The following is a 1042377-nucleotide window of genomic DNA, read 5'->3' on the forward strand; positions in this document are numbered from 1 at the left end:
AAGAGAAAGGACAAGATCTTGAATCAAACTGTTGAAAATCTTTCTCTTTGCCTTCAAAGCTCTATTGAAATGCTTAAAGAATAGAAAACATAACCCTTTGGGGGCAGAAAAGCTAAAATTAACCTTTTTTAGTGCTTACCATTCCAGATTGTTTTCTGCTCCCTGATTGTGGGCATGGTACCCAACTAAGTGGAATGTGAGAACAGGCCTGGGGCTGTTCCCGGGGCAGGTGTTCCTGAGAATGCTACAGAAATCCAGGCAGAGATTCTGGGGCAGATTTTTGGGGTTCCAGGGATGGGATGCTTCTAGAGAATAGTGCAGAACTCAATGTTGTAGTGCTGGAGAGAGAGATTTAGATTTGTTTCAAGAGTTTAGAGAGAATGACAACACCAAAGATGAGAAACGGTGCTTTGCCATGCTCATTTTTAGTATATCAAGAAGAATTTCTTCTTTCCTCAATAAAGGTCACCAGGGAAATTGTATTGAGATCATTATTTAATCTGATTAATTTTGCACAGCTAGAAAGATGATTATTTTTTAATGTGTTACATTTCAGGCATCAGACCTAGACAGCGTCGCTCTCGCAGCATTCACAAAGAGCTACTTTATTCTAAGTTGTTATCTCAGAAATGAGGGTGAGAGGCTCTTTTAATGAAAAAGGAAAGTGCAGATTTTAAATATATCAAATATTGAGCTAAATCTGAGGCTTTGCTCAGATTTAGCATCATACAGAGCTAGTCCTAGGGAGAGAGGGGGAAACAAATTGCTCAATGCTGATTCATCACCACGGTTTAAATGAGGAACACAAAGGATAAACTCAAAACTTTACCCCATCACCAAGCCAAGAATAATAAATAGTTGTCTCTCCCAGCAGTTTAATTTACTGCTGTACATTTTTGCCTTGCAGGCTGGAAATGCATAAATAAATGGGGGCTGAAGATGGGAATTCTTAGGAGACATCAGGAACCTTGAAGGTGGAGGGGGGTGTGGGAGGGATTATTAAGGCCAGGAGAAGCACAGGGAGGGGAGTGGTGATTGCAGGGCTCTCATTCTTGGCTCCACCACTGCCTCCTCCTTCATTTCCTCCCAAAAGGTGAGACAGGGATGGAGACATGGGGGCCACACTGCCATTGTGCTGCCCAGCCCACCTAAGGTGCCAGATGACAATTTACAGCCCAGGCTCATGGAATAGCCCTGTCCTGGTGTATCCGAGGGGGATTTTGGTTCCTTCCTCCATTTACAGAGATACCCACCATCATCATCCTCCTGCTGGGAATGTGCAGAGAGCATTGGCTAAAACACATCTTCCTGGGAAATAAAAAATAGGAACCCTGGTGAAAAATGGGGGCAGGAGGAAAGAGCAGCCCACAGGCAGGAGCTGCAGCTCCAGAGCACCATTCCCACTCTGCTGGGAGTGGAAAGCAGCTGAAGGGTTCCCTGTGCCAAATGAGTTTGGGGTAGCAGAGGGCAAAGTGCTCCACAAACTGGGAGGTCACAGTGATTTGAGCAGCTGCTCTGGTCCTGACTCAGCTTTTCAGCCTTCCCAATTCACTGGGAGTCCTCAAACTAACACGTGATTGATGAAGGGTACACAGCTACTACAGCACAAATCCAGCCCATGATAAACATATCCAATGCCAGTTTGTGGAATTCTGGGAGATGGATGGATTTTAATTGGCCAGGATGGATTTTAATTGGCCAGTTCACACCCTTTTCCTTTGTGCTGAGGCAGGAAGCTTCCTCAGGAAGTATTTAAGGCAAATCTATCACTTCAGAGTCACCTGTAACATTCATGAGTGACTCCCCAGGTATCAAAATAGCCCAAATATCAAGACCCTGCCCTTTTAAAAACAAATTATTACAAATAATCAGCAAAAAGAAGGTCTGGAATTTGGAAAAGCTGCCCCCACCCAGTCATAGCAGCTGCACCTTTGCACTTACCTGTGCTGATATGTTTTATTAGATTTTTATTACCCCAAAACTGTTAAAATAGTTAGCATAGTTAGAAGTGTCCAAGGCTGGGTTGGGAGGGGCTTGGAGCAACCTGGGATAGTGGAAGGTGTCCCTGCCCAGGGCAGGGGGTGGTATGAGATGAGCTTTAAGGTCTCTTCCAAGCTGAACCATCCTGGGATTACAAACCTCCCCTGGCATATCTGCATGTTATTATAAATAGCAGAAATATGAATTTAACTGGTTCTTAATCCTTCTCCATCTTTTTATAAAAGGCTTGTTTTTTACAGAAATGATAAATAAGAGGCCTGATCAGGTAGGAGGTCTTGGGGAGATTTTATTTACAGCTGAGTGCAGCTCTGTGTGGGTGAACTGAAGAGGAAAATACAACCCCCAAACTGAACACAGTTCTCTTTCCTATTCTACATTGTAATAAATGCTGCAGAATTATATTTTGAAGAAGGCTTAGGAGAGAAGGGTTTGTTTCACAGTCTTGGTTAATAACATGTTTCCAGACTCTTCCTGGCTGAATCCAGGGAAAGGAATGTCAGTGTAGATCTTAGAGGATCACTAAAATCCCCAAGACCAACCAAGAAAAATTATTTCTTTATAGGTCCTGAATTGGAAGGAACCCACAAGGATCACTTAGACATGCCCAAAAATCTCAGAGTAGCGTTTCTCAATAATTTTAAATACCAAAGGCAGCCTGAAAAAAAAAAACCAAACAAACCAAAAAAAAACAAAAACAAAAAAACAAACAAAAAAAACCAAAACAAAAAAAAAAACACAAAAAAAAAAAAAAAAACAAAAACAAAAAAACAAAAAACCCCAGAAATTCAAGTTCTTTTTGCAAGTGAATGCTTTATTTACAGGTTGGACTGGGCTTGCTGCACTTGGCAGAGAGCCTTGTGATCCATAGCCATGGATCCAGTGGGAAGTGCTCTTGCCCTGCCCTGCAGCATCACAACCTCACCGTGCTTCCATCACCAGTACTTCCCAGCTGCCTGGTCAAAATTAGCCCATCAGTAATTAGTTCTACAGCAGGTGTGAGGTACTAATTAACTCTCCTAAGACTTGAGGATCTCTTTTTTTTTAATAATGTTCTTGTTGCACTCCTGCTTTCAAATTTATTTTGCATGGAAATAGCACTGAGGTAGGTGCAGTGTCCACCCACCTGTCAGGATAATTCAGAATAATTTCTGAACCAAATGACCAGTTTCATCCAGATTTAAAGGAAGATTTGCAGTCTCCAAATTAATTAATTTTCCATGAACTTCAGGTAAATTGACAGCTGGATAGAGGGAAGTGGGAAGCAAAGAGATGCTTCTGTGGCCTTTGAGGAAGAGCAGGATTCAGCTGTTGCCCCTCCAGTTGGCCATAAGTAGATGGGCATCCAGGTTATTCCATGATTCCTGGAGTGTCCTGATGCCACTGAGGAGTGGGTGGCAGAGGGATGGATGAGGGAATTCTCATTCTGGGCTGTCCCTGAGCCAGCAGAGTGTCCTGGGGATCCTGGGGACACTGAGCTGTCCCTGAGCCAGCAGAGTGTCCTGGGGATCCTGGGGACACTGAGCTGTCCCTGAGCCAGCAGAGTGTCCGGGCCCAAGGAGGCCAATGGGATCCTGGGGCAGCAGGAGGAGCACTGGCAGCAGGTCAGGGAAGGTCAGGCTGCCCTGTGCCAGCCCTGCAGGCACCTCTGCAGTGCTGTGTCCAGCTCTGGTGCAAATTCCTTATTTTTCATGCTAGGACCTCAAAAAGGATCATTAGAGGAGGTGAAAATCAATCTCTGTTGTCTGGTATGTGTATCTGCCATGTGATGTGCCTGTCACTGTTGCACTTTTCCTGGTAAAACAGTTCAACCACTGGCCTCTAGCAGAAAGAAAAAAAAAAAAAAGCAAACCAAAAACCTTTGACTTCTGGGTTTAGATAATGTTTTGAAGATATAATAGGAATTTAATGTGTCAAGTAGGAACAATTATTTGCTCACTTATAATGAGAATTATGGCAGCATTGCAATACAAATTTTCTCCCCACTGAAAGGAAGCCCTAATTAGAATGTTAATGTCTCCTTTTCGTAGAAGCCTTTAAAGGAACTTCGAGGTCACCTCCACTTTTGTGGGAATTGGCAGCTCATTCTCAGTTTCATTTTAGTCGTGACTCTCACCACAAACCCGCAGCCTCCCACTAAATGAAGCAGCACAATAGCTGAGATTCAATTAGAGGTACTCAAGGTTTCTTCTGATTTTTAGCAAAGAGAGGCACTGTACAGGGAATTCAGGGTGATACTTATTGGCTATTATGTTAACTCCCCAGAAACTGAGATTTTTTATTTTTTTATATTCACTTCCTACGAGTTAAAGGGAGCAATGCTTGTGCTTTAACTCTTGATTTTCTGGGTCACATCTGAGAACTCCAAATGTTTTCAGTGTGTGCTATGTCTGGGAGTAGAAAGTGATGTTTGTATCGAGATTCCAAGGCAGCCAGGTGTTAGTAGAAAGTACAGAAAACCAAACCAAAATAAGGCCATGTTGATAAAAGCTCAAATTGTGCTTTTGTTCTTCTTCTGGATGTTTTTAATGCATTGCTGTAAAGCAGATGTGACTCCCTGGGTGGCTGAATGTGACCAGCACTGGCCATGCACCTCTTCTCTCCCTCCCAGCACTATTCCCTGTTGTTTTCCCTTTTTCCTGCCCTGCTGCCCTAATCCCAACCTGTCTTTTTACCCTCTGCACCTTCCACCGCTGCTAACATCTGGCTCTGACCCTTGGTGTACCTTGGCCAGGTCCTGCCAGACCTGGAATCTGGTCAGAGCAGGTTATATCACATAGAATCTATGAGCTGTCAGGGATTTGCTTTGTAATTTTTATATAAACTGGATCAAGCAATTCTCTTCAATTAATTAATAAAAATTAGCAGGATATTTGCAACATACAATTTGCAGCATCACACCACAGGAGCTGAAAGGAGCCAGGGCAGCAGCTGGACATGAAAACAAATGGATACCTGTTAACGAATTTCATAGATTAAAAGATTAAAAACTTAAAGCCTAAAATGGGCTTTGCTTATTCAGCTGTAGGACTGATTTATTCCTCTTCTCCCTCTCCATTGAAATACTCTTCCCCCTATAAAGCTGTAGGAGAGTCCCCCCTGTGGCCCTGGCCAGGAAAGCATCGCTGTGATTTTTTCACCTGCTTTAATTTCCCCACCAGCTCTGCAAGTTAAATCACAGATTCTTCCACTTTTGGGATGGCAGGAACCTTAAAGCCCATCCAGTGCCACCCCTGCCATGAGCAGGGACACCTTCCACTATTCCAGGCTGCTCCTGGTCCAGCCTGGCCTTGGACAGTTCCAGGGATCCAGGGGCAGTCACAGCTGCTCTGGGCACCCTGTGCCAGGGTCTCAACTGGGGCTGCACCACAGCCCTTGTGAAATGTGGGACTGGAGAGGGGAAAAGGGGTTTTGCAGGATTTTCCTCCCGTCTGAAAAGCTGAAGTGGGGAAGAGGAAAAAGTCACTGGGTCATAGAATGATAAAATCACTGAGGTTGGAAAAGCCCTCTGAGATCACCATGTCCAAGCATTCCCCCAGCACTGCCATGTTCACCACTAACCCCTGTGCCCCAGTGCCACATCCACAGGGCTTTGAACACTGCCAGAGACGAGACCCCACTTCCCTGGGCAGCCTGGCCTGAGCCCTAATGTCCTTTCAGTGAAGAATTCTCCCTAAAATCCCAACAGTCCTCAAAGCCCCACAGCCGTGTCAGCCCTCACAGTCCAGAGAGACCCCACAGCCCCCAGACCCATCCCAGCCCTCACAGACCCCACTGCCCTCACAGCCCCCAGACCCATCCCAGCCCTCACAGACCCCACAATCCTCAGAGCCACCAGAGCCCTGAGAGACCCCAGAGCCCACACAGCCCCCATAGTCCACACAGATCCTACAGCCCCACAGGCCATACAGACCCCACAGCCTCCTGACCCTCCCTCCCTCCCTCCCTTCCTCCCTTCCTTCCTTCCTTCCTTCCCTTCCTTCCTTCCTTCCTTCCTTCCTTCCTCCTTCTTCTTCCTTCCTTACTTCCTTCTTCCTTCCTTCCTTCCTTCCTTCCTTCCTTCCTTCCTTCCTCCTCCTTCCTTCCTTCCTTCCTTCCTTCCTTCCTTCCTTCCTTCCTTCCTCTCCTTCCTTCCTTCCTTCCTTCCTTCCTTCCTTCCTTCCTTCCTTCCTTCCTTCTTCCTTCTCCTTCCTTCCTTCCTTCCTGTCCTTCCTTCCTTCCTTCCTTCCTTCCTTCCTTCCTCTTCCTTCCTTCCTTCCTTCCTTCCTTCCTTCCTTCCTTCCTTCCTTCCTTCCTTCCTTCCTTCCTTCCTTCCTCCCTCATCTTTTCCAGTGTAAATTATTCTCTGCCACCAATTTCCCCATTATTCTAGATTTTCCAAGTTCCACCAATTCTATTTCCTATGTTAAAGGTTTATTGAATTAATGGAGAAGGTGCTGAAAATTGTGTGGATTTCCTAATAAACACACAGAGCTCCTCACCTCTGTGTTTCTATTGTTCATTTTCCAGAGGCTGAAGCAAATGAGAGCTCGGTGAGTGTTAGATCCCAAAAATCTGGGGTTTTTGAGCTTTCTGTGCTTTCTGACACTAACCCCCTAAAAAACACTCCTTTTGATCTGAGACCTTAAAAAAGCTTCTAACTTTAAGTAATAAAATTAAAATCACAGGTGTATAGTTGAATAAAAGTGTGTACTTTCACATAGTAAAAAGTTTTAAGTTTAAGGTTTTTACAGTATAGTAATAAGTATAAAAGAAAACAAATTTTATGTCCCCATTCCTTCACAGGCTACATGGGAGGTGCCCTGAGCTGTGTGTGTGAACTTGATGCTCACATCTCTCCTGGTTTGATCCAAGAGTTTCCATCCTCACCTGGATGTTCCTGAAAAGCTTTTCAGGCCACAGCTTGGAGTAGTTGTCTTGTATGTCCCTATATTTAGTGGCTTTTTTTTTTTTTTTTTTGGTCAATATTTGCATTATGGAATAGATATTTAAGGTGAAAATACATAGCCAGGACGTTGCTGTTTTTCTTTTTTAAAAACCCAGATAATCCCAAACTAGGGATTTCTTGTAATTTGGGCTGTATTCCCTTTATTTGGGGATACAGCCAGTTTGGGAAGTTGGAGCAGCCTTTGGAGGAAGCACCAAGGATCCAGGTGGAGGGAATTGGGAAGCTGAGGAGTGACTTATCCCCCTCACCTTCCTTTTCCATCATAATGCACAAAATAAAACCAGGAAAACCTGAGCTTGGGAGCTGGGCAGGGATTTGTTGGGCCAGGCAAGAAAGCTCTGAGGAGAATAATCCTGGTGGGAAAAGCAAAGAGTGGGATTTTTTAGAAGCCTCTTAATGACCAGAACTGGAATTTCTCCCCCGTGTCACCAGGAGGGGTTTGTGCAGTCTGAGCAAGACCCAGCAGATGTCAGCACAGGACAGGAAAAAAAGCAGGAAAGCGCCTCAAATCCTCTTAAACATCTCTGCAATAACCACCCCAGGCAATCCCGAGGGATTTATACTTAGAAAACTGTTGCATTATTTACTTTTTTAATAATTAAACGAACATTAACATGATTATGGTAAGAAAAAAAAGCCCCAAATGTGGTGGGACTTGCAAACTTGCAACATTCTTTTTTTTTTTTTTTTTTTTTTTTTTTTTTTTCCTGGGGAGGATTTTTGGGTAAAGCTGTGCATTCGGCCACAGATATTTATAATTGACTTGCAAGGCAAAAGTGAGGCCTATTTTTGAACAGTCTCAAAAGCAGCCATGGGAAAAACCTTGGATTTCTCCATAAAAGGACTGGCCAGATGGTCAAATGAGTGGGTTCATTAAAAACAAGCAGTGTCCTGCTCTGGTTTTTGCCTTTTCCTGTTCTTTTCATTTCCTCTGAAGCACCAAAACTTTAAGGAGTTTCTCTTTTTTTACCACAAAGCTTAAAAAGGTCATTTTTTTACAAAGCAACAGGGATGAACAAATAACAAACTGACTTTTTCTTTTGCAAAGTCAGAAAAAAAAAGGTGCTGCAAAGGAGTTTATCCATGGTGTGTCAGAGGAATCCACTTGGGAATAACACTGGCATCCACAGAAGCTTTATGGGATCTGCAGCTGGATGTTCTGAGGTATTTTGGCTGCTCTTTCTTAACTCCTGAGTCTCCAGTTTCCATCTTTACACATCTTTATATTCCACAGTGAATATAAAAGTGTGAAGAGAAATTCAAAATATAAAAGAGAACAACTTTGTCCCCTTTTTCCTCTAAAAAACTCCAGTGTCTGCAGTATTGCCCAAGTATTTCTATCTCTTATTTGACAGGAATAGGAAGATTTTGGATGATGCTAAATATTTCTAAATATTTCATTTCTAAAGTTCATATGAAATTAGAAATATTTCTTTTTTTTAAAGAAAAGGGTCTCAGGGAAAAAAAAATTGAGAAGGCTTTTTCCCAAAATCCTGCTATTTTATCAAGATATTGACAGTGCTTGAATGTTTATTCCATGACAGTTTTACTCCTGACTTTAAGGAATTACTGCCCAGCTCCAAATCTTCCCATCTTGGCTCTGCTGCCACTAAATTCTGCTGTATTTTCTTACTTATGGGGCATTTCTTGCACTTAATGTGGAGATTAAGGGTTATATATATAGAGCTGGGAGCTATATAAACAGAATTATGTTTACAATAATGTAAATTCTTACCAGTGACCTATTATTGCCCCTTGGCTCTGCTCTGGCTGGGTATTTTTAGTTTTTCCTGTTTTCAGAGTATCTTCATACACCTTAAACTTACTCATTCCTTTTTTTAGATGGAATATTTTATCAATAAATAGATTCTTTTGCAAGGATAGTTTTTGCATTATTTAGAGAAAATAATGTAAAGGAGCAACAGGTTTAGGCACTATCTCCCTGGGTTGTACAGTTGCTTGCAAATTTAAAGGAAAATTAAATCATAGAATCATTAAGGTTGGGAAAATTCTCCAAGTTAAGCCAGCACTGCCAGGGCTACCATTAAATCATGTCCCCAAGGGGCACATCTACAAGTTCTTGAACATCTCCAGGGATAGGGACTCTAATTCCTTTAGCAGCCTTTTTCCCAGGGCTTGGCAACCCTTCTAGTGAAGAGATTTTCCTTCATATTCCCCTGGCACAACTCAGAGTGATTTCTGTTGAATTTTACCCCACTGAAGCAGTTTTGGAGGAATAAATTAAAATTAGTTTGAAAAGCTGAATGGGCCACTCTGGGCTGGAAACTGGGAGGATCTGGGCAGATGCAATCAGTGACAGATTGATGACAACATAATTAACACCAATCAAAGGCATCTTGTGAGAAATAATTCCTGCAAAGCAAATATCAAATTTGCTCTGACAGGGTCAGGAATTTAATCAAGACAATCAACTTGTAGGAGCTGGGCTGTGAAAAAATTCACTGCACTTAATTAAAGGCAGGGGAAAGGGCATTTCATGGGGCACTAAATGCAGAGTAGAGCACTCAGGGGACCAAGAAAAGGACTTCAAAGAGGAGGCAGCTCTGATACCATGATTTTTACCTCAATGCACACATTAATCATCATAATTGCACTGTACTGGGATTATACTGATGAATGTGTATATTTGTATAATGTGTGTTTTGGTAAAAAAAAAAAAAAAACCAAAAAAATCTGCATTATAAAAACACTGATGCTAAATTGTTTGGTGCTGTTTTCAGGACAGTATCTGGATGGAAAATCCAGGATTGAAGAGCAAGCAGAAGATCCCAACTAGGTGATATGCAAATAGGAAAATCTCTACTCTTGTAGCTTCACTGCAGGAGAGAAGTAGAGGAGGAACCCTCCAGCTGCTCAGGAATGCCAGAGCAGGTAAGGAGAGGCTTTTTTTTGGAGTCATCCTATCCCACAGGACAGATTTCACTGGGAACAAACTCCAGGATCTGACAGGGTTTGCCCAGAGGGTCAGTGACATGGCCAGGCTGTGATGGTAACAGGTCCAACCTCCACCTGCCTGGTGCTGCTGGATGTTCTCCTGCCACAACATCCACTGATTTTCCTGCTGAGAATATCGTGGGTCTGAGTCCTTTGCCTCATTTTCACAGCTCCTCCATGAAAGAGAGAATCCCTTGATCTCAGGGAAAAGGTGGCAACTGCTCCCTGATAAGGACAGCTCCTTATCAGGGGTGTGGGTGTCACCAGCCCTTGATCAGTGGGATGGCTGAAGCCTCTGGAGAGTGGTTCCACCTTCCCAGAGAGGTGCTTTCCCATTCCTGCAGTGGGAATTAAATCCTCTGCTTTGCAGTCCAGCAATTACTTAACCTTCTGCCTTTTTACCTGGCAATTACACACCCTTGATCATAAAGGTGTGGGCCCAAGTAGTTTAAAAAGTCTTTTAAAAGTTAATTCCACTTAAGACACTCCAAGAAAGTGGTGGAACACTTTGGAAATCACTCCAGATCTTCGGGATAAGGGAGAAGATAAAGGTGCTCTCCCTTTCTGTTGTGTCATTGAACCAGAGGATTCACTTTTTTCATCTTGTTCTTCTATATCTGCTGCAAAATGGGGTTGAAACCTCTTTCCTAACTAGTTTTTAGGATAATTCTCCCTGGATTTCGTCACTTGGATGGGGCTTGGAGCAACTTGGGATAGTAGAAAGTGTCTTCAATGGAATGGCATGAGCTTTAAGGTCCCTTCTAACCCGACAAACCTGGGTTTCTGTGACCTTGTTGGCAGCACCTTTGCCAGGAATGGATGTGGCAGAATTCCCTATATTCATCTGATTGGAAATAGTCCAGGTCCTAACTGTAATTCAGTTATTTCTTCTGCCTCTTCTCAGGTTTGGTGCTAAACTTTATAAGGAATTATTCATTATTTTGGAATCACAGCTATCACAAAATAAATTGACAGATTCTGTTATAATTTGCACAATTTAAAAAATGGAACAACAAGTGTGAAAGACACAAAAGAAGCACTAAATTAGAATTGAAAATAACACAATCAGGGTAGAATTGCTTTTCCTTCCCAAAAGAGGATTGCTCCATCAGTTCCTCAGTGAAATTATTGGAGTTAGAAACGAGGTAAATTTTCCATCTCTGAGATGGAATTGATAATTTACAAAGTCCAGTGATTGCAGGGACAGGGGATGAAAGGGTTTAGCAAGAGCTAAATAGATTGAGGAATGCTATGGAATAAATTTAGCCCAGTCAAAAAGGGGATTTTGTGCCAGTGAAACCAGGTCTAATTAACATTGTGCCGGATAGCCTGGAACTGAGTGCCCCAAATGCTGGAGTGAGGGATAATTTGCATCCCTGTCCTGTGTCAGAGAACTGGAATTAACCCATGACACAGGCAGAGTGAAATGGAAGAAAGCTGGAGCAGCTCTGTCACTTAAGACATCAGCACGAGCAAAAACCAGAGTGGAACCACTTGCAAGGGATAAAACCAGACCAGTGGGAATGGGGATGATAGGAAAATGTCTGGGAAAATGACCAGAGGCTTCTGTGCAGGGATTTAGAGAGTTACAGGATTTTCCAGTTAGATCTGGCTATCAGAGTAACCCATCCAAGCAGTACTTGAGCCTTTAAAAATAATTAAATTTTGCAACCCCATTGGATTAATGGAGATTTGAACCCAACAATTCATTCCCTCACTGTGGAGTCAGGAATATTCTGTGCAGGCTCCTGGTCTCAGGTATCAGTCCTTGAAAATGCACTTAGGAATACTTTAATGTGAGGAATGATGCTTTCCTAGATATTTATTGGTTTCTTTCCCCTTGTGGAAATATTATCCCATGGGAATCTTTCTTGCCCTATGCACTGGTTCCACTGTGAGGAATTTTGCCATCTGAATAAAACTGAGGTCAGTGGACCTAAATCTACCTGGTGAATTTAAACCCTGGTAAAAAAACTAAGCTTGATAATTACAACAAAATTCTCCAAACCAGTGTGATATCAACTCTGATTTGGGGTTTGGGGAAGTTATATCCAAATTCATTCATGCTGAGATTATTTCTGGACTCTGGACATACTGTTTTTATGAAGACTCCTGGGTCAAGTTTTCTGTCCTGAGGAAATCCAGGGCTGGAAGTTTTACACCTGATCCTCCTGCTCAGAAGTTTTCCCCCAGGAAGAACAGTTGGAAGGTTATCTGCAAAATCAGGGCAGGGGAAGTGTGTCACTGAGTTATGTAACCCCACAAGGTGACTGCCAAGGCCAAGGAAAAATGTGTTCAAGGGAAAAAGAAACAGGAATTCAGAACCAAACTGCTGGTGTGGAAAACTTGGGATTAGCTGCTTTTAACTGGGAGGAATGAACTTTCCAATTTGTGAACCCTTTTCTATTGAAAATAATTTAAATTACATTTGAAAAATATCCTTGGGTTTTGTACACTGCAGTCCTTTAAAAGAAGAATGACTTTCTAAGGTCTGGTTTTGTGTCCTCAGTTTTTATCTGTGGTGGGATTCCCAAAAAACGTCACTAGAGGGGGATCATGAAACGTGCAAACTTTTCTCTGCATTAAAATACCAAATTTCCTCAGTGTTCTGCTGCTGGCTGTGGAAGGAGAAGGGTGTTGCAATTCTTTTCCCACTGCTGTAGATTGAAAGCTGAGGATAATTTTGAGAGGATGCCAAGTAAGATCCACTCTGGGAAAAAGCCTCAGGGGAAGTGAACTTTGTGTTTTGTGTAGGTTTGGGGTTTAATGTATGGATATGTGGAGAATGGAGTGACCTCAGTTCCTTCACAGATCCACCACAATGAGCTTTTCTCAAGGTTTTTGGAGTGACTTTTCCCCTTTTATCCAAGGCAAAAATGTCATTCCACTTTCAAATAATCCCTAATTGTGTCTATAGAGAGATGGGCTCAAATTCTGGATTTCTCAGGATAATGACCCATCCTTGAATGTAACAGAAATGTAAAGAGTGGGAAAGGGCAATCAACAATGAGCAAGAGGCAGATGGGCAAAATAACCCAAGTAGGAGAATTGAAATGGTTTTAGGCTACAAAAAATAAAAAAAAAATTAGATGGAATATTGGGAAGGAATTGTTCCTGGGAGGGTGGGCAGGCCCTGGCACAGGGTGCCCAGAGCAGCTGTGGCTGCCCCTGGATCCCTGGCAGTGTCTAAGGCCACTGGATGGGGCTTGGAGCAGCCTGGGACAGTGGAAGGTGTCCCTGCCCATGGCAGGGGGTGGCACTGGATGGGATTTAAATCCCTTCCCACCCAAATCATTCCATGACTCTGCAGCTCTATGACCATGATGTACCATAAACCACCCACAGAAATAATTTCTTTGACTGAGAAGTTATTTCTTATTTAATTAAATATTATATTTTTCTATGTTTTGGGGCTGGTTTTTTGGGTTTTTTTTTTCATTAATGTTTGCTGCTGATAAGAAAAAATTATGCTGAATATCAGGACTAGGAAAACCCCCAAAGTTCTAAATGTTACAGGAATGGCATCATTTTGCTCTTTCCCACCTGTGTTTTAAGGCCCTAAAAGAGATCCTCCAGACCCCCACCAGTGCCTGGTGTGCCAGTGAGACCAGGACACTAAAAAATCCCAGGATTGTAAGTGGCAGGAATATCCAATTGACTCCAACAGTATTGAAACATCAGGACATGGCACAACAGGGATTAAATATGTGTTTAACTGCTCCCTCAGTGTTTGCTGGGCTTTAAAGCTGAGCAGGGCTCTTTTTAAGGCTTTTCTCTCTGGATTTGCTATTCCAGCTCCAGCCTTAGCTTCCCTGTGGATGGGAATGACCTTGGATTTGCTCCCAGGGCCATCCTATTGACCCAGGGTCGATATTCTGGGACTGGAAGTGGTGTGGGGTGTGTTAATTCCACATTTCCCTTCCATAAAGCAACAGCACAACAACCAGAGGAATCAGAGTGTTCCAGGGTTGTTTCCAGGTAATTGAATCCATCTGGATTTTGGCCTCATGTCCTGTAGGAAACCACAAGTACAAGGTGCTGAAACATCCCCTGTGAAGCTGGGGAAGGACAGTGGACCTTTCCAGAGCTGGGATGTTGTGTCCTGGGAAGTGTGTTTGCAAATGTTCATTGTTAATGCTGTTTGAACAGCACCTGAAAACAAAGCCCTCCCAGGAAATGGCCAAACAGGGGCACTTTTTTCCTTTCCAAAGCAATTCCATCCTGTTGTGCATAAGTGTGTTTGGTGCAGAGAAATATTCCCTGGGGATTGTGGAAATGCATCAAACCCCATAAGAAGCCTCATAATCCAAGTTTCCCATCCTGAACACATATTTGGTCTAAAATACTGTGTTGGTAACATGTCAGGTTAAAGATCCTCCCTTATAATTCTTCACAACCCAAATGCTGTGAAGTATAAATGTTATTCCAGAGTCCTTGACAGTGTGGGCTGAAATAAATGGACTTTTTATTGCAGAATAAATCAAAAGGGCTCAATCATGACCAAAAACTGCACCATATCAGGCAGTCCTTGTATGAACCTGAGCAATGTCAGGGATTGTCTGCTTTTGGATTTATTGATGGATATTCCCTTTCTTTTATGCCCTGGGAATGCTGGCTGTGATTGGGACTGATCTTGGGTTGGGCTTTGTGTATTCCTGGCAGAGAGATGCAATCAGAGCAGCTGAGGTGTGGCAGGAGCAGAGGTTGCCAAGAAAAGCAACTTCCAGCACCTGTCCTGCTCCCTGCCTCTCACGGTTCATGCCATTTATCAGTACATGGGGCTTTCCCCATTTCTTTCCATTATATCCAGTTTTTTCCCAGTCCAGGTCTTGTATGTCCAGTGCCCTCTAGCCACAGCCTCACCTGTAATTGCTTTCCTTCTGGGACAGCAGATTCCCAAAGATGGGATCCATCTCCTCCCACCTTTCCTTAACCTGCCAGTGCAGGAATTGACCTTAGGAACCATTTTATTCAGGCTGACTTCAGACCTGTTGGCTCCCAGGGCTGACCCTGAGCCAAAAACAGGGATTAGGGACCTTTTGATCTTCATTGCATCCTGGCTGGAGATGAGAACTCCCAAAGGGCAAACGCCCACAATTCCAAGTCTACTTTATTCCCTGAAATCTGACCTGAGTTTTGCCACCTCACAGCTCTTGCTGCCCTGTGTGGATGCACTTCCTTCATCCCTCCAGCTCCTGGTGCAGAAACCAAGGGAAGAGCAGCTCCTCATTGCTTTTTGCAGCTTTACAGCAAATTAGGCTTACCTTGAAGTTGTAAAGAAATAGTTCCATTTGTTCCTTATACTTTGATCTTGTAGGGCTGGAAAGGGAGGTAGCTGGGAGAGGAGGAGGTGTTTTACAGGCAGCAAAAATCCTCTGGGAGCTGCCTCAGCAAATTCAGGCCTAGGGCATAGCTGCCAAATCTGATGTGTGATCCTAAATGGTAGCAAACTTCAAGTCCTTCAGACCTCTGAGGTCTTAATTATCACTCAGGGTAGAACAGAAGCCACCAAAACCTTCCCTTTCTCTATTTTTTATTCATTTATTTTCTAATAAAGTGCAAATGTTCAGTCACTTCCTGTTGGAAAAGAGGATTCAGCCCAAACTCTATTGCATTTATTACTTCTGTCTTCTGGGCCAGGCATGGGAAATTACAAAATCTCTTGTTTTGGGGAACAGGGAGGCAAGAAATAAAGTAAAAAAGGGGAAGGATTTTAGGCTACAAAAAGAAATTTAGTTGGAATATTGGGAAGGAATTGTTCCTGGGAGGGTGGGCAGGCCCTGGCACAGGGTGCCCAGAGCAGCTGTGGCTGCCCCTGGATCCCTGGCAGTGTCCAAGGCCAGGCTGGATGGGGCTTGGAGCAGCCTGGGATAGTGGAAGGTGTCCCTTTTTTCCTTATTTTCCCCCTGGAAAATACAGAACTCTGCTCTGAAGTGCATCCATCACATCAGCCTTTGAAAGAACTCTGACTGACCTGCCCAGATTTTTATAACCACATCAAAATTAAGCTTTGGGCTGCACTGTTTCAGGTTCTGGCAGGTGATACAGAAAATGCCTGTCCTACACTAAGTGGATTACGTGGACTAAACAACTCCAGTTTAGTCAAGCAATAAATATCACCAGTTTAAGCATCTCCCCTAAATAAAGGCCTCAATTTCTCAATGGAAAGCCTTTCCTACCCCAAATCACTCTGATTTATGGGGAGAGATAAATAAAAGGAATTGAACTGCAAAATTGTAATGAGAATGAAAATATCTAACTGCTGGTTCCTGGAAGCAGCTGGGTGCTTGGACAAGCTGGAGCTGGACTCATGAGCAGTGTGCAAGAGGGTTTCTGGGTGCAGAGGTCCAGATCCATATGAATCAGCAGAAAAAGCTTCCTGCAGTCCTTGACATCAGCTTTTCATGTCGAGCTGCTTCCAGTTAAGTGCTCATTAATGGTGCAGCTCTTGCATCACCAGATTCCCTCGGGAGCTGCATCAAACTCCCCCTCATCCTTCTTGGCTGATGCACTCCTAAATCCTTGGATGTGTCCCCTGGATGAAAGGGGTGAGAATGAATCTCTGTCTGTCTGGACAGCTCCTTTTCCAAGAGGATTTAGGATTTTCAAGGGCTGCTTGTGCTGTTAATAAAGCACCTCTATTTATCCAACAGCTCACCAAGGATCAGGCACAGAAACTTCAGTGTGTCAAAATTCCAGCTGCCTGGTCCACAACCAGATGTTGGAATGGAAATTTTTCCTGTATTTTTTATAATCTGAGGACAGTAAATGTTACAGGTTCTCCACAGTGTAAATGCTTTTAGTTGTCATGAATCCAAATTCCTTATCAGGTGCAAGCCACACTTCAGGATGTGTTTCTGCAGAGCAGCCCTGAGCCAAATGGGAGTCAGGCCTCTCATGGATATTCTCATGGAATTCTGTTCCACTAGCACCAGTGTGGGTTCAGGCCATAGCCTGGGATCTCATCCTGGGACAGAGAGTGGGAGAGGTTTGTGCCTGAAGGAACCCACAGAAAACATGGAGAAAGACTATTTCCAAGGGCTTGGAATGACAGGACACGGGGAATGGCTTCCCACTGCCAGAGGGCAGGGATGGTTGGGATACTGGGAAGGAATTGTTCCTGGGAGGGTGGGCAGGCCCTGGCACAGGGTGCCCAGAGCAGCTGTGGCTGCCCCTGGATCCCTGGCAGTGTCCAAGGCCAGGCTGGAGCAGCCTGGGATAGTGGAAGGTGTCCCTGACCATGGCAAGGGTGGCACTGGATGGGCTTTGATATCCCTTCCCACCCAAACCATTCTGGGATCCTTTTCACAGATCCCTGAACTTTGAGGTTTCTTGCAAGACGGTGGAAACACAGGCACAAACTGCTGCCCTTATTCCCTGTTCTTTGGGAATGCCTTCCCACATACCCCACAGTGGGACTGCTGGTTGCAACCAAGCAGCCAAAGGCAGGGTTAAGAAAAGCGGTTCTGATTTAATCACAGGATTGTTACAGGGGTGTTTGTGGGATCACTGCTGTTGATTTTAGACCTTACACATATTACCTTGGGTGCACAATTCCTGGGAGACTGGGGCTGCTGCTGCTGGATCCCCTTAGACAATCCAGTTTGTCTCCATGCTCACAACTTCAGTGCTTCTTTTCCAGGCAGTGCACACACAGGGAGCCTCTCTCTGCTCCTTGGCAGGGAGCTGCTGACCACTGTCTTCTGCTTTCTTTGGGTTTTACTGATTATCTTCCTTCAGTCTCTGTGGCTTTTAATCCATCCCAAATAAATTCCTGCTTGGATGAGATCCTTCTCAGTGTTTGGCCTGTTTCTGCCAAGCCAGCCTGGGGCTGCTTTGCTTTTATCCCTTCAGGGTTATGCATGATTAAGCAAAATTTCATTGAATTTACAGTGGAATTGTGCTTAAAAGCAGTTTTCTGTTGATATTTGCTATGTGAAACCACAGAGAGACCTTACAGAAACCCAGATTGGTTTGTAAAAGAAACAGGCTGCAGATTCATGCACCTGATGCCAAGTTTGCTCCGTTTTCTCCAGGTTAAACCTGATGTAAGTTAATTTAAAAGCCTCATTTGATTCCTTTGGTTTAATTTAGCATCAGTCATTAATAAAACCAGAAGACAGGCAGCATTGGTGTTTGTAGTGCTCCAGGCCATGTTGGACAGAGCTTGGAGCACCTGGGATAGTGGAAGGTGTCCCTACCCATGGCACAGGGTGGGAATGAGAGGAGCCTTAAGGTGCCTTCCAACCCAAACCATCCCATGATTCCTTCCATGATTCTCTGCTGCTCCTGCTCTTTTATGTTATCAAATAAGGAGTTTGGCAACAGTTGTCCAATATTCCCTTGGCAGAAACTCTGTGTGGAGCAGCTGAGGGTCAGGGCTAGCTCCAGGTTTTTTGGGATGAGCTTCTGGCCATCTGGGCATTCCAGAGCCCCCAGTGCCCACCTGGGCATTCCAGAGCCCCCAGTTGCCCTCCTGGGCATTCCAGAGCCCTCACTGCCCATCTGGGCATTCCAGAGCCCCCAGTGCCCTCCTGGGCATTCCAGAGCCCCCAGTGCCCACCTGAGCATTCCAGAGCCCTCGCTGCCCATCTGGGCATTCCAGAGCCCCCAGTGCCCTCCTGGGCATTCCAGAGCCCTCACTGCCCACCTGGGCATTCCAGAGCTCCCACTGCCCACCTGGGCATTCCAGAGCCCCCAGTGCCCACCTGGGCATTCCAGAGCCCCCAGTGCCCACCTGGGCATTCCAGAGCTCCCACTGCCCATCTGGGCATTCCAGAGCTCCCACTGCCCATCTGGGCATTCCAGAGCCCCCAGTGCCCATCTGGGCATTCCAGAGCCCTCACTGCCCATCTGGGCATTCCAGAGCCTTCACTGCCCATCTGGGCATTCCAGAGCCCCCAGTGCCCATCTGGGCATTCCAGAGCCCCAGTGCCCATCTGGGCATTCCACTGCTCCCATCCCAAGCTGCTCCATCCTGAGGGTCCTGGGCTTGCTGTTTCTGTAGCAGCTGGGCAGCAGATGTTGAACAGCTGGGCAGAGGGGCAGATGATCCTCTGATCCTCTTGGTCATCCACCTGTCCCAATCCCTGGTCATGGGAATATCCTGTGGAGCCTTGGTAGGGACACAGCATGATGTGGAAAAGCTGATGCATGCCAGTGAATCTGGATGATGATGATGGTGATGATGATGGTGATGATGATGGTGATGATGATGATGATGATGATGATGATGATGATGATGATGATGATGATGATGATGATGATGCTTAGCAATGAAGAGATTTTTAAATTGTGGCTACCTCTCTGGGGCATCTCAATGTTTGGGGCTGATCTATCTTTGCTTCAAGCCAATGCTAAAATTCCCTCTTTTTTTCTACCTTTGGGATAGCGTTCTGCTTTCTCCAAAAATCCCAGTGCCAGCAAGAGGAACTGGAGAACAGGCAAGGGTAAAGTGCATTGAGTTCAGCACTTAAATCATGGCTGTTGTGTCAGCAATGTGTCTGCAGTCAAGGCTTTGGCTGTGGATTTCTTCCAGGGATGAGTTTCCATTATTCTAATGGAAGTAAAGAGGAACAAATCAAATCTTGGAATTCATTTGGAGTAGGTTCAGCCCATTTCTTTGCTGCAGAACCCTTCTTTGCCTTGGGTAGTTCCCCTGTTTTTAAAAATCACCTCTGGGTGCCTCTAACTCCCAAAGCTTGGGAACATTTCCAAGGTGCTCCCAGCTGCTGGAATGCTTTTGACTGACAGCACCACTTCCATGGAACTCCTCTGTGTTTCCTTTTGAATTGTTTCCAATTACAGCAGCTTCAACAGAGCTGTCCACATGCAGAGATGATGGAAATTGGATGCAGAAAGATGCAATGATTCAAGGAAGGGTAAGTACAGCAGTGTCAGTTTTTCTGGGGGAATAAAGATTTCTCCAGACCAGCTCTGCATCCTGAGTTGAAGTGGCAGACAGGAAATGTTTTTTTTCTTTCTTTAGGTCCCAAAGGATGTTCCTTTGTTAGAAAGCCAAGCCTCCATTTCCTCTGTTTCTTGTAGCAAACCTGGTGAACACAGAGTTGACTTGGCACTGACTGCCTGAACTTGTAGCCTATTTCTTTTACAAACCCATTTGGTTTGAGTGCTGGAAGTCTGCCTTTGTTTGCTGCTGGATAACTTGGTAGGCAACTAATTGATGTTCTTGTGGCCAGATGCTGCAGCCTGCCCTGATATTAATGAGCCTCCACTTCCAAAAAGTCCCACTGAGGATAACAGCAGCCCATGTGTGCCTGAAGTCCCCAGAGCAGCTGTTCTATGCTGAGGAGTGGCCTGGTCTCAATCCCCACTCTGACCTGTGACAAATTCCCCCTTTCTCACCCCAAATCCCCTCTCTTGAATATGGCTGAATAGAGGCATCCAAGCTGGATTTGGGAACAAAAACAAGAGCTGTGGACAGCCACAAATCTGCTTTTAGGAGGCTGGTTGTAGTTTGGGGGTGCAGCCAACATGTGGAATAGCAAGATAGAAATTCCAAGAACATTTTGAAACAAATCAGTCTTGAAGCTGTCCCAGTGCTGTGGGCACAGCTCGGGGACTGGAAAAACTGAGAGTGTGGGATGGTGCACGAGTGTGGAGTGAGAGTTTGGAACTGGGAGGGTTGGGAAAGGACTGCAAGGGTTTAGGGAAGCACCAGCTTAAACAGCACAGAAGTTTGGGGTGGTCCTGTGCAGGGGCAGGAGCTGGAATTCTTGTGGGAACCTTCCTAGGCAGGGCATTCCATGATTGTGTGAAAACTGAGGTTTGGCAGAAATAACTCTGGAATCACAGAATTATGGAATGGTTTGAGTTGGAAGGGACCTTAAAGCCCATCCAGTGCCATCCCCTGCCATGTCAGGGAATCTCCCACTGTCCCAGGCTGCTCCAAGCCCATCCAGCCTGGCCTTGGACACTGCCAGGGATCCAGGGCACAGCTTCTCTGGGCACCCTGTGCCAGGGCCTGCTGTGCTTTCCCCACATTGCAGGTGATTGTGCCTTAAGGGTGAATTAGTGACATATTCCTTGCTTTATAATTCCAGAATATTTCTATAAAATGTCTTTTGTACATGCATCACAGGTAGAATGGCAAATTTAGAAAACCCCTGACAAGAAACCTGCAAAAAAAAAATTAAGAGCTTATATAAAGGACTTAGTTACAGGCTGGAATTGTGACAATTGGATATCTTAATTTAAAAAATTATAATTGATCTGTCTGCAAACCAACTGCAGAAACCTTTTATAAGATTCAGCAGCACAGGGGAAAAAGCAAAACATAGAAGAAGAGGTCTGTTCTGTTGCCTGACTAGATTTGTGTCCTTTACTTCTCCTGAGATTAAATTTGATCTTGACAGTCAGTTCTGGGATGAAGGAATTTGCTACCCTTCCATTGAAAGAAAGCAGTGAGGAGTTCTGACTGTTGCAGTCCAGTTTTTATAAAATGGGAAGCTAAAATCACAGCTTGATCCAAGCCAGCACTAAATTTCAACAGCTTTAGCTGGCAAGAAAAATAATACCCATTTTAATGAACTTGATAAAAATAATATTATGGCAGAAGACGAGTGATCAGCCTCAAAACAGACTTGTAGGTGAGTACAAGTCAGTGAAGTCAATATTTATTATGAAAAAAACCACTTTATTATTTAATTATCAGTCTAACTTTGATAAAATACAGCCATTAGCACCTCCCTATTTATCCTAAGGTTTGTTTAGGTCCTGTTCCCAACAAGAGTTTGTTTTCTCTCCAACTTTTACTTTTTCATTGTAAAATCTTAATATAGGATGTGTTTAGAACATCAAAGAGCTCTTAACAACAAGGCTTTTCCAGGAAGGGATCATAGAATTGTTTAGGTTGGAAAAGGCCTTAAGATGATCAAGTCTGACCACTAATTACTGTCACTTATTTGCAAAGTCATTCTTCCTACATGGCTAGATTTGCCTCTGAATTACTTTTAAATGGGATCTGTTTTAAATTAAATTCTTTTTCTTAATTTCCATCTAATTCTGTAGGCATTATGCAGGCCAGTGGTCCCCCAAGATAGAAATGCCCTGTGCTGGGAGGATAAACAGGAATCAAGGTTTGCCCACAGATCTCACAAATCCCCTGGTCCTTTAGGAAAAAAAACACTCTATTTCCAAATAGAGAAATACCAGGTGAATACAATCAGCTGAGACAGCTGAGGATGAAACCAGGACTCAGGAATTATCTGGGATTCATATGCCAATTCTATGATGCAAAATCTTCTCAATGAAGAAACTTGGCAAACTTCAAAAGGATGTGGAGCTGTGTCAGGGAGGTTCAGGCTGGAGATCAGGGAAAGGTTCTTCCCCCAGAGGGTGCCCAGAGAAGCTGTGGCTGCTCCTGGATCTTTGGAAGTGTCCAAGGCCAGGTTGAACTTGGTTGGTTCACTTTCCCCAGCTGCCAGGGTAAAATCTCCAGATCCAGTTTGGTACAAATCACCACTTTAATGCTGAGTGATGTGTCACGTTGAGAAATCAGCTCTGCCAAGGGATTTTGAGGCTGTAAAAGCCTTGTTGCTCTGAATGGGGGTCATTAGGAAGGTGGGCTGACCTTCTGGAGTGTCCTGCCAATCTGGCACATCCTCTAACCACCCCTGACCTATACTCAACTGCACAAACTGAGCACAAATTCCCTGTGCTGCCTCTTCAGAGTTGTTAATCAGTGCCATGCCTTGCTCCTTGTTTCTTCCAACACAATCAGGGTGCATCCTGTATTTGCTTGATCCACTTGGGGATCTGGCTGGTGCTGAAACCCTCAGTTGCTCCTTTTGAAGTGGATTTTATCCTTTCTGCCCCATGTGTGGTTTTTCCTGTGCTGTAAGGGCTGGATTTCCAAACAGACATTGTGGAGCCTGGCTTGTCCAACAACATTTTTAACGAGGGTTTCCAAATGTTTTAGGCAGGAAGACCTAAATGTTAATGCTCTTAGGAAAACAAGGAACTTGAACCACTGCTGCTGATCAGTTCATGATTTCCAGAGGTGCTGCAGCTCCTCAGATAACTTTTGCTCAGCAGTAATTCAAGTTTATCTGTGTGCATCACCAAGACTGTGAGAAAGCCTCTTTGTTGCTGTCATGACCAAAGATGAGCGTGAAGATCCCATGGAATAATTTATTCCTGTTGTTTGGCAAAGTGTGGGAGAGAAGGAAAAGACATGAAGTCCAGGAAGAGAAAATTGGGGTGTTTCTGTAAGGCTGACAGAGGTGATTGAGCTCATGGTGTAAAATGGGAGTAGCAAAACAAGTGGACTGGCAGCTGCCAAAAGCAATTTACCTTGCTGACCAACATCCCCATAGCTGCATTTCCATGCTCATTCAACAGCCTGCACACTCCTGATCTTCCCAGTCTCCAGTTTTGCCCTGGATTTATTTCTGTTGGTGCCTAAAATCTGGCTTTGCACAACCACTTATGACTAAAGGTAATAGCAGCTCCATCCTAGCTCCCAGATCTGTGGGGAATGCACAGTCCCTACAGAGCTGGTGGGATGGCACTGAGCTGCCCTGGGATTTTCCCAAACCACTCTGGTAGGGATGGGTGTCATAAATATCAAACCCTGACAGGACACTGTAAGCCAAGGTCAGGACACACAACAGGTGAGAGCCCTCAGTCTGATCCAGAGGACACAGATGAAGGCCAGATGTGGCCACATCTGCCAGGCAGGAGGCCACCTCTGCACTATTCTGGGATTCCCACTATAGGACACTGAGGGGCTGGAGCAGATCCAGGGAAGGGAGTGGAGCTGGGGAAGGGGCTGGAGCCCCAGGAGGGGCTGAGGGAGCTGGGAAAGGGGCTCAGCCTGGAGCAAAGGAGGCTCAGGGGGGACCTTGTGGCTCTGCACAACTCCCTGCCAGGAGGGGACAGCCAGGGGGGGTCGGGCTGTGCTGCCAGGGAACAGGGACAGGACAAGGGGAAACGGCCTCAAGCTGTGCCAGGGGAGGCTCAGCTTGGACATTGGGAGGAATTTCTGCATGGAGAGGGTGCTCAGGCCTTGGCAGGGGCTGCCCAGGGAGGTTTGGAGTGCCCATCCCTGGAGGTGTCCAAGGAAGGGCTGGAGGTGGCACTCAGGGCTCTGGGCTGGGGACAAGGTGGGCACTGGGCACAGCTTGGGCTCCATGGGCTGGGAGGGATTTTCCAGTCTCAGGGATCCTGGATTCTGTGATTAAATGGAAAACCAGACAGCACAAATATTTTGCCTTGTAGACAGGGTATGACAATCACTTAAATACAATCCATGAGGTAGACTAAGGTACTGGAGGAAACAAAAGAAAAGGGAAGAGGGGGGTGTTTCAAGCTACAAAATCCAGCTGCTGTTCTGCACTGCAAAATTAAGAAAGGCTTTGCAGGTTTAAGGCAATGAGCTCCTTGCTGCAATTCAGGAAGCAGCTTTTTAATTCTGTCTAATACCAGAATTCATTGGTTGTTTCCTCTCCAGCATTTCTTGGACTACAGGGTTTTGTATGCTTAAAAGATCAGGTGTCCTAAACTCTGAGTATTCCAGAGCTGCACAGCTGTTCTCCAGCTGTGAGCAGGTGCATTTTGAGGTAATTAGTCTGCAATCCACCTGGGACGTGCCAGATGAAATGCAAAAGGGCTGTTAGCATTCCAAAAGATTTAGCTGCACTTCCCCACTATTTTAAAAGGGCACAGTTTGGACTATCTCCCCTTGCAAATACTCAAAACTAATTGTCTTGAATATATTTTTTATTTCCTGAGGCTGTTTTCTTCCCCTGGTTTTTCCTGGCTGAGGGAGCATTTCTAAACCCACCACTTTGAATTCTGGCTTTCCATTTTGCCATGACAAAAGAGTCTGCCCCAATGCCACAAAGTGTCCTTGAGGGAATGCTCAGCACCTTGATTCTGGTATCACTCTGTAAATCCCAGCCAAATTCCAGCAGAATTTCTTCCCGCAATTGGGATGGGGTAAGGTGTAAATCTGTCAGTGATTCAGCCGTTCACTGGAGCTGTGTCACTGGAAGGGCGTGAGCAGCTTGGGAAAACACCTTTGGAATCATCTTTTGGAGGCACTGTTCTCTGCAGCCTGCTTGGGGAGGAGGAAGTAATGGTTAATCCCATGGGAATGTCAGCTCCACACTCCTCTTTGCACCTGTGCTTCTCTTCCCAGCACACCTGGCTTTTGCTGCCCCTCAGAGACAACCTTTGGAGTTCTTTGCCAGAGGAAATCATCCCTAGGGATGGTGGCTTTAGCAAGGCAGGGTGGGGAGGAGAACAGAGGGTTATAAAAGGATGCAAATCCATTGGAGAGGGTCTAAAGGAGGGACACAGGGGTGGGGAAGGGTCTGGAAGGGCCATACAAGGAGTGGCTGAGGGCAGTGGGAATGTTCAGTGGAGGAGATTGAGGGCAGATCTCACCAGGGGCTGCAGCTCCAAACAGGACCCAGGGAACAGCTGGAGATCAGGGCAAGGTTCTTCACCCCTCCCAGGGATGCACAGAGTGGGATTGTTGGGGTGTCTGTGCAGGGCCAGGAGCTGATGATCCTTATGGATCCCTCCCAGCTCAGGATATTCCTCTGAGTCCCAGGGCAGGCTGAGCTGTTCTTCCTTCCCTCTTCCTTTACAGGCCTGTGCTTGAAGGAGCACTGATTCACCAGAAACATCTGCTCCCATGGCCCTGCTTTCCAAGCAGCTCCTGGGGTGTCCCACGTTCAGGAATTCAGATTAGGAAGAGGTAAAGGAAGGTTAAACAGGTGAGTCACAGTGGGCTGGAAAATCAAAGAATAATCTTCTCTGAGTCGTAGGTGGGTGAAATGCTTGCAACATCTGAGTTGCAGAGGGCTGGAGACTTTCCTGGACCTCTCCCAGTATTCACTTCTTCATTAAAAACTCCCTGTCACTCCTTATTCTGCTCCTGCAGAATGAGGGATCTGGTTCCTGGTGGTTTTTATAATTTTGAGTGTGGCTATCATATGCATCCTCTTCCAGCCCTTCTCCAAATGACCTGGAATGGATCAATGAGGTTATTCCAGGTGGAACTGCTCTCTGGACTCACTCCAGCAAGTTGTTCCTTCCAGGGAATGTGTCATGCAATACAGGATCCTGCACTCTGGATGAGACCTCATAGATACAAAAATACTTGGTAGAACACCACCTTTTCCAGCTGAAAGTTGATCTGTTCTGCTCAGAAATGATAGAAAAGGGTTGCTTTTATCACATTTTTGAAAAAGAAATTAGGAAACAACCTATTTGAGCTGAAGACAGGTTATTATAATTTTTATTTCAAACAGGTTCACATAAAATCTCTTTCTCCTTTCTGAGAAGTTTTTTTATTGTACCAATTCTGATGGTATCTGAGTAATTCCTTGGGTGTAGAATCATGGAACAGGGAATGGTTTGGGCTGGAAAGGAACTTCAAGCTCCTTCAGTTCCTACCCCCTGCCACCTTCCACTATCCCAGGATGTCCTGGTGTCTCTGCCTATGGCAGAGGTGGAACAAGATGAGCTTTAAGGTCTTTTCCAACCCAAACTATTCCATGATCTTCCAGTGCATTTATAAATATCCAAAAACAAGCCCGCTGTCATACTTCTTTCCAATAACCAAGCATCATTAATTTATTAACAGTGTTTATTGAAAAATAAAGCAATTTAGAAGCTTTTATTAAAATACCTTTCAGCAGCATGCTGGAAATTCTTCCTGCCTAGCCCTGGGCATATGCATGGGTGCAGATAATTCAGGCAAAGGCTTAAAAAAATGGACAAATAATTGGTGAACTTACTTAATATTAAGATTTATGGGACAGTGAATTAATCTCTTGGGAGGAAAAAAGCCCAGTCTGTGGTTTTGATGGCCTTCAGGCCATCATTTCTCAACTGGAAAACTGAGCCACATGCCAGAAAGCCTTGGATGAAAAACAAGGAGAAGCTTGAGCAAGGTTAGGAAAGGGAAACTGAGTTGTGAAATTGCTGTGGTTGGGAAAATGAGCCATGAGCTCCATGGAAAAGGCTGGACTGCTCCAGGGACGAGGATCTCAGCCCCACAAATGCCCTGGGGAGAGGAGGAAGATGAAACTGGGAAATGGGAATGAGGGGCTTGTTGTGTCATGTTTTGGGATTAGTGGGCTGTTCAGCCAAGAGCAATCCCATCCCTGCTGCCTTTCATCCAACAGCTGTCCTCAAGCAGGTGAGATGTCCCAACTGCAGGGAATGACTGAGGGAGGAGGAAATCTATGAATAAGAAAGGAATCTCTTGGCTCTTCCCCAGGGCTGTGGAAGCCCTAGAGAGAACGGAGTCTGTCTCCTTAGTCCTCTCCTGCACTCCTACCCCACTGCTGCCCTTTCCAAGGCAGGGAGGATGTTCCTGAGCCCTCCTCCCCAGAGCAGCACAAATCAGTTCTTATGAAAGCTCAGGACTGGGTCTGCTGAAAGAACCTCACATTTATCTGTCACTGATCAGCTGTGGTGATATTATGGGAGATTCTGGATCTCTTCAAGCTTCCTGAGCCTTCAGGAGACCAGCCTGGGAATTTGACTATAACCTTGACTTCTATCTTTAGCTCTAGGCAGTAAAAAAGAGGTAGTAGAAAGAGAGCAGATTTAGATGGGATATTGGGAAGGAATTGTTCCTGGGAGGGTGGGCAGGCCCTGGCACAGGGTGCCCAGAGCAGCTGTGGCTGCCCCTGGATCCCTGGCAGTGTCCAAGGCCAGGCTGGATGGGGCTGGAGCAGCCTGGGATAGTGGAAAGTGCCCCTGGCCTGGCACAGAGTGGAATTTTGAAGCTTTAAGGTCCCTGCAACCCAAACCAATCCATGCCTCTATGGAATGTGATGGGAATACTTTGCTGTAACAGCAGCCAGAAGATATAAAACACACAAGACCTTCCTGTAATTTTTCACATGGATTTGAGAGAGGATTGTTAAGGGATTTGACAGAGATTTTCTGATTTTTGCAGGATTTCTTTCACTCCAAATATGCTACAGTCAATGTTTCAGTCTGGTTTTAGACAAACCCGGGGTTTAGTGAGGCAGCTGCTTCATAATTGTTTGTAAATGTGACAGTGAATGGCTCCATGCCATTGGAAGAAAAGTGAACTGGTGATGTAGCAATTGTCTCCAGTTATCCAGGTTTTGCCACCAGAAAATTCCCAAAAAACTCAAGTCATCAAAAATATCCTTTGTTGCAACCTCAGGATTTTTCCTCATCTCCAACATGTTGTAACTGTGTATTAATGCAAAAGTAGATGTATTTCTACTGTTGTCCCAGTGACTCCAGGGACAAAGGGGTGGAGCTCTCCAATCTCTTATCTCTTTTTCCAAGCCAGCTTCTCCTCATTCATAGCAAGGGAAATATGTGAGCTCTCCCTGCATTTGAATTGAATTGTATCAGGAACACAAAATTTCCAGTAGCATTTCATCTGAAATAATGAAAATAACCATTTCAATGTCTTGTTGAAAGATTTGAGGAATCCAATTTAAATCCAATTCCAGGATAATGGCTGCTTTTTGTGCCCTGCTTATCTGGCACAGAAGCTGAGGAAATTCTGCTGAATTTCTGCTTGCCTTCCTCTCTCTCTCTATTTTACTTTTATTCTGACCCTGACCTAGGAGGGAATAGCACAGAAAACCACATGAAAATCCTATTGATTCTGGTGAAACCCTTGAATTATCCCACAACTGATGCTTTTATTGGTAAAGGATAAATCCTAATAAATAAAGCTGGAGCTCAGGAGTGCTCAAGACACACAATACTGTGCCCTGTAGGGCCATGTTTCATCTTTTCAGAGCAGATTGGAGCTGCTGAGTTTTGTCCTGAGATCCACATGGGACTGTTAAGTGAATTTTTTATGTCTTTGCATCACCCCTGTGGAAAACAATGTCCAAGTAAGAGGCAGAGAAGTGGGGAGGTGACTCCTTCTAAAGTTATCTCCAGCAAAAATGCAAATTGGTGAGGGTTTGGGAAAAAATGCCAATGGATATGAGTATAGGAAATGGTGGGTGGGAAAAGTGACAGTAGGACATTGTATCCTGCCCAAAGTGGGAGAACTGGGAGTGATTGGCACTGGGGAGAGAGATAAAATAACTGAAAACTTACCAAATCATTGAACTCTTTAATTATTTATTAATAATACAGTCAGCTTGATCAAGGGCTGGTGTAATCCCATTATCTCACTGGGAAGTTTGGCCAAGTGCATTTCCCTCTGGTGTTCCTGCTGAAACCAAAGGACTGAGGGAAACTTTCCTGGAACTGCTTCCCAGCTTCCAGAGCTCGCTTCCAGCATGGTGGAGCTGTTAAATTTCAGCTGGAGAGAGTGAGGAGATATTTTTTTTCTCAATATTTTTCTCAAAACTGGACTTTGTTTGCAGAACCCCAAACTCTGTGAGGAAACAGCTGCCCTAGAGTGACTGACAGGGTGTCAGGTTGTATTCTGACTCTGGCAGTGTTTTAGGATTGTTCTTTGTAATACTGTATTTCTATTTTAATTTTCCTAGAAAAGAACTGTTATTCCTAATTCCCATATCTTTTGCCTGAGAGCCCCTTAATTTCAAAACCATAATAATTTGGAGGGAGGGGTTTTACATTCTCCATTTCAAAGAGAAGCTCCTGCCTTTATTGGAAGACACCTGTTCTTGAAACCAGGACGGCCCAGCACCCTCTGGGAGAAAAACCTTTCTCTGATCTCCAACCTTTTGTTACACATGCAGAAATTCAAGTGCTGAGAGGTTTTGAGTGTTTTCAGTCTGTGGATAGAAAGCACAGCTTGCTGTTGGACAAAATCTACTTCCTCACTTAAAGCCCAGCTTAGAGGGAGTGGTTTCAGTCCAGCAGTGCAGCCTCCTCATGCCAAACAAAACAAAAACTCTGGGATAAGTTGCTTTTTTATAACTCCTGGGTAGGGAGTCACTAGTCCAAAATGAACAGCTGATACAGTTTTGAGATGTGGAATCAGAGAATGAGAAGTATTCTAGAAAATGTGTGCCTTTTTTTGGTTGGTTTTAGCTTTTGTTGGATGAGGAGGGGATGGACAGGACTGACACAGCAACACAGCTCCCCACCTCAGAAAACAAATTATTTTAGTCCTCTAAATCTGCTGAAGTACAGGATTTAGGAGGATGGAGGTGCATGTTTTGATCCTCCTTCTCACCTCCTCCTGAGCTGCTTCTGATCTTGGTCCCAAGTCTGGATGGGGAGTGTGAAGCAGCTCATCAGAGGGGGATGAAAAGCCTGGCTCAGGAGAGATGGACAAGCAGCAGGAGGGACAGATGAGAGTGAGGGGGAATCAAAGGGAAAAAGGTGTGAGAGACAGGCAAGTGGGGTGGGAAGGGCAGTTAAAATGGGCAGAACTGTCAGGGGCTCCTGAAAGACAAAGCTAAGCAGGTAGAAATCCTTGTAGGAGATGCTGTTTTGTCTTCTCACTGTTATCACTAGTAAATACCCAGAGCAGGCAGAGGATGAAGCAAATCCTCCACTGGCTGCAGATTCTCCTGCAAATCTGAGCACCTCTGGGGAGAGGGGACAGTTGGATGTGTGTGAGAAATGGGATGAGACCAATCATAGAATCCCAGACTGCTTTGGGTGGGAAGCGACCTTAAAGCCCATCCAGTGCAACGTCTGCCATGGGCAGGGAACTTTCCACTGTCTCAGGCTGCTTCAAGCTCCAAAGTCCAGCCTGGTGTTGGACACTGCCAGGAATCCAGGGGCAGCCACAGCTGCTCTGGGCACCCTGTGCCAGGGAACAATTCCTTCCCAATATCCCATCCATCCCTGCCCTCTGGCATTCCCTGTGTCCTGTTCCTCCATCCCTTGTACAGAGTGTCTCTCCATCTTTCTTGTCAGCTCCTTGTCAGCACTAGAAGGCCACAATTTCATCTCCTTGAAACTTCTCCTCTCCAGGTGAACAATCCCAGCTCTCCCAGCCTTTCCTCCCAGCAGAGCTGTTCCATCCCTCTGATCATCCTGGAGCCTCCTCTGGACTCTCTCCAGCAGCTCCAGGTCCCTCCTGTGCTGGTTCCAGGGCTGGGGCAGCTCTGCAGGTGGGGTCTCACCTGGGCACAGGGGCAGAGGGGCAGAATCCCCCCCTGCCCTGCTGTCCCAGAGGTGACAGAAAACACATCTCAGTTTGCTACTCAGACCCACTCTTGTTCTCCACATTTATGTGATAAAGCAATTGGATGCTTATGGAAGAATCAGAGGCTGTCCTGGCAAACTCTACAATCCTGGATATGCCACAGCAAAACTGAAAGAGGCTGCCCCTAAGAATCCAGTGTTCCTAGACTTAATTTTTTTATATCTCCCATCTTTTCTTACTAGGCAAACATGTCTCTCCAGGGAAGGTTCCTTGAGATGGGAAGATCAGAGAGTCAGAGGAGTCAAAATGTGAGCTTGGAGCTTGCCAGGACATTTAGATTTGTGAGACAGGAATTTGTTTGCAGCTGGGTCCCTTTTGAGTGCTCACAGGCTCCAGGATTGATGCAGCATCTTTGGAGAGCCCTGCATTAACAGAAACTCACTTTTGAACACAAACACTGACTTAATGGAATAATCCTTAATTTCAGAGCCTCTCTGAGACGGGTATCTCTCTCTCAATACCTTTTACAGCAGAAAATTGAGGGTTTCTTGGTTTTTTTCTTGTGCTTTTTGTGTTGTCGTCGTTTCTCCGCTGTGTTTTTGACTCGGCCTCCACTAATTAAGCAGTAATTTAGCTGCTTACACTTTGAAGTTTCATTCACTACCTGTCCTGTGTTGAATCAACAAAAGGCTACATCTAAGGCAATGAGGCTCTGGCCATCACTTTTTTTTTTTTTTTTTTTTTTTTTTGGCTGCCTAATTAAGTGTAATTACTTTATTTTGTGCCCAGCTTCATACTTGTACCATTGCCTTGTAATAATTGAAATTGCCTGGATGCTGCGGGGGGACTGTGTGACGCCAGAGAGGAGACATTCCCACTGTCCTTCCTTGGAATAGCATGGAAGCCCAAAGCACAGAGCCAGCATTTCCCTACCTACTCATTAGCTGCCCTAGAGGAGAAGCAGCAGAGAGGCGCTGCTTTTATAGGGCCAGGATGTGCAATGGGCTCGCTGCCCTGCCTAAAAATAGCCTGTGCTGTTGGGGACAAGCTGGGATTAGCCACAGAGGGAATCCTGCCCGTTGAAAGGAGTGACCTTCCCGTGGCACAGCAGCTTTGCATCCGCTGCTTTTCATTCCGTAATTATGACAGATCAAAAGCTGCCACTCATTATCTCTCGAGGGGGATTTGAAGAATTACTGTCCTCCTGACAGGCAAAATGCTCCTGCTGCTTCTATTTGGGAGATCAAGCAGGAACCCCCCTACCCCTCCCCAACCAAAAAAAAAAAAAAAAAAAAAAAATCACCTGCATTTCATTTTTCCCCCTGGTGCATTAGGAAAAGGTTGTTGCAGAAGTAAATAAATGAGTGCCCAGCATAGTTAATGAGCACCCTGACCAGCCTGAATTTGGAACCAGACTTTAATGATTAATAATATGGGAAATGTAGGCTCAGTAGCACTAATAATAGGGGTGGCTTTGGCTCTGTGCTGGCTGGGGACACGGGAGCATCCTCAGAGCCCTCCCTCTCCTCAGTGGTGCCAGCAGGTCTACACAGAGCAGTTAAAACTAATGGCAGATCTAAAGTCTGCACTCCAGTTTAAAGAGGGGAAAGGGAACAAAAAAAAAAAAAAAAAAAAAAAGCAAAAAGCCAAACAACTTCTGGCTTTCTACAGGCAAGATAATTTGTGGAGTGTTTGGAGGAACATCACAAAGAATACAAATGGAAAAACAATTAATCAAATGAATGGAAAAGAGGGATGAGGCTGGGTCTCTGCAGAAGCAATGTCATAGCAGTGTTTGGGTCCTAACAGGAAGCAGGAGTTCATCCAGAGCAGGTTTGATATCAAATGGCTTTGTGTGGGAGGGAAGACTGAATTTTTATGGCAGTTTTGTGAGGGGCAGTGAGATAAAAAAATCAGGTATTTACTGCAGGGTTTGGTTTGGTTGTGGTGTTGTTTGCTGGAGGATTTAAACATTTAAGAAAATCTGATTCCTGCTACATATTGTTCTGATTTAAGCACCTTTGGCTGGCTATGTCTGAATGACAAAGATAATTATTTGTCTCTGCCTGTGCTTGGCATCCAGCCCTCTAAGTTTATCCTGTCAGTGACAGAATGCACATGTCACAGTCAGAAAGAGGAAGATATTGGGAAAATGTTTGCTTTTTCCTTATGGGATAGGATTTTAGGCTGCTTAGGGAGTGACTGTATATTCAGCTGATCCACCTTGTGTTTAGGACCCCATGAGGAGAGTGCTTGGATGAGGGCTGTTCATCTCCACCATGAAAAGCATCTCAGTTTTACTCCAGCACCTAAGCTAAACCACATAAATTCCCTTTTTCCCCCCTTTTTTCCTACATTTGCACCCTCTTAGAGCCCTGTTTGCCATCTCATGATGGCACAAGCTTGGCAAATAGGGAGCCTGTGGGTCTGTGCTTGATTTCAGGCACAGGGACATCATTAATGATTAACTTCCCCCATTGAAAATCAATTTAAATCAGGTCCATTTAGAACATTGCAAGCACAGAGCCCTCAGTGTCAGGCTTACATCACCAGATTCATTTGGGAATGAGCTGAACAAGGTCATGCTGACAGAGCTTCAGGGGGATGCTCTGCATCACCCTTTGGAGAGTCAAAGGAATCCATCTAAATTCATATGCAAATATTAACATTTAGAATATTTTATATTTTAGAGAGAGAGAGGGACTCTGGACGGGGTGTAGAGCCAAGGGAGAATGGCTTTCCATGGATAGAGGGCAGGGTTAGGTCAGATATTAGGAAAAAATTCTCCCCTGTGAGGGTGCTGAGGTGGTTGGAATTTTGTTTCCCTTATACTTTGTTTTCCATGGATCGATGTTGAACTTGATCTGACACTTCACTGCCCAGGTTTTCTGTCACACAGAGACCTTTAACAATTCTCAAGGAGGTGAGAAAGTTGGCAGGCTGAGAGCTGGGCTTGGTCAAGAGAAGAAAAGGCTCTGTAGGGACCTCACAGCTCCTTCCAGGGTCTGAAGGGACTGGAGAGGCACCCTGCAACAGGAGCTGGAGTCCCAGGACACGGGGGGGTGGCTTTCACTGAAAAGGGGAAATTTAGTTTGGATTTTTTGAGGGAATTGTTCCTGGGAGGGTGGGCAGGCCCTGGCACAGGGTGCCCAGGGCAGCTGTGGCTGCCCCTGGATCCCTGGCAGTGTCCAAGGCCAGGCTGGATGGGGCTGGAGCAGCCTGGGATAGTGGAAGGTGTCCCTGCCCAAGGTGGAATGAGATGGGATTTAGAGTCCCTTCTACCCCAAACCCTTCAATGATTGTGTGATTATCAGCCCTCCTTATCTTAACTTGCTGAGTGCTGTTACCAGATGTCCTCATCTTCCTGCTCAGGGATGTCAAATAAGGTTAATTGGTTCAAATTGTCAAATATAATTGTGCCAAGTCCATTTGCACACCAGCTTTTTGTGAGATAATTCCTAGCTGGGTGTAGGGACTGTTTGCCCTTGCAGAAGTTACTTGGTTTATCACCTACCACTACATTTAAACAGTTGTCTGGCCAGCAAGAAAAAGGGCTCCATCCTATTGGAGCCCTAAATGGCTGCAGAGCATGGAATTGCTCATGCAGTCTTGAACCATTTCCAGAAAACCTGAACAATATCAAAGGGATACCAACCCCTCAGAGCAAGGGTATTTTGGGTTCTTTCAGTCTTGTACTGCAAATGTCCTCACATCTCTTGTTGTCACCTTGGCTTCCAAAGGGGAACTACATGTTCTGGAAAACGGTGGTTTAAAAATAGATTTTCTTTCTACAGCTCCAAAGCCAGGTCTAGGCAAGGTCCCCCAACAAATAAAATCTAGTCCAGGCTTAGCTGAGGCTTTGATAAACTCAGCTCTGGAAGAGCCAGTGGGGTTTCTGTGGGGGCAAGTCAAGTCTTGCATTTTTTCTTTTAGGGAAACCCCATGTGTGTCCAAATCCTGGTTAATGCAGGTTTCAAATAAGAAATTTGCAACTAAAGGTGCTGTGGGTTGAGCAGGAAGGTATTTACATGGAGAATAATTAATTAAAGACACAATAAACTGAGTAGGAGTTAGTATGCAGCCTTTGGAAAGATGTCACCAACAGGTTGTTAAAGGACTTGAGCAAGGGTTCAATACACCAAGAAATAAGTGGGAGGACCACAAGGTGGAAAAGTATGCTGATGACATCAAGTTTTATCCCCCAAGCTTTTTAGGGGGATACAGCTGAGGGGTAGCTACCTTTGGATGCAAATGGGCATTGAGAGCAAAGGACTCTTGTGGGAAGACACAAAAATCAGCAAAAGTGGAGGCAGTGGAGAGGCTAAGGGAAGGGAATTCCAGATCTTAACCTGGCAAAACACTCAGGAGGATCCAATAGAACTGTATGAAAAAAGGAATGGTTCGTAGGGTCAGATGGGATTTTGGGAAGGAATTGTTCCTGAGAGGGTGGGCAGGCCCTGGCACAGGGTGCCCAGAGCAGCTGTGGCTGCCCCTGGATCTCTGGCAGTGTCCAAGGCCAGGCTGGATGGGGCTGGAGCAGCCTGGGACAGTGAAAGGTGTTGCTGACATGGCAGGGTGTGATTTTAGGGTCCTTTCCAACCCAAACCATTCTGGGATTCTCTGACCACAGACCAACTCTTCAATACCATTAATTTTTTTTTTCCCCATTTCCCTTTTTGACCAGTTATACAAGTTCTCATCCAGGTCTCCATGTCTGCCAACATCTCTGATGGCACTGCAGAGTGGAAGGGCTCTCAAGCCAACAGCTGTAAACTCTGTATGCCTTTCAAGGTTCTGTGCACAATTAAAAAACCCATTCGCTGATTTTTTTTTTTTTTTTTTCAACAGAATATCAATTTTGGACCAGTTGCAGGAGAAAGTGCTTAATATTGAGTTTTCTTGCCTTTAAATTTGAATTAGAAGGATGTACTGCTGGGCTTTGTATTTTCAAATGCAACTCCAAAAATACCACACAGACACTTTCAGATACTTCCCTTGCAATTGTAATGTCTCTCTTGGCAACTAGGCTGCATTGCAAAGATATATTGGGTACTTGTTCCACCAAAAAAACTCCTCATTAAAGCCAGATTAGATATAATAACTCTGTTCTTGTGGAAAACTGAAATTGCTGTTATTGGAATAGCTAAAGTAACTTGCCCACTTTTTTTTTTTTTTTTTTTTTTTTTTTTGCTTGTATATTCCATCCTCCTCCTCTATAGGGGAAAGAAATAATCAAACAGGAGAGGGATTCCAGCTGTCAGGCTGCTTCTGTTTTCTGGAAGCTTTCAAATAATTAAGTGTTGCTCTCCAAGAGAAGGGTGCTCAGGCCATGGCAGGGGCTGCCCAGGGAGGTTTGGAGTGCCCATCCCTGGAGGTGTCCAAGGAAGGGCTGCAGGTGGCACTCAGTGCTCTGGGCTGGGGACAAGGTGGGCACTGGGCACAGCTTGGGCTCCATGGGCTGGGAGGGATTTTCCAGCCTCAGGGATCCTGGGATGTAAAAATATGATAGAATCCTTTCAAATCCAGGAAATGGGCAATGGGGGTTGCTGTAAAAGGGGAGCAAGAACAGGCCAGGTTTCCTCTTGGGCAGACACTTCATTTCCAGTCTGAATATTCCACATGGGAACAAACCCAATGTCTTCATGAGCTGCCATCAGTCCCTGGCTCTGTCCCTCCATGGAGCTGACCCAGTCTGGAACATGTGTGTTCTGACATGTGGATTTTCCTCATTTCATGGTCCATGCTCCTCTGGATTCATCCCTCTTTGCTGAACTGTCATCCCCAGACTGCTGATTCCTCTCTCTTGGCTTGCAGTTTCCTATGTCATCCTACAGCATTTTCTTTGCTCTCATGGTGTCCTCTGGGATCTCTAACCTCCTCTGTGCCTCAGACATGTCCATCTGTAATTTAATTGCCCAAATTCTTCTTGTACCCCTGTTTTCCAGTGCAATCTTTGAGGGTTTTGATGGTTTTGCACTTTGTCTGTGACACAAGGTCACTGATTCAAGTGAATCCCGTATTCCCAATCTCTTCTCTCCTGATGTCATGGAACTGTACAATCCCAGAATGGTTTGGATTGGAAGGGACCCTAAATCTCATCCCATTCCCACCCCCTGCCATGGGCAGGGACACCTTCCACTATGCCAGGCTGCTCCAAACCCCAAAGTCCAGCCTGGCCTTGGGCACTTCCAGGGATGGGGACAACAAAGCTGTGCTGGTGCCTGGCCTCAGTGATTTATTGCAGAACATTTATAAAATATGCTCCATTTTATAAATAATGGAGGAGGGACAGAGAAAATCTTCTATAAACTGAGTCAGAACAGAAGGAAGGTCCTTAAACTACTCCATCTTTTTGCTGTTGGCTTCTCATTCCCGCTCATCCCTGGAAAACCGAGGTGTGAGTGTGTGGATGGCCAATGTTACACAGGCATAGATAACACAGCTGATTAACCGTGGCTAATTAACCACCACAGCTCATTAAGCTCGGCCATGCCCCGGTGCCTGGGGACACTCAGCAGTGCCATCGCAGGTCTGGAGCGGGATGTCCCTGTGCAGGGAGCTCCTGCACCTCGCCAGACACACAGACTCCTCGGAGCACTTTCACAACCATCCCTGGCTCCTCAATTACCGCTTCCTCCTGCTCCTCCCCCGCCTCTCCCTCCTGTTTGACCTTCTGGTCATTCCGCCGGCGCTGGGCGCGGAGCAGGAGCTGCACCACCCCTCCAATTAAAGGTGGGAGAGTGTGGCACATCAGAGTTACCTAACGAGCCTCTGAAGCCCATTCATCTCATCTCACTTTGGGCCCATTTTGCACCCCAGTTCTCTGCAGGCTGCTGTGAGCTCCCTGACACAGCGGTTCCAGGGGCTGCTTTGCTTTTTGGCTGCTAGTCCAGCATCAGGCACAGACTGAGCCCCCAGGTTCACATCTTGCACTCGAGGGGTTATTTTTAATTCCCAAAGACCACTGGGTGGAATGATCAGCAATCAAAGAATAAGCAGTTATCACTCTTGCAAACTTTCCTGGGCCTCAGTAATTAACCCAACAAATTAGTTAAAGGCTCCAATGCGGAAGGAGCTCGCTAGACTGTGGTCAAGACACACATTTAAGGATTTTTCCCTTAAGCTGCTTTTCTGGGGGAAGCTTTGATAAAGGCCATATGATCTCAATTATCATTAACTCTGTGTGGTTTCTCTGCATTTGGAGCTCTCAGCCGTCAGCAGACAGGAGCCCTGTGTTCAGGCTTTAATGTAGGACTGGTATTTATGTAATTCCCGTTTGGATTTGTCAGCTGACAGCTGAAAGGGAAGATTTCAGACAATTTATAGGCACAGCCTGTGGCCCGTTGTGCTGAGTGACACTTCCTCCACGGAGCTGATGTGACAGAGAGCTGCTCCAACATATTTTAAATGCCAGCTTCAAAAACCAAACATTTTCATTTTTCCTCTTGTGCAGCCTGAAAAATTCAAGGGTGAGTTTCAAGGTGTCGCTGCCCAACAGCAGTCTCAGAGTGATTGAATAAACTGATTTAAATCCTCTTTTTGGAGGATTCCTACCCTCTTAAAATCCCTAAAACATCAAAGTGTCTCTTGCCTCAAGCTCTGCTCCATCAGCCTGAGCCTTCCTCCCCAGGCAGCAGCAGGAATTCGGCAAACAGGGAGCTGTGATTCACTCTTAAGATCTTCCAGTGTGCGGATGAGTCACTGATAAGGACATGGAAGTTGTGCTGGCCAGATTGAGAATCTTTGGGAATCACAGGATGTAGCTGGGAACAGATGAGGGAGAGCCTGAAAAATCCTATAATTGAGGAAGCACAGATGAGAATCCCCAGCCTGGGGAGCTCATTCCATTTTGGGGGGGGGGGGGGGGGGGAAAGTCCAGTTTAGGTTTAGGTTTAACTCATGAAAATTTGGGGTTCTCAGCAATCTGGAGGAAAAAAAAAAACCAAAAAGCAAACCCCAAATAAACCAAAAATCAAAATTTTCCCTGGAGTATCTTTATTCTGTAGTATTTTGGTTGCATGTGACTGGAAATGTATTTCCTGTGTTAACTGAGCTTTGTGTCCATGTCTGACCTGGATGCTGTGTATAACCAGGAGGTACAAACACCTTAAGGAATCTTATTTCTGTTGTATTTTGAATTTTTTTTGTATTTTTTCCCCTAGCCACAGGTAGACTTAGGTCATAAAAGCTAAGGAAAGCTTGGAAAATTTCTCCTGTTTTTTGTTTATGGGGCAGAACCCAGGGCTGACTGTTTTACTCAATTCACCATAATTTTAGGGACAAGGAGTGGGGAATTCTGTTTGAACACACCACGAGCTCTCAGACATTTTATACCCATTCAGGAAAAGAAATCAACTTTTATCTCCCAAGATTTCAGATGCCACTTCCATAGGTTCCCTTAGTGGCAGTTCCCTTAGTTCCTGACAGAACAGGAGATGTTCACTTTGGTCTCTCTGGGACATCTGGGGACAGTTTGATGCCATCTTGCCTCATGCCATGATTTTTTCCTAGTTTTCTGCTCATCTTTGTTTTTAGGGCTGGAGTAGCACAGGTGATGTTTTCCAGTGTCCCAACATCACATTCTAGATGTTTTGCTCCTAAATACTGCAGAGAACCAGGCTGAGAAGCAGCCAAATTCCTGCTTGGTGTCGCACACAAACTCCTCCTGCACAGCAGGCCTGGACTTGGCCCTGGGATTCCTCATGCTGATTCATCCAGAAGTTATTTTTCTGGGATATTGCCAGAATCATGGCACAGCTGGAAAATCTGATGCTGTTTCATCACCTTCAACCACCTACTTTTCAAAAATCTTCAAGCACAGCATGCCAGGGATAGTTTCCCTGGGGCTATCTGCAAGGTTTAAGAGAATTCCACTTTTTCTCAGGAAGTTTCAGAGCTTTTGGGTTGTCAGATGCTCCAATCAAAAATATCAACTCAACAGCTTCGAGAAACAACTTTAAGTGTCTTAGAACTTGCTTAAATATTTTCTATTTTTCAAATTTTTCAGTGTTTCTTTTCTTTAAGATGTTCTGAACAACTCAGTGTTCAGCTCAGAGGTTTGAATTTTAACTTCCCATGGCTAGCAGCTCTTGTTACATTGATCAGAAATTCTCTGATATTTCTAATTTCTGAGATTTTTCTCAACCAAGGGAGCACAGACAGGCCCATATTGTCTGTTCTTCCCAGACTTTCCACAGCAGATTACACACTGCATTCCATAGAAAATCAAGAATTCCCTATTTCTCCTGTGAAACTCCAACATTTGCAGTGTCCCCTGCCCCAGAAATGGCATAAACCCAGGACAGAGAGTAAACCACACAGACTAGAGGTTTCTGTGGTGATCCCTGATGCTGCTGAACAACCAGACCAGGTTTTTATTTGCATTATTGCTGATTTCTGCATTAAACTCCACACCTGCATGTAAAGAAGTTTAGGTTTAGGAGAGGATTTTCATCTCTCCAGAAGGATGACATTCCAGAATGATCATAGAATCATGGAACAGAATTTCCTGAGTTGGAAGGGACCCACAGGGATCACTGATCCCAACTACTGGTCCTGCACAGACACCCCAAAAATCCCCCCCTGTTCATCCCTGGGAGTGTTATCCAAATACTCTAAATTAGGGATGGGAGTGAGGTGAGGGGCTGATCCCTGGGTTTCCTCTCCCAGAAGAGGTCTCCTCAGAAGAAGCCAGAGCTGAATGTGTCACTGTCTGATGAGATGACCCAAGTTTGGGTGGAACCTCTCCCAGCTAACACCAGCAGATCAAAGAGCAGCAGAAGAAATTGAGAAATTTGGGAAAACCTTCACCAGCCACTTGGAAACTGCTCCAGGAAACCATGGAATGCTTCAGGTTGGAACCGACCTTAAAGCCCATCTTGTTTCCACCCCCTGCCATGTCAGGGACACCTTCCACCATCCCAGGCTGCTCCAAATCCCATCCAGACTGGCCTTGGATACTTCCAGGGATCCAAAGGCAACCACAGCTCCTCAGGAAGTTCTCCTACCTGCTCACTTCTCACAGCCTTCCTCCTGCAGCACATCCCTGCCTGACCATGCCCAAAAATGTCCCAGAAGACTCCCCTGTTTTCTTTCCTGGGCAATGATTCCACCACAAGAGCTCTTGAGGCTGGAAGTGCCCTTGGAAAGTGCTTGTGGAGAGCTTTACACAGGACTGGGAATGAGAAGAGGCTGAAAAATCAGAGAATCCCAGAATGGTTTGGGTTGGAAGGACCTTAAAGCCCATCCAGTGCCACCCCTGCCATGGGCACTATCCCAGGCTGCTCCAAACACTGTTCATCATGGCCTTGGACACTGCCAGGGATGGGGTCTGCACAGCCAGCCTGTGCCAGAGCTTCCCCACCCTCCCAGGGAATATTTTGTCCAAATCTCTGACCTCTATCATAAAAGATACCTCAGCAGCAAACCCAGACAGGGGAGATGTCTGGGCAATTCCCGCAGGGAATTTGAAAACATGCGGGCTTGGAATGCACAGCCTTGTCAAACAGGGGCTGGGCCCTGCCTTAAACACAGCCCTGGCTTAGCCAAACCCAGCTAAGAAAAGCCTGCAGTGCTGGGGACCTGCAATTGCTGAGCTGGGCTGAGGTTGGAGGCAGAGCCACCAAAGGAGCAGGAATTTAAACAGCCCAACAGCACAAAGCTGGGGTTGCATGGGATGGTTTGGCTGCTGACAAGGGTTTGGATTGATGGGAATAAAACCTTGCCCATCAAACCTTTTTGTGACATCCCCCAGTCTTTGTATTTTACTTGCAGGAAAAATTCCTGCATCCATTTCATCCTGCTACTCCAAATACACCAAGGGAAGTTAAGAATTCATTCTATCCATCTTTTTATTGCTGTGTTTTATTAATCCTCCTCAGCCAGGCATGCTGGAATTACATTTACTTCCCCTTTTCCAGACTTTTCTCATTTACACAGAGCCATCTCCAAACTAAATATTAGGAAAGTGCTGTAAGGCCTTCAAGGCAATGCTTGGATCTGCTGGGTTTGGGCACTGGGAATGGGATAGGTTCCTGAAATCCACAGTGATCCCATCACCTCTGCTCCTTTAGCTCTAGCCCACTGGGATAAATCCTGCAGTGCCCTCTTCTCCATTTCCAGGTGGAGGGGACAGTCTGCTTTCAAAATCTGGGCAGTAAATTGAATTAACATCCTGACAGCCCCACAGCAGCCACTGGAAAGCTAAAAACAAGGTGATGTTTAAAGGCTGATGTAGGGAAAAATAGAAAAATAGCCCCAGACTCCAGGGAATTCTCCTGGCCCATCTTTTCCTGCTGCCCTCAGTGTGTATCCAAACAGATTTTCATCACAGGGGCAGCTCTGCCCTCTGGAAACAACCAAAAAAAAAAAAAGGGGGTTAAATGCAATTATTTTTAAAATAATTTGTTAAAAACCCCACAGTGTGAAGCCTGATTAATCAGTTGTTAATGAGATCACCATCTGCATATGGCTGAAGCAAAAAACCTCCAGTAGAGGGAGTGACCAAATTAAAAATCCCACCTAAAGTGCCTCTGGAATTTTGTGTTGCTGGTAAGTTTTTATTCCTGAAACATTTGGTGCCCTGGGAAGCAGGGAATTCTCTTACCCAGAGCCTGTGTGTGGGGCTGACACATCCCACACGTGGGGCAGTGTCACTCAAAAAGTGACATTAAATATGGGAGCAGGTCCAGAAAATTCCTTCTTTCTGCAGCTGTGGCTGCTATCACTGTGCCCTCCATCAGGATATTTGGGATGTCACGGGCATGTGTGACACCAATCACCCTGGCTGGCAGTTCAAAAGGATCCCAAAAATCCCAGCTTTGATCCTCCAGACCCTCCCTGAGCTGAAGGCCAAACAGGAGCTGTATTTTCTTCCCCTGCTGGAGAAAAGTCCTGATTTATCCAAAGGATTAAAAGGTTGGGTGCCTTTTAGGGAGCTCTAAAACAACAGCTTTGAGGTACCTGGGATGAAGGGGCTCATCTGGCCCTGTCTGCTTTCCAATCCATCTTTATCAGTCTTCTACTGGCACCTAAAAAAGACTTTTTTTTCTTCAAAGCAGCTTTAGAAAACAATTCCTAACCAGGGTGATGCTGAAAGAAAAAGTCCCTTTTTTAAAGTTGACTTTAAATTCCTAATTTTTTCATCACATCTCAGTTTAATCTTCTTTTTCTGTATTTTTTCCACCCTGCATCCAAACTCTGAATTGGGATCTCTCTGTTGCCAGGCATCAGAAGTGAAGTTTTAGAAGCCTGAAATTTGACAGCTCTTCCTCAATCAAAACCTGTCCTAAGGTAAAAACCAGCATTTATTTGATTTTAACAATATGATAAGGAAAGAAGTGTTTGGGAAATGAGGAAAAGAGCAACAGAGGGGAGGAGAGACAACCCCTCCTATAAATGAACTTCCATCACTGATTTTAAATATTAAGAATTAAATTGTTCATATCCCTCATCCTTGTCCTTTCATACAGCTTTCCAATGCTTTTTTGTTTGTTTTTGGTTTTTTTTCTTTTTCTTTCTGTACCTAGGCTGACCTGGCTGCTCAGTCATATGTCAGGTGAATTTTTGAAGCTCTACAAACCTCACAACTGCAGCACACAAACACTTTTTTATTTTTATTTTTATTTTTCCCCAAGACAAACAACATAATCTCCCTTGGGGAAAACAAGAGGGCTCCAAGTTTAGCAAACAAGCTGCAGTGATCATTAGTGGAACACAATTTCATGGCAGGAAGTCGCCTTGGATCCCGTCTCTGCATCCCAGACATTTTATGGGCTGGATGCAGAAAGCTCAGATGGGGAATGTTGGGGTTTTTAACAGCCATATTTTGGGCCCATAAAATAACCAACTACAATGGTTCATTTTCACCCACACACCCAAATTGCTGGTTGGGATCACAATTTCAGGCCCCTGACACCCCTTACACAAACAGACAGCGTTCACCAGCAAAAAAAAAAAAAAAAAAAAAAAAAAAAAAAAAAAAAAAAAAAAAAAAAATGCAAGGCAGGAGGGGAGGCTTGGGGGATTGGGATGGGAGTTAAAAAAACACCCAGCAAACGAGCAGCAGATGCCTGATTATACCCTGCAGCCAGGCTCACCAGGAAGCACTTCCCAGGATGTGCTGTCTCACAGTTCTCCCATCTCTCCATCACCTTCACCTTCCTGGGCTCTCCCACCCTCCTCCCATCAGCTGCTCCAGCCCAGAGCAGCTTCCAGCAGCACCAGCAGCTTTAAATTTGCTTTAACTCTCTCCCAAGCTCCTTCCATGGGTGTTTAGGATTGGAAGAAAATGCCAGCAGGAGGCAAAGTTATCATCTCCTCACCCTAGAAAACACTTAGTCCTGTTTAAAATACAAGTACGCAGCATGGCCAAGCCAAGGTGTGAAATATTTTAAGGTTTATTGGTCTTTCAGTGCAGGAAAAATGGGGGGAAAGGGAATAAACACCTGTCAGGATGCTGATTTGGTGGAGTGAGTGACATCCCAGCCCATGGCATGGATGAGTGGATCCTTTAGGTCCTTTCCAGCCCAAACCATTCCATGACTCTGTATATATCAAATAATCCCTGCCTCCCTAAAACTTGACACCCCTAATCACCCTCATCTTCCAAATGAGAGGATCTGAATTCAATGCTTATATTGCCACAGGATGTCTGTGCTAGAAATAAATTTCCACCAAAGCTTTTCAAAACCAAAACTTCTAACAGTTTCTAGTCGGAATTGGGAACCAAATCCTTCTGAGAGCTTAAGAATAAAGTCATAAAATCCCAGAATGGTTTGGGTGGGAGGGGACATTAAAGCTCATCCAGCCATAGACAGGGACACCTTCCACTGTCCTAGGCTGCTCCAAGCCCCATCCAACCTGGCCTTGGGCACTGCCAGGGATCCACAGATGCTCTGAGTAGTGACTAATTACTGAGTTGTAACTACCAAATATCAGCTACTCAGTAATGTAAACAGGATTGGAAATAAAATAGATTTTTTTTTTGTGGTATCTTCCTGAGATGGAATGCCATGCTAAGCACCCTGAGCTGCTGCCTTGTCAGGCCCTAACACAAGGAAAAGGGGCACTGGGCACAAAAGGTGCAGATTTCTGGAGCCATCCTACATTTCCAGAGGAATTATGTGGTGGGTGATTTAGGAGAAACTTTCTCTTATCTTTTCAAGTCTCACTTTCAATGAGAAAATCACACCGAGCACAGAAAGAGTTTTTAAATTTTTAAGGTAAAAGCTGGCTGTAAAAGAGAGATTTAAAGGTGACCAAGGCTCTCTGGCCAGATTATTCTCTGCCTGGTGTGATCAAACTGGCCTAAGAAAGCAGCTCCACCCTGGAGGCAGCACATTGCATCTCTTTTTTCTGTGTATTCCCACTCCTCTAAGCTAGAGGGGAGCTCAGCTTGTAAACACAAATCCTTTGGAGTCTGCCTGGGAGAGGTGATGTTTTTCCCAAAGCCTTATCCCAGGAACTTTCCTCATTTCAGAATTGCTCATAAAAAAGCAGGCGCATCCTTCTGGCTTTCCTGGGCAGAGAGTGTGGGGAGAAGCTGAAATCCTCTGCCCTGCCCTGCCAGGAGGGGTTTTATCCTCCAGCCCCATTTTTAGGTGGAACATGTGCACACTTGCATCTTCCATCTCTCACCCAAGTTCTATCCAAGACTAATCTCCAGTTTCCAGTCCCCAAGTCTCTTGCTTTGGATCCATCTGGAACCTTCCAGCCTCAATCCTTGTCTCCAGCAAGGGTCTGGATGAAGCCCTGACAGCTTGTTCCTCTCATAGGATGCCCTGACTTATTTCTCAAAAGTTTTAGAGGCTTTCTCAACTAAAATTTTAAGTTTTAGAGATGCTGTTGCTGCTGGTGAGAGGTGAAATGGTGTTGTGTGACATGCAAAATTTTCCTTGTTTTAAATGTGAAATAGATCTATCTATCTAAAAAATACATAGATATATCTTAGATTATGGCATTAAATAACTAACAATAGCTACATTGCCCTTGAACTGTTCACACCGCTGTGCAAAGCCAGAGGATTTCTGCTCTTTCTCACTCAGCTTCAATCATCACTTTTACACTTCAGACTCTTGGTTTGGGGTGAATTTTTCTGACTTTAATTTTCCAAGATTTTATTTTATTTCTGATCAAAGCCACACACCATGAGCTGAGCCAACATAGAACCACCAGAGTTAGTTTCCAGATAGCTCATTTTCTGCAAATCACACTACAATGCCTCCACTTATTGTGTGGTTTCTGTGATTGGAAGGGAATTTAAAAGCAAACTTCAGCACTCAGCAAATCCATGGAGGTCCCAGGACAAATGCAGGGAGCTAAAAGCAGCAAGGGAATGCTGAGCATGGGCTGCTGCAGACTCAGAGAGCACAGCCTGGGTTTAGTGATTCATCCTAATGTTTGCCATGGAAAATGAAAAGATTTAATCTGCTTTCCCAGCACTGGATGGTCTCTCCTAAGTCAGAATCAATTAACACAAGGGGGTGAAATCAGCCACAGAGTTGGGAAAGGCTCTGGAGCTGCTGATATTGGGTGGACTTGGGTTTGTTTGGGTTTTTGGAAGAATTACTCCTCTGTGGAACACTAATCTAAACCTGAACTGTGAACTCCACCACCATGAACTCTCTCCAAGGTCTCTGGGGTGGTGTCAGGAAGGAGGAGAATGGAGAAAATCCCAAACTGGTTTGGGTTGGGAGGGATTTAAAGCCCTTCCAGTTCCATGGGCAGGGGCACCTTCCACTATTCTAGGTTGCTCCAGATTGGCCTGGGACACTTTCAGGGATAGGAAGCCCATAAACTTTTCCAAACCTAGGAAAAGGCTAAGCAGTCCAAAGGCTGGGAGGGCAGCCCAGGGAAAGGCTGGAGCTGGAATTGCTGGATTGATTTACTGAGGCTTTCAATTCTGGAGCAGCTGATTCCAGAGGGCTCCCTGGGCTTGGCTGTTCCTGACTTTTGTCAGCTGTGACCTTCCCATGCTTCCCTGTTTGTGTGAGTTTCCCTAGAAAATCTCCTTTTCCAGACACATTTATTCCTCTCTGGTGTTCTAGCTGCCCAGTGCCAAAATCCCAGGGCACATTTTCCACACTGATGTGCAGATCCCCGTTTTTTTGTGATATTAGTGGGAAAAGTTGTGATTCCATGAGTTGAACCAGACAGCAGCTTTTCCTTGCAGAGGGCATTGACTCCCTGCCTCTCTCCCATCCTGTTGTTCCTAAAATCCACCACCAGGAGCAACCTAGCCTGCAGCTGGATCCTTTTGTGAGTGCAAAACTCAATCCTAAAGAAGGATCTTCTTGGCAAAATTCCTGGATTAAGTAGGTTCTCCTACCTGCTTCTCCCCTCTTCCTCACAGTTTCCTCCTGAAGCACATCCCTGCCTGACTGTGCCCAGAAATGTCCCAGGAGACCCTCCCAAAAACTCACCTGTTTTCTTTCCCAGGTAATTATTCTACCACAGGAGTTCCTGAGGCTGGAAGTGCTCTTGGAAACTGCTTGTGGAGGGCTTTGCACAGGGCTGGGAATGAGAAGAAGCTGAAAAATCAGAAAAATGGTTTGGGTTGGAACAGCCTTAAAGCCCATCCAGTGCCACCCCTGCCATGGGCAGGGACACCTTCCACTACCCCAGGCTGCTCCAAGCCCTGTCCAGCCTGGCCTTGGACACTGCCAGGGATGGAAGCCACCCTCACAGGGAAGAGTTCCTTTCCAATATCTTATCTAAATCTGCCCTTCTTTAACATTTTTTGAACATTTTAGCCCAGTCTAAGTGTGACCTGGTCAACCTACAAGCGCAGGGCTGTCTGCCCAATGTGTCCCTGGGTCTCTCATGTGTGAGAGAAGATCTGTGGAGCAGCAAGCAACACATTTTTTGAACTCTCCCCAGTGTGCAGCCTGTGCCACTTCAGAACACTCAGAAGTAAAAACACTAAAGGGAAAAAAACCCTCCCTTTTTATAGCCTACTGTCTCGTTGAAAGTGATTTATGAAATGGAGCATCCTGCCCACCCAGTGCACAGAACAAATACAGACAGAGCTTTGAAATAGCTATAGCAGTGTGCTATTTTCAGCAATATTTAGCTCAGACTTAGCCAAGAAAGCCCACTAAGCTCAGCAGACAGACATAAAAAGAAACACTCTTTCTGCATTTTTGTGTGTGCGTGCATCTATTTTGGGTTTTGCTCCTCTTTTCTCTGGTTCCATGTCTGACTATCAGGGCAGTCCCAGCTCAGGGGAGCAATCTAAGCCCAATGTCCAGCTCTGGAGCACACATCTAATTTTAAGTGCCTTAATAGCCATCAGCATGTGCTTAAATTGGAATCTTTTATTTCTTGTAGTGGAACTGATCTCTGCTCCCTGTGACAGGGACAAGACCCAGGGAATATTGTGTCAGAGGAGGGTCAGGATATTTGGAGAAAGGGGTGCTGGCACTGCCCAGGCTCCCCAGGGAATGGGCACAGCCCCAGGGCTGCCAGAGCTGCAGGAGGGTTTGGACACAGGGACGCTCAGGGTGGGATTGTTGGGAATTCTGTCCAGGGCCAGGGGTTGGACAGGGTGATCCCTGTGGGTCCCTGCCAGCTCAGGAGATTCCATGGTAACTTGTTGAATTCAGCCCCATCAATAGCAGTGGGAAATGTTGTGCAAGTGGATCATATTTTTTTTGTGTGTGTGTGTTTGGGAAGCCCCATTTTTCTCTTGTGTAACTGTGAGGTTTGATTTTGTCACAGATGCCTCCTGTCACAGCTGGAATTGGGGTGGCAGTGAGGACACGGTCTGGGCCATCACCAACTGTCTTTTCTTTCACCCTTATTTGCAAAATCTGAGTTGTGACTTGTTTTCACAGTTATGCTGAGAAGAAAAGATAAAACCAAGCCTAAGCTCAGGTTCTTCAGGTCTGCCAAGTCCATCTCTCCTGCCCTCATCAGCACATAAACTCAGACTGAGCACACAGTGAGAGATACTCTTCCCTTTTCCCTGATGTTTTGGAGGTGGAATGTTATTTTTCCACGAGGTGAATTAGTATTTGGAACAGCCTGATCCTTTTGAATGCCTGCAGAGCTCCAGCATCCTCTTCCAGCCAGGAGTTTTTTGGGCTGGGATGTAGCAAAGCATCTCCTTGGCTTGATGTAACCTTGCTGCTCCTGGTTCTGTCTCATGCCTGGAATGCACAGTAGATCCCAGCCCCCATTCCTCTTCTCCATCCCATCCAAGCTGTCCCAGAGCACTCTGTCACCTCCTGCCCCCCTGGGAATTTATTTTCCTAGTCAGGAATCCTCATTCCTGCAGGAAGCTCTCACTTGAGTAGTTTGGGCATGAATGGATGCTGGCAGGATCACAGCATTGCCAAGTGCTTTGGGTGCTGTCTGCATCCTAAATGTAATCCAGTGTTTGTCCTAACTCCATGGAAGTTTGGGCTTCTCCTTAGAAATCTGGGATTCATCAGCATTTCAGTCTCCAGCTACTCCATCTCACAACCTGTGAAATATCTGCAAAGCTTCCCAGCTCATCCCAGTTCACATAAACACATCCTCTCATTTTCCTGCTTCCAGTTGCTTTTGTTATCCCCCCAAAAGCTCTGGGATCTGTCTCCCTGATGAAAGAGACGTCAGTGGGGCAAAACTATCCCAAAATCTCCTCGTGTTCCAAAGAGAGCCAGAAAGGTCCCTCTCCCCGGTGTTCCCACGCTGTTCACACGTGGTTTGCTTCTTGTGGTTGACTTTGGAGATCAAATCCATGTGCTGGGGTAGGAAATGCTGGGGAAGGTCCATTTCTCAGGATGCTTTATCAGACAGGATCCTTCAGAACACACATTAAAAATACATCAAACAAAACCCTTATTATGGTTCCCCTGCCCATTCTGCAAACACCACCAGTGACAAGGGCTTGGGATTTCTGTTGGTGTTGCCTTGAAACTAAATAAATCCCCCTACCCAAATAGGACTCAAAAAAAACCCTTATAAAATTATCTTTTAAAAGTAAAAGCATCTCATTTTATTTTAATGATGTATTATCCAGCTGCACAGACAGCTGGAGACTCCTGCCAGAGACTCCTCTAGACAGAAAAATAAGTCATAATATTTCATTTGCATCCTCCCCACAAGAGGAACAGGACAGATCACTTTTGTCACTTTATTCTTTCAGCTAAGGCAAACTTTTTGCTGTGTTTTCCCCTCATTTGGGATGTGTGCATCTTACAGCCATGAGACAGAACATGACTTTAACCAAAGAGGATTTCAAAGAAGCAGCTCCAGAGCTTGGGAATAATGGGATGAGCTTAGGAATAATGGAATGAGCCCAAGGAGGATGCTTGGTCCTCAGCTCCATGATCACAAGAAACAGCTCCTCATCCAAGACTAAAATCCTGATTCCCAGCCTGTCTCCTGCATCCATCAGTGTGACACATTGCTCCTTGCACACGGCTGTTTTCCTTTCTCCTCCTAGTTCAGGAAAAGCTTCGATCCAGCCTTTCTGTCATGCATTAGGAACTCCACAAACATGTTTACTTAAGTACCAAACCACATGAGCTCAGCATTATTCTATGGCTCCAGCACACATAAATTACAATGGATTGTGGGGGAGCAACTTTGATCCAGGAAAGCCCACACTGAATTCCCTTGGAGAAGGCTCAGAGCACTGAATGTTCCTTGTCTCCCTTTCCTCTCTTCCCTGTTTTTGGATGGCTTGCTCTGTCTGCCCTGCAGGCTACAAGGGAAGCAAGCATGAAGAGTAGCCCTAGGAAAATCAGGCTGTTCCATGGATCCAACACTCTTTCCCTGATAACTCATTAGGGACACTCACAGAAAATCCCTTGTCCCAAGTGCTGTATCTGTCACTCTATCAGTGGAGTAGAACAGCAGCTTTGGGAAGGAGAAATGTTATAAAGATCCAACCCTCCAAAGAAAACCCTCATAGCCAAGGTTCTTTCCCCATCAGAGAGCCTGTGCTGGGAAATTTGCCTTATCAATACAGCAGGAATCTTGTACAGTGACAAATATTTCACTGGGGTAGTGAGGGAGGTGCTGTTGTTGGTGGAGGAGCTGAGAGACAAACCCAGGGCGTTTCCTCCTTCCCAACTCTACATTTGACCCAGTGGGACATCTCTGGCAGGTCACCAGGTCTAGGATGTCCTGTCCCCCACACCTGGCAGCTCTTTCATCCCTTTTGGAGAATCTTTTGGCTGCTGCTCTCTGGTTGATTCCACTGCCATCAACACCAGGATCAGAAAATACACAAGAAATACAGTGGCGGTGCTGAGCTGATGGTTGGAGTTGATGATCTTGAAGATCTTTTCCAATCTTAATGATTCTATGAAATCATTCTGTGAAATCATTTTATGAAATCATTCTGTAAAATGATTCCATGAAATGATTCCATGAAATCATTCTATGAAATGATTCTATGAAATTTTTCCATGAAATCACTCTGTAACATCATTCTGTGAAATGATTCTATAAATTATTCCATTAAATCATTCCATAAAATCATTTTGTGACATCATTCCATGAAATGACTCCATGAAATCATTGCCTGAACTCTTTCTTCCTCAGTGTGATTTAAAGACTGAGGAACCATCGTGGCTTCCATGAAAGTTGGGGGAAAGAGAAACGTTGCTTCTGATGCAAATGGCAGCAGGAATCAGTCTGTGCTTGCCTTTGAAGAGTTAATTGTTCTTTGTTGATTAAGCAGCATGAAGCACTGCTCATGAGCCACTGAGGAAAAGCCCTGTGCCAAGTGTTTGATTTTTTACTCTTTGTTTGTACGTGTGGAAATCTAAAGCCACGAAGCTGGAGAAACTCTACCCTCAAAGTGAGGACTTGCTTATGTGTTTGTATAAACACGAGTTTACAGAGCCCTGCAGGACAGTTTGACTTGGATCCCATTATTCCTCCTTTGGTTTTAGCAAGCTGGGACACCCTCACAGCCCCAGGCTGAGCATGGGTAAAGCCATGTGCATTAAAAAATTGTTAAAAATGTTAAAAGAAACTCATCCCTTTTAAAAGGTTTTGGATGCTGCAAGGTGTCCAGAAGTCCATCTTTTTTACAATAATCCTGAAAAATAATCTTTCCTTCTATTTACTTGGGGGGTTATTACTAAAAAGTATGGTGTAAAAAGGTGAAAGCAGAAAGAAGAATTTGTAATTATAGTTCTTCACTAATAATTAGGGTTCATAAGCTAATTCACAGCGGTTCTAGCTGCCATTCCTTTTATATGTATATTATTATATAAAATAACCTGTATAATGGGTTTTATATGGCTGATAAGGGCCTTAAAATGTTGCTTTTTGTTAAACTGATGTCTTATGCCTGTCTTCTGTTATTGTGCATACATCATGAATAAGATACAAAGAATTAGAGGATTTAAGGAGGAAACCTCTCTCCAGACTCAGGGAATTTGAAGCACACAAGGAAACTCCCTTCTTTTTTTCAGAAGCATTATCTGGTTAGTCTTTTCTGTGATCTGAAAAAGACTAATTAATTGATTTTTGATTTAAGGATACTAAAAATCATCCCTGATTCCAAGGCTGAGGGAGCCTTTAGGAGTGATGCCCTTTGAGGCAGGAGAAAATGCTGTGTTCACACCCAGGGTGCTGCCACTGGGGATGTTCTTTATGGCCAGAACAAAAGCCTGGCTGTGAAGTCCATCCCTGGGATCCAGGGAGATCACTTGGTCCCAAATACATCTGTCCCCTGTTGGACCTGCTGGTGTGCTCTACTTGAATCCATTGCTGTTTCTCCACACTCCTCTCTGTTTCACCCCGTCACTCACCAGTGCAAACCTTCAGCCCAAATTGGTGCGAAGAGACTCTGTTTTAGGGAGATTACACCTTTTTATTCTCTGATGAGTCAGAAGTCACTCTTTGGGATCCTGGGTGAGAGGAAGTCCCTTAATCCCTGCAGGATGAAGGCATCCCATGGCACAGCCTTTACCCAGCTCCTAATGGAATATCCAGCAAATTCACCTGGCTCTTGCAAAGTCCCATCTGCTCCCCTGACCTTAGTCCCAGCCACCCTCAGGGACTGCACAGTGATCCCAGCATTCCTCACCTGAAGGAGCCATTCCCCTTCTCCTGGGTGCAGCTGGGCTCATTTCCTCTCCTCATTCCATCCCTGCCCACATTCCCAGTGGATATTTCATAAGCAGCTGCCTGAGAGCCCCAGGGACCTCCCCAACCCTAAATTCAGTCAGAGGGAGCCATGAACCACCAGAATTCACCTGATTTCCGCTGGATCCTGAGGGTTGCTCCACATGGATGCTGCCATATGGCAAGAAAACCATATCTTTACCATCATTTAATAAATGTACAGCCAAACCAGGGCCCCACCCCGGGTTTGTCACAGCAGAAGAGGTGACCATCAGTTTTAGGGTGCCTGTGCAGAGGGATGAAGGACAGATACACAGAGTTACAGCCATCCCTGCATTCCCTGACACAGATCCTCTCCCATCTCACAGCTTTCAGATCCTCTCAAAAGGAGCTACAGGAGTTGTCAGACACTTGCCTGGCTGATAATACACAATGCCCTGGGCTAATAAACACAGACACAGGTGCTCATCCCCACCTTTTCCCTGAGTTTCCTTGCCTGGGAACTGCCAGGATTTCCATATCCAGTATTAGGATGGAGCTGTAGGGTGTCAGGAGTGCAAACCTGCTGTGAAGTTAACAGCACCTGCTTGACACCTGCTCAGAGGGACAGATCAGAGCCTGAGAGCAAGAAAAACAAAAGATGTTGTGCTTAAAAGAAATAAAGATCAAATAAAAGGTACAATCAAAATTCACTCTCAGTTAAGATCCACTTGCCTCAGCCTCTTTTTTCCCATAGGGGATTTTCCCTGTTGGAATACAGCTGCTGTGGTTGTGTTTACCCATGGGACAGTTTTTGCTGCTGGAATTGCACAGGTTGGATGAACAAGGATGGCTTATCCCAAATATTAACAGCCAAGGCAGAGATTTGTGCAACTACATGTGTTGGGCAGAGTGATTGGGGTAACAGGAGCAGCTGGAAATTTTTTCCTGGCCTCACTGGTGCCTGGAGCTTCCCTGTCCCTACTCCAACCTCAAACTCAGCCCAGTAGAGCCAGCAGGGCCAGTGTGACTGGGGACAGTCCTGGGGACTCTGTGGGGACAGAGGTGTGTCACAGGCCATCAGGGGCCAGGCTGGCACTGACCCTGGTCAGTTACCAGCCACCACCCTCCTCTTCCCCCACTCCAAGGATATAGGGAGGAGAACGGAAGGGGGAAAGATCCATGGGTTTGGATAATGACACTTTAATCAGACAAGCACCTGCTGTGCATGCAGATAGAGTAAGAAGAGGAATTAATTCCCTCTTTCCAGCCACAGTTGGCTTTTCAGGCACTTGCCATCCTCAGCACGGGCAGTGGTTGCTTGGAAAGTCAAATTCCATAACCATGGATGAGTCCCACCTCCTTTCTCCTTCCTTCTATGAGCTTTTAACACTCAGAACAATGCCATGACCTCAGTGGTCAGTCTGTCCCTTGATCATGAGTCCACCTGCATTTTTCCCATCTCTCTCTGCCTGCTTTGTCAGCTTGGATTTGATTTCCACTTTCCACAGTTTCCTAAAACAAACAGGGTCTGTCAGTAAAGAGAGCACAGGGCATTTCTCCTTGTGATAACTCACAAGCCAGCTCCTCTGAGGACTCTGAGATCCCTACCTTGTGGCCAGTCCATGATCCTGGGATTCCTGGGAAGCTGGGGCTCCCAGATGGAACCCACTGTGTGATGGACACTGATCCTGTACTCCAGGGAGCTGTGTTTGCCTGAAGTGTAGAGAGCACCATGGACACCCAGTGCAGCATCCATTGGGCACAGCTTGAGCTCCAAGGGCTGGGAGGGATTTTCCAGCCTCAGGGAAATTGGGATTACATTATCATGGTGCCACATTCTGCTTTTCATCACCATGTTCTCAAGTGTCTCAAGCCCATCTCACAGAAACACTCACTGGGGTGTTGGATGATTTTCCTCTAAACCACTTGTTTGGATTCATGTAATATTCTGAGCTGGAAGAGAACCCCAAGGTGCTTCAATTTCAACTCCTGGCCCTGCCCAAACACCCCAACAATTCCACCCTGTCCCTGAGAGCATTGTCCAAACACTCCTGGAGCTCTGGAGCTGTGACCATTCCCTGGGGAGCCTGTGGCTTGATATAAAAAACAACAGATGGAGTTGAGAGGAACAACAGGTGTATTAAGTAAAATTTTGTCAAAGTTTTGTGGGTTTGCTTAGTATTTTGCAACATGCAAAGATAAGACTAATGATGGAACTAAAGCCAGCAGGGGAATCACTATCCTTGTGGAATCCCCATCTCTGGAAATGGTAGGAAAATGTGGAAATGTTGTGGACATGGGTTAGTGATTGGACTCAGTCATCTGGGAGGTCTTTCCCAAGCTTAATGATTCTGTATTTTTGGATGTATGGCCAGGAGACCACATTTAGCACAGATTCCCTTCTAGTATCATCAGCAAAAGAAACAAGTGGATTAAGGCAGCACCAAAATCTCAGCACTAGTCCTGCCTTTAAACCACCCTGTCCTGGCTCATCTGCCTCCCACCATCTGCCACAGTTCAGCCCCAGCCTTTCCATGGAGAAATTCCTCCAACCTGAGCCTCCCCTGGTGCAGCTCGAGGTTAAAATAAAGCACAGTGTTGTGGCTTTGGGGTTTGCATTTAACCCTAGCAAATCCAGGATGAAGAATCAACACAGAATAGCCATCATGGCTTAATTAATTATTGATTTTCTTCAGGGTCAGACCAGTATCTGGCAGCTTCATAGGTGTGAGGCTCAATCTCCCAGGTTTAATAAACTTTTACAAGGGACTTCCTGACAATGTCCAGGTACTGGCATGGAAAATTTCCTGAATTTTTCCATTTTGCCCTGGATGTTGTGAGAAGAATAAATGTGTGTGTTATGATGCACAGTAACCTGCAGAGATTTGGGAATTTCTGTGTTCAGTAGTCCCCTGCATCTCCGGATGTCATTTATCAAAACCAGCTGCTCTTTATATCACTAAGTCTTGTATCAATGTCTATTTAAAGTTAAACTGAGAGCCAAAGAAGCCTGCTTTGATTTAAATAAATCAAAGCACATCACAGTCACAGCAATTAATAATCCAAGGCTGGGGCAAACATGAAGAGTAGGAGAAATCCACTTAGGCAGGGTTGTTTTTGTTTCTTGCTGCTTTTCTAAAGCTTATTAGAAGCAGCAATCCTTTGATTAGACTTCCACAAAAATCCCTCAGCATCAATAGGAATTAAGGGGCTAGATCCTGGCAGTCTGTGGAAATCCAGGCTGGGGGATGGATTGTGAGGCTCCCTTATTTATGGCTGGTCATGGAAACAGAGTTTTCACCTGAATCATTCTCAGCCTGCAATGCAAAAGCTCCTGCAAAGAATGCAGGCTGAGGTCTCAGGCTGTAATTGTGCTGCTATCAGGTATTAATGAACCATGATTTAGGTAATTACAGCTCCAGGAGAGGAGACTTGGGTTATAGGAGAAACTTCAATTTCTACTGAAGCAGCAAAATCAGTGTCTGGGTTTATTCCTGTTAAAGGCAGGTCAGATTTTGTGTGCCTTGCTCTGGGGAGTTTTGTGCCTCCCTCCCATCTCCTCCAGCACCAGTTCTGTGTCACTGGAAGAGTCAAAACTTCAGGAATACTTTTGGGAAATGGCTAAAGAGTGTCCTGGTGAGAGGGGGAAGCACTGGAAGCCAGCAGTGATTCACCTTTATGTTCAGAGTAGGAGAAAAAGCCTCACCCAGCCTTCCACCTCCTCCTGCTGAGAAATTTGGAGGAATCCCAGCGTGGCTCAGGCTGAAGGGAGCTCAGTGGCACCTGGTGGCACCTCCCAGAGCCCAGGGCACAGCCCTGTGTGCACACAGCTCTGAACAGCCCCAGGGAGGAGAGCCCAGAGATGTCAAATCTCTGCCTTCAGCTGCAGGGAGGCAAGAAGGGCTTTATGGAATGCTGGAAGAAGCATTGTAAAACTTAAAAAATTATACTGTGGTGGGAACCTTTTATCCCATCAAAAATATATTTTTTAGCTCATCCAAACAATTTATAGTCATTGAATAGGACAGGAAAATGCAGAATCTCTCCCACATTTCCCCGTCCTTTTTTTTTTTAATGCTTCACTTTTTATTCTGAAATGGGTTTTCTACCAAATGCCAGCTCCAAGGACAAGTTATAACAGACATTAAGGGAGCTACAAGAAAGGGGGAGAGAGACTATTTCCAAGGGATGGGACAAGGGGGGCAGGGTTAGATGGGATATTGGGAAGGAATTGTTCCTGGGAGGGTGGGCAACCCTGGCACAGGGTACCCAGAGCAGCTGTGGCTGCCCCTGGATCCCTGGCAGTGTCCAAGACCGGGATGGATGGGGCTTGGAACAGCCTGGGATAGTGGAAGGTGTCCTGCCCCTGGCAGGGAGTAGGATGAGATGATCTGGAAGGTCTCTGCCAAGCCAAACTATTCCATGATTTTAAAGATAATGTTGAATAGCAACTCCTGGGCTAGAATTCCCATTCCCATTCCCATCAATTTGTTGTCAATCAACCCAAACCCAGCCTCTCATTCATTCCAAACCATCAAATTCAGCTCCTTCAGCCATGTGAAACTGCAGGGGAATCAGTCTGGGGTGAGCAAATTTTTCCAGTCCTTTTGGATCTTCCTGCAGGGAAATGAAGGGAGAAATAAAATCTGGATTATCTTCCACCAATGAATTCACAGAATATCAAAAAGTATTTCACTGTGCCACGGGAAAGCAAGAAGGAAAAAGTGCTGGGAGGGAGAGGAAATTGTGATTTCCACTCTCTCACATGAAGTGTGGCTGGACCCTCACCAAATATGAGAGGGAGTTGCTTCATAGTTACAACTACTTGCAGTTCCAACTAATAGTTACAACTATTATATCTTTACAGTTATAATGATTTGCAGTGTCTGCAGCTTCCTTTCAGCTTGGTTCAGTTTTAAACCCCAGTTTAGTGGGTTTTACAGGTGTCCTGCTAAGGCTGGGATTTGCCTAAGCCTGAGCTAGATGTTTATTGGTTGAAACCTAAACTCTCTTCTTAAGGGGCTTCTAGGATTTTTACACATCCAGAGCCAGCAAGCTCAGCCAAAACTCTGTCAACAGCCCAGTGCTCTACTTGACTCTTTCTGTAACTTCACAGTTAATGGAGAACACCAAAAATTCCCACTGATTCTCTCCCTCTGCTATATTCTATGAAAATTCACCTTTCTAATGCCCTCCCAGACCCTTAGGCTGCACCATCAGAGCCCCTTCAGTGGTCCTGCAGCTCAGCTCTGAGGTGTTTGAGGTTTTGTGACTTTGGCAAAGCCTGGTTTGGGTTCACAGAGTTTGCCTGCTAATTTAAGGCAGAAAAGTGCATTTCACCACCATTTCAGATCATATTGTTTTTGTCCAAGGGGTTACACAAAACAAACATATTTTGCTGCCCTGGGGAGCTCAGGACACCTCTGACAGAGCCCAAACAGAGCTCTATTTATTGACCTCTGTATATATAGTTCCCCCACACCTTCTCAAGGGCATGTTTTTCACTCCATCCTCTCTCCAGGTTTATTCCTCACGTTCCCTCCCTCCCTCTTGTTTGTCAGAATTTAAGTGAAACTCCAAGTGATCTGTGTTTTGATTTCCTTAACTAAGTAAAACTGAGCAAATAGAGTACATGTACTATTCTGCTTAGTCCCCCAGACTTTCCAGCTAAATCAGATGGAGCTCAGGTACCTGGAAGTTTCATGTTACAAAGAAAATTGGAAAAATACATATAAACCATTAGGGATCTCTTTTTTTACTTAGTGCATCCACTGATAGTGGCTGTCCCTGATCCCTGGAAGTGTGCAAGGCCAGGTTGGAGCAGCCTGGGATAGTGGAAAGTCTCCCTGCCCATGGCAGGGGTGGCACTGCATGAGCTTTAAGATCCTTTCCAACCCAAAGCCATTCTGGGATCCTGTGATTCCATGACTCCTCTGGAGATTCAAAGCACATCATGTTCCCCTGGTGCAGTCAGGGCTGCCTCAGTTACCCTCAGGGGTTTTCCTTCAGGGATTTCTCCACCTCAAGCCCTAAAGACAACTAGAGTAGCTCTAAAACCTGTCCATGGTCACAGCACTGGCACTAATCATATTCAGGATCAAGCAATTATCAAGGTAAATGTGACAGAATCCCAGAATCCCAGAATGGGGTGGAAGGGACTTTAAAGCTCATCCAGTGCCACCCCTGCCATGGGACACCCTCTCCTATCACAGGTCTTTCCAAGCCCTGTCCAGCCTGGCTTTTCTTTTTTTCATTCCTGCTCAGAAAAAGATGATCTCAGGATCTGGGAGGCAGCAGACCTGGACCATTTTTTCATTGTAATTCGACAGTGGAGATGATCCCACCCTGCCCCACTGCAAGGAGCAGCACCCGGCAGGGTGGGGACACATCCCCACCTCCATCCTGTCCCAGCACTTACCAGGACTGACACATCTCTTTGCAGCGCCTCAAATCAAAGGAACTGCCACGTTTTTCCAGAGGGGAAGGCACTCCAGTGGAAGCAGCGTGAGACAGGGGGATGATTCACAGCTTTCCCGAGGCGCCGCTGCTTTCCCAGGCAGCTCTGCAAACCATTCATCATCCCTGATCCCTGGGGATCCTCTCCAGGGAGCGTCTCCCTTCCCTCGTGTCCTGCCTGCCAAACCCCAGTGGGGATGGAGCACAAAGTCATCAACCCACAGCTCGTTTTCCTCTTGGTCCTGCCGAGCTGACCCCTGGAACTTGTGGCCTTCCTTCGGGGGAAAATCAGGAGCAGACCTTGGTCTGGGAAGAGAAGGAAAACTGCCACTCGGGATCCACTTTGGGAGCAGCTACACCACACTGTCAGGGACACACAGGGACATGTGACATCACCGTGCCTCCCAGATTAATTAATTTCATGAATTAATTGATTAAATTCTGCTTTAGCACCTCACCATCTCCTCACCTAAACTCACATTCCCCAGGATTTCAGTGCTGACTCTGCAGATGAGCCAAGAGCTGCTGGAAAGGGAAATGACAGAGGGATACTCGGCAGTCAGGATTATCATGGGATCATGGAATAGTTTGGGTTGGAAAGGACCTTAAAGCCCATTTTGTTCCACCCCTGCCATGGGCAGGGGCACCTTCCACTATCCCAGGCTGCTCCAACCTGGCCTTGGACCCTTCCAAGGATCCAGAGGCAGCCACAGCTGCTCTGTGTCAGGGCCTGCCCACCCTCCCAGGGAACAATTTCTACCCAATATCCCATCCATCCCTGCCCTCTGGCACTGGGAAGCCATTCCCTGTGTCTTGTCCCTCCATCCCTTACAGAGTCTCCTAATTTCTCACCAGAGCTTGATTGAAGATGACATAGGCAGGAGATAATTAAAAGTGAGATAATTAAAAGTAGATAAATAAAAATCTTGAAGTCATGACACTGTGCAACTTCTTCCCATGGCCTAGGACTAATTAAAGAGGGTTATTTTTAATCACAATTGTTATTTACAGGACAAATTGTGCTTATTGTACAATTGGCACCTTTACATGAAAAGCCAGAAAAAACTTTCTACTTTCAACTTTTCTTTCCTCAATAAATGAGTCTGTTCAAACTCTTTCATGATTTTGCAGCCTGGTCATTGCTTTGCTTCCTTCCCCTGTGGGGTTTTCAACAAAATATCACCGACCAGGAACAGCAGCATCTCCCACAAACCCTCAGCAGTGCTTCCATCCAGATTTTCCTCTGCCACCCATCTCCAGCATAATGAAGCTGTCGTGGTTTTAATTGCTTTGAAACTCCCTATTGGAAAATCCAGCCATGTATTTCAAGTTCCATGTAAAATCCAAGCTGGAGCCGTGTTCCCAGCCATGGGGCTGGGTTAGGTTTGATCCATGTAAATCATCTCCTGCCCTCCCAGCAGTCTGCCCTGGTGTTCCCTGAAGAGTGACATTGATCCAGCATTCCAGAAGTGGAATGTTTTCTCTCCTTGAGCTTGTTGGTGTGCTTTATAGGAGAATTCTTGCCCTGCAAATCAGTGTTGCTTTCTCTCCAATGAGCTCTTTTATGAGCCTCAAATTTCCCCAAATTTCCATTTCCCAGATTTGCTGCTTTTCCCTCTTCCAAGAGGTGATGAAGGACAGCAGGACATGGAAAGGAAGCTGTTAGATTACAACTTATCTAATGGCTGTGGGGTCCCACTCCCACAGAGAAGATTTTTTGGTGCCCAAGGTTGAAAAAGCACAGCAAAAGCCAAGAGGGTGCAGAAAGAGAAGTCACAAGGTTTTATGGACAGACTGCACACTCAGCATGGAAATTGGTGTCATTTTTGTCCATATTTTCTGAAAATAAAGAGGACAAAAGAGTAAAAGAAAAGCAGGAAGAGCAAAAAGCAGATACCAGATAGGAGAAGAAAGGAGATCACCCATCCTGGATCCATCCAGGTGTTCAGGGTCCTGGGTGCCACCCCAGCTTTGAGGGACACCTTCTTACAGGTGTTTTCCCACCCTGGGATTGGGTTTCCTGCTCTTCCTGTAAATAAATGAGCACATGCAGTCCGTTCTTCTGGATTTTCCTGGAGATGGGTTGGGGGCCTTTGAGGTGGATGCCCAGAGCAGCTGTGGCTGCCCCTGGATCCCTGGCAGTGTCCAAGGCCAGGCTGGATGGGGCTGGAGCAGCCTGGGATAGTGGAAAGTGTCCCTGCCCATGGCAAGGGTGGGAATGGATGGGTATTCAGGTCCCTTCCAACCCAAACCAATCTGGGAATTCTAAGATTAACTCCTTACTGCCCAGGCTTCTACAAATGTCTCCATGGATTCCATCACTCAGCCTGCAGCTGAGTTTTCCTGGCTGCCATGGGAATGGACATTTACACAGGATGGGTCTGGCAGGTGCCAGGCACCAACCAGAGCTACTCCAGGGTTTTCCAGTTCTTTTTGGTGGACATAAACTCCCATCCCTCCTTGCAGGGCCGTGATGATCCCCAGAGATGCCACCACATTGTGACAAGGCAGCCCAAAGCCCAAACCTGCAGCGTGCTGGAGCAGCCACAGCATTTCTCTGTGCCAGCAGCAGAGTCAAAGATGTCTCACACATCCCTTCCTCCCTGTGGAGCAAATCCATGCTGGCCACTGAAGGGAAAGGGAGAGGGATAACTGTGTTGGTGATCCCAAAGGCTCCCTGCTTGTCTGAGCAAGGCAATCCTGCCTTTAAATCAGGCTCCAAGTGAGCTCCCCACAGGGTGTTGCAAGACAGAGAGCCTTAATGAGGCTGATGAGGATTTTTAATGTGGGAATTGCTGGCCCTGGCAGTGGCACAGACACCAGGACTACAAAAGAGTCACTTCAATGCCAGGAGCTGCCACTGAGCCCCATGTCACACAGCCCCTCTGCCACAGGGATGGGGACACTGCAAATAAACACTTCTGGGGAACTCTCTCTCCTTAAATAACACATTTATAGAGCATCCAGATGTTGGTTTAGCACTTAATGAGTGTGGGTGAAAACAAAGCTTGAAGGGCTGTGTTTGGTTTGGGTTGGGGGTTATTTTCTCTCCTTGATCTCTTTTATTGAGAGTATACAAACAGAGTGGCTAAAAATGTATAGCAAATCCATGGATTTTTCTTTGTGTCATATAGGACTGGTGTGAGGGGACTGCTGTGTCCTGTGGGGTAAAGGTGGGGGTGGGAGGGTGACCCCCATCCCTGACACTTTGGGACAGTCACATCTTAATTTATTTTTATTTATTTTATTTATTTACCTATATTTATTTTACATGTAGGTTGCAAGAAGCACAAGGAGGAGGTGGGGAGAACAACTCTCCTAACCTTGATTAAGAGGTGCCAAAGAGCCTAAAAGGAGATTTGAAAACTGAGTTTTAGAACTTCAACCAGGGTTTTTTAACCAGCACTTTGTACTCACCTGGTCCTTTGGGACTGGGGTGTCCCAGAGGGTCAGGCACCATTTGTGAACTGAGAGTCTGAACCCACCCCTGCCCTCCCAGGGCTTCACCAGCAGGTCAAGCCAGGAGAGCTGCTGGGCACCCAGGCACAGCAGAGAGCAGGGATAATTCCCTGAACCCCAGCACCTCCACCCAGAAAAGCCTGGGAGCATTTTGGAGAAGCCCCTTATGATCCCAGGAAAATGCTTGGAGTGAGAGCAGTGTTGGGAACACAGAATTTATGTTTTGGGAAGAGGAAATCTGGCTGCTGGAATAACTCATTTTTGTTCTGCTCACTTCCTCTATTCCTCATCACCCCACACAGCTCTGCCATGGGAGAAGCAGGAACAGTTCCAGTTGGTGCTGCTGGAGCTCAGGTGGCCATCTCACTCCTCTCAGGAGCAGCAGCACCTTGCTGGCCATTTCCCTGCTTCCCAAATCTCCCTTCCTGCTTCCAGGATCCTCCAGTTGCCCCAAAGCATCTGCAAGGGTGAGCAGCAGTTATTCCTATGTGGGGAGAAGAGAGAAAACAAACACTGGATGAATTTGCAGAGCCATTTTTGGGCATCCCCAGCCCAAGGAATCTGCAGGAGTCTGGACATTCCCAGCCAGTCATTAAAACTCTTTTAAATCCCAGTGCTGCTGGGATGTTTTGTAGGATTCTTGAAAACACTGGCAACTACAAACTGAGATTAATACAACCCCACTGATATGGGAGCTGCTGCACACTTCCAGATTGAAACACAGTATTCAGATACTGTTACATCAGGCAGAAGGCTTGGGATTTTCCAAATCAGTGTTTGGGGTTCAGCTTTAGGCACCAAGATGGATTTTTGGGCTGGATTTAACTTTTTGCAGCTGGTGCCACATCCCTCAGCTTGCCTGGGGTGGAGGAACCATGGGACAGGTCAGCTTATCCACACAAATCTGGATGAAAAAATAATCTGAAAATTGAAGGAGGGTTTGAAAATATTTGTCTGGTTTTGCAAAGCTGCATTTGGGGGGGGGGGGGGGGAAATCACAGTTTCCTTCTCTTCCCAGGAAACCATCCTATCATACAGCCCAGGAAGTAATGGATAAACCTTCTCCATGCTTGGCCCATCCCAGCCTGACCTTCTGGATGCTGCCAGGCACCCCCAGACCCTGCAAGGCTGTGCTGGATCGATGGCTTTGGGATTGGGGTTGTTCTTCTTCACCCTCTCAACTTTCCTTCCCTCCTTGCCCCAAAAAATTAGAAGTTGTGGTGTCCAGACATTGGGGAGTGTGTAGAGACAGAGCAAAGGTTGAATTCTTAGCTTTGGGTTGGATGGGGGTGGCCATTCTCAGGGTGGAGGTGGAATCCTAGGAGGCAGAGCTGTGCCTCTCCCTCCACAGGCAGCATCCAGCACCACCCACTGAGCCACAGCTATCCCAAATCCCATCCTCTGGAGCCTCATTCCTCATCTTCCCAGCCATCCTGCCATGTCTCTGAAGGCACCACTCCCCTCTATGCTGGTCACTCCCAGCCCCTCACACTGTGCCTCTCTTTACTTCATCCTGAAGCTGTGCAGGTTTGCCAAGTATAACCTGTGCCTTTTGCCCTTTTTTGTGCACAAGATCCAGTTCCTGGCATGACTTTCCCTTTTCCCATGACTAATTCCTGAATTTTCCAGCTCTCAAATGTTAAATATGTTAAAATCACAGAATCATGGCACAGTTTGGATTTAAAGGGGACATTAAAGCTCATCCCATTCCACCCCCTTCCACTATCCCAGGTTGCTCCAGGTCCCATCCAGCCTGACCTTGGACACTTCCAGGGAAGGGGCAGCCACAGCTGCTCTGGGCAACCTATGCCAGGGATATTAATTTGCCATCTGACTGGCTGGATCTTCTCCAAATCAGGTTGTTCACTCTCTTTGAACCCTCACCCTCCAAAGAAATGCTTATTTCAGAGCCTGCCTTAAATGTCAGAGGGATTTAAGGAAATTCCTCTTGCAAAGTTTTCTGGAAAACACCCCTGCACGTGGGCTTTAAAAACTAATACAGAGTTTATTTCTGGGGACACTCCCCATGCAACATCCACAACACCAAAATCAGCAGATAGGCTCCATATCCCTCTTTTTTCCCCCCTCCTTATCTTGTAGGAAGCTATTATATCCTCACTGCAAAATCTGCCCTGGAGTCTGGCAGAGTGGGACGAGGAGCCATCGCTTCCAAATCAATTCATGGTGGTCTCAAGCTCTGTTTTTGTTCTGGCACATTAAACAGAATGAAGACATATGTCTGAATTTAAGACATCCTTTGGCTTCCCTGTACACATGAGCCAGCCGAGAAATTCGAACTATTTCAAAGCGCTACGAAAAAGAATTGTAGACACATCCTTTTGTTTAGGCATCTATTTTTAATTATCCTGCCTTTTAATATTCCTCTCCATTTGAGGATAATCAGGGAAAATAGATCCTGCTGGGCATTGTCATGCTTAATAAAAGTAAGGCTGAACATCTGCAAATTTGGCGACAGCGTGGCGCATCTGATGCACCAGTGGCCGTGCTGCATTCCCGGGTAATTATAACCCCACGTGCAGCTGGAAGGGTGTAATTCCCTGTTTACATCCATTCTAGCACTTCTCCCAAACTCTGCTTAGGGGGCTTAGGGGGGCTGAAAATTTGGGAATGGGGGTGTTGTTTCCCCCCCAGTCCGTGGAAGGTGGAAGGGCAGGAGAACGGAGTGTTGTCTGCCCGTTGGTGAGGGATTGGGATCTGGGGAAGAACTCGTGCAAGGCAGGGCTGGTGTTCCCAAAATTAGCACCATTGGAATTAAATCAGTGAAAGTGAGAGCAGGCTGCAGGCTTTCCCTCCTCCTATTTATTGTTTAATTTTTCTTGGCAGAGCAAACCCCACATCCTGCAGCGGCTGCGGCACAGGCTGAGCTGTGTGTTCTGCAAAATTTCCCCGCTGCTCCCAGGGAAAATATGGATTTTTCCCCAGGGAAAACACAGCTTTGCCCCCAGGGAAAACACAGCTTTGCTCCCAGGGAAAACACAGATTATTTCCACCTCTCCCTTGGCAGGATGCAGAGCTAGATGCAATTTTTATTCCATCACCCTGAAGCTGGGCCACCCTGTGCAGGGTTGGAAGTTGGATGTAAATTCTGGGGAATGACCAAGAAGAGTGGGCAGATGTGGGAGGAAAACAGAGAATTTCAGTCCCTGGGGCAGCTGTTCACCTCCTGCTCCACTTCCCACACCAGGTTCTGCCCTTTCAGGGCTGGGGAAGAGGGAAAGCAGGATGCAGGGAAAAGTGACCAAGAAAAGGGAAAAATGCAGACTGATGTGTTCCCAGCCTGCTAAACATGCAAAGCTGAAACCTCAGCAAATCCAAACCTCTCTCTGAAGCACACCTTGCTTTTCCACCAGAATTCCTCACTCCAGAGCTTCTCACAGAGGCAGAATTTAATTTATGCCTGGTGGGAGGAAGTGGATGGAGCATGTGACACATCTCTGGATGCTTTTGTGAGGGACAGTGGTGGCCTCCTGCCCTAAATCAGTAATGATAGGAAGAGATCATTTTAATACCACATCATAATTCCATCTCCAGAAAGATCTTAACTTTTGTTTGGGACCAAACTCTTTATGTGACAAAAAGAAAATGTCCCAAACTGTAAGGAGAAAATGCAGAGTGGGAAGAAATAAAAATATTGTGCCCACCCAGCAAATGGAGGTTCACTGGTGCAGGTCTCCCAGCTAGCAGCCAACTATCAGAAGCTGCTGAGTAATTTCCTGGGAGGCTGAGAGTGGAATATTTGCTAGGAAAGTTCAGTCCTGATATTGTGTGGACCTTCAAAGCATTTTTGCAGCCTTTCAGTACCTGAAGGAGAGCTAAAAGAGAGATGGAGAGGGATTTTTTAAAAGGGAATATAATGCCAGGACAAGGGGAAATGGGTTCAGACTGACAGAGGGGAGGGATGGATGGGATATTGGGAAGGAATTGTTCCTGGGAGGGTGGGCAGCCCTGGCACAGGGTGCCCAGAGCAGCTGTGGCTGCTGCAGGGGTGGCACTGGATGGGCACTCCCAGCCCAAACCATGCCCTGACTCCATGATTCTGTGCTCTGATGCTTGAACTCTTCACACCACAACCCCCAGATCTAAACATCCCCACGTTTCAGTGCCTTTTAAAGAGAAACCAAATTCTCCTGTGAGGCTCACCCTGGGTCTGGGAGCTGCCTCCTCTCTGAGCCTGAACTCGCAGCTCTCGGAGGCTCCAGGAAGCCGCCCCAGCCAGGAGGGAGCTGCAAGAGGCTTCATTAGAGCATCCCTGGAAGCAGGAGGCTGCTGCTTCCCTCCCCACATGTGCTCAGCAGCTGCCTGGCTGCACTCTTGAAAGGATGCCACGAGCTGCAGCTCCAGATGCTGGGGCTTCCAGAGAGCCCCAGCGGTGGACGCCGCTCCGGCTTGTCCTCGGCTGCTGCCAGAAAGGAAAAGGGTAATAAAGGAGCAGCTCCCCGTGGCTGGGGCTGCAGCCTGGGGGCTCAGATCAGCCCCCAGCGAGGCAGGGAAGGGATGCTGGGGTTGCAGCCACAGTTGTTGCATCTTCCAGCAAGATGGGAGCTCTGGCTGCTCCGAGCTCCTCGATCCGTGACGCTGGGCGAAACCCGTGGGGTCACCCCATGCATCACCCCATGGGGATCTGCATCTTCCAGGGCCTGTCTGGTGCTCCAGGCTCCCACTCCGTGTGCTGGTGACAGCAGTAAGCCCTGGTAGAGAGCTCGGACCATTCCTAGTGACAGGAGCTGCACTTTCTCCATGTGGATGTTTGGGGATAAAACAGGCTGGGGTGGGAAGAGGGAGCTCAAGGTTTTATTTAGGTCTGATTTCTGCAAACTGCAGCTGTGTCCTATGAGGGAGAAAAGAACCTCCTGTCAGTAAGCAAACTTTAGAAACCTGCCCTAAACCTGGTATCTATTTGTGTGCGAGAAAAACATTTTCACACAACATTTAGTGTTGGAAAAGGCCCTCGAGACCATCAAGTCCAGCTGCTCACTCAGCACCACTGATCTGTGTCCCCAAGTGCCACCCACACCGCTTTTGAACACTTCCAGGGATGGTGACACCACACTGCCATTAGCTGCCCATTCCAGTGGGGAAATTTTCCTTAATATCCAAGCTGAGCCTCCCCTGGCACAGCTTGAGGCCGTTTCCCCTTGTCCTGTCCCTGTTCCCTGGCAGCACAGCCCGACCCCCCCTGGCTGTCCCCTCCTGGCAGGGAGTTGTGCAGAGCCACAAGGTCCCCCCTGAGCCTCCTTTGCTCCAGGCTGAGCCCCTTTCCCAGCTCCCTCAGCCTCTGCTGGGGCTCCAGCCCCTTCCCCAGCTTCAGTGCCCTTCTCTGGATGTATTTCAGCAAATTTTATTCCAGTTCAAAGTGCTTCAGCACTTCAATTCTCACATAGCATGTTTCCCAGTGTATTTTCATGACTCTCCCTCACGGCTCTGCATCAGAGCTGTACCAGGGATACTTTGGAGGTGGCTCCCAATCAAGTGTCTCAAACTCTGCCTCCCCACTGATGTGTCCAAGGGGTTTGAGATGTTTCGAGGCAGAGAGGGCAACAAGGCTCCTGTTGCTCATCCTGCTGAAATTCCAGGTGTAGGATTCCACCCTGGGTGTATTCCCTCACTCACTGGCTGCAGAACAATCACACAGAAAGCTTCCACCACCTCCAGCAGACCCTAGAAACACTCTAGGGCAGAATCCCAGTCCTGATTAAACCAGCCCTGTAGACATCTGTGGGCAAGGGACACAACCTAACTGTGCTACACATGGAGGGAGGGAATGGTCCCTGGGACAGTTCAAAAGAAGGTTTGACTATTGCTGCTCACAGCCCAGATATCTGGAAACAGATATGGACTGAGCTCAGATATTCCCATCCTTTGCCCTTGGTTCCTTGGGCTTTGCCCTCCTCTGTAGTGACAGTGAGGGATGGGCAGGACCATTCCTGTTCACACTAATTTGGAAACAAAACACCACCAAAAAGCCATGATTTATGGTCCTTTGAGTTAAGAGCCTTGTACTGACCAGCAGGGAGCAGCTGAGATATGGAAGGAAGGTGCTCCCAGGGCAAATTTCTTTTCCTGAGGGCAGTTGACCACAAGGGCTGCTTGTGCCATGTTTATCCCATTCCTGCTTCTGACCCAGGAGCTTTGTGCAGCATCTCTCCAGGCAAAGCACCTGATCCTGCTCCAGGTGTGATCCCCTGCAAGCACAGCCACAGCCAGGGCTGTCTTCCAAGAAATCTCCTTCCCTGGCACACAGGGAACAAGCCCAAGGAGCTAGTCCCAAGCTTTCCACAGAGAGATATCCCTTGGGAAGAGCCCAGAAGGGACATTCCTTATATTCCCCGTGCATTAAAGGCTCCTGGATCATCTCCTTCACCCACCCACACCATTCCATATTTATTCATCATTAAGCAAATACAATCAGTTCCCTACATTCCAGGCTTGCAGCTAATTAAAACCACCATGGGCTTCTTTATCCCAGCTTTTCCTTGGCTCCACTTTCCACAGCCCAAAAGAAATGAAAAGGAGTCGGTTCTGGCACGGCTCTTCCTCCTCTGGCTCTGCATTCCTTGGGGTCTTATGGGAATTACTGGAATTCTCAGATGCTGTTAAACAATCAAAGGGCAAATATTCCATCCCCATCCCGATTTTCCTGGGATGGTTGTGGTGGCAGGGAACAGCTTCTGTCAAGGGGGCTGAGCCCAGCAGGCCTCCAGCAGTGGTTACTGGATGGCCACAAATTAGAGACAGCCAGAAAAATAGAAGAAGGGAGCCTGGACCACAAGTGAGAGCGAGATGATGATGAGCCAAAGGGAAGGGTGATCCAAAGGGAGCGATGTGCTGGTTGAGAGGGGCTTCCAAATCACCCCAAATCCCTTCTTGGAATTCCCCCTGATAAAGGCAACAAATCCCAAGCGCCAGTGAGGTTCAGTGCCCTGGTTTGGAGCTGCACCATCTCATTTCCACATCTTGCAGCCTCTGTGCTGCTTCAGGAGGGGTGGTTTGGATGTCCAGGGGGGTCGGAGCCCTTGTCAGTGCTGCCCCAGGAGAGGGCAGAGGTGCTCCTTGGCAGTCAGCATGGCCCTGAGGTGGCCCCGGGGGCTGCCAGCACCCCCCACCTTATCTGGCACATTTGGGAAGTGTCACATCCATGTGCTGCTCCTCCCGCTCCCAGCCTGTCGCAATCCAGGGGGTGGGATGGAGATGGAACCATTGGCACTAAAGGAAAGCAAAAATAACCAGAAATTAATCAGAAATTTAGTGCCTTGTGGGTGTGCTTGTGGTGTGCCATGGGCAACAAAATGTCGATGTCAGGTCTGTAGTGGTGACTTCTTAAAAATAGTTACTGAGGGATTTCCTCCTCAGTATTTATTATTTGGGTGTTGTTTGATGGAAAATGTGCAACCAGCAGTGATTCTGTTGGTTCTTGTGTTTGTCCTCAACAAGAGAAAGGTGAAATATAGGTTATGCTTATTTTTAAAGGATTTTCATGTCATCTTTTTTTCTTTAGTTAATGGTCTGCTGTTTAAAATCATGTCAGGGAGACAAACCATGAGGTGTTAAGCTCACAGATTCCAATATTAATCCTGCCCTCAGGGACTTTCCTTCATTGTGAAAATGGCATCCCACAACCTCTTAAACAAACAGGGCATTTATTTAAAAGTGAAATTTTTGAATGCAGTTTTTAGCAGCATTTTCAAGGTTTAGCAGTGATGGATTCAACCACAGAGGTCTTCAAGGAGTCAGGTGTGTAGGAGAGGGAACAGCATCTATTGGATAATCTGGGATTTGGATAAATAGATTTTGGGGAAATTGCCTCTTCTTCTCATATTTATTTTTATTTTCCTTCCCTTTCTCCCTCCTCATGGCTTCTCTCCTCCCATCCTCTAGAAATAAACGTATTTACCCCCCAGAAGAACCTCAGGGGCTCATCCCTGGTGTTTGCCCGAGCAGCAGGTGACATCTCCCGGCTCCAAATCCGCTTTTTTCCTCCTGTTTTTTCCAACCCCCGCGGCTTTCAGCAGCGCCGAGATGAAAGTGCCCATTAAAAGCAGCGTCCCCATTAAGGGACACCGGCTCGGGTGGCACTTTCATGTGGCAGCTGCCCTGTTTGTCCCCAGTTTAAGTAATCCCGGCCTTGATAAACCCGCGGGATGTGCTGCCCTGGCTTCCTAACAGCTAGCAGATCTCCCAAATTAACACCTGGCCCGGATCAAAGCTCTGGCGCTCCTTGCTTGGTGCCCTCACCTTAGGCACCGAGCCCGCTCCGCCTTGAGCTCGGCTTAATGTTAAACCACCGCCCTGGGAGGCTCCGGCTGCCCGCGGGCATTCCCAAAAATCACCCGGGACAGCGGATGGAGATGACATTCAACAATTTGATTTTTTTTTTATATTTCCCCCCCTCATTGCCCGCCGAGGTTTATAATAAAAGCAGGGAAATCATCCTAAAGTTTGTGAGTACAAATGCATCCATCGTTTTTAAGAATATTTAAAACTGAACTGTAATAACGAGCACAGGGTATTCCTTGGGTATGCCCAAAAATGCTGGTCAGGTCTGTGTGCAGAGCGTTTACACCATCAAATTGGGTAATTTTTAATTAAAATACTGTTTAATTTCTCCTTGGACATGCAGTGGAGCAACAGCGCTGTGGGTAAGCACTGCAGCACATAACTCCAGATGATGCAAAGTGACATCAGAAAATACAGAATGTGACATATTGTAAATCTGTTTATATATATTCCATATATTTATATTTATATTTATATTTATATTTATATTTATATTTATATTTATATTTATATTTATATTTATATTTATATTTATATTTATTTATATGGGAAATGAGATTATCAGAGAACCCCAGAATGGTTTGGGTTGGAAGGAACCTTAAATCCCATCTCATTCTACCCCTGCCATGGGCAGGGACACCTTCCACTATCCCAGGCTGCTCCAAGCCCTGTCCAACCTGGCCTGGACACTGCCAGGGATGTTTGGGGAATTGGATCTTCCTTGACCAGGCAGCCAGGTCCAAGACAGGGGATGGGGAGAGAAGTAAATGAAGATTGATGGAATTCAGAAAATTTTGCAAAGTGCAGGGAAATCAAGGTGTCTTTTCAGGCAGTTTCATCACATGGAGGACTCAGGAAACTGCTGCTGGGTTTTGCCCTAAAGAAAGCAAAATAAAAGGTCCTATCTTCCCTCTCCCTCCCTCTCCTTATGCAATATCCCAGTGATTAAAGCATCCTTTTAGGATGTGGGACATGCACATTGAAATTCCTCCTTGCCTGGAGGGGCTGGGACCTAATCTCCAACATCAGGTGATCATCTAGGGCAAGAGTAGCAACAGGAGGAGAGGAAGGAGGAGAGATCTCATCCCACCCACCCAGCCCCACATCACTTCTCCTGGAGGGCTGGGGACAATAAAATGTAAAATAAAATAAAATAAAATAAAATAAAATAAAATAAAATAAAATAAAATAAAATAAAATAAAATAAAATAAAATAAAATAATAAAAATAAAATAAAATAAAATAAAATAATCTCGCTATTTATGAATATACAGATGAAATCAAGTGTCCTTGTAAGTGATACAGAAGAGAGGCCAGCATCTTCCTTTTTGCCCACAGAGGTAAAACAAAATAATGTCCTGGTGAAATCAGGAAATATCTTAAAAAATTTAATTAATTTTAGCAAAACTTTCACTTTAATGAAGGTTTTCCCACAGAAGAGCATCTGGGGGCTCTGGACATGGAAGGAAAAATTTTACATTTGTACTTTGAAGAAATTATTTGGGAAGCAAATGTTTGGAGCACGAGGAGCAAACCCTGCCCAGGAAAAATGATGCTGGGTTTGCTTTGGCTCCAAGGTGTCTTTAACCACAAGGAATTCTTCACTCATGACCTTCTGCTGCTTCCCTCCTTGCAGTAACTCCTGTCCTGGATGTGTGGCAGCAGGAAAAAAATGCAATTAGTGAAGAATAAATTGTTTCAGCAGAGTTTTCAGTCTTCCCTCCCACAATAATAAGGGGGTTAAGCATTTCCAACATGGCAAATTGTTCATCCAGCAAGTCAGGTGGGTTTTCAAATTCTGATTTGTTCCTCCAGCCATCCTAGTGGAATTTTTGGTTCTGCTCTGTCCAAAATGGATAAGGGATGTGGAAGTGACTCCACACCAGGGTGGAGGAGGTGATGCCTTTTTGCTGCTGGACCTTCCCCTCTGAGGTCCTGCCTTGCTCCTGGCAGGTCTGCAGTGAGCTTAGGCTTCCTCTGGGCTCTGGAGCGACCAGGAGCCTGGAATTTGAAGAGAGGTTCATTGCCTTAGCTCAAAATGAGCTGGATGTATCCTTGGACTAGGGTACCAGGATGGGATTTGGTCACCTCATGCAGTCCCTTGAGGTGTGGAACATCTCCAGCTCCTGTTCCTCAGGGTTCAGGTCCCCGTTGCCTGAAGCGCAAATGAGGGGTGAAATGAATTCCTGAAGGGTTTTTGGGGATGCTGGTGAGGTCAGGCAGTGCAGGGGGATCCTAGACCAGGCTTTTATCTGGAGCCAGCCCCAGCAAGCAGCAAGTGGAAGAGCAGATGTGAGATCTTCCTCCTGCCCTTTTGAAGTGGGAGATTAATGACCAAATCAGATTGTTGACTTTACAGGGGCTGGAGCTGGGCTGATGTCAGAGTGGGACACTCCAGGAGCAGGGGGAAGCTCCTGGAGTCTGCCAAAAGCAGCTAATAAACAAAGATAAATGGAATGTACTTCCAGGTTATTAATGACTTCCCAGCACGGTAATCCCCAGAAACAATAGGGAAATGTTTACCCAGCGGGTTATAGCTTGACTTGGGTTAATGCTGCTCAATTAGCCCGTGTGTGCTCCTGCAGGGACGGATCAAATGGGATGGATTGCCTTGGGAAGGGGGCAGGAGAGCTCAGCAGTGCCCTGGGCTTCCTCCAGCATGTGGGGACACTGGGAAAAAGAGCTGGGAGCGCCCTGGGCTCGGTGCTGCTCGGAGATGAAGGGCTGTGTTTATCTGGCCCTGTTTGTCCAGGCTTCTCCTTCATCTTCAAAGCCCTTGGCAGCATTATCCCATTAACATCCCAGAGGGAGAGGCCAGCACTGGCACTGGGATGGGGCCCAGCACCTCTGGGAGCTGCCTGGGGGGCACATCCACCCCAAATGTGCCAATTCCCCATCCCCAGGACCAGGAAAAGCCCACCCCACCCAGGTGCTCCCTATGGGATGAGGATGCTGAGCAGCTGCTGCCTCAACAGGGAATATTCAGAGGCCTTGAGAAACCATTCCCAAGGGATGAAGTGGTTCCTCCCCTAGGGGTTTTGCTGGAAATGGGAGCTGAGTGTCCATGGGCATGTTCACCCACACCCACAAGTGTTTTCTGCCCACTACACAGGATTTTCCCCATTTGGAAAAAAAAAAAAATATTTTTTTTTTCACCCATAGCTGCCCAGTGGAAGCACAGCCAAAGATTAAACAAAGCCACCAAGAAACTGAGGTTTGTTTTTCTATTGCTTTTCTGAACAATTTGAACAATGTAATTTCAACCTGTGGTTCAGCTGAAAGCAATCCCGGGACAGAGAGCAGCTTTTCCATGGGGAATGGCTCTATAGGGAAGAATTTCCTTATTTATTCTCTACTTCTCCTGCCTTCCTTCCAGACCAAAATTGCTGGGAGAACTCACAAACTTGGGTTCCAGGGAGGAGGGATGTGGGCACTGCAGCAGGGGTGAAAGCAACGTGGTTTTAAAAGGGAAAAAAGTAAAATTCAAAATATTTGGAGTAGCCACACAACCCCAGTGTTGCTCCCAGCCTTGCCCATCATCGAGTGCTGCTCTCAAGGAATTCTCCATCTGCTGCCAGCTGGAGGACAAGAAAATCAGCGTGGATTCCAGCAGCCAGAAACAGTGAATGTGAAATTAAAACTTTGAGAATAATTAGAATAATACAGAGTTTCATAATCACAGAATCACAGAGGACTCTCTAATTACAGAATCACAGAATGGTTTGGGCTGGAAGGAATCTTAAAACTCATCCCATTCCAGCCCCGTGCCATGGGCAGATAATCCCAGTGCTCTCTTATCCCCTGGTAAGGACACCATGAAGGGCAGTGTATCACTTTTTTCATCTGTGACATCCTAAATGTCATTTTTGGGGTCAGATCCCAGCTGCACAGAGAGCTGCTGAGCGGGGCTGTCACTCACACCCTGCAGCTTCCTGCGTGCTGCTGGTGTCAGGTGGCCAAGGGAGGGAGAGGGGATCTGGGGACTGACTTAGGGCTGATTTAGGGACTGATTAGGGGCTGATTTAGGGACTGATTAAGGGCTGATTTAGGGGCTGATTTAGGGCTGATTTAGGGACTGACTTAGGGCTGATTTAGGGCTGATTTATGGACTGACTTAGGGGCTGATTTAGGGACTCATTTAGGGGCTGATTTAGGGTCTGATTAGGGTTGATTTAGGGGCTGATTTAGGGGCTGATTTAGGGTTGATTTAGAGGCTGATTTAGGGGTTTGTTTAGTGGTTGTTTTAGAGGCTGATTTATGGTTGATTTAAGGTTGGTTTAGGGGCTGATTTAGGGTTGGTTTAGGGCCTGATTTAGAGGCTGATTTAGGGTTGATTTAAGGGCTGATTTAGAGACTGATTTAGGGTTGATTTAGAGGCTGATTTAGGGTTGATTTAGAGCCTGATTTAGAGGTTGATTTAGGGTTATGTAGAGGTAGATTTAGAGGCTGATTTAGAGGCTGATTTAGGTTTATGTAGAGGTTGATTTAGAGGCTGATTTAGGGCCTGATTAGGAAGCTGATTTAGGGTTGATTTAGAGTTGGTTTAAGGCCAGATTTAGAAGCTGATTTAGGGTTGGTTTAGAGGTTGAATAAGAGGCTGATTTAGGGTTGATTTAGGGTCCCCATCTCTGGGCTCTCTGAAGCACACCAAGGCTCTCCAGGGAAGTTGAGTCTCTCCTGCCTTTCCTTTCCAGGATGGGGAGATGGGAAGGAGCTGCTTCTCACAGGAGTTCAGGAATGAGCTGCTGGCTCCAGGGGGGGTTAACCAAAAACAAAGAAAATAATTTTCAAACAATTTAGAAATCAATGTAGAAGCAGTAGTTTTTAAAAATCAGAATTTTAAACATTGGGTCCGTCACTTATGGCATCCATTCATTTTTATTTAAAGACTCACTGCTCTCAGTGATGCCTCTTCCAGTTGTTCAATTGTGGGAGCAATGGATTTCAAGACTAACCTTGTCCATGTTTTTATCTCAGGTTTTCCCTTGGCATTTTTGCTAATCATCTTTCCCTTGCATTTTTTCTGCCCATTTCCATTTTCCTGGATTTTTTCCTCCCCATCTTCTTGTTTTTTGGCCTCTTTTGGAATAATCACTACCTGGAATCTCATGGACTTTTGGAATTAACAAAGTGCCTGGAGTCTCATGGATTTCTAGGATTTAGCAAAAGCTAAATAAACACAATGGTCCCCAATTTTGAGCATTTTGTGCAACATTAACCCAGAAAAACCTGTTGCTTTTTCCTTTTTATTTTACTACTGGGAAAAAAAAAAAAATTTAAAAAAAAAAAAGGGTTTATAAACTGTCTGAGTAATTTTTCAAATATTTTGTCTGACTTTTTGTGCTTGTACTCATCCCTTCCACAGTGTGAGCTCAGCTACATCTCACATCAGTGTCTGCTTGTGTGGCAGTGGCTGTGCTGATTTATGGCATTAATCTTTATAAAATAAGATTAAATTCTTGTTTTGAAACCTTGTTGTTTTTTTTTAAATTCCATTCCTTCTTGATGGAAAGTGTCCATGCAGTGTATTGAAGAGAATGTGAGGCTCCCTCCTTTAGATGAACACACAGAGGGGAAGCAGTTCCATTTCTGCCTTGATACCATAATAATGGCCTTAATAATTGTAAGTTTTTCTTTAAAATGTAATTTTAGAAACCGGAGAGTGTGTTTATTTCATGGCTGGGTTAGCCCCAGCAATGGGTGTAAAAACAATGCTATATTTAGATTTTATGTTGATAAATATAGAGCACCAGCATGTGTATAAATGTTTTGTTTTATTTTTCCCTTGGGAATGGAGGAAAGGGGAGGGGGGGGGTAAAAACCCCAACAATTTCTCTGGCCCCAAAAATCAAGGAAAAATTCCACTTCAAAGTGTCTGAGTGGCTTGAGAGGGGAATCACAACACAGTAGTTTCTCTTGCACTGGCTCATCACAGCACTGGATGCAGTTGAAGGAAAACTTTGCATGAGCAAAGTCTCTCCCAGCAAATCAAACTGGCTCAGTGCAAGGGAGCAGCTTTGAAGGGACCACCTACCACAAACATTATTCCAAAAGCTGGAATTCTTACCACGAGCATCCAGGGAGTCAATGACAAACAGATGATGCAGCCAGCAGAAATTTCACAGAGTTGTAACTTTAACTTTCTGCATGTGTTGAAGAAATAAGTCCTTTAAAAGAGCAGTGGAGCTGTTTATTATTAACATCATTTTATTCCCATTTACAGCACCCAGCACTGTCCAGCTTCCTTTACACAAATATAACTTTTCTTTTTCCTGGTCATTGCCCCAGTTACAGCCAGGAGACTGCCTGCATTGTTTTGGTTTTTTTTTCTCTTTTACTCTCTACACAGAAATTTCCAGGTGCTTTTTGCTCTGGGCATTAAGTAGCCCCAGATTGGCTTCTCTCTCTCTCTCTGTCTTCCTCAAAGTTGTCCATCATTTTCTGACTCCTCCAGTTTTAGAAATTGCTGACAAATTTATAAATGAGCTCAGCAGCTCAAGCAGCAGTTGAGTGAGGCTTAAGAGCAGAGCTCAGCTCATCCCCACGATCTGTTTGGGGTCAGATTGAAGCAGGAATCTGGAGCGTGACTTTGGGGATGCCAACGAGCTTCACATCCATCACTTCATCACATCAGGAGCACAGAGGATAGTTATGGTAGGAACAAAAAATAAACCAAACCCAAACATATTTTGCTGGCTGCTGGGTCTTGGGGAAAATCCTGGAATGGTCAGAAAAAAGGCACCACCTGCAAAATTAGGGCAGTGAATGTCTCAGGTGGGCATCTTGTGGGGAATGAGGTTTTGGTGCTTCTGGTGGGACATTTATGCTCCTCTCAGTAAATATTGGGAGCTTGGGCCTGATCTAAGGGTTTAACATCTGCATTGGGAATTTAATTTGTATTTCTGGTAGTAGATAATGGAATTTCTGTACCTGAGGCAGCATCCCACCTTGACTGTTCAATATCAGGGAAACTACCTTTTAAACTGGGAATTTGAGCAATTCCCAGGAGCAGCTCCTGGGCACACACAACACCCAGAAGTCCTTCCACAATTCCCAAATAAACAGGGAAAGTTGTTCCAAACCAAAACAGGGACCAAGCAGAGCCAGCTCCCCCCTGTGCTATTTTCCTCCTGCTGTGTTTAACTCCAGCTCCAGGAAATTGGGATAGAGAATGATTGGAGCAGGCTGGAGCTTGGGTAGCTCCATTCCTGTTATCCAACTACTTTGACATTTGTCAGAGGAGTTAATGCAGCAGGATTTCAGCAGGAGACACCTTTTGGGCTGGGAATTCTGCAGGAGAAGAGGATGAGGATCCATGCTGAGCCCTGCTGCTGCTGGGAACTCCAGGAGAATGAGGTATGGGCTCCTGCTGGTGCTCAGGATTGGGATGAGAGCTTTCACTCCTTCCCTTGGGCATCCAATCCATATCAGATGGAGCAAAAGTTTTGTTTTCCGCTATTTCCTCCCCAAAATATGAATGTTCATCTACATTTCTCAACATCAATCTTGGTTCTGTTGTGTGTAACAAAATAATTTGCACTTTTTCCCAACTTCCCAATAAAAAAAAAGTGATTGAAGGCTCATGGAGATAGGTTGGGAAAGAACTCCAAGATCATCAATCCAAGCTCTGATCAATCACCCCCACAGACACTAAACCATGAAGGGCCACATCTACTCATTTCTGGAACATTTCCAAGGATAATGGATCCACCTCTTCCCTGGGCAGCCCAGTTCCATTGTTTGACCTCTTTTTCCATGGAGAAATTTTTCCTGCATGCTGGGCAGTGATGCAGGGATGGTTTGGTGAAACAAGAGGATATTTCTTGCCTAAAATTCCAAGAATTGGAGACAAACCAACAAGCCCAAACATGCAGGACTGGGCAGGAGCAGGATTTCCCATGGGAGGCTCCTGAGGTGTTGGCCCTGCTGCTTGATGATGCCACAGTCTCACCTCTTGGGATTCAAAGCATTCCTTGGCTGCTCATTAAGGTGGATTTAATGCAATCATCATTTCACTTCTATGGTTTAATTCAGTTTTCTGCTTGAAGAGCAGGAGAAACCCTATTTAAAAAAAAAAAAAAAAAAAAAAAAAAAAACAACAACAAAAAAAAAACAGCTAAGTACAACTTTTAATTTTGGGGACAGGACCTTTTTCAATTAATTGTGATGGGACACCTGACACAGTAAATGAAGAGAGATCAGGACTTGGAGTGAAAAAAAAAAACCCACTTGCCCTATGTTAATAAAAATGAGGTTTATTTGGAATAAATAAATTATATTAATAAATAAAGTTGGGGCTGTTCAGCCTGGAGAAGATTGTGAGGAGACCTCACAGCTCCTTCCAGGGTCTGGAGAGATTACAGGGAAGATGAGATTTTTTCTCCCCCTAAATAGCCATGTTTTTCTTCAGTTAAGCCACAGTCATGTACAAGACAAAACCTTGGTGATCATGGGACTACTGCAGATATTTTCTGGGAGTCTTGAGTTGGGAGGGAAAAGGTGGCTTGGAAATAAGGGCAGAATTCCCCCATTGCCATATCCTAGTCCCATCTCCTGAGAAATAAAGGAGTGGATGCAGACAGAGGAAGCTCTTCCTGCTAGACATCTCTGTACATTTTTACCACTGAATCCTTATAACCCACCTTTCTATCCCAACAAAGCCTTGGCAAAACTCTGCCTGCTGTGTGCCAGAGCAGGGTTGGATTGGAAGCTTGGAATGCTGTGTGGGCAGTGACTGGGGGTTGTTGTTCTCCCAAAAATCAAGCCCCTGTTTCCACCCCCTCCCACTCCACACCCAGTTTCAGGGAATGGGGGATCATAGCAGGGGCTGATGGATGATCTCCATGATGTTGAGAGGCCACTATGTGCAGTGAATTGCAGGGAAAAATCAAAGGAATGATGATGGGAGAGGCTTGCTGGGAACTGGAAGGAAAACAGAGTTTGGATTGAAGCAGAGCATGGAAATCAAGAAGTCCTTGGGATGCCTCTGACCACTGGCCCTGAAGTTCTGCACCAAGAGCTGGATCAGGAGCCAAACCCAACCCAAAAAAAGTTGTGGGGCCACCAAACTGGAGTTGAGACCTCAGCCCTGAGCTGGAGGTAAATGTGCACACAAACACACAAGTTCCTCGACATGCAACACCCAGGCCTCTTTTTTTGGTCAATCCCCTTTAAAAAATGCTCAGTTTGAGTGCCTGTTTTGCCAGACTGCCAATCCTTTCAGCACACCAGGGCTGGTTCCTCCTTGGGGGATAACCACAAGCCAATTAGAAGTTAAATTGTTGAGCACTCTGCATCTAATTGAAGTCTCTCCCTTCTGCCCACTATTTTTAGTGCTTGGCCCGAGCTGTAGTTCCACGTAGGGTATAATCATGTTTATTTAAGAGCCATGTGTACCTCAGTGAGAAAAATAAAATGCAGCAGGCAGAGCTGTTTTTTATACCAAATATACATGGGTGGGTGGTAGAGGTCAGGTCTAGACTGCTCTATGTCTCTTGCTGTCCCCCACTCCCATCAGGACACATCCTTTTCACCCCAAAACCATGCCTGAAATGTGTTAATTCAATTTGAAATGCATTGTCCCTGCTCTTTTATTGTCACCTCTGGTATTTTCTTCATCCTCTGCTATGTACAGAGCACTGACAAGAGTTTCTGGAGCATATAAAGAGGTAGCAGAAAATTAAAAAAAAAAAGAAAAGGAGAAGGTGCTGTGAGTCATCCTGAGCAGCCTCCCCTCTTCTCTGGGCAGTTTGGGGTGCTGGGAGCAATCCTCGGAATTTAAGAAGTGATTGCAAGGGCAACAACAAATTCATGAGGTTGGAGTTTCTGAGAGGCTTCCAGCAAGAAAAAGGAGAGAAAATGGTTATTTGTCAGGAGTTTTCAATGTCTGGGCTCTAAAGTCTAGTGGGTCTGGGATGAGATAACCTCAGAATAGTGAAAGTGATAATATTTTTTCTATGTTTGATGGGCCAAGAAGGGTGGAAGGAAAAAGAAGAGCATGGAACAAAATTCCATCAAAAATACAAGAAAAATACTTTTCCAGCTGCTTTTCAAGTGGTCACTTAGTTTGTTCAGCCTGGAGGAGACTGAGGGGAGACCTCTTTGGGGTCTTCAACATCCTCCCATGGGCAGCTCTGCTCTCTGGGACAGGGACAGCACTGAGGGAATGGCTGGAGCTGTGCCAGGAGGGTTTAGGGTGGGTGTCAGGGCAAGGCTCTTCCCCAGAGGGTGCTGGCACTGCCCAGGCTCCCCAGGGAATGGGCACAGCCTCGAGGCTGCCAGAGCTCCAGGAGGGTTTGGATCCTGCTCCCAGGGGTGCACAGGGTGGGGTTTTTGGGGGCTCTGTGGTCTGGATGACCCCAGGGGTCCCTTCCATGGGTCTGTGACCCTAAAGGGTTGGGACAGATCATCAGGGAATGTTCCAATCCATGGGTGCGTGCTGGGATCCAGGGCAGAGAGGAGCAGATTCCAAACATGGAGCTCAGCCTGAAGGATCAGGGAGGGAGAGCCCAGGAGCTCTGGCTCTGACTAAACCCCACCCCAGCCATCCTGGATAAGGAGGGAGATAAGGGGGCCAACTTGTGCCTTAAAAAGCTCTGTCTGTACCAGCACTGCTCCCAGTGACCTCATCATCTCCTGTCCCTCAAACACCCCTAGAAAAGAACAAAAACAAAAGCCCAGCAGGATCCTGTGCTCTCCTTGTTCTTGGCAAAATCTGATTTTTCTTACTCATCTCTGTTTTATCCAAACCTGGGGAACAGCTCGCATGCACACCAAGTCACGTCGGAAAGAAAATAGAATTTTTATTTTTCTTCAGGGATTTTTCTTCTCACCCCAGAAGGGATTTGAGTTTGTGTCAGTGAGAAGCCATACATTTTATTTTAAAAATGCCCACACTGATTTTTCCTGTTTCAGCAGCCATGCAAAACATAAAGCCAGTACTAAACCAAGTCCAGAGCACCTCCTAAAATACAGACCTGCAAAAATTCAACTCAGAATTTCTCCTGAATGGAGAAACACATGGTTCTTATCTTGTTTCACAGGAATAGATGTGAAGTGCCCAGTGTTGATTTGAAAGTAATTAAAACTGTATTGACAAGGAGGAAATGAAAACAGAAATATGTACAGAAGTGGTGGTCTGAGGCTCAACAGGATTTAAGGGATAAACTAAAAAATTGAGGTTGAGTTACCCACACACTCCTGGAAAATACATTTGTCTTATCAAAGCCAATGTAGGCTGCAGCCTTCCCATTTTAATGACGGTGAATGTTCTGAATTACGCTGGAAAAGGTGCTCAGGTCTAAAGGTTCTGAAAACTCCAGCTTTGAAAGGCTCTTGCTTTAGTAATTTTTTATTTAATTATATCCACAGCTCAAGAGGGTGTCAGGTCTAAGGAATGATTGAGTTCTCAGGTAAGAAGGGCCTGGTTTTCTCAGCCTTTTCTGACACCAATAGCTGAAATTCACCATCAGGAGCATGATCCCAACTCCAGGGAGTATCAAAACCCTCCTGGGAGCTGGGGGATGCTGCCCAGCCAGGCTGGCACCAGCAGCACTCTGTGCTCCATCAGGAGCTTCTCAGGATAGAACTTGGCCTTTTCCCAAGGCCAGGAAGTTCAGCAGTGCAGAGACATGATCTGTAGGCAGCAAAAATGGGGAAAAATCCAGTCAGTAGCTGGGATTTCTCAACAGCACAAAATCCAGCTCCAGGCAGCCCCAGCATTGGAATGATCACTGCTCCTTTGCTGTCCCTTGAGTCACAAGCAGTGACCTCCAGGGCAGCATGTTTCACAGGGAAGTCAGCTTTTAAGACAAGTGAAAGCTGGGAGAGCTGATATTCAGAGGGAGCTGATTCTCTTCAGTGCAGCTCAGTGCTCTTGGGGCATTTTAAACAAGGCTGTGGGACCATGAGGAGTCATTAACCCAGCAGGAGATCAATAAATCCATGAAAGTGGCAGCAGGACAATAGGAGCCCTGCTAGAATTCCTTCCCTGGATCCCTGGCAGTGTCCAAGGCCAGGCTGGATGGGGCTTGGAGCAGCCTGGGATAGTGGAAGGTGTCCCTGACATGGCAGGGGTGGCACTGGATGGGCTTTAAGGTCCCTTCCAACCCTAACCATTCTAGTTCCTTGCTCCCAGTTGTCAAAAAGCCCCAAAAACTAAACCCAGAACCATCTTGGTGGATTTTTAAAGAGATCCAAACAGGTCAGCTGGAAGCCTCTTTCCCCGGTGCAATGCTTTGGCCAACAATTAACTTTTTGTTTTTCTCTTTTAAGAACATGATCTCTAAATCAAAATTATTATGAGGGAAAATTTTAAATGCATGGAAAATGAACTGAAAAAAAGGATTTACTTCCCTGTTGATCACTCTGGCTGATTTTGGTTTCAAAACTAGGGAACTGTTGAATGGGTTTTTCCAGGAACACATCCCTCCTCTCCATGCCAGTGTCTCCTCTCATCGGACCCCTGCAGCCCCTACCAGCTTTCAGTGATGTGCAGCTGGTGCTGTCCCCAGCTCCTGAGCTTCTGGGACAGCAGAAAATCCTACAGCTGGGGGTAATATACAGCAATAATTTGGGTACAAAGGCTTCCCTTTGGCATTTCTGCTGTTTCCTGGTGACTCAGACAGGCCAGTGAGCACTGCCAGCTGAGGGAATTCATATCTGCTAGGGCAAGGGATCCAGCTCTGGAATGGCATTAGCTGGGAGGAGAAGGGATTACTGGCACAGAGACAGGTTTCATGGTCTGCAAGACTGTCACAGGATCCCAGGATCCCCGAGGCTGGAAAATGCCTCCCAGCCCATGGAGCCCAAGCTGTGCCCAGTGCCCACCTTGTCCCCAGCCCAGAGCCCTGAGTGCCACCTCCAGCCCTTCCTTGGACACCTCTAGGGATGGGCACTCCAAACCTCCCTGGGCAGCCCCTGCCAAGGCCTGAGCACCCTTTCCAGGAAGGAATTCTTCCTGAGCACCCCAAACCCCCTGACAGGTTAAAAACTGCAAAGCTGTTTTCTGCAGACAGGTGCTGTGGTGGAGCTGAAAACTCCAAGTCCATGAGCAGTGGTCCCTGTGGATGGCAGTGGAATAAAGCTCCAGGCTCTTCCCTCACCTCCTCTCTGGAGCATCCCCTGGGCTGTGGTGTGCAAGGAGCAGGGCTCCAAATAGGGGCAGGATCTGGGCTCCCTCTTCCCTGCCCAGCTGGGCTGCAGCCAGCAGGAGCTGCATTCCTGTGATGGTCATTTATGGGCAGGCAGAGCTGCTGGCATGGCCCCAAACCCACTGAGGGAGAGGGCAAAGCTGCAGAGATAGGGAAGGATCAGCTCATCCTCGGGGGGAATGGGCAGCTTGGGGCCACCCCACACCTGCAGGGACCTGTTCCCATCCATTGGGGCCACCCCAAAATACCAGGCACCTGCTCACACAGCTTGGGGCCACCCCCAAACTTTGAAACCATCCCCATTCAGTGGAGAGATGCTAAAATAAATTCAATGAAAATCATTACGGTTTGAATTTGCTGTTCTTTGTGTCAATCTAGCAGTTCAGAAATAGAGGTCTGAGACTTCCAGGATTGTCCAACTTCTTCCCAAATTGGGGAGTTGGCATTTTTAGGAGCCACCTGGACTGGTGGTGAAGCTACAAACCACCCCTCCCCACACACACACAAATTAATGGAAAATAGGGAATTAAAGTAATATCAATACTGTATAGAAATACTTTCAGTTGTGCCTCCCAGGATTAATTTAAAAAAAAAATAAAAGAGAGAAAGGAAACCCATCTTGGAATGTGTCTGCCAACATTTTGCCCTTCTGTTGATGCCATAATAATCCATATTATGGGATGGAAAATAACTTAAAAATAATCTAATTCTTTACTGATTGGTGGAGGCATTGGTGTATTTTAAATCCAGTTACAGAGGCCCCTGAAATATTAAGCCAGGCACAATAAAATCAGATATTTCAATTTTTTAATTGTATTTTAATCAAATATCTTTATCACCCAAAGACAGGAATGGCTGAAGAACCTGTCCTGCCACAGGAAGGAAGATGGACCTGGGAGATCACCTCATCCCAAACCCCTGCCATGGGCAGGGACACTTCCCACCAGAAAAATCCCTTTTCCCTCTCAAAATCAGCATCTTCAACCAATGGTGTGTTTCAGAGGAGGGTTGAGTTTAAGATTATGAATAAATAAATGAGGACCAACACTTCTCTGTGGGTCTGACAGCAGCCCTGGATCACCTTCTCAACATGGAGCCAGCATCCAAGAAAAACAAAATTAATAATTAAATAAACCTTCCCCAACTCCAGACACTTCCAGGATGATCCTCCCCAGTGCCCATAATCAGCATTTAGAGATTTTCTAGGCAGTAGTCGCCTCCAGAATTCCATGAATTCCCCTTGTCCCCAGGTGACTCCAGTCTGGAGATTTATTTGTGTCCCCCAGCTGCCCAAGCTGGGTTTGTTCTGAGCTGGACACTCCAGCTCCTCCTTGCATTGGGAGGAACAAAAATAACCCTCAGCCGTGTCCTGAGCATTGTTTACAGCCTTCCAGACTTCTCCTGCCCTCCCTTTGGCACCTGGGAGCTGCCAAATATTCCTGGGAACGTGCTCCCACCTCCTCAACCCCTGTTTTCCACAGCTCTGTGCTTCTGGAGTTGCAATATTTCCTGACTTGCCTATTGGGATTTTGATTGGATGCTCTTAGACGTTTTGCCAACCTTAGCAACTCCATGATTTTTTTTTTTTTTTCCCCCAGATTTATCTATCCTGATTATCACCTACGGATTTAATATGAAAAAAATAAAATAAAAGGTGATTAAAGCTGCAAAGCCCGAATGCCAGCGCCCATCCTTGTAGGATACATCATTCCCTCTTTCCATCACTGCAACAACCCTTTGTTCCCACGGCTTGCTCCTGGTTATGCCAAAACCAAAAAAAACCAAAAACCAAAAAAACCAAAACAAACAAACAAAAAAAAAAAAAAAAAAAAAAAAAAAAAAAAAAAAAAAAAGAGAGAGAGAGAGAGAAAAAAACTGGGATTTTCTTTGTCCACCCCGCAATTCCCTTCACAATTCCCTTATCCCGCACCTGGGATTTGGGGGAAAAGCCCGAGCGGAGTTTAAGGCGCCCTTGCAGCCCAGCCAAGCCTTTCATCAGCCCGTGCCCATTTAAATGCTGATGCTCCTCATTCTCCCCAAAATCACCTGCTAATGGGTCCCCTCCCTCCGCCCGGGCTGGATTAGGAGCTGTGCCCTCCTCAAGTATCCCGGTTATCCTCACTCCTCTTAAGGTGCTAATTAGGGACACAAGCCGGGCACCGAGGGAGGGGAAACAAAGCTACTTGAGAGAGGGGTGGAAAAGGAAGGAGGAAAAAAAAAAAGGGAATAAACATCCCTTGGGATTAGCGTTTGAAGGAGCGCGGGGCATGGGGAACCCACCTGGACCACCTGGATGCTCCGCTTCCCCTCCCGGGGGAGATCAAGGATTGCTCGGCCCAGCCCGCTGTTGAAAGGCTCAGGGGGGTGAATCCCCCCACGAATAAACCCAAAAACAAACCCCAAAAGCACCCCAAAGCCTCGCGTGTTGCGTTACAGCCGCAAAGGTTTCACCTGCTCCCTCTGTTCCATCTTCCCGAGCCCAAAGGGGCAGGATTCTGCTCCGTGTCAGGAGAGGTGAGGATAAAAAAAAAAAACCCAAACAAAAAAAACCCCAACAAAACAGAGATTTTTCCCTTTTAATGCCTGCGGGTAGATTTAAGGGGTTTTGTAACCCTTTCTTGCGCTGTGTGGGGTTTTACTCCTCACACGAGCGTTTTTAGGGGAATTTAGTTTTAAATGCGGCGTGAAGATCAATGGAAAAGAGGAGGGTGTAAGCATCGGCTTGGAACAATTATTAAAAAATAAAAGAGGTGTTTCTGTGCAACAGCTTGGAGCGGAGGTGGTTTCTGGAAGAACTCAGGAAGGAAATGAGAAGAAAATAGGATTTGCTTCCCTGAAATCTCCCCAAATGACAGCAAAAACTGCGCCGTGCCCCATCCTCCCTCCTTGGGAGTTTAATTCCTTTATGACACGATTGTTCCTGGGATATTGGGAAGGAATTGTTCCCTGGGAGGGTGGGACAGAGTACCCAGAGCAGCTGTGGCTGCCCCTGGATCCCTGGCAGTGTCCAAGGCCAGGCTGGATGGGACTTGGTGCAGCCTGGGATAGTGGCAGGTGTCCCTTTCCAACAAAAACCATTATGGGAGACTGCTTTATGGACTTCCATGGTAATAAATACTAATATTGAGCTTCACAGAGCTTTGTTGAAGCTCTTCCAGCCCCAAAAGCAGGAGCAGTGAGTACACCAGAGATGCCAAAGCTCTTCATCCACCAAAACCTGCCTCCTTTATTGACTCTCCTCTTGCTTGGGATAAAAGGGGGTTTTCCTGACTTCTTGGAGGGAAGACTTTCCTTGGATAGGGGGAGAATGGTGGGGAAGTGCATCCTGAGATGCCTTTCCCAGCAGGGATCACTGGTTTGTGACGTTCTTCCCTCTGGATCAGAGCAGGAGATCCAGACTGGACACACCAGCCAGTCCAGACTTAGAGACTCCACATATTCAATTTATTCCCCGAGTTTTATGTTTTCTACTTCCCACAAGCCTTTTTTTGTTGTTGTTGGGTTGGTTTGGGGCTTGCAAGGGATTAATTCAGGCATTTATGATAAGGAGAATTTGAGGGGAAGGATCCAGGAGGGACCATGGTGATGCCACCTGCTTATTCCTCAAGGAATCCCACCCACCTTCCAGTGCTTCTCCCCTGGGAAAGGGGGACACGAGCAGCCTTGGCTTCTGCCTCCCTGGGACCACATTTCCAGGGCTCAGGGGCTATTTATCTCCATTTCTCAGCTGCTAGAGGAGTATTTTGACTTTCCAGGATGATGCAGACCTAAAGTGGGTTCGAGTTTTGGGGACAGAACATGTATCAGGGCCAATGGAAGACTAAAAATCCCTCCCTTCAAGAACAGCTTTTGTTTAATCTTAACAGACACAGGGTCATATCCTCATGATTTTTTTTTTTTTTTTTCCTAAGGGATGTTACTAAATCTAATTTCTTGGATTTACTGACATAACAAACCCTGAAAGTCCAAAAGGGGCAGAAATGGGAAAAGTTCCTGACTGCAGATGTGGTAAAGGGGGAGAAGAGGGAATAAGACCTATAAAAAACATTGTTTTTGTGGAATCTGTTCATTAAATTAATTATTCTGGAGATGTCTGTGGTAACATCCCTCCTGCTGGGCATAGACCACAGGACACAGGTACAACCAGAGCTGACCTGAGCTCCTCTTGCCTCAGAATGGCTGCTAAAAATGCTCTTTATTCCTTCTCCAGGCTGGGAAAGTGAAGAATATCAAGGCATATGAAGCATTTTTTTGGTCAATGCAAGGACAGATGTGGAGATGGCCAACCTAAACAAAATAGAGGAGGATGAAGGACAAAGATGTACAGAGGATGGAAAATGGTATTTAATGCCCCACAAGGGTATTTTCCCTGCCTGCAGAGGTGTCAAAGCTGTGCTGGTCCCTCTCACTCTCTGGAGAAAAAGCCCTGACCCTAATGACAGTGGTTTAAATGTCTCAGGGATAAAATATTACACTTTTCATGACAGATCTGAGCCCATTTGAACAGTTCCTGATGCTTTTCTTAGCCAGGTCCCTTCATTGCCCCAGTGCCATTGACTCTTAGTGGACATAACATTATTATAATATTATTATGTATGTTGTGCAATCTTTTTATTTTTTTAAATATGGCATTTAAAAGAACTTTAGAACTTTTTGTTTTGTTTGGGTTTTTTTTTCTTTTTTCTTTTTTGTTTTGTTTTTTGCTTTTTTTTTTTTTAAATTTTCACAGCTTTGGATGGTGACTCAAGCACTAAACTCCAGCCTCTGACTCAGGGGCTGGTTCAACACCCAGCTCCCGTGAAAGTTGCTCCTGAGAGACTTAAAGGATGAGTTTGGGTGTTTAAGGACCATCAGTGTTTTACCCTCCAATTTTGGCTGTCCTCAGCCAGTTTCAGAGCTGGAAGGAAGCTGGGAATGATCCTTGGAACGTTTGCCTCTCCCTGGGGCTGTTCTCCCTCCTTTACATTTTCTGTGCCTGTGGCCTTGGTTCAGCACCTCCCGGCACTGCCAGAGCTGCAGTGGGGCTGGCATTCCACAATCCCATCTTCTCCAGGGAATTCAATGCCCTGAAGAGGCAGCATCAACCCCAAAGGCACCAAACACCCACGGGCAGGCAGCATTTAAGGGATGCTCCCCTACACGGTGCCCAAGAGCCCCCCAGGTGTATGTTCTGGATTTGGGCAGGGGTGCAAAGCACTTTTCGGGTGTTCAGGGAAGGCTCCTCCGTGGTTTTGTACCCCAGACTCCTTGCCCAGGTTGCAGGGAGGCTGAGGGCAGCCAGGCAAGAGCCAGCACTGCACCTGCAGCCCCACAATCCCCACTCACAACCACCTGAAATAGGGGGGCAGCTAAAGGGGTGGGGCAAAAACCTCTGCTCGCATCTTTTCCTCCCTCCAAGCCATCCCAAAAGGCTGAAGAGCCGCAGGAACGAGCCGCAGAGTGAAGGGGAATAAAGATCTTTATTGTGCATGGAGCAAGGAGCGAGCGGTGGAGATCGGCAGCGGCCGTGGCTGGTCCTGCACAGCCCCTCCGGTGATTCCTCACTCCCTCCTCCCTCCCAAAACCAGGGACAGCGATTCTGCCGCCAGGGGCTCTTCCCAGAGCCCCAACCACTCTCCCTCCCCTCGGTTTGGTGGCCAGAGGGCATCAGTGGCGAGCACGGAATTCCTAAAAAAGCAGCTGGATAAGCAGTGCCAACCCAGCAGCCTTTCCCACGGGAAGCTGGGGATGAACCCCCCGCCCCGTCTCTCTTCCCCCCGGGCACATCCTGCCTCCCTCGGGCAGGGACATGGAGGCAGAGCAGGGTGAATTTAAACAGTTTATTCGCTCGCCCGCAGACTGCGGCATCCCTTCGAGCCAGAATGAAAAACCCAGTGTGTACAAAGTCACAGTCGCGGCTTGAAGAGCGCCAGAGAAACGCAAAAAAAAAAAACAAAAAAAAAAAAAAAAAAAAAAACCAACAAAAAAAACCCAACAAAAAACCCAACTCGTGAAAAGTCGCTCAAAGTCCCGGCGTTATGTACAGCTAAGTGCCAGCTCGAGTATTCACAACACAGTAACGTACTGCAAGAAGTCGCTTCGGAGTAGTTCCCTTGAGAAACAACCTTCGCTCCGGCGGGGCCGGAGTCTGTCCGTGGGTCGGTCCGTCGGTCGGTCCGTCAGTGCCGCTGGCACGTGTGCAGGCGGGACGCGTCGGCGGGGCCGTGCTCCCGCTGCAGGCGGCACGCCAGCCCCTCGGCGCACGGGCAGCGCTGGAAGATCTCCAGCCCGTGCGCGCCTTTCCGCCGGTGCCGGGTGCACACCTGCCCCTCCCGCAGCACCGGCTTGCAGATCTTGGACCAGAAGTGGCGGGCGCAGCACAGCCCGGCCGCGCAGTCCGAGGAGCGCAGGCAGATGTCACCCTCCTGACCTGTGGCGACAGCGGGGGACGCTCAGCAGGGCGGGGACACCGGGCGGGCATCCCAGGTTGATCAATCCCACTGGGGCAGCAGGGCAGAGCGGGAATCCCGACCCACCCCACGGGCAGGCTGCGCATCCCGGGTGCATCTTCTGGGAGGGGCATCCCGGACCGACCCCATAGGGACAGCGGGGAAAGGGAGGCATCCCGGACCGACCCCATAGGGACAGCGGGGAAAGGGAGGCATCCCGGACCCACCCCATAGGGACAGCAGGAAAAGGGAGGCGTCCCGGACCGATCCCATGGGAGATGGTGGAGAAGAAAGGGCATCCTGGACTGATCCCGTGCGGGACATCGACACTGTGGGCATCCCGACTGATCCCAGGGGGGAAAGCAGGGAAGGATGGGCATCCCGGACAGATCCCAGGGGACAGCCTGGACTGGTGCCAGCAGGGAAGGAGGGCAGCCTCAGGCGGGACAGCGCGGGGCCAGCAGCCGGGGCTCCTCACCTTTGGCAGTGGGGAGCCAGGCGGGAGCGGGCGTCCGTCGGGGCAGCGCCTCAGTGCCCGTCTCGTCCAGCTCGGCCGCTCCGTGGGGCGGCTCCAGGGGCGTGCAGAGACCTGCGGGGCAGTGGGGCGGCTATCAGCCACGCGTGGGACCCCGACCCGCCCCAGCCCCGGCCGTGCCCTGCCCTCACCGTTGCTGCAGGCCATGCCCGGACAGCACATGGCATCGCGCAGGCAGCGCTTGCGGCGCCGCCGGCAGCCCAGGCACAGCGGGGCCCCCCCGCCGCGGGCCGCGCCCCCGCAGAACTCCTCGGGGCCGCAGTCTTCGTCCTCGGCGCACGGGAAAGGCTGGGGGGACAGAGGAGACGGGAGGATCAGCGGGGCCGACGCTGCCAACCCTGAGTGTCCCCACTCCTTCTCCGCTGTGTTCCCTCTCTAATCCCCGCTGCGTCCGCTCCATCCATCTCCCGTGTGTCCTTCCCCGCCTCCAGCCCCGGGACGTCCTCCCTTTCCCGGTGTCCCCTCCATCCCCAAGGTGTCCCCCACTGCATCACGTGTGTCTGTGCCCCCATCTCCGGGTGCGTCCCTCTCCTCCATCCCCGCAGTGTCCCTCCATCCCCTGGGCAGCCCCTCCATCCATCTGCGCTGTGTCTCCTCTCTTCTATCCCCTCCATCCCCGGTGTCCCCTCCATCCCTCGTATCCCCTTACTACTCCATCTCCCGCTGTGTGTCCTCATCCCCGACGTCCCAAATGTGCCCCTCAACTCCATCCCCGATGGGTGCCCTCCATTCCCGGTGTGTCGTCCACTCCACTCCCGGTGTGTGTCCCCTTACTTCATTCCCGACGTGACCCACTCCATTCCCTGTGTGTGTCCCCTCCATTCCCGGTGTATCCCCCGCCATTCCCAGTGTATCCCCCTCCATTCCCGGTGTGTGTCCCCCTCCATCCCCGCTGTCCCCGCGCCCATCCGTGCTCTCCCTACCTGCCGGGTGGCGGCCGGCGGGGCCTTGTTGCTGCCGTCGAAAGGGGGTGCGGGGGCGGCGCTGGCCTCTGCCGCCCCCGGGGGGGGTCCCTTGATGGCGTTGGAGCTCAGGGCAGCCCCGGGAGCCGCCGCCCGCCCCGCCGGGGCCGCGCAGCTCAGCGCCGCCAGCAGCGCCACCAGCCCCCGCATCCTGTGCCTGCCGTGCCCGCTGGGTGCCCGAGCAGCAGCACCGAGCCGCCAGCAGCGGCTCCTGCGCTCCTCCGCCGCCTTTATACCCCCGGGGCTGCTGCTGCCCGCCCCCTCGGGGCGGGGGGCGCGCCGGCTGGGATTTCAAAGCCTTCCCGGGGGATGGGGGCTGTGCCCGTGAGCCCCCAAAACCGCCCCCTGCCCGCCCCGAGGGCTCCCACGTTGGTCGGGAGGGGGTTTCGCAAGGGCGAGCGCAGATCCCCCCGCCCCGGGTCCCGGCCAGATGCTCCGCACGCCCCGACGCCGCCGCTGTCTCCAGCCGGGCGCGCCCGACGGAGGGACCGGGAACAGGGAAGGGGGGGACGCTCATCCTTGTGCAACCCCCCGTAGTGGGTGGGAGGGAGCCGCTGTGGGTGCAGAGAGCCCCCCCGCCTCCCCCGATGCCAGAGTCGGTCCTTTGGTCTTCTCTCAGTCTCCCCCCCGCCGCCTCCCCCGCGTCCTTCCTGGCGCCAGCGCAGCCTTGCAGGAAAGGAGAGGGGCTGCTCCGCATCCCCCCGCGCCGGGCGGAGTGCGGGGACACGGGGGGGACACACGGCGGGACCCTCGGTGTCCTCCCCCTACTGCCCTGACCCAGCGGGGCGGGGGGGGACAGCGTCTGTGGGGGGGAGCTCCGGGCGCTTTGATGCGGGGAGATCAAAGGCACAGCCCCCCCCCTCCCCATTCCTTTATCAATCTCTCCCCCCACTACAATTCTCTTTCTATTTCCCCCTATTTCCCCTCATTTTCCCCCATTCCCCTCCATTCTATTTCCCCCCATTCCCTCAATTCCTCTCCATCTTCCCACTCTCCCTCATTCCCTGTATTCCCCCATTCCCCTCATTCCCCTCCATTCCCCCCAATTCCCCCACATTCTACCCCGTTCCCTCCCATTCTCCTCCATTCTATTTCCCCCCATTCCCTCAATTCCTCTCCATCTTCCCACTCTCCCTCATTCCCTGTATTCCCCCATTCCCCTCCATTCCCCTCCATTCCCCCTCATGCCCTCCATCCCCTCCATTCCTCCCCATTCCTTTCTCCCATTCCCTCCATTCCCCCCATTCCCCCATACCCCTCCATTCCTCCCCATTCCCCTCCATTCCTCCATTCCCCCCATTCCCTCCAATTCTCTCTATTCCCTCTATTCCCTCCATTCCCACCATTCCTCCCCATTCCCTCCATTCACCTCTATTCCTTCGATTCCCCCATTCCTCCCCATTCCCTCCGTTCCCTCAATTCACCCTATTCCCCTCATTCCCTCCCATTTCCCCCATTCCCTCTATTCCCCCTATTCCTCCCCATTTCCCCTCCATTCCCCCCACTCCCTCCATTCCCCCATTCCCCACAATTCTCTCCATTCCCTCAATTCCCTACAATTATCTCCATTCCCTCCATTCCCCCCATTCCCTCCATTTCTTTCCATTCCCTCTATTCCCCCCATTCTCTCCATTCCCCTCCATTCCCTCTATTCCCCCCATTCCTTCCCATTCCCCCCCCCCCGCCCATTTTTCCCATTTTTCCCATTTTTCCCATTTTCCCCCCTCCCTGTCGGGGCAGCGCGGCCCCAGGGCGCCCCCTGGCGGCCCCGCCGCGCCATCGCTCCCCCCTCCTCTGTCCAGTAATTAACTCTCGTTAATTAACCCCCGCTAATTAACCCGGCTTTTCCCCCACGGCGGCACCGTGCTCCCGTTTATTTCTTCTCTCAGTTTGTTTTAAATGAGAATACGAGCAGCCAGAACAGCGCCCCACCGCCGCCCAAATCTCCGGGGACGCCGCAATCCCGTCATTAGCCCCCCGCCCCTCTCCCGGTATCGCTGTCCCGGTGTCCCCTATCAGCTGTTCCAGCCCCGAATGGCTCAAGCCGGGCTAATCATTGCCTGGGAGGGTTTCGGGAGCACGGCGGGCAGGTGCCGGTGCAGCGGCTGAGTCACGGCCGGGCGACATCCCCGGCACAGCCCGGCCACCCCTCCTGCCTTCCCTATTTTTAGCCTGGAATGATGAGTGCCACGCCTCGCCCCGAAATCCCGGTGTTCCCCTGGCAGTTTCAGGTGAGGGCCACGTCACCCTGGGGTTTTTATTGCTTTATTAACTTCGACCTGAGATTGCTGCATCCCACAAAATGATTGGTGATGATTCCCAGCTCCTCCTTGGGCTGTTGTCACATTTATTTCCCTCCTCAGAGGATGTTTTGTTGCTCCTTTCCCCCAGCTTTTGCTCACCTCTGCATCATCATCAAATCACAGAATGATTTCGAGTTGGAAGAGACCTCAGAGCCCATCAAATGCCATGGGCTGGGACACCTTCCACTATCCCAGGCTGCTCCAAGCTCCATCCAGCCTGGCCTGGACATTTCCAGGGATTCAGGGGCAGCCACAGCTTCTCAGTTCTGGGAGCAGAACCGCACATTTCACCCATATCCAGTAGATCTCTCCTAAACTCTGCTCCTGCTCTGGTAGAAACCCACTGACAGCCGTTCAAAAGTAATTATTTTTATTTCAACTCTATAAAGTATACAACAGGCACTCGGCAATTACAGCTGCAGGGGGAGTACAGAGCGAAACAAAAGCCATGGAAGTTTATGAAAAAAACCCGAAGTTCCTCAGTCAACATCCAAAGAGTGCAACAAACAAAACCTCTGCCATGGAGGGAGAGAAAATCAGAGTATAAAACAAAGGGCGGGGTAAAACCAGCGTAAATCGGGACTCGGGGGAGAGGCAACTCCACATGGGAATTCCCCCTTTTCTGAGAAAGCCCTAAAAGCGCCCAAGTCTCGGTGTCGGGGCCGGGGAGGAGCTTCCAGGGCTCATCCCCGTGGATGCAGGGAACGGGGCAGGGAAAAGCACAGATGCTGTTTGGTTGAGTGGTGCAAATGAGCCTCGTCTTTGCACCGGGGTTTTAGGTCAGGAAAACGCCGGCGGGGTGGGTTTTTCCCAGGTGGGAGATTCCCGAGGGGAGCTGTGTGGGACAGCACGGATGGGTGGGATCTGCAGAGCTCAGCAAAACAGGAATACCTGTCTACAGACTGCTAGGATGTCAGAGATTAATTTGACCCGCACATCACATTTATACATTTCACAGAAATGACTCTGTATCTCATTAACAGATACACAGCTCTGGTACATTGAACAGAAATCAGAGAACGACGTCATCATTTCTGTAATTCATCAAGATCAGATAATAAAGGCTTAGAAATCGGTAGCAGAAAGAACTGTAAAACGCAGCAAGCTAAGAAAGGACGACAGTTTGAGGTGTGTTTGTCTTTGTCATGCAGCATAACACCAAATTTGTCTTTTTTTTTTTTTTTATAAGATGCCATGGATTTAAGGCACTTGCAACAATGCCAGATAGCCAGTGACGTTCTAGAACTGTGGGACAGGTGGGTGAACAGGACAGCTGACAGAAAGATAATCATACTGACAAATATGACATTAATTCAAGTCTACCTCGACCTAAAAACATTACATTACAAATAAGGAAATGAAGGAATAATGCCATGGAACTGGAAAAGAACAGAAAGTTCTGTGTGACCCACAAGACATCGACACGAAAATATCTATTTACAGAAATATCTGCTCGTGGTCCTGCTGTTGAAGAAGAGTTTGCTGTGGGCATTGCAGCTCCAGGAGAAGCTGCAACACCAATCAAAGCCCCCTCTGGAAACATGGGAGTCAATTCCCCCTTCCCTAAAAACACTGTCGTCCCATAGATCAGGAAAGGAGACAAAGAAATAAGGACAGGAGGTGGAAACACAGAGGCAATCCCTTGTTGTGGATATATAGAGATATATATATAAAGCAACTTAAATATATTATTATAACTGAAGGCTTATCATATACATATGCAAAGTGTTAATGCTCAGGAGAGGCCATGGAAGTCGAGTGAGGTGTTTGATATCAAAATAAACTCAGATTCAGCACAGTGCACACTGCAGGTGTCAATTCCCATGCCTGGCACAAGGGAAAAAGGGACAGGAAAAAGAAACCCAACTCCTCAGCCCATTCTAGTCCCTCCTTCCTGCCACATTTTCACGTGGATCCCCAAATCCTCGTGGTGCTTTCTCCTCCTTGCCTGCCAATTGCAACAGGTGTCACCATCCTGGGAGAAACTCCTACAGAAAGCTGTTCCCATGGAGTGAGAATCCAGGGGGATGTGAGGGAAGCATTTGGCTGTTAGGCCTGTTTAAGATGCCTGGTGAATGTTTTAGCCCTCGTGCTCAGCCTTGGCTCTCAGTGCTGTCCATCCCTTGAAGAAAGGTGGAAAAGCCAGCAGGTGCTGCCTTTTCCCTGTGGTTTTGAAGGCAAATGAAATTTTAATGGTTAAAGAACAACAGAAGTGACTGTGCCAGAGGTGTGGCTTCACCCTTTGGAAAACACAGGGAATTCCAGAGCCACAGACTGGTTTCAAAGGTGTCACACGACCCAGCTCACATTAAACAGCAGCATGGCCCATGCTGTCAAAATACCCTTTTGATTACATCCTTTAATGGAAAACATGCAAAGGAGCTGGGACTTAGCATCAGGGAAGGAACTTTTTGCTGCTCAAACAGACCATTGCCACCTCATGTGTGAGTAAAGTTCTCATCAGCAAGACCTGATCCTTCCACGCTCAGCCCTTGGCAGCTGAGATCAAAGGAGGCAGCACCTGCTCACCCACAGCAGGGGCTGGAAGGAGAGGATCTTCAGGGTCCCTTCCAACCCAAACCATTCCATGATTCTGTGATTTTTTTTGGAGCAAGGTCTCTCAGTGAGACCCAAAGCTGATGCTTCCCGTTGGATAATGGGATAAACTTTTAGTCCTGGGTATATGCAACAAATGGGTACCCAGGACAGGATCCCTCTGCTGAACCCTATAAACCAGAGGAAATTTGAGCAAAGTAAAGTGAGGGAAAAGCATATCCTGATGATACTGCTTTCCCCAGTTCTTTTTTTTTCCATAGGGATTTGGCCATCCCTGTGTGTTAAACATAATCACGTTGACCTGACAAGCTGGACACCTCACAGGGATCTTCCAACATCCATTTCCCATTGAATTCCACTGACTTTCCTGTGGAGCCCCTTAGCTCCACAGAGCTAAGAGAGGCATCATGATTATTGGCAATGTTCCATCAGAGCCAGCAGACTGGCCCGGGAATTCTATTTTAATGAGATTCTTTAAATACGGAAGAGATGCAGACATGGAGACCTGGAATCATCAAAAGGGAGAACAGAGCCTCTGCTACATATTCCTGACAGGATGGTTCAGGGACAGGTTTCTTCCCAGGTGAGGGATGGATGTAGCACCTTGAAAGGACATCACATGTTTTTCACTTTGGGCCTCAAAATGTCAAAGTTATCCTTAATGTCATACCTAATCAGACTGGTGGGCTGCTGTTGCTTTGCTCAGTAACTGGAGCACTGTGAAATGGATCAATGGATGTACAATGGGTTAGTTCCATGATTTTCTCTTCCCATGCATGTGTTGGTACCAAGGGAAAGGAGAACTGAAGGTGGTGCTGCCATGTGAGGGAAGCGACCCAACTCTGCCTTGACAGCATCTGCAGCAGTTGTGCTTTTGTTTGACCAGGCTGAGCCAAAATGTTTCCAAAACAAAGAGGAAAGGGAACATTCAGTCTCGTCGGGAATCCTGCTAGGGAAGGACAAGGACACATTCCCCACTGCTCTGATGGGAGCACTTTGCTCCTCCTGGGCTGCAGAGCTCAGGGTGGGAACAGCCCAAATCCTGCACTGGAGGAGCTGCAGCACTTCATGAGTTACTACTGATCCTAGGGAGAAAGCAGCTGGAATTAAGTGCCTCTTACTCTAGGGATGTCTCCCTCTGCTAATCAGGAGTGTGCCAGGATCTCCGTAGCGACACAGGAGGAGTTCTGAGCCGGAGAAAGGCTCTGTGTCAGCACCACCCAGTGCCCAGCCAGGTCACATTCCAACAGAAAACATGGAGAGCACTACTGTCACTAAGCAAGAAGTCCTAATGCCACTGGAGTTACTGGAGCAGCATCAATCAAGGCATCGTGGTGACCCCGAGCACGGATCCTCCCCGGTTCCGGTCTTCCCGTTCCGCTGGCAGCCACGTCCCAGGAAAAGCTGTCCTCAGCAAGGCAGAAGCAGGTAAGAGAAGTAACATTAAAAATCTATGTCCCATCCTGAGTTGTCGTCAGGGGGTGGCTCATCACTATCCTCTGGGAAGCTGTCGAAGTTGCTCGTGTCTGTGGGAGACGCGACCTGTGGGGGGAAGAGCAACAGAAAGGGGATGTTCATCCCAGTGCTGCCATTCCCCCTCCATCCCACAGCCAGGCGAATCCCAGAGAGTCCCCAGCAAGCCAGGGAAGTGCTGCATCCACAGCTTTTTGCTGGGGAATTTCCCCCAGCTGCCCTACTCTCCTGAGTTTTTTGGCTGTTGCCACAAGGTTATCACAACAGACTTGGGAAAAGCCTCCTCAGAGCCCAGGATTTCCCATCTATGGCTCCAGGATCCTGAGCTGAGCTCTGCTCACTTTAAGTTTCCTGACATTGCTCAGCCTCAGGATCCTACCAGAGAAACCCATCTTCCCAGGATGAAGGCCAAGCCCATTTATTTTTTGGAAATCACAACATTTGAAATCTACCCTGGCTATAGAATTGATGGTTTTCCTGCTTTGTGGCAGTGAGGGAAACTTTCTTGTAGTGAGGACTTGATAAAGTCAAGACAATTAAAAAAAAAAACAGACAAAAAACCAAACCAAAAGAACATAAGAAGAAACCAGCAACTCTCCAGCCTAAAACAACAAGAGTCTTACTAGAAATTTAATAATTTAAGCTTTACCCAGAGCAGGAAAACACTTGTTGCAGTTTTCAGTCATTTCATTTGGGAAGAGCCTTGCCAGGGGACAAGTGACAGTCATTAAATCCCAGAATTCTGGAATGGTTTGGGTAGGAAGGGGCCTTAAAGCCCATCTCATTCCATCCCCTGCCATGTCAGGGACACCTTCCACTATCCCAGGTGCTCCAAGCCCCATCCAACCTGGCCTTGGACACTGCCAGGGATCCAGGGGCAGCCACAGCTGCTCTGGGCACCCTGTGCCAGGGCCTCCCCTCACAGGAATATTGTTTTTCCAGCCTGGATTGATCCTCAGAGATTGCCCCAGCCCACTTGCCTTTGTTAGCCCTCCTGAGATTCCCATTTGATGTTGGATACTGCTGCAAGCCATGGGAAAAGCCAGGAGTTCCAACTCCAGCTCTACATTTAATGTGCTGCCCAACTGCATCAGCATTTTCCTGCTGCTGAACACATTTTGGAGGAAATCGGGATTATGGAATACCAGACTGGAGCTGTCCTGGAAGAGGGAAGGATGCTCCCATCTATTCCAGTTGGCCTTGCTATGTGGGGTATGAGCAGTATTGAAAATGCTCCTACTAAACTAAAAATCAACCAAAACCACTTAGGAAGACATCCTGGGATTTTTTTCAGCCTACACGGACTTTCTAAAGCAGGAATTGCAACTGGATGTGAAAGAGCAAACTTGGCTTTATTGCCTGATTGAAATGTGGTTCTGCTGATGAATGAATAGGCACTAAAAATAGGCCAAGGCCAGATTGGACAGGGCTTGGAGCAACCTGGGATAGTGGAAGATGTCCCTGCCCATGGAGGGTGATGGAACTGGGTCAACTTAAACATCCATTCCAATCCAAACCATCCCAGGACCGTAGCTTGAGCTTAGCAGAAAAAAATCCTCAAGCAAGCCCAGCTTTGATCTCTAAAACATTCCTGAGTTGTTATGGGAGAAGATTTGCCAAGTCCTGCTTTCTCCCACAGACTCCAGGAGCTCCTGCATCCCACGAGGCAAAAGCAGGGATGGGAAACCCTCCTGCTCTTTCCCTAAGCAAACTCTGGGATGGCAGATTCACCCCAGGGCTGAGGCTGCCCGGGCTGCAGGAGCTGCAGGACGGAGCAATGGGGTGCAATTAAACCCCCATTAATGGCATTCTCCCGGTGATCCCCAGGGATTAAGCTGGAACAAGGAGGGGAGGCTGCAGGACAGAAGGGGCTGAGGCAATTTCTGTCAGCTAATCCTGTTTGGTTTCCCTTTGCAGCGGGGCTTTGAGGGCAGAGAGCTCACAAAGACATCAAAGGAAGGGCTTTGCTCCAAAGGAAAATGAGCGGAGCTGCCCCTGCGCCGGTTAAACATCAACAGCGCTTTTCATGTGGGACATGGATGCAGGGAAACAGGGGCACAGGCACAAAAGACAACACAGAATGAAGGTTAATGTGAAAGAAAAGGAAGATGGCATCCAAATCCCACTTGCCTTTCCAAAGGAAATGAGAATAAAGGAGAAGGGAAGAGGGCATAGCTGAGAGAAGGGGTGGAAGTGGCAGCTTTGCACAGAAAGGAGAAAAGGAGATGCAGAAACAAGTGGGGCAGGTGAGAGAGAGGAAAATGTGCTGGAGTGGGTGATCCTGCCTTGCTCCCCTGCTGCAAAGGGGATTTCTCCATGACTGTGCCCTCCTCAAACTGCCTTCCCAGGAGGAGCTCACCTGGAGAGCAAGTTTAGCTGGGAATGTGCCTAAAGTGACTTTTCCAAGCATCTCCAGAAGAAACAAAGCACATTATTCCCACTTAACCCAATGTACCATTGCCCAAAACTCGCAGCATCCCTGAGGAATGGGCCATGGAGGAGAAGGTAACGACAGGAAAACTTACACTTGGGATGATGGGAGGTGTCAGTGTCCCTTTCCGTAACCCTTCCCAGTTAAAGCCTTCAAACCATCTGAAGGGAGGGAAGAATCCAACAGTTAGACAGGTGTGGCACAAAAAGAAATGAAAATTGCAGGTTTCATCTCCCACAGACTTTGTCTGACAACCCCTTTGGAATTTTTCACCTCTTTTGGGGACCAAGAAGGAAGAGTGTGCAGCAATCCCGTGGTGACACCACACAAGTGGAAATTGCCAACACTCAGATGGGAGTCATTCCTTGCTGCAGGTGTCCTGGAAGCTGCTCCTTCCCTTCCAGAGGGTGGAGCCCTCCCACAGGACATCCAAAATGCCCTTTTTTCCCCCTATGGAATTGGGTTAACTCCCAACTTCATGCTCAAGGATGTCCCACTTGTGGTTTTCCTCAACTTTGCTGAAGGTGGGTAGATGAACCCTGAGCCTTCCCACAAAAATATCCATCAATCCATTCCTGCTGATTTGGGGATGGGATAGAAGAAGATCCAGCACAGGCAGATGAGAGAGATTGTTCCTGGAATGGATTTCTTACCTGTTCTTATCCCAATAAACTTCTAACACATCATGTAATCATTCCCATGGGACTAAAAGGGAGGATGAATTTACTTTATGGATAGCAAGTGGTTTTTAGGAGACAAGTGAGGTGTTTGAAATGCCTCTTTCTGGGGGTTGGAGCTGATGGTTGCTGGAGAAAACACTTACTTGTGCTTTTGGATATCTTTCACTCCATTTTTCAAATTCCCTAATCTTTCTGATGGATTGTCCCTGTAAAAGGAAGAACAATTCCTAAATCTCTCTGACCAGCTCATTTCTTTGCCAACAACATCGAGGTTTTCTGCTTTATTATTTCATCCACTTACCTGCATAGTTTTTTAATTAAATTAGCAGCATTTTTGGCAATCTTCTTTGGAAATTCAATCATGTCTATTCCCCTTAATATGATGTTATAGGTCTTCATGGGGTCTGGGCCTGAGAAAGGGGGACTTCAGAGGGCACAGGGAAGGAAAAAAAGATTAAAAACTTGTCTTTCATACAAATTTGTCTTGAAAGCAGCATTGAAGTCTGATAAAATATACCCAGATGAGAAAAGGTAGATGACAACCAGGAATGCTTTGCCTCCCATGACCCTAACCATTTCTCAAGAAGCTCTGGAATTCAGGGATGTTGGCTGCAGGGATGTACCAAAAAGAAGTTTTCCATGTTAAATCTCTTCTTCCCATGGCAGCCACGTCCCAAGAGCCTGAGGCAGGAGTCTTTGAGCATCCCTGGCTTATCTCTGTGTGATGGGACCTGATTCCAATGGGGATTAATTGGTATTCCATGGATGGGGGGCTGTGTGTGTCCAGCCCTGAAGGATGGGCAGGTGGAGGGGATGGATCCTTCCCCAGGTCCTGTGGGTGAGCACGGGGGGATGAGGTGAGGAAGCTCCAGGAAACCGCCACTGCCAAGAGCAGCAGTGATATCCCAAATTAAATACAGGAAGGGATGGATGGTGCCCAATCCATCTCCTCCCTTCCAGCAGGGAGGAATTTCCCCAGCTGAGTGCAAACCCTTCCCCTTTTCCCATCATTTCCAGACCATCCAGGTCAAACCCTTTCCCTTTCCCTGCCATGTTCAGCCCATTCAGGACCAAACCTTCCCAGCTGAGTGCAAACCTTTCCCATTTCCCCATAATTTCCACACCATTCAGGGCCAAACTCTTCCTCTTTTCCCATTGTGCTCAGCCCACTCAGAGCCAAAAAAAAAAAAAAAAAGATCATTTGAGTGGAAAAAGCACCGTGGAGTTCCCTGGCCCAGCCCTGCCCCTGCCCTGGCCTCACCAGGGTGACAAGGGCAGAAATGTTGGGATGAATTTCAATGCCCATACCTGCCAGTCAGGAGCTCATACATCAGGATTCCCAGGGACCAGTAGTCTGCTGAAATGTCATGACCTTTGTTCAGGATGATCTCGGGGGCTACGTACTCTGGGGTGCCACAAAAAGTCCATGTTTTCTTTCCAAATCCTATTTTCTTTGCAAAGCCAAAATCGACCTGGGGGAAGGGGCAGGAGAGCATCAGGGCAGGGCATCAGAGGGAATGTCAGCCCTGGGCTCTGCTGCTCTTGAAGTGAAGCAAGGCAGAAAGGAGGATTCCTCATGGGAATTTTCTCCTAATTAAAGCACTGAGGGTCGTTCCAGGACCAGGGAACCACAGTGACTTTTTTGCTGATTTATCCCTGGGAAAATTCCCATGAGGAAAGCAAACACCAGCACCAAGGGTTTCTTGGGGGATGGAAACTTCTATCACTCATAGCACAGGTTGCTTATTTTGCTTTTTTTCTTTAAATTTAAATTAACATGGGCAAGGAATGGTTTTAAGCTATGAGAGGAGAGGGACGGATGGGATATTGGGCAGGAATTGTTCCTGGGAGGGTGGGCAGGCCCTGGCACAGGGTGCCCAGAGCAGCTGTGGCTGCTCCTGGATCCCTGGCAGTGTCCAAGGCCAGGTTGGATGGGGCTGGAGCAGCCTGGGATAGTGGAAGGTGTCCCTGCCCATGGCAGAGGTGGAATGAGATGGGATTTAAGGTTCCTTCCAACCCAAACCATTCTGGGATTCTATGATCATCTCATTTCACATATAAATATCAATAAATATATCAAATATCTATAAATATATTTACAATATGCCCCTCTCCATGCTCCCACCAGGCCACCCCTAAAAAGCAGGCTGCCTATCCTGAGTTCTGGGGCAAATGGGTCATTTTTGCCTGCCTTTCTCCTGATGCTCTTTTCTCAGAATTCCAGGAGCATGGATCTGAATCCCAAGCCAGACCAGCATTTCTCAGCTGAGCCCTTTGGGAAGCTGGGAAAACATCCCAGTGGTGATGAGAACACCTTACCCTGATCCCCTCTCAGCATGGGGGGACTTTGCTCCTGACCCTCTCTGACAAAGACTGTGTGGGATTTGGGGGAGATTTTTTTTTTTTTTTTGCACTCACCAGCTTGGCATAACCTCTGTGATCCAGAATGAGGTTCTCTGGCTTGAGGTCCCTATAAATGATCCCTTTGGAATGCAAGTAGGCAAAGGCTTCCACCACACATGCTGTGTAAAACCTGGTCGTGGAATCCTCAAATGAACCCCTGTGGGAAGCAGGGAGAAAAAAGGGGTAAAACCATTAGATGAATCCCTAGAAGTGGTTTCCTTCTCCATGGAATTAATTCTGCTGTTCAAACTTTTATCATGGCAGTAAAATCACTTTTTAGCACCTGGAAAGTTCCTGTTGTTAAAGTCACCTTTACATCTCAATCTAATTAAATTTCCATTTTGAAGAAGCCTCTTTGCCTCCAATATCTGAAACTATCTTAAAGTTTATTCTATAATTTAGAAATAAAACTTTGAAATCCTTGTCTTGTAAGCAAAAAGGTATTTTTTGTCTAATTACAGCTTTGGTTTTTGAGTGTTATAATTCCCTTGAGGTGTGCAGATAAATTCTGTATTAATGTTTTTAATGAGACAAAAGGCAGAAAAATCACAGCTGCTGGGACTTGAAGAGTTAATGCAAATTCTAAACTGCACCTTTGGATCCTTGTTTCCAAAGTTTTCCAAAGCAAACCACAACCCCCTGCCTGCTGGGGGCTGGCTGAGACCAGGAGTGTGTCTAAGCTAGATGGCAGCAGAACCTCAGTTTAAATCCCAGATAATTAAACACTGAATTATCAGGAAAAATCCTACCCAGCAACTTCTAACTTTGCTCCAGTTCCTGTTTCAGTGAAAAAAAGGCTACTGGGAAAAGGAAGCATTACAGAAAAAATTGTTCTGAGGAATTTGAAGACAATTTAATCTTAGCTTCCTGATCAATCTTTCCAAATTTAATGGAATTCTGTTCCAGTGATGAGGCTATTCCAGAGTTACAATTCCCTGCATCTTTTCCTGCTCTGTGGGCACATCCCATGTGCACCCAGCAACCCCAAACACTCCAAGGTCAGCCCTCCCTAGGCAGAGACTGTGGGTTTTGGGCATCACATGCTTTCCTAACTAATATTTTCCCCTGTCACTGCTGCATCCTGATGGAACAGTGGTCCTGGTGGGGTGTGGATTTTGACTCCAACTTCAATCAGCAGCCTTGGTGTAATATGGGGTATCTGGGACAACAGACCCTGCACAGCTCTTCACCTCCTCCTGCTCATTGCTCTTGGAATGAGCCAGGAAATATTAATAGATATTATTTATCAGTGTCCATGTGGCAGGGCTGAAAGTTGATATACACATTCACAGAGGGAGGGCTGCAAACACAGGGGTGGGAAAAGCTCAGAGATGGGAAATTGTGATTTAAAAACTGTGACATCAAAAGGAGCTGGAGCTGCTGGAGCAAAACCAGAAGAAGCCAAGGAGATAATCCAGGAGCCAGGCTGGGAGAGCTGGGGGTGCTCACCTGGGGAAGAGATGGCTCCAGGGAGTGCTGCCAGAGCATGAAGGGGCTCCAGGAGAGCTGGAGAGGGACTGGGGACAAGGGATGGAGGGACAGGACACAGGGAATGGCTTCCCACTGCCAGAGGGCACGGATGGATGGGATACTGGGAAGGAATTGTTCCTGGGAGGGTGGGGAGCCCTGGCACAGGGTGCCCAGAGCAGCTGTGGCTGCCCCTGGATCCCTGGCTGTGTCCAAGGCCAGGCTGGATGGGGCTGGAGCAGCCTGGGGTAGTGGAAGGTGCCCCTGACATGGCAGGGGTGGCACTGGATGGGCTTTGAGATCTTTCCAACCCTTCTAGCTGGATTTCTGACATTGAAACACCCCACTCTGCAGGACAAGTCCCAGCTCACCTGTCCCTGAGAATTGTCCAGAGCTCTCCCCCCAGGCACGCCTCCATCAGCATGTACAGGTACTTGCTGTCCTTGAACGTCCTGTAGAGCCTGGGGGTGGCAACCAGGAAATCACAAATCACAAATAAATCCATTATCAAAGCACTAAACTCACTGGTCTGACAGAGAATAAAAAACCTGAGATGCTCTTCCTCTTCCTCCCAGGAAGGAATGTGCAGGAAAAACTGCCCCAAGGCATGGGCCAGGCTTTGTGAACCCATCCTTGAGTTCTGAACTGTGCTCTAAAATCCATGCTCTGTGCTCAACAGGATTTTCTAATGATATTACATTAATTTGACTTATAGATGTGTTTAATAATATTAAATAACTACAGTAAAAAGAAACCTGAGATTCTTCTATTTTTTTCATTTTAATGTTCAGCTGCTTTTGTACTTCCTATTCCAGGTGTGGCTTTATCCATCCAGGCTTCCAGCAGGATATAGGGAAGGTTTCTTTGCAGCTCTTTGGATAATAATTTTAACAATTTCTGCAGCAGAAAGGAATGCTGAGGGCCACTCCTGGTGCAATTCCTGCATTCCTGGCAGTTTCCAGGAGTTAAAAATTCAACAGCTGCCACCACACAGTGGAAATGAAACCAAGTGGGTTTTGCAGATTCCAGATCTTCCCTGCCAATCCCAGTTATTATTTTGACAGAGCTGTGGGATGGATCAGTGAGAAAACACTGCAGGATTTGGTTCCTTTGGAAGACATCCATTTCTCTTTATATAAAACCAATGGCTAGTTATAACTGACCATTAAATAATGCTAAAATAGATGGTTTTAACGAAAGTCCCCCTACTTATTTCTTTCTGCTTGGACAAAATATCATTTATCTTAATACACATTTAATCTCTATTAAAGTTTACAGAAAAATTCAAAAATCCAAAATGTAATTTCATTTTTTAAATTGCTTGGTAATTTAAATACTACTGAAATACTTTTCTTAATTAAGGCACTGAAAATTTTATGGCCACTTAATCTGGCCTAAAATGCACAGATAAAAAAAAAAAGCAAACATTATTTATCAGTTTTCATGGAAGCACAAAGTGTACACACATGAAAGGGCATTATTTCAGACTTAAGTTTAAATGACACAATATTTGAATAATTTATTTATTTCCTTATTCCTCTAAATATTTGCACTTGTTTGTCCCCTGATCCAGCCCAGAGGATTTTGTTCTGTTTGAGTTTTAGTTTATCTAAAAATCAATTTTCTTTAGTGCCACATGGTTTCTCTTGATTCTTTTGCCTGGTTTGATTTATTTTAATAACCAAACCTAATTATTCCTCTGAAACTTTTTAACAAACATAACCAAGTTCTTCTGGAATTTTGTCTTTCCCATTCTAATATCCCAGAGGTTGTGTCCTTGCTCCAAGATTATTTTAAACCTACTTTTCATCCATCAGCTCACTGAAACATTCAAATTTCTGCCCATTGCACCCCTAAAAAAATAATTATCCCAGGTGGTCCAATAAATGAAATAAACAAGTTTTTGAAAAAACAATAAATAAATTGAATAATTTTAGTATAGAAACTATAGGAAAACTTCAAATCCCTGTGGATGGGCAAGAGGAGAAGAGGGGGAAAAAGCAGAAACTAAGTTTGATAAATCAAGTATTTTCCAGCAATAGAAAAAGATTGGACCTTGTGACTTGGGAAGTCCCTTCCCAGAGCAGTGTTTCCATGGGATATTGAATATGATTCAGGGATGGAAGTTGTTGCAAAAGGTGGGAAATGCTGCAGGATATGGAAGGAGAAGCTGTACAGGTAAAATATGCTTGTTCTGCTTCCCTGCTGAAGGGTGAAGGGTGGGAATGAAGCAGGATTTCATTTAGCAGCTATGAATACCATGGCTCCATTAAGAAATGTTTGGAGGCTCAGGTTTTATTTAGGAGTGGGTATTTCTGGGAGTGGTAACTTGGCTGGCCCTGCACTTCCCCTCTCATCCCAAAACAGCTCAGCCTTCCAAAAATCCAGGGGCTGGAATAGCCCACAGGGAATATTTGGCTCTGGCCTGGGTAACAAGGAATGTTTATGGATCCAACAGCACATCCTGAAGAGAATGACAGCCAGGCAGTGTCAGGCTCCAGCTGTCACCCATGAATCACAGGAGAAGCCATGGGCTCCAGAGGAATCCCTGGGATGAGCCTGAGAAGGAAACACCCTGTGATGCCCCAGCCTGGCCACGTGCTTCCCTTTGGATCCATCCCAGGGGTTTGTTTGCATCTCCTGAGCAATTGCTGGGAGCAGGGCTGATCTCCTCAGGCAGAAAAGTTTTCCAGGCATCTCTAATAGTGGGATGAGGCAGCCTTGGCTTAGATCCCCTCCAAGGTAGCTCCAGGGATCCTCAGCAGCCATTCCTCCATCCATTAAAAGAATCCCCTTTCTATCCTCACAGTCCTTGAAAAGCCAGGGAATGTTGTTATTAGTGTAGAAACAACCAGAAATGCCTGGAACTCCTTTTATTCCCTGGAGATGAGCTTAGGTGTGGGGCAGGGAGATGATTTTAACATGCTTGCCCATGAGGAGTCCAGGGATGCTGAACTCAAGTTGTCAAATATTCCATAACGAAAAAATGCTGGACACAGCTGGTCATTGTCAAAGGATGAAGCTCTGCCTCCCAGCTTACCTTAGTGAGGAGGAAAATTCAGATACTAAGAAGGAGAAGGAAAATTAAACTGGAGCAGGGGCAAAGCCAAGTCATGATAAATATAAAAAAATAAATTTAAAAATTATATATATGTATGTATAAATTCTAGATGGTGAGATCAGTGCCTAAAGGAGTCCCAAGAGTGCTGGAGAATACTTAGGTCAGGGGACACAGGGAATGGCCAGAGGGCAGGGATGGATGGGATATTGGGAAGGAATTGTTCCTGGGAGGGTGGGCAGGCCCTGGCACAGGGTGCCCAGAGCAGCTGTGGCTGCCCCTGGATCCCTGGAAGTGTCCAAGGCCAGGCTGGATGGGGCTGGAGCAGCCTGGGACAGTGGAAGGTGTCCCTGCCATGGCAGGAGTGGGATGGGATGGGATTTAAGGTCCTTCCAACCCAAACCACGCTGGGGTTGCACACAGATGGCTGCAGCGAGCTGTGTCCAGCACATTCCCCCTACTGCCTGTCTCCATCCCTGCAGGAGCGGAGCTGGGGCTGCTGCATCTACTGATCCCTGTGTGGATCCCCGTGTGGATCCCTGTGTGGATCGCTGTGTGGATCCCCATGTGGATCGCTGTGTGGATCGCTGTGTGGATCCCCATGTGGATCGCTGTGTGGATCCCCGTGTGGATCGCTGTGTGGATCGCTGTGTGGATTGCTGTGTGGATCTCTGTGTGGATCTCTGTGTGGATCTCTGTGTGGATCCCCATGTGGATCGCTGTGTGGATTGCTGTGTGGATCTCTGTGTGGATCTCTGTGTGGATCCCCATGTGGATCTCTGTGTGGATCGCTGTGTGGATCTCTGTGTGGATCCCCATGTGGATCTCTGTGTGGATCGCTGTGTGGATCTCTGTGTGGATCCCCATGTGGATCTCTGTGTGGATCGCTGTGTGGATCGCTGTGTGGATCCCCATGTGGATCTCTGTGTGGATCGCTGTGTGGATCCCCATGTGGATCACTGTGTGGATCCCCATGTGGATCTCTGTGTGGATCACTGTGTGGATCTCTGTGTGGATCCCTGTGTGGATCTCTGTGTGGATCCCTGTGTGGATCCCTGTGTGGATCGCTGTGTGGATCGCTGTGTGCCCGAGGCAGGGCGGTACCTGACGATGAAGTCGGAGTGTGCGCTCTGCATGATCTGCTTCTCGGAGCGGATGTGCTCCTGCTGCCGCGTGTCCACGATGTGCCGCTTCTTCAGGATCTTCATGGCAAACGTCCTGGCCTCCTCGCTCTTCAGCTGCACCTGGCCAGGCAGCACAGCCGGGTCACACCTGGAGCCACCCCTCCCTGCCGGCCACCCCTCCCTCCTGCCGCCCACAATCCCACCCGCCTCTCCAGCCCTGCACGGCTTACTGATAAAATGGTGCTTCTAGGAGATGTCAGCCTCCAGCTTCCCCAAACCCCTTTGCTCCAGCTCACCCCGCCTGCTCACAGCTCTGCTCTTCACCTTCAGCCTCTGCCCCCTATTTTTAGCCTGGCTGCCTGAGCTGAGGCTGACAGGAGTTGTTTGCTTGCTCTGGGGGTAACCCTGGCAACTTTTGAACCCTGAGCCACCCAAGGGACAGGTCCCTATCCCAAAGCCAGCTGGAAGGCAGCCACCCTTCCCACCCTGGCCAGCCCTCTCAAAGGAACCCCGTTGTTGGCCTCCAAGTCTGCTAAATTCCCCCGGCAGCTGCTGCAAACAATATTTCAGGGAGGTGCTTTCCCCACGAGGTGCCATCTGGCAACTTCTGGTTTGGTGTCCTTGTAGGAATTTGGCTTCTGCCAGAGGGAAGCAGCTTGGCTGTCCCTGAGCCCTGTCAAACCCAGCCTGCCTTTATGATGAGGAGGCAACACTCACACAATCAGAGTTTATTTAATGTCAGATCTGGTTTTGTATTGCTTTGCAGTGTGGGTGGATATGAGACATGGCACCTTTGGAGAACCATGGGATGTGCTGAGTTGGAAGAGCCTCTCTAGGAGGATTCAGTCCAACTCCTGACCCTGCACAGACACCTCAATAATCCCACCAGGTTCCCAAGAGTGTTACCTAAGCTTTCCCCTGGGCATTTCCAATGCATCACACGCTGAACTTGAACAGTTTCTTGTCCACCTGCTTTGTTCTGTTGTGGTTCAGGGACCAGGGAAAGACCAGGAGGGATGGTATCCCCATGGAAAGACCAGGAGGGATGGTATCCCCAGCATCCCCAGAAACCAAACTGGGAGCCTCAAGTCCAAAAGGACATGCAGACCTTAAGGAAATCAATCCCAACAGGCTGGTCTTCAGCTGGCAGAGAGGTTTCCACCACAAATGATTTAAAACCTAACAAATGAGAGGCCACTCATCTGTGGCCAAAGTTTTCATCATAACCTCCTTTTTAATATATATATATATATATATATATAAAAATATATATATATATATATATAAAAATATATATATGCCTGATTTGTGGTTTCTCATTTCCCACAGCCCCAATAATTTCCAAGCCCACATAAAACTTCTGTTTTTCCAAAGCTCCTGCTGTCCTGTTTTTCACACTGAGATTCACCCTCCTAGTTATTATCTTGGCTGGAAATCTGTGTTTGTCATTTTATTTTCAGAGGTACACATCACAAAGACCAAAACAATGCCCAAAAAGTAAAGCAGAACATTTTCCCCCATCCTTGCTGCCCCATTATTCCTTAACCTGGTTTGACAACAGCTCAAAGCACAGAAGAATTCTGCATTTTTGGCCAACTAAAAGTGATAAAAGCACTTTGGGTTTGGGGTTAGAGTTTGGTTTATATATTTTTTTAAGTCCGATTTTGATAAATGGTTTAACTGTTTGGATATTATCCCATCTGAATCAAGCCAGGGGAACAGGGAAGTGGCACACACAGAACAAAGACCTGATTAAAATCAAGGTGAAATCTGGGCTGAGCAGAATTGACCAAAACTCAAAACCAAGAAATATTTAAAATTTGGGAGGACTAAGGATAAACTTGTGGAGAACTTATCCCTCTTCCTTTTGGTGGGAATCCAATTTCTTGGCTTGTAGTGACAGACAAGCACTGCCACTGCCCCCCGAAATTATTTCACATCAAAGTCTTTGCAAATCCCCATCAGATTCTCCAGATCAGATCTGTTCTCTTTCAGCCTGTCTTTTTTAATGTTAGGATGTCCACACACAAAAATAATCAAGAAAGCAGCTCCAGACAGCAAAATCGAGCATTTCTTGGTTGATATGGGCATCAAACAATTAAAACAAAATATTTAGCACTCTAAATTCATTTGAAATTCCCAATTTCCTAATTTCAATCTGTACCAGGCATCAGTGTGAAACAACCTAGTGGAGACTGAGGAGGATAAACTCCAATATCACAGAATAAAAGGTGCTGGGAATAAATTCCAGTGTATCCCCTTATTTAAAACCACGGATTTTGACCACCTAATTTTTGTGTCTCTCATGAAAAAGGCTATTTTTAAAAATGTTATTACTATTTTGTCAGGGGTGGAGAGCCTGGGGAAGTTGCTTTTCTACACTTTCATGTAAGTCCAGGGAAGGAAATTTCCAGGAAGAAGAAGGCAGGGAGTTTATTTGGTGTTTGAAGATGTCCTCACTGCTGCAAATATTAAATATAGAAAAAGCAGCTGCCAATTATTATTATTATGTTAAATATATTAATATATTAAAATAATTTATATTAATATATTAATACATTAAATTATTGTTTTATTAAATATAGAACAGGCAGCTGCAATTAGCTCAGGCAAGGCTTTGACCTGATGCCACCAGGGAACTCAGATCTATTTTCCATTCCTGGTCCTTTGGAAGGAATAGGATTTGTGGGAATTTGAAAGCACAAAAGGATTAATTTTAATACAAAAATATCCTCATGTCCCAATCCCAATCTCATTGCAAAAGTTGAAAAAGAAAAAATAGGAGTCACCTGGATTTTTTTTATTTTAAAAACATCAAAGAGGATTAATCCTGAGAAGATGAGAAGGAGCTGCTAAGGACACCCTGTCCTTCAATCCTGATGGGAAAACCAGCCCAGGGAGCCATAAGAACCACAAGGAATTTGGGTTTGAGCTCAGAAGGTGGAAGAAAAATTGAATTAAAATGTTTTTATTTTGCCTGGAGATATAAAATGTATATAAACTATATGTTCATATATATGTGCACAGCTAATAGAAATATGGAATATATACAGGAATAAATAAAGTGGAAGGTGTCCCTGTCCATGGCATGGGATGGGATGGGCTTTAAGGTCCCTTCCAACCCAAACCATCTGGAATTCTATGGACAAAGAAAGGCTGGGAAAAAGGAGAGACACAGCCTCTCTGGCTTTTCCATGTCCTTGTTTCATAGGATCACAGCTGGCTCCTCCTGCTGGAACCACTCCAAAATCCTTCCTTTGCTTTATGGTTTCAAACTTCTGCAGTTTCCAGGACACACAGAGCACGCCAGGCCTGATTTTTGTCTGGTTTTTAACAGTTACATAGAAATAAATATGGTTTTACACCTTGGTGCTTTCTCAGGCTGGTTGGGAAAACGGGTATTGATGAGATGAAATCCAGAGCTCAATGGAAAAGGGGAAAAAAGAGCTCTGTGTTCCTTATCCTTCCTCCTTCCCTTCCTGTATTCCCTATAAATCACAGTTATATACACAGTTTGCAACTCCAGCAATTCCCGTGCTGACCCAATCCCTGCTGACCTTGGGAAAGTAGGAACTTTTATAAATATTTACTAGGATGCAGAACAGTCCCCCAGAGAAGGATTTATTTCCCTGACTGAACACTGCAGGATATTTCCAAGGGATGGAGGGACAGTGACACAGGGAATGGCTTCCCAGTGCCAGAGGGCAGGGATGGATGGGATACTGGGAAGGAATTGTTCCTGGGAGGGTGGAGAGGCCCTGGAATAGAATTCCCAGAGAAGCTGTGGCTGCCTCTGGATCCCTGGCAGTGTCCAAGGTGTGGAAGGTGTCCCTGCCCATGGCAGGGGTGGCACTGGATGGGCTTTGAGGAGTCCACTCATCACAGTTTCCCCTATGTCCCTCTGAACCTCCACAACAACAAAGACATTTTTCCAAGGGAATTTTGCTTCCTATGGAATTGTTCAAATAGACAGGAGCCAGAAATCCATGCTCTGCTGAAACATGGCTATTTCCCTATCACATTAAATAAGAACTGATGCAACAGCAGTGCTTTGGGAACTGAATTCCAAGAGGTCCTGCTTGCTGGGCATTCCCAAGGTCCTGCATTTTCCCTGTTTCCCAACTCGATCTGGTGGAAGCAACAAAAATAGCAGCAGCTGTTGCTGAGAGCAGCGTTTGCAAGCTGAGCTCTCCTGATCCTGACAGCTGAACTGCTGCTCCCACAGAGCAGGGACTGCTCCTGTCCCAGCAAAAGGGGACTGCTTTTCCCACTGAAAGGATTCCTCTCCTCCCAGGATGGAAGAGAGTTCCCCATAATCAGCCAGGGGGAGTCAGGCTGTGCTGCCAGGGAACAGGGACAGGACAAGGGGAAACGGCCTCAAGCTGTGCCAGGGGAGGCTCAGCTTGGACATTGGGAGAAATTTCTGCATGGAAAGGGTGCTCAGGCCTTGGCAGGGGCTGCCCAGGGAGGTTTGGAGTGCCCATCCCTGGAGGTGTCCAAGGAAGGGCTGGAGGTGGCACTCAGTGCTCTGGGCTTGGGTCAAGGTGGGCACTGGGCACAGCTTTGGGCTGGGAGGGCTTTTCCACCCTAAATGATCCATAAGGGTTTTTAGGGGATTTTCCACATCTCCTTAAGTCCAGATTCAGCCTCTCTCCAGACCTAAGTTTAGAGAGAAATGATCATTCGCATATCCCAATTAGATTCCCACTCCCCATCTCAAGCCCAACATTAATTTAGGGCTGGTTACAGCGCACACTGTGCTGGGTTAGGCTGGAAAATAAGTCAAGACTAAAATAAACCCCACCTAAGACAGGGCTCAGGGTGGTTGTGGCTGCTCCCAGATCCCTGGCAGTGTCCAAGGCCAGGCTGGATGGGGCTTGGAGCAGCCTGGGGTAGTGGAAGGTGTCCCTGCCCATAGCAGGGGATGGAATTTTGGAGCTTTAAGGTCCCTTCCAACCCAAACCATCTGGGGATTCTGGGATTTTATGAGAAGATGAAAAGAAAAATAATGGAGAAAAAATAGTCTACAAGATACATTGTAGGCTGAATTTTGAAGGATGAATCCTTCAAAATTAATTCCAAGTGGGCTGCAAGGTGCAAACTGCCCATGACAGTGACATTACTATTTTATTTTTTTTTATTAATCCAGATTCCACTGGTTGGGAAAACACCAAATTTCCTATCCCAATTGGAGCACTATGGGAGTCTATAGGAAAATAATTTGCAAAACTATACTAGGAAGATACTAAAAAAGCAATTTAACAATTTTTTATCAAATACTCAACTGTGCTAAACTCCTTTAACTCCACATCCTGATCCCTGCACTGAAAACTGATTTTTGTTGCTTGACAACAAACCCAACCAAGCTTTTTATGAGCAAATATATTAAAATATGTTAAAATTTCTGTCTTTCTATAAAGCCTAGAGGTAAAAATGATTTTGCAGAAATGTCTGGAAGCAAAAGGCTAAAAGCAGTGAGGGATGTGAAAAGTTTCATGCATAAAATCATTCCAAGGAAAAGTAAATAGAGGAAGAAGGATTCTACAGCTAAGATATATGGGAAATGGAAAAAGTCACTGCTTTGGGGTCTTGGAAATATCAAATAGAATTAAACTCCAACAATCCTATACATGATCCTGCTCTGCTTCCCAGTTTGATTTGTCTGAAATATAAAACCTATTTTTGTATTTAATTCCTGCCTCCAGCTGGAGCTGAAATCTTCGGCTCAACTCATATCCTGCTCCAGCCTCTCCCCAGATTTGATGGGCTCCCAAAACATCCCATCTTTGCAACCTCTGCCAAGACCCTTTCCATGAACAGACAAGCCCTAGGATGTGTTTCCATCTACAAAGGATGCATTTAGTTTCAACAGGAATTCAAATCTCAGGGAAAATTAAAACACAGCCCTGTAGTGGTCCAGCCCCACGTGGCTGTGTGATAAAAATAAACATCCTGCACATGCTGAGAAGGGAATATGCTGCAAGTGTTGGGAAGGGATGGGAAAAAAGGGTCAGATCACCCCCAGGATTTTGCTGAGCTTAGAAAGAGTGACATTGTCAGATGGGTGTGGGTTTTCCTTGGGTATCTGATCTCAAAGCCCTCAATGAAATCCCCAAATCTTCCCCCCCTTCATAGCAACCAAATGATCCATTGTTCCAAAAGCCAAAAAATTAACAGAATCCCAGTTTCCCTCAGGCTGGAAAATCCCTCCCAGCCCATGGAGCCCAAGCTGTGCCCAGTGCCCACCTTGTCCCCAGCCCAGAGCACTGAGTGCCACCTCCAGCCCTTCCTTGGACACCTCCAGGGATGGGCACTCCAAACCTCCCTGGGCAGCCCCTGCCAAGGCCTGAGCACCCTTTCCATGCAGAAATTCCTCCCAATGTCCAACCTGAGCCTCCCCTGGCACAGCTCAAGGCATTCCTGAAACTGAACCCCAAAATCAGGAGATATCCAAGAGACAAATGATCTTTCTAACAAAAAACTTTACAATAACTAGGAAAAGCAGCTTGCTTGGGAATTGGAAATTAGACACAGTTGGAAATTTCCACCAATAAATATCTGGATTCTGCATCTGTCAGGCCATCAGAAGACAACTGCAGTGGGTTTTTCCTCATTATCTAATTAATTCACTAATGGTTTTGTTTACAACATGGGCTGGAGGCTGGAAGAGACTTAATTGCACTTCAGAAGCTGGGGCCAGATTTCTCTTAAAACACAAATAAAGCTGAAATATTTTGTTGTGTCCCCTTTGTACAGAGCCTGTAAAATATGGCTGGAACATTTTATGTGCGTGTTTTAATTTGTGTCTTTAGGAATCTCCATATTGCACAGGAATTTTGCTTTTTGGAGCCAGAAGGAGTGCAGAAGGCAAGGAGGTGATTTTTAATCTGTCTGTGCTCAGCCATCACCTACAGCAATCAATTCCATGGAAAAATGACTCCAATCCCAGATATTCAGCTACTCCAATGTATTTATTTCAGAGCTGTCAAAAATAATATTGATTTAAACCTGGAAGGACTGACCTGAGGCAGATGGTCAGGAGCACAGAACTTGAGTAAAAAGGAAATTAAAGAACAAAGCCAAGAGCAATAAAGGTCAGCAGAGATGATTTCTGAGGGCTGGGGACACCTGCCCTCCATCCCTGACACATGAGGTGACATTCCCTATCCCACTGGCACTTGAAATTCCTATTTTCCTAATGTTAATCCTGGTCCCCACTCCAGAAGATGCTCAACTGACATAAAGCAGGGAGGCTGAGCTGGAAAAAGGATTGGATACATGCCAAAAAGTCTGTTCCTGCCATTTGCTCTGGTTTCTCTAACCCTGGATGGTTTGTCCCTCAGGAAAAACCTAGAAAAAAGTTGATTACATAGTCCAGTTTGGCATGAAGAGCAGCATCCATAAGGATGTTGGAAGAGACACCAGAGAGCCACCAAAAATCACATTAAACAACACTCATTCCAATGCTTTGGAATTTTTTCCAGAGATACGGAAAACAAAATTGCTTGGAAAAGCAAGACAAAAGGGGATTTCCATGTGTGACAGCCGTGGAATTGAAAATAATTTAAATTTTAGGCTGTCTGACCTAAAAGCCATATCCTTGTGCATTGATGCATGGAAAGGGCAACCTCTCCAAGGCACCAGCACCCCCAGAGGTGTCTGGAAAATTTTATTTCTTTTTGGTCAATCCCAGCCCCAGACATTGCAGTTTTCCCCCAGCCACCACCAGTTGCCCTCTCCAGAGGTGACCTTCTGAGGCTTTGTGCCCAAAGCTATAAAATTCCTTTTCCTTGCCATGTCCTTCACTTTTTTGCTCCATTTTACTCCTGGAAAGCACAAAAACTGTGACTGTTTTCCAGGAACATTCCTACACTTCCATATTCAGGCAATAAAAGAGCCAATTCCTCCAATATATTTTACATTTTTAGCCCAAAGTAATAAACCATATTTTTAATGGAGGAGGTGGAAGAATGAGGCAGCAATTCCAGGCTCAGTTTTGACAAAAGGAATATTTTCTTGGCTTTATAACTTAATTTCCTTCTGTGGTAAAGAAAAACAATCTGAAAGAAAAAAAGAAAAAATCTGGTGTGTTGAGCTACACTTTTAAATATGTTTCATCTGTGTGCAGTTCAGTATCAGTTAAGAGCACAAAAAATGAGTTTATCCAGCATCTTCCTGCTCAGGAGAGGGACACCAGCCCTGAAGAAACCCTCTGGGAATGTTTTTCCCACCCCAGGAGGCTCCAGGGCTTCTTGTGCTCAGAATGGGATATTTCTACTCCAGCTGACACCTTGAAGGGACAGAGCACCTCCTGCTCCTCCCCTCACCTGGGCCAGGGTCACACATCACCAGGGTGGAGATTTTGTCACTTTAAAGCTGCCACAGGCTATGCCACTGGTGAGCCTCCCACTGGCAACCCCTCATGGAGACAAAGGACACCTTGAGGTTGGCAAAACCCCTTAAAAACAAACCCCAAACTTTCACAAGGCTCAAACCAACCCCAAACTGGTGGGTCTCCCTCACTGCAGGGTAGAGGAGCCAGATGTTAATTTAGGAGGCAAATCCCTGGTGTCAGGAGAGGATGGAGGGACTTCAAAAGAAAGGGTGAGCACAACCTGCTTCTCTAAAGCAGGTGACTCCTTCAGAATACTCTTCAGTTAAATATTCATTAACAAAATAATCACACATTAAACCCCAAACACCCCAGGAAAGGACCAGTGTTCCCACAGATGCTCTGTCTTCCACATCCAGGAACAGTCAGGAATAAACCACAGGGAAGAACAAGCTGAGCTTTGCTCACCAAATTCACTCTCCACATCCCAAATAACCACCCAAAACGCCTCGTTTTGCCCATTTTCCCATTCCCAGCTGCCTTCAGGGTTTCAGAATGGTTTGTGGTGGCAACAGTGACTCTGCTCCCCTTCTGCCTGGGCTTGCAGGAGTTCCTGACATACTGCAGGAGTGTCAGGTGTCCAGAGCTCCTCTGCTGTGTAACCCAACTCCCTCTTCCTACCCCAAGCTTTTCTGTTGCCTTGGTGCTACAAACAAGTTGCCTCTTGCTCAGGCTCTGCTTTAAAGGAGAGCTCAGAGCTCCAAAGACAAGCAGAGCAAAAAGCAGGCTTGGATTTTGTCTTGTCCCTACAATTCTGCACAAAAACAGGCCCTCTCTGGGATGGATTGTCATGGGTCAGGTGCTGGATGTTGTTTCAGGACAACCAAGTGCAACCACTCTAGACCTGAATAAAAAATGGGTAGGAGAGGCTTTCTACTGTTACTCTGGATCTGGTTAAATTAGATTTTAGGTTGCTTTTCCAATCCCAGCCCTCACCCAATTCTTCTGTTAAAAGGCCATAAATCAATGTCATAAACCACTTAAGAGAGAGAGGAGATGTGTGCTCCTCTCTCAGCCCAGGACATAAATCCTTCTTGGCTACTGCAAAGCATTTACAGTACATTTTTTATGTCTCAGGAAACTTTCTTCACTGTATAATCCCAGCAGATCATTTTTCTCAGGGTTATTGGGGTGCAATCACAAAGGAAATAAAGCCTTGAACACAGCAGTTGCTTTAGGACATGACACAAAGAAGAAGTCACCTACCAGCTCCACTCTGCCAAAGCCTCCGACTCCCAGGGTATCGATGATGTTGAAATCTGACAGTTTCAGGTTGGCAAAGAAGGCGGCTTCCGCTTCGTATCTGGAGGTTTTGAGGCGAAAAAATGGAAATTTCTTAGAGGTGCAAACCTGAGCTGCCCTCGAGCTGTGGGAGCCTGGGCCAGCCTTTACCTGCTGCACTTCCATCTCAGCTCTCCAAATTGGCTTTTAGCTCAGCATTCTGCTGCTCCCAGTCCCAGCTTGGCTCTGGAGGGCACGGTTTTCCAAGGGGGAATAGCAAACATCCCTACTGAGGGTGCAAAGCCAACTCCTGGTGCCTCAGTCCAGCTCCCAAGGCTACAGCTGGGCACTTTCTATCCATCTTCTCCTGGGTGGGGTTTGCTTTTAAATATTTTGGTGTCTTTAAGGATTTTTGGAAGATAAAAATATCTCTTAGGAGTTTCTCGTGTCCACAGGCTGGCAGCAGTTTCTATAAATGTTTATTGGAAGTGGCAGGATCACCAAAGGTCCCTGGAGAGAAATCTCAGCCAGGTTTTATGAAATCAGATCTGATAAGCTGCAAATGCCTGAAACGAATGACTTCAGTCACAGATCAACATTCCTATAAGGATATCTTCACTTGTTCTCCTATAAACCCACTCAGAGCAGCCATCCCAAGGCAGGAGGTCTCCCAAAATCCCGTGCTCTCTGTTTATCCCACAACATCAAGCCCCTGAGTAAGGAACAAGCAACTCCAACCCATGCAAGCCTCTCAGAATCAGCTTCCCATGCCTATCCATGACCATAATTCCTCCAAAATAGCTCCTTGATAAAGTTTGGGGTATTTTTAGAAAGGCTTGGAGGGGAAATGGATGAGCAGGATCCACCCCCTCCATAAAATGTGACATTCAGCTGCTGGAGAGTCCCTGGGGTGTCCGACCTTTGGCTTCAAGGGAAAAGAGTTGGCTGGATTGTGGAGGGAGGCCTGGAGGGTGCAGGGCTTCATTTTAGCTGGAATAGCTTGCAATTAACAGTAAGGCATAATTACTGGAGGCTTTTCTCGTGCAGGGTAACAGCAGTGGGAAGATGAGCCACCATCCCACTCCCATTCCCACCCTGATTATTTCATTAGCAGCATGAACTGATTTACTGACAGATTCCCTTCGAAGCACCTCCTCTGCTCTATCTAAAACCTCATTTCCAATAGGGGACAGAGAGCAAAATTCTATCATGTTCCAAGTGAAAAGGGAAACCTACAAACAGGAGTCCAACAGTGTGAAAGGTCACACCATGAAGCCCCAAATCTGAGGCAATAAAGGACAATTCTCTCCCAGGGGGTGCTGTCAACAAATGACTTCAGCTCTGCTTTATTTTTTATGCTGTCACCAGATCCTACTGGTGACCTTGCTCCTGATGCATCCAACTTTGGAAGCCAATCAGCACAGAGTGCACTGTGAACTTGGGATAACCTTGTGTGCCACAGCTGCTCATTGATCCCTTCGTGCTCATCACGAGGTGAATGCTGAGCCAGCACTAAAAAAGGATTTCAATGTCCCCTTTCAAAGCACAGCAGAGCTATCATTTCAGGGGTGACAGAGCAGAAGCACCTCTCTTTTCCATGATGAATTTACAGAGCAGTGAAATACCTTTAATGGTTTCTCACTGGCAGGAAGATTAAATCCCAGCATGGAAAATTTCCTTCCAAAACACAAACAGAGGTAAAATTTCAGGGCCAGGGTCACACAATGGTTTGGGTTGAAATGGACCTTCAAGACCATCTGATTTCAACCTTCCTGCCATGGGCAGGGACACCTTCCTGGATAGGGAAGCTGAAATCTTCTGGGTTGCACTGGAACATGTAAAAATCCTATTATTTTGCTTAGAAAAATACTTGCTGCATTCTTGGGATTGATTCTGGAAATCCCTTGGCTCATTCCCTCTGCCACACTCCCTGGATGCAGTGAGTACATACAAGTGCAGCAAAGCAGATGAGACAAATTGGTTGCATTTTTTTCTAAATACAGAGCAACAAGCCTCCAAATCCCAAAAGAAATACCAAAAATATGGAGTGAAACTAAAACACAGGTAAAATCAAGCAAATAAGCCCTTCTCATGTCTACTAACAACAGCCCCACTGGAATTTTGTTTTATTCCCAGCTACAAAAGTCCAAGCCCACTTAAACACCAAATCCCTATAAATTAAAGTTGTTATGCATTCCAAACCTGCTAAGCTGGAGGACAAATATCTTCAATAAAAAGATGAACATACAAATATTCCCAAGCTAAATCAGAAACCAAGGGTATGATCCTCATCATGAAGTTTAGAATTCTATCCAAATTCCTGAAGCTGAGCATGCTGCTCCCTGAACAGAAGCTCCCAAGGTTCTGCAGCATGAGCTCCTCACTCAGCAGAACAATGATAAAAAACATCTGTGATGTTTGATTTTATCACCTCCCAAAGTAAAGAGGCCCTTTCAAGGCACTGGGAGGGCAGTGCTAAGGAATTCAGATGTTGACATATTAATATTTTTCTGTAGGAAAATGTTCCATTCTGGATCAGGACAGAGAATCTGCAGCAGTCAGGAATGTCTGGGATATTCACAGGATGGCTCAGGCTGGGAAGGACAATATCTGGTGGCACCTCCCTGCTCCAGCAGGGCCATCCCAGAGCCCAGGGCACAGCACTGTGTGCACACAGCTCTGAACAGCCCCAGGGAGGAGAGCCCAGAGGCTCTGTGGGCAATCTGTTCAGGGAAGCAGTTCCATAGAACAGAGGCGGGGTGAGAGTAGGGACAGCTGGAGCCCACTTGTGCAGGATAAGGTGGGAATAACTCATCTCCTTGTGGGACAAATCCACCTGTGCTGAAAGAGGTGCTTTTCTCCACTTTGGAGATGCCACAACCTCATGCCATTCCTCTTTAATTAGAACGGCAATTTTATTTTAAATCCCAGCCTTATGTCAGTGCTTGGAGACTTTCCAAATAATCAAATGCTTTTCTGACCTCTGGAAGAGTTCAAATTCCTGAATTAATTGATGAGAGGAGGGCTGGGAAAACACCTTGGAGGCACAAGTAGAATCACAGGCTCATTCAGAGCCACTCTGGAGCAGTGCAGACATGAGACCTGAACTTCCTGCACTGGGATTTCTGGGCTTGTTGAAATAGCTGTAATTAAGAAAGAGCCTTTCCCTGGATATTTTGGTAATTGTGCTGCTCATCCCAGGTCAAAATTATTGGAAAATCTTAGCTGGAAGTGCACAAAAAGAAAAGATACAGGGAATGTGTAATCCAAAAGCAATGAACAATCTGTTCTTTAATAAAGAGCTTTTAAAATGAAGGCTGAGCTTTTCACAGGAGCTGGTGGGACACCAGGAATCAACTCCCAGAGTGCTCCTGATGGGACTTTTTGCTTATTGAAGCAGGTTTTTGTCACCTACTGACACCAGCCCAACCTTGGCAGGGCTCACAGCCCAGTCCTGAAGCTGACAACAGGGTGGGACCTCAGAGAGCAGCACAGGAGATGTTCAGGTCTGAGTTAAGCAGGAGCATCCTGCAGAGCCTCCAAGCTCTTCTCCAAGATTTCCTGTGAATCTGAGTGGCAGAAATCTCCTGAAACTTCCTCTGCAAGAGCTGGGGCTTGGGAGCTCCTTTCCCTGCCTCCAAATAAAATACCTGTTCCTGAGCAGGTATAAATACTTGTTCCCTCCTCTTGGGCAGGGACAGGCACCAGGCAAAACCAGAGTAATCAGGGGGCTCAGGAGGAAATTCCATCTTCCAATAGCCCAAACTTTTGAAATGGCAGTGCAGGAGCTGCAGCCCAAATATCTGGCCAATGCTGTGCCCAAGGGGAGAGGAAATCCTGTAACTCCTCACACTGCTGCAGATTTCCCAACATTTAAAGGAGCCACTCCCTCCTAGGATGATGATTGCTCTGAGAGGCATTTCAAGCTTTGCCTCCTGAAACTATGAACAACAACAAAAATAATGAAATAATTATGTTACTGTTGTGTCAGGCAGCTGAGAAAACAAGAACATGTGAGGAGCAAAGGTTTGCAATTACCCAACTGCTCAGCTCTCCTGAAGTAGCTCCTGATTTCCATCCTAACCATGTTGGGAAACATCAGACATCTGTTAGCAAACTGTCATCTCCAGAGAAAACTTGGCTCCTCTCCACCTGCAGGCTGCCAGCCAGCCAGGAACTGCAACCAAATGGGAACCAACCACCCTGATCTGAGCAAATGCCAAAGTTTGGGGGGATAAACCCAGAATTTGGGAGCCTTCCCCACTGACAGACACCAGCTTTCTTCAACAAGCAGCCTTCCATTGGTTTTTTGGTCAGCCTGGTCACTGAGGAAATGCATTTCTGAAGATGGAAATTATGAAATCTGAGCAAAAAACCTGGGGAAATTGGAGCTGCAGCACCTGGATGGTGATGATTAGAGCTAGCCTGCAAGGAGACACAGGTGAAATGAGCCTGAGATCCACAGTTGGGGTGAGGAGGGAAATACATCCCAAAACTAAACCTTATTTCTGTGCCCACTAAAAACCTTCTCCTCATGGTTTTAAGATACAGAGAGATTCTAAAGGGGTCAGAGAATCATGGAATAGTTTGGCTTGGAAAGGACTTTCATGATCATGTTGTTTCAACCACCTTCCACTAGACCAGGTTGCTCCCAATGCTTTCTTGAACACTTCCAAGACAGGGCAGCCCCAATTTATTTCTTATTAAATGCTGCTTCAGCTGATGGACCACTTAAAAAAAAAAAAAAAAAAAAAAAAAAAAAAACTGTGTAAAAGAAAGAAAAACTCCCCCAAATCTGTGACTGTTCTTACTCTCCATCTGATTGTCCTTATTTTTGCAGGGATGAAATGACCCACCTGGGTCTGGTCTCTCCATGGGACCCTACCTGCCTGAAATAGTGCAAAGCTCCTTAAATTGGGTTTGTGCTGTGTGAAGGTGAATAATGGGAAGTGGCAGAGACATGGCTGGCATTCCTATCACCAGCAGGCTTCACCCTTAAAAGTGTTGTAAGGAGAAGCAGATGCAGCAAATGGTGGCAGGGCTGCCACAGCTTCCCTTCCCTGCTGGCTCCAATGGCTCTGAAAAGTTCAGGATCACATCTTTCCCAGGGATTTGGGGCAATGGGAAATCTAGGAATAAGTGAAAGTGAAAACAAAAGCACCTCATGTTGTGTCCACATGAGATGCTGAGCTTCAGCTGTGCCCTGTTTGAGGGGGCTCAGGCAGGGGACAAGAGGGGAGCAGGGACAGCCACAACCAGCAGGATCCAGAGCCTGGGAACACCTGAAAGCAAATTCCTGGGAGGCACTGAGAGCAAATCCCTATTTCTTTGTGGTGTGCTGCCACTCATCCTCTCAGGAGTCCCACTCCAGGTACAAACCCTTCTTATCCAACACTGCCTGCAGATATCAATCCATTGGGTCAGGACTTCTGGGGGATGTTCTTTGACAAATGTTTGCAGCAGGAAAATATAAGCAGGGCATGAAGCCAACCCTTGCTGGGGAAGGCCAAACCTGCTCTCCAGACTTCTGCAGGATGTGAGCACTCACAGGTCTCCATGGATTAGCTGGACGGGGGTGTTAGCCCCAAAATACCCCTGGGCAGAGCAGGCAGTACTGCAGGGAATAAGCATGTCCTGAAATATGGGAAAGGCCTCTGTGCTCCTTCCTCTGTGTACCACATGTCCATCTCCCTCATGATGCACAAATGCACCTGGGAAGTTCCCAAAGATCCTTTCAGGGAAAGATGGCATTCCAAGGAAAAGCCCAGCTCTTTGCCTGTTTTCCTATCCATCACAAACATTACAGAACAGCTGAGTTCATTCCCAGCTCTGTCACATTAGTGCCATTTATGAGCTCACTCACAAAGTCAAATCCCACAATTCTTCCAGGATATCTCCATCAATAATTCCTGCCTGGGATTAGCTACCCTAACACCAGTCCAGTCCAGGGAGGGATGGATGCTACAGTGCTACTCACTGATCCTGGCTGCTCAGAAAGGATTTACATCCAGAGGAGGATTTGCTGCCCTCCCCCAAGGAACACCAAGAAGGAGAACATCAAACTCATCTTCTATTCTCTCTCTTTCTTTTTTTTTTTTTTTTTAATTGCAAACCACACCAAAAGAGTGGAAGGATGGATCTGTGGATGGATCCAGGCCACACAAATGGGAATGATAAGCCAGGTATTCCTTAGGTCAGATGTCCTTCTTCCAGCTCATCCTTTTGAGGTGGCTTTAACTCTTGATTCAGCTGCTCTTCTCATTGCCTTCCACATCTGACACCTTCAAAAATCCAAACCAAGAGCTTTTTCCTTGGGATTTTCAAAGGCTGTGTGCTGGTGGTGCTGCTAGGTTTGAAGCCACAGCTGCAGGGACCATTGCATGGGAAAAAAAGGCTGGATTTCTTTTCAAGTTCATATTTTCAGGGCTGAGAACTTCTCTGGGATGCCCCAGCACCTGAACTCACAGCCTTTCACATCAGGAGAAAATATCTCCCTTGCTGCAGGTTTTCTTAGAGAAACAGAGCTTTGAGTGGCAGCTAAACCAGATATTAAAGCCATAGCATCTCCATCTTTCCCTGGAAGGAGATCTGAAGTTAAAAATACAGGGTTAAGAAACTCACAGGTTCATTTGTCCCTTCCCCTTTTTCAAAAGCAAATCCCTTTTCAGTGAGAGCTCAGCACCACAAACACAATATTGAACTCATCCCAGGTTGGTTCAGTAGTTAAACAGAGATTTGCTGGAATTATGGGGCTTTGAAGGCTTGGATGTTGCACAAATCTCACCCAGAACTGTAAATGAACACACTGAAATGCAGCCAAAGCAGCTCAGGAAGTGCTTCTCCTCATCCAGGCTCTTTGAAAAGTCTGGATTTTCTGAAGTGAGTTTTGTTGAAGCCCTAGATGTGCCAAGAGCTTGGTGATACCTCATGAAACACCTTGTGCTGCTGGGCTCAGTGTCTCTCACCCCACAGTGGGACCTCATCTGAGTGAAAACCCCTTCAAATGCAAATTTCACTGTTTTTCCCCCCCAGATATTCATGCAGGATCCTGTCCTCTTGTAAAACAGAGAAGTGCATCACTCCCCTTAAAGCTCACGACAGGAGTCTGAGCTCCCAAAATCCCAACCCTCTGCTCCCCAATTCCAGCACCCACATTGTGGAACTGTCCATTACACACCCACAAGATGCTGATGGGCCAGAAGAAGCCCCAACTTTGGTGAAAGAGCCAAAAAAAACCAGGATAGAAAATGCCAACTGGTGGGAACTATAGAGATCAGAGCCCAAGTGCTCTCAGGAGAGCACAAGGAGGGGTTTTAGGGAACACAGTCCCTAATTTTCTCTGGAAGTCACAGGAAGGTCACCATGGAAATGTGTAATTGTCTTCCAGATGCACATGTTCCTCCTGAGCTCCTGAGGAAACAGCTCCATGCTTCCAACAGGACTCTCCCCACCTCCTTCTCTGGGAAGTGCTGGATTCAGCTCTGGGTAAAACAACATTGTACCACTCCTCATGCCAAAATGTCCTGAAATAGTTCAAACAAGACACCCTACAGAATAGGTTGATTAAACCCCCCACATTTTAATCCATTTTAATTAAAAGGGGCGGGGGGAGGATGTGGAGTATTCCTTCCTCTGGTGGAGTTTCCTGTTCTGTGCAGTATTAAAGGATATTGCTTAAGGATGGGGGTTGTTCCTTCTCTTTTCCCTCCCTTTTTCCTGGTTTCATTGTTTTAACTCTGGATGATCTTAGCTGGAGGCCTGATATCATATTCTATCCTGGTCCAGTGAACAAAATCCTAAGGAAAAGCAGAAGACCTCTCATGGCACCTCAACAACCTAATTTCATTCCAATGAACAGAATATTTGATATAAAATGGAAGAGCAGTAAAATGTTATTTATCAACAGCCAAATAAATTAATATTCAAATCATGGATTCCTAGAGCAAAGTTTGGTTTAAACCCCAGTTTCAGCAGGAAACAATTTCTGTGGGAGCACTCACCCCCCAGCTTCTAAAGGAATGACACAAAGACAGTGGGAAATAAACCTCCCACAGTGATCTTTAATGTCCTTGAATAATTTAGAAGGGGGGAAAAAAGCAGTATTTCGGTCAGAAAGGAGACAATTCTCTGAATTCCCTCTTTTTTCCTCATTAGCTTTGGATTCAACAGTTTGGATCTATAGACAATAAAATCTCTTTGGAAAAGAAGGCATCAATTGTTTTTCCTTTCACTTTTCTGACTGAATTCAGAGGCATTACCTCTGAAAAAAATCCTTGGGGATTTTTTTCCCTTTGGAAAACACCAAGAGGAACTCAGGCTGCTGTGGATACTCAGGAAAACAAGAATTTTGCATTAAAATTCCACATGAACTCTGCAAGGGCAATAAATCCCAGCTACCAAACTGGATGCTAAGGTATCATTGAATAACACCAAAAGTATTTTAGGGAAAGTTGTTGGGATTCACTGGGAAAGAGCCTCAGTTCCACCCTTGGAAAGCCAAACATGATCTCAAAGATCTCCCCAGCTAATTGCAAAGTGCTAATTAGATCTCAGCACCCCCAAAGTGGTTCAGCTGAGCATGGAAAATCCAAGGAGCCCTTCTGCCTCCAGTGTCCAGGCAGGACCTGCTGGACCAGGAAAGGTCACCATGGCAACAGAGATGCTCCTGTTAAAAGGACTTGGTTGCAACTTTCTCCTTTTAAATTTTTTAAGGAGTGTGGGGAACAGATCAATAAATTAATGATGTCAGGCACATTTATTGGTCCAACTGGCTGTGTTCACCACTTACTGTGCATTTGTTCAAGTCCCAGGGGTTTCAGACAACTCTGTCAGTGTTTTGCCCTCAGTTCTTTTTTCCAATGGTCCAAACCCTCTGGGAGAAAATCCCTTGCAAGAGGGATTCCATCTTGGCAGCTGCTAAAAGGCAGAGCTCTACCTTGAGAGAACTTGTGCTCCTGCAAGGGCTGTTGAGGGGCGTTTCATGGGATCACAGATTAATTTGGGATGGAAGTGAGGGTGTCCCCAGGATCCCAAGGACACACTTCTGTAGTAGGTGGGTGAATTATGTCTTCTTTCTCCTTGGGAAAAAAGAGGTGACATGTAAGAGGAAGGCAGGAATGAGGGGAATATCACAGAAAATCCTACTGGAAAAGTGGGAGCAGGCAGGAAGCAGATTTTCCCTCACAAAGCAAGTGTGTGTGCACACAAAGAGGGGTTTGGTGCTCCCCTTGTTCACTCTGGCAGACAGATGGAAATGTGGGAAGAGCTCACTGAACCCAGGTTCCACATAACCAACCCTATCCTGGGACCTCCCTGCTCCCAACCCACTTCCAATTTGAGCTACCTGCTGAGATTTTGCTTTTTTGTGGGAGCATTGCTTTGGAAAGCAAAATCAATGGCCTGGGCCATGCAGGTCCTTTTGGTTGCACATGGGATGGACTCTGCAGAGGTAGGGAGAGTTAAACACCTCCACACAAATAACCTTTACCTGGCAAAAGTCAGGAAAAGGCAGAAAAATGCAAGGTCCTTTAGGAGAAAATCTGGAGAAGCAGGAGAACCAAAACACCTGTGCATGAACGTCCAAGAAAGGTCTAAGGGAGAAGAACAGGAGAATTAGGAGGTCTCAGCTCTCAGGAAGGTTATTTTGGCACAGGGGAATGGCAGGACCATCTCTGGGATTACAGAATTACACCCCCAGAAGATGCTGGAGACAGGCAGGCTACACCAAAGAAAAAAGAGAGCAATTTATTGTGCTAAATCAGGTTAACAAAACAAATGACCAAGATCAACTGTAGATGGAAATTTCAGTGTTAACAAGGAAGAAGAGTATTAGGATGAGATTTCTGGCCACCCAAAGGATGAGCAAGGGTGGCTGTGATCTGTTTTGGGATGTAAGGGACCTTAAAATCATCATGCAATGGGCAGAGACAACTTCCACTTGCTCCAAGCCCTGTCCAACCTGGCCTTGGACACTTCCAGAGACTGGGCAGCCCAATCTCAGGAAAGATAAAAAAAGATAAGCCAGGCCCAATTCAAAGTCTATCCTTGGAAGAACCTCCTTGTAAGAGAAAAAACACCATGTGCTATGATCTAATACTGCTGGAGAGAGGTTTCATATAAAAGCACCACTTAAAAAGTCACAAAAGGGAATTAGAAGAGCAGCTAAAAGAGCTGATGATAATTAAATCTCAGCAGTGGCACATGGGGATCTGGACACAGCAAACACACCCAGTGTGGATCTAGGAGAGGCCAGCAGGAATTTGGAGTGGCTGAGGGGCAGCAGGAGCCAGGATATTAAAAGCAAGAGCACCCTTCAAATATGAAGTCATTTCAAACAAATCACGAAAGAGAAAAGAAAAAAGAACCAAATCATGTCCAGTTGAAAGGAAAAAACACCGTAAGACAGAATAAAAAAAGGCAAATAACAACTTCAAAAGGCTTCAAACCAAATAAAAACCCTTCCTGACCACAGCAGCAGCACGAGCCTGACCCTGGGCTGTAGAGACCCTACAGAGACCCTCTGGAAAGAGCCCACTGAGGAGAACAAAGCCATGTGAGAGAAGCTCAGTGCACTTTTTACCCCTGGGCTCGACGTGGGGAGACCCTCCCAGCACATCTTCCTTCCCAGGGAAGCTCCAGGGGAACCCCATTGAAGTGTCAGGAGAGAACCCAAGTCAGCCAAGGCACCAGATGGGCCTCCCCCAGCACTTCTGTGTGACCTCCAGGATGGAAGTGGCTTTTTGATGGGATCCAGAGCCCTTTGGTCCCCTGAAGCCAACATCTGTCCTAACAGAAGCACTTGACACGTGGATAAATGGGAGTTCTTTGGGGAAGAGCCAAGGCTCTTCCCAAGCCTACTGGAGCTCTTTGAAGGAGTCCCCAGGCACATGGGGAGGAGAGATCTGCTGGATACAGTTGGCTTGGATTTCCTAACAGCATCTGACAAGGTTTTCTTAGAGAAAGGATATAAGAAGAAGGGTCTGTGCATTGATTAAAACAAAAAAAGTTCAAAATGGGACATGCATAGCTTGTTTTCCTAATGGAGGGTGGCCAGCAGTGCTCAAATCCTTCCTGTTGAATATCTTTAGGGAAAGATTTCTCCTTGGAAAAACAAGTAGAAGTAAAATGACAGCATTGGTTAAAGATATGAAATTACCAAAATCAGCAAATAAAAGCCCAAGGTGAAAAACTGAGCAAGGAATTAAGACACTGAGGGACATGGTAATACCTACACTTGAAAACTTATAGGAATGAAGTGGAGGGAAAAAATCCTACATAAGCAGGTCATTCATCCACCTTTACTGCTCTCACCTCAAAAGCTAAGGAGAAAGGTTGGAAAAGGTACTGGAAAGGGATGGTGAGGAGCACAGATCTGGACTGGATTCTGTGCTAGGGGAAAAGACAACTCTGGCAGGAGATGATCAAAGTTGAAAAGGTCAGGATGTGCCATGGAAAGCAGCTGTGCAAATTCAGGGAAGAGAAACCCACCAAGGAATGCTCAAATCTATCAACAGCAGGAAGTGCCTGAGTCCCAAATCACTGGAGACTAGAGGCTGCCAATTAATAAATCAATAATCACCTCTTTGCCCTTCTCCCAGCTCTAGACACCTGCTGGAGGGCACAGGCAGAGACAGGACCCATCTGGATGCACTGAGGCACCTCCAACAGAACTTCACAGAACTGGGATTAACTGGGAAACTCCAGACCCCTCCTTGTAGTTTCTAAGAGCATTAAAGCCCAAAGCTGTGTTTCCCAGCCTGTCCTGGAATCTGTTTGTGTCTGACATGGTGAGACAGGAGCTGTTCAATCTTACAGCTTGTCTTGACCAGATAAAAGGAAGTTCTTATCAGGCATTTATTTATTTAACACATGGCAGCCAGGCAGAAACAGAGCTCTCGCTGCTTTGCTGCTGCTGCATCGAAATTCACTGAAGGAGAAACTCCCAAGTGCTCTGACAACACTGGAATATTACTCAGTGCTAATCATGAAGGGATTAAAAAAGCAAGGAACCAAAAAAATCCCAGGGTTTTTTACTTCAGGTAACTCCTTGGCTGGGAAAGGGATGCAACTGGCTCATTTGGGGAATCCAGGCACCAAATCCTGCCTATTCCAGCAGTCTGACATTATTTCTGCTTTTCTGATGGAGCACAGTATTTCCTAAAACACCTCCTATGCACTCAGCTTGGTTTGGAGAAGGGCTTGTGCCATCTCAGGAGTTGATCTTGCACGGATGAGTGCTCCCCCAAAACCACTCCAAGCCACATTCCTAACTCTGGAATTTTGCCCCAGCTCTGGAAAATGGGATACAGGCACAGCAGAAGGTCTGGGGTGAGAACACAGAGGGGACTAAGAGCTCTGGTACACAACACCAGGGACAGCTCAGAGGATCAAAAGCAAGGAGCTTCCTGAGGGTTTCTTAGCATCCCCTCGAAGGTTCCCATCCCTTATCCAGCACTTTCCCATACTTCCACTGGAGGGCAGGAACATCCCACGTTTCCAGGGACAACCCTTCAGCCCATTGCCACACACCCTTAAACAGCTTCAGCCCCAGGAGAGGCTGAGGGAGCTGGGAAAGGGGCTCAGCCTGGAGCAAAGGAGGCTCAGGGGGGACCTTGTGGCTCTGCACAACTCCCTGCCAGGAGGGGACAGCCAGGGGGGGTCGGGCTGTGCTGCCAGGGAACAGGGACAGGACAAGGGGAAACGGCCTCAAGCTGTGCCAGGGGAGGCTCAGCTTGGACATTGGGAGGAATTTCTGCATGGAAAGGGTGCTCAGGCCTTGGCAGGGGCTGCCCAGGGAGGTTTGGAGTGCCCATCCCTGGAGGTGTCCAAGGAAGGGCTGGAGGTGGCACTCAGTGCTCTGGGCTGGGGACAAGGTGGGCACTGGGCACAGCTTGGGCTCCATGGGCTGGGAGGGATTTTCCAGCCTCAGGGATCCTGGATTCTGTGAGTATTGCAGAGCTTCCATTGTCTGTATCTTTATAAGTGAAAACTCTCATCAAGAGTAGAATAAAATTGATTTACTGTGTCCCACAATGGGATATATGGAGGTTCCTGAAGTGGTCTCACTTAAGGTTGATCTGCTTGACAGAGTTTATGTGGTTACCAAAAGCTCTCTCAGAATTCTCCCCAACAAATGCTATTAAAGACATGAAGCTGCCAGGAGACAAAAGATGTCTTATCATGAAGAAATATCTGCTCTGGAGAGCAGGAGGCCACCACCTGAGACCCTGAGTCTGGGGCTGCTGCTGCTTGATGGATTCAAAACTCAGATGGGTAAAGGTTTCCAGGAGGTTTCTGTGAACATTCAGAGCAGCAGAAAAGACACAGAGTGAACAAGCTGAAGAAGGACCTTGGGAAGAGCCTGGCAGAAGCACCACAGTGCTTTTCCAATAAAGATGAAATCAAACAGAGATAGAAAAAAATAACCCAAACTTCCAATGCCAAAAATAGGCTCTGGGATGGCAATTCCCCTCAAGACAACCCCAGGAAAGCATCAGCTCCATGCTGATGGGCTAAAGAAGGATGGAATGTCAGGGATCACCAGGAAAGCAGCAGGAAAACAGTCTGGCTCTATACAAACTACAGCACCAACCACAGGAGTCATGGCTGAGCAAGCTGAAAATTGCCCACAATTCAGCATTTTCAAGACATATTTAGTAAAGGGAGACATCAATTCACTAAAATCCAGGGATTTTGGACTATCTGAATGTTTAATATCTGGGATAATGCTGAACACACCCTGTTTTAGGAACCCCTCTCTACATTTAAGTACCTTACTTTTACAGCCTCATTCTATGCTATAAAGACCCAGCTCCTTACAGGGGAAATAATTCTGCAGGTGAAGTTCTTCCCACTCAGGCTCCTCCTCTGCCAGCTGTTTCCAGAACATGGTGTCAGACCTGGTTTTTTTGGTTTGTTTTTTTTTTAAAATGAATTCTTGTTAATTCACTGCCTGTATTTAGATCTATTTCCACATGTGGAAAACAAAGATACACTGGAGATTTACCCTGGGACAGATCACCTGTGGGATGTCTGGGATGAGGTCAAGGGCCTGTTTTTCTCCTCAGGAGAACAGAAAGCATGTGAAGAAGCAGAGCAAGTATGTGGTGATATTCCCTGGAATACTCTGGCAGCCTCTGGAGGTTTGCAGGAGCTCCTGGAAAGGTGTTACAAGAAGGAGCAGAACATTGCACACTAAACCCACCCTCCTTGTGCTTTTCCAGCAGAAAGGGGATGATCCCTTTGTGTGAGCATTCCAGACAAAACCCAGATCACAGCCAGGATTTGAGCTCTGGGATGAGTCCAGGGGAGGCTCCAGGATGATCAGAGGGATGGAGCAGCTCTGCTGGGAGGAAAGGCTGGGAGAGCTGGGATTGTTCACCTGGAGAGGAGAAGCTCTAATTATGCCTTTCCAGGGCCTGAAGGAATTCCCCAAGAAAGATGGAGACTTTTTATAAAGGCCTTCACTTCTCCAGTGGTCAGTCTATACAAAACCTTTCCAAAAGCCCATTTCTATTTTCAGAGGGGATCATCTCTGCCTTTACAAGTAGGTTTTACTCCTCTTTTACCCAAACTCTACCTGCTGCTCACTGAGAGGATGAGAGACCCAGAAATATTATTTTTTTTATGTAATAGAACAATCCCTAACCAAGGGGTAAACAGTGATTCCTGGGGTTGAGCTAGACAGGCAAACATGTGGTTTCTGATAAAGATCATCTTCCTGCACTTCCCCTCTGCTAATGGCTCTGCTGTCACTTGAAACTCCCAGGAGAGCCTTAATGCCTTCTTCCTTTCCTGGAATTAGCAATGAAGGTTTCAAATGAGCTTCCCTTTGACTGAAAATGAATCAGGGAAGGCCTGAACTCAGCTCTGTGCCAAATAAACATAATTCTGTGAGATTTTCCTGTCAGGCACCTCAGCCTGATTAACAGCAGGCAAGGCAGGAGGGGCAGAGCTCTTTGTAAGCCATACATGGGGATTAGGAATGTCTGGATCCCTCAGGACTAAATTAAAATTGGCTTTTTAAGTAGGTGCCAATGTTTTAGCTTATTAAGGCACAAAATAAGTGGTTCACTGTTTATTTTTTAGCAGTAAGAGTTTTGAGGCTTTCTCTGTGAGGCCTTTTGACAGCAGCTGTGGTATTTCCAAAGCTGCCAGGGCTCAGGGATGGGAGGATGAGCCAATTTCAGTGCAAGGGCTGTGAGAAAAGGCTGTTCTCCTCTAACATCCTCTAACATCTGCTGGTGTTGAGCAAGTGACTCTGTTGAAATCCCAGGATCATAGAATGGTTTGGAGGACTTTAAAGCCCATCCAGTGCCACCCCTGCCATGGGCAGGACACCTTCCACTATCCCAGGCTGCTCCAGCCCCATCCAGCCTGGCCTTGGACACTGCCAGGGATCCAGGGGCAGCCACAGCTGCTCTGGGCCAACTCTTTCAAAAGCCTTTTTGTTATTTATATCCTCAGCAAACCTGCTGGATTTTAAACACAGAGCTCTTGGAAGATGTAAAATTCATCTTTGTCTTGTTGGCACTCTGTATTCAGAGCATTGCACCCACATCCTTCTCAGTCAGGTTGAAATGCAAACACAGAATCATTCACGTTGGAAATGACTTGTCAGATCATGGAGCCCAAGCCTCAGTCCAGCATCTTGTCCAGAATTCACGTCCTGGTGCTGCAAGGAATGTCCTTAAGGGGATTTTCCTAATTATTTCCTGCTCCTTATTTCAGCTCATCTGCATTAACCACTGAGAGAAGCAGCAGATCCTGAAGAATCCCCTGGAATCAGTGACCTGGAGTGTGTTTCTCATGTACAGAATTGCACATGAATCACATTTCCACCTCATCAGCTGTAATTAATTGCACCAAAAAGAGAGGAGTTTGATGAAATTTTGGTTGCACTGGAGCACTCTGCACTAAAATAGCCATAAAAGCCAAGCACCACAACCTGTTGTCTCTTCCTCAATCCCAGCTTTTCAGCATCACACCTGGATTTTCCAAGTAGAAAAGCAAAACTGAAATGTTTCAGCAAGGAGGGACTCGATGATTATCAACTCTCCTGCCTTGACTGTTCCCTTCCCAGTTTATTTGGCTCTAAGCTGAGTGTTTGTGCCTGGCAATTCAGCAGAGAAATGGAGTTGTGTTTTCCAAGACTTCTCCTCATCTCTTTATTCCCCACTGCTGTAACAGCCCAGGTTCCCATAGAAACTGAGAGTAAAGAGCAGAAGTGTAAAATACAAATGAACAGGTCCAAGCTGGTAATGTTGTGTTTTATTAGACAAATAAATATCACTAATGGGCACTGGGCTTTTCTAACAGCAGAGCCAGATAAGGCTGCAGCTTATCAAATAAAGAGATGGCACACAAATGATAATGCCCAGAGTCACTGGAAAGGGTCAATCTCTTTTCTGGAAACTGAGCTGCTTTCTGGATTATTCAGATTATTCTGGATTATTAGTTTTGGAGGCAGCAAAACCCCAGCTCCTCATTCACAAGTCTGATCCTGACTCCCCCAAATCACCCAAGTCACTCTGGATGCTCATGCTCAACACTGGAGCTCTGCAACGTGGGAATGGAGCAATGAGCACTAATTTAGGACCTTCTCAGGTGGAGTTCATAATTTTAAATGGATATTGGCAAAGATTGAGGTTCTCTGTATAAAGCACTGTAAAAATGGGTTTCTGAGGAAAGAGTGAGCTGGATGCTTTTGGGTATGTCCTGAGAGTGGCCCTGGATAATTTTATTTTTTAACAGTGAAAAGGGTTTTTTAAAGATGGAGAACTTCAGGAAAATTATCAAGTTGATTGAAAATTATCTCTTTGAAATTATCAATTTGATTCCAACATGACAGTAGGATTTTTCCCAACAAGAACACTGGAGATGGGAGAGAGATACTATCGGGACTATAAATTATTCCAAGTCCTGGAGAGTTTTTAGAAGGCCATAATAAAATATGATTGAATTTTTTTTTTTCTCTAGAGACACTTCCAATGCCATTTATAAATATTCCAGGAGTGTTTATCTTTGGGTACCCCTGTTGTGCCTTCTCTAAAGGGGTGACACAGATCAGCCTCTCCTGAGCCCCTGCAGCAGAAGGAGTGATGCCCTCTACTAGAAATGTTCTTTTCCTAAGCAATGCCATCCACTGAAACTTGGGGAAAATTAGGAAAACTGTCAAATAGCTGAGGTGTTTGCTATCATTTTCATTTCCAAACCAGGCTGTGCCATCCAACACTCACTGCCTCAAAAGGGGAATTCACTGGAGCAGCTCCTGTTGAGTTTTTGAGCAATGTAGCCCCTGGCACCCCTCAAGCTCAGCTTTCTTACGCTCAGCTCCTCTGTTAAATGGCACAGGAGATGCTGCAGGTCAAACAAATATTTGAATTTCTTCCCCCAGCCGTCTTTAAAACAAAGTTGCGAAATGCTTGAAGCCATGCAAACAGATTCACAGAAAAGGACACCTGAGTCCAGTGACTCCCACCTGAAACCATCACCAACCCACCAGGAAAGGGAAGGTACAGCACTTCTTGTTCCCAGCCTATACACCTCCCCTGTCTCTCCTGAGAAGTCTGAGTGGTTTTTCCATTTCCAAGGAGCTGTCCTGGATAAGGAGGCACTGATAAAAACCTGCCTGCCTGAAAAACAATGAAGAGGTTGAAACACAAATAGAAACAGAAGGGAGTATTCTTCATCTTGCTGCTGCATTTCCCAAGCTCAGTAAAAGGAAGTTCAAATGACCAGAGTTTTAGCAGGTTGCAAGAAAAGCAGTGGATGATATTTAATTTTCAGGGGACTTTGGGAAGTGCTGAGTGTGTGGTCTGTGACCAGTGCAAGGCTCACTCCTGCAGGACTTTACCCTTTGCAATCATAAAATATTAGAGCAAATCCTTTTTGCCTTAAATGTCAGCTTCAATACTTAGCAAGGGCACATGTGAGCAGCAGGGAGCAAAAGCCTTGGAGCAGCTTTTTCTCCTGGATCCTGTTTTTCCAAGCAGGAGGTCATGTCCTCAATAAGCACTTGCTCAACTCTTAAATATTTTCATGTCTGCATCTGACCCAGATGCAAAATATGACAACTCAGCTCCTGCATCATTATTAAAACAGCTGATTTGGTGCAGTGGGGTTGGTAAAACAGCTTTCAAAGCTGAACTCCAGGCACTCACTCCCTGAGTGTAGGAAATGTCTGGGAAGCTGGAAGTGGGGGAATTTAAGGGCACAGCTGATGTTTCAAAGCAGCCAAGTGGCAGCTTTTTAATTTGTGCCAAGCATCTGCAGGGACTCCCTGGCAATTTCTCTGCATGCTCCAAGAGTCCCAGCCCTGGGCTGGCTTGCTGCCAGCCCTGCTCCCATCTCAGGCTCCTCAAAGAGCCCTGAGCTATGGGAATTCTATGTGCCCTCCCAGAGGAATGAGATCACTCCTGCACAGGAGCAGCCTCCAAAGGGCTGCAGGAATAATGATCCATGTGTGAGGAATGCACCTTGCTGGGGAAGCATCTTGGGATGGAAATTACCCAGGTCTGAGATTAATCCAAGACTAAGATCAGCACCAGGACCTGCATTTCTGAAGGGGCTGGGGGAGGTGTGGCACAGTTAACACAGATCATCAACAGCTGAGCAGACTCCAACTGCACACTTTGGAGCTCATGGCATCACTCTAACCCTTGCTCTGTGATCAATAAATGATGTTATTTGATGTTTTGTACAGAGCAACCCAACAATTGTACAGGAAAATGACAGGAAACCAAGAGATAGCAAAAACAGGGTTGAAACACATCTCCCTGTGCTGCTTTGCTGAGCAGACAGAGCCAGAAACACCTCACTGACATCACAAAAATAATTTTAAATACAGCCATGAATGAGGGGCTTTTAAATCTCATCAGAAATTTAATAATAAAAGCTCCATTAAAAACCTCCAGGTAGTTTTACATTAATGTCCAACATAATGGGCCAGATCAGGCTTTCATCTCCTCTGTCAAGGTTTACAGGCACTGAGCTATCACATATATTCACAACATCATCTTATCTATATTTCTGATGTTTCATCTTGTTACACCTCTGCAGAAGCTGTGGCATCAGCTAAATCATAAGAACAGGGTTTTTTTTGGTTTTTTTACTTTTTTTTTCAGATTGTTTAAAGATTTAGAGCTCAGCACTTCTCGAATCATTTCACAAAGTGTTCAGTGAGGCACTGAGAAAATGGAGCAAATGCAGCTGAGGGCAAACCAAGGTAAGTGGAGCAGAGCACCAGTGTGGGGTTTGGGATGCCCTAAATCTGGTGCAAGGAGAAGCTGGATGGACTTGGAGCAACCTGGGATTAGTGGAAGGTGTCCCTGTCCATGAAACTGGATGGGCTTTAAGGTCCCTTCCAACCTCAACCACTTCAGTATTCCAAGTGCTACAAACATGGGAAAAACAATAATATCACATGGTGGCAGTTTCTCAGGATCCATAAATAATATTGGAAGCACCAGGATTTTATTTTTTTTTTTAAATAAACCTCCATTACTCATTGTAATGATATATATTACTGGAATGGGAGGCTGGCACCCTCCTGGTGATCCCAAAGAGGGAGGCATCACATCCTGTGGGTCCCACAGCTGGGAGCAGAGAAGGCAGAGACCCGTCCTAGAATCCTTCCCTAGAACCCCAGAATGGTTTGGAATAGAAAGAAATGTTAAGGATCATCCAGTGCCTCCCCTGCCATGGGCAAGGACACCTTCCACTATCCCAGGCTGCTCCAAGCCCCATCCAGCCTGGCCTTGGGCACTGCCAGGGATCCAGGGGCAGCCACAGCTGCTCTGGGCACCCTGTGCCAGGGCCTGCCCACCCTCCCAGGAACAATTCCTTCCCAATATCCCATCCATCCCTGCCCTCTGGCAGTGGGAGCCATTCCCTGTGTCCTACCCCTCCCTCCCTTGTCCCCAATCCCTCTCCAGCTCTCCTGGAGCCCTTTATGCATGGAAAGGGTTCCCCAGGTGCTTCCTTGGGATGAGATGGTAGTGATGGTAAGATAAGATGAGGATAAGGTAAGTTATGAGATGAGGATAGAAATCCTGAGTGCAATGGGGACTACATTTAGACTGGAAGCTATGTATGGAAAGCAATTTGAAGTAAAGTGATTGTTTTCTACAGGGAGGAACAAAAGGGTTTGTTTTGGTGTCTCAGCTGTGGATGAGATGGAGGCACCAGCAGCAGCTTTGGAGTTAAGGCTGCACTGGGTTTTTCACTTAAAATGGGATTAAATTCTTCCATTTCACAGTTGGGTGATTGAATTTCATCTTTCAGTGTGACACAACTTCTGTCCTGGGGTCAGCTGAATTTGCTGGGCAGTTTTGGAGTACCACACTCACTGATGTTTGCAGGGAGAACAATGAATATTCATTCATTTTGAAACAGGAACCTCCACCCTCTACTCCTTCCCATGTCCCTGCAGTTAAAACAACCAGCACTTGCAAACCTTGGAGCTACTCCCACAAATCCTAGTATGGGAAGCTTTTTGGGAAGAAACTTCTTTATCTGACAACACCTTTGCCAGCCCTGCTGAGACAATTTGCAAGCAGGGAGACAAAGCTGTCCCACCTCCTGCCCTGGTGCTTCCCTCTGAAGGAAACCTTCTCCTGCCAAACCTTCCCTGTGTGCCAGCACCAGCAACATACCTGCCCTTCATCTCTCACTGGCTCTACATCTCCTTCTTTCCTTTCCCTTACAAATTATTGGGTATAAAAGTGAGGTTTGAGCTTGTAAGAGCTGCTGAGGCACAGCCAAGCAGAACTGGACTAGCAGGGAGCTGCAGTTCTGGGACATGCCCCCACACCTGTTCCCAGCAGCTCCAAAATCAGTGGCTCCCTGTAGCAGCAGAATCACTCCATTTAATTTGTATGACATTTTGTTCAAGTTATTTAAGTCAGCCGATAACAGTGGGACAGAAACAGCCCAACTTCCAGTGGTGTAATCCTTGAAAGCTGTTTGGATAAATCCTCCAAAATGTGCTGGACAACCAATTTACACCACCAGGGGTGCATAGAAATGTTTGAACACTGCCTTAGGCTTAACTCCCCCCCAAAGTTGGCCAAGGTTTCTGGTTACAGCACCAAGCCAGTGCTGTATGGAGCTCCAAGCACTGGGATTAGCAGAGTATTCCCAGCAGCTCATGAGAGAAAGATTTCCATCCATGCCACAGGAATGGTTGACATTTCCAAGCCCCAGACCATCAGGTGCTCCCACCATGTGCAGCTGGAATGGCCACACACGTGGTGGCACTGCATTTCTGCTCTCTCTGGAATTTGTTTTCCAAGGGATGATTTCTGCTGCAGTTCTGCTTCCTCAGGACAGCTTTAATTCCATAGAACAAAGAGAAGAGCCTCAATTCCATGAACAAATGCAGCCAGCTGCTGGAATAGCAGTCCACTTCAGAGGCCCTGACTTTTCCACACCATCCATGTGACATCTACCCCAGCCCATTATCACATCCAAAGGTCAGCTGAACAAGGGAAGAGCAGTCATTATTACCTAAATAGAACAACCTGGCTTTCAAAGGTCATTTTGTGTATCCCTGGTGGGTGACAGAGCATTCCCAGTGCTCTTTCTCCAGAGGGAAGCAGCCACCAAGTCTGCCTGGTATGAACTCTGTGTGAATAATTCAAGTCTGCAAATAAACAGCAACTCCCCCTCAAACAACAAAGTCACATTTAGCATTTACCTTCACTTAAGGACATCACCCTGCGTGGTCTTGCTGGGCTCTCACATTTTCAAATTATTTCTGAGATGTTTTCTAATTCCACTCCTATTTACTACAGCAATCAGGAAAATCTGGTAGAGGTAGGTGGCTTCAGGATGGAATGACAAATTCTTTAAGGCTGAATGCTGGGAAAAGCAAAACTCTCCAGCAAGAAGAGAATAAGTTATTCCATATTAGAGCCAAATAATGCCACTTAAAATCTCAGTTTTTCTGAACAGCAAATGTTCCAGCTCAAACAAACTGACCAGGTATCAATGATCAGTCAGTGTTTCCACACAGCCCTCACCAGGGAGGAGAAGTGTTTTAATTATTTACACAGCTTAAAAGAAATTACTGCAACCTCTGCTTTTTATAGCCCTGAGGAGCTTTTTGCCAGCTTTTTGCACATCCCGTGGGATTCTTCCGAGTCTGGCACCATGGATAGCCAAGGCAAAAACTGCTTCCCAGATGGTCCCTAATTCAGGGAACAAGGCACACAGAGGGGGATGGAGCCCCTGGGCACAGCTCTCTGATGCTGCAAAGCCAGCAAATACTGTCTCTTGCAGGAAAAATGACATTCAATGCTCTGGTGGATTATTTCAGCCAAAGTTTTCCAGCCTGGCATCAAGTCAGACCCTCACTAAATCATCCTCTCTAACTGGCAGCTCCCATTTTGAAACCCTAACTCTGCCCACTTCCCTTCTGGCAGGGGTAAAATCTTTCTTGGTTTATCTCAGCTGTATTTCTAAACAGAATAAAACCATCCTTCCCTAATGTCCAGGTTGTTTTAGCCACACAACCCCAGGGCTGGCTGGATGTCCAGCCCAGCAGGTTGGACAGAGCCCTGCAGAGGCAGCATCTGCAGGTAAAGCTTTCCCAAGCTTTTCCATCACACAAAACAGGAGTTTCCATGAAGATAAACTGGTTTCTGCTCCTTTTTACAGAGATGAAGGGCTAATCCAGCCTCAATATGTTTATGGAGATGTTTCCTCATCCTCAGTGGATCAACACTGTGACCATCACTTTGACCCACAGATATCAAAGTTGCAACAACCAAGTCTCATTTCCATGGGGGGGTGGGATCTTCCCTCTCCTCTCTCTCCTCTTACCCTTTATTTATTTTCCTTTCTTTTTCTTAGGTATCTTTGTATTTTTATACTGTTTCATTTCCATAGGTATATAAAATGGAAAAATATTCATAACCACCCTCTGCAGCAAAAATAAGTTAATTAATTCCTGGGATGCTTTTTAATTAATAAATAGAGTGAGAGAGGGGGTGTAAGGTGAAAAAAGGACATCACAGGGACTGAGAAAGGGGACTAAAACAAAAAGTTTGGATAGAATAATTTAGGTTGGAAAAGAGCTCTCAGATCTTTGAGTCCAGCTGTTAATGAAGCTCTTCATTAAAACACAGCTCCAGAAAGATGAAGGGCTCTGGGACAGGAGCTGCAAGGACACAGAAAGGCATCCTACAATAAATAAAGGTCCCTGTCCCCTCGAGCCCTGGGAAAAGCAGCCAGTTTTGGCTGTGAGTATCCAGACATTCCCCCAGGGCTGCAACACAGCTGGAATGGGAAAGAACCCAAGAGGAAAGTGCAGTCAGAACAACCTCTACCTGCAGAGAGCCTGGAGCAGCAGCATGAAGGCACCAGAGTCCAGTTTCAGCTGGGTATCAATCCCAAGCCCTGCTGCCACAGGACATTGGCACTGGGAGCCAGCTGGGAATGTGATGGGAACACTGGGACAGTGCTCTGGGGGCTGTGCTTGGCTGAGCACAGCCAGGGGCTGTGGGACACCTCAGTGGTGTGGAAAGGTGGCATCACCTAGAGAAGAACCCCTCCAGCCCTGGAGAGCATGAGCATTCAATAATTGCACAGGATAAATACCAGGCTGGGAAGATCCCAGCAGGAAGGACTGGTGTGCCTGGAACAAAGGGGGTGTCTTGGGTTGCAATACAGGAAGTGGCCAGCAATGTGGATTCTGTCACCATCTGTTGAAGTGGGTGGGGCAGTGCCCCTGATCTCCTGGCACATATTATCTGCTAATGGGTCATCTTTAAACCAGCTGGGGCAATCATCTTTATCTTTCCCACAGCCCATCCTCCCTCCAGGAGATATCATCTGCTGCTGGGACATTGAGTCCCACTGCATGACTGATAAAATTACATCATCCCACTGGGAGATGCTCCAGCCAGGGGAGGAGCCAAGCCTTTCCTACCCAGATAAAATATGAGATTTTGGACAGCAAGTTATCCATCTTTCCACTGGATTCCAGAGGAAAGCCAGACCTTTCCACATCATCTCTGAACCTTCAGAGGAAAACTGCACCTTCTCCAGGAGCACTGCTCCAGCTGAACCACATCTGCCACTGCAGGAGGATGCAGCCACCATTGAATGGGACTGCTGCCAACACCCTGACTGACTGACAGGGTGCCAGCTTGGATTCTGACTCTGTCAGTGTTTTGAGATTCTTCTTTGTAATACTGTCTTTCTATTTCAATTTTCCTAGTAAAGAACTGTTATTCCTAATTCTCATATCTTTGCCTGAGAGCCCCTTAATTTCAAAATTATAATAATAATTTGGCCTGAGGGGGTTTACATTCTTCAAAGAGAAGCTCCTGCCTTTATTGGCAGACACCTGTCCTTCAAACCAGGACAGGGGGTCACTGAACCTCGCCCCACTTGGCATCACCACCTGCAGCAGAAACCACCTCCTGGATTTATGGAAGCTGCTGGAGTGGCTCCATCTGGAAGCAACCTACAACTGATTATTTGGGCATCTCCTTCATGCCCTAAATGCCAGCGTGGCTGGGTCTGGCACTGGGACACGAGTGCTGCTTTTCTGGACTCACATCTCCTCAGAGCGTGAAGCAAATCTGCCTCTCTCCTTCCCCTTTTAGGAGGCAAGTCTAGTATTCATTAGTTAATTAATTCATTAAGTCATTTGAATACATTCGAGGAGTAGAATATTGTAATTCATATTTTAGTTTGCATAATCCTATAATTAAAATTATAGCCTACAATTAAAATATTGGTCTCACAGATGACACGTCTGCAATTGCTGATTTAAGACAGGGAACACAAAGGATGGACATTAAAGGGAACTGCCAACCCCAAGCTGACAAAAAGCAGGAAAGTGCCTCTAAAATAAGAATAAACTCAATAAATAGTTCAGACCCTTCAGGCCTGGAGGACAGATGGATACATGGAAATGTATTCCAAGTCTGTAACTTCTGCCTAACATACTCCTCACCACACCCTGAGCTCTGTGACTCCAGGGATGTGCTCCAGCATTGAAAGGATTAAAAAAAAAACAAAACAGTGTCACTAATTTTGTAGGCATTTATAGTCCTGGAATGGTTTGGGTTGGAATGGACCTCAAAGCCCATCTTGTTCCAACCCTTTCCACCTCCCACTATACCAGTCCTGCCCAAGCTGGCCTTGGTCATCCTGATCCACTTATTCCATGGGATGCATCCCAAGGCCTTTTCCCAACTGGCAGTGAGCTCTGAAAAGGAGATGTGAGCTAAGAAAAGATGAGCAAAAACATTCCATGGGATTTGTGTAAAGCCTCACAAACCTGCCTCGTTTTATGTTCCCAGTTCTTCCCTACCACAAACCTCCCCTTGGAAAAATAAGCCCTTGAAGGACAATTAGCTGGAGCTAATTAACTGCTGCTTGGAAAGGAATCCAGGTTAAACTTGCTGCCAAGGAGACTTTTCTCCCAAGGAGTTTTGCCTTGTGAGGTAACTCTGGAACACCAAAACTTTCTGGAAGGGCTCACAGTTCTTTTGGGGTTTCTCTCCAAGGAACTTTACAATTTTTCCCTCCTCTCTCCATCTTTCTGCTGGTTTTCAAGGAGCTCAGCAAACAGGAATATGGAATTTGACTGGAAATACTCTTATTTTTCAATAGGGCATTTTGCTATTTGGTTTTTTTTCCAGGCAGACAGCACTGCTCCCTCCTGCTCTGTCTGAGGCAAAATGTCAAGGTGGGACAATAATGTCACTGTCACCCCTGCTCTGCAGTGACAGGGCTCCAGCACAGGCCTCTGACTTTGAAGATGAAAAAGTTGCTATCAAAATTAATTGGTTCAGCCTTTTAGAGAACAACTCCTCCATCAGCAGGGCCTTGCCCTTCCATTGGGATGAAACACTTGGCATCAGAAGGAAAGGACTGGAGAAGATAAAAGTGGAAAAATGTGAAGATCAAAACCCAGTGGCTCCCAAAAGGGAGAGTTTCTTCCAAAGAGGTCTAAAACTGAAGCTTCTCCCACATTGTACATCCTAAAATTCCCCAAACTATCCTCAAAATCTCCTCAGTCTGCAACCCAATGTTCCTGGGATAATAAATACTCAAGAACAGACCTTAAAATCATAGATGTGGGAAGGGCACATTTTTCTGGGTGCTGATGGGTTGTGGTGGCACCTTCAGAAACCCTCTGTGACCATGACATCATTTATGACCCAGCCCAAAATTCCCCATTTTTTATTCCCAGTGTTTTCTTCCCTTCTGCTCTGATGGAAATCAATATCACCCAAATAGGAACACTCAAAAAATTAATATAAAATAATAACTGGATGACCTGGGATACTTGGGACCATCTGCCTGAAGCATTCCATGCCCCTAATCCTCTCTTTTGGGGGATGGTAAAGGAAGTTGGTAGTCTCCCACCTTTTTGATTGGGTCAACAAGAATTTAGGGAATTTAACCTTTTTAATAGAACTTTCTTATAAGAAGGTAGCTTACATTTGATCTGAGGCAGGGAAATATTATTCCAATCTAAAATGCAACCCTTTTAATACCTTAAAATTAATTAAATACAGTATTTCAAATATCACTCAAAGATAAGAAAAGAGAAATCTGTGGGTATTTAGCAGGATTAACAAGTTTTGCTCATGAACTGAAGATTTTTGAGATAGATCTTAATTTCTGAAACAAATCAAGAGTTGTTTCTAATCAATACTTAATTGGGAATTCTCACTTTCCCTCCAAGAGGTGCCCAATACCTTTAGCAGACATCATTCCAACCCCTCTGCTTTAATGAGAAGTTTCTATCTATAACTTAATTGGAATCTGCAATTTAGGCAGTCACTTGAAGAATTTGACTTTGAGAAAACACTTTCCCCCTTCCTTAATGTGCTATGAAAAAAACCCTCCTCACAAAAGCAAAATAATTGAGAGGGAGGAAGAGTAAAGAAATTTTGAATAGAGGAAATTTAATCTTTTCAACAACTTGTGTCTTTGAATTGTGTTTGGTTGATACTGAGCATCTCCTGAAGCAGAACAGGATCCTTTTGAAAAGCCTGAATCATTGGGATAGAATCAGAGCTCAAAGATTACAGATTAAAATCAAATTTCAGTTTGAGAGTGAATAAAAAGTGAGGTTTTAAAAAATATTTTAATCTCATACTCTCCAGCTCCCTTCTGAAAGGAATGAGGGTTTTTTGTGGACTTCAGATGAATATATTGTTTCACATCACAACAGCTCCAGTTTTTATCTCCAGATGACAAATTCCACTGCCCGTCTTTTGTCTCAAAACATGTTTGACTTTGGAAAGCATCTGAGAAAGGTCAGAGTTCTCTAAAGAAATAAAATGTCTTCAACAACAATTACCTCAACAACAACTCCCTTAAGTGCAATTGCAAGATCTGGAGTTTCTCACCTCACAATATTTCAAGAGGATTTCTGGCAGACTCACTGGATTCAAATACAGTGATTGAGCAGGACCTTGGGACAATCTGGCTTTGGGCACTGACCAAAGACACATTTCCATATTCATGGGGAGAACCAGGGGGGCATGAGGAGGAAAATTCCTTCATCCAGTGGAGGAAAATTCCTTCATTAAGAGAAGGATTCTCTCTTTTTTAAGCTGTTGGTATTATTGCATGGAGAACAAGGATTTTTTTTTGGGAATTCCAGTGGTGCACTATCAACAAACACAAGTTTGAGCACTTACTTTGCTTTTGCTTCTGCATCCTCATAGGCTTTGTTGGAGACATCATCCAGGCCCCCAATCAGGTGCTTGAAGGAGCTGTAAAGACAAAAGGACACCTTGAGAGGAAAATCATAGAAACACCAAGGCTGGAAAGTACCCTGAAGATCATCCAGTTCCACCAGCACTGCCAGGCCCACCACTCAACCTGAAGAGATTCCACCTGGCAGCCAAGAAATCCAGTGTGGCTTTTGGCAGCATTGCTGGTGACACACCAGGCCCAGGACTCAGAAATGCTGGAGATGCAGAAACCAACACCAAGAAAATCCACAGTTATTGATCCAGCCCATGGAAACAGCTGCTGAAGGTTTTCACCTCCAGTAGAAGTTTCAGAGCAAATGTGACAACGTGACTGGTGGTGGCAGCTCAACCATCACATCCCTGTCCCCCAGCCAGGAACCCTGTACATCCCTCTGCCTCAGGGTGGAATTCTCATTTGTGGATCCCAGCTGCCTCATCTTCAGAGAAAAGGCATGGAAAAACACATCAAAGGGGGTTCAAAGTGAAAGAGAGGGAATTCAGGTTGGATATTGGGAATCAGGAATTGTTCCTGGGAGGGAACAATTAACTCCTGGCAGAAGCTGTGGCTGCCCCTGGATCTCTGGAATTGTCCAAGGCCAGGCTGGATGGGGCTTGGAACAGCCTAGGATAATGGAAAGTGTCCCTGCCCATGGCAGAGGAGGAGCTGGATGATCCTAAATATCCCTTCCATCCCAAACTATTCTGGGATTCCATGAAAAACTACAAATTAATAACTGAAATCAGTGAATGCCTTCAAACAAAAAGATTCCAGGTGAAAAGTTAAATACCAATTCCAGTATTCCCAGTGGGTCTGTCACACACAGGTTTTCTGTTTTCAAGGAAGAAAAATTTTAAAATATGAACTGCTGGAAATCAGAGCCTGTTGATTGATCTCTTCCTTAAGGTCACAGCCTCACAAATGAAAATCCTGTAATTCTTCAGTGCTCCTGACACTTCTGAGGCACAGGGATGAAAACTGGAATTGCCCTAAGCTGATGAAAAAATGAATGGAAACATTGAAAAAAAATCAAAGGAAAAAACCTAAGATCCCCACAGAGGGCCACAACTCTGACTTAAGGAATAAGAAGAGGACATTCAATATGGCCATTTCTCAAGGAGGATTTGCAGGATCAAGGAAAATGAATGGCACTGAGCAGGTGAGGAAAATCCAGGGCAGCTGGAGAAATGCCATGTCCTGCCAGGCAATTTCCCCAGTCTTCCCCTCCACTTAATTTATTGTATTTTAGATCATACAGTCAAGGAAATAATTTATGCACCATGGGGAAAGGAAAATAATTAATTCATTTATGAGGAGGAGAAGGCACAAACCCCATTGCTCTCACATAAACTCATGCTAGTTGTTTTTACCCAGCCTGGTAATTATTAATATTTTTAATATTTGGATGTGTTAATAATGGGAATAACTTTTCAACCCCATATTCCTAGCTCAGCAGTGAAAACAGGAACAACTCAGCTCCTTCAACACCTCAAGTTTTATTTTCCTGTTGTCGAGAATGTGCCACAGGATGAAGCCAAACCTTGCAAGGTAACTGTGAGAGCAAAGCAGAATTGGGGTGTTAATGCCTAATTGCACCCCAAACAGTTAATTAATTAATTTAGGCAATTAATTAACACAGTAACACCATCCTGGAAAGCCATAAGACAACACCTAGGGCCTAAATTGTGATTTAGGCTTGGTTTGCTTTTTTTTGGCAATGCAAATAAATCTTTTCTAGTGAAACAGCAAAGAAGAAAAAGTCACTGAAAGGAGTAACAACTATTTCTCTAAAACCCTTAATTTTTATTAAAAATTTTAAGCCAGACTTAGCACTGGTCAATCTATCCAAGTTCACTTGAGTCCTTCTTCTATTGCCCATCTCAACATTGTTGAGGTCTCAGCTCAGTCCAACCTCCCTCAGAATTCAATCAGAAACTGCTCAGATTTTTTTCCTCTTTGTGGCCTTTTCTCTTCTTTTTTTCCATTCTCTCCTCATAACCAATTTTCTCCATGGATAAACTTCTCTCTGACTGGGAGAAACAGTAAAGCAGCAAACCCTAAAATCTCCACTGAAAGAGCTCCGTTCAGCTTATATGGGGTCAGTCATGCCAAGATAATACTCTTTTATTTCATTTTTCTTCAATTTCCCTTGCCAGGAGGGCAGATCCAATAACCTTTGTTGACACCTCACAGCTCTCCCTGATAAAAACCAGACCCAGGCTTTGAAACACAGACAAAAATGGGAAATGCAAAGTGGAAAAGCAGAAAATAAATGAAATATTTAAAGTGTTGCCTTAAAAAAAAAAAGTGCATCCTCTTGATATGTGTAGCTGAAGAAGACAAGAAGCTGGAAAAACAGAATTCAGTGTAAATTCCAGGTAGTTCTGTAACTCTGTCAGCAGCAGCTGTGCCTTGAGTTTTCCTGGCTCTGATCCATCATCTCTCCATTTCCATGAGGCAATTTTGTCCTCCCAACACCCACAGTGTTGCTAATTCTCCAAGCTCCAGGAAAACATTGTTGGCACCATAAATAAATTATATGGAGAGGAAAAAAAATCCCATATAAATAAAAGATGAACCTGAATCAATCTCAGTGTAAATATTCCAACAATTCAGGAGCAGCCATGAACACTTTCAAACACTTTCTCAGTTTCAAGAGGTAGATGTGGAAAAAAAAAAAAAAAAGAATTAAAAAGTTGCACCAACTTGTCCCTGAGGGTGCCAGTGATGATCCAAACGTCAGGAATGAGTTTGAAGCCTTTTCCCTCCTGTTTTCTCTCCATGCAAAGGGGCTGCAAATAAAGTCAGCCTGTGCATCTTCACTCAAACTGATCCAGAGAACAGATGCTCAAGGTGTGTCTGCACCATTTTAATCAGAAAACCTTTTACAGACAACTTCCTAAAGGACCAATCCATCAAATCCACCACATATTTTTTAACTTTTCCCCAAGTGTACTGCTGGAATAAATCTAATAACCCCTCCAAGGAGCCTGGGAATTGACCAGGATGAGCTATGACAAGGCCAAGCTCAGGACAATTTGGAGGCAATACCATTGAGCAGCTCCCATAGGAACTTTTTTCCCAGAGGATGAATTCCTGCAGTGTCACCACAGGAAAAACTTCATTAACAACAGCCTTGATCTTATAGGGTCAAGGCAAGTCCTAAAGACAGAAAGTCCATGAATTGTTAAAAAAAAAAAAAAAAAAAAAAAGGTATTGTGGCTCCTCATGTATCCAAAGACTTCTCCAAATTCCCTCAGATGGTCAGATATCCAACTGGCATTTTTTTTTTCCATAATTTCCATGAACACTGTGTGGATTTTGTTGAAGTTTCCAAGCCAATTCTGTAATTCCAGGGTTGGGTCTGTGCTCCATGGCTGGCAGGAAGAACATTGGATAATTCAATCCCAGCTCACCAGAGAGGAATTCTGGTACCTGCTCTTCTGTGTTGAAATTTTGATGATCATTGGAAATTCCTTGGAATTTTTTCTTTCTGAATTTCAAATTCTTTCTTTCAAATACACCTGACCAGGTAGGAATGGTGTACAGTGTACATTATTTTTTTTGGTTTTTTCCTAGCAGTTTTCTTCCTTGGGGGACTAAAATGAATGGTGCTCCCAATGAGAACCATGGAATTCCTAGAAAAGTTTGAGTTGGAAGAGACCTTAAAGCCCATCCTGTATCCTGCTGTTGATACCTTCCCTGCAGGAACACCTTCCATTATCCCAGGCTGCTCCAAGCCCCATCCAGCCTGGTCTGGGACACTTCCAGGGATCCAGAGGCATCCACAGCTTCTCTGGGAATCTGTGCTAGGGCCTCCTCACCTTCACAGGGAGGGATTAAGAGCATTAAGGACCAAATCCCATTGAAATTCATTATTCCAGTAAAGGAAGTGACTCAAAAACACAACTGCAAGATGGAAAAAAATGCCAATGCTTTTCATAACAAATATTTTCAGGACAAGGACAAGTGGGAATGAAGTCCATGGGATGCATCAAAATGTTGTTGTCATTGTTAGATCAGGATTTTGCTCATTCCTATGTCAGAAAAGGATGCTGGAAATGCACTTTGCAAAGCACATCTCCCTGGACTGGCAAAAATAGCTGTACTACTTTTGGGGAGTCTTTAGGGTGTATTTGGAACTGGAAGAGCCCTCTTCCAGTTTCACAAGGAAATTAAAAAGCAAGGCAGCACCAACATCATCTGGTAATTAAAGACCCCTCATGAGCTCCAGTTTGGCTTCCCTTGTGGTATTTCTGACTCCCACTGCTTCAGCCCTGTAGCCATTTTACACATATTTTATAAATACCAGAGATCTTTTTGGGCAAAGCATTCCCTCTTTTTATGCTTAAGCAATTCCCTTCTCAAACCCAATTTGCTCAGAGCTCCTGGCTTATCCCTGACAGGAAAGTTTCCCATATTATTCACTCCCAAACTACAAACTCTGCAGCAGCTAAACCAGCCCTAAAATTGCTGGGAATATTGGCAAATCCAGACCAGGCTCACACCTCCCTTAGGAATAATTTCCTGTGGCACCAAGGTGGGACTCTGTTCATGAGATGGGAGTGTGGCTGCTGGAACAATTTTTGGATGCCTGGGGAAGCCTTTCACAAGGAATTTGGAAGAGTTACCCAGCTGTAGATAATTCCAGTGGGTGATGTTGGGCACTGAGACTGGAATTCTCCAGGAATTCCAAGTGTTAAGGAAAAGGTCTTTCCCCCATCACTTGTTTTTTGAAACTCCAACACCAGTTTTGCTGAGCTGCTTCAGATGGGAACACCCACAGAGCATGGAAATTGCTGCTTCAGTGGTTCCATCTGATTAGGCAAAGAGCTTGTCTGGGAAAAGGAAATATTTGGCAGCTTCAGTGACTTGTGTCACCCCTCCTGCTGCATGGAACAGATTCCAGCTGCAGGGAACACCCACCCCCTGCTCCCACTGCTGCCTTCTGAGCCACTCAATGTTCACATCCACCACCACAAACCAAAAGGTGTAAAATTCCCTCCATCTGGGAATAAAAAAATGCTGCTTTTTCCTCATCCATTTCCCAAATTGCCATAGTCCTGGTAGTTTATCTCCATGTGAAATTTTGCTCCTGCTGTTGTCATTCCTATAAAATAACAGCCTAAAGAAGAGCTGGGACATAAAATCCAGCAGTGGTCAGGACAGAGGAGAGCCAGGTCTGAGCTATAAATAGGGTTATCAATAGGGTCACTTTTCTTGCACTATAAATATGAATTTTATAAATAGTGTTACTCTGCTAATTGCAGAGTGTTAATAGAATCTCTGGAATAGATTTACCACAGCTTCATCAGTTTAAATTTAACTTGTACTTCCTTACTGTTTCAAGGGCATTGTATGCTGAGGACAAGGCACAGGAGACAAGGAAAGGAACAGTCTGGGAAATTATCAGGAATGTGTGACTTGAATTATTTGGGGTTTTTAGATCTCACAGTGCAAACCAAAAATATCTGTTGCACGAGTGTAAAAATAAAAGGCATAAATTACTTGTTGCTTTTTGTTTCTCTGAATTAATGATTGCTAAATTATCTAGTTATTAAAAGCATAAAGATTATTAAAATATTATCTTGTTAAATAATAGAATTCTTCTTCCTCTCTTTGCCCCACAGCACAAGAAGGGAGGGTGGGTATTTTACCTGCTAGGTTGAGAAAGGAGCTCTCACATGTTCCCTACCTGTGCTCAATGGACAGACCATGGGTTTTGCAATTAATAATGAATTAACATAAATCAGAACTTATCAGGATTTCTGAAGGTATTCCCCAGCACAGCCTGGATTTCCAGAAATGGAGGCCAAGACACAAACCACTTGTGTCACAGCAGGACTGAGGGGATGGAGGTCAGCCCTAAAAGAGCACAGAATCCCACCTCCCACCAGAACACAAGCAGAGCTCCAGAACACTCCTGGGAATCCACAGGGATCATGGATTCAGCTCCTGGCCCTGCCCAGACACCAACAATCCACACTGCTCTGAAAGCTTCTGGCCCTGAGGTGGGTCCCATATACATCAGAAATCCAGTGGATTTATTTTATTTTTCAACATCATTTTTTCTCATTATTCAGTAGTTTCTGGCTCCCTCCTGCAGGTTTTTTTGGAGCTCCTGCAGTGGTGGAGGCAGTGAAAAGCCAATTCACCCTCCCTGTGGGTTTCACAGACCCATACCACATTCCCATGGGCAGACTCCCATGAAGGTGTGTCCATCCCTTTGCTGGTATGTGCCAGTGCTTCACACCAGGAAAAACAGCCCAGGAGCCATGTTCAATTTTTATGTCATTTTATGTCATTTTTAAATCCCATTCCCAGTCACTGCAGAGAGAAGCTGGTGTACCCAGGCATTTTTTTTTCTGGATTAATCTCCTTAATTCTCCCAAACTTCCAATACAAATTATTATTTTACTCTTCTGCATCTCCTCTGAGCCACACAGCTCCCAGCAGGGCTGTGGCCTTCACCCCAAATTAAGAGGCCTCTCTAGAGAAGATGACCCAAGGCTCCTGTTAAACTCTGGAAAAGGTTTAAATTGGAGTTTCCCCCCAGCCCCAGGCAGAAGGAGGAACTTACTCTCTGTCTATGACCAGACAAGTGACTGCTTCAGCTGCGATGACATTGGCAGTTCTGACATCTTCCCTGCAAGAAAAAAACATATTTCTTCAGTTATTCCCATGGCAATCTTCTGATTTCCAACAAACAAGGTTCTTCAAGCACTTTGATGATGAATATCTAGCTTTCACAGCTTTTCCTTGCTGTTTTCATCATCCACATAGGCTAATGAAAGACTAGAATTCCAAGACTAATAAAAAATATCAATTTAATTAATTTTAATCAGTTTGATTTGATGTTTCAGTGCTTCAGAGTCAGCACTGCATTTTCAGGGTTCACCTAATCCCAATTTCCCCCAACTTTTCCATGCTCCAAGGGTAAGTGGATTACAGGCAAGAGAGACCTCCCCTCTTCTAAACACCCTCCATTCATTTAGGCTGGAACAGAACTCTGTGCTTCCACTGCAGCAGAAAATGAGATTTACAGGTGCTGTTAGCAATAGAAATTCCCATTTAAAGACTGGAGGTATTAAAGCAGGAATATGGTTAAAAAAGTGTGATGCACACACACTTCCCCTTCAAGGCAATCATTAATTAACTTTAATTGCTTTGGAGCTCTTCATGTTCATACCTTTAGAGCAGAGCAAGCAGAAATACAAGGGAAGAACATTAATATTCCAACCTGTGCTGGAATGCTGACTCTGAGTCTATTTGGCCTGGAATTAAGTGTGCATTAGTGCTAATTTACCCCACTGATAAATCACATTGTGCTAATTTAAAGCAGGGTGAAAGAGGCAGAGGAATAGCAGTGGATAATTATCTCTATTAACTCCTAAAACTTGGGTAAATAGAGAGTGGATAAGGATGGATAATATTGAATTCCTCATTAGGTTGCTGTAGTCAGCTTTTGCCAATATATTGATCCATTAAAATGAGAATTCAAACTTGTTGGTGTCCACTAATTCTCATTAAAACTCAACACATTTGTCCCATTATCCCAGATGCCACAAAAAGACATTTATCTCTTTAAATTTATGGATCACAGACATGATTTGTTTACTGTTTTGTACTTAGATGATTACAGACCAGGAAAATACAACAAAATTGGTGGCCTCAGTTCAAACATTTCCAATAAAATTTGAAATTATGTATTCGGATGCAGAAGGGACTGCTCTAATTTCTGGTTTCTTCTATCAGTCCATCTTTTCCCAGAAGGTGACTTTGGCCAGCAGCTGCAGCATGGGGAGGCACAGAAATCCATGGCATTAAAGGCCAGTGAAACCTTGGAAGTGCATGGCATGAAAAACTCCAAGTGCAAGGCATTAATTGGGAAAGAAATTACTAAGAGGAGATTAAAAGCACAGGAAACTACCAGCAAATGCCCAGCATTAAATGAGAGAGTAACTACTACAAGGAACTGGCATTAAACACAACAAATAATTACTACAAGTGCACAGACTTCAGCACAGAACTTAGCTACAAGTGCATGATATTAAGTGCAATGAGTAATAACTACAAATCCAAGAGTAATTCCACTGCACAAAATTCAATGGAAAATTAACCCCTAGTAAGTGCACTGCATTAAATGCAGAAGGAATTACTACAAGTGCATGGCATTAATTGCAACAAGAAATTATTACACGTGAACTGCACCAAATGCAAAAGTAATTACTATACGGGCACACTAAATGTAGTAATTGCTACAAGTGCAAAGCATTAAACCCAGAAGTTACTACTGGTAAATGCACAGCATTGAAGGGAAAAGTAACCACTACAAGTGCAAGGCATTAAATGCAGGAGTTACTGCAAGTGCACTGCATTAAATGCAACAAGCAACCATGGTATTAACTGAAACAGAAACTACAACAAGTGCAGAGCATTAAAAACAAAGGTAATTACTCCCAGTGCACAGCATTAAATGGAAAACTAATTACAAGTAAATACATGAAACAACTAATTATTACCAGTGCAAAACATTAAATGCAGGGTTTACTCCCAGTAAATGCACAGCAAAATAACTGCTAGCAGTGCAACAAGGAATTTATGACAAGTGAAAAGTAATTACTGCATTAAATGCAACAGGTAGTTAATTACTACAAGTGCATTAAATACAAGTAATTATTTTAACAGCACAGCACTAAGTGCACAAGCAGCTATTGGATGTGCAATGTGCAATATAAGTTTATACTTATATAAGTTTATACTTCAGCTTCTGTCTCATGGTTTTACTTGAGGCTGCCATAATTTGCCCTAAATGTAAAAATATTTGAGGTAATTCCCATAGTTTTGGGTTTTTTTACCTTCCTACATCCCCAAACTGCTCCAACAGGAGCTCCCACTGCTCCCAATCCCTTGGATAGGGACTCCACCCCTGCCCTGGGCAGTCAGTTCCAAGGTTTGACAACCCTTCCTGTAAAGGAATTTTTCCCACTATCCATCCTAAACCTCTTCTGGTGCAATTTGAGGCCGTTTCCCCTTGTTCTACAACCCTTGGCAAGGCTTTAAACCTTCAGGCTGGAACCCCTGGGAGTATAAATGTATTTTAAAAGCAGTCAGTAAGTGCTAACAAGATGCTCACAAGGCATAAAACAAAGTATTAGAGGGAGCTGGTGTATTTTCTACTTGGAGAGTTGTACATTTTGCTTACATTGAGTTTAAAATCAGTAAAATAGTATTTTTAAAGCTCAGTGAGCTCAATTGTTTTCTAAGAAATGTTTTGTTTTCCCAATACCCATGAAGCTTAAATCACTTGAGGTTTTTGCTACATGCCCTCAAACTGGGATACCTTGGAGTCAAATCTCTCCTGTTGCATTTCATTCCCTTTTAGGAAGTGAGATTTTAATGCCTGATGGGATTTTTACAAGATTTTTTTATGAAATGGCTTTTCAAGTGCAGCTTTTTCCAAATGGCACCTTTTATTACTTTCACATGAAAATCTATAAAAGTTTAGTGGAGCATGCTGTGTTTATTAATCCCAGTGATGTATTTTTATATCAAAGCCAATGACAAATGGGTTCTCAGGAGGATGAAAGGTTGGAAAACCCAACTATGGCCTGTGTGGGGTGGTTTTCCCCCCATGGAAATCAGGCAGATCCAGGTGATTGATGCAGACATGGATCACAGAATTCATTAAATTTGGAGAAGAACTCCAAGTCCAGTCTTTAACTGATTCCCTGGGAAGGTGGGGAGGCCCTGGAACAGAAGCTTATGGAAGTGTCCAAGGCCAGGCTGGACTTTGGGGCTTGGAACACTCTGGGATAGTGGAAGGTGTCCCTGCCCATGGCAGGAGCTGGGAATGGATGTGCTTTGAGGTCACTTTTAACCCAAACCATTCTGGGACCCCATGGACACAGCCACATCCAGTTGTTTCCTGATGTTCACCATTCCCTCCCCTAAAAATGAGGATAAAACCCCATTTATTGGCTCAAGAAACTGAAGAACCACCCAGAGCAGAACCTGCTGCTGCCTGGGAGAGTCCCTGGCAGAAACCTCCTGTCCTGTGGGGCCTCAGGAGATGAGTGATGAGATCAGCTGGTCATGGTGTTAATGACAATTTTCAGAAATAAAAAAATTAGCTCTTCTCTCGTGGGTTTTAAATTATGCCACAGAACTATCCAGAGGTTCCTAATTTGCTGCTATTTGAGTTCTTTCATGCATTTTGTCACCTTCCAGCACTGTACACTTGACCTTGTTACTATATTCTTAATAAGGCTGATTTAAAGTATTTAGGACAAGACACATCAGATAGAGGGAAAAATGGAAAAATCCATTACTAGCTTGAATTTAGCAATAAGAGCTCAAAGCTCAGCATCTCTATCCTCACTTTTACTTTATTGGGTATTTTTACACCATGACTTTAAGGTGAGGGATAAGAATCAGCTTTATTGGGTATTCTGAGGAATGGTACCCAAACTTGGTCATCTTCTATCCTTTAAAAAGAGGGATTTGCCTACCTGAAGACTTAAAAATGTCTTTTTCAAACTTTGATTACTTTTATTTGTAAAAATTTCTAATAATTCTAAGAATTACAATAATTTCTAATGATTACTTTTATTTGTAATAATTTCTATAACTTCACCTGCATCTTGGCAACAGAGGGAGATACAACAACCACCTGCCTATTCCTAATTTAGTTAAAATAAATAAATAATCATGGTTTTATGAGCCAAAACCAAACTAAATCTCACAGTTACTGGGCTTGCTGTGAGAATCCTACTCAAGGAATCCAGCTGGCATGGAAAGAAATGAATTCCTGGCCCTGGTGGGGAGATTCTGGTGCTGGGAGTACAAGAGCAGTGTTAGGAGAGCCATTTAGGGTTGTCACCCAGCAGATTCCCAGGAGGAAAGGGATGGATCCCCATTCCCAGGCTTATCTCCCACTGCTGGTGTGTTGATGGGTGTTGCTACTGCTCTGGATATCCCAAAAATGTATTTATGGCAGTGACACTTGCTGACCTTGACATCTCCACCTCTTTTGTACTGTGGAGCAGCTTCTCTCCTTCTGGTGGACATGTCCCACCCTGCCACAAAGGATTTCACTGCTCTGGGGACACCTTTTAGGTGATTTTATTGGGGTTTTATATGGCAGGTGTTGCTGAGCACCCAAATATGAAGGTGGAAGACTCAGCACTGGGAAGGCACAATAAAAACCTCAGCAATTATTGCACTCATAATTTCAAGCCATGATGACCCTTCAAGAAACCTTGTCTTCCTTTTATCATTTCTATGAGGCAAGCAGGTACCTAAAAACAAATTGGGGTGAATTCCAACATGGTGTTTGATTCTGAGGCCATTCAGCACAGGAAGGACTCAGGAGCAAAAGTGTTCCTCCTCCATGGGAGGGCCTGCACTAAACCAATTCCAGTGATAAAATGGACAAGAACTTATGGAAATTTGATTAGGGATTAAAAGGGTTTTTATAAAATAAAATGTCTGTCAAAAGAGGAAATAAAAATCAAAGCTTAAATAGAATATATATGGGAAAAAAGCCCAGACATGAGGCTGGCTGATTTATAGTCCTGGATTTTGAAAAACAGCACTGGAACAGTCTGGGAAAGTCACCTGGAAATTAAGATTATATTTTCCTAATAAATGTTCTGATATTAATATTCCTATGGGTCTTTCAGCCTTGGCAGAAAGTAGCACTGGGTGTCCTTGGGATGTCAGTGTCTCCATGGGAATCAAGTTCCTCCTCAATTAGTTTTCTAAAAAGGGAAATTTTGATGCATTCAGGACAAGGTGAAGTTTTAGATAAAAGTTTTTGTCTTCTGGGAGTATTCAGATTCCAAATGTGTGTTTCAAATCTCATTATTTAAGTGTCCAAGGCCAGGCTGGATGGGGCTTGGAGCAGCCTGGGACAGTGGAAGGTGTCCCTGCCCATGGCAGGGGTGGCACTGGATGGGCTTTAAGATCCCTTCCAGCACAAACCATTCTGGGATTGATATTTGGGGTTGATATTCCCAATAAAGAAAATAACAACTATTTATTTCCTGACAAACAGCACTTTCCGGATCCACAACTCACAGGTAGAACAATTCCCTGTGGCTCTCTCTGCTGGTGGTGAGCCAGGAGCCAAAGTCAGACTGGAACTTCCAGAAGCTGGAAGGTGGGAAGGTGGCAGATGGATTTGGGATGTCTGCCTGAACACCTGTGCAAAGTGGCATCCTCAGATCAGTTCCCACACAGGTGTTCACACTTCCAAGTGCCAAACAGCCTTTCCTGAAACATCTGCCTGCAGACAGGAGGATCCATTTCACAAATCCCATTTCAGCCAAACAAAAATTCCACCTTCTGTTAATTCCACTGAGCTTTTCTGTGTCTTTCTGGCAAACAGAGGGATTATTGGCAGTGCTGGGGTGGGAAGTCTTGGAAGTCAGAGAATCATGGAATGGTTTGTGTGAGGAGGGCCATTAAGGATCAGCTCATTCCACCTCCTGCCATGTCAGGGACACCTTCCACTGTCCCAGGCTGCTCCAAGCCCATCCATCCTGGCCTTGGACACTGCCAGGGATCCAGGGGCAGCCACAGCTGCTCTGGGCACCCTGTGCCAGGGCCTGCCCACCCTCCCAGGAACAATTCCTTCCCAATATCCCATCCATCCCTGCCCTCTGGCAGTTTAAAGCCATTCCCTCTGTCCTGCCCCTTCATCCCTTATCCCCAGTCCCTCTCCAGCTCTCCTGGAGCCCCTTTAGGCTCTGGAAGGGCTCTGAGCTCTCCTGGAGCCCTCTCCAGTAGCTGTGGCCTGCCACCTATCACAGCCCCTGCTCTGCCTTTTCTCTGGGCACAGAAGCTCTGTTTGTACCACCCCTGGGGAATCCACTGCCTGGGAAGAGAATTCCAGTTAAATCCAAGAGCTGCCACAACACAGTGAGGATATACACTGCAAGTATTCCCATATCCAGCTGAAATCCTTATTGTTGCTGACTTCTAATGCTGAAAGAGATGAGTATCTCATCCCTTATCCTTTGCTTTCAAGTCCTGCATGGAATCTGCTTGAAACCCCTGTAACTGCAGCCATCCCACCATGGCTGGATCTGCCAGCATCAGGACAAGCAAGGAATCACAGAATGGTTGGAAAAGCCCTCTGGGATCACTGAGTCCAACATCCACCCAAGAGTGCCCAGTCCTCCCCAAAACTCTGACCCCAAGTGCCACATGCAGTTTTAATCCCTGCAGGGAGCCACTGAGTCCCACCAGTGTTTCTCACTGGGGACAATGCTCTGGAATCCCTCTATGCTGATGGTAAAACCATTTCCAGTGGGCTCACCATTCCCATTGCTCCCAGGAAGCCCTCAATGGTATTGATATCACTTATTACATTGTTTCCAGCAGCTCAGAAAGACAGGGAAGAGCAAACACAGCTTTAGGAATATCCTATCGGAATTCAAACTCATATTTGTAGGTAAACTGTCTGAAGGAGCAGATAACCCCAAATCTGAGTGACACACTGGGATGGTAGAACCTCCTTGCCTGCCAAACCCATTAATGATTCAACCCAATTACTTGTGTAATTTATTCAGAATTATTTTAATGAATCAGAGTCTCACTGGTCCATAATTAATTATATTCCCCAAGTGAAACAACCCAGGGGCACAGAATGACCACTTTTTCATTAAAGTGAAATAAAACCCTACCAACCAGATGCTATACATTGCTGTTTTAATCAGCCAGTGGGCAACAGGAGCATCTTTAAGATACATTAAATGCTAATTATCCCATTCAAGGACAAATCAATTAAACCTTGAACAAATCAGAAGAGTTTCTAGAAACTGGTGCCTTGCAGACAAACCTACCCTACACAGGGAACTTATCTGCCAGCCTTGATCAAATCATTCAAAGCCAGGCAAAGCCAAAGATCCAGGAAATGCCAAAACCCCAGGGAACTGGCACAGATAAAGAGGAAACCATTTATTTGCATTATTTTCCTCTAAAATGAAGAGCAGCAACAACAGAATTCAGCAGCCAGAGTCACATGAAATGGTCCTTGACACATTTTCTTCATGAAGGACTCAGCAGCCAAAATTTAATATTATTTAATAAGAGACTAACACAAAGAGGGAATAGGAAGACCTCCAAGACCATTGATAAACTGGTATCTGCTTTATCCAGAAAATATCTGACATTGCTCAAGGACATGCTGGGGGAAAGTTAAAAATCTTAATTTTTCCTCTTTTGTTTTTTTTTTTTTTTCAGCAGGACAATAAATCAGCAGTGCAAAAGGCTCTGACTTTTCCAGCATTCCAGAGTTTCAGCTCTCCCAAGTTTCCCAGGTGGAGGGATCTCTCCCAAACTGCCAATTTATTTCTTATTTATTATTTCTCCAAGTCTCTAAGAGCCTGTCCAGAAAGGACACACGATGGAAGATTAAAAAAATACAATGCAATGCCTATGGATTAATTCTGTGCCCTTGTGGACACCCCCAAATACATGGAGATTAGATATATTCCATTTTCCTGACAATAAAGACCAGGGTCAAGAGCTTTTTGAAGAACCAGTGGAAATACTCCCTGTTAAATCCCAGATTCCTTAGTTTAAATTATTTTTCTTGGGATTTATTCCCCCAATAATTTTTTTTTAAGCAGCTCCAAATTGTCACTTAGGAGGTTTAGCTGGGACATGATGGAAAACTTCAGGAAAACCTGGAGCAATGCAATAGATGATGCTCCTTCCTTGGAGAGTTTGAAGATTAGGCTGGACAAGGGAATGATGACTTTGCCCCAGGAGATGGGACATCCCTGCTTGGAGCAGGAAGTCAGGGTAGGGACCTTTGGAACTCTTTTTTGGCCAATATTCAGCTGATTTTTTTCTATTTCCTGCCCACACTTCCCCACCCCCTCTGGCAAATCCAACTCATTTGTAAATGTCCCAGGATTTTTACCACAGCCCCAATTCCAGGTGCAATGAAAAACAAGAACCAAACACCTTTTGCTGCCACCTCTGTTTTCCTTCAGGCAGATTTATCCCAGAAAGGTTGAAGAGACCACTGGGATAATTTCAGATGCCAATTCCAAATGCAAGATAGGAGAGAAAATCCCAGCCAGAGCCATCCTTACAAGCACTGCATTAAACTGTGGAAATGAGAGATGTTGGAAATACCCAGTTTCAGAAAAGAACAATATTGGCTTTCAAATGCCATTTCCTTTGGCAAAGTTTCCAAAGTGTCCAAGGTCAGGATGTTAAAAGGTCAGGATGTTGAAATCTTCAAAGAAAGGCTTCACCAGCAGTGGGGAACTGGGATCACATTCTGGTTGTTTGATGCATAATTTACTCTGCAGCTTCTGCATAAAGGCTTGGATGTCATCTGTGCAGAGTCTCCCAGCTTCTTTACAGCCTGGCACATTCCCTCCACTCCACTGGACTCCCACATATTCCCAGCAAGTTTTACCTTAAGTTTTACCTAATCCCTGTCCTTTCAGCATGGAGAAGATGTCCCTGCAAGGGTGTAGAGGAGCTGCAGTACCATGGAAGAGCTGAGTTCTTTCAGTCTGCAGGAACTTCTTGCTCAGGAACTTCACATCCCTTTCTCTCTCTCTCTCTCTCTCTGATTTTATTTCCTCCAATTTTTTCCCCCTGGGAAAAATGTTTTCCCACCCACTCAGCTGTAGAAGGCTAAAGATGGTTTGGAAGGCTTCAATCCAGGACCAAAAGCTCATTTATTATAAAGGAATTTTCTCTGTGAGGGTAGGGAGATCCTGGCACAGAGTGCCCAAAGCAGCTGTGGCTGCCCCTGGATCCCTGGAAGGGTCCAAGGCCAGGCTGGAAGGGATTTGTGGATCCTGGGATAGTGGAAAGTGTCCCTGACCATGGCAGGGGTTGAAATTGGATGATCCTTAATGCCCCTTCCAAACCAAAATATTCCAGGACTCTGATATTCCCTATCACCATCTCAGCCCTAGAATGGTGCAAAAATCTTATTTTAACACAATTTCTTGGGGCTGAAGTTCTCAAATATTTTATATCCAAAATTATACTACAGGATGAGAAAATAAATCAGCACCTTGGACAAATGCTGAGTAACCTCCTGTAATAATAATTCTCATCTTTATAAGACCATGGTTTATATAAAACTCTAAAACCTTCCAGTTTCTTCTCACTTCTACAACTGCCAACCATTCATTTAATTACAGCCTGACTGTGGACATAATGGAATTTAGCAGGTGCCTTAAGGATGTGTCATTTAGAGCTTTAGACTTCAGGAATCACGAACTGGATTTTACAAACCCAGGGGCTGAGGGGGAAAAAAATTAAATATAAAACATTTTGATGAATTTAAATCTCTGCCAGCTCTTTCAGCAACCAGAGTGAAATTGCTTAGTTAGAGAAGTTCTGCCACATAACCCTAAAACACTTTTTCAGCCTGAACAAACCTGAGATTAAATTGAGATGAAGATTGCCCACAGCTTTTGTAGTTTTAAATGAACATTTTTCCTTTTTTTAAATTTGATATTAACACAGCTAAACCTCTGAAAAATCTGTTCCATCCAAGGCATGCAGCTCAATTATTCCCATCCCTCCTGTTGGATTTGGGACAATCTGAAATTCCTGGGAGAATCACTGACACCTTGCTTCAAACAGCAAAAGCCTGCAGAGACCTCAGTGAAAAACATCAATTTAAAGCTGATTGACCAAAAGATGAAGAAAGGAAAAAGAAATAAGAATCAAATCCATCCATTCAGATAGATGCTCTAATCCCTTTAGGGATGGAGTTGTGCCAGGTGCCCCCTGTGAGCCCCCTCCAGCTCAAATCATGACTCAATGCTGTAAAACTGTGGGAGAAGAAATCCCAACAGCTTTCCATACAATAAATAATACTGATGGTAAGGAGAGAGGAAAATGGGGCAGCAGCTCAGAACTCAGAGCTCAAAATGTGTTCATCTGGTGAGGGAAAAAGATCCAAAAGAGAGAAGTAAATGAAGGGAAATAGCAAAATAGATAATGTTGATAATGGGGACCATGAAGATCACTCCAAGAAGAGACCAGAAGAGAATTACTTTTGCATCCCAGAGCAGGACAGAGTTGTGGTGGGACATGTGCTGCTTCAAAATAGAGATCTTGAGAGCACAGGAACAAACTATCCTTGTATGCTAAAAGATCAGTTGATGAGGCAAACATCCAGCCTGGATGGGCAATCAGGTTTTGAAGGAATTTAGGAATGAAAAGAGGATGTATTAATCTTTGGAAGGAGGGTCAGGTCTCTCAGGAAGTATTTAAAGGAGTTGCTAGGGCACCTAGGAAAAAAATAGGCAGGCCAAAGCTCATTTTAAACTTAATTTGGCAACTTTTGTAAAGGAAAATTAAAAATGTTTTTACAAATATATTAATGGTAAAAGGAAGGGTAACACCAACCTTGATTTTCTAAGGAGGGAACTTAGTAACTGCAGATGAGGAGATAGTAGAAGTGCTTAATGCCTTCTTTGCCTCTGTCTTTAGTGGGAAGCCAGTTTGTCCTCATGACATTGGCAGGTGGTGTCAGGGAGCAGAATGGTCCCCCTGTTATCCAGGAGGAGGCAGACAGAGAACTGCTGAGCCTCTTGGATGTTCATAAATCCATGGGAGCAGATGGGATCCACTCCAGGGTGATGAGGAAGCTGCAAAGCCACTCTCCATTGTTTACCAACAGTCCTGGCTCACTGGTGAGGTTCCAGATGACTGGAAACTGGTCAGTGTGAGACCCACCCATAAGAAGGGCTGGAAGGAGGATTGTGGTAATTATAGGCCAGTCAGCCTGACCTCAGTACCTGGCAAGGTAATGGAACAGTTTATACTGAGTGCCATTACACAGCATTCACAGGATGGCCAGGGTATCACACCCAGCCAGCATGGGTTTAGGAGGGGCAGGTCATGCTTGACCAACCTGATCTCCTTCTATGACCAAGTGACCCACCTGGCTGATGCAGAAAAGGCTGTGGACATTGTCCATCTGGACTCCAGCAAGGCCTTTGCCACTGTCTCCCACAGAATTCTCCTGGAGAAACTGGCAGCCCACAGCTTGGACAGGAGCATTCTTTGCTGGGTTAAGAACTGGCTGGATGGCCAGGGAGTGGTGGTGAATGGTGCTGCATCCAGCTGGTGTCCAGTCACTAGTGGTGTCCCCCAGGGGTCAGTGCTGGGGCCAGTCCTCTTTAATATCTTCACTGATGACCTGGATGAGGGGATTGAGTCCTCCATCACTAAATTTGCAGATGACACTGAGCTGGGAGCATGTGTTGATCTGTTGGAAGGTAGGAGGGCTCTGCAAAGGGACCTGGACAAGCTGGATAGATGTGATGAGTCCAGTGGGATGAGCCAGCAGGATGAGCCAGCAGTGTGCCCAGGTGGCCAAGAAGGCCAATGGCCCCTGGCCTGTATCATGAATAGTGTGGCCAGCAGGAGCAGGGAGGTCACTCTTCTGTACTCAGCACTGCTGAGGCCACACCTTGAGTGCTGTGTCCAGTTTTGTCCCTCAGTTCAGGAAACACGTTGGGACACTTGAGTGTGTCCAGAGGAGGGAACAAGGCTGGTGAGGGGCTGGAACACAAACCCCTGAGGGAGCTGGGGTTGTTTAGCCTAGAGAAAAGGAGACTCAGGGGTGACCTTATCACTCTTTACAATTTCCTGAAAGGTGATTGTGGTCAGATGGGTTTGTTCTCTTCCACCAGGCAGCAACTAACAGAACAAGAGGACACAGTCTTAACCTGCACCAAGGGAAATATAGGTAGATATTAGGAAAAGTTTTCTTTTATGGAAAGACTGATGAAGTACTGGAATTGTCTGCCCAGGGAGGTGGTGGAGTCACCTCCTCTGATGTGTTCAAAAAAAGACTGGATGTGACACTCAGTGCCATGGTTTAGCTGAGGTGTTAGGGCATGGGTTGGACTTGATGATATTGAAAGTCTCTTCCAACCCAGTGATTCTGTGATTCTATGATTCTATGATGTGACAGCACCTCAGGAGAACCATGACTTCTCCATTTTCTCTCTGGAAAGAGAAAAGCAGGGACTTCTTGGGCAGAGAATGGAGACAAAATCTGACAAATGATGGTCAGGGTATGAAAAGACAGCTGGGGACTGCTGGTGAGCTGGAGAGATGGCAGAAGAGGGAAGACAATAATCATAATTAAGGAACTCAGCCTGCTGCAGGATTCCTGCCAGCACAGCTTGGCAGCACAAGAACAACTGGATCTAGGGATAAGGACCTTGTGTGTGGAGAACAAAGAAGACAGAGGAGGCTTGGTGCCTTGAATCTGCAAAGAATCAGCTGCTGCAAGGCTGGAACAGGAAGGTGAGCCATGGGAAAGGAAGGAGAGGCCCCAGAGGAGCAGGGGCTGCATGGGCTCTCCACTGGCCAGATGTCCATCAGTGTAATGGCTAGACTTTAATAAAGCAGATATTCATGGAGAAGGCAGCATGGTCCAGTTTATCCCAAAAATCCCAGGAAAGCAAAGGTTAATTCCAGTGTTGAGGGTGCTCTCTCACCCACACTCATCAGCAGTGCCTGTGACTCCCATACCCATTAAGGGTGTCTGGTTGGAAATAACCAGCATTGTCCATGGAGTGTCCCAGTGCCCAGCCCTCATCCCAGCCCTGTGGGAGGGTTGGCAGTGTCCCAGCTCTGATGCTGAGGGAGGGGCTGTCCAGCAGAGTCAGATCTGTTCACACACTCTCCCACACACAGCTGGCACTGCTGGAGATGTTTCCCCTCTTAAATTCCCTGGAATGGGAAGCTTGAGCCTCCAGTGGAGATTTGGAGTGATGAATTAAGATTTTAGCCTTTATATTTTCAAATCCTGTACTGCATTAATGCATAACCCTAAACTCCATGTAAAGTGTTAGTTAACTATCTTCACACTTTGGTCAGATAAAACAATCCTTCCAGGCCTGAGATCCAAGCACACCCAACAGTTTCAGTACCCAAAATGTATAAACAAAAGTGAACTGGGGGGAAGCAAACTGGAGGTACATGACTTCATTACCTGAAGCTGTAAGTGGAGGATTAACCCCTGATATGTAAATGAGCCAAACTTATAAAAATTTGTGACCATCATCCATCTTGGGTGTAGCCCCTCTCAGAGGCATTTGACTGCCCAAGGTGTACCTATCAAAGGCCTTCAATAAATATCTGCTCTTATTCTCTTAATCTTGTCTAGCCTCTGCTCCAGGTAGCCACTCCATTAAGCCCTAAGGGGAGCACTCCTAAACAAACAACCCCAACCCTCTGTGTTCAGCAAAAAGGGACCCTGGGTCTCCCCCACATGGACTTTACAATAAAAACAAGCTCTCTTGGTTATTTTAAGAGCAAAACCATCCCAAAATCCCAGTTCTGGGAGCCAAACCCAAAGGTAATCCCAGCTCCTCACACCAATCCTGGCCCTGTCACAGGAGTGCTGCCTCTCACAAGAGCCATGCTCAGGCTGTGCCCTCACCTAAATTAACCCCCAAATTTGGGTAGTGATAACACCATTTATTACTTTAAGTGTTACCCCTCTCAGGGTGGGCATTCCCAGCCAGCTCCCCAAGATGCCAGTGGCCAGGCTGGCTCCAGCTCTCATTTTGAAATCACAGTGACACTGCACAGAGACAGACAGGGACAACAGGAACCTTCTGGAATGCACCAAGGAATTAAAAGCTTAAGTGCATTTTTTGTATCAACAGCCAGGGTAACTCAAAGTGAGATCAGAGGCTGCCACTGAAAGTGGAGTTGTTGGAGCCTGATCTGCCATCACGAGCATAAACAGCCCCTGTGCCAAGTGTGGACATGCCTAAAAGATCTGCTCTGACACTTAAAATTGATGTTAATATCATTAAATTCAAAGCAGGGGACTGGTAGAGTGATGGCTGTAAAGAAATGGATATATATATATAGGATAGGAATAGTTCTCAGCCTATAAAACTCTGGGTGTTTATGGAGAGAGGATGGGGAGAACAGCAAGCATAAATAAATCAGGATTACTCCTACATTGTTCCCAGGTTGGTATCACTGACTGAGCCCCTTCCAGTGCCTAAGGAGCCTCCAAGAGAGGGAATGGAGGCAAGGAATGGAAGGGACAGCACACAGGGAATGGCTTCCCACTGACAAAGGGCAAATTTGGATGGAATATTGGGAATAAATCCTTCTCTGGGAGGGTGGGCAGGCCCTGGCACAGGGTGCCCAGAGCAGCTGTGGCTGCCCCTGGATCCCTGGCAGTGTCCAAGGCCAGGCTGGATGGGGCTTGGAGCAGCCTGGGACAGTGGAAGGTGTCCCTGACATGGCAGGGGTGGCACTGGATGGGCTTTAAGGCAATCACTTCCACATGTCCCCAAGTGCCACCTGCATACATCCCTTAAATCGCCCCAGGAATGCTGATCCCACCACTGCCATGGATGCCTGTCCCAGTGATTGACAACATTTTGGTGGAGAAATTTCCCTTTATATCCAACCTAAACCTCCTCTGGTGCAACCTGAGGCTGTTTCCTTTGGTCCCTTTGTGTTTAATTACAGCAGGCAAAATGCAAGCCATGATCTGATATTATTCTGCATTTTAGAGGTGGAATTATTTTGATATGACTCTAATAGAGACAACATTTGATTATTTATAAACCACAGGCCTTAACACTTAATTACAATGGTGCCTCATGATGATCACCAAATGAGTGTGCCCTGCATCTCTATTCCAGGTTACTGTGCAGAAAACTCCCACAGTTTTCTAAAATGGATAAATTACAGGAATTTTAAACAGAACTCTAAAGCCTGACATACAAACCCAAATCCATACTGGGTAAAAAAGGAGATTTGAACAGGAGCCACATCACGAGGAGCTGGAGTAAATTTAGCAATAAATTTAAGCTGTTATCCCATTTTTTGCTCTCTTTCCCCCTCTTCAATTCCATCTTGTTGTAAACCTTCTCTGAGGGTTTGCTAACATGGATTATCCTGTCTACATCCCATGAATTAATTCCTACTCCTGCATCCCCTATAGGCATCTTCACTTGTTTGGGGCTTTTTTAATAGAAAGTCAAGAGAATTCAAATTCACTGCTGCATTCCTCAGTTCTACTTAATGCTTACAAACTTGAACAGTGCTGGCAGGAGTATTTTGATGGAAGCATTTTCCCAGGAAAAATGTGTGATTTCCTCACTGGAACTCTTGTACAGGGATTTTTCTCTCCTCTCATTAAAAATACATTTATTTTACAGCATGGATTTTTTTTCCCCAACTAGAAATATTTGTCACAAACCATCATTTTGACACAAACATCCTCATTTTTAAATCCTGGGATAAAACATTTGGATCTAATCGTTGATGGTTATTATTGACAGCAAGGTATTGCTGCAGGACAAAAATTATGTGGGAATTTTTTTCCCCTCTATTGTTTCTTTTTTTTTTTTTTTTTTTTTTTTTTTTTTTTTTTTTGTGCACAACACAGGAATTGCCTGTAAAAAATCATGAAAAGAGGGAAAAGGGAAGAGTTTGGAGCCTTCAGCCCTGCCAGGCTGTTTCACACCCTCCAGATGTGAAAAATAAAGTGCAATCCCAGGGTTTGCTCTTTCCAGGAAGCAAGAACCAGATCTGACCCCTCAAATGTCTTCCATCACCACCCATTCCACTTATCTCACTTCAAACAGGAAAATAAATCCCCTAAATTGTGCTATTTAAAAGATTTTATAAATTAAAACCATATTATTTTGATATGAATGGTGCTCCAGCAGCTTTCTTAGCTAATAAATAGCAATAATATTGATTATTTCCTATGCATTCCTTATTGCAGCAATTTTTTTTTTTTCAGGCTCTGAAAAAAGACAGAGGGAAAAACCCATTGGAAAAATTCTTGGAGATGTTAATTTCAGCAAAAGCAAATATATGGGTAACTACAGACCTTCTGTAGTGCTGCTTTACCCCAAACCCCTGGAATTCTGCCTTTCTTCTTCCATCTGGCACACTCTGCTTGCCCAACATTAGACACATATTTTGATTATTTTTGATTTTTTTTTAACCTCAGCAGGAGGAATATTGTCTTTGCTCTTTAGACAACATCTTCAAAGGGAAAAAAAATCAACAATTTGAGTCCTGGGCTATGACTCAGTTGGAGAAAAGCAAGAACAATTCATAAGCTGTGATTTTCTAAACTAGCAATTGTCTTTAAGACTCCAAACCACTTGATTATTTACTAACTACATCTGAGTCATCAAGTTGGCTCTGAGTGTAACTTCCTCACACAAATTAATGCCATTTATGCCATTTTTGTGAGGAGAAGAAGAGTAGTAAAATTTTGATTTTTTTTTTTTTTAGACTCCTAGAAAGGTTTGGGTTAGAAAGGACCTTATCTCCTAATGACTTCTTTTCCCTGGGGGAGATTTGGGGTTGATAACAATATTTTAAAGACAGATATTAAAAGGCTGAGAGGATTGGGATTGTTCAGCCTAGAGAAGGGAAATCTTGGGGTGACTTCACTGTGTCCTTGCAGTGCCTGAAGAGGACAAAAGGGAAGATGGAGAGAGATTTTGGACAAAGGATGGAGGGACAGGACAAAGGGGAATGGCTTCAAACAGACAGAGGGGAAATTTAAGTGGCATATTGGGAAGGAATTGTTTCCTGGGAGGGGAACAACTCAAACCACTCCATGATTCTGAAATTTGTTTTCTTTTTTTCTTAGAAAATAAATGAAAATAAAAGAGGTGAATTTCTGTGCACCAACCTTTCATTCCTGACCCATCCCTTCAGAACCTGAGGTGTTTCCTTGAGGATCTATTTAACCAGCCTGACTAAGGTGGTACCAGTTTAAAATTTTTAAATTGCACAGAAATTAGGAAAAACCCTGAGATTATAAACTGAACTGTTTGTCAGACACAGAATTGCACTGCTGAGGTCCAGCTACAAAACTTTATATAAACAAAAGACTTTATGATATTTATCTAGAAACATATTACAATAGTTTTAAGACGTGGAATTTTCTATAATTGTGGTTCTTATAACGAAAAAGTAGTTCTGAAGATCCCAGAATGATTTGAGTTGGAAGGGATTTTACAGATCATGTACTTCCAGCTGCCTTGCCATAGGCAGGGACACCTTCCAGAAATCTTCACAAGTCACTAAATGTGCCAGAAAATTGGCTTCACCCAGCTTGTTGCCACATGTATGATCTCAGACATCAGACCCTAAAAATCAACAAGTCAACTGCACATCTGAGGCCTTGGAGGAATTACCTCAAGCAGCAGATGGCTCATCCACAAAAAAACCCAAAAAAACCAAACAACCACCATTAAAAGCCCAAACCTTCTGTGGCAATTAGTGCCACATTTCAAAGTGTGCAGGAGGAGAAGGAAGATTTTAAAACTGCCTGAGGATATTCAACCCAGCAAGGATCATAAATGATCAAAGCTGCAGCTCTGGTTCAGGATGAGGGTCAGCAATTAATTCTGGGTGCTGGAAATGCCACATGAGATGGAGCTTTGGTAGAATCTATTCTGTGTTGTGATTTTAGGCAGGAAGAGCCAATAGCATCAATTCATCCCTGCTTGAAAAGCAGAAAATGAACTGTTTTTCAGGAGTCCCAGTGCAATGCTCCCAAGCAGGATGCTGGGAGAGCCATCACATCCTGCTCTGCCCTTTGGTCCTTTCCAGCCCATTCCACCATATATTGGCAAAAAAACAAGGCAGAGAGGGAAGGCCCAGAATCATGGAAACCAGCATAGAATTCTGGAATGGCTTGGGACCAAAAAGCTCATTTTCTGACATGTGCAGGGACACCTGCCACTATCCCAGGGTGCTCCAAGCCTTGGACACTTCCAGACCATGCCAGGATTATGATTTTTGGAGATTCTACCACTTCCCTGGCACTCTGTTCCAATGCTTTACAACCCTTTTGGTGAAGAAATCCTTCCAGTCTGAACCTCCCCTGGTCATTTCCTCTTCTATTGCTTGGTACCTGGGAGAAGAGCCTGACTTGGAGAAAGGGAAGCAAATCCATCACGCTTGTAATATTGGAATTAAACAAACCACAAAGGGCCTGATGGAAATTCCACAATTTTGCAACCATAAACCCCTCCATCTGTGCTGGAGCTGAGGGCCTGGAAAGGGCAGGGCCACATTTTCCACCATTTAATTGAATTTCTGCCATGGGTGGCCTCAGGAGATCCATCTGCTCCAAGGTCCAGCTGCCACCTCTCCATCCCTGCAGGAGGAGCTCCAGGCTGAGGGGAGCAGATGGTGACACCATCCCCGTGTCACTTTGCCTCCCCACTTGCCCTCCAAAGCCTCTGGGAGGGTTTTGTTTCAGGGAATTGCCAACAGCTTTCCCAAAGCCTGGAAAAGCTTCTTATGCCTCAGAGCAATGGTTTTAAATCCATCAGGGCTCCCACCTCCCTGCCAGAGAAAGGGAAATAAAGGCTAAAAGATATTCTGAGATCACCCTGTGCTTGCAAGAAGTGTAAAAAGCATCTGAGATAATGGATGATAAAAATTCCTTGGAGACCATGTGTTGGATCTACAGTCTATGAGATACACACAGAGCACAGGTGTTGGGAAATAGGGGGAAAACACCCTGGAATTAAGGAAAAAAATCCCTATTATTTAGCAACAGGGATGGCAAAAATGCTTCTCCACTTGCCAGAGTTAGAAGGTTGGGTTAATTCATTCTTTTGGGGTTGTTTTTATTCATTCTCCTGCACATCAACACTTGAAGCACTGCTTCCATTTTATGATGGCCTCTACATATGGGGACATCTCCATCTCCATGGAGCTCCTGGCTGCAAAACTGCACTATCCTGGACTGCATTCCCGCCCCATGACTGCCTTTAATTCCCTTTTCTACTCTTCCAAACTGGGCTGCAATGGGAATAGGGAATGTCTTAGACCAAAGAATGGCATCATGTCAGGAGGGAATGGTTTCCCCCAGGAGGGAACCTTCCCTCACTGTCCTTCCACCCCACAGCTCATTTTTCCAGCCCTTTCCCATCACAAATTCCATCTTTGCTTTTCTACATCAGATTTTTGCTGCTTCTCAAACTCTTTCCCAACACTTTTTGGTTGTTGGATGCCTGTTCCCAAATGCACACAGATTGCAACAGGAGCTGTGGTTCTCTCTGAAGAAACAGGAATTACAATGGTATTTTCCTATTTTCATCTTGCAGAATAAGTATATATTTTATTCATATATATCTCTCTGGAAATGTTACCTTGAGATGAAATTCCTGCTACACTTGTGTGCCTGACTCTGTGTCCCAGAGTGACAAATATTTCCAATCCTCTCTTTTCCCAGGAAAATTCAGGACAATGAGGTTCACAGGGGCAGCAGATGGGAAAGTTTTAGTGGGAGCAGGGGATGGCAAGGAAGGTGTCCCATGAAAATAGAATATAACCCTCATTATTCCTGGGAAGTTCAGTTCAAGAAACCCCAAAAAAGCTGGAGAGAATAAGAAAGGAGAGAGCAGGGCAGCAAGGTGGGGCATCCCAGAGGCTTTCAGGTTTGATTATGAAGTTTTGAAAGAAACCCTGAGTTTTTCAGTTATTCCTTGGGAAAAGATCAGGTGAGTTCAGCAGTGGCACCACTGAAGGACACAAAAGGAAAGTGGGAATTAGGGAGCAGAGGAACAGGAGCAGGATGATCCCAGAACCTCTTAGAGAGTTAATAAAAAAAACAATTAATTTTGGAGTCTGATTCAAGAAAGAACACTCTATAAGAAAAAGAAACTAAGTCCTACTTTTATTGATGTTTCATTTTCAGCCTGTTAAAAAGCTTTTGGCATTAAGTTCAGCTCCAACATTCATTTCTGAATAAAGACAGCTCTGACATCACCAGCTACAATCCTGATGGGAATATTCCTGATTTGCTATTTCCCATGTGCATTCCAATGCTTTTCTGGTCACTGATGTCAACATCCATCACAGCAACTCCCACTATTCCAGGTGGCAAATACAGTATCAGGTTTCTGGAATGGTCAGCACAGAAATTGACCCATTGACATTCCTACCCAAACCCATGGATATTCTTTTATTGTTCCAGGAAATTATCAGGAATGTTCCAGGAAATCATGCCTCAGAGATTTGGGGCAGGTAGAGGAGAGCTGATTTCTGTAACTTAGGGAAAATAACTACCAGAGGTGGAGATGTAAAATGGGAAATAGCACAAATTTTCTTGGAAGTAGATGTGTTGTACCATGAGGAACAGCTACCACCATTGTGATTTTCAGACCATCAAGAATGTAACAAAAAAACAGATATAAATCAGTCCAAACAGCTCAGTTATCACTGCTGGGGTCACCAGGGCACAGCACCTCCTGCACAACCCAAAGACCACAATTCCTTCCTCCCCCTACACCCCACAAACACATTCTGCAAAGAATAAATTTAAAAAAAGAGTATTTTTGTCTTTCAAACAGCAGGACGAGGGAAGGGCACTCTTTGCCTGGGGGTTCTCAGTGTCAAACAGGAGCTTCTTCCAGCTAGAAATTGCAATAGCTAGAAATGCAATAAAACACCCTTAAAGCCAGCTGCTCTTTTCATGCTGTAACATGGAATATATTTGTTATAACTTTGTGCTATTCCTGGAGGTTTAAACCATCCACATTCTCATTGCTTTTCTCAGTAGGATACACCCACATGTTTATATTTAAATATAAATACTTCCAGTGGACACATTTATGTTATGGAGGCCCTGACTCAGCTTCAGTCTGTAGCTGAAGTAGTAGCTGCAGTAGCCCATATTCTTCCTCTTTTGCCATGGCCCAGAAGTGTTTAGGGATCCCTTTTTTAAAAACCAAAGCACTCACCTTAAAATCCCAGCTGGCCCTCAAGACTTGGCCGGTTTGGTCAAAGCATTATGAACCAAACTATCAATATTTCTATCAAACCTGTCCCTCTCCTACTCCGTCATCACCTCTCCAAACATCAGCCCCCTGCCCTGCTCTGGGTCCAGAACTCCTCCGGAATCCCCAAACCAGATGAACCCCACATCACTCAAACCACTAGCCCTGAGTAAATCCAATATGTGATGGAATATGCAGCAGGAAGGAGGCATTCATGGAATCCCAGACTGATCTGAGTTAGAAGGGAACTTAAAGCCCACCCCAATCCACCCCCTGCCTTGAGCAGGAACACCTTCCACTATCCCAGGGTACACAGAACCCTCATTTTCCTAAATATTTGCTCTCTGTCCTGTTTTCTTCCCCCATAATTTTCTATCTCACGACTCCCTGTCACAGGCTTAAACCAGATTTTCCATCCAATGGGACAGATGGCTGCTCCCAAAACATCCCCCTGGAAGGGGCTGTGGTGTGCTTCAGATGTTCTGGAGCAAGATCCAGCAGTGTGAGGCCAGCAAGGCAGCACCCCTAATTTATCAGCCACACTGAGTTATTCACATTGGGTTATTACTGAGTTTAGCACCTGAGATGCATTGAGTTATCTCCCCATGCTGATTTGAAGGAACTTTATTTCCCTGCTGATAGAAATAATTATTGTAACCAGACGTATAATCTATTTTCTTTCCAGTGAAGAAAACAACACCTGATTGTGGAGCACCCTAAATTATGTTGTGCTAGAGTGCAAATTATCCATCTGCTGCCTCCAATTAGCCAGGAAGGTACAAGGGGGCCTGGGAGAGGATGTGGATCATCATTTCATGACTTGTTCTGCCAGTGTGCAATGGGATACTGGGAACTAATGGGTGCCATCTGCTGTGAGCATGGAAAATGGGATAATGCACATCAGCCCCTGATGGCCCTGTCAGGGACATATTGCTGGGAGGAATTTGTTATCCCAGCTCCTGCTGGGCTGCATTGCTGCATTATTTTCTACCCTAATGAAGAAATTATTTGTAGCTGTTGTTTTATACCAGTATCCCTTGGTATGTAAGGTCCATTCCAACCCAAAACATTCTGGAATTCCAAGTATTGCTAAGGTCCTGGTAAAGTTTTTAAAAATTAATCAAAGATAAAAAAGGAAAGAAAATAGAGTAAAAATTTCATTTTATCTCAAGCTATCAGCCATAGCTGTATTTTACAGCAGTGCAATCATCCTAAAGGTTCCCCAAGGGGCTGAACAGGGATGTCTCACATAATCCTGATAGAAATTCATTAATTATCAATTTATTGAGCTACCAAATGTTTACACGACAATATTTTTACATAAGTTCATTTAAATCTCCCTGTAAGATTGCTGTGATTATCAGCAAACTGAAGTGATGGTTCTGGATAGCAAAAAATAAAAAAAAAATTAAAAAAAAAGAGATCACAGAATGGTTTGGCTTGAGATCTTAAAAGCCCATCCAGTGCCACCCCCGACATGGGCAGGGACACCTTCCACTATCCCAGGCTGCTCCAAACCCTGCCCAACCTGGCCTTAGACACTGCCAGGGATGGCAGGATTGTGTTTTCCCTGCATGCTGAGAACACTGTCTCGGTCAAGTTTTCGTTTCTATACTGGATATTCAAATACATGCAGTCAAATATTGTAAATGAGTCAATCTCAAATTACTGTATTTGAAATGCCAAGGAATTCCCACCATGGGGATGCTCCATGTCACCAGGGCTGTGCAGGGATGGAATCAAAATCAGAATATTTCTTCAATAACCACAATATTTTGTATTTAAGGCAGAGGTTCATAAGCTTGAGGTTTGTGCTTGATACATCTCTGGCTGCCAAGAAGTGCCATGAAATTCAGCCTGCAAATATTCTGCTACTTTTTATTTGGGAGAAAAGTGGTAGAGGAGAGATTGACCATGTTACCACAGCATCCTAAAAAATACCCAAGAGCTCTGGCACCCAGATAAGCCCCTAGGAAAAGATGTTTGTCATGAAGATGAATGAGTGTCCCAAATTCCTGCCTTAATGAAGCCTATTTTTATAATAAACACCTGTTGAATATGGATTTGCAGCCTGTCTCCTTTTAGCTCATCCCCAAAAGGAAAATGCTTATATAAAAGTGCTCACTCACATCCAATTTCCACCTCCAAAATCCCATATAAATACAGCACAACAATTTAAACCCCCCAAACTGCCCTGCTTCCAGCCATCCACCCCACCAGAACGACCATAAAGGAACAACACTCTAGAGTTGCAAAAATCAAACTCTTTAAGCTTTCAATGGATGTTTGGGGAAGGAAGCACCAAGATAAACAAATTTTTGGTGTCCACAAGCAATTGAAGGTCTACATTTGGCCACTTAAGTGCTGAACAAGCAAATTTCCCACTGAGGAGGGACCTCTAAGAGAAATCCAGTGACTCCAAAAGAATAAATTCACATCCCAAATGGCCAAACCACCTGAAAGCTGCAAAAATCCTGGAGTAAACATCAAAATTTAAGAACTGCTTCATAAGGAGCACTTACCCTTGGAGGGCTTTTTCTCCAAACCAATCCCCCTTCCCCAGAGTGCGGAGAAAGACGGGATCTTCACTGGGAGAGTCCTCCCGGGTAACGTTCACCTGTGGAAAAGCCAAAACCCCACGGGATTCAGGGAACTTCTCATTAACAGCTCAAACCTCCTGGTTCAGAGGGGAGTTTGTCACCTCCTGGATCTCTCAGGAAAAGCTCCTCTGGGAACCATGTAATTAGCCAGAGTCATGCACTCTTCCCTTGGTATCGGCAGCCAATCATCCAAGAAAATGAGAGGTGGTTTTTCCTACTACTCCTGCAAAAACACACAGCTTTGGATTTCTGGGACTGCTTTTAACTCTAAACGTGGAGTTGGCTGCACAAGCACAGTCACAGGAGAATGAAATTCCAAAAATTTGCTGTGCACCTATCAAACACACGGCCTAAGCTTTGTTTCACATGATCCCCAGCATTCCCAAGTTCCCTGAAGGGACAGGAATAACACAAATCACATTTTGGATACGACTTAAGTGAACCAGTTTGGGGCATTGCAGATTGAATCTTGGCTCTGTTCTCTTGTGTTGGGTTGATGTGGGCAGCAATGTCTATTCTATCCCATCTGTTGAAGTGAGTGGGGCAGTGATTTCCTTATCTCCTGGCACATATCCTCTGCTAATGGGCCATCTTTAAACCAGCTGGGGCAATCATCTTTATCTTTCCACAACCCATCCTCCCTCCAGGAGATATCATCTGCTGCTGGGACATTGAGTCCCAGTGCATGATTGATAAAATTACATCATCCCACTGGGAGATGCTCCAGCCAGGGGAGGAGCCAAGCCTTTCCCACCTAGATAAAAACTGAGATTTTGGACAGCAAGTTATCCATCTTTCCACTGGATTCCAGAGGAAAACCAGACCCTTCTACATCATCCCTGGACCTTCAGAGGAAAACTGCACCTTCTCCAGGAGCACTGCTCCAGCTGAACCACATCTGCCACTGCAGGAGGATGCAGCCACCATTGAATGGGACTGCTGCCAACACCCTGACTGACTGACAGGGTGTCAGCTTGGATTCTGACTCTGTCAGTGTTGGGATTGTTCTTTGTAATACTGTATTTCCATTTTAATTTTCCTAGTAAGGAACTGTTATTCCCAATTCCCATATCTTTGCCTGAGAGCCCCTTAATTTCAAAAATATAATAATTTGGAGGAAGGGGGTTTACATTCTCCATTTCAAAGAGAAGCTTCTGCCTTTATTTGCAGACACCTGTCCTTCAGACCAGGACATCTCTCCACAGTTCAGGTAGGGCACAACTCCAGCTGGAGCAGAAATCAAATCTTTCCATCTTGTTAACCACAGCTTTTGCACATGACAATTCCCAAAGCCAAAAGCCAAAAGGTGGGATGTCATTGTCAGGCACATCCTTCTGGAGTCAGTGATATCCCAGTGTAATTTCCTAATTAAATTTACACTTGTGGCCTGCACCTTCTCCCCGCTCTTTAAGGGGGGGACAGAACCAGTGGGTTTTGAGAGGTAAATGACCAGCACACAGTGCTGAACACCTGCACTGCCTCATGGAAGGGCAGGGAATGTGGGATGGATGAGCCAGGAACACCTCTGGACAAACAGGGAGCTTCAATGCAGATTTCAGCCCTTTTTCCATGACTTCCACTGATCTCAGGTAAAGAGTGTTCAGAGATTAGGACAGAGTGACTTCTGCAAGGTTCAAAGCTCTGAGCTAGCCTCCAGTGGGGAACCTGCATTAAACTGGTGCCCCACTGTGGATTTTAAAGGGAAAAGGGTGGAAAATGGCACAGCAAGGCCCATGCTGCCTCTGAGTAAAGGCAAGTGATGGAGCAGCAGCACTTCCCAAGCAGAAGGGAATGAGCCATTTCCATCCATTATTATTCCACAGATTCCTGCACACAGCATGTTTGGAAATCACTTTGATTTCTGCTTGGTAGGACTTGAGAGAACAAGTTAAATTAAATACACTAAAGTAGCTCAGGAGTGGGGTCAAGTGGGGTGGATGGAGCTGACAGGGACGGAGGGGAATAAAAAACTATCTCTGTTCACTTCAGCCTGGAGAAGAGAAGGCTGCAGGGAAACCTTAGAATGAAATTCCAGGCCCTAAAGGTACAAGAGAGCTGGAGAAGGACTTGGGACAAAGGATGGAGGGACAGGACAAAGGGAATGGCTTCCCAGTGCCAGAGGGCAGGGATGGATGGGATATTATGAAGGAATTGTTCCTGGGAGGGTGGGCAGGCCCTGGCACAGGGTGCCCAGAGCAGCTGTGGCTGCCCCTGGATCCCTGGCAGTGCCCAAGACCAGGCTGGATGGGGCTTGGAACAGCCTGGGATAGTGGGAGGTGTCCCTGCCATGACACAGGGTGGCACTGGATGGGCTTTCCATCCAAACAATTCCATGATTCTGTGTCACTCCAGACACTCTGACATGATGGGCAAGCAGACATTCCCTAAGGAGCTCCCTCTGCCCCTGCTCACACTGACTGCAGACACTGCAGGTGTGCTCCCAGGAACAGGAGCTGCTGCCAGCATGAGCTGCCTGGGTCAAGTTTTACTACAGGACATGGGAGCTGATGTGCTCCAGCTTTAGCAGGTGCCAGGCAGCACGCACTGACTCTAAAATCCTGTATTTTATTGTCATTTATTCCATGTTTCACTGCTGAGGCTCTATCCCAGGCTGTAGCCTTACCGTGGATTAATTATTACATCCATCCTAAACCAGGCATTAAAATTAAACTCTCTCCAGCTCCATCCATCCAGCAGCCACTGGTGTCTCTTTTCCAAAGCAATAAGCTTGGAAGAGAAAACTGGGCAGGATTTAACTATCCCTGTGGGAATTTCTGTCAAGCCATCAGGCTCCAGCTGAGAGTCTGGGAATTTTTCAGCAAGTCTCCATACCCTGTTTTATTTTAGTTTCCTTTTTCTGGCCAGCAGCTGTCACAGCAAGATAAAGGAGCACAGGCCAGGGACAAAGCCAAGAATCTGCTCCAGGAGGAGTCCAGGGCTCTGGAGCAATGGCCAAGGACATGGGAGATCTTCTCCATCCTCTGGGTGAAGGTTAAGAGCTGCCAGCCAACAACTAGGATTTGGTTTTTACATTTCTGTGTAGATTGACAACATGTTGGAATGAGTCCAGAGGAGCCAACTGGAGTTGTTTCCAGCTCTGGAGCCCCTCTGGAGCCAGGCTGGCAGAGCTGGGAGTGCTCACCTGGAGACGAGAAGGCTCCAGGGAGAGCTCAGAGCCTGAAGGGGCTCCAGGAGAGCTGGGAAGGGACTGGGACAAGGGAAGGAGGGACAGGACACAGGGAATGGCTTCTCACTGCCAGAGGGCAGGGTCAGATGGGATATTAATTTCAAAAATTTCTCCCTGGCATTCTTATGGATCTGAAAAAGAGCATTTTTCACCTTGCAATGAAGACTGGCTCCCAGAAAGTGGAAGATGATGGTGGAAAATGAGTTGGCAGCTAAAAATCACTGTGTATTCCCTCCAAAATCTCCATCCTGCTACATGGAAAAAGCCAAGTGTTTCTCAAGTGTATTAGGCAGGCTAAGAGATTATAAATAATTGTTGAATAGAAGGAAAAAACTTAGTCTATAAAATCCCATCGGCATTTTATGGGAAAAGAGGTCAAAAATATTTTCCCTGTGAGCAGTGGAAGAGAAACTTAGACCTTTTTTTCCCCCATGGAGAGCACTCAGACATCCCTGCCTTTCTATTATTTGGAGAAGCTGGGAAGAGAGAGCCATGGGAATGAAACCTGGAAGCCAGCCTTGGAAGGGGAGTGTTTAGCAAAGAAATCATGGAGTATTGTAGGATTTATTTTAAAGAAATTGAGTTTTGTGGTCATTTACCCAGAGACTCAACCACAGTTTCCACCCTGAAGTGTTCCCTGGGCCACTCCAGGCCACTCTTCCTTCCTGATCCAGCCAAGGAGTTCCATTAAATATCAAGCAGTGACACATTTGTGTCTCAGGAGGGGAGAAAGAGAGGCTGGAGAGAGATTTTGGGAGCCCCTTGCCCTGGGGAGGTGTGGACTCACCTTTCCTTTGCTGATTATAAAGAAGGTGTCTCCTCGAGCCCCTTGGCGGATGATGTACTCTCCACTCTCATAGTGAGTCTGCAAGAGGGAAAGGAACCAAATGAAGATCAACAAATCAAAGCAGAACCTGTTATCCAGCCCATATTTTGGCAGCTTTGCAAGAACATCACCCTGGACCCCTTTTATCCCAGACTGTCACTGGCTGTGACTTAAAGATTGTCCTGTGGTAAGGAACAGAATAATTAAACTGGAAGCATTTGTGGCTTGCCCATTTTTCTTCTGGCTGTGCTGGTGCCAGCCTGTGCCCAGATGAATTATCCTTACAGCCTAAATCCATTTTTAGCACGTCAGTGAGACACAGGAATTTCCAACAGGGAATATGCTACATGAACTAAACTGCAATAAAAAGTCTGGTGTAAAATTTTTCTTTTTTTTTTCTTTTTTTTGGTGGTGGTTTTGGTGGTTGTCCAGCTTTGCTAGCAAAGGCTTTATTCAGCAAATAAGTTTTGCTCTTCTCCTGTTATTACAGTATTTTAATCTGCCCATTTTTGCCTTGTTTTGTGGAACAGCCCTTGCTAAATTCATGTCACAGCTTATCAGTGCTGGCATCTAAACTCATTAGGATATTTTCATCCCTTATGTCACCCTATCAAAAGCAATGTGCATTTATATATCACCAAAACCCCAAATATTTTCTAAATCAAGACTTTCAATTGATATATAGACCCTCCCAAACCCTGGAATTTTCATCCCAGATGATCTGCCTCTGCAAATTCAACCAACACCAGGCTGGGGAATGCCAAGAGCTTCCCATCCAACCTCTCCTGCATCTCCCTTGGGATGTCTGCTGGATTTTTCACAACCAAGAGAGCTGGAGGTATTGGATATTTTATCCTAGTCCAAATCTGGGACAGAATCACCCTGCACTCACCATCAGATCAGCTGGTTTATACATACTGGAACTAAAATAGGGGAATTTATCCAAATCTTCAAATCTGGTTAAGCTTGAAATGTTTTCTTTCAAGGGTGTTGAGTTTCTTTATTCATCTTTACACCCCAACCTTTTTATCATTTACAGACTGATAACAGAACCCCCATATTTTCCCATTTTCATGCACCAGAGGGGGAAGAAAGAGGAAAAAAAACATCTGGAGGCAAACATTGTTGATCACCCAGAGTGCAATTCCTTGGATGGGCTTGATTTTAGGAGGTGTTGGGATCAGATCCCTTCAAGCAGAATCTTGAATGCACCCAAAAGTCTAATTAATGAAAATACTGGGCTAACAGCCTCCAAATTTACAACAGGTAATCCATATTCATTAGATACATTACTGGTAATGTTTATATGATTTCTGGGCAATAAACCTGCTCCTTAAAAGGTCATTCCTTGGTCTTGCTCACCAGCTACCACCAGCACCAACCACTGCAGAATTGAGTCTCAGTTCTTTGTAACCAACTATAACCAATTCTCACCCACAAATTCTTCCAATCTTCCAACCCATAAATTACACCCAACCATTCCCATCCCTAATTTTTCTCCACCATTCCCACACATGGCTCTTCCCAACACATGGGTCCTCTCAAACTTCCCACCCACAAATCCTAACCATTCCCTGCATGACTCTTCCCAAACATCCCACCCAGAACTCAGCCAAAGGAATGTAAGGAACACAAATCTGAGCTTCAAAGCACCTAAAGTTGCCTCTCATTTCATTGTATTTCCTCTCTTCTTTTTTAAACTGAGCTCTAATCTCAGCCAAGTCCTTCTTCCAACATTCCAATCACATTCCTCTAGTCCTTCCCTGAGTGCCCAGAGCTTTCATTTTGCTTGACCTGCTCCTCACCAGCACCTCTTTCCATGTCCTTCCTGCCACCCACATCCTCATGTTTGTGTATTCCAAGCCATTTCTTTCACAGCTAATTCCACCAGCAATTCTTCCTGCTTGAATGGACTCATCCTTCCCATCCTTTAGCAACACTCCTGCTCTTAAATCCTTGTTTTCTAACACCAATCCATGTGCTTTGCCCTTCTGATGGAATTCTTGCTGTCTGTGCAGTCTCAGAGCACCATCCTGTGCAGGCAAAGTGCCCAGAGCACATGGAAGTGAAAATAGAGACAAGGCTCTTGCTTTTAGCCCCACATGAAAGGCAGCAATACCTCCCCAGGTAGCTCTGGTACCATCAAATATCTCTGAAGAAGCATTTTGGCAAAAGTTCACAAAATCCCAAAATAAATGAGGTTGGAAAAGACCTCCAAGGCTATGGAGTCCACCTTGTGACTCATCCCCACCTTGTCCCCAGCCCAGAGCCCTGAGTGCCACCTCCAGCCCTTCCTTGGACACCTCCAGGGATGGGCACTCCAAACCTCCCTGGGCAGCCCCTGCCAAGGCCTGAGCACCTCATCCCATACAGAATGTCAGTGAGTGGACATGGACATTTCTTTGAGTGGAGAAACACCCAATGCAATACCCAAGCTCTCTTCAGAAGTGACTGGATTTTTATGAGACCGGCTTATATTGAAAACAGACAAAATTAGGAACAGTGGGGCCCAACAGCACCAAATTTTGTCAATAAACTTTTTTTGAGTCCCAGTGCTCCTCAGGATGAAAATCTCCCACAGATACAGGACCCAAAGCAATGTACAAACCATACTTCAGTGACCACCCCATCCATCCATCTCAGCACAGTTAATGTGTGATTCATTTCTTTGTCCACAACACACCAGGGCACAAAAAAAACATCACCTTTGCAACTTCACACCTTCACATCTGGCTGAGGACTTTGACCCACTGAGCTTGGCTCAGCCACAAACTTCAACAGGAGCTTCTGCTCCCAAATACCATGAAAAATGAGATGTCTGAGAGCCTGACCATGTCTCACGAAGAAACCTTGTCTAAAATCAATATCTCTGAGACCCCACTCATGAAGAAACCTCAACTAAAAATGAGATGTTTGAGAGCCTGCTCAGGTTTCATGAAGAAACCTTGACTAAAACTGACACATCAGAGACCTTGACCAGGTCTCATGGAGAAACCTCCACTCTGGAGAGCAACCCAACAGTTAAACTTGAGGAAAAGCTTCTTTTTCCTCCACCTGGATGCCTCTGACTGCCTGTTTATGCTGAGAATGTTTGGGAAAAGGTGGGAGAGATGCCTGGAATGCTCTGTGACCCATGGCGCCAAAGGTCCCCTCAGGGGAGCAGAGGCACAAAGGTGACTTTGAAACCAGGACTTCAAAGCTGGAGCTGGGTTTGCACCACAAAAACCAGTGACAGCAACATGGGGTTGATCACAGTTCTCCATGTCCCACCCATTGCAGCCAGGGTGTTTGTAAAATAAAATAAAAATAACCTAAAGATGTTATTTTGCTTGTGCAGAACTGTCAGCAAAACTCCAAACAGAAGCATCTTTGAGAAGATTTATTTTTCCTGGTCAGGATTTGCTGCCTTAAACATCCTAAAATGACAACATGCAAACAACAAAAATGGAAAAATATATTTATTTGCTGAAATTGCTGCAAAACCAAGTGGGTAAACATCAGTCCTCTATACATACTGAACTCCTTAAGAATCACACAGATTTGTTTCCTTGTTTTTACAGTGTGTCCTACTCCCGGAGATTTTCTAAAAATACTGCTGCATGAAATAGCCAGAGTGGAGGATGATGATTTTGTGGTCTTCTTCTCATTTATCCCTAATTTTTGAGACTTAGGTCATCTCCAGTCCTTTTGAGAAACATTTCCTCTGCACTGATTCACTGTAACAGCACTGAGGAAAACACTCCTGGGAATGAGCTGGACACTCTGGCTGTTTTCTCCAATTGAGGGCCCTCCTGCACTTCATGGATTGCTTCCAATGCCTGGAAAACCATCCCTGAGCAAGGCTTTAATACACTTCCTAAAGGGGTTGTTTGTGCATGGATGCAGCACAGCTTCTGGAATTAATTTGCATTTGTATAATAATACATATAATACAAATCCTGGAATTCTAGGGTTGGATATAGTTGAGACACATGAGGATTATAGATCCAACTGTCTGGTCCAAGAATAACTGCTTAAAACTAAACTATGATTTAAGAGATGACTCCCCACAATGAGTTCATCTGTCCTCAATGGAGGTCATATCAAGATAAAATCTGTATTATATCAAGACATGATCTGTGCTTCTGAGGGCTCAGGAACAGGCATTGCTTCAGGGAAAAGTAATCTAAAAGGATGTATGGGGACAGTAAAAAAAGGATATTCAACAATTATTTCACTGAAGCAAAAGCCAGTACAGCCTCCACATAATCCATGGGATACACACTGAAATGGATAAACCAAAGGGGATAAACAACAGGACCCTGCTATTCCTGAAGTGTAAAGATGTGAGAAATGTTCCTAATTTGAAGTTCTTTGGTTAAATGATTGCTTTAATTTCTGGCTGCTTCTTTTGGTATTTGGCATCTGTTCCCTGTGTCTGCATTTCCCTGTGGTGTGCCGAGAGGGAGCAGAAGGGAAGGAGATAGGGCTGGCATCCTCCTATTCTTCCTTTTTCTCAAAACCTCCTCCCATTTCAGTGTCCCAAAGGCAAAATAAACCTCCACAAACTGAGCTGGACCCAGCCCTCTCCCAGCTGAGCTGTTGGGACAAGATGGGAGATGGGAATCAAGTTATACAAATGGGAACTCTAGAAGAGAGAAACTCAACACATTCCAATTTAGAGCAAAAGGCCATCTCCAAACTGCAATTTTTCCTAACTCTTACCAAAGCTCTGACAACTCCTCAGGTGAAACTGCTGGTCCTGAAACCTGAATTTCCACCAGGAATTCAAGTCTTTTGCACTGAGCTGTAAACAAGACAGTACTGTTGTGATAATTCAGAGCTGTCTGAATGCTGACTTCTCTCATGGAAAGAAGCAGCAGCTCCACATCTCTGGCATTTCCATTGCACACAGCTGAGCAGTTTGGTTTCCTTTTATACCATCAAAGTCAAGATCTTTATACCAGAACACCCAACCTTCACAAAACCCTCCTCATGCTGATTAACAGTGGATGAATAGGAGCATTTGTGAGCTATCAAACAGGATTTATTAGGTTTGCCATAGAACAAACAAGAAACCCTCTAAACCCAGCAGTACTAAGGAGAAGGACATGAACTAGGGATAAACCTCAATGGTTTCATCTCCTAGGCATGGAAACCATGTCATTGTCCTTTTGGCTGTGATTTTATCCCCTTTCTTCTACATTCTACTGGACTTTAACCCAATGCTTGCTGAGTGCAATTTTCAGGGATAATTAAAAGGCAACAAGGTGGATAAGGGACCATGTTTGGGAAATGCTGACCCAGGTTCCTGGTTTTGAAAGGGAAGGTGCATGAGATGGGAGGAGCTGCTGGCCCTTTCCTTCTGCCATTCCTGGAATGCCCTTGGCACTGGCTGGAGAGCAAGGGCTGGCCTGTGGGGTTGTGCTTCAAACTTTTTAAGGACCATCTGCTAAGAAGAAACAAGAATTTGGAGAGGATGAGAAATGGGGGAAGGAGACGATGCTGAGAAAGCTTGGAAGTTCAGAGATACACAGGGAGGTGAAGAAGGCAAAAGGTCAAGACCAACCTCAAAGATGAAGAGGGAGAACTCAAAGAGTTCAAGGATTAAAAGAGCAGAGAGATGACAGAGGGTGAGAGCAACAAGGGGTCAGGAGAAATGAGAGAGGAGCTTTAGCAACAAGATTTTCCAGGAAAACGAGATGAACTGATATGGAAAAAAATAGGATTTATTCCCAGGGGAGATAACAGATAACAAACTAGTTGGGTAAAAGGCAGTAGTGGTATTAGGCCACAGATCAAGCCACAAATTGGGGTCAAAACACCAAAAAGCTTTGCTTGGGAATTTAAATAATATCAGATTCAAAGATAATGACTGTGAAATGTGGAGAATTAGCTGAGAATCAGTAATTAGGAAAAGGATCCCCAGGCAACAGAGTGGAATCAATTCATCAGTCACCCAGAATAAAAATTAGCCAACAGTAAAATTCAGAAAAACAAAACTACAATTAAAAAGTAAATTAAGACATTTGTGTGCTTTGGGCCAGTCACATACATGTAATTTTAGGCTTTTGTAGGATTGAAATCTGTATAATTCCATGACATTCCCAGCTTCCTTTGGACATTAAAACATAGGAAGTTTGAGGAAATCCAGCCAGAAACCAGAACCCCACGATGGCACTGCACCACAAAACCTCTTCCCTATCACCAGGGGTTTAATTAAATATCATTGAAATGCAAGAAAAGAGCTGCTCTTCAATCCTTTCCTAAATAGCTCTGATTTGGTTTCCCTCTTAATAATGGAAGAATGTGTGTAGAAATTCCATTGCCCTCCCTAAATCCACAGGTCTGTTGCACAGTTATTAGAATGGGAATCAATTCCTTGCCAAAATGAAACTGGAAGTAAACAACTTAAATCAACACATTTGTTTCATTTCTTTTCCCTCATTTTCTCTAAATTTTGCATGCTTATTCATCCCAGGTATTTGCATTGCCACCAGGATCCAAACTCATTTCAGAATCAATGACAAGGAATAAAAAAATGCACATTAATTCAATATATTCAGCCACTTTTCCATTTTCCTGCTATGAAATGTATTTTCTTTTTGTGGTCTAGACCAAAGAGGAGACTCTACATTTCCATATGCAAATGCACTTCAAATTATCACTGGAAACCAACTTTACTGGAAGGGAAATCATGGAAATCATTGGATTTATTCATCCTCTACAGACTTTTACCTGAACAGGTCATTTTCCCAATTTTAAACTCCTGAATTCGCCAGTTGCTCCCACTTTGATGGTTCTATGCAGGTGACAACCAGCCCTGAGCCTGGCAGATGAATTAAACACACTCTCAGTTCATATTCCCTGTTATATCTCCATGGATTTTGGCTGTTGCTGGAAAATATTCTCCTTTTCTCTTGATTTCTGTCATCAACTCCCCAAAAGTTGCAAAAAAGGCAGAGTTTTATCAATCCACACGACACAAACTCAGCTTCTATTTCCAGTCTGCACAACAAGGAATTCTGGAAGTGAATCACACTTCCATAAGATCAAATGTTTGCCCCAAATATATTTATTAAAGCAGCAAGTTAACTTTCACTCTGTATAAACTGGGAAAAGCTGAAATCTCAGTTTTTGAAACATCAATAACAACTTTTCTCAATGGAAAAAGAAGCTGCCTTGAGCCCCTCACCTGTGTTGCCACCATCTCCTTGACAACAGAATTTGGAAAATTGGGATAAAACTTGTATTTTACTATAGAAATGAAAAATATTTCCTCCATAAGTGCAGAAATCAGTATTTTTTACTGTTTAATAGACTCTCTGCTGCTAAAATTGACATGGCTGGAGCTGGATGAGCCTATTTCAGCTTTGCTTGGAGGAAAATTTTAAAGGAACTTTCCATTGCCTTCAACTTATTCCAAGATTTTGGACAACTGGTAACTAAAGAGGAAGGTGTGAGGAAAAAAAATAAACCACATCCTGAATTCAGAAGATGGTGAAAGTTGAGATTTCTGAAGGATGAAGCACATCAAGAACTGACTCTGCAGCAGTACCATCTCCATCAATCTCTCATGCAATGACCCCACTCAGAAATATTGGACTTTTCCCAGCTGTTTTGTGCTTTAGAGCAGATTTTTTTGGGAGCATCTCATATATCAGTCCTGAAAAGAAAACCAGGGCAAGGCTGGCAAATGTAATCTAGGTCAGATTTTCAGCATGAGGCACAGCTGACCCTCTCCTTACCTGGGAAGGACACAATGATCCTGAAATTCCTTCACCAGGGCTTTTTTAATCTCTGAATTCTGCCATGCAGGGCTTTCTCTGCAGGAATTTGGGAAATGGCCATTTGGCTTTACAAGCAGAGTCTGACCCCAATGGAGATGGGATCCCATCCCACACAGGGAAAGTCCTGGGACAGCAGCAGCAAAAAGCTGCAACAGCCACGTTATTCCCATTTCCCACCTCTCCCAGTGGATAGAAATCACAGGATGGGAGGAGCAGAGCTCATCTCTTCTGCTGACAGAGGAACCTCCTTTCCCATTCCAGAAGCAGCCTCAGTTTTCCCAGCAAGGAGCTGCTTCCCCCCTCACTTGTCTATAAATCACCACCAGAGTCACTGATTTCCATTTTTTGCTCATCTTTTTTTTGGCACAAAATTCGTGTTGAACACATGAAGAGCACCTGAAGCACAAAGATCCCAATTTTCCATTATTTTCAGGTGAAGAACCACAGACCAGGATCATCCCAATAGAAGCTGAGTTTCAGCCCTCCCAGAATATTAGTTTGGAAGGGTAGAGGGGGAATTTCTCCCTCTTTTTTTGGGAGGAAAATGGAGCTGTGCTGAGTGCCCAGCTGGGCACTGGGATGCACTGGGAGAACTGGGGGATGAAGGTGGGAGCCCTGTGTGCCATGGCAGGGTGACAGCAGCTCAGATTTCATTCCAGACAGGGGACATGTGGCACTGCTGGAAAACCAAAGGAGTCAGGAAAGGGCTCCAGGTGCTCCTTAGTGCCTCAGGCAGGGGCTCTGGGGAGATGCTACCCTGACTCCTCCCATCCCATCTGCTGGGAAAAAACCAGGGATATAGAGCATCCCCCAGCAAATCTGGTTTGTGTCCTTGCCCACATCACATCTCTGAGAACTGACTGCAGGTAAGTAATGGAAAAAAAGGAATTTTCACAAAAATAGTTGATTTCCTTTGCTGTCCCTTCACCAGTCCCTCAAAATTTCCCTGTTTTTTAAAATGGGAACAGTCATGGCAGGTTTGAATATTTTTAGTATTTCCACTTGAGAGGAAGTGAGGAGGGAGTGACCTGAGACCTCCAAGATGCCGTAAATCCCACCTGGGATTCTCAGTGTGCACAATCTGACTCCAGGACCAGGATTTGCCAACCCTTTTTCCAACCCCAAAGCAGCCATGGATAACACAGGATTAAACCAAGTCAGTCCCAAATCCTTATGGATTATCCATAGGATATGGATGATGTCTAAATGGTATTAGCTGCTTAAAATTGTAGCAGGGAGTGTAGAAACCTGGAATCAGTCTTGAGGTTGGGAAAATTTTGGAGAAACGAACCCTTGGTGACCCCAGTCTGCATTTTAGAGGTGGGTTTCTCTGTGATCCTATTTAATTTTCCTACATTTTGACCACAGGATTTTCCTGATGGAAGCTCATCCCTCCATTTCCATCAGATATCCATCACCAATTCCAAAGGCACTGAACTGGTTGTTCCTTCACCTCCACAACACTGATCAGGATCTGCTGGGAAACTTCACAGGATATTCCCTATTAAGGACAAGACTCACAGGGTGTTAAAAATATAAATCAATTTTCTCTGCAATGTGTTTGCTGCAACATGGAAATAAAACCATTCCCATTTTACCTCACCAGTAACTTCCATCTGAATGTTCCTCCCTGCCTTGGTCTCATGGTTATATTTTAGGATATCCTATGCCTCCTATTCCATGGATTAAGAAATGGCTTTTACTACCATGAGGTCACTTTTCAATTCCTATTATTATAACCCAGACCCCCCAAATGCCACTCCCAGAATAGGGAATTTCAAATATATCCCCAAGGTCTCTGAGGGGATGTTTAAAACCAGAGAGGCACAAACCCTCAAATGTTAGCAATCCCATTTCCCAAGGGAAATAAATTCCCTGGAAAAGGACAGAGCATATTTTGAGGAGGTGTGGGGATGGGAAGAGGATTTCCCATCTTCACATCTCACCTTTGCTTTCAAGCTGGGTTTTAACAACTGATCCCATTGATGGAGGGTCTCCAGCTGATATTCCAAGCCTGGAGGCCATTCCTTGGGTGGAACAACCAAAGGGACTGTTCACTTGATTTTTTTTTTCCCTAATTAATTCCTGGCCCAGGGCCTGCAAGCCAACCTTGTCCCAGATTCCAGCAGGTGTCACTGTGGGCAACACTATGGGAAATCCAGCAGGGAAAATGGCATCAGAGGGAAAACACTCATCAGGGTAATTAATATTTGGGTTTTCCCTAATATAATTGTGGATTTTATTTTCCCCATTTTTACAGATAAAAAGGCTTTGTCTGTGTTAACTTGGCTTGAAGGGTGGAAATCGTGGAATATTTTCAAGTAAAAAAAAAAAAAAAAAAAATCCTGGAAAAGCACATGCCTTGAGTTCCTTCCCCCAGTGTTGCTGTAGAGCCTCTGGAAACTGGGAACAGTAAACAAACAAATACTGGGAAATTAGGAACAAGGCTGGATCAGGGAAGAGACAACTCAAGAGTTCCTGAGCTGTCCCCTGTGACCTCTCTGTTGTCCCAGGTGCCATGAAAAAATCCACATCCATCCTGTGTGTCTCTAACAGAGCTGGCAAAACCACCAGGGCAAATAATAAATTATGGATTTGCTTAAATCCTTTCTTTTCATATCTGTGAAACCCTGGAAAATAGCTAAGATAACAGAAAAAAATGCTTTGTTTTTCCCTTTCTTTCATAACTGTGATGGATCAGCTTAGAGAACATAAAAATATCTCCCAGCTAGTTTTAATCCAACTGGAAAAAGGGAATATTTTAATCCCAACACCTGCACAACCTGAGAGGGGCATCTTTAGAAATTAGCATTGTATTAGTGACCTCCTGAAAAGCTGATCATCCACTCAATGCACTATTGCCAAAAATGAAAAGAATAAATTAAAGAAAGAAAATCCTGAGAGGAAGCAAATTTGGGGAAGTTTTTACTGTTTGACACTGCCTTTGCCATGTGTCCTGCTGGTGACCATGGCACTGCTGGAGTGGCTTTTTCCACCACTGGGAGCTTGGTTGAGGAGAAGGAGGTGGCCAAAAAATGGGGAAAATCTGGAAAAGTGCTGGAGACGCAGCTGGAAAACAGAACTCTCTTGGAAGAAGCATGGTTTGGATTGGAAGGGACTTCAAAGATTATCCCATTCCACCCCTGCCATGGTCAGGGACACCTCCCACTATCCCAGGCTGCTCCAAGCCCCATCCAGCCTGGCCTTGGACACTGCCAGGGATGCAGGACCTCCCCACCCTCACTGGGAAGAATTTCTTTTCTGACAGCTGAGAAGATCTTATGATTCCCAATCCCATCTTTCTGAGTGTATTTGGGATTCTGGTGGAGATTTCCATGAATCCATGTGCTTGGGACAGTCAGAGAAATGTAATTCCCTAGCTGGGGTGCTCTGGCCTCACTCCAGTGGATTTTACCACATGCACTTGAAAGAAAACCAACAGCCCAGCTCCTCCACTTGGGGTTTAGCAAAGGAGCCCAGAGACAAGGGCAGGGGGACTTCTGGCAATAAATGAGATGCTAATAAACTCCCCCTGTCTCCAGAGGAATCCAGATTCACATGGAAAGCCTCTGGAAAAGATCCTTCTGATTCCACTGGGATTTTCAGCCTGAACAAAAGCTGCTTCTTGAAAGGTTTCTAAATTCTTTTCATAAATCTCAGCTCAAAAGAGAACACATTCCCTGCCTGAAAAGCACATTTGGCAGAGACCAAAAGCAGCTCCTTGCACCTAACACAAACACCCACCAGCTCCCACCAGGAGAACACCTTAAGTTCCCACATGTGCCAAGAGCATGGAACTCCAGAAAATGCCTTTCCATGTGATTATCACAAGGATTTTATTGGGAAAAATGGAGATATTTTGTGTCAAATCAAATAGGAAGAAATGGCAACAGATTTTGCACCCCTGTGGTGAGAACCCAGCTGCAGTGGGATGTATGATCTGGGATGGAGATGCTGGAGAGAGTCCAGAGGAGCCATGGAGATGCTCCAGGGCTGGAGCCCCTCTGCACTGGAGCCAGGCTGGGAGAGCTGGGGGTGTTCACCTGGGGAATAGAAGGCTCCAGGGAGAGCTTAGAGCCCCTGCCAGAGCCTAAAGGGGCTCCAGGAGAGCTGGAGAGGGACTGGGGACAAGGAATGGAGGGACAGGACACAGGGAATGGCTTCCCACTGCCAGAGGGCAAGGATGGATGGGATATTGGAACATTAGGAAGTAATCTGAGACCCAAAGGTTTTCTCCACTGGCATCATCTTCTAGCAATAAGTTTTGCAGAACTGTGGAAGAAAAACCCCAAATCCTGCCCCATTTCCACCACTGCAGAACAGAGGATGAGCAAAAAGCAGACACAGGGACAACCACATTCCCAACAGGAATCCACAGAAACCAGGGAATACTGAACTTTACCGCGCTAATACAAGCAGGAGATTTTTTTAAAAATTCCCTTCATGTGCTCCATGCCCCCATTAAAGAAAATCAAAAGGAAAACTTAACTCCAAACAACACATTTCATCCCAATCCAAAGCTGGAGTAGCTCCTGCCCCTGACTCCATTGTATTCCCGCACTCCAGTTTTTTCAGCTGCATTTTATTTTCTAATGCTTTTTTTTTCCCCAAAAGAGCTGCACCTGCAAACCTAAAGCTGTGTTCTCATGAGCACCATTTGAAAAATTAATAGAAGTACAACTTTGCAGTTGTACTTTGTCAAAATCAGAAAAATTTTGTCCATTTGTGATGGAGTCAGATGTGAGTGAAGCTGAGTTGGCAACATTGCCCTATCCCACAGCTCCTCCAGTGAACACACCCAGAGTGTTTCCTTTGATAAAAAATATAAATAGTAACATTAATATATTTTTTCTTAACCAAACCTTCTTACTCTTCCCTGCTTACTTTGAATTCTCTCTCAAATCTGATTTCTGGCTCTGTATCACATCAATAACTGCTTTGGTGCTGGCAGAGCCTGCAGGACAGACCAGGGACTTAGTTCCCTTTATCCAAGAGCCCTCCTAAATCACCCTAAAAAAAACTGATTCTATGGAAAGCTAATTAATGTTGCACATTTTCCCTCTTCTATTCACTGTTGCCACACAATCCACAAAGCCAGGTCTGTGTTCAGCCTCTGTTAATTAACCAGGCATCCCAAGGCTTCTGATCCATACTAATTGGGCAGTGTGGAGGAGGAAGGATGCTTGGCATCTCTGCAGGAAAACTCAGGACAGCTCTTAAAGCTGAATTTAAGCCATGAAATCTCCTCCAAAACCCCACTCTACACCAGGAACCACAAAAGGAGCTCCACGAGCAACAGGCAAGAATTTTGGGTTGGTTCATTTTTTTTAACATTTGTGCCTTTAGAAATTCAGCCTTTCATTGGAATGAAAATAAAAGGAAAAGACAAAGGCTGGCAAGCAACACTCAGCAGACAAACTGAGGTGCTGAAGTGGCTGCAGACAGGAGCTGGGATCCCAAATTTCAGCACCCAGAGTGGCAGGAAGAGTTTCCATCTCTGGCAGCCTCTGCCTGTGGGGTTTAGCACATTTCTCTGCCTCTCCCCTCAGTTTGGCTCTGCTGTTTGTCCAGGGATTCACTGGGAGCCAAGGCCAGGCTGCCTGGGGCTGGAGGAAACACATCACAGGCACTTGGATCACAGTAGTGCATTCAAATAAATTAAAATTCTGAATATTAATGATTCCAGTGAAAAAATTCCCCCAAAAAAGCACACTGGGTGATGTGCAAATGGAATTCCCAGCATTCCCAAGCTGTAGCTGCTCTCCTGTTGACCCAGGATGAGTTGATGAAGTGCTCTACAGCTGGATTTAGTGCAATTAGCCATATTTATACTTAAATATTTATTTACACTATGATAGATAAATATTATATATTTCAATGTGATATAAAGTATTGTCAGAGAATCCCAGAATGATTTGGGTTGGAAGTTGGACTTTAAAGTCCATCCCTGTGCCATGGGCAGGGACACCTTCCACTATCCCAGGCTGCTCCAAGCCCTGTTTATTTATCTATAAATATATTCACACACATAAATGTCAAAGCTGTCTCAAGTACTGGACACACAGCAATGAGGCAAATCCACGTGACACAGTTTAGACCTGAAATCATCTGCACAAAAAGCTGATCTGCAGGGTTTTGTAAGCAAATCAAAGCACCTTTGTTGCTGTCTCTTGCTCCAGCTGCTCAGATCCCCACACACAACATCTTCCATGGATTAGCAGGCTAAATCCCAAACAGCCAAGGAACAGTGAGGGCACAGGATTAGGAAATGCAGATGAAAAGGCTTGGCTAGAAAATGCCAAGGAGACCTTAATTCAATCTCCTCCTGTGCCTCTGCAACCACAGAACTTTAAATCTTGGATTATTCTGTCTGGGGCACCAATAGCATGGAGCTGCTGGAGTGAGTCCAGAGGAGCCATGGAGATGCTCCAGGGCTGGAGCCCCTCTGCTCTGGAGCCAGGCTGGGAGAGCTGGGGGTGCTCACCTGGGGAATAGAAGGCTCCAGGGAGAGCTCAGAGCCCCTGCCAGAGCCTAAAGGGGCTCCAGGAGAGCTGGAGAGGGACTGGGGACAAGGGATGGAGGGACAGGACACAGGGAATGGCTTCCCAGTGCCAGAGGGCAGGGATGGATGGGATATTGGGAAGGAATTGTTCCTGGGAGGGTGGGCAGGCCCTGGCACAGGGTGCCCAGAGCAGCTGTGGCTGCCCCTGGATCCCTGGCAGTGTCCAAGGCCAGGCTGGATGGGGCTTGGATCAACCTGGGATAGAGGAAGGTGTCCCTGCCATGGGATGGTATGATCATTAATGTCCCTCCCAACCCAAACCAGGCTGGGATTAGCTATTTCAGCTGCCCCTGGCTGGATTCCTGCCTCCTTCCCCTTCTGTGAAAACCCAGCCCAATCCAGTGGAGCTGGGACAGATGTTCAGGCAGGTAACAGCTCCATCCCTGACACCCAGGCAAAGGAATCATTCTTTGAAACAGCAGTAGGAATTTGGAGTTGGGGAACAAAATGTAGAACAACCAGCTGTAGGCACAATGAAGAATTTGAGATCAAATGGAAAATTACCAAATCATGAGCACCTGGAAGTGGCTTCAGAGGAGAAGAGGTCAAGGAACCTTAATTACATCTATCAGTACCTGAACACCTGATTTGAGATGGAAATCCTCAAGTTTTATATTTGAATGGCACAGAGAATAACCTTAAAGATGAAAAATACTGCCAGAATTTGAAGCAACCTAAGGACAGGAAAGAAATCCCAATTTTGTGCCACAAAACCCCCAAAACATGAACTGGGGAAATGAGGGAAAGGAGGGAATGCCAGCCCAGATCTCAGAGTGCTGCCCATGCCCCCAAAAACTTGGCCCACTCCTCAGCCATGCCAGGAACTCCCCATCCTGCTCCCTTCAGGATTTTAATTCCATTTGCTAAATGAAATTATCCATAAAGACTGAAATTATTGGCAATGTTGGTGCCTCTCAGATAATCCCTATGTGAGTCACCAGACATTTTTCCATGTGATATTAACAATCCCAAGATGCAGAGGGGTTTTCCAATACTTCAGAGGTGTAACCTATGGAAAGGGGGCTGTAGCCAGGTGGGAGTTTATATCTAAATACACAGATCTGAGAGTGGCTTTTTATTTTTAATTTATGCAAAACACAGCCTATTCAATCCAAGACAAACCCAGAGGAAATAACACTGATTCCAAACAGGAAACTGGGAGCATCTACCCTAAAAATCCAGATTTATTTCCCACAAATGCTGCTTTCATACTTCATTTCTTCACTGATACTTATTAAGATTTTTTTTTTTTCCCTGCCACAAAGCTTTAAGTGTTTCTGGAAAAGTTTTATGGACTTTATTCCCCTCTTTAACTCTTGATAAGGAGCTTAATGCTGGTGATGTGATCCAAGCAAATACTGGTTGGCAGTGGGGATTTGAGATAGGCAGATGGAATTTATGGCAGAGGGAATTCATATTCTTTTTTTTCCCTAAATCAGAGCATTCCCTGGCAGTAAAGGGAATAAAGCTTATCTCTGACTATGCAATTATTCGGGGTGACAAACAGCTGATTTGTTGGAGCCACACAATTTATCTGGGCACTAAATAAAAAGGCAAAGAAGGAACAACACCCCAGCAAAGCTCAGGAAAAAAAAAAAAAAAAAAAAGGAAAAAAAAAGAATTTAAATCAACTCTGATGTCAGCAGCACTTTTCTTCCAAATTCAAGGGAACATCTTCCCTGATGGAGAGGGGTGGATGAAGACAAGCGAGCAGTAATGAAATAAATTACTGCCACACACACATTTCCTGGACTTAAATCACCTTTTGGAAGGGTTTGTTAATGACTTTCTGGGATATTGAATTCCTCAGGCCCAGAAGGGAGAATCATGGGAATAAAATATGGGAGAAACTGTGATGTGACCCAAATATTTTACATCCCTATGGGGCAAGGCTGGGGGGGTTTGGGGGTTTTTTGGTAGGGTGCAGGTGAGGTATTGTTGCATTTTAGGGGGTTTGTGGTTTTTTGTGGTTTGTTGTTTTTTTTTTTTCTGGTTAGTGTTTTGTGGGTGATTTCTTTGTTGCTTTAAATAGACATTATTAAAAGACTGACCCTAATGAGACTCCAGTTACAGCCAGGCAGGCAAAGCCCAACTCCATCCCAACACCTCAACACTGCTGGAACTCTTCCCAGAGCACCTTTTCCACAACAGCTCCAGCATAAATGTCCCATGAAATCTGAAATGATACCAGGTTTCACATTCCCCTCCTCCCTACAACTCACCCAAGGCTGGAGAAGCTCATCCCCTCCTGGATACCACAGAAAATGATGGGTTCACCCCCTCGTTGGACAAAAATTCAATTAAAATTTATATAAACCCTGTCCAAAACTGGATTTATTTTCCCCACAACTCCTCTCACATCCTCAGTGGCTGCCAAACTTTGGAGAAAAAGAAGAGGCTGGACATCACCAGCAGAATGTTCTGAGCTCATGAATTCCCAGTCTTCAAAGCACTTACCTCTTCCAGGACATCTGCAAGCTTGCTGAGGATCTCCTCTGGAAGGCTCTGGAATGTGGGAACACTGCAATGCAAAGGAAACCTTGATTAATGGATCCCTTTACACAGGGCACAGATCCAGCTGCTTTCCCCCCCTCTGTCTCCCAGAGATTTTTCCTTCATGCTCTGGGGCTGAACAGGAAAAATATATCATGGAAAGCTGCTCCTTTTCTAGCAGCCAAGATAGATTTGATGATGGGAGACCACTGGAATAAACCTCTGGAGAGCCACCCCTAAAGCTGGAATCAACTAGGGATCCATTGGAATTCCTGTGTGCCACAAACCCACTCTGTCATATTCCTCCCTGGCCTGCTTCAGCCCCCAGAAATAAAATGCAACATAAAAATGGGCACGAAGATCAGCTCCAAGCAGCCCCAGATAAAAGAGTGAAACCACACCTGGATGGGCAGAGCACAGAGCTCTGCAGCACTGAGACACCATCCAAACCCTCAGGGAGTTTCTGAACACTTCCCTGCTGGTTTTACAATCAAATTTATGGTTTTTCTTTGGCTAAAAAGGCATCTTTGTCACTTGTTTGGCAGCAATTCCCTCCACAAAGGCTGCCCAGGCCAGGCTGGGATGAGGAGGTGATGCAGCCATGAGGAGCCCCCTGACCCAGAGTCCACAGGACTGCACCTAAATCAGTATGGAGCAGGATGGGGGACACAAGTTTGGGTCTCCAAACCTCCAGGGAGTATCCTGTATCTCCAGTGCCTTACAGTCCACCCAGGGAGACTGTGGAATTGTCTGTCTTGGAGAGACATTTCTCTCCAAGCCATCAGGACATGGTGCAGGGCAACCTGAACCAGAGGATCCCCAGATCCCTCCCATTCTCAGCCAGCCTGGGATTTGCAGTATCCTGGTTTCTCATCCTCCCTTTTCCATAAAAACCTGAGATCCATCAATATTCACAGGTGATGCTGAAGGAAACACACAGACATGACAAAAATTTAACCCAAAATGCATCATGGCCAGAGAAGGTGTGGCTGCCCCTGGATTCCTGGCAGTGTCCAAGGCCAGGCTGGATGGGGCTGGAGCAGCCTGGGACAGTGGAAGGTGTCCCTGACATGGCAGGGGGTGGGAGTGGATGGGATTTAAGGAGAAAAGGAGGCTCAGGGGGGACCTTGTGGCTCTGCACAACTCCCTGCCAGGAGGGGACAGCCAGGGGGGGTCGGGCTGTGCTGCCAGGGAACAGGGACAGGACAAGGGGAAACGGCCTCAAGCTGTGCCAGGGGAGGCTCAGCTTGGACATTGGGAGGAATTTCTGCATGGAAAGGGTGCTCAGGCCTTGGCAGGGACTGCCCAGCTGGAATCAGCATTCCTGAAAAGGTTAAACAGCAATGAAACTTGGGGATATGGGTCAGTGTGGGGCTCAACAGTGCTGAGGGAACAGCTGGGCTTGATCTGTAATGTCTTTTCCAACCTAAATTACTCTCTTATCATTTATCCTTTTTAATTAAAAAAAAAAAAAAAAAAAAGATAAAAAAGGTCGTTTCAGTTGAATCTATTTAAGGATAACAAGATAAACCTGGTCAGATAAATGCAGAGAACTATCACCTTTCCTGCTCTCAATAACAGCTTTTTTTCCTTAGGAAGAGCCCTTTTATTACTGGGAGCACGTGGGCCCACAGAAGGAAGCAAACAACAGGTCAGGAATTCTGTGATCGCCAAGCCTAGCATAAAATAAAAGTTCATTACATCGATTCCAGCATTCCCAAATGGGGAATGAACTTATAGGAGAAGATAACATCCTTGGATAAGTGGTCAGATTTTAGTGTGGTTGCACCTTTTAACACCCAGATTGGGAGGGAGCCCACCACAGAGCATTTTTAATGGATAGTTATGCCTGTGAAATCCAAGGGAGGGTAATTAGACATCTATTATAGACCAAAAAAAATAAAAGAAATTCATAAAAAAAGGGAAATAGACCCTAAGTTCTTAACAAATTCCAACCATGAGAAAAGCCTAAAACTTCAACTCTGCAATAGAGCAAATGACAGGAAAAGCAATTTGTTGACAAAACAAACACATCATGGAATTACATCATTAATATCCCAGATTTAGGAGGGTTTATGGCAGGCCAGAATTCCCCTGAACAACCAGAAGTGACAAAACAGCCAAATATTTGAGTTTCTTTGATAAGAAGAGAGCAATACTTGATTCTCCAGGTCAATAAAAATCTACCTCTGTTCTCCACAGGACAATATTAAATGGATTCATAAAACAGAGCCCTGATTCCCTCCAAGAACTGCCTGGATTATTGAAGGACTTATGTACAAAAGGAGTGTTTCCATGATTATTTCCAGGTGGGAACTTACCCTGAAAGGCAAAGGAAGCCTCAGGTCTCCAGGGAGAGCCTTGAGCAAAACAGCTGAGCTGCAAATTGCTCCAAGTGGGAATACCCATGGGACAGAGGCAAATGGGAGCAGAAAACCTCCCAGAGAATCTTTGATCATCACAGCAAGAGGCAGGAAAATTGCACTTTCCTTTCTACAACTGTGTGAAAAAGGCTGAAACCACAGAAGGGCAAACATTCAGCCCCTGAGCTGGGATGAACTTAGGGTAGAAGAAATTGCAGCAAACACTTTTCCAGGTGCTCAAGGAACAATTGTTCTGCCCAATAAAGCAGAGTCAAACCAAACCAGCCTTTCTCCAAGTTCTCCTCCCATTGCTCCTTAAATCCCATCAATCATTTTTTTAAACATCCAGTCCAGACAGTAACAATGCTACAGCTAGCAAAACACTGACAGTCCTCAACAAAGGTGGAAAATTGTGACCTTTCCCTCTGCCTGCAGCACAAGTGAAGGATTTCACTTGTTCCTCTTTTTCCACAACCATCTTCCACTTTGCCTGGGAAAAGCTGGAGTTGATGATCTTGGAAGTGCTTTCCAGTTTAATGATTGTGAAGAAACCAAGAGCAGCCTGTCCCAGCACAATGAGGCTCCTTCTACTCTGCTTACCCAGTCCTTACAAGGGACTTCTCCAGCTACTTCTTATTCCACTTGAGTGATTTTTCCACCTGCCCTGAATCCACTCCCTGGATGAGGTTATGGAATCCAACTGGGGATGGAATACAACTATCCACAACTGACCACCTGCTCACCTGCAGACCCTCTGCTCCTCTAAGCTCTTGAAGGTGATAGGGCTGTTAAAAAGAATGGATACCAAATTATTTAATCCTATTTGCTAGGATCCCCTGCCAAAGTACAGCCCAGGATCCACAGGAGGATCCAGGCCACCCTACAGAGACACCAAGCAAGGAGGCAAAGCAGGCCCCTAGCTCCACGGATTTGAGTTTTAACAGCAAATGCAATAAACTGGATGATTTTAATCCATCCACAAACAGCATTTTATCAGGAGAGTGCCACTGCCATCACAGGGACCAGGATGAGGGGGGACATTTTCCTGGCTGCATTCCCCACTGCTCAGCCACAGAACATTGTGTAGGGATGGCAGCTCCTGGACCCAGCAGAATTTCCCGTGGGGAACTGCTCCCTGTCTGGATTCTGCCTGGCTCCAAACATGATACATTTTCCCAGAGAGCTCAACGTGCCCAGCACCAGCTGCCAAACTCTACAGGACATTTATCTTCTGACACACACACAGCTCGCAGGGCTCCTGGCTCTGCTCTGCCTCCAGCACATAAAAGCAACTCCCTCAACTCCATTCACTCCCTAAATCCCTTTCAAGAAGCATTCCCAAACTTTTGAAGGCTGTTCAGTGAGGGTGCTCACCCAGGACGCTGGCAGATGTTTCTCCTGGGTTAAGCCTGGAACAAAACCTCTCCCTTTTATTGCTGCTTGGCACCATCACAGTTGTTGAGCAGTTGTTGTCACTGCTCTGTGCCTTGGGTAAGCAGAGCTCCAGACTCCAACACTCCAGTAAAAGGAAATTTAGGCTGAGTTTCTTGGAACTTCTTTTCTGGCACCCTGAAATGAAGGCTGAAAAATGCAAATGTTCTTGCTTAGCACACTTGGGATGCTCCTGCAGCTCTGTCTCAGCTCCAAAAGAACTGAGGTTACATTTGATCAGCCCAAGCTGATCCTTGATTTGGGATAGCACCAAAAGATGGTATTTTGGACAACTCAAGCTGTATAGGCAGCCTCCCACTGGGCTCCCATTTGTGTCAGGGAGGGAATGCTGGCTCTGTTGGGACCATGGTCCTGGCATAATTTCATAGAATCAGAGTGGCTGGGGTTGGAAGGGACCTTAATGCCCATCCAGTGCCACCCCTGCCATGGGCAGGGACACCTTCCACTGTCCCAGGTTGCTCCAAGATCTTTCCAACCTGGCCTTGGACACTGCCAGGGATCCAGGGGCAGCCGCAGCTGCTCTGGGCACTCTGTGCCTCACAGGTACATTCATTTTGTGTTGCAAACTGCTGCAACAAAATCATTCATCTTTTCTGTCAGATTAATAAATATTATGTAGAGGATCAACTGCTGGTTATTTTCATTCATAATACCCACAAGAGAAGCAGCAGAAATTAAATTCAGGAAAGGTGTATCTATTTCTCCAAAAATCTCAGTCCTTCCCCAGTCACACAGGTAATTGTGAAGTCAAGGCTGGTTTTCCTGTAGCTATTTCCCATATGTTTTTCTTGGATTCATGGAATTGCTGAGATGGGAAAATCCCTCCCAGCCCATGGAGCCCAAGCTGTGCCCAGTGCCTACCTTGTCCCCAGACCAGAGCCCTGAGTGCCACCTGCAGCCCTTCCTTGGACACCTCCAGGGATGGGCACTCCAAACCTCCCTGGGCAGCCCCTGCCAAGGCCTGAGCACCCTTTCCATGCAGAAATTCCTCCCAATGTCCAACCTGAACCTTTCCCTAGCTTTGTTGCTTTCCCTGGACATGCTCCAGCCCCTCCAGCACTCTCTGGTTGTGAGGGCCCAGAAAAGTTCAAAGAATATTAGAGAACCAGTAGGAAAGGACAGGGAGGGTGGCAGCTACTCACATTCCCATTAATTTCACTTGCACCTCATGGAACAGAACTCTCAGAAGGAAGGAAGAGATTTGCTCTGCAGGTGCTGCAGATGATTTGTCTGCTGTGCTAAAGCCACACAGGCACTAAACAATCCACAATTACTCATTTTAGAGAGGGTGAAAATGGAACAGATACAGTCTGAGTGCTCTGCCACTCATTACACAGCCCTTATCAGGGAAATAAAATCCTGACAGGAGGTTGTGGGACATTTGTTTTCAGGGATCTGGTTATATCCTAAGCCCTACTACATAGGAAAATGGGAGAGAAGTAGAACTGATCCCATCCCTGATGAGCAAATATTGAAGTAAAGCAAGTACTAAGAATTGCATTTTTCTCTCTTGTGCTGAAAGGATACCAAGGATTGCAAGGGATCTTCTGATACCAAGGGACCAGGACTCCCAGTTTCCCTGAGGGGAACATGAAATGATCAGAATCACAAAGGCTGGAGAGACCTCCAAGACCAGAGCCCAACACTGCCATGTCCATCACTAACCCAGGCCCCTCTCCACCACATCTCTGCTTTTTGAACACTTCCAGGGACTCTGTTTGGGCCCAGGCTCTGTTTGTGTTCAACAGGCAGAGCAGGAACTCTGGAGGAGTATTTTGCCTTGCTGCTGTCAATCCCTGACAGGGTTCATTGTCACAGAGAGTCCTCCCACTGCATCTCCTTTGGCAGAGCTGGGGAGATGGGACTGGTTTAAAAGAAAAGTTCCATTGTTGCTGTCAGCACGAAAGGGAGGGAGAGTAATTAGCAGGTATATGAACCCCCTCCTCCCATTACACATGAATTCACTCAGGATGATTCATCTTGAAAAAGACAATTGCTCCCTAAGCTACAAAGACTCAACAGAAGCAGCAGCCACTCTGGGAACCTCAGGGAACTTTGGGCAGGCACAGTTCAGGTTGCTCATCTTCAGGCACAGGATTCACTCTGCTGCTCCTGAGCCACCTTACATAGGGAACCTGCTCCTGCTGGAACCCTTGAAGGATGTTATGGGATAATTTTGGGTCTAGCAGGTGGTATTTCTTCATATTTGCAAATCAAATTCTACCTGCAGCCCCAAAGAACAAGCTACCAGCTTCCAACTCACCCAGCTTTTCCAACAATGTTGTATCACAGAATCCAGGATCCCTGAGGCTGGAAAATCCCTCCCAGCCCATGGAGCCCAAGCTGTGCCCAGTGCCCACCTTGTCCCCAGCCCAGAGCACTGAGTGCCACCTCCAGCCCTTCCTTGGACACCTCCAGGGATGGGCACTCCAAACCTCCCTGGGCAGCCCCTGCCAAGGCCTGAGCACCCTTTCCATGCAGAAATTCCTCCCAATGTCCAAGCTGAGCCTCCCCTGGCACAGCTTGAGGCCGTTTCCCCTTGTCCTGTCCCTGTTCCCTGGCAGCACAGCCCGACCCCCCCTGGCTGTCCCCTCCTGGCAGGGAGTTGTGCAGAGCCACAAGGTCCCCCCTGAGCCTCCTTTGCTCCAGGCTGAGCCCCTTTCCCAGCTCCCTCAGCCTCTCCTGGAGCTCCAGCCCCTTCCCCAGCTCTGTTCGCTTCCCTGGACACGCTCCAGCCCCTCCAGCACTGGACACAGCCCCCGAGGTCCCTCAGCAGGGCCAGCCCAGAGGGACAATCACTGCCCTGATCCATCTGGCCACACTGTGTTTGATATAAATACACTGGTGATTAAAGATAAAAGCTGTCATGCAAAGCCTCACAGCCCTGAACACTGATTTTATGATCCTGCATTTGCAGTTCAGCCGAAATTAAATTGTCTTTGGCTTGCACTGTAATTACCTCTTCAAAACAGTTTGCTGTCAGTTTCTCTCCTGCATTTTTTCCCTTTTGTCTAGGGCATTTCATGGGAAATGAAAGCTCAGCCTTCAGCCTCTGGACAGACCCAGCCAGACTGGGCGCACCAAGCCAATTTACTGCTTCTTGACTGAACCACAGAATCCCAGGATGTTTTGGGTTGGGAGGGACCTTGCAGCTCCTCCAGTGCCACCCTGTGCCATGGGCAGGGACACCTTCCACTATCCCAGCTTGTCCCAAACCCCATCCAACCTGGCCTTGCAACCCTGGAGAACCAGAATGAAGTCCAGCAAAGACCATTACCTCACACAAGGTAGAAACAAAAAGGTTTTGGGGACTGATTTCATCGTGTGCCTCAAAAGAGACTCTTAACACTAGTCAATGTGTCAAAATCACAGGGAGTGTAAATAAGGGACAAGTGGCATTGGCATGCACAGTCTGTTGTCTCTCTTTCCTCTAAATTGGGTATTTACATCATATCCAAGATTGAATAAAGGCAGGAATCTTGTGTCTAAGAGATCTCTGCTGCACTTGACAGCTTCATAATCATCTCTTTTTCATGGAGTCATTGACACCCTTTCTAAGCACAGCCCTGTTTGCTGCTGGAACTCTGTGTCCTCCTTTAACCACCCCCATTAAATGAACATCTCACAGAGATCACCATCATTTTCTGCCTCCAGAATTACATGTATACAAAAGAAACATAAGCTGTAAATGTTTTTAACATTCCCTGAATCACTGGTTTTTCATGTTCTCCTGGGGAACTTCCCCAAAGCAAAGGGACCTGAAAGGAGCAGGGAGCAATTCCCCTGCACAGGAGGCACAACTTCTGCCCTGGGCAGTGCCAGCCCTGAGCAGATTGCCCACAGAGCCTCTGGGCTCTCCTCCCTGGGGCTGTTCAGAGCTGTGTGCACACAGGGCTGTGCCCTGGGCTCTGGGAGGTGCCACCAGGTGCCACTGAGCTCCCTTCAGGACGAGCCAGCCTGGGATCCTGTGTAATATTTAATTTTTTTTTTTTTAATTGCTCCTTGATACAGTTGTTGAGTAAGTCTTCACAATTCACAAAGCATTAAAACACCTACATATCTACCTTTCTTTGGTTTTAGTTACTATGAGAAGGAGTTAAAAACATGGATACCCTGCCCAACACATTCCTAGGTTGGGATTTAGCAGGGGTGACCCTGTGGTTGGTAGCATCACCAAATCCCAGACACTGGGTGTGGGAGAACCTTGAGCTCCTCACTCTGGCTGATACATCTGAGATGATTTATGGAGGGACAACTCCAAAGAAAATCCCTTCTGAGTGATCACCAGAGGATCATTTCTGAGATCACCAATGAGAACAGACTTCCAAGAATGACTTAGTCACCCCCAGAGAAATAAGCCAAAAAATGATACCAAAATCCAAAGAATTTTGTTTCTTTCATGGTGAGAACCCAGCATAACCACACTGTGATAAAATCCTGGGATTGGCTCCATGAAAACCCACCCCAGAGGCATTTGAGACATTCCCACAAACAAGCAGTGCTGTGCCAACCCCAGGGAACCCCAGCAACACCCCCAGGACATCCCAACCAGCCCAATTCTCTGATCCCAATCCATGACTGGGCAAAACCCCCTTCCTTGTGATTTATTACCTGCACACAACCCCAAACACCTTTAAAGTACCTCTAAAGCCTTAGCTGGGACATCCCTTTCTTCAGGATAAGCCTGAGTCCTTTATTAAATTAAAGGAAGGAGAAGGATGATTTAATCCCAGATTTTACAACACTCTTGATTCTCCCTTTACATCTTGGAGACCAAAATTTCCTATGCACAGCAAAGCCTCTGCAGCTGGAAATGAATTAAAGGTTGAGGATTTTCAAGGGGCCTGAGCTATATTGGAGAAATAATCAAATAAAGTCTGACAGATTCCACACACTGCTTGAAAATCCAATTGTTTATGAAAAGATAATATTGGGAATTTTAGAGACAGGCAAGCAGCACAATGGGCAATAAAAAAACAACAACAACAACAAAATAAACAAAAAAACATTCTGTGCTGGGAAGCCAATTGCAATAATTCCATACAATTCTGTTCTGCTGCTGTCAAACCCTCTCAGCTTCCTCTCCCAGGCTGGTGATCCCAAATCCAGCCCTCTATTCTTGATCCTACTGGCTCATCCCAGTCTTGGCTTCCTCTCCCAGCACAGCCCATCTGGGGATAGTGATCCCAAATCCTATCCCGATTCTTGATCCTACACCAAGGCTCATCCCAGTCCTGTTGGGAGCAGGATATTCAAGCTTCCAACTGTAGAATCTTGGGTTCAGATGATCCATGAGGGGAAAGTGCAACATTCCAAGTCCAAAGCAGTTTGGAAAAGGGGAGGAATCTTCTGGTCAGTGGTCACCAGCAGGACTGACCAGCCATGAGTCACTTGCCCCATGGAACAGCCCCTGTCCTGCCATTAGATGGAAATTCCTGGGGACTTTTCCTTTGGATCCAACATGCATTGCATCCATCCCTGCTGGAATCCCAACAGATGATTCATTTTGCTCTCTCCAGCATTTCCTTTTTTCCATTATTTTCTCCACTGCAACATGAAAACTTCACTAAATTTCACCAATTTGTTTAACCAATTGCTGTTTAACAGATGGCAGAAGGTCAGCACATGCTGGAGTTATGTCTGTATCCCAGAAAGGGAATTCTGCTGGCACCCTGCTCTGTCATTTCCTCAGCCCATGGTGGAACCTCCAAACCTTTTCATCTTGTCCTGTTCCAAAAGTGATGAAGACAATCCTGAAGCTGGAGTGGTTGGGAATACCTGTGGGCTCCTTGGTTAATATTTGGACAGAGCAATAATAAAAGGCAGGACAGAATTCCATTATTTCTATGGCAGACATGAAGCAAACAGAAGGGAAACCTGACCCCAAATTAGCCCATGAGGAGGTCAGAGAAGGGGAAAAGACAGGGAAGATGGATCCAAAAGGAATGAACCCAGCTTTGGTGCTGAGTTTTTGTTATCCAGGATATCCTGCCCTGCCTTTTTTCCCAGAGCATCTTCCAAGAGCCTGGCTATTCCCAGAGCCCATTCTCATCCAACAGTGGCTCCACCACCCCATCAAAAATGATTTTAAAATACAATTTATGACAGTCAGCTTTATTTCATTTTTTCATTGAAAGAAGGTCACCATGATGCAATTATGGCTGACTTGTAGATTTTATTTTCTGTACATTGATTTATGCAAGGCCACATTTCATCTTGATTACAACCACTGTTCAATGTGTTTAGAAGGAAACAGTTGAGATTAAAATCTGACTCATTGACAGATATCAAAATACTGTTAAAAGGAGCCAACAACATGTGTTGAAAGCACTTCCATAAATCCAGTCCTGGTTCCCTGTCATTCCTGATTTATTGATGATCATTCCACACATTTGCAGATGACTCAGTTTACTCCTCTGGGGTGATTAATGTATAAAATCTCCTTTAATGGTCCACAAGTGTTCAACAGCTCTGTTTTGGACCAGGCACATAGATCAGGGCAGCAGCACCAGAGTGGGCACACAAGGACTGATTTAAAACACAACAACCAGGTTGTTCCCAATAACATCCCCCAAAAAATCCCATTAAGTGTCATTGGAATAACACATTTGTCACTTAATACAGATTCAAAGTGGTTATTGCCCACATGGGAGGAAGAATCAGGTGGCAAAGATCATCTACAGGTGAAGTGAATTTAGAAATCCCATTAACTGAGTTTTTTGTCTCATTCCCCCATTTCCAGCAATAAGGAAAGGAAGGAACAGCACCAGGTGGGGCAGAGCTCTGTTTATGAGGGAGCCAAGGACACAAGGTTGGATATTTTCTTATCAAGAGATGCTTTTACCTTTTTCTAACCAAAATTCAGTGAGGGCTTTATCCATTGTCCCTTGGATCTAGAACCTCACAGAGACAGTGCTGGGAACACTTTGTGAAGGACTGGGATTTACTGAAACATCAGTTTAACCTGGAAACTGAAACAAAGGGGAACAGAAGGTCCTGGATTCCTGATGCTGTTTGGAAGGGTAAATCCCATGAGCCTGGCAGGAAAATCCAGGTCATGGATGGCAATCCTGGTTTCCTCAGAGGATCCAGGAGCATCTTCCATCCTACAGCTGCAGAGGAGTAGAGGCTGTGTTGGGCAGGGCATCTGCTCCCTTCAGATTTCTCTGGGGTGGGATCAGCTCAAGCTGTTTCAGAGGAGTGTTTGGAGCAGATGATCCCTGCAAACACAAACCATTCCTTTATTCCATGCCCTGGAAGCAAATGCTACTTCCTCCTGCATTTACCTCCTCTGCATAAGTGCTTACACTGTAATTACATGTTTCAAGTGTCATTGTTTTCTTTTCAATACCACCCTTTATCCCCCCACAAGGCATTACAAATCCCGTGCCTTGGATGTGTGTGCCTGCACTCGCCCATCCCAGTTTCCTTTGAATTTTATCTTCCCAGTTTTCCAGCGGTTTGGATTTTCTTGTAAAACCAGATTCTGATTGATTCCTGGTGTGCTCTGGCCAGCTGGTTCTGCTCCCCCTCCTTGTCAGCAGCTTAACAGAACAGTGATTCACGGCAGGTCAGCTGGAATTTGCTCAATTATTAACAACTTCAGGAGTTTTTACCATCCCTCTGAGGACACTTCAGCCTAAGCCTGATTTGTCTTCATCTCCAGCTCAATTCAACAGCACGGCTCCTGTGAGTTCTTTGAGCTCTTGTTCAGTGCATGGAATGCCCTTTTCTGACTCCCCTACCCTTTAAAACACTGATTTCTAATTGCATATCGAACTGCTGGGGCACCCAGTGAGTTTGTCTCCCTTGAGCTGCAGAAACTCTTTACATCTCCTTCCAGAAATAATTATGCTGCTTTATCAACATCTATATGAAGCTTGAATTATTCCTCCTAATGTGCATTAACTTGTATTTTTTGGAGTGACAAAAATTGGCCCAGTGAAGTCACTCCAGTGATTACTGTCCCTGTTAGTTTCCAGTAATCCACGAGACGTATTTATTGGCGAGTCACTTGTGTGGTATTTCCAGAGACAGTACATAATTGAATTTAAAATGCATTCCTGATGCCCGTAAAAGCAATAAAAATGTCACCCTCTGCCTGCACATTAAAAATTCATCCCATGCAAGGAGAGGACAAATGCATAAAATGATCATTATGATGTGCAAATGGACTCAGTGCAGGAAAACCAGACTGGTCTCTGCCTGGACATAAAAACATTAAGATATCAGAGCACAAATGGCACCATTTAGAGAACTTTTAAAGGTGCTGAAGAGACAGTGCTCCCATTAGTAGCATGACTAAGGATTGCTTCAAAAATGGGATTTGTGTATTAAAACAGCGTGGCTCCTGCGTGAAAACAGAATTAACTCCCTGAAATAAAAACAAACCAAAACCACCATTCCCTGTTGGTGATCCTACCCAGGCAGCCACATCATCCATGTGACTCCTTTTCTGATGAGCATTTATCAGTGTTTTAAGTCTCTTCCCACTCAGGACAGAACTTCCACATTTATTTATGGCCCAGAAACTCATCCCTGACTTCGTCATGCACAGGTCTGTGGAAAACCCAGCTAAGCAGCTGCTGCCCTTGTCCTTTACCTTCTAAGGGCTTCCCAGTGCCAGAGGGCAGGGATGGATGGGATATTGGGAAGGAATTGTTCCTGGGAGGGTGGGCAGCCCTGGCACAGGGTGCCCAGAGCAGCTGTGGCTGCCCCTGGATCCCTGGCAGTGTCTAAGGCCAGGCTGGATGGGACTGGAGCAGCCTGGGACAGTGGAAGATGTCCCTGACATGGCAGGAGTGGCACTGGATGGGCTTTAAGGCCCTTCCAACTAAATTCTTTCAGGGATTCTATGATTCTGTACAAATTCAGCTTTTTTTCTGGACTTGTCACTGACTCCTGTGGTACCACAGTTTTTCCCCTCCTCCTTCATTTTTCTCTTTGTAAAGAGTTTTCACTGCACTCTGCCCAACTCTTACTTTCTGTCTGCTCAGCACAAAGTAACTTTACAGGTAATTGAGCACATTGTAGTCATTAACTCCTCTCCAGATTCCCCAGAGGCTTCTCCAAATTGAGTCCAGACACAGAAATTAAAACCCATCTTTTGCTCACACAGATTAATTTTTCCTATGAGCGAATTCCTATTCCTATTCCCAACTCTTTCTTTTCTCACCTTAGAATTGACTTTGGTTACCACTTTGGAGTCCAACCTTGGTGATGGAATCAGAAATCCATGGAATGATTTGGGCTGGGAGGGACCTGGAAGCCCATCCCATACCACTCTTGCCATGGGCAGGGACACATTCCACCCTCCAGGGTGCTCCAAGCCCCATCCAACCTGGCCTGGAGCATTTCCAGGGATTCCAGCCATTCCACTCTGAGCAGCAGGTTCAGGGCAGCTCAAGATTGAGAAAAGAACTTCAACTCCCAGACGAGTCTCTAGTTTTTGGCTCAAAACAGATGGAAAAAAGGGCAGAGCTCCATTCCTCTCCACTTTGATGCAGGTTCCTGCACTTCCTCCCAGTTTGAGAACAGCTGCAATCTCCCAAAGAGGAGCCACATTCTCTGTTTTCCTCAAGTCCACACAATTTTAACTCTTCCCATTCAATAAAGGGGAAAATGCCAATGATTAAAAGCCTTTCCCTTGTCCTGCTCAGCTCCAGAACCAAACCCTGCCCCAGGCACGGTGGTTCCCATCATTGAGAATTTTCTGTGACATAGTGAGTCACTGGGAGTTAGGGGCACAAAAGAGTAAATAATCAATTTACCAAATTCATAATCTGTGGGCATTTAGTGATCAAATCAGTTCATTTTAGTCAGTGGGGATTTCATGCTCAACAACAGCTGAACAAGATCCCCTATCAACAATGCCAGGGGCTGCTTTCTGCAACATCTTCTTTTGTGCTAATTATTGCCTATCTTTAGGCCAATATTTCTCTATTTTCATGAGGGGAAAGCACTGCCTGTGTGGGGAAGGCAGCCTGTCATGTCTCCAGACATTCCACAAAATGAGATGCACATCTAAACAGCTCTCTGTAATCATATTAAAGGCTTTGTGCCTCATCTTTCCTGGGCTCTGCTGAGACAAAACACAACAATTACCAGGTAAGGGATGTGTATTTCACTCAGGAGAGATCTGCACACACAGAATCCTTTCTAATCTTCAAGCACAGAGACAGGAATTTACCCAATTTATACATCCTCCAAACAAATCCACCTGGCAAACTGTGAGAGCACCCAAGAGTAGTTTTGGAATGGCCAAAACTGCATCACTGTTGTAACAAATACCGAAACAAATATTTCTGGCTTTCCTGAGCAACTCCTGATGAGTTTTAATTAAGATATGGGTTAGTTTGGGTTTGGAAATTACAGCTTTTGGATGAAACAGATGTAAATCCCATCTTTGTGACATTCCCCATGGAGTTTCTTCTGGTAAAGGCTGCTGGTTCATGCCAGAACAAACTGCAAACTGGGGTTTTTTTGCCTTTTAAAATCCAAGTCCAATTTCATGCCCTGGGTTGTTTAAGGAGGAGAATAAACCCCATCACTTTCACTTACTGCTCACCTTGTCCCAAATTACAGAGGACAAGTGGAATGTTGTGTAAATCACAGAGGGATACAAAAGCCACCCCAGCAGCTGGTCAGGGAGGAGGAGAAGCAGGAGGAGCCACCATCATCCACTGTCCTCTAAAACCACATCCACCACATCCTCACTTCTCTCATCCAGCTGGGTGCAACTCTGACACCACATAGAGATAACCCCAGTGAAATTAAAAGAGAGCAAATAACTGAAAGCACTGATAATTAAACTCTGAGAGGGAAAAAAAGTCAATAAGGAATTATCTGACACCTTCCCTTTGCTCCACCAGTAATTACAGATGGTTGTGAGGTTTTCTCCAGGAAAAAACCAGGAAAGAACCTGCCACTCTGAGCAAAGAAAGAGGAAAGGTTCCCTAAACCAGCTTAGGAATAATCTAAAATTTTTGTTTAAGCCAAATTTCTTGCTTTACCTGCCAGATTAGCCATTGATGAACTCACCAAGCTGCAGGCATGTGAAACAAATCATTTCAAGACAGCAACACACAGGATATAAATTGTATAGAAACCAACTCACTGCATTAATCCCACATTTATACAACCTCCAGCCTGCAGATTCTGCAGAGATCCAACCTAAAAACAACCTAAATACGGGATAAATCCAATTTCCTCATGAATCATTCCTGTTATCCTGTGAATGTTAGGAAATACTGCAGCAGTATTTCCATCACACTTCTCATTGCACCCAAACAGTGAAGCAGCAGCTTTTCCTGTGCCAGGGCTTTGTCTCCAGCAGCATCATTCTGTAATGTCAAGGCCAGAATTAGCTCCAAATTCCCTGCCAAGGAGCATCCAGAGGTGTCCTCACGCACATCCCAGAGGTCAAGCCAACACAGGGCTGGAGTTAATGAGCTTTTAGTTTGGAATTGTGCCCAGATCTTTACTTAGTTTGGCCTTCAGACTCTCACACACTTCACAGGGCAGATGTGCTCCAGAGTCTTGTGCTGCTACAAGGTGGATCCAAAGGTTGTCCCTATTTTTCATCTTGATTTGGGGCTTTTTTTTTTGTTGGTATATGGGGCATGATTTGGCTGCACACAGCAACTGTTTCACCCAGATCACTGACAAACATTAAAAACCCTTTGTCAAAAGGGTCTGGATGAATTTATGCATTTAACACTCCCTCTGCAGGGGAAGCAATAATTCCCTTTATTTCAAAGCTCCTCAGAGGCAGACTGTGCTATTTTGGTTTTGCCTGAGGATTCCAGTCAGTACACCAGGATCACACCATCCTCATCCCAACACACATCTCAAGGGCTCTGTGTTTGCTAAGAGTTAACTAAAGTGACAGCTCATCAGATTCCTAATGAAATTTTTGTTCTTATTGAAATGCATTTTTCATGACGCTTTGTCATAATAAAAAAATTAAAAAATTTCAGGGCCAAGTGGTGCATCAATTTCCATTTTTCCATTAGTTTGCTGCTCACCCACAGCTGGGTTAGCTGGGCAATGGGATAACTGTCAAGCATCCTTAAGGAAAGATGGAATGAAGGCTGCAGCCTTGGATATGAATATTGGATTACAAACCACACTGCTGGGTTGGGTTATTCACTGTGCTGCTCTCCAGAATTCCCAGCCTTTTCCAGCAGGGAGAAAAGCCCACCTCTTCCTAATCTAAGTGGATTTAAGTGACAGCATCAAGTCTGCACTGGACTTTTCTGATTTCCAGACAATTACCACCAATTAGACCCTTCCCTGGCATTTGCCATGGTGTTTTTACTGAGCCTGTGACAGGAAGGTGGCCATGGCCACTGAAGGAGTTGCTGATATTCCTCTTGCCCACAGTCACTTATTTCTTTTAAAAATTGGCATCACCCAAGCACTCCATTACTCTGTGGGCACAACTCCAGTTTTCCCAAGTTTACCCCTCTTCCCTAGCCATGGCAATTGAACTTCCACTCATGTTTCAGGCCAGGGAATTAATTTCAGAGCTGTGTTTCTAAATCCCCCTTTCTGACAGAACTCAAAGGTTGTTTTTAGCCCCCTACATTACTGAACTCTCTGGGAATTGGTGAGAGGAGAAAGCACCAGTGGCAGAGGCTGTTCTCAGCAAGGCTGAAGTTCTGGATGTGCAAAATGCTGGGTCTCTGCACCAAAAATCCACTTGGGGAATCCTAAAGAGATTCACAGCAAATTGAAACTTCAATTAACCCTTCATGAAAATAGGAGGATTCCAAGTTAACTACTAAGCATTTGTGGATACTGCAATTCCTGTTGGGATCTGAGATTTTCTATCTCCAAACCCAAGGCTTGGAGACTTTGGGAATGGTGTCATCATGGGCAGGAGTTCAGGGATCAGCTAGAAGGGACATCTGCCCCACATCAACTCTGCCACCCTCTGCCTTTCCCCAGTACCAATTAAACACCAAGGACATTAATTACCCCACTCCAGGCCTGCCAGCCCTGCCAAATTTCAGCCCATTTCATCATCCATGCATCCATCCTCAGCTTCCAAGTGCTGCAGGCAAGAGTGACCCCAAACCAACACCACCCACTGCTCTGCCCTCTTCCTCAGAGCCTCTTCATCCTGTCAGGAACCCAGTACCCAGAGATTTTTCATTTTTTCACTTCTGAAACAGTCTGTCAATGATGTATTCAGCCCCAAAGCTGCATTTTCCAGCAAAATAAGGCTCCTCCAGAAGGCTTTGCTTGGCATTGTGGATTTGCAGGCAGACTCCAGAGTTTTTATTAGGCTCCAAGGGCAGTGTGGAGACAGAGCTTTCAAACACAAAGCCTGAGACATCCTCCTTGTAATTAGGCTTGGCTCAAACTTTTCCATCAGCTGTGCAGAAAAAGGCCCTTTTTCCATTATTTTCTCTACCTAACATTCAATGGATTTTAAGACATTTTAGCCCAGTTTAATTTAGGATTCTCTAAAATATTATACTGGAGACCTCAGCTGGTTTTCCATTATAAACCCAAGGCATTGAACAGTTTTGTAAGGAGAAGAAATCCCAGCAAACACCACCCAAAGTCATCTCTGACCCTGGCAGACCCAGAATTCCCACAGGAGCACTTCTCTTCCATGGACTCCCACGGCTAATAAGATGCAATCCAGGATGTTGCAGTGAAATTCAGGCATTTCTTCTTAGAAGAGATGAAAAAAAACATGAGAGAGAAGCTCAACTTTAGCCTCTAACCTGTCAAGAAATGCTCAGGTTCCTCCCTCATTTGAAAAATAATCCTAATGATAAAAACAATAATCCTCTTATCACACAGGAGCCAATGTGATTATGAGCCAGGCAAAAGAAAACAGAAATTTGGAAGCCTCCAGCTGCATTTCTGCCTCTGCATGAAGAGTTCTTTACTTGGGCTGATCAAAAAATAAAATATTTCCAAGCAGACTCCTGGCCCTGCTCAAATCCTTCTCCGCTGAGGAGACCATGAGCTGCTTTGGGAGGGATCTATTTGTTATCTGAGCATGAGGACAGACACAAGAATAGGATGATAACAGGCTGGATAGGGGAATAAATGCCTTTTTATGAGAAGTGTCAGGCACGAGGACCAGCTCTGAAATATCTATGATTATCAAATGGCTGCACAGTGTCCAAGGGCTCCCAAAACACCTCTGGAGCCCAGAGGAAGGTGAGTTTAATGGGTATGGGGAAACTTCAAAAAGAAGGATAAGGAACAAATCTGGATCTCCAAATCATGTTATCTTGCTAAAGGTCAGCATCCCTTGCTGAAGCTGAGTGAGTCTGGTGCAATAAATCCTAAATTTGTGCTTATACTCTCACCTTGATTTCCAAAGCATTGATGAATGATTTATAATCCAGTATTGATCACTGAGAAGGAGCTGAAGGCTCTTAAACTCTTCAGGCAACCTGGTGAGACCCTGAGGGATGTTGTGTGTGGGGCATGAGGGGAGCACAATTATCTGGGGACATCTGTGACCATAATGGAGAGGGACAGGGATAACATCAAACCACTTGATATTTTCCAACAGTTCCAGGATTGGTTTATAAATTAAGAGGTTAAGCCAGTTGTATTCCACCTCCAGATCTCATCCTTTACAATTCCCCACAAGTCGTAATTTTTAATACTTAAATACTAAACACAGCTGTTCCTGTCTCCTCTGCCTCAGCAAGGGGTTTGAACAACTGCCCTGAGCATTTTCTAGAGCTGATAGGTCACAGCTCCAGAGATTCTCACCAAAATCAGCAAAATAACACAAACAAGTCTTGTCCCACTGTTTTGGGCTACCTCCTTTCCCTTCTGAGGGAAACCTCAGGGAAGCCATGCAGGGTGTAGCTGCAGATCCTGACTTGGAGATGACACCACCTTTCAGAGCCCTGCATTTCAAGTCACTCTATAACGTGATTAGAATATTTAATAATTGCATCTACTTTAATACTGGCAGTAAAAAGCCCCAGTCTTTCACTCCAGTCCTTCCCATCACTCCACTTTTCTCTAGATTTCAGTAAGTAACACAAAACAATCCTCTTGCTATGCAGAGCCATCAGTACTTCAATCCCAAATGATCATTTGGGAAGGATGAGTGACTTCAAACAAACCCTAACACCTCAATAAATCTCCAGTTGTGCCTAATGCTCTGCACTGAGCTGTGAAGAGCTGCAGAAAGCACAATCTGAAGTCCTGTCACAGCCTGGAGCTCAGAATTCCACTGTCCTCCTGGGCCACCAGCCAGGATTTGGCTTGACTTGATGGAAAATTCCTGGCAAGAGGAGTTTTCTGTCCCTGAACAGGCAGGATGTGGGACAGAACCAGCCCTGAAGGCTCTGAAGTACCACTGTTGACAGGATTGGATCCTGTTTGCATCAGAAGAAAACCATGGAACTCTTGGTTTACCAGTGATTCCACCCTGTTGATCCATCTGTACCTGAGATCCCACACTGCAGGTGTTGAAAAGCAAAATGAGATTCTCATTGCAGGAAGAATGAGCAATTGATTGCAAAAAAACAACAACAAAAAAAAGAAACAAAAAAGGCAGCACTCATCCTCAAAACAAAAAAAGCAAAAAACCAGGATTTGAAAATAAATAACAAGTTAAAATAAAGATCATTATTTTTCAAGGATAAAAAACAGAAGAAAAAGTCCAGGATTTCATTCCTGGCATCATCTTTTCAAATTCTCAATAGAACCACTCCAATAGAATAATCTAAAAGTAGAAGGCAGCAACTTAAACCCAAAACCAGGCCTTGTGCCTCTGGAGATCACAAGTGTGTCTCTGAGGGTGTTTTTCCTCACTGACAGAGTAAAAAAGGGGGAAAAAGGACATTTGTGGTTTCATTCTCTTTGGAAATGCAGGGACATCATCTCACAGAGCACAGCAATCTGCCAGAAAACTAGAGCTTACTTCAGCAAGTAAACACTGAGGTGAATTAAAGAAAATTTAAAACAAAAACAAAACAAGAAAACCCCAAAAGAGCAAAACCATAAAGACTGGAAAAGCAACTAAACACTGCAAAATCCTCAGGGGTCCAGGTCTTAATCCCCAGGGCAGCCAGTGCTGCACCCTCTGGTCCCGTAATCATCTCCATGCCCACCTTGTCCCCAGCCCAGAGCACTGAGTGCCACCTCCAGCCCTTCCTTGGACACCTCCAGGGATGGGCACTCCAAACCTCCCTGGGCAGCCCCTGCCAAGGCCTGAGCACCCTTTCCATGCACAAATTCCTCCCAATGTCCAAGCTGAGCTTCCCCTGGCACAGCTTGAGGTCATTTCCCCTTGTCCTGTCCCAGCCCCGCCCCCCCCCCCCCCCCACCGGCTGTCCCCTCCTGTCAGGGAGTTGTGCCCACCTGGCCTGAGACCCCATGGATGCAGTTCGGGAGCAAAGTCACTGCCTGTGACTGCCTGTGGGGTAAATGATTTGGTGTCAAACTGCAGATCCTGCAGAATGTGACAATACAGCTCATCCCATGGAGTCACACTGGGACTGTCCCTCCACTGTGCCAAGGAACAGTTCTGTGCAAAGAGGGAGAACTTTGAATGTGAGGAAGGAATTTCTCCCTGTGAGGGTGCCCAGAGCAGCTGTGGCTGCCCCTGGATCCCTGGTAGTGTCCCAGGCCAGGCTGGATGGGGCTTGCAGTAGCCTGGGACAGTGGAAGGTGTCCCTGCCCCTGGGATGTGCTGGTGTTCCCTTCCAACCCAACCCATTCTTTAGTTCTATGAATCAGCAACATTAAAATTATATACATGGACTTATTCCAATGTGTCTTAACCAACATTCCAAACCCAGTCCACACCAGAAGCCTGGGAATTAATCCTCTCCTGCTATCATGATCTGAATCAACAGGTACCTGAACTCATCTGCCTCCTTTTCCCTTCCTCTTCCTTTTTTCCTCTGGTGCATTGCTTCAGTAAGGATTTCCCTTTAAAATGTGTGTGGTCATCATTAAACCTCTATTACTGCCCAGTACCTGCTCCAGCCCCCTCCTACCCATTACCAGCATTCACAAGGAGTTAGACTAAACTGTGGCTATAAAAAAAAATTCATCACAAAAAGCATTTCAAGAAAAACCTGAGCCTGGCCTTCTCCACAAGACAAGAAAGACAATTTTCCCTGCTAAAGGGCAGAAGGAATGGACAGTTTGATCCCATGGAGCATCCTTTCAGTTCTGCTCCAGTGCCTGCCTGTGCACCACAACACAAGGTTTCCCCCCCAACTTTTATTCCCTGGACAAATTTATTTAACAAATAGTTGTTTCCTTAATGGAAGTATTCTGATGTTAATTGAATGGAATTATTTTTAGGGCTGGCTTGAGAGAGAAATCACTGTAAGCCTGGAACAATGAATATTGCAGTGAGAGGTACAGCAGCATTTAACACAGCTGTGACCTCACTGCACTTGCTAAGGGCAAATACATTCAGTTGCACACAAAAAGCAGGAGAAAGAGAATATTCACTTGCTGCTTGCTCCAGAAGAGGATTGGCACCCAAGGGTGGCCCTAAGGAGCAGCTGCAGGATGTTCCTGCTGGAAAAAACCCTGACAAACCCACAACATCACTGGGGTGATATTCCCAGGGAGCCCTGCAAATCCAGCAGCATTTATTTTCAGCAGGATAAATGAGAATTTAAAAAACAAAACAAAAAAAAAACCACCAACACCTAAATGAACAGCCTTATTTCACCCCCAAAAGTTTAATTTCTGCTGTGCTTTGCTCACACATTTTTGGAGAGAATCATAATTCTGTTATTGGGATAATGGCACAATAACAGAGGGACTTTTTAGATCAATATCAGCAGGAGAAAATCCAACCCCACTGACTTTTCTGTGGGCAGCCACCATTCAAACCTTTATTTTTTATTCCATTTATTTCTTAACAAGAGCATTTACATTCATGTATTAATACAGGAATGGGGAAAAAAAAGCCCCAAACCCCCCAAAAGCAAAGAATAAAGTCAACAATTGACAAGCTCCTTCTTTTTGGGATTTATCCTTGTTTTCCTTAGAAACATTTTGAAGGACAGCATCTCTAAAAATGAGCTTTTAATGTAGCAAATGGGATTTTAAAATGAGCATTTAGTGTAGCAAATGGGATCTAAAAACAAGCATTTAATGTTCCATATGGGATTTAAACTGAGCTTGAGACAGCTGAAGATGCCCAGAGCCCAAGTGGAAGATCCAATGGGAAGTAACATTTTTTAAGGACCTTCCTACAGGTGGTCCAAGGGGAAGAAATTATTTTCTAAATTCAAACAGTATTTAAAAAAAAATATATTTATTTGTTTGCTTTAGGCCTTTCTAATGAACCACAAGCTGTATTCAAGCAGCACAGCCACAGAGTGAGGAAACACTCCTTGGTTTCCTCCTCACATTATTTGCTTTAAAATTTAAGTTGGGCAGGCTCTGCAGGACGTGAATCCAAATTAATCTTGACAATCTTCTGGAAAATCTCTATTAAAGCTCAGAGCTTAAAAGCTTAATGTGAGCATGGGCCCTGCTCTGGCAGCTCCCACCCAGAGCTGGTCCCACACTCATTCCTGGGTTTGTTAATGCTGGAATAGATGGACTACATGATCTTAGAGGGGTTTCAAATATAAAAGATCCTATAAATCATGTAAATGTTATATTATACATATATATATATATATTATACATGGCATATAATACACATTTTAAATAATATCTACCTGTATAAACTAATATTTTATTAATAACAGCATTATAACCAGGATTATTAATTATTGATCTTCTCCAAGGCTTAAATCTCTGAAGGAATTGAAGCAACCTTTGGGAAAATCTGTTTTTATAAAAATTTGTTTTCATGTTTATGTTACTCATCCAACCTGCATTTTGCAGCAACCTAAAGCTCTGCTTTCCTAAAAACTTCCATTTTACTTCCACAAGCACATGCCCCAGATGGACCTGAACAAGTTTAAACCCCAGATTTTTCCCTTGAAAGGGTGTTTTTTATAAAAATGTGTCTTTTCTGACACACTTTGCATGACTCACATGAAAGCTTGTCTCTCACCCCTTGGTTCTGGAACTCTTTGCCAATGAATAACTCACAACAGGAATGAAACTCCCCCACAGCAAAGCTCCCTCTCCTCTCAGGAGGATGGGCAAACAGCAAAGAAAAATCATCAGAATAATCATCATCATTAAAACCAGAAGAGATGAGAAGGAAATAAATCAAACACAGCACTCACAAAAAAAAAAAAAAAAAAAAAAAAAAAGGCAAGAGAGGACGGCAGTTTCATGGGATTTTTGGATAAATAAACAAGTGCCATACCTTTTCAAAAATTCCATATACTCAGTATGCTTGATGAGGCCAGTCCTCATCATTATTGTTTGAAAACATTGCCGATCAATAGCCCAAAGTTTCACATTTACGAGAGCTGGAAAAAAAAAACAAGACAAGGGGAAAATGTGATTAGCAAAAAAAAATGTCCAGATTCCTGTTGTGAACTGCAGAGGAAAAACGATGTCATTGGTGAGAAAGCAGGGGAATGGGGAGCACTGGAAACCAGGAAGATCAGCCACTGCACAGGGAAGCATGAAAAGGATTGGGAGCATCTGAAAGGATTGGGAAAATCCTGCTTTAGGTGCTGCCTGTGGGGTTTTGGAAAGATGACCTGAAAGCAGCTGAGAGGAGCAGAAATCAAGGAAGGCTAAAGGTGAGAGAGGGTTTGGGGTCAGTTCATCACAACCTGAGTGATTTTGGGACATTTTTCGTGTGTTATCCAGCAAAATCCATTGAGGTTTCATCCTGCTCCAAATTCCTCCTTGACCTCAAGGAAATTTCCAGACCCAAGCCCTGTTGCACCCTGATAATGAAACACCTCCCAGCTGGGGGGGTTTGAGCCATTCTTTTCCAACATTACTTTTCCTGTCTCTGCTGAATTCCAAGACTTCTGAGTTACTCACCAAACATCACATCCTATTCTTTAGAGGCAAAATTCCATTGTAAAAACATTGGAAAACCAGTGCATAAAGTAGAGAGTAGAAACCTGAAAGGTCCAGTTTTCATTTCAGCTGTGCCTTGGACATTTGCATAAATGCTTGAATATATACAGTTTATAATAGGGCTTCTCCTTAGAGAAACAGTTTGATTAAAATTATTCCCAAGATCTCTACACTCATATTAATTTCTTTTTTTTCCACAGAGTAAATGCAATAAATTCCATCCTTATACCCCCACTTGATTGCAGGAAACAGCATGAAGCAAAGAGACTTTTAGAAAAATATTTACAAATACTCTCACTGATAAGATCCATGAAATGAATGCTTTGATTTGCTGGTCCTTCAGTTCCTAAACCTCCTCCTTAATGAGTTTTTATACCTAACTGCATTTGCAAGATGGAAAACCTTCAAAGGGCAAACTCAAACTCTTGAATTGCACAGCAGAAGAGCCTTTAAAGCTTCTTCTAGTTTTCAACAGAGAAACTTCTCTTAGAGAAGCATTTTTAGCTTTGTTATCAAAGTGACACTCTGGAGCAGAGCCCGATCCCCCTGTGAGGAATTGAGAGTTACTCTTCCATTTTACAGCCATAACACACTATTATACCCTATATTTTTTAATAAATTCATATATCAGGCCCCCCAAGGTCCAACACAGCCCAGGAACTCAGTGAAGTGCAGACAATGCACTTCTGTGTTAATTAAACCACTAATCACACCTTATATTCTCATTTCTCCTGCCTTAATGACAAACAGCTGCTTTACTAAAGGCTAATCAGGGTAGAGATTTAAATGTCAGTAGGACCCTTGTAATCAGCATGAGCAGCATCTCCTGTTGTGCTGAAACCCTCTGTCAGTACTGAAAAAACAGGAGGAATTCAGTGGGATTTGATGCTCTTAAAGACTTCAAAGTTGTCAATTTAGGAGTGCCCTGAGATGAAAAATATATCTTTGAGATGTGTCCTGCAAATTCAACATCCACTGGGAATTAGAACAGATACAGACAGAGATTTCCTGGCCCATTCCTTTCCACAGAGCCTGTGCTGGATGCTGGAAGTAAAATATAAAATATCCCATTCCCTGACTGCAGGAGGCACAACCAGAAAGGAATATGAGAAACAAAATGATGGAAGCAGATGTGTCTGCAACAGGAGTTTCCTTACTCAATAATTTAAAGCATCATCCTGCAATCAGAGCTGCTCTGCTGCAGTGATGCTGCAATTAAAGTTTATTGCCTCTTTTACACTTTTTCCCAGCAAAATGCCATAGCTGGGGCTCTGTTTGATCTTTGAAACAGCACACAATAAAATCACTGCTCCTCCAAAACCACCAGGAGTTTAGACAGGGAGGCCCAAACCTGCAATGTCTATATGGCTGCAGTTGTAGGAGCTCCCCAGGTGAAGGCACTGCAGAATATTTGAATTGCATATTGAAACAACAGATTGATGGAATTATGATGATTTATGACAGATTTCTGTTGTTCAATGGGCTGAAGACAGAGAAAATGCTGCTGGAGAAACAGGGAAGAGCTGAGACAAAAGTATCCTGATTTCCTGGGTCAGATTTGGATGGGGCTGGAGATGTTATCATTAAAGTTTAAATTTGAAATGCTTTCCATGGTTAAGCCCTAATTTCTGATTGAAGCTGACTGAAATTATCTAAATTAATGATTTCAGCAAAGGAATCAAACCCCTCTCTCCATCAGCATGCCTGATTAAAGCAAATTAAAAAACTCAACAAACAATTTCAAACTTCTTTTCCAAAGAGAACTATTTCCAAACTTTTCTTTATATTTATTTCACTGGGAACCCATGAAAATATGTCCCAATTTAAAGAGGTGAACAGAGGGGTAGAGCCCAGCCCAAAGCTTGGGATATGTCAAGAGCCTTCTCCAAGCTGAACAACCCCAAATCTCTAAATAACAGGAATTATTCATTATTGAACATCTCCAGGCCTTAATTCTCTTTCTTTTCAATACTTCCATCACATCCCCAGCAGGCCAAAAGACCAAGTTTGGTCTGTTTTGCTTCATTATCGTCTTGTGCATCCAGTGGCTGAAAATCATCAGCTCCTTTATCCCTTTCTCACAAGCAAAGGCAGTGGAATAAGGGGGGAAATGCAAAGTTTATTTACAGAAGAATATTTACAGAAGAGCAACCTAAATACTGTGGATGTTATTTAATACAATATATTTTATGTTAAATAGGTGGGAGAGTCCTGAATATTAAAAAATCCTTGAAATCAGAGTAGCGACCAGAGGCATTATTTCCAAAATGAAATGCAATATTTACATGGCCCTGAATTCTTTAAGTTTTTATGTGCCCACTGAAGCCTTCCCAAGTTTCTTCAACAATCACCAGGTGAATCATCCTCAGCCCAAGTGCTGCTGGCAGCGTTACCAGACCTAAAAATTATTATTCCCTTGCACCCCCATCTGGAAATCATCAGCTCACTTTGACTTTTGGGCTATTTTATCCCAAAAATTGTTTATCTGCCTCAGGCAATGAAACAACCACAACTTTGTGTCCTCAGGGCTTTTTTGGGCAGACAAAATATCAAATTTCCACTCCTACTTAACTGTCCTCTCACTTGGGTTGGGTTTTTCAGGGAATATTGTGGAAATTAGCACAGGGGAAAACACAACCATTTCCAGGTGTTTCTGGTCTCTCCTGTTTAAGGTATGAAATGAAGATAAAAGCACATTTAACTAAACAGGAAGAGCACATGGAATTGCTTTATCCCACCAAACACTCTGGGAATCATGAGGGAGGCTCCAGCAGGCTCCAGAACATAGCATGGAGTGATGGAGAGGATGCATGCAACAGCTGGAGCAGGAACAAATTCCTTTATTCTCAGATGTTTCTGTTCCAGGTTTATAACAACAGCAAAGGATGACTCCATCCTGATATCCCACTTTCCAGTAAGTCCTTTCCCATTATTCCCCAGGGAGGTTCTGTCACTAGGGAAGGAGTCATTTTAATTTGGCCACAGAGACAGAGAAAACCTCCCACTGCCAGAGGGTGGGTGAGATGGGATATTGGGAAGGAATTCTTCCCTGGGAGGGTGTGTTGGGTTGATGTGGTCAGCAATGTGTATTCTATCCCATCTGTTGAAGTGGGTGGGGCAGTGACCCTGATCTCCTGGCACATATCCTCTGATAATGGGCCATCTTTAAACCAGCTGGGGCAATCATCTTTATCTTTTCCACAGCCCATCCTCCCTCCAGGAGATATCATCTGCTGCTGGGACATTGAGTCCCACTGCATGACTGATAAAATTACATCATCCCACTGGGAGATGCTCCACCCAGGGGAGGAGCCAAGCCTTTCCCACCTAGATAAAAACTGAGATTTTGGACAGCAAGTTATCCATCTTTCCACTGGATTCCAGAGGAAATCCAGACCTTTCCACATCATCCCTGGACCTTCAGGGGAAAACTGCACCTTCTCCAGGAGCACTGCTCCAGCTGAACCACATCTGCTACTGCAGGAGGATGCAGCCACCATTGAATGGGACTGCTGCCAACACCCTGACTGACTGACAGGGTGTCAGCTTGGATTCTGACTCTGTCAGTGTTGGGATTGTTCTTTGTAATACTGTATTTTTATTTTAATTTTCCTAGTAAAGAACTGTTATTCCTATTCCCATATCTTTGCCTGAGAGCCCCTTAATTTCAAAATTATAATAATATTTTAGAGGAGGGGGGGTTTTACATTCTCCATTTCAAAGAGAAGCTCCTGCCTTTATTGGCAGACACCTGTCCTTCAAACCAGCACAGAGGGTGGGCAGGCCCTGGCACAGGGTGCCCAGAGCAGCTGTGGGTGCCCCTGGGTCCCTGGCAGTGTCCAAGGTCCCATGTCTGGAATGTTTGGGCTGCTGTTCAATCCCTGGTCTCAGAGGTGACAAACAATAAATGCAGGTTTTGTGAGGAAGAAAGGAAGCAGGAATGATGTGAGACCTCCAGGGAGCTTTGCTTTCACTCCAATTAGCTCCAGGAACCCCAAGATTCCAAGGAAGTGTGCAAGGTTTGCTTAGGAGCTGGAGAAGATAAGACCAAAGAAAGAAGCGGAGGGAAATTGTTATTACCAAACTCTGCTCTTGAACAAAACCATCTGGAGTATTAGATACAAATATAAATTAAATAGAGTATTAAAAAGCATCTGAAACTATTGATTTTAACAGTATTAAACAGCTCTGACAACATCTGTCAGCCAGGGCTAAGCACAATCAGCTGGAGCAGGTACTGCGTAGGATCCTAGGATTTTTCTTGGACTAATCCAGCCTCCTGTCCCAACATGTCACAGAAAACTCCTGATGAATTATTCAGGAATAACCTCACCCTGGGAGATCTGATCAGCTGAAGGCCCCTGATGTTTCCCTGGCATTTGTTTTTCTCTAACATCTTTCCCAATCTGTGCTGTCTCCCCTGAATCTCTCCATCCTCTTCTGCAGCCTCAGATCTCCTCAGCCTTAATGAGAAGTGGTGGCAGGGATTAATTATGGAAGTGTTCAATTACATCAGGTATTTTCCTTGGAATTTCAAACCACTTGTACTACAACCCCTGCTAATTACCCATCCTGATTTGCTCTCTTCAAACTTATTTTACATAACCTTTCCGTGTCACCTCTTCTTCCCAGAGTTCTGCTCTTTTCACATTCCTACAACACAGAGGTTTGCCCAGGTTTTCAATTAACCCTTGTATGAGCACGAGCTCCCATGCTATTTCAGAAACCTTCCTCAGTTCTGAACACTGAAAGCTGAAATAATTCAGGAAGAACCAGCTCGAGGACACAAGAAATGCTCCCAAATTCTATTTGGAGTGTGATGGAGAGCGACACGTGTGAGGGGAGATTAATGGAAAGCCAAAAATGCTCTCAGGCAGATCAGAAGTCTCAAATTAAAGAACTCATTCAGTTCAATGAATTCAAGATGGGGTGAGGGAAAATGTCTCCAGCTATTTGGGAAGGAAAAGGGGAAAACAACAACAAATCTCTCCTGGAAGATGGAGATTCAGCCTGGGACAAGTTGGCTCACTGGCATTCCAGGAGCATGGAAACATTACCAGGAAAGGGAAATGAGGAAAGTAATAAATTCTCACTTAAAAGAGATCACAAATCAGTTCTAGCTTGTTGTCTAGAGGAGCTCCAATCCCAAGGAAAAATAATATTCCAAATTAAAGAGGGGAATCTTAACATAGCCCTGGGTTGTAGGAGAGGTGTTGACAAATGGAGAAGCTGATGTGAGAGACCATTAAAAAGGGAACAGGGAGAACAGCACTAAAAAAGACAACTAAAAATAGCTCAGAGAGAATCCCCAACATGGAAATCAGAGTGCTGGAGTGCAGGTGGGGCAGGACCTGTGCGCTGGGAAGGCAGGAATTGCTCTGCTGCTTGCAGGGAAGGAAAGGCAGGAAGAATGGCATGGGACTTTGTGGTAGTGGAGGGGGAAAAAGGGTCCTAAAAGCAAGCAGAAATTTCAGGTGGCAGCACCTGTGAGACCTGAATCTAAGCAGGAACAGTGGCAAGAGCCTCATGGAAGATTCTGGGAAATTGATACAGATATCTGCATGCTGTTTGGTTTCTCATGGATCACAGGATCATGGAATGGTTTGGGTTGGAAGGGACCTTGAAGACCATCCAGTCCCACACAAGGACACCTTCCACTCTCCCAGGCTGCTCCAAGCCCCAAGCCTGGCCTGGACACTGCCAGGGATCCAGAGACAGCCATAGCTGCTCTGGAATTCCATTCCAGGGTCTCCCCACCCTCCCAGGGAACAATTCCTCCCCAATATCCCATCCAACCCTGCCCTCTGGCAGTGGGAAGCCATTTCCTGTGTCCTGTCCCTCCCTCCCTTGTCCCTCTCCAGCTCTCCTGGAGCCCCTTTAGGCTCTGGCAGGGGCTCTGAGCTCTCCCTGGATCCTTCTCCTCTCCAGGTGAGCACCCCCAGCTCTCCCAGCCTGGCTCCAGAGCAGAGGGGCTCCAGCCCTGGAGCACTTCCCTGGCCTCCCATGGATTCATTCCAACACCTCCATGTCCTTGTTCTGAGGACCCCAAAGCAGGACTGCACCAAGTGAGGAGATCCTTTCTTTGCTCCTCACCCCAGGGGCTCTCCCAGGGCTCTGCAACAGACCCTGAAACTAAAACATCTAAAATATGCAATTCACCCTCATCCACTGGTTTTTCCCTAGGGGACAACATCATCCAGGTCCAGGAAATCTATTCCCAGCTCTGAGTCATCCAGAAGCGGGTTGGAAGGAAAACTTTTTTAAAGAGCTGCTCACATGCAGCAAAATTAATGATCATTTCTCCAAAGAAACCATTTTAATGGGTTTTTTTTCCCCTTCATCTCCAGATGCTCCTGGACTATTTTGCTACAGTGGCTCCAATGGCCAACTTGCCATAAAGCTCAGTGGAGCAGGGAGAGCAGCAGGAAGCCAGGTGGAAATCCATTTTCCCAGCCAGACACTCTTATTTATAATTCTGCACCATGAGATGCTTTAATTCATGAGTAACAACCATAAGAACAAGGAAAGTGCCATAAATAACTGCACTGGGTGCAAATGACTGACCTGGAACACCTTTCCTGCATGGTGGAATTAGTTATTGAAAAGTTTAATTGAAGTGGCACTTGGAATAGGGGAGGAGAGGGAGGAGGAGAAGGAGGAGGAGAAGGAGAAGGAGAAGGAGAAGGAGAAGGAGAAGGAGAAGGAGAAGGAGAAGGAGAAGGAGAAGGAGAAGGAGAAGGAGAAGGAGAAGGAGAAGGAGAAGGAGAAGGAGAAGGAGAAGGAGAAGGAGAAGGAGAAGGAGAAGGAGAAGGAGAAGGAGAAGGAGAAGGAGAAGGAGAAGGAGAAGGGTCAGTTTGTTTTCCCTCCATTAACCCAAACCTGAGCTGCCTCCCTGCAGGTCCCAGCACAGGGACTTTGCTGCAGGAGCTAAGGGGATCTCCCCCTCCAGTGCAGCCACCCCGGGGCTGCAACCCTGGAACAGCATCCCAGATGCTCAGCTCCAGAGTTTCCAAAGGGAAGATTCACCTCTGCTTTTAGAGCTGCTTTGTAGCTGTTCTTTTCTAGTTCAGCTGCATGGCTTGAATTTATTTTGCTGCTGGAGCTCTGAGCTGTTCCCCTGGGCTTTGGATGGGACAAAATTAAAATGTACTCTGAAGTGATGGCCCTAAAATGCTAAAATAGAAAGGGAAAGCCAAACTGCAGCTGTCTGCATGTAAAGCAACATGAAAAATATCTTTTTACAGAATGTTATGAGCAGAATTATTCTGCTGAGCAAAACGACACACAGAGAAATGAAAGAGTTTTGGACTAAATAATACAAAATAAAGCAGTGGAATTAATTATTCTGGGACTGTAAGAGTGGTGAAGTTGAACCCCACAATCCCCACCACAGAAATGACAGGAAGAAAATTGACATAATCACAACACTGAGATACATGTACATCCCAGGGACAATTTTGTCCCTTGTCTAAGGGCTGGGGCTCCCTTTCTCCAGTTTGGATTTGGTTTCACCAGGAAAGAGGAAAAGGGACACAGGGCAAAACCATACACCCTTCAGAGGCTGTGAGGAAAATAATCTCACAGAAAAGCTGTGCCATGTTTTAAACCCAACTATTCAAACTCCTAGTGCCACCTTTCTTCCTGACCTTCTATTTTCCCTCCAAGCCTGAAATGTTCTATAAATCAGACCTTTTCTCCATTTATATCCAAATTCACTCAAGTTTGTAAGATCTACTCACATAAACCAGATTTAGATATGAGATATGAGGCAGAAATCCTCCCCTGGGAGGGTGGACATGGATCCCTGGCAGTGTCCAAGGCCAGGGTGGATGGGGCTTGAACAACCTGGGATAGTGGAAGGTGCCCATGTCTGTGGCAGAATTGAGAATGGATGGAATTTGAGCTCCCAACCCAAACCAGTCTGGAACAAACTTCAGCCAGCACAGCTTGTCTGAGTAGGAGTGAAGATTTTGTCTCCTTGCCCCACACTCAGCTGCACATTTCCTGCAAAATGCTGCCCATCAACCTGCAATTTAACATCAAACAGAATTACTCCACTGCTGCCATCTGCAAACAAAGCTAAACTTCCAGCTTTGAGCTGCAATCCCAATATTTAGAGAAATACAGAGCACTTAAACCAGGGCTTGGCAGCACACTGGGAACACGAAGCAGCTCAAAACCCCAACGACACAAAAGCTTCTCTAGTGTGATTAAAAAGAGGTACTTAGCTAAATGAACTTTGCAGTAATTCCTCGTGTTTCAGTGCTTTCTTTATTTCCCAGGAGTAGCATTTCCTACACAATGATTAAATAACCCATGCTCAGATTTTTCTCTCTTGAGCATTCCCTGTTTTCCATACAGGATAGAAACCTGTCCCATCCTGTAAAATCCCTGTGCTGTTATCCCTGGGTTGGAAAGGTCTGTCCTAAAAGTTTTGCTTTGTTTAAATAGCACTGAGGAGCTGCAGAGCAGAGGCTGCATGAATCCACTGCCCAGGTTTGTGTGTGCCCTGGGGAAAAGCTGTGGCTTGGGGGGGCTTCCGCTATGAAACAAATCCCAAATCCAAGGAGATCCCATCCCCACAGGAGATCTGGGATAACAGGATCATCACAGATTAAAGATGTCACAGGAGGGAACTGTTCAGACACCCTCCTGTCACTTCAGAGCTTTTTTGAGGTGTACTCCAGGAGTCAATATGGGAAGACTTTGTAGGGTGGCAGGAGCAGGTCTGGATCCAGCAGCACCTGGATCACACGTGATGGGAGCTCTGGGGGGTGTTTCTCCACCAAAACCAAACCAGTGTGGCAAAACCTTTGCTGTGGCAAAGAAACAGAGTGGGGACAAGAGGGGCACTCCCATCAACACCAGTTTGCTGCTCCAACCCAAAATCATAGCATCAGGAATCACCGAGGCTGAAGAAAACCTCAAGGAACATCAAATCCAACCAAGAACCCAGATCCACCAAAAAACCACTAAACAGAGCCACTGGCAGTACAAAAGGCACCAAGGTTGCTGGAATCCAGCTGAACTCCATCTGTTTATGGGCAAAATGAGAAAAAAAAAAAAAAAAAAAGATAAATACCAGGAATTACTCTGCAGAGGGAAAGGGGGGTAAAAAGCAATTAAAAAACAATTAGGGCAACATTTGCTGCAGGGGGTTTCTGCCATGTACTACTCCCAGGGCTGGGAAAAATGGTGCTAGAATGCACAGAAAGAATTAGAAATTCCTCTTTTTGCCTGAGTTGTTTCCTCTGGGAGACGAATTCTTCCCCAAATGCCAGAGTGGGCTCACTCCCTGCCACAGCAGCACAGGGAGGTTTCCACCTTTATTTCCACAACACATCCAAAGGCCCCATAGAGACTTCCAGAGCTGCAGGAGCACTTGGACAATGCTCCCAGACACAGGGTGGGATTGTTGGGGGTCTGGGTAGGGCCAGGAGCTGGGCTGGATGATCCCTGTGGGTCCCTTCCCACTCAGACATGTAGATCCCACCTGCCTGCTTAGAAGAGGGCACCCCAATTCTTCCCTCAGAGATAGAAGCACATCAACTTTGGGGAAAACTCTGCCCCCAGAGCTTGCTCCTCAAAGCACCCCATCAGCAGTGCAGGTGGAGGCTGGATTTCCCTGGCTGGCAGAGTGCTTAATGGGATTCATGAGGAGCTGCTTTTCCAAACCACTAAATCCAAAACAACAACAGAAATAACACCGTGTATCCCATCAGGGAAACTTGTGGGGTTTCAATAAATGGGAGAGCTGGAATAAAAACATTCCCCACATATTTACAGAAGTTGTTCAGGGGCATAATGCTACTCTGGCTGCTGATTAATAGATTTGTCAAATAAAAATGCCTTCCTGATATGCAGAAGCATCATTGCATCATTCCAGATGGTTCTGACTCGGGTGGGAAACGCTGTTCACTGAACATTGACTGTGGTGGTTGGTGTCTCGGCTGGAATGCTCAGAAATCATGTTGAAAATGGAATATTGTGGAGTTATTTTCCTTCCTCTAATAACATTTATTAATTATTTTGAAATGTCTGCAGTCCCCAGCCAGCAGCCAGTATCCATAATCCACACAACACTTGCTGCTGCATCCCAAAGACAGCAGTGAATGTGTTTAAAACATACTGAAATCTGCCTTCCCTGGAAAACTTGCTCACGGATTTCAGAGAAAATTATATGCCCATGCTGCTGTTCAGGAGCTTTTTTTTTTTGAGAGCCAGCAGTGAACTCAGGTGTTGGTGAAAAACAGACATGAAAGACTGAGCTAACAAGTGTGGAGGTGTAAAATATGGATTAAAGCTGGATTTGGTTGATTGGAGTTGGGAAGAAGAAGGTGGGAAGGAGTAGGCAAAGGAGAGGTGGGCCTTACAGGGAAAATGGGTTTAGATAAACCTCAGCATAGCTTGATGTAAATTTAGATAAACCAAGAGGAGCTGAAGTAAACCTGGGACAGGCAGAGGTATGAGAGAGCATGGCAGATGGGATCCCAGAATCTCAGGATGCTTTGAATTGAAGGGGACCTTAAATCCCACCCAGTACCATCCCTGCCATGGGCAGGGACACCTTCCACTATCCCAGGAAAGCCCAACCTGGCCTTTCCCCCTGACTTCAGCACATGGCAGTGTTGTGTCTCCTCCAATTTCAGGATAGGAGATGGAAGAGGGAGATGACTGAAGAGAACCTATTCCCCTAGTCCTCAGGGAAGGCATTTGCAGCTCCTTTCCAGCAATCCAAACAGTTCAGCCTATCCAGCCCCACAGGCAGAGCAATCCCAGAGAATGCTTCAGGAGAGCCAGGAGACACTGGAGTGTGTCCAGGGAAGGGAACAGAGCTGGGGAAGGGGCTGGAGCCCCAGCAGAGGCTGAGGGAGCTGGGAAAGGGGCTCAGCCTGGAGCAAAGGAGGCTCAGGGGGGACCTTGTGGCTCTGCACAACTCCCTGCCAGGAGGGGACAGCCAGGGGGGGTCGGGCTGTGCTGCCAGGGAACAGGGACAGGACAAGGGGAAATGGCCTCAAGCTGTGCCAGGGCAGGCTCAGCTTGGACATTGGGAGGAATTTCTGCATGGAAAGGGTGCTCAGGCCTTGGCAGGGGCTGCCCAGGGAGGTTTGGAGTGCCCATCCCTGGAGGTGTCCAAGGAAGGGCTGGAGGTGGCACTCAGTGCTCTGGGCTGGGGACAAGGTGGGCACTGGGCACAGCTTGGGCTCCATGGGCTGGGAGGGATTTTCCAGCCTCAGGGATCCTGGGATTAATTTCTCTCCTAACACCAGGAGCTTTGAGTTCTTATTAAATAGAGAAGGGATATCACACCTCCTTCAGGTGCTTCAGCAACCAGATCCAGCAGCCTGCACCCTTATGGAAACAGGAATTTGATCCTCCCTGCACCCTTAAATCCTCCCCTGCCTGGTTTCTGCACTAACATTAAATTATGCCTCTCTTTGCACATTTAACCTCTCACAAGGGCTTCATTTCAACTCTCCTGACTCAGGGGATTGTAAGGTATTTATGCCTCAAGATTCTGATCCTGTGAGACACAGGAGATGCTGGACAGTTTCCAAAGCAGCACAAAATGAATATATAGATATAAAACTGCATAAAGAGAACAAGGGAGCACATTCCAGCTGCTTTATTTATGTGCTTGCATCTCCCTGAAATTCCACGTGTTCGTTGGCCTGTGGATCAGATCCTAAAACCAAAATAAAATAATCCACAACTGACTGAATGAGGCCTTTATTGAGGAATAATTTGTTCTCTGCAAATCTGACATAAAGGATGAAATCAGACTGAGCTAAGACACAGTCAGAGCAGCAGCAACAATCCCCAAACCAACAGGTTTTCCATAGTTATTCCTTCCCATGCTTCTGTTAAGATAAGGTGGGTGCCTGTTGGGCCTCAGTGATTTCAGGCAGGGAAAATTTCATCCTTAATTTCATCCTTTAAAACTCTGAGTTTTGTTTTTTTCAGAGAGGAGCTGTAAGGTTTATTAAACATGGATGCTCGGTAGGAATTCCAGTGGGAATTCCAGCAGAACTGGCTGATTTTAATCGAGTTTTAATAGCACAGAGTTGAAGGCAGCTCCAGTTCATTTACTGAGGTCTGGGAGTTTTGAGAAGTTGCTTTTAATTTGGAGCTTGAATTGTATTTTTTCCTCACTTTCTCCTCCATAAAGAAGTAACATTTTGTCTTACAGATTTCTACAACAATGAACAAGGACAGCTCACCAGAGTGGAAAAGTATATTCAGAACTTAATATTCCAGAGGAATGAGGGGTTTGAAAACTCCATTGCCTTAAAAAGACAGGAAAAACAGTCAATAATGAACTGGCATTTAAAGGAAGCTGCATTTAAATCAATCACACAAAGATGGGGAGTGGAACCAGAACCAGGGTTCACAAGTGCTGGAAAAACAATAAATTAAGATATTTATATGTTGCAAGGTCTTATTTTAAGCTGAAAATTCTCAGCAAAATTCACTTAGAAGGACTCTGTGGCACAGGACAAGACATGTGGGAAACTGCTGAGTCAAAATTACTGAGTGACCTCAGCTGCATCTTTTTTTACCCCAAACTGTCTCTCATCCTTAAAGCAGCCTTGATCCCAAATAACAATTCCCCAAAGAACTGCTTCAGTTCTGCTTTCTGCTGAAAATACTCCAATTTAGTCCTCATGAAAATGCAAACTCTGAACTTCCACCCCATGGTCAGCCTTAAATATAAAACAAATCAAGAGAGAGATGAGGAAAATTGAAAGGAAATGAAAAAGAGCAGAGAAAATGGAAAGTAAAAGTTAGTGGTGGCATTAAGAACATGTTGTTGCATCCCTGAGATTTTTAGAAGAAATATAAAACAGATATCCCCAAAATGAGATTAAATGGAGCAATAAAAAAGCTGGAAAAGGGTGAGGAGGGAAAAGATCATCTTTTTAAATGCTGATTGTACCTGGATGAGGGTAAAACAGGGACAAACCCATGGTGAGAGACCCAGCAGAGATCCCTGAGGAGCACCAGGCAGAAGGCTGAGAATAAAACCCTTTCCAAGAGAACCTGCAGGGTTTGGGATGCCAAATTTTGAAACAAGGCTGCAAAGGAGAGGAAATGAGAGCAGAAAGGCTGGATCAGCAACAGATCCACTGGCCCAGCCCTGAGGAGCTCCCTGACCATCCTGATTCCAGCCAGGAGGAAAAGGAACCAAAGAGGGAACAGGAGGGACTTCCAGAGAACACCTGGGATAAAGGATTGCATGGAATCCCTACATGGAATTGTGCTGGCTTTGATACACCTGAACTCAGGGCTTCTCACAGGATAATTTCAGCACATGCCCCTCACTGTGCAATAAAGATAAAAATAGAGGTGAGAAATGCTGGAAAAATTACTCCCAGAGGCTTCAAGAGAATTGTCCACTGCTTGGTCTCACACCTGGAATCACACAAATCAGTAAAAATTAAGTATTAATATATCTAAGGGGTCACTGCTACTCTTGCTGAGTGTAGGAGCAGGAAATCAGGTCCTTGGTTGCCCAAACTCAGCCTGGGGAAGGGCTGGAATCACTCCTGTGGGCATTTCAGAGGGATTTTGACATTCATAAAGGCTCTTAGGGGAACTCAGGAGGGTTAAAGACATAAAGCACCCAAGAATCCTGGGATGTGCAGGGGGATTCCTGCTGTCCAACATGCTCTGGGAAAGAAGGGCAAGGTGAGGGTGAGGGAAAGGGGATCAAATTGGCATAAAACCTGCTGCAGGTAAAAGCCAAAGAGGAGCTGCTGCACTCTGCAGAGCCCACAAATCAAAGAGGATTTGGGGCTGAAAATGATGTGGGAGGGGAGAGCTGAGCTTGCCCACAGAGACAAGGGTGTCCTGGCTGGGCAGGAGTCACCACACAACAGCCCCTCAATCACCAGCTCTTTGTTCAGCACAGTCAAAAAAAAATAAAGGGATTGGGAAAAGAAATACCAACCAAGGAGAAAACCCTGCTGAGGTCCCTCCCTCCAATCCAACAGCCTCCTCCTGATGGGCTTGGAAAAGGCAAAACAAAATCCTTAAAAATATCAGCTGGGATTTGCTTTTGCTGCCTATTCCCTGACAAAACTGCATTTGGAAACATTTCTGCAGGACAGAGCCTTACTAAATCACCAACCTCATTCCCACCTTAAATATTTAATCCCATGTTTATTCCCTACCCCTCATTGCTGGAACCAGGCTACACAAACAGGAGACATGGACCAAAGCTGGGACACCTGCATTAGGATACAGATTTTCTCTGGACCCTCTCCAAGTTTGAAATGCAAGGGAAGAGTAAGAATATAAAATATTTCTGGGTTTTGCAGCCCAGAAACATGATTTGGTGGAGATGTCCTATGGCATGGCTACAAAATTATCCAAAATAATCCAAAATCTCTGTCTGCTTCTGCCTGTAAAATATCATCACAATCTCCATTACCAGCATCATGGAATGGTTTGGATGGGAAGGGTCCTCATCCAGTGCCAACCACTGCCATGGGCAGGGACACCTTCCACTCTCCTGGGTTGATCCAGGCCCCAAAGTTCAACCTGGCCTAGAACACTTCCAGAGATCCAGGGGCAGCCACAGCTATATTCCAATGTATATTTATTAAAAAAATATTAAAATTAAAAAGCAGCTATGGATGGTGGGGTGATGAAGATGGTCCAAGTGGGACAACATCTAAAAGGAAAAACTCCATCCCCTAAAGGAAAAGCTCCATTTGTACAAATCCACCCATAGTTCTCAGCAGCTGAACTGGTTCTTCCTGAGCTCATTTGAATCCAGCCAAATGTGCAAATCTCATTTAAAATACCAAGGACATGGATTTGAGGCCACGTCTCTACTTTTTGCCAGTTCAGCATCCAATGACATAACCCAGAATCAATCAAAAATCACTCCAAGGTCTTTCTTACTCATGCCAGGAGTCTGGGTTTGGATTGACCCCAAATTCTGTCAGGTGTAACCTGAAATCCCAGATCCCTACAGCACTTAACCCAAAATACCCCAAGAGGCTCTCCCACAGGAATCCCTCAGTGGTTGGGTGGTACCTGAGCCCCTCAAGGCCTTTCCAGCCCAAACCCTTCTGAGATTCTGTGATTATTACACAAATATCACCCACTGGCATATCTGGAAAACCTCTGTAATGCACGTCAGCCCTTCCCCAGCTCTCCTCAAAAAGCTGCATCCTTCCCTATCAATTTCCCAGGAATGCAAATGATCCCAGCGAGCTCTGTGGTGTAATTAAGCCATAACGTTGATTACATACTCAGCCTCCCAATAGATTGTTTATTCCTCATTATTAGCATACAAATATCCCAGGCACTCATTCCCTGCCTCAAAACTTGAACAGGTTGTTCTGAGTTCAAGACAAAACACAGGCCCAGCTTGTTGAATCCCAGGATCCCAAAAAGGTTTGGGTTGGAAGGGATTTCAAACCCATCTTATCCCACCCCTGCCATGTCAGGGACACCTTCCCCTATCCCAGGCTGCTCCAAGCCCCATCCAGCCTGGCCTTGGGCACTGCCCAAGCAGGGGCAGCCACAGCTGCTCTGGGCACCCTGTGCCAGGGCCTGCCCACCCTCCCAGGAACAATTCCTTCCCAGTATCCCATCCATCCCTGCCCTCTGGCCCTGGGAAGCCATTCCCATGTCCTCTCCCTCCATCCCTTGTCCCCAATCCCTCTCAGCTCTCCTGGAGCCCCTGTGGCAGGGAGGCTCAGAGGTGGAGGACGCTCAGCCTCAACCCTCATGCTCCCAATCCCTCCTGGATTAAGAAGATCTACCAGCCCACCCAACACCCTGGCACTGTTTTTTCATGGTGGAAATGCTCCTACAAGTGAAAATAACCACAATTGCCAGCTAAAACAGAAGGATTTTTATCTATTGCCATGTCAGTGGTTAGTGTATTAAATATAATTTGTTGGGCATGTCCAGGGCATTGATTTTCTGATTAAAAATGCTGCTCCTCAGCTTTTTTCTAAAGGTAGAAGTTACAGGTTTCAAGAGTGAACCTGAAATTCCATGAGACCTCACAGCTTGATTTTGAATTCTATGGGATTTTAGGCAGAGCAACCCCAGAGCATAGGAGATTTAAGTTTGCCCAAAAATTAGGCAGTTACTTAATGTATTGGGATTAGGAACAACTTCAACTCAGCAAAATTCTCTTTCCTTCTGGGTGGAAGGTCCTGTCCTGGTTTTATCTACAGTGGGGGATTTAATGATGAGATTTCCTGGGGTCTGGTACAAGATATGCACCAGTTTTCATCACCACACACTTCCAACCCATCACAACCTCACCCCCAGCCAAGAAATACTGAGTTCAAGCACTTTTAAATTTGATCTGTGAAGTATTAAAGGTAATTCATGTCAGATTTGGGATCTATAAATCAAATTCTTTTCCTGCTGAGTGCATTTTACCTGAGGAGTGAGATCAGGGTTACAACAGAGGCCATCACTATGTAGCACATCTGGGAAAAACAGAACACCAGCATGAATTTTCCACCCAGTTCTAGTCCCTGCCTTGGATAGGGATTCCACCAGAACCAGGTTGTTCAGAGCCCCACCTCACCTGTTTTTGAAGCAGAAATTTATATTTTATTTATATACCCATCTAGTTGTACATTTATATAGGTACATGAGGAAAACATGGATATATTTCCATGAAATCCTGGCATTTTGAGCAGCTCCCTGTGGCAGCTCAGCTCAGGGCTCATCTCCTCCAGGAATTGTGCTTTTCCTGGTAAGGCAGATTCACCAATTCCAATAATCACCTTAATTCTGCATTTCCCTGATTTTATTAACTCAAATGGGACCCATAATCCAATTGCAGCTCAGACTCCTTTAAATCAGAGCAAGGGCTCTGCCTCTGTCCTGAAATATCCATGACAAATCTGGGCTGCATCCCTCAGGCAGCCCTCCCACACCTCAGGGCTGAAGGCTCAAACCTCAACCCAGCCTATCAACAGACAGCATTTCTTATAAAATAACAACAAAAAAATTATTAAAAACCAACAACATAGAACTCCTTGTTTTAAAGGTGATATTTGTGCTTAACAGCCAATTAAACCAGGAAATAGAATGTAATTAATTTTTTTATGCTTTATGTTCTGCAGGTGAAGGTGTGACCAAAAAGATGAATGAACTTTCACACCTTATTAAATACACTCTATTTTTAGTCTCACCCTTTCCTCTGCTCCTGTGTCTATATTTCAATTCTGTTTAAGAGGTTTTATAATAAATGAATTAAGTCTACAGATGATGCCAAAATCTTTTCCTCACTCTTTCCTGATGATCTGATTTTAATGCCAAGCCTTTCACTGGTACCAGCTTCCAAGAGAAGTCACACTGGGCTGTAAATTACTCCAAAAATTCCCTCACAGAAATTTCTCAGGACTCACATTTTCCTGCCTCCAAACTATAAAAGATTTTGTCCATCCCTGTCCTCCTTCCTGGGATTTGTGCAGATCATCATGAGATTTTTGAGCACCTCCTGTGTAACAATTCCCAGGCCTTCTATAATCACAAAAACATCTGTTTTCTCCCCACACCTCATCCAAGGAATGCCCATCCCACATCAAAAGGAGTCCAGACTGATCTGTCCTCACCCTGTTTGTGCTGCCATCAAACAGTTCCATTTTCCTCTCCCTTTGCCTTTAGGACACCTCACCAAGCTGTCATTTCCTAATCTGAGCCTGTTTTCCAGCTCAGCAGCTCCATCTCTCCAGACTCTACTGGGGTTATCCCAGATTAGAGCCTTGCCCATGGATTGTTTCCCTGGGATGGGATTTAAGGTCCCTCTAACCCAAACCACTCAGGGATTTTATGATCTAACCTGACTTATTAAAACCCTGCACTGAAAATAACAAATTTCTGAAGGTTCAGGATTAGTCAGAATCTTTCTTGCAAAACCTCCCAAATCCATTAAAGTCCTGGAAAGATTAAATGTAAATATGATTAGCACTGATTCCAAACAGTTGGTTTGTTGTCCCAATTCTTTATTTCCAGTCTTCAGGCCACGAAGCACCTCCCTGTGCAAACACAACTGAATTTACATGGAATTTCTGTGTTATTCCCAGTTGCTCCCCCCTCCTCTGGCACTGGTTTGTTACTGGGATTTACAGTCATTGCAGGCAATCATTTTTTTTAGCTGAAAGGTCTAAAGGCATGGATTTCATGTCATAAACTCTAAATAATTCAGCTCCTGCTGGAGAGAGTTCCTTTTGGAACTACAGAATTATGCACATTGCTCCTCTGCCTCTTAAACCCATCAAAAATTAGGATATAAAATGCCAGGATCACACTTGATGCTCGAGCTCTCAGGGATCTCTGCCTTGGAAAATGCTGGATTTTGCCTGCTGGATTTGAGGATGGAAAAGACATCAAAGCTTATCCCATTCCACCCCCTGCTGTGGGCAGGGACATTTCTGCTATCCCAGGCTGCTCCAAGTCCTGTCCAACCTGGCCTGGAACATTTCCAGAGATCCAGGGGCAGCCACAGTTTCTCTGGGAATTCCATCCCAAGGCCTCACCATTCCCACAGGGAAGGACAGCAGATGACATTTAGGTCCTCTCTGAGTCATTAATTTCCACTCAATTAAGCAGTATTTGTGGTTCTGGCTCAAATTAATTGAAAATAAAATGTTCCACTACTGAATCCCAGAGTCAAAAGAGGGAAAAGGGGATGGGAAAAAACATGCAGGAGAATATATGAATTATTTTCTATCCATACAATATAGGATGCATTTTTGGCAATAGAGAGGCTTCAGTAGGATTTATTTTATATCATGAAAGGAAAAAATAAAAAAGCAGAATTTTGAAATTTGCTCTGAAAATCTTTTGTCATAGTTACAAACTTTACAATTCTGCCTTGATTTTCACCTTGCATTAGTTGTGCTTCAGAACTCCTCTTACACACAGAACCAGATTTCCACATAAAATATATGCTGTAAGAAGCAGAACAGCTTGAGGCCAAATGGAACAATCTGACCCCTTCTGAGTGATTTACTGTTTTTAGTAATCAAATCTAAACACAATTAAAATCAACATGTTCCTGTGCAGAACTCTTGGCACGATAGAGAATTAAACAACCCAGAGCACCTTCTAACGAGCATTAAATGTCACTCCAAGAGTTGATAGAGAAGCACAAAAGTAGATGCTATTCAATTATTAAATATAATTTGGGTTATTTTTCAAGAGTGATGACTCCGGAGTCACCAGGGAGCTGCAAAGAACTGTAACTGGAGTTTTGACATCTGAAATGATTTTTAAATAATTCATGGGACCTAGCAAGGCTTTACTTCTGAGTTGTTTCTATCGTTGAGATGAGAATGAATCATTTGTGGGGGGAAAAATGAACATCTGCTGACAAGCTGTCAGCAGAGAGGGGGGATGTTGACAAGCATCTGTTCCCAGCAGCTTGGGAAGGGCCTGGGAGAAATTCCCAGCAAGAAATAATCCACAATTCCCAGATGGGGCAGGGATTTGTCCCTCCTGGAGTGGTGGGATAGGGAGCTGCCCTGCTCCTTACCCGTGTTTCACCTGGAAAAGTTCCACTAAAATGTCTCTAAGGCTTTGCACTCCTTTGATCTCAGATTACACCTTTTTTTTCGGGGGGGGGGAACCCTTTCTTAATTCAAGGTCCTGTGTTTTCTTTGATGACAGGGTGCAATCTTTATCCTTTGAAAAGGAAAACCTTTAGGACCATCAAGTCCAGCTGTTCCCCCAGCACTGCCAAGCCCAGCCCTAATTCCTGTCCCCAGGTGCCCCATTCCTTGGATGGGCACTCCAAACCTCCCTGGGCAGCCCCTGCCAAGGCCTGAGCACCCTTTCCATGCAGAAATTCCTCCCAATGTCCAAGCTGAGCCTCCCCTTTCCCATTTGTGTGGAATTTTTTTTTCACAGTGCAGAGAATATTGACCATTTCCACTTCCACCCTTGATGTGCTGACACACAGGAAATTCCCAGCTGGAATCTATCAGGGCTGAAGTGCAGCTCAGTGATGATAAAAACAGGTAGAGCTTGCTCAGTGATTCCCAGGGGACTTTTGAAGCTGAAGGTCATTCCCTAAATCCCACTGTGTATCCCAAAACACCCCTGCTCCATCAACAACCCACAATGGATCCAAAAGCAATTCAGTCTCATCAGGAAGGGGAGAGAAAATGAGGATTATCACTTTGGAATGTTTTGTTTACACCTGAATTATGCACTGACTGATTAATGCAAACAGAGCACAGACAGTGAATTTCTTGCTTGGGAGTCGGGTGAAAAGAATAATTCCTAAACTTCCCAATTTAAACAAACCACAGGAAAAAAAATTGTCACAAATGAACTTTTCCTCCCCTGGAAATTTACATGAAACAACCTGTGAAGTAGCCAGATTGAATTCAACAAAATCTACATATGGAGGTAAAATATTTCACTATCAAGGAAATGTAGCTGAATTTACACAGGGCAAAGTCTTTGCTTGTAAAGAGAGAATACTAAAGAAAGAAATGCCTAAAATGATTTCTGCTATGCAGTACATCTCCAAAACAGACTCTGCAGTTCAGCTAAATGTAACTTTAGGAAAGCAAAAAAATAAAAACCTCAAGCCCAGTTGCAAATAGAGAGTTCTGCTATTTTAGGGTGTAATTTATAGCAGAAAATGCTCTAAAAAACCCACACCTGAGAGGGAGAGGAGATGGATTCAGGCAGGCACTTGGAAACACTGCTTTCTGCTCCACAGTGTTAAATTTTGGGAAAAGTGGGGCTAGGACTTTGGCAGTTGAATTTCAGGAGAAATTCTGGTTTGATTTTGGGCAAGTCAGATGTGCTCCTCCTCTCTCATCTCTCTGTACTCCTCAGTGCTTCAATAAAATAAAGCAATATTCTAAATTATCTGGAAATCAGATGGGAAAAGGGAAAAAGAGGGAGAAGGTTGAGGGAATTAGTGTAGGGCAGACCAGGACTCAGTGACCCCCATGGCCTTGCTGCAGAGAGCTCCTTTCATCCCTCCCTCTTCCACACATCCCAAAAAAATCCCTTCTGTGGCTTCTGGGCTCACCACTGGAGGCTTTGGCAAAATCAAACTCCTGGCAGGGGAGCAGGGATGGGGCTCTCCAAAACTTGGGACAAATCAGGAACAGCAGCAAGGACAGTTCAGGATTGGCGTTTTTAATCCAGATGCTGCTTTGCAAATGAACACTGGAGCAGGACAAAAGGCAATTCCTGCCATTTTCACCTCTTTCTATGAATTCCTTGCCTTTATTCCAAATGCACAACCTGGCCTTGGACACTTCAGGGATCCAGGGGCAGCCACAGCTGCTCTGGGCACCCTGTGCCAGGGCAAGCACCTTCACAGGGAACAATTCCTTCCCAATATCCCATCCATCCCTGCCCTCTGGCAGTGGGAAGCCATTCCCTGCTGTGTCCTGGCACTCCAGGCCTTTATCCAAACCTTCTCTCCATTTATATGTGTTTACATTTCCATATTATTATAACATTAAAATATTGTATCTACCCATTTACATTTTTACTTTAATTTGATCTTGATTTCCTTACACCATTTTTGGGGTGAATCTCCCTCTCTCAGTAACTCATTTCTAATTCCAGTTGCTTTCCCCTCACCATGAGAAGGCTGAAATTCTGGGATGAGCAAGCCCTCTCCAGCCCCAGCATTCATCCCCAAACCTTCCCTATATTTCCCAGCTAATAGTGATGAGAAGTGACAGCCCATTAAGGGAAAAGCCTGAGCATCCTTCCCTGGCTGCCACAGCAATTCCAGAGTCCAGCATGATCCAGCAGGTGGAAAACCAGAATTGGCAGAGACAGGGGATGGGGGGATGTGATGGGGAAATCCAGCCAGGCCCAGGATGCAGCAGCAGCTCCATGGGGGGATTAAACAAAAGCAAATAGAAAAGATTATTTGCTTGGCCTTATTCATTTATTTGCTGCAGGTTTCTTGGGATTGGCTGGGAAAAGCTGTCCCACACTGGCATGAACATTCCTACAGCACTGTTATCCTAGGATCTGCTTTTCCTCTTCTCTCACTCTGAACACCTCATCCCCCCCTTGCCATGGTCAGGGACACCTTCCACTGTCCCAGGCTGCTCCAGCCCCATCCAGCCTGGCCTTGGACACTGCCAGGGATCCAGGGGCAGCCACAGCTGCTCTGGGCACCCTGTGCCAGGGCCTGCCCACCCTCCCAAGAACAATTCCTTCCCAATATCCTATCCATCCCTGGCATTTTAAAGAACATATCTAGGGATCAAAGCCTGTCTCCCAGAAGTTTTCCTGTTCCCAACAGTTATTAAAAACTAAATATAAAACACAAGGGAAAGCACAGGATCCATCCCTATATACTCCACTTCCTATTTCCTGCTTGTGTGTATTAAATATTTCACACTCCAAAAATCCAACCCAGCCTGCTGCTCCAAAAACAGGGAATGAAAGCAAAACTATCAGTCCAGGATATAATAACTGTGTTCTGTTGTCGTGGCAACTAAACTTTTTAACAACATTAAGGATCTGATGGCTCATCAAGAGCTGCCTCTCGTTGTTATAGCAACAAAAATGTTCCCAGTAATTGCTTTTAATGCTTTCTCTGTCTCCTTTGCATTTTTATAAACACCCCAATATAATAATGAGCTCTTATTAAAAGGAAGGAGCATTTTGCCTTCTGGCAAAGCAAGAAACACTGGCAAGGATTTAATGAAGCAATTACTTGTGGCACTGATCTGTGGGCTGAGTGTGGATCCCAGGGAAAGGGGTGCTCATGTCACCAACTCCAAAGCAGTGCTGGAGAACTCCTAAGGAGCCACAATGTTGGGAAAACTTTGCAGCCAGAGCCAGATTTTGGATGGAGAACAGTTAAGAGTCAGGATTTCACTTTGAGGCTGCATCATAAAGACCATAACAGTGCCCCAAAGTCTTGTGTATTCTGGTTTGAAAAGTGCTGGGAATAACCTTCCCTCCCTTAGCAGCACCATCCTGTCAAATAACAACTACTGGATAATCCAAGATGATGGGATAACCAGGAATACAAACCAACTGTGGCTGATGCAGATGGGTAAGGGAATGCATTGGCAGGAATTTATTGCTGCTGGTGACTCAGTAACACTTCCAGGATACTGCAACTTCACTCTTCCCTTCCCAAAAATTCCTCTGCATCTGTATTCAAATTTCTGTCTTAATTCAGGAGTTTCCCAGGTGTTTGGTGCCAAGGGTCCATTTAGAGATTGCTCTGGAATAAGGAAGGTTTTACACAGTCGTTCTTTCTTTTTTTCTCCACAAATTCCAATGATTTTCCCATCTTTATTTGGACTAAGCATCAGCAGATTCCCCAAAACTGCTACTGTGCCTGACTGTATGCCAGGACAAAAAAAAAAAAAAAGCCATTTAACTCCATGAACTGGTGGATATTTTGAAATACTTAAAATTAGCACAACTGCCTGGAGCTGTTTGAAATGTAAATTCTATTTTGGGTCCCTTTACTGAAGGAATCACAGTCAGGCAGGCTCAGGGCCTGCCTGCATCCCTCTCAAATTGTCAGGGATCCCAAATAGCCCTTTTCACTGGGGATAATGGGGGCATAAGGAAACAATGCTCAAAAGAAATGAATCAGCCCAGCCTTCTGCCAACAGGTGAAGAGGAGATCAGGTAGGGCCTGTGGAAATGCCAAAAAAGAGAGAGGCTTTAGTCTGGAAATATGAGTTCCTAGAAATACATTTTCCAAGTACAGAAAATCAAGGGAAACTGAGACAGTGCAGCTTCAGGCTTGTAAAAATACAGTGATTTTTAACAGAATCATGGGATGGTTTGGGGTGGAAAGGACCTGAAATTGTTCCCATCCAGTACCTTCCACTTATCCCAGGCTGCTCCAAGCCCCAGAGTCCAACCTGCCCTTGGACACTGCCAGGGATCCAGGGGCAGCCACAGCTGCTCTGGGCACCCTGTGCCAGGGCCTGCCCACCCTCCCAGGAACAATTCCTTCCAATATCCCACCTAGCCCTAAATCTCTTTCAGTTTGTTGCCATTCCACTTGTCCTGGCACTTCAGGCTTTGTAAATCACCTATTTCCATGTTTCTTCAGGTCCTGGAAGGTTACAACTGGGTCCAACCCCTGGAGATTTCCTAAGATGTGTTTGTTGGGTTGATGTGGCCAGCAATGTGTATTCTGTCACCATCTGTTGGAGCTGGGTGGGGCAGTGACCCTGATCTCCTGGCACATATCCTCTGCTAATGGGCCATCTTTAAACCAGCTGGGACAATCATCTTTATCTTTCCCACAGCCCATCCTCCCTCCAGGAGATATCATCTGCTGCTGGGACATTGAGTCCCACTGCATGACTGATAAAATTACATCATCCCACTGGGAGATGCTCCAGCCAGGGGAGGAGCCAAGCCTTTCCCACCCAGATAAAAACTGAGATTTTGGACACCAAGGTACCTTCTTTCCATTGGATTCCAAAGGAAAGCCAGATCTTTCCACATCATCCCTGGACCTTCAGGGGAAAACTGCACCTTCTCCAGGAGCACTGCTCCAGCTGAACCACATCTGCCACTGCAGGAGGATGCAGCCACCATTGAATGGGACTGCTGCCAACAACCTGACTGACTGACAGGGTGCCAGCTTGGATTCTGACTCTGTCAATGTTTTGGGTAATACTGCATTTCAGTTTTAATTTTCCTAGTAAGGAACTGTTATTCCAAATTCTCATATCTTTGCCTGAGAGCCCCTTAATTTCAAAATTATAATAATAATTTAGAGGAGAGGGGGTTTACATTCTCCATTTCAAATAGAAGCTTCTGCCTTTATTGGCAGACACCTGTCTTTCAAACCAGGACAATGTGGAAAGCAAATGAGATGAGCACAAAGCAGTGCTTGTCTTGCAGTGTTGGTGTGACTCCCTGGTGAGCCCATGGCTGCAGTGACAGGACAGCCCCACAGTCAGTCCCCATTTTGCTGCCCATCCCCTCCAGGCTGAATTGGCTGCTCCTCCAGCAAGGCTGAAGAGCTCCAGTGCCAACATCCCAATGCCTGCCCGAGTTCCTGGAGTCAAAGGCTTCTTTAATTACAGGGCAGCTCCATCATTAATATTGCTGACACCCATCTGTGTGCTCAGCAAGCTGCTGCTCTCCAAGGGAAGGGGCTGGATGTGGATAAAAGCCAGGGAGCAGCAGATTCCAGAGCTGCTGGCACCTCTGGGTGTTTTGGTTTTACAGACACAGAGCTGCTGCAAACGGGGAAATGAGCAACTGCACAAACAAACATTGCCCCAGAAAATTCAAAATCCCTCTGGGAAAGCTTGCTAAGGAAGGTGGAGGTGTTGCCCAGAGAGCAGACTGTGCTCCTCCAGTTCTCCCAGGGAACAAGGGAAAGGGCAAGAGGAACAGACTCTGCTGTCCCAGGGCAAGGTTAGGTTGGATATTAAGGAAATTTCTCCTGGAAAAGGCTGTCCTGCCCAGGGCAATGGTGGAGTCCCCATCCCTGCTAAAAACCCTGTGGATGTGGCCCTTGGTCAGTGGTGGCCTTGGCAATGCTGGGGAATGGCTGGACTCAATGATCTGAAGTTCTTTTCAATCTCTTTGATTCCCTGTATTTTTGGAATTAAAAATAAAAAGAAGTCACAAGGAGCACTCAGGTCCAAGATGTCACATCCTGAATCTAAGCCACCATTCCCTGTGTCCTGTCCCTCCATCCCTTGTCCCCAGTCCCTGTCCAGCTCTTCTGGAACATCTTTAGGCACTGGAAGGGGCTCTGAGCTCTCCCTGGAGCCTTCTCTTCTCCAGCTCTCCTCTGTTAGGGGATCATTTAACAAAACCCTTTCTATTGCATTTTCAACGAGCCAAAAAGTAAATTTTGTGTTCCAATCTCTATTTCTAAATCTACTTTCCCCTGAATTTCAGTCTCCACAAGAGGGTTTTGGCTACAAAAAGCAAAAAAGCAAAGGCTGCCCCATTATTCTCCTGAAAATATAATCAAATAAGAGAAATCTCTCTAGGGAGAAGTTAGCAGCAGAAGAGCTGTATATTCCTGCAGAAAACATCTGCTCAACTCACAGGATCCCATACATACCACTGGCTTCACTTCAGGCAGGGAAAAGGATTTTTCCTGAATTTATTACAATTCTAAATTTTCTTCTGAGAGCCCACATATGGAGTTTGTTGTACACATGAAAAGTCAGCTCTTTAACCACCACACTGCACAGAGCATCAAACCAAAAGAGGTAATGAACTGGAGTTGAGTGGGCTGCTTAATTAATTTATTTTGAGAATTATTTTGGGGCATGTGTGAATTAAAAAGGCCCAGGGACCTCCAGGTATTTTGATTCCAAACCAGCACATGTCTAGATGAACACAAAACTGTTCTGGTGGTCTCAAATCTTCCAGGACAACACAAGGCACTCCCCCAACCCCTTTGCTGCTGCCTGGATCTGTGTCCTGCAGAAGTCCCTTTGTTTATCTGCTTTTCATTACCCTGCTAAAACCATTATTGGCACATTTCAGGATTGCTGCAGGCACCATCAGAGTGGGAGCAAAGCACTTGATGAAACAGAAAAACATCATGTAAATGAAAAACCCTTCGTGCACTGCTAGAACTTGTTAGGACAAAGCAACTTGGGAGGGGAAAAAAACCCTAAATTAAATTTGTCTCATGGTCCAAATCATTGATGGCTCTAATTCAGAGTAAATGTTGTCAAAGCATTTTTTAAGCTGTTTGAAAACACAAGAAACACTGCAAGGTAGCATGTTCCCACTATTCCAGGCTGAGTTTTAGGATGGGCAGCCTCAGCCAGCTCCATTTGCTGCTTTTTATTATTGAAATTTGGAGGGTTGTAGGAATTTGGTCAACACCACATTCATAAAAACCCAGAATGCCAGGTTTGGATGGGAAGGGACCTTAAAGTCCATCCAGTGCCATCCTTGCCATGGGCAGGGACACCTTCCACTATCCCAGGTGCTCCAAGCCCCAAAGTCCAGCCTGGCCTTGGGCACTGCCAGGGATCCAGGGGCAGCCACAGCTTCTCTCAGGGCCTGCACATCCTTCATTTTACTGATTTCCTTCAGGAATCACCACCCTGGCACTTGTGGGAAACCCACAAAACCCCTAACGTTGGTGTTGGTCCCTCCAATAGGGAAAGGCACTGCATCCCAAAAACAGGGAAAAGCAGGGATAATGCCCCACCCAGAGTGAGATGCATCAATAATCACTACAGCAACAACAGCACCAACACATTTTCATGCTGAAACTCTTCCTTGAGTTTGCTTCCTAGGAGAAGCAATCCTTATTTATTGCAGTTTTTGTGGATAAACAGCATCCCTATCCCCATGAGGACACAACCCCAGAAGAGCCAAGCTCCTGAGCATTCCCAGCAGGCTGCAGCTTCCCACAGGAGCCCTGCTCCTTAATTGCTCCCCAACCCCTGGCAGCTGCAGGCAGAGCTGCTGTTTTAATGGATTCACAGCATCCCATGCCTGTCCCAGCCAGGAGTTTGCCAGAATTCAGAATGCAAACAATGTCCTGACACAAAGGACATCCAAGAAAATAAATGTTACCACCCCAGTGAGGAAAAAAAAAAGAAAAAAAAATTAGTATTTCCGTGTTTAATTTATAAACAGAAGGTGTTTTTCCTTCTCTAACTGCTCAAGCTCTGCTGTGACCCCACCTGAGACTGCACCCCCAGTCTCAAATTTCAATCTCCTGGTACAGCAAAATAACCATGGCACAATCCATGGCCACCTCTGTCCCTCTGTATGGCTCCAAGAGTCTTCCTCTAAGCATTCCAAGGGTCTTCCCATCTTCCTGCTGCTTCAATCTGCCACCTGAATATTGCACCTCAAAGTGCAGTGATTAATTAATGGATTGAGGAGTGGGAAGAACTCCAGGCATCCAGGCCTACGGAGAAAATTTTTTTGCCAAAGAAACTTGTGCTAGACCCGAGTATCAAAAATGAGGCAAGGAGGTTTCTCCAAAGCCTGCAAGGAGCAGGGTGCTGATCCAGGGCTAAGCCAAGGGCATTTTGAGCCCTGCCCCATCCACCTGTGGCAGCTCTTCCTGGGGAGTTCAACTCCTTTGGGTCTGTTACCTGGAAAGGCTGAGCTGGAACAGAGACTAGAGAGAGGAAAATGAATAAAATAGGGATTTATTGAAAGGATACACCTTGGGCAGTGCAAGAGCCTGGCCAGGGCTACACCCAAATCAAAAATCTCATTTAGAGCTGGCCAAGAGAAGCAGGATTTCCAGCAGCTCCCACTCCCAATGCCCACAGGGCACAAGAAATTGCATTGGAGTTATTATTTCCTCTGCTTTTGTCCAAGTTGGAATTAAAAGGCACTTTCCAGGACCTGTAAAGCTGTGAACAGGAGCTCAGAAGGTGCCTGTCCATGGATGCTGCATCCCAATAATGGGAGAAAGGATCCCAACCCCAGGTTCTCATGGAGAACAGGAAAAATCAGTTCATGGGTTATCCCACTCCTGCCCTAAAAGGACACATCTTCCCATGGCTAAAAGGATTCACAGGCTTCTCTTTCATCTGCTCCTTGCCTTCTTCTCTGACAAATCAAAATCCTGACCCAAATGCAGCCCAGGATGTGAGACAGGAATTAAGAGTGTGGAAAGCAGGGATGGGTCTGCCTGATAAGGCACTCAAGGAAGAGGCTTTGTACTCAAACCCTCAAGGTGCAAACCACCTGTGTTTGCCAAAAAGAGAAAGGAAAATAACAGGGAGAAACTGCCACGTGAAGAAAAGGTGGACAACCTGAAATGGAATAGCAATTTTACCATAAAGGAGTGTATTTCTAGTTTTAGCACTTATCTCATATTATTTTTGTATTTCAACCCACTCCTACTTAAGTTACAAATATTTATTTAAGTTATAAACATTAGCATTGAATCAGGTGTAGCTGTTCTTTCACAAGAATAATAAAATATTATTTTGTCAATTTTTACAATGCATATCTTTAACCTGTCATTTAACTGACAGCTACAAATCTGGGCCATTAATTGTAATTAAATCATAAAAGTCTCATGAACATTCAAATATCTTCATGTGCATCATACTCCTTTAATCAATTAAACAGGCAATTTCATGTGGTGCTCAGCTAAAAAACTGCCCCCAGTCCCTAAAAATCTTACCAAATCCCTGAAAAACCCAAAGCAGCAAATGACAGATTAAGCTGGGTGCTAGCACAGGAAATTAAAAGTTCCACTGGCCCGTCCTGCTTTCCCAATGAATGGCAAGGAATCTTCAGTATTGCATGAGGAATGTTTTTATTGCTACTGGCTCTAAAAAGAAGGATAACCCTGCAATACCATTTTCCAGGAACCAAGATGTCAAAATAGTGACAGAAAATGCACTTAAAAGCTAAAATAGTTCATCCCCTTGGTTTGCAGTGCTCCTGGTTAATCAGACCCAGAGCAATTAAGTTTGGACAACAGTTCCAAGGATGCAGAGTGGGATTGTTGGGGTGTCTGTGCAGGCCATGAGTTGGACTGGATCCCTGTGGGTCCCCCCAGCTCAGGATATTCCATTAATTACTTTGGAGACAGAAGGTCTTTGGGTGGCTGTAGGTGATATAAGAAGTTTGGCCACTCCATTTTTCCTCTGGATACAGAAATTCCTCCCTATGGTATTCCCAGAAGCAGCACTAACAACTGACCACAAAAATCTGTATTTCTAATTAAATCTAATTATTGAACTCCAAAGGTGGCACCTGTCTGAGCCATAGGCTGACTGTGCTTTGGAATTTAACCAAGTGCTGTGGCTCAAATGCCAAACTTCCCACACTCCCTATGTGGATGCAGTATGCACTTCCCAGGCTGGCTGGGTGCACTGCTCCCTCCTTTTTCCCAAATCCTTTGTTCATTTAGCATGCTCTGATGATCCCACAGTCTGTTTCATGCTAGGTTCAGCTGGGAGTTAAATAAAATAACCACTATTTTAGACAGGAATTGTTCTCAAGCCTTGAGCAACACCATCTGCCACACATCCTCCTCCAGATGTGCAGGAATTTCTGAGCATCACTGAAGCACCCCCACAAAGGTCTTGCCAGCTGTTGCAGCTTATTTGCATATTTAGTCCAGATCTGTCTTAATTTCAAGCAGCCAGCTTCATTTGAAGCTGTTGTTAATTCTGCAAACCAGTTCAGGGAATGCTGACAGGTCCTGGCAACCTCACCTGATACCTTCTCCTTTCCATCCCAGAAATTAATTAATGCATTCATTCCTTCATTTCCATACCAGATGCATTCCCTCTCTTCTCCTTCTCCTTCTCCTAAATATTAACACTCATCAAAGCCAGATGATATTTTCACCTTGGCTTGGCTGAGCAGCCCAAGGGTGCTTTGGATTTCCATCAGTAGAAAGGAAAATTCTGCAGGAGCTTGGGAAATAATCCTATTAAGGAAAACATATAATAGATATGATAATATATTTCTGAGGGGGGGTTATTAATAAAAGGTCTGACATTGATGACACTTTTAGATGAGTTCAATGAGAGGATCCCAGAATAGTTTGGGATGAGAAGACCTAACAAATCATCCTGTTCTGTCAGACATGGACATCCCAACCTGCTCCACTGGAATAAATAAAAAGCTGAGTTTTTATGTCTTTGGTGTTTTTCTGGTGCTGGATAGTTTGTCCTCACACCTCCAGCTGTGAAAGATCTGGAATTAACATCCCCACTGGGAGTGTCAAAGGCCTGGATAAGCTGCCAGACTCACCCTGGAGATGGGGTTTGGGATGCTGGCTCCTGAGGACATGTGAAGTTGTGCAGATGGAATTAGAGCAGAGCCATAATTAGATTTCTCCACTAATTTGGCATTTGACACAGACCACACCAGAGACCGAGGATGATTTTGAGGCAATTTTCTCTACTGATACAAAACTCACCTACATGCAGCAGTGAGAAAAAAGGAGTTTTTAAGATTTATGGCAATTGTGTGAGTTAGAAAGATTTACAAATAGAATTTCCTCCACAAAATCTTGCAATTTACAGATTTGGAAAACTGCTCAGAGGTTCTGCTGTTTACACATTTTTTGGTCACACGTCACTCAAAGTGTCAAGTACCTGTGGTTGAACCATCTCCTTTGTGAGAAATGGATCCCCCAAAATTCCCCACAGGTTTCAAACTCTTTTTAAAGAACCCTGTTTATAAATGGCATTAAAAAATAGACATTTATGGGAGGATGAAGCTGAGGGGTTTCTTGCTGCTTCAGAGGAGTGGCTGTGTTATTCCTGCCTTTGAAATCCAGCATGAAAACAGGGGGTTCAAGGATTAATCTTGTGTTCATTTAAAAAATAATTTTGTTAATATGCTTTCATTCCCCTTATCTTTTTCCTTTGAGCTTCCCAACTTTTTCAGCTGCTGAACCAACTGCAGCCCCAGCTGATCCTGTGGAAGTTGCAGGATAAAACTATCCACAGAACATTATTAACCCATCTATTTGAGGCTGATACACACAAAAATACAATTTTCAGCCTATAATCTGTTATTTTCTTCCTGGTTTGTTTGGTTTCCCCCTTACCCCAAGGAATAAATTGCTGCCTCCATTTAGGAGGAAGCACAAATCATGTTGTCATTACAACAGTGCTAAATTTTTATTTTTATCCTATAAATTTTTGTGCTGTGCTGAAGCATCCAGGCACTTAGTGAAGGCTCTGGGAATTGAGAACCAGGAGTTGAAAATCATCTCACTCGTCTGGATTTTTAATAAAGATTTCTTACTTACCCTATCCTCCCTTCATGGGAATTATCTGGGATCCAACTATAGAAATTCACTCCCTAAAAAATCACACTGCAGGATGGCCTGAAGGAGCCAAAACAGTCCCAGGATTTTTTTCAGCTCCTCAAAATTCATCCAGGTGGATGCTCAGATTAAAGAAATGCCCTCACCACATTGGAATCACAGAATTCTTTAGGATGGAAAAACCCTCTGAGATCAAAGTCCAACCAGCTCTGCCAAGGCCACCTCTAATCCATGTCCCCAGGTGCCACAGCCCACGTGGCTTTTGAACAGTACCAGGGATGGGAACTCCATCACCTCCCCTTCCCACCTCTGACCATGTTTTCCACAAAGAAATGTTTCCTGATATCTGACTTGACACCCCACAACCCCTTCTGGAAAGCCCAAATCCCTTAAAAATTCTCATGGAATGATGCCAAAGGGGGCAGGTAAGGATGATCTTGTGCTCCCTCTCTGCTATCCTTGGGCATGGAGATCTCCAGAGGTGGCATCAGGAGGGGCTGAGGTGGCCAGAGGAGTTCCTGTGGGGACAGGATGGTCCTGTTTAGGTGCTAAACAACAAAACAAAGTCTTTGGACAGGAATTTTGAAGGACACCATAGCCATGAAGGAACTTTTCTTGCCCAGGGAAGATGAAATGCTGTCCTTAACCCCAGACTCTGCAGCCCCACTGTTACTTTATTGTAGGGTCTGCTGACAGAAGGGTTTGAGATGAGCAATGAGATACCTGAAATAATAACAACCTCCCCAGAGCATGAGAGGAAAAGCAACAGAGTTCTGGACATGAACCTTGAATTCACGGCTGCTCAAGCGTGACAAGGCTCTGATGACAGCATAATTACCAACACAATGAGCACATTTCTGCAGATAATCCCTTTTATCACTCTCAGGAGCCTTTCATGTAGGGCCACAAGCGTTTCAAAGTAGCAGCAACTGGGAACAAAATCAAGGCAGAGACTTTAAAAATATTTCGAACCCACAATATTGGGTTCTGACTCTGAAAAACTGTTAATGGATTAAAAATTAAAACATAAAAAAGACAAACCCAAACAAACCATGAAAAAAAAAATCCACCAAAGATCTTCTTAAAGATCCTCTGTATCCCATTTGTGGAAAATCACCTTTTTCCCACTAAGTTCCTTTACCATCATCTTTTCAAGGAAGGTTTTAGCCAATGGGACTCTCATGACTAATTAAAAAATTCTTGAAAATGCACTCAAACTTTATCAGAAGCACTTGGCATCTTCAGTCCAAGGTTTCTTCCCAAGGTCTGCCCAAATGGCAGTGTGAAGCTTCAAAAAACAGGGATAGGCTCTTGTACATCTAAAAAAATTCAGCGTCATCTGTCTTGGGGGGAAGGAAGGAGGATTCCCCAGGACAGAAACAGGAAAGGTTTCTGGGCTGGAACAGGAGTGCAGAACCAGGGAAAGGTATTATGTAGGGAAGAGGAAGGATTTCTCCCAGAAACCATGAAGAAACAAACTGCCACTAAAAGGAGGAAAAGTATCATTTCCAAAGCAATTATTGCCCTGCACTGTGATGAGATAAAGCTGCAGTTGCCAGCATCATTTTTGGGAAAACAAGAGAAAGGCTGGGCTTAATGAGACAAATTTAGTTTAATACTCTGCAGATAAACCCACTTTTGATTGAAGTCACCTCAACCAGTTGCTGAAGCATGAAAATTGAAGTCCCTGAAGCACTGTACAAATACTGACAAATTATCTCGTTTTATCAAAACAGCCCAAGAAGGAGGGGTTTTGCCAAAGGCAACCACAGTGAGAGCCAGGAGAGAAGCTTAAGAGGCTGGCATCCAGTCCAAGGGATCATCCTTCATCATTTTGTAAAGAATCACTGCTTGGAAAGCTGCTCCCAGCTAAAACACAATCATGCAAAGTTGTCCTGCCAGCAGTTTTCCAAGCTTGGATACACACAGGAAGAGATCCACTAAAAGCTACCACATTCCTGGGTAAATTCCTGCCACGTGCTCCATAAAAATATCTCCTGGTCTGTGGTTTGGCACTGGAATTCACAGGGAATGAAGGAGTAAGGACACAGTCACTGTCTGATATTTGGAATTCTCTGAAGCTAAACTGAGCATGGAACCCCAGAAAGGGTTTGGATTAAAAAGGACATTAAAATTCCATCTTGGTCCAGCATTACAACATGGGACACCTTCCACTGTCCCAGGCTGCTCCAAGCCCTTCCATCCTGGCCTTGGACACTGCCAGGGATCCAGGGGCAGCCACAGCTGCTCTGGGCACCCTGTGCCAAGATATAAGGAATGAGCCCTGTGCTGGCTTCAAATCACAGCAACTCATGAGTGGCTGCAGCCCTGCCCTGCTCATCCCCAGGCACTGCCAGAGCTGTTCTTGCCACACCAGGGATGCTGGGAGCTTTGTTAGGATAACCCATCCTGGCTTATTCCATGCACAAAGAAACTCTGGAGTACCAAGAGAGCTCTTACTGAGCTCCCTGGAGCAGAGGGAGACTGAGGGGAGACTCACTGGGACCTGCAGCTCCTCCCCAGAACAGCTCTGATCTCTGCTCTCTGGCACAGGGACAGGACCCAGGGATGGCTGGAGCTGTGCCAGGAGGGTTTAGGGTGGGTGTCAGGGCAAGGCTCTTCCTTAGAGGGTGCTGGCACTGCCCAGGCTCCCCAGGGAATGGGCACAGCCCTGAGGCTGCCAGAGCTCCAGGAGGGTTTGGACACAGGGATGAACAAGGAGGGATTTTTGGGGGCTCTGTGCACAGCCAGGAGTGAATCAGCAATCCTTGTGGGTCCCTTCCAGCTCAGCACATTCCAATAACTGAAAAAAGCCAGGAATGGCACTGAAAATGCCACAAAGCTACAGAGCAGAAGCTGCTCTCTGCCTCCAGTCGTGCCTGGATGAAACAGCAGCAAGCAGAAGTGGAGAGCAGGAATGCTCCCAGTGACACTGACTGATGAGCTCCCACTCCTCCAGCATGAGGCAGAGGAGGAGAGAGGTGGGAACAGCCCCAGAGAGAGCATGGCTGTGGTTTGTGGGGCACACACAGAGCACTGCAGCTGCAGCCACAGCAGGGACCCCACAGACACAGCTCCTGGCAGCTGGGCCACTGCAAAAATGACATTTAGCACCTTGTTCCCTTGCAGGCAGAGGAGGGATATGCTGCTGAGTCCATCCTCATACCCTGGAGAAATCACAAATGGCCCTTGGAAACAGCTCCTCTGAAGATAAATTTTTAAAAAAAATACTGAAATCATCAAAACTCTCACAAGTTTTTGAGCTGTGTCAGTCTCAGGCACCCAGCAACGATGCCCTGCCTCCTCCCCTCTCCAGCATCTGCCAGCACTTCCAGAGGCAGCAGCTGGTGCAGCTCCCAGGCATCTCACCTGGCTGGCTAAAAGATGTCCAAAATAACCCATCAGCACTGGAATTTCAGGTATAAAACAGTTTCACAGAGGAAGAGGCAAGTCAGTCACTGCCACTGAGCAAAGCATGTCTATCCCAAAATACTTCCCTCCTGCTCCAAGACCTGTAGCAAGATGGGAAGGAACCACATCTTGCTGTCACTACACTCCTAAGCTGCTTGAAAATGTTCAGAGATTGGATTTCTTTTGTTTCTCCGAGTTAAAAACCAGTAAAAATTTGAGATACAGTTGGGGAATTCATGTAGGGATGAAGAAGAAAAGGTCTAAGGAAGATTTCCCTTGTCCAAGCAAAGACCTTTTCATTCCAGCCCGAGTGATGCTGGGCAGGGCCAGGGAGCCAGGCACTTCCTGAGAGTCCCTGGAAAGGACATCCCAGGAAAACTATTGGAGAAATCTTGTATTGTCATCCCAAACCTCTTTCCAAACACTTCCACCACCAGCAGTGCTATCAAAGTCCTGGCCCCTATGTAACCACGTTAGAAAGGAGAAAATATAAAATTATCTTATATGTCACAGCTTCATCCATGAAGTCACAGAGTGGAAAAAGAAGAGAAAGCCTTTTCTGCAATACTTTAAAAATGGGACTTTAATGGAAAAGAAAATATTATCTTCTTTTTAATTTTACTGGGAGGGGGTTGGTTTATTTTCAACTCCTTAAGTTGTGGATTTCCTCCCCACTGTTCTTTCTGAAAAACTTAATAACACCAGAAAAGTGTAGTGTGGCAGCAATAGAGCAGTGAGGAGCAACAACAGCAAAATTACTGGAATTAATCAAAAAAAGGCCATCTGTTGTGCAAAGCAGTGACTAAACCTCAATAATTCTTCTAAAATAGGAAAAATCTGGAAAGGCAAATTGAAGGAGCAAAGCAGTAAATACAGAGGGGGTTGGAGGAATAAAAAGGGGCTGGGGATTTGGGGGAGCTCCAGAATATTCAGTCCCTGGTTAAGTACTTTGGGGGAGAAATGCCTGGATTTGTAATTCCTTATTTCCTCCAAGAGTCCTGATCAAACCCAATCCCAGAGCTCCTGAGACCTGTCCTGCAGCAGCACAGGAGGGAATTGCAGGGCATCCACCAAAAGCAGTGTGGGCAGCAGGGCAGGGGGGGATTCTGCCCCTCTGCCCCTGTGCCCAGGTGAGACCCCACCTGCAGAGCTGCCCCAGCCCTGGAACCAGCACAGGAGGGACCTGGAGCTGCTGGAGAGAGTCCTGAGGAGGCTCCAGGATGATCAGAGGGATGGAGCAGCTCTGCTGGGAGGAAAGGCTGGGAGAGCTGGGTGGGATTGTTCACCTGGAGAAGAGAAGCTTTGGGGTGACCAAATTGCATCCTGAAGGAGCTGATGGGAAAGATGGAAAGGGACCATTCACAAAGACCTGGAGAGACAGGACACAGGGAATGGCTTCCCAGAGGGCAGGGATGGATGGGATATTGGGAAGGAATTGTTCCTGGGAGGGTGGGCAGGCCCTGGCACAGGGTGCCCAGAGCAGCTGTGGCTGCCCCTGGATCCCTGGCAGTGCCCAAGGCCGGGTTGGACAGGGCTTGAAGCACCCTGGGATAGAGGAAGGTGTCCCTGCCCATGGCAGGTGGTGGAATGGGATGGGATTTAGGGTCCCTTCCAACTCAAACAATTCTGGGATTCTGTGATCCCAAAGGTGGAAATGAGGATTCCTTCAGAGACGACACAGAGTGATCACCAGCCTTCATCCTTCCCTCTTGCTTTCCTTGTCCATCTCTCAATGGAAACAAATGGAACTCCTGTTTTCCCAGGAGTGGGACTCTGAGATGGATTCTGTCTCTGTGCCCACCTCCATAGAGAGACTGAGGCTCCCTGCCAGCAGAGCTGACTGATCTCAGCCCAGGGATAATCCCAGGCTGCACACACCCACCTCCTCTGGGTGTCTGTGCACAGTCCAGCTGCTCTCCATGCACACACAAAGAGCAGCAGCTTCCAAATACCCCAATGTTTCCTGGGGAGATACAAGCACTGTCCCACTGAGAGAAAGCAAACCCTGTTATCTCAGAGCAGGTTCACGCTTTGCTCACAGGCACTGGACAAATATTTAATTAAACACTGGGGAAATATTTAATTAACAGCCTCTGTTTCTAATTAGGAGTGGAGATGATGAGAAGGGAAAAGTCACCAAAGCTGCTACTGCTGCAGTGATGCCTCAGTGCAGGGGAGAGCCCTGAGATGGTGTCAGCAGAGAATTTGGGTTAATATCACATTATATTAAGCAAATTAAATAATAAAGCATATCACACATGTTCCACCTCAATGTGTCACAGGGCACACAAAACATCACATGCAGGACACTCTTCAAAGAGGGCAGGACTCTGAGACACAACCACTGAGGGGGGAAGGGGAAAGAAAACCCTACAATACCAAGAAAATATCACCTTAAACCACCTCAAAGTGCTGCATGTCCTGTTTGTGCTGCAGCTGACTCCTGGAGCCAAGAGCTCTGGGAAACATAAAAGCTGCCCAGAAAATCCCTCTTTCCATGACAAAAGTATCAGGTTTTGGATTAATGGTGCTGAAATTTAATAGGCAACTCCACTGTGATGTCAGTGATTTAGGCATTCAATGAAATCTTGATTTCTTTCACTCTTTCAGTGTGAGCAGCTGACAGACAAACTGTTTTCCAGTGATATTCCCTCTTCTCCTCCAAGAGAAAAGTGTAAGGCTGGGGATTACAAAAGCACCTGCTTACATGCTTGGTGCCCAAACCAATCCAGGTATTCACCAGGACAGGACACTGGATTTTTTTAAAGCCCTTCAACTCCTAATAAAATCCACAAGATTCCTGCTCCTCTGTCTCAAACAATATTTTGACATGCTGCAGATTTGGGCTGATTTCTTATAAAAATGAGTTAACACCTGGCAGAAAAGAACATGCAAAACCATGTGGGAATGTGTTAGGAGAGTGGATATCCCTCTCCAATTATCAGGTATATTAGGACTTTGCTTGGAGAGTGAGTTCATCCATTTAACCTACATGTGCCACCAGGCAGGGAAGTAATTACCCACTTAGTTTATTCCTTTCTCATGGGCTCCAGAGGGCAATGAATGCAGCCAGGAGCTGAAGGGGAGGCAAGGCCAGGTGTGGGAGGGACAGCACAGGGGATGAGGATGGGGCTGGAGCAGAGGGATGCAGAGGAGATGCTGGAGCACAGGGCAGGAAAGGAGGAACCTGATTTCAGCCAAACCTCGAATTCCACCCCTCTGATGGGGAGGGGAAATCCCAGAATCCCAGGATGGTTTGGGATGGAAGGGACCTTAAAGCCATCCAGTTTCACCCCTGCCATGGGCAGGGACACCTTCCACCATCCCAGGTGCTCCAAACCCCAAAGTCCAACCTGGCCTTGGGCACTGCCAGGGATCCAGGGGCAGCCACAGCTGCTCTGGCCACCCTCCCAGGGAACAATTCCTTCCCAATATCCAACCCAAATCCAATCCTCTGTCAGTGTAAGGATTTTTTTCCCCTTGTTCTGGCTCTCCATCCCTTGCAATTAGTTTCTCTCCATGTCTTGTGTAGCTCCTTCAGGCATTGGAAAGCCACAATTACTTCACCCCACAGCTTCTCTTCTCCAGGCTGAACAATCTCAATTCTCAGCCTTCCCACCAGTTATTTTCCCTTCCCAAAGTTTCAGTCTGGAGGAAACCATCCCAGTGGTGCTGAAGCACTGTGTATTTGGGGTGGGTTGCAGCAATGGCAGAAGAAAAGCAGCTCCCATTTTGGGCAGAATAGCACAGTTCGTGTTTGGAAATCAAATATATTTTCAACATGTTATGGAGGCTTCTTTATTTCTGTGAATTATTCTCCTGCAGGGCAGAAAACACCATAGTATTCTTCCTTTTGCCATGCTTTCTTTAAAAAATAAAATTATTTTATGGGAAAAGCAGGCTTCTAAAAACGAGATATCTCTATTAAATGTATTTTATCTGACTATGCTTCCAATAATATTTTCTAGGTTTCTGAGGTGAAAGCCTTCATTTCTTCTGGAAAAGTCCAGATATTCCCATCCTCAGGATCTGCTGCTAATCCAGTAATCTCTCATGCACACTTTGCTCATTTGCCTTTGCTGCCAGAGGAGGGCTGGGACACCTGGAACCTAAGGCTGGGTCTTGCCTAGGGGTGGGAGCATCACTTCCAGGGCTTGCAAGAATTAAGTGATGGCAATATCAAATAGGAAATGACAGCATGCAGGAACTGCTGTAGAAACTCCAAAGCCAGCTGGAAATAAATGAAGAATTCATCAGAATAAAATGTGGAGGCATTTAGAGCAGCATCTGCCCCACTCTTTTCATAAACTCCCTTCCTTCCCATCAGCTTGGGGAATGCACAATTCCTGAGTGGCATTGGCACCTCATTATCCAATTAAAATGGCTCATTCTTAACAAAGAAATAATGCTGGAATAAAAATGATTAGGTTAATGATTAATTTGAGCTGCTCATATATGAAATAGCTTTGCAATTAATTTGGGGAGGTTTGCACATTTTAAACTCCTCAGTGTAATTGTGACAAGTGGCAGCTCTGGGGCTCCTCTAATTAATTTGTTAATGTGAGTACAGGGGGGTCACCCCTGTGCCAGAAGTAACAGGGGAAATTAGATATTTTTTTAAGAAAACAAACCACTTGGGAATAGCTTCCTGACATCTCTTCTGTAGCCAACAAGAGGGTTTTTCTCTCTTTTTCTAGCAGCAGAGCTGCCTCCTGCTTCCATGGGAAAAGGAACACACTGGATCTGATCAGGTAGTAAGTGGTTTGATTTAATAGTGACATCAACATTCCAGGTCACAAGCAGCCAGCACACAATTCCCAAGGAATGCAGCTCTGGAAATGGCACTTTCAGGTCAAGGCTGGATTGTTTTAACAGGTTCAGTGCAAGATCCTCCAGGATTGCTTGGAGGGAAAGGTGTGGATCATTCCCAGCAGAGCAGCCACACAGGCACTGTGTTCCTCATGGAATCAGGAAGGCTGGAAAAGCCCCCCAAGGTCACCAAGTCCAACATCTGACCCAGCACTGCATGATGCCCACAACTAAGCCATGTCCCCAAGTGCCACATCCACATGGCTTTGGACACCTCCAGGGATGGGCACTCCAAACCTCCCTGGGCATCCCCTGCCAAGGCCTGAGCACCCTTTCCATGCAGAAATTCCTCCCAATGTCCAAGCTGAGCCTCCCCTGGCACAGCTTGAGGCCGTTTCCCCTTGTCCTGTCCCTGTTCCCTGGCAGCACAGCCCGACCCCCCCCTGGCTGTCCCCTCCTGGCAGGGAGTTGTGCAGAGCCACAAGGTCCCCCCTGAGCCTCCTTTGCTCCAGGCTGAGCCCCTTTCCCAGCTCCCTCAGCCTCTCCTGGGGCTGCTGGCATCCCTAACAACCCTCATGGATCTCACACTCCCAGAGCCTGCTCAGAGATGGAAAGCAGAACTGTTTTGCATTCCCACTGCATCCTGAGATCCCAGCTGTCAAACCCTCCATGCCTGAGCTCTGCCTCTTTCCAGAGATAACCAATTAATTTTATGATGCCACTTGAGAGGGCTGGAGATGGAGTTACAGAGCACCTAATGATCAAAGAAAATAGTGAACAGTATAAATGGAGATGTCCTCTCATTCCCCATTCCCCTATTGATATGCTCTCTAATATAGGACACTTTCTAATAAAGAGTCCCAGAACTCCCTGGGAATGATCCCATTTTCATGTGAAAGGAAAAATACTGCATTTATCATCACTGGTGACAGAAAGACACTGACAGGTACAGGAGGTGCCTCTATGCAAGCAAAAATAGAAGAGGAGATGGGCTTTTACTACTTCACATCCCACCATTTCCATCAGTTCTCTTTTATTTAATGTTAGGGGGATAGTATCACCTGGGATAACCATGAATACACCCTGGGTGTATTCCAGGTCTAACTGATACTCCCGGACTGGTTTGGGTTGGAAGGGAATTAAAAACCATCCAGTGCCACCCCTGCCATGAGCAGGGACACCTTCCACTATCCCAGGCTGCTCCAAGCCCCAAAATCCAACCTGGCCTGGACACTGCCAGGGATCCAGGGGCAGCCACAGCTGCTCTGGGCACCCTGTGCCAGGGCCTGCCCACCCTCCCCGGAACAATTCCTGACCAATATCCCATCCATCCCTGCCCTCTGGCAGTTTAAAGTCCCTCCATCCCTTGCCCAGAGCTGTGGGAGGAATGAGGTGTCCCCAGGGCTGCTGGCACTGTCCCTGCCCATGGCAGGATATGGGACAAGAGGTGGCACTTCTCCCACAGCAGCACAAATGAGCTGTGATGTGCAAACCCCATGAAAGAATTCCATTTCTTTTCCAACACCACTCGAACAAAGGCATGACTGCAGATAAAAACCCCACCTTGAACTTGGTACTTCCTGATGCAAATCCTGATTTATGAATATTGCTCTGCACAACCGTTGCTGGAATGGCCCAAGGGTATTAAACCAGGGGTGCATTTGCCTTGCTCCTCACTTTCTTAATTTGGGATTAATTTCCTACAGGGAAAAGGAACGTTCTCTTTGAGGGTGATATTTCTGTGGCAAAGCTGCCTTTTCATTTTAAAGCCCATCTCTGACTCATCCACACCTGTCCAGGGCATTTGAACGAATGGCAGCCAGGAGATATTCGCCAAAAAATACAGGTATATTGCCCAAAAATACATGTATCACCTTTCCTACTGCATTCCTTCCATTTCACAAATATTCATCTTTCAGGTTTAGGAATTGTTTTACCCATCTGCTTCCCCAGAAATAAGAAATCAAAGAAATAATCACCACTGCCTTCCAGGAGGATACAAGGAATTTTTTCCTAAAAATAAGTAACCTAAGTGGAAAAGTCCTTTCTATGACTTCTTCTTTCAGAACAGTGAGCTTAGAAAATCTAGGAAATCCCCACACTGTCATTTTCCTGTAAAAACCATCATGTACAGATGGAGCAAGCCCATCAAATTTAGGATGGCAAGTGACTCCTATTCCCTGAAATAGAAAGCCCACCCAGAAGGATATGCCTGTGAAAAGCCTGTGGAAGGGGAAAGCACATTGGGAGGGGAAACTGAAACCTGTATTAATCAACAAAAGCTTTAGGAGGTTTTCCCTGTCTCCTTCATCTCCTTTCCAACATAAAAAAGTTCAAGGCCAGGTTGGATGGGGCTTGGGGCAACCTGGGACAGTAGAAAATGTCCCTCTTCATGCAAGGGGTGGAACTGGATGAGATTGAAGGTCCCTTCCAACCCAAATCATTCCAAGATTCTGCAATTACAATTATTATTGGAGATGGGAGATAACAAAAGGAACCCAGGTCTATATTTGGACTGCTTTAGGCTCTGGATTTTGTCCTCCCCAGCAGACAGGATTTTACAACACTTCATGTTCTATTCTGTGCAACTCCACTGATTTTACAGGACAATCCACTAAATATCCTAAGTGAGATTTCTGAAGCTTCCAGGAGGGATTGGAACAGCCAGCTGCTGGGGAAGCTGACATTATTTGCAAATAGTCAGCTTGTGAGGGACTTTAATAGTTCTTAGTGAAACAACCCCACAAAATCCAAGCTGCAGGATCCTGACCTGCTCCCCTCCTGCCTTCTTCCCCAAATCATCGGGGTCACCCCTTAGGGACTAGCACAGGGTTAAAGCTGCTCATTAATTAACAGTCTATCACTCATTTATCAAGACATTTACTCATCACAAATCCCTCATCTGTTGTTAGCTGCCTGCAATGGAAATACTTGGAGCAATATAAAGTCCCCACATCAAAGGCTGTTGCATTCCCAAAGACTTTTTCTGCTGGAAGCAATGGTTTAGGGGGAAGTCTCTCCTCCCTTTAAAGATTTATCTTTACTGAAAAAGCTCTAAATACAACCCTATTTTTCAGCAATATAGGGATGGAATTTCCAAAATATTCTACAAATGCTTTCTTTTCCCAAGCTGCCTTCAAACCAAGCAAAAACCCTCATATTTCAACACTGTTCTGTTTTCTAGCACCACATTTATTTGCACTATTTGAAAAATATTTCCCTGGGATAAGCAATATTTTAGATCTCATGTCAGCAGAATAATAATCTCAGTCTAATTACAGGGAATTCTTGAAACTAACAGAAGCAAATCAAGTCATTAGCCTAGAATTTTATCCATCTAAAAGGTGGGCTGTTCTGGGAAGTTAAATTCAATTATCTTTTTTTGATAACAGATTAACTGAGGGATCAGTGCAACTAATGAACTACTTAATGAACAGGATTAAAAGAGCTGAGGTAAAAAAATGAGAACAAATCAGGTGAGCCAAAGCCACTGGAGATGTATTGAACAGAAATGGAAATTTTGCCTGTTTTCTTCATGGGAATTTAATTCCCAAACTGACATGACCATGAGAAGATGGACAGAGCACTCTCAGCTGGGGGGATCCTAGATCTGCTGCTCTGTGTCCCCAAAACCTCATTCCTGGGCTGCACACCAAGATCAGGGCTTCTAATGGCCATCCCAGCTTGGATCACCATGGATCATCATGGATCACCATGGATCACTGTCAATCACCATGGATCACCATGGAACACTGTCAATCACTACAAATCATCATGGATCACTGTCAATCACCATGGATAACTGTCAGTCACCATGGATTACCATGGAATACTGTCAGTCACCATGGATCACTGTCATTCATGATGGATCACTGTCAATCACCATGGATCAACATCATTAGTGGGTTCTACCAGGAAGTGGCTGATTCTCTGTGCAAATCAAGTGTGTGCCAGCGTAGATCTTCTGTCCTGGTTCTCAGTGCCACAGCCAGGTCACATTGTCACCAGAGCCCAGTGGGACACTCAGCCACTCACCACCAGCCTCAGCCAGGAAAAGTTATGGAATCCCTGAATGGTTTGGGTTGGAAGGGATATTTAAAGCCAGTGCCACCCCTGCCATGGGCAGGGACACCTTCCACTGTCCCAGGCTGCTCCAAGCCCCATCCAGTGGCCTTGGACACTGCCAGGGATCCAGGGGCAGCCACAGCTGCTCTGGGCACCCTGTGCCAGGGCCTGCCCACCCTCCCAGGGACAATTCCTCCCTGATATCACATCTGACCCTGCTCTCTGGCAGTGGGATACCATTTCGTGTCCTGTCTCTCCATCCCTTATCCCAAGTCTCTCTCTATGTTTCCTGCAGCTCCTTCAGGCACTGGAAAGCCACACTGAGGTCACCCTGATGCTTGTCCAGGCTGAACAATCCCAACTCTCCCAGCCTTTCCTCCCAGCAGAGCTGTTCCATCCCTCTGGAGTCCCTTGTGGCAGATGGAGCTGAATGTGCTGCACTCAAACACAAGGACAAAGCCACAGAGGAGCCCCTGGGTGGCCAGGGAGCAGAGGCTGGGACATTCTGCTGGGACACGAGGACAACATCAATTGAAGCAGGAACTCTGCTCCATCCCACCTTTTCTTCAGGCAATTTTGCTGTAACATCCCACAGGAGAGGCTGATCTGTGGCTCACTCCCATAATTTCCACCCATCCCACCAGGGACTTTCAGAGCCCACATGCAGAAATTCCCTGGAGGATGCTGATCTCCAAAGGGGATTCAGAGCCACACTCCTATTCAGGATTTGAGCCTCTTGTCCTAAATGTATGAAAAAGACCTCACATTTAGGTCTCCTTCCCAAATAACTTCTTCTTGCCCTGCTTTTTCCTGAAAGCTCTTGGGAAACTCCTTGTTCTTTCCTGTGACTCCAGGCAGGGAGGGCCCAATTTTCACTGCTTCCCTCCCATGCACACACCTCCAACAGGAAAACAGAAAAAAAACTAAATAAACTAATCATAACTAAATAACTCACTGTCTAAACAAACTGGGCTTCCCACCACGTGCCAAACCAGCTGCAGGCCTCCAGATGCTCTGGCAAATAAAGAATCTGCTAAAACCACATGCAAAAGGGAGAGATAAAAGCAGGTAAGCTCCCACACTCCAGAATATTGTTTGTCCTGGGATCAGGAGCTCGCCAGTCAGTCCTGTCTCATTGGGATCATTTTGTAATTTATCTGCTAACAGCATGAAACCATCAAAGTCACTGGGGGGGTCTGGCCCCCAGGCTGGGCTCCTCCCCTCTGTGCATCACTGGCTGCAGCCTCTTCTGCTCCCAGCAGTCATCCCAGCAGCTGGGATAAAATAGCTAAAAATATGGAATTTGTCATCCCAAAATGAATCACTGCAATAATGTGGAAAGGTGCTGAATGCAAAGCTAAAGAATTAAACCATGAAGGCAGGCAGAGAGAGGGTCTGTTACAGGGGCAGGTTTGCAACCTTGACAAGAGCACAGGGAAAATCCATCTCTCATTAACCAACTCATTCACATGGCTATCTCTGGTCCTTTTTTTCCTCTCACATCTTCCTTTTCCTGTTGCCTCACAAGACACCACTCCCATTCCTGCAAATATAGGGCACAAGCAGATCTAGAATCAGAGAATCCCAGAATGGTTTGGGTTGGAAGGGACCCTAAAGCTCAGCCAGTTCCACCCCTTGCCATGTGCAGGGACACCTTCCACTATCCCAAGTTCCTCCAAGCTGGCCTTGGACACTGGGGCAGCCACAGCTGCTCTGGGCACCCTGTGCCAGGGCCTGCCCACCCTCACAGGGAACAATTGCTTCCCAAAATCCAATTTAAACACATTCCCTTTCAGTTTGAATCCATTCTCCCTTACCAGGAAATGATGCTATGACACAGAAAGTTGGCACAGCCATAAAGCCACCTTAGGAAAATCATGGATTAATTTGTATGTGCACTCAGAGAAATAAATTCTGGTCTGTGTTCTGATGATTTATTGTATTTTAAATATATGGGCTCATGCAGTGTAATTGGTCGTGGCATATTTTGCATGATGAACACAACAAATTGGCTTTTGTGAAGCTGTTCCAAGCAGTTGTTCAAGACAAAAAAAGTAATTAGTGAAAGCAGCGATTAGTGACAAACTAAATAGGGAAAATGGTTTTAACCAAATCTACTGTGAAATCTGCACCACACAATTTCACTGAAGCCTCTTGGATTCCAGTTCCTTCCCAGGACTTGTTGAATTGCCATTGCATATAAACATTCACAGACCAGTGTGTGTAAATAACAGTTTAAAGAACAAAATTAACCATTTGCATGGGAATTGAGAGCATTGACTTTGTGACCAGACAATTTTCAGCCCATTTTAATATCTGCTTTATAAACAGAGGCTTTGCAGAGAGTTTAGGAAAAGCAATTCAGACTTCAGACTGGAAAATTGTTTTTAAAAATCAGAGCTGCATAGGCAAAATGTATGAGTTTGTATTATTTGTATTATTGGATCAGGGAAAGGCTGGAAAGGACAAGAATTTTAAAGCCCATCTCATCCCTCCAAGGGACACCTTCCACTATCCCAGCAAACTCCAAGCCCTGTCAAACCTGGCCTTGGGCACTTCCAGGGATCCAGGGGCAGCCCCAGAGCTTCTCTTCCCCAGGCTGAACAATTCCAACTCTCCCAGCACAAATCTCAATTTCTCAGCACAGAACAGAAAATAATCTCCACATAACACCAATGTACAAGGTTCAAAATGGGACCATCCTCTCCCCATGTGCCAAGATAAACCACCCAAGGATTTTATCAGCAAGGTACTCTTTCCTGTGACACATATAACCTGGAATTGCCAGGAGCTGGACTGGATGATCCTGTGGGTCCTTCCAGCTCAGGATATTCCATAATTCCATGAACCACCCGTAGCTCTCAGAGGATTACTTGCATGGACATGACAATCAGCTTTTAATGCTGATCAGAACAGCTCCCAAAGAGAGCAGAGAGAAACTGAACAAGTCTTTCCCAATGGATCTCTTCCCAAAAGCCTCACCTGGAAATCACACCTTCATCATTCAAGGCCTGGACATTTAATAAGTGGCCAGGATTAACTCTAGCAGGCTATAAATCAAGGAGGAAAGCCCAGTCTATCCCAAGCCATTCCTTCACTGGTGTCATAACAGGAGGAGTTTGCACATCCAGCTGTACTGTTTGTTCCAGCTTGTGGAATCTTTGCCATTCCAACACACATAAATCTCTTGGGACGTGGAAACAACTGCAGGATCATTGATGAGTTAAGATATCTTTAGACTCAGAAACAGTGAATTTACAGCAGTGATTCACAGAATGTTTTTCCATACAGTGAGAAAAAAACTAATTATTCCTGCTCTGAAATTCATCACTGTCATAAGAATTAATGGAGTTTGAGGAGCAGTGAAGTCACCCCGAGATGTTGCCTTAATTATCCCCTCAGTCTTTACGAGTTTCAGTCTCTGCAGTGGTTAATAAAGGTTAATGCCTCACATATTCCAGAAATATTACATGCAACTTGACAAATATTTAGGGAAAATAAGTTAGAGAAGCTGCAAAATAACAACAAAATTAATCCACAAAAGGTCTCCCAGACAGGCCACTCTCCTTGGGAGGGCTAGCAGAAGTTGACTTTTAATGTCATTAACCCTTACAGACTAGAATTCTTGATTTTAAAAATGTGGAGTTGAGTGACCGTGGCTTTCAGCCCCAGCTGGAGTCCCCAGGATTCCTGGGGTGTTTCCAGTGGATTCCAGTGGAATTTATCGCTTGCTGGAGTCTCTAAATGGCATCAGGCAGCTGAAATGAGTTTAGGGTATGACAAGACCAGCACATCCTTCAAATCAAACCCACAGCACCCTAATCTTAGGATTAGGAATATTTCCCCCTCTTTCATTGTGGAGACAGAGATCCCAATGACAAATCACTCCTGTTGGCCTTGCCAGCATGGAATGTGTGTCCTGCCTGTCCCTCACTATTGGCATCCCTGTGACACATGGCTGTCCCCAGACCAGGAGGCACCTGGAGCTGCTGGAGAGAGTCCAGAGGAGGCTCCAGCTTGGTCAGAGGGATGGAGCAGCTCTGCTGGGAGGAAAGGCTGGGAGAGCTGGGATTGTTCAGCCTGGAGAGGAGAAGCTTTAAGGTGATCAAACTGTGGCCTCCCAGTGCCTGAAGGAGCTGACAAGAAAGATGGAGAGACACAAGGGATGGTGTGACAAGGGGGAATGGCTTCCCACTGCCAGAGGGCAGGGATGGATGGGATATTGGGAAGGAATTGTTCCTGGGAGGGTGGGCAGGCCCTGGCACAGGGTGCCCAGAGCAGCTGTGGCTGCCCCTGGATCCCTGGCAGTGCCCAAGGCCAGGTTGGACAGGGCTTGAAGCAGCCTGGGATAGTGGAAAGTGTCCCTGCATATGGCAGGGGTGGAATGGATGGGCTTTAATGTCCCTTCCCACCCAAACCATTCAGGGATTCCATGATACTCCTGTGGCTGTGACATCAGCCCCAAACCTCATCAGCTGGCAGAGAATAAATAATGTTTCCCCAAGATGAACTCTCCTAGATGGAGATGCAGCTCTGAAGTGCCTCCAATGGGAGGGCCTCACCCCATTCCCAGGCTGGAACACAACACAAGCTCCCAAAGTCACCAAAGTCTGTTCCCCTCCCAGCACCAAGGCACTGGGGACTCAAATATTAGACCAACAAGGACATTTTATTTGTGGAAGATTATTTGTGCACATCTCCAACAGCCTGGAACATTTGGGTTTGGAGGAATTCACACAACTGTGCGTCAGCTCTCCGTTCCCAGCACACCCAGAGCTGTAACACCCCCCTGCAGCAGGAATTACAGCTGTGATTAAAAGACATTAATGTTGTTCCAGTCCTAATGTGAGGGCTGAGAGCAGACACACAATGAATTCAGAATGTTCATGGCCCACACAAACCCACAGCAGCTCATTAGCTGTGATAGAACATTAAAAAAAGAGAAGGAATATGGAAATGAGTGTTTCTTTCCATGAGGAATCATTTCTTTCTTATGCTGTTGGAGGATAAACTAATATTAGAGGACAAAGCAGGGAACGTTTTGCCTTTATCAGATTAAAGCAATTACAAACTGTTTATAAAGATGCTTTCATAACATTACTTTTGTTCTCAGAAAAGAAGACTTAATTTGCAAACTAAGCTGGAAGATTAAGATTGGTTCCTCCAAATTTACCATCCTCCAAAAAATACTCACTGCCTGAGAAACTGCTCAGTCTTCCTGGTTGATCTCAGCTGTAAACCTTCCTCAGAGGAATTTAGAAGTGCACATTTTCAATGCATCTCTGCCACCTCTCCATCTTCCCACCACAGAGAAGGAGAGGTCTCCAGGGGCACCTTAAGCACCTTCCAGTAGCAAAAGGGAACTTACAAAAAAGAGAGAGAGAGAAACTATTTCCATGGTTAGATAGTGATGGGGCAAAGGGAAGGGCTCTGAATTAAATGAGGTGAGATTTATGGGATATTGGGAAGGAATTGTTCCTGGGAGGGTGGGCAGGCCCTGGCACAGGGTGCCCAGAGCAGCTGTGGCTGCCCCTGGATCCCTGGCAGTGCCCAAGGCCAGGCTGGATGGGGCTGGAGCAGCCTGGGATAGTGGAAGGTGTCCCTGACCATGGCAGGGGGTGGGAATGGATGGGATTTAATGTCCCTTCCAACCCAAACTAGTCTGGAATTTTATTAACATGGAAAAAAAAAAAAAGCCACAGCCATCACAAACCCATTGAAGTCTGGGTGATAGATTGGCACCAGAGCATCTCTGTGATAGACACATCACTGTGTCAGAGATACACCAATTTATTTGGGAAGCAACCCCAGAGTGCAGGATTCAGGAGCACCCACCACTAATCCAGCAAGAATGGAACCACTATTTTCCAGACACTAATGACAAAGTCATTAAAACACACAATAAAGCTACCCCAAGGGGCACTTTGCTAATGAGCCTGCTTGATTCCATGCCTGAGTTTACATCTACTTTTTATATTTTCCCAGTGAAGAGATATGGAATATCTTCCCATTCCCACTGGAGACAGTGCAGCACATCTCTGCTTTTCTCCTGCCAAAATGCCATGCTCCAAGAGAAGCTGAAGAACAGCCAGCTGCTCCTGGGGCTCTGGATTGCCAGCATGTGGGATAAGCACCACAGCAGTGTATCATCCTCCTGTGTAGTGTATCCCATCCCAGACCTGCCTGCAAGCTCATTCCACACAAATATTTATAGCAATCCTGGAAGCAAATACGTTTGCATGGGGTTAATTAGGGAAAAATACATTATCACTGATGTCTGCTTTTGTTAATAACAAGGAGGAAATGAGGGCACAGCAAAGCCTGGGAGCCTCCCAGTTTCTTGCAGTAGTTGATGGAGTGATGAAGTGTTTTATTTGCCCATAATTGAGGGGGATTATTTTAGTAATGAACCAGGAGTCGAATATTAGCTGTTAAATACAACCATCATCATCTTCCTGGACTTGGAAGGAGGAATTCTTTAAAACTAAAAAAAAAAAAAAACAAAAACCTCTACAGTAGCAGCAGCCAAAACAAGATTATCTCCTTTCCCAGTGCTCCATAAAGCTGGGGAATTACTGAGTCTTTTTAGATATTACAATGTTTGTCAAGCAACAATTAAAAACGCACCAGCGATTAAGCAAACACCATAAAGCTTTTATAATTCATTTGAAGCTGGCAAATATTTGTGCAGCCAAATAAAAAAATCCCAACCAACACTGAAGTATATTTGGCTCTCTGAAGATTCAAAATCCTTCATTTTGAAAATGGGTTTTTAAAAACTCCCTTTAAGAATCCAAGGCTATTCAACCTGGCCTTGGGACACTTCCAGGGATGGGGCAGGCACAGATTTTTTTTTGTTCAATCACAAAGCTGTCATCAGCAATGGCACACAAATACTTATTACTTGCATTTACAGCCAAGAATCCCCATAGAGTGCTGATTGTGTTGGATAAACCAGCCCCTTCCCAAGAAGTTTCCAATCTCAGGCATGTAAATTCGATTTTTCCCAGTTTTCCAGACACCTGTGCCAAAGGGTAGGAGGGCTTATCCAAAATCAAGTTTCCAACACAAAGCAGAAATCTCAACTTAATCTGAAACTGTAAGCTTCACTCCAGGTGTATTTCTCCCTCCAACAAAAGGAAATGCCATCCCCTGGGAAAGGTGGGACAATGGGGATGAGCTCTGCAGGACCCCTGATGTCCCCACCCAAACTGGGCCATGTCCAAACAGCTCCAGGTCTGAAGGCAGGAGAGCACTTTAACTTAAATCCTCCCCAAACACCACAATGCAGAATGAAGAGGATTTTAAGCATTTTTCCCTGTTCTGTCACTAGTGCAGCAGCCCTGAACACTCCCCCCCTCTCCCACACTTCCCATTCCCATGAGCTCCCCTCCCTCCTGCCAGCAAGTGTTTATCCAGCTGTAAGGAAAAGTGCACTATGAGGCCAAAAATCACCCAAAGGGAGGGTTTTAGCATGCTTAAGCCAGACTCCTTCCCAAAGCAGCTCCTGTGTCCCTGGACACAGAGGTGTGCACAGGAATAAGAGGAGATGGACATTGCTTCATCTCCTCAGGAACAGCAGGAACCAGCACAAGCCCAGGGTCAAGGGAGGTGTGTGATTATCACAGGCAGAGCACCTGAGTTTCTCCTTCATCAGCTAAACTCACCTAAATTGCTTTGACTTCTCCAAGAGCAAAGCCAACTGTGCTGTGTTAACAGAGAGCATCTGACAACAATAAATCTGTATTTGGGATCTCTTGCACTGGAAGAATCACAGCAGTGCTTGGAAATGATGAAGGATTACAAAACCAGAGGCAGAAAAAAATTCAGAGAACAAGGAGGGCCCTGAAGAGGTTCAGAGACTCCTCAAACAGGAAATACAGGATCTAATCAAATCTAAACAGCCTCTATGTGCCTTCCCAAGGAGGAAATGGGCCAGGGAGGCAGGAGTGGTACATCCCAGCAGTGTCTCTGCTGTGGGCACTCGGGTGTATCTGGGCAATGCCCTTCAGAAAAGAGGCTGGTGACATCAGAAATGGGGCTGGTGACATGGACAGATCCATCATGTGGCATTTTCACACCCATTCAGGCAATTCATCTCACTCCAGGCAGCTCCTGTGACCCTCATCAGCTGAAGAAAATCCAGGTTTAAAAGACAGGCTCTGAGTTGGGTGCACTGTGTGAATTCAATCAGCCTCTGCTCCTGCCCTCTACTACAGATAAGTCAGGCAGAGAAACCTCAAAGCTGAAAAACAAACACAAAAAATAAATACCATTCTATTTCTTCAAAGGCAGCCAGGATTTTGCTTTGTTCAGATCTCTGCACTTAGCTCCCAGTGCTGTCAGATCACTTCAGATGTCTGGAGTCCAATGCAAATGTCTGGAGTTCACCTCAATTCCCATCAAAAAAACAATCAAGGGTGTCCAGGACATGTCAGAGGAAAAGAGAAGACAGCTCTAGGGTGGCACCTCTGCCTTCTGCTGTGTACAGAGGCCATGGACTGTCCTGAAAAAACAAAGAACTAACAAAACATAGCTGAGCCTCTTCCCACATGCCTCATTCTTGCAGTTAATTGAAACAGAAACACTATTTAAATCTCAGTTCCTCCAGCTGGGTGTCAGGCACAGGCTGCAAAGGGCAGAGCTTCACCAAAGCCATTTCAAACACTACAGACTTTGATATTCTGGAGCAAAGGGTTTTGCAAATAACTTCAGAGGAGTGAATGCAGTTGTCAACATTTCTGTTGTCTGGATGGGTTTTATTGCAGCCTAAAGATAAATAAAAGCTCTCCCATTCCGAGTCCATTCCCAGAGAAGATGCAATTCATGAAATATAATGAGTTTTTCAAATGTGCAAATACAGAGAACTTGTTTGGTGCCTTTTTTGTAATTAAAAAGCCTATCTGCAGTTTTGTCATTTTATTTGGTATCCAAATGCTTTTAACACTGACACTTAAATAATATGAAATCCATCTTTGCCAGGGAACTTAGGAGCAGATAAATGCAAGTAAACTACAGCACTCTTCAGCATCCCAAACTTCAGAAAATCCTGGCAGTCTTAGAGAGCTGGGAAATGGGCTCAGCCTGGAGCAAAGGAGGCTCAGGGGGGACCTTGTGGCTCTGCACAACTCCCTGCCAGGAGGGGACAGCCAGGGGGGGTCGGGCTGTGCTGCCAGGGAACAGGGACAGGACAAGGGGAAACGGCCTCAAGCTGTGCCAGGGGAGGCTCAGCTTGGACATTGGGAGGAATTTCTGCATGGAAAGGGTGCTCAGGCCTTGGCAGGGGCTGCCCAGGGAGGTTTGGAGTGCCCATCCCTGGAGGTGTCCAAGGAAGGGCTGCAGGTGGCATTCAGTGCTCTGGGCTGGGGACAGATCAGGATTGATGATCCTGAAGGTTTTTTTCCAGCCTCAATGATTCCATCATGGGAATTGTTATTATTATTGGAATTATTATTATTCCATTAATTTGATTATTGCCACAAGCAAATGGATTTAAGGTCACAAGGTTGATACCATGGAGGAGATGTCAGCAGCATTTGCAGCTGAAAAATCCAGGGAGTCTGATGAGACACCACACAATCCCCAAAAATACACTGGGATTTTCAGCTCCTCTCTAGAATTCTGCTGCTTTTAGGAAGTGTAACTGATGTGTGGCATTAATCAGTATTTTAAATTGACATATCAGAGCAGAAATGCAGAGCTGTGGCAGAGGAAGGCTCGAGCTGCTCTAAACAGCCTTCTCCACACTTGAAACATCTCCCCACAAGGCCTGGGCCATGTAAAAAATCCCACTTCAAACAACATCCCTGAAATGGAGACACACACCAAGGGCTATCAAAGCATGAGGCAATCAAAGCATGGCAAGAGTACAGCAATAAGGGTGGAATGCTGAATACTGCATAATGAAGAGATTTCCTTTTATCAACACAGGAGCTGTCTGCAAAACCCCTACAACTGCAGGGCTGCAGTTTCACCCCTGGCAGCAGATGAGGGTGAAATCCTCAAAGTCACCTTCCTGCCCTTAAAAACCTTCCAGGGTTTTCACTCCCCCAGAGCACATCAGCAAAGGGATCAGAGGAGCTCAGCTTGGGAAGGAAGGATCCTTTTATTTTTTTATTTTCCCCTTCTGCCCTGCTCAGGTGAGACTCTGCCTGCAGAGCTGCCTCCAGCCTGGGGATCCCCAACAAAAAAAGGACCTGGAGCTGCTGGAGCAAGTTCAGACACAAGGGGAAGCTGTTTTCCATTGATCCAGCCCAATCCCAAGGCTGCCCTGCCTTGTTCTGAGCCTTGCCATAGCTAAAAAGGGTCCTCATGATCCAAAGGGATCAGCCAGTGGAGATGGTGCTGCTATCCCCTGGTTGAAAGCAATAAAAATTGAGTAACTTTTATTGAATTGTACCATATTTGAGCATATTTTAGGGAGATTGTTCTATTATTCACTTAATGGAAGTTCATTGGAAGTGATGGAATTGAGATACAGGGAAGCACAACTCCTTCAGTACAATCAATCAGATGTTTAAATTAATCCAGTGTCTCTCAGAAAGAAACACAGAATTACAATGGGCAAAATAATCTTTACAAACTGCTTTTATGGACAGCAGGAAAGGAAGCTTGGGGTGATTTCATGTCATCCAGGAGCTTCTAAAAGTGGCTTTAGAGAACAGAAGGCAGTGGTTGCATTGGTTCTAAAACACAGATTGGTCAGTTGTGGGTCTGTCTTGATGCCAAGTGGCTTTTTGTTCCCCAATTGCTACCAAAAAATAGTCCAGAATGAGAAATTTTATATAATGTGGGGCAAATCCAGCCCCTGTGCTGTCTGTTGCATTTTAATCTGGGAAAAGACCATGGATCACTGAGCCATAAATGAATATTTAGGGCAAATATTCCATTGCATCCCCTTGTTTACCAAACTCTGCCCAAAGCAAAGCTTTACTGTTAACAGCAAAGTTCAGTCACCTCATTTCTCACAGCTGCTCTGGCCATATTTCAAACATCAGCAACATTTTCAGTGACATCTATAAAAAGGGATGAAATGGGAGCTTTTATGAACTAATTATCTGACATCTGCTGTTAATATTAACTAATTTTTCAAGGGTTGCACAGAGAAAATCATCATCTCCTTATAACCATGTTTATTAAGTGATGGGATCTCAGCTCATTCCACTCTGCAATTAAATCAATGTGAAAAATATCAACAAAATTATTTCCACACATATTCCAGAACAAATGAAGCACTTCATTTCCCTAGCATGATGATCACCCTCCTTCTGTATCAGACACAACAAACAAGGCTTTGTTTTTTATTGTTACTTTCTGTCTTTCCTATCTCTCTTGGATGAGTCTGTTCCTCAGTAAAAATTTCAGTTAGGACCATCCCATCCCTGAGACTGTATCTCCAGAGCTGCAGAGATGCTCCTGAAGAAGAAGAGGGGGGGGAAATACTCCTTCTACACCTTGTCCATTGTCTTCAACATCATTTTCTTATTATCATCCCCTTGGAGGAATAATCCAATCCCATTTTGTCACATTACTTGCAAAACTTGTAAAGGTCACAGAAAAATACAGGCAGTGGAAAGGTGAGTTTAAATTACTTTCTCCCAGGATATATCCATTTATATTCCATTTATCTCCCATCAGGCACACAAGGCTGGGCATTCTGGGTTTCTTATCTCCAGGTAATATCAGAGAGATTTTAATCAAACATTTGAGTATCTAAAGTCAACTTCCTTCCAAAGTGTGTTTTAAGGAGAGGTGAACAAACTTTACCCTGGCTCCTGTGATTGTTGAAGGGGAACATCTGAAGGTAACATCCTTCTGCAAGGCTTTTAATGAGTCTCCAGTTTTAATTGGCAACTCACTGCTGCCTTATTTTTCCTCACAAATTGTCCATGTTACCAAGCTCCTCGTAAAGTTGTGTCATTCCTGAGGCTGCAGCAAGCAGTGCACAGGACTCCATTAAAATAAAAACAGCAGTGGAAAACTCAAACCCATCCAGGCTTGGCAGGGAAACGCTGAGCTCCTGCCTTAATCCCTCTGTGCCTCGCCGGGTTTTGTACAATTAGTGCAGCTGGCAAGAACAGCAGCTTGAGGGACTCTTGTGCTGCCTTTTGAGGGCCAGCAGAAGGATTTACATAATTTAGAGTTTAATAACTTCAGCCTCTGCTTGCCTTTTTTTTTTTTTTTTTTTTTTTTTTTTTTTTTTTTTTTTTTTTTTTTGCTAATAGTTCTCCTGAAAACACGGGCTGGTGTGGAGTGTAACTCTCCCGGAATCACCAGCCTCGTACGGAAATGTTTCTAGGGGATGGTTTTATTTGGATTTTGCCCCTAAGAGAATCAATCCATTTCAGGTGTTAAGACCCTTTCTAAAATAAGCAGAACACCCTTAGAGGATGGAAAATCTGCTCCTTCCACAAAATCCACCCTAAATCACCTACAAAAATCTGCTCCACACATTACTCTTTAAGAGGAATGAGCATTTCTGCACAATATTAACAGCAGAATGATTTCACTTCCTCCCACAGCATTTCTGTTATCAAAAGGAAGAATCACAATGTTTTAAACACAACCTCAATTCAGTTGGGGGTATTTCTGTCTTTTTTGTCTTTTTCTGCTGATCTCTCACAGCTCTTTTTTTCCCAACCATGTCTCTAAAAACAGAGGATCATTAGCCATAACAAGTGATATTTTTCTCATTCTGAACCTGATTATTTGTTGGAATCAGGGAGGAAAGTCTGTGGTTCTGCTCTGAATTGCAAGCAGCATCCAGGTTTGCATGCAGGCACTTCAGAGCTCTGGATAATACAGAGAGAGGGAGAAATTAGCTGTTGATTTGGATTTCACTGAGTGTGCAGTGAAGGTGATCTGTGAACATCAAGGAGTCAGAAAGCCTTTACAATTCCATGCTTGGAGCATTGGAGTTTCTACCAGAGGAAGAAAAAGCAAATCAAAAAGACCCCAAATCTCTTACTAATATCTGAAAATGTAAAGTAAACTCTGCAGAACAACCAAACAGAAATCAAAAGTCAAAACCTGTACATATATCTTAAAAGAAGGCCACATGTCAGGAGATGTGTCCCTGCCTTCCCATGATGAGGGTGGTGCTCCTCAACACCCAAGGGTTTGGGTTCTTCCCAGGCCCTGCTTGAACTCAAACCACACTCTACTTTTATTTAAGACAGCAATAATAGGGGGAAAATATGTTTACAGTGCTTTTCAAAGCCCTGGATTGCTTTGTTAAAGAGGTCGTTACGAGGCAGGAGTCAGATCAGAATCATTAAATTTTAACATCTCCTAAATTCTGCTGCAAAGACAGAGCCCTTCCTCCAGTGATTTATATTTGAAGATTGCTCCTGCAGAGTGAGCATGAGCTGAAGATCCTGTGTAGACTAACAGTGAGTAATGACACTAAAATCTTTATTATTTACAAACCAAAGCCAGGGTACACATAAAACCCAGTTCCAGCAGGAGATGTCAACTCAGCTGACACCTCATCATGGCCCAGCTGCAATGTTGAGCTCCACACCCTCATAAATCCATCCTTCACTCAGCCTCTGCTGCAACTTCACCCTCAGAAAGCAGCACTTAATGTCCTCATAATGAAGTACAGGCAGGCACATCAAAACACACTCCTGGCACTCTGGAGATGATGGAAAGCTCTCTCCTGAAAATTGGGAAGCCCTGAGTGCTTCTCCAAATGGGAGCTGGATGATGCTCCCTGACTCTCTTCACCACCAGTGTTGACTGAGTGTCTGTTCTCACCACAGTCACCAATTTCATTTCTCCCAGAATAAAGCTTGAAATGATCCAAGTTATCCCCAGGCTTAATGGAGTATTTACCACCACTCACTTTTCTAGGGATTTACCACATTTATTGCTCATTTCCCAAAGGCACAGGCAGGTGTTTGAAGCTGTGTAGGATCAGCTAAGTCAGTGCCATGCCTTGAGAGGATGTGAACACCTCAACACCCTGCAGCAGTTCCCCAAGCTCATCAGAATCCCACCTGTACTGATTTGTGCCTAGTAAGAGAGAAAATTCCTCGAAGCCCCTTGCTGGCCCTGGGAAAGAGATTAAAACCCAGCAGAATGCTAATTACACAATGCTGCTGGGAAAGGGGCAGAGAAACCTCTGATTCTCTGAGTAGTGACCTTACACCTGCCCCCAGTTTAACCAGGACCAAGGGATTTGGGACAACTCAATGCCACGTGCCAGTCTGCACATTTGCTCAGAAGAGGAGCCTGAGGCCAAGGAAAGAGGAAAACTGTCAGGAAAACCTGCTGTGTAAAATTCCCTGTGGGAGCCCCTTGCACAACCAGGTGAGAATGGCACAGGAACAGAGTGGTTGTGTGGGACTCCACTCCAGCTCTGCATTCCTCAGGGGAACCAAACAACAATCCCACTGCCTTTTCTAGGATCTGACCTTCCTCTCTACTCTTTCCAGCCTTCCCCAGCTGTATTTATCACACAAACCTGCTGCTTCTCTGATTTTTTCACCATTACCTGAAGTACCCAGCACTTGTGAAAAGGCAAGGTTTGCACAGGTGAGAACAGAGAACCTCAGTCACACCCTTCAGCCCCACAGAGAACAGCACATCCTGCAGAAAATAAACCACTTAGCTATTCCTTTCTCATTCCTGCCCACTTGTTCTTTCCCTCTTTCTTTCTGAAGAACAATTAGGTGTTTGGAAACTATTTTCTTTGGAGCAGGGACTCACACAACTCATTATTCTGGCACAAGAATACCACTGGTTTGTATTATTCAAGTTTGTACCTCTTGTTTGGATTACTCTGTGCCATCTGTACCCTTCTGACTCCTCCACCACAACATCTTAAAACCACACAACTATTTATTATGTCTCTCTGCTTCAGACACCACAATAAACTCTTGTCTTCAAGATCAAGGAGGAATGTGATATCCTATATCCCAGATCTCAACTCTGCATCTGAATTTAAACAAAAACCTATTTAAGTTGTACATAGCAATGTGATTTATTTCCCCTGCTTAATTGTGCAAGCCAAGCCTTTGCCCAGAACATTCATAAAAGAAACAGATAATGGGAGAAGTGCTGAAGAATTTAGAGCAGGGGGTCAAGTGCCATCCAGAGGGTTTTTTTCATGATTTATTCTAGTTAGCTTTGTGGGAAAACAATGATTTGTCCTGAACAACAACTAAGCTTTGCTTACTGAGTTTCCCTTGAAGAGTTACACAGGTCAGAAAGGTTCTTCTAAGCAGTAAGAAAACAATCATCATGAGATTCAGCAGGAATTGTAAGGAAAACTGTGATATAACCTTCAAGCTCCTCTGCATGGGGTAGGACCAACCTGAGTGACTGAATGAAGCATTTCCTCTGCATCTTCTTCACACAGAGTGGCTAAATTCCATACCAAAATCCATGCCCTGAAGAGCTGGATTCACTGGGAAACTGAGACATTTAAAGAGGCTGCAACTTGCAAGTGAAGAGATGAAAAAAACATCTAAAATGCTCTTACTTTTGACAGTGGCTGTCCGGGTGCAGTTGTAGAGGATGGCTAACTCCCCAAAAACTTTGCCAGGTCCCATGGTGCACAGCTTCACTCCTTCTTTTGTCACTTCAACCTTCCCATCTGTGAGAAAAAGAAGAGAAAAAGATCATTTTGAAAGGGCAGTTAAATAATTTCAGACATTTTAAAATTAAGATTAATGTTATTTTAGATTTAACTTTTAAAATGTATTTGATTACAGGCCAGGTTGGACTGGGCTTGGATCAACCCAGGATAGAAGTTGTCCCTGGCCATGGCAGGGGGTGGAACAGGATGAGCTTTAAGGTCCCTTCCAACCCAAACCATCCTGGAATTCATACTGCAAACCAAGAAACACCAGAGCCCTACAGCTACTTCAAAAGGAATTAAAAGCATTATGAAGGAGAGCACATATACTCAGAAAAAAAGGTTAAAAACCAACTGTTGAATGCAGAAACTTTCAACACTTGAGTGTTTTTAGTGGAGTACAGTCAGGACATACAGTACACTAAACTCAGTGTGAACTTTGTTTCACCTCTTATACTTTCAAGTGAAATTTCCCCCAATTTTTGTGTTCAAAAAGGAACATATTTAGGTCTTTAACACCACACATGAAAATGGTGGTGTAATTTGGCTCATTTTCCCTAAGAAACTAATCCCAGAGAACACTCATCCTTGAATAACAGAACTATTATTGAAAAGAAAATTACTTTGACCCGTGGCTATTATTTAATTCTCATCTCTCCACCCTTAGCCTTTCTGAATATCTTGTTTTATGAAGGGAAATCTACTTTATCAGCTTAGCTTCACCAAGCTGGGAAGGGATGTGTGAGGACAGATTAAAATCCCGGGTTGGATGGAAAGAAAGAAGCTCAGGATCAACCTGGAGGTTGGAAGTGGCCAATCTTTTATATATTGGAGGGTTTGAAAAGCAAGATTTAAAACTAAGAACTACGAGAAGGGAAGGAAGAGGGGACAGATGTGAGGGTGGGGGGGAAAAAACCAAAGGTTTTGAATGGTAGTGGCCACTAAAAATCCTCCCCAAACTGGGAAATGCTTCAGGGATCATGTAATACAGTCAGAAAACTGACACACAGACTCATATAGGTTGGAAAATATGACTATTTATCGAGCTGAAAGTGTCTGTGTGGTAAATATTATGACCTGAATGTTCCCTGAGCTGTGGCAGTGTAAAATGGCAGCAGTGTTTTCTGTAATACAGAAGCAGGGTTAGGGGGATACAAGTATCTTCATTACAGGTTAATTTTATGACTATTTTATAGTCATAAAAATTTATTGCTTCATTTCTTCATATTAAGTATCAATCTAACAAGAAGCACCAAAATAGGTGTTTATCTCAAGAATGAGCAATATCACCCTGCTCCAAATGCCTCACACACTTCAGAGATTCCTAAACTATTCTGAAGAATGTAATTTTTTGTTTAATAGAATTAAGTTTCAGCAGCTTTTTTTTGCAAAAAGCTCTGGAGGATAAAGCTCTACAACAAAAACCTGCAAAGGGAATGACTTTACCTAACTTTTGGCTCATGAGTTTCTTTCCAAAGAAAGATGGACAATTCTGAGCAGTAATGCACAAATAGGACAACATTATTCCCAAGTGTTAGAGAGCACAAGAAACATATTGCTGATGAAATTAAAATACTTGCTTTAAAAGCATTGAGAAGATTTTTCAGCATGATATTGCAGGTAGATAAAACTATGTTCTGTGGTTTGGTAATTAATGTGCTCTCTAATTACAATTTATTGTCCTGGAGAAAGCCTCCCATTCTCCTGCTGTGTAACTGTGCGATCTGCAATATTAAACACCTCACCATAAGATGCCCAAACCACCAGCAAAATTCACCTCTCCTGGAATCAAAAGGTCAAAGGAATGCTGTAGGATTTTTTTCCCATTTTCTTTCCCTGCCTGGCAGCCTATACAGTGCTGTTTTCTATGGAGCAAATAAATTGTTGTGATGTAAAGGAACCAAATGGAATACAACACAATATTGATCAATTAATGGAGATGCATCTGCAGCTTGCCTTGGCATCTCCATCAGACAAAAACACTAAATAATGCAAGAGATGCTTCTGCCCAGGCAGGACAATCAGAAAATGCTGCATTTCAGTCTAAATATTGAGCATTATTGAATTCAACATTATATTTAATTTACAGCTTGAGATGATTTTGGGGAGCTCTAGCTGGCATACAAACAATGCACTTTTCTGTCAGCTATAAGAAGCTATTCCATAACAATGGGCAATGCACATGATTTTTCAAACAGAGCATAAAACAAATATCTCAGTGTGTTCAGCTCCCCAGTTCCAAGGGCTCCAGCCATTCCCTTTCTAGGATGGACATGAGAAGGTGACCAGAGTTAAGGGTCAGTAAAAGAGATCAGTGCCTCTACAAGCTACCAGCCTGCTCCCAAAAGAAGCATCTCCAAAAATCCCTTGAACCACACAGAGCTCATAAATATTTTGGGTTCTGCAGACCCCCAAGTCTCAGTTCTTTGGTTCTTTATTATTGGACACTTCCAGGGATGGGGCAGCCACAGCAAATTTGGGCAACCTCTGCCAGAGCCTCACCTCACCCTACTGCTTTCCAAGATTTCTGGAAGGTTCACTAGAACTAGAAATTAAGCTTTCCTTATTGAAAACAAGTCCTAGGAGTTGGATTTCAAGATCTTTGAAGATAATTCCATGAAATCCAAGAGGACCAGCTTCCCTTGGTGTCCTGGTCCCCAGCACACATCCCTGAGCCTTGGGCCTCTCAGCCAGAGCCTCACTTCCCCAATTTAAACTCTGCGTGCTAATTACATTGTAGTTGCAAATTTAATTGTGGAGCAATTAAAGTTTTAATTGCTAAGTGGCTGCTTGACTTCAGAGCCGGTCAGATGAAGATGTGCTAACACTGGTGTTTGTTTGGAAACACAAAGTGATAATGGTCGGCATTATTCATGGAATTATTCACGGGGTTGTGCCCCAGCCCCTGGGAATTTTCCATTCCGTGGGTGCGAGGTGTTTTACTCTTCAGAATGAGGAATAATCACAGCATTAAAACTAAAGCCAGGATTTAGGGGATTTTTTTTTTTTTTTTTTTGGTCACAGCTTTCTTAAAATAGGCTGACACTGAATTAATCCTGGTGTATCTCCGTTCCAATTTCAGGAATCAAGGAGATAGTTCCTGGAAAATCATCTATATATGGAAAATCATAGAATGGTTTGGAAGGGACCTTTAAGCTCATCCAGTGCCACCCCTGAAATGGGCAGGGACATCTTCCACTACCTCAGGGTGATCCAAAACCTGGCCTTGCACACTTCCAGGGCTGTGTTTTGTTAAATTCCTGAATAACCTCCCAGGATGCCAAGTTAAACACGGATCATTTTAACCACAGAGGAGGAAAAATACAGATGAATGAAGCATCTAAGAACAAAGCAGGATCAATTTTGTCTCCTACAACACCACCAGCAATGCACAGAGGTTGTTTTGATGGGGACATTGGGGTTTTTGTCACTCTGAGTACACCCAATTAAACATGAAATAGCATCTCTGGCTGAACAGCAGCCACGTCCCTCAAATGAATGGAAGGATAAAGTAAATTGCACTCATGTGACTCTCTCAATCAGGAGGATAATTTTTTCCCCCCAATAATTAAATAGTCGTTTTCTGTCTCTGAGCACAGAAGAAAACAGATTAAGTTGACCTGAGGAACTTGTCAGCCTGTGTGTAATTTATATAATAGACTAAATTTTTACAATTCATTATCAGCTCTCCCTTTTTCCTCCCAGCACAGGGGAAAGGACACTCGCTGCTTCAAGCCAAATTCTTCCACGACTCCCAAATCCAAACAAATCTGAATTTTAAAGTTGCAAGAATATCCAGGAGGGTATCTGAGAGCCTCAAGTGGATTTCTGTACAGTAAGAGAATTTCTTGTGTTGTCTAGTAAAGGCTTTAACAGTAGGAATGAACCAAGGACATTCCTAACTTGTGTTTCTCCTTACCCAGGAGACACCCAGAAGGTGTCTTATTCCTTATTTTTAATTTGTTTCATAATAATTCCTTGTTTTCAGTTGTCTATCCCAGCAGTGCCTTTGGAACATGAATTTTATTCACATTACTGGGCCCTCTTCAAGTCCTGGACCCTTAGGGAGGAAAAAAAAGGCTGGTTCTCCCATGAAGGCAGTAATTATTCATCACATTCCCATGCCAGGTTGAAAAATACAAATGCTTCTAGTGAAAAATGAGGAATGTAAAAAAGCAGGGCTCAGCACCAGCTCATGTATTCTTAGGCTATAAATTTCATCCCACAACTCCAAAAATGCCAGGAGGGGTGGGAGGAGGATTCCCTCAATTCAGTGCAGGATTCATGAATGACTATTCGATATTTGATTTCATCTGTGCCTGTTTCACACTTGGACTGCAGCTTGATTTGTTGGATGCTATTCAAGCTCTGCTCTGAAAACTGAGGAGTGATTGTTTGCAGAAAGTTTTCTTCAGGAAATATCACTTTGGATCTGCAGATTTTCCTGAATAAGGCTGGATGTATTTCAAAAATGACACCTGAGATGAAGCATAAGTTCACCCTTCAACACAGTGACCAGCCTTTGTGCATGTGGGAAATATAAGTCCTGATGGGTTTCTCCCTTACTCAAATTCAGGAAAGTTCTGACAGAACAACTACAATATCAGTGAGGAAAAAAATAAATAATGCATATTTTGCCAACTTTCAAGTAATTTTCCCACTGCAAATTGTTTCAAAAGTGCTTTGAATATGAAGAAAATAGCATTTTTTCCTCAGATATCTCCCTTGGAAAAGCCAAATAAATTCTGATAGCATTTCCCAGGTTTGTTTTAAGCTGGCACCTTGCAGCAGGCATTTAAAGCTCAATCTTTTAGAGTTGTGCAAATGAAAACTGAACACAGGGCAGCTGGTCAGCCTGGAGACTGATGACCCTGAGGAGCCTCATCCATATCCCATTCCCAAAAACCCTCCAGTGAGCTTTACCCTTGTTGGATAAAACCCAACAGGAGGGTAAATTAATCCAGACCTGAATTCTGACTCTCAAACCTCCAGCTGTAACTGGTGACACTCCAAGTCCCTTCAGCAAATGCATTTGGAGTTGAACAAACTGATTTTATCCCCTCTCCATCCCTCTGGAGGAGGCAGTCCCAAAGTGATGGAACTGGGGCAGTCACTGGGACAGCCTCCCCAAAACCAGACCCCGGGAATCATCTTACTAGGGAGGGATTTCCACTGCCAAAGTTTATTTAGGGGAGTCTGACACCAGTACAAACCCGTGCTCAGGTGCCTCCCAAAAAACAGAAAGTATTTACTGAGCTGGCCCCACCTGCTGCCAAGAAATGACATCCTAAAACTGCTTTTTAACACTGGCTTTTAAGAAATAGTTTTGAAACTGGGCTTGAAGCCGTGAATCAACGTGTACCGTGTCTGCAGCCTGAATCGATGACTTCAGTAACACCTCCTGGATTTAAATCAAGGCACTCTCCAGAGAAAGGATTACTGGAGATAAGAGCAGAGCTCCATCCCAGTTTCCACCCTGGATGCAGGAGCGTTTGAAAAGGGGATGGAAAGAAAAGAGGTGATTGCTGAAATCTGTAACAGCAGCCCGGGGGCAGAGAGGGGCTGGGAGAACTGAGAGCAGCTGAAAAAAGGATGAAGAAACTTCCCCTGGGCTTTAAAGGCAGGGACTAAAAGCCAGATGAGAGGAAGGCACAGAGCACTGAGAGCCCAGAGTCACTGGGGGTGGAAAAAACCCTCCAGGATCTTCCAATCCAAACTGTGCCCAACCCTCACTTCATCATCAAACAGCCCTTGAAAGGAAAGTGGAGAGTCCCTAATGAATTATCCCAGCAGAAAAGCTCTGCCTGCACAGGGATGGGCACTCCCAGCTATCTGCTGCTGTGACCAACACAAAAAAAAACTCTACAGCCAAAGCAAAATAAGTGGGTTTTTCCAGGTGTCTCCTCTCTGGGAGAACAGAAACTAGTTTGGATTTTTTTTTTCTATTAAGATGATGATGATGACGATTATTATTACTATTTTTTATTACAGGTGGACTGTACCCACTCTCAAGGAGAGATGCACATCCTCAAAAACCATAGAGAACATTGAAAAATGTATACACAGACATACATTTATCCTGGTTTTGCCTGATTTTTCCAACTGTAATACAGATCCCTGCTCAGAGCTAGGGAGAGGTGACCTCCAGAACTCCAGCACGACCTTGATTCTTGAGTGGCTTGCAGGCATTTTGTCTGATGTAAGATTTCCTGCAGTGTAAAGGCACACACAGGGCTGTGTCACCCCAGAATGAACACTGATCCCACACTCTCCCCCTCAGCTGCACTGCTCCCAGAAATGAACAGCTCTGCCTGACTCATCCATCAGGGGGCTGAAAAAAGGAGGGACAGGGAAGTCTGGGATCCTTGCAGAAAGCAACAGAAGGCAGGGTGTACTCTGATTTTTGAGGAACTCAGGGAGACTCAAAGAAGATCTGCAGAGAGTGGGAGATGATGGCAATTTATCCTCCCTTATTCCAGTCCTTCTGAAGCCCAGATGTGAACAAAAAGTCATCAGAGAGAAGAATAAAATATTGAAAAACTCAAATATCCTTCAGGGCATGCCTGTCTAAATTTGCCTCACTCTTACCTCGATAAATAACGAGTTTCAATCTCAAAAACAAACAAAACCAAATGCAAACTGCTTTTCCCCCAAGCATTCTGTGGAAGGACACAGCCTGCCCTGCCAAGCTGCAGTGTTTGTCCCAAATTTTGGTTCAGAACCTCTTAACCTGGAATTACAGCTCCAATTCCAGGAGTGCAAACTGACCCTTTTTTGATACTCAAAGCCTTTTGTGAGCAAAACTCTGATTTGTTTCATTTTCACAGCCATTCTAAGACACTTGGTTAAAATAATCCCCCTTAAAAGACTGAGATGTTCCCAGTGGAATACACTGAGAAAAGACATATTTTGCTCACCTGCCTCAAACAGTTGTTAGATTCTGCCATCCAAATTTATTTCCTAGCTGCAAATCTCCTGCCTTGCTTTTCAGAGCTCTCACTTTCATTTCCTGGCTTTTCAAAATAGTTCAGAATTTCAGCACAAGAGAAAACAGCTTTAAGTTGCCCCATGGAAGGTTTAAACTGGATTCTGGGAAATATTTCTTCACAGGAAAGGTGGTCAAGCAGTGGAAGGGGCTGCTGGAAGAGGTGGAATCACCATCCCTGGAAGTGTTGAAATGCCATGGGGATGTAGCATTTGGGGACATGGATTGGAAGTGTCTTGGCAGTGCTGGGTTAATGGCTGGACTCTATCTTGGAGAGCTTTTCCAACCTTAATGATTCTATGTCAAAATGTTAATCAAAGAAACCCCAAACAGAAACAAAACTTGAAGCTATAAACAAATAAAACAGAGGAACTGAGGAGTCCATTTTAATTTATCCTTCAATTAAACCAAAAATCACTTTTGATATGTGACTGATAAGTGATACTGGGGCATGTAGTCACTGCAGTCTCATGTCAAAGGTAACAGACCAAACCCAGAGGCTGAGATCCCTTAAAACAACACAAACTCATTCCCTTGTTTCCCTTTTTACCCAGGATAATCAAGTGCTTAAAAGGCAGTGATAAAAGAACAGATATATTTAAAAACCCTGAGACAGCCACTTCCTAGAGAAGCTGTAACTCACAGAAATAAAAGATGAATATTGATTAAAATTTACACACCCATAATATTTGACACTGTTCTGCAGGTACACACCCACACATCAATCTGCCTGGAACAGATTCCTCAGCTCAGTGCTTAACACTGACAGCTCTGCAAGGAAATCCCACAAAAACTCAGGGCAAACCCTGAATCCCTCTTCCAGCCTCTCCCTCCAGCCAGGTCCTTGAAGGAGGAGAGGTGCTGCAATAACTAGGAACGTCTCTCCCTCCTTCAAGCCACACCACAATGATTGTGGTGGGGAGATTATTTAATCCCATTTTAGCCAAATGCTCTGATGTCATGATACTTATAAAGGCTACTTCACCTTTAGTGATATTGCACGTGCTCACAACTCCTTCCTGTGGTACATAACATGAGGAGATTGGTAAATCCACCTGAGGGACACCTGGGGATTAGGATTTATTTGGTCCTTCTGGCCCACAGTGTTTGACCAAAGAGCCAAACCCTTTTCTCACACTGCTCCTAGTGCCAAGTGACTGCAAATCCCTATTTACCACTCCAGGTCTCATGTTGTCACAGCACAGCTCCTCTCTCCCCTATTTTCCACATTTTCCTGGTAAATAAATGCCTGGGATGAGGCTGAAGGGGCTGGCAGGGAAGGCTGGGCAGGCAGAGCTCTCACTGGAGTGACTCAGATGCAGCAGGAGAAGATGTTCACTAAATCAATGTTTTCACCTGACACCTGCAACGAGCTGGGCTCTGAGTTACACAGAAGCACTTTGGTGCTTTCATTCCTTGTCCAGGCACGAGGGGGCTGGTCAATAAAACTTCACAGGTTTCTGACAGAAAAGTGCTCCTGACAGAACAGGCACTTCAGGATTTCACTCTGCCTTTTCTCCCCTGAAGGCAGTAAGGGAATAATTTATTTGGAAAACAAATCCTTTCCCATTTAACACAAATAATTCTCCTCCAAGAGAAGCTCTGCTCAGATTCCCAACTACCTTCACAGCACAGTGAACAACCCTATTTAAGCTTCTCCACTGGGAAAGAAGGCAGGCTGGGTGCTCAGGAGCTGCTCCCCTTCCCATTTTATCCACAGCCTCCCAGGGAGATGGATGCCTGTGATTTCCTTATTTCACCCCAATATTTAGTCCACTTTGCACCTAACTCTGATATAGCATCCTATGGGGAAAGGAAGGACAGCTCAGAGCTGTTTTCTTCTAGGAGAAGATGGGAAAGTAACATCAGCAGCTCAACCCAAATTTTATTAAAAAAATGCCAAGTGTATCGTAAAGCATCCAGAACTATCAAGAAGAGACAGGAATATGAGAAAAGTGTCAGCAGTAAACAAAGTGGGGATTCCTTGGAGACCCTCCCATGCCTGGAGGGTTCAGGCTCCACCACAACATGGAAACAATGACGTAATAATGATTTCACTGCTTTAAAAGATTCTGCTCCTTTATTGCCCCAATTCCCTCTCTGTTTGTCTTACAAATGACTCTTTGTGGTGTCTCCCAGAGCTTTTCCTTCCACAGAACTCCAAAATCCAGAGTTCACTGGGAAACAGGGAAAGGATGGGAGATAGGTTGGATTAAACAGAATTGTTCTGCCTTGCCTTTGCTAAAATACAGAGCTGAGTTTCCCTGGAGGCCACAGAGGGAAAACCTCACTCCAGACAGCAGAGAAAGGGAGTGGTGGAAGTGGTTAGGACAGCACTGGGGAATCAGTAATTTGGAAAAACATACCTGTGCTATGAACTGTAGAGGTTATTTGATTCAAAGAATATAAAACAGGGAGGAGGAGAAACCCAAATATGTAAAATCAAGTCTTGATTCTGAGAGAGAGAGAGAAAAGGAGAATTTATCACCCAGTGACTGTTTGTTCAGATAATCAAATGCCATCAGCTGAGAATTAGGGTGGCAGCTCTGAGGCAAGAAGCCAGGGCTTAAACCACACTAAATCTCAGTCTCAGGATGGTTTGAGTGGGAAGGGACCTTAGAAACCATCTCATTCCTGCCTCAGACAGGGCAGGACCAGGCCAGCTGCAAGCACACAAAAATTCTCCTTCAAATCTTGATTTCACCAGAGCTGCTTTTCACTTTTGCTCTTCTCTAGAAGAGAAGACCCCACAGCATGTGTAAAACACACCCCAGCAAAGCCTGCCCTGTGCTGTCAGGGATGGATCAGCCCAGGAGGTGGCTGAGGATTTCAAATACACTTTGGAAAAGAAACCCTGGTGCTGGGAGAAGTGGCATTTTTGGGAATTGATATCCCCAGGGATGGAAATCAGTGTAGCAGGTGCCCTTTGATTTGTTCAAACAAAAGATAAAGGGCTGTGAGGAAGTTTAGACTCATTTATTACAATCTTGGGGAACATCCACTTGGAAAATGCATGTAGGAACAATTATTTATTCTTATGAGGCTTGCTGGGTGATCAGTGCCTGAGCAAGAAACCATTTGGAAGTACGAGCTCTCATTCCAAATCCAAGCTGACAAATGGGCAAATGACAAGATTGGAAACACCTTGAGATATAAAGGGACGTGATTTCTCTGTCAAATGTGTTTGAAGTCTCTTCTGAAAACACAACAAATTGAGTTTTAATTACTTTTGCATACATCAAGTCTGCACTGAACTTTCAAGTAGCAAAGCTTCATTTCACTTGCTGCCACTGCAATTTGCACCACTCCAGGTTAATGCAATGTCTACTCCCTACAAATGTGAAATGCATTCTCTTATGAGCTGCTACTTCATGTTTGCAAATCAGCACGTTGGCTGGGCTCAGAAAATGTGATTTATTACTGTCTGGGACATGAGAGAGCAGCAGGAATCAGCTTCTGATGATGGAGGGAATACAGAGTGACAAGTTCCATTTGCTTCTGAGCTCTGTCACCAGTCTTTGCTGTGGAAAAGGGGGGAAAAATCTGATATTGCTCTCTCTGGGTGTGCAGAAAACAGAGCACCCAGATCTGATCATCTCTCTGCAAACAATTTCTCAGCTCAGAGGCACTGTGGCTTCATGCAACAAGGTGCCCTGAAGAGACTTTTCCTCAGCAGGCCAGAAAGTTCTAGTAATCCTGAAACACCAAAAGTGCAAGGGCCAAAGATTAAAGCAAAACTTATCAAGTACCAGTGCCCTGGCCAACAATATCAGGGTAGGAGTTTGGAGTTTGGATGGGAAACAGGTTTGGCCTGTTTGGAATTATTTTCACATGGCAAACACCTCTTTTGGTGCCCTGACAGGGGCTCTGAGGTCTCCCTAGATCCTTCTCTTCCCCAGGTGAACATCCCCAGCTCTCCCTGCCTTTCCCCATAGGTGAGCTGCTCCATCATTCTGCCCAGCAGGAATTTGTCCCCAGCATGGATGCAAATATTCACACACAAACTTTTTATATTCCTTTCCTTGCCAAACTTTTTATAATCTCCACCACTCGTTCCCTACAAGGTATGAGCAGAGGAAGGATGGGATGAGCAGGGCTCAGAGAGTGCTTTGGGTGTGAAAATCAGGAGAGCTGCAAGAACCAATCCCTAATTAATCTCCACCAAACACATCAGGGCCACAGGGCCTGGGTGAATGCACACAGCTGTAAAATCAAAGTTCACAGGAGACTGAAGGCTGGAATTGCAGAAGAGAATATCACTTTAAGGACAACCATCCACAAAAGAGCTGCATGAGAACTTCTGAAAAGAAACAGTAACACCCACAAAGCTCACCTGCTTTGTTTTCTTTTCTCTGTGAGTGCAGAGGGAGATGAGAGGAAAAGGACAAAAAGCCAAAGAGGGTCCCAACATTGAACTTTCACATGGATTTCTCCTCTGAGGGAGGTGATTTACTCCTTTTCACTGTATTTTCAAGAACCAGCTCCCAACTCTTTCCCAATAGGACATATTAACTTCTCTTCCATTGTGCAGTTTACATGAAGCTTTTTTTTTACTCCTCCAAATGAACACCTTTCTTCTACAACCTGGAATTGCCCTGACATTTCTGCAGGTTTTTCATATCAAGCACATAATATTCTATTGAACACTAAAGGACAGTGAAACTGTGCCTTGCAGAGCCATAAATTCAGATGATAATCTGCCTTGTATTTGTCATCAAAGAGGTGCAAAGTCTCTCAAAGATAAACCCTGTGAGCATTCTCCAAACTCAGCCATGGGAGAAAGCTGTCCTCCCCAAAAATCAATTCATCATGCTCTGGATGAGCAAGCCCTTTTCCGGGTGATGATCTCATGATTGAATATCACCTCCCCTACATGATTTACCCCTTAGAGATGGAAAATGAAAAATAACACTATTGTAGTTGATGAGTTGTTGCCCCATCCTTATGCTTTGGCCTTGGAAAATTTGATTGTAAAAAGCCCCAATGTGTGGAACAGGCACAACAGGGACTGAGGAGGGATTTGCACCTGCTAAATAAGGTTTTTAATCCACCTGCCTGACTCCCACTTGTCAGAGGACCTGGCTGTGCCAGGAGCTACCTGAGGGTCCACCTGAGCCTGGAGCAGCTGTGCCAAGGATGCTGGCTGAAGAAGGGGGACATCACCAGGGCTGAAGGCTGGTTTATTACCCCTTGGCAGATAATCCATCCCAGAGATCAGGATTAAGGAAAGGATCACCTGGGGAACACCCTCCCAAGGCACAGATCCCATAAATCTCTGGTGTCCCACAGGAGGATATGTTCATTGTGTTGCTCAGCAGCTACTTTGCCATGGCAGAAAACACCAGGATTCTTCTCTCTCATCCCTCATGGAAAGCCTGGGAACAGCAAATGATGGCTGTGACAACAGATATAAAATGTACCAAAGGTCTGGGATTAAGCACCAAAAATTTAGCCCTGATCTATCCAGAAGGGAAGCTGCTTTCTTGCATTAATTAGCCACTTTTACTGGGAGGAGGGAAAAAATCCCATCCAACAGGCACTTCCAGGCACCTTTGGGAATTCAAAAGCACAGCCCCATATATTTGACAGCTTCACATTTAAAGAAAGGGAAGACAGTCCTTCCTGCCAGCAGTTTGTTTGCCACCCTGCCTGCTGGATTTACATTTATATTTGCAGAGGAAACTTTACTCTGGATACCTTGAGATGGCAAGATTCAAATAGGAAAGAAAAACAGCAGGAGAAAAATGAAGACACCTGTAGACATCTGTATGGATGGTCCAGCTAAACCATTCCCCAGCAGGAGGAGGAGGAGGTCATGCAAAGCACAAACACAGACAGAAATGCCAGTCTGAGCAGGCTGGTGTGAAAAATATCACAGAATCCAGGATCCCTGAGGCTGGAAAATGCCTCCCAGCCCATGGAGCCCAAGCTGTGCCCAGTGCCCACCTTGTCCCCAGCCCAGAGCCCTGAGTGCCACCTCCAGCCCTTCCTTGGACACCTCCAGGGATGGGCACTCCAAACCTCCCTGGGCAGCCCCTGCCAAGGCCTGAGCACCCTTTCCATGCAGAAATTCCTCCCAATGTCCAAGCTGAGCCTCCCCTGGCACAGTTTGAGGCCGTTTCCCCTTGTCCTGTCCCTGTTCCCTGGCAGCACAGCCCGACCCCCCCTGGCTGTCCCCTCCTGGCAGGGAGTTGTGCAGAGCCACAAGGTCCCCCCTGGCCCCTGGAATCCTCGGCTGCCCCAGAAACTCTGCCAGCAGGGAGCCAGCAATCCATCCATCCATCCATGGATGGCAGGGGCCTTCTCCCAGTGGAAAATAAAACAGCACACCCCAGACCATCCAGGGTGCATCCCAGGGTGGGGTCCATTGACTCCCAGATGGTGCTGGAAAGGTTGATTATCACAAAGGAGGAGGCAAACAGCTGCTCACAGGGGAGATGATAAATAGAGCCCTGCAGTTCACAGGAGGAAAAGAAGCAGAAATATTCCTTTGCATGTTCACAGAATCCCAAAGTGGTTTGTGTTGGAAGGGATCTTAAAAATTGTCCTATTCCCACCCCTTGCCATGGGCACAAACACCTTCCACTATCCCAGGTTGATCCAAACCCTCTCCAGCCTGGCCTTGGGCACTGCCAGGGATCCAGGGGCAGCCACAGCTGCTCTGGGCACCCTGTGCCAGGGCCTGCCCACCCTCCCAGGAACAATTCCTTCCCAGTATCCCATCCATCCCTGCCCTCTGGCACTGGGAAGCCATTCCTTGTGCTCTGTCCCTCCATCCCTTGTCCCAAGTCCCTCTCCAGCTCTCCTGGAGCCCCTTTAGGCCCTGGAAGGGGCTCTGAGATCTCCCTGGAGCCTTCTCCTCTCCAGGTGAACACCCCCAGCTCTCCCAGCCCATCTTCATTATTTGGCTCATTTTGGATCACAAACAACAGCATTTTTCTGTCTCTCTCCTCCTCTTCCCTCTCTCCAGAGGCAGAAGTGTTGGGAGAATCCCCAAGGATCCTTTCCCCCTCAGGACACCTGAGGCTCTGCCATTTACTCAGCTTTGCTTTCAAGTGTTGGATGTGCCCAAAGCACCAGATAGGAGGAGCTGGGAAAGAACAGGGATGGGCAGTGGAGCACAGCAGCCTTGAGAAGTTGGGAATTTAAAATCTGCCTCTGAACTCTGGGCATATCCTAAACACCCCTGGTTTGCAGACAAGTAACTGGGCACAACAACTTCACAATAAATTCCCCTCTTTACCTGAAAATCCTTTCCTCATTCCATATCCCCAGTTCCAGGTTCTTCTTTGAAGGCTTCAAAAGCATGAGAGGCAAAATTCTGAATTCATTGTACGCTTACCCAAATTAAACATCATTGTCTACATTTTCCTTAGTTGGATAATTGTGTTTCTGGGCAATTTGGAAAGCAGGAATGTTGTGAAATAAAGGCAAAATGTGCTTAATTTGATGCACCTGTTCCATCCCTATTTCCCAGCAAGGAGGAAAGGTCTCTCCATGCATTCCAGTGGCTCCGTTGTTCCCACAACTGCAATTGCCTTTGTGCAATTAAATCCATTAAAAGCCACACATGGATATATCCAATTCCTTTAAATTCCACTCCAGGGAAGAAGCAAGAGCTGAGGAAGCAAAAGGCTGAACAAGGAGTTGTCTGGAGGGTTTTATAACAAAAGTAAGTTTGCACTAAAATTTGAAACCTGGAAGATTTTGTTACAAATGCCAATATTTGCTCTTTTCCAGAGCTTTTTCTGTAGGAAAGGAAGTCATGGAGATTTAGTGCTCCACCTCCATGGACTCTTATCTCCCCCACACACACTGACAGGAACAGAATTCGGAAGTAATTGAAACTCCATTGCAGAACAAGAGCTGTGAACTCCTGATCAGCATCAGGAACATGGACCCCATTGAGGGGGAAAATAACAAATATTTCCACAGCAGCAGGCACTGATTGTTTCACCTCTCTTGATCGTGGAGCTGCTCAGCCAAGATTTGTTAAAATCAATGCATTCCAAGGAGCCAAATTTCATCCCAGATCACTCTGATTTTTCTGTCTTTTATTTGAGTTGAGCACCTAACTCCAAGGGCATGGATTGCTTATGGAATCAAGGTCACTGTTACACTTCTAATTCATGACTTAAAAATAGCAAAGAGGGCTGATGATTTCCTTATATTTAGGAACCAATTAAGAGCAATTTATTACAGATAACTTCTGAGGATTGCCACAAAGCTGCTGACAGGGGGGAGCACATTAACTCACTCTTTACACACATAGTTTACTCACAGTTTGTCCCTGCATTTCCTCTCTACAAGCAGCTCTTCAGAGCACCTGAATTAGTTGCAACAACACTACAGAGTTGTAGCCTACCATTGATTTTTACTTAACCCATTTCCTACTGGAATTGTTGCATTGGAAAACAAATCTGCATTTCCTCCCGAGGTTTTTGAGTTCATTTATCACCCTGGCTGATAACCCATGGATTGGACATTAAACCCCAAAATCTGTCGATCATTTAGGGGTTTGGTTCATTTCTGGCCTGGTTCATCCCAGAAATTTAACTTGTGGATTGGATATACAACCCCTAAATCTGTCTATAACTCTAGGGGCATCGCAGCTTTTTGGGCACCAAAAATGCAAAAAGGACCAATTTGATTCAGTCCATGGAAGCTGAGGAGCCACTTGAACCCAAATTCCACGTTCAGGAGGGGTAGATCCACATGGAAAGGGGGTGATGGATCTGCTCAGGGCCAAGCAGGAGCTAAGCACTGTCCAGCCCCACTGAGGATATTCTCCCTCAGGCTATGGGAAAAGGTGGAAAGCTGCAGATGGAAGCAGCAAGTCCCAGAGGGCTGGGACTGCGTGGGCAGGGCAATTTTGGAAGAGAAATTTCAGAGCTGGATGGACTTGTTGGATCTATCCCAAGTCATCTCTCCCACCCTGCTTGGTGCACTGGTGGGGGACTGTCTTGCTGGGAAGTCACAGGACCTACATCCCAACCCATAACCAACCTGAAATGGCATTTTGGGTCAAACTGGGACACAAGAATTCTGGATTTCACCTTTGGCCAGAAGCAGCACCAGAGCAGAGAAGATTTTTCCTGCAGGTGAGGCCACCCAGAGCCCAAAGCCAGGGATTTATGTTTGACTTGAGAACTTCAACAGCACTCTGCTAACAGTTTGTTGTCCCAGTTTAATTGAGCATGAACACTTAACATTTACTTTTCCCAGGCAATTGAGCAGGGAAAACTCAGTCCCACAGCCACACAAACTCAGCAGATCCAAGGACAGCCAGACAGCCAGGCTTAATGGGAACACCTACAAATGTGCCACTGCCATCCCATCATCTGGGAAGCACAAGGAGTTCCTTGCTCAGAGGAGAGGACACAGGACAGCCCCACAGCAAGTGACATAGAGAAATTTGGCAATGTTGGGAATTAATCCTTCCCTGGCAAGGTGGGGAGGTTGCCCAGAGTAGCTGTGGCTGTCCCTGGATCCCTGGAAGTGTCCAAGGCCAGGCTGGACTTTGGGGCTTGGAGCACCTGGGATGGTGGAAGGCACAGCAGTTTCCACTCAGGACAAACTTTGGGAGAAATACAGCCAGAGGAATGGATTTGAGAGTTTGGGATCCTTTCTGTGGCCTAAGGCATAGCCCCTGCTCATGGTGTGATGTGTCTACACCCAGCTCTCATTTTAAAGGCTACCAGTGCCAAATTCTTTAACTGCCAGAGCCAAGCTCTTTGGATAATCAATGAGTAACCAGCATAACCAAGTTTTTTTGACTCACAGAACCTATGTGGAGCAGAAAGGAATTATAACAACTGAAAAAGAGCACATGGCTACACAGAGAGCTGTTTTTCAGATTGCCCTTCACCACTCAGAGGTTAATGCAGCACTCTCCAAGCCCTGCTCAGAGCTGAACGTGGCTTTTCAGGCACACTCCAATTTGCCATGATTCACCTGGCACTTAGAGAGCCACTGATCCCCCAGTTAATCCTACACCACAGCACTGCAGGACAGAAAACACTGCTGATAGTGGGGGGGTGAAAATCAAAGCTGAATTCGTGCAGTTTGAGGGGGCTTCTGGTTAAAAGCTGCTCTTAAGGAAAGGATCACAATAGGCTGTGCACTTCCCTATTCAGGGAACAGCAGGAAAAAAGGAAGTTTAGGCTGTAGGTTGATCTCTGCAATTGTTCTGCTGTCTGGGAGCATTTACACACAGAGACTGCTGAGACAGCAAAGACACAAAATACGAGTGAGATTCAGGCCCTGAGGAGGGGAAAAGGGCTAGGGATAGAGTTTGGAGTAATGTTTGTGTTTGAACCCTGCCCAGTGCCAGCACTAAACCACCACTGACACAAGGCTATGGCTGCATTTGAGCCCTTCTCTCCCTGTGCCCTTTCAGTGCTGCCCACAGAATGACAGTGCCTCATTTTTCCAAGGGAATCACCATTAAGGTTGGAAAAGACCTCCAAGAACATGGAATTCTTGACTGAACACCACCACATCCAATAAACCTCAGCACAAAGTGCCCAGCCAGAGGAAGGGGTGTGAGGAGCTGCAGGTGTACTAAGCTGCACAGCTTTTCCTCTGGGTTGTCTTTCCCCGTTTTTATGGAGATATAATTCCCACCACAGTCACAAGGATGGGAACTGTGTGTCTGCAACAGACTTGAACCTCTGTGCCAGCATCAAGTGAGAAAGGATGAGAATGGGATTTGGCAACTGCTCTGCCAAATTCAGACACAGAAAACATCACCACAAGGAACATTTTTGATGACTGAGCCTGAAAGGCAGGAGTTATCCTAGAAGGAGAGCCCATGGAAGTATGAGGGGCAATAGGAGACACAAGTTTTACACAGAGCAATTCCCAATCCCCAAGAGATCTGCCTGTTCCAGCTGATGACAAATCATGATTAAAGGGGAAAAGCAAGGAGTTCCATTTCTACCAAACACTAATTCTGTGCAACAGCTCTCCCTGACAGAAAAAAACCAAAAAAGAAGTAAAAACCAAAGTGGGGTGGCTGTGAAGCAGTGCAATCAATCCACATCTAAGTGGCACATTAACAACCACAATTACCAGTTCATCTTTCCCAATTTTTGTGTGCAGTTTCCTAAAAGTCAGAGCTGGAGCTGCACACATCCTTCAGGAGAGGGATGTGAGGAAATCCTGCATAGGCAGCCCTTCACTGGGGGTTTGGTTTTGCACCAATATTAATGAAACACAAATTCCTGAGCCCTCACATTTTGTTATTTTACTGGTTTTTTCATTGCCAGAACTCCTGCTGGGTTTGCCAGTGGGAAGCACAGGAAGTACTGAAGTGAGCAAGCACTGCCTTGACAGCAGTGAGAAGCCAGGGGCAGCAGCCTCCAACAATTCCAGGTTTTACTGATGCTCCAATACTCCACTAACATTCATCTCCAGATCTTTTGGGGCAAGCCCCATGATGCTTTTTTCAGTGCAGCAAACTCAGAGAAAAAGGAGGGTTAAGGGGATCAGAAAATCAAGGAGTGATTTGGGTTGGAAGGGACCTCAAAGCCCATCAGTGCCATGGGCAGGGACACCTTCCACTATCCCAGGTCTTGACCTTGGACACTTCCAGGGATCCAGGGGCAACCACAGCAAGTTTAATATATTAATATTAATATATTAATAATATAATAATTTGCTGATATTGCTGATATAAATTTGAAGCAGTTCTGAAAGCTGAGGGAATATTTTGTCTTGTTCCTAAAGCAGCAGCACAGGTTTTACAGAACAAGCACTTTGCTGGCAGGAAGCACCAACCTTCAGAGCCTGGGCTGGTTTTCTCTGGCAAATCCTACCTCTGTTTGCCAATCAAGTGTGTTTTACTCAACACAACAGCTAAAAGATGTTTTTTGCTTTTGTTGCTTTTCCATTTGGAGAATTTTCCAAAGCCCCATTTGGAGAAGCTGCCAGCTCAGTAAATATTGTGTTTGCAGAGCATATGTTGTAATAAATACCAGGGTATACATTAAAGGAGCACACATAATGGCTGTTTGGTTATTCTGCTGCCTGAGGTGGAACTTCATCTACTGCAATGCCACAATTTAGTCCTCCATCCCCAGCTCTGAAAGGTTTTGCCACCTTAGAGCACAAAAGACCACTGCAGAGCACACCAGATTGTTTCCTAGCTAAGCTATTTGACCTAAATTTCTTCCAAAATATGATTAAAAGAGATAAATTTTAATTTTAAAAATCATATTTTTGCTTTATTTTGTTAACTACACATTAATAATAATTCACAAATCCCAACTGCCCAGTTAACAGCCCTGTATGACAAGGCTGATTGTCCTCTGTAATTCACAGATACAAGAGGAATTTTTAAAATTGGAACCAAATACAGCAGAAGACTCAAACCTTGGCCAACTTTCCAGAACCTTTCCATGGCTTCTAATCCCATTAGAGATGAAAAATCATAGACTCATGGATTATTTTGGGTTAGAAGGGACTTTAAAGCTCACCTCATCCCACCCCTGCCATGGGCAGGGACACCTTTCTCTATCCCAGGTTGCACCAAGCCCCATCCAGCCTGGCCTGGCAGAGAATTGTTTTTCAGACTCCAAACCAACACTCTGGTAACAAGAAGGAATTGAAGAACACATCTTTCATCTTCCTGAAGGACTCTGTGAGCACTGGAACTGCCTCAGGCTAGCTGAGACATTCCCTGCACCACACAAGGATCCTCTCCCAATCCTCTCCCTTTTCCAAGGTAATAAAACCACTGGGAATTCAGGCAAAGAGGCACCCACAAATCAATACCTGCTATTTCTTCCTCTGGCTGGTGACAAACAGCCCCATGAGGAAAAGGAAAAAAGCAGTGTCTGCAATAAAACCCAGCCAGCTTTTTTTTTTATAAGGTTGTTTGTCACTCTTCAGGGCATCTGAGAAATGAGCTCAAGGAATTTGATCAAAATTCCTAATTTTGGAGCCAAGCACATCCCAACACAGCACCTGGAGATGCAGACCTGAAAGTATTTTATTTCCCCTCTTAAACAGAACCAAGAGTTTTCCTCGAATCACAGAATCCCAGAATGGTTTGGGATTGAAGGGACTTTAAACCCCATCCTGTTCCAAGCTGTTTCCCTGATGTCTCATACCCAGTTTTCCAGTTTTCCCATGGATTTTAAGTGCTGAAGAACCCTGTGGAAGCACGTGGGGGAAACAAAGGTGGGCACCTGCATGGCTGTCCTTGCAGGGGAAAAATAAAGAAGTATTTTTTAACAGACAGAAGCTGTCCCCTGAAATGAGATGGATGAATGTACTCCCAGGGATTGATGAGACCAGCGAGGAGAGAGAAAACTCAGTGTGGGAGACAGGGGCCATAAATAAAGGGAGAGAGAAAAATCTCCTGGGAGGGTACAAGAGCACAGAAATCCAGGTCTGCAGCTCCACAGTCCCTGACTCCTCAGGCAATCCTTTTCCTGTAGAAACCCCAGCTCTGCCTCTGCTGGGCACAGCGTGCCAGGAACACCAGGAATTCCTGCCAAGGAACCCCCATTTGCTGGTGTCAGTGCCAGGGGAGCACAGACAGAGCCCAGCCCAGGGAGCTGCAGACTCCAGCTCTGCCCCACCTTCAAGAGCAACATCCCAACTCCAGCCATATTCAGGGCTGGGCTTCACATTTGGGCAAAACCCCCAAAATGAGACCAGTGGTGAAGGTGGCAGGAAGGAACCCATGGAACACCTCTCCTTTCATTGTGTTCTGAAGAGTGGAGCATAAATTGCTAAAATTCCAAGTGGATTCCTCATGACTGAAGCACTGATGAGTTCATCAAGCAGGACAAGGACTTCTTTAATGCAATAAATGTTGATTTAACTAAGCACATCAGCAACACATTCCTTTATTTATTTTCATCTTCATCAAACAAAAGATTTAAATTATTCCTCTTTTAGTTGCTGTGCTTAAACTCAACACACTGCCTTAGATAGTAAAAGGTAGACACAGAAAGACAAAAACAATCCCTTTTTTGGCCCTGATTAATTTTAGCCCAGCTAATTACAGGCAATTACACCCAGCTGAGGAACTCCTGGATGTTCAGGGACAGTGGCTGCTGCCACTTCACAGAGACCCTGTGTCAGTGGTACCCAGAGCTCTGGGCAGCAATGGGTTCTCCAACCTCAAAACACATAGAAAAGTGAAAAGAGAATTAAAACAGCCCTCAAATTACCTGAAAATTACTTATTTTCTGTCTTCTTTTATTACTGCAGGGCACCCAGCAGCTTTTTCAAATGTTGCCATGAACAAGTCCTTAAAACCACAAGCCTTAAACCCAACAGATTTAGCCAAAGCCAGGAGCAGCAACATCTTTCAGCTTTTTTTTTCCCCATGCAGCTGTGATAAATCAAACATTTTCACCTGACTCCATCAAACAAAATGCTTGAAGTGATGTTCAGTGTGTCTGAATGACCTTTGGATTTCAAGCTGTCCACAGGAGAAGCACCAAAATACAGATGGGCTTCACCCAGCAACAAGGGCATGGGCTGGAGAGAAGGCAGGTTCAATAGAAAGAAATAAAATTATGATTTCTGTCCTTGAGCTTAGGGAAATGGAGCCGGGAAATAAAACCTTCAATTCCAAACTGCAGTTTACTATCACTGGTATAGGGAAAATTCCAGCATGGACCAGTACCACACACAGATAACAGCCCAGGGAATCACACAGCCTTTCTCCAACCACACCACCCAGCTGACAAACAGCTGATTGAATCCCAGTGTGGTTTGGGTGGGAAGGACCTTAAAGTCCATCCCATTCTACCCCCTTCCATGTGCAGGGACACCTGCCACTATCCCAGGCTGCTCCAAGCCCCATCCAGCCTGGCCTTGGACACTGCCAGGGATGGACACAGCTGCAGGATTTTCCTTTTCAAGCTTCCCCCAAGCCCATGCCAGAAAATTTCTTGCCATTTTGGCACAGGCTCTTCAGTGCCCACATCAAAAAGCCATTTGTAACTTAGTACAATACTGCCATTCACTGTCATATCTACTCCAGGTGTTCCAACTTAGGCAAAATGGGCTCCTGGGAAGTAGGTGACATTCCTTTAGGATATAAGAAATGAGCTGTCAAAGCACAAGCAGGGATCCTATATTCACAGGGCTCGCAGTATGCACAACTCCCACTCAGTGCTTTGAACTTCAGTTGAGCTGGAACCAGCCTCCCCACCAGAAAGCTTTCATTTCTGCAGGGCTCACAAGGAAAACATTCCAATTCCAGCCCAAATCTCTCAGGAAAAGTCACCTCTCTGATTTTTGACTGGATGCAAGAACAAGATCAGAGGTTTGCCAGCCCCAGATCTGCCTACCTTGTCAGCTCCTTGACTTCAAAACAACCCCACAAAGGAACAAACAGGAGATCCTCGAGGCAGCACTGACTGAGGGTGCTACAGGCACAAACTCCTCCCTGCTCAGCCCATTTCTTTAGAGGGAAAGAGAAAACCCAAAACTTGGGACAAAACTGAAGAGATCAGGTCAGAGGAAATGTGAGGAAGGAATCCTTCTCTGGGAGGGTGGGCAGGTCCTGGCACAGGGTGCCCAGAGAAGCTGTGGCTGCCCCTGGATCCCTGGCAGTGTCCAAGAGCAGGTTGGACAGGGCTTGGAGCACCTGGGACAGTGGAATGGAATGAGCTTTAAATCCCTTCCAGCCCAAACCATTCCATGATTCCATGATCAGGCCTACATGGTGCTACCCAGCTCCTGTCCCAGTCCCTGGTGATCCCTGGCTCAGCAGCACCCAGAGCCTGTTCCAGCATCCCTGACTCACCTCTCCAAAGGAAGATGGAGCTGCTGCTCCAGAAGTCCCCTGCAGCAGGTAATGACAGCAGGTACCTGTGTGACAAATTACCCACCAAACCCACCATTTCACACACCCAGACTGGGAGGGATCCAAACCCTCCAGAGTTGCCTGGAGCTGGAAGGGCTCTCCAGGTGAGCCCTGGGAGCTGTCACACTGGCACAGAACACTCTATGGCTCCAAGTGTGGGGCTTAAAAGGCTGAGCTGTACCTCAAAGTCTATCTGGGGATGTGGAGGTGCCAAACAGCCCCTCTCCTGGCTGACAACAGCCACTGCAGAGCAGGGAACAGGGAAGGCACTGGTTTGAAAAGCAATTTAAAAATCTTCCCAATATCCAATTCTCACCCCCCTTTGCCATATCTCTCCCATATCCCATTGTCAAGTTAATTGCCTGCCAAGTGGCTGCTGGGAAGACTCAGGGAGCAGAAATAATTTACCTAGAACTGATGTTCAAGTTCTCCAGCTGGCACCAGGGTCCTGAGCATTTCTAAAAGGCCTTTTTAAAGCACAATAGCTGCCCTTCAGCTCCAGGGACACCAACCTGCCAATTCTGGCTGCTCCATCAAGCCAGCTTTCAGGGATGGGAGCAAGCCAAGATCACACACTGTGAGGGAGCCACAGGTTTTGGAGGGACACTGGTTGCAGCTTTCCAAAGGAAAACCCATCCCAGCACCTGCCAGACAGCACAGGGGAGGATGGCAAGAGCCAGCCAGGGATGTGTGAAGGAAATGCCAGTGAATCCTTAAAGCAAAATTGGAAAAGGAAAAGCTGAACTAAGCAAACAGAAACTTCAGTGACTATGTTCTCACCTTGCTTCACTTTTGCTTCCTGTATTCTTCCAATTTTTCCCCTCCATCTCTTCCTCAAATCACCCACCTGCTACTTCAATTTCTCCCAAGGCTAATTCCCCACTAGATGAGGCTGAAGGAAATGGGAAATGTCTGCAGGAGAATGTGGCCAGGCACCTTTGGATCTCCAAAAAGGCAAAAAGCACAGCAGCTGCCCAAGGCTGACAGAGCTAATCCTCCCCCTGTCCTGGCCTTTGCCAGAGGGACAAACACAGCCCTGCCAGCTCCTCCTGCATTTGGGAAAGCACAAGGAGGGATGGGAACACCTGGAGAGAGGAGGGCTGAGCCTCAGAACATCACTCCCAAAACTTAGCCCTGCCCTCTCCATGTGCAATTCCTCTGGAAACAAAGTGTTCTCCCACTCAGGAAATGAAGGAAAGCAGTTGTGGTGCCTCTCAATCCCTGGGAGGGCCAGACAGCACCTCCCAGGCAGGAATCTTCATCCTCCACCTTCCCACAGAAGGGGGAAGTGGGTTCTGGGTCAGCCCCAGAACTTGGTAAATGGCCTCACTGGAAATCTGGGGGAAATTAATGGAAAGGGAATTCAGTAACGTAGAACAGGCTAATAAATAGCAGATATGCCAATAAATATCAAAGATCATCTCAGAGTCTCCAGCCTGACCTGGCAGTGTCCAAGGCCATGATGGACAGAGCTTGGGATATCCCTGGGATAGTGGAAGGTGTCCCTGCCCATGGCAGGAGTGGCACTGAATGGGCTTTGAGGTCCCTCCCAACCCAAACCATTCTGGGATTTCAACCTAATACAGGTATCAAACAGCACCAACCAACAAATTGTAGAAAACACAAATATTCACCATTTAAGGCAAAAACCACACAAAAAATTCTCTAGAAGAGAAGCTATGAGTAAACATTTTCCAACCCACTTGTTACTTTTCTTTTTAATAACAGAAAATGATCTGACTGAGAAAAAATAATGAAGGTGCTGTCAGGGAGGCTGCTTAAGTTGATCGATCATGTGTTTAAAGGCAATCCACCCCCTGCTGCCAAGCACAAGCTCAGGCAGACAAAAAGCAGCAGTTACAGAGCCCAATGTCTCACTGATGGCCTTCATTAGTGCTCTGGGGAACCATTACCCTCAGCAGATTTTACTGGAGCTCTCCAGGAGGAATACACAGATAAAACCTCTCCTGGAATAAGTGCTTGCATGATCCATTTCCTCTGGGGTTTTTCTGGAGCATTTCTTCTCCCAGGTGGATCTGAGCAAGCTGCTTCTCCAGGGAAACAGAAAAGGTGGCAGGGGGAAAAGCCAGTGCTCCTGAGAAGTAAGTCCCCAGTGAGGTTTCAGGCTCCTTATCCCTGGAAGTTCCAAGGCCAGATAGGACAGGGCATGGAGCAGCCTGGGATAGTTGCTGCCCATGGCAGGGGTGGCACTGGATGAGCCAAACTGGGATTCTGGGATTCCAAGCTGGACATTTGCAGGTGTCCCTCAGCCCAGGCCCTGCTGATGGCAGCCTCTCCTGAGCTGTCACAGCTCTGGCACCCATGGGTTCCCCGTGCTGCCACCAGTCCAACCCGCAGGACATTTCCTGCTGTGGCCAAGCTGTCCCCCTTCCCTGTCATTCCATTAGCCCCATGTGGCCTCACCCAGCCACAGGTTTCCAGCTGTCAGAATCCAGGGATAAATGAGTGTTCCATTCACTGCTGAGGGCTCAGCACAGGCACCAACATCCCTGGGATGCTGCTGGGAATGCAATGATTCATCACCTGCCCGGGCAGGGCGTCAAGGCAGGACCTTGCCCTGTGACAAAGATAAATTGCCCAGGAGATGAGGCTTAATTCACTCCTAGAGAAATGCTACCCTTAAAACAAGAGAGTTATTTCCCACATCCGATGCTAACACAGGAATACAATTTCAAGTGAACAGGGCCAGCGGGAGCTGAGGAAGGGCTGGAGCATCTGTGTGCCCAGGAAGGGCTGAGGGAGCTGGGGCTGCTCAGGCTGGAGAGGAGCCCCAGCTGAGAGGGACCCTCAGCCCTGGGGGTCCCTGTGTGCAGGGAGGGGCAGAGCAGGGCCAGGCTCTGCTCAGGGCCAGCAATGGCACCAGAGCCACGGGCAGGGCCTGAGCCCAGCAATTCCCCTGCACAGGAGGCACAACTTCTGCCCTGGGCAGGGCCAGCCCTGAGCAGATTGCCCCCAGAGCCTCTGGGCTCTCCTCCCTGGGGCTGTTCAGAGCTGTGTGCACACAGGGCTGTGCCCTGGGCTCTGGGAGGTGCCACCAGGTGCCACTGAGCTCCCTCCAGCCTGAGCCAGCACAGGATCCTGTGAGGAAGTCAAGAGTTGGTTTTTCCTACCCACATGAGGAAGAGCTGTAGTAACACCGTGAGGGATGAAATAAGAGATGCCACTACTGAGCCCACACTTAGCACCCCCAATTCACTCAGCCAGAGGAATAAAGCCATGGAGAAAGGTCCCATTCCAAGCTGTGGGAACACCAACAAGCCTCCCACATGCCCTGAGCAGAAGCTGCTGACAAAGGTCTGCATTGGTCATTTTGGAAGTGCCAGGAAACACCACCCAAGAAAGCAGCCACTGCCATCTGTTCTACCTCCAACTGCTTGCTATTCTCTTTTCCTTAAATATATCCAAATACATATAAATACCAGCACAGGCTATGAAAACAACTCAGCAGAAGGTTTCATGCCCAGGAGGACAGGGCTGTGCTGCCACAGGTGACATCCCCGCCCTTGGTCTCACAGCACACGGCTGCTCCCCCTCCCGCCGGCTCTGACTCCAGCAGCCCATCTGCCTGATACACTGTTCCTGCCACACCATTCCTCACACACCATGTGCTCTCTGCCAGTATTTTTAGCCTCTCCAGAAGGGGCAGGGTGCAGGTATGTTGCTATTTAGTGCTGGAACTGTGTGCTGGTTGCCTGGGAAACGGCCGGAGCCGGGGAATTACATGGGATCCATTGGCCAGAGTTTGCTCCTCACTCTGCTCTATGTGCCACAATGTTGAGACTGCTTTGTGCTCACACACATGTGGGGGGTGATGAACTCTACGTCCTGCGTTGCTTCCAAGAGTTGGGATGACTTGCACCATCCTTTTCTTGATGGAGTAGGCCAGGCCAACACTAAAATCTGCAGCCTTCACACATCTTCCAATGCCCAAAGTCCTGCATTCCCTCTCTCAGTTCCATATTCCCTCTCTCAGTCCCAGATTCCCTCTCTGTCCCATATTCCCTCTCTCAGCCCTCTATTCCCACTCTCAATCCTCTATTCCCTCTCTCAATCCCGGATTCCCTCTCTCAGTCCTCTATTCCCTTTCTCAGTCCTGCACTCCCTGTCCCAGTCCCATATTCCCTCTCTCAGTCCCATATTCTCTCTCTCAGTCCTTTATTCCCTCTCCCAATCCTGCATTCCTACTCTCAGTCCCATATTCCCTCTCCCAATCTTGTTTCTCAGTCCCAGATTCCCACTCCCAGTCCCAGATTCCCTTTCTCAGTCCTATATTCCCTCTCAATCCCATATTCCCTCTCTCAGTCCCATATTCCCTCTCTTATTCCCATATTCCCTCTCTCAGTCCCATATTCCCTCTCTTATTCCCATATTCCCTCTCTCAGTCCCATATTCCCTTTCTCAGTCCCATATTCCCTCTCTCAGTCCCATATTCTCTTTCTCAGTCCTGCACTCCCTCTCTCAGCCCCATATTCCCTCTCTCAGTCCCATATTCCCTCTCTCAATCCTATATTCCCTCTCTTATTCCCATATTCCCTCTCCCAGTCCCACATTCCTTCTCACACCTGCTGCTATCTCTGTGCAAGGCTCTCCTCTCAACTCCCCTGCACAGCACAGCTCCTGTGTATTTTTGACTCCACAAATGTGATTAATAACAATAAAAGCCACTGATCCTTTTGGTGGCTGCCTTTTTCTCCTCATTTAAGAGAAATCAGAGCAAAGCACAGTGACAGATGGCAAATATTAAAGCCTCGAGGTGAGGAACTCACTGCAGCAGCAGCAAGGAAATTCCTGAGGCTCATTTGAGAGGGCAGCGATGCTCCTGAGAGCAGACAAGTTTAGGAATCCTCTTTTCTCCTGGAAAAAAATGAGTGAGCAAGTATTTCAAGCAGGCTATTTCCTTGAAAATTACCCTTCCCTTGAGCTGTTTTTTAGGATGATTTTCCAGGCAGTTTGACTCTGTTAAAGTAAGAAAACCATTCCTCACTGGAGCTCATGGATCTTTTTCCCCCAGGGATTTATAAGCTTTGGAACCCAAAGTACTCCTCTCCTCCTCTGCCTAACCCAGCTCCTTACAGGGCAGTGATTCAATACAGCCCAAAATTGGATTACAGTAATTTACTGCAGGACAGCAAAGAGAAGGGGAAAAATAAGGAAGGAAAAAAATGTATCAGTCACCTCTGAGCAGAAAATAGAAGAAGATGCTAAAACGTGGCAGGTGCTTCCTTATCTTATTTATCACATGCTGGTGGGAACAAACTGTTTTTAAGAGAAAACCCAGCATTGGAAATCTGAATGAAAAGTCCTGTCCCAGCAGATCAGGGCAGAAATTCCCTGGCTGCTAAAAGCTGAGCAGCCCAAACATGTTAATGGAAGTAAAACAACAGGAAACAACAAAATTCCAATTTAAAGCATCCCAAACCCATTGTTTGACTTCCTGGAGGAGCCCATCTCCACCAGCCAAGGAGCAGTTAAGCAGCAGAATTTAATGCAGAGATGTTTCTCTTTAGAGGACATTAATAATGGCTTAAAATGTAATTAACTTGTGTCACTGGGCTGCTATTAATTTAAGCATGCACTAAATAGTAAATCCAAACAGGATCTGTCATTCTGGATAAAACCCTCATGGAAAAGCTTTCAGCAGTGAAATGAAAGGGAAAACTGTCATAAAGTGTGTGGAAAAGTCACCTCTGGTGATAATTTCCATCCTATTCTTGTATTAAATACTGGCCCAGAAGCTCAGCACCACCCAACCACCCCTCTGCAGATCTTTGCAGGCATCTCTCCTTCAATTTCTTTGTCAGGCAGAGCTGTACCTGCCCTCCCCACGGACACACAGAGCCTTCCCCTGCTTTTTCCAGAGCTCAGAACACTTTTCTCTTCGTTTGAACTCTGGGCAGTAAATTCTGCAACACTCTGAGTATTTTGCACAGTGCTTGTTCCAGAGGCTGGTGAAGAACCTTTCAGCTTCCCTCTTCTTTAGGAGGTGGAGTTAGGTAATTAACCTTGGGTCTCTGAGATATTTTAAGAGGAGAACATTCCCAAACATCACCAGGCTTTGTTGCTGGGGTGCTCCTCCTTATTCCAGGAATATCAATGTGTGGGGTTTGAGTCACTGAGGAATCAGTTTCATGCAAACTTTATGCTGGACACTCCGTGGATTTAAAGACATGAGATGTTTTCAGCCTCAATTCTGTGAGAATAACACTGAAATACAGAAATTTGCTTTGAAATAATCACATTTGCTGGGTTTCCTCCAAAATTTCCGAATCACTGCTCAAAGCACTTGCAAATACAAAGGATTTTGATTTAAAGCCTGTGTGTACAAGAGCAGGTGAATCAAAGGAGATGGATCATGTTTTCCTCTATCTATCAAGGGAGATTTACCTGTTTTCAATCATTATTTTATTGTAATGCCAGCTAGATAAAGGAAACGCTCCAACCTTCATCCAAAGGCTTTCTATAATCCCACTTTAATTCTGACTGAACATGAAATTAATTATGACTGAGGGGCAGAACCTGCCTACAACCCTGCTGGGTTTGGTGATCAAGTGTCAGTCCCAGTCCCCATCCAGTGAGGAGATATTTTAGCAAAGAACCAATGAGATCAATTCACACAAAACAACAAAAAAATAGCAAAAAAGAATGGAAATGTCAAAGATGAGTTGTGCTATTAAATCATGGATTCCCTCCAGGTCACTTTGATTCAGTGGCAGGTGCCAAGTGCACCAAAAATTGCCCTTGGTCTGTGGCAGAACCTCCTCAGCTGCACAAGCCAGAGGGAAAATCTCTCATCTGTTCTGTCTCCAACAAAAAAAATATTATTATGGAGGCAAAGTGACAGGAAAGGAGAGAAGAATGATCACACATCCTTGTGCGAGTGGGTTTGGATATCTGCAGCCTCAGCAGGGCTCAGGGATGCTTCTCCAGCCCTGCTGCACGAGGGTAGGATGAATAGGAGTGGAAAACACAATTTTAATGGCACTTGTGTCTTGGGTTGCAACATAGGATGTGATCAGCAATGTGTATTCTGTCCCCATCTGTTGAAGCTGGGTGGGGCAGTGACCCTGATCTCCTGGCACATATCCTCTGCTAATGGGCCATCTTTAAACCAGCTGGGGCAATCATCTTTATCCTTTCCACAGCCCATCCTCCCTCCAGGAGATATCATCTGCTGCTGGGACATTGAGTCCCAGTGCATGACTGATAAAATTACATCATCCCACTGGGAGATGCTCCAGCCAGGGGAGGAGCCAAGCCTTTCCTACCTAGATAAAAACTGAGATTTTGGACAGCAAGTTATCCATCTTTCCACTGGATTCCAGAGGAAAACCAGACCTTTCCACATCATCCCTGGATCTTCAGAGGAAAACTGCATCTTCTACAGGAGCACTGCTCCAGCTGAACCACATCTGCCACTGCAGGAGGATGCAGCCACCATTGAATGGGACTGCTGCCAACACCCTGACTGACTGACAGGGTGTCAGCTTGGATTCTGACTCTGGCAGTGTTTTGGGATTGTTCTTTGTAGTACTGCATTTCTATTTTAATTTTCCTAATAAAGAACTGTTATTCCTAATTCCCATATCTTTGCCTGAGAGCCCCTTAATTTCAAAATTATAATAATTTGGTGGGAAGGGGGTTTACAGTCTTCATTTCAGAGAAGCTTCTGTCTTAATTGGCAGACACCTGTCCTTCAAACCAGGACACTTGTGCTCTGGCAGAGTCTCTCCCTTGTGCTCTTCCATCAGCTTTTAGCTGAAGTGCCATAAAAACCTGCAGCTAGCACTGCTGCCTGTGGAACAAGCCCAAGGATCACATCCAGCCCTGCCTGCAGGGATGGGAAGAGGAGCAGGAAATGGGAATTGGCTGTTGCTGCAAAGCTGAATGGGAATTAAAGGCACATCTCAAAACCAGCACCTCCAGAATTTTTGGGAATGCAACAATCAACCCAGCCAGCCTAACATTCAGCTTTTTTGGTCTTTGCCACTGATTGATTTATTTATTATCCACACCAGCCACTCCAAAGCAGAGGTTCCACAGATACAAACCTCAGAGGTGGTGCCTTCCAAACCTTTCTGTTCTAGCGGGGGACGGCCTTTATAACCCAGCAAATTGGATTTCTTCCTTTGAAATCTGCTGGGAAGTGTCAGCAGTGCTGGGAAGAGCTGTTTGCAGGATGAGAGAAGAGCCTGATGTCTCATTAAGGGTCCCTTGGTACTTTTTGAAATATAGATGGTGTTAACTCTCATTTCTTGGCTGATTCAGAACTGGTAATTGCTAAAGCTGTTCAGTGTTTCCTTACCCCACTCCTGCTGCTGGGGGCTCAGAGCTGCTCCCAGATTTCCCTGGGGAAATGTCCTGCATGGTAGCCCCAGGAGCTGGGAGAAGGTTTGGGATAGAAATTAAAGCTTCCTGAGTTTTTCACCCAAGATCTCCAGAGCAGGAGGAGCCCTCCTGGGGCAGCACTGCTGATTGCAGCCTGTGGAGTTCACTTGCACACTCCACACTCAGGTATTTTCCATTTCTCCATAGCCAGGACAGCCAGATCAACCAAATTACCCCAAAAAATGTCTGATCTGTTGATTATTTTCATGGAGTGAAACTGTACTTTGAACTGACACTTTGCATTAATGTTTTTCTTCCTTGCAACAGTTATCTCAGCGGAAAAACAGACCAGCATCCTTCTGATCCTGAACAAAGCTGCCTCCCAACACAATATCTCAGGATACTGTGAAGTGATTAAAACACATTGCCTGTCCTTCTGTGCCTTCATTTTCCCAGGTGTCAAACTGATACAGCTCCCAAAAAACACCCAAACTGGTAACCCCACACCTCTAAAATGTCTGTGGCTCTGCAGAGCCCCAAACTGAAGCCAAACCATCTCCACTAGGCAGTGGGGAAAGAGGGATCAAAGCTGTGGAAAGTGTTAGCACACTTTTGTTCCTAAAACACTACAGGAAGATGTTGGTGAAGCTGAGGAAACAAGACTTTTTTTGTTTGATTACTTTATTTTATTCCTTTCAGAGAGCTGTGTGTGACTATTTCCACAGCTCCCAGGAGCACAGGTAGCACTATCCCTGAGAAGTGAAGCAGCAGGACACAACAGGAGCACTCCCAGTGCCTTCAGAAGAGAAAGGGAAGGGATTTCCTACCCTCAGAACTGTTGATCCTCCTTAAAATATAAGCAGTTAGACTAATTAATGAGGTGTGGTCTGCAGACACTTCCCAGCAGAACTGTCCATGTGGAAATAGAGACTTTAAGAGAAATAATGGATCTAAAATATATCTGGACACTAGAGAGCACGGACACCAAAGAGGGCTCCTACTGCCTTAGATAATGAACATTTCCAGCAGTAACTCTGACAGAGAGAGAAAAAAGAGCACTTTAGGCAAATTGAGATCACACTTCAGGGAAACAGCTGCCTAATGCTCCCTTTCACCAGTGGTGCAGCTTCTAAGGGTTTCCTGGACAGACCCAGACATTTTTAGAACCCCCAGTTTCCTTCCCAGCAAAACAAAGTGTTCTCAAGCATCCTGAGGGCTCTCAGAGAAAGTGAAAAGAGAAAAGAAACAGCTCTGTAACACCCCCCACTTTACACAAGACATCCTGGCTTTGGATGACCAAATTGTGGCTTTCGGTGCCTGAAGGAGAAAGGAAAGATGGAGATGGACTTGGGACAAGGGATGGAGGGACAGGACACAGGGAATGGCTTCCCTTCCAGAGGGCAGGGATGGATGGGATATTGGGAAGGAATTGTTCCTGGGAGGGTGGGCAGGCCCTGGCACAGGGTGCCCAGAGCAGCTGTGGCTGCCCCTGGATCCCTGGCAGTGTCCAAGGCCAGGATGGAGCAGCCTGGGATAGTGGAAGGTGTCCCTTCCCATGGAAAGGGTGGCACTGGATGGGCTTTAAGGTCTCTTCCAACCCAAACCAGGAGTGCTGCTGTTACAAACCCACACATTTCCAACAAAATTAATCATTGCCTTTACCCCAAAACACCTAAACCCAATGGTTTTATTTCCTCCAAATAAAGATACATTGAAATAATAAGGCCCTTATTTACCTCTTGCCAGAAATAATCATCCCTTCTTCTTGAACTAATTACATATTTAAGTCCAGACTTTTTTCCACCTACACTGAGACACTCACACAACCAGGAAAGCTTTCCAACAGGGATGGTTTATGGGTTTTTATTGGCAAATGAATGATATGGTCTCTGCTATGTATACACCTAAATCAACTTTAGAACAAAAACAAATAGGGCTAAAGGGCATTTCTGAAATTTGCTGTGCTTATTTCACAGTCAAGCAATGAGGGTTTTATTCAGACTCTCCAGGAGGCTGCTGCAGCCTTTCCTGAGCAAGGCTTGGATTCAGCAGCCAGAGCAGGCTTGAACAGGGCAGTCATTGTAGGATTCTGCAATCAAAACCCCTTTCACACACCCAGGTGCTGCTGCAGTGAGAGCCATACCAGCTTTGGGAAAAATCAGTATTTCCACAGCAAAGGAAGGAAAAAATTGCTCTGGTAATTCCTGGTGGCAAAAAACCACATGGGTTGCATCAAGAGTTACCAAAGATGCAGGAAATGAAAGTGTGGGATTTCTTTTCCTTGAATCTGTGATAAGGAAATTCATCAGCAGGATCTAAGGCAAAAGTCTTGTACTGAGGCCAAGCTGCAGGACTGGAAACACTGGGAATCATCATAGGATTAAAGACTTGGATATTATGAAATGGCAACCTTAGAGAGCTGGATGGCTCTCTACAGAGGCTTCATTTATGTTTCATTCCCCAGAAAAACAGGAGAGCTGGGTTGGAAGGGACCTCTGGAGATCATCCAAGCCCCTGCTCAGACAGGGTCACCTAGAGCAGGTGACACAGGAGCACTTCCAGGTGGACTTGGGATGAATCCAGAGAGGGAAACTCCACACCCTTCCCAGGAAAGAAGTTCCTCATGTGGAGGTGAAGGCTGTGCAAGACAAACCAGCTAGATTGACCTTAGCTGCAGTGGCATTGTCTGTCACCATGCAAATAAAACAAATTTCCAGTTTCTTTAGGCTGAACATCCCAGAAGTTGATGTGCAAATGACATTTTGGAGGTAGATATCAGATAAATTCTTATGTGCTCTTTTGCTCCCAGGAACATAAAGCACAGGAGTATTCCTGGTGTATTTCCAGCACTGGGTGGGATTGGGAATTTCTCTCCAACTGGACAAACTGGGCAAGAGCTGCCACCCCCAATTTTCAGTGCACTCCCTGAACTAAAACCAAAGGCTGATGCTAATTTCCATCACAGCAGAACAGTTCCACTGTGTAAAACCAGCGTGGGGTTTTGCTCTGCAGCTTTACCTTCCAGAAAGAATTTTATATTCTTATTTTATATTCTTATTTGTCAATAAACCAAGCATTCCCGTGCTCCTCAGTGGAAAAAAAGGGGAAGCTTTTGACAAGGAACACACTTGGACTAAATTCCAGCAGAGCTGTGGTGGTGTCAGACAATCTGGGAGCACTTGCTGTGTGTTCCTACCTGCAGAGCTTTCATCTTTGCTGCCAAGTGCTGCCATTAGGAATTCCCAAAGAAAATCAGGCATGAGCTGAGCCCAAGCTTCCCACCTTGATGGCCCAGCTAAAGGAAGAATTCCAATGGATATCCAGCTCCCCAGGTGGATCTCTGCAAAGCCCTCATGGAATTTAGTGAAAATGAGAATATTTGGGGTTAATCCCCTTCTCTACCACACAACTGGACAGAAAAAGAAAGAGGAGTGTTAGGAGAAAGTGGGAATAATCCAACACTTTCCTATGAATCCCAGGCTGTTCAAAATCCATCCCAGGCACCTCAGGAGCAGAGGAAAATGATTCCTGAGCAAATGAAGAAGGAGAAGGTGTCTTTGAAAGCCACTTAACAGACACGTGCCAGAGCACTGAGGGCTGTTCAGCAGCAAAATGGAGAGAGGGGAGCAAAAATCATCATTAAGAACCCAATCATGTTTTAGCTCTCAGCAAAAATTCCAACTTCCAATTAATTCCTACACATTGGAGCAAAAGGGGGAAAAAAGAACAAGTGGAACTGTGGCTTACACAACATTTCACCTCTCATGCAGAGAGAGGCAAAGTGTTTGTGCCCCTGGCAGATGATTTATTGGGAAAGGCAACCATCCCCTAATCCCCATCAAACAGAGCTCAGAACACAGGGAGAGAGTGCCCAAAACAGAGATTTTGGTTTGTGCTTCTGGCTGTGTTTTGGTGAGAAATTATGGAATTGGGATAACGTGGCACATTCAGGCTATCCATGGGTCCCACCCATTCTTGGATTCATTATGGAAAACATTTATTATTTGTTGTTTTCAATAAGGGGAGATGCCAACCCACTCCTGCCAGGGAGCACCTTCCTTTCCTATCACACAGCCAACTCCACTTCTGAGAATATTCCCAGATATTGATGGATATTCCCCTCACAGTCCATCTAAAAGGCATCCTGGGAATATTGATTCTGAACTCAAGTTTCAGAAGCTGTTATTTACACAAGTGGAATGAAAACTGTTTTCTTACGTGGTCACGTGTAGCAATTCCTCCCAAATAGTTTGGAACAAACAAATAAACTCCTTTTCTCCTGGAAAAGCTGTTTATTCACACTGTCAGCACTGATCTGCAGGTTGGAATCAGTTTCCTTTAGAAACTTTTGTGTGAAATTCTAAAATATAAAAGCAACAGCTCTCCCAGCCCTGTTATTTCCTATCAGATTCCCCCTCCCCAGCTTTTCCCTACACGCCCCATTCCATCCTTGCATTCCCATCCTTCAATTCCCACCACTGAGGGACTTGAAAAAATGACACTTTAATGAATATTGCCAACAAATAAACAAGGAAAAAACCCAGTTGACAGGAAAATCTCAGAAAGGGGTGAACTCCTCCTCCTGAGACATATTCCTGTGACTGTCCTTTTAATTCCAAGTGAAGAGCCATCCAAAACACAGCCCAAATCCCTGAAATTTGTAGAATACACAGCATTAAATAAATAAATAAATAAATCCCCTGTGTGTTGCCAGCTCACCAACAATTTCTTTTTGTTTAATCAACCCAAAAGCTTCCTGCAATGATTCTCACCTGAAAAATGCTTCTATGTTTTCTTTCCTTCTGCCTCCATCCCTTCCACAGCCACTGGAATATCCCATTAAAAATGGAAAGCTCACCTCCAAAATTCAATATTTTTCCCCCAGCACAATTCTCCCCCTTTTTCTTTCCCTTTTAAAATGGTGTGGGGAGAAAGAAATGTTATTAAATGATAAAAAAAAACTCCAGGAAAATGACTTGCAGATCCAAAGATCGAAGTGAAAGCTCTGCATTTGCTGTCAGGAAAATTAATTAGGAGCTTTTATTTCAGCAATAAGAGCTGCTTTTCAAGGAAAAGCATTGTAATTTGATGATTTCCTGTTTAATACAAAATTAGAATTCTACTCTGGAAGTTTGACTTTGCTTTTCCATATCAGCTATTACTGAAAGAAAAGGAATCAAAAAGGAGAATCCAAATTTTCCCCTCCCTAAATAGAGAATTCCAGCAACAGAAATTATTACAATATTTTAAGTCCTGAACTCTTCACGTCCCAAAAATCATTCAAACAAGTATATATCCCAAATACCTTCTTCCACAGAAAACCTAATTAACTGCCCTCTTGAAACAAATGCAGCAATGACTCAAAAAATAGGAAAACTTCCCATCTATGTCTAATAAGTCTCACAGGGCCAAAATATTAGGATTTTTTACAGTTTCCAAATGTGTCCCAAGAAGGCAATTCCACCTCACCTTGCCTGGAGCTTGGTAGGAAAAGGAGAGGAAAAGCAAAGAACTCCAAGGAAAGGCACTTCAAGCTCAGCCAGAAATAAAATTCCCAAACCCCATGGTGCAACAAGAAGGGAAATTTGGGAAATTCGTACTCAGTAACCTCTGTGAGAGCTTGGAAAAGGAGATTGGACCTAAATCCTGGACTCATGGAATGGTTTGGGTTGGAAAAGACCTTGGAGATCACCCAGTGCCAGGGAAGGGGAACTTCCCACTATCCCAGGCTGCTCCAGCCTGGCCTTGGGCACTTCCAGGGACCCAGGGGCAGCCACAGCTGCTCTGGGAAATCCATTCCAGGGCTCCCCACCCTCAGAAGGAAGAATTCCTTCCCAAAATCCCATCCAGTCCTGCCCTCTTCCAGCCTGAAGCCATTCTGTCCCTCCAGGCCCTGACTGTATGATACCAAATCCTGTTAAAAGTGAATTTTATAATTATCAAGCAGTGCTTTTAAAATAAACAACTGCACTTTGGGGACCCAACTGTGGGATGGAAACCCTAAAAGGATGGAAAAGCCACAGGTAGGGACAACAAGGCTCTTCCCAAATCCTCCTCAGGACTTGCCCAGAATTTTGCACATTTTGTTTGATTCAAATCTATTCAACAGCAGCAGACTCTCCTCTAAGGAATGCAGCTGACAAATCCCAAATTCTGAAATCTGCTTTCCATTTCAGCTGGAGTAAGGGCACAGAAGTTATTAGGATGAAAATATTGCAGAATGAAAATGTTCCCTTGGAGAAAATCTGGGAATTCTGGGGAGAGCATCTCAGCTGTGTCAGCTCCAGCCTCTCCAGGGCTTTTCCTGCCTCTGGGCTCAGGTGGGATCACAGCTTCCTTCTCACAGGATTTAGGAAATATTCCCAACCTTCTGACGGTTGATCATGAAAAAGAGGGATGTTCTCAAATCCCTCAGCTTCCCCATAATTATAATTATCTAGTTCAAAGTGAGGTGGGTACTGGTGTGGGTTTTTTTTTAACTCCCAAAAAAGTTTTAATAGCCTTCATTAAACATTAATTGAATTAAACACATGAGTTGCCACAGATGTCGCCACTACATGGAACACACACTCCATGGAATTTGTTGCTTCATTCCACAGGAATTAAGAACCTACAACAAACTGAAAGCTGTGATCATGTTTTCCTTCACATTTTTGTACAGTTCTGGCACAAAGCTTGCAAGTATAAAATGTATTTATTTCCATTTAAAGAAAGAAAATGCATTAGAAAACTGGCCAGGACTTTCCTAGAGATATTTTAAGATCCTATAGAAGTCTCTGATACTTTTCTGGTTGATTATTATTTATAGACATGAAATTTTGATCCTTCAACAATAAACTTATTGTAGCTTTTTTCAGATGGAATTCTGATCTTTCCTTGGGACTTTGTCTCTGAGCGTAGACAAAGAAATTCACTTTCAAAAAAAGCCACCCCAGTGCTGCTCTCATTTGCAGAAAAACAGAGAAGATGACAAAGGTTTGGATACCTCAAGATTTTAAGAAAAGAGATGAAAATAGAAAAAAAAATCTTTGCAGCAACACTTCAGGAAATCAGCCCTGGGAAATGAAAGGATTTTGGGGTTGTTTTTCTCCACATTCTACAGCACCTCCAACAAAAGCTGAGGTGGAAACAAGAGCATGAGCCACTTATCTCCCAAGAATAAAAAAATGCCAGTGTATTTCCATCTCCAAATCATTCTGCCAAGCATTTTTTCCTTTGTCAAGGGATCAAATAATACCCTGGCTGCATTAATGGAAAAATAACTACAAAAATTCCAAATTGTAGCTGCTTTTCCTGGGGATATTGTGGGAGTAGATATGGATTTACATAAACCTGTGGTCAAAATATTCCTTCAAGAGCTTTTTGCTTCTGATTCAATTTATTAATAAATTATATATCATTATTTCTGCTTAATTTTTCATCCAGCCTGGCATTTCTTTGAGTGAAATTCCCATGTGGATTCAGCTCATTCCTGCAAAAACCCACCAAACCCATGCCCCCCCCAAAAAGGTGGGGATCAGGCACATGTTGAACTCTGGGAGGTCTTTTCCAGCCTCATGAATTCTGTGATTTTGCTTGGAAAAACATCAATTTTAGGCATGTGAAAAAAGCAACACCAAAAAACCAGGAAATTTGGGATAATTCCTTAGATTTCTGTGGATAACTGCCCCCATCTCACATTCCTCCAGCAGATCCTCCATGTGCAGCAAAAAAGCCAGGATTGCTCCAGGATTTTCTTCAATCTTCCAAAAGGTGAGGACAGAGCCACACAAAACTTTTACAGCCCAAAAATATTGAATTCCCCTCACGTTCCTCTCTGGGTTTATTTCCCTCACCTTCACACACCAGCTAAGGATGCAATATTTCTGTCTGAAAATATTGGAAAATAAAAGAAAAGCAGCAGAGCTGCAAAAATGTTGGTTTGTTTTTTTTTTTTTTTTTCCCTGGATCTAAGCAATGAGGAAGAGTGATGTGAGAAGAGAATCCTGGTGCTATTGACCATGTGCTCAGGACTACTTGAAAAATGAGGGGAATGCCAAGGAAAACTGGGATTTTTCTTGTAGATACTGCACTTGATGCAACAGAAATCAGAAATCCAGCCATTTTATAGCTTTTTTTATATTAGATTCATGCACTACCTCAGTGTGACCAGAGAATGGAAAGAGACAGGAGGGGACAACCCTGGACATTTGGGTTACCAGTGACACTCCAAATGTTCAGGGAAGATACAAACACAGAAGACCCAGCCAGGAGTCCTAAGGAATGGACTGTGAGATCCTATTAAGTGAAGCTGGTCTCCACCTCATCTCACACATTCATAAAAACACAGAATCATGAATGGTTGGGTGGGAGGAATTTTAAAGATCATCCAGTGTCCTCCTCTGACACCTTCCACTGTCCCAGGCTGCTCCAAGCCCCAGTGTCCAGCCTGGCCTTGGGCACTGCCAGGACAGCCACAGCTGCTCTGGGCACCTGTTCCACCCTCCCAGGAACAGTTCCTTCCCAATATCCCATCCATCCCTGCCCTCTGGCAGTGGGGAGCCATTCCCCTTGTCACTACATCCCTTGTCCATAGTCTCTCTCCATCTCTCCTGTAGCTCCTCCAGACACTGGGAGGTCACAGTTTGATCACCCCAAAGCTTCTCCTCTCCAGGTGAACAATCTCAACCCTCCCAAGGCCCCAGTCCAAGGCAAACCTTCCTCAGGTTGGTGTTAGAACCTCCCCAGGGCTTCCCTGCAGCCAAAACTGAGCCTTGCTGTGCTTTGAAGGCCCTTTCCCAGCCCCTGCCCAGTTCAGCAGAGACAAACCAGTGGGAAATGCCAACAGGAGAGACTTTTCTCACTGTGCCCTTTTGCTGACAAAAACAAAAACAATGAAATGGGAACTCTTTAGAAAACAATTTAAGAGGGATCAGCAAATCTCAGCTGCTAATGGAGCGTGTCCCTTCAGCTGATGCAGGGGCTGGGAACAGCTCCTGCCCCAGGACTGAGGGATAATCGAGGACACAGACACACTGGGACATCAGCACCTCCTCCAGCACAGCAGCCAGACATGGCTCACACAGCAGAGATGATAAACACAAGCACATTTCTGCAGATTAACCACCATGAGAAAATGTCTCTTCTGGACAGCCAGAGCAAAGCCTATGATCCCTGGGCTGGTCAGAGGGATGGAGCAGCTCTGCTGGGAGAGCTGGGATTGCTCAGCCTGGAGAGGAGAAGCTTTGGGGTGACCAAACTGTGGCCTTGCAGGAGCTACAGACACATAGGGAGAGGTTTTGGATGAGGGATGCAGTGCCAGGACACAGGGAATGGCTTCCCAGTGCCAGAGGGCAGGGATGGATGGGATTTGGGGAAGGAATTGTTCCTGGGAGGGTGGGCAGGCCCTGGCACAGGGTGCCCAGAGCAGCTGTGGCTGTCCCTGGATCCCTGGCAGTGTCCAAGGCCAGGCTGGATGGGGCTGGAGCAGCCTGGGATAGTAGAAGGTGTCCCTGCCCATGGCAGAGGGTGGAGACACATCCTCTTCAAGATCCCTCCCCAAACCATTCTGGAATTCTCTTCCCCCTGAAGGAGGAAAATGGAGGGTGAGCCAGAGACATTCAGGATGGCCCCAAGAGGGACCAGAGTATCCCCAGAGCCCCAACCCCAGAGCTCAGGGCCAAGGAAAACCCTCTGCCCTCAGCAGATCCCTGCTCTCCCCTGAGCCAGGGAAAAGCAAACAGATTCTGCATGATACAGTTTAGTCTCCACTCTCCTCCAAGGAGAAAACGGGAGGAAAATTACTTTTTCCCTCCAGAATCTGGAGAAAATTAATCTAGATCTGACCTTTGTCTCTAATCCCTTGTATGTTAACCTCCCTCAAGTTGAGCAGATGCCCTGGGCTGCAAAATTATTCCACACCAGAAATCCACATGGTTTAAACAGTGCTGGTGGGAAAAGGGCTCCAGGATGTGCAAGGAGAAGCCTTGTACAGCCACAAACCACTTCACACCTCTGATCAGGAACCCCCAGGGACACAGAGATCACTGCACAGACAGAGAAAATAGAAATCAAGCACTGTAACTCCTGCCCCAGTCACTGCTCAAGCCATCCTTTTTTAGCAGCTTTTTCAAAAATTCAGGCTTTTTGTGCTCTGTTACTGAAACATTTCAATGGAAAAAAGGGAGAGTTGTCAGAAGGAACACAAGACTTGCCTCTCCCCACCAAGCTGGGGTGGATATAAGCTGATCAGACCTGAGCCACTGAAGGATTTGCCTGGGAGGCCAACAAAGCTATGAAAACATTGCCTTGTTTTGGTGGTTTAAAAAAGAAAAAAACATTACATGACATAAGAACAAAGCTGCAGGAATGATCAGAAATGATCAAAAAAATCACCTTTTGACTGGAGGGTTTTGTTTTGTTTCCACAAATAATGAAGAACCCTCTTGTTCTTATTCAAAACTGAGAAATCAATATTTCTGAAGGCTTGCTCTGGATTTCCATGGAATAAATCCCTCCCCTAGTTCACATAAAGAGTCTATTTTTTTTCCCCCTCTTTAATCTGCCCTGAACATCCTTTGCTGTGCTGCTGCTTGGCACCAGGCAGCCAAAGATCCCCCTGTGCAGAATTTCTGTGTGAGCTCCTGCTCACTGCAGAGACAGCTGATGTGATTCCAGCCTTCCTGAGGATGCACTGCATATTTGGATACTTTTCCATGCCTAAGGACAGCCTTAGGTAATTTATTTAGGGAATAAATTGATTTAATACAGGTGGAGCAAACATCCCAAAGCTGGGGCTGTGCTCAATGTGGATGGATGTGCACATGGTAACTTCTCACACATCACAGCCACAGGAATGACAATCCCAGGATCCCTGAGGCTGGAAAATCCCTCCCAGCCCATGGAGCCCAAGCTGTGCCCAGTGCCCACCTTGTCCCCAGCCCAGAGCACTGAGTGCCACCTCCAGCCCTTCCTTGGACACCTCCAGGGATGGGCACTCCAAACCTCCCTGGGCAGCCCCTGCCAAGGCCTGAGAACCCTGCAGGAGGAGCCCAGAACTGGACCCAGCCCTTGAGGTGCAGCTTCACCAAATTAAATCCATGAACAGGATTTATGAACAACACAAGAATTTCTGCAGGAAATGGACACTGAGATTTCCCAGCTCACCTAGGGACAGGAGCACACAAACCCTGCTATGTGTAAGGAAAGCAGCCACCAGCAAAGATGCAACTGCACCATGGAGAGGCCAAAGCAAGTGAATATTTTTGGAACAAGCGAGGCAGAGACTCCAGACAAGATCCCTGCCATCCCCCAGCCTGTCTGTGCTCAGGCAGGTGGGTGGGTGCAAAGTTACATCAGATGCCAAGTTATGTTCCCTCCAAATACCCACAAAATCCTTCATGGGTACAGTTTAAACCTCTTTTGTGTTTGAAATCATCATGTGAGTACCTCACATCCAGCAAGGAGAAGCTTGGAATCCCACAGTGGTTTGGGAAGGGATCTTAAATCCCATCCAGTGCCATCCCTGCCATGTCAGGGACACCTTCCACTATCCCAGGCTGCTTCCAGCCCTGTCCAGCCTGGCCTTGGACACTTCAGATCCAGGGGCAGCCACAGCTGCACTGGGCACCCTGTGCCAGGGCCTGCCCACCCTCCCAGGGAACAATTCCTTCCCAATATCCTGCCTAAATTTCCCCCCTTTCTTCATGAATCCATTCTCCTTATCCTGTCACTCCAGTTCCTGACACAGAGTCCCTCTCCAGCTTCCCTGTAGATTCCTTCAGATTGGAAGCAGATCCTTTAGATCCTTTAAGTCTCCACAAAATTTAAAATGTTGGAAATAATCCATTCCATATTTTCAGAGTGGGTAGGCAACAGAGCAGTGTGGAGGAGTGAGAAAGCCACAATACAGTGACTGCAGGGCCAGAGGAGCAGCACCCGCTTGTTTCTCTGTGAAGATGAAGCCAGACAAAGCAAAAGATGAAAATGTTTTATAACAGCATCACTACCCAGTGAATTTTTATTTTGTGAGCCCATGGTAATGAACTCTTATTTCGTGAGCCCACGCAAAGAAAAAGAAATGCAAATCCCAGAGAGCAGCAGAAAAACCCAAAAAACACCTTTAAATGAACTTTTCCTTCCTCTTAGTGCTGAAGGTGGCTTCCCCAGGATACAGGAAAGGTGATGGCCCTCAACATCCCTCACCAGGTGCATTCCTCACCATCCCACACCACCTGTATCCCTGAACACCCCACAGTGAAAGCAGCATTTTCCCATCTCCCAGTGCCACCAGCACTGGCACAGCTGGAAGCAGGAGGTCCATCCCCCTGAGGGAGCAACCACAGCACCAGCTCCTTCAGCAGGGAGCCAAAATCAAAGGAAACCCACCCTGCCAATGGAAGAATTCCTTTCAGGGGGATTATGGACTTATATATATACATAAATATTCCCAGGGTTTGAGGCCAAGGTGTCACTGGATCATCTCCAGGTTCCATTCTGCAGTTCTCCAGGTTAAATCCAACTCAGTCTCACTAAAATCCACTAAAAAACACCTGTGCCAGGAGGCTGCTCTAGAGAACTTCCACAGAGCAGCACAGCCAAGAAGCAAAACCATCTTCTTGCTTTGGAAAGACCCTGTGAACAGCTTGATCCCTCCCATCCCATGGATTCAGTTTTGAGGGACACAGAGCCATACAGAAAATAGCACAAATACAAGTCCACAGCTGATGTCAGGGGAGCTCAGGAGCCACAGCCTCTCCAGGAATATAAAAGCTCCTCCACTCATCTCCAGAAAAAATCTCCCCCTCTGATCCCTACACAGCAATTACAGCCTGAAATGCTTTGCTTGATAACTCAAAGGAAATTCTGGCTGAATGGGACGAGTTAAAGGGCAAAGAAACCATATCAGTGATGTAGCTGAGGCATTCTTCTCTTGTATACTCTTATCTCAGTAATCACATTGCACACACACTTGGGGATTTAAACCTCAGCTTCTAGAGAGGAATGCTTGGGAAAATGAATCCAGATGAATATTGAGGAGGTCTCTAACCTCAGGTCCCTGCACAGGCTTCTGCAGCATTAAGCTGAAATTCAAGCATCACCCTCTCTCACCCTGGACTCACCAGGAGCTGTGGCTGAGCCCAGCAAAACAGATTTTGCACTCTGGACTTAAAATCATCCCCTCAACTCTGTCCCAGATCAGGAGCACAGGCTGGAATGTTGCTATGGATGGAGGGTGAGGAAAAAGCAGGTTTTCTCCAACCAAAATTGTTCTAGTAGGAACATCAGCAACCCTTTGAAAATAGTAAGAATAAAATATAGTGCCAGGCACCTCTTCTTTCAGCAAAATGGGGACAGAAGAGACAAGGCTGCAGGATGGACTCTGGCCTTAGACTGTATGAACTGAACAATAAGGGAACAAATGCAGCAGCACAGGAAAATCAAACTCATTTGTTCAGTCTTTAATTAAGCAAACTTGGAGGGAACATTCCAAGCCCAACCTGTAAAGCCTTGTCCAAAGGCTCTGCCTGGCACACAGGTAAACCTGGATATGGGGTCCCTGTGCCTGGAAGTGTTCCCAAGATGTGTGAATGTGGCACTTGGGGACGTGAGTTAGTGGTGAACATGGTGCTGGTGCTGGTTGGTAACTGGATTTAAAGATTTTAAAGTTCTTTTCCAACCTTAATGATTCTATGACTCCATGATTTATTCTGTATAAACAAGTTGGTTCCCTCCCCTCTGTCACACCATCCCTGTGGATTTCCTGTTCTCCCTTTCTTGCACAATCAGAACCCTTATCTTTATTTCCTTGGCATTCTGGCAACATTTCTGTAACATGAAGCAGCAGGGAAACGCCCTGCAATGGTTCTTTCCAGAGAAAGGTTTGTATTTACACCAAAGCTGAGGCTGAGGGCATGCAACAGCCCTAAATTTGTGTTCAGCATGTGTTAAGTGCAGAGTGAGCAATGCTCAGCCCTCTCTGCTACTGTGCAATTTTCCACACTGCTGTTTTCCTCCTTCCCTACAGCAAATTTCTGAGCCCAGGCAGAACATTATCTCCTCACATCTTGGGTCCTGATTAACATGCAAGGCCAGGGGAGCCTGAGGGAATATTAAACAGAGCAATGTTCCTTGGTCCAACTTTTGCACACAACACCAACAGGCTCCCATCTCCCTGCCATGCTCCAGGACCAGATTAGCAAAAATGCTTGGTTTTGGGATGAAAAACAGAATTAAAACAGGGTACAGGCATCACTAAGAGCTTTAACCAAGCTACAGAACTGAAGCATTGATAGAATTCGCTCAGATGGCAAAAGATGCTCATAAAACACTCGAAGACAAACAGGCTTCACTGTCTGATGACTTTAACCAGCCAAGCCACCATGGAGGGCCTGAGCCCAGCAATTCCCCTGCACAGGAGGCACAACTTCTGCCCTGGGCAGGGCCAGCCCTGAGCAGATTGCCCACAGAGCCTCTGGGCTCTCCTCCCTGGGGCTGTTCAGAGCTGTGTGCACACAGGGCTGTGCTCTGGGCTCTGGGAGGTGCCACCAGGTGCCACTGAGCTCCCTCCAGCCTGAGCCATGCTGGGATTCCATGACTTTAAGTTCAAAGGGTTCAACAATAGAAATAAATCATAAGATAGGACACTGGGGCTCTCAGTGTCACCAAGAAACCTCCTCAGAAGTGAAATTATCCAGTAGATCCCTGGGAGAGAGACTCTGGATGTTGCTCCAATAATTGCTGCAATCCACCCATAGGTGAAATTCAATCTGAAGAAAAGATCATAAAATCCCAAAATCACTGAGGTTGGAAAAACCCTCCAGGATTACCAGATCCAACTTTTAACCAAATCCCAGCACGCCCAGAGCACTGGGTGCTACACTTACTCATTTTTTAATGTCTCCAGGGACTATGACTCTACCACTCCCTGGGCAGCCCCTGCCAAGGCCTGAGCACCCTTTCCATGCAGAAATTCCTTCCAATGTCCAACCTGAGCCTCCCCTGGCACAGCTTGAGGCCATCTCCTCTCACCCTTTGAGCTCTATATCCACCACCATAACTCAACTGTAATTTGATTTTCCTTTATGCATATTATCCACACAGGAAGGAGCAGAGCAATCCTTGCCATCCAACTTGACTGTGCTTTTGCAAATTAATTTTAAAGCTTGGTTTTGCTGATACCTTTGACAATGTGGGTCTCTTTCCAGTTGGGATATTCCATGATTTTCCATGTCAGGACAGCAGCTGGGGAACTGCAGTCCAAAACCAGAGATGGGAGACAGACACAGAAGGTGCCCCTTTTGCTCGTTGTCCTCTCTGGATTTAAGCAGCACAGACCATTAATGAAACAGAGAGATAGGTCTGCCTCTCTGAAATTAAAAAAATTGCTGTTATTGGTGCTACCAGCTGGATCTTATCTACTCTCATTGCAGTGAAAAAGCTGTCCTTGAACAGCACACAAATGCCCATCTCTGCTGGTTAAAATGGAAATATCTCAGTCTTGCATTCCCCACTAAAGGAAGTTTTCTGAAAATGAGATGTCTTAGAAGCTGAACAAAACTTTATACTAAGTTAAAACAATTCCAGGCATTGCAGACATCATCAATGGTGGCCTTGAATTCAGGGGCTTGTTACAACTCTTTTCTCTGCCATAATTCAATTGTGTCTGGCAATTAACCTGACATTTTTCTTTGGGGGATCCTTTCTTTTAAACCACTTGAGTGGGAAAAAAAAAAAAAAAAAAAAAAAAAAAAAAAGGGCTGATCTGTGTCTCTACAACAAGCACATTCCATGATTTAAGATACAATAAAATGCTTTCAGCCCATGGGGGGGAAAAGTTTGAGAGTTCTACAAGTTGTAGCAGTCTTTTCTGGGATTGCTCCCTTCCAAACCAAACAAGTCTGGGATCCTAAACACACCTATATCCCTAATTTAGAGGTGAGCCTCTTGTTATGTCTTTAATGATAAGAAAGGTTCATCTAAGGCTGTCAACAGGTCCCAATTTCTCCTCCTAAAGAAAGAAATCAAAACCTGCAGAACTTTGCTCTGGTGGAGGGACTTGGAGCTGCTGGAGAGAGTCCAGGGGAGGCACCAGCATGATCAGAGGGATGGAGCAGCTCTGCTGGGAGAGCTGGGATTGTTCAGCCTGGAGAGGAGAAGCTTTGGGGTGACCAAACTGTGGCCTCCCAGTGCCTGAAGGAGCTACAGAGATGGAGAGACACTCTGTACAAGGGATGGAGTGACAAAGGGAATGGCTTCCCACTGCCAGAGGACAGGGATGGATGGGATATTGGCAAGGAATTGTTCCTGGGAGGGTGGGCAGGCCCTGGCACAGGGTGCCCAGAGCAGCTGTGGCTGCCCCTGGATCCCTGGCAGTGCCCAAGGCCAGGATGGATGGGGCTGGAGCAGCCTGGGATAGTGGAAGGTGTCCCTGCCCCTGGGATGGGATGAGCTTTTAGGTCCATTCCAGCCCAAATCATTCCAGAACTCTGTGCTGCAGCACTGAGCCCATCCCCAGCAATGGCAGACAAACATCTGACTCTGCAAACAAAGTGGGCAAAGTGTTAAATGGCACAAAACACTCTGCCAGGAGACTTTTGTGAGTTGGTTTTTCAAGTGAGCCTTCCCAGGGGAGCATGGAGAGGTCAGGGCTGCTGCTGGGGAAAGTGGAGGGGGAAAGGAGCCCACAGACAGATGAGAACACAGGAGCTGTGACCAAGGCAAACACTGCTTCATTTTAATGAGCTCTTAACATCCCAACCTGCTTCTGCTCAGCTCCTCAGCTGCCACCCTGGTATTTGTCTGCAGGGCAGAGGCAGCAGCAAGTAGCAAACAGCCAAGCCAAACGTTGGGTTTCACAGTATTCCTATAATTACTGTGCCTTCCACTGTCCTCTTAATTGGTGTTTGCAGAGCTGGATTCCTGCAGTGCTGTCTGTGGGAAAGGCAGGGCCCGAGCCAGCAGCAGCAAAGTGAATTGAATTTAATAAACTAAACCACTGCTGCCACTGCCCAGAATGGCAGAGCTGGGGACTGAGCTCAGTTACCTCCACTGGGGGAAAAACAGACACTGTGAAATCACCACCTGTTCCCACACAGAATCATGGAATCACCAAGGTTGGAGAAGACCTCTGAGATGACCAACTCCAGCCTTTGACAGAACAGCATCTTGTCCAATAAACCCCACACCCAAGGGCAACATCTCCTTGTGTTTTCAACATTTGCAGGGATGGGAACTCCACCACTGCCCTGGGCAGCCTCTTCCAATGTTTAAATATCCTTTCCATGCAGAAATTCCTCCCAATGTCCAAGCTGAGCCTCCCCTGGCACAGCTTGAGGCTGTTTCCCCTTGTCCTGTCCCTGTTCCCTGGCAGCACAGCCCGACCCCCCCTGGCTGTCCCCTCCTGGCAGGGAGTTGTGCAGAGCCACAAGGTCCCCCCTGAGCCTCCTTTGCTCCAGGCTGAGCCCCTTTCCCAGCTCCCTCAGCCTCTGCTGGGGCTCCAGCCCTTTCCCCAGCTTCAGTGCCCTTCCCTGGACACGCTCCAGCCCCTCCAGGGCTCTCTGGCCAGGAAGGACAGAACTGGACACAGCAGAGGCAGAAAATCCCCAGCTCCACTGCAAGGCAGATAAAAGGATGTGTTGATGCTTTAGGTCTCACAAAGGGTCTGATTTTTAAAAAAGGCAGCTCCAAAACACCTCATTTGGGTGACAGCTTTTCAGGCTATTTCTCTCCCATACCACACAGAGCTCATGCACTGCTCTGATTTAAAGGAAAACCAACAAGTTTGACCATTAGATCTCAGGAGGTGTTTAACAAAATAGTCTTACAGGTGCTGTTATAAATAAGAGGCTTCAGCAAAATTTAAAAAAAAAAAAAATCAGGAAATTCACTCTAAGAGCTTCAGCAGGCAAGTAAAAAATGTGCTGCTTGTTAACAAACCCAAAGCAGGGGAGACAGAGCTCAGAGGCTGAGCAGAGCCCTCCCTGTGACAGCTCAGTGCCCACAGGCCCTGGATCAGAGCTGCTGGGCTGCCACAGAGCTTTGTGCAGGTTCAGGGTTGGCATTCAGAGCCTCAGGTGCTCTGGCAGGGTGGTCAGAAATCCCATTTCTGCAGCAGAGCTCTCGGTGTGCCCTGTCCCAGCCTGGTCCCCTCTGGGGCTGCACACAAAGCCCAGATGCAGTGGCAGCAGCACATCCCACATGCAGGAAACTGGACACCTCTCCCTTGTCACAGAATGCTTCCAGCTTTATTACAGGGAATTAAACTGATGGCTTTCTACAAATTACCTGCAGTGATGCCAAAGCCCCTCTCTGTGGCAAAGCTGAGCTGTTCAGTTCTGCCCCATGCAAAACATTTTGTACTGAGAGCAAATTCCAGACACCAAAGATTCCCCCCTATGAGAGCTGCAAACCCAGTGTCCTAAACCACTCCTCATGTGGCCCCTCCAGACCCTTCCCCATCCCCATGTCCCTTCTTTGGTCACTCTGAAACATTCAGATCTCTTTTTTACTGTGCTCAAACTTCCCCTAGCACTCGAGGTGAGGAGATTCTCAAAATTCCAGAGGGAAACTGGACCTCAAGTGAGCATCATCCTGCTTTGAGCAGCAGCCTGGGGAGCTCTCAAGGTCCTTGCCAACCCACACTATTCCATCTTGCTGTGATCCATCCCAAATGTGCCCTTTCCCCACAGCACACAAAAGCTAATTAAAGCCTCCTGCTGATCCTGTGTTCTCTGCCCTCCCTGCTCCCATCTCATGAGCTCACTGCAGAGTCCTGCTGCTTGATTTTGTATGAAATCCAGGAGTCAGTGATTCTTGCTGGCACAGCCAACTCAGGACCTTCTTTTCTGTGGCTGCAGCACCACCCCTGCAGCCAGCCCATGCCCTGTGCAGCTCAGAGGGGCTTTTGTACCTCTGTGCCCAGTGGCAGAGCTCTGACAGTCCCCTGGCCACCTGCCTGTCCTGCTGAAATGAGACTGCACCTGCTGAAATGGCCCTTTGCATTTTTTTAATTTGACTCTATTCACTTGTGCCCTGTCCTTCTTTTTTCCCCAAAGAGTTCACAGTGAATTCATTTCTGAAGAACATGCACGGAGAGTTCTCCTGCCCTGCTCCCATTTGGACACTCCCCTCTGAATTCAGACTGCTGGGAGCACCTGGAGAGGGAAGGAGAGATGAAGAGATGAACTCTTGCCTTGTCACCTTCAGCTTTAATTAACTGAGGAGCCTCTTTTCCCAGCCTGACCAAACTTGTGTCCCAAATTCCCATTCTCCTGTTGCTAGTGGTGTCCCTCCTCCACCATAAACCCTGAGGCTATTCCTGACTCACCAGCAGTGTCCCAGCCTTCACAGGCTGCTGCTCCATCCTCATCATCATTCCAGCACCTCCATCTGCTTTGCTTGCCCCTCTCACATGTGGCTTATCCCCCTTCTCTCCAGCTTTTCCAGAGAAACAGCTCCATTCTCCCTGTCCTGCCCCAAAGCCACTCCTCAGCCACACAGCAGCCCTGCAAATTTATATTGAAACATTACTAAAAACTATTAAATCAGTCCCAGCATCAAGTTGAAAATATTTCTTTTTACAATTCCATGCCCACGTGGACTTTGCCTAAATCTCCCATCCCAAATTTCCTTGGGACTGGGTGATTAACTCTTAAATCTCTTTAAAAATCAGGCACAAAGCATTTTCACACTGAATTTCTTCACACCAACACTTCAGAGAAAGGGGAAGTTTAGTCAAAGGCTGTTTTCACCCCCAGGTCACCATGACCGTTCCCTATCACTGATCCTGAGTCACTCAGTGTTGTGCCAGGGCCAAAAATCTCAAGAGAGGCAGAGGAGCTGTGGCAGGACAGACCCAGGAGCAGCCTGGGGAGCTCAGTTCATAAAACAGGAGCTCTGTTTCAGCAAGTGCAGCCAATAATGTCAATGTTCCAACTGTAGAACATGTTTTGGGGTTGTTTTTGTAACAAATCAATACTTGAACACAGCTCAGAGCTGGATTACAGGCTGATTATAATCATCTGTTGTAAGCCTTGGATCCTCAGGTCCTACCCCAAACAAGATGCTGCTGACACAGGATGAAAAGCTGCCTAATGAGCTTTTCTTAACGATTAAAGCACATTAATAGAAAATTGATTTAATTACACTCTGATCTACTGGAAATCATCAACAGCTCCTTGTGAAAGCATTAGGACTTGTGCTTTTCCTGCACGGAAGGAGGTGAATACTTCAGTAATGGAGTTCTGGTCTCAATTTTCCTGTTTTTTTTCTTTCAAGTTCTTAACCTTTAATACTGGCTGTGCATTAGAGACTGCTAGAATAACAAAATTCCCTTCAGAAATTGATTTGGCTGAGAATCAATTGCCAAGCAATTTGCATTGCAATTCTCTATTTCCTGAGGAGAAAAGGGAAGAGCTCCATGAAATCCAAAAAGCAATTCCCTGCTACCCCTAGGCCAGAGCCCCTGTGTGCTCAGAGACACATCCCCACAGCCAGGCACTGGTAAATACTCCTGCTGTCATCTCCTACCAGTTGGATCACTCTGATCTACTCAACAGCAGCACCAGGCAGTCCACACCAGAATCCAGTGGGATGCTCAGGGAGCACTGCTGGTGTCTCGTCCTCTTTGGAGACACCAAAAAGTTCCACATGGAATGATTATTTTACTTTGCTGACCTGAGAAGTTAGCACAGCTCCATGGAAAGGACTGGAAGCTGTGCCCACATGGATTATGCCCTTTTCCAGGCAACAAAGTGGCACAGGCTCAGCAGCCACTGAAGTTCTGGAGGGTCACACATCAGAGAAAGAATATGGAATAGCCTGAACTGGAAGGGATTCACAGGGATCTTTGGTTCAGCTCCTGGTCCTTCCCAGACACCCCAACAATCCCACCCTGTGCATCCCTGGTGTCCAAACCCTCCTGGAGCTCTGGCAGCCTCGGGGCTGTGCCCATTCCCTGGGGAGCCTGGGCAGTGCCAGCACCCTCTAAGGAAGAGCCTTGCCCTGATACCCACCCTAAACCCTCCTGGCACAGCTCCAGCCATCCCTGGCTCCTGTCACAGTCAGCAGAGTTGGGAGCTGCAGCCCCTGGTGAGGTCTGACCTCAGTCTCCCCCAGTTGCTCCCCATGCAGCCCCTCCAGACCCTTTCCCATCCCTGTGTCCCTCCTTTGGTCACTCTTTTGATCTTTTCTGTACCATGGTGCCCAAACTGCTCCCAGGACAGGGATGTCCCTCTGGCTGCAGGGCACTGCTGACCCACATCAAACCTGCCAGACACCAGGACCTGCTGCAGAAACCTGACACCGTTCTTCCACATATTTGCCTCAAGAGCCATTTGGCTGTACCTCTCACAAGAATAACAGCCCATCAAACACAACCATCCTTACACTTTTCCAGGACACCTGTGAGCTGGCAGGGGTGAGGCTGTGTCTGGTGAGGAGCTGGAGCATCCCTGGAGCTGCCAACATCACCCTCAGCAGCTTTATCAGCTCAGCAACACTTTCTCATCCAAAAATCTCCCTCACAGGCTGCTGGGAATGTCCCCAAGTGTAGAATCTGACCTTTTGGGGCAGATTTCCAGCTTAGTGAATTGCCTTAATGAGCTCAGGAAGAGGTGACACGTGGCAAATCTGGGAAATTTGTGTGCACATCTTCACAAGTATTTGGGACAACTGAGCTGAAGGCAGTAGCAGCACAACAAACCTCACTCTGTTCCTGATGTAGAAAGGAATATCCCACCCACATTCCACTCCCATGGACCAGCACAGTGGCAGTGCTACAGAAAATCATGGCATAAACAGGCAGTGAAAGCTCAACAGCACAGCCAGACACTCCACCTGCTCCAGTTCCCCTCCCTTGCCAAAATCCCAGCAAGGAAGACTCCTGCACTCAGCAGCTCCAGGGAGCACAAGAAAGGTGCAATTCCAGCTCAGAAAACTTGGGGAGCTGCTTAGCAAGAACCTCATGGCAGAGATGACTCTATGACAATGCATTTTCATGGTAAGAAAAGCTGAATCCACAGGAACAGCTTTCTCCTGGGACACTCCTACCCTGTGTGCATAAATGAGCTTTCCAAAGTTTACCATTACATACCCAGGTCTGTTCCAAAGGATGCTCCCTGTGCAGCTTTCAGGTATTTATTCAACCAGACATCCTGATGTCGGAGCTGTTGGCCATCAGTTTTGTGTTAAACTCATTCCAGAGATTGTTTCCATGCTCACTGCTCCCTTCCTGCCCCATGTTCCTGCAGCATTTTCAGGCATTTTCCATAGACACTTCCAGGAGATTCTCTCTGTTTTCCCTCAGATGGATCTGTCCAGGTCAGCCTGGACTATCCCAAAGAAACACCACACAGCAAGAACCCAAGTTTTCCACTAAAACACCTGCACAACTTCTCAGCCTGGTGTCACCTCATGCAGCTTGGAAGGGTAAGAGACCATAAAGGACAGCAAGCTCCATGGAAAAAAAAATCCAGATGGACCAAGTGAGGTCTGTTTGAGCTTGAAAAGGCTTCCCCAAGCACTTACAGTGTTTAGTCCTTTGCGATGTGTCTTGAACAATAAACTCAACCCAATCATACATGTTAAGTCACAGCACCAAAACCCTGCAAGGCTTGAGCCATCCCAGGGTTGTAATCCAATATCAATCCAACTTCAAACACTTCAGAAAGAAATCAACCTCCATTTGCTGGCCATGGAAAAGGCTGCATCCCCTAAAAAAGCCCAGGGAGGCAGCACTGATAGGAAAAGCAAACCAAAGTTCTCAGCAAGGAAGGATTCCCACATTTTCTGGGAATCAGCAACTGTCACAAACCCCAGGAGGGACATCCCATGCACCCCACAAGTTGCCTGACACACAGAATGGGTTTTAAAAAGCCCCCCCCATGCTCCCACACCATTTGCACATTTTCAAAACAGGACCTCAACCCCTCATCTCTAACAGACAAAAACACAAACATGTTTCTAGGGACTCATTTCCAACAGTTTGCCAAAGAGAGGAGGAGCTGAGCTCCAACATTTAATGCTCCTGTCTCACTTCCAGCAAACTGCCAGTGTGAAAATTCATATCCTGTCTGATATCTTCAAATCCCTAAGCAGCCTAAGGCCAGCTCTTTGCTTCTGGTTCTTGTTTTTTTTGGGAGGAGAAGGGAAATGAAGAATTTCATGCACGCAGGTCCCATCAGCAGTGTGGATCAAAGGCTCTGCTCAGTCTACAGGCACACAGGGGATGCCAGGGAAAGGCTGCCAGCATTGCCATGGGGCAGAGAACCCACAAGGGGAAATCTCAGTCAGATCTAAACACCTGCCTGAGCTTCCATGCCTCCACAAGTTTACAACTTAATCAGAGTTTCAGAGTGAAGGTGAGCAGAGCGATGGCACCGAGCTCATGATCAACACCAAGAGGGATCCACAGGGTTTACTCTCTTATCCTGGGACTGGGGAGCAAAGGACATCTTCACCAGCTGCCAGCTGCACTGCTCTGCTCTGCTCTCCCAGCCAGCATCTGGAACTCACCACAATCCCAAGGGCCATGCCTGAACCCTCAACTCAGCCAAGGTGGGCAATTCCCATCCCCGGCAGTGTCAAAGGCCAGGCTGGACGGGGCTTGGAGCAGCCTGGGATAGTGTCCCTGACATGGATGGGCTTTCAGGTCCTTCCAATCCCACTCTGGGATTATCTAGTTCTTTATCTGGAACCACAGTGTTCCTCCAGGGAATACAGCAGGGTGGAGCCAACTTGCAGCTCTCAGTGCTTTTTACAGATAACAAACAAAAGCAGTCACACTTTCACTACAAGAGCCCACTCCAGCTCCTACCCATCCCTACAATACCCTGAGTTTTAGCAAAGCTTTTAAAGGAAGGAAAAATATGTGTGTAACTGGCTCATGAGGCCTCTAGGGGGTTAAGAAGATGGTAAAAACCAAGAAGTTCATACCTCAGTGTGAAAGTCATTTTCATGGCCCACTTTTTCAGCTGGGGAATATTTCTTTTGGAAAATAGTCACTTACAAGTAAACTCCTGGGGATTTTTTTCCCCCCTTATAACAATAAATATTTCCTGTGAAGCAGTGCTCTGAAAATCTCAGCTGGTTCAGAGGTCCAGTTTCATACAGATGTACATCCAAGAGCTCAAGGCTCCTTTGATCTCCACCCCAGATTGGAAACACTAAGACAAAAAGCTTTCCTGCAAGATTTCCTCTATTCCTAAATTTGTTGCCAAGGTGTAAACAGCACATTGCTTTTTATTTCCACCAATAAAACAAGACACAGGAACAATTTCAAGGGAGGAATTCAACTCAGAGTCAGCTCGGACATCCAAAATACCCAGGCAAAAGACTCATTTGCATCATGATCTTACAGAAAAAGCTGGCAAAAAGCAGGGCTTAACCTCCTTAAAGCATCCAAGAGCATGGGGATTTGCTCAGTCTGAGGATGGTGACCTTGCACAGGCTCACACCTTCAGATCAAGCAGGAGTGATAAGTAAAGATGTGATAGGAAGCCCAGAGCCACCCTCAGGCCCTTCAGCCCCGGCTGCTGCTGTACCACAGTGGGTTTAGCCAAGGTGTTGTGCATCAACATTTCCAAAATTGCAGAAAAGGCCTGGAAATGAGAGAAATCTTCCTCTGCAACACAATTGCTGCTGCCAGAATTCTGTCCTGCCATCCCAATGTGTGCTCCTGAAATGAAGGGCTCCCACCAAGGAAAACTTAGGAACTGGTTTCTCCCTGCAGTCACCAACCCTCTGAAACCGCTGATGGGGACAGCAGGGCCCCAGTGTCACACTGATTAATGTCACCCATGGGCTCAGAAGGCCAGAGACACCCTTGGAGCTGCAGGATTAAACAAGGCAGAAGCTCCAGCCATTCCAAAGCACTGAGGAGATTTGTGTCCCAGTCCTGTTCTCCAGAGGCAGGAGGACGAGCTGGGTGTGAGCACCCATCACCTCTGTGCAGAGGAGGGGATGAAACCCCAGCCAGGTGTAAGCAGGGATAGATGGGATATTGGGATGGAATTGCTCCCTGGGAGGGTGGTGAGGCCTTGGAATGGATTCTCACAGCAGCTGTGGCTGCCCTGGATCCCTGGAAGTGCCTAAGAGCAGGCTGGACAAGGCTTGAAGCAATCTGGGATAGTGGAAAGTGTCCCTGCCCATGGCACTGGATGGTATTTAAGGTCCCTTCCAGCCCAAAGCAGGCTGGAATTCTGTGATTTTGTCATGTGGGGCTTGGCCCTGCTTTTCCCATTGCACCAGAAGACACAAAACTCATCAGGTAGATCTAGAATGAGGAAACCCAAGCTTGACCCTGGCACAAAATCACCAGAGCTGCCTTACAGGAACAGGAACTGACAACACAAAGAGCTGATTTCAAATATATTTAAAAAGCTATTTTTTATAATTTTCTACTGTTTTATATTCACTGTGGGTTAATAGACATCTCAGCTGGTGGGTGTTACTGGGAGCTGAACAGCCTGGGGGCAACAGAGACAGCCACCAGGTAGCCAAAGCTGCTGAATTTACCCCAAAACTATCCCTGTGCCTGTCCCTTCTCCTCAGTGACAACACCCTGCCCTTCTTTCAGGCTTTAATTAGGGAGGTGTTCATAGCAGGGATGTTTAGGTGCAACAAAAATAAAGACTTTTTAACCCAGAAAGTTCACTATTGAAAGAAATTATTCCTGTAATTTTCACTATTTAAAGTGCCTTTTTTTATCTGAACAAAATAATCCCACTGGGGATGTGCAAACATCGTTCCTTCAGTGGCTCCATGATTTAATAACCCCCTCACCACTTTGAAATGTCCTCTTGGCTCTGCTGTGCCAGCTGGGATTTGCCTCATCTTTGCTGAACTCTGTGATTGAAGGCCCAGAAATACTTAAAATTCACCTTACACTTTTGGCTACAAGGCTCAAAAATACTTAAAATTCACCTTATTTTCTCTCCTGTTGGTGTGTCTGGGGCTGCTGCTGGCGCTGGCACTCAGAACACAGAGCAGAGTGAAAGAGCCATCCCTTTCTCTCTATTCCAAACCCTGATTTCAAACCTTCCTAATACAGAAGCTTTCCCTGAGGCTGGAAATGCTGTATCCAAACTAGAAACCCCTTTGGGCAGCTGGAATGTTTCACTGCAAAGGAGCAGAAAAGCACAGAGGAACCTGCAGAGCCCACAAAGCTGTGACCTGACAGGGAGGAACCTTCTCCCACCCCACAGTCTGCACCCTCCATGTTCTGCAACTTTAACATCCATGGCCACTCAGCCATTCAAGAATCACTTTTAGGATTGAGATCTTGAGGCAAAAATCCAGTCCTTGGAGGAACATCCAAGCCTGGAGCTCCTGGAGGAGAAGAGATGGAAAAGGACAGCTCAGTGTCTCTGTGTTCAGTACAGTCCCTCACAAAATAACATTTAGGGAGTAATTAAGTAAGCTTTGCACCTCAAAAAGCAAATTATTTTTGCAAGTCCAGTGATTTCTGAATTCGTGGCTGTTTTCCAAGAAAAATATGGAAATGCTTTAAGTTTTCAGGTGAAAATATTTAAATAACTGCAAAGAATCCCAGAATTGTTAAGGTTGGAAAATACCTCCAAGATAATGAAGTCCAACCAGCACCACCACCACAAAACCATGCCTCCAAGTGCCACAACCCCACAGCTTTGGAATACATCCAGGGATAGTGACTCCACCATTTCCCTGCACAGTTTGAAGCCACCAGGGGAATAAATAAAATTTATTTAAGTGTTTCTTAGAAAAGTGAAATACATTTGGAAATTCTGAGTGCAATAAGTTGAGAAGGCAGTTTGGTGCTCACACTTTCTTTGGTGCTGATTGTTCTACATCTGTTATTAAAACTTACAAGGTGACAGCAGTCAAAATGTGTAGATAACTTTTTTCCTTAGCTGGAAAATGGATATTTGATGTATTGGGATAATATTTCAGCTAGCAAGGCTATTGGCTTATTAGCACACAGAAATATCCACAAATGATGTGACATTCCAGCCTCTCTCCCAGGCCCTTCTGCCTAATGCTCCCAGGATTTTTTTTTAATCCCCTTGGAGTAATATAAAGAATGGAGAAGGAATGTGAATGTGGCTTTTACCTGGTGCCTATTTCTGGCTGGTTAAAGTTTGGTATTTATTTCATTTGGGTCGTGACTAATTGAGATGCCACACCAGCACGTCCAATCTTTACAGAGCTGCATTTTCAGCTCTTCTTCAGCAGGGCCTTTTCCTGCCACCCAGGAATGCAGCAAAATGCTCAAAGCCAAGGAAAAAAACATCACCTTCCCAGCAAATCACCTGAAATAATCCCAGCAATGTGTCAACTAAACCAACAATCCATCATTTTCTTGCTTAGAAGCCTCACTGGTGTTCAGGAAGCTGAAAATCCAAGGGGAGGCTGATTTGATTTTCCTTCTGAGCTGTGGGCGCTGTCCACACTGATATTTCTGACTGTTGTACTTATTAGGGGTGACATGTGCAGGAATTTAAGGGCTCCTTCCCTCCACCAGCAGAATGGGAATATGTGATCTGACACTTTTCCCACATTCACATTTCTCTGTGTACAACTGAAAAACACTTCAAATTGCCTTTGTTTTTCCTGTGGAATACCCAGTACTGCTCTAAGATGTTGTCCATCCCTACCCAGGGCAGGAAGAGGCGCTTCCAAACCAAACCATTCCACAATTCCATTGTGGTTAGAGCTTCCTAATGATTTCAATTTCATTCAGCACAGGTCCCACAGCTCTGGACCCCACACAAAACCTCATTTAATATGCTTTTGTTAATTTATTAACCTGTTCAGCTGCTGATTTGGTTAAGTAGGAATGGAAATGTTTGGGGTCCTGAGAGGAAAGAAGGGAAGCATAGGGAGCAGCCCCCTTTTGGAGCCCCCACCCTGACCATGCCTGGGGGGCACTGCTGAGAGAGGAGCTGGCAGAAATCCTTTTCAATCTCTTGGATTTAGAGCCTGTCAAACAGGAGCAGTGCTGGGAAAACACACAGGGCTAAGAAACCAGGTGAAAAGTTGGCTTTTCTAGGGTAAAAAGATGCCAGGCTGCCTAAACTTTGGATTTCACAGGGAGCTGTTGGGAAGAGTTGTATGCCAAGACAACTTCCTTTTGGAGCCACAGCTCCATGGCTGATCCCAGGGCTGATCCTGCCCAGACAATGAGAGAATACAGAACCACCATTTATCCATGGTTTATCCATGGTTTGTCCATGGTTTGTCCATGGTTTATCTACAGGAAAGTGCTCCTGGCCTGCAGCAAAGGCATCACCCTGTTCAATATTGCACTTGAGAGAGATCCTGCAATCCAGTGAGGTCACACTGCCTGCAATACTCCAAAAATGTATTTAATCTCCTGGGAGCTGATGGACATGGAATATAAAGCATCTCTGCAGGTTTTCAATTAAAAAGTCTGCAGAATTGGAAGCTTTGAAATCAGTCTGGCTGCAGCATCCACTCATTCATGACCCTCAAGTTCTCCATCAGAAGAGATGGATAAAAAAGCAATAAATATAAATATATATAATATAGATACACATACACACCAGCTCCTCCAGGTCAGGCCCCTGCCAAACACAGCCATATGTTAAATGCAACCACAACGAGCATCCCGAGAAATTAACGAGCTAATTAACACCAGCACAGAAACACTGAGCAATCACACCCTGTCCTCCCACCTCCAGAGGAAGCAGGAAGAGAATCTCATCCAGACAAACAGGGGACTTGGACTGAAAATTCCATTGTGACTGTGGCCCACAAAAGAACCTCAAGAAGCCCTCATTAGTTAAGAAGAGAGAACCACAAAATTACCCCCAAAATCTACCTAAATAATACCCCTTGTGTTTAACCAAATGCAGTATTTTAAATATAAGCTTCATTTAGCTGGTTGAAAACACAATACGAGCTTAATCACTCTGGGCAACTCACCTCTGCCATGCCAAAAGAAAAAAAGAATTGACCCATTGTAGCTCCAGAGAAAGCAGTTAATTGCTTAAAATACACAGACTGATGTTTAGGAACAGCTTGAATCTGCACTGCAAACCATCTGTTCTGCATGAGAGATTTCATGACTTCCCGGGTCCATTTCTAAATTGAAATGGATGTTTTAATGATGAAAAATGGGGAGAAGTGATGAATACTTCATTAAAACACATTATTTCCCTGTCAACTTTCTATTCTCCTGACTGTAAGCAAAAATAATGTCTGTGCAGAGTTAATGTCTCAGGTTATCAGAGCTGCAGATGCCTCTTGGCATTTGCCTGAACAAATAAGCTATTTCATAAACCTGCAAACAGAAATGATTCAATAAATTGGAATTTCTTTCCCTTCTAATGAAAACCAGAGTTCTCCAACTCTTTCAATTACCTCCACAAAATGCAAAAGACACTAAAGAAAGGGGTATTTTTCCCTGTTTGCCTCATTCTTAGGACCATAAAGGTGCTTTAAAAACATCAATACCTTCACAGGGGAGACTCATCCACACTTCCTCTGGCAAACTGTATTTAATTATTTCAATAAGATGTGATGATATAATTTCCTACCACCATGATGAGCAACCAAATTGTCCAAACCATTTGTATCTATCACACAAATAAACACCTTCTACAGCATTTCTCAGTGTATTTGCCAATTACCTCGTATTTTTTGGACTAAAGCAAGTGTTTGCTGAAGCACGGAGAAATGATAACAGAAATACCCAAGCAGGGCTTGCTTTTGTGCTTAGACTATTTATTAAAGCAACAAGACATTCCAGCATGCCATGAAAGTGAAAAACAACAGGCTGGAGGAGAAGGATGGCGTTGGAATTCTGAATAAATCACCAAAAGCCTTAAAGGCATCAAGGGAAAGGAAAACCAGGTAAGTCCCAAGGTGCTCTGCTGTCTCATGTTCTGCTTGTGCCAAGACTTCCCAAATTAATCTGATTTTCAGCATGTCCCCTTCTGAAAACGCCCAGCAGGAGACTTCTTAAAACCCTCCAATATTGAAAGGGTCTCTCTGGCGCCTTCCCCAATCAATTTCCTCTTCAGCCATCTAAAGGATCAATGGACATTTCTAGAAACCTGAGCCTCTTAACCCAGCTTTCAATTTCTTACAAATGTCATTTTATATTAAGAGATTCCCAATCTAAACTCAAAAGGTGAGGGCAGCTATCTTAAAGTCAGCCCCTGGAAATAACAAGCCAAAATATTTGGGCTTTTCCCTGAGAACCTGCAGTCAAAACAATTCCACACAACCTCCTTGGTACAGATTTTTTATCCTCAGAGAGGTTTTGACAGAAATAATTCTGCTGGTTGAAATGTCAAAAATAAAATCATCCAGGAAAATTAAAGCAAATTCACTTTAGCCACATCCAGATGTGGGACACAATACTCTGTTCTTGAGTCCTCCTCTCTGAAGGTTTAGGGAACAGCCCAATATCTGGAATTATTCCCAAATAATGAACAGAGCCAGAGCTCCATGAAGGTGCAACAGTGGTTTTGTTATTTAAAAACAAAATTCTATAATATGGCACAAAACTCCATAGAAAATCCTGTACTTTAATTATAAACCCGATTTAACCTGGCAAATTCCAGCTTGCCAGCAGGCACAGAACATTTAGGAACAAGGAATCTTCCTGGATTTCTCCATGTCCATCAGAGCAGGGTGTGAGGAGGATAAGGATGACAGCAGAAACATTGGGCAATTGATCCATAATGAAACAGCTCTAAAGCAACAATGTTTGCCTTGCCCGGTGCCTGGTTCTTTTCTTCATAATTGATTTTGCACTGAAGGTCTCAGATTGCATAAGCAGCCTCAAAATCACGGCTGTGAGAACTGCCAGTTTCTTTTATTCCTCCTGTATCTTCTCACAGCGACTTAATCCCAGGTGGGAAACATTGCCCTGATAAAACCCAACAATCCCAGTGCTGGATTTTAATGAGCCACTGCATTTTTGTTTTGTTTCTCCAGCTTTATAAGGGCTTTATAAACGAGTTCTCTCTGCTTGTGGAGCTGTGCCAGGAGGGTTTAGGGTGGTATCAGGGCAAGGCTCTTCCCCAGAGGGTGCTGGCACTGCCCAGGCTCCCCAGGGAATGGGCACAGCCCCGAGGCTGCCAGAGCTCCAGGAGGGTTTGGACACCAGGGATGCACAGGGAGGGATTTTTGGGATGAGGAATTGGACCAATGATCCCTGTGCATCCCTCCCAGCTCAGGATATTCTGTGGTTCTAACTCACACCCTCAGATGCAGTCTGATACTGCCATCTGCACCCCTGCTGGATGAAAACCCCACACATTAATTTAAAATATCCCATTTCACACACTCTTAAAGAAAGGGTTATGAGGGGATTATATCAAAAATACGAAAAATCCTTTTATGGCAGTGAAAAATGCCATGGCAAGTGTTCAGGTCATTGCCAAAGGCAAGGAGCAAAATGGGATCTGATCCCTGGGAGCTGCCAGCAGCCTTTGCAACCAGTTTTGGCACCACTATAAAACACATTTCTGTTGGTTTAGGGAAGGAGAAGCAACAATGGAAACTCAGCTTTTGAACCAGATCTGAAAGAACTTGTGGTGAAACATCTGTCTGTCATTAGAGTTCCTCTGCAGCAGAAATCCTCCAGGCGACCCCAGATGTGTATGTTATATTATAAGTTATTATAATATTCACATTATAGCAGTCCCTTCATACAGAAACTGCTGTGTTTCTCTTGGATCCAGACCTTAAACTTTTTCGACATGGAGCCAAAGGATTTTCAGTTTGGGTTTATTTTCCTTTTGGTGAGTATATTCCATATATAGCTCTCCTTCCAAACTGAGAGTTCTTCCATATGTAACATAAGAAGAAAGGCAAGATTTAGAAATACACCAGCTAAGGACAAAAGAATTCACCGAGATAAATGCACAGCATAATAAATTCTATCTTTTCTTTAAAAAAAATAACTAAAAACAAGAGCAAAATCAAGAATAAAATATTGTCTCCAAACCAATTCGCTTAAAATATTTCTTTTTAAGCCAAGAAACCACCAAGCAGAAGTTGTTGCTCAACCTATTCCATCACTTCACAGAGCTGCATACCTAAAGGCTTCCAGTGCAACAGGTTTTCAAATGCCCTTTTCACAGAGCTGCCTGCCAAAATTTGTCTGGATTCACACTGCAGTCAAACTGTTCTTCCCCTGGACAAGTCATGGAAAAAATTCCAAATAAAAGCAGAGGAGAAAAGGACAGCTGAGACATCCGTGGTGAAATCTTGTTTAAATCACACAGTTATTAAACTTTCATGGAGAAAGCAGAGGCAGTTGAGCCCCAGTGATGAGAGCAGCTGTGTTTGCTGTGACAGTGCTCGGGGAAGGGATGGCCCAAGGTAACCCAGCTCCTTGTAAAACAAACCTGGGGTCTTGGAAGTGATTCCTGGGCAATTCCAGCAGGCACTGGCTCAGTGTTCCTAGCAGGAGATTGCCTTTCATTCCTAATTACACCAGATTTGGGGGTAAGCTTTTGAGGTGGGCTCTGCTGCTGCTTGTGGGATCTGCAGACACAGAATCCCACACTGGTTTGGGATGAAAGGGACTTCAAGCCCACCCAGTGCCACCCCTGCCATGGACAGGGACACCTTCCACTATCCCAGGTTGTTCCTGGTCCAGCCTGGCCTTGGACACTTCCAGGGATCCAGAGGCAGCCACAGCTGCTCTGGGAACCCTGTGCCAGGGCCTCCCAGGGCACAATTCCTTCCCAGTATCTCCCTTAAATCTCCCCTCTCTAGTTCAGAACCTTGTCCTGTCTCTCTGTGCCCACGTAAGAAGTTCCCCTGCTGTTTTTCCAGGCCCTGAAAGGCTGCAGTGAGTTCTGCCCTCACTCTCACTGAAAAGGCCACTGTCATTTTTCTCTCCAGAAGTAATAAAAGAAAATAGCCAAGAGCCAGAGGCCACAGGGGAGGAGCAGAGCCTGCTCTCAGCCAGCTCCCACTGCAGACAAGTCCTCCATCACCAAAACAAAAGAGAGAATGAACCATTGTCTCCTGACTGCAACACCAAGACCATACTTTTCCTAAATATATCCCAGTCCCTGGGGTTTGTAACCCAGCTCTCCAGGCTGTCCTTCATTGTGTGAGCCAGAAACCTGAGAAATTCAGCCCTTATTCAGCACCACCTTGTGCTCCTGCTGCCTTTCTGAGGAGGAGGGGTTGATTTCCTGGGGTGATTTCCACGGTTCCAGCAGCTGGCAGCAACACTGTGCAGCTCAGTCCTGCTTTTCTCTGCCTCTACAATGGCATTTCTGCAGTTACCCAGACCTGGAATTCCTGGGTATTGATTCAATTCAGGATGAGGTTTTTAGGATACCAAACAAGGAGGAGAAAGGAATGTCTGAAGGGAGCCTACAAGGAGGATAAAGAGGGACTGTGGATGAGGACCTGGAGTGCCAGAACACAGGGAATGGCTTCCCACTGCCAGAGGGCAGGGATGGATGGGATATTGGGAAGGAATTGTTCCCGGGAGGGTGGGCAGACCCTGGCACAGGGTGCCCAGAGCAGCTGTGGCTGCCCCTGGATCCCTGGCAGTGTCCAAGGCTGGGTTGGACCAGGAACAACCTGGTCCATGGAGGTGTCCCTGCCTATGGCTGCAACTGGATGGATTTTAAAGTCCCTCCCAACCCAAACCATTCCACAATTCCATAATTCCATAACCTTTACTATTAGCAGTCCTGTTCCAATTGCAGACCTCTGAGATTATTTTTTTTCTCCTCACAAAATTTGTTACACCAACACTATTTGCAATGCTATTTCAGGCAGTGCTGGGCAAAGCCATTGTTAAAGTAATTATTTTCCAATCCCAGTCTCTGAGGTTTGCAGGAAAACACACATCTTGCTGGGAAATGGATGCTGACAGGGAGATCAACAGGAAATATTCCTAAATGCCTTTCTCTAAGACTGGTAATTAGCATCAAAATCTGTAACCTTTAGGGAAATAGGGACACTCCCTACACAAAAATTGTTCCTTTAGGGACACTGGCTCTGCCTGTTTGGGTTTCTGAGAGGCTGAATCCCTGGAGACTTCCACCGTGAGATGATATCAGTGCAAGACACAGCCAAGCAGGCCTGATTTCCAAAAATACCACATTGAGATTACATAAAACGAGTGGGAAGACTGACAAAAAATAAAAAAGCAGGGTTTTGATCAAACAATTTATGGCATTTCTGACTGGGAATGCAAATGAATTAATCTCAGTGACCTTAAAAATTAACTGAAGCAAGGGGTCCTTGGAGGCACAGAGTGAGAATAGGAAGCTTTTTTCTCAGAGAGTGAGATAATGCTTGGACTAGAGCTTTTTAATACATTGTGCTTAGTAAATTCAGCTCAGGGACAAAACTCCTGTGGAATATTTGATTTCTGGCATGGAAACTACTACACTGAATTCCTAAATCAGTCTGCAGTAAGTTTGGTTTTGGAGGCTTCAGAACATAGGTATTTTCTGGATTTGTACTCACTCACTAATCACTTGCATAGACATTAAGTAACAAATAAGGCAGTTGTTCTTCTCCTTCTTCTTCTCTATTTTTCTTTCTTATGCAAGAGCCACGTTCTGTTCCCATTTTTTCCCATAGGAAACTGCTGATCTTAGCAGTGCCCAAACTTTGGAAGAAATGTCAACAGAAGAGACGTGGAAAAAATTCCCACCCGGCCGAACGTAATTTTTTCCTGTCTCACATAATACATTCCCAAGAAACCCTGAAATATAATACAGTTAAATTTACTTTTGTAGGGGTTATTCAGCTTCTCCAGCATTTCCCATGGGATGAACCACCAGTGATGTCTTATCCCAGTCTGTGTCTGGATCCCAACTTCCAAAGGAGTTTGGGCAGGAAGCAGGAAACAGAGCCCTTCAGCTGGCAGGTGCATCCCAAAACAGCACTCCAGGGTTTCCCCATACCCCTGCTCCAAAACTCTCCTCCTTTTCACACTGCCTCACTTGGGCTGGCTTTGGGCTGCTAAATCCTGGAAAACCCCTGGGATGGAGAGCCCACAGCCTCTCCAAACATCCCTGCTCTGGTATTGCCTGGAGCAAGAGCTGATTCTCATTTGGCTTTCCACTATTTAGTGACCGTGGGGACCAGAGATATACTAGGGTTGGAGGGATGAAGGAGAAGGAATTTTTCTTCCCCTTGTCCAGGATGAATGACAGACACTGGAGATACCGGGAGTCCAAGCCTTTCCTCAGGCTACCCAGCAATTTGGTACAACAGAAATACCTCCTAGCAAGGACAGCGGGGGGAAATCCCTCATTATTTCTTGCCTCTATCTAAAGCCTCCTTTACTCTAAGCTCATCAACAACTCTGAATCACTCTCAGTTCGAGTGAAACATAAAAAAAGAAACTTCAGCACTGCAAACACAGACACAGAATCTAAAATTACCAAAAGGAAAACCTCTAGGCTGCAGTGGATTTTCTCAGAGCTCAGCAGCCCCTTCCACCACCCCAGAGTGGTGCCAACGATTCCCTCTCCCACATCCTGCAGAACCACCTGCACTCCAGACAGGGCCTGTTCTGAGACTCCAGGGGCTCTTTCTTCCCTTTCTCCAGCACTAATAAACATTGTTTTGAAAGAGCAATGGGATGTGTCATCTCCATGAGCTCCAGCACCCCTCCTGCAGTCATCGCACGGTGTTCCAGTGATTGATCAGACACATCACAATTATTCCTTCTGCTCCCTTCAAACAGGCTCCTCACCACAGCTGCTCTGCTGTTACCTAAGGATGTGCAACTGGCTCAGAAAACAGCCAAAAAATTCATATAAAATGTGGAAACCCTGTGGATTTACCTTCTGAAGCCTCATCAGTGGACAAAGCATTCATTTAACGCTGCTGTGTTTTCGAGATGCACTTGCTGCCTTGTTTCTGCATCAATCTGGATTCCAGGGAAATAGTATTCCATTAAAACCACCAGTCAGGCTTTGGCAGCTGCCACAGCAGCTCTCCAAAGCATGGGGGAGTTTAAGGAGATGACAGTTACCCAGTTGCTTTCCAGCAGGGAAACAGCAAAAATCATCAGCGGGCAGGCTCCCGGTGCCAGCTGCAAATCCCTGCCAGTTAAGGCAAACAACTATTTAATTTTCTTGCAGAGAGGGACAGGATTGACTTCCCATTCCAAGCAGCCCTGAGAAAGGTCAGCAGACACCAGGAAATACTGAAAAATTGTGTCAAAACCCAAGCCAATGTGCTCCAAGGCAGGGGCTGAGAGATTTGACATCACCAAAATCCAAAGTGCAGAGGAGCTCCAGAAAACAGTAACAAGCTCCATCAGGAGTAAGCCTGGGATGCTTGTGATGCCCTAGCTCTATAACTGCCACACACAATTCCTGCTCTCAGATAAACAGTTTATTCCTCTGCTCAGCTTTAAAAAAAGAATTCTTAGGTAAAAGCACTCCGTGTCCCCACTGCTGAACTCCTCAACCACCTTTCCAGCTTCTCATGGCAAGGGATTTTGGACAACTTCTGCTGAAATTATGGTAAAATTTACACAGGAGCTCAGGGAATGTCAGCAATTACCAGCATGACCTCAAGGCTTAGAGAGGAATGGAGATTAGAGGGAGGCTTGTTTTTCTGCAGTGATTTGGTAGCAGATGGTGACTTTTATTTAGCCCTTCTGAAGAAAAGTAGCCTTGAAACGGGCACTTTCCCAGCTTCATTAACATGATTTTGAGGGAAATATCAAATGTCTAAAGCAGGGACAATTCCCAGAGCCTCACACAATCCTTAACAAATCCAAACTCTCGTGCTGCAATCTGCTTGGTGGCTTTTGGAGATGTGAGCCTCCAACTTCTGCTGCTTCTTCCTCTGTGCTTTCCAATTTTATTCTGCAGTGAAACCGGGTCAGCTTCTCCACTCTTTGCTTATAAAATTCTGAGTTTTTTCCAGCTCTCAGCAGAGACGGAGACCACTCAGTTCTTTCACCTGCATTTTGTTTGCTGACAGATAAAACAAATAACCAGCAGCTCTTCTCTTTGTAACATGAACATCTTCTCAACCCACCCTGAGCAGCCTCACTGAACCCTCTGGGCTTGCAAGAAAAACTTCAAAAGCTTAAAGTAAGAGCAAGGAAACAGTCAAATGAGCCAAGGCTGAAGAAGCCAGCAAAGCCTGAAATAAAGCACTTAATGGAAGGTCAGAGGTCAGCATTACATTCAGGAGAACAAACTGTGGCTAAATAGTCAAGGTAAACCAGACATGGCTACAAATTTATGAAAATATTGCCATGTTTTGGCCTCTCTGGACTGAAAACACTCTTCTGGTTGGATAATTCTATCAGAAGTACCTGCCAGCCTCCCCCTGCCTGAAGAACATCCATGTGGTGGCTGCTCCTGTGCCTGAGGCTCAGGAGCATGTGTTTACACCGGTGACATTTCACAAACTGTGTCCCCATTCCCCTCCCACTCAGTGCCTGAGACAGTACCAAGCCTGGACTGATTCCTGCTAACAGGAATAAAAATTCTCCCTTTCAGTTGATAAATGGGACATGTCAAGAGGAAATCAATTACAGACAGAAAATACACATTTCTAACCTGTACATTTAAACAATTCCTTTATAAGTGCAGAGATACAGCTGAGATAGCTTCCAATCTTTTTTGCACAGCTAAAAACCCTGCACTTCTTGCTGGCTTGCAGCAGCACATATGGCATGCCAGAAAGCACATGAAGGAATCATATGAACAAACAGCTCCTGCTACATAAAAGAAGGCAAAATCAATTCTCCCTCCACTTAATGTTGAATGAAAACCATCCACAACCATTAAACATTACAGGGGGAAAAAAGGCCCTAAAAAGCAGAAAAGGAAATTGAATCATTGAATTTGCTTGTTTAACTCAAATGGTGTATTCCTATTTTGCTGTAAGGTTTTGGATTTCACTGATCATGGAATCCCAGGATGGTTTGGGTGGGAAGGGACCTTAAAAACCATCCAGTCCCATTATTCATATTCCCAACACTCCCTCACCTATCTTGCAGCTCCACAGCTTTTTAAATCTATTATCTTGTGTTCATTTATTCTGCAGTGCAATCCATAAAACTTCTCAGGTTAAACCTGTCCCATCATAAATTCCAAGAGGCAATCTCCAGCTGAAGGAATTAGTTACTCAAAGTGCTCTCAGCTTCCGAAACGTGCGTACAAAACAACTCAGCCCAACTTAAATCATATCAGATTTGTACCCAAAAAAAAAATCCTAATTCCTGTGTGGAGCTGCCAGCCCTCATTAATCATGTCCTGATGAATGAAACCCTTTCCAGTGCTGGCAACACAGATTTGCTCTGAAATGGTGGAAATGTTTCAGGTTAATCTTTTTGACAAAGCAGTCAATTCAGTGAAATAACTTCCTCCACATCCCCTGCATGCCCAGCTAGGATAAATCCAAGGAGCTGGGCTGCAGCTGAGGAATCCAGGCTCATTTCTATCAGCTGTAGACCAAGCCAAAATTGTTTTCCTGTTTCAGTGCCTTGTTAAAATCCTCAGGGAACCTTGGGACATATTTTCACATGTTCAGCTGATGATCTGCCTGGAGAGGCTTCCAGATGGATTTGGGAAGACAAGCTGAAAAATGCATGGTCATGTTCTCCTCTAAAATGGTGCTGTGAGGGGCTAAGCTGACCTTTGCTGAAGTGTATTTTAAGAACAAGAGTCACTTGGGGAATACTTCATGTCTTGGGATAAATATATTTAGCTAGAAACGAGACCTAAACAAGAACAAGGTATTTCAAACTGGCTGTGTGTCACAGCCTACTGTATTTACAGTAGCTTGCCTTTACAAAAGAGGGACACAAAAATGAATTTTGGCCTTGAAGTCTTCCTTTAACTTTTTTAGAGCGGTGCATGGGAAGTGCAGCACCACAGCACCAGATCAGAGAATGTTTAATCAAAATGTTGTTTCTGATGGGAAACCCCACTCCTCCTTTTAACAGGCTCCAAAAGGCATTTTTATACCACTTGGTGCTGCAACTTTATTGTACAGCACATGTTTATCCTGAATTAAGCTTTTTCAACCTTTCTGATAACACTTCATGATATAATGAAGTCTGGGGGCTTTTTCTTAATCTGCAATTCTTTAAACAGGCCTGGGACAGAGGCACTGGGAATATGAACATCCCTTCAGGGATGGCAATTCCACCACTGCCCTGGGCTACTGAAAGTGAGGGCCAGAGCAGAACCTTATATTTTATCTGCTCTCAGATTTAAAGTAAATTCTTTGCTGTTCAAAATTCTAATAATCTCATTGTCAGAATTATAATCTGCAGGATTCTTCCTGAAAGGATCGCTTGACACACAGAGAAAGAATCAGATTATAAACTTCTCTTCACTGCAAGTAGAAAGGGAAGTGTAAGGAAGGTCATCCCTGAGTGTGCTGGCTGAAGGTCACTCTGCTCCAGCTGAGCTTTTAAATATCAGAAAAACCAACAGGGATCAGCAGCACAGAGTTGAAGGTGACACATATTAGTGAGACAAGGGATTTCAGTGGGTAGAAGGGGAGGTCTGGCTGCAAATATTTACACAAACTGGAACAGATTTAGGACAGGCTGAGCTAACCCATCTAAGCACGAGGCAAAGCAAGGTTTACTCTGAATGACCCTGAGTTTGATATTTACTGTGTCCTCTGGGGATTCAGGCCTGGCTTAGGCTAAATCAGGTCAATAAAAATGAAGTCCAGCTCCTGAAGTCTGGTAATAACTCAGCAATTGAAAGAATCAGAAAGAGGAGGTTAATCCTGGGGCTAGAACTAGAAGCAGGGTGCCTGTGCTGAGCCTGAACCAGACAGTCTGGCTCCTCAGCACACTGGGACAGGAGCTCCTGGAGCAGGGCAGTGGGGGCTGAGGAAGGGCTGGAGCATCTGTGTGCCCAGGAAGGGCTGAGGGAGCTGGGGCTGCTCAGGCTGGAGAGGAGCCCCAGCTGAGAGGGACCCTCAGCCCTGGGGGTCCCTGTGTGCAGGGAGGGCCAGAGCAGGGCCAGGCTCTGCTCAGGGCCAGCAATGGCACCAGAGCCACGGGCAGGGCCTGAGCCCAGCAATTCCCCTGCACAGGAGGCACAACTTCTGCCCTGGGCAGGGCCAGCCCTGAGCAGATTGCCCCCAGAGCCTCTGGGCTCTCCTCCCTGGGGCTGTTCAGAGCTGTGTGCACACAGGGCTGTGCCCTGGGCTCTGGGAGGTGCCACCAGGTGCCACTGAGTTCCCTCCAGCCCGAGCCAGCACAGGATCCTGTGGAGTAAACTGCAATGCTGACCATGGAGCCACCATCATGGACAGAGAGCACTTCCAGTCCAGGCAAACATGGAAACCTTTGGAAACAGCCCCTCTACACAGCTCTCCCACCACTGCAGAACAGGCATGTCCATCCTGCCTGACCCTGGAAGCAGCTGCAGATCCTGCAGACACCTCTGCCTCTCCCACAGCCTCAAGTCCCTCAAGGTCTGCAGACCGCCAGGCTGCCTGAACTCACCCATTTCAAGGCAGCTGCTACTTTGCAGACTTGTACCAAAACCTCACTTTTGGGGGGAAGAAGACAGCATGAAGAGCAGAAACTTGTACTGCTTTGGAGACTATTAAACATTTCCCATCCTGTCTCAACCATTTTGTGTAAGTCCCAGCTCATCCCAATCAGAAGAGCACTCTGAGCCAGGCAATAACTAGGGCTAAAATCCAGCTAAAATCCATCCTAACAGCAATACACACTTACTGAATAAACTAGCTGGGCTTGTCACAGCAAATCCCTGCATCCAGGGCCCAGAGGCACAGCAAGGGAACACAAGCACTCTGCTCTTTACTCATTGTTTTCCCAACCTCTGCACATTGTGGGGACAGGCTGAAGTGGGTTCTGTGACTGAAAAATATCCTGCCAGTGCTGTGCATCCAGTGCTGTGGATCACACACGGGTGGTTGCTGCTGAGTGGGGCTTGCCCTCTCAAGGACTCTGCAGTGTCCCATGGGACAATCCATGTTTTTCACTGGTAATGGAGGAATGAGCATTGAAGATGGAGGTAAAGAATGAGTTAAACACCCCAGCCTTGTCTCCATTTCTGTTTGTGAGGTGACCAGACACCTGCCCAGCCCATTCCAGCAGTGATCACACTCTCCTGTCCCCAGCCTGCCCTTTCCAGACTGAGCAGGGAGTTCTGTAGGCTGGAATATTCCTCTGGCCAGTCCTGACCAACACCTGTCCACCTGCTTGTCACCTCCTTGCTGGCACAGCAGGGGACATGAACTGCCCATGCAGAGTCCTCGGGGAGGGAAAACCTGCTCAGCAACAGCCAAACCTTCCTGTTACCCACAGCATTCCCAGCCTGAATCCAAACCCAGCGCTGAGCCCCTTCTGGGGAGAAATGAACCCTATCCCAGTCAAATCCAGAGCAGTAGGAACACTCAGCTCTATGTGCAAATCCTAATTTATTTAACACTAATCTTACTTACAAGTCCTTTCCCGCCACCACAAACGTCCTCCTGGGTCCGGTGCATCATCCTGGAGATGGGGGAACCTCCTTGGTCTCCTGGGGCCCATCAGCCAGCCATGGTGGCCATGGTGGCCAGAGCCCATCAGCCAGCCACGGTGGCCAAGAGCCCATCAGCCAGCCATGGTGGCCATGGCCCATCAGCCAGCCATGGTGGCCAGGAGCCCATCAGCAGCCATGGTGGCCAGGGCTCATCAGCCAGCCATGGTGGCCAGGAGCCCATCAGCCAGCCATGGTGGCCAGGGCTCATCAGCCAGCCATGGTGGCCAGGAGCCCATCAGTCAGCCATGGTGGCCATGGCCCATCAGTCAGCCATGGTGGCCAGAGCCCATCAGCAGCCATGGTGGCCAGGGCTCATCAGCCAGCCATGGTGGCCAGTAGCCCATCAGCCAGCCATGGTGGCCAGTAGCCCATCAGCAGCCATGGTGGCCAGGAGCCCATCAGTCAGCCATGGTGGCCATGGCCCATCAGTCAGCCATGGTGGCCATGGCCCATCAGTCAGCCATGGTGGCCATGGCCCATCAGCCAGCCATGGTGGCCAGGAGCCCATCAGTCAGCCATGGTGGCCATGGCCCATCAGTCAGCCATGGTGGCCAGGAGCCCATCAGCAGCCATGGTGGCCAGGAGCCCATCAGTCAGCCATGGTGGCCATGGCCCATCAGCCAGCCATGGTGGCCAGGAGCCCATCAGCCAGCCATGGTGGCCAGGAGCCCATCAGCCAGCCATGGTGGCCATGGGGGACAGGGGCCCATCAGCCAGCCATGGTGGCCATGGCCCATCAGCCAGCCATGGTGGCCAGGGGCCCATCAGCCAGCCATGGTGGCCAGGAGCCCATCAGCCAGCCATGGTGGCCATGGCCCATCAGCCAGCCATGGTGGCCAGGGGCCCATCAGCCAGCCATGGTGGCCATGGCCCATCAGCCAGCCATGGTGGCCAGGAGCCCATCAGCAGCCATGGTGGCCATGGCCCATCAGCCAGCCATGGTGGCCAGGAGCCCATCAGCCAGCCATGGTGGCCAGGAGCCCATCAGTCAGCCATGGTGGCCATGGCCCATCAGTCAGCCATGGTGGCCAGTAGCCCATCAGCCAGCCATGGTGGCCAGGAGCCCATCAGCCAGCCATGGTGGCCAGGAGCCCATCAGCCAGCCATGGTGGCCATGGGGGACAGGGGCCCATCAGCCAGCCATGGTGGCCATGGCCCATCAGCCAGCCATGGTGGCCAGGGGCCCATCAGCCAGCCATGGTGGCCATGGCCCATCAGCCAGCCATGGTGGCCAGGAGCCCATCAGCCAGCCATGGTGGCCATGGTGGCCAGGGGCCCATCAGCCAGCCATGGTGGCCATGGCCCATCAGCCAGCCATGGTGGCCATGGCCCATTAGCCAGCCATGGGGGCCAGGGGCCCATCAGCCAGCCATGGTGGCCATGGGGGCCAGGGGCCCATCAGCCAGCCATGGTGGCCATGGGGGCCAGGGGCCCATCAGCCAGCCATGGTGGCCATGGGGGACAGGGGCCCATCAGCCAGCCATGGTGGCCAGCAGCAGGGCGAATGCAGCCAGCAGGATGCCAGCACTGCTCATGGCTCTGGCCTGGCTGATGGGGCTGGCACAGAGATGTCACAGTGCTGGGGCCAGGACACTGTGTGACATCACAGCCCTGCCCCACCCCAGTGTCACACTCCTGGTGACATCTCTGCCCCGCCCGCCTCAGCAGAACCCTGAAAGTGCTCATGGCCACAAAAAGCCTGGAAGCCCAAAGGGGATCCCAGCCCATGGCAGTGAAGCACTCCCAGGAGCAAGGGGCACATCAGGAGCAGGCCTGGTGCCACCAGTGCCACCCCAGGGCTCCTGGGACCTGCCTGTGCTCTGGAACTGAGAAGATGCTGCAGACACAAAGGGACTGGAGTTCCCCATCCCTGCTGAGCTCGCCTGACCCAGCAAGAGGTTCCTGTTTGCAGCTCCTGCAGAGCCTCTGCTCTAAACAAACCAGCATTTCCGAGCACTCTCACAGTGTTGCCACTGCTCTGGCTTGCAGTGGGATAGGGCTCCTTTCTTCCCAAGAGCTGGCACAGGCTGAGTTTAGTCACCATGGCTCAGCAAAGAGCTCCTTGGGAAAAAGTGATCATCTCTCAAAACATCACTGTTACTCTCACAGTGCAAATAAAAACACTGGGTTGGGTTCTTCATTTCTGGTATTAGCAGCAGCCCCCTCTCACACAGGAAGATGTAAGCATGAATTTCTAAAAATACAACATCTTAGCAGCCTTGTACTACAGAGCAGTTTAATTCCTAGTTAGAAGATGACACTGGGAAAGATGATCTTCATGGATTTTGTGGGACACAGCAGCAGTGGGAAAAAAATGACATTTTTAACATTTATCCCTAGAAGTGCTGCACAAACCAAGAGCAAACAATTCCACCACCAAAATAGGACATCTCTTATCCTGACAGCACAACAGAATGCTTCTTACCCAGGAAAAGGAGGGCAAAAAGGCACCATACAATGCTCACATCATTTCTCTACAGCTGCCTCGACCCCCAGTCAGAAACCACACACAACTGCCAGGCCTGGTGTTCAAAGCTTTGCCTCCACTAAAAAAAAAAATCAACAAACCTCCAAGACAGAAAAAGCCATAAAGGAAATTCCAAAGTCAAACCCCACTTGCAAACATCCAAATTCTCGTGCTATTTAATACCCAGGGTAAGCAGAAATCCAAGGAAATTAAAGCTGCCATTGGGTGCAATCCAGACACAATCATCACCTGAAGTGCCACAATTCCTGCTGAGTTTCTGACTCTTCTGAGCTGAAAGCAGAGCATGCCCTGTGAGCTTTTTAACAGAAGAGGCTACTTGATTTCACCAATATTATTTTTCCTATAGCAGGGTAATCAAAAGTTGTGCTGCTAAAATGATGCCTGGGCTGGGTAGCAGCAATGGGAAGGAGAAGCACAGACACAGCCTGATTGTGCTCAGCTCCCCCTCATTTTTCCTCTCTAAACCAAGAGAAGGACTGCAAACCTCCAAGCAGAGCAGCCCCCTTGCTGTCTGAGCCTTCCCACATCAATCCCACAGGAAATACTCCTGCTCTGTTCAAACAAGTCTCAGGGCTCTGGGAAACATCACTGTGGCTGCCTCAGTCCAGGAGGCTGCAGGAATTCCAGAGCAGCCATCCCAGCAGGAATTGCCTGCCCAAAAGGCATCTCCCCAGGCTGCCTCTCCTCTATGGGCAGCAGCCATCCTTCCTGCATGCCCTTCAGCCACATTTCCCCTGCCCCTCCTACCCAGTCCTGGCTGTTGCTCTCTCTGCCAACACTCCTGTAATTCTGGAAGAATTATCTGCTTGCTTTTATTGTCCTTTTTTTTTTAATTATCTTTTCCTTTTTCCCACTTGTACTTACAGGTTACTGCTTAATGAAGAGCAGAGGAAAGGCAGAGGAAATCCCATAATGGCTGGGGTGGGGAGGGACCTTAAAGCCCATCCAGTCATGTCCCTCCACTATCCCAGGCTGCTCCAAGCCCCTTCCAACCTGGCCTTGCAGTCCTGATTGTTCACCCTGGAGAGGAGAAGCACTGGGGACACCCAACTGTGGGCAGGAAACATGGAGAGGGACTTGGGACAAGGGATGGGGTGCCAGGACACAAGGAATGGCTCCCCACTGCCAGAGGACAGGGTCAGATGGGATATTGAATAAAAATTGTTTCCTGGGAGGGTGGGCAGGCCCTGGCACAGGGTGCCCAGAGCAGCTGTGGCTGCCCCTGGATCCCTGGCAGTGCCCAAGGCCAGGCTGGATGGGGCTTGGAGCAGCCTGGGATAGTGGAAGGTGTCCATGGCAGGGGCTGGAACTGGATGGGCTTTAAGTCCCTTCCCACTCAAACCAGTCTGGGACTCTGTGACCTGCACATCCCAACAGGATGGAGCTCTCTGCCTGCTGCCTACATCCCACAGCCAGTGACTCTTTCTCATGTGCCATTTCTTGTGCCCAGCAGTCAGGAGGAAACACAGAGACATCCTGAGGAGGAGAGAATTAGTCCAGTCAAAATTGAGTGCAAGGAAATCTTTTTAGAAAGGACTTGACTCAATGACGTGATGAGAAAAGCAGTGCCTGATGACCTGGCACATACACCCCAGGCAAGCAAGAGATGAAAACAACTTTTCCTTTAGAGCTTGGAAACTTAAACATTTTTTGTGCTTATAAAATATTTTTGTGCTTATAAAAAACATCGAAGCCAACAAATTCACAATATGCCCCTGCACGAAAGATGCTGGAAAACATTGATTTCGGGATTTTTCAATAACCCTTCTCTTCCCTGTTGTTCTGATGAATGAGAGTTTGAGCTAATTTGCTTGAGTTAATTATTTATTGTTATGGAACCTTACAGCTCGCAGATGGTCACTTTTATTGTAAGAATTGCAGGGGACCTGCAGCATTTTTGTTGGGGTGTTTCCTGCTGTATTTAATTCCAGAAGGAAACAGAACTATCTGCCAATCCCCCATTTTCTCTATATTACCACTGGATCTATACCCTCTTCCCACTGCTGGCTGCTTCCCTTTTACCAGTAAAAGACATCAAGGGCAGATTGGTTTCAAAGAGAGAGAATTAAAGCCCTTTTCAGGAGGAAAATGAACTCTCAGCAAGGAAACCCTGCTGTAACCAATACCACTTAAGGATTGTTCTTGCCTTTTCCAGCAACCATAAGCCTCACTCCCAAGGACAGAGGGAGTTGCACACTCCAATAAATAAATCAAGGTAATAAAGGCATAATTATGTGCCTCAGATTCCCCTAAAATCTGAGCCCATTGAGCTCGTTGGCCCCATCCACCTCAGAATTGAGGCTTGGGCTTTGCCAGGAGGTGAAAAAAACCAAACATCATGGCATGAGGAACACAGCAAACATTGGAGGTCTGTGACCCCTTCCACAAACAAAAATATCAACTGCAGGAGAGCAGCAGGGCTCTGGTTTCACCCTGCAAGAGGCCCAAGCGCTGCTCCTTCTGTTCCAGGAAGGGAAAAAAATGAGTGAGTGAAACAGCAGAGTTCCTTTGCGAGGTCTTGGAACATTAACCCCAGTAAGACAAGTGCTGGGATGGAGACTCAGGCAGCTGGCTGAGCTTCAGGAGAAATGGGAATCACTCAGCTTCCCTTAAAAAGCTCAGTGACACAACATCATGGTGATATTCTTCTTGTAAATAAAACATTTTGGGGGTTTCTTTACAGAACACTCTTTTTCTTCACACGTGAAACTGATTATCAGCTATTCCAGCAGGAAAAAAAATAGGAGCAATTAGATTTGGAAAAGTGTAGCCAGCAGTAAATGTGCACACAGAGTGATTCTGGAGTGTAAACAAAGCTGGTTTAAACCATTCTGCTTTATTCTTTTTCATTAGTTTGCAGAGATTATATTCAACTATTTGCTTTTTAATCACATTTGAAAACATTAATTTCCTATCAACAGTCCTGATTTCAAGTGCAAACACTGCTTAATTAGAACTCGTGGGGAAATGATTTTAGGTCCTGTGGAAAATGAGCCGGCTTTCATTTCACACAGAAAATCACTCACAGCCCAAAGGTTACTCCATTTATTCCTGGGGAAAATCCAAAAGCCAAAGATAAAAACCAAAAATGCAGGCATTGTCTGATGTGCATCAAGGTTCCCTACAATTTTCCAGGACAAGGTAACTGGAGAGGTAAAAAGGATGTTTCATCCATACTGCATGGAATCACACCTTTCAAAAATTCCAGAGCCTACAAAAAAAAAAAAAAAAAAAAAAAAAAAAACACTGGGGAAAAAAAATTTACTGATAGGAAACCAGTTTTAAAGGAGAAAAAAACTGCAGCCACAACAACAGAATAACCAGAACCTGAGGATCCAAAAGCTTTTTTAAAAAGTCAAGTGAGTACACAGAGTCTCTCTCTGTTCATTCCTGTGCTTTCTTCTGGTTATGGAATCACGAAATATCCTGTGTTAGAAGGGACCCCCAAAGATCAGCCAATCCCACTCCTGGCCAGTCACCTCATCCCAAGAATCCCACTCTGAGCATCCCTGGTGTCCAAACCCTCCTGCAGCTCTGGCAGCCTCAGGGCTGCGCCCATTCCCTGGGGAGCCTGGGCAGTGCCAGCACCCTCTGGGGGAAGAACCTTGCCCTAATTTCCAAATTAAATCTACCATGGAAGGGAAAGAAGCTATTAAGTTGTGAATTACTGAGCTTTGCCTCAATAGAACCAAACAGGAGGAGACAGGCTTTAAAAACATGACCTTAATTGGATTGTAACAGGTAACCTCAGTTGGTGCAGAAGGTGGACAAAGGGAGGAGGTGATTAAATCAACCCACATTTACTTAAGGAAGTCAGATGAGAAGTTATTTGGGATGAAGGAAAACAATACAGAAAGTAATGGGAGCTTTGAGGGAGACATATCCATAAAACTCCCTCACCAAACAGCCCCTCTGGCCATTGGAGTCCCCATTACTGCTCCTTAACCACCTCAATTACTGACTGCTAGGGTGGATTTCCTGGAAATTCAGCCCCAGCTCCCTCAGCCTTTCCTGGTGAGGGAAGGATGGCAGCACAGCCTCTTTTATCCCCCTGGATGTGTTGTAGTCTCATTTCTTCAATTAAACAAACATTTCTCCTACAGATTACCAAAATACCCACTTGGAGCATCCAGTTACTGAGTGAAGCTCCAAGCACCAGAGCACAAATGTTTTCACTTAGCACAACCAATGTCTTCCCTTGGCTTTCCTCCTCCAAGTTTGACAGGATCATAATGGAATGGAACAAAAGGGGTTGTGTCATTCAAACCCTCTGGAATTTAGAAAAACAAGGCTGTCTGACTCGGGTTTGTGTGGGACACAACACCTCAGGCTGATACACAGACAGAAGAGTGATCCTTGCCCCCAAATTCCTGATTTTCCTTAGGTACTCCCAGCTGTCTTCAGCACTGGCTATTACTTTGTGCCTTGTCCTGTCATTTCTGGACTCTGGAGTTATTTGAAGAGTACAAATGAAGGTGCACAAGCACTGCTGACCTTTCTTTGAGTGCTTAGAAATGCTGTGTCTGTAAGGGTACGAAACAGCCAGGAAATTTTTCATCTTTTATTCATCTGACTAGCTCTTACTGCAAAAGAATTGGGAAATTGAAAATTAGAAAGTTCGGACAGACCTGGGAAACCAATTCAAATGCAAATACCAGCAGCTTAGTGCAAAGACAATGAAACTCAACACATGGACATTGAGTTACAACAAAAAAATCATTAGAAGAGGTGTCAGACCAGACAAAAAAACTGAGTAACCTGGTTCAAATCACAATGGCAGAAATTTCAAAAGGCCTGCTTTACAAAACAATCAGGAACTAAATATTTAATGGGAAGCTTCACCAGACACCTGGTGTGAAGGTGATGTAAGGCTGGGGCCACAGCCAGGCTCTCCTGGGGTTTATCCCAGTTACAGAACTGCCTCTGGGCCCCACACAGGGAATTTCCATGCACCTCTCACTGGGAACACTTCAGGCAAGTGTTCAGCAAGGCTCTCATTTCACTCCAAGTGAATCTGAATGGGTGAGACTCCCATCAGCACAGAGCCTCTGCAGTGCAGCTCTCCAGCTGCTCGGCTCCCCCTCTCCCCACTCCAGGGTTATCAGTCCATCCCCGAGTGTCCATCAGGATGAAGATGCTATTTTGGCCTCCATCTCTCCACATTGCCTCATCCATCCTCCCAGAGATTGATGAGATCATTGTCTTGAGTGCTCAGAGGAGTGAAGAACACACTGATTTTCAGCCATAACTGCTGGCCCTGCATGCTAAAGGCTGGCTGGCTCAGGGGATAGCAGCTGGTGTGCCAAAGATCTGCTGGGAATGGCAGCAGGGAGGGAGAAGTTGTTCCTTGGATGCCTTGGCCTCAAAGTTTGGAAACTCTGAGGTTTCACAAGTACGGTGAGAAATATGATTTAACACAAGAGGTGTTATTCACAGCAGTGTGAGGATGATCCAAAACCCACACTTGTCCCTGAGTGCACCAAAGCCACCTGGCACAAGTGTCCCAAACACGACTTCAGGTGACAAGGCCTGGTTCCATCAGCACTTGGGATAACTCAGAGAAATGGCGGGAAGGTTAAACTAGAAGTTGGCAGAATCAGCAAGAGCAGAGAGCTCCTTGCTCTGCTCCTCTACTAAGGTGTGGATTTCATTCCTGGCAAAGCCAAGGTTTTTCCAGCTGCCCAACACTGCTGATGAACATCTGCTCTGGTGACTTCTGACTGTACTCCGGCTGTTTGCCCCTAATGCATTCCTGACACCCCTCCTTCCAAATTCCAGTCACTTTTTATCAGCCTGGTATGGAATGATACAATTAGGAGAAAATCCCAGAATGGTTTGGGTTGGAAGAGACTTTAAAGGCCATCCTGCCCCAGCCCTGCAGAGACACCAGATCAGTAGCCAAGTATTTTCTCCAAATGATGCTTCCAACATCATGGGTATTTAAGAGCGATAAAGAAGAAAGGGGATAAGGATTTTGCTGTACAAACACAATCTCTGCTTCCTCTGCCCTCCTCACAGACCTCCAGCCAAAGTGATGTCCAAAAGGATGAGATGTTTGCCATTTCTCCCCCCAAAACCTGCAGGCAGCTCAGCAGTTTCTCTGCTGGCACCAAATCCACTCAGTTTCAGTTAATACACAGGAGAGCAGGCCGTGTTTTCTGAGAAGCTGAAAATGAGCATCTTCCAGAAAAACAAACCCATAACAAACAGCCCAGTAATGTCTGACTGCTTTATCTTCATCACACACAGGCAAAGCACAGATTTTCTGCTAGATCATATTCAATACACAAATCCATTTAAAAACAACAGCTCATAAACACTCTTGCCACAAGTTTCATGGGGTTGGTTTTGTTCGGGGCGTTTTTGTTGAAAGGACACAAACCCAGCAATCCTGAACGTCTGAAAGGCTGCAATTGCTGCCAAATCAGAACTGAATCAGCTATTAAACACCTCTACAAATTACCCTGATGCCGTGAAAACAAACCATGCCCATGTTAGCCAGAAACATTGGAGGCTGGGGGATGAATCACAGCAGTGACGTGGCTGCCGTGCTTGGAAGGACACAGTCATGACTTGGGGACGTCACCAGACAGCCCAGAACAATCACCCACCAAGTCATATTTTTTCATAGTTGCTCTCCAGAGCTTTTCAGGTGCAAGGCTGGTGTGTGCTATGATTTATTTTGAGCTGGGAAAGCAGCAGTCTCACCTTATCGGATACTTTATCGACCCATTAAATAGCAAATTCCTCTTAAATCTTGCTTTTTCTTTGAAGTACCTTCCAAAAAGTAAACAAAGGCACTTAAAAGGTCACAGACAGGTTTTTCTTTCCTACACATGAAAGATGGAAGCATTTTAAGCCTGCCAATGTTTTCAAAGCCAGTCTCCTGTATCGCCTCCAAATAGCTGGGAGAAGAGAAAATGTCTTTCTGCACCTGTATTTTCTCCCTCTAAATGAAAGGCTTGTTTCCTGACCCACTGAAAATTATGAAGCAGATCAAGAATGACAGAAAATGTTTTCAGGCTGAGGGAAAAGGGACTCCTGTGGGCAAATGTAATTCATCTGAGGAAGGGATGACAGACTGGATCCAAAATAAGTGAGGTGCTGAGCGATCTCCCTGAGCTTGGAACAGCAATCATGTAAAATATTGGTGTATCCAAAAAGGGAGACAGACATTGGCATCTGCTTTGTGCTGTGGGAAACCAGAACCTGCATCTCCTCAGGAGTTAATTTCCAGGTGAGATCCAGCAGGTGCAAAGCCATTAGGGAATGGATTGGGAAGGAAGGATGAAGGAGAAAAGCATGACACTGTCAGAGGGGTGTTCCAGCACCCAAATGTCCTACAAACACCACCTGGCACTCCATCACACAGAAAAGGAAGCAAAGATAATGGAGTGCAAGTCCAGAGCAGAAAATGGGATTTCTTTCCAATCAAGTAAGACTTGGAAGTACAATAAAACCTTTAGCCACCAGTCCCTTCCACAGGGTTTGGTCTGTAAAGCACACCAAAACAAATGGGATGGTTTTTACCTGGATTACTGATGATTATGGAACTGCCCAATATGAATACATTCAGGAATATTCAACAAAGGGAGCCACTGACTAATTGTTGGTGTGCAGCCTGTTGGGAACAGCTGCTTTGAATAATGATCACCTGAGCAGATTAATTCATCATTAATGTCTGCACAGAACCTGGAGACTTCTAAAAATAAATGTCTCTTCCCAGCCAGGACAATAGGGGTTTGTTTTGTTCCTTTGGAGATGAAACCCAGCTCTTTAGGAATGTGCTGTTCTTTTCCAGGCTGAAAGTGCTGGGGAGACCCATAAAAAAAATATAATCCCTCAGATTTTGTCACTCTGGTAAATCCTGTCCGACCCTGCCTTGGAGACTCGGCCTCAACCTGCTTGCCCAGGTAATATTGGCTTGTTCACAGCACTGAGTGCTGTTTCACCCAGCTCAGGGTTTACTCCATGGTTTGGGCATGTTTACAGCTCACGCCAAGGCTGGGCATCCACACAGAGCACAGACTCCATCCCCATGCTTCCTCTAACAGGGAGTTTCTCCTCCTCCAAGCCCTGCCTTCATTTCTGCCCAAGCAGGTAAAATGACTTTATTAGCACAACTACTCTGCCATTCCATTCCAGTAGTCAATAAAACCCTTTCTATCTGTCTGTTCTGCTTTTCCTCAATGGAAATTATCTGTTTGCTGATCAGTTTTCCCCATTCACTGAGGCACAAATCCCACATGCTGTTACTCCATTCCCCAGGTTCCCACAGTGCAGGAATCGATATTTTTTGAAAGACAAACCTAAACTGCCTTTTCCTGAGGCCAGCATTCCCTTCCCCTGCCCTCCCTGGGAGCTTTGGTGGTGTTGGCTGTGAAACAAAACGATTTTTGAGGTTATTAACCTGCACAGGGGAGCTGAGGGGAGAATTCTGCACATCCTCTAAAATGGATTCCTCTGGATTGCACAGCAGCCCAAGGAGTTGTTCCCTGGCACGAATAATAGGCCAAGCACACCAGTGGCTGTTTTCAGCCCATATTTTAGGTTATGGAATTGCTTCTTGCTGAGGTTTTCCTTGAGATTAGGAGAGTTTCAGACTGCCTGGGAATGCAAATTTTTAGGGCAGCTTAGCAACAATAGCTCAGGGGGTGACTTGTAACAATGACAGAAGGAAGAAAATAAGAAGGATTGGAATAAAAAAATCTCCTGCAAGACCTTGGTTAAAGCTTGTCAACAGCAGAATCTGGCTGCTCTTCCCCTGTAAGAATTAGGTCTAACTTTGGTAAACACCACAGAAAAACCCTCATTTTATCAGCTAAAAGCATTTCATTTCCACACACAGTACTTGGGTTATTGTATGGGGAAAGTCCTTAACAAAGCAGATCCTGATCACATCAAGAAATTTGGGACTGAGACCAAGACAAACCATGCAGGAAGGACTGTGTGGCAAATTGATCAGGAGGCCATTCAGGAAGATTGCAGGGGAAAAACACAGGTCTTTTCAAAGACACAGAAAGATCATTCAGCCAGAGGGCAGAAAGTGCCCAGTGATGGTCAGGCTGGAGGTAATTCCACCCAGACTTGCTCCAGGACAGCAGCCTGGCACATTTGGCTTTTCAAATTCATTTAGCACCTTGATTCATTATCAATACTTTTAACTGGCAGAGTCACTCCAGCTGAACTTCCCACAGCAAAGACAAGAGGCAAGCACTTCTTATGCTTCAAGAAGTAGCCCTTAACTCTGGATACAATTTTAATCCCAAATCCTAAATCACGCACTGAAGGGTGAAAGTTCTGTAAAAAAAGAACACAGTGAACCATTTCTATCCAAGAGTATAACAAGCACAGTGTTTATGTTCCCATTTACCAGGAAGATCCCTTGTGTCCCAGTTGTGTCCTTTGGTTTTTTATGATGCCATTAGTCAGCCACGGGGGTGTGGGGCCTGAGGGGAGGAAGTGTTCTCATACTCCATCAGCAGCTCTCTCCAGACTCCCCATGACTGAGACTTTTAGCCCTATCCAATATGAGCTGGAGAGAAAATCACTCAGCCTCCATCCTGGATGACTTGAGGCTTTCCCAGCCAGATGTTCTACCTGAACATCCCACCAGAGAGCAAGCAAGCAAAAAGCTGAGACACTTTGTTTTAATCACCGTCATTAACAAACCAATCATTAAAGTTTCATTTCTTCACGAGATAATAAGTTCAGATGTTGTTTTCTCCCAGAAAAGGCCAGTTTTCAGGCTGTGTTTGTGATGGAAAGCCCTGAGGAGGAGCTGGGGTGTCCATTCCTCCAGGCAGCACCAAAGCATTCCAGCAAACCTTGGTGTCCAGCTCACCACTGGGAACAGGAAAGGTGCAATTCCCTGTTAAAACACTCAGGGAATTGGAGCTGTGACACGAGGTAGCAGTGCCTGATTTTGGAAAAACTCATCATTTAACAAACCCCATTCTCTTTTCTCTGCCTGACATTGATGTCCTGAAGAACCTGAGCCCCACCAGGGCATTCTCCCAGCTCCCAGTCCTGCCCGTGGGAGAGGATGATGTTAGAATTCCAAGCAGGCTGGAGACAGCAGCAGCAGCAATATTCCAGCACATTAGCAATCATCTGCCATGGGGAGAGCTAATTTTTGCCTCATTAGAGCCTGATATGAATCTGTGATGTTGAACAGTTCCGTTTGCAGCTGCTCCCAACCTGTTCTGGCCAGGTTTGTGTGGTAATCACGAGGCTGAAGCAGAGCAGGGATGTTGGGAAAGCATTTCTTTCAAAAGAAACATGGTAGCTGTTAATGCACACCAAGATTCAGTGAACCCTTTCTGGTTCTTTAAATTGTACCTTTTCTATGCTTCAAATCTTTCCAGGGATCAGGAAGCACATCCAGGGATGAGCGGGCACAAGGTCTCTCAGGCCACCAGGGATATATTCCAAATATCCTGCATATAGCAAAGCTGACAGAACAAATGCCATGGAAGGAAATAGCTAAGTCAAATTAATAAAATTACACATTCCCTTAGGAAGGGAATCGTACTTGAAATGTAAAACTGTCTACATTTCCTAAGGAATTGTTTATGCCAAGTTTGTATCCTGCCTTTCACCACTGGAAACAGACAAAAAAAAAAAAAAAGAGTATTTTTTTGCTCTTAGGACTTGTTGCCTGTTTGGGTCTGCTGTTGACTCCTAATTCCCAGATGGTGGAAACCCCCTCACCCCTGGCACATTTCCATTCCCTATTCCCTTTCTCCACAATACAGAGCAACTTGCTTTGGTGGAAGCTGTCCCTGCCCATGGCAGGAGGTGAAACTCGATGAGCTTCAAGGCCTTGTCCACACTGGCCTTGGACATTTCCAGGGATATGGAATCCACAACTTCTTTGTTCCAGGACCTCCCCATAACAGGGAATAACATCCTGATAAACACAGGACAATCCAAATCAGTCTGACAGGACTCAGAAATGTTAACACTGATGCTCGTCACTCCCACAGCACTGTCACTGCATCAACTTGTTTATTATGAGCTTTTAAAAACAGTGATTCTTCCTACTCCTTATGGAGCTCTTAAAATCACTAATTTGTAATATTGGAGTGAATACTCCCTGATTTCTATTCTGGCATCAGAGCCATTCGTGATGCAGATATCCCACAGTCTGACAGCTGATCTGCATAATGTGGTGAATGTACTTATAACTCATCTCCAGACAGGGAAATCAATCCCCAGCACCTCTTTTTGCTGTGCTCTGCAGCACAATGCACAGCTCTGGAAACGCCTCCCGAGTGCCAATTCTGACTTGGAGGGTTCAGAAAATTAAAACTCTGTTAGAAAACAGATAATTTTCATCACTTACTAAGGGGGAACAAAAGAGCAGCGAGAGTTTTTAACCCTTAATGTGCTTAGACATCAGTAATCCCAAGGAATGGGATTTATCCATTCCATGGGGTTAAGCCCAGGAGGGACCTGGAGCTGCTGGAGAGAGTCCAGAGGAGGCTCCAGGATGATCAGAGGGATGGAGCAGCTCTGCTGGGAGGAAAGGCTGGGAGAGCTGGGATTGTTCAGCCTGGAGAGAAGAAGCTTTGGGGTGACCAAATTGTGGCCTCCCAGTGCCTGAAGGAGCTCCAGGAAGCATGGAGAGAGACTCTGCACAAGGAATGGAGTGCCAGGACACAGGGAATGGCTTCCCAGTGCCAGAGGGCAGGGATGGATGGGATATTGGGAAGGAATTGTTCCCGTGAGGGTGGAGAGGTCCTGAAGCTGTGGCTGCCCCTGGATCCCTGGAATGTCCAAGGCCAGGCTGGATGGGGCTTGGAGCAGCCTGGGATGGTGGAAGGTGTCCCTTTGAGGTCCCTTCCCATATTCTTCCTGCCTTGGCCCGATCAGCACTGAACAATCCTCAGTGGAAGTCCCCACATCCCATTCCACACTCCATTGCCTCCCATCAGCTTTCATTTACTGTGAGATTTTATGTTCTGCTTTGGCCCCAGCTCTCATTCTCTTTTTCAGATGCCTTGTTTGAGGCCAGAGCACAAAGGAAAGGTTTCACTTACTGCTCATCTTCCTCTGGTAAATAACAACATTAAAGGGAGCATGGAGACAGCAGCTCGGTGACAGATGGGGCTGTGCTGGTTTGTGTCACCCAAGGACCTGGCTGGGAATGCTAACACATGGAAATCACCCAGCTGCACAACTGGGAAGCAAATCTGAGCACCAGGAAGAGAGAGAAAGAGCTCCAGCCCTGCTTTTTTTTCTGTCAGCTAAATCAGAGGCTTGCCTGGAAATGTTTGAGGGCAGGTTGGAGCAACCTGGGATAGGGGAAGGTGTCCATGCCCCTGATAGGGAATGAGATGTTCTTTAAGGTTCCTCCTACCCCAAACCATTCTGGGATCTAGGATTTATTTTGCCAAAGTCAGGAAACTGAGATTACCATTAAAATTTAAAAGGCAAAGCAGCACGAGAAGCTATTGGGACTTCTCAGCACTCCCCAGTCCCTTGATCTTCCCAACTACCACCAAAAGCTCCTGAGGAAACCCAAATGCTTTTTGTTCCAGCTGACAAAGCACAAGAGCAGGAAATAAATGATCCTCCCAGCAGCAATGATGAGCAAAGTAAGTTCTGCAGTGTTAAATATGTTCAGCCAAGTGGGGTCTGTGAAAAAGGCCTGGCCTTTCAAAGAAGGCAAACAGTGTCCTGGAGAGAGCTGACAAATGATAATAAGCAGAGGCTGCTGGTGGAAAGCAGAAAATAAACTTCCTTTGTTTTCATTCATCATGCAGCAGGTCCACTTGTTCCCTCCAGATGAACATTCCCAAGGACATCTCCTTCTCTTATCTTGTACCAACCAAGAACAAAAACATTCCTTGCTTTTAAAAAATGATCTTCCATGGGTTTATTCAGTCCAAATTTGAGCACAGGAGCAGTGTTAAATTGAGATCCCTGGAGCTGGTTCTCATTTCAGGGCACACTGACCAGTTGGTTCTAAAAAATCTCTATCCTGGGACCTGACACTTGGGGATTTTCCTCAGCCACTGTGGAATTTTTGCCCCATGGGTTACTACAAACCTCCAGGGATCACTGGAAAACTTAAATTTCAGCAGTGTTGCCAGTTTTCCATCTTACTTCTGCCAAATATATCCACCCATTGAGCTGGAAGGAACTTTAAAGCTCATCTCATTTCACACCTGCCATGGGTTACAGGTTTAGGGGCACAAATGGTTCCATAATCCTCAGGAATATTTTTTGCAGGGACTCCTGCAGTAAATTCCTAAGTTATTCACCATTTTCAATGGACACAATCCTGTGCCAGCTGCTCTGGGCTGACCCTGCTGGAGCAGGGATGTGGCACCAGATGTCCCTCCCATCCTGACTTGACCCATGAATCCCAAAGGCAGCAGGGCTTTGCCATAGTCAGTTCCTCACTCCCCACTGCACATCTTTAATCCACATTACAATTGCACTTCCCTTTCCTGAGAGGAATAACTGTCACAAGAGAACAGGGCAAAAGAACACAGTGTTTTGGGATGAAAACTCTGGGGAAAAAAACCCCTCATTTAAATCAGATTTCCCATAGTTATAAATAAAGACCTTTTAAAAGCTCCTGTACCTCTCCATCCCCCCCAAAAAAGTAATGAGAGGAAGGAGCTGGAAGCAGAAGAACAACAAGCAACACAAAATACAATTAACTTTAGGAAGCCTGTGAAGTTACACATCAGTACCAGCAAAAATAAAAAAAGGCCCCACAATCCAGGCAGAAAATGACTTCAAGTTACCTCCTGCTCCAAGATAAGAGTTTACAGAGTATCAGCAATGATAAAGAGTCCCTTGTGGAGCTCCACTGGAAGGACGGGGCTGCAGAACTACCCCAGGATTATTGCTTTTCCAGATCTGCAGCATCTCCAGTCCCCACTGCTGCATATTTAGAATATGAGAAAGCTCACCCACTGTTATTTTATGTTCTGGTAGCTCCACAAAATAGCTTTTGCAGTCAGAACCGAGAGGTTATGAAAATATTTAGCACATGGATGGCAAACATCTTATTTTTATTAGTTTTTCCATCTTAAATCCAACATGTTCTGATTGCATTTAATTATCATCTGTGCCTGGATGTGCGAGGAGCAGCAGCTGCTGGGATACACTGTAATTTCCATTATTTTAGATAAATACAGTGCAAACATTGATCTGGCATTTTGATTTGTTTCCTAAGAGCAGAATTCTCATTTTTCCCCTAAACCCATCTGCCAGGGCTGCAAAGATGTTGCAGATCAGGACCCCACAGATCAAAGCACAGGAAAAATCAGAAAACTTTGCCAAATAATACAATGCAAACATCTCCCCCCACCCCTCCAGCTTTTATCCTTTTGTTTGGATTTATTCTCAGACCTCTCTGTCAAACTTCTGGGCTGCACAAAGCCTTGGCCACAAAAATCCAGGGGAGGTTTTTCCCACCAAAAAAAAGGAGAAGAAAATGCAGGAAATGTTCTCATGAGCTTCCCCTGGGGTGAAGAGATGTTCAAGCAAGGTGAAGTGTTTTAAGGAAAGCTCCCTAGCACCAAGGGGAATGGTTTCCCCCATTTCACCCATTCCTGCCTGGAATAAGTCACTCCTTGGCAAATCTTGGGGATGAGCTCCTCCAGGAAACTCCGCAGGATTCCAGATGAAGCAGGAGCTGATCCTGATGGGATCCTTCCAGCTCAGGCTATTCTGTATTTGTGCAATTCTGACCCAGCCTCTCTCTCCTTCCCCTTCCCAAAGTCAGTGATTTTGAGCTCCCTCCCCACAGCCAAGAGCAGGAACAAAGGGCACAGAGCTCCCATGGTTTGATTATTTTTGTAGATGAGTTTTCCAAGCAAACAAGGAATCCAAATTCAGTGGAGCCCACCCAAAGGGAGCCTTCCCTTCACTGGCCCTTTAATGATAGTTTGGATTCTAACACTGGAATTTTTCTATCTGCACACACAGCCTGAGTTACAGAGCCCTGGAGTTGAAGTGGCACAGCCAAAGGTCAGGATCCAGGCTCCTCCATGTTCACTGCTGGGCTGAAAAGTCCTTTTATTCCATATTTCACTCGTGGGAGCCACAACAAAAGGGAGTCATGGAACAGTGGGGGGGACAAGAAAGACATTTGTGCCTCCCTTTCCATCTGCTATTATTAATAAACTGAATGAGGCTTTATCTTCCCAATTTATATGGCAAATAAAACCCCCTTCACCACAAAGCAGTCTTTGCATAACTGCTGAGCAGTACAAAAATGAATGGCACATCAGCTATGATCTTATGTGGAAGGAAAATCCACTATAATTACATCTGTCATACAGTAGGAACTGTTTTAGAAGAGGTTACACCTATCCACTGTTTTCCCTGGAGAGGGGAAGATGGATATCTGGCAGCCTGGGGATGAACCACTTTGTAGGAAAGCATTTACAGAATATTTATCTGTTTGATAAACTCTGCATACTCCTCCCCAGCAATGAATTCTTTCACCTTTTACCAAGGCTGCCCCAGTTTTGTGTCAGTACCACACTGCAGAAAGACTCAGAGAGGCTCAGGTAATGATTAGAGGAATGGCAAGAGGAGTAAATCACTGTGAATGGGAGCAGATCCCAAATAAAGCCAGGCATTCACTGGGAAAATGAAAGGAATCCTCAGGTCAGCTTGACACTCAAACTTCTACAGCCCTGCAGGAGAACCTGCCAGCAGGCCCCTCTCATCCAATTCCAACAGGGATTTGTGCTGGCAGCAGGGCTTGGCTGAGGACAGAGACACCAGACTTAGCTGTTTGGGGGATTTACATCTGTATAAATCATCAAATATCCTCCAGTCCCTCCTGTCCTCTGCTAGTCCAGCAACACCTTCACAAATTTGGGAAGTCTGAAGTCATCAGTCTCAGTCTGGATTCCATTTTCTTCTCCTCCCTACCAAATATTGGCTTAGTTAATCAAAGGTTATGTTTTCCTTGCTGAAAAGGGATGTCTCCACTGTTATTTCTTATTGTATTTTAATTGCTAAGGTTTAGTTCTGAAACTTTAAAAATAATTGCTGTATCCAGAATATCAAGCCACATCTGTCATGAGCCAAATCATCCTCTCATATCCCATTTAATCTTATGAACATTTCATGAAGTAAGTACAAGAGATGTTTAATTTCCCATCACTAATATGGGTAAATAATACTCTTGGAAGAGTTAATTATTAAGACAGCATAAAATTAAAATAACAAGCTGGTAACAGTGGAAGATTTGCATTTCATTGCCCTGGGTATGGCAGGACAACCCAATTTCTCCAAGAGGCAGGAAACCCATGAAGCCTGCAGGATTCTAGGGAGGAGTAGAGGAAAGAACCCTGATCTGACTCCTGCCCAACCCTGCAATACCAGGATGAAGGAAACAAAAATGAATAGTACAATAGCAGATGAAAGCATGGAAGAAGAGAACAAAGAAGAAGCTTGTGTTGGGTTGATGTGGCCAGCAATGTGTATTCTGTCACCATCTGTTGAAGCTGGGTGGGGCAGTGACCCTGATCTCCTGGCACATATCCTCTGCTAATGGGCCATCTTTAAACCAGCTGGGACAATCATCTTTATCTTTTCCACAGCCCATCTTCCCTCCAGGAGATATCATCTGCTGCTGGGACATTGAGTCCCAGTGCATGACTGATAAAATTACACCATCCCACTGGGAGATGCTCCAGCCAGGGGAGGAGCCAAGCCTTTCCCACCTAGATAAAAACTGAGATTTGGGACAGCAAGTTATCCATCTTTCCACTGGATTCTAGAGGAAAGCCAGATCTTTCCACATCATCCCTGGACCTTCAGAGGAAAACTGCACCTTCTACAGGAGCACTGCTCCAGCTGAACCACATCTGTCACTGCAGGAGGATGCAGCCACCATTGAATGGGACTGCTGCCAACACCCTGACTGGGTGTCAGGTTGTATTCTGACTCTCTCAGTGTTCTGAGTTTGTTCTTTGTGTAATACTGCATTTCTATTTTAGTTTTTCTAGTAAAGAACTGTTATTCCTAATTCCCATCTCTTTGCCTGAGAGCCCCTAATTTCAAAATTATAATAATAATTTGGAGGGAGGGGGTTTACATTCTCCATTTCAAAGAGAAGCTTCTGCCTTAGACTGAACACAGCACTGGGGATGACTGCAGGAGCATCCCAGACCCTGGGGGGAAATCAGGGGACTGTCCAGGTGGGAAAAGGGAGATGTGGGAAGGAAGAAGTGTCAGTGCCAGCACACTGAGATGAATCTTTGGGGCAGAGGCTGTGCAGCAGAGAGGTGATGCCTGGGGGAACACTGCCAACATCCACGGGCCTGTCTTGCTTTGGATTCAACAGGAAAAACCCCCAGAGCCTCCCAGAGGAGCATTCCACCCCTCTGACCCCCATGGAAGGGCTGCCACAGCCTCCCATTTCTCTCGGTAGTTCAAACAGCCACAGGGAATTTGTTTGTCTTCCCTTATCCCACCCAGCTTGATGTTGCAGCAGATCCTGCAGTTTCTAGAAATTCACTGCTTCCCAAGACTCCCAGAAACCCACATTCCCGTGGGAAATCACAATTACAGCCTTCCTTAGGAGGAGCTGCCAAGAAGGAAGCAAGAGACAAAGTCACCTTTAAAAATAAAAGGCAAATCCCCACGACTGAAGACAAAAATAAAAGAAAATTTAAGAGGAGACGGAAAACTACAAAACAGAGGCTGAGGGAAGTGTGGGCTGGTTCTTTAAAAGCTGCTTCTTCCCTCTCCATGCCTGTAGAAGCAGGAGCACACAGGGGATTTTTCTTCCCTCAGGTTCCCCAGATGTGTGCAGAGGTACAGCCTCAGAATTCATTTACAGCATTACTGCCAGTACAAAACCATGAGCCACAAAAGAGTTAATCCAAGGAATTCCCCCTGGGTCACTGAATTATTTCTTTCATTATTTCTTCCAACCCTCCTTACACCTGTTACTAAAGTTTCTAAAAAACACAGAATATCTGTTTATTCACAGGAGAGCCTCAAACCAGGACCTTGTCACCTGATTTCTCCACGTTTCTTCCTGCCCTAATCCAACCTGACAGCTGAGTGGCTCAGCCAGAGGAAACATTTGGGGTGGGAGGTGGGATATCACATTTATCCTTTAATATAATTTATTATTATTAACCACCCACACACAGCCCCAGCCTGTCAACACAGCCCAGATCTGAGGTGGAGCTCTCTGAAAACACCTCTCCACATAAAAAGTGCTTTCAGCAAAATTTTAGGAATGTTGTGAAGTCAGCAGATGCAAACCTGCAAAACTAACACTTGGAAAATGTTTAAGTTTTTTCCCTTTGTAAAAAAAAAACCTGAGGTAGCAGATTCATTTATGATTAATTAACAACAACTTTTTTTGGGTCTAAAACCCCTCAATTTGAAGACAAAAATCTGTTGAACCCTCTCAGAGGGGCAAACTTTCTCCCAGGAAAGGGAATATATCCAATAAATAAGTTCCTTTTCCTCTCACAATTTGTTTTCCCTACAGAGCTGAGAGTTCCAGTGTGGAGTAGTTTAAGGCAGAGCATCCCTCATTCCCCTTTTCCTTCCCAGCCTCATAGCCTGGAGGAATATTCCTGCTGGAGGTGGGCACAGCAGGGATGTTCAATGCTGCCAGCAATTCCAGGATACTTGTCACATCACAAATACATCCATTCCCACCTTCAAAGCACAGCTGGAAGGGAATTTTTTTTTGGTGTTGCTCAAGGTTTAGGGCATCTCTTGACCCATTTCAGTTAATAAGGAAAAGTTGAGGGGATTTCTTGCTAATTTTTAACACAATGGAATCAAGTTCCCAGAGGGATGGAGGAACAGCACAGGCAGGGTGAAGCCAGAGAAATGTTTTAAAGAATAGCACCTGGAAGCCTGAACTGGGGGCTCTCTTATCCCCAGAGGTGGGAATTTGGCCAGCAAAATACAGACTGTAGCTAAAGTCACTCCAGAATGAAAAAATAATTAAAAAAAAAAAATTTAAAACTTATTAGGCTTATTGAAAGTAAAGCAGCTTTAAATTCAGGATTCTGCTTGCTGAGAAATTTCAACTTCAGGTCCTGACTCAAATCTCTAGTTTTTCTCACTACCAGCTCAAATAAGAGCAAGAGCCCAAAAGGAATGAAAAAGGAATTAATTGAAGGAGGACAGCATTTATTTGATTTTTGAGGAAACACCTCTCAGTGATACTTAAAGATGGGTCTCTTGAGTAGAGTTTTGCAAAGAACAGAGTTTTTATTTGGGTTTATTGTGTTAATAATTGAGAGGACACTGAATGATAAACCAAAATGAGCTCTCATAACTATACGCAACCTATTTGATAATGTCCTCTCCCATTTCCATGACTTCATCATTGCATTATGTCTAAACATAGACTATAAACTCTCCATAATTTGGTTTACAAAGCATTATGCATATTTAGGGAGCTATCTAAATAATCTTAAATTAAGTTACAAAGCCAAGGGAAGAGCCAAGTCATGCCCTCACACACACAGGGCTGCCAGGAGAAGATGGAAAACCTCAAGTGCCCCAAAACCATAAAATTTGGTTTTGACACACATTTGTTGCACACACATCACCATCTGACAAATAATAACCATAAATATGATAAAATCTATCAGCAGTAAATGGTTATCTGAGTACCAAGCCATGCTCAATACCCCAAACCATGCTGGAAACAGCTCTGCCCCTAAATCCCCCCACCAAAATCCTCTCCAGGGAGTGGGAAGAGGCTGAGCAGGAGATAAATACAACCTGACATGTCCTGTTCTTAGGGGTTTTTTCAAGGGACAGCCTTGAACACAACATCCCAAAAGCAGCCAGGCAGCAAAAACCCCATGAGCAAACCTCTGGTGTGGGGGGAATTTGGGGAAATGAGCACAGAACTGCACAGTGCAAATCCTCCATATTTCCACTGGGAAGAAAATATTATTCAAGGATTATTTTAAAGCAGTTTTTATCATCAGCAGAACAGATTCTGCACCTCAAAGTAGTCTCTGCATTCAGAGGACTGAAAACCTTGAATCTTTCCATGCAGTGCTGGGGGTGGAAACACATAATTCACAGAAAAACCACTTCAATGTGCAAAATTCAAAACTATGAAAAACCAGAGGAATTAAACCTGTGCCTTAAGAAAGGACTTAACCTTAAAAGGGCAGAAGCTTCAAGTTGTTTTGGGAAACCAGTGAGGAGTATTTGCAACTATACAGCATGAGGAATTTGGCAGGAAAGCTTGTTTAAAGGATGGCTTGCTGCCTTGGAAAGATTTTTGTTTAAAAGAACAATTTAAGATATTAAAATATAGATGGGCAAGTGAAAAACCTCCACTCTCCTTAGATGTGGCCAAAATGTTTTGAGTCCACCAGATAGTTCTGGTGAGGAGCAAAAAGAATTTGATAAGCATTACCCATTGTGGTATCAAATCACATGAGGAAGGAAAACAGGGATATTCCCTCAGAACTCAGGATCAGCCACTCTGAGGAGAGGGATGCTGGATGCACACAAGGTTTGATCCAGCTAAGTAACTCTAACATGCCCTTCCTTAAAAATAAAAAGCACAAATATACACAAAATGTGCTCAGTTTGACACATGGAGAGTGAGAGAACCTGGAAAAGGATGAACAGCTTTCACCTCCTTTCTTTACCCAGGCAGGCATGCAAATCCAGGCATCATTTTCCACACAAATTTTAAGCAACCACATTTAGATAACCTCTTTCTCTGAAGTCTCTAAGTGTTGAAAAAATAAAGGAATAAATAAGACCTCTCCCAACCCTACCTTCCATGACGTAGACCAGGGAACCCACATCTCCCTCCTTGATGATGCAGCTGTCCTTGCCATACTCCACAGGGTACATACAATCCACAATCTCCTGGATCTGGGACAATTCCAGGTTCTTCATGAAGTCATTGTCAAGGATTGCTTCCTTTATTAGCTCCTTGGACCTGGGGCACAAAATAAATTAAAAAAAAAAAAAAAAATCAGTGTTTTCCCTAAGAATGTGCTGACAAGTCAAAGAAAAAAATTACAGAGATGTGAACTTGCAATTATTTTTTGGAAATAAGCTTTAGACACATCTAGCATTGAAATAAAAATAGATCTTGTGGAGTTGCAAAATCCTCTTTTAGCTACAAGTTTCACATCTACAATAACACAGCTACTTGGAATATCTTCCATACACAAAACTGAAAGGAAGCACAAACAAGAAGGTAACAGATTTATTACTTGGTTTATTATGTTTCCTATTAATTATACAAACTGGAGCACACCAAATGGTAAAACTGCACAGATTTTCTGAGTATTTATATTATAATCACCACAGGAGTCACTTGGCACAAAATTCCTAAAGTGTCCACTTGTGCAGATGGACAACTGAGAATGTTAAATCCTGATCTAGACCAAAACTAAAGCTCCTAGAACACCTCCAGGCTGGACAGCAGCTCCTCAGTCCTTCATTCCTCATTCCCTGGGGATCAGCTGTTCACAGCCCCCTGCACAGCCTGAGCAGTCAGGAGGGTTTGATCTGGTGGGAAGATGAATGTGAAGCAAAGTTGTCAAAGAAAAACATTTTAATGGGTTGTGTCTGCTTGAAAGTGGGACTTGAGGAGACCCACACCAGCCCAGCCTTGGGGATACCACAGTCCCACCCACTGCAGAACCAGCTTGGTGATGTTCAAGGGTTTTTTTTATTCCTTTGGTGGTTTTGAGGCTGTTTGAATACAGCTCGTTCCACTGGACACCAGAAGCCACCAGAACTGACCCTGCTGAAGGGCAGCAGGGGACAGGACCAGACTGCCCAAGCACAAGGGGGGTTCAGGGTGCCACAAAACCACTCCTGAGAGTCAGAATCTGCCTTCACACCAACCCCTGACTGCCACTCCAGCCCCTCCTGTGTGCAAATAAGGACCCCAGGAAAGCCTGCACCTGGGGGTGCCTTCCTTTCAGCACAGCTGGGCATTTGTAAGGCTGACCAGGTGCTGCTTAACCCCATTTCCTCACCCACTTCTTGTGCCAAGCCAGAGGATGCTTTGCCTACTGTGCCTTGATTCAGCTCTTGACTCCTCTTCTGGTCTCAGCCACCCCAAATCCTCATAACAACGAGCTTGTTATTAGTGTTGCCCAACTGCTCACCAAAGAAAGGCTAATTAAAGCTTTTGTGTTCATCCTGTCAACCTGCATTCCAATTCCAGCCATTTATTTCATTCCAATACTCCTGATTTACTTCATTTCTCCTTGATAAAGTCAGGCTTTCAAGTGGAGTTACTGCAAAAATACCAAAAAAAACTTCCAATACCCCAAGTCAAACTTCCCTCTGGATGTAGATAGAGATCCTCAGCACAAAACAATCCTCTCCTTATTGGAAGTGAACACAGGCAGGGATTTGAGGAGTTGGGAAATGTGGTCCAAACTACAGGAAAGGAACAGGAAAACTCAGGTGGCATCAATGAGCTTAAAGGTCTTTTTCAATCCTTGTGATTCTAGTTGGGGGAGAAAAAGTGAAACAGAGCCAATGTGAACAAATCTAGGGAATTCAAGAGCTTGATAAAGCTATCAATATTATATTATTAATAATAATAATATAATATTATATCAGATGTGTAGGAGAAGATCTGAACCACCTGATTCAGTCTCTGTCCTCAAAACAGGACTATCAGAGCAAACTCAGATGCCCCCAGCTCATCCAAACCATTTTAACCACCCCACAAAATACATCATCATGAAGGAAAACATGCTGGCTGGGACATCAATGAAACACAGCTTCATCTCTGCCACATCTGAGCATCCTAAAATTAAATACCTACATGGAAAGGGCTGGATAATAACTCAGTCATGCTTGAATGTGAGCAAAATAGGCTTTATCAGTAGGGATAATTGGTTAAGATGAGACTTTGACTACAAAGCCTGCAAGAAAAGCACCTCCAGCTGCCTTTAAAACAGCACTGGCTGGAGGAGCAAAACTGCCTTACAAGCCAGATGCTTATTTATGAGAGTATTTCTTGAAATCCCAGACTGCTTTGGGTTGGAAAAAACCTTTAAAATCATCTCTTTCCACTCCTCCCACCACAGACTAAACCACTCTCCACAGTTTGGGAGCTCCAAACCCTTCCAGCAGGAAATATTCCATCCATCCTTTAGCATCAAGTTCAGAAAAAAAAAAAAAAAGAATTTGACACACAAGCTACAAAGAGAGCTCCTCTATTGTTCCCTGTGAGAGAATATTCGTCACTCTTAATAATTCAGAAAAATTATTCATGCACTGTGGCTTGCCAGTCCCACACACTCACACATGCCAGGCCTTCAGCAACTTTCACATTATTTTATTATTATTATTAGCTTTTATTTCCCTGTAATTCACGGGTGCCATGTCAGATAAATAGGCTTTTTTTCTATTGTGTTTACTCTTACGTACAATCCCAGGTGGGAAAAACCATGCCAGACCAAGTCCAACCTGTGCCAAATCTCCACCTTGTCACCAGCCCAGAAACACATGAACCTCAGAGCACAGGAATTAACTCCTAGTTCCCAATTATTCCATAACAAATGCTTCTCCAAACCAAGCCATTCCTTAATCATCATCATTATTTCAAATTAGCAGCTCTCCCACACATGTGAATACAGGAATCTGCCCAGTAATACTGAATAAAAAGTATTCTAAATGGTTAAAAATCACACTCTTGCCACAGCAAGTGCCTTAAACAAGATACAGCTGTTCTATTACCTCTTATTTTCCACCAGTGTTTCTTCTGTACTTTCTGGTTCAGGTTTCTAATAGGAACAACACACAAACAAAATAACCTACAATATTTGTAAGGCAGCAGGACTGTTTCCAAACGAGCTTGTCTGAAGGAGGAGGATTTCCATGAATATTTACTTAGCACTGGAGTGAATGTCTCTGCCTTCAGAGGGTCACTCAGAGTAGAAAGCAGTTATTGCCATCTTTCCAGAGCAAGCAGCCTGGCACCAAGCCAGCCCTGTTTTCCTGAAAGATTAATGACCAAATGTGCTGGAGACTTGATGAAGAGTTTAAAAAGAGGGCACAATCCTCTGTGATACATCCTGTCCCAAATCAGTTTAGGTCCATCACAGTAATTAATAAGGCAACAGGAGGAAGAAGCTAATTGCATTCGAATTTGCAGAAGTCATGCAAAAAGAACCTTAACAAGTTGCCTACAAATACATTTAATGCACAAAAACCTGGCTGTGCTGCCTCTCAGCAGCAGAGCACACAGAGAGGTGTCCAACAAGCCAAAGAAATTCAGTTTCTTGTCCCAGCAAACAGAAGCTGTGTTAAGCTGTGGACAGCCTCGTGTTAAAGATTTGCAATGGCCATAAAATGCTGAATTTCAAACCCTGCTATGAACACCCACTGGCACAACGGCAGGAGATAAATAAAAACACTGGTTTGTAGCAGATGGGAAATAAAATTCCTGAGAGGCATTCAGAGCAGTGTGGGGAGCTTGAGAGAGGGGGGATTCTGCCCCTCTGTCCCTGTGCCCAGGTGAGACCCCACCTGCAGAGCTGCCCCAGCACAGGAGGGACCTGGAGCTGCTGGAGAGAGTCCAGAGGAGGCTCCAGGATGATCAGAGGGATGGAGCAGCTCTGCTGGGAGAGCTGGGATTGTTCAGCCTGGAGAGGGAAAAGCTCCAGGGAGACCTCAGAGCCCCTGCCAATGTTTAAAAGGAGAGCTGGAGAGGGACTTGGGACAAGGGGTGAAGGGACAGGACACAGGGAATGGCTTCCCACTGCCAAAGGGCAGGGTTAGATGGGATATTGGGAAGGAATGTTCCCTGGGAGGGTGGGGAGGGGCTGGAATGGAATTCCCAGAAAAGATGCAGCTGCCCCTGGATCCCTGGCAGTGCCCAAGGCCAGGCTGGACAGGATTTGCAGCACCCTGGGATAGTGAAGGTGTCCCTGCCCATGGAAGAGGTGGCACTGGATGGGCTTTGAGGTCCCTTCCAGCCCAGTCCTTTCTGGGATGCTTTGCATCCCATATTAATCCCCAGTGCTTTGCAATGCACACAGAAAAACACCCAACCCTCCAGCACAGTCTGTTGATATCCCAACAGCAATTCCCATTTTCCAAGGAACACAGTAAATGCTCATCCCAGGCTCTTCCCACATAGCAACAAAAGCCATGTTCCCTGTGCTGGGCTTGTACCTTCTGGCATGTACAATAAGTATTAGAACACAAAGTTATTCTTCAGCCCAAAAGGGCTCATTTCAATGTGGGAAAGCCACTTGCTGGCTTTAAGGAAGGGAAGAATTGATGAGCAGATCGAAAACTTCTGACAGACCCTTCCAGGGATGATTCCAGAAACCAAAGCCATCCCACCACAGCCTGTACTGGGGCAGCCCCAGTTTGCAATGGAGCCTCAGGAACCTGAGGGTCAAGGGGAGCCACCCAGGAATCACTGCCCAGGGAATCTGCTGCTGGCAAGAGCTGATTAAAACAGAGGTGGATCATGAAAAACAGAAGAAATTAAGAGCTCAATTTAAGGCTTAGTGACACAATTCTGAATTTTAGGGTGTTCAGCACCACAGCAAAATCATTTGAAACTACCAATAAGAAAAATGAAAACCAATGTACTGGTTGGACAGGCTGGAAGATGCCTGCAAAAAAAGGGGAAGAAAAAGCACACTTTGGAGTGACAAAAACAAGCAAGACCATTTCTTTAGCTGTTTCCATCTCAAACCCTTCAGCAAAACTTTTCAATATGCCAATACTAATGGGGGAAGGAATATTTTTTTTCTGAAGTTGCCCCTATCAGGAATTAACAAATACTACTAATAACCTAAATCTCCATATTTAGGAGGGAAACATTCACAGGAACTTGACCAAGCAGACAGAAAGTTTACAGCAGTAAAAATACAGGGCCCTGTGAGATGAGAAATCCTTATTTACTCACACAATGAACCTTGCCCAAAGCTACTACAATCAGTGTTGCCTTTTTGAGCTGGGTCATCACTGCTGTAAAAATCCAAATTATTTGTAGAAATTCCTGCCTAAAAGCACTATTTTTTGGGACCTTCCATACCCCTGCCCAAGGAATTAAGCTGATTTCAGAGATAAGAAGTATGGGGGGAAAAAATGCAGCCTCTGCCCCCAAATCTGACAAGGGATACAAGAATCCAGCCAATCCTTACAAGAACCGTCTGTTTAAAATCCACACCGTGAAATGTTTTAAAATGTTTACTTTTACAAAATGTGGCCATGGAAAAAGAAAAAAAAAACCTTCCTTAAAAAGGGAAAACACAGCCAAGGATTGCTCCTGCTCCAGCTTCCCTAGAACTATCCAGCAGGATGCAGATAGACAGCAAGAAGTGTTAGACAGATTTTTTTTTTTCGCTGTCCCCAGATGTACCTCAGTTTCCAAAGGGGGTGTCCATTCCAAGTGGCACAAAAAGCAAAGGCTGCAAGTTGCCAGCAGGGTAGAGGAAGCTTTTTGCTCAAAGCTCACCTTTGTAGAGCTTCTAACTCTGTTTTATGCCCTTGTGTAGTTCAAAGAGCAGGCAGGACTACAACACACACTCAGCTCTGCTCTGGAATAGAATCCCAGAGTGGTTTGGGTTGGAAAGGATCTTAAATTCACCTCTCTCCCCCCACTTTGGGCTGTGCCAAACACCTTCCACCATCCCAAGCTGCTCCAAGCCTCATCCAGCCTGGCCTTGGGCATTTCCAGGGATCCAGGGGCAGTCAGAGTTTCTCTGTGCCAGGGCATCTCCACCCTCACAAGGAAGAGTTTATTCTGCCTATGGAACTTGAATTTCCTCTCTGACAGTCTGAACCCATTCTCCCTCATTCTGGCACTCCAGTTCCTGTTGCAGGGTCCCTCTCCAGCTCCCCTGTATCCCTTCAAATCCTGGCAGGAGCTGTGATGTCCCCACACAAGCATCCCCAGCTCTCCCAGCCTGGCTCCAGAGGGAAGCTGCTCCAGTCCCCTCAGCAATTTCAGGAGTTGCTCCAACAGTTCCATGTTCTCCATACATTGAAGTAATCTGCCTAACTCATCCATGGCCTGGCCACACATCCAGAAGCTCCAAACTGGCAGCTGAGAGCCACAAAGTCTTCAGTGATACCAAGAGCCAGCAGTCCAAACCCATTCCTGGCACTCCTCCCTTCCCAGCAGGCTGGGTTACGGATTGTTATCACCCCCTAGGTTCCCAGCTAAGAACCAGAGGTAGGAAGCAGAATTTCCAGGATGGTTATTTAATCCTTCACTCACCAGCTTGAAGCCCACACCCTTCAAAGCAGATTTTGCAACTAAAGTGAAATTCTGGGTGCCAAGGCAAGGTGGAGGGTCCTCCATGAGTGCCAAAGTTCCAGAGCAGGAACAAAGCCCCAGCACAGGGCACTTCCATGAAGGGTGAAATGCTGGACAATGCCTTCAAATCCTAAAACCTGCAAGGGAACAAAAGATCTTTTCATGGCTCACTCAGAGGAGCAGAGCAGGAGGGAAAAGCTCAGACCTTTGGGTAAGGTCTGGGGCTTGTTTGGACTCCAGTGCCATTAATAGCTGATAACTCTGCATTAGCTGTTTGTTTTGGCTCTGGATAAAGCCCATTTTGGATGTTTCTTCAAGAGAATTTTAAATATAACTCCAGAGAGCTATTCTTGTCTCAATAACTGGGAATAAGAGTAGGATTCAAGTCTGGGACTGAGTAACATGAAGGCCTTTAAATACACTCTTGGATTTTCTTTCCAGTGCTTCCTTTTCCCACAACTCACAACCCACAGCCCATCTTCAGGTTTTAGAGAAAATTTCTGAGCAGGATCTTAAGCATCTTCAGCAAGGCTGCTCCTGAATAGCTGGGTGGAAGAATGTTCTTCACAAGAATCTACTAAAATTTTTAACCAAACTGCCAATTTAAAAGAGATTAAACAACTCTACCCTGACCTAAACCTGGTAAACAGCTTCAACATTTCCAGGTTTTCCTGCACTTCAATATAACTTAGAGTTGCAGAATCGAGTTGCTCTGCAGAGAATCTTTCTCAGACAGCTCCACTTAGGATTTCTAAATATATTACTACACTGCTGTTTCATTATATCATATTTTGGCACTCAACATTTAAAAAGAAAAATCATTTTAGCAAAAAAAATATATTCAAATCCCCTTTCACCTACGCTGAAAATTGTTGTTGGTATAAAAATACCGTAGGCAAGATTTGGTTAACTTGCATTTTAATGTGTCTCACCCCACAGATCTTAATTGACATCCCTTTTTTAGGCTCTTACTTTGCATCCTACAAAGCCCCAGGTTTAGATACCAGAAATGTTGGCAAGCTCAGGCAGGAGAAGAAGTTGGCTCTTGCCAGCACAATTTGCCTCCTCCTGCACTCTCTGACAGCTCTGAGGAACTCCCACATGAGCTGCATTTTGAGAAACCACTACCAAGCCCTCAGAGAAGGATTAAGCAGCTCCCTGATTACCTGAAACAAACAGCAGAAGCCTTGGGCAGCTAATGAGAGGTGAAAACACAAAATCAGAGAAGCATTTGGGTTGGAAAATATCTCTAAGGCCATCCAGTCCAAGCTGTGCCCACCTTGTCCCCAGCCCAGAGCACTGAGTGCCACCTCCAGCCCTTCCATGGACACCTCCAGGGATGGGCACTCCAAACCTCCCTCTTTCCATGCAGAAATCCTTCCAGAATTCTTCCAGAACATGTAGCAAAGTGATGGTGAAGGGGGATGAGTGTCTCTCAGGGATGCCTGACTAAAACCAAGCAGACTTTTGAGGGGTGTTACCCCGTGCATTTCACAGTTTCAGCGCTCACATCCAGCACAGCTGTGCTGGAGCCTTCTTGCACCTACAAAAATAGCAGAGAAAACACATGTCCCCATATGTCTCCACACCCAGGGGCCCAGAAACAACCCAAACTCCTCCAGAAGGAGCTCAGTGAGCAAGGTGCAGTCACAGAGACCCAGATAACACATCCTGAAGGTCACGATGATCCATCTTGAACAGAACCATGTAGTCGAAAGGCAGGAGTTTCTCCATCCATCATCCATGTGGGCTTCCAGTCCTAGCAGTGACCCCTGACTGAGCTAAATGGCAACTCCAACAGTTCTCCCAACTTTATTGGTGCCTTTGGAGATCTGTGTGGCTCCCTGGGGATAAATGAAGGCGTGGACAGTGAGCTGCACCCAATCCCTGGAAAAGGAGTTACTGATGGCCACCACAGAGACAGCTTCACCCTGGTGCAATAGGCAGGAAATCTGCCAAGGGATGATAACCTAATTTACATAGATGCAGAAATCCAATTAGGGATCCTCTGAGCAGAGACAGCTCACTCTGCTCTCCTGGATTAGAGGCTGAGAACACGTCAGGAGCTCCTCCAAATGCACCGTGGGCCAGCAGAGATGGATGTGCTCTGCAAAAACACTTTGCTCCTCCCTGATCTAAACACATCCACAGGGAATGCTGTCACAGCCAAGGAGATATAGAGGTGTTCTAGTCAAAGTTCAGGAGGGGGGTTCACAGGAATTGTGATGGATGGGGAAGGGAGAAAAGTGACAGAGATTTCACATCCCTCACTCTGATTCACTCAGCACTTGTGATGGATGGGACTGTCATCAGGGAAGTTCCATCAGCTCTCTCCAGCCTGGAGAAGTCCCTGGCTGAAATGCCATGGGCCTGTGGCAGTGGAATGCAGACAGTGCTTACAGCCTCAGTCTTCCAATAAATACTCTCAGGGATTTTAGGGAGAACTATTTCTTCCTACTTCACCAGTCAGCAGGAGGTCTGACGTTTACAGGAGGCTTTAGGACATAAATATCTGCAAGATGTGTGGCATTATCCCAATAACTCCCCCCTGCCAAGCACCAAGGAACAGGTGGGGATGGAAGGGCAAAATGTGCCTCCTCCCAGAAGGGTCACTCCAGGATACAGCCATGGAAGCACATCCTGCAGGCTCTGTCTAGCCTGCCAATAAACCAGATTAGAGCTAGACAAGCACCTTGTGGCAGGCAGGATGAACTCTGAGCAGCCACACAACTTGATAGCGTTTAACTGGAGAAAGAGCAGCAGCAGGAAGCTCAGGAGGCATCTGTGGAAAAGCAGAAGGATGGGGCTGGGAGCAGGGCAGTGCTGCTGCTGCTGCTGCTTTCCTTCTGCTCCAAGGCAGGTGGGGGAGAGGTTGGCACATTCCAAATATTATTTTCTCATCCCTATTTCTAGTTGAATGAGCATTGACCGTGACAATCCCACTGAGTTTTGAAGTATATGCCAACAACTGCCCTGCACAGCTCCCTGACAGGAATCCAGGGAACAGGGACAGGACAAGGGGAAGCAGCCTCAAGCTGTGCCAGGGGAGGCTCAGCTTGGACATTGGGAGGAATTTCTACATGGAAAGGGTGCTCAGGCCTTGGCAGGGGCTGCCCAGGGAGGTTTGGAGTGCCCATCCCTGGAGGTTTCCAAGGAAGGGCTGGAGGTGGCACTCAGTGCTCTGAGCTGGGGACAAGGTGACCATTGGGACTCCATGACCCTGGAGGGCATTTCCAACCACAATGACTCTGTGGTACTAAAACAAAACAGGGTTTTTGGTCAGAAATGCTCTTGCTCATCTTGTTTTAGGAATTCCACTAAGAATCCCATGGTTGTGATGTTGCCTTTGGCTGTAACCAAAAGAAGAACCCAAACTCTGAAGCAGAAGGACACAGCCCTCAGCACCATCCTCATGGAAGGGAGATCCCACAGCCACAGAAGGGACACTCAGCACAGCAGGAATGAGAGCAGCACAAGGCAAACACTTCCAGAGAAATTCTCTCACCAAGAAAAGTCACAACACAAAAAACACAACTCCAGGAATGGAAAGCTCCAGTCTCAGGGGTTTCAAGTCTTCATAAAATCTTGGATTGTAAAGAACAATCTACAGGGGGCAGTTGATGGTGGGTTGGAGAAATTTCCCTAATTCCCATAAACTATATGAGACAAGCTCCAGGGATACCTGCAATCATCCAGCTGCATTTATAAACACAAAACAGAGAGCACTTAAAGGAATTGTTTTGAAGAATAGTAGTGACAAATGTGCTAGGAGAAAGCAGGCACCAAATTCTGATGGAAGGCAAGGGAAAGATGAAGAGCTTTGAATTTGAAGGACTTTAAGAAACAGCCCTTTTTTTGATCAAAATAACTCTCCTTCAGAGGCACTGAATGTTTCCAGGAAATTCAGACTGGAAGGATATTGAAGGGGAAACATCCTATTTCTGGCAAATGGGAGGGTATTTTTGAACAAGTAGTAACCTCACATTTCATGGCATCACTTGTCCTCAGGGAATCCTAACAGGAATGGACATACTGAGGTAAAAGAAGATTCAGCAATACAAAAGGTGCTGCCCAAGGAAAGCTGAGGAATGCCATAGAGACTGGGAAAATCCCAGAACCAGTTAGGCTGGAAAATCCCTCCCATGGAGCCCAAGCTGTGCCCAGTGCCCACCTTGTCCCCAGCCCAGAGCACTGAGTGCCACCTCCAGCCCTTCCTTGGACACCTCCAGGGATGGGCACTCCAAACCTCCCTGGGCAGCCCCTGCCAAGGCCTGAGCACCCTTTCCATGCAGAAATTCCTCCCAATGTCCAAGCTGAGCCTCCCCTGGCACAGCTTGAGGCCGTTTCCCCTTGTCCTGTCCCTGTTCCCTGGCAGCACAGCCCGACCCCCCCTGGCTGTCCCCTCCTGGCAGGGAGTTGTGCAGAGCCACAAGGTCCCCCCTGAGCCTCCTTTGCTCCAGGCTGAGCCCCTTTCCCAGCTCCCTCAGCCTCTGCTGGGGCTCCAGCCCCTTCCCCAGCTCCCTCAGCAGCTTGTCACAGGGCTCACACTGCAGACCCTGAGCAAGTTTTGGAGATCACTCACTATGGACTTTGACCTCCTGGTGTTATAGCCTGGCAAGTCAGGATCCCAGCCTGGGATCCACTGAGGGTTTCCCAAGGGAAAGCTCTCCCCTTTACAAACAGGGCCATTTCAAGGGGAAACAGGAGCAGCACTTGTGTGTGAAGGACAGACAGCAACAGAAATTAAGGAATGTGGCTCTTCTGCCTCCCTCAGCAAGCCAGGAAAGCCCCAAAATTTACAGGTCAAATGTGCTGCCATGCTGCTGCCCAGGCCCTCAACAGAAAACCTTTGGTTCACAGTAAAGTTCCAAATAGGGTAACAAAAGAGAAGAATCACATCTTGAGCCTGAGAAGTGTGACAGCAAAAATAAGCTAGAGGAGGGCAGAGAATTAAGTTACCTTTATCTGCATCACATGAGCAGAAAATGAAGTTTGCTCCCATAATGTGCTGCTGAGATTGCTTTCTTTCCCTTGCATTACTATCCTGCACTTAACTCTCCCCTTTCCCACCACCCTCGTGTCTCAGCACCTTCCCACACCATCTCCCAACTCTAAAATGCTTGTTCCCATTGCAGCAACTCTGGCTCATGCTCCTTTTTCATCTGAGTGCCTCATTTGATACTCCTAGTGCACAGCACCACAGATTTCTTTTTCCTTCCACCATCCTCCCAAGCCCTTTCCCTTTTCCTGCAAGTCTCTGCCCCTTGCTATTTCAATGCTCCCATGGGGCAGTTGGACAAATATCAGCCAAAATAAATCAGAAAGCTGAGCCCCAGGCCAGGAGAAATACCCAGGTTGGAAAGGAGCTGCAAGGAGCCACAAGGACCTCAAGGGTTTAATGTGGCAGAGGAGGAAAAGGAGGAAGGAAATAGCAGATGTGCCTTGCATCAGATTTGGTGGGATACTGGGAAGAAATCCTTCCCTGGTAGGGTGGGCAGGCCCTGGCACAGGGTGCCCAGAGCAGCTGTGGCTGCCCCTGGATCCCTGGCAGTGTCCAAGGCCAGGATGGATAGGGCTGGAGCAGCCTGGGACAGTGGAAGGTGTCCCTGCCATAGCATGGGTATCACTGGATGGGCTTTAAGGTCCCTTCCCACCCAAACCCTTCAGTGATTCTATGATAATGAAGAAAAAAAACCAAACAAAAAAAAAAAAAAAAAAAAAAAAAAACCCACAAGAAAACCAGAACAGGATATCAGTGCATCACAACAAGACAGAAATGGTGTTTCTTCCAACACAACACATGTGGGTTTCTAGGGAAACAGCTCTTTTCCTCTGTCCCAAATATTTCCCAGGACTAGTAAAGAAACCTTGTTCACCTTCTGAAAAGCACTGCCACATCCCTTCCATGCTCTGAGTCTGTTCCATGCTCTGCAGGCTGCGTTGAGGAAATATTTACATGAAGGAATACACAGAAAGAGCTAAAAAGAGGTGGAGAAAACGTTCCTGCCAAGGAGCAGAGTTATTTCTGTGGAGGAGACAGGAACTACTGGAGGGAACTGAAATAATTCAGATCCAGTTTAATCCCAACAGGCTCAAAAAGTGTCACTGGAAATTTAAGTGCATTTTAAAGATAACAATTCTTTTTTAAAGTCAAGCATGCACAAGCTGTTTGTGCTAATGTCCCATTTATTCAGGAGTGCAGGTGATTGGAAAGATCAGCCCAAGCCGTGTTAAACACTGAACAATGAAATTAACTGGCACAGGAATTCTTGGAAAACACACCTTCCTTTAGTGAGTTTAATGAAAGTAACATCCCAGCCTTTCAAGTCAATGAGAAAACAGCACAACTTTGAGCATTCTTTTATAAAATCTAAATTCAGCCTGTTCTCCCAAACAGCAACAGCAGCCAGAGCTAAATGGAAAACTCAAACCCAAAGAAAAGCAGCCAAACCCTGTGTGGTTGTTCTTCATCCTGGGGCCTGCACTTCCATATCTCCTTTTGCAGCAGGTTTGAAAAATCCCTTATTTCCAATGGAATTCAGTTTATTTACCCCTATTTCTCCCACAAAGATACACTTTCTACACCTCTGCTCACATAACAAAGCATTTCAGGCAGCTGGGATGCACAGGCAGATTTTGGACAAGTATTTTAATGGTGTCCCTACAAGACAGTTTCCCTCCAGGAATGGGAACTCCTGGGATTCTCCATTATGGAACACTAAGGAGAGGAATCTTCTTCTAAGGGAACTGGGACATTCTTGCTTGCTCAGACCCACTTTGTAATGCCAGATAAGGGGGAATGGTTTCCCACTGCCAGAGGATAAGGTTAGATGGGGTATTGGGAAGGAAGCTGGTGAATCCCTGCCTAGAGCAGCTGTGGCTGCCCCTGGATCCCTGGCAGTGTCCAAGGCCAGGCTGGATGGGGCTTGGAGCAGCCTGGGATAGTGAAAGGTGTCCCTGCCATGGCAGGAGTGGCACTGGATGGGCTTCCAACCCTAGAAATTCCATTATTTTCCCTATCTATTCCAAGAATAAAATTGCCAGGTCTTTAAAACCTGTAGCCCCAATGTCCTTTAGGTACAGTGGTTCTTAAATGAGTGCTAAATACAACATTAAGATTTAAATTCCCATGGCTTTTTCCTCTCCAGTGTGTGATTCCAGCAGCTGGCAGATTTCACTTCCCATCACAGAACCACTGAGGCTGGAAAAGCCCTCTAAGATTGAGTCCAACCATCAGCCCCACACCACCACATTCACCAAATGTCCCCAAGTGCCACGTCCAGGCCTTCCTTGGACATCTCCAGGAATGGGGACTCCAGCACCCCCAAGCATCCCCTTCCACAGTTTCCATGGAGAAGTTTTGTCTGTATCTAACCTAAACCTCTCCTGGCATGGTTTGAGGCAAACCTCACAAGGTGCTCAACCATCCCAGCATTTCCTTCCTCCCAAACTGTAACTCTTGCAGGAGACCTCAGGAATACAACACTTTCCACCTGCTAGTTTCATGGATCTGCTATTTTCTTTTTGTTTTTGGGAGCCATCCCAAAAAGGTGGTGTATGTGATGCTATTCTCTCCAAATCCTACTTGGACAAATTGCCTTCCTGCTCAAGGAATAAAATCTAACAATTCTTTTCTGTGCTGGTTAATAAATCTGCATGCTGCTTTCAGGGTTTTGGGGGGGGGGTTTTTGTTTTGTTTTCCAATAGAGAGACAAGGCTGTTCTATTTATAAAGGTCAAGTAAATTGTGTGCAGTCTGTGGAGCCTTAACATCTCTGTGTTATTAAAACAGAATATTTCATTTAAACAGCCCCTTTCAGAGAGAAAAAGAAATTTCTCCCAATAACATCTCTTCCCCCCTCCATTCTCAGTTAAGGTCTGTGCACACAGAGGAGAATGCAAGTGTTTGTTCCTCACTTGAATTATAACAACTATTATTTTTTAAACACTCTCTAACACTTTTACAGGTTGTTTGGATAAGCCACAGCCATAAATCCTGCTTGGCTGTCACACCAGGAAAAAGCCTGGCATTATCTTGGGCAGGGAGAAAAGCTGCCAGGAACAGCAAAGGGGGCTGGGGCTGAGGAGGGGCTTACACAAGGTTTAAGAGGCTTAACCTGGACAAAACCATTGCCTTCAGACATATCTGCCATCTTCCTGTACTGGAATGATGTCCTGAAGGACTGCCACTTCCAGATGAATTTCACATGAGGTCAGACAAGGATTCAAGAGCTGCCAATGCTCAAACCCCTCTCAGTTCTGTGAGGAGCAGCAGACTGGTTTAATCTTTATCCACTTATATATCCACTTAAATAAACAGGTTTTTAGTGGTCAGAGTGGTGATTACGGCACAGCAAAATAGGGCAGACAGCTTAAATCCGAGGTGACAGTACCTGTGGAGCTGCTGGCACTGCACAAAGCCCCCAGGAACACAGCAAGCCAAGGAGCAAACACAGAAATCCCATCAAAGCCCATCCCAGTCACAGCATTCCCAGCTGAACAATGTGCCTTGCACTGAAAGCACAGTGCACAGACACTCCTCAGCTGAACCTGCACAGGAACCTGAATTCTTGATGGGTTTGTGTGTTTGATGATCTCACCCTGGGCTGGTGGTGGCTGAGAGCTGAGGGCTGTCCTGTGCCACTGAGCCAACATCAAAGAGCACAACCAGAAACAGAGCAAGGCATCTCCCAAGGCTGGTTATCACTCTCTTACCCAGAGCAGCTCAGAGAAGTCTGTAAAGGCAGCACCAAGAAGTGCCAGGCAGAATTACTCCCTGCAGGTGCTCTAATTCCATTTTTCTGGACAGATATACCCAGCACTGCAAGCTGGAAGCTGAGCAGCAGAAACCCCAAGTGACCAGCTCTGCCCCCCAGCAATCAAGCTGGGCTCCACAAAACCTTTAGATTAACAAAATAAAAACAAAACAAAACAGAAAAACCCTCATAAAGTTTCTAACCTGAGCTTTAAGTATTCCAAACTCTTCACATCATTAGCACACCTCTAACAGACATAAACCCAATTTTAAAAATTGCTGTGTGATTTACTCTCAGGTTACTAGGAAAATAAAGCTTTAAACAAACCTGCCATTAACCTATGTCTGCATTAACATTTGTTCTTCAGGTGGAAATTTGTGGAAAGCTTTCCTGCCTGTGAAAATCAACATCCCTTAAATGAGAACACTGGAATTTTAAGTGTCCTGTTTTCATTAAAGACTGTGCCCTGCTACTTAATCAGGAATGAAAAGTAATTTCTAATCACCAAGTGCCCGTGCTCATGAAGCAATTATAGTTAAGGCATTCTCTGGGACAGAAAAACTCATCAGCACTGAAAGTCAGACAGATCAAAGCCTGCAGTGATGGGCAGAGCAAACCTTGTGCTGACCACAATTCTCTCCTCCTCAGATACAGCACTGGGTGCCCCAAACTCCCCATCTTGTCATAAATTAGAAGGCAAAAAACAGATGAACAGCATAAGTACGTCTGAAGAGGAGAAAATAAAGGAATAAATGAACTTCCTACTGCTCTCTGGCCACCCCTGAGGCTGCAAGCAGCACTTCAAGCAGACTAAAGAAATTCTCTTCGTCAAAGGCAGCAGAGGAGTGTTGTGATCTGCACACTCCCTCTCCTAATCTGTTCTGGCAAGGCGATTACAGGAGCTGCTTCCTTTAAAAGAAGGCAAATTTATGCACACACGAATAAAGGGCTAACTGTACAATCAGTCCCAAGAGCAGTGCCAGGAAAAGAGCCTGCTGCAAGGGGAAATGGGATGCAAAATGCAGCATGGAAGGGAAGATGCTGATTTTTCAGCTCCTGCATTGTATGGATCAAAAAGACCACAGCAGTCACAGAATTCCAAAATGGTTCATATTGGAAGAGACCTTAAAGCCCTTCCTGCTACAGGCAGGGACACCTTCCACTGTCCCAGGTTGCTCCAGCCCCATCCAGACTGGCCTTGGACACTGCCAGGGATCCAGGGGCAGCCACAGCTGCTCTGGGCACCCTGTGCCAGGGCCTGCCCACCCTCCCAGGAAACAATTCCTTCCCAATATCCCATCCATCCCTGCCCTCTGGCACTGGGAAGCCATTCCTCCTTGTCACTCCAACACTTCTAAAGAATCTCTCTCCTTGTTTCTTGTCAGCTCCTTCAGGCACTGGGAGGCCACAGTTTGGTCACCTTGAAGCTTCTCCTCTCCAGGTGAACAATCCCAGCCTTTCCTCCCAGCCTTTCCTCCCAGCAGAGCTGCTCCATCCCTCTGATCATCCTGGAGCCTCCTCTGGACTCTCTCCAGCAGCTCCAGGTCCCTCCTGTGCTGGTTCCAGGGCTGGGGCAGCTCTGCAGGTGGGGTCTCACCTGGGCACAGGGGCAGAGGGGCAGAATCCCCCCCTGCCCTGCTGCCCACACTGGGGGCTCAGCCCAGGGCACAGGGGGGTTCTGGGTCCCAGCTCTCACCCACAGCACCCCCAGGTCCTTCTCCAGGGCTGCTCCAGCTGCTCATCCCCTGGACTGATCTTGGGGATTGCCCTGACCCAGGGGCAGCACCAGCACCTGGCCTGGTTGAATCCCCTTGCAATCCCCAAGGGCCCCCATGGAGAAGAGTTTGGGGGGTGCAGGGTTTTGTAGCTCAGCCAGCCTGTGCAGACAGTGCTAAGGAAGGAGTGAGGATGGAACAAGGCTGGAAATGGGGACTGTGTGCCCAGCATCCATCTTTTCCATGTTCAGCTAGGACAGATGTCCCTCCCCTCCTGCTCCCCCATCTCTCTTCTTGCAGGGAACAGAAGCCACCAACAACCAAGACATTTGCAGACAGCCCAAGAAGCAGTTTTGAGGGTGTGAGGGGGAGGGTCAAAAGCAGAAATCTGTTTATTTGGCACCTAAATATAGCCCAGTTAACTCAGCACACATTTTCTTTCTACTACATTGCTATTTTGTCTGCCTGCAGAGGCTGCAAGGAACCAGCTGCAGCATCACCACTTGATTACATTCTCTGATGAGGAATTTGCTTTTGTTCCTCAGCAGAAATTTCTGCCACTACGTGCCTGTGACCACTCTCCTGAGCCTTGGGTAAGAAAATTCAGTTTTCTGCTAAAGAAGGAGCTTTTCACATCAGCCTTACACAAAGGAGATCAGCTCAGCCATGCCTGGCTGGGAATCAAGCCCCTGATAATCAAACATCAGGTGGCTGCTCTTCCAGGCTGGCCACAGGCTGCTTAATTATTTCATTCCACACCAGGTTTATTAAGTTCTCTCATTCTACACCAGGTAAATTAATTCTTTCATTCCACACAACCCAGCTGCTGCTAAAAAGGAGGTTTCTCAACCAGCTGCATTCAGAATGGAGGCTGCTGCTCAGAAAAGTATGGACAGTAACCAAAAATAAGATTGGGCATTTTGAGATTCTTGTTTAAAAAGCATTATAACCCTTCAGAGCATTTTTAGGGTTTGGGGTTTTTTTTTTGCCTTTTTGTTACTTTTTTGGTAATAGGACTACACACCTGGACACCCGTAGCATGTAGAGGAAAACTTGTTTCACTATGAAAATTAGGAGAGAATCACAGAATCCCAGAATGGTTTGGGTTGGAAGGGACCTTGAAGCTCATCTCATTCCACCCCCTGCCATGGGCAGGGACACCTTCCACTATCCCAGGTTGCTCCAAGCCCCATCCAGCCTGGCCTTGGACACTGCCAGGGATCCAGGGGCAGCCACAGCTGCTCTGGGCACCCTGTGCCAGGGCTGCCCACCCTCCCAGGAACAATTCCTTCCCAATATCCCATCCATCCCTGCCCTCTGGCAGTGGGAGCCATTCCCTGTGTCTTGTCCCAAGTCCCTCTCCAGCTGCCTTGGCACTCCTTCAGGCACTGGAAGGGGCTCTAAGGTCCACCCAGAGCCTTCTTGTCCAGGCTGAATCCCCAGCTCTCCCTGCCTTTTCTCCCAGAAGAGGTTTCAAATGATCCATGACTGATTTTTTTTCCCAGACTCACTTAAATCCAACCTTGCCTGTAGTTTTACCACACAGGCAGATCCCTGTCAATGCAGCATCTGATTTACCCTTCAGATGAGTCCACAAACAGACAATTGATTTAACTTTTAAAAGCCCTCTGCACATCAGATACTCCTTAAAAAGCACAGGCCATGGGCAGAACAAGAGATTTTGACTATAAAAAAGACCAAAACACACGTCCACAATTCTTCTGCAGTGCTTTCACATTAATTTGCTGAGGTGGCTGCCTTTTATCCTCAATGTTTGTATTGCAGCAAAGTGCACTTGAGTCGACAAAGCAATCCCAGAGAAAATGGTGTCAGGGCACCAAGTAGCTGTGGCTGAGCAATCTCAGGTTCCCCAGCCCAAACAGATTAAAAAAAAACCCCAGCTTTTAGGTCTTCTGAAAACACTGAGCACAAGATAGGTTTAAAACAAGCAGATGTTGGTGGAAGGGGAAAAAAAAACCAGATGTTGAGCAGTGAGAGATGTGCCAGCAATGGGCCTGAAGTATCAGCAAAGGATGCTCAGGGTCTGCATCCTGCAGTCCTGCCCTGCCTGTCCCTCTATATGGAAGGGATTTGATGTCACCTGGTGGCTGCAGACACTTGCAATTTAGGGTGGGATGGTCCCTCTCATCAATTTACTGGGGAGCTACACAGAGAAAGCCAAGGCAGCTCAAAAGGAGCCAGAGAGCAAACAACCTGACAGCCAGGCAGCTTTTTTGTGCATCCTATTCTTCAGTGGAACTGATAAAAATTCCATTAAGCAGCTTGGAATAAGCATGGAACATTATCTCCCCATGATATATAATTTCTTCAGTATGAGCAAAGTCACAAAATATTTCAGCTGCTGACCAAGGAAATCAGGAGAGGTAACAGAGCTGAAGGCTCCCCAGGAAGCACCTAAACCTCAGAAAGCTCCTCCAGCATATATTAAAATTCCAAATCCCTCTGAAGATCCCATTCTGGGTACATTCCACAAGCATCCATATTTTCCACAGTTAATCTGAGCTGCTTCTTTGCCCCAGTGCCCAAGGCAGCTGTCCCAAGTCACCCTTCCCAGTTCTGCACCCTGCCAGCACAGCTTCACTGAGCTTTACCTTTTGTTTGCTACATAATAATGGATTTTCCATCAATAACAACTCTGCCACAATCATCTGAATGTTGCTCAGCTGTATTTATTAGGCAGGAGTCTCCTTCAGAACCCTACAGCCAAAATGTTTGTGCCCAGCCAGCTTAAACAAATAATGTGACTCCAGCTTATAACACTTGCCCATCACAGAGCACAGCAAGAATCTTTTGTGGTGGAAAACATTGAAAAAAAACCATGTGGATATAGAGTAAACCTGCCATTGAAAAAGTCCTTTATAGCTCACAGCTGGAATTTCAGTCTAAGCAAGGAGAGGGTGGAGAGCCACCATGCTCCAGAGGTGACATGTGAGTGACATGGACTCATGTCCCTGGCTCTGCCCTGTTTCCAGCAGGTGTCCCAAGTGTTTGGCCTCACCAAACAGCCTCAATCCCTATGGAAGCTTCTCCAGTTGTAGCTGAAAATAGCAAGATAATGCCTAACCCAGATTTGTACATCCCAAGTGATGCTCTTAGCACCACACTAGTGAGTTGCCATTTGAATTATTTTTGGCTTTCAAATTAAGAAACCATTTGAAAAGATTCCTAACACCTGTTTTGTCTGTGGAAGAGTAATGGCATAAGCCCAAAGAACGGAGATTTGATTGATGATCTCCCTTTTGGAGCTGCTTTACCTATCTAGATCATGCTAACTCTCATCCTTGCTTGCACAAACTCCTACAGGGAAAAACTTGGGGATTTATGAGGGAAGGGATAATTTGTTCCTTGTCATGGACAAGGCACAAAGCACCTGGCAGGATGGTTGATGGGAAGATAACAGTGCTTGCAATACAGAAGGTGAAGCAGGCAGACATCACGTCTGTCACCTCACAGAGCTCAAAGTGACTTTTTCCAGTGCCAGATCCCAACAAACAGCAGTCAGATCCCAACAAACACACAAGCAGTCACTGTACTCAGGTATCCTGACCCTCCTGCAGGCACAGACACAAACCCAGCACGTGAATGGAGGGAGATGCGATGGATAGTTAGCATTTCCTTGGGAATCCTGACTGTGCTACAGCATCCAGCCAGAACTGGTCCAGGAAAAGGCCATAGGAGCCTTCCTGCCAAGGCAAGCTGATTCTGAGATACCTCTCAGAGTCACTTAGAAAGCAGCAGAATGTCACCAGGATGTGTGCAAGAACAGCTGTTCCAGCTGTGTCCCTCCTCCATGCAGGAGCAGGGACACTTCAAACACAGTCCAAGCAGCTCTGGCTTCCTCAAACAATGAAAGCTCAGGGACAACAGAAGGATCTGCCTGCCTTACACTCTCTATCCTGGCATCCCAGTCCAAGGTTTGGGCATAGTGCTAATGGAGAAAAGCATTCTCCTCTCCACGCTTGCCTTCCCCCCTGTGCCTCACAGAGCCAGGCTTCCCCCAGGAGAACAGAAAGCAATCACAGATCTGATGGGCAGGAGATGTTCTCCCCTTTGTGCAACTGCTGTCTGAACAGGACTTAAATGTGCAAGGAGGCATGAGGAGAAACAATAGCTATTACACACACACAGTTAGTTTGTAGATAAGCTGCCAGTTTGGATGCGCAGCCCTGTTCAGGACTCAGACACAAGCTCTGTACCAAGGCACACGTGCACTCCCACATTTCTAATGGATTTATCCCACCTGGATATTGTTTGGTCCACAGGCAGGACTGTAGTAAGGACAGGCAACACAGAGCCTCTGGAGCTGGGGCAGGGCACAGAGGTCCCCAGGATGCCACTGAGCCAGCACAGGGCGTGCAGAGGGACATTGTGACAATACAGCTCAAAATCCCTGCCACTGAAGGGGCTGCCACTGCAGGGAAATCTTCCACTGCTCCCATCAAGGGATTCCTGCTGCAGTCATTCCTGGGAAGTGAAATCCCAGGATACAACTACTTTAGGATGTATCCATTACTGTCTCCATCCCTTTGAGCCAGGCTGTGAAGTTGAACATTGCAGTGAACTCCTCCCCTTGCTCCTGCTTGGACCATCCAGACACCCTTAGGGATGTACCTGCTGCAGCTGGAACCTTATCCATCACCCAGTCTCTCCAGGGGTTTAGCTGCTGTGGTGTATTTATCCACAGCCACACTTACTCTGAGGTGCTCCTGTTCCAGCATGGCCTTCTCTAGGAGCCACAGGCCCTGCAGGAATGAGCCTGTGCCAGGAATGATTTACTCACAGCCACAGCCCCTCCAGGAATAAGCCTGCTGTGCCATGAGCTTATCCATGGCCTCATGCACAGCTGCTGATGCCTCAAGGTGTTCCTGCTCCAGGACCTGTCCCTGGGCCACAATTCCTTTGGAGGTACAGACACTTTGAGATGTTCCTGCTGGAGGTGGAACCCCAGCATCACCACCCACTCACATCCCTCCCCCCAGCTGGGATGGGAACAGCAAAAGGTAAAAACTCATGGATTGACATAAAGGCAGTTCAACAGGTAAAGCAAAAGCCTCAAGGAATTCATTCTGTGTTTTCCATAGGCAGGTGGGTGTTCAGCTATTCCCAGGAATGCAGGGTTCCACCCTGTGCAATCCTCCCTGGGCAACGGGGATCAGCTGTCCCGGCTCTGTCCCCTCCCAATTTCTTGTGTAGCTCCTGCCTGCTCATGGGGCAGGTGAGGAGCAGAAAAGGCCTAGGCACACCAGACACTGGCAGGAAAATCCAGCTTCCTGTGGTATCTTGTGCTCCAGCCACTGGAGGTTCTCTGCCTCTGGATGCACACAGGAAACAAGGCTGATTTTTAATGAAGATGTAAACTCTGGATGCTGCTGGATGGTACTGCTGTGTGGATGAAGAGCTTTGGGATTGTCAGGGAAGAGAACAAGCAGCATCCATGGGAAGAGAGAAAAATCTTGGGCAAAAGGAATAGCAGGAACAAGACACCCAGGGAAGTAACCAAGGGCTCAGAAGAAAAGGGAGAAGAGGATGGTGCTCCACACCACAAAACACAGGATCTGCTGAAGGATGTTCATCCCCTCCAGCTGACCATTCCATCCTCAAGCTTCTCACACCCCCCTGCCTTTAATAATTTAGGCAATGCTGTAATTTCAAGGCAAAGAGCTGGAGGCTAACTCTGTATTTCCAGGACGCCTGACCTTCCATTTCACCTAAAGGAATTTCTGTGGAGTTTAAGACCCTGATTTGGAAAGAGTCTCTATAGCTGAGGCCAGGTATCAGTTCCAAGGAGCCTTAAGGTACAGCTGAGTGGCACTATTTGCATCACATTTGCTTTATCTACACCTTCCTGAAGTGCTTGGCCACTGCTCTGATGTGCTGCTGGCAGTCCCAGGGCCATTGATTTCCTCTATTCACCAGAAATATCACCCACCAAGAAGGTTATTTTCCTCATTTAGCCTGTGGACTCCAAGAGCAGCAATGAATTCCCCTCAGCCGCCGGATCTCTGCACACAAATGACATCAAACATGCACTTTAAATCCTAACAAGCACTGACACATCCCAGGGACCCACTTCCACTGGGGGCAGGGAACAGTGGCTCTCCATTTCCATCACACCCATGTTATTTAGTCCTCTGCTCCAGAATCAAAATGATACTCTCTGGTCACAGAGAACAACAGCATTTCCACATTAGGATTTGAAGGGACCTTAAAAATCACCTCGCTCATGGGCAGTGGCACCTTCCACTACACCAGGATACATTCCCACAGCCCTGCTGGTTCTGTACAAATTTGCCTCTACTCCACTGATACCAAGCCAGACTGTTCTCCCTCCTAATTAAAGTGTATTTGCATGAATGCAGTACTCCCCTACATGTGCTAAATACATGAGTGAACATACATGTCATATATTTCTCTTCACATTCAACACAAGTGTATTTACAAGACTGGAATTTAATTTTCCATCAATCTAGGCAGCTCTGTTATGATTTCTCCTCTTTCTCACATCACCCACAGCCATCAGCTCAGAGAACATCAAGTGAACAAAACGAGCTGGCCTGGGCAATTTCTAAATCCACACCAAGTCCAAGTCTCAGAGCTGCTGTGCAGCTTCCCTGACACAGCTGGGGTGTTTGACAGGAAACACCTCCAAAAAATGGGCTCACAAACTGAATCAAAGAATGGAATTTTGGGAAAGAAGCACCACCCCAGGCAGGAATTGCTGCAGCCTGACAAGGAGCTTTTTTTCACTGATAGCCTACTTCAAGTTTGCTCCTAATGCACAAGCCCCAAACACAGCCCAAAGACCAGAGACTTCTGAAAGTCTGACAGCCCATTTTTGACTTGGAAAGCAGGCACGGGTGCTGAAGTTTGGCTCTCCCTGCTCAGGCTCTGGTTTCCAAGGAAACCAGTGGCTGCAAGAGCCTTGCAAAACGCTGGTCCTGTGCTCTTGCTCGGAGCACAACGTGCTGGAGCTTCCCCTGACACAAACCCTGACAGGCAGGGGCTACAGCAGCTTTTCCAAAGCACCTGGATGCAATTCCAAGCCTTCAGGATGTCAGGATACACACACCATACCCAAGTGATTGCAGACTTCTACCAAACCACTTATTATAGATGCTGAGAGGAGAAAGGTATTATTGTTTAGACTCCAATACAGCAGCAAATACTTTTGTTTTTTTCCTGTTCTCTCTGCCCTTCAAAACAAAGACAAGCTACACAAAACACGAATGTCAGGCACTTCTCTGCCTGCACGTACCCTCTAGAAACAGCAAAGCAGCAGATGAAAAACATCTACAGAAATATTTACACTTCATCCTGATGCACATGCAAGCATTTGGGCCCCATGAAAAGCCAAAAGCAAAGACCAGCAGCAAGACAACAAGGACTATCACTGATGGCAGTGAGTGACGTTTAACCCACCGCCAGCTCAGCTTTCCTGGACCCCTTCCCCCAAAAAGATATTTGTATTCAGTAACTCTTATCATCCTACAGCATCTAGCTCAAGCAGGATAACCACAGAAACTGATATGTAACAATTCACTGTGTCCTTTTTAACTCTCTAAAGAAACAATTTTTCCCCTTAACTCCTGTTTTCCATCTGGTGCTCAGCAAGTTCAGGACTCACAGAGTCCCCTATCCTTCCAGAGGCAGCTGGCCAGGCTACATTCTGTGCTGCTACATCCATTTCTGCTCAGTCTCAGAACTCTGACCTGGCTTTTTTATTATTATTATTTATTTCAGAAATGTAAGACACATCCTGTGTTTAGGAACATGGGATGCTGAAGCTCAGGAATGCTTTCACGGAGTCTGGAGAGAAGGAATTCGTGTCCGTGGCCTGGGGACCTCATTTTGTGTTGAAGCACTTTAAAACTCTCCACCTACAGCATTTGTACAGCTAAGAATGAATGTAACACAGCTCAGACAAGTATAGGTAATTATTCCAGTAGTAGAGATAAAAGGAAAATAGTTAATTCTGCAGAAAATGAAAGTATGGAGCTGTACTAAAATTTAAAAGAGTGTCTATGTTAATTACCAGCTGTTAGTGTGCTCAGAGCTACTGTACTTGCTGAACAGTATTGTTTTGCATGTAACCACCAAGAAAATGTCACTGTAGTTTCTGAACAGAACTACTTTGCTTTAAAACACAGTTTACAGACACCACACTGCTCAAATTAATCTCCAAAAGCAGCAGAAAAACTCAGGGAAGTCTGTGTTGCTTGTTGAACAGAACTAAGGATAACTGACATTGCAGCGATGTTTTATCTTGCAATTAAACTCATCCCAGCAAGAACCAGACAGAAGATGACAAAACAACTACGTGGCTTTAATAGCTTTATTGGGAGATTTGTTTTTCATCTTCCTTCGAGTCAAACCCCTCTGGAGTTTATACTCAGCATAAACATCACCAGCCTGAACAAGCGTGTTGAGAGATGACCCAAAACACTGCCTCAATAGAGAAAAATTGTAGCTCTGTGCTTAACAGCCTAACGTCACACAGCCACCCCTACTACTGCAAGTAACCCAAACCTCAGAGGGTTGTAATGTATCACACAAGGAGCTGAGCTGTCACAACGTCCCCTTGTCACTTGGCGAGGCTTTAAAGCCGCTCGCAGCGTGAGTCACACGAGCCAGGCGCAGAGGGGAGCCCCATCACTGCCACCACCGCCGAGCCCGACCTGTCAAAACACGGCACAATCACGCTCGGCTGCCTTGCTCCAGCACTGCCCTGCCCGTGTTCACAGCTCTGTCAGCGAGAGCATCACCCCCACAGCAAAACCTCAGCCCTGCACAGCACCAAGGGTCCTCCCCCACCAGGGGTGCCCCAGCACCGCTCAGCACATTGCGATAAAATCCTGACCCTAAATCCTGACCCTTCAAATGCACCGAGAAACCCCACTGACATTAATGGATTATTGTCCATCGAGCATCAGCCTAAACTACCTTCAGCTGGATTGGACATTAGAGCACACAAAAGCAACCACAGCATTTAACAGCTCTCATGACAAATGATAAATGCAGTTCAATTAATTGCTCACTGGACACATCAGAGTGGATTGACACCAAAGATAAAATGAAGGTTGTACCACTGCATCCATCTCTGCTGACTGCTCGGGGCAAGAAGCTTCACCAGAACCACCACAGCTCCTGCCCCACATTCCAGGAAAACATCCCTGCAGGAGCATGCCTCAGTTCCTCCCCCCATCATCCCAACCACCCTGTGGTTTCATCATGTACCAACCATCTCCCAAATTACTGTAGGGAGAGGACAGCATGGGGGTTGAGAGAAGAGGGGTTTGGGTCATTTCAGAAATTTTTGGAGGAATGGCTCCTGGATACTGCAGCATACATAGCACTGATAAACACCAAAAGAGCATTTCATGCCAACATCCTAAATACAAAGTGCTTTTCAAATATTTCTGGTGGTTTTATGACTATTATGATCACTTAAAATACGCTTCTAGCCCCCAGAGAATGTGTACATTTGCCTTCAAAGAACCAATCTGGCCATTGCAGGGATTTTGTTAAATCTCTTGTATGGATGTTGTACTTTCCCTAAGGCTATGCAACCAAGAATTTTATATTTCTTAAACCAGACTTCTTAAATACAACTCACAGGCTGCTCCTCCCCTCAGAAATGAGTCTCTGGGATTTTGGCAGATTCCCCAAAAGTCTGTTAACTCCCCACACCAAGTTATTTTTTGTTTTACTCAACATTTCTTACAAATGACACAGCACTTTGCTGCTGTCTCTGTTAACAACAGAGCTTGTACCACCTCAGCCAAGAGATCAGGCCCTTCACACTCAGAAGCTCCACGCTTTGTTCTCTGTTCTACTTATACATTTCTTTTTTCCTCCCTTCTGGAAAAGAAAACATGCTGATTACACAGTCTTCTAAAAAGGCAAACAGCTGTTGCTGATCCATGAACAAAGCAGCCTGTTAAAATTAAAGTCCTGGGTATTTTCCCATGGCAAGAACCAGGCAGGGAAAGGGAAGAGCTGCAGCTTGCTGGTTGAAAAGGTTTCTCTTTGCTTGGCTGCTCTGTACCATTTTAACTGCAAAGGCAGTTGGTACAAACTCGGTCTCCCAGTATTCCCTCCGTGCTGGCAGGCTGTTAGCAGCCAGGATATATACCCTGCAAGAGGTCAGAGGTGTGGAAAAACAAACACCAGCAGCAATTTGGGAAGATGAAGAGGAGAAAAGTATCTGTCACGGCACTTTTCTGTCACAGAAAACCAGCCAGCTTCCTCCCCAGCCTGTGCCCTCTCACTCGGTCACTTCTTGCAAGTTTTTTCCTTAGAGAGGGGGAGGGAAGAAAAATAAAGTCACTTATTTTAAATAACTGGCTAACTAATGCCCAATTCCTCTCGCTCATAACTCAGAAGAAAATGGCTTGATGCATCCCTCCATAGATTTTAGCTCCTCATGTCAGCCCACAAAGTCCTGCTTCACTTTTAAAAATATTGTAGAGGCAAAGCAAGCCCAACCCTGCAGCAGCAATTCAAACTCTTACAACTCTAAAAAAGCAATTTTATTTTACCATATGCATCCTAAATGAGGAAGGGGTTGTATAAGGGAAGATCCTGCAGATTTAATGGTATTATATCTACTGTGACCATTCATAATAATTCATTTCCAACTGATTGCCTACTACTATTGAGTCTACCAATCACCAGCCACCTGTGCCAGATCAGGAGAGCAAAACCAGCACCATCTAACTAAAAAAAAAAAAAAAAAAAAAAAAAAAAAAAAAAAAAAAAAAAATCCAGATGCTACTTTAGCATCACATTGGCTGGAAAACCCTGCTAAAATCATCAAGTCCAGCCATTCTCCTAGCACTGCCAAGGCCACCACTAACCAATATTCCCTAAGTGCCACATCCACCTGCCTTTTGAACACTATCCCAGGCTGCTCCAAACTCCTGCAGTGTCTCACTTGAGCAATTACAACCTGCATCCACAAGCTGACTCCAATATTATAAATCATATTAGGAATAGTGGCCATGAATGATCAAGATAAAACACCCCCACAGAGGAGTGTTACACCAGACTGCAGGGCTGCATTTACACAAGGAGCAATTAAAAATTCCAGCTGGAAAACGTTAATCTAAGGCTTTGCCAGGCTTCCTGCATATTTCGCTCTGGAATCTGTAGATTCGCTGTGCTGGAACCTGTGGCGCTTCCCGGAGTTGTGGCAGCTCCGTTTGCGCTTCGAGGGCGCCGAGGGGCAAGGAAACCAACGCCTTCGGGTTTTGCTTTCCCATTGCAAGTTAACACCGTGGGATGCCTTGGATGTTTACCACATCCCTGAGGGATTTTACAGGCTCCAGCCATGCCTGTCTGCCCTCTGACAGCCCCCGGCGGGCACTTTTTGGGGTGTTTTACTCGCTCTGGGGGGCTGTGGGGAGCCATTTCCCGCGCCACCGCCGTTCCTCCCCTGACGTCCTTTAGAACGCGCGGCCAGGCGCCTTAAAAGGACAAAATCTCCGTGGCGGTGGGAATGTTGGGGCGGGAAGGGGAATGTGGGGACGGGAGCGGGACTGGGAAGCGGCGGGGCGGCATGAGGGGCACGGGCGGCGCGGCCCGGCCATGGCGGCCGCCCTGAGGGCGGGCAGTTGCCTGGAGACGGCGGGGCCCCGCCATGGCGGCGGGAAAGGGCTGAGGCTGCGCGGGGAGCGGGGCCAGCCCCGCACGGCCCCCGAGCCCCGGCACCGCTGCCCGGGCATGGGCCCCGAGCCCCGGCACCGTGCCGTTCCACGCCGCCCGCCCCGTCCCGTCCCCCGTGTGTGTGTGTGCGCCCACCCAGCACACACGCTCCCCGCTACCGGGATGGCTCCAGGGATCCGCCAGCGCTCCCGGGTATAATTCCACGAGGAAGATGCCGGGCGGCGGAGGGGAGGCGGGTTTGTACATCGACGGGGAGGTCGCGACCCGGCCCCGCACATGGAGCGAGCACCCGCTCGTCACCTCTTCCCTCCTCCTCTTTTATCCCTCGAGGAGCGCTGAACCAAAGGCACGGCGATTTATTGGGCAGGAAAAGGCACTGAGCAAGGGAGAGCGATATCGCTGCCGCGAGGGCTCCGTTTCCCAATAAAGATGCTCTAATTTCCCTAATCTGCGGCAGGTGTGAAAGCGGGGCAGCGCATCCCCCGGCGCGCCGGCACCTGAGGATCCCCGCAACTTTCCCTGCCCCACGCACACCCTCCGGCGCACCGGGACACTGCAATAAACTCCTGCTTCTGCCAAACCCTCCTCCTCAAAACACCAGCCCCCGCCCGGAGAGCCGCGCACCGCATCCCGCCGGGCTCCAAGTTTCCCATATGGCAATGTCTCCCTGCGGGGTCCCAGAGCCAGCCCCAGGTTTCCCTCGCCCCCTCCCGCAGCGATAAAGCCTCCGTGCCCATGACATGGTCCGGTTCGATCTGCCGGCAGCAGCGTCCCCGCCGCTGCCCCCGTACCCCGGCGGGACGGGGACGCCCGGGTCCCGCTCTGCCGGCACCTCGGCGCTCACTCCTGCCGCTCTTCCCCCCAGCAAGCCCGGCATCGCAACTTTCCCACCCCGCGGGGCCGCCCGGGGAGGATGCGGGGTGCGGGAGTGCCGCGCTCCGGTCGCTGCCCGGCGGGCGGCGGCGAGGCCGGGGATGGAGCGGGATGAGGGAGAGAGGGGAGGCTGAGCGGCGGGGTGACCCCTGCTTACTGCGGGCTCTTGGGGTAGAAGGGGAGGGTGACGTGGCTGAGATCCTGGATATCGAAGGCGGTGGGCTCGGCCGAGATCGCCTGGCGCTTGGTCCGCTGCTCGCCCTGCAAGGTGCCGGCGCTCTGCTGCTGCGCCTGCTGCGTGGCGGGCCGGATCACCGAACGGTACTTGTCCAGCTCGTTCTGCAGCTTCTGGATCAGTTCGTCCTTCTGATCCAACTCCAGCTCCAGCTCGTCGATGAGCGCATCCCGCTGCCGCAGCTCCTCGATCTTCTCCTGCAGCGCGTACTGTAAATCCCGCAAAGTGCCCATGGTCCTGCCGCCGTACTCGGCCCTCGCCGCTCCGGGCAACTTTCCCCCCACGGGGCCGCCTCCCCGCGCTCGGGCCACCCCGGCCCCCGCCGCCCCCCTGGGCTCGGCCCGGCCCCGCGGGGCCGCCGCAGCCGGACCCCCGGCACGGCGCTCCGGAGCCGGGGTGTTGTCAGGGGCGATGTGGAGCCGCCTGCGTCAGGCCGGGCTGGCGAGGGAGCCGAGACACACACACACACCACACACACCCGCGGCGGCGAGCGGGGAGGCGGGAGAGAGCAGGGGCGGCGGGGAGGATGCACATGCTCGCCCCGCTCCCTCCCGCCGGCCCCGCCGCGCCGCCCACGCCCCGCGGGCTGCCGAGCGGGGAGGGGGCCGCCCGGGAGCCGCTCCGGGTGCCTGCGCTCCCGCCTGTGCTGGAGGCCAGCACACTCCCCTCCCGTCCCGCTGCCGCCGTGGCCCCGCTCCCCTCTCTCCCTGCCCACCGCTCCAAGGTGCTACTTCTCCGTAAAGAACTTATCTCCCTTTTACTTTGCTTTTAAAGAGCCGGTTTTTATCGTCTTCTCCGAGTGGAAGCAGAAGCCGGCGTCTGGCATGGCTCCTCCTCGAGCCTCAGCGAGCTGCGGGCTCCAAAAACCCAGATTTTCCTAGGAATATCGGTCAAGTCTGTCTGCACTAGAAAAGCCTGGAGGCAGGGCATCTGGCTTTCAAAGCACTAAAAAAAGAACTCTGCCTTAAAATCTGGGAGATTTTCTGCCTGGCCCAAATACCCACGTGAAAGCCCAAGTCAAGTTTCTGCCGTACCGAACCCGATCTGACTTCCCCAGAGCGCGGGGTTTTCCTTTGTGCGCTCGGGTTTTCTGTGCGGCCCCTTCCTCTGCCACACAGCCCGCGGGGCTGCAACACAGAAATAACAAAATCAAACAAACGAGCCGCAGCGGCTGAACCCTCGGTGCCAAATGGTTCTGGGTTCTTCTGTTCGCCAGGCACTGAAAGGCCAGCGATGCTCACCCTGAGAGCACAGCCTGGGCTCTCCAGGGAGAAACAAGGGGCTGTGAGCTGTTTTGGGGATCCCTGATAAAATCATCCAGCCTGGAGTGATGAAAGCCCCGGAGTGCAGCTGGAGGCAGGAACCTCACAAAAGCTGCTGCAGCACTGGGGCACCGGCACAGTTTCATGCTCGGAGGTTTTTGGCAGCTGCTTCTATTCCCTCTTGGGGAGTTTGATTTGGGGAGGGAGGAGGATGCAGCCCTGAATATGTTTTTTGGAGGTGGGTGGTACCTATGTGTTTGTATCTAGACCTCCCATGCCAGGCATGAGCTGGGAGTGCAACACATCCAGCTCCTGCTTTTGGGACTGAGCTCCTGCTTGTGGTTCTTGCCCTTTTTTTTTTCCTCCTGTTACACACTGACTCCACCTTTCAACCTGCAGCTGGTCTTCATAAAATAAATTTATAAAAGAGAACGGATGAGGAATTAGAACTGCTCCCTGCTCCACGCTGTTTCTGGAAAGGGCTTGGCCTCTGCTCACAGATATGAGGCTTTGCAGGTTCCTCATGCATTTGATCCTGAATTTTTACAGACACACATGAAAAGGAGGGGGGAAATTTGGTTATGCAAAAATTGCCAGTTTTCAGTCTCCTTGATGCATTTGTGCCAGGCACAAAATGAAATCCCCTGGTTGTTTCCACGGGTTTAAGTCCAAACAGCATTTTTTACAGTCTATTCCTCCTATTTCTATCTCATATAACTCACTGGGAACAAAACTACCAAATATCTGCTGAACATTTCCATTTTAAAGACAACAGGCATTAAACAGATGCATTCCTGCTGCCTGCAAACTGGGAATCAGTGATAAATAAAATATTTTAACAGTGTTCAGCTGACAACGCTGTAAGTTTTATTGCTTTCCTCCCTGCAGAAGTGAAATCTGCAGGAGTAGAAGTGATACAGTTACCTGAAGCCCACCAGGCTTCAAAAGAATCAGGGCCCTGGGGAAAATTGGTGCATAATTTCTCAGTAAGCAGTAAAATAACATTACTTTGTTTCTATGAGAGGGGCACAGCTCCGGACTGAGACAACAGTGCCCCAGAACTGAAATGATCCACAGAAAACCAGGAGAAATTATGGCCCATAAAGCTGTCAAGGAATTTAGCTGAGTGTATCTAAAATATATATTTATTTCCAGGTGGGAAGCAGATTTTCATGGGACCCTTGGGGGTCTCAAGAGAGACTTTTATGGCCCAGGTTTAGATTTGGGACCATAACCTGTAGCTGTCAAGTCCAAGGCCAGTATTCCCTGGGTTAAAGATGAAGCCAAAGCAGCCCAAAGGGCTTCACAAGCCAACAGCAGAGCTCTGCCATGGGAAAGCAGCTGGCAGTTGCCTATTTCTGGCTATTCCCTGCTCTCCCAAAGAAACCAGAGCACAGAAACCATGCAGCCAGCACAGACCCTGCTGTGTCATCTCAGGGATCCCAGGGTACCACCCCACTCCAATAAAAATAAATCTTATAGTCCCATTCCTTTCAATTTAAAGCTCCCAATTAAAAAACAAATAAAAAAATCTCAGGCTCAACAGAGCAGCTGCTTTGTCTGCTTGATCGAGGGAATGGAAAGAAACAGCTTTAGGGAGAAGAATGGCAGGAATGCACCAACTGGCTTGGTGTTGGGAAGATGGGGTGAAGCTGCTCACAGTTTGGCTATGAACTTCCCACAGCCTTTCCCTGCTCCCTCCACTGCCAGAGTGTGCCTGGATGTCGAGTGGGAAACAAGAAAAAGAGCATTGCAGACATCTGCCCCAAAGCACAGCACACCAGGGCTGCCTGTGGGAATCACACGGAGCAGGGATGTTTCTCTTCTCTGCTGCACTCACAACATTTCCTCTCTGCACAGCTCCGGGGTTTTGATAGCTTCTGCTTCTGAACCTTTTCAGGGATCATCTGTCACCAAATGCACCCACTCAGCTGCCATTTTCCAAGCTGAAACTGTATTTGAACACTGTCTATCCTGCAAACACCTCCCTGGATTCCCGAGACAAGGCTCAGGGAGCTGGCGCAGTCCCTGATGGGCAAATGTCACCTTGCTCCAGCCGGCCAGGACAGCACAGACTGAGAGGCTGGATGTGCACCACTGATCACATACATAAACATTTTCCTCCTCCTGGATGTGGTGTTTGTTCCCTGCCTAATCCACTCTACTATTTGCCAAAAATATCTGCAGGAGCAGATCAGCCTGTGGCAGAAAGTTGAACCTGGATTTTGTGATGGATTATCCTGCTGGTGGGGGTTTTGTGCAGGTTTGGGAAGGTGTGTGACCTGCAGCGACACACAGGCAAATTCCTTCCCTACCTGCACAGTCACAGCAACACCCTTATGGTGAGAAGGAGCAACAAAAATACAGGAAAATTTCGAGGAAGGCAACACAGCAAACAACAGCAAAAAGCACCTCGAGGTATAGTCACACCTGAGACTCACCACATCTCATCCATGGGATGCCACCTGCTATTCCACCACGTCCCCAAAATCCATGGCAGTCCCCAAGGCAGAGCAAGGAGTGCCACCTACTGAAACATGGGCACACCTGGTTCCTCCCTAAGGCACATCTGGCCATTCCTTTTGCCCCAAAGTGCTTCTGGCAGCTCCTTCTGGGCCCACAGGGCCCTACAGATTTATAGCCACCACGTGGGAACTAATTCAGCCCCTAGGGATGGGGATGAAGCTGAAATTATTGTGTCAAAGCAGCTTAAGACCAAGGAACAGGAAATGAATATTTGGGGAGTGCTTCAGCCTCTTTTCTCTATGAAAACAAGACTTATTTTCTCATGACACTGGATGTTCCTCCTCCCTATTTTGGTCCTTTCCAGAGCCTCTAAAGCAAAACTGAAAGCCATTTGTTCCTCCCCACAAAGGGATGGAGATATCCAGCTCTGAGCACTGTCATTCAAACCCCATTGATCCCTGCAGGCTGGAAGTCAAATCAACATCTAAACTGGATTATCCTGACTTTCCTTTAGGGCATCAGTTCTTTCCATGCTCAGTAAGAAACACTGAGAAGTGTGAAGAGCATGCAGCCATTCCAGCCTGCCTAGGAAATCCTCCCAGTATGAATCTGGGGTAGAGAGCATGAGAAGAAAAATACCACAAGGCTTATTAATGGAAGAAAAAATTGCTCGCTGCAGAAGAAGCCGAAGGAAAAAAATAACAATGTGCTGTTCTGCAGTTGTAATGCATTTAGCTTTTTATATCACATTAGGGACACACAGAACACCATAATGAATGTTTGTGCCATGCAAAGCCAAAGGAGGAAACATTGGGAGCATGGAATAGCAGAGGATTCTCCAGGAATACAGTGGTTTTGAGCATGTCACATCACATTGAAGATTTAAATTCTTTGTGGGCTCTTTGCCTGCTAGGAAGAGATGGCACAAAGCATCTCCTGTCAGTACAAGGTGAGAGATCTCCCTCCCCTCGTTATTTTTCCAGGCTGGAGCAAAGCCTGGGTTGTGCTTCCTGCTGGGTGGGCTACAGAGCTGAAACAACACAAGTATCACTCATCTCATTACAAGTTCTACAGAAAAATGGCACCAAAAATCATTCTCTGTAGCCAGAAGTTCAACAAGCCCTTCAAAGCTTGTTCCTTCCATCAGAGCAACTAAAACCATCCCTCTGACCTCTTCCCAGTAACAAGATCCTATTCCCACCATCTCTCCCCAGACATCTACAGAAACCTCTTTCCTCCAAAAACAGGAGGTTTTTCTCCCTTGACTGCACAGAAAATTGGATTTTCAGTGGCTCACCCCACCAGCTAGGTGCACATGGTGGTTCTGTGTCCCCACAGCCCTTCTGGGTTAAGGCAATGCTCTGGGATTCCTGGGAGCACTTCTCACATTCTCAGCCCAAATGGGGCCAGGCTTTCTCCAGGAAGGACCACACATGATTCCAATCCCTCCTGTAGGAACCAGTGCCACCATCCTGACCCCTCCTGTCCAGACACACCTAAAGTGACTGGTTCATTTCTCCCATTTTCCAGAAAAGACTGGACTGCCCAGCAAGATCAGACACAGGCAGAGCTAAAACACTTCTTCCTCTGGGCAGAATTAAGCCAGAAACAACTCCTAAACGATTCAGCTGCCTTAGGAAGTCTCCTTAGGCTCGGATTAAGCTTGTTCTGCAAGATGCCAAAATAAACACTCGGTGCTCTTTGCAGTTACCACAATTAGGCACTGCCTGTGCCCTGCTTCTCCCAGCAGTCCCAGGGCACTGACTATGGAGAGCAAAAGCAGCATTCAGACAAAGCATGCCCTGGAAAATGCAGTTTTCCTTTTGCTTTCAGCCATAAGCAACCAGCAAATGAACCCAGGGACCAATTAAATGAAATGTAAGGAAGCAGATTTAGTCATGGAGCCACAAGATCCAGGATGCAACAGAGGTAAAGTCTGTAAAAAACATCACTCAGTTGATGTTGCTGGGAAAACAGGTTCCTTCTGCTCCCACACACATCTCTGTTGGACTGGGGGAAGCTGAAACAGTTGAAGGAAGGTGGGAGCCATGTGCTGGGTCTGATTTCCACAGGGGGATGGCTGGGATAGCCAGGCCAGCTTCCTTCCACTTCTCATCAGCCAGAGCTCAACCACTGGGGACAGCCCATGCTCAGTGACCCTGTGAACTTCACTGCTCCCCACACATTCCTCCTTGGATTGTATCTGTTCTACACCTTTGCCATGTGAAATCACCTCTTGGCTTCTCTTTATGTGGGACTCCAACAAGCAATGGGTGCTCCCAGGGCACCCTTGGAATCACAGAAGGAACCTTAAATTTCTGCAACAGCAACTCAAACTCTTACAGCTTTAAAAAAGCAATTTTATTTAACCATATACATCCTAAATGGAGAAGGGGGTGTGTAAGGGAAGATCCTGCAGATTTAATGGTATTTGTTCACACAAGGCAATTAAATTTACTTTCACACTTTGAAAGCCATTCACAGAATCCCAGAATGGTTTAGGTTGGAAGGGATTTTAAAGCCCATCCAGTGCCACAGGCAGGGACACCTCCCACTATCCCAGGCTGCTCCAAGCCCCAAAGTCCAGCCTGGCCTTGGGCACTGCCAGGGATCCAGGGGCAGCCACAGCTGCTCTGGGCACCCTGTGCCAGGGCCTGCCCACCCTCCCAGGAACAATTCCCTCCCAATATCCCATCCATCCCTGCCCTCTGGCAGTTTAAAGCCATTCCCTGTGTCCTGGCACTCCATCCCTTGTCCACAGTCTCTCTCCATGCTTCCTGTAGCTCCTTCAGGCATTGTAAGGCCACAGTGAGGTCACTCCCTTCCTAAGCTTCACTTCTCCAGGCTGAACAGTCCCAACTCTGCCAGAGTACTGGTCAGATGCTGGGAAAAACTTGGGCTCACCAAAAATGATTTGCTCCTCCAGACAGTTGCAATTCTTCACTGTTTCCCTTTAAAACACAGCACAGCCACAGCTGAACTCCTCAGTTTCAGCTTTTTCCCTCTCTGGCCAGTGCTGCCTCCTGACCTCACTCATTGTTTTAGTCATGGTGCTCTGGCTGCAAGAGGAGGAAAGCAAAATCCTCAGGAAGGTGAGAACAGCAAGAGGCTCATTCCCCCTCCTCCCTAAATTATTAATTGATAGCAGCTCATTTCTCCAGCCTCATTTTGAGGCTGTTTGATTCCTCCACTTCAGGGGTTTCACGGTGACAAACCTCTCAGCAGCCCTGAGCATTTGCAATTCCAGGTGCTCCCTCTGCTCACCCTTTCAGACCCTGCAGTGTTTCTTATCTCTCCTCGCCAGTAATGCACCACTCACTTCCCATAATTGCCTTGGTCTGTTGGGTTGATTTATCCAGCCTTCAAAACAATTCATTTATATTTGAAATTGGATTAGAAATAAACACAAATTCCGCTCCCCCGATATGAAAATAACCAGTGTGTTACCAATGCATCATTATTTCATGAGGCATTGAGAACAAGTGCTCTGTTTCTTTATACAATCAATTTAATTCCTCTGCTTATTAAAAAATATTATTTGGCTGTTTCAGGTATTTATAACAATAAACACAAACCACAGATTTTGAATGCCTGGAGAACAGGCTGGTATTTCTTTAAGTTGTACTGAGAGCTGCCTTCCTTTTTAAAAACAGATTTGTGCCAGAATTTATCCTGAAGTTCTTGACATTTGCATGTCCTGAGCAACTGCAAATATTCCACTGGAGCACCAGACTCTTATTTAGGGATCTACAGGTGTTTATGGCCACAATTCCAGCAATGTTAAACCCTTCCCCTCTGAGAACATTTCCCAAAAAGCTCTGTCCACAGGAGCTGAGCCCTGTGATCATTTAAGGTTCACAATCAATGGCTGCACCCCACAGTGGGCTCAGCTTGTTCCAGTACCAAGGAAATATCCATGAATCATCCAGGCACAGTCTGCAAACAGGGCTCACATCAGGCCTCACAAAGGTTTTACAGCGCTCCACTGACTTCTACAGCAATTTCTTATTTATGCTTGGGGGAACTCCATCAAGTTGGGCTCTCAGAGTGTGTAAAGTGTTTATATTCACCGTTTTCTCTGTCAGTGTTTGCAGGGACTGATTGCTCTACCCATCAGAGCATTAGAGACCAGCACTCGCCTGATTTCCCCAGCACTGCCAACATCTCTCAGCTGAGTGCCCTGGGTGAGTCAGGGGATGGGCAGAGCTTTTATCCTCACCTTTCTTCCATTTCTGGTTCAGATCAGCAGCCAAGTCCCTGGCTGAGGTGCAGGGCTCCCTCCAGGCTGGCACTGCTCCACCTCCTCACCTGCCCTGGATTTCCTCACTCCAGTTCCATTCCCAGCTGCTTTTCCTCTGACCTTAACCCCCCTCCATGGCAGGGTATTCAAACATGCCAGGAAGTTTCAGCTGTGCACCATTTCCCCACCATCTCCCTGTCTTTGGTTTGAGTGGAGAACAGCACAATTGTCTTCTGGGGAATTGTCATACCAGCTACTGGGAGCTCCCTCAAATATAAAGGGAATAAATCTCTTGGAAGTGATGCTGTTGCAAAGGCAAAGTGCTTTGGGTCTGCTTCTCTGTGGTCAGGAAAGATTCCCAGGCTGGTGCTGATCTTTACTATAATCACAGAAGGGTTTGGGTTCACAGGAACATTGAAGTTCATCCCATACCACCCTCTGCCATGGGCAGGGACACCTTCCACTGTCCCAGGCTGCTCCAAGCCCCATCCAGCCTGGCCTTGGACACTGCCAGAGATCCAGGGGCAGCCACAGCTGCTCTGGGCACCCTGTGCCAGGGCCTGCCCACCCTCCCAGGAACAATTCCTTCCCCAAATCCCATCTGAGCCTGCCCTCTGGCAGTGGGAGCCATTCCCTGTGTCCTGGCACTCCATCCCTTGTCCCGAGTCTCTCTCACTCTTTCCTATAGTCCCTGGAAGGCCATAATTTGGTCACCCCAAAGCTTCTTCTCTCCAGGTGAACAATCCCAGCTCTCCCAGCCTTTCCTCCCAGCAGAGCTGTTCCATCCCTCTGATCATCCTCCAGCAGCTCCAGGTCCCTCCCTGTGCTGGGTCCAGGTGATTTCTCTGCAAGATCTGTTTGTGTTGCAGCTTTATTCCTCTGCTTTCCTTGAGCCACCTGCCTCAGGCAACAGGTCCCTTTCCCCCTTCCCGAGTTTCTGCAATCCCAGCACACAAAGCCCAGTGTCCAAACCCATCTCCAGAGCCCCTGGCACAGCAGGAAGGATCAATGAGGCTCAAACCCTGCACTGTGCAGCATTCCAGATCCCAGCCCAGGAGCCTGCATCCACCCCAGCCCTGCTCCTTTCCACACACACAAAAATCGCTTTATTTCTGCTCTGCACCCGCTGTTTCCCCTTTTCCCTTCTGCTTCCAGGGCAGGGCTCTCAGCACAGATATTTGCAGCTGATGTTTTGGGCATGACGCGGCTGCTGTGCCACCTCCCCTGTGCTCCGCTCCCTTACATGGCCAGCAGCTCGGGCAGGCACAGCATTCCCCGCATTCTTGCCTTTTTCCCTGCTTTTTATCCCGCTTTCTCTCGGGAGGAGAGAGCACAAACACAAGGAGCACGGCTCCCTCTGCTGCCCTGCTCCAGCTGCAGCCGAGCGCCGAGCGCTCCACCAGAAAACCCAACAAAGCAGAAAAAAACCCGAATAAAAACACCCCAAAGCAACCAAAATGCAACACAATAATCAAAAATAGCCATCGCTCACTAGTCAATAATATTGCTCAAGCCTTAGCACATCAATTTATTCGGTTTCTCTGCAAGGAGCTACACAACTTTTTCTCAAGTAACCCACTACAGCTCCCCAAAAAGTGAACACATGGCTTCTTAAGGGCTTTATACAAAACTGGCATTTCTAACCCCACAGCACTGTCTGTAGGTCCCTTACAGCAATCAAACTCACAGCCTGCTTCTGCTTAATGTTCATTTTGCCCAATAAACAAATTATTTTGGGGCTATAAGAACTCTGCCCGCAGACACTACATTTTGGGTGGGTTTTCTTTGCCATTCCTATGATAAGGTAAATAATACCAGACTGAAATAATACCATCTCTTTGTTCCCCCTTAAAGAGATGCAAAAGATTGATCTGGTGCAAGTTGGAATCAATGATTTGATGCAGTAATGCACATTAAAGCATTGATTTGCACCCATTCCTGGCTTAACTCCCAACCACACAAAATTCAGAACACACTGACCCAAACATCCCCTTTTTTTCCAGTATTAATGGCCAATCTGAAAAATAAAGGGGGTTTATTTCCACGTTTTGTCTCATTTCTTTGAGTCTTAAATTATCCCTTTTTCAGGAATCTGTCTCTCTTTTTACTCTCCATTTATATTCCCTTCTAAACTCTCAGAAAAGTCAATTGAATTTAAACAGCTCTTGCTAATACCACAAATATTTCACTGCAATTGCAGTTAATCCATCACCTCCCCAAAACCCAACAGCAAACCCTGACTTCCCAAACTGCTCAGATCTACAGATAAAGTCAAGCTTTACAAGCAAACTCTGATTTTAAAAACCATGAATGCAATTTCCAGCCAGAATCGGTATTGATTGGGCACCAGAACAGCAAATGCTGAGCATGGAGGGGTAAATTATGGGAAAAGAATTGACCCAGGAACCCCACTAGGGTGGGGAATGAAAGGAAATATGTTTTATGTCCCTCAAGCATTTCTATATTTTTGTAGGGGATACCCAGGATAGGGGGTAAATAAAGTTTTTAAAAGGCAAATCAAACCCAAGCAGATGAAGCAATTCAGGAAAATAAATCAATCCTCAGGTGAAACCTCCTAGTATCCAATTCTTTAGTAGTATAAAATTCCTACAGGATGTGAATTAGAGGTGGGAACCCCAAATCCAGCTCATGGAAAAGCCACATTCTGCCATCTCTGCTGTTCCAAAGGAGAGGAAACCACAGATTTTACTCCCCTAACCCCCTCACTTCTCCTATGTAAAGGTTTCACCAAAACCATCAGGCTGGGGCAGGTTTGGAGCTCTTCAGTGGAGAATTCACCTCACCTGGATAATGCCTTGATGAGAGGCAAAGCTCAAAGCAGATCCTTTCCATGTCAGCTTGGGAAAAATCTCAGCATTCCTTGAACTTCCCTCTCATTAACCCAATTCCAACAGGGTTCTTTCAATTATTCACAGTGCAAAGCAAAGCTTATTATCAACACAAGAGGAATGGGGAAAGGGAAATATTCTTCCCTTGTAACAACATTGTTTTTTTTCTTTTCACCAGAAAAGCTTTTTAACACAAACTCAGGTTTTGCTGGCCACTGAATGGCAAGTGATGTGTTTGCAAAATTAAGCTTTCAATTTGCACAGCGTTATTAGGACTCATTTCATTACACTAATGGGTTTTAAATATATTTTTCCTTTAATTTCTCTTCCTCTTCAGCAACACACAGGAAATAAAAAGAGGAGACTGGCACATCACACTACTAAATCTGCAGAAGCATCTTCAAGTTCTTGCAGAGAGCAGTGATTAAAGCTTTAAAAAATGTACCTGTTTCCCCCCTGAAGGAACAGAGGGCTGCTGGAGCATAAATCCACCTGAATTAGAGCACAGCTCGTCTGCTGATCATTGAAACCACACGGTTTAACCCATCCCTTGTAACTGCAGCTTCAGTTTGTTTCGTTTCATCTCATTTCTGTTCCTGAAAAATCACAGCAGCCCGAAAGAAGGATGAACTTAATTGCACCTCCAGCGAGCTGCACGGGTTAATTAACATAATTACTCATTCATAGCCTGGTCAGCTCGCTGCATTCATCTGCTGCAGGCCCAGCCTGAATAATTCAGCAGGTGTTAATTATTTATGGCCTGGAGCTCTTCCAAAGGAGTTGTTGGCAATCAGTGCCAGCCACTGGACCTGTCAGGCAGAGCCAAGCCCTGCCCCACCAGACCCTGCTCTGCTTTATCCCGGGATTCACAGCAGGGAAAATGGGAAACCACCAAAAATAGTGTATTTTAAATCTCCCCACATCCAGCACTTGATTTATAGGGGGTGCCAGGGGGAAAAAAAAAATCACCTTTTCCTTTTGGTTCTTTAATGGAATGTGCTGGAAAGCAGAACAGTTCAAGGCACAGGCATTCCTCCCCTACAATCTCTGCCACAATTTGCTGTCCTGGCAATCAGAGTGCTGGGTTTAGGTCCCTACAGCCATAAAATGGGCATCAGGACTTCCAAAAACGGGGGTGTTGCCTGTGCCCACCCCACCTGCAGGCTGCCAGAAAAGCCAGGCTGGAGCTCCCCTCCTGCTCCCTCATCCTCTGCTTTGGTGGGGCCTCAGTGAAGGAACACAAACCCAGAGGGTGAAGTTTGCCCAGTGTGTGAGTAGGAAACCATGAACTCAAAGGACAGGATACAGCCTGAGGCAAGAAGGAGCTCCAACTCCTGGGGGCTGAGGCTGAACTGCTTTTTCAGAGTGCTAAAATCCCTCCCTGTGGCAAAGGATGCAGCTGGAGATAGTGTTGAAGAAGTTAAACAAATACTTGGGAGTTGGTGTTTGTCAAGGGCAGAAGAGGCTTATGGGAAAAAAAAAAAAAACAGAACAAAAATCTTATTTTACATTATATTGACACTATAATTGACTAAATTACAGTATCAAGTGGCGTTTTTGGAGCAAAAGGCTTTACAAGGAGTGGAAGATGGGTAAATCCACATGAAAAATGAGGCACCTCTTTTGAACAAGAACAAATATCCAGGTGCATAAAATCCCTGGGAAAGGGATTCAGCCACACCTCCACCTGCAGCTGCAGGCCAGCACTGCCATCTCCAGTGCCCATCACCACCCCAGCTGAGCAGTTTTATGCTCCAAAACCCCCAAACCAGGCAGCTTTTTCCTGCCCAAGTGTTTTTATCCCCAAATCTTCCCCCTCTGGAGTCTCTCCTACCAGCACAGCCACCCCACGTCCCCTCCAATCCCCAAGAACTGTGCCAAGGTATTTTCCATGGCCAAGCCTCCAGCACACAGGAGAGGCTTCTCCCCTCCTTCCTGCTGGGTTTGGGGGTTTGGCAGCTTCCCCCCAGGAATCCTTCCCCAGGGTTTCTCTGATAAAAATCCCTTTCAGCCTCCCCCAGTGCTGCCTGGCTAGGGTGACCTCCGGCTCCATGGGCAGCTCCTGGAGGGGGCTGTGGTTATCCACAGGGCACCACCCCTGATTCCAACCTCCTGGATAAAGATCTCTGCTCTGTGAGGCCCTTCAGCAGGGCACAGGGTGGGGAGGCAGAGCTGAAAGCGTTTTTTCATTCCCAGGAAAGCCAGGGGGCTGTGCAGCCCTGCAGCTTTTCCCTCCCTCCATTCCCTGGCAACTGAGGCATGAGTTTTTGGGAGCTTTTTTTAACCACTTCCCAGCAGTAAGCTGAGGGTTGTCCCCTGCATTTTGTCATGGTTTTATGGCTCTGTCACTGCCTTAAGCATCAAATATTTCCAGCCACGTGGAAGATAAAGCTGAAGTAATCCAAGTGTTAAAGCTGCACTTTTCTCCCAGATCTCCTTTCCCTCCCAGAAGCCGTGGCCAGGAGGGAGGTGGCATAAAATCCATCTGTCAGCTCAGCCTGACACTGAATTTAAATTAATGCTTTGACAAGACCAAACCCAACCCTGGTTCTCCCACATGCTACCAAAGCCTTTATTTTCTTGCACCAACTACTTTGCCAAGCTCTTTAGAACTGAAAAATTAGGGAGAGGTTGGCAATGCAGAAAAAGCAGGAGAAATAGCCCAGGTTTGACAATTCTTTTACCATCATGCCATGGGGTTTTTAGGGCTTGGTGATTCATGCTCCACAAAGAATCCTAAAGGTTGGAAAACCCCTCTGAGATCCAGTCCAACCATTCCCCAGCAGCCAAGGCCACCCAGTGTCCCCAGCTGCCACATCCACAGTTTTGGATCCCTCCCAGGGCTGTGACTCCATCACTTCCCTGGGCAGCCCCTTCCAAGCCTGGCCACCCTTTTGGTGAAGGAATTTTCCCTGATATCCCATCTAAAACCCCTCTGGAGCACTTGAGGTGATTTCCTCATCCCTGGAGCAGAGCCCAAGCCCCCTGGCTGTCCCCTCCTGTCAGGGAGTTGTGCAGAGCAATAAAATTCCACACAGACCTCACTGGGGAGATGCCAAAGCTCCAAGTCCCAAACAAACCTCCTCCATTCCTCATTCCCAGCCTGATTTTTCCCTCCAGTGCTCCTGAATGAGAAGCCCACTTAAAAAGACAAATCTGTCTTTAACTTCCTGGATACTTTTATTGGTTGGAGAGCAGTAAATTCTCATTTCTTTGAGTGTCCAGGCCTGCTTTATCAGCCTGATGAACACAGTCACTACCCTGGAAATGGCTGGGGATGTGTACGAGTGGAAACTGGATTTGGGAAGGCAAAAGTGAGGTTTTTAAAGATCAGCCAGTAATGGGATGACATTTCCTTTCTCCAGGAACATTTGTCTGTAATGAAAGCAATGCCTGAGCACATCAAATCAGCTGTAATTATCCCATTATCCTTGTGTTGGGTCTGAAGGCTAAAGTGAGATAATGTCAGTGGAAAATGCTTCCCCCACACTGGGAAACCATTCCCTTCCTAGTTTCATTAGGGGAGTATCAGGCTCAAGCAGCTTTTGCTGTGTGCAGAAGCAGCCTGAAACAGCACCTCAGCTTTTCCCTCAAATCCTGCTCCTTAAATCTGCCCCTTAGGATATGGATTGAAAGGGAGAGAAGAGCTTGGGATGACACCAGCAGAAGAAACCTCACCAGAACATCCTCATGCCCTCAGCAAGAGACTTGTGGCATACTCCAGGTGAAAAACCAGCCCTGCTCCCAGGGCCAGGCACCCGAGACTGAGAGGAAAGAAGATTAAAATAAAATATAAAATAAAATAAAATAAAATAAAATAAAATAAAATAAAATAAAATAAAATAAAATAAAATAAAATAAAATAAAATAAAATAAAATAAAATAAAATAAAATAAAATAAAATAAAATAAGAAGGAATTTTGTATAATTAAATGGAAGTGTTAGCACAGCTTGGCCAGCACGGGTTGGGAAAAAAAAAACCCTCCAGCCCATCAACATCACACTAAAATTGCCCAAATCCCACTTCATTCCCATGAATTGAAGGGGATAGGAAGAATCACATGATGGGGCAGTAAACTCATGGTCACAGCTGCCTTAGGAAGGAAAATATTGGGCAAGTCCCTGGATAAAAAATTATCTTATGGCCAGCACTTGAATAGATAAAACATAGAGCAGAATATAAATATGGACAGCCAAAATACTGAAAAATAGAGTGGTTCAGGTCTTTATATACTGGATTTTTAAAATTTTCAACAAAAGGTGAGCCAGAGAGTCACTGAGTTTGCTCTTGATTTTGGTGAGTTCTGGAATACAAAAAATACATTTTGGAGAGCCAGAGGAAAGCAAACACTCCACCAGGATTTTAGCAGGTAAATGAAATCCCACAGGTAATTGTGTCAGCTGACACCAAATCCTGCACATCCTTTGAGATATGCAAGTCTCCATTTAATTGCAGGGAAAATGAAGGCAAGAGCACAAATGCCAATCCACGGGGCCCTGTGGAAAACAGATCTCATGGAATGAGCTTAGCAAGTTTTATTAAATCACCTACAAATTGGGCTGAAAAAGGGATTTGCAGCCATGCAGTGCAATTAAAAGGCTGCTTGGAGGCAGGATGGGAAGGGAGTGATTTTATTCATGACAGAAACACATCAGTGAAACCAAAACCTCCATGGATGAGCCCAGGGCTGGATGAGCAAAGCCCTGCTGACCTCCTGAGATTCCCCCACTCCTCCTCTGTCACACAGCCCCACCAGAAGGGCTCTGAAGTGGCCACAAATGTAATTTGAGATCTCCTTCCCCAAGTGAGCGAATTTACAGCCTCCAGATTTCCAGAGGCTGCCGGCCCAGCTTCCTGCAGGCTGGAATTGGGATGCAGGGATTTATCAGCCCCTGTTCTCCCTGGCAATGGGAACACCATGAGCACAACACCCACGCAAAGGAGCTGCTGCTCCCAGTTCCCAGGGAGTCAGAGGCTCAGAGCAGGGTCAGGAAAGGGGGGGGAACAGCTCCAGTGGGTTTTTTTCATGTGCTGCAGGGGCAGGAGCCATCACAGAAATGCTGGCTGGGGAGATTGGTGACATCACTCCATGGGAAGTTTCCCCCCCCTGTGTTCAATTTGATTTAAAGCTTTCAAAAGAGAGTTGATTTTTAGCTACTGAATATTTGGCAAGAAAATGAAGGAGAAGGAGAAAGAGGAGAGGAGAAGAAGAGAACAAGAAAAGAAGAGGAGAAGAAGAAAAGAAGAAAACAAGAAAAAAGAAAAAAAAAGAAGAAAAGAAAAAGAAGAAGAAGAAGAAAAAGAAGAAGAAGAAGAAGAAGAAGAAGAAGAAGAAGAAGAAGAAAAGAAAAAGGAGAAGAAAAGAAAAAGAAGAAAAGAAAAAGAAAAGATAAAAAAAAAGAAAACGAAAAGAAAAAAGAAAAAGAAAAAGAAAAAGAAAAAGAAAAAGAAAAAGAAAAAGAAAAAGGAGGAGAAGGCTCCCTAAAATAGAAATCAACCAGCCCAACACAAAAGTTGGGAATCAGCTGTACTTGCTTTTAATCTCAGAGTAGAAACTACAATTTAGGGGTCAACCCAATGAGCAGCAGCAGCAGGAGCTGGATGTATGAGACACAATTGTCCTAAAATCAAATGGTCTCTGCAACTGATGCTTTAGGATGGATTTTGAGTGCACAGACTCAAGAGAGATTAATCAGACCCCAAAATTTCCCTAAAATCAGCCTTCAGTTGATCCACAACACCATTTCCACTTCCCTTTTTTCTTTTCTGCCTCCAAATATATGGAATAATGGAGTAAAAAATTTAATATTCACAATACCCACACCAGCTCAGCCTATATTTTTCCAGCATCTTCCCATAGAAGAACAAGTTTCTGGTTGAAGTTGCCACGAGCAGTCTCCTATCAAAAGATAAAACACTTTTAAATTCTTCTTTTTTTTAGTGGTTATTTTAATGTCGTGGAGGGGAGGGATAAATTTCAATCCAGCTTCAAGTCTCTCTGGCCCAGCAGTGCTGAGAAAGGTGGGGAAGAAGATTTAAAATGTCAGGGTTTCTGCAGGGGTGTGTTCTGTGCTTCCCAAAAGGCACTGGCTGCCTTTTCCCTGGATGGGACATGTGATAATAAACCTGCAGATCAAAGAGGGAAATGTGCTCCTGGCAGGGAGAGCCCAGCCTTGCACTATGGGATGAAAGGCAAGGCAGAGATTTCACCCTTTACTTGACACAGATTTCATAAAGCAGCATGAAAATCAGTAGGGGGAGGAAAAAAAAACCACAACCACCACCTTTTGTGCTGCTTTCATTTTAGTATTTTATTTTTTAAAATCTTGAACAGCCCTTTTCTAAACTACAGAGAAGAGAGAAATGAAGTAGCCACCTCCTGTCTATTGATAAAATACTTTCTCAGTGCTATTCAATGAAAATTTTCCCTCTAAAAGCTGATTTTTTTTTCCTGCCTCCATGCAGGCTGAAATGACATCAGAAATGCTCCCAAGGCTTTGTGAAAAGGGTAAACATCAAATGCAGAAAAAGCAGAATCCCTGACTGGTTTGGGTGGGCTGGCAGATGGGAAACAAAACCAGAGATACAGCCCTGGTGCTGCCAAATATTCCCAGATAAAGAAACTTCCTGGTGTTTTTCCCACCTTCCCAGAGAGCTCCTTCCCAGCTTTTCTCCATTATGCCTTTCCAAACTTTCAGAATCTTTCTGTATTTTTACAAGAACAGATTTATTTGAATGTCAAAACAAAAAAAAAAAAACAAAAAAAAAAACAAAAAACAAAAAACAAAAAAAAAACAAACAAAAAAAAACTGGAAGCAAGAGGGGACATTGGATATATTTATTCCTTCCAGCTTCCTGATTGGTTTTTTTTTTTAAGATACATTTTTAGGAAGTGTATCAACTCCCCAGGTGTCTCTCCCTGCATCTTTCCCTGCTCCACAGTCACTTTTGAGATTCCTTACAAGCACCCAAGCTGGAAGCCACCTTTGGGAAGCATTTTTAAGGGACTGCTTCTTGTTATTCCCACCAATTCCAGGCCTTAAAAGTTGAATTTTGGCTTAATAATTGTACCAAAATTCTGTGTAGAGCCACTCAGAGGATCTGAATGGAGTTTTTGGGGTCTCAAGGAATTATTCCCAGTTATCCTTCCGATTTCCACACACCACAGGAAAAATAACACAGAGCACAGCTCCTCAGAAATTGAAGGATTAAAGAGTTTTTAGAAGTTCAATATTGGCAATACAGTGCAGATACATAAGTAGAACGTGGAATTCTGAGATTTAGGATCTGATCCCTTACCACAAACAGCTCAATATAATTTTTTTTTTTTAAAGCAGAATTTTTTACACCACTTAAAATCCTGGTGGTGATTTTTACCTGGGAGTATTTTACAGAAACTACCAAGAAAGAGAAAAATGCAAATGAAAACAACTCAAAATTCCCATCCTGCTGTGCTTGCTGCAATTAATCAATCAATCAATCAACCAACCACAGCCTCCTTTAGTGCAAACTTTGTGCCAGAAACCCCAAATATTAAGATATTTCTCCTGAACCTGCTTCCCACCTGCACAGTCTCCTTCTGGGTATTTGATATTAAATAATTCTTTGTTTTCTCCCCCTGTAGCTGATGTTTGGGTTTTCCATCACCCCACCTGCCTGTCATTAATTTACTGCCATGAGTTGGATGTTTACACCCCATTTTACACCTTAAAATGTCTCAAAACCAGGAATCATGAAGAAAATTACTGCCAAATCTATTCACTTTCCTTTGAGTCAAACAGAAGAGAATTGATCCCATTTCTGGAGAGCTTCTCTCCTCTTCCTGTAGCAATTCCCACAACACTCAGGCTCAGCCCCAAAATGAATTAAATCCAACAATTGAATTTTAAATTGAAAATTGTCTCAATCATTTATCCTTGTGGATCCCCAGGACCATCCCAGCTCCTGCCACCATCCATGGGCCAGAGCTGAGCCTCCCTCCCTCCTTTTTTAGCATCTTCTTCCTCATTTGTGACTGCAGGGTTTTATTACTAATGGAACAAAAATGCTCCGAGAACACCCATGAGCAGGACACAGAAAAAAAAAAAAAATCTGTTTGAAAAAAAAGCAATCCTCATCTTTTCCACTCAGGAGGTCATGGCAGAGGTGAAAGATCTTCAGGAAGCCTCTTGCCAAGCTCTGTCAGAGATTTTCCAGGACCTGCAACAACTCCACAACCAAGGGGAAACCTTGGGAAGGCTTTTTCCTGAAGTTTTCTCATTAGCAAAGTGGCACTCAGAGTTTTACTTTAGTTCTTTCTGTCCCATTTTACTCTGATAAGACTTCACCACCTGGGGGGATTTTTGCTGGAGAATTATTTTTTCCATCGTGAGGGATGATGCAGACAAAAATGACAGAACAATTCTGACACAAATTCTGATGAAAGGGTACAAAAATTCTGACAAAAATAATTTTTAAAAATCTGACAGAAATTATAAAAGAAGCCAAATGAAGAGGCCAAGAAGTTTTACACCACCACATCCACGTGCCACTTTTAAAAATGCAGCAGCAAGAGGGACACAACCCTTTTTCTCCTCCAAACCAAGAGATGTCCACAAGCTGCTGCAGAAAAACAACACAGTCCCAACTCCCAGCTTTTGGTATTTTTATAAATCCAGTCACACCAATGATCCAGGGGGGAAAAAGCAGTTTCTGGTGTCCTTGCTGAGGTTTGGAGCCCATGTGTAACCAGGTTCTCAGGGGTTGGGAAGCAGAGCTGCAGGCAGAGCTGGGGGACATGGAGATCTGGCAGCTGCCCTGAAATCCCTGAGCCTGTGGTTTGCTGCCCCAAGGGAGGCTCCAAAAACCTCCCTTGACTTGAGGCATTTAAAAATAGGCCAAGGAAGAATTTGGGATGACGCCGGTGGGACGGAGCCTGCGTCAGCCAGGGATGGGCACGGCCTCCTTCCCTGCTCCTGTGTGTGCCCTGCCTGGGCAGACCTGAGGAACACCCAGCAAAGACAGAGAACCAAGCTTACATCCCAAACCAGACAGAAAAATGATAATCCTGCCAGCTTGCCCTTCTTCACCAGAATCATATTGAATAATCTTTTTTTTTTTTTAATTTCACGGGTTTATATATGAATTAATCCTTATTATTATTATTTCAGATGTTTGTATATAAATTAACACCTGTTCTGTGCTATTTTTTGGAGGAGGTGGAAGTTTAGCTGCTCTTGTTGTGCTGCCCTGGCAATGATGCTGTTGTGCCCATGAGCAAGCACTGAAGGGATGCAGTGGAAAAGGTGGATTGGGTGAGCAGGGCTGCTGGTGACAGACAGACAGACGGACGCCAGGCTGTACCCAGTGGAAAGGCACCATTTGATGCCCTTTGGGAGCCAAATTTCCCCCCATCCTGGCTCAGTTTTCAAATCTCCTGTAAAGCAAAGGGAAGTGATGCCCAGGGAAGGGGGGAGCAGTGAGTTCAGCCCATTAAAAATTAAAAGACAGGAAATTATTTCCATTGATTAACCATAAACATTTGATTCTCTCCCTTTCTAAAACCCTTTCTGTGCTCATTTGTCTGACCTTGGACTTCTTGAGGGGCTGATGTCACACCTCTCTCTGCAGTGACAATCCCCTTGTCCCCCCATCCTCACTCAATACCCTCCTCTGCTTCATGCACAAGTTGCTCCATCCAAATGAGCAGAGAGGACCAAGCACAGAGTCCATCTCCCAATTCCATCACTCCCTTTGGAATATTTTCCAGCTTTCCCCAAAGTTAAACAACTCTGTCCAACTTCCCTCAGTATTTCCCTCCCTTGGAGCAGCTGTGCACTCCCAAAACAACCAGCAATGAGAACAGTGTTAATTCCTCCTCTGCCAATATAATTCCAGCTAATAAAATCCTTCTGATCTTTGGTGGGGATCACCCAGAGATGAAACATCCAAGGAATTTGCTGTTGCAGTGCATCAGGAGCAGAAGGGACCAGAGTGAGGATGGGTAAATGAGGAAGAGAGATGTTTTTAGAGTGGTAATTAATGGCAAAATCACTGCTCTCCTTCCTCTGAGCTTTGCAAGGCAATGCTCACCCTTACAGAGAGAAACAGCAGCAAAAGTTCTCTGTTTGAACTATTTCAGACATAGCTGCTGAGTGGTGTCAAATATTGCATGAGAACAGTCCCAAACCTCCTCCAGCTCCAAGGCTGAAGTGTCACACACTGGCCACAGGTCTCCCAGCAGCAAAAGAAAGAGGCAAAGCTCCTTTAGCAGGCTGCCCAGGCCCCAGGGAGGGTGCTGCAGCAGTGGGGAAGCAGCTGGGTTGTTTTTCACGGGCAGGCTGAGCGCAGGATCGATATCGCTTTAGTGGCTGGCAGCTGATGAGATCATGGCTAAATTAACACAGGCAGGCAGCTCAGTTCCCAGAAAGGGGCTGAGGGAGGAAGGACACGGCTCCAGGGAGGGGGAGGATCCCCCCTGCCATGCTCAGGGGGCTGGAGGCCATCAATAAAGCAGCTCCAGGGGTGGTGGGGATGGGAGACAGAAGTGGTATAGGGGGGAAAAGTGATGGAGAATTGCAGGGCTATGCAGGACAGCTCTGCTTTAGCCTGGGGCAGCCCCAGTCCAGCTTTGAAAGTGTCTTTGTCTTGAGTTTTGGACTGGAGACCTCCCAGGCTGCCCAGTTTTTACCCCAGGCCTGAGCTATACCCAAACCCCAGAGATGGATTGATCCTGCCATGACCACCAGCAAACACCAGCTTATCTCAAGTTTTGCTGCTTAAAGTCAAGAGGATCCACTCCAATCCTCCATCCCCAGTACCACCCAAAGCCTTTCATCCTGAGTTTAAACACCTTGGGCGATCACACTCTCAGCATAGGATCTCCCCAACACCTCAGGGAAGGTGGAAGAAGGAGAAATAAGGATTCATGCCTGATTTAATTTGGAAAACCACTGGCAGGAGGACTGCTCCCGGACTGGGAGGCTGAAACCACAATACACCCCAATACCTCACTTTAAATGTTAGACCCCACTGCCATCTTGTGGCAAACACTTCCTGAAATAAAGTTTAAAAGGGGGAAAATCCATTAAAAGTGGGGGGAAAATCCATTAAAAGTTGCAGAAAAAGTTAGGGAGCCAAGAAGGACAGGTAAATTACCAGGAACAGGGTGAGGAAAACTCATCTGTCTTAAATGATGCTGAGGCTGAGCCTACAGCACCGTGTCAGACTGAAATAGGCATGGAAAAACCCAGGGGTGGACAAACTGGATTTGGGGAGCTGAGGATATAACCACACACAAAATGTGGGACTGCCTGCAGGGCCAGGGCTTCAGCAAAGATTCAGTCACTATTCCAAAAATATTCTGAAGTTCCCAAAGTCATTTCAGGCTGCCCAGGTTTGAAGGAGGCTTCTCACCCCACCTAAGCAGGGCTTAGCTGGAATTATACATTGCACCTCAGAAAAAAGGCAGGAAGCAGCTGGAATTTCCAGGGAGGATGATGTGGAGGTGGGATTAGGGCTCAGGTCGATCACTCCCAGGGCACAGAGCACCTCTGGGTGCTGGGAAGCCTCAGATGAGCACTCCTGGGTGCAGGGCCAGGCAGGGCTCATCCAGCTCTTAGTCCTGGCTTTGCCACACCTCAGCATTTACTTTGTGCATCATTGATCATCTGCAGTGCTTTTGCTTAGCAACTGGGCACCACTTTAGCAAAGTGCCTGGGCTGCTGCATCATCCACGGATGGCTCCCACCCTGCCAGGAAAAACAGGGACAAACTGGTTTTCCTGCTCTGTGCTGCCATAAGGGACTGGCAGGTGTTGGATCAGACAGCCCCGAGGCCGTGTGTGATCCAAAATGCTGGCTGTGGGTAAAAGTGAATCAAAACTCACTGACCATAAAAAAATTAAGGAATCATTTACAAGAAGTGTGGCTCTGCTCTCAACTCAGCTGGCAGGGACGGATCAAGGAGCCACAGGGAGGAATTACTTTGAAGACAGGCACAGAAAGTGACTATTTTGAAAGAAAATGGTCAACTACACAGCAATGTTTTCTGCTGTTAAAATTTCTATTTTTGTGTCATCAGAAGAAACAACAGCATAAAAACACGCTGCCAGACCAAAGGTAACACATCCTTCACCACCTTTCTGTTTACACATCCCTGTTCTTTGGATCTCTGCAAGCCTTTCTGCAGGTGACAGGGGTGCATCACAAGAGGCACAACATATTTAAACCAACTCCATTCTCCACTTTCAGCTGGAATTTATCCCTGTTTGAGTTCCTGTCATCCCATAGTTTGCTGCTTTCAACTCCTTGACAGTTTTACGTGTTGGTGTATATTACACACAATAAATAAATCAAATTATATTGTCAGTAACTACATCTTTATCTTCAGAGATGAACAAGTGTTTGGAGGTTGATCCCAGGTAAAAAGGTTTCTGTTGGCATGCAATTTGGAAATAAGCAGGCTTGGACATTCTCTTGGGAGTTTTATGATTTGGAAGTTGTCTGTGGGTTTTGGAAAAGAGGTGTTCCCAATCCTCAGCCTCCCAGGGAGCTGAGGAGCTGTGGGATGGAGAGCTGGGGTGCTGCTGCTGTCGCTGGAGCACAGGCAGGAGGCACCTGGAGGTGCATGAGCTCCCCCATAAATAAATCAGCCAGCTCTGAGATGCCAGAGCCAGAGGAAGCCCCGGGGACAGTGAGGGGAGCTGGCACCAGGCAGAGCCATTCCTGCCTCTGGCAGCATCAGGAGCAGGGAAGGCTCATCCTGCATGGCACAGCCCTCTGCTCCCTGACCCAGGACAGCACCCTGGACCCAGACACTGCCCATGGAAAACACACCTTGATCTAGCCCATGGTGGGCAGGGATTTGGGGTGAAAATGGGGGGAAAGGGGATGCTGTGGGTGCAGCCTGCTCAGCACACCGAGGAGCCGCCCGCCGCTCTCCCAGCAACGAGACGGGAGAAGAATTAAGCGGAATTAAAGGAAGAATTAAGAATTAAAACCCAAAAGCAGACCCAGACTGGCTTGGTTACCATTGTCATGGCTACCAGGAGCGAGGCTGAGGCACGGGGGGATGCCAGGGGATGGAGTTCCAGCCTGGAACTGCCCACAGGCCCCACCAGGAGTTTTTCCTGAAACATCATCTGCGGATGATGGGAATGATGCAGGACGGGAAAAACGATCTTCACTGCATCACACGGACACAGCTTTTCCTGCAGGCCTGGGAACAAAACTGGGAACAGCACAGCAAAGCTGAGGCCAGGACTAAACCTCTCTAGAGCCATGAGCAGGTTTAACAACTTCTAAATAAGTGATTATACAGGGTGGGGACACTGGGTCCCTTCCTCATCACGGGTGCCAGGTCATTGTCACCTTCCCTGTGGTAGATGAGGCTCAGGATAATCATTGCCTCCAAAAAAAAGCAACAGCAAAAGGAAAAGTTGGTCGTGGTTTCTTCCACCCACACCACCTGGCCCCTGCCTTGGGCAGGGCATGCAAAGGGATGTGCTGCCCCAGGGAAGGATGGATGGACACGCTCAGCTCTCACTCACACACCTTCCTGTGGACAGCAGTTTGCTTTATTAAACCACCACAGGCAGGGAAAAGAATAATAATGAATAAAAAAAAGCCCAAGCCAAGTTCTCCTTTGAGCAACAGTCTCGTTAACAAGGGGCAGGTGACAGGTGAGCAGGAAAGGGCTGGAGTTTGATCTGGACACATAACCCTGCCTTGCTCGAGAAGCAGCAGCCACAGCCTGTGCCCAAAGCAGGGTCACCACTGCGGCCACACACAACTCCACCACACCAACCTCCCCAGCAGCCAGCACAGCACCAGCTCCCCACTTTTCCCGCGTGTATGGAAGAAGGACAACTCCTGGGTTGAGAGGTGTAGACCCCCCGCTCCCCCCCCCAAAAAAAAACCTCTAGGTGGGTGCCTGACAGCAGCACGGGGAAACGGAATCATGGAATCATTAATGTGGACAAAGTCCTCCAGCATCAGTCCTCCGGGATAACAGGAGGCAAAGCACGGCTGGAGCAGCGTGGGCTTGTTTTTGGGGTGGGGAAAGGGGAGCTCTCGATCAGCCACCCAACAACTTCCCGGCCCCGCCGCAAACTTTTCCCAGCGCCGGGGAGGCACCGCCGCCCCCCCGCGCTCCGGCCGAGCATCCCCCGGGAGCCGGGCAGGGAAGAGCGGAGAGAAGGAGGGAAGGAGGGAAGGAGGGAAGGAGGGAGGGAGGGAGGTCGGGCTGCCCGAGCCCCCAGGGCTCCTTCCCGGCGGCTCGGAGCGCTCCCCGCCCGGGCACGGTCCGTGCCGCCCATCCCGGGCAGCGGGGACGCGGCGTCCCGGCCACCCCGCTCGGGAACGGAGGAAAGGGGTGCCAGCCGTACCTCTCGGCCTTGGTGAACTTGCGGAAAGCCTGGCGGAGGTCGTGGAAGGAGCGGTAGGTCTGCGGCTCGGCCGAGATGCCCTGCGCCCGGGTGGTGCGGGGCCCGATGTGCGGGCTGGGGGCCGGCAGCACGGACTGGCATTTGTGCAGCCGCCGCCGCAGCTCCTGGATCTCCTCGTCCTTCTCCCCCAGGCGCCGCTCCAGCTCCTTGATCCGCTCCTCCTTCAGCAGCAGCAGCTTGGTGAAGTCCCCTTCCAGCTCGGTCATTTTGGGGGCGCCGGGCCGGTCCCGCTCTCATGGAGCGGCTCCCGGGCAGGGGCAGGGGCGGGGGAGCGGCTGCGCCCGCCCCGGCTCAGAGCAGTGGCCCCGGCATCGCCCCGCCAGCGCCGAGCCGGCCCCGGGGCCAGCCAAAACCGCCCCGAAAACAGCGGCGAGCGAGGGAAAAGGCGCCGGGGAAAAAAGGACAAGAAAAGGGGAAAGAGCTCTTGTGCCACTCTGCGAGGCTGGGATCCTGGAAATAGCAACAATTACCATGTGATCGCAGGGTGACGCAGCTCCTTGTAACTGGAGCCGAAGACTTGGGATTCAAACAAGAACACTTCATAAATATTAAATTGCCTCCTGCTAATGAGCCACGTGGAGCCGCCCCCCGGCCCGCCCGGCCCGGCCCCCCGGCAGCTCAGCATCCCCGGCAGCTCAGCATCCCTGCCCGTCCCCCCGGGAGCTCAGCATCCCATTCCCCCCGCCTCGGGAACTCAGCACCGCGGCTCTCCGCCCCGGGAGCTCTGCATCCCGTCCCGTCCCCCAAGGAGCTCAGCGTCCCACCTCTCTCCTCGTCCCACGTTCCAGGCTGTGTTACCCTCAGCACTCTACTGTTGGTCCCTCCTGGGTACCCCCACCCTTGGCAGGGCACCTTGCACGCCTCCTTCCATCCTTCCCTGCCCAGATTATCTCCAATACCTCATGGCTGGGGCACCGCACATCCCACCCAGCATCCTTCCCCATATCCCACCCCTCTGGGGTACCTGCATCCCTCCCCGTCCAGGGCTCCACACCCCTTCCCGCCAGGTTTCCTTGCTCCCTGCCCTCCGGGTCATCCTGTGGGACACGCAGCTTTCCAGACACCCGGTGTCCCTCATCCCGATGTGCACCTACGCCCTGAGGAAGCAGGGCCCGTCCCTGGGGACAGACATCGGGGCCCTGGTGGCACCTGAGCGGGGAGGCAGCCGGAGTGCTGTGACAGCATGCCCAGGGAGGGAGAAACTCATCCTTCCTGGACTTATTTGGAAGAGCCCATCACGCACATTAATTTTTAATGCTGGCTGGCAAAGGGGACCATCAGCTCCTCTATCACTTTTCCCTCCCAAACAAGTCTTGTTTCCAAGGACGGATTTCAGGAGCCCTTTGCTGAAGGGAAGAGGGATTTTCCGAGCCCCCACAGCCAGGCCTTGGGCACCCGGGACACCCAGGAACCGCTCAGGGTCTACATCCCAATCCATGGAATCCTGTGCCACGCCTTTAGGGACGGACTCCCCACTCGGCTAGGGCAGGGCAAGGAGAGGGCAAAGCAACTGAGCTGGAGGACAAAGCTATACCGATGGAGTATTAAATTGAAGGTTGAAAAATCAATTAGCAGCGTCTCTGTCTTTTCAGGAGGCGGGGGTGGTGGGGTGTTGTTGCACTCTTGTGTCTGTGCCTCCAGCCTTTCACGTGGGGCTTGGAGCTGTCCCGTCCGCAGACTGGAAGCGTCCCTGCGGCCGAGGGGTCAGGCAGTCCTGGGGGGGGAGGAGGGGGAAGTAATTAGCAATTATAAAATTATTGGGCTTTATTAGCAGGCCGAGAGCGCCACCTCGTGGGCAGCGCAACAGAGCAGGGCCGAGATTTCGGGACAGCCCGGCGCTTCCAGGGAGCTCGGGAACGGAAAGGGGGTGCTCTAAGAGCTGCGGGAGCGCCGCCGCTCCGCTCTCCGGGATGCGGCGGGATCGGGACAAAATGCCCCGGAGTGGGGACCGGTCCCGCCTGTGTCACAGAGGGGACTCGCAGTGCCCGGGCCCATTGTGACACCGGTGCCTCTGGGCCGTTGTGACACAAGGCGACCCGAGGTGACACACTGTGACGCGCTGAGACGCCTCGTGCTGGCGGCAGTGCCCGTGTGGCACTGCTGGTCCCGGGGCTGTTTCAGGAGCATGCCGTGCCGTGCCCTCCAGCAGCGCAGGGCACCGCGCTCTGGAGGCTGCAGCTCCCCGGGATAGCTGCCAGAGGATTGCCCATGGAGAAGGGCAGACTCGGCCCTCGGCCGTCCGACAGGCTCCTGCAGAAGGATGGCACCGGCGGGGACCCGACGCAGCCGCCTGCATCCCAGACATCCCGCGTTTCTTTCTGCTCTCGCCTCCAGGTGCAGCAGCCCCCGAGCCCGTCTCCACCCGCCCGCGGGGACAGGTGCTCGCGGCCTTCCCGGCTCCAGCAGAGCCATTCCAGCTCCACGCGGCTGGTGCGGGGCTCGGCGCCGCGCTCCCGCGTCTGCAGCCCCGTGCCGCTGCCGCCGCCCGCCAACACCGCGGCCCGCGGCCAGTGCCGCCGCCTGAGGAGCTGCGCGGCTTGCTCGGGCAGGGCCGCGCTGGTCACCTCCCCGGCAGTGCCCTCCACACCCCCCACCCCCGCCTCAGTCGAGACAGAGCCGCTCTTGGTGCACCGCTCCGCCCAGACGGAGCCCCCGGCGCCGGAGCGCTCGGACGCTGCGGAGCGCACGGACCGAGACACCCAGACCGAGAGCCCGGCCCGGGAGCCGCGGGGTTCGGGCATCCCGCTGCTCGTGGAGCGGGAGGTGCAGACCGAGCGCCCCGTGCCGCCCCCCAGCCCGGCCCCCGCCGCCCCCCGCGGCCCCGAGCCCCCGGGCCGCCGGCAGCGGCTCTCGCTGTTCCGCAGGCTGCTCCGGGCGTGCCGCGGCTCCTGCGCCCGGGCAGAGCCCGAGCAGCTCGGCGCCAAGCGGGCGCAGCATCCCCAGGGAGCGGCGCAGCGACTGGCGCCGGGGATCGGGGTTTTGATGGTGCTCCAGGAGCCCGCCGAGGACACCGAGTGGTATCCGTGCTCCTGGCCGTGGCTCGTTGAGACCGCTCTGTGACTCGCCACGGCCCCCAAATAAAGAATTCCCGTCCTAATGGTGCTGCTCTGGGCCTGGTCTGTCGGGTCCATCCTGTAGGAATGGTTGGCTGGCTCCAAACAACCGGCTGGCAATGGAGGAACTCCACTCTTAGGTGGGACTGACACTGCTCCCCCCAAGCCCAGAGCCTTAGCCTTGGGTCACATCAGAATGGTGGTGACCAACCCCCAACAGTCACAACTGGAGAAGACCAAAATCATTGTCAAGACAGAGAAAACTCCAGCCCCAAACGGGAATAACATCTCCCATCAGCCAAAGGAGGGAAAAAGTCATCAGAGCAGGAAAAGACCATGTGTGGCTGCCTTTGGATCAAGCACAGCTGGGTCCTGAGGAGGGATCTCTGCCTGTCTCCTCTAAACCTGTCCCAGGGACAGGAACTCGGCCTGGAAGGCAATTCTGGATTCCTCTTGTCAAAGTGCCTTGGATGAGTAGCAGAAAAACACCTTCCAGAGAAGGAATGTCTGCCAAAGCAGCCTGATGGAAAGAGAAATGCCCAGGGTAGAAAACACCTGGATGGGGCAGTGTGGCCTCAGATAGAGACAGGAAATGCAGGAACCACCCTCGATCCTCACCTGGGCCTTCTGCTGCCTCCCCTTGGCCTCAGGAGTGGGAAAACAAGTATCCTTCACACCTGGCTAGGAATAAAGCAGAGCAGCTTCAGCTGGCTCTGAGGAAGATAAAGGTGGGCAAATCCCTTGGGGATGGGAAACTTTTATCCTACGTAGGTGCTGAGCACAGTTATTCATCCTGGCATGTTTTGAGCTTAAGGTTTTAATGAAGCTTTTAATTAAGTTAAATAAATACTGGTGGTTCAAGACAACCAGGTCTTGGAGTCATAGAATAGTTTGAGTTGTAGCTGCTCCTTCCACACTGGAGAGTTCAAGGTAGAGTGGTAATTCCTTAATCTCTGCTTTTAAGGCAAATTTAGATTTTGGAGGTGAGCTTTTATAAACCTCTTTGGGAGGGAAGGAAGAAAAAAGTCTCTTATCAATACAGTGCCTTATTTTCTATTTGTGTTTTTAATTATGGACTTGAGAACCTTTTGCTCCACATAGAGGACCAGCTTTAGGTAGTTTATTCATTTTAAAGGCAGAACGATTGTTTCCTGGTGTGATTTAATTACTTCTGGGATGCTTCAAAGTTGAATTTTGAGATTATTTTTTATTTTCATTGGGCAGATTCTCTGGGTTTTCTTGGTCCTTTGTGTGTGTGTGTACGGCAGTGGTTGGTTATTATTTTTCATCACTGATTTTACAGACTATGTTTTTCTCAGGAGAATATTAATTTGTGTAGAAACAAAATTGGGGTAAAGAGTCTCTTAACCAAGGGATAAAAATACTCCCCTGGGAATGGGACAGAATGAGTTTGTATTATTCATTTAACAGTTTCAGCTGTAAAACCTTCACGTCTATCCACGGTTTTTTATGCGATACAGGAATAATTTTCTCAAAATGTGATCACCTTTGGCAACTTTGTGTTCTCTTATCAATGAAATTCTTTATTTTCTGTTTATAGATGTAATTATGGATGTGAGAGTCCTCTATCTATTTATATATAAAGGCTTATGGCCTTTCTTCCAGGACACCCAGTCAGGAAAGGACTTTTTTTCAACACCTGAGAGTTGCAAATCCCTAGGGACAGTCGTGTTGGCCAAGCTGCTGCCATTCCCAAACCTCTGGTCTTGCTGAATGAGGGAAGCAGAGGACTGCTCCAAAATACAGGTTTTGTCCCACAACAATCTCACATGCAGGAGAAAAAGGATGCAACTTTCCCCGAAGAGGTTTATAAAAACCAGCTGAGCACTTCTTTAATCAGAACTGTGCAATTCCATATTTTTACCCGAGGAGCACCACTTCTGGTTTGGGTTGTTTTGCAGCTCCAGGGGCTAGCAGCATAGAAAGAAAAGTCTAAGGATGCTGTGATTTAAGGACAATTATGTATTTTCTGTGAATTAAACCACCAGCTGTGCCCTTGCCCTCAGCCCCAGACTCTCCAGCTCTCATCATGGTGCTGGACCCTAACTGGAGATACCGGGCTGTGGCTTTTTTTTGAGAAGAGTTTTTGCTGGAAGGAAATCCAGTCTCTGGAGCAGAGAACAGCAGAAGCAGGTCCCAAGCTGCCTCCCCACCCTGGCACTCTGGGGTTGGAGTGTGTGAGCAGTCCAGCCCATCCTGGTCATTATTAATATCCCAGCTGCTTGGGAGGCACAGAAGGGAAAACACACTCGGTAAAACATGCTTGGAATCTACTCTGGGTCTAGATTAAAGGCTACATCGATACATTTTTTTCATATAATGTGTAGATGGCACTAAGAACAGCTGGTGCCTCCACTCCATGAGCTCTGCCAGTCACCAAGGAGCGTCACCATTTCTCAACCAGCAGCTGCTGCAGCTCCGAGGGCAGCTCCCGGGAGGCCAAAATCGCCGAGCAAGAGGCTCTGGAATGCTGCGGGGTCACAGCCGGCCCCGTGTCCCCTCGAGCCAAAGCCACACTCCGCATCCATCGGCCCTTCCCGAACTCTCCCAGTGCAGGGTCCGGCTCCAGCCCGGAGCATCTGCGGCTTCACCTGAGGATAAGCACGGGGACAAACCAGCCGGCAAGGGAGCTCCAGCACGGCCCTGAGGAGCCCGAGAGAGCCAGGAGCGGCAGGGAACAGCAGCCCCGCCGTGTCCCGCATCCCTGTCCCCGCTGGGAGCCCGCACGCATCCCGCTCTCCTCCCCGGCTGGTGCCGGCAGCGCCCCAGGGATGCTCGGGGCCAGCAGGAGAGACAGCGCAGACCGAGCCCAGGTCGGGAAAGCAGGGAAATTTGAGTGTCCCGCTCCCCGTGGATCAAAAGGCACAGAGGGACTCCAGCATCGCCCCCCGGCTGAGGTCCGGACAGTCCCGTTTTCCAGGGATAAACACACCCCAACCCTCCCCGGCGTTCACACGGCGCTGTTAATTTAGGGATGGCCGCAGTTATGGGTGAGGATGTGATGGTTGGAGCCTGGCTGCTCCTACGAGGGGTGGAAAGTGCTTTACAGCCCCCTCATTCTCATATCCAAATCTATTATCTCATCTCATGGTTATACATCTCACAACCAAAACTGTTAGTGTCACAGTCAAAAGCAATTTCACCAAATGTAGCCAAGAATAAAGATGATAAAGAGAAAGGTGCTAGTGGGAGAAACGGTACAATGTGGAGAAATCTTTTGGCACAGTGACCCATGGCTTTCTTCCTATACCTTATTTTGTGTAGGCCCTAAATTATTTTTTTCATGATAGAATCATAGGATACCCTGAGCTGGAATGGACCCACAAGGATCACCAAATTCACCTCCTGGTCCTGCTCTGGACAGCCCCAAGAATCACACCATGTGTCTTTGGACAGAGTGCTGTCCAAATTCTTCTGGAATTCTGTCAGGCTGGTGTTCTGAGGAGCCTTGTTCCAGCCACCCTCTGGATAAAAAACCTTGTTCTAATATCCAACCTAAACCTCCCCTGATACAACTTCAGGCCACTCCCTCGGGTCCTGTCGCTGGTCATCGCAGAGGAGAGATCAGTGCCCCTCCTTTCCTGAGTTCACGATTTTAGCTCTAAAGCCTGCCCAGTGACCCAGGAAGTTTATCCAAGGAAAAGGCACGATCCCATCCATAAGGAAAGGGTCCTAGCATGGATTGAGCCACCCTCCCAGTGGAGGGTGAACATCTCCAGGCAGGACTCAGCACGTTCAGAGGAGGAGAAACACCAAGTGCTGCTGGAAATAACCCCTCAGCTTTGGCCAGAGCTCGTTCTGCTGGCTCCTCTGTTAGAAGGCACTGTAGAAAACAGTTTACAGCCAGCAGAGATGTCAGACATGCCAGCTATTGAAGCCAGGAAGGCTCAGAGCCTGCGTTTCTCACTCTGCCTGAAGCACACAGACATGACTCAGGCTGGGGCTGTAATTATCCCGCTGGAAGCCGTGCCAGCTCTCCCTTGGTGTAACTTTAACAGAGTGCCAAAGGTGATGCTGGGTTTTTATAAAATCAATACCCTGCCTTTTACTCCACCTCTGCAATCCCCACCATTCTCTTGTTCAAACTCACTTTTGCAAGCCAGGAACCTCTGCAGCAGCAAGGTGGACTCAGGTTTGCAGCCCTGTGTGAGCTGGGGGAGCTGGAGGAAGGCAGGAATCCCCACCATGTTAAAAAAGGAAATTTCCAGTATTTGTGAGTTTTTTCAATAGTGGCAGAAGTCTGAACCTGTTCCCCCCACCTAATCTCTTTAACATCAGCTGAAGTTTCATGGCAGCTTCCAAAGGGATGGAGGTGCTTTATGGGCACAGAAGATTTCAGTGGGAGGTTATTTTAAGGCCACAAAAAGGAAGGATTAATTCTGTGCTGTTACCTTCTTCAGTGATCATTTTTGTCCCTATTTCACTGGTTAATTTAATAAACTGTGTCACCTCCTCAGTGTCTATTTTACTAACAGATAAGAGCTGTTTCACCGCAGAGTAACTCCCTAAATGGGAACAATGATATTTATATTAAAAAATCACCCTTCCCAATCTCTTTGGAGATGATGCCATGGAGCAGCCAGTGTGCTGAGCTCCTTCTGAGCTTGGCACAGGATTTCTTGCTGCCAGACACCTTCAAGGAGTTGGTTTGGGGCAGGAGCAGTGTGAGGATGTCTGTGCTGTGTGTCCTACACACCCTGCAGCTTCTGAAGTGAGCAAGAAATCCACAGGTCCTGGAGAGGCTGCTCGGGCATTTCCATAGAATCCCCGAATGGTTTGGGTTGGAAGGGAGACCTTAAAGATCATCCAGTTCTAACCCCACTGCCATTGGGGAAACTGGGTGGAATTCACTCCCTGCTATTAGTTATAATCCATCAAACCTTCCAGCACAATAACACTGCAGGTGCAATAAGAGGAAATTGTTCCAATCACCCAAATGTAGGATTTTTTGCTTGTGAAATTTTGTGAGTTCACAGAGCCCCTCTGCTCTGGAGCCAGGCTAGGAGAGCTGGGGGTGTTCACCTGGAGATGAAAAGGTTCCAGGGAGACCTGAGATCCCTGGAAATGTCCAAGGCCAGGTTGGATGGGGCTTGGAGCAGCCTGGGATAGTGGAAGGTGTCCCTGCCCATGGCAAGGAATGAGTTTTAAGGTTCTTTCCAACCCAAACCATTCTAGGATTATTCTAAATACCATGAAATCCCACATTAAATGCTTTTTCTTGCAGCAGTAAGCTGGAAATATTTCTTTGTATCCTCCCCTTTCTTTTTGGCATTTTTTCTCACTGCTGCTTATGACAGTGTTCTGGAAATGGTCCCACAGCTTCAACTTCTTCCCCTATTAATATAAATTAAAATAATCCTCTGAATGTCACAAGCAGGATGTAATTTTCCTTAAGGAAAACGAGGAAGCTAAAAATATTCCTTTGGCTACAAGGGTATCATCACATCCATGCTGTCACCACAACTGCTCCACAGCATCAGAGGCTGGTGGGAAAAAAAAAAAAGCAAAAACTCTCCAGCAACTCCCAGGATAGCAGGGATTTCATACTGGTTTTATCCAGCCCAATCTCCCAGACTCCACGTGGGCTCTGACATGTTTTTGATAAATATTATTAACTCTCCCCTTTGGAGGCACTTCCACAACTGGACACTCCAACCACGGGCTGCAAAGAGGTTTCTTTTTAATAAAGAGGGGGAAAAAAATAAACCACACAAGTGGGACCTGTTGGGGCTGCAAAAATCCAGCATCCAAATTTAGACACTCTCAACATCTATGCCTGAATTCCTGCTGGGTTTTTTTCCCCCTCTCTGCTATCCCAAAAGAATTTCCCTCTCTGCATTTGTGGTTCTTAAGGCTGTATCCTCCCTCCCACTCTGCACGGGGTGATTTTTGAAAAATGTGAATAAAAACTGAGAGTTTTGCCATAACTCCATTAAAAAAAAAAAAAAAAAAAAAAAAAAAAAGCCACTTTCTGCCAGACTTGTAAACAGATTATTGCAATGTAAATACTTCCTTTTTTAAATTATATCCCAGCACTTGATCTTATTACAAATCTACGCAAAGATTTTTCTGTTCTGTCTCTACATTTTTTGAAATATGTAATTATTATATTTTTATGCATTTGTATGATATGTTTTATTATTCTGCATTTATATATACACATATATATTATTATACATTTTAAATATATATATTAAAATTTTCTGGTGGTTGTAAATCAATAATAAAAAAGAAAAACTCATCCCCCAGAGCATTTTGCCTCTGTAACCCTGGAACAAATCCCTGCCACCCCTTCTGCCCCCCGTGGCAGTGGTGGCAGGGGGTGACATCCAGCAGCACAGCACAGCTGTGGCAGCCACCTGGCCAGCCACAAATCCACTCAGCCTCCCACTGGCTATTCCCAGACAGAAATGCTCCTGGAAAATGCTCAGCATCTCACCCATGACTGATCTAAAAAGCTTCCTGCTCCTCACTGTCGTGTCTGGTACCAAAACTGGGAGACAACTGATGGATATCTTGGGAAAGGCCGTGCCACTAATGCTGCTCCTCCTCAGCACCCCCCAAAATTCCCTTTGGGTCAGCTCCAGGAGCAGCCTGGCTGTGGCTGGGGGTGTTATTTAAGGTCGAGCCCATTTTCCCATCCTCGCCTTTGGATGCAGAGGTGAGACACAACCACCAGCAAGACACTCTTGATGTGACAAAAGCAGCTCTGGAAATTCAGGAGCAGCTGGAAAAGGCCCATGGAGAAGGCTCCCATTGTGGTTTGCTGCAATGGGAACACTGAGCAGGAGTAACTCTGGCTGTGAGCTGGTCCTGGGCCAGGAGCAGCTCCATGGGATCCGTGTGGGAATGTGAGTGATGCAGGGAAAGCAGCACCTCCCCTCACAGCCTCCACTCCAGGGAGACTTTTCCCACAAGTGGCTCTTGCCCTGTGCTGTTGTGACCTAAAGATCCCCTCAGCCTCTGCCCTGGCATCTCCCAGCAATCCCAGCAGACTGGGAGCACTGGGAAAGGGGTCCCAGCAGGGTCTGGAGCTGGCCCAAGGATGGGGATCCCGCCCTGCTCAGGGCTGCTCTCCCTTTTCACCCCTCAGTGAGGTTATTTTTAAGCCCCATTCCTCTCTGTGCTGCTGCAGCCTGACTCCTGCAAAACTCAGACATTAACTCTGGTATTTTGGTTGTTATTCCTTTATTCCTTGGCTCACATCCTGCTTTTCTAGGACACCACATGAGCTCCAACTGCTTCACAGGGACAGAGAATATTTGACTTTCCAAGCCTGCCCAGGGCCCTGGGACATCCCCATCACGTGCTGCTCTGTGAAGCCTCCTCAACTTTTACATCTTTATATCAATATTTAGGTGTTGGAGCTGAACTGTTTATTTCATTTTCTTCCAGTAAAGCTTGCATCCTCCGAGAACATCCTGTAGCTTCCCAGCCTTTATTTGGATTTCCACAGCATTTTAACAACAATAATGTAATTTCCCAGCAGAGCTGTTAACGTCAAGCTCCGTGAGAAATGAATATACTGAATATCAATGTTCTTTTCCTCTTCCATTTTGCCTCGTTTGGCAGCTATTTTTACCTCAATTCCCTCGAGGACCCTCCTCTTTCTAAATGCATTTTTCAGTTTAAAATCCCAAGCAACATTCAGCCTCCATGACTTTTGCTTTTGGATGCTCCTGAGCAGAGAAACCATTCCAAGATGATCCTCAGCTCCTGCAAACTCTCCCAACACAGGTGTTCAGGTTTAGGTTCCTTAAAAATAGAATTTTCATGATTAAATCCTTTTTTAGTAAGGAATGACACCATGTTCTGCCCACCATGTGTTCATACTGTCTTAGGGGGAGGAGAAATAATGAAAACCCCACAGATTTTCAAAGACACCATGAAAGTTACTGTTTAAAAGTTCAGTCAGCATTAATTGTGGCAGTAAAGCCTGAAGTATTTCAGGTGGAAAATAATTAAATTCATCTCAGGAAGTACAAATCCATCAGGGCTACACACATTTGGGGAATTGTTTGGAGTTTTATTTTTAATCTAGGAAATATTTACAGTGAAAAATAAAGAATTCTTGATGCTACTGAACTGTTACTGAAGCTCTTGCATATATAGAGTATGAAATTGCTGCAAGCTGGCTTTAGAAGCAGTTTTGTCTGTCATTTGGGGGGATTTTATTACTTTTTACCTGAAGTCAAAGCTGTATTTATGACCTTTTTTATTCCTTCTGTCACAGCTGAAAGCACCAGCTCCATCAGAAATCCCCGACACCAAGGGAGCTCCTGCATAACCCAGTGAGCAAAACCAACAAAACCAGCTGCCTTTCAGAAAAATCTAAATTAATATTTCTCCTCTGCTTGGTTTGCTCTGCACTGGAGCATTTTCTGCATCACCTGCTCCCCATATCGGAGCAGCCAGGAACCACCTTATCCATCAGCTAAGGGACAATTCCAACCACTTTGGAAAGGGAAAGGAGGGGGAATTGCTCTTCAGAATCCCTGTTTGCCACCCAGGTAAAAAGCTGGTGAAGAAAGGGAACACCAAGGTGACAGAGCCAGCTGTATTTTTTAGAGGCTTTGCTTTCCTGCCTTCCCAAGCTCATTCCCACAGGCAGAGATGGTCCCAAAGCCTGGTGCTCCTGGAAAAGCTGCTGGCAGCTCACCTGGAGGGATTTTACAGCCTGACTGCTCAAGGCTGGGGACAAAACCTCTCCATGCCCCTCCTCACTGAAGTCAGAACCTGTGAAAAGCAATTTCCAACCTGGCTTCACATCTGGGCAAGGCAATTTCCTATTCTAACTGGATTTTGGCCATCTTAAAGATATATTCTTATTTTCCTCCAGCATGAGAAGTTCTGTCACACCTGTCTCAGTTTGAAGCCTGGGAAGCAGCACTGGGTGCATCCACATTCAACATTTCCAAAGAGTCATTTAAAGAGTTATTTGGGCAATCCCACAGGTGCCAACCATCCTCCTTGGGAATGCAGCATCCCTGTCCAAAGGCCCAAAGCTTGGGCAGCAGGAATTCTCTACCAAGGCTGGAGAAGCAGCTCTCATTCATCTGTGACCTTCCCACAACAGATTTGGCTCTTACACACCATGAATGGGACAAAACCTTGAGTTTGCTCCATGCAAGTTGGCTCCTCTCCCCTCCAGAGATCCCTTTGCATGCTCTCAATTCCCAGTTTTCATGGACACCAACATTAGGAGAAGCCTGCCAAGCTCAGGGAGCCCCATCCCACTCCAAAATCCCAGAGATATCCTAATTGCTTCCTAGTCCAGCTGAATGTATTCCCACTTAAACCTCACTGCTTGATAAACTGCCAAAAAAAATCTGAGCTCCCAGGGAGAATATTTATTTACAATTCAGAATTTATACATGCATTGCACGGCATCTGAAGGGGTTTTTTTCCTCCCAAACATACAAATCAGCAATTAAAATATTTGGAATGTGCCATTTCTAGCCAATGCCCAGGGCTGTGTGTTATCTCACAGTTGTAATTTGTTGCTGGGTGCTGGAGAGGCTTCAGCAATTTCCAGCTGCCTGAAGCTCTGGGAGAAGCTTGGCTGCTTTCAAGGCAGTGGAAATGAAAGGAGAAGATGAGCTAAGTGTTGCTAGCAAGGTTTGCCAGGGAGGATGGACATCTCCTTTGTGACAGCTCCAGTAGAAAGCTGGGCTGGAGGTGCCTGGGAAGCCACTTTTCCCACGGGGAAAATGACACCTTGCCAGAGCTGGAACTCTCCTGAAGAAATTAGAGAAGATATGGGCAAGTGGAGCCCAGCAAGGGAGAGCAGGAAACCTTGGGGAGTGGATGGCATTTTTATATAGCTTAGTTTGTCCAGCAAGACCATCCCAAGCCATCCCATCTGCAGCAGGAACCTGATGTGATGGGAAGAGCAGGATCACTCAGAAAGGAGGAGGTGCCTCCAACACCACCCACACCTTTAGAGATTGTCCAAAATATTGGGATGGAATTCCTCCCTGGGTGCTGTGGCTGCCCCTGGATCCCTAGAAGTGTATAAGGACAAGGCTTGGATCATCCTGGGATAGTGGAAGGTGTCCCTGTCCATGACAGGGGTAGCACTGGATGGGATTTAAGGTCCCTTCCCACCCAAATCCATCTGGGATTCTGCTCTGGAGTGGTGGTGTGAGTTTTTATTTAAAGAAACACCATTTTCACCAGACATGGAAATATTTGAAGGTTCAAGTCTGGCCACAGCTGAAAAGGGCTTGTTATAAACATTCACTCCAAATGGGTGTGTTTCCCATCCCTCACTCTGCAGGGCAGCTCAGAGGACAGTGCTGGGAGAGCTCCTTTGAAGCAGCAAACTGCAACACCCCAAAACCTGCCAGGGTCTCAGATTCATTTAAAAAATAATAAAAATAAAATAAACACTTGAAATGACAAAAGATACCCCTTACACCTATGTTGAAGTGACACAGGTCTGCTTAAACTACTATTTTTACTATTTTTCCATTCTTTTCTATTAAATATTGACTCTGCTTGTGGTTAGGAGTCACACATCCCAAACCAAACACCACTGCCCTGTATCACAGACCCTTTTTTGTTCACATTTGGCCTCATGAGGGCAGACCCAGCTCCACTACCCACCTGAATTTAGGACAGCCTGGACTCCAAGAGCAGGATTTTGCTGGCTGGATCCAAACCCAAACCCTTAGGGAAGTTCACGTTCAGCCCAGGCAGAGGGGCCAAGCCTCATGATTCAAGCTGAACTGCTTTCTGTAGCCTCCCAAAGGAGGAATGAGCCTCTGAGCTGGGGTCCAGCAAGGCCCCCTACCCCAAAACCCAGCTCTGCACCAACAACCCCAACCCTTCCAGCTCAGGGCCACCCATCAGCAAACCCAAACCCAGCACTCAGACCACCCACAACCCACTGGGGAAAGGAGGCAGGAAAAACAGCAAGGTTCAGGGAAATATTTTAAGAAATCCAGCCCCTGGCCAGAGCTAATTTGGGGTCTGAGCACTTTGAGGCTGCTGGAGCAGAGGTGTGGAAGCCTCCACCATGAGCTGTCTGTATTTAGGGGGGCAGTAGGGCACTTTGCACCCACTTTGGCACCTCTGCAATTTGTGTAGGTGAGTAATTATTTCTGTACCTGTGACCTGGAGGAGCTGGCCACCCATTCCCAGCTCAGGACTTTCCTTTCCAAGAATTCTCAGCATTCATTGATAGTTTCTCAAGGGTCACAGGAGCCTTTTTAAATTCCTTTTGCAATTTCCCATAGCCACCTTCCCACTCTTCATCTTTGAGGTGATCTGGGACAGGCCACACATTCCTGATGGAGCAAAGCTAACCCTGACTTGCTTTACCTGACTCAGGGAAAGACAGGGACTTCTAACAGGACAAGAAATGGCTTTTAAGTGATGTGAGAGGGCAGGTTTATATCAGATATTAGGAAGGAATTGTTCCTGGGAGGATGGGCAGGCCCTGACACAGGGTGCCCAGAGCAGCTGTGGCTGCCCCTGGATCCCTGGCAGTGTCCAAGAGCAGGGCTTGGAGCAGCCTGGGATAGTGGAAGGTGTCCCTGACATGGCAGGGGTGGAATGGATGGGCTTTAAGATCCTTTCCAACTCAGCCCATTCTGTGATTCAATTTTTCAATTAATTTATAAACCAGGATCTTACAAAGTCCATTCAGGATATCAAAGCCAATCCCAGCCATTATTTCTTCCCTGAATCCCTTGTAAAGGTTCTGTACCAGTTTTATAAACTTCTGAACTCAATGCCTTAGTGACAGCAGGATGTCCCAAGTGTTTTTCTGCCATCCCACAAGATGATAAAACACACCTGAATTCAATGTGCTGCAGAATCACTTTTCAGGAGAAAGTTATTGCACATTAGAAAGGTACAGTGAGTCATGAGCACACAACCACCCTTTAAACTTAGTGAAGTGGGAAATATTCCACCAATGCCTGCATCCACCAGGCTGACACTGGAGATATGAAATGTGCTTTGATGAAAAACACAAGTGGAAAAAAGCAAAAGCTACGTGGAAGGAAACAAATCACAAACTATTTGCTCTGCTTCCCTAGGTGGCCAAAGCTCAGAAGAGGTAAAAGATTCAGCTTAGTGGTTAGGCCTGGCTTGCAAGTCCCAACCTGCTGCTTGGAAAAAAAATCTCATTTTCCTCCCTGGTCTCCCAGCAGAGGAAAAATCTGCAAGGCCCAACACCACCTTTTAAATTTTGTTAAAAGCACATTTATATACAAAAATAAAGCCTCATTCCTATCTATCTCTGCTGCCCAGACGTGCCCAGTTCTTCATGCAAATTGTTCCCATTTCTCTTATCAGTGCCCTTATATCCCCAGATCAATACCACTTTTCCTACCTCCCCCATTTGCCCTCACCAACAAACTGGACCAGTGGCCTTGACCTCATTTTCTTTACACCTGCACCCAACCTCTGGGGTATTTCCTTCTCCCCAGCAGCTCTCCCTTTCCAGGTAGGATATATTAAATATATCTCTCAGGATTTATGCTGTAGGCAGCCAGGCAGGCTGGGCCACACTGAGTTCATGCCACCCTTGTGCAGGGCATCCTTCCAAAACAAACAAAGACCTGTGCAAGTCCTTGTCTTTCCCATCCCACTTATTTGTCCTGAAACAGAAAGAAAAAGGAAAAAAGCCCAAGGTTTTTCTCCTGCCCACACAGAAGCCATAAAAAGGTGCTGCAAAACAGCCCCATCTGTCCTTTAAGTGTAATTATTTGCCTTGGGAGCTTTGTTTTCAACTGGGAGAGAGGTTTAAGTTTATTATTTTAAGGAGTCCTAACAGCATTAGAAGATTTACTGTCGGTGATTTGCACAGTAAATTCAATTACTGCTTTTCACTTCTGTTCAGTGTAAACCATTACTATCAGAACATTCTGGTTTTTTGAAAACTCTTAAAGGAGAAATAAAAGCTGGAAGTGCCCAAGGCCACTGGATGTGGCTTGGAGCAGCCTGGGAGAGTGGAGGAAAATGAGCTTTAGGGTCCTTTCCAACCCAAACCAGTCTGGGGTTCTATAACATTTTGCAGAAAGGATTTTCTTTTTTAAGCTGTGCCACGTAAATCTTAACACCTGTGACTTCAAGGTTTGCCTTCATACCTAATGGGAGGACTTTGTTTTATAAATTTACAACTTCTTTCTGAAGTACCTGGTGTTTTTAGGCCCGTGATGCTCCTGCTTTTTCCTAAGACTAGGTGGAGGTCACAGTCTCAGTATGAAGAGACAGAAGTAGGGAAGCAGGCTGGGAAATTGCCAGCAGAACTAAAAATATTGGAATGTAACTTCCCCAGTATTTGGCTCTGATGATGCACTTTGAAGAATTTTTTTGCCAAAGGGGAGAACACACCAGCAGGGACAGGATTCAAACACTTCTCGTGTCGAGCACATTTGCAGGAAAGCTGTTGCCACCAGCTCCAGTTTGAAATCACTTCTTTGCAATTATTCTTGGACACGGATTTTAGGAGCCAATTTTGAGCAGAGAAATGGGGAATGAGGTCATTTTCTGAGCCTGCTGGCTCTCACTTTCCTGTGTGCAGGTGCAGGACCCTGTTCTTGTGCTGTGATTATTCAGGCTGGCACTGCACTATGGAACAAGAGTGCACTATTTATACTGCTTTTATCCAGAGGAGCTGGAGAAACACCTGAGACTGAAGGAGTTGTAACCACAGCTTTACAAAAGTCACTGGACTCACAGCAGAACATTTATGGAGCAGCAGAGTGTCAATATTTGATCCATATCCCAGCATCAGCCTTACACAAACACAGGTCATATCAAACTATCCTCAATCAAAGGAATACTTATGACCACAGATTTATCTTGAAGCCACAGGCACACAAAACTTTTATAATTAATTCTGTTTTCTTTGGCAGCAGCCTTTGGGCACAACTGCTGCTTCTCCATGGCACAAACAAACCCAAAATGTCTCGGCCACAACAAGGAAAAACTGGCAAATTGAGAGTCTGGAGAGTCCCAAGCTTGAGGGAAAGGGGTGCAGAAACCTCACTTGTGCCCATTTTTTAATTTTATTTTTTGATTTTTTTTAATCTAATATCAGTTTTGGAATTAGGACCAAGTGGTTTTCATATCTCTAAATACAAATACACACAGGCTGTTTGCTCCACTATAAATTCCTTCTCAGCTTAGCAGCAGCTCTCTAGCAGAGTGTGAGTCAGGCTGCTGAAGCAAAGGATTGTTTTTGGAAAGCATTAAGACTTCAACTGAATTATTCCTAATTACAGAGCACAGTGATATTACAGCATGCAGATTTATTCAGAGGGAAAGGGAAAAACTGTGATTTTTAGAGAGCTATAATGAGCTGCGATGGTTTTTAGCAATGTCTCTTTGTACACACACAAAAGCCTCCCCAATAACTGATACACATCCCTCTAAATCTCTAGCTGACTTGGGAAAAGTCAAGGCAAGGCTCTGATCCTGCTCCTCCTGACACCAAGGATGTTTTTATTGGCTTTATTGCTATGTTAAGGGACAGCTGCTGATCCCCAGCAGGACTTGGCACAGAAATTTGCCATAAACCCCTTGCTGGACATCCTGGAAAACTTTGTGCAGCACTTCCATGGAAAGCTGGAGATCAGCCCCCTCCCCTCAGAGGGTTTGTGGCAGTAAATAAATAAATAACCCAAAGGGGTAGCATGCACTCAAGTGTCATTTTTGCTGAGCTGGAAGTGCTTTTCCCTGATCCCACCTGAGGCAAACCCTGGAGGAGGCAGCCCACTGTGATTGTGGAGAAGGAAACAATTATGTCCTACTACTCTTGGGGCTGCTCCACTCTGCCTCTCAAGAGGCTTTCAAGGAAACATGAGCACAAATCACATCTCCTCTCTGATCACTTTTCCTCAGAAAATCTTTGGCAGAGAGAGGAAGACAGGGAAGGAAAGCATCACAGCTGCCCTTCCTGCACAACCTCAAAAAATGATGCTGAAATTCCAACCCTTCTGGCATCAGAATGGCTTTCCATGTCCATATCTATCATGATATTCCCTCACACCTGTGGGTTAATCCACAGCTGGTTTCTATCCCAAAGTGCCCTGTTTCCATGCCATGGCCAGCTGCATTTCACCCCCTCTTGCTGACAGATGTGACCTGCACTCAGGTAACACCTCACATTTCCCCCAGAGACACTTTTTCCTTGCTCTTTTCACTGCTGGGCCCATGAAGGTGTTTGCCACTTGATTCTATGGAGCTGCTTTGCTCCTCCCACTGTCACAATTCCAGGGCAGAGGCATTTAATTTGTCACTGAGTGATTTCAGCTCGTTTTCCTGTGCAGCCAGAAGTGCTGGGAGCCTTCAGTCTGAAATCCAGTGATCAAATCCCACCAGTCCCTTAGGACAGGACAGGCTGGTGTGCTAAAGACAGAAAAATCCTTTTGACAAGGCAAAAATCCATTGTTACATCTGCCCTTCATTCCCAAGCTCTGCCCTGGAGATCAGGACAAGCAGCAGATCCCAAGCTGTGCTCAGGGAGAGGTGCTCATAACTGGTTGGGAAGGGCTTATTTGGGGGTTTTCCTCCTTTGAATGTGCTCCAAAAGCTGCATTTGAACCCTTAAATTCTGCAGAAAGGTGGGTAGCAGATGGCAGAGGTTTCCTTGGGAGCAATCCCACGTTTGGGCTGGGAAATGGGAGCAGCACCCTGGTGAGACAGAGGATGCTGACAGGGAGGGGATGCTCTCCATGAGGGATCCAAGCCCTGCCATCTCCCCCCTCAGGGACACCTCATGCTTTTAAAGCTGAGCAAACACAGGCACAGCTCTTTTCCAAACCTGAAACGTCAGCAACACCTAATTATAGATGCTTCATTTAACAGGGCTGCAAATGAAGCCCAGGACTGCATCTGTGTGGTGGGGGTCAGCTCTGGGCTGGCAAACCATGCCCCCAGCTCTGAGGGCAGAGACAGCCACAGCAGGATGCAATTCCAGGGATGGATCCCAATGCTGGGATCCTAAACTTGCACATCACAGCAGGAAAATGGGTCAGTGGTGAGCACGGTGGTGCTGCTTTGACTTGGTGATCATTAAGGTCTTTTCCAAAACTTAACAATTTTATAATTCCACTAAATCACTCTGCTAAAGTCCTGTGGTATCCCATTTCATTCCTGTGAGGATTCAGAAGGATTTTGGAAAGAGCCAAACATTCAATTCAGCTGGTTCATCACCAGATGAGGCACAAAGGCCACAGACTCAGGGTTGCCCCACCTGGAAGCCACCCCTTGGTGGATTTATTCACAAACTTTTTTGGGTGCAACAAACCCTCCCCAAAACCTTCACTGGCTTTCCCCACTGCGAGGAAACCATTTTGTAGCAATTCTTTCTTTGCTTAGGCCACCAAGAGGAATTCCTCCACCACTAGGGATTTCTCACTCCTGCCATCATCCTCCAGCAAACCCAAACCTCCTGGAAACCCTAAAAGTGTCACGAGGCTGTGTCCCTTCTCCCAGCATCACCTGCCTGTGTGATGATCCCAGCCCTTAGGCTGGAGCTGCCTTTGGTGCTCTGCATTATTTAGGGCAGGCTGGGTGCTGTCTGAGGCAGTATCTGGTCAAAGGCCTGTGGGGAGCTGGCAGATAGGGCGGGTTAACGTTTAACCTGCAGGACTGTAAAGCAGCCCGGGGCTGCTGAACCTTTGGAGTTTGATATGATGATTAGGGAATAACCGCAGTGACACGTCGCAAACTCCCCACAAGCCAGGAGCCCTCGTTCCTGGGGGGCCACCTCCAAAATATTGCTCAGGTAGGAGGATTGCTCAGGTAGGGGGCTGCTCATGGCTGGGAAATTTGGGGTGTGGGAACTGGGGCTGGTGGTGAGGTGGGACTGAGAAGGAGCAGCTCCATCAGGAGCCTCCCGCTCCAAGTGTGCCCCAGCATGGGGCTCACAGGCTGGAGCTGCCCTGCTGGGGGCTGGGACCCCCACACAGCCCCACACCGCTGCTGCTGGCTTTGGGCTGAGCAGGGTGGGCATGGAAGGGCTCCTCAGGCACCTTGGAGTGGTTTCTACCTGGCAAAGCCATGCAAAGAGGGGGTTTTCTGCTTTTCCTTCTTGCCTGAAAAGCGAGGCCAGACGAGGGGGAGGAGGGATTTTCCCTGCCATAATTCACTCGGGATTTGTTAAAGCGCAACTTTCTGAGGCTTAATCATTAGAGATCTTTCCAGCTGACTTGGTGTCCCTCCTTCTCTTTGCCACAGATCAGTCTCCCTAGCAAAGGCAGTGGCTGCTCCTAAAACCCCATCAGTTTCCCTTAATCCCATCCAACCAGCAGCACAGAATGCTCCTCCCAAGCTCTTTTCCCAAAACAGGAGTTTTGGGTGGGAGCAGAGAGGAAAGGAAGGATGGGTTCAAACTGTCTGGCACATGGGGATGCAAATGAAACACTAGGGAAGGAGGCTGGGCTCAGCATCCTAGAGTGGCTTTTTGGGGGGCATTTTGTGTGCATTTGGCCACAGAGCTGCAAAAGCTGTGCCCAATAGGAAAGGGATTCCAAAGGGAGAAGTTGATTCCCAAGCAAAAGGGGCCGAGCAAAAAATTTGCCAGGTTAGGCATGAAACGTTTTCTCCAGACTCATGTGCTGCAGCGTGCTGCTCTGAATTTTCCCTGCTTTCCTGCAAATGTCTGTGAGTCCCCACACTGTGTAGAGCCACTGGAGCTGGAAAACACCCCCCAGCCTGCTGGGAAGCCAAGGGACAAGAGCCTCGTGCTGCGTTGCTCAATCGGACTCCGTCCCTCGCTGTGTCACCCCAGCGAGGAGCTGGGGCAGCTCACAAGGCTGCACAGATTTTGGGGAAGGACATGAAGCATGCTTGGTGTTTATGGATGTATAGAAAGGAGTATATATTGCTTGGAGCCTGGAGGGAGGGGAAAATATCCCCAAGACATTGATAACTTAGAGGAAAATAGGTTTGGGGTTTTTAGGGGAAAGAGTGAATATCAGTATCGGGTCTTTCCAAAGGTTGTTATTCTTCAGGAGGAGCAATTGCACTGAGGGGATACCAAACAAAATAGCCTTAATTAGATGTGTCCAAGTGGCTCAGCACAGCCAGGTCTGTATTGATCCTGTGGGATAAACATGGGTTTGCTATCTCCTTCATGGAACTGGGAAACAGCTCTCTCCAAAAAGGCTGCACAGGGGCAGGCTCTGCCCTCAAATACCCCCTCAGCAAAAATCCTAGCATGAGAGACATCCCTTGGCTGAGGAAAGAGACTCCTCCTTGTCCAAATAACCCAAAAGCGAAGCTAAATTTTCTGCAGTTTTTGGGGTAAAAGCTTCTGAAATCATCTTGCGGATGGATGGATGGATGGATGGATGGATGGATGGATGGATGGATGGATGGATGGATGGATGGATGGATGGATGGAGCAAAGCCAGAGGATGTGCTGTAGTAGGTGTGAGGGATATGCAGTCATGGAGAGGTGGTATCATGATAGGTTTGTTTCTTGTTGATGTGGGCTTGCAAGGTATAAAATGACCTTTTCTTGGACCTTGGCACTTCAGAATTTCAGCAGAAACCTAAAATAAATGAGAGTGGAGAGGAGAAAACCAGACACAGTGATATTCTGATCTAAGGTAAAAGCAGAACCTTCATTTTCTTGGTGCTGTGACCATAAGTTGGTGCTATTGTCAAAATTTCATAAAAAAATGAGGATAAAATGGGAAATATTGATAGTTTCCCACTTGTGAAGTTGTTAATTTCAATTTAAACTTCTGGACAAAATGCAACTTCCCCCTCTCCTTTTTTTTTCCTTCTCTTTTTCAAGTGGTGGCTCTTGTTAATGATAATCCATTTTAAGGGCAAATCCCCAAAATTGGTTGAATTCCAGAACTATTATTTCTATTTAGTGTGGCTGGGTTGATTCTTTTTGAAAGCAGTGCTGAAAGCACTGCCTAAATTTGCTGCAGTCATTCACATTTTCCATCAGCAGCCACGGAAGGGGGGTTTCCCCTGCGAGGGTGGATTTGCTAATTGATTCCTGGCTCGGGGAACAAAGAAGGAGTGAAAGTAATCGTGTTTCCTCTGGGTGACAAGAATTCTCCTCCCTTAAGGTAAAAAAAAAAAAAACAACCAAAAAACCAATCCCAGCATACTTGCACTGCCTGCAATTTGGGGAAAGTGCTGGAATTCCATGAGTTTCAGAAATTAAACATCCCCCCGTGATTAGTACCCTGGAAAAGGTCTGGATGCCCTGATGGACACATGGGTGTGGCACCTGGGGATGTGGTTTGGTGGTGGTTTGATGGTTGGACTCGATGATCTGAGAGGGCTTTTCCAGCTTAAATGATTCTGTGAATCCATGAGATGGACCCTTGGGTGGCAGGGGTGGAAAAGTGCGCTATCCAAAAAAAGCTTTGATGTCCTTGGCTCAAAGGAGGCAGGAAGGAAGGAGGGAGAGAAGTGCTTGGAAAACTGCAGGGTGGAAAGCCTGTTTTCCTAGGATTGGTTGTGTTGGGATTTATACCTGAAAGAGAAAAGCCACAGATGGGGTAAAGCTCTTTAGCTTATAAATTACCTGTGAATGACGTAGGGCTGGTAATTAATAGGTGTGAACTGAGTGCTCAGAGTTGGGTGGTGCCCTGAGCTGTCCATGTGTGCTCAGCCCTGAGGGTGCAGTCCAGTCCCGGTCTCCTTTGGAACTGGGACCGGGGGCTTGCAGATTCCTTTGGAATCACGAGTGGGCACTTGCGGGTGTGGTGGAAGGGTCCACAGCTCCACAGCTCCAGGTGAGTCGGGGCACCCTGAGGATGAGCATCCTGCATCTCTTCCATGGGGCAGGGTTGTTTCCGTGGGTCAGGCAATGTGTGGAAGCACCAGGCACAGATTAAAGCCGGATCTTTGTTAACAACACTCCCTCCCCACTCCAAACCTGCTGGGTTTTGCAGCAGGCTGTGATTAAAACTTCATTGCAACCTTGAATGCTCTTGCTGCCTAATTCCGAGTGGATTGCTTCAGCACATCCTGGAGTGCATCCGTGTCTAGACATGCTGGTCTAGAGCCCGAAATCTTTGCAGGATGCCTTACCAGAAGAGCCCAGAGAGCTCGGCTGTCTTATCTAATAAGGCAGATGGCAGAGAAGAATATTGCTGCTGCTGGAAAAGCATCAGCCAGGGAGATGCTATGTTCCCATCCATCCAGCCCCGAGGCTTGTGCTCACTGCTCAGCGTGACATCACCCCCGGGAGGGACAGAGACCTTCCTGGAAATCCCTCCTCCCTGCAGGAGAGGATGCTGGCCTGAAAGGATCCTGCAAGTGCATCCAAAGCAGCAGCCCTGGCAGCACTCAAGTCCAGATCTGAGGGCTATGAGACACCCACCCACGGAGAACTGCAATTTGATCCCTCAATTCCCTGTTGAAACCAGGATGCTCCAAAAGCAGAGTATAAGGGGCCAGATTTGCAGGGGGACAGTTTTCCCCTATAGGGTGGGTATGGGGTGTCTCTGCCGAGGCAGGGGAGGGTGCAAAACCAATCTGGATTTTAGCACTTTTTTTTTAAGTGGTTTTTTTTTTGTTGGTTTTTTTTTTTTTTTTTTTTGTTGGTTGGGGTTTTTTGTTTTTTTGTTTTTTTTTTTTTTGTTCTTTCTTTTAAATGCTCACTTTCTCTTTCTGAGGCATCCTGGGAAAGGCTCCAAGTGGTTTTTGCACAGCAGTGTGCTAATCCTGCCGCGTGCCTGCTGAACACCAGCTCCAGAGGAGGCAGCAAGCAAAGACACCACAAACATCGACAGGGTTTTGTTGCTGCCCTCAGAAGGGCAGAACAAGCCAGTAACTGCTGCAGAAATCACTCATCTGGGAATTAGAGACAGGAGAGAGCTGTTGCATTGGATAATCCATGCCCCAGCCCCTGCACACTGGTAGTAATTAAAACACTGGAGAGCCTGGGAGGACAGGAAAGAAATAAAATAAGATAAAATTGGAAGAGCCTCAGCAAACTCTGTATTAAATAGCTCTAAACCCTGGCATTACAGAGGTGTCCCTATTTGCAAGTGTTTGAGCCACAGTCTCTGGATTTTGGTGTGGCAGAGCCCAAATGACACGAGACTGAGATCCTCCAAACACCTGGGCTGATGCCCCGTTTTTGGTGCTGGGAATAATCCATTTAAATTGAAAGCAGCTGGTTTAGACTTCCAGGGCACAAAGGCATAGGAGAGCACAGGGCAGGTGATGGCGAAAGGCAAAGTGGGCTGCCCCAAAAGCTGCTGATAAAAAGTGACTGGTGTTAAAAGCTGGATCCTGGGAAAAGGCAATTTCTGTTATTTCTGCAGAATCGTGACATGCTCAGAAAACCAGCTGTGATCATATAGGTTGCACTTCGTTACCTGCATTTCTTTACATGCAATGCTCACCTTTATGTGCACCAAGGGGCTGCTGTGCAAGGGGATTGTTTTAGGGTGTCCTCCTGAAAATCTGGCAGTAGCTCAGGGTGCAGGCACAGCTCTCCACCTTCCTTCCACCTTCCTACTGCTCTGGATTTCCCTTCTGCCCAGCATCCCCACCACCATCCCATCCCAGGGTGCCTCATCCCCCTCACTCCCAGTCCACCCCTCCCAGCCCCTTTTGGCCCTATTTGCTCTCCAGACAAGCCTGGCAGGCACCACCTTTCCTTGCCTCCACCTTTCTACAATAAAATACAGTTTTAGGCAATAACAACTATGTTGGATGACACAATTTAGCATTTTCCTGCATGGAGTCCTTGATCCCACTGGCCCCCAGCTCTGGCTAAAAGGATCTGAGGAAGGAACTGGGTTTGCTCTGGCTGCTGTTTAGCATCAGCCTGAGGCTTCAAGCTCAGCCTTGCACCAACAGACCCCATTTTTATGCCTGGAGCACATAAATGGATTTTGGACAAGCTTAAAGCTCAGCATTCAGGAAAAACAGGGAATCACCAGTAGTGAATGCATGTTGTAAATGTCCCTTTCCCAGATTGTAGCCCAAGATTCAGATTTCAGTTTTATGAAGTTTTCAGCTGAAACCCCAAAGAAATACAAAAATCTTGAATCAGCCATGACCTAAAACTGCAGCTCTGAATCAAAATGTCTGAACCCAAGGTTGTTCCAGCCCTGAGCTGAGCTAAGATCTGAAGTTCTTTATTTCCATAAATAAAAATAGGCCACATTTGGAGCTGGGTCCTGTTTCTCACAGAGTGCTGGACATGGCTGTGCAAGGTCCAGTGTCAGCATCACACCAGGCCTGAAGGACTCGTTGTTGTGTACTCAGTGCAGGATTAGGCACTTACATTTTTTTTCCTGCTGAGACACCACCAAAAGGCTACAAATTCCCTCTGCATCTCCCCAGGATCTAACTGCAGGTTTAAATGTTCTTTATTTCCATTCAGAAAGGAGAATATTTCTGCTTTTTCCATGGTCTCTGCTGTTCTGTTTTGGTTTTATCTCTAAAATAACTGATTTAGGAAGAGCGACCCTTTAAACTTTCTCAGGAGGGTGGACTTTCTCCTCCCAGCCGTATTAATTGATTTAATTTATCTTAAATTTGATTGCAGTGAGCACCCCTAATTAACCTGATTTCTTGCTGCTAATCACTCCCAATGGAATCAAATCACAAATCCGGGGATGGATTGACCGGCACACAGAAAGAAGCCGCCCTCCGTGCGTTAATTCAGCGAACGGGATATAATTTGATCCAGGTAGGAATTCACAGTCACGTCCTTTTGTGTGGCTTCCAGCTTCCTCTTGAAGCTTCACTGGGGGCCTTGAGCAGTGAATCCATGCTCCTGAATCACTCCTTGCTTGTTTCTTTTTTCTCTGTTTCTCTCACATCCCTGCTGACATCACATCTTTCCCAAAGTAGGATCTTATTCTTCAAGGAATTCTTTGCTTGAGGGGAAATTATAATAAAAGTGGGGGAAGGACAACCCTGAGCACTGCTAAATGTTGGGATTGGTATCCCAAAACCCAAAGAAAACCCACAGAGCAAAGTTTCACAAGAGGGATGAGGTGGGGAGTTCAGCCCATCACCTTTGTGCAAGTGGACATGGAAGGCAGGTGCCTCACCTGCTCCAAGGTTTGCTCCCAGTTTAGGCTCCAGGGTCTCCAAGATCCAAACTTCCTCTGGTTAGGGCAGGTGGAGCCTGGGCATGGCCTTCAAACCCACCTGAGAAAGCCTTTCTTGGCTACCATGACTGAAACAAGCTCAGCCTTGGAAAGCACTGGGCACTTGCATCCTGGAAGAGGGAACGGGTAACACTGGATTTCAGGCAGGTGGAGGCTGTGAACTTTGCCATGTTTTCCATGGCACTAGAGGGCACAACAGCCCCAAGCACAACCTGAGGTTCCTGGGAAAAAGCACATTCCAGGACCAGGTCAGGAGCTGTGTTTGCTGCCCTTGAGGAGCCTTTCTGTGCTACCTGACCCATAAGATAAGGGACTTCTGTGTGTCCTAGATTTACTGTGGCTTTCTTAGAGTCACAGGGGATGGGCTCATAAAGCCCAGCTCATTCCAGCCCCATGCCATGGGCAGGAACACCTTCCACTGGTCCAGGTTAATCCAAGCCCTCTCCAATATGGCCTTGGAATTATCCTGGTGTTCAGTTTTTCCTACTGTCACATCTGGCAAAATTCACTCCTAAAGCACAGACTTCAGCTCCCAATCCCCCACACACTTCAACATCTTCTTGCTCTTGTCTCTCCTTTCATTTTCCATTCCAACCTTGCTATTTTATCTTTTTTCCTCCCCTCTCCTAATTTCCCTGTACCTTAGGGATTTTTCTTCCAGCCTGTCTGTGGGTGCAGCCAAACATCTTGTTCCTCAGTGCACACCTGGGTTGTTCATCTTTGGGAAGTGACTGATGTCCACTTTCCCTCCAGGCACCTTGTCAAGAAAGGTTTGCTGAGGTGTTGCCTTCCAGCCACAAACAAAACCACTGCATATTGGGGAAAAGGTTTATTTTTTGCTGTGCCCCCCCTTTACACACCAGCTCAGACATAAAATCAAATGTCCCCAGGATTCCATCACTGCTGAAAACATTGGAAAAACAGAAATGAGAATGGATAATTCAGGGCCTGTTCTAGGTTTGAGAAAACTAGAAGGGTTTGTGGTGTATTTCTGTTTTCTCCTAAGGATCTCTGTTTGTTTACGTTCCTCTTAAATCAGCTGTACAAGGCATTTGCTTTCCTGGAACAATCCCAGAATGGGAAGTGACTAAAAAAAAGTCAGGGAGCCAAAAATGGAAAAATTACTGGTGCTCCAGCTCCTCTGGGAACAGGGAATCACTGCAGAGAGAGGGAAGGAGAGAAACGAGTGGGAGGGAGAGAAGGAAGGGAGGAAGGGAGGAAGGGAGGGAGGGAGGGAGGGAGGGAGGAAGGAAGGAAGGGAGGAAGGGAGGAAGGGAGGAAGGGAGGAAGGGAGGAAAGGGAGGAAGGAGAGGAAGGAGGAAGGGAGGAAGGAGGAAGGAAGGAGGAAGGAGGAAGGAAGGAGAAGGAAGGAAGGAAGGAAGGAGGAAGGAAGGAGGAAGAAGGAAGGAAGGAAGGAAGGAAGGAAGGAAGGAAGGAAGGAAGGAAGGAAGGAAAGGAAGGAAGGAAGGAGGAAGGAAGGAAGGAAGGAAGGAAGGAATGAAGGAAGGAGGAGGAAGGAAGGAAGGAGGAAGGAAGGAAGGAAGGAAGGAAGGAAGGAAGGAAGGAAGGAAGGGAAGGAAGGAAGGAAGGAAGGAAGGAAGGAAGGAAGGAAGGAAGGAAGGAAGGAAGGAAGGAAGGAAGGAAGGAAGGAAGGAAGGAAGGAAATATGATTAAAAATAGAAGAGGAGAACAGAGACACACTCATCTAGCAAAAATAGATCAAAAAGGAAATTCTGACTGGCCTTCACATTTTTGAATATTATTTGGGGCCAAGATTTGCTCTCTGCCAGAAGGATCTCCTGGGTGGGCAAGTGTCATCCTCGGATTGGATGAAAATCAAGACAAATTAGAGATTTTTGAAGTGCTCCATTACCCAGCCCACAACTAACACACAGCCCATGGAGATTCCCCTGCCAGAGCCAGGGGGATTTCCATTTTCCGGGGAGTTTCCTGACTGTCTGCACTCAGGCTTTGGAAGTGTCCCAGCCTTGGCAGCAGGACCTTGTGTTATCCCTGCCGAATCCATGAGGAGCTGAAGGGAAGGAGGGTGTCTGCCTCAAGGGTCATTCCCAGAGATGGGGCTGGTTTGATCCACATTTAAAAATCAGCTGAACCTTTCTTTCCTTTTCCTCCACGGCAGGAAAATGGGCAGAGGAAATATGGGGGACCACCACCAGGCTGGGATGGCCCTCCACCAGAGAGGGGCTGTGAGATCTTCATTGGGAAACTGCCCCGAGACCTCTTTGAGGATGAACTTATCCCCCTCTGTGAAAAGGTGAGGCTGGATGGCAGCTGATCACTTACTGATGGTCAGAGCTGCATTTCAGGGCTGATTCCAAGGCCAGGCTGGGCAGGACTTGGAGCAATCTGGTCCATGGAACTGGGTGGGCTTTAAAATTCCAGTCTTCTTTAACCACTCCCACCTTGACAAATCTCTCTCACTTGGCAGATTGGCAAAATCTATGAGATGAGGATGATGATGGACTTCAATGGCAACAACAGGGGCTATGCTTTTGTGACCTTCTCCAATAAGCAGGAGGCCAAGAATGCAATAAAAACACTCAATAATTATGAAATCAGGTAAGCAGGGCAATCACCTTCACAGCAACTTCAAATCATGTATTTCAGTCTATTTTGGCATGTAAGGGATATTTTTCCTGGCAGCCCAGAGCAAGGTTATTTAGATCCCTGTGTTTTGAGGGGGAAACTCCTCCCATCTCCCCATTAAAGCCAATATCTTTCACAGGAAATTTCTTCCTCACAAAAAAAAAAAAAAAAAAAAAAAAAAAAAAAAAAAAAAGATCTATCAGAACACTAGAAAAAAATATTCTGTTTTGGATCAAATTAACTTTCCCCTAACCAGCACTGTTTATTATATTCCCCTCAGGTTGTTTGTTGTTGATTTATCCTATTCACAGTCTCCCTCGTGACAGATTGTGCAGCTATGTTCTGGGAGATGGAGCAATTGCAAAAAATGGTGAAATAGAATGGAAAGCAATTGGCACAACAGTGACATTTCCTAATAAAAAGGAACAGAAAAAGCTCTCGTGTTTGTGACTAAAAATTGGGAACAAAACACCCAGAAATCAACAACAGATGGGCCCATCAATACGTGTTGGTTGGATTTCAACCACACTAAATGTTTTTTGCCAGTTCAAAGTGGGATGAGTTGATGCCTTTGCTTAAAAGCCTTTTGGGATAAACCATGCTGGCAATCATATGGCTTTTTTAATTAAAAAAAAAAGAGATTGTGAACTGATTTGAGTGGATCAAGGCACACAGAGGATTTGGAGCTGTGATGTGCAGCAGAAGTTGGGAGGTCTTAGGGATCAGGCTTCATCCACCTCCTCCACTTCCTTCCCTGGTTCCAAAGACTCCTCTAAAGAAGTTTTGCACTTCTGCAGGCCTGTAAGAGATACTTTGACCCCAAAGAGGTGAACAAGGAAAGTTTTTTTGGAGTCTGCACAAAAGTTGGGATTGGTGAGTCCTCAAATGGTGCCTCTCCAAGGCAAGGGATTTTCTTCCCCCAAAACCTCACCCAGAGGTGAGTAGGAAGCCACAAGCCACTGGTGACAGCACAGGGACCTGGACTGGGTGTGCCTGCTGGCAGGAAAAGGGAGAATGTCAAGTAGGAAAAGCAACATTTGTCATTGGCTTCTCCCTCAAATCCTCCATTTCAGCTTTGATGTCAGATTTAGCCGAGTGGCAGTTTTTGCACTGAGCAATGCCACTGGAATATCCCAAAGAACAGCTGGCACCAAAGCCTTGTGTTTGGCCTTGTGTTTTGGGACAGAAGACCCTCCCCTCTCCCCTCTCCTGACTGCCAGATTTTTGTGACTCCTGTTTCAGGAACGGGAGGCTCCTGGGAGTCTGTGCCAGCGTGGACAACTGCCGCCTGTTCGTGGGGGGCATCCCCAAAACCAAGAAGAGGGAGGAAATCCTAGCAGAGATGAAGAAGGTCACAGATGGCGTGGTGGATGTCATTGTCTACCCCAGTGCAGCTGACAAAACCAAAAACAGGGGTTTTGCTTTCGTAGAGTATGAGAGCCACCGGGCAGCAGCCATGGCCAGGAGGAAGCTGCTCCCAGGTTAGCAGGGATGGGGAGGGCTCACCATGTGGTGAGACTTCAAAGAAGTGAGCATGGCTGGGTTTTCTGCCCTCAGACAGCAGTTTTAACAGAGCCTGGAGATCCCCCAACACACCAAGGGGTGTGGGATTCACTGCAGCTGCAGCAGCATGCTGATGATCCATGGTCATCCTTCAGGAGCTTGGGTTTGTTAAAAATCCAGCCAGATGGATTTAGCTGTGTGTATCCACATAGTTCTGCTGTGGGTGCTGTGCTTGTCTTGGGTAAAACATAAAATAGAGGCTCATTCATGGCCTCTCAGGGAGAATCACTCAGGAAAGCATCTGAGAGCAGATACAGGCTGGAGCATGGACTGAAAATTGATATTTTGGCAAAAAAACTTGGAATGAGGAATTGCTTTAGAGTAAATCTATGAAAATCAGCACTGGGAGACAGCCAAAGAGCATTGAGAAGGAGAGAGAGGTTTAGCAGGTATTAGGTGAAGAAGTCACTTAACATCATGTGCTTTTGCAGGGATTTCACCAATTTCTCTTGCTTTCTTATGCTCCTTCACTGCTTTGTTGAACATAGCTCACTGGCTGGGGAAAGCATCCAACAAACCTTGAGGTTTAAGATTTGTTCATAACCACCAGCCTTCTTTCACCTGTTTTATACATTAAATGCCCTGAATCACTTGCATTTTTTTTCTTATAGTTTAAAGAAATGAGCGTGATTTTGAGCACTGAATTTGCTCTTCTATTGGGAGACATGTCACACTGACAATTTTTCCTTTTGTTCTGCATTTTTTTTCCTTCAGTTTAAGCATCTCCCTGATGGTGGGAGCACATTCTGTGCTTGAGCATGACTTTCCCATGGTTTCTATGTGGAAAAAGAGGGCAGGAGCAGGCAGAGTACTCAAAATCCTGAGCAAAGCCAGGGAGACAGATGGAAAGAACTCATAGCCCTGAGCAGGCATGTGCAATGCATGAGGGATTTCCAGCTTAGGGACATCTCAGTAAACAATTTAGGCAATTCCAAAGGCCTGAGCAGGAGCCAAAGTCTTCTGAAGTTTCAAGCATACGGCAGGAACTGGAAAAAATTTCAAGCCAGAGCTGAAATGTGTCTCCAGCTGATGTGAGATTGAATATCATTATCAGATGCTTCCTTTAAACTGAACCTCATTTCTCTTTCAGGGAGCTCTGTAGAGAAAGTGCTCAAAAAGAAAGAGTTTACAAATAAATTAAAATGTTGTCCTGTCTCTGGCTAAGAGGATGGATATAGACTGGTTTTCAGCAAGAGGCACCAAGCTTAGCTCCTTGCTTCAAGTCAACCAGTTCATTATTTCCACCCTTGAACTGGAAACAGCAATTCAGAAAGGGGCACAGAACCACCAGCAGCCCTGTCTTTATCTCTGGTCGCTGCCAGCTCAGATCTGTGCAGTGCTGAATGCTGAAGAGCTGCTCCACAAATCCCAGCTCATTCACAAGGGATTCCAAGGGAACAGCACCTTTCCATTTAGCTGGATCATTTACACTTTCAATAAGTCTTCAAATTCTATCCTCACCCTCTCGTTTTGGAGCTTAAATGGGTTGTCCAAGCAGAGATGCCTTTTAGATCTGGCAAAGGGTGTTTTGCAGGATTTTCTTTGTCCCCTCAGCTGCAAATGTTTGGTTTAGGTCACTTAAAGAATCACAAGGTCTGGGCAAAAGTGGATTTAAAATAAATTTGTGAAGGCACGGCAGGGTTTGATGGCAAGGGTCACTCTATTGCTTACTATACAGATAAAGCAGGCAAAGAAATATCAGATTAAAGCAATCTAGAATGATTCATGTGGAGACCAGGGAGACAAAAGGATGAGGAGGGAAAAAGTAAAGGACTCCAAGGGTTGAGTCCCGACAGAATAAACCCCCTTGCCAATCTCAGCCTCAGACTGGCTCAACAATTTAGGTCTAAATGGTTTATTATCCATGACAATATCTAATCATGGTTTGTTAATGGTATCTAATCAACACTAGCAGTTCTTGATAAATTGACAAATTTAACACCTCTAAAGCGATTCAATAGGATTTTCTATAAGCAAACAGAACCTTAAAGCCGACTTAACCAAAATTTAATGACAAATCTAAACTGGCAACCTTGGTAATACACACACATGCAGACAGAAAGAAATATGGACTTCTGAACATTCCCCTTGAGTTCTGTGAAAGTCTCTCCATCAGGTGCCTTTTAAAATGGAGCTGAACCTCGAGGAGTGGGGGCACCAACCCAACTGCATCATCAGCATTCAGCAATGTGATTTATTTGCTCTTTTTCTTCCCTGCCCCTCAGCAGCTCAGTCCAGTGTACACAGAGTCCCTGGGTTTATCCTCCACACCCTGTTTTATGCACTGGGACTTTTTGTTTCCCTCCCTCCTTGTGCTGCAGCTTCACCCAAATGAAATCAAACACACACACAAATGTCCTTGCTTTTGCTGTTTCGTTCCATCCTGTTGGGAGTTCAGGATCCCTGCTCTGCTATTGAGGGAATGAGACTTTGCCAACCAAAAGGGATTTTTGTAAGTGCATTAAAACACTTCCCTTTAGGGAGCTCTCCAGAAAACGCAGGCTTGAAGTGAATTATACCATCTTTTTGCTGCTTTCAGCTCTGGAGGCTCCAAAGGTATTTGCAGGAGGCCATTCTGAGTGTGACCATCTGCTTTTGGGAGGGAGCTGATGCAGCAGTGTGCTTTGAGCTAGGAAGGCTTTTTTTGGTCACATTTTGTCCTGGTTTGAAGGACAGGTGTCTGCCAATAAAGACAGAAGCTTCTCTTTTAAATGGAGAATGTAAACACTCTCCCTCCAAATTATTATAATTTTGAAAATAAGGGGCTCTCAGGCAAAGATATGGGAATTAGGAATAACAGTTCTTCACTAGAAAAATTAAAATGGAAATACAGTATTACAAAGAACAATCCCAGAACACTGACAGAGTCAGAATAAAGCCTGCCACCCTGTCAGTCAGTCAGGGTGTTGGCAGCAGTCCCATTCATTGGTGGCTGCATCCTCCTGCAGTGGCAGATGTGGTTCAGCTGGAGCAGTGCTCCTGTAGAAGGTGCAGTTTTCCTCTGAAGGTCCAGAGATGATGTGGAAAGATTCAGCTTTCCTCTGGAATCCAGTGGAAAGGAGGTACCTTGTTGTCCAAAATCTCAGTTTTTATCTGGGTAGGGAAGGCTTGGCTCCTCCCCTGGCTGGAGCATCTCCCAGTGGGATGATGTAATTTTATCAGTCATGCAGTGGGACTCAATGTCCCAGCAGCAGATGATATCTCCTGGAGGGAGGATGGGCTGTGGAAAGATAAAGATGATTGCCCCAGCTGGTTTAAAGATGGCCCATTAGCAGAGGATATGTGCCAGGGGATCAGGGGCACTGCCCCACCCAGCTTCAACAGATGGGATAGAATACACATTGCTGGCCACATCCTGTATTACAACCAAGACACATTTGTAGAATTTGGGCTGCTCTGTTGTGAAATAGAGCATGAGCTGGAGTGAGAGGAAGCAAAGCCCCCCAGCACTGACCATTCCCATTCCCTTAAAGGAAGGATCCAGCTGTGGGGACACCCCATCGCCGTGGACTGGGCAGAGCCAGAGGTGGAGGTGGATGAGGACACCATGTCCTCAGTGAAAATCCTCTACGTGAGGAACCTCATGCTTTCCACCACTGAAGAGACCATAGAGAAGGAATTCAACAGCATCAAGCCAGGTAGGAGCCCACTGGTGCAGTGCCTCCTAAACAAGTGCTGCAAATGGAAATATTTCTGTGTTCCTAAAATGCCACAAGAGATAAAAAACAGTTGGTTTTCTGCTGTGAAATGTTCGTGTGAAATGCCACAAAAATTGTCATGAGGCTGAAGGCTCCCTCCCACCCAAAATGCCATCCCATTAAGGGCTGCTTAATTCCCAGCTACAACCACCACGAAGGAGGATGATTGCAACTGGAAGAGACCCAAAATGCTGCATGGGGATGCCCTGTGTCACCAAAATCCTTTGGAATCATTTAGTCTTTCTTAAAAAGAGTTGGTGAAGCAGCTGGGTGACTTCAGCATTCTTCTGTGGCAAGGGATGGTGATAAAAATAGAGTGGTTTAATACAACTTCTTTTAATCTGATCTATCTAAATTCTGAACTCATTTTCATACATCCCCCCCAGTCCTCGTGTAAATTGGTGAATAATTAGTGCTTTCCATTTAATTCAATATTCCTTTGTGGAGTATCTTACGTGCACTTAGGGTGAGACTTTTCAAGAAAAGCAGGGAGATTAGTTGGGAATGAAATTCCTGCTGGCTTTCAAAGGAGATTTTACTTCTGAGTTTCTCCAGCTTTAGGAAATTCCACCCAAAACCAACAAAGTAAAAATAACCCCTTTCTGCAGCTCTGCAAGCCACACAGTCCATTAGGCATTAGGAACTGATGCCTGGCAATGTGAAATCTCCTTTCATCTTACTCCTGTTAGCTTCCTTCTATTAATTTTTTAAAATACGCTGCAGAGCTTAATTTTTCTTCCTCTAACTTTTCACTTTTGCTCTGTGCGTGCCTTTTTCTGGACTAGGCTGCAATGCAAAGGTCTTCATGAGTTTTCCTTGTGTCCTTCCAGCATTTCTGGCTCATACTTTTAGCCACCATCGAGCTGTTGCAGACCCCATTTTACCCCTGAGTTAAATTTATCCAACTCTCTGAACTGTTTCCTTCTTTTATTTACCCAGTTTTGCTCCTGAGCTTTGAACAAGCTCACACTCCCCAGAAACACATTTGTGGCCTTTTGACACTTTGGTAACAGTCATCTGCTTTGCTCTTAAGATGTTTTCCACTATAACAACAGAAATTCTGCCCCATTTTTCATCTTCTTTTTATCATTTCAGCGTTCATGTTGGAATTTTTTATTTTTTTTAATGGGCAGCTTTTATTTTGGTGGCTAAAATTGGGAATGGATGCATTAGAGCAGCAAAACTTCCAGCTTTGGGGAGAGCAAATTAAGTTCAATTTATAGTGAGATCAAAAAAGGCAGCAAGGATCTGAAATGATTCATTGCCCTGCTGCCTCATTCATTGAGCCACATTTCAGCACTACTTAGCTGAAATTACCTTGGATCCAGGGCATTAAGAAGCTCTTTTGACATCAACAAGTCATCCAATAAAAAGTGATCCAGAGGGCCCCATGACACAGCAATTGCCACATATCTGAGGGCTCCACTGACAGGACCAGGAATGCTGCTTGTGCTCCTCAAGCTGGGACATAGCACAAGTAGCACCCCTTAAATCTGTGCCAAATTCACAGCCTGGTGATTCTGTAAAGCTCTCTCTGAAAAACCCTGCCCTTGCTCCCTAGGAATCCCAATGAAATTCCTCCTGCCTGATAGAGTTCCCAGAGGGAAAAGTGTGCTGTCCCAATGTGCTGGAGGGACAATGCTCCCTCTTTAATGTCCCATGGATGGGCTCTCCATGGAGCTGACCCAAGGGTGGGAATCACATTGCTTGGCCCAGCAGAGGCAGAAGCAGAGAAGAGCAGAATTTTTGACTCAGGATTGGTGTCCTGGAATATTCTCTGGGAGGCAGAAGGGGGATATTCAAAACACAGTGAGTTCATTAAAGCTTCCACTTGTAAACAAAGCATCAACATATAACTCCCATAAATTTAGGAAATTCATCCTCTGTCCCAGAAGGACACAAAGTTCTACTTTACCATCCCTGTGTCATTCCAAGACGTGCAGCCTGCTTGGATTGTAGTCTGGGACAGGTTCATTTAGCCCTCTGCATCTCCTAATGACTCCCCTGAACACCAAAGAAATTCATTTCCTCCTGCATTTTTCTAAGTGTGTGCTTTTTGTGGCAATATGATATTTCCCTGTGCACCTCTTCAGCTTTAGGAGGTAAGAAGCCAGCAGAAGAGCTGCTCAACATCCCTTAGCCATGTTTCCAAAGGATATTTTAGGGGTTTTACAGGAGGCTGGTCTGGCTGATGTTGTGCTTCCCAAGGTACAGGAGCAGAGAAGATGAGGAATTAAAGAAAAGGCTAAAGGCTATGGGGAACAGGACTGGTGGGGTTATTTTAGAGACAGACTCCTCAGTGCAGAGTATGAGTTCCTGGCAGCAGAGCAGCTGACAAGGGAAAGGGAAAACTGTGGGGGATGGACTTAGAAAAGAAGTAATTTACATTTGAATTACTTCAGATAAATTGAATGTAAGAAAGATTCAGTCTGGAAGAAAGATTCTTCAGCCCAAGCCCCATGCCAGAAGGGTCTACCCTCAGCTGCAGAGCCTGACTGGGGCCACGCCTGGGTGAATCTAGGGAAGCCCCACTGCCACAGGAAAGGCTGTTTCCTAGGGAGAGGCTGTTTTTTAGGGAGAGACCCATCCCATCCCAGTGCCCTGGGCTGCTCTGGCCTGGGCAGGACTGGCTGTTCATTCTTCCTGAACATCCTGAGCTGGTTGTCAAGTAGAAAAACCCCCTTGTTTTATGGCAAAGGCATCAAGTTTTGCCGCCTCCAATGCATGTACATAAGCAGGGAGATGGGATCACATGGGCATGATGCAAGTTTGTCACAGAAGGGAGGCACAAGACCAAAGGTAGTGCCCAACAGAATGGTTTGGAGAGGAGAAAACCACTCCAGGTTAATGGGAATCTTACCGGTGTCTGATCCCAAAACCTTCTAGTTTGCCTTGTAATGCTACAATCATTATATATTGATTTTCCTGTGAATATGCATCCAAAGAGGTGAGGGGACACTGACCTCTGGTTCTTCTACCCTTGCTCAGCCTTTGCCCTCCAGGGGCTCATAACCTGATGGAACCACTCTTTCAGATCTCTGTTTTCTGGCTAATCCCCACTTCCCACTAATATTCCGATGTTTTCCACAGGTGCAGTGGAGAGAGTAAAGAAAATTAGAGACTATGCCTTTGTGCACTTTAATAAAAGAGAGCACGCAGTGGAGGCCATGAAAGCCTTGAATGGGAAGGTAAAGCTGCTGTAAATGTTAATTCGTGGGGCTCAGGGTACAGAATATTATTCAAAGCCACCTGCTTTATTAGCTCCAAAACCCTCCTGGAGGTGTTATCCCAATTTTCTCTTTGCTGGTTGCTTTTATACTCCTGAATTTGTTTTTCAGCAGCTCTGTTGTACACAAACGATTCATTTTGGCTCCTTGTATTTGTGCTAAGTGTTTACCCGGCTCTAGCTCACTGCTCAGATGAAAAAAAAAAACCCATGAAAAGCTGAAAGAAGAACTAGGAAAGGAGGGGTTACGATCCCCCCTGGCTCACACTCACATCCTTGTTTCAGACTGCCAACAAAAACACTGGCAGGGCAGCATGTGAATGGCAAACTGGGACAAACGAGGTCAGCCCAAACATCTGCTCCAAATTCAGATGCGGATTTGCGAGGAGGCTGCTGAATTTAGCCCTTCTTGCACTGCATGTAATTCACTGCAAAGCCAGAGCTGTTCCCAAAGAGGTGTTAACCCCGCTCCTATTTTTAGTGCCACTGCTGCTCTCCATGGAGCACACGGAATCTTGCCCGGCTTACGAGCTGCTCTGCAGGGACGTGAGGCCTTTTGAAGGCTTTGCTGAGGGAACCCCTCCCAGCTGGGGATGGCGCTCTCAGATTAAGCTTCATCCAGCCAGCCTGAGTGAGGGAGGTTGGGGGCTTTTTTGGGGTGGTTTCCTCCATCTTCCCATCCCGTTGGGACATGGAGGCAGCTCTTCCATGGGTGGAGGCACTTTGAGCACTTATCCCATGCTTGTTCCACGCTCTCTCCCACCCTGAAGGTGCTGGACGGGTCCCCGATCGAGGTGACGCTGGCCAAGCCGGTGGACAAGGACAGCTACGTGCGGTACACGCGTGGCACGGGCGGCAGGGCGCCGGTGCTGCAGGGCGACTACACCTACACCCTGGGCCACCTGTACGACCCCACCGCCGCCTACCTGGGCGCCCCGGTCTTCTACGCCCCCCAGGCCTACGCGGCCATCCCCAACCTGCACTTCCCCGCCGCCAAGGGGCTCGGCAGCAGGAGCGTCCTCCGGCCCCCCTCTGTCCGAGGTAATTCCCTTTGTGCCAAGGCTTGGCTAAGCCTTTCCTCCGGGCATCGGGCAGCTGCTCCCCAATTGTGTGTCCATGATATTGGCTTTGCCAAAGCGTGTCCGTGATATTGGCTTTGCCAATGGTCGCGATCCACTCAACCAGAGCGGGAGTCATGATGGTTCGTTCAACCCCAGGGTGCAAAAGGCAAAAGGCAAGAGATTCAGGTTTGTTCAGCAGAAAGCAGCAATGCAGTTTATTGTATGTGAACAATTCATTTTTGCAATAGGAGAGAGAGAGAGAGAGAGAGAGAAAAGATGGGATATGGCTACCAACAGACGGCACACATCCTTGTGGTCGTCCGATGAGACGCATCGTTAATCCATTGGGGAGAAAGAGATCTCCAAGTCAGTTTAGGGAAAGTCTCTTTTATAGTCTTTTTCCAAAGCAAGTGTCCTCTGGCCAAAAGGTGGGGAGACTTATGGACTATTGTTTGTGGAGATCACTGCTCCAGCAAACAGGTGCAGGAACAGGGTGCTATAACCAGTACCCTGCTCGAGAGCAGCGTGCCATGGCAGCACCAAGCACACCTACAAACAGTCCTTGTCCACCTCAGCCAGGCCAGAACTCAGGTCCAGAGCGAATGGTCCCAGGTCCCAGTCTCTGATGATAGTTGTGAGGCAGATCAGAGAAACTTCAGACCGACTCTTACACCAATCCCACTCAGAAAGGGATGGAGAATGCAGGGTTTAGGCTCTGTTATTCCCAAAGGCATCTTTCCTGGAAGGAAGTTCTAGATCACCCTCAGTCCAGCGTAAATAACTCATGAATCCTCCTGGTTTTGCCCCAGCAGGCAAGAGCAGATAAAACACTTTTCCTTTCCCAGCCACCACCACCACTAGGTTTCCTCTCTGCTTTGAAAGTTGCCAGGAAAATTTTACCAGTGCTGTAAATTTTACCAGTCCTGGGTGTTTTCTGGCCCAAAGCTATGGAGTTTTCCAAGGAAGTCACATTGCTCTGGTGTAGGGTAGGGAATCAAACAAGCCATTCTGTTCTCTGGGAGGTGGAGGCCCCCTTTGGGGGGGCTGTTAACTCAGTAATAATGAATTCAATCAATTCAATAATAATGAATAAAAGAGAGTATTTCTGAAAACTCTTGGATGATCCAAATTAAATGCCCACACTCAGGTATCCCCAAATTAAATGTCAATACATATGTTGTTTGGTCAGTTCGGACATAAGTTGGGGGTAGCAAAGAAATAACTCTGCCATATGATCTTCCTTCCAAAGATGATGCCTTGTGTCCCCAAGCAAGTCCCAAAGCAGGCTAGGACCATGTGGCACCCTGGTAGGCCTGGCAAGGATCACAATGGCCAATTTTTGTCCCTTCACCAGGAAAGAGACAGGGCAGCAGGAATAGCCCTTGATCCTCAAAGATTTTCCCCTCGTATGTGAACCAGCTCCTCTTAAGGTTGCATTAGGAAAGGAGCAAATGTGATAGTTTGCTTCATGGTCTCTCCAGACTCCCAAGCAGGGTTCCCTGATCAAAAATGGAAGTGTAATGGGGCAAAACCAAAAAGGATTTTTGTTCATAGAGGGGTGAAATTGTGTAAGCTGTGAAATCTTCAAGGTGAAATTACAGTGGTGGTTTACAAAAGATGCCAGCTGTTCCTGCTCTGCCCTCCAGCTACAGAGCTGGGTAAAAAGCTGTCCTGAAATCAGAATTGACCAAAGAAAGTGGAAAAATGGGCAGAAAGAAGCAGTTTATCCCCCAAACCCCTCACCTATCCAAGAAAGTGTGTCAGTGTTGGGCCTGTCACACCAGCAGGCCGCGGGACCTCCTGCCCGCCCGCTCCCCAATCCTCCCAGCAAGCGGGGCTAACTTTTCCATTTCAGCACGAATCAGGGTCCTTTTTCCCGTGATTTGATTCGGTTTAATGCCTTCTTACATTCCTAGAAATTTACATGAATGTACCTGTAGGGGCTGCGGGCGTCCGAGGCCTGGGAGGCCGCGGCTACCTGGCGTTCCCGGGCCTGGGGCGCGGATACCACCTCAAGGGAGACAAGAGGGGAGAGGAAAAGCTCTACGACCTCCTGCCAGGGATGGAGCTCACCCCCATGAACCACGTCACCCTAAAGCCCCAAGGCATCAAACTGGCCCCCCAGGTAGGTGCTCCAAACAGGGCGCCCGTGTCCCCAGGGCTGTGCTGGGAAAGCAGGCGCCAATCCCATCTGTGTGGATAAATCCATTCCTGTGCCCCAAAGAAATCACTCATCTTGTAATATCATCTTGTAATATCATCTTGCAATATCCACCTGCCTTGCCTGCTGTCGTGGAATCATGGGATGGTTGGGGTTGGAGAAGATCTTTAAGATCATCATGAGTCAGGGTATGGTTGCTGTGCCATAAAAAGCACCGTGGGTCAAGGAATTCCCAGCCACGATGGGTTTGATACACAAAATGCATCACCTGGGGCTTCAACAGTGATGATTTATGTGTCATCAAATAGTGGTACTTTTAAAATGGTACTTTTAAAATTATTGGTTTTATATGCATATAATGTATATCAAATAGTGATTTTTTAAAATACAAATTAATAATACTTTAATTTTTTTTAATACGAATATAATGTATATCAAATAGTGGTACTTTTATTTTACATGTATATAATATATATCAAATAGTGGTACTTTAAAAATTTTTATTTTTATATGAATATAATGTATATCAAATAGTGGTACTTTAAAAATTATTATATGGATAAAAATACTTTAACAATTATTATTTTTATTTTATGTATAATGTGTATCAAATAGCGGTACTTTGAAAATTATTTGGGGGCTTTTTGACAACTTGGAGAGTTATTTGTTGAGTAATTTGCTTTATATTATGGGACACCAATTTGTTGGGTTTTGCCCTTTTCTGACCCAGAGTTGGGGCAACTGAGAGGCATTTTAAAAGACTTTTATTCCATTTTCAGTCTCATATGAAGGGTGAGATAATATAGATGTTATAATTCATGCCATCACAATCAGAAGCCAACTATTTCCTAATTACAATACATTATAAGCGTTTCTTTGCCTATCAGCTTTTGCCACATCACTGTAAAATGCCTTAAATCCAATAATCTAAAATCACCCCTCGTGGGTTCTACATAAATGCATCTTTCATAGTTCTGTTTCTTTAAAGTGTCTAGTCTTTTTTGCAAGGCCATCCTTTGAAATTTTTTCTAGCTCCATTTCTCTCTCAACAATATCTGTCCTATTCCATGGCATTTCTAAGTCAGCATTCCTGATCTCTAAGTTTGCATACAGATGTGTGAGCCTTCTGTCAAGCCATAAAAACTCTCTACAAATCCATTGGAACAGTGCACATGTACAGAAAAATAATGTGCATTTTCAAATCATTGATGGCAAAAGAAGTGTTGACATAACACAGCCTAGCACATAAACTCTGCCAATTCAAGAGGGCTTTTGATTTGTTGGGGTTTTTTGCTTTTTTTTTTTTTTTTTTTTTTTGTGGATTTTGATGCAGATGGATGAGTAAGGGCTGAGGAGAAATCCAGAATAAATTCCCTGAGTTTCTGAATGTCCAGCTCTGACAGAAACTCTTCTCCCTTTATATAGGGCAGAGCAACATGAGAAACCAACTTCACCCTGAATTTTGAAGCATGTCTTTGCCTTTTAACACTTCAATTGCCACAGCCTCCAGTTTGCCAAAGTTTATGAAAACATCCTTGTTTTCTCCCAGAAAACTGGCCAGTGGGATTTTTCCCCTCCTGAAAAGGTCCCCACACTCTATTTTATCAGGACATCACAGAATCAATAAATGGTTTGGGTTGGAAGGGACCAACTCATGCCATAGGGGCACCTCCCACTAGAGGTGTGAAACCCCTGGAATGGTTCTGCAGGGCCTTAGGGCAAGTGAAATTAATTTTTATAAAACTGACATATAAAGGAGTTGGGACAGCAGGGAACAAGTATAGCCACAGTGAAAAAATGAACTATTGAAACTGAAACCTGAACTATGTCATGAAGCATTTTACACTGGAAGATGCTAAACTTCAGCTGGAGCTGTGGTGGCAAAATTAAAGCAGCAGTGATGTTTAAATTTCACTTTTTAATTTTAAATCCATTCAAATGTAAGCTGTAAATGAGGTAACCACAGCAAAACTTCAGGGTGACCTAATTCTGGCCTTCCGGTGCCTGAAGGGGCTGCAAGAAAGATGGAGAGAGACTTTACAAGGGCCTGGAGTGACAGGACATAGGGAATGGCTTCCCACTGCCAGGGGGCAGGGAGAGATGGGATACTGGGAGGGAATTCTCAGCTGTGATGGGGGTGAGGCTCTGGCACAGGTTTTTCAGGGAATCTGTGGCTGCCCCATCCCTGGAAATGCTCAAGGCCAGGTCAGAGCAACCTGGTTTAATGGAAAGGGACCAAAGCCAGCTGGGACAGAACACAGCCAGTGGGTTAAAAACCCTCAAATCCCAAGCCAAAGCAGGAGTGTCTCTGGACAGCAATTCCCAATTACCAGGGGACCAGCTGTGCCAAGGCAGAGGGCAACATGGTTCAGCATTTCAAAAGCTGCAACTGCCTGCTGAAGCCCTTGCAATTAATTGGATGGAAACACAACCTTTTTTCTTTTTAAAAAGAAGCCTATTTGGACTTCTCGTGCTCTGTAACCCACTAAGCCAGGGAGGCAGCAGAGCAGAGAGGATGAATGCAACCCAAGTGTCTTTAGTCCTCTGAAACAGAAGTCTGTGAGACAGAGGTTCTGAGGAGAGTTCAAAGAAAACCACTCTGAAATAATCTGATCAGCAAAAGGACTCAGATGCCCAACTAAAGAGGGAATAATTTCAGGAATTAAACAGATTTTAAAGAATAAAGCATTTAGATGACTCTTACACTTCAATGTGGGTACAGTGCTCTATCTTGCCATTTATTTTGGGTTTTTTGTTAAGCTTTGAGGAATCTGCTAGTACTCCCTTAAAACTCTTTGAGGGAAGGCAGATGCTCAGCACAGTGACTAGGGCTAGGTGAGGAGTATTCTGCACAGCAATTAACCCCAGCACAAATGCAGGTTTTTTTGTTTTTTCCTTCTAGATCTTAGAAGAAATCTGCCAGAAAAACAACTGGGGACAGCCTGTGTACCAGCTCCACTCTGCAATTGGCCAGGATCAAAGGCAGCTCTTCCTCTACAAAATCACCATCCCTGCCCTTGCCAGCCAGAACCCCACCATGTATGTCATTAGTGGAAGGATAGGCTTTATTTTTTAATTTGTATTTCACCTAACAGCAGTCCCAAGCACACAGGTCTCAGTTTCATTTTATTCTTAAAAATAAGTATTAAACGCATTTTAGAATAGTTATTAAATGCATATTTATGTGTCATATATTTTTATATAATTATATATATAAATACTTTTTTTAAAAAATACTGGGAGAAAAACATCCACAAAATACAATTAACTGCTGTCTGCCATGCTTGGTGCTCTCTCTGCTGGTGCAAACATTACAGAAAGCCAGACCTAATCAGGCTGCTTTTTTTTTTTGGTACAAAAAGAAATCAAACTATAGCTTTTGTGGGGAAATGAAAGGAGTTTGAAGGAGCGTGCTGATATTTCAGCTCCAAATATGATTCTAAACATTTCTGACCTAAACCACTGTTTGCGGTGTATTGTAAAGAAAAACCCAGACTGGGTATTGTAAGGAAAGGTGCAGCACGGTTTTTGTCTTTTTTTTTTGGGGGGGGGGGGGGGGGAGGGGGGGGGTGGTTGGGTTTTTTTTGGTGTTGTTTTGTTTGTTTTTAATGAAAAAAGCACAACAAACTCTGCAAGGACACCGCGTCCAGCATGAGAGCCAGGGTCGATAACCCCGGCCAGGGACCCGCCCACTCGGAGGAGAGCAGCTCTGTTAATGCACCAGCACAGGGAAGCAGTGCTTCCATTTGCTCTGTGGGATGGTGCCAGCTCTAAGTGGATCCCAGCATCTGGCAGGAGAGCCCTGGGGAAAGCAAGCCCAGCTAACTCTGTGCTGTCCTCACAGACACCCCTTCACACCGCCCAAGCTCAGCGCCTACATCGACGAGGCCAAGGCCTACGCAGCTGAATACACCCTGCAGACCCTGGGCATCCCCGTGGAGGGGGCAGAGGTGCCTCCTGCAGCACCAGCTTTTCCAGGTATGGCCATTTCTGTGCAGCAAAGGGCTCCTGGAATGGCATTTTTCCTGCTGGTTCCTTGTGGGTGTGGAGAATGAAGCAGGTTTTGGCTGCAGAGGACTCGCCTGTTTGTGCTCCCCCACAGTGGCTCATGTTGCTTGTCTGGCATCTTTATCAGAGAATTCCAGACTGCTGTGGGTTGGAAGGGACCCTAAAGGTCACATCATTCTGCCTCCTTCCATGAGCATGGACACCTTCCACTATCCCAGGCTGCTCCAAGCTCCAGCCAACCTGGCCATGGACACTTGCAGGGATCCAGCTTCTCTGGGCACCCTGTGCCAGTTTATTGCCTATAAAGGATTTTATCTCCATCCCAGGACTGCCCAAATTTCTGTGTCCATACCCCAGAGCAACTCAAGCTGGGGGCACTGGGGTGGGGGGATCTGCTCCAACCCCAACCCCTCAGGTCAATGCCACAGCTGGGACCATGTCCAGGGGAGTTGGAGCAGTGTCCAAGGGCAGAGAATCCCAACATCCACGTCCCTCCACTCCTCCCAGTTTGTGAATGCCTCCTTCAACTGGGAGCCCAAGAAAAGCAATGCAGCATGCAAAGCTGGCATCCCCAGTGCCACATCTGGGATGAGTCCCCTCCCTGATGTCACCAGGATAGAGGAGACCATCCTCCCTGCAAGGACACGTGGCTGATGAATTCAGCGCCCCCAGCTCCTTGTGAACCAGCACTTAGGATTTCATTTGCCAAAGAAATGACGCAGCCATGAAAGTTTGGATCCCATCCCAGCTCTCACACCCCCATGGAAGTTTTTTTTTCTCCCAGTTTGAGAATTCATACTCAACAACTCTTGCAGCTGCCCAAAACAGCTTGGGAAATTGTGGAAAACACAGGAATTACATTTGCTGTGCTCTCCAGCATGACAGTACTTCTGATGGAGAGGCAGCACCACGTGCCAAGCTGCACATGAGGAATGCATTAGTCAGTACTACTGAGTTGTTTGGAGTGTCTCAAGGATAGATTAAAAAAAAAAAAAAAAAAAAAACCACGAAAACATCTATCCGGCTTCCTGCCACAGGAGTCCACAAAAGCCACAGAAAAATCAATTTGTCTGGGCTTGTGCAGCTTCCGCAGCGTGGAAACCAAATGGGCTCTTTATTGAATCCAGCCCCCACTTACTGCTTAATTAGCATCTCTCCTCTTCTTTCATCCACCCTTATTTATTTGTCTTGGGAGCTTGGCAAATGGACATGCATTGAAGTTGCTGCTTGGGTCAGGGCTTGCTAAAGCTCAGCTCAGGCCATGCCCAGCTCGCAGTTCATTTCTCTCCTGATGGCAGCAGATGTGCCTTAAGTCCCAGGTTTCTCAATTCCTGCTTGAGATGTTGCACCTGGCTTTGCTGGTGCAGAGAAGATACTCTGGAGAGTCATAATATTCAAATTGTAAGGAATTCCTCATGTTTTTTCCCAAAGTGACACCTCCAGTGAGACATGCTGTGCTCCCTGTCACCCAATATTCCCATTCCCCCACCAAGAGGACCTTGGCTCTGGCTGACCTTGAGTTGATCCCATTGCCCATCTGGTCAGAGAAGATCCTGGGAGATTTTGGCAGCAGAGCCTGGTCCAGCAGATTGGATGGATACCCCAGCTGCTCTTTCCAGACTCAGGCTTTGTCTTAACTCCTGATTCTTTTACAACAAAACACTGTGGTCTGGTTGACAAGCTGCTGTGCCTTGCCTTCAGAAAACCAGCCCCAAATGATGCTGTTTTCCCAGTGATTCATTCTCAAAGAGCAATGCTTACATCTTCCCATGGAAAATTTGGAAGTGTTGAAACCACATTTTCCATTAGAAACCGATGGGAAAAAACAGAAAAGTAATCCTATCTCCTAAATGTTTTCTCCCTGCATTGAGAGAGTTTCCCTACCATGGCTGTCCTAACTGTCTGTATTTTGGCTATGAAGGGATCAGAGCTCTATTTTCTCCAAGAATCCTGCCCAAATTTTCCCTATTTTAGGCTGTTTCCTTGCCCTCCTCATGCCATATGGGTGGGGGGAGGAAATTGTCCAGAGTATCATTAGCTCAGAAATAATCAAAACCTGAGGAAAAACTATTCAACGGAGAGAGGTGTTTTTCCAGCACTGTGCTTAACAAAATATGGGTGAGGAAATGCTTTCATTTTCCTATTAATCTTTTAATTTATTTATATTATTCCCACTAACAAACTCACTGCTGCCCAAGTAGTCCCCACTGAAAGTTATCCCATCAAAACCTACTGTGTCGAGTAGTGAGAGAATGGTGAGTTTTGAATGGATTTTCATTAACCCACGGGTTTTCCTTCTTTTTCTCCTTCAGGGTACACCATTGCTAATGCAGCTGCCACTGTCACAGCCACTCAGCTGAAGCAAGCAGTGACAATGGGACAAGATTTGGCCACATATGCCACCTATGAAGCCTATCCTGCCTTCGCTGTCGCCGCACGGAGCGACGGCTACGGAGCCTTTTAACCAAATTCCCTCAAACCCAGCACAGGCAGAGAGGAAAAGAAAAACAATCTCAGTCTGGTAATTCAACACCCTCATTATTTTAAGCTAATCTGTGGCCTAAGGTTCATTTCAGTTGGAGTTTCAGTCTTGTAGGTCTTTAGTTTTGTAAAGGGATGTTAAGGCGGGGTCGGGGAGGGGGGAAGGAGAAATTTTTAAAAAACGTGCAAAATTGGATTTTCATACTAGAAAGCAAAAGCTCAGCCCAGGAAATGAGAGGTTCTCAGGTGTATATATATATTCTTATATGTACATATATTTATACACCTATTGTGTGTGTGTTTACAAGCAACAACCTGTGCTGAAAACACTTGGTCCCGTGGCTCTCGTGACCGGGACTGGGGAAGGATGGGGTGGCCCAGAAAGCCCCTCCGTGCACCAGGAATTCTCCTGCATCCATCCCAAAGTTTTCCAGGCCAGGCAGAGGAGAGGCACCCCTTGGCCACATGGGTTTGCCTCTCTCTGCCCTTGATCCCCCCCATGCCACCAGCACAGGGCATCTCAAGGCCCTTTGAAATTCTTCTTTGCCAAGGCAAAAAATAATTTATCCTTCACATTTTTGCCCAGCCCAAAATTAGCCCCCAGCTAATTTTTAACAGGTTTCTGTGCTAATTTTATTTTTAAAGCAGGGCAGAAGAATTCAGCAGAATTTTCCCTCTTACTTTGCTCCCTCACAGCCAGATCCAAAAATCAGCAAATACTGGTGTATTTCTGTGTGCTTCCCATCAAATGGCACACTCACTGAAAAATAGGGAAACTTTTAAGCCTGAGGAACAGAAAAGTGCTATTCATTAAGGCCAATTCTCAACTTAATTAGAGCATGATAGCTCACAGCCATGGCCTAGTAATAGCAGGCACCTCGACAGGAATAAAATTATATCCAAAGAACTTTTTCCCAGGCTGGAAAGAGCCCTGCCTGCCTTTACACACTGTATTAAGGCTGCTCTGATTCCAGCAAAAATTAATGTAGTGGAAGAGGGCTCACACCAACAGTAAAGGCACCTCTTATTTTGGAGTACACCAGAGCTGGTGTTGTGTTTGAACCCTTGGGGGATGCTGGGACCATCCTCTGGGGTACAGCAGGGGCATTATCCACTGATTTTTGCCATGGGATCAAGGCAGGAGTAGTGATGCTATGGAGATATAGAAGGAATCCAGTGCTGGATAACCACAGCAGACACTTTAATCCTGTATCATAAATCCTGAGCAGTGATGCACACTAAGAAAACTGAATTAATTCAGTCTAGGACCAACAACACCCTTGTGGGAGGAAGAATTCACAACTAGGTTGATGAACAGCAGATCTGGTCCCAGATTTTTCACCTGGTTTAGGTGCTGTTGTGTGGCCGAGTAGAAACCATTCCAAGGGGAGCTTTTCCTGTGCATCCCCCAAGCTGTGCAAAGCACAGGGGTCTGTGACAAGGTGGTGACTGCAGGAACCAAGGATTCCTTTCCTCTTCTGACTCAGTTTCCCCCAGAATGGAACAAACCCCATGAGCTGTACAGTCTGAGGTCCTCCTATTTATAAAGTAGCTCATTAGGGTGACCCTAAAGGTATTACAAACCCTCTGTGGCTGCTGCTGGGCATGTCTGGCTCCACAGCAAAGGACAAACCTGGTCACACAGGGCCAAATAACCAAGAGTGTTACGGATTTCGTGGCTTTTTTTTTTTTCTCTTCTGTGTCTGTCTTTAAGTGGTGTTTGCCAACGAGGAACATAGCCAGGAGAGTCTCTCAAGCCGTTGGCAGGAAGTGTTTCTCACTTTCCATGTTCAGTAAGTTTAGTCTGCTTTTTCAGCTATTTATATAAGTTCAGAAAGATGTCAAAGCAAAGGGCAAGAAGCAGTATTAAAAATGTGTGCATGAAGCACTTATTTTTGTACGAGTAGTACAAGGTTTGTATAGAGTTTTAACACTGTGAAGTGTAGCGAAAAATCAGAATTTCCATTTACTGGAGGACAATCATCTATGTTTAAAGGGAATAAAGGGGGGAAATGGCATCTCAATCATCCATTACAAAGTAGAAACCAGGGCTAAATTCTGTGAAGCAACTCTGTGATTTTAGAGTAATTCGAGGACATTCACTGGACTTTGAAATATCATTAAAACTTTTTAAACACAAGCGTCAGTCCTTTCCTACATGTGTGGTAAACAGGAGCACACTTTGCTCTGGAGCCATCGATCCCAGCTCACACTGGCAGGAGCACAAGCTGTTCAGGAGGGTTTGCCATGTGCACTCTGGTGACCCTCACCCAGCACACACAGCAGAAAATCAGCAGTTTTGTACTTCTGAACCTCTAAGTGAAACATCAAGGGGTTCTTGGCCTCTTTTCCCAGCACCTCTTTGGTCAGTAAGTATTTAGCTGTCAGTGCTACAGGAACTGGGTTTGCTGTGAATTTATCACAATGGTAATTGTTCCTTACCTGATCCCTGTGGAGACTTTTTGGGCATTGTATGGATAGTGAGACAACATCATGCAAAAATAAGGGATAAATTTGGAAATCCATGATTTAGGGCTGTGAGGGACTGGTCCCACCTTGAAAAGAGCCTGTTGTCAGGTCACTGACAGGTAAATCTATTTTAAGATGAGACCCTACTCCTTGGAGGACCCTGTTAATCATAGTTAAATGACTGAGAAACAGCAATTCCTGGGATGAGGGGTTCTGGGTTTCACCTTTTCAGGGAGACCCCGAGCCCAAGAAATTGGGGAAGCTCTGCTGTTATAACACAAGCCAAGGCCTCCCTGCCACCCCAGAAGAGATTTTGCCAAAATAGCTTGACATTGTTCTTCCAAAGAGGTCAGCTGTATTCCAGGCTCCAGCAGCTCTGCCAGCTCTATTATTTTCCCTCATTAGCTTTTCCCAATGTCCTGCTTTTGTTTCCTCTGAAACCAGGGCAGTGGAGAATTTGCTGTTGTGCTGTAACATTTCCCCCTGGCACAATTGAGATCCCCTCTTTGCTCAGCAGCAGCTGGCTGGTCAGTTTTGGAAAGCAAGGATGGTTTTCCAAGGAATCTCAAACCCACAGCCCAACTTCAAGAAAACATTATTTCCCATCTGTAAAGATGTGGGTTCCCAGTGGAGAGCAAGACAAAGCCAAAAACCATATCCACCCTCAACCAACAAGTCTAGGACCAGTCTGAGGTTAAGTGATGAGATCAATGCCCAGAAAAATCAGCAGATGGCTTCATCTTTGGCTGCTGGCAAGGCAGGGGATACAAAAACTACATTTTCCATCTCCCTTCTTCCAGCCACCACTTTCCTGGAGGTCTATACAGCACAGGGACTCTCATCTGAGATGCAGAGCGAGAATAAAACATCTCTGAGGGTGACACAACTCTGTGTTTGGAGCTGGCCAGACCCTGGAACATCCCACAGGGGAACTCTCATGTCCCACAGAACCCACCCCGAATCCAGGGAATAATGTGATTTTCAAAGGGATCTGCTTTACCTTGGAGCTTGCATGGCTCCCTTTTCCCAGCTAAATCTCCCAGGGACCATCTCATCTCATTGCTCCATCACGTACCTACCTGGATTCCCCCATTTTTGGGGGCAAAAAAACAAACAAAACCCCAAACCAAATGACCTTTGAAGGTGACATCCCATCAAGGATCACCAGTCCCTGCTGGTCACTGGCTGGGGATCAGCCTGGCCCTCGTGGTTCTCTGATGGGATAGATGTTCCTTTCTTCTTCTTTGTTGTGTCCCCCAAAATCTCAGTCTTGGATAAAATTCCAGTTCTCAGCTGTCCTTTTTTAAGTGCTGGTGGGGGGTTAGACAACCCCAGTCCTTTGGGGATGCTTGGGGTGGGCTGCTCTCTCCCTGGACACCTCAAACTCCTCTCCATGCCCAGAGACTCGTCATGGCCTGGCTCCAGCTATCCACAGGATCCCAGATTTGGGATTGCTCAAGGAATAAACATTGGAAGAGTTACATTCCTTGATCCCCAGCCCCACCTTGTGTATATCCAAGTTGTGGAGCCACAGGGTGGCATGTTGGAAAAAGCCCCAGACAACCACATGACCCAACAAATCCCAAATCCTGCACCAAAGCCGAGACAGCAGAGGATTCTCCCCTCTCTCCCAGTGCCTGGGCTCAGATCCCAAATTAGCATCTCTTAGTGCTGGTAAATTGGGAAGGGACAGGATGTGCAGCAGGGAGGTCGTGGCCAAGCACAGGAGCTGAGCTTGTGGACACTAGTTTCCCAGGTTCCTGGCAGTTTATATCCCACACCAACAAAAATAAAACCAAGGTGGAATTCTGCCCTTCTCCTGAGCACGTAGCAGGGCACAAATGGCTCCACGTCGAGGGACAGCAGCCCAGGAGAGGGACAGAGCAACTGTGAGGAGTACTGAGAGCTATATTTAAAAGCTGGCAAGGTGCCCAAATTCCTGAAAAATTCTCTTTTTCTAGGCTTTGGCTCGAGCTTGTTCTCGTGCAAAACAGCACTGGCACCTAGTGGCTGCTGGATCCAGGCACAGCATCCCAAAACAAGCGCGCAAGGAAGCAGGGAAAGGCGGCTGGTCACTGCCTGCCAACAGCCATGATGCTGCTCCAGAGCAAATAAAACCAAGGGCTTCTCTCCCAGAGAATTTTCTACACAAAAAATAGGATGAAAATCCCCAAAACTTCAAAATCCTGCCCACTGGTGATAGCCAAATAAACACGAGGTGTTTCACAAGGGGACCTGAGCACGAGGGACTCTCCAGGTATCTTAGTTCTGGCTTTCAACACTTCCTCTCCCATGCTTCCTAAAAACTCTTTTTTGGGGTCAGATGTTAGTGGTTTAGAGGATAAATCTTTTATTGTGCAATTCAGCTTGGCTTGCTTAAACACATCCTACACGTCCTAAACATGTCCTACTGAAAAAAAACCCACTGTAAATGGGGTGGCTGGGAGAGTTTGTAGGAGAGGACACCAGGAGCATCTCCAGGGATTTGATTCCCCGTGATGTTCTTTCAAAGCTCTCTCTTTTTCCTGACTCAATATCGTGACTGCTTTGAGCTCCTCCGGATGAGGATCTCTGAGACTGATTGCAGCTGGCTGGAAATGAATAATTCATCCTCTCCTACTGATTTTAAAGAGAGGCAAAATTATCTGATTGATGATTCTCTGAAGAATTAAGGAGATTGCATACAAAACTGGTACACATTATTAAACATTTACGGTTATTTGGCTGTCAGGCCCTACAAGGATCCTAAATCCAAACCCAAAATGTGTTTTCTTCTCCCTGTGACCCCTGGTCCTGCCTCTTACAGAGGGCAGAAGGGATTTAGGGACTGTGGAGCTGTCCCCACTTATGGCAACCAGGGCAGTGCTGGTGGGAGGCAGCTCAGGAGACACTTGTGACCAGCACTGGGTCAAGGTGGTCATGGCTTTGCCCAGGTAGCTCTGAAACCTTCCTGGGAAGATCCTCTTCATTCCTGGGGTAAAATCCTTTCAGCCAACAGGTTTGGTCACTGTCCTTGTATCCTGCAGTGATATCTTCGTTCTGTGCTTGGATGAACTCTTGTGTGGGGTGGGGAGGGAGCACAAACCTTCCTGGTGACCCAGCTGGGTGGCTCTGGGTAGCCCTTCACCCAGCCAGAGCCTGCTGGCATTGGGTCCTTCCTGATGCTCCAAAAAAACAGGCTGGGGGCTGTTCAGAGCTGCCTCACCACAGCTTTAACTCATAAATTCAGTCCTTACTGATTTCCAGCTAATTCCCTCTGGGAGAGCCTATTCACCATCAAGAGGCACAGGATTGATGACTAAAGAATTATTTATATCATTATTACAATAAGAATCAGTCAAAACCAAGCCTGGCCAAGACAGGAAACACTTGACTGAGGACACATGAAAGGACTCAACTGCAAGGAAAAGCCAGAACTTCCCAGGAAGTCAAACTTTGCACATCAAAGGATGATCAGCAGCACTCAAGTGACATCCAGAGCCACAAAACCCCCTCCCAGAACATCGTGGGATCAGAGCCGGAGGGCACCCACGAGAACCATCCAAGTCCAACCCCTGCACATCCCAGACACCAAACCTGCTGCCCACTCCTTTAGGGATGGCACAGCCTAGGGAGCTGTGATGTGGAAGGCTGAGGAGGAGCCCTGGAAGGGCACGGTGACAGAGCCCAGGAGGAGCACTCTCTTCTTGTAGTGGCCGAAGTAGCGCAGGCGGTACACGCCCGGCTCCGTGCCTGCCGGGATGTGCCACTCCAGGGTCACGTTGCTCTGCCCACGGGACCCTCTGCTCCAGTAGAACCTGGAGAACAGCCCCAAAACTGCAGTCAGCAAGCAAACCCATGCTCCACCGGATCTCACAACAATGAGGGGTTATTTTAAGTCCTCCCCGTGCTAGGGCAGAGTTAAACCAAGAAGGTGAATATTCACTTAAATCACAAAGTCTATAATTATTGAGCTCAGGACTTCTGGCACCCATTTCCACATCAAAAACCCATTTCCTTTTACAGACTCTTTGTGCAAAAGCCTTTCTGCTCAACCCCAAAACTCCACAGAGAATGCTCAGCCTCAAAATCCCACACTTCATCTGGACACGATGGATTTCTCAACTGGCTTTGAGGGATCCCTTCTTGGGAAGCTGATGAAGATTCACCTACAGCTCTGAAAGGTGTCACCAGCCTTGCTGCTTTGTGGGTATTTTTCCTGAAGGCTGACATCTTCACTCTTAACTTTTCTTTCTTCCACACTTTTAAAAATTGCTGTTTATGCTGCACAGCACATCTGGCCAGTTTTCTGTGTGAGTCCCTCCTGCTTTCTCTTTGGCATCTTATTCATCCCATAGTGTGCCAGATGGATGGATGCAGGCTAGGAGCAAGCTAGGCCACAAACTTTCTGTAATTCCTGCCTTTCCCAAATTTATAAACCTCCATTCCAGATTCTGGAGCCAAGGGGAACACCAGTTTTGCCAAATTAACTCCTCCAAAATATGAGTTGATCCTCCCCTGAAGAGCATCACCTGCAGGGCCAAGACTAGCCTGGGGTTGGGAGCTCTGGAATGAAGCCCTTCAGGTTAGACTGGAATGACTCCCTGGATTCTGTGGGACAGGGAAATGGCTCAGGGCACCCACCTGGTGTCCCAGGAGGCATCATTCAGCACCACACGCCAGCTGCTGGAAATGTTGGAGTACTTCTCCACAGTCAGGAAATTGTGCTCAGTCTGGAATAAAACCACCAAATGTAGGCAGGCACTGAAGTCATAGGCACACCCCCACCTTCTGTGGCATTTTAAACTGGATAGGGACTGTGCTTCCTCATGCTTTACTGGCAAATGTGGGGATTACTGGCAAAAGTGCTGTATTTTACTGCCAAAGCACAATTTTGAGCTGATAAATGATGCAAAGAACTTCTCTGTAGGAAGAGAATGGGCAGTGACAATGTCCTTGCAAGGTGAGTGATGGAATTAATTAAGTGCTTTTTTAATTTCCTTTGTTTTGTTACAATAAAGCAGCAGGGTGGTAGGATGGAAATTACAGACCAGATTTGCCCTGGATACCAACCTGGTCTAATTCAGAAAGGATCAACTTCAATAATATAAAGAGATCACAAACAGCCCAAATTCACTTATTTGCCCCAAAAACTTTCTGGTGGTGTGAATTCCCAAAGCAAATATCTTTCTCTGGTCTCCCAGCAAAGAAAAAATCCTACCCAAATGTCCATTAATCCCAAACACCCCAGTTCCAGCATCATTCTACCACACTTACTGCATTCTCTGCAGAGTTCCTGGGGTTTCCACCCACAAAAGTCACTTTAGCAACTTCTCCCTGGGGGGGAAATTGAGATTTGTATTAAAGGCTGAGCAGCACATTAAAACATCCTTTGAAGAGGCCATTTGATGCATTTAGGGGGTGGGTTGGGTTTGTGTTTTTTTATTGTGTTTGGTTCGTTGTTGCTCTGGTTTTAAATTATTTATAATTTCACTTGTTGCAACTGCAGGGGACAATTTGTGCTTTGAACTGCTGCTCTGGGCCTTGCCATTCCACTTGTCCTGCTTGCTGGATAAACTCCAGCCCTGGACATAAAAATGGGAGGAAATAAGGGAGATTCTTCAGAATGCCTCCCTGCCTTACTGCAGGGATAAGGAGACAGCAATGAGGTGAAAGTCCTTGCTCTGAACATCTTATCTAAATGCTGAGCATTGAAAACAGAGCCATTTCTGATATTTTGATTTCATTTCCATTCCACAGCAGAAGCATCAAAGGTGACCTAATTGCTGCTCATAAAATATTGCTGTACAATATTTGCCTACTTCATCAGCTGCTATTTTGTTTTGGAGCAGAAGGGGAAATCTGCTTTGTGCTGAATGAAGGGCTTTTATTTTCCCTTTGTTCACCCATTTTATTCCCATACAGTGACATAGGCATGGAAATGCTCAGTCCCTGCCTGCTCAACCAGAGAGATGAGACCTGTGTGGTGTGAGAGCACCACAACTCACAGACTTGTGGAGTGAGGTGGGAGAGCTTAGAGGCAATTTCTCAGGCAGGTTTTAGGGACTGCCAGAAGCTCTCACCTCTCGATACTCCTGTCTCACTTCTTCCAGCACATCCCCAAAGTTTTTGTTGGCCGGCGCGCTCTCCACGGCGAGAGCGGGCAGCAGGGAGCTCACGTTGAAAAGTGGGGGCTCTGGGCCACGGGGCAGCTCCTCAGTGGCATTCTGAGAGAGGGAAAATGTGCTCCTTAAACATCCACACGGGCAGCCAGAATTCCCTGAGGGACCACAGCACTGCCTCCCACCCTCTGCTGGCACAGACTGGAGGAATAATCAAGTGTGAAACCGAAGCAGAGGATCTCCATCTGTGCTCTGCCTGCAGGGGCAATCCCTGCAGGACACCTGCTGCCCTGTTGCTGGGGTCTCCTAAATCCAGCCCCAGAATACCCCAGGATATTCCTGCCCACATTCAAATGGTCACAGTGACAATGGGCATCTCCAGCCACACCAAAAATACAACAGATTTTTTTCCCTTTTGGTAGGAAAGCAGCAACTTCAGGCTGTGCTGAAAGTGATTTCCTACACTTAGAGCTGCCAAACCCCCAGAATTTCTCAAGTGGTGCCGGAGCCCCATTACAGGAATTATTTTCATACCATGTAGTGTTTTTCAAGGTGGATTCTGAAGAGAGACAGCAGTCAGGTGGCCTCAGTGAGGAACAGCCACCACCACTGCACAGGGTTTAGATGTCCCCAGCAGCCTGTGGCGTGTAGGAAATGCTGCTTACCAGAGCAATAGCCTTGGCCAGGTCCCTGTACAGCTGGATATAAGCAGAAAGTGTGTGTGGCCCATAAATAGTGGAGGCAGCCTCATATCGTTGGACCTGGAGAGGAAAAATTTGGGAGAGGAGGGTTGGGAGGGCTCCTGAGTGCTTTGTACATCCCACCCAGCCTGAGATCAGCACTGGGGTTATTTACTCCCTTTCTGATAAGGAGACAGCCCCAACAACTCACCAGAGTATTTCTGCTGCAATTTCAGGTTACTCCTCATTCTCCAACCTGCTGCAAGCAGGGAGGGCCTGTTTGCTCTTCCACTTAGCACAGGTTTTACCCTCTTTGCTCTTCCACTTAGCACAGGTTTTACCCTCTCTTAAAGCCTTATGATGCAACTTTCCTCCCCCTCCAATTTTTTGGGGTGGGATTCTTCCAACCCCAGTTCTTCCTACCTTCCCTCCCAGTTCTCCCTGCCTGTTTTTGTGGCAAATATCTCTAAACAACACATCATTTCACATGAATTATTAGCCCCTGGAGCCAAAAGGTGAATTCAGATATTCAATCCCCACTTTTTGACATTTACCTGGTATTCCTCATAGGTGGTGATGTAGTGGGTGTAGACATTGCACAGACCTGCAATCACAGCGTTCATCCCTCGTGTTCCATGGGAATCAAATTCCTAAGGAAGGAAATAAAACCCTTCCCTTGAAACAACCCCTTAATGCACCATCTATACTATTGTTATTTTTGTAGTTCTTGTTATTATTATTATTATATTAGTATTGTTACTATAATGGTAGTTGGAATTATTATTATTATTGTTATCCAGGACAGAATACAAAGTTATGGTGGGAAAGAGGCTGGAAGCTCAGGAATGCAAACCTACGAGTGCAATTTTCCATTTTCAAGGTCTCATATTCACCCCCCAAAGAAAAAGAGGACAAATGACCTCACATTCCACTACATCTAGGGGTTTTTTTGGAAGCTGGTGTCTGTGTACTCCAAAAAAATCAGGGATACAAGTGTGAGAAAGGCCCAGGGAATTGTGGAGACAGCATCTGGGACTGGGATTTTATTTAGGCTGCAGCCAGGATGTGTCAATCAAATGGAAAAGGTACTTTTTTTTTTTTAATTTTAGTTGTTCTCATATTGCAAAATCCTGGTAGGAATTAAGGAGCTGAACCCCTCCATCCCAGAGCATCAGCTGTGCCTGGATCCCTGTGGAATTGCCCTAATGGCTTGAAACCTGATCAGTTTTGGGGAGGATATTAATTTCTCCTGCCAGTCAGGAAGCAGATGGAAAATCTGCCTGAGGAAAATGGGAGAAGGAAACATCTGTGGGACATGAACCCCATGAGCCCAGCTGGGAGGAGAGGAGGGGAAAACAGGAGGGAAAAGAGAAGTTCCAGATGTGCTGTACTCTGGGGAAACCTCAGCAACTCACACTTTTGACAGCTTCCCTCAGCCTGCGTCCAGCCATGGTCCTAGGGCATGGAGGGACAGAGTCAGGATCCAGAACCACAGAATCCAGCATCCCTGAGGCTGGAGAATCCCTCCCAGCCCATGGAGCCCAAGCTGTGCCCAGTGCCCACCTTGTCCCCAGCCCAGAGCACTGAGTGCCACCTGCAGCCCTTCCTTGGACACCTCCAGGGATGGGCACTCCAAACCTCCCTGGGCAGCCCCTGCCAAGGCCTGAGCACCCTTTCCATGCAGAAATTCCTCCCAATGTCCAACCTGAGCCTCCCCTGGCACAGCTTGAGGCCGTTTCCCCTTGTCCTGTCCCTGTTCCCTGGAGTTGTGGAGAGCAGGGATCTCAAGCAGGAATTGCTGGCTGGACTTGCAGCACCCACCAGAAATTCCCAGAGCAGCTCCAGCACTGCCCAACATCCCTTAAAGCTTCAATGCACAAGTTCAACCAAAACACCTCAAAACATTTCACACCCCTCACCACAGCCAGGGAGGGGCTGGAGGCACCCCACGGCAGGGTAGAAATAAAGGCAGTGAAGATAAATCATTATCCTATTTAAATTTGCATCTCTGCACCACCAGCAGTCAGTGCAATTCATAATTATGGCATTTGTGGTGCCAAAAACAGCATCAAAGTTAACAAATTCCTCTGGTTTCCTTGAAAGTGCATTTTGTTACAATCAAAATTATTCAGGAAGCCTGTGTGCATCTGAATCAATCTCAGGGTGATTTTGGGGACAATTTTGAGCCTACCCCCCTTTCTACCTGAGACATAACAGTTGCAGGAGGTTTGAGTGGAATCTGGAAGCAATAAATAGAGCAAGAACCAAGGAATACACACGTGAACTCCCCGGGAACAGCAAGGATTGCCAGGGACCCGATGGCAGCAATCTGCACATCCACGATGTCAGGGTGCCAGGGGTGGGGCCAAGTCATCTGAGGGGGAGGGAAAAGTGCAGATAAATACTCTGGTTTAGTAGATAAAAAACAGCTGAGGTGTTTTCCTTCATCAACCAGGCAGATAAATTTGTTCTGTGAATTTGTTTGTAAATTGAAGTTAATTTATTTCTCAAACACATGAGAGTGTTTTACCCTTGTATGATGTCTGACAATAAGAGTCACATAAGACACAGGTAAATACCATGGGTAAGGCAAAAAAAAGCCTTAAATGAGGTTGTTGCCAGAGAGGCAGCTTTAGGAAAAGTGGACAAAGAAGATCAGGGTAGCACCCAGGAACCCCTCACCTGCCTGGAAAAAGGGCAGAATTGGGATTGAAAATGAGAAAAAAAAAAAATTCCATTCCAGCAAGCCAAAAGAGAGTTTTTTTTCTGAGGAACAATTTGCTGGGGGCAAAACATGAGTGACAAAATCTCGTGAAGCACATGAGAAGCAGGAGGCCTGCCAGAGCATCCCCAAACTGTGCTAAAACTGTAAGAATAAAGTGTAATTTACTCTCAGTAACACCACCCTGCATGGAGGAGGAGGCTGGGAGGAGCTGAGGCCTCTTTTGAGGAGAGCTGAGGTGAGGAGCTGATTGAACACAAAGTGACAGCAGGGAAGCTTTTAGGGAGGCTGGTGAAAGGAATAACAATGGATTTCCTTGTCCAGATGGCCTCATCTAAGGCTCTAAAGAACCCTGGACATGATCCCTCTGCACTGTGTTTGTCTCAGTGCCAAGGGAACAATCAGGTGGGAGAAGATTTCCAAGAGGAGCTGTAAAGCAGAATTTGGGAGAGCTCAGAAAGGGCAAAGAAAGGGGATGTGCTGGGATCAATGGAGCAGCAGCTCCTTGTTCCTGCAGGCACTGCCTGCAGCCCCCATGAGGGATTGGGGTCTGTGCTCCCAGCCCAGCCATCCCTGCACTCCCACTCGGGTGTGTCCTCACCTCTCCCGTGCTGAAGAGGATGGGCTTGGGTTTGTGGCAGGCTTTGGTTTCATTTGACGGCTCTCCCAGCAGCTGGTCCCGGATTTGATCCCAAAATGGGTCCCCTTCTACTGAGCCTTGAGGGGGAAACATCTTTCAGCAGTGTTCCTGAGCTGCCCCAGCTGCTCTCAGGCAGGCTCTCCCTGCAGGCACTCCATTCCTCAGTGGGCTCTGACCACCTCCCTTCCTGGGGTGGTTTGAAGAGCTGACCTTCAGCCCAGCTCAGCCCCATCCTGGCAGCCTTCAGGTACTGAGAACAAATGAGCAGGAGAGTCCCAAAGCCTATTTCTTCTTTCCCAAACCCTTCTTTCTTCTCCCTGTTCCCCATCCCATCCCCTTGTTCTCCTCCCTCCAGGGCATGGCCATATCATTTTCCCAAATGGACACAAACAAACAGAGGGGGTTTCCTCCACCTTCCTAAAACCCTCCCTGTGATGCTGTGAGGTGACTCCGGGGGTTCCAGTCTGTCTGGGAGATGCCCCATGCCCTCCCTGTTGGCACCTGTCCCCAAATTACCTTGGGTGAAGTTGAAAGCCCCCACTCCATCAATAGTCCCTGCAGCAAAGCTGTGCCCCAGGGCTGGTTTACAGGTTTTAACCTAAATCAGGAGGGGAGAAGAGAAGGAAGAAGAGGGAAATGCATGTTCCTGAGTGTGCAGATGCTGCAGGAACAGGGTGTGTGCTCCTCTCTCACCGTGTGGGTGGCGTTCAGCTCCACGGACACATCACTCATGTTCACCCACTGGTGGGCTGAGCTCAGGGGTCCTGTCACCTCCTGGGAGGCTTTTTCATACAGCTCCTAAGGGACACACAAGGTGGGAAAAAATCCTTGAGGGACAAGTGGTCAGGAGCCCAGCTCTGCCCTCATCCCATCTTCCTGGAGCTTCTACCAGAAATCTGTATTTCCCCAGCCCCTTTGTTTCTGTCACCCTGCATGCCCCAAGCCCAGCAAGCTCTCCCTGTCTCAGGGAGCAAGGACACTTTTCTTTTACAGCTGAAACATGCCCCTGTTTCAGCAGGATGGCAGCTTCCTTCTCCTGGTTGCCACCTCTTGGGACCTCTCACACCTTAGACCAAGCAGAAAAAATGTTTTCTTTGGGAAAGAAGAGCTTTGCTCTGCTCACTGCCTCAAAGTGCTGAGCCCTTACCATGTATTTACTGCACCCCTGAGAGCTGAAGGTATTTACTACACACACTCAGCCCTCCAGGGAATGGTTTTCAGGTTGGTACATGGCAAGGGTGGCAGATGTTATCCAGGTTTAATGACATTCCTGGAAGGAACTGGGGGAACTGAGCCTTTGAAGGGCAGGAGTCTGAGGTGTTAAAGACAGCAGCAGTGTTTTCCCCTGTGTTTGATGCCAAACAGGACCCTTGGCTGGGGACAGAGGCACAATCAGCCTGGAGTGACTTCAGGACACAGCCTTTGAAACAGTGTCTCAAGGAAAAGCCACCACCAAGCCTCCTGCTCTTCCTCCAGTTCCTACAAGCTCTCCTTGCACTCACTGCTCTCACATCACACAGCAAGTTCAACCCAGGGTGGCTTTAGAGCCCACAGATGACAAAGGGGAGCCCTGAGGGCCAATCAGAGCAAGGGGAGCATCCTCTGTGGGGGTTTAAGCCACACATTTTACCTCACATTTCTGTCAGTTTGGGAATGTGATGCCAAATTGGCACACAAATAGTGTGTGATGGTGTCTCTGAGCTCTTCCAGGAGGAGTTTTCCCATCATGATGCCTTTGAGATGAGGGAGGGAGGAGGAGAGGATAAAAGGGTGAATCCTCATCATATCCCAGTGAGGAATATTGAGATCAAAACCCCAGACCAACATTTTCAAATGGCAACACCTGCAGTGATGTATCTAAATAAAAGAATGTGTTGTCCAGTCTAAATTCAGGTTTCTGATCAGATGTGTTACACCTGAGGAAATTTTTCACTGCCATTAACATTTCCTACACTGTCCTAAGCCTAACAGATCCCAGGCTCTGAGGTCCTCTTGATTCCAGTAGACACCACCAGAGGCTGGTTGCAGAACTCATTTAACCATTAAAAACAAAACCAAGGAACTTTAGAGTAATTTGAATCTGCAAACATTCACTACAACAGGCACAAGATAGATAGAATATGGAATATGGAATATAGGAGATAGAATATGGAATATCCAGAGGGAAAGGATGCACAAGGCTCATCAAGCTGCTTCAATGAGCAAGAATTCCTGTCGCAGCAGCACTCACACCCACTCAGAAAGCAGAGTGTCCCTTACCTTTGCTTTCAAGTAGAGATTTTGCCCTATAATCCTGGTGCTCTCAAACATGTCATTCCCAGGCCCCTTGGCCATGCACATGGCTGCCTGTTGGGAAATTTATTGGGTGATCAGTGACTATCAGAGCATCAGGCACTGCCAGACTGTGGGAACAGAGGGATTCTTGCAGGCCACATCGAAACCAGGCACGGGGTCACCAAATTTGGGGCAAATGACTGGAAAACTGGGACAAAGCGCACTTAAGCCCTGGAAGTGGCATCCAGGGAGGTCCAAAAGGAGGTGGTATTTTATCTTGGTGCCCTGCCCTGCACAGTGGCCCTGCAGAAGGGCCAGGGTCCCACTCACCCCTCCGACGGGGCAGCTGCTCTGGGGGTTGTCGCAGGACTCGCCCGTGTTGGCGCAGAAGGGACCCCGCGTGTTGGGGGACACGTCCCCCAGGTTGGACGAGGCAAAGGCAGCCACAAAAGAGCCCTGCAAGGCCAGAGGAACACGGGAACATTGCAGGGAAAGCAAAGCCCACGTGCAGCCCTCCCACAGCAATAAAATCTGGTGTATTTCCCAAGTCACTGGGATGCACACAGTGACATTTTGGGGAGAGTTCACACCCCCCTGGTGTGCAGACAGTGCTCCCTCCTCCACCTCAGCTCTCCCCAGAGTGTCCCCAGCTTCTGATCAGATGTTTATGTGTCAGTGGAGCACCTTGGCACAGGAATTTTTTCCTTCCAGGACTGAGAACTTTTGGGACATTTCCCAGGTTGCTCAAGGCTTAAACACTTCCAGGGATGGGGCAACCACAACCCCGACAGATTTTGATTAAAATAAATAAATGTGAGTTATTCCTCAAGTCTGAATAACTGCCACTGATTATTATTTTGGAAAGCCAAGAACACACCTTCCAATTTCCCTCCTCTAGAGGAAAAAGGAAATAAGTCCAAGCATTCACCTGAGTCCTTGTGTTCCTGTGTCTGCCCTGCTGTCCCACTCACCCCCTGCCTGTCCCAGCCCTGTTTCACCCTTTCCTTTGGGCACTCCCACCTCTCCAGGGAGCATCCCCTTGTTCTTCTCCTGCTCAAACAGGTAGGAGGCGTAGCCCACGTTGTCACTGTTCACCAGGTGGTTGGAGTTGTTCATGCTCACAGGGTGCACAGCAAACCAGCTGGGGAGGGGTCACAAGGCACACACAGAGAATGTTCTGCTCACTCCATGCAGCAGCAACTGAGCTGTTCAATCTCATGTATTTATGGGAATTTTCTCTGGGAGAGCACACACAGAAACTCGTGGTGCTGAGGGATGGGTTAGCAGGATTCCCATCCTCTCCCTTCCTAACCAGGGGGCTCATGGCTGACACAATCCAGGTCTTTAGGCCACAAGAATTTGTCACTGCCCTTATCAGGGCCACCAAGAGCTCCTTCAGACCTGAGCTGACTCTTGCAGTAACCCAGAGAATTCTATTCTGCAGCGAATTTTATACTCAAAGAAACAAGGAGGAGTCTAAAAATGTAAAAAGGGGATGTAAAAGGGGGGAAAAATGGAACACCTTCATTCTTACAAAAAATAATGAGGGTATGGAGAAAAACCTGCTGCTCTGGGGGTCAGTACCTGAAAAGGCCAAGCTCGTGTCCATCCTCATCTACCATCTTCAGCACCACCATTTCTTTATCCGTGTTGGATGAATACCTGGGTGGGAACAAGGCAGGGAAACCCCATCAGAATCAGGGCTGTGGTTTGCTCTGGCAAGTTAAATCCCCACTACACTGAACAAAGATGTAAAAAGGTCATTCCAGGTGCTACCAGCACGCAGCAAAGCCTTGGAGAAACATCTGAAACCAGGTGGGAAGGTGAGGGAAGAGCTGTGGCTGTCACTGTCCTCAGGCTCTGCTCCTCCAGGAATGGAGATAACTCAGATTTGTGCACCAAGGTCAGCACTTTAATGCCCTCTGACTCTTTATTTGTTAAAGAAAGCACAAGGTTACATCCTTGACCAATCCCTCATGCTTGGAGAGGGCAAGTACAACTTTCAAGCCCTTTTCCAGCAGTTAATTTTTTCTCCTCCCTGGGGAGGTTTTACCTGCTCCGCTCGGTCTCTGGGTTCCTGAGGTAGGAGAAGGGGCTCCTGTTGATTTGGCTGTTTTCTACTGTGCCTCTGTTTATGAAGAGCCTTCCTCTCTTCATGTTCTCATGGGCAATATCTATGCTCTGCAAAGCAAGACAGGGATTATCAGTTTGAGAGGCACATGGGAGGTCACCTGGAAAAACTCTTTCCCTTCCTGTCCATCCCCAACCCTTTCTTGGAATTTGGGGTTTCTTCTTTGTTCGGGATTTTTTCTGAACTCATCTAAGATTCTAGAAAACTATGACAACATTTCCAAACTACCAGCAGCTGCCTCTGAAGAAAGGATTCAAATCTCCTGCTTCTCTTGTTGACTGGCAAGCACAATCCCACCCCAGAGTGCGTTCCAGGCGGAGCTGCCAGCCCAAAAACCACAGACAGAGCTGAGCACACTGACACAGGGTGGCACTGACCTTCACAATGCCATTGACAATGGAGTTGAGGGCTGGCCTGTTGAGCCCCTTGCTGGTGATCCAGAGCAGGGTGTACTGGAAGTACCCTCCAGGGCCAGAGTGTGTGTGGGTGCCGCTGAGGATGACGTTGTCCTGCCTGTACAGATCTCCATACTTGCTCTGCAGCTGCTGCAGCACCTGAGGGCAGACAGGGGCTCCTAAACACCCCTTCTGATGCCCAAAGGCTACAGGGGTCTGTGCCCAGCCCTTGCAAAAACCCAGCCATCCACCCCCCATCATCACTCTTCTTCTGCACAGCACAGCAGGGAGGTTGTAGCTGTTGGCTTGGAAAGAGCCTCAAGGATATATATATATATATATATATATATATATATTCCTGTAAATAGGAATATCTGGTGAAAGACATTTATATCCAACCTGAAGTGAATCCCAGCTCTCCGGCACCTCCCTCCCTCCTCCACTCCCTTAGAGGCACCATGACAATGTTCTTGTGATTCCAGTGAACTCCTGGTAACTTTTCAACTAAGAGAAGAGTGAGCAAAGGGCAGCCTCACTTGCTGAGGGGCCCAAAGCTCTTCTCCAGCAGAGCCCCAGCATCACCCCGAGGAAATCCCACAGGAATGCAGCCACCAGCCCCTCCTGCAGCCCCCACCTCCAGCCTCAGTCTCTGGGACACCATCCCGATGTCGGCGCTGACGAACACGACGCGTTTGGAGCTCTCGGGGTCGGCCACGATGAAGGCGCGGCTGTAGAGGCGTGACAGGAGCCCCCTGCCCACCTGCTCGGGGTTGGCATATCCCATCTGCAAGAGAGGAGCTCCACCCTCACTGCTGAGCCATCTGCTCCCCTGAGTGCATCTTCCTGGGTGGGTTTGCCTGAGGCTCAGAGGGTTCCTTCAGTGACTCCACGGTTCTGTCCTGCCCCGCCATTCCAGCAGTCATGGAATGGCTGGGATTGGAATGAGCCCTAAATTCCATCTCCTTCCAACCCCCTGCCATGGGCAGGGACACCTCCCACCAGCCCACCTTGCTCCAAACCCCAGAGAAATCTCAGCTTGTGTTGGAAGGTGGCACATGTTTGGCAAGGCAGAGGCTCTAAAGCAGAAATTGTGCAAAAACCCACAAAGGATGAAAAATCAGCATTTCACCAACCCCATGAGGAATTCTCCCACTCACCAGAGGAACTTGTGCCACAGGCCCTGTGCAGTCAGCTCTGCCAACACCCACCAAGTACTTGGCCTCTTCTGCTATGTTGTTGGATTCTGTAAGAACAGCAAATGCAGATCAGTGGACACACAGCGAGCAGAATCGGGGACAAAAGAGGCCCAAGAGCCCTGTCTGAGTGCTCTGAGTGGATTTCCTTGCCAGTGTGCTGGGGCTGTGAAGGTGGCAAAGGGGGAGCAGGCATGAAGAACCACCAGGGAGCTCTCCAGAGGGGCACTGGGCTCTGTCAGATGGGTGGGGATGCACAGTGAGGGGGAACCAGCACAGCATTCCCAGCTAAACCCTCCAAGCCCACCAGGACCACACAGGAACCAGATCCAAGTGATGGATCACACAGGAAATTCAGCTCAGCAGTGGTAAGAAAAAAGGGATGGTGTGTCAGGAGCTACTGGGAAAGGACTAGGGAAGAGAGAAGGGCACATCCAACACATCCTGTGTCCAGTGCTGGTGCCCTGGTCCTCCCCCACAAAAAAATCTCTGAAGATCAGAGAAGGGAAAAGCAGTTCTGAGCAGTGATTTCCAGACAAATGGTGAAGGAAAAGTTATCCCAAAGGAGAACTTGTGGATCTCAGCCCAGCCACCAGGAAGGTGCAGAAATCCTTCCAGGATGGACAAGCCCATGGAAGAAAAGCCATTGAGGGCTATCAAATCATCATCAATCAGAAAGGTCATCTGCCCCTCAGGAAATCCCAGAGCCACAGATCACTGGAGGCTGAGATAACATTGTGGGAAGATTTGAAATATTTCTGTGTGTTTGCTCTGTTCCCATAGCCCTCCCCAGGCAGGGCTTTGGGATCAGGGGATGCTCCATCTTCCCAGCCTGGCCTTTCCTGGGCTGTCCCTTGAAACAGAGGAGAAGGGAAACACTCACACTGGCCACAGACTGATGCCATTTCTGTCATTTAAAATTACACCAGCCAACTGGGTCACCCTCTTAGAACCCCTCCTTCTTCTCCTCCTCCCTCAAGAGCTCTGGCACAGAGGAGAAACACCTGTGAAAAACTCTGACATGTTGCTGCCTAAAAACACCAAGTTTTGAGTCCCAAATCTGAACTGCATCCAATTTGAGACCAAAATCTAGAAGCTGGAAGGTCCCACTGATGAGGTGTTGAGTCCAGCTCCTGATACCCTTGTGCCTGGGGATGGGGCTGGAGGCATCAGTGGGCTCTGATGGGGTTGTAAAACCCCTTGATCAAATCCTTGGATTGGGAGTCCTGAGGAGGCAGAGGGAGGGAAGGGAGGATGGAAGGATGGATGGATCCCTGCAGCCAAGCTCAGGGCTGAGCATTCACACCCAGAGAGCTGCTGCTGTGCTGCCCCTGCTCCTGCTGCTGTGGTTGGGTGGAAGAGCCACAGGCAGGGGTGGTGACAGCTCAGTAGGGCCTGGACAGCTCCACCTGCCCCCCTTTGATTCAAACCCTGCCCTGGGCACCCCTGGAGCAGAGGGCTGGCAGAGCTGCACTTGCCATTGGTGTTTTTGCCGAGGAAGTGCAGGAGCAGGAGCACCACGGTCAGGGCGATCATCAGCACCAGGCAGACGATCAGGATCAGCTCCAGCCGGGAGAAGGAGCACCTGGACCTCTTTCCACTCATGGTGGGGCCACTCTGGGGGCAGAAAGGAGCCGTGGGACATCCCAGTGAGGGGCACATTCCACCCAGAGCTCACATCCCACCCTCAGGGAGCTGCCTGTGTCCCCCACCCCAGTGTCAGAGACAGAGGGAGATTTATTCTTCAGCTTAAGACAGCAGAAGTGTTATCTCCTGCTGGCAGCAATCCCTCCCTGACACCAGGCCTGGCAGGACAGGGAGAGCACCCAAATTCCCCACCCTGTGTTTCCCAAGACACTTTGCTCACCCTTCTGAAGAGATCTGGGAATAAACCCCACAGTATTCCACCAGGTCCTGTGTTCTCTGAGTGGCTGAAGGAGATGCTGAGGCTCAGAGGGCGTCAGAAGATAATTCTGTCACCATAATAAACACCAGTTTAGGTATCTCAGCTTCAAGGTCCCTCCCAACCCACACCAGGCTGTGGGTCTGTGATTATTCTGTGATTGGAAAGGGAAGAATGATGCAGAGCATCTGATTTCCCTGGCAGTAACATTTGCCCTCTCTGCCTCCAGGCTGCTCTTCATATTCCAGGGATTGTGCCCTATAAACAATGACCCTGCAGGAAACAACTGCTGGACTGAGCACTTATGGTCTTGAGAAGGTTCAACATCAGCAGAGAGCCAAGTGGTCACTTAGACTTGCTCCAGGTGACCTCCCTTATCAGCTTCTCCTGCTACAGCTCTCATGGTCAGGGCTGAATTTCACAGAGCAAATATTTTGGTGACAACAAATCTCACGTTTCCTTCCTGCCCTCTTTACCCTCTTGGCTGCCAGGCACCATGAGCTGTCCCAGCACCAGCCTGAAACACATCAGCATCACACACACTCTCACTTCTCATCCTCCCCCTGACTGAACTGCCCCAAAACCACTGGAGGACACAAGCACAGCCCCTATGGGATGCCAGAGGAATCTCCAGCAGGCTCACCTGAGCTCCCTTGCCCGTCCCAGCAGCTCCCAGCTCCAGACCTGCTCCAAGCTGGAGAGCTCAGCTGGAAAAGTTCCTGCTGAGTAACCCTGTGAGTCAAGTGGCACAAGATAAGGAGAAACCAATCAATAATTTTAATCCCACGAGGAGGTGACAGGAGGTTTTTCCCTGTGTGTTTGTGGTAAGCTTCAGACAGCATCTCCCTTTCCCAAAATATCCTATCCGGGACTGCCCTGCTCAGCTCTGCTGCTCCAGGAATTTGGGAACAGGATTTTTTTCCTCCTCTGCCTCATCGCCGTTTACCCAGCTTGTGGAATGGTGGCTGGCTCCCATCTGGATGTGACTCCTGATTCTCATGGAAGTTCAGTGCTCAGTGTTTCCGGGCTCTTCTAAAAGAACTTGGAAACATGATTGCACTTTAAGTGTAAAATACTTTTTATTAATGCATTTCTACTTAGAAAAAGTTTATTTGTTAAAACCCAGTTTTTTTTTTTTTTTTTTTTTTTTTTTTTTTTTTAACCTGTTTAAAGTCCCAGATAAGCCTGGATAAATTCTCCAGCTGCTCAAACACATTTTATCCAAAGGGTTTTGGCATTTTTCTCCTTCCCAGAATGCCAGGACCCATCACACCCTCAGATGGTGCAGCAGGGAGGGAAGATCCAACCAGCCATAGCCCTTCCTCCCTCCAGCATTGTGGTGGGAATTAAAAGCTGGGAGCACCTATGGCATTTTCCATCCCCTCTCAGGAGGTTGAAGGGGTTTTTTTTCACCTTTCCTGTGGTGCATCCCTGATCCAAGGGTTAACATTCCAGGCAGAGTCTGCGTCAGCACTTCAAGGTCACGTTCAGCCCTTCGCCCCGTGATTTTTGAACTGGCTGGTGAGGAGAAACAAGATTTCCTGATACCTTATCTGGTTGTAATTCCTAAGGAACCTGGAAACCTGGCCCTGGAAACCTGGAGAGCAGCCTGAGTGGGCTGGCAGATATCCCTGTGCTCCTGGGAATGTCCCCAAGTGTGAGCTGGACAGACAAAACCATGGAGCAGCTGCTGGGACAGGGATGAGCCAGGGGCAGACAGAGCTCTTCCTGCTGCTGATGCATCTGCTGGAGCATCAGGAAAAGCTAAGAGAATGAGTTTTAAGGGACTGTTAAGAGTTAAAGCCTCACCTCACAAAATTAAAACAGCTGAAACCACCTGTGGCTGGAGGAAGAAAAGGAAGACTGATGGCAGCTCAAAACATGACTTGGGGAATATTTTAAATTGTTTTCCTGATGAGGTTCTGGGGACACACAGCTCCCCATCTCCCCCTGTGACTGTGTCCAGGCCCAGAAGTACAAAAGCAAGGTGTTATTTGGTGCAGAAAAGGCACTTTCTGGGCTGCAAAGACCTCAACTGAAGTGCTAAGGGTTTGGTAAATCCCTCTGAATTCCTCCCTGCCTGTGGAAATGTGAGGAAGGCAAAAAGTTCCCACAGACCATCCTCCTTCCCAAGGCCAGGAGTCCTCCAGCTTCTTCCTGGTACCATGTTGTGCCAAATGAGTCTAAAGAAAGTGATGTTTTCTTTACAATCTTTATCGTCCTGAAGAAAAAGGTTCCTCCCCATCACTGCTACCACAGGACTGCACTCTCTGAGCTCCCCAGGCACATCCAGGGGCTGCAAACAGCACAGGGATTTCATCCTCAGCAGGAAATTGTTCAAACCCACTTGGGATTACTGGATCCACTGAAGGAATCTGGCAAAGCTGACAGAAGGGAATCCACTCAATACAAATGGACAAATGTCCATTTCTTTCACCAGTGAACCTTGTGCTTCCAAATCATTAAGAGGATTCAAACCACAGCTGTACAGGATAAACAAAATAAATTATGAAAATTTGCTTTGAAATTTGAAAAAAACCCCAAACCCATGAGGCATTTGCTTCTGTTTCCTCTCCACATTTTTCAGTTCCTCATCCCTCCCAAGCAAGACCAGATCATTTCAGAGAAGTGGTCCTTCCCTACAGCACCCAAATTTCACTTTAAAACCAGCATTTCCTGGTCTCTTGGAGAGCTCCCTTTCTGCAAACCATCCAAGCTGGGACTGGGTGAAACTAAACTCTTCTCTTAAAAATGCTCAGGCCACAATCTTCTCTGTAAACCTTCTGAAGCAGAAACTCTTCTGATGGGCAATGAAGAGACTGAAAATCCTTTTTTTTTTTTTTTCAATTAGAAAGCATGGAGGGATTACTGAAACTGGCTGAATCAAGCCTTTTGCCCCTCCTTGTTCTAGGGGGCAAAAATCCCTTTTTTTTTTCTGAGAAGCCACCGTGGATCACCTGAAAGGATGGGCAATTCCCCAGCATCACTCATCCCTGCAGGACAGGAACCTTGATTCCAGCCTGCTTGCTAAACCCTGGCCAGGTCCTGAGTAGAAAATGGGAAAAAAATGAGAGAGGCTTGTAGAGAGCTGAGATGTTCCCCAAAGCCTGAGATCCTGGGAGCTCTCAGAGCCCCTGAGCCTGCCCAGCAATAAGGAGACCTGTTACATAATGTTGTTTATTTAACAGACAATGGCCAAAGTCCTTTTTGCTCAAACTCAGGAGAGTTTGCACAGAGCTGACAGCAAGAGCCCTGCCAGGCTTTGGCTGCTTTAGGATTTTCTTCCCCAGCTTCCCCTATTGCAGCTGGAAGTGGGATCAGCTCTTTGTGGTGGCAAACACTGACTTTCCTGCTGGAAACAGAGCTGGGAGCAGGCAGGGAGAGTTCAGGAAGGGCAGGCTGAATGGAAAGTAGCAAAATTGGAGCAATTGCAGTTTCTGAACTCAAAAGCCTGCACAGGTCACTGAGATTTCCAGCTGAAATGAAGGGATACTTAGTAAATGTAACTAAAATGTTGTCCTGGGGTGCCTCTCCTTTATTTCCCCACCCTCTCTTGTCTGGCCTCAAGAACAAGAACTCTCCTGCCTTTCTGGACAACCAGGTGGCTTTTGATGCTAATAATTTATGTCCAGACATGTGAACACCCCAAAATTCCCCAGGTGAAGTGCCTGAAATCTATCCAGGGGTTAAAGCTTCACCACAAATAGAGAATATTTTGCCATCCCTTATCAGAGGCAGCAGCAGCCCCAGGGACAGGGCACTTCCCTGGGATGTGGGAAGCATTGCTCCCAGAAAGAGACAAGCTAAAAAGCTCTGGCACAAAAATGGGAAAACCTTAAGACCCAAAACCAGCAATGCAGATCCAAATTCAGTCCCACTGGGGGTTTTTTTTTGGGGGAAAAATGGTGAGAAAATGAACAAGGTGAGGTGCTCTGTGCCCACTCATGCCAGCAGGGGCTGAGCTGCTGCTGCTGAAAGCCAGGTTATGTGAGTCTGCTCCCAAACCTTGGAGCACCTGCTCCTTCCCATCATCGTGGAATCACAGAATATCCTGATTTGGACCCATCAAAATCCAACTCCTGGTCCTGCAGAATCCCAGTAATTCCATCACATGCCTCAGATTGGTGTTTGGACATTCATTTAAACAGGGGATGTGCACAGGGTGTCGTGCCCAAATCCCAGTGCTCACTGGCATTCCCTGCCCTGTGCACATGGACAGCCAGGGGCAGGAGAGGCACTGAGAGGATGCAAAAAGAAACCACAGATCCTTCTGGCAAAGATTTGTGGCCAATAGCTGCTGAGTTGGGTGGGAGAAGTTGCCAGAACAGGAACTTGTGGCTTGTCTTCCAGCAGTGCTCTGATCGCTGGCACCAGGAAGAGAAGGATCATCAAGCTGTGTCCTGAGGAAAAGCAGGAGAGGGAAGTTGATGGGACTGCTCTTCCCAGAGTACAGGAAAGCAGAGGGATCACTGCCCCTGCTTGGCTCATGCTCCTCAGGCACTTCCCATCCCTGTGTTTATGGGTTTAAAACCTTCCCCACGTGGCAGTGCTAAAGGACTCGCCCGCCCTCCTGGCAAAGATCCTGGTTTGTCTTTCTCCACCTTCAACTGGCCTTTTCCAGCCCTTTCTGGTGCAGACCCCTCTCCCCAGTTCCAACCCCTTGGCACCTGCACTGGGCTGTTCAGGTTTGTCCCTCCACACCCAAACCTGGCTCTGCCTGTCCTCTACAGACACCCTCAGCACTCAGCAGAGGATGGTTTCACTGGCACAGCATGAGGAGATCCACGAGTTCTGTTGGACTGGATTCCAGCTTTTACAGACTTGCAGTCTGCTGTGTTCACCTCTCTGATGGGCACCAAGCAAGGGAGAGGCAACAATGCACCAGTGCCCAGGGCAAGGGAATTGCTGAAGTGGTGGTTCAGCCTCTAACTGGATCAAGATTGTCCTTGGAAGTCACCCAAGGATCTCAGCCCAGGAGCACAAAGCTCACAGGCCAAGTGTGAGCCCCACCACCCCTGGCTGCATTCTCCAGAAAGCAGAGGCTGAGGGATGGCTGTGGATGGATCTTACCTGAGGTCTGGGGGGAATGCAGTGGGAAATGTGGGATTCTGGCCACCAGCACCATGCTGACCCCGAGCCACATCCCATCCAACCCATCTGGGCAGGTACTCTCAGGAAGGAGGAGAACAACGCAGCAAAGCTCCACAGCAGTTCTGTCCCAAATCCATCCCTGGCCCCCTCCCCCAGCAGCAAGGGCACTGCTGAGCCCCAGTCCCACATTCCCAGGCTCCCTTCCTGAGGCAGCAGCACGCCCTGCCCGAGCACAGATGGGACAGTGTGGAGCCAGAGCCATGCAGTAAGTCAGACACCACAAGGCAGGATTCAGCAGATTCCATTTAATGTCATGTGCATATATATCCATACATTTACTTATGTCAATGGTTCGGATGTGCGTGATGCCAGGTCTTGAAAAATCTACTCCTCCTGTTACGTCTGGGAGCGTGAGCTCTCTCAAAAACCAGCTGGACTCTTTAAAAACTGACTTTTAGCCCCAAAAGCTGCCAAGGTAAAGCTGTGGATTGGAGGCAGAGCTGAGCCCTAAATTCCCACCCAGCTCTGCAAAGGGTTTGGCCAAGGAACCCCTCCCTCCTTCCCTCCCTCCCTCCCTCCCTCCCTCCCTCCCAGGGAGACACAGAACTGGTAAGGAACGAGCTGCTCTCCTTCAGCATCCCAAGCAACAGCCAGGCAGAGCAGCAGAAGCAAAACCCCCACCAGCTCTCCAGGGCTGAGGAACAGGGCAGAGAGGTGGAGATAAAACATCCCCAAAAAACAAAAACCAAAAAAAAGAAGAAATGACACCTTCACCACCACGGACGCACAGAAATTGGCTTCTCCTCTCTTTTTTGTCTGGTGCCCAGGGGCCAGGACTGGCAGCTCCTGGGGAAGGGCTGCCCCCCTGCCCTGTGCTGCATCCCAGCAGTTGTGGGGTAGATTTTTCAAGGCCTGGAGATGGCTCCCAGGAAGGCTCCTCCCGCCCGCTCGGCATCGATTGCATAGCATTTATTTCAGATAAGGCACTGTTTTGCCCAACAGCAATTCCATATCAATGCAGTTTCCATACAGTCCACATGGATGGCCTACAGTGCAATAACAACAACTTAAAGGCAAGGTTTGGAAGAATAAACCCAGCTTTAAATTTTCAACTGAATATCAAAAAGATAAAGGAAACTACATTTTTCAAAAGCCTTTTTTTATTTTCCTTCACCATTGTTGTTTTACAATACAAATATCACCTTGTGAATACACAAAAAACCTACAGAAGATAACTCTGCTTCACGTAAAATACAGAATGGATATATATATATATATATATTTATATATATATTTTTCTCTTCTTCATTCTTTTTTATAAAAACTATTTTTGTTCTGCACATTGGCAAGTTTAGGGTAGGAGACTTCCCCAAACATACAGTATGTATGGTAGGAGTGAAAACTTAGAATTACATGCAGTTTCTGCACAAATATTTTAAAGAAATAGATTATCTTTGTTGTTTTTCAACAACAGTTCAATAAGGGGATGGAGAAACTATTCATAGTTCACTCAGTGATCATTTGCAAAATTCTTAAAAAACAGGAATTCATGGCTGTTTTGCTTTTTAAAACCCAGCTACCAAGTAGACAATAAAGTGATACTTTTTTAGCTTGACCTGCCCACAATGTGTGAGCAAGGTCGGACCCTTTTTTTATTTGGTGGCGTGGGAGGTTTTCCCCTACACGTGGCAACTTCAACATTATAAGCAAATTTCCAGTTTAATTTAGCTATAAATGCAAAAATTAGTAATTATACAGTATATATAATTCTGCTTTCATGGAATACTTTATTTTAAATAAAAACATTTAAGACTGCCTACTGACCATACAATCAAGACAAGAAAGGCACTAGAAACATAGACAAATCTCTCTCTCTCCCAAGAAGCATTTTCTTTAAATTTTTTTAACTCTCTATTCTCTGACATGTAAAAATCTTTTTAAATTTAATTTTTTTTCATACACATTTTGAAAAATAAAGTTAGGAAATACTTAGAAAATCACTTTACATTTTCTTCTCTTTTTTTTTTTTTGGTTTTTTTTTTTTTGCACTTTATGACACAGTCAGTCACTGCAGATTCTACAAAATCAGGATTTACCAAACCTTTCTGTGTCTATCATCTTATTCGTAGCACGGTGCAACAGGTAGAAAGATTTCTTGATTTCACCCAAGGCAGATATTTAGAAACCTTCATATAGTCATTTGCTAGAAAATGGCTTACAGCCCAATCTTTGGGGCAAGAGATATGAAAAGTATGTTTTCCCAAGAAAATAATATGCTTTGTTCCCAGACGTGACTGGAAAGACCAGAACTCATGATATAAAAGCTTTTCATCTATGTTGTCGCATCATATACAAAGGAACATGGTGATGGGCAAATGCAAATCCCAACTCTATCAACAAGAAATGTATAACAGTGCATGATCAGTTAAATTCTCTTTATTGTTGTCCAACGCAGATCCTTTGGAGAGAAAAAAAGATCACAGTGCTTACCAGGTAACTGAACAGGTCAGGTCCAGGGAGCTGCTAAAGAAAGGGTCAGGGAGCGGTGGGTTTCTGTTTATGGCATCTTCTCTTGGAGTTGTGAGCACTTGGGACAGGTCCTTGGGGCCGCGGTGGCACCGTTGGTGTCACTGTTACGTGTCGCTCAGCAGGCGGCTGTACTTGACCGGCCGGCCCCGCGCCAGCGCCGGACACCGCAGCGGCCAGTGGTAGGAGCGAGGCACGATCCCCTGGACATTCTTCTCAAAGTACTGGAAGGCCTTGTACCACCAGACCCGTGCAAGGAGGTTAGTTTGGGAAGCTTCTTTTAGCACCTGCAGGGACAGGAGGACAAAAAGAGCGTTACTGAAAATGAAAATCTGCATTTGCGTGGCTTCGCTCGAGGTTTTTTGGTGGCGGCGTTCTGCTTCTGCTGCTCCCAAAATCCCACCTCCCAAACTGATCCCAGCCCCTGCACACACCAAATGCTGCTCACCATTGTCTACAGGACCTCAGGTGTTTGAGGGGCCCACAGGGAAGGAATGAGCAGCCCAAAGATGAGTCTGCTCTCCCTTGGGAATGGACGCGCCATCCCAAAGCACGGCTGCTCCCCAAGTGCCTCTGGAACCCCACATGGCTCAGGAACCACCCTGGGCCTGGCTGTGTGCCTGGGGCCATGAGCAGGGCACGTCCCAACCCATCTGCAGGGAGTCAGAGCCTGCCCTGCCCAGGCTCCCAGACTGCTCCCTTTGCTCCTCTCAGCCACGAGTGAGCCCCAGCTCACACACAGAGTGGGCAGGCTCCAAGGGAAATATCCAACCCCCCTGCTGCCTGTCTGCCATGCCAGAGCCAGGGATCCCTGCATCCACCCACCCAAAAGGAACACACAAGCAATAGGCTGTACACTGAGCTTGATCTCTTGTCATGCTCATGTGTCAAATAAATCCATGGTTGCTTTTAATTTTAAGGCCAGGCACAAGGAAGAGCAGCACACCAATGTGTGCTCAGGGAAGGATCCAGGGATTTCCCAACACTCTGGCAGTCAGGGCAGCAGTTCTGAGCCACCTCCTGAGTTACATCAGGCAGCAGAACAGGAATGTTTCCACACCAAGGGCCCTGCTGAAGCAAGTCCTCAGCAGGACCTGGGGCATTCCTGACTCCAGCACTTCCAGCTGGGGAGTGCTACTGTTCTGAGAGCCCAGGAGCACAGCCACAAGCCTGGAATCCTCTGGGGCGGTGTGACAAAAGCTGCAGTATGGGCACAGACTCCTGTCACAGCACCTCCCAAACTGACTGAACATCAAAGAGCACCTAATTTGAATTAGGCATTTGGCTACAAATGTACCACAAGGCCTGGCTGTGGTGTCTTGCTCCAGGCAGCACCAAACCAGGGGAATTAACAAGGTGAGAGCTACAAGGTTTTCAAGGGGCTGGAGCCAGATGACCTTTAAGGCCCCTTCCAGCCCAGGTCATTCCATGATGATTCTGTGATAGGATCTAAAAATCTGCACTGGCAGAATAAAAACTCATCTTCTACCATCATAGGAGGTCTTTATTAAATATAATTAACAGCATGTGCCACAGATAAGCAAAAGATCTTTGACTATGAGCACAGAAAATATTTGGGCACCAGTATGTTGCCACATACCTAAAAATGTCTCTTAACTCCCCTGTGCACTATCCATGGGAAAGACTTGTGCATTTTCTCTCAGAGAATCATGGAACACCCAGAATTGGAGGGGTCCCACAGGGATCATGGATCCAGCTCCTGTTCCTGCCCAGACACCCCAACAACCCCACTCTGTGCATCCCTGGGAGCAGGACCCAAACCCTCCTGGAGCTCTGGCAGCCTCGGGGCTGTGCCCATTCCCTGGGGAGCCTGGGCAGTGCCAGCACCCTCTGGGGAAGAGCCTTGTCTTGATCTCCCCTGGCAGAGCAGGGGAGGTTTCACTTTCCTCAGTGTTGGCAGCTCCTCTCTGATTGCTCCAGCAGTTCACCAGCCAGAACTCACCACCTCTTGGAAACACTTTCAAAAACCAGTTTATTTTTAGCAAGGCCTCCTCCTGTACCTGGAGAGACCTGTGGCACAAGTCACAGAACACACTAAAACCCCAGCTGGCCTAAACAACCAAACAAAGCAAAACCAAAGCAAAAGAATCTAAATGGTTTGTTGTTCTATCACAGTTGTGGCCACCTGAGGTTACCCAGGGGCAGGAGAGCCCTGCCTGCCTTCAGGAAGACCTTCCCATATTTTTGTGGTCAAGACACAAGAAGAACCCAATTAATGATGCCTCTTTCTCCCCTGCAAACCCACAGCTGGGGGGAAGAGGGGGACTCTCCACAGGACATGAGCCTGGATATTCCCCCATCCCAGGCTACAGCAGGAGCATCCCAGGAGTGGCAGGAACTCACTTGCTGGTTGGCCATTGTGTGGTACCACCAGAATAGCCTTGTAGTGATGTAGTAAGCCACCACCACGTCCACAGTGTAGTGGTCATGAGCAAGGAGGATGCAGAACATCCCCACCATGCTGAGCGCCCAGCAGAGCCAGTGGTACCACCAGAGTCGCCGTGGGGAATCTGCAAGGAAGCACAAGCAGGGGTTACTACAAAGTGGAGCCTTATCAGGACTTCTGCTGTGATTAGCAGAGGTCATGGACTGCAATCCTGGCTGATACAGAGATGCCTATGCAGAGATTAAGAGCAGGAATGCTGAGATGACAAAAAATGTATCTCTTAAGGTGCAGCTTAAAATTGTACTCAGGGTAATGAGATTCTTGGAAATGAGAAAGGTTATGAAATCTTTGAGAAAGATTGAATATACCCAGGCCAGTCAAATTAACCTGATTGTGTTCAGATTGCATAGTGGGAAGGAATTGTGAGGGTGGGCAGGCCCTGGCACAGGGTGCCCAGAGCAGCTGTGGCTGCCCCTGGATCCCTGGCAGTGTCCAAGGCCAGGCTGGATGGGGCTTGGAACAGCCTGGGATAGTGAAGGTGTCCCTGCCCATAGCAGAGGGGGTGGGATGAGATGGGCTTTAAGCTCCCTTCCAACCTAAACCATTCCAATCCCTCTGGTGAAGAACTTTTCCCAAATACCCAGCTGGAGGCTGTTTCCTCTCATGGTGGAAAAGGCAGGAATTTTAACTGGAACTGTGTTAGGGAGCACCAGAGAATGGCTGAGCCAGGGAGGAGCCCCACACCAGGAGAGCACTCACACTCTTTGATGAACAGGTAGGTGAGGGTTAGGATGACGGTGTGGCCACTGTACAGGTAGTCCCCACACATGTTGTGGGAGCCCGTGATGGACAAGCCTCCGCCAGCAATCAACTTCATTATCCTTCTCAGGTGAGATTCCCAGTCTCCAAAAAGCTGGTGGGACAGCAAAACACAGAAGCACAGTAAAACATCACAGCTCCAAGCAATGGTTTCAACCAGCAATTTGGCCTTTTGGCTCTTCTCCCTTTCTGCTTTGATCTACAAGATCAATCGGCAGATAAATAAATCCTCAGCCTTTCCCTAAAGCTGGCAACACACTTCTAGCAGGAAAAAGACTGGAAATGAGACACAAGTGTTTTGATGCTTTGTAGCTGGTGCTCAGGTGGGATTTTCCTTCTGTTCAAGAGGCACCACATTCTAAAATAAATGAGGTTTAATTTAGTTCATGTTGGTAACAGCTCAGGCCCCACTGGTGCTCATCCAACAGAAACCAGGAGGAACTGCCCAGGCTGAACAGGATCTGATGAACAGAAGAGCATCTCTCTCCAAACCCTAAGGCCTTGGAAAAGCCTGCAAGATTATTTCTTTCCACTTCCCCTTCCAACAGAAACATCTGTGGTGTCTGTCAGAGCAGTGCCAGACAGGGATCTCCCTCCACCCCCAACCATGGCACTGGCTCACAGAGCATTCCTGAAAAAACTTCAGTTTGCCCAAGGAAAGCCAAATCCAAGCAAACCAAGTCCCTCCTGTGAGGACACTCTGCTCCCTGTCCCCAGTGACCAAGGGCAGCTGCCACTGCCCAAGACTTCTGCTGCTCTCAGCTCTTAGCCAAAGCAAAATATTAAACAAACCCACAAAAAATGTATGCCATGGGACAAGCAGGATGTGTGGAGAATCTCTGGGACCCATCAAGAAGCAGGGACTAATAGATCAATGCACACATGTGCTTCATCTTCACCTCATTTTATGGTGTTTGAAAATCCATGGAAACCATTGAACTGTCAGAAGGAAACACAGATCCCCCAGGCTGGCCATCATGCTTTGATTTTAAAGCTTGGCCTCGGTTTAAGAAGTGAAAATTAATAATTTCTGACAGACTTGAGCATGTTCTTTGCAGGAATTAAACATTTCCTGCTAACAGTTGCTCAAAAACACTAAACTGCTCCCCAAAGCCCACTTTTCACAATCACATAGAACTCAATAAGGTGTTGAGAGGTTATTCTTTTCCCACCAGCACACTTAAAGCTTTTAAGGAAACTCCTTAATCTTATCAGGGCCCTTGCTTGTCTCTACTTGAGTAATGAGAAGGATTTGCCAACGCTGTAAATTCCCCAAATTCCCCAAACAGATTTATTCACTTCAGCCCTTAAATACCTGTGTTCTCTCTTTTTTAATTTCCTAGCAGCAGGCTGCTCAAACACAGTGCTGAATCCTCTCCCACTCACTTCTCTTTCCAAAATCCCTCCAAAAACCACAAAGGTTCTGCCTTGGCAAACACTGGCTGGACTTCCCCGTGGAACCAAAGCATTTTGGCTTTGTTTGGATGTGCCAATCCTCACCCAAACAACAATCAAAGATCAGCACATGGATCAAGTCTAATCAGGATTTTACTACCTGTACCTCAGCACGTGGATCAAGTCCCATCAGGATTTTACAACCTGTACCTGGGTGAATTTTACAACCTGCCACCTGATTTATGGCTGTGCTTCTGCCCTTTCTCCTGCTTCAACTGCATCACAGCACCACCAGCCCCAGGATTCCAGCAAGGCTGGGCTGACCAGAGCAACACCACAGCCCTGCCCCTTCTCCACCCTGAGCATGTGAATTATCCTTCCAGGCTGAGCACAAGGGTCAAGCACCTCTGTCCCAGTAGCCTGGTTCCAGCCACAGCTTTCACAAGCCTGATTTATCCCTCAGAGTCACTGGGGACTGGGGAGGAGGTGAGAAGTCCTTGTGCTAATAGAATTGCAAAAATATGTGCAGGAGTCTCTCTGGGCCATTTTCAACTATGAATCATATTTGGATTTGACACACTGAGGTGTATATTTATTTAGAAATCAGTGAGTCACACATGGCAAAGGTTGTGCACCTTCAACAGCTTCAGTGGGGACAAGAACATGCTAATCATGCAAATTAGTTGAAAATGCCACATAAATTGGGTAGCTCAGTGCTTTGAAAAGGATGGGAATTCATGCACTGCCCTGCAGCACCTGTCACCACCTCCACTGAGAGGGCAGCCAGTGACCTGCAGAAGGATGTCCCTGTCACACCAAACCAGCACTCTCAAATAAAAATTATAGAATGGTTTGGGCTGCTTTGGGCTTAAAGTTCATCCAGTGCCCCCTGCCATGGACAGGGCCACCTTCCAGCCTATCCCAGGCTGCTCCAAATCCCATCCAACCTGGCCTTGGGCACTGCCAGGGATCCAGGGGCAGCCACAGCTGCTCTGGGCACCCTGTGCCAGGGCCCCAACACCCTCACAGTGAATAATTCCTGCCCAATATCCCATCTATCCTTGTCCTTTGACACTCTGAACCTATTCCCTGTGTCCTGTCACTCCAGTTCCTGTTGCAGGGTCCCTCTCCAGCTCCCTGTATCCCTTCAGACCCTGGAAGGAGCTGTGATGTCCCCACACAACCTTCCCTTCTCCAGGCTGAGCATCCCCAGCTCTCCCAGCCTGGCTCCAGAGGGAAGCTGCTCCAGTCCCCTCAACAACCCCATGGCCTCCTCTGGACCTGCTCCAACAGTTCCATGCCTGGCTGGGGGCACCACAACTGTGAACAGAATGCTGGGGGGGCTCTCATGAGAGCAGGGCAGAAGGGCAGAATCCCCTCCCTGAGAAACACCTCCTGAGAAAGCAGTTTGGGGACCAGCAGGACGAGGGGGAAACACAGATGGCAGAGCAGGCAGAAGGAATTTACCTTTGGAGAACACTTGAAATGCATTCCAGGTACTGGGAGTGTAGTCACGTACATGGTAATACACCGGTACAGGTATAGTGTGCCAACTATACAGAAAAATCTTCTGCTAATTATAGACCTGGCAGGCAGAAAAAACAGGCAAAAACAAGGAGGTCACTCTAGGCAAACAAAATCCACAAAGGTAAACAAAACAAACCACCAGCTGTTTTCTCCTGATGCTTTGGAAACTCGGCTTACATCTGGGAATGCTGAACTACTCCACAAATATTCCCAAGCCTTCCACACCAGGAGCAGCTCAACTCACACTGCCCTTGGAGGTGATTACAGGAAATCTAAGGATTGGGATGCAAGAGCCTGTGCAGATTGGGTGCTGAAGACATTACAGGGGATTTCATGCCCCACACCCCTCCATCAGCTGGGGCCATTCCCAATTTCCTATTTGAGGCAGGGCATGAAGTTACAGTATTTTCATTCTGAGATGAAAAGGAGTAAGTTTATTTCAGATGACACACAATTTAGTGATTACAAAGGCTCCCCTTTGTAACCAGAGGAGTGAGAGAACACATCTTTCCTGAGCAGCATTATAAAGGAAGCAGTTCACATCAGGAAGGAAAGCTCCCAAATAAAAAGGCAGAGCTGCTCTGGCTGCAGGACAGAGTGTCTGCAGGGAAGCCACTCAGCAGCCACAGCTGCAGAGATATTTATTAGTGAGGGCTGATGTTCACAGAGAGGGCAGATGCAGATCTGGGCTACCCTGAGGTGCTTCTGAAAAACCAGCACAGCACCTGGGGTAAAGGATGGGCTCAGGAGGCACAGCCAGCCCCAAAACTCCCCCACTGGGGTAACACCTAAAAACACCTCAAAGGAAGACAGGCTGCTCCAAGCCCCATCCATCCTGGCCTTGGGCACTGCCAGGGATCCAGGGGCAGCCACAGCTGCTCTGGGCACCCTGTGCCAGGGCCTGCCCACCCTCCCAGGAACAATTCCTTCCCAATATCCCATCCATCCCTGCCCTCTGGCACTGGGAAGCCATTCCCTGTGACCCAGCACTCCAGGCCCTTCTAGAGAGTCTCTTTCTTTCTTGGAGGTTCCTTTCAGTCAGTGGAATTCATGGTTGCTATTTTGCTCACTTTTAAAAAAATAATATTCCTATCAAGCTGAGCTCTTTCAAAATTGGCCACCTTTTAAGTTTTTCAAGACTTTTGGCACAGTTATTAAACTGGAGTGCTCCACTCTTGGAGGACTATGAGTTTGCAGTGCCTGATCAGTAACACTCTGAGTGCCTTAATTTATCAGGAAAACTCCAACTCTTGCAGGGTAGGTAAACACATTTTGCACTGGAGTACTCACTGCTGTAACACAGTATTCCAGACTTGTTTATTCCCTCTCCTAGTATAAAAATGGGCAAAGCTGTGAGTTAAGAATTATAATTATTAATCCTGCTCCACCTACTGAAATTTAAGTGTGGAGGGCACCATTCCAGTGGGGCAGGGGTTCTCATCTGAAGAGCTTTTCCCCTCAGATCTTACCCCTGTGGCTTTTATAACCAGACATGAACCTGCTTTTTTCTTTGTAACATCAAGGCAAACAGGGGGTTGGGGATCATATTCTGAGAGACCAAAGAAGTGGCAGCATTTTAAATTATAACTACCACTTGATTTTGCTGGATTTGGCATATTTTACCTCAGGAAAGTCTGTAAGAGCTCTGCACTGCAATCTAAAGAAAAATAAATGTAAAAAGCCTCCTATTTCCCTTTCTCCAGAGGATTTGCATGAGTGTGAGACTCAGAGCCAGCCAGCAACCTCCACACTTATTCCTGGCCCAGAGAGCTCCATTCCAGCTCTGCAGACCTCAGCAGAGCTGCTCCTTCAGCCCCATGAGCCAAGCACATGGCCAGTCCTGGCATTGTGCTTCACCCACAGCATCTGGGAATGCTTCCCAGAGAAGTTCATCTGCCTCAGCAGCTTCCTTGGGCTCCCTGTGGAAACTCTGCCCAGCCAGAACCTGCTCCTGCCTTCTGGAGAGACACCAGCCCAATCCCACACCATGGACAGCATTAGAATCGTGGAATCACAGAATGTTTGGGTTGGAAAGGACCTTAAATCCCTTCCAGTTCCACCCCTGCCATGGGCAGGGACACCTTCCACTGTCCCAGGCTGCTCCAAGCTCCATCCAGCCTGGCTTTAGACACTTCCAGGGATGAGGAAGCAGAAGTGAGGAAGGCCCATCTGGCCCAATGCCCTCCCTTTATTCCTGAATTTAGTTTCAAAGGGAGGGGATAACCCCAGCATAAAAGGATTCAGCTCTTTCTGTAGCACTGAGTCACCACCCCTTTGGTGTGCACTATCCAAAACCACAATAACAAGATCCTCCAGATAAAGCCACCTTGCTGGGCTCCTGTTCCTGCCAGCACCTCTCCTGCTCTTCCCTTTCTCCTGCTCTTCTCTTTTTGCTGCTCAGCCACAGCATGGGCCTCTGGGACCTTGATCCCTCTGCTCACAGGAAGGGGGGGAAGAGGGATTTTGGTCTTCAAAACATTTCATGATCAGTGCATACACTGACCAGGGTCTGGGGCTCCCTGGCATCTTCCCCTAACACCAGAGAAGGCCCTTCCAAAGGGGACTTCCTCATTGGAATGAGATGACCTTTAGAGTCCCTTACAGACCCAAACATTCTGTGATCCTGTAACAGAAATAAAAATAAACACCCCAAAGCAAATGGGGAACGTGGTAGGGGAGGACCTTCACATCTGCCAGTGACACCAATATAAGTATGTTACCATCAACTCAACCCACATCTCCCTGCTTCAAATTCTCCAAGGATTCTGCTGTTCTTCACCTACAGGCTCTGCTCAGCTCCACCACAGGGTGTTTGATCCCTGGTATGGCCCTATTAACCCAACACCTCCTTCTTGAGGGCAATTCCACACTGCCTGCTGTAGATGTTTCCCCTGGGTTCAAAACCATAGAATATCCTGAGCTGGAAGGGACCTGCAGGGATCATTGATCCAGCTCCAGTCCCCTCACAGACATCCCAACGATCCCTTCCTGTGCATCCCTGGGAGCAGGATCCAAACCCACCTGGAACTCTGGCAGCCTCGGGGCTGTGCCCATTCCCTGGGGAGCCTGGGCAGCGCCAGCACCCTCTGGAAAAGAACCTTGCCCTGATCTCTAGCCTGACCCTGCCATGGTCCAGTTCCAGCCATTCCTCTGGATCCTGGCTCACAGCTGCCCTCACAGGAGCATGAGTTGTGCTCCCTCTTAACAAACACTGAGTTCAGAACATCATTTCATCCAACCCAGGGCTTTCCTCCCAGAACAAGGTTCAAGTTAACCACGTAGTCAAACACCAGCAGGCATGATGTATTGCTCAGTTTCTCAGGGAACATTTGGACCTTTTCCTTCCGCACAAGCAGCTCACACTGCTTGCTATCTATTTCAGCTCTGAAAACCGAGATAAAAAGATCACAAGAAGCTTCATTTTGTTTAGGTGCAAACCAGCATCTGCCCTCCAAAAGCCGTCAGAAGCACTCAAGTTTTGAAAAGGTTCTACTCACTTGTATTTTAAGAGCAGCCACTGAACAAACCACAGTCCTACAAGGATCATGCCGTTGATTTCACAAATAGAAAAAGCCCATTGCACCCGATCAAAGCGATCAAAAAATGCGTCTGGGAGGGGAGGCTGCACCTCCTTGGGAGGCACTCGTTCATGAACCACCGAGATAGTCACCGTGGTGAAGACGAAACAAAAAAGTGCATAAATAAAAGCCAGGAGAGTCTTTCCCCACTCCATGGGATACTGCGAGCGCTCCGGCTCGGGCATGGGGATCTTGATCATCTCCTTCTTGAAGCCATTGGGGACCCCGTTGAGCTTGAAGCCGTTCTGGCCGGCGGCGCCGCGCACGTGCCCGTTGGCGTGGCCGTTCTTGTGAGCCTCCATGTGCTGAGCCATCTTCAGCCCCTCGATCATGTTCAGCAGCCGCCGGCCGCTGTCGGAAGACACCCGGCACAGAGGGGATCTCTTGAAATCCTCCTCCGTCAGGTTGATGAGGTCCCGCCCGGTGAAGCTCCTCAGGGGCTCGCAGTACTCCGGCACGGCATTGTCCGCCAGCCAGCCGGCCACCTCCTGGGGTGACCAGAGCAGCACCTCTTTCATGCCGCCAGGCACACGGGCTTCAGAGCGGGCGGCTGCGGCGCGGCGGGAAGCTCCTCCTGGGCTTCATCTCGTCCCGGCACAGGCTTGGGCCATGGCACAGCCCGTCCCCAGCCAGCCCGCAGCGGCACCCGCCGCCGCCAGCATAGGAAACGCGCTACTTCATCTTCGTGCTGCCATTCTTCCTCCTGGGCAGGGGGAGGAAACACAAGATCAGGCATTAGTTCATGGCCAAAGCCAAAATTCCCGTACAAAGCCAGCTGTGCTCGGGATGGACAGCAGATTCTGGTGGGAACACAGCAGCAGATTTGAGCTTCAGCCTTGTATACACAGCACTATCCTCCCCCAGCTCGCAGTTGATTTCTTAAAAGATTTATCACCACTTTGCAGCTGTGGAAAGCCTCCTTCCTGCTCTCTATTTGTTACATTTTCCATTTCAATGCTCTAGGCCATAAGCAGCACCCAAACTCCTCTCACACTCATGGATTTCAGGGCTACAGAGCAGATGTTTGGTACTATTTGTGATAGAAACCTTTGCTCCCTCTTACACTAGTGCAATGTGTGGCACCAGTGATTGAATACGGAACCTGTTTTTAACTCTACAAGGCAAAAATCATAAAATCACAAAATCCCAGACTGGTTTGGGTTGGAAGGGACCTCAAGGCTCATCCCATTCCAACACCCTGCCATGGGGCAGGGACACCTTCCATGAGACCAGCTTGCTCCAAGCCCTGTCCAACCCACCCTAGAACTCCTCCAAGTTGCACATATAGTCATCAACACTGAAAAATTGATGTAGATAAGCAAGGATCTACTCTCTGGGCCAAAAGAGCTGCAGGAAAATCAATAATCAAGCAGATTAGCCTGAAAATAAACCAAAGCATTTAGGTTTGCAGATATTTAGCAGCTCTGTGAGGCAGATTTGACCTTTTCTAGGATATACTGCCCCAATTCAAAGAAATGTTTTCTGTTGGCAAAAAAAAAAAAAAAAAAGGAACCAGAAGGAAAAAAAAAACCAAATAAAGAAGAGGAACTAGGTAAGAAATTTCTATACTCAATGAATTGCAGAAACAGCTCAGAAAAGCTGATCGCTTCCGGTACAAACGTTACAGGAACACAGAAATTACTGGGTTGGAATCTCTTCCTGAATTTTTGAGACACGAGCAGCAAACAAAGCAGTGACCACCAGCAGCAAATCCTCAGGCCTGAGGTGTTTATTCAACCACCAACCAACCAAAACTGCTCCTCCCCAGAGCAAGGAGAGGAAAGCAGTGGAAGCCCCACCATCCCACAGACCACGTGTCCTGCTGCAGCTTCATAAACATCAAGTGAGAAGGTAACAGCACAGGGAAAAAAAAAACCACTTCATATTTTCAAAAGTCAAATCAAGCCTTTATCAGCTGTAAGAGTATTTTTAGCCTCTTACAGGCTCCCAAGTGTTTGTGTTTCATCGAAGGGAGCGAAGCTGTGGCTGAGGAAAACCAAAATAATTTACTCTACTGGCACAATTTGAGCTGAAGTGGCTCAGAACAGATACAGAGCGTTACTCCTACACAAACATGACCACACTGCACATCAATTCATTTTCTGACCTGTTACCTCTAAGCTCAGCAATAAACACAAGGTGAAGCTTTAAATTTGGTTTTACATGGAACAAAGTGTGATGGAAGAGAAAAGAAAAAGCATTGGATGGAAGGGCTGGCAGTAGTTTGGACAGGCCACCTCTCACTTACTGGACACACCAGGAATGTGCACATATTTTAATCCACTGAGCAGGCAGGGATGAAGATGACTCTTCCACTTTGTGCATCCCTGTCTTGTCTTAAAGCAGAAGTGAGGATACAGCTCTGTTTGCTTCCTTTTCTTTCAACACTGAGGAAGGCTTTCAAGCCACAGATTGCTTCATTATTCAAGTTGTGTTTAGCAAATCAGTATTTAGTTACAGAGCTCTGAACATGGAAAAAGGATGGCCTGAATTATGCATGGTAACCCACATTAGAAGCTCCTACAAGGCTGGGACTGAGCAGCAGCTCAGCTCCATCCGCCTGTCTCCGTGTGCTCCTTTCAGATCCTGGCTCTGGCAGCACAAATTCCCAACAGACAACCCTAACAGACTTCTTGTTGCTTCCCAGGATGGTGCCTCACATTGTTGATAAAGCCAGTTATTTATTTTTAATGCTGTTCCCCCACCCAAGCTCTGGGCCCAGCTCCCTGTACTGTTTCACAGCCTCTCCAAGCCTTGGGTTACAATCCAGCCTGGCTTTGGGGCTGTCCAAGCACTCTGTGGGCCAATATTCATTAAATCTTTCCAGTTTTCAACACTGGAGTGCCTGACTCCCAGTATCCCAAATCCCTGAACCTGACAGAGCAGCTTCCTATCCACCCCAACTACATTTTTAAGGATTTGGAATCCCACAGACACAGGTCAGGAGCCTGTAGCCAACCTTCAAATTACATCCCCACTGCCAGGGAAGGTCTAGCTGGACACTGGGAAAAATTAAAACTGTCCAGCCCTGGAATAGGCTGCTCAAGACAGTGTCAGTCACCATCCCTGCCTGGAGGGATTTAAAACATTTGTAGATGTGGCACTTGGGGACATGGGTCAGTGGTGGCCTCGGGAGTGGTGGGGGAATGACTGGACTCCATGAGCTTTTCCAACCTAAACCATTCCCTGATTACATTCCATGCAAAGCTGCCAGCAGGTTCTAAGATGAGCTCCAGATGGAAAAATCTGTTGCCAGCTGCCAATAGCACTTGGATTCTGGCACAGGAGTCCCAAAATGCTGGTGTGACCTCAGGATGCCTGGCCTGGCAGTCTGACAAAAACCAACAAATGTGTGCCTTGCAGTAAAACTGCAGGTTTGGGCAATATTGCTGGGAACTACAGTCAGATCCAAAATGTGCAATCCCAGCCTGCTGCTTTCCCACCACCAGTGTAAATCACTATCAAGCACCTTTTGTAAAACCAGAGTAAATGATACAGGAGGAAAGGTAATCCTCTGCCAAGGACACAGGCCATGGAGATGAGTTGTTTTCACTGAGAGTTAAAATGAGGAAAACCAACCAAAATTTTTAACACCACTTATTATTCAAGCCTGTTTTCACAGCCTGTCTAATGGGGGAGGAATAGGGGAAAAAAAAAAAAAAAGCTTCTTTACTCACACTTTCCAGCTTGTCACATTAAAAATTCCTCATTCCCTATGGTGTATCCACAAAAGCTTGACGGGGTGCAGGCTTGCAGAAATGACCCCCTACCTTCCAAAGAAGGTCTTTTCTTCTCCACACAGGACAGAAGGTGGGGACCAGTGTCACCTGCAGTCAGGCCACACTCCCAGGCTCGGCATGGTCCCATGAGGATGGGGCACACACAAACCTCCCCAGCTGTGACACAGGTTCTCTAGCCTGGGTGACTAAAAATCCCCTCCATCCACAGCAGAGCTGCCTCATTAAGGAGCCCGAACCCAAGGAATTATAAATAACAATGTGATTATCATAACAATACCAACTGCACCGTGATAATGATGCTGTGGAAAACCAGTACCTCAAAACACCCACACAAAATCGAGCAGGATGAAATAACCTCATCAAGGGCTCCAGCTCACACCTCCTTGTGTTTACAGGACCTTTTTTCCTGCTCCCAGCAAACACTGAAGTGCTAACTCAAAACATGGGAAGTAATTCCCACCACCACTTCCATCTACACCTTGGCCACAGTTACCTCAGAGGGTTAAACAAATATTTGGTGTGCACTGCTGCAACCCTGCCTATCAAGACCTGTTCTCCTGAGATGCAGCTGGGCACAAGGAGCAAAAGAGGGAGCATCAACCCTTCTGGTTAAAGAACAACATAAACAGCCATGAAATCATCAGCTGATTACTCCTCCACACTTAGAATCATGGAATGATCTGGCTTGGGAGGGAGCTTAAAGTGCCATGGGCAGGGACTCCTTCCTCTATCCCAGGCTGCTCCAGCCCCATCCAGCCTGGCCTTGGGCACTGCCAGGGATCCAGGAGCAGCCACAGCTGCTCTGGGCACCCTGTGCCAGGGCCTGCCCACCCTCCCAGGAACAATTCCTTCCCAATATCCCATCTATCCCTGCCCTCTGGCAGTTTAAAGCCATTCCCATGTCCTGTCCCTCCATCCCTTGTACCTCTCTAGCTCTCCTGGAGCTCTTTTAGGCTCTGGCAGGGGCTCTGAGGTGTTCCTGGAGCCTTCTCCCCCAGGAGAACATCCCCAGCTCTCCCAGGCAGGATCCAGAGCAGAGGGGCTCCAGTCCCTGAAGTATCTCCAAGGCCTCCTCTGGACCTGCTCTAATAGCTCCACATCTTTCTCCTTGCACAAACTGTTAAGTATCACAATTAACACTGAAGAGACAAAACCACATCCACCTAAACCAGCAAAAAAGCACCTCCCACATCCGTTTGCTCATCTCAAAACTCCTCCTAAAGCACTCTGAAACCCAACCAAAGCAAAGCAAACTTAAGCCTTCCAAAATCAAATTGTGCCCTGCTCATGTTTGTGCTTTTACTCTCTAAGCTTTGCTGCCAGGGCAACAGTCACTATAGGAATCAGTCAAATAATAAGCTATTTCAGCAACTCTCTCACCAGGAGCCAGGAAATCCTTTCAGAGGCAGTGGGTGTGGTCCACTTGCAACCCTCAGCATCCTCCCCAGACAGCCCAGAAAAGTTGAGAGGATCCAACCCTCGGTGAAAAATGAGAGTCTAAATGAGAGAGGCTCATAAGCACAGCTGGAAGATACAATAATGGTATTCTGGCCCTTGGAAAACAAACTCTGATGTGTGCACATAAATAAGCAGGAGAAACCCAGCTGCTGTAAAGACTGAGGATTTAATGCTTTACAACCCAGCCCTCCAGTGAATTCCCCAACCCCACTGATGAGCAGGAGTCACACAGAGACTGAGTGCCCAGGATAAGAGCTGGGAGCTCTTGTCCTGTGCTTTTAGAGCACAAAACAAACTGTTCACAGGGCCTGAGTCACTGCTACAGCCACCTCCTCTCCAGGCATTTCATCATGGCCAACAATAATGCTCTGACACCTCAATAACTGGACATCCTGTACTTGACAAGCACCAATTTGCAAGGAAATGGAGCTGCCTGCCACAAATTATGTGCTGGATAGCCCTAACAAGCTCTCAAGCAGTGTTTCCCTCCCTCCAGGACAGACTTGCCTCCAAGCCAGCATCATCCCTTCTCACCACTAAAATGCAAGAAACTACCAGCAGTGTGAAACAGATCAGTAAAGTTGGGTTTGTGCTGGAAATGCAAATATATGCAAATGTAAAAAAGCTGTAAGTGTAACACTGAGGCATAGGTGGGCTCACAAGTTGCACAGAGCTTCAAGATGGGTTTCCAAGGTCAGCCCCAGATGGAAAACATTGGCCTGTGGACAGTAAGCCAGAGCAAGTGGAGCTACTACTATGAAAAGAGAGGCTGGGATGAAAATGGAAATGTGGAAACACCCACATTCCCTAAGCAGCTACTTACACAGCTTCAGAAGGAGAAAAAGCCCTGCCTGAATACTACATAAATCCCTGAGCAGCCTAGCTTTTTCTAAATTACTTGATACCAAGAAGAAAAAGAAACCCACACCATATATTTTCTACCCTAATTGAATTTAAAAAAAACAACCACCCAGAAATGAAGATTCACTCACGGGTGCAACAGCTCAGAACACAAGCCCAGAGCTGAGCATGGAGGATTTAAAATCCAAAGTACCTGCAGCACATTCAGATAACCAAACAGGTCCCACTTCCAGATGGGAACACCACCAGAGAGTATTTCCCTCCATGAGACCCCACCAGAGCTTGGAGCACCCTTAGGGGAAGGTGTCCATGCCTGTGGCAGAAGCTGAAACTGGATGCTCTTTAAGGCCCCTTCCAACCCAAACAACTCCCTAATTCTGTGATTTATAGCCCTATACCTCAGCTGTCTTCCTCTCCCATCTTCCTGGTGCTTGGCAGAATTTATGAAAACCAGCAAACACTCAGGATGGGGCCTCACCTGACCAGCAGTCTCACCCCAGGAGCAGCTGCTAAGCAGGGCTTTTATTTTCCCAGGATGGAAATCCTGCTTCCAATGATCTGGGGATGCAAAGGATGGAGCAGGGAGGAGGGAAGGGCAGGTTTATGTTGCAATAATTTCAGGCTGGGAAGTCACACAAAGCCAGGGGGGCAGAGGCAGGCCCAGAGCCTTTTTGCCCATTCCAGGGGTAACCCAAGTACCCATCCTATTTTGTACTCCATTCCACAAGCCTAATGGCTCAATCCTAATAAATACATAAATCAATCAATCAATCAACATCTGCAATGGAAGTGGGACCAGTATTGGCTTATTTTTGAACAGCTGCAATAGGAAATCCACATTCCCCACCCCAAATGCAAAGGGAGGTGTGAAAACATTAACAGAACATCACAAATCTTTAAAAATTACTTTAGACTGGATTCTTCCCTGTGAGGGTGCCCAGAGAAGCTGTGGCTGCCCCTGGATCCCTGGCAGTGTCCAAGGCCAGGCTGGACTGGGAGCACCTGTAGAAGGTCCCTACCCTTGGCAGAAGGCAGAACTGGATGAGCTTTAATATTCTTCCAATCCAAACCATTCTGTGATTTTATGAATAATCTGCTTAAACACCAGGATCTGCAATGCTTCAGTGAGCAGAACCAACCCACCCAGCACCCCCCAAACCAACCCACGCCCTGTGGGCACCATGCCACGCTCAAACCTTGCCCACGTGGGATCTGGACAGAAGCAGCTCTGAGTGCCTGTGGGTTCTGTGCTCAGGCAGCAGCAAGCTCTGGCTGCTGTCCCCAGCACAGCTGAACACACATCCCTGTGATGCCTCAGGATCTGGGTCAGCCAGAGATAGGGCAGGGCTGGAAATAGAGCCCTGCGTCCTCCTGCAACCCCGCAGACAATCCGCTACGGAAGAGCGCAGAGCATCCTCCTGAGACTGCCCAAACCTCCCCAGACTGACACACAAACAACAAAACACCTTCAAAGGAAAACAGATGAAACATAGAAAAGGCAGAAAAAAGGGTGGGGTTTTTTCCCTACAAGGCAGGGCAGAAGGATGGAAGCAGGAAAATAAGGAGAGACTAAACGTTTGTGACATGCTCCATATTTTAACTCAGTCAGTACAGGTGTTTTAGGTTTTTTGTGAGGTTTTTTTTACCTCCAGTGAACTACCTAAAAGCCATTTATTATTAGAAAGTCAGATTTGTTGGAAACCTCTGGGAATCTAAGTGGCAGCATGAATTTAAAATTTAAAAAATCATGGGAACAGAAAGGGAAGCTGTGCCCAAGGAAACACAGACAGCAGTCTTGTGACTGATGGTAATGTGGCTCTGAAATGCAGACTCCAGCATAATTTGCCAAACCAGCCATGCAGATTAAGAAATGGAAACCTGGCAGAAATCATAGAGAAAACAGATCCTCACTGCAGACTTAAATCAGTTACTTGACATATTTTTTTAATATTAGGGTTTGTTACTGGCCATGTACGAGACAGTAGCCAGACCACAACAGTTGCTCCCTCCCAACAGTCTTTGCCAGGGCTGTAACTAAAGCAAAAGAAAACTAAGTTTACATGCTAGGATTCCCAGCCTAGAATAATATTTCCATATTTCATTAGCAATATAAATATTTTATTTCAAACATCCTACTTTTGAAGTCCCAACACATCAGACCCACATCAAAAGGACTCCAAGCCTCCAGAGTCAAAATGTGAATATCAATAGATCTTCTTGCTGTTCTCTGCACTTCAGCTGTTACTTTTCATAAACCCACCCAAAAGACACACCATCAACATTATTCAATTTCAATGCCATTCTTCTTGGAAAACGTAACAATCCCTGGGTTTGTCTTTATTAATTTAGTTTCATGTAACACTGAGTGTTCCTTGGTCTGAAAGACAAAACACCACACATACTCAAGATTATTTCTGGTATAAATAGTCTGAACTTTTGAACACAGAGTTCTCATTTTTCCAGCAATACCTGCTCAGAGTTGCAACAAAAATCAAGTAAGTCTCTCCAAGATATGTACCTGCAGGAAGGAGAGGAAGGCTCTTATTGCATAGTTGGTCTAGAAAAAATCACAAACACAGGAAAGGGAAGAAAAAGGAAAAAAAAATCCCAAACCATCTTGACTGCCAAGTTATGGGTGTACAGCTTGTATGGTGGGGATGTGTGTCTCCTGACATCACAGATTAACTGCCCTGGCATCTTCCTTCTTGTGGTTATGCTACAAGCAGGAAAAACCCTCTCAGTTTATTTGCCAAATCCCAGAACCTTTCTCTACTCTCCATCACAGGCAGCCAAATCCCTCTGTTTGCAGTGGAGATCTGCCACTGCTGGCCTTGGCCCTGATGGCAAAAACAAGCTCCAGCAAGCCCAGTGTGGCTGGGGACACAAATCCTCCCCTTCCCAGTGCAGCCATCCAGCACCTCCTTCCTCAACAGCCACAAGAGGGGTGCCAAACAATTCAGAGCAGCTCTGGTCCCTGCTCCAAGGGAGCCTTTTATAGGCAACTTCATTGTTTTGTGTTTTGGGCACTGAATGTGACACCTTGATGATTCAACAAGCTCCAAATTTCAGAATTTGGTCTCCAGAAACCCAAGCCATTCCTTGCCCAGTGCTGCAAAGTCCCTTTAACTGTGTGTCAGATTATTCCTACTCATTCCTGCTCCTACTCTGCTGCTCCCAATGCATGTCAGATGTGACAATGTTCCCATGGATGATCTGGGACAACAGCAAATCGTGCTCCAATCTTCCTGCCGACAACAAGTGGGCACTGAACCCAAAGAACAAGAATTCACAAATGTCCTCTCTGAAATATGAAGCATTCCTTACAATTTTAACTGAGAGAGAACTGCAGATCACAAAACAACACTGAAAACACTCTTCCTTCCACACTGACAGCAATGGTGTGTCAGTGTGTACATGTCAAACAACTGCACAGACCACAAGCAGAGTCACTTGAAGTCACTGCAGTGTGTTCAAAGGCTGCAAAATTCGTTTTACACATTCACCTCGGCTCAAAAGTTATGATCAATTAGGTTCACAAAGAAGGAGAAATAAAAGAAGATTAAAAGCTCAGATCTCGCCATCTAACTGTTCTGGAAATTATGAATATTTCAACAACCACCTGAAAGCCTCAGAAGTAAGTTCCTCCTGCAGACACATACAATTGCCTCTAAATTCCTTTTCTAGTGGCACTTGAGATACAGGGACATGCCTGTGTCATGTTGTCCTAACAACTTTATGGAGATGTCCATCAGCCTCCAGGTTAGGGACAATCCTAGGGAATATCTGTGGAACAGTGGCACTCAGCCATCCTTTCTTCTCAGGCAGTCACTCCATTATCTGGCACACTGAACAGGAAAGTCTGGAGGGCTGGGTAACAGATCCACAGGCTGAACTGGTAGGATTTGAACACACAATTAAATCAGCTCCAAAAGGAACCTGCAATTCCAGCCAAACAAGGGAATCTCTGCTGGAGGTACCAGGTAAGTGTGACCAGCTTGTGTTCCTGACAGGGAAATCAAGCTGTGTTTAAAAACAGAATCCCAGAATGGTCTGGGTTGCAAAGGACCTCAAAGCTCATCCAGTGCCACCCCCTGCTATGTGCAGGGACACCTTCCACTATCCCAGGTGGCTCCAAGCCCCATCCAGCCTGGCCTTGGACACTGCCAGCTATGGGGCAGCCACAGCTGCTCTGGGCACCCTGTGCCAGGGCCTGCCCACCCTCACAATGAAAAATTTGTTTCCTGATATCCAATTTAACCCTACTCTTTGTCAGTTTGAAATTAGAACAATATTCCAAACTCCCCCACCTGGGGAACACTGTCATCCACCACTCATCCACTGCCCTCAAAACCATTGCAAAGCAACCCAAAACAGAGTGCAAAGCTCAGCCAGCTTTGTCCACCCTTCACAGCCAGAAATAACCAAAAGCACTTCAATCAGATGCCTTCTGAATGGGTGGGCATGTGATCCCTCTCCTCCTGCCACAGAAGGGATGGAGGGGTGTCCAGCTGCCAGCACGAGGCACAGTCTGGAGCAAACTTTCCTTACCAGGCTCAACGTTTTCCTTTAACCAAAAGAAGGCAACCCAAAACTTACGCTACAGACTGGAAGATCCCTCTTGCAGATGTGTTTCCTCTCAGGGGGCTGTGCATTAGGCAGGAGGGGTTAAGGGCTGCTCTCATTCCCTTGATCCACCCCTGAGCCATTGCCTGCTTTAGCTTTATTGAGCACATCACAGTGCAGCTCCCTGCAGGGCACCCACCACATGCTGCTCCCAGCAAACACAGCCCATTGCTTAGGCAATTTCAGTTGGTTTAGGCACTCAAAAGCTATGTCCACTCTAGGAAAAACAATTAATAAAAGTCAGCATTCCATACTGGGAAGAGGACACAGAAATTAACTACTTAATCAGTGAGGGGACATCTGTTGCTTTGGAAGGATCACTGCAAGCCAAGCCTGGATTTCCCAGCTGCTGTTACTCAAACAGTTAACATGCAACAAGGACCAGCCCTGCCTCTTACAGCAGCCAGAACTGCAGGAACCCAGTGGCTGTGCTCTCCTTCCAGAAAGAGGAACCCAAACAAATCAACTTCCATCCCTTCTGTGCAAAGCACTGCATGACTGACCAGCTCCAGAGGAATCTGGCTTGAGGATCTTTAATTATTTGTTGTTGTTAAGTGTGAACAGATGAGAAGGAGGGAGAGGAGGAAAGATTTCAATCTGCAGTCACGTGCACACTGTAGCTCTCTGCAAGCAGGTGGGTGAAGCTCAGATTAGCACAGTATTAAGGAGAGCAAGGCAGGGATGTCAATGAGGTGCTGCCTGAAAATAGCCTCACTCTGACCTATCTCCTCTCCCAGATGGATCAGGAGATCCATGGCCACAGAGCCAAAGCTCTGTGAGTGCTGGGGAAGGATGGGAGATTGCAAAAGTATTGGAAAAAGCTGCTGAAGATAAAAGAATGGCCAAGCAAATAGTGAAGCAGCAGCTATGCAGGAGAGTGTGATGCTCCTTTCCATCCATCTCACAGCCACACAAGAGCTTGATGGGAACAAGCTCTTCCCACAGGTAAATACTCAGGAGACACATTCCCTAGGGATGTCCAGCAGGATCCAATAAGCCTTCTGCATGTAAGGGAACAAAAAAGGGGAATGACAATTCTGCTGCTGTTTCTGATGTGCAGGGGCTCCTCCGAGCAGGAGGGGTGAGGTGAGATGTTCTGGTACTGCAGAAATCCATCTGGGGGTTTAGACTGATACTGGGAAGAGATTGTTCCCTGTGAGATTGGGTGCAGCAAGGTGGGACAGTGAAAGGTGTCCCTGCCCATGGCAGGGCTTGGGATGAGAGGATCTTTAAGATCCCTTCCAACCAATGCTGGGATTGCGTGCTCTGACAAGGAGCCCTTGAGAGCAGGACACTGAGAAAAGCCCATGCAGGCACCTCGTGACGGGCTCTGATTCCCCAGCATTCCCTCCAGGCCTGGGAAGTGCACAGGGGCCTCCTGAACACATCAGCAACCAGAATATCTTAGGAGTACAAAACAAATAAGGGCCAACTTGCCACAGGTGCTGCTTTACCCACCCACCCCACAGTCAGACTTGCTCTACAGGATTGTCCTCGAGCTGTGCTCTGACATGCAACTTTTAGATAAGACCTCCTAAACCTGATAAAATATGACATTTTAATAAGAGGTTATTGAAAAAAAAAAAAATCTTCCATGTAGAAAGTAATAAAAATTCATTGTGAGTCCTCCAGCAATGCCAGAGCTCCTCCTGCAAGCAACACAAGAGCTGTTGAAATGACTCTTGGTGGGAAAAATACAAGTAGTACTCTGGAAACAAGATCAATTACTATGAGTACCAAAAGATATTAAACAGTCACAGAAAAGTTTGAGGGGTGTTCAGGCCTTTTTGTTTTGTTTGTGTCATTTTTAGAGGTGAAGGTAGGGCTACTAGATATAGCACAAGATATAAATAAGATATAAATGTGAGATTTTCATTAAAAGTAAATATATTATTATGTGTCTGCAGGCATTGCAAAAGCTTTTCACTGGGTCTGAAAATAACCTAAATTCACAAATATTTTCACGTGGGTGAGGGGATAAAAGTACTCTGGCAGAGATCCTGACAAAATGTGCAGCTCACCCTGTGTGGCACCACTACAGCACTGACAATGAGAGTCTAATTCTAGGTTTCATTTCACATCAGCAGTGAAACAATGTGGAGACTGGAATTTATCTGATCCTGAGACAAACTTGTGCTGGTTTGGATCAGTCTGAAATGTAAGACATGCCACACATGGCACCATGTAAATTCAGATTTAATGGGGACACAGCTGAGCTCAGCCCAGAAAAGCCAGCAGCTTTCCTGCCTGGTTTGGGGATTTCTTGCCCTCCCCAAACACAATCTGCAGGAGACAGGCTGCCAGCAGCAAGGAGGAAACATCCTCCTTTCTGGAGGAGCAAGGAGGAAGGATCAATATTCAGAAAGCTCTGGAGAAGCAGTGGAACAGCCCCTGGGGAGCAGAGCAGACACAGTGCCAGCCCAAAACTCAGGAAACCTGGAGCTCCTTAGCCCCTAAAAGCCACTTTTTGCCAAGTAACCAATTTCCTTACACTCTCCATTAAATAAAACATGAAGGGCAGGCAGAGACATAAAATATGAATGCACCCACATCCAAAAGCAACAGGCCCTGTTATTGTAGATGCTGCATAAATCATTGAGGACAAGGGGACTTGTGTCCCCTAACAGAGGGAGCAGAATTTGGGGTCAGTCAGCAGGCAAGGGAGTTTGATATTAAAAAATGCTGCATCTATATTCGCCTTTGTGATTTGCACTGCCTAAAAATAGCAGAAACCACTTCACTTCATGTATTATTTAGTCAGGCCAGATGGGTGAAAGGCAGAATCAAGCCTCAAGACAAACATCAGATGATTTTGGTGTGGACCTCCACCAAATACAGCACTTGGAATGGGATGCCAAAGCACAGAATCCCAGAATGGTCTGGAGCTGACAAAACTCATCCTGCCATGGGCAGGAACAACTTCCACCATCCCAGAGTGCTCCAAGCCCCATCCAATCTGGTCTCGGATACTTCCAGGGATGGAGCAGACACAGCTTCTCTGGGCCAGTCCCTCCCCACCCACAGGGACTCTCACTGGGAATTCAGCCAGAATGACCAAAATGATCCTTTCTGTCTGATTTCCCTGCCTGGGGCCATAACAGAATTTATGAACTGCACTGTTGAAACTCACTGCTGTATCTGTTTTCCAGAGCTTTGTCACATTAACACAACCTCTTTACAACTTCAAGTGTTAGCAGTTACAAGTGTTGCTTTGGCAAATTTCTCTAGGGAAGAGTAATAGCTACTTATGGAAACCTTGCCCCCAATCACTGCCATCTCCTTTTTCTTGAGATTTTTTATTTTAGGCAGTTGACTGACAAATAACACTGCTGTTTACAATGCACAACATCTTGCCTTTTTTGTGTTTGCACAATTTGATTTAAAAGGCACAGCAGCTTTCAGACAGCTGGTGGCAGACAACAACCTCCAAGTTCAGTCATGACATCTCTGCAGGTAGCTGAAAACCACATCCCACCTTGAAAATGTGACCTGAAGTATTTCTGGACTACCTTTTTACTACTCTGTATTTACAAAGTGGACTTGAGGTGACCATGCAGCTAGATGAGCTCAGGATAAAGACTGTGCCCAGCTGTGTCAGTGAATTCTCTAGCACAGGACATCCAAAGCTCCAGTGGTGCTCAGGTCTTCATGGGGATTCATATTCTCTTTCCTACCCTGCAGAACTACAAAGCTCAACAGGTCCCCACTGAAGATCCAGAAATTGTCAAATCTGCCCTAACACTCAGCTCCTACTCTGATTATTCAGAGGTTCAACAGAACTGAAAGTCACCCTCATGGCTGAAGTTATTTCTGAGTATAAAATCACTTCACAGAATCCCAGAAGAGTTTGGGTTGGGAGGGACCTTAAAGCCCATGCAGTTCCAGCCCTGCCATGGGCACAGACACCTCCCACTATCCCAGGCTGCTCCAGCCTGGCCTGGGACACTTCCAAGGATCCAGGGGCAGTCTGGCTTCTCTTTGCAGCTTCTGCTCACCACTTGTTTTCAAAGGCACTTTTTAAACAGGATTCCTTCCTTGCTGCAAAGCTTTGCATGGCAGAGCATGGAGGCAAATTATTTTATGTGGGAATCTCACAAAATCAGGGAGATCACAAAGGAAAGTCATGAGAATTCATCTCAAACTGAGATCTAGACAAGAACCAGCAGGAGTGTTTGTGCTCCTTGTCTTTTTTCTTCCTTATTTTCCTTTCCATCTTGGTAGAGTCTGTTCTTCCTTCTCTCCTCTCCTCCATCCTTTGAGGCTCCTCCCAGACCTAGGTGTCAGACCCTTCCCTTCCCAATCCACATGAAAAATCACCAGGATAAGGAGAAAGTGAAAAGTCTGCTAAAACCAGGGAAATCCCAAACCCCACCAAAAAGAGAGGGCACAGTATTGTAGATAACTTTGTGGTGTCTCCTCATCCTCCTCCCTGGCCAAAAGGAGAATCAGTGTGAAAGGATCCCAAGAACTGTAAATAAATGATGACTGTTCATCAATGAGCTCAGGCTGCAATGAAATGAAAGCCACAGCAGGCTCTGTAATCACTCACAATAAACCCCTCCAACAGGATCACTCCTGCACTGATGGCTCAATTATGCCTGGGCAGAACGTTACACAACATTAAACATTAACAAAAGTCTGAGCCTGGGTCACTTTTCTCCCAGATAAATCCAAATCAGTAACCCAGTGCTCTGAGCTTAAGTAACCCAGAACTACCAGATCAATTCTTTTCTCACCTTTTTCTTCACATCTGATAAAAGCCAGGCCACCACAAAGAGGGAAAAATGTTTGCAAATAGTCCCTCTGCCAAACAGTTACATTGCTATCATTTAAAATACACATGGTTTGGGAAAGAGGTGCTGATGTAAATTTAGTAGCTCAGGAACTAAACCAGGGGCAAACTGTTCTGGGCTATGACTTCTTCCCTCCTCTAAAACCCTGTTCCCAGTGAACAGTTGCACCACTTCTGTTCCTGGAAGCTGCAAGAAAATCTGTGAAGGCAAACACAGCAGAAAGTTGCTTTCATTTCTGATTTGGCTTTTGCAATATCACTTTTCATAACTTCACCAGAACCAGAGATCCCCTCACCACCTGAAACATCTGTCCACTCTCTCTCTCTGCAACTGTATTAACACAAACTAAAGTTTCTCAAGGTTTGCCCAGGTAAGATCACAGAATCCTGGGATGGAAAAGGAGCTTGGAAAGGAGCTCAGTGGGGCTCCAGCAGGGCCATCCCAGAGCCCAGGGCACAGCCCTGTGTGCACACAGCTCTGAACAGCCCCAGGGAGGAGAGCCCAGAGGCTCTGGGGGCAATCTGCTCAGGGCTGGCACTGCCCACTGTCCCCAGCATCCCCAGGACACTCTGCTGGCTCAGGGACAGCTCAGTGTCCCCAGGATCCCCAGGACACTCTGCTGGCTCAGGGACAGCTCCGTGTCCCCCAGGTCCTTCCCTGCAAAGCTGCTCCAGCAGGTCCCCCCAGTTTGTGTTATTGATGGGGTTGTTCTTTGTTGCTTTAACCTCAGTCCAACATCCAAACACACTGAGAGAGCTGAACAATGCCAGGATTTAGGTGGGGTGTGACTGGTTTAGAACAGACAAACCAATGTCCCCAGAGTGAAGCAGGTGACTGAGATTAAAAGAGAAAATTTCAAAACACCAAAGAAGTTAGAAATAATGCAGAAAAATAAACCCAGAAAGCTGGGAAGATAAACTGAAATCAAAGTTACACCAAAACTCACTTGCTGGTCCTCCAACTAAATCCTTCTCATCCTTGATGCTTAATACCCAACAATCCCAAAGCATCAGCTTCTCCAATACAAATAAATTGGAGTCAAATGTGTTCAGACTCATTGTTTCAAAAAATCCCCAAGTATTACAGCATCTATATTCTTAGTGGTAAAAAACCTGCTTGATTGCTGAAGTGAGCTTTTAAATTTGCCAAAAAAACCACCAAAAAAACCACCAAAAAACAACAACAACAACAAAAAAAAAAAAAACCCAAAAAAAAAAAACCCAAAAAAAAACAAAAACCAAAAAACAACCAAAAAAACCAAACCAAAAAAATAGTGTTATATATATGACCAATGAATTTTTATTCCTGGTTATGAAAAGCAGCCCTGTAATTTGTGAGAAATTATGCTGAAGTATTATGAAACTTAACTGAGTAAAAATACCTGCTTGTTTTCAGGATTCTTTTTCAGAGGTTGAAGCACAACTTCAATTCTTAAATTCACTTTTAAAAGGTAGAACAATTCCAGGTAAAGGTAAACTCTGACTTGACACTGAATTCCACTTTGTATTCACAGCTTCTCAAAAATAATACACCCTTTTTGTCTTCAAAGTATTTGCCCAGGAAACCTGACAGGTTTTCTGAACTAAGTATTAGATAAACACTCTTTAGCTATGATCAATAACTGCTGTAGTCCCTTCACTGCATCCTTTGCAGGGAATGCTTGGTACAGGACACATCCTGGGTTTTAGGATCTATATAGGATGGATATTTAGGATATCTGAAATGCCCCTGGATATTTTTTTATTAGCATTGTACAGGATGGGTCACTGCTTATCAGTGTGTGTGTGGCTGGGACTGCTACAACAAGGGGAGATGAACCAAGGACCAGCAGGAGAGCTCAACCTGTTCTAAAGGCTAATAAGGAGTTAAAAAAAAAAGAAAGAAAGCAAATAAAAATAAGCTCAAGCCCTCAAAACCAAAGACAAAAAAAAAAAACCCAGCTGGAAACAAACCTTTCAGTAAAGAAAATAATGGTTTTCCTGACTGGATTTTAGGAATTCGGTTGTTTTAGGAAAGACAACAGAAAATATATCAAAAGGAGCAGTGACAACCACAAGGAACAGTGATAAACACTGAAGGTTGGTGACAAAACACTGTACAGTGACCACTTCCTAAAAGCAAGATTTAAAAAGTCCATGATTTCCAAAGCAAAAGTTCTTTATCCTTGGCTTGTCTGTTGACTCTTTCTCCTGACACTTCACACACTTATTGCAAAATAAAGTCTCTTCTGAGAGTGTCATATTACACATTCACACTCAGTGAAATCACACCTCCAGCACTTTTTGGTTTTGCTTTTTTTTTTGTTTCCCAAGTAGAACTCTCCTCATAAAACAGTAGAATAAGAACAACTCAAAGAGCAGAGCAGATCTTAAATCTCTGTCCTTAACTTGGGCAGACTAACCCAGATGTGCTCAGCTGTGGCTGGAAACTTAAATCCAACCTTTCCAATGGGAGCCTTCACCTGCATTCCAGTCCCTGCACAAGTGGACTCGTGTCACGCTGTGCCAAGCTTTTCTCAGAAGCATCCCCTCCTCCTGTCCTGTACCTGGGTGATCCCACAGTGGAAAACCTGCTCTTTTCCTGCTTTTCTGCAGGCACGGAGCACCAGCAAGTCCTTCCCCTTTCGGTGGCAGCAGCGAGTTGTGAGAGCAGCCGGGCTGGGTGCTGAAACCATACCTCACATTTCCTAATCTGCCTTTCTATTTTTAACCAGAGTCACTTCCCCCACCTCCTTTGCCATGCAGACAGCTGCAAAAAGCAGCTGGAGAAAGCAGAATGCTCCATCAGGGCAATTTTGCTGGCAAAAAAAAACATACTCAGGCCAGAGGTAAGTGCACAAGGAGCAGCAGAAACACTCCCAGCACGTGTTCCTTCTCCTTGTCCCTTGTGGCCACTCACAGAGTGTGGCAACCTGGTTACCCAAAGCACCATGGCTCACCTGAACTGGCTGAGATCCTAATCAGTACCTTCTATCCCTAAAAACTCAAAGGAGAGAAGCTCAAGCAAGGATCCAGAGAATGGATCTGCTGCTGTACCAGGCTCTCCTAGGATGGGGATGAGGGACCACCCTGCCCTCTGCAAGGCAGATCACTGACACAGCACCTGGGAGTGCTGGGGTGTCCCCAGCACAGAGACCTCCTTCCACAAGCTCACACCTCCTGGAGAAAGGTCTGGAGTCACCTTGTCCTCCAGGTCTGGGTATCTCCTCCCTCAGGCACTTGGTGTCAGGTGTAACTCAGACACAGCAACCCTCGAATTCTCTCCTCACATGGGAGAGCAGCTTTAAAAAGCTCAACTTTAAAAAGCTAATGTGCAGCCAGGCTGTAAAGTTAACCAAGCAAAAAGGGCACTTTCCCAAGCAGCAGGAGCAGTCTGGAGCTTTCCCAGGCAGCTGGAAAGCCGGGCACACAGAGCACAGGCTGTGCAGGGCGCTGAGCCGGACGGAGCGGCACACAGCTCCTGGAGCACGGGCTCCACTCAAAGTGAGCTCCAGGCTACTCAGCTGTGCCCTCCAAGTCCTTGTCTGGACCCATTTTCGCCCTGGAGATGTCTGAAAATCCCCTGATAGGACCAGGCAGACCTTTGTAGAAGACAGCCAGGCTGAGTTTGGCACTTAAAACAGACTCAGCTTAGGGGTGAAAGGCACAACTCCAACACCGACTCAGGGAGCTTAGAGGAGTTTAGCTGGAAGTTTTGAGTCATGCTCTTGGACACGGGCAACTAAAACAGCTTAAGCCCTTCTTGGGCCCTTTTTCTTTTGTTCAGGCAATGGCTGCAAACATCACAAATGAAACTACTTCTGCTGTTGTCCATGTGCTACAGATTTTCCATGCTTGAAGTTATAAAAAACAGACTCGCTGCCAACACGATCGATCAAAACGTAAAGCAAATGCAGGCAGGACTGTGCAGACTCTAAGTATTAAATGCTTCAGAGAAACCCATCTCCTACATGTCTAAAGAAACAAAAGTCAACCAAAACAGAAGTCTAGTGTGGAATTAAGCACAGCAAGACCCACAGCAAATCTTCCCAGCTCAAATGGATTTGAATCACAGGATGCCAGGAAACTAAGCTGCTGTGCAAAACACTCCATCAGCCATAAACCCATGTGAAATTTCATTTCATTAATGAATGACAGTGTTAACAAGTAAGTAAATGCTGTGTTTCCCCTCTGTCTTAGCTGGAGCTGCTCCCTTAGGAAAAACACCAGAGGGAGAGCAGGTCCTCTCCCATCATTAATCCACTGGACTACAGCACTTTGTTAACAGGCACAGAAACCACGGCAGCAGCAAACACCCACGTGTGAAACCAAGATCTGCAAGTAATTTCATGTCTTACCTTCTGGAAAATGGGAGTTTCAGGGGCAGAAAACCTCTTTAGCAGCTTTTACGGGCACTGGGTTAATGATTTACCTGACAGTGCTGTTTAGCAGATTAGATAAGAGTGGTTTTGTTATGGTCTGTTTTCCTGCCTTTGTCTGCATAACCAAATCAACTGGCAAATGAAGTCGGCAGGGTGTTACTTGACAGAGCAGGAAGAAATTCATGCTCCTCTCAGCTTGCTCACACCATCCTGCTATAAAAACATATTTTTTATACAGACACACGTGCCCATCTATACACACACAGCCTAAAAACCAACGCCTGGAGTAGCTCTTCCCTGTGTGTATACACTTGTGTGTGCATATACACAAACATATGTATAAAAAAATACACACAGATGAGCTACTGCAGGCAGTTTGATTTAGTTTCTTCCCCAGAAGCCAAGTAAAAAAAGAAAAAAACCTTGACTCATCACTCTAAATCTATTAGAAAGCTCCCAGCTTAAAGCATTGAGTTCCAAAGAGGTTTAGGATGAGACGAAAAGGCGGCTGTGCCCAAAACGCACAAACAGGAAGACTCGGCAGGGATCCGGGGAGCACGCAGCTCACGGATAAAGTCCTGCTGCCCTCCGAGAGGATCGCTGAGGATGGCCTGTGACTCACGGGCTGCTCCCCACACCCAGAGGGGTGTACAGCCGCAGCGCTGACCGGCGGGCAGCGGTGACACCGGGACAGCACGGGCACTGCCCAGGCACAGCCGCCTGCGCCCTCCCAGGAAGCCCAACACGCCCTCCTGCTGCTGCTCTTTCACCAAACACTGCCAACAACCGGGGGTATTGCAGCGCTCACGGGGGAGCTCAGCGTGGGGACAGCTGCCCAAGGTGCCAAAGGGGACAGCAGATTGTCCCTGGCTCTTCCTTTGTGCCGTTGTCGCGCTGTGTAAACTCTGGTTATCTCCCACAGGTGTGCTGCAAACAAACCTCCAAAGGCAGAAAAGCACAGGGAGATTCCGTGCCCCTGATGCAATCTGGGGGACAGAGACTGAGCCGGCAGCCTGGCTGGTTTCTAAAAAAGACCCCAAGCTAAACTAAAAACGGAGATTAAAACCAAGCGGCAAACAGCAAAGCAACCACGAGCTTAAGTGCCACTTTTAAAAAAGTCACCCAAAAGACATCCGACTCCCCCAGAGCTGCGCCGTAGATCTGCCTGTATCCGAGCTCCCCAAACACGCCTGCACAGCCAGGCGGAGAGCAGAGCTACTCACCGCTGGAGATGAGGCGGCAGATAGCAGCAGATAACGCGGCTTCTCCTCTGGCAGCTGCCGGCAGCAGGGGACAACGCGGCTACTCCCGCAGCTCCTCCGCCACCCCGAACTTCCTCCGCCTTCAAAGTTGCCTTTCAACTTCCCCGGGCCGGGCTGCGGCGGGGCTCCCCTCGCAGCTGCGGAGGGAAGCGGGGAGGAGAGGTGAGCGGAGATGCAGAGGGGTCTGGCTGCTCCTTCCCCGGCGCGCCAGTGCGTCAGCACCGGAGAGGAGGGGACGGAGCGCCCGCGACGGGAGAGCGGCGGGGGGAGGAGGAGGAGAGGAGGAGGAGGAGGAAGCCGGGAGTGCCAGCCCGCGCGGGTGGTGCAACAGCTCCCGGCAGCGCTGCTCGACCGGCCAACAGCGCCCAAAACACGGAGAAACGCGTTTAGCACCTAAGTTCGGTCTGGTGACTGCCACTGTACGCTTTCATTAAGTGTCTCTTCTGAGTCACTGCAGGGAGGAAGGATTCCTTTCTCCAATATATATGAGTACCAGATGTTAAGTCCTACCCTACAAAGGAAAAAAAAAAACCAAAACCCTCCACCAGAAACAAAAGTCGTGTTTCACCAAACTAACACGAAGCAAAACAACCAACTCCCCAAGCTTTCCATGAATTTTTGGCTCCGTCCCACTGCTGCCACCAGCAGCAGAGTCCCTGGCTGGGCAGCATCACCGGGCTGGGCTGGCATCCAGCCTCTATCCCAAAGGACACAGCAAGGACTGGAAGCAGACAGCTTGGATCCAGCGGGAAAGGCTGGTGAAAGCATCCCAGGTGAGAGAGAGCAGAGGATGGCTGCTGGCCGCTGCCTGGGGACAGCGGGGAGCTGTTGTAATTCAGGACAAAACCACAACACAAAGCAGGCTGAGTCACGTTGGGAAGACTGATGGGATGAGCAGCGCTGGCGGTGTTTTCCAGCGGAGCACGGACTCTCCCCAGTCCGCTGGATGCTGGATCCAACAGAAACGCTGTCCAGGAGTGAAGTCAGAGGCGTAGGAAGCAGCCTGCTTCCACTGCACAGATGAAATAATGTGGAAATTGAAAAATAGGCACCGGCAGTAACAAATAGCAGCATCAAGTTTTCTGAGCTCCATCCCGAGAGACGGAGCCTGTTGCCAGGATTACTGAGGAATCTGCAGAGCCACATCGAAGAAGCACAGGGTAAAAAAAGTATTTTCAGAAGGTGCACACAGAAATTCTTCCACACTCATCCTGTCATACAGAAAACAAGTATTTTAAAGGAGTAACTGCTTTGGGGTTTTTTAATAGATCCACACCCCTGAACATGGTCCAGGAGTGCTTGTTCCCAACACATGGAGGAGACAGCCAAGTATCCAGTGGAACAATGTGCTCACCATCAGCTCCTCCACAAAGTTCAGACACCTACAAATGGCCCATGGTAAAGTCCAACTCAGCCCATTTTATCTAAAATGAGGAGACATGGAATGAGGCACCAGTGAGCTGCCTTTCTCTGCAGCAGTCTTTTGGTGACTGGTGAATATTACAATATTCAAACATGTTATCTGCTCAACCAGGTCCCACTTTGCAGGAGGGATTCTGGAGTGAAAACAGTAATTGCTCATCACATAAAGATTTCTTAGATGTAATTCAATTGATATCAATCATGTAAATCCCTCCCAGTGAGAATACATATGAGAGATTTACAGCTTAATTAGAAGATGCCACAGGCCAAGGACTCACTCATGTCTGCTTCGGGCTCTCACACACCTCTCAGGCCAGCAGAAGTCACCTGGTGAGGCCAGAGGCCAACTCAGTAACTCCCTCCTGACAATAAATGCCTTCATATTTGACAGAAATCCTCTTGTGTGACTCCAGCAGATCTTATCTTGGCGATATTTTTTCCCCCATGATCCAGGCCTGTGTGAGTTCAGTGACCTCAAGGTACATAACAAAGCCAGCTCTGTTTTCCCATGAGTCAGGTGGGGCCAGAAGGGAGAAGAGAAGAGAAGACAGTTGGACGAGTATTACAGGTAATTAAAAGAGAGCTTTGAGAACACCTTTTCAACCACGGTGCATTTAAATACTGCATGTATCCAGACAGATTCAACACAACACCGTGAAAAGCCCTAAACAATTAAAAAGAAACACAAGTAACTCTTCCACAGGATGTGCAAAGGAGGGTGGGTTTTTTTTTTTCTACACAGTCCAGCCAGGACATATTTAGCTTAAGGGCTGAAAGAGAGGACAGCCTGAGCTGATGACATAATTTTCTTTCTATAGGACTGAATATCTGGGAGTACTGCTCTCAGTTCCGTGGCTGTTGCTGTTTCACCTCCACCTTCCCTCACCCTGCTTCAACAGCAGAGTGACAATTGCCTGAAAAACGCCTGGAGAACAGAGATGGCCACAGAGATGTTGCTTCTTTCCTATCAGAACATGAGCAATGTGACACAAAAACCAGATTTGAGGTTGACTGCTGGCACTGAGGAGAAAGGGCTGCTACCAAGCTCCAGTGCTGATATGACTTTATCATTCAAGTAACTTGTCCTGGTCACTGACATATCAGAAAAAATGTGCTACAGGAGGATTATAAAGCTACTCTGACCTCCATTTGCATTAGAACACTTAGAGAAGTAATGTGAAACTTTATTATTACACATGTAATAAAATAATAATTATTATTTCATCTGTGTTACAGCATTAACAGCCATAACAACCTCTTATGTGGAAGGCTGTCAATGGACAGCTGCTTTTGAAACCTTAATGGGGTTCTGAGAGAAACTAAAAAACATGGAACAGCCGAGTTTAAAAATCTCTGAAGTATTTTCAGAATAACTTCCAGAAGCACCAGGTGAAGTGCTTAGGTGTTGTTTGCTAAGACAAAGGGAGATTCCAGAGCGCCGATGTGCTCATCAGTTCCAGCAATTAAGTTTCCCGGGAGGAATGCTGTGTCATGTAACGTGTGACTCACAGAGCAACGTCCGCAGGAAACACTCTTCTCCCTCTCTCCTATAAAAAGATCAGCCTTGCTTGCAAGTTGAACTGAGTTCCCTGAGCAGAATTCCTCCAAATTCAGCATCATGTGCTCGAGCACATATGCAAGAGTGAAGGTGTATTTTAAACCCTGGCAGCAAACCAGAGTCCTCTGGAAAATCAGCTGGAAATTCCCCCTGCTCCTGGTCCAGCAGGGAGTTAAGAAACACCTCGTGCTGCTGTGTTTGGACACGTGCTTGTCCTTTGCCCTGGCAGCAGTTTTGCAATCCGGGATGCTCCACGTGGCTGAGCTGATCCCGGGCACTCCCAGCCCACTCCCATTCCCTACAAACCCCAAACAGCTCTGAGGGATCACAAACATTCCTTGTGCACACCCTGTAACTCTGAAAGGGATGGCAGGAGCAGAGTGGGATCCCAAACCCCTGGAGGTCCACCAGGATCCAGGATCTCATGGTGAAGTGTCTTCACTCCATGCCACTCATCGTCCAAGCTGCTCCTGGCGTTCTCATCTAAATGGATAAAATCCCTACTCTGCTCATCACGTGTGCTTCCCAGGGCTGCAGGGTCTACCCAGCCTTCTGCTCTTCTTGGTCCAAGGTCATGGTTGACCTTTAGGTCCTTGGAGAAACACATAGACCTTCCCAGGGGTGGCTCTGCAGAGCTGAACACCCAGCACCTCTCCAGGGCAAACACTCTGGAATGGCAATTCCACCCAGGGCATGTGCAATCACACACCCAGGTCAAAGCAACAATTCAAAACCACTGAGGTCCCTTCAGAGCCTGGAAGAGTGAAGCTTTCCATAAAAGAGAAAAAGAGAAACTAGACATCCTTTTCAAACTCCCAACTCAACAATAAGGACATTTTTCACAGGGCAGGGTATCAACCCCACGTGACTGCATCCCACATCCAGCTCCTGCATTTCCATCTTGGCAAGTGCCACTCCTATTCCCTGATTCACTTATTCTGCCCTCCCAGAAGTCTCATCGCCCATGTGTGTTAAAAACTTCTCATTAAAAAGTCACCACCTCAAAATTCCAGTTTCTCCCAAACCCAAAATTTCAACCCAAAGGCTTCTGGCACAGATTGTTTCCTCACCAAATACTGTAATGGGACACAGATTGGTGTCCCACTGATTTTTCCATCAAAAGAGTTTGCTGTTTGACCCAAACCTTGGGACAAACTGCACCAGCAGTTTGGCACTATCAGGTGCTCTGGCTTCTTTAAAGCCTTAAACACATCAAGCAAATTAAACATTTCAAAACAACAAACCCCAACCAACCAAAAATAAACCCAGACACCTCCCCAAAACCAAAACAAGAGTTAATACAGGATGATTTCTGGTGCTTGAGGTCAACAGCAGGGTTGGTGGGTGTGGAGGGGGCTTTTTCCTGTTAAAGATAAATCAACCATGTCTCCACATCCTGAGTGTTTGTTTGCAGGCCACAGCCACACCGAGCACAAAGCAGAAATCCACTCCTTAGGGCTCCTTAGCAAGATGTTTGTTATCCCAAAGACCTGACCTACACCTGCTGCTCCTGCCAGGAGCATCTCCCTCAGAGCCAGGCAGCAGACCCAGAAGGACAGACACTCCACTCAAAGAGCCTGCAGATCAAACACCCATAATCAATTCATCCTGGCCTCCAGTTCCCTTTTTTTCCCTATGGAGCTGGCAGTCAATACCCACAGGTTAAACGGCCCTGACATCCCCACCTATCCAATACCTTTCTCATTAATAAGCATGATGTGGATTAATACTCAAATATACACTTCCTCTGCCCCAAGGGCAAAGGGAACAACATGTCAGGAGTGGTAAGGAGCAGTTTGTGAGGGATGCAGGGTGTTGTATTCCCAGTATCCTGTGTCAGGGCTTCACACACGGGTGAGCTGTGCAATTCCATCATTCCAACTCTCACCCTCCTTCTGGTGACTTCCCTGGCCACAAGTTCACCTGGGTTCTAAAGATGACCTTAATTAAGAGCTGGAAAGAACAAATTATGCTCAGGAAGCCAGAGCCATTAATCCCAAAGGCTTAAAGGGTTTACAGGGGTTTATATGCATGTATTTATATGTCCCCTTATCTCATCCTACAAAAAAGGGAACAGGCAGCAACGATACCACAAGCAAAAGCTGCTTTTGGTGTCACTCAGATAAAATCTAACTGTACTTTCATCTCCACCAATGATCAAAATGCAACAAAAACTTGGCCTGCTAGACCTTATTTTTATAACCCTCACCTGCAGTTCAATTTATTCTTAAAAGATGCTCAAGCATAAAAAACAACAGACTGGTCCTTCTAACAGGACCATTCAAATTCTGCTTTCTGGCATACATGTCCCCTAAAAAAATATGAGTGTTCAATGAAATCCCAACTCGTATTTCTTACACAGACACTTTTCCACAAGCATTATTTGAATGATCTGAATTACTTGTCTCTCACTACAATTCCAAACAGGAACTTGAACAGGGACCTTCATCCTGCTGGATCTTTATCCTTCAGGATCTTCCTGAAGGAACTTCATCCTGCTCCCACCAAAGCCAGGTCTCAGCAGCTTTGATCACAAGAGGCATAAAATCGTGGAATGGTTTGGATTGGAAGGGACTTTAAAATCCATGTCATTCTACCCCTGCCATGGGCAGGGACACCTTCCACTATCCCAGGCTGCTCCAAGCCCTTCCAACCTGGCCTTGGACACTTCCAGGGATCCAGAAGCAGCCACAGCTTCTCCAGGCAACAGGCTCTGCCTGGGCTTCATCACACACTAATTAAACTTAACTTGTATTTACAACACAAATATATCATGCTGTAGCATACACAGAGCAGCTAAATCAAGCCATGGCCAAATACCTTTCCCCTGGCATTCATCACTTATATTTTGACTGGCATTCACTGTGCTGGCACTTGCATTTCTGTTCTTGACACCAGTCACAACACACAGATTATGTTCGTGTTTTCAAGCCCCAAAATATCAAAAACCCCTCTCCAGGAGCACAGACAAGCTTGATAGTGACAGAAGGAGCTGGAGCTGCTGGAGTGAGTCCAGAGGAGCCATGGAGATGCTCCAGGGCTGGAGCCCCTCTGCTCTGGAGCCAGGCTGGGAGAGCTGGAGGTGCTCACCTGGGGAATAGAAGGCTCCAGGGAGAGCTCAGAGCCCCTGCCAGAGCCTAAAGGGACTGCAGGAGAGCTGGAGAGGGACTGGGGACAAGGGATGGAGGGGCAGGACAGAGGGAATGGCTTTAAACTGCCACAGGGCAGGGATGGATGGGATATTGGGAAGGAATTGTCCCTGGGAGGGTGGGCAGGCCCTGGCACAGGGTGCCCAGAGCAGCTGTGGCTGCCCCTGGATCCCTGGCAGTGTCCAAGGCCAGGCTGGATGGGCTTGGAGCAACCTGGGATAGTGGAAGGTGTCCCTGACATGGCAGGGGGTGCAACTGGATGAGCTTTAAGGTCCTTCCAACCCAAACTATTCAATGATTCTGTGATTCTGTGATACCCTGCTGCATCCTGGTTATTCACAGTGATTACCCAAGGTTATCACAGAGCTAATTCCAGGAGTTAAGTGGGGTAGGTGTGTATCTCAGACTGGGGACACCACCATTTCTCTCACACTCTCAATTAAAGAAATCCCTGCTATTTTTAAGGACCTGTATCTACTCCCAAATGTTGACCTCACTTGGGTACTACTGTGGTGCACCCAAAATTTCCTGGAGCAAGAATAGCTCTATTTCTCCCCCATCCACACCAAAGAGCTTGAATCCAGAACATTTTCACAGAACTTCCACTGTCTGTTGTGTTTCCTAAAAATCACTGTCATAGGTTTTACCCCTGCAATTACAGGTCACAAAAATGCAGTTTGGTTAGGAGGTAAAAATATCTAATAAGGAGTAAAACGGTGAAGGTAAATACTTCAAATTTCTAGAGAGGTAGACTTGCTTTCTTGGCTGTTTATTTATGCTGGGCTGTTATATTTGCTCAGGGATTGGCATTTCTGCAAAAAAAAAAAAAAAGGGTTCAAACGTGCTCAGCTTCATACTGAGCATTTCAAAACCTTTGAGTGTTACTTTCTGTGTCTTCTACAGGTCACAAGCAACAAAAAAGTAGCAAAAGCAGCATCAGATGCCAGAAAACCTGGCCTTAACCAAAAGTAAATGCCCATATTTTGCAAACTACTCTACAAACACATACACACTATTCAGTTTACTGCTTCATAAAACCATCATCCAAATTTCTTATTTTAGATTCAGATCGAGCACATATTTCAGAGCAAGGACTCTGAAGGGCTTAGAAAGCTACAGACAAGGCGAAATTCGGTTTTACTGTAAGGAAACCACTCCCACAGTGCAATCCCAGTATTTGGGGAGCAGGGGGGAGAAGGAAAAGCCCCTGATGAAGGGGGACAGCAATCCCTGCGCTGCGATGCTGTGCATGCAAGCAGCTGATGAGACAAGTCTCAAAGAGCCATTGTCCTGAGCCTGGAGGCTTTCAGCAACTCATTCACAGCTCCTCTCTAAAAACCACCCCGGAGTTTCACGCCTCCGCCCCCCGGAATGAGAAGTTCACGGGTTTTGGGGGTGGATGTCACTGCATTAGTCAAACAGAAAAAGGCGTTTACCTTGCCAGGCTTCCTGTCCTTGCCAGGTGATGATTTCCTATGAGTGTCCAGGACTCCCTTCTCCCCGGCAGGAGAAGAAAGGAACGCTTTCTCCTGCAGGTTTGCTTTCAGTTTGGCTCAGACGGAGAGATTTCTTCCAAAGCAAACACTCCTGCAACGTCACCGCGGATATAAATAGGCAGAGGAGAAGGAGGGAGAAGCACAGCCCTTCTGGAGAGACTGGATACATTAGGAAACGCGCAAGTCGGGGAGAATATCAGACAGAAATAAAGCCTTTATTTTCCTAAAGCTGCACACGCAGCCTGGACTCGGACACCACAGCCGGGCTGAGCTATCCAAGAGAAATATTGCATCCATCCAGTAAGACTGGGAGGCTCTCACATATCTTGGGGTTTTGCCAGGAGCTGTGCTATTTCTGCTGCCACCCTGGAGCTCACGCACACGGCTGCACGTCCAAATAAACACCAGGAAAGCCACCTGCACCCACACACCGAGCTGGGCACACAGCAACAGAAGCGCTCCACTGTCCTGAGAGGCTGTGGCTGCCCTGGATCCCTGGAAGTGCCCAAGGCCAGGCTGGACACTGGGACTCGGAGCAAGGGACCCAAAAGAGCTGGGTGAAAAAGAGAATAATCTCCCCCAGGCTGAAGGACAGACCATCCCAACAAGCAGCTGATGGAGCTGAAGGGGCAGGAGGCTCCCATGGAGGAGCACGGAGCTCCTGATCAGAGCCAAGTGCAAAAAGCAGGGCAGGAGATCCAGGAAGAGTCTGGGAACACTGATCCTGCAGGGACACTGATCCAGGAAAGTCTGGGAACAATGATCCTGCAGGGACACTGATCCTGGAGGAATCTGGGAATACTGATCCTGCAGGGACAGTGATCCTGGAGGAATCTGGGAACACTGATCCTGTAGGGACAGTGATCCTGGAGGAATCTGGGAACACTGATCCTGTAGGGACAGTGATCCTGGAGTCTGGGAACACTGATCCTGTAGGGACAGTGATCCTGGAGGAATCTGGGAACACTGATCCTGTAGGGACAGTGATCCTGGAGTCTGGGAACACTGATCCTGTAGGGACAGTGATCCTGGAGGAATCTGGGAATACTGATCCTGTAGGGACAGTGATCCTGGAGGAATCTGGGAACACTGATCCTGCAGGGACAGCGATCCAGGAGAGTCTGGGAACACTGATCCTGTAGGGACAGTGATCCAGGAGGAATCTGGGAACACTGATGGGGCAGGGATGGGGCCAAGAGAGCCAAAACACATCTGGAATTGAATGTGGTAAGGGATGTGAAGGGTGCCAGTGAGGCCAGCCTTTGGGAACTGCAGGCCCCTGAGGCCAGAGGAGAAATCCAGACAAGGGAGACTTATCCCTAGTGGAAGAGGACCAAGTCAGGGGACAGTAGGCTGGACATGGACATCCCATGGGAGCTGACAGGATGGATCCACGAGTGCTGAGGGAGCTGGCTGCTGTCACTGTGAGGCCACACTTGATGAACTTTGGAAACCATTTCCAATTACCTGAAGGACAGGAGGGTGATCAGTAGTCAGCATGGACACATGAAGGGAGAAAATCCTGCTTCACCAGCCTGACCTCCTCCTAGGATGAAACAATCCAGTGGATGAAGGAAGTGCAGAGGATGTTGTCTGCCTTGGCTTGCCAAGACTTTCAACACTGGCTCCTCTCACACCCTCAGATTAGCTGGCAAAGTATGGAGCAGTCAGGAGGGCAGGGAGGTGGGTGGAAAAGTGGCCAAATGGCCAGGCCCAGCAGGGAGTTGCACAAAGTCCAGCTGGAGGACAGACATTTCCCACGGACTGATGGGAGAGCCAGAATGGTTTAACCTCTTTCAGTGACATGGAGGATGCACAGAGCACAGTGCCCTTAGCACTCTGCTGGTGACACAGTACCTGGGGTGAGTGGCCAGTACACCAGACAGTCACTCTGCCACTTGGATGAACCCTAAAAGGCAGGAACAAAGGGTGAGCAGGAGTCTTGTGGTGTTCAAACAAAGGAAAGGCAGAGTCCTTCCTTCACCTGGGGGAGTGTGATGCCAGGAGTTAGCCCAGGCTGGGAGCTGACAGACTGAGAACAGCTCTGCCAAGCAGCACCTGTGGGTCCCAGGAGCCAGCAATACACCCTCCCAGCAAAAAAAGCCACCAGCAGCCTGGGCTGCATCACTAGAGTGACCCTTCCCCTCTACTCAGCACAGGTGACACCATTCCTGAAGTGCTGGGCCCAGTTCTGCACTCCCCAGTGGGAAAGAGACACAAGGTGACCTTCCAGGTGACTGCCAAGCTGAGCCAGGCTGTGATCCTGGGAGCCTTCAGCCAGTTCACTCTCACACCCTGGATATCACTGAGGACACCCACAGGAATTCAGAAGCAGCACCTCAGCCCTGTCTAAGGCACAGTCCCACAATGTCACAGGTCACACCCCAGCTCAGCAGAACAACTGGCATGTGCCCTATCTCACTCCTGAGGTGAAGATTCAAGCTCCCAGCCCTTGCTAACTCACCTTGGCTGTGGTTTGACTCCACTTCTGCTTTCTCAATGTGACACAGAGGTCAATGGGCAATGTCAACAGACCAGTCAGGAGGTGTTTCATCACTCACATTCCATAAAGATTCCTTACAGTCTCCATCTCTCTCGAGTTTTGCTTCCCTTTTGCCTTTTTTTTTTTTCCCTCAAACATCACCACTGGGATGAATGCTTTAAAAAAGCCCTCAGGCCAACAAATTCTCTGTTATATCTCTAAAAACCAGAGGATGATTATCCTCTATTATAACAAAGCAAGAAGAGTCAGACATGGATACCATTTAGGTTTACAAGCCAAAATCTTCATTAACTTAACAGATAACTAATTCTTGCTGGTGTAAAACAACAGAAATACTAGAGTTTTCTATTTTAAGGCTAAGAGGTAATTTAAAGTTGTAATTTCTTTGAATCTACAACATTCCCTGTTCTCACAGCTGGGGGTGGTCTGGCAAAAAGACACAACAAAGGGAAGTATAAATTTATCTTAACTATCAATATTTCACCCTAAAAAGGAGAGACAGGGAAGACTCCATGCAATAACCAGCTTTTTTGTCCAAAAGCTCCCAATAAAACACGTTTCTCTGTAACTGTCAGAGCATTTGCCTTGCCTGGTTCTCAGTTTAGCACAACCTCCTCCTCCTTCTCCTCTCTTTGCAAATACACTGGGGGCTGAGCAGGGACAGGGAGAGCCCAGCTGGGCTCTGCTGTGGTGGCAGCTGGCACAGCTGGGGCCAGGGCACTCGAGGTCTCTTCACACAGCAAAAGCAAAGGCACCACTGCAGTTTCAAGCTGACTCCCTGCAAGCACTGGTGCACAGGGATTTAAGGCCATCTATGGTTCTGGCTTCTTGCCACAGGTGTTCACCCAGCATCAGCCTGCTGTCACCAAGTCCAGATGCAAAGCATCACCAGCCCTGCCTCTGTGTTACCCTGCTGGAGGAGAGTGGCTCCCCCACGAGAGTCACAGCTGGAAGGTACCAGCAGGTTGTACCTGGCATGGAAACCCAGAACAAGCCAAACCAATGGGGAATCAGGGATGCTGCAAGTCCAGCACATTGCTGTGAGATCCACCCCAAGGATCCTGGGATGCTGCTGGCAGAGTAAGGAACAACTAGCCAAAGTTTCAGGGAACTGGAGAACTGAAAACACAGCCACACACATATGAAGAGGAATAATTATATATGGAAATTGCACATCAATCCAGAGGCAGCCAGAACTCCATCTTGCCCCAAAGTAGATGACCCAAGATGTATTTTCAAAGTAGTCCTGAATAAAACAAGCAGGAACTGAAGCACAGGGAACATCCTTACACCCACACTGAGGGCATGAATGATGACCAACCATAAAACCAACACAGCACAGCCAGGGTTTTCATCACAGACTCACCCAAGAGGAACCCTGATACAGTTTAGGATTGTTCATCTGGTGACGAAAGGAACATTGCTCCTTCCCCAAATACACCATGTAACAGGACAGTGTGACAGAGAGGGGCATATCAACTCTCACTCCTGCCTAAGAAAAGCTGCAGGACTTTATGTGGTCAATATGTTACAAATTCAGGAACATTTTGGCACAAAAGATCTCCATAATTCGTTAAACACTTGCAATTCCAAGATATTCCCCCTCTAAGTCACTGCCCTTGCTTAGTTGCTCTTGCTATTATGAATGTGACCCTTTGTTTATACAGCAAAAGACTGGTTTTGGTACACTACTAAATAAAGGAAAATTTAAGCTTCCACATCCATCATGCAGCTCTAAATTAAAACAGGAAAAAAACTCACTTTGTCTTCAGCATCCCAAAATGAATCAGGCTTTCCAGGGCTTTCAGTGCTAAATGAAAGCTGACCGTAGAAAATTCCCTTGTAAATGTTTATTATTCTAATTTTAACCTCTGGACATTTTTAGGGCCAATAAAAAAACAAGATCAAAACCCAAGAGAGCAAATAATACACACAGGGATTCTCTCCTGCGTGTGCTGGTTCAAATGTCATTCTGAGATTTGAGAGTAAAGGGGGTATTTTTATTTTTAAATCTCTGTTTAATTTCTTGTACTGAAAGCATTAAATCCCACCACGATGTCAGATCAAAACAAGCTTCTTAGAAAGGAAGGGATGTGGATTCCCATGGGAAAAAGCTCTATCCAATATAAATACCTCACCAGAACCCACTGGGCAGAAACTCCTTTCTAATTCACCTTTTCATGGTGAAAGGAACTCAAGGAATACAGGAATACCTTGTGCCAGTACACTCTGGGTAAGCACTTGCCCAGGCTCTGCTGGATCCAGCAGAGTTCTTTCATCTATCCAAACTCTCCAGAAGTGTTCAAAACACTTCTCTCAAGCCTTAATTGCATCTTCATGCATCCAAACCAGATACACTGTCATGGTTCCACAATAATTTTCATGCCCAGACCCACTCCTTTGGCTTCTGCTAGGGGAACAGACCACAAAATCCTTGTGGACAACAGTGGGAGCAGCAGCTCAGGCCAGACCCCGTGCAGCTGGTGTCACCTGCAGAAGTTCAGCACAGTGGCACAGGGACCACAACCAACCCAAAATCTCCAGGCAGAAGCACAAATGTAGATCTCCAGGACAGCAGCTCTGTTCTTCTTTATTCTCCTGCCCACTGAGGTAATCCCTTAGGTGCAACCAGACACCCTGCAGTGTATTTTGGAGAGTTACTAAGAGAAGAAAAAACAAACAAACAAACAACAAAAGCCAAAATTGGCCAGTCCCCAGGGCAAGCAGCTGCCTGCAGGGATAAACTTCACTTTCCCCAGTCATTCTGACTTTCATTCCTTGGCCAGCCTCCTCCAAATAAACCTGTGAGAAGCAGCATTCCTGTGTCTCACAATTCTGGCACTCCTGGCTGTATCACAGCCTAAAGTCTTCTTCCAGATTACCATCAATCCAAGTAACAAATCCATAATTTAGCTGTCCCTGTCCACCCTACAAGCTCACCACACACCGATGGGACTCCCATAAGTTGAAAAATGCACCTTCCTATACCATTGGTGCCAATGGCCCCTCAGTTTGATCTGCTGCTTGTTTTGTTCCACCTGTTATGAGACCTGGCATTTCCTTGTCAAATACAAGCTGAATTCCCCTATTCCAAGTCTATTTCAGAGTGCACATGATGGCAAAGTGGAGCCTGGAGATGGGGTTCTCCCCCTCCCTTGTTTTTATTAATCCATAAAGCTACACACCCATAGCTCCAAAAATAAGAAGTCAAGAGCAGTAATGAAATCTTTAAACAAGCCCAGGTTGATAGACAGGATGCCAGTGAAGTGACCTGTGTGACCAGTTACAGCTGTTTGTTTGGGGGAAAAGTGTCACATAACTGCTCACAACACTTCTCACTCAGTTCCTCCCTTTAGTTTCATATCCCTGGATTAACTGAGCTGGCCACATATCACAGTTCTCTCCCATCTCCAGCTTTTCTGACTCACACAACAGGTCTAAGACTTTTTAGCAGTGTCACAGTAGTACTTTGCATATGATAACACACCTTCTTGTTAACCATTCCAAGGGTTAAGAATCAGCAGGAAAAGGCCACTGAAGGCACTTATGGAACACTGATAACAAGAGAAGCAGGCAATCCTGGAGGTGAAAGGCACCAGCCAGCCAGCCTCTCACTGGCAAAAAGAAGAAACCTGACAGCAAGACAGCTCAAAGTTTTTTAATCTTACCTAGATGAAAGTAGTCATCCAATTATCTCCTTGTTAAATATTCCACACTTACTTACAATGGTTACAATGGCAAATCTCAGGATACAGAGTAACCATCCTTTGATATCCACCCAAACTGCAGAATCATGGAATGGTTTGGCTTGGAAGAGACTTTAACCTCCCAACCCCCTGCCATGCAAGCAATCAGTAATAAATAACAGCCAAAGGACTTTTCCAAGCAATTTATACTTAAATCATCACAGACTGTGCAGAAGACACAGGGAAAAAAATTAGAAGTATGAGTTAATAGAGTCTTGCTGCTTCCTGCTGCACACAGGCTTGTTTTTCTCCTGCAATTACAGAAGAGGGATTTTTTTTTTTTTCCAGCACCACTTTCAGCTGCCACAAGCAGGCTATTGTCTGGATTTAGCCAGGCAGCAGCAGCCCCATGCAAACCCAGGGCAGCACGATGGACTGCCCGGAACTGAAACGGAACAGAAGGGAATTCACACCCGTTAGAAGGAGAAGAGAGATTTGTACTCATTACCTGCTTGGAGCAAAGCCAGAGGAAGCACATCAGAGAAGTGCTGGGATACTTCCCAACATCCAGGTGCCCGCAGGGATGTTGTGCATCGGGTGACAGCTCAGCAGCCTGTTCCCAGCACGCATCACCCAGCTCCTGCCCCAAATCCAGGCAGCCCCAAAGTGCTCAGAGCACATCTCCTGCCTCCTCTCCCGCACACCACGGCATCCTCTCCCATTCAAGAAGTGATTCCCCAGCCCTTGGACACACCAGAATGAGTCATCTGGGTGCACTGTTGCCTCCACTCTGAAAACTCCTGCTGGTCCCTGGCTGAGGGACTGAAATGCTGTGAGCTCACTTGTAGCTGTGGCAACAGCAAATGCAAATCCTGCCTCACTGAAAAACTTCACCACCGACTCCTCCACTGCACGGGGACTATGTGTGAGCAAAACCAGTTTTTTCTTCTTCCTCCCCGAGGATAAATTCAGTTTGTGAAAGATGTGCCCTAAAGCAAAAATCCAATCGGCAAGGCAGAGTTAAACCAGACACACACTGTGCTTCACTGCACACAGAAAACAGGCACAGGAGAGTCTGGAAACAGAATGTAAGAACAGGTTTCAGGTCTCTCACTGCAAGGGCTCTACTCACTGTTTACCCCTGGTGAGGAGCTGTTCTATTTGCAGCCTGGAGTTTAAGGCAGAGCGAGTCATACCATGGCTGGTTTAATACAATAAAGTTACAGTGGATATATAGACATAGAGGAGAAAATGGCATTCAGTTAATTGTTTCCTGGGAGGTGGGCAGGCCCTGGCACAGGGTGCCCAGAGCAGCTGTGGCTGCCCCTGGATCCCTGGCAGTGCCCAAGGCCAGGCTGGATGGGGCTTGGAGCAGCCTGGGATAGTGGAAGGTGTCCCTGCCCACAGCAGGGGTGGAATGAGATGGGACTTAAGGTCTCTTCCAACACAAGCAGTTTTATGATTCTAGAATAAAATATTCCATTTTCCAAAAAATAATCAGAATTCTAAAAAATATCAGCAGATCTGAATGCAAAACTATGAGCTTTTCTTGGGGGATAAGTAGGATATTTCTAACAAAAATGCAGGCAGTAACTGCATACAGCAACCATAGGTTAAAAACAACTGATGGGGGTGGTGAAGGGGAAAAAAAAAAAAAAAAAAAGCAAGCCTCACCCAACAAGTTTCTAGCAGCAAAACCTCTGTAAACTGCAAGACCCGAATTGCAAATTTGGTGAGAATTGTAGCTCACTTGCAGGGTATCTACCCGTGGTTTGCAGAAACTTCTCAGACAAGCTTAGAGCAAACTGCCACTGATGCTTCCTGCAGCTTCCTGCATGTTGAGAAGTTTGGGTGGGGAACTCGGAGATTTCTGGGCTTGGTGGGGGCTGGTGTTGGTGCTGCCTTGTGCTTTGCTGTGCTCTTTGTTCCCCATCCAGAGGGCAATCTGGGTTACCAGAGTGCAGCCCGTTTTCAGGAGTGAAAACCCTGCAGGATCACCTTCGAGTGAGCAGAGCTAATCCCACAGGCAGGTTATTCTATCTGGGAGCAAAGCAAAGGAGCTAAAAACGAAGGGAAAGGAGAGTTACCATGGGATACCGGGATGCGTCACTTCTCTTGGCTCTCCCGGCGCCACGTGACACCTCAGCCACCAGTGAAAAACTCAGCAGATGGGATAGGGAAAAAAATGGAAAAAGGTCCCTAGATTATAACAAAGTTTAAGCTTTAAAATCTACTGCTTATGGCTACAGAAATAGAGGCAACAATATTTATCTATAAACCAAACTGTCTATAAATCTACAGCCATCGAGCAGTAAATACACGCTTTCCCTTCCAGCAGTCGTCACCATCCACACTTTTCAGTTCCCTACAGTAAATTTAGTCCAAGCACATGCAGAAATACTGCCCTTGCCATCTCAGACAGAACTATCACTTGCCTTTCAGAGGAGGCAAAGCAGGTCAGTAGTTTCCACCTTGCTTATAAATACAGAAGCAGCCACTTGACAGCAACAGAGACAAGCAGTCAGAGTTCAAGAGACATCAGAAGAGAGATAAATCACTTGGAATTTACTCTCTAAGTTATCACACAGCCAAGCCGTGGGCTGGAGCCCACTGAACCATGACCCTCTTTCCATTTTCAAGGTATGGCTGTTGACCTTGTGTGTACAGCATCTCAGGGACCCCACACATGCTCATTCACACTTGGGTTTCTACCCCACCCAGACCAGGATCAATTTTTAAACAGCTCCTGCTCCAAGTCCTTTTTTTCTGCACAAAATCCTATGTAGTCCAAATCCTATGTAGTAGTCCAATGTTTGAGGATTTCTCCCCTCCTTTCTGAGCAGCCAGTTTCTTTCTAACAGATCAAAACAGCTCTGATTCAAAGGACATTATTCCAACTCCATCCTCCTCCACCTCCCAAAGCCTAACACCCACACACTGCTGAACGTCAAAATCTCCAGGGAAATTCAGTCCTTCCATATGGCAGCCAAGCAACCCCCCTGTGTGTAGTAGAAAGTGCTGTGCAGTGTAAGGAACCTTCGCCCTCCCTGGGTGAAGGTGCAATCCCAGCGTTCCAGCCCTACCCAAACATTGTGTCAGGCTGGGAATGGAGTGTGCAGGGAAATGCTGGGGCCCATCTGTCTCCAGTGCACCAGGGTAACCTGATCATTACCCCAGCACCAGCTGGCACACTGCCACCCCAACCCACCCAACTCCCTGCACGCTCCAGACTGCAGAATTTTGGGAAAGGAACACAGCCCAATCAGCCAAGGCAACTGCTGCTATCATCTGCTCCTAAACACCAGCTTTGTATCACCTGAATCACTTGCTATTCCTTGCCTGTTTCCCATTACCTACCAAAAGTAGAAATTAGTACAGAAGCCAAAAAATCCCACATTTCATCTGCTACTCTGGGTTGTAGCCCCTGTGTTACACAGCTACACAACAGCTGGGTGTTATTTATGACCTGCTTACAAAAGGAAGTTTCACATTTCTACAAAAAGTTTAACACAGACAGTGATACTTTTTTTCACCTTTTTCACCTGGGGAGGAACAACCCCAGGCACCAGCACAGAGTGAGGGACACCTGCTGGAGCAGCTCTGCAGGGCAGGACCTGGGGGACACGGAGCTGTCCCTGAGCCAGCAGAGTGTCCTGGGGATCCTGGGGACACGGAGCTGTCCCTGAGCCAGCAGAGTGTCCTGGGGATCCTGGGGACACTGAGCTGTCCCTGAGCCAGCAGAGTGTCCTGGGGATCCTGGGGACACTGAGCTGTCCCTGAGCCAGCAGAGTGTCCTGGGGATCCTGGGGACAGTGGGCAGGGCCAGCCCTGAGCAGATTGCCCCCAGAGCCTCTGGGCTCTCCTCCCTGGGGCTGTTCAGAGCTGTGTGCACACAGGGCTGTGCCCTGGGCTCTGGGAGGTGCCACCAGGTGCCACTGAGCTCCCTCCAGCCTGAGCCAGCCTGGGATTCCTCCAAACACTGCTTTAATAACTGTTCCCTGAGCCAGGAGACACTGTCTCCAATAGCTTTTAATAGGATGGGTTTTATCCAGCCTCCTCTGAACCACTCACCTTCCAGCAACATCCTGGCCATCAGGAATATCACAGCATAACTTGGCACCACCAAAAGAAAAGCTTTCCCTTTTATAAAGTTGTTTCTTCCTTGAGTGAGGAAGGCATCTTCTTTGGAAGATGCAAAGCTCCCAATCTGCCAAACATTTCTCTCCTCACTTCTTCCCCTCACAATCATTTCTGCTCCATGCTGAAGAGGAGAAATTTTTTTTTCTCTTTTTAAACAACAGCTGTACCATGTCTTTGATCACTTTTATCATCCTTTGCTGAACCTTCTTCTTTTTGGAAATAGAGGATTCAAGACATGGAGAATCATAGAGAAAAAGGTGATTTTTAGAATTATTTTTACAGAAGTTTGTTCTGTTATCTACTACTTCACTAACAATATTTATTCATTTACTACTGCAACTTTGCAGCTATTTGCAGTGAAAGAACCTCCAAATTCAGAAAAAAAGCCTCCCAAGAGCAGAACAAAACCTAAAACTAATAATATTTTTGCATTCTCACAGTGTTCCAAGAAACAAGCATTAGGCTTCAGAGACAGGAAAGAGCCAGCAAAATGCAGTAACCTCTCAATATCTCAAAACAGATGCTGCCAAAACCTTTCTTAAACCAGAGCAGCAGAGCAAGGAATTAACCACACCCCTAGCTCTGCATGTGCCTTCTTCCACTCATGGAAGATGGTTTTTAATAAATAAAATACATACACACATAGCTAGTTCACCTATATTTATTATTTTCTCATGCAGCACCAGCAAAGTGACCGCTAAGGAGGTGCACAGAAAATGACCTGATTTTTTATTAGTAACCAATTGCTGCTCTCCAACCTCATTGACCTTGCAGCACACACCTGATTCCTGCTCAACACACCTGGATTTCCTCTTTTTATGTGCAAACAGTCCCCACAGCTCTGTGTCATTAATATTCACAATATACCCAGGGGCAGAGCTGTAGCCTCAAACTCCTGCTGGGACACTTTTTTTTTTTTTTTCCTGTTTTCAGCATCTCAAATTCACAGAATGACAACAGAGAATTGCTTTGAAGTGTCCATTTTCACTCCACCTCAAATTACCACAGAGAAGCAGACCCTGGCTGAGTATAGCAATTCTCCAAATAAAACTAAACAACCAGTCCATCAAAATGGAAAAAATGGGTGGATTTTTATCATTTTACAGACAGAGAACGAGCTTCAGATTTAGCACAACTTTTACAAGGATGGTACATCTTGCACAAGCAAGAAGCAGAAGGATGCAAACAAAAACTTGCTGTTTTATTAAGCTCACTTATCTAAGTTGTTAGACTTGATTTTTGCAAGGCTGTGGTGTAAAAATAAAATTGATCCTTGGGGCAAATTTGTCAGGTTGCATGGTTTTGGATGCTGGAACAGGAAGGAAGGACTTGTGATGAGAACAGGGCTTTCACTGAAATGGCCATCTAGAACCCCAGCTTGGAAAAAGAAAAATAAACAGGTCCACAAAAAAACAAACTTTCTTGGATATTCCACATGGAATTTCAGGAGAAATTGCTTCACTGAAAGAGTGCTCAGGCCTTGGCAGGGGCTGCCCAGGGAGGTTTGGAGTGCCCATCCCTGGAGGTGTCCAAGGAAGGGCTGGAGGTGGCACTCAGGGCTCTGGGGACAAGGTGGGCACTGGGCACACTGGGCACAGTTGGACTTGATGATCCCAGAGGTCTTTCCAGCCCTAATGATTTTATCAGTCTATGAATTCCAGGTTCCTCATAAAATTTAAACCACATATCTGTGGGCTGTCAAACAGCAATCCTCTGCTGGGGGCCACTCTTCAGGCAGTCAGGTTGTTGTGTGCTCTGCTCCACTTTTTTCCCAGGAAGTCACCTCTCTCCAGACCATCTCTCCACCCATTTTCCCATTGTTCTGGGACACCTTCCTGCCCTGCCCATGTCCTCAGGGATTCTGAGCACAGAACATGTGCTGTCTTTGAGCAACCCTGACAAAGCACCGGCACAATTTATGCTGAGTATTACTGGAGTATAAGAAAAATCATTTAGAGAAACAGCAGCTACAAGAGAGCTCCTTGCTTTATCTCCTCTGTAAACAGCTTTTAAACTGCCAGCTACAGCTAGGAAGGAGCTGGAGACAGAAGAGACATTCCTGCAGCTGCTGACAGGTAAGTTTATTTGAGTTTCAGCACAAGCATTTAAAGATGAAAGAGCACAACGAGGGTGCTGAAAGACAACTGACAGCTTGAGGAGTAGGCACTGGTTTTCAAATTGTTTCTGTGATGTAGGGTAATGCTTGTGATCACAGCATTCACTGGGAATTAGATCATCCATTTAGCAGCAAGTTTGCCTGATCAACTGTCTGGGGACTTCAAACAGATCAGCAAAACTGCAGAGCTGGAGACAGTGTCTTAGTACTGAGCTGCCTTCCCTGAGAAGCTTCACAGAGACCAAAACACAGGCAGGGAAATCATAACAGAACATTGAGAGCAAGTTGAGTGCTGCCCCTGAATTTGGGAAGCACTCCTGCTGGCACTGACCATCAGGGAGCTGCCCCAGATAATCTGGATCAGCACCCACAAAACACCTGCAGCCACCCCATCAACACATCCTGATAGTGACACAGCCTTTGTGCAAAGCCTGTCCCTCACCTTTGTGCCTTCCTGGATGTGTCACACAGCTCAGGGAGCTCCCCAGGTTGCATCAGCTTTCCAAGCAACTCTTAGCAAAGCTTGGGGAATTCAGTGATGTGTCAGTGTCTGGAGATGGCTGTGAGGATGCTCCACAATGCAGGGAAGGGCAGGGAGGAACCTGGAGGTGGGAGCATGCTCCGGACAGGAGGATATTTAAACCTGCCTGGATGTAGCTGGGATGAACACATGATTTGAACAGCAGGGACAGCCACACAGGACTCTGGTGATAGAGTAGGCATCCTCTGCTGAGATTACAAAATCCCTCAGAATGTTCATACCAAATATTTTACCCACCCTTTGCTGTGTATTTATCCCTGCACAGCAAAATATGTGAGATGCAACTTTTTGTCTTCCTAAGTAGTACATGAAAATCTGTCAAACAAGTTGCTGACAGCATTTCAGCTCCTTACTGGGAATGGGGACAGCAGAGGCAGGGCAGCACAGACCAGGAAAAAACCTTTTTGTCTTCATGCATCTTGCAAACACAGAGGAAAACATTTAAGGAGTGAACTGAAACAGAGCATCTTGTCCAAAAATCCCAATAACTGTATTATCTGCTAAACAGTAAAACTGCAAAAACGTGGAGTTATTTTAAACAAGTGCATCTGTCATTAAAAGAATGAACAAATGAGTCAGTGCTTATCCAGTACAAGATACTTAAAAGAATCACAGTGCTGGAAGGGACCTTAAAGCCCATCTCAATCCACCCTCTGCCATGGTCAGAGGCACCTTCCACTGTCCCAGGCTGCTCCAAGCCCCATCCAGCCTCGCCTTGGACACTGCCAGGGATCCAGGGGCAGCCACAGCTGCTCTGGGCACCCTGTGCCAGGGCCTGCCCACCCTCCCAGGAACAATTCCTTCCCAATATCCCATCCATCCCTGCCCTCTGGCAGTGGAAAGCCATTCTCCTTCTCCTGGCACTTTAGGCTCTGCCCCAAAATCTCTCTCCACCTTTCTTGTCAGCTCCCCCACACCATGGAAGGCTACAATGAGGTGACTCCAAAGCTTCTCCTCTCCAGGCTGAACAATCCCAGCTCTCCCAGCAGAGCTGCTCCATCCCTCTGATCATCCTGGAGCCTCCCCTGGACTCTCTCCAGCAGCTCCAGGTCCCTCCTGTGCTGGGGCAGCTCTGCAGGTGGGGTCTCACCTGAGCACAGGGGCAGAGGGTTTAATTCAATACAGGAACAGAGCCTGTTCCATCCATCTAAGGACAGAGGCTGGGGGAAAACAAATGATTAATAACCCAGCTTCCCAAAATGCACCAACCCAGGGATGCTGCCCTCAGCCTGTGGCTCCTGGGGTGCAGACCAAGAGGTCCCTTAAATCTCTCAGCGTGGTTTGAATACAGCTCTGCTGATTGCAAAGAAAGCAGAGAGCAAAACAAGATTAGAGCTCAGCAAGACAGCGTGCCCCTCGTGAATCCAAATAAACAAGACATTTTGAACTATTTCCAGCATGACTTCAGCACAAAATAACATTTGCACATCAGTGTAATAGCTGATGTTTTAACTGCTTGCTAAGGGAGCAGTCACGCACTGCAGCCCTGAGTTCAGCAGTGGCTGCTCAGCCTTCAAAGGAAGCAAAAAGAGCTGCAAAAGAGCAGTGCTGCACTTGAAAGCCTTTCAGAGAAGCACTAAACGTATTTATGTTCACTCTTGAACCCAAGAACATGTCCCCACACACTCTGGGTGTGATGGGATGATGAGACACTTGAAAGGAGCTGGGATGGCAGCAGTCATCAAACCCCAGTTGAAACCTTGCAGGTTGGAAAAGGATGGAAAAGGAGCCACAGCCAAGGGGCACAAGTCCAGAGGATGCAGCACAGGAGGGAAAACCCATTTTCCCTTTGAACCTGTGCAAGGTCTGGTGACACACCCTCACAGGAAATCCTATTACTGGGGGCCCTAAGCCATGAATCAATCCCAGAGTCATTCAGAGCCAGCCTCGGGACAAAGGAACAGTCAGATGCTAATTCAGGCCACAAAGCTGGAGAGGGAACGTTCCCCCCTTGCATTAAGGACTAATCATCAGTAGGTACAGCCTATTTTCATTAACTGCAACCATTTCCTGCTAGCACATCCTTTCCATTTTCCAGGAAACACAAGAGCAGCTACTGAAGGAAAATAAATTAGGAGACAAGAAGGAAATGATCCACACCACCCAGAACAAGCCAAGACATTGAATAAGCAGCTAGAAAATCTACCAAAGCCCAATTTGATTGACCCAACAAACTGAACACGGGTATATAAAATATCTGCTCCAAAATTCCATTAAATTTTTAGGTTTTCATATATGCCAAAGATGTCATTTCCTGGAGAAGCTGTGGCTGCCCTGTGCCTGGAAGTGTCCCAAGGTCAGTTGGACGGTGCTTGGAGCAATCTGGGATGGTGGAAGGTATCTCACAATGAAAGTGTGCCCTAGGGAGGACACAGAAAAACTCTACATGATTCATAAATTCCCCCCAAGGTGGTTTTACATGCCCATGACAACACTCAGAAAACAGTCACTATTTCTAACAAAGATTACTTGAAATTCACAGGGTGGTGAGTTCTTGTGGCTGATGGATTTTTGAGTTTATGGGATTTTTTTTTTTTTTGGTGGTGATGTTTAGTTCATTTTCTATTGAAACATCTGCTCTAGCCAACTGTTGCCCACTTAACTGGGAGATCTCACTACTGAGTGTTCTGCACTGGAATTTACTGTTGGTTAACAGTAGCCAAGCCCTTGCTGTATCCACACACAATTCTATTCCTATAGAGCAAACAACTCAAGCAGGAATATTTTCAAAAGACTGCACATATGCTCTCTTCCCATGGAGCTAAATTTGGTAGGTATGAACATACCTGGCTGTAACAAGCTGAAATAAAAATCACTGAGACACAGAAACTGAGTCCCAGGCATAAATCCCTGCTTTCCACTGCTTTAAATAGTCCCTGTTACACTGTGATTACACAGCAGTCAGTGTTTGATTTGCTCTCTGAGCCCAGGGTTTCTCCTTCATAGCCCCTGAAATTCAAGTTTAAAACAGAATTCAGCAAGCAGTTCTGTCAAGCACATTCCGTGCCAAGCTGGAGGATGAGCATATTTATATAACAAAAGGCTTCCTGGATTATTTTAAGGCTCAAGTTCTGCAAAGGGAACAATTGATGAAAGGGATGTTTTTCCTTTGTTTAAAAAATACTCATACCAAGAAGAAAAAAAGCCATTGAAGAGACAGCAGTGCCTTGATATTCCACTGTGAGATCCCTGGATCACAGCAGAATCATTCACATGCTCTCTGACCCCATGACTACAGAAGGTATCTTGTCACAGATCGAGATAAATACAGGAAGAAACAGAGGTTACAGACACCAAGGCACCTGCAGGTGAATATCTGCACATAAATTACGAGTTGTGCCACAGAACCATGGAATTATTTTAGGCTGGAGAATCCCTCCCAGCCCATGGAGCCCAAGCTGTGCCCAGTGCCCACCTTGTCCCCAGCCCAGAGCACTGAGTGCCACCTCCAGCCCTTCCTTGGACACCTCCAGGGATGGGCACTCCAAACCTCCCTGGGCAGCCCCTGCCAAGGCCTGAGCACCCTTTCCATGCAGAAATTCCTCCCAATGTCCAAGCTGAGCCTCCCCTGGCACAGCTTGAGGCCATTTCCCCTTGTCCTGTCCCTGTTCCCTGGCAGCACAGCCCGACCCCCCCTGGCTGTCCCCTCCTGGCAGGGAGTTGTGCAGAGCCACAAGGTCCCCCTGAGCCTCCTTTGCTCCAGGCTGAGCCCCTTTCCCAGCTCCCTCAGCCTCTGCTGGGGCTCCAGCCCCTTCCCCAGCTCTGTTCCCTTCCCTGGACACACTCCAGCCCCTCCAGGGCTCTCTGGCAAGGAGAACCAGAACTGGACACAGCCCTGGGCAAAGGGAAAGACCCAACAGCACAGACCCAACCACACCTGGTTTGAATCCTTTCTGTTCAGCACAGAGCAGAGCAGCCTCTTTGCCCTGCACCTCTTGATGTTCAACCCCGATTAAAGCTGCATTAAACTTTAAGTAATAGATTCCTGCATTATTCATCACAGCTGTGTGTTGGATGCAGAGCACACAGCAACTGAATCAATACAGTGACAGCAGCTTCGGGTGTCTGCTCAAAGTGTCTCCTGCTCCCAATATTGATGGACTTGTAGAAGGGTGGGGAAAGCAGGAATTTTTCACAACTGCTGTATACAAGCCTTGATATGACAGTTTGTGCAGAACAGCTTTGATACAGAGGCAGCTTTCAGAGAGCAACAACTGCAAAAACCTTCTCATTATTCACCTGACCTGTGACAAGTAAAAAAATTATTTCCCTCAATTTCAGCAGCCATAGTTTATAGTCACTGCATTTTTCTTAGGATTTCTGGTGGTATTTCTTACAGATTCTGTGGAAAAGCCATTGAACATTAATTACACAGCCTTTGAGATCCAGAGATGCAGTATTGGGACAGCCAAAGACAGGGAGCTAAACCCAAATTCTCCAAAGACAAATGTGCTCAGGGCATCTGCAGGGAGAATTCAGCTGGATTAGGAAGAATCACAACTGAAAGCTGCTTTTCTGCTCTGTTTCCCACCACAACCTCTCACAATCAGTCAGGTAAGGTTCACTAATATTCTACAACATTTTCAGGAAAAGGGCAAAAGGTTTCCCAGCTAGGAATAGGAAACATAAGAGACTTGGTTCACTCAAGGTGCTGGATACTGGGGCTGCACACAAACAAATAGCAGCTTTTAGAACACTCTTTCTCAGAATCTTTACACCCAAAACTCCACTCTTATTTTCTGATTCTCACTACACATCCCCTCTAGCTCTTCAATCAGTCATGAAGCTTTCCAGCACAGATCAAACCCAACAAAACCACAACAAATCTTATGAAATGCCTTTCAGCAAATCCTCACACAGCTTCAAAGGATTACTGTAAAACAAAAACACACAACTACAAGCAGCAATAAAGGCCATACACCCCATTTATCCTCTCTCTGCAGGTCATTTATCCATGTCAAAGCCAGAGCTGGGAACAGAACACAGGTATTCCAGCCCCATTCTGGCTGTCTACACAGTGTATCACTTCAGTTTCCACAGCCACAAGGACAATGATTTCCTTACAAGAGGGGTTTGGTTGCATTTATCCACAATCTACATCTTCAAGTTTTGCTCTTAGTCATCCTTCCCTAGAAGCAGGCAGAAGAAATTGATCTAAGGGATCTTTCAGCTGTCCTTCCCTAATATTTTATAATTTAATACTGGATTTATACAGTTTGTGAAATATCCAAAATGTCCAAACCAAGAACTTGCCCCAATTCAGGTCACAGTAAACCAGGTACTGAATAAATAAACCACTCCAAAACACACATGCTTGAAAATGTAAAATGCAAGATGCACTGACCTACCTGAAATTGCTTTTCTAGCCAGAGCACTTGATGCATCAGGTTAGAAGCTCATTTTGAACAGGAGAGTGGAAGCTCAGACCTGCTGCTGGCAGCTTCTCACACAGTCATGAGAGTCACTGTTAACAAAACACCAAACAAATAAAAATAAGGATATTTAAGAGGCAGAGCTAACAGCAAGCCTTCATTAAAACATCAGGAGTTGTTATAGTGTGAACATGACCTCAAGGTCTAACAAAAGTTGGGATAAACAGAAAGGCCATGATAAAATAGAATCATAGAATGGCTTGACCTGGAAGGGACCTCAGGGCTCATTTCATTAATTACAAGAGCAATCCAGAAACCTCATGGGATAACACTGCCACGTGGAGCCCCAGCTAAAGAAATAAAGCTCAATGTTTTCTTTGAAGGGAATTGCTGAAGTGACCCTGGCTCTGTACATCACACAAGGTGTGATGAGGGGGAGCAAAGGAGGAAAGCCTTTTCTGATAGTCTCCAAGACAACCAGGATCATTTAGGAGAGAGAGGAAGGAACAAAGAGAAGCAAAGCCAAAATGCTCAGGGCCAAAATCCTCAGGTGGCAGCACCCAGGGACCAGGTTTCTCCCCAGACCTGTGCCCACCTCTGGCACAGCCAGAGAACCAGCAGCATCACACAAAGCACTCATCCTGCCCTAGGAAGCAAACCCACTCTTCATCCCATCCCTCCTGTCTTCAAGGGAGACAAAACCAGGGTGGAGATCTGGAATAGAACGAGCCATGTACTCCATGGGGCTCTTCCAACTCAGCTTTCACTCTCAGATAAAGGAAAACCAGAGGTCTCCTTGCTCCATTCACATTAGTTAGAAAACTGCAATTCATACATTTCCACTCAAATGCAAGTTGGGGAGGAAGGACGGATAAATAAATCAAGTTCTGTTTGTTGAAGTAGCGCCAAAAAACCTGTCTGCCAGGAAACAAGCAGCTGCAAGCCTGGTAATTCTGCTTTCTTGGGACTTCTTTTTAGCTATGTTAGGATTGCTTGGAAATTTGCTTTTGAGTTTTTACACTGCCTCACCTTCAGGAGCAATGCAGCTGAGTGCTGTGGGGAGGGGGACATCAGGTACCTCCACCTGCAGGCCAAAGATTCTTCTGTTCCACAGGCTGGAAGTCAAACAGCTTCTGCCCATCTGGACAGAACCATGGAAAAGCCTTGCCAGCCACCTGCCCTGCCTGCTGTAGGATCATGAGAGGTGTCACCCACCCCAGGAAAGCCCTGTTTCCAGGAGTAACTGGCCATTATCTCACAACTGCAGCCCTCCCAAACTTATCACACTGGCTTATCTGCAGCTTCCCCAGCCTCCAGCAGCCGCCCAAGCGCTGCAGCCTGACCCAGCAGGAAGGCAGCCAGGGAAAGCTCCACACCCTGCATGCCCCCTCTTCCAGGCATGACAGCTCCATGGATCCCAGAGCACAAACTGCTGCTCAGACATAAACACGGGGTTTTGATGAACGAGTTGTGAATCAGCAACATTTGCTGTGAGCACCATGAGAATCCCAAGATGCTCCCTCCCAGCTGCAGCCTCTCCCTCTCCAGTGCAGCACACACAGAGCCTGCAAGGACACGTCTCCTGCCACATCCAGAATTATTTCTGGGCTGGTGGAAAGGCAGGAGGAGCCATTCACAGCGACAGTTTGGGTACTAGCAGCTAGGCTGGCAGCAGGGCTGCATGGCAAGGCTTGATTAGAGCTCTTTCCTGTCTGTGCTGGGGCACACACAGCACTTTCTTGTGTTATCTGCCGAGCTCTAACACTGGTAATACACTTTTCAGAAAACAGAAGGTCTGTCTTTCCTAAATCCATGAGCCTGTATGCCAAACTCTGAGGGAGACCCTTCTGCTTGCAGAGCATGGCTGCTGCTCTGCTGGGGGACAAGCTGCTGGGTCAAAGCCCTGTTTCCCTAAACTCAGTATCCCTGTGGAAAGGGTTCAGCTCCTGAAGCTGCAAATCCATGCTGAGACAAGACCAGCCTGCTGCTATTTCAGCATCTGATGTGACAATGCTCAGCTCTGGCTGTGCCACCCCTACTCTGACAGCCACAGCATTTCCTTCGTGCAGGAGCAGCAGCTGAGAAGAAATCTGGGAGGTTTGGATGCTGTGAAGATTAATGAGTGAAGTTACTGCTGGCCTTGTTCTGTGTGTCACAACACAGCTCAGAATCACCAGGCAATAGGACCCAAACAACTCCAGAGCTCTGCTGGCTTATTCCCAGAATATTCCCCTGATCTAACACCGTCCCCAGCACAGCCTGCAGCAGGCTCAGAGTGGGAGCTCCATCTTTGACTGATGCATCTGGAGATGTTACAGCTAGTGGAGACCTGCAGGATTCCCAGAGACAGCACATGATTCCTCTTTATTAATACTCAGATGTTTTCCAGCTGAATGCTACTGTCCTCATTATCCACGTGGAATTGCAAGCAAACCAGGATTTAGGAGAGTTAAGTGGCCACATCTGAGTGCTGAGGGCCACTTTTGGAGACTTTACAGAACTCCTTGTACTGCCCATCAGTAAAGCTTTGGAGTTGAGGATTCTCCTGTGTATTTTCCTTCCCACTTCCCACATCCACACAAGCAGCACCGTGGCAAAAGAAGCAAAAGCAGGCTCTTGTCTTATTTTCCTATTCCATTTAACCAGCAAGGATCAGGAATGTCTGTAAGGGCTGGATTAACCAGCTGAAGACTGCTGCTTGAAGAAGGCACCCCCATGACTGAGCAGCACCTTCATTTCACACCCTGGAACTGGATATTTCCATATTTCCCTGCTTTTCTTTGTTGCACCATTTCACCAGTACTGAAATACTCTTTAAAATACTCTGGAGAAATTCAGCCTAAGTAGATCACTCACACAAGTTCACCAACCCAGTTCGCTTGTGGGATGAAGAAATCAAATTAACTGATTTAGAGACATTGTAAGGGATTTTGAGAGGACATTTAGCTGATGTCTAAGATGTCATTTTAATCCTCCTCACAGTTAATTCTTGGAGCATAGGGAGCCAGTAAAATTTGTGGAGCAGCCCTTACACAGGAAAACATCTCCACAGGCGTGCTAATCACTGAACTATTTTGCAAATTGTTACTAATCTACAGTTGCTTGTCTCTGCTCTCTTCCTGCAGAGACAATAAAATCATCCAGCTAATAGCAATGTGAAAGGGAAGGAATGATCCTCATTTGGTTTAAGTAGACAGATCTGCACTAGGGAACCACTAAATAGCACAGTGATGAACTCAGGGAGGCAGCTCAGAAACATCCCTTCCATCATCTGGGCATAGAAAGCTGGTAGGAAACCTGCCAGCACGATGCAAACTCATTCCTAGTGTCCCAAAAAGTGAAAAAAAAAAAAAAAAGGCTACCACAATCAACAGCAACATAATTATGTCAATTAGTAGGATTTGTTCATAGGATTACTTTTTTTTTTAGCTCTTGCAGTATCATGGTGACCTGAATACACCTGACCTCTGCAGCAGGAGACTCTTTCCCTGTTTCCAGACCTCCTCTCCCACCTTATTGTTGCTCATCCTTCCAAAAAAAACACTCTCCAGGGGCACATTCCTCTCCACAAACCTGACCCCACTGTTGCTATGACTCTTCTCACCCCTTAGGGAGCCAAGTGCTCCAGAAACATGTGGAAATCTTGGCCCTACATGGATGCCCAGACACTGAGAAGTGAGCTGGTACACACTGATATTTTCAATTGTCCCCAAGGGGTGAGATGCTCAGAACTCCCCAGATTCACCCAAAAATACCTTGAAGAGAAAAAGCAAAGATTGGTTAATTTTAAGAAAGCAAGTTATGACTAGGTCAGAAAACACTAATAACAAGAAACACACTGTAACTACTCACAGCTGAGGCCTTGTCAGGGTGTTGACAACCAGACCCATCAAGAGAAAAGTCCAGGATCTGATCATTTAGACATGTTAGGGATAAGGAATTCAGGCAATGACCAGAGTTATGGACTGCAATGACATCAGAGAAGTTCCTTGTTGTCCATCACCAAAAGGAACCACTTCATCCTGCTTAATTTTACCAATCAAACTGGTATTTGGCATCTCATGAACCATTTTCCAGTGACTGGTACCTATTCTGGTTTTGCAGGAGGATGGGATGAAAGCTGAGGATTTCATGACAGGCTTGGTCTACCCTTTGCAATTCACCTTCCTGCCCAGGAAAACTCCATCAAAAAAAGGCTGAAAAATGGGAAAAGGGGAAGTATGGCCCCCATGGCACCCTCTGAGGAGTCAGCACACCCAAGACCAGGGAGGGCTTTTTGCAGATTCCCTTTGGTGCTGCCAACACTGGATGAAAACTCAGGGTTTTGCCTCCACTATTGCACCCCAACCTTTAGGAGTTTTTATTTCCTTGTAGCCTCATACAACAAAAAACCCCAAACAAGCAAAAACACAGGGAGGAAGCAAAAAAAAATACTACCCAAACCCTAACCCTCAAAGCTGCTCAGCTGTAGCAGTTAAATCAAGGTTTAAGAGCAGCTCAGCTGCCCCAGACAAGGCTCTGCCTGAGGTTTTGGCCACTTTCAGCTCCAGGAGCTTCCTGAACATGGATTTAGTAACCCTTTGGGAATACCTCACCCCAATAGCTGCTCAGCTTTCCCTCACTCCCTGCAACTTGATCCCAATGAAACTCTTTGTGTCCACAACATTATCTGGCAAAGAGTGGGACACTTCCCTACAGAGAGGAGTCTAGGTGCCACTGCCCACTCCTGGGGATTCCAGTTCCTGCCACATCCCACCCTTCTCAATCAGAGGGGGTGCAAAGAAATCCTTGTTTCTGGCTCCCAGGCCACACAGCTATGTTTACACTACTGCCTAACAAGCTGGGGGGGGTTTGCTCTCTCACAGACACCTGGCTGGGAAAAACTCTTCCCCTCTGCACTAAAATATGGGAGAGACTTTAGAACTTCTTTATTGTAAAATAACAAATAGCAGAAGCGTGCTTCTCCTCTGGAAGCAAAGCAGACTTTATCTCAGTGGGTTCCTCCATGATCCTAAGATGTCATACTACAATTTTCCAGCACATTTCTAGCTGCTCCTACTTACTTACCCAGCAGTATCCAGTGGAAATTTGGGGGAGAAAAGTCAACTGCAGATTGTTCCATAAATAAAAAATATTCTGGTTATGGATGCCAGTAATTTTTTATACAATAAATGGCTTAGAATGTGATATGCCAATCAAAATTGACATTTAGATATGATATGTTGCCCCACTCCATCCCACTCGTGGCCATTGACTCTGTTAGAGGTCCTTGTTCCCACTGCACTTCTCCCAATGGCTGCATTCCACTCTGGGGGTAAAGGTTGCCTGTAAGCACTTTAAACAGTATGTGAAATGCTTTGTTTATCCAAAAATATTTTAGCTCTGAGAAACATTAAAGCAAGATGTAGATTTCGGCATTTGCACAGCAAAGAACTGCAACTCCTACAGATATTGCCAGAATTTTTTTTTCCCTTAAGGCTTTCCAGCTATGAAAGACTATTTTTGCTAAAGCAAAGCTACAAACAAAAAGTGCAATCTCTTAGTAATGGCCTGCAAAAGGTTGTTACAGCAAGGTTGGGGATGAAGCAAGGCTGTCATTTCTGTCTTGCTCACTTTTTTCAGAGCAGATAATTGATCAAAGAGTAGGAAAAACCTGAGGGTGCAGTAGGGAAACCCAAAACTTACACTGTCTTCCCCAGCAAGAAGCTTCAGAAAACCACTATCAAAATAAAGGGGATTTCCCTGCCTGGCCCATAATTTCCTTTGCAGGGGTGAAATCCAGCCAGCCTGCAAATCACCTACTGTCCTACAGGCTTCAAATAGTCATACCCACCATAAAATACAACTTTGCCCCAAGCACTCAGCAAGGCTGTTGCTTAAGGCAAGGGGAATCCATCACAGTGGTCACCAGAGGCAAAAGCACAACAGTCAAACAACAATCACAACTCAGTTCATCCCAGTTATCACAGGGGAACAGGACTGGAAGACAGGAATATTAAGAATCTTATTGCCTAAAAGCAGCAAAGCAGCTGATTATTTTCCAGCTCAAAGCTCTTCTCATTTAAAGGCTGCTGTAGACATGATCCCTGTTTCAGCAGAGGAAATAAAGTGTGATGGGCCTTGCTGCCAAGGCCAGGCTACTGAGCCTGGGGAATTCTTTTGGAGAGGGCAGGGGACAGTTATCTCCCACTCTACTGGTTCTGGAGCAGTTATCAATTAGTGCATTTTCCTGTGCTGTCTCCTTATCTATCTCTACAGGCTCACCATCCCAGAGCTCCAGGTCCATGTTTTTTCTTGGGATATGGTTTTGTTGTTTTCCCCCTGCCAGGGAATTCCCAACCACCAGCTGCTTCTGTACCAGTTCCTTACATCCACAGACTTCCTACTTAATCAATGGACTTATCTCTTTCTACTGCAAAAGTGGAACCAACCAAGTATAAACAGAAAAAAACCCCACATGAACCTTCACTTATTCCTACTGTCTTCCAAGCTGGAATTTGCCTGGTGTGATTTGAAACCAGACTTTATTTCCCATTTTTTCTTACACCTGGGAGAAAAGTAGTTACACCAGGCACGCCAAGTGCCAAAATTAGCTGGTTTGCCTAAATGCAACACACCAATCCAACTCCAGCACGTCCTGAGGTACAAACTACAAAACCAGCAAGTCACACAAGATCCTCAAGGCTTAGTTAAAGGGAAATTAAAAAGGAGGGGAAAGAACTGTCCTACACCTCTGAGAGCACTGGAGGGGCAGAAAGACAGGCTTGTCATACACCAAAAGGCTGAAGCAGGTTTCACAAGGCCCTTTAAAAAGGAGATCCATCACCCCCTTATCCAAAGAACACTTTCCAGACCTCTGGGGAGAGGATGCCTAATTCTGAAACACATGGAAGACATCATGCCAGAGGCACCAGAGCTGGGGCCAGCTGCCAGCTGAAACAGAGATTTCAGTCCTTGCTGCCAAAGCACAAAGAGCAACAGGCAAAGCTGCCCTGTACTGATGAATTTAATGCCAACACTAAAGCAGACACAGAGGGTGGAATACAAAAGTGACCTTCAGGCCTCACTGTCCACTCCATTTCCTCTCCAACCACCAAGAAATGACACAACTGTCCCAGTTAGTCCAATGAAGCCATCAGTCTAGCACAGGCAGAGCAAACCCCACTGCAGTGCCCTTTGAGTGGCTTCAATTGGTGACAGAGAAGTTTATGGCCACCCCACCTGAGACCTTTCCAAGCCCCTGCAGAGCATGGCAGCACAGCAAATAAATCCATTTCATTCCCATTCAGAGATTTACAAGGGTTATCCTCACCTCAGGGAAATTGTAACAACTGTTTGGCCTTCTCCAAATCCTGCTTTTTTTAATTTGGGGTCTGGGTTAACAGCAGGCCAGAGGAGCATTAGCTCAGTCCCAGTTGGGTGATGACAGCCTGCACTGCTCAGCCCCAGCTAGAGTTCCCCAACCAGCACAAAATCTCAGCACAGGACACACAGAGCAATAAAACCTGAAATCAGTGGTGCTGTCTCATTTCCCACTCCTCTATGCATCACAATTTATTTTTAGGTACTAACTCCTGATGCAGGACAGAAAGGAAGGATGGGCACAGGCACAACAGCTGCAAGCTAATTTGGAAACACCAAGAATTTCCACTTCATGGTTTGTTAAAACAGCTACACCTTCACCTCACACTACTTCTGGAGCCAAAATTTGTACTGGCACATGGATGTCACCTTCTCATGTGGCTTCCCAGCAGGCACAAGCTGCTTACAGAGCCTGTCACCATCCTAAAACCAGTGCCAGGGGAGGATCAGGTTGAACTTCAGGAGGAATTTCTTCCTGGAAAGGGTGGGGAGGGGCTGCCCAGGGAGGTCACTCAGTGCTCTGGGCTGGTGACAAGGTGGGGATTGGGCACAGCTTGGACTCCATGGGCTGGGAGGTGTTCTCCAACCTAAATGCATCTGTGAGCCTTATGAACTACAGAATATGGTACTTTTTTTGTCTCTTGCTTCACAGGGAAAGAACAAGATTGAACAAGCTGGGTCAGGTATGGGGGAGGAATATTGAGCAGGTGACTACTGAGTGGTGGCTGAGCAAGGAAATCTCTGGTATGGGAACCCAGAAGTCAGTGAAACTCCTTTCCAAGTCACTTGAACCAAAGGCAGTAACCAAACCACAGATGTGCATCAGAGCAAGAGAGCTCCACAGGGAAACCTGGGCAGCAAGTCCTGCACAAGGCAGGAAAACACAGCTAAGGAAAAATCAGCAAAGTGGCCCTTGCCAAGCACACCTCCTCCTGAAGCAGCTCTTGCTGGAGAGCCCATTTTCACCTCAGACAGCAAGCAAGGAAGGGATGCACACCCAGAAGTGCCTCTGCCAGACTGAAGCTCTTGCTGCATTTCCTCCCCTCTCTCACGAGGCTTTTTATTTCTTAAACGTATCAAGCACGTCTCACAAACCTCTCCTAGCCACTTAAAGCCAGGGGTTAAGTGCAGCTGAAGTGAGGCAGCATTTCTCCTGTTACATTGAAATTGTCTTACATGTTGCTTTTTCCCATTGTGTTGGTGCCAGAGCCATGGGAGGGAAGCAGGAGGGAGCTGGAAGGCAGCATGTGCAGGTATTGGCACAGGAAACAATCCACACTCCTCTGGGAGCACTGAATTCCAGGGTGGGTCAGCACAGGTGACCTGCTCCCAAATTCCACAAACAGAGCCTGCTCCCTGGGTGTCCAGAGACAGGGAATCTGCTCTCCGTGTGCTGGGAGTGTTTTATTTATTCCCTAGAGCACAGCAGGTGAGCAGCAAAGCTCCTGCCAGCACATCGTGCTCAGGGAGGGACCACAGACCTCAAACTCCCAGCCTGGCTCTGCCCTCAGCTACCCCACACACCAAATTCAGCAGGAACATTTTTCTCCTGACACTGACTTGAGTCTCCTGGGAAAAGAGATTCTTCTGGCCACTGCAAAAAAAAAAAGAATAAATGAGCCACCTGCACACAAATGCATTGAGGAAGGAATTCAAGCTGGGTTTGCACTTGACTCATTTGATGCACATAAAGTTAGGAGATGACACCTGTGACAATCAGCTGTGTGTTTAATTAGTCTGGAAAGCAGCAATAACAGTAGCAATTGCTCTGTGTTTACCATCCCAGTCTGATGCAAAAGACCTCTAAATCTGAGGAAGTGGTTTTAAACAGGCTTAGCACCAACATTAACAAGTGGCAGATGCCTTGCTAGAGTTGAGAGGTCATCCCTGTGGGAGAACAGCACAATGTGTCCATAAACAAACTAACTCAACAAAACAAGTACAGCTGAGCCCTAAGGAAGCAAAATAAATTAAATAAATTGAAACTTCCAGCTACAGAAGTTATGTCAACCTTCAGAGGTTCCCATAGTTTGCAGCACAAATTTGTTTCACATGCTGGAAGTTTTTTACCCTCTGTCTTGGCCTCAAAGCCATCAACTTGGAGAAGGAATTTAACTTGGAAAAGGCATTTTCTGGACAACACACCCCTGCTTGGCTACACTAACTGCTTTTTAGTCTTGCTTCTTCCAGGCACTGCTGCAACAATCCTCCTGTGCAGGTAAACAAATGACAAGGGTTGGTCATTTCCCAGGCTTTGATGGGTGTACAGGCAGAAATTCCATATAAAAAATTATATCCTTTCAGAGTCAGCTTTGAAGAGTGTTCTGTTAGCTAAGGCTCTGCCTCTTCATGGAAAAAACCCTTTGGGCCAGGCAAACCTGGCCATGCACTCCCAGCAAGAGACTGAGCACCTGGCAAATTCCTATTGGCTGTTCTGCAGTGGGTGCTTGGCCAGAATCCCACAGTTTTCCTGGAATTCCACGGCTTTCCCCTACTCCAAGCAACAGACACTTTCACTTTGAACAGAACCAGATTGTGATTTCACTCTGAGCCCTTCAGTGCCATCCATTCCCCCCCAGCATCCCCCCTTTCCCACCACCCCACCCCAATGACTTCACATTTGGTTTTGCAATGGTTTTGGCATTTCAGCAGGAGCTGCCTTCCCCTTTTCCTCCTGAAAGTTTCTGTGGTAGACTCTGACACCCAGTTATCAACCTGTGGCTTTTGAAAGATACACAAGTTCCCTGAAGAAACCAAAATACTGGATTGGGGAGAGGGAATTCCCTGCTGTGGTCTGCTCCTGTTAAAAAAACTGATCTGGGAGTCTGAAGGCTGCACCTGCACAGATGTGAGGGATTAATAATCTCTCCCAAACAAGTCTGTGAACAAGGAAAACATAACTGGCTTGCACTACTTCCCTTTTTGAGAAGCTATTTCCTGCAAAGCATCCTTTACTCAAGTTTTCCATTAGCTTTGTAAACGCCTCTTCCAGCTTCAACAGCTCATCAGATGATTTATGAAAGGTGCAAAAACACTACATTGGCAGGGAAGAGAAAAGCTGCAAATTTGACCTGAACAAAGCAACATATTTTTGCTGAAAATTAACAAAAAATAGGGTGGAAATTTGAGCTAAATCTTCCATAAAATTGGAAAGTGCTGCTGGGGCTGCAGACAAATCCTGTGCTCAGAAGCAACAACCATCAGTAGAGAAGACCCTCCCTGGAATACACAGACCTCTTGTTCAAACAGGAACATAACACCGAGAGGAGCACTGCATAAAAACACCAAAGACACGACAATAAACAAAACCCCTTTGAAAATGATTGTTTGTCCCCATTCTTGTGGAGCAGCCCAAAGCAGGGATTGTCTGCTCTCAGTTCCCGAGGTAAGCAAGAAGTCAAAGCTCCCTCGTCCTTAGAAATATCAGCAGTACAAGATATTCTGTTTCTCAGCAAAAGAAACTTTTCTATTGCAGATTTGAGCCAGTTGGCCTCGGATCTGGCAAAAACGTGGTTTCTGGACCCACCTCCCCAAAACTGGACACACGTTAGCATCAGGAATCTGTTCCATCCCTCTAAGATCCATCTGTAATGTAGTGGGGCTCTGGCCAAGCAATTAATTCCTCCTAATTGCTGGAATGGGACCACCCCTAGCTGGAATTACAGCCAGCTCTCCCTCCCTGCCCTGCCCTGGGGGGATGCTGATCCCCGACTCCAACTTGAGGCACGTCTGCTGGGAAAAGCAGAGCTCGGGAACGGGATCCTGTAAACATGCAGCAGGTCACACGGACCGGGCACGGCGACACCTGTGACCCGGGCGGGAGCAGCACCGGGATGTCTCCGGTTCGATCCTGGCTCAGCACAGCCAGCTTGGGGCCAAGCCAGACACGTCCCCTGGCAGGCAGCAGGATGAGGATCCTCCCTCCCTCCCCTCCCCTGCACGTCTGCTCAGCGCTTCGGCTCCTAAACGAAGGGGAAGGAAGCGTGGCACAGCATCCTCCCAATCCCCACCGCCCCACACGGGAGGGGGCCCTGTCCCCACAAACCACCCTTGGAGGGGTGTCCCAGTTTCCCTCAGAAGAGTGTCCCAATCCCATAATCCTGCACTTGGAATGATGCCCCAATCTCCAGAATCCTGCACTTTGAGGGGTGTCCCAATGCCCACAGTCCTGCACTTTTGTGTCCCTGTGCCCCACAACCCTGACTTGGAAGTTTGCACAGCAGTCTGACAGGGAAAAGGATGAAAAACAACCTGGATGACACAACCCATCTGCAAAAAGGAGAGCTGAAGTCCCAAAAGCAAGAGAAGGTTCTGCCCTCATCAGATACAGCCACAGATCTTCCTACACAGGATTTAAGATAGACTGATACATGTTGCAAAATCAGTTTAATTAAGGAAAAAATAAAATATTCTCCACAAACTGTAATACAAAAGAGAAAACAACACAGCCCCTAACCAAATTTCTAATGCTGACTTTACCAAGCCAGGCTTTCTTTCCTTCTTCAGCACATTAAAAATCCAGTTTATGCTTCAATGACTGAATCACCAGTTGTTACAAACTATCTACATCACTTTCATCCCCTCCCTGAAGTTTCTAGGAAATTCATTGCATCTGCACATGACAGGAGAATCCAAGTTTGACAACGCTTGCCAGAACAATATTCCTGCACTTTGAGCACAGGGAACAGCACACATAAAGAGGGTGGATGACAAGGCAGCTGGTGCTGAAATGCCAAATTCTCCCCCCTTTTCACTTTACCAAAACCCCCAAATGCAGTGCAGGGCTCCCAAAGGGCCCACAGGACAGGAGATGGGAATGGACATAAGGATGTGGGAATGGACAGGGAGGAACAGCAAGTTCTCCAGTCCAGGAGAGCCACAAGGACTGTGCCCAGAGGTGATTTCAAAGTGTCCCGTTTTAGCTGCATTTCTGAACCTTGCACAAACCTCCCTTCACTCCAATGACAAGAGGCAGCACCAGAGGTGGCAAGTTGAGCTTGGCAATATTTGCTAAGTCACGCTGAGAATCCTTGTATTAAACGTGGTGCTCAAAACCGTGTCGCTCTGCTGCACATCAACACTTACATGGAGGAATTATTTAAGTACACAGCTCTGTAAGCACCTAAGAAAGTGTCCAGATAAGGAATAGCTCTGCTCCTTCTCCTTCTCTTCCCACTTGTCTGAGGCACTGCAGGAACGGTGCTGCCCTCACCCTGCCACTGTAAATCATAGCAATGAAAACCCCAATTAAAACCAGAAAGGTATTTTGCTTAAGACAATCAGGCAGGACAATCTGTCTTCTAAGGGCCTGACTTGAACACTTCATTTTTAAAAAGCACAGCCCAAATAAAATAAGTAGGTTAGCAGTCCCCTTCACATAAATGCCCATGGAGTATAATTCACTGCTTTTATGAAAAAGGAAATGTTTTTAAAGCAGACTGGGAAAGGAAACAAATCCTCAGAACTAGAAGATAATACTGCCTCCAGAGAAGCCACTACAGAAACCATTCCTCTTTTTATTTACTTTAATTCTTTGCCACTTTAAAGGCTATAAAGACAGCAGGATCAGCATGTTCAGCTCTCCAAATCCTTCACTTTTCTCTTTGCAGTGTCTGTGGAAATAATGGACTTGCTCCCTTCCAGCTGAAGTTTGTGGGGCCGCTTCAACAACACAAAAGGGTGCAACAACTCTACACCACCATTCTGCACTCAAACATTGCTCCAGCACCCCCAAATCCTGCAATCCTAGGCAAAGAGACTCCATCATGCCTGAGTACTTCTTTCCTACAGTGAGTAGCACTAACTGAGCAGGGTCTGGTGTGCAAATGTCACACTGGAATACACCCCACAAGCTGCACTGGGCTCTATCCCAACTATCCTAATTCAGGACAGTACTGGCAAGCAAGCAAGTCTGAGCATTTCCAGCTGTCTGCACATATCCTGTCACTGCACTGGCTATTCACCACCAGCAAGATTCCTCCAGTTATTTCCAACAAATGCAAGACCCACTTCAGTTCAGTCTACTGCAGACCCTCAGCTGCCTCTCGTTTTTAAATAAAAATAAAACTCAGCAATACATCAGTCCCAAACACAAATTTTGTTGACACAGCTGACAGAGTCACTGCAGAAGTTACTCCACTGTAGGGGTGCAGAAAATGTCATTAATGCTCTGCATGACCCAGACCTGAAAGAAGCCCGTTACTGATACTCCCTGTGCTGCTGTTTCCCTCAGTGCTGTTATTTTCCTCCTGATAAGCCCCACCCTGCCAGGCAAACCACAGAGCACCTCTCAAAACCTCGTGGAACACCCTTTAATGCTGCAAACTGGGACTGTGAAGACAAGGTGAGGGAAGAAAAAACAGCTCTTTGACAGCCATGAATTAAATCAGCCCAGAAAGCTCACTTGGAAGAGATGTACCCCAACCCTGGGTTTCTCTGGGAATGGAATCTGAGCCTGAAAGCAAAGATTCAGTGATAGGGATCAGAGGTTGCAGCTCTGAGGTGTTCACTCCTCCCCTGGGTGCCAGGGTGGGAAGCCTCTGCCTGCCACAAGCCACCCTGCCACCACAACCACTCCCTGACAGAGGGACACCCCAGCGACAACCAGGCTGGGAAATCCAGTGAACACAGAGCCTCAGAATGGTTCCATCCTGGGTGGGAAGGGACCTTCAAGCTCATCTCTGATGAGTTTTGCACATGCATGAGCCCAGAGCTTGGAACCAGCACCTTGCCAAGTTTGGGAGTTCCATGTCCAAGCCACTCTGCAAGGTGTCAGGGTGTCTCTGCATGAATACAAAGCTCCCACCCCATAACACTCATGCTGAAAAGTGCACCAGGACAGAGACAGGCAAAGCTTTAACCTCAACACAACTTTTGGGAAGCTTAGAGCAGAAGGGCCAAGTTCTCCCTTGGTTATTATTCCATGCCTAGGTTATTATCCAATCTTCAAATAAACACAAGTCATTAATTTATTTGCATAACATCACATCCTGCAGGCTGAATTTCAACACACAGCCATAACAGTGGAACCAAGTGAAGAAATACAACATTGCCTAGGATTTCCAGCCGGCTTTCCAACCTCTTACCTTAGAAAGACCTAAATGTATCTCCTGGACATGGAAACAAGATCCCCGAGGAGTTAACAAACATAAGACAAAACAATCTATGAAGTCAACCAACATTTTATAGAGTGGACAATTATTTTAAATATTTGCTCATATCCAACTGCAAACGGGCAGCATTAAGGCACAATTACAGTGTGAAGGGGATTACAAAGTTAAGAGGTTACAGGAGATTGTTTACATTAAGAACAATATTAGCAAAGGAGAAGCCTAACAGGAAGAATCATAAAAGGATTTTAGACTGGCAGCCACTCAATAAAGTGGCCAAGGAAAGTTCCCTGTAGACAGTTATAAATGATGCTGATCAATTCACTTGTGCTCTGATGGACCATGAGTTAAGGAGCAGCAGTCAGAAGTTAAGATATCTAAGGAGTAGTTCATTAAAAACATCAACTCAGCTGGCCAGGCACGAACAGGAAAGCAGCTAATGGCCTTTAGTGCATCAATCTGGTGCACCTGTATCCAATTTCATCTGGGTCTCAGGTTCCTCCCTTGGCTCTGAATCAAGCTTGTAGGTGATCTCCCTACACAAGATAGAACCACCCTCTCCAAAGCAGCCCATCTCCTCCCTTGGACATTTTCAAACCCCAAGAGGACTCTGAAAAACCTGACATTTCTTTGGGGTTAGTCCTGCTCAGAGGAGGAAGTAATATGGATTAGCCAGTGATTGTCATCTCCACGAGTATTCTCCCAGCCACTAACACTTCCTGAACCCATGGCTGAATTCTGGCATTCCCTACCAAAAAACATTATAATTCTTGGATACGAGGCACGTGGCTGGATGGGTCTGTGTCTTCTCAGCACAGACACTCATTTTCTTGCAGGCAAAGAAATTCTGAACAAATAATCCCTTTCTGATAAATGTGCTTAGGGCCTTGTTTTTGTTTTTAAAATGGCCTTTGATAACCCATCCATTTATGTTTTGAAAGCAAGAAAAAATGAATTAGGAAATTGCACAGGCAAAAAAACAAAGGCAATATCTGACAAAGAATTTTGTTAATTTGTGGGTAATTGGTCATTACTGCAAAGTAAGTTTTTTGCAGTGTTTCATGGAGAGTAGATAAGAACCCTCAGCCCATTACTGAGTATTGCTTTTAGCAAAGACAAGCTTCTCCCAGAGTGGAGAGCCTCCATAAAACCACGATTCCATTAAATACGGATCCTGACATCCCAAAAGTACTCGGGGAAAGGGAACAATGTGTTCTGTCGAGTCATTAAGCAGGGATCCTCACATGCTTGCACTCACCCTTTTCTGTCCATTCTTCCCTTGTTCACAGCTCTGCTTTGGACATCACCTCCCCCCTGCTGCCTCTGCTGAGCACCCCAAACTTCAGCCCTTTGGAACATGGGGTCCTCTCCCTTCCCCTAAGTCCGCTTTGCTTTCTTATTCCACTAAAAATGTACTCCCCAGACACCCAACATCCACAGCCACTGGCACCCCCAAAGCTCACCCTGAGCTCCACAAGTGCTGGATTTTCCTTCCCAGTTAAAGCAAGTGGGTTTTCAGCCCTGATGTATCACAGAATCCCAGAACGGCTGGGCTTGGAAGGGACCTTAAAACCCAACCCATTCCACTCTCTGCCTTCCAGTATCCCAGGTTGCTCCAAGCTCTGTCCAAGCTGGCCTTGGACACTGCCAGAGGTGGGCAGATTTGTGGCTGCCAGCACTGAAGGACACCCTGGAGTGCTCCTCGGAGAAGGCTCTGGGAGCAGCTCAGCACTCGCATGGCCAAGCAGGAACTCCGACAGCAATTGCTCTCAAGGCGCTTTCAAGGTCTTTTTCATCATCCTAACAGCAGAGCCATTTTTAAGCCTTTCAAACGGCATTAAATTAACTTCCCTGACAAAGTTTTCCAGAGCAATATAACCTGACTACGTAAAACTCCATGCAGAAGACAAAGAGCAGACCTGCGAGTGCAGGAGACGCTGGATTTAGATGGAGCTGTTTCATTACTATGTAGATTCAAAGCCATTCCTGCAGTTACTGAAGCACTATCCCAGCCCTCCTAGCAAGCAAAAATCCATTTTGTGTACAAATAGGGCTTTTACAGCTTTGGCACGGTGCTCGACTGCAGAGTCAAACTTTTCACTGCCTGATAAGATTTTACTTGAAAGTGGCAGGAGAGCTCATGCCAGGAGCCCGTATGAAATGCCAGCTCAGTGGCAGAAGGTCAAAGCCTGGTGTCAGGAGATTTAATGGAAGTGTTTCCAGACAAACTCCTTAAAAGCACTGTGCTATCTAGGGAGACACAGATTTACACTGCTTGGAAAGCCAAGGACCAATCTTTATGACTCTTTTCCAATCGAGGGTAATTTCTTTAACACTTTACCTCACAAAAAGCACAGCAGCAGGGTCTGCTTTTCTGTGTCTATATCCAAATAGCCAATCCTTCAGTATTTGGCTGAAGCTAAGAATAAAGAAGTGTTTAATGCCACAGTTTTTGTTTTACAAAAACACAAATGAAAGCATCAACCAAACAAAAAAACCCTGAACAACCACTACCCCCCTTCAGCCTCTCCCCAGACAACAAATCCTCAAGTGCAGAAGTTGCTAATGTCCTGAATAAAAACTCCAGAAGACAGACAAAGACAACTGAGTTTAAATACCAACAGCCCAAACAATTAACCTTTCTCCAGCAGTGCCTAAAACTATGTCTGGAGAAGCAGAAATTTAAATTGAACTGAAAAGCTCTACAATCTTTACCATTTTTACAGAAGTATTTAAGGTTAAGTTGGTGTCAACAATGACCCAGAGCAGTCAAGCATTAAGACTTTCAACACAGTGGATTTTGCCAGCTGTCACCACGTTGTAAGGGGACAGTAAAACCCCATCAAACACTGATCTGCCTGCTCAGGGTCTCCCCCTCCATCTGCACAAATGCACTGTTGGGTTTGCTCACAAGAGCAGATTTGCAAGTACTCCTCCATCCTCCCATTAAAACATTTCAATTGTCTGACTCTGCCATTTTAACAAATTCAAGTATAAGACTTTAAATTCAATTAGCACAAATCTCAGTGCTCCCAACATTAAATTTGCAAGTGACATTTAGTGGCATTCAACACACACGGAGTTAAGCTAATACACTAATGGACCAGCAAGGGAAATTGTAAAACACTCCCAATTGCAATGCTCTTTTTTAGTAAATGAAATTAAAGGAGACTGCAGTGGACAGGAGGAGATGACAGCTATTAAAAATCCTACTTAAGCCAAGGCTGCAAAAGCTCTCCTCTCCGGATCCACCTGTCCAGAAAGGGGCAATTTTAAGGCTCTTTCAGTCCTTAAGACAGGATTTACCCTGGTTTTACTTCTGTTTCTTCCTACTTTTTCTGGTGGAGGCTTAGGCAATGCAGCCCCACTGTGTGCTGTTCTCCAGACACAGAGAGCAGGGATAAAATTCCCAAGCCTTGTCCCACACAGCTAATAAGGCTATGACAGTGCCCACAGCACCCCAAAAAGCCAGTAAAACAAAGCCACCTGAGGAATTCTGCAACCACACCTTGTGTCTCACCCAGCTTGCTAAGGAAGCTGCCAGTTTTCCTGCACTGGGAAAACCCAAACTACTAGATTCAGAGATTACTTTAAGTCCTTTTTTTTTTTTTTTTTTTCCACAACTGGTAATATGCTTTGTCTTATTTCCATTTAAACAGAAAAAAAGCTACCTTCAATCAGTTTCAAAATCAGGGAGACAGAAGGCAGACCAGGTTGGGAAGTCAGGGAGAAAAAAAAAAAAAGTGTTAGAGTCATGGTTCTAAGCGGAGGGAGATTTATTTTGTGCATTTAAATCTAAGCAAATTAGCACAGGCAAAACCTACAGAAGATGCTTTCCCAATAAGGATTTATTAGTGGTTTTCTTTGATTATGGATGTGTAATTGGACAGCAGAGCAGGACTGCAGCAACACACAAAGGAAACATCAACAGGACATCCATCCCACTCTAGATTTGCTCCCCTTGATCTGGATGAGTCCACTGCAAAGCCCAGCAACAGCAGTAACTGCATTTCTTTACGAAACACCTTATAGTCTCCAAAATTAAGTTTTTTCTTTCCAGCTCTTGATCAGGATTACCCAAACAAAGCTCATGGGTTACTTTCAAGAATTTGGGTGTTTTTTCTCCCCTCAACTACAACACCACATTAGATAAGACCAGAAATAATACAGGTAAGGAATTTTAGAGATGTTTAAATCCCAGAATGGTTGGGCAGGAAGGTACCTCAAGGACCATCTCTTTCCACCCCACTGCCATGGGCAAGGACACCTTCCACCAAGCCCCACTACACAGTTACAGCTTATTAGGATGATGTTCTTTCAATCCATGAACAGGCAAAGTAACCTGCACCACACATTGCCTCTGCGAAGCAGATTTTCAAAATAATAAAATATGACTGGGATGAAATCATCCAAAAAAGCTGGTAGGTTTCACACATCCCTCAGTTTTCTGCATTGCCCCCAGCATTTTGGGGAAGGAGGGGGATAGGACTTAATAATTAACCTTATGATGTCACACCACGCACTTTGGGAAGTCAAGACGAATTAAAAGCTGGAGATTCCATGCAGAACACCAGCCCTCCAGAGGGCTCCTGCCCCTCTCTGTGTGCCCAAAAGGCCTCCAAGGACACCAAAATCCTTTGGAAAGCACTGACAGTACACGGGAGCTCAGTTCATGACCATCAGAGCCAAGAAACCTCTAACAACCTCAGGTTTTTGAGCTCATTTTAAGCTCACCTCTACTTCAGAGCACTTTCTCCCTGCACAGCTGGGTTTAATGTGCTGCACTTGAATCATGACTGAAATAGCATCCAGGTGCTCTGCTCCACTCTGCTTTGTTCAGCAAAGAACAGCCTGGACCTACCTGGCTGGGCAGCCTTAGAAATCCTTCCTGCCCCTGCACAAGTCCCTGCAAACCACCCCAGGAAATGGGGACCTCGTGCCACATCCAGCAAAAGCAGCCCCAGGCCTGTGTGCAACACTCCTTTGCTTTTTGATCATGCTATATGGATTTATTCTACTACACAAACAACAAATTACCCTTTCCCCAACAAGGGTCTGGATTATTTCTGAGCACTTTTTTTTTTTTCCACGGGATGTCCTGCTGCCCCAATTAAAAAGTCTTTAATTCTGCAACCATTCCTTACGGCCAGGCTGAAATTGCTTTTAAATCTGAGTAAGTCCCAGGCCACCCATATTTAGTGCAGCAATTAACCAATGTTGAGTGATGCAGAGAAGCAGCAACCAGAAGAAAGAAGAATGTTTAAGTCACCATCACCCACAGTGCATGGGTTCAGTTCAAGGGAACTCAAGAATTATCTAATTAAAAGTAGCACCTATTCAAGCTTGATGAGTGTTGAAAGAAGCAATGAGATCCATGGAAAACAACAAATCACTTTTAACCATTAACTCTCAACAGTCAAATAATATGCATAATACCTCCAAGTCCTGAAAATCACCCACCTACTTGGATTTATTAAATTTATAAATGTCACATCAAAATCTAATTAACATGAGAGATGCAGTTCCCAGGTTGATAATGTGGAAGGAGAAAGAAGAGTAATAATTTGGGAATCACCATTTGTTGCACAGATCACAAGCACAGCTTAAAGCCATCTGAGCTGAATTCAGCTCTGCTCCACACACCCAAAAACTCAAAACAATCACAGCAATCTCTCTGGATTTAAGGGGGCATATTACCCATATTGTAAAAGCAGCCTTTACCATTTGTCTGCCACCAGCCAGGGGGACTGCCTTCTCTTTCCAAACTCTAAACAACTTCAAAAAGCTGGGGCAATTTTAACGCACACAAAACACTACACAAAACAAACCAGAATACAATTCCATTACAATATCCACTCCCCAAAAAAACACAGCCAAGCCCAAACCCACCAAGATCACCGACTTCAGCCAGGTGTTTGGTACTGGTTCTGTGTTTGGTACTGGTTCTGTGTTTTGCACTGGCTCACAGCTGGGCATGGAAGCCAACAAGAAAGCATTTTCAGCCATGTGGACCTATGAGAAGGCAGTCTGAAGGCATCAGTACAAATCCTGCTGTCACACCAGGCTGCACCATCAGCCAAAGTGACACGAGGACGTTCATCGACATCCCAATGCTGCTCTGCTAGGAGAGGCTGCCTGCATCAGCAAGCTTCAGCAGCACCCTGTCAATATGGCAGAGCTCCCATTTTTTACAAATAATCATCTTTTCCTCCCTCTTCCCATCCTCTCTCTGTGTATTTATGGTGCCTTGAAGGCACCGAAGCACTCTTTAATGAGGTTTTCACACAAGACAGAATAAATTAGAAATCTTGATCAAAACAGGGCCTCCAGGAGGAACACAGTACAAAGACAGCCCGGTGCCTTATACACCCTGAAAAATCCAAATACTGCAGCCAGGCAATCAGCAAGCCATTCCAGGAGCAAACAGGGAGCACACCCTCCTCCCGGGGTATCCGTGATGGCGAGGTCTCTCCTTTCCATCCCCGTTTTGTACCCAAGAGGGGCACAAAGCCATCACCCCTTCACCACCCCACAAACCTCAGCCCCAGCGGGATGGGATGGGATGGGATGGGATGGGATGGGATGGGATGGGATGGGATGGGATGGGATGGGATGGGATGGGATGGGATGGGATGGGATGGGATGGGATGGATCGGATCTGCTCCCACTCACGGCAGATGCCTCCAGCTTCCTTAGGAGCAGGGAGCAATCCCACCTTCATATCCCAGCAAGCAGAGGGACTGGAGCCCCCAGGATGAGGGGCCCGGGCTCACCCCCACACTCCCAGCTGAGCTCAGGGGGCCAGATGTGCCCACAGAGCGCCTGGGGCAGGCAGGAGCAGACCCTGGGCAGGAAGGGACAGACTGGCCAGGCTGAGGGAGCAGAGCCTCTCCTGGCGCTGGGGCTGAGGGGCTGCAGCCCCCGAGCTGGGTCCCGCAGCTCCCCGGCACCCCAGGGCTGCAGCCCCCGCCCCGGGCACGCAGAGCTCCCCCGGGAGGGCACAGAGCTGCCGAGGGCTGCAGCCCCCCAGCTGGGGGTGCCGGCGCTGCCAAGCCGAGCAGACCGCACCTCGCCGGGGCCGAGCGGCGCGGATCGGCCCGTGCTGCGGGACCAAGGCTCTGCCACAGCCCCGAGCTGGGCAGCTCGGAGCCCCCCCGGAGCCTCCGCTGCTGCGGGGGCCGGAGCTCTCGGCGCATCCCCCGGGGCTGCGGGGGCCGCCGCCGGCGTGAGGAGCCGGAACGCCCCGGGGCACGTCGCTGCCGGGGCGGCGGCGGCCGCGTCCCCGCTGTCACTGCCGGTGTCCCGTCCCGCCGCCACCCGCGGGCCTGCGCTGAGCCGGAGGCCGCTAGGTCGCTGCTCACTCACCGTGCGGAGCCGCGGCTCGGTGCGGGCAGGGTGGTGCGGCCGCCGGGCGGGTCCCGGGCGGTGCGGCGGCTCCAGCCCGCTGCCCGTGTCCCGTTTTCAGTACCCCGCTCCCGTGTCCCGTGCGGCGGCCGCGGGCGGGGCGGGGGCACCGCTCGCCACGTGACCGCCGTGTCATCGCGGCCGCCATCTTGTGCCCGGCCCTCCCTGACGGGGAGCGCTGCGCCTCAACACCCCCATTCCAATCCGCATCCCCATTGCTAACCTCACATCCCGATCCACAGCCCTCCGCTGCTCGCCGTGTTTTACATGATCACTGAGACTGGAAAAGCCACGGAGCCCAAGCTGTGCCCAGTGCCCACCTTGTCCCCAGCCCAGAGCCCTGAGTGCCACCTCCAGCCCTTCCTTGGACACCTCCAGGGATGGGCACTCCAAACCTCCCTGGGCATCCCCTGCCAAGGCCTGAGCACCCTTTCCATGCAGAAATTCCTCCCAATGTCCAAGCTGAGCCTCCCCTGGCACAGCTTGAGGCCGTTTCCCCTTGTCCTGTCCCTGTTCCCTGGCAGCACAGCCCGACCCCCCCTGGCTGTCCCCTCCTGGCAGGGAGTTGTGCAGAGCCACAAGTTCCCCCCTGAGCCTCCTTTGCTCCAGGCTGAGCCCCTTTCCCAGCTCCCTCAGCCTCTCCTGGGGCTCCAGCCCCTTCCCCAGCTCTGTTCCCTTCCCTGGACACGCTCCAGCGTCTCCACGGCTCTCTGGCCAGGAGGGACAGAACTGGACACAGCCCTCGAGGTGAGGCCTCAAGCTACCCCAAACCCTTCTGAGCAAATGTAGTGCTTCCAAAATACTAAATTCCATCATCAGTTTAGCTTGCTCGGAGCAGGTAATGTGTAGCAAGGTGTGAGTTCTCATCCTAAATCCATCTGGCAGCTTTCCAGTGCCCAAAGGAAACCTACAAGGAAGACAGAGAGGGACTTTTTAGAAGAGCATGTAGTGCCAGGACAAGGGGGAATGGCTTCCCACTGCCAGAGGGCGGGGTTAGATGGGATATGGGGGAGAATTCCCTCGTGATCCTGTAGTGTGGTGAACACATCCTGTCCCAAGATCCCCAAAACCAGAGTGTAGGCTGTTCCTGCAAACTCTGCTATCTGCCTTTATTTCACTCTGCAGGAGCTCTACTGGTCACTGGTCTTCAGTCCTCTGCCAGCTCTGGAGATGTGAGGAGTCAGTTGTTACTCACTTAAAATAAAGTCACAGGACAATTTAGCTTAGGAGCAACCCTCAGGTGTCACCATCTCCAGGTAGAAAGAGGCTCAAGTGTTGTTCCGTGAGCACTAACACCCATTTCAAACCTTGCGCTTCACAAATTGTGACTTCTTATACAAAACTGGGATTTTTCCTTGCCAAAAGGTCAAAATCATTCCCTGGTGCCCACAGAGGGGATCCTGCATGTGCTGAGCTTGGTTCCCTGAAGGTCTGTTCCCCAGCGTGGGAAGATCTGCAAGGTCTGATTAAAACTTTTCCCATATTTCTGGCATTTTTTCCAGCCAGGAGATTGTGGAGATAGCAGAGTCACACATCCAGCTCCCCCTCTCCCAGGCATGGGAAAATGACAACACACATGGGAGGAGCTGGATGTACCGGTGTGTCTCAGTAGCACTGAGCAGGAGACATGTTTTGCTGATATTGGCATATAAACAAAACAAAATCTGAAAAAAAAACCAACCCCTTGTGAGTTATCCCAATCAACAAGTGATGGCAGACATTACCCAAGCAAAATTAGGAATTAAACTTGAATAAATTATAATTTATACACTGGGACAGGTGAAACACTGTGGTGTCCTGGGCCTCTGTAAAGAGCTATCAAATCCTGCACTTCCTGAAAATGGAGTTGGCACATTCTGAGAGAAAATTCTCTGTGTAATAAAACTCAAATTTAGAACCAGCTTGGGAATTATTTAAAGATATGCTGTGACCTGCAGCTCCTCACAGATTTTCATCAGTGCTGGTGAAGAGTAGACAAGTTTTGTTTGACCTCAGGAACCAGGCAACAGCTTTCACCCTTGTGCAAACTGTGTGGTAGTTGGGAGGGAAAATGCAGATGGAAGAGAATGGCTTTGGAGAAGAGTTCTGGAAAAATCCAGGAGAATGGTGCTGGGGACACCAGATGCCAACAGCTTTGATTCTCTCATCCCTGAGGAGGGATTTATTTGTGAGTAGATCTAATACTGGCAGCTCTGTTCTGGTTTTTCCCAGGTTGATCAGGCTGGCTTGCATGAGCCTGGTTGCACCAGGAAGAGTTTAGGAATAGGGAAGGCTTTTGGGAGTTCTCCCGTGGGGCAGTGGAGTGTTTGGAGGGTTTGGCAATCCCAATTCCAGTTTATTTTTCCATTTGCTCCCATTGTGTGATGCCTCAAGTGGGTTCCTTTCCAGCAGGTTGCTGTTCCTTCCTGACTATCGTCTCTTGCCATCCCATCTCACTAATGCTCTAATAGGATTAATGTTGTTGGCGCTTCCCTCGGGGTAGTTGTACAATAAATCCCCCCTTTCTGGGGTTGTTTCCCCAGGAGGGGCATTTTCCAGCAGATAATACAAACCTGAAGCCTGTGCAAATTGGTTCCCTGGGAGCCTGACCTCCCTGTTGGGAATGACAAAGGACCATCCAAGAGGCTTAGGAATAGCTGTTGTGGGCTGCTGCCTGGGCTTAATCCTGCTGAGCCACTTCTGTTCCTGAAAACAGCTTTTCCTGCCTGGCTACAACCAATCCCAAGTGTGGGGGGAAATTCCAAGCTCCTGCTGGAGCTTTGAATAAATTGATTAATCAGAATCAATGTGAATGGATCAATAGTGGAATGCTAACAGGTCATAATCATTAGGCATTGATCAATAATTAAATTAATGATGTTTCGCTCAAAGAGATATTTTTATTTAGAAAGGTATGTTGGCTATTAGCACACTGACACTTTATTAATGAACTAATATTAACTAACTTCAGTCAAATTTCAGTTACCTTCATCCATAGGTCCCTCTTTGAGGGCAGCAACGACCCTGTACTCATCATTGATGCCATCACTTGATGACAGCATTTCCTCACTGTTGGTATTTATGACATCATTTCTGTGGGTTGCATCATTTATTTAGTGCCTTTATCCATGACACCATTTACACCAAACAGCATCATCAACTCACTGTCTTTGCAATGTCATTTTGGTATCATTTTGACCGCCCATGACATCATTAATTCAGTGTCTTTACACCAAACCCTGATGTTTGATGGGGTTGTACTGACTGTGATGGTTTTAAAAGCCTTAGAAATAGAAACAGCCAGAGAGGTCGTTGCTCCAAATGTGTAGAGTCCCACAGGGCTTTGTCCCTGTCCCCTGATGGTAGCAAAGGCTGTTCAGAACAAGGCAGCAGAGCGAAAAATCAGAATTATATACAGGATGAATGGAGTTGAGAACAGAGCACAGCGAATCCACATGCTGTGGCTTTAAGGAACTGCAGGGCAGGGCTGCTAGCTGCAGTATAAATGGGAAAAGAGGCCAAAATCCCTGTTTCCAAAGGATGCAGGAGATTCCAATTCAGCTACTTTGTTATTCAAGCAGTGATTAATGGCGAGGTGGCGTCATCCTCTCTGATCAGGGATATTAAGCAGTGAGGGGCTGCAGACAAACAGCATTATAAATGCAAGATTGTTTCAGATCATTAGGAAAATACGTAAACTCATTTCTTTAATTAATCTGGCTTTAATGGCTGGCTGCTTCTGATTAAAATAGCACGTGTCTGGGGAAAATGCGTCAAAATTGGAAGTAAAAGAAGAAACTCTTAACAGAGGGAGGGCAAAAAACATTTCCCCACTTAAACAGAAGAAGAGAGAAAAATGAAAAAGAAATGTAGAAGGTGGTAAAAGAAGGAGGACAAGACAATTCCAAGGGGAAAGTAAGCCAGCAGTTTCCCAGGTGGGACTAGTGGGTTTTCCAGAGGCACAGGCTGTCATTGCCTTGCCTGAACATCCCTCTGGAAGCAGAGTGTCCTGGCTGGGCTGGGCAGTGCTCTCCCCAGGTAATCCTGAGGACTGGACACATGTCCTGGGCTTCAGGACTAGAAACAGGACAGCCCAGGGCTCCACCATTCTGTGCCTTCAGTGGATCCATACAGCATTTCCTTTGCACCATGCAGGCATTTCCCATGGGATAATGAAAGGGTGACAGAGGATCCCGAAAAGCAGCTGTGGGATAAAAGCTGCAGCTCCCACGGGACTGGAGATGATGAGTAGCCATGGGGCTGGGAGTGGGATGGAGCTGATCCCTTGCTGCTAACAGGGTTTGCTTGTCCTCTTAGGGACAGGAGCCATTTCCAGAAAGTGCTGTATTTCCTGAGAATGGTGGATCAAATCCCTCAGCCCTTTTTCTCCCTGTCTCTGACTCTGGCGGTGCCTCCTCTCCCAAGGACCAAGCACTTGCTCCCTCCCAGGCTTGTCAAAACCTGCCAGGCATTCCCTGGCTGCTCAGCACCCCTTCATGCAGAATGGTGTTTGCAAAAACCCCCTTGAGTACCAGCATGTGCTCTGCAGCCCTCTTGCTGAGCCGACAAGGAGGAGCCTGGCTGAGGAGGGCACGGTGCCACCCTCTCCATGTCACAAGTGGTACGAGGTGACAGGGACAGCAGCATTACAGCAGCAGCTCCGCAGGGCCGTTTCCTCCGTGCTCCTGCTGTGGCAGGAGTTTGGATCTGATTTGCTTTGAAATTCCCACCCAAACAACACCTCGCGTGCTGCAGCCCTTACGTTTTTCCCACCATGCCAGTGCTGCTCGTTCCAAAAGCTTTTTCTAACCCCCCTTACATGAGCTGTGAATAAAGAAACGTGAAGTGGATGTGGATCATTGCTGTGCTGCATGTCTCAGCGTGCCTGTTTCCTTGGAAAATCTGTGCTTATCCCCAGAAGGGTTTTCCAGACACACCAGCAGGGCTCAGCTGAGCCTGGACAGGAGCTGGCACTGCTGCATCCTCCTCCCTGCAGACCGGAGCCTGCATGCTCGGGCAGGTCCAGCAGCCCAAAAGGCATTAATTACAGAGTCATTAAAGCTCAGTTACCTCTCCAGGCAGGAGTCAGAAGGAGAAAGCCTTGCTCTGGGAAATCAGCAGCACCAAGGTGGGATTTTAGCAGTGCTGTGGCTCTGCAGTGACTCAGGGAAGCCTGATTAGCTCCAGGCTTTCAAGAGAGATTACCTTGCGGATGCTCCCTATTTTCACTTTGCCAGCAGGTATATTTTGCAAGCAACATGCTGAAATCCTGGGAAAACAGGAGGGAATGGCTCTGCCAGTGCTCAGGGCTGAGCTTGCAGCACGGCAGAGGCTGGGAAGAGGCAAATTTCTTGAGGCAAGGGGCTAACAGTGAATTTGTAAGAATAAGAATTTTTTCCTTGGGACTGGCTTTGGACCATGTCATCTCCATGGTGTCCAAGGGGCAGGAGCAAAAGGATACCTGGAGGCTCCATGAAGCTCTGTGTTGTTTCTGCTGAGCCCAGAGATGTTGCAGTCACCAGTGGCAGCTCTCCTTCCTGCTCAGTCCCAGGATCCCATCCTGGAGGGTTTTTCACATCACACCCTCTATTTGTCCTTCACCTCACGTGATTTTGGGAGTTTCCATTGCCAAAAAACAGTTTCGGGATTCTGTGCTCCTGTTGCGCTGGCACCCATGGAGGGCACGAGTTTCATTCCCAAACTGGATTTTCTCGGTTTTCCCTGTAGGGGCAGCAGTTGCCTTTCAAGCCAGCCTAAAGAAAGAAAAAGATCTATATTTTAGAAACAAACTCCTGTTCCCAGTGACTGCAGCTCTGATAACAGGACTAACGTCAGAATGAGCCTCTGCTAAGTGGGTTTAGAAGTTATCATGTAAAAGCTGCCTAGTGAGGGAAATTAAGGATATGGTATTAGGGAAAGGTTCTTTCCTCAGAGGGTGCTGGGGCACTGGACAGGCTCCCCAGGGAATGGTCACAGCCCCAAGGCTGCCAGAAGCATTTGGATAGCCCTCCCAGGCACAGGGTGAGACTATTGGGGTGTCTGTGCACAGTCAGAATCTGGGCTTGATGATCCCTGTGGGTCCCTTCCAACTCTGTGTATTCTATGATTCTGTCCTTGAAACAGAATAAATCTCTGACTGGATCCTCTCATCCTTTCAAGGAAACATGAGAAAAAAACAGGTGGATGTCCTCTTACCAGCTTGATAAATACATAAAATCAAATAAACCTTGAGGGCATAAGGTTCTCCATGTGAGGACAAGCACCAAACGTTTTCCCAGCTTTGGGGCTTCTACAGTTTTCCCCCCAGCAGTCTCTGGATACAATAATCTGGTGCTGCTTTTAGGAAGAGAGGAAACAAGAGGAGAAGCTGATGATAAGGTTCTCATTTTTATGGCAAATGTTAGTAACTTGAAGGTTTAGCACCAAAGTCCAAGTGGAGCTAGAGTACAGGACTTGAGAGAGATTGCAGAGTAGTATAAGCCATAGAAAACTCAAAATGATACAGCCTCCTCACTCCTGCTGAGCCTTCAGCGTGGCCACACAATTTGTAAGTGTAAAAAAATGCCATTTCCACCTCTGCTAAAGAAAGAAAAGGCAGCTCAAAGCAACTTGGTGGCTCAGCATAGCTGGGGCTCAGAGAGCCTTTCAGAGGAGAGGATGGCAGAGGGAGAGTGGGAAGAAGGCGGGAGGTGGAGCGGCTCCCATCAAATCCAGCGGCAGTTTTGTGTGGAGCACAATCCCATTAGCGGTGTTATTCACGGGTCACGGCCCGAGGGCTGAGGGTTGAATGTGTTTGTTCTGCAAATTGGGCTAATATTGTGAGGAGCATAAAAGAGGATGTGTAACGTGTGTTTGGCCTCTGTTTGGAGATCACAGCAGAGAATGTTTCCTTGAAATTGCATTAGCTTGGATCCAATTTTAGGCGAACTTACATCTAGGAAAGGCTACTATGTCATTCATAACAATCACCATCTTTTTAACGTTTAAACATCAGAGATCAGCACAAAAAAAGTTGTGCTCTTGATTTGGAATGAGACAGCTGGAACAAAATGAAATGTGAAGCCCCTGGAGTCAGCCAAGGCTTGGGCTTTGTCCTGGAGGGTGCTGTGACACCCAGGTGACCTGGCAGCCAGCAAAGGGAGAGGCTGCCCTGAGTTTTTTGGATAAAAATGCAGATTGTGGAGGTGCCATCATGAGAGGTCACCCGAAGCTCAGGTTAACACAGCATCCTCACCCTCAAACTAGCTGTAAGTAGCTGAAATGCCTCTCGTTAGATGGGCTGTGCTGGAGTCCAGATTTGGAGCTGGGGATTGTCACAGGGTTGTATCAAATGCCACTGCCAGTGTGCTGCCTTCACTATCAGACCTCCTGGCCATCATCCCCTTTGTTGTTCTCACTTTTTTGGTGGCATTGCTGTTTGTTGTCTCTGTTCAGGTTGGAAATTATACTTTCTGCAGCAGCAATTTGATTTCCATGCTCAACCATCACTGGGTGTGATTATCACCACTGCAGGAGCACCCTTGGTGCAAGGGGGGTTTATTAAACATGATTAATAAGCACAAATAGTTTATCTGGTGTCACCCAGTATCCCATGTCCCTCAGAGCTCAGCCTTGTGCACCAAGAGTTGCAAATGTCCTTCAATGCCTGTTTAAATACACAGCAGCAATAACCCAGGGCTGATAATAATAGCTCTGAACTGAGCACTAAACCAGGGGAAAGCTGGTTAGCTGAGTGTAGCATGGTATTTTTGATGCAGGAAGGGAGAATAATTCCTGCTGGGTATGTGTATGAATGCAGATGTGATTTGGATGGCATGAACAGGACGGTTAGAAATGGAAATCTCATTATCCTGACAGTAATTCAGTATTATTACAAGGAAGCTCAGGATCTTTAATCAGTAACACTGTATTAGCATGACAGAGTTAATGGTGATAAAGTAAAAGATACTGATTAAAGAACACTTTTCTCCACTGAAGGTCTGCCATCTACTGTATCCAAACACATCAGTGGCCAAATCCTGCCTTTGATTTGCTGAACCATTCTCCCCAAGCCAAAAGGAGCATAGGTGGGGTTGCCTCCGGCCCTGATCTGCTTGGTAGCAGCAAGTCTGTTACCTTGGAAAGGTTCTTCTCTGGCTTCTTTCAAACCCCACTGATGATGAGGTGACAACAGCTTTATTATCTCCATGCCCTGGGGGCCGTTGTGCAAGTGCAGTTCCCACAGGAATGGGCATGAGGAGTCAGATGTGGAGGCCCATATGGAACACAGAGCTGCTGCAGCAGGACTCTCCCTTCTCTGGGTGTTTAACAGCCCATGGTTATCTCCAGCTAAAAATAACCATGCTCTAGGGCCTTGGAAGAATTAGCTGGCTTCTCTGAGTGGGGAGAAGCGCTGACTTTCTGTGTCAGTTCAAAGTTGTCCCTGGGAATGAATTAGCCCTTGTTCCAACCACATGCACTGGAATGGGTGCTCTGACTCTGCTGCTGCCTCAGCAGCCAGATGCCAGTGTGCATCAGGAGTCAGAAAGCCTCCAGGAGGAGATCTCTGCCCCTGGCTGGTGGGATCAGGCTTTTGCAAAGTGTGTTTTCCTTGTGCAAAACATCTAGAGCTTAAAATCATAATGGTGAGATAGTTTCAAATGCAATCAGCATTTCTCCTGGTTAAATAAACTCTGAGGAGCACCCTTGCTCATTAGCAGGAAGATTTATGTTAACTGCAGAAGCTGCAAAAGGATATTCAGGATGCCATCAGCAGCTTTGGTAGGACCAGAAAAGGCAGGGCAGGATCTTTAAACACACAGCCCATTAAACACACAAGTGTTTTGTTCTGTGCCTATTTAAATCACAGTAAAAATACACCAACAGAGGGAACAGATTGGCTTTTAAAATATTCCATGAGATAAACAACAGCTCTGGCTAAGCCCAACTGAATTAATTTACCTTAGGAGAAGTTTAAGTAGTCTTGGTGGTCTGGGGAAATGTTAAGGGTGGCACAAGCTCAGCTCCTTTATAAAGTTTTTCTGCAAAATTAAGCAACACTGGTTACATAGAATCGCAGAATGATTTGGGTTGTGTTGGGAGGGATCTTACAGCTCTTCCCATTCTACCCCTGTCATGGGCAGGGACACCACCCACTGTCCCAGGCTGTTCCTGGTCCATCCTGGCCTTGGGCACTACCAGGGATCCAGGGGCAGCCACAGCTGCTCTGGGCACCCTGTGTCAGGGCCTGCCCACCCTCCCAGGGAAGGATTTCTTCCTAACAGCTGATCCACACCTACTCCCCCTTGTCCTGTCACTCCATGGTTTGTAGTCAGAGGGTCTGCTTCAACCCTGAAGTTTTTCTCAGGCTGAAATTATAGAGAGGCTAAACCAGAGGCTTTATGAAAGGAACCTCTTAGTGGAAAAGGGAATATTTTACAGTTCAAAGAGCCAAGTGTCACCTCTTTTTTATTTTAATCTTATTCCTACCCCGTGATTTCTCAAAAATAGACTCACTCACCAAGAACATCACACTCATATTGGTTCAGCTAATGATATTTATACTTTTATATTGGATGGGATTAATTTTCCTATCCTGTTAATGCAGCATGTGATCATTAAATACCTTTACTGCATGCATAGATGGTGTCAGAAAGGAAAGCAACTGGCATTTTAAATTACTGAGTGATAATTGTAGGTGGCTGTTTTCCATAGTGGTTAAGGAATTCCTTTCATTATGATAAATGGGTGTAATACTCCCTTTTTACACAGAATCAGTTCACAAGCAAATTTATTCGACAGTCACAGGTTGTGGGTCTACTGAAAAACATTTTCCACAAAGGTTCCTGTGTTAATATGGTGAACATGTGTAACAGCCCTTATGGAGGAGAGGCACTGAAATTTCCCAAATGATGGGTTTGGGTACTAACACTTTGTACAGCTAATGCTGCTGCTCACATCTTGCCAAATTTCACTGAGCCTTATTTCACATCCACAGCTCAAGAAGTGCAGGGAGTGCCTAAGCAAAAAGAGCTCCAATGACAAGAACATTAAATTATTATCCTGGCATTTTAAGTAAAAGGTTTTACAAAATCGATTCACAGCTATGTGCCATTAACGTATCAACTATAAAAGTGATTTCCAGCACGGGAAATTTGCCAAAAATAAGAGATTTTATCCTGACAGGAGTGAAACAAACAGACATTCAATCAGGGTAGATGTCAAGAAAGCCAAGAGAAATACAACTTCCATTCTACACACCACTGTTTCCCCAGATATAAAAACAGCGAATGAAAAAAAGACACTGCTGCTTGTGAAGCTCTAAAGCTTGAGTTCATGGCTGCTGAATGGACAAGCCCAGTGCCTTCAACAAAACCACCACAGCCCCTGTTAGCTCCTACAGAAAGCAAGAAGAAAACTGCTGGGGTTTGGCCATGTTATCAGGCAGCACCTCCCACATGGAGCTTGTTTCTGTGCACAGAGGTTTGTTCCTCAGCCACAACACAGAAAACTTACCAGGGTCGCTATTTTTCCTGTCAAACAGGAATTTGAGGAATGCCTTCCCCTGTTTTGCTTCAAAGGAAGCTTTCCCATCTCTTCCATTCAGTGTTGCACTGGTCCCTCATTCATGGGCTGTTTCAGGGGGGTTCCTAAACTCTCCTGCTGTCTATCCTGGGGCTGCTGGCTTTGTGGGCATGGTGGTGTTCCATCAGAGGTTGGAGACCTTGGAGGCCTTTTCCAACCATGGTGATTCTGTGCTTGTGTGATTCCATGGAAGGTGTGCTACCCCACATCAACCCTAAACCTACCAGGAAAGGTTTGGCTTTGACTGCTCTGTAACCAAAGACCTGCACAAACCAAGGATCCTGAGGAGGGGTAAAACATCCCATTCATTGTTTAATTTTGAGTTTTAGTCGGTTCTCCATACAGACATAAAGAAAATAAGATGATTTTCATAGCTTTCTGCTTTCAGCACAGGACCTAAATTCATTCCCAAAGCAGGACATGGCACACCATTTCTCCACCCCCACTGTGTCCAGATCCATTGCACTGGGCAGCCCTTTCCAGCCCTGTGTAAAGAAGAGTAAATTACTTTACCTTAATGAACGGTAAACCCAGCCCACAACTCCCTTTTCCTTTATGCACGCTCACAGTGTTACTGACACGGGCTGATTCAGAGGGGCAAGCAGACAAAAGTTTTTAATTTGTTACCCCAGTCCTCAATGGGGATGTTAAGGATTTTCCAGACAAAGGACTAAGACTCAGCTAGCTCCAGCTGAATGCCTCTTTCTGCTCATTTGCCTTTTGTGGTGTAACTGCTAACGGAGCTAAAAGAAAGAGCCTGATGACTGACATGCTGCTCCATTCCCGTTATTGGAATCTGTGCTCTGAAACACAGGATCAGCTGAGCCCTGGCCAGAGCTGGGAGCAAAACAATATACTTCCTCTGCAATGCTGTGCTTGCCACCAGCCACAGCCTGGCTTTGGGTGGGGCGAAACCTTTCAAAAGTAGAAATGTTTTGTTTGCAACCCACACTGTCTGGGCAGCATAAAAACTGTGCAATATGTAAGAGCTGAAACCAGAGTGTGAGTGCAGGGAACAGATTTCAGTGTGAGAATTACCGAGAGGTAACTTCCCAGACAGCACAGCCTGGCTGGCAGTGTGGATGTGCTGGAGGGCAGGGAGCTCTGCAGAGGGATCAGGACAGGCTGGACCCGTGGGCTGAGGTTCCACAAGGCCCAGTGCTGGGTGCTGCCCTGGGAGCCCTCGAGGGCTGTGTCCAGTGCTGGACCCTTCTGTAGAGGCTGGAGCATGTCCAGGGAAGGGAACAGAGCTGGGGAAGGAGCTTCAGCCCCAGCAGAGGCTGAGGGAGCTGGGAAAGGGGCTCAGCCTGGAGCAAAGGAGGCTCAGGGGGGACCTTGTGGCTCTGCACAACTCCCTGCCAGGAGGGGACAGCCAGGGGGGGTCGGGCTGTGCTGCCAGGGAACAGGGACAGGACAAGGGGAAACGGCCTCAAGCTGTGCCAGGGCAGGCTCAGCTTGGACATTGGGAGAAATTTCTGCATGGAAAGGGTGCTCCGGCCTTGGCAGGGGCTGCCCAGGGAGGTTTGGAGTGCCCATCCCTGGAGGTGTCCAAGGAAGGGCTGCAGGTGGCACTCAGTGCTCTGGGCTGGGGACAAGGTGGGCACTGGGCACAGCTTGGGCTCCATGGGCTGGGAGGGATTTTCCAGCCTCAGGGATCCTGGGATTCCATGATTCTATGATTGCATGACAACTGGTATGGACTGCCCTTGCATCCATAACCATTATGTATTTTTGGCATGGCTGCAGACTTTGGGGAGGACAGAACAAGCACCTGTGCTCATTTTAGCACTAAAAGAAGTGGGAGTTCACTCTCAGTATTTGCTTCTCCTCTTGGGTGAGTGTAATGGCAAGTACAATGATTTCCTTGGCTTCCTAATGCCTCCCCATCTCTCAAGTCTACAGGAGATGGAAGCTGAACTTCATAAAACAGGGCAGTGAAGAGCAGGCATAGAAGCAAAGTGAGCAGCAGTTAGTTGCTACTTCCCCTGGAAAAAAATAAAGTGGCAGATAAGTCCAGACAAGAAAGAAATTTTGAATAGTTGTTAAATGGCCTCCAAACTTCTTCAAATAATTCCCTATAAACCAGTCTTTTACAACTAGACAGAAGTTAGCAAGGTCTTCACTCTTATAAGGTAGATGAGAGTGATCAGCATGTTTAAAAAGAAAATAAAAATTCTGAACAGGAATAGAAAATGTTGAAGGAATTGAAAAGTAGTATCACAAGGATCATTTGCAACCTTAGAATTAGGAGAAATGTTACCAGACAACATTTTGTTTACTGAATCTATTAAAAAGCTGCCTTGGTCATGAAGAAAATCTGTCTTAGGTGACTGTGGTAATTTTTGAAAGCTGCTGACCAGCTGTGGCTGTACATCTGCTGAATAACTTGGCAAATTGCCCCTGTTTCCAGTCCTTCATCCTGAATGATTTAATGATGTGGCTTTGAATGCAGCGTGATACAGTTGAATTTGTTTCATGCCAACTCCTGACACTGAGTTTTTCTGAAGCTCTTTCAGAGCTTTTCCTCCCCTGTTTTCCTGCAGGGATGGATGGCACTGGTCAGTGGAAGTCACACTATTGTTACTAAAACATCCCTTTTGTCTTGGTTTGTAAAGGAGCGCTGCAGGCTGGAACTTCTGTTTGGGAGCAGAGTAGAAGAATGGGGAACAGGATGGAAACATCCCATCTCACCAAGCCCAGTGTCTGCCATCAGAGTGAAAGCACCTTCTCCTTCTCACTGAGATTGCTGAATTCATCTTGAGTTCACCTGGGTCATTTGCTGCTGGAAGGCTGCTCCCAAAGCATCCTTTTCCACCCAAGAGTTCTTCTGATGCCTGGTCCATGTTCACTCATGTCTGGTTTGAAGCCATCTGGGTGTCCTCTCAGAAGCTGGGCACCACCCAGCAGTGCTTCCCTGCAGTCCTGCCCATAGCTGGCTGTGGCTGTGGCCACCCACAGTGGGGAGTGTTAATCTCTTCCTATATCCTGATAATGTCACTTCTGACCTGCCTCCAACTCCTGTTTGCCCTGAGGTGGCTGTGGCACACCAGGGGCTGCCAGCTGCCTGGAGATCTGCAGGTCTGTTCAAGCCATTCTCCTCCTTTGTCCCCCTGAGCTGATGAGTTTGCAGCAGAAATCCCTGCTTGCTGTGAGAATTTCTCACTGTTAAACTTCATCCTGCCTCTGACTTGTTTGCAGTACTTGGGCACTGTCAAGTTTTGTCCTGTCAGCAAACTTCCTTACCATGTTCTTCTTTGGGCCATCCAAGCCCAAACTCTGTCTGACAGAACCATACTAAAAAGAATGGCTCTGGATTAATTAATTAATTAACTGCTCTTGCTGGTTCACAGAATCCCAGGACCCCTGAGGCTGGAAAATCCCTCCCAGCCCATGGAGCCCAAGCTGTGCCCAGTGCCCACCTTGTCCCCAGCCCAGAGCCCTGAGTGCCACCTCCAGCCCTTCCTTGGACACCTCCAGGGATGGGCACTCCAAACCTCCCTGGGCAGCCCCTGCCAAGGCCTGAGCACCCTTTCCATGGAGAAACCCATTTTGGCTGGGGTTTGAGGCTTTCTGAATTTATCTCTGGGTTTTTGAATCTCCAAGCCATTCCACAGCCTGACTGTTTTGCTGCATGGGGTCACACTGCTCCAGAACTGGAAGGCCCTGTCGTGTTCCAGAAAGGCAGCCACATAATTATGGGGTGGCCACGCTGACAGTGTTGCCCACACAGGGTGAAGCCACACTGCAAGACCAGAAACTCTGCTTGCAAAGAGGTCAAACCAATTAGGATCCCCAGAGGTTTCTGTGTTTTCTGGGAGAACAGTCTGTGTCACACATGTTTAAATGGTGCTGTGCCAGAGGGGAGAGCATGTGGAGCACTCTCTCTCCATTATAACAACATGGATGGGATCTAAATTCAGCCCTTTCTGCAGAAAGCAATAATTATATGTGTCATTTTTTCCAGTTCTCCCATTGCTAACCAAAATGTGGCATCAGCCATGGAAAAACCCAATACTTTCCTTGTGAGAATAAACTGCTCCCTACTCACATGCACAGAAGGTGAAGGACTGCCCAGAAGAGCAAAAAGTGCCTTCGAAGAGTCCACACTTCAAAAGGAGCAGCAGGGACCTGGCAGTGCCCCCAGATTAAAGAGATTTGGCACCCAAGGTACAAAATTGCGTCCCTAAATCAAGCATCAGTCTGCTGACATGGCTTTGCACTGGTGAGCTGAGATGTGATGCCAACTGACAGGGAATCAAGAGCCTGGATTTCTGGATGCCTCCATCCCACCCAGCAGCACGAACAACACAGCATTGCCTGCTCAGCACAAACACCAGCTGCTGCATGTGAGCCAGGGAAGTTCAGGGGGAAGAGGGACACCCTCGTGGGAGGCAATGTGCACAAGGAACTCCCAAAGATAATGTGCTGCTACACCAACTCCCAGTGTGCAGGTGTGACCCAAAAGCAGGCTGAGTTGCTCTAAGCCCACACCCTCCTCCTCCTCTGAGCCTCCACCACACCCCTTCACCTTCCTGCCTGTCTCTATGGCAGATCAGCCTCCCACCAGCTCTGTGCCCAGCCCCACTCCTCGTGCCCCGGGCCAGGACAGGGACAGGCTCTGGGAGATGTGCTCCCCGGGCTGCTGAGTGTGCCTGGGCTGAGCGGGCCCTGCCAGCCTGTTCCGTGGCTGCAGGGCTCCTCCGCTTCAGAACCATGAAGCTGGGCTGCTGCAGGATGCACAACCTTGGGATCTTAGGTTGGCTTTCTGCCCTCATGTTGGAATTCACTTGAGAATTAGGGAGATTAACTAACACCAAATGAATGGAGGACATTTAGCTCTGAGCCACCTGAGTTAATGCAGACTGTGGTCGGGAGGTGACACCAGGGTGTCCCCACAGCAGCACTCCTGTGACTTCCCTGCTGCCTCGGCTCTGTGAGGCTCACAGGCTGACAACAAGAACAAGAAGAAGTGCTGGTGCTGCACTTAGATCAGGGCAACTCCCAGGATCAATCCAGGGGATGAGCAGCTGGAGCAGCCCTGGAGAAGGACCTGGGGGTGCCGTGGGTGAGAGCTGGGACCCAGAACCCCCCTGTGCCCTGGGCTGAGCCCCCAGTGTGGGCAGCAGGGCATGGGGGGATTCTGCCCCTCTGCCCCTGTGCCCAGGTGAGACCCCACCTGCAGAGCTGCCCCAGCCCTGGAACCAGCACAGGAGGGACCTGGAGCTGCTGGAGAGAGTCCAGAGGAGGCTCCAGGATGATCAGAGGGATGGAGCAGCTCTGCTGGGAGGAAAGGCTGGGAGGAAAGGCTGAGATTGTTCACCTGGAGAGGAGAAGCTTCAAGGTGACCAAACTGTGGCCTCCCAGTGCCTGAAGGAGCTGACAAGAAAGATGGAGAGACACAAGGGATGGAGTGACAAGGGGGAATGGCTTCCCAGTGCCAGAGGGCAGGGATGGATGGGATATTGGGAAGGAATTGTTCCTGGGAGGATGGGCAGTCCCTGGCACAGGGTGCCCAGAGAAGCTGTGGCTGTCCCTGGATCCCTGGACAGGCTGGATGGGATTTGGAGCAGCCTGGGACAGTGAAAGGTGTCCTTGCCCCTGTGGCAGGGGTTTGGAACTGGATGATATTTAAGATCCCTTCCAACCCAAATCATTCTGTAATTCTATGATTATTTCCTCTCCTAAAATCAAGGCCACTCACCAGATAATAAGGAATGGCTGCCAGCCAGCAGGAAGAGACTCTTGTTTAGAGATCCATTCCTTGACAGTGAAGGAATGAGGTTGTGTGAGAAGGAAAGCAGGACACAGAATTAGGGGCTGACACTTTCCTCCCTGGGCCATACAATTAATATCTTAGGGTTTAAAAGCATTACACAGAGAGCTGAAACCGTGCCTCACTTGTACAGTACTTCTGTACTATGGGAATTACCTCAATGCTCAGACTGGCAATGGGAATATTTTCTTCATTCCTGGAAAGACCAGCTAATGGCACACACTCAGCTAGGGATGCAGGAAAATTTGGGTTCTCTGCCCTTTCACTGCTAAAGAAATACACTTCCATTAGTGGCAATTACAGGACACCAGAGCAGTGAGGAGCAGGATGGTTTATAAGAAAAAAAGGTGTTTTCAGAAGAGGTTGGTGCATTAACTTTCTCAGCTGCATTTTGAATAGAGCTTGGTTTGGAAATGCATGCACCTCTACAGAAAATCCATATATGAAGCAGAAACAAGGAAATTATTCAGGACAAGACTATTTGATTGCGCTGCAAGAGAACAAAAAATGCTTCTGTGGAAATGTGAGTCATGAAGTAACCACCCTCAGCATCACCAGAACTGAAGATGGAAAGTAAAAAAAATAAAAAACAAAGGAGAACAGAAGAGAGAACAATCTGATAATGTTGCATTTGGAAGAGGCATGTTTGTAAATAGTTTTTGCCTCCAACTTAGATATAAAGAAGACACAAGGACCAAAAAAAGAACATCACAATACTTGTGGAGGATGAAAATGGCAATGTGGCTGTTGTGTAAAGGCTTTGTCTACAGTTCTGGGATATGAACTGCAGGTGTTGTGACTCCTCACAGAATGATATCTTTTTGATAAGATTTTCCCTGTCCTAATAGAAAATAGCCTATGAAACTATTGAAAATACATATCTGAACAATTTCATGGGATTCAATAGGATGTGATGATTTAATGAGAGGAGCAAGGAAGGGATCCCATGTGGAATAACTGTCTGCCCTTGACAACTCAGAACACAGAAATCCCTTTCTGGAACAGAAACTGGGATCAAAAACCAGTTTTTATTTAATTACCTTTTAATGTCACATTTGCAGTCTCCAAAAAAACCCCTCTGAGTTCTCTTTTTCTCCCTCACCTGCACACTGCTGTAATATGCAAAATCCTTTTCTATTAAAACCAACTACAGTTTCCTTACAGTGAATAATTATGCAGAAGATGTAATAGGTGTTTTCTCAGTGTTTACAAAATACCCTCAACAGGTTTCAAAGCAGCACTGCATGTAGTCTCATGCTGGTTTTGTTATGAAAGATGATATGCTAGAAGTGATTGGTGGTAGATATGTGTAATATAAACTAAACGAGCCACAGGGAAAGGGCCAAGTAGCCCTGCACAGAGTCACTGGGAGACAGCTGAGTTACACTGTCCTGCTCCAACAGGGAGGACATAATTTGCCCAGAAGCTTTAAACCACTTACTTATTCCTTTATTTTCTCTTCCCTTTCAGCATTGCAGGCTTTGCATACCCTGTTTGAGCCTTAGCATACTCTTAGCATTAAGACTTTATTTTGGATATTGAGGAGGTGGGAGACAGGTGAGATACAGGTGAGAATTTTACCACTGGACTAAATAGATCATAAAAATTTATTTATTCATTGAAAGTCTTCAGCTGCAGAAGCAATAGCCTGAATATGCAGTCAGGGGATAAAATCTGACTGTATAAAACAGAGGTCTCCTCAGGATGTGCTATGGGCCAAAAGCTCAGATAACTCTGTTTCCTTAGCTACAAGCTGGCATCTATTCAGTAGTGGGGGTTTAGCTGAAAATGGGTGTAATCAGCATGGGGATGTTTTGCTCATGCTTTTGCCCAAACTGTTTTATAACCTGATGTGTCACCACTGTGCTGCTCAGGCTTTTCCACAGGATGCCTCTTTTTATTCTTTGCTTTTCTAAGCCTCTCTAAGCTTTTCTGGATAGGTCATTACAATGCCATCATTCCACTCTACCAGCAGTGCCAGCGGGATGTGACTGAGTGTCTGCAGGAAGGGCTCTGAGCAGGGCCCAGCAATGGCACCAGAGCCACGGGCAGGGCCTGAGCCCAGCAATTCCCCTGCACAGGAGGCACAACTTCTGCCCTGGGCAGGGCCAGCCCTGAGCAGATTGCCCCCAGAGCCTCTGGGCTCTCCTCCCTGGGGCTGTTCAGAGCTGTGTGCACACAGGGCTGTGCCCTGGGCTCTGGGAGGTGCCACCAGGTGCCACTGAGCTCCCTCCAGCCTGAGCCAGCACAGGATCCTGTGTTTATATCCTGTGTGCCTCTCTGGACAGGGCTCCCAGCTGGAACCATCCCTGGCTGCAAGCCTCATGCTCCCACTTGTTTTCACACAGCTGCTTATTTCTGCTTGTTCTTGCTGGGAACAAAAAAAAAAAAAAAAAGTGCTAAAAGGAGTTGGACTGCTCTGAGGAGAATCAGAGGTGTCTTTATCATGCCACAACTCCCTGCCAGGAGGGGACAGCCAGGGGGGGTCGGGCTGTGCTGCCAGGGAACAGGGACAGGACAAGGGGAAACGGCCTCAAGCTGTGCCAGGGGAGGCTCAGCTTGGACATTGGGAGGAATTTCTGCATGGAAAGGGTGCTCAGGCCTTGGCAGGGGCTGCCCAGGGAGGTTTGGAGTGCCCATCCCTGGAGGTGTCCAAGGAAGGGCTGGAGGTGGCACTCAGTGCTCTGAGCTGGGGACAAGGTGGGCACTGGGCACAGCTTGGGCTCCATGGGCTGGGAGGGATTTCCCAGCCTCAGGGATTCCATGATTCTGTGGTTCAGTGACCTATGTGTGCCCTTCCAACTCAAGAGATTCTGTGATTCTATGGAAAAAAACACATATCCCACACTGCTGACCCCTGCAGCAGCCACCTGCAATCCCCTCACAGCATCACTACCTTACCTTGAGTTCAATCCAGCTCTTTTTTAGCCAAAAAAAGGGCCAAAAACACCTGTGAAAGAGCCTTCTTGGCTTTGGTTGCCTATGTTGGAGTACAAAGGGAGTTCTGAGGGGAGCTGCAGTTCCCAGCATCTTTCCTGGTTTGGGATTAATTTCTGCCATGAAGAATCAACAAAGAGATTGTACTAACTTTTAAAAAATCTATCTATGCCAGAGCTTCTCTAATGGTGGAGATATGCACATCATAGCTGAAGTTTTCACAGAGCTCTGAGAAACAGTTAGCTTTAAAGCTTGCTTCCACATCCCCAGCCCAGCCTAGGTCCAGGATTTTTACTGGTCTTAATATTTAGCTAATTAGACTAATTTGATGAATAAGACACGGTAGGGATTTGTTAGCAAGTTTCTGCTGTTGGTTTACATCATTAGGTAAGATTCCCTGAAACAGGACTCTAGGGGACAGCAGCACATCCTCTTACTGATTGAACAAGGTTCCTTTTTTTAATAGTACATCTTAGAGTTGATAAATACATTGTGCAATTGCAGAGAAGAAAGAGGAGCAATTTAAAATTTTTCAAACTGGACAATGACCACCAAGAAGAAGGTTGCCTTAGGTTGTCTTGAGCCTGCTTCACAGGGTTTGCTCTTTTATACACAGAGAAAGACAACCTTCCTTGCTCTCTGCCTGTTTCCCTACAGCAGTCGATCCAGCAGAGAGGAATTAAACCATTCCCCTCGTGTATTGACTTTTTTGTTTTTACTGAGCTCAGTGAAGTCAGTGAGGCTCCACAGAGGCAAAGCAGATGCACAAACAGCTCAGACAGCTCACGGCTCCCCTCAGGGCTCCCTCCGCCCCGCCTGGCTACGAGGGTCCCGGGCTGAGGCGGGTGAAGCTGTGAGGGGGAGGACGAAGCCGAGAGGGGCTGGGGGAAGCTCTGACGGAGCCGGTGAGGAGCCGTGTTAAGGCGGGGAAGCCGTGAGGGGCCGGCCGGGGCGGTCCCTGGGGCGGCCGGAGCCGTGAAGATGCGGCCCCGCTCCGCCTCTTCCTGCGGCAGCCGCGCAGTTGCAGCCATGGCGCCCGGCCGGGAAGCGGCTCTGCTGCTGCTCCTCCTCGTCCTGCCGCCGGCCGGCGCGGGGCTGAGCGGCTACTTCGGCACCAAGTCCCGCTACGAGGAGGTGAACCCGCACCTGGTGAGCGACCCGCTGTCGCTGGGTCCCGCGGCGAGCGGGTCGCTGCCCGCCTCCTGCACTCCGCTGCAGCTCCGCGCCGTGCTCCGGCACGGCACCCGCTACCCCACGGCCGGGCAGGTGCGCCGGCTGGGCGAGCTGCACGCCCGGCTGCTCCGCCGGGCCGCGGGAGCCGCCGCCTGCCCCGCCGCCGCCGCCCTGGCCGACTGGCCCATGTGGTACGAAGAGAGCCTGGACGGGCGGCTGGCGCCGCAGGGCCGGCGGGACATGGAGCAGCTGGCCCGGCGCTTGGCCGCCCGCTTCCCCGCGCTGTTCGCCGCCCGCCGCCGCCTGGCGCTGGCCAGCAGCTCCAAGCACCGCTGCCTGCAGAGCGGGGCGGCTTTCCGCCGCGGGCTCGGGCCCACCCTCGACTTCGGCGGCGACGGTGAGTGCGCGACACCCATCCCCTTGGCTTTTCCTGAGGGGTTCCCAACTCTCCCGAGGGGATAGGAGACTCCCGTGCCCTCCGTGAGGGGGTGAGGGAGACCGCCATGCCATGACTGAATGGCTCCCGTGTGCTCCCTGAGGGACCGGGGCAGCCCCTGGCCTTCCCTGAGGGATTCCCGGCTCTTCCAGAGGGAATGACGGTGCCTCACACCCTCCGTGCGGGAGCTCCACCCTTCTCCTGAGGGAGCCCTGTGCTTTCCCCGAGAGCTGGGGGAATCCAACCCTGAGGGGACACCATGATCTCCCTGAGGGGCTGGGGGACTCCTGGTGTCTGACTGGGTGGCTGGAAGAGTCTGATGCTGTCAGAGGGCTTGGGGATGTCCCCTGCCCTCCCTCCACCTGACCAGTCCCACATCTCCCATGCCAGGCTGAAGGGGACGCTGCTGTGGAGGGTGGGCTGTTCCTTGGATGATGTCGTGGTACCCTTAGGGATGGTGGTGCTCCCCCTGATACCACATTTGCTTTCAGAGGTGGAGGTTGAAGTTAACGACTCCCTGATGCGGTTCTTTGATCACTGTGCCAAGTTTGTTGCCCTGGTGGAGGAGAATGACGCAGCCATGTGCCAGGTGAACGCCTTCAAAGTGGGGCCTGAGATGAAGAAGGTCCTGGAGAAGGTGGCCAGTGCCTTGTGTTTGCCAGTGGAGGAGCTAAATGCAGGTAAGGAATTGTGTTTACAGGTGGCTTTGGCTCCAGGGCTGGCCAGGAACGACTTCTAAGACGTGTAGTTATGCAGATTAGGTAATTTACGGTGGCTGTGATTTGGAGTTGCAGTCTCTAATTATTAAAGTGCAGGAGACTGTAAGTCTCTTTTGGTGTTGCAGCAATGAATGATTGTTAGATAGTGGTCAGAAGAAAAAGATGTTTGAAAACATCTTCCCTGTGGATGAAATCAGCTTTTCCCGGTTTTGGAGGGTTTTCAGTGTTTTTCTTGTAGCTTTTGTGAAACCAAGCACATAAATGAGCTGAGGAAGGGCAGCCCTGTGTATCTGTGTGGTAACTCACCTGTCCAGAACAGAAGTGCTGGGTTTCCCTGTGCAGTCAGTCAAGTGTGAGAAAAGCTCCCAAAAAAGTGTTGCCATTGGGATTGCAGCACTAGGGACATGCTGGATACAAAGTTCAGCTTGGTGCTGCTCATACTCAAATGGTGACGTGGAGGGGAAGTTGCCCAGGACCTCACACCTTCTCTGTGTTGGCTCTTCTGACCCGTGTGGCTGCACCAGCAGCTGGCACCTCTTACACATCAGCAGACAGGCAGCATTTAGTGTGAAATGCTCTTGTTTTCCCCTTGTAATGATATAATGTGAAGAGCCTGCAGTCCAAATTTTGGATTTTGCACAACAATTCTGTTGAACTGTGTATTTCTGGTGTTTGGTCTTGGTCCTGCCAAATGTTTATTGGATTTCATTGTTTGCATTGCCAAACAGTAGTTGCAATAATTTTTAGAGGTAAACTGAGGAGAGGAAATTGCTACTTGTGTAGCAGTGGCTTATCTTGTGCTTGTTTATTTGATTTATTGCAGATCTTGTTCAAGTGGCTTTTCTCACCTGCTCATACGAGCTGGCCATAAAAAATGTGACCTCCCCATGGTGTTCACTCTTCAGTGAAGAAGATGCCAAGGTGTGTGGGGCTTGGAGCATCCTGCTCTGGTGGAAAGTGTCCCTGCCTGTGGCAGGGGGCTTGGAATGAGTGATCTTAAATGGCTTTCCATCCCAAGCCATTCTATAGTGTGTGTTTTTCACATGATGGAAATGTGGTGAAATTCACTCCAGGGTACATCAGGTGAGGTCTTCCAGGGTTTCTAAGGCTCTCTTTGGTTTTGGGGCCTATCAGCCCTCTAAGCCTAATGAATGCCTGTTGACAAAACCCAGTAGCACCCAGATAAAGGAGACAAATGTTTGTTCCTCTTCCTTCAAAACTGTTTGATGTAACTTTTGATGTTCCGTAAGGCTCCCCCAGGGCTCTTAAGAAAATTTGCACCCCTGGGAAAACAGGAGACCTTTGCATAGGTAGGTGTTTGGCTAAAGGGTGGATACTTAGGAATAAGTGATCTCCTGTCTGAGAGGATCAGGGCCCCCAAGGGCTTCTGCTGAGACTTGCCCTGTTCAGTCTAGTTTTGAATAATTCAGCAGGGAGGTGGGAAATGACTTTGATTCCAGAAATTGTCAGGAAAGAACAGAGAACAAGGAGAGCACCATGTGCTCTTGCATAATCACAAGGCACAGTTCTGTCTACTTGAGATGTGTCCACGTCTCTGGAAAACAGAGGAGCTGGGCTAAAGGTGTGGGATGGATTCTATGGGAAGAATGATGAGCCAAAGGCAAGATCAGAAGGGTTAAAACAAGCAGTGGATGTAGTGGTTGTCTCATGATGTGCAGCACCTCACCTGACTATAATTGTTGTGAGATGCTGAATTTGGTTATTCTTTGGTCTGATCTGTTGTCTGGTTTTATGCTAGAGTGGTTTCAGCTGGAGCCTGGATGTTTGGGATTGTTTTTGTGTCATTTCTCCAGGCTGGGAGCTTTTTGTTTTCCCTTGGTGCAGTAATAAAAACCTGTGAGCTCTAACTTTAGGTGCTGGAATACCTGAATGACCTGAAGCAATACTGGAAGAGAGGATATGGCTACGACATCAACAGTCGCTCCAGCTGTGTTTTATTCCAAGATATCTTCCAGCACTTGGACAAAGCAGTGGAAGAGAGCAAAAGGTAAATCAAGAGGCTTCAGTGCTTTGGGAGTGAGCTTTCTGTGGTCAGTTCTGAGCTGGGTTTCATGTGAAAGCAAGTTCAGTACTTTACTTCCACAAGTGGCAGCATTAGGAGACTTGAGCTAGGAGAATTTTAACAATGAGAATATAGTTTTTACTGGAGCAGTATGATTTGAAGAGTATTTATTTTTTCTTTCATTGATGCTTTTGTGCTCAGCTAAAGTATTTCCATCTTTTAACTTGCCGATCCACACAGGCCTTCAGAGACAGCCAAATGCTCTCTGACAGCAGTTTGAGAGAACATTGAGTTAAAATATTGAGCTTTTCTGTTAAAAAATAATTTGTTCCTTAAATGTTAATTTGCAGCCTGCATGCATGTTCTTATGTAAACTGAACAATTACAAATTTGTGGTTAATAATCACATGAATTAATACCTTATCAGATGGATATGGAAGTTTTATAAAAGTACAGGACATCAAGGATAGGGCCATAAGATTGTATAATGGCAGGAGAGTGATCAATTTTGTTCCCCTTTAGTGTTATTTCTGAGCAGTGAGAACCTTTCAGTCCTTACGTTACACACACTAGTTGCAGTTGTATATAAAACATCCCTGTGAGTTTAATAACAATTTTTTAAAACCCCAAAGCTGTAGCTGGAAAAGAAGGGTACAGGTGGAGGTTTCTAATTTATTTGGAGCTGGATCACTAGTTGCTAAATTGGGAGTTGGGAAGGGCAGGTGTGTGAGGCTGAGCTCCAGGCACCTTGGTAACTTCCTGTCCTTTTAGCATTGGCTGTTGAAGTTCAGTTGCAGCACCTGTGGCTCTTATGTTGTTTTGCCATCACAGAGGGAAGCAGGCAGTGAGTGTAGAGGATCAGGACCCTAAATCTTGCAAAATTCTGAGCTGGGTGAGCAGTCCTCAGGATGAGCCTCATCCTGAACAGGAATTAGAAAGCCAAGTAGCCAGGAGCTAACAGGAATGTGTTATTCCCTTCCACAACAGAAGGTGGCAGTCGTAAAGCACTGGAGACCTGGGAATAAACCGAGTTGGGAAACCCTGGAGAGCATGTGGGAATCTACCAGGGCCAGCTTGTCTCCCTCGTAATTTAGGGAGCAGAGGTGCAGCCAATCCTATTTCATCTACAGAGAGATTTATCTCTTTTTCATCTATAGAGAGAGACACCCTGTGACACTGTGGGAGTAGAATGAAAGCAAGGAAACACACATACAAATAAAAAGATATGGCAGTTTCTTCTTTCTTTTTGATGATCAACTTCAAGGCAACAGGTTGAATATTTTTGCAGCATTTTCAGAAAGTGAACTTTTGTGGTGATGAAAAGTCTTTCAGTGGAATGCTGTTTCAATTTAATGGTGTTTAACATTGATTTATAACTGGTTGATTGCTCTAGAAATTTTAGAGCTAGAAATTTACTTCTTGGGCATAATCTTTTTGGAAAACTTAGATTGTGCTATCCAGAGGGAAAAAGGGAAACATTTCTGTTCTGGGAAGAAGCTGAGGGATCTGGATTATCTGTTCTGCTCCAGACTTGGCAGTGGAGAGCAGTGTTGGCAAAGCTGTTTTTCTGTAGCATACTTTATGCATTTATGTTCTATAGCTTTGTTCTGTTTTCATTTCCAGTTACAGTGAAATTAAAGAGAGCCTGTTTCTTCCATTAAGTGATTGTTGCCCTTGCAATCTGCTGACCAAACTTAGTTGCCTTAGCAAAGCTTGCTTTTATTTCCTTGATGGAAAACCCTCCCTGCTGATTAGTCTATCCATGAGACTATGATGAGGTGGTAGTAAATATCTTTTGCTAATTAGACTCACTTTCAGTTTGCAGTGCAAAAGTTTCAGATGTTTTTAGGTGCTTCCATCATGTGAATTCCCATATAACTCTGGGGTTTAAACTAGCAATAGTCTCTTGTGTGCAGGCCCATACAAATTTCCATACAAATTTTCTTAGTTTGAAAAGTATAGTTAAATGTATCACAAGAGATGTATGTAAAATTAAGCAAAACAAAACAATTTCTGCTTAGGAAATAGACTTTGATTAAAAGTTTCTCTTCTTCCAGCTCAAACCCATGTGATTTGCTGTACTGAAATGGCATAGTTGGGCAGTGTCTCATGTCTTCACAATTATAAAGTGTTATTATATTTTCCCAAGTCTGCCTGCTAGGGATAGAAAATAGCCAGAGAAGCTGGTGAAGAATTGCTTTTCACTGCTGGTTTTCCTAGCAGTTTAAAATGAACAGTGTTTTTCCCACAGGAACACTGTGTGTTGGTGAGAAATTCAGGTATTTTGATACTTCATTCCTATATGAAGCTGCTCATCTGATTTTCAAAATCTTTGCAGCTGCACACTTGGGCAGAGGGAAATTTGCAAATCAGTTGTGGCACACTTTAAAAGCATGTCAGCTATTCAATAAAGCTGTTTTTAGACTCCCCCCCCCTTTTTTTTTTTTTTTTTTTTTGTTTCTTCTAGCTTCAAATATGTAACATTAATATTTCCTGCTGGTGAAATAATATTAAATACCTGTAATTGTTTTTAGGGCCCAAGTGGGTTACCACAAGGTTCTGGAAGTTAGGAGTATGCTTTGTGCAGCCATGTCAATATTTGCAGACTGTATTGATAATACTAGCCTAGCTGCACATAAGCATTGCAAAATATTTGGTGGTGGTTTCCTCTGAGAGAGTGAATGGGTCCAAGGTATAAAAAAAAAGAGGGACTTATTTGAATATGATTCAAGATCAATTGAAGGTGATTTTTGTGAGAGATACCACAAAGCTGTACAGTAAAGAGACCAATTTGGTAATTTATTGGTAGCTTTTATTGTTGCATGTAATTTGCCTTCCTCTTTGCAGGTCACTTCCCAACACAATTGGTAACCTTTCAGGAGTCATTTACTGCTGTGCCTTAATTGTTCTTTCCAAACCTATGACTCAGTACAAAGGAATAAAATGGATGATCTAAAACCACTTCACAGTTCAAAACTGTACAGAGGGAACTGAGCAAAAAGCTTCTGTGTATGCAGTAGCAATGAAATAATTAGATTGAAAATCCCCTTTGCTCTGGTTCAAAACATTCAGCCAGGGTTTTTTTATTAAAACCCCTTCAGTGCTGCTGGGATGACTTTCATTAATAAACAGTCAATGTCTCAGTCAGCAGCTCTGTATATGGTTGGCTTTGATTGCTCCATCTTTCAAAGGTGGAACTTCTGACATGACTGAAGGGAGCTTTTGGGGAAGGCAGAGGTGTGAAATTCACGACACATCCTTGTGGCACATCCAGCAGCATCCCTGTATTTGCATTTCTGAAGTGTGTTTGCTGGCTTCTCTCAGACAGCTGGGCAGCCCAGGATCTCTCCCCTGGGAATGTGGTTGTTCATATGTCTGCCCAGAAGTAGAAATTTAAAGTTTTCCTTGGGCCTTTCAGGTTCCCCAGCATGTCCTCAATCTCATATTAATTAGTTAATATATGCTTGCTCAGTATTGCCTGAAAAAGTAAAAGTGTCTGAGTAACTTTGATAGTCATACCTTTTTATGTTAAGAGTGAAAGACCCAAACAGTACCTAGGCAAGAAACAGTGTGACCAGTGTGCACCTTGAGCAGAAAGGGTTTGACAAGTGCCAGCAGCCTCTTGGATTGGTTTTGGCTCATGATGGATCAACACTGAGCATTGCTGTGGTGCTGCTGCAGTAATGCATTTCACCTCTGAGGTTTGAAACAATGGGAGAGGTGGTATCAGCCAGGAAAGAGCCTTTGAAAGTGCAGCAGCTCTGCAGTGAAACACAAGGAAGCCTAGCCTAATTAGCTCCAAGTGATTAAGTGTTGCAGGACTAGATAAGAGCCTTTTAATCAGGGTTTTTAATGAGTTTTGTGTAGTCCAGTCAGCTTTTCAAGTTGGCTTTTGTCATGAGTGAGCTTGTTCCTTCTTGCAACAGAAGAAAAAAATTTTTCTTGTCAGTATTAGTGGAGGCATTTTGTTGAGTTGATGCTGATTCTGGGGATGATTTGCTTTCTTCAACTTATGGTGGAAGTTTTGGCATATGAGGACTTAATACTACCTGACAGATATTTTTTTAAACTTCTTTATTCTTCTTCCCACTGGTGAAAACCCTTTGAGCTTTAACACTATTAAGTATTTTTCTGCTGCCCTCTGAATGCCACCACTGTATTCCCTTATCTCTGCTGCTTCCTGCTATGTTTAGGGTTTGTCCAGCTTTTTTTTTTTTTTTTGTCTTCTTCCTGAAATAAAAATAAATCACAAGAGGAAGTGAGGATGAAGAATCCATCCCATAGTTGAAAGCAGGTTTTGGAGTCCTTTGACTGACTTTTTTATTAGGAAGAAAAGAAACAGAATGTAGTCTAAGCTTGCTTGTTAAACAGGTGTTAAACTTTAGCTTCTGTGCAGTTGTTGGAGGGATTTTTATATGAAGTTTGAAGGTTGGCCAGATGAGCTTTGCTGCAGGGAATGTTTCATCTTATTCCACTATTTCCTGGGGTTTGAGTTATTTCTAACTGAAAGTCCAATCAATGCTTAGGAAATAAACTCTGGTTAAAAGAAAGTTCACTTTTTCCATATGGTAAAAGTGAACTATCAGTAGTGTTGGGAAGAGCAGGAATGATTTGCTCTTGAGGATGGGTGAGTGGATGCAGAAGATTCAGTTAAACCCAAATCTGCTGGGATCCAGAACTAGAATTTCCCTGGATGATAAATACCACGTCGTACTTCTCCATGATGCTTTGTTTTTTTTCCCCCCATGGTGAGACTTACCTTTTGGGGTTGTGCTGCTGTATTGTTCAGCATTTTCTTAATTTTCATTTGTGGTCAGATTTACTTAAAAGATAAAAAACCAAACCATGAAACCCCAATGTGGGCAGTTCAGGAGCTGGCACATCTTTCCATGAAACCTGCTTGTGCTCTGCCCACTAAGAGCCCCTTCTGCTCATTTGGAAGTGTCCCATGAAATTAATATGAAACCAATCACTTTCAAACAAGCTCCTAATATTTTATGGCAGAGTTTTATGCACAGTCCCTTCATTCCCTTCAGAGGTGGGAATGAGATTTCCACTGTGGGCTTTCCCAAGCTGTGTACTAGTAAATAAAAAGGAGGGACAAGTGGGTTGAAATGCCATTAGTAATTGCCAGAGTACAATGTTGAGAACTTTGATGCTTCCAACAAGATGCTGAGTCACTGATAGATTGTGAGGGAAATTGAGTGTGGAAACATCTGGCCTGCCATTTAATATTTTATTAGCCTGTGCTACTGTTTATCAGTGTTTTGTTGCTTGTTTTGCCTTTATCAGAAATGCAGGGGCAGCTCTAACCTTTGCCTGTGTGTATTCATTCTCTGAAGAGGTCATCTGTCATAATTTTCCCCACAATTAAAAATACTGCTGTTTAACCTTGATGGCCATTTTAATTGTCATTGCTGGGTGATAGGAAACCACATCTGACCCTGGAGAACTGAGCAGGGAGTGCTGGAGTGTGGGAAGTCACACTGGTGGCATGCTGTGCTAAAGAGGCTGTGGAGAACTCAGGGTTGTGTCACATCAGGAAACAGTTTTAATCCTCATTTAACTAATCTAGTGGGATAGCTCTGAGTGGGAGAGGTGCCTCCCAAGGCTGTTTGGCCTGTTGGCATGAGGATTTCATGAGACTAAAGCAGGTGAAGGGAAAAACTCAGGCTACACTGAAAGTGAGCACCTTGTTCAGTCCTTTTTTTCCCCCCACTTCTTCCCTTGTTCTTAAAAACTTATTTGTGCTACAATTTGTTTCCTGCTTTGCAAACATATGTCTTGCTGATACAATTATTTATTTTTTGCTGTATTTTTTTGTGATTTACTTCCATTTCAACACTTCTGTTTAGCATCAGCTGGAAAGTAAAGCCAAACTTTGCTTAAAGCCAGCATTGATAGCCTGAATGTTAAATTCTGGTTTTTTGTCTTAACATTTCTGAAGCTTTTTCTGAATGGTGAGATGTGAAATCCATTCCCCGTGGAGTCAGTAATGTCTGTGTAGGGTTGTTTTGGAGATTATAGCAGCATATTTCCATTCCCTGCTTCCCTCTTAGTTAAGAAAACAAAGACCACCATGCAGCTGGGTCAACATGAAAATACAAAAAATTTAATAAAGCAAAAATTTAAATATCAGGTGCAGGAGAGAATAAGAATTCAAGGCCAGTTTTGTAGAAATAATGCTCCAGACTAGTACTGCTGAGCACCTTGGTGAATCTGATACACCTGAGAAGTTTTAGGATAGCTCTTTAAAAGGAAAACTTTGCTCTTGGAGCTCTTGGGAGGGATCAGCAAATATAAAATGGAATGATCTTGTAGCCAGAGTCATGATTTCCAAACATCTTTATGATTAAGTTTCCTTATCTAAAGAAATGAAGCAGATGGGGTTAAGGGGAAAGGCCCTTACACAGGGGAAAAAAATTGATTAAAATTGCAAGAAGTGGAGGGTAGAGACAGCTGATTGATTTTTTCCTAGCAGAGATAGAGCTGGAATGGTCTGACCTGTTTGGAATGTTGTAAATGACCGAGGAAAAAGAGGTGACAAGTTCAGGGGCATTGCAAACGTGGCAGTTTTTCTCAAGATAAATAAAATGAAGTGCTTCTGCTAGGAGAATTGTGAAAGGACCTGGTGAGACTGACTAGGCTGGAAAACTACAGAGCTGTCAAGTAATCCACGTGGGGAAAAATGATCTTATCACCTGTTGGGTAGAGCTGGGAGAGCCTATTGCTCAGAGGCTGAGTTATGAGCTTGTTGTAGCTGTCTGAGATGTCTCAAACTTCAGGCAAATGGGGTTTGGAGCAGGCTGGTCTATGGAAGGTGTCCCAGACAGGGACAGGAAGTTGGAATGAGATGATCTTTAGGGTCCCTTCCAATCCAAACCATTCCATGATTCTGTGTTGGATGTCAGGAATTAAACAGAGAGCTGATGGGTATAGCATGGATTTCTGTGTCACTTAAGGTTCTTGAGTATTGTGCATTCTGATATTCTGATCTAAAGGGATATAGCTCATGTGGACAATTGTGGTAGGATTTCTCAGCTTGCAAAGAACACTATTGCAAAGCTGTGAATAGAACAGATTAAATGGGATGTGGCATCTACAAATAGAAAAATTAAGAACAGTGTGTGAAGCTGTGCAGCTCCTTGCCAGGACATTGTGTGTGGCAGAAATGCATGTGGATTTAAGGAGAAATTTAGCAAAGGAATGATTCATTACCTGGAAGCCACCTCTGGCCCTGGAGATTTGAGTGGAAATTGCAGGATCAAAGGAATGGTCTTCTCTTTCCTTCCATAAGACATCTGTTCTTGCTGCTGTGGCAGGAGGGATGTGAATGTGTCCTAAAACCTAAAAATACTTCCCTGCATGTGTGTGTGGACAGGAAGGATACATGTGAGCTGGTCAAGTGGACAAGAGAGGGAAGGGAAGAGAAAGGGATTCAAGGATCCAAAAGCTTTACAATTTTAAAATGAGTGAAGAGGTCCTAAACAGCAAGGGGAGAACGTGGGCAGGAAACTGATTTTGGAGGAGCTGGAAGAGTGTGGTGAATGTAAAGATCTTTGTGTTACGAAGGCATAGGTGGGAAAAAATACTGTCCTTCACAGAGAACCTTTATATGGTTTGAAGGCTGCTTCTTTTGAGCAGGAGCTAGAGGCAGGGTTTGAATGTATTTTTTAAGGAATGTTTTGTCTAAGGGGAGAGTCTGAGGAGTGGAAGTCAGAAGGGCTCAGGCTCACCATGGTGCAAGGTGTGTGTCTGACTGCACAAACACCATGGCTGCACTGAGCTGGTAGGGCCCATCCTGGCCCAGCACTGAATTCCTGCTGAGCTGATCAAAGTTCCAATCCAGAGGCAAGTCTCCCAGTTAACTATCTTTCCATTGCTTTAGGTTGGAGCAGAGGAAACACCTCCTTTTCAGACCAATCAAGATGTGTCTCCCAAAAGCTAAACCTTTATTTACCTGTGCTTGATCATGTGACTTGGGCCACTTGGAAAAGGTCCCCAAAAGTCATCATCCTTGTCTGGAGCAAGGGTCAGATTTTCCTCTTGTCTGGTGCTTGCTGGCACAGCAAGCCAGCTCTTATCTCCCCTTTGGCTGAGCGGTGTATAACCTTTTGTTACATAAACTGTCCTCAGTCTTAGTACAAGCCAGTGGCTTGATTTTTCTGCCCTGTTCCTGTGGGAGCATCATCTCCTGGTCTGCTTGGTGTCCTCAGGAACTGGTAATAGCAGGATTCCTGTTGGTCATTTGGGTTGCTAAACTGGGGTGGATGACTGTTGTCCTGCATCACTGCATCTGTCTTCAGACTAAATTTGGTGAATGCTGCTGATGCTTTGAGGGAGACTCTCACATCCAGTGAAGGGCTTGATACTGTGTATGAGCCCCTTCCCTGGACATGCTCCAGCCCCTCCAGGGCTCTCTGGCCAGGAGGGCCCAGAACTGGACACAGCCCTCAAGGTCCCTCAGCAGGAAAACAGACTGTAGCAGACTGGAATTCCCAGACAGGTTTTTCTCAGGAGAACACAGGTTCAAGGTGTCCTTCAGCCGTGCTTGCTGGCAGCTGTGCAATGCGTTGGTGTTCTGTTTTAAAGCACAGCCTCTTTCTCATCTCTTCCACTTCTCTTTTTTTTGTAGCTCCAAACCCATTTCCTCACCTTTGATTGTCCAAGTTGGGCATGCAGAGACCCTCCAGCCCCTGCTTGCCCTGATGGGTTACTTCAAAGACGATGAGCCTCTCCTGGCCACCAACTACGCCCAGCAGGCACAGCGGAAATTCCGCAGCGGCCGCATCGTGCCTTACGCGGCCAACCTGGTGTTCGTGCTCTACCACTGCGAGCACGTCAACGCCTCCCAGGAGGAGTACCAGGTGCAGCTGCTGCTCAACGAGAAGCTGCTGTCCTTCCACCACTCCAACAAGACCACCTCCACCTACACGGACCTCAAGGACTACTACAAGGACATCCTGGAGAATTGTCACTTCAAAGAGGAGTGCGAGGTGCCCAAAGTCAACGTCACTGCTGTTGATGAGCTGTGAGGGAATAAACGGTCAAACTGCTGTGGGGTCGGTTCCACAGGCATTGGGAACAAGCACTTTGGAGGATTTGCTGCTGCTGTGTTGACTTACTAACCTTGCAGATTTGGGGGTTTGTCTCAGCTCAGTGCACTGGTTCTCTGTTGCATAAGCAGAACTGCATATCAGCTGCTCTCATGGGGAAGTTGTAACAAATGTGTGATGCAAGGCATACCTGTGTTTATGTGTGCACATAAGCTGATTTCATTGGTGACTGCTGTTATGAATGGGCCATAGATGGATTTCACAGCTGGGGCAGCTTCTACTTCATTGGATCTGAAGGTGGTTGGACTGATTCAGTGTTGCTTTGTGCTGCCTGCATTTCTAGCTGCTGTTTTTCCTGTGCCATGCATGAAATATTTCAATCCTTCTTTTGATCCTTTTCCCAAGCTTCTAAAAGGGAGAGGGTACATAGTTCTTTTCCAGAGCTGCACAACTTCTGCCTGGACAGCAGCATTTCTACTTTGGGCATTTTAAAGCAGGAGGAGTTCCTGCATGCATCGCCTGCTTGGAAAGGGGCAAGGAATTAAAAGTCTTGAGGTTATCATTGACCCATCCTGCATAGCAAGATAGTCTCCAGGGTAAGTAAATTATCTTTTAAAAGAAGTAGGAAAAAGAAAGGGAGTGTAACATAACCACTCTTCCCTTAAGGTACTCTGGGACGTGCAGTATTTAGAGAATAATACTCTGGAGTGTCCTTTCACTAACACCATTCATTTCTGGTGTTATTTGGGCCCAGGCATTCACGTTAGGCTGTGCCATGGTTCTGAATCTCTTGGTCCTGGCCAGGTGCTGACAGTTTTCCTACCAGCTCTGCCTTGAAAACCCCTCTGATGTCTCCAGCCTCCTGCTTGAAATGGAATTGTTGCTAACTCCAAGTCCAGGTTTTTGAACTGTATAAAGATTGGGCTGAGACTTGACTTGTGCTAACTTTAAGGCATGAAACAAGCTGCCTCTTAGTGTAAGCCTTGTACATTTGGTGTGCCACCTTGCTTTTGAAATGCAGCTGGTTTTAAAGAGGTGAATGGCATAGAAGGACTGGTGATATTTTAAAGCAACTGCACTTTAAGTAGGTTTCTTATGCCTGAAAGCTGGGAAGTATTTTAGAGCTCTGCAGTGTGACAGTAAAAGGAAAACTGAAGATAACTGATGAGAAATGGCTGAATTAATTTAAATAAAAATTATTTCATAACCTGCAAGGGAATGGGTGTTTGACCAAGTTGCCCCAAAGCAAATGAGGGTATAGATTTATGTTGCTGGTAGCTCTCATCATCTAATGAGCACTCAGAGCTCACCCTGTAAAGTGGGGTTTGTTTTGCTGGGCAGGAGGTGAAGTCTGGGAGTAAATGATTACCACAGCACAGCCTGCAGCAGTTAAGGGTATAAATGTCTATAGTGCACCTGATAAGTCCTTTCTGTAGATTCACCCCCAGAACTGGGGACTTAACTGCTAGAAAAACAGAAAACCAAACTCCCAAGTTGAGAAGTTACACTTAGTGCATTTTTTAAAAATTTTTTTCTTGAGGACTCAGCCTTTTGTCACTTTTTTCTTCTTAATATACCTTTTATAAAACCACTTCATGTTTACATACCTGTAAGTTAAGAAACAATTGCACACCTTGGTTTTGCTTTTGCTCTCTGAGTTAAGGGCATTTCCCTGTTTGTGGTTGAAGGGCCCTGTCTGATTCGAGACCAAGAGATCACTGAAAATACTGATTCAAATATTTCAGTACGTGCCTGTGTTAAATCCACAGCTCTTTTTGAAGCTGGGGAGATGGCCAGGGAGGAGTTCAGTGCTGCAACAACCAGAGGAATATAGGTCAGGATAATTGTCAGCCCCTGCATATGATTCCTGCTCAATCACCTTTGTATGTCTCCTTTTTCACATGATCCTACCTTGAGACTAAGTCAACTGATGGAAGGGGTTGTGACAGATCCCAGTTAGGAACTTTGTTGCAACATTTGAGTCAGGCTACAAAGAAGTGAGCCTTTGTTTAAAGGCAGTTAGGTTTGGAAAGAGTAGATACAAGAGTGAGAAAATCCACCTCTGAACAAATATTTTTTCTCTCCGAGTCAGTGATGATTCATGAACAAAAGGTATGAAAGCCTGACTATGGGAGATGAATGGAGGATTCTGTTGTCAGTTCAGCAAGACTGATTTTTTGACATCACATTTGTTAAAAGATACATCCTTCTTCCTTATGAAGGGAGGAATCCATTGCCCTTGACTGCTTTTTTGGTTGTGTGCCAGATGAGGTGCAGGAACCAAAAAACTCCCATTGTGGAGTACCCTTTGTGCATTGGCTGGTTGATTGTGTGTCTAAATTCTGTGGGTGATGCCTCAGGAGCTGTTTCCTGTTTCACCTTGGAGCCCAGGTCCCTCATACCCCCAGTGAAACAGATCTCTCTTCAGTGGCTGTTGGCGCTTAAGTGGAGAGGAAAATGTACAGTTGGTGCTCTGTGTTTTTGATGATGCTCTGACTCACTCCGCTGGCAGAATTAGAGGCTCAGTGTGGAAATTTTGCACCATTGTGGCACTACAGAGGTGTTGGGACATGTAAATACTCCAGGCACTTATTCTAGTTCTTAACACTGGGAAGGTGACTTCACTCTGATTCTTTTGTCTAATAAACAAAGATATTTGTTTAGATAATTAAAAAAAAACTAAAATGGATCAAAGTACTTCTCCAAAGTTGGGCACTAGCTCAGTATGCAGTGTTTGATCAGGCTGCCACATCCCCTAGCAGTGTGCATTCCCACATCCTGCAAAAGTCCTGCAAGACAAATAATGCTTTCTCCTCCTTCCTGTGCCTCTGGAAGCCTCATCCTGTCAAGGACTCTCAGCAACCTTTCTGAAACTGGAAGCTTTCACTGATGGAAATACCAACAGTGTTCTTGTATGCTGGCCTTCAATATGTGTGACGTGCATTTTAATTTGTTAAATGTTTAATCTTTCTGGTGAGTGAAATTTTTTTTCTGTCTTGTAAGAGCTGCTGTTTTTCTGGTTAGTGTGGAGCTGTCAAATGCAGGTTTGAAATGAGCTGGTACTAACTGGATGAATTTGGAGAACTTGTGGATTTTTAGTGCTGTGAAATAAAACTGCACACTTTTTGTCTGTTTTCTGAGCAGCAATAATGACATTATCTTTGGAATCATGGTTGTGTTTTCTTTCAAAATACAGTTGGAAGGCTGCTGTTACATGTGTTGGTGTCTCTGATTATTTTAAGTCTTCACATTTCTTGGTGGTTAATAGAAAATGCCTTAATTAGGTTTTCACCCTTGTATTTTGAGGGGACTAAAGATTTACTCTTGTTTCTAAGAACCCTGGTGTAAAAAGCAGCAGCAATTTCCTGACAAGGTTTTTGCAGATGCAAAAAGGGTGTGGTGGCTGGGATGGCATCTTCAATTAAGGGCTGTTTCTGCATATTTTTGTGAAGATATATTAGTCTGTAAGACATCTGGAAATTGAAAATGATAGAGGATGTTTTGCTTAGAACAGGGAAAAAGCTCCCCAGACTGTGCAGTCCCAGGTAAAGGAGTGAAATGCCTCTCAAATAAGACACCCCATAGAACCTTTGGGGAAATATATAATTACCATCTGTCTCCCCCCCTCCCTGTTTTTAATGTATTATAAACACAAAAGAGTTGTCTAACCTTTCTAAAGTAAGGTAGTATTATCAGGTGTTGCTGAGGCAGGAATAATGGCTTATCTTCAAAGTGTTAAATTCTTGCTTTTCTGGCCTTTAAATTATAGATTTTCTCCTGGCCTGACTGGCCTGGAGTGAAGGTCAGGACTGAGGAGGTTCAGGCTGACAGCACGTGGGGTTTATGGTGCTGGAGTAATTTATTTATTTTATTTAATAATTCCTTAATGTTTAAAGGGACCATTGTTTTTCTGACATTCTGCTGAAAGGTTAGAGCACACCTGTGTTCTGTGTTAACAGGAACAAATCCCTTGTCTTCAGGGAAGGGATTATTGTGGAAGGAATAGCATGGAGGGAGTGAGGTGGATTTTGTATTGTTTATTTAGGAGTCAGAAAAGCTCTGCAGGCTTGTCCACATTAGTGACCTGTAGCTCTCAAATGCTTCCCTGGCTATGATAACGGATCCTGAACCTTCTGGAGAAACAGAAGGGGCCCCAGGTGATCTGGGGAACCACTCCAGAAAGAGGATCCAGGTGGGATCAGGCTCAAGGCCCTTCAGCCTGGTGCCCTCTGGCTTTTGGTGGGACGTGATGCCTTGAGCATAGAAACACAGCAAACATTTCCCATCTGCTCCTGGTTGTGGCTAAATGGGTTTTTTGAGCTAAGGACAGTGGTTTTGTGTTTAGCTTTGTGTTTCTCTTAAGGAATTTCTGTTCTACATGGCTCTCCTGGTGTTTTCCTAACCCAAAGGCAGGGTTTGCCCCTGTGCCCAGGTGAGACCCCACCTGCAGAGCTGCCCCAGCACAGGAGGGACCTGGAGCTGCTGGAGAGAGTCCGGGGGAGGCACCAGCATGATCAGAGGGATGGAGCAGCTCTGCTGGGAGAGCTGGGATTGTTCAGCCTGGACAGGAGAAGCTTTGGGGTGACCAAACTGTGGCCTCCCAGTGCCTGAAGGAGCTACAGGAGAGATGGAGACACACAAGGGATGGAGTGACAAGGGGGAATGGAATTTCAGCGTTTCCAGGAGCTGTGATTTGAAAACAGTGATAGCTTCCAACGTTCTCAGTTAGCAGAGTTAGTTACCATATGCAAATGGTGGGGCTTGGCATGTGCTCTGGAGCAGCTCTTGTGATACAGATCTCGTTTCAGTGTTTTTTCCTCTATGCCAGCAGTTCCTTGGAGCACTTTTATTGGAAGAGGAGTTAAGCACTTGACCTCTTTGCATCTCACTTGTGCTACTTGTGACTTTGATTTTATTTTCCCCACATGGGAGGGGCTTATCTTGCTTCTTTATTCCTTGTGCTGACGTTAATCTGTTTTCATTGCTACTTGATTTTTTGGCTTGGTTTTATCCTGTGCCTATAAATATCTTTCCTGGGCCACACTTGCACACAAGGTGAGACTGTGCTGTTGACTTGAAAAGGAGTGAAATGATAATTCTTGTGTGAACTTTTGTAGGTTTTTATTTCACACTTCCCCCACATAAAATAGCATCCCAAAGGTGTCCTTGTGTATGATGTATTGCTCCTTCTTGCTATTAATGCTGTTTGCTGCTCTCTGAGGATTTTGGTTGCCTAAAAATACTTCTGAAAATTGGGACAACTTTCTAATATTTATGAATGTACAATAGCCTGTATTTTTAAATTATGGTAGTTTGAAATGAATAATTTGTTAGAATAAATATACAAGGGATGAGGTAGAGGGAATATTTTCAATCAATCAGATAGTTCTGTCTAAAGCAAGGGAGGTGGCTCTTGATCCTCTGTGATCCCACCTTTGTGCTGGATCAGCCAGGACAGAGTTGGCTTTCTGGGCTGCCAGGTCGTGTCCAGCTTCTCATTCACCTGTGAATTTAAAAACCCAACCCCCTAAGATCTAGTTCCTGGTTTATGTGCCAGAAGAGAGGTTTGAAGTCCTTAGGGGGTTTGATTTTCAGCCTGTAATGTTATACTCACCCTTTGTCTCCCTATTCTGTGTCCTAACATAGTCATTGACCTGCCTGATCCCTCTGGAGATGCCACTTGCATCTCATTTCAGTCCTTGCTTTGCAAGATCTGATCAGTTGGTCCCTCTTCATCCCTCCTCCTCCTCCTCACCTGACTTATTTTAAGTGTGTATTTCACTTCAGTTCTTTTGAACTTTAATGACATTGTACTTGCTTTTCCAGATGCAGTCTAACAAACAGCTTGCTGCTGGCAGGGAGATCTCCCCACCTTTTTTCTTGGGAAGGTTAATCATTAGGCTGATGCTAGTGAGATTTTAACATTCATTTGGTTGGTAAGGGCTGTTTTCTGTGGCCCTGTGGAGGTTTTGTGCTCTGATTCCCATCTTCTGCTACAGAACTTTCTCCACCAGATGCCACAGGTCATTTCTTGCACACAGATTTGCATAGAGCAATTTTCATTTTTTGCAATATAAAGAGTGTTGCTAGCTATATCCTGTGTTTCTCTATTTGCCTGCATGCCTGCTGCTTTTATTATCCAGGGCCTGCTCCCCCAGGGAAGGCTGGGTGCTCCCAGCCCTCTCAAGCATGAAGCATATGCAAAGTCTTGGCTTTGAGGAAAGCCTTTGGGGCTCAGATTTCATCTCCCATAACCCAGAATTATCAGGCTGTTCTTCAGCCCTCGTGGGCCTTAGTGTGGCACAGCAAGAACAGCACATCTTTGCTCTGCAGGGAATGCAGGCTCTGCCCTGAACCCACCAGTGAGGATGGTTGGGTTTACAGGGGTTGATTATCCCTGGGGATAATCAAGAGGTTTCCCCCTTTGCCTTTTTTCTCCTGAGTTTGAGGTCAGGTGAGATGGATCCTCCAGTGTTCCCATGGAGCAGATCTCCCCTGTCTCCATCTGCATCCTTTCCAGGCAGAGTTGGGAGCAAATGCCACTCCCAGCATGCCACGGCCTGACTCTCCTGTGCTCCATGTCCCTGCTCAGGAATCTTAAAATTGAAAGGGAACTCAAAGGGGTTTTTGATAGGTTCAGGTTCTTTGTTTTCTTTTTCTTTTCCCCCGGGAGGTGCTGCATGTGTTGATCAACCCAGCTTTGGACCCAGGGCTGGAGTTGGGTGTTGATGCCAAGTCTGGGGGTGTGCTTGGAGCTTCCAGCTAGATGAGGCAAGACAAGGAGCAGCAGAAGCTCATGACCTACTTCTTCATCTCTCAAACACAGCCTGCAGAGCAGAGGCCTGAGCTGGAGGAGACAGCTCTGCTGGTAAATGAGGAATTGTTTCCATCCTGTGTGGCGATGGAGAACATTCAGGAGTTTTGAACTCTGTCATGGTTATTGGGCCACTTTGCCTGGAGAAGCTGTGGTTGCCCCTGGATCCCTGGCAGTTTCCAAGGCTGGGTTGGATAGGGCTTGGAGCAGCCTGGGATAGTGGAAGTGTCTCTGCCTGTGGCAGGGGATGGGCTGTAAGGTCCCTCCCAATCTAGACTCATGAAAATCAGTGTTTGAATGAAGCACCCACCTGTCACAAACAGTAAATGTCACCCTGATTTTTTTCTTAAAGCTTGCCACTTCTCCCTAAGAATGGCTTTTCTATAAGAGTGGTAAAAAGTCTTCTCTGGATTATTCTAAAAATAGCAAAATTGAGTTTACCAAACCAGAAGCAGCTTCCCTTCACATGGTTTCCTGTGAGAACAGTCACTTTTCTTAGTTGGTGGCAGCACACAGCTGTCATGGTCGACAGCTTGTCTGGAAATCTGTGTGACAAATCCCTCTAGGGAATGGCACGGGGGAAAAGTGCTGCAATCCAGTAGTGTATTGCAGATCCTAAATCTGCTTCTGCACAGGAGTGAAAACAGGTGGGGACCTTGAGGTTTTCCCTGTGCTGGCTGTAAAAGTGCTTGGTGCTCCTGTGCACAAATGTCTGGAGATGGAGGGAGTGACAGGTACGAGCTGCTGTCATAGCTGGCTGCTTTGTAAAAGGATTAGGATGAAATTAAACTTCAAAATGTGGTAGGTGCTGACTTTTCTACCTGTCTGTGCTTGTCCAGCTCTAACACTGCCTGGCCCTGGAGAGGCTGGATTTTCAATTGCCTCCTTTTAAATTTGATTCTAAATTTAAGTGTTTCTGTTTCAATCACGACTGTCCTGGTGGCAGTTTTAGCCAGCCTGCTGTCTTTGTAGATATCTTTGTAGATATCTTTGGCCTTTTTTTCTGCCAGCCTGCTTTTGGAATAAGACACATGTGACTTCTAATCTGAGTTCCTGAGTTCCTGAGATTACTGTAAGGAAAGTGAATGTGAAAAAATTCCAGGAGCTGAGATCTTTATTCTGGTATTGTAAAAGGAGCAAGGTAAGGATATGGGTCAAAGTCTGTGATAGGGATAAGGAATCACACAGGGCAAAGGCAATAGACCTGCAACAGATAACCACATTCAATAAATAAATATCTTTACAGCAACATGACACACCATGAAAGGATAAAAATCTTTGTTTTGCTTCCAATGGAAAATGTTTGTGAAGTCAATATTCCCTTCCTTGTAGAATGCTGTCCAGGCCCTGGTAGGGATATATATTTTGTATGTTATATATCTCCTATCTTGGAGGTGTGGTGTACAATCAGAAGGAGAGCATGAGGTCTGTCTACAAGTGGGAGCTGAGATTGCTCTAGGCTCTGTGGGACAGGCAGGGAAATCTTGAAGGCACTGAAATTTTATAGATAGGCAAAGGGAAAAAGAGAATTATGAACACACAAAAAAAAAAAAAAAAAAAAAGAGGTGAGTGACAAAAACCAAGGACCCTGTCAGAACTTAGTTTCAGATCTGGTGGGCAGAAGCTGATGCCCAGAAAGTTTCACCTGGACAGGAGGCACAACTTCTGCCCTGGGCAGTGCCAGCCCTGAGCAGATTGCCCACAGAGCCTCTGGGCTCTCCTCCCTGGGGCTGTTCAGAGCTGTGTGCACACAGGGCTGTGCTCTGGGCTCTGGGAGGTGCCACCAGGTGCCACTGAGCTCCCTCCAGCCTGAGCCATGCTGGGATCCTGTGCTGAGCAGTGTTTGGAGGACAGGATACATTTGTACCCCCTCTAAAAAAGAAAGTGACAGAAGCAGCTGTGGGATTGTATATTTTGCATTTTTACCATTTCCCTAATGATTATGGGGATTTGGTATGTGTGGGATGCCATCCCTAAGACTGGACCAGTTGCACTGAGAACCTTCAGAACTGTCAGCACAACCCAGAGGGTGTGTGGGAAAGCAAGATCCTGCTGGGGAGCAGCAGTGGTTGTGTCATTGTGGCATTAAAAACCCAGCCTGGCATTAAAACCTAGCCTGGCAATCCCAGCTCTGGGATGTTTAAAGTGAGAGCTGCAGCACTATGAGAAAACCCAGGTAGGTGCAGAGCTTGTTCCTGGCTTGGGCTCCTCTCTCCCCTTGTGAAATCCTGGCAAACTGGTTTTGAACTTGGTTTCTGTAGCCGTTCTCAACAGCAGTGGGTGTTGCCAGTGCTGGAGGCTGCAGTGGCTGATTTCTTGTCCCTTTTGGAGCTTGTTCTCTCAAACAGCTTTCTGAAAGTTGGGGATGATCCTGTGTCTTTGAATTCTAGAACAAGGAAAGGAAAAACATTTCCTGTTCTCATTAAGGTCCTGATTGTTGACTCCAGGAGGTAATGCCCTAAGCTGGATCTCTGGTGCTTCCAGCAATCTGTGCTTTGCTTTCATAGTTCATTTCTGATTTGACATCTTACAAATGAGGCTTTAGGGCTGCAGATCCACCCACCCTTGACTTATACACAGAATTCAACCCCCTTTGTGCAAAGGCTGAAAGGTGAGGTGGATAAGCTGGAAGTGCTTGTTGGGGCAGTTCGGTATCTCTGCAGGCTGATGCCAGAGGAGTTATGTGAGTTCAGCTGGGGAATATGCAGATTTCAAAGGTACCAATCCTAATGCATTGGGGACAGGATGAGCAGAACTTGTCACACTCCCAGTGACTGGAGGATGCTCCCTTAACTGGGTGACAGCTGCCCCTGGCATTTTGAAAAAAACAAAGCCAGAGAATCTGAGAATAACTGGTGCTGAAGGCAACAACTGTGTCTCCATCACTTGAAAAACTAAGCAAGGCACTGAACCTTCATCTGCAAGTTCCCCAGTGCTAGGAAAGCAAATTAACAAGAGCAGTGAAGTGCAGGGAGTAGTGGATTTCTTTTCCACCTAGCAGTCATCAAATAAGGGAACTCCTGCAAGGATTTAAGAGTATAGTTGTGCAAAGTCAGAGACAGTGACCCCCTTCTGTATCTTCCATGTGGCAGAACTCTGCAAGGCACAGCCCTCTCCTTCCACTGTGCTTGCCCAAGGGGCTGCAACACTTGTGGGGCTGATACCTCAGAGCAGAAAGGATGTGGCTTCTTAATTTTCACCTCTGCTGCCTTGTAATAGGTGTCAGTGAACCCATCCCACTGGTCATGACCAGCTTGTGACCATTGACATGAGTGTTGGTGGTTTGGGGCAATTTCTTGGGTAATGCTGGGATAGGAATTTCAACTAAAGAGGTGATTTGGAATGAGGAAGATGGATGGAGCAAATGCCTCTCAAGCAGCTGCTTGCTGGGCCTGTTTGGGGAAGTTATTCTGCTCTCTGCTAGTGTAAGAGGTTGCACAATGAGGTCCTAAGAGAGCTTTTTCTCTAGGGATTTATTGTCCCTTTGAGATCAAGGTGTAGGGCACTGCAGACTTGGCAGGAAAATGCTGAATCCCAGTGCACAGGGCAGATCACAGGGTCATGACTTTCTTTTGTCTGGAGAGGAACAGTCTCCTGTAAGCAGAGTGAGTATTCCCACAAAAAGAAATACTCTCTGTAATCATAAATTCACAGAATGGTTTCAGTTGAAAGGCATCTTAAAGCCCAACTAATTCCACTCTGTGCTATGGGCAGGGACACTTTCCACTGTCCCAGGCTGCTCCAAGCCCCATCCAACCTGGCCTTGGATACTGCCAGGGATCCAGGGGCAGCCCCTGCCTGCTTTGCTGGGATGATGCTACTTTCCCTGGCTGTGTGAGACTGAAGCTCTTCTTCAACAGCCCAAGAAGTTCTTTGATGAAAATTGAGTGTCACTAATTTGTGAGATAATCAGCCAGATTTGTTTCCTTGTGTTGTTTCTGGTTGTTTCATCAGTTGCTTCCTTGAAAAATCCCTACACAAACTAAAACTTGTGAGAATAGCCAAATATATTTTGTTATTATAGCTTAATGGAACAAAAGTTCACACCCTTCTTTGCATTGCACTTGGGAAAAATAAGTGGAAAACCCTTGGATGTCTTATACACAAAATATTATTTTCTCAAATTCTCAGGCAGCTTTTGAGCAGTCAGTTTAATTCCTAGAAGGGAAATAACTTTGAAGTTAAAAGTGAAGAATGATGCAACAAATGGAGATAGTGTTGACTCATTTTCTGTCTCACTGATGGGTATCTAGGGGAAACATGGAGGTGTTACATGCTCTGGATGCTAATTTTTCTGTTACATTGTAACTGTAACACTAATTTCCTGCCTTTCCCCTCTCCTTTCTACAGCTGACTTAATGAAAAAAAAAAGTTTTCCTTCAGAAATGCCCTACTAGAACCAGTTGTGTGTCAGGCCAGGATGATTTAGAGTTGTCAGTTGTTACAGGAGCCCCTCTTTGTGCCTTTTCTTCTTCACAGCCCCCTTTGTGCTGCTCCTTGTTCTTCAGTAAATGTGTTTCCCTGCTGCCCTTGGTCTGTTGGGCACCTTTTCCACCCTGCTGCTTTACTGGAGGTACAGAAAGGCAAGGTAACATGGAGAGGGAGTAAAGATGTGAATATAAATGTACCAGGATGGACTTTTCTGACAGATATTGTACTCAGCCTTTTTTCCCTGTTCTTTCAACCTTACCATGTTGTTTCTATGGCAGAAATTTATTCTGCCCTTCATGGAGAACAACAATATGAGGAAAAGCAGGGAATGAGTGATGCTGAAAAGTGATCCTGGTATTATTTAGCTGAGTTAATCCCAAATGTAATGCCATGGGTTTAACTGGAATTACACTGGGGATTAGTTCAGTTGATAGCTGATCACACTCTAATAGCTGCCTGGCTTTGGGAGTTGGTTGGGCAGGTGCTGTTGCCTCCTTGCAATTCCATTCCTTCACCTCCATGTATTCCCACAGTGGGCCCTTCTCTTCCTGCAGCAAGACCTCATCTGAGGAACCCCATTTATCCTTTCACTGCTTCCTTGGGGTTTCCCATTTTATGTTTTAAGCATTGCAAAATCCCAACACCTTTCTCCTTTTCCTTCAAGGGGCTTCACTCAGGGCCCAGTCACAGCATCAATAATTTTAAACTCTGCTGGAATGAAGGTCAGAGACTAAACAGGAGTAATTTGTGGATTGCTGATGATCATGAGCTCAGCAGGTGCCAGGAAGTAACCTCAGCAAGTTGGACCTGGAGGAAGCACTTGCTCTTCCAGGCACAATGAGCAGTGAGGTATCTCCTCCTAGAGGAGAGGCAGCACAGTTGGCACAGGCATCCTTGGAGCCTGGCACGGATCCATGGATGGGTATGGAGCATGAGGCAGTGGTCCAGGAGGACGAGTGCCATGCTGGATGGGACCGTACACCCTTAGGTGTAGAATTCCCTCCCACCAGGGTCTTGCTGTCTCTGTCGCTCGCTCAGGGGCCATCCCAGGGCTGTACTGTGGTTTCCCTCCACCAGGACATTGCCTGTGCTTCCCTCTGTTCAGCAGAGTTCTGTGACCTGAGCTTTTGCAGCAGTGGAAATCTGAGGATTTTGGGCAAAGCTGTCAGTCACGGGATTTCTCTTCCCCTTACCTGCTGCTCTTTGCTGGGAGGTTCTTCTGCGTTTCTTTTCAACTTTTTTGGTATTTTGGCCAAACCCTCAGGGACCAGCCTCCAGCACTGCTTGGTTTTAAACATCATTTTTATCATCATCATCTTCGGGAGGTGCTTTTTCTCCCAGTAGTGGCGTGCGGGCTGCTGTTCCTCCTCCCTCTCCTCGAGCCCCGAGCGCTTCATTTGGGGGCACTCCTGTCGGGGGTGCGGGATGCGGCTGCCGCGGCGCTCCTTCGGGGGGCTGGGGCCGCGCCCCCGGCCCCGCAGCGCCCTGCCCGGTTCCCCCGGGGGCCGGACCGGAGGAGGCGGCGGCGGGGGCGGGCGCAGGGCGAGAGGGGCCGGCCCAGGGCCGCGCTACGTGTCCCGCAGCCCTTATAGCCCCGGCCCGCCGGGCCCGCCGCCGCTGCACCATGTCGAGCCAGGAGAACACGGTAAGGGACGCGCCGGGGAGCGGGGCCGGGCGGATCCCTCTGGCTCTCCTGCGCTGGGATCCGCGGGCAGCGGCAGCGGGGCGCTCCGGGAGCTCGCTAACCCATCCCTCCCTCCCTCGGGATGGGAGCAGAGCGCTCCGGGAGCTCTCCAGCCCGTCCCTCCATCACTCGGGATGGGAACGGGGGGGCGCTCTGGGAGCTCGCCAGCCCGTCCCTCCATCACTCGGGATGGGAACGGGGCGCTCTGGGAGCTCGCCAGCCCATCCCTCCATCACTCGGGATGGGAACGGGGCGCTCCGGGAGTTCGCCAGCCCATGCCTCCATCACTCGGTCCGCGCATCCCTCGCTCCGCATCCCGCACCTGTCCCGCTGTGCCGACTGTCGCTCCCCGCGGGTCCCCTCCAGGCTCGTGCCTCGCTCGTGGCTTTTTGGGTGTCCCTGCCCCGGTCCCAGGCGAGGGAAGGAGCTGGTGAGGCGGTCACCGCCACCGTCAGGCTCCCAGCATCGCTGCACAGCCAGTGCTGTAGAACTCTCACGGCAAAGCGAAGTAATCGCAGTTCAGTGAGAAATTAAAATTGCAAATCACAGCCGCAGCCAGACATCGCGTTCCGCTTGCCAGCTGCCCTCCCCTACTCCTTGGATCTGGGATGGGAGCTCTGGGTCCCTCTGGCTGTGCGGACGTTTTCCAGGTTTTAAATCAGAACCAGAAGAAATCTTGACGTAAGTCTTTCAGGCTACTTTTCGCTGGTTGATTTGGGGTTTTATTTAAAGTTTGCCATAAACTTTTCCGATGGATTTGATGCATTCTGGACACAGTGGTAATCTGTCCGGAGAGGAATGCACCCAAAACCACACGGAACAAAGCGCGCCTGTGCGGCGGGGTGTTCTTGGAAACGCAAAAACCTGTGGTTTAGGGATTATTTCAGGCAGGGGAGGTGCGAGCCGTGAGCTGTGTATGGGAGTTCTGTTTATTGCTGTGACAGGAGAGAGGCATTACTGAACTTCCAGAATAATCCCTCTCCTTTGCCTCCACCCTGGGCTGGAAAAATGACCTTTATAAGCGAGTTTGTGGCTGACCTTTGTGCCGTGGCTGTCAAAACAGATGCTATCGGCTTGACAGCTGTGGGCGGATTTTTGTGCGCTTATCCGTCAGATATCTGATGGAGTGAGAAAAGGCGTGATTTCGCCGATTACAAGAGGTTTGGGGAGTGATGGCGAAACGGTGATGATGTCCCATTAGTGATCTTCTTGTTCCTTGCCAGGAAGATGCGGCTGCACAGACTGTAAAGGAAGTTCTCTCTCCGAACTGCAACCTCAGCAGTTTCTTGGTTTCAGCCATCTCCAGTTTATATCAAAGGCGTGGATAAGGAATTTCACTTTGTTCAGGGTACTTTGACCTTTTTTTGTGCCCACAGACGATTTGTTGTGACGCCTTTTGTAGCTGCAACAGCCAAAGGCATTCCATTTAAAAATGAAGACACAATAATTTATCCTGTTGAGATCCCTATTGATACAGCAGTAGGATCATCTTTCTGTTGTCCCATCTTACTCCCCATTCTTCATTCTCCCAGTGACATGAATCCTTATTTCTCCTAAAAATCCCTGTTGCTACTAAAACCTTAGTTTTATCACAGTTTCGTGATGTGGGCTGTGCATTAATCTTTGTTCCACAGACCGGGTTTTGTGAGACTGGATGTTACCAGTTGAAGGGATGTCAGAGCTGGGTTTTCCAGGTGATGTTGATCAGCTGTCGAATTTTGGAAAGGCACAGCAATGCTAGCTGTTGTGAGATGGACCACTGTGTTATTTGACATTGCTCCTCATTTTGCAAATTGAATAACTGGGAGCCTGGGATTTAAATCCTAAATTCAGCTTGAATTCTCTCTGGAGTTTGAAGAAAAAAAAAAAATTTATTTTTTTTTTCATCTGCATGTGTTGTCCTTATAAATGAGCATGGCACCTCAATTCTGCCTCGTGTGAAATCCAGAGTCTTGGTGTGCAGGAATCTCTCTTTGGCTGGTTAATGTGGAAACGCTTTATGCTCACTTCACTTCTGCTCCTGACACTGCAAGAGACATGAAGTCCTCTACGTGCCAGGCGCTGCCCTCCTGTTCCCAGCCCTCCCTGACAGAAAGCCTTTATTTCTGACCAGTTTCAGGACTGACTTTTTGGGCAGAAGAACAGTCTGTAACCATGTCCTTAAAGCCTCAATGTCCCTCACACAGCCCTCCTGTATGCCTCAGTGGCAAACCCCGCTCTCAGGAGCCAGCACACCGTGAAGGGAGCAGTGAGGGAGGTGCAGCTGCCCTTGTTCATTGTGTGGGCTCTTGCACAGGGTGGCTTTCAGGGCTGAGGGGTTCTTTGAGCTCTGTGGAAGGAGCAGCTCATTTTCCCCATGCCGGTATTTCCGCAGCTCGCTGCCTGTGCCCTGAGCTGGGTGGCTTTTCCTGGAGGGCAGGGGGACACAGATGCTGCACTGTGCTCCAGGGAAGCTTTCCATGAGCCCACAGTCACCTGGCGGGGTGACTGCCTGCATGGCTGTGTGTCCCCAGGGCTGTGTGGAGAGTGCAGCTCAGCACATCCCGTGGGATGGAGGCGTTGGGAGCTCTGCTCCCACGCAGTGAAGTTCTTTTCACCTTACAGGTGCTTAGGGAGAATGAGAGCCCACTCCTGAAATTGCCTTTTCCAGGGGATGTGTTTCAGCTTTGTCACCTGCCTGGTCTCACAGGAGCATCTCCAGGAATCTGGCTGGTGTGGCATCCCTGGCTTGCTAGCTCACTTGTGTTTGTGTATGGCTTATGTGCAAATGATGTGGGTTTATTTAAATTTATTTAAAGAGGAGCAACAAACCCACAAGATCAGATGTCAACCCTGAGGAAAGAGGCTTAGTTTCTTTGCCTATAAACTGCTCCCATGTTAAAAAAAACAGAGCTGCAGGGTAGAGTTCAGATGGACTGAGTGATACCCCAGGCGAAGCAGGAACATCTCCATCAATTTAATTGCCAAGCAACATGAAAGAAAAAGATTATTAAAGCATCCAAACCATGCATTCATCTCCTCTCACACTTACTCTTAACTGTTGCCTTGAACATAAGGAGCAAAACAACTTGAAAGATGTTTATTTTCAAAGCAGTTCTGAGTAGCTCATCGCAGTGACACTGCCTAGGGGACAGGGCAGCAAAGCTGATTTCAGGGAATTAATTAGCTTGGAGTTGCTCAAGAAAGTGAGTTTTCTAAAAGCCATGTTTTATCCAGTGAGTCACAAGCTGCTTGTTCTCACAGCATGATTTGTTCTGTGGAGCACAGTGCCCAACCCACTGCACTGTGACATCCAAAGGTGATTGTTTCCCAGCTGCTCATCACACGCTTGGGATTTCTTGGTTTATTTCTTATTACTTTGTTTGCTTTGTGTTTCTTTTCTTCAAAGGCCATGGAAAGGTGAGGTGATTAACTTTTGTTGCTTTGTTAATGATAACTTTCTTCCTTTTTCTCCCAATTTCTTCTGAAGCCCTTTGCTAATGGAAAGTTCCCTTTCCAGTCTCTTGCTCCTATTTTGCTGTTTCATTCACTTGGGCTGCCAGCGTGCCAGACCAGTGTTTAACAACCACACTCAGCTCTGTAAGAACAGGCAGGTTCAATTTGGGGGATTTCAGGGAAGAAAAGCCAGGAAAAGTTGCAGGTTCCTAAATATGAATGCCTTCTCCTTTCCATGCTTATAACCATCTTGGTATGGTCTGAGCACTTCTGCTACTGGTGGTGGTGGTGGTGTTTGGAGTGGTGCTGCCATCCGGGGGGGTGGCCAAGGCATAGAAACCTGGCTGTAACTCCTGCAGCTCTGAGTCAGAGCACTTGGAATCAGTGTATTCCTTCCTGTCCTGCTGCTGGACTCCAGCATAAACACAGGCTGCAGCCTCCTCTGGTTTTCAGGCTGCACACATCGAGTCACAGCCAGCCACAAATCCCTGCCAGAACCCCTAACACAGGTGTAGGTTTCCATCCTACAAGAGCATTTAGTCAATCAGCAAATGATGCTGAAGGCTCCACACCAGCCAGGCATGTGCACTGCAGCTGCAGCTTAGATTCAGGCCACGGAGATTTTGTTTTTCTGGAGGCTTTTCAAGACAAACACTGGCATATTTGCTTTTTATTTTATTTTAACTGGGCTGATGTTGATCCTGGAGGGTGCCTTTAGAAATGAGAAGCCCTTGCCTATCTGAAAGCAGGTGTTTTAGATAAACTTACAGCTCTACATGCCCCCAAAAGATAAGAGGCACTCAGGGCCCGTGTGAATGCTTTAACCTGTGCTTTGGTCACACTGCTCATGCACTTTGCTTCCCCAAAACCCATTAAGAAAAAGGCTGTGCAATTCAGGTTGCCATTTATGAATTTGCTGTTATCGTGAGCGAGGTGTCACAGCTGAAGGGAGTGAGAAATAGCTCCTTAATTGTTTCACTGCTTAATCATTTCCAAGTGAAAATTTACACAGAGTGTATCATTAACAAAAGGAGGGATGCAAAAAAAAAAAGTCCTGGGTGTGCGTCATGCCACGGGATGCTGGGAAGTTGGGATTTGCCTGTGGGGCTGGTAGTTCCTTGCTAGCACTGCCTCCTGTCCCTCCCAGAGTGGTCTTTGCTCCTTTGCTCACAGCTTGGCTCAGTTACAGCTCCATGTGTCAAAAGCCTTGTCTGCTGAGTGGGTGCCAAAATGTGTTTGGAGAGCAGAGCTTGAGGAAAGAGTTGTTTTACACAGATTTGATTTTATTTTCTGTTAGCTGCAGCACTTTGTGGGTTGTTGAGCTTTTTCTGTGCTTTGCTGGCAAACAACAGTCTGAACCTACATTTTCAAGACTTTCTGACCTGGAGGTCTTTGTGGCCTCTCTGGCAGAACAAAATGTTTTCTTCGATATCAAACTGTGTTTTAGCTTCCCATTGTGGTGCAAAAAGTGTGGTTGGGCAGGAGGTCATTTTTCAGCCTGCCCAGCCCTTCTGATGGGAAGATCATTAGGTTGTGTTGCCAGCGAGCGTGGGAAGAGGGGGGGAAATTCCTTTTAGAGGAGAGAGTCTAGGGGGGTCTGAGCTAGGCACCTGCCATGGCTGGGGCAGCTCATTGCATCTCTGGAAAGCTGATCTGAGACCCTGGGGATGGATGTGAGGGGTGTCGAGCTCTCACAAGTGCAGCCTGAAGTCCAGGGGAGCTGCTCTTCAAACATAAATCACTTTTATATCTTAAATATCGTGTGAGCTGAACTCTCCGTCTGCTGTTGGTCTTATTCTCCACTTGCCTTCTGTGGTTGTAAAACTGGGGGTGATGCCACCCTCTGAGAGATGCTGGGAGTTTGCATGAACGTTTGAGGGACCAATTAGCAATAATCTCCAAGGAAAAGGTGGAACTGTCCTTGGACAGTTTGAGCAGTGTGGAATGACTAAGGGCTGTGCCTATGCCTGCTCTAGGGAGGGGTGGGGAAATGCTGAGCAGCCACTTCTTCAGGAAGAGTCCAACATCCTTGGTGCTGACTTAGGTCAGGGTCTAGGTAACCCTGTGTGCACCCACACTTTGAAAGCCCCTCTTGGAGCTTGTAGGGTTCAGAAAAATTCATCCTCCTGGAGGGAGTCCAACTTGGACTTGTCTCCCACAGCTGGTTTTGTGGAGCAGCACATTCAGTGGTACAGCAGAAAACAGCCCTGTGTTCACCCAGCAGGGATTCTGTGGCAGGGGCTGAGGTGCTGAGTGAGGGAAGAGCTGTCCCTGTCCATCGTTCCCAGCAGCAGCCAAGAGTGGAAGCCAGGACAGAGTTTCAGGCTGGGACACCAGTGCATTGTCTCCCTTTCTACTGATTTACAGCCTGAGATAGCAGAGGCTGTGCCTTTCCTTCTGATAGTCCGTGATGAACTTTCCTTCCATGAATTCATCGTAAGATTTTTTCCAGCCTAGTGAACTTTTGGCAAAAAATTCCCTCATTTAACTGTGTCCTGTGTGGTGCTTCTGGCTGAGCTCCCCTGCTCTCCTTCCTGCTGCTGCTTTTGCACTTTGGAAACCCTAAAGGAGCTGCTGAGGTGGAGAGAGGTGTCCCATGGTCTGCTGGTGACCATTGACCCCTGCAAAGTCAGGCACATCCAAGCTGAGGCAGGGAGAGGAGCAGTGTGGCCACAGCACTGGGAGCCCCCAGCCTGGGCTGGAGTGCAGCTCTTCCCTGTCACCAGGCTGCCACCAGCTCCTGCAGAGGAGAAGCCTCACACAATAATGAGTTCATTTACACAGTCACAGAACCACTGAGGCTGGAAAAGCCCTCCCAGACCTTTGAGTCCAGCCTGTTGCCTATGTCCACCTTGTCCCCAGCCCAGAGCACTGAGTGCCACCTGCAGCCCTTCCTTGGACATCTCCAGGGATGGGCACTCCAAACCTCCCTGGGCAGCCCCTGCCAAGGCCTGAGCACCCTTTCCATGCAGAAATTCCTCCCAATGTCCAAGCTGAGCCTCCCCTGGCACAGCTTGAGGCCATTTCCTCTTGTCCTGTCCCTGTTCCCTGGCAGCACAGCCCGACCCCCCCTGGCTGTCCCCTCCTGGCAGGGAGTTGTGCAGAGCCACAAGGTCCCCCCTGAGCCTCCTTTGCTCCAGGCTGAGCCCCTTTCCCAGCTCCCTCAGCCTCTGCTGGGGCTCCAGCCCCTTCCCCAGCTCTGTTCCCTTCCCTGGTATCAGAGATATATGTATTTTAAAACCTGATGAAGGTGTTTGAGACACAGACCCTCTGTAACTCCCACTCCTTATGAAACCACTGGAGCTTCTCTAAAGACAGAGGATTTCTTTCCTTACCTTGGGCATGGTAAAAAAGGGTGTCTTATCCCCATATCATTGAGACCTGTTTTCAGATTTAGGGCATGTACAGTGCCATATTTACCATGGAGAACCACAGCCCACTAATTAAATTCCCAAATCTCATTTTCAGGGGGGAAAAATTATTTGCCTGTGGATACAATTCCTACTTGGAAATCTTTTTGATACTGAAGTTAATGTGTAGTCAGAATCTGTACCTTTGCCCTTCTCCTCTTGTCCCTGCAATCTGACTGACTGACACTCAATTTCCCCTTTCCATAACTGGATCTTTTTCTCCAGGAGAAGGTAGAGAAGTGGGGCTGTGTGTTCTGGGTGCTTTTTCTGGCAGACATCAAACCAAGGCAGCTCTTCTGCAATGTCAAACCCATTGTTTGCAGAAGGTGCAGGGGCCCAACTGCTCAGGAGGGTTCATCTGGGGGAGATCATTTATCAGAGCTGCTCTGAAAATTGGGCAGCCACGGAGGGGTTTCATGTTTAAATTGTTTTTTTTGTCAGTGCCTGACGCTTTGTTTGTTAAATATTTGTTGCCCCTGCAGCTGTCCCTTGAGATTTCAGGAATGAAGACTGGGAGCTTGTTTTTATAACATCTGTCCCAGCCTTACAAGTTTATCCCAAAAATGCAGGCACACAGGATGAGTCACTAGCTTTTCTGCATCGAGGAAATTAGAGTAGTGACGTCACCTCATTCCAAGATAAGGGCACGCCTGAGCTGGGAGCCTTCAGAGAGGCAGATTTCAGTACCCAACTGCTGATTTGGACTCTCAGTGTAGAAATCAGCATCTGATTTTGTTGATTTTCTTCTCTTTTTTTTGTGTGCCAGTGTTGTATAAAACTTGATTGTGACAACCCAAGTCGTGCGAATTCGTGCCAAGAGAAAAATATTTGAGCTGCAATCAGCAAATAAGGTCTTGCTGAGAGCTCAGAAATTCTTGTGACTTAAGAAAACAGCTTAACAGCAGCTTGAAAATCTCGTGTGTTTAGCAGGGTTTGGCAGCTCCAGCTGTCTGTCTCCAGGCTGAAAGGCTGCTTGTTTTGGGGCACTGGGATGGCTCTGCTGCTCTCCTTGAGGTTTTCTGTGCTACATTCCTGGCAGGGCCCAGGGGGTGAGTGCCAAGGAGAGACTGAGTGTGCTGGGCTTTATTCAGAGCTTGGGGTGGAGAAAGGGATCCCAGCCCAGCATCCTGCCCAGAACAGGGAGTGCTGGCAGCCCCTCAGACTCAGCAGGGCTTTGGTGGCAGGGCAGTGTCACTGCTTAGCTCAGTCTGGAGGGGAAACACCATTTTCCTGGGATTCCTGCTCACCTCCAGGTGCTGGGAAAGAAGACTCATCCCTGTGGGTGGCACAGCAGGGACAGCAGCATGGGAGCAGGGAGGTGGGCAGTACAAAAGATGCCACTTTTCCACCTGGGCCTGCATCCTGAGGGGTTAAACAGGCAAAATTTCCAGGGTAACTCTGCCTTGCTGGGGCTTTCTCTTGGGAAAGAATGGGGCTGGGTTTAAAGCATTTTCTGCCTTAGTGCAGTAAATGAATATCTGGGGAAAGTCCATGGGTTTTGGGTTACAAGAGCTAAGCTAGGATGTAAGAGATGCCAAGGTTTCTCCATTGTTCTTCAATATGATTGTAATCAAATCTTTGTTAAAAATCCCCCTTTTTCATCTCTTCCTCCTTTTCTTTGGAGTATCAGTTTTGCTCTTGTTCAGCAAATGACTCTTTTACAGGAGGTTTTCCCCCTTGGTTGCCCATGGATACATGGATTCATCAGGGCAGCCCTGGTAGAAGAAAATAATTTTTTAAGAAAACTTTGGTGAATAATTTTTATACATCAAATGCAACTGGTAGGAATAAATATTTTTAGTTTTGGTTTGTTGCTTTTTTGGGGGGGGGGTTTTTCAGTATGCTGGCAACAATTGGGAGAGTTTTTTTAATGATAGAGTAGCTCACTCTCCTGTGGCTTAGGGAAGTGTTTGACTTCAAACTCAGAATCACAGAATCTCCTGGGCTGGAAGGGACCCACAAGGACCATCAAGTCCAATTCCTGACCCTGCACAGGACATTGCAATAATCCCTCCATATGCTTGATCCTACTGCTCGCCTGTGCAAGGCTCGATGATTCTGTCATTTGAAAAACCCATTCTACCATTTGCAAATAGAAGCTGAAAACATTTTGAAAGCCTCTATTTTTATTTTGATCTAATTTTTCCTTCCTGGAGACATGTCCAGGCCACCGTACCAAAATAGGGTGTGTGTGAAACGCTCGACTGGAAAAAAAATGAATCATATTCCTGGTGCTGTGAGCTTGCCCTATAAATAAAAAGGCAGCTGGGGGAGTCCTGACCCTGGCCTGGCTGTTGGGTCAGGGTTTCCTCGGGGCTCTGAGTGCTGCCAGCTGGATGCTGAGCTGGCCGGACGCGTGAGTAACGCGGTGCTCGCTGTGATCCCAATTTTGGGAGTGAGTCCCTCTCTGGAGCAGGATGCTGCTGCAGCCTGCCACGAGCTGTGGCTCCTGGACAGCTTCCAGATCAGTGCCTGTGCCAGCTGCAGCAGGCAGGGGTGAATTGAGGGCACTGTAAGGACACAGCTCGGACCTGATGGGCCACCACAATGGTCAGCATGGCTCTCAGGTGCTGCATCTCCTTCTGCAGCATCACAGGGCTCTGCCTTCTCTGGGTGGCTGAGCCTGAGGGTGTTGTGAGCACTCAGGGGATCTCCCTAATGGCCTGCTCAGCTCCCATCTGTCCTTCATCTCCACCCCTCAGCTGTGGAACGTGGTGCTTGCAGTTTGTTCTTGCCATGCTCCCACTCGTGATGCTGCCAGGGAGGTGCTGGTTGAAGAATTGGGGATGTGGAGGAAGGAGAAGGTGCTGCCCTAAGGACCAGAGTTTATACTTTAATTCCTAGTGGGAGATGGCAAAACATCTGTGCAACGTGTTGGGACAACCCTAAACCCAAAGAGCTGGGGAGAGGTTCTGATGAGGAGCAGCTCAGGGAACTGGGGAAGGGACTGGAGCCCCAGGAGAGGCTGAGGGAGCTGGGAAAGGGGCTCAGCCTGGAGCAAAGGAGGCTCAGGGGGGATCTTGTGGCTCTGCACAACTCCCTGCCAGGAGGGGACAGCCAGGGGGGGTCGGGCTGTGCTGCCAGGGAACAGGGACAGGATGAGAGAAAACAGGCCCAAGTTGTGCCAGGGGAGGCTTAGATTGGATATTAGGTAACTTTTTTCTTGGGAAGGGTTGTAGAACATTGGAATGGGCTGCTCAGGGAAGTGGTGGAATCACTATCTCTGGAACTGTTCAAAAAACATGTAGATATGGCCCTTGAGGACATGGTTTAGTGGTGGTGCTGGGTTGATGGTTGGACTTGATGATCTTAAAGGTATTTTCCAACCTTAGCACCTCTATAAGCCCATGATTATAAATGTTTCTTGTCTGGTGCATTTTCTATTAAAAGTGCAGTGGTTCTGCTCCCAACAAACACCAGTGATGTCTGGGAGAGACCTGCACACCACGTGCTTGTAACTGTCAGATGAGAAGATGCTCCCTGATAAGATCTCCTTGAGTAGTCACACATAATTGATGTGGGTAAGCACAGCTACTCCCTTCCAAGGCCAGTAACTTCAGGAGGAGCTGAGGTCACTCTTTTGGATGCTATGAATTGAGCAATGGTGGCTCTCAGAGCAGAGGAATGATGGTTCCTGACCTCCAGCAAGACTCCCCTGTCTCAGAGGCCACATCTCTTTATTCAGGAGGATCACTCAGGAAAACCTCCTGCCTCTGGCTGCAACCTGCTTGCACACAGCAGGGCAGCATCTTGTCCCACCAGGGTGGTTGATGGAAAGCTCCTTCCCTTTGGAAACAAAGCCAAGAGACCCTTGGCAGGCAGCTCAGTCAAGCCTGATCCTAAAGACAGCCAAGATTTTGGCATCTCTGTGTTCATGGGAGGGTTCAGTAGGAGAGGAGACCAAAAGCAGAGTTGGGATTTGGTTTCTTGGTATGCTGCAGCCTCAGTCCAAGGTTTGGAGCGATGTGTTTGTTTTTTTCTCATTTCCTGGATGAGGTAAGGCAGGGTGGGCTGAGCACTGAGCTCATCCAGACAGGGCCAAACAGCAGATTTCCAAGGGATGGAGAGAGCGTGGCAATGTCATCTTTAACCATCTGTCTGGCAGAGAGTGCACGGCCCTTCTTTGGAGGTGCTGCTGGGACATTTATTGCCTTGTTTGGGCTGAATTATAAATCAGAAGCTCCTCTCCCAAATCTCATTTCCTTGACCCAGATTATTCCAAGACTTACCAGTGTCCTAAATTGTCCCTGCTTTAGGGCCCAACATCCAGCTGTCAGTGTTGTGATCATAATTGGATTGTCTACTTAAATGTGTTTGATTTGCAGTGACAGGGTTAAAAACCTAAGAATCAAATCAGTAGGACAGCCCTGAATAAACCCCATCCACTGCTTCTCTCTGTCTCCCAACCACCTTGCAGGATATATGCTCTTCCTAGGCACGATCTCTCCAGGATTTGCCATTAATGATCAGTTTTCCTAGAGCCTTCACTCTCTTCCACCACTCTTCAGCTCTGGCTTCCCAAACCATTCCTAGCTGGTGGATGATGAGGTGGGAAGTTGGTCTTACCCTCTGAAGAGCCCATTCCCAGCTAAGCAAGCTCCCAGCCCAGCCATCCCATTGCTCAGGGCTGATAAGAGTCCTGGGAAGTTTATGAGCAGAACAGGAAACTCTGAGGGATTTGGTACCATCTGGAGCTCCCAGCAGGTGGGAGAGGTGTGACAGTGTTGCTGAATTGCAAAAATGCCCTCAGTGGTGCTTTCCCAAGCTCCCAAAGGTGCCAATGTGCAAAATAACAGCTCTGAGATGCTCACACAGCACAGATTTATGGCACAGCAACCTGTACTTAGAACAATCTCCTGACATCAGTCATGTAGGAATGTGCCAGATCCTGCATCTTCCCCAGGTAAGGATGTTATCGTGCCTCATCTCCTGTGAGACACAGCCTGAACTCCTAGGAATGGGAGAAAATTAATCCTTGGTGGTGCTGTCTTGCCTTTGCCAGCTCAAAATGTTCAAACTTTTGACAACCCCCCAAAAAGCAATGAAGTGGAACAAACTGCAGAAACCAAGTCTTGAGCTATTTATCTTTTATTCTCTGAGTCACAGGATGTGTAGCATTCATTTGCCTTTTCAGGGTTTTTTATAGAAGAAAAAATTGGTTTTTGTTGGAAGGCATCTTAAAGCCATCCAGTGCCACCCCCTGAAAAGGGCAGGGACACCTTCCACTATCCCAGGCTGCTCCAAGCCTCATCCAGCCTGGCCTGGGACACTGCCAGGGATCCAGGGGCAGCCACAGCTGCTCTGGGCATCACTCCCCAACCTTACAGGGAAGGATTTCTTCTGTATGGCTAACCTAAATTTCCCCTCTTTCAGTCTGAACCCATTCCCCTTGCCCTGTCACTCTGATTCCCTTTCCAGCTTCTCCATAGGCTCCCTAATTTACTGGAAAGTTCTGTGAGGACATGCACCCTTCTCCTCTCTCTTTCTGCATGTGCATCCGGGATATATTCATATCCTTGTTCCCTCCTTATTCTTTCCCTTGTGTACCTCAGTTGGGAACATCATCCTCACAACTAACAAGTACTTGTGGATATTTCATGTGGGACATTCCTTGTAGAGGTGCTGTTGCTGGAGCTGCAGGGCACAGTCAGGCTGTTCCACCTGCAGCCCTGCAGAGGCTCTGCGGTCAGCAAGGTCAGGAAACCACCAGAATTAGGAAACACCAGAATTCAGGCCTCTGGCTCAGTGTTGTGCTGGTGCCCTGCTTGCTTGGGAATGCACATGGACACATCAGGGGTTGTTTCCTCTGCATCCCATCCCATCCAACTTGGCTCTGCTCCTGCCCAAGTGCAGTTCTTGTGTTACCCAGCCAGTAAATTAGCAGCTGAAGTAGCTCTTGTTTTGCAAGCCTGATTAAAGTAATAGGTGAGTCTGTCTGTGTTTGAAAGTGTCGAGAAGGCAGGGAGGGTGTCTCTGCCCAGACTCTGTCCTGCCTGCCTGCAAGGAGGATCAGTCACCTGGCAGTGCTCCTGCAGCAAAGCCAGTCACCCTCTCCCTTCTCCCTGCTGGCATGAAGGCATCACCACCAGAAACACCCTGGGCAGGGGCAGAGAGCCTCCAAAAAACGAGTCTGTGCTGCTGAGACAGAAATGCAACTCACACTGAAGCACCAGAGCTCACCATGCTGGCTCGTTAATGAATTTTCATTTCTCTCCCATCTGTTTGTTCCAGCAGAGATTTCCTTTTGCACTGCCAGCAGCAAAGGTAACAGAAGTGCTTTGTTCTGCTCTGTTTTCCCAGGGATCCACCAACGTGGTTTACCAAGCCCATCATGTCAGCAGGACTAAGAGAGGACAAGTTGTTGGCACCAGGGGAGGATTCCGAGGCTGCACGGTCTGGCTCACAGGTATTTTTGTCTGGGTGTGAAAGTGTGGCCTCACCTGTGAAACTCCATGAGTGTGGCTGGCAGGTGGGGATTTGGGATCTGCAGGAAACATCAGAGTTCCCTGCGAGCCGGGAATTGCAAAACATCCCCACGTGGGAATCGCAGACGCACGGTGCTGGCGCAGCGAGATGTTCTCCCTGGCAGCTGCTGCCCATAACTAATGTTTTTATGGATTTCCCAGCTGCTATCAGGCTCCTTTGAACATGTCAGAGGCCCTTGGGGTAGCACTTGTTGTTCCCAAGTGTGTAGCTGAGGAAGCCTTGGCTCAAATCCAGCCAGTCTTTGGCAGGGGAACGTACCCAGGGTTGTCCAAAACACGGATGTTTTCATTCAGGAGTGGTGGGAAGTTTATTGGGACGTGTAGGTCTGCTGTGTTTGAGGCAGCACGAGGCAGTCACCTTGTCTGGAGAACAAACACTCCCAGCCACAGAGCCACACTGGAAGCAATCCCTTACATTTGTTTTGTCACCCTTGTCTTCTGCCTTGAAGTATAAACTCATTGTTTGGGGATTAGGGGCTGCCAGACGTGACAATTGCATTTCTCATTTCTAATATTTAGACAAGTCTGTCTTTTTCCAGTTGTCCAGTTGTTCCTTTGCTTGTTAAATATTGGCATTTTCTTTGGCTGCTGGAGGGTGTTGAAGGACGTGCTTGGAAGGATTTGTAAAGTCATCCTGATTTGTCTTCCTGTCACCTTAGGGTGTAGATGCTGAATTAAAGCACGTTTCTGTTCTGTTCTCCTTCTCAGTTTTGAAAGTGCCCAATCTGCTTTTCTACAGGTTCTGAAGCCCAAAGCCGTACTCAAGTCAACTTCCTTCCTTTTTCTGAGTATTATTTAAAATTCTTGTGTCTGAAAGGTTTGAGCTGGCCTGGCTGATGATTATTGTTTGAAATAAAGGCTCCTAGAGAAGGAGCCTTTGCTGCTGAAGCCCATCCCACTCCACGTGGTTGCAGCAAGAGCCTCTTCTTGGGTTCAGAATGGCAGAGCAGTTGGCTCTTGACAGTGGGAACAGGGGGAGGAAGAGGAAGATGAGGAGAGACCTGGAGGAAGCAGCATCCTTTCAAACCTCCCCTGCTTCCTGGAGCCCACATGTCCCAGCACGAGGGGCACTGCTCCAAAGGTTGGGCTGTGGGTGCTTTTCTTACAGCATTAATGTCACCCCTTCAATAGTAAGGATTGAAAAGAGCTCTGTGAAGGATGAATCCAGCTTGCTTTAGCAAGGAATCAGGTAGGGAACTTCGGGCAGAAGGAGTTTGGCCACAGGTGTCACAGCTGTGCTCTTGTTTTCATTCTCTTGACCTCAACCCTGACCCCTTGCTTTCCTGCTGTCCTGGTTTGAAGGACATGTCTGCTAATGAAGGCAGAAACTTCTCTTTGAAATGGAGAATGTAAATCCCCTTCCTCCAAATTATTATTATAATTTTGAAATTAAGGGGCTCTCAGGCAAAGATATGGGAATTAGGAATAACAGTTCTTTACTAGGAAAATTAAAATAGAAATACAGTATTACAAAGAACAATCCCAACACTGACAGAGTCAGAATCCAAGCTGACACCCCATCAGTCAGTCAGGGTGTTGGCAGCAGTCCCATTCAATGGTGGCTGCATCCTCCTGCAGTGCCAGATGTGGTTCAGCTGAAGCAGTGCTCGTGTAGAAGGGTGCAGTTTTCCTCTGAAGGTCCAGGGATGATGTGGAAAGGTCTGGCTTTCTTCTGGAATCCAATGGAAAGACAGTATCTTGTTGTCCAAAATCTCAGTTTTTATCTAGGTGGGAAAGGCTTGGCTCCTCCCCTGGCTGGAGCATCTCCCAGTGGGATGATGTAATTTTATCAGTCATATAGTGGGACTCAATGTCCCAGCAGCAGATGATATCTCCTGGAGGGAGGATGGGTTGTGGAAAAGATAAAGATGATTGCCCCAGCTGGTTTAAAGATGGCCCATTAGCAGAGGATATGTGCCAGGAGATTAGGGTCACTGCCCCACCCACTTCAACAGATGGTGACAGAATACACATTGCTGGCCACATACTATATTCCAACCCAAAACACTTGCCTCCCCAGGCCTTTCTGGAGCTGGCAAGACAACCATTGGCTTTGCTCTGGAAGAGTACCTGGTGGCTCATGGCATCCCGTGCTACTCCCTGGATGGTGACAACGTCCGGCACGGCCTGAACAAGAACCTGGGCTTCTCGGCGCAGGACCGCGAGGAGAACATCCGGCGCATCGCCGAGGTGGCGCGGCTCTTCGCCGACGCGGGGCTCGTCTGCATCACCAGCTTCATCTCCCCCTTCACAAAGGTATGCTCTGCAGGACCCCAAAGTTCATCCTGCTCTCTCCTCAACTTCTCAGATGACGGTTTATAGAGAGGGTTTCTGTGCTGATTTGGAGGACAGGTGTCTGCCAATTAAGGCAGAAGCTTCTCTTTGAAATGGAGAATGTAAACCCCCTCCCTCCAAATTATTATAATTTTGAAATTAAGGGGTTCTCAGGCAAAGATACGGGAATTAGGAGTAATAGTTCTTTACTAGGAAAATTAAAATAGAAATACAGTATTACAAAGAACAATCCCAACACTGACAGAGTCAGAATCCAAGCTGACACCCCATCAGTCAGTCAGGGTGTTGGCAGCAGTCCCATTCAATGGTGGCTGCATCCTCCTGCAGTGCCAGATGTGGTTCAGCTGAAGCAGTGCTCGTGTAGAAGGGTGCAGTTTTTCTCTGAAGATCCAGGGATGGTGTGGAAAAAGGGTCCAGTTTTTGTGTGGAATCAGTGGAAAGAAGACCTTGGTGTCCAAAATCTCAGATTTTATCTAGGTAGAAAAGGCTTGGCTCCTCCACCTGGCTGGAGCATCTCCCAGTGGGATGATGTAATTTTATCAGTCATGCAGTGGGACTCAATGTCCCAGCAGCAGATGATATCTCCTGGAGGGAGGATGGGTTGTGGAAAGATAAAGATGATTGCCCCAGCTGGTTTAAAGATGGCCCATTAGCAGAGGATATGTGCCATGGAGGTAAGGGTCACTGCCCTACCCAGCTCAACAGATGGTGATAGAATACACATTTCTGGCCACATCCTGTATTGCAATCAAAGACAGTTTCCTAAACCCACCATTGGATGCTCTGTAGGACGCACAACTGTGCACGATCAGTGTTTGGAGGGCAGTGACCTCGCTGGATAAATAAACTCACTGTTGCAAACTGAAGAATAGCTAAGAGGAGTTTAAGATCTCCTTGCCATTAACCCCTCAGAGGCAGACAAGAGTCACAGCAGCAGCAGCCTCTCCTAGAGCACTCCCTGCTCTTCTGGATGGAGATTTGACTGCGATTTTTGCTTCCATAGCTGCTGTTATCAGGCCGGTGCAAGAAGTTCCTTTTTTTTTTGTAGAATCAAGAAATTGCTAAGTTTTGCAAAGACCTCTAAGGTCATCAGGTCTGACTGTTTTGATATAGGGCAGATAATTATTCACAATCTAAAATTCTGCTGTCCTGTCTAACGAAAAGATCTTGAGGTTTTGCATGGGAAAAAATGAAAACAGATCAGCTGTAGATTTTTGCCATTTTTTTAAAGTATCTTTAAAGAAAATGAGTGAAGTGAGATGAAAAACCCTTATTAGAGCTAGTGAACATTTCATAAATCTACAAGAGAGATTAATTTACTTGTGTCAAAGTCCAGGGAAGCTTTTTTTGCTGCAATTCAGATTTTTCCCATCTTTCTTCTAACAGGATCGCCAAAACGCACGGAAAATTCATGAGGCAGCTGGACTTCCTTTCTTTGAAATCTTTGTAGATGCTCCTCTAAATATTTGTGAAAGCAGAGATGTGAAAGGCCTGTACAAAAAGGCAAGAGCTGGAGAGATCAAAGGTATGGAGGAGTGCAATCTTATTTTGCCTTATTTTTGCTTTCCAAAGCTTTGGATGCCTTGTCCTGGCAGTGCCACACACAGGGGTGGGTGTCTAAAGGCCCTTTGTAGTGCACAAGAGGATCCTATTCCCCTAATCTTACTGTCACACGTGTCACTGGTTGTACCCAGCATGGTTGAATGCCTTCCCCCTCCATTGTTTGTACAGTGTTCTTGGCTCTGAGGCACTGATTATCCTATTAAATAAATTTAATTTGGGGGTTAATTGTCCGTAGGGTTCACGGGGATTGACTCAGAGTATGAGAAACCCGAAGCTCCTGAGCTGGTGCTGAAAACAAACGTTGCCTCAGTGTCTGAGTGCATCCAGCAGGTCGTGGAGCTCCTGCAAGCACAGGTGGGTCACTTCTTTGTCACTGTCCCTGGCAGCTTTGGAACCCTGGACTGGGACATTGCCTTTTTGGTGTGCTGTGAAAAGCAGCCTGTTACAAGTGCTGCCTGTCTCTGTCTTCCAGAACATCGTGCCCCAAGGCTCAGTCAAGGATGTTCTGGAGCTGTTTGTGCCTGAGGATAAACTCAGCAGTGTCCGGGCCGAGGCAGAGAAGCTGCCAGCAGTGGAGATCACTAAGGTATTGTCACACACAGGTTCTGACACTATTTAGCTTCTCCAAGGGTGGAAGCTTCCAGGAGGATGTTTCCAGAGGGGCCTGTGCTCCTCTGATGGCCCTGACCTCTTGTGGTTGTGGTTTATGGCAAGCTGAGGTGGGATCCTGACCCTCAGCCATTTTCTGCCATGCCTCCACCCTGTGCTGCAGGGTGTCAGTCTCCTCTGCTATGTCCATACAGCCCCACAAGTTCAAACTGCCAGAGGCCAGGGTTAGATGGGATATTGGGAGCCCCTGACACAGAGCAGCTGTGGCTGCCCCTGGATCCCTGGCAGTGTTCAAGGCTAGGTTGGATGGGGCTTGGAGCAGCCTGGATAGTGGAAGGTGTCCCTGCCCATGGCAGGGGGTGGCATGAGATGAGCTTCAAGGACCCTTCCAACCCAAACCATTCTGGGATTCCAAGTTGTGCTATGAGAGTGTGTGAATCTGGCTTAAAAAGCCCTGAGCTACATCCCCCATGCCCTTTCCCCTTATGAATGTCCTGTATTTGAAGCAAAACCAAATGAGAATGCTGTCTCAGCAGAAGGGAAGGAAAAGCAACCTCTGATCATGACATGGTGGCAGGGGTGTGGCAGGAGTGTGACCCCTTTGGGCTTGTTTTGCAGCTGGATCTGCAGTGGGTGCAGGTGCTGAGCGAAGGCTGGGCCACTCCTCTGACGGGATTCATGCGGGAGGCAGAGTACCTGCAAGTGCTGCACTTTGGCACCCTGCACAACGGTATGCATCCCCTGAGCCCTCCTGTCCTGCCCTGTGACACACACCAGGGCTCCTGAGGGTGGCCAAGGTCACCACAGCCCTGGCTCACAGCTCTCAGGGTGCTGCTCAAGCCTTCCCGGGGTTGTTGTGTCTTGTGCTTGGCTGTACCAGGGTAAATAGAGATGCAAACCCGAAGCTGAGGAAGCAGGGAGGCTGCCAGGCTGAGCTGGAGGTGGGAAGAAGGCAGCTGCTTCTTTGAAATAGGAGCAGAGTCTGGTTTTGCCCCCTCACCCTATTTCCCTGCTTCTCCAACATGGTAGCTTGAAGTAAATCTGATTTATCTATGCATTAGCAGCCTGTTAGAGGTGCTTCATCCCTGGAAGAGGCAAAGAGGGCTCAGGTGATGACCATACACAGCTGAGGCTGGGGCACAGATGTTTCCACCCCACGTTTCTCAGCTGTGCATGCTGTTTCTGTGACTTCACCTGCACGTGGTGTGCTCACGCTGAGGTTTGTAGAGCTGGCAGTGATCTCTGCCCTCAGGGATCTGGGTGAGCAAGTCCCTTTGAGCCTTGAATACCTTCCAGACAATTCTGTGGTCCCACAGAGCAATGATTGCTGCTGTTGCTCAGGTGCAGCAGAGGCAAAGCTCAGGACTGCTCACTTTGCACAGCGGGAGTGTGTGTGGGGGCTCTGCTCCCAGACACACCATAGCCTTTCACCTCCTGCCCAGTGTGCAAACAGCATTCAGAAGCACATGTCCCTGTTATCAGAGCCTCCTCTGTGGTCTTTGAGCTGCCTGTTGTGCCTGGGGAGGTTGCAGGGAGCCTTGGGATGGCCACGTTGCTCCAGAGCCCCGTACTTTGTGCTGGAGGCTCATCCCAGAGTGTATCTGTTTTTGGGGTGCCCCCCCAAACCTGTCTGAGCTCTGTGGGCAGATGTTCAGGCTTTGTAGAGCTCTCTGGGGAGCAGGGACAAAGGCCAGGAGAGCAGCTTTGCAGGGGGATGAGCTCTCCAGAGAGATGTGTGTGTAGCAGAGGGCAGCAGCATCAGTCCCTGGTGCACCCTGTCTCCACAGGGCTCTCCAAACTCAGCATCAGGGTGGTCAGGCCCTCAGGGTGACATCTGAGTGGGAAAGAGAACCCCAGGTACCCTGGACAAGCTTTGGGAAGTGTTAGAGGATTCCATCTGATGGTCCTGAGGCTGGGGTGTGGCACTGCCAAGGAGAGGCTTGAGCCTGCTCCTCCCAGAGCCCTGGGGTGGGTGATGGTTTGGGCAGCTCCCCTGATTTTTGGGGGGCTCTTGTTCAAGCCAATGCTCTGCAGTCAATCCCTCCTGGATGCCCCAGCAGGTGGGTGGTGTGCTTTGTGTAGGGCCACCAGGAAGAGGGGTGGGCTCTGCAGCAATGCCCCAGCAACTCATGACTCTGTTGGGACAGGTGACAGTGACAGTGACAATGGAGGTGTTGGACCACGCTCAGGGTGAGGCTGTGGTAGCACTGTGGAGGACCATGGCCACACCACCAGGAACTTTTAAATGCTTTGAGTCTTGAAATAGTCTCTGTAATGTGCCCCTGAGTGTTAATGATCTTAATTATGTTTGTGTTCTCCCAGGAAAGAAGTGCTTGGGAGCTGGTATGTATGGAACTGTTCTCAGGCTCTGCACAAATTACCTCGACTGAAATTCTTTTTGGCTATAATTTTTTGAGATTTACAAAAAAAAAAAAAAAAAGTTGAAATTATTATGAAATTATTACAGCCATGGCTTGTTTATGATCCAGGCATGATGACATGGCCTGGCACACCCCATGTCCTAAGGACCAGCCTGCACAAAGATCCCAGTTGTGTAATTTTGTAATTACATGCACTGGAGTGATCTTTTGTTACCTCTCCATCCTGCATTTGGAAATGGAGCCTGAAGATCCCCAGTTTCAGCAACATTTGTTGGTTTCATAATGCAGCTTTTTTTTCCTGTGCTGGCTCCACTGACTGATCACTATTAACATGATTTAAATGTATGAAGTTGATATTGATTAGATCCCACGTGAATATAATTATGATTATTCATGAAAATTGCCAACTGGCAGATGAATGATACCCAGTTGTGAATTTAAAGTAAATGCAAATATTTTAATAAGAATTAATGTAAAAATCTATATCATAGTCAAAATCCTCAAATTAAGACTCTCAAGGGTCCAAACTGATTTCAGTCAGATCAGAACAAATTGAATCAGTGATTTGTTTGTTACTGGAAACCCATCAAAGAGACTGATTCTCTGGTATTTACACTGGAATATCCAAGGAGAAGTGGGAGGACCTCAGTGGGAGATTGGGAGGCTTGAGTTAAAACCAGCATGATTTCAAGCTATTTAGGAATTACAGTTATGAAATTAGAAACTGTGTGTGCACTTACAGACATACAGAGGACAGATTAAACATGGGCAGTGCAGTGATGTAAAGGAGGAATAGCAGTATAGAGAAAGCCAGAAAAAAAAAAGAGAAAAAAAGAAAAAAACTCCCAAATTAAAACTGAGTGTGGTGGAAGAGGCAGCCCAGGAGATGTGCAGGAAATGGGGTGCTCCAGGGAACACCAGACTGGAGCCATCTCCATAGGGGTGCTTCTCCTGGCGCAGAAGGCATTTGCCAAGCACATTTTTCAATTATCCAGGGTTGCATTTTGCAAGCAGATCTAAATTTCTCACTTTCACAAGCAGCTAACGAAGAAGAACCAGGGAAAGGGAAGAGTGCAGGAACTAATGAGATGCTCCAGGTGTCCTGGAGACATTTCCAGACCTTAGATAAGGAGGTTTTATATTCCACTATCGCCACTATTTATTAGCAGCGCAGAGAAAACTGCTGCAAGGACTGAATTTCCACAAAAAGCTCTGTATACCGCTCTCCTGGAGCTTGTTGGAATTCCTGTCCATGCAGGAGGGTGTTCAACCCTTCCCCTTTGAGGGCTGCAAGTCTAAAGTGTCCAGTTAAGACCGGACACTTAAATTATTTTCACTTTTAACCCAACAACCATTCCCCCGCGAGCCACCACGCGGGATTTCCCGTCCAAAAATCCTGAGCGGCGGCCGGAGGGCGCTGAGCTCCCCTCCCCATGTCCCTGCAGACGGCGTGGTGAACCTGAGCATCCCCATCGTGCTGCCGGTGTCGGCGGAGGACAAGCAGCGGCTGGAGGGCAGCGCGGCGCTGGCGCTCGGCTTCCAGGGGCGCCGCGTGGCCGTGCTGCGCCGCCCCGAGTTCTTCGCCCACAGGAAGGAGGAGCGCTGTGCCCGCGTCTGGGGCACCACCTGCCCCCGCCACCCCCACATCCAGGTGGGTCTGGGTCATCCAACTGTCCCGGTTTGAAGGACAGGTGGCTGCCAATAAAGGCAGAAGCTTCTCTTTGAAATGGAGAATGTAAACCCCCTCCCTCCTCCAAATTGTTATAACTTTGAAATTAAGGGGCTCTCAGGCAAAGATATGGGAATTAGGAATAACAATTCTTTACTAGGAAAATTAAAATAGAAATGCAGTATTACAAAGAACATTCCCAAAACACTGCCAGAGTCAGAATCCAAGCTGACACCCATCAGTCAGTCAGGGTGTTGGCAGCAGTCCCATTCAATGGTGGCTGCATCCTCCTGCAGTGCCAGATGTGGTTCAGCTGGAGCAGTGCTCCTGGAGAAGGTGCAGTTTTCCTCTGAAGGTCCAGGGATGATGTGGAAAGGTCTGGCTTTCCTCTGGAATCCAGTGGAAAGATGGATAACTTGCTGTCCAAAATCTCAGTTTTTATCTGGGTAGGAAAGGCTTGGCTCCTCCCCTGGCTGGAGCATCTCCCAGTGGGATGATGTAATTTTATCAGTCATGCACTGGGACTCAATGTCCCAGCAGCAGATGATATCTTCCTGGAGGGAGGTTGGGTTGTAGAAAAGGTAAAGATGATTGCCCCAGCTGGTTTAAAGATGGCCCATGAGCAGATCATATGTGCTACAGAGATAAGGAATCACTACCTCACCCGGCTTCAACAGATGGTGATAGAATCCACATTTCTGGCCACATCCTCTTTTGCAACCCAAGACAGTTGTGCAGCCTCGGGGTAAAAGGTGTCTCATAATCTGAAGGTCATGATCAAAGGTTTGATGCTCACAAGGGACGCTGCTTTATCACATTTTATCTTTTTTTTTCTCTTCTGAGAAAAAGTAGTCGCTATTGAATGCTCAAGAGATACTATTTCATGTTCAGATTCAGATGTTTATTAATTCTTGTCTATGTTACAATGAGTTCTACAGCACTTCTAGCTAACAAGCTAAAAGTGTCAATGTATCTCTCTCTCTACAAGGCCTTTTAAGCCTGAACTTAAATTTAATAACAGACACTTAAATTATTTTTACTTTTAACCCAATAACCAATCACCCGTGACCTGCAATGTGGAATTTGCTATCCCATTACAAAAGTATCACATAGAATCATGAAGAAGGTGAAGAAGAAAGAAACCTCTGCCCTAAAAGCTCCATCTTGCCTTCTATATATTACTGTATTATAAAACCTTAAATTCTAAATTTTCCACCTTGTGATATTACGCACTTCTATTCAAACACCCATGATCTTAGTTCTATCACTCAATTTTGGAAGCCTTCTCCATGGCCTCACACTTTCCAAAGGAAACTGGGAGAGGGAGGAGTGTGCTATCCCCTTTGCACTGAAGGTGTGTGTAATTCCCAGATGGTGATGGAGAGTGGAGACTGGCTGGTTGGTGGAGACCTGGAGGTCCTGGAGAAGATCAAATGGAATGATGGGCTGGACCAGTACCGCCTGACCCCGCTGGCTCTCAAGCAGAAGTTCAGGGAAATGAATGCTGGTGAGTGCCCTGGGTGACAGCAGTGACAGGACTCTTCATGAGTGCCCTGGGTGACAGCAGTGACAGGGCTCTTCATGAGTGCCCTGGGCGTTGGTGTGATCCATGACTTGTTCCAAGCTCTCAGCAATTCCAGCCAATTCTGGCTGCTCCCAAAATGGGGCTGTTTACAGGGGTGGGCAGTAAAGGGGACTCAGGGCACAGCCCAAAAAGTGCCACAGGGGCTCCTAAGTTATGGGCTGTGTCCTGAGTGCTCTGAGGGCTGAGCATCCTGCTCATGTTCCCCTGGCAGGTCAGATCCTCTCTGCACTGACATTCTCAGCTTTCATTCCTGGGGCACAGTTCAGGTGTCTTTTCCCAGCTCTCTGTCCCATAGAATCCCAGAATGGTTTGGGTCAGAATGACCTTAAAACTCATCCCATTCCACACGCTGCCAAGGGCAGGGGCACCTTCCACATTCCCAGGTTGCTCCAAGCCCCATCCAACGTGGTTCCAGCAGGCTGGCAAGGGTCAGACACCCACCCATGTCTTGGGGAAAGAGCGTTGGCCCTCCTCAAGGTGTCACTGGGCTTGGGGAGGTGACAGATCACCCAAGACATCAGTGAAGGCGTCCTGTGCTGTGCACAAACACTGTGGGAGAGCTGACAGCTGAAATCAGCCCCAAAGGAAGGGAGAGCAGTGAAAACAACCTGGGCTGGGCTGTGTGTGTGTGTGACACACATGTGGAGACAGCACACACAGGTCTCTCATGGCTGAGACAGGGCACACAGCTCTCTCCTGGCCCTGTGGAAGCTCAGAGTGAGGGAATAAGCCCTGTGACCCCCCCACCCTTCCCTTCCAGACGCCGTCTTCGCCTTCCAGCTGCGCAACCCGGTGCACAATGGGCACGCGCTGCTGATGCAGGACACGCGGCGCCAGCTCCTGGAGAGGGGCTACAAGAACCCTGTGCTCCTGCTGCACCCCCTGGGGGGCTGGACCAAGGATGATGATGTCCCTCTGGAGTGGCGCATGAAGCAGCACGCAGCCGTGCTGGAGGAGCAAGTCCTGGACCCCAAGTCCACCATCGTGGCCATCTTCCCCTCTCCCATGCTCTACGCCGGCCCCACGGAGGTAACACAGCCCTTTGCTGCTCAGCCTGTCCATGGGGGTTGTGCTCCCAGCCTGCCTGTGCAGCTCTGGAAAATCTGGGAAGGGGGATGGAGCCGTGTCCTCACTCTTGGCTCCCTGCATGGTTTGCAGCGTCTCCCCACAGAGCTCAGCTCCATCGCTCCCATCCTCTCCTGGGCTGGGGAGGAGGGATAGAAACAAGCTTCACCTTTTACTGGCAGGCAGGGATGTTCATTTGTTTAGGGGTTTCCCTGCTGTCCCTAAACCAGTGGGATAAAAGGAGCAGATGCTGAACCTCCCGTCCCGTGTGCACTTTGGCACGTAGAAAATTCAAACTGCGACCTCCGTTTGCCTCCAGCTCAGGCCCAGCCCGATTCCTGTGGATCCCCACAGGCTCCTTTGGCCTCCCTTTCCCCCAGCCCTCAGTCCCCGTGTCCCTCCCTGCAGGTGCAGTGGCACTGCCGTGCCCGCATGGTGGCCGGGGCCAACTTCTACATCGTGGGGCGCGACCCGGCGGGAATGCCGCACCCCGACACCAAGCAGGACCTGTACGAGCCCACGCACGGCGGGAAGGTGCTGGGCATGGCCCCCGGCCTCACCTCCGTGGAGATCATCCCCTTCCGAGTGGCTGCCTACAACAAGCTCAAAAGAGCCATGGATTTCTACAACCCCAAAAGGTAACTGTGCTGGTTAGGAGGATGGGTGGCTGCTAAGAAAGGCAGGAGCTTCTCTTTGAAATGGAGAATGTAAATCCCCTCCCTTCAAATTATTATTATAATTTTGAGATTAAGGAGCTCTCAGGCAAAGATATGGGAATTAGGAATAGCAGTTCTTTACTAGAAAAATTGAAATAGAAATGCAGTTTACAAAGAACAATCCCAACCCTAACAGTCAGAATACAACCTGGCATCTGTCAGTCAGTCAGGGTGTTGGCAGCAGCCCCATTCAATGGTGGCTGCATCCTCCTGCAGTGACAGATGTGGTTCAGCTGGAGCAGTGCTCCTGTAGAAGATGCAGTTTTCCTCTGAAGGTCCAGGGATGATGTGGAAAGGTCCAGTGTTCCTCTGGAATCCAGTGGAAAGACAGTATCTTGGTGTCCAAAATCTCAGTTTTTATCTGGGTAGGAAAGGCTTGGCTGGAGCATCTCCCAGTGGGATGATGTAATTTTATCAGTCAAACCCCAAAACTGTGGGGTTTGTGGGTGCCTTGGGCTCCCAGCTTTCCAGGGTACAGGGAAAAACCATATTCCTCCCAAGGAGAGGAATGGGGGGAGAACCTGGGGAAGCCACACGTGTTTTCCTGCCAGAGCTGCTCCCAGGTGTCACATGAAACTAAAGATGCCACCAGGGAGGAAAAGCAGCAGAGGCTGGGGGCTGAGAGGCAGCAGAAAGGCAAGCTGGGAAGTGTGTTAGGGACAGTCCAGCTCCTCTGGGATGAGGAACCCTGGGGGTGACAGGCCAGCTGTGCTGATGTCACCTGTCTCTGTTTTGCTCAGGCACGACGATTTTGACTTCATCTCAGGAACACGCATGAGGAAGCTTGCTCGGGAAGGGGAAAACCCCCCTGATGGCTTCATGGCCCCCAAAGCCTGGAAAGTCCTCACCACATACTACCAGTCACTGGAAAAAAAGAATTAACTCCTCCTCCTCCCTAGAAATACCTGTATTAAGAGTGAGCAATGATCAATTGATTCCCTGTGACACAGATCACTTGGCATGACCCTGGGATTTTCCTGCCTGGGTCAGAGTGTTTATTACCAATCAGAAATACTTTGAGCTTGATCCTTCTCCCCATAAAGCTTCTGGGAGTGTCCCCATGGAGCTGGAAGGGATGGGGAGCAGGCCCTTCCTTCCCAGCTGGTGCCAGGATGTGCCACTGGGATCGTTGTGGTGCTGCCAGGGCCACACAGCAGCTCCCAGTGCAGGGAGGGGGGCTCAGACCAGGATAAATCCTGCCTGGAGCAGAAATGAAGAAGTGCCTTTCCACATCGTGCCTTAGGCAGTTTTTGCTAATTAATAGCAGAATCTTTTGAATGCCCTTTTTTAAGAAGGACTTTTTAAGATCAGCTGTGACCACCGCCAGTTCCTTGTGGCTGAGCCAACTCCTCACTGCTTCCTTCCTCCTGCTTGACCTCTTTGGTCAAACAAATCCCAGGCTGAGCATTCCTGTTGCTCCAAGATCAACTGCCTGTGAGATTGTGCCATGGTGATCCCTGCACTCACACCCTGTGCTGGGAGGCACCATAAAGCCCTGAGATCCCTGAGAAAGCTCTGGACAGCAAGGAAAAGTCAGGGATGCTGTCACTGTGCTTTCAGTTGTCCTCCTACATGGCAGGATGGGATCCCCCTTCTCTCTGTATAGTAAAGTACTGGAATTGTCTGCCCAGGGAGGTGGTGGAGTCCCCATCCCTGGATGTGTTTAAAAAAAGGCTGGATGAGACAGTGCCATGGTTTAGTTGAGGTCTTGGGGCACGGGTTGGACTCAATGATCTTGAATGTCTCTTCCAACCCAGTGATTCTGTGATTCTGCCCACACTCCTCCCATCTCAAAGGCAAAACAACAAAGACACAGCACAAGGTGGGTCTGGAGAACCAGCTGAGAGGAGGTTAAAGCTGCTGCCCTGGTCCACGGCTGTGTGGGTACAGGTGACTGATTTATTCTGTGTCTGCAGCTGGGGATAGCCAGAGGATGGCAGGAAATCCCTCAGGCCCCCCAGCCCTGTGGGGTGCTGAGCTCCCAGCTCTGGCTGTGGAAGTTACCCTGGACTTTATCTCCTTCCCCACCCTCATCCTGACATGGACTTTGCCTGTGAGTGCCTGAGGCTCTTCTGCTGACTCCTCCTGCAGTGGCCTCCGAGGGGATGGAGCAGTGACACCACAGCAGAGATTCCCTGGTCCTGCCCTGCCTCCCCAGCTCTGGGGTGTCACCAGGGGAGAACAACAAGCACTTGGTAATTACAGCAATGGCCTCACTCCATGATTTTTGCACCTGGCAGCTGCCCCAGGACCTGTCAGGATGTGTTCCTGATGGGAATCAGTTCTTCTCTCCTTGTGCTCCAGTTTTCATTCCAGATGAAAAAACCAACCCTCACCTATGACTTGCTCTGCTGTGGCCAGGGCGCAGCATCTGTAACTGGAAAATATCTTTGCAAAAGGGCTTTTTGGGTGCTTTTTAAGTAATTTTTTAAGTATTTGGAGCAAAGCTGTGCTTTACCCCAAGGCAAACGCTGCAGCCTCTGTGGGAGCTGACAGTGCACCAGCACCAGCCTCATCCAGCCAGGCCCTCTGGCAGGAAGCCAAAAGGGATATTCCCATTTAGGATTTTTAAGGAGTGAAACAGCACTGTTGCAGCTCATCATGAAATAACCCAGTGTTGAAACCTGCCCCCCCAGTCAATCCAGGTGGTCACAGCAGAGTACAGATGTTTTATTATCATTTTAAACCAGCGTAGTGTCCTGATTACTTCTGATTAAAACACGTGAACTTGGGGGGTTTATATCTATTTATTATAGACATGAGACTGGAATTTGTACCTCAACTGATGCATCTCATGATTTAATATATGCTGATCTCGATACTCTGTGAAACACTCACTTTTAGTACAAATAAATATTTATATGTGTAAGTAGCTCTCACTTGGTGATTTTTGGGTGGAATTTTGCTCAGGCTTGGCAGTGCTCTGCTGTCCCTGGAGCTGTGGGAGAGGGATCAGGCTCTTCCCCCCTTCAGAGAGGCAGAGGGTTGGACAAAGCCTCTGGAGCCATGGAATTAAAGCCACATTCCAAACCCAGGGATTTCGAGGAAGCTGCCAGAAGGTTTGTGCTTTGACAAGGACTCCCACAGCAGCAGCAAGAGTAGAAAAGTATGGAAGAGTTCCTGGAGAAGCAGAAATTGCACTCCAGCTGCAGTAAATGCCCCCAGGATCAATCAGAAATAACTCCTTGTGCTCTTCAGTCAGCCCTGAGGAGTTATGGGCAGCAGGGAAAGGCAGCTCCAGGCAGTGGTGCCCAGGGCCAGAGTTGTGGAGAGCCAGGCAGGAGATCAGAGCTCGGGCAGTGCCCAGGGGCTGCCCCCGGGTCTGTTCTGCTCCTCCGTGGGACATGAAACCCCGCTGAGCACACACTTCACACTCAATTAAAGACAATCAAGACCTGCCCGCGCTGGGGTTTCACCAAGCAGGGAGCAGCCTGGAAAAGGCAGATGTGCGGGAGGAGCTTCCCGGGCTGGCATTTCTCAGGTGCAACACCGGCGAGGGGCGGGGAGCACGGCAGGGTGAGAGCAGCCCCTGAGCACACGGAGCAGCTGGAGAACTTCCCTGGCACAGGCCCCATGCCAGCCTTCCCGGGGATTCCAGGAGCACCAACGGCAGCTTTGAGGTTACTCATGGAATCCCAGAATGGTTTGGGTGGGAAGGGACCTTAAAGCCCATCCAGTGCCACCCCCTGCCATGGGCAGGGACACCTTCCACCATCCCAGGTGCTCCAAGCCCCATCCAGCCTGGCCTGGGACACTGCCAGGGATCCAGGGACAGCCACAGCTTCAGGACCTCTCCACCCTCCCAGGAACAATTCCTTCCCAATATCCCATCCATCCCTGCCCTCTGGCACTGGGAAGCCATTCCCTGTGTCCTGGCACTGCATCCCTTGTACAGAGTCTGTCTCCATGCTTCCTGGAGCTCCTTCAGGCACTGGGAGGCCACAGTTTGGTCACCCCGAAGCTTCTCCTCTCCAGGTGAACAATCCCAGCTCTCCCAGCCTTTCCTCCCAGCAGAGCTGCTCCATCCCTCTGACCATCCTGGAGCCTCCTCTGGACTCATTCCTGGATCCCAGGCTCAGCCAGAGCCAGCACTGGGCACTCAGGCCTGGCACTAAAGTGACTTGTGGGATTAACATCCCATTTCCCGGACTTTTCCCATTTCCATGGCCCACCAGTTCTGCTGTGCCTAAGTTCCTGCACCCTTTTGTTAGAGCACTGTGCATTGCCCATTGCTTTGTGATACAGGGAAGAAGTCTAAGCAATTATTCAATTACTTTTGTCCTCCATCTTCCTTCTAAGATTAAACTGGGACAAACTCAGCCCTGCTGCATCACCCAGCCAGCATTCCAGAGGGCAGGACAACAGGGAGCAGGCTGAGCTTGAGGGACACTGTCACCAGCCCCTGACACCGTGTCATGGCAGGGCTCCAGCCCTCCTTCTTTCACTTTATTTTTCTTTGCAGTGCATTTGGTTTTACATCATTCTGTGTCTCCAATGTTTCCCTCCCCTCACAGGCAGCAGAGCTGTGACACAGCGTCCCACCCCTGGGCTTTGAACAATTAATTCCCTTTACAGATTTGGGGTCAATTAGTACACAATTCATAGCACTATATGAAAAAACCTCAAGTTCTTGACTATCTGACAATAACTTCACAAAAGAAAACCCCAAACAAAACATTTTTGTCACTCACTCACATTTGTAACCCTTGGCCTTTATCACAACAGAACAAGAATTCACCAGAACTGGTACCAGCAAGGACAGCACATTGCTAAACCACATCAATAAGCCCAAAACCCATTTCCTTCTCTTGAAATTCACAGATCTGAGCATGGGACAGAGTCAAATATCACACAGAGTCCCCCCTGTGCCTCAGGGATGTGGCACTTCAGGGGACAGTGCCATAGTGGGGCTTGCAGAGACCAAGGGAGAAGCAAGTCCTTGGGACAGTGCACAGAGCTCAGAAAGCTCAGGCTTCAGAGAGCTCAGAGGATGTGGGGCTTTAAGGAAGAGCAAGTGGGATTCTACTCTAGCTGCTCACAGGAAGGGAAAACCAAAAATAAAATCAGCCTTCATTTAAAAAGCCTTCAAAAGCAGAATTCATAAAAAAATTAAAAGTATTCAAACATTCTTACAGAATAGTTTACTATCTTGACTAAATGGCACCAGATTTCAAGTGGTCATGTGGAAGAAAAATCAGTAGCATTTCAAATGTTGCTTTGTTCTAGGAGCAGTTTCTATCCTGGCATTTGCTGCTAAAAGGTAGAAGTGAACTGAGTATTGAGGAATCTTTCCCCTATGCAGCTTTGGATTTGGTTTGCTTCAGGAAGTAGAAAAGATTTTCCATACTCAAGTTATCTACAGATTATGTCTATATATAAAAAAAAGTGTGGCTATGTACAGGTCTTGCACTCACACACCCATCTGTACACACACAGCCCGTGCCAGGTCCTGCCCCTTCCCCAGGACCACCCACTCCTGCTGGAGGGCTCCAAGGGATCCCTAGGGACAACACACAGGCACTCGCTCTTGGTCTGGGCTGAATTGTTCCACTCATGATCTGTGCTTCCACTTCCAGTTGGAATTGCAATAACTTAGAGGTTGTTGTTGTATAAAAATGTAGAACTCCCTTTGCCACCCCCCTGACACTGGTTTTGCTAACTGATTACAGAAGTCAAACTAAATCACATCAGGAACTGCGAACACACTCTTTTGTCTTAATCAAACACGATCTCCATGGCCAGGTTCTGCATGGAGACATCCTTGGATTTCCTCATCTTCTCGATGGCCCTGTGGAGATCCTGCTGCTGCACGGGCCGGATCTCATCTTCATCGTGCCTGGGAAGAGACACAGCAGCCAGGTGAGGGCCCAGGGGCTGTGCTGTGACAGCTGTGCCCACAGCCAGCAGCCACCCCTGCAAACAGCACTCTGACATGGATCCAGCATCACTCTGGAGTCACAGAACCACTGAGACTGGAAAAGCCATGGAGCCCAAGCTGTGCCCAGTGCCCACCTTGTCCCCAGCCCAGAGCACTGAGTGCCACCTCCAGCCCTTCCTTGGACACCTCCAGGGATGGGCACTCCAAACCTCCCTGGGCAGCCCCTGCCAAGGCCTGAGCACCCTTTCCATGCAGAAATTCCTCCCAATGTCCAAGCTGAGCCTCCCCTGGCACAGCTTGAGGCCGTTTCCCCTTGTCCTGTCCCTGTTCCCTGGCAGCACAGCCCGACCCCCCCTGGCTGTCCCCTCCTGGCAGGGAGTTGTGCAGAGCCACAAGGTGCCCCTGAGCCTCCTTTGCTCCAGGCTGAGCCCCTTTCCCAGCTCCCTCAGCCTCTGCTGGGGCTGAAGCTCCTTCCCCAGCTCTGTTCCCTTCCCTGGACACATTCCAGCCCCTCAATGCACCCAGGAGTGCTGCAGGTGTGACAAATACCAGAGATGTCCCAGCACTGTCAGCAGCACTGAAGCCTGGCACTAACCAGAGCATTAGCAGCACTTGGTGGCTCAGGCTACCACCAGCTGAGGCAAAAGCAGTAACAGGAAGGAGTTTGGGGGTGGGGGTTTTGTGCACAGTGACAATTGAGCATGCAAACAGGCCCTCCACCCAGCCCCAGAGAGGGGGCAGCAGGAGCAGCAGCCCCACGTACACGTCCTCCTGGCAGGCGCTGTTGACGTACTCCCGCACGCACAGCAGCGCCGCGTCCCGGCACATCTCCTTCAGGTCGCTGCCCGAGAAACCATCCGTCTCCTTGGCCACCTGCAGCAGATCCACCTGGCTGTCCACCTGTGGGAAACTCCAGCTCAGGCCATGGACACCCAAACCACTGGCCTGCCTCACCACGACAAGTGACAGTCACCTCCAGGAGTTTCTACCCGCTCTGAGATTTGACATTTTTGGGGAGCTCAATTATTCCCTTACCCTTTGAACCTCCAAGTTAGTCACACTATTACAGGAAACTGATGTTCTTGCCATTGGCTCAAAATCCCCCCAAAACCCCATCAAAATCCCCCCAACCACCCCACTGGTAAACCCTGTAGTAACCACGCTCCTGCACGGATCTGCCTGGCCAAAGCTGGAGCCCACATCAGTTTCTCAGAGCTCTGCTGTCTGGACACCTGTTCCTGCTTTACACAGCCCCAAACCAGGGCACTTAGAGACAAAATAATGTGTCTAACTCAGTGCCCTGGGTCAGTCAAGACCTCAGGTTTATCCCATCTTTTTATGGAATTCCTGATTCCTTTTCCACCATGGGTATCAGTATTTACTTTTCAAAAAGTTAAAGCCAAGGCAGTCTAATAAAAGGGTGAAATTCTGCAATGACTTCTTTCAAGAGGGAAACTATTCCGTGGTTTAAGTTAGGCAAGGAAATGGGAGAGCAGGACTCCCCTTGCCATGTGGAGTCTGAGCTTGAGAGATCCAATTCCTCCTCCTGTGGGATAACCAATACAGTCTTTTATCAGTTTTTTATCTCACTGAAAAACTGGTGTGGTTCCCTGCCAGATGCTGCTGAGCTGCCATTTTTAGGCCTCTTCAAAAAATTTAAGTTGGTTTTACTAATAAAAAATATTTATTAGGCTGGAGCTCAGCCTAGAGACACTTTGCAACATTAACTTGAAGGCAGTTAGTGCTGCTGACTAAATTTGGGAGGAAGCTCTGGTGACAGGGATCCCCTACCCTGCCACAGACACTTCCAGGTGTGCTTACACATCATCCTTCCCCTCTCCTCTGAAGGAAATTTGAATTATGAATTAAAAGCAGCACTATCCAAAAAAGTCATTCCTCCTTGCTTGAGTTGAGCTAAGAAAGAGTTAAAGAGTCAACATCTTCTCCCTGCCTCATGAGGGCTTGAAATTTCCTTCCTTGATCTAAACATGATTCACCTTCTTTAGAGAGAGAAATCTCTTGTTACAGAACCAACAAATGGAGACAGAGGGGGTGATTCACCACCCAAGCCAAGGCTCCTGCTCACAAAGGAGCCAACTGCAGGGCTCTAATGGGAGGCCACACCTAAGCCCACAAAAGATTCTCAAGTTCTCACAGAAATAAATGTCCTGGCAGATCACCTCAGCCTCACTGCAAGGCAGGCAATTATAAACCACATGTTCTGCACTGGTGGCAGTAAAGAAGCCAGGCTACTCACATTTTCATTCTTCAAAATCAGCTTCAAGATTGCCTCTCTTTGCTTCAGAGCCTGAAACAGGAGAGACTGAAGTTACCAGAGGACAAAAATAAACACTTGTGACATCCCAGGGCTTTCAGTCCCTTCAGTGTCCTCACCCAGGACATGTGACACACTCTGAGGAAATCTCTCTGATGGCAAATTCTGTTCCACAGGTAATGCTTGGGAAATTCCAAACCAGATAAACCACACACTGTGTGTGAGGAGGTTGCTGAAGAATCTGCTGAGCAGATCCTTCTTAGGAAGGTCAAACAGGCAACAAAGACAGGGTTTTTTGCCTGCCCAACCCCATTTCCATCATTAAAAGGGGAAAAATTACCCCACAGATAATCTGGCAGATGAACAGTTGCTACTCTGATCCAAAATCCACTTCTGCCATTTCCCTCTGCTTTGCAGGTAATTTTTGATGAGTAATTTGGGGCCTTCTCATCTCAAACTCAGTTATAAAATCTGCAAGTCTTTCACTCCTGCCTGTGCCTGCTCCCAATCCACAGCACATCAATTATTCCACCTTCAGCAAGAGTCAGGGCCAATCTGGGTTGATCACAAAGCAAGAGAGAAGCAGTCAGCTCATGGCAGGGCTGCAGTGGGGTAAGGAAAATCTGTTCCCTAAATGACACCTCCTCTGGTAACTCTGATCCTGGGAGAGGGAGCCAATCCCTGTAATATCCCAGGACACATAATTCATCCTTCTAATGATGGGGCTTGATAGAATGACACAACAAAGTAGTCAATTCCAAATCCTTGTCCCCTGCTAACTCAAGGAACACGTGGAGATGAAGAAGGTGTGTGGAACAGGTATGGATGCACAGCAGTTCCCAGGCTATAAATGTTATTTCCAAAGGGATCCACTCCCATGACAGTTCCAACACAGGCCTGGGTACACAACTCCTCTCTTGCAATAGAATTTTACTCCTCTGAGTCTCAGCAAAAATGGATAATGAATTCTGTAGCCAGAATTCTGACAATCATGACTGAACTCCTGATAACACTGACACAAAAATGTCTGGTGACATCACCAGGCATTCAAAGGTGACTGAAACACCTGGAAAAGGATGGCAAGAGCAACTTTTGGAGTAAGGACACCCTTGTGAGTGCTACCTCATTGATCAAGAACTTAATAACTGGTGCATAAACCAGAGAATCATGGAATGGTTTGGTCCTTCAAGCCCGTCTCATTCCAAGCCCATCACAGGCAGAACAGACCAGGTTTTCCTGTCTGCTGTGGAAAGGCCTGAGCAGCACACAGTTACAAACCAGCCCTTCCCAGCATGCTGCATCCAAACAGCTCCATTCCCAGAGAAGAGCAGGGGTGAGAACCTCATGCTGTTGTTTCACATCACAGACCCGAGAGATCAAAACTTCACCTTAAAAAGCTGAGTTATGGACGTGCTTCAAAAACCCCTAAAGCCAGGTGAGCAGAAAGCAGCATTTCCTGGGGGAGAAGCCCCAGAGGTGTGGGTTTCCTGGCTGGGGGGCAGGGCAGACAGCACTTACAGGCTGGTTGATGTGGAAGCGGGTGGGCATCCTCCTCATGATGGCAGAGTCCAGGTCCTGGGGCCGGTTGGTGGCTCCCATCACAATCACCTGTGTGACACCAACAGGCAGCACTGAAACAGTGCTGGGAAACACCCACAGGCTGGGAATGCCAGCAGCAGCAGCTCCCCCACTTTAACAGCATCCAGGTTTAAAGTTACATAAAGCTTTCCTGGCAGTGATATCAGCAAGGGTAGCTAGAGAGAGCCTGGAGCCACAAACACCACCTGGGGGGAGATTTCTACACCAGCCCAACTTGAAAATTCAAACCCTAAGAAGGAACTTAAAACTTCTGCTTGTGATGTCACTTTTGGTTCCTGGTGGAATTTAAAAGGAGATGTATTTAAAATTGTGGTGGTTTTGTGCTGTGCTAAAGAAAGAATCGCTGGAGGTTTGGGTTGGAAAAAACCTTAATGCTCATATTGTTGCAAACCCTCCAGGGGCAGGAACACCTTCCAGACCAGCACAGCAATGGGCTCACCTGGCAAAATGTAAAGGCCCAAATGGTGTCTTTATTATTTTAAACATTTGAAAAAAAAAAGCACTCTATGACCTACAGGTCAGCAGTAGGCTAAAGGTGTCTAAGGCAAGCCCAACACCAGGACAGCGTTTACCTCCCAGGAGCACTCAGCTCTTAATTCCAGAACAAATTTACTCCCCATTCACAGCAGCCTTGTTTCCCTATTTCTTACTCTAAGCTGTGTACAATGCAAACACTCAGCCAGGAGGGTGAAAACCGCCAGGGCGATTAACCTGGGCTCCAGGAGGGTGAAAAACGGCAGGGTGATTACTTTGGGCTCCAGGGGCTTTCCTGCCCTGCTGCTGCCTTGGGGCCAGGCCCAGCAGCTCCAGGAGGAAGGCCAGCAGCGCTGGTGGCCCGGCAGAGCCACCCTGCCACCTAGAGGCACCGCTCAGGATGATCCACGCTTCTCTGGGCATTATTTTCAGCCAAAAGGCACATCCTTCACAGCCCCGAGTCCCTGCCACACTCCAGATCCACCCTCAGCAGGTTTAGCTCACAGCTGAGCCTGGCTTCCAGGTGGAACCAACACATCCACCTCAACATTTCCTCACAATTTCCTCCAAGCATTTGGGATTCTTGTTGTTCTTACAAAAGGCAAATGATGCTGAACTTGAGAGATCCCAAATTGTCTCACTGCAAGGGATGAATAATTTCATTTGCTCCAAGGAACTGGCAGTGTACTGAGGGGAAAAAAAAAAAAAAAGGTGCTTGGGAGATTAAATCAGTTTCCACTGGCTTTTTACTATTGGGAATCTTTAACCCTCCTCAGTACACACATGTATCACTATTTTCTACTAATTTTGGGAAAAATAAGCTGAAAAGCATATTTAGCACCAGATTGGGAGAAGAGGAAAAGCCATTTATGGAAAAATACATTAAAAAAGCTGAAAATTTTCAACTTAGAAAATAAATATCCTGTTAAAGGGATTTAAGATGATCATCCCAGGTGACAGTTCAGAATCATGGCATGCAGGCTTTCAAGCTATTTAATATCCCAGGACGGTTTGAGATGGAGGGACCTTAAAGCCCATCTCATCTAAAAAGGCCACTTCTTGATTAAAACCAAAATAAGCACAGAGCAAATCTTCTCAGGAAGAAAAATCATCTGTGGATACAACCTCCCTCATTCCCATAAAGTGCTGGGAATGACTGGCAGGTGAAGAAGCCTTTGGCAAGCCCTGCTCTGTGCACTCTGCCCCTGCTTCCAGCAGCTCCAGGCACAATATCCCAGCTGAGGGAATGGCAGCCTGGGGACTCACCTGGCAGTTGTAGTCAGTGTCCAGCCCATCCCACAGGCTCATGAACTGGGCTTTCATCATGGCTGTGGCCTCGTGGTCGGTGCTCGATCGGTTCCGCAGGAAGGAATCTGTGCCAAGGGAGGGGAGAGGTCACTGCCAGCCCAGCTCCCCATGGCACTGCACACCTGGCTCCCTCTGCCCCAGAAATGCATCCTTAACCAACAGACAACAGCTGCTGCCAAGGGTGAAAGCAGCAAACTGCACTCTCCCCCATTCCTAAGCTCCCCTTTCAAAGGACACCACCCATCACAGCAGATTTCCCCACAGCTTGTGCCCCAAATTTTCACATTCCTGAATCCATGGAAAGCAGCCTCCTCTCCTACACTTCAGCCTTATGAAACCAGTATTCCAGAGTTCTCCTAAAATCATATTTTACTTCCCAGTATGTGCCCTGACAGCAAAAGCACTGAAGTGTATTTTTTGCTGGGTTTCCTTGTGAACCAAAAATAAGTAGAAACTTCTTTCATTTGTGAATTCTTCCACTGCCACCAGGAAAAAGCACATAGTTTTTCCCAATGTGCCATCACTCCTTTAGAATTCTATTTCTCTTACTGAGCCTTCACTCTTTTTAAAGAAAAGATGACAGCAGATCCATACATCATTGAACCTACAGTTCAGTTTCACTCTGCTATAGCTACTGATAAAATAAAAATAGATTTTTACCTATTTCATCAATAAAAATGATGGATGGTTGCAGCTTTATGGCCAGGGAGAAGACAGCAGCAGCCAGTTTTTGGGATTCTCCATACCATTTATCTGTCAGTGTGGAGGGCTGGAGGTTGATGAACCTACACCCAGCTTCCTTGGCTGTAGCTTTGGCAATCAGGGTTTTCCCACATCCAGGGGGGCCATAGAGAAGAACTCCTGGAAAATTCACAAGAGTTAGGACAGGCCTGGGGGTGTCCAGGCTTGAGTTTGATCCAGGTCTTAAAAGGTAAGAAACCAATGCTGTTCCATCAAATCAAACCAGAGATTTTAAGATAATCCCTGTTAAATTACAGCAAAGGCAGGAATGGTGAAGCTGAGAGGAGACATTTGAAAGATGACTGTTTATTGTCCCTGCCCATGGCAGGGGGTGGAACATCATCTTTAAGGTCCCTTCCAACCCAAACCACTCCATGATTCCACTTCATTCCAATCCCAGGACTACAAAGGTTGCAGAAAATTAACCCCTGTTTATGCCCTGTCAGCACCTGACAGGCCTTGTTTACAGCTCCTTTCAGTCCTGCTAAAAAAACTTAGCACAGAGGAGTGAGGAAAGGAAAAATCCATCACACAGCAGAGCCACAGACATTTTAAACAAATTACCCACAATTAAATATGACATCTTGTATTATTTTTAAACTTGTCACAGTGCAAGAATTCACAGGAGTGTTTTTCTAACTCAGTTATAAAGAAAACAATTTCAAGAACAACATTCAGTCAAAAGAGCCCAAAACACAGGGAATTATTAAAGTTTTTTCTCTGTTTATGTGAGTGATGCCCACAAACATCATTACTCTGGAGCAGTGACTTCCTATTAGCTCCCAGCAAAAGCCACTCATAAAACTGGGGAGCTGCCTGAGCTGGAAAAAGATAAATAAAAAAATCATTTTTTCCTTCAAGCTTATTAAATCATGGCATTCATGTAATTTTCCAGACAGCTTCAGTTTGTGACTTACACAGAAAGCAGCCTGGAAAAAGTAAACCAGCTACCAAAGGGCTGCATTTTCCATCCCTTGGGACATAGGACTGAGGTGATCACAGATCCAGGCAGTAATTAACAGATCCAGAAACCAATGTTCCAGGGAAAAAACCAGTAAATTTGGGGGTTTTGTCCAACATTTTAGGTTTAAACTCTGATTTTTTTTTTTTTTTTTTTGTAACATACAACAAATATGGCTGTAGGGATTTAAGCAGAGTCTAACTTCTCTTTTACTGTGGAAAATGAATCCACCCCCTGCCTTAAGACTGTGTAACCCAGCTCCAGAGAGAATCAAGGGATGTCCAGAGGAAATATGGGATATCAATCTTGCTGAATGATGGGAATTTCTAGGAGTGGTCCCTCCCAAGCCAAATCATTTCATGGTTCTGTGATTAGTGCACAAAAATGGACCATAATAACCACAGTGCAGCTATTGCTTCATTATTAAGATGAAATTTGTTCACCAAAACAGGAGAAGAGGGAAAATCTGAGGGTTTTTCCTGGCATCTGTCCTAATGTTTGCACTTTGACCTAACAACCCACTTCCTCTACCCTTTCTGAGAAACTGCACCTTTATATTTTAAATACCAAGGTATAAATCCATCACATTATTCCCTTCCTACCTTTTGGGGGCTGTAAGAGCCTGGAATTCTCAAACAAATATTTCTTCTTGATGGGCAAGATGACAGTGTCTTTCAAATCTGTGATGACATCATCTAAACCTGCAATATCACTCCAGGTGACCTGCAAGGCAAAAAGAGTGTTGGGAATGATCAGCATCAATCCTGCCAAGGAAAAACACCCACCAGCTTCAAAGGAGTGCCTTGAAAATAAAAGAGAAACCCTCTGCTCTCAGTGATGCAGTTTTAGATCACAGGAATATTTCCTGTGTATTCCCACAGAGGTGCAAATAATGTAGCCCAGAGTGAAGGGGGAATTTTGCAGGGAAGTTGCTCACATGCATGCTGAGTGGGTCCACCAGGTGGGCAGCAATGCTCATCTCATACTCAGTCAGCTTGACATTCTTCACTCCTATTTGCTTCATCAGTTTTTCAGCCTGGGGGAATCCAAACACCAAGAAAATCAAGGGAAAGAAACTGAATGCTTCGCTGAAAAATCAGCTTTTTAAAAGAACTGCTGCTTGTGGTTTGAGAAGATTCTCCCTAAGAGGTGAAATCTTGTTTTAAGCAGAAGGTTCTGCTGTTTCCTAATGACTCTGTTGTCACTTGAGTAAAAACAAGTCAGATGTCTCAGTTCCCATCAAGCAAATGCTGGGGCCTTGACATGCCCAAATCCACAACTCCTCTGTTATGACCTAAGAAACAACCAAAACAAACCTTAAAACACAAAGTGTGCCCCCTGAGCCTTCACAGCACTTGGAGATTCGTGTATTTTCACATGAGTCAAGGTAGAATTAATGTATTTTTAAACTCCCAGAAGCCAGTCAGTTTCTAATATGTGCTCAGTGGGTTTTCCCTATTTTACAAGGAAAACTCATTGTGTCAACAACTTGCACAAGTCAATTTCTCTTTCTACTCAAAATTACAACCAGCCCAACAAGGTTTTGGGACAGTACAGCCTCTTAGATAACAGCTGGCACTGAACCCATTGGGAAAGCTGGTTTTCATCTAAAAAGCTCATTACAGAAGGAAAACCAACACAGATTTGGGTTGCTCAAAATCTGTAAAATTCTTGTCAGTCAGAGACCAAATAAAAGAAAGCTGTCACATTTCTGAAGCAAACCTTTAACTTTTGGTTGTGAAAAGCCCCTAAAGCTTTTCCAGAGCACAGATTGTTCCAGTTCAAGATAAGGAACGAGGCCTTTTGCTTTTTCCCTCCCCTTCCCAAGGCATTTTAACTGCTGGTGGAGGTCTCTGCCACTAAGTTGCCAGAAATGCAGAGCTTCCAAGTTCTCTTTTAAGTTAAGATTTAACTTCTCTCTGCTCAAGATTTTCAAAAGCAACCACGAGACTGATGATTTAAGACCACTGCTGCCCAACAAAGCTGCCAGAATCAGAGAACAGAATCCTACCTGCTTCTGGGCTTCCACTTTCTGCTTCCTGGTGGGGTCAATGGCATCCACCATCCACTTGATGGTGAAGTAGGTGACAGCCCCAAAGATGGTGAGGCGGAAGATGAGCCCCACCACCTCATTCCTGCTGAGGGGCCTCGAGAACGCCTCGGCATGCACCATGCTGCTCCCACTCTGAGGGGACAGGAAGGGACATCACACTCACAGACACTGCCTGCTGCTTGGGAGCTGGGGGGAAAAGCTGTTTGGCTGGGATTTTGGACAAGGGGGCAGGGATAAATGGGGTAATGGGGAGGAATTGCTCCCTGGGAGGGTGAGGAGGCCCTGACACAGCTGTGGCTGCCCTTGGATTCTGGAAGTGTTCAAGGCCAGATTGGAGCAAGCTGGGATAGTGAAAGGTGTCCCTGCCCTGGCAGCAGGGGGAAATCTAAGGCACCTTCCACAGAATCCTGGGATTCTGTCCTCACAGCTCACATTCCCATCGAGACTGACATTTGGAGCTGCTATTGACCCTGAATGCTGAATCCTGGAGCCAGGGAACTCCATTATTTAACCAGAGAGGTCTTTTCCCTCAGAGCAAGTTTACGGGAAAGGCACCCAGCTGCCACATTAAGGAGCAATCAACGACTCACATTTGATTAAATCGAGGTTAAGAGCCAGAGCCTGCACCTGGCAGGATGTATGGGGAGTTATTAATATCCCTGGAAACCTGAAAGTGCTGGATGTGGCACACAGCTATCCAGGGAAAAGCCTGACTGCTGCATGAGCCAAGCCCAGAGAGAACAGCACCCTCAATCTTGGGAACATAAGGGACAGAGAAACAACTTTGCTAAAACACTGGAAAAATGACTTGTAAAATCGGATTTTTGGGGAGGATCTGCTGGGGAATCCCCAAATGACTCCTTGGGCACTGCCCCATTTTCCTGCTGCAAGGGCACAACCAGCAGCAATTCCTTTGGCAGCTCCTGAAGCTCCCTGGCTACTCTCCAGACCAAGCTAGAAGCCAGGGCAGTGCTGGAGCACCTACAGCCAAATTATCCCTGCATCCCCCTCCCCAGGGCAGGGCTGGAGCACCCACAGCCAAATTATCCCTGGATGCCTGCTAAAGGATCTCAGTACACCAGAGCTCGAGGATTCAGCGTGTCCCCGTCAGCCTGACTTATTAAAATGTAAGGGCTCTCTAGTCACTGAACAAGGAGAAAACCTCCCCAAAAGCCCCGTGCAGAAACCTCCTTCTTATGCAACCCATTCCCTGAGCGCCAACCGAAAGGAAAAGCTTGGACACGAGAGAAATTGAAGCATAACCTTGCTGAGCAAAGTCCTAATAACGCAGAAGCGCTAAAACCTGTAGGAACTCAGCGTTCCTTTTCCCGAGGCGAGGACTCCACTGGGGCCCGCAGCGGCTCCGCTCTCCCCGTACCAAAGGGAAACCAAAAGCGGCAGCGGCGCTGGTTACTGTTCCGCTCCGAGGGCAAACGGAGGCACTGCCGGGAATCCCTGGCCTGCCCGGGGCCCGGCCGAGCGCGGGGATCCCCCTGAGGGCCGGGCAGCCCCGCCACGCCTGCCCCGGGCCGGGCCGGGCCGCGCCGCCCGTGACCTTCCCGCCGCCCGGCAGGCGCGCCGCGCCGCTCTGCCGCTGTCCCGCCGGGCCACTCACCGTGAGGCGGCTCTCCGGGACGCGGGGCGGGACGAGCAGCGGGAGGAGGAGGAGGAGGAGGAGGAGGAGGAGGAAGGAGAGGAGGAGAAAGAGCGGGAGGAAGAAGCGGAGCAAAAGCCGGCGGCGGCAGCGAGGGCCCGGCAGCGGCGGCGCGTCCGGCGCTTCCTCCGTCCGTGCGGCGCTCGCTGCTCCGCCCAAAGGTTCCGGGCGGCGGCGCCCCGCGCGAAGGTTCCGCCCAGCGGGAAGCGGCAGCTCCGGGCTGGGAAGGGCCGGGATGAGCCGGGATCGGCCGGAACGAGCGTCAGCGCAACGGAGCGCCCAGCGCCGCTCCACCGGCACCCCCTGGGCCACGGCTGCCGCGTACAACGCGTAAGGACAGCGGGGCTACCCACTGCCACATGGACTGCATGGATCGTAACATGTACAACGTGCTAAGAGAAATACAAAGTTATACGTATTAACAAAAAATAAAAATAATACATAAAATACACTGTACTTATATGTATATAAAACATGCATTTTACATAGATAAAGATGTAATTTATGTATACATAAATGATACAAAACATATCTAACACATCTACAACATATAGTGAAAGAAGAATGTCCAGGGAAAAGGTGAGAATGACAGGATCTGACAGCCATAATTAACTCAGAGTTTTGGCAATTTCTCTTCAGCCCTTCTGCTCTTCAGCCAAGATTTTCCAGCGGCAGGACAAGAGGAAATGGCCTCGGGCTGTGCCAGGGGAGGTTCAGGTGGGACATCAGCAGGAATTTCTTCACTGAAGAAACAGTTTCGATTTGATCAGGCAAGTCCTCCCTTTCAGGCTTTGGTGGTAAAAATCTTCTGGAGGTTTTTGTTTTCCAGTTCACATGGACCATTGTGTTCGTTCATTCCTGGAGGAAAATATTTAGGACTCTTCTGTTTTTCTTCCCACTCCTGAAGGAAAAAAGTGACATCTGTTCTGCTGCAATTAAGGAGAAATGCAAACACACACATATGAGGAAAAGCAGCTCAAAACTTACATTTTGTCACTGCTGTGGTGGCAACTTTGAAAAAAATCCCATTAAAAATACTTTTAAAAGATGTGGGGAAATGCAATTTTCCAGAAGCCAACCAGGGTCGTGGCAATGCAGAAGCTGTGGATTGGATTGGGCTCCAATTAATCCAAATATTGAGGGAATGTGATCAGGATTGTGACTGACCTCCTTCCCAGAGTTCACACAGGCTTTCCATTCACAGCTCCAGTGAAATGCACTGTCTGGAAATGTACTGGGAATTACGGGGTTATACTGGGGGGAAAAGGGGCTTGTGGCAGCTCTGTCCCCAAACCCTTGGCATGCCTTGGATCATGGGGGATGCTTCCCACCTAAAGACAGATCCAGAAGGTGGGAACACAAGCAGAATGAGTTGGGAGCTCATTCCACCCTGTGCCATGGGCAGGGACACCTTCCACTCTATCCCAGCTTGCTCCAGTCTGGCATTGCACACTTCCAGCCACAGTTTTGGGTTTGCACCTGGAAGAAAGGGGGAATGTGGAAATCCAGGGGGTTGAGAGAGCACAAAGTGCTCTTTGAGGCCAGTGTTAGCACGAGGATAAATGGATGCAGACCAGTCCTAAATATATTTAGGCTGAAAACCAGGAGATGGTTCTGGGAACAGCTTCTCAGTGGGAATAGTAGTGGCAAAACATCTCAAGATGCAACTTGATACGTTTTTGAAAGGAATTATATAATAGAGCATTTGCAGCAGCCTGGGAAATCCATCCACCTGATGTTCCACTTTATTTTGAGCCCTTAAAGGTCATTTTCCTGCAAAATGTTAACACTGCTAATTCTCAAAAAGTCACACTTCTCAACTTAGAGTGTGAAGAGCCTTGTACAATGGGGTTTTAAAGAGTTATAAAGACTGATTTAGAGATTTATAGACAGGGCTTTCTCCCTGCCAGGATAATTGTAGGAAGAAGGGAGTGGGACAGAAAGCTCCATGGAAATACCATGGGCTCCTGGGCCAGATGACCCGACCTGGGGAGACTTCATGCCCCTGTCCTGGAGCTTGGCTACCCCGAGGACATCAGGAAGAATTTCTGCATGGAAAGGGTGCTCAGGCCTTGGCAGGGGCTGCCCAGGGAGGTCTGGAGTGCCCATCCCTGGAGGTGTCCAAGGAAGGGCTGCAGGTGGCCTAGGGACAAGGTGGGCATCGGGCACTGCCTGGACTCGATGATCCTGGAGGGCTTTGCCAACCTTTGCCATTCTGCGATTCCGAGGGCAGCAGGTGGCCCAAACCCCATTCCCCTCCGTGCCCCGGTGGCCGCAGGAGGCGACAGGCGCTCGCTCCCCGCGGCTTCTCCCCTCCACGCCAACCTCGGGGGCCGTGAGGGGAGCACGACGAGCGCCCTCAAGATGCCGGGCCGATCCTTTCCCCGCGGGGCCGCACCGAGCCCGTTCTTCCCCTTGCTTTCTTCCCTCCCAGCTCTGCTCCGAGGGGGCTCTGAGGGGCTCAGAGAAGCTCGGGGGGCGCCAGCACCGCCCGGGCCCCTCACGGCCCCTGACTGCCACTTCCGCCCGCGGGGGAGGCGCCGCCGCCAGCGCCCACGTGACCTGACGCAGCACAGCCGCCGCCTCACTTTACCGCTCGTATCCCTCCGCTCGCCGCTCCCCGCTCCCCCACCCGCTCCCGGGGCCGAGGTGGGGCTGGAGGGCGGAGGGGTACGGGCGGCGCGCGCAGTGCGATCCGGTCCCCCGCTCCTCCCGGCCCGCCGCTTCTCCGCCTCTCCGGTGGCGGGGTGGGAGGGACTACTTTGTGTGTTGGCGGATGCGTCGCGTGGGCGTGGCGGCGCCGCCCGCCGTCCCTCTCGGAAGCCGCGGCCATGATGGGCGCCCCGCGCCGGCGAGCGCTGCGGGCCGGGGGATGAGCGCGGCCGTGCCGCCCTGAGGAGCCGCCGCCGGGAAGAGCCGAGGGAGCGACCGCCCGGCCCCCGGGGCGGGGAGCGGAGCGGGGCCGGGCCGGGGGCGCGCCCCGCGCCGCTGTCACCATTGCCGGGGCCCGGAGCGCCGCAGAGCTGCTCCCCCCGCCGCCGCCGCGCTCGCCCCAAACACGGCGGCGGCGGCGGCACCGCCCGCAGGGGCTCGGCGCGGCTCCCGACGCGCTCGGAGGAGGAGGCGGAGAAGGAGGAGGAGGAGGGAGCGGCAGCCGGTGCCGCCGCCGGGAGCCGGGCCCGCCCGGGGCTGAGCCGCCGGAGCATCAGCGCCCGGGGCCGCCCGGTGGTGCCTCGCGGCCGCCGCCCGGGCCCTGCGCGCTGCCCCGGAGCGGCCCCCGGCTGCCAGACATGACCGCCATCATCAAAGAGATCGTCAGCAGGAACAAAAGGCGATACCAGGAGGATGGCTTCGACCTGGACCTGACCTGTATCCTCCTCCCGCTCCTGCTCCCGCACGTCCCGCGATTGCATCAGACCCGCGCGGCGTTACCTAACGCGCTGCCCCCGGCCGCTCCGCCGCCGGGGCTCGCCCGGGCCGCCGCGCCCTCCCCCGCCGCCGCCGCCTCGGCCGCCTTTTGTCCGGGCCCGGCAGATTAACGGGAGCTCCAGGATTAACGCCAGCGCTCCTTGCCGGCCGGCCCGCGGCCCCCCCGAGCCGCCGAGGGGCCGTGCCCCCCCTTCCCTCCCCCCGGCCCCGGAGCCCCTGCCCGCTTATCTCCGGCTCTCTTGGTTGTTGGGCTCACGCAGCAAATGCGCCCGACCTGCCGTGATTTGCGTCCGCAGCTTTATATATATATTTTTTTTTTTCTTTCCTTTTAATTTTTAAATTTAGTAACTCGTCTCGAATCGCGATTACAGTCATGGCAAGCCTGTGCCTTTCCTCGGCTTGCTTCAGTCGAAGCCTGTGTCCTCTGCCCTGATTTCCAGCCCTCCACTAAGGCAGAGCTGTACCTTAGGATGCAGCAAGGCTCTCCATGACTAAAGGTGGCAATCGCTCCTTCCAAATTAAAAAAAAAAAACAACAACCAAAACTCACCATTTTTTATTCCCCTGCACGAGGATGTGTCACAAACGAGAGCTCATCGGGGCTCATCGAGGAGGATTGCATAGAATACTTGCTCTGGAATAAGTAATTAGTGTGCAATTACGGCTAATGAGGCAAAACCCGGTTTGTAGTTTTGGTGGCCTTTGGAACAGATGTGCTGGAGCAGCGTCAGGGAGATGTTTGGCTTGGAATGCCCTGCAGGGTTCATGGTGGGTAGGGGCTCTGCTGTGAACAGGGTCTTGCTCCGTGGTGGGGAAGGATTGGTGCAGTGGGAAAGATTTTGGGGCAAGAACTTTGCTTAGAAGTTGGAAAAATGAGTATTGGCAGTAGAGCTCAGAGCTGGCCTTCTCCCTGTGGAGAGATGTTTCTGTTCTGCAACAGGATTAGGTGGAAATTTATTGGGTTTTGGAGCAATTACATTCAGGTCTGAGCAAGTGCTCCAAATAAATCCAGTTTTTGAGTAGCTGATAAAAGCTGTAGCTAGTGCAGAGCTCTTGGTTTTGTATTGAGCCTTGGCCTAAAATTTTGTTGGCTTTAAAACAATCTGAAAGATTCTGGACTTTATAACAAGTGGATGCTTAGCTTTTAGTTAAAAACCCAGCAGCTCTGGTTCGTTATTCCTGCATTGTGTTTGTGATAAAAATACTTTTAGGCCTGGATTTGTAGGTGTTTGCACTTGGTGGTTTTGTTGGCTGTTGGGTTATGGAAAGAGTTAAGTGGTGGTAAAACCAAAAGGTTTTGCCTTCCCAGTTGAAGAGTTTGGTGTTTCAGGTATCTTTGCCTGGATGTGCCCTTGGTAGGGAGAGATTTTCACCTAAGCACATCTTCTTAAGTGGTCATATGCTCCCAGCAAGAAAATCAGTGAAGGCTGAACCTCGACTTGCTCAAGATTGCCTAATGATGTGTCAGATGGAACTGGTTGCTTATTTCAAATTTTTATTCTTAGGATTTTGTGTTAACAAAACAGGCCATTGCACTGGCCTTAGGCTGGCATTTCTAAAAGGAGCAGCTGGCTGCAGTTCTGCCATGAAATTTATGGAAAAGATAGTATGGTTTCTTTAATGATTAAAAAAAAAAATCATAGGAAGAAGTGGGTTTTTTGGAGCTGCAGATTTTGAATAGATAATTAACAAATAAAGAGTTCTGCCTGTGCAGTGCCATGGCTTTGCTTGAAGGCTGATGTTGCTGCAGAAGTGAAAGCTGAATTTTTGAAATCACTTTGTGCAGGGCTCTGATGGAATTGTTGCTCACCATTCCTGGGAGCTGGGAAATAACCTATTTATTCCTTACACCCATGACCATGGATTTACCTCTCCAAACATGTGATGTTAAGGAGAAAAAAAAACAAATGTAAAGCCCAAGTGAGTTGTTCAACAAGGCATGGCAGGAGGACCAGGTGTTAGAGATGCCTGGTTAGTTCAGCATAGCTGTCTCTGTCCAGCTAAAAGGAGTTGAGCAGCCCAGTGAATTTGAGCATTTGGCTGGGATATGGGGAATGGAGGTCTGGCTTCCTCCTGCAGCTCCAGAACACTCAGCAGCTGGTGCTCACCTGGGCTTTGGGAGCTGGAGGGTGAAAGGAATTGCAGTGAATGCAGGTGAGGTGCCTGTGTCTGAGGGAGGCTTGGTGTCTGGTGTGGCCAGAGACTTTTGGGCATGGATATTATCCCAAGGCCTTGCAGGGATTCCAGGGTGCCAGAGGCAGGCTGGGTGAGGTGCTGGAGTGCCAAAATCCTTGGTTGGGCTGTGTCAGATCTTTTAAAAGTGATTTTGATGTATGTGCAGTACAGGGCATTGTGCTTAGAACCCTCAGTTCCTGAGGAGTTGGTTTAATCCTTGTGTGTGCAGTGTGGGATTTCAGCAAAGGGAGATCGCATCTTCCCAAAATCAGTGCAGAGCATGAAAATGAGCCTGTGTCTTTTATTTATTTATCTTTAAAAAACACACTGCTACTGCTTTTCATCTAATCAGATGTTCTCTCTGAGCGGTCTTTATGCACATCTTGGAAAAAAAAAATTTTGAACTTAGAAGAAGAAAGGGTTTAAAGGTTGAGACCTTAAATCAGCTGTTTAATACTTCAGATAGTTCTTTCTATTTGGGTTTCTAATGAATTTCTGCAGTACTGGATGCTTTTGGGTGCACATGGGTGAGAAGGAAAGTTTGTATCCATGTCTTTCTTCTCTGATGGTTGCATTTCTTGACGCTGCAACTACCAGAATGTTTTCTGAGGCACTCTGTGTGCTGTTCTTTTAAAAATTGTGCAGCTTGGTGATGCCCCCTTTACTGCAGGGAACAGCAGAGAGGAAACACTTGCATGCAGCAGTGCATGGATTGCCTGTGTTTTAAGAGCTCTGTGTGTAACCGAGTTTAGCAAGTGGGGAAAAAATCGTGTAGCTGCTTCTTGTGCCTGTCCTAGCTCGGGTTAAACTTTGTCCTGTGTCCCCAGGCCTTCTGGTAGGGGAGAAAATGGGCAGCTAGGCTGAGCCCAGGGCTTGACTGAAGCATGTGGAGCTCGTGACCTACATAGTGGTACAAACTGCAGCAACATTCAGAGATGAGATGTTGGGTGCAGTTTACACGTCTCACACGTCGTTTGTCTCGTGGAATGAAAGGCAGGGAATGCTGAAATTGCAGGAGGAAGCTGCTTAGAATCTCTTACTGCTTTATATTATTTGCAGTCCTAAAGCTCTTTGCATTTTTAATGAAATTTTAAATTATGGGACTTGACTCAAAATGGCTCAGCTTCCAGGAAAAAAAAAAAAGTGAATTAGTGGCATGAGGTCCATACTGTGTTTAAAAATAGAGCCCGAGCTGGAAATGCCATTTGTTTAAAAGACTTGGTCTCATTTTAAAATTTAAGTTTGTTAGAGGTTTTGTAACGAGTTTGTCTTGCACACAAGCACGAGGAGGGTTTAGAAGAAGCTAGAAGAGACTAACTGGCAATGCATTTTATTGGTGGGAAAGTATTTCTTTGTTCTGAAGTAAACCATGTTACTTAGCAGTGTTTAGAGCCCGACAGACTCATTTTGCTCCTGGAGCCTGGGATGATGTTGGGTTTTGGACAAGGTTAGTGCCAGTTTTGCTCTGAATTCATCTCAGAAGTCTGTTTGCATAGACAGCACTCCACAGCCCTGCTGGCTGGGGACTCTTCAGAGTTTCAGTTCCCTGATTGTTACAGGATGTGTTTGATCCCAGGGAGATTGCTCTTTCTGCACTTAGCAAGGATGAAGGGTTTTGACCTCTCCAGATGGAGAAAGCAAGGTGGTGATTACTGCAAATGTGTTCCTGCATTTTCTCTTCTGGGTTTAGATGTGGGCTAGGTCATTTACTGTGTCTCACAGCTCAGAAAATCCCAAACCCAGTGACATACTGCCATAGTTGTGTGGATAGGGGTGTTGGACAGCTGGAGCCTTCAAACCCCACACTCCAGCAGGTGCTGTGATGTGCAGTCCCATCTAGTCACCCAGACCCTTCCTGCCTTGCTTTTTCACTGCTGTTGTTCAGAAAGGGACTTAGAAGAAGCCCTCACAAATTACAGCTCATCTCTTTGCACTTGTGTTAATGCAGTGCAGGATTCTTGGGGAAATGCTTCAGCTTGGATCATCAGAGATACTCAGTCCATGTGGAGTCTGCATAAGCTAAACTCCAAATTAAAAAAAAAACCTGCCTGTGCACACTTTTAAGTGGACAGAAGCTGCTGAAGTGGTGGCTGTATGTTCTTCTCAAGGTGGGCAGAGCAATGAGAAAAAGCCCAGCCAAAGTGATTAATGATTGGAGCCTGGATTTAAGCTGTTAGGTGTGTGAAGTCCTCAGAAGATCCAGAGCTTCACTGTTAAATGTGAAGAGCTGAATCAAGTCCTTTGCTAGGACCAGCACTGGGTCTGAGTGTTCCTTTTTTAAGGAAAAATCCAAGTTTCCTCTTGCTTACACTGAGACTGATGAGGTGTTGGCACTTGAGGAGTTACTTTGTGGGGTTTGCTCAGTGAGGACAGTTCTGTCAGTGTTGAGGACTTGTGAAAATCCCACCCCACGTTCACTCTGTGTGGTTGGCTGGCCAGCACCAACACTGTGTCCAGCTGGAGTCCTGGAGGGTGGTGAATTTTGGAAATGCATCTTTCTAGGAATCTCTGTTAGTCAGGAAGGACTTTCTGTCCACAGGATCATTCCATGTGCCTCCTCTGACCTGGGAGAGGATGTAGCCTTGAGTGTGGAGCTTATGCAACACTGGAACTGCTGCTGCAGTATAATATGTGCACAGAGATTAGTTGGCTCTTGATGACTGCTAGGCTGGGGCTGACAGGTTTCTTTGGGCCAAAATTCCTGTTGCTACACTTAAGACACCAAGAAGAACTTGCTTGTCTTACCAAAGTGTTCTGGAGCATGGTGACTGCTGTAGAGACAGTGAGTAGATGTGTTAAAACACTGTGTAGAGGAGTACAGAATTGTCTTAATTTTCTCCCAGAAGAGAGGTGGCTGTATTTTCCATTCTCTTCCTTGTAGGTTGGTTTGGACACCTAAATCCTCTTTGTTGTGGATGCAATTGATATAATTTATTCAGTAATAATATGGCTAAAAGGATGTTATGTTAGAACCTCCCTGTGCTAAAAAGCATAAAGCCAAAACTAAACTTCAGGGAGTACAAATACAAAGTTGAAATTTTATATGTAAAGCTTCTGTCTACCAAGTTTTTGCTGGTTGTGATTGCTGAATAGTTTCTTAAATGAAATTATATTTTTAATGGATTAATGTTGTTGCCATATTAATGCTGCATGAGCTGACAAATTATACCCTGGTAGCTTAGCCAGAGTCTTCCCCTGCAACAGGTTTAAACATGAAAATGATTGTTGTATAATGATTTAAAGGACAATTGTTGTGTTCTGACAAACTGGAAGAGAAGGGAGGGAATAGGCAGCTAAGCTGTCAAATCCCTTAATTACATTAGAGACCAAAGATACTGTCATTACTCATAACTAACTCCCTTCCAAAGCTCAGCTCCTTTCTAGTTCAGAGCAACTCAAAACTCTGTGTGATTTTTTTTTTTTATTCCTTTATTCTGCCTGATACAGGGTGGATGTTGAAGGATAATTTATTGCATGGCTTTTTCAGGGGAGAAAATAGGATATAGCCTGGAGTTGTGTATAGTAATTCCTGGATATGCTCTGTGCCTCATCTTAAATCCTAGGAGAGGTGTGGGCTCCCTTAATTTGGCACTTGGGTGAAGTTTTTTGGGATTAAAGCTGTGCAAGTTTGTACTTTCCTGTGAGTTACTGGAATGGTGATTTCTGGGCTGTGAGAAGGGAATTTATTTGGAAATGTGTGGCCCTGTAGAGCAGGATGTCTTCTGAAACATGGATTATTTGTGGGTGGCTGACTCTGCTTTGGGTTCTGTTAGTTTTTGGATGTGTCCTAGGCCCAGGTTGATATTTCAGATGTAAACAAATCCTTGTTCCAGTTTCTAATTCAAGCCAGCATCCTCTTTGCTCCTGTCGTCATCTGCCACATTTGCTGTCTTGCCTGTGAGGCCCTGGGAAAAAAAAAAAAGGCATTTTTGTAGAATGGAAGTAAATAATTGTGCAATTAGGCCCTGTATCATGCTGCATAAATCTAGGTTATCTTAATAACGATTCTTAGGCAATGTAGCTCAAGTGGTGGCTCTGTGATTCAAATGGTAATTGACTGTGCAGCTAAAAAAATTAAACTCAACTGCTCTGTGTTTGGGATGATGACTATTGCAAAAGCTGGCATTGTTCCCTTTAAAGATGAACTCCCAGCTCCACAGCCCCAGCGTGCAGCAGTGCAGAAAAACTGCTTAATATCCAGTTTTTTGTAGTGAAGTGCTTAAGAAACATCTTTATAAACTTAATTCTGCCTTTGTGGGGCTGTAGTATAATAGCTTTTAATTGCATGATTAATTTTCTTAGAGGCCTCTGCTTAATTCATTACATTGCCTGGATATCTATTGGGCTGCATCTGAATAATTGTGTATTTTCTGTTCTTTCATTCCTTGTGTGGGTGAGTTAGAGAAGTAATGCCCTTTTTTATGCTAACATTTAGAGGAGGGAAGCACCAGATCTCATTTGGATAAAATTATCTACTTGGTGCTTATTGTTTGAGGAGTGGTTTATTAGAATGGCCTTGTGTCTTAATTTGCCATTCACCTTTATCTTTTGATCCACCCCATGCACATTAAGGTTTGATAAATCCATACAAACCCTACTATTTTTCGTTTCTGTTCTGTGAAGGTTTTTAGTGTTCTGTATTTGTCCTCCAGCCCGATAGCTATTTTAAATTCCCTTGTGTCTGAAAGTTTTGGATGTTCTTTCAGGCTTGCAAGAAGTTGAGTCTGAGCCATTTTTCACTTCCTGTCAGTAAATATCAAAGTAGTGACTCTTCTGTGCTGGCTTCTCTTTACTGAATAAAATTCTTGTGTTTTTCTGGGGGTGTTTGAGGTTAGGACATGCTTAAATACACAGTGGTGGTTCAGGGAGATCCTGCAAAGTGGGGTGGTGTGCTGGGAGCACACGGTGATATCTCATAGCTCTGCTTAAAGGGTTCATGAGGTGGTTAAAACAGGTCAGTTTGGCACTTAAAAACTCAAATTGAGATGTGGTGTCCAGCTTCTCACAGCATGGCTTCCTCTGGAGAGGATCTGCTCAGCCCCTGTCCTGCCTCACATGCACACCTGGATGTGGCACCAGCTGCTGTGGTTTGGGTGACAGGGTGGGGATCAGTCCCCAGTTGGATTTGATGATCCCAGAGGATTTTCCAGCCTCAGAGATCCTGGGATTCTGCACCATTATCCTTGGGCCACCATGTGTTGTTGCAGCTTGTTGGGATGCCAGGCTGGCTGGGGAAAGATGGGATGTGGCCTCTTACAAAATGTCAGCAGGAACAAAAAACTTTATTTGCTTATAAAAGAAAGCTGCACCTCTGCATCTTTCCCTCTGGGAATGTGTTGGGATTGTATGTCTGGGCTTGGGGTTGAGTTAGGGAGTTGAGGCCCAGTCTCTGCCTTCACAGCTGGAGAGTTCAGTCAAACTTGGTACCAATAGTACAGAGTCTGCTGCATCATTTGTTACATTCCTGTTTGTTCTTAGCCCTTTCTGAATGGGAAGGGCAGCTTTTCTGTGTCCTTTAATATGGTCAGCTATTTTAGAGGGGTTTCATGAGTTGGAAGGGATTCACAAGGATCATCAAAGTCCAGCTCCTGGCCTTGCACAGGACACCCCAGCAATCCTACCCTGAGCCTGACAGTATTGTCAAACACTTCTTGTTAGCTCTACACAAGAGCTCATGTTTCCTTTACTCTCTGAATGCTTTTGTATCTTTATTTATGATTCCATACAGTTTTGAAATTGAAGATTCAGGTGCCTTTTTCTCAGCCTCTGTCAGTACAAGCTGTTCTCTAGAGCAGCCATCATCTTTCGTGTCTTTGTTACCATTTTTTCTATTTATGCTGTGTGGTCTGTGGGTTTTTTCCCCCCCAGTCTTAATGTGACCCCATTAGCTCTTCAGCAAAGGCTAAGAGTTCCTGGACACATTTCTTACACCTCGCAGATGAAGGGAATGACTCTTTCTGAGATGGCTTCCCAATTGCAATGTAATAAGCAGGTCCAGAAGTGAGCTGTGGATGTAGGCAACCTGGTATATCTTCTTGAGGCATCTTCTGATTTATTTCTTTATGCTGTGGGAATTTGAGTTCCCCTCCAGACCTGTTGTCAGCCCTGCTGTGACCTCATGTGGACAGGTTTGCCTTCTGGACATGAAGGAGTTGCATTTATTCCTTATCTAGGTTGTTGCATTTAAATTGCAGGCTGAAAGCTAAAAATACTAAAAAAATGGGAAAAAAGGAGTCCTTGTTGGAATATGGAGCATCAAGGGGTTAAATGCATTTCTTCTAAATGATAAAATGTTTCAGCCACATCTGAGTTGGTCCCTTTGCTTGTTCTTTAAGGCACAGATGGTAGAGTTGACAAGTGCAGCTGGCTGGCTACAAGGAATCCTCCTTTGCTCTGAAGAACTTTCTTCCTGTTCATTTCCTCTATACTTCCCTGATGATCCAGGCTCATAGAAAAATACAAAACTTATTTTGCATTTCATGCTGTCTAATGGAAATGCTCCCTTTTAAATAAAGAAGACACTCATGGGTACAGCTTAAACAGCATGTATGTGAGGATTTGTCTGGTTATATTTTCCTATGTCATTTTCTTTTTTATTGTTGAGATGCTGTCAAGCAAATGGCACTAATAAGAGCTTGGCCATTTGTCAGGGCTCTTAAATCTGTTTGAGGATGGAGTGTGGACACTTCTTATAACACTCCCCCCCGTAGCTCCAGGCTGTCAAGCTGTTGAACAGTTAGAACAGTGCTGGGTTTTTTTCTCCCTTGCTGCTGCTCTGTGGATTGTTTAAGCTGGAGTTGAAGGGCTGGAGGTCACCAGGCGAACGTTTCGTCGCTGGCAGCCCCAGCTGCGCCGCCAGACCACCTCACACTGCTCCTGCAGCCAGAGCTGCTGAAAACTGCAGGCAAATCCAGACAACAAAGCAACTTGGGGAGACTTGAAAGCCACTCTGTGCCTCTGCTGCTGGGCTGTGCTGTCAAATGGGAGTTGGCAATGACGGCTTGGCCACCCCGCGCCAGTGCCTGGGTCCCCTCGCAGGCAGCAGGGTGAGGGTGACAGAGCAGGGCTGGCAGCACATGAGGAGGGGGCTGCTGGGGAGCAGATGAAAGCAAGGCCAAACCTCCCCTGCCTAAACTGGAAGTGAAAATTAGCATTCCTAGTAGTGAAGGCTTTTTTTCAAGCTGTAGGTTCCCTGATTGAAGTGTGTTCTTTGTTAAATGAAGCTGTTGTTTGGGAGCTGGAAGCTGAGGGTTGGGAGGAGTGGACTGTTGTTGTTTTATTTGCAGGTGTCAGGTTGAGGGTGTGCAATAGGGTTTTTAGCTCCTGTTCAGGACAACCTGAACAGCCCCATCATTCACAACTTCAGCAATACCCAACTGCTTTGAAATTTCCTTTCTAAAGAAAGAGGAAATCTCATGCTTGGTAGATCTTTCTGAAGCCTTTGATTCACAGAATCCCAAAAAGGTTTGGGCTGGAAGGAGCCTGAAAGCTCATCCAGTTCCACCCCTTGCCATGGGCAGGGACACCTTCCATGATGCCAGATCTCTTCAAGCCCTGTCCATCCTGACCTTGGACATTCCAGGGATTCAGGGGCAGCCACAGCTTCTCTGGGCAGCCTCTGCCAGGGACTCCCCACCCTCCCAGAGAAGGATTTCTTCCCAATATCCAGTATAAACCTGCTGTCTGTCAGTGGGAAGCCATTCCCCCTTCTACTTTTGTTCCATGACCTTGTAAAGAATAAATATTTGTAAAATTGCAAAGGTCTTTGAGTTTTAAAGTTATTTTTCATTTGGGTTTTGATGTAAAACCTGTCTCAGTATGAAGTTTGAAAAGTAAAAATGTGTGTTAATTCTGAAGCACTGCATGCTCTGGCCTGCCTATAAAATAGGAGATGAGGTCATTTGCTCTTTGTTTTCCTGTTACAGAAACCGTAATGAGTGGAGTGAGGATCAGGGGTTAAATACTTGGAAATATAGGACTTCATAAAATCACTCAGACATTCTAATGATGTTAAAGTTACTAACTGACAATGTTGGTAATTGCAGGAAAAGCTGCAGCTGTTGATTTTTTCAGCTTCCTTGTGACTGTTTAAGAATTAAGAATTGGTAAATATTTTGCTCTGCTTTTTTGGTTACCTTCCATTATTAGGAAAATGTCTGAATTTGTGAGCAAAATCAGTTACAGGACCAACATGAGTAATTTACTTTTATATCTCTATGTATGTAAAAAATTGCAAGTGTATACTGCATATTCTTTAATTTGGTCTTGGCATAATGTGAATATATAGACAGCTATTTTTGAAAGTGATTATAACAGCTGATTTGCATAATGATCCAAGATTTTTCTCATAGCAACTGGAAAGACTGTCATCTTCAGCAATGTGGGAATGATTTCAAGCTTTAAGGAGAGTGTTTTGTTCAGTCTGTGAGCAGCATTAGAGCAGAGGGATTTCTGAAGTGGCACATGGATTATTTGCATTGGTCTGGCTTCAGTATTGATGAAGCATCATTGTGGCACTGGGTGATTTAGCAGATAATTGGGTGTTGTGATCTTAAGGTTCCTTAGGCAGAGCACAGTGTTGTCTTGGCTCCTTTGGAAGTTGGGTTCTGTAGTTGGTGATAAGAGCTTGAGTGGAGGATGATGTTCTGGTGTTCTGCCTTGTGTGTCATGGAGCATCAGAGCACAGAAAAGATGTAAAGGTGCCAGACAGTGACCAAAGGAGGGACACAGGGATGGGGAAGGGTCTGGAGGAGCTGCATGAGGAGGAGCTGGGGGAGACTGAGATCAGACCTCACCAGGGGCTGCAGCTCCAAACTCTGCTGACTGTGACAGGAGCCAGGGATGGCTGGAGCTGGGCCAGGAGGGTTTAGGGTGGGTGTCAGGGCAAGGCTCGTCCCCAGAGGGTGCTGGCACTGCCCAGGCTCCCCAGGGAATGGGCACAGCCCCGAGGCTGCCAGAGCTCCAGGAGGGTTTGGACACAGGGATGCACAGGGTGGGATTGTTGGGCTGTCTGGGCAGGACCAGGAGCTGCACTGGGTGATCCTTGTGGATCCCTTCCAGCTTGGGGTATTTGGTGGCTCTAGATCATGAGTCTGTCCATGTTTTGTTTAGTTTGTTGTTTTTTTTGGTTTTTTTTAAATCAGCACTAGCAATAATCACAGCTTCCATGTTTACAAGACTGAGAAAGGAATGAGTACTTCAAAAACCGTTAGAATCATTTTTGGGAATTAGTGTCTTAGGAAAGAGCTACTTTGGCAAAATGTGGTGGGATGCATTTTATGCTGTTTAGAAAGCCCATTCCAAATCCTTGTGGGTTCCTTCCGACTTAGCATATCCTATCTCATGAAATTTTGGTGGTTACACCACTTTGGTTGACTTTGTTTTTTGCATGTGTTGAACAGTCTCAGTAAATGACTGAGACTTTTTCCATTTTTGTTTTCCAGTCTTAAAAAAAAAAGCTTGGAATTGATAATGAGCTTGTTGCACGTTTTAAGTGATCAGTTCTCCCAGATTTCTAAAGTTAGCAGTATGATTACCAATTTCATGATGACTCAGAGTTCTTCCTTTGAATGGAAGCCCAGCTTCCCAAGCTCCTGTGTAAGAAATTTCATCTTGGTAGTGAATATCTTAATTTCAGTTTTGGAAATCGATGTTAAATGAAGCAAGGTGTGAAAAGGGGTGTCTGTGAGCTGTTGAGCATGGCTGGTGAGAGCAGAGCCTGCTGAAGGTGATGCTCTGGATGGTTGCTCCTGAACTGGTCCTTGCAGTGATTGAGGGCTGTCCCTGTCCCTGAAGAGGAGCATGTTCCCCAGCTTGGGGATAAAAACAGGCTGGGAGGGATGCAGGAGCAACCATCCCCTTCACTTGCTGCAGATCTTAGGGTATCTTCTCACAGGATGGGTGCAGGAAGTTGCCTTTATGACAGCTTTTCCATTTAAGTGATGAAACTTCTATTTCTGCTCAGAGATTTAACAGCAGCACCACTTCCATTCTGTTCTTCCATCTTAGTGCTCCCTAAAGCAAAGACATTCTTTTGTTGTTTGCACCACCACAAGAGCTTGAAAGCAGCACATGAAGGCTGCCAGAGCTCCAGGAGCACGTGTACAATGCTCTCAGGGTTGCACAGGGTGGGATTGTTGGGGTGTCTGTGCAGGGTTGGACTGGATGACCCCTCTGGGTCCCTGCCAGCTCGGGATATTTGGTGGTTCTGCATCTCTTCACCTGCTGTCACATGCTGTCAGGAGCACGTACTGAAAAGACCCCAAATTCTCTTTCTCAGCAGTAAGAATGGGTTTGTCATTGCTGCTCCGTGCTTTCCTTGGGAGCAGATGGAGCCTGGTGCCTGGAAGGGCGTCGCTGAGGCCGTGTCCTTTGGCACAGCCCTGTGCAGACACCAGGGTGAGTCAGCAGTGCCTGTGAACTGCATTCCAGTCTAATGCTTTCAGATAATCACTGAGGTGCTTCAGGACGATTATATTTAGGTGGGGGAGATATTGGCTTGCCTGTTTAAGAAAAATAATCATGTTTTTCTAAAAGCAGATCTTCCTCCCCCTTAGGCTCACTGCTGGATGTTTAATTTTGAGCAACGCTTGTGTTTTTGTGCTGTCAGGTTGCAAAGCCCAGAGCACACAAAACACTTAGTGAATCAGCATCACAGGCTCTCAGAATAGTTGGGGTTGGAAGGGACATCTGGAGATCCAGGCAGGGTCACCTGGAGCAGGTGATGCAGGAGCACTTCCAGGTGGGCTTAGAATGTCTCCAGAGAGAAAGACAGACTCAACACCCTCCCTGGGCATCTGTTCAGTGCTGTGTTACCCTCCAGGGAAGTTGTTCTTCCTCATATCGAGGTGATCTCAGTAAATAGATTCATATTTCCCCCCCACACTCCCTGCTTGAAATATTTTTTTCATTGTCTTTCCTTACTGGCATATTGGGGAACACCTTTTGCAATTCCCACTTTTGGTTTAAGAAGTAAAAATAATTGTAATGATCACAGAATCATGGAATGGTTTGAGGGACCTTAAAGCTCTTCCAGTGCCATGGGCAGGGACACCTTCCACCATCCCAGGCTGCTCCAAGCCCTGTCCAGCCTGGCCTGGGGCGATGCATGCATCAGCTTAATCGTGGGGAGGAGGGAGAGCTGGGAGCCGAGCAGGAATCACCGCGGTTATTTTGGAACTTTTTATCTCCCTGTGCCTGCGTGTTTGGAGGCTTTGGTGTTGGGAGCAGAGTGTGAGCAGGCTGGGAACGCTGCTGTTAAGATGTTCTGTTCCCTTGGCTCGGGGGGTGTGTCTGCCTCACTCCCATCTTGCACCAGCTGGGAATCCTGGAAAGTGTCTCCTGTCTCAGCCCCTCGCAGAGGAGAAGCATCTGAGCATCAACCACAGGCTGCAGAGCCTGAAAAAATGCAGGAAAACTCATGATTGTAAATAGAAATGGGAGCAAGTCGCTCACAATTGGGTGAAGTTTGGGCATCTGTCCCATGAGTGATACTGTAGCTGAAACTGAGTTTTGTTTTGATGTGTCAATGTGAAATAGTTTTCCCCCTGTTGCCAGCATGAGGGCTTGTCTTGTAGGAGAAGTGCTGTGGAAAGCAGAGTGATGCACTGGGTTATTTTGCTGTGGTAATTTGCAGTTTGTGTAGCCCTGCTGCTCAGAGCTTTGGAGCAAAATGCTGGAACTGGGAATAGGAAGGAATCAGGCTGAAATTGGGAAGGAGGAGGGAGTGATGGAGTGTATTAGCCAGGTAATTCACAGTTAATGTAATATAGAACCAGTTTCTTCTGCTTATGGCAAGGAGTAACTGATAAAACAGTGAAGACATTGCTAATTATATAGCACCTTTTGTTAATTAAAGAGGTGTGAACTGTTGGCTGAGTAAAATAGATCAGAGGGAAATTCAAAATTTGTGCTTTGAGGTTATCCCAAGCTCTGTAAGTTAAGCACTTTAATGTTTGGTTGGGGCTTTTTTCCCTCAATATGCGTTTTTTTAGTGTTTGGACTAGTACAGAATAAACTGGAAACCAGACACAAACCTGTTTCAGTGTCTGTATTTAAAGCAACCACAAATATTTATTTGGCTTACTCCAAAGCTTTTTCATATTTTTCTCTTTGTCTGTACAAATCATCTGTTGAATGTCCCAAGCAGACCTATGTCTATTAATACTTGGATTACAACACAGTAAATGCTAATTTTTTTTTTCATGAGTACAAAACATTATTTCCGTGTATTCAGTTCCTAATGTTTTTCAGAAGCCTTGCAGTTAATGGTGTCAATGCAGAACTTGGTCTGTACTGCTCTGCTCTGAAGACTTGTGGGAATTTTGCAAGGGTGGAGTAAAGTAGTTTGTGTCCTACTTGAGGCTTTTCTTCATGCACAAGTAACTGGAATTTTAATATCTTGGAAGCTGATGCAGTGTCTCTCATTCTGATGTGATTATTATTTGGAGCTTTGGTATATTTTGACCATGAAAATAAAAAATGAGTCTTAAAAGGGTGGGATGATTTAGGTTGAGAGGGCCCTCTGGAAATCACCTCCTCCAGCCCCCCTTTTTAAAGCAGAGCCAGCTTCAAACATATCATGCTTTGTTCTTGCTCCTTCTAAAATTAGTTTGAGGAGGAGTATGTTAATGTGGCAGGGCTGTTTCGAGCTGCTGCTTTCATTTCTGGTTTGCTTTTCAGCTGAGTTTTTTCACTACATTATCATTCCAAATAATGTTTTAAACTTGGGAGGACTTTCTTTTCTGGAACTGTGTTTAAAAAAAAAATCCATATATCATTTCACCACAGGGAGAATAAATACCAGTAATTTTCTAGCAGTTGTGAGTTCTTTACTACATCAACTCTAAATGTAAACTTAAAATTTTCTTATTTGGCCTTTTTTCCTTAACATTGATTTGTTTGGCTAGGAGGTGCTTTTCTTAAATTCTTTTATCCTGGGTTGCTTTTGGCAGGTAGTGAATTGCAGGTAGCTCAGAATAAGAAATGAGGATATTTGTTCAGAAGTTGGCAATTGTTGGGGTATTTTTGATAGGCAAGGTGTATAATCCTTTTCAGATCTGCACATTCCCACCTATTACATGCAATCTCTTGAGTTGTTGCTCTGATTTGGCTACAGCTACACATGTGATTAATATCCATTTAATGCTTTTGTAGAGATTTCATTTGTTTTATAAACATTTCCCTAACTTGCATATTCAGATATTTATCCAAACATAATTGCTATGGGCTTTCCTGCAGAGAGGCTTGAAGGAGTGTACCGGAACAACATTGATGATGTAGTAAGGTAAGCCTTTATTTTTCTTTTCCTTAACTTATAAAACTTTAAATTATCTTTCCTCCACTCATATATGTCCTGCTGAGGAAGTGCTGTGTGTTCTGACTTGTACAAATGCTGAGAGTTTTTTTTTACATCTTGTAGATGTTATCCTAATAGCTTTCCTGAAAAATATTGGAAACAACAGAAAACAGCCAGGCTGCTGTTCTGGGCTGATCTCAAATGCATATAATCTGCTTTTTTAGTGGGAAAAACTGACTGCAGTAAGTTGTGTTGGGGTAAAAAAAGGTTATTTACTTATAGAAAAACATCAATCCATGCCCCTCTTCAGTGTCAAGAGATGGTATTTCAGGATAAGTTTGCCCTTATCCTTTTTTCAATTGATAAATGAAATGCACTATAAGTAAATTTTGATTTCTAGTAGTAAATATGGGTGACTTTAAATAAAGGCTTTTACATTTGGTTGTGTTGAATAATTACGGACAAGGAGAAAGATAACCTAAAATCTGTTACTGCTGGTAAAAAAACCCCTCTAGGTTGTAATTTTTAATTTTAAATGAAGTCATTACTCTGAACTGCTGTCTGCAATTGAAGAAGAGGTGGGGATTGTTGTAATTAATTTAGTTAAATTGAGAGGGTGAGAGGTTGCATTAAAAACTGAACACTTGGTAGAAGATGCCAAAAGTTGGTGGTTTTAGGATTAGAAGTTGTAATTTTTTTTTTGTGAAGCCATGATGCTTTGGAGATCATTTGAAATCCTGAGCTCGGTAGCTCCATGAGAGACTTCACCTTTGGGGCAGGGGATCACAAAGGAAGGTTTTGGGATCAGGAAGGAAGGTTTTCAGGGAAGGCAGTGGGTGTGTGATTGGATGGGTGGAGCACCCAGTGGACACAGGACTGCCTGGGTGGCTGCAGGGAAAGCACTGTGGGCAGCAGCAGCTGGTGGTCCCTAGGGAGACCAGTGACAAGCAGGGTCTCAGAGGGGCTGGTACTGCTCAGCAGCTCTGTGGGTGACACTGATGGTGGCAAAGTCAAGTGCAAGGTCTGCCCCTGGGTCAGGGCAATCCCCAGGATCAATCCAGGGGATGAGCAGCTGGAGCAGCCCTGGAGAAGGACCTGGGGGTGCTGTGGGTGAGAGCTGGGACCCAGAACCCCCCTGTGCCCTGGGCTGAGCCCCCAGTGTGGGCAGCAGGGCAGGGGGGGATTCTGCCCCTCTGCCCTGTTCAGGTGAGACCCCACCTGGAATTCTGGTGCCTCCAGCATTAGAAGGATGTGGAACTCTTGGAGCAAGTCCAGAGGAAGCAACTGAGTTGCTGATGGGGCTGGAGCCATGGCACTGGATGGGCTTTAAGGTCTTTTCCCACTCAAACTTTTCTGGGGATGCTACATGATGCTACAGCTGTTGGCTGGCAGAAGTAGGGCTGCTGGAATTTCTGTGGGGATTGCAGCCAGGTTGGTACAGAAGTGAGCTGAGCTCCTCAGTTCCCACCCTGGGAGGACTTGTCAGCCTCACCTGGCAGTCAGTGGTCTGGAGGCAGTGGCTCCTGCACAGCTGCACTCAGCTGGGCTCCAGGGGGTTGGTTTTGCATGTTCCCCTGTCATGACGAAAATCACCATCCACAAATAGCACTGAAAGTGTCAGGGCCTGGAGCTGACCTGGCTGGGGGAAGTGCAGTGCCTGCATTCTCTGCTGCCTTGGTGAGAAGTCATTGCTTCTCCAGAGCTGGGCAGGTCAGAGGGGGTCAGTGCAGCAGGCAGGAGACACTCATGGAGAGAGTGTGTGTGTGTGTGTGTCTGCTGGAGCTGTAAGCAGAGGGGGAAGTTGTGTTCTCTAACTCACACAAGAAATCATTGCTTGGGAGGCTGGGGCTGCCCCTGGATTGCTGGAAGTGCCCCATGTTGGATGGGGCTTGGAGCACCTGGGATAGTGGAAGGTGTCCCTGCCCATGGCAGAGGTGGAACTGGACAGGCTTTAAGGTACTTCCCACCCCACTAACTTCACCTTTCCAGCCAACTTCTTTTCCCAGCAGTCAGAGGCACCTTTTCATGAAGCTGATGGGATATCCAGTCCCTGATGAACTCCACCTTTGACAGTTGTGGGATAGGGGCAAAGGCTGGACTTTGGATAAATCACAGAATAGGTTGGAAGGTATCTCAAGATCATCTCCTTCCACCCCTGCTATGGGCAGGGACACCTTCCACTATCCCAGGTTTTTCCAAGTCCTGTCCAGCCTGACCTTGGACATTTCCAAGGGGCAGCCACAGTTTCTCTGGGCACCCTGTGCCATGGCATCCCCACCCTCACAGCCAAGAATTTCTTCCTAATATCTGATCTGACATGGGAATAATGTAAATAAATATTTGTCGGCAGGAGTCTTTGAAGGCCCTCCTCCATTCACAGCATTGATTTCAGCAGCTTCTGGATGAAGGAAAACACATTTTAGTGGTTGACTAGGTAGCTATGTGTAAACTAGATTTTAGTAGGGGAATGCCTATATAATTATTAAGCTTTCCATAAACACTGATCAAAAGGAGCAGTGATCACCTAAAAGCATCATCAACCAAATTAAGATAAGCAGAGAATGTAGATTAAGGGGCTGCAGGGGGCTGGATGCTCAACTATTATATTTGTTGCCTTGTATTTTTAAATAAGAATAAAATGTGATCATGCAGCATTCTGCATGTTTCAGTTCTCATCTGCTCTGGTCATCTTTTTATTGGGGAGTTTTTTTCCAAGTGCTTTTTGTGCAGAAATCCAAGGTGCTCAAGCTCCTGAGCAATTGGTATTGAGCCAGGATCCAGCAGTGGGTTTTTTCTGAGTAGCTGGTGCCCTGACAAATTCCAGGCTAATGCTGGATAAGAAGTACAGCCTGCACTGCTGGCTGTCTCCTGTGACTGACACTTGGAGAGGTTTTGGATGGAATTTTGTCCTTAAAAAAAACCATCTTTGCCTGGAAGCTTATATTCCACTTTGTGGATATTCCTGGAAAAGCAGAGGCAGCTCTCCTTGTTCTCCAGTGTGTGTTAACAAACAGGAACATGTCCTGAAACAAATCCCCATGTCCACCATCTTCCTGAGGCTCTCCAAGGCTGCCAACAGGGGCACCAGTGGGAGTCACGGAATTTTTTCCCTCATGCACTTGGAGTTTCACACTGCACTGCACAGGGAGCACTCACATCTGTTCCCATTTTAGTGCAGGCCTCTAACCACAGGGCTGTTCTAGGTTCTTTTGGAATATTATGACTGATAACCAGAGCTTGTTTTTGCTTGAGCTTTCCAGGATTTTAGCAGCTAGTGTTTCTTTTCAATTTGAACAGCATGTTCTGTCATGGCTAATTAAATTCCTTCTGGCTGATGTGCAGATACACACTGTTGATGATGTTAAGTGTAAACATTTGCATGTTATTTTTTTTCTTGCACATTGCCAGGTGACACATCATATATAATCGCAGCAATCCTGATGAATCATGCTTGCAGTTTGGCTTGCTGAGGCTTGTATGGGAAGTTTGTGTTCCAAAGTGAGCATGGAAATGAAATGGGTGTGAAAAAGTGTAGTGGTCCTCCTTCCAAAACCCAGAATATCACTGGGGACAGACTTCAGTGGCAAATAATAAAAAACCTGGGATTGAAGTGAATAATTCTGGTTGGAACTAGAACACAAGAGTTACTTTAACTGCTTTCCTTCCTTGTGGCAAAATATTTCACATAGGTGATTAAATAGGAAGTGTTAACAGATAGCTGGTGCAGTCATTGCTTTCTGTTTGAAAATAACCAAGCCTTCCTCAGCTTCTTTACAGGGATCTGCAGGTGTTTTAGGAATCAGGAAATCAGTCCATGTACAGTAACTATTTCAGTTTCAGGTCAGATCTTGGTTCCCTTAGTTGTATTAGTTGTGTTATCCATCCTGTTGGATTGTTTGGATGAGGTTTCCAACATGCTGCCTCTTTGATTTTTGGGGCACTGCAGAGCTGCGACTGGGAATGCAGACCTGCACATGCTGGTTGGTGCTTTAAGGATGCTGCAAATTAAGGTCACTATTATTCAATGTATATTAATGCATACTTTTTTCTCTCTTGTAGGTTTTTGGATTCAAAGCATAAAAACCATTACAAGATATACAATCTGTAAGTATGCTCTTAAAGATGCATTCTCCAAAATAATGACTTCTAAAAATAACTGAGGAGTGCAAGTGGCTTGTTGCTGTCCTGAAGCAGAGCTGGAGATGTTTTGCACATTTCTTAAAACAATTAAGGCTGATTGAGAGCACTGGTACTTCATTTAGTGGAGCTGAGCGAGGTTAAATGAAATGCTGGTGTGTATTCGAGTTACTTGAACGCTTTTAAATGACTTGGCATCCAGCCCATCTGGAGCTTGGGCCATGTGATTAAAAAGTGAAAAGTAATTCACAGCAGGCTTTCTGTTCATGCATTAATGTCCAGTTGCCAAATGAATATTTTCCTATTCTTTTTCTCTAATTTTTAAAAAAATCATACCGCGTTGGTACCCAGGCTCTGTTTGCTTCCTCCCTCTTCTTATCTGTCCCTGTTTATTACCTTGAAAAAGCTGTTGGAGCAATTGGTGGTTTCTGAGTTCTCTAAGTGTAATGTTTTCATGTGAAAATTTAGTTCTGCAGAAAGCTGTAACTGTTACAAGAGTTTTCTGGTTTATTTGTTAGCTTAGGCTGATTTCATTGTATAAATGATTTGGTGATGTCAGAGTCGTGGTTTTCCTAGCCCTCATGTTTTTTCCCTAAAAATCTATGTTGAAGATTGATTCTCTGAACTGCTGCAGTTTTATTACTTTTTTTAATGAATATGTTTTTAAATATCTACAATTAATAGAAGAATTAGTACTGAAATCCAGGCAATACATGAAATTGTAATCTGTCAGTCATTAAAACAAATATTTAAAAATAAGGATTTAAATCTGCCTCTAGATTAGCTGGAGGATTGTGCATCAATATCAGCAGTTCCCTGATATTGGAGAGAAGTGACAGTAGAAGCTGAGGAACCTTCCAGTAGTCATTGAAGTTGTTTTGGAGCAGAAAAAGATACATAAAAAGAAGAGACACTGGTCACCTTTCATAGAGTTCAGTAGCAAAATTATATTTTCCACCTTAGGAGCTTTCCAGAAGGTTGTTTTAATAGATGGATACAATTTCTGGATGGAAAGGCCATTGCTTCCCAGAAGAGCTGATGGCTCCTTGGCATGCAGGTGCAGGTAGAGGAGGTAAATCTTGGCTCTCTTCATTTGGAATCTTCTGCAGCTCAGCTCTGGAGATCTGGAACATTTAAAATCAAACCACCTTGGTTCATCAGCCCTCCCCAAAGCCTCCTGGCAGCCCCTGCTTGTTTTGAGGAGCAAAGCAGAGCAAGGGCAGCTAAACTCCATCTCCTGCTGCTGCCTGGGGCCAGTGCAGCTGTCACCTGTTGGCAAGGGTGGCTTTGGTGTTCCTGACAGGCTCTGGGCTTGCTGAGCCCCTTGTGCCAGTGTGGTCCAGAGGTGCCAGGTAACAACCTGGAGGCTGCTGGAGTAAATTTGTCAGAAAGGAGGATTTTGGGAAGATTGATGAACATCTTTGCAAGTACCACCTCCCTGAGGAGCTCCTTGCTAATTGTCCACTTTGCTGTCTGCCAGCTGCTTCATTTTAGTGTAAAAGCACAGCTCAGTCCCTCAACCCTGCACAGGAGCAGCTTTCAAGTTTGTAAGTGAGAAGAGCAGTGGTGAGACAAATGCATTTTACATTTTTGTTGCTGCTCTGTGTGTGTTCAGCTGTGGAAAAAACTTGCCCAGTGTGCCAAAGGTTTTTGTCTTCACGTTCTTTATATAAAAATTGATTTTCTTGTTAACTGCAAAACAATCACAGATGAATGTTCCTAGAATTACTTGATTCATCCTCAGATGAAAAATTTTGGGGGATAAAACTGTCTGGAGAGGTCTTAATGCTTGTGCAGGCAAAATTTATACAATAAAGTGCAATCAGGTGAATTGTGGCAGTGTTTGGTCAGGAGATGGGAAGGAATTGCATCCATCAGGTATTCCAGAGAACTCCATTTCTTCAGATTAAGCTGATCTTTTGTAAATAATGATCTATTGTCTGTGTTTCAAAGGAGGAGGTGGGAGTTCAGGGGAGTTAAGTGATTATAGTCAGAATTATTTCAAAATCTGTCATGGGATTTGAGTTCCCTTAAGGTAGCTGTTCCATGAAGTTGATAATAATATATGTATTGAGCAGTTTTATCTGAAAGGATTTAGAGATTTTTTTGAAACAATGCCAGTTATGCCCCATCCTCACAGCTTGGTTTTTAACTTCTCAGCAGTTTGAGCAGTTTAATTTTCCTCCTTGTGTTGCTTCTCTCCAGTTTGCCTTTAACCCTTTGCTATCTCTCCAGTATTCTCCTTAATTTAAATCTGTTCTTCCACTTGGATCTGTTAACTTCCCATGCTGACTGATTGTCACCTGCCCTGTTGTAATCACCTCCATCTTCTCCAGTGGGTTTCCTTGCACTGTCCTGCAGGCAGGTGGTTAAAGGAAGGAGTGCTGATGAAAATGGGGATTTTCTGTGCTTTCTGTGTCCCTGGGGCTGGGCTCTGGCAGAGGAAGCCCCTAGTTCTGTCAGCAGAGGGACCGTGACTGATCAGGAGGGTGCCTGGCTGGCAGCACTTTGCTTCTGGGTTGCTTTAAACTCACTTTAATCCTAAAGAGGATGCTAAGAGCAGCCAGCCTCCTCCTTAACCCCAAAAATGCAAAAAAAAATTTCAGATTTCATCTGGAGATCTGATGCTGTTTGAGTTACAATAGTGTTTAAAAGCCTCACCCCAAATGCACTTGAAGCATTAAGCCCCACTGATGTCCCCAGAGTGTGTGTTGGTGGGATTCCTGCTGCAAATACACACAAATTTAGTGCAGCTGAGCCAGAAGCTCTACACTGGTGGTGTTCAGCTCCCAGAAGAGGGCAGAGAGAGGGACATCACCATGTGCAGTGCTCCTTGGTATCAACAAAACTCTTTTTTTTTTTTTTTTTTTTAATCTCTCATGGTATCCTACTTGATGATACTCTCTCAAAATTCCAAATTTGATGGTTTTTCTGCCCATTTGTAGATATTTTAAAGTGTTTTCTTCTTTTTCTCCCTGTTTGAGCTGGGTGTTTCTTTAGGAGGCAGGAAACTTTCCTGGGTTGTGTTAACTGCTTTGCTTCCTAGCAGCTTGCAGAGTTCCTGTGCTGCTGGCTGCTCCATCTCTCTTGGATGTACATTCTGCATCCAGCTTCCTTCTCAAAGGCTCAAGTGCAGATAATATTTTTGTGAATCCCTTCTGGCCAGCTTAACCTGGTCACTTCTGACCCAGAGAAAGTGTCAGCAAAGTGATTGGAGCTGTGAAAGCTGCCAGGCTTTTCCCTAGCAGAGGGTGGAGCTGAGAAGGCTCTGGAATTCAGGGCAAGGGAAGCACTGAGAGCATGTGCAGCCCCAGCAGAGCTGCCTGTGTCCCTGCCTGTGGCTGTGTCATGGGCAGAGCTCAGGGCAGCACTGGGAGGCTCCAGTTACAGTCACACAAGGAGCAGCCCAAAAGTCTGAAAGTGTCAGCTAAGCTCCACATGGCTCCAAAGGCTGCAGTCATAACATACCTGGTAAGCAGAGATGAGTTCATAGCAGTCCTGAAACTGGTGAGGGATTTGGAATCCTGTGAAGAGTACAGGCTGTAATCAGAACCAAAGATCTAGGTGTGATTTGTCTACTGAGATGAGTCCAGTGGTTGTTTCAACCTGGTGTCCTTTTTCATAGAATCCCAGAATGGTTTGGCTTGGAAGGACCTTAAACATCATCTTGTTCCAACCCCCTGCTGAGGGCAGGGATGCCATTCACTAGATCAAGTTGCTCAGGTTCCCATCCAAGCTGGTCTTGGCAGGATTTGAGGCAGGATTCTTCTCAATTTTCCTTTCTGAACTGCACTTCCACTCACATCATCTTCCCTGCAGGGAGCAGCTCCAAGGGAAATTCTGGAGGGTATCCACTCTTGCCTTGCTTCCCCTTTCCCCAAGATCTCATTTGGTTCCTTGGTGTGCTGGTTTGGCTGGTTTAGAGCCCAGCTGAGGGGTGGCTTCTGTCTCATCACTGGTGTTTATCCCTGGGCAAGGCAAATCCAGTGTGGTTTGCTGTCCTGTCTGCCTGGAGAGGGTCTCTGGGTGGGGAGAGACTGATGCAGCTCCAGAGCCTTCAGAAATGTTCTGTTTCACAGGTCTGAGGGGTTTCCCAGGCCTTCAGGGCTCTCTTAAATTCAGGAATCAGTGCCAAGTGGCAGAGCAGTGTCACAATCTGATACAGTGATTTCTGGGGTAGTGTTCAGTGGTGCTTGTGGTGCTCCTGCAATGTCCTTGTGATCCCCATTGCTGTGAGCACCCACACTGCTGCTGAGGCTTCCTGACCTGTGCCCTGAGTTCAGCATCCCCTGGATGAAGGTCACAGCTGCCTGCTCTCCATGTGTTTGGCAGCAGGAAGCTGCTCCAGTGCTGGAGCTGCTCATGCCCAGGGTGAGAAGGTAATAATACTTGCATCAATTGAGTCACACTGACTAAGACATAGCCATGGACTACAATTACCAGAGGGTAAATATTTACCTTTCAGTAAAATAATTCACATTTTAGTGAGCAGTCTGCTGCAGAACAGTTTTTTGTGTGTAACCTCTAGTTTTAAATGATAAAGGTGATGGGCATGCATGATTTTCCTGGGTGTGACAGATGCTGAGAGTGCCTCAGAGACTTGTCTTGAACTCTTGTCTATTTTTCTTTTTCAGATGTGCTGAAAGACATTATGACACCGCCAAATTTAACTGCAGAGGTAAGTTTTTACTGCCTGATGTGTGTTTTCTTTAAACCTCAGTGAATGAAGGCCTAAAGGAGGAGCTGATGAATAGTCATGTAGGAGATTTGGGCACAAGGAATGATGTCAGATTGCTTTGAGTCATTGGAAAAACTTGCTATATATTCTTGGTGCTTTCAAAGAAGTGTGTTCCTGACAGCTAAAGATCAAGATCTAATAAAAAGTCTACAGTTGCAAAAAAAAAAAAAAAAAAAAAAATCTGCAGAGTGGGTTACACAGAAGTTTCAGTTCAGTGAAGTACAAACTCCTTGTGCAATTTACATGTGAGGCTCAGAGGAGTCTGGTTTTTATGAAGGATGAAAATGGAGAACACTTAAGCCACTATTACTGTGTGTATAAAGCTGCTTTTGGAAAATCTGGCAGAACCTTCAGATGTTAAAAAAAAGTTAATTCCCATGTGATAGTCTCTTAGAGATGAGTTGGGTCTTAGACATTCTGCAGAGCTGCCAAAAGCAGTGGGGAATCTTTCAGGAGTGCTTTTTGACCAGGTCCTTGTGAGTGGAGACTGATGTAGCTGTTGTGCCAGTATTACCTCCCCAGGTAGTAAATAAATAAATGCAGATTTACCTTTGTTCTTTGAGCAGAGGAGCATTTGTTGCTCAGAAATTGTAGTTCCTAATCTTCAGATGAGGGTAGGTGAGGAGTCCTTGTGCCTACGGAATCGTAGGAGATTAACAGATTTTTGGGCTTATTCTGCATCATAGCAATGGCTCAACTTCTATTTTTCATTATTATTATTTTAAACCATCCATCTAGTTAGGAAGAGGGTTTAGAACGTGACCAAAAATGTAACTGGCTGCTTTAATGTCTGAATATAGAAGGACTGAAATTGTTGAAGTTGTCAGTGTTTCTGATTTGCTCTTACACTGTTGAATGACAGTGCCCTGAAACTTCACTCCATACTCACCAGTAAGATAAAAGTATTTTTGGATCTACTTGAGCAGTGCTTTGAGTAAGAAGAGAAGAGGACATGTTCTAATATGGCCAGAACATATGTTTGCTTGAATTTCTGCTTTTTGCTATGGGGGTGCTCTGTGCTGTCAATCCCAGCCTCAAATGCTGTTTGTGACAGCACCTTTCACAGCTCCTCTGCACAAGACATGCTGTGTTTTTTCATTTTCATCCCCGAATTAGTTAACCTCAGATAACCAAATTGGTGACTCAGGACTTCCCTTAGCAGAGGAACAAAAGTTCTACTTGAAAATCTCCTGAAGTGAACTGACTGCAAAGGGAACTTCTCATTTGTACTGAGCCTGGAACACCAGAATAGTTCATTATTCACCCAGGATGATCTTGCATGACATTAAACTCCAAACACTGAAAGCTCTTCATCTTTGGGAGGTAGCTTTGTGTCCATGGTTTTTCCAGTTTCTGAAATCCTTCTGTGCTGGGATTGTCTTCTGCTTTGCTACAGTCTCCTCTATTTTTTTTGTTTGGTTGGTTTTTTGGGGTTTTTTGTTTTTTTTTTTTTTAAAAAAAACCTTGTGTGCTATGGGATTCTTCTTGCAATGTGTAGTGACTGGGAGAGAGCAAGCAGGATTATTCTCCAAGCTGTGTGTTCCACTGTAGGGAATCAAAATCCATGGAGGAACTGCACCTTCTCAAGGCCCTGCTCAAGACTATACAGATTAATGTTTCCTTCCTCTTAATCTCTTTACAACATCCCAGGGCACCCATTTCATCTTCTCACTCCAGCTTTGAAGAAAATACCATAAGGTTTGCCTTTGATTCCAAATCATGGAGAGCATTTTCAGCATCCTGTGACTGGGAGTTTTCAGGCTGTTCTTTCAGGACTTCTTTACTCCCCCTTTCATGGAAACCTTGCTGGCTGTAGTTGTGATAGACTCAAAGCTGTACAGACAGATTTGCATCATTTTTGCAGCTGCTTTTCTTAGTGATTTCTAAACAAATTCCATATTTAAGTTCACATGAAACTTTGGGGATCATTTGGGGAGCCTTTGGATCTTCCATGTGGAAGAGTTTGTGTGTTCATGTTTGTGAACATGTGTTGCCTCTTTAGCAGAGATTATTCACTTCATTGGGGGGGCAGTCTGTACTGTGAGTGAAACAACTTGTTGATCCTTCCAAAAGGCTGTGGACTTGTCTTGCAGTCCTTCAGCAGTTCCATAACTTCATTCCTCACTTGTGCTCTTGGAGTCCTTGGGGATTCATCAAAAGGAGCCTTGCATGTGTGACTACAGAGTGGTGCTTACAAAACCAGTACGGATACTTGCCAAAAAAATGAAATGTATTCATTTTTAGCCCAGAAAAGGAAATGGTGTTTCTAGCTGAGAATTTTGAAGTGAAGCAGAATTGTGTTTATAAGATCCCAGGGCTGTTGGTGTGGAATTGGGGTGCACTTCATCGGGTGCTGTTCTGCTGAAACCAGAACATTGTGTGTAGTTCTGCTTGGCAGGGTGACACTGTCCCTCCTCTGATCTGAGGTGGGAGAAGTTTGGGTGCTTCTCTCTGCTTAGTGCTAATTTTTTGCTCTCTTGAGTTTTCTTGCATTTCCTGCATTGCTTGAAATTCTTTCCATCCCTAGATGGAAAAGTGTGTGTGAAAGAAAGGACGTTAGAAAGGACAGCCTTGCTCAGTGCTTTGACTAAACTCCATAAGTATTGCCAGTGCCTTACCTGAGATTCTCTCCCAAGTACCATTTTTGAAATATGGAACTGGCAGGTTTTTGTTTTACAAGGCCTTTGAGAAGATTCTGAGACTTTGTTCCCAGTGTAGACCCAACTGTGTTCAGTAATTTTTCAGCAAAGTTCCTGTTGTCTGCTCAGTGACTGAGGTCTGGCCCTGTTCTCTCTCAGCAGGTAGTTTAATTATTGCTGGAGTAATGGCTTTTCACAAGGTTATTCTGTGTGCCAGCACGCTCTTAAATTCTAGAAAATTCATGTTACAGAGCCTGTGCAGCTCACTTCAATAGAGGTGTGAAATACTTGCTCTGTGGAGCCTGTTTCCAGATTAATGGAGAAATGTCTGCAGTGCTTATGATACCCTGAATAATAGTGAAATTAAAAATACATATCAATATGTAAGATAGGGGGGCTTACTGACTAACTTAATTTTTACATGCTTGTCACCGTGGTGACCTGTGCTTGCTTTGCCTTTTGAGGTTCTGATGAACTCCTCCTTCTCCCTGCAGTTGCACAGTACCCTTTTGAAGACCATAACCCACCACAGCTGGAGCTCATCAAACCTTTTTGTGAAGATCTTGACCAGTGGCTAAGTGAAGATGACAATCATGTGGCAGCAATCCACTGTAAAGCTGGAAAGGGACGAACTGGTGTAATGATTTGTGCATATTTGTTGCATCGAGGCAAGTTTTTAAGGGCCCAAGAAGCCCTAGATTTCTATGGGGAAGTAAGGACCAGAGACAAGAAGGTGAGCTGTTGCTGTTCTTCTGTCCCTCAACCTTTAACTTGCTCCTTTTTTTCCTTGAGATCCATTTGATGCTCACACCCTTTAAGTTGTGATGTCTGATTTAGCTCCAGTAGGATTGGATCAGTGCAGTTGGAATTGGAAAAGCTTTCCTAAGCAGCAGTAGCCTTTAGTCACCACACTAAACCAACCTGATTTTAACATGTCCTGTTCAAGCATCAGTGGGGCAGGGAACTTTCTCATTCAGCATTTTCAGCCCAAATGAGAGGATTGTTCCAGCTGATTTTGCCTGAATGGATAAGTTGTTCATCTCTTTAGGGTTCCCTTGGCTGCTGTTGTGGGGTTTGGAGATGCATAGGGGAATATCCCAAGTGGAAAGCCCTGATTGTTGGATGCCCCTTGCCAGTAAGGGGTAGTTTACTTTTCTGGCAGGGTTAGGCCTCATGAATTTAACCTCCTTACTTGAAATCTTCTCCAAAGATCATAAGATGTGGCTTTTAAGGTTGTCTTAGCAAGTTTTCCTGCTCATCTTCCATTATTTCCCTGAGTGTATTGGTTGAGGATCCCAAGGGGATCATCGCTGCAAGCCAGTTTCAACCTCCTCAAGCACAGAGCTCTCCCTGTTCCTGGAGTATTTACACACAGTATTAATTTCACAGTGTGATGGTCTCTAATAAGAGCAGCTTGATGTGTGGAGGCTGTTGAGAGCAGAAGTGTCACATAAGGAATTTTAGAATTTGGCTGTTAGTTCATTGGAAGGAGCAAGAAACTCCTCAGTTTGCTGTGATGACAAGGTGGAGCTGTTATTCCATGTACTGCTGAGTTAGTTGTGGTGTAATGCTGGAGTGGAGACAAGGTCAAGGTTTCCCATCAAAACTTTGTGGCTTCTGGTAAAAGTGCATGAGAGAGACTGGGAATGAGCAGTAGATAACTCTTAACAGGAGTAATCTCCAGAGCTGGATAAAGCAGCATGAAAATGACAGAACTGAGCAAACACACAGTGAAATGCTGTGCCTCAGTTTCCCTTTTGTGACAAGGTTTTGTTTCTGCAAGGTCAGTTGGGTGTTTATCAGTACCCCAGGGGTACCTTGGGCATTTGGGTTGGGAGGGAGAGCTCAGTGAACAGGAGCACTGAGAGCCTTGTTTACTTGACTGTAAATACTGTCTGTAACCAGCAACTTGTTTTGGTTTCAGTGTCTCTGCTGCAAGAGTTGACTTTTCCCTTCCCAGCTCCACTTGAGCATGGTTATCTTGATGTGGCCAGTGGGCAGCATGTGATTCACATAGCCCTTCAGTAGTGTTTATAAACAGGTATTCCAGTGCAGGTTTCTGGAGCCCTTTCTTCCCTTGTGGTCCATATTTCAGCGTGATATGTCAAGTGCTGCTCTCTGATTTGATATTTCACCACACCTTTGTATAACTGACTTCCTCAATTCAGAGTCAATGAGGCGTCCAAAGAGCTGTTTGCACAAAGGCACAAGCAGAAGCCTTTTTTTCCTTTCTTTTTGGGCCAACATAGGTATGATAAAGGAGAACTGGCTTTGATAGAAGCCAGATTTTCTTGGTTTAAAGCAAGGACAAGGTGGCCACTCTGCACCTGTGGCTGCTGAGAACGGCCCAGCTACAATCACTGCTGCCATTAATGCTCATGGCACAGTGCTGCTGTGAGGGCTCAGGCTGTGCTGGCAGGAAGTGTGAGTCTAATTGCAAGAGGAAGTATGACTAATTGGTCAAGAGCACAGCCCTGAGTACTTCTGGAGCCAGCTTTTCCCAAGTGTCTGCTGGGAGAAGCAGCTCCAGGGAGTCCTTTGCACCATCAAGTCAGAGTTGTTGTAGGTGAGGCTCAGAGTTGCTGCACAGGCTGTTCTTGTGCTGGGCAACAAGACATGGCAGAGCCCAGGCTGTCTCTGACCAAACTCTCTCATGGGGTATTTTATTTCCTCTACAAGCTGCTCTTTTGGCTTCTGAAACTCATTGTAGGGGGGGAGCTTAGTCAGAAGAAGGGAGTGGTGAAGATTAGGAAGTGTGGGCTGCATGGTTGTGTCTGTAGAACAGGAGTGATTTTTATTTTCCTTTTGAGCCAGAGAAGATAAACTGTTTTCTGAAGTGGGATAATACTTGTCTGTTGTCTGAGCTTGGGAAGATGTAACCCCCCAGCCCCCCCCCTCCCAAAAAAAGTCCTCTGAAGAAGCTGCTGCTTCCACTGTTTGCTGTGATTGGTTTATCCCACTTTTTTCCTTATGGTAGATACTAACACACTACTGTGGTGGCAAAGGCTGGCAGCTTACCTTCCTACAGCTGGAGGAGCTCTTTATTTATTCCTGCTTCTGCCTTGGAGGGTTTTGTGGTGAAGATTAGGCTTGGAAGGAAGCTCAGTGGATAGGGATCAGCTATTCAGGTGCTGGAGATGTTCTACTCAGGAGCATTCTTTGAGCACCACACACTTCTATTTTCAAGGATGGCTCCTAAGAGTTCTCATATGGTGAAAGGCTGAGAGAACTGGAGTTCTTCAGCCTGGAGAAGAGACTTGTGGCCTTCCAGTACCTGAAGGAGCTGACAAGAAAGGTGGAGAGATACTCTTTACAAGGCTTGTGCAGCTGTGGTTGCCCCTGGACTCCTGGCAGTGTCCTAGGCCAGGTTGGATGGGGCTTGGAGCCACCTGGAATAGTGAAAGGTGTCCCTGACATGGCAGGGGGTGGCAGTGGATGGGCTGTAAGTCCCTTCCAGTCCAGACCATGCTGTGTTTGTGGTTGCTATAACTGAACAGGAAGTGAAAAACCAATTACTTTGTGTGAAGAAGCCTCAGAATGACTCTCTGAACAGGGCAGATTCCATGTCTGATGGCAGCTCTGGTATCTGTTTTTGGTGCCAGCCTCTGCTAAACCTGATGCCCTGGGCCTGCTCTGAGGCTGCAGCTTCACTCTCACTAAAGGGAAATGTGGAAATACTGTTTCCAAAATATTTGTTCTTCATGGTCCTGCCTGTGCTACCTTGAGAGGAGGACCAGGAGCAACACCTGGCAGTGTTTGGGATGCCCTGGGAAGCTCTGGATAGGAGCCAGATAAGAGGAGATTATCTCACAGCCATTTTAAAATGGTGGTAGATGAGAAATAATTGAACTACTCCTCTGTCCTTGTTCTTCTAGAGTAAAAGTGAGTGGTGGTTGATGGCACCTCTTGGAATATTGTTAGTTTGTTATGAAAGATTTCTGCTTGGAATTCAGACCTTTGGAAATTGAGAACTCTTGAATTCTGCTGCAGGTGGGACTGGTTTTAGGGCCTCAGGCTCTAAGGGCTATGTCTCCAGGCAGTCAGACTGTGGCTGGAGGGCTAAAACTGCCCTGTTGGACAAGAAGTGGCTTTGCTGTGATTGTGAGTATCAGGGTGAGAGTGTTCCCTTGGCCCTGGCCAGATGTCCTGGGGTTTTTCCATAGGACACATCCATTATGGCACAAGGAAGCTCAGGGCAGGGAAGGAATGTGTTCTCCTCACCTCTGTGCTTTCCTCCTGCCTGGCAGCACTGCTGGCCTGCTCTGAGGCTGGGATTTACCCAGTCCTGAACTCAGATCCCAGGAAAGAGAACTTGAGAGCTCCCTTAAGGAGTGGGTGTGATAAGCACTGAGGACATCTGAGCCAAAACCATGGCCAGTGGACAAGACTGCTTGGGAAGGTCATTGTGCAAGTGCTGCAGGGAAAGGGCTTTTGTGTAATTTAGAAGCAGCTCAAGTGATAAGGAGACATAATTATCAACATTTTTTTTTTTTTAAATAGCAGGAAGTGGCTATTTTCATGTGTGCAGAATAGAGATTTACTAAATTAAAAGCACTTTGGCTACTCTTAGCTCCTGGCTGTTGTGAGGTGAAGCAGGTGAAACTAAAAGTTTCTAGAAATATGTAGTCTAGGTTTTGTCACCAAATGCTCAGACTTGTATATGAAAATTTTTTTTGTTTTTCTCCAGTTTATTCCAGTTCCATATTTGGCTTTAATCAGATTCCTTACTGATGCTGTTGCAAGTCTGCTTTAACAGGTTGTTCTAGACCATGTAATGTATTTTCTGGAAAATTAAACCATTTTTCATCTTTATCAATTTTACTTGAAAGTGTTGGCTCAAAGAGCTTTAAAACTGTTCCCTTATATGTTCCTTTTGATCTGATTTAAAATTAATAATAAAAACATTCTTAAGTTTTATGCTGTCAAAGCAAATGTTTACCTCAGAGTTTGAACACTTTGGGCTGTTGGGCCTGTTTTAACAAAACTTTCCACATTTTTGGGAAAATACTCCAGGATCTTTTGTAAAGAGAAGGTAACATCAGTCTTGAGTACAGTGATATTAGCAAACATTAGTCTTTTGACTTAAAGTGCTGTCAAAATGTAATTCCTGTAGTGGTAGATTTTAGGATTCCTAAATGTAGTGGTGCTTTAAAGTTAGTGTATGTTCAAGGCCCTCCTGTTAAACATTTGGTGCTCTCCATCCCAAAAAAAGCAGCAGCATGAGGCTATTTTTGCCACGACCCTCAGGGTGTCTGTAGTGTTTGTTGTTAAGAAATGGCAAAAATCTGCATTCTTAGCTTCATTGCTGGAAAAGGATGTTTGGAGAGCACAGAATCACAGAAGGTTTGGGGTTGGAAGGGACCTCAGGATAGTTCCAGCCCTCCTGCCATGGCAGGGACACGTCCATTATCCAAGGTTGCCCAAGCCCCATCCAGCCTGGCTTGGACACTGCCAGGGATCCAGGGGCAGCCACAGCTGCTCTGGGCACCCTGTGCCAGGGCCTGCCCACCCTCCTAGGAACAATTCCTTCCCAATATCCCATCCATCCCTGCCCTCTGGCACTGGGAAGCCATTTTACCTTGTCCTTGTCATTCCAGGTTCTTTTTCCATGTTTCTTGGCCCCATCAGGTACAGGAAGGCCACACTGAGGTCACCCCAAAGCTTCTCTTCAGGCTGAATGTCTCCAGTTCCCTCAGCCTTTCCTGGTGGGAGAGGTGCTGGAGTACCTGGCATGACCTGTTCCTTTGGCCTTAATATGCTTCAGCAGGAGGAGATGCTGATCCAAAGTTTCTGACACTTGTTTTCTCTCTGTTTAGGGAGTGACAATTCCCAGTCAGAGACGCTACGTGTACTACTATAGCTACCTGTTAAAGAATCACCTGGATTACAGACCAGTGGCACTGCTGTTCCACAAGATGATGTTTGAAACAATTCCCATGTTCAGCAGCGGAACTTGCAGTAAGTACCAGCACCCCTTCACCTCTGCTAGGGAACCTGGTGGCATTTTGGATGGGCTGATGGCACCAAGAGCTGCACATCTTGGAGGCAGTCAAGTGTGAGCACCTCACAGTCCAAAATCTGCTGGTTTAAGATAATTAAAATCTGGGGTCCTCCCAGGTGTAGTCTGTGAAGGACTCGTGGGTGTTTTACTTAATGGCTTGAGATAAGTGATTCCATATGTAGAACCACTGTGGCTGGGAGAGACCTCCAAGCTGGAGTCCAGCCTGTGCCCAGTCCCCACCTTGTCACCCAAACCAGAGCAGTGCCACATCCGCTCGTTCCTTGGACTCCTCCAGGGATGGAGACTGCACCATTCTCTGTATATTTGCTCCTTACTGTTATGAAAAGCCTCCTTCTTTTTTAGCACAGCAACTCTTGGGAAACATGAATTGCTGAAAAACATTTGCCTAATGGCATGTTGGCTTCCAATGCAGCAACATCATTCTTCCCATGATGTTAAAAAAAAAAAAAAAAAAGATCACTTCAACTGGGTAAATAGCTAATTAACTGTGGAGTAAACATTTCTTTATGTGGAGGTTTCTAAAGCATTAATACACCTGTAAATGATTAATCTCATCTGCTGATACACTGTGTTAGTGAGGAACAGCAGATTTTGTGAAGCTTTGAAATACAAAAACAAATTCTGCTCTGTCCTGTGGGCTGTGTTACAGGGCAGTGACTGCCTTGTGTTGCGTGCTCTTTTTTTGTTGGTGGAAAAAATCTGATGGTTTTGCTATGGGGATTACAGCAATGTGTAATTAATTCCAGTGCCTCCTGTGGCTTTGATTAAAATTGCCCTGTTAATATTGTTGTGAGACAGTACCTGAACATATAACACAGACTAGAAACAATGGAGCAGCTTGTCAAACTGTACTGGAGGAGGGAGGGAGGAGCCTCTGCCAAAACCCCTCTGCCTCATGGAAGAGGTGTGGAGGTTACAGATTTCTGCAATTACACTTATTTAATGTTTTGGATGAACTGTGCTGTGCTTGTGAGTCTGAGCTGCTCAAGTGAGTTGACTTGTGTCCATGGGAGGCTGCTGGGGTGGTGTTTTCACAGGAGGATGTTGGGATAGACAACAGACTGGCCAAGCACCTGAGAACATAAATTAACTATGAGGCTCAGCAGTTGTATGCTGCAGTATTTGAAGTTTCTGTGGAGTTCTCAGGGATTTTTCAGTATGTGCAGTCAGTGGTCTGTGTTGTCAGCTGTGATGGCAGTAATTTTACCAATGTGATAACTTTCAGGCTGCCTTCCTTTGTTATCATTCTGCTGCTTTAAAGTCACTAACAGAGCAGAGTCCAGCCTCTAGGGCAGAATGAGGGGAAGACAGTTTCACAGCTCTGAGGATTCAAAGGAGAAAAAGAGGTTGTTTGGAGCACAGCACCTTCTAGGTGCTACAGGGAAGCTCGAAGAGGGACACTGCAACAGGAGCTGTGGTGATAGGACAGGGGGGGACTGGCTTGGTGCTGCCAGAAGGGAAATTTAGGTGAGATATGCAGAAGGAATTGTTCCCTGTGAGGGTGCCCAGAGCAGCTGTGGCTGCCTCTGAATCCCTGGAATTGTCCAGGCCAGGTTGGTTAGGGCTTGGAACAGCCTGGGATAGTGGAAGGTGTCCCTGCCCATGGCACTGGATGGCTTTCAAGGTTCCTTCCCACCCAAACCATTCTGGATTCTCTGAGCCCTTCCAGTAATAGTTTCATTGCTGAGCCCTTCAGCAGGACAGTGTGGGTGTGTTTAGTAGGGACTTCCACAGCTCAGGGCTGTCTGACCTGACCATTTCCAAAGCAACTCTTCTAAACTGGACCAAAACCCCTCTTAATTTTGGTGTTACACCTGTAGATTTAATTGGGGAAGTTATGCCAGGATTGTCACTTCTCTGGTGATGTTGGTTTACAGGACCAGCTTAGGCTCTGCTGGTGCTGGTTAGTTTTCAGTATTAATGTTCAGTTTTGTCCTTGTTTTTGCTTGTTTGTGTAATAGCAGAGTCAGTTTGTGCTGCCATGACCAGCCACTCTACAATTAGAAGAAGAGGCGAGAGAGAATAAAACTTCTCACTTTGGTCTGTGTAATGGAGAGGAGAGGGAAAATGCAAAGAACAGTCAAGTAGTTGTCACATTTTACAGTCATTATATTAAAAAGAAATAACGTTTTAGGAGCTCCCTGGTGACCTGAAAGTGAAGGACAGAAATTTTTAAGGTTTTTTCCAGTAGCATCTGGCAAAGCTTGCTCCCCTGTGGTGTTAAACCCTTCAGAGAAGTTTAGTTAGCTTTGAAAAATACCATAGCTCACAATTTTGTTTCTGCTACCAATGTTGTGCTTTTTGACAACTTTTGAGGTTTTTTTTTCTCACCAAGTGACATTCTGTTTTGTCACACAGATCCTCAGTTTGTGGTATACCAGCTAAAGGTAAAGATCTTCACCTCCCCTTCAGGACCCTCACGACGTGAAGACAAGTACATGTACTTTGAATTCCCTCAACCTTTGCCGGTATGCGGTGATATCAAAGTGGAATTTTTCCACAAACAGAACAAGATGTTGAAAAAGGTTGGTTTCCTTGATTTTTCTGGAAAATGTTGTCAAGCCAGCCCCTGATGCTGGGGGGTTGGGATGTTGGTTATTTTTCAGGGCTGTGTAATCAACAGCATTTCATTCTTTGATGTCTGGTTTTTCCCAAGGAGCCAATTGACCACAAAATGAAAGCTGGATGTTTGGGGGGTTGGTGAGATGAAGTACAAAGGTTGGGTAAAAATGATCCTGGATCACTGCAGTCGTTTGGGTAGTAGTGAGTAATCTAATTGAGGAAGAAACATTCACCTTCTAAAAACAGACTTGCATACTGAGCAAGTTAACTCCAGCTGTTTTCTTCACTAAATTTTCCTGAGGTTTGAGCAGGCAGAGAAGATCCTGTCTGTGCTGTTGGCTGATTTGTACCCATCTGTCAAATTTAGCTGAATTGCTGAGATAATTGAGTTCCCACGCACTTTGTAAAAAGTATCTCTGCAATCTCTTCCACCACCTCTGTGTTCCCAGCTGCAGTGCCTTGACATGAGAGGTTTAGAGAATTCCCTCAGAGCTGAGGATTTTGTTAGGGTCTCAATTGTTGAAAAAAAAATTAGTCCAAGACTTAGTTTGAAACCAAAGTCAGCCAGTTCTTAAAGCTGAATGCCTGAGTTTCTTCAGTTCTGGTGCTTGTGGAGACACTTTGGACCTACCAGAGGGAAAAGTGAGGATGAGACTGTGCTGATGAAAGGCCATCTTGGTATTTGCTACTTAAAACTTCTCATCAGTAGTTATGTCCTGTAGAATGGAGGTTAGAAAACTTAGAATTATTTAGTGAGTGAATTCATAAAAGTAAGAAATGCTAAAGTGGATCAAGAGACAAAGAAGTGATGAGGTAACATCACTTAGAGCTGTGCACAAGGTTGTACCTGCCAGCTGTGTGTGAATATACATGCATACTGTTGTGTGGGCTTGCTTGTGTGAACAAGTTGAATTTATGTGCTGGTATCTGCAAAAGTTTCTGGACAATTCCTTAGTTGCCCTGTTTTCCCTCTCTGTCTGTTTGATATTTTGAGTCATTGCAGTTAGGTGCAGTACAGAGACTGTAAAAGCATTTTAAAAGTAGAAATCCTACTTCAAAGCTGAGATTATTGATGTACAGCAGCCAGTTTTGAGAAGATCTTTCAGAGGAGCAGCCATGTAGACATGAAGGGTGCAGGGAGGAGATGATGCCAAGCCCCCCAGCATCTGAGACAAGCTCCTGCCTTATCTACTCTCTCCTATCCAGACTATGAGTTTGCTGTTTCTTTGCCATCTCCAGCAGCACATGGATTGCAGACAGACCTGATGGGAAGTGCTGTGCTCTCCTGCCCATACCTGAAATATCAGTGTGCAGAGCACCTGCTGGATCTTGGCTCTGTAGCCCCAGGAACAAACTCCTGTATTTGTTTTACCCCTGGAGAGGGCACTGAGATCCAGAGACCAGGGCATAATGGGAGCATCTCATGAGCACACACACTTTCTGCAGTATGAATGGGGTCTTCAGGAACATGTAGAAGTGCAGAGTCACAGCAGGAGGATTACTGTGCTGGAGTGTCATTTCAGAGTGTCAGATTGTGGTTTTGTTTCTTGAGAATCTTTGTAGTTTTCTGAGTAGCTGATTGGTTTTGGTTTTTTTTTTGGTTTTGATTTTTTTTCCTCTTTGTCTATTCTTATCAGATATCTGAACTATTTGGGTTCTCTGGATTACAGATTGTGCAGAGGTGCTCAGTTTCTCTGTGGTTTTGGCCTGGTAGAGCCAAAGAAATGGTAAAGGTGGTTCTTTTCACATCTGCAGCCTTTTCTGAGATGGAAACTGCCCCTTCATCACCCAGTTAAAAAAAACAAAACACCTTGATAATATCTCTGAAATATCTGTTGAATCAAGTGTCTTACTGCCTCGGCTTTCAGTATGAATAGAGGACAAAGGGAAATAGGTGTGAGATGTTCCACAGTTCTGATAAGGTCACCTCTCTTAGCTCTGCTGCAAACACAGGAGCTGATCCTTCCACATGGTGCTTGGACAGGTTGTTGCAGAAAGTGAATAAGGTGAGAACAGCTCTAAGAGGAATACTGGTGGCAGAGCAACCTAGCTTGGCTCAAACTGAACAAATCTCTATGTTCAGCTGTTTCACATCTGTGCCTGTTCCTTTTCTTCATCAGCTGTCTACACAGCTTTTACCCAAAAACCCAAAAGTGAAGGCTCTCCACTGGGGAAGCTTGTATTTTAAAGATCCCTCTATGCAGTGATCACCTAATTCATGAGGAACAGCATAATTAGCAGTAACAGCATCTTATCTTTCAGAGATTCTGGTTTATTAACCAGGTTTATGGAAAGTGGAATTTTAAGTCTGTTGCCCTGTTCTTCCCAGGTTTTCTGTTAGCAGATTATAGGTAGCTAAACAAGTCTTAAAGACATCACATATTGACCAGTCTGCATTTAACTTTAGTATAATAAAAAACCTGGTGAAATCAATTAAAAGTGTTATTTCTGATCCATTCTGAGCCTCAGGCTGGAGAATGGCTGTGTCTCATCTGTGGAGATTAAGAAAACTTTTTTACCATGGCTCTGGTTTTTGTTTGATAACACTGATCTCCGATGAAGTGCCCCAGATTCCCTCACCTATACTTGCTTCCAAATTTCCCAGTTCTTTGAAGAGCAGCATTATCTGCAGAGTTTTCTGTAGGGAGGGCCCTCCTCAGTTTTGTTCAGGCTTATTTTGGATAAATTATCCATAGACCAGAGCAAACCTGAATGACCAAATGACTTCAAACACCTAACCTTAGAGTCAGTGTGAGATTTAAAGTAGCCAACTGTCCTTTCTTTTAATGGCAAAAGTTAATTTAAGCAAATTCAGTGGCTTTTGGGAGCTGACCTCAGCCACATTATCACTGGTGCCACTGGGGTATTGATACAGGGCTGACAGCCTTGGTAAAGTTTCATCCCTTCCATAGTTTCTGCCACCTGGCATCAGTTAGGAAGTCCCAGCTCTTGGTCTTTTCTTGTCTAATCAAGTTGTTTACTGTATTCTCAGAGTATTTCTTCAGTGTTCTGTAGCTACTTCCTTTCAAGAATGAAGTGCATGCCCACATGAGAACAAAATGGCTTGAGGCTCAAGTGCTGTGACTGTGTATGAATTTCTGATGGGTAGAAGTTAGTAATTTGGGGGATTTTTTTTTAGCATGGTTTTTTGTTGTAGCTTGGCTGTTCTTCCATCTCAGATTGCTGCTGTAGTCACTCTAGTTTTGCTTCCACAGATCTCTGCAAAGCCTTTTTCTTCCACTTATTGATGTTGACATGATAATCTGAAAGTATTTCAGAGTATCCTTAGATCACTCTGTTCAATGGGAGTTTGTTATAAAAATACAGAAATCTCCTCATCTTCCTGCCTCCAGAGCCTGGGGGTGAAGGAGACCTTTTTTTGGGAGTCCTCCCAGTACAGATGAGAGGGCAATGTTGATGTGGGTTTAATTTGTGAGAGTCAGTGGTGTGTGATCCCCAGACTCCAGCGTGGGAGGGCTGACAGCATTGTTTGAGCAGTTGCATTTCATCTCTCAAGTCTGGAGATAAGTTCTGCTGCAGAGTTCAACAAGACTTTGGGCAGTTGCTGTTAAGCAAACGCTGAGGAATGAACTCTGAAAATGTCAGAAGACTCAGTGTTGATCTGCAAATGGTACAGGAAGTTCCATCAGGCAGGCCTAGGGAACAGGCTGAACCATGATCTCCATTCTTGGAGAGCATCTCCAGACCCTCAGGGGTGCTGCAGGGTGACTGTGAGTGCCTGTAGATCTCTCTGCAAAAGTTAAGCTCTCAGGAGCACATGGGAACTCCTGATTGATGGCTTAAATCTTGGGTTTGGGTCTCAGTCTGCAGCTAGAGACCAGCTCTAGAGTGGAGAATGTTTTTCAGTCAGTCTGAGAAACTCCACAAGGTAGGGACAAGTGTTTGTCAGAGTTGTGGGATTAAATCAGCCTCTGTCTCATCTGATACTGCACTGGAGATTTATGGCACAGATTTGGTTATGGGAAGAAGTACATCTGTGGTTTATTTTTTTTTAAAGACAGATGTCTGTGATGTAACTGGAAGTGAAGCAAAACACATTGAAAAACAGTCTCTAATACTTTTTTTTTTTTTTCAGAAGTCTATTCATTAGCTTGTGTTATGTGAGCACTTGGTCTGGTATTTTGATTTGCTATATAAAGCCTGAGTTCAGTTCATGCCTTGATTTTTAAAATTCCTATCTTTGGCCCATATTACATCATCTTTCCTCCTTGTCTCCCATTAAATATCTTGGATCCTGATGCTTTAGCTGAATCCTCACTTTGAATAAGGGATTTGCTCTTCAGTGAAAACAGTGACAAGTTATCAGCCTTAAGAGCTAATTCCAAAAAACATGGCCAAGTCTTCCCTCAATATAAGTGGCCATGCCATGTTCCAAGACCCATGAACTCAGTTTATTAGGCTAATGAAGTTGTGTAGTGGGAAGGAAAGGAAAATAACTTGATGCTTTAAAAAGCTGGAGGGAGATAAAAGGAAAAATGACCAGCTCAGCTGAGTTGTATTGTTTAGTTTGAGTCCCTGAAGACCTCTGCAAATTTATCCTGAGGAGCACAGATTAAAAGCTGTCTAGTGAGAGGTTTGTTGTCTGTCAGCCCCTGTCAGTGAAGCTGAGTTGCCCTAGCCCCTCAAGTGCCAGCTAAATCCCTGCTGGTTCACCACTCATGGAGCTGAAGGTGAGGCATGACAAAACTGTTCCTTCTGCTGGCATTGATTCCCATCCAGTAGCCTCTCTTTCTCTGGCACTGCTGTCCTGCTGGTGACAGGAGCCATTCTCCAACCATCCACAGCCTGCAGTGTGTCCTCCCCTCCCTGGAGGCACTGGGGACCAGCAACAGGGGGGTTTTCAGCAGGAAAGCTGCTGCTTGTCTCTGTTCTGACCTGAGCAGGTCCTTTGGTTTCAGCAGGAATGAACATCTCAGCTCCTTGGAGTCCCTTCACTGTGTGGGTGAGGAGGAGCCTGGCTGTTGCCTCTTCCTCTGGGAGAGAGACGTCATCAGAGTGAACCCAGGATATTCATCCTCAACTTCCAGCCCCAGGCAGGGCATTTCTGAGGCTGTTCTGGGGGAAAGAGGAGGGTGTGAAATGTATAACCAGGGCCTGGCAAGAACCTGCTAACTGCTGCCTCCCATGGATGGGCTTCTTCAGAGATGGGATGGCTTGAAGGGACTCAGGAGCAGTGGGAAACATGTTAGACTCCCCAGTTTGTTAGATGAACTTCATTCCCAAAGTGCTGGAGAGAGGCAAGTGGTGAAGTGGGGAACTCAGCTACCAGCAGTGTTCCTGGCTGGATTTTTAACTTCTGTCTTGGGGTCTCTCAGGTGCTTAGAAAAATGCAGACAAGGTGGAAGTGGTTTTGTAGGCTTTACCTAAAATACTGAAAATCAGTCTGCTGACCTGTGGTGGAGAGGGACCTTATGAATTCCCAGAATCTTGTTTGAATTTGTGAGGAGGATGAGTGTGAGTTAAGAAGTAGTCCAGCCCTTCCCTTCCTTCTTTCATTGGCTCAGGAAAATGCTGTGGTATTTTGCTGCTGCCAAACTGCCTTCAGCAGGAGGCCTGCTCATGTCACACACACTGGAACCACTTCTGTTCCACCTCTGATTTCCCCCCTGCTTCCTTACCAGCAGAGATGAATAGGAAGATAGGACAGGAGATGGATTTTCCAGTAAGAAACTGGAATTAGATCTCATTGGTAAACTAAAATAGGTAAGTTAGCTCAGAAGGAGTGAGATTGTGTTCTTGTGCTGTATAATACCAAGGAATGTTAGATTCTGGAATGGGTTACTTTCCCTGCAGCTTTAGTAGCAGTGCAGGAATATTGACCATTGTGGGAAGAATTGGCCATTTGCATCTTGGGTCTTGGGCATGAAAAGCCACATAAAACAGAAGATTTTGTGTGTATAGAGCAAGTGGATGTTGCTCAGTGTGAGATGGAGAGGGGTTTGGTGTGTGATAGGAGAGAGCTGACCTTGGAAACATCAGCTCTGGGCTGGCAGAAAGCTGCTTCTCCAGAGCCTTCAGAATCTCTGATACAGGGATTTCCTGCCTCCTGATACAGCTGGAGCTGTGGCAGAGTGGAGAATCAAATCAAAAAGATGGTTGTCTGTCAGATACTGCTTAGGCTGAACATCCTTCAGCTGTCACTGCCTTGGTTTCTCCCCCAAAACTTCCTGCTGAGTGGCAGGACAGCAGGCACTGGCTCTGCCTTCCTCTTAGTGCTGCTCAGCAAAGGTTGGGCTAGGTGAAAGCATCTCAGCAAAGCACCCATGAATCTTTTACTGTCATAGTGGATTTGTAGTTTTGCTCAATTTTATACAATTTTCTCAATTTTATACAATTCTGTATAAGAAAAGCTTTCTATTACAGGGGAGATTCAGTATTACTCACCTCAGCAACCGTTGAGGTTGTCTGTTGGGTTTAGGGATTGCTTGGCAAGGTGTGAGTAAAAACAATCTATTTATGCCTTGTGATTGCAAGTTTTAGTTTATTGAATTTATTATCATTTGCTTTTATTGCAGGTATGATAGTTTCCAGCCCAGCTCTCCATGACTGATTGCTAAAAGCTTAATTGGTTAAAATTGAGCCTGATGAACGCAGATTTTTGTGTGTTGTCCAGGAGATGTGGTGAAAATGTCTTTGCATGCAATGTAACAAATGCCATACTGTTGTCCAACCAAGTTTTGTCTGATATTGCAAATCTGTTTTTGACCAGATGCTGATAGCAGAATAATTAACGTGCCATTAGTGAATACTAAAGCAAGCTTGTTTTCTGTGTTCTTCCTCCCCCAGGACAAAATGTTTCACTTTTGGGTAAATACATTCTTCATAGGACTGGATGAAAATTCAGACAAAGTAGAAAATGGAAGTCTAGTTGCAGATCAGGAACTTGATGGTATTTTCAGTACAGAGCGCTCAGATAATGATAAGGAATATTTGATCCTTACATTAACAAAAAACGATCTAGACAAAGCAAATAAAGACAAAGCCAACAGATATTTCTCTCCAAACTTCAAGGTCAGTATATTTTATGTGTGGGCAAAGCTGAAAAGCTGCATGATTTGTTTGTCTTGCCTTTGGAGGGACCATGTGAAACTGCTGTGTAGAAGCTGAGTTCCTGTGTTGGTGTTGCCATCACTTGGCAAAGCTTTGAGCTTTGTACTTTCATCTGCTTTTTGGAGAGCTGATGAGAGGCTGGGGTTGAAATCTTCAGGTTGTTCCAGGTGTTTATGGAAGCCATCAGAGGTGTGGGAGAGCTGTGACCAGGTGGGATCTTCCCTGCTCCACCAGCATTGCCTGGGACTGGGCTGGGCACACTGAACTCCTGAGCTGATTTGCAGCAGTGCCTGTTCCATGGGAAACAGAGGGGCCACAAGGATAATTTGGGGTCTGGAGCATCTCTCTGATGAGGAGAGGCTGCAGGAGGTGGGCCTGGTCAGTCTGGACAAGGGAAGGCTGAGGGGGGGATCCCATAAATCCACACAAACATCTCTAGGGATGGCAGAGGGGGGTGCCAGGCTCTGTTCAGGGGAATTTCATTGGGGAATACAAGCCATTGCCAGCAGTGTTTTAAACATGCAAAAGGCATTTGTAAGAGTTCCAGCATTTTCTAACTTTCTCACAAAAGATCAGCTGGTGCTCATTTGAAGGGTATGGTCATAGCTTCCTGGAATATTGCTTGGATCAGGCTTCCCACATGCCAGTCACCCATTAGAGAGTGTTTTGTTCATTCCTGTGCTCTCTTGCTGCATCTCTTGGTGCTCTGGCAGTTGTGGAAGGCAGGAGGGTGGTGTGGCCTGGTGTGCTGGGATGTCCTGCTGCTGCAGCTCAGGAGCACCTGAGCCCTCAGCCAGACACAGTTCGTGCAGCTGGGCTGGAAAATCCTGCTGCTTTGCCAGCCTTTGTTTTGCAGGGGTGGTATTGAGAGGCTGGCAGAGCTCTCTGGGGAGAGGAGCACGGGTGTGACTCAGCATGGCAAAGGACCTGTGCTGTTAGAAATTGCTTTGTTGCCTGTGCTCAGTTGAAGTCCAGGTTCCCATTTTAAATGTTGTTTTTTCCTTCCCCAGGTGAAGCTATTTTTCACAAAAACAGTAGAAGAGCCATCAAACCCAGAGGCTAGCAGTTCAACTTCTGTAACACCAGATGTTAGTGACAATGAACCTGATCATTATAGATACTCTGACACCACTGACTCTGATCCAGAGAATGAACCTTTTGATGAAGATCAGCATACGCAGATTACAAAAGTCTGAATATTTTTTTTATCAGAGATAAAAAAAAACATACAAAAAAACCAACCATGAAGAGAGACAAACTTGAATAAACTGAAAAAAAAAAAAGGACCTTTCTAAATGGCAAAAGGACATAGTGTCAGATTACCAATTATAGGAACAATTCTTTCCTGACCAATCTTGTTTTGCCCTATAAATCTACAGGGTTTGACACTTGTCCAGTCGGGGGGGAAAAAGAAAGGTTACGTAGCTCTTATATGTATATACCTTTTTGTGTCAAAGGACATTAAAACTTCAATTAGGAACTATAAACATGGCACTTTCCCATTTTATTCCAGTTTTATAAAAGTGGAGACAGACCTAATGTGTATGCGTAGGAATTTTTCCTTTTGTGTTCTGTCACCAAACGAAGTTTCAAAAACCGAAAAAAAAAAAAATATTTACAGGTTCACATCCTGCCCCTTTTTTTGCACTTGTGTGGCAACAGAAAAGTCTGCAGTTGGCTAAGAGATGTTTCTAGAAGGTTTTTCCTACATTCTAATGCATGTTTTTTGGATGGGGCTGGAAGGTGATGCTGGGAAAGGAGCGTGGCCTGTGTACCATACCCAGCTGTTCCATGCACCTTTCCTCAGCATGCTGCCCTAATTCATCCGGGACAATGGGTGAGGAGTCGCCGCTGTCACTGCTTGTTGTTTGTGCATTTTTCATTTTTTTTAAGTGTAATGGTGCTAGAAAAGGCAGCTAGAGGGAGTGATTCTGTCTAGGGGTACAGGAATGAACCTTCACGACACCCACGAGACCCACGCCATGAAGGGAGACAAGGAATTGGGGTCACGAAAAACAAAACAAAACAAAAAAAAGACAAAAGGAAACACAGCAACAATGACTCAACCATACAAATGTGGAGGCTATCAACTAAAGTAAGAGCTTGAAACAAATGGTTACAAAATTTGACAATGATTTATTGGGAATTTTTTCTGAATTGTAATGGCTGCTCCATCTCCTGTGTAATCAAGGCCAGTGCTAAAAGTCAGATGCTCTTTAGTGCAAAAACATCAGTCAACATCTTACATTTATATTAGTAGTTTTTCAATCATATTCCTGCTGTGAATACTTCATGTGCTGCCTTGCAAGCTTTTTTTTTTTTTTTCCCTCTCATGAATATAAAAAGATTTTGTAATGGTGCACAGGAAATGTCATTGGAGACTCTCCAGGTTAGTGTTTGTTTGGAAGATTTCTGATGCATTTATTCAATCAAACTTCTGTCAGCCGTTCCACCCCTTTGACCTTACGCATTCTATTACAATGAGTTTTGCAGTTTTGCACACTTTTTTTTAAAAAAAAAAGTCATTAACTGTTAGGGAATTTTACTTGAATACACTCATTACCTGCAATGTTTAAAAAAACGGACATTACACACCAGAGACAGGAAACCAGTGTTGCAGTAAATTCTCAACTGCTAATGAAGATTAAAAAGCAGAACTTGTCCCAAAATACCTTACTATAAAAAATGTATTTTTTTTCCCCCAAACCACCCAACAAATTATTTTTCTAAACCAAGTGGCAGTGTTGGATTTTTTGTTCCTAGGGACACAAGCAAGGGTAGGGCTCAAAGTTGGCTTCTGGTGGCCAATTGCCATGCCCAGCCTGAGGTGACTCAGGAGTCCAGCTGCTGGCACATCCAGATGTGAAGTCACTGCCACAACAGGCCCCTCTAGGTGGGCCATGAACAGCTGACCCCAAATTGATTCTTTTTAGGATGTAGTACACATATTCCCCTGCTTAATTAACTTCTTGGTGCTGACATGGAAGTTCATGAGCTGTGTTCTCAGCCAGAATTATGAATGGGATCTGTCAGAGCCCTGTACAGCAGCATTAATGGTTGGAATTTGAACCACACAAGGCAGGACTTCCACTAATTACAATTGGTTAAACCAAGGTGTAAAGGGCTTTAAAAAAAAAAAAAATTCCTACCTGGTTTCTGTTGGTCAATTCTGCTGGTAATACATTCTGACTTACAGGTTTAATTAGGCTTTAATGGATCAAGGTTCAGTGCTCATTGTGACGAGCAGGAGGTGGTTTTCCCTTGGCAACAGGCATTTTAACTCTTCCCCTTGCAATCGTGTTTCACCCTGTCTGGTTTGTAACAGTTGAAAGTTGTGTTGGCTCGATAAAACCAAACTGTTCCTGCTTGGATAGCATTGGGATCTTGGCACTGCTGCGTGTCCCCCTTTGGATAATCAGGATTGGATGGTGCAGTTCCATCGGTGACGCCGGATCGGGAGCCAGGATGCAAGGATGGGCTTTTGCACTGTTATTTTTCCTTTGGAATGTGAAGGTTGGAATGAGGGTTTTTAATTGTTTTTGAATTTTTCTTTTTTTTAATGTTTCGACGTCTTTGAGAAGCCTTGCTTACATTTTATGGTGTAGTCATTGGAAATGGAAAAATGGCATTATATATATATATATTATATATATAAATATATATTATACATACTCTCCTATACTTTATTTCAGTTACCACCCCCATAGAAGTTGACAAGAATTGCTATGACTGAAAGGTTTTTGAGTCCTTATTAAAACTTTATTTATGACAGTATTCATAATTAGCTTGAGCTGCATTCTGTAGGTAATCTTTCCTTGAGTTTCTGGACTGTAGCTTCAGCCTGTTGGGATGTGCAAGAGCTTACATGTCTGAAACTACTTGAAGGCATCACTTTGGTAAGAGCTTAACTGCAAGGCCCTGAAGCATCCCCTGGGCTTGGGCAGCCCCAGTCAAAAATCTTTGCCACAGCTCCTCCAGGGCAGCTGTGCAAATCAGCCTCCAGATTCCTCCCCGGGGCACACATTGTAAACTGGAGTTTACATGCAGCATCAAAATCAGTTTTCCAAATTAAAAAACAAAAAAAATAAAAAGGCCCTTCAAATAATCCAAAAAGAGGATGCTGGTGTGCAAGTTCCATGTTTAGTCCTAGCAAATGTGTGCAATATGTTAACGATGCCTGTGGTTGCCACGAAGTGCCTCGTTTACCTTCTCAATACTGTTGGAAAGTGTCGTGCATGCAGATGGATGGGGTGGGACTGTGCACTAAAAGGGGCTCCAACTGCAGCGTTTTGGCAGAGCTGCCTTTCTCTGCCACTTCAAATTTCCAGTCTGTTTTCATATAGCATATATATATATAGATACTAAAAGAAAAAAAAAAATCAGTCTGTTAAGCAGCCTTACTCTGATTCAGCCTCTTCAAATACTATTGTGCTGTGCAACAGTGGCTCTGTGTGTAACTGAGAATACACAAAAACCAAGTATGACATGTACAGGATAATGCCTCATACAAATCAGATGTCCGTTTGTTATTGTGTTTAACAACCCTTTATCTCTTAGTGTTAAAACTCCACTTAAAACTGATTAAAGTCTCATTCTTGTCACTGTGTGGGTGTTTTATTGCAGTGTTCTGAGCTTGGCAAGCAGCTGAGATGTTGTGCTTGTGAAGCTGTGGAATTTGGAGCCAGGGGTGCTCCTCCAGCATCCAGGGATTTGAAGGGAGCTGCAGCTTCAGAGCCTGGCGTATTCCAGAGGTTTGACCAGTGCAGCAGTGGAGTCCAGATGTGTGCAGGGATGTCAAACCCTTCCTTTGTTCTGGTGAGGGGCAAGGGAACCTCCTGAGGCATCAGGTCACACAGGCAGGTGCCTGTCCCAGCACCTGAGGAGCAGCAAGAAGGATGGAGACACACCAATGATAAAGGGAAAAGGGGAATGGCTCTCCACTGCCAGAGGGCAGGGACAGGTGGGATATTGGGAAGAAATCCTTCCCTGTGAGGCTGGGGAGTGGTGCCCAGAGAAGCTGTGGCTGCCTTTGGATCCTTGGAAGTGTCCCAGGGCAGGTTGGACAAGGCTTGGAGCAGCCTGGGATAGTGGAAGGTGCCCCTGCCCATGGTACATGATGGGCATTGAGATCCCACCCAGACCATTCTGGGATTCTCTATTTAATCTCCAAGAATTTATTTCAAAATTCACCTTATTTATAAGGTAATGTTGCATAATGAGATGTGAGACCCACCTGAGAATTCTTTTCCTAAAGTAGCTTTACCATTGACATTGAGATGTGTTTTTCCCTAGAGAATTACAGGATTGTTAAGGTTGGAAAGGCCCTTTGAGATCAAGTCCAGTCTCAGGACAGGCTCATTTTTCCCACTCTGGTGGCTGATGTGGTGACAGAGCTTTGCAGAGGACAATCCCTGTGCTCCATCCCACACCTGTGGTTCCCATGTCCCCTGAGCCCTCTCCAGCTCCAGGGCCTGGCTGAGCTTTCCCAACCCCTGACATCAGCAGGGAGCAGCAGCTCAGTTGGTTCAGGTCCCTTTCTAGGCAGCCACAGAGGGGTGATTAATAATTAATTGTCTCTTCTTTTAAAGCTGCAGCAGAGTAAGAAATTGTGCTCTTCTAAGGAAAGATACTGGTAGGAGAATTTGAAACTGTTTTTTCTGCAGTTGGTTGGCTCTGAAATGAGTGATGGCACCTGCCAGTGATGTTTGTGTCAGTCTGACCAGATTCCCTTTGTGAATCTGGGAATTGGGGTGCAGTGGGAGCTGGACTGAAAAAAAAAAAAAAAGCCCAACAAGCTATTCTTATAGATAGAGACTTGATGCAAAGGAAGGAGGTCAAATAAGGAGTCAGTTCAGTGTCTTTTCAAAAACAGAATTTCTTTTTTGGCTTTTTCTCAGTCTCATTCTTTAGTATCTTCTCAAACCCCATCTTTCCATATCTGTCTCTGGTAATTCTGCTCCTTTTTTTTTTTTTTTTCCCATACAATCTTGTGCTAGGCAGGTGAGAAATTTCCTTTATTTTGAGCTGATGGGCTCACTAAAATAAAAGCCATTATTTGTTTCTTTGCTTTTTTGCTCCCTGTTCTCTGACACCTTTCCTAGTTGGGCTTTTTTATGGCATTTCATTGTTTTTCCATGTGTATCTTCTCATTTTCCACTTATCTTCTATGCTTTCAAACTTTTCAGCCACTGCTCTGTGTTTCAATATAGGACAGGTAATTATTTTCTGCCTGGGTTTTTTTGGTTGGTTTTGTTTGGTTATGTGTTTTTTTTTTTTTTTTTCTTCTTTTTGTCTACCAAGCTTTATTCTGAAGGCATAGTAAGGGGAAATGCTTTTAAGTTTTATTTATTTTTTTTTTTAAAGAAAGCAGCTCTGAGAAACATCAGGGCTGTGCAGGTTCTGATGTGTTTGCCTTGGTGAGCTCCTGGTGCTCTGCACAAACCTGGATGTGTTTATCCAGCCTAATGGGAAGGATGAGCACATGGATTGGGCTTGTGATGAGCAACCTGAATATAAAAACTTGCTCATGAACTGCTGGGCTACACTTTCCAGCTGCAAATGTTACTCTATGGGCTGTACTGGCTACAGAAATATTTTTAAAATGGGCTTAGTGGGGTTTATTTTTATTTTTTGTGGGCTCCTGTGCTTGGTAATTTACTTTGTCTCCCATCACTAAGCTCTGAAATAGGGGGCACTTTGCTTTCATGATTTCCTCTTCATGGGGGAGTTTTAAGCTGATAAAAGATGATATTTCAGAGGCTGAGCTTTGTGCTTTAAATTACCCCTTGTATAATTCAAGCTGCTTCAGGCCCTACAGGTGGTTTTTTTGGCCTTTGACAAAATAATTGTAGAGTCGAGGTTATGTGGGGTCTGGAAGAGGCTGAAAGCAGCTGGGAAATGCTGGACTGAGGAATTCCAGCAGCCTGGACAGGGAGATCAGAGCTGCCCCATCTTCCTGTGGCAGGAGGAAAATGGCAGAAGAAAAAGGGAAGGATTCTGTCATGGAAATCTGTGCAGGAACGAGCCTTTTAAATGGAAATTAATGAGTTTGGAGGAGAAGGCAGCAAAGGCTTTAATGTAAAGCAGGATTTGGTAATGGCAGAGTGAAACCTCGTGGGTGGAGGCATGGAACTTGTGAGGAAAGGGGTGATGGCACATGTTTGTAGAGATTTGCTGGGGCTTTGCAAGGATGGGATGAAGCAGCTGATGAGAGGTGTCTGGGAGGCATCTGGAGGGCGGGAGATGCTTTTGAGAGGTTGGTTTGGGGCTTGAAAAAGTGTTTGAAGCTATGGAAACAGGAGGGCTGCAAGCAACCTAGGAAAACACTGGGATTTGTGTTGGAGGATGGCAAAGATCAGGCAGCAGTAAGAGGAGACTGATGACATCCACTCAGCAGCACAAGAAGGAGTTATTCCCCTTCCCTGAATAGCAGCACTTGGGGAGGACGTGGCTTTTCCCTGGAATCTGCATGTGCAGAAAAGCAGCTCTGGTCTGTGGTTTTTGAGTGTCTGGGGGCTCAGTGGTTCTCAGCCCTCACTCACATGTGGGAACCCTTCAAACCAACCTGCAGCTGAGGCATGTGGGGAGGGCTTGGAGGATTCCTGGAGAAACTGCAGCCCCTTTTGAAAGGGCTAAACAAGCTGGGAAGCACTGGAGGAGCACAGAGCAATGATAAAAAAACAAATAGGAAAGTTGGCATTATTTTTACCCCAGCTTGTCCATCTTCTTGGCTTTCAATTTGCCTCTTCTGTGTCAGAAGGGAAGAAAAGCTTTGCACAACTGCTCCCATCTCACATTTTTGTGCCTTGAAGCAGGGGAAGGGATGGCACCCAATGTGTCTGTCCTTTTCTGGGAGTGGGGTCTGTGCTGCAGCACTCCAGGGAATGCTCTGGCTTCCCCTGAAGGTTGAAGCATAGAAGAAAGATTCTGCAAGGACCATAATTTACCACCTTGATCTCTTTGTCAGCTCCCTCTGACAAACCTCATTCCCTGAGAGTAAGATCTGGAGAGTTTATTGTAGAGGAATATGATCAGACCTGCCAAACTCTGACATTCACACTGGATAAAGCTCTACCTGTGGGACAAAAAGCTGAGCTGTGGCAAAGCATCTCCTGACCAATATCTGGAAGGAGCTGGATGCTGGAGGTGGAAGGATGAATTATCCTAAGCCAACCCTTTGTTCATGTTGTGTTCTTGGTGAAGCTCCCAGCCTGTGATCAGCAGCTTGCTCAGGTTTGTGAGCTTTGCAGAGGTTTTCCCTCTCCATCCATCCTCATCCCTCTTCTTCCCTGGATGCTTTGATTACTTTGAGCAGTGCCAGGACAGCATTTCAGGCCTCTCTAGGGAGGAAGGATTTGGTTTTTACGGGTTTGACAGCATGTTCAGAGCAGCAGGAGGTGGATGGGTGGACACAGTCCACCAGAGGTGGCTCTTGGCAGGGAGCTGGGAAGATGCAGAGGAGGAGGATGTGCCCTGGAGTCACTTCCACCAGCCAGAGAGGGGCTGCTTTAAGCAACATGGCTGGGAAACGAAATTATTTGGGGGATCTGTGAAGGCCTCTGAGAGCAGCTGGGAACCCTGGGGCAGTACCTACACTCTCATCCAGATGCTGTGGCAAGAAGTGCTGCCCAAATCCCCCATTCCCAGCTCCTGTCAGGGTGTTCAGGGTGAGCTTTGACACTGTGGCCGTGACCTGGTGTCCTCTCTTCAGTACTTGCCTTCCCTTTGAAAGGTGCACCTTTCTGGCAAAGCTCAGGACCTTTTTGGGCTGGAACACTGTGCCCAGTCCATCTGTGGCTGAGCTTTCCACAGAGCTGCCAGGGGGCTGGGCTGGTCCTGCGTGGTTCCATCCCCAGAGCAGAGCCCAGGGCTCAGCACCTCTGGGTTTGGTGCAGCTCTGGGTGGCTCCTCTCCATCACCCTGCCCCTCAGATGGCTCAGAGGTGGCCCTGCTGCTTGTGTCCCTTCCTTTGGACAATCCCTGGGTGCTGGGCTCCTTGCACATCTGTTTGTGGGGCTGCAGGGTTCACTCCCAGCCGTGCTCAGCAGAGCCTCTGAAGTGCTGCCCGAGCCCTCCCTCGCCTCCTCCCACATGGAGCACTTTCTTAATGAAGAATTAAGAGACCTCAGGGACCAGATGCAGCTCAGTGATGGAAAGAGTTGCACAATAGAGCGTTTGATTAATGCCTTCTGACTTTTACAAGAGTCAAAATCTGCCTGACAAAGCAAGCTTGGCTTGACTGCAGGGAGAAGGGAAGGCAAGAGGAGAGGTGAGAAGTCTGGGCAAGAAGGTGTGAGGAAGGTAAAAGGAGCAGAATATCCATATAATATCTGAAGGAAAACCTGAAAGAGAAGAACTGAATGGCCCACTGCTGACTACCTGCTTAGGGTGGTTGGTTTTGTGATTTTATTTAGCTCAGTCTCTTGTTGTAAAGCAGTTTTGAACATACAATCATGTAACTGCACAGTCTGGGCTTCTGAAATGGGTGTCCTGCCCTGTGGCTGGAGGTGGCACTTCAGGGATGAGAAAAGCAGGGGATGCACATCTGAGACAGCCCCTCAGCAGAATCAGCTGGTGGCTGGACACTCACTGAACCTGGAGTGGTTTGTGCATCCAGCAGCCTTCATCAGGCACTGCTCCCATTTCCCCTCAAACTGATGCACAAATTCTTGCCATTTTCTACATTTTTGGACAAGGGATTTCACAGGTGCTGTGTGGGAAGTGAGGGAACATCACCTGAATTCAGGAGAATTTGGGCTGATCCTATTCTGTGTGCTAGAAGAGGCAGTGGAAGGACAGTCCTTCCTCCTCCTCTTCCTCCTCCTTGCTTGCCCTCTTGGGCATCTCTGGCAAAGCCACCTCCAAGCTGAAGTCTCTGAGCCTGAATTCAGTACTTCCAGAGCAAAGACACCCAGATTTTCTGCCAGAAAAGGCAGAATCCCCCTTTAGGGGTGAGGCTGTTTCTCCCCTCACGGCACAGCTTTGCATTCCCCAAGAGGCTGCTCAGTTTGGTGTCACCATCCTCGTGACCTGAGGTCTGATGGCTCTCCCAGGGGTTTTTGGGTGGCACAAACCCTGTGTGGGCCATGGCCACAGGTGCCTCTGTCACTGTGGGTGTCCCTGGTGCTTGCTGCTGAAGTGTTTTTCCTCTCTGTTTCCTCTCTGTTGAATCTAAAATCACGAGGTCACAGTCAGAACTTTCTATCTCCAGCATCTCCAGCACGTGTTTCCTTTTTTTTGAAGCCCATTAAGCAGTTTAATTGGGAGACTGGGGTGCTCTTGAATAAGCATTTAGAATTAATGAGCTGCTTTAGCCATGCCCATGCCTCATTTTTTGATTTTTTAATTTTTGACCTCACAGTCCTCACCTGTTTTCTCCCTCTGCTGCTTTTGTGAGGTGACCCAGCCTTTTACTCCTTTGGCTTGCAGGTGGCTGGGGAAGGGTTAATCCCCCCTGTTTTACACAGGAGTGATGTTTGTGCTCTCAGTGATGTTTGAGCCCCAGTGAGGATTTCAGTCTCTGTGTCCATTTGCTCTTGCAAACAGGGTGTGCACAGTCTCTGGACACTTTGGTCTCACCAGGCCTGAAGCTTTTCTGTTCTTCTGTCCCAGCTGCTGCCAAAAGCTGACTCTTTATCTGATCTGTGGTCCTTCACCACGAGCTGATGTGGTCCCTGCTCTGATTTGTGCTCAGCACAGGAGACAAGCTGTGGTCTCTCTCAGCCTTGAGCCTTTGTGGCACAAATTAAAAAAGCAGATTCACTCTGTGCCACATGTGCTGCTCTCACTCTCCTTCTGTGGATTTTTATCCCTTTGGAGCAGCTGCACCCCTGTGATCTGACCTCCTCAGATATATAGCTGGAGGTGCATCCTCAGGTTGAGCTACAGCATCTTTTTAAAGGTTTTTTCTCTCTTTCCCCAAGGTAAAATATGCTGGCATTGGAGCACTGGAGGTGCCAGACACCTGGCTTTCACCCCAGGGTTTTGTGGCAGGAGCCAAAGCTTGAGGTTGAATCCAGCACCTCAGACCTGTGCTGATCCATAGCAAATCCTAAATCCACAGGAAATGCCAGCAGCCTGGCTCTCTCCAGCATGAAGAAGCTGGAACCCTGTGCCTGTGGAGCACAGGGCTTGTCCTTTTTAATGTGGCAGCAGAGGCCCAAAGAAAAAGCCACTTCCCCCTCCTGCTGATCTCCCACCCCAGGTTTGTGCTCCCTGGGGCTGGTGCCCTCCCCACCTTCCCATCCTCCCCTTTCCCATTTTTCCTGCTTTTCTGATTTAGCTGGATCCCTGGCAGCACATCATTTTTAATAATTTAATGAGTTAGACCCTAAATAAGTGGCCTGAGCTGAGTTTTCTTTCCTCTCCCTGTGACACACTGTCAATGACCCCACTGCTTGCACAGAAAATCCCTGTTCAAATGGTTCCAATGGATGCTTTCCCAGGAGAAACTGCTGCCAAATCAGTGATTTCCCCCCATGAAAAGAAAAATAAGTCCTGAGCTGGAAAGATCCCTCACCTGTTCAGTTTAATAGCAGTGAGCTTCACAGATCTGCCCACAAGTCTACTGAATGGAATAGGAAATTTTGTTCTCCCCCAGTAAATGGAGATATTTTCAGGAGGCATTTGGAGGTGTTTTCACCTCCCAGAGAGGTCTGGTGGCACAGTTTTTATTCCAGATCCAGCTCAGATGAAGGAAGGACCAGAGTGTGCAGTGTCCAGCCCAAGGGCTGGGAGCTGATGCAGCAGGAGATTATTTGGGAATTAAATCCCCAAAGTGACCTGAGGGGACCTGATGCTGCTTCAATTAAACTGAGAGCAACTCCTAGTGAAATTCAAATTGGGTGATTTGTGACTGACTGGAACTGAGTATTTGCAGTTGGGAGGGACCTGCAATGATCAAATTGAGTATTTCAAGCTCTCTGAATATTTCCCTGAAAGTATCCTCTCCACAAACATGGTTTCATAATGATTTACAATTTTATTCACTGTTATATATAGAATCACTATGATAGGTAACTTGTATTGCATATAGTCAGGTGAAATGCTGTGTTTATTCTAACAGGAAATCAAAAATGATGTTTTTAACCTTGGGGAAAAATATCACTGATGGAGGTTGTGCTTAGTGAGGACTTGTGCTCTGAGCAGCATCACATTTGATTTGGGAGGCATTTTCCCTTTAAAATGAATGAATAAATAAATAAACAAAATTAAAACGTGCCTGTGGAGAGCAGCCACCCTTTCTCATGGAGCAGGATGCAGAAAGAGGCTCATCACTTCTGTTTTCATCCCACAGAGTGGGAGGCAGAGGGATCCCAAACACTTTCCCACTTTGCAGGACCCTGGAGCAGCTCTGGGATGTCACTGGTGTCTGTGAGACATCTCCTGACCAATGCTATTTGTCTGAATTCCCAGGAATGCTGCTGCTTGTTCTTCTGAGTGGAAAAATGTTCTATTTTTGGCCGTGGCAACTTTTTTTTTTTTTTTTTTTTTTTCTGGGAATAAAAGGATTCAAACAAAGCATGGCAAGGGTTTGTATGGGTCTAAGTGGTGTGGGATGGGGCTGGAGGGAGGCAGAGCTCCAGGCAGGGACAGGAGGAATTTATTATTGCTCTTCTTGAGTTTAAGTGGATGGTAATGGAGATCCTGGCGTGTCAGAGCCGAGGCAGACGTGGATATGTGGGAAAATGTCTCTGGGAGCAGGGAAAAAAAAAAAGAAGAAAAAGATCAAAACAAACGGGTAAATAAACACAGGAGCATATGTCTCAACACTGGGGGAAAAAATATGAGATTGGATCAAAAGTCAGTGACATTCCAGAGCTTGGGTGAGCAAAGGCACTGCCAGGAATTGTGACTGTCCCTGGATCCCTGGAAGTGTCCAATGCCAGGCTGGAATTTGGAACACTCTGGGATAGTGGAAGGTGACCCTGCCAGGGGTGGAATTTGGGGTCTTTAGGCTGCATCCCAACCCACACCATCCTGGTCCAAATCCCAAATTTCTTTAAGTTTTGCAGGTAGAATTGAGCTGGAATCCCAAGGTAACATTACTGGAAGGACCAGACTGGATCATCTTTTAGTGGGTGATGGCTCAGGGAGGGATTTGACTGGTTTGGTGCTCTGCTGGCTCTCTCCCCTGTGATATGTGACTGCAGCTTGTAAAATTATTTTTTAAATAGTAATAATAATAATAATATTTTTTTAAAAAAGCTGTCTTGATGCTGGGGTGTTGAAGGCACAGTCTGAAATTTCCCCTTTTCTCACTTCTGTTTTGAGTTGTCTTTCTCCCAAGTCCTCCAGCAGGCATTTTCCATGGCTTGCTCACATCTAAACGACTTCCCAGGATATTTTAAAATGAAATCATCACAGTGAAGAGGTTCAAGCTGTTTCTTCTTGGTGAGGAACACCTGTGAAGCCCAAAATCAGAGGTTTTGGTCCATCCTTTTGGGGGAGACCCCTCAGCTGAACTCCTTTTGCTTTTTGTGGTGACTGATGGTTGATTGGCAATGTGCTGCTCTGTCATGGTAAATAAACAGCTTTTCCAAAGTTTTTTTTTTTATTATTTTTACTGCAGCTGTAACTTTTATCCTTTCTTGTCTTTTGGTTGATCTTCATTCTTATGACTTGATTTTTGGTATGTTTGTTACCATTCTTTAAAAATCATCTTGAAATCATGGAATGGTTTGGGCTGGAAGGGACCTTAAAGCTCATCCTATTCCATCCCCTGGGGACAGGGACACCTTCCACTGTCCCAAATTGCTTCACTCACTCACAGCCCACACAGGGTTAATCTTCAGCAAGGCCAAAGTCTGGGTATGGATTTTAAATGAAAAATGAAATTATTTTGGTGGCTGTAGAAAGCCAAACAAATAAAGCAGAAGAAAAACAGGGGAGTTTCCAGCTTCCCACCTCTTTTAGCTCAGTGCATTGTGCCTGAAATTGGGGAATAAACATCTTTGGGTCACACAATGAAAGCCATGACTTGCTTTACATGGAAGACTGGGAGATATCTGGGCTTTCCCATTGCTCCTTGCTCTTCCTCTCTGGGCTTTGTGGGAGCTTTTAGGGAAACGTGCAGCCCAGGCTGAGCTGTAAACACAGGGCAGGCCAGTGGAAGCTGTGGATTTTGGGGTTTCTGATGGAGTTTGCCCAGTTACCAGTGGCAGGAGGCCCTGGGTTCCCAGGGATTCCCAGGACCAAGGTGTGTCCCCATCCCTGGGGACCCTGAGCAGCCTTGGTGTGTTTCTCCTGGAACTGCATCCCAGTGGGGCTGAAGGAAAATCCCACACTGTGGCCCCTCCCAGGCCTTTCTCTTCCCACTTGGATCAGCATCACTCCTGCTCATCCCTGGCCCTGAGCCCACCTTCTGCAGCCCCTGGAGCAGCATCTGCTCTGCCCAGCAGTGCCTCCCCTCCCTGTCCTCCAGCCCATGCTGTGGATTAAGGATAATTTCCTCCCCTGACCTGGAAGCACAGGCTGGATGGGGCTGTGCTGGAGGAGCGTGGGGAGGGTGTGTGGATGCACAGCAGGGAATGCCAGCCCTTCCAGGAGTCTGGGGAGCTCTTTGCTCCCTCTGGATTTGGGGTTACCTCCTGAGTAGAGTTTATTTAATGCCCCTGCACCTCTGATCCTCCAAATTCAGTTCTCTCCATGCTTTCTTCCCATTTTGCTCCAGCAGCCATCAACACCTGAGGCCACTTAGCAGTGGCTTGACTTCCCTGGAGCCACTTCAGTGATGCCAAATCGCCCCCTGGAAGAGCCAGGATCCCCCTGCCTGGCTGCTGGATGCTCCAGCTATTCCTGGAGCCATAAATCCTCACACCTCCTTTGTCAGGGACATGGGACTGGTGTTAATTCCACTGCGGAAATGAAGAGATCCTGAGCCATCTCTTGGGCTGGGTGCAGCAACCAGAGACAAGATCAGGCAAAGGGTTTGGGGTGGAATCTGGGGTCTTTGTGTGCTGCTGGTGAAGGGTTGTGCTTGGAGCAGATGCTTCTTTGGGGGTAAAAATCGATTCTGCTCCTCCAAGTGTCCCTGGAAGCTGCTCTGGATGCTTCCAACCAAGGCACTGCAGGGTGTGGAGGGAAAAAAAGCAGGAAAATGAAACCCCTTGGAGCTGATCACCTCACAGAAGTCACCACTGCTGCTTCTGCTCTTCATTAGCATTGATTATGAACTCTCTTTGTTGTGCTGTTTGTATTTTGTAGGAATCTTCACTGCTTTGTCCTGCCATGGAAAACCAATGTCAGAATTTGTGAAACAAATTCTCTTCCTGGAAAGAGAAAGAAGTTGTTAAAGTTAACTGTGGTTGTTTTTTACACAAACAATCTCTGACACCCTCAAAAATATTTTTTCATCCAGTGCCACAGATCTGTGACCCCTTAAATCTTTAGAAAACCAGGTATGCAGGAGAGGATGTGGCTTAGAATCAGGGGATAATTTAGGTCAGAAGAGCCTGCTGGGGGTCTCTTTACCCAAAAAGGGTAAAGGATCAGGTGGGATGACTTTGCTGGGGTCCAGACTGACAAATTCAAAGCCCTGCCCAGAAAGGCAGGATCCTGCCTCTTGCAAAGAGTGTCTGTCACCAAACCACTGAAAACGTGGACAGGGAAGGGAGAAAATCCTCTCCAATGCCTGCAGGTCAATGTCCTTCCAGAAAAAAAAAAAAAAAAAAAAAAAAAAAAAAAAAAAAAAAAAAAAAAAGGGAATAATGGAGTTTGGCTCACGCTGGAGAACAAACAGGAAACCTCCCCAACTGCCCAAATTGCCATCTGCAGGAGAGGGAAAGGCTAGAGCATGTTTACCATGGCAGGCTCCAGGGTGATGCAGGCTGTCAGAATTATAAAATATTCTTGGAATTGCTGAGTGCTACAGGCAGTATTTCCACCTCAGAAAGCCTCCTGGTGCAAATGAAATCCATTAAACCAGGGCTGGGCACCAAATGAGTCTGGGCATTGCTGTAGGAATTCTGTAGGAATTAGCTGCTCTTTGGTCCCAGCTCGTGGGGAATTGCTCAAGGACCTTTCAGTGGATGGTCCAAGGGCTGGCCAGGGAGGCTGTGCTGGCAGAAAAAGCTGGGTTGGTGTGGAGGGGAAGACAAGAGGGTTTGAATTCCCTTCAAAGTGGAAAACGGGGCAAGCCTTGGAGCAGCCTGTGGGAGACGGGAATGGAAACAGGAGCACTGGGTGTCAGTGGGGTTAGACCTTAGGGGAGAAACTGCACTGGGTATCCTGGTTTGGAGGGCAGGTGTCTGCCAATAAAGGCAGAAGCTTCTCTGAAATGGAGAACATAAACCCCCTCCCTCCAAGGGGTTCTCAGGCAAAGATATGGGAATTAGGAATAACAGTTATTTATTAGGAAAATTAAAATAGAAATACAGTATTATAAAGAACATTCCCAAAACACTGACAGAGTCAGAATCCAAGCTGACACCCATCAGTCAGTCAGGGTGTTGGCAGCAGTCCCATTCAATGGTGGCTGCATCCTCCTGCAGTGCCAGATGTGGTTCAGCTGGAGCAGTGCTCCTGTAGAAGGTGCAGTTTTCCTCTGAAGGTCCAGGGATGATGTGGAAAGGTCTGGCTTTCCTCTGGAATCCAGTGGAAAGATGGATAACTTGCTGTCCAAAATCTCAGTTTTTATCTAGGTGGGAAAGGCTTGGCTCCTCCCCTGGCTGGAGCATCTCCCAGTGGGATGATGTAATTTTATCAGTCATGCACTGGGACTCAATGTCCCAGCAGCAGATGATATCTCCTGGAGGGAGGATGGGTTGTGGAAAGATAAAGATGATTGCCCCAGCTGGTTTAAAGATGGCCCATTAGCAGAGGATATGTGCCAGGAGATCAGGGGCACTGCCCCACCCAGCTTCAACAGATGGTGACAGAATACACATTGCTGGCCACATCTTCTTTTGCAACCCAAGACACTGGGATGTTGGGAAGAGATCCTTCCCTCTGAGGGAGGGTGGGCAGGCCCTGGCACAGGGTGCCCAGAGCAGCTGTGGCTGCCCCTGGATCCCTGGCAGTGTCCAAGGCCAGGATGGATGGGGCTGGAGCAGCCTGGGACAGTGGAAGGTGTCCCTGACATGGCAGGAGTGGCACTGGATGGGTTTTAAGGTCCCTTCCAACCCAGGCCATCCTGTGGGATACATTGACCTGGAAGATGTTTTTTTCTGATTTTCTTAAAGTCACAAAAATCTCCTTTAGGATGCCATGGGGGAGAGGTTTGGTGAGCAAACACTGAGATGCTCTCCCATGTCACTGCTTGAATGAAAACAGCCAAAATTGCACCTTTGGCTTCTGGATAAGGAGCTCCTGGCAGCTTTGAGGAAGGCTGAGGGGGTTTTAGAGAGGGATGGTGGCAGCTCCCAGAGATGTTGCATGAAAACAACTCAAGATGCAGGCTGACCTAAGACCAGAAATATTAATCCCACACAGTGGGAAATCCCAGGAAAACCCCTATTTCATCCCTTTCTGCTCAGGACTGGCAGGTTTTAAACATTGAATCTCGTGTGGATGAGATGTTTGGCACCTCTCAAGGTCTTATTTCTGTCCTTCAGGACAGGCTGAATGTGACACATCTAAATCTGTGTGAGGTTCACATTAACAGGCTGGAAATTGGCTGCTGGGTCTGGCCATCCCTCAAACTGAAAATAGTCCCAGGATGTGATTGCCACATCCAGGGTCTGCTCTGGGTTGTCTTTTTTATAAAAAAAAAAACAAAAAAGTATTTTAAAAAATTTAAAAATTTGATGTTATCAGCTGCTCTAGGGGGGGGGGGGAATCCTGGCTGGCATGGTTATCATGTTTTCATGATGTTTCCCCATGTTTTCATGGGGCTTTCTTTGTGCTGCTGAGCTTTTCCCAGTGCTTTTGGTCACAGTGGGTTTTTGGTCACTAGGGTTGTGTCCAGCCCAGCCTCATTGGGTCCTCAGCCATCCCATTGCTCAACTCATGGTGGTTGTTGCTGCTTCTATTTTACCTCACTTTGGCTTTGAGCTGGAAATCAAGAAGGAAAAAAATTTAGTGGAAGTGGTAATGTAAATAAGAGGTTGCTCATGAATAAAATTAAGGTAGTGCTCCATGAAGGTGAATAACTCAGGGTTTGGGAAGGTGCTGCTGAAGCTGTTGGGTTTGTTGTGGAGCTGAATAGCAGCCTTGGGAGCAAGACAGCCAGATGCTAGTCCTAAAATGAAAAGGAAAGAAAATTAAAAAAAGAAGAGAAGGAAAACGAGGCACGCCAGCATCCAATATCTGCTGATGGCCATGGCTGAACCAGGACAGGGAGGAAGGCAGAGGCACCTCCTCCAGGCTGGAAAACTCCTGGAAAAACCTCTCAGGTGGCAAACCTTGGTGTCCTGCCACCCCAGTGCCCCTGGAGCATGAATCAGCCCTGGGCAGGAAAAAGGAAGAAGCCCCTGGAATGGGATGGGTGCCCTCAGCTGAAATTGCACGTGGGGTTTGTTCAGCCCACCCTCACACCAGCTTTAAATGGACACTTTTTGGGCCTTTTTGGATAAGCTGAGACTACTTTGCTGAGGGAAAAAAAAGCAGCAGCCTGGGTGAAGTTTGATGATGGGAAAGATTGGGTAGGGAGAACCCTTGGAGGTTCCCAATGCTGGGGCCACATCCAGGTGAGTCCTGGCATCCCTGAGGATGGAGGTCCCTCTCTGCTTGGAAACCCATCCAAGGGATTTCCCCAAAAAAGGGAAAACCCCTCTTTTCCAGTGTTTAATGCTCCCAGGTAATAACACACCAAGAAGCACCACTGTCAACACTTCAATTTGTGGTTTGTGTTCCACAAAGAGCTTGAAATTCCTGCTAAAATCTGCTCTCCCTTTGAGAAATCAAATCCAGCTCGTGGAGTGACAGAGCATGACCTTTTTGAACTGTGACTCCCAAAGGGCAACCAAACCACTAATGATGGACATGTGGCTGGTTTGAGATGGGGAGCTCCTGTTATTTGGTTTGTTGCCACTTTTTCCTGAGTGAATTTGGCCATTTGGGATCTCTGGGATTTTTTTTTTAGTCTGAATTTGATAACAGGGGCCAAATTAAGGCACTCAAAGCTTCAGTGTGTTTTGATACTTGAACCAACACACTGAAATGTTTTCTCTCAGAGGGAATTTGGGGCAAAGTAAGGGTTTGCCTTTCAAACATAGCAGTGATAGGGGATGAAAAGCCATGAAGAGCTACAAGCACACAGAAAAATCATAAAATATTCAGGAAATTTATAGTAAATCATGGGCTGGCTGCAGAATTATTTTCCTGCTTGCCATAATTTCAAGGGACTCATCCCTCTGGTTTGGTTTTGGCACTGAGGGTGCAGACTGGACTTGCTAGCAGGTCTAAATTCCACTGAGATGCTCCCCAAAAAGGGTTTGTATTTAGAGAAAAAGCCAGTGCCATTTCTTAGACAGGCTGTGGTGATGTAGACCCAGGGGAAAGGAAGTGAAGATGGAGATGGGAGAGCAGCCCAGGATTTTATTTCAAGGGAGGAGCAAATGTTTGGAGATTCAAATTTTCAGGTAACAGACACTGTTTTGAAAGGGACATAAGGAAATCCTCCCTGCATCACCCATTTCTCCACTACAAAATCCAAGGAACCTGTCAATGTAAAACCTGTAAACCCTTTTTTTTTCCCTTTACCATGCCTTGCAGAGGTGCTTGCAAGCATTTGTGCACAGCTGTGGAGCTGAGATGCCTCGTGGGCTGACTGCAAGCACGGGACTTTGAATGACTGATTTTATTTAGAAAGTTTCAAATCCACTTACTTTCCAACAGTGCTGGTTGTACTCATTTATTAACTTCCTTCTCCACCTCATTTACTGCCTGTCAGATGTTCACACCCAGGAAATGTGTGCTTGCATAACTGAAACTCTTGCAAGTTCAATGTTCAGTGGCAGCTTTGGCTTCTAGTTACAATTTTTATTTTTTTTTAAAGGTGTGCTTTGCATCCTCAGCCCTGTGTGCAAACCTGTAGTGACAGCATGCTGTTAATTCATAAGCTGAGTAAAACAGACTCCTGTGTGGCACAGGAGTTTTCTGGTGGGGTTTTTTTGGGGTTGGGGGGAGGGCAAGGCAAGCAAAACCTTTTGATCAAAAATATGAAGCAATGACAGGTTTTGTTTCTTGACCTCACTTGTTTCAATTGTCTGAACACCACAAGGAAGTACCTGTGGTAGGCAAGTGTTCCTTTCAAGATCACTTACTAAGAAAAGAAAAAAAGAAAGATTAGCTCAATGTTCTTAATAATTCTCAGTGAATTATCTTGCCCATCATTCCAGTGCAAGGGTTTGGAGGGTGCAAGTACAGGCTGTGCAGACATCAGGGTGTGGGGAGTCTCCTCTGAGCAGGCTGACACAACCTACTTGGGGAGACCCTAACTTGGAGGAATTTTTTAATGTGAGTCTCACAGGGTCAGGGGGCTCTGCTTCCACCTCTTGATGGCAGAAAATGTCACAGCTGCTCTGGTTCTCTGCGAGGAGCATACTCTAGTGATGGGGATGTTGCCCAAATCCATCTTGGGGCTCCCAAGCTGAAATTTGCTGCTGCCTGGCCAGGTTGGATTAAGGAGTTCTAGGGGAAGGTGTTGGATTTAGGGGAAGAAGGAATGCCTGTTGTCCAGGCCAGGATGAGCACGCTGTGGGAGCTGCAGAGAGCCACCAGGCAGGAAAACTTCAGCTCCAGGATGAGCATGGGGAGCATCTTCAATGGAGACCTGATGTCTTGGGCAGCTGTCCTAGGTTACAATGTAAAGATGTGCCCAAAATTGTGTATTCTGTCACCATCTGCTGAAACCAGGTGGGGCAGTGATCCTGTGAGAGATAACCTCTGCTAATGGGCCAGCTGTTAAAAAACAGGTGGAGTAATGTTCTTTATCTTTTCTGCAACCCATCCTTCTTCCAGGAGGTATCTCCTGTTAATGGGCCATTGAGTCCCACTGCATGACTGATAAAATTACATCATCCCACTGGGAGATGCTCCAGCCAGGGGGAGGAGCCAAACATTTCCTACCTAGATAAAATCTGAGATTTGGAACACCAGAGCAGCCCTTACCCACTGATTTCCAGAGGACAAGAGCTACCAGACCTTTCTCCAGGATCACTCCTTCAACAAGAGCACTTCATCTGGACTGCTACCACCACCCCACCTAGCAGGGTGTCAGGTTGTATCTGACTCTGTCAGTGGTTTTTCTTTTGTGCTATTACATGTATTTTATTATTTTCTCTTTTTTCCTGTTAAATTGTACTTCTGACTTGGAGTCTCTCACTGGTTTTGCTTTCAAAACCATTACAGCAGCACATGGAGGGAGAGAGGGGCTGCTTGATGCTGTCACCAGCTGCTCCCATGCTGACAGTGTGCTCTTCTACTGTGCTGACAGTGTGCTTCTTCTACATTCCAGGAGCAGAGCAGGTGCTCCACTGTGGACCTAGCTCAATTATTTTGGAATAGCTACAGTTATTATTTAGAGCATGCAATTCTTTGCTTTTTGCTTGATGGCAATCTCAAAAGAATAGGTGACCACAAAGATACAGGTTGTGATCTAGCAGGGTGTTGAAGTGTGTGCACTGATGAGAGAGTTATATGAGCTTCTGTGTTTAACAGTTGTGCTAAATTTGCAGTAATTTATCACAGATGTGGTGGGTGAGTGCCCACAGAGCAGCTGTGGCTGCCCCTGGCAGTGTCCAAGGCCAGGTTGGATGGGGTTTGGAGCACCCTGGGACAGTGGAAGGTGTCCCTGCCCATGGCAGGGGTGGCACTGGATCAGTTTAAATTCCCTCCCAACCCAACCATTCTGGGATTTTTACAGTTCAGCATCAGTGCTTTGCTTGGAGAGCAGCGTGGGTGTTGCCTGCTCACATCACATGCTGGAGACCTAATCTGAAACTACAAACCAGAATTTGTGCCCTGGCCAGAAAAATGTGGAAATAAGAGCTGGTAAAACCTCAGCTAAGATGTTGAGGGTGCAGCTCTGCTGCGTTTGACGCACGATCGGCAAATGCCGCAAGGTGAAAAACCACAGAGGTTCAGGTTCACAATTTATAACCTGGGTTGGGTGAAAAGGAATTAACTCCTGGTAGTGGGACAGGGAAAAGTGTGCTCCAAGCCCTCCAGGTGACCAGTGACCAAACAATTCAGTGTGAGAGGTTTTCCAAGGGGAATGTTCCAATCCTGGTGGAATTGATGGCGCTTTGCAGATGACAGCAGAGCCCAAGGGATTGTGAGGTGGAACTGGAAGTAGGATCAGCAGCCAGAAGGTTTTGGGAGCTTTCCCTGCAGTGATCCGAGGCCTCACAATGTGAAAATCCTGCAAAGGGAAACGTCTCTACCACTGGGTCACTTTACCTTGCCAAGCTCAATAATTCAAATGTAACCACAGGCCTCAAGAAGGGGGATCTCAGTCTGGGAAGAAGATATCCCTGATAAAGTACTAAAGTGAAGGTAAAAAATCTGGGTTCAGATCCAGGAGCTGAATAACAGTGAGAATTTCAGTGTCATCCATCTCTGCTGCTTGTTCCTACAGGCTTCTGTGAAAAGCTTTAATAAATACAAATTTTTCCAGGAACATTTTGCTGTGAAAAAATCCTCAAAAAATACCTGAAATCATAAACTTGTTAAGGAAAAGCACAGATTATTTCCAGGAGGGTGGGACCTCTTGCTAGAATTCAATGGGTTGCTTTGGTGTGAGAGTTTGTTAGCCTGGGGCCATTCTTGATCCTCACTGGTCTCCTGGGCACTTATTTTGCAGATGGGCTGGTCTTCTGCCTTATCTGGAGATTTATGAACTACCCTTATCCTCCTCATCAGGAGTGTTTCATAAAAAACCCTTGTGTACCCCCAGTTCTTGTATTTATTTATCTTTTTTTTTTTTTTTTATATTTTTTTTCTTCTTGGTGTGGAGCGAGGCTGTTCCCTCCAGAGAAATCCCAACTCTGGCTGATCTTATCTTGAATTTCGCCCTTGCTGCAGTTTGTCAGGCTCATTTTGTGGTCCTGAGCAAGCATCTGTCAGGGCATCTGGGGCTTGGTACAGCACACAAATCCCCTGCTTCTGAGCTGAGCTAACATGTAATCATGGAATTCAGGATGGTTTGGGTGGGAAGGGACCTTGAAGATCATCCAGTGCCACCCCTGCTATGGGCACAAACACCTTCCACCATCCCAGGCTGCTCCAGTCCCATCCAGCCTGGCCTTGGACACTGCCAGGGATCCAGGGGCAGCCGCAGCTGCTCTGGGCACCCTGTGCCAGGGCCTGCCCACCCTCCCAGGAACAATTCCTTCCCAATATCCCATCTAGCCCTACTGAAGCTGGAGGGTCTGGAGCACAGGAGTGATGAGGAGAGGCTGAGGGAGCTGGGAAAGGGGCTCAGCCTGGAGCAAAGGAGGCTCAGGGGGGACCTTGTGGCTCTGCACAACTCCCTGCCAGGAGGGGACAGCCAGGGGGGTCGGGCTGTGCTGCCAGGGAACAGGGACAGGACAAGGGGAAACGGCCTCAAGCTGTGCCAGGGGAGGCTCAGCTTGGACATTGGGAGGAATTTCTGCATGGAAAGGGTGCTCAGGCCTTGGCAGGGGCTGCCCAGGGAGGTTTGGAGTGCCCATCCCTGGAGGTGTCCAAGGAAGGGCTGGAGGTGGCACTCAGTGCTCTGGGCTGGGGACAAGGTGGGCACTGGGCACAGCTTGGGCTCCATGGGCTGGGAGGGATTTTCCAGCCTCAGGGATATAGTGATTTATATTTATTTGGTACACTTGTTAATTTTCACCTTTTCCCCTGCCCTCCTTTTATTTTTTTTTGATGGAAGCCTGGGCTGGTTCTTCTCTCAGTGCTCTCTGGTGTCCATAGCAGAGAATTCCTCTGCAGCACTGCCAGGGGAGGGAGGCGTGCAGCCCAGGGAACACAATGTCCTGCCTGCAGCACAAACCCTGGCTCTGCTGGAGCTTGCTTCAGGTGGCTGCATGTGTGTAGGTGCCATGAGTGACTCAGAGATGACTGCAGAGCTCAGGACTCCTTGCACGGGGTTGATCTGAGGTGAGGAGGGAGGGAGGAAGGAGAATCTTGCTTGACTCTCCAGGCTGGTTCTTCCAGGGTGCTGGGGAGTCACTTGCTGTGAAATTGTCTCTCAAGGCAAAGCAGCTTGCAGCAGATTATTCCCAGAGGTTCTTCAGTTCTCAGCAACCCAGGGATGGCTGGAGCTGGGCCAGGAGGGTTTAGGGTGGGTGTCAGGGCAAGGTTCTTCCCCAGAGGGTGCTGGCACTGCCCAGGCTCCCCAGGGAATGGGCACAGCCCCGAGGCTGCCAGAGCTCCAGGAGGGTTTGGACACAGGGATGCACAGGGTGGGATTGTTGGGGTGTCTGTGCACAGCCAGGAGCTGGATCAGTGATCCTTGTGGACCTCTTCCAGCTCAGGATATTCTGTGATTCTAAAGCTGGGAAAGCCAAGATGACCAACACATCCAGCAAACAGAACATTTCCTGATGCGTGTTTGAGTGCAACCAGAGATTTTATTTAATGTGCCAAACTGCTGTGAGAACCCCTCTAAAACAAGAACTAAGCTTGGCATCCAGGCCATCTTACAGGAACTTATTTATGTCTGTGGGAGCTCTGTCTTCAAGCTTGCCCTGTTGTCTCCTGCTCACATCTCTCTTGGAGGGCCAGAAGAGTTTTGGAACAGCTGGATGTGGTTCCTGTAGATTTCAGAATCAAAGAATTCCAGAGTGGTCTGGGTGGGAAGTGACCTCAGAGCCCATCCAGTGCCACCCCTGCCATAGGCAGGGACACCTTCCACTATCCCAAGCTGTTCCAAGCCCCATCCAGCCTGGCCTTGGACACTGCCAGGGATCCAGGGGCAGCCACAGCTGCTCTGGGCACCCTGTGCCAGGGCCTGCCCACCCTCCCAGGAACAATTCCTTCCCAATATCCCATCTGACTCTGCCCTCTAACACTGAGAATCCATTCCCTGGAAGGCCACAGTGAGGTCACCCCAAAGCTTCTCCTCTCTCAGCCTTTCCTTGAAAAATATGAGTGAAGAATTCTACATGAAAACTCAAAATTCCCCCATATCCTGCAGGAAAATCTTAGGACATCCTACGGTTTCTTGCAGCCCTGCATTTCCCAGTGTCTAAGATTCCCATCTTCCTGTAGGGCTTGGATTAAATGTGGACAAGCTTTGTCAGCCAGGCTCCCAAACAGGGGATGGTGTTGCAATGTCCTTTGGGCTGTGGGAGCAGAGATCTCTGGAAATCTGCATGTCTGAGCAAGTGCAGTGCAGCTGCCTCTGCCCCAGCCCAGCTTCCTCCCTTGGACAAAGCCCTGGATCTGTGGGCTCCAGTGCCATGGCAAGTCACCAACTTGGCATCTACAGGAGCCAGGAGGGCGCGGCCCTGCTCCTGCTGCACAGAAAATGCCAGAGCCTGTGCAGAGGAGATGCAGCTGGAAGCAAGACCTGGCTTATTTGCTTTCCTCCCTGTTGTGTTTCTGGTTGCTGAGAATCATTCAGCATATGGGGAGCATTTTGGGGTTCTGGTAGAGAGCTGGGGTCTAGTGGCATTCACAGGGAATTCCTCCTGTGGCAAAACTTCTTGGCATTTTAACACCAGGAGCAGAGGGAACAGAGGTGGGCTGAGGTTTTTGGCATTGATTTCCTGTCTGTGGTCACCTCTGCTCCTGGATCATGGGCCACAGAGCTGCTGTGAGATGGATCTTCATCCACAGGAGAAGATCCACCAGGGTGATCCCCAAGAACAAAACCAGCCCAGCAGGAGCTGGTCTTTGTTTTCCAGCTTTTTGGCATGCTCAGAGTCATGCCTTTGAGCCACCCCCTGTGGCCACGTGGGTGTTTCCTTCTGACAGCAAGGATGGAGACTGGTGCATCCTCTGGTTTCCAGGAGCCTTAAAACAGATCATCAGAAGTCACAGAACTCGTTGTAAAAGTGGAGAATTGGTGTTTTACTCGTTACCCTGGCTCCAAACAGCCAAACTCCAACATAGTTGTCACAGTGCTCTTCCCTGGGAGGAGAGAATGCCTGGGTCTGCTGGGAATGGCAAACAATGCTGGCACAGGGAGAGGCAGCAAGGCTGGAATCAGAATGTTGTGTTTATAATTGCTTTTACCACCGTCCCTGGAAGGCTCCTGCAGCAGACACAGGGTCCTGTAGGGTGAGGGGCTGTGCAGGAATAGAACAGGGCACAATCCCAGTCCCCAAAGGGTTTGAGGGATGTCAGGCTCCTCCACCAGCCAGGCTGACACCACCATGCTTGGAGACTGTGTCACAGACATTTTAATTGCGGAAAAAATCCACAAATTTAAAAAAAAATTAAGAAAAAAACAAACTCAACCAACAAAAACCAAAAAAAACAAACAAAGAAAAATAGACTTATTTTTCAGCTGCAAATTAAATTTCTTCCATCTTGTCAACGACTTTTGGATGGCCACTGTGGAAGGATCCTTCTGGTGAGACAAAAAGGCTGCAGAAATAATAGAAACGAGTGTCTGCAGCTGAAGAGCTTGACTGAGACTTGAACAGTTTGCCTTGGATGGGAGCCAGGTCCTGCTGAGGTCTGCAGGAGTTTTGCTCTTGGCCTTGGTGGGGCCAAGCTTTCACCCTTGGAGACCCTGTCCTGAGGAAGAATTTAGCCTAAAATGATTCCCAAAACTTGTATTGTTTGACTCCCATCCAGGGTTTTTTTTGGGAGGCTTTGTGTTTCTGATGGGTTTGGATTGCTCCCCTTGGCATCTCCCAAGGATGAGCTCTCAACAGAGGCCAGGAGGCACAGGGGAAGGGCAGATGTGAACAGGCCTCAGTCTGGGTTCCTAAACCATCAGATTCCTTAATTTGGGGAGTGCAGGACCTGCTGGGCTGTGCTGGAGCTGCACATTTTTGGAGGGAGCCACAGCAGGTGGGAGAGCCACGCCACAGTCACAGCCAGGACCTGGTGGCATCACTGGGCATCCCTCCCTCCCCTCTGCTGATTTCTCACCAAGCAGGCTTTTCAAATTAGAAAAAAGCAGTTGGATTCCTCCTCTATGTGCTTGCTGTTCTTGATGATTTTCCCCTCCTTTTTTCAGGACAGGGTGGCAGGAAAAGCAACTTGTTCAGTTCACAGCCCTGAAGCTCCTGGAGATGCAAGGCTGGGTTTTCCCCAACCCTCTTAAACAGTACATAACTATGAAGTTAATTTTTTTTTTTTTTTTTAATAAATGAAAGAGAGTGTGAAATCATTTTAACAGGTTCCTTTTGGAAAACCTTGAAAACTGCCTAATAAATAGATCTACAGTGCATAGGCTTTCTTTTGTTGCACTTGAAGTTGTCCAGCATGGAGTGCATGACTTAGACTCAAAAACCAAATTAATCTGTGAATCAGTGACTTCAACCAACCTCCAAGAGGCTCCTTTTAATCTCTGCTGAGCTGGGCTCTCTGAAAACTGCAGCCTTACGTGGGGAAGAATAATAAGAATAAAAAGGAAACCTGAGAATTATTTGTCTTGCAATTATTTTTAGAAAAACAATTTCTTTTTGCTGGGAGAACTTTCATTTTCCCTACTCTCAAATAAAGCAGTGATATGGTCCTGCTGTGCCTCAGGCTGTCCTCTTAAAATAAAGGAAGGGCTAAAAAGATGGACCATCTGGAATCCTGTGCAGAAGGAGAGTGCCAGAGCAGGCTGACGTGCAGAGCATCCTTTGGATGTATTTTTGAGCTCTGGTCAATCCACTGAGGGTTTTTTTTACTGGTTATTTTTTGTGATGAGTTGATGGCAACTTCTCAGAGGCTTTTGCTGCATGTTGTAGTGCTGGTGGGTATTCCTTTAGGGGCTGAAAGGGGATTTTGGGACATCCTATTTCTCCATGGCAGTAGCACCAAAACCTCCCCCAGCCCTGAACTCGATGAATCCCTAGGGAAACAAGGCAGGGTTTTTTTGGTTTTTTTTTTCTTTCCTAGGAAATGTTGGGAAAATCTGTTTTTTCATAATGCTGGTGGTTCTGGATTGATGGTTGGCCTGGATAATCTTAAAGCTCTTTTCCAACCTTGATGATTCTGTAATTTTTGTGGAAATTTTCATGCCACAAGCCCAGCCACCTCCTCAAAGGCTCTCAGCACTCCAAATAACTCCACAAGGAGATGATTCCTGGTCTTTTGGAGGGTAGTGGACAGGGACATTTGAAGGGTGGTGATTTTTTTAAAAGGACAAAAAGGACACTTTTCCTCCTCTCCTTGTTGCCCATGTAGAAAGTGCTGAAGGATTAAAGGGCTTTCAGTGTGGGGGCATTTGTGCTGTTTATTTCTCAGGCCATAAGCACAGCTCAGTCCTTTTTATAGTCCTGCATATGGCACGAGCATAATTTAATTTTTCATCATAATTGATCTGACCTGTATCATTCTGTTGGCTCCAGCAGAGATAATTCCAGCTGACTGAGATCAGGACTGAAAACATGGTCCAGTGGAGTGGAGGAGCAGGGGCAGCAGGTCTGGGATGCTCTGGCTGTGTTTTGTGGAAAACAGGAGGGTGAGGGATCAGAGCTGCAGCATCCCTGGGCAGTGGGATGCTGAAAGCTCCTGTGTCATTTCCCACAGCAAACTGGGGCAGCAGCAATGACAAAAAACACTGCAACTGGTGAGCTAAGCCTGCCCTTGTGTTTGGAGAGGGAAAAAAGCCTTTTGGTGGTCTCTAAATCTCCCCTCACTACAGCCAGAGCTTCTCCCCTCAGCTCAGGCTCTCAAAGGAAGGAGCAGCACTGATGGGCTGCTGGCAATTTGAGAAGATTAGAAACTGTCCTACAAGATTAGGAAGCTGCAAAAATGGGCTGTAGCTACTTTCTTTCCCAGTGCTCTGAGCTGCAGCTGAGAATCTAGACCAGACTTTATTTTTGGCAAGGGGGAAAAAATAAATCTCCTTTGATACTCTCTAAAAAAAAAAAAAAAAAAAAAAAAAAAAAAAAAAAAAAAAAAAAAAAAGCAAGTAAATGTTAAGCCTTGTGTCTTGAGCAAGGAATCTCTTCTGCTGTACAGCAGCAGCATTTTAGAGCTGAAATCCACTTGCTTTGATCGCTGATGGGAAAAAAAATTAAAAAAAGGACATAAAAGGGATTTATTGTGAAATAATGGATTTGATCCCTGGTAATCCTTTCTTTGGGATTAGACTTGGAATATTATTTTTGTGATCTCTGGAATTAGAGTATGCTGGCGTAACAACCCAGAGCATGTGAGCTGCTCTGCAGGATGAGGGTGAGCTGTGAATAGAGAGTGACTTGCACAGAACAAAGCAGATGATGAATTTACAGTTCTATTTTTGACTAGGCAAGGTCTACAGGCAAGCCTAAAACCCAGCATAAAACCAACCCCAACCCAAGGCAGAAAAGACCCCAAACCTTTTCTTTGTGGCTGAGCTGTTGTGATCTCCAAGAACTGCTGGTTAGAGGTTGGTTTGGTTTTTTTTTTTTTAGGATTTTCCCATCCATGGGAATTCAGGAGCTTGTACCCTCTCCTGTTGGTGTTGCTGTGGATGAGATTTAAATGAGAATTAAAATGTCACTGGGAACCTCCTCTTGTGTATGGTCACAGTGCTTTCCAGGGAAATTTGGCAAACCTCAAACCTCAGTATGGAAAACGTGCAGAGAAATCTTCCTGGGCAGGTTGTTTATGGCCCTCTTAAAACAAAATAGGTGCAAAATGTGCTGTGAGACCTTGATGTGGAACTTTGAACTCCCAAATCTTTCACAGGAAGCTGTTCCAAGGAACCTCTCTCAGTTTCCCTGCCAAATTTCAGCTTTCTGCACTCAGGGGTAGCTTTTGAACCAAGGGCAAATTCTTCAGTGTCGGACTTTGAACCAGATGATATTTATAAAAATCCCAAACCACTGATAGAAGCTGTGGGCAGAGAGCAAGCTACAGAAAAGAGGAAATATTCCCTGCCTGCCTCATGAATTCCTGGGTGTACTGCTGGAATTTCAGCCTCCCTTCTGCTTGCAAAGGTCACTTTGTCCCTGGGCTTTGGCCAGGCTCCCAGCCCCACCCTCACCTGTGATCCCAGACTGGCACAAAGGTGTGGGAGGAGAAGCAGCAGGGAAATGAGCTCTGGAGATGCTCAGATTGGAGCAGGGGCTGCTCTGTGCTGCCCTGTGCCAGCTGCTCCTCCAAAGCCTTGGCTCCTCTTTTGGGAGAGCCCAGGACAAGTTATCAGCTTCCCCAGCACTGTGTTTCCTGGCAAAATGTTACCTGCTGGAAGGGCTGGGGGTAGGAATGCTGTGCTGGCTCTCTGCATTTGGGGAATTGTGCTTGGATGGGGATCCCTAGCAAAAAACCACTTGCAAGGACTTGTGTGCCATGCAATCCCCTAGGAAAAAGCCAGGGACTACAACACATTTTCCAGAGGTAAAACAGTCTCCTGTTCCCTTTGGGGGGTGAAAAATGTGCTATTCCTCTCCATTTTTGGCTCAAAGAGGGCGAGCTACATTCCTTGGGTTGCAAAAGAGGATGTGGCCAGCAATGTGTATTCTGTCACCATCTGTTGAAGTGGGTGGGGCAGTGCCCCTGATCTCCTGGCACATATCATCTGCTAATGGGCCATCTTTAAACCAGCTGGGGCAATCATCTTTATCTTTCCACAACCCATCCTCCCTCCAGGAGATATCATCTGCTGCTGGGACATTGAGTCCCACTGCATGACTGATAAAATTACATCATCCCACTGGGAGATGCTCCAGCCAGGGGAGGAGCCAAGCCTTTCCTACCTAGATAAAAACTGAGATTTTGGACAGCAAGTTATCCATCTTTCCACTGGATTCCAGAGGAAAGCCAGACCTTTCCACATCATCTCTGGACCTTCAGAGGAAAACTGCACCTTCTACAGGAGCACTGCTCCAGCTGAACCACATCTGCCACTGCAGGAGGATGCAGCCACCATTGAATGGGACTGCTGCCAACACCCTGACTGACTGACAGGGTGTCAGCTTGGATTCAGACTCTGTCAGTGTTTTTGGGATTGTTCTTTGTAATACTGTATTTCCATTTTAATTTTCCTAGTAAAGAGCTGTTATTCCTAATTCCCATATCTTTGCCTGAGAGCCCCTTAATTTCAAAATTATAATAATTTGGAGGGAGGAGGTTTACACTCTCCATTTCAAAGAGAAGCTTCTGCCTTTATTGGCAGACACCTGTCCTTCAAACCAGGACAGGGTCCGACAGCAAAATCAGAATACATGGAATATCAAAGGGGTTTTATGGGGTTGAGGTGGCTTAAAAAGTGGACCAATTAAGCTATCCAATTACTTTAAGGTTTTAGGTAAAGAAGTGACCAATTCCTTAGAAGATATAAAGACCAATAAAAACTCTAAAAGATAACACGGGGGTCTACAGGAGAGTGAACATTTCTCTAGCATGAGTCATCGTAAGGAAGGATTTCTTATCTTAGGGGAGAAAGTTCCAAGGGGACCCTATAGGGGTGTCTGAATCCACACCCACCCTCAGTGCTCCAGGTCTGCTGTGCACCTCCCCTTGCAGTCACCTGCACGGAAAACCATGGTAAAAAATAAAAAATTATGGTGACACCAGCTCTAATTCAGTGAAGGATCTGAGCTTCAACCTCCATTTGGTTTCTGGATTTGGACTCTTTGATCCTAAATTCCCTAGCAGCAGGGTGGTGATGGTTGGGAGTTTTCTTGGAGCCTGCCTGTACCAAATTACACCTGAAGGATCAGCAGCTCATGGTTTGGGGTGTCTTCAGGAGAGACCAGGAGAGAAAATACCACACGTTATTTACAAGAACATGCAGTAATAGGACAAGGGGGAGTGACTTCACAGTGAAAGAGAGGAGGTTTAGAGTTGAAATTTTAAAAAATCCTTCCCTGTGAGGGTGCTGAGGCCCTGGCACAGGGTGCCCAGAGAAGCCCCTGGATCCCTGGAAGTGTCCAAGGCCAGGCTGGGCAGTTTATTGGAAGGGGTTCTGCTCACAGTATGGGTTTAGAATGAGATGATCTTTTACTGATCTTTACTTTCAGGGTTTGTGTTTGTTTCAAGTGTGTGTTTGGGCTATTGGTGGGCACAGCCTTGCAGAAAATAACCCACCTCTTGTGCTTTTAGATCTGGCAGAAAGAGAACTGAAATCTAGAGAGCTTTCCAAAGAAACCTTCACCTCTTCTATTTGTACCTTCAGCTGTTTGGCTTTCAGAGCTCCTCCCAGCAGTGGCTTCAGCCAGAACCAGAAACTCCAGCTTGCTGGAAAGGAGGAACAGAAATACCCAAGGAGAAACAACACTTCAGCATCACTATTCCATCTCCATTCTCTTCAGTCTCAAAGTTCTCTTTCACTAGACCCAGGAGGTATAAAGTACTCTGAGCAGTTGCTTTGCCTTCTTTCCATTCCTTTTCAGAGTGCTGAGGTTCTTGGAGAGGCTGGGAAGAGGAGAGAGCCTGATTTCCATTTTCCATTTTCATTTTCAGCATCTGGTCACAGTTACAGCAAGCAAAAAATACCTGTGGTGCTTATGGTTAGGAAGAATCTCAATTTCTTGACCATATGAGGCATTCACGGATCCTGTAAGAGAGAAAAAAAGGCTAAGGTATTTATTTTTTTATTTTATTAAAAATAATTGTTTGATAGAAGAATAAACCCAGACCAACCACTGGGGAAGGACACTTTTATTTTCCAAAATCAGGCCAAATTCCACATGGGGATGGAGATTTATGGCACAAACCAAGGTTGTCTTCATCTTCTGTGATCTGAGGGTTGCCAACCTTCACCATTTCTCAAAATATCTGCTAATTTATTTTATTGTTTTCACACTGCTTATCTGGGTTGGTGAATTGTTGAGTATTATCCTAAGACAAGGTAGGTCTGGTTTCTATTCTGGAAACACCCAAAATTAATTACTTTTAATTAAAAATGACCTAATAGGGAATGAGTGTCTTACCAACAGTGCCTGTCCTGATCCTGTGAATGTCTCAAAGCACAGATACCACATCTAAAGAGGATACAGGGAAGATTTAAAAGTTAAAAAAGACTCTCTGCCCATAAATCCATTGATTTAGGGTCAGAATCCTCTTCAGCATCAGCTGAAGGAAACCCAGGTGAAGCAAACAGATACAGACTGCAGAGCAAACTGGTGGTCCAATCTGTGAAATCCATCTATAAATTATAAAAATCCTCCCATGGCTGGTGGTGCCAGGCTGCAAAATGGCATCAACTTCTGCAGGGACAGAGGGACAGAGAGACAGAGGGACAGAGGGACAGACCTCCTCAACCCCCCCCAGGCTCCTGGGGAAGCAGCACCTGCCCTTGCTGACTTTGAAAATATTGAAAATATACAGTCATTTTTCTTGCCTAAGTGGAGTAGTTTTCTGCTAGAATTTGTGCTGCAGACCTGATTCCTCTCTGTGGCCCTCTCACCTTGCAGCAAGCCCTGATTGTTGCTTTTCCCCACCCCTGATCACTTAAAAGGGTTTCTCAAGCACACCTGCAGTCATGAACTCAATTTTGACAGTCAGGAACCCCTGAATTGTCAGAGTAATGGTACAGTGGAAGTAAAATTTCTGACTTCTGAGTGAGCCTTTTCCTTTGGGCTGCAGTGGAAGTAGCACTGACCTCTCAGGGGAATCCTTGGCATTAGAACTGGGGAGATTCCAAGTGCTGGTGCTGTGCTTGAGTTTGGGCAACTCCCAGGATCAATCCCTGGAGAAGGGAAGCCCTGGAAAAGGACCTGGGGGTGCTGTGGATGAGAGTTGGGACCCAGAACCCCCCTGTGCCCTGGGCTGAGCCCCCAGTGTGGGCAGCAGGGCAGGGGGGGATTCTGCCCCTCTGCCCCTGTGCCCAGGTGAGACCCCACCTGCAGAGCTGCCCCAGCCCTGGAACCAGCACAGGAGGGACCTGGAGCTGCTGGAGAGAGTCCAGAGGAGGCTCCAGGATGGTCAGAGGGATGGAGCAGCTCTGCTGGGAGGAAAGGCTGGGAGAGCTGGGACTGTTCACCTGGAGAGGAGAAGCTTTGGGGTGACCCCACTGCATCCTGAAGGAGCTGATGGGAGAGATGGAAAGGGACCGTTCACAAAGGCCTGGAGAGTCAGGACACAGGGAATGGCTTCCCAGTGCCAGAGGGCAGGGATGGATGGCATATTGGGAAGGAATTGTTCCTGGGAGGGTGGGCAGGCCCTGGCACAGGGTGCCCAGAGCAGCTGTGGCTGCCCTTGGATCCCTGGCAGTGCCCAAGGCCAGGCTGGATGGGGCTTGGAGCAGCCTGGGATGATGGAGAGTGTCCCTGACATGGCAGGGGGTGGTCTCTAAGTTCCCTTCCTACCCAAGCCATTTTGGGATCCCATGATTATTTTCCCTTCTCAATTCCTCTGGAAGCTTTCTCCAAGGGACAAACACAGGAACACACAGATTTGTTATAAATAAATAAATAAATAAATAAAAATAATATAAGTCAGGGCTATAAACTGCCCTCTTGCTGCTCAGTAAAGATTCATTGAAGTGAGGACTCTGTGTCCATGGAGAGCCAGGTGGAAACCAGAGCAAAGGATGGCACAAGAGAGAGAGAGTTGCTCCTTTCCAGATGAATCCCTCCCTCCTTCCTGGGGCTGGTCACCCATCAAGAGCAAAATTCACATCCATCAACTGAGCTGGCCTGAATTCTCCACCTTCCCCTTTTAAATCCATGGATGCTCCCCATCCAGAGGGGGCAGGAGAATCTCTGATGATGCCACTGGAGATGTCAGGAACATATCTTGGGACCTCAAAAATGTTCAAACTCAACAGGTCTAGCAGATATTTTGTGTAAGGGAATATTCTGTGTAGCTGTGTGTGAGAAAATAATTTGCTTTTTCTGAGGTTTTCCAAAGTGTCCCTGCACAAACAGCTCTCCTTGAGCACAGAGCAGTGCCTAATACAGGGAAAGGTGCTGCGATTTCAGTTCCCAGCTGCTGAACTCCAGCATCTTTCCAGGAGAGCACAGTAATAGGGTGGTTAAACCCACTGTCCAAGATTGGATAAGAGGACACATCCACAGGATATAAAATACTGGATCTCATCTCCTTGGATTGATGTTCCCTTTGTTATTTTAGTCTTAACAGTTTTATAACCCTCTGAGGGACAGAGACCACACTGTCCCTGATGTAAAATAGGAATCCTGCACAGATGAGAATATTTATTTGCATTTTAGCTCATTAACCAGGGCAAACCCCTGGCTTGATTCCCCTCTGTGAGGCACAGCCACAGGATTTCCTTGTCAATGCAGATTTTTGGAGCTCCAGGCTCATTCCTCAGGAGCTCTGAACATTAATCCATGTTAAAAACACAGCTGCAGGTGCCACCATCCCCATTCCCATCCCCTTTTCCAGGTGTGTCCCTGCCCCTGGTGCCAGTGTGGATGGAGCTCAGTGGGGATGTTGGTAATTCTAGAGGGATTTGGGATCTGGACTCTGCTCAGAGCTCAGATTCAGCTGCACAAGCTGCAGCAGGGGAACACCCCACATTAATGAAGCCCAGGCTTTTCAGCACATTGCTTTGCTACCTGGAATTAAATAAATAAATAAATAAATAAATAAATAAATAAATAAATAAATAAATAAATAAATAAACAAAGGATGTGCAGGATGGTAAAGCTGAGGAAAGACAAGAAAGAATCCATTCCTTAACTGGGTGAATATTTCCCTCACAGAGGGAAAATAACCCAAATCCCACCAGTGAGGAGATTGTCTCTGATTGCTATTAGCACTCCATAATGACATGCCAACATTCTGATGGATGATTTCTGGAAAGAACTAGCACAGAAGCATAAAAAAAAAAAAAAAAAAAGCCAAAATGCCAAATGTGAAGAATTACCAGCAAAGGAAGGGAGAGCACCATGATGCTGCAGCACAAATCCACCACACCCTTGTGCCTTGGATGCTGGAAGTTTTGGTTTTCCCATCTCAGAAGGGAGGTGACAGAGCTGGGAAAGCTTTGGGAAGGATGAAGGAACTGGAATGGCTTCTGTAGGAAGAAATTTAAGCCAGCGCTGCCTGGTTGCCTATGGCAGGTCCTGCTGTAAGAAATCAGAGTGGAGCAGGTGGCACCAACTCCAGCTGGAGACAGGTTGGGCAGGAGAAGGGAACAGCTCTCAGGACACACATTTCACCAGCAGGCTGCCCTGGTTTTGGGCATGTAAGGAGTTTTTGTGAGTTTGAAAGGGTGATGAATGAGTTAATGAGTGAGGAATTCCTTCCAGGGTGCTGATGGTTTCCAAAATGACCCACTTCATAAAAATCCCTGAGCAGCAAAGCACCAGAAGCTCTGAGAGCCCCCAGGTGAAATTTCCCTGCATGTTTTCCTTGCTCTTACCCCTTTCCCCAGGCTTTTGGGCAGAGTTCAAGACGGGGATGATGGGCTCAGGGGATTTGCAGCAATGCAGACGTTGTCACGCTCGCCTGACACAGGAAATCAAAGAGACCTTCCCCTGTGAACACGGATGTGATGAGCAAGTGATTTCTGCTTTACATCCTCATTCAAGCCCAGCACCTGATGATGAAGCCCAGAGTTCAGAGACTGGGGGATGGAAAAATTCAACTCCCCCAAGCCATTCTGTTTCAGAACACCAGTGCTACCAGGTTTCTGAGTCAAAAAACTCCAGGCTGTGTCAGGATCCAACCACTGAGCAATGTTGGCAGGATAAAAGCCAAGCCAACCAAAATGCTGAACAAGCAGAGAAACCTGTGCCAGTTTTGACGTGCTCACAGCTTCTTTTTTGCCAGCAGAGAAGGGTCCAGGGCTTGTGGGTGATTCACTTTGTGTCACTGGCTCCTCCTCGGGTGAGGGTTTCGGAATTACTCACGGCCCCGCGCCAACGGAGCAGATCGTGTGATGCTGCTGAAGTTACAGCTCTGCACCCTTTGAACCCAAAGAGGAGCTCAGCAGATGACTTCAAAATGAGACCTACACACTCTTTTTTCCCCCACAGTGTGAGGCAGGTTTCATTCCAGTGAGTCCTTGTTTCAGGTTTGCTCGTGGCTGATCGAGACTCAGCAAAACAATCTCAGATCTTCACTGGGAAGAGACAAGTGGGATTTAATTATTGATGATACAGAGCTCTTAACCATCACCCAGCCATCACAAATTCATTGCCAAAATGCCAGAGCCTATCTTTTCTAATGCAGCTCACACAAAGAAGAAGAAAGATGCCTTGGTGCAGGCTGCTTGGGGGCCTGGGCATGTCTGGCAGAGATGGAACAAGGTGCTGGGAGAGGGCTCAAGCACACAAAAAGTACAACCCTCTCTTGACCCCATGGATACTTTTTCCTCCCCTCCCTCAATTTCTTGCCCAAGAAAACTAGAATCTCACAAGGACAAAAGAGAAAAACCCCAAAATCTTGCTTAAGCCATATATCCAAAAGTCTTGTAAATGCAAAGTCTGGAAGCCAGAACAAAATTGTTAATTGTTCCAGACAGGGCTATTTTCAAAGTCCCCCTAAGTGTTTTCATTTGCTCTTCTACCATTAAAAAGCTACAATGGACCCTGCACAGATGTGTTTTTAAAGGTGTAAAGAGTTGCTCAAGAAGCTGCAGGCATCAGGAGATGTGAAGTCTGTGGTGCCTCAGCTGAGTTGGGATGCAGCTGTAGAGGAAAATCCCCACCTTGATCAGTGTGGATGGATTTATGAGGTGACTTCAGCTGTGAAGCTTCCCTCAGCCTGTGCTTTCTGCTGAGCAGAAGCTTGGCTAATTTTCCCCCACTTCTCAACTACATGGCCACCTTTGTTTTAGCCTTGTAGCCTCCTTGGCCTAACAAATATTTTTATTAATACTCATCAGCAAAAGCATAAACAGATACAGAGTTAGAACCACAGGCTCAGCTCTGATTGTCTGACCTTTAGTTTCTATTGACAACAGCAAAGCAAACAATTTCTGGGGAGACTCAATGCCACAAATAAAGAATGTGAGATGAACACAGTGAGCTTAAAGTTATTAAACAGAGACCTGAAGCCATTGAAACTGGGAGCTGCCCTGGAAGTATTGATACCAGTGGAGAAACATTCTTTGCAAAATGCTGCTCTTTGGTCATCTTGCAGGCAGGGACAGGTTGGATTAGGATGGACCTGCCCAGTGGTGTGGACTTGAGCTAAAGTGGAAACCTCAAACACTGAAGAACCTGGAGTGAAAGTAGAAGGTGAAAAGCCCTAGTAAAACTTAAAAAACATAATAATGTTTTCAGTAGAAGCTCCAAAACTGTAGTTGTAAACAGCACTTAAACATAATAAAACTATAGTAGAAATATTGCTTACATTTTTCAAATAGAACAAGTTGTGTGCATAGTCTATATGTAACCTAGCATGCTAACAAAATAAAATTCTAATAGGTTAAAAAGTAGTAGTCCAAGTTTGTGTCTTAGCTTGTTAAAAAAATTCTATATAAGCATATGTATTAAGAAAAGTTAGTTCTTTTTGCCACTTGCTTTTGCTTTTTTACCATTGCTTTATGTCATTGCCTTTTCCACTTGCCTTTTAAAACTAATGTACTTTGTAATGAGTAACCTTTTTAGCAACTACAAACTGCTTCACTCATTTTATTAAAATAACCCAACAGAGTTAGTTCCTAAAGTCCATAACTTCACCCCCAGGCCCTGCTGGATCAGAGGGTTCCAGCAGCCCCAAGTGCCACACTGACCTTTTGGGACTGTCCCTCCCATCCCTCCCCCACAGCCTGGGCTGGCTGTAAACATCCCCAAAATAAAGACACAATTGTAAGATCCTGTTTATTTGGCATGGGCTGGGGCTGCCTGAGGGGCTGGGAAGGCAGAGGATGGGGGATCATGGCATGGCCACCAACACCTCTGGTCTGTCCTTCTCTGAGCAGGGATGGGATGGGAACAACAACCCAACTCCCTCTGAGCAGGGTCTGGATCCAGAGTCCCTGGAAAAATATGGGAACAACAACCCAACTCCCTCTGAGCAGGGTCTGGATTCAGCATCCCTGGGATGGGAACAACAACCCAAGTCCCTCTGAGCAGAGCCTGGATCCAGCATCCCTGGGATGGGAACAACAACCCAACTCCCTGCTCGCCTCTCAGGAGCTCTTCCCATCTCTTCCCATCCCTCTGCTCCCCTGGGTGGGGAGGGAGGAGGGCAGGAAGTTGCTGACGTGGGTGGTTGGATTTGGGTTTGGACACCCTCCAGTGAGGAGCACCAAATATTAGTAAACACATCAGGAAACCTTTCTGTGTTTAGCAACAGCTCCTCTGCTTTTCCACAGCAGCCATCTCCAGTGGTTTATCCACCAAGGGAAAATAGACCCCAGTTGGTTGCTTTGCTCCTGGACCCCCTTCAGATCCTTCAAACCCAGGTGCTGCAGCAGGATTCTGATTTGGGGATGGATCTGAGTCCTGCAGAGTGAAAGGTTCACACTCCCAGACATCCCAGGGGATTGCAGGGGCCTGCAGCCATGTCCAGCCTCTCCAGGCTGAAAAGGAAAGGAGCAGGATGCTTGGCCTACATTGCTTTGGAAAGAAGATTATGAAGTGTTTCCCTGCCCTGTGTTGAAGAGGGAATTGCTGTGTCCCCATGGGATCCTCAGGGCAGGGACAAAAGGCCTGTCATGTCTTGCTGCCTCAAGCTGCAGTCGATCCCCTTAGGAAAAAGACACAGGAATGAGTCAAGCACTGCATGAAATCCCAGTTTTACCATTTCTCAGCACCCTGGAATGAACCCAAGCTGCTCCTCTTGCAGCCTGTGAGGGAAATACAACAGTCCCAATGCCAGAGGAGTGAACTGCCCCAAACCTGTGTTGCTGTGCTCTTCACCGTGACTTCCACTCACCAAGCTCAAATTTAGGATAAAAGCAGGGCTGGTTTGGAGGGAAAATCTTGTTTTTTGGGCACAGCACCTCCCACTGCAGGTGTTGAGGGATGTTGATGTGGGATGGAGGTGCCACCAGCATGAAGAAGAGGAATTGAGAGGATGAGGGTCAAAAGTGAGGCTTGTAAGGGGAAAATCATTTCAAATGAGACAACCCTGGTCCACAGCCAACAGCAACCCTAAGAGCAAAGCAGGAAAAAGAAACAGAATTTGTCTTTTTTTCATCTTGAACTCCGTGAGATGGTGAGAGAAACCATCTGATCTAACATCTCGTGTGACCAAGGCACTGTGACTGCATGAGTCATCCCACACAGACACCTGGTGATGCTAAAGGTGACACTGAAACACCCACAGCTTGCCACTTATTTTGCCACTGGTGGTTTTCACTGATGCCATCAGAGCTGTCTGCAATAACTAACAAAAGGCATGTCCATTTGGGAACTAGGGGCTCCAGGGAGATGCCACCACACCTTGTGCTCTCACCATTTGTCTCCCTCCTACACCTTTGTCCTGCTTTTTCTGGTTTACAGAGATAAGGGGCCTGTCTCACTCCAGCCCCTGCCATGGGCAGGGACACCTTCCACTATCCCAGGCTGCTCCAAGCCCTGTCCTTGGACACTTCCAGGGATCCAGAGGCAGCCACAGCTTTTCTGGGCACTCAGCACCCTTGCTGCCCATCCTGAGCATCCCTCAGCCCCAGTAGCAGGGATAACAAAAGGAGCAGGTCAAGAGAAGCCTGCAGGACCAGCTTTGCCATAAAGCCAAAGCTGCTGAGGGAGCTGGGAAAGGGGCTCAGCCTGGAGCAAAGGAGGCTCAGGGGGGACCTTGGGGCTCTGCACAACTCCCTGACAGGAGGGGACAGCCAGGGGGGGTCGGGCTATGCTCCAGGGAACAGGGACAGGACAAGGGGAAACGGCCTCAAGCTGTGCCAGGGGAGGCTCAGCTTGGACATTGGGAGGAATTTCTGCATGGAAAGGGTGCTCAGGCCTTGGCATGGGCTGTCCAGGGAGGTTTGGAGTGCCCATCCCTGGAGGTGTCCAAGGAAGGGCTGGAGGTGGCACTCAGTGCTCTGGGCTGGGGACAAGGTGGGCACTGGGCACAGCTTGGGCTCCATGGGCTGGGAGGGATTCTCCAGCCTCAGGGATCCTGGGATTCTCTAAACACCAACCAGGAGCATCCCCAGAGAATCCCATGCAGCCTCCCAGCACAGCTGGGAAGTTAATGCTGGATTTAGGGGCTTTGCTGGGAATGGGCAGGAGCTCAGTCGCGTGCTCAGCTCCTGCAGGGCTCATCCCCAGCTCTGAACGTGCCAGGGCATTTTAACAGAGTTTCCAAATGGCTCCTGGCCCTCTGCATGGAGGCCAAGCTTCCAGGGAGCAAACAGAGCTGTGCTGAGGCGTGGATGGAGCTGGAATCCTTTCCTAGCCATGGCCAACTGGGAATAAGAGTTACTTCTTTATAGCAGATGTGTAGCTCAAAGTTCACCATAAGGGCACTCACATCGAGAGCACAGCGTGTATTGTTCTGCAAGAAGGCTCAGCTCAGCCCTTCAAAAGGCTCTGGAACAACTAATTTCATTATTCAGAGAATAAAGTGAGGCAGAGGGAGCCAAAATTAACCCTCTGGCAGCTCTCTGGAAGCAGGGATTTCTTTAGCACCCTGTGCTTGCTGATGCAGGCAGAAAATCGGCCTCACAGTGTGCCGGCTCTGTTTTTCTCACTAGTTTAGGAGTTGGATATCTTATTCCTCTCAAAATGACTAACTGGACCCAGGCCAGGCTGAGCACCCCCACATGAAGCTCTCTGTGTGCACACTGCATCAGCAAATATGGCTCGGGATTTTTATCTCTATTATGACCTCCAGGGAAAATCAGAAGCAAAATTTGTTTTGTTTCGTTTTTTAATTATCCATACAAAAAAAGATTGTTCTCTTACTGACCAAATTTTAAAAGTAACACTTGCAGGCAACAAGGACAGAAGTTCCACAAGAAAAAATCACTTATTTTTAGGCAGATTTGAGCAAAGATAAATACACTCCTCCAAATCACATCCCCTCCTTGTCCAAGTGTGACTGGGGCATGAACTGTTCCTGAAATTCTCCCTGCCAGACCAAATTCCTCCCTCTGGAGCTGAGCTTCTTGCTCAGCATCAATCCTACCTGTGAGTTAAGTTCTGGGGGAAAAGCCCAGGCCACCTGAAGACAATCCCTGCAGAGCAGGAGGTTGGTAAAGGGTCAGTCAGGGCTCAGGACCATGGGCAGGTGGGTCCCTTCCACTTGCTGCTTCACTTCCCAGTTCCAGCACAGGGTGCAGGGGGTGGATCAAGATGAGCTCTTCCACCTGAGCCACGTTTGGGGCAGAACCTCAGTTTTTTCCCCAGCCCAGAGCTGATTTTGGCGAGTGCTTTGGGAAGGGCAGGGCCCGGCTGGAGCTGTGATATGTGACGGGGATTATTCACACTTGCTCCCGCCCTGCTGTGCTCGCAGCTGGCCCCCAGGGCTGCCTTTAAACCAAAGGAAAGCGGGAATTGCACCACACAGGTGCGCTGAGGGAGGCAGCAAGCCCCAAATTCCCGGGATGCAGGGTGCTGATGATGCAGGGTTTGGACCAGACCCGCTCCAGCCCGTGGCTATTGCAACAACACATCTGCGAGCGCTTGGAGAACAAAAATCCCTTTGTCCCGCCGTGTTCCCGAGGCTCCATCCCTCCCGTGCCGGAGGGATGCAAATTTGGCTTTCTGGGAACGGGAACGGCGGCCGTGCCTGGCTGAGCTTCGAGGAGCTGAGCGGGGATTTTCTGAGCTGGGAGAAGGTGAAGGAGAGCGGCTCATCCCTTTTCCCTGCGCTGCGGGCAAGGGAAGCAGCTGCCGGGACAGAGGCTGACCTAGATTGCAGGGCGGACTGCCTCACCGCTTTTAAAAATAAAATAAAATTAAAAAAAAAAAAAAAAAATAAAATATAAAATCCACCCCAATCTGGGGTGGAAAAGGATGGTCAAACCCGCTGCCGTGGCTCGAAAGGAGCCCCGGGTGCTCGCCAGCTCTGCCCCACAGCCCGTGGCGAGATGCGAGGCTGGGAAAGGAAGGAAGGAAGGATGTGCCGCGCCGGCACAGGTGAGGGAGGAGGTGCTGCTGGCGGGGCTGGAGCCCTGAGCGCTGCAGATAAAGTCACACTGAGCTGTGGTTGACCGCAGCTCCCCGTGACCCGCCCGGCGCTCGGGGCTCGTTTTCCCACAGCGGGGCGAGCCCGGGCTGTGCTCCCAGCACAGCTCGCCCGTGGCCACCGAGCATGGCACTGGGTGGCACTGGGTGGCACTGAGTGCCCTCGGCGCTGAAACCCCTTCCCCAGATGTTCGGGGAAGCCACACACACCTTAGCTGTTTTTTTCCCTGGTGGCCCCCAGCTGTCGCGGGATGAAAAAACAGAATTTACGAGGTTTTCCAAGGGTTTCATCGCCACAACCTCCAAATGACAGCATCCTGCTCTGTATCCCCTTTACTCCACACGAAATTTCTCCATTGGGGTTGAGCCATGACTCTCTCCCTGCTTCCATCTATTTACCCCCAGGGGAGAAATTTTGCTTGGAAAGCAAGGCAATCGCTCTCCCTCCTCCTCCTCCTCCTGGGCTAAGGGGGTGTCCCGTGCCCCTAGAGCGGCGGTGTCACTATCTGATCCCCGAGGTGCCACCTGAATGTGGGAATCAGCACAAATCCCAGGAATGCTGGCCGGGAGGCGCTGCAGAGAGCCGGGCACAGCGGCAGCAGGAGCTCCGGGATTTCGGGGCTTCAGCTCTGCCACAAAGCGGCTTAGGCACGGCACAGCTGAGCCAGGGGCTGGATTAGAGGCAAAACCGGCTCTGGCTGCGGGGAAATCTCTGCACGGGGGCTCAAGGTGCTCTCAGAGAGCGCCCTGGTCCTGCCCTGGGAGCAGCCGGGCTGCTGGCTCCTGTCACAGGCTCCTGGTGGCATGGACAGGATCCTGGTGGCCTGTCACCATCCCTTGGAGCTGGCCCCTCTGGAATCTGCAGCCACAGAGCCCTGGTGAGGCCGACACGGCTGTGTTTGGGTGGCACAGGGTCAGGTTCCTCCTCCCTGCCCTGGCTGAAGGAAGAAGCTGCTCTGCCCGTGTCACAGCCCAGGCTGTGCCACTGCAGCAGCACAGAGCTCAGCTCCGAGCCTGGGGCTGCACCAGCACCCGGAGGAAATGTGGTCACAGGGGTGCTTCAGCTGGGCAGCACCTCCCACCTGCAGCTGCCTTTGACATGTAACCCAAAAACCCCAGGTCTCCAGAACTACATGAATCTCCCTATCTCTTTAATGTATTTTCATATGCTTGCACAAAAACACAGCCCAAGTCTCTGCAGACACAAGAGACTTGTCTGGTTGATTTCCTGGGATTTTCCTTGGGTGGATGTGACTTGATTAAGTGGCAGATCCATCCATGGCAGCCTTGTTCCCATATTCCCTGATCCCATTGTAGGAGCAGTGGCTGCACAGGGTGCCAAGGGATGTTCCCTGGGTGGAAGTCACCTGGGAGCTGAAAGGCTTTGAGAACCCATGGTCCTGGCTTTCCTGGTGGTGAGGAAGACAAGAACATGGTCTGGGGGCTCTCACTCCAGGCACTGGCTGGGCTCCTGGCACAGATGAGAGCAGACAAAGCCATCCCCTTGTCTGGGAGCAAGGAGAGAGCACACACGGATCTGCCAGTTAATCAAAAATCAGGGGAAATCCCAGGAAATCAACCAGACAAGTCTCTTCTGTTGCCACCCTTCTGGATACAGTGGCCTCTTTGAAACATCACCCTGCCAACCTCCTTGTGTGGGAATTCCTCATGTTCCCACTGCCCGGAGCACATCCAAAGGAACACATCCAACAACTCTTCCTCTCCCCCTGGAAAAAAAACCCAAGCAGCTTTTATCTAAACAATCTTCATCTGGAGGGATGCTGCAGAACAGAGGCATTTTGGTAGACTGGCATGATGTTTCCAGGAGGAATTTCTCCATGGCAGGGGCTGCCCAGGGAGGTTTGGAGTGCCCATCCCTGAAGGTGTCCAAGGAAGGGCTGGAGGTGGCACTCAGGGCTGTGGGGACAAGGAGGGCATTGGGCACAGCTTGGACTCCATGGGCTGGGAGGAGTTTTCCAGCCTCAGGGATCCTGGGATATGAGGAAGGAACAGTTTGAAACTCAATTTAAAAAAGCTCCAAATTGAAAATCTCATGACTCAAAAGACTCTGAATCTGTGCTTTGGTTATTCATGGGTACTCTGAGGCATCAGGGTGACTAAAGACGAGAGATTGCTGCTGAAATTGTCAAAGGACAGAGTCAGAGACATCTCCACTGGTCTGTCACTCCTGGGATCAGAGGCTGTGCTGATACAGAGTCCCTGAAAGAGCATCACAGCTCTTCAGAGAACATCCACCTGAGAGGAACAGCACAGTCCTCAGCCAAAGATGTCTCACATCCAGTCTTCTACCTCACTTTTAAAATTAACAAGTCTTAAATTCTTAGTGTCACTTAAAATACTCCACTAGAAATGGCCAAAGGCAGCAGTAAATCACAGTGGTCAGGCACTGTGACACATGATGTCAGATTTGGGTGAAATGCAGGGGTAGAGTTACAAAAACAGATGCTGAATTGTACTCCTCTAATGGTTTGAATTCTGTCTGCTAAATTTTGCTATTTTTAGTGCTGTGGTAAAGAGGTACTAGACTTGTGACACATGACTGAAGAGGGAGGGCAAGTTTAAATCCAATTTAGAATAAATACATTATTTATTGGTAATTTCTGAGCCCATCCAGTGCCACCCCCTGCCATGTCAGGGACACCTTCCACTATCCCAGGCTGCTCCAAGCCCCATCCAGCCTGGCCTTGGGCACTGCCAGGGATCCAGGGACAGCCACAGCTGCTCTGGGCCTCCCCATCCTCCAAGGAACAATTCCTTCCCAATATCCCATCTAACCCTGCCCTCTGGCAGTGGGAAGTCATTCCCCCTTGTCCTGTCACTAGGACAAGGTGTAATAAAGAGTTTCCAAGGAATAAACTCTGCAGCTTCATGGATTTTTGTGCTGCTTCAAGTCAGGCTCCTCAGCATAATTTTCGTGGGCTGTAAAAGTATCAGGAGACCTGGCAATAGTGCTGGAGCTCCTTACCTCTGCCTAGAGCCAGAGAAAGTCTTACTTCAATCAAAATAACCACTCTCAGCACAGGTCCTGGAAAATTCAATTTAATTCCATCCCAATAATTACTTCAGCACGTCTTCCTTTATTTGTTTTTTTGCAAGGCAATGTTGATGCTAACCTCAAATTCAACCCATCCTAGTGAAATTCATAACAAATCTAGAGGAATTTTAGCAGCCTGGCTTTGAAATTGCTGTAAATGAGGCTTCACAGCCTCTGCAATGCTCATGGCAGACTCTATGCAGCCATCAAAGTTGGAACGAGTGAATGCATCACCCCCACAGATCAGGAGAGGCTGAGTGTGAAGAATCATCTGTCCTGGACAATTGGGCACAGCTCTTGTAACCTGGAAAACATAAAGGGAGTGGGAGAAGTGTTTTATTTACCTGAATTTCACACCAGAAAGAGAAGCACATCACAGATTGGTTTGGGTTGGGAGGGACCTTAAAACTCATCTTGTTCCACTCCCTCCATGGGCAGGGACACCTTCCACCATCCCAGGCTGCTCCAAGCCCTGTCCAGCCTGGCCTCCCACTCCAGATCCAAACTATCAAAGTATCACACTAAAATACTTATTTCTGGGAGATGAATAATGAGAGCAAAACTTCAGAGTGTGTGTGGAAATTTAGAGACCTTACAGCCTGTTCTGTTTCATTCTCAGCCCATCTCAGCAGATGTGACTTGTCTGACCCTGGTGTAGAGATCTAAAAAAGTGTGAGGGTGATCTCACATCAGCAAAGTAGGACAGGGAAGGGAACCTCCTGCCTCTGGGATCACAGAATCCAGGATCCCTGAGGCTGGAAAATCCCTCCCAGCCCATGGAGCCCAAGCTGTGCCCAGTGCCCACCTTGTCCCCAGCCCAGAGCCCTGAGTGCCACCTCCAGCCCTTCCTTGGACACCTCCAGGGATGGGCACTCCAAACCTCCCTGGGCAGCCCCTGCCAAGGCCTGAGCACCCTTTCCATGCAGAAATTCCTCCCAATGCCCAACCTGCTCAAGCATGATACAGAGAGTGCCATTTTCTTTTGATCATTTCTTGGATTTTCACCCAGCAAACCATTACTGCATCCCCTCGTGGGACTGTCAGCTTCCAAGGAATCTTGCTAAATCCAGAGGATTTTTCCACTGATTCAAATGTACCCTCAGCTGGCCCCTGCCAAGCCATTCTCTGCCAATGCCAAGTGTGGATGAGTTGCAAAGCACCCACATTTATGTTTGCCGGCTGCATTTTCTGCTACTGGGTATTAGCAACTCTTTAAAGGAGGAAATTAGCTGAAATAACCAGTTGCAATTCCTAACCTTTTATTCAGCTTAACAGAGGAGTCTATCCAGGTATGACAAATTCAGAGATTCTCCCTCAGACCAGTTTTAAATCATTATCCATGAATTTTCCTCAAATATCAAGCTGAGCACAAACAATGCAGAAAGACTTGGCAGAAAAAAGCTTTTCTGAGTGTCCTTTCTTCTTGGCTGCCCAGTGTTTATTTGATGCTGCATGTACCAAACAGCTCCCACCCCTCCTGGTATTTGGTCAAAGGTTGGACTTGATGATCTTGGAGGTGTTTTCCAGCCTCAGTAATTCCATATAAAGGGGCCAAAGGCACAGGGTGGATTGGGAAGCTGCTGGCTCTGAATGCTAATGGTGCCCTCACCATAATTAGAGCAAGGGGATCCAGAACTGCAGCTGTGCTGCTAAGTAGTGTCAGTAGAATTTTGGAAGTCCTAATCCCTCATCTGCCATGGATAATTGTAATGTCTGCATTTTAATCCCAGGATTGTGTTTGGCCATGTGAAGGATGTTACAGCCGGATTTAATTAACAAGTAGGATAAATCCCATCTAAAAGAGTCAGAGGAAAGATGCACCCATCTTATCAGTGGCCTCTGTGGCAACAGCTTATTACAATTGAAAGTAAAGAGAGCTTTAGGAGAAAGAGGGAGCTCTGCCCCAGATATTTCATTTAGGCAGTGATTGTTTTATAGGGTGGCATTAGAGATCTCTTTATTGAGATAATGGCTCTGACCTACAGGGACTTATTTGCAACCTAAGACATATTGACATTCATCCACCAAATTACAGACTGGTGATAATTCCTCCTCCAGAGCCCTGGCTGGCAGCAGCAACAGGAGCAGGAGTTGGATGGGGTTTGGGAGCCCCTTCCAGAGCTGGATCCAACTCCCCCCATCCCACCCACAGCTCTCATGAGCACCAGCAGCTCCCACAGGTAAGGCAGGAGAAAAGACCAGATGTCACAACCAGGGAATTTTAACCTGTTTTTCAAAAAAATCTCCCTAACTGACCAAGAGGAACTTACCACAGCACAATTTTGATATGTTTTATATAAATATTAATACCTGTGCTAGGGTTGCTTTTGCAATCCACCAATACTTTACTTGCAGAAAAATAAACTTTGTGCTCATGAGACCAGGTTCCCAAACTGGATGCAGATCAAGGGGTATGAGCAGACTCCACAACAGGGATTCACAGCAACTTCAAAAAAGGAAAAATTTTTAGGAGTCTGCTTTAGAAGTAAATATTTTGCATCAACCTCCACATTCAAACTCACCAATGTAATTTAACTTGAGAGGCTTTGGGTAAACATGGAGATGCACTCCAATACTTTAGGAAATCACCAACAATTTCCTCAGATTTTTAAAAGACGATTGCAAAATATACACATTTTGCTATTATTACCCTTAGGCAGTTTACTTTAAAATACTTTTTGTATAACATTCTGTTAAATTGAGCTGGGCCAAATCAAATAATAACAATTAGTACATCTGTACTTCTGCTCTTCTGTGCAGGGTGGGAATTTTGCTAATAATACCACACACTTTGGGATGCAGAGGGACACATTGAGTCATAATTTTTAAGTACCAGTGAAAATCCCACTGTATTACGTGGGATTTATTTCCTTCCTGTACACTGCTCCTACCCCTACTTACCAGGAGAGCTGCATAACTCACAATGCTTAAAAATGGCTAAAAATGAACCTGTTTTTTGCTGGCCAGCTCTGGATGCTGCTCATGGCTACGTGGTTGTGGATATTGAGCAACTATCCCCTTTCCTCATGATCCCTGTGGGTGGAAAATGCAGCCCCAGCAGGTCCTCCCAGCTGGCTGGTGCCACCAGTACCTGGGAGTATCTCCACCTCTGGCACTTGATGGTGCTGGGCTCAGGCAGGGAGGGCAGGATGCTCTGCAGGTGGCTGAGGATGATCTGCTGCACCTCTGCAGGGTCTGAGTGCAGGTGCTGCCTGCCAAAGGTCACAGTGGTGTGCACCACCAGCGAGGACCCCACCTCAGGAGACTCTGAAAGGAAAAATGAAAGAAAAAGGAGAGGTGCTTTTGAAGGATTGCTCATTCACACCTGCCTTCCCCACGTGGTGGCAATTCTGCCTCTGGCCTAGCAGTCAGTAAGAACAAAAATATCTGTGGTGCTACTCTGTGTTCCTCCAGATGGGAAAAAGGCATGAGGAATAACAACACGAGTTGTTTGCAACAAGAACACGAGTCAAGGGGACAATCTCTGCAACAACCTGATTTTGGACACTTCCAGGGATCCAGGGGCAGCCACAGCTACTCTGGGCACCCTGTGTCAGGGCCTCATCAGCCTCACTGTGAAAAAATTGTGTTTTTAATCTCATCTACATCAACCCTCCATTTAAAATTTAAATTCCTTTAATAATTTCCTATTTAAAACCATCACCCCTTTGTCCTATCACAAAAGTTTGTTGTCATCTTTTGAAATCATAGCTCAAGATCCCAGCAGACTTGGAAAGGGCCAGGCTTTGTTACATTTGGGGCTGGTTGCAGGTTCTTTGCAGCAGGTGGCTCCTGTCCCTGATGGCATGTTGGCTTGTCACCTTACAGACATGACCTAACAACCAGTAGCCAGAGAATTTGCTGGGATTAGGGGATTTTTGGGGTCAGGGACTTTCCTGTGCCAAGGCAGGATGAGGATCCAACAGATCTTGTGTGAGTCATTCCTGCTCTGATGAGCAGGATGGAGCAAGGACACAATGTGGGTTATTTCAGCTGAGCTGGTTGTTCAATTAAGTGATTCCCTCTCACTCCCTTACCCAGCAACTCCCTCCTTTGGAAGCAGAAAGGCTCTCCTGGTTAGACCTTTGAACAAACCAGCCAATTCTTATAAGGTTTTAGTTTCAGCAAACAAGAGTTTTCTGACTGAGGAATCCACAAAGAAAGAGGCAGCTGAACACTCTCTGACCACTCTGGCTCTTAGGCACCAAGCTTGATAAACTCCTTATCTCTGCTCTGCCAGTGAAGAAATCTCCAGCTCCTCACCCCTCTGGGAAGATGACACAGTCCAGCTTTCCAAAGGCAGCCAAAATATTTTTCTCTGTTGAGCTTCCTGGTCTCATTCTGTTCTGATCACTTCAGAAGAGCAGCAGTAGCAAATCCGCAAGTGTGAAAGCCACAGCTCTAAATTCCTGAGGAAGGAACCCCTGTCTGAATCTCTTTGTTGGGTGGGCCAGCTCAGCCAACCCTTGTTCTTGAAAACTGAGAAAAGGTGGCAAAAAGGGCAGGAAGATGTTTCACAGGACACATCTGGTGGGCATCAGCTTTCCCAACTGTCTGGAAAAGCATCAGAAATGCTACTCAGACTTTCCTTCTCCTTTCTGGGGCAGAAACCAGGTATTCTGATGTCTCTCCACAGACACAGTGAGGGACAGAAGACCAAACCCATTGCTGTGTGAGCAGAGCACCCCTGGGACCAGGCCCTGAGTGATGGAAAACTGAATCTTGCCCCAGCACCTGGGAATGAGGGGAAAGGTTTGTGGATTGAGAGCAGAAGGCAGGAGCCATCAGCTTCTGAACATTTTGGGACTGTTTCAACCCTCATCATCAATTCCCAGCTGGAGGAATCACACAGGCTGGGTAGGAAAAGGGAAGGAGAGACTACTGACAATGAGAACTCACACAGGGTTAAGCCTGTTGGATAATGAAACAGAGAAATGACAATAAAATAAAACATATGAATTAGGATGACAACAATGAAATAAGATGCATGTTCTTGGAGAAAGCTCACAGTGGATCATCTGCCCACCAAAATATTCTTCCTGGCAAAATGCAAAATCTGCTCTTCTGTGGTGAATCTATGCCAAGATCAGGGTTAGAGTCCCTAAACTGGAAAAGGATTTTAGAGATGAGATGTGATCCCTGGGCTTGAAGTTTCTTTAGAAGAGAGAACACCACCAGAGCATGAAAGCCATGGGATCCATTTGGGAAATGGTCAGCATGGTGCCTATCATGTCCTGGGAGTGTGACAGGTTAGAAAAGCAACTGTGGAAAAGGAGGAACTGGCAGGTTAAATGGATTGCAAGGTGCCAGGATGGGGACAGAGAACTGTGCTCTTGGGACTATATTAATGGGGCACCCTAAAAAGGACCCACCTGTTCTTCAGCTGCCAGAGGAGACTTGGCAAAGACAGGGAGGAGCAGCTACAGCTCCAACTATCCCCAAGAGAGCAAAAGGCAACCAGATTTGCCCAAACAACAATATTCTAGGAGAGAAAATCACATCTGAGGGCCATTGTGGAGCACATCTGTGGCTCACAGACCCTGCAGAGCCCATAAACCCACTGATCCTCAGGAGAGGTAGATCCACTCCCATAAAGGCATAAAACTAAGCAGCCACAACCTGCAGTTCAATTTGCAAGCTCCACAGATGCATCCACAGAGAGGATGGAAAACTTCACCAGAACATTGTCTGCCTCAGAGTCAAAGAACTTTGGAAGGGAGAGAAGGAGGAACCTCTGGAGGTCTCTAGCCCAACCTCCTGCTCAAAAATGGGGCCAGCTTCAAAGCAGATCATTTTCTGCCATTGATGGAGAGCTCAGGGATCATCCAAGGGTTACAACCAGCAAAAACTGTCCATGTATGTCCTGGGTAGCAGGAGGGGAAGGGAAAGGGCTTTTGACACACACACAAAAAAAAAAACTGGAAGGAGGAAATGCTGCTGGGTCAGCATGGAGGGCAGCAGAGAAGCTGGACACCTCTGAACAGGCTGGAACTGCATCCCTGCTCCCTGGGAGGCAGCACAAAAGAGAAGTCAATGTGCAGGCTTCATAAACTCCCCCTAAAAGTTTAAAAAAGAGCAGTGATCAATTTTACTACATGTAGAAAGCAGGAAAGATGGAGGGTCACTTTCAAAATGCCACGCTGCTGTTTGGGAGGAGGGCCAGCCAGCTTCCCCAGAAATTCCCATGGTTCCTGAGGTCCCATATCCTCCCTGGAATAAAATCTACTGTCTGACAAGGGACATTTGGGAGGAGTCATGGAAAGAACGACTTTTTTATATTCAGAAACCCAGCATTTCATCAGCCTTACCAACAGTTTCTGATTATTTTTCTAAAAGGCAGGCAGGGCTGGCAGAGGATTACAACACAACTGGCTGCATAATGAGGCAAAAAACTTAAACAGTTCTTTAACTCTTCCATCTTCCTAAAAATTTTTATTTCAGGAAGGAAAAGAATCTCTTTAAGAGGATACTCAGGAATTATACAATGCTAAAAGCCTGTAAGGCAGATCTTCCCTTTAAATTACATAACCCTGCAATCCTGGAGCAAAAGAAAGGAACCACTTCCCCTTTTATGTGTCATCTATCTTTAGTCCTCCTGGAATGCAGAGAGATGCAAAGACTGCAGTATTCCAGAAATAATTGATGCTGGAGAATTCCCAGTGTCCCCCCGACCTGGTATAAATATGGATGGGGTGTTTGAGGCAGCCAATCCCACCAAGTGTTTAATATTCATGCAGGCCACACGGGGAATTCAGCACACGCTGCTCGTGGGCTCTTCCTTACGTAACATCACCTCTGCAGGCAGGGAGGGGATTCTACCCACAGCAGCTGGGATCCTCAGCTGATGGAAAAAGCCTTCCTCCTCCTGGAGGCTCCTGATTGCACCAGGAGCTGGTGGCATCAGAGAAATTGCTTTATCAAAGCCACCCCACGGCGTGGTTACAGCGGTTTGTGCTTCGCTGGAACACCCACGAGCTGTCTCTGCTTCACTGAGCCAGGGACTGCCACATCTCACACAAGGGACAAGGACACTCTGGGCTTCCACAGCCTGGTCTTGTGCCTTCTGCACTACCTGCTCTAGGGAGGTGTTATGCATGAATCCCTGAGCAGAAAGCTCACAGGATCATAAAATGGACTGAAGATCACCCAGCTCCAAATCTCCCATCAGCTTATTTTCTCTGGATCTCTACTGTTCAAGGCTGTTTATTAAAAAAGCTATTTGAGGTGGCAGTGAGGGTGAGATAAGCCTCCATTATCTCCATTATCCATTATATATGGTGAAGAAACAACTGGAGAAAGTGATGTTTTTTTGGAAGATCTCAACTGCCTCACCCAGCAATTCTGCTTTCTCTGGATGTTTACTTTTTGGTTGCCACCACCCTCTTCTTCAGATGAGCCCAAATAATCAAGGTTGAAGAGCAACTGATGAGTGGAGTGGAGTTAAAAGGGACAGTGAGGTGCTCCTGTGCCTGCCACTGAAATGTTCAGGAAGAAAAATGCAGATGCAAAATACTTGCATATGTGTTAAAACAAGCATAAAGGAACTTTCTATTTTGGTTGCAGGACTTCACATGTAAATAGATTTCACACTCGGCCTCCCTTGCCTGTGCTGTCTAAAGTCTGTCTCCTAGGAAGAGACACACACACAATTTATTCCTCTTGGAAAAATTTGCTCATATAAACAGAACTCTCCCCCAATTTAAGGGAAATTTCAGTGAGAAAGGTATGTGTCAACACTGATGTTCTGGTGCTTTCCACGAATTTGTTAACAATATGCCCCAAATAATGTGCTTTGTACTTGGTTCAACTGCATCTGGAGACAGCAAAGCTGTTTGATAATTCCCTCATAGCTCCATAGTTGTTGTTCTTGGTGCTGGGGCTTTGAGACCACATGTGCAGAGAGGTGGGGAAAGTATGGGCGAATTCCTCCTTGACACTGGTAAGGATAATATCAGCAGGTCCTATTAACTATCAGGTGTTTTTTGTTGAACACAACAATGGCAACAGAATCTCAGATGCAAGAAAACCTCCAGCTGAACACTGTCAGTAACAAGGGGACAATGCCAGAGAATAAAAGATCACTCTGTGTTTGGCTTTCCTGGCTCTCTTTCTTTACATATTCACCTCAAGTCCCTGCTGGAGAAAGCACATCAGGGTAGATACATCCTTATTTTGGCCAGTCCAGCCATTCTTATGTTTTGTTTTCACTCTTTTCAGATTCAGGCTAAATTCTTAGGAAAAACAACAAATTTGGACAGAGGGATGGAGAATCTCTCCTACAAGGAAAGGCTGAGTGAGCTGGGAGTGTTCTGCCAGAAGGGAAGGTTCTGGAGAGGACCTCAGAACCCCTTCCAGTGCCTAAAGGGGCTCCAGGAGACCTGGAGAGGGACTGGGGACAAGGGATGGAAGGACAGGACACAGGGAATGGCTTCCCATTGCCAGAGGGCAGGGATGGATGGGATATTGGGAAGGAATTGTTCCTGGGAGGGTGGGCAGGCCCTGGCACAGGGTGCCCAGAGCAGCTGTGGCTGCCCCTGGATCCCTGGCAGTGTCCAAGGCCAGGTTGGACAGGTAGAAGGTGTCCCTGCCCATGGCATTTTTGGGTCTTTAAGGTCCCTTGCAAGCCAAATCATCCTGAATTCTGTGACTTTAATTGTGTTTTTTTTCCTTGAGCTGTTCAATGCCACCACACCCCTGGAACGTGGAACACATTTCATAAATAAAACACACACTTCCTCAGCTGCCACCCTCCAGGAGGAGAGGGGAAGGGTCTGTCTTGGGGGATATTCTCCAAACCATTTCAGGGACTGTCCCTGATCACAAAAGCTCTGAGCAGGTCCAATTACACAACTCATCCCAACTTCCAAGCCTTGTGGAAAGAGCAGGAGCCATAGAGTAAGGGGAGACAAAGTGGCGAGTGCATGAATCAGTGTTTAAACAAAGGAACCCCAGCCCTTTCTTGGAATAGCAACATTTCGATGTCTGCAATCCCCTGACACTGGTTTCATAAACGCAGTAACATAAACCATGTGCTGGGGGCTGATTTTCTGAGCGCTGCCCCGTTCCCTTTGTTCCGGCCCAAACGTGCCATTAAACGCCCCATCCACCGCGGCTCGGGAGTTAAACACTCGCTCGGTTCAGGGCAGCAACACTCAATTAAACAGCATTTCTCATGGTCTACACCCTCCATTGTGGCGGCGTTTAAGGGGAATAATGGGAGCACTGACCTATATTGCGCTTCTTGTTATCGACGGAGATGAAGCGCACGCAGGGATTATCCGAGATGTAGCGGGCAGCCCAGGGGACAGCAATCCCTGCCCCGGCCTCCAAGAACAGTCCCAGGGCGAAGCGGGATGAGTAGCTCACAGATTCCAGTTGCTGCTTTTGACTTCCATTAATTACTGTGAAAAGGAAAAAAAAAAAAAAAAAAAGGGAAAATCAGACAATCCCTCTCCTCTCAGAACATTAAATATGGGAATGCTGCGGTTAAGCTGATTATTCCTTCCTGAAAATGACCAGACTGCTAAAAGTAAGAATTTAATATTAAGCCTAGTGCTTTGTAGTGTTTTTTTTTTTTTTTTAATGGTGCATTATGTAGAGTGTATCCTTCACACACCACCCTCCCCCAGATGGGGATCCATCTCCCAACTCTCCCTTAGCTGCCTGTGACTTCGGTGACTTTTTGTTTCAAATCTTTTCTCAAAGGGTGAATAAACAGCAATAAAATGTTTGGATTGCCTCGAGGACATCAAGTAAATGGCTGGACAAGCACAGGAATGACTTCACATATCAACAAAATGAACTCAGAGCCTCTGGGACCTCTGGGGAAAAGAGCCCTGTGTGACTTCTGTGCTGCAATTCAAATGAATGAAGAAAACATGGTTTGTAGTGAAGTTCCTTCAGCTGAAGGTATTTTAAAGCAGTTTAGAAAATTTCAGAGCAAGTATGAATCCAAATTCCTCCCTGTGATTAACTCTTCTATCTTTAATTACAGTAAGATCTGCTTTTTTTTGGCTGCAATTTCCTAATCTTCATAAAAAGCTGCACAAAGCAGCATTAGCCCCTCCGTGTGCATTCAAATACTATTTAATTTCATGCCACAGGGAAATCCAGCAGCTTGGCTAATTGTGGAGTTCAGTTCCATGTCTCTCTTCCTGTGACTGAAGGGACGTCCAAGGTTTCTGTGAGCTGGAGCAGCACAGGCAAAGAGAACAGAGGATCCCAAGTCAGATTCCACCTCAAATCCCATCAGAAACCAACCTCAAAATGTCCCCAAGGACAAAAAAAAAAAAAAAAAACAAACAAAAAAACCAAACCAAACCAAACCAAACAAACAAACAAACAAAAACTGAAGGAGCAGAGGGGTCCAGCTGCCTCTCACATCTTTCCAACAGGGATCTACTCCAAGGTCACTCTGCTTTTCTCCTGCCCTGGCTCCCAGGGCTCCTGGATGCCTGGGGCTCCATGCCAAAGGCAGCCTGGCATGCCCCAGCTTCCATCCCAGTTTTCTGGGCTGTTCAAAGGCTGACCAGGCTGGCAGGACTGCCCCAGCTCCACGAGGATGTCACCTCCATCCTCCTCCTCTTCCACAGCTTCCCTGCAGCCCCCAGGACTGGGGGATTCCTGGTGTGGCTGGGAGGGGAAGGCAGGGGATGAAGCAGGGCTGGAGGGCTGGATGCCAGCAGGAGAGGACCTCTCACATCCCTCCCTGCTGGAAATGTTCCCTGGCTTAAGTTCCTGCTAAAGCCCTGAGCTTAATGTGGTGCCAGCATCCGGGAACCATCCTGGGGCCCTTTTCCAAGCAGGAACAGCAGCCTGAGCCATTTCCCTGAGGCTTGTCCCAGCTCCTCAGCAAAGAGTTGTGCCCAGCTGGGGTCCCAGATGTCCATCACCATCAGGCCCCTTCTCACAGCCACCACAAATAACCACAAATTCCTGCTGTGCTTCAAAAAAATATGGAATCCCCATAAATGAGCAAACAAATGCAAAGTTGTAATATCCCATCTAAAATACTACTCTTTGTCCAGGTTACTCTGGCTACTCCTTTTCCCTTGGGGAAGACTAAAGTAAAAAGTGACTTTTCCAAGCCTTGAGGCTGAGGACAGCCTGTTGGGGTGCCCAGCACCTGCAGGTTTTGGGGACAGTGACAGGCTGCTCACCTGGGAGATGTGAACCCCAGACACACTGGGGAGAACAATTCACAATTCCAGGATCCCTGAGTCTGGAAAATCCCTCCCAGCCCATGGGATCCACCCTGTGCCAAATGCCCACCTTGTCCCCAGCCCAGAGCACTGAGTGCCACCTCCAGGTGACACCTCCAGGGATGGGCACTCCAAACCTCCCTGGGCAGCCCCTGCCAAGGCCTGAGCACCCCTTTCTGTAGAAAAAGGTTCATCCAGACTCAGCCCTGCCTTATCCCAGGCTAAACCAGAGCTGGGAGGGAATCTGCAGGCTCAGGGCAGCTGCACCAGGTCACTGGGGCCATGTCAGGGCATCCCTGGGGATGGGGATCCCCCAACACTCAGCATCCCAGGGCTGCTCCCCTGGGGCTGGCTGGGGTTTTCTGTGCCCCAGCTGCAGCTCTTTCTGACCACACCATAAACCAGAACTGACTAAAACCCATCATCCCCTTATACCCCAAAATTTGAAAGTGAGTTAACTCAATTACTGGTGTGTGTTTGCTAACTGATTTCCTTCATTTACTGCTTAGGTTATTAAAAAAAAGAAAAAAAGAAGTCTGTGGTTCACTGAGTTCTTAGCAGCTGCACATTTACCAAATCAAGGAAGTTTTTATAGCTTGAGAGGACAGGCAAGAAAGTGATGTCAAATTCAAAATCCAGCAACAAAAAAAGCTGAGCAAAAACAAAGCTTAGAGTTGTAAGATTGAGGTTTTCCCCCTGCTCCATCCATTATGCATTTCAGCAGGGCCAAGAAGTTGATCTAAGGACATGGAGAGAACCTTCATTTTGAATTTCCATACTTTTATTGGTTCAAATGAAAACCAGACTGTTGTTTTAACGCCGGCTATGAAACCACAAAATAACCATTAATTTTTCCCCTTCCAACAAAAACGGTTAAGATGATTTTAATAACATTTTGGAAAAAAAAAAAAAAAAAAAAAAAGGGAAAACAAAACAAAACAACCCTAGCTTTCAGAACACAGAATTGCCCAGCATACAGCCACAGTGATATTTTTAAAGCAATGCATGAAGACATGAAAATCTTGTATTTTCCACTGCAACATTCAGCTACAGCTGCACTGTGAGTGCCACTGAAGTGAGTGTCCTCTGGAGATTTCATCACATCAAAGCAAGGGGCATGTATACTTTATTTGCTGTTTCTGCAGACACTGACAGCAGAGTGGATTACTTATTTGTAACACTCAATAAATACAGCCAGGGCCTTTTATCTGCTGTTCCAGGGCTTTAATGTCACCTCTGTGCCTCACTCGTGCTGTGGGAAGGAGAGGACCCAGAGATGCCATTAGGGCCAGCAGGGCAGAGGAGAGCCAAGGCTGGAGCTGGCAGGCTGGGAGCATGGGCACCATGCCATCCAGGCATCCAGGAGGGAACCCACAGAGCCAGGGAGGCAAAAATAAACCCAGCTGCTCCAGCAGCCAGCAACTGACTGGGCTGATCAAGGTTTAATCCTGCACTTGTACTCTTCTGCCAGAAAGTGCAGGAGGAGATTGCAACATCCTGAAATTGCAGACTGGTTTGGGGTGGAAGGGATCTTAAAAATTATCACTTCCCACCCCCTGCATGGGCAGGGACACCTTCCACTGTCCCAAATTGCTCCAAGCCCCTTCCTGCCTGGCCTTGAGCACTGCCAGGGATCCAGGGCAGCCACAGCTGCTCTGGGCACCCTGTGCCAGGGCCTGCCCACCCTCCCAGGGAACAATTATCCCTAAATCCCATCTATCCCTGCCCTCTGGCACTCTGAAGACACCCTACTCTGCGGAGGCACTGCAGGAATGCACACCTGGATCCCTCACCACCAGCCTGTGGCACTTCTCCAGCAAGGGCTGGGCTCCCAACTGCACTTTTGGGCAAGCAGAGATGGGCAAGAGCCACCATGGGTCAGTGCAGGACTCATGCTGCTGGGGGCAGGGAGAAACCACATCAGGACTGCAGGGAAAACCAGATGCTGTGATGTGAGATGTATTTAAAACACCACTTGTTTTGGAAAGTTTCACTATTGCTAATTCAGTACTGCTAAAAGCTTGTGGAGACTCATCTCCCCATGAAGTCACCACGTGATGTCAGAGCTCAGCTGGAATGCCTGGATCCTGCTCCTGCATGACCCTAAGGGTGTGTGGGCAAACTTGGGCAAGGAAACCAAGATCCTGGTTTGAAGGACTTCCAGGGATGAGAGGGAAAACCCTCACTTTGTTTCACCAGCCAGTCTTGCCGAGTGGCAGAGGGGATTTTGCATCCTGACAATCAGCAGCTCCAAAAAAAGGTAACAAAGCTCCAGAACTACATTCTGCTTTACTGCACAGCAGCTACTGCCTAGTGTGCTCAAAATCACTTATTAAGGTATTGCCAAGGTGACTGTAAATCTAGAGCTAAACAGATGTGACCAGCCCACAAAGCAGTAAGGAATAAAAACCCCTTGGCAGTATTTTGAAGGAATGAAAGTGCTATTAAAACTGAAAAATTGAGGTTGCTGGACTTTTCACTTCAGGAGAAAATTGCTCTCTTTTTGTTTTAACTTCTTTCACTGTAACTTCTTAATTCTAATAATTCTGTTTTGATGGGAATAGAATTAGAGTCTGGCTTGAACTTTGTGACTTTGCCACTGCCCAGCCACCCTGCAGCTTCCACAACCTGAAACCCTCCACCTTCTTCATGTTTCTCATATTTCATTTCAGTGACCACCTGCCTCTCTCCCAGCTATGCCCTCAATAACCCCATCACTGACCCTATGTCCCAAAAGGTTCTGTGATTCCTTTAGACTGCTTTTCTTAAGATTTTACTTGCAGCAAATCTGCCCTGAGCATCACTCAGACACTGCTGGTGACAGGGCATCTCTAAGTGCCCAGTGACCACCACTGCTCTAAAAGCTAAAAAGGAAACTGTGGTTAAACGGCTACAGAGATATTTTCAGCTCAGGTATCAAGTTAAGGGATCTCAAGAGATTAACCAAGCTGAATGGGCAGCTCAGATAATATCTGCAGGGACAGTTTATTGTCACAGCTGCCACAGCTCTGCTCAGGTTGGCACATTATCACGACCTTCACACAACAAAGCCTCCCTGGATGGCCACCTCTCCTTCCCCAGCCTCTCCCACTGCTCTCCAGAGTCAGGAGCTGCTGCCCTGAGCTCTCCAGCTGCGTGGGGACAAAGGACAGGCCAGGGTCAGCCCCTGGGCAGAGTGACCATGCCACTGGCTCGCTGCCACCTCCTGTTCCTGCTGCTGCTCTGCGTAGGAGGGAGCAGGGGTTATGAGAAAGGCTTCAGCTCCAAGCCCAGCTTCCTTACCAAACAGCTCAGAAGCTTGGTTTGTTGTTTTGTTGTTTGTTTTTTGTTTTTTTTTTAAAGACAGCCCTGGCTGTGTCTGCACTGAAATGGTCACTACACAGTTGTTGTCGTGGTATTCTTCCCACTGCTGGAAAAATCCTGCTTTGTCCCTCTGTGTGTGTGTGCAACAATAAGGACCTAAACAACCACTTCAGACCACAGCAGCCCTGGCTCAATTGGCACAAAGCTTCATTATCTAAAGCCTGTGGCACATGAAGGAAAGGCACATCTAGAAATGTAGATGGTAAAGAGATGCTGGGGGAGAAATAGGCAGCACAAGAAAGTTTTCTGTGAAGTTTCTGATTTTGGGAACTAAGCTTGGATAGCTGTCCATCAGCTGCTCTTGATGAGATTATTAGGAATTCACGGAATTACAGGAGAGCTGGGTTGGAAGGGACCTCTGGAGATCATCCAGTCCAAGCCCAGCCAAGACAGGGTCACCTGGAGCAGGTGACACAGGAGCACTTCCAGGTGGGATTGGGATGAATCCAGAGAGGGAAACTCCACACCCTCCCTGGGCAGCTGTTCCTGTGCTCATGGAAAGAAGCTCTGCCTCGTGTTGAGGTAGAATTTCCTGTGTTTAAGTTTATGGCCAGTGCTCCTTGCCCTCAGAATTTCACTCAGTATTAAACTAAACCTTGCATTTTCACAAGAAACATTTCCATTCCTCTCCTGCACAACCACACAAGGTCAAGTCAGCTTTTGAACCAGCAGAGAAATGGAACTGCACCTTTTCTAGAGCAGGGGGCTGAGAGCCACCCATTCCCACCTCCTGGAAGAAGGGCAGAAAAGAGGAGGGATGAGGAACCAGGGGAGATGATTCACTGCATCTTTGCCAAACACTTCAATACTCAACTCACACTTTAAAAAAACAACTCTGATCCAAAGATAAAATAATTTTTGTTACTTCTAATAGACAATTCGATTTTTAAATTTGGCAAACCACTATCTTCCACCCCCAATTCCACAGTTTATTTTTACCCTGCATTACACACAGCCAAGGAGCTCCACACTGCTCTCTTCAGCCAGAGTGCTCAGTTCCAGGTGGGTTTAATGCACATGCTGACATTAAATTCACATTCCCTTGCATTTGCATTAATGAAGAAAATAACTTTTCAGCCTGGTTATTTGGGGGACTGAGCTGTGAGGGCAGAAGCTGATTCCCAACCCAAAATCTGGCCTGCAATGCCCACACAGCACGGAAATGCAGCTCCCTGTGGGTTATTGCATCCATGGTTTTGATCCAAAATTAATGACAGTTGAAAATATGAACCTCTGCTAAGCCTCCACCCTGGGAAGAACAGGATATGACATTTATAAGCAAGTAAAACTAAAGGAGAAGACAATAACTGATTGTTCTTCACCATCCAAACCCTTCCTGTGGTTACAGCACAACCTGCCTGGGGAAAGGATGCCAGTCTGGCATGGCTCAAAATGCCCACATTTCAGCTGGGAAACTTCTTCCAGTTTTGTTTGGCTGTGGAGCCACCACCACAGAGCAACTCCTTCCAGCAAGGAATTAAGACTCTCAGAATTTTGCAGGATATTTTGGACATGCCTGGCAATTAGATTCACTTAGAAAGAACCCTGAGGAATCAGTCAATGAAGTCCAAATAAAAAATAAAATGCATGTGTACACTCCAGTTCCTGCCTTATAAGCATTTAGAGGGAGATGTAGATTACACATATGGCAAGCCATGGTATCACTCTGATTAGCAGGACTGCAAATCCAGTTTCCATACTAAACCACATTTTAGTGTGTTATTAAACCACAGTTTAGTCTGTTATTCTCACAGAGCCCACTAGCTCCTTGTCTGGCACTGATGTTGATAGAAACTGAAGTTATCCTTGAGAAAATCTGGTTTATTCTGGGATCTCTACATAGATTTAAGACCTTACCTTTGAGTTAAGAGACTTGGAAAAGTTTGGCTACAAAAAAATAAAGCTCATTGTCACATTTCCCCCGGATTAATTTGCAAATTAATTTGCAGAAGTTACTCTGTAACCTGATGTAGGAAGGAAGCTCTTCTAAGTCCTCTGTAATGACACAGCACAGCAGGAAGATGAAACTGGATTAATTTGCAAATTAAGCTTCCTTCCTACATCAAGTTACAAAGTACTACACACAGTTCTGGTACTCTCTGGTGGCAAAATGTAAAAGCTCATTACTTACATAATCACCATCATAAAACATTTAGCAAATAACTTACTCACCTACTGTACACAGCATTGAGCTGAATAATAAAGCCAGGAGGATTTATTTTCTTTAAATACTGCACCAGTTGCTGAAATAGCATTAAAAGCTTTTTCAAGCAAGAGGTTGGATTATTGCTCCATGCTGTGACTTGGGCAGAAGGAACACAGAAATAAATTGAATTAGAATTTGGTTTCTGGGCTGCAGCTCCTCATGGAAGACCCTCATGGCCTGTAGGGCTGGGACACAGAATTCTCCCACAAGGTCCCAGTAAAAACAGACTCCTGGAAACACTTCCCTATTTCCCAGCTCACATCAAGCCCTGTAAAGCAACACCAGGCAGGGCAGTGCAGGTTCACAATATCAGACACCAAAGCTATTTCCATTTAAATAAGAACTGGAGGAAAATGCTTTCAGGCATTAATTATTGAGGAAGGATTCAGCTGGCCTCTGGAAATTTCCACTTAAGATATTAACATATTTTCTTCTCTCTTTAAAGTGCATCTGGTTCATTAGCAGGAGGATGCAGAAGGAAGGGACACAGGGCAGAGCTGTGCAGATAAAAAGTCAAAGAAATTGCATTCAACTTTGGAAAGAACCCCCCTGGGGTGACTTTTAGGGGATTTTTTTCCTCCCCATTCAGGCCAGACTAATTTCAGTATTACCTCTACTTGGACCTCTGTGTCTCCAGCAGCACCAGGGGATGCACAAACAGGAGGAACCTGAACAGGAGCCACCTCCTCTCCTTCCACACTGACCTGCACCACTGGTTTTCTCCTGTTAAAACTGAACTGTGATGTTTTTCCTCCTGGTGTTGTAGGAATTATCAATCACACTCCTCCCTAAACAGCAGAATGAAGTGGAAGACACAGCCAAGAAATGGCTTTTACTGGTAAGGAAAGACTGTGTTAAATACTGAAGGATCTGCCTGCTGCTTTCCTTAGTTATGAAAAATGGTTGCTGGGGAACTAAATGACCTTACACATCTGTAGGGAATTTCTGGACATCCACTCTACTGCTAATTCTGAGTTAAGCTTTGTTTTCTCAATTCATCAAAACCAGCCTCCCTTTTTTGATATTATTAATGACTGTGAGTTTCTATCTGTCACACAATTTAGCTTAAACGCTTCCAGGCTGCTTCTCTTCATTCCAGGGGTTTGGCCTGAAGTTGCCTCTGTATTTTACCATCCTCAGACGGATCCTCTACCAGCTCTGCTCATTTCCACTCTCTCCTGATCAAAGAGAAACCTGTGCATGCTGATGGCCATTCTGCAATACCTTGAAGTAAGTTGGACACCTAATTTCTCTAAGAGATGCAAGCCATGATGGTACAAACAAAAATAGAATTTAGAATGGTTTTCTTTTATTAAATCTGCAAAGAATTGACTCCCTTATGGAGATGGTTCCTTACAGGAAATACTTTATCAGCTACCCAATCTATCCTGCTTCCACCACAGGAAAGCATGGACCAGTATGAACAAAAAAAAAGAAAAAAAAAAAAAAAAAGCAAATCCCAGAGAAAAAAGAGGTATGAAGGCAGTCTTAGTAGAAAAGGCTGAGAGAACTGGGATTGTTCAGACTGGAGAAGCTTCAAAGTGATCGAACTGTGGCCATCCAGTGCCTGAAAGAGCTGACAAGAAATATGGAGAGAGATTTTTTTACAAGGGATGCAGAGCCAGGACACAGGGAATGGCTTCCCAGTGCCAGAGGGCAGGGATAAATGAGATTTTGGGAAGGAATTGCTCCTGGGAGGGTGGGCAGGCCCTGGCACAGGGTGCCCAGAGCAGCTGTGGCTGCCCCTGGATCCCTGGCAGTGTCCAAGGCCACTGGATGGGGCTGGAGCAGCCTGGGATAGTGGAAGGTGTGCATGCCTTGGCAGGGGATGGAATGGGATGAGTTTTAATGTCCCTCCCAACTCCTCAGTGTTCTATGATTCCATGACAATCCTGAAGCCCTCCAGGAGAGCAGAGCTGCAGCCAGAATCTGTTTTTCCCCATATGATAAAGTCCTGTGAAACTGAACTTCTGAGCTGAAAACTCACAAAATATCAAATCCTGCTGCTCATGTCACCACCTGCTGTGGAATGTGACCTATCACTAAAAGGCAAAAAAATCAGGATGACAAAGATTTCCAAAGGGAGGAAAGGCACTGGCACAGAGACATGCCAGTGGTGCAAGGAAATTCATGACAAATCACACACAAATATTTGCAAAAAAAAAAAAATAATAAAGTACTAAATTATATTTGGAGGAAGTCTGTGATTTTCTGCTGTTGGGAGAAATCTCATCACAAGCTGAAACACTGAATCCATTTAAATGCAATTTAAACTCCCAACGAGGCTTTCAAGCCAAGGCTTCCAAAGGCACACAAATTATTTCAGAGGGTGAATTCTGATCCTGCTGAGAGAACTGGGCTTGGTTTGCCAATACCTGTAGGACAAGCAGAGGAAGGTGCAGGAGGTTTAAAGGGAAGAAAGCAGGGGGTAAGGCGAGGTGACACTCATTTCCCTCCTCATCACTAGAAAAAACAAATATTTGCTTAATACAATCCACCACAAGTGTGACTGTGCAAGCACAAAACTGGCATTAGAAGCTTTCTGATTATCATCTTTTGCCTAATCCTGTCCAGCATCTCCCTGTGTCAGCCTTCAATTCACCCCAAACACTTTTTGAAAGCAGCCAATAAATGTGCCTGTCTGCCCCACCAGTACTTCAGGGGGTGGTGGGGAAGGAAATAAAGCCATAAAGTTTATTCTTTCAAGAGGAAAATACAACTTTTCTGAAAAGTTGTTATGAAACCCAGTACCTAATGAGAAAGTTTATTTTTAGAAGGTTTCTGCACTGTAATAATTAGTTCAGGAGAATCTGGGGCATGCAGTTTCAGGAATCCTCATCCTGAGATAAAGCTACATAACACTGGAGCATCACAGGGCTGGGGATCTTTAAAATCACGTCACAAACATCTCCACAGCCAAATTTGGATGGAATTCAAAGTTTTAACGTTCATAATATTGTGTACAGGACGATAATACAAAAATCAAATCCATTTACTTTCATCTGAGAATTATCTAAGCAGTCTTATAAAGTAAATCCTCTTGCTGGGGAAGAAGCAGCTATTGGACAATGGAAAATGCCAGGACTTCACAAATGCCAGCCTGGACAGACATTTCCTGCAGGAAGAAATTCTCATCCATCAGATATTTTACAATTTACATGACTCTCATCTTCTCTAAAAACAGCACTGAAAAACCATTTCTTTTTTTAAACCCACACCAAGTTCTGCTGGGTTTAATATGAACCACCAGAACTGTGAAAAACACAACAAACCTCCTCACAGAAATAAAGAGAGCCAGGATATAAAATGTCACTTAGGATTACACATGCCACACTGACACTATCCATAGACAGAACACACGTGAGATTTGGGGCTTTTTTGTTTTATTCTGGGTGATTTTTAATCAAATAAGTTGTGGCCATATTTCTTTCTGGGTTTTATATTGCTTTTTTTATTTTTTTCTTAATTTGTTCCGTGCAGCTGAATTAGTTCTAGACTTTCTGGGCCTTTCCTCCCAGAAGTTCTAATAAAGCAAAGGCTGAAAAGCTGAAACAAACAGTTTTATCCTTTTACTATTTTTAGAAACCCATTTGAATTCTTATGTGCATATTTCAGTAACTGAAAGGGCAAGGGAGAAGGGAAAACATAATTTCTGATGTGTTCCAGCACTGCAAATGGAAGAATCTGAAGTGGATACAAAGGGATAGGCAGGAGAGAAAGGAAGAAACTGGGACTGGGTAAAGGAGCAGGGAAATGAGCAAAAGAGCAGATGAGAACCAAGGCATTGTGTACAGAGGGAAAAATAACATTAAATACAAGACAGGAGGAAAAGACAAGAGAAAATACAGTAGAGGCAACAGATTTAAAAAAAAAAAAAAAAAAAAGAAGTTTAGGAAAAACCAATTTTCAAAAATCAAGTGGAAGATGAACCAAGAGAAACCTGAACTGAAGGAGGAAAAGACAGAACTGAGGTTTTCAGAGAAAGGCAGCCCAGAAGGAAGGCTCACAACTGAGATTAACAGACACTTCTGTGCATTCCCATGCCAGATGTTCTGTCTCCCTAAACTTAGAAGGAACAATGGGATGGATCCTTTCACTGAATTGGCAGGGTAGTTTATTTTCTATTTATTTTCGGTTTAAGAATTAGAGTTGCCTTGGCCAGTGCTAAATGTCTGAAAGTCTCTTCAAAGATTTCCACTGCAACTGCTGAAAAGAATCACCCAGAGAGCTCCTCCCAGATATGCTCAGTGTATTTTATTTGCTCTTCTGAGCTGCAGAAGAGCAGATCTCTCTACCAAAAGCACCTTGAAAAGTTGTTGTATTCTGTAACTGAGTGCTCAGCACCAAGCTCAGAGTTCATCCCACCTTTTCAGAAAAAGCTGAGACAATGCACAACCCAACCTGAAAAATGATTCAGGCCCAGCAGGAGATGAGAGATGCTAAAACACACTAAAAATACAACAAAATGCAGAAATTTTCAAGGCCAGCTCAGACAGGAGCAAACAGGTCTCATGGAAGATGATTTTTAATGTCCCTTCCAACCCAAACCATTCTGTGATTCCCTGACCCTGTGAAATGGGTGAGGAGCTGCCAGTGGGTATTTTTAGTGAGTTCCTGCAGAGACTGGTAAGAAATTTAAAAGTGGACAAACAATTTGATTGCTGAAAAGTCAATGGCAATAGAAACTTGCTAATGGCACAAAGTCTGCCTGAGTGGGCAGTCCTGAATAATCTGTACCTTCCATGCAGGAAGCAGGGAGAAGGAGAGCTTAACATTTCTGTACAATACTCATCCTGAAGTGACAAATTCTGACCTTAAAAATGAGCTGGGGGAAAAAGGTGTCTGGGAGATGGGGTAATTGAGGCTCTGTCTCTATACAGAGAATTCTCGTCTCTAAGAGGACCAGCCAGCCCCAGAAAAACATTTCAAAAGGCAACAGCTGGAAAGAAAAGTTTTCAAAAGCAGGTGGTTAACCAGCAGGTGCTCCACCTTTGATGGTTTCTGCAAACCCTGAATGAATTTCTCTGCTGAAGTGCCAGAGGGAAACCCACGTGTGCTTTACTGTCACCTGAGAGACTCAAAAAATTAACATGACTATTGTCACCAGAATGTGAAAAAAGGGACAGCCTGTGACAGGTCAGTGAAAAGACACTGACTGAAACACTTTTCAAACTTTAAACAGTTTGTGAGACCCATGCAAAGTCTCTCCTGTCACATCAGCAGCCTTGAGTGGCTCCAAGAGAGCTGGAAAAGGATTTTTCCCATGGGTGTGGAGGGACAGGACAAGGGGGAATGGCCTTAAGTGAAGAAGTGGAAGTTCAAAGTAGGTATTAGGTTTAGGTTAGATATTAGGAATAGTTCTTTACTCTGCAGGCATGGGGGGAGCACCCTCTCTCCTTGCCCCTCCTGCAGCAGCCTGGGTGTGAGCCAAGATCCAAACATAACTTCCCCAATTACAGGTAGACCAGTGACAACCCCTTACCTCCTGCCAGCAACTCTGGCTCTTCTGCTGCAAAGTCTGCAACAGGGAACAGAGAGATCCACCACACACAGACAAAAATCACAGCCCTGATGGCCAGGATGGGAGCCAGGCATGGAGAGCTGGAGCAAGGCAGCCTGTGCAGGAGGCACTGGGAGCACTGGGAGCACTGGGAGCACTGCCATCTGCTGCAAGAGGTCTGAATGTCAGTGCTGGGACACAGCAGAATTGATCCTCCCCTTTTCCTGAGTGAAGCCACAGCACACTGGGATGTGGGGCAGTGCTGTGGGCAGAGCTGGGTCTAAGGGCTGGACTCAGCAATCTCAGAGGCTTTTCCAGTCTGTGATTCTGGGATGGTTTGGTACATCAGCAGCACGTGAACCTGGAGTGAGAACATGCTGGAGAGAGTCCAGAGGAGGCTCCAGGATGGTCAGAGGGATGGAGCAGCTCTGCTGGGAGGAAAGGCTGGGAGAGCTGGGATTGTTCACCTGGAGAGGAGAAGCTTTGGGGTGACCAAATTGTGGCCTCCCAGTGCCTGAAGGAGCTGACAAGAAACAAGGAGAGACACAAGGGATGTAGTGACAAGGGGGAATGGCTCCCAGTGCCAGAGGGCAGGGATGGATGGGATATTGGGAAGGAATTGTTCCTGGGAGGGTGGACAGCCCTGGCACAGGGTGCCCAGAGCAGCTGTGGCTGCCCCTGGATCCCTGGCAGTGTCCAAGGCTGGGTTGGATGGGGCTGGAGCACCTGGGATAGTGGAAGGTGTCCCTGCCCATGGCAGGGGGTGGCACTGGATGAGCTTTAAGGTCCCTTCCAACCCAAATCATTCCAGGATCATCAACTTCTCCAGCTCCCAGGTCAGGTTTGAAACTACGCATGTTTGTCTTCTGATTTTTTAATTTCCTTCACTTTCTCTCACCAGCATAGAAAATATAGTATTTAATTTTCCAGACATGGTCAGAGCAGCTCTGAATTTAAGGTGACTCTTTAACTCTGGATTAAAAAACCCCAAACAAAAACAAACCAAAACCAAATCCCCCAGACGCTGCAGAATAAAACTGATACCACTGTAACCACATGAAAAATACTATCATGATAGCTGTAAAAATAGTATTTCTAGTTTTGAATAGTTGCATGATATAATCAAAGCTCTCTGACAAAAACTGCCAGAGGAAAAAAAAAAAACAACTCTTGCAGCCCCACTCTCAATCACTAGGATTGGAAACTGCTTATTTTTGACAAATCCCTTCATTCTGTGGAACTTGGGCTTGTCACAAAGGCAACAGAAACCCATTAAGTGAGTGGTCCAGGCTTCCAGGGTATTAGGTCTCTTCTCTGGATCAAGTTGTGTATGTCTAAATATAATCCAGAATAAGCAGCTAAATGTTATCACATTCACAGTAAGTAACAGCAGAGCTTTTCAACTTAAACAGCTGACCCAAAATAGGAAACTGCTTCTGGAGGAATAAAAACACCAGGAAAACCTTGCTGTGTTTCAGAGCACTCTGCTGAAATCCTACTGGCACATGTCCTGGTCCTACAGGAATCTCTGAACAGCCAGTCACTGAAGGGAAAATCAATTACAGCCCAGCCCCTTCTGCAGGGGTTTTCTCACCTGACTAATCAGAAGCCAGAAAAAACCCAGACCAACCAAAAAAAAAAAAAACCCACCCAAAAACTAACACCACAAAACAAGGAAAACCTGTCCAGTTATCTGGCAAAAAATTATTTCTAAATATTGTATCCTGGTCTGCTCTGTTAGCTCATCCACAATGCACTTCCCTCATTAAAAGATGTTATTCTGATTTCAGCCTTTGGCTGAAAAGAGAACACAGCAGGACAAGTGTATCCTAAACATGTGGAGAAGTTGCAGTTTTGTTTGGCATTAACACACTGTCCCTTCCTACTCTTGTTCTGATTTACAGGAAGGTTCTTAACAGGCAGGAATTCTCTCTCCTGCTGTTTGAAATCCATCAGGCACTAAAGCCCCAGCCCTAAGTGAGGCTTTTTACTTTTCATCACACAGACAGTAAGATACATCAGTATTCAAATTACAGCACATTACAGAATGACCATAATGGATATTTCATGATTAAAAACACCCCAAGCAATGCAGTCAACAGGCATTGTTTATAGGACTGCAAACCCTTATTTTTATAAATAAAGATTTCATCTATACCATCAAAGAAAGGTTTCTTTGCAGCCATACTTTTTTTTTTTTAAAAACAGCTTTTTAAGTTCAGGAAACACTTAAAGAATGAAGCTTTCCTAGTCCAAGTCCCAGCCTACAGCAGAGTTTACAGTTGAGTAATAAACCCTTTTAAAATATAGCTTATTATGGAAATACTGTCAGAGCCTTAATTAAAGTGGAGCTGCTTACACAACAAAGGAGCTCTGCAGAGCACACCAGGCACCCTCTGACCTGGCCATGGAGGGTTTTCCTCCCATCCCACCCTTCCCTGTGGCACCCTGGGAACTGGGGAACCACTGGAACATCCCACTGGAACAGCACCTGGTGTCCCCAGCAGAGCTGTGAAACCTCCAATGTGCACACACATAAAAAAAGTAAGTGTAAAAACCAGCTCAGTGGTGGAATCAGTGTGTAAAGCACATGGAGGGCACCTATTCCAGGCAGGAATGTTCCCAGAACACAGAGCCTCCCATCCTCCTGCAGCCTCCATTCCAGCATGTGCACCATGTGTCCAGGTTTAATCCCACAGTTCCTCACCCCCAGGCAAACAGGATTCTTTCCCAGTCAATTATGCTAATTGCAAAAGAACTTGCCTGTCCCTGGGGAAACTGTGGGAAGATCCTGCAGGGATTCCAGCCACATCCTCAGTGTCACTGCAAGCTGCAGGGGAGGAGGGAGCAAAGGGGGATTTGCCTCCAGGTTGAAGGAATGCTGGCTGTGCCAGCAGTCTGCTGTGAGGAAAAGGGGAAGGTTCTTCAAATAGATGGAGTTTTCTCTGTGGTTTTACTTCCAAGGAACAGCACAGGCACAGCCTTCCCTTAATTTCTACACATGACCCCATGATCAACCTCTTTCTGTAATTTCAACTTCTTACTCCTTCCTCCCCCCCCAAAAAAAAACCATCAGGAAAGTGCAGGACAGCAGGTACAACACAAGAGGAGAAACCAGACATTTAAAGTACACCCTCACAGGATTTAAATCTGGGTTTAAATCCAGTGCAAGGAGCCCTGGTCAGGACACATGAAGAGTTTTGAAAACCAGGCCTGCAGATGAAAAGCTCAGGGTCTGTGCTCTGTCCAGCCCACGCAGAGAAGGCCAAGGAACAACTTAATCCCACAGGGATTGCATAAATCTGGGAAGCAAACATTTCATAGAGGACTTTCCACTCCAGCCAATGCAAGCCCAGCCTGGCCAGCTAAACCCAGGCTTCTTTCAAGGCAGGATTTAAAGGCAGAGATAAATCTATCAAAGGCAAGGAATGGAAGACCTCCTGCCCTTCCCAAAAACTGAAAAAAAAACCCAAACCAGAGCAATCCCTAGTAAAACACACCAAGCATCCTTTGGCTCATCCATCACTGGAAGTGTTTATGCCAAGACTGGATGTTTCTTTCTAGATTGGCCCCAATTAAAACAGTCTTATGGCCTCCAGGGGACTGTTTTATCTGGTCAGAGTGGTCCCTCTGGGCTTTCTAATCTGTAATCTAATTTCCAATCATGGAACAGCACTGCTATGTGCTCTCCTTGGTTCCATCCTTGGAAGTGTCATGCGGTGCAGGATGTGGTAAATAAAAGCACACAGCACTTATTTTTAAAGCTGGCTGGGCTGAGATAGGGAGGAAGGACAATTTGTGGGTGGTTTAAATGAATGTACTATATTTAATTCATGGCATTCATCAGATGACACAGCAAGAGGCACAGAACAAGGATCAAACAATTAAGATTTAGTGAGAAAATGCAGTAATTCTACTTGTTTGGAATGGCCAGCTCCTCAGCCAGCCATGAGATTTTAGTTTTTCCATTCATCAGTTTCCCCTCAAAGCCTGGCAGTGAAATACATATTTATTCACATTGGGTTTGGTGACATCATATTTAAGAACACACCAGATCTCCACATCCCAGTGACAAATCCTGGTGTGTAAAATGGGAACAGAACTGAAAAAATAATCTTGTCTGAGCATGGGCTCTCAGCACTGAACTTTGCTTGCTTCCCATCACTTTGAATTTTTTGTGGATTTGCCAGAGTGGAGGTGGCCACCCTCACTATCAGGCCACTCAAAAAGTTTGGTTAGATTTTTATGATAAATACAAATAATAAATCTACCTGGCCCAAGAATGCTTTTTTTTTTTTTTTTTTTTTTTTTTTTCCTTTTCATGAGTGCTCTATTCTCTCTCCAATTCTCCACACAATCAAGAGACAAAAGAAGGTCTTGCATGTTTCCTTGAAAAGAATTCTGTAATTAGAAAGAAATTTGACTGATACAAAGTTAGCACAGTGGAAAACTGCAGGAATGGTGAAATGATCAAAGTCACTTGTAAAAACAGACAAAACTAAACATTTACTCCTGTTTATCCAATAGGCAGAAAAGAAATACTAATGGGCATTTTAATAGGACATTTCACAGCCTAGATAAAAACTGTATTAAAAAAAAATAAAAATAATAATTCAAAATCTCATTTAAAAAGCACACATCAAGAACACATTCACAAATATTCACAGCCAGACAAACAATGAACAGCTCAATGAGGCCAGATTGTGATAGCCCAGCAAAGACTCATTATTTAAAAGTTATTTAAAAGAAGTCACATGCATTTTTAATAAAAAAAAAAAAAAAAAAAACAAAAAAAACCCCACACATTAGTTCATTATTGCTGAATCTTTTGGGATATTTTTGGCCATTTAGAGTCAGATTTTCCCAGAAATTTTTTTCCCAGTGTTTCCCAACTTTTTCCTGGTTTTTTTCTCCCCCAGGAATCCCATGAACCTTGCTCAGTTTTGAGACCATTTTTGGTTTTTTTAGTGCAGGTTTTAGGATTTTTTTGGCCATTTTTAGTGTGATTTTTGGGACATTTTTGGCCATTTAGAGTTGGATTTCCCCGAAATCTTTTTCCCAGTCTTTCCCAAATTTTCCTGGCTTTTTCTCCCCCAGGAATCCCTGGAATCTCACTCCATTTTGGGACCATTTTTGGTTTTTTTAGTGTAGGTTTTAGGACTTGTTTGGCCATTTTTAGTGTGATTTTTAGGGGATTTTTGCATTTCTTTAAGTGAATTTTCAAGGTCTTTTGGGGTTTTTTAAGCTGTAATTTTCCTGGATTTTTCCTGATGTTTTTCCCAGAAAACTTTGGAATTTTAGCAGATTTTGGGGTGGTTTAGTGCAGAGTTTAGGACTTTTTTGGCCATTTTAAATGTAATTTTTAAGGGATTTTTAATGTGATTTTAAAGGGAAATTTTAATGTGATTTTTAGGGGATTTTTGGATTTCTTTGGGTAAATTTTCAGGGATTTTTGGGGTTTTTTAAGCTGTAATTTTCCTGGATTTTTCCTGATGTTTTTCCCAGAAATCTTTGGAATTTTAGCAGATTTTGGGGTGGTTTAGTGCAGATTTTAGGACCTTTTTGGCCATTTTTTAGCGTGATTTTAAGGGGATTTTGGCCAATTTTAGTCAGATTTCCCTTGGATTTTTCCCCACCTGTTTTCCCATTTTTTTCCCTCAAAAATCCCTGGAATACCACTGGGTTTTGCAGCCATTTCTGGGTGTTTTAGTGAAGATTTGAGGACGTTTTTTGCCATTTTCAGTGCAACTTTTGGGGCGGATTTTGGGCCATTTTAAATCACATTTTCCCTGGATTTTTTTCCCTGTGTTTCCCAGCTTTTTCCTGGTATTTTCCCCTAGAAATCCCTGGAATTTCCCTGAGTTTGAGACCATTTTGGGGTGTTTTAGTGCAGATTTTAGGTGTCCAGTGACTAATTTCAGGACTTTTTCGAGGAGATTTTTAGGAATTTTTTGCCATTTAAGGGCAGATTTCTTTAGGAATTCCTTCCCAATATTTTTCACAGAAATCCTTGGAGTTTTGGGTCTTTTAGTGCAGATTTTATGACAGATTTTGGACCATGTTAGGACTTCTTTGGTTGATCCAGCCTGGGATTCCCATGAACTGCAAACTTCCTCCACCGTAACCAAGAGAAACTGAACACCAAAAAAAAAAAAAAAAAAATCATGCAAAACACTCCCCAAAACACAGATCAGTGCCTCAGGGAGAGAAAATGAAAATAAAAACCCTGCTGCTGTTCAAATCCTGCGTGACTGTTTTCTCTCACTTCAGCCAGAAAAACAGAAGTGGCCTGATGGTTTTGTGGTGGAGTTGTGATGCATTTAACAAACTTTTACAGCAGATTCAAGGCTTGTGAGCTGTGCTCATGTTGAATAACAAAATTCACAGTTTTGAAAGAAAGCTCCTGGAAACAGAAGTGCAAATGTAGCTGTTTAACCACCCCAGCTCCCATTTAAAATAAATCCAGTCAGGCAGCCTACAGAGAGAATTTGGGTTATTTGCACCTCCAAAATCTGGGACTCAGCCCAGACAGGGGGATCCTGTTGCCCCATACTTCCTGGAAGCCTGACTGGAAAGAGATTTTTTAAATTTTTAAATTTTTTTTTTTTTCTTTTTCCAGGGGGAACTCAGCTGGTCACTGACTCAGGGCTCATTTTGTCCCTCTGTCCCACAGGGTTCACCTTTCTGGGATATCTGAGGAAATTCCCCAAAACCCAATCTGATAATTTATATATACACTCATATATATATATACACAGCTTCCAAATGAAAGGTTTTAAACTCCCTAAGGAAAACAAAATAGCAGATGAATTTTACAAAACCACTGTGAGAAATAACCAGGATGCAGCTCTCCTACAGACCCAGGCTGGGGGAGCTCACCTGGAGAAGGCTCCAGGGAGAAATCAGAGCCCTTTCTTAGTGCCTGAAAGGGCTCCAGGAGAGCTGAAGAGGGACTAAACCCCTGATTTTAAATTCTCTATGAAAACTCAGCTTAAATTACTGAACAGAGTCACTCTGGCCCTGACTTATAAAATTGTACATTTACACGAGGAGCAAAACAGCCTCAACTATTTAATTTTTTCCTATCAACCAATAACATAAATTTGAACACTCAGAATCATTTGGGCTGGAAAAGGCCTTCAAAACAAAGAAGTCCAACCTTTGACCAAGATTCCCACCTTGTCAGCTCACAGAATTCCTTTTAATTCCATAGGGAGGAATTCAAGACACAGCTTTCAAACTGACTGTGGACAAGACCCTAAAACCTGATCAGTAGGAAGGTGACTCTACCTGGAACACCACAGGCTTTGCTAAGCAGCTCTTTGCATGCAGCTGGTGGCATTACCAACAACTGAAAATGAAGTTTTATGATCTGTTTTTATTTATAATTTGTTATCTGCACTATGACATTGCTGCTGCTTTCAAGCTAATATCAAGTTGTGCACAGAGGGAACAGTGAGGCAGCTCAAAGTTCTCATTACTTGCCCAAGCAGGCTTGTATTTAAAGGCTGCATGAAAAAATCTGATGCTGATCTTTGTGCTGCTCAGCTGCCTTCTAACCTCCATCCTGATGGGATCTGGATTGTTCAGCCTGCCCTGCTGGATCCACTCCAAAATTTCATGCATTCCCTTCAGAATTACCCAAAGTTGAAGCTTGCTATAATCACATCTGGTTCAGCCTTCAGCTCTGCCTTACCAGCTTGAATAAAAGGATGAAAAAAAACTTTTTTTGGTGAAAACCAAAGCCACAGCTTTGCTCTGCTCATCATTCCTGTGCTACCCAGCAGGAGTCAGCAGCACTGTTTATTGAAATGGTGTGGGGTTCAAGGCAGGACTCCATTTCAAATGGTCTGCTAGATAAATTTACAATTTATTACCTATCTGAAAAGAAAAACTCAAAACAACATAACCAAATAAAGCCATCTCAGCTGAAAAAAAAAAAAAAAAAAAAAAAAGCAGTATTAGTTCCCAAATTAAAATACAAAAAATTCTAAAAATACCACTTCTAGCATGCTCCATATACTGGGATTGACAGAATAAAATTCAGCAAAGTACAGATGGGATTTGTCCTTGCTATTCCCTCCAAACTATGAAAAATAACACAAAGCTAATTAAAAATCTGAGGAAAGTTTGCAGAAGATATCTTGGGCAGTAAGAGACCTGAATAAACCAGGAAAAAAGAAAAAAAAAATAAATTACAAGAAAATGTTTTTTGCACAGTTTCCAGGATGCTTAATCCTCCATGCTGGCTGTGCACAGGAACACACAAGATTCCCTTCATCCTTCTAAAAAAAAAAAACCACTTTGAGGAAGTCACAAATCATGGAGTGAACCTCTCCAAACCTTGCATAAGATTTCTAATCCTAAAACAATCGGTGACTCACGACTTGTAGCCTCAGTAAGTGAAACTGCTGACATCAAAACCAGTGCCAGGGGTGAGCTGGCATGATAATTATGAACACTCACTTTCAGCTAGCCAAATGCCTCCCAAAAATAGAACCAGAGATATGAGGCCTAATTAGAAGTGTCTGAATTACCAGGATTCCTAATTTTTTTTTTTTTAAAGAAAATTATTGATGACAACTCAGCAGAGGGCTTCCATTCACTACCATCTACCAGAGCATTTAAAGTGAAATTAAGGACTGGTCCCACCAAAAAAAAAAAAAAAAAAAAAAAAAAAAAAAAAAAAAAAAAAAAAAAAAAAAAAAAAAAATCCTACCTAGACAGTTTTATCTTTGTTCAGTGTGAAAGATTTACAACTCATTAATTTTAGGAGATGTTTTAGGTGTACATCTCACAAAGGACCATCTGTAGAGAGATACACACTGTGAACTGCAATGAGAGGTTTTCGAGCACAACCCAATGTGGTAATGAACAATTAATTAGCATGCATTTGTAAAAGCATGCTAAAATTTAGGGCTGGCCATTATACACATAACCACCTCTGTGCTGCACTGCTTTGCTTCCTTCACTACTAGAAAAGTGAGAAAATGCAGAATTGTGTGTGAAACCAGTGCCCATCCAGAGATGCATCTGGGAGGTCAAAACACATCCAAATTAACTCCTCCAGCAAGAACCTCACCCTATGAGCAGCCTCCTGCATTAAAAACTGAAATTTAAAAATTAAAAACACAGAGCTGGATTTATTCTCCCTGATTTTCTTAGATTCCCAGGGCTCCTCTTTCCAGAGGTCCACATCCTTTCTTTTATTACCTTTCTGACCTGGGCACTAATTAACATTTCCACTGCTTTCTGTAGCATTTCAGGATACCCCAGGCTCATCACCCTTCCAGGACACAAAAAGGCAAGAACAAAACCTCTCATTTGCTAAAGGGACTCATTAACAGCAGCCACTGTGCACATTCCACCTCAGCTTCCCAGGTATTCCAGCCCCCATTTAATTTAATGCTTCCTCAGAGATCCCTGCTCTCCCCAGCCCAAAATACCACCACCATTGACAAAAAAAAAAAATCCTCATAAAGTGCTAAAACTCAGTCAAGGCACAGTATTTGCACCACCCTGAAATGAACATTTTAACATAGCAAAATGAAGCATTTTTGGTACCAACTGTTCCCACAGAAAGGGAACACTCAATCCAGTTTCCCCAAACGGCAAAAAAAAAAAAAAAAAAAAAAAAAAAAAAGGCAAGGAAAGACATTTTTAGATTGTACAAAAATACAAAGAACTGATATAACCCACAAGGAAGTGTGGCTTGTGTGCACCACTATTAATCTATCTTGACTGAACAATATATATATTATTTTTTTTAATTTCACTCTTCCGCCTCCCCTTTTTGTTTGCTGCTGAGGACAGATAAGTGCTCCTGGCAGTATCTTGGCACAGGCATTTCACTGAACAGTAGCTATTGTAATAACAAAAAAAAAAAAAAAATCTTAGTCCCTCAGGTTCAGAGAATTTCACTTTGGGCCCATTAGACTGAAAGGTCTCTAATTCCAGGTTCATGCTGGAAAAACAACTGTTTATGGAAAAACAATAAACCTTTCCTCTGTAGAGAGTGCAGGCAATGAGGGGGTTTAAAATTCTGATTAAATCCTGTGCTGTGAAGGCAAACATCAGCCAAGGCAAAGAATCCTACTCCTGGATGGTCTTTAGGATCCTTTCCAACCCAAACCATCTCGTGGTTCTGTGATTCTGCCAAGTAAATATTTATCAAAATAAGCCTGGAAAGGAGGGTGTGTAACAGCTACCCAGTGATGAACAACTCCCTGCACTGGGACCCTTGCAGTGATCAGCAGAGGCTGAGATTAAGAAATGAAGAGTTCTTGCCTTAGCAAAGTGGAAAACAGTAAAAAAAAAATCTGACACATGGAGAAATACAGAAGGGACTCACTCATCCTGGTAAATATTCCAAATTACAGTGTGCATATTCTGTGTTTAAAGGGATTTTTCAAATCAGTTCACAGCTGTGTCATCTTTTGTACCAGCTTTGTCAGGGCTACTAAACTAGCTTTTTTTTTTTTTTTTTTAATTTACTCTGAAGTGCCTTTTTAGGGAAGATTTAGAATTGAGCCAAGAAATAAAAGTGCTAAATCTTCTCAGATGTGAAGGTATCTTAAATAACTGTGTGGCTCTGCCTTTGATCATTTCAGGGTGCCAGGCTGGCAGTGATGCTGGGAGAAGCCATCCCCTCCATCAGTTCAGCAGATCCTGCACACACAGAAAACAGCCACACTTTGAGCCTCCCCTGCCTTTATCAAATTTGGAGTAGAAGCTGTAATTGGCAAACCAAGGACTAATTGAGAGCAATTGCTCCCACTGTAACTTGATTAGGTTAATCAAGTAACATTTTAAGTGGGGGGGAATAAAAGGCAAGAAAAGCTTGTTAACAGTAATTATCCTTCTCTCCTGCAAAGCTAATACATGCATCACCTTCCTCTTTGCTAAAACCTTTTTAGCACACAGGCATCCACCACTTTTTCTTTCTAACTGGCTGAAATCCTGCCTGTGACACAGGAGACATTGAAGTTTTGGAGGACACAGCCTCTGGACTTTAATTTAGCTACTTGTTTTCCTGGGTGGAAAGGGGAAAAAAAAAAAATCAACATTTTTCTCTCGTCCCCACCTTCAGCTGGATTTATTTATCCCCTTACTATTCTCAGCAGCTCTGCAAAACTCATTTCCTTCATTCTTTTGGCTTTCTAGGATAAAGAGGCAATTGCACCCTTCAAACCTCATTATGGTGGAAGAACACAACTGAGGCAAAATCTTAGTTATGATAAAAGAGTCAGTGGAAATTTGGCAATTAACTGTGAGCTGCACAAACTGCTGCCAGATCCAGGCTCCCCTTTCTTTGCTAGTGATCAAACTGTGACAGCACAGTTTTAAAAGTAAATTTAGACTTTTTTTTTTTTTTTTTAATACATTTTTCCAGGATTCTTTTAGCCCCACCTCATCAGGGTTCTGAGAGGGCATTGCTGCATATTCATGTAAATATCCAGCACATACTGGCAAATCCTTCTGGGTTTTATCAGATGCTCAAATTTTCCATTAATTTTAATAACCAGCCTTTTTTTCTGCTGACTGCTTCTCACTTCTTCCTTCTGCTCCTGAAATCAGGGATTCCATATTTTATTTCCTCTTCTTCTTTATGTGGGGATTTTTATTTTAAATTTGCATGGATAGTTCCTGAATTTTATTGGAAGGGTTGTTTTTTTTCATTTAGCAAAAATCTCACAAGATAATTACCCAAACCTAGGAATTCATAGTTACTCAGTCAGTGCTGCCTCTTACCAATTTCATCTCAAACAACTGACAGCACTCAATTCAAAATTAATTTTTGAGTAGAACAACATCCCAAATTGCAGCTAAACACATGCTAAACCTTGCAGGGCACTTTTCTGGTGAAGGACCTGCCCTAAGTGACAAAAATATAAGGAAATAACAAAATACCTTCCCACAGGAGCACAGCCTTGCTTTTTTATTGCTGTCCAAGCTGGCCCTTGTGTTTTGATTCAGAGAGCTTCAATCAGCTTAGCCCATCACTATCATGAGCAGTAATTCTAATTAAACACCACTAATAATGTTGATGGAGGGAAAAAAACCCTCTCCAACTATAGATTTTCCTAGAGCTAAACACATAACATTATAAAGCTGCAAAGCAACAAAAGAAGGTGAGGTGCCAGAAGTTTAAAAAAAAAAAAAATGATAAAGCCCTCAAGACCCCATTAAAATCTCCTCTGAGAATAATTTGCAATCTGTTCTATTCCATGCAGACTGGATTAAAGCATCAAACCTTAATCTGGGGGTTTATTTCACCATGAGTTTCCCTCCCTGCTGCTCCCAGCCTCCAGGGGAGGGGAAGGATTTGAGTGACCACAGCAGCACACGAATTTCACATTAAGCCTGGGATCCTGCTGTGAGCACCAGCCCAAAATTTGGGCTCTGCAGCTTGGAGGTGACACCCAAGGGCCTTTCCTTTTCCTCTTCTCTCACCCCCAGCCCTTTTCCCACACCCACACTCTCTTCTAATCTGCTGTAATTGCCACGAGGCAACACCCCCATCCAATTTCTAGCAATATTACCAAAGATTCACATGGTATTTCCTCATGCTGGCTCCAGGCACTATTACACTATCCCGTGTCACAGCCTTTTTCATGGAGCAGATCCTGTTATTACCCTGATCCTGCACCCCTCAAAGCAACCCAACAAGGGCAGGAGGCACCTCAAACATAACAATTTGTTATTACTCATCCCCTTGGGAGATGCTGTGCTTCTGGCCTCGTGAAAGCTGAGCCTTGTCTTCCACTTCCCTCTTTCCCAAGGCAGCTTTAGGTGAAGGAGACAGAACCTGCAGGCATGTGACAGCCAATGTGATCCCTAAAAAAACCCAACACAAACCAAAAAAAAAAAAAAAAAAAGAAAAAAAAAAAAAAAAAAAAAGAGAGAGAGAGAATTTAGCACAGGGGAGAACTTCAAAGTCAAAACTGGAACTAGAAAGAGAGTGTATCAACTCTTCTGTAGCTGTCTATTGCTCTGGAGTGTGACTCAGCAGAACAAAGGCTTTTGTCTTCATGCAGAAACAGAGTCCATATTGCAGAGGAAGTGGCAAAAATCCACTGTCTGGAATGCTCCATTTGCTTCCATGGGGAATTTCCCCAGCTTTAGACAGGCTGCAAATCACCACCCTGCTCCACATGAGCTGAAGAGACCAGGGGAAGACTTTGCTTTTCCTGCACTCAATGGAAGAAAAAGAAGTTTGCAGAAAAAATAGATGAGTGTGAGACAGTCATAGCTGAGGAAATTCACTTTTGCACTTGGATTTGATCAAATTGGATTTATAAACTGGAATACTCTGAGAAGCACACAGGTAGATGACAAACCCTGTGCCTCCACCACCACCCAACACTCTGAAACTGTCACCACATAAAAATCTCCAGGTTTAAGACCAACATCTATATTTGAAACACTTGTACTTCCCTTTTTATACCAGTCCTGTCACATGCACGAATGTTAAAGGAGGCTGAAAGGGGAACATGAACAAACAGCTTAAACCATTGATTTTTTAAAAAAAAAGTGTCAAGAGATGCAGCCCTTGGATGTGATCAGACCTGCAGCTTACCAGCATTTTGAAGTTAAACACCACGTGGCAGGAAAAACAAGACAGCAATAACTTTATTCAGGGTGAGATTTTTCTGTCCATGCACACACTGCAATATCTGTTGTTTGGACTAGTTTCTGTCACTCCCATGCCATCATCAGTGAATTTTGTGATGAGAAGACAGCATTATTCCACACCCAGAAATCACCTGCTACCAGGCAATGCAGCATGCTCAAGAGGCTATGTTTTCTTCTACCACATAGAAGTTAATTTTCTTTGCTTTAGTGAAGCCAAGTTTATCCTCAGCTTGATAGAATAAATCTCCACCTCCCTCCCTGCACTTTTCCTGTTTTTATTAAAATCCTGAGCACAGTTTTCCTTGCAGAGTGGGTGAGTGGGAGTGTGGAGCACAAGTAAACCCTGTCTCTGTACGTCACAGTTGTGAAACACATTCTAAATAAAACCATATGCTCTTAGAAGGAAAGTTTCATCTCTCTCCCCCTTTGCTGCCTGCTCAGGTTGGCCCCAGTGCAGGACTGAGGGAATGCAAATGCATTTATAGAAAGGCTTGATAAAAACCACACTCATTTCTTTATTCATTTTGCAGGGTGAACGTACAAGACAATTTTAAATTAAGAAGAATTCTGTGATTTGGCTTCTCCTCTTGTACTCTCCCTTGAAACAGCTGTGAATTGGTGTCAGCTGGTACCTGTGATACTTCAATGATTTTCATACTCACAATGATGGGGAGGAAACAAACAAAAAAATCACTAATCCACCATTCTAGCAAAAAAAAAAAAAAATTAGATTTTAGATTTATTCTGGAGCTGGTTAGAAAATTCTGTAGTTTGTCCTCAAATTTACAACTTTAATGGTGGCCTGTGTGGCTCTCAGCTGTGAAACCTAACAAGCCATTCTGTTAATTCTTTGTGACATTGTGCAAAATATGCCTGCCACATGCGTGACAGTAACTGAACCCATGTTCTTCTTTTTCATTCCTTATTTTCTGTCCAAATACGTGCCTTGGTGAGGCTGACACAGAAATGTGGGGAGCAAAGATAAACCACCTCATTTCTCCCTCATATCAGGACTTCTTTTGGTGATCAAAAACACAAAGGGGAAGTACCATAGCTTTTTTTCTCTGTATAATATTTAATTTCCCATTCTGGGTTATGCAATGATCTCTCCCATGAGCAGTTTTCTTCTCTTGGCCTGCACTGGGTATTTAAATATAAAATAGATAAATAAATACATATATATAAATAAGATAAAATGCCCACTGTGTGTCACCTTTTTTCCTCCTGTCCTTTGGCATCTCATCTGCTGTTCAGGTTGCTCTCAAGAAAAAAGGCAAACCCAAAAGCAACACTTCCCAATGCTGCAGCTGTGTAATGATGGGAAAAGGAAAGCAAGGAACATTTAGCTGCCAGAATGTCTAACTTTCCATTAGTAATAGGGATTTTTGCTTGTTTCTCAAGCAGCTTCCTCACCTGATATTCATGTATTCAGATATTCTGCTATTCAGCTCTACCTAAGACATAATCACTGCCAGAGATGGCTGAAATAATAAAATCTAATTAAAGCTGTGCACATTTGTAATGCTCTGCCCACAATCAGTTTCATGTGGCTTTGACTGGATCACATGTTCTAGGTGTCTTGTCTGGTTTATTTCTTTTGTTTTATCACACATTCTTTCATTTTGAGTCCTGTTTCTCCTGTCATGACTTTCCAAAGGATTCAGACACACAGCCAAGCATGCAGAGCACATGTTCTGGAAGCACAGATAAATTAAACAAGCTGTACCTGATTGCAGCTGGCCCCTCCTCTGCCATCATTTTGCCAACTTTCATAAATTAGACACACAACCAAGTGTACAACTTTAAAAACCTGGCTCTCCAGTCTCCTTTTTCCAGCCTGTAAGAAGGGAAGCCACGGCTAACAAATCCTAATGTGACACAGTGGAGGGGGAAAATAAAAATATGATTCCTTGAAAGTTACTGACAGATCAGCTGCAACCTACCAGAGGCTGAAAAAAGATACCAGATGGAATAAAAAATCCTTGCTATTAGTACATCATACCAAATGCTGTATTCCAAAGCCAAACTTCCTCCTGCTGCAAGGAACTGTTTCTTGGAAAATTGTTTATGCCTTTATTGATGGTGACTATTGATTCTAATAGCTAAATGTGACAAAGAAAAGAAGAAAAAAAAAAAAGCAGAAATACTGATGTCATCAAACACTGCTCAGACTTACCTGCCTTGCAAATATCATTAAGATAAAAAACCACACAATAACTCACTTAAAACTGAACCCTAAAACCCTACAAACTGTTAATAATGCCCAGTACCTTGACATTTGACTTTACAGTAAAATACAAGAGATAACACACACACACAAAAAGTGGGGAGACAGAAGTTATGTCTGAAGGTAACATGACAGAAAAGAAACAGAAAAGAAGAAATACTAATTTAATACTAATTTAAAATATGCTAAATAAGAATGTCTCTCATGGCCTACAAACACACACAGATCAGCAGCACAGCTCCACTGCTAGAAGATTCATGCAGGCTTAAAAAATTCAAAGCCAAACCCTTTAAAATCAGTTTTGATGTAATAAAACATCAGGTCAGCAAACCACCTGAAAATCCCACTTAGAGTGGTTCCAAAAGTACCACAGGTTTTTTCAGCACTTATGAGACATGAAAGCCAAACAAGCCTCAAACTGCTCACAAGGAACTGTCAGACCCTTCCCTGTGGGACCACTGAGGCATTTTACCATCTCCTGAGGGTTTAAAAAAAAATTTAAAAAAAAGAACTGATGTGTTACATTTATTTTCCAAATACCTGCTGCTGTTTCAGTGCTTGAAGCAGCAAACACAGTGTTGTCACTGTCACCAACAGGCAGGGGAGAGCTGGGAAAAATCACAGAGAATTCTCAACCAAGGGGCTAAAACTTGGAGGGTTAAGTTTAGAAAGCCTGCCATAATGATGAACTCTCCCAAAATTTTAAGCAGCACACAAATTGAGACTGGGATGCCCTCCTGGAAGCATTCTGACAGCACCAGAGAAATGTAATTTTTTAGTTCCCCCCTTTCCAAGTTTGCAGATGCTAACAGGGCCAGGATCCTGCAGCAGGAGCATAAGGCAAACAGACTCACACTGACATCTAAAGGTATTTTTTACTCTCTGATCCCTTACAAAATGTCTGCAAAGGGCCAGCACCTTGTAAAAAGCTAACAAGACAGAAGAAACGTCAGCATTTAATTCTTACAGTGAGTGTCCAAGGCCAGGCTAGACAGAGCTTGGAGAAACCTGGGATAGTGGAAGGAGTCCCTGCCCATGGCAGAGAAGATTCAAGGTCACTCCCAAACCATCCTGTGATTGTCTGCACATAAACCCCAATTTTGAGGCAAATCTCCTTGTTTCAGTTAGAATTATGTGGCATTTTCTTCCAACTAGAAAACTAAGCTTTTGCTAAATTCTTAGGGAAAGTGATGCATCTTTTCCATGGAGTTGGGCACACATCCTAGCTGTAGTTCAGCCACTTGAAAATAAGTGGTGATTTCAAAGTTAATATTTTTCCCTGCTTTTAAGTTGGTTGTGAGCATAATTTCCATCAGAAAATGTGAATGCTGCTTTTGCAACACGGCTTAAATCAGAATATATTCTGAGAAAAGATGAGAAAAGGTTTCTTATCAGTGCTCCTGATAACACCTCCCACTGTGCCAGAGAGAAATGGTCATGGAAACAGCAAATCCATTTCTTTTGTGCTTTACTAACCCAAACAGCACCTTGTTCTTCTGCAGTCACTTAACAGTCTGTGAGACACTTGAACCACTCACTGCCTGCACACAGTTCACTGAATAAAATTTATTTTCCTGAATTTCCATAGGCATCCACCCATTCTCCATGAAGTATAAATCCAAAGGGAAGAGAGCAGTAAATCCTGCTTTATGGAGAGGTGTGCACTCACCCTCTGTGCCTTTGCAGAGTAGCATCACATCTTGCCAGAGCTGCATTTTTAAAAGATGGCTTTGGGAATAGAATTGGAGGCTACTGGTGCACCAGGACTGGCTCTGGAAAGCCTGATCTGCATGTCCCTTGTTCTGCAGAATAAATCAAGTGAAGAGATAGCTTTAATCCATTCTGGTAAGGCAGGAGGTTCTTTACACTCTAAATAATTTGTGGCAGCAGACAACAGGAGGTGCTTCATCAGCTAAGTCAATAAATGTGAGCAATCACACCTCCATTTCTCACCCAGCCTATCCCTATCTTTTGTTTTCCTAAATTACACCAGCCCTGGAACAGAGTTTAATCAGGGCTCTCTCTTCTTTAAAGAATAGTTACAGTGCTTTGAGTATCTCTGAAAAGGTGGGAAGAGGAGGGAATTAAAGCCCTAAGGAAGAGGGCAATCAGCAGTAATCTCAGGCTTCCAAGGCAGCACAGGTAAATCCAAAACCACCTCTAACATCTCACCTGATGGCTCAGGAAAAGGAACAGAACTTAATTTCTACAAAAGGTGTCTGAGGGTAAATTACTCCTTCTTTAATCCAAGAGCATACCAACAATTTTTGGAAATGATGAAGCCAAGTGTGGAAAACTGACAGCAGGCTCCATGCAAAATTCAGGTTTGACTCAGTGGAGCCAAAACCTCATTAGGTTTCAAATTAGTATTTTTTTTTTCTCTCTGCTCTAATCCAGATGTGGACCACAAAAATAACTGAAAAGTTCACAGACGTGTCCGTGGGAGGTAAAGATAATCTTTGTAAAGACTGGTCTCAATTACAGTGATGGGAGTGGCCAGAAACTATCAAAAATCCTCTAGAAATCCACAAAACCCCATCCAGTCCAGAGGCACTGCCTAAACTATAGGAATACATTTCAAAAACATTGTCCAGTGAAGGCTTTTCTCTGCCTGCTTGATTGCACCACTAAAATATAAATAAATCCCAAAGCAAGCAATTAAATGTAAAGACTGCTTGCAAACCTGCACCAGACATTTCAAGGGTTTTCAGCTCCATAAAAGCAGTTTGAGTGGCAGATTTCACATCAAAAAGAAGGCTGTAAAGTCCAAATCAGCCTGTGGTCAACTCTGCACATTTCTCTCATTTCAAGTGTGACCAGAAGGTTTGGGAACAGGAAAGGAGGGAGAGCTTTTAAAAAACATTTTTCAAAAAAAAAAAAAAAAAAAAAAAAAAAGAAAAAAAAGGATTTTATTTAAAGGGAGAGGTGACACATAACATTATCACTATTTTCCAAAACCAACCATCAAAACAATTTTAGATTCAGGATCTCAAAATTCAAGACTGGTAAAAATTACCCTAACTGGACTTTCTGAAGAATAAGATCTTAGAGCACATCCCAGGTTCCTACAACACAGAAACCACCAGCTCATTAAACACATGTCCCACAAGGCACAAATGAAGAAGTTTCAGAATTGCTCAGTTTGGTCTCATGTTTTTGGCAAGGAACTTTTTTTTCCCCCCCCTCCTTTTAGGCTCACGGCAAAAAAAGCAGCTTTGGAAAGATTTTTCCATCTGAACATAACCCCTGGAGAGAACCAAAGACTGGAAAAAACTGAGAGGTATCTGTGTTTATTGTTGGGATAAACAAACTTCAGAGCATTTATTTGTTCTGTTCCAAGTATGTCCTGTGTTCAAATACCATCACCTTTATTATCTAGAAAATAAAAACCACTTTGTGCACACGGGCTCACGTTCAGCTAATCCAGTATGTCTGAGGTCCCACTCTCTATTTGGGGTCCTGGAATGACACAAAGAGCTAAAGAAGCATTAGATAAAGGTGTGTGACCAAGAGCCCTGGTGCTGAAGGACCCTGCCAAACCAGCCCAGGCTGCAATGGCAGAAGAGCAGGACATCCAGGTTCAAGGAATTACAAACAGCCACGTCAGGCAGACTCAAAAGTGTCAGCACACAAAAGCAGCACTGCCTTACATGTCAGAAATAACTTTTTTTTCTTTTTCAAACCAGCACAATCTGCTGCCATCTTAATGTGCAGGTGCTCTGAAATCCCTCCTGGGACTGCACAGGAAACCTAAGCTTAGGGTTCCAACCACAGAGCCCCAGAGCTGCTCCCCTGCCCTTGCTGCAGGAGCAGAATGTGCCAGCAAGTCTGCGGGCCACATGGTGAACTGAGGATCACACCACTGAGCTGCTAAAAATAACTCCCCCACCCTTTTTTAGGGGGAGAAAGGGTGGGGGGAGCATGTCTGTGGTCCCACAAGCAGCTGTGCTGCTGCAGCTGGAGGTGGGACAGCACCAGGAGCAGGGATTGCTGCAGGGAAGGATTCTTGCCACGTCCCCAGGCACTAAAAGGTGATGCTGTGACAGAGCAGGACTCACCCTCTCTGCAGGGTTAATTTTTAAGACCAAGCACCCCAGTCTGGCCAAAGGATGGGCTGGCCTGAAGTGGGAACCAAGCCTGAAGACATGAAGCTGTGTATTTTGCTCATGCAGCAAATTGCTTTTTTCCTTCTGTTTTACCCCAGGATCTGTCAAATCAGAGTTTCAGCTTTCCACCCAAGGCAGGCAGCCTTTCAGCTGACAACACCAAAATGCAAAGTAGCCCTTCATCTAATGCAGGTTGGATTTCAGTCTCCTCTCCAGGCCTCCCATGCTTACATACATGGGGTTTGATCCCCACACTTCCCAGATGGAGAGGGTCACTGGGATCAGTGTTTGACAGGTTCCCAATGTGCTCAATAACTGCAGAATAAGCCCATTATAAGCACCATTATAAGATATTTAAAAAAAACAAAACAAAAAAAAAACAAAAAAGCCCCCTAAAAACAGACTAAGCCATACACACACTGAAGAATACACACAGCCTACTTTGATTTATTTTTTCTCCTGATGTGCAATTCCAGCTGTGGCAGCCTTTATTTTGAGAGGGACTCCCCAGGAGAGGCTATACCCAGGCTGCAGCAGGCAGTGAGCACAGAGGAGCTCTGCCTGCTCTGAAGGTTGTGGGGGCAGCTGCTCCTCCCCAGACACTCATGGAATGCCAGGACAAGGGGGAATGGCTTCAAAGTGGAAGAAAACAGGATCAGATGGGATATTGGGAGGGAATTGTCCCTGGGAGGGTGGGCAGGCCCTGGCACAGGGTGCCCAGAGAAGCTGTGGCTGCCCCTGGATCCCTGGCAGTGTCCAAGGCCAGGCTGGATTTTGGAGTTTGGAGCAGCCTGGGATGGTGGAAGGTGTCCCTGACATGGCAAGGGTGGCACTGGATGAGCTCTGAAGTCCCTTCCAACCCAAACCATTCCATGATAACACAGCCACCACCTCTGGATCACCCCAATTTAGCACAGACCCTCCCCGTGCCAAAGCCTCAGGGTGCTCTGCAGGTTTCAAAAGCACCACAACCAAGAACTCCTGTTGCCAGAAAGCCCAAATACTTCCACAGTGTGGCCTCAGCTCCCTGATAAGCAACTAACAAATCAGTGTACATGTTTACACTGGACATTTCAGATCTGTTAGGTAATGAGAGCTCCAAGCTAGATAAGCCCTGCTTGGATTGCTTGGAACTGGAACCACAGAATTCCGAATTTATCGTCGTGCTATCCAAAAATAAACACATTCACTCAGCAAGGACTTGTGACTCGTGAAAAATTATCAGAGTTGTGCTTTCCTAACTCCCATTATAAAGCCTTCCCACGCAAATACAGCCCTATTTCACTTGTATCTTCTCATCAGCTTGTATTATTTAAAACATGTGGGACATTCACACAGATGGAAAGGAAAAAAAAAAATAGGTCAGGCTGGAAACAAAAGCCAAGCCATCCTGTTTTATTAGCAGCTTAAACATGCTGAACTGTAATTTGAAATTCCAAGGAAAGCAGCATAATGAAAATATTCTGAACACACAAACAAAAATTAAAAAAAAAAAAAAAAAACCTACTGCAAAGGCTGCAACCTTAAACTGCCATGTTGCCAAATGGCTTAAATTAAAAAACAGAACTGATAAGGCTTCTCCAACTGATCTGAAAATGCACAGAAAAAAAATGCACATTGATCAGTGATCATATGGAATCTGGGATATAAATCTAGGATTGTTCTAACACCAGCAGCCTGTGTAACAGTCCAGCACCTTGGAAATATTGTTGGACAATGAACATTTGCAAAATCTCTTTTCATTTGCAAAGATCCTACTATTAAGTAAATCTATTCCTTTCCCTATTTCCCTAATAGTAAATCTATTCATTTCCCTTTTATCTTCTACACAACCCCAGTTTTTTACTAGAATATGTAAAATCCCAAATCAGTGCAGTAAATTTAATTTAGTTATTCAAGCTGAATGTCCCAAACATCATTTGATTGCTGCCACCTATTGTTGTTCCAAACATGTTGCAAGGAGTTAACCCTTTATCCAGCAGCTACTGGAAGTCATGCTGGAAGAACTAGTGGCTCTACTGCTGCTAAATATGCAGCAGCATATCATATATTTTATATATATATATTATATAGATATTTTTATATATAATATGCAACTGCTGCATCTATTTGGGTGTGATAATTGTAGAAAGAATGAACAGAGGTTGAAAATTAAGGTGAATTATATATATACATTATATATATATATACACTCACTATTTATTACATTATTTGTTTTATATCTGTTTTTAAAAATTGTTTACACACCAAATTCTCCATTAATCTAAGATTTGGCTTTTCTCTCACCAGAAAAGTAAATCTGGAACATTCCTTTCTCACACAGCCCATATAAAATGGATATTTCAGGTTGCCAAATTAATTCTGTCTTTCCTAAATGCACACAGCTTCACAATGACGTCATGCTCAGGCTCATCTGAGGTAAAAGGACACAAAAACTATCCAGTCTAGTTTAGTCTGCTGAGTTTAAATATTAAAACAGCAACTTTGCCACTGAATGTGAAATTTGAGAGGTTATTTCAAAATAAAAATTTTCCAAAAATTGTGTTCATAAGAGAAAATTGTTTTAAAAAAAGTGGGGGGTAGAAGACCTCTCCCCTCAAACAGGAAAATGGTGAAATCCTGGAGGGCTAAATTCCTACCTCTGGCAAGACATTTGAACTCTCCAACTCAGGCTCTTTTACACACAAGTGTCAAAGGCTAATTCCAACCCTCACTAAGGGATCAAAGCATCCCCTACTCCACCCAGCTGTTCCTTTGCTCCTTCTCCTCTGTTCACATATTAATTCCAGCAATACCTCATCACAACCCATTTAAAACTTCACCAGGCTTGGAACTGGGAGCACAGTTATACCCAAGTACAGCTTGGCCCTGGCACAGGTCCCCAACCAAGCACTTCAACCTTGGCAAAACTGCCCCAAAAAGGCATCCCAGGGAGCACCCTCAGATGGGGCAAGTGAAGGGAGACCATGGGGGAAAGGCTTAAACCCATAAATGCCTCTGATGAAGGAGCTGCCAAAGCAGAGATGTTACACCAGAGCAGTAAATGCTAAAAAGCAGCACAGCCAAAACTTGCTGCTTCAGCACCCCTCATCCCAAATCACAACTGACTGAGATGAACACTGCCCAGGCACATCTTTCATCTAGATCCAAAGTCCTCCTTCCACACAGCAAGAGCCTTCCAGAGCAGCAGGGAAGGCAGCTGTATTCCCAAATCCTGTTCCCTTCCCTTTAAACCACTCGCCCGCCCATGGCCACACGTGACCCTTGCTGGCCACACAGGAGGAAGCCCACCCCTTCCTCCAGCTCTGCACATCTCCTGTTCCATCCTACAGCAGCAACAGAGCCCTCTCACTGCAGTGACAGCCACGGGGAAGTTTCCAAAGGCAGCAAGAACCTCCCCTTCCAGGAGCAGCTGGAATCGCTACCGGGGATGCACAAATATGGCTCCCGTTAGAATCGCCGGATTTTGCCCCTGGATTTGGGAGACCAGAGCCTCCAAATGACAAAAAAAGCATCAATGGTGAGGGGAAAGAATGTTTATTCCTTCTATCTATCTATCTATCATGAAATTGCATCTGAAATCCCAGGAGAGGTGGATCCAGGAAAAGCTCCCTTCTCTGCCAGCAGAACTCGGCTCTCTGATATTCAGACACACAGTGGAGCACCTGACCTTGTGCAAGCCAAAACAGACCTGAAACTGCACCCTGCTCAGGCTCTGAAACACCCTCCTCATCTGTCCTCCCCTCAGTTCTTATTCCAAAGAAACAGGAGGAAAGATGCCCATGGCTCCAATGCCAGGGAACTCTGGGGCAGGGAGAGTCAGTCATGCTGCCCAAGGTGCAGAATTAACAGCTGGATGGACACCTGGAATCTGATCTCACACAGGGAACAGGCAGAGAGGGGAAGAGAAACAGGGAGAAGGGGAGGAGAAGGAAAAACTTGCTGGATTCCCTCAGATAAAAGTCAATCCTGCACTTACACAGAAGATGAGGAGAGGATGTTGGGGGAAGCATCTGACAGGTCCAGCTCTCCCAGGAGCAAGGGAAATGAACTGTTCACCTTAATTACACCTTCTGAATTGGAGCTGCCTGATTCCTGGACAAGAGAGGATTTAATTACCCCAAGAAAAGCACTTTGCAAAGACATCAGTACCAGTTGGGGAAGGCCTTGAGATGCAGGCTAGCAGAACCCCAGGAAGGCTCTAAAAATCCACTCCCTCTACTTTTCTTCCCTTCCATTTTTTATTTCTATTTTTCTATGCTGTTTCTTATCCTATTTTTATTTCTTTCACCATTAATCAGACCACCTCAGTAAGGACAGTGCCCACCATTATTTTTCAAGGAAAATGGGAGGTCTCATAAAACAGCAACCAGCAGACAAGTCCTGCTCTTACACAGATTATTTAAATAAGAAGGAAGTTTAAAATCAAAGGCTATAATGAAAATACTTCTCTTTACAGAAATGTCCAAGAAAACTTGTCCAATTCAGTAACTACTTGCAAGCTGCACAAAGACAAGCCCTGCTTTAGAAGTCAGCAAGAAAAAATTAAAGTCAAAGTCAAAACTGACTCATCTCTTTAGATATTTATGCTGCCAAGGTGTTACTGGTCACACAGCATATGTATGGCCTTGAAATTACCCACCTCTTATCATTTTCCACCCTGTACTGATGGAATAATTAAGCAGCTCATACTGCTGAGTGTCATTTTTTGCTTTGCAAGATGCTCAAATGCTGTTTTTTAAATCAGACACCTGCCATTCTGAGGTCTGAACTTACTGTCCACAATGTCACCTTGCAGCTGGAGAATCTGTGGGACAGGCATGGTGAGAATGACCACATCAAACTGCTCTGGGGGTCCTGATTTCCTGGAGACTTCCCACCTGCCATCCTGCAGAGAGATGTGAGTCACGTGCTGCTCATAGGACACTTCAGCACCTGGGTGGAAAAAATAGCAGCTGGACACATGCAGCAGTGAATTCCATGGGGAAAAGGCAGAGAGGCAGAGTTATTTATGAGGGATGGGATGACAGGACAAAGGGGAATAGTTTCCCACCGGCAGAGGGCAGGAATGGAGCTAATTATTTACAATATTAGGGTGTTTAAAAACAGCTGATTAAAAAATTCAAACAACTGCATGTAAGGACCAAAGCTTGACTACTCTCACAAGTCAAACTTGTCCAAACAGGGCTGAATTAGTCACTGAACTGTACATACGGTTCTGTCACTTAAATTTAAATTCATTTTCCAATGGACTTTCCACCCAGCAGGTTCACACCCTTTCTCCAAAACACAGGGTGCAGCTCACCCCTCTGCCCCATCTACACAGCAGACATTCCATTTGTACAGAGGCTCTTATACCCGCAGGACTTGGGAATTCACAAAGAACTTAAACATCCTCATCAGGGATTTAAATTCGAAAGACACCGCCAAAAACACAGCCATTAAAACCTCTCCCTTCACACAAAGGCATCCAAAAGCATTACCTGACTGTTCTAAATAGTACTTGACAACCGAGGAGATGCCCTGGGGTGCCACGTAATTTTGGGAGCCTTCTCTCACCACCATTCCTTCCACGGGAGCTGTCAGTGCCTTCAGGACGCCGTGAGACACGAGCTCCTCGTAGAAGCTTGAAAGGAAGAAAAACACAGGGATAAAAACTGGCTCTGTTCCCCACAACCAAAGTTAAGACCAACCTGACTTTCAAATTTTAACAGGCGGCATTTCAAGGCAGGTTATGCACAAACACGGCAATAAAAAAACAAATTACCAGCTACTGCACTGGGCCTGGCCTTGTATCCGATGGAATTTGTCAGATTGTTTATTCCAGAGCTCCCTAAAGCTGGGAACACCAGCACAAACTCCGCAGGGTGCAGGAATATTCCGGCCACTGAACACAGGTGGAAACGCACCTGCCCACGCACATTTCGCATTTTCACCCCGCTGCCACACCTCCCTCCCCTTCCCCAGCGAGCCACCCCTGAGGCTACCATCGCCCTTCCCTCATTTCATCACTTCGAGAGCAGAGCGAGGTTTGGGGCTTGACACCTGCGGGATGGGGCGGGATGGGAACGGGATGTGAATGGGATGGGGCTGGATTGGGGCCGGGATGGGGTGGGATGAGGGAGGGATTGAGGGCGGGATTCGGGCGGGGATGGGGGCGGGATTGAGGCCGGGATTGGGGCGGGTCTCACCTGAGGCGCGGCCCCGCAAGCTCCGGCTCGCAGGTGACGAACTGCGCGCCCAGGTCGGCGCTGCCGCAGTCGGTGCGGGTCGTGCTCATGCGGCCCCCTGCGCGACAGCCGGTCAGGGACACCACACACCACACGCGACATGACACCACACGCGGCACTGCCACACACGCCCGGCCCGGGTTCGCCCGCCTCATCCCCTCCCTCCCCCGCCGGACCCACCTGCGCCCCGCGCCTTGTCCCACACGACCACCTGTCCCCGCGGGGCCCCGCGCAGCAGCGCCGCGCCCGCCGCGCCCGTCAGCCCCGCGCCCACCACCAGCACCCGCGCCATGGCCGCCGCGCGCCCCGCCCACCGACACGCCCACCTCCACAGGGACACGCCCATCGACACGCCCATCTCAATAGGGACACGCCCATCGATACAGGGAGCGCCCGTGGACACGCCCCCCGGTGGGCGTGGCCTCCCTCGCACACGGTAGCGAACCACGCCCAAGCAATGGGGGAAAGCCATGAGTTCCATAAGAATTAAAAGTTAAAAGGGAGGGTTGTACATTAGAGGGGAATCTCAGGTATCAGGTGTTTGGGAAGTCTGTGCCTCTCAAGTACCTCAGCCAATGGGGAAAGAGAGAGGGAAATGCAGATGGGAAAACAGGATAAAAAGGAGGCTGAGTCCTCAAAAAATTTGAAAGACCCCAGGCGAATGCCCCATGGCCTCTCCCATTATTCAAATAAAGTAAAAGGACTCCTCTGTCTCCCTTTTGGACATAAACCTCTGGTGTTTGTGGATTAATTTTCCTGACAGCTGTATGTGCACACCTGCACACACATGCCTGTACACGCTCACACCTGTGCATGCATCCCTGCCTGGTGCACACACCTGTGTCACACCCACCTGTGTCACACACAGCTGCCAGGCACGCTCCAAAGCCGGGTCTAACCCATCCTCACCTGCCGTACCAAGTGCTGCCCACCTGGAGGAGCTGCACAGCAGGAGCTGGGGCTGTGACACCTTCCAGAAGGCGCCGGTGGATCATCTCCAGCACCGGTGTTTTGCAAGGAGCCAAAGCGGGATGCTGGGCACAGAGCAAATAGTGCAGAGGGGTGGTGGCATTGCGTGCAAAGCCTGTGCCCCAGGAAAACAAATTCCGTCCCCAGAGCCCTGAGAGTGGGCAGCTGGGGCAAAGATTTGGGTTGCTACCCTTCCCCAGCTGCGTGGGCGAGAGAAGGTGTTCCAGAAAACTGCTGATAGGATCGTTGTGGTATGGGGGACACCAGAAGCCGGCACTTTGGCAGAGGTGTGGGCAAGGGAAAGGTGTGAAGCTCCGAAGAGCTGCTTGTGCCTGAGGCACGGGCAGGTGTTGGTGATGCTCGTCTTCAAAGGGAGCTCCGAGCTGACTTCAGGGCAGGTGTTGTTTGATAGGCACTTCCTGGAGAGAGGTGGGAGTCCCTGTCTCCCCTCCCCGTGTGTCGTGGAGGAGGACATGTGCTCAATCTGGGACTTTTTTAAAAATAAATTTAAAAAAAAAAAAAGGTTGACTGTATAACTGTCAGCCCAACATGTAAGAGTTTTCAGGTGTGGATTCCCTTTTGGTGGGAGGTTTTCTCTTCTTGACACTTTAAAGAAGCCTCGGGAGGTTGTGTCCCCTCCTCCTGCAGAGCTGGCACCTTGTCCTGTTCCCTGCCTGCTGTAGATCCCTCCCTCCCTCTGGATTCTGCTGTCTCCCCAAGGACCCATGGGTTGTACTTATTCCTGGCTGGGCAGGGTATTGTCACCACCATCTGCTTGTGTCCTTGTGAAAAGGATTTCTCACATCACATAAATATTTGGCCTAGTGGGCCAAGTGACCTCAGCCAGCCCTCCCATCATCTCCCCTGAATGCTTTCTAACCTCTATTAGATGTAGTAGAGTATTGAGACATTATTACAATTAAAGAATTGAAGCCAAAAGACAAACACCAAGAATTAAGACAGTAATTTTACAGAAAACTTGATGATTAAACTCGAGGGTGATGGGTAGTGCAGAAGTTTCCACTGGGACAGAAGAAGCTCTGTGGTCACCTGATGAACACGTGGGGACTGCCAGCAAAGAAAGGAGTGATGCAAGAGAGGGCAGCAGGAGCTGGGTGAGAACTCTGGGATGTGTGACACGTTCCTGCTTTCTGGCTAAACACCTACCTGAAGAATGTGCTGGTGGCAGGTGGCCCTGGATGAGGGCAGGGCACAGGGACACTGATTAGGAGCTGTGGCACAACAGCCTTACTGGAGAGGACCTGGGCAGGGTGGCAGGCACCAAACTGGATACAAGCCAACAATGTGCTCTCTCTGCAAGGATGGAGAACCCGGGATGGAGAACAGGAGGGGACAAGGGGCCACCTGGCTGTTGTCACCCCTGCTGTTTGCTGCAAGGGAGGTGACATCTGCATGCTGCATCCAGTTCTGGAATGCCTGGTGAGGGGGATGCCTGTAAAGATGACCCACAGAGGCTGACAAAACACCAGAGACCCTGCAGCAGGAGGTGGATGGGACTGAGTTCATTGGGTCTGGCCATGCAGTGAAGTTCAAGGGGTTCTCCCTGGAGCACCTGGGAATCGCTCTGGCAATGCCCTGCTCCTCAAGTGCTACAGGACTCTTTTGGGTGCAGCCTTCTTCTTGCTCCTTACAGTGCCTCCAAATGAGTGTGACCAGGGTTGCTCTGCCCTTTCCCTGCAGTGTAGACTTCCATGATCTGTTTCCACCTTTCCAGAAGGTGAATGTCTTACTCTGGGGTGCAGTGTGGCTTCAGAACCCAAAAACAGTCACCCTTGACCTCCAAACCTCTAAACTACAAACCCCTGTTCTACTGTGTGTTTACAGAAGTGGGGCAAAGTTACAAATCTAGGTGCATGCCTTGGACACATCTCAAGCCCGTTTCAGACAGAAGGCACCTTTCCCTACTGACCTTTCACCGGAATTTCCAAAGCAAAACAATCTAGGAAGGAAGGGCAGGAGGCAGCCCCAGCCCTGGCACGGGTGATGGAGAGGGATAACTCTCCCTGTTGGCAGGACACTTGTAGGATAAGGCACTGAGGAACTCCTCATACCTCCCTGTAAGGGTGTGAAGAACAAGCTCCATCCCCCACTTCAAAGTGGGGCAGGGAACTGGAAGAGCAAAAGTGAGAAAATTGGGTGGAGACATAGGCAAAGTATGGAGTGCTACTATGGCAACTTGGCTGTGTCCCATCCCTGTGCTATGAGCAACGGGAATCCATCCCAGCCTGACCCAGTACAGATGTTTTCAGTCTGTTGCCTGGGATTTAATCTCCATCTCACATGTGGCATCTTTGTATAACAAGATGCACCAATATTTCTAAACCACAGCTACTGGAAATCCATTTTAGACTTTGATCTTTCCTTGCAATTACTTAATTATGTCTCTTGTAATAAACAAATAAAACCACCATTGAAGTGGGAAGCTGAAAACTTTCTTCAGCAATACCAATTAAATAATTTTATCAATGGAAATCACCTCCGAATGTCCATAGTCACTTGACTCTGCCTAAACAGTATTTAACCGGCCTCCACAAACAAATTCTGGTAACTGCACTTTCTAAACTGTGTTGTTACCTAATGATCTATATGTTTTGTATCCCAGGGTGTTTACACTCACCACCCCACCCTGCAGCCAGCTCAAATAGGGGTGTCTCCAAAGGGATGCAGAGCACTGCTCAGGGACCAGCCAGGGGTGAGGACCCATCCTCTGACACTGCCACGTCTCCATCTCCTCCAGACTGGGCATCTCTGCCCTGCACTGCCCATCCTCTCCAGGGGCTGACATCTCCCCATCTCCTCCTGCAGGAGCTGTGCCACCTCTCAGCTGGGCTGGCTGCCTTCCCTTCTGGACAGGTGAGTGTGGGAAAAGCAAGGGTAGAGCCGGGTCTAAATGTGGCTGTGGATGGCACTAACAACTCGTGGCACTTGCAGCCTGTGCTTGCCTCACAACAAGGGAACAAAATCTGATTTGCTGGCTTGGTTCTAGAGGCTGGTCCAGCCCAGTTTTTCTTGTGGTGCCCAATGTTACAGCTGTTGGAGGCAGCAATCCGCCCAGACCTTTCAGTATCTGTTTGTGATGCCTGCTGCCCATAACTGTGTCCAAAACCTGCTGTTCCCATCTCCCTCCATCCCCTCCTGTGGCAGCTACACATCCAGTGAGGGTTTTTTAAGCTGTGTCAAACCCAGTATCACTCAGGGATGTCTAGATCTGCTGGAAGATTAATCTCTCCCCATTTTGCATACAGATTTGCACTTTAATTGTCCTTCTCTGAATTAAATGTAAACAATTATTGTCTTTTACACCACGATCAAGGAGAAGGGCAAGCAGTTAGAGATTTTCTTTTCATGATTTTATTTCTATTTAGGGAGGGGAGGCAGTGCTGGATCTTATTCATCCTCCCTCTCCCTCCTGGGGAGGTTTGGGCAGTGATGTCAACAAACAGCAGGGTGATGGGACAGAACTCTCCCTCTTGGCCATTCCCTTTCCTGGATGAACTGTTGTCTCACCTCTTACTGGAATTCCTGAAAGTCTGTCCCACCTCCCTGGAAATATCCCTGAGATGTGTTTCCTGAGCCACCCCACGTGCATTAACACTTTTAAATGATCATCCAGACCCCCAGACCGAGTCTGGATCCTGCCTGGGGTGTTTCCCTGCCCTCATCTCTCCTTCCCCTGCTTTCCTGGCACTGATTCTCTGGGTTTGTTGCTCCAGGCACAGCGAGGATGTGGCTGGCTCTAGTTCTGGCATCTGTTTTCCATGGGATGGCATCTGGGGAATGCATCTTCAATTCCCAATTGCCCAAGAATCCAGAAGCAAGGATGAACATTGTAAGTACAATGGAGTTGGAGCAGAGGCAGGAAGTGTCCAGGAAACAGCCAGTATTAAATAATTATACTTAAATATCCCATTCAGGGATTTCCTTGCAGGAAAATGTTATTATTGGCTATTTTCTTGTTGCAGAGTGCAATGATCTCCTTTTGGGGGTACCCCAGTGAGGAGTATGATGTGGTTACAGCAGATGGCTACATCCTTCAGCTCAACAGAATTCCTCATGGGAGAGGAAATTCTGGGTGCCAAGGTAAGGCTGGTGCCATACAAGAAAAATCTCAGAACATCAGGTCTGTAAATCAAAGTTTAGCAAAGAACACAGATTTTCACTTGAGGCTTTGGGAAAAGCCTCCAAGCTTAGGTACTAGAAATAAAAATGTAAATTTAAAGCTTAAAGCAAACACAGGTTAAGTAAAAAAATAATTAACTATAAGGTTTAAAATATATGTAAAAAAAAAAAGTAGTTACAAAAGTAACAAGAAATCTTAAAATAGGTCTGTGTGTCAGAAGAGGATTGGCTGAGAAAAATCACACTGTAATTAAATAAAATTTCTTAACATTAGTTTAATAGCATAAAAATCTCTGTTAGCTGTATTTTATTAGTTAATAAATCCCAAAAAACCCTCATAGCAGAAATATAGTGACTTCTAGCTATAACTCCTAGTTATACTCTGAACACCAGAAACAAGAACTCACATTTTCTGCAAAAAATAAGAAATTTAAACTGCACTTTCTAAACCCATCCTGGTGGCACACCTTGGGTTGTGCCAGAGCCTGGCTCCCAAAATGTGTTCCTGCAGCCATTTGATGGATCAGCAGACTGGTTTGGTACTCCCTCCAGGGGATCCTCTTCTCCTGTGAGGGGTGGTATGGCTGGAAGTTAGATCCATGAAAATTTCATTTTTCCTATCACATCCCCAGCCTCCCCCATGTTTGCTTACAGAGCTCCCCAGGGCAGCCCAGGTTCTGCCAGCACCCCCAGAGATTTTGGGAATACAGACCATGATAATGGTGCAGCTTAGCAAACTTGCTTTTTAAATAAAATCTAGAGCAACACAGACACAAACCTCCACAGATTTTGGCAGCTGTGGGGATAACACTTAATGAACTGTCTCAAAAGGTGACAAACCGCATTATAAACAAAGAGATTCATCACACTGCCTGTCTTGCAGGTGTGAGACCCGTGGCACTCCTGCAGCATGGTCTCCTTGCAGAAGGCAGCAGCTGGCTCACCAACCTGCCCAACAACAGCCTGGGCTTCATCCTGGCAGACGCTGGCTATGATGTTTGGATAGGGAACAGCAGAGGGAACACCTGGTCCAGGAGACACCAGGTCCTGACTACTAAACAGGATGAATTCTGGGCTTTCAGGTAAATGGGTGTCCTGGTTTGAAGGACAGGTGTCTGCCAATAAAGGCAGAAGCTTCTCTTTGAAATGGAGAATGTAAACCCCCTCCCTCCAAATTATTATAATTCTGAAATTAAGGGCTCTCAGGCAAAGATATGGGAATAGGAATAACAGTTCTTTACTAGGAAAATTAAAATAGAAATGCAGTATTACAAAGAACAATCCCAAAACACTGACAGAGTCAGAATCCAAGCTGACACCCCATCAGTCAGTCAGGGTGTTGGCAGCAGTCCCATTCAATGGTGGCTGCATCCTCCTGCAGTGCCAGATGTGGCTCAGCTGGAGTAGTGCTTCTGTAGAAGGTGCAGTTTTCCTCTGAAGGTCCAGGGATGATGTGGAAAGGTCTGGCTTTCCTCTGGAATCCAGTGGGAAAAGGCTGCTCTGATGCTCCAAATCTCAGTTTTTGTCTGGGTAGGAAAGGCTTGGTTCCTCCCCTGGCTGGAGCATCTCCCAGTGGGATGATGTAATTTTATCAGTCATGCAGTGGGACTCAATGGCCCATTAACAGGAGATATCTTCCTGGAGGAAGGATGGGATGTGGAAGAGGTAAAGAACACTGCCCCACCTGGTTTTTTAACAGATGGTGATAGAATACACACTTTTGGTCACATCCTCTATTGCAACACAGGACAATGGGTTTGAGGATCTCAGAAACAGCAGAATTCTGTCAGGATCATGCTGCCCTAGCTTGAACCAGACTGGACTGAAGCTCATCCAACTTATTTTGGGTGAAAACCCCAGATAAGAGCTCAGTAGGATGAGGTTTGTGGGGGACCCCTGCCCTCCCTACTGGTTTTGTGGTTTGCTGGTGATGCCTGTGCACGTGTAGATGCTGCCCCTCTCAGCAGGACATCTGCTCTTCCTCCTGCAGCTTCGATGAGATGGCTAAATACGATCTCCCAGCCATGATCAGCTTTATTGAGCAGAAAACAGGACAGAAACAGCTGTATTATATTGGTCATTCCCAAGGCACCACTATAGGTGAGTGGGTCCTTTTGATGACAGCGTGAGAAGCCTACATCCCTTCTCAGATTTGTAAAATTACTCACTGAAATTAAACTATGTCCATGAGGGTCTTGAAAGACTAAACCTTTTTTTTCTGCTTTTATTTCCTCCCCCACCAGGTTTTATAGCCTTTTCCACTATGCCCCAGCTGGCTCAGAAAATCAAGGTGTTCTTTGCTCTTTCACCTGTGACCACGGTGATGTTTTCTCAGAGCCCGATTAGAAAACTCTCATTCTTTTCTGACTCTGGGCTTAAGGTTGGTCTGCTCTATGTTCTGTACAGCCAAAATGTTTTTCATAGGGATTGTGAAAATTATCTATGGGATATTTCAAGTCATTTACAGAGAGGGGAGCTCTGTGCTCTGTTTTCAGAATGAAGAAAAACACATCTCACTACAGAACCTTTCAGTCCTGTCCTGAATTCACTCCCCAGAGTGTTCTGGCAGAATTAGATCCAAAACACTGATGAATAAAACCGATGCAAAGGCTGGGAATCGAGCCATTTAACACAAGAGCATAATGAATGTAAGAGATCATGCCCATAAGAAACAAGGAACAGAAGCATTTCACAGGGTGCAAGGGAGGCTTCACTATGGGCAACCTTAGGAGGATAAAATAGAAGTTGTAAAGTGGTGGTGCTTTGGGGAAGAGCACGATCAGACTTCCTATTTGATGAGTACATTTGCAATTTTACAGGAGCTGTTTGGCACCAAGGAGTTCCTACCACACACTGCCCTGGGGGAGCTGATCCTCTCTAGGTTCTGTGTCTGCTCAAAAGTCTGCAAGCACCTCTTGGGCATGGTTTTCGGGTTTAACTGGAAGAACACCAACATGGTATGTGGGAATAAATCTGCAGAGGGTCCTTCTGAAGGCCAGAGCCTTGGCAATGGCCTGTTGTGAGGAGCCAGGTGAACCCTGTTGTGAAATGTGCTCGTGTCCTTGCAGAGCCGATTCGATGTGTACGTGGGACACACCCCAGCGGGGTCCTCAGTCCAGAACGTAATCCACTGGCTGCAGGTAAACCTTCCCAGGCTCTTTCCTGTGCCAAACAGAGTGTTACTGATCCCCTGTGGGCAGCCTGCTGTGCTGGTTGCTGCAGCACCAGACACCTTTGCCAGATCTTTGTTGGTTTTGTTCTTGCTCCTACGAAAAAATGCTCAGCAGATTTTTGAGCCGAGTGGCCCCAAAGGAATGGATCTGTCAAAAGAATGGAGTTGAGGACTCTGCATCCACAGCAGGCACATTCCAGGGGACTTTCCTCAAGCCAGCTCCACTCCTGCCCTGCCATTAGTGGTCAGATTGTGGCAGAGGTGCATCTGGACAGCAGCCAATTAAATTATCGATAAAACTGATTATTTCTTCTTCTTCCCCTTGTGGGCATGAGAACAGTCACCACCAGAGCCCTTTAACACTGCAATTGTGTTCTGCTGCACTCCTTTCCTCTTCCCCAAGCTAAAAATTTGCACATTTTTTGGCAGATTGCAGGTTCAGTCCATGAACTTTCTCTGAGGTGTGTGCCACAGGCACAGCTTCTTTCCTGTGTGGAATTCCCACTCAGGGACCCCAGAAGAACTTTGTGGGGTTTGTAGCAAGAGCACACACTCCATTTTCTGAAGTGCTGCTGCCCAGTGGAGGGATCAAGCCACAGCCATCTTGACCTTGCATTCTGTCCTGCTCCAGTTAGACAAGAAATATTCAGAGGTTCCTTCCATCTTGATTGTGCCATTTCAGGCCAATTCTCCAGCCCACAAGGAATATTTAGAGTTCTAAACCCCTTTGCCAGAACATTTTTAATTTCCTCCCATTCTGGTGTTATCCACAAACACTGGAAACATAATCTCTGTCCGTTTGTCCAAAATCATGACAATAATTACTTGTGCTGGCCCTAGGGCCAGACCTGTGAGACTCACTTGAAGAATCCTGCCAGTTCAGAGATGAAAACTAACTTTTGAGGTTTGACTTCTGAGCCTTGACTGCAGCCCCACAGAGGTGTGATTTCACTTAGACCACTGCATGTCTGAATTTGCTGCAGGGAGTCCATGGTGGGGCACTGAGAGCTTTTGATGGGGGGCACGTGTACAACAGCCTTCACTACAGACAGGTGAGGTTCTTCCAATGGCCTTCCCTTCCCCTGTTCTCTCTCCTCTCAATGTATTCCTCTCTTCCCAAACTGGAAGTCAGGATCTCTGCTTGGAACAACAGCATTTTCCATTCTCAGCTCAGCTTTGCAAATGGAGTAAAACACTTTAAATTAGATGCTTTCTAATTTCCATAGAACAAGGGGATAAGGTCTCAAGCTACACCAGGTTGAATATTAGGAAAAAATGTCCTTTCTGAAATAGTGGTTAAGCCTTGGAACAGGAAAAAAAAAAATCTTTCTTCCTTAAACAACAGCAAAAAATTGTTCAGAAAGCAGCGTGCCTCTTAATTGGATTGTTGCTGACAAATCACCTCATGGCAAGTCTTCAGGGTGTGGAGCTGAAACAACCCTCCAGAAACGTTTTAATTTCAAAAATTTGCTTCCAAACACCTCCCTGCTGTCACTGGGCTGAAGGCAGTGCTGGTGGAGTCACCACAAACTCCTGCAGGGCTGGCTGGCAGGGACCTGTGGAGGTGCCCAGTCTGGCATTAAATCATATCTATAATATATGTTATGAAATGATGCTATACAATCAAATATACAGCCAAAGTTCTGCCTCCTTCTGTAGTATCAGAACCAGAATTTCTAGCAGGCCAGAACAAATTTGCTGATTAGTTTTAATTAAATTAACTAGCTAAGTTATAGAATGTGAGGCTATGTGAGGCTATGAAGTCCCTCTTTCTAGAAGAAAGAAGCTCCAGTTTTTATTTCCCTCCATTCCCAGAAATAGGCAATTCCTCTAGCAGGGTGCACCCCAGCAACATCCCTCCCCTGTTTGTGAAGCACTTTTCCCTCTCCTCAGAGCGGGGCTCCGTTCTACGACGTGAGGGGCATGGAGGTGCCCACGGCCATCTGGAACGCGGGGCAGGACTGCCTGGCTGACCCCAGGGACACTGCCCTCCTCCTGCCCCAGGTCAGGAACCTGGTGCACCACAAGCTGGTGCCCCACTGGAACCACCTGGATTTCGTGCTGGGCCTGGATGCCACTGAGGTTTTGTACCGGGAAATCCTTGACATCATGAAGAAGCATCCCTAAAGATTTTTTTTTTTTCCCCTGATTTTTCGTATAAGATTAGTGCTGTCTCTAGAGGATTTTGAAATTTCTCTCTATCTGGACCACCTGAATATAGTTCATTAAAGTGTTCTGCTTTTAACTGGAGCAGTGGCAGGGTGGGGAGAGGAAACTTCATGCTATTCCTGGCTGGCACTGCATTGCCTCTCTTTTTCCACTTTCTTTCCTTGTTTTTCCTTTTTTGTGTGTGTGTGTGTCTTCATCAGTGACACAAAGATCATTGTTGCTGTCTCAGGTCTGGCACTGTAATGCTTAAAACCATCAAAGTGGATGAAAAAGAAATTCAACAGATTTGTGGTGAAAACCACCATAATTAGGATCCCAGAATGTTTTGGGTGTGAAGGGACTTTAAAGCTCATCTACCTTCCACTGTCCCAGGCTGCTCCAAGCCCCAATGTCCAGCCTGGCCTTGGACACTTCCAGGGATCCAGGGGCAGCCACAGCTGCTCTGGGCACCCTGTGCCAGGGCCTGCCCACCCTCCCAGGAACAATTCCTTCCCAATATCCCATCTATCCCTGGCAGTGGGAAGCCATTTCCCCTTGTCCTGTCTCCCCAAGCCCTTGTAAATAGTTTCTTCCCAGCTTTCTCCCTTCAGGTACTGGAAGAACATCTCCCTAGAGAAAAGACAGTCATAGTGGTTTTGAATTCAATAAAAATTGTCATTAATCACATTTTTAATGTGGCTGGGTTTGGGCATTTTTTTTCCTTTCAGTGACTGAGAGGTGAGAAATGAATAAATCCTGAAGAGAAATTACAAGTCTGACAGTCCAGCATGTGACTCTTGTGCAGAATGTGTAAAATCCAAATAAAAGGGGCTTAGGGTATTCAAAGTGCATATATCTTAGGGTTTATCTGAGAGGTTTTGGTAATAGATTGAGTTGTGATCACAGAGGTGCTGTGATGGCTTGATGATTATTTTCTTTAGCCTAAAGGAGAGGCAGTTGTTTTACAGCAACAAAATATTTGGCTGCTTCTGCCAGTCAAAATCCTGAGGCTTTTCAGAAAATCTCAATAAAAGTATCAATGGTGCAACCACCAGAAGAATCAGCTTCTTTCAGGGTGGGAGAATCCAGCTGTGAGGCAAAGCAATATTTGGAGAAATTACTCAAAATCATACAGTGGAGTACAGTCAGAATTTCAGTCTGTTGCGCTTCCTTTAAAATTTCCTGGAAGATCTGTATCACCCTCAAAAGCAGAGCAGATCAGTCAGAAGCCTGGGGGATGCCAGAAAATAAATCTGGGGCAAAGCAGCCATTCCAAGCCTTGCTGTGGGTGATTTTTTGCTAACAGAATTCCTGGATATAATTTGCTTGGCAGAAGTGAAGGGCAGAGATTCCTCCCTGGTGCAGGGTGTCCTTGTGCTGGCCTTGCTCACCACCTTTGGGGAGAAGCTTCCCAGGGGGACTCTGAGCAAAGCCAGCAGCTGTGACACAGCCATGACGTGTTTGTTCCCCTGCTGCTTCCCTCATCATCCTGTCCTCAGCCTTTCTCCTCTGAAGGGCAAAGCCAGCAAGCAAAATGAAAGTTTAATGGCATTTATTTATGAAAAGAAGCTTGCACTCATTGCACTTTCCTGGCATGTCACGAAGCCACGTTGGTTGCAGTAAATAATCCATTATTTAGTTCTTTTTTTACCCATTTTCTTCCTAAGTATGTGGCTTCTGCCTCATTCCAAGAAGATTTCTGTAAAATTGTCTTTTTAGGTAATGCTCTTCACCTAATCTATTTATTCAGTTTGTTCAAGATGGTCCATTTCCAGTAAATACTCTTCTCTCTACTAAGAAAATTGCTTGTAAATTTTATCGGGTGATCAGATTATCGGATTTGGATATTGTTTGCTTTTCTGTCTTTAAGAGATTCTCTAAGCATCTTTCTGTAGTACAAATTCTTGCTTAAGTTAATCCTGTTTAAACACATCTCCCCCTTTTATTTTTTTTTCTTTTTTAAGTCTCTTTCCAGTTTCTTTCCAGCAGAAACAATTTGCCCAAAGCCCAAAAAACCCCCAAATTTAAAAATTCAGCTTCACTTGGTATTTTGCCATGGGGGCAAAAGGGCTTTTCCTTGATTGCTTTGTCTTCTTTTGCTGTGCCTAAATATTTCCTTTCCCCTTCAAAACCCTGAAACAAAGCTGTGACCCAAATCCTGGCTGAAATGAAACTAAATCAGCTGCCAGCAGCTGGAGACATTTGCAGATGAGAGTCGAGGCACATGGCAGGACCCAGAAGGTGTAGAAATAAATGAGTAAAGACCCCCCAAATTGTCCCCTGTGGTCAGGAGGATACAGAGGGGAGACCCCAGGGTCTTTTGGGCTCCTGGGGGAGCAAGCCAGGTTTGGTGTGGTACCAATGACAGCCAAACCTGCTGGCCCTTGGCTGCTGAGCTTCTCTGATTTGAGCAGGCTGATTCTTTTGTGAGAGGATTGGGAAGCAATATAAAATAGTGGTCAGGACTCCAGGTCCTCAGAGTTTTGTGGGTGGAATAACAGAAGCCTGGCTTTCACTTGGAAAAGGTCCTTGAAGTGTTTTGTTTGAAGGTGCAGCCTTAAACACAGACATGATCCACCCTCATCAGCCCCAGCACTGCGTTGCAAATCCCTGGCAGCAGCTTCCAACCCAGTGTGCCAATCCCTTACTATTAAGCAATCTATTGACAGGCTGACTTCCATGTGGATCCTTCTCTTTTCCCTCTTCAGCTTCGTGCAGAGACCCCAGTGTGGCTGGTGCTGGTGCTGGTGCTGGTGCTGGTGCTGGTGCTGGCACCAGCTGCCTTCCCTACGAGGATCGATGCTTTGAGCCCAGCTGTGCAGCCCCACAAGCTGCTCAGCTGACGTCAGACTGGGTTAGAGAGCAATGCTTTATCCTTTAAACATATTTATCTCACTATTAAAAGGCGGGGGATGCAGAGGTTGCAAATTAATCCTACTGAGGTTTAATCCACCCAGACCGTCAGCATTTTTATTTTCTTTGGATTGAAGGTCCTAAAACCTTCTGCTGTGGGTGTCTTCTGCCACGTGCAGGGACTTGCAGGCAGAATCCTGCCCAGCTCTACAAACAGCTGATGGCCAGCACATGTAACACATAAATAAATAAAAATGTCATAAATAAAATGCAATAAACAGAATAAATGAATCCCATGTAATAAATAGATGGGGCTGCTAGGCTGAGGATGAGCATCCCACCACACCTCATCAGGGAGTTGGGAGATGTTGGTGTCTGTTCCTTGAGCTGCTGTTTCTCATCATCCACCTGGTCAGGTTTTCACTCTGAGTTTTTTCTCCAGAGCTCTGGAGTTGCTGACAAGATAGCAACAGCTCAGTTCTGGTCGCTGGGTCACACCAAGGATGCCCTGTTGATGCAGATGATCCTCCTGGTGCTAACTTCTGGCTATACTCTGTCATTCCCATCCCAGGCAAGGTGAAAGGCACATGCAGAGCACTCATCCATCCTGATGCTGGCTGCTCTTCTCCTACAAGCTGGCAGATGAATGGTGATTCATTTGGTGATTGCAGGGGTTTTCTCTGAGTAGCCCTGCTGATAAGGTGGAATCCAGAAAGTGAGATGCTCAGCCTTGCCAGATGTCCCCAGAACCTGAAACTAAATCATGGCACTAGCAATTCCTGCCCTGTTTAATGCAGCACAAGAAAAATATTGTAGCTTTTATTCCAGAGAGTCAGTTACAAGTTAACCCCTCCAGGGTAAACAGAGTGGCTGAAATTTATTCCTCTAGTCCTGACTTTCTTTTTCATTTCAACAGTAAGGAGCTAAACAGGATGAGCAAGAAAAGTTTGGCAAGAAACCATGTGATCGGAGAGGGATAGCTAGGTGGATTGGTGAGGTGAGAAAGGGCTCAGCCTTGCACATTTCATCACCAACAAATCACCAGTTTTTGAACTTCCCTCTGCGCAGTGAGGAGGATCTGGTGAGGAGAATCTCCTACTTCTCTGCCCTTTGTCAGCTGTGCCCAGCTCAGAGCCCCCTGGGCCAGATGTGGCCTCTTTCCACTTTCTGAGGTTACTTTCCTCCCCTCCTGTGCCTAAACCCACAAAGCACATCAGGTGCCTGATTCCTGGAGTAAAACCTCACTCCTGGATTGCTCTGAGCCTGCAAAAGCTGAAAGAATACCCAAACACAGCAGATCTCCTGCAAACCCAACAAGCCCAGCAAGCCAAGGGCTGGAGTTTGGCTGTGATGCAAGACTTTATTGCAATCTCTACAGACACAGAGGGCAGGCAGAAATCACAGCATTGCATTTAAAAGCATTAAATCAGCGTGGAACAGGGGGACAAGAGACATTTTTAAGGAGGGAATCCCTTACATAAATGCTGAGCCCCAAAGCACATGGGAACAGGTGGCTCCTCCATCCTGGGGCAGCACATGAATGGGTTCATGGATGGATTCATGGATGGGTTCATGGATGGATTCATGGATGGGTTCACAGATGGATTCATGGATGGGTTCATGGATGGATTCATGGATGGATTCATGGATGGGTTCATGGATGGCTTCATGGATGGATTCATGGATGGATTCATGGATGGATTCATGGATAAACTTATGGATGGATTCACAGATGGGTTCACAGATAGATGCATGGATGGATTAATGGATGAATTCACAGATGGATTCATAGATGGATTCATAGATGGATTCATGGATGGGTTCATGGATGGATTCATGGATGGATTCATGGATGGATTCATGGGTGGATTCATGGATTCTCCTGCATCAGGGCCACTATCCTCCTGTACATGCGCTGCGGGGCGTTCAGGCCCCAGTGGTGGTCGAAGTGGTTCCAGTCAGGGAATTCCTCGTGGTGCACAACATTGGTGAGGTGGGACAGCAAATGCTGAGTCTCCAAAGGGGGGTTGACCCAGTCGTGTCCCCCGCTCCACACGGCCACCGGCACCTTCATGGCCTTGATCCGGTAAGAGGGCGGCGTTAGCTGGGAAGGGGAAAGGCACTCCTGTTATCTGAGGGCTCTGGTGGGTGGGGTGTGATCCCCAATCCTGATCCCAGCCAGACCCATCCCCTTCACCTGCTTGTACTTCTCGATGTTTCTCAGTCCATAGTCAAACTGCCTGAACTTCCCAGTTTTTGCAGTCTGGAAGGCAGAGGGAAAGGGTGATACCCTGGGTCAGCCTGGATTTTGAGACACATTGGTGCAGCAGCTTAAAAATCCCTTTTATCTCTTGGCTTTGATTCTACCGCCTTTACCTGTTTCCAGCGTGAATGAAGCAGCATGTGAAAATACCACATTTGCAGATTAAAAGAAAGAAAAGTTAAAGTAGTTATAAAATCAGAGTCTCTACCTGTCCCCAGTGCAGAAGATTTTTTACCGATGTATAGTCTGGAAAATGAGATATGTACACATCCAGTCGGCTCTAAAGGGGGAAAAAAAGTATTTTCTTAGTTAGTTGGGAAGGATGAAAATCCATCTAGGCAAAACATCCTCAAACATTTTGTCTTATAACTGTGATATAAAAGTCATATGCTCTTTATTCTTTAGCAGCTTTATTCTTCTCAGAGCTAGAAGCAGCTTTCAAAGGCAAGCCACTTAATCAATATCTAAAAATGGAAATACAAGTGGTCCAGTCATTCTTAGGTTATTTTCTTCTGTAAACTTGTTGTCTGTCAGCCAAAAATGAGGCAAGAGTTTCCTTTCCCTAAGAGACAAGACCACAAGTGATTCTCTCTTACCAAAGACTCCATTAGGTTTAACACCCTAACACCACTGCAGAAAACCCCAAACAACTACTGCCTTTCACACCTTATTTTGGGGGTTTATACTCATTGTTGTGTCTTAACAATCTCCAGGTGTCTAGGAAAACCAGAGAGAGCAGGATGGAGATCCTGGTGCACCCACCTTGTTCAAGTTGTCCCTGTCAAACCCTCCGATGAGGAAGATACTGTCGGTACACACTTCACTTGCCAGCAGCTTGCTGCATGTCTCAACCAGCACCTCCTTCTCATTCCTGGGCACCAGAACCAGCTCTCTGGTTCCAAACAGTTCCTGCAAAAGCACAAGGAAATGTTAGGAATGGTGCTAGGGGCTCCAACGCCCGCCGCGGGTGAAGAATCAGTGCACAGTGGCAATTCAGGGGGCAGGAATTGCCAAAAGTCCCTGGATTTTGGGAGTAACAGCCCACAAACACCCCCTGTACCTTGAGCAGCAGGTCTGGTAGAAAGGCTAGCTTTAACACAGGGCCCTTGGCATGGCGGAAGGTGTACACAGGAGCCAGGGCAAAGAAGAGTTTGATTTTCTCAGCCAGATGCGGAAAGCTGGAAAACGCTATGAAACCTGAAAAGCAGCATCAGATAACAACACGAACATCAGCTCACCCCAAACCCTGTGTTTAAGGTGCAAGTTTTGAACAGAAAATGGTCCTGGATGCCAGCACAGTCTGGGATAGATGGGCAGGCCGTGGTGAACCCCTTCCATACAGGAAGACAGGCAGGGACAGCAACCAGAGCAGTCCTGCTCCCAGCAGTGTCCAGTTTGGGATGGACATTGATGCCTCTTTCCCATGGCAACCCCATGTCCTGCTCGTGATGCCTTAAGTTTTAGCTTTCATATTTTCCAGATTCTGTACTGCATTGGTGTGTAACTCTCAACTTCATACAAAATGTTAGCAAGTTCTCCTCACAGTTTAGTTAGACAAAACAATCATTTTCTAGCCTGAGAACCAAGGACACCGCTGCAGCTTCAGGCCCAAAAAGTGTAAACAACAGTGAATTGCGGAGAGCAACCTGGGAGGATGGGACTGCATAACCCAAAGCTGTGATTGGACAATTAACGCCCAAATGCACAAAAACATGAAAGTGTGTAAACTCATGGGTCCATCTTGTGTAGAGCCACAGCCAGGCTCTTGTGCTGCCCAAGGTGAATCCCTTGAAGTCCTTTTTAATAAATACCTACTTTATTCCTTTAACACTGTCTATCCTGTCACAGGCATCACTCCCACCCACCACCCTCTCCCCCTCCTCACTCACCCAGGGAGCTTCCCTGAGCGTGGCCCACGTAGAACAGCTTCTCCTGCTCAGTTTGCATCAGGATGAAGCCCACCATGGCCGGGAGGTCGTACACGGCCATCTCGTGGAAGCTGCACGGCAAAGGGAGAGCCTGGAGGAGATTCCTGCCTCCCAACCTCCCACAGAACCAGGGGCTCAGCGCTGACACCCTGCACCCCGTCCTTGGGGGCCCCCTGACCTGAAATCCCAGAACTCCTCAGAGCTGATGGACAGGCTGCGGTGCCGGCGGGACCAGCTGTTGCCCCGGTTGTTCCCGATCCAGACGTCGTATCCTGCATCCGCCAGGATGAAGGCCAGGCTGCTGTCAGGGAAATTGTCCACCCAGTCACCACCATCCAGGCAAAAACCATGCACTATCAGCACGGGGGTCCTGGGTCCTGAAAGAGGATAGAGTAGGTAGTTGACAGAAGAATTCACCTTTTCCATATGGAAATAAAACACCACTGAACATCTTGACAATGTTTTCTGCAGGCTGCACATTAAACATTTCTTTATTCATTATATCTGTGGTTATGATAGTGCTTTTTTGTGTTTGGGGGGCTTCTGCTATCCCAGGCCCTGAGCCTGGACCTTGAGTTTGCTGCAGAGAAAGAGCTACTGAAGCTTTGCTGGGTCACACTGCCCCATCTCAGGTGCAGCAGCGCACAGTGCTGAGCTCCTGAATCCCCAGGGACAGCTCAAGTCATCCAGAAAGAAACTCCTCATCCCTCTTCCAGCTGCCCAGGTATTCCCACTGTTTCTTCTCACATCTAGGCAGGGGCCAGGGTCACAGCTGGTGGCCCCCTGGGTGGGGCTGAGCCCACCTGAGAGCCCAGCATCCTCCTTGCCGTGGGGAATCCGGTTGAGGCTCAGGAAGTAGCCGTCCTCTGTCATCACCTCGTACTCCTCACTGGGATACCCGTGGAAAAGGATCTTCTCGCTCTGCAGGGACAATGGTGCAAGGGCAGAGGGTGACCCAGTGCCCTGTGCCTGCCTCAGCCTCACCCACTCCTGCCAGTCAAAGAAATTAGAGGGAGAGCAAGGAGAGGCCAAGCTCAAGCTGAGGGCATGAAGTGAGTGACAGCAAAGCAAATATGGGAGATTTTTGATGCCCCAAGCCCCCAAAAGAGGCCTGGTGCAGGTGCAGGGAAGGGGTGAGCCAAGCTGGTCCCTTGGGAAGGACTTTGGGCATACTGGAAGTGCAGTGCCCCTCCAGCACTTACTATGTTCATGAATGTCTCAGGGTTGTAGAACACTTCAGCACCTGGGATGGCATCTTCCAGCCCCTGGGCCAGGCCCAGGGCCACCAGCAGCAGCCACATCTTACCTGTCTGCAGCACCTGGGGGATAATGGGGCTGGATGAGCAGGGCTGTGGGTGCTCCAGGGGCACATGGAACACTGTGCTGCCCTAGCAGTGTGGCAGCACAGTCAAAGCCTGATGCTGCCACAGGGAGCAAGTGTCTACAACCCCTTGTGCAGTTTGGAACCCACCCCAAGCCTCTCTTGCTGAGCATTCTCATCCAGCCCAGCTGTAATTGCAGCATGGGACAAGTAGCTTCCCATCGCCCCCTGCCTGGGAAAAGTATCAGGATGCCTTCAGGGAAATCTTTTCAGGGGAAGAATCCTCCCCCAGACAGGAGGGGTCATGTCAGAGCTCCATCCTGCAAAAGCTTCCCTGCTCCATCCCTGCCTTGGATGCTCCTTGCCAGGTGCTCCTGGATTGCCCTGCCACCCACAGCAGCCAGCCCAAGGCATTCAGACTCAAGGGCAGATCCAGCAAAGTCCATTTCCCTGATGATCCTGCTGGAGAAGTTAAGATGGCTGTCTGCCTCTCAAAGTGTATTTTCCCAGTAGTCTTATTGCATGGAAAGCTTTTCTGGGCTGCTCAGGAAAATGGCAACATCCACCTGTTGCAAAGCACCGTGTGATCACAGTCACCGTGTGACCACAGCAAAAACTCCCTCTCACACTGGAAAACAAAGTACCAACTCAAGCCCTGCTCTGTGCTCAAGCCCACCACCACCACCCCAGTGCATCTCCACATGCAGGTGAGAAGAGATGTCCTGGGATTAAACTGCCGTGATGGATGATGAAAGAGAGGTCAGATTGCTCTTTGATCCCATGGACAAACCCCACTGCTAAACCTGATCTCCCTTTGTCCTGCCCAGCTGCCCAACACCACTGGCCACAGCTGCAGGCTGGACTCAGTGCAAATCACCATTTTCAGGTGCTTTTAGTCCTGCAGCCCCTCAGCCTGGGTGTGGAATGAAGATAGAAAGGACAGCAGGAGGGCAGGAGCTGCAGCGGCTGGCTCCTCACCCAGCTGTACAAAGACATAGGCAAGACATTGCAGGCCATGCCTGGGGACATCAGAGACTGACCAATTGCTGAAATAACCCCTGTGGGTGACAAGGGATGGGTAACAGGCCTGCTCAGGAATCAGGAGATGCCAGATAGAAAGAACAATGTGATCCTCAGTGCTGTTTTCTTGTTGCTAAACCCACAGGAGTTTCACACCAATTGCATCCTCTGGTTGAGCTTGTCACTTAGGAAAGAGCTTCTTTTCCTTGGGGCTACATCCCCTGACCAGAGAGGAGTCAAATACCTGCCAAATTCTGCCCCTATGGTCCATCTCCCTTAGATCTGCACCCAACCCACATGCAAGGAGACCCTCCACTGCTCCATGGCCACACACAGGCCTGTGGTTTCTGTGGTTCCTGCACATTTCATGGTGAGAGCTTCCTCATCTCAACACCCTTCTCCCAGCTCCTGAGGTGTGGCACTGAGCTCTCCCACATGCTGAAGGTCACCTCCATGCCCAAGGCTCTGCTGCCCAGCCCAGTGTCACCCAGATGTTACAGTGGCACACCATGGTGGCCATGAGCAGTGACAATCTGTGCCACAAAGCCCACGGGTGTCAGAGAGAGCACTGGCAGGCAGCGCTCAGCAGTGACAGAAGCACCTTCTCCTGGTATCCCAAGATGTGGCAGATAGGGAAACATTACTCCCCTTGCATTCCTGTGGCATTCAGCAAGCACAAAAACATTCCTGGGCTGGGGTGTGAAAACAGGGTAGGAGCACAGAAAGAAGAGTGAAAATGGCAGTCCCCACTTCCTGCACCCAGTCTTGAGGGTCACACAGGTCATCAGAGTTGTGTCCATCTCCAGGTGACCAGCACACTCCAGAGCATTTCCTGGAGGAGGAGAGGCCAGCCCAGTGCCTCCAGTGCCAGCTCCTCCAGCCCTGACAGACAACACATCCCACCATTCAACCCAAACTGCACTCACCTGTGAGTCCCTGGGCATGGGCAACCAGGGTGGAGGAGAGCAGAGGTGGTTCCTGCTCATCCTCAAAGCTGCTGGGGGAACAGAGGGAACCAATCCTCTTGGCTTATAAAGACACCCAGAGAGGCTGGGACTTGTCCATCAACACCTGGAAAGCCAGTCCCTCCCCAGCCACAATGCCCAGTGATTCAGACACTGCATCCCAAACCCCAGCTCAGCAGCAAAGAGCCACATCCCAAAGTTTGGGACACACAGGTCTTGTGGTGGCCTCCAGCTGGGAGCTGCATTTTTGGCATTCCTTGGCAGAGGGAATCCATCTGCTTTGCCTGTGCCCTGGGGTTGCCAGACAGGTCACTGGCTGCTCATCCTTGCTTTCCATGTGCAGGTACCTGTTGGTAACGTGTCAGCTCTGCATGGCAGCATCAGGCCCAGGGACAGGGCTCAGGGACCATGCCTGAGTTGAAAAGAAAGGGGAAAATCTCACCCAGTAAAGGAGGAAGACACCACTTGCATGTGACACTGACTGAATTTTGTCAGGGTGGACATGCTGGAAGTGGAAATCCAAAGGGTGCAAAGCAAATCTGTGGGCAGGGGTGACAGTCAGCTCTCCATGATGGCTCTGAGTCCATGGGCCCCTTTAACCACATTTTCCAGCCCCATCACCTCTCCTCCTGCCAGGAGAGCAGTGGTGGTGGGAAAGCACCTTTGGGGTCTCCATCTCCATCCCAGCTTTCTGCTCACCCTGATTTGGGTTGGTATATCACTGCTGAGCAAAGTATTTCCTCTGTCGGTGTAAAATACCTCTGGCTTGGATAGACACATGTTTGTTGTGGTTTTCACCAGCAGAATTATTGCTTGGGCTTTTCCCTGGATTTAAATGCTGGCATGAAAGAGCAGGATGAGGCACTTTGCAAGAGCTCTATTTAATTATGGGGCCTTTGGTGCTGTTCCCCACACCAGCTAAGGTCCTGGAGGAAGGAAGCTGGTCTGGTAAGAGCTACAGAGAGGTGACAAAATGCTGGGTTTGGAGTTCCCTGCCCTGACTGACCATTTAGGCAGCACCAGACATAGACCTGACAAGGCAAAGTTGGGCATTCCTTCGAGAAAAGAGAGCAAAAACCATGCTAAGAAGTGCCAGAGAACAAAGCAGGCTCAATCTTCAAGCTGACCTAGGGACAGCGTCCACCAGCAGAAACCACGAGAGTCTTCTCCCTCAGTTACCCTACTACTACAGCTTGGGAATTTAACACTATCCTAGTGACCTCCCAAGGTCACCTGCTCCTTCCCATCACCCTGGAGCCCAGTGACTGGGGGGATGCTCCCCCAAACTTGCCTCTCCCTAGCCCAGCTCACGACCTTCAGGCTCCCTGCAGTGCTCACAGCGTCCCCAGTGTTCCCTGCTGCCACCAGAGCAGGGACAGGCACTGCTGAGATGCACAGGGCTCTGTAGACAAAACACAGACCTTCTCCTTCTCCCCAGAATGCCCCAGGGGCAGCAAAGCCAGATCCCACCAGGATGTGGGCAGGGATGTTCCCCACATTGGGCTGCAGGGGTTAGGCCAGGCCTGCCTTTGGTCCCTGTGTCCTCACAAGCAGCTTCTGTCCTCCAGGCTCACCTTCATCTCCCTCAGTGGCTTGCAGGAAGCCTGAAGAGCTTTTCTTGATCCTTCAGAGGTCCTTCCTCTCCCAAAATTCCTGTTTCCCTCTGTGCCTCTGGACAAACTGAGAGCCCACAGCTCTCCCTTAGGCCTTCCCCTCTTATGTCTCCAGCCCCTGCCCCACCTCCTTATCCTCTCCTCCTGGACAGGCTTGGCCACTTTTGGGAGGGGTGACTCCATACCTGGCCCTCCAGCTCCACTCAAGATATGTTGCACATGCAATCCCTGGGAGGGGATTATCCCCTCTTCTTGCCACTGGGTACCTCAGGGACTATTCTCAGGGACTATTGGGACACTCCCACATTGGAGTGATCCCACAGATGGTGGGTGGAGGCCAAGGTGCAAGGAGAGGCTGGGCTGGCTCAACCAAACACATTCCCCCTGCCCAAAGGGGTCCCAGAAGCACCGGGGCTGGATCCTGCTCGGAAAGGCAGAGAGAGAGCCCCAGAGGCACAGGCACAGCTGCAGCACAGAAAGCCTGGCTGTCCTCAAGGAAACAGCCTGAAATGTGTGAGCAGGGCAGCCCTGGAGCCCCCAGCTCCAAGGCAGCTGTCCACTGGCTGGACAGGCTCAGATTGTAGTGGATTGCCTGGCAGATCCAGAAAACCTCCAGAAAACCTTGACCCCTCTGCTTTTCCTCTCAGCCAGAGCAGCAAGCTGTTGGCACAAGTCCCTCTCGGCGTGTCCCACCTGTGAGCTCCTCACCAGCACGTGCACAGCCAGCAACCAGGACAATCACAGCTGGAGCCAGGACATGTTTCCCTCACCAAGCAGGAGCTGAGAGGCACTGAGGGGACACACAGGTGGGAAGGGAGCCTGGGAAGATCCATGTCCGGGGCTGGAAGCAGCAGTGCCATGGCCACACCTCTCTGCTCTGCCAGCCTCAGCCCAGCACCCAAGGGACAATTGCCTCTCCTTGGAGCCAATGAGGTCTTTCAACCCCTGACCTGTGGTGGTTTGCAAAATATCTCCAGAGGGAGGGTGGGGAAGGGTTTAGTCATGGGAGCAGTAAAATGATCAGGTAGCAAGGGATCTCAGCAGAGAGCCTTGCATGGCACCCTGGTGAAAAAGGAGAAAAGCAAACCAGAGACAGAGGTGGCCTGGGGTTCTGGGGTTGGGTGGGATTTTTTCACTGGCAGACTTTACATTCCATTGCTGACAAATCAATAAAACCTGAGCCCAAATTTCTCACTAAATTGAACTCAACAGCACTGAATTCACACACAGAAAGGAACATCCCACCCACTCTGCAACAGAAGGAATTCCAAAAACCTTTATAATCAGCTGAAAAGTACAGAGGATTCATGGAGGGGCTTGTTCTCCCCCTCCTGCTCCTCCACAGCTGCAGGAAGATGAAAAGTAAAACCAGCCATGGCACTGTGGTGATGCTGGCTGGCATCAGCCTCTGGGCATCTGTGGTCTGACCTTGGCCCCCATCAGGGACAACATCACAGCTGCAGAGGGTTATTGAGGGTCTGAGAAAACAGCATGGCTTATCAATGCAACAGAACCACCCCTCTGAGCCCGACAAAGCAGCACAAACACTAATGTTGGTGCTGCTGTCTGTAACCCAGCCCTTTCCCATCCTCTCCCAGGAGAGAGCTCCATCCCCACAGAGCTCCTGCCCTGGGTGGCCACACCACCCCACACTCAAGGAGACGTGGACAACCATGGTTTGTTTGGTTTGAGGTTTCTCAATATCCCATGAGAGTTTGGGAAGGAGCTCGTTTCCCTCACCAGCACTTTCACAGCACCCTCTGCTGCCCAGGCTCTCCTGTTCCCTTTGGAGAGCACCATCCCATGCACAAGGGCTGCTCCAAGAGCTCAGTGCTCTCATGGCCAGCCAGCAGCCAGCTGAAGTGCAAGGAAATTGAGAAAAAACCCCTGAGATGAAAGCAGCGGGGGGCAGGGGTCTCAGGGGTCTCAGAAAAAAACAATTTGGGTGTGGAGATCCCAACCAACCAGATGTGTAAGGGCAGGAGCTTTGAACCCCTCCAAAAGGGGTTGCTGAACAATAAACAATAAATTGTGGCATAATCCTTCAGTGTGGCCTGTTATGTGTCTGTCTTCAACCTACAATCCTCAATGTAATAAGTGGTGAAACCCAACAAGACCAACACACATGTTGAAGACATAAGAGCTGCCAGCAACAAAATAGCTGCCAAAACCAGCAAGGAGACCCTAACAAAAATGGCAAGAAGGGCCAAAAAAGCAGCGTGGAGAGCTGCAAAAGTCCAGACCCCTTTTATAAAGACAGAAGAAAACCCACAAATCGCATCGCCTGGCAGCAACCATGGCAACCGCGCCGACCCCTGCGAAGGCCTGTAAGTCTGACAGGGCTGGGGGTGACAGCCAGGTGATGGCCCCTTGTTCCCTGATCCTAGAGGGGACCCTGTAGCACAAAAGAGATCTCGCCATGCAGCATCAGCTAGAGCTGAGTCGTAGAGAGTGGAAAGAGCCTGGGGGGCCCTTTGCAGCCTCACCCAGCCCACAGAGGCGGCAGGAGGGGCAGCTGTGAGCGCCGAGCTCAGTACAGTGGCTGGTCCAGTGGGACACCCACGGCTTTCCAGGTGTGGGCAGCAGGAAGGTGACCCCTGGAGCCCGGGGGTACTGGCAGGAGGCAGCGCCATGTCCCTGCTCACTGTGCACTGTGGGCTTTGCTCCGTGAGGCGTGGCCGCCATTTTGTGCAGCGGCCACCATTTTGTGCAGCGGCCGCCATTTTGTGCACCCCACAGGTCGCTTCCAGTGCAGGCCAGTGCTGTTCACTGCAGCCCTCATGAGCTAAAACTGTGCTAGCAAAGAGCCCTGACGAACGGGTAACCCGTTCCTCAGGGCCACTAGAGCCTTTGCATCACCTTGTGCGAGGCAATGCAGGCTAAACGGGTCATTTCTGCATCTGGGCCGTGCATGATTTAAGGAGCCATTAGTGTCAGGAAAACTGATCCACAAATGCCAGAGGTTTATGTCCAAAAAGGAGACAGAGGAGGCCTTTTTGCTTCATTCTAATAAAGGGAGAGGCCATGAGGCATTCCCCTGGGATCTCTCAAATTTTTGCAGGACACAGCCTCCTTTTTATCCTGTTTTCCTGGCTGCATTTCCCTCTCTCTTTCCCCATGGGCTGAGGTACTTGAAAGGCCCAGACTTCCCAAACACTTGATACCTGAGATTCCCCTCTAATATACAACCCTCCCTTTTAATTTTTAATTCTTATGGAATTCATGATTTTCCCCATTGCTTCTTTCATCTTTCAATATCCAATTTAATTTATCAGCAAACCTACAGTTTGTTAGCAAAGGCAAATCTCTTTTCCATTCATCAATCAGTGGAATCCTTCCAATTGTTTCTTTTATGTCTCAGTGCTAGTCTTATCTACCAGCAGACCCACAGCTTGTTTGTAAAGACAAATCCGTCATTTCTCTCATTAGTGTTTTTCTGCCTGTGTTACCACTGCTCCAAACCCTCTTACCATACCACTCTGTGACTTCCTACATTGCTTTGATTACTTTTTTTTGTGAATAGATGCTCCTGCAATATTCTTGAATTGTAAGCTATCCTTTCAAGCAGGAACTAACACATTTTTTCAAGGTACCCTTTTCTGGAAGAACAGCTTCCACTTTGCTACTTCCTTGATGTGGAAGAGGTTCCCTTCTTTTAAGTTTTTGATGTTCCAGGAACTCTTTCATTTCATTTTCATCTCTGGCTTGTCTGCAGAACATTCTGTAGGTTAGGTCAATATATTTTATTTCTTCCTGGGTTTCCATCCTGTTGTTTCATACTCCCTAACAGTGAGGAGTCAATAAATCCTTCCTGGATGTTTATGCTCTGGTTTCTATCACTATTATCATTTGGAGGGGCCAGTCTGCAGATGTAAGAAAGATAATTTCTTTACATAATTCTCTGATTTGGTTACATAGAAGTATTTTAGTCATTTTGCTAAAACCTATGATATAATATATTTATCACACTATTATTAATATGACTGTAATATATAAATATATATAAATCATACAATGTATACATAAACTGACAGATTATACCATACAAAAGCAGTTAAAAATAAGTATAAATTGTACCATATCAAAATATTTGTGATGCAAAAAGTCAATCTATGAATGTGAAAGCCAATATCATATTGTCATCTGTAACAATAGATCTTAAAGAGGTGCCTGAAGGCTAAGAACAGTTTCATTAGCAAATTTCAGTTGCAAAGTTCTGTAGCTAGGTATTTTCCACCTGTCACTGCTGTTTACAATGTCTGCAAAATCATTTTCATGCTGAAAATCACTTAACAACTCCCTTTCATATTTATTCATGGCTAAACACTCATGCCAACTCCTGTTGAAGTCAATAGCAAGTTTCTAGATATAGCAGGTCTGTCACTGCCTATCACTAAAATATTAATTTGTATGTTTTCTTATTTTGGAACAAAAATATGATTGTGGCTTTTAGTGTTAGTTTTTTACAGCTAAGCATGCAGATGCAATAATCACAGAACTGAAATAATTTGAGATTACAGAGGTTAAAAACTATATGTGAGAAGGTATTAACAGGAACTTCAAATTAATAAAAATTATTTTACCCATAAGGTTATACCCTTATGCCTCTCCTGAAGAAAACATATTAATTGAAGATGCATGATCATCCAAAAAAACCACCATGTTTAAATTGATTAGAATTGTTGATTAGCCCATGTTACTGTGAAATATCACCTTCCTTTTTTATTTTTACCGACTAACGCTGATTCAATTTCAAAACTCTTAACAAAAGAAAAGGGTTTATTGTTTGCACTGCTGCCATTAAGCCATGATGTTAAGTATACTGATAATGCATTTGCAAAGTTTTAGTACAACTGACAAAATTGAAATGCCTGATACACACAGGCATGCAGCCATAAGAGATTATTTGATGTTTATTTATGTATATTTCTTTGATTATTCATAAGTTGTTTATATTGGAAAACTTTTTCAATGAATATTAATAAAGATTTGATTTTAAAATATGTTAAGGAAAACCTTCCCAATCAAGTTCCTCTCCCTGACCAAGCCCTGAACCTGGCTGGTAAGGAAAGTAAGCCATAAATCCCAGGTGTCTCTATCTTAAAAAAAAAAAAGAAATCAAATCACTTTGTCTTGTAAATTTGGCCTTTAAAAAATTGAACCCTCTTTTCAAGGTAAACTTGGAAGCCTTGTTCCAGAAAAGGCCATCCAAGTCCAGGTATGACAGACTGTGGGTGAAGGCAAAGCATTTAAGCACTTGCAAGTAATTTTGTTTAGTAATGCTTATTGATTCATTAGATGTGTTGTCTTACTGTTCATAATAAGAGAAGTGCATGTTACCTGAATTTAAAAGGTTAAACTATGTTCATGTTTGTGGTTGTTAAGGCTGAAAACTGAGGTGGGTTCTCATAAGCTGTTCAGCTACCACAACAAACAGAACTTACTTGCCTTGATATAAACACATTCCAATGGTAGAATACAGTGGATACAGAATCAAAGACTGAGAAAATTATTGGCCTGGTTGCTCAGTGCTGTGCTCTTCCTGCATTTTCTGTTTTAGTATTTAAAAGCAGAGATGCAAACATAAAAAAAATCAAATCCAAAACACCTACAATATGCATTTTTGATTGACTAATGCTCAATGAACAGGTCAATGAACAGTTAAATAACTCTGTCTGACCCATCATTCACTAATATTTATAACAATTTGCTCATATTCACAGGAATCTTTTAAAAAGGAGAAAGGACTCAGGGTACCATTGTACATTAGTGTTCAGCCTTTGCTGCTTTAGGAATCCCCTGCACCATCAAAACAAACAATGGCCCTGTTTCATTTCACAGAAAACAAGACATTTCCTGCAGCTCTGGGGGGTGTTACACCACACTGGTATTCCTCACTCAGCAGCAGGACAAGCCATTGTGGAATGTGCCCTTGGCACTTTAAAATTTATTCTTAAAAAGCAAAGAGGGCTGAAGCTATCTATATTCTAAACCACTAGGAAAACTCCCAGAATCCAGTAAATCACTTTATATCACTGCAATCATCCAGTGGTGCCCAGTTGCCCAAACCCAGGGTAATGGTGCAAGACCTTCTTACCAGTATTTTGAATGTCTTTGTGATCTCAGTACTTGGGGATGAAGATATGCTTGTGTTTCCACAGACCTGGGTACCTGCCAGGTGTGTGTGCCCTGCTCTACATCCTGCCCAGGACCCAAAAAACACCCTCCTGTTGGCCCCTCAGCAGACATGGAGCCGTGTGTGGAGCAGTGACTTAAACAACCTGTGCAGCTGCTGCATGGAAATCTGGGATTTTATTTGTTTACAAATTGTTTCTTCTGTTAGTTGGTTTTCTGAGGGTTCCAAAGGTTGAATGGTTTTCTTGTTTGTAGTGTTAAGTTGTAACTTGTAAATTCTAAGCAGTTAACCTGTGGCCATAGGAGCCTTCCTGTTGTTCTGTCCCCAAAAGGAAGGCAAATTCTTCCTGGGGGCTGGGAGGGAACGGGAGTGTTTTTTTTCTGGGCATATGCATTTTCAGGCTCATTCCATGTCAGAAGGCGGCAGGAAGAGCCAAAAGGAGCTTGGATGGCTTTCCCATTGGAATCCTTGGGGATGAGCTAGGCTGTCCCACTCAGCCCTCAGCACCCAGGGTACCATCACAAAACCCAGTCCCGGTGCAGGTGGAGCCCAGAGGCTGCTCATCCTCGGGTTCACAGAGGCCAAATGACTCCATCAGGTGGAAACAACTGATTTGTTACGGCTCCCACTCTTGTGCAGCGCCACGAAAACATTCCCAAGGCAGGGAGGGTGTCTCCTGCCGGAGCAGACTCCAGCCCTCAGGTGAATTACACATTCATAGGAGGAGGGATCAGAGGGAGTGGCGGCTCCTGACGCTCCCAACCTGGGAAGCAGAAGGAATAACAGCCCGATGAGAGCAGCGTGTGCAGGCAGCAGGGACCTTCTGCTCGGGGGACATCGGGGACAAAGGCTCTCACTCCTCTTCTCGGACCTCGACGGGTAATCCCTGTTCCTCGGCTGCCATCCCTGGGGACAGCGGGACAGAGCTGTAGGTACTTGGAGAGCCCCAGGTGGGAGAGCAGGGCTTCCCGGGTGTCCTCCAAAGGAATGTCTCTGCTCAGAGAGGGGAGGGCAGTGTTTGGAGAGGGTCAGGTGGAAGGGCTGTCACCCTGTTGCACCTCTCGGAGGTCACCCGGCGTTCTCCAGATCTGCTGAGATGCGGGACATTTCACAAAGGGAATATTTTTCCAAGCTGACTCTCGAGAGAAAAGGGCCATCCCAGGCAAGGCTCTTCCCTAGAATTTGCATGCCCTTCTCCTGACGCTACGCCACAAAAATGCGCTCAGTCTCTCCTTGTATTTTCTAAAGGCTCGCCCTTAAAATAAGGAGTCCAGAGTCTCGTGGAGGGGTCTTGTCTCCATATCGCACCCCAGGGAGTTCAGGGTGATGATGGTGGGGAGCCCTTCGTGCCCCAGCTGGGAGAGGGGGTCCCTGGGTCCGGCACAGTCGGTGCTGTGAGCGGGAGGGTGCCCGAGGAAGGGATGTGCCCGAGGAAGGGATGTGCCCGAGGGATGTGCCCGAGGGAGGGATGTGCCCGAGGGATGGATGTGCCCGAGGGATGTGCCCGAGGGATGGATGTGCCCGAGGGATGGATGTGCCCGAGGGATGTGCCCGAGGGATGGATGTGCCCGAGGGATGTGCCTGAGGGGTGGATGTGCCCGAAGGATGGATGTGCCCGAAGGATGGATGTGTCCGAGGGATGTGCCCGAGGGATGGATGTGCCCGAGGGACGTGCCCGAGGGATGTGCCCGAGGGACGTGCCCGAGGGATGGACGTGCCCGAGGGATGGATGTGCCCGAGGGATGGATGTGCCCGAGGGATGTGCCTGAAGGATGGATGTGCCCGAGGGGTGCAGCGGTGCAGCTGCTGATCCTCCTCTCTGATCCGCTCCGGGGACACCAGAGGGAGCAGGTGACTTTTCTTCCCCACTGCCTTTTCTCCCACCTCCTGCAGCACGGGGAGCCGGTTCCTCCCGCGGAAGGGGAAAGGGAGGATGAGGGGCAGCCGGGAAGTGACAGAAACCTGCTCCCAGATCGCCTCTATTTCACCAGGGAAGCAATGGGGTGCGTGCAAGGTACCTGGAGTTGGCATTCAATGGGAGTTTAGCAGGTCACTGCTAAATTGCTCCACAAAATAGAGAAGCTGCTTAGCTCCTCTGAGCAGCTGAGGCAGTATTTCTGCTGCGAATTTGCTACCTCCAACAAATTTACCCCTTCCTATATGGCTGAGGTCTGCCCATGGCAGAGGCGTTGGAATTTTAAAGTCCCTTTCCACACAAAGCATTCTGTGGTTCTGTTTTGGTGAAATAAAATAGCAGTCTGATGTTTTGTGGTAAGAACAAGCTGAAGAAGACACCAAAACCTTTCCCAGGAAGAGCAGGGATGTCCTGAGATGGTATTTCACTCAGGTCTGCAAAAACAAGCCAGGAATATCCCAGGGTCTCTCTCAGCTGTAAGGAGAACCCAAACAAACACATTATTTGATTTTCAAGAACATGGCCCTGCAATTTAAAATTGGGTGGTTTACTCCTCATTAGTTCAGCTATCAGTGGAACAAAAATGACCTATTTTTCCAGCTATCTAAGACATTATTTTAAATTCATTATCTATAATCACCCCCTCAAAAACCAGGTTTGCCTGGGCACATACAGATGTACCTGTGCATGTTTCTGAATTTAAGAGCCTGATGGAGGATGTGGGATTAAAATGGGGTGGAATTTGGATTCCAGCTTTGTTCAAGATGAGCAAAATGAGCCATTTTCAGAACCAATAAGAGGATTTCAGATTCAAAATCATTTCACCTTCTGAGGGGTCAGTGGATACCCTGATAGAAGAGCAGTGCACTTCAAGAGAACTTCCCCCAGCTTCTGTTCCAGTGCCAGCAAAGTCTCTCACCCTCCTCACGACAATGTTTTGCAGATCACCATGATGTGGCTGTTCCTCACCATTTCTTGCTTAATGTTCATCACTGCAAAGTCAGAAGAAAACCCCGAGGTGTCCATGAGTGTTGTAAGTCCCTTCTTTTCCTGCTTGGTTGTGCAAGTTACCTGTGCTGCTATGGTCTGTGCAAGACCCACAGGCTCTGTGTGTCTTCACCAATGATTGACACCAGGATTTTATTAGATGTTTGTCTCCCTCTTCTTATATATACAGAAATTTATGGCAGGCATTTATGGTGGGCTTGATTCCAAGTCAGCAGGTTTGGTCAGGACAGCCCTCTCAGGCTCAGAGTTTGGCTGTCTGTGCTGCTCTGCTCTTAACTGCAATACGAAAAGGGACAGCTCTTCATTAGACCTGCCCAGGGACCTGCCAGAAATCCTGGCTGAAGTCATGACATGGCCACAGCATTGGTGGAAGGGACACTGGGAGGTCCTGAGCCCACCCTCCCCCTGGAGTCACCAGCAGCACTGATGGCTTTGCCCAGCCAAGCCCTGCCACCCCTCAGGACAGAGCCTCCCTCCCTGGGGACTGTCCCATGCTGTCCTTCCCTTCCCACAGGGTGAAATTGTGCAGTACCACGGGTACCCCTATGAGGAGCACGAGGTGGTGACAGATGATGGCTATTACCTCACCCTGCAGAGGATCCCCCACGGCAGAGACAACCTGGAGAGCTTCAGCATCTCCCACAAGGCAGGGGCGCAGGCACCCAACATGTTCTGTCCCCGTAAGTGCCACAGGAAGCTCTGCCTGCTCCAGGCACCCCGAGAGCTTTGCTGGGCTGGAGCAGGACACACCCAAGGCTACCTCATCATGGGCTGGGTCCTCCAGGAGGCAGCTTTCCCTGTAGGGAAAATCAGGCAAATAGCCTTGGGAGCAGAAGAAATGCAGGTGCCCACCTTGTTCTGAGAGGATTTGTTCCAAAGAGGAAGGAGAATGAATGGGACAGAGAAATCTTGCCCCAGGTTTTACCTCAGCTCAAAACCAGAGAGTGGAGCAGCAAAAAGCCATTAGTCAGGAAAGGAAACCAGACCAGGCAGCCAATCCAATGCCATCTCAGTATTTTGCATCCTTCCTGTGTCCAAGTCAATGCCATCTCACCATTTTGGGATCTTCCTGTTCTGCACTGAAACCCCTGTTTCAAAGTAATGGTAATTACTGGGGTAATTACCTAGTTATTGGCAGTGTGTCCCTGCCCTGGGAAACATGTGTACACACATACATATACAACAAATCAGTGTAAAAAACCCCAGATTTCCAGTCTCTGCCCTGGCCTTCTTCAAAAACCCAAGAGAGACTGAGGGCAGAGGTGGCCATGTCCCTGCACTGGTGTCACTTCCCATGGGGATGCTGCCAAAGAAATACCAGGATGTGAATGATCAATTCTGCTAGTGGTCAGAGAAAATGATCCCTCCTCTTTTTCCTCCAGCTCCAAAGGCTGTGGTCCTCCTGCAGCATGGCCTGGTGTTGGAAGGAAGCAATTGGGTCACCAACTTGCCCAACACCAGCCTGGGCTTCATCCTTGCTGATGCTGGCTATGATGTCTGGATCGGGAACAGCCGGGGGAACAGCTGGTCGAGGAAACACAGAGAGTTTGAATTCTACCAGCAGGAATACTCAGCTTACAGGTGTGTTTTCTGTGAAACTGGAGGGTGGGCAGGTCCCTGGTACCCTCAGCAGTGTCTGCAGGCTGGAGGAGGGGTGCTCCTGATAGTCACACACTCTGGCAGTGGGCAGAAACTGGGTTGTTCATTCCTGCCCAAGCTCTTGCCCACACCCAGGTAGCCATGGCAAGGTCAGCAAGGGTGATTTTCTCATGTGCCTGTCTCCCCTGCAGCTTCCATGAGATGGCCATGTATGATCTTCCAGCGACCATCAACTACATCCTGCAGAGAACGGGGCAGGAGCAGTTGTACTACGTGGCTTACTCCCAAGGCACCACCATAGGTACTAAGGAGGAGAGCAGACCTGGCAGAGTCACATCAGCTGTGCACCCCCAGGCTGGGAGTGCTCCTAAAACCTTGGTCAGGGAGGGTAATGTCCAGGCATTTCCAAAAGGGAAAAGAGCAGGTAATTGCTTTAACAGAAGAGTTTTGAGCACTGGCAGAACCAAACCAAGTACATATCCTTGCTGCCAGAGCCCGACCTGCTAGAGCCATCTCTGAGGGGCCTTCTGATGGGCACACACACCTGGAAGTCAACAGCTCCCTCAGAATCAACAGGGCAGGGTCTGCTTCCTTCTCCCTCACACAGGTTTCATTGCCTTCTCATCCATTCCCGAGCTGGATCACAAAATCAAGATGTTTTTCGCCTTGGCACCGATCACTGTGAACTCACACATGAAGTCACCCTTGGTGAGGTTGTTTGACCTTCCCGAGGCTCTGGTTAAGGTATGTGCTCACCACACGTGAGGTGTGAGGGGGAGGAGGGACTGCCAAGGTGACCTGAGACACACAGTGCTTGTGCATCACCTCCATCTCCCTGGTCTGTGTGTTTGGGAGCCTTTAGGGTGGGCAAATCACCTTCCTGTCACACCTCGATCACAGAACTATTAATAGGAATTGGGTTTGGGTCCCTTCTCCCAGGAGAAACCTCTCCTAGGAAGGGCAGGGCTCTTCCTGGGCTGTGGCCATTTCTGAAAAGCCAAAATGACAAAGCACAGCAAAGTTGGTGAGCAAAGAGGTGGGGAGCACCTGGAGGCAAAAAAGAACATGAGCCCCACTGATAAACCCCTCTGATTTCCACAGCTCATTTTAGGACACACAGTGGTCTTTGATGAGGATTATATCTTGAAGCAAGTGATTTCCAGATTGTGCATTTACCCCATGCTGAAAACCTTGTGCTCTTTGGTCTTTTACCTGCCTGGTGGGTTTACCAACAGCTTGAACGTGGTATGTACACTCCAACTCCTCTCTCAAGAGATTCACTTTCTCACTGTGCAAGCCCAAGCTGTCAATCTACTGCCTCTACATGGCCTTCCACATTTTTGAGCCACAGAAAATTTCAGGCTGGAGGCACCAGGGTGGGCATTTCTCAAGTAATGCATTAGTGTAATTCCTTAATATTCCAAGAAGGAAACATATTAGGAACAACACGTAGAGCTACTGCTGTGAGTTGAGCTTTGTCTTTGGAAAAGGACCCTGAGCATGAGATATGGAGCCTTACTTTGCCTTGAAAACCAGGCAGACTCCTAACATGGCCCAGCCCTCCATGGGAATTGCTCAGCTTGCTGCAAGGAGCTCTAAAGTTCTGTGTGAGTGTATGAGTGAGGCTCATGTGGCTACTGAACAGGTTTGGTTTTATTTCTGACGTGGATTTTTTGGGGGCAGAGAATAAACCTCTCCAATGATTTCTTGCAGAGCCGCATGGATGTGTACCTGTCCCACTACCCTGATTCCACATCTATAAAAAACATGTTGCACTGGCGCCAGGTAACACTTGGTGTTCTCTTCCCTCTGCTCAGGGGCTGGAATAATCCCCCACTGCTCCCCCTGTGCAGCTGTGTAAGGGAGAGAGGAAAGCTGCCCTGAAACCCTGGTGCAGATGAAGTTATTAATTCCAACAAAAGAGATACAAGAGTCCTTGGGACTCGTAGGAAGTGGGGGTGGAATAAAGATTGGTGATAAACCAGGACAGGAGATGCCAGAGTAAAGGCTGAGGGTCAGTAAGACCATTAGTGATACAACTAATTATTAAAAGCATTCTATCACATCCTTCTGCTGATGTTGTTGACCACAACACACAAAAATTCTTGCCCAAAGGTCATGTCTCCTTGGCTCTTGGTACACCAGGTTCTTCCCTGTGGGTTTCTGTGCTGAGGTCTTCCTGGGGCTGAGCTCTTCTCCCAACACCCAGTTCCAGATGTAAAAATCACTTCCCTGAGCCTTGGTGGCAGAAGAGAGCAGTGCAGTCCCCTGTCACCTCTTTTATCTTTCTTAGAGACCCCTCCAAAGCATGGATAATAAATGTAACTCTCCTTTTCCAGCTATATCAGACAGGGGAATTCAAATACTATGATTATGGCAGTGACAACATCCTTCATTACAACCAGGTAAGACAGAAAAAATAAATACATATTGCAATGAAAATACTGCAGTGGTTGGAACTGAATTTGGAGAATTGAGCAGCCTGGGCTAGTGGAAGGTGCCCTGCCCATGGCAGGGGAGCTGGGACAAGATGATGTTTGGAGGCCCATTCCAACCCAAACCATTCTGTGATTCTATTAATTACATGATATTTTTGGAATTTGCTTTGTATGAGGAAGCAGGTTCGTAATTTTCTAATAAAAAAAAGTTACCCAGTGATGAGTTTTTGACCCTCTGGTGAAAAGAACAGGAGTCCAAAGCATAGTGAGGCCCCATGGTGATAATTCTTCTATCCCTCTGGATAAGGGAGAAATTTTAAGCAGCCATCAGGATACACTTTGAATTTTTGGCTTGCCCTCTACCTCCCTCCTGTCTTCCAGACGACTCCTCCCTTCTATGAGCTGGAGAACATGAAAACCCCACTGGCTGCCTGGTATGGAGGCCAGGACTGGATTTCAGCCCCTGAAGATGCAAACATCACTCTGCCTCGTATCTCCAATGTGGTCTACAAAAAATACATCCCTGAATTTGTCCACTTTGATTTCCTCTGGGGCAAGCATGTCTATGAGCAGGTGTACAAAGAAATGCTGGACCTGATGGAGAAGGACTTAGAGCTGGAGCAGAGATAGTGACTGTTGGCTTCTCAATGTCTTCTGGGGCTTTTTTCATCTGGGGGAGAGAAAAAAAAAAATGGAGAAAAAAATGGGGGGGGGGGAAACCTCAATAAACTGCTGCACTTGGTCTGGATTGATATTAGTCTGGCCAGTGAGGAACAGCAGCCAATCCAGTGATTGGGAAAGCACTCTGGATTGAGATTAAATAGGCTGAGGTCCCTGCAGAGGTTGAACATGGCCCTCACACCCTGAGTGTCCCACAGGTTTCCAGCAACAACCAATTTCAGTGGAATTTGGCTCCTGGTGGCCACTGTGGACTCTGGGCTCCTTGAGCTTGGGTTCCCAGCTGCAAACAGCTGGACAGAAGCTCCGTGCCCTCCTGGATGTTGGTGCCCCACAGGAGCAGGTCTGCTGGGATGAAACCATGTGGTGGATGGATCCTGCTTTATTCACCTTCTGGCAGCACTTCCACACCAAGAATCCCAACATCCTGACCCTCACTGCCTTCATTCACAGTTGAAAGGAGCTATAAACTTCCCACCTAGGGACAATGGAGAGTGGCCATAGGTGTTTTTTTCCATGACAACTGCCCATTTTACTAACAAAGGGGACATCTTTGTCAGATTCATGCTGATTTGGATCATCTTACTTAAACACAAAGAAGCTTCAGTAAGTTCTACCAGAAAACATAATTTTGTACCACTTTAAACTATTCTGAGGCACAAACCCAGCCACCTTTTGCTGCTTCTCAGGGAAACAGAAGAGTGTAGTGGAAAGCAGTACCAAGTCTAAATCTGCTTTCAGCTTCTGGATTAAATTGTTAGTAATACTTTAATCAGAAGAGGAATTTTGAATTTGCTAGTTTGTGTAACTATCTTCTTAAAATATGCCTGGGAGCAAGCAGGGCAAAGGATAAGGTTCTCTTTCCACAAATATGTAATAATAATAATAATAATAATAATAATAAATTGGATAGGGTCTACTGGGCTCTGTGTGGTTGTACTGTAAACTAGGGGTTAAAACTCTGGAGAAATTGTTCCCTGTGAGGGTGGGCAGGCCCTGGCACAGGGTGCCCAGAGCAGCTGTGGCTGCCCCTGGATCCCTGGAAATGCCCAAGGCCAGGTTGGAAGGAGTGGAATGAGACAGGCTTTGAGGTCCCTTCCAACCCAAACTATTCCAGGATTCTGTGAGTGTGGGTTTTCAGCACAAGCATCTTACCATGGGCAGGTGAGGTAGAGCTGCTTTCCCAATGCTCCTCCTGCTCAGGATTCATTTTCAGTAGCTGGTCATGCTGGCAGATGCCCACAGTGCCACCAGCATCTGCCTGCAGGGAAGAGGTGGGTGGTGAGGAGGGTATGGAGCCCAGCACAGCTGCTCTCCAGAGCCAAACTGTGGGGTTTTAGCAGCAGAGTTTCATCCGGGTGTCTGGAGATGGTGGCACAGGGCTGGTGGTGCCTTGAGGGACAACTGCTTGAGTTACCATCTGTAAAGTGTTTCACTTTCTGCCCTCACAGCTGGAACTGACCACAGAAGAAAACAGAACAGGGTGAGGTGATCCCAGGGTGCAGGAATGAGGTTATAGGTTAGATAGGATCTGCCTGGACTGCCAGTGATTAGCTGCCTCACTTAGGATATTTGTAATGACATCTTTTTCTGTGTGATCAGCTCTTCATGGCAGGGCTGTGCCCTGGAGCAGCATTACAGGACTGCACTGTGCTCATGCCATGGATATCAATGCAAATGCAGGATGACTTCTCCACCTTGGCAAATAAACACACAAAGATGCTGGCAGGATGTTCCCCCTTCAGACTGCTGAGAAGCTGGCAGGAAACTAGAATCACAGAATCCTCAAGAGACCCCTATGATCATCAAACCCAGCCATGCTCACCACTAAACCACGCCCCCACGCCATTCATTCAACTTTCATTTAAAAGCACTAACTTTTAACTTCTGAAAACTCATTAAAAAGTGCAGGGTTTAACCTCTTTCTGCCACAGGTTATCAAATTTCTGCCACTTCGGCAATGTGGTTCAGTATTTGCAATGCATTTTCTTCATTCTCCCATGACAGAACTTTGGTGAAGTTCTGACTAGATCAGGTTCTGGTACTTGCTCCCCCTTTGTTGTTGAAGGATCAACAATTGATGAAGAGGTGTGTTTTGGAAACAGATTGATTTATGCTTGCAGAATAAATATTGTGAAATTCCAGCTCCTGGGATTTGCATGGCAGGATTGGAGGCCTTGAGAGTCTCAGGTTTGTCAGATAAGTCAAACATCATCAGACAGGTCTGTGGTGATGGCACAGGGTATCACAGAATCATGGAATCACAGATGGTTTTAGTGGGCAGGGACCTTAAAGCTCATCTCATCTCAACCCCTGCCATGGACAGTGACACCTTCCACTATCCCAGGCTGCTCCAGCCCCATCCAGCCTGGCCTCAGGCACTGCCAGGGATCCAGGGGCAGCCACAGCTGCTCTGGGCACCCTGTGCCAGGGCCTGCCCACCCTCCCAGGAACAATTCCTTCCCAATATCCCATCCATCCCTGCCCTCTGGCATTCTCTGTGTCCTGGCACTCCATCCCTTGTCCAAAACCTCTCTCCATGTCTCTTGTAGCTCCTGGAAGGTCACAACTGGGTCACCCAAAGCTTCTCTTGTCCAGGCTGAACAATCCCAGCTCTCCCAGCCTTTCCTCCCAGCAGAGCTGCTCCATCCCTCTGACCATCCTGGAGCCTCCTCTGGACCTGCTCCAACAGATCAATGTCCTACATATCTCAGTCCATGGTGATCAACTCAATCTCTCACCCTCAGAGCTCCCAATGCAGCACAAAGCCTTCACCACCCTTTTGTCTCCTCCCTGTGTGGGCAAACCAGCCTCAGTCACACGTGGGGAGGATGTTGGTCACTCAGCCTCTTGTTCAATTTTCTTCCAGATGTGCTCATGCAGAGTGTGTCACACGAGGCCCTGAAGGCTTAAAGCTGTGTCACATCCCGCTCAGGGCACAGCAGTGTCACCGTGCTGGCTGACCCATCATTTCCTAGCATCACACAGCCAATGCAAAGGACAGCAGGGGCCATGCAGTGGGGACAGGGCCAGCTCCAGGCTGTGCCCACACTGGAGAGGTGCTGAACACCCATCCACAGCCTCCTTCAGGCACAGGCTTGAAGAGAAGTGGTGCTGTTGCAAATAATCCAAAGATTGCTCTGGTGTCTGCTTTAAGCAACGTGCTGCCCTGTGGGGTTATTTAGAAACTGATTTGTTCCAGAGTTAATCTAGGACAAGGTTTCATCGAGTTATGACAGATGGTGTGCTGCCTTTTCACATCTTTTTGATCCTTAACAGCTTGACAACAATTTCCAGAGGCATTACGGAGAAGATTCAGGATTTCATTTGGTTGAAAACACTTTGCTTTCTTATTTCAGGAGCTCACAGCAATTTCTGTGTTATTTCCAATTTAATTTCCAAATTGTTGGGGAGTTTGTTAGATGAAACCTCTGAAAGAGAGACCCTGGTCCTTGAGACTTGCATTTTCATGCGAGGGGACTTCAAGAGGTGGGAATGGTATAAGGCCATGGAAAGTTACAGCCAGCTGAAATCAAGATCAGACGTCATTTTCTTCAAAACTTCACAAGCCAGTGTTGATCACGATGACTCTTCTCCCAGGCAACCACTGACAAACGAGAGGAGACAGCCTCAAGCTGCACCAGGAGAAGTTTAGGCCAGACATCAGGAGAAAATTCTTCTCTGAAAGAGAGACTGGGCACTGGAATCATCTGCCAAGGGAGGTGGTGAAGTCGCCAAACCTGGACGTGTTTAAAAGAAGACTGGATGTGGCACTCAGTGCCATGGTTTAGTTGATGAGGAGGTGTTAGGTCACAGCTTGGACTTGATCTCATAAGGTCTTTCCCAGCCTAGTTCATTCTGTGATTCTGTCATCATCCCTGCCCCTGGACTATGTCCTCTGGGACACGTTCCTGCTCCCTAAACCTCTCTGACAGCTCTGATCAGGGCTTTGGCAAAGGTGAGCCAGATCATGCTGGAAAATAATCTCAAGAGCACTACAGCACCAAATTTAAAACCTGTAGGTATTTCTTTATTGAGAATTTTTGCTCATGTTGTCCCAGATCTGTTCACAATCTGAATTCTTTCAGCTGTAAAGTAGACTTTAAAGCCAATTGTACAATGAAGAGAGATCAGGGAAGAAGTACAAGAAGTTCAGGGTTATTCTGGTATCTTCTAAACACAGGAGCAGAGAAGGAATTACCAGAGAAAAAGCACCAGTGATCACATCTCCATTATTTCCCAACCCACATTCAGGAACATTTACGCTTCTGTTTATTCCATTTCATTATAGTGAACAGATTGATTGCATGAACAACTTCAACGAGGTGTTGTGAAAAGATCAGCTGTTTCCTCAAGCTCAACTGTGCAACTCTAGCATGGGACAAACCCCGGCTAAATGTGTAAACCAGAGATATCTCAGCCTAGCTGGAGAGACTTTAAACTAGGAGAGGTACAAGCAGATAAGGACTGCTTCCCTTATCAGGTTCTTTAACTTGAACCGTGCTCTCCAAAGTTACTGCAAGGGGGTTGTGCTCACCTGGCAGGAATTGCACAAGAGCTGAAATTCTCTTATTGCCAAAATCAGGGTGATACTCCCTCTCCCAGCTCAGGATGCCAGGAGCAGATGCCTTGTGACTGGTTTGCCCTTGTGCTTGGCAAGAGGCACCAGACAGCACCCTGGGCACACAGTCTGGTGGCTGGAACATGTGGGGAAGCAGCAGGAGCAAGAGCAGGGCAGGAGCTGGAGGAGAGGGGTGTGTGGATAGCCCAGGGCAGGATTAACCCCAATCCCAGTGCCGAGGAACGTGCTCAGTGTGCCTCAGAGGAGGTGACTCAGCAGCAGCAGACCTGCACTGTGGGACAGCAGTGGGGACACAGCTGATTCCAGGGGCTGTTTCTCATCCTGTTGTGCCAGCAGCAGGTGGGGTTGCAGTCCTGTGATGCCTCAAATGAGATCATGAAAGGCATCCAGCAGCACTGCTGTCTAATATCTATGAAAGGTGAAGCTAACAAGAGGCAGAAGCAACACACCACGACAGAAGATGTAACTTTTGGTGCTTAAAGGGCCTCAGAGACCAAGAAAAGTACAGGGTTTGGGCCTCAGGCAGAGCCCAGGAAGAACATGGATGACTTGTTGGCCTGGACACACATCCCTCTGAGAATCGTGGAATCCTGGAGTGGTTTGGATGGGCAGGGACCTTAGAGATTCCCTCATTCCACCCTCTGCCATGGGCACAAACACCTTCCACTGTCCCAGGCTGCTCCAAGCCCCATCCAGCCTGGCCTTGGACACTGCCAGGGATCCAGGGGCAGCCACAGCTGCTCTGGGCACCCTGTGCCAGGGCCTGCCCACCCTCCCAAGAACAATTCCTTCCCAATATCCCACCTAACCCAACCTCCTTCAAGTCCTCAAAGGTCTTAATTCCTCCCATTGACTAATCTACACAAGAGCTCCTCAGTAAAAATCCAGCTGCTTTTTTGTGGAACCTTCTCTCCTTCCACCACAGGTAGAATAACTCCAGGTGCTGAATCACACACCTTAGCACTGACACACTGCTCCAATGGCCTCATTCCACAGCCTAGGATGTAAGAGAAGTCTCTGCTGCCTTTCCAACCTCTACTACTATCATTTTATTACTACTGTTACTACTATTTAGTACCTTCACTGGAGAAGGAGTAGTGGAGTTAGAGGGCAGTAGCGTGGGCAGCAGGGGAGAGGGGATTCTGCCCCACTCAGGTGAGACCCCACCTGTGCACAGGTCTGGTGCACCCAACATAAGAAGGGCATGGAACTGTTGGAGCAGGTCCAGAGGAGGCCATGGGGTTGTTGAGGGGACTGGAGCAGCTTCCCTCTGGAGCCAGGCTGGGAGAGCTGGGGATGCTCAGCCTGGAGAAGGGAAGGTTGTGTGGGGACATCACAGCTCCTTCCAGGGTCTGAAGGGATACAGGGAGCTGGAGAGGGACCCTGCAACAGGAACTGGAGTGACAGGACACAGGGAATAAGTTCAAAGTGTCAAAGGGCAGGGATGGATGGGATATTGGGAAGGAATTGTTCCTGGGAGGGTGGGCAGGCCCTGGCACAGGGTGCCCAGAGCAGCTGTGGCTGCCCCTGGATCCCTGGCAGTGTCCAAGGCCAGGCTGGATGGGGCTTGGAGCATCCTGAGATAGTGGAAGGTGTCGTGGCAGGGGGTGGCACTGAATGAGCTTTAAGGTCCTTCCAACTTAGGTGGGTTGAAGGTGAGAGAAGACATTTCCCAAAGCCCAGAGCAGGCCCAGGTGCAGAAAGTGACAAAGGAGGCCAGGCCTGCCATAAGGAGGAAAGTACCCACCCAGCCCTGTGTGCCAGTGGCACCGACAGAAAATTCCAAGGTGGAGCAAGCACAGGCTGCGTTTCACAACTCACATTCCCCTCGTACAGCAGCCTGGGGAGGCAGCCTAACCCACAGCCAGCCAGGGAAGGCACCACAGAGCCAAGCACAGGCAGCAGAGCCAACCACAGGCTGCTAGGTGGCTCCCAAGGTAGGGAAAGGCGTGGGCTGGGTGGTCACAGGCTGCAGATGGGGAGCAAACACCTTTGCTCTGTGCAATGCCAGCTTTGGCCAAGCAGAGGTGTTGCACCTGTGGTGCTTTTCCAGGTGCTTTTCCAGAAGGGACATTCAGCCAGGTGCTTTTCCAGAGAGCCCTGCAGAGTTTTTTGTGAGTTGTCCCTTGCTAACATGACACTTTTGGATTTTACTGTCACTTTGCTCAAGGGGTGGAATGACCAAGTGTCGCCCACCCAGGCAGGCAATGAGCCTGACCTGTCCTTGGGGTGTCCTTGGGGTGTCCTTGGAGAGCTCAGCATGCTGCTGAGGTAAAGATGATAGAGCCCAAGCTTTTTTGTTGCACCAGGAACTCTTCTAAATTATCCTGGGAATTAGGAAATGACCCCTTACAAAGAAAAGCTGTTGGTTTGTTGTTTGGGGTTTTTTTTGTTTGTTTGTTTGTTTGTTTTAATGTAGCTATCATGAGCTTAAGGTGCAACTCCATAGCTGGAATTCCTCAGCACACCGATCTGGAAACAGCAAGCATGAAAGTCACCGCCACATGCAGGGAGGTGCCACAGGAGTGATCAGCACCCATCTGTTAATTGGAGGGCACACGTGACGAGGGACAGCAGGGTGCCAGCGTGGCTGGGCTCTGACACAGCCTGGTCCTTTTAACTGGTGGTGACAGAGCCACCAGCACTGCCACCACCAGCCTGGTCAGACACACCAGTGGGCTCTGCCTGGGAACGTGTTTTTCCTCCCTGTCATTCAGATCTGTGTCCTTTTGGAGCTGCCCCGAGGTGGGAAAAAGAATCAGTCGCTCATTTTTATTTTTGGTCTTAGCTCGCATCTTGGTGATACCACAGGTAGGTTTGCTGGGAATATTTCAGAGGGTAGCAAAAGTCTTGTGGTGTGGGAGATCCACTGGGAGCAGAAGGAGGGGGCAGAGAGTAATTCACAATTTGTGCTGCTGGGCTGAAGTTAAGCTCTAATTTCTGAGAGCCTGGTAAAGTATTAGAACTGTGTGCATTAAAAAGAGGCCTCTGCTCAGCTCAGGAGCATCTAAGGTGATCAAAAAGGTTTCTCTTTTCTTCAGGCTACACTTATTTAACCAATAGCCTTTCTATGAGGCTCTACCAGTTTCAGTTCTTAGGATTCTTCTGTTTACAGTGGGTTTTGGGCACAAAAGCTGAGCAATAGAGAAACACAAAATGTATAGACATGGTCATAGCCCAGCCACACTAAACATGTTCCTTCCATAACATAAACTCCCCCTTTAGTTTCCTCTATGAGATAACTGGCCCAATGCTGTTGGTTTAGTTCTTGTTTTGCTGGTTCTCTTCCTCTTGCCATTAAAAATATAGAAAAGGCTCCTGCCTAGTACCAGATCCTGTCTGTAGAGAGGAGTATAAAAAATTCTCATGTGGACTGCAAAGAAAACTGAAATTGGGAATTCCCTCCACTTTCCCGGCCCAGAAAATTATATGAGATCTTCAGATATGTGAGGAATTTAGCCCATCATAACCAAGTAGAAACAAACATTCATATCAATTCTATTAACAATAATAATCAACAACAATAACAACAGCACAGGTGTTACTGTTTTTGCTGTCATTATTCTTGTTGTTCTCCCTATTCCTATTATTACCATCAGTATCATTCTTTTTATTGTTGTTGTTACTGTTACTATTTACACAGGCACAAGATGTGGCTGTTTATTGCAATCCTGTTTCTCCTGCAAGCACCCACCAACTCCGAAGATGCCACCAAGCAGAAAAAGCCTCTAAATCCCGAGACTCTCATGAACGTTGTAAGCCAGGAGATCTTTGAATTTCCCCTCTGAAAGCTTGGGCACGTTCAGCTGGAGGACAGAGGGTTGGAGGGCACATGGAGAGAGAGGGCTGGTGCTGTTGATGTGATGCTGCCTCCACACCATCATTAACAAGCTCCTCCTCCCAGCAGAATTAAGTGCAATTACCAGCAGGGCAGTTTGAGATGGGGATAACCCCAGACTGGATTTGAGCAGATATCTCCCCAGAGGTTAGAAATTTGTGCCTGGCTCCTCTCCTTCAGCTGCAGCATATGGCTCAGGGCCATGTCCAGGTGAGCCCTGAGACGCTCTGGAGCTGGGTTTAGCAGGACCCAAGATGGGGTAAATTTGCTGCATTTAATCTTTCCTGCCAACCTCATGACAAAGGGAGCACACAGCAACACGTGGGCAGGACCACAGCTGGATTTTACCAGGCAGAAACTTCCCAATCTGTGGAGTTTTCAGCATCAGTAAAGTTCAGGCAGAGTCTCAGGAGCCCTGCAATGATTCCTGTGGGGTTTATCCCACTGCCCTTCCAGTCAGCCCAGCTTGGCAGGTTCCATCTGCCACACCACCTTATCTGCCCAGCACATCAGCTGGGAGCCTGATGTGACACGCGCTGCAGTCGGTGTCAGGCGTCAGGAAATCAGTGCCAGCCAGCAGGAAAGCGGGTCAGGCGTCAGAAAATCCTTTCAGTTTCAATGTTTGGAACCATTTCAAGCCCTGCAGCTGCCAGCTCCCCTCCCACCCGTGGCTGAGCATCTCCCCTTCCCTTGGCAGATCACCAGGGCTGAGTTCAGACAGAGCATCCTCTGTCACAAAAAGTCCTCAGCTGATCAGAGACAGCCTGGGCAAAGCCATGTCCCAGAACTTTGGTTTTACTAGATGTGCTCTTCAAGTGAGATAAGCACCTTCACTATGGAAAGTTTTTTTTTTCTTCTCCCAGAGCCAAATCATCTGCCACAGAGGGTACCCCAGTGAGGAGTATGATGTCCTGACTCGTGATGGCTACTACATCCACCTGAACAGAATTCCTCATGGAAGAGAAAAGCCTAAGAACAGAGGTACAGCTCTATTTCACTCAAAGTTAAAAAAAAAAAAACAGCCCTGAACGTAAGTAGGGGAATGGATGAACCTGGACAGGGCGGGGAAATAATAATTGTTAAAGCAAAAAGACTGAATCCGTGGGATTTCTCCAATTTACACTCAAAGTTGTAGCACCACAACACATCAAAATGCACATTCTGCACATCCTCTGGCAGTGCAAGGAAGAAGTTTTACTGGCCTTGGTTTGGGGTGAGTGAATAGAGAGAATGTGGTTCAATGAAATGTGCTGTTTCTCTTGCGCCCAGGGCCCAGGCCAGTTGTGTTTCTCCAGCATGGGATACTGGGAGAAGGCAGCCACTGGGTGGAAAATCTGGCTAACAACAGCCTTGGCTTCATACTAGCAGACTCTGGCTACGATGTGTGGCTGGGAAACAGCCGGGGGACGAGCTGGTCCAGGAGACACCAGCACCTTTCAGCTGACCAGGTGGAATTCTGGGATTTCAGGTGGGCTGGAGCGTGTTACAAAAGCCTGGCGATGTTCTCTGCCTGCCACCAAGCTCTAGGCAGAGGAGGGTGCCTCCCAGCAGGCAAGTCAGAGCACCTCATCCCTGGCACAGCCTTCCCCAGGGAGGATGGAGGGACCTGAGCAGACCTGCCTGCTGACAGCTCCAACACCTCCCTGCAGCTGCCGAGAGCACAGGGCACTGCTGCCTGCCTGGGGACACACTGAGACATCAGCCCTGCCTCGGGGGCATCCACTGAGGTGGCCACAAGTGGCATTGCCACCTCCCCTGCTCCTAGACCTTGTTGCTCCTTGTCTCCCCCTGCTACTGCTTTCCCAGAGCTGATCTTCAGAGCAGAATCCCCTCATAAGCTCATAAACAGGCTTTCAGAAAAACCTCACGCAGCAGGTCTGCCTTTCACCACGTCCCACCAACAGGCACAGGGGCAGGAGCCAGTGCTCCATTCCCCTCTGGGAAAGAGCATCCCGAGGAGCAGAGCAGGTGCTGTAATCCTGGTGGGAGCCAGTTTTGTGTCTGCAGAGAGGCTGGGTATGGCACTGGGATGCTGGCCAGGCTCTGCACAGTCTATTTACTGCTCACCATCGCCATGGGAGGACTAAGCCCCCTTCAGGGGAAGATGATGCCACGGCAGGAGGGATCCGTGCCAGGAATTTTCTCCTGGAAAATCAGCCCCAGATATACAGCTGGGCAGCTCAAGGTAAATTTGCCCTCCTGTTGCTGTCTCATAACCAACATCCCCCTGCTGTGTTGCAGCTTCCATGAGATGGCAATGTATGACCTCCCAGCCGCCATCGACTTTGTGCTGCAGAAAACAGGGCAGAAGCAGCTCCACTACGTTGGCTACTCCCAGGGCTGCTCAATTGGTGCGTTCTCAGGGGTCACCCACCACCTTGGCTTGAAAAATTTCATTCTGGTGTTTGCCAGCAGAAAGCAGGGGGGTCTCTTCCATGTGGGCTTAACAACCACTGAAGAGCCCGAACAGCCAAGGGAATAAAGGTGTTGCCTCCCTTTGGGCATCTCTTGCACCAACATTTAGCAGGAAGGTGGCCAGAGATCTCAGATTTCCAAATGGAGATAATAAATTAAACAGACATGGGTCCAAGTGAGCTCTCAGATTAAGCACCTGAGGAAAGATGGAGCAAGTCTGAAGTTGTTTTTCTGTTTTCTCAGCGTTTATTGCGTTTTCATCCATGCCCGAACTGGCTCAGAAAGTCAAAATGTTTTTTGCCCTGGCTCCAGTAGCGGTACCCAAGCACTCCAAAAGTCCATTAATAAAGGTGCAGCTCCTCCTGGACAACAAGCTCAAGATGATTCCGGTAAGGGATTACTCCATGCCCTTCTGCCCCAAAACTGATTGGTTCTAGACAAGGGATTATGCCTGGACACAGCCCCTGGGGCAGTTAATTCCTGCTGATTTATTAGCACAGACACAATCAGATGCACATACAGTCCTGGATGGTTTTGTTGAGAACATGTCTTCCTTCCATCAGTAGGATAAGCAAGGTCTTTATATGGGGAGCACTTGTAGAGGCCCTAGGCTAAACACCTGGAAAAGAGAAGCTTTGCCATGTTGATTCCATGAAAAACAGATCCAGTGCTTGAGGGAGGTGGGGGCAAAGAGGAGAGTTGTGAACATTGATTTTCCTGGTGTGTGTTCAGTCAGCATCAACTCTGGGACAGAGGGGCAGAGGGGCAGCAGGCTTGATTCCTGGATATTGCCATTTCTGCCTGGCTGTGGGGCTGGGCTGCAGGGAGGGAAAAGCAGGAAATGCAGGCTGCCCTTTGCTCGTTTTGCAGCTGCTGCTGGGCAGGACGGACGCGTCCCTGCGGGTGAGGAAGCTGTGGCGGTTCCTCCCGGGGCTGTGCAGGCACACAATGATGCACAAGCCCTGTGCCAGCCTCCTCTTCCTGCTGAGTGGCTACAACGAGAAGAACCTCAACACGGTGGGTGTGCCATCCCAGTGGGGATCAGGGTCCCAGGGCTGCTGTTCTGTCACACACCCTGCTACAGCCACTCCCCCCAGTGCTCATAGCAAGCAGAACCTTCATGGGCAACACGTGTCCCTCTGCCAGATGCTTTTCCTCCTGGGATAGGAAAAGCCCCCAGGCTCTGCTGGGCCAGGTGGCCCTTGACAGCACCTCTGAATTAGGGCTGCTTGTCACTGTGCCCACCCTGGGGTGCAGCCCCTGCTCTGAGCTGACCTCAGGCAGTCACTGAGGCCTTGAGCACAGCCCCCGAGCCCAGGTAAGGCATCTCACAGAGCTCATCCTTCATCCCCATCACTCTCCTCCCAAAGCTGCCTCACAGCAATTGGTTTTTAGTGAAAATTATAGTCCTGAGCCTGGTCCTGCTCTTCAGACAGTGTGACTCAGCAGTGGCTGCTCTGGGAAACACCTGGCAGCTGCCACTCCACTCCCATCCGCTGGAAAGCAGCAATAGCTGGGATCTGTTTCCTTGCAGACACGGCTGGATGTGTACACATCCCACTATCCAGATGGCACCTCTGTCAAAAACATCATCCACTGGGCCCAGGTAGGACCCCTGGGATAGTCCCCTCACTGGGAGTTTGCTGTGCCCCAGGCAGATGTGAGAGTTCAGGGATCTCAGACATTTCTCACACCTCCTGAGAAAGTAAAGGCAAGAAATTAGAGGAGGATGCAGGATGAGCTGCCCTGGTGCTTGTGGGGACCAGGGACACTTCAGTGTGTGTCCTGTGCTGTGCCAGACAGAACAAGGGACAGAATGGGGAGGCCACAGATGGATCTGAGATTCTGGATTCTGAGACCCCCAGAAGTCACCAAAGCAGAACTTGGGGACACTGTGGTGCTTGTGGGTGGAAACCCAAGGACAGGCTGGGGAAGCTGGAAAAGAAGGAAAAGGGGGACCCAGCAACATCTTCCCCTGTTCAAAGACGTCCTGGACACCTTGGGGATGGACTCTGCAGCTTCAGCACTAGACCTGCTGGGAACGAGGTCAGGCTGGAGAGCCCCACCCATGTGCCTCCTTGCAGAGCCAAATTATAGGTAATGGAAGCTGAAAGAGGGCGATCAGGTTATTGTAGGAACTCCTGCAGCACCTGCACATGCAAGCTGCTGGTGAGCAAGATTTCAGAAGGAAGAGTGTGGCACCTTGGTTTGTCAGCCCATGGCTAGTGACAAGCATGGAGCCAGAGGTCAAAACACCAGCCTATTAAAAAAGGTGGAAGGCCTGGCTTTGCAGGGATGCCATCTCCTGCATTGTCCCACAGGTGAGGACACCAACACCTTTCCTTGTCCTGCCTGTCTCCAGCCAGCTGGACATGGGAGATGGAGGGCAGGGACTTACACAAACCCCTTCTGAGCAACCTCTCATGACAGGTGCCTCAAGGGGGCTGGGAGATGTGAAACACACGCAGCCTCCCACAGCAGATCCATCTTCTCTTCCCAGGTGATAAAATCTGGAGAATTCAAAGCCTTTGACTATGGCAGTGAGAACCCAGCCAGGTACCACCAGGTAGGAGCTGCAGTGCTGGCAGCTGGAGATGCTGGGGGTGTATCTGGGGTGGTGCAGGGACAGAATGGCTGGCAGGGACTGACCAGCCCCGTGTCCCTGCAGGACACACCACCCTTGTACCGCATGGAGGAGATGCCGGTGCCCACTGCTGTGTGGTCAGGAGGGCAGGACTGGGCAGCTGACTGGAGGGACGTGCTGCTGCTGCTGCCCCGCATCAGCCACCTCCTCAGCTACACCCACATCCCCGACTGGAACCACTGGGACTTTGTCTGGGGCCTGGACGCCCCTGGGCGCCTCTACAGCAGCATCCTGAGGATGATGGAGGGGTCCCGGTAGTGGTGCTGGTGGCCTGGCCCCTGTCCCTCAGCTGAGACAGCCCTAGGAGGGGCTGGGACACTCCCTTCCTTCCTGATGTGCTTGTGGTGATGGTGTTTCCATGCATCCCTTGGTTGTTGGGGTCTCTTCTCCTTGCTTGGGAGCTCTTCAAGCACCAGTGGCACAGGGCTGGGAAGGCAGTACCAGGGTCAGCCCAAGCACCGGAGCAGGCAGGAGCCACCAGTCTCACTGGAAGGGTCCCAACATGATGGTGCTGAGCAAGGGGGACATGGGGACACCACCCCACAGTGGCTGCCCAGTGGGTTGTGGATTAGAGGAGGTGGGAGGGAGCTGGGCCTGTTGAGTCTGGCACACAAAGGAATGGAGGGGATGGATGAGGCCAAGCCCTTCTTGGCAGCAGCAACAGGTGATGCAACGAGGCCCCAGACTGCAGCCCAGGGGGATTCAGGTTGGATGTGGAAAATCCTTTTTCCCCAAGTCAAGTCCCCAGGGAAGTGGAAGGTCTCCATCTGGGCCCAGCTAGGCACCCACCTGCATTGTTTGGGCTGGGATACCCCAGGACACTGGGAATCCCTCATCCCTGGGAGCTGGTGACCCCAAATGCCCTTTGCTGGGTCACAGGGCCACCATTCCCCAGGGAAGCTGTTGCCAGGCTGATGTCCCCAGCCCATCCCACCGTGCTGCTTGCTGCAAACCTAGAGGTGGGGAAAATCCCTCCGAAATAAATACTCAAAGGGGATGCTTTGACATCCCCAGCTCTTTCTCATATGTGAATATTTTCTGGGGAGCTGCCTGGGCCAGCAGGGACACAGTAACCCCATGGACATCTGGTAGAGCTGGGTGGCACACTGGGTTTTCCTAGGGTACTGGGAGTATCTCGGTACTTCTCAGTACCCTATCCCACCCCATGGCAGGCAGCAGGAATGCTTGCTGGCGAAAAAAACCCACTAGAAGTCAGCCTTGGGAGTGGAGAGCCTTATTGTGTCCACGAAGGTTTGGGAATCACGGGTGGGCAGGAGCGCTGGGACCGGCCCTTGGGGCAGCTCTGCTGGGATGTATGGCGGAACGATGGGCGTGCACTGCTCCTCCACCTTGGCAGGCTGGCAGGGGATGGGGAGAGGAGAAGGAGGGTGGGAAGGTGATGCCAGGGCTGCCCCCTCTCCCACCCGGGCCTAGGGTGCAGGCAGCTGGTTCACCACCGCACCGGGACCCGCGGGCATCGCTCCGTGCCTCCCCTCCACGCCGTCCTTCCTCCTTCCCCCCGCCGGGCCGGGCCGGGCCGCTCAGGGGCGGTGCCGTTGGGGCGGGCGGTGCCGGCGGCGGAGGCGGTACCGGCCGGCGCGGGCGGCCATGGAGGGCGGCGGGCGGCGGGTGGTGGCGGTGGGCGCGGGGCTGGCGGGGCTGGGGGCGGCCCAGCAGCTCCGCGGACACGGCTCCCTCCGCCTGCTGGAGGCGGCGGCCCGCGCCGGCGGCCGCGTCTGCACCCGCCCCTTCGGTACGGGCGGGGAGGCCGGGGGAGGCTCCGGGAGCCGGGGGTGGGCGGCACCGGGGGGCGGGCCCGGGCCGGGGCAGGGGCCGGGGGCGGCTGTGCCGGGGTGCGGGAGCCGCGCCTGCCCCCCGGGCCGTGGGGCCGCTCCCGAGCGGGTCGCGCACGTGGCGGGGGCGGCCGGTCCCGTGGGCACGCGGGGATGGAACGGCAGCCGGTCCCCGGGGGCACCGGCCCTCTGGGGGCCGCGGGAGTCCCGCTGCGCCCCGAGCGCTGCCCCGCGGGCACGGCTCGGGCTGTGACACGCTCTGCCTCCTTCCCTCCCTGCCGGCAGCGTCGGGGCTGGCGGAGATGGGCGCGCACTGGATCCACGGCCCCTCGCCGGGAAATCCCGTGTTCTGCCTGGCCTCCCGCTACGGCCTGCTGGGCCCCGAGGCCGCCCTGGAGGAGAACCAGCAGGTGGAAGCGGGGGGCCACCCCCCGATGCCGTCCGTCACCTACGGCAGCTCGGGGAAGGTGCTGAATCCCAAGGCGGTGCGCGAAGCCCGCGAGCTCTTCTACGCCCTCCTGGCCTCCACCCGCGCTTTCCAGGGCTCCAAGGAGCCGCCGTGGCCCAGCGTGGGCCAGTACGTGCGGGCAGAGATCGCCCGGACGGTGCCCACCATGGCGGGGGGCCAGGAGGATGCCCGGCGGCTGCAGCTGGCCGTGCTCGCCGCCTGCCTCAAGCTGGAGTGCTGCATCAGCGGGACGCACAGCATGGACCTGGTGGCCCTGGAGCCCTTCGGGGAGTACGTGTCGCTGCCCGGCCTGGACTGCACCTTCCCAGGGTAAGCGCGGGGCTCCGCAGCGGGACGCGGAGCAGCGTCCCAGGGGCCGCCCCGTCCCCAGCGGTGACTCCTCCCACAGCGGCTACAGCAGCTTGGCCGAGCGCCTGCTCTCGGATCTGCCCGAGGGCACCGTCCTGTTCAACAAGGCCGTGAGGACCATCCAGTGGCAAGGCTCCTTCCGTGAGGAAGGGGACGATGCCAGGGTTTTCCCTGTCCGGGTGGAGTGCGAGGATGGAGATGTGTTCCTTGCTGACCACGTCATCATCACTGTCCCGCTAGGTGAGGACACCGACACCTCCCCGGCCCTGCCCGTCCCCTCCAACCGACTGGCACGAATGGAGGGGAGGGATTGCCTCTTCCCAGCCTCTCCTCTCCCACTGGGAAGAGGCTGGAGAGGGGTTTGGGGGGTCAGAGCATCTCAGATACCATTTAGGACCTGATTGAGAACTGCCCCAAACTTGTGGCTGCAGGTTTCCTTAAGGAGCACCATGAGAAATTCTTCCAGCCTCCCCTTCCCGAGCGGAAAGCACAGGCCATTCGCAACCTGGGGTTTGGCACCAACAACAAGATCTTCCTGGAGTTCGAGCAGCCTTTCTGGGAGCCCGAGCAGCAGCTCCTGGAAGTGGTATGGGAAGACGAGTCGCCCCTGGAGGAGCCCAGCGCTGACCTGGAGGCCAGCTGGTTCAAGAAGCTCATCGGATTCGTGGTGCTCCAGCCGCCAGAGCAGTAGGTGGCCGGGAATTTGGGGCATTTTCTGGGCAGCTGGTGGGCACGGGGAGGGGCAGCAGCTTTCAGCCCCACACTCCCGCCGCAGGCACGGGCACGTCCTGTGCGGCTTCATCGCGGGGAAGGAGTCGGAGCACATGGAGACGCTGAGCGACGCCGAGGTGCTCAGCGCCATGACCCGCGTCCTGCGCACCATGACAGGTGCCCGCCCCGCCCTCCCCTCCCCTCCCACCCACTGCCCGGGGGATCTCCCGATCCCACCGCTAACCCCCATCCGCAGGGAATCCGGACCTGCCCGCGCCCAGGAGCGTGCTCCGCTCCCGCTGGCACAGCGCTCCCTACACCCTCGGCTCCTACAGCTACGTGGCCGTCGGCAGCTCGGGGGACGACATCGATGTGCTCGCACAGCCGCTGCCCGAGGACCCGCGAGACCCCCGGGTGAGGATTCAGCCCTAGGGGATGCAGCGGGGACACACGGACAGGGGTGGGGACAGGCCACTCCAGGGAGGTGGCACTGCTGACCCTTTGCGGGGGTCACCAATGCTGCTGAGCTCCACGGGGATGGGGGCATTTCCATAAAACAAACGGACAGGCGGCTCCTCCCAGCCGCTCCCCAGCCGCCTCACGGGTGCCTAGGGAAGGGATAGTGCGCAATTCTGGTGTTTTAATGCGGCCGTGCCCCCGCGGGTGCCGGTGCTCGGCTGTGTGCTCACCCCCCGCCTCCCCGCAGCCCCTGCAGCTCCTCTTCGCCGGCGAGGCCACGCACCGCACCTTCTACTCCACCACCCACGGGGCGCTGCTGTCGGGGTGGCGAGAGGCCGAGCGGCTCAACCAGCTCTTCCTCAGTCCTGAGGCAGCAAAATAAACCCCGCTGCTTTGCCTTTCGGTCTCCTTTATTGAGAAACCTCCGCGCCGGCGTCTTCTTCCTCTCGGTGGCGGGGTGGATGCGGCGAGGGTTGCGGTGTTGATTTAATACCAGTTGGTGCTGGAGATGGTGTAGCGGGGGTCGTCCAGCGGGTCCTGAGTCGGGCCTGGTCGCGGGGCGGGCTCCGGGGCGGGTGGGCGAGGGGGTGGAGGCTGGGAAACGGCGACCCGGGGCGTGACGGGGCCGGCGGAGGGCACGACGTGCCCCCCGCCGGCCCCGGCACCCCCCGTGCCGCCGGGAGGTGCCGCCGAGCCCCCCGGAGCCCCCGGTGGCGGCGGCCGCGGCTCCGCCATCGCTGTCTCTGAGGCGGCTTCCGGTCGCGCCGGAAGTGAGGCGCCGGCGCCATGCGGGTGTGGGCAGCGCTGCGGGCGGCGGGGACGGTGCCCGTGCCGGTGCCGGGAGGGTTCCGGGAGCGCTTCGACTTCGGCGGCCGCGATGTGGCCTCGTGGTTCCCGCGGCACATGGCGAAAGGTGAGGGGGCGGCAGCGCGGCGGGTCGGGTTTTGCCCCCGCCGCGCGCTCACCCCGCGCTGTGCTGTGTGTGTGCTGCAGGCCTGCGGCAGATGCGAGTGGCGCTGCGCCGCGCCGACTGCCTCGTGGAGGTGCACGACGCAAGAATATCCTGCACAGCTGCCGGAGAACCCTGCCCCTTGTCCCTCCAGACCACCCTTGCCCCCCTCCGCCTCCTCTCCACCCCCCTCCCGCTACGCGCGTTCAGTCAGTGTCCTTAGCGCAGGCAAATTCCGCTGTCGGGCCGTAACCCCGCGCTCCTGGAGGCGCTGGGCATCCGCCCTCACGTCCTGGTGCTGAACAAGATGGATCTGGCTGATCCCCGCCGGCAGCCGGTGAGCGCCGGGGCAGGGCCGGGCGGGGGCAGCCGTGGTGTCACGGGCGGGTGACAGCGCTGCCTTCTCCCGGCCCCTCCAGGCGGTCTTGGAGCAGCTGAGGCAGCAGGGATGCTCACACGTAGCCTTCACGGACTGCCAGCGTGATGTCAATGTCAAGAAGGTAATGGGGCAGCAGCCCAGTCCTGCTCCCTAGGGAGTTCCCAGCCCCATGGAGAGCTCTCCGTGCTCCAGCTGGCTGCTCTCTTTCCAGCTGTCCCGAGTCCTCTGTTCAGCCCCCATTGTGCACATCCTGCTGGCACAGTGTCACCAAGCGAGTGGCTGCTGCCAGCCAGGGCACAGAGTGACAGCTCTGACCCTGTTGCTCTGCAGGTTGTCCCCATGGTTGCCAAGCTGGTGGCTGAGGGCCCACGCTACCACAGGGCCGAGGTGAGACATGCACAGGGGGTCACAGAATATCCTAGGTTGGAAGGGACCCACAAAGACCATCCAGTGCAGTTCCTGGCCCCTGTGCATCCCTGGGAGCACTGTCCAAACTCTCCTGGAGCTCTGGCAGCCTCAGGGCTGAGTCCATGCCCTGGGGAGCCTGGGCAGTGCCAGCACCCTCTGGGGAAGAACCCTGCCCTGTTCTCCAGCCTGACCCTGCTCTGGCCCCAGCTCCAGCCATCCCTGGGTCCTGTCCCTGTCCCAGAGAGCAGAGGTTGGAGGCTGCCCTGGGGAGGAGCTGTAGTCCCTGAGAAGGTCTGATCTCAGTGTGCTGTGCTCCATCTGAACAAACCAAGTGACCTCAGCCAGCCCCCTGTGGCCCTCCAGACCCTTCCTTATCCCTGTGTCCCTCCTTTGGACACTCTGACACCCCCCTCTCCAGCCAAGGGACAAAGCTGCTCCCACACATGCCAGAAGTGCCAGCAAACACTGGGATGTTTCCCTGTGTCAGCTGCCTGCTGCTGCAGGGGTGGGTGGTTGATAACCAGCTGCTCCTTGCCCGTGTCCCCCTGGCTTCCAGAACTCCGAGCACAACATCCTGGTGATCGGCGTGCCCAACGTGGGCAAGTCCTCGCTCATCAACTCCCTGCGAAGGCTGCACCTCAAGAAGGGTATTTCTGCACGGTGCCAGGGCTCAGGGAGGAGGTGGGCACAGCATCACCTGTGTCCATGACCGTGTCTGTCCCCCCAGGCAAAGCCACTGCGGTGGGGGGCGAGCCAGGAATCACCAAGGCAGTGCTGTCCAGGATCCAGGTACTGTCCCTGTGTGCAGACATCCAGGCTCACTGAGCTGATCTTGGAGGGTTGCTCAGCGTGTGGTGTTAATTACCAGCCCTGCCTCCCCCGTGCCAGGTGTGTGAGAAGCCCCTGATGTACCTGGTGGACACTCCCGGCGTGCTGCCCCCCAGGCTGGGGGACGTGGAGATGGGAATGAAGCTGGCGCTGTGTGGTGAGGAGGGGTCCCCAAATGTGGCTCAGGGCTTGGCACCCAAGGCTGGGGTGACACTGCTGCTCACAAGCTCTGGCTGTGAGGGGGTGGAAGGAGGGTTGGCCAGTGTTCAGGGCTTGATCCTCTTTTGCAGGAGCCATCCATGACCACCTGGTGGGGGAGGACATCATGGCCGACTACCTCCTGTACACCCTGAACAAGCAGCAGCAGTTTGGGTGAGCCAGCAGGGAAGCAGGGAGGGGTCCCAAGAGGGTGATGGAGGTGCCATGCCCAGGGAATTTTGGGGGCAGGCAGGGTGTGAGCCATCTCCCCCGGCAGGTACGTGCAGCGCTACGGGCTGGGCCAGCCCTGCGACCGCATCGAGCCCCTGCTCAAACACGTGGCGCTCACCCAGGGCCGCACGCAGAAGGTGAAGGTGCTGACAGGCACAGGTGGGTGAGCTGGGGTGCGTGGGCTGGGATTGTGGGGGATCTCAGGGCTGCGCTGACACTCCTGTGTCCACTGCCATCTCCAGGGAATGTCAACATGATGATGCTCAACTACCCAGCTGCTGCCTACGAGTTCCTGAGGGACTTCCGAGCAGGACGCCTGGGCAGGGTGACACTGGACTGAGAGCTGTCACTGCCTGCAGCCATGTGGAATGGGGACACCCTGGTGCCCCATGGGGCTGGGAACTCCTCAGCAGGGAGCTGTGGTGTGTGATTGAAGTGGCTCTGCGAGGGCTGTCCCGGTTTTGGGACAGAATGCCCTGTGGTGTCGCTGTTGAGATGCTCCCATGGAGAGCTGTGCCCACCCCGGAGAGCCTGGGTCAGGGCTGGTGCCTCCGGCTGGCACCTGCAAACCGCCAGGGAGCCGTTTCCTCGCTGTGTTTTGGCCTGCACGGGAGCCTCCATCCCGAAATAAAGCCTGCATGGGCAGGGGCCGGGCGCTGGCCATCCCCGGGTCCCGCCCCTCGCCCCGCATCCAGCCACACCTGCTTTCGCTCAGTTTTATTTTCGCCTCCTCGGCCTCCGGACACGGCGAGGCCACGGACGGTCGCGGTGCAGAAGGGTGCCCGAGCCGGCGGGGTTTGGCTCGGTGTGGAGGGGTGGTGGTGGAGGGTCTTCCGCAGGGGTCCTGCCCTGCCGGCGGTGGATGGCCATAGCCCCGGGAGCCGCTGCTCGCCCGGGGCATGGGGCTCAGCCCTGGAGGGGGCGGACGGTCCTCGCGGCGTCGTGGGTCGCGCCGGGCACAGTCAGGTCCCCCGAAATCCATCAGCGGCGGAGGAGAGCGGCCAGCGGGCAGAGCCAGGGCAGCGCCCGGCCCGGCGGGGTCCCGCCCGGCGCCGCAGAGGTCCAGGCGCTGGCGGCCGCCGTCCAGTTGCCGTCGCGGTAGTCGACGCCGTCTCCCGCTTGCATCTCTCCGGAGAGCCGGGACCGGCGCAGGGCCGCCCCCGCCGCCACGCCGGCCGCCGCTCCCGCCGCCGCCGCCCCCGCCACGCGCAGAGCCGCCCCGGCGGAGCCGTACCGGGGCACGGCCGCCCTCGGCCGGCTGCGGGCCGCCCCCCGCGCCGCGCCGCGGGCCGCCCCCCGGGCGCCGCCGCGCCCACCCTTGCCGGCCACCGTGTCGCAGAAGGTGGCGGCCAGCAGCACCAGCGCCCAGCACGCCGCCGCGCTCCGCCGCATCCCGCACCTGCCGCAGGGAGGGAGGGAGGGAGGGAGGGAGAGCCCCGCCGCTCAGCCGCGCCCGGCCGCGGGCGGGGGACCGCGCACCGACACCGTGTCCCGCTTGCGCGTGTGCCGGGGCCGCGCAAGCGTGTGTCGCGGCACACGCAGCTACCCGCGCGTTGCATAAACGCGCTGCCCCCACCCCTGGGGTGGGGATGATGCTCCCGCACACACTCGCACACGCGCGTTCCGCAGAACCCGGTGGACGATGCTCCGCACAGCCGTGCGGATGATGCTCCCGCACAAGCTCGCACCCACGCGTTTCCCTGGTTTCGCACACACCCGGCCGCGGGGCACACTCACACCCTCGCCCCTCCCACCCCGCCCGCTGGGCTCACCGGGCCCAGGGATGCCGCCGGCTCGTTCCGCTCCTCTCCACTCCTCCCTGGCCGCGCTCCCGCTGCCGCGCTCCCGCCGCGTCCCCCGCACTCCCCACCACTCCCCGCGCGGGGGGCGGCGGGGAAATCTCCCCTCCTTACCCTTTCCCCTTCCCCTCCCGTTCCCCGCGGCGCTCTAACCCCCCCACACCGCGTAGCCCCCGCTCGGGGCGGGACCCCCGCTAGGGGCGGCTCCGGGCCCCGCGCCCCCTCCCCCGGCCCGGGATCCCGGCCCCGCCCCCGGCCCGCTTCGGCCAATGGGGATGGCGTCTGGCGGGGCGGGGCCGGCTGCACCAATGGTTGGCGGCGGGAGGGGCGGGGCTCGCTCCGCGCTCCGCCATGGCCGCCCCGCTGCGAGCGCTCCTGCGCTCCGCCGCTGCCGCCGCTGCGCTCCCCCGAGCGCGCCTCCCGCCGCCGCTCCGCGCCCCCCGCGGCGCACGGGGCTGCAGCTCCGGTGAGCACTGGGGGGACACTGCGGGTGGGCGGGATTAGCGTCGGGCCCCGCGTCCCTGCACCGGGCACGGTCGTAGCCCCGCGGGTGTGTGTCCGTCGACCTGTAGGTGGTCCCTGGGCTGCGCACCAGGGCACGGCACCGGGCACCGCGTCCCAGCGCCGGGCACGGAGTCCCTGGGCTGTGCGCCGGGGCCACAGCACAGGGCACCGAGACCCAGCGCCAGGTCCTGTCGCAGCACCGGGCCTGTGCCCAGCGAGTCGCACGTGGTTCCGGAGCTGCGCTCCAGAGCCCGGCACCGGGGCCCTGCGCCATGTATGGGCAGCGGCGCTGCATACCGGGGCGCTGGGGCCCAGCACCGGGCACCGGGGCGCTGGACCATGCAGCGGATCCCAGCACTGGGTGCCTGGAGCACGCTCACTGTCCCAGCACAGGGTGGTCACGGGGCTGCATCCTGGCGGGCTAGGGTGGCACTGGGAGCTTCTCCAAGCCAAGCTCCCGGTGACGTCCCGCCGGCTGCCGGTGACCGCTGGCATCAAGGTCGCCTTTAAATAGCACGGAGTGGCGGTGGCCGGGGGTCCGCCCGGTGCCCGGCAACCCGTGGGCTAACGGGCCAGTGCTGGTGCGGCGGGCAGGGGCTGCGTTCCAGTACCTGCTGGTACAGAAGACGGGGGCTCAGAAGAACGTGGGGCTGATCCAGCTGAACCGGCCACAGGCGCTCAATGCGCTCTGCGACGGGCTCATGGCTGAGTTGGGGCGGGCGCTGAAGACCATGGAAAGCGACCCGAAGGTGGGAGCCATCGTCCTCACCGGCAGCCAGAAAGCCTTCGCAGGTAGGCGGGGGACTCTGCTCGCCCCCAAGTTTTGGAGGGGATTGGCGTCCCACTGCACTTCCCTTTGCAGCTGGGGCAGACATCAAGGAGATGCAGAATAAAACCTTCCAGGAGTGCTACAGCGGCGGCTTCCTCGCCGGGTGGGACACGGTCTCTGTTGTCCGCAAACCCATCATCGCCGCCGTCAATGGCTTTGCCGTGAGTGTCCCCCACATCTCCCTGCACCCCCTGCCCCACCCCGGCTCCCCCTGACCCCTCTCTGCCCCCCTGCCCCAGCTGGGAGGCGGGTGCGAGCTGGCCATGATGTGCGACATCATCTACGCCGGGGAGAAGGCGCAGTTCGGGCAGCCTGAAATCCTGCTGGGAACCATCCCAGGTGAGCAGCAGGCACCTGCCAGGGGTTTCCATCCCAGCTGGGGTGGGGACACACAGGCATCCCCCTCTGAACCTCTCCCTTCCCTAAATGTCCCAGGCGCCGGCGGGACCCAGAGGCTCACCAGGGCAGTGGGGAAATCGCTGGCAATGGAGATGGTGCTCACCGGGGACCGGATTTCAGCACAGGAGGCAAAGGAGGCAGGTAGGGGCATGGGACAGCCCTGCACTGCAGGGGTCTGGCAGGGAGCCATCCCCCCCACTTCCCACTGCCTGTCCTAGGTCTGGTCAGCAAGGTCTACCCTGTGGAGAAGCTGCTGGACGCAGCCATTGCCTGCGCTGAGAAGATCGCCAGCAACTCCAAGCTGGTGACTGCCATGGCAAAGGAGTCAGTCAATGCTGGTAGGGGCTGGGGGCCAACTGGGAACCCCTTGGGGGGCTGCAAGGCCAGGCAGAGGGGTCTCCCCAACTCCTCCCTTGCTTTCAGCCTTCGAAACGACGCTGACAGAGGGCAACAGGACAGAGAAGCGCCTCTTTTACGCCACCTTTGCCACCGTGAGTAGGGGGATCAGCCCCATGGCATGGGGGATAACAGAGCCGCTGCAGCCCCCCTGAACCTCACCTCTCTGCTTGTCCCAGAACGACCGCAAGGAGGGCATGAAGGCATTCGTGGAGAAGCGCAAGGCCAACTTCACCGACAGCTGAGCCCAGGAGGTGCAGGTCCCTGGGGTGGTGCAGGTCCCCACGGCCTCCTGCAGCCCATCCACCCCCTGCCTTACCCCACAGAGGGGACCGGGACCCGCCAGCAAGCTTGGGGTGACAGCCAGCAGTGGGGACCACCCCTGCCTTCGCTATTAAAGGGTTTTCTAGGTGCTGCTGGGAGATGGGGCATCCTTGCTTTGAGGTCCTGCTGGGGTTCACTGAGCCCTCCCACACTCCATCGCGCTGGGCAAGAGCAACTGGTGGAGCATAGATCCGTGTGCTCCCTGGGAAGGGACAGCCTGTGGCACCTTCTGGGGCACAGCACTGATATGCTGAGTTTGCCTGGCCTCAGCTTCACCTGGGCTGAGTCTCCTGTCCCAGGGCATTGTCCTTGCCCTGCCTGGCACCTTGGGGTAATCCTGAGGGAGTTCCTGCATGTTTGGAAGCCCTGCAATTAGCAGTGGGTTTCTGGCAGTAATGAGGATCCCACCAGGACGTGGAGAGGAGAGTAGTGGGTTTATTGGTGAGGCTCAAGGCTGGGTAGGAAGGAATTTCCCTGAGAAGCCCCAGGGGCAGCACCCACCCCTCATTTCCCGGGCACATCTCCACTCAGCTGTGGTAGATGTGGTCACGATCCTCCTCTGGGCCATTCTGCACCTTCAGGGACAGCATCCGGGGTGGCCCGTGGGTGTCAGCCTCCCTGGCATCATCCTGGGGGTAGTAGGGGTGGTAGAGGTGGTCACGATCCTCCTCCGGGCCATTCTGCACCTCCAGGGCCAGCATCCAGAATGGCACAGGGTCATTGGCCTCCCTGGCATCATCTTGGGCGTGCTGGAGGCGGTCACGATCCCCTTCTGGTCTTGCCTGGACTTGGGGTGAGCTCCTCTGAGCCCAGGCACTGCTGGAGAAGACCTTTATACCTGGTTCACCATCCTCGGTGGCTCCTACGCCCAGGATGCTGGAAGAGGGGAAAAAATCAGTGAGGAAAGGTTGCCAAATACCACCCAATTCCCAGGGGAATCCCACCCCACTGCAGGGAGCTTGAGATTCCCCACACCCCAGGAAGCACCAGCTAGGATCTCAGGGTGCAAAGGGACTAACTTAAAACTATTTGTTCCACAAAAGAATGGAGAAAACAGCTGGATGCATAATTCAGAGAGGAAGGGAGATGGAGCTGGGAGCACCTTAATTTTGGGGGGCACAAAGCAACAAGGGGGCTTTATTCCCCCCCAAAACACTTTCCATTTTGGGGTGTTGCTTTACTGGGTTTTGCAAGTGCCTCTTACATTTCCTCAGCCAAATCCTGTTCCCGGGCCAGGTCCTTCCACCAGGAGCTGCTCACAGCCTGTGGGGAGACAAGGGGGTTCCAAGGGGGGGTTACACATGGGTCCCCTGATCAGAGGGGCCAGCGGGAGGGCAGGTGGAGGCAGGGCTCACCTGGGTGCTGCTGGGTGCCAGCAGGAGGAGGGCAGTGCCCAGCAGGACGGTCACACTGCAGAGCCCCATGGCCCTCGGGTGGAGAGAGATGGCAGAGATGTGGCAGGAGCCGTGTGGCTGCTGCCTGTCCCCGTGCCCACCGGGGCTGGCAGAGTCTCTAAGTACCCGTCCCTGGCTGCCTGCTGCCACACCCACCTCGCACTTTGCCCGCCCCGTGGTGGCCCAGCCCACGCGTTCCTCCTGGCCCTGGGTGGATCCAGGTCCTGCTGCTCAGGGAGATTGCACCCCTGGACTCCCCAGGGCAGGCAGCTCCGTGTCCTCCTGCCAGTGCACAATCTCTGGAGAGATGGGAAATCCAGGTTTTGGCTTGAAATAAGGATTTTTGACAGCTGCTGGCCAGCTGGGAAATACTTTGGTGAAGAGAGCCAGTCAGGAGCCCTGAAGCTGGAACTGTAACTTCAGTTTGTTTCCCAGCAGCAAGGGCAGGTACTCGGGGACCCTGGACTCTGGGGAAAAAGGAATTCCCAGGTCAGGTGCACCTGAGCACATAAGAGCAGACTGAGCTGCTGCCTGACCTTTGTACCAAAGCCTGCAGGCATTTCTTGTAGCACGGGGACTGCTTCCCATTCCCCGATATCCCAGTGTGGGGAAAAAGCCTCATTTGGGGCTTTAGTGCTGGGAAGTGACTTTTGGTCCCTGCTGAGAGATGTCCCTGGGCAGTGGTGTGGCAGTTGCCTGCTGGAGACAGCACTCTCCAGAGCCTACAGAGCAGGGATTAGGGCTGGACAAGCTGGATGAGTTTTAACAGAGTGAAGCTTTTTAAAACTCACTGGGAAATCTCCTACATCTCAGTAAACATCATTCCCTTCTCCCATTTGCAAGGATTTTTCAAAGCCCCTTTGATCTTCTATTCCTCACAGAGGGGGAAGGGAAAAAATACAATTATAGATCCTAAGCTTCTTGGGTAAACATTGTTCCAGAAACCTCATTTTTTCCCCTTATGCACAATTTTTGAGTGCCAAGATTCACCAGGACCCCAACACCAGTGGCTCTGTGTTTCCAGTTTTTTCCAGGAGGATGAGATTACAAAGGGAAAACAATCTCCATCCTAACCTGATTTTGGCAGCATTTGCAGCAAAGTGAGGGAGGCTCATTCCACACGTCTGACTCTGCCTGGGCTCCAAAGCAGCACTTAAATTCTCTATGAAGCAATTTTGTAAAAATTCCTTTTATTTATTCACCAGGCTGGAAGTCACTTTATTTTAACTCCCTGTGAAAATGCTTCTCCTGGCCCAGACAAACCTTTCAGAGCAGGTGCTGGGGTGCAGAGGAGACTTCAGCGAGATGGAGAAAGTCAGAACAAAGGGCCAATGGGTTTTTTTCTTCCTCCCATTTTCTTTTCTCAGTGATTCCAGCTTCCATACAGTCATATTGTCATCTTGTAACTTCTTGAATCCATTTTTTACACCCAAGAGGCAAAAAATAAAACACCAGCCTCAGCTGCAGGACAGTTTCCTTAACACCTCATCACACCTTCTGGGCTCCCCTTCCTAAAATCTTGAGGATTCTTAACTCTGTCAGGTGGTGCCAGTTCTGTTTAACATCAGGAACCCGTGCCCAAGTTCTGGTAGAGCTTCAATTGGTTTGGGTGGTTTATTCCATGGAGTGAGAACTGGAAATATCCCTGGTGGCACTGGCTCCATGCTTGCTCATCTTGCACAAATCTGCTGCGCTGACCTTCAGACTTTCTTCCGGGGTCCTTTAAATCCTCGGGTGGCACCTTGTCCAAAGCAAATTGTGGGTGGGATCCTGGAAAGGGAGACAGGCTTTAATCCATGTTAACAGCCCAGCCCTCACAGGCTCAGTGGGATGCTTAGTGCTCATTTTAAGATGCCAGAGTGGGAAGAGCACGGTATGGGAGGAGCAGGCCAAAGTACAGACCTGGATTTGTAGAGACGTTTCTCTGGCAGTGATCTCTCAGGCTGAGAGATCTCCATGTTCTCCTCAGGCCCTGTTTCCATGGGATTCACTTGGAATTGCTCTGCCATCTCCATGCTCACATCCATGGGCATGCTGGTGCCCTGCTCCACAGGAGAGCTGGTGTGCTTGGAGCCACTGCAGAGATAAATATTTACATCCTGGCTCAGGAGCTGCCATGTGAGCCCAGAGCCAAGGAAATCATAGGGACTGCATGAGGAAATGAGTCTATCTGGGATGGATTCCTTCCCAATATCCCATCTAACTCTGCCCTCTGGGAATGGGAAGCCATTTTTCCTGGCACTCCACCCCTTGTAAAGTCTCTCTCCCTCAGGCACTGGAAGGCCACAGTTAGGTCACCTCAAAGCTACTCTTCTCCATGCTGAACAATCCCAATTCCCTCACACTTTCCTTGCAGGACAGGAGGAAAGTTCTGCAGTTACCATTTCACCTTCTTGGGCCTGTCAAACCGAAAGTCAGCAGGATAAAGGTGCACAGTCACCAGGTGATCCTTCCTGTCCTTGCTGCTCTTGAACTTCTCTGTGCAGCCTTCCACCAGACACTGGTACTGAAAAGGGAGGAGAAAGAAAAAAAAAAAAAAAAGACACAATTGGAAAAAAAAACAAACAAGTGCACACCAACCACAAGGCAAGGGCTGGGCATGGCACTCACCATATTTTGCTTCTCAGCCATTATCTGGAAGAGGGAGTCGTGCCACTCCAAGATGTGGATATCCAAGAGATTCCCAGAGGGAAAGGAGCGCTTGCAGAAGGAGCAGACATTCCTGTGCAGGGTGTTGTAGTGGTGCTCGTAGCTCTCCAGTGTGTCAAACACCTGGCTGCACCCAGAGATGTGGCAGCTGAACTCAGACACCCTGCAGGGAAATCAGGGCATCCACACTTTAAGTTAAATTAGAGGCTTAATTTCAGCTGCAAACATCTCCTCTAGATGGCTTTATCCAAGAATCCCAGGATGGCTTGGGTTGCTTGGAATCAGCTCATCTGATTCCAACACCTTTCCAAACACCTTCCACTAGACCCACAATACTTATGGCATTTCTGGTGACTCAAAATTAAATGTCAGGTGCAACAGAACAAAGATCATGATGGTGCTGGCAGCTGGAAACTTATTTGGCATTGGAAACTTATTAACCATTATGGCTTCAGTATCATCTAGATCATCCTCCTGTTAAACAGTGCTTCTGTGAAGAATAAACAAGCCGTGAGGTAATAAATTAGCTGTTTGACCTAAAGTTGCAGTTGTGGATGACGAATCTGTGCCACTGCTTTTTTAAGAGGCACCCGCAGGTGCACCTCACACAACACTCGAAAGTACTTGATGGATTTTACACAGAAGAGTAAACCAAGGCTCTCCTCCAGGCTCAGCCTTCCCGTTTAGACCTGTGCCAGCTGCAGCAGCCAGAGCAGCTATGGATCCATGGAATGTCCCAGGCCAGGCTGGAAGGGGCTTGGAGCAGCCTGGGATAGCAGAAGGTGCCCGTGCCCACGACAGGGGGGAGGAATGAGATGATCTTTAAGGACCCTTCAACCCAAACCACTCCTTGATTCCGTGCCAGGCGCACTCGGAGCTCGCCCGCAGCTGTGGCGACCAGACCGCCTCACTTACTTGGGTCTCTCGGCCACCTCCTCCAGGCTGGTGAGGACGCCCTGCAGGTAGAGGTGCCTGTGCACGTCCCCATCCTAGAGAGGAGCAGAGAGCGGCTGAGGGCGGGCGGGCAGGGCTGCAAAGCACAGCGCAAACCCTTCTGCTCGGGGGCAAGCCGCGCTGGGAGCAGCTCCCACACAGCCCAAGGGCCGCCTCACCTCGAAGAGCGGGTGTTGGGGGCCGAGGTGGAGGCGGCGGGGGGCGAAGGTGAAGGGCGGCGTGAGCCGGAGGGGACGCGGGCCCGGGGGATCCTGAGGGAGCGGCGGGAGCCCCTCACGGAGGAGGCGGGGGAGGCGCGGCGGCAGCGGCAGCATCGCGGGCGCTCTGCGCATGCGCGGGGCGGACCGCACCGCCGCTTGGCGCACTGCGCGTGCGCGGGACTCGCTTCCCGGCGCCAGCGGCGGCGCTTCCGGGCGGGCCGGTAAGGATGGGATGGGATGGGATGGGATGGGATGGGATGGGATGGGATGGGATGGGATGGGATGGGATGGGATGGGCGCATGCAGTAGGATACGGTGGGCTATGGAGGATGGGACGCGGCTGAGGTGCTGCCCGGAACCGACAGCCGCTGCCTGGAGCCCGTGTCCGGGCCCGTCGGCTCATCCCGGGATGAGGATCCCGCCGCTGTTCACCCCGGGCCCGCCCGCGTTTCCCGAGTTGCGGCTGTGCCGGTGCCCTCAGCAGGCACCTCCTCGTGTCCGGCCCAGCTGCCGCAGCCTCTCCTCATTCCCTACACCCATGACCCTCAGGCACTGCAGCTCACGGGAAATCCCATAGGATCAGGGCCCCAAGTAGTGCCTTTAAACAGATTTAAGCTCGGGCTGGACCAGGCCCTACACAGCCTGTTCTAATTGTGTCAGTTTTCAGTGGAGAGCTGGACCAAGGGATCCCTTCCAGCCTAAGTGATTCCTTGATTTTGGCAAAACAAAAGTGTGTCCTTGTGCTTGATACATGGATCTGGATTGTATGTGCTTGATATGATCTGTGCAGGGTGTCACATGAAACTGCTTATTTATTTCTGTGATTCCTGACTCAGGGTCTTCTGATTTACAGGATCACTGTAAATCAGTATTAAAACACTGATTTTAAGAACCACAGGATATTCTGAGTTGGAAGAGACCCACAAAGATCATCAAGTCCATCTCTTAAGAGAATGGCCCATTCCAGGATTGACTCCACAACCTGGGTGTTTTTAGTACTGAGCTCTGACCTGAGCTTATCTCAGGGTTCTGTGTCAGTACTAAAGTTATTATTTAAATAATCTGCAGGGTTTGAGTGAAGTTAATAAAGTGGGCAGTGGAATAGGAAGACCCCTAAACTCAGCTGGATCTGTGGCAGTGTCCAAGGCCAGGCTGGATGGGGCATGGAGCATCCTGGGATAGTGGAACGTGTTGGAATAAAATGAGCTTTGAGATCCATGCCTGTTTTGTCTCCACCTTCCAGAAGGGGAATGATTCCCCTGGGAGCAGCAGGGTGAGCCCCTGGGTGGCCGTGGTGTCCCCAGGGCTGGTGGCCATGAGCGAGTTCCGCATCCACCACGACGTGAACGAGCTGCTGAGCCTGCTGCGGGTGCACGGCGGCGAGGGCGCCGAGGTCTACATCGAGCTGCTGCAGAAGAACCGCACGCCGTATGTCACCACCAACGTCTCTGCACACAGCGCCAAGGTCCTGCCTGCCCTCAAAGAGATACCCCCAAAATCGCCTCCAAAATCACCCCAAAATCGCCTTCCCCTGGCAGGAACAGCTGGGCTGGTTTGGAGGACAGGTGTTTGCCAATAAAGGCAGGAGCTTCGCTTTGAAATGGAGAATGTAAACCCCCTCCCTCCAAATTATTGTAATTTTGAAATTAAGGGATTCTCAGGCAAAGATATAGGAATTAGGAATAACAGTTCTTTACTGGGAAAATTGAAATAGAAGTATTACAAAGAGCAATCTCAAAACACTGCCAGAGTCAGAATCCAAGCTGACACCCTGTCAGTCAGTCAGGGTGTTGGCAGCAGCCCCATTCAATGGTGGCTGCATCCTCCTGCAGTGCCAGATGTGTTTCAGCTAGAGCAGTGCTCCTGTAGAAGATGCAGTTTTCCTCTGAAGATCCAGGGATGATGTGGAAAGGTCTGGTTTTCCTCTGGAATCCAGTGGAAAGATGGATAACTTGCTGTCCAAAATCTCAGTTTTTATCTGGGTAGGAAAGGCTTGGCTCCTCCCCTGACTGGAGCATCTCCCAGTGGGATGATGTAATTTTATCAGTCATGCACTGGGACTCAATGTCCCAGCAGCAGATGATATCTCCTGGAGGGAGGATGGGTTGTAGAAAAAATAAAGATGATTGCCCCAGCTGGTTTAAAGATGGCCCATTAGCAGATAATATGTGCCAGGGAGATAAGGAAATAACTACCTCACCTAGCTTCAACAGTGGATGATATAATACATATTTTTGGCCACATCAACCCAATGCAATGGCTCTCCCCTTGGGCAGGGAGGAAAGGAAAAATGGGGGAAGTGGTCATATCTAACACCCACTGTTCCTGAGTGTGAAGTGGGAAGTCTGGTGGGAAAACGTAGAATCCTTGAGGGTTGGTGTGAGAAAACAGCTGTTAGGACTAGGGTGGGGGAAAGTCCAAAGAAGGAGATTGTTTTGTGGAATATCGGGAGGAAATTCTTCCCTGTAAGAGTGGCAACCTGGCAGAGAGTGCCCAGAGAAGCTGTGGCTGCCCCTGGGTTCCTGGAATTGTCCAAGGCTTTGAACACACGGGGATAGTGGAAGGTCTCCCTGCCGGTGGCAGGGGGTGGAACAAGATCACCCTGATGTTCCATTCCCACCCAAACCATTCTGTGATTCCATGATGAAATGAAAATTGTTTAAAATGCAATTATGTGACTAGCACCTGGCTTTTTTCTTATTAACATCACCCAAATATTAGAGAATAAAGCCTGGCACTCATGACCGGACACACTTTTATGGATATAAAACTGCTTTTTTTTCATTTTTAAAAGTAATCCACAATTAAAGGTCTTAAGTGTCAGGAGGTCTCTAACTCTGTGTGAAACTTTTCATCTTCACAGCCTGAGCTGATTCAATTTAGTTTTAATTGTAACTCCATTTAATGTAAATGTGGTGTTTTACAGGTGAAAATAGCAGAGTTTTCTCGAACTCCTGAAGACTTTTTAAAGAAGTACGATGAGCTGAAGTCTAAAAACACAAGACATCTGGATTCTTTAGTTTATCTGCTGTCCAAACTCACAGAAGACAAAGAGGTTTGTTCCTCACTTAGAACTGGATGTTGAAGAGTAGCAGCAATGCAGTGATTTCAAGCACAGCTGGTGGTAAATTTCAGTGAAATCTAGAAATCAACAAATAATCAGTTGTAGCTTTTACTGTGTTTTTAAAGCACTGCTGAGAGTTATGCTCCTCTTGATATAATTCACCAAGACGTGGAAAACTGGGACAGAAGAGATCTGTGGTTAGATTCAGTACAGCCAGAGTATGATCATGTGTTTCTTGCTTTAAATTGTGCTGCCCAGCATTCACAAAACCTTTTCTTTGTTTGCCTGTGTACAGACACTCCACTACCTGCAACAAAATGCTAAAGAAAGGGCAGAGCTCGCAGCAAACGCAGCCACCAGCAGCAGCACCAATTTTTCCATCCCATCATCCACTTCCAAGATGTCTCTGCAGGAGCTGGAGGAGCTGCGCAAGCAGCTGGGCAGTGTCACAGCCAACTCCAGTGCACAGCAGGTACAAACCCTTCCCAAGCTCTGGGCACAAAGTCTTCCCTTTTCTTAGATCATGTTCAATCTGGGTGCTGTTCTTAGTAAGAGTGGCCTTTTTCTATTCCAGTCAGTTGAGGTTAAGTTCTTTGAGGTTATTCTAAGGTTAAATTCACTGTTAAATTCTGCCCAGAGCAGCTGTGGCTGCTCCAGCAGAAGGTTGGACAAGGCCAGGTTGGACAGGGATTGGAGCAGCCTGGCATCATGGAAAAGACAGAAAGGAAGAGGAAAACCAGCTGGAGACACAGGCTTAGCAAACAGTTAAACATTTTATTAGCAGCAGTAGGTTGTGAGGTCAGAGTGCAAAAGGACAATTTATTGCTTAAATCCCAAATTCTATTTCCTGTCATTATTTGTATAAAAAACTATACTGTGGTGGCTTGACCTGACAAACAGGACAGGGAGGGGGGAAAAATGCGGTGAAAAACTCATGGGTCAAAATAAGGATATTTTGGCTGCAGAAGGCAAAGGGGCAAAGTGTATGGAGAGTTCTTTGGACATAGGGGAAAGAGGGAAAGATGCTCATGCATTCTCATGTCTGGTCAGCAAAATCTAACAGGGGACAAGCCTCAGATCACTTCATGAGGGCAAGAGAGATGGATCTTCCATGTCCCATGCTTTGGGCCTCTGGGCTGGAAGGTCCTATATGAATGTGATGGTGGAGAACTCAAATCCTAAACAAAGTGTCCAGCCCCTCACCCTGTCAGCAGTGGTGAGACCAGCCTTGTCCCACATACACTGAAATACTGCACAGGCACTGGGCCTGACTCATCCAGATCCTTCACAGACAATCTGAGTCAAGTGGGTGATTTAGATCATGAGGGGAAGATGAATTTCCAGTGAGATAACTGATCTTACCAGGATTTATGTGTGAACTTGCTAAAAGAGGAAAGACCTGGAAGTGCCTATCTCTGGGATGTGCAATTCACAGCCAGAAGGATTGAAATGCCATCACAAGCCAAGATTTGTGCTTCCCTGCTGCTCCATTTGTAGTCTCTTCAGATTTAAAGATCTGGAGCTGTGTTACAAGGCCCTGATGGGCTGGTGCTTGGGCCTGTTGAATCCGTAAGGGCTGGGACAGGAGGACATTCCTTGGAAGTGTTAAGTCTGCTCAGCTCTGACACAGATCTGCTGTCTGTGAGGGTCACAAGTGAAGTTGGAGGTGTTCATGGACCTCAGAGATGAGCCCTTCCTCTCCCTCTATGGGTGTTGGCAATGCCATTGCTCACTCTGTCAGATGCAGGTTCCTAAGCATGACAGTGGCAAACTGCCCCCTGTGCCAGGGGGGTTGAGGTGCCACCTGAGGGCCATGTTTTCAGCCCTGGGAGTTTTTCTCCAGGCTATTGTTGATGCCTGTAGTGGCAGTGACCTAAATTTCAAGTTGCAGAGAGAAGGTGATTCATGCCCCTGGGACATGTGTTTTGTCACCAGTGCCTCAGGTGCTGTGCCATCTGCCCTGGGATTGCTTGGCACTGTCAGAGAGATCCTGCAGTGACTGGAGTTACTGCTTGGACCAGTTTTGGTCCAGGATTCATCAAGGTTGGGAAAGTTAAGTGTTCCCTTTCAGGTGGATGTGACTTTTATAGCCAAAATGTTGACTTTTTTGACCTCTGCCAGTTAACAAAGTCACACTAGAGCTGGTTGAACTGCAACAGAAGTGCCCTGCCTCTTGTTATAGAATAAAATCAGAGATTCATCAAGACCAACCCTGAATTGACCACTAAACTGTGTCTTCCAGCTGCCATTTCTGCTTGTGTTTTGAATGCTTCCAGAGGTGGTGACACCACAGGGGAGCTTATTCCAATGATTAACCACTCTCTCAGTGAAGTAATTTTTTCTGCCTGCCATTTGGGAAGACCTACTGGTGTCTGCCCTTTTCCCAGACAGAACATATTCATCCAGCCAGCTGATGTTTGCAGTTTCATGTGGGGTTTAGCCATCCTTTGAATTGCTGGCAGCTTGCTTGATGCTTCCTATTTCTCTATATGAAAGTCCCAGTTCTGTTAGGGGAGCAGAGGAAATCGAGGTCCTTTTAGCAGATCACCCACACAGGATGTAAATAAGAAAGTGAAATGAGCCTGTGCATATCCCTTCTCACACACACACATCTGTGGAGTTTCAGAAATGGCCTTCATCAGTCCTGTGTTTGTGCACTTGGGGCTCCAAATGTTCATGTAGGTTGTGCATCTCACAAGCTTCCCCAGCTGATGATTGATCTTGCACTCCATTTATTTTAATGTCAGAGCTGGGGGTGGAAAGTCTTTCAGTCTTCAAGAGCTCACTTCCTTCGCCAACTCCCACTCATAGCAAAAAACTCCATCATTTTCCAGCTCTCTGTGGGTGGATTTGTCTGGGCTGCATTTGGCATGGAGTTCAGAGGTGTTCAGTGCCCCTGGAATAGGATGTTGGTGCTTCTGGAAGGAGTTTGCTGCTGTCATGTGGTGCTTTCTCCAAACCAGCAGCCACTGCCTGGTAGTTATGCATGACCCCATTCTGCTTCCCTGGGTGTGCCCTAGCACCTAGACCAATGTGGACAGATGCAGAAATGCATTATTTGATGTACCCCTACATAGAAAGGTCAAATGTGTAAAAAAATATGCATTTTCTGCGGCAGTGGGGCAAATAGACTAGATGATACTGGGAAATTAAACCCTACAGCATGCTATTAGAATACCAGCTATTCTGCTTTCTGTTCTCAAGTCCATCTATCAGTTTGCAGCCAATTTCTACTTGAAATTAAAGATTGCTTGCACTTCTGAAAGTCTCCTGTTTTTTTTCCTTTCTTTCCCTCTCTCTCTGTTTCCAACAGCCTCTTGAGCTTACACGAAAAATGCTCCGGGATAAGCAGAACAAGAAGAATTCTGGTCAGCCCATTCCAGTATTTCCATCCTGGGTGTATGAGAGACCTGCACTTATTGGAGATTTCTTAATTGGCACCAGTCTAAGCACTGACACAACAGTACCAATAGGTATGAAAAACACAGGGAAAATTGCATTCATTTGTAGTGGTTTTTTCTCATTCAGAAATGCTGTTCAGATGTTCACACTCAGCAAATTTTTTTCTTTGTGACTGTATTTGAGCTGTTTTCTGGGTCTTTGAATATTTTGGCAGCAAGGAGGTTGGGGAAGTTGTTGGTGTTGGAAATAACTGGTCCCTTTTGGGTGGAAGGATCAGCATCAGGAGCTGTGCCTGGTGTTCTGTTGGCATTGGATGTCTGATCCTGCCTACTGGATTTGGGTGTAAATGAGCAAAGGATTCTGTTCTCCAGGAAAACAAAGTACTGAAATGGGTGGACGATGGCACACTGTGTCCTTTTTGTGTCTTCTGTTTGGAAACAGGCTCTTTGCCATTAGCCTCCCAGGAATCCATGATTGTGGAGGACTTGCTGTATGTCCTGATTGGTGTGGATGGAAGGTACATCACAGCACAGCCCCTGGTGGGCAGGCAGAACCGAGCCTTTTCCCTTGATCCAAACCTGGACCTGTCCATCAAGGAGCTGGTGACCAGGATTCTTCCTGTGGCAGCAAGTTACTCTGCTGTCACCAGGTACTGTACTGAGCTGGCTTTTGTCAGGGGAGGAGGCAATCTGCCATTGTGCAGGTGTTAACTTCCATGCTTAATTTAAACTACAGGAGTATAAAATGAGTGACAGTTTGGGTCAGTTTTAGCTACATTCCCTTTGCTGGGTTTTTCCTCTGTGCGGCCAGTTCATTTTTTCATTCACACAACTTTGTTCTTTCCAGTCTTGGCCTTGGCAACTTCAAGTAAAATGCAGTTAGGATATGTCTGCTTGTTCTGTCTGCTTTTCCTACTCTGCTATTAATTTCTCTGTATTTCCTGTTTTTTGCTCCCCTCTGGGAATCCAAGACCAAGGGAACCTTTGTGTGCTGGTTCTCACTTTCTACACAGTGCTTTTACAAGTGGTTATAATTCCCTTGTGACTGGAGAGGAAACATCTTCCCACAGCTTTCCCTTCTTATTTCTCTTCTGGGATGGGAAATAAGGGAGAGGGACCAGTGTGCTTTCCAGCATGGGATCTACTGGTGTGCTGAAGGCAGAAATTCCTGAAAATTACACAAGTTACATTGCCTGAAAGAGCTTTCATTTTTCTTTTTGCAGGTTTATAGAAGAGAAGTCTTCCTTTGAGTATGGACAGGTGAATCATGCTCTGGCTGCAGCCATGAGGACTCTAATCAAGGAATACATGATATTAATTACCCAGCTGGAGCATCTTCAGAGACAGGGCCTTCTGTCACTGCAGAAGCTGTGGTTTTACATCCAGCCCACAATGAGGACCCTGGAGATTCTGGCTTCACTGGGTAAATATTCAAAATACAGTCCTTGCATTTTGCCAGCTTATGAGAACTGTGCAGGGTAGCCAAACAGGCAGGGCATGTCTCATTTTGATTTCCTGCTTTATTAAAGAAGAAAGCCCAGGGGAATTGTGCCCTCTTCTTCTGGAGAGGAGCATTCAGGTTCTAGGGCTGAATGTTTTGGAGCTGTCAGGAGGCACCTCTGTGCCCTTGCCCTTCCCATCAGTTGTATCCACCACTGCTGCCTCTCCTCAGCTGCTTTCCAAGCCCCTCTCCAGCTCTGTGTGGGTGTATAACCAGAAGGAATCCCTGGAAATTCCTAGTCCAGCCCCTTGCTTATAGCTACACAGGCTGCTCAGGGGGCCATGTCCAATCTGGGGACCATTTAGGGTTTTGTTTCAGGACTTTTCAGGATGTGTCTTACACTGGTATTTTTTTAAATTCCAGCTACTTCTGTGGATAAGGGTGAATGTATGGGAGGATCAACCCTGAGTTTGCTCCATGACAAGACTTTCAATTACACAGGGGACAGCCAGGCCCAGGAGCTGTGCCTGTATTTGACCAAGGCAGCCAGTGTGCCTTACTTTGAAATCCTGGAAAAATGGATATATAGAGGCATCATTAATGATCCATACAGGTAAAGAACAGTTAAGCAATGAAAATGAAATGCAAAACTTTAGAATGTTTTGTCAAGTCTGCATCACCTGGGGACCTTAATCAGCCTCTTGGAAGGCTTTTGGCTTTTGTAGAGTAATTTGAAACATTTAGCTGTATTTGATAGTTTATGCAGCATTTCTGTTTCCCACATTTTCAGAATCCTAAGGTGAGGGCAAAGCTGAGGATAAAATATCTGAAATTAATGTCTCCTGCTGGTGAGAAGGTGGACAAAGGCCAGTTTCCTCACCCCTGCACTGACAAACAGATAATGTTTAGCCTTGGTTTATGAGCCCTGTAGAATTCTGTTTCTCATTGCAGATCATCAGAGGCTCTGCATAATGCTTTTCCTCTTGCTTCACACACAGACTGATTTCAGTTCTTGATTAGATGTGTCCTCATGAGACCTTATTTCTGATAGATCACATTACCAGTTTGCAGGTCTACTAAAGTTTGTACCACTCATTGTACCACTTCCTACCCCTAAACATCTGCTTTAACTGTCCAGTGAGTTCATGGTGGAGGAGCATGAGCTGCAGAAGGAGAAGATTCAGGAGGACTATAATGACAAGTACTGGGATCAGAGATACACTGTTGTTCAGCAACAGATTCCCTCCTTCTTGCAGAAAATGGCTGACAAGATCCTAAGCACAGGTAAAGAGAAAGGAAATGTCACGATGCCTTGCCACTTTATGGGGCTGTCCAGCTGAACTGGGAGCAATGGAAGAGTCAGATTTCAAAAGAACCCCAAATTCTGTAGATAAACAACACAGGAGCCCAGCAGCAAAGGGAGCTGTCTGTCACTGCTGTTTTGTGGGTAGGTTTTCTAGCTGGGTGCAGCTGGGCAGCTGAGGTTTGAATATCTGAGTGCTAATTTAAGCCTTTGACCTGTTATCCTTGTACAAAACCCCCAGAAAGTGACTTGTAAAGCAAAGCAACAGATCTGCAGAGCCTCAAGTCACCTGCAGAGATGTTTTGTCACCACTGGGAAACAAAACCATTTCTAAATCTCTCTAAATGTGATACCAGGTGCCTATTTCAAAATTCTGTATCATCTTTTGAAAGGTGCCTAAATCCTTTCCAACTTCCAGCATAGTGTAAACATTTCTTAGCATATCTTCCTCTTTAAGGGAGTGGTGTGGAAGTTTCCCTGTTGGCTGTACAGCAAGTATGAGACATTCTTTCTTTTTAATTTCAGGGAAATATTTAAATGTTGTACGGGAATGTGGGCGAGATGTCACCTGCCCTGTGGCCAAAGAGGTCATCTACACTTTAAAAGAGAGAGCCTATGTGGAACAAATAGAAAAAGCATATAACTATGCCAGCAAAGTTCTTCTGGACTTCCTGATGGAGGAGAAAGAGCTGGTGGCTCACCTGAGGTTGGATTTATTTTACTAAATGCATGATAAATAGATTGGTTCTGCTAAGGGACATAAATTTTTGAAGTTAGCTCTGTTCTCTTGGGATATTATCAAGGTGTTCTCTCTATTTCCATTTAGAAAGGTTGACCTAAAAAAACAAGATTTGAGGGTTTTTTTCCCTGAAGAGAGAAAAAAAAGTCCAAAATTATAGAAATGTTGAGAGGAAAGATGTCTGGAGGTCTCTAGTCCAACTTCCTTGGAAGGCTGTTGCCAAAACTAGGTCAGGGCTTTGTCTAGCCCAGTCAGATCAGGAGTCTGCAGCCACACTGTGTTATGGCTGTGCTCTTATTTTTGCTCCAAAGCCTGCAGTTGTCATGTGTCATCTCTGGCCAGGCACTTGGTTAATCCTCAGGCTCACCTCAGAGCTACTTCCAAGCTCCATGCCCACTGCAGGTGGGCCACCTGAAGCCAGGTGAAAATCAAAATTTATGTGTCCTGTTACAGCAAAAGTCTGCTGGATTTTAAAAAAATCAGCACAGATATTTGTTCATTGAGGGGAGTCCAGGATTCTGCTCAGAATTGGCAGCTGCCCCTCAGCTGGAAATTTGGGATTTGTTCAGGACAGCAGTAGGAGCCCACACCCAACACACTTTGGGGTTTTTTTGCATTTCTCTAGGCAAAAATTAGAACAGCAGCAGCCCTGATCTGACTGCACAGAAGTGTCCTGACTGAGGAGGTAGGGAGGAGGAGACATCCATAAAAGACTAGTCTCCAAACTGGTTATTTATGGCTATGTGCTCTCCAGAAAGAGAAACATTTTATGATCAAACCTCGTAGGCTCATTGAATTGATTGCATTTGTTCCCTTAGATTTGATATGGGTTAATCTGGGCTTTAAGAAAAGTTATCAATTGTCCTTTTGTTTTCTTGAGCAGATCTATAAAACACTATTTCCTGATGGATCAAGGGGACTTCTTTGTTCACTTCATGGATCTGACAGAGGAGGAGCTGAAGAAGCCTGTAGATGACATCATAACGACGAGGCTGGAGGCTCTGCTGGAATTAGCCCTGAGAATGAGCACAGCCAACACTGACCCTTTCAAGGATGACTTAAAGGTGAGAATGGGTGGAAGCAGAAGAGAACTGACTTTGAGCCATGGTTTGGGGAGAGCCTGCTGCTTCCTAAGCTGGTGTGATGACTGGAGAGTGACTCTGACTGTGGGCACCTTGCCTGTTGTTCCACAGTAGTTGTGGGTGTCCTGTGGCTTCATTTTTAACCTGCTCTTCCCTTCCAGATTGACTTGATGCCCCATGACCTGATCACACAGCTCCTGAGGGTGCTGGCCATAGAAACAAAGCAGGAGAAGGCCATCATCAGTGCAGAGCCCACAGAGCTCACCCTCAGTGGCCTGGAGGCTTTTTCCTTTGACTACATCGTGAAGTGGCCTCTGTCCCTCATCATAAACAGGTAATCCACTGAGGGAAAAACAGGCATGTGCTCTCACAAGAGGTTTTCCATGCCAGAATCAAACATTCCTCAAACCTGGAGGCCAGGGAAAAACCCACTTTGTGGTATCCCTGGTTGCAGACTCAAAGGATACAGGCTGTTGCTACTGTAACAGGCTATTTTGCATTTAACAGAGTTGTGAGGGACACAGGAATTTGCCTCTTGTTTCCCTGGAGAAACGCTGCTGTGAGCCACAAGCAAATGGGACAAGCAGCATTGGGTGAAGAGAATGGCAGATTTCAGATTGTTGGATGCCAGCAATTAACTCCTCCCTTAATTTCCCCTCTAAAAATTCCATTGAATCGGTGAGACTTCCCTAACGATGCAACGCTTTTGGAATTTTGTCTCTTCCTTCCCAGCAGAGTGTGTTAGCTCTGGTGGTAGCTATGGAAGTGAAAATAGGATTTGGTAAGGTTTCCTGAACTGTATCGACTGGAGCTCTGCAGACACCTACGCTGAAGTGTCTGAGCACAGACCTGAATCCAGTCCCAGAGCTATAAATAAGCAGCCCCATCTGCTTGTGACAGTGCATTGCTGGTGGGGTAGTGCTGCCTGTAGCTTGGTTACAGCTTTTCCTGCCCCTTTTTTGAAAAATCTTTGCTAAATTCTTGGGTGAATTCTAAATTCCTGGTGAATTCTTGGGTGACCATCTCAGTTTTAGCACAAGACCACAATCTCTGAGTCCTCCCTCCCAGCCTTTGTATGAGTGACCCTTGCATGGAGCTTGAAGGAATAAGGAGGGTGGTGATGTAGCCACTGGCAGGAAATACGGAGAAGGGTCTCCTTGGAGAACAATTCTTTGGGATGGTTGCAAATGTGACTCTCCTGCTTTGGTTCAGTGCAGATCAGAAGGTGTGAGGAGCATATTGTGTAAAATCTCTCTACCTCTGAGAAGCCTCAGCCTTCACAGCTTAGTCTGTCAATCAGAACAGGCCTTCATCTGCAGGGGCTTCTCCTTTCTTTCCAGGAAAGCACTGACAAGGTACCAGATGCTTTTCAGACACATGTTCTACTGCAAGCACGTGGAAAGGCAGCTGTGCAACGTTTGGATCAGCAATAAGACAGCCAAGCAATTCTCCCTGCATTCAGCTAAGTGGTACAGCCTTTTTTTTTTTTCTTTCAGTTCTGTGTCTCCTTCTTGCTAATCAGATACCTCATGACATAGTTCAGACAACAGTGAGGTGAAAAAGATCCTTACAAATGTCTTACAGGCTCAGAGATGTCAATTTTTTAACATTTTAGCTTTCACTCAGTAGTTGTTTGTAAAGTTGCTTTAATATTTAACATCAAAATTTTAGATTTATATAAGCAGATATTTAAAGTCTCGGTCAGGTTCAAAGCTGTGACTCTACTAATTGAGGCAAAGCCATGGAAAATAATCAGAGATGGTTTTCAGTGACTTTATAATCCCTCTCACACTGCAGCAAGGCATTTGCTAGGACAGAAATATTTAGCTGTGCTTGGCTGTGCAAGCCTGGTGATAGTTCTCTGTGGCATTTGCTAGCTCTGAGCTGTGTGGGTGTGATTTCTCCCCTAGGTTTGCTGGTGCTTTCACACTGCGGCAGCGGATGCTGAATTTCGTGCAGAATATCCAGTATTACATGATGTTTGAAGTGATGGAGCCAACATGGCACATTCTGGAGAAGAACCTGAAGCTGGTGAGTGAAGCTGGAATGGAAGTCTAATGCCTAATTTCAATGGCTGCAGGTGTCTGTCAATTTTGTTGGAGGCATTTAAATACCTGGGAGCTGCTGTTGCTGCCACGTTGCAGGGTGCTGCTGTTCTGCACCACCCTTCTGCTTGATTAGTCATACATCTCCTTCCTGTGCTGCATCCCCCTGTCTCTGCCCAGCTCACACTCTGCTCCCTGTTATGTAAAGGCAGGTTCTGCTCAGCATTCCCATACACAGGAAGAAGAGAGCTGTGGAAAAGGAAGGTGGATGCAGAGTGCAAAGATCATAAATCAGTCCAGGCCTCTCCAGCTGACTGCTTGGCTGAGTTACAGTGCCCTTAGAAGTAGAGCCTGTGCTTTCCCTTCCATGAAACTGCCAAGGACTGGCATGATGGGAATGTTTGGTATAAAGAAGGCCATCATCATCATTATTATTATTATTATTATTATTATTATTATTATTATTATTATTATTATTATTATTATTATTATTATTATTCCCTCTGGTAGTCACTCTGTGATCAGACACTTCTGGGTTGCACATCTTTTTCCTCTTGCACCCTGAAAAACACTCATCTGAGGTACCTGACAACCCAGCACCCCTGCCATCAGCTCTCTGGGCAGCTGTCTGATGGCTCTTGTGGATCTTCAGCATCAGCTGATCCTGCCTTGGTTCTTACTGTGCCCTGGGGAGTTGTTTTGGGGTCAGCTAACCATCATTTTTTTATACCCTGTCATGTTTTTTTCTGGAGAATTCACAGGAGGGAGTAGGTCTAGGATTGTGACTTTCTCTCCATGTACTTGGCAAGAATTTATGAATGAGAAGGGTTCCGATGTCAAGCTCCTGGATAATCTGGGAATTGAACAGATTTCTTAATTTTGTTGCAGGTTTAGGTTTGCAAAATGTATCACTCAGTTTACTTTACTTGCATGGAGGCCCTTGCAGAAGTTGCTCTGTCCCTGTTTTCTCCTTCATTTGTATTTTAGGGGAAAAGGATGATCCTCACTGGTCTCATGTAGTGCCTTGTGGTGCATTTTATCTGTCACACATCTCTCTTGTGCATTTTCACTTGAAGATGAGGTGCTCTCTTCCTAAAATTGTAGCTGGGATCTTCATCTTCACAACATCATTGTCTTCATCAACACAACTTCATCATCATCTTCATTGCCTTAGAAAGCTGCATTTATCCATGTTCTGCAGTAGTTTAAAGGGATGTGGCAGGGATTTCCTGCATTGGTCCTTCTGGAGCAGTGTGGATGCCATGGCAGTTTTAGTCCTGTGGTTCTTTCCTAAGCTTGATTTGTGTTCTGAGCTTCAGCACATCCTATAACTGCACAGAGAGAGAGAGAGAGTTTAATCATTTAAAACTCAGTTAATCGTTTAAAACTCAAGACCACAACAGCCTGTTGGAGTAGCAGAGAGGAACAAAAATCTTACAGAATCCTCTCAACACTGCATGTCCCAGTTCCTTAGTGGCTCCTAAGGCATACTTTTGAGTAGCCTGTATGTTTTAATGATAAGTTTACTGGCATTTAAGATTCTTTGATTTGTTTCTCTCATCTCCTCATGTTTTCACTGACTTTACTGGGATTGTGAAGGCCATGACAAGCAGATTTAAAAACAAAGGAGATGCAAGTTCATAAAGCAGATAACTCCATTCTTTCCAAGGGAATGCTTGGGTGATTAAAGCAAGCATGGTTTGTGGAGAGGTGGTGTGACAAATTAAAGGTTTGCAGTAATGCAGATGCAGTCTCCATCCGGGGATGTTTCTGGGAGGTGCATGAGGAGTTTCTCACTCTGAGAGGTCATTGTCAGAGGCAGGGTGCTGGGATGGAGCTTTGGGATGGAGCAGCACAGCAGCCCTGGTTTGGTTTGTCACTGTTGGGCTGTCCTGTCACAGGCATCCAACATTGATGATGTCCTGAGCCATCACACAAGCTTCCTGGACAACTGCCTGAAGGACTGCATGCTCACCAACCCAGAGCTGCTCAAGATCTTCTCCAAGCTGATGTCTGTGTGTGTCATGTTCACCAACTGCATGCAGGTGGGTGCAGCCTCCCTGTGCCTCTGCCAGTCCCTTTGGCAGCCCCACCTGGACTTGCCTCTGTTCCCTCTGCCAGCAGCTTTAGTGCTTGACATCCTTACCCTCTCCCAAAGGGTTTCTGTGGCTTCTTACTCAAAATCCTTTTTTTTTATGTTGAGATTTTTTTATGTTGAAATTCCCTCTCCGCTCTGTAGAGACCCTCCCAGCCAGCATCAGGGAGCCCACAGCTTTCCTAATCCCCATTTTTCAGTGTGTTTGGAGAGATGTGTGTATCAGCATGCTCAATTCAGTCTGAGTTAACCTTCCTGGGAGTGAGGGTGGGCAGAGCTGAGCCTTGTGCTTTGCCACAATGGAAGAGAAGGGCTGTGACCATGTCCCCTTGGCAGAGGTTCACCCAGAGCATGAAGCTGGACAGTGAGATGGAGAGGCTGACCCTGGAGCATGGCACCATGCAGGGCCCACCCACCGAGGAGGAGAGAGCTGAGGAGGCTGCCAAGAAGAAGCTGACCAACAAGGTGGGACACAGGGGACAGCTGGGCCTGGCTGCCACTCTGGATGGCCACTTGCAGATTAATTAACCAGCCCTTCCTGGTTTCTAGACCATCTCTGGCCCCAAAAGCACAGTCTTTGTGGAACTGTGGGCAGTGTGGAGTTCTCAAAGTCTGCTTTGAAGACCCACAGCAGTCCTTGCACTGTTTTTTTGAGTTTTTACTTGTGTTTTCAGCTGTGCAGAGCCACATCCAGGCTTTCTGAAATGCCAGCACTTTCCCATTCCCAGAGTCTGAGCAGGGCTCTTTGCAGCCCCTGGCTTTCATACCTGGGGCATCTGTCCTGTCCATATTTCTCTGTTTGGATGCACAGGGGGATTTGCTCTGTGGTCAGCAGATCCTCCTGTCCCTTTAGAAGCCCCTCTGGCACACACTGCACTCACAGAGCTCCAGGGCTCACAGCCTGTCTTGGGCAGCATACATTTTCTGCCTACTGACATTTCCTCCTGCTTGAAAATGAGCAATGGCAGCATCTTTTTGTGGATAACTCAGCTGGAATCTGCTCTGGGCTTCTCCCAGGCTGGGCTTTTAACTTCCAAGGCCTTTGAAAGATTGATTTCAGAGGCTGAGCAGCCATGAAGTTTGATGGCAGTATCTTTGAGCAGATGAGGGAATGGAGGGATTCATTGCAGCCCCTTGGCAAGTGCAGATCAGCAAACACATGGGGTCACTCTGCCTTTGTCTTGGCAGCTTTTAGCAGAGCATGCTGACAACCTGCACCTCACATCTGGCTTTGAAGCCACCATCAACAAGTTTGACAGCAATTTCTCCACACACCTGCTGGACCTGCTGGACAAACTGAGTGTGTACAGCACCAATGACTGCGAGCACAGCATGCTCAACATCATCTACAGGTGAGCCAGGCCTTTTCTGTCTGTGACTTCCCTCCCATGGGTACCAGATTCAACTCAGGAAATGCTCATTACCACTGAGAAATGTGGATATTTAGGAGCCCTGGGCAGCCTGGGCTAGAGGAAGGGGGTTGGAATGAGATGGTCTTTGAGGTTCCTTCCAACTCAGACCATTCTGCTTTGCATTTCAGTCAAGGGCTTTAGAAAAACTCCAAAACACATTCCTTTGAATTATGGGAAATTTATTAATATTGTGAATGTAGTGTTAGTTTTCCTGGGGATTGTCTCACTGTGAATAAACTAATTTCCAAATACAGTGTAAGTATTGCAAGATGAGAAAATCACATAAAGGTTTGATCATAAAGTGTCTATTTTAAGTTCCCATATTGCATTTATTTAAATAAGCAGCTTCTTGGAAATGAGAATTCCTTCAGAAATACATAAATGTCAGGTACACAGGATGGGGGGGAGAGAGGGAGAGAGCAGATTCAGTTTTGCTGCTGGGTTTGTAACTACTATGTTGCTTTTTCAATAAAACCCCTGGAAGTTCTGTTCCCTGTCCATCTGTACTGGATATCTTTTAGGGCTGGCTGAAACCCTCACACCTCTGTTGAGATGAAAAGCAGAGACAAGGAAATGTTTCACAAATGTCTTTTTAGGAGATTGTTGTCCCCTCCTGGTGCTGTTTCTGACAGGATCTGACAGGGCTGTCAGGATTCCTGGCACTTTACAAACACTGTTAGGTGAAGTATTCCCACAGGAAATTGTGCTTCCAGTTGTCCTTTTCTTCTGGGAGCTTCTTGTCCAGCAGCTGCCACAGGTTTACACAGCCCCAGGGCTGCTTGGTGTGCTGAGCTCTCCTGCTTCCATCCCCTGTCAGGGAGGAGCTTCCAGCCACCAGAGCTGCCCCCTGGGTGCTGCTGAGACCCTGAAATGGGAATGTGGATGAGGACCCCTCCTCCACAGCTCTAAGAACTCTGGATCACTCCATCTCTGAAGTGACCAGAGTCAGAGGTCTGCTCCTCATTATGGATTTTCTCCAAAAAGCTCTTTCTGTGGCTGTAGTGCAGGCCCCAGCTGTACAATTGGTTGCTGTTCCTTTCAGGACTAATCAGATTAGTCAAGTCTCTGCAGGACCTTTTGGGAAAGGCTGGTGTGGCTTCTCAGCATTTTATATCACCCTTCCTCTGCCTGGACATCCCAGTGCATTGTCATGAGGCTGTTGTAGGTTACAGGCAGGATCCATCTGTAGGAAAAGGCTGACAGGATTAAGCTCTGCCTCTTCCCTGGCTGCCATCACTCCTGGAGCATCCAGACTCGAGTTAGATTCAGGACCACAAGCAGTTGAGTCACCAGGCAGAAGCATTTACTGCTCCTCAGTGCTCCAGCTCTGCTTCCTCCTTTTTCCTTTTCTTAACATTTTTGCCATCTCCTGTCCAAGTCCTAACAGAGAGGCTTGTTCATGGTGCTCCATCCAGGAGATATTGATGGAATATTGAGGGCACAGGGGACATGGCCAGCACAGTGTTGAAGACCAAATTGCCTGCTCCTGTCATGGTGTGAAAATCACACACATGGCAGGGCAGTGGGACACAGCCTGGCTGTGTATCCTGCCCAGGGTGCCACAGCCAGGAGCTGCTCCATCAGTGTCACAGCCCACACTGGGGGGTCAGCTGGGGCCAGCAGGTGATTATGAGCTGTGAAACCTCTGCAGCTGGTTCTTCCAAATACAGAGGGGTTGGGTTTTGCAACCAGCGTTTCCTGCTTCAGGGGAAAGGAGAAGTGTGATGATGCAGATGATCCAGTGCTTCTGTCCATGGTTTGTGCTGTGGGCAGTGACCTCAGCTGCACACAGAGGCTCAGAGGAGGCCTGGGTGCTTTTCTCTCCCTTTATTTCCATGCCCCAGTCCTTATGCCACCAGAACTGTCATCACTGTCAAGTCCTCCCCTAGTCTGGACTTTCTGGGGTCACTTGAGTCTTCACCAAGGCATTGGACCTGCTGTCCCTTTCCTGTCCCCATTTCCTTGGCAGAAGTACTGGATGTTAACAGCCCCTGGGACCTGCCTTTCCAATCCCATGGGCTTCTCAGGGGTGGTTTAAAGGGTGGAAGCCCCACAGTGAATGCCCAGAGGTGACATTTAGCTCCCATTCAGGTTGGAGGGATTGTTGGCTCGAGGCCTGGGCTCTATGGCAACAGGAACCCAAGAAGCAGAGTGGAGACAGTTGCCATCTGAAATAACATCTTTGGCTGAGAGAGTTTATAAGGAAGAGTTTGTAAGACATACCACTCTTTTCTTCTAATTTATAACCTTTTAATGGGACTGCTTTCCAACAGGGATCATCAACATGTCAGATAAATAACAAAATTCACAGTTCTGGTACTTGCTCATCATTTATTTGGTCCTAGTTAACACTTTTTGTTAACACATTTTGTAGTGCTGAATAACTGAGGCACTTCATTTGTGGCATTAAATAATAGGAGATGGAGATGCAGGGGGTTTCCTTCAGAGCTCACAGGTGACAGATCTTTGGTGTACCCAAGTCCTGCTCAGGTGTGTCATAGAATCAGAAAATATCCTGAGATGAAAGGGACCCACAAAGATCATCCAGTCCATGCACAGACATCCCAACAATCACTGTGCATCCCTGAGAACAATGTCCAAGTGCTCCTGGAGCTCTGGCAGCCTTGGACTGTGCCCATTCCCTGGGGGAGCCTGTTCAGTGCCCAGCAGCCTCTGAGGGAAGCACCTTTCCCTGATCTCCAACCTGAACCTCTCCTGACACAGCTCCAGCCACTGCCTTGGGAGTGATGGCAGAGGGCTGGCAACTGCAGGAACTGTTTAGTCAATCCAGCTCATCCCAGGAGTGAAAAGGAGAACTACATTTTGTCAGCAGGATTAATTAAGTCCACATTCTTAGAAATCTTGTACATCACTGTGGTTATCAGACATCCTTCCTTTACCAGTTTGGAGGAAACTGAGCTCAAAGTAGGTCACCAGGACGTGAAGTAGTGCAAACCCCACTGAATCCAGCCACAAAACAATAAACTGCCATGTAAGCACATACTGAGGAAGCACCACAGAGACTGAAGAAATGGTTATCACTTAAAACCAAAAACAGCCAAAAGGGAAGCCAAGCAAAATCTGCGAGTCACTGAGCTGGGAATGAAGCAGCTTTAGAAATGGAGCATGTCCCCAAAGCAACAAGTCCTGGCCTTGTGTTTGAGTCAAAACTTGGTCAATACTCTCACCTCAGTGTCAGGTTTCCCTGGTACCACTGCCCAAGGATGAAAGCAATGTAAAGCTTTTCAACCAGGAGAGAGCAACAGATAAATTCCATCTGTCGAGGCTCTGTTTTCTGCAGGCACCAAAAAATGTCAAGGAACAATTTGTTGCCGTTTGTGTGAGGTTGTTAAGCAACATGAAACTCAAATATTGTGCCCATTCAGTTGGTACTGGAGCAGCCTAATTTGAGAAAGGGGGAGAGCAACTTTTGTGTGATTCACTGCCTGCTCAGTGATCCGGGGCACACGAGGCTGTGGGTGCTCTGGGATCTGCCTTGGGAAGGTGGCAGCAGGGCTGGGGCTGGCTGGCATCACTCTGGGTTATCAGGGAGGTGGGGTTGTGGTATCCCTGGTGTTGAGTGCTTTGGAGAGGCTTTTCCAAGTGTTGTGCCTGTGGCCCAGCGTCTTCTGACCAGTTGGTGGACTGTGGATCCGTGGGAAGCATCCTGGTGTTAGCCAGGAGATGGAGGGGAAGGAAACCTCAGCATTTCGTGGTGCTGTGTGGATTCTGTGTGGGAGTTGTAGTGCTGGGGAGTGGCTGGGAAGGTGCAGACACTGAGGAACCTTTGTCCACACAGGACGCTCTGTGTGATCTGGAAAAGAGCTGTGAGCATTTGTTCCTTTCTAATGCATTTGGGGCGTATTCCTGATAGATTTCCCTGTTAAAGGCACGGAAAAGGTGTTGCCAACACCCACGTGGATGTCCTGGGGGGAGGCTCCTGCTCACACCTCCCCCTCCTCGGGTGTGTTTTGTCCTCAGGTTGGATTTCAACGGGTTCTACACGGAGCGCCTGGAGCACATGTCAGCCGAGCGCAGCCAGAAGGTGCCACCGCTGCTGCCCCGCCTGGCTGTGCCTGCCCAGTGACCCCACCCCACCCAGGGGCTCCACCCACCCACAGCCTGCAGCAAACCCACGGACACAGGGGAATGTTCCTCTCCTGAGGTGTTTATAATGTTTCGGCGTTTCGTTTTGTTTTGTTTTTTTTTTTACTATGTTGTACAATGATGTGTTTGTGTGTTGTAAAATAAATTAAGTAACAACCAGAAGAAGAAAAAAAAATGGGGTTATTTTGTCTGTTAACAGAACTTGGGATGCAAATTATTGTGGATGCTCCATCCCTGGAAGTGTCCAAGGCCAGATTGGACAGGGCTTGGTGCAGCCTGGGATTGTGGAAGGTGTCCCTGCTCTTGGTAGGGGGTTGGAACAGGATGATCTTTAAATTCTTTTCCAACCGCAAGCCCGAAGCAGAGGAGTTCTAGGGAATCTAACATTGGCTGAAGCACTTTGAGAGCAGGTGAGAGAGGAAATGTCTCTCAGGACAAGGGAATGCCAGGGACAGAGACCTCAGGTGAGATAAGGGAACCTGGGGACATGTGGGCACAGGACTGAGTGCTCCTGGCCTTCCTCTCCCTCCCTCCTCCTTTGCAGGGACCTCCTGTAGCTTGCTGGAGGGAGGAGTCAGGTTCTGTGTGCTCATGACCTACAGCAGGTCTCCAGCTTGGCAGAGGGAGAGAGACCCCAGGAGAGGCCACCAGCAGGTGTTGAATGCCACCAGAAGTCATAGAGAGTTCATTTCTTAAATCAACATTGATCTTCTAAGCACCCGTCAGTGACTAATCCCAAATCCTGTTCACACCCACGTGTCCATGCCCTTTCCATTTCCTGTTTGGCCTGAAACACCCAGAAATACAAACGGGCCTGGCTTATCTGCCCTGATATCCCAGTTCCAGCCACCCCAGTGCCCTGAGTCCCCTGCAGAGTCACAGGACGTCCCACCAGGCCAGGCACCCACCTTCATGCCCTTTGAAATGCCCCCAAAGCCACACAGAGTCCCCAGTGCCACTTGGACCATTCCCCCACCCTATGGGCAGCCTGCACCACCCCACTGACCCAGTCCCCCCATGCCCCATGGACACTCCCCAAAACCCCACAGACAGCCACAATACCCCACACACTGCTCCTGCATGGTCCCCAGTGTCCCACGGACACCCACTGGTGTCCTATGAACCCTCCCTGACATCCTGTGTATCTTCCCAGTGCCCCAGGGACCGTCTGTCCCCCGATGCCCCGTGACCCCTGCCCAATGCCCCAGGGACCCTCCAGGTGCCCCCGTGTGCCCTTCTCAGTTCCCCACGGACCCCCGTGATAGCCTGGGGACAGTCCCCAGTGCCCCAAAGCCTCTCAGAGCCCCGCGATGCCCCACACCACCCTCCCTCGAATGCTCCGAGAACAGCCCCCATTTCCCTGCGGACACCACCCGGTGGCCGCGGATCCTCCTCGATGTTCCATGGACTGTCCGCAATTCCAGCGATGTACCCCGGAGACCCCAGCCCATTCCCAGCGGGAATGCCCCGCAGCCCGCCCCGGTGCCCCGTGTCCCCCAGCCCCCGATGCCCCGCAGCCCGCCCCGGTGCCCCGTGTCCCCCAGCCCCGTTCCCCGCCGTGGGCGGCCCGTCCCGCCGCGCCCCGCCCCGTCCCGTCCTCGGCGGTGGGTGACTCACGGCGGGCGGGGGCTGCCGGCGGCGCGGCGAGCGGGGGCACGGCGGGACCTCCGAGCCATGGCCCCGCCGCTCCTGCTGCCGCTGCTGCCGCTGCTGCTGCCGCTGCTGCCGGCCCGAGGTGAGCCTGGGGTCCCGGGGGCGGGCGGGGAGTTTGGGGGATGCAGGCACCGCGGGATGGAGATGCTTTTCCCCGGGCAAGTCCCGGGATGCGCCTCTGTGCTCGCCCCCCGAGGGGGAGGGTGATGGAGAAGGGGCGCCCGGGGCCAGGCGGGGATGCTCCCGGTGCCTCCCGGGCGACAGGAGAGTCACAGCCGGAGTCTCCCGTCCCTCAGCCGGCGAGGTCGCCCGTGGCTCGTCTGGCATCCCGTGGGCACCCCCAGACCCAGCACCCAGCCCCGTCCGAACCTGTCGTTTGGGGCTCCCGGGAAAAGCAAAGGGTTTATGGCAGGAATTCTCCGTTCCGACATCCAAGGAAGGCTGGGAGGGGGCTGAGCCACCCAGGCACCAGCCGCTCTCCCAAACAGCCCCCACAGCCGCCAGACGCCGAGTCACACGCGGTGGCATCACCATGGGGAGCTGGAAAACCTCTCTCCGTGCTGCTGCACCGGGGGCTCGGGGGGGTTTCGAACCCCGAAGGGTCTCGCTCGCTCTCAGGTGATGCTGAGCGCTCTGTGGGAGCCGGGCTGGGGGGCTGCAGCTCCCTGGAAATACCAGCAGGTATTTCAGGACTTGCTCTTGGGGTTCATCCCTGCGCCTTCATGTTGGCTGTTCTCGTTGCGCCCTGGCTTCAGGACCGAGGGTGAAGCTGTAGGGTGGTATCAGGGCAAGGTTCTTCCCCAGAGGGTGCTGGCACTGCCCAGGCTCCCCAGGGAATGGGCACAGCCCCGAGGCTGCCAGAGCTCCAAGAGCACTTGGACACCAGGGATGCACAGGGAGGGATGGTTGAAGTGTCTGTGCAGTGATCCCTGTGGGACTCTTCCAGCTCGGGATATTCTGTGATATAGTTCCCGGGCATCTTCTGAAAGCCCTTGGGCTTTTTGCAGGCTCCAGCGCCGGGCTGGAGGAGCGGCTGCCCCACGTCGAGAGGTACGAGACGGTGCTGCCGCGGGCGCTGCCGGTGCCCCGGGGGAAGAGGGACCTCTCCGCACCTCCGGTGAGTCACAGCTCGGCACAGCCGCCCTCGCTGCTTTCCAGGGAACTTGCCATCAGCAGGGATCCTGTCCCACCACCAGGCTCAGAGCTGGACCCCTTGACCAACCATTTGGCCAAACCCTCTCAGCCCTGCACCAAAACGGACATGCCACCCATTTCCTTGCACTGCTTCCACCCCAGAGGATGGAGATGCTGGAGCAGTTGATATGATCAGCTTTTCTAGGTTGTTTTGGGTCTAATTAGGACCTGCAGACAGCAGGGTGCACTCCTGGAGAGAGGAGCTGCTTTCTCCAGTGCTTTCTTTAGAGACGTGACCCAGCGGTGCCACCTCTTGCAGCCTTGCTGCGGTCTTGTGACATCTGGTCTTTCCTTAAGGAGGGGTTTGTGGAGCCTCGTGGAGCTGTAAGCACTTTTCTTGCTGTGTCTGCTGAAGTTGGGGCTTTTTTTGTCCTCTGGGATGGAGAAATAAGAATCAGAAAGTTGCAGAAATCCACATGAAAGCAAGCCAGTGTTGTTTTTCTTGGGAAACCTGGCAATTTGGGGGAAGGAATGGGGTTTGAGTCAGGAGTTTGGAGTGCTTGATGTTGAGTGATTGTGTAGGATGCCACGACCTCAAAGACACTTTCCTCATTGCCTTACAGTGAAATTCAGCCAATTTTTAAAAAATTCCTTTTCTAGACCCAAAAAGCTCTGATTTTAGCACCTGGAGGGATGGAGGGACCGGGGACACGTATTCCCTAGTGCCATACAGCACGTTCCTCTGTGATTCAAACCCTTCCTGATAAGCTAGCTTCAAAAACACTCCCCGAAAGCATCTGTTTTTCCTTGCTCTAGAAACCTAAACTTGTCCACGAGATAAACATTCCCCAGGCTATTTTAGAGCCGCCATCTGTGCTGGGTGTGCGCCGGGTGGCTCTGCTCCGATCCCCCCGGATTGGGGAGCTCTCCCACCCCGGGATCCCTCTGGAGAGGACATCTGCCATGAGCTGGGCACCTCAGGACAGACACAGGGGCTGTCTGATGGGTGGCACCTGGATTTGCTCTTGGCTTGGGTGGTCCTTGGATATCCCAAACGTGCCTTCTTGAGGGCAGGAGGTCTCCTGCTTTCCAAGCCTTTTTTTTTCCTACTTGGATTGAGGTTAGGTTTGCTCTCCTGGTCATCTAAGTGGGGCAGAAGCTCTCAGCAAGGTCTGACCACCATCAAGCTCCTTTGAGACAGAGATGGGTGCTGTCCATGCTGGCTCTTCCTGTAGCCAAGCACAGGCCACCAGGAGCTGGTTTTGGGGTTGGAGTTACTGGGACATATGGGATTGCCCTGCTTGGTGAGGGTTGATGCAGACCAGTTACCCCCTGGCTTTGCTTAAATCCAGACATTCATCCCTGCAGGCAGGGTGGAGCCCTAGGATCCTGAGCTCAGCATCTCCTGGGTGCCAGCCTTCCCACCAGCACAGCCCAGAGAGTGGTACACCTGGGTTCCTCATGGAAAAGCGAGCTCCATTCCTGCTGCAAGCCTCTCCCACACAGGGCTGCAGCATCCCGAGCTCAGGAGGGATGGGACATCCCATCCCCATCCTCTGCGAGCTCTCTGGGTCTCTTACTGAGCCCAGCTGGGAGAAATCCCTGCTCTGCCTGCACTCGGGCTGTGGCTCTGCTGTGCTGGCTCAGCACACGGGGCTCGCAGGGCTGCTCCCAAAGCCTTCCCATCTGGAGCCCTCGCACAGCCCATGCTAATGAGGAAGGGGTGATTCACAGGAGCTTCATCAGGGCTTTTTATTTTAAACGTGCCCTGCGGTCGTCTCCAAGAGACGCTCCCTGACCCAGCAGCCCCTTCCAAGCACTTTCCTGCCATTCCTTAAGACCTCTTCTGGCCTTGGCGTTGCCAACAATAACAAAGGATGGCTTTGTTGGCGGACAGGGGTCGGGACAGGCGGGAGACGCTGTTCATAAGAGAAGAATTTTCCAGGGACCCGCGAGCAGGACTGGAATTGCAAACCAGGGAGAATGGGGGCAGTTGAGTGACAGGCAAAGCCTCTCACCTGGCCCCGCTGGCACTGAGTCAGCAGGGCTTTCTGCTCCTTCCAGAGAGCAGATCATCCCCTTGGGAATGCTGAGCCACGGTATGACAGCCCGTGCTGTCATCCTCCCCAGGGAGAGGCAGCACACCTCATCCCCGAGGAATGCTGGCCCCATGGGAAAGGTTTGCTTTGCCTTTGGCTCAGCTCTCTCCACACCTGGATTCTGCAAGGGCTGAGGATGTGCCCTCAGGAGAGGTGGATGTGCCCTCAGGAGGTGTCTCAGCTCCCTCGTGGCAAGGGCACAGCCTGACAAGGGACCGTGACTCTTTCCCAGTGACCCCAGTGGGATGAGATCACAGCATAGCCCAGAGGGAAATGCTTTTCCTGTAGGAACATCTCCATCCCGAGGGTTCAGGGTTCAGCCACCCTGGCTCCCTCCCACGGGCAAAGGGGATCTGGGACACAGTGCTACCAAAATCTGCTCTGAGAGGCTGAGGAGAGCCAAGGGAAGGCTGTTCTCTAAACGTGACATGGCGTGCTAGATCAGTCAGGGAGGAAGAAGTCTCTGCTGATAAGAGCCATTGGGATCTTTGTGGTTCAGCTGGTGAGTAAGTGCTGAACTCAGACCCCAAAAATGGAGCTCTGTGACTGATGAGTAGGAAACCTCAGTCCCTGGCACGGCCATCTGCAGCCATGTGTCAGACACGGGAAATCAAACTTTGCTGACTCTGTCTCCTTGCGAGTGACCTGTTCTTCATCTCAGGATGTGCTGGGGATTTGTGTTATTGCCCACATGCTTTCTTCCTTCTCTTCTGATTTCCTGTGTCTTTGCTGGCTGCCTCCAGGGTGAGCAGCCAGGCTCCTGATCCCTCAGCAAGGCACACACAGACCCTGTTCCCTTTCTGGGCAGGGCAGGGGCCCCTCTGGTGCAGCTCTGCTCCTGCTGATGGTGGGTTTCTGATGGCACCTCTCCTTCCTGCAGAGCACCTACCCAGACTACGTCCTCTACAGTGTCCGTGCCGAGGGCAGGGAATATCTCCTGTGGCTGGAGAAGAACAGGTGAGGGCAGGTGGGGTGACCTGAAGGGGGTTTGCACCCCACCCTTGCCATGAGTACCCCTTCTCCAAGGTGTCACTGCACCGGTGACCTAAGCCTCAGTCCGGAGCACTTTATTCCAAGCCCAGCTGGGGGATCACAGTACCCACATTCTGATGCCCCCTCCCCACCCGCAGGGCCCTGCTGGGGCAGCACTACACCGAGACTCACTACTCTGCCGACGGCTCCGAGATCACCGAGAAGCCAGACATACAGGTAGGGGCTGGCTCTGGGGGGAGCAGCCTCCCCAGCCCCGGGGGCAGCCCCACACCTCTGCCCTCCCTCTCTCTCGGCAGGATCACTGCTTCTACCAGGGCCGCGTGCGGGGACACCCCGGCTCGGCAGCGAGCATCAGCACCTGCAGCGGGCTCAGGTAGGAGCCGGCTCCCTGGAGCCCTGCTGTGGCTGGGGACAGCGCCCAGCCTCGGCACAGGCACGGTGAGCCAGGGGACAGAGCCCCGGTGAGCCAGGGGACAGAGCCCCGGCTCCCTGGAGCCCTGCTGTGGCTGGGGACAGCGCCCAGCCTCGGCACAGGCACGGTGAGCCAGGGGACAGAGCCCCGGTGAGCCAGGGGACAGAGCCCCGGCTTCCTGGAGCCCTGCTGTGGCTGGGGACAGCGCCCAGCCTCGGCACAGGCACGGTGAGCCAGGGGACAGAGCCCCGGTGAGCCAGGGGACAGAGCCCCGGCTTCCTGGAGCCCTGCTGTGGCTGGGGACAGCGCCCAGCCTCGGCACAGGCACGGTGAGCCAGGGGACAGAGCTCCGGATGGAGCTGTTGGAGTGAGAGCTCAGCTTTCCCCTGCGGAAGGGAAGACGCCATCCCTCTTCCTGCTGGAGGTGCTGACCCCGTCTGGGTGCCCGGCAGGAAAGGCTCACGGCACTTTTTGGGGGCTGACTCACGGCAATGTGGTGAGAGTGGAGCCCTGACACCATAGGAGCTCAGGGCAGGAGTGGCCTTGCTGGATCCATCCTTAATGGATCAGCTGCTGAGCCCCAGGACATTCCTGCTGCTTAAAGGACTGAATACTCCCTGAGCTGTGCTTGTCCCCTTCCAGCCCAGCAGCCAGTATGGCAACAATATTTATACAGAATCCCCGAATGGTTTGGGATGGAAGGGACCTTAAAGCTCATTAAGTCTCACCCCATGCCATGGGCAGGGACACCTTCCACTAGTCAGGGTTGCTCCAACATGGGGCACATATCACAGGCACTTCCAGGGGTGTGTGCAGGGTCTCTCCGTGCTCCCTGCCTGACGCCTGCCCTCTCTCTCTCCCTCTCCAGCGGGTTTTTCCGGGTGAATGAGACCACCTTCCTGCTGGAGCCGCTGGAGGGAGCAGTGTCCGGCCGGCACGCCGTGTACCGAGCAGCTCACCTGCGGGGCAAACGCGGCATCTGCCGGGAGCCCGGGGCCACCCTGGAGTACGACCACGAGCCCAAGATCCCCGCAGCCATGAAGCTCTACCGCTGGGTAGGGATTGCACTGCTGCTCCTTCTGAACCCTGGGAAGTACCGGGAAGGATGGGGGCATTCCATGCCCCAACAGAGGTGGCTTCTAGTGGGAACAAGCCCTGGGATGCTGTCCTGTTAGCAGGAGCATCCTCCCACCCCATGGGAGGATCTGTGATGCCCACAGAGCCTGGTGTGTTATCCCAGCAGCAGGTTTGGGTTTTCCAGCATGCAAGCTAGAAGAAGCCTAAAACCCACCAAAAAAAAACCATCCCAGAGCCGAGCTAGGAGACCTGGAAGATCCTCCAGGGTCTGATGCATCCCATGGGGAGGCTCAGCTGCCTGGCTTGGCAAGCTGCAAGCTGAGCCTCACTTTCCTCTTCCCTTTCAGAAATCAGGTCCGATACAAAAAGGTCCCCGGTACGTGGAGCTGGTCCTGGTGGCAGACAACCAGGAGGTAAATGAGGAGAGCTGAGGATTTGCTGTCACATCCTGCGCTGAGGAGCTCAAAGCCAGCCTGGAAATCTCTCTGTGTCCTTCCCATAGTTCAGGAAGCACAAGGACCTCCGCACCGTGCAGAACCGCATGAAGGAAATCGTGAACCATGTGGACAAGGTGAGCCCAGGGCTCTGGACCCTCCCAGCTCTGGTGTGGGCACAGAGGAGGGGCAGACAGGTTGGCATGGGTGTGGTGGAGCTGGAACCAATCTCAGGCCCAATCTCAGTTGCTGCATGGTGACCACATCCCTTGGCCAACCTCATGTGAAGTGTGGACATGACGAGTAGCTCAGCTCTGCCCATAAAGGAAGGGAAATTTTGTCCTGTGTCCCCTGGGAGCACATCCCTCCCAGGCTGGAGTGGCTGCTAACAAAGAGAGGGATGCACTGGACCATGGTGGGTTTCCTGGTGGCTTTGCTTCGGCCTCAGTTGTTAGTTAGCAGTGAGGGAGCAGCATTGCAGCCTTCACCAGCCAAGAAAGAGCCCAGAGGTTTGGGGGGAAATCCTGTCTACATGGTCACCCCAGTTTGTGCAATTTATTGAGGGTGACAGAGCTCCCTATCATGAGGAGCATCCTGGGCTCGGCTGCAGCTCCCTGGGGCAGGTGGGACCTCCCCTCTGCTGCTGCTGCAGCCCCAATCCAGGCTCCCTCTGGGCTATTCCCCACCCCAGCTCTACCAGCCCCTCCGCCTGCGGGTGGCCCTGATTGGCCTGGAGGTGTGGAACCACAGGGACAAGATCACAGTCAGCCCCAACCCCGAGGTGACCCTGGACAACTTCCTGCACTGGCGGGAGTCGGAGCTGCTGCGGAAGAAGCCCCACGACAACGCCCAGCTGATCACGTAAGGGCAGGGGGCCACCACCTCACCCCCTCCCAGCCCTGCCACCACCCAGGGCATGTGGCCATGGTGGCATCTCGATCCCACAGGGGCGTGGACTTCCATGGCAACACCGTGGGGCTGGCCAAGAAGCTGGTGATGTGCACCAGGGACTCAGGTGGTGTCAACCAGGTGGGTGCTGTGCCCTGCCCTCCCTGCACTGCACCTTCCAGAGTGCAACTTCCAGAGTTTTCCCTTCTCCACTGGTCCCCAGCTTTCCCCCTCTGCAGGCTGGATTTAGTTCCTGGCATCCCTACTCCCTAAATGTCTGACCCCCAGAGAAGTGGACACCCAGCTGGGTACCTGTGGTACCTTTGGAAAGCCTCCCAGAGAAGCTCCATGGACACAGGAGCTGGGATTTTAGGAGGCTGTCAGGAGGCTGGGGCTGGCTGTACTCCCTCATCCCTCCCCAGGAGCAGGAGAGGTTGGCTGTGGGACCTGTGGCCTTGCACAAAGCATCATTTTTGGAGCAGCCACCTTGTCTTAAGCTCACTGCCAGCCCTGACAGACCAATCTGGGCATCTTGAGGGGCCACAGGACCACGCCCAGCTTGTGGACTGAGCGTGGCAATGTGGGGAGGCACCTTGCAGGGCCCCAGCAGCCCCGGGGAGAAGTTGTGGAGGGACCACAAGGGTTTTCCCCCCAGGATCACAGCACGAACCCCATCGGCGCCGCGTCCACCCTGGCTCACGAGATGGGGCACAACCTGGGCATGTCCCACGACGAGGACGTCACCGGCTGCCGCTGCCCCGTCCCCAAAGCTGATGGGGGCTGTGTCATGGCAGGGAGCGTTGGGTGAGTGAAGGAGCTGGGGAAATCCCTGTGTGACATCCCTGGGCAGCAAATACACGGAGGTGTCCTCTGGCAGGGCGAAACCAGTGAGATGGTCAGGTGTGGACAGACATTCCACCCCACCTCCAGCTTCCCCCTGGGCTCTCTGCTCACTGTCTCTTGGTTCTGTGCCCCTCCAGGCTGGTTTACCCCAAGCTCTTCAGCCAGTGCAGCGAGAAGGACATGTGGCAGTTCCTGGGGGACCCCCGGACCAGCTGCCTGCTGAACGCGCCACGGGCGGACGAGCTGTACGGGGGGCCGGTGTGTGGGAACCAGTTTGTGGAGCGGGGAGAGCAGTGTGACTGCGGCACACCAGAGGTAGGGGTGCTCTCCAAAGGGCTGGGAAGGAGGGTGGGCAGCAGGGATCTGAGATCTGCCCAGCAGACCCTCCCCTTGTGCTCCTGATGCCAAAAAATAACTGGTGGAGCATGCTCATGTGTGTCCCTCCTGTGTGTAGTTTTAGCCTAGGAAGGATGAACATCCCTCCATGTCCTCCAAAAAGGTGACCCAGGAGAGAACATGTTGCTCTTTCAAGAGTTATTCCTCATCCCTACCAGCACATCACAGGGCGGGGGTGGAATGAGACACACAGGCAATGCCTCTGGGATAAATCCCAGAAGGAATGTTCCCCTGATCCAGGGAGTGCAGAAATCCTCACTTTTTCTTCTTCCTGCAAATGGGCTCAGCTCAGGGTCCATCTTCTGAAAAAGTCCTTTCTGGTCCTTTGTTTTGGTGTTGGTAATGGGAATAAAGAGGCAGCAGGAATGGTCTCCACCCGGGATGTTGTGATTTTGGCCCGTGGTTCAGCCCATGGCAGCTACACTGCTATGGGCACCTGGTGGCATGGCAGGTAGGAAGGAAAGGATCCTTCAGGGGGCTTCCAGGAGGGTTTCAGTCCATCCCTGTCTTGCAGGAGTGCACGGATCGCTGCTGCAATGCCACCACGTGCCAGCTGAGAGAGGGAGCCGAGTGTGCCCGAGGGGAATGCTGCCAGGACTGCAAGGTACTGCCGTCCACAGGCGAGCAGCTCGACAGCTTCTTAAGCAGGGGAAGAGCCGTCCCGAGCCCTGGAGGAGTGTCTGTGCTGTGCAGCAGCTCAGTCAGCAGCAGAGTGTCAGCGTCCTGATCCATGGGGTGATGGGAGAGGTTTCCCAGACCGGGGCGCTGCTGTGCTGTGGTGCCTGGAGAAGCGAGAGCATCCAGGCAGCGCTGGCATCCCTGTTCTCCGCGCAGGTGAAGGCTGCGGGTGCGCTCTGCCGGGCCAGCAAGAACGACTGCGACCTTGCCGAGCACTGCAGCGGGCTGAGCGCCGAGTGCCCGGAGGACGTGTTCCAGGAGAACGGCATCTCCTGCCAGCACGGCAAGGGCTACTGCTACAACGGGGCCTGCCCTTCGCACGGCGAGCAGTGCCGGGCGCTCTGGGGCGCAGGTGGGGCCCCTCCCCGCCCATCCTCCTGTGCCTGGAGCGCATCGCCCGGCTGCGCTCCCCTCCCGCAGCCCGGTCCTAAAGCGGGCTCCGGCTCCCTGTGACCCTCCCCGTGTGTCCCGCAGAGGCGCAGGTGGCTCCTGACATCTGCTTCAAGCACAACAGCGAGCAGCACGTCCACCTGCACTGTCTCACCGAGTACGGCAAGCAGCCCTGCAGCCCCAAGTGAGCACGGGGGGTGCGGGGGGTGCCCCAGCCCAGCCCAGCCCAGCCCGGCGCTCACGCCGCGTGTCCCGCAGGGATGTCAAGTGCGGCACGCTGCTGTGCCTGAGCGACAACACCCAGCCCATCCTCGGCAGCGGCTACTACTCCTTCGGCTACTACTTCGGCCGCTTCAAGTGCAAGGCGGTGATCGCGGGCAGCGACGCCGGCGAGGCGGCCGAGCTGCGGCTGGTGCCCACCGGGGCCAAGTGCGGCGAGGAGATGGTGAGAACCGTGCCGTGCCGTTCCGGGCCGGGGGAAGGTGAGGACCGGCCCCGGGGCAGCCTCAGAGCCCCGCTGTCTGCCCCCAGGTTTGCTACGCCGGGCGCTGCCAGAACCTCCAGGTGTACGGCGACAAGAACTGCTCGGCCAAATGCAACAACCACGGGGTAGGCGCTGGGATCGCCCCACCGCAGCTGCTGCGGGTCCCGGGGCGCGGCCACCGCCCTGACGCTGTCCCCTCCTCCCAGGTGTGCAACCACAGGCGGGAATGCCACTGCGACCCGGGCTGGGCAGCGCCCTACTGCGAGCAGGAGATCACCGGGATAGCCACAGGTACGGTGCCCTGAGCCCCACGGGTGTCCCGGGGATGGAGCCTGGCAGGGGCTGGCACCGGCTGGGAGGTGCCGCTCCGTCCCCAAGCGCCCGGGTCTGTCCCCACAGGGGGTGACAGCGCGGTGCTGGCGGCCGTGCTGGCCGTGCTGGCCCTGGCCGGGCTCGGGCTGGGCAGCGGCGTGGTGCTCCTCAGAGCCAGGACGGCGCGGCGCTCCCACAAAGGGTAATTCCCGTCTCGCTGCTCGGGGCTGAGCTCCAGCGATGCCGGGACGGCCCCTCACGGTCCCTGTGCCCACAGCAGCTCCAGCGGGACTCCCTCGGGCCTCGCCAACCCGCTGTTCCAGGAGGGCCGGGCGCGGCCGGGCCGCCGCCAGCTGTCCGGGCGGGACATCGGGCAGCCCAGCCTGGTGAGCAGCACGGCGGCCCCGCGGCCGGACCGCGCCCACAGCCCCGTGCGAGCCCTGCAGCCGCCCGGCCCGCCGGGGCCACCGCGGGCCCCTCCGGGATGGCCCCCGCAGGTAACAGCCCTCCCCATGGCCCCCGGCACATCCCAGCCTGGGGGGCCCTTCCTCCGCTCCCTGCCCCGCTCCGGTCTTGCAGCCGCGTCTCTCCCCCCGCCAGGCCAAGCCGAAGCCGCCCAGCAAACCTCTGCCAGCGCTGAAGAGCAAAGTGCCGAGCCGCGGCGAGGGACCGCCGCCACCGGCCCTGCCACCCACCCCCTTCCAGCGCTGTCCCCCGCCAAAGGTGGCCCTGAAGCCGCCCCCGGCCAGGAGGTGACCAAGGATGCTCCATCCGCCACCGCGGGCGGCACAGCTGGGTGGGGACACGGCCACCGCCCCCTCCCACCCTTACTTGAATCGCTGGCCGGACCCTCGGAGCCCGCCCGGGGTGGGCACCAGTGTTTACAGATCCTCGAGTTGTGCCTTAATGGACTCGGCAGCCTCACGGTTGTCCCGGCGGGAGCCGCCAGCCGGGGCTTCCCGAGGGAACCAGGAGCGGGGACAATGCCAGCTCTGGTTTGGAGGACCGCCCGGGGAGCTGCTGCCTTCCCTCCCGACATCCTGAATGTGTGCTGCTCCTCCTGCCCGTCCTGCCTGACAGGAGCTCCCGGCCGCAGCGGGCAGGAAGAGCACTGCTCCGTGGGGACCGCGCCCTGCCTGGGGACATCACACAGGGGGATGTCACCAGGGGCTGTGGCAGGTCCAAGCCGGGCTTGGCTTCCCCACGGGGCTTTTATCTCTGGAGTTATTCCTTCAGTTACTGTTTAAAAGGGAATTCCCTGGGAGCCTTTTTACTGCAGCCATTTATTTATGACCCTCATGTGACCATTTTGAGCCACCTGCTGTGAAAACAGACCTCCCTTTTTTTGATATAATTTAGGTTCAAGGCTTTTATACCAATAAAGACTGAAGGTAGAGGTGTCATGGGGTGTGTCTGGGCAGGAGGGGACAGCGGGGGGGCAGCAGGCAGGGAGCTGTGCAGGGATCAGGGGGAAAAGGGATGGAGCTGAACTCCCCCAACCAGTGCCAGAGCCACCAGAGCCACACTGCAGCACATTGTGCCAACCACACAGAGCAGGCTGCCCCAGGATGCTGCAGGGAGTCCCCTCATGCTCAGCACCATCCTGGCTGTGGCCTGCTTTGAGCACAGGCTCCTCACAGGGCTCCCAGGCTGGCAGTCACTGCAGCCGAGGACATCCACACCATGCAGTGCTGCTGTAGGGGGAGAGGCAAAGGGATTCCCCCACTTCATGTGCCATCAGCCCTAGGACACATTAAACCATCCCAAAAAAATGGTAACAAAATAATTTTATTCTGCTTTATCAAAAGAACTGAACAGTGAGAATGTAAACCTGACCGCATGTATCGTGTTTCCTTAGGGAGATCCAGGGGCAGACCCCTTTAGTCACAGGCCCACACAGGCTGTGGGAGCAGAAAGAAAAGCCAGTTCAACCCCAAAATCCTGGCTGCAGCCACGTCCCTGTTCACAGCTGGGGCTCAGAGGGCAGCACAGCCTGTGCCAGGGTGCCAAAGCTGTGGCCACCCCTCCTGCACACGCTGGGGCAGCTGCAGGGGGCTGGGGAGGCAGGGAGGGGTGGGGGAGGCTGCTGCAGAAGGCACAGGGCATCACACATGCTGCAGATCTGGGACTGGGGAGCATCCCCTGGGGTCCCTCAGACCACACAGAGGGACACTGAGCCAGCGACAGCCACTTAAGGCAAAGTCGTGCAGCCACCCTGACAGCACAGGGAGGCACAGCAAGGCTCTGATCCAAAGGGAGGTGGCTCTCCCTGCATGGACACTGTGCTCTGATCACTGCAAGAGAGGTGTGAATTGCCTGGTATTGACCCAGCAGCTCCCCTCATGCCCTTGTCACTTCCAGGCTGGCCATTCCTGATGCCCAGTGTGTCCAACCCCAGTAACACATGAAGGAAATCGTGGAGACTACATCCCTGCCAGCATTCCCTCCAGCCTGTAAAGCCTGCCCTCATCCCAAAATCCCACCAAAGCAGGTGTCACTGGAGTGAGAGGAGGCTGTGTCTGTGCCAAGGGCCTGCTGCAACACTGAGGAGGTGGCAGGGCAGAGATGAGACCACACTGCTTCCTCAAAGCCCAGCCCACAGGAAAAAAGGGACCCTGCAAGCCAAGCAGCATTTCCAGGAGACATTTCAAACACTGAAACACACTGCCACTCCCTCTCTGCCCTGGTCCCTGGCTCCTGCCATGGCTGGGTTGGGAGATGAGCTGGGATCCTGGGGCAGAGCATCAGCTGAGCCTTGGGAGTTTGCAGGCAGACAGAGGACAAGAAAGATTACCCAAAACTGCTGCAAAGACCCACATGTCTTACACCCTGCAGAAGGGGCAGGACCAACACAACCCTGCCCTGCCCCAGAGTCAGTGAAGAGGCAGCCAGGGCAGGAGCAGACAGGAGGCACCGTGTGTTTCTGAACTTCCCTGTGCAGAGACACTGCCATCCCTGAAGCCCAGCCCACACACACACAGGGTGGAGACAACAAAAGCCCGAGGCCAGACACTCCTTCTGGGGACATCACCAGTACAGGTAAAGCTGGTTTGGGTTTAGTGTCTCTCAATGGCAGAAGCTGAACACATCCCTCCCCTCGCCATGAGGCTGCAGACACAGCCAGGGACAGAAGATCTCAACAGCTCCAGTGTCTGGAGTCACCACCCCCCAGCCCCCTCAAGGGTGGCATGGCTGCTCTGAGGGGACAGGACAGCAGGAGGGATGCACAGGGAGAGCAGAGCATGTCTCTGAACATGCAGCAGGCAGTGCTGGGGTGCTCCCAGCTGGAGAGCAGCATTCCAGCTCTTGCCAGCTGCTGTTGCATCCCAGATCTTCACAGAGCATGATGAGGAGCAGGTCCTAAATGCAAGCACAACCTCACAAGCAGAGGGGAGGAAGGAGGAAAAGCAGAAAGCAGGCTATCCCAGCAGATTCCCCCCTCCCCGAGCACCTCTCCCTCACCCTGCCATGGCACATCAGGAGCAGGGTCAGGTATACCACAACTCAAATCAGGACAGAAGATCCAGCTGCCAGCAAGACTTGACAGGGATGAGAGGACCATGGATACACTCCTTGCCATGGCTGCTCGAGGACATACAAAGCAAGGACATCCCACTTCCTGGAGCAGTGGATTTTGCATGGAGGAGCAGCAATGCCTCACCTACTTTGCAGCTGAAGTGTCAAACATCTGATTGCTGCACAGCAGGGTCCTTTCACTCTTCCCATTTACTTCACCAGCATGGCAGAGCAGTGGAAATTCATCTCCCTTTCCCTGGTGAATGACTTACATGGAGGCTGGAATCTGAGCAAAGACTTGCCAGGCTCTGTTCCCAACCAGCTGCTCTGAGGTGCTCCTGAAATCTGGTTAGGAGGCAATGAGACTCAGCCACCCAGTGGGAACACCACAGCCAGTCCCAGGCAGAGTGTGAGCCTCTTGCTTGGAGAGGGGGGTTGCAGAATCCCTTCAGAGGTTGCTTCCTTCAAGTTGTTAGTGCTGCTCTTACCAGGAGTATTATGGCTGTGCAGATCCTACTCCAATAACCTATTCCACAGCAAACCACTCCTTGCCATGAGCAGGAACACGCTGGCCAAGCAGAGTCCACTCCACTGGAGTCCTTGAGGAGAGCGAGACAGCGTCAGCAGGAACCTTCACCAAGCAAAGCTTCAGCAGCAGGAGGGAACCTCCTCTTCAGTCAGCCTCAGCCAGGAGTGCTGAGCCATGACCAGTGTGCAGCAACACAGCACTCAAAGCCACATCTCCTTCCTGCAGAGTAATGCCTACTAAATCACTGCACCTACCCCGGGAGGCTTTCCTGCTCTCTGTCGTTTAATATTCCAGTATAGGTATGTTAGTACAGGATTATCCCTCCTTTGGAAGCACCAATTTAACAGGGGGAGAAACAGAAGAGGCAGAGCCCTTGCAACCTGTTGCCAGAAGAAAATCAACCCAAATGCCACCTATACACAAGATGTCCAGGCATGTGCTGCATCTGCCCCAGGGGCACAGGGCCTCGTCCCCGGTCACAGCCGGGCTCGCTGCTGAGCTACACCGGGTTCCCTTCTGCCTCCTCAGCCAGTGCTCTCCTCCCCTCTGAGGGGGCTTTCTGCAGAGCTCTCTGGGGATTCCTGTGCAGGAAGGCTGGTTTCATGGGCAGTCCTCAGGTTGGCCTGCTGGAAGGCACAGGAATCCAGGAACACGCCGGGGATGCGGTCGCCGAAGTACAGCTTGCTGTTGGCAGCTATGGCCTGGTACTTCATCAGCTCCAGATACTCAGGGGTCAGCTTCAGCTACAGGAAACAGAAACCAGAGACTAAGAGACAACTTTCTGGGCCCTGCAGTGTGGGGTTTCATGTCAAGCAGCTGCCTCCTGGGGTGTGGGCTGTTAGATCAAGTGTTTTTCCAGTGCTGCCCACATGAAGCTGAGCTCCTGTGCAATGAGTGAGTGACCAAGTTCCCAGTGCTCACCTTGTTGGAGTCAGCCAGCTTCCGAGCAGTGTAGTACTCTGCATCAGCTTTTGCCTTCTCCCTTGCCAGGAATGCAGCATCTAACACAGCAACAGGGGAGGGACAGGAAAGAAAGCATTAGGAAGTGAACAGCCCCATCACACTGAGCACCTGAGCCCTCATCCCATGGGGACCAGCTGACCCAGGAGTGCCCATGCCTGGCCCTGCAGTTTCCTGGAGAGCTCCAGGCACAGGGCAGGAACAATCCCAGTGCACAACCTTGCACCCCTGAAGCCCCCTCGATGGCTTCTGCAGGTCTGAGGTTCCTCCATCTGCCACCAGCCAGCCCCAGCAGTGTGGTTACCTTCAATCTCAGAAATCCGCTTCTCTGTTTCCTTCTCCATGATCTTCTGTTGGTAGTGAATCCTGGCCACCTGTGCAGCCTTCTCTGCCTCTGCAATCACAATGGCCTCAGCTGGGAAATTTGCCTCTCAGGGCTTGATTATCAGCACCCTGACCCCAGCACCTGGCTGCAGTCTGCCACACCAGGAGCTGGTTCCCTGCTCCCTCCCTTCCCACTCAGTGACACTCAGCACTCCAAGCAGCAGAGTTACAGGCAGAAAACACAGTGCTGATGTCAGCAGAGCTGACATCCCATTTACAAGTGTAAATGATCCCTCTGGCACAGTGACATGGAGCTCAAAGCCCAAGCAGCTTTTCCAGCAGTGCTTTCCTCCATCCCTGCTGCAGGACAGAGGTGCTGCCTGCTGTGCTGCTGTGGGATTTTCACTCAGATGTTCAAAACAACAGCTGTCAGTGATGGAAGGCCTGGCCCAGCTCAGCAGGGAGGGCAGGAATGGAGGCTCAGCCTGTGCTGGTGACATTACCAATGAGCGCTTTTTTCCGGTCTGTCTCTGCCTCCTTCTCCACCACCTTCTGCCTCTGGGCTGCAATCAGCAGCTTGGTCTTCTCAGCCTCCCTGCAAGGGGAGAAGCATTATCCTGGGGAAAGGGAATGAGGAGCAGCTCTGCATCCCAGGAGAGGCCACGGGGACAAGGGGCCAGCCAGCTGCCAGCTCCCTGCTCCCAGCTGTGGGGACTGGCTCTGTCTGCAGCTGTACAAGCACAGGCACAGCCCAAAGAAAGGGATCATCCCCCTCTCTATCTGGCACTGGTGAGCCCACACCTTCATGCAAGTCCAGACTGAGGTGCTCAGGATGAGGAGCAGGGCAATGTGGGCTGGGAGCTGGGCTTGGTCAACCAAAGGTGAAGTGAGATCCATCTCTTTCAGCCCAAAGGCATCCCAGAGATCCTGGAGAGGAGCTTATGGGCAAGACATCAAGATCCCTGAGCCCATTTCAGTATGGAAAGGGGAAACAGAAGGCACAAGTGCACCTGGCCAAGCACATGCTGCTCAGAGCTCACCTCTCACTCCCTGAGCACCAGGGAAGAGTTTTCCAACAGCACTGTGTCTGTGCAGGGCCCTCAAAACTAATTAATGCCATTTTATGTCCAGCTACTCACATCAGCTCAAAGTTTCTTCGGATGGCCTCTGGAATTTTGGGTTTTGTAACACGTACAGCCTGTGAAAGAAGAAAAAAAGGAACACACCTTGAAAGAAACATTTTGATGCAATCTGAATAATCAAGACATCTCTGCAAAACCAGCTGCAGTGCTGTGGACAGTGGTGCCTAATCCTCCTGTGTAACACAGCTGAGCACGGCCACTGTCCTAAGAGGTGTCCTACATTTCTGTTTCCTGCCATCCATTCCAACCCACACTCCAAACCAGGGGCAGAGGCTCCAAGACTTTTCCTACCTGGCTTTGGGCATTTCCAGGGATCCAGGGGCAGCCACAGCTTCTCTGGGCAACCTGTGCCAGGGCCTGCCCACCCTTACCATAAAACATTCATCTTTCAGTTTAACTCTTGTCCCTTGTCCTGCCACTGCTGGCTTTGGCAAAAAGCCTTTCTCCACCTTTTTAAATCCCTCATTGTTGAAAGGCCACAACCCACCTGGATAGTGAGACCTGGTGCCATGACATTGAGGTCTTTCTGCAGGGCCAGCTTCAAGTTCTCATCTATCTGATCTGTGTTTGGAGGACAAAAAAGACACCAGTTGGTTTACCATTTTTTTCCCCCACAGTGGCAAAGAGTCAGCTAGCCTTGAAGAGCAGGTAACTCTACAGTGTAAGATAAAGATGTTTCCTGAGACTATTCAGTACATTGTTTCCCTTCCTATGCCCTCTGAAAAACATTCCCAAAAGGAGAGTCATGTGCTAGTGACTGGAAAATTTCAGGTGTTGATGAATTTGTGTTACCTGAACTAAGTGCAAATCAGCATCTCAGCAGGAAAGAATGCTCAGAGCCTGTGGTATAAGTGCAGCCCTTCACAGCACTCAGACTTGGAGTACATTAATACTAAAATTCTGACAACCCTTTATCTTCCACAGGACATTTTCCCCCTGCTCAGCTACTCAAGAAGGAACAGAATCTGTTCTTTGGGGCACAGGTTCACCAAACAGAATTCCTGAAGCACTGCTACCTCCCTGTGAAAAACCTTCCAGCTCTCACTTCTTAGAGACAGGCAGAAGGGAGCTCAGCAACAGAGCAGGGGATTAAAAGCAGAAGCAGAACAAGACAAATCCACTGTTATAGTGAAGGCCACAGGCATCACTGCACACACAAGAGCAGAGTGGCTGCTTTGTGCATCCACAATAGGTGGGAAAAGACTGAAATCAAATTCCCACATGCACAAGGGGAAAGACAAAGACACCTGAGTCACTAAAGTTACAGGGGAAGTGGCTGTGGATGTAAAGGGAGCTGGATTCTACACTGCAACTCCAGCACAGGGGCAGTGTGCTGCAAGGGGCTGGCTGTAAGATATTCCAGAAGATTCCAGCTGCCATCCACTCACCAAACAGCTCAATGTACACCTCCTGCAGGGTGTGGGCACTGCAGAACTGATTCAGCTCATGGTGGATTTTGTTGAAGATCAAGGTCTTGTCGTAGTCTGCCGTGTAATTCCGCACGATGTCGTACACTGGGGAAGGGACAGAAGCACCACAGGTCACCACAGGCATGTGTCAGCATGTCAGGGAAGGGGGGCAGCACTGGGACAGTGCTGGGACAGGACTCAGGTGGCCTCAGCTGCCCTGCCCAGCTGTCAGGTGCTGCTGGGATTACACAACCCCAAGGAGTAGTCATGGCAAAATGCACTGCCTGGTCCTGTTTTACCATCTGCATAAACAAATGGAACAGCAAAGCCTCACCAGGGAACAGGTACTGCTGTGAAGTGAAAACAGGGATCATTCCCACTATTTAAGCCAACCAGCTCCATCAAAAAGAGCATGGCCAGCAGGTCAAGGGAGGGATTATCTCCCTCTGTTCCTGCTGAGACTCCACCTGGAACCCTGTGCACAGTGCTGGTCTGCTCCCTCCATGTTATTAGAATGACATGGAACTGTTGGAGCAGGTCCATAGGAGGCCATGGAGTTGCTGAGGAAACTCAAGCACCTCCTCTCTGGAGCCAGGCTGGGAGAGATGGGGATGCTCAGCTGGAGAAGGGAAAATTGTGTGGAGACTCACAGGTCTGAAGGGGCTACAGGGAAGCTGGAGAGGGAATCTGCAACAGGAATTGGAGTGCCAGGACAAGGGAAATGGGTTCAAAAACATGGGTAATTTAGATGAGATATATGGAAGCAACTCTTGGTTGTGAGAGTGGAGAGGCCCTGGCACAGGGTGCCCAGAGCAGCTGTGGCTGCCCCTGGATCTCTGGAAGTGCCCAAGGCCAGGCTGGAGGGGGCTTGGAGCAGCCTGGAATAGTGGAAGGTGTCCCTGCCCACGGCTGGGCATGGAACAAGATGATCTTGAAGGTTCCTTCCAGCCCAAACCCCTCCATGACTATGAATTACAACAGGACTTCACCCTCCAGTGCCTCAGCAATAGCATTAAGCTGTGCTGCTGAACAAAACTGTTTGTGTCCTTGGCTTGGTGAAATAAGCAGGTAAGAGGCTCCTACACAGGTTCTGTCTCTGCCATTTTCTCAGTTGAGCTGGAAGCACCTAGGATCAATGCTACAGGACCATAAGGGTAATAAAAGGGAAGCCCTGCAAACCAAAACAGAGCTGCCACAGGATGAGTGAACCAGTCACAGCTCTGGCTGTTGAACCAGGGTGGGAAATACCTGCATATGGGGCCAGCTTATTCACAACTTCTATTCGGTCAATGTAGATCATAACACCACCACTGCAAGGGAAAAGAGAGGTCCTCAGTTACTACTGCAGCTGTTAGCAGTTAATAGATTTACAGAAAAGGCATTTTTATCCCTCTTTTACTATATTCTGAACATTTTGCAATGATGGCAAAGAATCCCAGTCCCTCTCTCTGCATAAATCACAAGCCTGCAAAGCACTTTTCTTTCCCTTTGTGATTACTCAACCGGCCAAAGGAAAATGTTTCTGAACAGGAATGTAGCTGCAGCTATCAGGAAAGCAGAGGGGAAGACAGTAAGGACAGCAGGTGACACCTGCCACAAAATGCACCTCATCTCTTCTAGGCAGCAACACACATGAAACAGAAAAACCCCTTAATTTAATTCCACAATCACTGACTCCAGCAGGAGCTTGGCAAGCCCAGTAGAAAGAAAGGAACAAAGCACAAGGCAGGCTTTAATCCACACTCCCAGCTCCAGTGTGGCTCTCCAAAAGCACCACAAGCACCTCAGCAGAGGGAGCCTGCAGGCAATCTTCCTGAGGGAGGATGTGGTGCCAGACTGGCAGGGAAAAGGGGAATCAGAGGTCAGGCTTGTCCCCAGCCTCTGCTCCCACTGGTGTGGCTTTCAGAAAGTCATCCCCACACCTGAGTATCTGTAACACCACAAAAAAGCACAAACTCTACAGTGAAGGAAAAAACCCTTAACTTTCAACAACTCTAAGTCTCTTGAGAGCCTAATTTTAAAGCAGAATACTCTTGTGACAATGTCCTTGGGACAAAGGCATATCACAGACCAGAAGTCTCAGCAGGAACTGTTTAGAGACAGCTCATTCCTGGCAGTGGAACTCCCACATTTCCAAACTCAGGCTCTGTGATATTTTAAATCAAACATATCCCCCGTGACAAACTCCATTTCTTATTTTACAGATCTTGATCTCTGGCAGCTCAAAGCCAAGTCTTCAGAAAAACAACCTGGACTTGCCTGTGTCTGTGCTCTTTTGGAAATGCCTCCCAAGCCAGCCCATGCATGCTCCAAACCTGCTCCATGACAACTATGAGCTAAAAACACTGGTGATGGATGGACCTTATCTGCTGCAAATCTAGCATTTCAATTTTAAAGGGAGGTTAAAAAGAAAAAGGGAGTGTCTGCAACACCCTGGATCCTATCAGGACTCATCCACAGCCCCATTCCTCCCCGGCAGGAAAGGGTCTGAAATGGCACCTCAGACCAGTGAGGACTATCTGACTCTACCACCACCTTCCACAACAACCCTGCTGAGGATCTCAGCCAGTCTGGGACAATAAGAGGGGTATTATCAGCTGTTATTCCATTATTAGGAATAATTCATAAGTGTTTATGTGGTGTGGTAGGGGATAAGTAAATTTTATCAGTCCTGCTGGTGATGTAGTATCTTTGAGGAAACAGGTGCCACTCAGACCCCCAAAGTTTGCAGAAAGAGAGGAACAAGGAGAAATCCATGTTGAAAAGAAAAATCCATAAAAGGAGGATCAACACATAGACTTTGGCAGAAGTTTAAGCATAATTAGGCAGCAGTGCTGCCTGACCTGACAGAACAAGGAAAGCATCCAGGGAATGCCACAGCAGATGGACACAGGTAGCAGGAAGACCCTGGAAAGCCTCAGACAACTCAGGATCTAACTGAGGATTTTAAAAAATCTCTATTTAATGTATTCACTTAACACTGCCAGGTACAAACAGGACAGGTAAGGCAAAAATTGGGGATGGGACTCCCACACAGAAGCTTCCTGATATAGATAAGGACACAGGAAGATAAGGATAGAGATAAGGGAACAGGAAGAGAAACCCAGCCTTTACAATCTGATGGTTTGACCTGTAAATACAAAACCTTAAACTGTTTAGGATCTATTCTGGTAGCAGACTTTGAACTGGGACATGACACTCCAGGTGTGTTCCATTTGTTATTTATAAGTTCATGTTTTACTATGGAAATGTGGATGCAAAGCTTTGGCATCGAGCAGCCACAGACTTTGGATTCCAAATGCAGTGAACTGAAAGGCTCCTGCAGTAACACTGAAAAATGGACAGGGCTGCTGGGACCTTTGGTCAGGAGTGCATTCAGTTATTAACTGAGAGCTGCTTTCACCAGCTGGCTGGTTGTTTAAAGCCCATTTTTACTGCCTGCACCTTCCCAACCACCTGCATTGCACAACTGAACCCCACAATGCTGAAATTCAACAGGAACTTAATTTTCAGCTCCTAAATCATACAAGCACAGAATGGTTGAGGCTGGCTTTGGCCTCAAACTTTGATCTTTGACTTGGCCTAGAGACTGTTTATCTCACCACAAAAGGACTCTGGACAAGGCCCTGAAGTGATAGAACAAGGTAGAATAGGTTCAGACTGACAGAGGGGAAATTTATGTGAGATACATGGAAGAAATTTTTGGCTGTGAGGGTGGGCAGGCCCTGGCACAGGGTGCCCAGGGAAGCTGTGGCTGCTCATGGATCCCCAAGGCCAGGCTGGATGAGGCTTGGAGCAGCCTGGGATAGTGGAAGGTGTCCCTGCCCATGGTAGGGGGTAGGAACCTGGATGGGCTTTAAGGTCCCTTCCAACCCAAATAATTTTGTCATTCTGTGAAAGCTGCAGCACTGAACACTAACATCATTTACAGATACTCCTGAAAAACCTCTGAGATCTGAAATTAAAACCATAAGACTTTTATGGTAATATTTAAACCCAAGCAATGTCTGACACTAAACAACTCCAACAAAGTTAATATGGGTTAAACCTGATCAAAATTAACTGTTTATGAACATTGGCATTAACATTCACCTTTTAATTTCAATGTGGTCACTGTGTGTCACCACTTCACTCACCACTGATTTGCTTTTTTAAACAGAAATTTTGTTGAGGACCCTGAATGTAAAAGGAAAATCACCAGTTTTTTTTAACCCTGAAGAGTCATCACTTTAACTTGAGGATGAACCAACACAACAGGATCTGTAACCCAACTCAACCAGCCCTCTCCTGCTTGTTACAACTCAAGCAAGTCTGTGCTGATAGAAGAATCAGCCTAATTATGCAGCAAGAATTTCATTTGGAAATGAACTGCCTCCCATCAGGAGGATTCCCATTCCCTATTTACTTCTGCCCATTGCTGGGGTCAGCACTTGTATCAGCCACAAGATTCAGAGTGGAAAGATTCAGTCTGAGGGCAGAGCAAAGCACAAACAACAGGGAGTCAGAGTGACTGGGGGGAGAAAAATTCAAGATAACATCACAATAAATGTAAACATCCTCTGAACAGCAACTGTAGCAAGAGCCAGTGTTCCCTCCTGTTCTGTTATATTGGGGCAGATGTGTGTACATTTGGGATTAATTTTATGTGTCCCAGCACTGCAAAGGACCCCCCAGAGTGCATCCAAAGGAAGTCATACCTTGTCCCACAAGGCACATTCTTCACTTCATCAGTCTGCAGCGTGGTCTGCAACACAAACACAGCCAGCACTCACAAACTGCTCCCTTTCTGGGAAAGCCCTGCTGTGCCCAGACTCCCACAGTGGGACACAGAGCCAAAAGTGTGTCCTTTGCCTCCCTTATGATGCCTGCAGGTGTGGGCAGAAGGCAAAGCTTCTCCTCACCTGCCTTTTGGGGGATGCACAGGCAGCTGTGCTCCAGATACACTCCTGGGAAACAGAGACAGCCACCAACACGGACTGTGCACCCCGAGCAGGACACTGCCAGTCCCTGTGGTGGGCAGAGCTCTCCAAGAGGACAAATCCTGGCTGCCCAGGGGAGGAGAGGGCACTGACCTGCACGGATTTGAAGGTGGTGATGAAAGGGAGCATGATGTGGTAGCCAGGGCCGCTCGGGCTGGTCAGCAGCGCGCCGCCCCTGCAGAGAGGGAGCACAACAGGGCAAGGCTCAGGCAGGTGGGAAACAGCAAGCACTGGCTTTGAGGGCTCCCAGGCACAGTGCAAACTGCCAGGGCTCCTAGGGAATTGCATCAGTGCCCTAAATTTGCCAGCAATTCCCCAACAAAAGGGCAGAGTGCACCTGGTCTTTGCCTGCTGCAACTTTGTGTGAGGCCTGTGAGCCATTAACTCTTGAAACAGGCAGCTATTGCTAAACCCTCCCAGCATTGCAACACAGCTCAGAGCTGCAGCAACACAGCTTTCTCCTCTCTAAATAGTTCACTGGTAACCATGGAAAAATCCAGCCGTGGATGTGATGCTGCCAGTTTGGATTTCAGCACAGCCCCTCGCCCAAAGCACAAAGAAAAATCCCCCAGGATCTCCTGCTCAGCAGGGTGGTGGTGAAAGGGAAACAGGCCCAGGGTGCTGAGTGGGAAGGGCAGGGAAAACATTCCAAAGCACGGACACAGTGGGAGCTCCGGCTGGGTAACAGTTCGGGACAAAGGTGACAGCTCTGGCTGGCACAGGGAGAGATCAACAGATGGGAGAAGGCAGCGCAGACCCAGAGCTTCGGCCCTGTGAGCTCTGAAATCCAGTCTGGGAAAAGGGCAGGAAGGGAGGAGAGGCAGGAAAAGCAGCTAAGGATTCAGAGATCCAAACACACAAGGGCTCTGCATGGGGCCAGGGGGTCTGGGACTCACCGGCACGGGTGGAAGGCAGCAGAAACAACAAAAATACGGGGGGGAGAAACAAAAGATAAAGCAGGATAGCGCAATCCCCGAGGCCAGGGATGAAGCCCAGCTCCGGGAGGGCCCCGGGGGCACCGTACCTGTAGTACACGGCCAGGTGTCCCTCCTCGACCCTGTGGATGGCGGAGTAGAGCAGGAAGACGAGGAGCCCCGTGGCAGCCGCGGCCGCGGCCCCCGCCTGGGCCATGGCCATGCTCGCATCCCCTCCCGGCGCCGGGGGCTCCGCGGGCCCTGCCCTGCCACAGCAACACCGTCAGCGCCGGGCGGGACCGCCCCGGCACCGCCCCCAGAGCGGGGAGAGACCGCGACAAACGGGCCGGGCCGGGATGGGGACACGGCGGGGACAGGGCAGGGCCCGCCCCGCTCTGGGGGCTGCCCCGGAGGGAGGGAGCGCCGCCCCGGCCCGGCCCCTTGCGGCCCTGCCCCCGTCACGGCCCGGCCGCGGCCCCCGCCCGTCCCCGGCCCTGTCCCGTGCCCCCCTATCCCGTCCATATCCCTGCCCTGCCCCTATCCCTACCCCGTCCTTTCCCAGTCCCTACCCTGCGTCTGCCCCCTGTCCCGCAGCTATCCCTGTCCCTGTCTATCCCTACCCTTTATCCCCATCCCTGTCCCGTACCTGCCCCGTTCCCCACGTGCTGCCGAGGCCGCGCTCCCACCCCCGCCGCGCACGCGCCGCCGGCGCGCGGCACCATGGGCGCGCCACGTCGGCGCGGGGTGATGACGTCACCGCAGCCCACAGTGGGATAACCCTCCCGTTGCCAGGCAACGGCGTGATGGCGGCGCGGGAGCGAGCAGGCCGCAGTGTGTGTGTCTCACCAGTGTTTATTATATATACACGCGCTATACATTCATGGGACACACGTCAGCGGCCCTGAGGGGGCTCCACGGACCGGGCCCAGGTCGCTCCCTGCGGGGACAGCCAGTGATGTCAACAGAACACTGCTGTGTCCCACTGGGAACTCGGCACACAGAAGGCACTTGGGTAACGCAGCACCTCGGCTCCTGCGGCTACTTCAGCCAGCTCCAGTCGAAACTCTGCAAAAAGTAGCAAAAAAAAACAACTGAGTGCAGGGTGTGGCTACTGGATGTGTGTCAATCAGTAACTGCCCTTAGAAAGGATGCTGCCAGGAGTTACAGCACACCACAGCAGCAGGACTCACTCAGCCCTCTGGAGCCCATTCGAGGTTGAAAGATTGTGAAATTTCCCAAACTGATGGCCAAAGGATGAGTATTCCTCTCTCCATTGAGGAAAGGCTGAGAGAATTTGGGTTGTTCACCCTGGAGAGTCACCTAATTGTGGCTCTCCAGTGTCTGAAGGGGCCACAGGAAAGATGCAAAGAGACTATTCCCATGGGCCTAGAGTGCCAGGACAAGGGGAATGGCTTCACACTGCCAGAGGGCAGAGCTAAATGGGATGTTGGGAAGAAACATGTATCCATGCACACTGACACAGGGTGCTCAGAGAATCTGTCCCTGAATCCCTGCAAGTGGTCAAGGCCAGGCTGGATGGGGCTTGGAGCAACCTGGTACTTTTTCCTACTCAAGGAGTTCTCCACATCCCTTGGGTGTCCCCTGAAAGCCAGGTCCTGGCAGATGCACCAGCACTCACCATCATGCTGTTGAGCTCCTGCCTCATCTCCTGCAGAATGCTGCTGAAGAGCTCGAGGTAATTCACATTCTCCCTGATGACATCAGCAAAATTTTCCCTGCAGGAAGTAAAAAAGCCCTAAGGTGATGGATTTCAAGCACCAAAAGAAACACCCCCATCAAAATGTGCTGCACTGGTGGGGAGGAGGGAAAAAAAAAAGCCACAAAAAGTAAACAACCCAAAAAAGTGTAGTTTGTGCAGTGGTAGGTGGCACAGTCCTGTAGCAGTGCATGTAGCATGTGGAAGTGGCTCAGAAATAGAGAGCACAAGTTTCTGAATAGAGAATTCAACCAAATCCCTGATTTTTTTCAGACCATCAGTGACACATGAACTCCTGAAACTTGAGTGGGAAGCACAAAGCCCCTGAGATACTGAACCAGCCCTGCAGTGTCTCCTCCCCCAGCAGCCCATACCCATCTTCAGGAGCTGCCAGAGAGGACAGAGGGTGAGGAGCTGCATTCCCTGAGGAGCTCTGGGGGAGCCACGTGGCTGCTGGAGTTGAGGCTGTCCCTTCCAGGCTAGAGCTGACCAGTGATCGAGAGGAGCTCTGAGTCTGCAAGAAGGAAATTCAGAAGGATTTAGGCTTAAATGTTACCTAGGCAAGATTTCTGCTTTTACCATCTCAGACTGCCCTCTGCAGGAAAAAAAAACAACCATGGTGTGGCACTTTTTGCTGAGTTTACTTTGATGCCTCCTGCACTGGAAGGAAATGCAAACAAATAGCCCAACAGCTACTCACACAAGCAATTTTCAGCAAATGCCATATCTCCCTTTGTCTTTTTCCCTGCATCTGCATCACTGAGTTGTCAGCTTCCTTGATGTTATTTAAAGCCACTTCAATCTCAGGGAGCAGGTCAATGATCTTCTGCTTGCAGCCCAAGAGCTTGCTAGAATAAAAACCAAACACAAAGTCACTTCCCAGCACATTCTAGCAAGAAGAAAAGCCCACAGTGGGATTCAAGATACTCCAAAAAATAATGTACAAATCACTGTGGTATCTTCTTGGCTCTGTCATGCTACCACTTTTTTTCTTGAAGATTTGAATTCCAACTTCCAACAGGCAGATTTTGCCTCATTTTAATGGATGCTAACAGTCATGTTTTCAAAAATTAGGTGGAAACTCAACACAGACACAGAGGAGCAGAATGCTATGAGAAATGTGGATGGAACTTTTTGGGCTCTGACCTCCTTTGTTTTCCCTATCCTTTCCAACTCCAAAGCTCCAAATACTGCAAGTTGGATTTGTTTGGACTTTTTGTCTGCATAAAGTACCTGAGGTGCCCGAAGAGCTCCTTGAGGACTCGGTCCTGGCTCTGAACTGTCTGCACAATGATCTTCACCATGTCTGTGCTGTCACTGTAGGCATGATCTGGAAGGGCCAGCAACCACCACGTTAGTAAATCCTCACAGCATTTCCTGGGTTTCAGTTTAAACAATTAATCATGGGGTGAAAGTGTGAAACAGTCTTTAAATCATCTTCTTCCATACCTGGGGGTCGTGATTTTAATTGCTTGTACAGGTCTATGGCTCTCTGCTCCCTTTAAAAAGAAGAATATGATTCAGGCAGGTGTCAGCAGCCAGGTGACTCAAGAAAAAAACTACTGCAGTGAAGGGATGCCTTTCTGACTTCAGACACTGGACCTTCTCCTGCAGCTGGTACAGAAGCATGGCCTTAAAAACACAGGGATGCTCCTTCTCTGATGGAATCTAACACTTTCCCAAAAGCTGTCTCTCTTTATCTCCAATTTTTATGCAATTTCTTCTCAGAAAACCACACCAAGTGGAGCTTATTTTCAGTTTCAAATTTTTACATAGCTCAGCTGTGTTTTCTTTCCCCTGTATCCTTAATTATCCAATTTCATTTTGAAATTGTGATTGCACAACTGCGTGAGAAATTTTTGTCCCTGTTCTGCATTTTTTGCCTGAATTTTAGTGATATTCTGTAAATGGAAAGAGACAGCTGCATCACAAGCAAGACAACTGTGCTTCTCTTCTTCCCATTAAATAAACATTACTTCTTTCAAGGATTTCAAAAGCAGCCAAACTGAAAACTTCCAGCCTTGAACAAAATCCTCTCTGTTCTAAATCCCAGCCTGTCAGAAATAAATAGCAGTTTCCCAGCTCTGATCCTGGTCTGCAGTGGTGGAATTGTTTAAAAATAATGTTTAAGGATTTATGATCCTGATTAGTTTGAGGTGCTGCTGCAGGAGGTGGCTTCTCCTTTGCACCACTTCCTCCCCTGTGCACCAGTTCTGCAGCAACTACACAGGATGAAAAGCAACTTAGCAAAGAGGGAGGGAGGAGAATATGCCAGGAGCAGGCACATTTCCTCCCTGAACAGTCAGAGTTGTTCTGAAGAGCTGCTATAAACAGATTTAATGGCTGTTCCATCCCTCTCTTTTAGAATTGCCACTTGTGCTCTCAGCAGCAGCCTAGTAACTGCTTCCTATGTCTTCTCAAGACCAGAAATAACCATTTAGCTCTTTCAGATTTTAATACTTTAAAAAATAAATAAACTTTCCAAATATTCAAGTACTCATGAGATATTCACCTTTGGTTTGAAAATACTGAAGGTATTTAACAGGATTTTACAATGATCACCAAGTTTTCTTACTCAACAGCAAGAAAGTCACTCCTCTCCAACACAAAAGGAAATCCCCAGTTGACACCAAGATTTATCTTATTCCTGAGCTCTTATAAGATGAAATTTCATAGTTCAGTGACAGGGAAGTGTCCCACAAGTGATGGGATCTTTCCTTTCACAAGCAAAATGATCTCAAATCAGCCCTACAATACTCTGTACTCGTGGTTTGCATTTCAAAACCACCAAGGGAACCAGCAACAGGGGGAAAAAAACCTCTCAGACACTGAAATACATAAAATCCCATTGTCTGCAGTAAAAATGAGAAGCACAGAACTTACAAGCTCTCCATGACCTCTCCCTGGCGCCTTGCATATGGACTCTTCTGCAGCTCCACAATTTCTGTGTGCAGAGCCATGATCTGCTCATCCAGGTAGCCAATATCTTCAGCCTGAGGTGAAATGTGGGCACAGATCAGACTGAAGGAGAGAATCAAGGAGATAAAGATCCCCAGAACACTTGTTTGGATAATGGGCTGACTGCCTGGAGAGTTCAGGAGACAAAAAAGCTCTTTGACATAACACTGCTAGAATAATTGAGGTTTTTGTTCTCAGTGCATGGTATCACCTACAACCAAACACCTGACCACCAACACTGGCTGAGAAAAATCAGTTTCTTCATAAATCATCTTTCCATGCCTCTGGATTGCCTCCTAGACAGACTGAGCTATCCCTGTATACAGAGTGAAACATTTTCCATTCCTGAAGAAGGGGCAGGGCAGGTGGAATAACAGAACATAATTCTGATGGTCTGCCAAGTAAATATTGGGAGAGGTTCCTGGTTGTCTGGAAAAAGCCAGAGACAGCCTTGAATTATTCTGCTAGAAGCAGCCAATTTTTTATCCATTCTTCAGATAACAAAAAAGAGATTGTTTTTATTTAAAACTAATTTGCATATTTACTTGCAGCATGCCAGTGATTTATGTCTGTACTCCTCAGTGAAGTCCTGCAATTTTGAAATAGCTGCATAGCAAGTGACTGGGTTTCAGCTACAGCAATGGGAATTTCTGTGTGCCAGGAAGACTCCTGACCCATAACACCATTTCTTTTGGGCAACAAGTAACATGTCTCTGCATTCCACTTTGCTTTTTAGAGAACTGAGTCTAGTGACTTTTGCTGGTTTTTGTCCAAATCCATTCAAACTTTTTTAATGCACCTGCAATGATATTCCAGCTCCCACAGCAGGCAGGATATGAAACACTGAAGGGATACAGCAGGGACACATTAAATCCCTGTCACAATCTATCTCCCTCTCACAGAGGTAATGCAGCTTCTTTAACATATCCTACCTGTGCACACTGAGAGGCTTTCTCTTCCATTTCCTTCCAGGCTTTGAGCATCTTCTCTGAAGCTTAAGAGAAAAAAGAGTTGTTAATTCATAAAAAGACATTAAGACACAAAAATTAAGAAGACCTGAACTTTACTTATATTGGTGTAATGTGAACACAAAGAACATGATGCTGAATCTCCCAGCAGGAGTCCTGACCCAGAGATAACAGAGACAGCAAAGCTGCAACTCTGTGCCCAACCTGAACTCACACACAAACCCTTTGGTAGGATTTCACTGCTTGCAATCACTGGCCTAAAACAACCCTGAGTCTTCAAACTCCACCATTAAGCTCAACAACTGCCACTTTTGATTGAACACAGACTGTCCAAACCCAGTTCACAGTGTCTTTCCATTTTCCATCATCACCCTTCAGCCCAGTCATAATTTTTGACTCAGGTTGCATTTTTTAGCCATATATATTCATACTATGTGTAAATCTTGCTATTCTCTCCAGAACACTATTTCGTTCTGGTATGTGAAACTGCAGCTGGTGCTTTTCCATCTCTCATCCTGACAAATGGTTTCTCCTGATAACAAGCATAGCAGCTTGCCAGCACTGCCAGCAAGTGCAGCAGCTCTGTCTTCACTTAGTGCCCAGTCAGAACTCCAAATGAATCAGACTCTGAAGGAATAAACAGCAAATATTTACATCACCAGTACTATTAATGCTCCTGTTTTCTGTTCTCAGTGTAGAACAGCTGACCACCTGTCTCACTGTCACTGAAGTCTCCAAAAACATTCTGGTTTTTATCCTCCTGCCAAACTCTTCTCCTGGCTAACATACACCCAATAAAGATGCTGAGCTCCTTTACAGCATCACAGGAGATACCCAGGCAAGTCTTCCCCAATACCTACATATGCCATAAGCCATCTGGTCACTGTATCTCTCCAGGTCGAGGCGAATGCTCTGGTGGAAGAATTCCAGTTTTGCTTTCAGCTGCTGGGATGCTGACACCATGTTGTTCTTCATTTTGATCAGGTTGGCATTATACCGAAGGAGGCTGAGCCTAACAGATGGAACAAGGACAACACACATGAGCTGGAAAGCCCACCTGGACTTCAAAAAGAGGAAATTCTGTTACTCTGAGGATGACTGAGCACTAAGATAAGCTGCCCAGAGAGGTTGTGGAATCTCCACCCTTGGAGATATCTGAAAGCTGTCTGGATGTGGTCCTTTTTGAGCATGGATTGGGATGGAGGGCTTCCCGAGGTCCCCATCAACCTCACCCTGAGACTGAGTATATTCAAGTGGTTTTTGGTTATTATCAGAGTCAGGCATTACCCAGCACAATTCCTGGAGTGGAATAAGCTCCCAGCCCAAATATGTTTTATAATGTAAAGACACAGAACAGCAGAGGGCTGTAGAACTTTGGGGAACCAAAACTCCCCGAGATGCACAATTCCAGGCAAACAGAGCCTGTGCTGGCATAGCAGTGATCCCTCTGAGTGAGTGACAACTCACATGGCAGCTCTCTGTCCCTGGAAGAGCCTGCTGTAATCCTCCTTCAGCCCTATGACGTAGTGAACCGCTTCTGCCCACACCTTGCGCAGCTGAGGGATCGGCAGCTGGATTTTGCTGTCCTGGACTGAACACAGGAGAAACACAGTGCAGTGACCACTCTGGGAAAGGATAACATTCCTAATTCTTGCTCCAGGTGCCTAGGATGCAAAGTTCTGCTCAATTTCCAGGTGATGCTGCTGAAGCATGTACAAGCTTTTCAGTCACAGCTCTCCAGGTATGTGACATGAACAGGTCATGTACCCCTTGTGAGGCGTTTTGGCCAAAAAACTCTTAAAGCCCAAGGCAGCAAGTGTAGTTGCTCCATTTAATCCATTGATACTGGTCCCTGTCCTGATCTGTTGCATTTGAAAATGTCTTCAAACCTTTTATAGGTATCCTCTCATAATTCTTGATGTAGATGTTTAAGGGGAAAGATGCAGGTGCATTTCCTGACAGAGATGGGAACTGTCAGTACACTGGGGTATCAATACCCATGGTGTAAAAGCCTTAATGAGATTCACCAGACTAAAACACTCAGGACACAGGAAAACCTGAGTGACACTTAGAAGATGAGGAAAACCAGTGGAGACAGGACAAAGAAAATTAAGTCACTGCATATCTCAAGGCATTTTCTTTACATGCAGTATCCCAGCAGACGTGTCCTGTCCTGACACTACTTTCCTTTCACAGAGGTACAGAGGGTCATTCATACAGATACAGATTTATGATAAATAAACCTCCAGAGAGGTCTACTAGGGTGTGCAAAGACTGCTGTGATCTCAGGAGACAAGTAGGGGAAGCTGCAAGCAGAGAAGCAGCTTCCTAAAAACACAAACTGTTGATGCCAGGGCTCTGACATCAGGACAAGGTGTTAAGAGTGCTACAGGTTCTTAAATGGTTCTCTCTCAATCAGACAGAGCCTTTCAAGACAACACACAGGGTTTTATAAAGCAGATTTCATTTCATTTTGCATGAGAACAGCACTTCTTCAGCATACTCACCAATGTAGTTGACACAGTCAGACAGACTCCGAGAAGCAAAGGGGCCATCGTAGACAGTTTTGCTTTTATCAAACAAATAGACCATGTAGCTGTCCCAGCCCCTCTGGGAAGAAAAGAGAAGAAGATATAAGCAAGAGAAATTCCAAGCAGCTCCTATTAACCCAGTACATCATGAACTAATTGTTGTGGGCACTCTCTCTTACCAAGTGCCTTCTTTTGATAGATACTACAGAACTCTTTGCTAGCAATTAATTAAGTATTTAGGCAGAGTACAAGTACAGAAACCTGCTTACATTACCCAATAAAAGATCTTTAGAGTTACTACATTATCTTCCTTAAGATTTTAAATTCCCTGAGAGCATGAAAGACATGAACAGAATCATCCTTACCACACCATCAATAACACACTGGGAAGCAGGTTTCCGAGGGTCCAGGCAAATCCCTGTTTCCAACAGCAGCTCCTGATTTCCAGTGCTTATCCCAGTTTCAAACTCAATGCGATTCTGAAGGGAATGAAGGCTCTCCTCAGGATGCAAAAGGAAGGACACAATCTTGGCAGAGGTCATGTTTAGGATGTGTACTATCTGTAAAAAGAGGATGAGTAGATTATAAATCCTTGGATATCAAAGGCACACAGGCCACAGGGTCAGAATGAGAGCATCATTTGGTTTTAATAATCACAATAATAAATTGAGGAGTAATGCCCCACATAAAATACTCAGAGCCTGGCCCTTTAACTTTTAATGTCAGAGAAAACAACAATCCAACACCCTTCACAAGCCCTGCTGCAGCTTAATTACATCAAAAGAATTGAGACAAAATTATCCTCCTTTTTATACACAGGCTTGCCTTGGCTAGTCTGAGTCCAGCAAAGCTCAAGTAATTATTTGAAGAGGAAAAATCAAGTGAATGTCACTTCTGTTCTACTACAGGCATTATTACCATAGTACATGAATACACCTGGAGGTCACAGCATCAACAGTGAAGTCTGGGAAAACTGCTATTAGCAAATATTAAATCCTTATTTGATCCTGGTGAGCCCTTTCCAAGATAAAAAACAGTAATACAGGTCATCCTTCTACTTCAAATGTAAAGATTTTTATTGCAGGAGATGTTTTGTCTTCCAGTGTGTACTGGACAGGCTGTATATGCACTCACTTCCTGATATCAAGAAAAACAATTCCTCCTGACCCTGGAAGCTGGATGATGCCAGGATTACAGCTTTGCTCCACTGAGCACACCCTCTGTCCTCTGGGATGCTTCCAGAAGGCCTTTAAACCCAGCAATAGCCCCCACTCACCTTCAGATTCAGTATGTGATCCATTATTAGGAAACACTTGGGGCGACTGGTCTCAGGATCTGAACCTCCACCCCTCTGCTGTGGATCCCAATTCAGCATCAGCTGCAACCAGTTTTCCATGGGTTCTACAATCAAACTAAAGCAGAAGGGCTGTAAGAAAGGGGAGGCCTTCACCAGGCTGAAACAGCTCTGACCATATTTGCAAGCAATGGGCACAAGAGAGCCCAAAATACCCAAAAAAGAGCTACTGACTACAGGTTATCCCTAAACAGCAACCAGCAGCTTGCCAGGAGCTTGAAACACTCTGGAGAAAGAAGGAGCTCTCAGTGCTTGGGATAAAGAAGGAAGAGCCCTCAGTTTAGAGCTGTGATGAGCACACACCTACCTGCAGAGGCTGTGAGGCTGAGGCAGGTGGGTGCTGAAACGAACCTCCCCGTTCATCTCTTCAGAGGCAAAGATGTGCTTTGGGTCCTTCTTCTTGATTTTTTCATGCCTGGAAAAATCAAATTCTTTGTGTGTATACTGAGGAGTGCTACTTTTGTAAGGGAGAAAGCAAAGACAGCAAAAAAGTGCCAGCATCCAGCAGCTTTAGAAAACAAACACCTTTCAGGACAAAGATGCCCTTTTCAATTCACCCAGAACATTCCCATGTGGAAGAGAGGAGCCCTTCCAAATAACTCTGTCCCTGGGAAGATTTACCTCTTCTCTTGTTCTAGCAGAAACACAAGCTTCCCATTTTTTTTTTTCTGTTTCAGAACCACCATTTTAAAAACCAAGCAAACACACACTCCAGGCACAGCAAGACAAGCAGAAACCTCCACATGCTGGTTAAGTCTTTCAGCAGTTTTAAGCATTAGAACTTCCAAGTACTTCTTCCAGAACAAGTGTCTTACCAGGCAAATGGCTGTAGATTATGTAGGAAAGGCCTAAATCCTGCAATGCATTCAAACACCATTGTCCCAAAGCTCCAGTAATCAACAGTAACTGAGTAGGATTTGTTCTCAAAGAGCTCTGGAGCCTAAAAATAATCACAAAAAGACACTTTGCTGCACTTCTGCAGAGACAAAACTGCATCCAGGTATGTCTCCCTGAGACAGGACACACTTGGGACAGGTCCCCAGGATCTGCATTTTTGGAGATTTCAGCCCTTGGCAGTGCCAAGCCACAGCTGCCCTGCCCCAGTGCTGGCAACACTAGAAAAAGTCTTACCAGATATTGCAATGTTCCAACAAATGAAGTGCATAAACTTCCTTGATCCAGATCCTTTGCATATCCCAGGTCTATTATTTTGTGAACAATCTGCAAACAGTTTGAACAGTTCATCAGAAGAGCAAATGCTGAGGAAAAAAACACCAAACAACCCAAAATCTGCTCAGTGACAGCCACAGAATATTCTCAAGAGATAAGCCAGAATGGAAATTCTGGAGAAAGCCCATGGCAAAGCTTCTGTGTTGAAGCTTTTAGTAAATGTACAGTTGAGTTTTCAGTCCAGTTCAATGTGACAACTTCCAGAAATGACAGTGGAAACACACTGACCACATGACTTACCTTCCCACCTTCGTCCTGAAGAACAATATTTTCAGGCTTTAAATCTCTGTGTATAATTCTGTTCTCATGCAAATACTGAATACCAGATCCTGAAAGACATGGGTTTGTTTTCACAGAAAATAAAATTCACATTGATTAAAAGTACATCTGATAAAAACCTAATACTAGGGGGCAAGTTCCCAGCCTTCCACAATTTTCCTCCACTCACTTCTACATTTAACAGCTTCCAAACCTGTGTTTCTTCTCCACTGCATTTTCACATCTTTGCAAAGACATGCCAAAGACACTCAACATATTATGAAAAAAACAAAAACAAAACAACATTCTGGAAGGGAAACAAGGATAAAGGAATTCAGCTGGAAGTCCTCTTGAGCACTGAAAGGACAGAAGTCCAGGCCAGTATTTTAAAATACTTTCTCATTGCTAAAACTAGCTCTTCCTACAAGCAATGGCAGGTTACCTGAAAGAGAATTAAGAAAACAAGGAGCTTTCCTGGAAAATCTTTTTTTTTAGAGAAGTCCAGGCATGCCCTTTATCAGACAGCTCTTCCTTCCCATGGTATCCAAAATACCAGGTACTTCCCAATGAGCCTGGTTTTTTTTCAATACCCTGCACATTTTAGTTCCCTTTTCATGGTCAGCTGAAAAAGGCAAATGCCACTACACTTAAAAAAGAAAAAAAACAAACACAAAAAAAAACCCCAACAAAAAACCAAATAAAAAGAAAGCACTAACTACATACCAATGTCACTAAGCAGAGAAAGGATTTGACTTTCCTTCAGCCCACAGCAGTTTTCTGGTTTGTTTAACAACTACAAAAAAGCAAAAGGTGTTCAGACCCACACTTGCAACAGTTAGCAGCAAAAACCAACATTTTCCATCCCCTGTTGAAACTACCCAGCAAACAGCACAGCTCAAGGATCATTCCAGCTGAATGAGGCTTTGTGCAATAAAATCATGGCCAAGAAGATAAACAAAATGAAAATTCAGAAAGCAAAGGGGTAGGAGACAAAGGCAGGGGCACAGGAAGGCAAGGGAGGCTCCCCCCCAGGACTGTCATAATGAGCTGTCAATAAAAGCAGCCTCAGCAATTTCTGACTTTTATTGCACTCAAGACTTTTAGAGATGACTGAGATGCTACAGCCCTTATCATGGATTTACAAAGAGAAATTAATATTAATTAATTAATTAATAGTGAATTAATATTAATTAATAGTGAAGTGAAACACAAATGGTGCCAAACAAGAAAGATTTAAAGAACACAATCAGAAATTAAAAAAAAAGAAAAAAAAATTTTTCCTTTAAGAAACAAAGCAGTACAGAACAGCAGGTGGAATGAAGCATGTTACTTCCTAAATTGTATCCATACCTAAGAATTCATCAGAAATGAAGTGAGCAAGCACTGCACTGTAAGTAGAGCTAATTTCTCAGCCAGTCTCTAATCTACCTTCAGGGAGTTTCCAAACTTTTACTGCAATACCACAGCCAGATGTCTCTGAGAATGTGACCAGATGTGTGTCTGCATCTGGGAGATGCTTTTTCATATATCCCCCTTCTTTTACTGCAACTTAAGCCTTAAGTGTGCCTCTCAGACTGTTTTGAACAACTCAAAACCATATAATGAGATGAGGTTACTGCATTCACCAGCTGCTCACATTCCCCTGGCTGTTTAACACCAGTAACAAACACTACAGAAATATGAGTTTCCTGGTCATGTAGATGAGGTGATTCCTAAGCAAAGCCTGATATGACAGGGATTTGCTGCTTCACCCCCACACAAGTTGCTTCCTGAATCCAGCTGTAATGGAAAGGGAGCATCAACTCTATCAGGTCACAAAGCCACTGCCTGGGGAGCTACTGAAAGGCTCCTTTATTTTTGGGTGTTGCCCGTGTGCAGATTGACAGTAAAGGCTCAGAATCCCTGGAGGCCCCAGTCCAGCACTAACAGGCTCATTCCCTGTGCTGAGAGCAATGTAACACTGGATACACGACTCCAAACCAGTCACTCTGAACAGATGGAGCACAGCAGCAAACAAGCCAAACATGCTGGGTGTCAGCAGCTGCACTAATGCTAAAGCAGCTCCAGGAAAGGACACACTGTGCCAGGATAAGAGTATCTGCCCTTGGGCTGCCCTCTGGTTTCAAAAACAAGCCTCGTTTCCCACATGTGATTTTTTCTCACCCTACACTTACTTCCTTACACCTGTACCCAAAAATCAAAGCAGCACAGAGCAGACTGGTTGCAGGAGCAGCACTAACACACCTTGTTTGGGTTAGAGTTTTTACTGGAAGCCAAGCAGGCGTTACCTTGCGGAGGTCACCCCCCGAGCAATACTCCATGGCCAGGAGAGGAACGTCGTTAACCAGGAAGTTCATCTCCTCTGGAACTTCACAGGCTTTGACCACGTTGGGATGGTTCAGCCTAGGCACAGAGAGCTGGATGAAAACTCTCTTGGGAGAATGAGAAACAGATTGCAGAGCAATCATGATTTATGTGCCAGGGACAGCTTCTGTTTCCCACAGGAATCCCTGCACACTTGTCAACTGGTACCTACCAGTACCCAAATGCATTAAAATCCATACCTTGGGAATACACAAACAAGTAATGAGTAGAAACCATGTCTCAAAGCCAAGTACAGGGCTTTGATGATGGGGATCCAGACTCAAGTTCTGAATTCTTGCACAGTCCTGGCAGTTACATGTGTGTGTGTGCATATGTGCTGCTGTATACAGGAACAGACTCTCCCTGGCCCAAGTGTTTCACAAGAATCCCTTAATGGCTGTGTAACTGCAGCAGGCAGGTGAAAGCCACATTCAGAGGGAAAAATGAACCTCTGCAGCTGAATTCAAACAGCTGCTTCCTGGCTGTCTCTAATACATGCTGCTCTTGGGAATAAATGACATATCCAGAAGGAAATGAAGGCAAATTAATTCTCTCTACATCTTCCAAAGCCTCTGGATGCCAATGCAAGAGCAGCTTGTGCCTCAGTGGCTCTTTTCAGCAACCAAATCAGACATAGCCAAGCCTTGACTTGCAAATTCTTGTTCCCTGCAAGTGGTTTTCCCCCCATATCATGGCACACAGGGAGCAGGTGAGGGTAACAAAGCAACAGCAGGAGCTCAGAAAAGCCCTGAACAGCAGGGTCACTGCAGGCCTTGGGGAGGACAACTCAGAGCATCCCACAATGGGACAGAGGATGTCCTGCTCCAGGATCTCTCTCTCGGGAGCAGTTCTGTGAGACCCCAACACCCAGAGGCAGCCCCCACATCCATGAGACCAAAGCTGTCCAGCCTTGTTTCACCTACTGGAGAAAGAGGGTGGGCAGCACAGAGCATGGACTTTCTCACAAGCAAGTGTAAGGAGAATTTATTCTTTACATTCGGCAGAGTAACAGAAAAAAAGCAATTCCAGGATCCCTTGGTTGCTAAATCAAAAACAAAGGTACCGCAGGGTATGGGAACACGTGGGTGTTCCCAAGTCACAACATCAAAACAACCCACAGGGCGGTGTAAGTTTGGAGGAATTTTGGATGAGTGAACAGCCCAGGCAGCACAACAGGGCAGGGGGCATGGGGATCCCGAGCTCCCAAGCCAAGGCATGAGCTGGGACATTGGGATGGAAGAAATCAGCACAGAGCATGACAGGTAACAAGCGGTTCGGGGACTGATCCCCGGCTGTCCCCACTCCCAAGCTGGCTCAGCAGACAAGTCACCAGCTGTCCCCACAACACGGTCCCGTCTCCCCAGCCGTTCCAGGGGCTGACATCCCGCACTCCCCTCTCCCGGCCAGTCCAGGGACAGACCCCGGCTGTCCCCTCTCCCTGTCTGTGCGGTGCCACCGGGCCGAGCCGAGTCGAGCCGAGCCGTGCCGGCCCGCCCGCACTCACTTCTTCATGATGTCGATCTCGTGACACCAGCGGTCCTTGTTCTTGACGCTGAGCTCCAGCCGGCACGACTTGATGGCCACGCGGTCGCCCGAGTCCTGCGGGACACAGCGCCGTCAGCCGCCCCGGCCCGGCCGTGCCCTCCCCGCCGCCCGGCCCGGCCCCACCTGGTGCTGGTACAGGCACACGTTGCCGAAGCCGCCGGTGCCCAGGCGGTCGCGCATCTCCCAGGGCCCGCAGCCGCCGGCCGGGTGCCCGCGCAGCGCCGCCCCGGCGGGGGCCCGCTCGCCGGCGGCGGGCGCGGGGGGGCCGGCCCGCTCCATGGCTCAGCCGCTCGCTCCGGCACTCCGCCTTTATTGCCGCGTCACCGCCCGGCGCCGCCCGCGCCCGCCCGGGGCCGCCGCCGGCAGCGCCGCCTCAGTCCCGGAGGGAGAAGTCGAATGGCTCGAACTCTTGGCGGAAGGCGCGGGCCTGCGCCGCCTCCTCGGGCCGCTGGGCGGCGCACTGCCGCCAGTCCGCGCGATCCGGCTGCGCCAGCAGCGCCTCGCTCGCCAGCACCTCCCTGCAACGACAGCGCCGTGACGTCACCGCGCTGTCATAATGACGTCACTGTAACGTCACGGTGGGGGCGGGACCGGCACGCACCTGCCGAACTGCAGCGGGAAGCGGCCGCGGATGCGGTGGAACAGCTTCTCCCCCGTGTCCAGCTCCACGTAGAAGTACGGCGTCCCCGGCTGAGCCACCTGCGCGTGGGGAATCACAGAACCACAGAATCAGCTCGGCTGCAAAGCACCTCTGAGAGCATCAAGGCCAACACAGGACCGATCACCACCTTGCTAACTAGAGCATGGCAGTTAACAAGTTAACAGTCTGTACCCTAAACACCCCAAGGACTGCTGACTCCACCACCTCCCGGGGCAGCGCCTTCCTAAACACCCTTCTGGTGCATAAAGGTGGGAAGAGACATTGAGCAAAGCTACCAGGTGACAGCCAGACCCTCTTCCCAGCTGTCCCCATGCCATGGTCCTCTCTCCTGGGAGGAAACTTGGAAAAATAACCCACAAACTGCCTGAGTCAGTGCCTGACCTCAAACAATACCTTCCATGGGAGGAAGGAGCAGTGGGTCACTTCCTGCTCAGTTCACCCATGATGTTTTGTGGTGTTAATTCTGCTGTGAGTGATTAAATGAGAACCAGGCAGGAATGATGAGGTCATTCCTAACCTCATCTAGGTCACCCCAGCCTAGCACTGCACATTTTTAGAGGAAGAAGGCATGCTCACATTTCTCAGGTGAAAAATCATCTGTTGTTCACAGGAACTTCTCCCAGAGCAGAACACCTCTGGCACATCCCCAAATCAAGCCCATGAAGTTCTGCTTCCTACAGCTTAACCCCACCCCACAGTGACCTCAGAGGGGAACAGAACAGCAGGACAGAGGGGAAGTGGAGAAATGTGGCCCCATACTTGCGCGATATCCGAGTGCTCGGGGATTTCTAACAGCTCAATCTGCTGCTCCTGTGCTTGTGTAATGAAGGCCTCCTTGATGTCTTCAGAAGTACAGAGGTCCAGTGGGACAGGAATCACCTGGAGAGGGAGGACATTGCCATAAAAGAAAACGAGACAATCCATTTGCAGAAAGTCATCAATCCATCACTGGAGCTCGTGAGCTCCTCAGTATAGCTCAGCCTCATCACACAAGACAGGTGAGCACCCATCTCTACAGGCTTAAACTTATGAGACTTTTTTTCCTGTAGGAGCTGGACAGAGAGCTGAAAACTCAAAGCTTGGAAGTTCTCAGCACAGTCCCCTCCTTTCTCATCTCTGTGGTAGTTCTGCTACAGTTCTGATACATTTACAGACCTGCCACACACAGCAACCACCAGGATAAACCCCGAAATTACTCTTTCAATTCATCTGCAGTTTATATTCAGTGCAAATTTATGTTTTCCCATGGTGACACCCAAACCATACCTGTAGCTGCAGATGCTGACTCCTATAGTTTCTTTCAAATAAGACATATCTCTTTCCCTTGCTTCTGAAAAATTCCTTTAGGGCAGCCTTGTACTTGGTCACTTCTTCCAGCACCTCTGAAGACAAGTCCACCACTGACTGATAGTGCCCAATTGGCAAAATCAGGACATGGTCAGGTGACAAACCCCCTTTGGCCAGGGCAAGGTAGCACTAGAGTGAAACACAACACACCAGTTACTCACTGTGCTGTAGGAATTTACTCTCTGACTACTCATTCTGAGTAGCTCCCAGCCTCAGGAACAGGAGAGTCTTCTATGCTGCTTATTAGAGATTGTTTATTAGCTATTTTATTTGCATTTATTTTTATACTGAATTTACTAATTAGAATTAATTACTGAATTTATTAATCACTAGAGGAATGAGAAAGAGCCAAAAGTCTAACAAAGGGACCCAAAAAAAAGTATCTTTTGAATGCCAGAGAATGCCTTGTCTGCAGGGAAGCTGCTTAGTGAACTTTTCCACTGAGGCATGAATTTCTTATTCTGACACAGAAATCCACTTAAAATTTTAAACTAAGCCTGTGGACAAACCTGTCCCTGTAAGTGGATTATGCTATACAGGAGCAGTAACTTTTGGCAAAGTGCATAAAACAACGATGGACTGAGCTTCAAAGTCAACATCTCAAAATCTTGGAGATGCCTTCTTTTTCATCTCTATACAATAAAACTGTAACCAGCCATCCCAGAGAGATCTGGCACTGGTGCATCCAGCTGTCCAAGCAGGTCCTAGGTCACTTCCAGCTGGAAAAATTTTGCCAGATGGTAACAGAGGGCTGGCACAGCAAAAAGTATTTTGGCACTGGAATCCAGCTCTGCTACTGGAACTAACCTGGACCACGCTTCACTTTAAGAGTTTATGTGTTTGTAGAGGAGATGCAAAGAAACTGAAAGCAAAACCAAGAGCCAACTGCAAATAAAGTTTTAGTTTTAAATTTAAAACTGGAGATTGGTATTTTGTTTTGCCATGTCTTTGCATGATTCTGACCTAGCACAGCCCATGCTGCAGATACTTACATGTGTGCCAATACTGACAACCAAGTGCTTCTCCACCTCTGGGCTGGCCAGGCAGAACCAGCAGGGCCCTGTGGGCTGAGCTTTGTTGGGAAAGAAAACAAGGATTAGCAAAAGGGATATTTGTCAGGATACAGACAATCTGCTAGTCTCCAGCCACCCTTTACAGTTTATGAAGTGCTGAATGTATCACAAGGACACAGTTCTGGCCAGGGAAATTCCAGCAAGAGAGGAGGAGGTGGCAGTCACACCTGCCATTCTCCTAGAATGCCATAACCTAATGAAAGAGGAGTTTAGTAGTTCCAGGAGTCAGTAGTTACAGCTTACTAATAAGAAAAGAATTTAAGCACACAAATCAAAATGAGGCAAAATTACTGCACAGGTAAAGACAAGAGCAGATGCTGTCAAACACACTTGCCAGTTCTCGCCTATCCAGCACACCCAAAACACATGGATTTACACCCAAACTATGACAGCTGAGCTGAGCTGAGCTTTTTGGAAGTGCCATGTCTGGTTCAGAGGGTAAAATGCCATCAGCCCAACCATAACTACCATGGACCCAAAGAGATTTGAAACTACGCTCTTGACCCTTCTTACACCTACTGCAGCCAATCTTCCCTTGCGACCCTTCATCCTCCTGCATTCCCCCAGCAGCTGGCAGTGACAGAGCTCTCTGGCCAGCTGACACCTACAGCTCAACAGCTTGAGGAACAACTTGGAGTGACATGGTCCATGCAATGCCTCAAGGGAAGAGCTCAGGAAAAAGCATCCTCACACTTACGGGGTTTCTTGGCTTGCTTAGGTTGGGAGTCCCCTCTCTCTTTCCCATCTGAGGGACGTTTCTTTCCCTGATGCTTGTTCAGGTCAAAGAAAAACTGACAAGCTGGTTCTTCCTGTTTAAGAAATGAAAAGTGAACAGGATGTTCAGTTAGAAGTGCATCATGGAAAGTGACAGGATATACAAGAATTTGATTTTTTCCTGAAGAGCTGTGAATTGCTTTTGAAAAGAAGCAATACCACAGAATCCTTGAAGCTGGAAAAGCCCTCCCAGCCCATGGAGCCCAAGCTGTGCCCAGTGCCCACCTTGTCCCCAGCCCAGAGCACTGAGTGCCACCTCTAGCCCTTTCTGGGATGGGCACTACCTCCAGGGATGGGCACCCCAAAACTCTCTGGGCAGCCCCAGCCAAGGCCTGAGCTCCCTTTCCAGGTAGACATGCCTTCTGAATATCCTGGAACAGAATGACCTGTTCTCCTAGAAATGCAGCAGACACTGCCTCAGGGAAAAACTTCTGAGAGAGCTGCCCCAAATCATTATGTTCTCCTATTCAACCTTATGCTAAACATTCAGAATTGCCTGGTTTTATGGATTATTCAAATATTTTTATTTGCCAGCCAGTGCCAAAAGAATGGCTTTATTTCTTAGAGATGTGACAGACTCACAAGAGGTTGAAAACATTTGACTGAGTTACACCATATAGCCAAATGCCATTAGAAGGCTTTAATGCTAAAGAGGAAAAAATTCTGTCCCCTTATTTCTTACAGTCCTCCTTTAAGAAGTGAAAGGCCACAATAAGGTCTGCCTGGAACCTTCTCCAGGCTGAACACCCCCAGCTCTCCCAGCCCATCTCCACAGCAGAGTTTTGGACAGAGACATCCCAAAGGGAGAGCCAAGCAGTGTTGTGGGCTCAGAGAGTGCACAGGAATGCAGAGGTGGAGGAGCACAGGGCAGTACCTCTGCAGAGAGTGGAGCTTTGCTCTTGGGAGCCTCCTTCCTCAGTTTCCGGTAGGGATTTTCAGTGACGTCCTGAGGCTGCTTCACCAGCTCTGCAGGGTCCATTGAGCTCATGGGCACGATGCTGAAGGCATAGAGGTACTGCAACAAACACAGGGGCTCAGGGACAAGCAGCATGGCTGCACCTCTGAGGAGATCATTTATGAACCAAAACACCCACAACTGCTCTGCACTCTGCTCTACACCACTCTGCACATCAGTGTTTGTGCCAAGGCAGGGCATGGAAAAACACACTCCCTGTGCCACTGTCCCACCCAGGAGTTTATGGAGTGTATCTTTGATCCCTACCCATTTCCAGGCCTCCTTTCTGGCCTTTTTTGTTACCAGGCCTGGATCCTCTGCATTCTTAATTACCAATCAATATTCTTAACTTTCTTAAGGGGAGAAGAGAAACCTCATGCCAGAAGTTCATTATTTTCAGTGGTTGTATCTCAGAACAATGTGCAGCCCTACTCTTCTGACATAACAGGCAAATGATACCTATGGCTCAAGTGAACAAATGCTTCCACTTCAGCCAAGCTTTTAAGTGCCTGATGTCACTCTCTAACTGGTCTCACTGCCCTATTATTGTACTTGAGGAAAGAAGAGACTCAAAGGTGTGAATACCTTTTTCTTGCTTGTATTGCCAACATCAGCAAGTGCAATAAACCTGGTCACGTGCTGTGGGGGCTCCTGCAGCACCATGTGATTCCTGTAAGGAAGCAAAACCTGGCTGTACTGGCACAAGGTATTGAAAGGACAGTGGGAGAGCCCCTGTCTGCCATGAAAATACTCAGACAGCACACCAATCCTCCCCTGTTCCTTAAAAACTGAACCCTTACTTGAAAATAAATGTGATTTCACATGATTTTACAAACCTGTAAGGAAGTCTTTCATAATAGGCTTTCTCCAGGGCAGCAAAATGGTACCTTGGCTTGAGACTTGCAGCTAGATCTGACACTAACTTGGAGCCACACTTCTTGGTATCTATTTCACCCTACAAAACACAAACCAAGCTTTATTTAAACCTCTCAAAGAGCAGGGAGAAGAAAGGTTTCATATACTTCTCTATACACCCCAGTGAATACATTCCCAGAAAATTCATGCCAAGGGAAGTCAAACATAGAACATACTAAACAACCACAGAAAATGCCCATGGCAACTTCTGAGATCTGATTTTTCTTTTTAAGCCAGAACATCCCAACAAGTTGTTTCTCTACAGCCCCCAAGGGCAGCAGGGCTGGTTATTATACTGTGAGGGAAGGTTCCTCATGCATTTAAACTAAGGATTGCATCTCTTTTTGGATGTTGAAAGAAACAAACTGAGAGGAAACAAAAAATGTTCTTTTGCTATGTGTGTGGTATTGATGTCCATACAGGTTTCAAATAATCTAAAAATTAGTTCTCCTGAGGAACATTAACACAAGTTAATGAAGTCTCACAAATCCCCCTCCCTTCAGTCCTTCTCTGAAGAAGCAGAACATCTGCTCTCCCTGTTTTCACTGCCAGCTTTCTCAGGCACTCAGAGAGGGTGAACTGCCAGAGCAAGCAGAAATCCCCAGGAACAGAAGACTCACGGCGCTGTTGGCGAAGGTCCCCACGTCCCTGGGCCAGGGGGATGTCAGCAGTATATCCACACCCCTGAAGTTTGGGGTGGAGAGCAGGGACGCTTTCAGCTCGGCCGCGTCCTTGGCGCTGAAGCAGTGCGCGGGCGCCGGCTGCTGCTGCGCCTCGGTGCCGCTCAGGTAGGCGATCTGCAGCCCCGAGCAGCCGCTGTACACACCCCTGCGGCCTGCAGCGACACACAGCCCTGAGCTGGCAGCTCCTGCTCACTGCCCAGGGAATGCCCTGCCACAGGCAGCAGCAGCCCTGACCGGCTGTCGCTGCAGCCATCCTCGCAGGCAGCTCATTTTCTGTGCCACAGCTCAAAACGGAGCTCTTCGGACAAGCCCCGGGCTTCCCCCTCCTCCCTGCCACCTTGCTTCCCAAAAACTCATCCACAGCAATATGAAATCTCAGCAAAAATAGCCAAATGACTCTACTTTGTTACAGTTTTGGCCTGGTGGCAATTCTGGAAAGAAACTTTTTTTCATTTCCTTTCCTACACTTTGCTTGTGACCTCTGCTACTCCAGTACAGCCACACAACCAAATCACATTCAAACCTTCTCCTACAGAGACAGGCAAGCTCTGGGAATAATATACCCTCAAAGAACAGGCTCTTGCAACCACTTGGTCAGCAAGTTCAGTATCAGAGAAATGAAAGAAAAAACAAATCAATAAAGCAGGGTACACTTTCATATTTTACACAGATTGTACCAACATCAAGCTCAACTCCAGTTTGAACCACAGGATAAAAACTGCTACTTAAAACTCCCAGAAACAGGAAGGTGTTAAAGTGGGGATATAAGAATGCTCATGAAAGCCCCAACAGGCAAAGGCAGCTCCCTGACCCCAAATCCCCTGCAGCCTTACCCAGGTAAGTGATGTTCTCAGCTAACTCACAGCCGCTGACGTCTGGGAAATAGCTCAGGGTGTCCTCGTTGTTGGCACCAAGCACGTAGGTTGGGATTGGAGCTGAGGGAGAAAACCTCGAGCATTCAGTGAGCTTTCATTCCAGTGCACCAGCCCACACAGCCCAGGAATCACAGCAGGAAACCCCATCCAGTCAGACCCTCCACCACACTTTGGGAGCAATGAGCACAGAACAAGAAACCTTCCAGCAGAGTGAGTCCCCAGGCTGGCATTCTCACAGCTGCAGGTGATGAACAACCTCTGCTCCACCCACATCACCCTCCCCTGCTTGTGTAAGATTAGCTCCATAATTCTGCACAGCCCTAAAGCCAGGGCTGCTCCAAACAAACTCATCTTTCCTTCCTGGGTGGGTTTTCCCTGCTGCAGTAAAACTGCTTTAACACCACAGTGCCCAGCTGTGGCTCCTGAATTCCAAGATGGCTCCACCCTCCTCCCTTACCTTTCTTGGCTCCTGTGCGGTACTCTGCCCATTCTGCCTCGGAAGTAGAGCCAAAGAAATTCCCGACGCACAGAAGCATCTAAAAACACCAGATAAAGCTGGAGTTGCCGTTTCACCACAGACAGAACACACACAAAGGCTTTGCTTGCACCACTTCAGCAGCATTTGGTTAGCTGAAGCGAACCGAGCAGAAAGAGGAGGGTCGCTGCCGCGGAGGGACGGGACAGCAACACCCACCGAGCACCGCCGGCACAACTCCCGCACAGGAACCCCACCCCGGGCCAGCTCCGGCCTCGTCCGTCTCGGAACGGGAATGGGAACCGCCTCCCCCACAAACCCCACAAGCCTTACATCGAAGCGGCCGCTCTTGGCCTGGATGGCGCGCACCCGCCCGAAGATCGCCTCCAGCCGTCCCTCCACGTCGCCACACGCCAGCCTACGGGACACCGCGCGGAAAAAGCGGCCGACACGGCATGGTCAGGTCCGGCCCCTGTCCCCATCCCGTGTCCCTACCCCTGTCCCGCCCCGTCTCACTCACACGCGCAGCGGTGTCCCCGCCATCACGAAGATGCTCGACCCGAACCTCCCGCCACTTCCGGGTGCGCCGCTCAAAGCGCTCCGCCACTTCCGGGTGCGCTGCCCAAATCGCTCCGCCGGTTGCCGGGTGGGCGGTGCCTGAAGCTGCACACAACGAGCCGGAATCGCCGGGAGCTTTAAATCCCCGTGTCCGCAGGAAATCGCGGATATTCTCTGCGCGTGTTGTTTTTATCCTGGTGTGTTAGCGCTCCAGTCAGTGCTGGCACTAAGTTTGGAAAACCCCTGAAGTAGAAGAGGTAATCGGGTAAAAGAGGGATCGTTGTCTCAGAAGTGACTGAAATAATCACTGCACGTGACTATTTACACCGATAAATTATTATAATATTTATTATATATGTTAATGTATGTAAATACTATATTTCAATATACATTTATAATTATGACGCTGAGGTGTACCAAAACAAACACTTTATCAAGCTGTAAACACCAGCCAAGCTCTCCAGTATTTAACAGCTTTTATGATATTTTGTTATAATGCCTTATAAATAAACGATACCTTACGAATAGCTTTTATAGGGGATTTTTAAATCAAATGTTTATATATTTTTATTAAGGTTTTAACAATGTTACCATGTGAATTTTGTAACCAGGAGATGAAATATGAATCGATGCTGTTGGGGTATGTTCCTTCTGTGGTATTGGGACTGAACCGTTCAATTAAAAAACGTTTCAATAGCAGGCACCAGAAATGTAAAGTAATTTCTGCATCTGGCCCGAATGAACCACAAATAATAATGGAATAGTTTGGGTGGGAAGGGAGCTTAAAGCCCCTTGCCATTTGCAGAGACTCCTTCCACTGTCCCAGGCTGCTCCAGCCCCATTCAGCCTGGCCTTGGACACTGCCAGGGCTCCCGGGGCGGCCACAGCTGCTCTGGGCACCCTGTGCCAGGGCCTCATCGCTCCCAAAAGCCAGCCAAGCCGGTTGTTTACCGGCGGGAAGCGGGAAGCCGAGTCCTTTTCATTTATTTTACCGACGGTAACCGGACCAAAGCGCTCGCGCGCCCACCGGCGGCTCCAGCGCGTCCCCCAACGCGCCCCGAGGGGCCGGGCTGCGCCCCGCTCCTGCCTCGCTGCCGGCGCCATCCCATCAACTCCAGCAGGCCATGGACGCCACCCGAAGGAGAATTCCCCGCCATGCCGAGCAGTCCAAAGAGCGGAGAGGCGGCCGCCCCTCAGCTTCCCTCCGACATGGCCCGCCCTGTACCCCCCCGCCGGGGCGTCGCCACCGCACCGTCACCGCCTCCCCTAAGCAGCGGCACCGCCCTTCAGCCTCTTCTGACTTTGGCGGCTCCTCCACCGCCTCCCCTCAGCGGCGCCGCCCCTCAGCCTCCCGCCAACATGGCCGCTCCCCCGCCGTCCCTCAGCGCCGCCGCCGCCGCATCGTCACCGCCTCCCCTCAGCAGCGGCTCCGCCCCTCAGCCTCCCCTCATCATGGCGGTTCCTTCGCCCCCTCCTCTCAGCGGCACCGCCTTTCAGCCGCCCGTCCTCTTGGCGGCTCCTCCACCCCCTTCCCTCAGCGGTGCCGCCCCTCAGCGTCCCCTCAGCATGGCAGCTCCTCCACCCTCTCCCCTCGGCTGCGCCCCACCTCAGCCTTCCCCCAACATGGCGGCCCCTCCTCCTCCCCTCAGCACCGGCACCGCCCCTCAGCTTCCCCCGCGGGCTTTTCCCGCCCGGCGCAGCCGCGGAGCAGCAGCCCGGGCTCGGATCGGGCGGGAAGGGTGGTGCGGAGTCTGTGCCGGCGCGGCGGGATGTCGCTGCGGCAGCAGTGCGAGGCCGCGTTCGGCACCGCGGATCTGTACGGCGTGCTGGGCGTGCAGCGCGGAGCGTCCGCGCAGGACATCCGCCGCGGCTACCACCGCGCCTCGCTGCGCCTGCACCCCGACCGCGTCCCGCCCGAGCAGAAGGAGGAGGCCACGCGCCGCTTCCAGGTGAGGAGAGACGGAGGGAGAAAGGGAGGGAGGGAAGAAGAGACAGAGGGAAAGAGGGGGGCCATGGCGGCCACGGGTGGGACCGACCCACGGCCCCAAAAGTGTCTGTTCTCTGCCCCCTGAGCGACTGATCCAAGTGACTGAACCCTGAGTGCCCATCCTGCCTGCCCACCCCAGTGCCCCCAAGGTGACTGGCTGTGGGTGACCGGCCACCCCTGTGTCCCCCTGCAGATCCTGGGCAAGGTGTACGCCGTGCTGAGCGACGAGAAGCAGCGCGAAGTGTACGATGAGACGGGCACGGTGGATGAGGACGCCGAGGCGCTGCAGGACGGGCGGGACTGGCTGGAGTACTGGCAGCTGCTCTTCAAGGTGAGAGCGGGATGGGGCTGCGTTGTTCGGTGTTATGCGTCTTCTCTTTAAGTTTGTAAGTCCTGTAACTCACTCAGCATCGCGTCTTTGCTCCAGGTCACCGTGAAAGACATCGAAGACTTCCAGAAGAGCTACAAGAACTCGGAGGAAGAGCTGGCTGATGTGAAGGCGGCGTACCTGAATTTCAAGGGCGACATGGATCGGATCATGGAGTCTGTGATGTGTGCGGACTACACGGATGAGCCCAGGATACGGGAAATGATCGAGCAAGCCATCGAGTCTGGGGACCTCCCATCCTACAAGGCTTTTGTGAAGGAGTCAAAGAAGAAGATGATGTCCAGAAGAAGGCGGGTAGGTTGCAGCAGTTGATTATCATAACCTTTCTTCCCTTGGCATCTTGTTCCCGAGATGTTTGTCACAGGATTGATGGATTATACACCTTGATGTTCACATCTGGTCTCCTGTAGTCGTCGCCCCCCCACCCCAAATCATCGTGAAAGGCTTTTCTACTTCTTTATTTCTTTATTATATACAATGGCTTATTACAGTTTAGTGTGTCCCTGCAGTTATCTACAAAGCTGTGAGTTACCAAAAACAAACAAGTGGTGAAAACACATTTTGGTTGACTTCTGGCAGGTGTGAAACTGCTCTGACCTAAATGGACACTTTTGGACACTTTGTAGAATGTTACATGAACATCACAGTAACCTTTAAGTTACTGTAGTGTCTACCAAGAAAAAAAAAAAAAAAAGAGTATGGGAAGAGGGACAGGGACAAACATCTGTGGAAGAGCAGAAAAACTTCCTGCTCTGCTAAATGGTGGAACCAGAATGGGCTTCCCTTGCTTGATTCCTTATCTGTGGCCAAACTTGGAAACTCTTTGCACTTCCCTGCAGCTATTTGTACACAGATACCCAAAAAAAGCATTTGGTAACTTCTCTAAGACTTGCTCAGATAACATGCAAAATACTTCTTTAAAAAAATCTCGTTTGCTCTTTTAGGCAGAAAAAGAAGCTAAAGAGGCAAAAAAGACTAAAGATGAACTGGGCCTTGGTGAAGAAAATGACTTGCAGGCGCTGATTAAAGTAAGGCTTCTTCTGTTTGTTGCACATAACTTTGTTACTGGCTTATAATTTTGTTTTCCCTGAGCATCTTTGATTTTGGATCCTTGCAACTCTTTTGAATTCCTGAGGTTAAAACCTGGCCTTAATGTTAACTATGTGCTTTAATTTAATTAGAATCAGAGTACAGTATAGATTTTATTATCTGTGTCTTTTTAAAAGTTTGTAAGAATTAAATATTTGGGGGTTTTATGCAGTAACTTCTAGTTTTAGGCTGTTCCACAGGGAGCTTTAATGATGATATTAAACTTTCTGTAGCTTGTGTTTACTGTCAAGATTTGGTGTAGCTGTCAAATTTCAATAGGATAACCTGTATTGGGAAGTTACAAAAGGTAAAGGTTTGAGTTTGGTTGGTGCTCTTTTCCCCCTCCGCAGAGCCGAAGCAAAGATCGAGAAAAGCAAATGGATAACTTTTTCGCCCAGCTGGAAGCAAAGTACGGCAACAGTGCTAAGAAAGGAGGAAAGAAGACCTCAGCCAAGAAAAAAAAGGCAGAAGGAACAGCATAGACTGAAATAGCAGGTTTTCACTTTGTATAGAAATGTGGATTTGGGAGAATTTAGGGTGTTTTCCAGGCTCCTGTTTTGGACTGTGTGCATTGACTGGCTGTAAGTGGGAGACTGACTTGGAATGCGTGCTGAACAAGGAAGACAAGGCATTCCTCTGCTACTGTCTCCAACATTTTGGGTGCTCTACAGTTGAGATCCATGTGTGCTATTCACACACTTCTTCTGTAACAAACCTCCTGCTGTTTTTAAAGGTCTTTGCACATCAGCTCAACAGGTCTTTTTCAGATATTCCAGTAGTTTTTATAAAGATAGTTTAAAAAATTGCAGATTTAATAAACTAGAAGGTGGGGTTTTTTCAGAGTTTTGCTTCTCCAGTTCTCTGTATGTTTTCTAAATAAGCTATTTAAAACAAGCCAATTGTGTTGATTCTTCTGATTTCAGTCAAGTAAATCCTGCACACTTTCAGGGAGGACCATTTTTCAAAGGTGTAAGAGTATCAAGGTGAACACTTCAGGAGTTGAAGGTTCTTACAACTTCAAAAACAGCTTCTGAGGGGAAGCCAGAGGTAGATGGTCTCTCTGTTCCCTTTGACTTGTCTGCTCTCAAAAATAACCCTGATTCTGAGAAAGTAGAGTATATCATTGTGTGTTATAACACAGGACTTGAAGATTACTTTTATTGCACAAAATAAATAACAGTCCAGGAGCAGTCCCTGGTGTCAGCCATCTGTACAAAAAAAACCCATAAATGGCCTTAAAGACAACTGCACTTTTTTAAACCCACTGACTCCTCTAGGCTGTAAAACACTACATTATTTGTCTTCTTTTGTAACTCTTGTGCTACAGAAAACTCACTTGGTCCCTGAGGAATGGCATGGATACAAATGGGATGGTTATCTGCACTTTGCCTGACATAACTGACACACTGCACAGTGTTCCAGAAGAGAAATTGTATTTTGAGATGATTTAGTGAGTAGAGGTCTCTTGTGAGCATCAGCTTCTCTCTCTGAAAACTTAAGAGGTATAGCTTGAGCTCAGAGCTGCTGCTTTTTCTTTTTTCTTTTTTTTTAATTTTTTTAACTTCTGGAAATGCAAAGGCAGGTTAACCCAGTTATATTTGCAGTTCCCTATTTTTGATTAAAGCATGCTTGGATCAACTGGACTTGTGAGCTTCAGTATTGATCAAAAATTATTAGCTGGTCTGGAGTGGAGAAATAGGGGAGCCACTTCATAAAGAATACTAACAAGGTTTTTTTCAATTGTGAACTGTAATTTGAAGAATAATAAGAAAATATAGGAAAACAGTGCTCTTTAATTGGACTAGAAAGGAATAACTGTTCTTGTGGATTGTCCTAACTTTGTTTAAATACAGCCAGTAGTTGCCTCAGCTTGTTTTTGCATTTCAGTCTGGCACTTACTGTTTGGGACTAAGACCTTCAACTAATCTCTTATTTTGAGAAGCCTGTACTTGATGGTTTTGTTTTATCTGGAGCCACAAGGCCAACTTCAGTAAATGCCTCTGTTAGGTGTGTCACAGAGGCAGATGCAGCTTCTAAAAGCTCCACTGCATCAGTGGCTTCTGGAACTCTACCTTGGAGTGAAGAAATCTTGTGTAATTATAGGTATTTTTACAAAGGGACACTGAGCTATTCTGTGAAATTACCATAAAATATCTCACCAGTACTGAGTACTGTCTGAAAGTATTTGTAGTAAGAAGTTTCTTTTTGCCTGTTCAACCTTCTTCAATCACTGAGGAAGAGGTAAAAGGTTTTATTACAACTCAGGAAGAGGCAGTGCTGTGCTGCCCTTGGAGATGCAGGTCACCTCTGCTGCCTTGGTCCTACACACCCATGTTCATACCTGCTGCAGCTACCACAGCATTCATCACTTCCCTAAACTGAGTGCTTGCTTTTGCCAGTACAATATTGCTTTAAACATATTTAAACATATAAATACACTTCTTAGAAAATGTAAATCACTATGGCTATAGAAGGCCAGGTTAACCTTCCCAAGGGAAAAATGAGCAGGTCCTGCAGTACCTGCAGCCTGCAAGGACAGGAACCTGTGACCAGCCTCATGGAAAATAGCACAGACTGAGAGTGTTTGCTGGATTTCCTAGGAGTTGGGCTTCACTGGAATGTATTCACCCTTCCACTGGAGCATCACTTTCTCTACTGGCAGGAAATGGAATGTTTAAGTGCACCCCCTTCTAATCTTTGGCAGCTTAGATTTATATAAAAATAACTATCTGTAAGGAAGGGTGCTTGAAAACTCTGTGTAAACAACGTTGACCTTGCTGGGAAGGAGAGGTGGTTCATGACTCTCTGGAGAGGGATGGATGGGTGGATGCTTCTCCATGGGATGTCAGTGCCTCTGTTTGCTTTTTGTGCCTGATCCACTTCGGCCATGGGCTTTCACAGAGCCACGTAGGGGAAGACCTGACAAAGGAGATCATGGACAGCCTCAAGACTCTGGGAAGGAATTACAGCTAAGTATCAAACACATCTCCTCCAGACTAAAACTAAAATGTCTTTTTACTCTAACACATGGCTATCAACTGCATTATTTATAATTTCCATAAAGAGCAACTGCTGCATTGCAGGGAGCAACAGCATTCCTTGATGTTTCACTAAGTATTGATGTCTACAAAGCTTCTCTGATAATTTAAATTGTTTTTGTCAATACAGCAGTCATAAAACTCATGTTGCATTTTTTTGGGGGGGGATGATGGGACAGATATTTATTTTGATTTCAGTAGGAACCACTCCTTGCTTGTTTAAAAACAAGTTACTTAAGTTTTAGTGCCTTTGTTAACCTCAAGTTACTATTTCTGTTCAAGCTGACAACTCCTGCTTTGAAAACTTGGACACTAAGAGGCACTGGGGCTGATGACACTAAGCTTCCTTACTTGACTTAAATATTTGGTGGCATTAAAAACAAAAACAAAAAAAAAAAAAACCAACAAAATGCATCCAACTATCTGGAGTAGAGTAGGACACAGCAAGGATAACATCTTTGTGAATGGCAAATTAAAGACATGGATGGAACTTTGAAAAACCTCCCCAATGGAAATTACTTGTAGGAATGTACCCCTGCAGGAAATGCATCTCTGTCCCAAAAGCCTCCTTTGTTTGATCTCACTAAGACTGAGGAGCATACCTGAACTTGTGGATCCCCTCCTTGTCCAGGATTGGTTACTATAATCAGTAACAGTGCAAGAACGGCGCCGCTGGGAATGGGGCTGGAAAAACAGTTCAAAGTTATTTCTGTTTGCTTGAAAAAAAAAAACCAGCAATACTATCATACAACTACAAACTACTCAAACACAGGTATTTGGAAAGGAGTTAGATGTTGTGAAGGTCTAAGGAAAGTTTTAAATAAGGTCAAATCAACTTTAGAAGTAGAAAATACACTTTTATAACATTTAGAATGCTCACTGGGCTAGTTAGATGCAGTCTTTCCACTTCAGCAAAGTGTGCTTTTCCAAAGCAGATTTTACAACTGCTGAGTCCAGGATGTTGAAACTATACCCAGAAATCAATCAAACAGCTATTTAAAAGCTGTGCTGAAATTACAGCTTTCAAAGCTTCAATAAAAATACATTGTTAGATACAAGAAGCTAGCAGTAGAGTTGGAGTTTCAGTAAATTAAACTGGGTGTGTGTGATACTGAAACAGACTGGACACTGGTTAATGTTAATTCTCAAAGCACCCTTTTCAGTAATCAGGGATGATCTGGTGTAATAAGCTATGCTTTTACCAAGGATGTGCTGGTTGTGTTAGGCCTGGAGAAGGGATCAGGTAAGAGCAGCTGCTCCTGGAGCTGCTGGTGAGTGTCTTCAGGTGTCATGACAGTGTAAGCACAGCTTGAGTTCCCTCGAGGTTTCTGCAAGGAGAAATAACAGTTACTGCTTTTTCTTAGTGCAGCAGTACATTGAAAATAATTAACCCAGGAATTAAAGCTAATTTTCCAATGAGGGAAACATTGAATTGGCATTAGTGAGAGCTAAGCATGCAAGGGTGGGTAATGCTGTTACTCAAAACTGATAAAATTTTCCTGCATCTATTTGACCTTCTGTCACAAAATAAATAAATTTGAACTCTTGTGCTGGGTGATTTGACTAGCAGTGATGACAACTACAGGTTATTCAGTAATAAAATGAGATTCTTGTGCCTGTTACCGTTTGCCTGTGAGGTCCTGTGGTGTTCCCACGCTCTGCCACACTGGTGGTGGCAATGGGTGGCAGGGGGTGGTTTCTGTTTAGCAGCAGTGGGGAGGGTGAGGTCAGCTGTTCCTGTGCAGTCAGGCTGGAATGCACCAGTAAAAACAAAAAACACACAGTTAATATGTAATAGGTGTAATATTGTCAGTTTCTTTGGTCTTCTGGAGTTAACTGTTCTGTAGGAATACCTTAGAAAAGCTTCAAACCATAATCGGCACGCGAAAAAAAAACACTTCCCTAGTGCTTTCAACTTACATTTAAAAATACATTTTAATAAAGCAGAGATGTCAGTATTTCTTAGATTGACTGAAGGCTGAGGAAAGGAAACAGAAACATAAAATACTGGAAGGAAAAACACCAGTTATGAAGGGGCAAGGAATAAGTCTCAACAGTATGTGACAAGAAAGCAACAGACTGGAGGAGTTTATAGGTAAACTGCAAAACTAAAAGTAAACACCAAATTAAAACACATGGAATATACATTGTTTCCTGATACCCTGTGGTCCCTGTAAATGACTCCATTCAGTCTGGTCATTGTGCAAAATAAAACTAAGATATTCTAGATGTGAGGGCTCACTAAGACCCCTGTGGTCAGTCAGACAACCTATTTCAACATCTTTATAGTCTGCTCTGGGCTAGGATAGCAACACGCAATATGACCCCCCAAAAAGTGCAGACTTCAAAATTCATCTTGAAAACAAGCTGCAGAAAACGACAACCATGTTAAGCAAGAGATGGTGGTGTTCACTTAGCAGTCTGAGGTCCAATTCTTGTGTGCAAAACTACCTGAACCTGAATGTACATGACTGAATCGCAGCTGGCAGCACACTAAGCATCAGCTTTAACAATTCAGCTTTCTCAGGGGCATTGTGCTTTCCTCACTGCAATAATCCATGTCCTCCCTCCCCAGGGATGCTTTCCGTGCTCTCTGGCCCTGGTACCCTGCAGGGAGAGGCACTTTTGGGGACGTACAGGCGCCTGCAGACGTCGTCCCCGGAGCGTGGGGTCCCGATGGGATGCAGGGTCCGCGGGGGAGGGTTCCTCCTCCTCGTGCTGCGGGACAGGGAGGAGGTGCTGAGCTCCAGGGGACGATTTGGCCACACCCCGGTAGAGAGGAGGGAACTCGAACCTGGCCGTTTGTCATCCAGGTCCCTAAAAACAACAAAAAAATACAAGAACAAAAGAGAGATGGTCAGCCTGGCAACTGCTGTTACCAAAGTGCTCACCTATAGGTGCCTTTAATCATAAAATACGTGGGTAGAAATTATGTGTGTTGATTTTTAACATACCTATATGAATTTTCACAGAGGACAAATAAACAACCAAGCAGGAAAATACCTAAGAATTGCTTTCTCCAGAAGAAAAATTTATCTTACAAGGTTTTGGATTGAATCCCTCTCACTGTAAGAGTGCTCTACTTTATTTACTGCAGATGATCTGTAGTTCTTACAGTGTTTTCTCCACTACAGGCAGGTTCCTTTGGTGTAACTGGATTCCATGGATCACCATCAAGCCATTCAGTTTATGCTGAGAACTACTACTTGACCCTTGAGAGAGAGTTACCTGAAATTTTAAAAAAATAAGTAAGTAAATTACTGTTTGGCAGAGACACACACACACACACACACACACATATATTTAAAGATGTAAATCACTTTGGAGAAAAGTCATTAACTTCTTCCATGACATCCAGATATACTCAGCTATATTATTTCTCCAGATAGGTGATCTTAATATTTAATTTTGTTTATGAACAATACTGCTTAGAAAATGTCCTAATACTTAATATTTTCCAACTGAGCAGCTCATTTGCTGATCTTCCAACTATGACTACAATCAGAGAATTTACAAAAATAATTTTCAGCATATTATTGACATTTTATGTCAAGAACAGATCTGCAAAGTCCTTTTCTGAGATACAGACTGATCTGGAAAAAAGCATCATATTCCACCCACCATAACAAGAGCAAGTAGAAAATAGCTTTAATCCCATACATACTTGAGGTGTTTTTCTCCTCTTTTTGCTTTTGCGGCCACCTCTGGGTTTTGGGCACTACACACACAGTAAGGGGACACAAGGGACAGGCAAGGGGGAAGAAATAAAAGAGAAATAAAAAGAAATAAGAAGGAAAGAGATGAATTAAAATGGAATAAATAGATAACACTTCGGTGCTCACCACTCTAGAGCCAGATCATCTAAAGTAGTTTATGCAGTTAAAATCAGTCTGAGAAAAACTGGTTTAGAACTGCAGAGATTTCTCCCTTCTTGCTGGATGAATTAACTATTAACGTATGAATGGGATCCCACACACACACACTCCTCAATCTCACCATTTAATTGAAACATTGAATTGTGGAAAGAACTACATCTTGAATCATGAGCCACCATATGGTTGTCATACACACATATAAAATACTGTTTCAAAGAGAAAAGTAGGAATTAAAACTTCCAACTGAGTAATAAAGAAAAAGTAAATAATAAAGTAAAAACAACAAAAAAGTAAATAATAAATAAAGAGTCAGAAAGGACAGCCAGCTTTCACACAAAGTCCAAAACAGTTATTTACCTAAACACAACCAGTGTGTTTGCTGAGGTAACACTGTGATTCATCCCCACACAAAACAACAGCTGGCTAAAAATCCTTACCAGATTTGATGTCACTGAGTGCATCTTTGTGTGTGGCACCCGAGGTAACAGTGCTGGCAGAGGATCCAACTGCAAAGGGCTTCTGGCATCTGCTCGCAGCGTTTCTACTGTTATGATATTTCTCTCATCATCTGTTCAAAGCAACAGAGAATTCCTGTCAATACTGGCATTGCTAGTCATGGAGAGTGCTATGAGTCAAATTTTTTTTAGAGAGAGTCCCCTTGGATGATAAGCTCTGCTAAGTTTTTTGAGGACATGTTTCACACTGTTAGCAAAATAACCTTTTCATTCCCACTGAAGAGATCATTCCCAAACACATCACTCTCCCATGGCATCTTTGCAAAATTAGCTGAAATCCCCTTTTGAGCCCTCACCTTAACTGTGATCCTTACCAGAAGCTGACCCTTCCCAGAGCCTGCAGATCAGTTCTTCCATGCAGACCAGGACTTCACTCCACACATCATCAAACACAAATGTGAGCACGGACTCCTTCATGCAGGAATAGGGAGAGACAGGAGGAAACCCCAATTTCTGTCTGCCAGAGGACAATCCCATTTTCCTCTCATGCAACTCCTCTTCCCTGTAAAAATGAAAGTATTACCTTGCACCAGAAACGCATTGTGTCCTGTATTTACTTTTAGTTTTCCCACTGATCTCAGTGAGAAATGACTGACCTACCCTGGTCTCCCTATACAGAATGATTATAAATCATACTCCATGAATAATTTACCAATGAGATCAAATTAATGTAAAAAAAAAAAAAATCAATATTCATTGTTACAGTGATATTTCTTCATCAAATTGTTAGGCTCCACATCTAATATAAGGACAGAATCCTGAAGACTAGAGAGTGATATTATTTGCTGCAGCAATGTCTAGCCTGGTAAAAACAAGAAACATAGCAGTTTTAATATAATGGTCCATGCAGGTAAGTGACTTTAATTATTAAAACCAATTAAGTAGTCAGGAACTGATAGCATCCTCCAGAGTCCTTGCTCAGGCCACATGTTCATCCTGAATAATGTGAAGGTATAAAAAGATAAAAATAGTGGTAATTGTTCCTTGACAAGCATAAAATCCTAATTCTTAAAACTACCACTGAATAAAATCCAGGAAGGTACAATTCCACCCAAAATGCCAGTACAAGACAGAGGCAGCACACTGCTGTTGCATAACTAACAGCAGTGAATTCGACATAGTATGAAAAAATAAATGGTGTTTAAACATATAATATTAAATACACAAGCTCTTAGTTATGATGGAATGAATTATTCAAACCAAGCACAAAAATGGAGGGCCTGAAAAATAATAAAAAAATTCCTAAACATAATTTAGTGAAAGAAATTGTCCTAGGAAATAGGTTGGGAAAATTCCCAGTGCCTAGGCAACCTCAGGCCTTTGAAAGTTGTCTAGAGAAAAGATAAATAAATGCATCAAGTATGTGTATCTTAACTGCAGGAACCCCAGGACACTATTTTAATATTTAATATTGAATACTTACACATCTCTGTGGTCAAATGCCAAGTATTCCTCCACTATGCCTTCAGATAGAATGACTTCCTCTTCCTCTTCATCACTCTCTGAGGAACACAAGGTCTGGGGCTTGGAAGAGTTGGCCTTTTTGCAGGCAGGAGCAACAAAAAGGGGCACCTTCTTGCCCAAAACCCTAAATCTGAACAGTTTTCAGAAAGCAGAAATAAAGATAAGTTGTTATTCCACCTCAAATAACAAGAGACATCATCATCATTAAGGGCAAGCAGTAATGAGGCCAAAAAATTATTCATTACAGTAACAACTTTTGGTTTTGATACCTTTTAATTCTTGCTAAGGAACCTGAAACTTTGGGGAAAAAATATCCAAAGCTGATTAGAAAGCATTCTAAAACATTAAATCATAAAATCAGCACTAACATAGTGCTTTACATTTTTAAGGCCTAGGCAAATTTAATGGATGATTAATAATAAAATCAACCACGGTACATACATATTTTTAAGAAATCAGCAGCAGCAAAAATATTTCTATTTAGTGCCCTATTCACTGTAGTCGGCAAAAGCACAGCTAGGTGCTATTCTAAGTGTACTAAATTAAGAATAAAAGGGAAAAAAAAAGAGAGTGTGCTGTGTTCAAAACTCAGCCTAACAGGGAGGCTGCACACTTTAAGAAGCAGAGAACAAACCTGCCTTCCCACCTTGGCATGATGCAGGCTCACTGCTGGTACTTACTCATCAGAATCCTTTTCCTGTGGTGAGCTTACATCCGAGGGAGCCAAACTGCTCGAGGGGGAACTCGAGTACCATCCATACCCTTCATCTGTGGGGGCCACCACCTGCTTCCCCACCACCCTGCCACAGCAAAAGCAAAGGGTAAACACAGCAGAAAACCTTGGCAGTACCATTATTGAGGGATGTTAGACAGCAGGAAAATCCGAAAAGTTCTCCTGGGAAGCTGTGCAGTTTTCCTGGTGACACTTTCAGTTTTCTAAGAGAATTCTGCTCTGTTAAGGCCAAGTCAGTTGCAGATAGCAACACAAACCTCTGTGGAGGAACCACATGTGAGGTAAGAGGATGTTTATTAATGACAGGCAGGCACAGCACCAGAGTGATCTTTTTACCTCTATCTACAGCATAATTGCATAATCCCACCCTGCCACCTGTTTTAAAAGCAGCTGTGTGCATCCCTAGCCTTGTGAGGGTACCAGGTCCATTAATAAAATACCTGAGGTGAGGAAAGCTGGAGGACCACTGGTGGCATTCTTCCCGCAGTCCCTCAACATGAACATTTTCTTTCTGCTCATACAGAAGCTCATCAATTTGTCTGAACATCTGCTGAACTTGTTGTGTGGCAGCTTTGTCAAATTCCTGCAGAGGAAAGAAAGCACCTTGTGAATAGCATTTGCAGGGATTTTTAAACTGATCTTTTAAAATGTAATTGAAAAACACAACTCTTTGTTTAAAGCATAGCAGGATTGCACAAAAATATTTTAATTCTAAATAATTTTCTCCCAGAGATGATGCAGCCTGTTGTTAAGATGGATGGCAGCCACATAAAAAGCTTACATTGACACAGCAGAAAAAAACACTAAGGCATTTTGAAATATCCATATTATTATATTAAGCTACAAGACTTAAAGAAATCAGAACAGAGAGGATAAAATTCAGTGATATTTTAATGCAATGGAGGATTTGTTGCTTCCAGTGTCCACAAACAACAGCAACACAAAAAGCAATGCAGACAGATGGGAAACACTGAACTTGAGGGATGGTCAGGTCCTTTGTTACATGTAAATAGAAAATGGGGTCAATTCTGGGGTCATTTAAATCTAAACAGTTCCATTTCACCTCCCAGAAGGCAACAGCACACTTGACTTTGGTGGAAGAAGAATAAATCAAACATTTTTTAATGAAAATAAAGTTTTAGGAGCTTACTATATTTTGAGAAACATGCAAGGATGCAGTAGTTCAATAAACTCATGCCAAGTATCTGAAAGTCATCCAGCCATGGCTGGGGTTCCACAATAACAGCATTTATAGACAGACTCGTGCACTAAATGATTTGCACTTCCAAAATTTTTAGTGGAAATGCAGAATATTAGCAGAACAGTATGAGTCTAATGTGTTTTGAACTGAAAGAGAGGAAGCAGTAAAAAGTATGTTCTTTCTACAATCACTAACATGATTTTTTGACGGTCCAACCATTTTTATTCTGACATGAATTTGCAGTGGTATTTCAAGTATCTATCTCTCTGTGCTAGATTTGGCTTGGATGATTATGTTCTACTCACGTCATAGCCCCAAGAGAAGACTGAGCTGTCTTCTGTGGAGGTGTCAGCACAACCCTGACTAGCAGTCTGTGGATCCCCATGATCATCCAATTCCTTATGGATTCCTGACTCCCTGAAACACAGGAAAAATAAAATTAAAAAAAAAGGCAAAACAGTCCACAATAAACAACGACAAATGAATTGTGTCTGTAAACAAAGCCTGGCTGTGCCAGAACAGCTGGATCAGATATGTCATGACAAGTACCTGGAGGTCTGGCCGAGGTTTTCAGCCGTGGGTGTGGCTGAGCACACCTGAGCCCGTGGCTCTGGCAGTGGGTGATGCCTCAAGGCATGTTTTGGGAGTCCTTGTCTAAAAAAACAAGTGGAACTTGGCATTACTTGCAAGAATAAACATTTACAGAATTTCCAGTAAGTTTTATAGGTTTTTATTTTCTGCTTCTCGAGGACTGTGCATACATTTATTACTATTACAAAGCTAATTCTTGTCGCTGAAGCTGTAGGTTTAAGGTGTCAAAACTAACTCATAAATATGGAGTTAAAGGTCTTGCCTCCAAAATCAGTTAAACTTAAGATGATGTGAATTGGGCCACAGCTCCCTAAAAGCAGAGACAATGCCATTATCCCTGTAGATTAATTACATTTAATTAAATTAAATAGAACAAGAGTGAACGAGACGAGTAAGTCAGACCCAGCTCCTGGGTCAGGGGAAAAAAGCCGGTTACAGGGATTTAGCGGCGTTCTGTCACACCGGGCCCGACGCTCAGCAATCCCGGGAACCATCTCCCGCCGGGGGCAGGGGGTGACCGGGCCGTCACGGGGCCCTGTTCGGTGCTGAGGGGAGCGCGGGCGGCAGGCCCGGGAGCGGGGCCGGGGGGGATCGCGACCGAGACCGGGACCGCGAAGGGGCTCGGGACCGTGCCGGGGACCGGGGTAGCGGCGCCACTCACGGCTGCACCGGCTTCCGCGCGTATCGCGATATCATCCTCAGCGCCGCCGCCCCGCCGCCATCGCGCCGCTCCTCCCGCGGGGGCGGAGCGCGGCCCCGGCGCGATGGAGGCGCTGCGGCGGCCGGCGCTGCCCGAGGACGCGGTGCGCTACCGCCTGTTCGCGGCGGCGGCGGCGGGCCCGGGCGGCGAGGCGCTGCTGCGGCGCTGCGCCGAGGTGGCCCTGGTGCGCTTCGCCCCGCTCCTGGCCTCCTACGTGTGGCAGCGGCAGCCGTTCCGCCTGCGCTACGTGCCGCGCCACGGTGAGCCGGGAGAGGGCCGGGGCACGGCGGGAGGAGCGGCCGGAGGGGATGTGTGAGGGGCAGCCGGCGGCCGGGAACCGGGAGAGTGTGAGGGGCAGCCGGGAGCCGGGAGAGTGTGAGGGGCAGCCGGGAGAGTGTGAGGGGGATCCGGCTGCCGAGAGCTGAGGGCGTGTGGGGGGAATCCAGCGAGACCGTGTGATGGGTCAGCTAGAAGAGCCCCCAGTCAGACATCTGGTGCCACATCCCAGAGCACACGACATGAGATTTTGTCAGCACGATCTGGAATATCCCCAGGGCGGGAGACTCCGCACCCTGTGGACAATTGGTTTTGTGCATGGGGTTGCTGAGCCGCCTCTCCTCTCTGTGCCCCGTCCAGGCGAGACCCCGGCGCACATCGGCGGCACCACCCTGTTCGGGGATAACGTGGAGGATGAGTGGTTCATTGTGTACCTGGTCCGGGAGATCACCAGGGAGTTCCCGGGGCTGGCAGCCAGGTAAGGCGGGTCCTGCTGAGGTGCATTTTTGGGAGGGGTGTGAAGGGACAGTGCCTATGCTCTGAAGGTCCTGTCTTGATATTCTCCATCCTTGGAGGTGTTTTTCCCATCCCATACACATTTCAAGTGTCCAAGGCCAGCTTGGATGGAGCTTGGAGCAGCCTAGACTAGTGGAAGATGTACCTGCCTATGGCAGAAGGGTTGGAACCAGATGACCTTTAAGGTCCCTTCTAACCTAAGCTTTTCTGTGGTTCTGTGAATATTAAAAAAAAAAAAAAAAAACAACTCCAGCAGACATGGATTCACAAATGTGTTGTTGTGCTCTGCAAGGCTTTTCCTGCTAAGAAATTATTTTCTCCTTGGCCAGGATTGATGACAACGATGGAGAGTTTCTCTTGATAGAAGCAGCTGATTTTCTCCCAAAGTGGCTGAATCCTGAGAACAGTGAAAACAGGGTGAGTAAAACTCATGCTGAAAATAGTTTGCGGGGCGGGGGGGGGGGCACAGTAGCCTTTTTTGTAGCAGCTGGAGTTTTCTTTTGTACCTCTACCCAAGTGGTGTGACTGCCTCTGAAAATCCAGAGTGCTGTCTGTCCCTTACTGTTGCTCCTTTCAAGGGCACTTCTGTATCCACCTGAGATTAAAATGGAAGTAATTAACTTGGTTATTAGTAAAAAATTAATTCCTTTTCCTTATTCCAAGATTCTTAAAAGAGATGGAACACAACACAGAAAATCAATTGCAAGTGTGTATATCTGGACTATCAGGCTCATATTTTCATTTTGTTTGAGGGAGCAGACAGAGTGAGGGAGTTGAGAACGTTGCATTTGGGGCTTTTCTTAGGCTCAGGAACCAGCAGATGTCGCATGTAGCACCTGAAATAATGCTTTTTAATCCCTGTGATGTTCTGAAGCACTTAGGTTATGCTGATTCTCCTGAAGCACTTCTCTAGTTGAAGAAAAACTTAGTATTATTGTTATAAAGGAAACAAGATCTATTTGACAAAACTTATTGCTGTTAAAATAGTTTTTATTATTTAGATCGTGGTCTCTGGCATCTCAATAACTTTTTATAAAAACCTGTGCTGCTTCCTGTATTGGTTCTCTGTTTGTGCTTTAAATTCTCTGTGTTTAAACAAATGCATTTGTATATGAAATGAAATTTTCCATCGCTCTGTGTGGCTGTCCTTACCCTGTGTGATGAGAGCTTTCCTGTGTGCCAGGTATTCTTTTATAAAGGAGAGCTGCACATCATTCCTCTGTCAGAGACTTTGGAGCAGGACTGGGACCTGTCTGCTCCCTGTCCCACGATCCCACAGGCACTGGCACTGTTATCCACCCGCTCCGAGGAGTTCCTGGCTGCAGAGCCCATCAGAGCTGCGCTGTACAAACGCATCGATGGGTATGTGGGGCTTATTTGGGTCCTGTGCAACAGTGGGGTTTGGTTCTGTGCTCTCTGGGGTTTATTGGGTTCCCCAATAGATGTGATAAAGGTGGTTCCTTTACAGATACCGGCAGCTGGAGGTTTTTCTGTGGCACTCTAGGAAAGAGGGGGTTCAGTGTCCTGTAGGCAGATCTGGGGGATCTGAAACTGGTTCACTGCTCTAATTCCACACCTGACAATGACAAGAGTTACTTTTCCTTCACATTCTTCCTATACTGAAAAATCTGAAAGTTCTGTGGTCTTTTAGGGAGCCCTATGCAGGAGGAAAAAGAATTTGACCTAAACTGTAGAATTAGCAGAATTGCCAGAGCTTCAGCTTGTCACAACTGTGTTCAGCCCTGTACTTTATTTTTTGCAAGGATCTGAGAGCATAACTTTTACAGAGTATAGTGAAGAATACTGCATAGCTGGATTTATTGGTTAAATTAATGAGTTCTTAGCCATGTGGGGGATTCAGTTTTATTAGCCATGTATATAGCCACTTATATAAATGTATTATAGAAACACACATCCTAGACATTAGATTAGCCACGTTTAAACTCCAGGATAATCTTCTGACCCATGATGCAGGTAAATATTAAAAACGAGCCTCATGATAAAAAAGACGTGGTTTAACTTGCACTACACCTCCCACACCCTGCTGCTGCTCAGGTATCCCGAGAAGATCCAGGCCTCGTTGCACAGAGCCCACTGCTTCCTCCCGGCTGGAATCGTGGCCGTGCTGAGGCAGCGCCCGTCCCTGGTGGCTGCAGCTGTCCAGGCCTTCTACCTGCGGGATCCGGGTGATTTACGGGCGTGTCGGCATCCTTTCAAAACCTTCCCTGCCGAGCAGCGTGTGATGACCCTGGTAAGTGCTCTCTAAAGCCTCTGATCACCCTGGTAAGTGCTCCTCTAAGACCTTGTCACTTAATTCCCTTCTGTAACTGACAGGGGTTCTGTGGCCAATGTATAAACACATAGATTTCACTTAAAACTGCGAGTTTTCCATTGGGATTTTTTTCCCCCTTCTGGCTCTAGGGATGAATTTCCAGATCGTGCCATTTATAGTTTTTCTGGATTGATGTGGCTGGGGCTGATCATGAGAGAATTATTTCTGAAACCAGAGGCTGTGATAATAATTCCTCTGCTGAATGTCTGCTGAGTAAATCGATCTTGTGTGATTAGAGCAGTTTGACAGCATTGCCAGCCAATGTGAGGAGTTGCTCCTGACCAGTGGTTCACTCCAAGGCTTTTCACCTTGTCAGCTGTACTGGCACAGTTCTGTGAAAGCTTTTGTGAAGTGTTTTATGAACACTGTCCATGCACTATTGCATCTTATGCATTTTGTTAGAGTTGTACCCCTAGACTCCTGAAAAGAAGCTTTTGAGTAAAAATTTTGGACTTCTAAACTTTTTCTGATATCTCATTTTTTAATCATATTTAATTTTAATTGAAAATACACCTTGTTGATGCAGATAAAGAATATCGAGGATTTTTCCTAATGTGTTTAGACTGAGGAAAGTTTGTATTTGCTTGGGGATTTCAATTTGGAACAGACTTTGTAAGGCCTGAAAAACAATTAATCAGCAAAATCAATCTAGGGTATATTTTGAATGCAGTCTCTCTATTGCCTGTAATACATGTGCCTTCAAACACACTTCAGTGAGCCTGGTGGGAGCTGGATGCCTGTCCACAGCACAGTCATGCTCCAGGGAGTGTTTTTGTTCTGCTCTGGCTGTTTCAGGTGACTTTCACTCGGTGTTTGTATGCACAGCTGGTGCAGCAGAAGTTTGTTGCAGACAGGCGCAGTGGTTACACCCTACCTGCCCCATCTCATCCTCAGTACAGAGCCTACGAGCTGGGCATGAAACTGGTAATGATTTTTGGTGCATTTTGGACTTGGTCTTTATCTGGAAGTTGTCTTCTTGTCCAGAAGAATGTGAGCAAAGTCCATCACACCTTGAGAAACTCTTCTTGTTTCATCTTTTATATACAGGCTCATGGCTTTGAAATTCTGTGTTCCAAGAGCAGTAAAGTAGCTCCTGATTCCAAGAGAAATGTCTTAAGTGGTCCTCTATGGGAGAGATTCCTCAGGAGCTTGAAGGAAAAAGATTATTTCAAGGTGAAGCAGTGTGTCTGTGGCCTTTAAACATTCCAGGGAAATTACTCTTGAATTTGTGTAAGGAGTTGCAGCGGAGCAAGAACCTGAATCTTCATTTCTATGTGAAATGAATTAATGTCTTTTTTTAATGTGCAGTTTGTTCCCCTTTGAGAGTAATTTATTTTGGAAATGGAAAAAGCAAGGTTTGGGGATTGATTCAGTCATCTAAAGAAAGGGTAGAAATGCACTTAAATGGAGAAAAACACCATATGATTGTGTGAGGTGTAACTGGTTTCATTTCCACGCCTCAAATATTATTCAAGACTCATACATAACACCATAGACGTATTTGGGCCCATGCAAGTGTAATTTTTATGTGTGTGTGTATTTTGTGGGTTCTGGGGGTTTTGGTGAGATTTTGTGGGGTTTTTTTAAAGATGCCTTTGACTACTTATTTGGAGTTAATAAGTTGGACATAAATTAACTACCTATTTGAAGGTTATAAAACTGGACAACTCTACTGAAATTCTTAAGTTCATGTACTTTATTATAATTCTAATATTAAAATGCCCCTTTGCTGTATTCAGTTCCAAGTGTACAGAGCAAAGAGGTTTTATTTGTTTTGGTTCTCTCAGCATTTCTGTGTGACAGTCATCCTTAGGAAGCTTGACTGTGAAGAGGAAGGAGAGGGAGAATTTTTTTGATTCATGGCTATGACTTGCATTAAATAGGGAGAAATGGAAGGATCTGCAAAGTACCTGGAACTGTTGCATATGGCAGAAGATCACTTCCAGCAGTCTGTTGATGTGCCAGAAAGGTAAGAGCTACTTGAAATTCATGAATATCATATACTCTGCCTACAAATCCTTTAACTGACCTTTAAAATCCTGGTTACAAAAAACCTGAACCTTTTTCTCCATCATACATTTAACGTGGCTGCTGTGGCCAGGACATACAAATACTAATTCCTCTAGAACACTCCATTAGGAGAAGTTCTTGCTAGAATAACTCTTTATCTTGGTTTTGTGAAATGCTGAACTCTTCCAAGTGGGTTAAGAGGTGACTGAAAACCATTGTTTGCTTAGTTGACTGTAGAAAGTGTAAAATGTTTCATGGAAAAGCAGTGAATAATAAATACAGAATAATCTGTCTTCTTTGCTCAAGGAGCTGGCTATAAATATCTCTGACAGATCAAATAAAAAAAATAAATTACTACAAAATTATCTGAGGCTTTGCCAGCTCATAAAGTTAGTTTTTTTGAGTTTCCAGTTTGTGCTGTTTGGGATCTGACAATCTTAATGTGTTTACCAAGGCAAAATAAATACAAAGAAAAAGTGCCATGACAAATGGGCTTTGGAGCCATCAGCTGGGAATTGCAGGGACTGACTGTGTCCTGTTTTGGCCAATACTCTCTCTAGTACTCTGGTACTTTCCCCAGATTCATTTCCCTTTTTGATGTGCTTGCACAGAAGGAAAAATTAAGAATTTGAGTGAAAACCTGAATGCAGATCATGTGATCCCATTGAATCAACTTCAGTAAATTGATTTTTTTCTTCTAGCTCTGTTGAAGTGAACCCAGGTGATGAAATCCTGACACTACTACAGACAACATCCATTGATTTGAAGGAATTTGAGAGAGAAGCAGCTTGTCTTCCTCCAGAGGATGGTGAGCTAGATGGGGGAATTATTCCTATTATCATCCTACAAATGATTATTTGTGGGAAGGTTGACAGCTGTGAAAAGAAAGCCAGTGATTAGTCATGAAGCCAACCTTCATTAAGACTAAATACTGGATTGGCTCTCCCTTTTTAGAGTAAGCCTTTCTTCTTCCACTTAGTGGCCAAAGGATTCTCAGTGACTAGAATCTCTTCGTTTGAACTCTGCAAAGCAGAGTTTTAAAGTAGTGAAATGAAATCTTCACTCTCTTCTTCTCAGCCTCTCTCTGCCTTATGCCATGTGTGACCCAGGATCAGCACAAAAACATAACTGCAAAAATGAGCTGCAGAATGGTTGCAGTCAGCTGTCAGTCAGCTGGTTTGGGCCCTGTGTGCCAGCAGGCTTGTGCAGAATAACAGATCTGTCCTGTGTTCTTTCAGATGACAGCTGGCTGGATATTACACCAGATGCTCTGGATCAGATGCTGAAGGAGGCAAGAAGTGAGTCCCTTCCTTCCACAAATGAGGAGGAGGAAAAATATGACTTGGAAACAGTTGCTGAGAGCATGAAGGCCTTTGTGTCCAAAGTGTCCACGCACGAAGGAGCAGAAATGCCATGGTAGTAGCACTTTTAGTTTGGGGTCTGGTGTAGAGTGTTGCACTCTGCTGCAGCCCTGTGGTTGATTCTGTGGTGCAGAGAATCAAAGTTTGAAGCTGTTCTGCTGAGCAGGGGCCTGAAGCAAACCCATAGCAGTGAAGATGTACTTGCTTTAAATCAGCTTGGTGCCACTCTGACACTGGTGCAGGTTAAAGTGCTGCAAGCTGAGCTGCTCTCTGTCCCTCAGTTTGGTTTTGTGGTCTTCAAAATTTTTCTCTGTTATTCCAGAAATTCCTGTACTCATTGTTTCTTGTCTGTTCCATACAGGCTTCAAAATTCTGAGGGCTTCTAAGTTCAAATGCTCCCACTTCAGTCCTGACTTCTAAGTTCCAATGTTCTTCATTCAGTCCTGGCTTGAGAGAAATCAATATGGCTTGTGCCTCTGTCAGGCTTATGCAAGCAGAAGAGCTTTATTTATTTTAAAATATTTTTATATTTCAGGTCATCTGATGAATCCCATGTTACCTTTGACGTGGATTCTTTTACAAAAGCACTGGACAGAATTTTAGGTAAGACTTTCTTTATCTGAAACAAACCCGGCACTGATTTCTTTGCTGTTGTACTGACACAAAATAATACCCAGGAGCAGACTCGGAGGAGCTGGATTCTGATGATCTGGATGAAGAGGAGGAGTTTGGTTTCTCAGATGAGGATGATGAAGACCTGGCTGCTGGAAATCCAAAGCAGGAGCAGAAGGTGTCTCCTGAGGAGCTCGTGGGCAGTCTCAGGTCGTACATGAAGGAGATGGACCGTGAGCTGGCACAGACCAACGTTGGGAAAAGTTTCACCACTCAAAAGACAGAGGTGAGTATGCCTTGAGCTCTGATCTGTAGCAAACATTTCCAAACAGGAAATGTGCTGGAAGTGGCCATTCTAAGTAAGGTGGTCAGAACCTTCCCACGTGCAAGCAAAATGTGCTGTAGTTGCACCATGTTTTTTCAAAACTAAAGCTTCCCTAAGCTTTGAATTTGCACATCTTTTCCAAGATTTAGTTTCATTTCCTTGTTTTTAGTAGCAAGGGAAGCAGCTGCAGCTTGACTTTGGAGTTCCTGTAGTAGTTTGCTCCCATAGGAAGCTCAGCAAGACTTTCTGTCTTTCTTTTGTAACTTAATCTGGGTAATGGACAGTGATGGCTTTTAGCTGGCATGAGCATTTGGTGGCTGAATTCCTGTCTGTCAAGACTCTGGAATGCACTGGACTTTGCTGGCTGCAGAATTGTTGTTTCTTTTCTCTCGTAGCTTCCCTTTTTCCCCTTAAATCTGCTCATGCAATTTGACAAACCTTGCTCCTTGTACCTGCAGGCAGGTTCTGTTGGAGCAGCCACATCTGAGAGCGCTGGCCCTGATTCTGGAGCTGAGGATGCTGAGCTGGCACCCGTGGATGTGGACATGAACCTGGTGGCAAACCTGCTAGAGTCCTACAGTGCCCAGGCTGGCCTGGCAGGACCCACCTGGAGCATTTTCCAGAGCATGGGGGTGGCTTTACCTGGGAACACAGATCCCACCAGCCCCAGCAGCCGAGCAGCGCCCTGAGAGCTCCGGGCGAGACGCGGCTGGTGGGGAAACGAAGCACAGACAGAGGAGCAGGATGGGGAGCAAGAGGCCCAAGGGTTTGATTCTGAGTGTTCTGTTCATTATGTGTCACTTCAGCAAAGTGAATTTACCTGCAAAAGCCTCTGTTTGGACACTGTCTTGGATGGGAAGGAGAATTTCCCAGTGCTAACACATTTTCAGAAAATGAAAAATGAGGTTGTGACTCAAATGAAACTCTTATTACAAAAATCTCTCTTCCATTTTTCCAATCTGCCACATTTCTAAAATGTTCTTTTACACATTGCTAAGTAGTTTCAATACATGGGAAGCAGATCTTGTTCTGAAAATGCTGCTGCCTTCAGGGAGAGGTGAGAAAATCCCACATTACAGGAAGAGTCTCCTGGATTTGGGAAAGCTGGTTAAATGTTGGGCAGACTTTGAATCCACAATGCTGCATTGTAAGAACTTCTGACAATTACTGTAAGAGCCTGTTCCTTATTAAGCACAAGGATTTGAAGAGTAATTGGATCAAATGTGTAAATATTGGCCAGAAGTATTTATAAAATTTATTTCAAGAAAAACAGAAATACAACTTGATTAATTAATTTTTTTGGAGGTGTGCGTAACTTCCTCAGTGAAGTATCAGTTTTTGGAGTGAAAGCATTTTCATAACTGGTCATTCTCTGAATTCCATTATTGCTGAATGTTGGTATCATGCCAGCAGTAGCTGAACAGTTTGGGGTTTTTTCAGTGCAAATGTGGGTAGAAGGCATGCAGCAGGTTGCTTTCACATGGAAAGAAATATCTGTTCTAAATATGACAACTTTAGTTGCAACAAGATAAATTTGAAGTGAAATACATAGAAATTAGAGGTTTACAGACACCAACAATGCTGTTCTCCAGGTCCAAATCAGCTTATTAATTTTTCTTCTTTTTTTTTAAATTCACCAATTAATCAGTTGTTTTCCACTGTTACTGTGTCATTTACTTTGTCAGCAGTTCATGGAGAGCACTGGCAGGCTGGACAGGGATTGCAGATGGACAACAAGAGCTGAGAAGTATAAAGAAGGTTCTGATAAATTTCAAGGAATTTAGACTTCTGAGAGGTGAGATGGACTGCAGACTCAGACAAATCTGTGCTGGGAAAATGGGGCTGACAGAGGTTTTTTAATTTAGAGAAGGATACTGAGCAGTTAGTTAGGTGGTGAAAAACAGAGGTACTTGAAAATTGGAAAGGGTTTGTGTTTGACCAGGGAAGGTAATTAACACTGAAACTACATAAAATCCTCCACTGATGAGTAGTGAAGTTTAGATACTCCAAAAACTAACTCAGTCCAAGAACATGATCACATTTACCTGTTGTGTGGCCTGTGCTATACAAAAGGTAAAACAGTTTGAAGGACTCTTGTAGTGCATGAGGAAAACTCCTCAGCTGAGGTTCAGAACAAAGCTGCTCTTCTGGAAACACTCCAGCTGGTCTTGCTGCTTGGATAATTTCACTTTTCCATCAGTGGGACTGTGATTGCTCCAGGGCTGTGCTCATTCCAGCTATTTACATTTGTCCAGCAGATTCACAGTGGAGACCTTCAAGGCTCTGGAAGAGCTCACAGGAGAGTTTGCCATGGAAGAATAAGCATTTCCATGCTGCCTCTTCCACTGCTTGGAAATAACACTGCTTTTAGTTTTGAGAGGATTTATACTGAAGGAGGCCTGACAGAATTAATTAGGGAAGACAAGTGCAGTGTGGTTCCATTTAAACATATTTCAGTTGAAGTATATTCTGACTAGTTATTTTTCCCATATTGTCTGTGTTTAAACTGGGACAATCCACATCCACCTGCTGTATTAAGAGTATTAATTAAAAGAAACCTTCCTTGGCCATTTTTTCAGGGATAACAATTGATTTGTAGTCCCCATGATCTTGTTTAAGCCTGTATGATGCAATTTTCTCAATTTGAAATGCAAGCAAACCCTCCATTTACATCTAAGTTTAAATTGACATGGAATATCTGTTCTACTTTATTTTTTAGGATTTTAGTTCATAGAAACCTCCACTAAGTCCATCACTTCAGGGATTTATATTAAAAGGCAAAAAAAGGATTGGAAAAAAAAAAAAAGGCAAAAAAAGGATTGGAAAAAAAAAAAAAGCAAAAAAAGGGTGGGGTAAAGAACGGCAGGGAAAAAATGGCACAAAAAATGGGGAAAAGAAAGGCAAAAAAAATAAGGGCGGGGAAGAATGAAAAAATGGAGATGGTATAATGGTGAAAAGGTGGCATTTAAGAAGCAGCAAAGCACTGGGAAGGTGAGGAGAAAAGGGTGTGAAACATGAGCAGAAAAAGAATAGGAAATATGAGGGGAAAAGAACAGGAATCCCAGAGACACCCACACACACCTCAGGCCCCACACCCCAATCCCACAGAGCACCCCCACATTCCCCCAAGAGAGCCCCTCCAAATCCCACACACAGCTGGGTGTGGATTCTCCCAGGAGCACACGGGAACAGCTTCTGGACACGGGATGGGAAGAAGGGGCAGGTGCAGGAATGTGTGCCCGCTGTGCTGCCAGCCCAGCAATCAGCCTGGCTGGGCCATGCCATGGCAAAGTGTGTCCTTAACCACTGCCAGGGCTCTGGGCTCCAGCTGCAGCTGAGCAGCAAAGGGATTAGTGCAGGCAGGAGAACATCCCATGCTGTGTTACTCCTGTCAGCTGTGGATCTCTGCTGGCAATAGAGCCTCTCCTTCAGCAGGCCAACGCTCCCAGATGGGAATGCACAAGGCTACGAGGCTGGGGAGTGAAGAGCAAAGCTGCTGCCAAGGGAAAGCTCAGTTCCTTCAGAGAAATCACCCAGGCCACTGCAGCACTGGCACAGCTAGGAAGCAGAAAAGGAGAGATTTCCAGTAAAGTCTTTGTGGTTTGGTGGGGAAAAGGAGCACTGATAGCCAATGGCTGCAGAGTTGCTAATCTAAATCAGTTCAGAGCAGATTTCCCTTTTTTGATTTGGTGAGGGTTATTAACCTCACCTGCAGTTACAAGGCCAAGTAGTTACAGTTTTGGAATATATTCTAGTTTAATCCAGCTGTCCTCCATGCTGCACATTCACAGCAGCCATATTGAACTATCATATGTGGGAATTTGCTTCTATCCCTAAGTGATACTGCTCTCCCAGGGAGGGAGCTGAGAAATTTGTATTTCTGCTCCTGTGATCTTTCTCATGTTTGTCACAGCTAATTCCAACCGTAGTTTTTCCCACTGTAATGATTCTCAACATCTCTGAGTGTACCTGCTGCCCTTTAAAATACCACAGGTTGTTATTTAGATTGGAAAAGACAAGTCACCATTTCCAGGCTGGCAGCCCAGCTGTCCCTCTGTGCCCCTCTTTCAATGACAGCATTAAGTGGCCACTCCTGGTCTGGTTCTTTGATTATTTTATCTTATACCATTCTCTCTATTTTATTCCCTTCACACTTCCCCCACCCCTTCCCGTGCCTCTCATTTAACCAGCACTGCCACCCCCTGGTCTCTTGCTGCAGCTCTTTCAGTCGTTTCACAGCGGCCACTGCTGGAGCAGCACTTGGAGAACATTTCACACCAGTCTCCCTCTGTTCTATTCCCGTCACTCCTCCCAGCCTTTCCTGCTGCTCTTTCAGCACCTCCACTGCCCTGACAGTCCCTTGGTGCAGCTCTTTTGGGTGACACTTTGGCAGCAGCCACTGTTGGTGCAGTAGTTTTAGATTATTTTATACCATCCTCTGAATTTTATTCCCTTCCCATTTCCCAGCCTTTCCCGGGACTCTTTTTAACCAGCACCGCCGCTCCCACGGTGGCTCGGCCCAGCTCCATTAGTGACAGCGGGCAGAGGAGACCCGGCAGTGCAGCTTTTGATTCTGTTTGTTTTCTTCTCCTGATGCAGCTGCAGCAGCTCCCCAGCTGTGCCTCGGTGCAGCTCTGTCAGTGACAAGGGGCTCTGGCCAGGCGGGCTGAGCCAGGGCAGGGCCAGGGCAAGACACAGCGCAGCGCTGGCGGCGTCCGGCGCTGCTCGGAGCCTGCCGGCCTTGGCAGCTCAGGCACACAATGAACCCCAATTGGCGGCGATATCCAGCACCTGCTGTTTCTCCCCTCGTACCCTGGATGCATTTGACAGTTCTCCATTTCCTCCCTCAGAGCTGCAAAGCAAAATCCCCGCCTGCCCCGTGCCCATCCCCGCCCCTTCCACCGCTCCAGCCTTGTCCCTCTTTCTCTCCCCTTTACTCTGCTCCACTTTCTCCTCCTCCTCTCCCTGCCAGCTCCCAGCAAAGACATTTCACCCCCTGGCACCAGCTGCCTCCTCTCACTCCAGGCACCTGCCCGTGAATCCAGAGCCGCCGTGGCAGCGGGTAATGGTGGGATAGGAGTGAATTATTGCAGGGATGATTGGGCTGGGCTGGGCCTGGCCAGGTGCCCGGTGCCAGCAAAACCGCTCTGTCCCTCTCCTGCTCACCCTGGGTGGGGAACAGAACACATCAGGAAGGGCTCGAGGGACTCGATAAAGGCAGCAACATATCACTCACCCATCATGTGTATAACAAGCCCAGAAGTTGAATTTATTATCAAGCAAATCACAGCAAGGGAACAAGAAGTATGAAAATTCTTATAACACACCTTCCCCACACTATTCTCTGCTTCGGGGGCTTCATCTTATTCCCAGTTCCCTCCCTCCCTCTATCCCACACAGTGGCACAGAGGGATGGGAATTACAATCAGGCCATGTTGCTGCTTCTCCCTCAGGGAAATAAATCCTTCTGCTTCAACCAAGGATTGCTCCCACAGCAGAGCAGTCAGATCCTTGGCAACAGACAGACAGAGAGACTATTCTTCACACCCAGGCGCCTGATGCCAAAAATGGGACTCCTCCTCAGCACTCCTCAGTAAGCTGTTCTTCCTCTTCCAAGGATAGTCCAAAAGTCTCACCTTCAGGCCATATTCTAATGATTTCCAAGAGTCCAGGAAAATCTGAATTTCCCATTCGAGCTTGCTGTGCAATGAGGGTGATTCACTCACTCCAACTAGCATGGCTGGCAGGATGGGTTGCAGAGACTTTTCCTTTGAACAGCCAGCCCAGCGCTGGCAGTGGGGATGAACAGGCACTGAGGTGACCCTGAGAGCAAGTGCAAGGCACAGGGTGCAGCTGAGAAAGGACAGCCCTGTGCCGGGCTGAGAGGGGAAGCTGGGACTGCCCAGTGTGGAGAAGCTCCTTTCTCCAGCCCCTGTTACAGGGGAGCTCGGGCCTTGCTGCAGAGATACGGCTGCGGATTCGAGCAGCTCTCACTCCTGAATTTCTCCTCAGCCAGGCACACACACTCGGAATTGCCCAGGACAGGAACCCTGCAGGGAGGAGCAGAGGCAGCGCTGGTTCGCAGGGGAACACGTTGTGCCCCTGTCCCCCCATGCCCTGCCCGGCTCCCCGGCACTCACCCGGAGCTGAAGCTGCTGCCGTCCCCCCACTGCAGGTGCTCGCCCCATCTGCGCAGCCCCACCCAGTAATCGCCGTTCCCGCGGAGGCGGAAGAGCAAATCCTGCCAAGGAGAGAGCAGTGGCAGCTGCCCCGGCCCCTCGGGGGGACACGGCCCCGGGGCTCCTTCCCTGCAAGGCCCCGGCACAGGGCTGCAGCCCCAGCCCCACCAGCACCCAGCCCGGCCCACCAGCACCCCCAGGCTCCCCTCAGCCACCCCACAGCGCCCGCAGCCCCTCACTCACCATTGCCTCATCCTTGACAATGGCCAGGGAGGCCCCGAGCTCGGAGCACCGCTCCTGAGCCTCATCCCAGGTGCCTTTATCCCTTGAGATGTAGTAGCAGTCTCCATTGTATCCAACCCAGCCAGAGGGACAGCCGAGAACCAACTGCAGAGTCGCAGGTGGATCTGGAACCTGTGGTGCTGCAGGGGGAAGAGGAGAAGGTGTGAGGATTGCCCTGTGCAGGGAGCAGGGACCCCGCTCTGCCCCGAGGGGCTGGGCCCAGCCTGCTGCCCCTCCCTTACCTGACTGCACAGCCAAGGCCACCGCCAACGCCAGCAGCAGCAACAGGAGCAGGATCAGCACCGAGACGAGCACGGGATGGCAGCTGAACCACTGGCCTGGAGCAGGAAAGAGCTGCTGGCTGCCAGAAGCACAGCCGGCCCTCCAAGCTGCTCCCCCAATGGGCGGGGAGCACAGGAGGGAGCTCTCAGCCTGTCTGCTCCTCCCTCAGCTGCAGCCAGAGAGCCAAGAGGCTGCACACAGGCAGGGACACAGCTGTGGGGACAGCCAGGGACACCGGGCTGGGGACAGGCTGCAGCAGGAGAGCTGCACAGCCTTGGGGGCAGCTGCGGCTGCCGCTTGCAGCCACTGCTGGGGCCGAGCGCAGCACGAGGCCTCTTCCACACATCGGGAAACAGCCACACACCTGCCAGCCCTGTCCTTGCCAGCTGACACTGGCCCTCCCTCGAGGCCACAGGCGTGGCCCTGCACTCACCCGGCAATTTTCTGAGGATGCTTCTGTGCCCATGGCCGGTTGCTGATGTGCCCTGAGGATCCAAGGGCTCCCTCACGCTGTCATCGCTGATGCAGATTCCATTCTCCACATTCTCCCTTGCTGCATGCTCACAGGTGGCATCCCCCTGCTTACGATAAGTGCCTTCTTGTGCCCCTGGCAAATGTGTCAGCCCAGCTGCTGGCTCCTTCTGGAGATGCAGTATCTCTTTCACAGGCCCATGGATGGAGCAGAATTCACTCCCCTCCAGCTCACAGCCTGCATATCTCTCCTTGAAACAAACAGCCCCTTGCTCCCGACACATCAGTAGTGCTGAAAAAGCCTTTCGGAGATCGGCCTCAGGAACAGCCGTACACTGACGTGGATGGCCCATTGAAAGGGACATGATAACAGCTCACGTCTGGTCCTTCGGTGCAGGACACCGAAACTCAGGAAGGCGCTGCCAGCTCAGTCCGCCGCTGTCCCCGCTGCCCGGACGATGTGGCAGCAACGGCGGGGACCAGCGCAGCCTGCGGGAGCTCCAGGTACATCCAGGCACTCAGCAGGATGCGGCGCTTTGTGCCTCCACTCGGCGCCTGCAGTGCTTTGGGCTCTGAGGCGCGTTCAAGTTCATGCCGAGCCAGCCCTGAGCCGGGCAGGGACACCTCCCGCCTGAGCAGCGGCGCCGAGCCCGGGGCGCCACGGCCCAAACTGTGCCGGGCACGGAGCAGCCACCTCCGGGCTAGCGAGAGCCACCGGGATGAGCCATCGCTGCTGCGGCACCGGCTCGTCGCCAGCGATCCGCGGCAAGGAGGAGACCGCGGGCAGCCGCTCCCTCCGCCAGCTCAGGCCAGGGGCACACGGGGGAAGCCGGCGCAAGGAACTCGCCAGAACCGCCCCGTTCCCCTGAGCGCGGCCCCTCCGGCCGCAGCGAGCCCGGGCTGGGGCACAACCGAGCGGGGTCGTACCTGTGCTGGAGCCGCTCCCAGCTCCGGGGCCGCCTGACCGGACCGGCACCAACGCAGGTTCGGTTCTGGACATGCCTCTGCTCGCATCCGCCCCTCTTTAAAGCCGAGGGTGGGGTGGGTGGAGCGGCTTTCGGGGCCGCTTTGACCATTCACCGTGGGAGGCGGGAGGCGAACCGAGGCGATGCGAGGCCGCCGAGGGTTATGTTCGGTCAATTACAAACCGCAGAGAAATGTAAACACGCCCCTTAAGGTGGAGAGCAAGGTTTGGCACGGGAGAAGCTGCTTCAAGGCGTTCTCGGCAGGCGGGTGTTCGGCTGTCTGCCGGAGTCTGCCCGCCTTTGACCCTTAAGAGCAGTAACATGGAGCACTTTCCCCCAATTGAAAGCCGTAGAAAAGCACCATAAAGGTATTCTGCTTAAATTTAAACATGAAATTAATGGAAATCAGTGATTTCCCGCCTAATGAAGCACCAAAAACCATCACAAAGGCGTGTTTCGTTCAGTTGAGACCCTTCAAATCGTAGGTGAAGGGGGATCCTCCCCAGTTCTAACACAATTTGTTTACGGAGACTTTTTTTTACAGCAAACAGTTTTTTTACGGCTTTGATGCCACAGTGATTCGCTGCACGGGAGAATGGAAATTTGATCACTATGGTGAAACCGTTTCAGATTAACAGTTTTTTCTATAATTATTATTGAGCACTATATTCATTTATGAGGCACCTTTTAAAGATTATAACAGTTTAAACAAACGTTTGCTTTATTTTTGAGAATAGAGGGTTTTTTTCTTTGTCTTCTTTCCTGGGGAACAGTAGGGGTTTTCTTACTATTTAAATTTAGGGGATTACGGCAGTTTAAACATCTGCTTACTTTAACACTAATGTCTTTGCTCTTATTTACAGTTAGAACAGTTATATTCACTCCATAATATTTGTATGTGTTATAGGAAAACAAGAGGGGTTTTTTTTTCTGTAGCATAAATAAGCAGAAATTTCATTTTGTGATTTTCCTTCTTTTCTTCTTTGGGACTTGTCCTTTTTTTTTTGGTTCACCTTTGTGAATGGGTTTTTGTTTGTTTGTTTGTTTTTCTTTGGTTGGTTGGTTGGTTTTGTTTGTTCGTTTGGTTTTTTACTGTGGTTTTGTGCATATCAGTATCTTGGTTTTCTTTTTTTACTTTGGAGAGAGAATAAGGTATCTGCAGAGCTTTATTCTGAGCATTGAAAGAGTGAATACTTCATCCGGGCAGCAGATCCCTTTTGGATCTCTTCCAGGCTGAGGCTGGGAGTTATTCCAAGATACAATTTTTAAGGCTACCCTTGGCTGGGCGAGGATTGTAAGGGTTCAGCCAGAAAGTTTCTTGGCTGCATTCCATTTAGGAGAAAAGCTCGGCTCAGCCTCTCCCTCCCCGGCCCGGGGCCATGGCCGGCAGCACCGACCCGGCTCCCCCTGCCCCGGCCCAGCCAGGCCAGTTCTCTTTGGAGAGGCTGGAAATGGAACAGAGCTTTTCCAGGATATTTGTCTTTACGTGAGTGTTTTACAATGATGCATAAACTTCCTTCTCGGTATAACCATGCGTCAGTCTTTAAAATCTGACACTGGTTGCTCCTTGTGAGACACAAGGGAGACTGCCCAGGTCTCGGCAGGGAAAAGATTCAGGAAATCTTTACACACCACCACATTTTCGTTTTCCCCGTGCTCCGTGCCGGGTGTCCCCCCTCGCTTAGTCCTCTGTCCGTACCCCAGGTGGGCAGTTCGGGACCCCCTGGGGGCCCCTCTGTTCTCCCCGTGTCAGCTCTGGCCTCCCCCGCCTCTCAAATCCTTCCTCAGGCTGTTCCAAACTCCTTTGTTCCCCGTGTCTCAGAACGCTTTCGCCGGCTCTGTCCCCGCTCCTCGGCCCTGGCCGGTCCCCTCGAGCCCTCCGAGTGTGATTCCCGAGAAACTGCATTGTCACACATCCCTCCGTGTGTGATTCCCGAGGAGCTGCATTGTCACACATCCCTCCGTGTGTGATTCCCGAGGAACTGCATTGTCACTCATCCGTCCGTGTGTGATTCCCGAGGAACTGCATTGTCACACATCCGTCCGTGTGTGATTCCCGAGGAACTGCATTGTCACACATCCCTCCGTGTGTGATTCCCGAGGAACTGCATTGTCACACATCCCTCCGTGTGTGATTCCCGAGGAACTGCATTGTCACACATCCCTCCGTGTGTGATTCCCGAGGAACTGCATTGTCACACATCCCTCCGTGTGTGATTCCCGAGGAACTGCATTGTCACACATCCCTCCGTGTGTGATTCCCGAGGAACTGCATTGTCACACATCCCTCCGTGTGTGATTCCCGAGGAACTGCATTGTCACACATCCCTCCGAGTGTGATTCCCGAGGAACTGCATTGTCACACATCCCTCCGTGTGTGATTCCCGAGGAGCTGCATTGTCACTCATCCCTCCGTGTGTGATTCCCGAGGAACTGCATTGTCACACATCCCTCCGCGCCCTTTTTGGTCTCTTGTCACCGCAGCATGCGAGCGGCTGGCGAGCGAGAGTTTCCACTCGCTCCTCGGGGCCATTCCTAGTCCCGCGCCACCGATGCCAGCCCCGCTGCCGCTGCAGTGTCCCTCCGCTGTCCCCTCGGATCCCAGCGCAGCTGCAGCCCCTTTCTCAGCCGCATCCATTGCTTGGCTCCCGCGGCGAGCGGCATTCCCGGTGCCAGAGCTCTCTGTCGCCCTTGGCACAGCGCCTGCCGCAGCCTGCGCCGTCCCACGGGAACTGCGCTCGTTCTGCAGCGATCGGTGCCCGGCCCGGCTCCGGCAGAGCCTTTCCCGGCGGGAACAGCTGTGTCTGCTCCTCTCTGCAGGGTTCCTGTCCTTGGCAATTCTGAGTGTGCGTACCTGGCTGAGGTGCTGGGGCATTAGGCTTTTTGAATCACTATGAGAAACTCTAAAAGTAGGGTAAGGGTGAAAAGTCAAGCATCGGTGAATTGGCAGAAGCCCAAGTGAAAGCAGCAGGGAGATAAACAAGCTTTAAGGAAGTAGCTGCCTAAAATAGGAAAAAGTATTTAGAAGTCAGCCAATGAAATAGAGCATGAACAGCGCGTGCATAGACTGAAGAACCAATGAATAAGGACTAAACCTCCAGCTATTCGCGTGGACGGAAATAACCAACTAAATAACAAGCTTCAGAACTATAATAACATCGGAGTTTGGTTCCCACATCGTTTCGGTGTGTTATCTCCCCAAGCCTCGGGCCGCGGCACTGAGAATACATGAAATAGAGATGTAAACTTAAGTAAGCTTAAGTGTGTAAGAATATATTTAAAGTGCCTTAAAAAGGAAAAGCCTTAGAATGTAGTTTGAGAAACAAGATTTAGTAAGAGCTCAAAACGAAAAAACAAATCTCGAAGCCAAGTCTCAGTGAGAGTTCAAAAATATAGTTTTAGACATAATAACAAAAGAGAGAAAATTGCTTACATTTTTTTGGATAGAAAAGACAGGATCTATGTGCAGATTGAATGTAAACTTTTGTATTAAATAAATAGAATTGCAATAGTTTTAGAATAAATGTTTCAGATTTGTGTTTTTAACTCACTGGGTAATTTGTAAATAAGAATCTGTGCACTGGCGACAGACTCTCTCTCTCTCTCTTTTCTCCTCACCACCATCATCATCACCCAGCAGAAGACAGGAGCTGTGTCTGCAACTTCAGCCCTCCTGGGGCCTTGCACCACAGAACTGCTCCTGCTTCTAATGGGGGCTTTACTTCTATTTGGGACTCTATGCTGAAAGCTTTTAGCACTGACTTGAACACTTGGAACTCTGTGCCTTTTGAGCCTTCTGTGCCTTTATAATAAACAACTTTATAGCAGCTAACAACTGTTGAGCTCTTTTGATGATTTAAACCCATAAAAATCCTGACACATCGAGCCTTTCCTGATGTGTTCTGTTCCCCACCCAGGGTGAGCAGGAGAGGGACAGAGCGGTTTTGCTGGCACCGGGCACCTGGCCAGGCCCAGCCCAGCCCAATCATCCCTGCAATAATTCACTCCTATCCCACCATTACCCGCTGCCACGGCGGCTCTGGATTCACGGGCAGGTGCCTGGAGTGAGAGGAGGCAGCTGGTGCCAGGGGGTGAAATGTCTTTGCTGGGAGCTGGCAGGGAGAGGAGGAGGAGAAAGTGGAGCAGAGTTGTCCAAGTTTAGGACAAATTTGGGGAAAAAAAGAGCTCCAAAGGGCCCCCCCCCCCCCCCTTTTCTTTTTTACAATTCCTTCCTTCAATGAGCTCAGAAAGAATTGTTCTTGTGGTGAAAATGGAAAAAAACTTTTTATTAACAAAAATACAAAAGAAACACTCCCCCAACCCAAACCCAGATGAGACGAACCCAGCCGATCTTCGCCGGGGAGAGCGGCAGAGCCTCCCAAGCCGACCTCCAGCAGCGGCCCCCGAAGTCCAGATCCTTGTCCTCCGGAGTCGGTGCAAATCCCTGGAGCAGGGAGAAGGGAGAGAGGGGGAGGGGCAGCCGGGAGCAGGCCCAAAGCAAGCCCAAGACAAGCTAAAGCGAGCCCAAGACAAGCAAAAGCAAACCCAAGACAAGCCAACACGGGGGCACAGACAAAACAGCTGGGGGAAAAGGGAAAAAAACGGCCAAAGAAGCCAGGGGAGGGGGTCACAGCTGAGCAGACGGCAGAGAGCAAGACACAGCCTACAACCGAAGCGCAGCAAGAGAGAGAGAGCCGGAAAACACCAGCCTAGATAAAACCATCCGAGGGAGGGACCGGCAGCTGCACGGGGGAAGCAAGGAGAGGAGCCAGTCCAAACATCAGCCCATAACATTCCACCCCTTATCCCACATCGTGATCATTGACACACGATTGGGATACACACTCACTAAACACGATATGGAAATTTCCTGACTTGCTTAAACCTTCAATACTTACACATTTCTTTCTATTCATAGAATCTAGTATACAATGGTGGCAACACTCAACAATAACATTTGTCTATACTTCATCCTATAGTCAGATCTCCCTGAGGTACACAGCAGGTTGTTCCATCCTTCTGCATTATCCACCAAGTACATCCTGGTCCTTGAGCAAAGGCAATCCCACGAATGGGTTTGCCTGTACTCGAGGCAGGATGAATCCATACTGTCTTTCCTAGCAACCCTCTAACATGGGCCACTGGGACTTTATCTCCATCTATCACATTAAGGCCTTCAGACTGGGCGGGACCTGCTCGGTTGGTGGAACCTCGAGTGTTGACTAACCAAGTGGCTTTTGCCAGGTGCTGCTCCCAGTTTTTTAAAGATCCCCCACCCAATGCCTTTAATGTGGTCTTCAACAATCCATTGTACCTCTCCACTTTACCTGCAGCTGGTGCATGGTAAGGGATATGGTACACCCACTCAATACCATGTTCCCTAGCCCAGGTGTCAACAAGCTTATTTTTAAAATGCGTCCCATTGTCTGACTCAATTCTCTCAGGGGTACCATGCCTCCAAAGGACCTGCTTTTCCAGGCCCAGGATGGTGTTGCGGGCAGTAGCATGGGACACAGGGTAAGTCTCCAACCACCCAGTGGTGGCTTCCACCATGGTCAGCACATAACGTTTTCCCTGGCGGGTCTGAGGCAGTGTGATGTAATCAATCTGCCAGGCCTCTCCATACTTGTATTTGGACCACCGTCCACCATACCAGAGGGGTTTTACCCGCTTGGCCTGCTTGATGGCAGTGCAAGTGTCACAGTCATGAATGACTTGGGTAATGCTGTCCATGGTAAGATCCACCCCTCGGTCTCGTGCCCACTTATAGGTGGCATCCCTACCCTGATGGCCTGAGGCATCATGGGCCCATCGAGCCAGGAACAACTCTCCCTTATGTTCCCAATCTAAGTCTATCTTTGAGACCTCTATCTGTGCAGCCTGATCTACCTGCTTGTTGTGCCTGTGTTCTTCATTAGCCCGACTCTTGGGAACATGGGCATCCACATGACGGACTTTCACGGGGAGCTTCTCCACCCGAGTGGCAATGTCTTTCCACTCATCAGCAGCCCAGATTGGTTTTCCTCTGCGTTGCCAGTCAGCCTTTTTCCACCTTTCCAGCCAACCCCACAGAGCATTGGCTACCATCCACGAATCAGTGTAAAGGTAGAGCTTTGGCCATTTCTCTCTCTCAGCAATGTCCAAGGCCAGCTGAACAGCTTTGAGTTCCGCAAATTGACTCGATCCACCTTCTCCTTCGGTAGCTTGTGCAACCTGTCGTGTGGGGCTCCATACGGCAGCTTTCCACTTCCGGTTCATCCCCACAATGCGGCAGGAACCGTCGGTGAAAAGGGCGTAGCGTGTTTCATCTGCTGGCAGCTGGTTGTACGGTGGAGCTTCTTCAGCCCGGGTCACTTGCTCCTGCTCCTCTTCATCAGAGAGACCAAAATCTTCACCTTCTGGCCAGTTTGTAATTATCTCTAAAATCCCAGGGCGATTTGGGTTACCAATACGGGCTCGCTGCGTGATGAGGGCAATCCACTTGCTCCATGTGGCGTCAGTGGCATGGTGAGTAGAGGGAACCTTTCCTTTGAACATCCACCCCAGCACTGGCAGTCGGGGTGCCAGGAGAAGTTGTGCTTCTGTGCCAATCACCTCTGAGGCAGCTTGAACTCCTTCATAGGCAGCCAAGATTTCCTTCTCTGTGGGAGTGTAGTTGGCTTCGGACCCTCTGTAGCTTCTGCTCCAGAATCCCAGGGGTCGGCCTCGGGTCTCACCAGGCACCTTCTGCCACAGGCTCCAAGACAAACCATGGCTCCCAGCTGCTGAGTAAAGTACGTTCTTCACATCTGGTCCCCTCCTGACTGGGCCAAGGGCTACTGCATGGGCAATCTCCTGTTTAATCTGAGCAAAGGCTTGCTGCTGTTCAGGGCCCCAGTGGAAATCATTCTTCTTGCGTGTAATAAGGTAAAGAGGGCTCACAATCTGGCTGTACTCAGGAATGTGCATTCTCCAAAAACCGATGGCACCTAGAAAAGCTTGTGTCTCCTTTTTATTAGTAGGTGGGGACATAGCTGTAATCTTGTTAATAACATCAGTAGGAATCTGACGCCGTCCATCTTGCCATTTCACTCCCAGGAACTGAATCTCTCGAGCAGGTCCTTTAACTTTACTCTTCTTGATGGCGAAGCCGGCTTCCAGGAGAATTTGAATAATTTTTTCTCCTTTCTCAAACACTTCCGCTGCTGTGTTTCCCCATACGATGATATCATCAATATATTGTAGATGTTCCGGAGCTTCACCCTTTTCCAGTGCAGCCTGGATCAGTCCATGACAGATGGTAGGACTGTGCTTCCACCCCTGGGGTAGTCGGTTCCAGGTGTACTGCACGCCCCTCCAGGTGAAAGCAAATTGAGGCCTGCATTCTGCTGCCAAAGGAATGGAGAAAAATGCATTTGCAATGTCAATGGTGGCATACCACCTTGCTGCCTTGGACTCTAGCTCGTACTGGAGTTCCAGCATGTCTGGCACGGCAGCGCTCAGCGGTGGAGTCACTTCATTCAATGCCCGATAGTCCACAGTCAGTCTCCATTCCCCATCAGATTTACGCACAGGCCAAATGGGGCTGTTAAAGGGTGAGTGGGTTTTACTGACCACCCCTTGGCTTTCCAGCTCTCGGATCATCTTATGAATAGGAATCACGGCATCTCTCGTTGTTCTGTACTGCCGACGGTGCACTATTGAAGTGGCAATTGGTACTTGTTGTTCTTCTCCCTGCAGAAGTCCTACTGTAATTGGATTCTCAGATAGTCCAGGCAAGGTGTTCAATTGCCGGATGCGCTCTGCCATCACAGTTGCAATTCCAAATGCCCATCTTAGTCCCTTTGGGTCCTTAAAATATCCACTCCGAAGGTAATCTATGCCCAAAATACATGGGGCCTCTGGACCAGTCGCAATAAATGTTTCTTCCAATCCTTTCCAGTTAAACTTACTTCCGCTTCCACCAGGGTGAAGTCCTGCGATCCACCTGTCACACCAGCAATTGAAACAGATTCTGCTCCTACGTGTCTTGATGGAAGTATCGTACACTGTGCACCTGTGTCCACTAAAGCTTTATATTTCCGTGGTTTCGAAGTGCCAGGCCATCGAATCCACACGGTCCAAAAAACACGGTTCTCCCTTGCCTCCCCCTGGCTAGAGGCAGGGCCCCTCTAAGCCTGTTGCTCCTTCTTTTCTGAGGCATACATCTTAGAAGTTCCCTCAAGAGGGTCAGACATGTCATTATCAGTATCACATTCGGCACTTTGGCTGCGAGAAACAGGAGCGGCTTTCCTTTTGGAAATTTTTTCTTCCTTCAAATCCCGCACTCGTTGTGCCAGAACAGCCGTAGGCTTCCCATCCCATCTTCTCATGTTCTCTCCAGAATCTCGCAAGAAGAACCACAACTCAGCTCGGGGAGTGTACCCTCTCTCCCAACTGGGGTAACGTCTGCGTTGGATATCAGGGTTTCTAATCTGTACAGCTGAAATTTGGAGGAGGTCCTCCTTAATCTCCTCCCTGAGTCTCCGATGATTTTTCTCTATTTTATCTTCTAAGTTTTGCAAGCGTGTTTCCACAGCTGCAATCCTAGCATGAGTTGGGCCATGTACTGCATCCGCATATGCACGAAGCTTCTTTGCCATATCGAGAACTGTCTCATACACCTCATCTCTCTTCATTATTGCTAGGGCAGACGCATATTCAGGTGGCCCAAGCCGCACGAGCTTTCTCCACATCACCGGTGTGCATGGTACCAGGTCTGGATTTCTAGTTGTTACATCATCCGAAAAAATAATTTCTGTTACTGCCATTTCCCTGAGGCGTTGGACCCCCTGCTCTATGGTTTTCCATCGGGTCTGCTGAACATATAAGTCATCTGCACACAGATATCTTTGTGCCACACTATCCAGGACCCGTTCCCAGAGACTTTGAGGGTTAGCCCCTCTCATCACGCCCTGATCGATAACAGGATCATGAGACAGAGACCCCAAATGTCTCGCCTCAGAGCCATCCAAAACTGTGGCCTCACCTGCCGCATCCCAGAGACGAACCAGCCAGCTGATAATAGATTCATCAGGTCTCCGGGTGTAATCTTTCTTAATCCACGAAGATCCTTCAGGGAAAAAGACTCATTATTGGTCTCTGCTCTCCCACCAGTTGTCTTGACTCCTAATTTTACATCAGGAGGTGTCGAGGGTCCCTCTCCAGCATCATCATCATCATCATCCTCCACCGGCCGATCGGTCTTCTTGGTGCGTTTCCCACTTCTTGTACTGGTAGCCACAGCCATTGGTTGGGGCTTATTCTCCAGTTTAGTTGCTGGGTTTTGGCCTAGGGTGTTGGCAACAACCTGCGTAACTGGGATAGGAGACAATTTATCTCCCTGTTCCCTCTCCTCTGTCTCCTGCTCTATAGTGCCTAGCAGGGTGCGATATGCATGTGCTAGGGCCCAGCTCACTGTAATAATCCTTTTCTCTTTAGAACCATCCTGGCACTTCCCTTTTAAGTAGCTTGCAACCTCGATTGGATCCTGAATCTTTTCAGTTGGGAATTCCCAGATTATGGGGTCAGAAAATTCCTTTAAAATCTGGCCCATTTTCTCCCATTTGCCATTCCACTCAAGATTCCTCCTGCCGAGCTTGACTCCTAAATCAGGAGTCTTCCCAGCCCCTTTAGAAATCTCAGCCTTCATTCTATATAGACTGTAAATGGTGCAACAAAGACTTACTAAATTAATTACCATAAAGATGATTTCCTTAATACTCAAGGAGATCAGGGAGATCTGAATGTTTTCTAATAAAGATGTAACCGATTCAGAGGAGAGGAAAGGAAATAAAGGCAGGAAATCTTCTTTGCCTGCTTCTCCTCTAATAAATAACACAAACCATGATTTATACATTCCTGAAGCAGATTCCAACATTCTCATAAATCTCCTGTAAGCCATTGCAACCAAGCCTAGCCCGATGAGCATTTTCGTCAATATTCCTTTCATACAAAAACTACGCATCAAAGACAACACCGGAGCTATCTCCGGATGAGTAAACAGACCCATTGACCACAAAGGCATCAAAACATCAAAGAAACCTAACGAGCCGACATACAAACAGGTCCCCACCACGAAAGACATTATGGATTTAAGAAACTTAGCCATGCCGACAGCTGAAACCAACATAGTATTAGATAAAAGTTTTTTCCACTTTTTTCTGGTGCTGATAATGCCAAGGTCGCGGGTTCGATCTCCCGGACGAGCCCCCAAAAAGTATGTCCAAGTTTAGGACAAATTTGGGGAAAAAAGAGCTCCAAAGGGCCCCCCCCCCCCCCTTTTCTTTTTTACAATTCCTTCCTTCAATGAGCTCAGAAAGAATTGTTCTTGTGGTGAAAATGGAAAAAACTTTTTATTAACAAAAATACAAAAGAAACACTCCCCCAACCCAAACCCAGATGAGACGAACCCAGCCGATCTTCGCCGGGGAGAGCGGCAGAGCCTCCCAAGCCGACCTCCAGCAGCGGCCCCCGAAGTCCAGATCCTTGTCCTCCGGAGTCGGTGCAAATCCCTGGAGCAGGGAGAAGGGAGAGAGGGGGAGGGGCAGCCGGGAGCAGGCCCAAAGCAAGCCCAAGACAAGCTAAAGCGAGCCCAAGACAAGCAAAAGCAAACCCAAGACAAGCCAACACGGGGGCACAGACAAAACAGCTGGGGGAAAAGGGAAAAAAAACGGCCAAAGAAGCCAGGGGAGGGGGTCACAGCTGAGCAGACGGCAGAGAGCAAGACACAGCCCACAACCGAAGCGCAGCAAGAGAGAGAGAGCCGGAAAACACCAGCCTAGATAAAACCATCCGAGGGAGGGACCGGCAGCTGCACGGGGGAAGCAAGGAGAGGAGCCAGTCCAAACATCAGCCCATAACAAGAGTAAAGGGGAGAGAAAGAGGGACAAGGCTGGAGCGGTGGAAGGGGCGGGGATGGGCACGGGGCAGGCGGGCATTTTGCTTTGCAGCTCTGAGGGAGGAAATGGAGAACTGTCAAATGCATCCAGGGTACGAGGGGAGAAACAGCAGGTGCTGGATATCGCCGCCCATTGGGGTTCATTGTGTGCCTGAGCTGCCAAGGCCGGCAGGCTCCGAGCAGCGCCGGACGCCGCCAGCGCTGCGCTGTGTCTTGCCCTGGCCCTGCCCTGGCTCAGCCCGCCTGGCCAGAGCCCCCAGAAGCTCCCCCGGGGCTGCTGTTCCTCACCTGCTTCTCCAGTGCCTGGTACTGTTTCTTACTGTGTTTTTATGGGACAGGTGTGACCGAATTGTCCACGTCCCCCTCTCCCCCTCCCTCTTCTTTGCCGCTTCCCCCCCCGCTCCCTCTCCCTCTCCCCGCAGCCACTGGCAGAGTGACGCTGGCCTGGGGCCCCTTCCTGTCACACGGTGACGCCGGCAGCACCTGCAGCCCTTCCATGCGGTGCCACCTGGAGCTTGGAGGCTCCTTCAGCACAGGTGAGACCCACGGGCGGTTGTGCCCCAGCCCGGGGCTCACAGTCACACACCTGACTGTAAAAAATGGTCTCTATGTATGTCCATCTGTCTGCTGCCAAGGATCTGACTTTACTCCGCTGTCAGAGCCCTGGAGCCTGCCCGAGTGGCTGAAATTTTTATGCCCTGGAGGAAAACCCAAGTCTCTCTCTTCCCTCAGTTGTGAGATGACACTAAGGCCATGGAGAAGGACAACTTCCTCCTCACAGTTCTTTACAGTTTTATTTTAATACACCACAGATCCATTTCCCAGTTAGGACCACTTTCCTCCCCACCTCTTTTCCCTTTATATTTATGTTCTCTAGAATGTTCTCCCTTTCTTGTTTTTCCATTGGCATCATTTTCCCACAATGTCCTTCCCCCATTTACCCTGCTGGTTCTCACCCTTTGCCCTGAGCTCACACCACCCTTGACCCCTCAACCCTTTGGCCCTGATGCTCTGCTCTGTCCCCCATTTTCCCCATATTTAAACTTGGCCCCTGGATTGATTCCAGTCTTTGACCCTGGACTCTTTGCTTGTGCTTGGAATTAACCTTACCTGCAGAACTCCATACAAAAAACTCTCCTTGCCCCTCCTTTGTTCCTTGCCAGAATTATCTTCAGTGTGTGTTTTCTTCCCCATGAATGACCCTGTGTAACTGAAGTGACTCTTTCCCACCTGAGAAGCTTTCTAAAGGTTGCAGCATCTCACCCTCACACTGCCTGCAGCAACAATGTATGGCCAGGAAAGAAATGATAACCAGGGCTAGAGGGGCCCTGCCTCTAGCCAGGAATGACACAATAAAACTGGGTCTTTTGGACAGTGTGGATCCACTGGTCTGGCACATCAGAGCCACAGAAACATGAGGCCTTAGCTGATAGTGGTGCACAGTGTCAGCCAGTGACACAGGGACATGTGGGGACAGAACTTGTTTGCAGTGCCGAGGTGATGGGGGAATTGCAGGAAATGACTCTGCTGGAGGCTGAGGTGATCCTGACTGGGAGAGAGTGGCAGAAACATCCAATGGTGACTGGCCCAGAGGCTCCATGTATTCTAGGCATAGATTCCCCTGGAATGGCTATTACAGAGAGCCAAAGGGACTCAGGGTGGGCTTTTGGAATAGCTGCTGTGAAGGGAGAGGACATTAAGCAATTGAAGCCCTTTCCTGGACTATCTGTACACCCATCTGCATTGTGTTGTAACACTGAACAAGGTTCAGACCCCAATGGACATGTCTGTACAAATCTGGGCCTGGTGTGTGTGTGTACACCAACCAAAAACTGTATTTATTTGCTTTGTTTTGCTGTCCAGTTATTTCTGTATATTTTGCTGTTCATTCACACATTTCTTTCACATGCTCACTGTTTTTGTGTATTTCTTAATTTAGACCAGTGTTTATAACAGGTGCACCAGCAGCTGGGAAAGTCGAACGGTGCAATGGTCTGCTTGAAACCACCTTGAGGGCACTGGGTGGGGGCACTTTCAAGAACTGGGAGATCAATCTACCAAAGGCCACGTGGGTAGTGAACACCTGAGGTTCCACTAACAGAGCAGGCCCTGCCCAATCTGAGCCCTTGGGAACACCAGCTGGAGATCAGGTTCCAGTGGCAGACATGGGAGGTATGTTAGGAAAAACTGTTTGGGTGAATTCTGCCTCCAGCCAAGACAATCCTGTCCATGGGGTTGTCCTCACTCAGGGACCAGGTTGCACCTGGTGAGTGATGCAAAAGGATAGAGAGACACAATGCATACCTCAAGGAGACCTTGTTTTGGGGTGAACTACCTATGACACTGTTCCTGTATCTATAACTGCATATATGTATATAATATAAATGTGCAAATTTGATGTAGCATGTTGGTATGGGAAAAAATTCACGATGGATAATGTTGGAGGTTGGTTTTATTTGTTCCTTTTTTCCCTGTCTGTGGAATATTTCCCCATTGACCTGCTAAGGATCACTGATATCTAATGACAGGGGGATGAGGAGACTGCCTGTTTCTTTTTTTGGAGTTTCTGTTGGGAGTTGCTGGACTCACTCATTTTTGGCTCTGGGAGGAGTAAGGCCACTGGATAACCCCGCCCCACCATCCCAGTGCCAGGGGCTGCCTCTTCTGGTGCTGGGCCCTGCACCCTGCCAGGACACTCTCCTGCTTCAGCTGCCATCTCCAACCATCCTGTTGGAGCAGCGGGCCCAGCACTCTGAGGATCCATGAGCAGAGTCTCTCCTCCACCCTTCCCATCCAGGACACAGCCACCATCACCCCCAGCATCCCTGCAGCCACCAGGGATCACCACATCTGCCCCTGCCCCCGGGAGCTGCTGGCACTCACTGCCAGCTGTGACAGTAACTGCACCTCAGGGGAAAGTGCCCACAACCAAAAGAATTGTTACTGGGTTCCTCTCCTGTTTGTGCTTCATTTCACAGTTGTTGGTGTTACTGTAAAGGGGTTACAGATGGGCTAAAGGACACAGTAGCATGGGACTCTCCTGCATGGTGCAAAAAAGAACAAGAAAGAGCAATTTATTGAAAGAAACAATTGCCTTAAATAAGAGACTTCGTGCATAACAAAATACAGATGGTTCATTGGTCAGAGAAGGAGACACCTCTTGTCCCAGGCTTTCTCACAGATCCTGCAGGTGTTTACATTTTGTTTTAATTCTTCCTCTCATGTTTACAGTAGAGAAAGAGGCTCCAGCTTGGGAAAAATCCCAGCTGAGCCTGAGAAAGCCAGACTGGAAAAATCCTTTAAGATTCTTCCTGAGCCTTTAATGGCCACAGTTGGTGTTCTTTTTGCCTTGTTATATATTTATATATATATAAATATATATAATAGTAAAGAACTGTTATTCCTGTTTCAATATTTGTGCCTGAGAGCCCCTTAATTCCAATATTGTACTAATTCAGAGGGAATTTTAGCCCCATTTCGAGGGAAGACCCTGCCTTTCCCCAGCACACACTTGTCTTTTCAAACCAGGACTCTGCTCTACCCTGCCTCTCCCCTCTCCCTGTCTCCTACAGTCACACACCCTCCCTCTTACCCTCTGCCCTAAGAACAATGTTTCTTATCCCATCCCTGTACCCTTTAAGATCCACTTGCACATTACTACTTCACACCTCTGGATTTTAAGTATTCTTTGATCCCAACAGAGTAACCCATGTCCAGCCCCTCCCTCCATGAGCCCCTGAACCCAATGATGCTGCTGCCTCCAGCCAACACCGCTCAGCTTTGGATGCTCCTGCTCCTGACAGCGGCATTCAGATGGATCCTCCCTCAGCCCAAACTAAATGTGTGGTGACCCTGCAACAAACTCTACAGCAGGACAATCTGTGCCTGGCCATGGTGACCTCAGTGACCCTCCAGCCACGTGCCTGGTGGGAATTCCACTGACACCAAGAGACCATCCCTCTGCAGGTAAAAAACCCAACCCAGTGCATACCTGGGATGGGGGACAAGGATTTTGCTGAATGCACCAGAGGAACCCCAAGAGCTGAACCTGTTGGGCTCCTCCCTGGCCCCTTTCTGTATTCAATGTTACTGTTCAATTTTACATCAGCCTCTCCCACAGCCTGAATCCATTCAATCTCTCCTCAGAAACACCTGGGCCAGAGAACTTGGCATTGAATGGATGTATCATATCCCTTATCCTGCACCAGCTGCAGGGAACGTTGAAGAGTGCAACAGAGCACTTGGGACTGCCCTGAAGGCACTTGGTGCAGGGACATTCAAGGATTGGGAAATGAACTTGGCAAAGGTCCCCTGGATGGTCAATACTCCAGGGTGCATCTGTCGAGCTGCTCCTGCCCAGTCTGAACCCTTGCACACACAGTGGGTGGAGATAAAGTCCCTGTGGTACACATGAAAGGTATTTTAGGAAAGACTCTTTGGATTAGTCCCACGTCAGGCAAAGACAAATCCACCTGTGGGATTGTCTTTGCTCAAGGATCTGGTTCCACTTGGTGGATAATGCAGAAAGATGGAGAAACCCATTGTGTACCACAGGGAAATCTAATCTCAAGTGAGAACAGAGTGTAAGGTTTCACTGTAGAGTCTAAAAAGGAATTTGATTTGGGTATGATGCAGATGATGATAGAATAAGGGGTGGATAATGTCTTGGGTTGCAATACAGGATATGACCAAAATCCTGAATTCTATCACCATCTGTTAAAAACCAGGTGGGGCAATGTTCTTTATCCCTTCCACATCCCATCCTTCCTCCAGGAAGATATCTCCTGTTAATGGGCCATTGAGTCCCAGTGCATGACTGATAAAATTACATCATCCCACTGGGAGATGCTCCAGCCAGGGGGAGGAGCCAAGCCTTTCCTACCTAGATGAACTCTGAGATTTGGAACTTCAGAGCAGCCTTTTCCCACTGGATTCCAGAGGAGAACCAGACCCATCTGCATCATCCCTGAACGTTCAGAGGAAAACTGCACCTTCTCCAGGAGCACTGCTCCAGCTGAACCACATCTGCCACTGCAGGAGGATGCAGCCACCATTGAATGGGACTGCTGCCAACACCCTGACTGACTGACAGGGTGTCAGGTTGGATTCTGACTCTGGCAGTGTTCCAGGTTTGTTTTTTCAAATACTGTATTTCTATTTTAATTTTCCTGGTAAAGAACTCTTATTCCTATTCCCATATTTTTTACCAAGAGCCCCTTAATTTCAAGATTGTAATAATTTGGAGTGATAGTGTTTACATTTTCTGTTTCAGGAGAGGCTTCTGCCTTTCTTAGCAGACAGCTCCATTTCAAACCAAGACAACTGCTTGGAAGGAACACACGAGGCATTTCTTCTTTTAATTTTGAAAGCAGGTGTATGAAGGAAGCCTGATGGAATTAAATAGGGAAGTCAAGTGCAGTGTGGTTCCCTCTCGACAGATTTCTATTGATGTATGTTCTGAAGGTAACTGGTTGGATTTCCCTTACTGTCTGTGTTTAAACTAGGACAATCACCATTTACCTGCCATATTAAGGGTATAAATTGAAAGAAACCTGCCTTGGCCATTATTTCAGGGATTTCAATTGATTGGGAATCCCCATTTTCTTGTTTAAATAGAGAAGGGAAGACCCTGGATGATGTGATTTCTATCAGCTTGAAATGAGATTTTCAAATATTTAAACTTAAATTGACAGGGAATCTTTTTTTTTTTTTTTTTTTTTTTTTTTTTTAAATCATTTTCATAATTGTTAAGTTGAAATTGAATGGGAATCTCTTTTGTGCCTTATTTTTCAGGGTTTAAGTTGGTAGAATCCCCGACTAATTTCATCATTTGAGAGATTTACATTGGGGGTAGAAAAATGATTAGGGAAAAAAAGGAAACAAAAATGGGTAAGAAAAAACACACAGGAAAAGGACAGCAAAAGAAAATGTGGGAGGAAAATTGTGGGAAAATAAACTGCTGGGGGCAAAAAGGCAACAAAAATGGGCGAGAAAACAAGGCAACCATAAAAGTTGGCAAAAAAGGGTCAAGGGAGGAAAAATCAAGAAAAAAAAAAAGGGGGGGAAAGGCAGCAAAAAAAGGGGTGGGGAGAAGGGTAAGGAAAAATGCAGGGAAAAAAATTCAGCCAAAACGATGAGGGGAAAATTGCAATAAAAAAGGCAGGAAAGAGTGAAAAAATGGAGATGGCATAATAGTGAAAACGTGGTGTTGAAGAAGCCGCAAAGCACTGGAAAGGTGAGGAGAAAAAGGTGTGAAACATGAGCAGAAAAGGATAAGGAATATGAGGGGAAAAGAACAGGAATCCCAGAGACACCCACACACACCTCAGGCCCCACACCCCAATTCCACAGAGCACCCCCACATTCCCCCAAGAGAGCCCCTCCAAATCCCACACACAGCTGGGTGTGGATTCTCCCAGGAGCACACGGGAACAGCTTCTGGACACGGGATGGGAAGAAGGGGCAGGTGCAGGAATGTGTGCCCGCTGTGCTGCCAGCCCAGCAATCAGCCTGGCTGGGCCATGCCATGGCAAAGTGTGTCCTTAACCACTGCCAGGGCTCTGGGCTCCAGCTGCAGCTGAGCAGCAAAGGGATTAGTGCAGGCAGGAGAACATCCCATGCTGTGTTACTCCTGTCAGCTGTGGATCTCTGCTGGCAATAGAGCCTCTCCTTCAGCAGGCCAACGCTCCCAGATGGGAATGCACAAGGCTACGAGGCTGGGGAGTGAAGAGCAAAGCTGCTGCCAAGGGAAAGCTCAGTTCCTTCAGAGAAATCACCCAGGCCACTGCAGCACTGGCACAGCTAGGAAGCAGAAAAGGAGAGATTTACTGGAAAGTCTTTGTGGTTTGGTGAGGAAAAGGAGTACTGATAGCCAATGGCTGCAGGGATGGCAATCTAAATTAGTGCAGAGCAGATTTCCCTTATTTGACTTGGTGAGGGTTATTAACCTCACCTGCAGTTACAAGGCCAAGTAGTTACAGTTTTGGGATATATTCTATTTTAATCCAGCTGTCCTCCATGCTGCACATTCACAGCAGCCATATCGAATTGTCATATGTGGGAATTTGCTTCTATTCCTATCCAATACTGCTCTCCCAGGGAAGGAGCTGGGAAATTTGTATTTCTGCTCCTGTGATCTTTCTCGTGTTTGTCACACCTCATTCCAACCGTAGTTTTTCCCACTGTAATGATTCTCAACATCTCTGAGTGAACCTGCTACCCCTGAAAACAACGCTGATGGTTATTAACAAAAGGAAAAGACCAGACACATCATTTCCAGGTTGGCAGCCCAGCTGTCCCTCTGTGCCCCTCTTTCAGTAACAACAGCCGATATCCATTCCTGGTCTGGTTCTTTGATTATTTTATCTTATACCATTCTCTCTATTTTATTCCCTTCACACTTCCCCCAGCCCTTCCCGTGCCTCTCATTTAACCAGCACTGCCACCCCCTGGTCTCTTGCTGCAGCTCTTTCAGTCGTTTCACAGCAGCCACTGCTGGAGCAGCACTTGGAGAACATTTCACACCAGTCTCTCTCTGTTCTATTCCTGTCACTCCTCCCAGCCTTTCCTGCTGCTCTTTCAGCACCTCCACTGCCCTGACAGTCCCTTGGTGCAGCTCTTTTGGGTGACACTTTGGCAGCAGCCACTGCTGGTGCAGTATTATTAGACTATTTTATACTATTCTCTGAATTTTATTCCCTTCACATTTCCCAGCCTTTCCCAGGACTCTTTTTAACCAGCACCGCCGCTCCCACGGTGGCTCGGCCCAGCTCCATTAGTGACAGCGGGCAGAGGAGACCCGGCAGTGCAGCTTTTGATTCTGTTTGTTTTCTTCTCCTGATGCAGCTGCAGCAGCTCCCCAGCTGTGCCTCGGTGCAGCTCTGTCAGTGACAAGGGGCTCTGGCCAGGCGGGCTGAGCCAGGGCAGGGCCAGGGCAAGACACAGCGCAGCGCTGGCGGCGTCCGGCGCTGCTCGGAGCCTGCCGGCCTTGGCAGCTCAGGCACACAAATGGATGAATGACCGTGGATTAACAGGCACTGAGGTGACCCTGAGAGCAAGTGCAAGGCACAGGGTGCAGCTGAGAAAGGACTGTCCTGCGTAGGGCTGAGAGGGGAAGCTGGGACTGCCCAGTGTGGAGAAGCTCCTTTCTCCAGCCCCTGTTACAGGGGAGCTCGGGCCTTGCTGCAGAGATACGGCTGCGGATTCGAGCAGTTCTCACTCCTGAATTTCTCCTCAGCCAGGCACACACACTCGGAATTGCCCAGGACAGGAACCCTGCAGGGAGGAGCAGAGGCAGCGCTGGTTCGCAGGGGAACACGTTGTGCCCCTGTCCCCCCATGCCCTGCCCGGCTCCCCGGCACTCACCCGGAGCTGAAGCTGCTGCCGTCCCCCCACTGCAGGTGCTCGCCCCATCTGCGCAGCCCCACCCAGTAATCGCCGTTCCCGCGGAGGCGGAAGAGCAAATCCTGCCAAGGAGAGAGCAGTGGCAGCTGCCCCGGCCCCTCGGGGGGACACGGCCCCGGGGCTCCTTCCCTGCAAGGCCCCGGCACAGGGCTGCAGCCCCAGCCCCACCAGCACCCAGCCCGGCCCACCAGCACCCCCAGGCTCCCCTCAGCCACCCCACAGCGCCCGCAGCCCCTCACTCACCATTGCCTCATCCTTGAAAATGGCCAGGGAGGCCCCGAGCTCCGAGCACCGCTCCTGAGCCTCATCCCACGTGCCTTTATCACTTGAGAAGTAGTAGCAGTCTCCATTGTATCCAACCCAGCCAGAGGGACAGCCCAGAATCAACAGAGGAGTCGCAGGTGGATCTGAAACCTGTGGTGCTGCAGGGGGAAGAGGAGAAGGTGTGAGGATTGCCCTGTGCAGGGAGCAGGGACCCCGCTCTGCCCCGAGGGGCTGGGCCCAGCCTGCTGCCCCTCCCTTACCTGACTGCACAGCCAAGGCCACCGCCAACGCCAGCAGCAGCAACAGGAGCAGGATCAGCACCAAGATGTGCATGGGATGGCAGCTGAACCACTGGCCTGGAGCAGGAAAGAGCTGCTGGCTGCCAGAAGCACAGCCGGCCCTCGAAGCTGCTCCCCCAATGGGCGGGGAGCACAGGAGGGAGCTCTCAGCCTGTCTGCTCCTCCCTCAGCTGCAGCCAGAGAGCCAAGAGGCTGCACACAGGCAGGGACACAGCTGTGGGGACAGCCAGGGACACCGGGCTGGGGACAGGCTGCAGCAGGAGAGCTGCACAGCCTTGGGGGCAGCTGCGGCTGCCGCTTGCAGCCACTGCTGGGGCCGAGCGCAGCACGAGGCCTCTTCCACACATCGGGAAACAGCCACACACCTGCCAGCCCTGTCCTTGCCAGCTGACACTGGCCCTCCCTCGAGGCCACAGGCGTGGCCCTGCACTCACCCGGCAATCTTCTGAGGATGCTTCTGTGCCCATGGCCGGTTGCTGATGTGCCCTGAGGACCCAGGGGCTCCCTCACTCTGTCATCACTGGTACAGATTCCACTCCCCACGTCTTCACTGTCTTCACGCTCACAAGTGTCGTCCCCCTGCTTCTGACAAGTGGCTTCTTGCGTCCCTGGCAAGTGTGTCAGCCCGGCTGCTGCTCCCTCCTGGAGATGCAGAAGCTCCTTCAGACGGCGATGAATGGAGCAGAATTCACTCCCCTCCAGCTCACAGCCGGAATCACTGTGCTCGGAACAATCAGCACCGTGCTCCCGACAAATCAGGAGTGATGGAAAACCCTTTTGAGTACCACCCATGGAAACAGCTGCACACCCACGGGGATGGCCCTTTGAAAAGGACATGGTGTCAGGTCCCGGCTGGTCCCAGCCCAGCGGGACACCGAGGCGCCGGAAGGCGCTGCCAGCTCAGTCCCGCGCTGTCCCCGCTGCCCGGACGCTGCGGCAGCACCTGCGGAGACAAGCGCAGCCTGCGGGAGCTCCAGGTACATCCAGGCACTCAGCAGGATGCGGCGCTTTGCGCCTCCACTCGGCGCCTGCAGTGCTTTGGGCTCTGAGGCACGTTCAAGTTCATGCCGAGCCAGCCCTGAGCCGGGCAGGGACACCTCCCGCCTGAGCAGCGGCGCCGAGCCCGGGGCGCCACGGCCCAAACTGTGCCGGGCACGGAGCAGCCACCTCCGGGCTAGCGAGAGCCACCGGGATGAGCCATCGCTGCTGCGGCACCGGCTCGTCGCCAGCGATCCGCGGCAAGGAGGAGACCGCGGGCAGCCGCTCCCTCCGCCAGCTCAGGCCAGGGGCACACGGGGGAAGCCGGCGCAAGGAACTCGCCAGAACCGCCCCGTTCCCCTGAGCGCGGCCCCTCCGGCCGCAGCGAGCCCGGGCTGGGGCACAACCGAGCGGGGTCGTACCTGTGCTGGAGCCGCTCCCAGCCCCGGGGCCGCCGCATGCCTGGACCAGGCCGGAGGTACCGGGAGCGAGAACCACTCTATTCCAGCTTTGTGAGAGAAGAGAGGCTGTGCTGCTACAGAGTAAAAGCCACGTGGCGGGCAGCGGCTCCTGTTCGTTTTGAGTAATCACATTGGGGGATTTCCCGGCCTAGCTATGGCCATGTGGTAATTCACAAATAATTAGTGTTAATCATAGAAGTTTCGGAGTTTGTATAAACCAGAATACTTAAAACAAGAAAAGAACATGCACCTAGATAACTGGGAATATATGATTAAACCCACTCTGTTTAAACCCCACTATTATGAATATTGTGTAGACCAATTCGTAAAAGAAAAAAATAGTATCTTCCATAGTCTTAAAGGGGTTTTCGCAGATTCAGATTTCCTGCCTTTGTGTAATCAATCACAAACTATCTGCTAAAGATCAGTCTTCCTTCTTCTTCTCTTGTTTTATCTACCAAGACCAGATGTTTGCTTGACCAGTTGTCCGAAGAGCTGCCCCACGGAAGTTTGGAAGTTCCTTTGACCACCGCTGCTTACCCTGCAGAACTATTACAACAAAACAATAACCATTATTGATTACTACCAGGAAAACCATGACATAAAAAGGGGTCTGCAAACCAAGTTCGGTGGAAGCGTGGAGTGGGCGGTGACCCCTCACGTTTTCCCCAGTGCTGCGTTGCTCTTTCTATATAAAATAAAGCAATCTAAATTTTGCTAAATATCGACACTTTGTTCCTGATTTATAACAATTCTGGCGCTGAAATCCGGGAGGTCTTTGGAGCTCTGGGAAGCACTGCGATTCCGGGGAGGCGCGCCCCACTTCTGTGGCCCCGTTCGTCATTGTTCTCAGGACCCAACGACCTCACAATATCGACAGAGCAAGGAAGAGCTCCCCGGAAGACCGCGACAAAATCACCAGTGATTCTCGTGCATGAAGACCCAGACAGGAGCATGGAAGCTGTAAGTAATTGTAGGGTTTGGTGGAGGTGACTGTGTGCTTGCCTGACTGAGACGTGGATTTTACCGTGAAGTGAGAGCAGAATCCTTCTAACCGCGGTTCCGGTATCCCGCGAGGGACCCGGCCCGTGAAGGGATGGAGTGAGTGAGGGGAGGCTGCTTTTCCCATCCTAGTCCAGGCACAGGCTAGGTTCTTTTCCCAATCCCAGCCCAGGCAGAGGAGGGACCCGATGTGGGATGGGGGAAAGCGGAGAGCAACACAAAAGTCACAGGGATAAGAGGGAAAAAGCTGCTTTTTCCCATCCCAACTCCAGGAAGAGGCTGAATTCGTTCCCCTCCCTTGATCCAGGCAGAGGCAGGATTCAGGCGGAACGCAAGGGGAGCACAAACACCTCAAGACAGTCCATTTAGGCAAAAATAGGTTTCAATTCCAAACAACCCACAAAAGTTGCTGTGGTCCACAAAGAAATAAAATCGAGTGAGCGTGAGTGAATGAATGAATGAATGAATGAATGAATGAATGAATGAATGAATGAATGAATGAATGTACAGGTATTGCCAATTTAAATTTTGACTTTATTTCCTGAAAAGGGAGATTGTATTGTTAGAAAAGTTTTCTGTGTTGTGGGGAGGATACCTGATGTTTAAATTACCAAAGAAACTAGTTTAAAGGAGGCAAAAGGCAGGGATAAACGAACTGGCAGATATTCCCCGAGACGCTTCAATTTACCAGCCCTTAAACGTGTTTGTAAATTCAGAGAAAAACAAGTGATCCAGAGAATGGGGAGTGTGCCACGTGTGGCAGGAAACGCAGAACGCCTAAGGGTAAAATGTTTGAAAATGTCAGAAATCCCACGGACAGAACTGGAAAAGAGGGGAAAGAGAAAAGAAAAGGCTGAGACCCTGTAGAGATATTGCCTACCCTGTGAGCACCCCAGCTCCGGGGTTTCCCCGGTCCCAGCGGCAAAACTACGGCGGCCCCCGCAGCCTAAATCCCGGCTGCCGCCGCTTTTTCGCCAGCTGTTCTGGCCCCCCTGGCTGTGCTTGCCCCCCTGGACCCCCTGGCTGTGCCGGCCTCCCTGGCTGTTCGGGCTGTTCTGGCTGTTCAGGCCATTCTGGCCTTTCTGGCTGTTTTGGCTGTGCTGGCCGTTATGCCCGTTCAGGCCGTTCTGGCTGTTCTGGTTGTGCTGGCTGTTTTAGCTGTTCTGGTTGTTCTGGCCGTTCTGGCCGTTCTGGCTGTTTTTGGCCGTTCTGGCTGGTTTTAGCTGTTTTTTGCTGTTCTGGCTGTTCTGGTTGTTCTGGCTGTTCTGGTTGTTCTGGCTGTTTGGGCTGTTCTGGTTGTTCTGGCTGGTTTTGGCTGTTCTGGCTGGTTTTGGCTGTTCTGGCCGTTCGGGCTGTTCTGGCTGTTCGGGCTGTTCTGGCTGTTCTGGCTGGTTTTGGCTGTTCTGGCTGTTCGGGCTGTTCTGGCTGTTCTGGCTGGTTTTGGCTGTTCTGGCTGTTTTTGGCTGTTCTGGCTGTTCTGGCTGTTCGGGCTGTTCTGGCTGTTCTGGCTGGTTTTGGCTGTTCTGGCTGGTTTTGGCTGTTCTGGCTGGTCTTGGCTGTTCTGGCTATTCTGGCCGTTCGGGCTGTTCTGGCCGTTCCGGCTGTTCTGGCCGTTCCGGCTGTTCTGGCCGTTCCGGCTGTTCTGGCTGTTTTTGGCTGTTCTGGCCGTTCGGGCTGTTGTGGCTGTTTTGGCTGTTCTGGCTGTTTTTGGCTGTTCTGGCTGTTGTGGCTATTGTGGCTGTTGTGGCTGTTTTTGGCCGTTCTGGCCGTTCTGGCTGTTCTGGCTGTTTTTGGCTGTGCTGGCTGTTCTGGCTGTTTTGGCTGTGCTGGCTGTGCTGGCTGCCCTGGCTGTTCTGGCTGCCCTGGCTGTTCTGGCTGCCCTGGCTGTTTTGGCTGTGCTGGCTGTTTTGGCTGTTCTGGCCATTCTGGCTGTTCTGGCTGTTTTGGCTGTTCTGGCTGTTTTGGCTGTTCTGGATGTTTTGGCTGTTCTGGCTGTTTTTGGCTATTCTGGCTGGTTTTGGCTGTTCTGGCTGTTGTGGCTGTTCTGGCTGTTTTTGGCTGTTCTGGCTGTTCTGGCTGTTTTTGGCTATTCTGGCTGGTTTTGGCTGTTCTGGCTGTTCTGGCCGCCCCGCCCGTGCCGGCTCGGCCCGCTCCGGTTCCCGGTCCCGGTCCCGGTCCCGGTCCCTGACGGGCGCAGCGCTCCCGGTGCCGTGAGCCGCGTTTGCCCGGCCCATGCTCTGATCTAACTGAGGATCTTTGGCGGTTCCGGCGCCGGGCCCGCCCCCGACCCCTCTGCTCTGGAGGAACAAAACTCCATCTCCCTCTAAACATTCCTGATTTAGAGACAAAGAGAGGGAGTGAAGGTTTAACATGGTCCGGATACCAACAGCAAGCTAAGGATGCCTGTTACTGCTGTGAGAAAAAGTGTTAAGATTTATAGTCAATAAAAGGATAAAAATAACTTGTATTACAAAAAGATGTAAGCTGTATAATAACAATGGCAAGAAAGTAAAAGAATTTAAAGTTGCTATCATTAAAAGTGTAACAATTAAGAATGAAACAAAAGTGTAAAAAGAAATGTCTTGCTGGTTCCTAAAATAAGTAATAACATATTGGGTTTTAATAATAGTAGTAGACCATCTGACTTACTAAGTGAAGTGTACAAGCTAAGAAAAAGAATATTAATGTAGTGCTTATTGCCATTGTACATAAGGTAATTAAAAGCGTAAATGTTACATGTAAAATTATGTGTGCAAATAGTTAAAGAGCTGGGATCAAACTTCCAGAAAAGAAATAATTCTTTGCAGTCTGTCAGTTCTAAGAAATACAGCATAATTTTAAGTAATGATCAAATGTGTGTGTGTATAGTTGTTTAGTGTTCAGCAGTTTCTCAAATGCTGGAGTCCTCACTGCCCAGCCAGCACCTGGAGCGTGCTGCACTTAGTAAATCATAAAAATCACAAGATACAGAATGTGCTGAGTTGGAAGGGACACATCAAAGTTAAGGCCAACTTGTGTCTCTGTACAGAACACCCCAACATTCCCACCACATGCTGAAGGGATTGTGCAATTTTCTTAAACTCTCTCGGGCATTTTTAGTCTTGTTTTATGAGTATTTATTCACTGTTTCTTTAGCCTCAGTGCTTGGGCAGCCTGACTATTATGTGTACAAAAAAAACCCACCAGCAGCTGACTTTTAGCTTTTGGATCTGAGGAAAAATATTTCCACTTCAAACAAGAAGACCAGGATGGTTTCAGTCAGAAAGTTCTCATATTCTGGCCTTAACCTGTGACTTAATAATGATTTTGCTTTGTAAATGGGAATTTCTAGTGAGTGTTGAAGGGAAAATACCTAAGAAACTGTAAAAAACTACAGCTGAGAAGTGTCAAAGATAATTTGCCTGAAAATTAGCAAAAAGTGTATCCCTATTGTACTGACCTGTGGTGTCATTCTTATGGTGGGTATTTCCCATTTGCATTATGTGTCCAATGCAGAAGTAATTAATATAAGGAAACTGTTAATGCACTTAATACACTATAAGCATAAAGAAACATAGGAACTGATAATCATAACTGGTGGGAGTTATTTGAGAATAGAACAAGGAAAAAAAAAAAAGAGGAAGCCAAAGCAGAGGCATTGGCCAAAGAGTGCTGGCAGGGGTTGCATATACCGAGCTGTGACTGCTGTACCTGGCACTGGAGTGTTACAGCTAAAAGCTGAGACAAAATTAAGGAATGTTACCAAAAGAAGAAGACAAAGTGGGTGACCCCAGGACACACTCCCTGCTGCTGAGAAGATTAAACAAATCTTAGCTACTGGTAGCAGCCCCGTAGGCCTTGAGGGAGGCAGAGGGATGAAAATAGTCATGGGAGTCATCCTAGTGCTGATTATGACAAAAGGGAACAGTGCTGGTGCTTGTTGCAAATGTTACAGCAATTGGGTAGGGCAGAGCACGGTACCCACCCCTGCCTTCCTCACACACATCAATTCAGCCTGTGCAATGAGCACAACTCAGAAACCTGCAACATCACGGGAAAAAGTTACCGGGTGGTCCCAATTTGGGAAAAGGAGGGGGGGCTCCATCGGCACACCAGAGTTGCCCTGTAGGAGAAGCACAGCTCTGCTGCACAAAGGAAGGTGTGTGGGGATATTCACATCAGGGAGGAGTGCAAGAGCATTGCAAGGAAAAACATTTTAAAGAATATAAATAGAGCATTCAGAGGAACAATGACAAACTCTGGGGGAAATTTCAACTTGTATGAGGAATTGGAACAACATCTCAGCGAATGGGACTTACCCACCTTGGAAAAAAATGATTTATGGAATTAATGAAACAAATGACTACTGAACTAAACTTAGCTCACTGTTGAATCTGTGAGAAAAGAGCTGATAATATGCTACCAAAAAGATGGAAAGGGACATGTACTCTAAAGATTATCTAGCCTGCCTTCTTTTATGTTACCAAAAAAAGCAAGGTAATAAAGTGTTACAAGTTCCCTCCCGTAAAACCTTGTACTGAAACAAAAGGAGCACCATCCTAGGGGGAACACAAATCTGGAAGGATGATGAGTGGGGCTATCACATTCCAATTTATATGCTAAATAGAATTATTAGGCTACAAGCTGTAGTAAAAATACTTCCAACCAAAGACCCCGAGCAATGGAAGCAAAAGCTAAACAACTCACTCAAACCAGAGCAGCAGTATATAAAAATCAACTAGCCCTAGACTATTTATTAGCTGAAAAATAAAAGGAGTGAGTGGGAAGTTCTAGTATTCTGAATGCTGCTTAGAAATTAATAAAACATGGTAAAGTAATTACTAAAATTGCAGAAGAAATGAAACGAATAGCCCACGTACCTATACAAAGCAGGAACTCTATGCTTATTGATAATTGATAGAATAACCTGTTAGAAGTTTAGTAAAAGAAATTAAGTTTTATGTTAATATGTGCATTATTAGGACTATTGTTCATCTCTTGTCTTGTTCCATGCTTCATTTGACTAATCCAAACTTGGATCAAGGAATTTTACAATCCCAGTAGCTCCTGAGATGGCAACGAAATTAATGGCAGTAAATGAATTAAATCTAGTACAAAAAGTACTGACAAAATTTGAAGCTTAAACACAAATCAATGGGATTAAAAAAAGAACTGGGAAAATTGTGATAATTGATAAAAGATTCGTGTTAATCATAAAAGTATTGGGGTTTGTATAAACCAGAATACTCAGGAGTGAAATGAAGCATGACACTAAAGAAAGGAAAATGTATGATTAAATTATTCTATTTTACTAACAGTTTGCAGAACAAGGCTTTCACACAGCCCAGTATTCTACAAAATTAGGTTTCCCGCCTTTGTGTGATCAATTCCAGCCTATCCCTAGGCCCAGATATCCTGACTTCTGCCATTTCTTTATCTACCAAGATCAGTTGTTTATCTGTGGGACTTGACAAATTGTCTGGAGACTTCACATCATCCAGCGATCCCACGGACCGCCACTGCTTACCTGGTAAAATTATAACAACGAAAAAATGACAATTATTGATGACTACAAGGAAACCATGCTATAAAAGGGAGCTGAAAACCAAAATTCTGTGGAGCATGGAGTGGGCAGTGGCCTCCATGCATCCCCAGCGCCGATTGCTCTTTGTATATAAAATACAACAATCTAAATTTTGCTGAATATCGAGACTTTTGTTTGTCATTTCTAACAGCAGCGATCCGCGGCAAGGAGGAGACCGCGGGCAGCCGCTCCCTCCGCCAGCTCAGGCCAGGGGCACACGGGGGAAGCCGGCGCAAGGAACTCGCCAGAACCGCCCCGTTCCCCTGAGCGCGGCCCCTCCGGCCGCAGCGAGCCCGGGCTGGGGCACAACCGAGCGGGGTCGTACCTGTGCTGGAGTCGCTCCCAGCTCCGGTACCGCCTGCCCGGACCGGCACCAACACGGCCCGACAGCGGCGGTTCGGTCCTGGCCCACAGGAGGGGTCGCTGCCGCTCCCGTTTCCAGCCGCTATGGCGGGATCGGCTCTGGATCATTCCACCCTTCAGAGTGGGGGGCGGGAGAGGAGGAGGAGCTCGTTGGGCCAATCTCTACTAAAGGACAAACAGAAAACCGCTCGGTTCTGTTTGGTTTAACTGTCTGTGGATATTTCCCAAGGCAGAGGAAGCCTGAGCTGCGGGCAGCGCAAGGCACAGCCCAAAGCTGGCGGGGGTTGGCGTCCTGCGGTGCTTGGAGTCTGTCAGTCTTTGAGGCCTAAGATCAGTAAAATGGAACGCTTTCCCTCGATTCAAACCCAGAATAGCATCTCCTTGGTTCTCCTTGATTGCATTCTCCTTCAATTCAAAGATGAAATTAGTGAAAAACCGACTGTTAGAAACGAAAAGCCATGGAAAGGGTGCATTGCCTTTCAATGGAGACCCTTCAAATAGTCGGTGAAGGTGATTCCCCCAGTTCAAACACAAATACACAATTACGGAAGATTTTCTTCTTCATTTTAAATTCCTTTCCTTCTCGGAATGTCCCGTCCCCCACTCCCCTTCTGCCCGCTGCCGAGTGCTGGGAGTTTCCTCCCAGTCCCCTCGCAGTGTCCCTCTGCCTGGCAAGCACCGGCAGCGATGGGGAGAGCACTGCCAAGGAACTGCGAGCGCTGCACCTTCCCCGTGCTCCTCATCCCCTCCCAGCTCCTTCTTGTTCACTCCCGCTGCTCCCACTCGCCCTCCCAGTTCCCTCACAGCATTCCCTGTGCTCCCAGTTCCCTCCCAGTGTTCCCAGTATCTCTTCCAGCGCTCCCACCGGTGGGGAAAAGAAATCACAGGACAAGATTTCTCTGTTGAGAAATGGGACGTTTATCACTGGCTAAAGACAATTATTACTGCTGAACCTCATAGTAATATTCAGGATGATGAATTGAAATAAAACTTTAATAAATAAAACTTTAGGCCACTTTTCTTTCTTTTACACTTTTCCTTTTTTCACACTAAAAATGTAAAAAAACCAACTCACTTAGTTTACCACCTTTAAAATAGCTTTTTTACTAATTTATTTAAATGAGAAGATTTTGTTTGTTTGTTTGTTTTTTGGAGATTTTTAAAAAAGAAACCGTTTTCTTATGATTTTGATGACACAGTGTTTAGTTGCACGGAAGAATGGAAATCTGATCACTATGTTAAAACATTTTTTTTCAGATTATCATTTTTTCTACAATTATTTTTGAGGGCCATATTAAATTATGAGGCACACTTTAAGGATTGTAACAGTTTAAACAAAAGCTTTATTAATTTTTGAGAATAGAGGGTATTCCACTTCCTCTTCCATGGAGAACAGTAGAGGTTTTCTTACTATTTAAATTTAGGGGATTTCAGCAGTTTTAACATCTGCTCACTTTAACAACAATGCCTTTGTTTGTATTTACAGTCACAACAGCTATATTCACTCTACGATATTTTTATGTGTTATATGGAAACAAATTTTTTTCCTGAAGCATAAAAATAAAGAGAAATTTCATTTTGTGACTTTCCTCTTTTCCTTATTTAGGACTTGACTCTTTTTTTTTTTTTTTTTTGTTTGACCTTGATGTTGTTCTACTGTTTTCATGCTTCTCATTGTCTTAATTTTCTTTTTTACTTAGGAGAGAAAATACCTGCAGAGTTTAATCTCCACACTGAATAAGTTAATAATTTACCATTTCCCAGAGCAGGGAATGGTTTTTTGATGTCACCCAGACGGACACTGGGGGTTATTTTAAGATACAGAGTTTTTAAGGCCACACTTGGCCGGGCTAGGATTGTAAGGGTTCAGCCAGCACGCGGTCATGAAAGTTTCTTGGCTGCATTCCAACCAGCCGGGGAAACTCGGCTCAGCCTCCCCCTCCCCGGCTCGGGGCCAAGGCCGGCAGCACTGACCCGGCTCCCCCTGCCCCGGCTCAGCCAGGCCAGTTCTCTTTGGAGAGGCTGGAAATGGAACAGAGCTTTGCCGGGATATTTGTCATTACATGAGTGTTTCATAAACTTCCTTCTTGGTATAACAAGGTGTCACTCTTAAAAATCCGACACTGATTCCTCCTTGTCAGATACAGATTGCCCAGGTCTCGGCAGGTAAAAATTTCAGGAGCAGAATTTCAGAGCAGTACCACATGTGCCAGACAGTGCCAGACCTGGGACACAGCCTGGGATCATTGTTCGAACAGTAGATCCGGCAGTGAGATCAAACGAAAATGCTGCCTTGCCTAAAACTGATTCTGAAAGTGGAAGTAATACTGCTCCATTGTGTGTACCACAAATCAGACAGAATATTGACCCAGATAAGAATTTTGCCGCCTTCAAGGGGCAATTTCTTGCTGTGTCTCTGACATAAGGTAAACATGAATGTAATCCACATTAGGGGTCCTTCTATTATCATGACATCAAAGAACTCAGACAAGCTATAAAGGAGAATGACCTGGATTCTCCTTTTTTTTCATAGCACATTAAAAAGTATTTTTAATTCCTATGATCTCACTCCTGCAGATTGTCATAATGTGGCTTCCCTGACTTTAACCAATCCTCAGTATCTCCTGTGGGACTTGCAGTGGAAAGGTGTCTCTGCAGGCTCAGAGAAAGTTGTGCTGGCAGTGCCAATGCTCAGCTCCCAGTTGCTCAGCTGGCTGGGGATTCACCGTATGACAAGCGCCAGGATCAGGCTGTGCTGCCCAGAGCTGCCTCAGGAGATGCCAAGAGCGCTGTGAGAAAGGCTTTACGTGCTGTAGAGCCAGCTGGTAGCTGTGCTTTTCCACAGCAATGCAAGGCCACACTGAAGCTTAGAGTGCTGTGCTGGGCTGACTTTGCTGGTGAATTGTATCCCCATTGGTCTGTCTAGCCCAGAAATAAGTTTTGTACCTTTAAGGCTGGATTGGAGAGTGAAGAGGGGGGAAGGAGAGGTGGTGGAATGTCTGAGGTGGTTGTTTCAAAACCTAGAGACAGGAGTTTCATCGCTTCCTCTCCTGGACTGTGTCACTGTGGGGGACAGCAGGTGTGAGCTCTCCTGTGGTTTTAGTTTGTTTTTGACTAACTGAAGCAGGAAGTTCCCCAGACGGTTTTTTCCTGGAATTATTTGGACCTGCTCTGCACTGGGAACCCGGGGGAGCACCAGGAGCTTGGAGCTGTGGCCAGCAGGGCCTGTCCTGGGCAGAGACATTTTCCAGTGCAGGAGGGACTGAGAACAGACTGAGCTGAGCTGCCACTGACAGGAGAGAGACTTTCTGAATTTGTCACTCTTAAGAGCAGGGAGAGGTTTTGCTGTTCAGTATTGTTCATTTATTTGTGCTGGGCAGTTCTTTGCCTATTGAATAAACTAATTTTTTCCACTTCTCTGATGAAATGTCTTCCTGAACCCGTTGGGGGAGGCCCCGCTTGGGTTTGGGTTTCCTTCATAGTGGGGCAGGCTATTTGGACTTTTTTTCCCCAAGTTTGCCCTAAATCAGGACATTAAAATATCAGCAGTAACTGTCTGAAGGAATTGAGGGAATATTTTCTTAAACATTGATGCATAGAGGACATTAATGCAAAAATAAGTGCAAAAGAAAGTAGTGAACAATTGAATGAATTGGTTCCATCTCATCTCTACAATAAATTAACTGCATCTTGTAGTGTAAAGGAACGGATTTTAACAGAAGTTAGCAGAATGCAAACATTCCTCATCCTTACATCAACAGAATTGCCTTTTGTATTCGCCTAACTGCAGTTTAAGGGAGTTGTTGACATTGTTTCTGAGTGCTCTCCTCCTCCAGAAGGTCGCTCTCTGCCGCCCCGCTCCGCCTCCCCTCCAGCCCCGCACGCTGAACGCTCCAAGGAGCCCAAAGCCGCTCCGCCCCAGCCCGGCTTGAAATTGCGGCAGCGGCGGCCGCGCCCGGTGCCTCCGGCCTCTCCTGGTGCTCCCAATGCGGGAACACTGAACGCACATCTTGAATCCTCAACCGCTGGGGTGTGCCCGCCTCTGACCCTCCAGAGCAGGAAAATGGAGCTTTCCCTCAATTCAAACCCATAGAACAGCACCACAAATATATTCTCTTTCCGTTTAACAGGAAATTTATGGGAAACTGATTTCCTGCCTAGTGAGATACCAAAAATCATGATGAGGGTTTGTTTTCCTTCAACTCAGACCCTTCAAGTGGTAGACGAAGGGTTTCCTCCCCAGTTCAAACACAATTACCGAAAAGAAGTTTTTTTCCTTCAATTTAAATCCCTTCTCGTGATGTCCCGTCCACCCACTGCACCTTCCCAGTGCCCCTAATCCCCTCCCAGTGGGGGACATGCTGGAGCTCCAGGACGATCTGGAGTCCAAGGAAGCAAAGTGGTACCACTGGCATTGCCAATGCATTTTCTCCATTCCTCTGGCTGCTGAGTGCAGGACTCAGTTTGCTTTCACCTGGAGGGGAGATACTGAGGATTGGTTAAAGTCAGGGAAGCCACATTATGACAATCTGGGGGAGTTAGATCATAGGAATTAAAAATCATTTTTAGCATGCTCTGATAAAAAAAAGGAGAATCCAGGTCATTCTCCTTTATAGCTTGTCTGAGTTCTTTGATGTCATGATAACAGAGAGACCCCTATTGTGGATTACGTTCTTTTTTACCTTATGTCAGAGGCATAGCAAGAAATTGCTCGTTTGAGGAGTCAAAACCCTTATCTGGCTCAAGGTTCCGTCTAATTTCTAATAAACACAACGGAGCAGTATTACTTACCGCATTTACAATCAGTTTTAGGCAAGGCAGCATTTCCGTTTGCTTTCACTGCCGGATCTACTGTTCCAACAATGATCCCAGGCTGTGTCCCAGGTCTGGCACTCTCTGGCCACGTGGCGCTGCTGTTCCTTCCCCCTGTCTCAGAAGAGCAGCAGCAGCAGCAGCAGCAGCAGCAGCAGCAGCAGCAGGGCAGGAAGCGGAGGGTCCCCGGGAGCCGGGGAACGCAAGCTGTGCTGGATGCCGAGGCGCTGGCAGCAGGCGGCAGCTGCAGCCTGCCAAGGACAGCAGCTCGGCGGGGCAGGGGCTGCAGGGGCGCGGCCGCGGGAGCAGCTGCGGAGGGCAGGCGGCTGCGGGAGCAGCCGGGGCTGGGGATCGCCGCGGGGCTGGGGCGATGGCAGCAGGCAGCGTGGAAGCAGCAGCGAGTGCCGCGAGCGGCAGCGGCTGCGGAGCCGCGGGCGGGGGCGGCGGAGCCGCCGGGGCACCGGGGCCGAGCCGATGGCCGGGGACGGGAGCTGCGCTGGGGCTGGGCCGGGCGGGGCCGGGGCAGCCGCGGCCGGGGCGAGCCCGCCGGGAAAGGCTCTGCCGGAGCCGGGCCGGGCACCGATCGCTGCAGAACGAGCGCAGTTCCCGTGGGACGGCGCAGGCTGCGGCAGGCGCTGTGCCAAGGGCGACAGAGAGCTCTGGCACCGGGAATGCCGCTCGCCGCGGGAGCCAAGCAATGGATGCGGCTGAGAAAGGGGCTGCAGCTGCGCTGGGATCCGAGGGGACAGCGGAGGGACACTGCAGCGGCAGCGGGGCTGGCATCGGTGGCGCGGGGCTAGGAATGGCCCCGAGGGGCGAATGGAAACTCTCGCTCGCCAGCCGCTCGCATGCTGCGGTGACAAGAGACCAAAAAGGGCGCGGAGGGATGGGTGACAATGCAGTTCCTCGGGAATCACACACGGAGGGATGAGTGACAATGCAGTTCCTCGGGAATCACACACGGAGGGATGTGTGACAATGCAGCTCCTCGGGAATCACACTCGAAGAGATGGGTGACAATGCAGTTCCTCGGGAATCACACTCGGAGGGATGTGTGACAATGCAGTTTCTCGGGAATCACACACGGAGAGATGTGTGACAATGCAGTTCCTCGGGAATCACACTCGGAGGGATGTGTGACAATGCAGTTCCTCGGGAATCACACTCGGAGGGATGTGTGACAATGCAGTTCCTCGGGAATCACACTCGGAGGGATGTGTGACAATGCAGTTCCTCGGGAATCACACTCGGAGGGATGTGTGACAATGCAGTTCCTCGGGAATCACACTCGGAGGGCTCGAGGGGACCGGCCAGGGCCGAGGAGCGGGGGCAGAGCCGGCGAAAGCGTTCTGAGACACGGGGAACAAAGGAGTTTGGAACAGCCTGAGGAAGGATTTGAGAGGCGGGGGAGGCCAGAGCTGACACGGGGAGAACAGAGGGGTCCCTGGGGTCCCGAACTGCCCACCTGGGGTACGGACAGAGGGCTGAGGGGAGGGTACACCCGGCACGGAGCACGGGGAAAACGAAAATGTGGTGGTGTGTAAAGATTTCCTGAATCTTTTCCCTGCCGAGACCTGGGCAGTCTCCCTTGTGTCTCACAAGGAGCAACCAGCGTCAGATTTTTAATATTGACGCGTGGTTATACCGAGAAGAAAGTTTATGCATCTTTGTGAAACACTCACGTAAAGACAAATATCCTGGAAAAGCTCTGTTCCATTTCCAGCCTCTCCAAAGAGAACTGGCCTGGCTGGGCCGGGGCAGGGGGAGCCGGGTCAGTGCTGCCGGCCATGGCCCCGAGCCGGGGAGGGAGAGGCTGAGCCGAGCTTTTCTCCTAAATGGAATGCAGCCAAGAAACTTTCTGGCTGAACCCTTACAATCCTCGCCCAGCCAAGCGTAGCCTTAAAAATTGTATCTTGGAATAACTCCCAGCCTCAGCCTGGAAGAGATCCAAAAGGGATCTGCTGCCCGGATGAAGTATTCACTCTTTCAATGCTCAGAATAAAGATCTGCAGATACCTTATTCTCTCTCCAAAGTAAAAAAAAAAAAAAAAAAAAAAAAAAAAAAAAAAAAAAAAAAAAAAAGAAAACCAAGATACTGATATGCACAAAATCGCAGTAAGAACAAACAAACAAACAAACAAACAAACAAACCAAAACAAAACATACGCAAAGGTGAACCAAAGAAAAGACTAGTCCCAAAGAAGAAAAGAAGGAAAATCACAAAATGAAATTTCTGCTTAAGTATGCTATACAAAAAAACCATTCTTGTTTCCCTATAACACATAAAAATCTTACGGAGTGAATATAAGTGTTCTAACTGTAAATAAGAGCAAAGGCATTAGTGTTAAAGTAACCAGATATTTAAACTGCCGTAATTCCCTAAATTTAAATAGTAAGAAAACCCCTACTGTTCCTCAGGAAAGAAGACAAAGAAAAAAACCCTCTATTCTCAAAAATAAAGCAAACGTTTGTTTAAACTGTTATAATCTTTAAAGGGTGCCTCATAAATGAATATAGTGCTCAATAATAATTATAGAAAAAGCTGATAATCTGAAAAGGTTTCACCATAGTGATCAAATTTCCATTCTCCCGTGCAGCTAATCACTGTGGCATCAAAGCTGTAAAAAAACTGTTTGCTGTAAAAAAAGTCTCCGTAAACAAATTGTGTTAGAACTGGAGAGGATCCCCCTTCACCTACGATTTGAAGGGTCTCAGCTGAACAAACATGCCTTTGTCATGGTTTTTGGTGTTTCATTAGGCGGGAAATCACTGATTTCCATTAATTTCATGTTTAAATTTAAGGAGAATACCTTTATGGTGCTTTTCTACGGCTTTCAGTTGAGGGAAAGTGAACCATGTTACTGCTCTTAAGGGTCAAAGGCGGGCAGACTCCGGCAGACAGCCGAACACCCGCCTGCCGAGAACGCCCTGAAGCAGCTTCTCCCGTGCCAAACCTTGCTCTCCACCTTAAGGAGCGTGTTTACATTTCTCTGCGGTTTGTAATTGACCGAACATAACCCTCGGCGGCCTCGCATCGCCTCGGTTCGCCTCCCGCCTCCCACGGTGAATGGTCAAAGCGGCCCCGAAAGCCGCTCCACCCACCCCACCCTCGGCTTTAAAGAGGGGCGGATGCGAGCACAGGAGTGTCCAGAACCGAACCTGCGTTGGTGCCGGTCCGGTCAGGCGGCCCCGGAGACGGGAGCGGCTCCAGCACAGGTACGACCCCGCTCGGTTGTGCCCCAGCCCGGGCTCGCTGCGGCCGGAGGGGCCGCGCTCAGGGGAACGGGGCGGTTCTGGCGAGTTCCTTGCGCCGGCTTCCCCCGTGTGCCCCTGGCCTGAGCTGGCGGAGGGAGCGGCTGCCCGCGGTCTCCTCCTTGCCGCGGATCGCTGGCGACGAGCCGGTGCCGCAGCAGCGATGGCTCATCCCGGTGGCTCTCGCTAGCCCGGAGGTGGCTGCTCCGTGCCCGGCACAGTTTGGGCCGTGGCGCCCCGGGCTCGGCGCCGCTGCTCAGGCGGGAGGTGTCCCTGCCCGGCTCAGGGCTGGCTCGGCATGAACTTGAACGTGCCTCAGAGCCCAATGCAGGGCAGGCGCCGAGTGGAGGCACAAAGCGCCGCATCCTGCTGAGTGCCTGGATGTACCTGGAGCTCCCGCAGGCTGCGCTTGTCTCCGCAGGTGCTGCCGCAGCGTCCGGGCAGCGGGGACAGCGCGGGACTGTGCTGGCAACGCCTTCCTGAGCCTCGGTGTCCTGCACCGAAGGACAATCCGTGAGCTGTTATCATGTCCCTTTCAATGGGCCATCCCCGTGGGTCTCCGGCTGTACCGAGGCCGATCTCTGAAAGACTTTTTCAGCGGTGCTGATGTGTCGGGGGCAAGGGGTTGTTTGTTCCAAGGAGAGAGATTGCGGCTGTGAGCTGGAGCAGAGTGAATTCTGCTCCATTCATGGGCCTGTGAAGGAGCTTCTGCATCTCCAGGAGGGAGCAGCAGCCGGGCTGACACACTTGCCAGGGGCACAAGAAGGCACATGTCATAAGCAGAAGGATGCCACTTGTGAGTGTGCAGAGAGTAAAGATGTGGAGAATGGAATCTGGAGCAGCGATGAGAGAGTGAGGGAGCCCCTGGATCCTCAGGGCACATCAGCAACCGGCCATGTACACAGAAGCATCCTCAGAAGATTGCCGGGTGAGTGCAGGGCCACGCCTGTGGCCTCGAGGGAGGGCCAGTGTCAGCTGGCAAGGACAGGGCTGGCAGGTGTGTGGCTGTTTCCCGATGTGTGGAAGAGGCCTCGTGCTGCGCTCGGCCCCAGCAGTGGCTGCAAGCGGCAGCCGCAGCTGCCCCCAAGGCTGTGCAGCTCTCCTGCTGCCCCCCAAGCCATCCAGCCCGGTGTCCCTGGCTGTCCCCACAGCTGTGTCCCTGCCTGTGTGCAGCCTCTTGGCTCTCTGGCTGCAGCTGAGGGAGGAGCAGACAGGCTGAGAGCTCCCTCCTGTGCTCCCCGCCCATTGGGGGAGCAGCTTCGAGGGCCGGCTGTGCTTCTGGCAGCCAGCAGCTCTTTCCTGCTCCAGGCCAGTGGTTCAGCTGCCATCCCGTGCACATCTTGGTGCTGATCCTGCTCCTGTTGCTGCTGCTGGCGTTGGCGGTGGCCTTGGCTGTGCAGTCAGGTAAGGGAGGGGCAGCAGGCTGGGCCCAGCCCCTCGGGGCAGAGCGGGGTCCCTGCTCCCTGCACAGGGCAATCCTCACACCTTCTCCTCTTCCCCCTGCAGCACCACAGGTTCCAGTTCCACCTGGGTCTCCTCTGTTAATTCTGGGCTGTCCCTCTGGCTGGGTTGGATACAATGGAGACTGCTACTACATCTCAAGGGATAAAGGCACCTGGGATGAGGCTCAGGAGCGGTGCTCCGAGCTCGGGGCCTCCCTGGCCATTGTCAAGGATGAGGCAATGGTGAGTGAGGGGCTGCGGGCGCTGTGGGGTGGCTGAGGGGAGCCTGGGGGTGCTGGTGGGCCGGGCTGGGTGCTGGTGGGGCTGGGGCTGCAGCCCTGTGCCGGGGCCTTGCAGGGAAGGAGCCCCGGGGCCGTGTCCCCCGAGGGGCCGGGGCAGCTGCCACTGCTCTCTCCTTGGCAGGATTTGCTCTTCCGCCTCCGCGGGAACGGCGATTACTGGGTGGGGCTGCGCAGATGGGGCGAGCACCTGCAGTGGGGGGACGGCAGCAGCTTCAGCTCCGGGTGAGTGCCGGGGAGCCGGGCAGGGCATGGGGGGACAGGGGCACAACGTGTTCCCCTGCGAACCAGCGCTGCCTCTGCTCCTCCCTGCAGGGTTCCTGTCCTGGGCAATTCCGAGTGTGTGTGCCTGGCTGAGGAGAAATTCAGGAGTGAGAGCTGCTCGAATCCGCAGCCGTATCTCTGCAGCAAGGCCCGAGCTCCCCTGTAACAGGGGCTGGAGAAAGGAGCTTCTCCACACTGGGCAGTCCCAGCTTCCCCTCTCAGCCCGGCACAGGGCTGTCCTTTCTCAGCTGCACCCTGTGCCTTGCACTTGCTCTCAGGGTCACCTCAGTGCCTGTTCATCCCCACTGCCAGCGCTGGGCTGGCTGTTCAAAGGAAAAGTCTCTGCAACCCATCCTGCCAACCATACTACCTGGAGTGAATGAATCGCCCTCATTGCACAGCAAGCTCGAACAGGAAATTCAGATTTGCCTGGGCTCTTGGAAATCATCACCAAGTGGCCTGAAAGGTGAGACTTTTAAACTGTCCTTGCAACAGGTAAACAACTTAATGAGGAGTGCTGAGGATGAGTCCCATTTTTGGCATCAGGTACCTGAGTGTGAAGAATAATCTCTCTGTCTGTCTCCCTGTCTGTCTGTTGCTAAGGATCTGACTGGTCTGCTGTGAGAGCAATCCTGTGCTGAAGCAGGAGAAGGATCTATCTCCGTGAGGGAGAAACAGTAACATGTCCTGATTGTAATTCCCATCCCTCTGTGCCACCGTGTGGGGTGGAGGGAGAGAACTGGGAATAAGATTAAGCCCCAGAAGCAGACAATAGTGTGGGTGAGGCGTGTTATAAGAATTTTCATACATTTCGTACCCTTGCTCTGATTTGCTTGATAATAAATTTAACTTATTTCCCCTTTCCAGGCCTGTCATACACATGATGGGTGACAGATTTCTCGCTCTCTTTATCGAGTCCCTCGAGCCCTTCCTGCTGTGTTCTGTTCCCCACCCAGGGTGAGCAGGAGAGGGACAGAGCGGTTTTGCTGGCACCGGGCACCTGGCCAGGCCCAGCCCAGCCCAATCATCCCTGCAATAATTCACTCCTATCCCACCATTACCCGCTGCCATGGCGGCTCTGGATTCACGGGCAGGTGCCTGGAGTGAGAGGAGGCAGCTGGTGCCAGGGAGTGAAATGTCTTTGCTGGGAGCTGGCAGGGAGAGGAGGAGGAGAAAGTGGAGCAGAGTAAAGGGGAGAGAAAGAGGGACAAGGCTGGAGCGGTGGGAAGGGGCGGGGATGGGCACGGGGCAGGCGGGCATTTTGCTTTGCAGCTCTGAGGGAGGAAATGGAGAACTGTCAAATGCATCCAGGGTACGAGGGGAGAAACAGCAGGTGCTGGATATCGCCGCCAATTGGGGTTCATTGTGTGCCTGAGCTGCCAAGGCCGGCAGGCTCCGAGCAGCGCCGGACGCCGCCAGCGCTGCGCTGTGTCTTGCCCTGGCCCTGCCCTGGCTCAGCCCGCCTGGCCAGAGCCCCTTGTCACTGACAGAGCTGCACCGAGGCACAGCTGGGGAGCTGCTGCAGCTGCATCAGGAGAAGAAAACAAACAGAATCAAAAGCTGCACTGCCGGGTCTCCTCTGCCCGCTGTCACTAATGGAGATGGGCCGAGCCACCGTGGGAGCGGCGGTGCTGGTTAAAAAGAGTCACGGGAAAGGCTGGGAAATGGGAAGGGAATAAAATTCAGAGAATAGTATAAAATAGTCTAATAATACTGCACCAGCAGTGGCTGCTGCCAAAGTGTCACCCAAAAGAGCTGCACCAAGGGACTGTCAGGGCAGTGGAGGGTGCTGAAAGAGCAGCATGGAAAGGCTGGGAGGAGTGACAGGAATAGAACAGAGAGAGACTGGTGTGAAATGTTCTCCAAGTGCTGCTCCAGCAGTGGCCGCTGTGAAACGACTGAAAGAGCTGCAGCAAGAGACCAGGGGGTGGCAGTGCTGGTTAAATGAGAGGCACGGGAAGGGCTGGGGGAAGTGTGAAGGGAATAAAATAGAGAGAATGGTATAAGATAAAATAATCAAAGAACCAGACCAGGAGTGGCCACTTAATGCTGTCATTGAAAGAGGGGCACAGAGGGACAGCTGGGCTGCCAGCCTGGAAGTGGTGACTTGTCTTTTCCAATCTAAATAACAACCTGTGGTATTTTGAAGGGCAGCAGGTACACTCAGATGTTGAGAATCATTACAGTGGGAAAAACTACAGTTGGAATTAGCTGTGATAAACACGAGAAAGATTACAGGAGCAGAAATACAAATTTCCCAGCTCCCTCCCTGGGAGAGCAGTATCACTTAGGGATAGAAGCAAATTCCCACATATGATAGTTCAATATGGCTGCTGTGAGTGTGCAGCATGGAGGACAGCTGGATTAAAATAGAATATATTCCAAAACTGTAACTACTTGGCCTTGTAACTGCAGGTGAGGTTAATAACCCTCACCAAATCAAAAAAGGGAAATCTGCTCTGAACTAATTTAGATTGCCATCCCTGCAGCCATTGGCTATCAGTGCTCCTTTTCCTCACCAAACCACAAAGACTTGACTGGAAATCTCTCCTTTTCTGCTTCCTAGCTGTGCCAGTGCTGCAGTGGCCTGGGTGATTTCTCTGAAGGAACTGAGCTTTCCCTTGGCAGCAGCTTTGCTCTTCACTCCCCAGCCTCGTAGCCTTGTGCATTCCCATCTGGGAGCGTTGGCCTGCTGAAGGAGAGGCTCTATTGCCAGCAGAGATCCACAGCTGACAGGAGTAACACAGCATGGGATGTTCTCCTGCCTGCACTAATCCCTTTGCTGCTCAGCTGCAGCTGGAGCCCAGAGCCCTGGCAGTGGTTAAGGACACACTTTGCCATGGCATGGCCCAGCCAGGCTGATTGCTGGGCTGGCAGCACAGCGGGCACACATTCCTGCACCTGCCCCTTCTTCCCATCCCGTGTCCAGAAGCTGTTCCCGTGTGCTCCTGGGAGAATCCACACCCAGCTGTGTGTGGGATTTGGAGGGGCTCTCTTGGGGGAATGTGGGGGTGTTCTGTGGGATTGGGGTGTGGGGCCTGAGGTGTGTGTGGGTGTCTCTGGGATTCCCATTTTTTCCCCTCACATTCCTTATCCTTTTTTGCTCATGTTTCACACCCTTTTCTCCTTTCTAGTGCTTTCCTTTTTCTTCAACACCACATTTTTACTAGTATGTCTTCTCCTTTTTTTCACTCTTCCCAACCTTTTCCCACTATCTTTTCTCCTCATATTTTGGCCCTATTTCTTCCCTGCTTTTTTTTTTCCCCTGACATTCCCCCACTTGTTTTTGCTTTCTTTTCCCCCCTAATTTCTTAATTTATTTTCATTTTTCTCCTTCGACCTTTTTTTATGCAAACTTTTTTTGCTGCCTTGTTTTCCTGCACATTGTTGCTGTCTTTTCTCTACCCTGCACTTGACTTTACCTCCCACCTTTTTCTTTTGCTGCCTGGAGTATTGACCATCCAGGTGGCCTTTGCCAAGTTCATTTCCCAGTCCTTGAATGTCCCTCCACCAAGTGCCTTCAGGGCAGTCCCAAGTGCTCTGTTGCACTCTTCACCTTTCCCTGCAGCTGGTGCAGGGTAAGGGATATGATACATCCATTCAATGCCATGTTCTCTGGCCCAGGTGTTTCTGAGGAGAGATTGAATGGATTCAGGCTGTGGGAGAGGCTGATGTAAAATTGAACAGTAACATTGAATACAGAAAGGGGCCAGGGAGGAGCCCAACAGGTTCAGCTCTTGGGGTTCCTCTGGTGCATGCAGCAAAATCCTTGTCCCCCATCCCAGGTATGCACTGGGCTGGGTTTTTTACCTGCAGAGGGATGGTCTCTTGGTGTCAGTGGAATTCCCACCAGGCACGTGGCTGGAGGGTCACTGAGGTCACCCATGGCCAGGCACAGATTGTCCTGCTGTAGAGTTTGTTGCAGGGTCACCACACATTTAGTTTGGGCTGAGGGAGGATCCATCTGAATGCCGCTGTCAGGAGCAGGAGCATCCAAAGCTGAGCGGTGTTGGCTGGAGGCAGCAGCATCATTGGGTTCAGGGGCTCATGGAGGGAGGGGCTGGACATGGGTTACTCTGTTGGGATCAAAGAATACTTAAAATCCAGAGGTGTGAAGTAGTAATGTGCAAGTGGATCTTAAAGGGTACAGGGATGGGATAAGAAACATTGTTCTTAGGGCAGAGGGTAACAGGGAGGGTGTGTGACTGTAGGAGACAGGGTGAGGGGAGAGGCAGAGTAGAGCAGAGTCCTGGTTTGAAAAGACAAGTGTGTGCTGGGGAAAGGCAGGGCCTTCTCTTAAAATTGGGCTGATACATCCCTCTCTCAGAATTAGTATAATTTTGGAATTAAGGGGCTCTCAGGCACAAATATTGAAATAGGAATAACAGTTCTTTAATATATATTTATATATATAAAAATATATAACAAGAGAAACGAAACACCAACAACTGTGAAATGAAGCACAAACAGGAGAGGAACCCAGTAACAATTCTTTTGGTTGTGGGCACTTTCCCCTGAGGTGCAGTTACTGTCACAGCTGGCAGTGAGTGCCAGCAGCTCCCGGGGGCAGGGGCAGATGTGGTGATCCCTGGTGGCTGCAGGGATGCTGGGGGTGATGGTGGCTGTGTCCTGGATGGGAAGGGTGGAGGAGAGGCTCTGCTCATGGATCCTCAGAGTGCTGGGCCCGCTGCTCCAACAGGAGGGTTGGAGATGGCAGCTGAAGCAGGAGAGTGTCCTGGCAGGGTGCAGGGCCCAGCACCAGAAGAGGCAGCCCCTGGCACTGGGATGGTGGGGCGAGGTTATCCAGTGGCCTTCCTCCTCCCAGAGCCAAAAATGAGTGAGTCCAGCAACTTCAAAGAGAAACTCCAAAAAAAAGAAACAGGCAGTCTCCTCATCCCCCTGTCATTAGCCATCAGTGCTCTTTAGCAGGTCAATGGGGAAAAATTCCACAGACAGAAAGGAAAGGAGTAAAACCAACCCCCAATATTATCCACTCTGAATTTTTTTCCCATACCAATATTCTACATCAAGTTAAAATCCTTGAATTATATACATACATGCAGTTACAGATACAGGCACAGTGTCAAAGGTGGTTCACCCCAAAACAAGGTCTCCTTGAGGTATGCATTGTGTCTCTCTATCCTTTTGCATCACTCACCATGTGCAACCTGATCCTTGAGCAAAATCAACCTCACAAATGGGACTGTCTTTGCTGGAGGCAGAATTCACCCAAACAGTTTTTCCTAACATACCTCCCATGTCTACCACTGGAACCTGATCTCCAGCTGGTGTTCCCAAGGGCTCAGATTGGGCAGGGCCTGCTCTGTTAGTGGAACCTCAGGTGTTCACTAACCACGTGGCCTTTGGTAGATTGATCTCCCAGTTCTTGAAAGTGCCCCCACCCAGTGCCCTCAAGGTGGTTTTAAGCAGACCATTGCACCGTTCGACTTTCCCAGCCTCTGGTGCACCTGTTATAAACACTGGTCTAAATTAAGAAATACACAAAAACAGTGAGCGTGTGAAAGAAATGTGTGAATGAACAGCAAAATATACAGAAATAACTGGACAGCAAAACAAAGCAAATAAATACAGTTTTTGGTTGGTGTACACACACACACCAGGCCCAGATTTGTACAGACATGTCCACTGGGGTCTGAACCTTGTTCTGTGTTACAACACAATGCAGATGGGTGTACAGATAGTCCAGAAAAGGGCTTCAATTGCTTAATGTCCTCTCCCTTCACAGCAGCTATTCCAAAAGCCCACCCTGAGTCCCTTTGGCTCTCTGTAATAGCCATTCCAGGGGAATCTATGCCTAGAATACATGGAGCCTCTGGGCCAGTCACCATTGGATGTTTCTGCCACTCTCTCCCAGTCAGGATCACCTCAGCCTCCAGCAGAGTCATTTCCTGCAATTCCCCCATCACCTCGGCACTGCAAACAAGTTCTGTCCCCACATGTCCCTGTGTCACTGGCTGACACTGTGCACCAGTATCAGCTAAGGCCTCATATTTCTGTGGCTCTGATGTGTCAGGCCAGTGGATCCACACTGTCCAAAAGACCCAGTTTTATTGTGCCTCTCCCTGGCTAGAGGCAGGGCCCCTCTAGCCCTGGTTATCATTTCTTTCCTGGCCATACATTGTTGCTGCAGGCAGTGTGAGGGTGAGATGCTGCAACCTTTAGAAAGCTTCTCAGGTGGGAAAGAGTCACTTCAGTTACACGGGGTCATTCATGGGGAAGAAAACACACACTCAAGATAATTCTGGCAAGGAACAAAGGAGAGACAAGAAGAGATTTTTGTATGGAGTTCTGCAGGTCAGGTTAATTCCAAGCACAAGCAAAGGGTGCAGGGTCAAAGACTGGAATCAATCCAGGGTCCAGGTTTAAATATGGGGAAAATGGGGGACAGAGCAGAGCATCAGGGCCAAAGGGTTGAGGGCTCAAGGGTGGTGTGAGCTCAGGGCTAAGGGTGAGAACCAGCAGGGTAAATGGGGGAGGGACATTGTGGGAAAATGATGCCAATGGAAAAGCAAGAAAGGGGAACATTCTAGGGAACATAAATATAATGGGAAAAGAGCTGGGAAGGAAAGTGGTCCTAACTGGGAAATGGAGCTGTGGTGTATTAAAACAAAACTGTAAAGAACTGTGAGGAGGAAGTTGTCCTTCTCCATGGCCTTAGTGTCATCACACAACTGAGGGAAGAGAGAGACTTGGGTTTTCCTCCAGGGCATAAAAATTTCAGCCACCCGGGCAGGCTCCAGGGCTCTGACAGAGCAGAAAATCGGATCCTTTGCAGCAGACAGATGGACATACATAGAGACGATTTTTTACAGTCAGCTGTATGACTGTGAGCCCCAGGCTGGGGCACAACCGCCCGTGGGTCTCACCTGTGCTGAAGGAGCCTCCAAGCTCCAGGTGGCACCGCATGGAAGGGCTGCAGGTGCTGCCGGGGTCACCGTGTGACAGGAAGGGGCCCCAGGCCAGCGTCACTCTGCCAGTGGCTGCGAGGAGAGGGAGAGGGAGCGGGGGGGGAAGCGGCAAAGAAGAGGGAGGGGGAGAGGGGGACGTGGACAATTTGGTCACACCTGTCCCATAAAAACACAGTAAGAAACAGTAGCAGGCACTGGAGAAGCAGGTGAGGAACAGCAGCCCCGGGGGAGCTTCTGGGGGCTCTGGCCAGGCGGGCTGAGCCAGGGCAGGGCCAGGGCAAGACACAGCGCAGCGCTGGCGGCGTCCGGCGCTGCTCGGAGCCTGCCGGCCTTGGCAGCTCAGGCACACAATGAACCCCAATGGGCGGCGATATCCAGCACCTGCTGTTTCTCCCCTCGTACCCTGGATGCATTTGACAGTTCTCCATTCCTCCCTCAGAGCTGCAAAGCAAATGCCCGCCTGCCCGTGCCCATCCCCGCCCCTTCCCACCGCTCCAGCCTTGTCCCTCTTTCTCTCCCCTTTACTCTGCTCCACTTTCTCCTCCTCCTCTCCCTGCCAGCTCGCAGCAAAGACATTTCACCCCCTGGCACCAGCTGCCTCCTCTCACTCCAGCACCTGCCCGTGAATCCAGAGCCGCCGTGGCAGCGGGTAATGGTGGGATAGGAGTGAATTATTGCAGGGATGATTGGGCTGGGCTGGGCCTGGCCAGGTGCCCGGTGCCAGCAAAACCGCTCTGTCCCTCTCCTGCTCACCCTGGGTGGGGAACAGAACACATCAGGAAAGGCTCGAGGGTCTCGATAAAGGCAGTGCGAGATGTCTCCCCCATCGTGGGAATAAATGGCCGAGAGAGAAAAAAAAATTCATTTATTTTCAAGCAAAATACATCAAGGGAAAGAACATGTGCCAACTGTTCTTCATCGTCTTCCAAGGACAGTCCAAAAGTCAGGCCACTTGGGGATGATTTCCAAGAGCCCAGGGTGATTTGGATTTCCCATTTCAGCTGGCTGTGCAATGAGGGCAATCCATGCACTCCAGCTAGCATGGCTGGCAGGATGGGTTGCAGAGACTTTTCCTTTGAACAGCCAGCCCAGCGCTGGCAGTGGGGATGAACAGGCACTGAGGTGACCCTGAGAGCAAGTGCAAGGCACAGGGTGCAGCTGAGAAAGGACAGCCCTGTGCCGGGCTGACAGGGGAAGCTGGGACTGCCCAGTGTGGAGAAGCTCCTTTCTCCAGCCCCTGTTACAGGGGAGCTCGGGCCTTGCTGCAGAGATACGGCTGCAGATTCGAGCAGTTCTCACTCCTGAATTTCTCCTCCAGCCAGGCACACACACTCGGAATTGCCCAGGACAGGAACCCTGCAGGGAGGAGCAGAGGCAGCGCTGGTTCGCAGGGGAACACGTTGTGCCCCTGTCCCCCCATGCCCTGCCCGGCTCCCCGGCACTCACCCGGAGCTGAAGCTGCTGCCGTCCCCCACTGCAGGTGCTCGCCCCATCTGCGCAGCCCCACCCAGTAATCGCCGTTCCCGCGGAGGGCGGAAGAGCAAATCCTGCCAAGGAGAGAGCAGTGGCAGCTGCCCCGGCCCCTCGGGGGGACACGGCCCCGGGGCTCCTTCCCTGCAAGGCCCCGGCACAGGGCTGCAGCCCCAGCCCCACCAGCACCCAGCCCGGCCCACCAGCACCCCAAGGCTCCCCTCAGCCACCCCACAGCGCCCGCAGCCCCTCACTCACCATTGCCTCATCCTTGACAATGGCCAGGGAGGCCCCGAGCTCCGAGCACCGCTCCTGAGCCTCATCCCACGTGCCTTTATCACTTGAGATGTAGTAGCAGTCTCCATTGTATCCAACCCAGCCAGAGGGACAGCCCAGAATCAACAGAGGAGTCGCAGGTGGAACTGAAACCTGTGGTGCTGCAGGGGCAAGAGGAGAAGGTGTGAGGATTGCCCTGTGCAGGGAGCAGGGACCCCGCTCTGCCCCGAGGGGCTGGGCCCAGCCTGCTGCCCCTCCCTTACCTGACTGCACAGCCAAGGCCACCGCCAACGCCAGCAGCAGCGACAGGAGCAGGATCAGCACCAAGATGTGCACGGGATGGCAACTGAACCACTGGCCTGGAGCAGGAAAGAGCTGCTGGCTGCCAGAAGCACAGCCGGCCCTCGAAGCTGCTCCCCCAATGGGCGGGGAGCACAGGAGGGAGCTCTCAGCCTGTCTGCTCCTCCCTCAGCTGCAGCCAGAGAGCCAAGAGGCTGCACACAGGCAGGGACACAGCTGTGGGGACAGCCAGGGACACCGGGCTGGGGACAGGCTGCAGCAGGAGAGCTGCACAGCCTTGGGGGCAGCTGCGGCTGCCGCTTGCAGCCACTGCTGGGGCCGAGCGCAGCACGAGGCCTCTTCCACACATCGGGAAACAGCCACACACCTGCCAGCCCTGTCCTTGCCAGCTGACACTGGCCCTCCCTAGAGGCCACAGGCGTGCCCTGCACTCACCCGGCAATCTTCTGAGGATGCTTCTGTGCCCATGGCCGGTTGCTGATGTGCACCACAGACACAAGGGCTCCCTCACGCTGCCATCACTACTGGAGACTCCATTCTCCGCATCTTCTCTCATTGCACGCTCACAAGTGATGTTTGACAGCTTATGAAAAGGGGTTTCTTGTTCCCCAGGCAAATGTGTCAGCCCGGCTGCTCGTCCCTCCAGGATATGCAGGATTTCCTTGAGACGCCTATGGATGGAGCAGAATTCACTCTTCTCCAGCTCACAACCGGAATGTCTCTGCTCGGAACAATCAGTTCCGTTCTCCCGACAAATCAGGAGTGGTGGTAAAGACTTTCGCATATCGCCCGTGGAAACAGCTTTGCGCACACGGAGATGGCCCATTGAAAGGGACATGATGACAGGTCCCGGCTGGTCCCGGTCCTGCGGGACACCGAGGCTCAGGAAGGCGCTGCCAGTTCAGTCCCGCGCTGTCCCCGCTGCCCGGACGCTGCGGCAGCACCTGCGGAGACAAGCGCAGCCTGCGGGAGCTCCAGGTACATCCAGGCACTCAGCAGGATGCGGCGCTTTGTGCCTCCACTCGGCGCCTGCCCTGCTTTGGGCTCTGAGGCACGTTTCAAGTTCATGCCGAGCCAGCCCTGAGCCGGGCAGGGACACCTCCCGCCTGAGCAGCGGCGCCGAGCCCGGGGCGCCACGGCCCAAACTGTGCCGGGCACGGAGCAGCCACCTCCGGGCTAGCGAGAGCCACCGGGATGAGCCATCGCTGCTGCGGCACCGGCTCGTCGCCAGCGATTCCGCGGCAAGGAGGAGACCGCGGGCAGCCGCTCCCTCCGCCAGCTCAGGCCAGGGGCACACGGGGGAAGCCGGCGCAAGGAACTCGCCAGAACCGCCCCGTTCCCCTCCCCTGACCAAGGGAGAGGCCGGATTCAGGCGGAACGCAAGGGGAACACAAACACCTCAAGACAGTCCCTTGAGGTGAAAATAGGTTTCAATTCGAAACGACTCAGAAATGTTCCTGTGGTCCACAAAAAAACCAAAATCGAGTGAGTGTGAATGAATGAAAGAATTTATACGTACTGTTAATTTAAGGTTTGACTTTATTTTCTGAAAAGGTAGATTGTATTGTTGGAAAAGTTGTCTGTGTTGTGGGGAAGGTAACCTGATGTTTCAATTACCAAAGAAACCTAGTGAAAAGGAGGCAAAAGGCAGGGATAAATGAACTGGCAGATATTCCCCGAGATGCTTAAATTTGCCAGCCCTTAAATGTATTTGTAAATTCAGCGAAAAGCAAGTGATCCGGAGAATAGGGAGTGTGTCACATGTGGGGCAGGAAACGCAGAATGCCTAAGGATAAAAAGTTTGAAAACATCAGAAATCCCACGGACAGAACGGGAAAAGAGGGGAAAGAGAAAAGAAAGGGCTGAGACCCTCTAGAGATATTGCCTACCCTGTGAGCACCCCAGCTCCGGGTTTTCCCCGGTTCCATCGGCAAAACTCCGGCGGTCCCCCCAGCCTAAATCCCGGCTGCCGTCGCTTTTTCGCCAGCTATTCTGGCCGTGGCACTGGCTGTGCCGGCCCCACTGGCCCCCCTGGCTGTTCTGGCCGTTCTGGCTGTTCTGGCTCCTCTGGTTGTTCTGGCCGTTCCGGTTGTTTTGACTGTTCTGGCTGTTCTGGCCCTTCTGGCTGTTCTGGATGTTCAGCAGTTTCTCAAATGCTGGAGTCCTCACTGCCCAGCCAGCACCTGGAGCGTGCTGCACTTAGTAAATCATAAAAATCACAAGATACAGAATGTGCTGAGTTGGAAGGGACACATCAAAGTTAAGTCCAACTTGTGTCTCTGTACAGGACACCCCAACATTCCCACCACATGCTGAAGGAATTGTGCAAATTTCTTCATCTCTCTCGGGCTCGGTGCTGTGACCATTCCCAAAGGAGCCCGTTCAGTGTCCAGCTACCCTCGGGGTAGAAAACGTTTTCCTGATATCCAACCTAACCTCTCCTGAGGTTTTAACCTCTTTCAGCTTCACAACTAAACCAGTCCTGGCTTTTGTGTAAGGTTTGCAATAATTCTCTGAGTCTTCCGTGAGTGCAACAGCACAGATGAAAGTAAATAAATGTGCTGTGCTGTGTGTTCTAAGAACACCCTCCCTGAGCAGGGAGATAAGACCAAATAACCCACTGTGGTTCCCTCCAACCTGACACATTCTCTAATTCTCTGATTCCTTGAAATGTTTTAGTGTTTACAGGGCAGTGTGTGTAGAGCACAGTAGCATCTCGTGCTCTGCAAGCACATCAAAGTGATGTGGCTTATTCTGAAAACCAAATTAATGCCATAAACAAGAAAATGCTGAAGCAAAATTCAGCAGCAGCTGCCCCAAGTCAGGCTGAAAAGAATAAACCGTTATAAAAAGAATTTAAGGAATAGCAGTTAAAACTAAGAAAGGTCTCTGAAGTGTCTTGCTCCTGGCAGTGTATAAGAAAATAAGATATAGGAGATGCTGTATTAGCATAACATAGCATATATATAAACATATAGAACACTGGCTATATATAAACTGTGATGGCTAGTTTAAAACAAAGTGACTTTAGCAGCTTTTGTACAGTAGTAAAAATTCTAAACAATTAGTGCTGTTAAATTGTCATATTAGTCTTGTTTTATGTGTATTTATTTACTATTTGAAATTTCTTTAGCTTCAGTGCTTGGGCAGCCTGCCTGTTATGTGTACAAAAAAAAAGACCAGCATCTGACTTTAAGCTTTTGGATCTGAGGAAAAATATTTCCACTTCAAACAAGAAGATCAGGATGGTTTCAGTCAGAAAGTTCTCATATTCTGGTCTTAACCTGTGACTTAATAATAATTTTGCTTTGTAAATGGAAATTTCTAGTGAGTGTTGAAGGGAAAATACCTAAGAAACTGTACAAATCTACAGCTGAGGAGTGTCAAAGATAATTTGCCTGAAAATTAGCAAAAAGATTATCCATATTGCACTGAGTTGTGGTGTCATTCTTATGGTGGGTATTTCCCATTTGCATTGTGTGTCCAATGAAAAGAAATTAATATAAGGAAACTGTTAATGCACTTAATACACTATAAGCATAAAGAAAAATCAAAATTGATAATCATAACTGGTGGGAGTTATTTGAGAATAGAACAAGGGAAAAAAAAAGAGGAAGCCAAAGCAGAGGCATTGCAAAGAGTGCTGGAAAGAGTTGCATATACCGAGCTGTGACTGCTGTACCTGGCACTGGAGTGTTACAGCTAAAAGCCGAGACAAAATTAAGAAATGTTACCAAAAGAGGAAGACAAAGTGGGTGACCCCAGGACACACTCCCTGCTGCTGAGAAGATTAAACAAACCTCAGCTACTGGTAGCAGCCCCGTAGGCCTTGAGGGAGGCAGAGGGATGAAAATAGTCATGGGAGTCATCCTAGTGCTGATTATGACAAAAGGGAACAGTGCTGGTGCTTGTTGCAAGTGTTACAGCAATTGGGTACGGCAGAGCACGGTACCCACCCCTGCCTTCCTCAAACACATCAATTCAGCCTGTGCAATGAGCACAACTCAGAAACCTGCAACATCACGGGAAAAAGTTACCGGGTGGTCCCAATTTGGGAAAAGGAGGGGGGGCTCCATCGGCACACCAGAGTTGCCCTGTAGGAGAAGCACAGCTCTGCTACACAAAGGAAGGTGTGTGGGGATATTCACATCAGGGAGGAGTGCAAGAGCATTGCAAGGGAAAATTATAAAGATATCAATAGAGCATTCAAGGGAACAATGACAAACTCTGGGGGAAGGTTAAACTTGTATGAGGAATTAAAACAACAACTCAGCGAACGGGACCCACCTCGGAAAAAAATGATTTATGGAATTAATGAAACAAATGACTACAGAACTAAACTTAGCTCACTGTTGAATCTGTGAGAAAAGAGCTGATAATACCCTACCAAAAAGATGGAAAGGGTCATATACTCTAAAGATTATCTAGCGTGCGTTCTTTTATGTTACCATAAAAACAAGGTAATAAAATGTTACAAGTTTCCTCGCATAAAACCTTGTACTGAAACAAAAGGAGCACCATCCTAGGGGCAACACAAATCTGGAAGGATGATGCCTGGGGCTATCACACTCCGATTTATATGAAAAATAGAATTATCAGGCGCAAGGAACTCGCCAGAACCGCCCCGTTCCCCTGAGCGCGGCCCCTCCGGCCGCAGCGAGCCCGGGCTGGGGCACAACCGAGCGGGGTCGTACCTGTGCTGGAGCCGTTCCCGGGTCCGGTACCGCCTGCCCGGACCGGCACCAACACGGCCCGACAGCGGCGGTTCGGTCCTGGCCCACAGGCGGGGTCGCTGCCGCTCCCTTTTCCAGCCGCTATGGCGGGGATCGAATGTGGATCATTCAACCCTTCAGAGTGGGGGAAGAGGAGGAGGAGGAGCCCGTTGGGGCGATCTTGCACTGCTCCCATTCGCCCTCCCAGTTCCCTCACGGCATTCCCTGTGCTCCCAGTTCCCTCCCGGTGTTCCCAGTATCTCTTCCAGCGCTCCCACCGACGGCAAAACCCTGAGGGGCTCTGTGGGAAATAGGAAAGGTATAGAACTCTCAGAAAGGTGAGTGAAAGCAAATTTCAGGATGGAGAAATGCAAGAATGCTGAAGATGCAAGGACAAGAAACAACAGGGCTGTGAGCTGTGTAGACACAGGCCTCAGGAAAATATGTTAAGCAGTACAGTAGTAACATGTAAGCTAAATAGTGAAGGTTTATCCATTCCTTGAATCTATTACAAGCAAACTTTGTTCAAAGCAAGATGTTCATGTGGCCTTATTAACTAGCTGAGCAAACACTTGTCAGCTTTTAATATTATGCTGTTGGGTAGAGAGTTGTTAAAATACTTTGTCACAAAGAGAACTTTGTCTGCAGTGCAGGCAGCTGGAGCTGTTCCATCTCCCTTGTTTGGTTCTGTAAAATGAGGCTGATGACTGTGGTGCAATAAAGCTCTGAGACAGCTGCTCCAGCATTCCCCACCTGTTGTTTGTGCACATAGATACAGGTAAATATAAGGTAAAAGAAAAAATATCCCAGAAAAACCCCACAGGGATGTTTCCCCTGTTTTGTTTTATGAAAAAACCGTTGGAATCCCCAGATAGTTAAAAGGGACACCTGTGGAATGATCCTTTTGGATTATAAATGGATATTATTCTCATCTCCTCCTGGCTGCTGCACACCCTGGGATGGAGCTGAGGAAGGAGCCTTGTGGAGAATCAAGCTGAGCTCTGGGGAAAAGAAACCACGGGACAAGATTTGTCTGTTGAGAAATGGGACGTTTATCACTGGCTAAAGACAATTATTACTGCTGAACCTCATATCAATATTCAGGATGATGAATTGAAAGACCTTTTAACGTGGGTCCATGTGAACTATTCCAGCACAGACCTTAACTCTGTCTTCACATTCTCATTTTGGGATGTTGTCCACTGGAAACTTTATAATCCATTCACTTTTGGCTGGAATCAGAGCAGGTTAAAATTATTGCTGCTTGTCCAATGATCATGAACATTTTTCACCAGCTGACCCCATCTCTGCTTTCCCTGTGTACCCCAAAACGAATCCCCAAAACTCTCCCCATCCCAGAATAATCGCCTAATTCAAACTGAGCATCTTGCTCTTTTTCTCCCTCAGCTCAGGGTCTCTCCTCCTGCAGCACTTCCTCAGGATGTTTCAGCCTATTCCTGTTTTGGTTTTACTTAGAAATGGGGCAGAAATACTAATTAATGTAGTGGTTTGGGTTTATTCGAAATGGTTTAATTTGAAATGTGAGATAAGATTAGGGGGAATACAAAAACAGGCTCAACTTTAAATGGTACAAAGAAAATCTTTATTACTAGAAAGTTTAGAAAAACACCTTTTAATAAATAAACCCCTTTTAAATAAATCTTTGGACCATTTTTCTTCCTCTTACATACTTCTCTTTTTCACACCGAAAAGGTACAAAAACCAACTCCATTTTTTTACTACCTTTAAAATAGTTTTTTGATTAATTTTTTTGATAGAACTGTTTGGTTGGGGGTTTTGTTTGGTTTTTTTAGTGTGTGGAGATTTTTTACAAGGAACCCTTTTCTTATGGCTTTGATGTCACAGTGTTTAGCTGCATGGGACAATGGAAATCTGATCACTCTGCAAAAATCCTTTTTTCAGAATAACATTTTTTTCTCTAATTATATTTGAGGACCATATTAACTTATGAGGCATGCTTCAAGAATTTTAACAGTTTAAACAAAACTTTTATTTATTTTTGAAAATTGAGAGTATTTTTCTTCTTCTTCTTTGGGGAACAGTAGGGGTTTTCTTACTGTTTAAACTTAGTGGATTACAGCAATTTTAACATCTGCTCACTTTAAAACTAATGCCTTTGTTTATATTTACAGATTCAGTACTTATATTTACTCCATAATATTTTTATGTGTTATAAGGAAACAAGTCTTTTATTCTATAGCATAAACAAGAAGAGAAATTTCATTTTGTGATTTTCCGCTTTTCCTTATTGAGAATTCACTCTTTTTTTTATTTGACCTTGGTGGTTTTTATACTGGTGTTGTGCATATCATTATCTTTGTTTTAGGTTGGTTTTTTTTTTTATTAGGAGAGGGAGCAAAGTATATGCCAAGTTTTATTTTGCACATTGAAGAAGTTAATAATTTGCCTGGGCAGCAGATGGTTCACTTCTGGATCCCATCAAGACCGGGGCTGGGAGTTATTTTATGATACAGAGTTTTAAGGCTACGCTTGGCTGAGCAAGGATTGAAAGGGTTCAGCCAGCAAGTGCCACATGTGCCAGAGAGTGCCAAACCTGGGGCACAGCCTGGGATCATTGTTCAAACAGTAGATCTGGCAGTGAGAGCAAATGGGAATGCTGCCTTGCCTAAAACTGATTCTGAAAGTCAAAGTGACAATACTGTGTTGCATTTACCTAACTGGTCAGAAATTAGACAGAAACTTGAGCCACATAAATGTTTTGAATTGTCAAAGGGGCAATTTCTTGCTATGCCTGTGAGATATGGTAAAAATGATCTCAATCCAAAATGGGAGGTCCTCTCCCATAATGGAATCAAAGAACTCAGACAAGCTATAAAGGAGAATGACCTGGATTCTTCTTCTTTTGGGAACACGATATAAATTATTTGTAATTCCTGTGATCTCACTCCTGCAGATTGTCATAATGTGGCTTCCCTGACTTTAACCAATCCTCAGTATCTCCTGTGGGACTTGCAGTGGAAAGGTGTCTCTGCAGGCTCAGAGAAAGTTGTGCTGGCAGTGCCAATGCTCAGCTCCCAGTTGCTCAGCTGGCTGGGGATTCACCGTATGACAAGCGCCAGGATCAGGCTGTGCTGCCCAGAGCTGCCTCAGGAGATGCCAAGAGCACTGTGAGAAAGGCTTTACGTGCTGTAGAGCCAGCTGGTAGCTGTGCTTTTCCACAGCAATGCAAGGCCACACTGAAGCTTAGAGTGCTGTGCTGGGCTGACTTTGTGCTGGTGAATTGTATCCCCATTGGTCTGTCTAGCCCAGAAATAAGTTTTGTACCTTTAAGGCTGGATTGGAGAGTGAAGAGGGGGAAGAGAGGTGGTGGAATGTCTGAGGTGGTTGTTTCAAAACCTAGAGACAGGAGTTTCATTGCTTCCTCTCCTGGACTGTGTCACTGTGGGGGACAGCAGGTGTGAGCTCTCCTGTGTTTTAGTTTGTTTTGACTAACTGAAGCAGAGAAGTTCCCAGACCAGTTTTTTTTCCTGGTTTTTTTCCTGGAATATTTGAACCTGCTCTGCACTTGGGAACCCAGGGGGAGCACCAGGAGCTTGGAGCTGTGGCCACCAGGGCCTGTCCTGGGCAGAGACATTTTCCAGTGCAGGAGGGACTGAGAACAGACTGAGCTGAGCTGCCACTGACAGGAGAGAGACCTTCTGAATTTGTCACTCTTCAGAGCAGTGAGAGGTTTTGCTGTTCAGTATTGTTCATTTATTTCTGTTGGGCAGTGCTCTGTCTTTTTAATAAAAAAAAAATTTCCACTTCTCTGATGAAATTTCTTCCTGAACCCGTTGGGGAAGGCGCCGCTTGGGTTTGGGTTTCCTTCCAGTGTGGCAGGCCATTTGGAGGTTTTTTTCCTCAAATTTGCCCTAAACCAGGACGTTAAGATATCAGCAGTAACTGTCTGAAGGAATTGAGGGAATATTTTCTTAAACATTGATGCATAGAGGACATTAATGCAAAAATAAGTGCAAAAGAAAGTAGTGAACAATTGAATGAATTGGTTCCATCTCATCTCTACAATAAATTAACTGCATCTTGTAGTGTAAAGGAACGGATTTTAACAGAAGTTAGCATGATGCAAAACATTCCTCATCCTTACATCACCAGAATTGCGTTTTGTATTCGCCTAACTGCAGTTTAAGGGAGTTGTTGACATTGTTTCTGAGTGCTCTCCTCCTCCAGAAGGTCGCTCTCTGCCGCCCCGCTCCGCCTCCCCTCCAGCCCCGCACGCTGAACGCCTCCAAGGAGCCCAAAGCCGCTCCGCCCAGCCCGGCTTGAAATTGCGGCAGCGGCGGCCGCGCCCGGTGCCTCCGGCCTCTCCTGGTGCTCCCAATGCGGGAACACTGAACGCACATCTTGAATCCTCAACCGCTGGGGTGTGCCCGCCTCTGACCCTCCAGAGCAGGAAAATGGAGCTTTCCCTCAATTCAAACCCATAGAACAGCACCACAAATATATTCTCGTTCCGTTTAACAGGAAACTTATGGGAAACTGATTTCCTGCCTAGTGAGACACCAAAAATCATGACGAGGGTTTGTTTTCCTTCAACTCAGACCCTTCAAGTGGTAGACGAAGGGTTTCCTCCCCAGTTCAAACACAATTACCGAAAAGAAGTTTTTTTCCTTCAATTTAAATCCCTTCTCGTGATGTCCCGTCCACCCACTGCACCTTCCCAGTGCCCCTAATCCCCTCCCAGTGGGGGACATGCTGGAGCTCCAGGACGATCTGGAGTCCAAGGAAGCAAAGTGGTACCACTGACATTGCCAATGCATTTTCTCCATTCCTCTGGCTGCTGAGTGCAGGACTCAGTTTGCTTTCACCTGGAGGGGAGCGCAGAACACCTGGAAGCGGCTGCTGGCCCAGCCCCAGCCTGGCTGCTGCTGCTGCCACCCTTTAGAGCCGGGGTGGGAGCGGAGCGGATTTTGGGCCTTTGGGCATTCAGGGTGCGGGGCAGGAGGGGAGGGGAAAGAGGCGGGGGAGGGTGTCCGGAGGAAACCACTCGGAAATAATGTCAACGAGTCGTTAAGATGGAATGATACGAACTATCAGATGCAAGTCTTTTAATATGGAGATGAGAAATGTGAAGTTTGCATGATGGCAATGTCTGTTAGACTCGGTTTCCTTAAACTACAAGATGCAGCTATTTTATTTTAGAGATAAAAAGAGCCAATTAGTTCAGCTCTTCAGTACTTTCTTTTTTACTTGTTTTTGTATTAATGTCCTCTATGTATAAACGTTTAAGAAAATATTCACTCAATTCCTTCAGACAGTTACTGCTGATATTTTAATGTCCTGGTTTAGGGCAAATTTGGGGAGAAAAACCTCCAAATGTCCTGCCCCACTAGGAAGGAAACACAAGCGGGCCCTCTCCTCCAACTGGTTCAGGAAGACATTTCATCAGAGAAGTGGAAAAAATTTGTTTATTCAACAGGCAAAACACTGCCCAGCACAAATAAATGAACAATACCAAACAGCAAAACCCCTCACTGCCCTGAAGAGATGACAAATTCAGAAAGTCTCTCTCCTGTCAGTGGCAGCTCAGCTCAGTCTGTTCTCAGTCCCTCCAGCACTGGAAAATGTCTCTGCCCAGGACAGGCCCTGGTGGCCACAGCTCCAAGCTCCTGGTGCTCCCCCGGGTTCCCAATGCAGAGCAGGTTCAAATAATTCCAGGAAAAAAAACATAAAAAATTGTCCGGTGAACTTCTCTGCTTCAGTTAGTCAAAACCAAACTAAAACCACAGGAGAGCTCACACCTGCTGTCCCCCACAGTGACACAGTCCAGGAGAGGAAGCAATGAAACTCCTGTCTCTAGGTTTTGAAACAACCACCTCAGACATTCCACCACCTCTCCTTCCCCCCTCTTCACTCTCCAATCCAGCCTTAAAGGTACAAAACTTATTTCTGGGCTAGACAGACCAATGGGGATACAATTCACCAGCACAAAGTCAGCCCAGCACAGCACTCTAAGCTTCAGTGTGGCCTTGCATTGCTGTGGAAAAGCACAGCTACCAGCTGGCTCTACAGCACGTAAAGCCTTTCTCACAGTGCTCTTGGCATCTCCTGAGGCAGCTCTGGGCAGCACAGCCTGATCCTGGCGCTTGTCATACGGTGAATCCCCAGCCAGCTGAGCAACTGGGAGCTGAGCATTGGCACTGCCAGCACAACTTTCTCTGAGCCTGCAGAGACACCTTTCCACTGCAAGTCCCACAGGAGATACTGAGGATTGGTTAAAGTCAGGGAAGCCACATTATGACAATCTGCAGGAGTGAGATCATAGGAATTAAAAATCATTTTTAGCATGCTCTGATAAAAAAAGGAGAATCCAGGTCATTCTCCTTTATAGCTTGTCTGAGTTCTTTGATGTCATGATAACAGAGAGACCCCTATTGTGGATTACGTTCTTTTTTACCTTATGTCAGAGGCATAGCAAGAAATTGCTCGTTTGAGGAGTCAAAACCCTTATCTGGCTCAAGGTTCCGTCTAATTTCTAATAAACACAACGGAGCAGTATTATTACCGCATTTACAATCAGTTTTAGGCAAGGCAGCATTTCCGTTCGCTTCACTGCCGGATCTACTGTTCCAACAATGATCCCAGGCTGTGTCCCAGGTCTGGCACTCTCTGGCCACGTGGCGCTGCTGTTCCTTCCCCCTGTCTCAGAAGAGCAGCAGCAGCAGCAGCAGCAGCAGCAGCAGCAGCAGGGCAGGAAGCGGAGGGTCCCCGGGAGCCGGGGAACGCAAGCTGTGCTGGATGCCGAGGCGCTGGCAGCAGGCGGCAGCTGCAGCCTGCCAAGGACAGCAGCTCGGCGGGGCAGGGGCTGCAGGGGCGCGGCCGTGGGAGCAGCTGCGGAGGGCAGGCGGCTGCGGGAGCAGCCGGGGCTGGGGATCGCCGCGGGGCTGGGGCGATGGCAGCAGGCAGCGTGGAAGCAGCAGCGAGTGCCGCGAGCGGCATCGGCTGCGGAGCCGCGGGCTGGGGGCGGCGGAGCCGCGGGGCACCGGGGCCGAGCCGATGGCCGGGGACGGGAGCTGCGCTGGGGATGGGCCGGGCGGGGCCGGGGCAGCCGCGGCCGGGGCGAGCCCGCCGGGAAAGGCTCTGCCGGAGCCGGGCCGGGCACCGATCGCTGCAGAACGAGCGCAGTTCCCGTGGGACGGCGCAGGCTGCGGCAGGCGCTGTGCCAAGGGCGACAGAGAGCTCTGGCACCGGGAATGCCGCTCGCCGCGGGAGCCAAAGCAATGGATGCGGCTGAGAAAGGGGCTGCAGCTGCGCTGGGATCCGAGGGGACAGCGGAGGGACACCTGCAGCGGCAGCGGGGCTGGCATCGGTGGCGCGGGACTAGGAATGGCCCCGAGGGGGCGAATGGAAACTCTCGCTCGCCAGCCGCTCGCATGCTGCGGTGACAAGAGACCAAAAGGGCGCGGAGGGATGTGTGACAATGCAGTTCCTCGGGAATCACACACGGAGGGATGTGTGACAATGCAGCTCCTCGGGAATCACACACGGAGGGATAGTGTGACAATGCAGCTCCTCGGGAATCACACCACGGAGGGATGGATGACAATGCAGCTCCTCGGGAATCACACACGGAGGGATGTGTGACAATGCAGCTCCTCGGGAATCACACACGGAGGGATGTGTGACAATGCAGTTCCTCGGGAATCACACACGGAGGGATGTGTGACAATGCAGTTCCTCGGGAATCACACACGGAGGGATGGGTGACAATGCAGCTCCTCGGGAATCACACACGGAGGGATGTGTGACAATGCAGTTCCTCGGGTATCACACACGGAGGGATGTGTGACAATGCAGTTCCTCGGGAATCACACACGGAGGGATGTGTGACAATGCAGTTCCTCGGGAATCACACACGGAGGGACTTGTGACAATGCAGTTCCTCGGGAATCACAGAAAAAAGTGACAAAAAAAGACAAATATCCCGGCAAAGCTCTGTTCCATTTCCAGCCTCTCCAAAGAGAACTGGCCTGGCTGGGCCGGGGCAGGGGGAGCCGGGTCGGTGCTGCCGGCCATGGCCCCGGGCCGGGGAGGGGGAGGCTGAGCCGAGTTTCTATCCTAAATGGAATGCAGCCGAGAAACATCACCGGGTTCTGGCTGAGCCTGTCACTGCCTGTGGGGCTGCTGAGCAGAGATCCCCCAGCAGGACATGAGCTGCTTTACAGTTCAGCTTTTCCCAGCTGCTCACCCAACAAGATTCAGGAGGCTGTTTTCTGAGGGTTTCAAGGTTGTTTATTGTTTCTTATCTAAGAAATTCTTTCTCTAGCTAACAGTGGTCTGTTCAGCCTGAGATCCCAGGCACGCTGCCTGTCCTTGGGGCAGGACTTGACTTTTATACTATAAATTACATCCCTAATATTTACAATTACTTTCCAATACATCACAATTTTATTACACTGTCCAACTCTGTCCCAGCCCAATCCAGTGATGCCAGCCTGGCACTAACATGGATGGCATGAAAAAGAAGAAAGTAAAGACACATACCCTAAATCCTCCATATTAGCTTCAAACCCCCTAATATAAACATTTCTAAAAATTCACTTTTCAATCTTAAAACAGTCTAATTTATACTCTACCTATTTTTTGTGACTTGTAATTCTTCCTGTAACGGCAGTAATTTTTCTCAGGGGCTTAAATCCAGTCCTCAGGAGTGCTGGGCACCATGCCAGGGCCTCTGAGACCCTGCCAGGGGGTCTAGAGGCATCCAGGGAAGCCAGGGGAACATCCTGGTCTCCCACACCTCCCCCCACTGTTTGCACAAAACCAGCTCTTTTACAGCTTTGTTCATGGCCTGCAGAATGCACTGAATGATGCATGGCAGAATGAGCAGAAGAATTCTAAGTCCTACTAACACATAAAACCCCATTCTTAAAATTCTTCCCACAATGGCCAAAGATCTTAACAAAATTGACATAAAATTGAACATGAAAGTGTCAGAATAAACACGTTCCTTTTCAGTTCTTGAGCCCTTTCAGTGTGTCTGAAGAGGAGCTCAGGTCTCTGTCTCTGATTCAGTCTGTGAGTCTCCTCTTCACTCCCAGGGTTGGCTCCTGCCTGCCCTGGGCCCG

The 1042377-nt window shown here is 47.4% G+C and overlaps 33 protein-coding genes and 3 long non-coding RNA genes across 61 annotated transcripts in view; 17 read left to right on the forward strand and 19 right to left on the reverse strand.

Moving 5' to 3' along the window:
* Window positions 1-90365: 90365 nt before the first annotated feature.
* On the reverse strand, window positions 90366-92488 carry DKK1 (dickkopf WNT signaling pathway inhibitor 1). The gene is made up of 4 exons (XM_079313103.1): window positions 92263-92488; window positions 91471-91627; window positions 91283-91393; window positions 90366-90785 (listed from the first exon to the last, which is right to left on the reverse strand). Exons 1-4 carry the CDS (start codon window positions 92449-92451, stop codon window positions 90535-90537), a joined length of 708 nt encoding a protein of 235 aa, XP_079169229.1. The 5' UTR covers window positions 92452-92488; the 3' UTR covers window positions 90366-90534.
* Window positions 92489-94953: 2465 nt separating this feature from the next.
* Window positions 94954-433119, reverse strand: PRKG1 (protein kinase cGMP-dependent 1). 2 transcript variants are annotated; one of them, XM_079312518.1, is made up of 18 exons: window positions 432595-433119; window positions 377664-377830; window positions 281669-281782; window positions 221500-221605; window positions 198355-198418; window positions 181528-181605; window positions 177476-177570; window positions 153719-153784; window positions 147084-147158; window positions 119395-119491; window positions 109777-109916; window positions 105986-106075; window positions 104163-104304; window positions 103053-103216; window positions 102046-102168; window positions 101888-101950; window positions 101159-101225; window positions 94954-98702 (listed from the first exon to the last, which is right to left on the reverse strand). In XM_079312518.1, the coding sequence occupies exons 1-18, from the start codon at window positions 432858-432860 to the stop codon at window positions 98604-98606; spliced, it is 2016 nt and encodes a 671-aa protein (XP_079168644.1). In that variant the 5' UTR covers window positions 432861-433119; the 3' UTR covers window positions 94954-98603. The 2 variants fall into 2 exon arrangements, with proteins under 2 accessions (XP_079168644.1, XP_079168643.1); XM_079312517.1 differs by lacking the exon at window positions 432595-433119 and adding an exon at window positions 407334-408114.
* On the forward strand, window positions 218850-627461 carry LOC306805146. The gene is made up of 2 exons (XR_013775126.1): window positions 218850-218889; window positions 626129-627461. It is a non-coding gene; the product is annotated as an uncharacterized lncRNA (long non-coding RNA).
* Window positions 434675-437300, forward strand: LOC306805419 (uncharacterized protein). The gene is made up of 2 exons (XM_079313156.1): window positions 434675-436637; window positions 437269-437300. The coding sequence occupies exon 1, from the start codon at window positions 434863-434865 to the stop codon at window positions 435712-435714; it is 852 nt and encodes a 283-aa protein (XP_079169282.1). The 5' UTR covers window positions 434675-434862; the 3' UTR covers window positions 435715-436637; window positions 437269-437300.
* Window positions 452348-480880, forward strand: A1CF (APOBEC1 complementation factor). Of its 4 annotated transcripts, XM_079312521.1 has the most exons (13): window positions 452367-452475; window positions 454232-454303; window positions 458230-458373; window positions 460941-461075; window positions 461250-461380; window positions 462650-462888; window positions 466444-466608; window positions 469759-469856; window positions 470665-470935; window positions 472872-473080; window positions 476019-476155; window positions 476961-477094; window positions 479437-480880. In XM_079312521.1, exons 3-13 carry the CDS (start codon window positions 458275-458277, stop codon window positions 479586-479588), a joined length of 1770 nt encoding a protein of 589 aa, XP_079168647.1. In that variant the 5' UTR covers window positions 452367-452475; window positions 454232-454303; window positions 458230-458274; the 3' UTR covers window positions 479589-480880. The 4 variants fall into 4 exon arrangements, with proteins under 4 accessions (XP_079168646.1, XP_079168648.1, XP_079168649.1 ...); XM_079312520.1 differs by lacking the exon at window positions 454232-454303 and having other exon boundaries at window positions 452348-452475; XM_079312522.1 differs by lacking the exon at window positions 454232-454303 and having other exon boundaries at window positions 452348-452475; window positions 472896-473080.
* Window positions 485369-499825, reverse strand: LOC306805122 (neutral ceramidase-like). The gene is made up of 20 exons (XM_079312516.1): window positions 499685-499825; window positions 498175-498260; window positions 497652-497801; window positions 497000-497176; window positions 496545-496672; window positions 496076-496153; window positions 495512-495632; window positions 494822-494947; window positions 494477-494563; window positions 492911-493015; window positions 492734-492815; window positions 492179-492294; window positions 491135-491229; window positions 490271-490310; window positions 489410-489505; window positions 488841-488936; window positions 488137-488280; window positions 487331-487390; window positions 486698-486786; window positions 485369-485871 (listed from the first exon to the last, which is right to left on the reverse strand). The coding sequence occupies exons 1-20, from the start codon at window positions 499689-499691 to the stop codon at window positions 485682-485684; spliced, it is 2073 nt and encodes a 690-aa protein (XP_079168642.1). The 5' UTR covers window positions 499692-499825; the 3' UTR covers window positions 485369-485681.
* SGMS1 (sphingomyelin synthase 1) lies at window positions 506513-586547 on the reverse strand. Of its 3 annotated transcripts, XM_079312532.1 has the most exons (7): window positions 586373-586547; window positions 564513-564628; window positions 517376-518159; window positions 513819-513936; window positions 510897-511050; window positions 510095-510261; window positions 506513-508017 (listed from the first exon to the last, which is right to left on the reverse strand). In XM_079312532.1, exons 3-7 carry the CDS (start codon window positions 517972-517974, stop codon window positions 507838-507840), a joined length of 1218 nt encoding a protein of 405 aa, XP_079168658.1. In that variant the 5' UTR covers window positions 517975-518159; window positions 564513-564628; window positions 586373-586547; the 3' UTR covers window positions 506513-507837. The 3 variants fall into 3 exon arrangements, with proteins under 3 accessions (XP_079168658.1, XP_079168660.1, XP_079168659.1); XM_079312534.1 differs by lacking the exons at window positions 564513-564628; window positions 586373-586547 and adding an exon at window positions 546119-546427; XM_079312533.1 differs by lacking the exons at window positions 564513-564628; window positions 586373-586547 and adding an exon at window positions 538515-538805.
* On the forward strand, window positions 606643-622237 carry MINPP1 (multiple inositol-polyphosphate phosphatase 1). Its single transcript, XM_079312526.1, has 5 exons — window positions 606643-607233; window positions 607764-607952; window positions 608815-608912; window positions 609866-609999; window positions 618650-622237. The coding sequence occupies exons 1-5, from the start codon at window positions 606645-606647 to the stop codon at window positions 619047-619049; spliced, it is 1410 nt and encodes a 469-aa protein (XP_079168652.1). The 5' UTR covers window positions 606643-606644; the 3' UTR covers window positions 619050-622237.
* Window positions 627462-631845: 4384 nt separating the features above from the next.
* PAPSS2 (3'-phosphoadenosine 5'-phosphosulfate synthase 2) lies at window positions 631846-660084 on the forward strand. The gene is made up of 12 exons (XM_079312519.1): window positions 631846-631960; window positions 645145-645250; window positions 647350-647585; window positions 649011-649149; window positions 649423-649541; window positions 649660-649773; window positions 650415-650526; window positions 653623-653828; window positions 655218-655353; window positions 656192-656460; window positions 656905-657134; window positions 657953-660084. The coding sequence occupies exons 1-12, from the start codon at window positions 631940-631942 to the stop codon at window positions 658092-658094; spliced, it is 1830 nt and encodes a 609-aa protein (XP_079168645.1). The 5' UTR covers window positions 631846-631939; the 3' UTR covers window positions 658095-660084.
* A 1541-nt stretch (window positions 660085-661625) lies between these two features.
* ATAD1 (ATPase family AAA domain containing 1) lies at window positions 661626-674492 on the reverse strand. 3 transcript variants are annotated; one of them, XM_079312545.1, is made up of 10 exons: window positions 674117-674427; window positions 672460-672633; window positions 671386-671484; window positions 671051-671171; window positions 669407-669607; window positions 668705-668811; window positions 666884-666973; window positions 665348-665398; window positions 663854-663990; window positions 661626-663048 (listed from the first exon to the last, which is right to left on the reverse strand). In XM_079312545.1, the coding sequence occupies exons 2-10, from the start codon at window positions 672619-672621 to the stop codon at window positions 662928-662930; spliced, it is 1089 nt and encodes a 362-aa protein (XP_079168671.1). In that variant the 5' UTR covers window positions 672622-672633; window positions 674117-674427; the 3' UTR covers window positions 661626-662927. The 3 variants fall into 3 exon arrangements, with proteins under 3 accessions (XP_079168671.1, XP_079168672.1, XP_079168673.1); XM_079312546.1 differs by having other exon boundaries at window positions 672460-672631; window positions 674113-674305; XM_079312547.1 differs by lacking the exon at window positions 672460-672633 and having other exon boundaries at window positions 674117-674492.
* Window positions 674493-677104: 2612 nt separating this feature from the next.
* PTEN (phosphatase and tensin homolog) lies at window positions 677105-722925 on the forward strand. Its single transcript, XM_079312549.1, has 9 exons — window positions 677105-677524; window positions 692959-693043; window positions 697115-697159; window positions 701827-701870; window positions 705064-705302; window positions 710386-710527; window positions 712950-713116; window positions 719961-720185; window positions 721235-722925. The coding sequence occupies exons 1-9, from the start codon at window positions 677446-677448 to the stop codon at window positions 721418-721420; spliced, it is 1212 nt and encodes a 403-aa protein (XP_079168675.1). The 5' UTR covers window positions 677105-677445; the 3' UTR covers window positions 721421-722925.
* A 25770-nt stretch (window positions 722926-748695) lies between these two features.
* Window positions 748696-756150, reverse strand: LOC306805145. The gene is made up of 3 exons (XR_013775125.1): window positions 756025-756150; window positions 752685-752745; window positions 748696-749709 (listed from the first exon to the last, which is right to left on the reverse strand). It is a non-coding gene; the product is annotated as an uncharacterized lncRNA (long non-coding RNA).
* Window positions 756151-766230: 10080 nt separating this feature from the next.
* Window positions 766231-815026, reverse strand: RNLS (renalase, FAD dependent amine oxidase). Of its 4 annotated transcripts, XM_079312542.1 has the most exons (8): window positions 813963-814088; window positions 813256-813414; window positions 806043-806175; window positions 804914-804981; window positions 801219-801348; window positions 775469-775642; window positions 769333-769508; window positions 766231-766545 (listed from the first exon to the last, which is right to left on the reverse strand). In XM_079312542.1, exons 2-8 carry the CDS (start codon window positions 813364-813366, stop codon window positions 766348-766350), a joined length of 990 nt encoding a protein of 329 aa, XP_079168668.1. In that variant the 5' UTR covers window positions 813367-813414; window positions 813963-814088; the 3' UTR covers window positions 766231-766347. The 4 variants fall into 4 exon arrangements, with proteins under 4 accessions (XP_079168668.1, XP_079168667.1, XP_079168669.1 ...); XM_079312541.1 differs by lacking the exons at window positions 801219-801348; window positions 804914-804981; window positions 806043-806175 and adding exons at window positions 814671-814767; window positions 814890-815026 and having other exon boundaries at window positions 813963-814105; XM_079312543.1 differs by lacking the exons at window positions 801219-801348; window positions 804914-804981; window positions 806043-806175; window positions 813256-813414 and adding exons at window positions 814671-814767; window positions 814890-815026 and having other exon boundaries at window positions 813963-814105.
* A 4297-nt stretch (window positions 815027-819323) lies between these two features.
* Window positions 819324-826182, forward strand: LOC306805135 (lipase member K-like). The gene is made up of 11 exons (XM_079312548.1): window positions 819324-819528; window positions 819662-819779; window positions 820702-820900; window positions 821809-821918; window positions 822062-822198; window positions 822638-822775; window positions 822887-822958; window positions 823974-824042; window positions 824884-825447; window positions 825784-825833; window positions 825903-826182. Exons 1-9 carry the CDS (start codon window positions 819424-819426, stop codon window positions 825115-825117), a joined length of 1182 nt encoding a protein of 393 aa, XP_079168674.1. The 5' UTR covers window positions 819324-819423; the 3' UTR covers window positions 825118-825447; window positions 825784-825833; window positions 825903-826182.
* Window positions 826183-829744: 3562 nt separating this feature from the next.
* Window positions 829745-833498, reverse strand: LOC306805132 (lipase member M-like). Its single transcript, XM_079312540.1, has 9 exons — window positions 833385-833498; window positions 832986-833103; window positions 832361-832559; window positions 832144-832253; window positions 831315-831451; window positions 831017-831163; window positions 830463-830534; window positions 830189-830254; window positions 829745-830095 (listed from the first exon to the last, which is right to left on the reverse strand). The coding sequence occupies exons 1-9, from the start codon at window positions 833481-833483 to the stop codon at window positions 829862-829864; spliced, it is 1182 nt and encodes a 393-aa protein (XP_079168666.1). The 5' UTR covers window positions 833484-833498; the 3' UTR covers window positions 829745-829861.
* A 10319-nt stretch (window positions 833499-843817) lies between these two features.
* On the forward strand, window positions 843818-853837 carry LOC306805129 (putative lysosomal acid lipase/cholesteryl ester hydrolase). Of its 3 annotated transcripts, none has more exons than XM_079312530.1 (10): window positions 843818-843939; window positions 846096-846185; window positions 846675-846840; window positions 847543-847741; window positions 847951-848060; window positions 848367-848503; window positions 848861-849004; window positions 849473-849544; window positions 850099-850164; window positions 850579-851562. In XM_079312530.1, the coding sequence occupies exons 2-10, from the start codon at window positions 846102-846104 to the stop codon at window positions 850825-850827; spliced, it is 1227 nt and encodes a 408-aa protein (XP_079168656.1). In that variant the 5' UTR covers window positions 843818-843939; window positions 846096-846101; the 3' UTR covers window positions 850828-851562. The 3 variants fall into 3 exon arrangements, with proteins under 3 accessions (XP_079168656.1, XP_079168657.1, XP_079168655.1); XM_079312531.1 differs by lacking the exons at window positions 843818-843939; window positions 850579-851562 and adding exons at window positions 843963-844116; window positions 853745-853837; XM_079312529.1 differs by lacking the exon at window positions 843818-843939 and adding an exon at window positions 843963-844116.
* Window positions 853838-858157: 4320 nt separating this feature from the next.
* LOC306805141 (lipase member M-like) lies at window positions 858158-865167 on the forward strand. Its single transcript, XM_079312562.1, has 10 exons — window positions 858158-858268; window positions 859101-859212; window positions 860159-860276; window positions 860565-860763; window positions 861537-861646; window positions 861954-862099; window positions 862581-862727; window positions 863245-863316; window positions 864211-864276; window positions 864379-865167. Exons 2-10 carry the CDS (start codon window positions 859108-859110, stop codon window positions 864610-864612), a joined length of 1197 nt encoding a protein of 398 aa, XP_079168688.1. The 5' UTR covers window positions 858158-858268; window positions 859101-859107; the 3' UTR covers window positions 864613-865167.
* LOC306805143 lies at window positions 863082-864518 on the reverse strand. Its single transcript, XR_013775123.1, has 2 exons — window positions 864173-864518; window positions 863082-863404 (listed from the first exon to the last, which is right to left on the reverse strand). It is a non-coding gene; the product is annotated as an uncharacterized lncRNA (long non-coding RNA).
* Window positions 865168-865864: 697 nt separating the features above from the next.
* PAOX (polyamine oxidase) lies at window positions 865865-868532 on the forward strand. Of its 2 annotated transcripts, XM_079312524.1 has the most exons (7): window positions 865870-866107; window positions 866433-866925; window positions 867005-867204; window positions 867396-867651; window positions 867740-867852; window positions 867932-868089; window positions 868382-868532. In XM_079312524.1, the coding sequence occupies exons 1-7, from the start codon at window positions 865963-865965 to the stop codon at window positions 868514-868516; spliced, it is 1500 nt and encodes a 499-aa protein (XP_079168650.1). In that variant the 5' UTR covers window positions 865870-865962; the 3' UTR covers window positions 868517-868532. The 2 variants fall into 2 exon arrangements, with proteins under 2 accessions (XP_079168651.1, XP_079168650.1); XM_079312525.1 differs by lacking the exon at window positions 867740-867852 and having other exon boundaries at window positions 865865-866107.
* Window positions 868533-868797: 265 nt separating this feature from the next.
* On the forward strand, window positions 868798-871827 carry MTG1 (mitochondrial ribosome associated GTPase 1). Of its 2 annotated transcripts, XM_079312551.1 has the most exons (11): window positions 868798-869047; window positions 869128-869192; window positions 869316-869420; window positions 869503-869583; window positions 869793-869849; window positions 870427-870517; window positions 870598-870659; window positions 870759-870855; window positions 870989-871070; window positions 871174-871286; window positions 871370-871827. In XM_079312551.1, the coding sequence occupies exons 1-11, from the start codon at window positions 868921-868923 to the stop codon at window positions 871465-871467; spliced, it is 978 nt and encodes a 325-aa protein (XP_079168677.1). In that variant the 5' UTR covers window positions 868798-868920; the 3' UTR covers window positions 871468-871827. The 2 variants fall into 2 exon arrangements, with proteins under 2 accessions (XP_079168677.1, XP_079168676.1); XM_079312550.1 differs by lacking the exon at window positions 869128-869192 and having other exon boundaries at window positions 868892-869047; window positions 869307-869420.
* A 2-nt stretch (window positions 871828-871829) lies between these two features.
* Window positions 871830-873094, reverse strand: SPRN (shadow of prion protein). Its single transcript, XM_079312559.1, has 2 exons — window positions 872900-873094; window positions 871830-872526 (listed from the first exon to the last, which is right to left on the reverse strand). The coding sequence occupies exon 2, from the start codon at window positions 872517-872519 to the stop codon at window positions 872109-872111; it is 411 nt and encodes a 136-aa protein (XP_079168685.1). The 5' UTR covers window positions 872520-872526; window positions 872900-873094; the 3' UTR covers window positions 871830-872108.
* A 139-nt stretch (window positions 873095-873233) lies between these two features.
* ECHS1 (enoyl-CoA hydratase, short chain 1) lies at window positions 873234-875476 on the forward strand. The gene is made up of 8 exons (XM_079312636.1): window positions 873234-873392; window positions 874025-874222; window positions 874293-874420; window positions 874499-874598; window positions 874695-874799; window positions 874877-874996; window positions 875082-875149; window positions 875234-875476. Exons 1-8 carry the CDS (start codon window positions 873278-873280, stop codon window positions 875297-875299), a joined length of 900 nt encoding a protein of 299 aa, XP_079168762.1. The 5' UTR covers window positions 873234-873277; the 3' UTR covers window positions 875300-875476.
* Window positions 875477-875793: 317 nt separating this feature from the next.
* On the reverse strand, window positions 875794-876914 carry PRAP1 (proline rich acidic protein 1). Its single transcript, XM_079312638.1, has 4 exons — window positions 876899-876914; window positions 876734-876806; window positions 876583-876641; window positions 875794-876254 (listed from the first exon to the last, which is right to left on the reverse strand). Exons 2-4 carry the CDS (start codon window positions 876800-876802, stop codon window positions 875906-875908), a joined length of 477 nt encoding a protein of 158 aa, XP_079168764.1. The 5' UTR covers window positions 876803-876806; window positions 876899-876914; the 3' UTR covers window positions 875794-875905.
* A 1031-nt stretch (window positions 876915-877945) lies between these two features.
* On the reverse strand, window positions 877946-880708 carry ZNF511 (zinc finger protein 511). Its single transcript, XM_079312637.1, has 6 exons — window positions 880534-880708; window positions 880337-880410; window positions 879383-879584; window positions 879154-879278; window positions 878675-878848; window positions 877946-878542 (listed from the first exon to the last, which is right to left on the reverse strand). The coding sequence occupies exons 1-6, from the start codon at window positions 880705-880707 to the stop codon at window positions 878473-878475; spliced, it is 819 nt and encodes a 272-aa protein (XP_079168763.1). The 5' UTR covers window position 880708; the 3' UTR covers window positions 877946-878472.
* Window positions 880709-880951: 243 nt separating this feature from the next.
* On the forward strand, window positions 880952-901427 carry TUBGCP2 (tubulin gamma complex component 2). The gene is made up of 17 exons (XM_079312705.1): window positions 880952-882040; window positions 883502-883630; window positions 883935-884111; window positions 886953-887112; window positions 887483-887690; window positions 888264-888463; window positions 888905-889094; window positions 889620-889765; window positions 890310-890490; window positions 891407-891587; window positions 891767-891939; window positions 892946-893074; window positions 893516-893636; window positions 895552-895695; window positions 896082-896210; window positions 896934-897097; window positions 901139-901427. The coding sequence occupies exons 1-17, from the start codon at window positions 881732-881734 to the stop codon at window positions 901242-901244; spliced, it is 2847 nt and encodes a 948-aa protein (XP_079168831.1). The 5' UTR covers window positions 880952-881731; the 3' UTR covers window positions 901245-901427.
* A 1457-nt stretch (window positions 901428-902884) lies between these two features.
* On the forward strand, window positions 902885-914453 carry ADAM8 (ADAM metallopeptidase domain 8). Of its 2 annotated transcripts, none has more exons than XM_079311998.1 (21): window positions 902885-902999; window positions 903925-904034; window positions 907031-907107; window positions 907281-907359; window positions 907440-907516; window positions 908424-908610; window positions 908980-909045; window positions 909135-909203; window positions 909758-909927; window positions 910014-910095; window positions 910610-910758; window positions 910935-911112; window positions 911708-911797; window positions 912028-912223; window positions 912346-912445; window positions 912520-912706; window positions 912793-912870; window positions 912952-913036; window positions 913145-913259; window positions 913335-913554; window positions 913658-914453. In XM_079311998.1, the coding sequence occupies exons 1-21, from the start codon at window positions 902939-902941 to the stop codon at window positions 913811-913813; spliced, it is 2532 nt and encodes an 843-aa protein (XP_079168124.1). In that variant the 5' UTR covers window positions 902885-902938; the 3' UTR covers window positions 913814-914453. The 2 variants fall into 2 exon arrangements, with proteins under 2 accessions (XP_079168124.1, XP_079168125.1); XM_079311999.1 differs by having other exon boundaries at window positions 913338-913554.
* Window positions 914454-914827: 374 nt separating this feature from the next.
* Window positions 914828-927591, reverse strand: ERLIN1 (ER lipid raft associated 1). 2 transcript variants are annotated; one of them, XM_079312012.1, is made up of 12 exons: window positions 927477-927591; window positions 926941-927096; window positions 926010-926091; window positions 925635-925681; window positions 922186-922247; window positions 920917-921042; window positions 920016-920089; window positions 919526-919584; window positions 918890-918981; window positions 918367-918456; window positions 918024-918103; window positions 914828-917845 (listed from the first exon to the last, which is right to left on the reverse strand). In XM_079312012.1, the coding sequence occupies exons 2-12, from the start codon at window positions 927051-927053 to the stop codon at window positions 917627-917629; spliced, it is 1044 nt and encodes a 347-aa protein (XP_079168138.1). In that variant the 5' UTR covers window positions 927054-927096; window positions 927477-927591; the 3' UTR covers window positions 914828-917626. The 2 variants fall into 2 exon arrangements, with proteins under 2 accessions (XP_079168138.1, XP_079168137.1); XM_079312011.1 differs by having other exon boundaries at window positions 926941-927091; window positions 927477-927551.
* Window positions 927592-927665: 74 nt separating this feature from the next.
* Window positions 927666-942034, reverse strand: CHUK (component of inhibitor of nuclear factor kappa B kinase complex; the record flags this gene model as incomplete). Its single annotated transcript, XM_079312000.1, has 21 exons — window positions 927666-927895; window positions 928470-928566; window positions 928922-929061; window positions 929248-929395; window positions 929781-929877; window positions 929997-930046; window positions 931431-931540; window positions 932438-932499; window positions 933334-933485; window positions 933941-934064; window positions 934981-935083; window positions 935370-935564; window positions 936281-936416; window positions 936666-936773; window positions 937174-937298; window positions 937490-937579; window positions 937829-937917; window positions 938570-938639; window positions 940135-940249; window positions 941715-941809; window positions 941879-942034. The coding sequence occupies 21 exons, from the start codon at window positions 942032-942034 to the stop codon at window positions 927869-927871; spliced, it is 2289 nt and encodes a 762-aa protein (XP_079168126.1). The 3' UTR covers window positions 927666-927868.
* A 94-nt stretch (window positions 942035-942128) lies between these two features.
* CWF19L1 (CWF19 like cell cycle control factor 1) lies at window positions 942129-951408 on the reverse strand (the record flags this gene model as incomplete). Its single annotated transcript, XM_079312010.1, has 15 exons — window positions 951297-951408; window positions 950034-950297; window positions 949847-949931; window positions 949496-949574; window positions 948997-949098; window positions 948101-948315; window positions 947402-947520; window positions 947151-947235; window positions 946485-946625; window positions 945534-945645; window positions 944756-944835; window positions 943683-943892; window positions 943176-943295; window positions 942357-942454; window positions 942129-942273 (listed from the first exon to the last, which is right to left on the reverse strand). The coding sequence occupies exons 2-15, from the start codon at window positions 950054-950056 to the stop codon at window positions 942129-942131; spliced, it is 1614 nt and encodes a 537-aa protein (XP_079168136.1). The 5' UTR covers window positions 950057-950297; window positions 951297-951408.
* A 9-nt stretch (window positions 951409-951417) lies between these two features.
* Window positions 951418-954373, forward strand: DNAJC9 (DnaJ heat shock protein family (Hsp40) member C9). Its single transcript, XM_079312013.1, has 6 exons — window positions 951418-951626; window positions 951683-952020; window positions 952252-952389; window positions 952486-952740; window positions 953391-953474; window positions 953886-954373. The coding sequence occupies exons 1-6, from the start codon at window positions 951431-951433 to the stop codon at window positions 954015-954017; spliced, it is 1143 nt and encodes a 380-aa protein (XP_079168139.1). The 5' UTR covers window positions 951418-951430; the 3' UTR covers window positions 954018-954373.
* FAM149B1 (family with sequence similarity 149 member B1) lies at window positions 954327-965744 on the reverse strand. 4 transcript variants are annotated; one of them, XM_079312004.1, is made up of 15 exons: window positions 965614-965744; window positions 964911-965015; window positions 964667-964778; window positions 963601-963743; window positions 963108-963227; window positions 962387-962557; window positions 961278-961465; window positions 960886-961016; window positions 960238-960291; window positions 959689-959801; window positions 959211-959390; window positions 958197-958323; window positions 957776-957901; window positions 957176-957257; window positions 954327-956454 (listed from the first exon to the last, which is right to left on the reverse strand). In XM_079312004.1, exons 1-15 carry the CDS (start codon window positions 965646-965648, stop codon window positions 956381-956383), a joined length of 1761 nt encoding a protein of 586 aa, XP_079168130.1. In that variant the 5' UTR covers window positions 965649-965744; the 3' UTR covers window positions 954327-956380. The 4 variants fall into 4 exon arrangements, with proteins under 4 accessions (XP_079168130.1, XP_079168128.1, XP_079168131.1 ...); XM_079312002.1 differs by lacking the exon at window positions 965614-965744 and adding an exon at window positions 965355-965552; XM_079312005.1 differs by lacking the exon at window positions 960238-960291.
* Window positions 965669-975440, forward strand: ECD (ecdysoneless cell cycle regulator). Its single transcript, XM_079312001.1, has 13 exons — window positions 965669-965912; window positions 966289-966406; window positions 966774-966861; window positions 967628-967806; window positions 968500-968695; window positions 969572-969700; window positions 969824-969949; window positions 970660-970745; window positions 971488-971594; window positions 972025-972202; window positions 972683-972750; window positions 972825-973045; window positions 973543-975440. Exons 1-13 carry the CDS (start codon window positions 965717-965719, stop codon window positions 973771-973773), a joined length of 1923 nt encoding a protein of 640 aa, XP_079168127.1. The 5' UTR covers window positions 965669-965716; the 3' UTR covers window positions 973774-975440.
* Window positions 975441-977993: 2553 nt separating this feature from the next.
* LOC306804935 (uncharacterized protein) lies at window positions 977994-980727 on the reverse strand. 3 transcript variants are annotated; one of them, XR_013775072.1, is made up of 6 exons: window positions 980261-980717; window positions 979788-979883; window positions 979507-979685; window positions 979225-979325; window positions 978721-979134; window positions 977994-978251 (listed from the first exon to the last, which is right to left on the reverse strand). XR_013775072.1 is itself a non-coding variant. In XM_079312154.1 (5 exons), the coding sequence occupies exons 1-5, from the start codon at window positions 980661-980663 to the stop codon at window positions 979020-979022; spliced, it is 894 nt and encodes a 297-aa protein (XP_079168280.1). In that variant the 5' UTR covers window positions 980664-980717; the 3' UTR covers window positions 978356-979019. The 3 variants fall into 3 exon arrangements, 2 of the variants coding, with proteins under 2 accessions (XP_079168281.1, XP_079168280.1); XM_079312154.1 differs by lacking the exon at window positions 977994-978251 and having other exon boundaries at window positions 978356-979134; XM_079312155.1 differs by lacking the exons at window positions 977994-978251; window positions 979225-979325 and having other exon boundaries at window positions 978352-979134; window positions 980261-980727.
* A 19563-nt stretch (window positions 980728-1000290) lies between these two features.
* On the reverse strand, window positions 1000291-1004606 carry LOC306804936 (uncharacterized protein). 4 transcript variants are annotated; one of them, XM_079312158.1, is made up of 6 exons: window positions 1004469-1004606; window positions 1001582-1002090; window positions 1001109-1001204; window positions 1000828-1001006; window positions 1000546-1000646; window positions 1000291-1000455 (listed from the first exon to the last, which is right to left on the reverse strand). In XM_079312158.1, exons 2-6 carry the CDS (start codon window positions 1001982-1001984, stop codon window positions 1000341-1000343), a joined length of 894 nt encoding a protein of 297 aa, XP_079168284.1. In that variant the 5' UTR covers window positions 1001985-1002090; window positions 1004469-1004606; the 3' UTR covers window positions 1000291-1000340. The 4 variants fall into 4 exon arrangements, with proteins under 4 accessions (XP_079168284.1, XP_079168283.1, XP_079168282.1 ...); XM_079312157.1 differs by lacking the exon at window positions 1004469-1004606 and adding an exon at window positions 1003592-1004046; XM_079312156.1 differs by lacking the exon at window positions 1004469-1004606 and adding an exon at window positions 1003506-1004046.
* Window positions 1004607-1017957: 13351 nt separating this feature from the next.
* LOC306804940 (uncharacterized protein) lies at window positions 1017958-1019964 on the forward strand. The gene is made up of 5 exons (XM_079312163.1): window positions 1017958-1018506; window positions 1018887-1018982; window positions 1019085-1019263; window positions 1019444-1019544; window positions 1019635-1019964. Exons 1-5 carry the CDS (start codon window positions 1018185-1018187, stop codon window positions 1019747-1019749), a joined length of 813 nt encoding a protein of 270 aa, XP_079168289.1. The 5' UTR covers window positions 1017958-1018184; the 3' UTR covers window positions 1019750-1019964.
* A 7788-nt stretch (window positions 1019965-1027752) lies between these two features.
* LOC306804938 (uncharacterized protein) overlaps window positions 1027753-1042377 on the reverse strand; it is a gene marked incomplete at its 3' end in the record, with an annotated part of 29892 nt that continues 15267 nt past the window's right edge. Inside the window, 8 exon segments of the mRNA XM_079312160.1 lie at window positions 1027753-1027818; window positions 1027820-1027868; window positions 1027959-1027983; window positions 1027986-1028043; window positions 1028045-1028059; window positions 1028241-1028419; window positions 1028522-1028617; window positions 1028994-1029502. Coding sequence (XP_079168286.1) covers window positions 1027753-1027818; window positions 1027820-1027868; window positions 1027959-1027983; window positions 1027986-1028043; window positions 1028045-1028059; window positions 1028241-1028419; window positions 1028522-1028617; window positions 1028994-1029396 — 891 coding nt within the window. The 5' untranslated portion in view covers window positions 1029397-1029502.

Source organism: Erithacus rubecula, assembly GCF_903797595.1.
Source record: "Erithacus rubecula genome assembly, chromosome: 9".
NCBI lineage: Eukaryota > Metazoa > Chordata > Aves > Passeriformes > Muscicapidae > Erithacus > Erithacus rubecula.

Bases quoted from the DNA above. Each gene is read 5' to 3' on its own strand.
- TUBGCP2 (XM_079312705.1), top strand. From the start codon at position 881,732: ATGGGGCATGGAGCATCCTGGGATAGTGGAACGTGTTGGAATAAAATG. The intron at 882,041-883,501 runs GTCCTGCCTGCC...GGTGTTTTACAG, and splicing joins TCTCTGCACACAGCGCCAAG to GTGAAAATAGCAGAGTTTTC. The intron at 887,691-888,263 runs GTACTGTACTGA...TTCTTTTTGCAG, and splicing joins AGTTACTCTGCTGTCACCAG to GTTTATAGAAGAGAAGTCTT.
- PAOX (XM_079312524.1), top strand. From the start codon at position 865,963: ATGGAGGGCGGCGGGCGGCGGGTGGTGGCGGTGGGCGCGGGGCTGGCG. The intron at 867,205-867,395 runs GTGAGGACACCG...TTGTGGCTGCAG, and splicing joins CATCATCACTGTCCCGCTAG to GTTTCCTTAAGGAGCACCAT. The intron at 867,652-867,739 runs GTAGGTGGCCGG...CTCCCGCCGCAG, and splicing joins GTGCTCCAGCCGCCAGAGCA to GCACGGGCACGTCCTGTGCG.
- ECD (XM_079312001.1), top strand. From the start codon at position 965,717: ATGGAGGCGCTGCGGCGGCCGGCGCTGCCCGAGGACGCGGTGCGCTAC. The intron at 967,807-968,499 runs GTATGTGGGGCT...GCTGCTGCTCAG, and splicing joins CTGTACAAACGCATCGATGG to GTATCCCGAGAAGATCCAGG. The intron at 973,046-973,542 runs GTGAGTATGCCT...TTGTACCTGCAG, and splicing joins TCACCACTCAAAAGACAGAG to GCAGGTTCTGTTGGAGCAGC.
- LOC306805135 (XM_079312548.1), top strand. From the start codon at position 819,424: ATGTGGCTGGCTCTAGTTCTGGCATCTGTTTTCCATGGGATGGCATCT. The intron at 822,199-822,637 runs GTTGGTCTGCTC...GCAATTTTACAG, and splicing joins TTTCTGACTCTGGGCTTAAG to GAGCTGTTTGGCACCAAGGA. The intron at 822,959-823,973 runs GTAAACCTTCCC...AATTTGCTGCAG, and splicing joins ACGTAATCCACTGGCTGCAG to GGAGTCCATGGTGGGGCACT.
- A1CF (XM_079312520.1), top strand. From the start codon at position 458,275: ATGGAATCAAATCACAAATCCGGGGATGGATTGACCGGCACACAGAAA. The intron at 469,857-470,664 runs GTAAAGCTGCTG...CCCACCCTGAAG, and splicing joins TGAAAGCCTTGAATGGGAAG to GTGCTGGACGGGTCCCCGAT. The intron at 477,095-479,436 runs GTATGGCCATTT...TTTCTCCTTCAG, and splicing joins TGCAGCACCAGCTTTTCCAG to GGTACACCATTGCTAATGCA.
- LOC306805419 (XM_079313156.1), top strand. From the start codon at position 434,863: ATGGAGAAGGGCAGACTCGGCCCTCGGCCGTCCGACAGGCTCCTGCAG.
- RNLS (XM_079312541.1), bottom strand. From the start codon at position 815,001: ATGGCGCGGGTGCTGGTGGTGGGCGCGGGGCTGACGGGCGCGGCGGGC. The intron at 814,106-814,670 runs GTGAGACCCGCC...CTTCCTTTCAAG, and splicing joins CTTGCGGGGCCGCGCCTCAG to CTTCTACGAGGAGCTCGTGT. The intron at 769,509-775,468 runs GTCAGTGCTCCC...TTTTCCTTTCAG, and splicing joins TAACAAGAAGCGCAATATAG to AGTCTCCTGAGGTGGGGTCC.
- ERLIN1 (XM_079312012.1), bottom strand. From the start codon at position 927,053: ATGGCCATGGCCCAGGCGGGGGCCGCGGCCGCGGCTGCCACGGGGCTC. The intron at 921,043-922,185 runs GTATTTCCCACC...TCCCTTCCCCAG, and splicing joins TAAGCTGGCCCCATATGCAG to TGTACGACATCGTGCGGAAT. The intron at 918,457-918,889 runs GTAATGTCACCA...TTGTGATTGCAG, and splicing joins CCGGAAAAAAGCGCTCATTG to AGGCAGAGAAGGCTGCACAG.
- LOC306805129 (XM_079312530.1), top strand. From the start codon at position 846,102: ATGATGTGGCTGTTCCTCACCATTTCTTGCTTAATGTTCATCACTGCA. The intron at 847,742-847,950 runs GTGTGTTTTCTG...TCTCCCCTGCAG, and splicing joins CAGGAATACTCAGCTTACAG to CTTCCATGAGATGGCCATGT. The intron at 849,545-850,098 runs GTAACACTTGGT...CTCCTTTTCCAG, and splicing joins ACATGTTGCACTGGCGCCAG to CTATATCAGACAGGGGAATT.
- MTG1 (XM_079312551.1), top strand. From the start codon at position 868,921: ATGCGGGTGTGGGCAGCGCTGCGGGCGGCGGGGACGGTGCCCGTGCCG. The intron at 869,850-870,426 runs GTGAGACATGCA...CCTGGCTTCCAG, and splicing joins CACGCTACCACAGGGCCGAG to AACTCCGAGCACAACATCCT. The intron at 871,287-871,369 runs GTGGGTGAGCTG...TGCCATCTCCAG, and splicing joins GAAGGTGCTGACAGGCACAG to GGAATGTCAACATGATGATG.
- DKK1 (XM_079313103.1), bottom strand. From the start codon at position 92,451: ATGCGGGGGCTGGTGGCGCTGCTGGCGGCGCTGAGCTGCGCGGCCCCG. The intron at 91,628-92,262 runs GTAGGGAGAGCA...CTGTCCCCCCAG, and splicing joins CGCCGGCCGCCACCCGGCAG to CCTTTCCCGTGCGCCGAGGA. The intron at 91,394-91,470 runs GTGAGGGCAGGG...ACTGCCCCGCAG, and splicing joins GGGCATGGCCTGCAGCAACG to GTCTCTGCACGCCCCTGGAG.
- LOC306805141 (XM_079312562.1), top strand. From the start codon at position 859,108: ATGTGGCTGTTTATTGCAATCCTGTTTCTCCTGCAAGCACCCACCAAC. The intron at 859,213-860,158 runs GTAAGCCAGGAG...TTCTTCTCCCAG, and splicing joins CCGAGACTCTCATGAACGTT to AGCCAAATCATCTGCCACAG. The intron at 862,728-863,244 runs GTGGGTGTGCCA...GTTTCCTTGCAG, and splicing joins ACGAGAAGAACCTCAACACG to ACACGGCTGGATGTGTACAC.
- SPRN (XM_079312559.1), bottom strand. From the start codon at position 872,519: ATGCGGCGGAGCGCGGCGGCGTGCTGGGCGCTGGTGCTGCTGGCCGCC.
- DNAJC9 (XM_079312013.1), top strand. From the start codon at position 951,431: ATGGCCGCTCCCCCGCCGTCCCTCAGCGCCGCCGCCGCCGCATCGTCA. The intron at 952,390-952,485 runs GTGAGAGCGGGA...TCTTTGCTCCAG, and splicing joins ACTGGCAGCTGCTCTTCAAG to GTCACCGTGAAAGACATCGA. The intron at 952,741-953,390 runs GTAGGTTGCAGC...TTGCTCTTTTAG, and splicing joins TGATGTCCAGAAGAAGGCGG to GCAGAAAAAGAAGCTAAAGA.
- ATAD1 (XM_079312545.1), bottom strand. From the start codon at position 672,621: ATGGTGCATGCCGAGGCGTTCTCGAGGCCCCTCAGCAGGAATGAGGTG. The intron at 671,172-671,385 runs GTGAGCAACTTC...TTTGCCTTGCAG, and splicing joins TGGACCCACTCAGCATGCAT to GTCACCTGGAGTGATATTGC. The intron at 666,974-668,704 runs GTGAGTCCCCAG...GGTGTCACACAG, and splicing joins ACACTGACTACAACTGCCAG to GTGATTGTGATGGGAGCCAC.
- SGMS1 (XM_079312532.1), bottom strand. From the start codon at position 517,974: ATGAAAGAGGTGCTGCTCTGGTCACCCCAGGAGGTGGCCGGCTGGCTG. The intron at 510,262-510,896 runs GTGAGTGCTCTC...GCTTCCTTGCAG, and splicing joins CTACCTGTTCATCAAAGAGT to ATTCCCCACGGCGACTCTGG. The intron at 508,018-510,094 runs GTGAGTTCCTGC...CTGTCCCTGCAG, and splicing joins ACACAATGGCCAACCAGCAA to GTGCTAAAAGAAGCTTCCCA.
- LOC306805132 (XM_079312540.1), bottom strand. From the start codon at position 833,483: ATGTGGCTGCTGCTGGTGGCCCTGGGCCTGGCCCAGGGGCTGGAAGAT. The intron at 833,104-833,384 runs GTAAGTGCTGGA...TTGTCCCTGCAG, and splicing joins CTGAGACATTCATGAACATA to AGCGAGAAGATCCTTTTCCA. The intron at 830,096-830,188 runs GTGAAGGGGATG...TCCCCTTCCCAG, and splicing joins ACATCGAGAAGTACAAGCAG to CTAACGCCGCCCTCTTACCG.
- LOC306804936 (XM_079312158.1), bottom strand. From the start codon at position 1,001,984: ATGTCCTTTTCAAAGGGCCATCCCCGTGGGTGTGCAGCTGTTTCCATG. The intron at 1,001,007-1,001,108 runs GTAAGGGAGGGG...TTCCCCCTGCAG, and splicing joins GGCCTTGGCTGTGCAGTCAG to CACCACAGGTTTCAGATCCA. The intron at 1,000,456-1,000,545 runs GTGAGTGCCGGG...TCCTCCCTGCAG, and splicing joins GGCAGCAGCTTCAGCTCCGG to GGTTCCTGTCCTGGGCAATT.
- ZNF511 (XM_079312637.1), bottom strand. From the start codon at position 880,707: ATGCGCAGAGCGCCCGCGATGCTGCCGCTGCCGCCGCGCCTCCCCCGC. The intron at 879,585-880,336 runs GTAAGTGAGGCG...ATTTCCCTGCAG, and splicing joins GAGGTGGCCGAGAGACCCAA to GGTGTCTGAGTTCAGCTGCC. The intron at 878,543-878,674 runs GTCTGTACTTTG...CTCCCTTTCCAG, and splicing joins AAACGTCTCTACAAATCCAG to GATCCCACCCACAATTTGCT.
- PRAP1 (XM_079312638.1), bottom strand. From the start codon at position 876,802: ATGGGGCTCTGCAGTGTGACCGTCCTGCTGGGCACTGCCCTCCTCCTG. The intron at 876,642-876,733 runs GTGAGCCCTGCC...GTCTCCCCACAG, and splicing joins TGGCACCCAGCAGCACCCAG to GCTGTGAGCAGCTCCTGGTG. The intron at 876,255-876,582 runs GTAAGAGGCACT...CCCCTCTTCCAG, and splicing joins CAGGATTTGGCTGAGGAAAT to CATCCTGGGCGTAGGAGCCA.
- PAPSS2 (XM_079312519.1), top strand. From the start codon at position 631,940: ATGTCGAGCCAGGAGAACACG. The intron at 647,586-649,010 runs GTATGCTCTGCA...TTCTTCTAACAG, and splicing joins TCATCTCCCCCTTCACAAAG to GATCGCCAAAACGCACGGAA. The intron at 653,829-655,217 runs GTGGGTCTGGGT...TGTAATTCCCAG, and splicing joins CCCGCCACCCCCACATCCAG to ATGGTGATGGAGAGTGGAGA.
- ADAM8 (XM_079311998.1), top strand. From the start codon at position 902,939: ATGGCCCCGCCGCTCCTGCTGCCGCTGCTGCCGCTGCTGCTGCCGCTG. The intron at 909,046-909,134 runs GTAAATGAGGAG...TCCTTCCCATAG, and splicing joins TGGTGGCAGACAACCAGGAG to TTCAGGAAGCACAAGGACCT. The intron at 909,928-910,013 runs GTAAGGGCAGGG...TCGATCCCACAG, and splicing joins GACAACGCCCAGCTGATCAC to GGGCGTGGACTTCCATGGCA.
- ECHS1 (XM_079312636.1), top strand. From the start codon at position 873,278: ATGGCCGCCCCGCTGCGAGCGCTCCTGCGCTCCGCCGCTGCCGCCGCT. The intron at 874,421-874,498 runs GTGAGTGTCCCC...CCCCTGCCCCAG, and splicing joins CCGCCGTCAATGGCTTTGCC to CTGGGAGGCGGGTGCGAGCT. The intron at 874,997-875,081 runs GTAGGGGCTGGG...CCTTGCTTTCAG, and splicing joins AAAGGAGTCAGTCAATGCTG to CCTTCGAAACGACGCTGACA.
- LOC306805122 (XM_079312516.1), bottom strand. The intron at 496,154-496,544 runs GTAAAACCTCCC...GTTCCCACCCAG, and splicing joins CCAGAGACCGAGCGGAGCAG to GTATTCATCCAACACGGATA. The intron at 494,564-494,821 runs GTGAGTGGGACC...ATTTCCCAACAG, and splicing joins GCAGCTGCCCCGTCGGAGGG to GCAGCCATGTGCATGGCCAA.
- FAM149B1 (XM_079312002.1), bottom strand. From the start codon at position 965,446: ATGGTTCCCGGGATTGCTGAGCGTCGGGCCCGGTGTGACAGAACGCCG. The intron at 964,779-964,910 runs GTACTTGTCATG...CCTGTGTTTCAG, and splicing joins AACCTCGGCCAGACCTCCAG to GGAGTCAGGAATCCATAAGG. The intron at 960,292-960,885 runs GTAAGGATTTTT...CTGTGTGTGTAG, and splicing joins ACTCAGTGACATCAAATCTG to TGCCCAAAACCCAGAGGTGG.
- PTEN (XM_079312549.1), top strand. From the start codon at position 677,446: ATGACCGCCATCATCAAAGAGATCGTCAGCAGGAACAAAAGGCGATAC. The intron at 693,044-697,114 runs GTAAGCCTTTAT...TCTCTCTTGTAG, and splicing joins AACATTGATGATGTAGTAAG to GTTTTTGGATTCAAAGCATA. The intron at 705,303-710,385 runs GTGAGCTGTTGC...CTCTCTGTTTAG, and splicing joins TAAGGACCAGAGACAAGAAG to GGAGTGACAATTCCCAGTCA.
- LOC306804935 (XM_079312154.1), bottom strand. From the start codon at position 980,663: ATGTCCCTTTCAATGGGCCATCCACGTCAGTGTACGGCTGTTCCTGAG. The intron at 979,686-979,787 runs GTAAGGGAGGGG...TTCCCCCTGCAG, and splicing joins GGCCTTGGCTGTGCAGTCAG to CACCACAGGTTCCAGATCCA. The intron at 979,326-979,506 runs GTGAGTGAGGGG...TCTCCTTGGCAG, and splicing joins TTGTCAAGGATGAGGCAATG to GATTTGCTCTTCCGCCTCCG.
- LOC306804940 (XM_079312163.1), top strand. From the start codon at position 1,018,185: ATGTGTCGGGGGCAAGGGGTTGTTTGTTCCAAGGAGAGAGATTGCGGC. The intron at 1,019,264-1,019,443 runs GTGAGTGAGGGG...TCTCCTTGGCAG, and splicing joins TTGTCAAGGATGAGGCAATG to GATTTGCTCTTCCGCCTCCG. The intron at 1,019,545-1,019,634 runs GTGAGTGCCGGG...TCCTCCCTGCAG, and splicing joins GGCAGCAGCTTCAGCTCCGG to GGTTCCTGTCCTGGGCAATT.
- PRKG1 (XM_079312517.1), bottom strand. From the start codon at position 407,644: ATGGGCACTTTGCGGGATTTACAGTACGCGCTGCAGGAGAAGATCGAG. The intron at 181,606-198,354 runs GTAAGTGCTTTG...TCCCTCTTGCAG, and splicing joins TTGCAGATGTCCTGGAAGAG to ACTCACTATGAGAGTGGAGA. The intron at 147,159-153,718 runs GTAAGTTCCTCC...TTGTCTTTACAG, and splicing joins TGTCTGGTCATAGACAGAGA to CTCCTTCAAGCACCTGATTG.
- MINPP1 (XM_079312526.1), top strand. From the start codon at position 606,645: ATGCGGCCCCGCTCCGCCTCTTCCTGCGGCAGCCGCGCAGTTGCAGCC. The intron at 607,953-608,814 runs GTAAGGAATTGT...GATTTATTGCAG, and splicing joins AGTGGAGGAGCTAAATGCAG to ATCTTGTTCAAGTGGCTTTT. The intron at 608,913-609,865 runs GTGTGTGGGGCT...CTCTAACTTTAG, and splicing joins TCAGTGAAGAAGATGCCAAG to GTGCTGGAATACCTGAATGA.